General features: G+C 39.2%; 8 protein-coding genes, 2 long non-coding RNA genes and 3 pseudogenes across 49 annotated transcripts; 9 read left to right on the top strand and 4 right to left on the bottom strand.

Annotated features, from left to right (window-relative positions):
• Positions 1-95,952: 95,952 nt before the first annotated feature.
• LOC141408628 (uncharacterized) lies at positions 95,953-175,619 on the bottom strand. The gene is made up of 2 exons (XR_012424508.1): positions 175,434-175,619; positions 95,953-96,135 (listed from the first exon to the last, which is right to left on the bottom strand). It is a non-coding gene; the product is annotated as an uncharacterized lncRNA (long non-coding RNA).
• A 66,741-nt stretch (positions 175,620-242,360) lies between these two features.
• Positions 242,361-286,607, top strand: NR4A3 (nuclear receptor subfamily 4 group A member 3). 12 transcript variants are annotated; one of them, XM_065530991.2, is made up of 10 exons: positions 242,361-242,883; positions 245,712-245,884; positions 246,124-246,297; positions 247,194-247,265; positions 248,488-249,440; positions 253,457-253,586; positions 254,049-254,221; positions 265,764-265,963; positions 268,585-268,763; positions 283,314-286,607. In XM_065530991.2, exons 4-10 carry the CDS (start codon positions 247,235-247,237, stop codon positions 283,559-283,561), a joined length of 1,914 nt encoding a protein of 637 aa, XP_065387063.1. In that variant the 5' UTR covers positions 242,361-242,883; positions 245,712-245,884; positions 246,124-246,297; positions 247,194-247,234; the 3' UTR covers positions 283,562-286,607. The 12 variants fall into 12 exon arrangements, with proteins under 12 accessions (XP_065387063.1, XP_065387062.1, XP_045228489.1 ...); XM_065530990.2 differs by having other exon boundaries at positions 245,712-245,897; XM_045372554.2 differs by lacking the exon at positions 245,712-245,884.
• Positions 286,608-329,427: 42,820 nt separating this feature from the next.
• STX17 (syntaxin 17) lies at positions 329,428-401,183 on the top strand. Of its 2 annotated transcripts, XM_074016978.1 has the most exons (9): positions 329,428-329,463; positions 338,230-338,414; positions 352,042-352,107; positions 378,351-378,576; positions 380,418-380,530; positions 386,645-386,760; positions 386,832-386,882; positions 394,276-394,362; positions 395,067-398,511. In XM_074016978.1, the coding sequence occupies exons 5-9, from the start codon at positions 380,467-380,469 to the stop codon at positions 395,304-395,306; spliced, it is 558 nt and encodes a 185-aa protein (XP_073873079.1). In that variant the 5' UTR covers positions 329,428-329,463; positions 338,230-338,414; positions 352,042-352,107; positions 378,351-378,576; positions 380,418-380,466; the 3' UTR covers positions 395,307-398,511. The 2 variants fall into 2 exon arrangements, with proteins under 2 accessions (XP_073873079.1, XP_005581255.1); XM_005581198.5 differs by lacking the exon at positions 380,418-380,530 and having other exon boundaries at positions 395,067-401,183.
• A 1,029-nt stretch (positions 401,184-402,212) lies between these two features.
• LOC141408627 (uncharacterized) lies at positions 402,213-405,283 on the top strand. Its single transcript, XR_012424507.1, has 2 exons — positions 402,213-402,351; positions 404,745-405,283. It is a non-coding gene; the product is annotated as an uncharacterized lncRNA (long non-coding RNA).
• A 3,729-nt stretch (positions 405,284-409,012) lies between these two features.
• ERP44 (endoplasmic reticulum protein 44) lies at positions 409,013-524,457 on the bottom strand. Of its 2 annotated transcripts, XM_045372557.2 has the most exons (12): positions 524,241-524,457; positions 486,282-486,354; positions 483,467-483,506; positions 478,052-478,167; positions 448,273-448,457; positions 446,815-446,930; positions 444,434-444,491; positions 442,573-442,689; positions 433,925-434,036; positions 432,859-433,000; positions 411,180-411,282; positions 409,013-409,246 (listed from the first exon to the last, which is right to left on the bottom strand). In XM_045372557.2, the coding sequence occupies exons 1-12, from the start codon at positions 524,295-524,297 to the stop codon at positions 409,145-409,147; spliced, it is 1,221 nt and encodes a 406-aa protein (XP_045228492.2). In that variant the 5' UTR covers positions 524,298-524,457; the 3' UTR covers positions 409,013-409,144. The 2 variants fall into 2 exon arrangements, with proteins under 2 accessions (XP_045228492.2, XP_005581253.2); XM_005581196.4 differs by lacking the exons at positions 483,467-483,506; positions 486,282-486,354.
• LOC135967519 (regulator of nonsense transcripts 3A pseudogene) lies at positions 421,608-426,346 on the bottom strand (annotated as a pseudogene).
• A 242-nt stretch (positions 524,458-524,699) lies between the features above and the next one.
• On the top strand, positions 524,700-762,720 carry INVS (inversin). Of its 19 annotated transcripts, none has more exons than XR_012424505.1 (19): positions 524,700-524,872; positions 529,435-529,564; positions 553,919-554,085; positions 647,363-647,536; positions 650,903-651,070; positions 661,731-661,911; positions 664,250-664,359; positions 668,551-668,722; positions 675,052-675,207; positions 675,678-675,907; positions 687,593-687,699; positions 693,107-693,164; positions 695,960-696,172; positions 708,733-709,016; positions 715,845-715,955; positions 716,463-716,559; positions 720,767-720,996; positions 722,085-722,159; positions 724,578-725,011. XR_012424505.1 is itself a non-coding variant. In XM_074016960.1 (19 exons), the coding sequence occupies exons 2-18, from the start codon at positions 529,459-529,461 to the stop codon at positions 724,682-724,684; spliced, it is 2,688 nt and encodes an 895-aa protein (XP_073873061.1). In that variant the 5' UTR covers positions 524,700-524,872; positions 529,435-529,458; the 3' UTR covers positions 724,685-724,711; positions 761,716-762,720. The 19 variants fall into 19 exon arrangements, 18 of the variants coding, with proteins under 18 accessions (XP_073873061.1, XP_073873060.1, XP_073873062.1 ...); XM_074016960.1 differs by lacking the exon at positions 693,107-693,164 and adding an exon at positions 761,716-762,720 and having other exon boundaries at positions 724,578-724,711; XM_074016959.1 differs by lacking the exon at positions 693,107-693,164 and adding an exon at positions 736,940-737,159 and having other exon boundaries at positions 724,578-724,711.
• LOC102135724 (homeobox protein NANOG-like) lies at positions 596,884-598,342 on the top strand (annotated as a pseudogene).
• Positions 726,057-776,787, bottom strand: TEX10 (testis expressed 10). Of its 4 annotated transcripts, none has more exons than XM_065530987.2 (15): positions 776,621-776,787; positions 773,031-773,219; positions 770,550-771,262; positions 769,924-770,167; positions 764,132-764,244; positions 754,072-754,310; positions 753,287-753,422; positions 751,948-752,123; positions 750,485-750,662; positions 745,872-745,960; positions 744,467-744,600; positions 734,564-734,644; positions 732,765-732,946; positions 727,592-727,802; positions 726,057-726,274 (listed from the first exon to the last, which is right to left on the bottom strand). In XM_065530987.2, exons 2-15 carry the CDS (start codon positions 773,208-773,210, stop codon positions 726,161-726,163), a joined length of 2,790 nt encoding a protein of 929 aa, XP_065387059.1. In that variant the 5' UTR covers positions 773,211-773,219; positions 776,621-776,787; the 3' UTR covers positions 726,057-726,160. The 4 variants fall into 4 exon arrangements, with proteins under 4 accessions (XP_065387059.1, XP_005581247.3, XP_065387061.1 ...); XM_005581190.5 differs by having other exon boundaries at positions 773,031-773,216; XM_065530989.2 differs by lacking the exons at positions 753,287-753,422; positions 754,072-754,310.
• A 128-nt stretch (positions 776,788-776,915) lies between these two features.
• MSANTD3 (Myb/SANT DNA binding domain containing 3) lies at positions 776,916-887,216 on the top strand. 5 transcript variants are annotated; one of them, XM_065530994.2, is made up of 4 exons: positions 776,916-777,426; positions 876,141-876,224; positions 877,445-877,895; positions 886,025-887,216. In XM_065530994.2, exons 3-4 carry the CDS (start codon positions 877,478-877,480, stop codon positions 886,432-886,434), a joined length of 828 nt encoding a protein of 275 aa, XP_065387066.1. In that variant the 5' UTR covers positions 776,916-777,426; positions 876,141-876,224; positions 877,445-877,477; the 3' UTR covers positions 886,435-887,216. The 5 variants fall into 5 exon arrangements, with proteins under 5 accessions (XP_065387066.1, XP_005581250.1, XP_065387068.1 ...); XM_065530996.2 differs by lacking the exon at positions 776,916-777,426 and adding an exon at positions 862,196-862,300 and having other exon boundaries at positions 876,160-876,224; XM_045372562.3 differs by lacking the exon at positions 776,916-777,426 and adding an exon at positions 862,196-862,300.
• LOC102124648 (deoxynucleotidyltransferase terminal-interacting protein 2 pseudogene) lies at positions 818,554-821,142 on the top strand (annotated as a pseudogene).
• A 21,242-nt stretch (positions 887,217-908,458) lies between the features above and the next one.
• On the top strand, positions 908,459-1,008,968 carry TMEFF1 (transmembrane protein with EGF like and two follistatin like domains 1). Its single transcript, XM_005581179.5, has 10 exons — positions 908,459-909,085; positions 933,731-933,840; positions 943,596-943,725; positions 947,624-947,650; positions 950,894-950,990; positions 977,448-977,596; positions 979,802-979,867; positions 991,432-991,555; positions 1,003,806-1,003,964; positions 1,007,848-1,008,968. The coding sequence occupies exons 1-10, from the start codon at positions 908,884-908,886 to the stop codon at positions 1,007,930-1,007,932; spliced, it is 1,149 nt and encodes a 382-aa protein (XP_005581236.3). The 5' UTR covers positions 908,459-908,883; the 3' UTR covers positions 1,007,933-1,008,968.
• Positions 1,008,969-1,009,412: 444 nt separating this feature from the next.
• On the top strand, positions 1,009,413-1,019,682 carry CAVIN4 (caveolae associated protein 4). Of its 2 annotated transcripts, none has more exons than XM_005581180.5 (2): positions 1,009,413-1,009,879; positions 1,017,060-1,019,682. In XM_005581180.5, the coding sequence occupies exons 1-2, from the start codon at positions 1,009,478-1,009,480 to the stop codon at positions 1,017,744-1,017,746; spliced, it is 1,089 nt and encodes a 362-aa protein (XP_005581237.1). In that variant the 5' UTR covers positions 1,009,413-1,009,477; the 3' UTR covers positions 1,017,747-1,019,682. The 2 variants fall into 2 exon arrangements, with proteins under 2 accessions (XP_005581237.1, XP_073873078.1); XM_074016977.1 differs by lacking the exon at positions 1,009,413-1,009,879 and adding an exon at positions 1,016,731-1,016,907.
• The last annotated feature ends 83,313 nt before the right edge of the window (positions 1,019,683-1,102,995 follow it).

The following is a 1,102,995-nucleotide window of genomic DNA, read 5'->3' as shown; positions in this document are numbered from 1 at the left end:
AAAGGGCACTGGGGACCACCCACACAGGGGCATATATTTTTATTTTTATTTATCAGCTGAGCAAATATTTCTTAAGCTCCTTTCCTCACATATGAGTAAAACTGAAATGAAAAACAAGAAAATGACAAACACAAAACAGCGTTTGGGTTACTTTTGGGGAGCAAGGAGAAGGATTTCATTGACAAGGGAAACACAGAGACTTACATAAGGATTGAAAACTTCTTAGTTTTTAAATTGGGTGATGGGTACATGAATATTCTTTTTTATTATTATTCTGATGCATTACAGGTACTTACAACCATGCTTGGCACACATTGGCTCACCAAAAAAGTTATCTGTAGAATGAATGAAGCTTTTCAGTGGCTCCTTAAATAAAGCTCAATCCTTTACTATGGCATACAAAACCCTTCAAGAATTGGCTTCTACCGAACCTATCAATTAACACCAATGACTTATCACCTAATCTATGGCAATTTCTGTTCATTATTCACTAAACACACAGGACTCTTAGGTGCCTCTGAGTCTTTGTGTATGCTATTTCTTCTGCCTAGAATGTTTTTCTTCACCAGGAAAACCCTACTCTCAAGGCCAAGTTCACCATAGCTGCTTTGTGAAACCTTGTTGATCTCCCTAATTGCTTTCTCTTCTGCATTCTCATGGTAGTTGTCTTATGTGCTGCATCAGAACCAGTAGTGTGTAAATCTATGATAACACTTACATTGGTGCTATTGCTCACACAGTCCTCTCAGTTCTATTATCCTTGCAGTAACTCTGTGAATTAGACTTCTTTAGTCCTTTCAACAGATGCAGAGGCTGCGTACACAGGTCAGGTCAGATGACTCGCTGCATCCAAGTTGACAAGTAACAGCATAGAACTTCAATATTGGCCTTCAGATTAATATGGCCTTTGAAGGGATGGGGCTGCCAGAGCAAGAATGGACAGAAAGAGGCTGAGAGGCTAAAACTGAGGTCTCCAGTGATACCGTGAGCATATGCAAGAGGAGAAAGGACATTTTCATGAGAATTAGGATAGGCCATGAAGGTAAAAATCAGTATGGTTAAGGCATTTAAGTTATACTTGTAAAGTAGAAAGTAGAATGGGATAAAAGAATGAGCACCAAAAAAAGTAAATGAATTCAAGAGAATAAATCCTACCTCTTACCAGGAAGGTTCAATATAGGAGAATAGTTTCTATGGTCTCTAAAGTAAGAAACATATCCTATTTTTCTTTCATTTTGAGTACCTAGAATACAGCCTGGCAACAGAAAGAGACTCAACATGTTGAATTAATTAATGAATGAAAGGATGTGTTATTAAGAAACACAATTAGTTTTTAGCTTTCTTGCAACTGTATCACTTTAGCCACTTAGCCCTATTAGTCCAGGGGGACTGAACATTCATTTCTTTTGTATTTAATAATTTAGATCCTAAAATACTTTTGGGTTTGCTCAAAGCGAAAACAAAATATTAATTTGTTTGAACCAGTTAACGTGTATTTAGGTAGTAAAATAGATTTAGAATGTGTTAGACAAGAGAAATCTGCTCTATCTTTTATAATATTCTCAACATTTAAGACATACACAATACCTTATTTGAAATACAAAAAAAAAAAAAAGAAAAATCTTCATGCCAAAAAGGTGCAGATCCAAAAACCTATAAAACATGAAGCTTTGACTTGCCATGAAGAGGTGGTTCTAATGAAGCTAAGACTAATGGAGCAAAAAAGACACTATTGGAAAACTCAAAGGCCCTTGAAACCATCCCATAGAACCCCAATGGCTGCCCACTTTTTAAGTCAATCCTATTATAGAAAGCATGTTTTTGGAAAATTGGTCATTAGGCAAATAGGCATTCAGTGAATTTGTTTCTTCAAATTAGTTCTTAGAGAATTAACCTTGGGCCATGGAACTATATTGAGACTAGGCACTGTGTGTGGTTTCACAGCCTGGCCTGTTGAGGCCATCAGTAGTTCTTGACTGACCGTGGTCCCGGGATATATATCAGGCAAAGTACAGGTCTACGTTCAGATACACTGATAAAAAGGCAGTGTTTGCAATAAGAATTGACTTAAAGGATGTGCCAAGAGGTGCCTATCATGGAAAGGACTAAGGGTCTTGCCCCATTTACTTCTCTCTATGCCTCCTCGTATGTTTTCTCTTAGCCAGGGAAGGGTGTGGACAGCAATTCCCATTAAAGAACCAGGGCTGGATCTCCCATATGACAGTTCATATATGCATTCACTCTGATGGACTTCGCCATCCCCTGACCCAAATCTCATTCAAAAAAATATTTATCACGTGTCTATACTCTGTTATAGGAGCTTGGAGATGCATTGGTGAACAAGACAGGCAAGGTATGAGTTCTTACTAAGCTTACATGCTAGAGGGAGAAAACAATAAGAAGGAAATACTTATTGCCTGGAGAGGATGAAGCCCATGAAAGTCTTTGCTTCTGTAGTCCACAAGGTGTTTAGTCTTTATTCCATCATCTGGTGACATTAGACAAACACCTGCCACTAAACTAGACCAAACAGCAGACCTATTCAAACTCTCAGCAGTCCCTGGAAGAATTTGATTACTGGAGGTGGACCAGGGAGAATATCTCTATTTGGTCCAATTTCCAAATAGAAATTCGCAGTGTTTGATGAATAATGAATGTGAATAATTAATGCATCTGAGAAAGAAAAATTTCTTACCTGTCAGTTACTTATCTTGGAGATTACACATCCATCACTACTCCCCCGAGGGGCTAGACTCATCTCCATAGAAACTGGGGGCAACCTGAATGTTAATTATGCCTCAATGCCAGATTTCCTGCTCAGAATGTGACTCACCAGAAGACCTTCTAGGACTTTGTTCTGAAAAGTAGAGAATTTAATTTATCTGACATATTTTTTAAAGCCCCAAATAATGAAGTATCTTAATAAGCATAAGAAACTATCAAAAGTCTGGCTCTGCGTGTGCGCACATGTAGGAAAGTTACTGTGGTCTGAATGTTTGTGTTTCCCTCGAAATTCATATGTTGAAACCTAATTCACAATGCAATAGTATTAAGAGCTGGGGCTTTTGGGAAGTCATTAGGCCATGAGGATGGAGTCCTCATGAATGGGATAGGTGCTCTTAGAAAAGACGTTTGAGAGAGATTGTTCATGCCTTCCACCATGTGAGGATGCAACCAGAAGGCACTATCTGAGCCCTCACCACTACCAAATCTGCTGACACCTTGATTTTGGACTTCCTAACCTCTAGAACTGTGAGCGATAAATTTCTGTTACTTACAAATTACTCAGTCTAAAGTATTTTGTTACAGCGCTCAAGCAGACTAAGACAAAAGGATTACACAGAAGCACATGCGTCTTCTGGGAAAGAGATTGATGAGAAGAAATACAGCCTTGATTTATTGGTAACGTAAGTGCCAGCACCTAGAGAAATGACTAACATGTTGTAGATGCTGACTGCATATTATTGTTATTTTTGAATGTTATGTGGAATGTTATTGAATGAACTACTAATTCTGTGCTGTGAGAATATAACAATTCTCATTTTTATGGTGACATTGTTCAAATGTCCCTTTTATATACATTCTACACAATATCCTTTTTATATACATGATTTTATTTTTATGTACATTATTTTATTTCATTTTATATACATCAAAAATGAGATAATATCATATTATTTGAAATAATAACATAATAATGAAATAGTAACAACCTAAAATACAGCTACAGGCCCGCAATACCTTGTTCATAATCTTTTTCTAAAACTCTGAAAACCAAAAGTTCTGGGAAAACTCATGTAATGACAAAGCCTCTTCATAATCTTTATCCCATTTACTTGAATATGATACATTTTGCTGCAGAAACAGTAATGTGTTTCCTTTTGGAGGGCTTTCCAGGTCTTGCTTGCTTTGTTTCAATTTATGCATCATATGCAACATATTACCTTTCTAAAATCTAAAAAAATTCTGAATTCCAAAACCCATCTATCTGCAAGGGTTTTGGTTAGACTCACATTGTCATCCCAATTTTGTAATTGGGGTCTTTTGGTTCAGAAAAACTAAACAATTTACTCAAGATCATGGAGGTTTTTGGTTCATGGATTGAACCAAAGTTCTCTGATGCAAAATCTTTTATTTTTTTTCTACTACACCAACACTTCCATTAATCTGAAATTGAGCATTGAGATAATTGTCTGTCTTATGAACATAAAAGAGCTAAAGTTGGTCAGAGACTGTGCAGATTTAGTCATTGCAGCGGAAGCTGAGGAAGAACGAATAGCACAGAGCCTGGGGATGGGGGTGGGGTAGGGAGGTCTCATGTGGAGAAACCTCTGCTACCTGAACGAAATGATTTCCAAAACTTCATCTCATTCTCCAGTGCTAAAGTGTGGTACATGAAGTAGGAACTGACCACTGATCTTTCCATAGATGTCTTGTGAATAAATTAGATGTAGATGTGACCTAAGATAGTACTGTAATGCCACATCTATTTTTTTCTAATCATAGGTTTTTTATTTGAGGTTGAGTGTTACCAGATCTCTTTGGTGGAGAGAGAGTAAGAACACTAAATTATAAGGTTGGCACTTGTATCAGTCAAGAAAATCTAGGTTATGCTGCAGTAACAAATAACTCACAAAGCTCTGTGGCTTAAAACAGTAAAGATTTATTTCTTTTTTATGTAACATGCCCATCACGAGAAATTAGGGGAGGCTCCACTCATTGCAGTCACTCTGGGACTTGGGATGACAGTGCAGCCACAATCTCACACATGGTTTGCTACACAACAGAAGGAAAGAGAAGCAATAGCTTGCCCTGGCTCATTAAGGATCTGCCTAAGAGTGATACACTGTCACTTCCACTCAATACAGCTCATTGGTCAAAATGAGTAATTAAGCCACACCTAACAGCAAGTGGGCAGGAAGTCCAAAATTCATGAATACTGAGATTTTCAATAAATTGACCTGTCCAATAAATATTTCCTTGAGTGTCTGCTAGTGCCCAGCCCTGTTCTATGCACTAGAGATCAAAAATTGTGTTAAATGCTATGAAGAGAAAGAAAGTAGGATAAGGGGAATTGAGTGACAGGGCTGAGGAGGGAGAGGAGAAAACAAGGCCAGGGAAGGACTCTCCAAAGCAGAGACCCAAAAGAAAACAGAAGGAAGAGGCTGGGTAAGGGAGATTCTGTCTTTAAGGCAGAAACACGACATCACGAACCCAAATCTCAGGAAAATCCAGAATGATTCTCAAAATAGGGACAGAGAGGTGAAACATCAACCAGTAAGTATTGGTGGGGCTGAAACAGCCCAGCTCCTTCTCTTCCAGCCTTGTAAGACACGTCCCACTTCCTTCTTTTTCTGACTAAAACAACACATGTGACAGAACACTTCCTTTTTCCCCATGGTTAAGCAGCATGCAAAAGAGCTTTACTTCAGGAGAGAATGGCAATCGGCAATTGTTTGGTAAACAAATGATCCCTCATTTATGCAAAATCTGTATTTCAGGTGTCTTAGGTGTTTTACATACTTTATTTCATTGAGTAGGGTTGTTGTAAGAAGGATAAATTATATAGGATTATTATTACCATTTTACAGGTGACAATCTATATAGAGGGGTAACTAACTTTCTGGGGTGGGGATGAAACAGATATTTCATAAAAAAGGTAGACTCTGGCTCCCAACCTTGTGCTCTTGATTACTATGAAACGTAGCAAACTGTAGACTTTCTGAAAGAAAAATTTGAGAAAATCTATATGTTCACCTGAATTGTTTCATAATTTAAAGATAGAATTGCCCCTATCACAGGAAGAAGGAACATTATCTAGACCTCTTTGCTAGATTATTCCTCTTCTGGAATAATAATAATTATTACTATAATTAATAATTATTATTTAGTGTTATTCCTCTTCTGGAATAATAATCAGATTGAATTTATTTGCTTCCTGTCTCTCACCACTAGAAAGTAAGCTCCATGAGTGTCCACTTTTTTCTCACTTTTATTCTCATGCCTTCCACCATAGAAAAGCACTTTACATACAATTAGTAATTATAAATGAATAGTTAGAATGGATGAATGAGTGAGTGAATGAATGAATAGGAGAATTCAGGAAAAGTTCTCTTACTTGAGCAGGAGATCTTAATCTGGGGTACATGAATGGACTTGGGGGTATCTTTTAATGCCTTGAAATTACATGCAGTTTTGTGGGGAGAAGAATGTATTTGTGCGCGTCATCAGATTTTCAAACAAGGCAATAATCCCAAAAGTTAAAACCACTCTGTGTGGCATATTCATACAATGGGATATTATTCAGCTCTAAAAAGAAATAAAGTTCTATACACGCTACAACATGGATGAAGGTTGGAAACATTATGCTAAGGGAAAGAAGCCAGACACAAAAGGCCTACATTCTGTATGATTCCATTTATATGAAATGCTCAGAAAAGGAAAATCCATAGACACACAAAGTCGATTGGTGGTTTGCCAGAGCCTGGAGTGGGAGGAGAGGGTAGAATGAGGAGCAATTGCTTAATAGGTATGGGATTTTGTTAGGGGTGATGAAAATATTCTGGAACTAGATAGTGGTAATGGTTGCATAACACTGTGACTATACTAATGGCCCTGCATTTTACATCTTAAAATGGTAAGTTTAGCGTGAATTTTACCACAATGGTAATAATAATAAGAAAAAAATTACTTTATGAATAAAGGAAAGAAGCAGAGTCAAATTATTTCATACATCTAACAGGATGGATGGTGGAATATGAGTCTGAGAAGTTGTCAGTTACAATCTAATATTCTAATAATATTTGGAATGAGAATATTTATAACACTAGGGGTAACAACTTTCATTTGTTTCAGGTTTTGCAGTTTTGAACAACTTTCCAAATGCATTATTTAATTTAGCTGTTAGAAAAAACTTGTGAGATAGTCAGGGTAGATACAATTTCATGATTATCTCTACTTTATTTTTTATTTTTTATTTTTTTTGAGACGGAGTCTCGCTCTGTCACCCAGGCTGGAGTGCAGTGGCCGGATCTCAGCTCACTGCAAGCTCCGCCTCCCGGGTTCACGCCATTCTCCTGCCTCAGCCTCCCGAGTAGCTGGGACCACAGGCGCCCGCCACCTCGCCCGGCTAAGTTTTTGTATTTTTAGTAGAGACGGGGTTTCACTGTGTTAGCCAGGATGGTCTCGATCTCCTGACCTCGTGATCCGCCCATCTTGGCCTCCCAAAGTGCTGGGATTACAGGCTTGAGCGACCTCGCCCGGCCGATTATCTCTACTTTAAAAATTAGAATGCAGGCGCCTGTAGTCCCAGCTACTCGGGAGGCTGAGGCAGGAGAATGGCGCAAACCCGGGAGGCGGAGCTTGCAGTGAGCTGAGATCTGACCATTGCACTCCAGTCCGGCGATAGCGCGAGACTCCGTCTCAAAAAAAAAAAAAAAAAAAAAAAAAAATTAGAATGATGAGGTTCAGAGAAGTTAAGTCATTTTCCCAAAGTCACATAGCTACCAAATGGTAAAATGAGACTGTAAACCCAGGTCTGCCTGCGCTTTTGACAATTTGGTTCTTCCAGCTCTTCTCAACCTTTCACATCTTTCCAGAAATCACAAGTGTTCCTGTGGTCAGCCTCCCAACCCAGGTGAGAAAAAATGTCACGTGTCTTCTCTTATGTCTAGAATGACATCATCTCAATGTGGTCATACTGGGTACCTTACTGTGATCAGAACTTCCGATTAGAAATTATAGACATCTATGGTCAATGAAAATACTAGGAAAAGCCGCATTTTTCTAATGTCAATTATTACTTAAGCAGTGTTTTTCCTAGTATTAATTATTACTTAATAAATGTAAATTTTTGAGAATGAGAATGTTTCCAAATGTGGGATCAATGGTTAAAAAAAAAAAAAAAAAAAGTCTTTAAAGCTAGTGAACAACACTAAGATCTTGTCTAAGTTCCTCATCTTACCAATGAGAAAAATTGGCACAAAGAGGTTAGTGGCTTATCTGAGATGACACAGAGAGTTAGTTTCAGAAGTAAGAATGAAACTCAAGGCTTTTAAATGCTCAATAAAAGCCCAAGGTAGCCATCCTTCCAACAGAGTACCTCAGAAGAGATCATTTAGTTTGTGTATTTAGCCATCCAAGAATAAGCCCACATTTATTGTGAACACAGAAAGAATTAGGGATTCAGTGGTAATAAGTGACCTAAATGTTTAAAATTGGCCTCAAATGAATCCATTTTCTACCTTTTGTTATTTCCACTGTGCTGAAGCACAATGACGTAGTGACTTTATAATTTTAGCCAGGAGTGGCCAATTATCCAGAACTTGCCAGTCCTATTTTGTAAACACAGTTGGTAGCTGAGTGAATAATGCAGGGCTGTAGTGTCATTTTCATGCACAGAGACACAGCCTTAGAGATCTTCCAGGCTGGGTTTCCCCAACCACAGTCAACTGACAGCCAGGGAGGAATGTTTACTGCCCTGGGCAGGTGGGCAACTCCACCTTCCTCCTCAGAGAGACCCTTTTGCTTGGCTCCCCTCCCCTCTGAAGTAGGGTGGAGGTGTGCAATCAATGTTTCTAAGAAACAGCATTAGCCATCTTGGGGGAGAAATGCGGGAGAATACTCAAAAGAAGACCTGTTAGAACAAAATTAATTTAACAAAGCTCCTCAGTGTCTGCTTTGAGCTGGAAGGAAGATGTTCAAAATCATGTAAATTAAACCTTCACTGCCCCCATGAAGAAACTCAGGCCAAAGAATGGATGTGACTTGCCCAGAGTCACAAAGTCAGGATATAGTAGTCAAGGCCAGCCTGAGATCCTCTAAATTCCAGGCCAGTGCCTTCTCATACCTCTTCACATTCTCAGTCATTCTCTTTTAGATAAAATAACCATGATTCATAACACATCAATGCCACATTAGGCATTGAATATACTACATATTCTGCATGATTCCTTGGTTATATTTTGACTCATATGTGCAAGGTTATGGGTTTTTGTCCTATGCACCCATATCTCTTAAGGACAAGTACAGGGCCTGTCTTGTAGAAAGAGTGTGTGATCTGTTTAATGGCAACATGGATGATATGGATGAGACCGTGTTGGGTTATCCTGTGACACACCATCTTTTCCTTGGAGTGTCAAGACTTCTCTTCATGTCCACTTTACAGTCCTTTTTTCTACCTGTTGAAATTTTTCAAGCCCCAATCAAAAGCTGCCTTCTATTATCTCTAGTGGAGAGGAAACTGCCAAGACTCTGACATCAGACAGCCTTGGAGCTGGGTGCTACCTTGACTACTGGTAATGCATGACGCAGGCAAGTTACTTAAACTCTTTGAGGTTCCAAATAACCCATTGTAAAACAGTTAATAATACTGACCTCATTCAATTTTTCTGTTGAAAAAAAAATGGGTAAAATTCCCAGCATAGCATGTGCCACATAGTAGCTTCTGTTTTTAAAGAAGTTTTTAATTAACAAGTAAAAAATACATATATTTATGGTGTACAACATGTTTTGATATATGTATACACTGTGGAATGGCTAAATTAAACTAATCAACGTACATATTGCCTCACCTACTTTTATGGTGAGAATACTCAAAATCTACTCTGTTAGCAATGTTCCAGTATACAATATAGTCACCATGATGCACAACAGATCTCTTACACTTATTCCTCCTGTCTAACTGAAATTCTGTGCCCTTTGACCAACATCTCCTCAATCTCTCTAACCCCAGTCTCTGGTAACCACCATTTTACTCTTGGTTTCTATTTAGTTCAACGTTCGTAGATTCCACATATAAGTGAGATCATATTGTATTTGTCTTCCTGTGCCTGGCTTATTTCACTCAACATAATGTCCTCCAGGTTCATTTCATTTTACAAATGACAGCATTTCCTTCTTTTTAAAGGCTGAATAGTATTCTACTGTGCATATACAGCGCATTTTCTTTATCCATTCATCTGTTGATGGACACTTAGGTTGACTCCATGGCTTGGCTATTGTAAAGAGTGCTGCAGTGAACATGGAAGTGCAGATATCTCTTCAACATACTGATTTCGTAGATTTTATATATAAATTAACAAAGTTAATTCCCTTCACCCGGGAGACGTCTTCCTCCTCAGGGTCCTATGGCTCTTTGCTTACTCTTCATGTGTTTATTATGCATCATTTCATAGATTATCAATGACCTTAGAACAATTCTATCTTCCCACTAGAATATAAACTTTCTTGAGGGCATTACTAGGTCAGACAAATCTTTGCCTTTGCCCCACCATGATTTCCTACAGCATCTAAAACAATGCCTAGCACAAATCTGACACACAAAATTTATTTTTGTAAAATTGGATTGTAGTGTCTGTGTGTGTTGGTGATGGGGTTGAGGGCATACTATTAAATACCTTTTAGAGTATTTGTCTGCAAATAACAGCCCTCTTCTGTTGTTTTATGTATTTCTGTATGTTATGTCTTCTATTTTTCCTCTAGGATTAGGTAGCTAGGTTCGTCAGCGACACCCTTTCATTGTATGTGAGCATCTGAAGAGCTGACAGTCCCTCCGAGAGGGACCAAACTGTGTTTCTGTGCTGTCTCATCATGCTCCCACCAAGAGGAAGTGGTATTTCAGGGACAGCAGATGACAGGGTGATGTCACCCTTCTCCGTCAGTGCTCATTTCGTTTCTTCAATTTCAACGAAGACATGATAGAAAAGGTTGTTCCCTTATCACAGGGTGGCCTCTCTGTCTTATTTATTAGTGAAAATAAGGAAGGTTCCCCTTCACCCTGCCCTTCATTATAGAGCTTCCCATTTCAGTCCTTACCTTTTGGCCTGACTTTCTGGAAGAAGTAAAGTCCAGTAACTGAAACTCAAATATTAAATTCATAGATCCTTCCTTCCATCATCCATCCATATCACAATCTAAAGGAATAAAAGAACTGTAAAATTTTTTTTAACAGAGTCAGGGTATCGAAGCTTATGCATTCCCAAGAAAACAATTAAGGGTAACAAATATCTGTAAAGTATTATTACCAGGCAACATTTATGGAGATTTTATTATGATCAAGTCACTGTGCTTTACGTTTTGAGTATCTTGTTCACTCCTCATCAAGCCCTATATGGAGGGTAGTAATCTGCCCAAGATCCTGTGACTAGTAAGGGGCAGGGCTGAGGTTTAGACCTGTGTTTGTCTGTCTCAAGAGGCTGCATTCATAATAATTACCTACTGCCTCACCCATCTGCACCTGTTGCAGTAACAGAATGCTCTCAACCATTATGTTACTGCTACTGGGGCAGAGTAACACACTCAAAGTCACTGAGTCATGAGTTAGTGATCTGGAAGTAAATAATTCATATCCCCCTCCCTCAAGAAGAAGCTAACAATTTTTTTAAAGTACATGCATATACAAACATATATATATATATATATATATATGTACACACGTGTACATATGCATTCTATATATAGAGAATGTGTGTGTATATATAATTATAATATAGAGTGACTTGATGCTATATTTATGCTACAAACAAATGGCTACAGAAGCTCCCAAGAGGCAGAAATAAGTTTTAAGTTGAAATCTGGGTAACAGAAAGAACTGAATATATAATCTGCACCAGAAGTTATTCTAGGTGCTTTCACGTGGATGATCTCATATCATTTTACTTAACTACAAAATACCTCTATGTGATAAGTGGGTAATATTACCCCCATTTTACAGATGTGGAAAGCAGGTCTCATAAGCAGTTCTCATATAATAAGAGCAAACACCTATTTAGCATGTACTATATATTAGGCACTGTTGTAAACATTCTACAGGAATTGATTCATTTAATCTGCATAACAGTTCACTATACAGATGCAAAGACCATTTTTAAGATGAGGAACCTGAGGCCCAGAGTGCTTAAGTCATTTCCCCAGGGTTTTATCACCAATCGGAGGTTTTATCATCAGGTGGAGGGACTCTTGGGTCCTTGCTCTCAACCATTATGTTATTGCTGCTGAGGCAGAGTGACATGCTCGAAGTTATCAGCTGAAAGGCGCAGAGCCAGGGTTTGGTCCCTGTCTGTCTGTCTGTCTGTAATAAAGACAATACTCTTTCTAAAAATTTATTATAAAATATTTTATACCGCAAAAAGAGACTGGAAATGTAGGTTGGAGTAAAGTGCTCTAAATGCCATAGTAATGAGTGAGAACTCAGTCTATGTCAAGGGATGCCCTCAAAAGCATTTTCAGCAGGAAATCAAAATGCAATATGTTTAAGTCTGCACTGAGGAGAAAAAAGCTAACTAGAATGTACAGAACAAATCAGATGGAGCGAGGCAGAAAATAACGAAACCTATTAGGAGGATGCTGCAATAGTCCCAGGAGGCATGAGGAAGGTCTGAGTAAGAAAAGGGTCACAGTAAACTGATAATGGAGGGTGAGGGGTATTCAAGACAATTTTTAGAGATGGCATTAGCAGGATTTATCCAACGTGCAGCAGAGGGACAAGCCCAAGAAAACCCCAAAGTTTCTAACTTGAGTGATTAAGGCAAAGACGATGCTCTTAAATGATTTGGGTAACACGGCAGGAGAGGAAATTTTAGTCATGTTGAGTTTCTGGCACGTGTAAACCTCTTAGTGAAGAAAACCAGAAGATAGACATTACAAGAATTAAGAATTATTTAATATCCTAGTAAGAATCTAGTAAGAATTTAGTAGGAATTATTTAGCTTTCCAGTTTCTGGCTTCCTAAGAAACCTTCGGGGTTGAAGAAATGAATCTGATCTTTGGAAGCTGTTTTAGCTAATGAAGCAGCCGTTACAACCTGTGTTCTGCAACAACACATACAAAAGATGTCATTAACAGGCACAGCGTCTCCTTAGCCACACCAAGATGCCTTAGAATCTTCAAGTTAAAGGAAACAGGTGGTAAATTGTGCACACTTCCCCGAGTACCAGCTATAATTCCAAAATAAAATCTTTTCTTAAGAATTTCTGGCCGGGTGCAGTGGCTCATGCCTGTAATCCCAGCACTCTGGGAGGCTGAGGGAGGTGGATCACCTGAGGTCAGGAGTTCAAGACCAGCCTGGCCAACATGGTGAAACCCCATCTCTACTAAAAATACAAAAAAATTTAGCCAGGCATGGTAGCGCATGCCTGTAATCCCAGCTACTCAGGAGGCTAAGGCAGGAGAATCGCTTGAACCTGGGAGGTGGAGGTTGCAGTGAGTAGAGATCGCGCCATTGCACTCCAGCCTGGGCAACAAGAGTGAAACTCCATCTCGAAAAAAAAAAAAAGTTTCTACTGATGGGAAAATGTTTGGGATGTAGTCAGGTTAAGTGAAAAAAGCAGAGGAGAAAAAATTAATGTTTTCTAAAAAAGTTAACATATACGTACATGAATACACAGTCATGCATTGCATAAAAATGTTTTGGTCAACAATGGATCGCATATACAACAGTAGTCCCACAAGATTATAATGGAGCTTAAAAATTTCTATCGCCCAGTCATGTCTCAATTATCCTGACCCTGTGTAGATCTAAGCTAATGTGAGTACTTGTGTCTTCGTTTTTAACAAAAGAGTATAAAAAATAAAAACCAAAAAATATTTTAAATAAAAAAGCTTACAGAATAAGGATACAAAGAAAGGAAATTTTTGTACAACTGTACATGTGTTTGTGTTTTAAGCTGTTATTTCAAAAGAGTCACAAGTTTAAGCAAATTACAAAGCTTATAAAGTAAAAAATTACACTAAGCTAAGGTTAATTTATTATTGAAGAAAGACTATTTAAAAAAATAAATTTAGTGTAAGCGTACTTAGCCTAAATGTACAGTGTTTATAAAGTCTACACTAGTGTATGGTGATGTCCTAGGCCTTCACATTCACTCCCCATTCATGCAAGCTCCATTCATGGTAAGTGCCCTGTAGAAGTGTACCATTTTTTATCTTTTATACAGTATTTTTACCATACCTTTTCTATGTTTAGAATACAAATACTTACTATGGCGCTGCAGTTGCCTACAGTATTCCGTTCAGTAACATGCTATCCAGGTTTGTAGCCTAGGAGCAATGGTAGGTATGTAATAGGCTACACCATCTTGTGTAAGTATACTCTATGATGGTCACACAATGACAGAATTGCCCAAGGACACATTTCTCAGAACATGTCCCTATTGTTAAGACATGCATGACTGCATATACATAAATATACAATATATACTATATGTATACATATATTCATGTATACATATATATTACACATAGAATAAACACTAGAGGAAATGTACCACAATATTAACATAGGTCTTTCACTAATTGATTATTTATTGAGCACCTACAATATACCAAGCATTGTGTAATTCATTAGATATGGTGAGAAAAAATGGACCTAGTTGCTGCCCTCATAGAGTTTACGGTTTAGGGACTAAGCCTAAGATAAGAATTTAAAGACATTATACTTGAGAAACAGCCTAAGTCCAGAATCCTTTTAGTCTTTTATAGTTGGCTGAGTCCTTGCTTTCAGTCATTATGTTACTGTTCTGTAGGGATAAAGTAATGTGCCCAAAGTTACCACCTAGAAAGGAGCAGAGCCAGGATTTGGATCATGTCTGTTCCACACCCAATTGACACCAATTCTTTTGGTGACTCACCATTATCAAGTGTTTCTAAGACATTCAACTTAGTTTTCATAGAAATGATTCTCTTTTGCACTCGTATTTCATTTATTTGGATAGTATATAAATTCTACAGTTAACGATAACAAGTATAATTGGCATTTCCATATTTGTGAATGAACACAAGCGATTCTTGGTGAGCAGGGACTCACCAGGGTGGGCACAGATCCCCAAACCCACTGGCTGCCAGCATTCAGTGTGCCATGGGCATTGGTTGGCATAACTTAAATAAGTAAGAATATATGTCAATCTAGTAAGTCAAGTAAATAGAAACTGATTAAAGGAACATATACTGTGCCATATTTCTGGTCACACAACTTGAGACTGCCATAACATTAGGCAGTGAAATCATATTGAGTTCCCTATCAGCTGAAACATTATTTCATCATTATTATATCTACCTCTAAGTCACAATTTAGTACTTGTTTTGGGCTGAACTATCTGCCTCCCAAAATGTATGTTGAAGTGCTTAACCCCTAGCACCTCAGAATATGACTGTATTTGGAGATATGGCCTTTAAAGAGGTAATTAAGATAAAATAGGGTCACAAGAGTTGGCCCTGATCCAATATGACTGGTGTTTTTGTAAGAAGAAGAGATTACAGCACACACACATGTAGACTGAGGGGTGACCTTGTGAGGACACAGAAAGAAGTTATTATCTGCAAAGCCAAGTGAAGAGGCTTAGAAGAAACCAGACCTACTGACACCTGGATCTTGGACTTCTAGCCTCTAAAACTGTGAGAAAATACACTTTTATTGTTTAAGCTATCTGATCTTTGTTATTTTCTATGGCAGCCCTAGCAAACTAACACATTATCTCAATGACTACTCCATGTTCAGCACTCAAAGATTGATTAAATGAATGAATGATTAAGAAACGTATCTTTCCCTCATCTTCAATTTTTGTAGTTGACTTTTTGGGATCCCTACTACAGAAACTAAAATAATAATAATAATAGCAATAATAATAATAAGAAGAAGTATATGTGCTCTAGTTATCCACCAGTTCTGAAATTTGAAGATAAGAGAGTATATCTTCTTTTTCATCCATTCCTAACTCTTGATTCTAGAACTAGGTAAGGGAGTTCTTGTAAGTTCCAATTTAGGAACATGTTCACATGATCAGAGCTAAAATCCCAGTGCTATTAGAACATCAACTGCTTCTTGAAAGCCTTAAATTTCCTTGTGCTGGGCAACCAAGTCTCTTGGGGCTTTGCTGAGGCCCCTCGTGCAAACAGACAAGGCTGGGATGTGAAACGGCCAAGAAAATTGTCAGGCAGCCAAGAAAACCTCCAAAGCCTTTGATATATGGCATATGAGGTCATGGGAACCAAGGCTGAACTTTCTCCCTCCCTTCTCCCTAAGGACACGAATTAAGGTACCCAAAGTACCTGACACAGCACCTGGATATGCTCTTAGCAACATGACCATAAAACTAGGAATGGTAAATTACCTGGATTGCTAGTGATTGCACAGAGTGGCAGAGCCCACCTGACCTTCCAGAGTTCCTGGCCCAGCCTTCTTGTTTTGAAAGGAAGGAAATTGAGGCCAAGAAAGGGGAAAGGTCTATCCCTGCTCTTGTCATCATCATTCATTAAGCCTTTGCAGTACAAACCAAAGACAAAGTTAAATGCTTCAGTCTTCTATATTGTTACTTTTTAAAGAGAATTTCCTCCCCAGCGTCCCTAATGAGCAGCCACTAGTCTTTGTCCAAACACTTCTAGGAAAAAGGAACTCTCTGTTTCTTGGGGCAGCTAAGTCATCTTTGAACAAATTTAATTGCAGGGTTTTTTTTTTTTTTTTAATTGAATCCAAATCTGCCTCCCCGCATCTTCCACCACTCAGTTCTTAACTATTGTGGAATAAATCCAACTCCTCTTCTCCATAATGGCCTTCATATATTTTAAGATGAAGAGGACTTTTAACAGTATCTCACAGGTCATGGTTTCAGCTCTGTATTCATCCTTGTTATTAACGTCAACTGGTTTTAAACCTCAGAGAGTGGGTCAATGACACGTCAACAAACAGAAATATAACATTCTAACAAATAAACTTTGGCCCTTTGATTTGGAATGAAATCATCTGTGAATCACCCCTAAATGGTGGGACAGGTGGAATGGGGTTGCTTACTGATAAAGAGAATCCTTCATTCCTTCACTGAGTAACTCCTAGGCCTATTGCAGAAAGCCCTGAGCAAGTCTTCCCTGGCTTCCTACCTGCACACTGGCCATTGCTCTGCCTGCCTCTTGCCATCTCAGCCCTGCCACTTTTGTCCTCAATTCTCCAGTAGGTCTTGGACTGAATGGTTGTAATGACAATCCATGAGGCTTTAAGCATCTGCCAAACTCCTTCCAAGGAAAACAACCCCAACCTTTCTCTTGCTATTCTCCTCCCAATACACTTGAAGTGAAACCAATACTTCTACCCTATTCCTGCTTTCTCTTGCTATTCCCCTCCCAATACACTTGAAGTGAAACCAATACTTCTACCCTCACACAGTTGATTGGAATGAAAACCAGTTATTGCTAAGGATCTTCCATGAGCTGGACTCATAAAGACCAACTACCCAACAGACAGCTCTTTACTGAGGGAAATTGGCAAGCTGACCCAACCAAATCTTTGTTGGAAAACAAAATGAGCCAAATAAACAGATAAGTGGGGTCATCAGACCTTAGCAGTTCTCTTGAACTGCTTCTTATGACTGGACAGGAAATGTGTATTGAAGAAATGGAAGCTGGGTTACTGAGTGCTTGATGAAGGGACATTCCAATATTTCTTATAATAAACCTGCATGTCTAATATGGAAACTCAAGAGTGGAAGGTTTTTAAGTTTTTGTCCCTACTCCCCCTCTCCCACCAAAAGTTGAAGGGCAAGATGTTTACATAATTCTTCCTCCATATTTAGGATATTCATAACAGGGATTTGATTCTGGTAAATGAAATCTATGTAGGTTGGAATGTTTCATGTGGGCTCTAGATATAGGGAGGACATAAAAGGATTTAAAATTATTTGAGGTTCAGGCAAGCCTGAATGATTGCAGATATCTTAAAAATCAAATAACTTGTTGAGAATTTCTTCAAGAAAGAAGATACTGCCCCCAGAAAAGTACAGAAGCAGAGCTTTCCCTTTGGATTCTTTTGTTGTGTTCATTTTGAGATGTGACAGGGAGGGGGGATGGGCTTAAGAGTGGAAAGAATAAGCCCTAACTCCAGAATCTTTTCCTTTTCCAGAAATAAATACCTTGCTTTCCATCTCTACAGATATGATTTACGTGACATGTGTTCCAATAAGATTGGGTTTAGGTAAAAGAAGTTATGCAGCAAGTTAATTCGACAACTGTTCAAGGCACTGGAGATGTAGTGATAACTAGGACATGGTTCTTGCCTTCATAGAGTTTATAATCAAATGATCTTTGTAGCTCCTTAAATTGATTTTGCAAAGAGATGTCTCTATAAAATGTAGCGAGGGAGTAAAATACACTGAACATTTACATGCACCAAGCCCTGGGTACCCACTATCAGGAGGGAGTGGTGTAAACAAGACACATAAAATGTGGACTCTGAGCTGCAAATCTCACTGGAAAAATAAGATACAGATGGGAATTTTAGTTACAAATCTCATTGGAAAATAAGATACACATGGGAAACTGTTGGCCAACAGAACAATCTGACTCTTAAAATAAAGAGATTGAATGGTACAGATGTTAATAACTAGAAAATCCACAGTAAAATGTTAAGTATAAAGTCCTGGCAACAAATTTTGAAGTCGTTTAAGGAAAGATGGATATGGAGTAGAGCTATCAGCAAAGGTTTTATCGAGAAAGTGGTACTGGAGTTAGGTCTCTAAAGACAAGTGAGGGATGGGTGACATTCTGGGCAGGAGTAAAGTCATGGAGGCAAAAAAAGAACCTGACAGTCACTTGTAGGGATAACGGAGGAGAACCAATTAAATAACCACAAATTGTGAATGTTATAAAACAAAGCCAAACAATTCAGATCACACCTAACAAACAAAATTATAATAGAAATACCATGTCTGCTCCCCAAACACATGCACATTCTAACACATTCTTGGAAAGAGTGCTGTAACGTTGATTTATATCTGACAGTCCAAGTAAAAAATGAAAGAGCTGCCAAATCTGCCTATATAAATGCTAGTGATTTCACATGTTTTCATCCTATGAACTGAAGGCAGAAAAAGAGATTTAAGCCTTTGAGACAGCAGACAATAAAATGGTACCCTAGTGAAGCTTCTCAGAGGAGCCACTAGAATCATATTTATCATGTCTAAGACTGACATTAATTCTAATGTGCAGACACTCTTCAGCATTCAGATGCACAATATTAAATAACTCTTAAAGAGTGAATTTATTGAGTTATGTGGAGGTACATTGAGCTGTACAGAGGGACCTTGTAACTGCAGTATTACACAGAATCAGACACTGCACTGAAGCCATGTTCAACTTTTTTTGTCAGCAGTCAGATGATTGACAAGACCCTCCTTCAAAATCTTCCTGGACAAAAGTGTTTCTTTTTGCCTTGTGCTGTCAAACCCTTGGGCTGCAAATGCCTTGAGCAACTGATCAGAATCAAAACTATTACTTAAATAAGGGATGTTTGGGCCATGCCTATTGGTAACCCTGGCTGGCCCATGTAAAGGAGGAGTGATCCTCTGTCTTGGTGAGATTACAAATCCACATCTCTAAATGTCAGATGAAAATATCATTACTGCTCCTTGCCTTTATGAAGAACATCTACTGCCTCCTAGCCCTTACCTGAGAGCTCCAATTATTAGCTAACAAGCCACTGCTCTGATCAAACTCCCAGCCAGGCTAAGAATCCCAGGCACTTGGACCTCTGGGGAAGAGCCAGAAATCTGCATTTTTAACAAGCGTCCCTAGGTGTTGTTCTAACACAGTAGTTCCCTCATCTGGTTGATCACTAAAAGCATCCAGGGAGCAGTTTCAAAGTGCAGGTTCTCAGAACACAGTCCAGACCTTCTGAATGAAATATCCAACAGTTTGGAAAATGTGATGGAAGTCATGGATCATTATGCTGTTCAGAATTGTTTATATAATCATGAAAGTGAAAAACAAAATAATCATGAAAGTGATAGATTCCAGTTGGTGTTGGTGTCACTTCTCACTAATTGTTTGCTTCCTTTTATAAGAAAAAGAGAGATAGGTAACCCATTATGTTTCCATTCTTGCCTTGAACACCAGGAAACCAAAAGCTAATAGTAACTCTTCCTGGCTTAGATTTCTAAGTATACTTGTTTCTCTTTCTATTATTGGGTCCTTTCATTAAGCATTTTAAAAAAATGTAACCTCTGATTAAGTCACTAGAAGTAGCCAGAGCACAAATTCCAAATTAGTGCAATGTGAATAATTCAAATTCAAGCTCTACCTTAAACCTCAGAAGATCACCTTCTCTATTCAACTTACAAATGTGGCTGAATCTTGCATTTCACAGCTCCACACCAATGATGGGGCTCCCATCAACCTGCCTCATTGGATGAAGAACCCAGAAGGGATGCTAAACTTGACAGAGTAGAAGAATTGGGGCCTTGTTCAGCTAACCCAGAAATGAAGTGTTTCCCTCTCAATTCAATTATCTGTTAAGGAGAGACATAGTGGTATATCTCTCTGGTATAGTGAAAACAGGCCTGGACCTTCAGCCAGAGAACTAGGGTTTGAACCCTAACTCTCTATGGCATTAGATAAGTCATTACCTCCTGAGGTCTAGTTTTCTCATTTGTGAAATGAGAGTGACAACCTTAACCTTGTCTTTCTTTTGCAGTTACTGTGAAAGTGCTTTGTAGAATGAAACATTTTCTAAAATGCAAATCGTTTAACAACTAATGGAAATAGCTCAGAAAAACTAAATAAAATACATTCAAATGTGATAACCAATCCATCATGTAAGTTGGCTTTACTGTTCCTAGGGAAAAGAGGTAGATTTTTTTTACTGAGTCTAGAGTATTATATTTTGTTTCCTAAATAGGGGAAATCATACAGGAAAACAGTGGGCAGGGTGGGGTCCCCAGCTGGGAAGAAGATAGTGTTTAGGTTTACCTTGATTTTGTACTGATCAGACAGTACTTGAAGCATTGTATTCGATTCTTGACAGCTCACTGCAGGAGGGCTTTCAGACCTGTAGTGTGTCCAAAAGAAGCCAAGTAGAGTCATAGGGGCCTGGAAACCATGTCACATTAAAAGTAGTTAAAGGAACTTTGCACACATAGACTAGAGCAGACTCAAGGGACATAGCCCTGTCTTCCGATGCAGATAATGACATAGGATTGTCATGTAAAAGGGGGAAAGGTTTCCTTCAATGTGCATTTCCCAGTATGTGAACCAACATTGCTGGAGACAAGATGTCAATTCAGGGGTACAGGAATTTCAGAAAGGAGGACATTAACAAGCGAAACGGTGAGCTGCTAGAATATCAGTTGTCAGATTTTTCGAAATGGATCCTTGCCCTTGGTGAGACGTTGCAATAGATAATCTTAGAAATGTTCTGACCAAAAGATGCTCCAAGCCAGTCCCTTCACCACTGACAGGCAAAAAGTTTCTCATCCTTGGAGACAAACTAAAATCTTTCTGCTAAAGAACCTAAACTTCACTACAGGTAGAAGTTGGTAGTTATCACTGAGAAAGCTTTGATTTGGAGACTCTAAGCTCATCATATGCCAACATCGTTGCTCTTCAACATCTTCTAAGTTTAATACTTCACCTTGATTACTAGGCTTCTCAGATCCACACTTGATCCAGCACCATCCCCCAACACCGCTTCCCTTGGCACCAAGCCAGAAATCCACTGCTGCCATTTGTATTTTCATTTAGTAAATAAAGATCAGAAATGACTGCTGCTTTAATAGATTGAAAACTCGGGTCTGCAAATAAATATCTTGGGAGAATTAGAGAAGATTTGGAGAACAACAGTCAATCTCAATATAATTAAAAATAAGCTCTCACCTGCCACTAATTTCCTTCTTGTTTCTTTGCTAACAGAAATCTTTGTTTGAACAAAGAGGTAAAAGGCACAGTTAGAAGCTGTTTACATAGTGCAAATGAGAGTGCTAATTGTAGGAAGCCTGCATGTTAATGAGAAAGAGGTTATTTATCAGTGTGAAATTCTGAGTGCAATAAATTGCAGGTGATATTTCAGGAAACATTCATTTTCTAATGATTTCTTTTCATCTCCAACAGTGGCCCTAAATCAAAGTGCAGCGTGTTGTAATGAAATGAGAATTGGTCTGGGAGATCTGATTGTGGTTCACAGCTAGCTGTGTACCCTTGAATAAACTGCTTTGCCTCTCTGAATTTTGGGCTCAACATCTATGGAAATTAGACATGTCTAAGTTTTCTTGCAGCCCTGGCCATCACAGTATAACAAATACCAGCAGGCTACCTAGTTCTACTGAGAAGTAAATTTCTCTCTCTTGGGATAGACATTTGCTGTTCTGAAACCTTCTTATAAAAACACATTCTTGGAAGGGGGCTGGCTTCCTAGTTCCCAAGTTTTCCCCTGCCCTCACTGTTATGCTTCTGTGTAGTTCTTTTTGAGGAAATTATTGAAGATCCCTGGATGCAAGCCTCCACAGCAGCATCAGAACATCACATGCCTCCAGCTGCCCTCTCAGTCCCTTTCACCAAGCTCTGAAGAACCTCCAGGCCCCCTGACCTCCTGGTGACTCATACATTCCACAGATATTCTCTGAGCACCCATGCTGTGCACAGCACCAAGCTAAGCACTGGAAATACAGAATTCTGCAAGGCAGATGTAGGTCATGCCTTCATAGAACTGACTATCTAATGTGGAAAGTCAGATGTCAAACAAATAATTACCCACATAACAGTGTGCTAAGTGCTGTGTAGCAAAAGTGTGGGATGCTGTGACAGGGGGACCACCCTGTCCTGGAGGGTTAGGAGACACTGTCCTGAGTGATGTTTGCACCAATACCTAGAGGGGAAGTAAGCTGGTACACAAAGACCCAGCAGTAAGAAGGAGCCCAGCACATCCCAGGACTAGAAAGAAGGTGAGTGTGACCAGAGGACCTTGAATAAGCAGAGAATGAACAAATGGAAGCTGAAGAAGTAGGTACAGCCAATTTATGTAGAACTCTAGAGGTCTCCTTAAGACTTTTGGACTCTACCCCCAAGGCAATCAGAAACTATTAATAGACTTTAAATGGGGCAGAGATATAATCAGACAGAGGACTTTGATCAACCTTTCTCAGTTGTGTCTAAATTCAGGTTTCCAAGGGACTTGGCAGCACTCTGAAACCCTCTTTCATTCCCTACCTGGGTTGTATATGTATATAAGCCAAGCCCCAAGAGCAAAGGGTATCCTAGTGTATCCCAGGAAAATAAATCCACAAATAACACTTTGGTCACAATCCTGCAAGAGTCACTCTCAGAAGAAAGTCCAGCTTCTTCCATCAAGAAGCAGTTCTCTGGGATGGAGAGACTTTAGGGGGCCCTCCACCCTCCCTCCTGACTTCTCGCTCAGGTGTACAAGGTAGGATCCTTCCACAGGTAAACAGAAAGGATTTCACTCCAAAGGGAAATACCAGGATGGAAGTGATCAGCTAGAAACCCCAAAGACTACACCACAAAATGGGGCAGAAGCACAGGAAAGGGTGTAGGAAGAAAAGATGTCTGCAAGCTCCAGGCAAGGCCAAATGGAGCTCTCAACTTCCACTCCAGAAGCCTCTGCGTTAACTGTTGTCAGGCACTTGTGGGGACAAATGCAGACCCCTCAGCCGCAGATCACTGGGCCCTCATAAGTAGTGCAGTGCGGAGGGTCAGCACATAGGCCCTAGAGTCAGACCAACTGGCTTCAAATCCTGATACCACCTCTTTCTAGCTGTGTGGACTCAGACAGATTGCCTCATCTAGTTGAGCCTCTGTTTTCTGGCATGTAAAATGAGCCTCATTATCCTACCTACCTTGTAGGGTTGTTGGGAAGAGTGACTGAGTTAAATTGTGAAAACTACTTAGAAACAATGCCCTCCTGGGACGTAGTAAGACCCAGGTAATTATTAACTATTACAACTTAGAGTCCTTAAGAGTGGGCCTGGAAACTCGCATATTTAACAGGTTCCTTAAGTGATTCTCGGGACCTCTCATTAACGCTTTATCTTCTTTCTGGGGATAGCTATATGCTAGCCTCTGGGCTATGCCTTTTATGTGTTTTCGTGCATTTAGGCACATGAGATGCTGGTAATATTTCCTTATAGAGAGGACACAGAGGCGTAGAGTGGTTGAGTACCTTGCCCAGGGTCAGATTCTGAAATTTTAGATACTCTTTAGACAGTGTTTTCCACCAGAATAGAGACTCAAAGGGCAGCCTCAGAGGACCTGGGCAGAGAGTGGCTGTGAGCAGCACGGACACCTACTGCCCAGTGGGAATAGGATGGGTTTGAGGAAGGACTGAAGCTGAGGGGAGATCTGATACCCAGAAGATAGTGTGCTTCTGCCCAGTGATTCACGGAGCCCAGGGGAAGAGCTCAGCCCCGCCATCATATAGCTGGAAGCTGTCCCCTTTGCTCCTTGCCTGCTGCAGTCCTCCAGCAGCCTGCATACCCTTCTCACGGCATGGAGCCCTCTGTACGGGGTGGTTGTTGATGAGTGTGCCAACCCCTTGAGGCCCCAACCACATGAATGAAGTCTAGCTGTGTCTGCAGAGCCAAGCACGGTGCCTAGATTGCAGAAGGCAGGGATAAATGAAAGAACCATCACGGGCAGAGCAAGCCCCCAAATCAAAAGCACTTCATCCTTCAAGTGGTCAAAAAGATAAGACTGGGAGTCAGAAGCCTTGCACTTCAGTCCCATCTCTGCTGTGTTCTGGCTGTGCAGATCTCAGCACATTACCTGACATCTCAGTGTCTGCTTCACCATCTGTAAAATGCCTACTGTAATCATTCAAATGAGAAAAATGGATCCGAAAGGTGCCTGCACGTGATGAACTAATGTACAAAGATACGATCTCTACTCTACGTGAATAGAGACATGATAGTGACATGACATTAGATTGGGGTAAAGTTTAAGTGCCTAAAAGGTGCTACCTTCCTGGTCATTCCAGACAGACCTGCCCTCCTCTCTTTGTGCCTCACTCACTCTCCACAGCCTTCATTGTAGCACCTGCGACCCTTTAGTGCATTTGTTAGTTGTCACCTGTTCCCCACGCCGCCTGAGAGTACAGCCTCTGAAGAAACAGCCCTTTGGGTTCACTCTCCTCCAGGGGCAGCAATGGAATCTACCCAACCAGGCCAAGGCATGATCCTGCTGGGCAGCCTACTCCTTTGGGACTGACCCAGCGATTGTTTCAACCACAGGGTCTTTGGTAAAAGGAATTGAAGATTCTTGCTTCTGATCAACAAGCCTCCCCTGCCATGTAGGCAAGCTGTCAGTATATGAGGACCAAATTGCTACACAGTGGAGTCTCAGCCCCAGATGACAAAAGCCAGGCCTCCTGTCATAGCCAAGCCTGACTCTGGAGGGTCTGTGACAGAGATCTGATGAAGGTTTGTTAAACGAGTGAATGGACGATTCCTCCGAAAAGAGAGTGTTTCATTTCAGAAATTCTAGGAGTAAAATTTCACACAAATTACAATTATCCCATGGACACAAAGATGTCAGGCACAGGGTTACTCATTGCGGAGATGAATGTTCCCTATTCCTCACAAGTCCCAACAACAACCCCGTGGGGGCAAAAACAGCCTTGGTCTGACATACACTCCATTGCTCCCTGCCTGCCGCCCTGTGCTGCTCACCCAACTCCCTATCCCTTTTGTCTTCACAATTCACCCTTCAACTCTGACCTGAACTCAAAGGTCAATTATCCTAGAAAGACTTTTTGAACAATGGCCCCGGGAAGGAGGATGCTCATATTCTTCCTAAGACACTACCGCTGCCTATCAACTCATGGCAAAGGTACTGGTCTATAGTGGAGAGAGAAAGAGAGACACAGGGAGAGAGAGAGGTGCAATGTTTATCCCCAGGGTAATGTTTACCAAAGGAGGGAAGGTGAAATCCCTGTTGGACTCATTATAATTACTAGTAAGCCCTCAGGTTAGGTTAACATGAATAATAGCAAAGAAAGAGTAGTATCTGGCCGGGCGGGGTGGCTCACACCTGTAATCTCAGCACTTTGGGAGGCTGAGGCGGATGGATCACGAGGTCAGGAGATCAGGGCCATCCTGGTTAACACGGTGAAATCTCGTCTCCACTTAAAAAAAAAAAAAAAAAAAAAAAAAAAAAAAAAAATTAGCTGGGTGTGGTGGCGGGCGCCTGTAGTCCCAGCTATTCTGGAGGCTGAGGCAGGAGAATGGCGTGAACCCAGGAGGCGGAGCTTGCAGTGAGCCAAGATCGTGCCACTACACTCAGCCTGGGCGACAGAGCGAGACTCCGTCTCCAAAAGGAAAAAGAAAGAAAGAAAGAAAAAGAAAGAGTAGAATCCAGGCAGGGTTAAAAACCAGCTTTTCTTAAGACAAAGAAATGAACGAACAGGAAATTTTCTGCGGCAACACAAAGGAAAATTTCTGGTGGGGTGGTGGGGGCCGAGGAGGAGAGCAGATGTACAGAAGTCAGCCAGGCCATTGTGCAACCAGAAGGGAAGATTTATGTTGTGGTCCTGTTTTCCTTCCTACTGGAGGTGGGGAGCAACAGTACATGATGTAAAGGGTCTCCCCCAACCCACCCGGAAGTCACAGTGAAGAGTCTCAAGGAAATACTTTTTCCTTGAGACTCAAAAATGCATCTGAGAATGAAACAGATAAGAAAATTATTCCAAAGAGGAATGACTTCAAACCAATGTCAGTAGTCTGAAAAGTGGGGAAGAAAGGAATGAAACTCTCCCACCAATTCTCAGAATAAGGGGAAATTCAGTTTTTAAAAAACGCAACAATCTATTTTTCTTGTAATGAATTCAGTGAGACCCAGGCAATAGAAAATAGGAAGAATTGGCCGGGTGCGGTGGTTCATGCCTATAATCCCAGCACTTTGGGAGGCTGAGGTGGGCGGATCACTTGAGGTCAGTTCAAGACCAGCCTAGCCAAGATGATGAAACCCCGTCTCTACTAAAAATACAAAAATTAGGTGGGCATGGTGGTGCATGCCTGTAGTCCCAGCTACTTGGGAGGCTGACGCAGGAGAATGGCTTGAACCCGGGAGGCAGAGGTTGCAGTGAGCCGAGATCGCGCCACTACACTCCACTGTAGCCTGGGTGACAGAGTGAGAAGAAAGAAAGAAAGAAAGATCGAAAGAAAGAAAGAAAGAAAGAAAGAAAGAAAGAAAGAAAGAAAGAAAGAAAGAAAGAAAGAAAGAAAGAAAGAAAGAAGGAAGGAAGGAAGGAAGGAAGGAAGGAAGGAAGGAAGGAAGGAAGGAAGGAAGGAGAGAGAAAGAGAGAAAGAGAAAGAAAAGAAAAGAGGAAGAATCTTGTTACCATTCCCCTTCACATGCATACACCTCCCAGGAAGACAGACGACCTTCTATACCATAATCGATGCAGCCAAGTAGGGGGTGCTCTCTTCCAAAAATGGGAACCCCCCAAGACTCAAACTCTCAGTCTGAGCATTTTAGGATGGAAAGATCAAGGGCACTCAGGCTGGCCAGGCTTGGATGGGAACCATTGTCAAGTCATGCAACCAGAGGCAAATTACCAAGCCTTTCTGAGTCTCCATTTTTTCATCTGTGAAATGGGCAGATAGGGCTGTTAGGGGATTTGAAAGATAATGACTAATGTAAAACACTGGGCACAATGGCTATAAAATAGTAGGGCCTCATAAAAATGTTCCAAACCTTCCACCGTTTCTATAGATTTACTCATGAAGAAAGAATTCAGAAGAAATCTAGAGGATTTCTTGGTTTCTAAGTAAAGGAAATGAAAAAACATGTGAAGTCATCTTGTCTTCTAATTAAAAGTTATGAGTATTAAAAATGTCTTTTTTGACTCACCAAAAGCAGGGTAGAATCCCTCCTAGGTCCCCCCTACAGCACCTTCATAACATCCCTCAATCACAGCACTCAGGCTACTGGATGAAATACTATCATTGTCTGCTTACTTGTCTCTATCACCTACTGAATTATCAAGTTCAGAATATGATCAGGGACAGTGTGTATCTACTTCGTAGATACTTGCCCAGTCCTTTATACAGTGTCCGAGTAGTTGTTTAATTAATTAATCAACAGTAATTTGATTAATTATTATTCATCATTATTTAGGAGACTCATGTAGTATAAAAATATCTTATAATAAAAATCTGGATTAAAACCAAAAGTGACATCCATAATAAGATTGAAGAATAGAACCCAGAAATAAAAGATGGGTTTAGGGGGTATGAAATTCCTTGACTTCAGGAAGGGAAGGAAAGATAATGTTTTACTGTCTTCTATTTGGTTTTTTTTTGTTTGTTTTATTTTGTTTTGCTTTGTTTACCAAATACATACACCTTAAAACAAATCAACACAAAAATATACATAAGTGACAGAACATAGAATAAGTGTATATAAACGTAAAGCAAAATATCAATATTATTTCCAGATAATACCGATTACCAGGCAAATGCACAAGTTCATCGTTTATATTGGCAAAAGGTGTAATTTACAATGAAAATATCATTTTAATGAACATTTATACGTCAATATTGCATTAACACATGTAAAGCAAAAATTGTCAGAAATACAAAGAGAAAAATAACAGAAATGTGATCATATTCAAAAATGCTAACAAATCTGTCTTTGACAGATAAAAAAGTAAGCAAAGATGTAAAGATGCTGATTAATAATTGATTTAATGAACAAATTTATAAAATGCATTTGATATTAACAAACAGAAAATATAATTTCTTTCTCCATGTTTATTGTAGGATTATCCACAGTAGCCAAGATATAGAAACAACCTAAGTGTCCAACAATGAACAAATGAATAAAGACACTGTAGTATATGGTTAAGCATCCCTAATTCAAAATCCGAAATAAAAAATGCTCCAAAATTCAAAACTTTTTGAGCACTGACCTGACACCATAAGTGGAAAATTCCACACCTGACCTCATGTGATGGATCACATATATTTGTTTAAATATTGTATAAAATTACTTTTAGTCTAATGATGGAGTTTGGATATTTGTCCCTGCCCAAATCTCATGCTGAATTGTAATCCCCAGTGCTGGAGGTGGGACCTAGCAGGAGGTGTTTGGATCATGGGAGCAGATTCCTCACAGCCTGGTGCTGTCTTCATGATAGTGAGTTCTCGCAAGATTTGGTCATTTAAAAGTGCGTGGCACGTTCTCTCTCTCTCTCTCTCACTCACTCTCTCTCTCTATCTCATTCTCTCTCTCACTCTCTCTCTGTCATTCCTGCTTTTGCCATGTGAAGTGCCTGCTCCTGCTTCACCTTTCACTGTAATTGGAAGCTTCTCGAGGCCTCCCCAGAAGCAGATGTCATTACACAGCTTGCAGAACCATGAGCCAATTAAACCTCTTTTCTTACACGTTACTCAGTCTCAGGTATTTCTTTATAGCAATGCAAGAATGGACTAACACACCTAGGTATATACAGTGTATATGAAACATAAATGAATGTGTATTTAGACTTGAGTCCCATACTCAAGATATCTTGTTCATGTATAGGCAAATGTTCCAAAATGTGAAAAAAATCTGAAATCCAAAACATTTCTTGTCCCAAGCATTTCAGATGAGGGATATTCAACCTGTATATATACAATTGAATATTATTCAGGCATAAAAAAATAATGAGATCTTGCCATTTGCCATAAGATAGATGAGTCTGGAAGATATTATGCTAAGTGAAATAAGCCAGACACAGAAAGAAAAATAATTTGCAAGATCTCAGTTATATGTGGAATCTTAAAAAAAAATCAAATATACAGAGATAGAAGACAAAACAGTGGTTACAAGGGGTGGGGTGGTAGGAGGAAATGGAAAGATGTAGGTCAGAGGATACAAAGTAGCAGATACATAGGATGAACAAGTCTAGAGATCTAATATGCAACATGAAGACTATAGGTAACAAAATTGTACTGTATTTCAGATTCATGCCAAAAGAGTATATTTTAGCTGCTCTTGCCACAAAAACGTATAACAATGAGTAGCTATGTGAGATGATTGATAAATATGTTCATTTGCTTCACTGTACTAACCTTTTTACTATCTATACGTATTCCATAACATCTTGTTGTATACATTAAATATATAAAATTTATTTAAAAAATTTTTTTAAAGAAGCTGGATACAGTGGCATGCACCTGTAGTCCCAGCTACTCAGGAAGCTGAGGCAGGAGGATTGCTTGAGGCCAGGAGTTGGAGAGCACAGTAAGCTAGGATCACACCTCTGAGTAGCCACTGTATTCCAGCCTGGGAAACATAGTGAGGCCCCATCAAAAAAGAAAGGAAGGAAGGATGGAAGGAAGGAAGGAAGGAAGGAAGGAAGGAAGGAAGGAAGGAAGGAGAAGAAAGAAAGAAAGAAAGAAAGAAAGAAAGAAAGAAAGAAAGAAAGAAAGAAGAAAGAAAAAGAAAGAAGAAGGAAGAAAGAAGAAAGAAAGAGAAAGAAAGATATAAAGGTGATTAATTTATTAACATTGATTTAATGTACAAACATAAAATTGTACAATTTAATATGAACAATCAGAAAATATACTTCTTTTCCAAGACCTATAAGCTATTTACAATAATTTATTATAGAGTAGGATACAGAGAAAAATTCAAAGTCCTAAAACCAAAGTTTCACAAGCTATATCCCTGAATGTAATGTAACAAAATTATAAATTAATAACCAAAGTTAGAAAGAAAAGTCCAACCACTTAGAAATTTTTAAAAATTACTCTAAAAAACAATTGTTACAGAGCTCTAAATTATAATTGCAAATAATTTAAATAAAAAATTTTAATGTCTACATTAAAATACATAAAAAATACCCAAACTATTTTCAGAAAAGTGTATAGTCATAAATATTTCAATATTAAATAAGAAAGATATCAATGAATGAATCTGTTATCTAAAATCTAGAAAAAGGCTTGGCACAGTGGCTCACGCCTGTAATCCCAGCACTTTGGGAGGCCGAGTTTGGTGGATCACCTCAGGTCAGGAGTCTGAGACCAGCCTGGCCAACATGGTGAAACCCATCTCTACCAAACATACAAAAATTAGCTGGGCATAGTGGTGCATGCCTGTAATCACAGCTACTCAGGAGGCAGAGGTAAGAGAATCACTTGAATCCAGGAATTGGAGGTTGCAGTTAGCCAAGATCGCACCACTGCACTCCAGCCTGGGTGACAAGAATGAAACGCCATTTCAAAAATAAATAAATAAATAAATAAATAAATAAAAATAAAATCTAGAAAAAGAATAGAATAAACTTTAATAAATAAATAAATAAATATAAAATAGTATGGTAAAGATAAAGGAATAAAAAGATTAAATGTCCAAGTTTCTAATGTGTAAGTAAGTGAGGGGGGAATTCTGGGAAGATGGAAACAACAGTGGTAAGATGGTTTTTAGGTACTCCCGAATTGCCACATAAAAACAGAGTAACTAGATGGCAAAACCAAAATCTATAAAACACATTTACAACAAAACTAGGTGACAAGTTATCTCCAGGAGCCCCTAAATACAATTGAGTGGCACAAATCAGCAAAAGTCAAGACTGTGTATCACTGGCCCCCATGCAAGAGGGAGCAGAAGGATGCATACATTTTAAAAAGCCTGTGGAACAAAAGTATTTATGAACATGGATTTAAAAAATTCTAAAGAACATACTTATAAACAAAATACAATATTATAGGAATAATTATATCAAAAAGATACCTGCACTCATATGTTTATCACAGCACTATTCACAATAGCAAAGATATGGAGTCACCCTAAATGTCCCTTAACAGATGATTGGATAAAGAAAATGTGAGATGGATAGATAGAACATGGAATACTATTCAGTCATAAAAAAGAATGAAATAATGTCTTTTGTAGCAACGTGAAGGTAGCTAGAGGCCAATATCATAAGTGAAACAACTTAGACACAGAAAAACAAGTACTGCATATTCTCACCTACAAGCTGGAGCTAAATGACATGAACATATGGACACAGAATAAGGAATAAAAGACTCTGGAGACTCAGAAGGGTAGGGAATGAAAGGGGAGTGGATGATGAGAATTTACTTAAGGTGTACAATGTATATTATTCCAGTGATGGATACACTAAAAGCCCTGACTTCACCACTATGCAATATATCCATGTAACAAAATTACACTGGTATTCTATACATTTATGTAAATTAAAAAAAAGAAAGAACAATAATCTATGCCCAAGTAAGATTTAACCTAGGAAATCTAGTAAGGTAATTTATTCTACCAACAGGCCAAGAGAGAAAAAAATACCCATAAGATCAGCTTAATAGATGATGATAAGTAATTAATAAAATTACATATTTATTCCTGATTTTAAAGATTTCTTGTAAATTAAAAAAATTATTCAACTTTAAAATACTATTTATCTTTCTAATATATACAATTTCAGATATTATGATGAAATACTAGAAATATTCTCAGTAAATAAAAAAGTAAGATAAATCTTCCCAGTATTGCCACTATTATTCAAAATTATTCTGGAACTGCTTCCCCATGTAATAAGTAAAGAAAAGGAAAAAAAGAGTTATAAATATTGGAAGGAAAAAATATTATTTCCTAATGTTGACATTATCTTCCTAAAAAACCTTAAAAATTAAAAATAAAAATAATTAGAGACAATTATCTCCTCCAAAGTGTTTTTCTAATTAAATAGACAAAAGAAAACAAAATGTGCTTATAAGTGGTGTAATTACATTTAAAAACAAAAAATATACTCCATAAATAACCTCTATCCCTTCCTTCTCTAACATACATAGATTAAGTTTTGTCTTAGCTCTAGGTCATATTTTAATTAAAGGGAGATTGATCTTTTGACTCTGACTCTGTTTTAAAAAGTAAAAGTTTTCCTTTTTTTCGCATTATAAATAAACTACCTGTTTATCATATAAATTTTAGAAAAATACAGATGAGATTCACAGGTTCTAAAGACTGGGGGGAAAGAGAAAATACAGGTGAGAAGAATTGAGAAGCAAGTAAAGATCACTATCCAACCACAGAAAACCACTATTAATATTCTAAAATATATAAACCACTTATCTGGTTTATTTATCTTTTGTGTGTGTGCATGAGACAGAGTCTCACTCTTGTCACCCAGGCTGGAGTGCAATGGCACGATCTCGGCTCACTACAAACTCCACCTGCTGGGTTCAAGTGATTCTCCTGCCTCAGCCTCCCAAGTAGCTGGGATTCAGACATGCCACCACACCCAGCTAATTTTTTGTGTTTTTAGTAGAGTTTCACCATGTTGGCCAGGCTGGTCTTGAACTCCTGACCTCAGGTGATCCACTCGCCTCGGCCTCCCAAAGTGCTAGGATTACAGGCATGAGCCACTACGCCCGGCCTTATTTATCGATGTTATATAATTATTCTCTTGCCTAAACTTCCTTACCACATAAAAGTTAAAACTCAGTTTTCTTATTGCAGTAGGTTGAATAATAGTTCCCAAAGATATCAAGGCCCTAATCCCTGGACACTGTGAATGTTAGTTTATATGGCAAAAGGGACTTTGCAGATGTGATTAAGTTAAGGGTGTTATAATGGAAAGACTATCTTGGCTTATCCAGATGGGCTCTAAGTATGATCAAAGATGTCCCCTCTAAGATGATGACACAGAGAAGATGACACAGAAGACGGCAATATAACAATGTGTCAACCGAAGCAAGATGTGACCCAACCAAAGCTGAAATTACGCTTTTGGCTTTGGAAAAGTCAAAAGCCAAGGAATACAATCTGCCACTAGGAGCTGGAGAAGGCAAGGAAATAGATTCTCCCCAAGACACTTCAGAGGGAGCAGAGCCCTGCTGACACCTTGGTGTTGGTCCAGTGCAACTGATTTTCAGATTTCTGACCTCCAGAGCTATAAGAGAATGCGTGTATGTGGTTTTAAGTCACCAAGCTTGCAGTAACTTGTTACAGCAGCAATAGAAAACCAATACACTCATGAACTCATTTTTGATTAATAAACAACTCAGGAGCAATACTGTACAATTAGATATTGGTCTTGTACATTAAAAAAAGCAAACTGCAAAACATCCCCCTACCCTACTGCCACAAAAGGTGTGTTCCCCTACGTAGTGTGATGGATCCCCCACCAGGTTACTTAAGGGTGTATCTCTGCTGCCTAAACCCTGAAGACTGGGCAGTGAGCCAAGACCATGGTGCCCAGCCGAGGAGCACGTGACCCTGAGAACCCAAACATCCTAGAGAGTGTCTGAGAACCTACCAAGGGAAACAGTCTCATCACTCAAACACAGTAGGCAAAGTTACAGCTAGATGGGAGGAATACATTTTAGTGTTCTATAGCACTGTGGGGTGAATATGGCTAAAATAATTTAGTGTACCTTTTCAAAAAGCTTGGAGAGGATTTTGAATGTTCATAACACAAAGAAATGAGAAATGTTCAAGGTGATTAATATGCTAATTATCTTATCCTCCTTTGATCATTACACATTGTATACATGTATCAAAATATAACTGTCTCATAAGTATGTATAGTTATTATGTGTCAACTAAAACAAGGAAAAAAAGATGGACTTTATGTCATGATAAGTAAAGTGACATTAAGAGTTTCTAGTTACATTAAATCAATGCATTCATTCACTCAGTCAACAAATATTAGTGCCTAATATGTGCCAGGCACTGCAAACACCACAGAGAACAAGAACAAAAATGCCAAGGTCCCATCTTCATGCAGGTTGTAGCTCAGTGGGAGACATGGCGTTACAAATAATCACATGATTATATCAGCACAAATTGTGTTAAGAGGAGTGAAAAAAGGAAGAGATGACCTGAGATTGTACTGAGGACTCACTTTAGATTAGAGGTGAAGTTGGGGGTGTCTAGGAAAGTTGCTCTTGAGAAGCAATATTCACTTCTATGCATGTCATCTAACCCAGGCAACTATGTGAGGGACTAAAAGGACACACAGGTGTGACTGCAGAAATACAGTCAGCACGCCTGAAACACACACAAAGAATATGAAAAGGTGGGAGATGGAAAATATACCCTTTCCGAAAAGTGGAGGAAATGTGGATGCTGGAAACTACAGACCAAAAACAAAAAGCTATGAGCATGAGAAAACAAAGTGGCTTTACCAGTCAGTTCACAAAGAACAAATCTTAGGAAGGAAGCTCATGCTGGCACCTACCCCTGCCTTCTGCCGAAGTCCACCAGCTCACTCTGAGTCTCTTAAGTAGAGATAAGGGATTTGTCTCCTAATATTTGCTGATGAGTTTGGTATGTTTAGATACTCAAAAACAATTCCGCATAAAAAAATTATTGCACCTTCCATTTGTTGCCTGTGTCTTCTCTCTGGCTAAAGGATTTTCAAATCTATGCTTATGGAAGGAACAGTGTAATTGCTCTCTAAGGACCCTGTTTCCACCAGAAACATTCTGCCATGTTGCAGCCATGACTTACATCCTCGCTTACCTCCTGGAAAGGTAGAAAGGGAAAAAAAAAAAAAAAAAAAAAACCATATGGTAGTATAATTCCTGTTGGCCTGAGTTAGAACTGCATAATGATCTTTCAACCTATAGGTTCTTTCACTTCCTTACAGCTTTTGCCGTCTCTGTTATATATAGCAGCAGTCCGCAACCTTTTTGGCACCAGGGACCGGTTTTGTGGAAGACAATTTTTCCATGGATGGTGGGGGACAGGAGATGGTGTCAGGATGAGACTGTTCCACCTCAGATCATCAGGCATTAGTTAGATTATCATAAGGAATGTTCAACCTAGATCCCCCACATGCAAAGTTCGCAACAGGGTTAGGGCTGCTATGAAAATCTAATGCTGATCTGGCGGGAGGCGCAGCTCAGGCAAGAATGCTCCAACACTGGCCACTCACATCCTCCTGTGCAGCCCGGCTCCTAACAGGCCACGGACTGGTACTGATCTGCAGCCCGGGGGTCGGGGACCCCTGATATATATGATGGTTAATTTTACATGTCAGTGTGACTGGGCCACGGGATGCCCAGTCAAATAATGGTTAAACATTATTTGCAGGTGTGTCTGTGAGGGTGTTTCTGAATAAGATTAGCACTTGAATCAGGACCCTGAGCAAAGCATATTGCCCTCCCCAATGTGGGTGGGCTTCCCCCACTCCACTGATGACCTGAATAGAACAAAATGGCAGAGGAAGGGAGAATTCACTGTCTGTCTCTGCCTGACTGCTTAAGTGGGGACATGGTCTTCTCCTGCTCTAGACTAGAACTGTCACCCTCAGCTCCTCTTGTTCTTAGGCCTTCGGATTCAGACTAAAACTACACCACCACCTTTCCTGGGTCTCTAGCTTGCCAATTTATCTTGCAGATTTTGAGACTTGCCAGCCTCCATGATTACATGAACAAATTCCTTATAATAAATCTCTCTCTCTCCTTCTCTCCCTCTGCACATATATATATACACACACACACTCTCACAACACATAATTTAAAAATATATATTTAAAATTATGTAATATATATTACATATGTTATATATTACACATATATAATATAAAATATATTTGAAATTAGCATCTATAAAATCTCCTATTGGTTCAGTTTCTCTGGTAAATCCTAACTAATCCCACTTACTATATATTCATATATATATTATATATACCATATTATTATATATTAAAAAATTTTCTTAACCAGTACAGCTCAATAGAAATATAATGCAAGCCATATATAATTTTAAGTCTTCTAGTAATCACATGTTTAAAAAAGTGGAATTAATTTTAATAGTATTTTTATTTAACTCAAAATATCCAAAATATCATTTAAACATTAATTAATATAAAAAACTATTAATGAAATATGTTGCAATCTTTTTTTACTTCTAAGTTGCCAAAATCTAGTGTGTTTATCACACTAACAGCACATCTCAGTTGGGATAAGCTGCATCTCAAATGCTCCGTAGCCACCTGTGGCTAGAGGCTACCATACTGGACAGCCCAGTTCTAAACTGTAACTTACTTTTCTATTCTAGAAAACAACAGATGTCAGGTGTAGCAGAACATTTCAAGAAAAATATAAAATGGAATCTTCATAGGAAGACTCGGTTCATAGAAAAGGTCAGGTTCATAGGAAAAGGTGGACCCTCCCACCAGGGCAAAGAAAGTTCCCTGCTACCTGGTGTGGCTTCAGGCAGTGCCACCACACTGGACAACAACAGGAGACACCACTGATGTGGCGGAGCCATGCAATCGTGGCAGTCCTGACTTCAGGGATTAGGATTAAGACAGGTTGCCCTGAGCAAAAAGTGACCCCTATACACAGTGCCTTGCTGCAGATAAAACTCCACATTACTCACCTTTTTTAGGATAATACCTTGTAAGAAGCAGTCAAAAGTAACTTTCACCCATACTGTTTATATGTTAAACCGTCATAAGCTAATAACGCATTTGTTTAAATTTTCTTCATTAGATAGTACAGAGTGGAACAGCATTGTGTGGCAATATAGAGTTTCACATATTTTTCTGTCATTATCTTACTTAATCCTAATATAACTACATATCATTGCACTGGAGAAAGGGACAAAAAATCAGTAGGTTTTAATGAGTGCACCAAATGATTTGCCATCACTTAGTACTAATTAAATTACTGAGATATGAACTCTCATTAATATAGACCATACACACACACACACACACACACACATACACACACTGAAGTTTCTAAGTTAGAGGGAGGAAAACATTTGTTATCTCATTAGCGCGTGTTAACATAGAAGAGTCATTAATAGTTATTCCTTCCTGCCAGTGCTCAAACAACAGCTTTGGTAACCAAAGAGAAAGTTAAAAATCGGTAAAATCTCTCTTTTTTTTTTTTTTTTGCGACAGAGTCTTGTTCTGTGGCCAGGCTGGAGTGCAGTGACGTGAACTCAGCTCACTGCAACCTCTGCCTCCTGGGTTCAAGCGATTCTCCTGCTTCAGCCTCCCGAGTAGCTGGGATTACAGGTGCATGCCGCCATGTCCAGCTAATTTTTTTTTGTATTTTTAGTAAGATGGGATTTCACCATGTTGGCCAGGCTGGTCTCGATTTCCTGACCTTGTGATACACCCGCCTCGGCCTCCCAAAAGTGCTGGGATTACAAGCGTGAGCCACCGCACCCGGCCAAAATCTTATTTTTAATAATATTAAGTTTAAAATTCTCCTTTAGGAAAAGTGGCCAACATTGTTTACACTCATATTTAGTTTCATCAAAACTGTGGTTCTGAAGTATTTGCTCTCACAGAGCAGGTAAGAGTGGAAATCACTGCCTGGCTGCTATATTAGTGAGCTAAAAAATACCTGTTTTCTTTCTGTCACCAGTTCTTCATCACCTATTATTGGAGTGCTTAGACATTTTGACAAGGGTGTTATTTCAGCAGGCACCCTTACAAAAGGGAAGAAGAATATTTCAAAAAATATGATGAAAACATCCAAGGTCATTCTGCTCCTCATCTTGTTGAACTGAATTTATTTTATTTTGGTATTTTGCTGTGCACACAAAAAAATTTTCAATGAACCAGAGATTTAAAAGATCCCCTCTCCCCAAAAGACAAAAATCTTTAAAATCATACATTTCCCCCCGTGGCTCGATTTGTTTTAATGAAAACAGAATCAAATATTAAAAATTTAGTGTGAGAGCATTAGCTACATAACTGCTCTTGAATAGAAATCATATATGGCAAATGTAGCACCCACATTTAAGAAGCAAGTCTAGTCAGTACAGTATAATCACCATTTTTTAAAAGAGTTTTCACTACATGATTACATTGTCTCAATAATATCTGTACTTTTCCTTTGGGGATCAGTGTATCTGGCTGCATTTGCACTATGCACACACACACACATATACACAATTCTTAAGATATGCCTTTTGAAAGTTTTTGCTGACTCACGCCTGAGCAAGGAGGCAGTGAAGGATTGTCCAATGAGAGCAGCCTATGAGAACAGATAGATATGGAGGGTTCGAGACTAGCAACCTTAGGAAAACTGTGCCCAAAGGAGGAATGATTCTGTTAAAGGGATGCAAAACAGATGAGTCAAGCACCCCAAAAGTTAAATTTCAGTGGGTTGCCATAATAGCGTAAATGGAAAGCCAAAGGGATACGCAGGTCTCAAAACAGAATGAAATGAGACTAGATCTAGAACCAGGTGAGTTAAAAGCCAATATGGGAACTCAACTGGTGAGCACAGCCAGTCTGTCCTTCAGACATAGCTTAACACCTGCTGGGCTGAGGGCATGTCTTTTAGTGCAGCATTTCTCAAACTTTACTGGTCAGAGATTCCCCTGGAGATCTCGTTAAAGGGTAGAATCTGATTCTTCTAACTTGGTAGGTTGGATGTCAGGTGGAGATTCTGCATTTCCGATGACCTCCCAGGTGATGCGGATGCTGCCCGTCTAAGGGCTACATTTTGAGTAGCAAGGAATTACAGGGCAGAATCTTGTCATAAATCAAGGATGACGACAGTGGAAATGCATTTTGTTACTCTTATCTTTGCTCCACATAACCCTAATAGCTTTTAAAACAATTCTTTCAATCAACACTCTTTAAGAATCATACATAGTAAAGAATCTGCTAAGCCTGTACTTGGACAAGTACAAAGATATCTGTTAGGCAAGAAACATTCTGTGTCTTCAAGTAGGTCATGGTCTACCAGAAAAAGTAGAAGGAGCCGTCTGCACTCCCTCATGTTTCAGGAGTAACCTGGAGTACAGTGATATAAAGATGGCCAAAGACAGTGCCCACATGAATCTTGAAAACGGCATTTGAAATTTAACTCTTTCAAGTGGCATGGCTCCAAGTCTCTGCTTAAGAGCAACTCCAAGTACAAAGCAACACAAGAAGAAAAAAATTTCAGGAGCAATAGTAGGCAGGCAGTTGAGTTAAAACCACCAAACTCAACACCAACATCATCAAACTGAAGTTCATAGAACTGAAAACTTGAAAACTTTTACCGCCAATGTTAACAAACCAATTATGCTAAGATTGCTCTTCAACTTAAAAGAGTTTAGGAAAGCATATGGGGGTTATAGTCCCCCCTCCTTTGTCAAGAAATCACCAAATATTAATAGCCATTTTATTTCAGCATTTACTGTTACACAGGAACAATAAGTGCTCCAAAAGTATTATTTAATTCTCACAAGAAACCCATGTAGCACGTATTGCTGTTAACCCCATTTTATAGAAAAGGGACAAAGTTTCAGATAGATTAAGTAACCCACCATAAGTCATACAGCTAGTAAGAAATAAGCCAGGATTCCAAACAAAGGCTGGTTGGGATTTTTCATAATAAAAATATGTTTTTAATTAAAAGACTATTTAATTCTAAAGTCAAATCAAAATTTAAAACGATCATAACCGTATCTACTCAAGCTACTTCATGGTGTGTTATGAAGCTCCACTGAAATAAGAGATTTGAAAGTGCTTGAAAAATATCTGCAGCTAAAACAAGAAATAAACACAGAAAGCCAGAACGAGAGAGAGAAGCTAGCAAACAAAGGTGCTCTGTAACTATAGAGGATGATTTTAGTTGTTCATATGATTTATCATTACAAGGTTCCAAGACTACAGAGCCAAGTCAAGGCCGTAAACATAAATCAGTGCATCTTCCAGCATCGGGAGATAAAAGACCTCTTTGAACTCTAAACTTCAACTTCTCTTGGCCTTGATATCACCTAGTGCTGATTCATATAAATAAAGCCTAAATGTGATGAAGACTGTGTCCCTGTTCCTTAAGAAAATACCAGTGGCGTTCTCTCCTCATCTCTCTCTCTCTCTCTCTCTGTCTCTCTCTCTCTGACACACACACACACACACACACACACACACACACACACACACACACACACACAGAGTTAGATTTAAGCCTAAACTTCCTCTTCTTATACAGGCAAAAAACAGATCCAGAGAATAGTAATAGGCCCAAAACCTAACTAGACAATACAAGAATTAACATTTTAACCATCTGTTTGGTTCCATACTGACTCTTCTTTTAAAAAGGAACTGGAAGTAGAATGGGCTATACCTTCATTCATGGAAAAACATCGTTTTTATTCATTTATCTTTTAATGCATGTTCATCGGAGCTAGACACTGTGTAAGTGCAGAAAAACAAAGGTGAATGAGATATCATCTTTCCCCTCATAAACCTAGAGTTCAAGAATTTATCTGTGCTGGGCACAATCTTAGCTTTTTTGCAAATGCAAAGATAAGTCAGATCAATTCCTATCCTCAAGGAGATATTACCTAACGAGGAAGGTAAACATATAAACAATTAAACTTACATTTACATAGAGATGTGGGATCCTGAAGAATGGATAAAGGTGACTATAATGAACAACAATGCATTGTATATTTTAAAACAGCTAGAAAGAGGACTTGAAATGTTCCCAAGACATAGAAATGATACTCAAAGTGATGGACACCACAAATACCCTGACTTGATCATGACACCAGTCTATGCATGCAACAAAATATCACATGTACCCCATAAATATTGACAAATGTTATGTATAGATAAAAATAGACAAAATTTTGATAGGAAAGGACAAGATCAAAAGGAGAAATTGTAGAGTTCTAACAAGTTGAGAATTTATATTGTAAGCAACGGAAAATCACTGAAAGTTATTGAACACAGGAATGGAATCATGAACATAAGACTTAGGAATGGTGGGTTGGAAAATGGTGAGAAGAGAGAGGGAAACCAGCTAGGGAGGCTGTAAATACAGTGTTTAGATGTGCAGTCCTGGCATATAGGACCTCATTGAAAGTAATGGAGGAGCATGACCAAGACCTGGAAACATTTGGTTGGGAGGCAAGTGTGAGAAGGACTCAAAGAAACCCAGGATTTGGGCTTGTTGTTGGGGGAAAACAGCAATTTCACCAACATAATAGGTTTCAGGAAAAAGACAGTGGGCTTGGTAGAAAATGTGTAAACAATCACATGGCTGTAATGAGATTCCTGAAAACAGAGAGCCAATAATTAATAGAAATGTTATGAACCTAGCCCAGAGTTGAGTGTCCTACCAGCAAAATATATTTCCTTGGATAGGTGATTTTTCAAGTTATATTCTGGGACGTTTCAGGATCTGGAGCCTTAAGCATTTTACTATAACTGGGTTGCTCTTCAGGTGTTGTCGATAATTTTTACTATTCATTTTATTCAATGTTTAAGAGAGCACCCCATGCAACCATGCAACTGTCTCTTCAAAGCAGAATAAAGCTTCACATTCATTTTGGGGAGCCTCCTAGGACTCTTTGGGCCATAATATCTGATTTGTGGGAATCCCTGCTCTAGATTGGACTGCTTTTCTGGAAACAACAGCAAATTCAGAGGCGAATTCCCCTAATCCTCTCACCCCTGCTCCATCTACCTAAAGACTAACAAAATAAATCCCAAGCCTTTCTAGTAAGGGTCTCAGACCTTGATTAATGAGGCTTCCATAACTTGAATTTTATTGATCCAGAATCCCTCCATCATGATTTGAGCTCATTCCCCCTTTACAAGGTTTCAATAAGATATCTGATGCCAATCCATCTCTTAATGAGGAATCAACCCTAAAGTCTCTACCCCTCAAGTCATGCTATGCTCCAGGGAGGGTCTGATCTGCTCTCTTTATCCATGTCTTCATCAGTGGCCAACATTTCAGAGCACTTCCTGTGTGTCAGAGTCTATGCCAGAGATTGGGTAGATTCAAGGGGAATCAGACACAGTTCCTATTCCAGCACTTTACATTCTAATATGGAAACCATGCAGTAAAATAACTATGGGAAAAGAGAGAAAGTGCTCAGAGGTGTAACAGAGAAGTATATATAAAGTGCTAAAGAATTTAAAAAGGAAAAGGTTACTTTCATATGGGGGTAAAGGAAGTTCATGAGAGATTTTTTGGACAAAATGGCACTTCGGCTAGGCATGGACAGATAAGAAGGTGAATGTGTGGATTTGGAGAGGAGCAAAAATGGCCAACTCCTTGGGCCAAAAGACAGAGAAGACCAGACTAGAGTGTCTGAGGGAGTATATGAGGGAAAAATAGAGCCAGCGAAAGGTAGCGTATTCATGAGATCTGCATATTCACAGGAGAGACACAGAAAGCGAGAGAGAGAGAGAAGAAACAGTTTCTAGTCATACTCTGCATAGATTCTGCCCTAGCCCACAAGCATTTTTCTTTCTATCAACAGTCAACCGGACCTGGATTCAGGAGGAAGATACTTATAGGTTTTAATCTTCGACCTAGAAGAGGAAGTTGCTACCAAATAAAGGGTGGAGGGCCAGTTACCATAAGGGAGCAAGAGGGGAAAAGGTTTGCTCATATATTAAGAGCAACACCATGGCAGAGTCCTTATGGTTTTGTTTATGTAGCTACATTAAGAGAGTGTTTAGATGAAACATTATCTTCTAGAATGAAGTCTTTCTTAGATCTTATACTAGGTAGCCACACATAGGGGGAATGTCAGTACAGTCAATCAGACAGGAAAACAAGCAACCCTCCTTAAAAAGCAAATATCAAAAAATAGTCATTTCCCCCCACTCTTGCTAAACTTAGTGTGCCTGTAAGTTTCACCCAATAGCATTCTCAAAAAGAGAAAAAACACAGAACAATGAAATTAGGGAAGAGTCTGGCAACCAGATTAAAGACTCACAGGGGATAAAAAGTCCCCAAAATAAATGTGTTGGGAAACCCATTTTGCTAATCATGCCAAGAGCTGAGCCCCACTTGAAGTATTGGAGATGGGTGAACTCTCCTTATGTCATTTTCAAGAGAATACACCTAACAAATACAAGCTTCCCTGGGAGAATTACAACTGTGCAATGGCATTTTTTGTTTGGTTGGTTAAGATGCCTTTTTTGTATGTTCTTTATTTGCAGAAGGAGCATCTTTTTGGCAAGATACTGGATCCTTTCTTCACCTCTTGCAACTCTGTAAGCACAAAAGGGAAAGAAAACATTTATTTGGAGTCAGAATTAAGAATAAACAGCTAATATCTTGAACTTGGGTAAATTTGGTGAATATCTAAAATGCAGCATAACTTAATAAGAAATACGGATCAAGAGGTCTCACAAAAATAAGTCACCTTCAGTAAAATAGACTTGGCTGCTAAAAAAACAGAGTTATATATCCACTCAGCAACCAGACCATTTCTGACGAAATGGTTCTACCTGGGAAATATTGGTGATCCCTGTTGAAATCAACACAGCTAAATAGGAGTGGTCCAAGTTACCCTTCCCTAGAGGCTGCAAGGCAGGCCTGAGCCCGTAGGACTTTTCTCTGGCCTCTGTCCCACTAATTCAACTTCTCTAATGAAGAAGGGTAGACAAGAAAACAGATAATTTGTTTGGAGGAAAGCATTGAATAAGGCTATGCAAGACCATACAAGTTTACATGCATTGACATCTACCCTTCTGCAAGGAAATGGAGATGGAAAATAGGCCCCTTTTATCATATGAACTGGTTGAAGTGAAAAAAAAAAAAAAAAAAAAGAAACCAAATAAAGCTGACCAGCAAAGGACAACAACATGTATTTTCATTTGAAAGTACTAGAAAAGAAAGGTGTAATCACCAAGAACAAATATAAGTTCCATAGAGATTCAGAAGACATGTTTAAAATGTTAGCACATACATACATACCTTATACGCGCGCGCGCACACACACACACACGCACACACACACACACACCCACACATACACACACATACACTCATGACAACTTGCCATTTTGAATGCCTGGGATGACATGTCCACCCTGACTTTTTCCCTAGTAAATGGGCCTCTGTAACCAGAAAAACCATGTAATTAGGTGGAGAAGAGGGAGTCTCAGAAAAAAAGAAAAAGCCTGCCTTGCTTCCTTAAACCTTTTATTCATTGACAATTGTTATTCCCTCTTACTTTCTGCACCTAGTGTGACTCCAGCAAACCTTGCATTGGCAGTGGCTTGTGGCCACCTTTTCTGCTGTGTGAAGCCAATCTACAGCTGCATGTACTCCTTGCTTTTCATTTCGAACAACAAAAGGAACCATTGTATTTCAAGTCATTTGGAATGACAACCCTACAGTTCTGAAGAAACTATAAAACTCACTGACATAAAGAAATTTGCTGGCTCTTCCTGAACTGGGAAGTATAGATCCACAAATTACTTCATCAACAAAGCACAGCACCATCCTGGCACCCTTTTTCAACTACACTCTGGATACCAGTCCTGTGTTTGTGGTACTACAAGAAGGGAAGATGGAGTCTTCAAGAAGGTCTACGCTTCTGTTGAGACCTTGCTGAGACTTTATCTTTACTTCATATACCGTTTCTCAACCTTCTGATTGAAAGTACTACATCTTCCTTGGTTTATTTATTTTATAAATATTTTTGATCTTGCAAAGCTCAAAGAACAAAAGTCAACCTAACAGGTCCAATGGAGAATAAAATGGTCAAATATTTTAATACAAAAACTGCAACTTAATCCTTTAATAGCCAGGAAGGAGTCAGAAGATGGCAATCATACTTTTGAATGGAGTTCCCTCCATGGAACACAAACATGCATAATTTCACTAACAAGAAGACAGAAGAAATCTCATAGACTTTTCTGATACAGAAGAATGCCACAGATGTAAAGTATCCTCACTCAGTATTATAGCTGGCCAAGTGTCTTGTAATATATTTATGTACCAGAAGGAGAAATATAGATTGGATGATTATGTAGTTGCCCAATAAGTCTTCTTTAAAGTACCAAGGTCAATTAGAAGGAGATCTCCATTGATGTAAAAGATTGTTTAGCTTCAACTCCTAATGGCTCTCTCAGGCCTTACAAACATAGTATTAACATGGAATACTACATGGAAAGACAGGGACAGAATCATTATGTCTTATCTTTCTTTTTTTTTTTTTTTTTTTTTTTGAGATGGAGTCTCGCTCTGTCGCCCAGGCTGGAGTGCAGTGGCCGGGTCTCAGCTCACTGCAAGCTCTGCCTCCTGGGTTCACGCCATTCTCCTGCCTCAGCCTCCTGAGTAGCTGGGACTACAGGCGCCCGCCACCTCGCCCGGCTAGTTTTTTGTATTTTTAGTAGAGACGGGGTTTCACCATGTTAGCCAGGATGGTCTCGATCTCCTGACCTTGTGATCCGCCTGTCTCGGCCTCCCAAAGTGCTGGGATTACAGGCTTGAGCCACCGCGCCCGGCTATGTCTTATCTTTCAAGGTTACTATGGTAGGTATACATTTTCTGTGCTTTGTTCACCTAGCCTGTTCCCCTGGGAATTTCTGAGTACTTTCCCACTGTCTTCTTCAAGGTCCTACCTACTGGAGTCCACGTTGTTTTTACAATTAGCATATCGACTCTCCCTTTCAACCTTCAGTTAAAATCCTTCTTGGCTAGGCCGGGCACGGTGGCTCACACCTATAATCCCAGCACTTTGGGAGGCCGAGGTGGGTGGATCACTTGAGGTCACGAGTTTGAGACCAGCCTGGCCAAGTATGGTGAAACCCCATCTCTACTAAAAGTACAAAAGTTAGCCTGGTGTGGTTGTGTGTGCCTATGGTTCCAGCTACTCAGGAGGCTGAGGCAGGAGAATTGCTTGAACTCGGGAGACGGAGGCTGCAGTGAGCTGAGATTGCACCACTACGTGTGTGTGTGTGTATACATATAAATATACACATTTCCTCCTGGTCTTTATGAGAGATTCTCAGTAACATTAATTTGAATCACTTTTGTAAGTTAAAAAGGTAAAGGCCACACATTAGCAATTTTACAGTTCTACAAAAAACCACATCCAAATGTCTTCTGCTAGGAATTCACTAGAAATCATCACAATCTGAGGGAAATAATTAGTTTCTAGAAGTTTATGAAGGCAATAAAGAAAAGCATTTGAAGTAGATATTACTAATAATGTTAGCTATGAAAAAAAAACATTAATTGGACAAAGTTCAATGAGCTTCAAGCACATTTTTCTCCTTCACTTCACAGTTCTACCCCTTAAGATGAAGATATTCTTTCTGTTTCACACTGTTGAGGTCACTACTTTCATCAAACAACAATGTACTGTGCTGTACACTAATGTGGATGATTTTCTCTGTCCTTCCTTCTTTAAGGCTTCCTATCAACAGGGTAAAACAAAGAAATAGTCTCTTTCTTAGAACTGAAAACATATAAAAGTAAAATTAATGATTGCATTTTAAATTGTTAATAAAAATGTTACATGGAACACATCAAATAATATAAGTGACACTATGCATAAAATATTGCATATTTGCAAGCGAAAGTAACTTCACAATTTGGAAAGACTATTTTATTTATCTAGTTCCATTTTCTTAAAAATGCTCTTTTTCTCAAAGTATTTCTGTAATTTAGAAATATATGTATCTTAGGTCTAGATTCAAGGTATTATAAATATTCTCTCACAAATCTAAATTATAATCCCTAACAATCCACAAAGACTTCCAAAACACTTGATTATAGTTTATAAAATTATAGAATGTGTCTTGCCATTAAAAATATCAAGTACAATTTGCCCTTAATTTCTTCAAAAAAGAAAGAATTGTGACCAGATGGAATAGAATATAAATATCCAAAATGCTAACCTATTTATAATATATGACCAGTAAGAAAGATGGGAAAGGGGAACTGAGAACATGTTGCCAAAAAGAAAAGTGACTAAAGGGAGATTTTGATAATTTTTACTAAGTTTCTGAATTGGATGGTTTTCATTAGGTTTCTAAACATTGAAAAGAAATTATGAAAGCACAATTTAATGAATCTGTAGAAAACCTAAGAGTGAAAAGATGAGAGGGAGGTAAGTGAATATCCACTTTCTTCTTAGAGTACTCTATTTTCATAGTTTCATGCTTTAAAACAGTAAAATATTTTACATAAACATTAGAAGCAAGAGACTTAAAAATCCTGAACACAGAAACCAATGAGAATTCCTCTAAGCTTGAATTCTGTTTCTACTGTTTTTTCTCATCTTCATATCTAAGACTCTATGACATGGCCAGGCGCAGTGGCTCACACCTGTAATCGCAGCACTTTGGGAGGCCAAGGCGGGTGGATCAGGAGGTCAAGAGATTGAGACCATCCTGGCCAACACGGCGAAACCCCGTCTCTACTAAAAATACAAAAATTAGCCGAGTGTGGTGGCAGGCACCTGTAGTCCCAGCTACTCGGGAGGCTCAGGCAGGAGAATCACTTGAACCCAGAAGGCGGAGGTTGCAGTGAGCCGAGATTGCACCACTGCACTCCAGCTTGGCAACAAAGTGAGACTCCATCTCAAAAAAAAAAAAAAAAGAAAAAAAAAAGAACCTATGACCCTATGACGTAAGGAGACCAGTTCATTGAAAAAATGAAGGTGAAAACAGTTGAGATTATTACATCTTTAGCCTCCAATCACATATTTGTTTTAGGCAGGTATTTTTCATCTTGCCTAGTTCTGTGAAATGCTCCATAAAAGTCCCCAGTGCTCACCGTGTCTATCATAAATGTCCCTAATTCCCACCATGCTCTCAGACATAATGGAAGAACTCCTTTTTTGAATTTGTGACTCATACAGTTGTAACTTCACTTGCAGCATCAGTTTCAGTTTAAGTTCCCTTTATTGTCTCCTCTGAGGATATGGAAACTTAGAAGCTATACAGTGATTTCAGGCAAAAGAAATATGTATTGAATGGAATGATCAGTATTAGCTATGGGTAGAAATGGAAATTACCGTATAAATTATTTATCTGCATGGTTGAATTTGTTTGCACTTAACAAGTCAACTATGGGCAAGACACACTGCAGAATGATTTTGAGAATTAAAAACAGGCATTTATCTATTTGTCTGTTTTATTCTTGCCTCATTTCACAATGTAAGCACAAAGAAATGCTTATAGTAAAATTGAAAAATATAAGTTGAAAGTAAAACGATAGGACAAAGTAAAATGTAAATTTGAATGAGAAGTACAGGCCAGGAAGAAAATAAGCACAAATAGGCAACTCCAATGCCCTCTTAAAGTTATGGACTACAGAGTTCAATCTGATCTTCCAGAATGCCACAGCAAAAGGAAAGCACTTTGTTATTATTCATGATGCTGAAATGCTGTTATCTGTCCGGGGAAGGAAAACTTTATTACTTACCTCTAATATAAATATCTCAAAATGGGATTGGGTAATGTGGTATAATTCCCTTAACCATGGTAGTGGTTATTTTCCGTTTGTTTCTCCACCCTGACTTTACTCTCTGTCTTTCTCTCCGTTTTGTGCCATAAGAGGCGTATCCTGCAGACCAGCTTTCCCAGGCTCCCTTGCTGGTTGGCTTCAGGTTGCGTTTGGCTGGAGACTGAAGGTCAGGACAAGAGGCAGGCTGGAGAATTCCTTCCTTGCTTCATCTCTGCTTTGGGCCCCACTTCTGTTAGAGGCTACATTCCTTCAGGACCACAGCTATGTGGGGTGGCACTTCCCACGACTCCAATAGCCCTTCAGCTCTAAATTGTAATCCCTTACCACTTTACTAAACTCTAACTGCCTCTACATTTTTTGTTGATTCTCATAACTCTGTTCACACCTGCCATCATTAAAAACTCTTTTTTTGAATAAATGGTGTGAATTTGTTTTCTTTCCAGGACCCTGATTGATACACATGAGTTCCCACAGCAAAGTATATTTTAAAAGCCTACTTCTCAAAAGAAAGGAAAGAACATAACAATAGCCTTCACACGTATCTCAATGAAAATACCTCCAGAAGAGCCAAGAAAATATTTTCCAAGTATACAAAAACTGGCCATCTAGGACAGCACTATTCAATAGAACTTTCTGAGATAATGGATATCTGTGTTGCCCAATATATTAGCCATAAACAATGTGTGGCTATTAAGCTCCTGAAACATGATAGTGGGATTAAGAAATTAAATTTTTAATTTTATTTAATTATGATTAATTTACATTTACATTTTAAGTAGCCACATGTGGCTAGTGCCTACCCTACTGCACAATGCAGGTCTATATTAATCCAAGGACAAAATCTAGAGACTATCTGAATATATAGTACAAAAATTTTAAGTGTAACAACTCAGATACAGAAATACAGACACCGCATGTTCTCTCTTATAAGTGGGAGCTAAACATTGTGTACACATGAACATAGAGTGTGAAATGAGACTAAGAGACTAGGAAGGGTCGGGAGGTCAGAGAGGGAGTTTGATGATGAGAAATTACTTAATGGGTACAATATACATTATTCAGGTGATGGATACTTTGAAAGTCCTGACTTTATTATGCATTCTATCTGGATAACAAAATCACACTTGTACCCCATAAATTTATAAAAATAAAAACAAGTGAAAGAGTGGATAGTCTACTAGAGGGTTAAGGAAAGGCACTACCCGAAATAGTACAGGGAAAATTAAGGTAAGTACAATACAAAGGATTCAAATCTAAAAGAGGGAAAGTGCATGCCAAATCACAGGAATCAAGAAAATCTTTGCAGAGGATTTTTATTTTGAGGTGAATCTGGAAGATCAAATAGATTTTGTATTAGTTTTCTATTTCTATTAACAAATTACCATCCACTTAGTGGCTTAAAAGCGCATGCATTTATTATTTAAAAGCACATATATTTATTATTTATTTTCTTAAAATTCTATATGTTCGAAGTCCAACATGAGCCTCAATGGGCTAAAATCAAGGTGCCAGTAGGACTGTATTTCTTTCTGAAGGCTCTAGGGGAATATCCATTTCCTCACCTTTTCCAGTTTCTAGAGGCCACCCACATTCCTTGGCTTATGACCCCCTTCCTCCAACTGTATTTATTTATTTTTTAATTGTACTTTAAGTTCTAGGGTACATGTGCACAATGTGCAGGTTACATATGTATACACGTGCCATGTTGGTGTGCCCTCTAATTTTAATGTCAGCAGCCTTCCATCTGTTTGTGCCTTTCTTCTCCAGACACATGTCCCTCTGATCACATCCAGCAAAGGTTCTCTGCTTTTAAAAACCCATGTGATTGGCCCACCAGATAATTTTTAAAAATCTTTCCATCTCAAGATCTCTAACCTAAGCATACAGGCAAAGTTCCTTTTGCCATGTAAGGTAACATGTGAAGGTTTCAGGGATTAGGATGTAGACATCTTTGGGGATCATTATTCTGCCCACCAAAGAGTTTCAACAGCAAGGGGTAGGAAATGAAAAGGAAGGGATTGTAGCAGGAGGTGCAGGCCAAGAGCAAGGCAAACTAGAAACTGTTAACTATTATTAGCTCACCTGATTAGCCAGTGCCTTCTGCTCTCTCCATAAGACATACTATGATGCGTGCTGGATACTCAGGGCTGGTAGGCTACTCTAGGATACCTGTTCACACTCACTTCTGCTAGATGAACTGTATGCTTACCAAGAGCCAGCTGTGTTTCTTGCTAAACCTATTTAGGCTAATTTTATTTGTTACTGTAATGCATAATTTAATTAAATAGTCTAAAAACCGGTAGGACTAAGAAAAAAGGAATTAATGTTTTCATGCAAATTAAATTGAATGGTTTAGAAGGACTCATTAAATGTAAGGTACAAAAAATTTTTGCTGACAATTTAGATGTGGACAAGACAACTAAAGTGATTTTGGAGAAAATAGAAATCTAAAGGGCTCTATAATCAGATTGTCTCTCAAATATGTTTCATGTATACTATGCATTATAGGTTAAGTTTATGCAAGAAGTGTTATAAGAACTTCAATCAGATGATCCATGTTTTAAAAGTCACCCTTATCCTTTCTGCATATGAATGTGCAGTCATATGTTTTCAGTTAATGAATGTTTAAGGTGTATATATGTATCATTTCTATACATTTTAATAATTTCCTTCTTTCAATGACTTTTTCAATAACTTGATCAACAAACATGTCACAAAACAGGGCTTCTGTTATATTTAAAAATCAGAGAAAATGCGATCATAGAAGTGGGAGAGTGGAAGAATACATGTCAATATACATTAAGTCGACATGGAGAAGGACCTCAAGTGTCACAGTGAGGAAGGTGAATATTGCAATAGGCAATAAGGAAACAGTAAAGGTTGCTGTTTTTGTTATTTGATAGGAAAGGTTTTGAGCATATCAACTGGCATGCTTAGCAATTAAAGTATTAAACAGCATGTTTTACAAACTAATATGGCAGATAGCAGGCTTACTGCTTGTATTTTCCATAGCCCAAGTCATTTCTCCCCACAGCAGAGGCTGCTGGGCTCCCCTCCACAAGCTCTGCCTTATCCCTTTGGCTCTAGGCCTGCACTGTGGAATATGGTAGCCACTGGCCACATGTGGCTATTGAGCACTTAATGTGGCTAGTCCAAATTGAGATGTGCTGGAAGTGTAAAACTCAGATTTAAAAGACAGAGAAAAAGAATGTAAAATACCTCATCAATAAGATTTTATTAATTATGTGTTGAAATGATAATGTTTGGTATATACTGGATTAAATAAAATATATTAAAAATAATTTCACTTGTTCCAAACTTCTTTACATTTAGTTACTAGAAAATCTAAAACTATATATGCAGCAGACATCTGTGGCTCACATTATACTTTTCATCTGGATAGCAGTCTAGATCAGTCTAGATGCTCCAGTCTAGATCAATCCTAACATGAGACCGGAGGGTTAAACCACCCCATGTACGAGCCCTATCCTTTGGGACTCACATTTCTCTGACTGGCTGTCTGATCTTAAACAGGACATTTGTCACATTTTTCTTTCATCATCTTGGGACATGGTCTGATTTTCTTGATTTTTGCCCTATAATGTTTAAGGCTCAACTTGCTAGCTCCATTGATTTGCCTTCCCTTGCAGATTCCAGCCTTCCCCAAACTATGCTTTCATGATATTGACTGTCTTCTTCATCTAGAGAAAGAGACTGCCAAGAGGATGAAGACCAAGAATAGAATATCAAATTTGGTGATTATGGAATCATCACTGACCTTCAAGAGAATGATGACATCAACTGATTGAGTGGACAGCTGAACGATATCAACTGAGTGAACAACGATGTCAACGATATCAACTGAGTGGACAGCTGTCAGAATTGAAACAATGATCTCATGGAGAAAGACCAGAGGAACACAACAGCACCTAATCAAATGGTAGAGTAATGACAAGGAGAGCCCATGCACATCCCTGAGCCAGTCTTCATCCACTGTTTTAACTAAAACTTCAAGGATGAAGGGCCTCCTCCCTGTCATTTATTATTCCAAAGTGTAGTGTTACCAAGTATACACTTAAAAAAAGTAGCACACAACTGAACAGTTAAGGATGACAGTGAGTTTAAAAAGAAAAAAAGAAATAATGTTGCAGCATTGGGACTGTATACAGAAGAGAAAAAGATGTCCTTGCAAATTGTCTCGCCCCCATACAAAGCATGCCCTGATTTATTGCCTATCTAAGGAACTGGCCAGATTTTTTTCTAAAACCCTGGAGGGCAATCTTTGTGTTCATGTTGCCTATGGACATGGCCTGGGAGACAAGCATTCTGAATCTGTTTTAGAGGCAGCTCTAATTCTCTTGTGCTGCTGGGTAATCTCAACAGAAAAAGTGTTAGTACATATAGGCATACACATATCTGAGTTTATGTCCATAACTATCTTATGTGTGCACACGTATTTATGTGTGTAGGCATATTAATATATATCATTCAATAAATACTTAAAAATATTGCACAAAAAATCAAAATGGACAATTCACTATCAAAATAATGCCAATAAGGTTAAGTAGACGAATGTATTTTGTTTTTCTTTTTTGTTATTTAAGTTCCTACATTGAACTGTATAATTTCTAGTGGTGGGTATTACCTCATATATTCTCATCCCAAGGTAGATCACTACATCTTGCAAAAAAAAATGTTTTCTTCTGTTCTTCAGCCTTGCAAAGTAGTCAAGGGTTTTGCTGTTATCATGTGGAACAATTTGAACCTTTAGCATTCCTGGTTCTCAAAGCAACCTTCCTAGTGACCACATTCAAGGCAGGATGGCATGGTAAGAAAGGGTCCTAACAATGAGTCAAATAATGTGATTTTAAGCCAGAACTCTACTAATTGTAAATTTAGGCAAGACCTGTCACACCCCTGAGCCTATTTCCTTATCTGTAAAATAGGGTTAATAACCCTTGACCTGTTTTTCTCACAAGAGTTTAGAAAGGGCATCTGAGAATGGGCTTTATAAACTTTGAAGTACTAAGTAGAGGAATGAATAGCTGTTATTATGGCTAAAATTGTTAAGCATTCTTCTTAAGCATGTCTCATGATTAAGAAGCAGCTCCAGTGATGAGTTCTTTGGTACAGTGAGGCAAGGAAGGAAAAATATAAGATTCCAACACCCACCTGTACCATGACGTACTTCATTCATGAAATTCATGATGGAAATTTAAAATATTTTCTTAGATTTCCCATTAGAAATATATTGGCTTCAAAGGAGGTAAAACTCAAGATGTAACAGAAATTTTTATTCTAATTTGTTCTGAAATATGAGTTTTCAATCATCATGATTCCTTAAATTAGAATGTATCTGCAAAAATAGATACATGCAAGCAGTTTTTTCCTAAATTTTTTTCATGTAAGAGTACGCAGCCTGCTATGTAATGTCACACATTAAAATAACATTGGCATAGAGTGGGGGTAAAATCCTTTCTCTGGAAATAAGCATATGCTATTAAAATTATATATCATTTGTAGCCAACTACTAGAAAAGACTCCACACTGAAGTGTTTCAGTTCAGGATTAATTTGGAGTATTGTGACATTGTGCTAAAAGCATAGGGCTAGGAGGCAAAAGACTTGAGTTCTACTTCCAGATATTTTACTAACTAAACTGGGGACATGAATAAGGCATTTACTTCCATGAGCCTTAATTTTCTCATGTGTAAAATAGATTAACACCAAATGCCTACTTGCTTATTTCATTAGGTCCTCATGAGGCTTGAAGTTTTAAAAAAAAAATCTCTAAAAAAGAGCTGTGTCAACTATAATATGAGATACAGAAATAACGAATTAAGAAAATGTTCTTAAATGAGCTTTACATGCAAGTTCATAATACAGCTATTTTCCACAGTTTCTTTACCGTATGTGTAACCCATGGAGACATGTTGGTAATTCTGTTTTTCATACAACTATCTTAATGATAAGATAATAATAACCTTGACCTTAATAATAAGCCAGATAAAGGAGAATCAAATATGCTTTTCATGTTATTCCTCACCATGGTTTTTGAAGAGAGCTCAGCTTCCCCAAATCATACAAACTTTGGGTGCTCTTACAAAGCTATATTTAGAGAAAGTCACCAATATTGCTCATATACTAAGGTAGAAATAAAATCTAAATTAAAAAGTATTAATGTTTCATCCTCTAACTATAAAATTAGTAGATAGTAATATAAAGAATATGAACAAAAATTTTCAACGTTAAAAATTCCTCAAACACAATCAACTTACAGGGCTATAATTAAGAATACAAGAGCAGACAATATAGAAAACGGCCTTGAAAACTCAATGTGTTTGTTAAATGCAGCAAAAGTAACCCTTAGAAGCAAAGTCATAATGTCATGCATTTCATCATAAAAAATTAGAGAAAAAAATTGCTGAATTTTTTTTTTTTTTTTCTGTGAGATGGAGCCTCGCTCTGTCTCCCAGGCTGGAGTGCAGCGGCACGATTTCGGCTCACTGCAAGCTCCACCTCCTAGGTTCATGCCATTCTCCTGCCTCAGTCTCCTGAGTAGCTGGGACTACAGACACCCGCCACCACACCCAGCTAATTTTTTGTATATATATATATTAGCAGAGACAGGGTTTCACCATGTTAGCCAGGATGGTCTCGATCTCCTGACCTTGTGACACACCTGCCTCGGCCTCCCAAAGTGCTGGGACTACAGGCACACCACACCCAGCCAAAAATAGCTGAATATTTTAAGGGATTAAAAAAAAAAAAAAAAGCCTGTCTTAGTTTCTTTTGTGCTGTTATAACAGAGTATTTGAGACTGGGCAATTTATAAAAAACAGAAATGCATACGCTTACAGTTCCGGAGTCTGGGAAGTTCAATATCAAAGTGTTGGCATTTGGCAAGGGCCTTATCTTCATGCTGCATCGTCACATGGCAGAAGGGAAAAGAGAAGGAAGAGAGGAAGACAGAGAGGCATTGGAACCACAAAGGACTCCAAATAGCCAAAACAATCTTGAGGTACAAGAACAAAGCTAGAGGCATCACACTTTTTGATTCAAAATATATTCCAAAGCTACGTAAGCAAAACAATATAGCAGTGACATAAAGTTAAAGACATAGGCCAATGGAACCCAATAAAGAGCCCAGAAATAATTCCATGAATCTATGGCCAATTGACCTTTGACAAAGAAGCCAAGAAAACACAATGAAAAGATAGTCTTTCAACAAATGATCCTGGAAAAACTGGATATCCACATGTGAAAAAAATGAGGTTGGACCTTTGTGTTGCATGATCCACGAAAATCAACTCAAAATGGATTAAAGATTTAAATGTAAGAACTGAAATGGCAAAACTTTTAGAAAAAACAGGGAAAAGCTTCATCACATTGGTCTTGGTATAACACCAAAAGCATTGGGAACATAAGCGCGGTGGCTCATGCCTGTAATCCCAGCATTTTGGGAGGCTGAGGCAGGCGGATCACAAGGTCAGGAGATAGAGACGATCCTGGCTAACACAGTGAAACCCCGTCTCTCCTAAAAATACAAAAATAAATTAGCCGGACACGGTGGTGGGAGCCTGTAGTCCCAGTTGCTCAGGAGGCTGAGGCAGGAGAATGGCGTGAACCTGGAAGGCGGAGCTTGCAGTGAGCCGAGATCACGCCACTGCACTCCAGCCTGGGCGACAGAGCGAGACTTCGTCTCAAAAAAAAAAAAAAGAAAAAAGCAAAAAAAGAAAAGAGAAACTATATCAAACTAAAAATCTTCTCCACAGCAAAGAAAACAATCAACAGAGCAAAAAGACAAGCTACAGGATGGAAGAAAATATTTGCAAATCATGTATCTGATAAGAAACTCATGCAACTCAGTAGCAAAAACAAAACAAAACAAAACAAAAAAAACCAGATAACTCAATTTGAAAATGGCCAAAGGAGTTGAATAGACATTTCTCCAAAGAAAACATAAATGGCCAACAGACATATGAAAACATGCTCAATATCACTTAATCATCTGGAAAATGCAAATCAAAACCACAGTGAGAGATTACTTCATAGACATTAGGATGGCTATTGTCAAAAAACAAAAGATACCAAGTGTTAGCAAGGATAAAATTGTGCAGCTATTATAGAAAACACTTTGGAGTTTCCTCAAAACATTAAAAATATAATAGAACTGCCATTTGATCTAGTAATCCTACTTTCCAATATTTATCCAAAAAAACTGAAATCATGATGTTGAGAAGATATTTGTATTCTCATGTTCATTGCAGTATTGTTCACAATAGTCAAGAAGTGAAAACAAACTAAATGTCTATTGACAGATGAATGAATAAAGAAAATGTAGTATATGCACACAATGGAATATTGTTCAGCCTTATAAAAGAAGAAAATCCTGCCATAAGCAACATCATGGATGAACCTTAAGGATATTATGTTAAGTGAAATAAGCCAGTCACAGAAGGACGAATACTGCATGATGACACTTATTAATATATGCAGTATCTAAATTAGTCAAACTCATAGAAGTAGAAAGTAGAATAGTGATTGCCAGGAGCTGAGGGAGGGGGCAAATGGGAAGTTCCTGTTAAATGGGAATAAGTTTTCAGTTACACAAGATAAATAATTTCTAGAGGCAGGTACAAATATATTAATATCTAGAGATCTGTTGTACAACATTGTGCCCATAGCTAACAATATTGTTCCATACACTTAAAATTTAAGAGGGTAGGACTCATGTTAAGTATTCTTGCCACAATAATATACATATAATTTATTATATACTATTTTTATATGATATTACATATACTTATGGAATGTGTGTGGACACAGATATAGATACAGATATAGTCCCATAAGAACAAGAACTTTGGTCACCATTATTCATATCCCCAGGATGTAGAAGAGTGCCTGGTATATGAGAGACAATCTGGAAACATTTTTACAGAAGTTAATTCGTTTCTATGAGAAAAAAAGACAACCTCAACAAAAATAAGAAAAGGAAAAAATTAAATTAAATCAGGATATCAGAAAATGGAATAGGAATATAATTTAAAAATAAAACCAAGATCTAAGTTGCTAAAAACAGATAAACACCAAAAATTTAATCAAGTAAAATACAAATAAATAAAATAAAGGTGAGAAAAAATACATAATCAAAATAGAAACTAAAGTGAGTGAATACACAGTTGTATGAAAATGAATTTCATGTGATGAATAATTTCTTTTTATAAAATATTATAAAAACTGAAAAACAAATTAGAAAATCAAAGAAAGCCGAGGGATTATATACATTTATAGATAAGTTATCTAAAATGATCAGGGAATGATATCAATATTATATAAACCACTTTGAACATTTTAAAAAATGGTAAAACAATAAGTAAAATATTATCTAGGATCTAAATAACCTGATAACCACACTATTTTAAAAGCTACTGGCCAATTTTATTTATTAATATACATGCCAAAACGTTAAACAAAATGCAAGCAATTCAGATATTTACAAAAAAAACACACACCATGGACAAATGGAATTTGTCACAGGAATTTAAGGAATATTCAACATAAGAAAAATTGTCAAAACAATATATCACATTAATAGTACAAATAATAAAAACAATATTTCAATAGGCACCTAAAGGTTTTCCAAGAAAACACCAGAACTTATTTAACAGTTTTCAACAGAAAATATACAAATGGAAAGACATTTCATTTAACTTCACAAAAATGTTATTAAATCCTTACAATGTGGAAGAATACTCAATACAAATGAGTTTTCTACTTAAAATCCTGAACTAACATTCTAAGTAATTGAGAAAACACTAGAGGTGTCCCATTAAGAACAGAAACAAAATTTAAATGCCCGTTTTCACTGTTTACTAATTAATACTGCATTTCAGACTTACAAATGCAATGACATCTGAATAATTTTAGATATCAGGGAGGAAAAATAAAATGTTAATTTCAGGCAATATTATTGTATACCTAGAAAAATATTTTAAATCACCTATAAAATTATCAAAGCTATTAAAAGAGTTCAACAAAGTAATCAGTGATAAGATACTTATACAAATCCGTAGTATTTCTCTATTCCATTTCTATATCATTAAATGTAGCCAGAAATTAAAATAAAAACAATTTATACCAACAAGAAAAATGTAAAATAGAGATGTTTTAAAGGAATGTAAAATTTATGTTAAACTGTGAATAAAAATTCTGGAAAGGAAAGAATAAATATTATAAAGATAAAAATCCTTCACAGGTTAATCTATAAATTAAAGCAATTCAAAAGTGAATCTTAACTATTCCTTATATAACTTGAAAAAAATTATTTTTAAATTCATTTGCAGTGGAACTTCTTTTTTAAATTGAATCAAATTAGCAATCCCTGATGCAGTTACTTCCAAAAGCCCAACAAAATTATCAAGAAAGAGGAGAAGCCCAAAATTAAAAACAACTCACAAGACTGAGACATGTAGACAAGCTGGTTGCCAGAATCCAAACGGAATTTTCACTATCTACAAGTCCTATGGAGCTGAATTGAGAGATACAACTGGTGGCTTCCTTCTGCTTAACAACAATAATAAATTTTTTAGAAGCCCAAACAACAATTAAAATAAAATATAAGGACACTTGTCTCTCATTCACAATATTATCCCTGGCTCAGAAAACCAACCAGATTGTTGAGTAGCCATCCTTTTGTTATTATGATATTCCTTTTTTATGACTTTTCTTTCAACCTTCTCTTCTATCTACAGTCATTCAGAGAAGGCACTTCTAGGAAAATATTGTTACAAAGGGGAAGGGTGTTTTACTATAATAAAAAAGCAAACTAAACCGAGTGCGGTGGCTCACACCTGTAATCCCAGCACTTTGGGGAGCCAAGGCAGGCAGATCATTTGAGGTCAGGAGTTCAAGACCAGCCTGGCCAACATGGAGAAGCCCCATCTCTACTAAAAATACAAAAATCGGCTGGGCGTGGTGGCATGCGCCTGTTGTCCCAACTACCAGGGAGGCTGAGGCGGGAGAATCGCTTGAACTCGGGACACGGAGGTTGCAGTGAGCCAAGATCGCACCACTGCACTCCAGCCTGGGTGACAAAGCAAGACTCTATCTCAAATTTAAAAAAAAAAAACAAAACCCATAAGTGGCTGGAATGGAAATTCTCCTTCAGAAAAGGATGGTAGGCAAGTGGAAAAAAAAGAAAAAGCCCTGGTACAGCAAATTCATTTGGAGGAATAGAGTCTGTCATTTACTCCATTGGTTCAGAGTACCAGAAAACCAGAAAAAGGGAACAGAAGATAGCACCTCTGGGTGAGCAGAATCATAATGTATGGATGCTGGAAAAACACTAGAATTGGGCTCAGAATTGAATGCTACCAATTGTAGATGTAAGAAGGGATTTGTTATAGAAGACAGAAGAGGGAGAAGCCATGCATTTCAATTTTGTAAGTTCTCTTATAGATAACTCTCTTATTTGAAAATGAGTAAATAAAACACACACACAAACATACACAACGCAAGCCCTATAAAAAAGAATGCAGAAGAAGTGAGGAAGTGTGTTATTCTAAAAATTAAAAGAAGCAACAATTTTCTGTAGATAATCTTCACAAGAGACAGAAGCCATTGTTAGAAAATTTTGTGTGATATTTTTGTTCAGGTGCAAAAATTAGATTTCCACACAAGATGATCAGAGAGCCGTAAAAAAGAGGGGGAAAAAGGAGACATGACAAAATAATGGGGGATAAATTTAGATCTTATCAAAACAATTATGAAGTTGCCATATCCCCTTCCCACAAATGTTGCCTGGCCCAGTTGGTTTTATGGGTGCATTTTGCCAAAATTTCAAGGAGTAGATAATTTCTAACTTATACAGGTTGTTTCAAAAATATAGAAAATGAGATAAAGCTGTCCTAAATCATTTTCTAAAACTAATATAAATCTAATTTTCACAACTGGATAAGATCAGAACAAAAAATTAAACTGTTGGTCCCGCTTCCTCTAAAAATACAGATGCAAAATTCTAAATGAAATATTAACTGAATTCAAAATATATAGTTAAAAATTATATCATGATCATATGGATTTTTCCACAGGAATTCAAATAAAATTTGTCATTGTAATTCACCATACCAAGTAACTCAATTAGAAAAATCATATGGATCTATCAATGAATTTTTTTAAAGCATTTGGAAGAGACTGACCTCAAGAATGACTGAGTAAAGATGTCTGAAAATTTGCTTCTTCAAAAAGGCAATAACAACAACAACAACAACAACAAAAACACAGAAAAAAATGTGAAAAATCAAACTTTTTAGAACTTTGGAGAGTAACCAAAGACTTACAACAATCCAAGGATCATTTATTCAAGAAAAATGGCTGGGCTGGGTGCAGTGGCTCACACCTCTAATCCCATCACTTTGAGAGGCTGAGGTAGGAGGACCATTTGAAGCCAGGAGTGCGAGACAAGCCTGGGCAACATAGAGAGTCACCGTTTCTACCTAAAATTAAAAAGTTCACCAGGCATGGTGGTCCTCACCTGTGGTCCCAGCTACTCAAGAGGCTGAGTATGGAAAATTGTTTGAGCCTGGGAGGTCAAGGCTGCAGTGAGCTATGATTGTGCCACTGCACTCCAGCCTCCTAGACAGAGCAAGATCCTGTCTCAAAAAGAAGAAAGAAAAGAAAAATGGCTGAACATCAATATGAACAGTATGCTTTGTGCTGTTTCCCTTGCCCTGTTTACATCTTCCTCTCCCATGGTAGTCTTGAAAACCAATAGCCTGGCAATCATGGTAACTGAAAATCAGTATCCTAGCAACACTGGAGGGTGCCAACAGGTTTGGAGCTGCCCAAAAGCCCAACTCCAGGGAATTGTTATTTGATGTGTCTAGCACTTTGCTTGGTAAACTTCATTTGCTGAACTCATATTTATCTGACATGATTCAGAATTTGGTAAGTGAGAACAATCTTTTCCTGAAGCATTTAGTATTCATCATTTAACATTGCAGCTGCCTGTAGTATTGAGAAGAGTTGGAGCAAACAAAAAGCGGAGCAAACAAAAAGCTGACCAAACAACGTAAAAGTAAAATCTGAGGAATGAAATGTCCATAAAGGCTTTGAAAAGCTCCAACTGGATGCTTGAAAATCCAGAAAGCTACAGGCATGTACAGAGCAATGCCCAGGAAAGACCTAAAAATGACCTGACCTATCACCTCCAGACCTGAACATGAGGTTCTGTATAAGCAGGAAGTAAAGGCCAAGGTGGAGCTGTAAATTGCCTGGCTGAATGTTATAGGGATGCACAGCACACAGAGTCCCTCAGCAAAGGCTGGAAAAATTACTGACAAGCTATTTAAGTACTGTCCAAATAATAGCTAATTATTAAGCTATCTAAGCAGAGACTTCAGTAGCCACACACAAGACAGAATAAAGACTTTACAGAACTAGTTTAGGAAAGCCAATAAACAACCAAACAGCAACAATAACAACAGAGAGCAACAACAAACTTGGGAGTGGGATTTGATTCCCAGAGTCAAATTATTTTAAATCCATGAACTGTTCTCAAGAAAAAATTATGAGACATTCAAAGAAAGTATGGCCTACACAAAGACAGAATAAAAGAGCAGTTAATAGAAACTATCCTGAGGAAGCTCAGGGACTGAACTTTCTAGATGAAGACTATACATTGTTTGTTGTAAATCTGTTTAAAGAATTTAAAGCCATGTCTAAAGAACTAAAGGAAAGTATGAGAAAATGTCTCCCCAAAGACAGAATATCAATAAAGAAATATGATGAATTATTTTTAAAAACAAATAGATGTGGCATATGGGGTATATGAGTAATCTCCAAGTCTTCAACTCAATTTTTCTGTGAACCTAAAACCACTCTAAAAAGTTAATTTCATTAAAAAAAAAAAGAAATTTTGGCATTGGAAAATAAAATAACTTACAAAAATTTAATTAAAGGGTCTTAACAATACATTTGAGTTAGCAGAACAAATAATCAGTGAATTTGAAGTTTCATCAACTGAGATTATCTAATCTAAGAAAATGAAAGAAAAAAGAACGAAGAAAAATAAGTAAATCTTCAGAGACATGTGGAACACCATCAAGCATAGCAACACACACAAAATTAGTCTTAGAAAAAGAAAGAGAAAAAGAAGTAGAAAGAATATTTGGAGAAATAATGGTCAAAAACAACAATCTAAACATCCAAGAAACTCAGCAAACTCCAAATATGATCCACTCAAAGATATCCACACCAAGACATAGCATAATCAAATTGTCAAAAGTCAAAGACAAAGAGAGCATCTTTAAAACAGCAAGAGGGAAGATATTTATCACATTCAAGATATCCTCAATAAAATTAACAATTGATTTACCTTCAAAAACTAAGGAGAACAGAAGGCAATGAAATGACATATTTAAAGTGCTGAAAGAAAGACTGTAAACTGATTGCTGGTCCAAGATGGCTAACTAGATGCAGCCAGGAGGAACATCTTCCACTGCAGGACTGTGACATCAGGAAGACTGATGTACTCCTAGCAGATCTTCAGACCGAAGGCATTGAGAGAGAATGGAGAAAGGACACAGATACTAGGCTAAAGCGAGAGGAAGCTGGGAACCCTGCATAAGGTTAACATGCCCTGGAACTCATTCCTGTCCCTCCACAACTGCAGAAAGCGTGAGTTGAACAGGCAAGGAGCAACACTCTCTCATCATAGGCCTCTGGAATCCTGGCAGGAGGGGACCTCTTGTCCATTGCAGACACTTGAGTTGGCAAGAAGAACTTCTTAGAGAAGTGGCAAAGGCAGAACTCCAGCCTGTACAGAGCTCAGAGGGTTTGGTGCAGGAGTCTGTAGTGGAACACAGCAAGGGACACTCATCCCCCTAGGAGACTTCAGCCCTAGGCGAGCTGTTGGACCTAAACTCTGCAGGGCACTCTTGCCAATGAGATGGACCAATCCAACTGGTGAATCCCCCAGTCTGCTGGCCCCTCCTGGGGTCCCAGCCCAGCCATGCCTCTTGCAGTACAGCCTCCAGGTACCTCCTGGGGGCCCACATCATAGTTCCTGCACTGGAAGACTGGGTCTGACGGGCAGAGACCTCCAACAGAGCAGCCCTGCATGTACACATTACCAGCCCACCCATGCCCTCCTCCCACTGTAGCCTCCTCCTTGCCTCTTGACCTGCACGCACTCACCTACAGCCACTCCCCACATCGCTTTGCTGGCACCTACGTACACAGGCAGACCTTGCCTTACCTTCCGCACCAGCTCCACCAGACAACATGTACACATGCACCCTGCCCCATGCCATTGCTGCCAGCATGAGTGCACCTCATCTTGTGCCCCACCCCCATACCACCATGGTTGTCGGGGTGTTGGCAGGCATGGAGCCCACCAGCCCCGCCTCCACCAGCACCCCTGGCCATTGGCACTGGCTGCCAGCATGAAACAAGGCAAAGAAAACAATGGATCAGCTCCCACCCTGAGCAGCCACCAGCACCCATGGGAATGTGCACAGAAGGCACATACAGTCTTGAACCCACCAGCACCCTGTCCCGGAGCTATCACCACCACCAGTGCAAACACGCACACAGTCACTGGTGGGGTCCCTCTCCCGCTCAATCCAGACTGCCACTGCCACTGCTACAAATGCCTATGTAGAAGCTGGCACCCTGACACCTACTAGCACCCTGCCACAGCTGACAAGCATGCACCCTGCTGCACCACTGCTAGCACATGTGAAGGAGGATGAATCCTGCTTCTGCTGCCCTACAAAGCACTTGGCTGGCACCACCTATGGGAGTGTTGGGAGCAGCAGGCTAGGAGTACCTCCGCTTCCCCAGTGCAGTAGTTCCTAACCTCAAGTAGCTACAGAACAAAGCCAGGGTCAGATACAAGTCCCCAAGAGTTACAGCATGCAGTCTAGAAGTCTTGAGCTCAACCTTGGCCCCCTAAAATCTTTCAGAAACAAAGCCAGTCAATTGAACCCATCTTATACCACAATCAAACCCCAAGGTTATCAAATAGGATACAAGAAAGAAAAAAAAAAAGGCCGGGCGCGGTGGCTCAAGCCTGTAATCCCAGCACTTTGGGAGGCCGAGACGGGCGGATCACGAGGTCAGGAGATCGAGACCATCCTGGCGAACACGGTGAAACCCCGTCTCTACCAAAAAATACAAAAAAAAAAAAAACTAGCCGGGCACGGTGGCGGGCGCCTGTTGTCCCAGCTACTCGGGAGGCTGAGGCAGGAGAATGGCATGAACCCGGGAGGCGGAGCTTGCAGTGAGCTGAGATCCGGCCACTGCACTCCACCCTGGGCGACAGAGCGAGACTCCGTCTCAAGAAAAAAAAAAAAAAAAAAAAAAAAAACCACTCCATCCAAAGGACAGCAACTTCAAAGATTGAAGGAATATCAACCCATAAAGGTGAGAAAGAACCAGGCAAGAACTCTGACAACTCAAAAAGTCAGAGTATCTTCTTTCCTCAAAATGACTGCACTACATCTCCAGCAAGGACTCTGAACTGGGTTGAGATGACTGAAATGACAAAAATAGAATTCAAAATATGGATAGGGATGAAAATCACTGAGATGCAGGAATATGTTGAAGCTTAATCCAAGGAAGTTAAGAATCACAATAAAACAACACAGGAGCTGACATACAAAACAGCCAGTATAGAAAAGAAGATAACTGACTTTATAGAGCTGAAAACACACTACAAGAATTTCATAATGTAACCACAGTATTAACAGCAGACTAGACCAAGTTGAGGAAAGAATCTCAGAGCTTTAAGACAGGCTTTCTGAAATAAGACAGTCAGGCAAGAATAGAAAAAAAAGAATGAAAAGGAATAAACAAAACCTCTGAGAAATATGGGGTCATATTGGTGTCCCTGAAAGAGCTGGAGAGAGTGTAAACAACCTGGAAAACATACTCCAGGATATTACCCAGGAGAACTTCCCCAACTTAGCTAGAGAGGCCAACATTCAAATTCAAGAAATCCAGAGAACCCCAGTAAGATACTCCACAAAAATATCATTCCCAAGACGCATCAGATTCTCCAAGGTTAAAATGAAGACAAAATGTTAAAGGCAGCTAGAGATAAAGGTCAGGTCACATACAAAGGGAAGCCCATCAGACTAACAGCAGACTTCTCAGCAGAAACCCTACAAGCCAGAAGGGATTGGGAGCCAATATTCAACATTCTTAAAGAAAAGAAATTCCAAGCCAGAATTTCATATCTGGCCAAACTAAGCTTCAGAAATGAAGGAGAAATAAGACCCTTTTCAGACAAGCAAATGCTGAGGAATTTCATTACCATGAGATCTGCCTTACAAGAGCTTTTGAAGGAAGTGCTAAACATGGAAAGGAAAGATTGTTACCAGCCACTACAAAAACACACTTAAGTACATAGACTAGTGACACTATAAAGCAACCACACAAACAAGTCTGCATAATAACTAGCTAACATCATGATGGCAGGATCAAATCCACACATATCAATACTAACCTTGAGTGTAAAGAGGCTAAATGCCCCAGTTAAAAGGCACATAGTAACAAGCTGGATAAGGAACCAAGGCCCATTGGTATGTGTCTTTGAGAAACCCATCTCACATGCAATGACACCCATAGGCTCAAAACAAATAGACAGAGAAAAATCTACCAAGCAAATGGAAAACAGAAAAAGGAGGGTTTGCAATTCTTCTTTTGCAGACAAAACAGAATTCAAACCAACAAAGATCAAAAAAGACAAAGAAGGATATTACATAATGGTAAAGGGTTCAATTCAACGAGAAGCCTTAACTATCTCAATATACATGCACCCAACCCAGGAGCATTCAGATTCATAAAGCAAGTCCTTAGAGACCTTCTAAGAGACCTAGACTCCCACACAATGATAGTGGGAGACCACTGCTCCACTGACAGTATTAGACAGATCATTGAGACAGAAAATTAACAAAGACATTCAGGACCTGAACTCAACATTGGACAAAATGAATCTGATAGATCTTTACAGAACTCCCCACCCCAAAACAGCAGAATATACATTTTTCTCATCTGCATATGGCACATACTCTAAAATTGACCACACGCTGGGACATAAAACACTCCTCAGCAAATGCAAAAGAACTAAAATTATACCACTCTCTCAGACCACAGTGCAATAAAAATAGAAATCAAGACTAAAAAAGTCACTCAAAACCGTACAATTACATGGAAATTAAACAATGGGCTCTGGAATGACTTTGGGGTAAATAAATGAAATTAAGACAGAAATCAAGAAGTTATTTGAAACTAATGAAAACAAAGATACAATATATCATTTCTGGGACACAGCTAAGGTAGTGGTAAGAGGGAAATTTATAGCACTAAATGCTCATGCCGAAAAGTTAGAAAGATGTCAAATCAACAACCTAACATCACAACTAAAAGAGCTAGAGAAGCAACAGCAGACCAACCCCAAAGCTAACAGAGGCAAGAAATAACCAAAATCAGAGCTGAAGTGAAAGAGACTGAGACACAAAAAATCATTCACAAGATCAATGAATCCAGGAGCTGGTTTTTTGAAACAAATGATAAGATAGGTAGACAACTCCCTAGAATATATTAGAGAAGAGAGAAGATACAGATAATAAACACAATTAGAAATGACAAAGGGAATATTACCAGTGACCCCACAGAAATACAAATAACCATCAGAGACTCCTATGAACACCTCTGTGCACACAAACTACAAAACACAGAAGAGATGGATAAATTCCTAGACACAAACACCATCCCAAAATTGAGCCAGAAATAAATTAAATCCCTGAACAGACGAATAATGAGCTCCAAAACTGAACTGCCAAGGCAATCCTAAGCAAAAAGAACAAAGCTGAAGGCATCATGTTATCTGACTTCAAACTATACTGCAGGGCTATAATAACCAACACAGCGTGGTACTGGTACAAAAACAGACACATAGACCAATGGAACAGAATAGAGAGCCCAGAAATAAGGTCATACACCTACAGTCTCTGATCCTCAGCAAAACTGACAAAAACAAGCAATAAGGAAAGAACTACCCATTCAATATATGGTGCTGGGATAACTGGCTAGACATACACAGAAGACTAAAACCAGATCCCTTCCATAAACCATGTACAAAAATCACCTCAAAATAGATTAAAGAATTAAATGTAAAACTGAAAACTATAAAAACCCTGGAGAACGGGCAAAGATTTAATGACAAAGATGCTAAAAGCAATCATAAGGAAAGCAAAAATTGACAAATGGGATATAATTAAACTAAAGAGCTTCTGCACAGCAAAAAGAAACTATCAACCAAGTAAACAGACAACCTACTCAATGGGAGAAAATATTTGCAAACTATGCACCTGGCAGAGATCTAATATCCAGCATCTACAAGAATCAAGCAAATTTAAGAGAAAAAAAAACAATCCCATTAAAAAGTGAGCAAAGGACATGAACAGACACTTTTCAAAAAGGAGACATAAATGTGGCCAACGAGCATATGAAAAAAATGCTAAAAATCAAAACCACAATGAGATACCATCTCACACCAGCAAGAATGACTATTACTAAAAAGTCAAAGAATAACAGATGTTGTTGAGGTTGTGGAGAAAAGGGCACTCTTATACATTGTTGGTAGAAATGAAAGTTCAACCATTGTTGAAAGCAGTACGGTGATTTCTCAAGGAGCTAAAAACAGAACTACCATTCAACCCAGCAATCCCATTATTGATTATACACCCAAAAAATTATAAATCATCCTACCATAAATACATATGCACATGTATGTTCTTTACAGCACTATTCACAACAGCAAAGACATAGAATCCACCTAAATGCCCATCAGTTGTAGACCGGATAAAGAAAATGTGGTACATATACACCATGGAATACTACAGCTGTAAAAAAGAACAAAAACATGTCCCTTGCAGGAACATGGATAGAGCTGGAGGCCATTATCCTTAGCAAACTACTGCAGGACCAGAAAACCAAATACCACATATTCTCATTTATAAGTGGGAGCTAAATTTTGAGAACACACGAATACAAAGATGGGAACAACAGACACTGGGGCCTACTAGAGGGTACAGGGCAGAAGAAGGGAAAGGAGAAGAGGAAAATATCTATTGGGTACTAGGCATTGTACCTGGGTGATGAAACAATCTGTACAACAAAACCCTGTAACATGAGTGCACCTATGTTACAAACCTGTACATGTAACCCTGCACATAGGTTCAAAACTGCACACAGTTCACTAAAATAAATTTTAAAAAATAAACAAGTAAAATGAATTATCCTTTTACCCCATTAATTACAATTATTTTCTAGACTCTAATTGATTTTGACTTTGTTTCTGTTAAGTATTCTGAAAAAAATAACACATTTGAACTAACATTCTTATCCTAAATGACTCATAGGTTTAATTTTATACTTATGAAGGTCCTAATTATTTACAAGAAAAAATACTGTAACTCGATAATTCTATATGCAGCAAAACTATCTTTCAAAAGTGAAGGAGACATTAAGACATTCCCAGACAAACAAAAACAAAGAACTTGTCACTAGCAGAATTACCCTACAACAAATACTAAAGGGATTCCGTCCTTCAGACTAAATAGGACACTAGACTGTACCTGCAAGAAGAAATAAGAGCACAGGTAAGTATAAAAGATAGTATAAATGCATTTCATTTGTAACTCGTTTCTTCTAATTTAAAAGAAAATTACATAAAGTAGTAATTTAAAAACTCTGTTGACTGGCTTATGAGGTATAAAGATGTAATTTGTATGATGATAATAGTACAAAGGAGGGAGGAGAGAAAAAAGCTATATAACAAAAAATTATTGTATGCAATTGAAATTAAAGTGATATTAATCAAAAGTAGATTGTTATAAATTAAAATGGTCTTCTCCATGTTTATTGCAGTGCTATTCACAATAACCAAGCTACAGAACAAAATAAAATGTCCATCAATGAATAAACAGAAAAGGAAAATGTGGTATATATACACAATGGAACATAATTCAGTCATAAAAAGAATAAAATCGTGTCATTTGTGCAACATGGATGGAATTCGAGGCCATTATGTTAGTGGAATAAGCCAGGCACAGAAAGACAAATATTGCATGTTCTCACTAATATGTGGAAGCTAAAAAAGTTGATCTTGTAGAGATAGAGAGTAGAATTATAGTTACCAGAGGCTGAGAAGTGTAGAGGCAAGGGATGAAGAGAGGTTGGTTAATGGGTGCAAACATACACTTAGATAGACAAAATAAGTTATATATGTATAGTAAAGTGACTACAGTTAACAACAATTTATTATATATTTCAAAATAGCTAGAAGGGGAAATTTTAAATGTCCCCAGCACAAAGAAATGGTAAAGGTTGAGGTGATGGATATCCTAAATACCTTGATTTAATCATTACATATTGTATGCATGTATCAGAATACCACTGTGCCCCATAAATACATATGGTTATTATGCATTAATCAAAAATTTTTAAATAAAAAAGTTAATTATAATTCTCAGACGACTAAGAAAATAACTCAAAAATATATAGCAAAAGACACGACAAGGAAACTAAAATAGTATACTAGAAAATACCTATTTAACACAAAAGAAGGAAGTAATAGAATAACAGAGAAACAAAAAGACAAGTTATATGGAAAACAAATAACAAAATACCAGATGTAACTCCTACTTTATGAGCAATTACATTAATAGTAAATGGATTAAATAGTCCAATTAAAAGGCAGAGATTGTTAAAATGGTTTAACAAAAGAAGCCAACTATATGCTCTCCATAAGAGATACAGAATAGATTCAAAGACACAGATAGATTAAAAGGAAAAGGATAGAAAATGATATGCCATACAAACAGTAACCAAAATGGAGCTGAAGTGACTATTCTAATCCCCCAAAAAAAAGGATTTAAGTACAAAATAATAGAGACAAGATAAAACGTTTTTAAATGAGAAAAGGGTCAATTCATCAGGTAAATATAGTAATTATAAACAGAGATGTACCAAACAACGAAATACATGAAGCAATAACTGAGAAAATTGAAGGAAGAAATAGGTAATTCAACATTATTCATTGAAGAATTAAGTATTTCACTTTCAATAATGGATACAACATCTAGACATAAGAACGAAAAGGAAAGAGAGGATAATGGTAAATTTTACCTTATGTGTATTTTGCCAAAATTATAAAAATTGGAGGAAAAAAGCCTTGAACAACACTATTAAACAACTAGACCTAACAGATATCAACAGAATACTCCACCCAACAATAGCAGAATACACATTCTTCTCAAGTCCATATGGAACATTCTCCAGAACAGGCCATATTTAAGGCCACAAAAAAGTCTCAATAAACTTAAAATTATTGAAATAATATGAAGTATGTTCTCTTACCACAACAGAATGAAATAGATAAACTATTAGAACAAAAAACAGTACTCAGCAAGGTTGTCAGAAACAGGACCATCCTATGAAAATAATAACATTCCAGCACCAAATAGAAAATTTACTTTAAAATAATACATAGTTAGCAACAACAACAACAACAAAATCTAAAAGGCCTTCTTACACCCAATTACCTCTGATCAGTGCCCCACAGGCTCCACAGACTACAAGGGCCTCATGGGTCTTGACCACCTCCTCAATGCTGACCTCCTTTTTCATCCCAACCCCAAAGGTTCTACCAGCTGTGGCTGCCTTCTCAGCCACAACTACTTTCTTGACCCCAAACTTGAAACCCCCAAATTTCTGTTTATCTGAAAGGAAAGGAAGAGGAGGGAAAGAAAAGGAAGGGAAGATGGAAATTTCTTTGTTAATGTAGTATGGAGATAAGAGCTCATTTAAAAAAAGAGAGAGAGACTGATTTATGCATTGCTGAATTAAAATTTCTGCTGAATTTATACCTTTATTATGTTTTCTTACAAAAGTTATTTTAAAAAGAGTAGGAGAAATTATAAGGAAAATGTATAAGACTTGAAGGACTCCTGGTACCAACTTCTACAATAGCTGGGACTCTTTTGTCAGAAGCTCAGAAAGCAACTTCCAGCATCTTAGGCATGCAAGAAAACGTAATTAATTGGTTAAGCATCATAGGTTCAATGAACCAAGTAACACACAGGCCACCAGGGAGAATTAGAACCAAACAGTTCCAAACATCGCATTGGCAGGGCATTCATTGCAAATGTGCTGACTGAGTTCCAACAGCATTCCATCCTTGGAAGACCTCTCAAGATTCAGAACTCCATAAGGAGTCTGATTGGCCTATGTTGATTTCTGTGTTCATCCCTTGACCAGAAAAGCAGAGAAACAATGCTTTTGAGCTTCACTATTTAATAGATATGGGGCAACTTCTCAAAGGAAAAGGGATAACTTTACTAGAAGGGGAAAGATGTACTGGGTAGACAGAAGCAACAAATACCTATCACATTTTCTATGACAGTAATTATGCTCACTCAAGGCAGAAGCCAACCCTCCCAGTGGTGAATTGCACATACCATCTATGAAAAGATCACAACCCAGAAGGCATACGCAACTGCCATGGATCTAATGAACAGGTCATCAGAAGACCTCCCAATACTCTTGAAAGTACTGAGAACTGATTCCCTATTCTCTCACCTATGACCAGCCGGAGAGAACCATATTTTCTGGACTTCCAAATGAATCCTATTCAAAATACTATTCACTATGAGGCTAAAATTATTATTCCTTAACCTACTACTTACAGTAGCCCTCTTCTAAGCTGTTATCTCCCTGCCTGTTGTTTAGCTTAGGAAATTCCTGCAGGATCTGCCTTGACTTTGAACCTTTTTTATCTCACCATATTTCTTTTATTCTCACTACATTAGTTAAAACAATATTCCCCTTTCCTGCCCAGACACATCAGACAGATACCACCAATAAGACCCTCCCTGCTTACTGGCAAGAGCATATCAAAAACAGCTAGACAGTTTCCCTAAAAGGAGACCATTAAAAAATAAATTCAGAACCTAAAGCAAACTTCTGGGTGTAATTCATTTGACCTAGACTTCTTCAGTGAACATGCCAAGACCTTGTATGTAATGAAGCAGTACTGGTAGATTAAAAGCCACTCATGCCACTCTACTGTTTAAAGCCCTTTGCCAGAAATAGAACAAAACTCAGACTCTTTAGACTGGCATCAAAGTTGTTCACACTTGGACTCTAAACTCCCTCTCCAGCCTCATCAACCTACATCTCATGCATACTCCAGTACACTACACTACACTATTTATTACTGCCCAATATTGCATGCATTTCACACCTCTATATCTTCCTACCTCTTGTTCCTTTGGTGTAGCCTGTCCTTCATATACTACTTCCACCTGGAAATAATCTTCCCATCATTTAAGATCTACTTTGTGTTATCTTCATCAGTCTTTCCCAGCAGATTGCTTTCTCTTTCTTCCTTGTCAATCATGTTAATTTGTACATTCTTCTTGTTATTGCACTTATACTGTTTACAGACCTGCCTTTGTCATCAAATTAGGAATCCCTTGAGGTCAGATAATGAATTAAATCCACCCTTGAACTTCCAGCATCAGGCACAATTGTTGGTACATAGTAAGCACTCACTATATGTTTGAACAGCAAGGAACTTAATAAATCCAACTTGAGATAAGTTACCACCCATCAAGTTTAGGGGGATTCTAAATACCCTAATAAACCATGAAGGCACTCAACATTCTCAGAAATGAACATGAATGAAAAAAATAGAATTTTTCAGTCTTTTGTTTGACAAAATGTTGCTTACATAGACATTATCTCTAAACAATAAACTCCATACTCTAACCATGCTCAGAGATATCTGCACAACCTGACACCTCTCCCAAAGAAAAAACAGAATGTTTGAAACCATTTCTCTACTCTCAGAGAATATACCCCATGCATGTCTTCTCTAATTCCTATATATTACAACGTCAATTAATCATAGATCCACAGAGCTGAATTATAAGAGACCTTTTGTACTCATCATTTTATAGACAGAATAACCAGGCCTAAACAGGTGAAATCACTTCCCCAAGGCCATAAAGCAAATCAGCAGCAGCCACACTAACCTAAGTCTGTTGCTTCCTAATCATCTTACCAAATATTCCTACAGAGATAAAAATTAATTCTCCCACCCACACATAAGTCTTGCAACCACCGGTTCACTTACAAATTATTCCAGGATAATTGTTAATAATTATTACTAAACATGAACAGATTTGGATACTAAATTGTAAAATAACAGATAAACCTGCGCACACAAGTATTGCCACTAGTAAAAAACTCCATGACACAGTTGACCAGTGTCCAACTTAATCAATAGGATCCTTTAGTTTGTTTGTATCATATATGTGTGCACATGTGTGTATATGATTTTCCCCCCGATTTCTATAAGCATTATACCAAAAAAAGGAAGTTGAAAATGTGAAGGCTTCTATTGTTGCACAGACATGTGACTCTTGTCTAAATGGCATTAAAATTGTTCAGACATTGAAATGAAAGCAAATGTGCCTGTACCTATCACATTACGTAGGAAAACCAATGTAGGCTGAGTTGCATGTCACCAAATGCCCCACATGTGACAAACAGAGAAAGTGACATAATCCAAGTATTCAGCAAAAGCAGCCCACAGTAACAAATGCATCATTTCTGAAGAGGAAGAGAGAGCAGATGGCTCAGCAAGCAATTGTGGAACAGCCAGCTTCCCCCTCCGCACCTCCAAAACCAAATTGCCTCCCAGTATCTGATCCTAGGCACTGGAGAAACTCAGAGGCAAAATGCTCAAGCACCACAGTAGCAGCGGCCAGGGCAGGAGTCTCAGGTCATGGTGCCCTGAGCTTGGACCCAGATGGCCTGAGTTCACAGCAAGATTCTGCTTGTCGCTTTCTATGTTACCTTAAACAAGTTACTTAATTTTTTAAATTTTATTTCCTCATCTGTGCTATATAAGATCAGTAAGCCTCCATAATGTTCTAGGACATATTGACATGAAAGAGCTTCATGAACTACAAAGTACTCAACAAATGTTAAACTTCATTAATTACAATGTACTGATTGGTTAGAACTAATGCAAGCCAATCTGAAACCTAATAGCATATATCATACACAGTGTATGGAGAGCCCTAGCCCTAGTTGATCATGGCTTCACAGATCCTTTTTAAGAGTGGTCAGTGAATTGTGGTTCTCTCTGCTAAAAAGTCATCATGACTATTCTTCTATCTTAATGGTGGGATAAATCTATTCCATTCATTCCTCATTCAACAAACATGTATTAAGCATCTACTGTAAGCCATGCACTAGCTACGTGACAAAAGATATAGTAGCTGAGGCTCTTTGGATGCTAATTTTTCTTAAAGATAATTATCTCTTTTTCTTTTATTGTTATTGCTTAAAGGACAAACACCATGGAAAACAAAATAAATATTTAACTACATCAAGAAAGACTAGAGTCAGATATTTCTGGATTATTTGTTGCATCAGCCGAAGAAATAATAATGACTTATATTGCTAGTACTTTAAAAAAAGCTACCATAGATGTTAACTGACTTAATTATCATACTAGCTGTATGAAATAGGAATGATTTCCCACGCTTATGAAGCCTAAATGCAAATCTGAGTCTAATACACTCTCCACTATACCATATTGTCTCTCACTTTAACACCAAGGGTTATCAAGGTGGGAAAAGAAAAGTATCTTCTGGCAAGATAAATCATAATTATTTTCCATACTCTAGTATACATTGTTGAGACAGAGAGATTCCAGGACCACACTGCCCTCAAACAGCTAAAACAGCTGTTTAGATAAAAATAGCTAAAACAAGCATTAGAAAAGCCATAAAAGTGGGGCTGAGTAATTTCAATAATCCCTTTTGCTACTGTTTTAATCCCATACAATACATTCATTTTATTTGTTTATTCACTGACATTCTGCTAACTGCAGGAGAAACTCCCAAAAGCAAAGACTAGACTGAAATAGTAGAACACTACTAATTGGCGGATCAATAAAGTATTCCATTCTGTTTGCGTAAATAGACATTTTGATGGCAATTCTTTGCTTTGATGGCAACCAAAATAGATTAACTGGATCTTTAATAGATGTACATTATAAGAGGCACAGACAATATGCCCTGAAGATGATCAATCTCATATTCTGGCAGATGGTAGAAATGGAGGAAGGGGAAAAGGAAGGGAAAAAACATTCCTGGAGCAGCTGTTGCATGTGGGTACCACATTGGGCACTTTACATATTTTAACTCTTTGCAGTTTCATCCTAACCCTACGTACAATTTTACAGATGAGGAAACAGAGGCTCAGAAAAGTTAAGACCAGTCTCATCTCTTCACTTGGCCCTACATCAAAATACTCTGATGCAGAAAGGCCAGAGCACACGTGTGTTATAGAGGAGCACCTTGGCTCCTGATGCTCCTCAGAGAGGCCAGGACTTGTGTGTCATGATTCAGGGATTGGACTTACTCCAAGGTCACAGATGGTACACTTGAGATCCCCTAGCCTATGTACAGAGTAGTCCCCAAGAGAGGAAAGTGTAAAGATGAAGCCTTAGAAACACAAAATTAGGACATATAGAGGGAGAAAGAGAAATATGAGATGTGAAAGAACAACAAAAGTGCAAATCCATGGCAGTCAAGGATGTCTTAAGAAGAGCAGGTGGTCAAAAGCTATGATAGTCAGTAGAATAAAGGCTAAAAATTGACCTCAGGTTTTAGGATAAAGTCTCTATTATCCTGCAAGACCAGAATATCGGTAAAATTGGTGGAATTAACTCTTTTTAATGATTATAAAACATGACAATTCATTTTATGATGGAAAATGGGGAAGCACATAAAAATACCCTTGAGCAATGTGGGGGTTAGGGGTGCTGACATCCCCATACAGTCAAAAAGCCACATATAACTTTGGACTCCCCCAAAATTTAACTAGGCTAACTATGTTGACCAGAGCCTTACTGATAACATAAAAAGTTAATTAACATATATTTTTCATTTTGTGTGTATTATATACTGAATTATCATAATAAAGTAAGCTAGAGAGAACACATTATGAAGAAAATCATAAGGGAAAGAATATATGTACTAATATGTACTATTCATTAAGTGGAAGAGGATATTCATAAAGGTCTTCATCCTCATCATCTTCTTGTTAAGTAGTTTGAAAAGGAGGAGGAAGAAGAGAGGTCAGTCTTGCTGTTTCATGGGTGGCAGAAGTGGGAAAAAATGCGCATATAAGTGGACCCACGTGATTCAGAACTGTGTTGTTCAAGAGTTAATTGTTTAAAGGTGGGGGGAGGTAAAATCACCATGATTCCACCCTGACATGATTGACTTTTTAAAACATTTTTAACATTTCAGCATATTTTCTCCTAAAGTTCTTCTGGGAACTTTTTACACAGTTAAAATCATACTGACTGTGTAATTTTGTATGCTATTTTTTAGTTTAACATTGTCTAGAACATTTGCCCAAGTCTTTAAAAACTCCTATCACTAACCTTGAATGCCACTGAACCATAGACATTGAGGGTAAGCTCAATGCTTTATTATTTTTGTATATTTCCATAGAAATCAGCACAGTCATTTTCAGAACAGAGATATTCAAAAAAATTGTTGAATGGAATTGCAGCACCAGTGTACTCTCATCTTCCCTTAATTTACCAGTCATCTGATGCCCCTTGCCTAAGGTTCATTTTATGGTACATTGCGTCGGCTCTCAGGATGTTTTATATAATCTGTTTCAGGCTCTCCCTAACTAGACAGCGTGTGTCATGAGAGAAAGTAATTCATACCTTGAATTCTTCTTCTATCTTTTGCTTTCTATCTTCATCAACAGTGCCTACCATAATGTTCCTTCCACAGAAAATAATTTAATCTCATTACATTAAAGATATATCTATAAAAATTCAAAGCGCAGAATATGTTTTATTTATACTGGTGATGCTTCTAGCACCAATAAAGCCTTTATATGTTTTCCCAAAGCATAGTCCCTAGACTCACCTCCTCTGTTTTCTTTCTTTCCCTTCCCTTTACAGTAGACTGAAACTGTATATACATATGTATAAATCAGAAACTACAACCTTCATGATCTTTTTTTGGAGGACAACTTTGTTGAAGAGAGATTACAGAGGGGCAAGAATGGAAACAGGAAGACCAATTAGGAGGCTATTGCAAAAATCCAGAATCTATTACTTCCAAGAACAGAAATTCATGTGTAGAAGTCATAGGTAGTAGACATATGGAATGGGCCGCCTCAGGAGGCAGTGAGCTTTCTGCGACTGGAGGTGCACAAATAGAGAATCACTTGGCAAGGACATGGACAAGGTTGGCCTTATAACCTAAAAGTCATTTCCAACATTAAGACTCCATGATCGTTGCCTAGAGTACATCATGCCCTCAACAGCTTAATAACCCCACAAACTCTTTATTTTTATTATACAAGCACGGTAAAATCGCCATAGAAGATCAGAAGTTGGAGATATTAGGTAAGCAAAAAGAAAAGAAATAAAAATACAGTCCCAACATCCAGATATAGTTATGATTAGGACCTAAGTACGTGTGTACGTTTGTGTGTGTGTGTGTGTGTGTGTGTGTGTGTTCCCTTCTATTACATTATCTTGTCAGATGTATCATTAGACACATGATAGAAAGCATGGGTCTTTTCCTAACTAAATAAAATTTCCATCTTTATGGTATTTTATAATCTTCTTTTAAAATTCAATATATAATGAATATATTCCCCTGTCAATTCATATTTCTTGCTAGAGTCAGAAACTTCCTATAACAGCCTTGAAGTAATGAGTTATATAAATAAAATAGAAACTGGCAGGATACTCACAGTCTTAGGAGATTTAGATAATGAGATAATATCGTTACTCCACAAATGCCACCCACTAGTTCTAAGTGGGATATTTGAACTGTCTCCCATTATAATATTTCACAGTCCTCTCCCAGTTTCAGCAGTCTTCCCTCCATCATCATAACAAGCTACATCCCATGTCAAGTGACAGGAACATAATCAAAAGAGAGTGAAGAAATATCTGTTATCCTAATTGAGCCTCAGAGGTCTCATCTTACCTTTCCCTTGTAATGCCTGGGCATCTTATGATATAATAACCATCATTCATCCCATAAGAGCTTAGAAGTTTCCAAGTGTCTCAGGTTTATTCATCATCTTAGCACCAAGGAGAACATCTCAGTAGGTCCTTAGATGTAGCATCTGTAGATTCATTTAACAACAAATACTTATTGAGTATCTACTATGTGCCAGGCACCATACTCAACAATTGGGATAAAGTAGTAAGCAAAAGATGAAAAACATCTGTCTTCATGAAGCCTTCATTCTTGTTGTAGGACACAGACAATAAAAACTAAGTTGGTTATATGGTGATAGATGCTGTGGCAGGAATGAAAGTAAGAAAAGAGTATAAGTAAAGACATAAAGGAGGAAAGGGGATTTTAATTTTAAATAGCATGGTCAGGAATGTCCTAAATAAAAAGGATGACTTTAGAGCAAAGACCTGAAGTAGGGAAGGAGGGAGTTTCATGTGTATTAAGGGAAGAGCATCCCAGGCAGTAACCCCAAGGCAGGAAAGTACTTGGGCATGTTCCGGACACAGTATGGAGTGACATGCTGATCCAGTATGGAGGCCAATGTGGGTGGAACAGAGTAAAGAAAAGGGTAATAGAAGATGAGGTCATAAAGGTAGCTGGAAGCAAGATCACATAGGACCTTGCATATCATTGAAAGTCTTGAATTTTTCTCTGAGGGAGGTGGAAACTATTGGTGAGTATTCAGCATGAGAGTGACATCATATGACGGGTTTTTGAAGGACCCCTTTGTTGAGAGTAGATCATAGAGGGCAAAAGTAGAAGCATGAAGACCAACTAGGAGGCTGGAAAAATCCAGGAAATGGTGGCTTGGAACCATGTAGGGGGTAAGAGGCAGCCAGATTCTACATAGATTTAGAAAAAGCAGCCTCAGGATATGGTGACAGTTTTGATATGTGTTGTAAGAAAGAGAAGAGTTAAGGATGTTACCAAAATGTTTGGCCCTGGAAACTGAAAGAATAGAGTTATCACGTACTGAAAGGGGAGCACTGTGAAAAGAGTAGGTTTGCAGTAGAGGAAATTAGGAATTCAGCTTTGGACGTTAGAGTTGATCAGCCATCAAACGGGAGCTGTTGAATAAATAGATAGATCTGTTTAGTCTGAGTCTTGGGGTGTTTAGGTTAGAAAGTTGAGAGTTATCAGCAAATAGATCAGGAGTGTCCAATCTTTTAGCTTCCCTGGGTCACATTAGAAGAAGAAAAATTGTCTTGGGCCACATATAAAATACACTAACACTAATGATAGCTAATTGAGCTAACAAAAAAATCACCAAAAAAAATCCATAATGTTTGTGTTTCATTTTTTTATTTAATATTTTTTTAGACGGAGTCTCACTCTGTTGCCCAGGCTGGAGTTTAATGGTGTGATCTTGGCTCACTGCAACCTCCGCCTCCTGCATTCAAGCGATTCTCCCGCCTCAGCCTCCTTAGTAGCTGGGACTACAGGTGCGCGCCACCACACCCAGCTAACTTTTGTATTTTCAGTTGAGATGGGGTTTTGCCATGTTGGCTAGGATGGTCTCGATCTCTTGACCTCGTGATCAGCCTGCCTTAGTCTCCGAAAGTGCTGAGATTACAGGTGTGAGCCACTGCGCCCGGCCAAAAATCTCATAATGTTTTTAGAGAGTCTATTAATTTGTGTTGGGCCACATTCAAAGATGTCCTGGGCCACATGTAGCCCATGGGCTATGGGTTGGACAAGCTTGATATAGATGGTATTGACAGCTGTAGACTAGAAGAGATAACTCAGATAGTAAGTGTAGATTTAAAAAAAAACAAATAGGTCCAAGAACTGAACTTGGAAGCCTGTCAATATTTAGACGTCAGAGCCCATGTGGAAAAAACAGAAAGCATGAAAAAACATCAAACAAATACTAACACGCATAAAATCTTGATGCAAACTTCAGGAAAGGTGGAAGTCAAAAGTTCTAAGAAAAAGGAAAGTAAACATCAGCAGTTTGGTGATCTTAGGATGTGAAAGATGATACAAGACCATAACAGTGTCTGATTCTGGAGAATGAAAGGTCAGAAGTATTAACCAGAGCAGATTTGATCCTTGCCATGTAACAGTGACTTCAGAACACCACCACTAATTCCAGCTAAAGCCACTTCCAACAATATTCAACTATAATTTAGATTTAATCATCACATTATATCCCATTATATGAGTATTAAATAATTTATTTAAATAACTTCCTAATTCTGGACATTTACGTTTCTAAATCTCTTGGCTATTTTAAATATTTTTAATGAACATTCTTCTAACCACTTCTTTGCAGATATTATTATTTCTTTTAAATACATTTTGTTAAGTATAATTACTAGAATAAAGGTGGTACACTTTTTTAAAAAGCTTCTAATATGTATTTCTGGATTGGCCTTCATAAAGATAGTACCAATTTACATTCCTATTAATGGGGTATAAATGTGCCTTTCCACACTGTCTCCAACACTAGATTATTTTCTTCATTTGTAATTGTTAGAAAATCACATCTTTCTTTCTCTTTGAATTTCTTAATTATCGAATTAGATTTTATTTTTCATATGATTATTGGTCTTTATATTTCTTCTTTAATAACTTGCCCATTTTGATTTATGAGATTTTTTAATAAATTAATGATTTTATCATTTTGACTATCATATACGTTGCAATTTTTTTTTCCCATTTTACCTTTTGCTTTTTTATTTTGTTAACATCACTTTGGGTAGGATAGAGATTGCTAATTTTTATTTAGTTGAGTGTAGCCAATTTTTCCTTTATGATTTCTATTTTTATTTTTGGCATCATGGTTAGGAAGACTTTCTCACATCCAGCATTGTATAAATATTCACCCAAATTTTCTGCCATACCATTATGATGGCACTGTTTTTCATTGTAATCATTACCTCTCAGAAATTTTATTTATTTTTATTTATTTTTTTTATTTATTTTTTTTGAGACAGAGTCTTGCTCTGTCACCCAGGCTAGAGTGCAGTGGTGCAATCTAGGCTCACTGCAAGCTCTGCCTCCCGGGTTCACACCATTCTCCTGCCTTAGCCTTCCGAGTAGCTGGGACTACAGGTGCCCACCATCACACTCGGCTAATTTTTTGTTTTTTTTTTTTTTTTTTTTTTTTTAGTAGAGACAGGGTTTCACTGTGTTAGCCAGGGTGGTCTCAATCTCCTGACCTCGTGATCTGCCTGCCTTAGCCTCCCAAAGTGTTGGGATTACAGGCTTAAGCCACTGCACCCAGCCAGAAATTTATTTTAGGTAGGGTAGAAGTTCATTAGACTTCTAAAAGTATCTGAAACATGTCTCAATCAATTTAAAGGTTTATTTTGCCAAGGTTAAGGGCCATGGCCTGTCACAAAGCTTCAGGAGGTCTTGAGAACATGTGCCCAAGTTGCTTGAGTTATAGCTTGGTTTACACATTTTAGCAAGACAGAAGTTACAGGCAAAGACATAAATCAATATATGTAAGGTATACATTGGTTTGGCTCAGAAAGGCAGGACATCTCCAAGTGGGGGAGAGGGATAGGAGGGGATGGGGCAGGGGTTCCAGCTCATAGGTGGATTCAGAGATTTCCTGATTGGCGATTCATTGAAAGAGTTAAGCCCTGCCTGAAGAGTTGAATTCAGCATAAAGAAATGCTTGAGTTTAGATAACAGGGTTGTGGAAGCCCAGGCTCTTGTTATGTAGATGAAGACTCCAGGTAGCAGGTTTCAGAGAATATAAATGGTGAATGTCTCTTAACAGACCTTAAAAGGTGTCAGACTCTCCAGAAAAAAAAACTTAATAAGGAAAGGAGATTTTCTACAGAATGCAAATTTCTCCCACAAGAGACAGTTTACAGGGCTGTTTCAGAATATGTCAAATAAACATATTTGAGGGTAAAATACTTTGATATCTTTCAGGGCCTGTTATCTTTCATATGATGCTACACCAGAGTAATGTTGGAATTTGGTATTGTGTCCGGAATTGGTGGGTTCTGGGTCTCACTGACTTCAAGAATGAAGCCGCGGACCCTCACGCTAAGTGTTACAGTTCTTAAAGATGGTGTGTCTGGAGTTTGTTCCTTCTGATGTTCGGACATGTTCGGAGTTTCTTCCTTCTGGTGGGTTCGTGATCTCACTGGCTTCAGAAGCGAAGCTGCAGACCTTCACGGTGAGCGTTACAGCCCTTAAGGTGGTGCATCTGGAGGTGTTTGTTCCTCCTGTCCGGAGTTGTTCATTCCTCGTGGTGGGTTCATGGTCTCGCTGGCCTCAGGAGTGAAGCTGCAGACCTTCACAGTGAGTGTTACAGCTGACAAAGGCAGTGTGGACCCAAGGAATGAGCAGCAGCAAGATTTATTGCAAAGAGGGAAAAAACAAAACTTACACAGTGTGGAAGGGGACCCCAGTGAGTTGCAGCTGCTGGCTCAGCCCCACCCACAACCTGCTGATTGGTCCATTTTACAGAGAGCTGATTGGTCTGTTTTGACATGGTGCTGATTGGTGCGTTTACAATCCCTGAGCTAGACACAGAGTGCTGATTGGTGCATTTACAATCCTCTAGCTAGACATAAAAGTTCTCCAAGTCCCCACTAGATTAGCTAGACACAGAGCACTGATTGGTGCTTTTACAATCCTCTAGCTCCACATATAAGTTCTCCCAGTCCCCACCTGACTCAGGAGCCCAGCTGGCTTGCCTAGTGGATCCCATGCCAGGGCCACGGGCAGAGGAGCCTGCCAGCCCCACACCACAGGCACCTGCACTCCTCAGTCCTTGGGTGGTCAATGGGACTGGGTGCCATGGAGCAGGCAGCAGCACCCGTAGGGAGGGCTCAGGTGCCCATTGGGAAGGCTCGGGCCACCCAGGAGCCCACCGTGGGCGGGGTGGGAGACGGGTTGGGGAAAGGTGGGGGGAGGAGGGGAGGGGGGAGGCGGGGGGAGGGGGGAGAAGAGGGGAGAGGGAGGGGAGAGATGCCGGGAGGGGGAGGGGAGAGGCGAGGTGGGGGGAGGGGGGAGGTGAAGGGGGAGGGGAGAGACAGGGGGAGGGGGGAGGGGAGAGGCGAGGTGGGGGGAGGGGGGAGGTGAAGGGGGAGGGGAGAGACAGGGGGAGGGGGGAGGGGAGAGGCGGCGTGTGGGGTCGGGACTCAGGCATGGTGTGCTGCAGGTCCTGAGCCCTGCCCCGTGGGGAGGCAGCTGAGGCCTGGCGAGAATTCAAGCTCTGTGCGGGCAGCCCGGCAGTGCTGGGGAACCAGGCGCACCCTCCGCAGCTGCTGGCCCAGGTGCTAAGCTCCTCACTGCCCAGCGGCTGGCCACTCTGAGTGCGGGGCCTGCTGAGCTGGCGCCCACCCGGAGCTCATGCTGGCCCTTGAGAGCCCCGAGCGCAGCCCCAGTTCCTGCCTGCGCCTCTCCTTCCACACCTTCCCACAAACAGAGGGTGCTGGCTCCGGCCTCAGCCAGCCCAGAGAGGGGCTCCCAGGGTGCAGTGGTGGGCTGAAGGGCTCCTCAAGTGTGGCCAGAGTGGACGCCAAGGCCGAGGAGGCGCTGAGAGCGAGCGAGGGCCGCCAGCGCATTGTCACCTTTCAGTATCTTACTGCAACTAAGAGTCTGTTTTGTCAGTCTTAACATCTCTGTTTTAATGTTAACACTGCCTAGTTATGTCTAAACTCCAAAAGAAGGAAAGTATAATGAGGCACGTCTGACCCTTACATCCTGTCATGGCCTGAATTAGCTTTTCAGGTTTCTTTGGGGGCCCCTTGGCCAAGAGGAGGACCTCTTGGCCAATTGGTTGGGGGGCCTAGAACTTTGCTTTTGGTTTACAGATTGATGCAAGAACCAGAAAATAGCCACAATTTATTAATATACTCAGGGCATTCCACTCCCAATAAGAAGGATGAATTACTTGCTCTCTGGATGGGGAATATTTATATCTAAATTCTGATTGTTTGGTGCTGCCTTTTACCCAATTTGGCATCTTGGATCCTACACTGCTGTCAGTGTTAAACATAAAATTTGGTTCCTCTTCCTTCTGCCGCAGATATTATATGCATCTGGTGGAAGATGTTCTTGTCAAAAGACAACTTGGACTCTTTCACCACCACAGTACCTTTCTGATTCATATAAGCTCAAGATTGTCAATACTATTGACACCACAGACTCAACACAAACTTACTTAGCACTTACGACATAAAAATCTGAGTTGTATAATCAAGCAGAAAAAGTTAAGTAAGAGACAATTCCATGAACACTGATCAAAAAATCTTCAATGAAATATAGCAAGCTAAATTCAGCAGTTAAAAAGATTACACGCCATGACAAGTGGGATTTATTCCTGGAATGTAAGGTTATTTCGATATATGAAAACCAATCAATGTAATATATTACAATAACAGAATGAAGGGGGAAAAACATGTGATCATCTCAATTGATGCAGAAAAAAGTGATCTCACAAAATTCAACACCCTTTCATGATAAAAACACTTGACAAAATAAAAATAGAAAGAAATTGCCTTAACATAATAAAGGCCATATATGAAAAGCCCATAGCTAATATCATACTCAGTGGTGAAGGGCTGAAAGCTCTTCCTTTAAGATCAGGAATAAGACAAAGATGCCCACTTTTACCACTTCTATTCAACATGGTATTAGAAGTTCTAGCCAAAGCAATTAGGTAAGAAAAAGAAATTAAAGGCATAGAAATTAGAAAGAAAGAAGTAAAATTAACTCTGTTTATGGAAGGATACGATTTTATATACAGAAAACCCTGAAGACTACACCAAAAAAAAAAAAAAAAAAAATCTGTTACAACTAGTAAATAAATTAAGCAATGTGGTAAGATACAAAGTGAAAACACAAAAATCAGTTGCATTTTTATACTGACAATGAACAATCTCAAAAGGAAATTACAAAAACAACCCCATTTACAATAGCATCAAAATGTATAAAATCCTTATAAATTAACTTAAGCAAGGAAGGAAAGACTTGTACAGTGAAAACTACAAAACATTGGTGAAAGAAATTCAAGAAGACATAAATAAATAAAAACATACTCATGGTTTGGAAGACTTAATACAGTTAAGATGGTAATTTTAAGTCATGTATTTTGACACAATTTACAAGATTAGGGGAAAAAGAGATACAATTTCTACACAATAACAATCTGAGCAATTTACATACATTCCTTATTGATGAACTCAGTGATGTCCACAAAAAGTCAGCATTTGGTCTGAAATCAAAATACCTGGGTTCAAATTTTGGCTTACCGGTTGGACTTATACAAGGTTCTAACTTTCCCTAAGCCTCAGTGTAAGTTTAATTATCCATTAAGTTAGAGTAATAATTCCTACTTTCAAAGTTGGTTTACAGATTAAATGAAATAAGATGCCAGATGACCTAGACAGACAGCACATAATATAGATGCTCAAGTTTTGTTGAAGAAAAAATTGGAATAATTTCATACCTGAGTAGATCACTTATAAATCAAAGCAATATAATACTTATTATTGGGTATTACTATGTGGGGAGTTATGAGAAGAAAAAATTTCAGTCTAATTGAAAAATAGGCTCAGAAGAGCAACAGTATGTATGTATTTAATTTGCATACAGTTGACCCTTAAGCAACAAAGGGGTTACAGGATCTTTGTACAGTCTAAAATCCCATATAACTTTTGACTCCTCAACAACTTAACTACTAACAGCTTTCTGTTGACCAAAACCTTACTAGTACCATAAGCAGTTCATTAAATCATGTTTTGTTTGTTACATGTATTACATGCTATATTCTGACAATAAAGTAACCTAGAAAAGAGAAAATGCAATTAGGAAAATCATAAGGAAGAGAAAAAACATTTACAATACTGTACTGTATTTATCCATACCGTAAGTTTATGTCATCTGTTTATAAGATGAATCATCTGTCTGAAATGGTGAGCAACTGCAGTTGCAGACCTCAATCTAGAGTACATAACAAACTATTCCACTTTTTTCTTATAATCCATGACTTTTCTCTGCTTCCTGAAAGCACTTCCAGCATCACTAGTGGCTCTTAGTATGGGTCCCACAGTGTTATTTCAGGTTCTCAGTATTGCTCTAAACATGGTGAAAAATACATGAGAACCGCGAGAGATCACTTTTTGCTGCAATTCACAATTTACTGAAGAGAGAATCTGCCCTCACAGAGATGATTATTGTCACAAAGTGCTTTAAGTGGATATTCATAACATCTGAGCTCACCACAGTAGTAACAGGAGGCATCTACAAAATTATTACAGTAGTACAGTACGTGCTGCAGTGAATTTTATGCAGTTATGATTTTATACTGCATCTTCACATTTGTTTACATTTCTCTGGACTGTGAATGGTAACATGTACAGTCTGTATGCCTAAGTTTTGATTAACTTCTTATTATAGACTTGTGTGTATTTTATGGTAGTAAATGATAAAATAGACTAGTACTACATATATTTTATGCATCATGACATACCTAATTTTTCTTAACTTTTTTGATATTTCTAAGCTATGCTGTTTGTAACTTTTTTCAAATTGTCACAAATCTCAAAAAAATTTTCCAATCCACTTATTGAAAAAAATTCATATATAAGTGGATTAGTGTAGTTAAAACTCATGTTGCTCAAGGGTCAACTGTAAATATCTTTATTATTTAATATATATATTATTTAAAATACATTTATTTTATATATGCATATGCATGTGCATATAATAAATAAGATATATACACATGAGGTCATCCTAAGGTCTTGAGTGTTATCCCTTTATAGACAAAGGAATCAAAAAAGAATCTCAAGGAAGTCTCAATCTATTAAAAAAGGTGCACATACATAAAGGAGCCTTTAAAGGAATCCTCAAGAATTCAAATAGTTCATTTATGATGGTATACAAGATTAAGAGCATTCACTGGACTAATAAAAATAGTAAAATGCAACTGTAAATTGTTAGAAATTAATGCATAAGTATAATTTAAGACAGTATCCAATCAGAATTATATTATGATTAAGTTGATGGCATAGCTTTCAAGTATAGGAAAGATATGTAGACTTTTACAGGATATAATAAAGGTACACAGACTTTACTAGTATAGAAAAGATATGCTAAGGGCTCAGTTTATATCTGAGGGCAAAAACCGTGCAAGGACACACCAGAGGCAATAAACCATCCTTAGCTACCTCTGCATGCCTTACCCAGAAGCCACCTGGGTGCATGCTAAACAGAGCTGCCAAGGAAAGGAGGGGGAGGGGACAAACTTACGTGGCCGTTTTGCAATGGAATTCACTTATTGAAACCAGAGAGACGACTGACCAAAGTTTCCATAGGTCTCTCAGCTGAGGAATTTGCACTGAGATTAGCAATATGATTTGCCAAATTCATTTCTTAGCCCTAAAGGAACCAGATCCTTTTAATCAGTTGGCCCATCTGTCCTGGAGATTTCTTGGAGAGAAACAGTGGACTTTTATTTATCAAGGAATTGCATGCTTATTGGTAAGACAAGCTTCTAGGGAACCTCTGGCCTTAGCTAGTGTCACAAGCCTCTGAGCTGTCCGTGAGGGAGATAAAATAAAAGCTATCCTGTGAAGACCACAGTGCTTTTAGCAGAATCTGTGTGGGCAGCCTTCATCTGATTCTTTTCTTTCTTCTAATATTTAGACACTTCATTGGTTCCTACTCTGGCTTTAGACCTTGGACTTGAACTTTCAGAGTCTTCTCCTCAATTCTACCCCTGATTAAATAGCTCGAGGCCCCTCCTGTTCTTTCCAGCCCCTGAACTTCCTTATCTTTGGTGACCCAATCCCCATTCCAGACTAGGTTCAATCACCTTTCTGTTATCAGTCTAGCACACCTCAGAATTTTCCCTCATTCAAGCCCCAAGAGTACCAAGAAAGAAAACCCAGCCAACTAAGTGCCCTCGCACTAGGAATTGGGAGATGTAGTTGGGGACCATCTGTCCTGCTTGCTCACCCTCTAGAGACCCTTTCCAAAATCCTATCCACCCACCACTAAAGACTTCCTTTATTCTGGTGGCGGAGAAGTGAGTAAGTGATTTTCCCCACTCCCATGACCCTGTCTCCACCTCAGTGACCTGGGTCAAGAATAAGAAGAGAGAGTAGTGCCTGAATAATTACCTCACCTGAGACTCACAATCACCCTGTCAAATACATATATATGTACAATCACATCATATACACTTAAGAGCTGATATGGTTTGGCCATGTCCCCAGCCAAATCTCATCTTGAATTGTAGTTTCCATAATCCCCATGTGTCATGGGAGAGACCCAGAGGGAGGTAATTGAATCATAGGGGTGGTTACCTCCATGCTGTTCTTGTGATAGTGAGTGAGTTTTCAAGAGATCTGATGGTTTTATAAGGGGCTTTTCTCCCTTTTGCTCAACACTTCTCCTTGCTGCCACCACAATTGTAAGTTTCTTGAGGCCTCCCCAGCCTTGCAAAACTATGAGTTAATTAAACCTCTTTCTTTTTAAATTACCCAGTCTCGGGTATTTCTTCATAGCAGTGTGAGAACGGACTAATACAAGAGCTAAGAAAAGCTTCCACTTTTAAATCAAATGTCTTACTCTTCCAAAAAGAACACTGCTTATTGAAATAAATGAAAAAAGGATGGTTGTTTTAAATAGTATGACTAATGTTAAAAAAAAAAAAAAAAAAAAAAACAGCTGATAAGGAATACTAGGTAATCACATACACACAAGCTACCAACTAGGAACATTACAGTGTTATACCTACCATAATTTACTTCTCCCTCCCCATGTAGTCACTCAGAGTAGCAGCTGTGAACTTGGGCTTTGCATATTGGAGACCATTAGGAAAAGCAGCATGATTCATCATCTTCTGTTTGTGTTACTTTAACTTAGTCATTTGGAGGCAGATCTTCTGAGACACTAACAATAGTCTGAGACTAAATTGATTTTTTTCTTTAAATAACTTGTGGATTTTTTAACTCTTGAAATTTCTGCCATTTCAGGTAAAGATGCATAAAATCTTTCAGTGAGAAGGGAACTTGGAGGTCACCTAGAACAATCTCTCATCCTCATCAAACTATCTTCTACAGCATTGCTGGAAGCTATGCAGACTCACTTTGAGTTCTTCCAGCAATGAGAAGTTCACCACTCAAAAGAAAGACCATTTTGATTTTTCAGATAGCTCTAATTATTATGTTTTTCTTTTATATATTCCTATGTAATCAATCAGTAGTTTGTTAAATTTTTTTCTTTTAGCTTTATCCAGGAGTATAATAGTCTGTTCTCACATTGCTATAAGGAACAACCCAGGACTGGGTAATTTATAATGAAAAGAGGTTTAATTGGCCCACGGTTCCACAGGCTGTGCAGGAAGCATGGCTGGGGAGGCCTCAGGAAACTCACAATCATGACAGAAAGCAAAGACGAAGGAGGCACATCTTACATGGCCAGAGCAGGAGGAATAGAGAGATAGAGAAGATACTACATACTTTTAAACAACCAGATCTCATGATTACTCACTCGCTATCATGAGAACAGCACCAAAGGGGAAATTTTCCCCCTTGATCCAATCACTTCCAACCTGACCCCATTTCCAACAGTGTGAATTAAAATTTGACATGAGATTTGAGCAAGAATAAAGACCCAAACCATATTATTCCACACCAACCCCTCCCAAATCTCATGTCATTCTCACATTTCCAAATACAATCATGTCTTTCCAACAGTACGCCAAAGTCTTAACTCATGCCAGCATTAGCTAAAAAGTCTAAAGTCCATTGTCTCGTCTGAGACAAGGCTAGTCCCTTTCACCTATAAGCCTGTAAAATAAAAAATAAGTTAGTTACTTCCAAGATAATATGGGGCTATAGGCATTAGGTAAACAATCCATTTCCAAAAGCAAAAAATCCACCAAAAGCAAGGGACTACAGGTGCCAAGCAAATCCAAAACCCAGCAGGGCAGTCATTAAATCTTAAAGCTCTAAAATAATCTCCTTTGACTCCATGTCTCACATCCAGGCCACACTAATGCAAAGGGTGGGCTCCCAAGGCCTTGAGCAGCTTCTCCACTGTAGCTCTGCAGGGCCCATCCCACACAGCTGCTCTCAAAGCCTAGCATTGAGTGTCTGTGAGTTTTCCAGGTGCATGGTATAAGCTGTCAGTGAATCTACCATTTTTGGGTCTGGAGGATGGTGGCTCTCTTCTCACAGCTCCACTGGGTAGTGCTCCAGTGGGCACTCTGTTTGGGGGCTTTAGCCCCACATTTCCCCTCTGCACTTCCCTAGTAGAGGTTCTCAATGAGGACCCCAATTTCAAAGCAGGCTTCTCCTTGGACATCCAGGCTTTACATCTTCTGAAACCTAGGTGGAGGCTCCCAAGTCTCAACTCTTGCACTCTGCACACCTGCAGGCTTAACACAACATGGAAGCCACCAGGGCTTAGAGCTTGCTCACTCTAGAGCAGTGACCTGAGATGTATCGGGGGCCCTTTTAGCTATGGCTGGACCTGGAGTGGCTGGGACACAGGGAGCAGTGTCCCAAGGTTGTGTAGGGCACCGGGGCCCTGGGGACCCAGTTCACAAAACCATTCTTCCCACCTAGGCCTCCAGGCCAATGATGGGAAAGGCCATGAATGTCTTTGAAATGCCTTGGAGGCATTTGCCTCGTTATTTTGGCTATTAATATTTGGCTTCTCTTTACTTATGCAAATTTCTGCAGCAGGATTGAGTTTTTCCACAGAAAATGGGTTTTTGTTTTCTACCACATGGCCAGGCTGCAAATTTTCCAAATTTTTACACTCTGCTTTCCTTTTAAATGTAAATTCCAGTTTCAGATAATCTCTTTGCTTATGCAAATGAGCATACGCTGTTAGAAGCAGCCAGGTCACACTTTCAACACCTTGCTGCTTAGCAATTTCTTCTACCAGATACTCTAAATCATCTCTCTCAAGTCCAAACTTCCACAGATCTCTAGGGCAGGGCACAATGCCTCCAACGTCTTCGCTAATGCATAAGAAAAGTGACCTGTGCTCCAATTCCTAGTAATTTCCTCATCTCCATTTGAGACCTCATCAGCCTGGCCATCTCTGTCCATATCGCTATCAGCATTTTGGTCAAAACCATTCAACAAGTCTCTAGGAAGTTTCAAACTTTCCCTCATCTTCCTGTCTTCTTGAGTCCTCCAAACTGTTCCAACCTGTGTCCATTACTCACTTCCAAAGTCACTTCCACATTTTTAAGTATTTTTATAGCAATGCCCCACTTTCCAGCACCAATTTTCTGTATTAGTCCATTCTTGCATTGCTATAAAGAACTACCTGAGACTGGGTAATTTATTTAAAAAAAAAAAAAGAGGTTTAATTGGCTCACGATTCTGCAGGCTATAAAGGAAGCATGGCTGGGCAGGCCTGAGGAAACTTACAATCATGACAGAAGGCAAAGAGGAAGGAGACATGTCTTACATGGCCAGAGCAAGAGGAAGAGAGAGGGTGGAAGGTGCTGCACACTTTTAAACAGCAGATCTCATGATTACTCACTCACTATCATGAGAACAGCACCAAAGGGGAAATTTGCTGCCTTGATCCAATCACTTCCCACCAGACCACACCTCCAACATTGGGGATTAAAATTTGACATGAGATTTTGTCAGGGACAAAGACCCAACCATATAAGGGAGGAAATTATTTTCCTGATCACATAGTATCTCTTCAACTAAGGCAGATTTTATGTTTGTTTTATCTTCTCATTTCTAGGATAAGGATCTATAGCTTCTCTAAATTTTCCTTTAGACTCCTCAGCATCCCAGACACTCTCCTTTGAATGAATAGCTCTCTTGGGAAATGGCAGGAAATTTTAACAGAAGGCTCATGATGTGACCTGGCCTGGGCCAGGTCTCTGTAGAGCCTCTGTGTGCACAATGCTTCCACACATGCAACTCTGGCTTTCTTAGAAGCCATGCCACATTATTGTCTCATCTGAGTTTGCAGGTGTGGAAGCTCCTGGTGTCCTTCTCAAATAGTGTGCCTTACTTTCAGGGTGTCCCTGGTTCTGTCACTCAAGGATTCACTTTTTAACTCAAATTCACTATTTTATATATTTATAGCTACTAAATTTTATCTTGTAAGCTTTAACCCAATATGCCAGATATCAAGACCACTTAACTATTATTTACTGTCTCTTCCAAATTTTCATCATTCCAAAATGTGAGGAGTGTTTTCAAAGACTTTATATTTGATGATAATTCTTACTACCGAAGGAAAAAGCAAAGCAGTAAAGACATCAACCCTGTAATGAATGATCTTTGGAGAAGTTTTATAAGCAGGCTGCTGAACTAGAGCCTAATGGTAAAAACACTTCCCAACTATCAGAGAGTTACATATCTTGATGACATTCGCAAGACCCCTAAACCACAATTGCCCATAGAAGTTTTTTTACCCAATAAAATATTTTGGCCTACATAAAGGTACTTCATAAGAAGCAGCCCTCAAAACTCACCATTGCATTTCATGTAAGGATTTATTGAGCAGATGGTTTACTACATGACATATGTCCTCTTTGCAAGGACCCAACAGAAGCTTCAGTGCTCTCAGTGCTGTTTCTCTTTCCTATAGACACTTGTATTTATGATGTTTCCTCTTTACTTTGATTGTTAGGAAGCCCACAGCAACATTTGTAAACTACCTCTAGGAAGTGTACAAAGTATGGAATAACAGAATGTCATGGCACACATTTTATGAAGCAACAACACACTCCGTTCCCTCTTATTTCCTTTAATGTTGTTTTTCCTTTACCCTAATTTTCTCACTCTTTTGCATCATCTTATTAAACTTTATGTATTGTTAAAGCCATCAAAAATCTTTTTAGAATAAAGATAAAAATAGAAGATAGATAAACAATCCAGGCCACATCTTTCTAAGGATTTTATCAACAACAATATCATGAGAATTTTGCTAGAAGGTTTGCTACATCAAAATACATACACTATGTTTATAGCTTTAACATGATCCACAGGACTTATGATTATTTATTTATTTAACTTTTTTTTTTCTTTTTGAAACAGGGTCTCACCCGGTCACCCAAGCTGGAGTGCAGTGGTGCAATCACAGCTTGCTGCAGCCTCAACCTCCCAGGGTCAAGCAATCCTCCTGCCTCAGCCTCCTGAGTAGCTGGGACTATAGGACTACAGGCACTCACCACCACATCTGGTTAATTATTTTTATTTTTTGTAGAGATGGGGTCCCACTATGTTCCCCAGTCTCAATTATTTAAAAGAACAAGGAAAATAAGGAAATGTCCTTGTCCTAGTAGAACCATACCAGTTCCTGACAATTACTACTTTTCTAATTGTTTACAAATCATAAGTATAGTTGCCATTTTTAGAATTTTTCCAGGGATTAATATCAAGCTAGAAATTCAGGAATTAATATAAAGCTATCCACTCTGTTTGTGGAGGGCGGCATACATATTTTGTTTTTTTCTTTCGAAATCGGGGATATTTGCTCATTCCAAGTATTCTGGAATTCCTCCTATCCTTCATGTCTTATTTAAAGATCACTGATAATAGCTTTGAATGATTAACTGTCAGTTCTCTCAGTATTCTGGAGCAATTAAGAAATGCAGTGAACTTTATATTTAAGCCCAAGAAAAATTAGGCATCATTCTTTTGAGAATAAGGTTTAAAGTATGTTACAAGCTGTTCAAGTGGTTAAACTAGAATAATTAGTATTCTGTGCAAATAATTTTATCCCAAATATAAGCCTCTAGAGAGAGAAGTAAGAGAGTTCAGGAAATTAAAATTCATTGTGCACTCACTGTGTGTGGGTACCACACTAGGTGGTTTACACACCTAATTTCACATTTGTAATAATCCTATAAGGATAAAAAAAATAGCCATTGGGTACTAGGCTTAGTACCTGGGTGACAAAATAATCTGTACAACAAACCCCCGTGGAACAAGTTTTACCTGTAACAAACCTGCACATGTATTCCTGAACCTAAATAAAAGTTAAAAAAAAAACAAAAAAAACAAAAAAAAAACCTTACAATCTAAGTGATTGTGTTATCTTACAGATGAAAAAAAGTTAAGTTTCCAGGAGGTTAAATAGCTGCCTTAGATCACAAAGATAAACTATACAGCTGGGTCTTGAACCTATAGCTCATGCTTTTCCCCCCATATCAGACACGTGAAGTAACATAAAATGGTTAGCCATTTATACCTTTATCTGATTGGAAAATGACAGTCATGAGGTTTATGCCTGTCTTAGTAATCTTATTCCTTCAACACAAAAGTCAACTTGGAGCTAAGAAAACCTACATGAAAGAAGAGTTTTGAATCCCTAAGAAAAATAAATTGCAAAGAAAATACACTTTACCAGAGTACTAAGAGATAGTAAGGCTGCCATACCAAAGGTCGAAGGGAAAATTCTAATAGTAAGAATGAGATATGGCTGGGTGCAGTGGCTCACATCTGTAGTCCCAGCACTTTGGGAGGCCAAGGCAGGTGGCTTTCTTGAGCTCAGGAGTTCAAGACCAGCCTGGGCAACATGGCAAAACCTCATCTCTACCCCTCACTCCCCCAAAAAGAAAAGAAACAAAAAGTTAGCTAGGCGTAGTGGTGCGCACCTGTGGTACCAGCTACTGAGGAGGCTGAGGTGGGACAATCACTTGTGCCTGGGAGGCAGCGGTTGCAGTGAGCCAAGATGGTGCCATTGCATTCCAACCTCGGTGACAGAGTGAGACCCTGTCTCAGAAAAACTTAAAAAAGGAGAATGAGATATATCATTATGAAAAAATAAGACAATATCCTTAGAGCAAAGTGAAGAAAAGAAAAAACAAAAGTTAGATCAGACAGTGACAGAACATTATCAGGCAACGGAAGATTATAATTACAGTTTAGTTAAGAAAAAGATATCTATATTTAGTTACTTACATTTCTTTAAATTTGCTTTAATTGCAGTTGAAGCCATAGTAGTAGCATGTATAGAAGAGACTGATCCAGGGGGTTGGGGTAGGCTCCTGTTATCTCTCCTTTGATAATAATCTGCTGACTGTAGTGCTTAATTCCAAGTGAGAAGTTGGAGCCACTGAATGTACACATTATACTGCCCCAGCATCTAGGAACAAAGGAAAAAAAAGTCTTCTAAATTTGAGATTATTAAATAATTAGTATATAATAGAACATATAATCTTTTGAAGAAGTAATTCATAAGAAAGAGTTTATAAATATGTTGCTGATTTTAAATAAAACAATGTGTTTCTCAGGAGTGTAAATTTGTTCAACCACTGTGGAAGACAGTGTGGCAATTCCTCAGAGTCCTAAAGACAGAAATACCATTTGACCTGGCAATCCCATTATTGGGTATGTACCCAAAGGAATGTAAATCATTCTATTATAAAGACACATGCACGCATATGTTTATTGCAGCACTATTCACAATAGCAAAGACATGGAATCAACCTAAATGCCCAACAATGATGGACTGAATAAAGAAAATGTGGTACGTATACACCAAGGAATACTATGCAGCCATTAAAAAGGATGAGATCATGTCCTTTGCAGGGACATGGATGGAGCTGGAGGCCATTATCCTTAGCAAACTAACACAGGAACAGAAAACCGAATACCACTTGTTCTCACTTATAAGTGGGAGCTAAATGATGAGAACACATGGACACATAGAGGGAAACAACCCACACTGGGGCCTATTGGAGGGTGGAAAGTGGGAGGAGGCAGAGGGAGAGGATCAGGAAAAATAACTTATGAGTACTAGGCTTAATACCTGGGTGATGAAATAATCTGTCCAACAAACTCCCACGACACACGTTTACCTATGTAACAAACCTGTACATGTACCCCTGAACTCAAAAGTCAAAACAAAAAAAAAGTGTGGTTCTCAAATTTCCATCAGACGCCAGAGTATTTCCCAAATTCATTCAAGGTGACTAGCATACACTTCTAGGGAGACATAACTACAATGCAATACAGGTAAAGATCCAATTGTATTGTTACTTACCTGGCACAAGGTTACTTCTGCTAACTGATAAAAGAATGAATTCACTAGCAAACATTTATCATTTTTTATCCAACAGTATACAAGAAAGAGGGTGTTTCTGTTATATATGATAAACATTGATTCCTTATATAGAAGCATACCTACGCCAAAAAGGGCAACCCATACAGATAATTCTCCATAACAGAAAGAGACCTTAAAAGCATACAACATTTTGTTCTATTTTTGCCTCTTACTTTCTATTCCAGCTACTCATAATCATGTCTGTACTCAATCAGATCTAAACCTGTTGAGATTTCAGGAGCTCCAGCCTATGGAATCCTACCATGTGCCTTTTAGTCCCTAACCCTAGAACCCAGTACCTGTCATCTCCATTTATCTGGTAGCAGCTGCCACTAGAAAAGCAATAGTCCTCCTATTTTTAGTATCTACAACATACTAGCAGACACTGAGCTGATCTCATTTCATAATTAATCTCAAACCTCATCACAATCCTACAAGTTCTAATAATACCCCAATTTAAAGTTTAGGAAGCAAGGTCAGAAAGCCAATAAGTGGCCAAACCAGAATTGAAAACCAGGCACATCCAACCCTAAAACTTTGCCTTTCCAATAAGTCACATTGCCCCTCTAATTACGAACAGAGTGTCCTCTTCCTCCTCAGTACCCACTCCTTCTTTCCCTGATCTTTTCTGAGTTAAGCACCTTACACCATAACATTATGTCTTGAGTCAATTAGGAGACTTTTACTGTCACTCTGCAGTTCCAAGTAGCAGTAAACCTATCTCAAACTGGCTTCAACACTGAAGCAGCTTTATTTGGTTCAAGTAACTAGAAAGTTAAGAGGTAGGAAAGCATTAAGCATGCTTTGCTCAGGGCTCCAGCCCCATTTCTCTGCTGTTCTGCTGCCTATGCTTGACTCCTTAAGTTGCCTTCAGAAGATAGTTAAAGGGAAAAAAAGTCCCACTTCAGAGAACCATCTGACAAAACTACTAGGGTTCCCTCTGATGACCACTCTAAGCAAGTCACAATGGCCAACACCAGTAATATGCTATGGCTGCCTTAGGACAATGTTCTCCATCTCTGGAATAGTTCCTGAACAAAACATTCTAGCAAGAGGAGTAACATTACCTGGTTGGACTAGAACAGTGGTTCTGCGTATTATCATCACCTGGTGATCTGTACGTACACTAACAACTCCCAGGCCACATCCCAGATCATTTCATCTCTAGAGCTGGCATCCTGGTGTTTATAATTTTGTTAAACTCCACAAGTAATTGGAATGTGCATCAGAGTTAGAAACAACTGGCTTACACTTATCAGATCACATTCCTGGAGTTGAGAGCGGGATCAATCCCACTCACTCTGCATGCACTCCTCCGGGGTGAAGTGGAATGGGTGGAATGGATGCAGGAGGGGTCAATGCCTCTGCAGCATTTACCATGCCTTGTTTTAAAATGGCCTCTTCCCCACTACACCATAAACTTCATGAAAATATAAAGTGTGTCAGGTCTACTCACTATTGCGCCTAGCAAGTACCTGGATGTAATAGTAAATATCCATTGAAACTTTTTAATGAATGAATGATTTGCAGACTCTATAAGGCTGGCTTTGCAAGCAAGTCCCATTCCCCTTTAAATGAGACAGACATCTTCTTCAGATTAACCTCTCAGTGTCCACTGTCACTCTTGGCTCAAAACTCTCAGGGATTCTCCCCTGCCTGCTTCATAACCTCCAGCTTCTTCACCCTGTGTTAAAAGTCAGCCACAGTTTATCCTTTATCTGCTTCTCCAGTGCCATCCCTGAGGATCACCTGCACTCAGAATACCTCATCTTTACCGAATTCTTCTCAAACGCATTCTACCTACAAGAAGCTGCTTTTTTCCCCACCATCAAGAATGGCTATAAAATAACCTTATTTTCATTCAAAAATTGAACTAACGCTCTATGCAAAGTGTCTTGGATCATATGAAGGATAATAATAACACCATAATAACAACCGACACTTTTTCAGCTCCTGTAAAAGCAAACAACTTCTCTCTTGTCCTATAATATGGCACTTTATGTGTTACATATTAACAGGTTGCAGCATAACATACTAACTGCAATGACCTTAGGAAATGGTTATGTTTGTTACCCTTAGTTTCCCAGATGGAAAAGCTGAGGCACAAGGAGACTATGTGACTTATCCAAAGCCACACAGCTAGTAAGTTGCAAGCCCAGGATTTAAGCTTGTTATATGACTTCAGAATCCAGGCACTTAACCATTACAACCTTGACAGGCAGAAAAAGAGCAAATAAGCTGTGACAATAGGCTGGGCTATGACAGTGGCAGTGGGAATGAGGAGAAAAGGTCATCCATGTATTTACAGAGAGGTATCATAAAGGAAAGGCAAACAGTGAAACCTCAACAATATCATAGCTTATAGCTGTATAATGAAAATGAACCCAAACTGCCATATTACAGGATGAGAGAGAAACCTTGGCAGAGTATAGTTTCTCATAAAAAATGGGCTCTTAAACGAGATATTTTTATGATCTGAAGATTAATAACATGTAATGGGCTGATCATGGAAGGGTTTGAATGTGAGGGTGGCCAGGGGTCACAACCAGGCAAGAATCTGAGGATTGTGGTCCCCCATCCATTGTCTAATGCCTGAGTAAGGCTGAGGCTCAAAAAATAAAAAAGTCAAAAACAGAATCATGATCTCAGAGACCCAGCCCATGTGGCATGCGTCCTCTTGAGAGAGGCCCCTGGTTTTCAGAAGTCTAGAAATGTGTGTAGAGAAATAAGGCAAAACACAGCAGGTGATGCCAGCTGGAACCTTCTCTGTTTTATTCATGCCTCGTTGGCAGACGGCTGGTTCCCAGGAGGTGGCTGAATCTCACAAGGTTCAGATGTTAGAGGAAACAAATAACTAATTGTGCTGAACCTCAGCTTGGATTCATTCTGGGGTGTGGACAAGCGTTTGTGTCTCCAGAGACTGCAGTGAAGTGGAAAGCATCTATTAGCCAGCTTGGTCATCTGAACTGAACAGAATAATTGAACTGTTGCCAAATCTGTGGGTGACTAGATGTCTTGTGTAAGCCAGGACAATCCTGAGAAATCATGGTCATTGTCAACCGTGGCCTACACTTGAAAGGTATGGCATGTCTCCATTTTCCCTTGGAAACACATTATGCATCTCTCTAAACTTGTTTAAGTTTGGTTACATTTCTTACAGGAACTAAGTGTATTTTCATCTTTTATATTTTTCTACCTAGATAACTAACAAGTCTATTCCCTGCTCTGTCAAAGACTTCCCTTTTATATGTTTTAAAACTATTTGATGCATCAAGCCTTGCCCTTCTATTCTAGTTCAATTCAGAGGTCAGAATTAGAACAACTTCTGAGTGCTCCCCTATCTGCAAGATCTTAATGCTCAGAGTTGGACAGGTGAAGGGAAAATAATTAAAAGGCTGCTCCTTCCCTTCAAGTAGCTCTCAAATCTTTGGGGATACAAACACAGCTTTATATCATAGAAATCTATGACCACAGTGTAATGAAAATGACATAAGATCTCAAGTGATGAATAGATTGCAGGGAAGTTTCCTAGAGGAGGCAACTCTCAGCTTGGCCTTGAGGAGCAAGACTTCAACAAGAAAAGAAAATGGTCACTTGAATCCTCTGTGATTCCCTTAGAAATAAGGTGTGATATGAATAAAAAGTAAAATAAATACTCAAGTTGTAATATTTTCAGGGAATCTGTATGAAGACATCCAGAAGGTAGTTAGCAGTTCCGGACTGTGAGTACAGACATGGAAGCCACATGCCTATGACGACGAGCAAAGTCATGGGGTAGATAGAATACACCTGGAGAAATGGAAGAGAAGCCTGAGTAAGGAATCTTAGGGAACACCTGAGTGTAAGGCAGAGACAAAAGTGGAGACATTAACATGAGCTAAGAGCAGTTGTCAGAGAGAACAGTAAACTGTCAGCATGCCAACAACATATCAGGTAGGATCAAGACTGAGGAGAGGCCACAGGATTTTACATTTAAAAGCCATTCTCAGCCTTCCTAAGAGTAGTTTCAATGAAACAGTAAGTGTGGATGCCTGACTGGATCCAAAGTGTAGATCCCACATTGGATCAAGAAATGAAAGGGATATGGGGGATGATGTTGGGAGCTCCTCTTTATCAGCAAGTGAGATGAACGGAAGATAGCATCTTAAATGGAGATTTGGTGAAGAAAAGGATTTTCCTTTTAACAACAGGCAGGCACTATGGAAATTAGTTAAATCAAGTGATTTCTCACCCTTTGGGGGTTTATAGTCCTAGCAAGATTCACAAGAAGTAAGAAGCCTCAAAATGACTAAGTTTGGAAAACTGTGGACACAGTTGAAAACAGAGGCAAAATTTCTGTGAAGCTGATGAAGCTGAAGTTTCAAGACCCTTCCATTGCATGAAATCCTCCAGAAGTTCAACTTAATTTTCAACTTAATTTTGTATTTATGATTTTTTATTGTTTTTCTTAAGGAGGACTCCAAGTTTATAAACACTTTGAAACCACGAAAACGTGGATTGCCACTGACCAAGAATAAATAAAATTGTCACTCTCTTTAAATGTCATGAGCAGACTCAAAATAATTAATTCCTTACCATTGTAGATGGTCGAGCCAAGGTTGGAATCATGTAAGAGAATGACATAGAAGAAACTGAGTGACCTGAGTGATGAAATAATCTGTGCATCAAACCCCCGTGACACAAGTTTACCTATATAACAAACCTGTACGTGTACCCCTGAACCTAAAAGTTTGTTTGTTTGTTTGTTTTGAGATGGAGTCTCACTCTGTTGCCCAGGCTGGAGTGCAGTGGCACGATCTCGGCTCACTGCAACCTCTACCTCCCAGGTTCAATCAATTCTCCTGTCTCAGCCTCCTGAGTAGCTGGAACTACAGGTGCACACCACCATGCCTGGCTAATTTTTGTATTTTTAGTAGAGACGGGGTTTTGCCATATTGGTCAGACTGGTCTCGATCTTCGTGACCCTTAGTGATCCGCCTGCTGCGGCCTCCCAAAGTGCTAGGATTACAGGCATGAACCACCACGTCCAGCCCCTACAAGTTTTAAAAATAAATAATGCAAAAGACTGATCCCTATGTGCTAGAACAGAAAAAAAAAAAAAAAAAGAAAAGAAAGGAATGAGTCTAATCTGCAACAGAATGAAGTCAATGGCCCATAAGCTCTCTCTCAACACAATGGCTCCAACTTTGTAAAGTTTCACCGCTTTTAAAAGGAACAATTCTCAAGGATTTTTTACTCATATTTTTAAATACAGTAGTTCTTAACCATTAAGATAAATACATACATACATACATACATAGTAGAGATCTAGTTACACATGATCTTGACATGTAACTATGGAAAAAATGTAGATTTTTAAAAAGTTGCAAGTTCTAAGTCTGATTCTACTACCAATCCATTTTGTGTTCAGCTTTATTCTACCTTGTAAGGAATATGATTCTTATTCTGTTTAGAGAAACAAACAAATAACTGTCTGCCTGCCTCCAGCAGCTTTAATTTTCTTTAATTTTTAATATAAAATTACTTTGTATCCATTATAGTATTTCTAAGGTTTTGGTATAATTGCTCTATTAGCTTGGTCAAGTTAGTTGGAAAGTTAACTACCATTTATTGTACAACAGTTTACACACAGGAATTAACCATTCATTAAAAGTTATTAAAATATTACCTATAAATCCATCTAGCCAAGGGCATTTCTGGGAGCTAGTTATCTGACAATTTTTGTAATTTTTTTTAGTGTTACTAGATATTTTAAATTTTCTCATTTTAGGTAATTTTGGTAATAGAGTTTTTCCTTAAGAATCATTCCTTTTTATGCAGATTTTTTTAAAACTTGACATAATATTATTCAATAATTATTTTAATAATCTGTATATCTAATTTTTTCTTTTCCTTGAATACGCTTGCCAAAAGTTCATGCCTTTATTGTTTCTAAACAGATAGCTCTTTAATTTATTAAGCAATTCTACAACTTTTCCATTTTATAATTTATTAGTGCTATTGTCAAATCTTGATTGTTCTGAAATTTGAATGTATCTTTCAATAAATGCTGAAGAAATTTGTCAGTGGACATGTAAAGATGTGAACTGAGTCATAGTTGTAGTTGACACATACATGTGATAGTAGCTATGCATGGAAGATGTGTTCATTCAGTTGACACCTCAGATGATTTATTTGCATTGATAGCCCAACATGGGGTTAAATTTTAGCTTTAAAATAATTTCTTCAATTTAATTTTTTAAAATGACCTAAAATATCATACCATGTGGCTGCATTGAAATGAAATTTTTTGTTTATGCAGATGATTTTCCATCTCGTACAAGGCAATACAATTAAAGATGGTCAAAGTTAACAGATTTCTCATATAGATAATAGAGCTTCCAAAGCTAGGAATGGGGGTATGACCAATTCTGGCTGACTTTCTAGAGATGCTAATTGTAATCCAGCTATATGTACTTCAATTAAGGAAAAAAACTATTAGTTCAACCCAGTAGAAAAAGCAACTAAACCTCTTTAAATATGCTTTCAAATTAAACTGTCAATTCTAAAGATGAATAGTAGTTATGGCCAGAAGAACAGGAATGAAGAACAGTGTGTCACGACGATGTAACACAAAATTGATGATTCCAAAAAGACATGCAGAAAGGTTTTCAGACTTTGAATGCGAAGAGACGGAAACTAAAAATTTGATTGCAATATTCAAAAAGAAGAAAGTAGTATGCAATTGCATTGATAAGTATATAACACAGTATATTTATTTGCAGATGACATGGTGGTATATAGAAAGTTCTAAGGAATTTACCAAAAAAAAAAAAACCTACTAGAGATTGATTGCATTTCCATACATTCACGATTGGGAAATTGTATTTTATAAAAACAAGACACATAGTAAACATGCAAAATCAATTATAGTTTTACATACTAGCAATTGGGAAAAATAAAACAATAAATTTATAGGATCAAAAACATATAATGTTAACAAAATAGGTGTAAGACTTCTCGCTACACAGTATACTGAAAAATATATCAAAGAGAAATGTTGAAATTGTTAAATATATGAAAAAATAAATCATGATCATGCTTTAGAAGACTCAATTTTAAAATGTCAGTTATCTCCAAATTGATACATAGGTTTAATGCACTTCCAATCAAAACCCCATAGGTTTTTTCCCCCAGGAAATTAATAAGGTGATTCTAAAATTTATATGGAATTACAATACACCTAGAATAGCCAAAAAAAACTTGAAAAGGGAGAACCAAGACAGAAAAGTTATAATAACTAATATCAAGACTCACTATAAAGCTACAGTAATCAACACTGTTTGTGGTGTTGGTATAAGAATAGGAAAAAAGATCAATTAAACAGGAAAGACAATTCATAAATAGATGTATATATGTGTGGTCAGTTGATTTTAAACAAAGGTGCCAAAGTAAATAACTGGGTAAAAGAAAACCTTTCCAACACGTGGTAAAAAATAAATAAATAAATAACTAGATGACTGCAATGAACAAATTGAACTTCAATCCCTATCTCACACCAAATATAAAAATTATTATGAAATAGATAATACATCTAGAAGTGAAAAGCAAAATAAAGCTTCTAGAATAAAATATACAATATGTTTGCAACTTTGGCATGGGCAAATATACAGTACGCAAAAAGCACTAACCATATAATATTACTCAGTTGAACTTTATCAAAACAAAAATTTCTGCTTATCAGAAGACACTATTAAATAAAAATGTAAGCTGTAGACTGGGAGAAAATATTTACAGCACACACACACGTATATATGTGTGTTACAAATATTGTGTCTTGTAAATATTTATAACACACATATATAAATATATAAATATATTATACATTAAAATATATAAATATCTAAATATATATTTTATAAACATGTTATAATTATATGTTATATTTTATAAATATTTATATATTATATAATATACATATTTATGTTATATATATTTACAACATGTATTTTTTATATATTATATATTTTAGAATATGTTTTATATATATTTATATGTGTGTGTTGTAAATATTGTTCATGTGTTGTAATATTATAGACATATTCAGAATTATTCTATTTCACATGTATTTTAATAGTATAGATATATCCAAAATGTATTATGTTTCATATATACTGTAGTATTGTAGATACAGACAGAATGTGTAAAGAACATTTATAAATCAGTAATAAAATAAATACAGGCATACCTTATTGTATTGTACTTTGTCTTATTACGTTTTGCAGATATTGCATTTTTTACAAATTGAAGATTTGTGGCAACCCTGCATGGAGCACATCTATCAGCACCATATTTCCAACAACATGTGCTCATCTCTGTGTCACATTTTGAGAATTCTCACAGTATTTCAAATTTTTTCATTCTTATTATATTTATTATGATGATATGTGACCATTGATTTTTGGTTTTACTATTGTAATTGTTTTAGAGCACTATGAGCCATACCCATATAAGACAGTGAACTTAATCAGTAAAGGTTTTGTGTACTTTCACTGCTCCACCAACCAGTGCTCCACCAACCCCATCTTGTTCCCTTCTTGTTCCCCAAAACAGCAGTATTGAAATTAGGCCAAATAAAAACCCTACACTGGTCTCTAAGTGTTGAAGTAAAAGAAAGAGTCGCAGATCTCTCACTTTAAATCAAAAACTAGAAATCATTAAACTTAATGAGTAAAGGATGCCAAAAGTCAAGACAGGCCAAAAGCTAGGCTTCTTGATCCAAACAGTTAGCCAAGTTGTGAAAGCAAAGGAAAAGTTACTGAAGTATATTAAAAGTGCTATTCCAGTGAACACTCAAATGATAGGAAAGCAAAACAGTCTTATTGCCGATATGGAGAAAGTGTTGGTGGTCTGGATAGAAGATTAAACCAGCCACAACATTAAGTCAAAGCCTAATCCAGGGCAAGGCCCTAATTCTCTTCAATTCTATGAAGGCTGAGAAAGGGAAAGTAGTGGCAGAAGAAAAGTTTGAAGCTATTAGAGATTTGTTCATGAGGTTTAAGGAAAGAAGCCATCTCTATAATGCAGAAGTGCAAGGTGAAGCAGCAAGTGCTGATATTGAAGCTGCAGCAAGTTATCTGGAAGATTCAGTCAAGATAATTGATGAAACGGGCTACACTAAACAACAGATTTTCATTGTAGACAAAACATCCTCCTATTGGAAGCAGATGACATCTAGGACTTCCATAGCTAGAGAAGAGAAGTCAATACCTGGCTCCAAAGCCTCAAAGGACAGCTTGACTCTATTGTTAGGGGCCAGTGCAACTGCTGAATTTAAGCTGTAGCCAATGCTCATTTACCATTCTGAAAGTCCTAGGTCTCTTAAGACTTGTACTAAATCTGCTCTGCCTGTGCTCTATATATGGAACAACAGAGCCTGGATGACAACACATCTGTTTACAGTATGATTTACTGAATATTTTAAGCCCACTGTTGTGACCTACTGCTTAGGAAAAAAAAATTATTCTTTCAAAATATTACTGCTCATTGGCAATGCACCTGTTCACTTAAGAGCTCTGATAATTGTTTTCTTCATGACTTCTAACACAACATCCATTCTGCAGCCCATAGATCGAGCAGTAATTTTGGCTTACAAGTCTTATTAATTAAGAAATACGTTCTATAAGGCTATAGTGGCCATAGATAGTTATTCCTCTAGTGGAGCTGGGCAACATAAATTGAAAACTTTCTGGAAAGGATCACCAATTTAGGTGTCATTAAGAATATTTGTCATTCATGAGAGAAGGTCCAAATATTATTAAGAATATTTGTCATTCATGAGAGAAGGTCAAACATGCATAAGAATGTGGAAGAAGTTGATTCCAACCTTTATGGATGACCTGGAGGGCTTCAAAACTTCAGTGGAGGAAGTCACTGCAGATGTGGTGGAAGTAGCAAGACAATTAGAATTAGAAGTGGAGCCCAAAGATGTGACTGAATTGCAGCAATCTTATTATAAAACTAACAAATAAGGAGTTGCATCTTATGGATGAACATACAAAGTGGTTTCTTGAGATTAAAGCTACTCCTAATAAAGATACTGTGAACGCTGTTGAAATGACAATAAAGGATTTAGAATGTTACATAAACTTAGTTGATAAAGCAGCAGCAGATTTTGGGAGGATTAACTTCAGTTTTGAAAGAAGTTTTACTGCGGGTAAAATACTATCAAATAGTACCACATCCTACAGAGAAATCTTGTAAAAGGAAGAGTCAATCAATGCAGCCAACTTTATTGTCTTATTTTAAGAAATTGTCGCAGCCACCTAGGCTTCAGCAGCCACCAGCCTGATCAGTCAGCAACGATTAACATCAAGGCAAGATCCTCCATCAATAAAAAAATTATGACTCAGTGAAGGCTCAGATGATTGTTAGCATTTTTAACAATAAAGTATTTTTAATTAATGTATGTACATTTTTAGATATAATGTTTTGGCACATTTAATAGGCCACAGTATCAATGCAACTTTTACATGCATTGAAAAATCCAAAAAGAGTGTGCATCTCACTTTATTGTGGGATCTAGAACCAAACTCACAATGTCTCTGGCTTGCGCCTGTAAATAAAAATTGGAATTTAAAAGTATATGAATAGTCAATAAGCACATGGAAAGGTGTTCAACATCATTAGTCATCAAGAAAAATGTAAGTTATAACCATGATGGAATACCATATCACATTTACTAGGATTAATTTTTTTTAAGTAAATAGCAATTTAACAACAACTTTTGAAGACTTTGTCCATTCTTTATAAAGTTAAATATATACCACAGGTATATACATTGTCAAAGTATATACCTGTCAAAGTATATACCAAAGTTTATCAAATTATACTTAATATCTGAATATTGTATTGCATGTATAGCCTACCTCAATACAAAAATTTTTTCAAGTAATACTTAGCTAAATCTTTATAACTGAAAAGGCCTGAGTTTAGAAAATTTGGAAAAATTATTCTAACCAGTCTTCCATCTAAAGTTACATTTTTAATTTCTTGTTTGCCACAGGAATTATTTAGGAGAGTATCTTGTTTACATGTAATTGTGAATTATTAGTTTTAGTGTATAGTGGTCAAGAATGTAATTTGCATAATTTCTGCTCTTGATCTCTATAAATATTTTTCTTCCAAAGCTAATAAATTTCCATAAAGATCGGATTATCAGTTTAAAATAAGGAAGCCTGAAATATCCAAATAGAGATAATAGATATAGAAAATGGAAAGATATAAGAGTAGAAATGAAATTAGAAAATATTGGTTTTCATATTTTTAATGTAATCTGTCAACAATTAACTTTTCTTTATATTTCAAATAAATTTTCTACTACATATCTCAAAGGAATATTATTTGGTCTGCTTAAATATATTTTCATTTGGAACTGTACCCTTATTAAAATAAAATATTTTTAAGTTCCTTGTATTGCATTGCCTTAAGTATATTTCCTACAAACAGAACTTAGTTGAATTTCACAGGGTTTTAAAAAATAATCTGAGAATTCAGATCTTTTAATATGTAATTTATGTCCATTTTTTACAGCTAAGACTGGCATAGGAGATCTTTATTCTTTCCTCTTGTTTTCTGTTTTCAAACTTTCTTAGTGTTCCCTTTGTTTTGTAGCTTGTTTTTAGATGGACTAGTTCTTTTTTTAATTGTAGCTATTTATATTTTTATTTTCAAAGACGATTTCATCTAGATAAAAGATTCTGTGACTGAAAAACACTTGACTAGCACATATTTGGACATATCCCTATTTTAATTGGTTTCAGACTAAGGCCAATCTTTTTCTAGCATAAGTTCTCCATTTCTTCAAGCAATTGTTTTCGAGGAGGGCATATATCTCTGAGTACTTGTGTATTTAAAATTTTTTTGTTATTTCACAAGTTACAGATGACTAGGCTGGGTATAAAAGCAGTAAGTTATAACTTTGGTTCTCAAAACTCTATACAATACTCCATTTTCTTCTAAATTTAAGCTTTCACAGTAAAAGCCAGAGAATAGCCAGATTTTTGTTATATTTTTAGGTAGTCTGTTTCTTCTGCTTAGATGCTTATGAAAGTTTTTCTTATCATTATGAATTAAAATTGTTGCCAGGATACATCATTGTATGTGCCTTTGTTCATTGATTTGTCTGGAACACAATGATTTTTTTCAATCTGGGTCTTCTGCTCATGATTTTTTTCCTGTTATATCTTTAATTATTGCTTTTATTCATTTAAATATTTTTTCAGGAATGCCAATTATCCATATATTTACTCTTGGCTCTTTGATATTCATATTTTTTGTATTCTATGGAGAAAGCCAGACAGTTCCCTAAAGTCCTCCAGTTTATGGATCCTCCACTAAATCCTTTCGGAGAAAAAGTGTTCTCCCTCTGTGACTTCTAAATACTCTGTTCCCCTGTGGTAAAGTATTTTTCAAAGACTTCATGTGGCTTTCTCCCCTTCTTATGTAACTTGAACGATGTGAAATTTATTCCGATTCAGTGTTTATCAGGGCAGGAGTGTTGAAGTACCTTTCACTCTACTTTATTATCCGATGTGCACAGCATCTGGTCCAAGCCTCAGTGGTCTACATCAGTGGTCCCCAGACTTTTTGGCACCAGGGACCAGTTTTATGGACGACAGTTTTTGCATGGATGGGGCGGGGTATGGGGGTCAGTGGCAGGATGGCTTCAGGATGAAACTGTTCCACCTCAGATCATCAGGCTTTAGATTCTCATAAGAAGCACGCAACCTAGATCCCTTGCATGCACAGTTCACAATAGGGTTTGTGCTCCTATGAGAATCTAATGCTACCACTTATCTGGCAGGAGGCAGAGCTCAGGTGGTAATGCTCACTTGCCAGCTGCTCACCTCTTGCTGTGCGGCCCAATTCATAACAGGTCACAGATGGACACCGGTCCATGGCCCAGGGGGTTGAGGACCCCTGGTCTACATGACTTCATCTAATGTACCTCTCTACCACTGAGGTTCCATCAGACTCCACAAACAGTCTGATTTGCAGTGTACATAAGAATCTACAATTCCAAGCATGCTGTTACCAGCGTTTATTGTTTTGTTGTTGTGGTGGTGGTGGTGTAGTAGTAGCAGTGTTTTGGTTGCCAACCCAACCTATAAGAGCTTTACCTGCAAGAAATTTTCTTCTGAAATGCAATAGGCTTCCACCTGCCTTCCCACTGGTGACCAAAACTGACGTACCACCCAAGTTGTTTCCTGGGCATTTTAATTTCTCTGGATGTAGAATGATATCACAACATTCTCAGATTCACAAATCAATCCACATGGGTAAAAGCCCACCTGCCCACATTTTTATTGGAGCCAATCCTGAGTCTCTGAGTCTGATAATGGACAGACAACACAGAGGACTCCACATACCCTCCCTCCTCATTTCAAAGGGTTTCTATGTCATGTAAAGTTGTCTGTTATGCCATAGAAAGAGACCTGGGTAGGTTTGTCTCAATTTCTCCTTTTATAATTAGTATAGATTCTTCCCCAGTGTTGAAATTATGCTGGTCATTGCTTTTATTATTGTATTTCAATTATTATCTTTTTTCTTTATCTTCATAAGCATTTTATTAGGAAAACTGAGAAACACTTCACCAGGGGCTGCTAGGCAGGCTCCATTTTTAGCTGGAACTCCTATAGCTTCTTAATGAATAATTGAAACATGTCTGGGGAGGATATGCAACAACTAAATCAATGCTAGAGATTATTTGCTAAAGAAGTATAATCTGGCCACCTAAATGTGAAAAGAGAGAAAATATTTTTCAAGAGAGAAATAAAATGCCTAACAACTGACTAAGGTCCCTAATAGAAATGATGACAAAGGATGGTATTCCTAAAATAAAAGGCTTATGCAGAGAGCTCAAGTTGCTCTCCACCCAAGCAGAATTAAGAGTACCATTCTGCAGATTTGGGATTAATGTCACCAGATCGAGTCCTAGCTATAAAGCAGGCAATAACGTTTTGTAAAAAAGAACACCATGTGGCGGCCTTGCTAATCTTCTGGATGAGAATCAGTTGGAAGTTGGCAACACATATTAACATGCCTTGGACTAAAAGGAGTTCTTAACATGACACTGCAGTTTTTAGGGCTACTCAGAATTAATATGAGAGACATGGTCAAATATAGTGTGGAACATGGGTGACTATCAAATGGTTGAATACTAAGTACTTAAGTCAAATGAAATCTTCAAAATTTGGAATAGTTCAAATAAAAGCCCAGAGGTAACTGAAGATCACAGTTGATGTCTATTTGGATGGAGAATAGGAAAAATACTGCTAGAGGAGGGTCCATTTAAGGCTGAATTTGGCCATTATTTTTGAAAAGGATTTAGGTCTAAGTTCTTTAGTTCGAGAATGTAGAGAAATGGGTAGATAGCTCATTCTGGAAGCTGAAACTGCTTCTACCAAGAATAAAATGTTCTCCCATGAGAAATATGAGCTCTCCATGTTTAGAGCCCTAAATAAAGGAGGTCCAGTCACCTTTCTGAGGTCAATGTTAATATCCTCAGCCTTCCAAGAGAGTTTAACAACTCCAAGTTCTTCTCCAGCCAAATGAGCAAAAACTTAACAAGAAAGAGCTTGCCTTCAACATGGCTAAAACTACAGCCTGATTTAACCTATTTTCCCAAATAAGATGTATCATAAAGCAGGATAGGGATACTAAAAGGGGATGGGAACTAAGTGACTAAGACTGGGATAGGATCAAGAGGGTAAGACTGGGATAGGATCAAGAGGTGGGCAAAATGTTTTTAATAGCAAAACCTCAGTACTCTGGCAGCACATAACAGGGAAGCATCTTGTCTGAACTAGCCGGCTTTGCCCTTTCAATAGGAGGGGCTCTGCTAATCCTTGGATAAAATTATTTTAGAACTAAAAGAGAATTTAGAGATTATCTAGTCTAGCCCCCTTGCTTGAGGACACTTGGGCCCTGAGAGATTAAAAGGCTTGCTGGGCTCACATGGTAAATTAGTTGCAGAAGTGAAATTACAACTCAAAATCTCCTGTTGCTCATTTTGATGTTCTTCTTGCTCCTTTTATGAAAATTCTAAGGGAGGCAGCACGACACAGCCAAAACAGAACTATTTCAACCTTAATTTTTGAGTTCTAGTCTTCTCCGTCCTAGTTTGAGTGATAGAATCTTAGAAGCCAGGACTTCATTTAGTTCCATCTGCTACCCTAAGCAAGAATCCCCAAAATAATAGTAGCAATGAACAACTGTGTGGGCAGCTAGGCTCTTGTAAACCCCTCTCAGGGATGGACCTCTCACTGCCTCAGAGAGAGCTGATATGACTCGGCAGCAGCTTTTCTTGATGACCTGAAATCTGCTTCCCTGAAATTTTTATTTTGACCTCCAAGAAGGCACCTTCTTCTCTTCCACGTGATAGTACTGCACATTTAATTCAACAAATATTCACGCAAAGCCTGTACTTGCTAGGTTGCATTCTGTATTTTGGAACTATAAACCTGACATTGCAGAATACATAATCTAGTCAGGAAGATGATCCTTAATTGCTATTAAATATGATAATACATGCATATAATTGCCAGGCACATGTAAATACTCAATAAATACTAGACATTATTCTCATTAACTATTATATAGCTATTTCATCATTTCGTGTCCAACCTAAATCTCCACTTTGCTTAAGCATGCAACATAGAATGTGACCTCTAGATCAGGGGTTGGCAAACTTTTTCTTTAAAGGGCCAGACGGTACATACTTTAGCTTTTGTAAGTCATATGGTTTCTGCCACAACTACTCAATCCTGTATTTCTAGCATGAAAGAAGCCATAGAGAATATGTAAAAGATGGCTGTGGCTGTGTTCCAATAAAACTTTATTTATCAAAACAGGCAACTGGTTGCATTTGACCCACAGGCCATAGTGTGCCAACCTCTGCTTTAGATGCTTCACTGTCTCCACCACCCTCATTCAGTTTGACAATGGCTTTCTAAAGTGGAAAGATACATACCTTTAGGGTCTGTCCTAAAGATGGCAGGATCAGTATAAAATACAATAGTGTTATGAATACCATGAGTAGGATACTATAAGCCAATTGCTATAGCTCATGATGGTTATCTTTTAAAGTAACAAGAGTATTTACATTAATTTACTTTTAGTTTAAAGGTGCATTCAAGGATATGATCCCATTTTATTTTATTTGCTGCATCCCATTGTTGGCTTATATTAATTTTGAGGTCATCTAGAAATCCTGATTCCTGAGAGTAAAGATGAAGTATCTTATTAAATCAAAGTTAGCATTCTAAAAAACGAGAAACCTCCAACCCCCTTTCTTCAAATCAGCTTTCAAAATTCTGAAAGGCAGACTTAAATCTACTACCTGCACCAACCCCCTGCCATCCCCCTAACCAGGGCAAGAGATTAAAGGATTCCACCCTAGGAAAACAGGCTTTACAAAAAGATACTGGCATTTACAAATCCCCAGCTAAAAAGCTGAGCTCTTTTTGGGGTGGACAGTGAAGTTTATCCTACCAGTTGTCAAGCCCTGCCTGTAAATACACAGCTTTCAATTAGCTTTTTTAGTGCCTCATTTTTAAACATGATCAGATAGCCAGGGATCACCAGGCATTTCAGCAAAACCTCCAATTTTTTAATAGAGACCAATATAAACATGAAAAAAAGAAGCAGCAGCCCAAATAACTAGAAACAATATGAGGATTTTTAAAAAATCTTCCTATTACCAAAAAGCTATAACTAATATTTTCTGAGAAAAGTTTTTATACCTATTAGATTAATTAAACAATTAGTAGGATGCTATGGAGGAAAGTGATATTCAGATATTCAGAGAATATGAAAAACATTAGTATTTAAAAATATGACAATCGAAAAAGTAAATATAAAACCGGGAAGATAAAGTTGGGAAAGTCATCTAGAAAATAGAATAAAAAGAAAAAGTGAGAGTATCAGTACAGAAGATCTAACATTTAGTTAATAATAGGAATTCCAAAATGAAAGAATAGAGAAAACAGAAGAGAGGACATTATCAAAGAAATAAAGCAGGGGAATTTTCTAGAACTGAAGGAAATTAGACTCTGGATTGAAATGGCCCATAATTGCTCAGCACAACACACACAGCACCTTCAGCAGTCATAGCGCAAGTGGTTGGTTGAAGTATGGAGTTACTCATACAACCAATATTTATTGACTGGGGCCAGGCACTGGTGGTTCAACAACACATAGGAAAGACACAATCCCTGACTTTGAGAAAGCTAGAGGCTAATGGTGGGTCAACCTGCTTCATGTATCCCCCAGAGACTCTCTTCACTAAAAGACACATTTTACCCCAGACTAAGAAGTGTTTGGCTCTTAGTAAATCATAAGCCTGATCCAGATGATTGTTCTGCACCATCATAACTGACAGCCTCACTCTTCATCCTGGGAGGCTGGCAGAAACCTAACTTTCCTCCTCAAGGAGGGTCTTCCTTGCCCCAATTCTCTGAAACAGGTTATATGTAAATACTTATGCCTTCTTTCTGCAGTCCACCATGATAACCGACCTTCCCCCAGAGTTGGCATAATAGTAGAAATCACGTTGACCACAACAACAAACACGTGACGTATGGCCTTCTCAAATATCTTTTTTTTACTGAGACGTAAAAAAGCAAACGAGGATAAATAAATACGTAAAATTCAGCTTAGCACTTTGCTGGCCTTTTTCATACATTATCTTTACAATTTTGTAAAGTACACATTCGTGACCATTTATATACAAAGTTCAAAAGGGTTTCAGTAACCTCCCCAGGGACTCACAGCTAGGTCACTAGATGGTGCAGCTGGAGTCACATCCAAGGCCTCCAATCCAAACCCCAAGTTCTTCCTTCCCTTGTACAGACTCAAATATACAATCAGTGTTCCTCTTAAACTTCCCTCACAAAAAACTTGTGTAAATCCACATCTATCTTAAAATTACCACCTAAATTAATCACTAGTAATCATGCATCACAAATTAATCTCTGAATTGATGCAATAGAAAACTTGATATTACCAGGAAGCATATAAGAGGTACCAACATCCTGATCTGAGGGAGACAACAAATTAACAGAAAACTCAAGGGGGTCAGACATGCACCACGGTTCTCATAGAGGACTCGTGGATTGTGAGTTCTCATAGCATCTCAAGTTTGGTCAATTATACAGCCTCCCTGGACTTACTGGTCTTTATCTATAAAATGAAAGCTCTAAACTTATTCAACTGAGAACGTGCTGGCTTCCCTTCCAACTATAACATTTCTTCCAAAACTGCAGGACTTTAACTACGTTTTATTAAGTAATCAGTACATATGAAAATTTGTTTAAACTCACCAGTAACCAAAAAGATAAATCAAGAAGTATGTTTGCCTATCAAATTAGCAAATATTTTTAACTTTTAACATGTATTTCATTTCCAAATAATGTTTACTGGGGAAGAATTAAAAATAAAGATGCAGAGAAGGAAAATCACCCCTATTCCTAACAGTCAAAAATAATTACCACTAATATTTTAATGCACATCTTTCCAAAACAACTTTATGTTTTTCTTTCAATTTCATAACCAATTTAGTCCCAAAAACATACTGTGAATATCTTTCCATTTCAATATAGAGCCATATCATCCTTTTATGTGGTTGTATCATAATTTATTTAACCAATTGCCTGGCATTAGATGTCGTTTGTTGCTATTTTTCTGTTATAAACAGTGGAGAGGTAAACATCTGTGTACATACAGCTTGCCTGATTATTTCTTCAGGCTGAATTCCTAGAAATGAAATTGTTGGCCAGCCTATATTTAAGGCTTGTATTGACTTTTGCCAAACTGTCTCCAGAAGTACATCTCACTCTTTTACCAGCCTCATCTGGACCCGCTATTTCCCATAGCTTCCACTAATACTTGGTGTAATCATCTTAACTTTTGCCAAATTGATAGGTATATCTGTTTAACTTGGAGTTCTTTGTTTATGAATGAGTTAAAAACTTTCGTATATGCTTACCAAACACTTTTACTTTTTGTATGTGTGATTGTTTTATTCTTTACCCATTTTTTCTATTGGGATATTCATGGCACATAAAGAAGAGTAGAAGGAAAGCCTTGTGTAGTCTGAGAAAAAGAGGCCTCTGGTCAGACGTGATTATAAACTATAGACACTTAAAGAGCTGCTCTTGATATAGGAGCCCATGTAGGAAACAAAGTACGAACTGCCATTTATTATGTGTTAAAACACGAAAACTGGAATTTCTACAAACCAAATAGCCTGAGCCAGATATCAAGATAGTCTGGATATCATTTGAAGACAGTCTCTCATCCATCTCTCTTGTAGGTATCTGGATAGACATGGAATTGTATCCACCCTACTCCAACTCACAGCAGGGGACGAGGGTCTGGGTTTATTTATACCCCATATCTTCTCAGCTAAGTCCAGAAAATGAAGGATGAGTGGAAGTGAATTCTAGTCTTAAATGTTTACCACATTCAAGGGATGTTAGCCACAGCAGAATTGTACTCATCATACTTCTTATTACAAACAGTACCACAGAACTCCCAGAGATATTGCAGGACAAATGAACCTTAGCCACAAATTTTTTGTCAGTGTTTTTTCAGAGGCCTTGGGCCCTGGTTTTAAGTAGAAGTATACCCCTTCAGGCTGTAATTCAATTCTACTCCCCAAGTAGTAGCTGTCCTTTGATGAGTTCACTTAGCCCAGTAATATTATAGCCATGTTCAAAGCTACATTTATAAGAACAGAATCTAATCTTTTAAATCTGTCCAATACCCTATAGCCCATCATAGCCATATTCAGCCAACAAGTTTCACAATCTCAGAGTTTCAAAGCCAATGAAAGTCTCAAGAGTAGATTGTTGACCATAAAGGAAGTAGGGGCACAAAACTAGACCAGGTCTGTTCACACTTTAGGAAACATTTCAGAAATTACCTAACATCGGCTGGGCATGGTGGCTCATGCCTATAGTCCCAGCGTCTCAGGAGGCTGAGGCAGGAGGATTGCTTGAGCTCAAGAGTTCAAGGCTGAAGTGGGCCATGATCGCACCCCTGCACTCCAGGCTGGGCGACAAAGAGAGAGCCCCATCTCTACAGAAAAGTTAATGAATAAATTGAAAGAAGAAATCATCCAGCAACTATGGGTGAGTGGTCAAGAAGCTTAGGACCGCTGTTTCATAGACAGAACATCACTCTAGTTGCCCATCATTGGTCATTCAAGTAGGAAAGGACATCTCACCTGCCTAGATTCTTCCTCATATATGGGCACAGACTGTGCCAAGGCCCCAGCAGGTCTGATAGACAGATGTGAGTAGTAGTCATGCTACCTTCATGCTAGTATCTGTACACAGGAATAAAGCTTGGACACACACCCATGCTAGCTTATTTAAGAAGAATCTGACAAAGCTCTCCAGTAGCTAGGCACCTAAGACACTATCATCCAAGTAATAGCAGCTAATAGTGATCCTCTCTCATCTTTCTACTCCAGTCTCCCCAGCCAGAAATAGCAAATCCATCCATGCCAAAATGAGGTACACTCATTGCAGCACTCCTAAAGCATAAAAAATTTTCCCATACAGGAAATTTCTTTGGCCTGCAGGTAAACATGACATTTCTCCACATTCTCATTTTAAAAAACACTAACACCTTTGACTACTTCATATTTTTAGATGCCATAAATAAAATCATAGCCAAAATTAAAATGCAAACAACCAACTAGAAAAAGTATTTACAGCAAATATGAAAGAGAAACAGTTCATATATTTGTTGTTTTAGAAACTAATTGGTTAGAAAAAAAGCACAAAGTCATAAAAGACAATGAATCAAAGAGAAAATACAACTATTATAAAATATACACACACAGAGAGGCCATCAAAAATTTTATTTCAAAGAATGTACATTTCTCTTATTATTTGGTTTCCTAACAAAATTTTTTAATGATTTTTAAATTAGGCCTAGACCACTACCTCTTTTACCACCAGTCCTTCCCCAGCCCTAGGTGTGAGTTCACATGAGCCCCTCAGAGCCCATAGGTCCCAATGTGATAGACCAGGTATATCAGCTTCATTTCTTCTCTGAATGCCCCCTGTCTCTTTCTCTGGTATTTTTTCATAAGGAACACAGGAAAGGGAAAACAAATCTGGAAATCAGGTACCTCATACCTGAAAATATATATTTGCTTTTTCATAAAGAAAAGCAATTCTAACTGTAGAGCATAAAGCAAATGTGTGAAATTGGGATGATGTGAACTGGTTTGCTAAGGATACAATTGAACTTGAATTATGAATTCACAAAATGTAAGCAACAATCATTGAAGAGTGTAGAAAATATACTACTGACCTAGCACCCTGGCTTTCACACTTTCACAGCTTTTCAGAACACAAGAATCATTCACTAAATACTGACAAGAATTCTTAGAATAGAACAGAGAGAAGAGACAGATTTGTCCCTGCCCTTTGATGGGTGTCTTAGCAGGTCAGTGGATTCTCTGACTAGTTGGTTTAATTAAACCCCAAGCAGCTGAGATCTGACCCCTAGAAATAAGGAAAGAACTCCACAGACCAGAATGTATCCTAAGAAGAAACTTCAACTCTAGATAGAATAATCAGGTTAGAAAGAAGTGTTCATTCTAGGCAGGAATCATAGAATTTTTGATAGGAGAAGACCTAACATCTAAAGTGCCTATGTAATGCATGAATGGATGAACATGCAGTTCTCCTGGGAGTACATCACCTTACAGTTGTTGAATAGAACTTTCTTCCATGTCATATACTAACTTGAAATCTTCTTCCCTGTTTAACTTTAGACCTAGGTGGTGTTGCACACATCACTTGGAAATCTGTCCTGGTTGCTTCCATCTAATATTGGACCAGGTAATGTTGCTAATCTGAGTGTGACAGTATAAAGAATGAATGGAATCCTGTGAGTGTCCTTTTAATGTGTCCCCGCCCATCCTTTCTTCCTCCCCTCTGGCTCAGAGGAAGAAGGTCTCCCCTCTATCAAAAGTTCCTCTTTCCATGTGCACTCTATCCCAGTGGTTCTCATACTTTAAGATGTATCAGAATTGCCTGGAGAGCTTAATAAAACACAAATTAGGAGTTACCATTCCAAAATTGCTGATTCACTAGGTCTTGGATGTGGCTCAAAAATTTGTGTTTCTAAGCTCCCAGGTGATGCTGATGCTGCTAGTCCAGGAGCCACACTCTAAGAACCACCACTCTATATTAGAGGTCAAAAACCTTCTATCGAGGGCCAGACAGTAAACAGTTCAGACTTTGAAGGCCATATATTCTCAGTTGCAACTACTCAACTCTGCCATTGTCGTGTGAAAACAGATAGACACAATACATACATGAGTAGATATTCACTGTGTTCCAATAAAACTTTAGTCACAAAAAAATAGGCCATGGACCAGCATGTGGGCTGTCATTTACCAAACTCTGCACCAGACCCTTGCTGTTCAGAGTTCTACTCTCATCCCTTCCCTTTATGCCCAAGTTTCTTGAACAAGTCAATGCTCATTGTCTCCTCTTCTATACTTCTCATTCTTTCTGCAACCCCCATAATCTGGCTTGTGCACCTTCTATTCCACTGAAATTGCTCTCAGCAGTCACCAGTACTACCATATGAGAGTTTTCAGTCCTTTTCTTACCTACACTTTTCTCTTGCAATGGCTATGTTGACCACTCTCATCTTTTTCAGTTTCCTCTGTTGGCTTATTTGACATGACTTTCTCATAGCTCCCAGCATACTTTTCTTTCTGCTGCTGTGGAGTTTTCCATTTCTCTGACCAGGACCAGCTTCACAGAAGTGAAACCAGTGCAGTGGCACAAGATCCAGTGCTCAGAAGGGCACCTGCCTGGCATTTAATGTTTTGTAGTCACTATCTTGAAATTCCTAATTTTATCTTTGAATTTCTGTTTTATAAGTGAAGTCCAATGGGACAATGAAAACATGTGCTGGGCTTGGAGCCTCAGCTCATGTTCCTCCTGTCTCCTACCATTTCCCTGGGTTCTCAGTACCTACTGGTATTCCCCCTTTGCATCCCTGGTCCTGCCTGGTCTTCCCCTCTCCCCTTCCACCTCATGAGTGCTGCCACCCTCTGCCCCTGGAAAGGGCCTGCGTAGTGTTCAAGGAGTTGAGTGCACATTTTATTCCTGCATAACACTGGCAACATTCTGGCACATGTGGCTGGTAATGAGATGGGGCTGCGTGTTGGCACATAAACCTCTTAGCTATCCCCATGCAGGTACTGAGCATGTTGTGACACAGAGGTTTAAAGATCCTTAGGGATCATCCATATGCCATAAGTTAGGGCAGCAGATCATGGATAGAGGAGATGCCCAGCTTGATTTCCTCAAACTTTACTGTTGGCCAGGGTATGGGCATGACAGAAGGGAAGAAGTAGCAGCCTTCAGGCCCAAGCAAACACGCAGGGCTCCCAGGTACTTATGAGGGTCCGCACTTGTCCCACAAGCATTTCTTTGGCCAGCCCCATTGTTGGAGGAATAGGAGGAGATCTTTCCTTTTTCCACCAACCTTCCTGAGTCTGGCTTGAATTTGTCTCTTCTGTATAGCTCGAGGCACCCTCCAGCGATGAGCCATGAAATATAAATATTCTGATATTTGCATTAAAACTTGGCATTGCTAAAGGAAGCCAGTCACAAAGACCACATATTGTATGATTCAATTTACATTACATGTCCAGAATAGACAAAACTACAGAGACAGAAAGTAGATTAATGGTTGCCTAGGACTGGGGAAGAGGATAATTGAGATTGCTAATGGGTGTAGGGGTGTTTTTTCTGAGATGATGAAAATGTTCTAAAATTATATTGTGGTGATGGTTGCACAACACTGTGAACATACTAAAAACCACTGAACCAAGCATTTTAAATGGATGAACTTATTGTATGTAAATTTATGTCAATAAAGCTGTTAAAATTGGCATTGCACAATATAAAGATGAATGATAAAATTCAGCTAATAATTTAAAGTTTCAGTTTTTCCTTATTTGGAATGATATTAAGTAGCAAGCAAAACCACCATGATGGCAAGAGAGAGATCATGGAAGAAATGAAAATACTTTGCAATTCACCTTTAACAGTGCTTTTTTTCCCTGCACTTTGAACAATGGTTTCATATTTTATTTATATTAGCTCTGCCTCTGATCTCTTAAATACTGGTATTTTCCATGGTTTTGCCTGAGCCTTTTTTTTTTTCCACAATTTCTCCAGGCAGACTTATCCAAGCTACAACATGTTCCCTCATGACTCCCAAATTTTATCTCCAGCCCAGACCACCTCACATACAAATATCCAAAGGTATATATCCAGTGAATAGCTCAAAAGATACTTCAAACTCAATGTATGTGAACTTGTACTCATAAGCTGCTCCTTCTCTACATTTTTCATTTTGTTGAAGGACATTACCATCCACTAAATTGCTAAAACCAGAAACACTGGAGTCCTCCTGTTATTTCTTCCTGCCTCCTTTCATCCAACTACTCTGTAAATCCTATAAATTCTAAAATGCAAGCGTCTTCCAATCTAGGCCTTCTTCTTTTTTATGTGAAATTATTATTATTTAAATAATTTCAACTTTTATTTTAGATTCAGGGTGCATATGTGCAGTTTGTTACCCTGGGGAAATTGCATGATGCTAAGGTTTGGGATATGTTTAATCCTGTTACCCAGGTACTGAGCATAGTACCCAATAGTTATTCAATACTCGCCCCTACCTCCCATATTGCCTGCTCTAAGTAGTCCTCAATGTCTATCATGTCTACTTTTGCCAACTTTATGTCCATGGGTACCCATTGTTTATCTCTAACTTACAAGTGAGATTTTAAAAAGGCTTTATACATCTAAGGGACTTGGTTTTCTGTTTCTGTGTTAATTTGTTTAGGATAATGGCCTCTGCCTACATCCATGTTGCTACAAAGAACAGGATTTCATTCTTTTTATGGCTGCATAGTATTCCATGGTGTATATGTACTATATTTTCTTTATCTAATCCATGATTGATGGGCACTTAGATTGATTCCATGTCTTTGCTATTATGAATAGTGCTATGATGAACATATGAATGCATGTGCCTTTTTGGTAGAACAATTTATTTTGTTTTGGATATATACCCAGTAATGGGATTGCTGGGTCAAATGATAGTTCTGTGTTAAGTTCTTTGAGAAATCTCCAAACTGATTTTCATGGTAGTTGAACTAATTTACATTCCCTCCAACAGTATATAAGCATTTCCTTTTCTGTGCAACCTCACCAGCATCTGTTCTTATTTTTCGACTTTTTAATAATAGCCACTCTAACTGGTGTGAGACGGTATTGCGCTGTGGTTTTGATTAGCATTTCTCTGATGATTAGTGATGTTGAGCATTTTTTCATGTTCCTTGGTCACTTGTATGTCTTCTTTTGAAAAGTGTCTATGTCTTTTGCTCATTTTTTAACTTCCTTGATTAGATGTATTCTAGTTGAGAGGGGTGGTGTTGGGGAGCTTTTTTTTGGTTTTGGTTTTGTATAGGCCCTCTTCTTAATCTCCTCTGCCTCTGGCCTTGTTCATACCCCCCATCAAATCTTACCTTGACTATTAAAATGGTTTTGTTATCAGTCTCTTTGTCTTTAACCTTAACCACCTGCAATTCATGGCTCACTTTTTCTAAAATGTAAATCTGACCACGTCACTTCCCAGCTCAAAACAATTAGATGTGTCACCATAGCCTACAAGATAAAACAGAAATGTCTCATCATGTTATACAAGTCCCTTAGATGTATAAAGCCTTTTTAAAATTTCATGATAGTATTTTGATAATAGAGAAACACTGAAAACAACATAAATGCACAATGAAAACATGGTCAAGTAACTTGTTTTATATCAATTTGATGAGTGGACTCTCTTAAAATGTTAAAATATTAATTGTAAAAATAAATGTCAGTTTATTTATGTGGTATTTTATTATATTATATTATGCAGTCATTTAAAATCAGGTTGAAAAATAGTTTACAAAAACTTTTATTTCCATTTTTATGATGGGCTAAGTGCCAAAAGTGACCATCTCTGTTAAGATAAAAAACAACTACCATCTCTGTTAAGATAAAAAACAACTAAAACTAAAATACTAAAACCGAAAGGTAAAAATGTTTATACGTTTTAAATTAATGCTATAGCAAGAATATAAAAGATACTGAAGCCAAACTTTAGAAAAGACAGCACTGCAGCTGGCTGTCTCCATTAGAATACTTGCCAAATCAGCTCAATTTGAGTTTAAGTTTTCAAAATTTTCTGGAGATTGTCCCAGTGTGATAAATCAATGGGCAACTCCTCCCATACAGTTGAGATCTCAAAGGGCTATGCCCCTGCAGTAAGAATTAACCAGAAACAAACTGACTCCACCTTCAAAGAACTGGTAGTGACAGCCAGCCTTTATGTGGGTTTATACCCACAATTTACATTATTTGATAAGTTTGTGTTTGTTTTTGAGACAGAGTCTCACTCTGTAGCCCAGACTGGAGTGCAGTGGCATGATCTCAGCTCACTGCAACCTCCACCTCCTAGGTTCTCCTGCTTCAGCCTCCCAAGTAGCTGAGACTACAGGAGTGTGCCACCACGTCCCGCTAATTTTTGTATATTTAGTAGAGACAGGGTTTCACTATGTTGGCCAATCGGTCTTGAACTCCTGGCCTCAAGTGATTCACCTGTCTCAGCCTCCTGAAGTGCTGGGATTATAGGCGTGAGCCACCATGCCCGGCCGACTCAGCAGTTGTTGTTGTTGTTGTTGTTTGTTTGTTTTTCAAAATGAAGTCTCACTCTGTCACCCAGGCTGGAGTGCAGCGGGACAATCTCGGCTCACCTGCAACCTCTGCCTCCCGGGTTCAAGCGATTCTCCTGCCTCAGCCTCCTGAGTAGCTGGGATTACAGGTGTGTGCCACTGCACCCGGCTAATTTTTTGTACTTTTTAATAGAGACGGGGTTTCACCATGTTGGCCAGGCTGGTCTTGAACCCCTGACCTCAGGTAATCCGCCCACTTCAGCCTCCCAAAGTGCTGGAATTACAGGTGTGAGCCACTGTGCCCGGCCGACTCAGCATTTTTTTTAAAGTTAAGAACCCAGAAATCGACCCACACATATATGGCAACTTGGTTTATGACACAGCTAGCATTGCAAATCAGTGGGAAAAGAATAAATATTTAACAAATTGTTCTTGGATAATTGGTTATCCTTATTGTTAGGGTTTGAATATTTGTCCCCTCCTAGACTCATGTTACAATTTAATTGCCATTGTAACAGTATTAAGAGATAGGACCTTTAATAGGTGATTAGGCCCTGACTGCTCTGCCCTCATGAATGGATTCATGGCATTATCATGGGAGTGGGTTCCTTATAAAAGGGCAAGCTCGGCTCCCTTTTGCCTCTCTCTCTCTCTCTCTCTCTCTCTCTCTCTTTCACCCTCACGCTCTCTTTGCCTTTTGGCCATGGGATGACAGAGCAAGACAGTCTTTGCCAGATCCTTGACTTCCCATCCTCCAGAACTGTGAGCCAATAATTTTCTATTTATTATAAAATAGCCAATCTGTGGTATTTTGTTACAGCAGTGCAAAATGAACGAATATACTTATTGAAAAGAAAAAGAGAGAGAGAGAGGCTAGGCATGGTGGCTCATGCCTATAATCCCAGCACTTTGGGAGGCTGAGGCAGGAGGATTCCCTGAGCTCAGGAGTTCAAGACCAACCTGGGCAACATAGCAAGATCCCATCTCTCAAAAAAAAAAAAAAACAGAAAAATTAGCTGGGCATGGTGCCACATGCCTATAGTCCCTGCTACTTAGAAGGCTGAGGTGGGAGGATGGCTTGAGCCCAGGAGTTCAAGGCTGCAGTGAGCTATAGATCATGAAAGAGTGAGACCCTGTCTTAAAAAAAGAGAGAGATAAAGAAAGAAAATGTACTTTTACATCACAGTGTACACAAAATCAATTCTATAAGGGTTAAAAACATAACAATGGAAGAGAGAACTATAACATTAAAGAAGACAGTGTAGAAGAACATCCTTAACACCTTGAGGAGAGAAATTTTTCTTAACAAGACTCAAAGGGCATAATTATTCAAAGAAAATTTGATAAAGTTGACTATATCAAAATTAAAATTATCTATTTACTACTAGGCACTATAAAGGTAGTGGAAAACAGAATGGGAGAAGATATTTGAACCCACGTAACTCAGAAAATTGATATCCAGAATATATTTAAAAATCTCCCACAAACCAATAAGAAAAGAAAATCCAAGAGAACTATGAGCAAAGGATTTGAACAAGCACATCACAGAAAAGAACCCATATGAAAAGATGTTCTGCCTCATTACTAGTTGGAAAAATTTATATTAAAACCAAATAAGAAAGATTCTCAAACCCACCAGATTAGCAAAAAGTATATCTGGTAATATCAAGTGAGCACTGGCAAGGATATGATGCAACCAGCATTCTTACACATTGCTAGTAGAAGTATAATTTGGTACAACCACTTTGGAAAACAATTTGGCATTACCTATCTATTTGAAGAGATACACACCAATGACCCGACAGAATTACTCATACATTATAAAGAAACTCTTAGACATTTGTAATAGAAATTGTGTTATTAAAATATTCTTCACATTACTATTTACAGTAGGAAAAAAACTAGAATTTGCCCAAATGTTTATCATGGACAATAAGTTGTGGTGCATTCATATAATGAAATACTTGACAACCATGTAAATGAATACAATATAACGCAATGACATAGAAAACACATAGGAGTTTAATATTGGGTGAAAAAACAATTTACAGATAAATGTGTTCATATTTTTTAGTCCATTTAAATATAGATTAAAATATCCACTAAATTGTATGCTGTTTAGGAATACAAACAAATATGGTAAAATTATAAAGAGAACTAACATACAATAAACACAAGATTTAGGAGGGTGATCACATGACCTCTGGAGGGGTAATGAAGAGGATGAGGTGGGAAAAAAGAACACAGAGGCCTCCAAAGATAATAGCAATGTTCTTTAACTTACATTGAATGATAGGCATATGGGTATTGATTTATGGTGATTTCGTGTAACTTTTATAAATTTTTGTATATATATTCAACATTTAATACACAGTTTTTTAAAAAGAACATCTTCTGACACGTAAAAATACATGATATTCTGTTAAAATGATCATTATAAATAATACAACGTAGTGGCATGGAAACATGCTTTTGATATGTTATGTTATTTAAAAATTAGAAAAGAAAATTATGTATCAAAAATATGATTACAACAACACATAAATTATGGTTATAAATGGACATGAAGCAAGGGAAAATAAAGACATGATTTTTAGTTTTTCTTCTTTATTTCTGTCTCCATTAATGTGATCATAATTCTGTGCCAATAATAAAGCGATATATTTAAAACAGAAAATTGATGCTCTAAACAGGTCTCCTACTAAAGCTATTTACACTATGGGCCAAATAACCAAGGTACCACCATTCACCTGGCGGCAATTTATCTCCACTGCAAAGTAGCCAAGGGAAAAAAATCAATGCCCTTATTGCTGCATTTGTGAGCCTTGTTTTATATAACAAACAAAACATGCCTCATAAGCCTCCCTCATCCATGTTACCTTTAACCATCATTCTTGCAGCCATAGAAACACAGCACCTAGACAGCTGAGAAAGGCCACAAAATCTTCTTGAAGGCCAAATCTGCAATCCAATGACCTCATTTTGTAAGAGGCATTGATAGTAGTTCTACAAAAGAGAAAGATTATGATCAATTTATTCTTTGTTACTAGCAGACAAAGAGAGAAAATATAACTTAAGGAAGCTGTATCAGGTTCTATCTGATTTGCAACCAAAACTGTTCTTACTATTCTGCATTTAAGTGTCATGGATAATTCAAAGTCATTAGAGACACAAAATCTCAATCACATTAAGAAATAATCTAAATGTTTTTAAAAGTGATACAAAAATTAGTGAGGAGTATTATTATTACTTCCAGTTGTACCTGCCCAAATATTTAAGTTTGCAAAAGAATAGAAAATGAAGTGCAAATTATTGATGGTGTTGAAATGACTTTAAATCACAACTGAAGTGTTCATACCATCAAACTTGGAAGAAAAAAAAATCAATACTGCTATATTGAAGTTAAGAATAAATTAGAGGCATGTAAAAGTCTGGAATAACAATATGCTATAAAAATTACTGATATAAAAATATGCCATTTAACAAATTTGATACTACAGAGGCATAAAATTCTACATAGAGTCTGGAAGCAACCATGTGAACATAAGGAGGTAGCTGGGGTAATGCCAACATGGTTAATTCAGAAAGAAACTCAAATTTATAACTGGTTAGGTTTAATTTCTGTTTTGAAGATAAATTACATGCCAGAAATCTATATGCTTCCATTTTTTCTACTGATATTTAAAGGTAAAAACTGGACAATATAAAAAAATATATTTTCAGTAAATATTTTCCCTCTTTTCTCCCTCAAATCTCATGAATACCTCAGTTCACACACATATGCACACACACACATTTAGATGCATACCTCCTAAGTTAGATTTTCAGTAATGAACAATTCCAGGTTACCAACTATAATGTAACATATAGGTAGAATATATTGTAATTGTTTAAAAACTAGTTGCAAAATTTTGGTGTTTAAAAGAATGTTCAAAGATTTTTAAAGAAATTTATTTATGAAAAGTTGGAAAAGAAGCCTAAGTTGATTGACAGTTTGGAGTTTGTGTTTCCACCATCTGATCATAGCCAAAATGCAAATGCGATTAAGTTCTGAAAGACAGGAATTGCAAAGTGTCTGCAGCTTATTAGAATCTTCCCTGTAGGTACCATTCAGCAAGGGCATCAATCAAAGGTGACCCCCCGGCTTATTGTGTTAGGAGCCTCTTAGATTAGGGAAGGAGAACTATCTGGTTCATTGGTGGAATTATTATTGAAAGATCAGATTCTGAATTCATGCCCGGGATCAATAGGAAAAAGAACTGAGGTGGTTTATCTCACGGCATGGCATACAAGGAGAAAATGGTGGCAGAGGTGCCATATCTTTGTCCTAAGCAAATTCTGCAATTACCTGCATCATTAGGAGATGAAACACATTCACACACATATACACATACCTTTACAAGTACATTTCTTCATGTACATAAAAGTTACATAAATGCAAAACCCAATGTGTATAATCATTCAACAAAGACATTCAGCAGCTCATTTAGAAAATCAATTTTTATGCATCCATTTGACAAACTGAGTCATAATTATATGTACCACACATTGTTCTAGGCACCTAAAGATACAAAATAAGAAGAATTGGTCATGCTCCAATCTTATTCACAATCTAAACTAAAAGATATAAAAATCATCTAGTGGAGGAATGTACAAAGTATTATGAAGGCATAGAGAAAAAATAACTAACTCTTCCTAAAGGAACTCATAGAGTTTTCTCAGAAGAAGTGACATTTGCTTTTGGTCTTGAAAGATAGATAAGCATTTGTCAGGTGAGAAGATTGGTAAATGCATTCCATTCATCAATTAATCAACAAACAGGGTCTTTTAGATTTTGCCAGGATCTGTACATGTTACTTAGAATAGAAATACATGCCAAATTGCACATTCCAGGAGATGTAGTCTAGCAGTTTAGAGGCAGGTGAGTAAGATCCCATAAAGAAACAGATTGGAGGGAATGGTAATGGATATTGCAATTCAAAGGAATACTACAGGAAGTTATCTTACGAGATGAATAATATCTTTCTAAATCACTCTCTTGGGAGTTCTATTTCCACATGGGATGTAAAAAGCTGGAAAAACATCTGTTCAACATTCACAACAATAAAGCCGGATAGAGTACAAATCAGAGCTTTTCTTGAACTATTAGAGAGTTGCAATCATAGGACAAGTAACCTGAATTCTAAGGAAAGATGGGCCCTCCAAGGAAAGCCAGGACATGACCTCTGGTTTACCTGAGCCAAAGCACCAGAGGAAGAGACACTGGGTGGAATAAAAGTGGGTAAGAATTCAGCAAAAACATTTAACTAATTGCAAAAGGTCAAATGTGACCTAGCTTTTACCTCTCTCAACTCATGGCAACTACACTGCAACCATTTGAAATAATAGGTTTGGATCGAAAGGCAGCAGCTTATTTCAGTTCAGGAGTGGCTGGTTTTTCCAACCCCATCAGCCCCTGCATTTCTAGACTCTCTCTATTCCTCTGTTTTTCCTCCCAAACCAGCTAATTCTTGCTGGATTTCAGCTTATTCTTGGAAGATGTTGCTTAAAACAGTGAGTAAAAGCCAAAACACACTAGCACTCTGGCTCTTTGTAACCACTTCCCCTCAAGTACTCACATAAGGATCAAATAAGTGATCTTGTGTTCATTGAACACAAGAAAAAGTCTTCAAGTGGTTAAAAAAAAAATGCTTATTGTGGACTATACTAATTCATTAACTTCTATATATCTAAGAATCCCAATCTATTCCTATTTCAAAATCATTACTAACAGAAAACAAAACAGGACTAGAAACAAAATAGAGAGTACAGAAATACAACCATATATATATATATACACACACATACAGTCAAGTGACTCTTGACAAAGCCACCAAAGCAATTCAATGGCAAAAGAAAAATATCTTCAATGACTGGGTTGGAATAACTGGATATCCATAACAAAAACAGAAACAAAAAACGAGTGAGAAAGAACCTTGACCCCTACCTCACACCACATCCAAAAAAATCCATATGAGATGGGTTCTAGAGTTAAATGCAAATATAAAATAATACAGTTACAAAGGAAAAAATAGTGGAAGAAAATGTTTGCAACCTTGCAATGGGCAAACATTTTTCAAGAACATACAAAGCATAAACCATAAAAGAAAAACACTGATAAACTGTACTACCTCAAACTGTAAAACATTTGCTCATCAAGACCCATCAAGAAAATAAATCACAAATCACATGTTGAGAAAAAGATTCATTAGATAGATAGCTAGATCTATATATAGTGAATATTTTATATATAAAAATATAAAATATACATAAATTATATATTTATATATATAATATATAATATACATAAATTATATATTTATATATTTATATTTTATATAAAAATTATATTTTATATAATTTATATATTTCATATATTTCATATAAAAACTATATTTATATTATATAATATTATATAAATATAAAATTTGTATATAAAATATAAATATATAATCTTTATATAAAATATTCACTATATATAGATATTTATATATTATATATATTTTATATATTTTTTATATATATTATATATATTTATATATTATATAATATATAAATATATTATAAAATATATATAAATATATTTATATAATATATAAATATCTATATATAGTGAATATTACATATATAAATATATAATATGTATCTCTCTGACGAATATATTGCATACAGAACATACAAAGAAATTCCATAAATCAATAATAAAAAGACAAATCAATTTTTTAAATAAGACTTGAACAGACAGCTCACAAAGGAAGACATACAAATGGCCAACAAGCACATATAAAGACACTCAACATTATGAGTTATCAGGTTCATGCAAAGTAAAACAACACACACATATACACACATACACACATACATGACTGAAATTTTTTTTAAAAGAAAGGATTAACAACATCGAATGTTGGAAAGAATGTGGAGCAATCCAAATTTTCATGTATTGCTGGTGGGAGTATAAAATGATGCGATAACTTTGGAAAACTGTTTAGTAGTTTCTTAAAGAGTTAAACATATGTCTACCCTGTGGCCAGGCAATTCTACTGCTAGATATTTTCCCAAGAGAAATGAAAACCTATGCTTACATAAAGCCCTATATAAAAATGTTCATAGCAGCTTTATTCATAATAGCCAAAAACTAGAAAAAACCCAGATGTACGTCAACAGGCAAAAGTGTTTTTTTAAAACTGTGGCATATTCAAAGAATAGAATATTACTCAGCAATAGAAAGAAATGAACTACTGATATATACAACATGAATGAATCTCAAAAGTATTATGTCTGGTGAAAGAAACAAAACACAAAAGAACATACATTGTATGATTCCAGTCATAAGAAATTCTAGAATAAACTAAACTAACCTATGCAATAGAAAGCAGATCAGCAGTTGATTGGGGGTGAGTTTGGAAATTGAGTGGGAAAAAGCATGAGGGAACATCATTCTGGGCTGATAAAAATATTTTGTGTCTTGATATGCAGTTATCAAAAGTGATTAAACTTGAAGATTTGAGCAATCCACTGTATATAAATTATACTTTGATTTTTTTAAAGGTTAATAAATGTTGTTGCTAAAGGATTAGACTTCAAGTAGTACTTCCCTAGATATAATTCCTAAAAATGTAAACTTTTCCTAAAGTCCTGGATCTGCACTTACTTTTGTCATACATGAAACTTAACTCTCCTTTTATTTCAGCGAACTATCTATGCTTAGGTTGGAAGAGTGGTCATCCTACCCATCTGAAATGTTCACCTCAAATACTTGGGGCAGGGGGAAGTAGCATGTCAGAAGAAACTGTGAAAACAGTGGGATAAATCAGGAATACTACAAAAAGAACAGACCCACCCTACTATGGGACTGTGGTTCAGAGCTAGCTCTCCAAGTGTGAAACCACAAAAGGCAGCTATCAGAGGATGATTCTTCACATGCACGCACTCTGTGCAGAGATGTGGAGGGGTAGTGAAAAAGTCTTGCCTTATGTTTTCAACTAACCATAAACTGAACAAGTTACCCAATTCGTTGACTTGAACTTTTTTGTTTTGTCTTTACAGTAGTCAACTTTGAATTTAATCCTGGCTGGATGAAGCCACCTGAGTTTTGCTTTCACAAAAGACTTTCCAAAGAGAGGAACACAAAGACTTTCACTTAAATGCCTTGTTTTGCAAGTGCATTAAGTCATTGGTGCCCACCTCAAGTTGGTTTTACATCCAAAAAGAACCAATTTGGCCCATAATCCCTGACAGCAGCTGGCACAAACTGAGCATGCCACTACCATCTTAGAACTGAAGTCTCTGGGCATACCTGTAAAGGAAAGAAAAACCTTTCAGCAGAGGAAGTCAATAACTTCCTTTTTAATGTGCTTATTCAATGCTGAGACAAGCGTTACTGGATTTTAGAGACATTTGGAATAAGAATGGAAGTTTGGTGTACTTGGTCACAGGAACACACTGTGACTTCTCAGACCTAGAAACAAATTACTTATTAATTTTTTAGAAAAAAAAAAAGCATCTTGATGATACACTAGGTCCTTGGTCTATTTATTTACAAATGGATGGGTCTTACAGAATCTGATTCTAGACCACAATACTAGATCACTAGTAAAAGCTATAAGCTAAGTATACTTTCTCCAGTTGAGGCTAGTGTATGCAGAGATAAGAATCTTCTAGTCTTCTGGCTAGAATTGGCCATAAGCTTAATTTTTGTCCATCCCTAAACAAATTTATATTCTTAGAGCAACCATGGTATGATGACTTTGGTACACTTATGGTACACTGCAGTCCACATAGTAATCTCCTTTCTGGAAGTATATATCCTGATAGATATACTGTTATTTAATTAAGGGAAGTATATATGAGGTTATAATTTTTTAAACTATGTTTAGTGGCCAATTTTCTGATTTTTCTTGGTGGACTAATACCTTTTTTCTTCTGTGGCCACTTCTCGGCATGTTCATCTACTACATCAGTTCACCTTACCCAGTTGTTCTACACAATTCAGCTCTGAGTCCACTAGTATGTTTCCTCACTATCCCCTCTACTTATAGATTCCTCCCATCACATTATTTTAACCACCACCAACTTTACTGACAGTTCTCAATCTTACAACTTCAATCCTTTTGTTGTTTTTATAAATCCCAATCCAACTGCTTTCTAGATGCATTTTCACTTGGATAACCCAACACATGCCCCCAAATCTGCATATCAAAACCAGCACCACCTCCCATTTTCCATAATATTGCCCTAATAGTAACACTGGGTAGGAAGACTCCCAAATGAAAAACTTCACTTGCTGATTCATTTTTCTCCTTTCTTTATGTGCATCCTATCAGTCATCAAGTCCTGGTAAGTCCTCTTTCATAATGTTCTCTCCTCACCACCATCTCTGTTGTCCAATCCGACATGATCTCTCTCTTGGACTACTGTAACAAGCTTGTACCAGTTTTCCTGAGTGTCAATTCCCCTCTATTCTCCACATAGCATCAAGAAGATCCATTTCAAAATGCAAAATTGAACACATTAGCTCCTGATTTAAATGTCCAACACCTTCTTGTTGCTTCAGAAATGAAAACAAAGAACCCCATATTATCCGGCTCCTGCCTTTCTTTCCAGCCTCATGTCAGGCACTCTCTACCTTTCTTGCCGTATACTAAATCTCTCGATCATATTTCACATTTTAAATCCATGCTTCCTGCCACAGTTCCTTTGCACACACTGCTTCCACTGTCTGGAATGCTGTTGTCCCTTTCCTTACCTCCCTTTGCATAGTTTACTCCTATTCACCCTCCCATTCTCAATTCAAACATCTGTTGTTGTTTTTTTCCCCCAAAGAAGACATCCCTGATCTTTATCTGCACAAACTAGATCAAATTCAATTCTGTTATACATTCTCATATCTTCTTGTTCTTTTCCTTCACAGCATCATCATATGTATTTGTCTGATGAATGTCTGACTCCCTTACTGGTCTAAGAACTCTAAAATGGCAAGAATCATGCCTATTTGGTTCACTATTAAATCATCGGTATATAGCACAATGCCTTGTACTTACTAAACATTCAAAGAACATCTTTGAATTAGTGAAAGAAGATTTTTATATTTGTCTCTTTTTTTGTCTTCTCATTGTCACCACCATTGCTCTGATCCTTTTTAAGCTCATGTTTTGGAGACCAAAGTACTATCTGGTCTTCTGTTGCCAACCTCTCCCCTTTCAAATTTAATTTGCACATCTCTAGATCAATCATCTCAAAACATTGTTTATATTGTGACCCTTTTCTGATTAAGAATCATTCATTGCCTATAGATTGAAGTCGAAAATCTTTACCCTAACCTTCCTATCTTTCCTTGATCAGTTCCTGGACCATCTTTCCAGGTTTCTATCTCTCTTCTCTACAAAACTCTCCAACTCATTTTCATTGATGTACACATTCAGGGCTTTCCCCAGACCACTGTACAGGCTGTTCACGGAATGATGCCATTCCGTGAACGGCCGCTGGGATGCCATTTGTATCAGTGCCTGTGTGAATTACACCCCCACAGTTATGCAAGGCACAAATGATGCAACCAAACTTAGCAGCCCTGTGAACATCTTAAATTTGTTCTTTCTTGTTTCCCATCTTTGATAAAATTTTGCTGTGTCTGGAATGCCTTCCTTGGGTCTCAATCCATCAAACTTTAACCTGTCTCCACAGTCCTTCCTTCAACAACAGTGATCTCCATTACTGAATTCCTATAACACATCAAACCTGTGCCATTCTCTTTATATATACTATAGTCTATATACACTGTTTTTTGACTTTCCTTGTGCATTTTAGTGTACAGTAGTAGAAAGAACACTGGAATTGGAGTCAGCAGTCAGGCCTAGGTCTACTTCAGTTGCAGCAAGCGCACTTCAGACAGCACAAATGGGTGATCTCCAGTAAGCTGCTTAGCTTGTCAGAGCCATCATTTCCTGACTGGAAAGTGGGAGTAACAGTACCTCACAGGTTGTTGTGAGGATACTCCAAGGGTTTAATCCACAGCCTATTGAGAGAAGAATAATTTGCTTGCAGGCATTTTGCAAATAATGAAGCACTGTGATGGCTAATCTTATGTGTCAACTTGACTGAGCCATGGAATGCCCAGATACCTGGTTAAACTTTATTTTGGGGTGTGTCTGTGACGTTGTTTCCAGAAGATATTAGCATTTTAATTGGTGAACTGAGTAAAGCAGATGGCCTCCCCAGTGCTAGTGGACAACATCCAATCCATTAAGGGCCTGAATAAAATGAAAAGGCTGAGGAAAGTTCAATTTGCTCTCTCCCTGACTGCTGGAGCTGGGCCATGTATCTTCTGCCCTTGGGTTCCTGGATCTCAGACCTTCAGGTTTAGACTGGGAGCCACACTAACAGCTCTTTAGCTCTCTTGCTGTAAGGCCTTTGAACTATACCACTAGTTTACCTGGGTCTCCAGTTTGCACACAACAGACTGTGGGATGTCTTGGACTCCATAATTGCATAAGCCAATTCCTTATAATAAATCTCATATGAGTATGATATATGTAACATAATCAATTATGACCTATTGGTTCTGTTTCTCCAGAGAACCCTAATACCAGAACTATACAAAGCGTTTGCTGCTAGTTCATAATTGTCTTCCAATCAGACTAGAAGCTCCTTGCCTGAAAGGGGCAGTGTGTCACACCCCTACGTGTCTCTCAGAGTGCCTAGCACAGTGTCCTACACATGATAAGTGGTCAGCAAATATTTTCTGTGTAAAGAATGACTTCCTGGCAGCTGCAGACAACAGATGACCACAGCTCTGCTGCTCATGGCTGCCATCCAGTCTGCCGTTGCTGTGTTTAATGCCTCCTTTTCCTGCTGTACCCATCCCCCAGTCTGCAGATTCCAGGCCTGCACAGGCACCACATATTCAATATGCAGCCATGAGTCTAGGAGCTATGTAATATGGAGTCAGTAGCTTCTGGGTACTTTTCACTTTTTTCACTTGAAGTACAGAATAGGAGCAATGATAACATGCTAGAACTAGAGTTTCTGTGTGCCACGTTAGGCACTATGGGAATTAGTACCATGAGTTCTCTCAGGAGGTCATCCAATTATCTGTGAGTTTTATGCCCCACAGAAGGTGAATAGGGTGGAAATCACACCTTAGTCTAACCAATGGGGAATGTCAGGAGTTCTTAAGTAATCATTTGGGAGTGTATATCATCATCAACAGAGCAGGGCTGGGGGTAAGGATGGGGGATGGAAAAAGCATCGAAAATATACCAAAAAATTCCCTAAAATCTTAGAATTAAAAGACTTTTGGTGTCATTTAGGCCAAATTCAATACAATCAAATTCAATATCTACTCTTAAGATATCTTGTGTCCTTTACTTAGACATTTCCAATGATAGAAAACTCACTGTCTATGAAGACAGTTCATTGATAGACCAACCATAATTTTCAGTTTAGAATGCATCTAATCCAAACCCTGATTTCAGATTATGAAACTGAGGCCTGAAGAGTTAAGAGTCTTGAATCACACAGTAACATAGAGGCAGAGCTAGAACAGGCCTCTGTCACCCATAACAGAAAGCTACGACACTTTTGCAACCCCATTTCATCTTTTACTCCTTCCCTTTGCTCCGGGATCTGTCTCCAGAGCAACAGAAACTTTGTCTAATTCCTCTTCTCATGACAGCCTTTCAGATTTTTCAAGAAAGCTTTATTTCAGCTTCTGAATGTTTCTCCAAGAGAAGTCATACTCTCCATCCCAGTCCTTTCCATTTTCTTTACTCGGTATGAGTCCGCACCCTTTACCACTTCCAGCACCCTCTCCCACAAAGTATAGACACTTTTTAAATTAGAGACACCCGGAATTGAACACAAAATCTTGGCGATGAAAAATACAGTGGGCCCTGAGCTTCCCTTGATCTTGACCCCTCACTTCTAACATTATACCCAAAGATTGCTTTACCTTTTTAGCAACCACATCATACTGCTAAACCTGCTGTGATAATGACCTACCTAACACTTACTACGTGCCAAGTATTGCTCTAAGTACTTTACATGTCTTAACTCACTTAATTCTTACAAATCCAACAATATCAGTTGCAACTAATATTATCATCTTCATTTTACAGGTAAGGAAAGTGAAACAGATTTTAAGAAGCATACCCAAGATCATACAACTTGTAAATGGCAGAGCCAGGGTTCCAACCAAGGCCGATGGCCCCAAAGCCCACAATCTGAATTTAATGCTACAGCTGACTTAATGAAAAATAAACTTCTTTTTTTAAAAAAATTATTGACTCTGTTCCTGGCTGAAGGAAGATCTTTCACGATCTGTAAATGGAGGTGTTTTACTTTCTTTTGCATGCATCCCTATTAAATTTCAGATTTGCATTTGGGTTTCTCCTCCTTCTCCTTTCAAACTTATATTCTATACTTCAATATATTGGCTATTTCTCTCCAGGCTGCATCATCTTCCAAGCTAATAATATGCTTTCTAGCTGTTCCTCTTTAAGTTGTCGACAAAAAAAAAAAATATATATATATATATATATACATGACTAACAAAGGGCCTGGTGACATAACAACTTGATTGGTAGCAAACAATAGTGTAAGGGTTGACCCCTTTTTGCTCTTCTTGTTTGGCCAACTAAAAACCTACATAACTGTTTTGTCTGGCCCATAACTCTTCATTTTATCAGAAGGATATGATAAAGAAACTTCAACACTGCATGAAAATCAGGACATACTAAGGCTGCAGGATTTACCCAACCTATGTGCCTAGAATACCTTTCAAAAATGGAAATAAATTTAGTATGGTCTGATTCGTTCTTTGGAAATCTATGCTACCTCCAAATTATTACAACTTGTATTAAATTACCCAAAAGTCATTTGTTTAATGATCCATTTTAGAAATGGTGCCTGAAGTTGCCATCAAGCTTACTGACCTTTAGTGTCCAATATTCACCTTTAATCCTTTTTAAAGTTTATTGGAACTAATAGGTCTTTCTTACTTAAACCCACATGCACATTCTTTCAGTGCCATAGGTGGTTGATCATCTGAACCTAGGAACTGAAACATATTTTCATAACTTTAGACACTTAAATCCAATTGCCTGCTTGATATCTTCATTTAGATATCTATGAGGCATTTTCAATTTAAAATGTCTTAACCAGAGCTTCTAATTTTACCCCATTCCAAAACCTGCTCCTCCCACAGTCTTCCTAATCTCAATAGACAACTAAGCCAATGGAGTTGTTCTTGATTCTTCTCTCTTACATTCTGTAGGCAATCCACTAGCAAAATCCTGTGGGCTCTGCCTTCAAGATATATCCAGAATCCAACCACTTCTCAACACCTCCACTGCTACATTCTAGTCCAAGCCAACTTCGTCTCTCTTGAGGACTATTACAGTAGCCTCCTAATTGGTATCTCTACTTCCACTCTTATTCTGTGTAGAGATGCTATTGGCACCCTCAGTCAGGTTTCCTGGACACCCTTTTATTAATTTGGTTGATGCACCCCTTTCCCAGCTGCTGTGAATATCTCAAAGAGAACTGTTGCCCTTGGGCAATGGAAACCACCCCACCTGCAGGTGCTTGGGATTTACATTGTCTATCCCCTTCCCCAGAGTCTTTACCCAATAAGCAGGATGAGGGTAAAAGCCCCTCTTGCTTGTCTCAATGTGGGAAAAACTCCACAGAATAACTTATACTCCAGAAAAAATCAGGCTGAAGCTATTCATTACCTGAAATCACATTCTTGCCCATCCTCTACCCTTTTCCTTCCAGAAATCATGCACATCCCCATCTTAGGTTCGACCTCTAAGGAACTAAGCCTAATTCATTTTCCTTACAGCAGCCAGCGTGATCCTGTCAAAATGTTCACATCATTCCTTTGTTCCTAATTCCCCATTGGCTTCCCATCTCACTAAGGAAAAAAAATCCAAAGTCTTTGCCATGGCCTAAAAGAACCTACAATTTCTTCCCCAGCTAACTTTTTAACTTCATCTCCTTTCACTCTCCCCTTCCTCTATGCCACTCCACTCTAATTGGTCTCCTTGATATTCCTCAAAATGCTATGCAAACTCCTGCCTCAAAGCCTCTGTACCCAAGTGTTCTCCACCTAGAAAGCTCTTCCCCCAGATAGCCACTAGGCTTCCTCACTTTTTTCAAGTCTTTGTTCAAATGTCACTTATTACAGAGCCTTCTCTAACCACTCTAGCAAAAAGCAGCACACACGTCTCACATCCTATCACTCCCTCTTCATGATCTGTCTCTCTGTTCATGACCCTGTTCCCTCCATGCTCATGATCCTACCATGAGAGTATACGTTCCCTGAAAACAGGAGCACTGCCTTGTACACTCTTGTTTTCCCAGAACTTACAACAGTTTCTGGTATATATTAGGCACTAAATATATTTGTTGAATTATTTAAGTAGACTTTCTTTTGACTTCCCACACACGAACCCCAAAAACACACACACCCAACAACTATCTTTGATTTCAAAGTCCTGTTAACAATATTCATTATATTTTTTAATAGCTTGGGAACAATTACCTGTGACAGAGACAACAGAAGCAAAACAGAAGTTGAGTTCTTACAACATTTTTCTGTAATCTATTAATGAAAACCTTTAAAAAAGAAAGAAAGAGAAATATGGATAATATGTGGAAGTCAAGAAACAATAGAGCGTTGCAATCCAGAAAGCTTGAGAATTGCACTGTTAGCTCAAATGGCTCATGGTCAAGTTGCTAGGCAGATAACTCCAAAATACAAGGCATAGTTGCTACCATTAGAGAAAATGAAAGAAATTAAATTTAAAGTTAAGAAAAACTTGTGTAACAAAGACTATCAATATTTAAAATCAAAGAAAGGCCAACACTTATTTAATTAGATAAAAAGTCCTTTTTACTCACAGGAAGGGTTTTGTGGTAGGTTCTTGAAATGGACAAAAAGTAACAGAAGAATTTTGGATTCGTGGCACTATGAGTTATAAGTGGACCATGGAAATGAAACTAATGTCTACCTTATAATTTTTTAATGTACAAAATTGAGCCTTGTGACAGAAGTACTGATGGCGTGAGAGGCAGGGGTTGATCCAGGAAGGAATGTCACACTTCACTCAGCTCAAATCACAACTCAAAAATCTAGTAAAACACTCCTTACCCCATAGCTTAGGACATCACCTGAGCCTATCCCAAATACTCTTAATATTCCCTTATTTTTTACCAAAAAAAAAATAATAATTAAAGCAAAGCATCATTAAAAGTCAGTCTGCACTGTGCATCTGTTAGCAAAGAGGCCTGCAGGCAGTATTCATTCTAGTGTGTGTGCAGTGACTGGTGGGAGAGGTTTGTGTCAGGCTCCATACCCCAGACCCCATAAATATATATGTATCTACTATGTACCCACAATATTAAAATGTTTAAAATTTTTTAGGTCACATATGAACATCTTTTCTTTTCAGAGCAGGATATGTCTGTGGCTATATGTTTAGCCTCACTCAGAAATAACATCAAATATCTAAACTTGAGGCCGTTCTCAAATGTGAGACCTTGCCAGTGCCACTGTCCTGATGACCATTGTGACTGGCCTATCTGCCATCACTTGGAAGGTAACAAGAATAACTTCCCTGAACGTATTATTAGAGTTGTGTAGTGAAGGGGAAGTGCACCCAACATGCAAATAGAATAAGAATAACTGGTGGAGGGCATAGGGAGGGCAATTCAAAAGGCCAGCACTCTTTAATCGTACCTTAACTATTCAAGGCAAAGCCTGCAGATGAGGCTGATCCAGCCTAGGGAGAGAAAACGGTACGTACCAAACCAGATCAGGTTGTACCCATTACTCTCTGCAGTTGATGCCTCTTTTTTTACCCCCATCCTGTATACACGACCCCAGTCCTACAGTCAAGCCCTGGTCTCCTACCTAAATTAAAAATTTCCGTCATGCTCATCATGTTTTAATCAATAATCTGAATCTTTACATTCAGTGACACTCATTAGAGAAAAGTTCTATAAGGAAAGGGGTTTACCCTCTTTCTTTGGGCCTCATTCTCATGACCCTGAAAAAGCGGGATTGAAATTTACAATATTTGGCAGACACTTGGAGTTGGGATTGTTTTGTCCATCCATTTTCTCCGCAGGGAAAAATGAAAATCCTTTTTACACCTGAAGGCTTTCTCTTTCCCTGCCACCATACCCTAGTAAAGCAGCATCTCCCTGGCAACTTGTGCCCAGAGTAAGAAGAGAATACACCCTGGCTGTCTATGAGGAGAGGGGTCTCCAGACTTACTCCTTCCTCCTCCAAAATAGATGTTCTGGTATTACATTCTATCCCTAACGATGTGGATTTATTTAGCTACAATCTTATCATCTCCATTAAGCCGCATGGAAGAGACAATTCTCTGCTTTTATTTATAACCTGAAGGGATTATTTTTGAGTTAAGGCTTTAAGAATTCAGATCTATCAGGAAAGAACAGCTTGTGTAATGAACTTCCTGTTTTCATCATACTTGGACACCGAGCCTCCTTGTTGCCTGTTATTATTACCAGTTAATATGAACTGCCTGGAGTTTATTTTTAGCTGCGTTGACTCTATTGTAAGGACGGCATAACTGCTTTCAAAATGGGAAAATGTAATTACGGGATCTAACACTAAGTCGGGGATATTCTTAGGTCCCTTCACAAGGCAATGGCTTAAAAAATGAAAATAGACCATTTTAAACGGCTAAAGAAAACACAGTTATTTGATCTAAAATAGCCCATTGATCCTTTTACAAACTAAACACTTACTTCAAAGAACTGAGTCCCATTTTTGTTTAAGTGACCTAAACGTACAAATTTATTTCCAAGTTCAGAGTAGCAGGAGGAGAGTGGGGAGAATTGATGGAGCATAGAGGCAGGAAGGGTGTAAGCATTATTTACCAAAAGAGAGAAAGATTAGAATTGCGCTGAAAGTACCAAAACTCCTACAGGCATTTGAGGGCTAGAGAATATAAATCTCAGTGCCTTCCTTGTGTGCCATTCCGCCGTGTGCAAAAAGTGCCTAAGTCAGCTGTTTCATGGGAGTGAAGGGAGTCTAGTGTCCAGTGAGCTGCAAAGGATCACTCTTCACATTTGCTGTGGCCGAGGTAGTCATTCATACAGACCACCACCTCAATGTCCACCTCCTGCATTATTCATTCATTCATTCAACAAAAATTTACTGAGCACCCAAAACATGCGACTCTGGGAATGAAATGGTAAATAAGATATCTTTGTTCTAAGTGTAACGAGTATGGTAGAAAGAATTTCAGGGGGTTCTAGAAGCACAGAAATGGGGATACCTAACCCATCCTGGAAGGGATGGGGGACAGCTTCCTGGAGGAGGTGATGTCTCAAGTCAAGTCGGAGGTACAAGCTGGGCTTATCCTTGTAAGTCAAGGAAGAAGCTGGAGCTGAGACCCAGATATGAAAAAGATTGTGGCTAGATCAAGTAGCCTGAGAGTATAAGAGGAGAATAAATAAAATTAAAATTGTAGTGGTAAGTAGGAGCTTTGGAAAGCATGGTAAAGACTTTTAGGTTTATTCTGATCATGGGGATAAGTTACTATACATTTCTAAGAGTGATAATATTTCAGAAATATCACTGTAGTTCCATCGATGTATGAATGGATAAACAAAATGTGATACATACATACAGTGGAATGTTATTCCGTCTTAAAACAGAAGGAAATTCTGACACATGCTCCAACATGGATGAACCTTGAGGATGTTATGCTAAGCGAAATAAGCCAGACATAAAAGGACAAATACTGTATGATTCCACTTATGTGAGGTACCTATGGCAGTCAAATTCATACAGGCAGAAAGTTGAATGGTGGTTGCCGGGGCTAGGAGAGGGTAAAATAGGGGTTTGTTATTTAATGGGTTCAGAGTTTCAGTTTGGAATGACGAAAAACGTTCTGGAGCTGGATGGTGGTGATGGTTGCAAAACAATGGGAATGTATTTAATGCTACTAAACTGTACACTTTAAAATTATATATATATATATATATATATATATATATATATATATATATATATATAATTTTACATACAAATTTATTTCCAAGTTTAGAGTAGCAGGAGAAGAGTGGGGAGAATTGGTGGAGAATAGAGGCAGGAAGGGTGTAAGCATTACTTACCAAAAGAGAGAAAGATTAAAATCGTACTGGAAATACCAAAACTCCTGCAGGTGTTTGAGGGCTGGGGAATATAAATCTCAATGCCTTCCTTGTGCATCATTGTATATTGAGTGTGTGTGTGTGTATGTGTGTGTGAGTGTGTGTGTATGATTCATTTGGGCAGTAGCACAGGAAGACTTAGCAGCAATTAGAAGCCAGCTCTGTGGGAGAAGAAGGAATTAGGATAAAGTCCAGATTTCTCACCAGAAACTAGGTGAATGGTGATGAAACCAAACACTAGGAAGAGTGAGTGATTGAAAAAAAAAAAGTGCTCAATTGTCCATAGAATAATTTACAAAGGAGATAAAATTATGTTCTTTCAATAAGGAACAAAGGTATCACCACACCCATGGAATAAGAAAGATATAAGTAGAATGTAGTTAAACCTACAACCAAAATTCATATTTGCTTTGTGACCCTTCAAAAGACAGCAAGCATGACCTCAAATGGGATGAGTGAAACTCAAGGTGGAGTAAGATTCAGAGACAGGGTGAGGGGTGGAGTGAGGCCCAGGTCCTGAGGATGGACTCGGGGTCAGGGAACAGGTGCAGCACATATTGTTTGGTAGTTTTTCAAGTGCTTTTACATTCGGACTAAGTCATTTATATGGCTGCATCCAGTGGACCCATCAAAATGTTCTGCTTCCTTCCCAAGTCACTGCCCATCCCTTCCCTGAATGTTCCCCCCTTGCCAGTCTTCCAAGCCTATTCACTATTTTCCTAAGACACTACACCCTTACATGCCTCCATAATTTCTCTTGCTCATATCTCTGTCTTAAATGCCTTTCTCCTTCCTCCAGGACCTGGAAAATTTAAACTTATTCTTCAAGATTCATTCATTTTGAGTCTGTAACCAGCACCTTTTAACTGGTGTTGGATACCATGTAGGGACGGAGATGCATAAAACACAATCTCTGCCCTGGAAAAGTCTATGTCAAAGCAGAGAGGGCAAACAATGCATTGATAATTATAATAAACAGAGTACTACTGTAATTAGAATCAGGTAGCAAGTGATATGGGAAAACAGCAGAGGAAAATAAACTGCCCAGCTGGGTCGGGGTGAGGATCACAAAAAAAGCTTTAACAGTTCAAATGGCACTTGCCTCAGAAAGCCTTCCCAGCTCTCCCAAGAAATTAACTGCTCTTTCCTCTCTAATCTCATGGAACTTTGTTTTGTAATTGTAAAGAATGTAGCACAGTGTACCATGTTAGATATTTAACTGAACTTCTCAAGGTCATAGTCCTTCATTGAAATTCTGTGTTTGGTCCATAGTATGTGTTCAATAAATGTTTGTTGGATGGATGGATGGATGGATGGATGGATGGATGGATGCATGGATGGATGCATGGATGGATGGATGCATGGATGGATGGGCAGGAGGGTGGATGTATGGAGACTGATTGTTAATGTTTTAACACTTTCTGTGACAAGGAACTCATTGAACAATTTTCTGTGAAGTCTATAGACCTGAATTAATGAGATTCTCTCACTATTGGAAGTACCCTCTAAAAGCAGAAAAAGTAACTATCTTGGATGTTGTCTAATTCTTTGAAGCCACTAATGTATCATTCAGACATTTAGCATTCTAAAATATATTCTTAATACTTCAGTACCACAGTATTTGACAAGTAGACTTTATACTTGTCAGGGAGACATTATACACAAGCAGACTCAGCCATCAGCAAAGGTGTGATGTCGGTAAATTTTCTTCTCCTCCTCATTTAACAGCCTCTCCAACTCCAGACCCTCAGAATTCCAAGGATTTAACTGGTTCTGTTATTTCAGCCACACTAAAATGTTAAGCTGGGTACAAGTTTCTCATTCCAGTAGTGTTTATGCTTTAGAGAAGGAGGGATGCCTTAGAAACAAAATTATTCAACCAGCAAATATTTTTCTGAGTACTTGTTACAGAAAAGTTTGTGCCAAGTGCTTCAGGGATTACAAAGAGGATAAAACATGTTCCAGTCCTCAAGGGGTTTATAGTCTAATTTAGGAGGAAGTCATAGACCGCGAAATCTTAAAATACAATACAAGAAAGAATATTCCTGATGATGTATTGGTACGTGGAGTGTCTCGGTCCCTAAGAAAAATACACAGAAACAAAAAGAACAAAACTTAGAGGTCTTCAAGTCTAAATTCCATCCAATTCTCTCTACAATATTCTCAGCAACTCTCTAGTCGAATACTTTCAGCAATAAGAAATCCACTACTTTAGAAGAGAATCTTCCCTGCTATAGGTGAAAATGAAAATTCTGTTTGTAAACATATGTGTGTGTGCACACTATATATATTTTTATATACACATACATGCGCATTTCTAGATGTCTTACATTGACCTGAAACCTGGCTTCCTGTAACCTCTTTTAATTCCAGAGAAGTACAGGTGAAATTCACTAGCCTTTTCAGCATAAAAAGAGATACATCTACCCTAGGATTTCTCTTCTCCATGCTAAACATCTCCAGTTGCTTCAATGATTCTTTGTCCAATATAGTTTCCAGCCCTTGCTATCTCAGTCATCCTCTTTAGAATACATTTAACTTGTCAGTGACCCTTTTACAATGTAGTACCACAAATATTATTCATATCTAACTACATTACTATTAATATACTATCTATACATTAAAAATGTAATATATGTATGATAATGTTAATATTAAATGTAAATTAATTTTGAGCTAATGTCTATGTTTATCAAACTACCTGCTAGATATCACCACTTAGACATCTCTAACTTAATCTGTTCAAAACCAAGCTCTTGAGCTTCCTCTCACAGCCTTCCTCATCTAGTAAATGGTAACTCCTCCTTTTGCTTTCTTTGAAGCTCTTGCTCAGACCAAAAGCTTTCTTTCATATCTCCTGTCCTAACAATCAGGTATCTTACTGGCTGTACCTTCAGATTACATCCGAAATCTTACCACTTCTTCCCACCTTCATCACTACCACCACTACCCAGATGGCCATCACCTTTTGCCTGGATTATTAAAGTAGCCTCCTGCCTAGGTTTGCTGCTTCCACTCTTCCTCCATTCTCTTACCACACTTATTCTCCACAAAGCAGCCAGAATGATGCTTTTAAAATGTAAGTCAGATCATATTACTCCTCTGCTCCAACTCTCTAATTATTCCCCATCTCGTTTAGAAAGCCCTTTACAAAGGCCTATGTGATCTGGCTACCTCCATGGCCTCCCACTACTCTGCTCTCATACTCTCTTCCTGCCACACCTGTCTCCTCGCTTTCCTCAAACACACCAAGCACACACCTGCTTTGGGGTTTCTGCACAAACTGTTCCCTCCGCATGGAAACTCTTCCCGGAGAGACTCACATAGCTCCCTCCTTCCGATCTCTGCTCAGATGCCACCTGATCACACTGTTTAAAATAGCAAATTCCACACCCACACCCAGTGCAACCTCTCTCTCCCTTACCTACCTGACTTTTCTCCATAGCACTGAACACCAACTGTCACACCATGTATTATTTATTTATTTATTATTGACTGTCTCCCCTACTAGACATAAACTCTGTACGGGCAGAGAGTCTGTCTGTTCTGTTTACTGATGTATGCTTGACATCTAAAGTGGTCCTTGGAAGACATTAGGCTCACATATTAAATGACTGAGAGAATAAATGAGTGAATGAACAAATATGTTCCCAACTAGTGAACGAATCTGTTCCCAATATGTCTATAGGGGTGAGATCTACAAAAACAATTCTATCAGTTGCTCACACTTTTCTTTCCACCTAACAAACCACCATAATTTTACCTACCATCTTTCACTAATTTCTTCTCAGGATTTGGGCAAAGGGATTGGCTTAATTCAATTAGGAACCTTATGTCATGATTTCCTTAAATAGTGGAGCTGTCGATGCTATAATAAAATGGATCTCTTCAAGGCTTAAAAAAAGTCTACGAAGAACATTCTTATCTAATTTTGAATTTTAATGAATAGTTATAATGATGAGTAATTAATTTTGATATTTATAGAAAATGAAATGCATTTTTTTCCCTTATGAAAATCTAGCACTTTAGGAACAACAAATTCTTGGAGAAAAAATTTTTGATGAGATCATTAAAGTTGGAAGCATTGTACCTACATAGCCATAACAGGCATAGCAAATGAATGGGCACCAAATGGCATCTTTCTCCCTGTGCCCAACTCTATCTGAGCATGTCAATTTCTCTGATATGTATGAAACTGCCAGAGAGGAGTATCAGGGAGAGTTAAGCACAAGTTTCCCAGTAGCTAAGGCACAAAGAAAACCACACAGTATGTCTATGTTACAAGCAAAGAGAAGCTAATGTACTAAATCCAGAAGAAATTTATCATGTAATTTTTCATAATAGATTTCAGGTGACGTAAGGCACAACATCCTCAGCAACAATATCTGCAAAAAATGCAAAATCATTGTTACAATGGACAATTCCTGTATTGATTCTGATAAAGGCTCAAAGCATAATACTAAATTTTTAACTCAGTGAGAGCATTTTTATCAGGAACAGAGGTAATCCAGTACAGATATGTTGCTTCCTGATACAATCACAAATTTCTTGAATAGAGATTAGAGAAGAAAAATGGAAAGAGAGAGTCCATTAAATTGTCTCTCTCTGATATTATATGTCTTAGGTGAGCCTTTGTCAAGCACATGGTTACGAGTCACTTCAGGAATGAATTCGCTGACAAGTGGTCTGAAGTGCCAATAGTCTATGCTGTTGATTATCCATATGCTTTAAACACCGGATGTTGCGGAAGTGAAGCTGACATTCTGTTGTCAAATTTTTAAGAACCTGACTTGTATTCTTGCCATTCTATTTCTGCACAAAGATAAGCTGCAGGGGCTCCTGCAGGTGATTCAGTATTTCCTCCAAAATGGAGTTTGAATCCACTCACATACTTAGACAAACGCTCTTTTGAGGATCCTGAATTTTTTGCTATATTACAGAAGATGATTTGGTCTGAGACCTTTCTTAGGGCAGGTATACCAGTCAACATTTTCAATTATTTTTTAAAATACAAACAACAAAACAAAACACCCTCAACCAGCCTGGGCAACATGGTGAGACCCATCTCTACAAAAAAAATTAAATGTAGCCAGGCATGGTGGTACATGCCTGTAGCCCCAGCTACTTGGGAGGCTGAATGAAGTAGGAGTACTCAAGCCCAGGAGGTCGAGGCTACAGTGAACCATGATCAATGTACTCCGGCTGAGCAACAAAATGAGAACCGTCTCAAAAAAAAAACCACCCTCATTATGACCCCAGCTGAAGTAATACCTGGTATGCCTGTCAGAATGAGTTAGCTGGGGCGAAAAAAAATGCTTCTATGGACCAGAATGAGTTGACTTCTTGGTTAAGGTTACCTGATATTATCAACTTAAATGTTGGAGAGCATTTGCCAAAAGCAGCAATTTTACTCTGATACAGTTGATGCTAAGCTACTCTAACAATAATTAGTCAGCAGGTTCAGCTGCTCCTTTTATAGTATTGTTTATTACAAAACATTATAAAAACATTAGCAAAATTCAAAATAAAATAAAGAAAATCCACCCAAAATTCTGCCATCCTACAAACCAAACTGTTTACATTTTTTCATGCTCCCTTTCAGTCCCTGTCCATATGCAGACAGAATTTTTATAGTTGCAATCATAGCACAGATACAATTTTGTATTCAGGTTTGTCTCAATTAGAGTTTTTAAAGCATTTTTACACTCTACACGCTTTACCCCATCGTCCTTAGTGACTTTCCATGGAATCCAAAGTGGTGAGGAAGGTTTATAAAGAATAATAATCAACATAACTAGAAAGCAGGGTTATTTTTAAATTCCCTCTTTAAGGGACAGGGTCTCTAGATTTAAATTTGTGTGGGAAGGATTTCTCTCACCCTTTGCTCCCCTAACTGAAACCTTTATGAAAATAGTCAATTTCCCCACCATCAGGCATGTTTCTGTTATCTTAAGAAAGAGTCTTTGCAGGTATTTCCACTTTACCTGGTTTGTTTTGAAGGCCTGCTTAGTATTTAGGACATAAGCATATAGAGACATCTTTTCCTCCATCTGCTATAAAAGATTTGTATAACTTAGAATTTACAAAGTGTGGATACTAGATGCCGAATCCATATGATTGCGAAGTGGCATGCTCAGCTGTCAAAATGTTGGGTACCTGGATGCATCATTTTACATTTTAGTTTGGACTTCTTTAGTCACTGGCTTCCATACCAGACTGCACAGCAGACTCCTCTGGAGGGGAGCTGGTAAAAAAAACACAGATCCCAGGACCCATCTTTGGCCTTGTGAAGCAGAATCTCTGGGGTTCATCTAGAGACTAATGTTTGGTAACCATCGTACATCACAAAATGTCAGAGGTCTCTCTTTCTTCATAAAAGCTCTGATTTGTATGGGTTGTGGATTTTTACAGGGAGGGAAGGGGAAAGGATTGGAGAAGGGACAGTAACGTGGAAGAAGCAAGTGGCCTATATAAACTTTGTTGAAAATTTTTTGAGCTGGGTAGGCCTGAAACGTAAATCACCTGTTCCAATAATCCTGGCAAGCCTCATGAAGTCAATAAGCTCCTATGTCTCAATGAGCCGACCAACCTAGCCTCAGTCCTCTATACACAACCCTGGAAACCCAAGGGGCCATGGCCACAAAGGAAGAGGATGTCTGATGGTGATAATGTTGGAGTAGTATGTATCAAAAAAACTTTTTAATCGTAAAGCTTTGACTCTTGAAAGCTTTCACTTTTAATTCTTATTAAAAGTGATGCTCTTAAAATGTTCTATATTTGGATTTTTACAAGCATGGATTCATGTATAAATTGGGTAATTTTTTTAAAAAATTGAAGAGTGGGTTTTACCCTTATGTGTATAAGGGTATTGCCATTTTGGGTCCGATAATTCTTTGTTGTGTGGACTGTCCTGTGCACTGTAGGATGTTTAGCAGCATCCTTGGCCTCTGCCCACTACATACTAATAGTATTCTCTTCTTCCAGTTATGTCAAACAAAAACAATTGCCATTTTGAAGTGTCAGAAGTTTTTTGTTTGGGGGTTTTGTCCTTTTGGTTGACGTAACTGGAAGAAGAGAATACCATTGGTATCTGGTGGGCAGAGGCCAAGGATGCTGCTAAACATCCTACGATGCACAAGACAGTCCACACAACAAAGAATTATCAGACCCAAAAGGGCAATAGTGTCAAGGCTGAGGCACCCCACTGCAACATGAAACAGTGAGCAGCAGATAGGAGCTAACCTGATGAACCTGGGAGGCTCGTAAAAGCCAAATCATGGGAGGCCTTGGATTTTATACCAAGAAGCTTGGACTTTTTTTTACTGTGGATGATGAAGAGCCACAGAAAGGAAATTACATGATAAAATTTGGGTTTTAAAGATACATTTTCACTCTGACGGTACTCTGAAGGGCACATCAGAGGAGGCCATGACTGGAGGCAGAAAAAGCCCTTGGGATACTGTTATAAAAGCCCAAAAGAAATGTGAGGGCCTAAGCTAAAATAGTACAAGAAGAGATCAAGGGAGAGAACAAAGTCAATACATATTTAGCATGTAAAAGTCAGCAGGTGTTGGCAATTGCCTGGCTATGGGAAGGGCAGGGAGGATTGCAAGATAACTCCCAGGTTTCTCTCTCAGATTATTGGATAGATGATGGTTGGAGTTACTGAATACAGGAAGCGATGTATGGAAAAAACATAACGTATCTAGATAACAGTGCACAAAGGTCTTAGCTATTCTTCGGGGGAGATAAGATAGGTAAGAGAATTCGCTCATTCAACAAACATTTTAATAGCAATTGTCAGCAGGGAATTGTTTACACTTAAAGCTAGTGAGCTCCATATGCAAGCAAACTATTAGACTGAGACTTCACCTTTCAATTTAAGAAGAAATTTGGTATTATTTTGAGGGGAGTATCCAAGAGCCTTAATGGTTCTATAATTTCAGGAGATGGAGGGTTTCCCTTTTTGAATCTGGAGTCAACCACACTTAGAGTTCATCTTGAGAGAAACATACCTGTGGCATTAATTAAGGTAAATAGGTTGGCAAGGACTTCAGCCAACCACTCAAGCAAAATTAAAATATTCTGGCAACAGAGATTTTCTTCTGGAGCTCTTGTCAGCCTTGAATGATTGGATTTTTGGGGGAGAAGTTGATGAAAATATTGGGTTCCAGCTATGGAGACTACTGGAAACAACAAAATGCAGAGGAGTAGAAATTGAGATAATTTGTTTAGTAATCAATCCATACATGTGATTCTGAATTTCCATGTACTGAACAGATACCAAGGAAGATAAGTCCCCAAATCTGCACTGTTAGTGTCCCTGCAGTGGAGCCCAAAACATACCAGGATCTTTTGATACAATTTAATTTTTGGAAAGGATATGCTGTTTTTAAACAATTACAACTTAATGAGACTTTAGATGACTTGAGCTCAATTACACTTGAGGTGATAGCTTGATAATACGGCCTGTAATTTTTTTAACTTTTTATTTTTTGACTTCTGATCTCTTTTATGAACAAGAAATAAAAGAGGTAGTTCTTGAATAGTCCCATGACATAGTAGTGTAACTACAATTTGTTAATATTACAAATAGTTATTAGCCAGCCTTCCAAAGTAAAATATGTGTTATACGTTCCTTTTTTTTTTTTTTTTTGACTCTTATCCTGTTAGTAGGCTAAATACGCTCTTTGTATGTCATAAATTTATTTGTTCATTTCACTTTAACCTTATCTCTAAAATCTCACTGATTGAGTAATGTATAGGGACAGACATAAGGACCATTTTGAAAGTTCAGATTAAGTTTAAGGGGAAAATATTTACTTTCAACCAGTCTAAAATGTCCAACTTAAGGAGGTAGATAAGCTCCGAAGAGCTAATTCTTCAATCATCAATAATGCTGCCTCTGGTTGGAAATGTAAGTGAAAGGCCATAGATTTATCCCACAGCCTGCCATTTACCATTATTGGACTATGATTATAAATGAGTTTGACCAGATATTTTCCTCTTTGATTCAGACAGTTATTCCTGGAAAAGTGCCTTAAAAGGAAGAATCTGACAATTGCAGGTTTCTGATGGATGTAGCTCTGGTGGAACCGCTGCCAATCCAGGCATTCAAGTCCCCTGAAATTATGTCAGCTAATGAATACTTAGAAAACATAAAGTTCAGAAGGCTGTCAAATTATCGTACAATTTGAAGGATCAGTATGCATGTGGTAGGAAAAATGTATATGTTAAAGCCCAGATCAGCTTTGCCAAGAGCTGGATTCATCTATAAATTCTATAAAGTCTATAGATGTGATTTGTATTCACTCAGGAAGTGCCACCTGTGTGCCGGCCAACATGTGAGAGGTTTTCACAATGTATTTCCATTAATCTGTAATATAAACAGTCCTTTTAAATAGTTGTTGTAGTCTCTCCTTTACAGAGGAAGAACAGCAAGAGTCCAGAGTCATCTTTCTAATAATTGTTAGAGACCAGATTTAATCCATTACAATAAATCTATCTTTTTGTCATTATACTGTTCTATCTCCTACAACTTCAGTTTCAGGAAATCAAGCTTAGCAGGTCAATCTGAGTTCACTATTTTCCTTCTCAATTTGGCTCCTTCTATTGAAAACCTACAAACCCTCGGTCTTCTCCCCTCATGACCAAGCAATTGTCAAATCCTATCAATCGTACCCTCAAAACCCTTGCCAGTGTGATGTGTGGTCCAGCATCATTGGTATCGCCTGCATCTTCTTATAAAGCCAGCATCTCAGGCCCTACCCGGACCTACTGAACCTGAATCTGCATTTTCACAAGATCCTTAGGTGATTATGGGTACATGGAAGGTTGAAAAGCACATCTCTAGTCTAAGCCCTCTCCATCGCTGCTGCCACAATTATTCATCAGGCTCCCAATGTCTCTGAACAGAAGTGTTTACTAATCCCCTAACTAGTCTGCCCCACTTTTATTCTCTCCTCAATCCTTCACCATCCAATTCCTATTCGTAAAATTCCCATTTATAAACCACCAACAGATCAATTCCTCGAAAGAAAAGATTAAGCCACTCTCTGCAACCCCCAACCCCATCCCACCACCCACCCCACTCCTCACACCCATCTCAAAACCCTCCACTGGCTCCTCAGTGCCTATGGAAAAAAAAATCATAATAGTTAACAAGTACATACTTTATGCCACATATTTTATAATCACCTCATTTACTCCTCACATCAACCTTATGAAATTAGTACCATTATTATCTTCATTTTATTTTTATTTTATTTTATTGGAGACAGGGTCTTGCCTTCTTGCCCAGGCTGGAGTGCAGTGTCATGATCCCAGCTCACTGCAGCCTTGACTTCTGAGGCTCATGCAATCCTCCCACCTCAGCCTCTCAAGTAGCTGGGACTACAGGCACGTGCCACCATGCCTCGCTAATTTTTATATTTTTTATAGAGATGGGGTTTCATCATGTTGCCAAGCTGGTCTTGAATTCCTGGCTCAAGCAATCTTCCTGCCTCTCTCAGCGTCCCAAAGTACTGGGATTACAGGTGTGAGCCACCCTGCACAGCCTCCATTTTAAAGATGAAAAAACTGAAACTGGAGGAGGTTAAATAAGTTGTCTAAGGTTCTTTAGGCAGTAAATGCTGGAACCAGGATTAAGTCTCCAGCAAACTCTTTGTGGGGGCAGGGGTGGAGGAGGGGGCAGGAGGCTGATCTCCATATTTACATGAAAAAGGAAGAGGAGGTCTTAGTCAAAGCCCCCACCCCACTTTTTGCCAGGAATTTTGCTAAGCAATTCCACTTGAGTATACCATTTTCGTCTTACACCAAGCCTGCAGCAACGTTTTGCTGTTACCGCTCCCATTTTCATAGATAAAACTAAGACTTAGAGAAAACTGAACCAAAGTTCAGTTAACTTCAAGACAATATACTTTCTACTGTATAGCCCTACTGTTCCTCCCACTTAGGAAGTGCCTGCTTCATCTCTGAATGCCCTAATTTTACTATCTTTTAAGACCGGTACAAGTCTAATGCACAAAATTTTACCTTTTCCTCCAATTTAGAAGTAATCTTTCCCATCTCTGAAATATTCATAGCTCTTGCCCCCATTTTTCTTTTGGCACTACTTTATATTTTTGTAGCTACTTTTACATATGTACACATATGTACATCTATGAAAAATTTTGGAATACTGGATCCTATTTCCTCTCAGTAACAGTGGTTATTGTTCTCGAATTTTTAGAAATTTTTAAAAAATTATTCTAAAAAGAAAAGTAAAATTAGAGCCATCGTATTAAGAAAATGTAATATGAACTCATGAACAGAAAAAATAGAAGTGTAATTGAGAGTTGAAGAATTATCCTTGATAAGAAAGAATCTGAGAAACAATAAAAACTAACATTTACTATTTAAATTTTTCCCACAAAATCAAGCAAAACCCTGTTATAAGTTGATTTCCATGCACGATGCTTTCTGAGTTTTCTACTAGTTCATCAGTTATTTTCTGTCACTTTATTTACGTATTTCATTCTATTTTATTTTTCCTGACAACCATTATCTATTATAAACATTCCTTTTAGATGGCTCCATTCTGATAATAGTTCCAAAGTTACCTTGATATAAGTCCAGTCTTTTTTACTACCTGGCATATACCATCCCCACAAATAGTCCACTTTATATTAAATGGAAAATACAGGGAGAGAAGAAGACTTGGCTTAAATATCCTTTTGAGGACTCCTATTGTGATAATTTCTGTAACATTAATAATCCTCTGGCACATGTGTTTAGATGTGTAACAGCAGCATTATTTCTCCAAGGCATATGTTTGCATATTATATTATCAACCAAATAATAAAATATATACTTTTTGCTCTTCATCATCTATGAATTACTAGTAATCCCAGTAAAGAGCTTTATATTCTATAACTGAAAACAATCTTATAACTCAATAAATATTGTCTTATTGGCCTCAACCAAAAAGACTTTCATTTCCTCTTTCATTGATGCTGACTCCCACATCTAAATAAAGGTCAGATTATTCCAGTAATTCTTTTCTTTTTTAAATGTGCTTCAAAAAAGCAGAGTTCTGGAGTATATTTCCAAAAGCATTTTAAGATTCACTTTAAAAGGGGGATATGGGATGCAGCTTTCAACCTGAATCCTTTCTAGATAGGGCATCTCACACTGGTTTCCACGGAATTCCCTTTAGGACAAAATATAATATCTTTATTTTAAGTCAAAGGAGTACCCAAAAAGCCAAAACCAAACTTTAGATATATTACAGGGTTTGCTTGTTTTTTGTTTGTTTGTTTGTTTTCTATTTTGTTCCAAAGAGAATTGGAATTAAGTAGAAATATACATATAGCACTGTAAACTCAAAAGGGCCTTGGAGTTTATATAATTTAACAATACTAGAATGTACATCTCATGGGGGGAAGCACCTTCACTCTTTTGTTCACTGTAGATTTTCCAGCACATGGCACAGTCTCTAGCATACAATATGTGCCTAATAAATTCTTGCTGAATAAATAAATAAACTCCCCTAATTTCACAGATGCAAAAACTGCAAGCCAAAGTAGTTGAACTGTCAGAGGTGTGTAAACCAGAACAACTCCATCTTGAACAGGAACTGGGTAAAATAAGTCTGAGACCTACTGGGCTGCATTCCCAGATGGTTAAGGCATTCTAAGTCACAGGATGAGACAGGTCAGCACAAGATACAGGTCATAAAGACCTTACTGATGAAACAGGTTGCAGTAAAGAAGCCCGGCCAAAACACACCAAAACCAATATGGCCACGAGAGTGACCTACGGTCATCCTCACTGCTACATTCGCACCAGCGCCATGACAGTTTACAAATGCCACAGCAATGTCAGAAAGTTACCCTATATGATCTAAAACGGGGAGGCATGAATAATCCACCCCTTGTTTAGCGTATCATCAAGAAATAACCATAAAAATGGGCCACCAGCAGCCCTTGGGGCTGCTCTCTCTATGGAGTAGCCATTCTTTTATTGTTTTACTTTCCTAATAAACTTGCTTTCACTTTACTCTGTGGACTCGCCCTGAATTCTTTCTTGAGCAAGATCCAAGAACCCTCTCTGGGGGTCTGGATTGGGACCCCTTTCCTGTAACAGAATGACCTAACCAAAGCCATGCAGTGACTTTGTAGCCATCCTGGCACTAGAACTTCAGTCTACTATCTCTTACTTGGTGTCATTTCTGCTGATTTCAACATAAGCAAATGCAGGTGTCGGGGTGGGAAGAGGAGTGAATGAAAAGGGAAAATAGGATAGAAACCTGGAGACTGTTTTCAAACAACCTATCAGAAATCACATAACAACAAAAAAAAAGTTGTATATAAGATTGAGAAGCGAGTACCTCAAAAAAAATTTTTTTAAGTAAAAACTCTTCTAAGAATAAACAAAAACTTCACCTGTTTGATGCCCAAAACAACAATTACAGGAGAAAAAAAATCAGTTTTTAATAATAGAAAATTAGCCCATATAAGGAAAACAATGAGGTCCACAAAACATAGCAGGTTAGTCATAAATTGAAAACTAGACCAAATATCATTTGAGAAATACTTTGAAAAGGACCCCAAAAGCAATAAATCACTTTTTATAACACATTTTTTAAAAACAAAGTGGGCCAAAGAATCTGAATAACAATTAAATGATAAGGATCTACAAGAGGTACGTTCAGGGAGATCAGATAGCAAATTGGGTAAATTAATAATTTCTGTTGGTCTTCATGGGGAAAAAAATTACTACAGGGGCGATTCATGCATCATGAGTTTCTTTTGAAACATACAAGTCAGGCCTTCTATATTAAGTAATGGTAAATGCCCATGAGTAAGCAGGAAAGAGGCAAAGAGGTTTTAATGTGTGTAAAGCACATATTTATGCAATTGAGGGAAAAAATATCCTCAAGTTCATATTAAGACACTGTGCCAATGCAAGGAAAGGACATAGATATTCCGTGAAGGACACTGTCTCAACATACTACAGCCAAAAAAAAAAAAAAAAAAAAAATCAACTAAAATGCTACTAAGTAGCATCAAGTAGAATATTGAAAAACAGGCAGAAATATTGCCTTCTTCTATTTAAAACTGTGGTTGATCCATGCTGGAAGAAAACATACACTTCTGACTACTGATGTTAAGAATAATATAATAGAACTGGACTAGACATGGGAAAAAGAGAAAAAAAAAAGGAAGGCCTAAAATAGCCAAGTAGATTATGGAACTCAAGACACAGTTTATGTGCTTGAAAGTTGTGCTTGAGCTAGAAGTTACACAATCCCTCTAGGCAGCCCATTTCAGTATGTGAAGATGGCTACCATTTTACTAAGTACTTAATCATGGACCAAGCATTGTGCTAATCACTTTATATTCATTATCTCATTTAAACTTTAAAATAATATGAGGATGTAGGTATTATTATCACCCCTTTACAGATAAAGACACTGCGGCTGTAGATAGGTTAAGTAGTTTGTCCTATTTCACAAAGCAACTAAAAGCCTGAATATGACTTAATGCTAACAAAACTTCTAGGTAAAGATTTTATACATGTTACACTGCCTTCCCCACCCTCAATCCTACCCATTAATTGGACTCTTTGCTTTCCCACCATCCCTTGAGCGAGGCTAAATTGGTTTGTCTGCATCTTACCATGATATAACAGATTAAACAACTATAATTCTAAATATGTGCAAGAGGGACTGTTTTATTCAACTTTGTGTCCCCAAAGCCTAGCCATTCCCTAGCACAAGGTGAATGTTCAAACGTTCAATAGACATGAATTGAATAAATACAATGCATACTGTAGAACACAGTAAACTTGTGAAAAGGAACACAGTTGCTTGTGGCTGGATACATGGAGCCTGTACTTTAAAAATTGAATTTCAAGGACTGCCACAGATAAAGGTTAGATTTTCTACAATCAACACATTTCCTGTGACATAAAGGAATGGCCAGTGTAGTACTAGTAGGTATAGAACAGGATCAGTGGATCACAGAAAACCAGTGTATTAAGGAGGGTTCCATGTGACATATAATAGTGACCAAATCTGGCTAATTACTGAGAAAAATGAATTCATTGAAAGCTACTGGATAATTCAGAATCAACACACAGGCTGACGAACCAGGCTCAAAATATAAGCAGGAAAATACAGGTAACCAGAACCCCTGGAAAGTCCACATGCCAAGGCCACATGCCAGGAATGCACGGTTAGGTGCTGAGCTGTCACCACTGAACTTTGGGTGCCACCCCTGACACTGCCACCACCTGCGACTTGGGGAATCCTGCTAAAACTGCTGACACAACCACCTGTGGATGCTGGATGCCACAGCTACCACCATCACCTTAAGAAAGTCTGAACCATCCCTGCTTCTTTAGGTTAACTCCCAGAGGATTTAAATTCTTGGGCAGGAGAATCTATGGCTGAGGTTAGCAAACCTAAACTTAAGCTGTGAGGGAGAACAAACACCTGATTTTTTTTGCTCTGTAATGAGGTGGGCCCTGCTTCTCCCCAAGATGCATTCAAGATTCCCCAGAAACAGAAAGTGAATGCAGATGCTAGGAGACCACAATAGAAAGATATGTATTTATTACAAAATCATGATCTAAGGAAAAGATCTAGAACTAGATTAGGATTGGCCTCCCAGTGAAGGAAGACTCCAAAAATCTAGTATGGGAAGCTACACCTCCAGATTTAGTCTGTTTAGCAGGAGGGATGCATTTCTGGAAAAGGTAGGATGCACCGAATCAGTACTGTAGAAGGAGATTACCACAGGGGTCCCAGGAAGGTATATTTCCTACATTGCAAATTGGCGATTATAGTTTCATTCCCTTCAGAGGCCCTGAAGTTACGACATGCCTATGGACATTATTTTTTACCACACAGTTAAGAGGTTTATCGATTACTTCCTCCCAGGCTGCAATAATTGATGCATCAAATGCCCTTCATAACAGTGATGAGGTGGGCGGAGCAAGATGGCCAAATAGGAACACCTCCAGTCTCCAGCTCCCAGCGCCAGCGACACAGAATACGGGTGATTTCTGCATTTTCAACTGAGGTACCAGGTTCATCTCACTAGGTAGTGCCAGACAATCGGTGCTGGTCAGCTGCTGCAGCCAGACCAGCAAGAGCTGAAGCAGGGCGAGGCATCGCCTCACCTAGGAAGCGCAAGGGGGAAGAGAATCCCTTTTCCTAGCCAGGGGTACTGAGACACACAACACCTGGAAAATCGGGTAACTCCCACTCCAATACTGTGCTTTACCAAGGGTCTTAGCAAAGGCACACCAGGAGATTATATCCCACACCTGCGCAGGAGGGTCCCACACACACGGAGCCTCCCTCATGGCTAGCACAGCAATCTTCAATCTAACAGCAAGGCAGCAGTGAGGCTGGGAGAGGGGTGCCCACCATTGCTGAGGCTTAAGTAGGTAAACAAAGCCACTGGGAAGCTCGAACTGGGTGGAGCAAACAGTAGCTCAAGGAGGCCTGCCTGTCTCTGTAGACTCCACCTCTGGGGACAGGGCACAGCTAAACAAACAAAAAAAAAGCAGCAGAAACCTCTGCAGATGCAAACGACCCTGTCTGACAGCTTTGAAGAGAGCAGTGGATCTCCCAACACGGAGGCTGAGATCTGAGAATGGACAGACTGCCTGCTAAAGTGGGTCCCTGACCCCTGAGTAGCCTAAATGGGAGACATCCCCCACTAGGGGCAGACTGACACCCCACACCTCACACAGCGGGGTACACCCCTGACACAAAGCTTCCAAAGCAAGAATCAGACAGGTACACGCACTGTTCAGCAATATTCTATCTTCTGCAGCCTCTGTCGCTGATTCCCAGGCAAACAGGGTCTGGAGTGGACCTCAAGCAATCTCCAACAGACCTACAGCTGAGGGTCCTGACTGTTGGAAGGAAAACTAACAAACAGGAAGGACACCCACACCAAAACCCCATCAGTACGTCACCATCATAAAAGACCAGAGGCAGATAAAACCACAAAGATGGGGAAAAAGCAGGGCAGAAAAGCTGGAAATTCAAAAAATAAGAGCGCATCTCCCCCTCCAAAGGAACGCAGCTCATCGCCAGCAACGGATCAAAGCTGGACGGAGAATGACTTTGATGAGTTGAGAGAAGAAGGCTTCAGTCCATCAAACTTCTCAGAGCTAAAGGAGGAACTACGTACCCAGCGCAGAGAAACTAAAAATCTTGAAAAAAGAATGGAAGAATGGATAACTAGAATAATCAATACAGAGAAGGCCATAAACGAACTGACAGAGATAAAAACCATGACACAAGAAATACGTGACAAATGCACAAGCTTCAGTAACCAACTCGATCAACTGGAAGAAAGAGTATCAGTGACTGAGGATCAAATGAATGAAATGAAGCAAGAAGAGAAGTGTAAAGAAAAAAGAGGAAAAAGAAATAAACAAAGCCTTCAAGAAGTATGGGATTATGTGAAAAGACCAAATCTACATCTAATTGGGGTGCCTGAAAGTGAGGGGGAAAATGGAACCAAGTTGGAAAACACTCTTCAGGATATCATCCAGGAGAACTTCCCCAACCTAGTAAGGCAGGCCAACATTCAAATTCAGGAAATACAGAGAACACCACAAAGATACTCCTCGAGAAATGCAACTCCAAGACACATAATTGTCAGATTCACCAAAGTTGAAATGAAGGAAAAACTGTTAAGGGCAGCCAGAGAGAAAGGTCGGGTTACCCACAAAGGGAAGCCCATCAGATTAACAGCAGATCTCTCGGCAGAAACTCTACAAGCCAGAAGAGAGTGGGGGCCAATATTCAACATCTGAAAGCAAAGAATTTTCAACCCAGAATTTCATATCCAGCCAAACTAAGTTTCATAATTGAAGGAGAAATAAAATCCTTTACAGATAAGCAAATGCTTAGAGATTTTGTCACCACCAGGCCTGCCTTACAAGAGACCCTGAAGGAAGCACTAAACATGGAAAGGAACAACCAGTACCAGCCATTGCAAAAACATGCCAAAATGTAAAGAATGTCGATGCTAGGAAGAAACTGCATCAACCAATGAGCAAAATAACCAGTTAATATCAAAAAGACAGGATCAAGTTCACACATAGCAATATTAACCTTAAATCTAAATGGACTAAAAGGTCCAATTAAAAGACACAGACTGGCAAATTGGATAAAGAGTCAAGACCCCTCAGTTTGCTGTATTCAGGAGACCCCATCTCACATGCAGAGACACACATAGGCTCAAAATTAAGGGATGGAGGAAGATCTACCAAGCAAATGGAGAGCAAAATAAAGCAGGGGTTGCAATACTAGTCTCTGATAAAACAGACTTTAAACCATCAAAGATCAAAAGAGACAAAGAAAGCCATTACATAATGGTAAAGGGATCAATTCAACAGGAAGAGCTAACTATCCTAAATATATATGCACCCAATACAGGAGCACCCAGATTCATAAAGCAAGTCCTTAGAGACTTACAAAGAGACTTAGACTCCCATACAATAATAATGGGAGACTTCAACACCCCACTGTCAACATTAGACAGATCAACGAGACAGAAAGTTAACAAGGATATCCAGGAATTGAACTCATCTCTGCACCAAGCGGACCTAATAGACATCTACAGAACTCTCCACCCCAAATCAACAGAATATACATTCTTCTCAGCACCACATCGCACTTATTCCCAAATTGACCACATAATTGGAAGTAAAGCACTCTTCAGCAAATGTACAAGAACAGAAATTATAACAAACTGTCTCTCAGACCACAGTGCAATCAAACTAGAACTCAGGACTAAGAAACTCAATCAAAACCACTCAACTACATGGAAACTGAACAACCTGCTCCTGAATGACTACTGGGTACATAACGAAATGAAGGCAGATAAAGATGTTCTTTGAAACCAATGAGAACAAAGATACAACATACCAGAATCTCTGGGACACATTTAAAGCAGTGTGTAGAGGGAAATTTATAGCACTAAATGCCCACAAGAGAAAGCTGGAAAGATCTAAAATTGACACTCTAACATCACAATTAAAAGAACTAGAGAAGCAAGAGCAAACACATTCAAAAGCTAGTAGAAGGCAAGAAATAACTAAGATCAGAGCAGAACTGAAGGAGATAGAGACACAAAAAATCCTCCAAAAAATCAATGAATCCAGGAGTTGGTTTTTTGAAAAGATCAACAAAATTGATAGACCAATAGCAAGACTAATAAAGAAGAAAAGAGAGAAGAATCAAATAGACGCAATAAAAAAGGATAAAGGGGATATCACCACCGATCCCACAGAAATACAAACTACCATCAGAGAATACTATAAACACCTCTATGCAAATAAACTAGAAAATCTAGAAGAAATGGATAATTTCCTGGACACTTACACTCTCCCAACACTAAACCAGGAAGAAGTTGAATCCCTGAATAGACCAATAGCAGGCTCTGAAATTGAGGCAATACTAAATAGCCTACCAACCAAAAAAAGTCCTGGACCAGATGGATTCACAGCTGAATTCTACCAGAAGTACAAGGAGGAGCTGGTACCATTCCTTCTGAAACTATTCCAATCAATAGAAAAGAGGGAATCCTCCCTAACTCCTTTTATGAGGCCAACATCATCCTGATACCAAAGCCTGGCAGAGACACAACAAAAAAAGAGAATTTTAGACCAATATCCCTGATGAACATCGATGCAAAAATCCTCAATAAAATACTGGCAAACCGAATCCAGCAGCACATTAAAAAGCTTATCCACTATGATCAAGTGGGCTTCATCCCTGGGATGCAAGGCTGGTTCAACATACGCAAATCAATAAACGTAATCCAGTATATAAACAGAACCAAAGACAAAAACCACATGATTATCTCCATAGATGCAGAAAAGGCTTTTGACAAAATTCAACAGCCCTTCATGGCAAAAACTCTCAATAAATTCGGTATTGATGGAACGTATCTCAAAATAATAAGGGCTATTTATGACAAACCCACAGCCAATATCATACTGAATGGGCAAAAACTGGAAGCATTCCCTTTGAAAACTGGCACAAGATAGGGATGCCCTCTCTCACCACTCCTATTCAACATAGTGTTGGAAGTTCTGGCTAGGGCAATCAGGCAAGAGAAAGAAATATAGGGTATTCAGTTAGGAAAATAAGTCGTCAAATTGTCCCTGTTTGCAGATGACATGATTGTATATTTAGAAAACCCCATCATCTCAGCCCAAAATCTCCTTAAGCTGATAAACAACTTCAGCAAAGTCTCGGGATACATAATTAATGTGCAAAACTCACAAGCATTCTTATACACCAGTAACAGACAAACAGAGAGCCAAACCACGAATGAACTTCCATTCACAATTGCTTCAAAGAGAATGAAATACCTAGGAATCCAACTTACAAGGGATGTAAAGGATTTCTTCAAGGAGAACTACAAACCACTGCTCAGTGAAATAAAAGAGGACACAAACAAATGGAAGAACATACCATGCTCATGGATAGGAAGATTCAATATCATGAAAATGGCCATGCTGCCCAAGGTAATTTATAGATTCAATGCCATCCCCATCAAGCTACCAATGAGTTTCTTCACAGAATTGGAAAAAACTGCTTTAAAGTTCATATGGAACCAAAAAAGAGCCCGCATCTCCAAGACAATCCTAAGTCAAAAGAACAAAGCTGGAGGCATCACGCTACCTGACTTCAAACTATACTACAAGGCTACAGTAACCAAAACAGCATGGTACTGGTACCAAAACAGAGATATAGACCAATGGAAAAGAACAGAGTCCTCAGAAATAATACCACACATCTACAGCCATCTGATCTTTGACAAACCTGAGAAAAACAAGAAACGGGGAAAGGATTCCCTATTTAATAAATGGTGCTGGGAAAATTGGCTGGCCATAAGTAGAAAGCTGAAACTGGATCCTTTCCTTACTCCTTATACGAAAATTAATTCAAGATGGATTAGAGACTTAAATGTTACACCTAATACCATAAAAACCCTAGAAGAAAACCTAGGTAATACCATTCAGGACATAGGCATGGGCAAGGACCTCATGTCTAAAACACCAAAAGCAATGCCACAAAAGCCAAAAGTGACAAATGGAATCTAATTAAACTAAAGAGCTTCTGCACAGCAAAAGAAACTACCATCAGAGTGAACAGGCAACCTACAGAATGGGAGAACATTTTTGCAATCTACTCATCTGACAAAGGGCTAATATCCAGAACCTACAAAGAACTCAAACAAATTTACAAGAAAAAAACAAACAACTCCATCAAAAAGTGGGCAAGGGATATGAACAGACATTTATTAAAAGAAGATATGCATACAGCCAACAGACACATGAAAAAATGCTCATCATCACTGGCCATCAGAGAAATGCAAATCAAAACCACAATGAGATACCATCTCACACCAGTTAGAATGGCGATCATTAAAAAGTCAGGAAACAACAGGTGCTGGAGAGGATGTGGAGAAATAGGAACACTTTTATACTGTTGGTGGGATTGTAAACTAGTTCAACCATTATGGAAAACAGTATGGTGATTCCTCAAGGATCTAGAACTAGAAGTACCATATGACCCAGCCATCCCATTACTGGGTATATACCCAAAGGATTATAAATCATGCTGCTATAAAGACACATGCACACGTATGTTCATTGCAGCACTATTCACAATAGCAAAGACTTGGAATCAACCCAAATGTCCATCAGTGACAGACTGTACTGTATATGTGGCACATATACACCATGGAATACTATGCAGCCATAAAAAAGGATGAGTTCGTGTCCTTTGTAGGGACATGGATGTAGCTGAAAACCATCATTCTCAGCAAACTATCGCAAGAACAGAAAACCAAACACCGCATGTTCTCACTCATAGGTGGGAACTGAACAATGAGATCACTTGGGCTCAGGAAGGGGAACATCATACACCAGGGCCTATTACGGTGATGGGGGAGGGGGGATTACATTGGGAGTTATACCTGATGTAAAGGACGAGTTGATGGGTGCTGACGAGTTGATGGGTGCAGCACACCAACATGGCACAAGTATACATATGTAACAAACCTGCACATTATGCACATGTACCGTAGAACTTAAAGTATAATTATAATAAAAAATAATAATAATAATTTTAAAAAAAGAAATTGAACCTAAAAAAAAAAAAAAAAAAAACCACAGTGATGAGGATGGAGCTAGGCGCCATGGCCTGTAATCCCAGCACCTTGGGAAGTCAAGGTAGGATGATCGCTTGAGTTCAGAATTTCAAGCTAGTGAGACTTTGTCACTACAAAAAATAATAATAATATAATTTAATTAGCTAAGTAGCCATTCATGGTGGTGCATGCCTATAATCCCAGCTACTTGGAAGGCTGAGGCAGGACTATTGTTTGAGCCCAACAAGCCAAGGCTGAAGTGGGCTATGATTGTGCCACTACATTCCAGCCTGAGCAACAGAGAGAGGCCCTGTCTCAAAAAAAAAAAAAAAAAAAAGAAAAGAAAGAAAAGAAAAAAAAAAGATTATGATGGTACAGATATTGAGTTCTTACTAAGTATCAGGAGCTGTGCTATGGGCTTTACATGTACTAAATTATTTTATTCTCACAATAACCCTATGATCACACTCATTTTATGGATGGGGAAAGTGAGGCAAAGAGGATACTTAACTTGCCAAAGGACACACAACAGTGCCCAGACTGGAACCAGAGAGTCGGCCTGCAGAACTATACTCTCCACTGCCTCTCTTTTGAGAGGATTTCCAGCAAGCCTTAATGGGCTGATGGCTTTTTTTTTCATTTATTTCCTTGATCAGATCACCCATTACAGAAAATTAGCATTTTACACATCCAGCCTAGTACTTCTGTGGCTCCTCCGGCACTCCCACATGCACACCTTTATCAGCCCTTATATGGATCAAACCAGAGAAATGGGTGGCAAGTCCCATTCGCCACCTCTGGCTGTCTAAGCATTTGATGGATCTCAATCTGCTGCACTTACTGAAGGACCCTCAGAAGTCTCTATATTACCATTGTCCTCAGCACTGTAATGTATGTTCATGCAGATGTATTTTTGACATAAAAACATTTCTGAGATAATCATCACTATATCAAATCAGCACTGTCTGAGGCAGCCCTAAATGAAGTGTGCCTACATATTATTTGTAATTTATCATGTGGTGGTAATATAGTTATGTTTAAGCTGGTTGTTTAATGAAATGCATTCAGTAATATATAATCAATTCTCATTATACTTAATGTTCTTTTTTCCATTTTTGCTATTTTTAGAATATTTTATTATGAAAATTTTCAAACATAGAGAAAAAGTTGAAAGAACTCTGTAGCGAACATCCATACACCTACCACGTGGATTTTTGCAATTAACATTTTGCCATATTTGCTTTTATCATGTACCTGTCCATCTATTCATCCTTCTATCCATCCATCAATCCATCTTATTTTCTAATGCATTTCAAAGTAACTTGCAATACCAGAACATTTCTCTCCAAATGCCTTGACATGCATATCATTAACTAGAGTTTAACATTTGTTTATAGTTCCTTTTTAAGGCAAAAATGTACGTTTAGTGAAAAGCAAAAATATGAAATGCAATAGTTGATGAGTCTGACAAATGTGTATCTGTATGACCCAACCCCTATCAATTTATAGAACATTACATTCATCCCAGAAAGGTCCTTTGTGTTCCTTCCCAGCTGATCCCAGCCCACACTACCACGGAGACAACCACTGTTCTGATTATTTTCACCATAGATTAGCTTTGCTTGTTCTAGAACTTCATATAAGTAGAATCATAAAATATTTACTCTTTTGTACACTTTTTTCACTCACTATAGCTTTTGAGTTTGGGGTTTGTTTTTATGTTTTTTTCATGTTGTTACATGTATGAGTGATTTGTCATTTTTATTGCTAGGCAATATTTGTTGTTTGAATATCCCATACTTGTTTTATTCATGCTCTGATAGATGGACATCTGGGTTGTTTCCAGTTTTTATTTATTATGAATAAAGCTGTTATGAACATTTTTGCACAAGTGTTTTTTCTGTGGACATATTTTTCATTTCTCTTGGGTAAATACGTAGGAGTGGAATTTCTGGGTCACAAATAAGTTGTATGCCTAACGATGTAAGAACTTTCCGACCATTTTCCAGAGTGGCTAAACCATTTTACACATGCACCAACAATGACTAAGTGTGCTGGTTGCTCCACATCCTATCCAACATTAGGTAATACCAGACTTTCAAATTTTGCCCATTCTATTGGATATTAAATGTTGGCCCATGTGGTTTTAACTTGCATTCCTCTGATGACTGATGAGGTTGAGCACATTTTCATGTCCTTATTATTGGCCATTCATATATCTTCCTTTGTGAAAAGTCTGTTCAAATATTTTACTCATATTTTTAGGTTGTTTTCCTTTTTATTATCATAATATCTTTTATAAGATCTAAGTGAAAGAATGCTTTCAAGTCCATAATGCAAAATACATGAACTGGGCTGCCCCAGGTCACATTTTGTCTTTATATTAGTACCTATATTAATACAAATTTTAATTTCTCATTAAAGAAATTTAAACCCAATTTTTCACTGAATTCTTTTTAAGACAAATACATTTAAGCCTCCTCCTTATGATGAACCTGCATATACAGCTGGTATATATAGATATTGAACTCCTAGGCAAATGTTAAACTTCCTGGTCTATGTACACATTTCTATAAGAATATGTATCTATGTATTTCTATATATAGATAGATAGATCACTTCCTCCCATCCTACATCAGTGATTATAATCTTCTGATGATCTATTGTGTTTTCTAGGATCTCTGAACTTCAGAGTTAAAATTCCATATCTTTTCATTTTTTTCCAGACAAGACCCTGATCTCATCTTCTAAAGAACAAGTCTTGACTGACCTTATATGTGAATTAGTTCTCCTGACTAATCTTTTAGGTATTTGTAAATCACCTCACTTGTTCCACCTGACTTCCTAACAATATTGGTCATTTTGGACACTCAGTATATAACTCAGCAAAAGTGTTGTCAATGCAAATCCTTAATATTATAAGGACATGAATAAAATAATATTAATAATATGCACAGAACAGGTTATACAGAAGAAGAGATGAGTAAAGTAGAATGGTTGGGATGCTTTAAGTTGCAAGATAACAGAAACCCAGATGGAATTAGATTAGTCAAAAAGGGAAATGTATTAGTTTGAGTGCTACAAGAAGGGCAAGGCTACAACTGGACCTCAAGACAGACACTTGAATATAAGCTACTTCACAACCAGAAACCTGGATTCTGCCAGGACTTCCCTGTCTCATCATTGCTTTTCTCTGCAAGTTTATTTTATTCTTTTAAATTAGCTGCAAGCAGATGATGAAGAAAATGGCTGCCTAGAGCTACCATTACCTCCAAAGAAGAACAGATCATTCTTTCACTGGTTCCTAGTTTAAAAATCCAAATGATGAGCTCTGACCACCTTTTAGCCATCAGCTGGAACCAGGTGTAATGTCTGTGGAAACATGGTAGTCACATTCAAACCAACTGACTGGAGTGCTAGAAGGAGCATTTCCCAGAAGGAATGGAAGAAGAGTCAAACCCGGGAAGCAGACAACATAATGGAGATTCGCTACAGATAGTATAACCAGAGCCCCAAAATGACTCAGGCACATGACGGAGAATGAAGCTACAAAGGTAGAGAAGGATTGAGGGAAAAGCTTAATGTAGGAGGATAAGAGCAAAAGCCTATTTCTGTGGAGACAGAGCTCTCTCTGTTGCTTCCTTTAGATAAGATCTTTTAAGAAATATGTAATAATAGTCCTAAAATGTTCTATCTCCTCACTCCCCACACCTAACAAAAACACTCAGTGTAACACAGGGAAAATCCTAACCCCCCTTTATTCAACCATCTCCAGTCCATTTTTCTGCTGTTTCTCCTCAACTAATATGCCAAAATACCACATAAGATTTTATGTAGCCCAATAAGCCCAACCTTCCACTTTCTGACATAATTATAAGTAAACAAACAAAAACAAAGGAAGCCAGTCACAACTTTAAGACACACTATTTCCTTAAAACAAAGATAACCACCTTTGAGGTGGATTGAATTTATTTTTCAACAACACTGATGTAGCCTAAATGATCTGGAGAAGAAAATGCAGAAATAGTTGAATCAAACAGAAATTAATTAATTAGGCTGACAGTTGGCTAAAACAATAACTTACCCCACTCTAAGTGACTAGGTTAATTTTTTAACCAAAATAAATATATTTATGTGCTGAATCCAATAATGGTTTAATATTTGATTTTTAATGCAGTATTTCTACTGTGTGGTACATCCTTAGTAGATGCTTGTTAAATAAGTGATGCAGGGTCCATGGAAACAGAAAGAAAGAAAAACATACCTCTTCCTTTAGGAAGGAGGTCAAGAAAAGCTTCGTGAGTTCATTAAGGGAACAAGGTGGGTAAAAAAATTGTAGATAACTAAAGACTATGTGCAAAAACACTGGTCTGAACAAGCTTGGAAATGCCAATTAGTTCACTATAATAAGAATGGAGAGGACAAATGGGAGAGTGGTGAGAGATGCATTAAGAAAAATTGGCAGAGGTCAAATCATAAAAGGTTTTATAAGTCATGTTAACAAATTAAATCTTCATTCTAAAAATAATGAGGAGCCTCTAAAGATGTTTAAGCTGAGAGCAGGTGAGAGAGAGGAAAAAATAGTATTTGCCAGTTTTCACATTTTATAAAAATCATGCCGGATGTTGAATTTTGACTTTGAGTCATGAGAAAACAAATTGAACAGTTCTAGGCCAGAAGTTCAGGAGAGTAATTATAGGTGAGTATTATATTAATTTATGAGTTAAATGATGAAAGGCCTAAATTGAGAGATTATGAAGTATTTTGTCAGAATAAATGATAGGATTTGAATCTTGGAAATGAGGGAGATGAAGAGACTAAAAGTTCCCAGCTTCTAGTCTGGGAGCTAGCCTATGTTGGTGCCACTATCCAAGATCAAGAATAGGGAAGGAGAAAGTTTACAAGAGGACAGTAATTAGCTCAATTAGGACATAGTATGTTCCCTGGGATACATCCATGTGAATCATGTGCCCAGGAGGCAGTTGGAATTGTGTGTCTATCATTTGAGAGAAAGAACTGAGTTAGAGAAAAAGATTTGGAACTACAAGCAGAAAGGTGATAATTGAAGCTATGAATTTGCATGAGGCAATCTAGGGGAGCATAAGAAATTAAAAAGAAGATGCCCTAGGACAGGGGCCTGATTATGTCCAATTTGTTTTTTCTTTAGCCTGTTTCTCAATAAGGTACCTATTTATAAAAATTAAAAATATGAAAAAATGCACTTCAACTGAAAAATTAGCATAGGACATAAAGGGATAATCTGTTACACGAAAAATACAATACAGTACACACATAGAAGGTGTGGTTAATTCACTTGGAACGGGGTTCAACAGCGCAACCCCCTCAAAGGATCTTGAGTGAAAACCCTCTACTCTCAGCTCAAGTGGGTAGTGGATATGAGAAGACACAGATGGCATCTTTCACATACATATTCTCCCTGAAGGCCAAGTGCTAACCACAGAACTTTTTGTACTGATGCTTAGATAGCTACAGAGTGTCCTGAAGGCAGTTCTGAATGGCCTATGAGCCATTTGTCCAGGTCATGAAAGGCATCCATGATGTAAGAGATGCACTAAGTTAAAGGTAAGTAGCAGGGCTGCAAACAATAGTTGCCATGGGATGAAATGCCGTGAGAAAGCAGCAAGTTGGGGCATGAGTTTCTTATGAGCCAGTAAGAAAGGTGGACCTCAAAATTTTCTGTAGCATGCTCACAATGACTTGAATGATAGGCAGAATTATATTATTGAAACATGGGCATGGACATGAAGCTAACCACCTTTTACTAGCGTGATACACTTCTCTGACATGGCAAATCTCTGAAGGGAAAAATGAGCCTGCCCCCTTGGGTTCTCAAACAAACATTTTTCAGAGTTGATCCAGACATACTGCAGGAGGCTTATAAAACCTATCCAAAGCTGGGATCTATGTGACAGTAAGTCAGAGAAGTAGACCATGTTACCCAAGAAGACCATAATGCTTCAACATTCATCCAAGATGTAATTCACTGGGTGTCAGAAGATGGCCGTGTAGTTCATATGCCAAATAGTCTTACCACGTATTAGGACTCATCAAAATACACCTGCAAAGATGGCATCTATATGCCACCTTTCTAGGAACAATGATAAAACTGTCCTGGTTGTCAAATTTCATACTTACTCCCCACTTTCGAGAAAATAGTGATAATGATGATAAGAGCTACCATTTATTGAGGACCTATCATGTGCCAAACCCTGTGCTGAGAACTGTGCATGTATTAGTTAATTTAATTCTCACAACAGCCCTGTGGTAGATAAACAAGACTTATAGCAACTTCCACAAGGTCACATAGTTAGAGAGTAGTAGAGTCAGAAATCAGAGCCTGATCCTCCTGGCTCCAATGTCTGTGTTATTCACTTTATATTATATATTGCCTGTTCTACTGAGAGCCAGTAAGTGTTGTATATGATGAGCATGTTGAAGTAACAGTTGTCTTGCCAGAAATGGTGAACACCATTCCACCATTCTTTTTATTATAAAAGAGAACCAAAATAGCCCCGCAGGAGATGATAAATCTTCCACTGTAAGTGTTGTCATACTTGAAAACAACTTCAGTCTTAAGTTGAAAAGAAAGAACAGCGTTGGTTCTGTGGCAGCAGAAATGCCAGGCTTGACCGGGTGCAGTGGCTCACACCTGTAATCCCAGCACTTTGGGAGGCCGAGGAGAGCAAATCAGCTGAGGTCGGGAGTTCGAGACCAGACTGACCAACATGAAGAAACCCTGTCTCTACTAAAAAATACAAAATTAGCCAGGCATGGTGGCGCATGCCTGTAATCCCAGCTACACAGGAGGCTGAGACAGGAGAATCTCTTGAACCCAGGAGGTTGTGGTGAGTCGAGATCATGCCATTGCACTCCAGCCTGGGCAACAAGATTGAAACTCTGTTTGAGATAAAGAAAAGGAAAGGAAAGGAAAGGAGAGGAGAGGAGAGGAGAGGGGAGGGGAGGGGAGGGGAGGGGAGGGGAGGGGAGGGGAGGGGAGGGGGAGGGAAGGCTCGAGCTCTATCACATCCCATCGCAGTGATGGGCACAGAAAGTGAAGGCCAAGTCTTTCGACTTCCCACATGAGAATTCTCAACCGTTTGCAGTAGAGTTGTTTGGAATTCCTGGCAGAGAGGAGGCAAATGGAATGGCACATAGCTGGGAACAAGCAAATGTTGGTGGCAGAAATGTGAAGTGACTTAAAACATGTCTGGAGCATACTCAGGGGGAAGTTAAAGTAGCTTGAACATCCAGTGAAAAGTAGACACAAGCATTCTTGACTAACTCTTTAGATACATGTTAAGGAGGACCTTCTCTTCAGAATGTGGCCTCACAAATAAGGACACCCATGAACCATGTCTGAGCTCTTGAGTCAGATAGAGAGCCTGGCCTGCTAAAACAAGGCTTCATCCACAGAGCTGCCCAATACTTCATCACGGAAGCTAGAGTCCTTGGCTAGGAATACCTCTGAAATGCAGAACACCAATTCTTAAACTGGGACTTAAAAGATAGTAAGAGTGGGAGACCCATTGTTCCCGGTGGAATTATAAGTCTGGACTGCCAGCAGCAGTGGATATACATACATTTATACTTACACACACTATGTGTGCCCACATGCACACACCAACAGAGATGGGTATACCACTAGTATTGTCTCCGCTCTGAGGACAAAGTCTACCAATTCAGGAAAGTGTTAAAGATTTCAGTACCAGTTCAGTGCGAAGAACTCTCCTGAGGCTTCCTTGGAATTCAGCCCCCCAAAAAACCTGAGTTATTCCATTTTACCTCCAGGGCAAGAGGCCAGAACAATCACTGACCCCCAACTCATGCTGAAGCTTATGGATATCACTGATGGCATTCCCATCTGCTGTCACAGGGGATAAAGAATACCAACAATTACAATGTGCTTTGAAAACACAAAATATCTAATAAAATTTTCTTCTTTTTTTCTGGAATCACTTTCTATTTAGTTTCAACAAACAAATATATATATACACACACATTCTATATATATAGCTAAGGGTAATAATAATATTCTTCCTAATACTGTGGCCATTGTCTGTTCTACGACTACTAAAAATTTTTTTCTTCCTACTTTTAGTTTAGGCTCAGGAGGTACATGTGCAGTTTGTTACACGGGTAAATTGTGTGTCACTGGGGTTTGGTGTACAAATGATTTCATCACCTAGGTAGTAAGCATAGTACCTGATAGGTAGTTTTTTTATCCTCATCCTTCTCCCACTCTCCACTTTCTGGTAAGCCCCAGTATCTATTGTTCCCCTCTTTGTGTCCATGTGTACTCAATGTTTAGCTTCCACTTATAAGTGAGATTTGGTTTTCTATTCCTGCATTAAGTTTTTTTTTTTTTTTTCTGTATTTGGTTTTCTGTTCCCGCATTAAGTTCTTTAGGATAATGGCCTCCAGCTGCATCCCTGTTGCTGCAAAGGACATGATTTCATTCATTTTTATGGCTGCATAGTATTCCATAGTGTATATGCACCACATTTTCTTTATCCAGCCCACTGTTGATGGGCATCTATGTTGATTCCATGTCTTTGCTATTGTGGATAGTGTTGTGATGAACATATGAGTGTATGATTTCTTTGGTTATAGATCCAGTAATGGGATTGCTGGATCAAATGGTAATTCTGTTTCAAGTTCTTTGAAAAAACTCCAAACTGCTTTCCACAATGGCTGAACTAATTTACATTCCCACCAGCAGTAAGCATTCCCTTTTCTCTACAACCTCACCAACATCTGTTATTTTTTGATGTTTTAATAATAGCCATTCTGACTGGTGTGAGATGGTATCTCATTGTGGTTTTGATTTGCATTTCTCTAATGATTAGTGATGTTGAGCATTTTTTCATATGCTTGGTGGCCACATATATGTCTTCTTTTGAGAAGTGTCTATTCATTGTAACTTATAAAATTGCACATGGAAATGGCACAGAAAAGTTGTGATTATATCATTTGTTCCCTAACGGTCACTCCTGAGATTCAATATGAAGTTATTATTTGATCCTGTCCACAAGGAAATAAGAATATTATTTCACTCCTACCACCTATGAGGAAATTCAGCCTTTCGTGGACCTCTGCTGAAAAAACTAGTCCTCAGAAAGTCAAAGCCTCATCTGTAAGATGATTTATAGAAATTTAAGGAACAGAGTCTTGAGATCTGGGAATAAACTGAATACTTTTAAAAACAGTTTAAATAGTGTTCTCATTCCATTATCAGAAATGATTGACTACTTCTGAATATGTAATAATTTTCCAGATTATCTTCCACAACTGTAACTTTTACGCTGGAAACTGGACTTTTATTATAGAATGGCACTGTGACAACTGAGTTTTCTTTAGACAGTAAATGAATTGACAGTTATTTTGTATCAACCAGACATTTAAATATTTATATGCAAAATCATAATTATGTAAACATTTGACAAAATATTCTAACCCAGAATACACACTGAAGAGAATATTCCTGAATCATTTCTTCTGACTCACTGACCAACTATTACATCTGTTTAATATCTATAGCTCTGATCTTTTGTTTGGGTCAATTTCATATTTTCCAGGTTTAGCCAGATTTCAAATTTAATCAATTTCCTAAATTTCAAATTTAATCAATTCCCTAAATTAACTTTATAATCAACTGTCACATCTCTTTTCATTCAGAAAGAAGGAGGGCAGAAGTTAGAACTCCAAAAAACTAAGTAAGTTGCTTAGCCACTCTGGAATTAACTTCTTCATTTGTAAAATCGTGTAGGTGGGGGAGGGAGGAATTCTGTAAAATTCTATGAGAACTGCTAGAATTTGAAATCATTTTCATTTTCTTGATTTGTCTCTCAACTTTTCATCCCTATTTGTCTCTTGATTACACTCAAAATCCTCTCATTTACCTTGTTAATTCCCTTTTCCATTCTCTTCAGTGGCCTTTCAAAACTTTCTCTTCCTCTAGGTTCTTAAAATCCCCAATCACAAGACTCCACTTCTAGTTAGCCACTTTTCTGAGAAAACTGGAGCCATTTCAAGTGTTTTTCTTTGTACTTCCTTTCTCTTCCCCTCTGAATTCCTTCGTACTGTATATTGTATTTTACCTTTCAATCTTTGGCTCCAGGATTAAATGAATGTCTCTCCTTCTGGCAAGGTCATGTCCTTCACCTTTACTCTTGATCATGAACCCTTCCAAATCCTTACTTCCTTGCTCCTTCCATTCCTTCTTGAATCTTTGATTTCTCCAGACCAGTGATCTCTTCTTCTGCCTCCTCAGGTAGATGAAGTCTTTAAAAATAAACAAACAAACCAAACCTTCTCTGGACTCTGCCCCCTCCCACAAGTTTCCTCCTCTTATCATCCCTTCAAAACTCAAACTATTAGAAGAGTGGTCTACCTTTGCTTTCTATATTTCTTCACTTGCCCCTTACTCACAAATTCCATCTAGGATCACAAATGACCTCCTACACACCAAACCAACTTCATTCTCTCAAGCTTCCTACAACATTTAAAACTATTGATGGCCTTATGCCTCCTGAAACCCTCCATTCCTATGGTTTTTCTTTTGACCCTGTATTATCCTGCTTCTCCTGAGACTGTCCTGGCCATGCCTTCTCTGATTATTCTTGACTCTCCTGCCATGTGACACAAGCTCTTCACTATGGTTTTAGCCTTAGTCCTCCTCTCTGCACCCCCTCTGTCTATCCATTTATAATCCACTTCTTTGGGACTCTACTGACACCTGAATCTCCTGTCCAAAAGTTCTCTCCCAAGCTCAACACGTACATCTCTACCTGAAAGATAACTTCACCCATAACCCTAGAGTTTCCTCAAAGGCATAAACCTTATTTTATTCATTTTTGTACTTCAACCTCTCACCTCCACCATCCAGAGCCTAAAACAAGGTTTAGGAACTCAATAAACATTATTTAAGCAGAACAAAACAGTACCTCCCACCAGCACATGAAACTCAACCAACACAAAATTAACAGCGGTCTGGTCCTCCTGACTTTTCTATTTCTCTTACTAGGACTTTCCTATTTCTCTTACCAACTTTTAATCTCCAGAATTTAAAATCTGAGCTTCAACTTTGACTTGTTCTTTTCCCAGTCTCTTGTATCTAATAAATTATCATATGTTGTTGATCCTGCCTTTGTTATATGTTTTACGTCTATCCACTCATTTACCTTCCTTACATCATATCCTCAAAGCTTTAATTACCTCCCACATATTTTCTTGTACTAGCTTCCAGAATCAGTTCCTCCGTCTCTCCTACATACTACTACTAGATTAATCTTCATGTAATATACTTCTCATATATTACTCTACATCTCAAAAATTAATATTTATCCCTTGCCTAGCAATTACAAATGTCTTTCCCTAGCATCCAAAGTTCTTCATAATATTGCCCCCAAAATGCCTATATGCTTGGAAGGACTAGAGATCTACTCAAGTTACCTCAAAAAAAAATGTTTTTTTTTTTTTTTTTGAGATGGAGTCTTGCTCTGACACCCAGGCTGGAGCACAGCAGTACAATTTCAGCTCACAGCAAAATCTGCCTCCTGGGTTAAGCAATTCTCTTGCCCCAGCCTCCCGAGTAGCTGGGACTACAGGCGCGCACCACCATGCCTGGCTAAGTTTTGTATTTTTAGTAGAGATGGGGTTTTGCCATGTTGGCCAGGCTGGTCTTGAACTCCTGACCTCAGGTGATCTACACACCTCAGACTCCCAAAGTGCTGGGGATTACAGGTGTGAGCCACCATGCTTGGAATTTTATTTTTTAAGAGACATTGTCTTGCTATGTTGCCCAGATTAGCCTCAAACTCTTGTACTCAAGTGATTCGCCTGCCTTAGCCTCCCCAATAGCTGGAACTACAGGCGTGCACCACCACAGCCAGGTAAGAAAATGTTTTAAAGCATACTCATTGTTCAACTGATAACTGTTAGAAAACAAGAAAGTTCTAAAACTCAACCACTCTCTTTCCATCCGTGTTGCTTCTTCTCCTTTCGGTTTCCCTTCTCTCTATTACTCTGCTTCCTCTGTTTATGCAGTTTCATTCTCTCATAGTTTCGGCTAACACAGCACAATGTGGTCACTCCCAATACCTTTTAAACCTTGATAACTCTCAGCACTTCCTTGTAGTTTCTGCCCCCACTAATTGGTTCAGTCTCTTAATTTACCAATTCCAAATGGCCCATCTTTTCATGCTAGACCATAGAAATGTCACAGAATAGCCTATGGATGATGGGTACTTGGATCAGAAGCCTGCTCTATTCCAATCAGCTGTGATCCAATCACATGGGGAATGGGCAGGACAACAGGTTTAGAGAATAGACTCATTGGAAGCAGGGCTGTGAGCAGAAGAGATTCTTTGAGAAGGAGGTGGGGAAGAACAAGCAATGTTCAACACCTCCAGGGCATTACAATTTCCTGCCTATTCTCCTACATGCACACCACACTCCTTTCGAAGTGGAATTGCTATCTCCCAAACCCATTCCACAATTCATTATCCCATGCCTTTGCTCACACTGTTCTCTCTGCTTTGAATAATTTCTACCCCTGTTTTATCATCTCAAAATGTACTAGCCAAAGGATATGAGTGGATATAAAAGTAATTCAGAAAACAGTCAAAGTACAACAGAAAAGAAAGTTATAAAAAATTATTTGAGCACAAAGAAACAAAACTAAAAATAATGTGGGATATTGTTAATTAAAATAGCAAAAATAAATTTAGAATGATTAATGTACATTATGATGAGAGTTTTATTTCTTCCTATAAAATATAGCTAAAGGTAAATGCATTTAACTCATGTCAAAATTCCACAAAAATGTCCAAATATAAATAAAAAGAAGATGACCACATCTAATATCAAGAACCTTGAAAATAATAGCACCATATCAAGTAGTATTGAAAATACAGTATGGCTGATGATACTGCAAAATAGTAGAACACTTTTAGAAAGCAATTTACCAACATGATTCATTTTGGAAAATACAGAAAAAACTAAACAGGAAAACAAAATTCCTTTCCAATTTGATCATCTAGAGAAAACCACTTTTAACATTCTGGTACACAGCATTCCATAGTCTCACATTATATACATTTTTTCTTCTTTTTCTTTTTTTAACAAAATTTGCATCAAACTAGGTATACTGTTAACTCTGAATATCATGAACCTTTGCCTATGCCATTAACAGTCTTAAAAAAACATTGTTTTTAATGGTTGCATAGTAATCTATTATATGAATAGGTGATGACAGATTTTAACAAAAAATTCCTAATGCTAGACTTCAGATTTTGTCTTCTTTATCATTATTACTGAAATACTGTAATGACCATCCCTGTATATAAATCTTTTATGCATACCTCTGATTATTCTCTTAAAATAAATTCTCAGAGTACAAATATTTAAAAGAATTTTTAAAAAGTACTTCTAAATGTCAATTTAACCAAAACTGTGACCTGACAGTAGAATAAGAAGTGTGGGAAGGAGAAATAGATAGTGTAAGAAAACTAAAGCCCCACTATCCATAGCAGAAAGTCATTGGTGCATAAAATGAAGGAGTTTTAAAGTTAGTATAAGTCTGTTGTTTAGAAATAAGGAGGTGAAAAACTTAATAAAGTAGAATAGTGAACAGAAATCAGGTGTGGGAAAATATGGCACAGGACACTGCTGTATTCATTATAAGTCTTATTCGTTTTGACTTTTTAAACTATGCATTTATGTTGGTTTGATTAAGATACAAATCAAATTAAAAATAAAAACCATCAGTACCATTTAGATGTAAAATATAGCAGATATACAAATTAGTTTAAGTGCCCACAATTCTCATAATTATGGAGGAAAAAAATATATATATGCCTAAAAGATCTTGAATTGATAATTCTGTGAATTTTTACAAAGAATCCTCTGCAAACAAAGCATGTGCCTAGGTGCTGTGAGAGATACAAATAAATATTCTATTTTTTTATGCTTTCCAGAGATAAAACAATTATTATCAACAGTAGAAATAGTCTCTCCACATGGCTCAGCTAAGTAATATTTAAAAATTGCCTATGCAGAAAACCTTGAAGTTTTCTCTTAAAAATATATAAAAACAGAGGCAAGTTAACATACCAGCTATTCAAAGCAAAGTTTAAGAAAGTAGTAAATTTTTCTTCAGAAAAACTCTTTCATTTTTTCACCTACTAGAGAACATGCTACAGGCAGTCCTTACCAAAATAAAAAATTGGAAAAATAACAGGAAAACTAGCATGGTGGGAATAAATGAAGATTTAGAGACCTTAATTCTCAGGCAACTTTGTCACAGATCTTGCCATTTGTACTTGATAAATGTTTATTTCTTCTTAGTTCGCTTTATTCCTGTCCCAGGAAAAGAGAAGAAATTCTATCACACCTCAGAATATCAGTACCTTCAGAAAAAAAAATCCTCATAGTGGCACCAGACCCAAATTATTCCCCACAACTTGGAGGGCACCTGTATAGTAAATAATGAATCAGGTGAGTCTCCACTACCCAAAATTGTTGTTTTTGTTTCCTTCACCTTGTCTCCAAGTAGGACACAAAATGTAGCTTTTAGAGCCAGACTCCTTCCTGTCTCTTGTTCCTTCCTCACAGTCTCTTTCTGTCCTTTTCCTCCTCACCACTCCACATTTTCCCCTTAATATCTTCCTCTCATTTTCCACTTCTTTCTTTCCTCAAACCTCATTTCTGGGTTTTCCCGCTTTCTCTCCTACGACCTCACCCCCACTCCATCCACATCAAAGAACTGAGGTGGGTGAGGTAGGAGAACGTTTCTCGCTCTTCCTCTGTTTCCCTACATGAGGAATAACTGTAAACTTTACCTCTGGGTAATAGAAGTCTGCTAATGAAGGCATCTAACAAAAAACGAGCTGACATTTTAAGTATATCTCAGACTAAACTATGTGTAAGTTTATTGGAACTTCGTGAACACTTTTATCTTTGCCTTTGAGTAACTACCATTTGGGTACATTTATTTTTATTTTCAATGGTAAACTAAATGTATAATTGTGTTTTCTACTTCTACATTTATTATACTCCCTTTAAAATGTTTTGTCTAATGACTATTATGTTACTTTAGCATCCACTCACATAATGCTTCTTTCACCAGCCTTTACCAAAATCTCTCTCTCTCTCTACCAAATAATGGGCATTTGGAAGAGAAAGGTGAATGTTCCTTATTCTCATCCAAGTCTCTGTAGTGATCAACATGGGTCTCCGTGCCAAGAAGTAAACAACATTATGTTCAGTCCTTGGGAACAGCTACATCCAAATATTATATGGAGAAAAGTTCAAGTTCCTGTATAACATGAAACTTTGAACTCTGAAAAATGTGATTTAGAATCCCAACAAATCTGACTTTTGGAATGGACATTCCATCTTCTGGTCATAATGGAGATATTACAAGAAGAACCTGGAAGAGGAGGATGAGATTATTCTATTTGACGAATACATCAACTAAGAAATGGGAGAGGATGCCAGAAGTAGTTGGCTAAAAAGTAATACGGCAAGTATTTAGATTGTACAAGCAAACCTTTGCAGAAAATCTAAATTTCAAAAAATTATATTCGAAATTATGCTTGAAATATAATAAATACCAAAATACCACCTTAAAACAGTCATATAAATTAGGATGGCGCCCACGGGTCTAGGACTAAGGCAGAACCCATAGCCAATATTTGTCGGTGAAGAGACAAACTGCTGAATAGAGTTAGTACATAAATTTAGGATTAGAAAGTTCTACCTTCTACCAGAACAACTAGATCAAACTGTTCCCACTAACAGATTTTCCATTCCTCTTTTGCAGTATCATGGGCTAATCAATTCATAATCGAATTTTTTTTTTTTTTTTTTCCCGAGACGGAGTCTTGCTCTGTCACCCAGGCTGAAGTGCAGTGGCGTGATCTTGGCTCACTGCAAGCTCCGCCTCCCGGGCCCACGCCACTCTCCTGCCTCAGCCTCCCGAGTAGCTGGGACTACAGGCGCCCGCCGCGGCGCCCGGCTAATTTTTTGTATTTTTAGTAGAGACGGGGTTTCACCGTGTTAGCCAGGATGGTCTCGATCTCCTGACCTCGTGATCCGCCTGCCTCGGCCTCCCAAAGTGATGAGATTACAGGCGTGAGCCACTGTGCCCGGCCCATCATCGATTTCTTAAAACTTTAACAGGTCCACTATATGTTAATCATTGGGTTAGTGAACTTAGGGCACTTTTGTGCCTTACATGATGAACAAAATATCAAAATTCTAAGTAAAGACAAAATTAGTATTGCCCCAGGCTCCAATATGGCTTGGCAAGGTACTATTACTGATTCTATCTTTATTTAAAATGTCAAAATTTTGTTCATCATGCATGTTTGCATTGATTTTTTAAATACTGCATTAAAATGTTATTTAACCTTGATTACTGAGTTTTTCAGTTTCCCTTTAAATTTTACACTCTAGGTTTGACAGTTAAGTTTATGTGTCAACTCAACTGGGCCATGGGGTGCCCAGATACCTGTTTAAACATTATTTCTGGGTGTATGTGAGAGGGTGTTTCTGGAAGAGATGAGCATTTAAATTGGTAGACTGAGTAAAGCAAATTGTCCTTCCTAATGTGGATGGGCCTCATCTAATCCACTGAGGGCCTGAATAAAACAAAACGCCAAGTAAGGGAGAATTCTCTCTTTGTCTGCCTTCAAGCTGGCGCACTGGTCTCCTGCCTTCAGACTCGAGCTTGGACTGAAACCTACACCATGGGCACTCCTGCTTCCTAAGCCTTCAGACTTGGACTGGAACTGTCTACCATCGGCTCTCCTGGGTCCCCAGCTTGCTGACTGCAGATCTTGGGACTCCTCAACCTCCATAATTGCATGAGTCAAGTCCTTTAAATAGTAAGTAAATAAATAAATAAATCCTGTTGGTTCTATTTTCTGGAGAACCCTAACTACTATACTAGACAAGTGGCCCACTCTCCTATTCCTAGTCTCAAAGTGATTTCTTTAGGTCACATGTTCCAGATGCAGCTATGAGACGGTGGAGTTTCCATTGGCCTGGGTCCTTGATGTACCAAGCCCCCTGCTAACCCATGACGGACAGGTGGCATGAGAGAGAAAAAAACTTTTGTCTAATCCTACTGGGATTTGGGGGTGAATTTATTATTACCAAAATTGTAATAGTGGTTATTGCTGGATAGTATGATTGTGGGAAAAAATACTCCTGAAAAGGGCAGGTTTTTAATCAAACTCTGCTCAGAGTTTATAATCTACAACAGGGGTTGGAAAAGTTCTTCTGAAAAAGGCCAGATAGTAAATATTTTAGACTTTGTGGGCCTTGTGGTCTCCATTGCAACTCTTTAATAGCTATTGTAGCACTAAAATACCATAGACAATACTGAAATGAAAGAGTATGATGTGTTTCAATAAAACTTTATTATAAAAATAGGCTGTTGCCAGGGCACGGTGGTTCACGCCTGTAATCTCAGCACTTTGGGAGGCGAAGGCAGGTGGATCACCTGAGGTCAGGAGTTCGAGACCAGCCTGGCCAACATGGTGAAATCCTGTCTCTACTAAAAATACGAAAATTAGTTGGGCATGGTGGCGCGTGCCTGTAGTCCCAGCTACTTGAGAGGCTGAGGCAAGAGAATCTCTTGAACCCAGGAGGCGGAGGTTGCAGTGAGTCTAGATCGTACCACTGTGCTCCAGCCCGAGCTGTAGGTTGATGGAAACTCCACCACCTCGTAGCTCCATCTGGAACATTTGACCTAAAAAAGTCACTTTAAGAGACAAGGCAACAGCTTAAGAGTCTCACAATGGCTATTCTATGCTTCAGCCCAGAAATGACACACATCACTTTCACCACAGTCCATTGTCTAGAACTAGTTACATAATTACAGGCAACTGTAAGGGGGAGGAGGTTAGAAAATCTCAAGGAGCTAAAATGCGACATTTGTGAGCACCACTCTCTTTATCACACTAAAAATCACACTAATATACAATTTTATTCCTCTCTTTGCCCTTAAAATTGTGTTATATATGATATATCATAGGCTTTTCCCCATGCCATTCCATCTCTTCATAAACATACATATAAAAGCCTCTGTTTCAAAGTCATCACTTCAGGCTTTTCCTAAGTATTTTATGTGCATTTTCTTATTTAATTCCTGCAACTAGTTTATGAGGAAAATACAATAGTATACCCATTTACAGTCCTGAAAACAGAGGCTTAGTGAGCTTAAGCCATTAAGTGGCGGATGTGGGACTCAGGGTTATCAGACTTCAAAGCCCATCCTCTTAGCCTATATGAGGATGAACTAAAGAACTGTGGTCCAAGTGTGAGACACACCACCACTGCAGTAGGTTACTGATCAGAAAGTGCATCACTGGAGTAAAAAAGGATGCATCAAACCCAAAGGACATTGCCAGTAACATGTGGACAATAGAAACAATGGCATTGAAACCAATAAAAGGCTGATCAAATGTTCTAATTCTTTTTCTCTCTTTTTCTGTGAGGTGTTTAGAAAGATAACTGGCCTCTTTGGCTTCGTGAAGACAGCTGGATTCTTGGATCATCTTGGAGAGAAGGAGAATCCTAGAAATACAATGGACTCCTACTACTCCGGAAATTTGGAGTTAAGCCAGGTTTCAATTGGAAAAAAAAACCCAGAAGAATAGTAAACAGAGGGATCTTCTTTTTAAAACTTAACTATAGCGATTCTATATTTGGTATGTGTTCTCTACTTAAAGTAAGGATTAATGTACAGGTTTCTATTGTATACAAGCTTTAGTACTTTTTACATATTCATATCTTGTCATCATAACTCTATAAATTGTAGGACTCACTGTGTGTTATCATATATCTTAAAATTCATATTGAACTAAAGGATTTATAGTAAAAACACTAGTTGGTTGGGTGTGGTGGCTCACACCTATAATCCCAGCATTTTCAAGGCAGGCAGATCACTTGAGCCCAGGAGTTTGAGACCAGTCTGGCCAACATGACGAAACTCCATCTCTACTAAAAATGCAAAACATAGCTGGGCATGGTGGTGCATGGCTGTAATCCCAGCTACTCGGAAGGCTGAACCGTGAGAATTGCTTGAACCCAATAGGCAGCAGTTGCAGTGAGCCGAGATTGCGCCACCTCACTCCAGTCTGAGTGACAAAGCAAGACTCTGTCTCAAAAAAAAAAAAAAAAAACACTAGTAATAAAGTAGTTTAACTATTACCACCACAACTGAGTTATAAGATGGCAAACTAAACCACATCAAACGTATACTTGTCAAGTTTTGTTTTAGTAGTAAGTCCATTCCTGGAGTAATCATAGAGCAGACAGGCACATGAGAAATAGAAATTTATTATCTCACAGTTCTAGAGGCTAGAGGCTTAAAATCAAGGTATCAGCAGGACGATGCCCTTTGTGAAGGCTCTAGGGGAGGGTCTTTCCTTGCCTCTTCCTAGCGTCTGGTTGTTGCCAGCCATCCTTGGCATTCTTTGGCTTGTAGACTCATCACCCCATCTCTGCCTCTGTTGTCACATAGCATTCTTCTTATCTCTATGTCTAATGTCTCTCTTCTTATAAGGACATCAGTCACTAAACTAGGGCCCACCTTAATCAATCAAATATGACCTCATTTTAAATTGATTGCAGGTCAGAGACCCTATTTCCAAATAAGGTCACATTTAGAGGTATCTAGGGTTAGGATTTCAACATATATTTGGGGGACGGTGCACAATTCCACCCACAACAGTGTGTATAAATGTCCTCATGGCTTCCTTGAGTGTACAGGTGAGGATGGCAGAAAGAGAAAGATCGCTCTCCAGTAACTCTAGTGGAAGTCTCCATGTTTAACCTTGATACATTTTTTACCAATAGACTCTAATTTAAATACTCTTACCACAGAGTCACACACACAGTTTCAGCTCTTGAGCAGACTTTTGATAGAAAATCTAGGTAGATATACACCATATATAATAGTGTTTACCAATCAATTAATAAAAGGGGTTCCAAGTTCAAACAAACTACCTTACAAACTAAATTTTAGCAACCAATTCATTTGAAATTTAGGAACTGCCTATAATTTTGACCATTCTTCAACTTTCTCTCTTTTTTCTAAGGGCAAAGGGTCTGTTATTTAATATATACTATTTATAAATGCTACTAGAATTTACAATCATCTCTGAACTCAATGGTTAACAACTAGTACTAATCAATCCTAAGGAATGGTGATAATGATGATGATGTTGATGATGCTGATAATGGCAGCAATAAATCTAAGCAGATATTTCTAAGAATGCAAGAGCCTTCTATTTTTATAAGTAACTTTGTAAAAGTAGATAAATACATTCAAGTGTTTATTATTTCTTACATAATAAGTACAGATAGAGATCTGGAGCTTATTTTAAAAATAAAAAAATAAGCAAAGCTCAAAATATATTCAGAAGAGAACAATAGTCTTATAACAATGTAGCCTTTAGCAGAGCACCTTGAAGTGATGAATCATTGTACTTGATGATCTTAAACAAGTTTACATATAATTAGAGAGACATGGAAGTTAGGGGGCTGGTATTGCTGTTTTACCCAGAAACCTAGCACCAGATATTTAATAAACATTCAGAGATTGTACTCATATTATGTAAGGATTACAACTATCCTAACAGGAAAAAAAAACTCTAGTCGACTGTAAAATGATTTTTCACTTCCGATTCTGAGTCACTTATTGAAAATAGCAAGCCAAAAATAAAAGCACACAATCAGGAAAGGAATCAAGCTAATTTGGTTATATATATATACACACACACACACACACACACACACTAAACTCCTTATTTCCAGAGTAGCAGAAGTCCTTTCTCTGTCACTCTCTTTCTCCCTCTCTTTATATATATATATAGAATCTTAATATATATACTTATACATATATTAAGTATATAATGCATACATACGTGTAATTTGAGCAAAGTTTATAGGGAATATTCATAAATATGCAGTGATAATGTATTTAGGTTTTTTTGTTTGTGTGTGTTTGTTTGTTTTTGTTTGTTTGTTTCTTTTCTGAGATGGAGTCTCGCTCTGTCACCCAGGCTCCCAGTCTGGAGTGCAGTGGCATGATCTTGGCTCACTGCAACCTCCGCCTCCTGGGTTTAAGCGATTCTCCTGCCTCAGCCTCCAAGTATCTGAGATTACAGGCATGTGCCACCATGCCCGGCTAATTTTTGTATTTTTAGTAGAGAGGGGTTTCACTACGTTGGCCAGGCTGGTTTCAAACTCCTGACCTCAAGCAATCTGCCCGCCTTGGCCTCCCAAAGTGTTGAGATTACAAGCATGAGCCACTGCGCCAGACCAGTTTTTAACTGTATTACTAATACTTAAACTTTCTGGGGACCAAATTTCATTTAAAATTATCTAGTAGAAGAATCTTTGGGGTTATATGTTATTTGATACATACTACTCTTTTATTCTAAAAAATGAAAATCAAACGGAACTACCATTTCCCAAAATCCTGGCTGCTTATTGCTAGTACCCTATACCTATTAGGCACAACCTTGCTTGATTCCAATATCTGGCTGTTCCTCTCTAATCTAAACACTGAAATTTCTTACTACTTCAACCCTCTATTCCTCAGTCTCTAATCCTGGGTTCCCATCCCTACGGCTTTTCTCTTGAGACCTGACGTGATTAAGACCTAATATGCTCAGCTTCATGTGATCACTCCTCCAATGGACTAAAGTGCAGGTAAGCACTTACCTTAGACCAAAGGAACACAATAAAACAAAACAAAACTCTCCCTTACCAGAATCAACTGTAATTGCAAGATTTGAATTTACCAAGTGATGCTTCAGGTGTGTCCCACCCTCTTCTTACTCACCCTCCCTTCTGATCACTTTGTTACCGTGGCCTAGGAGCCCAATCACAGTTACATCTCCAAGGGGTGAGAACCCTTCTTCTTGGGTTGCTTGGATGCTACTGCTCAGCCTACAACCCCCACGTTACTAGGCTTTGAAACGGGTTCTATCCATTTCCTCCATTCTGTTCTAAACCCACTGAAAAAACCTCGGATACATAGATAAGAGTATAAAAACCTCTCTTCCCTATGAATTCTATAAAATGCCAAATCTCCAAATATATGTACCTATTTTTCCTTAAATCCCTGTAGGTTTAAACAGCTCTGTCCCTTCAGTTACCAATTCTGTCTGATTCCTAAATTTCATTTTGCCTGTTTTGCACAGAAGCACTCTGTTGCTGTTACCATAACTCACCAAATCTGCAGGCACTGACTTCAATAAATATCATTTATCCACAGAGCCCATGAATCAAGTCTCAGCCAGATTTCCTAACCCATTTGGTGTTCCTGCTTCTGTGGAATGAAAGAGGAGGCACAATGGTTTGGTGAATTGGTCAAGTCTGGAAAAATTAGTGCATGTCACACCAGGAAGGTAAGGAGCTTGTAGAAAATTCAGTACCACTTTGCTCAGAGAAATTTAAGAAACAATCAACTCTGTAGCTATAAATACAATGACTATGTTTCTTTGGATCCCTTACATGTGAGAGACCAAGAATTCAAATGGAGGCAGAAATGGGATAGGATGGTCAAATCTCAAGAAAGTCATGATAGTCTTAGAGCACACCTCTATAAGCCTGAACCCCTGGCATGATCTAATAGTTGGAAAACTCTGCTTGAGTATCACTAGGCAAGCAGGACCTTTGCCCACAGACTAGCGTGCTCAAATGAACAAGGTTAGTTGATAAATAATATCTAGAGAATGATGCCAACTAAAGTGTTTCTTCTCAAACAGGTCTGAAATTGCTTAAAATTGAAAATTCATGCCATCTAAATATAGTCCTATATGTAGATATACATGTGATTGTTAAAATGAAGAAATAAAATCTATTAGTGAAATTATTACCAGTCTTTGCCATGTCCAATCTCATAGTTCTGGCCACTTGCCTTGGCATGATGGATAGAGCTTATAATGGAAGAATTATATCCACCAACAAGCATTGTATTATGAGCCTGATGCAAGAGCAACTTTTCTCACTTGAAAAATTAAATTATCTAAATTAGCAGCCACCAGCCTGTTGGGAGGGTAGTGTAGAAGGACATTACTCATTAAGAACAGATATGACATAATCACAACTATTGGCTCTACAAATGCTATAGAAACAGATTTTCCTTTTTAAATCACCTCTCCTTGCTAATGAAACTGAACATGATATGCATTATTTCTTTCAACACCCGTGGTGTTGAGCTTTGGCCATATGTGGAAAGACTAATATTTATAAATAATGTTGGATGAGCTGTAGCACCACATGATAATTACATTCTGAAAACTGAGTTTATGCTAATGTGGGATAACCATGATACCCAAAGAGATGCCTTAGGTAAATATACAACCCAGCAGCTGTCTGTTCACATCTCCACACTATGAGGCAAAAAAAAAAAAAAAAAAAAAAAAAAATCCCATTGCTAATCAACAACAGAAGTTACACATAAACAGTGCTTATTATACATGAGTTTAATATATGATAAATAAAGATCACCAATTAGTGCAGAAAAGAAGTAGTACACAATAAACAATGCTGTTATAAATGTGCACTATATCTGTATCTCATAAATAGATTTCAGATGGATAATAGTTATATGTAGAAATCAAACTTGATAATGCCTATAGGAATATATAAAGAATTATATGTAAAAAATGTGCCGTGGGAAAAGGTTACGAAACTAGTCTTAAAAGTCTTGGAAGAGTTTTTGAAATTTTTAAATATTAATACATTTAACTCCGTAAAACTGTTAAATTTCCATATTCCCTAAAAGTGCAAAATCAAAAAATAAAAGGCAAATATAAGTGGGAAAATACACAGCAAATATAACTGAAAAGGAGTTGATATATCCATAGAGTACACACATTAGTAAGAAAACCCCTAAAATTTCAATAAATAAAATTTAAGTGACAGAAGTAGGTAATTCACAAAGGGAAAAAGGCAAACAGCTAACAAACACATTGAAAAATGTTAAATCCCACTTATCAAAAACTAAAAATTTGAATGATTATTTTTTACCTACCCAATTAACAATAATTTTTAAAAAGAATATTCAATTCTATTTCACCCCTATTAGAATTAGTAGAAAAGAAACCAACAGAGAAAATGAGACATGCTGATCATATTTAAGGATCTCCTCTGGCAAAAGGAGAAACACCACAGGGAATTAACTGCCTTCTCTCACACTCTAAGCAGTGCTGATGTCAGAGGTCCTATTTTGTTTCCATCTACAATCCTAGGTCTCCTTCCCTCAGAAGTATGTTCTGGACCTTGCCTTTCAAATCCATAACCATCAAGCTTTATCCATGCGATGCCTAATTAGTTTTCCATGCTCTTTGACCTTAATACCTGACGTAGTATCTCCCAGTCATTTCGATGGAGTCCTAACCTCTGCCGGCTGTTCTGAACTTGATTCCTTTTCCTGCTTACGTGATATATGCTCCTTCTATCTAGTAGAATGCCCAGTCTTGACCTCCTCTGCCCAACCTGATATGTTCCTATTCAAATTGTAGCATGGCATTATCTATACCATAGCGATAATAAAAGTAGCTAACTCTATTGTATACTTTCTGTGACCCAGGCATCATGTTAAATGCTTTACATACATTATTCAATTGAATTTTTATAAGCCTCTGAGATGATTAGGTACAAATATTTTTGTTTTATCTATGAGGGCTACAATAAGAGACTTGCCCAGTCTCATACAGCTGCTGATTGCAACCCAAATCCATTTGACTTCACAGTGCTCCCTACAGCCTTCCTGGGAACCAGAGGCTTTTACTACATAGAACATAGCTGAAGGCCACAATTTAAGTCACAGAATAAATCTCTATTACAGCAAACAATGTACATATAAAGCCCTACTCTATTTACAGCATCTATCTGTAGGGAAATCAAGTATTTCCTGGAAAACACGTCTGTACTGAAATAAACAGAATCTTATATTATTTTTTATAAACCCTATTATTTTCTATGGCTTTTCTAAAAATAATAACAGATTAAAACAAAAACAAACAAAAAATGCTGTATTATCCCATAATACTGAAAGGCTACCGACCGGTGGGAGAGTATAGTCACCTATGAAACCAGATTGTAGTATGCCTGCATGTCGAGTGAAGCTTTTTCTATGCCTCCAGAACTGGCACAGGAGTTATAGATGAGGTCTACAGGCACTGAGTATCCACATCCAAAGGGACAGTCGTATTCCCACAGGGATTACTAGTAGGCAAAACCAACCCTATTACTGACAGCCATTAACCCTACCCTCACAGTCTGTGTAAGAAACCTGAGGAAGCAGAGGAGAGTGGTGAGAGTCCCCAGCCTTGGGTAGAGTATAGTGTTGGCAATAAGGAAATCTTTCTCCTGTCCCATAAAGCCAAGTGTGTTCAGGGGATGGGAATGCCCTGCTCCAGGAGAATGCCCTGCAGATTTGGGGGTGGCTACAAGACAGGAAGCCCACCAGCATCTCACTGCCCCAGTGAGTAGGCAGAGTGAAGCCCAGTGAGAGAGTTCTAGGGAGGCCTTGGCCTGAAGATGGAGGCATACACTTGAACACAGAGACTTGTGCCTACTTTCACTGCAGATTCCTGAAGGCAAGAGGCTTATTGGAGTAGTCCTGCAGCAGCACATCAAGGAAAAGGTACAGCATACTAATCCTGGGAAGAAAAGGGTGTGTGGCATCTCTACCCTGGCTTCACGACAGAAAGTATGGAAGAAAATCTCAGTGGTTTCCATCAGACTACAGCAAGGACTACAGAGCAGAGGAGGGACAAAAAGGAGTACCCAGACAGACAGGACAAACAAGGTGGCATTCTACCAAAGGGGGGACTGAAGGTAGGGACCACAGCAGTGCTGCCCTGCTCTAAGAAAGTCCTCACTGACAGAGGGGATCAGGTTGACCTGAACAAGAAACCATCATAAGAAGACCATTATATCAGCAGAGTCCACCAGAAGCAGAGAGAACCAGAGTGACTGGAGTAGGACCCAGGGTACTTTCCCACAACTGGCAGGTGGCCAAGTGTCTAAGAGTTTGTTGTCTCCTCTAAGCACCCCCTACCCTGCCCCAATCCTGGACAACCTATGTGTAGAGAGACAGGGAGGAGAGATATCTTGGATGCAGTCTGTCTCTCTCCCCCTCTCTTTCTCCATACCCCCTCCAATCCACTCGTTGGGTCCCTCGAGCAATAGGTTAAGAGAAGAGTTTTAAATTGGATATGATTTTATAATTTTAAACTGTATTGGATGGAACTTTGCTCATCAAAAATGACTGGAATGTCAGTGATTGCTGGGAGTTACAGAGGAGGGAGGGATGAACAGGTAGAGTACGCAGGATGTTTGGGGCTGTGAAAATACTCTGTATGATACTATATTGGTAGATAAATGTCATTTTATATTTGTCCAAACCCATAGAATGTACAACAAGAGTAAACCTTAATGTAAACTATGGACTTTGGTTGATGATGTGTCAATGTAGGTTCATTGATTGTAACAAATGTACCACTTTGGTGGGAAATGTTGATAAGGAGGAAGCTATACATGTGTCAGAGCAGGAGGCATGTGGGAAATCACTGTATCTGCCTCTCAGTTTTAATGTGAATCTAAAACTGCTCTAAAAAAATAAAGTCTTGGCCGGGCGCGGTGGCTCACACCTGTAATCCCAGCACTTTGGGAGGCCAAGGCAGGCGGATTACTTGAGGTCAGGAGTTTGAGACCAGCCTAGCCAACACGGTGAAACCCTATCTCTACTAAAGACACAAAAATTAGCCAGGTATGGTGGGGGGCACCTGTAATCCCAGCTACTCGGGAGACTGAGGCACGAGAATCACTTGAACCTGGAGGCGGGGGTTGCAGTGAGCTGAGATTGTGCCACCCAGCCTGGGTGATAGAGCAAGACTTAGTCTCAAAAATAAAAATAAAAAATAAAAAAATAAAGTCTTTTAAAATGTGCCTGGCACGTGGTTGGCACTCAATTAATATTTGTATAATAAATCAATGAATGGATGTTTTTTACACAAAATTTAACCCAAAACAATACTTTTCTTTAGTTAGTGTCAATAAAGTATTATTGACTTTAAAAAAAGGAATTAACAGTTGATATATACAACTATAAGGACTGACCTCAAAATCATTCTAGTAAATCAAAGTCTCTCTCAGATTTTAAAAAATAGTACACAATGTATGATTCCATTTCCATAAAATTCTAGAAAAGGCAAACTGTTCTATTGTAATAGAAAGCATATCAGTGTCTGTGGGAAGGCGTGAAGGGAGAAATGGATTACAAAAGGGCACCAGGAAACTCGCAGGAATGGAAATGTTCATTATTTTGACAGTAGTGTTGGTTTCACAGATGTAGACCTATTCAAACTCTATCAAATTGTATCCTTTAAATATGTGCCATTTACTATAAGTCAATTATACCTCAATTAAAAGTTTAAAAATTTAATGATCAGAATGTTTGGGTACCTACTTAAGATGCTGGGAAAAGGAGAGTCTACAGAGCTTAGCAGAAAGAAGTGATGGGGGAAAAAATTAAGTTCTTACTACATCCCAACTAAATTGTCATTAGATAGGTTACATTCTAACACACTCTACTGGAAGGGCTCATTTCAGGACCTTACCAAAAGTAACCCAATTTAGAGGACAGTGTGCAAGGATGGCTGGGGTGCACTCTAGTTTTCTCGTCTCCTTGTTTGAAAAATAAATTAGTTAATAAAATTTCCCTTCTATGATATTCTGTCTGAAATCAAATCAAAGAAATAAGTCATATTTATGCATGGCAGATAAACCTGAAATGGGACCTACAACCCCCTTCCTTGTGAGTCATCTTAATAACTACAGAAAGCTGTGACCCGGTGTTTCCAGGAGAACCATCACTCTGCTGTGCAGATGAGTCATGAGAAACCTGGCCAAGGATGCCTGACAGCTTCAAACCACCTCCCATGAAGCTGGCCATTTTCTTTCTGTTCATCCTTATTCTTTTTTTTTTCCCTCATATTTCTTTCCAGGATTCATTCTTATTTGAATTACGAATTAGTATAACAAGAATATCCTACCTACTATCCTAAGAAAAGGACAATAAGAACTTTCAAAAATTACTGTAACTACAAAGTGATTCAACTATGTTTCCTACTTATAAAAGTAAAATGGATTTTTTTCCTCCACCAGAAAACGGTCCAGATTCCCAACAGTCTCCAGTCTCAGTTTGATACCATAATTGCCATAAATAAATTTCTTACGCACTAAAACCAGTTTTGCCCTTTTCCCAGGAGGCTTTTGTAAAGCTCAACATAAATTCAGCTATCTCATATGATGCAATTGTGATTTAGGAAAAGCAAAGACCATCATCAATACACAGTTTCATCCTCCCACACCAACAGCCCAATCTAACTGCCGCCAAGTCCCCAAACCCTGAAACTCCCACCCACAAGCTGCCAAACCCTCTGGTTGCCCTATCACTGGCAGATGCTACGATGCTCTGTCAGTAAAAGGTTTGTGAGAAACTGAAAAGTGTACAAAATCAAACAGAATGCAGAGACATTTTTACTGAATTTTGTATTTCGGGATTCTAGAATACTTAATGTTTAAGAATTGAAAGATTTGAGGATCCATAGCCCTATGTTTCTGTGTTTGGTGATTGCAAAATAGTTACTACCTGGTTACCCCAAAAGGAATGAGAGATGGCAATTTGTGAAGACTTTGAACTTGCCCCATGAAAAGCATCATATACATACAATTCTGTAAATATAAAATAATTTTGGTCACTGGGAGGCTTGCATCTGCCATGGTCATTATTCTACATTTAAGCAGTGCAGTGAATACTCATAAGTAGAGTGATGTCATTCTGCCTAGGGGGAAGCCGTATTCCACTGTCATCATGCATAATAGATCGAGCTGTGCTCAAGGTGGCTTAGTGACATAGCGCGCTGAAATGCCATGACCATAGCCATATTATTCCTAAAGAACTCACTAAGGTCCTTCACCAAATCATGTAATTTTTATTTCATGCTAAAAAGCAATCCTGATATTCTGAGCCCCTCATCTTACATATGGGAAAACTAAGGCCCAGGAATTTTAAAGATTTACCTGCATCAAGTAATCAGATAGCAAGATTACCTAAAATCTAGACTTTTAAATTCCTAGCCTTGCACTCTCTTCACCCCCTTTCTCTGTTTCTTAGTGTAATACAAACCCACTGTTTTCACAGACACTTTTCCCATCCAAGTCTCACCTCTGTGCTACTACTCTCTCATATACCTCAAATCATCAAAGCTGCCTCTGATTGCTTGAGCTGAATGAAAATCTCTTTTTCCAATTCCTAGCACAATCCTTGCTGGCACAGCACTGCCTTCTCTTGATTTTTATGTGAACCTAAAACTGCTCTGAAAAAATAGACTCTTAAAAAAAGTACCTGGCATATGGTTGGCACTCAATTAATATTTGTAAAATAAATAAATGAATAGGTGTCTTTTATGCAAAAAATCAACCAAAAACAATAGTTTTGTTTAATTAGTTTCACTAAAGTGCTATCAACATTTAAAAAAAGGAATTACCTATTGATATATACAACTATAAGGACTTATCTCAAAATCATTATGGTTAATCAAAGTCTCAGATTTTAAAAAATAGTACATGCTGAATGATTCAGTTCTTTTATTTTTCCATAAGTTATTGGGGTACAGGTGGTATTTGGTTACATGAGTAAGTTCTTTAGTGGTGATTTGTGAGATTTTGGTGCACCCACCACCCGAGCAGTATGCACTGCACCATATTTGTAGTCTTCTATCCCTCGCCCCCTCCCCCTCTTCTCCCCAAGTCCTCAGAGTCCATTGTATCATTCTTATGCCTTTGTGTCTTCATAGTTTAGCCCCCACATATCAGCGAGAACATACAATGTTTGGTTTTTCATTCCTGAGTTACATCTCTTATAGTCTCCAATCTCATCCAGGTCACTGCAAATGCTGTTAATTCATTCCTTTTATGGCTGCGTAGTATTCCATCACATACATATACATATATGTCACAATTTCTTTATCCATTCATCAATTAATGGGTATTTGGGCTGGTTCCACGATTTTGCAATTGTGAATTGTGCTGCTATAAACATGCGTGTGCAAGTATCTTTTTCAAATGATGACTTTTTTTCCTCTGGGTAGATACCCAGTAGTGGGATTGCTGGATCAAATGGTAGTTCTACTTTTAGTAGTATGATTAAATTTCTATAAAATTCTAGAAAATGCAAACTGCTCTATTGTAATAGAAAGCATATCAGTGTCTGTGGAAAGGAGTGAAGGGAGAAATGGATTACAAAGGGCACCAGGAAACTCAGAGGAATGGAAATATTCGTTATTTTGATAGTAGCGATGGTAGTGTTTAAGTCCCTTCCCCTTAAAGCTTGGGTTTCTTCTCCTTCCTAACTGCTACCCCTGTCTAGAATTTCACTCCACCCAACCCCAGCATCCCATTCTCTTGATTCCTGAGCCCCAGCTCCTTCAATCAATACTTATTCTGAAACCTTATGTACTGCAGTATTATATTCACTTTTTGTTGTATTTCTATTCTATTGTACTGTAATAAATTACTACAAATCCAGTAGCTTAAAACAACACAAATCTATTATTTTAGAGTTCTGTAGCTCAGAAACCCAACATGGGTCTCACTGGACTAAAATCAAGGTGTTGGTAGGGCTGCATTCCGTTCTGGAAGCTTTGGAGAGAGTCACTGACTCGCCTTGTCCATCTTCTAGCGGCCACCCACATTCTTTTTCTCCATCTTCAAAATCAGCAACATAACATCTCTCCAACCCTGCTTTATTATCACATCTCTTTGACTGTCTTCTTCTCCTCCCTCTTCTGCTTTTAAGGCCTCTTGTGATTACACTAGGCCCCCCAGAATAACCCATGACAATCTCCTTAGTTTAAGGTCAGCTGATTAGCAACCTTAATTCCCGTTGCCATGTAAACTAATATATTTGCAGGCTCTGGAGATGAGGGAATGAATATTTTTGGGGAGCCGTTATTCTGTTTACACAAGTGTCACTTCTCAATCTTTCCTCTTCCCTTCAGCACACTCTGCTCATCCCTACATACCCCCCATCCCTAATCTAGGGAAGAATGCATTCTGGATTGACTGAATCCCCAAATGATCGCTGGGGCCCATCTTGTCCCACCTACTCTCCTCAAAGGTCTAGGAGGGCCACCAGCCAGGCCACCCCATGGTCTTCTATCTGCCTGAACTTCCTAGAAACTGGTAGGACAGAAGACACTAGAATAAATAAAAGGAAGTTGGGACACGATGTAAAATTCAAGGACCCAGAAAGACCAGTACACACAGTGCTATTGCTGAGGCTGGTCCTGGTCGTGATCAAATACAACATGAACACACAGGCCACTAAGCATGTGTGTTGAGACTTCAACAGGAAATTCCTTAGGAACAGCCTTCATAGGCAAAATTATAAAAATCAATTGCATTGTCAGATCATCTACATTTTGCTTTAGGAAAAAAAAAAAAAAGCCCAACTCAGACAGCTGTGAAACATGTTATGGAATCAGCCCTAGAGAGTCCTAGTCACCACCGTGAAAGACTTCCTTGTTTTTTATTATTATACTTTAAGTTCTGGGATACATGTGCAGAACATGCAGGTTTGTTACATAGGTATACACAAGCCATGGTGGTTTGCTGCACCCATCAACCTGTCATCTATATTAGGTATTTCTCCTGATGCTATCCCTCCCCTAGCCCCCCACTCCCCAAAAGATCTCGGTGTGTGATGTTTCCCTTCCTGTGTCCATGTGTTCTCATTGTTCAACTCCCAGTTATGAGTGAGAACATGTGGTGTTTAGTTTTCTGTTCCTGTATTAGTTTGCTGAGAATGATGGTTTCCAGTTTTATCCATGTCCCTGCAAAGGACATGAACTCATCCTTTTTTATAGATGCGTAGTATTCCATGGTACGTATGTGCCACATTTTCTTTATCCAGTCTATCACTGATGGGCATTTGGGTCGGTTCCAAGTCTTTGTTATTGTGAATAGTGCTGCAATAAACATACATGTGCATGTGTCTTTATAGTGGAATGATTTATAATCCTTTGGGTATTTACCCAGTTATGGGATTGCTGGGTCAAATGGTTTAAACTTCTAAATAAAGATTTAGAGGGGAGTTACAGAGATAGATCAGAAAGGTCCCCCATGCCCTTTGCCCAGTTCACCAATGATTATATCCTACATAACTAAAGTACAATCTCAAAATTAGGAAACTGACATTTGCACAACATGTGTGTATAACTCTAGGCCATAAGACTTACATTTTTAAAAATATAACTGGACAAATGTATGTTCCGATATCCAGCAGTCAGTCAGAATCCTACAAAGATAGTAGCAGCACTCCATTCAACTTGTGGACTCAGCTCCTACCAAGAGGTCTAGATTGGGTGACTTTTAAGGAGTGACACAACCTTAAGGTCAAGTAGTCAAGTATACAGTAAAGCACAGAGAACTTGACAAGAACCTACACCAGAATTGTGAAACCACCACCACAGACACTTCCCCTACCCTGCTGGGAGCTCAGTCCTCATGGCACACCTGCTCAAATGAGGAAATGCTCTTCAAATATTTTCATATGGTTTTCCTCAGTGTATGGGAACTCTTTAAACTTCAAAGAGGCCAGCCATCTCAGAGAAGAGAGATAGGAGACAGCAGACTGAAATACCATCTCAGGACTTCATTTCTCTCCATCACAGGCATGAATTAAAGAAAAATCCTCTGAATCAGCCCCACAAAATATCAGAAAATGTTAGACCCACAATCGCCCTTAGAGACTTTCTAGTTTGGTTGAATCCTTTTATTTACAGATGAGGAAACTGAAATCCGGGGAGTAGAGAGATCACTAATCACTTAGTCATAAGCTAGCTAGTGGTTGTTCTAGAATTAGAACCTGAGTCTTCTAATCCCCAAGTTAGCACATTTCTTAGTATTGAAACCGCCTTCGCAAAAATTATAACTGAGGAAATTATGACAATGGAAGAGATCAGATCTAACCAACTTCATCTTGCTTCTAACCTTTAAGCTGTCCTTGTTCATTCCTGGGCAGAGGCCGAACTAATCTTGGGAAAATTGATAATAGCCCTTTCCCCTCCCCCAAAAAACCCTTCTTGCCTGGGGATCAGCCTGCCATTATAGAACTAACAAATTACCTACAAGATTAAAAGTTATGGTTTAGGAGTCATGCAGCCTCCAGCTGCAAGCCTGAACGTCTCCAAATTGCTCCTGGAAATAACATCACTATTGTAAAACCTAAGATCAGTGCTTAAGGTATTTTGCAGACCCTGCACTCAGTGCACCAGCTGACACCACCCAGAATGGTAATCTGGCTCATCCAGTTCTGCAATCCCACCTAGAAACAGAAGACAGCAAGGAGTCACTTCGACCCCCTATGATTCCATCTCCAACCTGACCAATCAGCACTACCCACTTCCCAAGCACCTAGCCACGAAGTTCTCCTTAAAACCTCTGATCCCCTGAATGCTCAGGGAGACTGATTTGAGTAATAATAAAACTCCAGTCTCCTGCAGAGCCAGCTCTGCATAAATTACTCTTTCTCCATTGCAGTTTTCCCATCTTGGTAAATCAGCTCTGTCTAGGCAGTGGGCAAGATTAACCTGTTGGGCAGTTACAGTATCTGTATTATCTATCTTCAAATACATACTCCTGAAATTTTAACATGATTTTTGTTGGATTTCAAGAGCATACATTTGAAGACAGCTAAGAAAGGGAATAACACTATAAGATGCACAATGTCATGTGCAATGAATTTGAGTGGAGCAGAAATTGTTAGGAGACTGGTAAAGAGACTATTGAAATATACCCAAGAATATATATCATGGTGGCTTCAACTCAAGTGATGGCAATACAATTGAAAAGAAGCAAAAGAATTCAAGACATATTTTGGAAGTAGAATCAAAATCAGCTCAACTCTGTCATCTGGATCATCAGTTATGAATTTCTGAATCTTCCGGGAAAGTCTATGACTTTCAGTCTATGACCATGCAATAGACCAAAGGTGAGTAAGAAAATTTACCCTCATTGTCATTGTCATTATTAGGACCCACCAACACTGCTTAGTTCAGACTGTTCCACTTGTCTTGGCAAAAAACATCTACTTCTTTCACACATTTATAGACTTAGCTTCTCCCATGCACTTAGACAGCTTCCTACCTAAAAAATTGGCATACATATTGTGCCCCAGGATTAGGCTCAATTGAGCACTTGGCATTGGAGTATTGCCCGTCTCCGTCTATATCCACTCTGCCCTATCTTTCTGTTAGATCTACTCACAAGTTCAAGCCATCCCAGGTTTAGCTGCACATTATAAGCTTATTACCCTGTGTTTATACTTTAAAAGCTTATTAAGTTCTGGGATATATGTGCAGAACGTGCAGGTTTGTTACATATGTATACACATGCCGTGGTGGTTTGCTGCACCCATCAACTTGTCATCTACATTAGGTATTTCTCCTGATGTTATCCCTCCCCTAGCCCCCAACTCCCCAACAGGTCTCAGTGTGTGATGTTTCCCTCCCTGTGTTACACCAGCAGCAGCCCTGCTACTAGTGTAAATATGGAATTATCTAGGCTGGTTCATGGATCTACCCCTGCTACCCAAGATCCTCCAGTTCCCTGAAGGAACTAGAATCCAACCCTGAAAACCTAACCTGTCAGCCAGGGGAATCTGACCTCTTGTCTAATATCTGTAGCCTTGTCCTGAGACTGACTTTCCACACCTCTCACTTTGTCTCCCATACTCCTCCCAGGCTGGCAACCCAGACACACATTGACACCTAGAACCACTGCTGACCCAAGACCCTTTTTTGCTCTCTGTGTGCTTCTCTTGGATTGGATACTGAACCAGATGAGAGTTAGTTTTGCCACATTCCCCTAGGCTTAGTTTTGGTCCTCCCATAAGGGAAAGTCAGCCTGGTTTGTTTACTTAAAATGATAAAGGAAAAAGAATGGGAAACTCTCAAGTACTGCTAATTGAAATGTAAATGCATGCATCCACTCTGAAGAGAAATTTAGCAAAATCTTGAGAAGTTAAAGATGCATGTATCCTGTAATCCTACTCCTAGGTATATGTCCCCAGAGAAATAAATGATATGGTCACAATAAATAAATACAAGATTGTTCATAGCCATTTTATTCTTAATAGCAAAAATTTTAAATAACCCAAATATTCAATAGAAGAATGTATAAACAAACTGTGGTGTAGTTATAAAATAGAATATTACCCAGCATTTAAAAAAAAACTTACGAATATACACAATAATATAAATGGCTCTCAGAAATATTATGTTGAGCAAAAAACATAAGACTCAAAATGTACATACTGTGTGATTCCATTTAAGAACAGGCAAAACTAATCAAAGTAGTGGTTCACTCTGGCAGGATGTGGAGAGTGGGGCTTATGACTGGAATAGGACATAAGGGAACTTTCTGGAGTGATAAAAAATATTCTATATTTGTATCTGGGTGGTGGTCAATTGGTCTTATACATGTGTAAAAAGTCATCAGATTGTACACTTACAATTTGTGTGTTTTACTGTATCTAAATTGTGCCCCAAAGTCATAAAACAAAAGCAAATAACATCAATATGTTATCAATATGTTTTAGATAGACATAAGTAAAAGGAGTGAATAAAATCATTCACTTCCTACTGTTCAGATATAACTACTAATTTTTGTAGTTACATTAGTTTTTTAATTTTATAAATCATATTGCTTTCTAAATCAGCTTTTATATTTAACATCATTATCATTTAATTATTTTATAAGAAGTGATCCTCAAACTTTCTAGCAGCAGAAATCTTTCCTGAAACAAAATTTTATGTGAGCCCCCAGCATACAGATATTGCTCCAGTGAGAACATATTTAGGAAGTCATGCCTTCCTGCTCATCCTCTTCTTTGTCCTCCTCTGGCAGTCTCTGAGCCATCATAATGGTACCAAGTAGTCTGAAAATCACGTCTCAGTTTCATTTTTCATTTTTAATGACTGGATTCCAGTTCATGAGTGACCCACAATTTAACTCTGAGAGTAACAAAAATGTCAACATCTTGAGTATTCACAGCCTCTTCTTTATTTTCCGCTCTGGAAGGAAATCCTGCAGTTGTCTGATCAGAAATGACTCCATTCACCCAGTTCACCCCAAATATCCCTCAAAAGGGATTGTTTTGTCCAATCCAGTAATAAAAAATGTAATAAGAAGTGTTTTAGGTAGTCTTTTTGACATGAAGCCAAAGAGACTTTATGAGGTCTTACACTAGAAAGGGAAAGAATTAGCAGCTAGAAAACAGACACAGGAAATGGAAAGTTGAAGAAGAAGAAGATAATGCTGGGTGCAAGAAAGAATTTGATATAAATTTTTGACAAAAGTAATGGAGAGAATCAGAAGCAGCTGCAAAGAACAGGAAAGATACAGGGAGTTAGAGGAATTTGACATTGTGAAATACAGTTGGATAAGGAAAGCTCCAAAATGTTTCTCCTCTTTTTTATCCACCCAAAATCAATTCTTCTTTATTAATTTATGAAGAAGTATATTTTGTATCATTGCTTGAATCTGATTGCATTTCCATGATTGAAAAATTTTTAATTTTATTCTTAATTAACAAATGATAATTGTATACATGGGGTACAATGTGATGTTTCTATATATGTATACATTGTGGCAGGATTAAATCAAGGTAATTAATAAATCCATCACTCATATATTTACCATTTTTGTGGTGAGAACATTTAAAATCTACTCTTTTAGCAATTTTGAAATACACATGGCATTATTAATTATTATAGTCACTATTCTGTGCTATAGATCACTAAAGCTCATTCCTCCTAACTAAAACTTTGTACCCTTTGATCAACATCTCCCCTTTCCCCATTCACCTCTGTCTCCCAGGCCCTTGGTAACCAGCATTCTACTCCTATGAGTTCAATTTTTTTAGATTCCACATGTGATAATACAGTGTTTACCTTTCTGTACCTGGCTTATTTCACTTAGCATAATGTCCTCCAGCTTCATCCATGTTACCACAAATGACAGAATTTTCTTTTTTAAGGCTGAACAGTACTCCATTGCATATGTACAATAGCTTATTTTCATTATCCACTCATCTGATGATGGACGTGTAGGTTGCTTTCATATCTTGGCTATTGTGAATAATGCTGCAATAACAGGGGAGTGCAGACATCTCTTCAGCATACTGATTTCAGTTCCTTTGGATATATACCCAGAAGAGGACGGCTGGATCACATAGTAATTCTATTTTTAGTTTTTTGAGGAACCTCCATAACATTTTCCATAATGGTGATATTAATTTACATTTCTTCCAACAGCACCCAGGGGTTCCCTTTTCTCCACATCTTTGCCAACACTTATCTTTCATCTTTTTGATAACAGCCACTTTAGCAAGTGTAATGTAATAGCTCATTGTGGTTTTAATTTGCATTTCTCTGATCTGAGCATTTTTTTCATGTATCTGTTGGCTATACAATGCTTTTTGTAAGGTAAGTGTTAACTAGTGCTCACTCAATTCAAGTTTTTATAATGCAGCATTTTTCCTGCTGATTTAAAATGAATTTATAACATAACTTGTTGTATGTTAATGTTATATACACTTGTGACTCTTTTTAGACTTTTAATTCTATTGCTGTGATCTACCTATCTACTTCTAAACCAGTTCTAAGTAGAACAAATTATTACAGCTTTATAACATTTTAATAACTTATAGGACAAGTCTCCTTTCATCACTTTTTAAAATATTTTTGTTAGATATATTTTATTTTTTTGAATGTTTGTAACTCCATCTAAACTTTAGAATCATGTTGCCAAATTTTCAACATCTGTCATTGGTTACAATTAATTTGGTTACAATTTAATTTGTAGAGGAATTTAGAGAAAATTTACACTTTCATAATTTTGAGTCTTTTCATCCTGAAATACGGTCTCTCCACTTATTCAAGTCTTCTCTTATCCCTCAGAAAGTTTTGTTGCTTTTTTCGTATAGTTCAGTACATTTTCTGCTAATTCCCAGGTTTCTGTATTTTTAATTGCGATTGTGAAAGGGATATTTTTTCCATTATATTCTCTAGCTGGTTTTTGTTTGTTTCTAACAATGCTACTATACGCGCGCGCGCGCACACACACGTACATGTGTATATGCATATGTACATATGTATGTATATGTGTGTACATACATACATAACTAGATAGCCTACCAAAAATTCATATTAGCCCTAAAACCTCTTCATTTGATTACCTTATATATTTTAAATATTTTCTAGGTTATAATAATTGCATCCCTTCTTTCCAATATTTATACTTATTCTTAGTTTAAGATAATAGCTAGGAACCACCACCATAATAGCGTTAAATATTTTCAGTGATATTTGGCACCTCTAATGGAATGCTCCTAAGGTTTCATCATTAAGCAAGATGTTTATTCTTAGTTTCCTATAAATAGTATGTTTAAAAAAATCTACTTCTGGTCCTACCTTACTGGCAGTTTGAATTAATTAATAGAAAATGTATTTTATTAAATGCCTTTCAGGCATCATGTTTGTTCCTCTTTTAGCTCATTAAACGTTGATAATTACATTAATGAATTTCATGTTTATCCAAAAATCCTGAACTAAACCCTACATTGTACAGTTATGATATATTTAATATTGTATAGAAATCAACTTTTATATTTCTATGGAATATTTATATCTATTTTCATAGGTGAGATTGATACAGTTGCATATGTGTGTTTGTGTGGGCATGCTAGTTTGATCAGATTTGGATATCAGAATTATGCCTGCTTCAAAAAAAACTGAATTGAGAAAATTTCTGTATATTTCTAATATTCAAAATATCTACTTAATAAAAGAGATATCTGCTCCTTGAACATTTTTAGGAATTATCCACAAAAATTATCAGCCTAACATTTTCTGGGTAGAATAGATCTTCAACAATCTTTACAATTTCTTGTATAATTGCTGGTGTATGCAGATCTTCTTTAATTAATTTTAGAAATTTGATTGTCTGTGTGTGTGTGTGTGTGTGTGTGTGTGTGTGTGTGTGTCTACAACCTGGAGGTAGTCTCCAAGATTTTCAGTGAAAGTGATACCAAAGCTTGAATTTGGGATGCTTCACACACAAATCTTGCTCTGTCTCTAAACTTCCTTAAGAAGTTAGAAAAAGAAGACCAAACTGAACCCAAAATAAGTAAAGCAAATATTTCAAAATATAGCAAAATATAGCAAAAGTTGATGGGTGCAGCACACCAACATGGCACAAGTATACATATGTAACAAACCTGCACGTTATGCACATGTACCCTAGAACTTAAAGTATAATAATAATAAATTTTAAAAAAAGCAAAAATATTTCAAGCAAAGAAAACTAATCAATATTCCTTATGATCATAGACACAAAAACCCTTAATGAAATATTACATTGAATACAGCAATATATAAAAAGGTTAATACATCACGACCAAGTGGGGTTTATCCCAGGAGTACAAGATTGTTTAATCCAAATATCAATTAATATATTTCATGTATTAACATAATAAAGGAGGACAATGATATAGTCCTCTTAATAAGTTCAGAAAAGTTCAGAAATAGTTCAAATATTCCTGATCCAGCAAATGAAGAACACGAAGAGGCCACGTGCATGGTTTATGCCTATCATCCTAGTGTATTAGTCTGCTTTCACGCTGCTATAAACGAATATCTGAGACTGGGTAATTTATAAAGGAAGGAGGTTTAATTGACTCAGTTCTGCATGACTGGAGAGGCCTCAGGAAACTTACAGTCATGGTGGAAGGGGAAGCAGGCACGTCTTACATGGTGGCAGGTGAGAAGAGTGAGCAAGAGAAGAACTATCAACCACCCATAAAACCATCAGATCTCATAAGAACTCACTATCATGAGAATAGCATGAGGGGGAAACACCCTCAAGCTCCAACCACCTCCCACCAGGTCTCTCCCTCAACATCTGGAGATTGCAATTCAAGATGAGATTTGGATGGGGACACAAAACCTAACGATATCACCTAGTACTTTGGGAGGCTAAGGCAGGAAGATCACTTGAGGCCAGGAGTTAAGAGACCAGTCTAGGCAACATAGCAATACCCTGTCTCTACAGACAAACAAAAGTTTGCTAGGCATGGTGGTGTGCATGCCTGTAGTCTTAGCTAGTCGGGAAGCTGAGTCAGGTTGACTGCTTGTAAGCATGGGTGACAGAGTGAGATCCTGTCTCTAGGCAGAAAAAAAAAAGGATGAAATTTTTTAACCTGATGAAAACATCTATAAAACACCTATAGTGGCATCATATTTAACACTGAAATATTAAAAGCCTTCCCTCATGACTGAGAGCAAAACATGGATATCCTTTTTTTTTTTTTTTTTTTGAGATGGAGTCTCACTCTGTCCCCCAGGCTGGAGTGCAGCAGCCGGATCTTGCTCACTGCAAGCTCCGCCTCCCGGGTTTATGTCATTCTCCCGCCTCAGCCTCCCGAGTAGCTGGGACTACAGGCGCCTGCCACCACGCCGGGCTAGTTTTTTGTATTTTTTTAGTAGAGACGGGGTTTCACCGTGTTAACCAGGATGGTCTCGATCTCCTGACCTCGTGATCTGTCCATCTCGGCCTCCCAAAGTGGTAGGATTACAGGCTTGGATATCCTTTCTTACTACTTCTATTCTATATTGTACTGGAGGTCCTACCTGTTCTAATGAGGCAAGAAAAATAAATATTAGCAAAAACTACAATTACTTTGCACTAAACTAATAAAAGCTATAAAGCTTGGAAAGAAAGTACAACCACCTCTTTCTCACAGACATGATTTTTTTACATAGAAAATCTTCAGGAATCTACAAAGCAACTACTAGAACTAATAAATGAATGTAAAAAGACTGAAGGATACAGGGTCAATACAAAAAGTGTATTTTTATAAATCAGCAGCAAGCAATTGGAAAATGGAATGAATAACACAATTCTATAAGACAACACCAAAACCCACAAAGTACTTAGAGATGAATTATAGGCCCAAATGTGAAATTAAAACTATAAAGCTTCTAGAAGAAAATGCAAGAGGGTATCTTCACAAATTTGTGTTAGGCAAAGATTTCTTAGGGCATAAATAGTACTAAACAAATGAAAAAAGTGATGAGTTGGAATTACAAACTTTTGCTCATCAAAAGTTACCATAAATGGAAAAGGAAAAGAGAGTGGGAGAAAATATTTGCAACACATATATTAGAGACAAAGGATTTTTGTCCAGAATAAATAAAGACTCCTACAAATCAGTAATAGTAACAACTTAATAGAAAATGAGCAAAATGCTTGAGCATGTAGCTCATCAAGGAAGATGTACAAATAGCAAATACACTATCTGTGAAATTGCTCAATACCATTAGTCTTTGGGAAAATGCCAATTAAAATTATGAGATACCATTTTACACCCACTAGAAAGGCTAAAATTGGAGAAGTTTGTGATGAGGGTATAAAATTGTACCTCACTTTGGAAAGCATTTTTTGCAGTTTCTCTTAAAATTAATCATATACCTATGCTGTGGCCCAGAAATTCTACTTCTAGGTATTTGTCCAAAAGAAATGAAGATGTATACCCACAAAAAGACATGTATAAGAATGTTCACTGCAACTTTATTCATACTAGCCTCAAACTGGAAGAAGTGTCTGTAAGCAGGAAGATAAATTGTGGTATAATTCATAAAAAAGACTACTACTCAGGAAGAAAAAAGTATGAAATACTGATATGTGAAACAACAAGAGCAAATCATGAAAACATTGAGCGAAAGAAGCCAGACACAAAAGAGTACATACTGAACAATTGTATTTATATAAACTTCCAGAACAGGCAAAATTTATGTTGATAGAAGTAAGAACAGTGGTTGCCTATGGGAGTATGTGGTAACTTTGGTGTGGTGGATATTTTTGATTTCTTGATCAGGATAGTGGTTACATGGGTATATACATTTATCAAAACTTGAATTGTATACTCAAGATTGGGCATTTCATAGTATGTATATTTTACCTCTATAAAAAAAAAAACTAACAGCTTTATATATGCCATTATAACAATGACCTAGGTAGGTTAAAAATAAAATTTGGGCAAAAATTGTAGTAAAGAACAAACAGATGGGTAGCAATATTATCAGACATAGTAGATTTCAAGGCAAAAGCATTACATGAAACATTAAATGAAATGGTAATGCATTTTGTATTGATAAAGATATACTTCATAAGAAATGTTTATATCTGAAATATATAAACAAAACTATTATAAATACAGGAGGGATTTGCAATGACCACAGTAACTGCAAGAAATTTCTGACACAACTCTCGGTAATTGACAGAATGAAGATATAAAGAAAATAAGGATATAAAGAAATGAGGATATATAAAAATCAGTGATAAATATTAAACTACAAAGAGACAATATACATTCTTTCCCAGTGTCCACTTTAAACATTTACAAAATGTGATTATATGGTAGTCCAGATAGAAAACTGTAATTTCCAAAAGCAGAAAATATAGAGGCCACAGTTTCTGACAATGTTATGAAAATTTGAAATTGATGATTAATGGTTAACAAACAAGAGCAAAAAAACATAAATTCTTGAATATTTTAACAGACACTCTCCTAAATCACTTTTTGGGGCCAAGAGAAAATGTATAGATTAATGACATGAAAATTACTACTAAAAATGTAAGAGTATGTTCATTGAGGTAGAGAGTAGAATGGTGATTACCAGAGACTGAGGGGTAGGGAGATAAAGAGAAGTTGGTTAAGGGGTGCAAAAATGTAGTTGGATAGGAGGAATAAGTTCTGGTGTTTGATTGCACAATAGGATTACTACAGTTAACAACAACTTGTATATTTCAAAATAAGAAAAGAATTGTAATGTTCCCAACACAAAGAAAAGATAAATGTTTGCAATGATTGATATCCCAATTACCCTGATTTGATCACCACACATGGTATACTGGTATAAAAATATCACAGGTACTCCCAAAATATGTACAACTATTATATATCAATACAAATACAATTCTAAGAAAGCCTATTAAAATACCTTATAAGTATGGCCAAAATAGTATTCAGAGCATATTTGTAGCCTTAAACATATTTTGATATTAAAGATGAGAAATGACAAGAATGAATAAAGAAATTAGGATCAATGTGGTATATATACACCATGGAATACTATGCAGCCATAAAAAGGAATGAGATCATGTCCTTTGCAGAGACATGAACAGCACTGGAAGCCGTTGTCCTCAGCAAACTAAAGCAGGAACAGAAAACGAAACACCGAATGTTCTCAATTATAAGTGGGAGCTGAACGATGAGAACACATGTACACATGGTGGGGAACAACACACACTGCAGCCTATCAGGGGTGGGGTCGGGGGAGGGAGAGCATCAGGAAGAATAGCTAATGGATGCTGGGCTTAATACCTAGGTGATGGGTTGATCTGTGCAGCAAAATACCACAGTACACCTGTGTAACAAACCTGCATATCCGGCACATGTAGCCTGGAACTTAAGAGTTGAAGAAAAAAAAAAAGAAAAAAATATGACAGTGAATATAACTGAGAATGTAGGATGTGAAAACTAAAAAAATTAAATGCGTAAGTTACAGAATTGGTAAACACACAGAATGGAATATGAGTCTATTTTGTATGTTGAGATAAATCAAATAAGGCAAATCAAAGAAGAAAAACAGACACAAAAATAAGACTGGAAATGGGCATGAAACCACAGATACAAGGGAAATAAGAAATTGCATATGAACATAACACTTATCTTTAATTAATGGATCTGAAAGTCATGACAAATGGATGATTTTCCTTATCAGTTTTGTTGGGGGTTCATCAAGTTCATTATACTTTTCAAAGAACAAACTTTTGGCTTTGTTAATTTTCTCTGTTGTCTCTATTTGGCTGCTTTCTGCCCTTTACTTATTTTGGGTTCAGTTTGGTCTTCTTTTTCTAACTTCTTAAGGAAGTTTAGAGACAGAGCAAGATTTGTATGTGAAGCATCCCAAATTCAAGCTTTGGTATCACTTTCACTGGAAGTCTTGGAGACTACTACCTCCAAGTTGTAGACACACGCGCACGCGCGCGCGCGCGCACACACACACACACACACGCTTTGCCTGAGCTCAGGAGCAAATGTTCATCTTTCCCACGTTGACTGTTTCTGCTGCATATTGCAGTACATTGTACAAGACCCAGGGCCAAAGTTCTGATGGACCAGGTTCACTGTTTTGAACATGTCTAGATAAAGTCCACTAATGCATCATCATGGTCCAGACTAAACATGAGTCTGGACTTTCAGGCAAAGATAAGGTCCTAAAGTTTAAATCTCTTTTTCACATTTCTAAAGGCTTTCCTAGGAAACCAGCAGGGAGAGGGTTGTCTCTGCATCACTGTCTACATAAATTTGAGCTCTTTAGATATAAAGGTTACTTATTCTGGACCATGAACCATGGATACCTATAGCTATAATTTTTTAGGTTTTAGCACCCTGATCAACAAGTGCTGCCAACCAATCTGAGCTAATTAAAAATTCTAAAATTTGAGTTGGTGGGAGAAAAGGTGTGTGGGCAGGTTGGGACAGGAGGAAAATAAGGGAAGAAGACTACTACAGTTTCAAACACAACTGATGATTTCAAACACAACTGATGATGTAAGCAAGGGGTTCAAAAATTGGAAAGTAAGAGCTACTCAAAAGGCTGAGGCAGAAGGACTACCTGAGCCCAGTACTTCAAGGACAACCTGGGAAACATAGTGAGAACCCATCTTTAAAAAAAAAAAAAAAAAAGAAAAACAAATTGGAGAATTAAAGAATTAGGTCTGTTGCCCTCCTGGTTGGAAGTCTGTAGAAGCCAATGATTTCCAAGGAGATTTTAAACCTAGAAAGTAAGTCAAAGCAGTTAACTTGGGTTTTCTGAATATCTTCTATTTCCCTCAGATTTTCTTCACATCTCCTTTCAGCAGTATGTCTTCTACAGTTTATTAATTTCCATTATGGCCTTAAATCTGTGGAAACTCATCCATTGTGAAGTCATGAAAATTGAAAAAGAATCTAGAGGAATAACATACCATGAGACAGACCTGCCTCCAAACCAGACATCTCTTTCAGTATTTGTGAGGCCTCCCTCCAGTTTCTTTACTACTCAGAGCTTCACCAGGACAATCAAACAAACATAGAGGTTGCGGGAGTTCTAATGCAGCAATGAAGGTGAAGGTAAAGCCTGCTTGCTAAGAACAATCTGCTCTCATAAGACATTTAAAGAAAGGTAATATTTTTGGATATTTTTCTGTAACTGAATATTAAGGTATCACATATACAATGCATCTTGTCTTTTATCCTTTCAAAACGATTTACTGAATGTCCACTATGTACCAGGCATTGTGCGAGGAATAAAAAGATTAAATGGTAAGCAAAGAAACAGAGAAAAGAAAGCTTAAAGACAGTTGTGAATGGAAAAGGTGGGAATGGAGGAGAAAACCTGAATTGTTAGTGAGTTCCTTTATTACCAAAGACTGCATGTTCTTGGACCCTTGAATCAGGGAAAAAAAAAAAAAAAGTAGTTATGTTGGATCTCTGCTGACATGAATGGCAGGGAGTGGGGTGTGTGTGTGTGTGCACGCGTGTGTGCGCGCGTTTGTGTTTGTGTGTGTGTGTGGCAGGTTTTGGAGAAGATGAGGGAGCATAAGGAGAATACCTCAATTTCTGCCCAATAGAAGTGGGAGGATGGAATCACTGATGTTCCAGAAGCTAAGAAAGGAAAAATGTAAATTATTTTCTTTACGCATGTGGTTTGCACAACATCCTCCAACATAAGACTCCCACTTGGGTCCTAAAGTTGGAAAAATCTGGGGAGTATAAAGAAGGGGAACAGAGCAACAAGACTTGACACAGTATGCCAGATGTCAGCACTACAGACTGACTTCCAAAGGGGGAGCTTTTTCAGATATTCTCCTGGTGCATCAGTCATGTGCCTTATGAATCTGAAATTAATGACATTTGCGTAAATTACAGAGATATATTTCTCACATAGCTCCCTGTGTGCAGCAGGGTAGCAAGGAAAGAGTTCTTTAAGTGGGGATAATCTGAAGAGCCCTTAAGAACTCCCTACTCCAAATAGTATTTCCCATGTTGACTGAAATTCTTCATTTTGTTTCACTGCTTCAGAACCGATCAATCTGTAATCATCTCACTGTAACTGCAGAAGCATAGCATAGTATAGTAATTAGTGTGAATTCTGAAATCAGATTGCCTTGTTCACCCTGGACTTTACCACAAATTGCTCATGTGACTTTGGGGCATGTGTCTTCATAATTACTAAGAATTACATTGACTGAACATGTAATCATGTAGCAAGGATGGGGTCAAGCACTTTACATGCATTTAACATGTTATCATCAGTCCTCTCAACTCCCTTTGAGGTAGGTATCATTATTATCCTTATCATTTTACAGAGGAGGGAATTGAGGCATATATCTAACTTTCAGATCCAAAACTGGGAATTGGGGAAAGTGAAATTCAAATCTAAGCGGACTTAACTACTACACCACAGTCCCCTCATTTAAACCTTCTAAGCCACAGTACCTACCTCATAGGATTGTTTAATTATGTTTAAGATAATGCTTATGGATTTGATGGAGTGAAAAAAGTCTGCAACACGATTACTGTTACTTCAGATAAATGAATTCTTTTAAATATTGGAGGAGAACCCAGAAAATCCAATTCAACTTTATTAGGTGCTAAGGTGATACAGTAATAAGACTTGATTCCTGCCCTCAAGAAGCTCACAGAGTTCAAGGCTTGATTACATTGCTCCACTACACAAAATCCTAACAGTTCTACATTGCTTTCAGAAAGCTCACATCTCTAGGTTGGCACAAATGGCCCAACATAATTGCAAGTTTTCTTACTCTCTGGCTTCATCTCCTGCCACTTCCTTGTTCACAGTCCAGCTTGAGACTTACCATTCTTCAGACATGCCATATATTTCACATTTCCATGTCCTATGTGCTGTTCCATCAATCTGAAAAACTCCCTTCCCTACCTCCATTTCTCCACCTTCAGTATTCAACTCAACTCTTTCCGGAATTCCTCACTTCCTTCTAGATTATTCCTCACCTCCTTCTAGATTAGCTGTTCCTTCTCTGTATTCCCAAATAATCCTCTGCACATATGTTGCCCTTATTACATTACACTGAAACTGCTTATCTGCCTCCTCCATTACTCTCTTGAGTTGCTCAATGGCAGACTGTCTTAGTGGTCTCATCCTAGCTCCCAGAACAATGTATGTACAGTAGACACTCAATGAATGTATAGAACAGATGAACAAACTGTAATTAGTGCTCTAATAGAGTACACAATTTTGTTTTTTCTTTTTTTGTAGAGGCAGGGTCTTGCTGTTGACTAGGCTGGAGTACAGTGGTGCAATCACAGCTCACTGCAGCCTCAAACTCCTGGGCTCAAGCAATCCTCCCACCTCAGCCTCCTGAGTAGCTGGGACTACAGGCACACCACCACATCTGGCTAATTTACTAACTTTTCTTTTTGTAGAGACAGGGTCTCGCTTTGTTGCCCAGGCTGATTGTAAACTCCTAGCCTCAAGTTATCCTCCTGCCTCGGCCTCTCAAAGTGCTGGGATTACAGGCATGGGCCAACATGCCAGGCAAGTATAATTTAATGGAATAATGAGAAGAGAAAAAAATTGAATGTCTATGATGACTTGACAAAGGTAGTATCTGAATTGGTTTTTTATAGGAAGATCGTTGTTTTCTAGGGAAACAGAACCAATAGAAGAGAGATCGAGATAGACAGAGATACAGATTGATGAGGAGGAACTGTCTTACATGGCTATGAAGGTTAAGGAGTCCCATAATCTGCCGTCTGCAAGCTGAAGACCCAGGAAAGGTGGTGGTGGTGTAATTTGTCTGAGTCCAAAGGCATAAGAACCAGAACTGATAGCATAAGTTCTAGTTCAACTTCAAAAACCTCAGAACTGAAAGGCATAAGACATATGTCCCAATCCAAGGGCAGAAGAAGACCCATGGGCAGGAGAAGACTTAAGCATTCAGGCAGAAAGGCGGAATTCTTCTTTTCTGCATCTTTTTGTTCTATTCAGGCCCTCAACCGATTGGCTAATGCCTATCCACATTGGGGACAGCAATGTGTTTTACTCCATCTACCGGTTCAAACCTCTTCTGGAAACACCCTCACAGACACACACAGGAATAATGTTTAACCAGGTATCTGAGCATCCTGTGGCCCAGGCAAGTTGACACATAAAATTTACCATGACAGTCCAGGCATGGTGGCTCATGCCTGTAATCCCAGCACTTTGGGAGGCCAATGTGGGCCGATCACAAGGTCAGGAGTTCGAGACCAACCTGGCCAATATGGTGAAACCCCATCTCTAATAAAATTACAAAAATTAGCCAGGCGTGGTGGCAGGTGCGTGTAATCCCAGCTACTTGGAAGGCTGAGGCAGGATAATTGCTTGAACTCGGGAGGCAGAGGTTGCAGTGAGCTGAGATCATGCCACTGCACTCCAGCTTCGGCAACAGAGCAAAACTCCATCTCAAAAAAAAAAATTACCATCACAGAATTTGAATCAATGGATACATGCAGAGGACCTCCAACAAAAAAGGACCTCCAAATAAAAAAGCCCCGGGAAAAAACTCCTGAGGTATAAGCAGACCCCTGTGACTAGAGCACAGGGAAGAAACATGAATGATAAGGACATAGTAGCAATAAAATGGAAGTACAGAGAATCTATTCTCAGGCAATTTCCAATTAAAAATCTTACTGCTGCAAATAATTTGTTCAGCTCCCAATTCTTTTATTTGTATTTCTTCTCATTTATTCATAAATGACCCTTGATAACCTACAGCAAAATTACAACTATGTGTGTACAAGGAGGGATCATAGCAAAAGGATAGAAATGAAGAAAGGAAAATAGTAGAGAAAGAAAAATAGGAAGAAACTATTCTAAATTATAATACCAAGCAGATAGGAGTGTATTCACCTGTATAAGAGCAGAGACCATGTCATCAGCAGGTTGATTATTCTTTTTTTTTTTTTTAACTTTTTCATTTCTGACTACATATATAACAGACCCATGCTAACTTAGGATGCAAAGACAGATTCCTGGAGGCAACCAATATCATTTTAGAAAGGAAACCTTTGGCCCATGGGATTTCGAACTGCACCTAATAAGCCAATGGCATTGCTAACAAGTCAGTGATATTTGGGGTATAGTATTGAATACAGGCTACGTAACACAAGGGCAAAAAGTGCACAACAACTTCACTCATTTGGCCAGGCATGGTGGCTCACACCTGTAATCCCAGCACTTAGGTAGGCAGAAGCATGAGGATAGCTTGAGCCCAGGTTTCATGGCAGGGCCAAAAAGGACTCCTAAGAAAAGAAAGTTTTTATTGTGTTTCTTCATTTTATAATTGTTTTAATTGTAAAGGTAATACATGTTTACTACAAAAAATCCAAAAATACAGATAAGCAAAAAAACAAAACAAAAAACCCACAAACCATACATTTCTGTATATCCCATTTATTTATTTATAAAAGTGAGAACCTATTGTACCTAATTTTCAGTAAGCTGGTTTTTAGGCAACAATATATGATAGCCATCTTTCCATGTTATTTATTATACTTCTACAACTGACTTTTATATTTAAATAGACGCACATCAAAAGGTATTAAAGAGTACACAGTAAAAGCTTGACTCTCTCATCCCATGCCCCATGACCTTATAATTTTAACCAGAAGCAGCCACTGTTACATTTTTTGTGATCCTTCCACAGTTTATTGTGATCCCTCCACAAATATTCTATGAATATATGAGCATACATGTATATATTTCTCTTTTTAAGTAAATGGTAGCTGTGAACACAGTTTTATACCTTGCATTTCTCTCCCCAGTCGGTACATATATCACTGCCTCTCAGTGGCAGCAGTGTTTCAATGTATGGATATACAATAATTTACTCAGTCTCCTTTGATGGACATTCAGAATGTTTCCAACTCAGTCCCCTTTGATGGACATTCAGAATGCTTCCAATCTTTTACTATTACAATATTGCTAGGTATACCCTCCAAATGTAAACATGCATATGTTTGTGGATATATCTGTAGGAAAAATTGCTAGAAGTGGAATTTTGAGGTCAAAGAACATGTATGTCTTAAAATTTGACAGATATCACACAGTGCCCTCCATTAAGGCGTTCCTAATTTCTACTCCTTCCAACTACAAATGAGACTATTTCCACACCTGTGGCTCCCCAGCCAGATAATGTTTTCCGTTTCCCTCTCCTGGAACACACACCTTGCAGACAGGTGAGGTAACGTGCCTAGTTCTGGCCAATGGAATGTGGGAATGTGAACAGAACTGATGTATGTCGTATCCAGGCCAAGGTAACTGAGAAGAAAGTATGCATTCTCCACCCTATCTCTGCAATTCTGTCAACTGGAAACAGAAGAATTCAAGATCCTAGGGAATGGTGGATCCCTATGATGGAAGGAGCCTAAGTCCCTGAGTTACCACACAGAAAAAAACAACTGTCTGCCAACCAGAAACATCCGCAGTGGACTATTACATGAGGGAAGAATAAATTTCTATTTTACTAAGACACTGAAATGTTGATGTCTGTTGTAACATCTTGCTTTACCCTAATACACCAAGATACCCTTTTTTATATAAACATCAGATCTACAGTTCTGAAGATACTCTTAGGGAATATTGCTCAAGTATTTCAAAATTAACTTTCAGTGTTAACTATGATATTGGTGTGCCATTAAGAAAATAGCCTTCATTTCCTGGATTAATAAGAGTTGTTTTTTGTTTCTTTGGTTTTTATCAAGAATGAGTAGTGATTTATCAAATACCTTTGCAATATCTGTGAAAATGATTCTAAATTTTTTCCTTAGATCTATTAGAGTGATATCTTACATTAATATTTCCTAATGTTGAAATAGTCTCATATTTCTAAAATAAACCATGTTTACTTATATATTTTATTTTGTATATGCTGTTGAATGCAAGGGAATAACTGGAAGAAAATAATAGATTAGGTAATTCTTTAAACATGATTTATAAATTTTTTTTTTTTCTTTTTTTTTTTTTTTTTCTGTAGTATATGTGGACCACGTTTTCTTTATCCAGTCCACTGTTTTTTTGTTTGTTTGTTTGTTTTTGTTTTTTTTTTTGTTTGTTTTTGTTTTTTTTTTTAATTTATTTATTATTATTATACTTTAAGTTGTAGGGTACATGTGCATAACGTGCAGGTTTGTTACATATGTATACTTGTGCCTTGTTGCTGTGCTGCACCCATCAACTCGTCATTTACATCAGGTATAACTCCCAATGCAATCCCTCCCCCCTCCCCCCTCCCCCTTCCCCCCTCCCCCCTCCCCCCTCCCCATGATAGGCCCCGGTGTGTGATGTTCCCCTTCCTGAGTCCGAGTGATCTCATTGTTCAGTTCCCACCTATGATTGAGAACATGCGGTGTTTGGTTTTCTGTTCTTGTGATAGTTTGCTAAGAATGATGGTTTCCAGCTGCATCCATGTCCCTACAAAGGACACAAACTCATCCTTTTTGATGGCTGCATAGTATTCCATGGTGTATATGTGCCACATTTTCTTAATCCAATCTGTCACTGATGGACATTTGGGTTGATTCCAAGTCTTTGCTATTGTGAATAGTGCCGCAATAAACATACGTGTGCATGTGTCTTTATAGCAGCATAATTTATAATCCTTTGGGTATATACCCAGTAATGGGATGGCTGGGTCATATGGTACATCTAGTTCTAGATCCTTGAGGAATCGCCATACTGTTTTCCATAATGGTTGAACTAGTTTACAATCCCACCAACAGTGTAAAAGTGTTCCTATTTCTCCACATCCGCTCCAGCACCTGTTGTTTCCTGACTTTTTAATGATTGCCATTCTAACTGGTGTGAGATGGTATCTCATTGTGGTTTTGATTTGCATTTCTCTGATGGCCAGTGATGATGAGCATTTTTTCATGTGTCTGTTGGCTGTATGAATGTCTTCTTTTGAGAAATGTCTGTTCATATCCTTTGCCCACTTTTTGATGGGGTTGTTTGTTTTTTTCTTGTAAATTTGTTTGAGTTCTTTGTAGGTTCTGGATATTAGCCCTTTGTCAGATGAGTAGATTGCAAAAATTTTCTCCCATTCTGTAGGTTGCCTGTTCACTCTGATGGTAGTTTCTTTTGCTGTGCAGAAGCTCTTTAGTTTAATGAGATCCCATTTGTCAATTTTGGCTTTTGTTGCCGTTGCTTTTGGTGTTTTAGACATGAAGTCTTTGCCCATGCCTATGTCCTGAATGGTACTACCTAGGTTTTCCTCTAGGATTTTTATGGTATTAGGTCTAACATTTAAGTCTCTAATCCATCTTGAATTAATTTTCGTATAAGGAGTAAGGAAAGGATCCAGTTTCAGCTTTCTACTTATGGCTAGCCAATTTTCCCAGCACCATTTATTAAATAGGGAATCCTTTCCCCATTTCTTGTTTCTCTCAGGTTTGTCAAAGATCAGATGGCTGTAGATGTGTGGTATTATTTCTGAGGACTCTGTTCTTTTCCATTGGTCTATATCTCTGTTTTGGTACCAGTACCATGCTGTTTTGGTTACTGTAGCTTTGTAGTATAGTTTGAAGTCAGGTAGCGTGATGCCTCCAGCTTTGTTCTTTTGACTTAGGATTGTCTTGGAGATGCGGGCTCTTTTTTGGTTCCATATGAACTTTAAAGCAGTTTTTTCCAATTCCGTGAAGAAACTCGTTGGTAGCTTGATGGGGATGGCATTGAATCTATAAATAACCTTGGGCAGTATGGCCATTTTCACGATATTGATTCTTCCTATCCATGAGCATGGTATGTTCTTCCATTTGTTTGTGTCCTCTTTGATTTCACTGAGCAGTGGTTTGTAGTTCTCCTTGAAGAGGTCCTTTACATCCCTTGTAAGTTGGATTCCTAGGTATTTTATTCTCTTTGAAGCAATTGTGAATGGAAGTTCATTCCTGATTTGGCTCTCTGTTTGTCTGTTACTGGTGTATAAGAATGCTTGTGATTTTTGCACATTAATTTTGTATCCTGAGACTTTGCTGAAATTGCTTATCAGCTTAAGGAGATTTTGGGCTGAGACAATGGGGTTTTCTAAATATACAATCATGTCATCTGCAAACAGGGACAATTTGACTTCTTCTTTTCCTAACTGAATACCCTTGATTTCTTTCTCTTGCCTAATTGCCCTAGCCAGAACTTCCAACACTATGTTGAATAGGAGTGGTGAGAGAGGGCATCCCTGTCTTGTGCCAGTTTTCAAAGGGAATTTTTCCAGTTTTTGCCCATTCAGTATGATATTGGCTGTGGGTTTGTCATAGATAGCTCTTATTATTTTGAGGTACGTTCCATCAATACCGAATTTATTGAGCGTTTTTAGCATGAAGGGCTGTTGAATTTTGTCAAAAGCCTTTTCTGCATCTATTGAGATAATCATGTGGTTCTTGTCTTTGGTTCTGTTTATATGCTGGATTATGTTTATTGATTTGCGAATGTTGAACCAGCCTTGCATCCCAGGGATGAAGCCCACTTGATCATGGTGGATAAGCTTTTTGATGTGTTGCTGAACCCGGTTTGCCAGTATTTTATTGAGGATTTTTGCATCGATGTTCATCAGGGATATTGGTCTAAAATTCTCTTTTTTTGTTGTGTCTCTGCCAGGCTTTGGTATCAGAATGATGTTGGCCTCATAAAATGAGTTAGGGAGGATTCCCTCTTTTTCTATTGATTGGAATAGTTTCAGAAGGAATGGTACCAACTCCTCCTTGTACCTCTGGTAGAATTCAGCTGTGAATCCATCTGGTCCTGGACTTTTTTTGGTTGGTAGGCTATTAATTATTGCCTCAATTTCAGAGCCTACTATTGGTCTATTCAGGGATTCAACTTCTTCCTGGTTTAGTCTTGGAAGAGTGTAAGTGTCCAGGAAATTATCCATTTCTTCTAGATTTTCCAGTTTATTTGCGTAGAGGTGTTTATAGTATTCTCTGATGGTAGTTTGTATTTCTGTGGGGTCGGTGGTGATATCCTCTTTATCATTTTTAATTGCGTCGATTTGATTCTTCTCTCTTTTCTTCTTTATTAGTCTGGCTAGTGGTCTGTCAATTTTGTTGATCTTTTCAAAAAACCAACTCCTAGATTCATTGATTTTTTGGAGAGTTTTTTGTGTCTCTATCTCCTTCAGTTCTGCTCTGATCTTAGTTATTTCTTGCCTTCTGCTAGCTTTCGAATGTGTTTGCTCTTGTTTCTCTAGCTCTTTTAATTGTGATGTTAGAGTGTCAATTTTAGATCTTTCCTGCTTTCTCTTGTGGGCATTTAGTGCTATAAATTTCCCTCTACACACTGCTTTAAATGTGTCCCAGAGATTCTGGTATGTTGTATCTTTGTTCTCATTGGTTTCAAAGAACATCTTTATTTCTGCCTTCATTTCGTTATGTACCCAGTAGTCATTCAGGAGCAGGTTGTTCAGTTTCCATGTAGTTGAGCGGTTTTGATTGAGTTTCTTAGTCCTGAGTTCTAGTTTGATTGCACTGTGGTCTGAGAGACAGTTTGTTATAATTTCTGTTCTTGTACATTTGCTGAGGAGTGCTTTACTTCCAATTACGTGGTCAATTTTGGAGTAAGTACGATGTGGTGCTGAGAAGAATGTATATTCTGTTGATTTGGGGTGGAGAGTTCTGTAGATGTCTATTAGGTCTGCTTGCTGCAGAGATGAGTTCAATTCCTGGATATCCTTGTTAACTTTCTGTCTCGTTGATCTGTCTAATGTTGACAGTGGAGTGTTGAAGTCTCCCATTATTATTGTATGGGAGTCTAAGTCTCTTTGTAAGTCTCTAAGGACTTGCTTTATGAATCTGGGTGCTCCTGTATTGGGTGCATATATATTTAGGATAGTTAGCTCTTCCTGTTGAATTGATCCCTTTACCATTATGTAATGGCCTTCTTTGTCTCTTTTGATCTTTGATGGTTTAAAGTCTGTTTTATCAGAGACTAGTATAGCAACCCCCGCTTTTTTTTGTTCTCCATTTGCTTGGTAAATCTTCCTCCATCCCTTTATTTTGAGCCTATGTATGTCTCTGCGTGTGAGATGGGTCTCCTGAATACAGCAGACTGATGGGTCTTGACTCTTTATCCAGTTTGCCAGTCTGTGTCTTTTAATTGGAGCATTTAGTCCATTTACATTTAAGGTTAAGATTGTTATGTGTGAACTTGATCCTGCCATTATGATATTAACTGGTTATTTTGCTCGTTAGTTGATGCAGTTTCTTCCTAGCCTCGATGGTCTTTACATTTTGGCATGTTTTTGCAATGGCTGGTACCGGTTGTTCCTTTCCATGTTGAGTGCTTCCTTCAGGATCTCTTGTAAGGCAGGCCTAGTGGTGACAAAATCTCTAAGCATTTGCTTATCTGTAAAGGATTTTATTTCTCCTTCACTTATGAAACTTAGTTTGGCTGGATATGAAATTCTGGGTTTAAAATTCTTTTCTTTAAGAATGTTGAATATTGGCCCCCACTCTCTTCTGGCTTGGAGAGTTTCTGCCGAGAGATCTGCTGTTAGTCTGATGGGCTTCCCTTTGTGGGTAACCCGACCTTTCTCTCTGGCTGCTCGTAAGATTTTTTCCTTCATTTCAACTTTGGTGAATCTGGCAATTATGTGTCTTGGAGTTGCTCTTCTCGAGGAGTATCTTTGTGGCGTTCTCTGTATTTCCTGGATTTGAATGTTGGCCTGCCCTACTAGGTTGGGGAAGTTCTCCTGGATGATATCCTGAAGAGTGTTTTCCAACTTGGTTCCATTTTCCCCCTCACTTTCAGGCACCCCAATCAGACGTAGATTTGGTCTTTTTACATAATCCCATACTTCTTGCAGGCTTTGTTCATTTCTTTTTCTTCTTTTTTCTTTTGGTTTCTCTTCTCGCTTCATTTCATTCATTTGATCCTCAATCGCTGATACTCTTTCTTCCAGTTGATCGAGTCGGTTACTGAAGCTTGTGCATTTGTCACGTATTTCTCGTGTCATGGTTTTCATCTCTTTCATTTCGTTTAGGACCTTCTCTGCATTAATTACTCTAGCCATCAATTCTTCCACTTTTTTTTCAAGATTTTTAGTTTCTTTGCGCTGGGTACGTAATTCCTCCTTTAGCTCTGAGAAATTTGATGGACTGAAGCCTTCTTCTCTCATCTCGTCAAAGTCATTCTCCGTCCAGCTTTGATCCGTTGCTGGCGATGAGCTGCGCTCCTTTGCCGGGGGAGATGCGCTCTTATTTTTTGAATTTCCAGCTTTTCTGCCCTGCTTTTTCCCCATCTTTGTGGTTTTATCTGCCTCTGGTCTTTGATGATGGTGATGTACTGATGGGGTTTTGGTGTAGGTGTCCTTCCTGTTTGATAGTTTTCCTTCTAACAGTCAGGACCCTCAGCTGTAGGTCTGTTGGAGATTGCTTGAGGTCCACTCCAGACCCTGTTTGCCTGGGTATCAGCAGCAGAGGCTGCAGAAGATAGAATATTTCTGAACAGCGAGTGTACCTGTCTGATTCTTGCTTTGGAAGCTTCCTCTCAGGGGTGTACTCCACCCTGTGAGGTGTGGGGTATCAGACTGCCCCTAGTGGGGGATGTCTCCCAGTTAGGCTGCTCAGGGGTCAGGGACCCACTTGAGCAGGGAGTCTGTCCCTTCTCAGATCTCAACCTCCGTGTTGGGAGATCCACTGCTCTCTTCAAAGCTGTCAGACAGAGTCGTTTGCGTCTGCAGAGTTTTCTGCTGCTTTTGTTGTTGTATAGTTGTGCCCTGTCCCCAGAGGTGGAGTCTACAGAGACAGGCAGGTTTCCTTGAGCTGCTGTGAGCTCCACCCAGTTCGAGCTTCCCAGCGGCTGTTTACCTACTTAAGCCTCGGCAATGGCGGGCGCCCCTCCCCCAGCCTCGCTGCTGCCTTGCCGGTAGATCACAGACTGCTGTGCTAGCAATGAGGGAGGCTCCGTGGGTGTGGGACCCTCCCGGCCAGGTGTGGGATATGATCTCCTGGTGTGCCTGTTTGCTTAAAGCGCAGTATTGGGGTGGGAGTTACCCGATTTTCCAGGTGTTGTGTGTCTCAGTTCTCCTGGCTAGGAAAAGGGATTCCCTTCCCCCTTGCGCTTCCCAGGTGAGGCAATGCCTCGCCCTGCTTCAGCTCTCGCTGGTCGGGCTGCAGCAGCTGACCAGCACCGATCGTCCGGCACTCCCCAGTGAGATGAACCCAGTACCTCAGCTGAAAATGCAGAAATCACCGGTCTTCTGTGTCGCTCGCGCTGGGAGTTGGAGACTGGAGCTGTTCCTATTCGGCCATCTTGCTCCGCCCTCCGATTTATAAATTTTAAATTTCAATTGAGGAAGTAAAAAGTATAGGAGACCCTCCAAAGAACAAATCTGTTATCTGCAAAAGCAGGTGAATGTGTATGACATTACTTGGAGTGAAAAAAAAAAAAAATGAAATGAAATGGAATTCTTGAATAAAAAGATAAGAGAACTAAGCAGCAGGTCCAGGAGGTCTAATTGGAAATAAAAGGCAAGTTCAGAGAGAGAACATGGACCATAACGGAAAAAGTAATAATCAAAAGATAATACAAGAAAACTTCCCTCAGGAGGAGACTAGAATTATGAAATCAAAAGGGCTCATTCAGTGCCAGACAGGATAAATGGAAAAGGGCATATGCCTGTATATATCCTAGTCAAATTTCTAATTTCTGAGCTTCAAACCAAAACAGAAAAGCTTTTAGAAGGAAAGAACAGGTTACTTATGAACAAATGAGCATGAGGCTGTCATTGGACATGGTTAAGAACACAGGCGCTGAAGTAAGGCTACCTGGGTTCAAATTTTGGTGTGAACTTGGGTTGGTTTGCTTAACTTCTTTATGCTTCTGTAAAATAGGGACAATATTACTACTTAGCTTTTCAGGTTGGCTGGAAGCAACATCTGATATAATACATGGAAGAGCCTAGCACATACAGTCAGTATACTTCTATCTGTTAACATCAAAAGCTGTATCAGTGAGTCAAAATTTTACACACTTTTGAGAAGACAAAAGCCTGAACACTCCTCAGAACATAGCGTACAGCACTAATAGTCTGAAGAACTGCACAACGGCCCCACCCTAACATCTCTAATGGTAGCTAAGCCCCATGCTAGTGAGAAGTGAACTGGTGGGCAGAAGGAATCTCATTGACTTATTTCAATTAATGTGAGCAGGGCAAGAACAATAGTTTTTTGGCCTGGAGCTGAAGATTATTGGAGATGAAAAAAGTTGTAGGCTCTGTCAGGGTAAAAGGACACACAGTGAAGTTTCTTAAAGTCAGCAGGGACAATTCTACAATTAATAGACCTTATTACCATCAGGGACGCTCCATAAAGTAAATTGTAATGAGACTTGTGGCTGCGAGATTTGGGTATCATAAGAAGTCCTTTCATTAATACAGCTAATGTTGTCTGAGCACATCTACCACATGTGAGGAACTACATTGGGGATATAGCTGTATATAAGACACGCCAAGTCCCTCCCTCAAAGAGTTTACATACATAGATCACCTTAATTAATATGATTCAAGTTAGAATGCCCATATGACATAAGAAATGAATCATACTAAAACCATTAACAAAATCTCTCTCTCTCTCTCTCTCTCTCTCATACACACCCACCGCCCTTTTATCTCAATTACACAAGAAGTGAAAAAGTCAACTTGTAATATTGTTAATAATGAAAAGTCAGTTGCTACTTAATTTAGTCCCGTTTTCTATAGTTTGCAAATGTAAAAGCTAGCACAACAATTTGGTGGAACTCTTGAGTAATCACTTCAATTTTTCTTTCTGCCAAAGTAGTCAGTGACTGCCTTTTGGAGAAAATATCATATTTTTCACTTTTTTTTTTTTTTTTTTTTTTTTTTGAGACGGAGTCTCGCTCTGTCGCCCAGGCTGGAGTGCAGTGGCCGGATCTCAGCTCAGTGCAAGCTCCGCCTCCCGGGTTCACACCATTCTCCTGCCTCAGCCTCCCGAGTAGCTGGGAGTAGCTGGGACTACAGGCGCCCGCCACCTCGCCCGGCTAATTTTTTGTATTTTTTTTTAGTAGAGACGGGGTTTCACCGTGTTAGCCAGGATGGTCTCGATCTCCTGACCTCGTGATCCGCCCGCCTCGGCCTCCCAGAGTGCTGGGATTACAGGCTTGAGCCACCGCACCCGGCCACATATTTTTCACTTTATACTGATTTACTCCTCCAGTTTGTGTTCGAGATATTTGACCTCTGAAAGTTTAATAAGCACTTACTAAACAGCACCAACCAGAAATATTTTTAAAATTTCTTTCTACCTACTAGCCCAAAATTCCCCAGCCCACTTGCCCATCTTCAAACAGAAGAGTATCTCTTCGATCCAAAAGGAAGATAAAGCATTAAATGGCATATAACGAATTTAGTGGGTTGAATGGTGGCTCCTGAAAAGACACGTCCATGTCCCAATCCCCAGAACCTATGAGTATTACTTTATTTGAAGAAAAGATCTTTGCAGATGTAATTAAGGATTTTCAGGTGAGATCATCTTGGATTATCCAGGTGTACCCTAAATCCAGTGACAAGCAGATTCTCTTAAAGTCAGTCCTTAGAAGAAAAAGGCAGAGAGAGAGATTTGAGACACACAGAAGAGAAGACGCAGAATATAAAAGAAGGCTATAACGACCACAGAGGCAGAGACTGGAGTGAGGCAGCCACAAGTCAAGGAATGCCCATACACAACAGAAGCTGGAAGAGGCAAGGAACAGATTTCTCTCCCAAAGAGCCTCCAGAGGGAATGTGGCTCAGGCAACATCTTGATTTTGGACTTCTGGCCTCCAAAAGAGTTAGAGAATAAATTTCTATTGCTTTAAGCCACCTAGTTTGTAGTAATTTGTTACAGCAACCATAAAAAAGCAATGCAGTAAGCAAAAACATTTTGGTAGGAAGCCCTGGGTTCAAGTACCACTCCTGTCATTTAGTCCCTATTTGCTTCAGTAAGTCTGTTAGCCTCTCAGAACCTCCAAACCTGTACTATTACCCTGAGTTCTTATAAGAATCAAAGGAGATCTTGTATATGAAAACATTCAGAGTATTATAAAGTCCCATACAAATATGAATTATTATTCTTACACTTTACCTGGAATTTCAAATCAGTTTTGAACCTGGGCTCTTTATTCAAGTCCTTTGTTACAGCCCTTCTCACAAATTAATACCTGCCTAATTTCAGCAGTGCCAACATTATATCAGTTATTATTATTTTAGAGATGGGGTCTTGCTCTGTCCCCCAGGCTAGAGTACAGTGGGCAATCATAGCTCACTGCAGCCTCGAACTCCTGGGCTCCAGCGATCCTCCTGGCTCAGCCTTCTAAGTAGCTGAGAATACAGGCACTCACCACCACATTGGGCTTGCTATTTATGTATTTATTTATTTATGAGTGAATGAGATGGGGTCTCACTATGTTGCCCAGACTGGTCTGGAACTCCTGGCCTCAAATAATCCTCCCGCCTCAGACTCCCAAGTCTCTGGGATTACAGGTGTGAGTCACCACAGGCCCCATATCAATTCTTAACATCAACTTTTATTTCTAGAATTAAGCTGTCACTAATGTACACAGTATCTCTTTAGCACTAGGATTTAATGAAGTCTCATTACCACTAACCTTGTCATCTATTTTACTTCCCTCCAGATATCATCTATTATCACATCAATTTAGTAGAGAGATTATCTAATTGGTTTATTGGCCCCATTTACATTAACAAATCAGTTTTAACCAATTTACTTTCAATAATATCTGTGAACTCCTTAACATAATCATAATTATTTCTCTAACTAACCTTAATTATTCCACACTGAATTTTTCTCAGCTAAGAATGAACCATTAATAACTCTCTTTCCTATTTCTGGTTTTCCCCAACAGGTAGATTCTGATCTATGCCAGACCTAGTTCTTCTTCCCTGAAATAAAGTATATTTATGAAATACAATAATAAATTAAGGCTATTAGCTCCACAAGTTATGCACAAAAGTTAATTTTGTAACTCTATAATCTCACTTCATTCACACAGAAGTTTATATTTTCTATAGAATTTTTCCATTACCATTTCATAAGAAAGGTCACCAAACATACTCCAAGTTATGGAATAGCTGGTCAACTGCAAGCTTCAATTTTTTTCCTTCAGGGCAAGGAAGTTTGACATTAAAAATAAAGAAATGACATGTTGATAATGCAGTCTGATATGAGAATTTATTTTCTTATGCCTTTTAACCACTCTTTTCTATATTGAATTTGAATGGCATTCAAATCTTACATCTAACAGAGTATCATAAAAATATTATTTTCTGAAATTCTGCCTCTTCACAAATCTTTAAACAAACGTAAAAGAATCTTTCCCAAACAGAAGTTGAAACAGTAAAAACTTCAGTGGACTCTGAGATTTGCAAATGTAACAATCACTTACAATCATTATCATTAACGATTTAGCCTTAAGATGAAACGTCCTTCAAGAATGCATTAGGTGCACCAGGTGCAGTGGCTAATGCCTGTAATCCCAACACTTTGAGAGTCCAAAGTAGGAGGATCCCTTGAGCCCAGGAGTTCAAGACCAGCCTGGGCAATACAGGGAGACCTCATCTCTACAAAAAGTGAATAAAATTAGCCTGGTGTGGTGGTGCACACCTGTAGTCCCAGCTACTTGGGAGGCTGAAGTGGGAGGATTGCTTGGGCCCAGGAGGTAAAGGCTGCAGTGAACCGAAACTGCACCACGTCACTCCAACCTGGGCAATAGAGTGAGGCCTTGTCTCAAAAAAAAAAAGCATTAGGTGCTCCTCCTGAGTCACTAAAGTATGGGTGATGTTATTTTAATATATTTAACTTCACTGCCTTTCCATAGGTAGCAATTAAATCATTCTCAAGATGCAAGTTAAACATTTCGTTCTCAGGATCACCAGTAAAAATTTCAAATCAAAACTGAGGAAATCCACAGCCATTATTTTGTATAAACATAGATTAATACTACTCTATGGCATAACCCACAACTTTAAAGATTTATCCCCCTGTGAATGGGATTATAAAGGTACCTACTATATCATCTCACACCAATAAGAAGTTTAGCAACAAATGTCTCCTAATTTTCACGATCTCCGCGTGGCCTATATAAAAGTAAGCTGTGAACCTCTTCCAAGTAGCCTCTACATTTTCAATCAATTTCACATAAGACTGACAAGATATGAATTATCCTGAGAAATGTGTTAAGTTTCCTGACAAGTAAAGCCTGAACTAAGATCTTCCTTAAGTAGTCTAACTCTACAACCTCAGAATTCTTAAGAAACTTAAAAAACATCCTAAGAAGTCATCCATTCCCCTCATCCATCTTAGCAACCAAGTGCAGAATCTGGCCCCTCGCCACTAGAGGGGGTGTTTCTTCTATTGGTTTCTCTTTCCCCCTAATTCGGCTGACCAGAATTTCTGGTTGAACTAGAAATAAGCCTCAAGATCAACATCCTCACCTTTATTTTTAATATCATGTGGCCTTTTCCTTTTTTTCGGGCCTTAGTTAACACTAAAATATAAATTTCAATCCCTAATTACTTGTATTATTATGCCCCATATCATACTCCATTGCCTTTCTACAAAGAGATGAACAAGCTACACAATTTAGAGACTTTGACATTAGTTCACTGAAAATGATCAGAAAATCCAACCAAGTTTGAGTTTTTTTTTTTTTAATTTTTTTCATTTGCCAGGTTCATTATTTCATTTGAATCACTATAATACTATTTTAAAAATTAGACAGACATTAGTAACAAACTTAAAGGAAAAAAATACACTTAAGAGACTTGCCCAAAATTTCAGGTAGCAAATGGTTAAGCCATAATGAAGACTCAAATGCTCTGACTCCTAGACCATTTCCAGTTGTATTATTCTATGCCATGAGTGAAAGGTACTAGATGAGAAGACCAAGGGCTGAACTACTCTTCCTTTTTACCCTACCAGTCTAGAGCAAATAGACGTATGATTACTCATGTAACTCACTATTGCTCCTGGCAAACAATAAATACTACATCTGCTTAGAATAGTCTCCACTGGCCACAAAGTAAAGTCACAAGGTGAGGAAGGAGTGGATGACGGAGATAAAGGGAAAGAGTTGCTGCAGAGAGAAGGAAGAGAAGAAAATAAATCTATCAAACAATCTTGAGGTTAGGCATGAGACACAAAATATACAAAAGTGAGGACCAAGATCTAAGCAAGAAATCAGAATCAGAAAAAAGAAGGAATGAAGAACAAATGGTAGCAGTCACACCATCAGATATTCGAACAACCCAAAAGACTCTGGAAGAGATAATGAGTGCTGTTTGATTCCTTGCTGCTTCCTGTGAAGATCCCTGGTCTAAGGCAGAGCCCCTTAGAAAAGATGGAGACAAGACCTGGCCAGTTAGAATCTGCATGGACTTTATGAAGGCGGAAGACATGGGGAGGGAAGAGCCCCAACAAAAAGAAACCTATCCAAATAATATCAAATCCACCTGACGTGAATCTGCTTGGGACAAAGTGGGTATAACATCAGGATGTTTCTGGCTGCAAATGACAAATTCGCAGATCATGCCTACTTACACAATGAGGAACTGTATTATCTCACAGAACTGGAAGTTCAGAGGTAAGGCAGACCAAGTACAATACAATCAGCAATTCAGGAAGGTCATCAAGGGCTCAGGTTTCTTCTATCTCTGTTCTGTCATCATCTAGATCAGCTGCACCCCTCAAAGCTAGTTTCCCTCATGGTCCCAAGGTGGATAGAGCAGTTCTAGCCACCATACTCAAACATAAAATTATAGGGAGACAAGGCATCATCTCTTTCATTTCTCTCTGCTTAGGATCAATAAATCCTTTCCCGAAGCACTCAAGTCCTCTGCAGACTTTTCCTTCGTATTTCATTGGCCAGAATAGGTTACAGGCCATTCCTAACTCTTCATTGGCAAGGGAAGTGGGATTAACCATGACCGCTTAGACTAATCACCTGTGGTGGAATGAATACTGAGGAGTCAATCACCATGACCACACCATGGGCAATTTATAATGATGAGTATTATTATGACATTGTTTTCACTCCATAATAAATCCATAATGTGATTATGCTGCTTCCATGATCTTAACTACGAGGCATGTGCTTTGCCTGAGATCCAGATAATTACTCTTTGCTCACATCCCATATTTTTCAACATGAACTTATTTATCAGATAGAAAACATTTTATTAAAACTTTCTCAGTCAGGCCAAGCATGGTGGCTCACACCTATAAATACCCAGCACTTTGGGAGGCCGAGGTGGGAGGATCCCTTGAGCCCAAGAGTTCAAGACCAGCCTGGACAACATAGGGAAACCCCTATCTCTACAAAAAAAAAAAAAAAAGCCAGGTGTGGTGGCATGGTGTATACCTATAGTCCCAGCTACCTGAAGCAGGGAGGATCGCTTGAGCCGGGAGGTCAAGGATGCAATGGGCCATGGTCTAGACACTGCACTCCAGCCTGAACAATAGATGGAGACCTTGTCTCAAAGAAAAACGAACAAACAAACAAAAACTTTCTTGGTCAATCCACTGTAAGACAAAATAACTTTAATGTAACATTTTAGAAGCAAGAGTAGTAATGTTTGTCTCCCACAGCAGCTACAGTGGATACAGCCACCTAGAACCCAACCTTGAGAAAGACTTAAAGCTGAGTCTCAATCTAGTGAGAAATGGTGCCATGACTGATTAGTGAGTCTACCATGACTCAGGTTCAGGCACAACAACATATAGCACATATTTGCCAACCCTGTTTCAGAGAAAATCTCTTAAGTAATTTCCCTCCACTGATAATGGAGTTCTCTGCTGCAATGCCTCTTTATTCTTATTTTAATGGAGACCCAATATAATCCCTCCCATCTCTTCACTCTCCCTATCTAATTTGCATACATATACATATAACATATATCAAGCATGAACTCCAAAAAAATTTTTATATATAACCAGAGACTTCCACAGGAATTCTGGAACCAGGCCTCTTTAGTAACCATAGAAAGGCTTGGCAGAATGGTTTCATTTACAAAGTGTCTCACTTAAAGCAGGCAGGGGGGCCTTGAGAGCCCAGGCTGGATGCAGGCCTAGGCAGGATTGAGGGACAGAAGGGAAAAGAGAAAGGCAATCTATTCCCAACTAAAGGTAGCCTGGCCCACAGTTGCAAAAAGGAACCAAAATCTGATTCTGAACAAAAGTGACTAACTAGAGAATGCTTAAATACATTATGGCAAATTGCAAACTGTAGGTAGAGTTTATGTGTATAAAATGCACTTAGAAGGATAGGGAAGGACAACAGCGGTTATTCCTGGGTGAATTAATTTACAGCTATTTTCTTTTTTCCTTCTATTCTTTATCTACATTTTTCTGAATGTCCTGTACTGCACATGCACTGCCTTTTTTATGAGAGGAAAAGAAAAATAATACAGGAAACATGGTTTTATCTTATCGCTGAGTGTTTGTTCCAATTAACCTCTTATTGCCTTTTAGTTAAGATTACTCTTGTCCAACTATTCTCCTATTACTAGGTAGCTAGGTGGCTTTAACTTTTTGAAACCACAAGCAATAAAATGCTGCCATAGCTGAAAGCTAACTTGAACTGTAAAAGAAAAATACTGGAAAAGTCCCTAGAAAATGGACCAAAAGTATCTAATCATTTTAGACTGAAATTACCACTTCTCAAAAACTATTAACAGGATATTCATTTTGACCAACTAATTGTTTTGACCAAATCATTGTTTCAATTAATAGCTGATTACAACAAATCAGTTAACCAGCTTGCTTTCAACTAAATTGTACTTGACCAAATTGCTTTTGGCCAAAATAACTTTTAAGTAAAATTGGTACTGGACAAAGAGGGTACTACCAGCATCACGGGGTAAGTCGGAAGGCAGAGATAAGAAACAGGATCAAAAGGTAAGGCTCAATAATAAAGAACAGGCAAGATGGCCTGAACAAGTTTAGAAAGGAAAGATAGCCTAGGGCAATGGTTCAAAGTGGAAGGAAGTCTTTTATCAGGAAGCTGTAAAACTAGCCCACATAGCTTAGAGAATGATAGTAAGGAAAGGTATCAAGTAAATTCAGTTTCATCTGCCTGCTTGGACACTCTCACCTAGTAGAACAAAGCTAGGGTTTTCCCTAGGTTCCACAGATGAAACAACATCTGCTTGGGGCTCAAACTGAGGAAGAATGTTTCCAAAATCATTTATCCACAGCCTCATTTTCCAAGTAAAGGAGGTTCTGCAGTTGGTCATTGCATCATGGAGAATCCAACACCACCTTGTTGGCATTTTATGGTTCCCATTTCAAATTACAGAAGGTACTATTCCATGCTGTCAGACAAAGCAGAGGTAACAGATGAGAGTAATTTGCATGGAGGGAAGCAACCCAAATTGGACTGCCTCTAGAGTAAAGGACCCAGGTAGTACACCTTTAGCTTCCGGAATAACTGATCACCATGACTAGAGAGAGCCCGAAGACATCTCCAGTTTGAACAGTCTTCTAAGGAACCTGATCACAGTTAGAATTTCTTTTTAACCAGTCATTGCTCAATGAAAAATCCTGGAGAGCCTTCTGAGTACCCCGTATTGATTCCAACATTAACTGGCTGCCAGGCTGCATGTGGTGTTTCTGATGAAAGCGGGGAGGCAGCAGGGAGAAAGACATCTCTGCCACTGAAGAAGGTGTTCTACAGGAAGGAAAGCAGAGAATTGTATTCATATTCAGTCACAGCAGAGTAGGTGTGAAAAAAAAAGGAGATGAATCAGTCTTGTTTTGAGTAAGAAGCAAAACAGCGTAGAGGTAGACTATTCACAAATGGTGTTGAGACAACTGCATAGCCATTTGGAAAAAAATAAAGTTGGACCTACCTCTCGTACCATACACCAGGAAAAATGGATCAAAAATTTAAATGTAAAACAGAAACCATGAAAGTAGTAAAAGCCAACATGAGGGAATTCTTTCATAACCTTGGAGTAGTACAGGTTTTTCTAACTATGACTAAATCCAGAAGTCACAAAAGACTGACAAATTCAAGTACATTTAAAAAAAAATCTACATAGCAAAAACATCATAAGCAAAGTTGAAAGACAAATGACAAACTACAGGGAAATATGCTGCAACTCATATAACAAAGGGCAAATCTCCATATTATAAACAGCAACTACACAGTGATTTTTAAACCACCCCCGCCTCCCAAAATAGGCAAAGGATATAAGAGACACTTCACCAAAAGGAAATATAAATGGCTGTTAAGCATATGAAAAGATGTTCAAACTTACTCATGAGAGAAAGAAATTAAAGTTACACTAAGATAACATTTTCACCGACCAGACTGGAAAAAACCTAAGGTTAAATAATACACTGTTGGCAAGAATATGGGTAATCAGGCACTTGCCTATATTTCTAGTGGAGTGTTAACTGTACAATCTCTATGGAGAGCAATTTGGTAGTACCTATCAAACTACTATGATATATACCCTTTGGCACAGTAATTCAATTTCTAGGAATTTACCCTACAAATATATTTGCATAAGTATAAAATAATCTATATAACAAAAGTATTTATTATAGCATTATTTGTAATTTGTATCCCTCAATTTCTAGGAATTTATCCTACAAATATATTTGCACAAGTACAAAGTAATCTATATAACAAAAGTATTTATTGTAGCATTACTTGAAACAGCAAAAGATTGAAAACTTCCCAAATGTCCATCAATATGGGGCTGGCTAAATAATGATATATTCACACAATGACATGAAGAGATCTCCAAGGTACATTATACATGAAATATATCTCAGATATATCCCAGATATTTTTCCACTGTATGGAAAGAACTCCAAGATACACTGTTAAGTGAAAAAGGCAGAACAATACGTGTAAGCTTCCATGTGTATAAAAAAGGAAAGGGAAACAGAATTTATATTTGTACTGTCTTGGAAATGCATTAAAACACTCTGGAAGGATCTTGGCACTCTGGCAGGCTGAGGCAGGCAGATTGCTTGAAGTCAGGAGTTTCAGACCACCCTGGCCAACATGGTAAGACCCCGTCTCCACTAAAAAGACAAAAATTAGCCGAGTCTGGTGGCGTGCGCCTGTAGTCCCAGCTCCCAGCTACTCAGGAGGCTGAGGTAGGAGAATCTCTTGAACTCAGGAGGCAGAGGTTGCAGTGAGCCAAGATTGCACCACTGCACTCCAGCCTGGGCAACAGAGAAGGACTCTGTCTCAAAAACAACAACAACTCTGGAAGGAGGGTCATTTAGTAGGGGACAGGAGTGGAAAGTAAATTTCTCATTTCTAAATGTTTTGTCATTTGAATCATGTAAATGTATTATCTTTTCAAAAATGAAATCTTAAAATGTTTAAATATGTTAAGTAGATATGAGTTCCTAGTTAATACCCTACATGTGAGTCCCTCAGTCTATGGGTGATATAGTAGACAAGTAACTATGCACTTCGAGGCCTTGAATAGTAATGTCTAGAACTGGAAAGCAAAGTGAAGATTATAGTTGGAAATCAATTAGACTTCAGGAACTCACTGATGAATAGGTTATATATGCCACCCAGGCACAGACAGTGAAGAAAAGAGAAAAGAACACAATCTTGTGAAAGTACTGCAGCAGAAGTGGCATATCAAAATAAAGAGAGAAGCCAGAGATTAATTCCTGGGGGTGTCTGGGGTCAAAAGGTGAGGTATAACAATTCCTTAGGACACCTGAACTGGTTCTCAGTTCAAACACAGATGTCCCACAGTGCTATAACTCAGGGGTACCTCCCTCAATCTGGGCAACCAGAAGTGTCTGTAGACTCGGTGCAATGGTGGAAGAGGGTAGTGTAGAAGCAGGAGCAGCAGCACAGTGATGTATGCTCCTCTCTTATGCCTTCTCTGCTTCTCCCTTATGCCTAACCCCTGAGTGAAACTATCCCAGAAAAGTTCTAAGGCCATGAGGATCATTAAGATAAAGAAAATAGAATATTTTGAATAAAGCTTCCTGAAAATTGCTTTCATTCATTCATCAAATGTTTAAGAAGCACCACTCTTCCTCTTAACATCTACTCTTAGCATGCCAAGAACTGTTAAGTACTCGATAAGTTCATCCCAAAGAAGATTCATCCCAAAGAACACACAAGTCCAAGATAATTGAAACAAAAAGACGTTTTTAAAGACATTGAGACAACAGAAGCTGTTCTCAAAAAACTTTTTTAACTATAGAAAAGTCAATTTGACAACTATGAAAGACTACGGTGATTGGGTTTCAAATTTTGTCCAGTTTATGCTGTTGTTTTAAAAAAATGAAACCAGTAATTTAACATGCAAATTTCTAGAAATTAGAAAAAGTTAGGTAGTTTATTTCAATTTTACTAAACATAAGTAGCAGAAATCTTTAAAATATGGCTTTCTATTCTCCTCACCACAATTGATAAAACAGGAAAACATAACTGGAAAAGGGAACTAATTCAGAACAGATGTCAGGGAGGAATTTTTCCAGTAGTGAACTATAAACATGCAGAATAAATACTGGAAAATGTATTATGGTAAAAAAAAAATCAGAATTGGTTACTAATTACATGATCTAAGGAGGAAACCAGATACCTAAATATGTAGAATAGGCATTTAAAGAATAGATAAACCATGTTTTTACTATCTAAACCTAACTAAAATGATACCTCAACCTGCAATCTGCTAAAATTCAGATACTTCCCAATGCCTACAAAGTCAGCTCTTACTTATCTATAAAGGTCTATCCATCCACAAACTTAACAAGTTTGCAAATACAGCCTACTGTATTCATCCTGGTTGTTTTGCCAATGTTTTTTTCAACTTAACACCTACTTGGTACTTTCCTTGTGACCTGCCTTCTCACTAATTCACTATTTATTTACACTCTGAAGGGAGATGTAGACTTGAAACTCCATCATCATCAAGCCTTTTCTAGGAAGAAGCAGAAAAAGGACAGTTCTGCCTCCACTGCTACACTTAAGAAATGGTTTGTGCTTTGCATGCAGTGAGGATCAGAAAGGAACTGAAGAGGAGCAAACAACAGAATCCATTCCAATGAAAGTTTGCTAATTTGTATGAAGTCAATTTGTGACTCATCCATATTCAAATGAAGGCACAAAAACAAATTCCAAAGCTAAATATAAAATGACTTTTGGACTATCCAGGTTTCTGTTCGTTTCTACTTCATGGACAGAAGGCTGTGATGCTGGCAGCATTAACTCTCAGGCCACCAAGATCCCACTCAGTGGCTATAGTTCATTACCATGCAGGCCAAAGCAGTTTAATATAACATTACTACTAAAAGCACACGTGTTGTATACAAGACAGTTCATAAGTCTCCTGGCTATAGCAATCACTTTAGGAGACCAGGGCACAGCTGACTCATGATTCACAATATTTAATGTGTCTAAAAAAGCATTCAACTTTAGAACTTGAAGTTTCCTTAAAGATCATAAAGTGAACCCAACACTGTCATTTTACAAATAATATTTAGGCCCCCCGAAAAGATGAACTTACCCAAGGCTAGGCACCTTCATTGCAGCAAAACCAGACCCAGTCCTCTGAGAAGCAGTCTAGTGCTTTTTGTGGCATACACCATCTCACTGTTGGAGAATATGCTGAAGGAACTGAACTTGTATGTGAGGAAATCTTTTTGTTTTTTTCAGAGTTGAAATGATGGGAAAGGGTTATACAGTTATATTTGGAAAGACGTATTTACTTCATCCATCAACTCTAGTTAAAAGGCAGATCTTATTTCATAGGCAAAAATAATATCCTGAATTGGTTTATCACACGAGTAATAACTTTTCTCCCCCAAATTATTGAGGTCTTCCAGAGTTTACCAATGATTGAGGAAAATATGACTAAGAAATAAACTATCTTTTTAACCAGACTGCAAGCCTGTCCTGACTCTTATTATTTCTAATGGATGAAAATACATTATTTAATGAGATTTTAAAGTATTATTGGCACTTATACTATTAAGTAATCTTTCCATCTCAGGTTTCTACTTTTTCCTAAAATTTTCTACAATTAGAAAGTCTTTCCTGATCTACTATATTACTTTCTCCTTGTTAAATTTTAATATTCAGTCATTTATATTAATATTCAGTCTTATTGAGCTTCTATCTTAAAATTCTAAAAAATCGTAATCCAAAATTGTTTTGCTCATTTTACTTCTGCATATAGTAGCATGCAAACCTATTTCAATATATTTTGGAAAAGATAAGAGATTCAAGAATTTTCATATTTAATTGGTTATACAAAAATGTCATGGTTCTCAATTTTCCAAACCTTAAAAATTTTTTTCCAAAAGAAACTGATATTAACATTTCCTAGCCTATAGCTTCTAGTCCATAAGGGAGAGAAAGCAGCATAAAAGAAAGCACAAATAGAGGGGAAAGAGGTTAGAATAAGAGTCAAACCAAAAGTCTATCAGGGAAACAAAAAAATCATAGCAAATCTTCCTATGCAGATACAATAGATACAAACCAAACTGCCATTTTCTTGTTATTACCACGGAGCTGCCTGGGCTTGTGGCAGGCACCTTGGTAAGGTATGTTCTATCGGGAGCATCAAGTTGAAGTAAAGAAAGCAACTAATGAATAAACATACATGCCCACTCATGCCAAAAATACCCTAATCCAGCCAGGCATGGTGGCACATGCCTGTAATCCCAGCACTTTGGGAGGCAGAGGTGGGCAGATCACTTGAGGTCAGGAGCTGGAGACCAGCCTGGCCAAGATGGCGAAAACCCTGTCTCTAAAAATGCAAAAATTAGCCAGGTGCAGTGGCGGGTGCCTGAAATCCCAGCTACTCCAGAGGCTGAGGTAGGAGAATCACTTAACCCAGGGAGGCGGAGGTCGCAGTGAGCAAAGATCATCCCACTGTACTTCAGCCTGTGTGACAGAGCAAGACTCCATCTCAAAACAAACAAAACAAAAACACCCTAATCCATATAATTTGTTACTTACAATACGGCTATTCTCTCTATTCATATCCAAATTAAATGAGGCAATATTTTATGGACATTTACTACCTATATTGAACATTCTTAGGTGCAACAGGGATTTCAAAGATGTGTGGGGCATGTTTTTGAAGCTTACAGTTTGACAAGGGAATAGACCGTGGACACAAGAGCACAAAAAGAAGACAGAAAAATAAGAACTCTGTGAAAGACTCTGTGAAAGACTTTGTAAAGTACAATCTGAGTTCACTTCTTGAGCTAGTTTTAGAGGAAGGGTAAATTTCAATTAGTGGAGAAGAGGAGGAAGGAGGGGATGCCATAAAAAGGAAAACTATGAACAAATGTGGGAGGTTGAAAGGACATTTGAAGAACAGTGAGAACACCAGTTTGACTAGGACAGGGAAATTCTGTGGAAATAAAAGAGGCTCTAGGTTTGATTTTGGAGAAAATATCCAGCTGCTTAAGACTTTTGAGGCCAAAAGTTATATAACAAAATCTAAATTTTAGGAAGACGAATCTGGCAATGATGGAATTGATAAGGAATGACAAGCATGTAGGTGAGATAGAAACTTACTATAATGATTGCAGGTTACTGAGCCAGGTACATCTTAAGTGTATAAATCAATGTCAGCTGAAGTTATTAAATTTTATATATGTACCTTAAATATAGTATAGAACTTCTACATTGATTCCAGAAAACTTGAACTTACAATTTTTTAGTTTTCTTTCCTGTTTTCACCCTAGGTAATAACTTCTGGCTCAGAATTTTTATTTCACCATTCCTCACCCAATCTTTGCATTAATAAGAAATCATCATCTTTATATATTAGCAAAAGCAACAAGATTATACATCATTACTTCATCAGAACAGCGTTTAAAGCAATTTAAAACAATTGCTTTATACCACACATGTTTCCCCAAAATTTCATATTTTATTTTCTAAGAGACATAGTTCTTTCTTGCAGGCAGATTAGGCCTACAAATCCAAAACAAAATGAAAGGTAACTATCCAGTGAATCTGTAATGGTTAATTTAGAGAGTTCTTTAACAGGCTGGCTGCTATAAGCATCATGAAAGCAGAAACTTAACTTTGTGTATGTAAACTGGTGACATATAAATGTCTCTCTTCTGTTATAGAAAAAGGACTGAGCCAAAAAAGTTTTCAACGTTTAACAGATTAAGGTAGTCTTATTTGATTTCCCCAAAGAAGAGATAAAAAAGTTAATAAAATCTTAAAAAGGAAATTGAGATTACTGAAATAGTCACATTACATATGCCTTACATAATATTATGCCTGGTTTCTAATAAATCCGACTTTTGAAAAGATATAGAGCAGTAGACACTAATTCTAAAAAAAAAAAAAAAAAAAAAAAAAAAAAAAAAAAAGACTCGAGAAAAACTAATTCTGTTTGGGTCATCTAAGGAACAGCATACGTTTAGGGACATAGGATTAAGCAGAGGACGGTGTCTCCGTCTGTGAGAGAGCTGTGTCTCTGCTTCCATGAATTTCTATTTGAGTTTTAAAAGGCTGCCACTCAGTGACCTCTCCAGCAGTCAGTCCCGCATCCTACCCAGAGAAGCACTGAGCCAGGAACAGTGGATTGGCTCAGGGAGGTCAGACAACAGCCCTCAGTCTCACAGAGCAGTCCAAGAACAGATATTGGCCACTTGATAGGAAGAAAAGGCTGTAAAGGAGTAAGGATGTAAAGGAAGGTGGAGGGAAGAAGGGAGGAGGATCCACATAAGTAACCAAGACAGAGGTCCAGAAGACACACCCACTCAAAGAGAGAAAACTTTACTTGGAGGTTCTCAGCCAGAGAGACGAGATTTTTTTTTTTTTTTTTTAATTTAAGTAAACAAGGATACTGGCTTGAAACGGTCACTGGAGCCCAACTCCTATGAACAATTTAGTAGCTTTATAACAACCCTGAGTGGACAAGGACCTTTCATCTATATTAACATTTAGAAAATGTAGTTTATTCAATAAATTCATTGAAAGATGTCATGTTTCCTAAAAACTGTACCTAATTTTAGGGTTCCTGCTTACAGTGATTCCAGTTCTGCATGAGAGTTTTAATTGAAAGGGGATTAGGGGGGTGAGGGAGGTGCAGAACACAAATGAAATTTTTACAGCATGGAAATAAAAGTATTTTTAAATCTTCTTGGGGGTGAAGAGTTAGGCAAGAAGTAATACGTGGAAACTGTCAAGTGCTTCTCTACACATCCACCCACCAGATACCATCGCAGCCGGCTGGGGGAGTCTCCCTCTTCTTGCCTGACAGCTTCACTTTCTTTGAGATCTGGAGCTGGTGATCACACTGGCCCGTCATGGTATTTTCAGTTAACAAAGCAGTTACTCAACAGGGGAAAAAGCCACAAAGGAGCAGAGCAGCTGCTGCACCCGTGATGCAAGTGCAGGATGAGCCCCGGGCCGCCACCGCCGCCTCGGCTCCTCCGTGACGTCCGGGAAGGGTATCCCCGGCACTCAGGAAGTGGTGGCCGCGGGCAGCTCCGCCCCCACTCGACTCGGGGCTGGCCGGGCTGCCGGGTGGCAAGACCGCCGGGCCTTCCGCAGGGCGGGCGGGGATCACCGTCTACCCACCTCCGCGCGCACACACATGCCCGCGCCTGGCCCTGCTCACTCCTCACAGCCTGCGCTGGACGCAGAGAGCCGTCGGCGTCCTCTCTCTCACGGCTCGCACCCACTCACCCCGACCCCTGGCGCCGAGCCCAGCCCCGCGTCGCCGGTCACCACACAGGGTCGAAACAAGTCCAACATGGCGACTCCGCCCCCGCCCCCTCCGCACTCCCGGCGGGGTCAGGGCGCCCCCTCACGCGGCGGGCTCGCGCCCGAGACCCTGCTAAAAATAGCCAGGCCCGACTATATTTGGTTCGGCCGGATCCCGGCGCGGCCGCGCGCACCCCGCCCCGCCCCGCCCCGCGCGCCCTGCCCCGCCCCGCGAGGCGTTGAATGGAGAAGGGGCGGGGGTGACCGAGGGGAACCTACTCCGCTATCTGCGGCGCGCGCCGGCGGCGGGTCCCGGCCAACCGCCGAATTTAGTAACATCGCCTGCGTCAATCACGCGCCTCGCGTGCGTCAGCGCAGCGCGGCTCCAGGTCCTGCTCCCCCCTCCAGCCTTTGAATGGATACAATGTAGCAGCGCCCTCCTTCCTTCCGAGGCTGGATTGGAACCCGCGGCAGTGCAGAAACTCGGTTGCTCTCGGCTGGGTCAACTTTCGGGGCATCCTCCCACGATCCACTCCGCACCACCCGGTATGAATTGGAAGTGGAGGCGGAGAAAGATATACATGCCATATTTACCTATATGTAGTTTGTCTTCAAGTTTCTTGTCCTAGCTCGAACCTTCGATTCTGAAACGTGCGCTGTCTACGAAGGAATCCTTTATCTCCCCTCGGCGCACCCCCCCCCCCCGCCACCGCCCCCGCCACACACACACAAATTGGGACAGGTCAAATATATAAAATGGTATTTGTGATTCAAGAGGACCACATGGGGACCACTCTATCTGCATTGTTTCACTGAAATATTTTCTCCTCTCCAAAAATTCATTTCTGAAAGAGGTTGCGTTCACTCAGCAGCAACCTTTGGGACTAGGGATCTTTAACTCTGATAAATTTTGTTTTCATCAAGAAATTTACACTTAAATATATCATTTCCAGGAAGAAATTGCTTTCCCTCATACAGTCACCCAGGCTATCGGCACACCATTTCATGACAAATGTGTCCCAGGAGACCAAAGCAAATCCCCTAGCGAGGGACTGACTAATAAATCCTGTTGATTGATTTCGAAATGTTTAATTTGGGAGATGTGGGCGGAGGGCAGCTACAACCATCAAAAAGTGAAAGTGCTAGTTGAGAGTTCCATTTCTGACCCGGTGCTGGGGAGGAGGAATGATTTGCAGTAGTCAGACCCGCTCAGCTGTTCAACACGTGTGTGTTTGTTTTATACACATTGAGTAGTTTCTGCTGCAGCGCGCGTGTGGATGATGGATGTGCACTTCGCTGGGTTATAACGTGTCCAGTTAAGAAACCCACGCCGTACGTGTAAAGAAATCAAACCTTATCCCCGGAACTATCTGTATCCCTGTGTGAAACACGCACCCAGTAAATGATGCGGGGAGGGAGGATTAGCCTGGGCGCAGAGGACCGGAGAGACGTAAACAGCTTTAGAGCCTTTGCATGAGGAAAGTGCAGCTGCACCTCAGGGCGTCTTCGGGCTGGTGCCAGACGCCTTCTGCACCGGCTGCCAGGTCACTGAAGCTGGTCAGAAGCTGGCTGGCGGAGCCTTCCCTTTCGGAAGAGCTGTCCTCTCCCTTACCCCCCTCGCCCTGGCTCCGTGCCTCGGGGCAGCCTCGGAGGCGCGCCAGCAGCACTCCTCCAACTCTACTCCACCCGAGCCTGACAGCTGGGCGGTCCCGCCTGACCCATGGGCAGGCCGCTGCACCCTCCCGCAGACGCACGCCCTGGCGAGCGGTTCCGCTGCAAAAGGGCTGGCACCGCGGGTCCGAGAAGCCCCCGGTCGGCCGTGCGGCGGAGTTTCCATTGTGCGGCCGTGCGACTGGCCGAGAAACGCGCGCGCGCGCACACGAACACACACACCCTCCCTCGCACACGCGGAACCGGCTGGGCCAGGGGAGGGAGGAGGAGGGTGACGTAGCGTCCCATGGCGTCACATTGACGTCTCGCATTCCAGGCACTCTATGGAGAGGCCGCTAGGGCTCCTGTGGCATAAATGACGTGCCGAGAGAGCGAGCGAACGCGCAGCCGGGAGAGCGGAGTCTCCTGCCTCCCGCCCCCCACCCCTCCAGCTCCTGCTCCTCCTCCGCTCCCCATACACAGACGCGCTCACACCCGCTCCCTCACTCGCACACACAGACACAAGCGCGCACACACGCTCCGCACACACACTTCGCTCTCCCGCGCGCTCACACCCCTCTTGACCTGAGCCCTTGCTGGTGCAGCGCGGCGCCGCAGCCGGACGCCCCTCCCGGGCTCACTTTGCAACGCTGACGGTGCCGGCAGTGGCCGTGGAGGTGGGAACAGCGGCGGCATCCTCCCCCCTGGTCACAGCCCGAGCCAGGACGCCCGCGGAACCTCTCGGCTGTGCTCTCCCATGAGTCGGGATCGCAGCATCCCCTACCAGCCGCTCACCGCCTCCGGGAGCCGCTGGGCTTGTACACCGCAGCCCTTCCGGGACAGCAGCTGTGACTCCCCACCAGTGCAGATTTCGGGACAGCTCTCTAGAAACTCGCTCTAAAGACGGAACCGCCACAGCACTCAAGTACGTATGAGATTCGCCCAGTTAATAAGGGGACTTGCTAAAAAAGTTGGCTTGCTGGGAAGCGTCGCTCCTGAAATTGACAACTTTGAGTGTGGGGTTTCCTCCCCGACCTTGCCGCCCGGCTCCGGCTTTGCTAGCCCAGCGGCCCATAGGTTCTGATCTGAAACTTTTCCCCTGTAGTGGGCCCGCGGGGATCTCTGGAGCTCGTGGGATTCCTCCCCCACTCGAAGAGGCGAAAAGCCTCTAACAAAGAGGAGGACCGGGATTTGTGCTATAGCGGCTCCAGCGATGTAATTCAGGGTATTTCGGCTCTAGTTGTCATGGTAATGATGCTCTCGGCGGCGGCGGCGGCAGCGGCAGGGAGTTGCAGCTCCGGTGATGAACGGCAGTAATTTTCCTGCCTTTTAAGTAGGATTGAAAATAGGAGCTCTGGTGGGTCCAAGAAAATGTTCCTAATGGTGGCACCGAGCTGGTTCTCTGGAAGGAAGCTTGGGAGGGAAAGGCCTAGGCAGCCGTGGTCAGAGTTTGCAGAGGCACTCGGAGGACCTCAGGAAAGAGGGCGTAATTGTAGGAATGTGGCTTATTGTATTGAAATGAGCCTGGGGTTCCACTAGGCACGTCTGCCTGGCGTCGCTGACATGCCGGTTTACACTTTTCCCTTAGGAGGTAAATCGGGTGTAATTGGCGACTCCCGCGCGCTGACACGTGTGGGGACGGTGTCCCTCTCCTCCGGACCTTGGTTCGGTGTGGGAAAGGCATGCTTTACTTTTTCACTGACAGAACTCGCGCTTTTGGAGAAGTTGCTCCGAGTGTTTTACTATTAGTAGAAAGGAAAGTTCTCGGTGGTGAGACGAAAGCGGTCATGCGAGCGCGGTCTGCGGAGACTCACTTCCAAAGGCACCTATCCAAACTGTTGGAAGCCTCGGGGCAGAGGCGAGGAAGAACGCATTTGTCCCTTGATTTCCAAAAACGTTCTTGGAGATTGTCTTTTATTTATTTATGCGTCCGGATTCTCCAGAGCGAAGAGCTGCGAGGAGTTAGTAATCAGAAATGTCGGGCTGTGATCCCAGGGCCTTGCAGTGCCGGGAGAGAAGTACAGGGAGCCGTCAGTCATTCCATCACGAGTCCAATGCCGGATCTCCTTTTCCCACGACGGGGAAATATTTTATAGAACCGAGCTGGGGAAAGAAAAAGCTGCCCAACGTGGCTAATGGGCACAATGAATGAAGTTACTTTATTCGAGTTATTTTCGCTGAACAAGATGCTCGCAGAGTTAGTATCAAAGGCTCTTTAGGCCACAGCAACCTCCACGCCCGCTCCGCCCCCACGCCCGGCACCCACCCACCCCGTTCCCTGGGACCGTGCGCTCACAGAAATTCTTCCCCGCGGTTTGTCTCGTCTCCCTCGGTCTTTCTGAGAATCTCAGTCTTTCCCTTTCTGTCAGTCTCTCCTTCGCTGCTCTTGCCCCCGCCCAACCTCCGCCCCCGCTCCCCAGGGTTGGAAACTCCGCAGAGGAGCCCCGGTCACAATGGTGCGTTTCACGGTTTCCTCCACACACTTCACCACGGGGAGGGGAACACGGGGGTGTTCCTTTCGTCTGCCCACGAGAAAGAAAGGGGCTTTGACAGAGGTAGTTATTTCTTACTAATTTACAACCCCAAGGCTCTGTGCTCCTGGCCCCGGCGGCCGCAAACCGGAGCGGCAGAACGTGTTTCCAGGCGCTGAGGCTTTGCCTAGGTAACCGGTCGTTTGTGGGGCGGAGAGAGCGGCGGGGCGCTGGGCTGGGCTGGAGGAAAGGTAGTGTGGGTCCCTCCCGCGAACGCTGGGCGCTCGAGGGGAACTCCTTCGTTGGGGAGAGGCGGTCCCCGCCCACCCGAGTTCAGAGGCCTCCCCTCAGAGAACGACTCCGCTTGAAAGGCCCTCGGGGAATGCGGGACGGGATTGCGGGCACCCACTGAAGGGGCGGGTGGGGGATTGCTGGAGACCCCCATTGAAGATGCGGGGAGACGGGAAGCACGCGCTACAGCCATGGGAAGATCCGCTTCTACCTGCTCTACAGCGAGCGAAAGGTTTCCGTCGGAGCAGCTCTGGCTGGGGCTGGGGGTGGCAAGGGAATCCCCCATTTCCTGACCGTTGAGGGTTACCTGGGCCTGGGGGCTCCGAGTCCCTTTCTCTCTTCCTGCAGGCAAGCCCCGGGCTCAGGGGCGCCAGCAGACGACCCTCGTGGCCCCGCGCACCTCAGAGGTTTTTGGCTTGGTTTGATTTGGGGGTTTTTCGATGCATGTTCCCACTCTTCGAGCTGTGCCCACCCCGGGCAAAGGGGGCGCTATAGGCCGGAGTTTGGGGCACCCAGTTCCTTCCCTGAGGCCTGCTGAGCTGCGCTTTCAGCTACAAAGTTTCGCTGAGGCTGTGCGCTGAGACGCTGGTCCCGGAGCCGCGGTGGGCGCCCTCAGGAATGTGCCCCCTCTAGGCCGCTGGGTGGCCGGGAGTCTCTAAGCGGCCCACCCTCGAAGACACCGCCCTCTGGGTACAGGGGACCTGCCTTCGCCCGCCCCATCGGCCGCGAACGCCGTCCGCTTCGTCCCCTTGCTTCCAGCGCCAGGCTTCCTTTGCTGTGCCCTTTTGTTTGCTTGACCCCTGGCCCTTGAAACTCGCGGCTAATAGAAGCGAAGCTCCATTAGCATTTAGAATGAAAAGCGCAGACTTTCTTAATTCCTTGGGGCATTCATGCATTCGTTCCGGACCTTGTGCATTTCCTATGCAACGTGTAAAATTTGTATTTGAGGGATGGGGGCGGGCGGAGTTGGAAAATGGCTTTTTTCCGCTAGTGAACACTCACTGACCCCCGTATTCCGGCGGAGCTCGTTCTTCAAGTGTTCTGCTTTCTTCGGTTTTCCTGACTTCGCAAGCTCGGAATCAATTGTGGGGGCAGAGAGATCAATTTCTGGGCGATAACAGGCTGCGCGTTTTTTAGCCTCGGTTCCAGTGCCACAAAACAGTGGTAGGCGCAGTGGGTTCGTACAACCTTTCCTCGGCTTCCCCAAGGCTGCGTGATGCTTTTTGCCCAGGGGGACTCCTGTACCATTAATCACCCTTAATTTTATGATAATTCTTTGTAATTAATGTAGCATTTCTAGAGGTCGCCAACCAATTCCCCCAGTCCCCAATGCGCCCAGCCCGGGTCGTAGTGACCCATCCTGGTCTCACTGTGACCTATGTCCTCTCTCCCCGTGCCTGTAGAGCCCACTGTGGAAGAGCGCAGCCCGGCAAGCCCGGGCCCTGAGCCTGGACCCTCAGCGGTGCCGGGGAGCACTGCCGGCACTTCGCCTCACCGGACGTCCGCTGCTCCTACACTCTCAGCCTCCGCTGGAGAGACCCCCAGCCCCACCATTCAGCGCGCAAGATACCCTCCAGGTAGGTACGAAGGCACGACCCTTTTCTCCTCCCTGGCCGAGGGAAGTGGGTGGGGGAACCACACACTCGGCGGGCAGCGTGGTCGATCTGCCCAGTGCCAGGACAGTGACGGCTGGCCGCGAATTTCACAACACAGGTGGCTTCCTCATGGGAAGCTCCTCTGTATACCACACCCTGTTGCTACTGAGTGGAGCAGCCAAATTAAATTAAGCTTGCATTGCTCAAAATTAATTTTCCTAAGAGAAATACAAATACACCAATAGATTAGGGTATATTACACATTTTTATTTCATTTTTGCTCTTCTTTTGTAGTCAGTGTACACATGTAAGAGTTATGGAATCACTTAGAGCAATACTGAGCATTTTCATTTATATACAACTCAAATCATTTGGGTGCAGAAGTTTGGATGATTGAAGCTGGGAGGGAAGGAGAAAAGCATTTGAGCTGAAAACCAAAGAGTAAATTTGAGTTTGGCGAAAGAACAGATTGCACGTTTGGTTTGTACCACCTCTTTACAAATTTGTTAAAGGAATACTAGGTGCCAAGCCTGTGTGGGCACAATAGATAATGCAAATAAATAGAATACAATCCCAGCAAGCTCATCTTCTAGAGAGAAACCTCAGAAAGACACAAATAAGAGCAATAGGAAGGGACTGGCCGGAAAGAATGACAGAAAAGACTAAGGGAGAAATCCTAGAGGTGCTGAAGGGAGAAGGAGAATAGATGAAAGATCAGGCAGTGTTCTTTCTTCTAAATGATTAGCCTTTCATTTCATCCCAGCAACTGGACAGCAAGATAAGTTACTGGACTTCAAACTAGTGAGTGTATTTTTAAGGCCCTGCTTGTTAAAGAAAAGCTTGAACTGGCCTCTCCTCATCACTGCTTCTTCCAACAGGCCCTCATCACCTTTTTTCAAGTCAAGATTTCATCCCATACATGCATGACTCAATCAGATTTGGAAATGTGGGTAAGAGAAAGATGTCAAAGGAAATGTGAAGTATTCACTTCTCTATTAGTCACACCTTTTACACTATAGACTCCAAAGAGGCGTTAAGCACCTGGTTTTCCTTTGGCTCAGAAAAACCAACCACCAGAAACCACCGTTTTTTTACCATTTATATTTAGCCATAAAGAAAGGAAAATAATTAGATAAATCATCCACAACATCTAATAATTCTCAGAGCCTTCTCACTCAGTTCAGCCTCTCTGAACAATAGTAAGCACCCTGGATACCAGCCACTTTGGGGGCAACATAGTCAAACTGGCAGAGAAATCAAGTCTATTCAGAAACTGCTTTTTTCTTTATCGGGGTACTAATTCTAGTGTCATAAGGAAATACCAATACTAACTTGCCTATTATAATAGTTATAAACTGTTATCACAAAACAGCCACTGATTTGTTTTATTAGTTAGAATTGGGATATATATGTGTGTGTGTATATATATATATATATATGGGTGGGTGTTTTGTTGCAGCTGCTGATCTTTTTCTTTGCAGATGGTATAAACTCCCCCGAGTCCATTTCCTGGGCCTATGTCCCCACCTAGCTGACTGAAGTTATCAACAGGGGTCCAGTTTGTGCAGGCTGCTAGCCCTATTGGAGGAGTGGGGAGGGGGTGGGAGAAAGCAACCACAACGTGTGTGGGCAGCCTCAATTGGCACTCATAAAATGTTAGAATGTCAACTCTCTCCCTTGGCCACTAAATCTCTCACAGGGTAGCTTTTTTTTGACTAACTCAGGTTTACAAATCAATGTGTGTGCCTTGGGGGACCAATGGCCTCTTTCCCCCCAAATAAACCGCTGGCTTTCTCTTTGTCCTCCTAGGTTATAGCTGAGGAGGCCACTCCAATTAGTTTACAGGACTCAACACCTCTTTTTAAAAACATCTGTGAGCTTATGAGGAAAGACTTCAAGTTTCCCAAATCTGGTGGAGGACAGGGCAAGGGAGGGAAGATAGGCACAGAGGTCCACAGGTCAGGTTTTGGCACCCCTTTGTCAAGAATTCAGCTTCCTTACTAGGGATGAAGTAAATAAGTGTGGGGCTTTGTGTCTGTGCTACCAGGAGGAGGACAGGATGACACTTCCTCTCTATTTCCCAGATTAGAGAACAGTGAACTCAGTGCTGCCTGTTGGCTAGAAAACAAGTGTTAACTTGCTTCTGAGAGACCCTTTTCTCGGTCCCTGCAGATATGCCCTGCGTCCAAGCCCAATATAGCCCTTCGCCTCCAGGTTCCAGTTATGCTGCGCAGACATACAGCTCGGAATACGCCACGGAGATCATGAACCCTGACTACACCAAGCTGACCATGGACCTCGGCAGCACTGAGATCACGGCTACAGCCACCACGTCCCTGCCCAGCATCAGTACCTTCGTCGAGGGCTACTCGAGCAACTACGAACTCAAGCCCTCCTGCGTGTACCAAATGCAGCGGCCCTTGATCAAAGTGGAGGAGGGGCGGGCGCCCAGCTACCACCACCATCACCACCACCACCACCACCACCACCACCATCACCAGCAGCAGCATCAACAGCCATCCATTCCTCCCGCCTCCAGCCCAGAGGACGAGGTGCTCCCCAGCACCTCCATGTACTTCAAACAGTCCCCACCGTCCACCCCCACCACGCCGGCCTTCCCCCCGCAGGCGGGGGCGCTATGGGACGACGCGCTGCCCTCGGCGCCCGGCTGCATTGCGCCGGGCTCGCTGCTGGACCCGCCGATGAAGGCGGTGCCTACGGTGGCCGGCGCGCGCTTCCCGCTCTTCCACTTCAAGCCCTCGCCGCCGCACCCCCCCGCGCCCAGCCCGGCCGGCGGCCACCACCTCGGCTACGACCCGACGGCCGCTGCCGCGCTCAGCCTGCCTCTGGGAGCCGCAGCTGCCGCGGGCAGCCAGGTCGCCGCGCTGGAGGGCCACCCGTACGGGCTGCCGCTGGCCAAGAGGGCGGCCCCGCTGGCCTTCCCGCCTCTCGGCCTCACGCCCTCTCCTACCGCGTCCAGCCTGCTGGGCGAGAGTCCCAGCCTGCCGTCGCCGCCCAACAGGAGCTCGTCGTCCGGCGAGGGCACGTGTGCAGTGTGCGGGGACAATGCCGCCTGCCAGCACTACGGCGTGCGCACCTGCGAGGGCTGCAAGGGCTTCTTCAAGGTGAGCGCTCGGCGTCCCCTCCCCTCCGCACCCAGACCCCTCACTGAAGGGAGCTTCTAAGTGGGTGTAGGAGCATCCTTGTTCTTCCCTGTTTGAGAGCTGTAATCGGTGCATCGTGCTTTATTGCAGCCCTTCCTAGCACCTTCACATCCATTTTCTCAGGGACTTTCTACTGAGGTCCAGGTATAGCAGGCCACCCGAGACGGACTCCGAGGGGTCCGTGAACCTCCTGGCCGGACACTGCCCTATGAACATTTTTCTGGAGAGCTTTCAGCAGAGTCTTAAAAGGACCTGTGACTTCGAAAATGCAAAAACCTCATTGCTTTGTCTGTCCATCCAGGGTGTCTGAGGGGATAGGGTGTGCATACCAAGCCCTGGACATTTGTGTCTCATTTAATCCTTACAGTAAGAGCTGGGGCTCTAGAGTCAGACACATCCAAGATTGAATTCTGGCCACTCACTAGCTATTTTTAGTAACAGTGTTTTAAAGGTAGATATTAATTATCCTTGTTTTGTAGATGAGGATGTTGAGGTTTGAAGAAGTTAATCAGCTGCCTCAGGACACACCTTCAGAGAAGGGAGATGGAGGCAGGGTACCAACCCATGTTTGTGTAACCCCAAAGTCCACTCCCTTTTCACAGTTCTGCAGCTCTGGGAGACGGGACAACTGTCTTCTTCTGTGGAAAGAGGCAGCTCTTTCCATAGAAGATAGAACTTGGGGTCTTGTGTCCTCTAGGAACCTTTCCCTATCTCTGTACCATATACGGTGCCAGGTGTAGACATAGTTCATTCCCTCATAGGCCTAACGGAGAAATTTTCCAGTGGGAGGGCCATCAGCCCGCCCCATATTTTACCCACAAGGAAGCTGAGGCCTGGAGCGGTGAAGCCTTATGCAGGCTGTAAGCAGTGATTTAGCTGCCCATGAGATGTTTCCAGCTGATTTCCCCTGACTCCTGAGTTCAGTGTTGTTTCTGCCACTTAGGGAAAAGACCTTGCTCTTTTGCTGTGCTACCTTTTGCTATTGACTCCCAGACTTTATCAGACACTTACTTCTGTGCCATCCTTCTCACTCCCCACCCCACTGGCCATTATTTCAGTCATTTACAAACCCACACAAATTATTCCCTATCCTCTAGTGCTGGACAGGGTAGAGAGAAAGAGGAAGCGGGATGCTGATTGGGTAACTTGGATTTGGGAGGCCAATAGGATATATCTGTGAGCACACCAGAATTGGAGAGAGAAGATTCAAATAGAAGACCTTAATCTTCCACCTTCCAGTTGTATCATGTTGGGCATGACCCTTCATTCTAGGCCTGTTTCCGTATCAGTGAATAAAACTCAAAGAAGGGCTGTGTATTCAATGAGATGAAATATATATGAAAGCGCTTTATAATCTTTAAAGGGCGCCGGGCGCGGTGGCTCACGCCTGTAATCCCAGCACTTTGGGAGGCCGAGGCGGGCAGATCACAAGGTCAGGAGATCGAGACCACGGTGAAACCCCGTCTCTACTAAAAATACAAAAAATTAGCCGGGCGCGGTTGTGGGCGCCTGTAGTCCCAGCTACTCGGGAGGCTGAGGCAGGAGAATGGCGTGAACCCGGGAGGCGGAGCTTGCAGTGAGCCGAGATCGCGCCACTGCACTCCAGCCTGGGCGACAGAGCGAGACTCCGTCTCAAAAAAAAAAAAAAAAAAAAAAAAAAAAAAAAAAAATAAAGGGCTATACAAATAGTTCATTATTAAACAAAAGCTATAAAGTATTTGTAAAAATACACATTTGTGGAGGGATATACATAGCAACAAGCAACAGTTATTTTTGATCTTCAGATACTAATCATATCACTACTTGAGTTCTGCAGATAAACAAGAAAATGTTTGTGGAAAAACTGCAATATGTTAAGTGCCATACAGATATTCGGGATTATGATGTTTTAAATGCAGAATCTTGGTTATTTTATTTTATTTTTTAGCCATGGAGTTTAGCCATTTTTTGTCTTAATTACTCAAGCTTTATCAGAGCTACTTTCAAGTAACTGCATTCCTTTAGCAGATTTGATTTTTACAGGATTTCAGTGGAAAATGATGAAGGACAGTGAAACTGGCAGCAGAAGGGGGAAAAGAAAAAAACAAGAATTATGAATAATCTACAAATATAATTATCCCTAAATAATTGAGAGTTGACCAAAATACCAGAGTGGTAATACATTCTGAGTCTAGAAATGTCAATTAAGTGTTCCCCAACAGCTTCCCTTTTCTGCAGCAATCCCTTGAAAACAAATCTATACTTGAAAGGGTGGGGGCAAGATGGGGGAGAACCACCCCACAGATCTGTTAATTAAGGGAACCGGAGCAGGTTTTACCCAGTGGCTTTCTACCATTAAATTGAGTTCTTTAAAAATGTGACATGAAGTGCAGTTAATGATAGGAATTCGGTGATTGAACCATAACGATCTCTCCCTGTCCTTAAACTGTGCACACACACAAATGTACGAAAGGCTTCAGGTTATTGGGAAAATGTATACCTGAAGCAAAATGCCATCAGCACTCAAATTGGCATACAGCCTTGAGGATGATGGCAAGAAATAGAGTGTTAGAAATTACTGCATGTTCAATGAAAGCTTTATTCAGGAAATACACGTATCCTACCCTTACAGACTGCTAAGAATTTAAATGCTGGAACCTCAGAAGTATGCCTGTGTTTCAGAATTTTGCATTTTAAACTAAAGTCACCTACTATGGCGGGGGAGACATGTCTTAGACTTGAGATAGGTTGGCTTTGTTATATTTTTATATAAGCAATCTAGAAACTATCCCCTAAAATGAAATTAAAAGGTAACAGGGTAAAACTGAAACATGGGGGTTGAGAATGACTGAAAGTAAAGGTTGAAAACGAATCTAGATATTTGAACACAAAATAGATCACGAAGCCCAAGTTACCTGGATTTATTTTCTTTTTTTTTTTTAATGCAGCCCAGGCTTCCAAAATAAATTTCAACTTTCTGCTCTATTTGGAGTTGTATAGATCCAGGTAATTTCTGAATAGTTTCACCCTAAGTGGTAAAAATACATTCATTTGCACATATGTTTTCAATTTAAAAAGCAAGCATTTGTTTAAATTTGGAGGATGAAATATGTTTATTTCTCCATGTGTCATTTCTAAATTATATGGATTCTGAAAAATCCAACATCATTTTTCTATCCAAGCTTAAGTTTTATTATGTTTTTTACAATATGGTTATTGAGTCTATGTCAATAGACATTTATGAAATGACCTATTAATAGGAATTTTCACTGAAAATATATGGCTCTCATATCTCTTTCTTTGTCTCTTTTTCTTTTGTCCCTTGAGGTTTTTTGTTTTCTTCCTTGGATATAATAATGCTTTGTAATAACTGCTTTTAAGATTTTGCTTTGAAAAATCAGGAATGGACTGTTTATCATATATGGTCTTTAAAGATAAAATAAGCTATACAGGTTGATTAAGTGAATTATTTTGCATTAACACATTATTTCCTATATGTTTTAATTAGAAAAATCCTGATTTTGCTTTTTATGATTTCATCTCTGTTGGGTAACAAAGCCAGTTACTGTGATATTTGACTTACAATAGTGATAGCAAACAAAGTATATCCCAGATAATTTTGATTTTATTTTAATAAGGTCAGCAATAATCAGGGGAGTGGAACAAGTAGAAAATTGTTCCCAAAGGGATATTAAAAGTGGAGATAATCTAATTCTCCAAGGTATGATATGTTGACCTGGTAATTTCAGATATGATTTTATCATTCAGAGTTGGGTGTCTCCTGAGACTTGCTTTAGAACAATCTGAGATGATTTTCATTGTCAGCGGCTAACACTAATAAAATTGTTTTTCCTGCAGGCTAGCGTGTTAGGAAATTAAATTTATCGAATTATACGAATTGCACTGTCGCTTTTCACGTTGTAATTAAAATACATCTTGTCAGGTCCTACCTCTTTCCAGAAACTATCAGTTGACTATCTTGTATTATATTTTCTCAGAGAACAGTACAGAAAAATGCAAAATATGTTTGCCTGGCAAATAAAAACTGCCCAGTAGACAAGAGACGTCGAAACCGATGTCAGTACTGTCGATTTCAGAAGTGTCTCAGTGTTGGAATGGTAAAAGAAGGTATGGATATAATGCTTTTTACGCAGTTTGCTTATACGTATTCTCAGAAATCACTGAAAAAAGTTAATATTTACATTGGGATGGTGAATTTTACTAGTTCCTTTTTCCTTTCAACATTTTATTTTTATCATATATATCTACATTTTAAAATAACTTAGGACTATTTATTCTAATTTCTCAAAATTAATAGAGGACTTGTATACATACATCTTTGCTCTATTTAAGAAGGAGACTTTTAGGGCTAATTCATTACCAAATGTAAATATGGGTGGCTTTTATGCTGCTTGTTTCAACTCTCATGAAATCATTGTGTGAATATTATTCCAAACTTATTACCACTTTTAAACGGTTGGTCTCATTAATGATTGCTCAACTGTAATGTGTTTTTATTCCTTTTTGTGATTTATGGTTATTCAGTCCATAATCTTTGAAGATTGTTTTCTTTGTCTCTTTTGGCATCAGTTGTCCGTACAGATAGTCTGAAAGGGAGGAGAGGTCGTCTGCCTTCCAAACCAAAGAGCCCATTACAACAGGAACCTTCTCAGCCCTCTCCACCTTCTCCTCCAGTCTGCATGATGAATGCCCTTGTCCGAGCTTTAACAGACTCAACACCCAGAGATCTTGATTATTCCAGAGTAAGTTTTATGATTTCCTTCTTTCAAATGAATGATCAGGGTCTCTTATTTATGGCTACTAGTAATAAGAGTTGATTGAATGATTTTGTGTCTGGCATCATGTTAGACACTTTCCATACTTTTTCTATATTTCTCGCTTCATTTAGCAATTCAATGCATCCATTGCACCAAATAATTTTTGCCTTATTGAATCTCTAAATGCCTTAACAAATGACCCTGACAGTGCTGCACCTGTCATACACATTGTTGCAGGATTCCTGGTGGTTGTGCCAATGAAAATCTGCACAGGCGAACTACAATTTGTAGATTTCTCTCATGATCTAGACAAAGTGACTACTGTTTTTTTTCATATTGTGTTCAAACCATCTGGGTGAGCCTCAAGTTATTCTTAAGCAGTTTATCCAATTGCATCAGCATTGATTGACCTGGTGCTTATTCAGAGGGATTAGACCATTGGTGGAGAGGAGCGAGCTCTGGCTGTGACATCAGATGTCAGGAGGACTCGGACGGAAAGCCACCTCTGCTGCTTCCTGCCTGTGTCACCTGGTTCCTGCTTTTGGCTCTCTCCTGCCTACGGTGGAGATGATTACAATATTTAACCTCGGAGGGGTGTTCTGAACACCAGTCGCACAAGAATGATGGTTGTGAAAACGTTTTTAAGACCATAAATGATTGGTGTTGTTATAGTTAAGTCAACCAAAACATATCAACATTTTTATTTCCTATGGGATATAGTAAAATCCCATCAGTCTGAACCCTGCAAATTCCTCAAAATTTGGATACCACAGAGAAGAACCATGAGAAAGGGTTTTCTGAGCAAATGAATAAACAGCTCTGTAAGGCAATTTCTTTAAAGGACTTAGAAAAGCAAACTTCTAGCAAAACAGGGTCTCAATGACTAGGGAAGGGAAGGAAAAAAATATCACAATTATCGAGCAGTTTCTATATGCTAGACATTGTGGTACATTATCTCATTTAATCCTTTAAACCACCATGAACTGTAGGCATCATTATCCCTCCTACTTGAAGAAAAAACAAAACAAAACAAAAAACAACACCTTAGAAATACAGCTTGCACTCAGATAAAGAAATACCAGTCCAGAGGCCCCCAGTCGGTTGATCTGTCTTGGTAGCTACTACCAAACTGCCCTCCCCAGGTCTAATCAGTGTTTCAAGCTTCTGGCTGAATGGCTGGCAAACAGTGTGTGTCCCTGCTATGTGCCCTTCTCTTAGGTTGCCGTGTTGATAGAAATGATTAGTGTACCTGCTGTGATCCTCTTTCCCTCTTCCCCACCCTCATTATAGGCTGCGAAGCCTCCTCTCTGCACCTAATCACAAAACATCATATGAGAAGCATGGTAGATCCTTAGCATCAAAGGCTGAGGACTCTTATTCTGATTATAAGTAGTGGCTCTTGACTACAATCAAGTCTCAAATAATAGTGTAAGAGAATAAAGCAGAATAATAAAACTAAGTTAACAGTTTAGGCTTCTTTGGAATCACACGGGCCTAGATGAAAATCCCAACACTGTCATTTACTAGCTAAGTGACCTTGAGCAACTGATTACACCTTTTGATTGCTCAGTTTTCTCTTCTGTGTTGTGGGGTAATAGCAATATCTACTTCCTGGGGTTGTTTGTGAAGATTAATTACAATTATACTTGTCAAAGCTTTAGCGCAGTGCCCTGTATGTTATTTCCTTGGCTAAACTTTCTTACTCTGCCATTTGTTGAATGTCCTAATGAGCACGAACACTACACATTAGGTGTCAGGCAGAACACTCTTGAGGTAAGTATTATGATCTCTATTTCACAGATAAGGAAATTTAAACTGGGAGAATCTAAAGCGCTGACTTGCCCAAGGTCACTGAACTAATATGCAGCAGAGACAGAATTAGGAGCCAAGTATATTAGGAGCCAAGTGTATTGAACCTAAAATCTGTGCTCCTAAATACCAGCCTTCACTGCCTCTCTACTTCCAGTGAGAGTAGGTGCTAGAAAACTATGCAGAAATGAAGAGTTCTCCTCCCAGAAGCACCCTGGCCTCTCCATATGCAGTTCATCTGAATTAGTGAAGCTTCTTAGCACTGCCTAGGCTAAGGCTATAGCACGCAATCTGACATTGTTCCAGGGCATTTGAAAGCACAATAGATGGTCACTTCAGATAATTTAGGCCTCAAAAGTGATTTTTTGGCCCCCAATTATCCAATTATGAGTCTACATGGCATAATTAGTCATTCAATGGCAAACCTTTCCCAGCACTTTGAGTTGTCCCAGCTGGGAACTGTCTCCACACTGAAAAATCAATCTAGTATGTTTGCTTGCCTCTGCACCATTCAGTCTGTTAGTCTAGAGTCATCATCCTCATCAACAAACATTTATCCAATTTAATTGTTAGCTTTGTCCAAAATAGCAGATTGACCATGCCAGAGTCTAGGTCACATTGGTACTACCTTTGGGGCCTGGCTCAATTTTGCAAAGCATATTTATTTTAATTGCATTATTTTGGAATCAGGTTGAACCTCATAACTTGGATTCCCCTGCTTTTAGATAGCATTACACAATTATCAAAAATTGGACCCAAATCAACTAAATTAAAAGACTTTTTAAAAATACAGTGAGTTTTCATCAAAAACTTGGATGAAAGCATAGGAGCATGCTGATCACATTTGCAAATGACAGAAAGCTGGGAGGGATCGCTAATATGATGGATGTCAGTATCAACATTCAGAGTGATCTCGACAGGTTGGAACAGGAAGGGCTGAAACCATGACAAAGAAAGTTAACAAAAATAAATGTGAAGCTCGGCATTTAGAATTTAAACAAATGGGAGAGCCTTGGCTTGTCAGTGGTTCATGTTAAGAAGATCTGGGGAGTTTATTCCATACACACTCAAAATGAACCAACAAAGAACGTGTGTGGTAGAAGGGAGGGATGCCACATTACCTTCAGCTGCAGTAGTAGAAGTATGGGACCAGACCCAAGTTGATGATGGTTGCATGGACTCTGTCCTGTCAGACTGTACTTCACAGATTGAGTTCAGTTCTAAGCTGGGATTTACTGTTTCTGGGAACTTGTAATGAATGACTGGGGGAAATGGAAATATGTAGGCAGGAAGGGAAAAGATTTGGTGAAATTGGGTCACTCTTTTGCCCTGTGGCAAAAAGAACTATTCTCCCAAACACAGATCTGGAGAGAGAAGGAGGGGGGCCTCTTCTCACTCACTTGTCTAATAACAAGTATTGACCATACTAGCTGCTGTGGAAGTGTGAGTTCATCAACACAAGGAGTAATTAAGGTAGTTTTAGTTTTAGCTTTTTGGGGAACCCCCATACTGTTTTCCATAATGGCTATACTAATTTACATTCTCATCAGCAGTATATGAGTGCTCCCCTTTCTCTACATCCTCACCAGCATTTATTTTTTGTCTTTTTAATAATAATCATTCTAACTGGGATGAGATGATTTGTCCTTGTGGTTTGGATTTGCATCTTCCTGTTGATTTGTGATGTTGAGCATTTTTAAACATGCCTGTTGGCTATTTCTATGTCTTGTTTTGAAAAATGTCTATTTAGGTTTTTTACCTATATTTTAAATAGATTATTTTTTTCTGCTATTGAGTTGAATTCCTTATATCTTCTGGTTATTAATCCCTTGTCGGATGGATAGCTTGCAGATATTTTCTCCCGTTCTGTAGTATTTCACTTTTTAAATTGTTTCCTTTGCTGACCATCACATATATTCTTACATAATTTCACTAAGGCTCTAGGTCTGTGTGGTATTATTTATGGTTTGAGTAATTTTCTTAATACTGTCATTCACTGAAATTCAATTTTCATAATACCTTCCTTCTTAAAGTTTTACATATACAAATTCATAGAACTGGAGTGACCTTGGGATCATCTAATCCAAGTCCCATATTTTCAGAAAAGTAAATTAAGGCTTAAAGGGGTTAACTGGCTTGCCTATTGTTGGTGACAGAGTAGAAGACAAAATCCAGATCTCATCACTCAAAGTAGTGTGTTTCTATTTTATCATACTGTCACTTCTATTTAATGACAATTTATTATATTTTTGAACATATAAACTTTATTAAATATTTTAAAATTACAATAATGGTAATATATTTCCATAGGGTTTTTTTTTTAAAGGCAAACCATTTACAAGTGGATAAAATGAAAAACGAAAGTCTCTGCTTCATTTATAGCTGCCTGATCCCACTCCTTAGCAGTATTTTAGTGTGTATCCATAATTTATTACATTATAAATAAGAATTTTCGCTGCCAACTTTGAGAGTTTATTTGAGCCCTACAATTTATTAAAGATGCTAGATTCCCGCAATGAGTCAGGTCAATAGAGAAAGGAGGAAATGTGTTGCCAGCCCAGTATGTTTTAATCTTCATGTACTAGCATGTGTTCCTTTAAGGTAGTAAGTGAGCAGTTTTCTCCATTTGTGGGAATGGGAGGTGGAGGGGTTTTGTTCCAAGTCACAGAGGAAATGAATGTTTTAGAGGCCAGAAAGAGCTCCTGAGTTCTGTGAAGCGTTCCTGGCTCTGGGACCTTCAGTTCTCCTTTGGGCCAAACTTCTCTCCCTCAAAAGTGAGCTCAGATCATTGTACATCAGTGCAGTCAAAATATGTCACGTTTGATTTGTCTCTCCTCAAAATGTTGCTATTCTCTGCACCACAGTTGCTTTTAATTTAGCCATACAAGTATGTATAGATACTGGGCTTGGCTTCAGAGCCTGCATAATTACTAATGAGAAAACATACTTAGTGTCCTCATTAGTTGATCATTTCAAGTATTTTTCAGCATACTAGGATGGTTTTCTGGTAATCAGTGCCACTTAATGGAGTAACAGACTTGCAAATACAAGAGATACTGCTCAGATAAAACCAGGCACCAGCAAATGGCATTTAAATGTGTTCACAAGATAGCCTATGAAACAATGTGGCTTAAGACACATTAGATCTACAAGGTAAACAGAATGAAGCTGCAAAAAGAGTGGTTTCATGAAGCATCTCAGAAGACCCTCTCAAATTGTTACCAATTCACTAGATGATTTCAGGCCAGTTCCCGCTCCTCTGTGGGCCACAGTTACCTGATCCAAATGGTAAAGAGATTAAGCTAAATCCATTCCCATTATCTCCTCCAGCCTTCTCATTCCCTGATATTCTGACCATAATATTAATACCTGCTGTAGTTCCACTATGAGTACAAGTCTGCATTTCCTAAAACATGGTGCCCAGACTGCTCCTACCAGAAAGAGCTGGGGTGTTTGCTTTAAAATGCAGATTCCCAGGCCACACCCTCTCAGACATACTGAATTAGGACTGGGAAGAAGGAGAGGCAGGCAAAAATCTGTATTTTAAAAAGTGCCATTGGATGATTCTTTGGCACACTAAGGTTTGAGAACCATCGATATAGTTTATAATAACAACTCCATTTTACCTTGAATTTTCCAGCTTTTCATGGGATTGAGAAGGGATGAGCAATAGAGATATAAATTTTCCTAAAAGCAATTAATTCATTTGACAAATATTTATTGAATGGCTGCTAGGTAGTAGGCACTGTTCCAGGGCAATGGACACATTGCTGAGTAAGGCAAAGCCCTTATCCACATGAACCTTACATACCAGTAAAGGAGAAAAAGAGTAAACAAATATACAATTGCAGTGATGTCATTGTGGGAGGAGAGGTGTCTTTCGCTTTTTGCTTTTTGGAGTGGGGGGCATAGAGTTAGATCAGCAAAGAAAAATTTGGGGGGAAATATATTCATTGCCAATTGTTTTCATTGCCAGTTTTTAAAATGTCACTTTTTAAAGTGTAAGAACCTAAGAATATGTATACATAGTTTGACTTATACAATGATCATATCTAAAATTTTCAGAGCTATAGTTGAGAAAAGCAGCATTTTAAGGGGAGAAAAACGTGTCCTTAGCATAGTCTACATACTTAGCCAGGGCTGAAAGTTGAGATCGAGTAAATATTAGATTCCACTCTGCTGTTAAAGCCTCACATCACTAATTTTTGAGGGGTGGTGTTTTCCATGAGTCTCACTTAATTTCCACACAAATATCTCATTTGGGGCCTGGGCTATTGCTGAAGTCTGGCTTGTATAGCTGCATTACTACCATATGAAACATGCAGACCCATTTTAGCTTAAATAATATCCATTGCTGTTGTTTGCAGCTCTAGACTCTCATTCTAGGTGCTTCAGAGAAACCTTCCTTAGGCATTGGCTGTCAGTAAATGTAATACCGTGTCTTTAACTAGTGAGAAAGCCAGAGTTCTGACAGATCAAAATAACACCTATAAGATGAAAAAAAAATTAGTATAAACAGGAAAAAGTTCATTACAAAAAATCTTTTTGCATTTGACCTATGTTCGATTGGCATGATCAGTAAGCAAATATTTCTAGATTTTCTTTGTCAAACCCCAAACCTACTTAGCCCAGAGACAGAGCAATCAATGTAGGGCAGCAGAGATGCAGAGCTGGGGGTCCAGTCCTTCCAACTCTAGGACCAGTATTCATTGGTTGACGTTTTTCTAAACTGGTAGGCCAGGCAGAGAAAAAATCTAAAATGTTTTGTTCCATTCCTTTAAACCTTATGTCCAACAGAGGAGATTTTTCTTTTCCTCCAGCATTGGATGCTGACCCTCCAGTCAGCCCTAAGTTACTGGTGGCTCAGGCTGAATTCACTTTGGCTCTAAAATTCTGAGGCTTGGATCAAAACCACTGCAGGTGAAGCCCAGAGGATCTGGCTGGAGTCTGGCAGGCCAGGCCGGCTGGCTTTCCTGCTTGCTGGGCTCCATCGGAGAAAAGTACACACACAGGGTGGGCAGGGACTTCACTTCCCTGTGTGCAGGAGGCATGAAGTGTGAGCCCAGCAGGGGCAGAAGCCTGCAGAGGACCCTGGGTGAAAGCTACATGCTCTGGTGGATTCTAAACAAATATTGGAAGCAGAGAGATTGTTGAGTTGTGAGCCACGGATTCAGGGGAGTCAGCGCAGGAGGTAGCTGTCAGATCCATTCTCAGGGGAAACTATTCATTCTTTAGTATTTTTCTCTCCATTTAACCCACTGTTTTTAAACAAAATAATGCTGAATCAGTGTCACGTTCTGGGCAATAACATCATACCTGGTGTGATTTAGCAATATTTAGAATCATTTAGTGCAAGAGCCAGACGGAATCTTAGGGATCAGCTAGTCCACTTATTCCTGTTCCAGAGGCTGAAACTGACTCAGAGCAGTTAAGTGACTTGTCTAGAATTGCACAGCAAGTCAGTGCAGAGCCTGGACGAGGACCCCATGACATGCTGCTTGGTCCAACATACTTTCCTTTACTCCCACTCATTTGGGAGTTTCACAAGTAGCTCCCTCAGCTTTTGAAAGGGAGGATCTGCCCTGAATTTCATTCTGCTCTTGGAGAGCCTGTGGAATTATTAAATAGATTTATAAATAAGGAGAAAATAAAAAAGAAAAGTTAATTCCCTTTTCCCCACTCTCTTCCAGTTAAGAGTCTGTGTGCCGGCTGGGCACGGTGGCTCACGCCTGTAATCCCAGCACTTTGGGAGGCCGAGGCAGGTGGATCACAAGGTCAAGAGATCGAGACCATCCTGTCCAACATGGTGAAACCCTGTCTCTACTAAAAATACAAAACTTAGCTGGGCGTGGTGGCGCGCACCTGTAGTCTCAGCTACTTGGGAGGCTGAGGCAGGAGAATCGCTTGAACCCAGGAGGTAGAGGTTGCGTGGAGCCAAAATCATGCCACTGTACTCCAGCCTGGCAACAGAGCAAGATTCTCTCTCAAAAAAAAAAAAAAAAAGAGTCTGTGTGCCAGGAGGTAGTGGGAAGTGTCTATGACATAGGATCGTGCCGCCATGCTTCCCTCTCCTGGACTTTGCTCCCATGGTCTAGCACAACAGAATATTCAGGACTTCATGGAATCCCAGGCACTGTGTAGGATTGTTGGGAACAGAGGAGCCACGATTCTGAACTGGACCAGATGTTATAGGATCTTAGAACATCAGGGCTGAAAATCAAAAACTTTCTACTTCTACCCATTCCATTTCATAAATATGGAAGCTGAGGGATGGTGATTATTTCAGATATCATAACTGCTATCAATATCATCACTGTCATTTGTTAATCATGTACTATATATCAGGCTCTTCACATATGTTATCACATTGAATCATCACAACAAAATTTTGAGGAAGTCCAGGCATGGTACACCTGGTAATCCCAGTAGAGATTGTAGGGAAACCCAGCCAGGTGGATCGCTTAAGCCCAGGAGTTCAAGACCAGCTTAGGCAATATAGTGAGACACTGCCTTTACAAAAAGTTTTTTAAAAGTTAGATGGGCATGGTGGTTCCTGCCTGTGGTCCCAGCTACTCAAGAGGCTGAGGTGGGAGGATTGCTCGAGCTGGGGAAGTCAAGGCTGTAGTGAGCCGCGATCACACCACTGCACTCCAGCCTGGGCAACAGAGCAAGACCCTGTCTCAAAAAAATTTTTTTTTTGAGGAAGGTATCCCCATTTTACAGAGTAGAAAACTGAGGTTCAAAAAAGTTAAATGATGCTACATTATTTCACATATTAGGGGCCAGAACAAAATTGAGATTAAAGTAGGTGGACTCTGATTTTTTTTTAGTTAGTTATTTAATACTGCTTCTTGGGAAAACACAAAGAAAAAAAGACTAATTAAATAAGTGTCTCATTTCCTCTCACCTAGGTAGCTCCACAGTAAGCACCTAGTTGCTTATTAGCTGTTTCTTCTCCAACCAGGTTAGGGTATTACAGCAAACCTAAGCACTCTTCTGACTATTCTTTCATTGGAAAAACATTCAGCAATTATTTATTGAGGTATAATTATGTGCCAGTCACTGTACTGTTGACAGAAACATAGGACCAATGAATATGTACCTGGAGAGCTCCAGTGAGAATAAAGCAAAATGCTTTTTAAAGATTTCATAGGCCAGATGCAGTGGCTCATGCCTGTAATCCCAACATGTCAGGAGGCCAAGGCAGGTGGATCACTTGAGGTCAGGCGTTTGAGACCAGCTTGGCCAACATGGTGAAGCCCTGTCTCTACTAAAAATACAAAAATTAGCCAGGCATGTTAGCACATGCCTATAGTCCCAGCTACTTGGGAGGCTGAGGCACTGAATCGCTTGAACCCAGGAGGTAGAGGTTTCAGTGAGCCAAGATCACACCACTGTACTCCAGCCTGGGCAACAAAGCAAGATACCATCTCGGGGAAAAAAAAAAAAAAAAAGGTTTCATAAACGATCCCACCATCTAGTAACATCAGACATACTTAACAGCTAGGAGGGGTAAAACTTGAAATCACAGGGTCAGCATAAGTCCTGGCTGTACCACTGTTGGTTGTGTAACTTGAGAAAATCTCTTAGCTTCTCTGAGCCTCAGTTTTCTCATCTGTAAAATAAAGATTAAAATCCTTACCCCATGAGGATCAGTTCAGAAAAGGAATGCACAATGATGCACAGCCATGTTACTGTGTAGGAAATGATGTGCCTATTTACGTGTTTCTGTGTATCTCTTAAATCTCTGTGTTGTTGGCTGTCCCTTGATTAGTATCTTGCTGTATCAGTCTTCCTCTCTGCAGCAGAAAAGTCTTTCCTCCCGTGATTCAAGAAAAACTCTGGTTCTACCAGAATTTCTGAAAGCTGGGTGAAGACTTTATTCCTACTTATATCTTTCTGCTCTTTGGACTCTCTAGATCCATGCTGTCCAATAGACCTCCCCTCAGTGATGGAAATGTTCTATCCCAAATTTGGCCACTGAACACTTGAAGTATGGCTAACATGACTGAGGAACTGAATTTTTAATTTCATTTAATTTGTATTAACTTAAATAGCCACAGGCCTGAGTCTAATGGCACACAGCTGCCTGGGTTCTGCCAAAGAGACCTTTCCTTCCACCACTTCCTGGTTGGTTTTATCTCACAGAAATCCATCAACAGCAAGCAAAAATCATTCTTTGTCTTGTTGATTGTTTCTGCAATTCCCAAACTTCATTGGATATGAGAATCACCTGGAGATCTTGATTAGACAGTTTGGTGGGCCAGGTATGGTGCCTCATGCCTGTAATCCCAGTACTTCGGGAGGCTGAGACAGAAGAATTGCTTGAGTCTAGGAAATCAAGACCAACCTGAGCAACACAGTGATACTCATCCCCAACCCACGCCACCATTTCTACAAAAAAAAATTTTTTTAATGTTTGCTGTGTCTACCCCCAGAGTTTCTAATTCAGTAGGTCTGTGGTAGGGCCTGAGATTGTCACTTTTTTGTTTGTTTGTTTGTTTTGAGACAGAGTCTCGCCCTGTCACCCATGCTGGAGTGCAATGGCATGATCTTGGCTCACTGCAACCTCCACCTTCCAGGTTCAAGCAATTCTCGTGCCTCAGCCTCCTGAGTAGCTGGGATTACAGGGACATGCCACTACACCCAGCTAATTTTCATATTTTTAGTGGAGATGGGGTTTCACCATGTTGGCCAGGCTGGTCTCGAACTCCTGACCTCAGGTGATTCACCCCACCCCCACCCCCCAGCCTCCCAAAGTGGTAGAATTACAGGCATGAGCCACCGCACCAGGCCGAAATTGTCATTTCTAACACATTCCTGTGTGTTGCTGATGCTGCCAGTCTGGAGACCACACTTTGAGAACCACTGGGTTAACTTAGTATCTCATGGGGAGACAGCTGTGCCATAGTGAAATGAGCAGACCCTGGAGATCTACTTGGACACAAACTCCTGGGGCAGTAGTTTTTTTTTGTTTGTTTGTTTGTTTTTGTTTGTTTGTTTTTTGAGACGGAGTCTCACTCTGTCGCCCAGGCTGGAGTGCAGTGGCCCGATCTCAGCTCACTGCAAGCTCCGCCTCCCGGGTTCACGCCATTCTCCTGCCTCAGCCTCCCGAGTAGCTGGGACTACAGGCGCCCGCCACCTCGCCCGGCTAGTTTTTTGTATTTTTTTTTAGTAGAGACGGGGTTTCACCGGGTTAGCCAGGATGGTCTCGATCTCCTGACCTCGTGATCCGCCCGTCTCGGCCTCCCAAAGTGCTGGGATTACAGGCTTGAGCCACCGCGCCCGGCTGGGGCAGTAGTTCTCAACTGAGCTACTCCACTTTGGAGTCACCTGGGGAGCTTTAAAAATTCTTGACCCCTAGGCTCCACCCCAGACCAATTAAATGAGAATCTCTAGGCGCAGGACCCAGACAAGAGTTGTTTCCTTCAAGCTCCCCAGGTGATTGCACTGCACAGTCAAGGGTGAAAACCACTTTGCTAATTCGACTTAAGCAAATTTCCTTGTCTATTAAGTGATAACAATAAAATTTGCTGTATTTGTATCAGAGGGCCATTGTGAAAATCACATGAGACTATGAATGTGAAGGGGTTTTATAAACTGTGACACCTAAAAGTAAGAATTTAGGCATTGATGGTCTTGGAAGGGCCTGTTTGCAAATGATACTATTATCCCCACTGAAGCAAGATAATGCTGCTCTCTCTGGTTTGCATTCTAGTACTGTCCCACTGACCAGGCTGCTGCAGGCACAGATGCTGAGCATGTGCAACAATTCTACAACCTCCTGACAGCCTCCATTGATGTATCCAGAAGCTGGGCAGAAAAGATTCCGGGATTTACTGATCTCCCCAAAGAAGATCAGACATTACTTATTGAATCAGCCTTTTTGGAGCTGTTTGTCCTCAGACTTTCCATCAGGTAATTACTACTATTTTATCTTCAGTCTACTTCCTTAGAAGAAGCCTGAAACCTTCTGTGTTTGTAACTGAATCATTGGTGAAACGTTTTCTCAAGAAGCAAATGTGAAATATGATCAGGCACTAAAAAAACTGAGCAACAAGTCATGGAGGGAGCACTAGGCTTGCTGCCAGAACCCCTGGGTTCTAGTCCCAGTTCTAATGTGAACTTGCTGTCACACCCTGAGCAGGTCACTTGCCTGACCGGAAGTTCAAATCCCTCCTTTTTAAAAGGAAGAGGTTGGATTTGATGATCTCTTGAGGTCCCTCGCAGCTCCAACACTCTGTGATTCTGGAAAGATCCTCATGGTGCGTAAGCTATTTCCTGGGAGCAAGTGTTTGCTTTGGAACATTGTATTTACCTCGTGGGTTTCTGTTTAACAAGTTACTATTCTAGCACACCTGATGGGGCCCTAAAGAGTTCCCACACGTTCTCAACCCCCAGTTTTATTCCAAGAGAACACTCTTAGATAGAAAGATTTAGTCCATCCTATCATAGTCAGTGACACCAAACACAAAAAGGAAAAGTGATTTTTCAAAAACATAGAACCTTGGAAGCTCCTCTAGTAAGTTCCACGTGTAAATTTTTTAAACTTTATTTTATTATTGTTTTTATTCACAAATAGCCTGTTTAACTCCATTTTCCTTGCTTCCTTTCAGTTATATATTTTTAGGAGATACCGACTTTATACCAAATATCAGAAAAATCCATCTTTCCCCTCTTTCTCTTTCCTGCCATCCCCTCCCCAATTTCATATCATTACCAGAAACTCCTGTTTAATTTTTACGGTGCAAATTGCCAGGCCTCATTGCCATCTATTTTGGTTTGGTAGACTGTGGGAGAAGTCCAGAAGTCTGCATTTTTAACTCATGCTTTAATGATTCTGATGCCATCAGATTCTGATGTCATCAGGGTCCATGTTTTATATTCTGAGACTGAATCATTCTGTCCTGTGTATGCCTTCTGTGACGGGATCAGTAGGAGAGATGGGGTGGAGTTACAACTAGAGTGCCAGTAATAGCTTAATTTGTAGCCAATCTAGTGTACACCAGAGCTGAGCCAGCAAGGTGGCTGTCATCTATTAGACATGCAACAAAGGATTAAGTAGACTGTAAACTCCATGCAGGCAGGTGCCATGCATGTCCTATTCACCATGTTTTCTCCCAGTGTCTGGCTCCAGGAATAACATGTGCTTCATGCTCAGTAGACACTTGGCTGAGTGAAGGAATGAATGAAGCTGTTCATCCAAGAAGCAACACGAGATTATTTGACTTGTGAATACAACAGGTCAAGATAGATAAATATGTGGCAAGAGATTTGAAAGTTAAAGGAAATCTAAAATTAAAGGAAGAACCACATATAATTCAGCCCATTACTTGTTATACCCAATACTTGTCGAACCGTCCTGTGTACTGGGCACCATGCATGGGCTTTCAAATCCTTTCTTTTATTTAATTCCCTCAACATTCTTAGGAGGTAGCAATTAGAATTTTTGTTTTATAAACAAGGAAAAAGAAGTCCAGAGAGATTTAAGGAGCACCCAAAGCCACACCCCTAAATTGTAATGTCCACGTGGAAGTTCCAAGGCACCTTTCATGAAAGAAAAATGAGATGATGATGGACATAACGTAAACTATCAGGACAGATTTAAAAATAGCCCTCCACAGCCCCAATGTTAAAAGCAGAGAAGGTAATACAAAATAAGGACTTGTTTTATGTTAGGCCACCCTTTAATTTGTGATAGACTTCTGGCACTTACAGGGACTTGGTTTTTGTTTTGTTTTGTTTTGTTTTGTTTTGTGTTGAGACAAAGTCCCACTCTGTCACCCAGGCTGGAGTGCAGTGGCACGATCTTGGCTCACTGCAACCTCCACCTCCCGGGTTCAAGCGATCCTCCTGCCTCAGGCTCCCGAGTAGCTGGGACTACAGGTGCATGCCACCAAGCCTGGCTAATTTTTGTGTTTTTAGTAGAGACACAAAATGTTGCCACTATGTTGCCCAGGCTGGTCTCAAACTCCTGACCTCAGATGGTCCACCCACCTTGGCCTCCCAAAGGGCTGGGATTACAGGTGTGAGGCATCACACCTGGCCAGGGACTTGGTATTTTTAAAGTTTACACAGTGGAATTGTAGTGTCTAGCCTCAGGCCTTGGCAGTTTTTTAACATTTAAGAAAATCAAGGACAAGCCCTGTCTCAGGAGCCCTGGAGGGAACAGTCTCATGTTCATTGCTGAGAGAGGGGTGTACTGGGCTTCACCTCTGTAACCCATGAGTGCCTGCTCCCCCATGTCCTGTTCCAAGGAAAGCCAGTAATTGAGTCTACTAATAAGACAGCAGGTGCCACAGCCCATATCTTCCCCTGGGCTGATGTTCACTAAAGACATTAGCATAGACAAGTGGTGCTAGTTGTTTATCCCGGAGAACATAGTCTTATTCATTTTGAGTATCTGGGCATGCTTCATAGCACCACTCTGGGGTCCCAATGCTGCCCCATGGCTGTCTGGGTGCCTGTGTGTCATAATGTTATCATGTTGGACAGACTGGACAGACCTGTTTAATGTTTCTCTTCCTCTCACCTCCCAGGTCAAACACTGCTGAAGATAAGTTTGTGTTCTGCAACGGACTTGTCCTGCATCGACTTCAGTGCCTTCGTGGATTTGGGGAGTGGCTCGACTCTATTAAAGACTTTTCCTTAAATTTGCAGAGCCTGAACCTTGATATCCAAGCCTTAGCCTGCCTGTCAGCACTGAGCATGATCACAGGTAAGCACCACCTTGCCAAAACCACATCCTCATTTCTCTCCTTCCCTTTGTTATGGTGGGCCTTGACCACCACATACACCAGAAAAGTGGGAAAATAACTACCATTTTTTCTGAAATCTGTTAAGTTTAACCTAGTTTAAGCAAAGAAACATGCATCTATAATTTGTTGTCATAAACTTCTAGGAAAGAGAATCCATAGTCTATTGAATTGTCATTGTCAATAAGCCCAATATATGAAAATCTAACTTCCTACCAGAGATCTGTGGACAGTGGGACTAGCTGCTTCAGGGTTTGTTTGTTTTGAGACAGGGTCTTGCTCTGTCACCCAGGCTGGAGAGCAGTGGTGTGATCATGGCCTAGTGTAGCCTCGACCTCCTGGGCTCAAGTGATCCTCTCACCTCAGCCTCCTGAGTAGCTGGGACCATAGGCACACGCCACTACACATTTGGCTGTTTTGTAGCCCTGTTTCACCCTATTGCCCAGACTGGTTCAGAGTTCTTTTTACAAAGCCTTTCCTAGGAAGATTACCTTACCCAGCCCATTCCTGTGGAGCAGAGGTGATGAGGTTTCCCGTGTCCCCAATTCTTGGCTAGTGACCTAAAGTAAAACCAAAACACTATAGACATATCAAATACAACTTGATTTAATAACTTCGATTGGCAAAGGACTGAGAGAAAGCAAAAATGGCTCAACACAGCAGCTTTTATTTTTATTTTTAAAATTTTATTATCATTATTTTTGAGATGGAGTTTAGCTCTGTCGCCCAGGCTGGAGTGCAATGATGTGATCTTGGTTTACTGCAGCCTCTGCCTCCTGGGTCCACGCAATTCTCCTGTCTCACCCTCCTGAGTAGCTGGGATTACAGGTACCTGCCACCACACCTGGCTAATTTTTGTATCTTTAGTAGAGATGGGGTTTCATCATGCAGGCCAAGCTGGTCTCGAACTTCTGACCTCAAATGATCCACCCGTCTTGGCCCCCCAAAGTGCTGGGATTCCTGGCATGAGCCACCACACCCGGCCAACTGAGCAGTTTTTTAACCACAAGCATAAAACATATTTGATTTATGCCTGTCTCCCTCTATAGATCTCTCTCTTTCTATCTTTTGGGAGATAAAGGATCCCAAGGTGGGGTGGGATGGAGAAAGGCGCATGTTGGGCAAGGGAAAGAATATCATCTCCCCGTGGCCATGGAGGCCCTTGCCCCAGCTCCCTTTGCCCTGGGGGAGAGTTTCCTGTTAGACCTCATTCTTTCCGGTCAGACTGGGGCCTGGAGAGGTGGTGACAGAGGGTGGGGGCTCCAGAAGTGGCCAAATGAGGGGCTCATCCTTGTCCTTTTGGTCAGACACAAGCACAGGCTTGGCTGTTGAACTGAGAGTTCAAGTTCAGAATAATATGCTCTTGGCTATAGAAAACATGTTTCTCAGGCAGGTGGTGAGTTTCCAGAGCATCAAATGCATCCTCTGGTACAGATGGCCCCTTCTTTCTGTTTCACTGGAAATGTACATTGGTTTGCCCAAGCATTGTTCACTTGTATTTCTTGGGATATCTCCTATTAGCTAAAGTTAGATGCATCTGTGCCTTAAGAGGCTAGGCTGGTTCGTCATTTGATGGTTGACATGCAGGCAAAGACAAGCAAATGGTATGGCTGCAGTGAGGACTCAGACACTAGCCGTTCCTTCAGTATTCCAAATGGAAACTGACTTCCTCTTGGTCTTTGGTCCAGGATGAGAAACTCACTTTTTTTTTTTTTTTTAAATGGGGCTGCTAGACTTCCAAGAGAGCCATTAACGAAACAAAAACCAAGGCAGTCTCAAAGAGTATGGATTCCATTTGGAGGGCTTTCAAATGGCATACTGGAGCATCTGAAGAAAATAAACAGATTTAAGGCACAAGTATATTACTTCATCAGGACTGGAAGGAAACTGGTTCAAGGCTGCCTTTGAACTGAAGCTCTTTAGTTCAATTTCAAAACCATTCAGCAATTCCTAAGTCAGTTAAACATTCAAAACTAGAAAGTATGGAGTTTAGTTCATTTTAAAAAGACAAAACAAAAGTCTAGATCCAGCTTTGGATTCCCACAAGTAAAAGCAGTACATTGCTTCATCTCTATGGGAACAAGTGTTGAGTCTAGTTAATCAACAAATATTCACTGACCTAGGCACTGTGCTGCATGTCATTGGGTTTTCAGAGATGATAACACACATCCCTAGAGGAGATAGGCATGCAAAGTACTACAGTTGATGCAGGGTGTTGAGTGCCACTATGGAGACAAGGGAGTGAGTTTCAAGTGCCCAGAGATAGCAGGTGCGGGTGGTCTTCTCAGAAGAGATCACAGGAGCTGGTCCTTTGTAAATGGAGAGGATGTCTCCAAGCTAAAATGGAACAAGTGAGAATCCAGGCATAAATAAACATTTGCCAAAAGCCATTGAAAATATGGCTAAGTTTCAGAAAGGAAACAACTGAAAATTGGAGTGGCAGGAGATGTGACTGTTCTGATAGGTCGGGGTGAGGCGGGACATGAAGAACCTTCCACGCCTAGGTGAGGGGAGCAGAGTTTATCTTGAGCACAACAAGGATCCACAGGTTTTGTCCAAAGGAGCCTGATGGTCAGGTTTGCATTTTAGAAAGATTTACCCTGTCAGTGCATTTTGGGCACAGATTAGAGTGAGAAAGAATCTAAGAGGAAAAAGGTCAGTCCAGGTCTGAAAGCCATGATTCAAGAGGATGGCCCATCCCTGAAAGACCATATCTTTGTTTCACTTTTTAAATGGAAATTGACAAATATCTAAGAGGCCAGGATGTGTGGGTGCCAGGAAGACCCAACCTGGAGAGACTGGGCAGTTCAGTACAGAGAATATAGAGTAGAAATTAGGAGAAGGGTGGTGCTGGTCCTCTTTCTGCATTCCATTTGTTCTGTGCCCTGCAGTTACAGCTGCTCAGCCCGCTGCCCATTTATGTGGAGATTGGCCGGGGGAGGAGGCAGTTTGGCATGGCAGAAATAGCCTGGACTTTGGAATTGAGCACGCCCAGATTTTAATCTTCAGTCCTGTGTTTAATAAATAGGTGCTCTTGGGGAACACATTTCAGTTCTCTGAAATTCAGTTTTGTCATTTGTAAAATGGGGATAACCATGCCTATTTCATAGGGCAGCAGTGAGAATTATAGAAAATTCAGTTGGTGATGTAACCAAACTGGATTCAGGATAGGCAACTCTGAATTCACCTATGGTCCCCCTTGGAGTGATAGTGACAGAGTCCAAGTTAGGCATATGCCTTCCCCTGCCCCTTGGAAGCATCAAACTCAGTGGCATGAGGAAACAGGTGGTGGCTTTAGAAGGCAGTATGTTTGGTGACAGTCTCCTTGGATGCTTGAGAGAGAGGCTTAAAGGAGGACAGTGATATTAAACTAATTAAGCTGCACATAATGAGCACTTACAATAAGCCAAGTGAACTACAGTGGTGTCTTTGGGCCTTCCCGAGTGGGTAGCTCCCTTTCCTGCCTCATTCCTGCTGTGGTTTTAGCCTACAACAAAAATAAGCCCTCTTCTCTCATTTCTGTACCTTACAACACTCTTTGTGACTTACTGGTTGAAAGTGGGTTTGATAAGTGTGAAAATATCAGGAAATGGCAGAAAAGGCGATGCTTGGGAAACAGTGTGCATTGCTGTGGATATTAATTTTCATTTGAATATGAGCTGCCATGGATCTTGACTTCTGAATAAGCTTCGTTGATCATAAAGGGTGATTGTGGAGTAACAGCTGGACTATTTACATTACAGAATTCATCCCAAAATTGTCTTTTCTTAAACCACAGAGGAGAGCTCATGAAAAGGAAATGGCATCTTAGAAGTTTAACTAGGCTTGCTTCCAGGAAAAGTATTAAGAATCTGGACAGTATTGGTGGTTTGCACAAACATGGCTTTTTTTTTTTTTTTTTTGATTCTTTTTTTCTTTGTCCTCCTCCTCTCTCTGTACCCCCTCATGAAAAACTAGGCGGTAAAGTGGGGCAGGAAATGGTTTCATTCAGATCACTCTCCTTTCCTGCAGTAAATAGGGGGTTCCCCACAGTGGTTTGGTTTTCAAACGTTTTTCATGTTCCCTGTTTATCTACCCCAACCATTACCCTTTGCCAGTGCTGCATCTCTGAAGTAATGCGAGTGGTTTGAATCTGATGGGATACCAATGAGTTGATATCTGGTTGCAGTTAATAATGTTTCATAAATAAGAAGCCCCCCCGCCAAACAAAGTTAGTGTGGAATTACCATTTTATAAATATCCACTCATTAAATAAGCATAAGGGCCTACTATGTACCAAGCATTGTGACAGTCTCTAGGGATGCAAAGATGAGCCAGGCATGCATTCTGCTGTCAAGAAGTGGGTAGTCTACTAGGAAGTCATAGATTATGATATATGAACTTGATGTATAGCGATTAGTGCTCAGGTCCTGAAAAGGCAGAGAGGCAGTCCAGGGTAAGTCCAGATTACTGCTAACTTTTTTGAGGTGAAGGAAGGTAGAAGTGTTGGTCATGAATGACTTCCCAAAGAGGTAGTATCTAGACATGAGAAGACATAAAGAACATTCCAGATGAAGGAAAGAGAACTGCAAGGGCATGGCAGTTGAATGCCTTAGTACAGTTTAGGGTTAAAACAATTACAGTGGAGTTGCATTGTGCATATATTAAAATCACATATATGATCCAAGTAGAAAGAGGAGAAAAATTAAGAGTGCAGGCTATTGCATTGGATGACTGTATGTCCTGGAGTGAGCATGACAGAGAAGATATGAATCCACTGGAAGTCATGGTTTCTCTGCCTCTGGTGATGAGTGCTGAGAGCATGTCTTGTGCTTTTGAGAAAGTTAAAGGATTTTCAGGGATAAAAGTCATTGTATGGATTATTTACCTTCTGGCCTGATGTGATGACCTAACCTCAGAGCACAATGCTTTTCCTGTAGAGAAATAGGGGAAATAAGATTGGAAAGGTAGTTTTGAAGCAGATGGCAGAGGGAATCTCAAGTGCTCAAATGCCATTTTGTTGTTCCCCATGACTTTCTTTTCCCTACTCAGGTCATCTGTCAGGTGAGAAAATGACTCCTTTCTCTTCTGACTGTAGTCTTTTTCCTGGTCTTATTGAAACATGACCTCTAAGACTGAGAAGGTGGAAGGAGGGCAGAACCAGGGCAGAAAGTAGTGAAACAGTGACACAGCAGGACTAGACAGGTGGCTGACCATGCCACACCCTCCACCATCTGTCTTTCCAGAGCTCCACTGCTCACTGTATATGGTTACCTGGTTACCCCTGCTTTTGCATCAAATAAAGCCGTCAGCTACATTGCAAGGAAAACTAAATGTAAAACTTAGCAGGGCAAAATAGTTAAAAAAGGTGGGAGAGGGGAGAGGCCACAGGATTTAGAGACCGGAGATCTGAGTTCAGGTCTTCACCCTGAAATGTGCTGTCTTGGCAATCTTGGACAAGTTCGTTACCCTCTCTGAATCTCAGTTTCCTTCTTTCTCACAGGGATAAAGATGTCTACTTGCAGGTTTCTTATAAAGATTGAACGAACTAATGTGTACTTTGCAGAAAAAAAATTAGACAAACCTTCATTGTTATTATTATTATATTATTTGTTTTACACACTTCTATGAAGAGCCAGCTGTCTTGCTCTCTAGGAATCCATAAAAGTGTTCATGCATCCCTGCAATTGAATATACACATTGTATTAAGGAATTTCTTTGTGTCTTTACCAGCTAGACTGTGAGGTTCCTAAGGACAGGGAGAGTCTTATTAGTATCTTTAAAATTACTTTACCATTTACAAGTATCTGGCATATGACAAATATTCATTGAATGAATGGGCCAATTGTGAGTATCAGGAAGTCTCCCAAATTAGAAAAATCTGAATTAATTTTTAGCCTACCACAGTCATGAGAAAACTATGAATTCTTGAAAATTGCCTTCTTTCGATTCAGATTAATTCAGTAAATACTTATTGAGCATCTACTGTGCACCAGACATACATTCCCTTACCCTTAAAGAGTCTGTGGTCTCACTGGAGAGAGAGACAGACACATACTCTACCAAATCAAAGACAGTCAGACTGAAAAGTACCATTTAAATCAGCCTCACCACAGACTGCTGACTGACTTGTGGCTTCCTGACCAGCGTGGGCTCAATGTCTCTGGGACTGCCCATCAGTAAAGGATGTTGTATATGGCATGAGTGGTAGCAATAAGGTGAATTCCCAGAAAAAGGGGTAGAGCTGAGAGTGGGGAGTCCTGTTTGTTGGTGTTTGAACTACACACACCTCTCTCTCCAGGGGCCCACCTTTCCTTCCCCTTTGGCTGGAACTGCATTGTTGTCACCAAGTTAACCTTTGCCCTAACACCTGCTCAGAAAGGGGAGTTACTTTTCCCCTTGGTGGGGCTCCTGATGGTTACTATCATCCCTTTCTTTATCCCCTACTCCCTGCCATGAGGAAGAGAATTTGACATTTCTCATATAAGCCCAAGAGGCAGAACTGGGAACTACATATAACAGCAGTCCCCAACTTTTTTGGCACTAGGGACTGGTTTCATGGAAGACAATTTTTCCTTGGACTGGGGTTGGGGGAATGGTTTCGGGATGATTCAAGTGTATTACATTTATTGGGCACTTTATTTCTATTATCATTACATTGTAGTATATAATTAAATAATTTTATAACTCACCATAATGTAGAATCAGTGGGAACCCTGAGCTCATTTTCCTGCAACTAGATGGTCTCATCTGGGAGTGACGGGAGACAGTGACAGATCACCACACGTTAGATTCTCATAAGGAGCGTGCAACCTAGATCCCTCACATGCACAGTTCACAATAGGGTTCACACTCCTATGAGAATCTAATGCCGCCACTCATCTGACAGGAGGCGGAGCTCAGGTGGTAATGCAAATAATGGGGAGTGGCTGTAAATACAGATGAAGCTTCACTTGCTTGCCCGCCACTTACCTCCTGTTGTGTGGCCCAGTTCCTAACAGGCCATGGACCAATACCATTTGGGGATCCCTGATACATAGGATGGCAAATTTTAGCTCAATATAAGAAAAACTTTCTCATAGAAAGAACCATTTGAAATTGGAATAAGCTGCCTTGAGGAGTGAGTTCCCACTTTGGGGAATGAGGTTTACAGAGACTAGATGAACACTAGGTGTGGACTGAGTCAAGCATCTTATGGGTACTAGGATTGACTAGAGCAGAGCTTCTCCAGGGTTCACATCACTGGGCATCTTGTTGCATTGCAGATTCTGGTTAGGTAGGTCTGGGGCAGGACCTACCTAAACAGATTCTGCATTTCCAGCAAGCTCCCAGGTGATGCTGATGCTGCTGGTCTGGGGCCCACACCTTAAGTAGCAAGGAACAAGGGAACCTATTGGTAGTTAGCAATCTATGAAATTAATAACTACCATTTTAAAATACTCGGTGCCAGGCACTGTGCCAAGGGCTTTACATGTGTTATTTTGTTTAATGTTGCTTAATAAATAAACTTGGAAGTACCTGGAATGGCTAACAGCAGATACAGGAAGCATGGAGATCAGTCAAGAGCTATTAAAATGATCTAGATAGCAAAGATATTGAAGATCCTGGTCCAGAGGCCATGAGTATTGAGAGGGAGATATAAATGCAAGGAACATCACAGAGATAATAACGGAAGTTCTTGCAATGGATTAAACATGATGGCTCGGAGGGAAGGAATTGTTAGAGATGATTATGAGAGTGATGTGAAAGGCTGTAATATCATAATAGACAAGCTTAAAGAAGTGGCTGATTTGAACGGGAAGGTAATGACTTGAGTTTTAGATAGAGAGGATACTTGCAAATATTCACTAAGTGCTCACTATATGCTAGGCATGGTTCCAAATACTTGACATGTACTAACTCGTTTACTTCTCATAACAACCCATAAGGCAGGTACCATTATTAGCACCATTTTACAAATGTGGAAACAGACCCAAAGTCACCCAGTTAATAAGTGGTCAAGGCCAGGCGTGATGGCTTACGCCTGTAATCCCAGCACTTTGGGAGGCTGAGGCGGGCGGATCACAAGGTCAAGAGATGGAGACCATCCTGGCCAACATGGTGAAACCCCATCGCTACTAAAAGTACAAAAATTAGCTGGGCATGCTGGCACGCACCTGTAGTCCCAGCTACTTGGGAGGCTAAACGGGAGAATCGCTTGAACCCGGGAGGCAGAGGTTGCAGTGAGCTGAGATTGCACCACTGAACTCCAGCCTGGCGACACAGTGAGACTCCATCTCAAAAATAAATAAATAAATAAATAAGTGGTAGAGCTCAGGTTTACAGCCAGGAAATATAATTCCAAAGCTTTGATATGGTAGGTTTTAGATTTTGTAAAGTTCTTTACTGTTGTTAGCTTCTTACTAACTCCCAACCTGTATATTTATTCTTAGCAGCTTACCCTTTTAGTACTTATATAATCATTTTTCACAGATCCTTGATCCTCTGTGTATCCATTTAACAGATATTTATTGGGTGTCTCCTATGTACTAGGCTTGGTGCTGGAGATACAATGTTAGGCAAATACAGTTCATGCCCCCATGGTACTTACAATTAATGGGAGGAGAAAAATCATGTAACTATCTGATTTCAGACTGTTGTGTCCTGCAAAGGGAAAGATTAGAATGCCAGAGGAGAACATGATCTAGAATGGGGGTAAAAAGGGAAGCTTCCTTCAAGAAATATTTGATCTGAGATCCAAAGAATGAGTAGATCTTAACCAGGTGAAGATGAGAAAACATGAGCACAGACCTAAATGTAGCTCTATTATTTCATTCCATCATTTCTCTCCCTGACTCCTTCTTCCCTGGTTCCCCCTACCTCCCAACCCCTCCCTCTTGCTCTAAGCAGAGATGTCTATGCCTGGATAGCTAAAATGCACAGGAATCCAACAGTGGCTTTAGATGTTCATACCACACAAGGATTAGGAGTGTGATCTGTCTGTCGCATCTCTAACCCCAGTAGTTATAACATTCCTTGCCACAGAATAGGTGCTCAATAAATAGTTGTTGAAAGAAGTAATTGGTTAATTTGGTGCACAGAAAATAGGAGAGAGTTATAGAAAGGCTAACTCATCTCAGGACGAGGAGAAACTTTCTAACAATTAGAGACGTCCAGAGATGGAAGGCATCCTGTTATAAGAGAAGTATCTCTGGACTTGGAGTGAAAGAAAATAGCCTCTCGCTAATTTTGACTATGGGCAAGCTACTTAATTGAGCCTTACTCTCCATACCTGTTAGTTAAAGATAATCTTTGTCCTGCCTAATTCACAGGATTGTTGTGAGAGTGAGATAAAATAATCTAAATAATCTAAGTAAAAGAGTGTTATATAAAGTGCTATTAAATATATTTGTATTGTTAAGGCATAATATTATAGTTAACTCCCAGTCCAGCCACTACCTGACACTCTCTTTATGGTAACTTGTAGTAGAGATTCTTGTCTTAGATGGGAATTTGAACTAAATAACTCAAACCCTTTCCAATCTATATATACAATGATTATGACATATAAGTCAATTATTTAACCATTTCTGTATGTTATGTTTTAAAGTTTTGAATATATAATGCCAGAGTTAAAATACTGAAGCATTCTATGAAAATTATATAGACCAAAATGCAAGAAATATTAAGAAGCTTGTTTTGTTTAATGGTGGACAAAGACCTTAAACTAAAATCTTCCGTGTATAATTCTCTAGGAAGGGGGATAGTTCAAATGCCTTATTTCTCCCCGAATTTATGAACTCTGTATATCAGCTCCGTAGCCATGTTTACCAAGCTACAAGAAGAAAGGAGATCCCTTTAACTAAAATGTCAGTGATTAGGTTTTAAGGGATTTCAAATTACTAGGGAAGGACCCAGACACTTAGTGACTCCCTAGTGATTTGAAAATCTTCTTGGCTGCTGGCAGTAGTTTGCATGGAGACTGAATATTATCTCAGCCCTTTTGAAAAAGTAAAGAAGCTACAAATCCAGTGGCTGTTCAAAACAACAAAGAAGGGTTGAGGTGCCTTTGGCTTCTAACAGGAGTGTCTCTGAATTCCTCAAGGAATTCCAGGCCTAGAGTTGATCCAGCTGGCAGGAGGTATCGATCTCCACTTGAATTCACTGAATAAATAATGGTTGCCATAGTTATTGAGCAGTGGCAACTGGTTGGAGAGCAGGGAAAACTCTGCAGTACCTTCTGGGAGTCTGGCCATGAGAAAGTCTGGTTACAAGGTTCCACAATTAGCCCCTCCCCAAATCTAGCCAACATATTGCTCAGTTCCTGTATCCTGATGATGAATATGAGATCTTAAATGTTATGTAAGACATGAGACACTGAAAGGAAGGGAAAGCTTAAGTCAATGGACTGGTATTTATTCTGAGAAAGGCGACTCTTCCTAGGTTATGAATCTAATTGGATATTTCTCACTATTAATTGAATTTAGTATCAGCAAGGTGATGTTTGATCATGTTATAACTACTCAAGGACTTCAAAAAGGACGAAATCCATCTTGTTCTGTTTTAACATTATTACACAAAGAGCACAACCTGGACATTTTAAAAGAAACAAAAAAGTTATCCCCAAACCCCATAGGTATTTTCATGTTTATATTTTCTTTCACCCTTCTTTATATGAAGAAATAATATTTGCGTAGATGGAATCACAGCTTTAGTATTTAATATTCTACTCTTTATTTAATGTTGTAAACATTTTTTTATTTTGCTTCACAGCCTTCATATTTGTTCTGTTTGATGTCTCCAGAATCTTCCCTTCCATATACCATTATTTACTTAACAGTTCCCCTATTCTTCAGCCCTTTGCCTTTTTCCAGTTTTTTTGTTTGCTTTTGTTTTGTTTTGTCTTGGTAATAGATAATACTGAATCAAATGTCTGCATGTATACAGTTTTATTCTTCTGTTAAATGTTTCCTTTGGATAAATTCCCAAGGGTGGGATTACATAGTCAGAGGCTATGGACGATTTATAGCTCTTGAAATTTACTGCCAAATTTACAGCGTGTTCTTTTGTTTTGGGGAGAAAAATAAAACTTTAGGCAGAACACCACTGCACTGCATGCAGGATTCTCTTAAAATTCACTCTCAGGTGCTTCTTCTGAGACTGAAACATGGAGCCTATGTATTTAGTAAAGATAAGCCGTAGGAGACAGGTCTGCACCTGGGCTGATTAGCTAATAGTTTCTCAGGGAAAGCAAAATGATGCACTGCAAAGCTTGGAAATTAGGCCACTAATTGCCTTTTGTTAGACCTTGTAGTTGCCAGCCACTTGCCCACTGGCAAGCATTGTCTTTGGTTCTGATTATTCCAGAACCAGTTATTCCAGTGTATAGCTCTCTACAGTTGACAGACCACTTTTCCATAACATTATCTTAATTGAGCCACAACAGTCCATGCAGTTGGGTTTTATTATCATTTTACTTTTTCTTTTAATTTATTACATAACATTGAAGACACACAGGAAGGATACGGCAAAGGCTGTGTATCTGCCACCCAATAATTCTGATTTTCCTGTGAAGACATTGAGCCTTAGAGAAATTAGGTCACCCAGCTAGTAAGTGACAGAACCAGAACTAGAACCCAGGTCTGTCTAACTCCAGGGCCAGTGCCCTTCTCTTTATAGCATATTGCATTGAGACAAGATGCCTGCAACTTACAATCCACGGAGATGCCGCTGGCAATCTTCATGGTAGTATTTTGATATTATAACATATCAGGCCAGGTGCAGGAGTGTGTGCCTGAATTTTGATATTATAACATATCAGGCCAGGTGCAGGAGTGCATGCCTGTAATCCCAGCACTTTGGGAGGCCGAGGTGGGTGGATCACTTGAGGCCAGGAGTTTGAGACCAGTCTGGCTGATATGGTGAAACCCTGTCTCCACTAAAAATACAAAAATTAGCCAGGTGTGGTGCACACACTTGTAATCCCAGCTAATTGGGACGCTGAGGCAGGAGGATCTTTTGAACCCAGAAGGTGGATGTTGTAGTGAGCTGAGATTTCACCACTGCACTACAGTCTGAGTGACAGAGTGAGACTCTGTCGAGAAGTAAAGAAAGAAAGAGAGAGAGGGGAGGAAGGGAAGGAGGGAGGGAGGGAGGAAGGGAGGGAGGGAGGGAGGGAGGAAGGAAGGAAGGAAGGAAGGAAGGAAGGAAGGAAGGAAGGAAGGAAGGAAGGAAGGAAGGACAGAAGGACAGACACACATCAGAACTCAGAGCTTTGGGGCCTTACAGATAATTAAGTTCAACCTTCTCCTTTTACAGGGCCCCAAAGAGGGAGGAACTTCCCCAAATCATACACAACTAGCCAAACTGAGGATAATGCAAATTTTCTGGTTCCCAGGCCTCTTATTTGGGACAAGTCTTGTTCTGTCGCCCAGGCTGGAGTGCAGTGGTGCGATCTCGGCTCACTGCAACTTTTGCTTCAAGGAAATAACTTTTCTTTCTTTTTTTTTTTTTTCTTGAGACGGAGTCTCGCTCTGTCGCCCAGGCTGGAGTGCAGTGGTGCGATCTTGGCTCACTGCAAGCTCCGCCTCCTGGGTTCATGCCATTCTCCTGCCTCAGCCTCCCGAGTAGCTGGGACTACAGGCGCCCGCCACCACAGCCCACCTAATTTTTTGTATTTTTCATAGAGACGGAGTTTCACCGTGTTAGCCAGTATGGTCTCAATCTCCTGACCTCGTGATTCACCCACCTCGGCCTCCCAAAGTGCTGGGATTACAGGCGTGAGCCACTGCGCCCAGCAGGAAATAACTTTTCTAACAAAAATGTCTCCAACTTAAAAAAATTAATTTAGAACTAGCCACAGTAGCTCATGCCTGTAATTTCAGCACTTTGGGAAGCTGAGGCAGGAGGATCACTTGAGTCCAGGAGTTTAAGACCAGCCTAGGCAATATAGTGAGGCCCTACCTCTACAAAAATTAATTTAAAAATCAATCAGGTATGGTGGTGCATGCCTATAGTCCTAGCTACTTGGGAGGCTGAGGCAGGAGGATCACTTAAGCCCAGGAGTTCCAGACTACAATGAACCATGATTGCACCACTGCACTGCAGCCCAGGCAACAGAGCAAGACCGTGACTCAAAAAATAATAATAATTTCGTAAAAATTAGAAACTATTGCTTGATTTCCCATTAGAAGGATGTCTTCGATATCTCAAGGATTATGATTTTACATGTAAATGTACTGAGAGAAGAAAAGTTTGAGATAACAGAGGACAAGCTCTTCCCTTGGAAATGAGGCTCTGAGGCCAAGCACAGTGGCTCATTCCTGTAATCCCAACACTTTGGGAGGCCAAGGTGGGAGGCTCACTTGAGGTCAGGAGTTCGAGGCCAGCCTGGCCAATATGGCAAAACCCCATCTCTACGGAAAATACAAAAAATTAGCTGGGCATGATGGTGCCCACCTGTAGTCCCAGCTACTCAGGAGGGTGAGGCAGGAGAATTGCTTGAACTGTGGGGAGGGGGGTGGGGGGAAGTAGGGGAGCAGTGAGCCAAGATCGCACAAGAGGCCAATATTTGCCTCAGTAAACTGGGTTCTCATCCCAGCTTTTAGCAGCTGAGTGACTTTGGGAAATTCATTTAACCTTATACATAAAATAGATCATAGTATTTAACTGTAGATCATGGAGATCATTTTATATATTGTTATATATATATATAGTATTTAATGGAGATCATTTTATATATTGTTTTGTAAAATATAAGATACTGGTATTTGTGTCTTGATACATTATAAAGTGCCTGCACCACATCCTTCTGGGCTTCCTCCCCTTCTCTATGACTTTTCCATCTCCACAGCAGGAGGACATGTGTATTTTGTACAGAGTGCCAGGTGTATGTCAATAGGGGTTTCAAGTTGGGGGGAACAAAACAAGGAAAAGAAAAGCTGAATTCTTCTCAATGCTGGTTAGCATGAAAACACAGGAATGCACTTTGCTATGTTGGGTCTTTTCGAGCAGCCCTTGCATTAGCAAATGGAAGTTACAGCCTCCCCACCTCCCTTAAGTGAGTCTGTCAAGATAGAAACATTAATTCATTTGCCTGGATGTGTTTCTGTGTCACTCTGAAAAATAGTTGCCTACTGACAGGGCTTTGTGAGTCCTTAGTAGGACAATGTATGCAAAAATAATAAACACCCTGCCATTCATTCCATGTGGCTGTGTGCCAGGAACTGTGCTTCCCTTGTGTTACTTACCTAAGCTGGCTATCCCAGAAACCCCGAATTGGGTATGATCATTTTCTTCATCTCATAAGGAAATGGGTGCTCAGAAGTAAAGAGACTTACTCTAGGGCGCACAGCAAGTAAGTGTTGGGACTGGGATTCAAACCTTGGTGTTGTTTAATACCAAAGGCCATGAGCTACCTCTAACAGGGAGGGCACTTTGATTGTTAAGAAGCCACCCAAACTGGCAGAATGAGACACAGACCTCAATTAGGCATTCAAAGTGTCTTAAGATGTATTTGCCTCCTAAACTTCTTGCTCTTCTCTGTCCCTCTGCAGAAAGACATGGGTTAAAAGAACCAAAGAGAGTCGAGGAGCTATGCAACAAGATCACAAGCAGTTTAAAAGACCATCAGAGTAAGGGACAGGCTCTGGAGCCCACCGAGTCCAAGGTCCTGGGTGCCCTGGTAGAACTGAGGAAGATCTGCACCCTGGGCCTCCAGCGCATCTTCTACCTGAAGCTGGAAGACTTGGTGTCTCCACCTTCCGTCATCGACAAGCTCTTCCTGGACACCCTACCTTTCTAATCAGGAGCAGCCTGAGCAGTGAGCCGCCTCTTCTCCTAGCACCTGCTTGCTACGCAGCAAAGGAATAGGTCTGGAAACCTATCATTTCCTGTCCTTCCTTAAGAGGAAAAACAGCTCCTGTAGAAAGCAGACTTTTTTTTCTGGCTCTTTTCCTTACAACCTAAAGCCAGAAAACTTGCAGAGTATTGTGTTGGGGTTGTGTTTTATATTTAGGCATTGGGGGATAGGGTGGGAGGGGGGTATAGTTCATGAGGGTTTTCTAAGAAATTGCTAACAAAGCACTTTTGGACAATGCTATCCCAGCAGGAAAAAAAAAAAAAAAAGGATAATATAACTGTTTTAAAACTCTTTCTGGGGACTACAATTATAGTTGCTTTGTATTTAAAAACAAGAACAGCCAAGGGTTGTTTGCCAGGGTAGGATGTGTCTTAAAGATTGGTCCCTTGAAAATACACTTCCTGTATCAAAGGTACGTATGTGGTGCAAACAAGGCAGAAACTTCCTTTTAATTTCCTTCTTCCTTTATTTTAACAAATGGTGAAAGATGGAGGATTACCTACAAATCAGACATAGCAAAACAATAATGGCTGTTTGCTTCCATAAACAAGTGCAATTTTTTAAAGTGCTGTCTTACTAAGTCTTGTTTATTAACTCTCCTTTATTCTATATGGAAATAAAAAGGAGGCAGTCACGTTAGCAAATAACGCATGCTAATATTCCTAGCAGAGGCTGGGTTCACCTTTCCTGTAGATCCCTTCTGAGGTATGGCCTATCCAAGATTTTTAGGCCATTCCTGATGGAACCAGATCCCTGCCCTGACTGTCCAGCTATCCTGAAAGCGGATCAGATTATAAACTGGATTACATGTAACTGTTTTGGTTGTGTTCTATCAACCCCACCAGAGTTCCCTAAACTTGTTTCAGTTATAGCAACTGACTAGTATATTCATTCAGAAGCTCCATAAGTCAGTCGAGTATTTGATCCCTAGATAAGAACATTCAAATCAGCAGGAACTGGGTCATACAGGGTAAGCACCAGGGACAATAAGGATTTTTATAGATATAATTTAATTTTTGTTATTTGTTAAGGAGACAATTTTGGAGAGCAAGCAAATCTTCTTTTTAAAAAATAGTATGAATGTGAATACTAGAAAAGATTTTAAAAATAGTATGAGTGTGAGTACTAGGAAGGATTAGTGGGCTGCGTTTCAACATTCCGTGTTCGTACTCCCTTTTGTATGTTTCTACTGTTAATGCCATATTACTATGAGATAATTGTTGCATAGTGTCCTTATTTGTATAAACATTTGTATGCACGTTATATTGTAATAGCTTTGCCTGTATTTATTGCAAGACCACCAGCTCCTGGAAGCTGAGTTACAAAGTAATTAAATGGGGTGTTCACAGTGACTTGGATACACCAATTAGAAATTAAATAAGCAAATATATATATATATATAAATATAGCAGGTTACATATATATATTTATAATGTGTCTTTTTATTAACCATTTGTACAATAAATGTCACTTCCCATGCCGTTATTTTATGGTTCATTTGCAGTGACTTTTAAGGCAGTACTGTTTAGCACTTTGATATTAAAATTTTGCTTATGTTTTGCTAAATTCGAATAATGTTTGAAGATTTTTAGGTCTAAAAGTCTTTATATTATATACTCTGTATCAAGTCAAAATATCTTTGGCCATTTTGCTAAGAAACAAACTTTGAATGTCAAACTGATGTAGTTTTTGTTAGCTTTAAATCATTTTTGCTTTAGTCTTTTTAAAGGAAAGATAACAAAACTATGCTGTTTATATTGTCATTAAATTATACAATCAAACAAATGCCAAATGAATTGCCTAACTGCTGCAAAGTATAACCCAGATAGGAAATCATATGTTTTTTTTCCAGGAGTCATTCTAATATTTGATTATGTGTTATGTTTATGTGTGCTTTTATGAAAGATTGTTATTTTTATATATCAAGATGATAGAACCTGGAATGTTAGAATTTTGAAATGTTAGACTTGGAAGGGGCCTGGCCTGTCAACTAGTGCAACCCCTAAAATTCATAGAGGAGCAAACTGGGGCCCATTGAAGGGTGAAGAGTTAATCAAAGTCAAACAGCTAGTAACAGAATCAAGACTAAGACCTAATTTACCTTTCCATAGTCTTTTTTTTTCTCAACTTACTCCATCTATATAAAATCAGGCTTTTAAACATAACCACTAATATTTACCAGAAGATAACCATGAGTAAAGTATACTTTTGCATTAATTTTTTGAGCTTATATGCAAACATAATAAATATTATTAAGTATCAGGAAAGCTAACATTTCATACAAGATAGCTTCAGACCAAATTCAAATTGAATTTGAATAAATTAGAAATACTGTGCATACATAACCTTCTTGTGCACCATGAATATTTGGAAAGTTAATCCTTGTTTTTGTCATGTCTATAAAGGAAGAACAAAACAAAACAAAAACAGAGCCCTAGAGAAATGCCGTTACTTTTTATTTTTACACCCATCAGATTTAAGGAAAAGACTTTTTAGCCATTATAATCTAGTGGTTGGAAGGAATGAAGAAGCTTTTTTAGTACTAGGTCCAGATATGAGTGCTAAAAATAAAGATGATAGCATGTTCTTCTGTCTTCCATAGTTATTACAACTATGAGAGCCTCCCAAGTCATCTATCAACTCAACTCCCCCCCTTTTTTTTGTCTGAATGTTGCACATAAGTTTATACAGAGTGGATGACCACACTAGCACAGAAGAGGACAACATGTATTAAAGCAGGTGATTCCTCCCCTTGTGGGAGAGCTCTCTCAGTGTGAACATGCCTTCTGTGGGCGGAAATCAGGAAGCCACCAGCTGTTAATGGAGAGTGCCTTGCTTTTATTTCAGACAGCAGAGTTTTCCAAAGTTTCTCTGCTCCTCTAACAGCATTGCTCTTTAGTGTGTGTTAACCTGTGGTTTGAAAGAAATGCTCTTGTACATTAACAATGTAAATTTAAATGATTAAATTAAATTACATTTTATCAATGGCTACTGGTGTATTGAATAAGCATGATTCATTTAACAGTTTTCTCTAAATTATTATGTAATAGTATTTGCTGTGAACTCTTAAGCACATCCCCAAAATTGATTTTTAAAGGCTTAGTAATGCTGAAAAATTAATAGGATTTCTGAATTGGATATATATTAAACCTTACTGATTGAAAAGAAGGACATTCTAAATTCAATAACCATTTATTGACTACTTCCTAGGGGCAAACCACTGCTGAGTGCTTTGAGGAGATACAAACATGCACAGTGTGTGAAACTCCCATTTTTCTTTCAACTGTATATAATGTAAATGGAGCTAAAATTTGTTGGCTAAAAGTGTTCTTTAAAGGTAAGAAAGATTCATTTTTATATCAAGAAAATATGATACAGTTTGTGAACCAACATTCCCAAGAATCAGGGTTATAGTTCTCCAAGATAGATGAGTGCTCTCTGCCTTTTTGTTTGAGCCATCACTACTACATTACTTAGAAATCCCTTCTTTGTGGGTAATACTTCTTCAACTCTACCCAAAACATCATGTGTTCTGAGTTAGTGCAAATGTGCTTTTTGTGTGTTGACGACTCAAAAGTGTGGGAGTTCTCATGACTTACTTCATCAGTTCATGCATAAAGTATTGTCTGTGACATCTAAGTACAGATGAATGGATAAACAAAATGTGGTATATAAATACAGCAGAATATTATTCAGCATTAAATTATAAATATATTATTTGTGTACTGTGCAGACACAGTATTTAGATGTCACAGACAATACCTTATGCAAGTGTTTGGTTTAGGAGCCAAACACTTCCTCCTGCTTCTCAACAGGACCTTCACTACTCAACCATAAACTATGATTAGTAAGAAAAGAAAGACAGCTATAGTGGAGTGCCATCTGACATAAATTCAAATGTAGGTGCTTTTATCAATAAAAAAACAAAACAAATATAAGTGCTTGGTTATAATAAAAAATAAATAAGAGGAGAGGGTTAAGCCCCTCTTCTAGGGACAATAAGGACAAAGGTGTGGTTTGAATGGGGAGGGTCCAGGAAGAACAGGGCTAAATAAAGGGGCACTTGCCTGTGGATGAATTCCTATAGGTTAAATGCAAAGAGAAACACAAGCAACTAATTTCTGACTTTAAATTGTGGTAAAATACACATAACATAAAATCTACCATCCTAACTGTTTCTAAGTGTACAGTTCAGGAGTGTTAAGTACATCTACATTGTTGAGCAAGCAATTTCCAGAACTCTTTTTTCGTCTTGTAAAACTGAAACTCTATACCCATTAAACAACCCCCCATTCCTCCTTCTGCAGCCCCTGGCAACCACCATTCTACCTTCTGTCTCTATACATTTGACTACTTATGTAAGTAAAACCATACAGTATTTGCATTTTTATAACTGGCTTATTTCACTTAGCATAATGTCCTCAGGTCCATCCATGTTGTATCATGTGCCAGAATTCCCTTCCTTTTTAAGGCTAAATAATATTCCATGGTATTTACATACTATATTTTGTTTATCCATTAATCCATCAATGGGCATTTGGGTTGCTTCCGTCTCTAGACTATTATGAATAATATTGCGGTGAACATGGATGTGCAAATATCTCTTCAAATCCTGCTTTCCATTATTTTGATTGTTGACTTTTGAGCTTAAGTGTGATGTAAGTGCTTTTCAAGAATAATCTTGGTTTTATGTGGGGTTTTTTTGCCTTAGGCACTGATTTCAGAGCCTCCCCATTTCTTTATCTCAGGAGGCATCTGAGGTTGCTCCATGAACAAGGCTGTTTATAAACCTTTGTTCCAGGGCTAGGCTGAAAACTGAAAGGACTAAAATCTAAGAAGCTTAAGTAATTTATCACCTTTTCTGAACGCTCTTCTAAGAAGGCCCATCCTTTGCCCGACCAGTTGAAAATCCCATCAGTTTCAAAGAAGGTTTTTGCACCTTCTATTATTTGCCATCCCTCACCATGAACAAAATTCTTCATGAAATGCATCAGCAAAGTCTTCCTCAGAGTTGTCTCTGAGTTGCACTGTGACACTGACATGGGCAATGCTTGTTTTGTTTGGCTTTCGTTGCAAGTGCGCTGTCCTTCCTGTTTTAGTTTTTCTGTCTCTGTCTGACTCATTTCATGGCTCCATCACTGAGCCCAGGGATCATCACCCCCTTCTCTGATTACCTCCTGTGGTGCTGGCCATCCCCCATGCTGGGCCTCTAAGGGTGCTTGATTTGAGGAGAAGAGAAGACAGACCTAATGTTACTAAACCAAACTCGGATCCGCTCACTCAGTGCACAGAAAAAGCCAAACACTGACACTGGGATTTGCAGTGATAGAAAGTGAGGCATTTATTGCAGGGTGCCAAGCAAGGGGATTGGGCAATTAACACTTAAGACCCGAATTCCCTGATAGCTTACAAAAAAAGGTTTTTAAAGGGAGGGATACATTTCAGGACAGCAGAAGTTACAGGTAAAATTTTAAGTCAAACATGGAGATTATACATTGGTTTGGCCTGAAAAGATGAGCTATCTTAAAGTGGGGGCTTACAGGTCATGAGGTGGATTCAGAAAATTTTTGATTTGCAATTGGTTAAGGAAACAAGGTTTTGTCTAAAAACTTGGGTTCAGCAGAAAGGAAGGTTAATGTTTGGCCTGTGGGTGTAACTCTTATCCAGGTCCCACAGGAAGAAACTTAGAACAAAGGATGGTGGTCAGTGTTCAATCTTCAGGTCCCCTTTACCTAAGGTCTCCCTGACAATGGCCAGCATTTTTCATCAGTGGGAGTCTTGGTTTCTAATAAACAACTCAAGAACATATGTTAAGGTGTTATATTTTAGTTTCTAGAGGGAACTAAAACACCTTGTGACTCTAACTTGCTCAAGATTATTGTTTATGCTATTCCTTTTTTTTTTTTTTCTTATGGGATTGCTTTTTTATTTCTCAGGGATAGCTGGGTACCTGGACTTTCCCTTGAAGAGATTCAAAATTTTTCCTTTATTTCCACTCTTGGGGGGCCCATTAGGCCCCTAAGAAGGACCCCTGCTTTGTCTCACTAACATTTATTAATAATCTATGGTGTGTGCCAGATATTCTAGTAAACCCTTTCATCTATACTCTAGTTTAATGGTTACTACTTCTAGGAAGGAGGTGATATCCTCTGAAAATGAGGAAAGAGGCCAGGAGAGGTTAAGTACCTAGCAGCAGGACCTCACAGCTAGTAAGTTAATTTGAACACAGGTCAATATGACTCTACTGCCCCCGGCTGCATTCATGGAGCTGTGATTAGACCCCCGTTCCTTCCCAGGACACAGGGGTCCTCTATTCTCAGTTCCTTGCTCATCAACAATGGTAAGAACTCTACCTGAGCAACGCAGCTACTATCCAATACTCTGACTCAACTTCATCATTCCTGCCTGTCAGAGGTATCAACTGTCTTGTGAATTCTTTAGACTTCTTGCCTCAACAGGTCCCCACCATTGTCCCCACAGTACTCAAAGCTTGTCCCTCACCAGCCTCAGTCCCACTGAGCCTTTAATAACGAGGTCCTGCTCCACTTTTGGAATCCCTTTCTAGTCCTTTCATCTCTAAACACAAACATTCCCTATCCTCAGAGTGGGCTTCAGTCATTCAACCCCTCATGACTCTTGTCTGCTTCCAGCCAACCTCCCAATTTCCAGGTGATTTAAAACTCCCACTCAGGCTCTGTAGTCCACATCTTCCAAGTTGTTCTCCTTTGGACTCTGCAACCACCTCTCTGTCCCCTTCCGGTTACTTTCATAAACCCCACAAAGCCATCACCCGCCAGATCTGCCTTTTTTATCCCTGAGAAAAGATACCGGAACAAACGCAGAGAAGCAGGCAATCCTTGCTCATCTCAGAGCCATTTCCTTCCTGGCAGCCTGGCCTCCACCTTACCCTTTGAATTTACGTGTCCACAAATACACTTTACCTTTTGTTCCTAAAACCATAGTTTCTTCCCCCCAGCCCTTTCTTCCCTTGCTCATTTTCTCCTGCCAGTTTTTAATCAATTGCTCAGAACTACATAAAGGTATTTTAAGTATAAATACACATACACACACATGCACACACACACACTATCCTAACATAGCTGCTTACATGCTTCCTCGTCCATATATACATATTCAGGGGATTTTTCCTTATTTTAAAAAAAGGATACATCTTTATATTTTTATTTTTGCTTTTCACATTGTCAAGATTCTATGGGAAACTAAAAGAATATGAAGTTGAAAATATAAAACTGATTAAAAAGAAAAAAGTGAAATATTTCATACATACAAAAGTGAAATTGATTCTATTTTATATTTTTGAGACAGGGTCACAGTCTGTCACCCAAGCTAGAGAGCAATGGGGCAGTCATGGCTCATTGCAGCCTTGACCTTCTGAGCTCAAGTAATCCTCACACCTCAACCTCTCAAGCAGGTAGGACTACAGGCACAAGCAACCACGCCCATCCCATTTTTGTATATTTATTTATTTATTTATTTATTTATTTATTTATTTATTTTAGAGAAGGGGTTTTACCATGTTGCCCAGGTTGGTCTCAAACTCCTGGGCTCAAGTGATTCACCTGTCTTGGCCTCCAAAAGTGTTGAGATTACAGGCATGAGCTACCACACTTGATGAAACTGATTTTAAAGCACAAAATAATTGTTAAATATTTTATACATGTGAAAGAATAATAGAACAAACATATTTGAGCTTACCACCCAACTCAAGAACTATTGGAATCCCTGTGCCTCCCCAATCCCATTTCCCTCTTCCCTCCACCATTCTGAATTTTGGTTTATCATTATATATGTATATATTCCTAAGTAATTTCTTGTTTAAATGTACATGTCTTTGAGTTTTGTATTTAGTATCATAAAGCATATATTATTTTGCAACTTGTTTTATCTATGATGTTGTATAGCTCTAATTTAATTTTCTCTGCTCTGTAGTACCTCTCTATTAATACACGATAATTAATACACGATAATTTCTCTATTCATTTTCCTGTCAAGGGATATTTAAGTTGTTTCCAGGCTCTTGCTATTACTAGCTATGATGTTATGAAATTTTTGTACACATCTCCTAATAAACACAGGAAATAATTTCTCTAGGCTGGGGGTTTTCAAAGTGTAGTCCTAGGATCAGCAGCATCAGCATCACCTGGGACCTTACTAAATGCAGATTCTCAGGCCCCACTCCAGAGTTACTGAATCAGAAACTCTGAGGAAGGGCCCAGCAATCTGTGTTTTAGAAGCTCTCCAGGTAATTACAATGCATACCAAAGTTTGAGACCCACAGCTGTAGGCCAACCAAGAAGTAGAGTCGGTAGGATATGTGGCATACATGTTGTTTCCTTTACTAGATATATTAGTTTTCTTCAAAAGCAGTGCACCAATTTACATTCTCACCAACAATGAGAATTCCTACTGTTTTACCTCTTCTCCAAGACCTGGATTCATCAGAATTTTTTTTTTTTTTTTTTTTTTTTGAGACGGAGTTTCACAATTGTTGCCTAGGCTAGAGTGCAATGGCACAATCTCGGCTCACCACAACTTCCACCTCCCAGGGTCAAGTGATTCTCCTCCCTCAGCCTCCCAAGTAGCTGGGATTACAGGCATGCAACACCATGTCCGGCTAATTTTGTATTTTTAGTAGAGATGGGGTTTCACTATATTGGTCAGGCTGGTCTTGAACTCTCAACCTCAGGTGATCCACCCACCTCAGCCTCCCAAAGTGCTGGGATTACAGGCATGAGCCACCATGCCTGGCCCAGGATTTTTTATTATTTTGAATCCAGTGGTTATAAAATGGCATCTTACTGTGCTTTGTATCTCACTTTTTACAGAACAAAGTCAATATACTCAAAACAACATCCTTACTTTTCAGAACTAGCTATCCTTTCCTTCCTTTTCCAGCTCCCCCACTTCTGAGATGGTGTAATTTCTACCATCTTGAGGGCTAGAAATCTGGGCACTCTGCTTCTCTGTCTTCCAGAAGGCAATGGATAGTAGCCTTCTAGTGACAACATCAGTACTGTCTGGCTCCAGAGAGTGGCTCTATGTATGAAAATTTCAACATGGAGAAAGTCATGGGTGGTATCATGATAGGTGATATTTTAGGATGGCTTAGGTGTAGGCTTAGTCTTGGAATATGTCTCATTTGTATTGCAACCCATAGGTTGCTGGGGCCTCTTATCCTTAGGATCCAGAAGGGATTGTTTTAAACACTTTGTTCCACAAACAGGGAGCCTGAAAGTCCTCCTCAAGATATCTGTAAATTCTGCCAACTTTTATGTTAGCTCTGGCTTCAGGCTCCCACGTGTGTTTGATATTAGCTCTGTTAACGATTTCTTTTTTTTTTTTTTTTTTTTTTTGCTGTACCGCTGGTATCATCTCTGTTTCTCGTGTTGCTCTAGAAGTAGAATTCACATCTTTTCCAAAATTTCCACCCACACATCATGAATAAGACTTTCCCAGGTTCTAGAAACTTATCTTAAGCAATGGCTGGTGACTTCTGACCCTTATTGTTCAACTGTCTCTCCATCCTTTCATCTGGAACATGGATACCACTTTAGACTATGGAGATAAGGGTATCTCCTAAGAACTGTAGCAAAGGAAGTTGGAAGGAATCAGCCCTGAGGATTTTATGGAGCAGAGCAACCCTATCCAAGCTGGATTGCATATAAGTAGACTTTTCATGAGAAAAAAATTAAACTCCTTGTTAAACCACTGTTATTTTGAGTTTTTCCATTCCTCAAACCTGAATTATATTCCAACTGAGACACACAGGATGCAAGAAACATGGTTTATCTACAGAATAGGTGAAAAAAGAGTCAGGAGTATCAAGGATAGTGACTCAGCGTGAATCACTCATGTTTTGAGGCTACCAAAAAAAAGCCAAAGACATCGTAGGTCACAATTATTTGTTTATTTATTCATCCTTTGATTCATTCATCCTTGAACTAGGCCCTGTGTTTTGGCTTCCTCATAGTCTCATAGACCCGATGATGCCTGCCCTCTCAAGGTCTTAATTCTTTCTATCTTGTGGTTTTTCTCTTACTGCCTTCTAATTTCACCTTTATCCCTAACGACCTCATCTAGTATTTTCCAATTTCTATTCCTGAGAAAGAAAATCTGACTGATCTGGCTCAACTTGTCATGTGAGGCCACATTACAGATGCCTGGACAATCTGAGGAGTAGGTGTCCTTGGGTAGTCCCTGATCCAGTAATCTGTGGTCCTTCAGAAAACATTGTGACTTGAATAGTTTCACTCTGGAGGGACTGAGAATATAAGGGCTGTATGACTATAAAGTCTGGTATAGTAGGAAGCTTGACTTGACTCATGGGGCCAATTGCAGGGGGGCAGGTTTGGTAGAATCATTCCTTCTTGATTTCCTTACTGCCTAGCACAATACCTGGTTCACTGGAAACCCTCAGAAAATGCTTGTTGAGTGAATTCAAGTTAGATATCCATTGATGGGAGTAGGAGCTGGAAAACATGTCAAATTCCTAAGAGATAGATGATGTCATGATTTCCAAAATTGGTATCCAGAGCCAAAGTGTCAAGTTTCATCTTTTTCTCAACTTTAATGTAAAAGAAAGGGGTGGGGGGCGGAGAGAGAGAGAAAATCAACACAACCCCAAGGAAGGTTTGTTTTTTCCTTTCCTTCAGAAAGCAGCTGTCAGTTTAACTTATCCCAAAATACTGTCAGTGATGAGCATGACTGAAAATGCGTTTTATCTGTAATTAGAGAGATTACATTAAACACTATTATTTGCAGACACACATTGAATTAACCCTAATCGAGGCTAGCAAATAGTAGAGCCTGCCTATTTTTTGCCGCAAAATTTTTAGAAAATTGTGACAGTTGACACACAAGGGACAATGCTGACAAGATTTCTTTCCATCAAATGCCAGACAGTAATTGTAATTGCCTTTAAAAATGTTTTAAGCAGTTTCGTTAGTAAATCAGAAGTTGCCACAAATCATGCTGATAGTTTCTAAACATGGGGGTTGTTGACTGTGCATTCCAATATGAGTTTAATGAATTGATTTTCTGAGGAATTTAACTTTGCATCTGTTTTCAGGTGTAATTAATTCACTCTGATTAATGTGATTAGCATAGATATCAGTGGATTACAATGATACCCTTTATTTATTCACTTATTTTTAATCTGCCATACTGTCCACTGGGAAATGATAGAAGTGATTTTTGGGAAAATATCTTGCTGGTGGCTCTGATCACATTGGATTTCTGCAAAGCAGAATCCTGGAAGGAATTCACTGATTATTCACAGCCTGTGCAGCAATGTACTTTTGTTTGAGGGACTTATTAAAGTTTACACAGTCCCTGCCTTTAAGGAGCTTATAATCCAGAGGAGAAGAGGAGACAAACATTCCAATGCAAGTCACTCACAAGGAAGAATGACTGTCCTCAGATTCTTCATTCTCTCAGTACCCCTCCCCAACTCTCTTAAAATAATGCTATTACTTAGGGTAAACTAATGCTTCCCGTTCTCCTAAACAGTCTTATTCATGACTCCAATTACCACTCCCAAATCTGTATCTCCAACTCAGTCCTGTCTTCTGAGCTCCAGACCTCCAGGCTCCAGATGCCTCCAGATACCTTCACCTGGATATTCCAAAGGTACTTCAAAAACACACCAGACCCAAATTCATGACCTCCTTCCAAACTTGCTTCACCATTTGTTTCCCCAATCTCTATAAATGGCACCTCCATCCAATCATCCAGGCCAAACTACTACTATGAGTCTCAGGACAGAAAGGCCATTTATTTATTAAGTCCTCAAACTTCAATGTTTATCTTTAATGTTCACTGGACTCATCTGAAAAGCTTGTTATTATTATCATTATTTTGAGACGGAGTCTCGCTCCGTTGCCAGGTTGGGGTGCAATGCCACAATCAGCTACTGCAACCTACACCTCCTGGGTTCAAGCAATTCTCCTGCCTCAGCCTCCTGAGTAGCTGGGACTACAGGCGTGTGCCACCACGTCCAGCTGATTTTTGTATTTTTAGTAGAGATGGGGTTTCACCATGTTGGCCAGGATGGTCTTGATCTCTTGACCTCGTGATCTGCCCACCTTGGTCTCCCAAAGTGCTGGGATTACAGATGAAAAGCTGATTAAAACAGTTTCTTGATATCCGAGACCAGATATTCTGATTTGGTGATCTGAAGTGGGGTCCATGAATTTGTTGGGAAAGGGATCACATTTGGAGAACCATTACCCTAGAGAATATAAAGAATGAAGGCACATTTCCATAAACCACTGTATTAGTCTGTTTTCACACTGCTAAAAAGAATGAACTGAGACTGGGTAATTTATGAAAAAAGGAGGTTTAATTGACTTACAGTTCTGCAGGCTTCACAGGAACCATGGTTAAGCCTCAGGAAACTTACAATCATGGCGGAAGGCAAAGGGGAAGCAAGCATATCTTTACGATGGCAGAGAAGAAGAGAGCGTGCAAAGGGGTAAGTGCCACACACTTTCAAACAACCAGATCTCGTGAGGACTCACTCACTATCATGAGAACAGCAAGGAGGAAGCTCATCCCATGATTCAATCACCTCCCACCAGGCTCCTCCCCCAACATGTGGGGATTACAATTCAAGATGTGATTTGCATGGGGACACAGAGCCAAACTATATCAGCCACCAAATCATTACTATATGAATTATTGCTGGAGGATGAAGGCCCATATCATTACTATGTGAATTATTGCTGGAGGATGGAAACAGGAAGCAAGACTGCTCTGGGTAGAGCATCTCTGCATCACCCAGAGGCAATATGAATTAAAGAAACAGCTAGTGATTTCATTATTCCTTTATTCATCAATTATTATTGAGTCCCTACCTTCTCCTAGGCACAGTGCAAAGCACTGAACCAGATTCTGAGATACAATGCTGAGTAAAACCATGACACAATCCATGTTTACAGTCTAGTTTTAAGTGAGCTCAGGCAATTCACTGAGCCTCAGCTGTCTTATCTGTAAAACTGAGATACTAATACCACTGTGTATAGACTTTACGACAGATATCAAATAGAAGACTATGTCAAGTGCCTAGTTCAGTGCCTAGCACACTGATTCTCTAGAAGAATACTTAATGAATGGTAGTTAGTTCGTATTGTTTTTATGTTAGAATTATTCACTTTAAAGTGCTATGCAAGTGCTAATTGTTGTTATTATCTTTAGCATTATGTCATAGACTCCCTTAATGAACTTACCCAGGTAACTGACTAGACTTAAACAATTTTGAGAAAGGACCTCAAGCAACTGAAGACAAGTTGGAATTCTGAGAGTTGTAGAACCCTCAGTTTCTTTCATTCTCTAAGATTATTAGGGCTTGGGATTTAATAGTAGTTTCCAAACATTCCTCCAAAAACCAGTTTTCCCAAATTAGTATATTGTTTGATTAATCGTAAATCTTTCAGATGAATTTGAAATGGCACAGAAGCCAAGAGGATTGACAAAATCTGATCCTCCCCACTAGATTCTAGGATTTCAAGCATCTCCTTGGAAGGGAAACAGATATGGGGATAAAAAGAAAACTCCTCTTTGTTATTAGAGGTGCAGTGAGGTACAGCCACACAATGGAATACTATAACATCTTTGAAAATAGGCTTATTTGAATTTGTTGGCATGGAAAAAAAAGTCAAAGATAAAAGATACACAGCATGTATATCATTTTTGATTAAAGAAGAAGCATAGGATTATTTATTTGTGTGTATGTATGTAGACAAATCCCAGAAAGATATACAGCCAATTGTTAACAAAATTTATTTCTCTGTGGAATAATTATGACTACCCTCCAAAAATTAATCAGTATTTTCTAGATTTTATTCAATGACTAAATATAACTGGTATAATAAGCATATAGAAAAGAGAAAGAATGAGTCCACAAGCCCTACAAAGAAACTGTGGGTGCCCTCAGGCAAAGTTAGTGAATCTTGGCTGCATATTATTATAGTATCACCTGGGGAGATTTAAAAATATCTAAATGGAAAGGCTGCCCCCAAGACTTTTGAACTGATTCAGAATCTCTGGGGCTGAAACCAAAGCTTTAGTATTTTTTTAAAGCTCCTGGGATGTTTTCAACATGTGACCAAGTTTGCAAACCACCGTCTCAGGAGAGCTTTCCTTGCCTTTCCTTGCTCTTCATAGATCCCCTTGGGACCCTGGCTTATAGGGGTCTTCAATGGGTCCCCACAACCGAGCTAGTCCCAGGACAGACATCAGTATTCCTTGACTCCCAGTATCAACATAGTTTACTCAGTTTTCATAATAATTTTGAAGTAGATCAGATATAGAAATTACTTTGGCCCCTGGACAGATATATGAGAAAAGATGGAAAGAGGATAGGAGTTAGACTGTCTGGGTTCTTACTGAGGTCTGTCATGCAATAGCTGTGTGATCATGAACAGGTTACTTTTCTTTCTTTCTCTCTCTCTCTCTCTTTCTTTCTTTCTTTCTTTCATTCTTTCTTTATTTTTTCATTCTCAGTAGCATGATGTAATGGACAAGTTACTTTTCTCTGAGGCTCAGATTCCTCATAGCTGCACCTCTCTTGGTTGCTATTAGAATTAAGTGAACTAAAACACCCAAAAAGAGTTTAGTAAAATGTAAAGTACTATATATGTATTATTATTTTTCTTACTGTATTTTGTAACTAAGGATATGAAGAATGTGCTCAGGGGAAGATGGTTTCTGAGGAAGGCCCAAGAAAGGTTGACTTAGTCTCCCACAGGTGACCTAGGCCTTTGGATGGACAGAGAGACCTAAGTTCAGAGATAATTAAATAAGGGGCAAATCCATGGGCTGAAACTAAAAGCAACTTGACAGACCAAACATGAAACGCTTCTTTCTCAGAAATTCAGAGAAGAGACTCTGAGAAAGATCTTCCCTTTGCTTTTCTGAGGGCTTCCAGGAATTTATCCCAAAGTGGTGATGTCCCAGAATAAATAGGTTTTCTTCTCATAATTAAGCCAGAGGTTCTGGGAATGGGCTGAGCCCAAGGCTGAATTCATTACTGAAATTGCTTGCAATTTAATTCAGGTCTCAAGGAGGTGGTTCCTGTGTGTCACCGGAAAAGAATCCGCGCATCTAGACAACAGTCTCCACGTGTCTCTAGATTGACTTTGAAATGGGAACCTTTTTCCCCTTCAGAACTTAATTTACTCTCAAAAATTAAGTCCACAAAGGGAACTTCACTACCACACTGTCTGTAGAAGGACCTCAGCATTAGGTGGGAACATCTGGGACATCATTCAACATGGGTAGTGACTGAAGGAACTTGAGTGTCCCTTAGGAATAGAGACCACGAATTTTTCAGTTTTGTATCCTCTGCATGTCACATAGTGCTGGGTCCAGAAAAAAGTACACAGTGAATCAGTGCCTTGAAAGCCTCTCCTGCAGGCACAGTTACTAGCGCACGGTAGGAAATTATAAATATTTGTGAAATGGACAGCATTGCCACCAGGTCTAACACACTGAAAATATCCACTGTTGTGCAAATGTATTTTCCTTTTGTTCATCTTAGCCCATTATTGGTTGCAACTACTCCCATAAAATTGATTTATTGCCCACATTCTCAGAGTAGGCAATAATCCATATAATATGGGTCTATAATGAAGATAAACCATAATGTTTGTATGGTATCTTCACAATGTATTATACAATTGGATCTTCACTTCAGGAGGAACGACTACTGCATTCTTCCAGGCCAGAGATAAAGGAAACCTAAACTAGGAAAGTGACAGTGGGAGGGAGACACATGGGAGTTTTCGAACTTGATTTCTGGTTTAGAAACCTGAGTGGATGATGGTGCAATTCGCTGAGATATGAAGAAGGTACAGTTTTGATGGGAAATATGATGAGCTTAATTATTAACATTCTGAGTTTAAGCGCTTGTCTGCCACCCGGGTAGAGGTAGAGCTCATTAGATATCAAAGTATGAAACTCAGAGGAGACATCTGGGTAGATGTAGTCTCTCTCTCTCTCTCCCTCTCTCTCTCTCTCTCTCTCTCTCTTTTTAAGACAGGGTCTCACTCTGTTGCCCAGGCTGGAGTGCAGTGGCACAATCAGAGCTCACTGCAGTCTCAACCTCCTGGGCTCAAGCAATCCTCCTGCCTCAGCCTTCTGAGTAGCTGGGACCACAGGCACATGTCACCACCGCCTGGCTAATTTTTGAATTTTTTGTAAAGACGAGGTTTCATTGTGTGGCCCAGGCTGGTCTCGAATTTCTGAGTTCAAGCCATCCGCCCGCCTTGGTCTCCCAAAGTGCTGAGATAACATGTATGAGACACTGCGTCCTGCCAGTAGATATAGTCTTGAGAGTCATCAGCATATGATAGTAATAGATATCTAGAAATAATGAGTATGGGGGAAGAATGGTGAGAACAGTTTTAGGGGGAAGCAGGTAGCAGAGATCTGTAGCAGAGGATGGAGTAGCAAAATGAAAACGGACACAGCTAGCATGAAAGAAAAGAAAGTAGTATGGAAGGAGACATGAGGTTAAAGGAGAGATTTTTAAAGATGGAAAAGACATGTTTAAATGTAAATGGGAGAGGAGCAACAAGATAGACCCACTGGACACCTCTGAATCTGTCCATCACCACATCTGACTACAGCAGCCTTAAGACAGTAATGACAATGGCTTCACTTCTGCCTTTCAAATCTAACGCAAGTTTCTCTCTTGGACAATCATACAAAAAATGGGATTCTAGGAAATTTAGTTCTCAGTTTATCCATGTTGACATAACACAATCCCGCACAATCCACCACTTGTCAATTTTGTATCCACATACACTTCTTTAACCATATTTAATTTCCAAATAAAAACAATTATAAAATCATGCCTCTAGATAAATTGATTCAATAAATGAGTTTTGTCACTCATCTGGGACTCAATTAAGTCTTTTAAAGGCATTGCAAAAATCTATCAGACCTGAGTATACTGGAGTACACATGTAATTCCAGGTGTCGCTGAAGTGGGGGGATTGCTTGAGTCCAGATTTGATTCCAACCTGGGCAACAAAGGGAGACCCCTCCCCCATATCTAAAAAAGAAAAACAAATCTATCAGGTCAGCTTCCTCTAGGTAGGGGGAAGACAATTCTTCCAGGTTACATAAAAACTAGTACTGGGCTTATTCTCTGTAAAATGAGTGCAGAAGCAATTCTGTATAGGATATCATGATGACAAATAAGGCATTCAATAAGAACAACACATTTCCCCTTCCAAGTAGAAATGGTCCAAAATAATCAGCCTGAACTAGCTGGCCTGAAAAATAGTGCCATATCTCCAGTTGGTGTTGGTCTTTGCTGATGGTAGTTGGAGACTCAGCCTGAAGGTAACCAGACCGGCTTTGGTGAGAGAAAGTCTATGTGCTGGATAACCACTGTCCCTGCAGCCACGGCCTTTTTATTTATTAGGCAAGGACAGGAATGACTGGGGAAAGAGGATGACTGACATCCACAAAACAAGTCATCTTGTCTACCTTATTAGTAAGATACTTCTATTGTAAGGCTGCATTTTGGTGAGCCTTCACCTCAGATACAAATATTGTCATATTCTGTAGTCATTTAGAGAGGTCTATCCCCATACCCGTTTTCCAGACCTCATTGCCTCCATTTTTCTAATCATCTTTCATCCAAGTTCATGACCAATCAACCAAACCATTAATCACTGCTCATGAATTAATAGATCCATACCTTTTAGCCATCTCTCCTTCCAGGCAAGTTAACCAATTAGGTGCACTACCCACTGGAAATCTTTCCTTTCAACACTGTCCTTCATGGCCACACCCAAATAGGGCTATGGTGCTAAGGGCATTCAATGGAGCTTCTTCAATTTTGGTAGATATATTTGTAAAACATTCACCGTTTTTCTTCTTTAATCAAACTGTTCATAGGGACCACCCCATGAAGTCATTTGTGCAGAATGACTTCTCCTTGAGAAAGGAGAGGCAAGGTAGCAGAAGAAGGATTCATAGAAATCTGAGCCATTTGTTGATGCAACTGACTTGTGTCTTCAGGACCTGGTTGAGCCTGATCTCGTGCATATCACTCCCACTTAATGATGAAATGCTGCTGTGCACACTCAACATTATAGTTTCTTGAGTCAGAGATCAACCACTTTGCAATGGGCAGCTCAGGTTGTATGCTAACTTCTTGGTTCATGGTGAAGTATTTAGTCTCTCCTAGGGCCCAGTAGCAAGTCAGAAGATGTTTCTCAAAAGAAGAATAGCAACTGGGAGATGATAACATAATTTTGCTTCAAAATTCCAAAAAGTCTAAACTATGATTCACTCACAAAGGTTTGCCATGTGCTCTGTAATGCATCTCTGTCAAGATGCTCCAAGAACTATTGGATCTGCTGGGTCAGACAACTGCTTCTGGTGGTCTTTACTAATGGGCATTGAGAAAAAAGCATTTGCTACATCGATAGCTGCCAGAGGGTATGCTGTTTTGCTTCAGCCAAGAAACCACATTTGGAATTGCAGCAGGGCAAGCAGTCAGGAAGACGACATATTAACAAAGTGGAGGAAAGCAGGACAAGTAGGAACCCATTTAGAAACTCTGTGTCCATCCATTACCACATTTTACTACAGTTACCTTCAGAGAATAATGGCTGCTGCCCACTTCCATCTTCCATATGTGCAAGTTTCTCTTTTGGGCCAACCCTAACCCTGAGTCACAGAGTAAATGGAATACTGGAAAACATTGTTCCCAGCTTAACCAAGTTGACCCAGCACTATACGGTACACTGGTTTTGTGCATTACTATTTTTTATTCATTCATACATATAGATTGCGTTTATGTTTTGCATGTACAATTTAGTTCATAATTTAAAAAGAAGATTTTAAGACCAACATAAAAGTTGATGTTTAGAAGCTCCCGCAATAGAGACATGTGTAACAAAATTATTTGTGAATGAAAAAAAAGTATGTTTTATGCATACCACTCTTCCCTCTTCTAAAGAGGGGACTCCTTTTCTGAGTGCTGAGATGGGTCTGAGAATGCAAACTGTAGAGAGAACTATGAGATGGGGGTGAGGTAATGATGACGACTTGGGATGGGAGGCTGAAGAAAAATGTGAGTCTGGAGAATGACTGTGGCAGAACAGGGAGAATTTTTGAAGAGACAAGAAAGCTGCTATCCATAATGAAAAACTGGGGAAAGAGCATACTTATGTGGAATTTTATTACGTTTTAAAATATGATATTGTAATATAGAACCTCTTCCACTAGCTGCATGGAATCTTCAGTAAAATATCCACTTCTCATCATGCATGGAAGAGGTGGACTTATACTGGAGACAAGTCAAAGTGCTGAATGCAGTCGCAATAGTAGGCCTGGAGCTAGAACTATGGCTGTTCCCAGGAAGTCAGCTACAGCTCAGTTACATTGCTGAATAAAACAGTGCAAAATCCTGTTATTAAAGAGTAGTAAGCCATTTCTGTCCTATAAAAAGACACTTTGAGGCAGATTATCCTTTATTTCAGGGGGACAATACTCTGAACTGGCCCTTTAAGTCATACAAATATAAAACAAGCTTCACCTATTGTTCTTGGGAAGATCTGTGATGCAACCTAAATGCAGATATTTCAGCCTAAAAGTAAAGTGACTGTGCTAGAATATAAATTGTCCTGGCTAGGTTTTAGCAACCAGAATTATGCATCTACAGATGTATATGCCCTTATGTGCAGAAATGGGAAGTTGTGAGGAAGAGAAAGGCAGGAGAGACATTTAAGTAAGATCTTCACCTTACCCAATAGTCTTTTAAATGACTAGGCTTGGCTCAATGCATGCTTTTGTTTAATGTCCTAGAAATGAGACATGTGGTTAAGAGCATGGGCTCTGGTTGGGCATGGTGGCTAAAGTCTGTAATTCCAGTGCTTTGAGAGACTGAGGGAGAAGAATCACTTGAGGCTAGGAGTTCAAGACCAGCCTTGACAATATTGAAAGACCCCACCTCTGGAAAAAAAAAAAGAGAAAAAAAAAAAGAACACAGGCTCTGGAGATACACTGCTGCCATCCAAATTTCCCTCTACCACTTACAGGGTGTGTTGCCTCACTGTTTTTATTTTAAAATGGGAAGGAGGATAGTTCTTACTTTATGAGGTTGTTAAAAGGATTAAGGATTAAAAAGGGTATGGAAAAAGTTTAGCACAGTGCTTGATATATAGTAATATCTTAATAAATTTTAGATATTATTATTATCTTGAAGTTGATATTGGGTCATCAATGATATAACTGTCTTGTTGAAACCAGAAGGTGAGGCTGCACTGCTGTGCATAGGTTGGAGTCTCTTCAGAAGTGAAATTCCCATCACCACTCATCACAAGAAAATGTGAATCCCAGGGGAAGTTGATGGAATGAGAAACTATGGATAATGTAAGAAATGAGCCAGAAATGAATGAGATAGAAATACTAGAATGCCAAGTCCCAGATTAGTAATGGAGCTTCTGGGATGCCAGAAATAAGACTCTCAAAATCAGAAGAAATGAAGGCTGCTTAAGCTCTGATTCAGGGAGATGCCTCAGGATGACAAGAAACTTATATATGAACTAGAAGTTGGGCTCTGCACCCATCTTGGGATACTTGCTCACAATTTGTGAGGAACATACTAAATACGATACCATTTCTATTGTTCTTGCTATGTAACAAACCAATCTGAAAACTTAGTGGCATAAAACAACAATCTTACTGTCCTCATGGTTTCTGTGGATCAGGAATGTGGACAGAGCACAGCAGAGGCGGCTTGTTTACCTTCTCTGATGTCTGGGCCTCAGCTGGGAAGGCTTGAAGGCTGGAAATAACTTGATGGCTGGGGTTGCAGTCATCTGGAGGGGTCTTTGCAGTTGATGCTGGCTGTGGCTGGGACTTCAGTTGGGCTGTCAGCTGGAAAAAATACAGTGGCCTCTCCATATGGTGTCTCTGTATAAGCTACTTTGGTTTTCCTCACAGCTTGGTGGCAGTGAAACTTTATCACTTTTTATCATCTAACCTAAATCACATCTAAGTGAAGTCACACAGCATCACTTCTTCCAAAGTCACAAACCCACCCAGATTCTAGGGAAGAGAGTTTAGATTCCACTTCTCTATGAGAAGAGAACAGAAATCATATTGTTAAAAAAAAAAAAAAAAAAAAAAAGCATGTGAAGTGGGAATTATTCTTTTGATCATCTCTGGAAAATATAATCTGTCTTAGATGAATGGTCCTACTGAATTTCTCTTTTGCCTGAACCTTGGAAAATTCTTCTCATGTCCCTCAATAGTTGGGACTCAAAAGCCAAATGAGTAAAGTATTGCTGTATATGAGAGTCCAACAGGACAGCATTTCTGTAAAAGTTCCACTGGGAAAGGTTGGGTGGATGATATGTAATCACCGGGAATATGAAAATCTCAGAAGACAGAGAATTAAAGAATAGAAATAAAACAATTTTGGAAAAACCAGAAGCAATCGAAGCAGACCCTTCTTGGAGGAGCAATAGAGAAAAATGGTGGCAGAATGAAGAGTGGGGAGATATAGTAGATCAATAAAAGCCACAAAAGGAAGAAAAATAATTTCTGTGAAATATAAATAAGCCTTGGGCAAAATTAACCAATCTTAACTTAGAAGCTGGCAGAAAACTTTTTTCAGTTAGGGAGGCCATTAACTGAAATTATTTGTTGTTAATGTGAATTAACACCAAGCATATTTGGGAGTGACAGCTCAAATATCATATTTGGGAGTGACAGCTCAAATGGGGATTAGAGATGGATCATACTTCTTTCTTCCTTTCTTTCTTTTTCTTTTTCTTTTTTTGAGACTGAGCCTCACTCTGTTGCCCAGGCTGGAGTGCAGTGGCATGATCTCAGCTCACTGCAACCTCCACCTTCTGGGTTCAAGCGATTCTGTTACCTCAGCCTACCAAGTTGCTGGGACTACAGGTGTGTGCCACCACGACCAGCTAATTTGTGTGTGTGTGTGTGTGTGTGTGTGTGTGTGTGTGTATGTGTGTGTGTGTATGTGTGTGTGTATATATATATATATATATATATATATATATATATATATATATATTTTAGTAGAGATGGGGTTTTGCCATGTTGGCCAGGCTGGTCCTGAACTCCTGACCTCAGGTGATCCGCCCACCTCGGCTTCCCAAAGGGCTGGGATCTTACAGGCATGAGTCACTGCACCTGGCCCTGACATGGACCATACTTCTAAGAGATGGTAATAGCTCAGAACTACATAGTAATTTAGTATTATTACATCTTATATATCTGTTCATAGGTGTAACATGTTCATTATGTATTACGCTAAGCTATTGTTATTTTTAAAAATGTTATATCTTTTACTTACTATGTTAAATATCCAGCCTCCTAATTAGTATGTGTTCTCTCTGAATTTAGGTGATACTTCTTGGAGTTTGTCAAACTATTTAGTCATCACTACCTGTAACATTTTAGCACCAGGTGGCAGCAGAATCTGAGGGCTGGGATAAAATACTTAGGAGGGAACTAAATACCTAATTAAGAATTTACTTCAAACCTAAGAATGGTCAATAAGGAGAAGCAATTGTTTTACTTCCTACTCTCCATATTTAGATCTCTCTCTCTCTCTCTCTCTCTCATTTTAGTGAGTGATTATTCAAATTGAGCATATATCCTATTCCCCTCTCCACCAAACACTCACATATACTCTTGCAGACACAGAGAACCAGTCAGCCAAGTGAATTATAGTGGAAGTTAGCCTCAGAAGAGCAAGAAGTAGGGTAGCCTAGCTCATAGACAGCCAGCAGGATAAACCCAATTGGAATCTGTTTGGAAAATCCAGGACCTAAAGAACAGAGACCAAGTTCAAACACCAATTCCAAAGGGCCAGGAGCAGAACCAAAGTCAGGCAGCAGAATGAAACAAAGAAGAGACGTCAAGCAAGAGTCAGTATGACTTACTTTAACAGTGACCTGCCTTTAGAGGTCAGCAAGGGCATGTGCCTGGTTATTTTGAGCTGGCCTAGAGACAAAAGAAACTAGACTCAAGCTGTCTTCTTAAATGTATCCAAGTGTTGAACACATCGCCTCTACAAAATTCTCCATTCTATGTAGGCTGGCCAAAGAACAGAGGCCTGGCAACCCTTTGCTGGTTTTAACATGCCCTTTCTGGGTAATCCAAACTGGCTGTTTGCAAGCTTGAGGTGACTCCCTCATCAGATGTGAGTGTGAGTGCTAATCTAGTCTTGCCAGAAGACATGTTAGTGATTTGAGATGGCAGTTCCAATTTGCTCTTATTTGAGAAGCAATGCCTTAGTCACTTCAGATTTTGTTTGGCTAGAGCCTGGTACTTAAGCTGTCAACCTGGATAGAGATGCATATTTTTTAAACACAAATACGAAATCATTTCAAAGTCCATTAAACAGATTTTTTTAGTTGGAGAGTAACTCAAAATTGCCAAGCTACTTTATTTTCTGATGTTTCCTTAATCATGATACAGTTCCAAATAGTATTTTTCAATAATTATAATTTTAAAGCATTTTTTAAAGTGAGTGTTAGAGCTTTTAGGCATCTTCAATCCTTTTTTCTGGTTGCTGCAAAGGCCCAGGATTCAGCCTTGGAACATATATCAGACTCTTCAATTAGATATCATTATTTGAAGAATCCCTAAAAAGTTTTGAATGAAGTCTATTGTAATCTTTCTTTATTCTTGAAGCTCTCCACATAGCTGCATATTTCACCGCATGGCTGTAAAAATGGATTTTCATGTCATACGTCTAAAGAAGAAACAGCAGTCTTTGTTCCAAGGAGTATTTCAGAAGATTTACAGGTGTTAACAGGTGGAAGGATTCTGGGTTTTGCCTTTAGGAAGAAATGACCAACCAAGCACGGTGGCTCACGCCTGTAATCCCAGCACTTTGGGAGGCTGAGGCGGTTGGATCACTTGAGGTCAGGAGTTCAAGACCGGCTGACCTACATGGTGAAACCCCATCTCAACTAAAAATACAAAAAAAAAAAAAATAGCTGGCCATGGTGGTAGGCACCTGTAATCCCAGCTACTCAGAGGCTGAGGCAGGAGAATTGTTTGAACCCAGAAGGCAGAGATTGCAGTGAGCCAAGATCATATACTGCACTCCATCCTGGGCAGCAGAGCAAGACTCTGTCTCAAAAAATCAAAACAAAACGAAACAAAAACAGAAAAGACCTATTGTGGTCAGTAACAGCCTCTTGAGAAGTAGCTGTGTTTATGTCTGGCCTTACAAACCAAGAGGTGGACTGTCTCACAGAACAGGCATTTGTGGACAACTAGCAACAAGATGGAGTCAAAGTACACCATGGAGAAGGGTGCTAGGTGCCCAAAGAGGCTTCAAAGGGGCAGTACCCTGGTGTGATCTCCATGTTCCAGGGGCTATACCTTAGGAACCTGAGTTAGCAGCATAATGACAGTGGATCAATCTCTCCCTCTCTCTGACCCCTGGATGGACATCCACTAACAAGCTCCAATGTATAAACCAGGAAGTTCATCTATTAACTTATAACTGGGTCTTGGATCTTCCGGTAAGCATATTTTTTTTAATCTATAGGCAGATATACACAGAAAGACAAATTACTCTCAAAAGTCTGCTGCACATAAACATAGACTCAGTACAAGGGGAGTTAGTGTTTCAAGTGTTTCATAGCTTTATCTTGGATACAGCCCCATGTACATGTCTTAGTAAGGAACAAAGCAGATTAAATCCTTATCATTTCTTTATCTAAACTTGATCTAATAGCTTTTCTAGTTCTGACATTTTATACTTAATTTCACTTGATTTCCATTGTCTTCTGGTGCAAATGGAAGCATAACAGGAACTCAAAAGGGTCAGACAAACCACAAGAGTAGAGAACTGTGTCTCAAGATACATGAGGAAGAAGAAAGAGTGCCCTTAACTACTTTGCCTGACTTCGGATCTCCAGACACAGATAAATTATACCATAATGTGCAAGAAACACAGATACTGTTAGGAATCCTCCGAGACATTTGGAGACATTACAGAGATGAGAAGAGGTGCTTGTAGCCTAAAAACAAACAAATGTTCTGATTTTCTAAATAAAGACATAATCTGATCCAGAAAGGACAGGAAAGTAAGTCTCAGGAGAATCTCTGACATAGTTTAGGTAGATCACTGAGCACAGAAAAGAATGCAGTGATCTTCAGGAAGCAGCATGAGTTCAGTACAAACACCTCAGCCATACCAGTTCGCCATTTACTATTTACTTTTCAGACATGTTTATTTATTAGTTTGTCAGATTTAAGATTTGAGCCCATATTTAAATAATAAAATAAACTTGATGATGTTTTCTTTCTTTGTTGCAAATCAGTTAATATAGCAGTAATATTTGTGGATCAGAAGTCTGGGTTAAATCCTTTAGTGAGTCCATCCCAACCAGGTGCCATATGTGCCACTCTGCCTTCTGTAATAGAATTGGAAGGCAACATTTCAGTTCCAGTGAAACTATATTACCTTTATTTGGAATATCTCTAAATTCCTCTTTCAGAATTTTCTTCTGAAGTTTACTTTTATTTTCACAGGTAGAAAGTCACTGCCCTTTGGAGAATATATTTTTACCTTTTCCAGAAACAGTTCTATCAGAAACAAAAAGAGATAAACTTTGATCACCTAGTCAATTGAAGGATGGGATAGAGGGAAAGAGGAATGTAAAGATTAAGGTATACATATAAACCAAAAAAAAAATAAAAAATAAAAAAAAAAAACCAATTTAGTGTGGGTCTTGTAAATTGGCCCTGAAAGCAATCTCTAAAGAGGAATTTTTTAATAGGGAAAAACGTCCTTAATACTTTTCAAATTCTTAAAGATTATCTTGCTTTCAAGTGTTTAAAAATGTAAGTTTAAAATGATAAGGCAGATTGAACACAGAAATACATACAGACTTTTCTATACCTTCCTTTCTTCTGATCTAGCAATGTAATCCAAGCATTATAAGTAACTTTTAGTTGCAGAACATATTTCATTTCATTTCAAATGCATTTTTTATGTATGATTTTTTAAATCAGGATATTGGATTTTATCTTCTAATGTTCTGATAGGCTATAAATCATAGCTCCTTTATTTAAACTTAAACAGAATTTTTAAAACACATGAGAACAAAGATTTAGGTAAGTTTTAAGTTTGTATTTTTTGTTAAATTATTTTGAAAGCAGAATTCAAACTTTGAATGCAAAAATATTGTTGCTGATAGGTTCACATCATATTCAAGTGTTATGTTATACGTGACTTTAACAGAATTTTAAGTTAGGAGATGAGCAGTAATGTTAGAAAGTTAACATCTGTAACATTACTTTTCCAATATACCTCATCCATGCAAATGTCTCCTAGGGACATTTCAAATAATCTTCACCAAAAGTTAATTAAATAAGAAATGAGGCCAGTTGTGGTGGCTCACGCCTGTAACCCCAGCACTTTGGGAGGCCGAGGCGGGTGGATTACGAGGTCAGGATATCGAGACCATCCTGGCTAACACGGTGAAACGCCGTCTCTACTAAAAATACAAAAAAAATTAGCTGGGTGTGGTGGCAGGCACCTGTAGTCCCATCTACTCGGAGGCTAAGGCAGGAGAATGGCGTGAACCTGGGAGGCTGAGCTTGCAGTGAGCCGAGATCGCGCCACTGTACTCCAGCCTGGGCAACAGAGTGAGACTCTGTCTCAAAAAAAATAAATAAATAAAAATAAGAAATGATATTTATCTATTTATAATTAATCTTTTACCTGATTTACAAAACTACATATAATTCAACATTTGATAAAATCAAGGGAGGGATTAAAAATAAAGTGAATGTGGGAAAAATTAGCCAGGGCTGATGCAGGGATTCACATTCATGCTTTGAAGTCCTATGTACTTGGTTAAATTTAGCTTAGGCTTTCTAACAGTCATTGCAAAGAAGGAAACAATCAGTTCCATTATTCACAAGTTTTTTAAAAAGTGCTATTTAGAGGGGTACAGCACTCTAGGTTCTTGAAGCCTGGGGCTTGAGGAGCTCAATCATCTGCTAGCCAAAAATACTTCCTGGTGGTAAACTGGTTGAAAGCTGAATTAAGAACTGTATTTTGTCAGGAGGGCCTAAAATATGTCATTCCTCTGCTCTAAAACCTTCAGCGACTCTCCACTGCCTATACGTTAACTATACATTTCTTGATCTGATATTTGAAGCCATCCTCAAAACTAAGTCAAGGTGAGCTCCCTGAAGGCAGATAGCATTTCTTATTCAATATCGTATTTCTAGCATTGTCACAGGTCCAGTGACAGTGTAGGTGTCAACAGAGGCTCAGAAACAACTCTTACATACAGGGACTCTCAATCAACCAAGAAAATTGGCAGAAACCTCTCCAGTCCTCTTTTCTCTATCTGTAAGGCCTTCCCCTGCCAGCCCTGCCAGTTAAATGCTGGCCAATTTCTTCAAAATCAATACTAATATCTTCATCACCAATAATAGCTGCAGTAACATCACTTTGTATTTCTATTGTGTTCTACAGCTCACAAGTGCAGACACAAAAAATCCAATTCTATTCTCATAATCAGCCTTGCTTTATAGTCAGGGCAGGGATCATGGTCCCAGCTCCACAATGCAGAAACCACAGCTTGTACAAGATCACATCCTTATTAAATGGGAGATGCCATTGCCTCCTGACTTCCACAACAGGTTGTGGTCTCTTTCTCTTCTTCAAACCCTTGTGGCATTCAGTTTGGCATCTCTTATCAAAATAATTCCACTCATTTTATATAGTCCTTTATAGTTTATTTAAAAAATGGTTTCTCATCCAAAATTCCTATTTTTTTCATTTTTACAACTTCATTCGGAAAAAAATTAATCCTCTCCTTACTGTGAGGACCCTGCTGCTTTCTCCGCTCTCTCTAAAAATAAAAAAAGTGAAAGCTACTCAGTAGATTTCACCACCATCACTGCATTCATTTTATCATCTGCCAAGAACAATAAAAACTAACATTTTTAAGGTTCCTACTCTCTGGAAGGTTCTGGGATAATTTTTAAATAGCTAATACTGCTTTATTTTACTTCTTTGCTCTTAGACTGTTAAATTTCACACACACACACACGCACGCATGCACACACACACACCCTGAAACAGCCCTAACCTGAAAATAAAGTATGTACTCTCCTTCTGTATGTACACTTTGACTAATGGGGAAAGAGAAGAGGAGTAGGTGACGAAAAGGAACTTAAATCCTTTCTGAAACTCTGCTAGTGACTGATTTAAGAACCAAGTCTAGCTGGAGTCCATCAGAGGGATCCAGAATGTGTTGACAAGAGTTGCCAGTTAGGGGAATTTCTGGTGAAGACAACCTCAGGTAGGAAAAGACTCCAGCAGAGAGATTTTGATGAGGAGACTCTTCATCCTTCACCTTGGATCTGAGTGACAGCTCCAAGCCAGAAGAAGGCTGGAGAACAGAACCAAAGTGGAAGCCACCACCAGAAATCTTTTGGGTTTGAGGACTGGTAAGTCCCTGTGCTAAGATGCAGCACTACACAACTCCAGGGGGCACTCTTCACATGGCCCATACTGTGCACATGGCCTTGGAGTTATGCAACATGGGGTCCTCCTCATGGTACCCGGCCCTGTCCTCCCATACCACTGACTGCATATCACAGGGGACATCCATGTCAAGACCCTCAAGGGAACTGGGAACTTTCAAGCTTTCATTACTCATTTAATGATTTGGTGCTTGGCGTTTTGATTTCAGTTCACTTTATGGCTTCCTTGAATAAGATTTTAAAGATGTCTATGATGGGGAGCAGCGAGATTCTCTAGACATGCTAAGCAGGAACTCAAAGGTGAGTATCATGCCAATTGTGTGATTCTTCCCATAGCATAACTCAGGATCCTGATGGCAAAGATTTCTCTGGAAAAAAGGTCAACTTCATCCAGACTGTGTGGCCTCCATTTTTTTAGCTATGTTTTTCTGTGAAAAGCATTACCTTTTGAGAAAAGCAAATTAGAAATTATTCTAATTTATATATGGGGCCCAGCAACAATTTCCCATCCACCCTTCAGGTCTGTAGTTCCCAAAACTGACTGTACTTTAGATCTTGACAAGTAAGTCAAGATCTCCGAAGGTGGGGCCCAGGCAACTAAATCTTTTTTTTTTTTTTTTTTGAGACGAAGTCTCACACTGTCGCCGGGTTGGAGTGCAATGGTGCAATCTCAGCTCACTGTAACCTCCGCCTCCCAGGTTCAAGCGATTCTCCTGCCTGAGCCTCTGGAGTAGCTGGGATTACAGGTGCCCGCCAGCATGCCCAGCTAATTTTTTGTATTTTTAGTAGAGATGGGATTTCACTATGTTGGCCAGGCTGGTCTCAAACTTCTGACCTTGTGATCGTCCCGCCTCAGCCTCCCAAAGTGCTGGGAGCAACTACCTCTTTTAAAAAGTGTCTAAGTGATTCACTGTGCTGTCAGGGTGGTGAACCTGTGCCTTGGGTAGTTTTTTAATTCTTCCTCTAATCTCAGTCTCAGTGATAAATTGAGCTTCAGAAGATTTGCTTAGCTGGAGAAACTCAGTTATGAAACTGGAGAGGACACGAATGAGATCACAAAGGCAATGAGACAAACAAGTCATTTGAAACAAATATTTATCAAGTGCCACATTCCCGGTCATGTACCAGGTGCTGGGAACACAAAATAATTATGACAAAGTCCCTGCCCTCAAAAAGTTTCTGCTTGAGCTGGAAAGACAGGTATGTGAATTACAATAACACAGAGCAAAATTAAATCAAGCTATTATGGGAGCACAGGCTGGGGAAATAAGGGAAGGTTTTGGAGGAGAAAATACATTTGAGGTAGGTCTTCAAGGAGGGATAAAGTTCTGATCAATGGAAAAGAGGCAGAAGGCATTCCAAAGAGGTACAGCTTGAGCAAAGGCATAGAGGCAAGAAAGTGGATGGGATATTGAGGAATTATAGGAACCTGGTTCAGAAAATAGTAGCCTATGAGGCTGGAGGTTTTTATTGTTTAATTATTGCTTTTAAAATTTTCTGTAGAGATGGGGTCTCATGTCACCCAGGCTGGTCTCAAACTCCTGCCTCAGCTTCCCAAAGTGCTTGGGTTACAGACGTGAGCCACTGCACCTGGTGAGGCTGGAGATTGAAATTTAAATGTGAAGCCAGGCACATTGGTGCTATGATTGCACCTGTGAACAGCCACTGTACTCCAGCCTGGACAATATAGCGAGACCCTGTCTCTTAAAATGTTTTTGAAATTAAAAAAAAAAATTGGTGGAAGGCCTCAGAAGCCCCCATAAGTAATCTGTAGGTGTTATGAGTTTGTGAGTCTATATCTATATGGTATGTGTCTTAGATGAAGAGAACACAACAAAGATTAAAAACCAAATCATGCCATGATAAGATCTGAAACAAATAGAAACATGATCAATATGAACTTTGATAAATACATCTGAGGTAGTTACTCATCCTGTTTTCGGGCAGCCTTCTCTGTTTTTATGCTTTAGCACTTGTAGGTGCTAACCATGAGGCAGAAAGCTGCGCAGACAAGTCACTTAAATTATTCATCCTAAATCAAGTTGTGTTTAAGAGTCTCCTCTTGTTACTCCCACTACTCTGAGGGAGCTGGACACAGCACTGTTGCATTTTTTTTCTGTGCCTTTTACATATGTTCTCTCTGTTGAGAATGCCATTTCTTCCTTCTGTGATAATGCTCATGTACTGACTAAACTCTTAAGTTGCCAGTTCTGTGTGTCTTTCTATAGCATTTTTGTAGGGACAGCTAATCTAACAGTTATTAATTATACTGTATTTAGTAACATGTCTGTCTTCCCCACCAGACTGTGAACCCCTGGAAGACAGAAACAGGATCTTTTTAAACTTTCAATTACCAGGACTCAGCACAGTGGCTGACGTGCTGGTGTTGCAGACTGAGTGAATGAATGAGAAAGCACTTACCAGATGTTGGAAATATTTAAACTTATCAATTATGTCCTTTAATGTTTAGGTACTGGGATTTAGGAAAATTTTTTCCATATTTAAAACCATTTGCTCAGGTTCAAAACACTTCTCTTCTGAAGTGTGCACTTATATAAGCAAAATGACAGCTGCTGAACCTATCAATTTATTTCCATGAAACAAGCAACATTTCTCTCTTTAGTACTAATCTGCCAAGGAAATATTAAAGTTAATGTATCTTTGGCTAGAAATATAAATATTACTCAAAAAGCTCCTGAAAACAACTGAAGCCTACAAAAGGGGAAAAAAATCCCCTAAGGGATATGACAATAGAATTTCGGGCTTCCTGGGATAAGAGGAGAGAGGGTGGTGCTCTTTGTGAATTTTGATGATTTCCAGTTCCTTAAATGTATTCCACTACTTGGGGGATTAAAAGGTTTACTGGTGAGAGTGTCAGTTGTCAAAGGACTAAGGATAGATTCTACAATCCTGTAAAAGAGAGCTCCAACAGCTTCTCCAACAGGAATCTTGAAATATTTGTTATCTCAGTAATAATTTTGCCCTATTGTTATACTTCCTTGGTTCTTTAACAGTCCTGTTACCTCTGGAAGAAATAACATGTTTAAGGAAATTAATTTTTGCACAGTTGTTCCCGAACTCTATCTGTAAGGCACCTTGTCTATTACTCCGTGCATTTGTATTGGTTTTTGCCTCATGTATTTTGATGCTCTGTTGTTAGATGTGTACACATTAAGGATTGTTTTGTCCTCTTGGAGAATTGAACCATTTATCATTAGGTAATGTGCTCTTGTTCATCCCTGATAATTTTCCTTGTTCTGAAGTCTGCATTGACTGCAATTAATAGAGCGACTCCAGCTTTCTTTTGAATAGTGTTAGCATATATTAGGGGTTGAATTGTATCCCCTCCCCCAAATTTTTATTGTTGAAGTTCTAACTCCCAATACCTCAGAAAGTGACTTTTATATTTGGACACAGGGTCTTTAAACAAGTTAAAATTAAAATAAGCTCGTAAGAATGGGCCCTAATCCGCTATGATTAGTGTCCTTATATGAAGAGGAAATTTGGACACAGACACGAATAGAGGGAAGTCTATATTCCTCTCAAGAGGGAGAAGATAAATCTACAAGCCAAGGAGAGAGGCTAAGAACAGATCCTCCTCTCATGATCTTCAGAAAAAAATAATTCTGCCAACACCTTGATCTCAGACTTCTAACTTCCAGATTGTGAGAACATAAATTTCCCTTGTTTAAGCCACCAATTTCTAGAACTTTGTTATGGAAGACCTAGCTAATGAATACAGCATGGTATCTCTTCCTCCATTCCATTACTTTTAACCTACTTGTGTCCTTATAGAGTGAGTTTCTTGTAGACAACATATGGATCTTGTTTTTTATTGACTGACAATCACACTCACAAAAAATTGACATATTTGGACAATTCACACTTAAAGTGGCTATTGACATATTTGGTTTAATATCTACATGTTCCTAATGTTTTCTACTCATTGCATTTGTTTTTTGTTTATTTTTGCTCCCCCTTCTTTTCTATCTTCTTTGGCATATCAATTACACTTCTTTTTGAATTTTTTTAAGTAGTTGTCCTAGAGTTTCCAATATACATTCACAACTGATCTAAGTCCACTTTCAAGTAACACAATGCCACTCTAGAGATAGTGCAGTTACCTTATCCCCAATTCCTCATTCCCATCCCTTAAAGCATTTATGCCATTCATTTGACTTACCCATAAGGTATCATCACCCAATATATTGTTATTGTTATTACTTTAAACAGAGAGCTGAAAGGTTTAAAGCACTAGAGGGACAACAGGACACATACCAAATTACTGTACTAAAATGTAGACTGATGGGTCAAAAAAACACAGAAAGTCTGCATTATAAGGTAATCATTTGGAGGAAGGAGGCATTAAATCTAGAAATTTTAGAAATATTAGGAGAGGCCGTATTTGTTAAGAACATGAAAAGATGAGTAGGATTTGGACTTGCATAGAGGGGAGAGCAATTGGTAGAGAATATCCCAGGTGGAAGGCATGGGATAGGATTGGGGAAAGGATTGGGATTAAAAAACACTGAGAATTTCAAGTTGGTTAGAACTTAAGATGTGTGATGGAGAGTAATTGGAAATAAAGTTAGAAAATAAGGTTGGGCTCACGTGGAATTTCTATTAACTTTCATGTTTGTACATCTATCATGTGATATTAATTGACATTAATAATAATAATAATAACTAAGGTACTACAAAATCCAAAGTGCCTTGTAAACTGCTAAGGTAAAAAATAACATTTAATATAATTTTAATGCTGTTTGTTTACAGTGTTCTCATTGTAAGTAGAGTGTACAGTTTCATTTTTGAGGAGGAGTTAGGATGGTAAGGGATGTGAATAAGAGGAATTAAAGTCAGTGAACAAAGCAAAAATTACATAGTCAAAATTACCCTTGAAAATTCTTTAAATTGCCCAAAAGGTTCATTAAGCATGACTTTATAAATACTATTTTATGCAATAATTCTTAGGCATACTAAGTTGTGAGAATAACTAAACTAGCTAATCTAAAGAACAAAAAGGGAAGAGGGAAAAGGGGAATGAAATTTATAAGCAGATGTCTGGGCATTTAAGCCACTCCATACATAAAATGATTATCAAATTCCTCTGTAGTGAATGGGAAAGTGTTTACTCATTTGGGTTTGCTATAAAGCCTCTTTAACCTTACCATATATATGAACAGACTGTTTGGTGATGGTGTGTGTGGTGGCAGAGGACAATAAAGCAGACAGTGGTGAGGTTTAAGTACTAAAGTCAGTGGATTCATTATATATATATATGTTTAAATTGATATCATAAGATAGTAGAAACATGGGTTTTTGTGTCTACAATAGTTAGGATTATCTAGATTGAAAGTAGAAGTTCATTTGAGCTAGTTAAAACAATTAAAGAAAAATGAGGGATAGATTGGGGGGAGGTGGAGTCAGATGGCTGAATAAGACACCTTCAATGAACATCTCCCCTCCAGGAATAGCAAATTGAAAAACTATCCGCACAAGAAAGTTCCTCTGTAAGAACCAAAAATCAGGTGAGTGATCACAGTACCTGGTTTAAACAGCTTATCAAGGAAAGGCACTGAAGAGGGTAGGAAAGACAGTCTTGAATTGCTAACACCACCCCTCCTTCATCCTCCAGCAGCAGCCGCGATGAGGAGGGAGAATCTGTATGCATGAGGGAGGAAGAGCACAGTGATTGTGAGACTTTGCGCTGGAATTCGGTGCTGCCGGTCATAGCGGAAAACAGCACAAGAAAGAATTTAGCTGGCGCTCACAGATGAAGCATTTAGACCAGCCCTAGCCAGAGGGGGATCACCCATCCCAATAGTCAGAACCTGAGTTCCAGCAAGCAACATGACCATGGGCTAAAGTGCTCTAGGACCCTAAATAAACTTGAAAGGCAGTCTAAACAAGGACTGCATTTCCTGGGCAAGTCCTGGTACTGTGCTGGACTCAGAGCCAGTGGACCTGGGGGGCATGTGACCTAGTGAGACCCCAGCTGGAGTGGCCAAGGGAGTGCTTGTGTCAAACCTTCCTTAACCGTGGGCAGCACAGCTTGCAGCTACAAAAGAGACTCCTTCCTTCCACTCGAGGAGAGGAGAGGGAACAGCAAAGAAGACTCTGTCTTGCAACTTGGATACCGTCTCAGCCACAGTAGAACAGGGTACCAGGAAGAGTCCTGAAGTCCCCAAACCAGTCCTAGTTCCTGAACAACATTTCTAGACACTGTGGGCCAGAAGGGGACCTTCTGCCACAGTTCTGGCAGGATTCATCTCTTGCTGACTAAAGAACACTTGGGCCTTGAATAAACACCAGCAGCAGCAGGGCAGTACTTGTCACAGGACTTGGATGAGACTGAGCGCTGTGCTAGCTTCAGGTGTGACCCAGCACATTTCCAGTTGTAGAGGCTATGGAGAGAGACTCCGTCGGTTTAACGAAAGGAGAGGGAAGAGTAAGCCTTGTAGCTTGGGTACCAGCTCGGCCACAGTAGGGTAAAGCACCATGTGGGCTCCTGGGGTCTCTGATTCCAGGACTTTGCTCCTGGATGGCATTTCTGAACTAACCCAGGGCCAGAGGGGAGGACACTGCCCTAAAGAGAGACCCAGGCCTGGCAGCATTCCCTGCAAGCTGACTGAAGAGCCCTTGGGACTTGAGTAAACCAAGTAGTATTTGCCAAAGGCCTGGGGCGGTGGTGGCCATGGGGAGAAACTCTTTCTGCTTGAGGAAAGGAGAGGTAAGAGGAAAGGACTTTGTCTTGTGGCTTAGGTGCTAGCTCAGCCACAGTAAAACAGAGCACTAAGAAGCTGCCTGAGGTTCCCAGCTCCAGGCCCTGGCTCTCAGATAGCGTTTTTGAACCTGCCCTGGGCTGAGTGGAGCCTATAGTCCTGAAGGGAAGGACAGAAGCCTCGCTGAATTCGCCACCTGCTGACTGAAGAGCCCTTGAGCCCTGAGTGAACATCGGTAGTAGCCAGGCAGTGGCTGCTGCAGGCCTTCGGTGAGACCTAGTGCTATGCTGGCTACAGGTATAACCCAGCACAGTCCCAGTGGTGGTGGTTACGGGGGTGCTTGTGTCACTCCTCCCTCAGATCCAGGCAGCTCATCATGGAGAGACTCCATTTACTTGGGATAAGTAAGAGAAGGGAACAAGAGTCTCTGCCTGGTAATCCAGGGAATTCTCTCAGATCTTACCCAAGACCACCAAGGCAGTACATCTACGAGTCTGCAAGAGTCACAGCATTACTGGGCTTAGGGTGGCCCCTAATGCAGATATACTTGCAGTGAACAGAGACTTAGATCACAACACTCAATTCCCTCTGAATACCTGGAAATCCTTCCCAAGAAGGATAGGTACAAACAAGCCCAGACAGCAAAGACTACACCTAACTCTTCAATGCCCAGACATTGCTGAATATCCACAAGCATCAAGACTATCAAGGAAAACATGACCTCACTAAAAAACATAAATAAGGCACCAGTGACCAATTCTGGAGTGACAGAATTACATGAACATTCAGACAGATAATTCAAAATAGCTTTTTTGAGGAAGCACAACAAAATTCAAGATAACACAGAGAAGGAATTCAGAATCATATCCAATAAATTTAACAAAGAGATTCAGATAATTTTAAAAAACCAAGCAGAAACTCTGAAGCCAAAAAATTCAACTGACATACTGAAGAAGGAATCAGAGTCTCTCAACAACAGAACTGATCAAACAGAAGAAAGAATGAGTGAGCCTGAAGATACGCTACCTGAAAATACAGTCACAGGAGACAAAATAAAAAAGAATAAAGCATGCCTACAAGATCTAGAAAACAACTTCAAAAGGCCAAATCTAAGAGTTACTGACTTTAAAGAGAAGGTAGAGAGAGATAGGGGTAGAAAATTTATTAAAAGGGATAATAACAGAGAACATTCCAAACCTAGAGAAGGATATCAGTATTTAAGCACAAGAAGATTATAGAACACTAAGCAGATTTAACACAAAGAACACTACTTCAAAGCATTTAATAATCAAACTCTCAAAGGTGAAGGAAAGAAAGAACCTTAAAAGCAGCCAAAGAAAAGAACTAAATAACATACAAAGGAGCTCCAATATGTCTGGCAGCAGACTTCTCAGTGGAAACCTTACAGGTTTGACATGGCAGTACACATGGCGTGACAGAGTGGCATGACATATTTAAAGTGCTGAAGAAAAAACTTTTATCCTAGAATAGTATATCCGGTAAAAATATCCTTCAACCATGAAGAATAAATAGAGACTTTCCCAGAGAAACAAAAGCTGAGGGATTTCATCAATACCAAACTTGTCCTACAAGAATTGCTAAAGGTAGTGTTTCAATCTGAAAGAAAAGGATGTTAAGCAATAAGAAGTGATCTGAAGGTACAAAACTCACTGGTAATAATAAGTAAACAGACAAAAACAGAAGTTTTTTTCTTAAGATAGGGTCTAGATTTGTTGCCCACCCAGCCTGGAGTGCAGTGGTGCTATTAATAACACAGCTCACTGCATCCTCAACTCCTGGGCTCAGGTGATCCTCCCACCTCAGCCTTCCAAGTAGCTGGGACCACAGGCTCATGCCACTGTGCCCAGCTTATTTTTAAAAATTTTTTTATAAAGACAAGGTTTTGCCATGTTGCTGAGGCTAGTCTCAAACACCTGGGCTCAAGGTGTTGAGACTGCCTGGGCAACATGGCCAAGACTGTCTTGGCCTCCCAAAGTGCTGGGGTTATAGGCACGAGCTACTGTGCCCAGTCAAACACAGAATAGCCTAACACTGTAATTGTGGTATGGAAATTACCCACATCTTGAGCAGAAATACTAAAATATGAACCTATCCAAAGTAATAATTACAACAACTTTTCAAGACACAGATGGTATAAGATATAAATAAGAACATCAAAAAGTTAAAAAGCAAGCAGTTAAAGTGTAAAGTGAAGTTGAAGTGTAGAGTCCTTATTACTCTTCTCTTTGCTTATTTGTTTGTTACAACCCATGTTAAGTTGTCATCAGTTTAAAATAATGGGTTATAAATTGTTATTTCCATGCCTCATGAGAACCTCAAATTTAAAAACCTACAGCAGATACACAAAAAGTAAAAAGCAAGAAATTAAAACATACCACCAGAGAAAATACTCTTCCCAAAAGGAAGGAAGGGAGAGAGGGAGGAAAGAAAGCAGGCAAGAAGCCAGGCAGGGAAGACCACAAAACAACAAGAAAACAAATTATAAAATGGCAGAAGTAAGTCCTTACTTATTGATAGTAACATTTAATATAAATGGACTAAATTCACCAATCAAAAAGACACAGAGTAGTTGAACTAATTAAAAAAGATACAATGATCTGTTGTCTACAAGAAACACTTTACCTATAAAGACACACTGACCGAAAATAAAGACATGGAAAAAAAGTTCCATGCCAGTTGAAACAAACAAACAAACAAACAAACAAACAAGGAGCAGAAGCAGCCATATATGCTTTTTTTTTCTTTTTTTCTTTTTTTTGAGATGGAGTTTTGCTCTGTTGCCCAGGCTGTAGTGCAGTGGCACAATCTCAGCTGACTGCAACCTCTGCCCTACCGGGTTCAAGCAATTCTCCCACCTCAGCCTCCTGAATAGCTGGGATTACAGGCACCGTGCCACCACGCCTGGTGAATTTTTGTATTTTCAGTAGAGATGGGGTTTCACCATGTTGGCCAGGCTGGTCTTGAACTGCTGACCACAAGTTATCCACCCATTTCGGCCTCCCAGAGTGCTGGGATTACAAGCAGGAGAAGCTGTATTTTTATTAGACAAAAGATTTCAGACAAAATCTATAAAAAGAGACAAAGAAGGTCATTATATAATAATAAAGGGGTCAATTCAACAAGATAATTTAGTAATTCTAAATATATATGCACCTAACACTGCAGAGCACCCAGGTATACAAGGCAAATATTATTAAAACTAAAGTCAGAGATAGACCCCAATACCATGACAGCTGGAGACTTCAACACCCCATTTTCAGCATTGGACACATCACCCAGATAGAAAATCAACAAGGAAACACTGGATTTAATCTGTACTATGGACCAAATGGACTAAATAGACATTTACAGAACATTTCATCTAATGCCTGTAGAATACACATTCTTCTCTTTAGTATATGAATCATTCTCAAGGATAGGTCATATGTTAGGTCAGAAAAGAAGTCTTAAAACACTCAAAAAAATCAGAATAATATCAAGTGCCTTCTCTGACCATAATGGAATAAAACTAGAAATCAAAAACAAGAGGAACTTTGGGAACTATACAAACACATAGAAGTTAAAAAATAGGCTCTTGAATGACCAGCAGGTCAATGAAAAAATTAAGAAGGAAATTTAAAATTTCCCAAAACAAATGAAAATGGAAACATGACACAGCAAAAGCCATGAGATACAGCAGAAGCAGTACTAAGAGGAAAGTTTATAGCAATAACCACCTAATAAAAAAGGAGAAAAACTTCAAATAACCCAACAATGCATCTTAAAGAACTAGAAAACAAAAGCAAACCAAACCTCAAATTAATAGAAGAAAATAAATAATAAAAATCAGAGCAGAAATAAATGATATAAAAATAAACAAAACAATACAAAAGATCAATAAAAAGATAAGATGATTTTGTGAAAAGATAATGTCAATCAACTGTTAGCTAGACTATAAAAAAGAGAGAAGACCCAAAGAAATAAAATCAGAGATGAAAAAGGAGACATTATAATTTAAACTGCAGAAATTCAAAAGATCATTAGAGACTACTATGACAAGTATATGTCAATAAATTGGAAAATCTAGAAGAAATGGACAAATTTCTAGACACATATGACCTGCCAAGATTGAACCATGAAGAAGTCCAAAATCTGAACAGACCTATTATAGGCAATGAGATTGAAGCTGTAATAAAAAGGCTTCCAGCAAAGAAAAGCCCACTCAGGTGTCTGCTCCTGGATCAGTTCCCTCTGGTCAAGGGTAGGAAGGGGTTCATGCTGGTACAACAGAGACTTATAACTGTTAGTATTCAGATCTGGAGGAGAGGAGCAGTTCCTGGGCTTTTCTTTGCAGTTCTCAGAAAAGTAATGGGCCAGGAAGATAACCTGTATCATTATGCCAAATTTGGATTTAATTTCAGATTCTTCATATACTTGCTTTATGATACTAGAAAATTTATTTCTTAATTCGTGTAAAATACACTGTTTTCCTAGTATGTTCCAGGAAACATACTAAGTTCTAAGTAAATAATAATGTATACCTTTCCTCAAGAAACTTAGAATCTAGTAGAGTGACAGAAAAGAAGATGAAGAATTTGACTAATTATGATAAGGACCTTTATAGGGATAAGCATAGATTGCTGTAGTAGCTTATAAGGGGACATTAAACCTGGACTTGAGAGGGTGGGAGTATTAGTCTGTTTTCACGCTGCTGATAAAGACATGCCTGAGACTGGGAAGAACAAAAGATTTAATTGAACTTACAGTTCCACATGGCTAGGGAGGCCTCAGAATCATGGCAGGAGGTGAGAGGCCTTCTTACATGGCAGTGACAAGAGAAAGTGAGGAAGATGCAAAAATGGAAACCCCTGCTAAAACCACCAGATCTCATGAGACTTATTCACTACTACGAGTAGTATGGAGGAAACTGCCCCCATGATTCAAATTATCTCCCACCAGGTCCCTCCCACAACATGTGGGAATTATGGGAGTACAATTCAAGATAAGATTTGGGTGGGGACACAGAGCCAAACCATATCATTCAGCCCCTGGACCCTCCAAATCTCATGTCCTCATATTTCAAAAGCAATTATGCCTTCCCCAAAATCCCCCAAAGTCTTAACTCATTTTAGCATTAACCCAAAAGTCCACAGTCCAAAGCCTCATCTGAGACAAGGCAAGTCTCTTCTGCCTATGAACCTGTAAAATCAAAAGCAAGCTAGTTACTTCCTAGATACAATGGGGTACAAGTATTAGGTAAATACAGCTGTTACAAATGGGAGAAATTGGCCAAAACAAAGGGGTTACAGAGCACATGCCCTGTAACAGAAAACCAGTGGGGCAGTCAAATTCTAAAGCTCCAAAATGATATCCTTTGACTCCATGTCTTACATCCAGGTCATGCTGATGCAAGAGGTAGGTTCCATTGTCTTGGGCAGCTGCGTCCCTGTGGCTTTGCAGGGTATACCATCCCTCCTGGCTGCTCTCACGGGCTGGTGTTGAGTGTCTGTGGCTTTTCCAGGTGCACAGTGCAAGGTGTCAGTGAATCTACCATTCTGGGGTCTAGAGGATGGTGGCCCTCTTCTCACAGCTCCACTAGGCAGTGCCCCAGTAGCATCTCTGGGTGGGGGCTCCGACCCCACATTTCCTTTCTGCACTGCCCTAGCAGAGGTTCTTCATGAGGACCCCGCCCCTGCAGCAAACTTTTGCCTGGGCATCCAGGCATTTCCATACGTCCTCTGAAATCTAGGCGGAGGTTCCCAAACCCCAATTCTTGACTTCTGTGCACTTGCAGGCTCAAAACCACGTGGAAGCTGCCAAGGCTTGGGGCTTGCACCCTCTGAAGCCACAGCCCAAGCTCTACATTGGCCCCTTTCAGCCACAGCTGGAGCAGCTGAGACACAGGGCACCAAGTTCCTAGGCTGTACACAGCACGAGGACCCTTGGCCCAGCCCATGAAACCACATTTTCCTTCAAGGCCTCTGAGCCTGTGATGGGAAGAGCTGCTGTGAAGACCTTGACATGCCCTGGAGACATTTTCCCCATTGTCTTGGCAATTAAGATTTGGCTCCTCGTTACTTATGCAAAGTTCTGCAGCCAGCTTGACTTTCTCCTCCGAAAATGGGATTTTCTTTTCTATCACATTGTCAGGCTACAAATTTTCCAAACTATTATGCTCCACTTCCCTTATAAAACTGAATGCATTTAACAGCACCCAAGTCACCTCTTGAATACTTTGCTGTTTAGAAATTTCTTCTACCAGATACCTTAAATCATCTCTCTCAAGTTCCAAGCTCCACAAATCTCTAGGGCAGGGGCAAAATGCTGTCAGTCTCTTTGCTAAAACATAACAAGAGTCACCTTTGCTCCAGTTCCCAACAAGTTCTTCATCTCCATCTGAGACCACCTCAGCCTGGACCTTATTGTTCATATCATGATCAGCATTTTTGTCAAAAGTCATTCAACGAGTCTCTAGGAGGCTCCAAACTTTCCCACATTTTCCTGTCTTCTTCTGAGCCCTCCAAACTGTTCCAACCTCTGCCTGAGACCCAGTTCCAAAGTTGCTTCCACATTTTTGGGTATCTTTTCAGCAATGCCCCACTCTACTGGTACCAATTTACTGTATTAGTCCATTTTCATGCTGCTAATAAAGACATACCCAAGACTGAGAATAAAAGGTTTATTTGAACTTACAGTTCCACATGGCTGGGGAGGCCTCAGAATCATGGGGGGAGGTGAAAGGCACTTCTTGCATGGCAGCAGCAAGAGAAAATGAGGAAGATGCAAAAGTGGAAACCCCTGATAAAACCATCAGATCTCATGAGACTTATTCACTATCATGAGAACAGTATGGCGGAAACCGCCCCCATGATTCAAATTATCTCCCATCATTCAAATTTTATCCCACTGGGTCCTTCCCACAACACATGGGAATTATGGGAGTACAATTCAAGATGAGATTTGGGTGGGGACACAGAGCCAAACCATATCAGTGGGGGAAGCTTCCTAGGTGAGATGACTTTTGAGTCCAACAGAATAAAGAGTAATTTCTTTACTCTGGGGTGGAGGGAATGAGATGGGGAAAAATAGGCAAAAAATGGCATTCTAATAAGAAAGAATAATAGTTGCAAAATCAATTTGGATTTTTAAAAATGTTTTATTATAGAAATCATAAAGGGGGCCTGGTGTGGTGGCGCACACCTGTAATTCTAGCACTTTGGGAGGCTAAGGTAGGAGGATCGCTTGAGCTCAGGAATTGGAGACTAGACTGGGCAACACAGGGAGTCCCAATTTCTAGAAAAAAAAAATTAGCCCAGTATAGTGGCATATACCTGTGGTTCCAGCTACTTGGGAGGCTGAGGTGGGAGAAGGTCAAGGTTGCAGTGAACCATGATCACCCCCATTACACTCTAGTCTGGGTGACAAAGCAAGACTCTGTCTCAAAACAAAACAAAACAAAAAAGGAAGGAAGGAAGGAAATACAAAAAGAAAGGAAAGGAAAAGAAAGGAAAGGAAAGGAAAGTAAGGAAGGAAGGAAGGAAAAAAGAAAGAAAAGAAAAAAGAAGGAAAGAAAGAAAAGAAAGAAAGGAAAGAAAGAAAGAAAAAGAAAGAAAGAAAGAATCACAATGGGATTTTGCTAAATTTTTAAATTAGTTTGGTGGAAATGGACAACTTTACAATATTGACTGTATTATTTTTCCATATATTCGAGTCTTTATTTGTATCCTTTATGGAAATATGTAAGTCAGGTTAAAGTATAAATACTGTTGTTAGGTAAGATCTGAGTCTTACTCCTGTTATATAGTATATGAGACTTGGACCTTGGTCAAGTTACTCTCTAAGCCTCAATTTCTTAGTTTGTACAATGGGGGTGATTGTAATACCAACTTCATGGGTTGTCATCAGTATTAAATAACATACTGCATGTAAAGTGCCTAACCAAGTGCTTTACACATCATATACAATCAAATAAAAAGCTACTTCTTCCCCCCTCCCTTTTTAAACGGCTTTATTTAGGTATAATTGACACAGAATAAGCACTTATACATAAACGTATTTACAGTGTACAATTTGGTAAGTTTTGACATATAAACATCCATGCAACCATTACAACAATCAAGAAAATGAACATTTTTATCACCCCCAAAGTTTCCTCATGCCCCTTTGTGATCTTTCCTTCCACCCCTATCCCTCATCTAGCTTTCTCAATTCTTCAAATAGGTCTTGTAATTCCTTATAAACACAAACTTGAATTTTGTTATTTTTGAATGCAATATTTCTCCTATTTCAATTTTTTTTTTAAGAGACAGGGTGTCAGTCTTTTGTCCAGGCTGGAGTACAGTGGTGGAATCATAGCTCATTGCAGCCTCAAACTCCTGGGCTCAACTGGTCCTCCTGTCTCAGCCTCCTGAGTAGCTGAGACTATAGGTACATGCCACCATACCCAGCTACCTTTTCTTTTCTTTTTTAGAAATGGGGTCTTACTATTTTGCCCAGGTTGGTCTTGAATTTCTAGCCTCAAGCAATCCTCCCTCATCAGCCTCCCAAAGTGCTGAGATTATAGGCATGAGCCATCACACCCAGTCTTCTTCCCACTGCATTTTAAAATTGATGATTGTTGTTTAGGAGAGGTATTTTATAGCCACCTTATTGAATTAGTTTCAATTTATTCCATGGATTTTCCAAGAAAGCAATCAATCATAATACTCTAAAAGAATTTATTTTTTATTTTCTTTCCAACATATATACTTAATGTTTTGTTTTGTTTGGACTTGCTGGGTTCAGTTAGGACTTCAGGAAAATGTTGGCTAGTAGTAGCAGGCCTGCCCCTAACAACTTGATGACCCAGATTACAGAAAGAGGTCTATACACCGTAAGTTTGAATATTTAAAGATTATACATCAAGCTAACCAACAGTTAGATTGAAAAGTTTTGGCCAGGCACGGTGGCTCACATCTGTCATCCCAGGACTTTGGGAGGCCGAGGTGGGTGGATCACGAGGTCAGGAGATTGAGACCATCCTGGCTAACATGGTGAAACTCTGTCTCTATTAAAAATACAAAAAATTAGCCGGGCATGGTGGCAGGCGCCCGTAGTCCCAGCTACTCAGGAGGCTGACGCAGCAGAATCGCTTGAATCTGGGAGGTGGAGGTTGCAGTGAGCTGAGATCACGCCACTGCACTCCAGTCTGGGCGACAGAGCAAGCCTCTGTTCCAAAAAAAAAAAAAAAAAAGTTTTATCCTACTACTTTGACACATCTAACTTATAGCAAACATACACATAGCAACTTAGAAGTCCAGGTCCAAATTTAGAATCTTTGAGTACCACACCTCCCGATTTTGTACCTGAGGAAGTTCTTCAGAACTTAACACAAATTATCTTTCATTTCAGAAGGTCTTATTTCACTGATCCTTGCATAAACATCATTTTCTCATGGTATTGACTAATACTTTAATTTTTCTCCTTAGAATCAAAATTTGATAAACACATTTTGGGGCTCATTGTAAAACAAACATCAGCATACATTATGTTCCCAAAGAAAATCCAAATTGCTTGGTAGATTTGGTGCTTTGTTTTAGAAATTGTCTTTCAAGGCTTTTTAAAGGATCTACGGGCCCCTAATCTTCCCTGGTCCACAATTTCTACCTCCAATTCTACTGGAAGACCCTAAGAACTGAGTTTCCTTAACTGTGGTTTGAACATCCTGATCACTTCTGAGACAATACCATTAGTGAATACATTCTAAGCACGTCATCTGAATATTTACAGACATCTTTTAAAAACGGCTGGATCTGGAAGTTAGGCCATGAAGAGAGGAAGACCTGTGACTTGGACAAGGCTTCAAAGCCGGTCACCTGCTTGTTCATGTGGTAGCAGCTGGTCTAACTGGAATAACTTGGGAAGGAAATTAGGACACACAGTTGGAGTTCCAGCTCTGTCATAAGCTGGCTAAACTGGAATCAGTCACTTAAAACTCTTTGTTAAACCCCAGAGTCATAATCTATAAAATCGGGATAAAGACGTTTGCCTTAAGCCCTCCACCAGTTTTTGGAGGAAACCACAACTGACTGAGCTTTAATTTTTGCACCTGTTGCAATTAAGATGGCACTTCTGCCCTGTCCACTTCACAGGGTTTTTGGGGATGGGATGGGGAGGCAAAACCTTTCTGAGCTTCAGTTTCAAAACAGAGCTAAGAATACATGCCCAACCCGCAAATAAAATTCTAGGAAGAACAGAGGAAAATAGACAGGAAAACTGCAAAATGCAGTCGGCCATACAAGCATGAATTGTCTTGAACACAACAAGCAGACCTGAAGAGGGTTTGTGCGTCTCTCTCCTCTTGGCTCGAGTCACAACCCCATAATGTAAATCAAAATCACTTTTGAAAAAGGCTTTCGCTGTTCAGAGCGGCGTCCGCATTTGTACTCACCTGCGCGTCCCCCGCACCCCACCCTGCTGCCTCGCGGGACGGGGAGGGGGCGGGGCCTAGCCCAGCCCACCCCTCGCGATGCCCCGCCCCGTCGCTCCTGCGCCTGCGCCGTGCGCACCGACCGGCCTCGAGCGCCACGGCGGGAGGTAAGGGGCTCTCTGGAGGCCGCCTCTGGGGGCGTCGGGCCCTGATAGGCTTGGTGGGCCGGGCGCCCTGTGGCGCGCGCAAGAGGCGCTGGGAGGCAAGTGGGGCATTGGATCAGAAGTGCGAGCCCCATGGTGGCTGCTCCTGTCTTTCAGAAGTGGCGGAGCCTCTCTCGGTTTCGTTTTTGGAAGCTTTATTAGAAACTGGTATAGGGAGGCCGCAGACGATGCGAGCGGGACGGCCTTCCGGGGTCGCAGGGTGGAAAAGTTTCCGACGCGCGTCCTGTCTCTGGCGCGCTGTAGGCCTCGGGTCGCCAGGGTCGCCGGCGTCTGGGTTCCGGGACAGACCCGCGCATCCGTTCGCTGGTGGGGGCGTTTGTTGTGTGTGGCCCAGGTGTGCTGTGGGTGACACTGCGAGGAATGACGCGACGCTCGAGGGTAGTGGGGAGTGGACAGGGAGCGAGAGGCCGAAAGCCCCTGCTCACCAGACCCAGAGGTGGTTCGCAGAAGGTCCCACCCCTTGGCTCCCTCCTTTTAGCTATCTGAGGTTCAGAGAGGAGACCTCACATTGACTTTTCTCTCCAAATTCACTGTCTCTTCCATAACTCAGAAACCCAAAGCGGCGGGCCCGAAGAAATCGGGCGCCACCAGTATCCCGAAAAGTGGGACCTCTGAGCCGATGGAAGGTGTTCGTCACTTTTGGGGGCTGGGTTTTCTGAGAAATGGGGTCTTTCACTTATTAATAACCTCCCAAGTAACTTACTGGGAAACATAAGTATTATGGTACCCATCTCATATTAGTTGTAAGCACTACATGATAAAGTTTGTAAAGCACCTGGCACAGTCCTGGCACCCCTCTCTCCAAGTATTAATGCAGTGAATACCATTGCAGTTCTTTGACTTCTAAATGTTTCTACCTGTCTTACGTGAAACATCTTCTTATACATAAAAAACCTTTTTATTTTGAAATAATTTTACAATTACAGAAAAGTTTCAAAAGTAGTACAGAGTTCCCTATTGCTTCCATTAATAATTTTTTAGATACCATAGCGCAATTATCAAAAGCAGGAAGTTAGTATAATACTATTAACCGAATTACTGACTTGTGATTTTTTTTTTTTCCTGTATTAATGTCCTCTTTCTATTCCAGGATCTACTCTAAGACCCGACATTGCAGTTAGTTGTCTTGGGTCCTTGGTCTTCTCCAGTCTGTGACAGTTCCTCAGTCTTTTCCTGTCTTTACATTGATAGTCTTTTTCAGTCTTTATACTCTTTCTGATCTTTACGCTTTTGAAGAATGCTGGTCAGTTATTTTGTAGAGTGCCCCTCAAATGGGGTTTGTCCAGTGTTCTCTCATGAGTAGATTAAGGCTATGCTTTTTTGTTAAGAACACAAAAGTGTGTGTGCCCTTCTCAGTTCATCATATGAGCGTAGCTGATAGATATGACTTATTGCTTGTGAGGTTACTCTTGATCACTTGGTAAGAGAGTGTCTACTGGGATTCTCCAATATAAAGGTCTTATTTTTTCTCCTTATAATTAATTGACATCTTGGGGGAGCTTTTAAACTGTACGCATATCCTGTTTCTCCTCAGACTTTCCCTTGCTAAATTTCACATCCATTGGTGGATCTTGCCTTCAGCAATTATGACTATGGTGTTCTAATGATGATTTTCTACTTTCCTCATTTCTTTATTTATTAATTGAAATTATTCTGTAAGGATGAGCTGCGCTTTTCCCATTTGTTTATTTGTATTCCGTTATTTATTTGTATCCATGTGGACTCAGATGTTTTTCTATTGGTTTTTATCTTACACTTGTGTTATTTTATGTGTGAAATTGTTCAGCTTTGATCATTGGAGTTTTTTTTTTTTTTTTTTTTTTTTTTTTTTTTTTTTTAGGTTGCTTTCTGTAGCTTTTCAGCATGCTTCCATCCTTTTTTTTTTTCTTTTTTGGAACTTCCTAATTTTCTGGTACCATATGATGCCCCAGGCTCATCATATGTTTTCTGTGCCTCAGCCCTGATAATCAGCCACTTCTCCAAAGACCCATAGTTTCTTTTTTTGGAGAATAGTATTTAAACACAAAGATCTGTGCTCTAGGGATGTTCATTGCTCTGGGGTAACATTACTTCCAGGGCCCCACAGAAGACACCAGTCTATACATATGCATACCCATGTATACACAAAGATCTGTATTTATTTCTGTATTTATTTATCCATATATTTTTTAAAAACAAAAGTTCATCCCAGTAGCTTTGCTTCTAGTCTAACACCACAGGGTTCATTCTAGTTTTGTCCCTTATTTTTAACTTCTTTATCTGACAGTGAGAAATCTGACTCTTGTAGTCTACAAAATGTTTTCTTATTTTTTCAGTCCTAGTATACACATAAAGTAATTTCAGGATTTCTGACCTATATTCCTGTGAGAAACACATTTACTAAATAGAGGACAGTGTAGTTCCTTTTGTCTCTAGTCTTACAGTATTCAGTTAAAATATTGTTTTCTAAAGTGGCTTAGATTATTTTTCTTCCTCACTTCTTTCAGTGTGGTTATGCTATTCATTTATAATACAGTTTATGTTTTTATAGTTTCTATTCCATTTTGGAGGGAAAGAGTCTAAAGGTAGACTAATTGAAGCTCCTCCATTATCATGTGCTATGCATATTGTGCTATTTGACTAGAGTGATAGGATTAGCAATGGTGAAGAAATATTTTAGTTCAGGCAGCATCTATTGAACAACAGGTGTGTTCAAAAAACATTTTGATAGGAATGATGGTAGATATAAAGATATCTCTTTGCAGTATAGAAAACAAAAGAGGCAGTGTGATAGATTGGGAAATGTTAATGTTAGACAAGTAACTGATATATTTAACATTTAATAACCTTTTATGAGAGAATAAGAGAAAGACATCCTCTGTAGTAAAACAGATATGTATGACATGAACAGGCAATTCATGGAAGTAAGAAATGCAATGGTTACAAAAAAATAGTGAGAAAGAATGAATAAAATCTAGTACTTGATAGCAGAACAGGGTGACTATAATAATTCAATTGTACATTTTAAAATAACTAGGAGTATAACTGGATTGTTTGTATCACAAAGAATAAATGCTTGAGGTGATGGATACCTCATTTACCCTAATGTGATTATTACACATTGTATGCCTGTATCAAAATAACTCATATATCCCATAAATATATACCTACAACTAATATATACCCACAAAAATTAAAAATTAAAAAAAGAAGAAATGCAGCAGGGCACGGTGCCTCATGCTTATAATCCTAGTACTTTGGGAGGCCAAGGCAGGTCAATCACCTGAGGTCAGGAGTTCGAGACCAGCCTGGCCAACATGGTGAAACCCCATCTCTACTAAAAATACAAAAATTAGCAGGGCGTGGTGGTGCGTTCCTGTAATCCCAGTTACTTGGGAGGCTGAGGTAGGAGAATCACTTAAACCCGGGGAGTGGAGGTTGCAGTGAGCTGAGATCACACCACTTCACTCCAGCCTGGGCCAAAAAAAAAAAAAAAGAAAAAAGAAATGCAAATGGCTGATAAATCCATCCCGTTAGTAATTTAAGGAGTGCAAAGTAAAGCAATAATGAGACATCATTTTTTTCACCAATGGCATATCTTTTTTTTTTTTTGAGACGGAGTCTCGCTCTGTCGCCCAGGCTGGAGTGCAGTGGCCGGATCTAGGCTCACTGCAGGCTCCACCTCCCGAGCTCATGCCATTCTCCTGCCTCAGCCTCCCGAGTAGCTGGGACTACAGGCACCGCCACCACGCCCGGCCAGTTTTTTTGTATTTTTAGTAGAGATGGGGTTTCACCATGTCAGCCAGAATGGTCTCGATCTCCTGACCTCGTGATCCGCCTGTCTTGGCCTCCCAAAGTGCTGGGATTACAGGCTTGAGCCACCGCGCCCGGCCTCACCAATGGCATATCTAAGAATGATAATACTAAGTACATTGGTTGGAATATGGATAAATGGACATCGTGTTATGTTTCTGGTAGGAACATAGTAGGCATAACCTTTTGTGGGATATGGCAATATATATTAAAAAAAACTTTGAAAAATCTGTCTGCCTAATAATTCTATTTCTAGATATTTTTTATTTTTATGTAAATTTTTTCAATTAATACACAATAATTTTACATACTTATAGGATACATGTGATATTTTGATACATGCATACCATGTGTAATGATCAAATCAGGGTATTTGGGATATATATCACCTCAAACATTTATTATTTTTTTGTGTTAGAAGCACTTCAGATCTTCTCTTCTAGCTATTTTGAAATACGCAATAAATTATTAACTATAGGTACCCACTGTGTTATTAAACATGAAAAATTTATTCCTTCTATCTAACTGTATGTTTGTACCCATTTACCGACTTCTCTTCATCCCTCCTGCCCCTTCCCATCGCTCTACTTTCTACCTCCAGGAGATCAACTTTTTTTCCCTGTTTTTATTTAAGAAATGGGGATCTCATTATGTTGCCCAGGCTGGCTTCTAATTCCTGGGCTCAAGTGATCTTCCTACCTTGGCTTCCTGAGTAGCTGGGAGTACAGGCTACATGTTCCATCCATGTTGCTATAAATGACAGGATTTCATTCTTTTTTTTTCTTTTTTTTTTTTTCTCCGAGACAGAGTCTCACTCTGTTGCCCAGGCTGGAGTACGGTGGTGATATCTGGGCTCACTGCAACCTCCGCCTCCTGGGTTCAAGCGATTTTCCTGCCTCAGCCTCCCAAGTAGCTGGGAATACAGGTGCATGCCACCATGCCTAGCTAATTTTTTGTATTTTTAGTAGAGACGGGGTTTCACCATGTTAGCCAGGATGGTCTCGATCTCCTGACCTGGTGATCGGCCCGCCTCGGCCTCCCAAAGTGCTGGGATTATAGGCGTGAGCCTCCACGCCCAACCCATTTTTTTTTTTAAATGGCTGAATGATATTTCATTGTGTATATATACCAAAATTTCTTTATCCATTCATCCATTGACAGGCACTTAGGTTGATTCCGTATCTTGGCTATTGTGAATGCTGCTGCAATAAACATGGGACTGTAGGTATCTCTCTGATACACTGATTTTCTTTCCTTTTGATAAATACCCAGTAGTGGGATTGCTGGATCATATGGTAGTTTTATTTTTAATTTTTTTGAAAAGCCTCTGTACAGTTTTTTGTTTTTTGTTTTTTTTTTTTGAGACAGGATCTCGCTGTGTTGCCTATGCGGTAGTGTAATAGTAAGAACACCATTTCCTGCAGGCTCACACTTTAGGGCTCAAGGGATCTTCCCACCTCAGTGTCACTGGGACTACAGGGACACACCACCACACCCAGCTAATTTTTAAATTTTTCAGAGAAGAAGGGTCTTGCTATGGTGCCCAGGCTACCCTCAAACTCCTGGCCTCAAGTGATCCTCCTGCTTCAGCCTTCCAAAGTGCTGAAATTATAGCTATGAGCCACCATACCCAGCCCATACTGTTTTTCATAATGGCTGTACTAATTTACATTCTCACCAACAGTGTATAAGAGTCCTCTTTCTCGCCGGACATCATGGCTCACGCCTGTAATCCCAGCACTTTGGGAGGCTGAGGCGGGTGGATCACCTGAGGTCAGGAGTTCGAGACCAGCTTGACCAACATGGCAAAACCCCGTCTCCACTAAAAATACAAAAATTAGCTGGGCGTGGTGGCATGTGCTTGTAATCCCAGCTACTCGGGAGGCTGAGGCAGAAGAACTGCTTGAACCCAGGAGGCGGAGGTTGCAGTAAGCCAAGATTGTGCCACTGCACTCCAGCCTGGGCGACAAGAGCGAAACTCTCTAAAAAAAGAAAGAAGAAAAGAAAAAAGAGGCTTCTTTTGCTACATCCTCGCCAGCATTTGTTATTTTTTATCCTTTTGGTGATAGCCCTTGTAACTGGGGTGAGATGGTATCTCATTGTGGTTCTGATTTGCATTTCCCTGATGATTAATGATATTGAGCATTTAAAAAAATACCTTTTGGTCATTTGTGTGTCTTCTTTTGAGAAATGTCTATTCAGGTTCTTTGCCCACTTTTTTATGGAACTGTTTGTTTTTTTGCTGTTGAGTTGTTTGAGTTCCTTATACATTTTAGATATTAGTCCCTTATTGGATGACTGGTTTGCAAATACTTTCTCCCTTTATATAGGTTGTGTCTTTGTTGATTGTTTCAAAGAAATAATTATAGATGGCAGTATGGATTTATGTGTAAGCAGGGTAATTACACTGTAGTTTGTAATAGTGGAAAATTGGAAACAACCTAAATAGCCAACAATAGCCAATTTGTAAAATTGTGAAGCATCTATGTAATTATAGAAAATTATTTACATGGAAACATTTTTATTATACTTCATCATGCTATTCAAAATAAATGTTTTATTTTCTTTCATCCACCCATTTATTCTATCCGGTAACAGTGTATTCTATTCATTGCTATTCCATATTCTATTCTTGCTATTCCACTCCTTTGGGTTTATTTTCTTTATTGTTAAAATATTCCTTTTAGTACTTTTAATGAGGAGCTTGGCAATAAACTCTCTTAGTCCTTGTATGTCTGAAAATGATTATTTTGCTTTCATTCTAAATGATAATTTACCTGGGAATATACCAACTCTCTCAGCACTTTGAAGGTATTTCTGTCTTTTAATATCTTGCTCTTAAAAGCAAGATATTATTGCTTTATCTGTCTTTTATCTCTCATTTGTTTTTTTATGATTCTTGTTCTTTAATGTTTTGCAATTTCCCTTCCATGTATTTAGGCAAATTTGGTTTAATTTATGCTCCGTGAGGCTGATGTTCTTTTTCAGTTTGAGGTCTTACATTTTAATTATCAGTATATTCTCTTTGAATAATTCCTTCTTACCATTTTCTTTGTTCTTTCTTTCTGGGACTCCTACTTGTTATTGAGCTTCTCATTTTATCCTTTATGTCTTTTTTATACTTTTCATCTTTTTATTCCTCTGTGTTCTGAGTGATTTCTTCCAATCAATAATTGTCTCTTATCTATATAATTTACTGTTTAACACATCTTTTGAGATTTTCATTTCTAGAAGTTTTACTTGGTTTATATTCAGGCTGGCCTCTTACTGTTTCATAATATCTATTTTTTAAAAGATTTTATTCCTTCCTTTATGTTTTTGGATATTTAAAAATATACTTTCTTTAATTTCTTTTTAAAATTATTTTATTATCTTTAGTCCATTAGCTATGAATTTTCCTGTTTTGTTGGGTCTGTGGATGATCTCTTTTGGTAATGAATTTCTCCATATGTCCCCAGTTTCCATTCACTGTTGCACCTGTTTTACTCTCTTTGTTTTTGTACCTGGAGATTTTCCTTTTTTACTTTTGAACTTGTGTCAGACATAAAAACCAAGTTACTAATGGGTAGGTATTAGAGGCAGTCTGTATAACTAACACATCAAGATTTTCAACTGTGAAAGAAAGGGAATAAATATTTAATGTTTTGGGGATGATAGATCTCTGAGAATCTCTTGAAACAGTGGGCTCTATTCTCCAAAATAAACTACATTCACTTTTTTTTTTTTTGGTAGAGATGGTACTTCGGCATATTACCCAGGGTGGCCTTGAACTCCTGGGCTCAAGTGGTCCTCCTGCCTTGGCCTCCCAAAGTACTGGTATTCCAGACATGAGCCACTGTACCTGGCCCCTTCATTCATAAATTTTCATAAAGATTCAGGGGCTCCACAAAGTTTGTATGTGAATTCCTGTCTCTATAGACCCTGGACTAAGACAGCACTACTCAGTAGTATTAACATTCTCAACTTAAAATTTTTTAAACATGGGTGAGGTTGTGGTTAATGAAATGGCATGAAAGCATGGTTTACAACGGTGGCTTTCAAGCTTGGTTAAGCTGTGAAGCCCGTTATTTATATAAGCTCTGATAAGCTCCAATTCATAAAATAGTTGTAAGTAAAGTTTCTACAACTGAAGTGGGGGGTGGGGTCCTGGAACATGCTCACCTGTATACCCTACCCTTGTACTCTGGCCCCAAATGCATACCCTTGGACTTTCTGGAACACTAGTAGGAAACTACTGGTGGAGTGGAAAAAGTATTTCAATGTAATTTTAGAAAATCTGGGTTCTTATTCCAGCTCTGTCACTGGTTATTTGAGTCAGTTATAGGCAATACTAATCACTTTATTGAAAATGGAAGAGGCAATTTAAAGGATATCAATGAGAAGAGTTGCATATTATGTTATAATATATTTGAAGTTGTGTAATTACAAAGTTACATTATGATGACATTAGATGTGAAGTTTGATACAAGCATCAGTGTTAAGCCATTTGATACCTTTTTTAAAAGGGTTATTCAATGTCCAAGATAGATCAGAAAATGAAAACTTGGATAGTATACTCCTATTTTTTTTTTAAAGTATTTATAAACATACATACATACTTACATAGAAAAAGGCCTGGAGAGACCTATGCCAAAATGTAAAGAGTGCATTTTGTACTCTTTGTAAAAGGTGAGGAGATGACTGCTGACTTTGTTTTTTTCTTCATTTATTTATATTGTCTGAACATTCTAAAATATAATTTTTGTAAAGAGAAAAAGATTTAAAAATCAGTGGTTTCATAAAGAAAAAATAAGTCACTCAAGCTCAACATTAAGTTGATATGTATTTAGAATAAATTGTAAAACTAATTAATTGTTGGCTTTTAAAAATAGTGGAAACTAATTTGAAAACATTTTTAAAGAAATATTTTTCTTTTAGGTTTTTCTATATGAGTGGAGAAGACAGCTGTTACCAGGGAGGTCATATATCATTTTTTTAGGATGTCTGAAGATGAAGAAAAAGTGAAATTACGCCGTCTTGAACCAGCTATCCAGAAATTCATTAAGATAGTAATCCCAACAGACCTGGAAAGGTTAAGAAAGCACCAGATAAATATTGAGAAGGTGAGCTGTTTCATTTACTACCACAAGAAATAATTACATAGTCTGATTTATATTGCTTGTTCATTTCAGCTAAATTTAGAGTATTAGATAAGAGGCTTTGCTGAAACACCTAGCTCCTATTGATTTAGCAACATTATGCATTTTTTTAGCTGGTTTTTCTGTTCTGCATATATACCTCTCATATATTCCTTTTTCTAGGAAGGGATATAGGAATAGAGTCTATACTTTTGTGTTTGTTTGTTTAAGAGACAAGGTCTCGCTCTGTTGCCCAGGCTGGAGTGCAGTGGCATGGATCATAGCCCACTGCAACCTCAAACTTCTGGACTCAAGCTATCTACACACCACCATGCGTGGCTAACTTACTTTTATTTTTCGAAGAAACAGGTTCTTGCTTTTTTGCCGAGGCTGGTCTTGAACTCCTGGCCTCAAGCTGTCCTCCTGTTTTGACCTCCCAAAGTGTTGGGATTACAGGTGTAAGCCATGGCGCCTGGCCAAGTCTATATGTTTTTAATTGTACATATTGAGGTTTTAGGCAGTTAGTAATTAAGATACAAATTGATTGACAATACACTCTAATGTAAAGGCAGAGAACTTTGGCTAATCTACCTGCCTTAATTTCATTCACCCCATGGCAAGTTTTTGAACTTTGAGTGTGTGTCTTTCGGTAACTCATATCCTCTTTAGGTGTACATACATTAAAGAAGTAAATCATTGTGAGGTATGAGGGAATTTCCTTACTTCACTGCTTCCCTTTGAGGAAAGCTCACAACTGAGAAATACTGCCTAAGTCAGTTGAGGAAATAGGTAGAGGGAAGATGAATTAGTCTCAGAGACTATGGTAGAGGTTGCATAGAACCTGCCCTGGTCGGTGAAGTGGTTGTGGCGTTTTTGGAAACATCAAGTTTACTCAGTACTGAGCATTAATTTGGCAGATTATGTTGTCTTATTTGCTATGGGACAGGTTAGTGATATTTTTTGCTTCAAGAAGACTTTTCCCAGAATAAGTCTTAAGCTGCAGAACCTTCATTCATTCATTCATTCATTTGAAGGTTGGGAGTAGAGGATATGGTCATGAAGCCTTTCAATATAAACATTATTCATTACTTAACTCAGTAGCATATAGAAGTCAGAAAAGTGTCCCTCTTTCTTCCATAGATACCATCTCTCTTTCTAGAATTCAAGTCCTTTTAAAAGCGGAGAAAATCAGTTCTGAGAATATTAAAATGAAAAGTTTAATGCAAATATGTAAGTCTTTCTAGAATTCAGGATTAGTATTTTGTCATCCCTGCATTTCTTTCTTCTTTACTTATAAGCAATAAGTAATACTGTGACTTTTAAGGATGGAGAGGAATTGTTTAGTAAATGGGTTCTTTTTAACATGAATGGAAGCAAATTAAGGCCATTTCTTTCCTTTATTATCCTACTTTTCCTTTGAGGTTTGGCATGTCTGTCTTAGATTTTCTTTTTCTTATGTTTATTCTATACAAAAGTGCCTGCTGTCAGTACCCTCAGATCCTTGCTATATGTACCACCCAATCAGTCATCAATGGAAAAGCCAGGTGGGTGGGGATAGAATGGTTATATTACTGATTTCATTAATTGTGCCAGATGTCACAAGAAGATTATTCTAGAGTTACATCCATCCATCTCTGCCGGACATTTTTTTCTTTAGCATTTTATGAAATTTTTACTTACTGTGGAATTTTTAGACAGTATCAGAATAATTATAATTATAATGTAGGTGATATCATCTTAAGCCAAACAGTTAATTTTATACTGATCTATGTTTTATTCCATATCCTGGATCATTCCACTATATCTAGGATGTCTAGCTTAATTATGAAAGCAACTTTTTTTTATCTATATAGGATTGAATAACTTATTTTAATAGATATGTTATAGAAATGTAAAAACATTTAAAAGCTGCAGGGCTCAGTCTGGACAAAAGAGTTAAGAATTAAGTTTGGACTCCAGGTGTCTGACAGTGCCTCACTTTCAAAAAGGCATATTATTCTTGGAGGAAAGGTGTAGAAAGATAAAATATTCATTATGCTGGACATCAGTCATCCAATATGAATTTAAAAGAAGAAAGTCAGACTGAAGGGAAATTGAAGGTAAGCCTTAGTGGGGTGATTCTGCAACATCTGAAAACAATGAGCGTAGTGTGCTGTGGACACCTGGAGCTGTATTCCATAGGTCCTTCATTTTATTATACAAGATAAACTTGATTAGAATGTAATCCTGAAATTTGAAGTGTTATCATTCAGCTTTCTTGGCTAACGTAAGATAGACTTAAGCATTGTTAATAGGAATGACAAGATAGTAAGCCTGTAACATAATTTTCTTTGTTTTGTATTGTAAGGATTTGGGGAAAAACTTACTGTATAGCACATACTGTATTAATTATATGGATAAGGTACAAGAGGCAGAAAACTAAAAAATCATATGTTAAATAAGATAGAAATTTTTTTGTTTTGTTTTGCTTTTGTTTTTCGTCTCATAGTAACAGAGGTAGTCCAGGGGTACAGTGGCTGCTCAGCAATCTTCAAAGATCCAGGCTCTTTTTATCTTACTCTCCCATCCTCAACTTGGTTCTACCTTGTGTGTAAAATGGCTACTCCAGCACCAGCCATCACATCCACATTCCAGCTTGGATGGAATAACCACAATCATACCTTTTCTATGTTCTTTTTTCTCTCAGTGCATTTGTTGTCTCTCTCTCTCTCTCTCTCTTTTTTAAATAGAGACAGAGTCTCACTCTGTTGCCCAGGCTGGAGTGCAGTGGTGCAATTATAGCTCACTATAATGTTAAACTCCTGAGTTAAAGCAATCCTCCTGTCTCAGCTTCCTGAATAGCTAAGACTTCCGGTGTGCTCTACCATGTTCAGCTAATTTTTAAATATTTTTGTAGAGACGAGGTCTCACTACATGGGCCCAGGCCCATCTCATCTCAAAGCCCTGGCCTCAAGTGATCCTCCTGCATTGGCCTCTCAAAGTGCTAGGATTACAGATGTGAACAACCATGCCTGACCTCTCCTTTTCTTTTAAAGATAATTCTCTTTTCATTTTGTGGATGCAGTATAATAACATCTTTCTACAGTTTTTTTTTTAAGTTTTCTTCTGCTTCTTTGTCCTGTTTTTCCCAAGTCCCTTTTTTCTTTCTTTCTTCTCTCTCTCTCTCTTTCTTCTGTTTCAGCATATAGTATTATAGGCTTTTCTTGGCTGACTGTTGATATTTTAAAGTGCTGATTGGAAGGTATGTGTGTAAATGTGTTTGTGTGTATGCATGTGGATAGCAGGTTAGAGTGGGGGCTTTGCTGTCTGGAGGGGTGAATAGCTGAGAATCTATTTTAATTGGAGAACCACTAGATATCAGTAACTCTAGGTCTTGTTAGCTGTTCAGTTTTAAGAAAGAGCAATCCTCCATCTCCTACCTGTTGGGGTATGTTTATTTTTTCAAAGGTGATAGTTGTGGCAGGGGTTGGGGTGGGGAGGTTGGAGGGGTGGATATAGTATGAATTTTGTGACCAGCCTTTTAAGCCAGGGGAAGGAAAGTAGGGGAGGAGGTGAGCAGGCTCACCACCATTCAGATATTTATTGTCCAGGCTTAATCTTCCTGGTTGTGGTGTGGTAACTGATCCCTGCCCTTAGCTGTGCTTGGTGTCCAGGATCCTTAGCGTCTCTAGCCTCTCCAGAGGCTGTCTCCTATAGTATTGTCTTGTGCAGTGGTGGAACAGGGCAGTTGCTTGGGCAAGTATAGAGGGGATCTGGTGGACTACCTGTTCATTACATAAACTTTCAACCAAACCTTTTGCATTTTGCCCCACCATACACTTCCATCAGGTTACCTGGTAGCTGGTACCTTCAGTTGCTTAGTCATTGTTTAGAGACGGGGTCTCACCATGCTGCCCAGGCCCATCTCATCTCAAAGCGCTGGCCTCAAGTGATCCTCCTGCATTGGCCTCTCAAAGTGCTAGGATTACAGACATGAACAACCATGCCTGGCTGTGGCTTGCTTCTCATTGCCACTCTCCCCCACCATGCACCCCTTCTACAGGCTTACATTTTAGCTTTCTTTGGCTTGCTGAGTCAGTTACAACATATCCATACTCTTTCCAGCTTCCAAAATGTTACAAAATGTTAAATTTTTTTGTTAGTTGATGTCTTCTATTCTATTCTCATTATTCTTGTGAATTTATACTTTCTAAAGTTCTTTGTTGTCATTTAGTGGGATTTTGGAAAAGAGTAGAGTTGAATATTTGTGTTCAATCTGCCAGGTTTAATGAGAAGGGAGATTATTTATTATAGGAAATAAATGTTAGCTTTTCATAGATATTTATTGATGTTTGCTGTTTCTTAGATTGTTAGCATTGAAGAATATGTAAAAGATGGATTTTTTTTTTTTTTTTTAATTGAAGCGGAGTCTTCACTTTGTCGCCCAGGCTGGAGTGCAGTGGCACCATCTCGGCTCACTGCAAGCTCCGCCTCCCGGGTTCGCGCCATTCTCCTGCCTCAGCCTCCCGAGTAGCTGGGACTACAGGTGCCCGCCACCGCGCCCGGCTAATTTTTTGTATTTTAGTAGAGACGGGGTTTCACCGTGTTAGCCAGGATGGTCTCGATCTCCTGACCTCGTGATCCGCCCGCCTCGGCCTCCCAAAGTGCAGGGATTACAAGCGTGAGCCACCGCGCCCGGCCTAAAAGATGGATTTTTCAATCCTCAAGAAGTTTGCAGTCCAGTTAAGGAAATAAGATAGGAAATAGTCAAAGAATGATAAGAGGCAGCATATAATTACTATGAAAATGGATGGCATGAGCTATTCAAGCAACATGAAATCTGAACTGTGTAGTATAAAATTAGACATAATCAGTCTTATTTATTGTTAATCTGTGATTACAATGAAAGTATTTTTCACTTCTCTTTTTAGTGTGTGACTATCTGCTTTGATCTTTTAATCAGCTTTCTCAACCTTGTTCCTTTTTTCTGACAGAACCCCATTCAGTTACCTTCCTTTGTGTTTCAAGATAGGCAAGCCTCAGCACAGGTGGTGAATGATGATGGTTTGATGAATGCGGTAATTCCAATCTTGTCAATGTTTGGTTACCAGTGAACAATAGACATATCCTGTAGTTCTGGCCAGTTATACCTGAGGAAAAACCTGTTTGGGATATGGAAACTGGAAAGATTTTCCTGCTGTTATGAAGATATACAGATATGCATGGAAGGAAAGAGTCCCCATCTTCTTGGTCTTGTGTGTCTTCCTGTTGTATCTAGAACTGTAGCCAATCCTCTTGCAGCCATTAGGGGACAAATCTGAGGACAAAAGCTCCTTATTGATAGTAGTAAAGCAGCAACATAGGACTTGGACACTTGATGACCTTGTGAGCTTCTGAATTAAACTAACGTAGAGTCATCCTACTTCTAGATTGCTTTGTATGTGAGATAATAAATACTTATTATTAAAGCCATTTTTAATTTTGGGTTTTCTGTTCTTTGCAACCCAAAACATAGTACTTGGCTAAATTATGGCACTGCTTTAATCTACCCTCCAGTGCCGCCATGCAAAGAGACAATACCAAAATGATATTTTGTGAAAGTAGTGCTGTTTAGCAATGCTTGTCAGGGATCTCAACTTAACTAAATTTGTAAGGAGTTACTTGTAATTTTTTTCACACATATCATTAAATCATTTTAAGTTTTTTTCTCCTTCTCAAACATTTGGATTGATAACTTTTAATAGTGTTTCCTAATTTAGTTATAAAATCGTGTAGTAAACAATAGGAATCTGAATTATTCCTTATTTTTCTTATAATTTGTTACAATAAGAAATAAAGTCATCTAGTTCATCCTCCACTTGATATAGTAATCTTTTCTAGTTTTCTAGACAAGTGAGAAAATAGTAACAGTGGAGGGAGTAGTTGTTGTTTTCATTTGCTGAGTGCTGTGTTAGGTGTTTCTATATATATATCATAGCATTTAATCCTTATAGCATCATTGTAGATTAGTTATTATTATTGCCTTCGCTTTTTAGGTGGAGAAAGATTTAGAGTAAATTACTTGCTTGAGATGTCAGTAAATGTGTTAAACTTCTAATGTGCTTGAAATGTAGTGTGCTTCTGAAAAAAAGTGTGTTGAATGAATGAATATACATATACATGTATAGAGCCTAAGATTACATCATTTTAGAAGCCACTCTATACTGCCAGCTTTTTAAATTGACTTTGTAATCAACTAAATGAATTCCATAAGACTTTTTTTTATGTGAATTATATCTATTGAATCAGATCACACCTATTTCTTATACTGGTGCAATTGCTCTTTTTAATTTAAATGCTGGACTTTACAGTTATCATTGTTATATTTGTTATTATGTGGAATTGTGATCTTTCATCTATGTTAATCCTTCTAATTTATGTTATGTGCAAATTTGATAATTATGCATTCTTTGTTTTGAAGTCATTGATGAAAATGTTGGACAGGAAAGGGCCAGAGCATACTGGTATACTGTCACCATTTCTACACGCTCTCCCAAACCATCTCACTAATTATCTAGTATAGAATTTTCCCCAAGATTCACATTAAGATTTACAGCCTGCAGTGTTTTAAATATATTTTCTTTTGTGAAAATTGGGTCAATATTTGCAAGTCTCTAGGAACCTTACCAATTCTTTGCAGTTCTTCATAGATAAGCAGAAATATTTCTGTGATCACATTTGCAAGGTCTTTTGGTTCTCTCAAGTGTAATTTCCCTGGGCCTGTTGACTTGAAATCATTTAAAGTATCTAGATTTGTTCTTAATCTTCCTTTGATTTTTTTTCATCTTAATCATTTTATTTTAGATTTTTGTATTTTGAAGATCATTTTCCTCAATAAAGAAGGAAGGTGTAAAAACTATAGAGTTGAATAGTTTTGCTTTCTCTTTTACATCCATTGACAATATCCACCCTATCATTTGTCACCTTTCAGACTCTATTGCATAGCTCAGTTACTTCCTACTCAACACTCCTGATGATACCATCCCCAGTCAGATATAAACACACCACCCTTACACAGTACTGGGCCACAGACCTTAAGGTTCATAGATTTAACATTCACATGTTTTTTGTTTTTGTTTTGGCTTTCAGATTATTTATCTCCTGGTCATCAAAGATTTCCTTTTTCTGTTTACCCAAAGGGAACAGGAGTCATTCTGTGTATTGGAAAATGTGACCATATTTGGTGAGGGTGGAGGGGTACAAAATATTGTGCAAATGAGGGATATTTACTGCCTTCTTGACTGTAGACTGAAGGAGGCAAGGACTTTGACATTTTCCCCAACGCCTATCTGTATTTCCAGTGCCTGTCACATAGTACATGCTCAATAGATATTGATTGAACTAATTAAAATTGTCCTTATCTACTGTCAAACTATAACAACCTAGAAGCGGATAGTCTTGCTGAACGAGAACATCAAGAAGACAGGAAGGGAGCTGAAGATATCTCTGTCAAGTCATCCTCTGTGTCTGTCATGTGTCCCACATGTGTGGTCCTAAATGCCACTGTCTCACAGTTGGCCTCTTACCAGGACCTAAGCCCTGTGGAGACAGCAACTTGCAGAGCCCCATTTAAGGGGTGGGCAAGATGGAATCACTCTGCTTAAGGAAGGTCTTCCCTATTCATGCTTTTGAAGCAGGAAAAAATGGGACTATCATTCACTAGTCTAATCTTACTGCTAAAATTAGACTGAGTGCTCCATCTCCAAACCTATAGGGCCGTGGTGTGGTGTCTGTCACACAGGCCAAAAGTTGTTTTTCCCAAGGTCCGCGCAGTGGAAGCAGTATAAACACTGATCAATGAACTCATCTGAATTTTAAAAGGATGAAGAAAATTGTTCCTCTCCACTGGAGGAACTTTACAAATGACCTTGACAAAGAAACCTCTCAAAACCTATAGAACCAAATTTTTTTTACAACCCTTTTTTATTCCCTTTTCTATGTCCTCCTTTTCCTCCTCCTCCTTCTTCTATTTATTTTCTCACTTTCCTTTACTCTCTCTCTTTTTTTCTTCCAACTTTTATTTTAGGTTTAGGGAGTATATGTGCAGGATTATCACATGGGTAAATTGTGTGTTGCTGGGGTTTGATGTACAAATGATTTCACCAGGTAGTGAGCATGGTACTTGAACATTCACATTTTAATAATTCATGGGAAAGCTGCAAATGTCTATGATATTAGACAGTTGTAATAGTAAAACGATAATCTTCCTCATAAGATTATTGTAAGGATTAAGATATTATGTGAAAAAAGCTTGCATGCAAGGTTGATACTTGGAAGTGGAGAATATAACAAGTAAGTTAGGCTACCCAGGCATTCAGCATAGGCACTGTGAATGGAAAAATCAACACGCAACATGTTTTCTCTTATACTCTCATTCAACAACAATAGTCACCAACACAGAAGACTTCTGTTACCAAATGTGTGTGAGTTGCTCCCCATATTTCAAGCAAGCAATCAGTTCAGCAGACCCTAGCTTAGGTATCTTCCAGTTGAATTCAATTCTGATGCTATAGACCTAGAGATAGCCTCCGAAACCACAGTTTGAGAGCCAAGTGCCACAAGACCACGCCCTTCCCTCCCACCAGTCACATGTCCAGGCCCTTGGAACTTCTGACCAACCAGCTTCAAGTTGGAGTTCCCACAGCTCCCTTTTTGAGCTCGATTAATTTGCTGGAATGGCTCACAGAACTCAGGGAGACAATTTACCAGTTCTTTATAAAGGATATTACAAGGGATACAGCTGAAGAGATGCATAAGGTGAGCTATGAGGAAATGGGTGCAGAGCTTCCATGCCCTCCTTGGAGACACCACCCTTCAGGAACCTCCATGTGATCAGCTCTCTGGAAGCTCTCCAAATTCTGTCCTCTTGGGCCTCTTATGGAGACTTCATTGGATAGGCATGATGGAAGCATGGACAACCATGTCAAAATGTGATTGGACAAAACAGGTATGGTCTAATAGTAACAGACTGAGTGGAGAAACCCCAACAAGGCCTGTCTGTTCAGATTCTTATTGGCCTCTCCATGTATCATGTCTTCCTCCAGGGTATGGGGCAGGACCCCTTCTGACCCACAATGGGTTTGGAGTCCTGCCATTGGCAGGTTCGGAGGGCAGGAGGGCAGAGAGAGGTTCTGTTTCCTGAGGTCTGCTTTGGACACTGAAAGTGCCCCAGCATTGTAACAAAAGACTAACAAGGGCCATGGGAGTTATGGTCAAGGAACTGTGGACAAAGACCAATGTATATATATTATATATATGTAATATTTATATAATCATAATATCACAGACACCATCAGTTAATAGTTTCTAATGCATTAGATTCAGAACGTTTCTGAGATATATCCTTTGTGTTATTGGTTTTGTATTTTTGATATTTGGTAAGCAGAGTGAGGTGAGTTACTCTTAACTACCCTATGGGGTAGATATTATTTATCTTCAAGATACAAGTAATTCTCAGTTTATGGCCTGCAATCATTGGGCCACCTGTTAATGTTAGGTAGCTTTCTGTAGATTCTTTGATATTTTCTATGTAGACAATCAAGTAATCTGTGAAGACAATTTTATTTTTTTCTAGTCTTTGCCCCGCCCACCCTCTCTCCCTTCTTTCCTTCCTTTTTTAATCTTATTGCCCTGGCTAGGGCCTCCAGTATGAAGTTGAGTAAGAGTGGTGAGATCAGACATCCTTACCTTCTTCCTAATATTAGAGAATGGTCTTTCACCACTTAAGTATGATGTTAAATGTAGGGGTTTTGTAGATTCCTGCTATCAGGTTGAGAAAGTTAATTTCTATTTTTTAGTTTGCTGAGAGTTTTTATAATGAATAAATGTTCAATTTTGTCAAATTATTGTCTTTAAATCTACCATCTTGCTATTTTTGTCTATTTGTCCATCTGTTTTCCCTCTTTCTTTTGGTTTAATTAAATATTTTTTATGATTCCATCTTTTTTCTTTTGCTGGCTTATTATACCTCTTGTTTTTTTATTTTTTATTTTTTTAGTAGTTGCTTTATGGTTCAGAGTATATATCTTTAACATCACAGTCTCGCTTCAAGTAATGTTATATAATTCACTTCACATATAAGAACCTTTTAACAGTATACTTCCAGGTCCTCTCTTAGGGTCTTTTTACTATGGTTGCTATACATTTTACTTCTGCATATGTTATCAACCCCATTTGTTTTCATTATTTTTGCTTTAAATTGTGTTATTTTTTAAAGAGATTGTAAAAATAAGAAAAAATATTTATATTTACATATATATTTGTATGTGCCATTTTCAATGCTCTTCATTCGTTTGTGTAGAACCCGGTTTCTGTCAGGTATCCCTTTTCTATCAACTTGAAGTACTTTTTTAAACATTTCTTCTAGCACACCTTTCTGCTGGTGATGGATTCTATCAGCTTTTTTATGTTTAAAAATATCTTTGTTTTGCCTTATTTAAAAAAAAACTTTCTCTGGGGATAGAATTTTAGGTTGCATTTTCTGTCGTTTTCAAATACTTCCAACATGTTGTCCACTGTCTTCTGGCTTGGATTGTTTCTCACAAGAAGTCTTCTGTCATTCTTATCTTTGTTTCTTGGTACTTCATGTGTCTTTTTTCTTCCTGTTTTTAAGATTTTTTTCTTTATTTATTTTAAGTAATTTTACTGTAATATACATTAGTATAGCTTTCTTCATTTTTCTTGTCCTTTGAACTTCTTGGATCTGTGGTTTTATCATTTTTCTCAAATTTAGAAAATCTTTGGCCATTAAGTTTTTCAAATTATTTTTCTCTCATGGAGTCCAGTTTCATGTATTTTATATTGTTTTCATTTGGCCCATGACTTGTTGATCTTGGTTAATTTATTTTCAACTTATTTTTCTCTGTGTGTTTCATTTTGGATAGTTTCTACTGCAATTTCCATAGGTTTACTAATCTTTCCTTCTGCATTGTCTTATCTGCTATTAATCCCATCTAGTGCATATTTTAATTTCAGATACTCTTTTTTAATTCTATTAATTTAATATTTAAAAATATCTTTTATGTCTTTTCTTCTAATGTGCTTATATTTTCTTCTACCTTCTTGAATACATGGAACACATAATAATAACTGTTCTTAATATCCTCATTTATTAATTCCATTATTCCTATCATATCTGGGTCTATTTCTGTTGATTGGTTTATCTCATTGCATATCATATTATTCTGCTTTTTTGCATGCATGGCAATTATCTTTTGGATACCAGACATTGTGAAATTTACTTTATTGGGTACTGAATATTTTTAAATTTCTTTAAATATTTTTTAGCTTTATTCTGAAACACAGTTTAGTTGGGAACAGTTTGATCCTTTTGAGTCTTTCTTTTTTCTGATGGAGTCTCACTCTGTTGCCCAGGCTAGAGTGCAGTTAAACAATCTCGGCTCACTGCAAGCTTCGCCTCCTGGGTTCACGCCATTCTCCTGCCTCAGCCTCCCGAGTAGCTGGGACTACAGGCGCCCACCACCACGCCCAGCTAATTTTTTGTATTTTTAGTAGAGACGGGGTTTCACCGTGTTAGCCAGGATGGTCTCGATCTCCTGACCTCGTGATCCGCCCGCCTCGGCCTCCCAAAGTGCTGGGATTACAGGCGTGAGCCACCGTGTCTGGCCTTGAGTCTTTCTTTTAACCTTTCTTGCTTAGGACCAGAACAGCCTTTGGTTCAGGGCTAATTTTTTCCTACAAAGAGCAATACTTTGGAATATTCTACCTGATACCCAGTGTATTCCAAGGTTTTTCCACTCTGACTTATGGTCACATGAACCATTTCTAGCCTTGTGTGATCTCCGGGCATTATTCTACCTGTTCTTTTTCTGACCACGGGTACTTCTCTGACATGCATGTGTGGAGGAGTCCTTTGCTGAAGACTCAAAAGGAAAACCCTGCAGATCTCTAGCATTCTCTCTCAGCGTATTCCTCTCCTCTCAGTGCAACTAGCCCTTCACCATGCAGCCCTCTCCTCTCTGGTATTCTCTGATCCATGAATTCTGATAGCCTTGACATCTACAAATTCTCAACTCTGTTTCCTTAGTGTTAATTTTTCTTGAAACATCACAACAGATTAGTAGTGGGCAATAAATTTAAAAGTGGTTTATTTTCAAACATGAACCTCTGGCTTCCTTTCTCAAACTTTTATTACTGTTATAACACTGCCTAAAAGAGCTTTCACACTGGATCTGATGGCATCAATTAAATTTTTCCTATAAATGAAAGTGGTTTGGTAGTGATTTTAAATTTATGTTTGGTAAATACATGTTCAGTATGGTCTGATTGTTTTTTTTTTTTTTTTTTTTTGAGAAGGAGTCTCACTCTGTTGCGCAGGCTGGAGTGCAGTAGCACAATCTCAGTTCACTGCAACCTCCACCTCCCGGGTTCAAGTGATCTCCTGCCTCTGCCTCACAAGTAGTTGGGATTACAGGCACCTGCCACCACGCCCAGCTAATTTTTTTGTACTTTTAGTAGAGACGGAGTTTCACTATGTTGGCCAGGCTGGTCTCAAACTTCTGACCTCAGATGATGCGCCCACCTCAGCCTCCCAAAGTGCTGGGATTACAGGCGTGAGCCACTGCGCCTGGCCAGTCTAATTGTTTTAAGCTTAATAGTTATTGTTTAGTTCTTAGATGATGTAAAAATTTTAGGAGTATCAAAAGAAGTTTTTGCTGCATCATTCTTTACCAAATTTTAAGAATTGTGCAGAACAAGGAATATAAAAACGCCCTAGAAATTTTTTTAGTGCTCTACTCTTATAATCTATGTTTTCTATGCATATATGAGGGCATTTTTATATTTCTGTCCTTTCAAATTATTTCTAGGTTGATTTTTTGGGGATGTATAAAGTACCAAAAATGTGTTTAATGTAGCTGGTCACATCTGCTAACATTTTAATTATTTGATTTTTAAATTTTGAATAAAAATAATATATGATATTTGGTGTTGATATTTATATTCTATATAAATATTCGGCTATAATGTTATCACATATTCCTATGGTTCCTATCAAATGAAAAAATTCCCATGATTCTGTTCCCAATTCTTTTTGGATGATACTCTGAAAGGTAACAATTGCCTTGGTAAAAATGAAAACATATATATTAAAAGTTCAGTCTCATTTTTTATTTACTCTCTAGTCTGTGGTTTCAGTGTTACTTTTTTAAAATTCAGATTTTTAGTTTTCAATACTTTACACTATCATTGACAAACATGTACAATTTTTCATATACAATAAGAATATCTTATGAACACTGTTCTTTTTATTTTTAGTATTATTTTACATTCTCATTCTTTATATTTTCCATTTCAGGAGTGTTTGCAACATAGACAAAATACATACTCTTTTTCAGTAAAATAAAATAACCTGATTAGTGGGGGTTTTTTGTTTATTTTATGATTTCCATAATTTTGTATGCAGTATTCTTAATAATTTCCTACTTGTATGTGTTTGGAAAATTAATTACCACTACTAAATCACTATCTTCTCTAGCTCGTATGAAGTTTGGGTAGGTGAGTGGGAATTTTTGTGGTAATGGGATAATCCTTTAGTGATGAAAAATGTAATACCTCCCCCCTCTCTTTTGTATAGTATCAAAGGTGTAGAATCTGGGACAAGTTGCATGAAGAGCATATCAATGCAGGACGTACAGTTCAGGTAAGGCTATTATATTTTTTCTGCTAAATCAGTATGAAAAAGACAGTCTTAAGACAATTTTGCTAAAATATTACCTTTGCAGCTGAACCCTTTTATATACATTTGTTACTATTTCCTTAAGGATACATTTTTAGCAGAAATTGCTGAATCACATGCCATACATATTTTTAAAGTTTTGTTTTATTACCAAATTTTCCTCCAGAAATGATACACAGACTTACACTCTCACAAGCAATGCATTTTGTAAAATCCTTTAACATTGGTATTACTCATTTCTTAAATTTTTGCTAATTGGTAGATTAAAATTGTGCCACTTTGTTATTTTAATCTGGATTTGTAAATGCTTTGAAGGGTGAACTTTTTTTCACGCTGCCTGGACAGTAATTTTTTTCTTGTTAATTGCCTGTTAATATATTTGTATATATTATATTATGTTGATGTCTTTTGTGAGAGCTCCTTATAATTTGAAAGATATTGATCTTCTGTCTATAATTAGTATTGCAAATATTCTTTGCGAGTTATTTACTTTTTAAAAAATAATATGTGTACATGGTTTTAAAAGCCAAATACAGATAGATGGCTTATAATATCCTATATTCTCCACCTACAAGTCCTCCTACTTGGAAGAAACCATTGTTAATCCTTTTGGCCTTTCTTCCTGAAATTTATCTCTTTATTACTAAATAACATGTGTAGACTGATATTTCTTGATTAATCAGGTTTAGATTTTTTTTTCTTATGGTAGGTGAAGCTCTAGCTTCCCACCTTGCTCTCCTACTTCCCTTCCCCTATATAATTACATATATTACAATTTTTGGTTAAATTAATATAATATAAACTCATCATATGGATTATGGAGATACTGTTTTCTGATAAGTCAAATAGTGAAATACAGTACCACCTTTTACTTTTTAAAAAGTTAATAATTGCCTCATTTTTTAGTTGCCTGGCTTTCTGTGTATCTGCGGTTAATTTTCTCTAAATGCTCCACATCTATGTCACATACTATCAGTATTATTTCTTTTTCTTTCTGTTTTTTTTTTTTTTTTTTTTTTTTTGCGACAGAGTCTCACTCTGTTGCCCCGGCTGGAGTGCAATAGCGCAATCTCGGCTCACTGCAACCTGTGCCTCCTGGGTTCAAGCAGTTCTCCTGCCTCAGCCTCCCGAGTATCTGGGACTACAGGCGCCTACCATGCCTGGCTAATTTTTGTATTTTTAGTTGAGATAGGGTCTCACCATATTGGCCAGTCTGGCCTCAAACTTTTGACCTTGTGATCTGCCTGCCTTGGCCTCCCATAGTGCTGGGATTACAGCCATGAGCTACCACACTTGGCCAATAATATTTCTTATATGCTCAAATATATCAGTTCCATTCTTTATTTTAAAGATTTTCTTCTGAACTCTTCTTCCCCCCACTTCCTATGTGGACTTTCAAGACTTGTTTTGCAACTCCTGTTCTGGGACTTTCCTTGGCTGCTTTTCTGTGTTTACATCTCTATTTTCCTAGGTATTATGCCCTCCTCATTTTTGGTTTATTCTGTTGTTTTATTGGAGTAGTCTTGCAGTAGCCCTCTAATTAAGGGTACTTTGGAGATAAATATAAGTAATTGTATTTCTTTAAAAATGCGTTTATTTTCTCCTGATATGTGATTGCTAATTTCACTAGATATAGAATTCTAGTTGGAATTCTCTTTCAATATTCAAGCCTTTCTATCTTTTTTTTGTTTATACTTAAAAAAGCTAGTATGATATCATTTCCCAGTTTTTTGTTTTGTTTTGTTTTGTTTTTTGTTTTTTGAGATGGAGTCTCGCTCTGTTGCCCAGGCTGGAGTGCAATGACACAATCTCCGCTCACTGCAATCTCCACCTCCTGGGTTCAAGCGATTCTCCTGCCTCAGCCTCCTGAGTAGCTAGGACTACAGGTGCATGCCACCACACCCAGCTAATTTTTGTATTTTTAGTAGAGACGGGGTTTCACCATGTTGGCCAGAATGGTCTCAATCTCTTGACCTTGTGATCCGCCCACCTCAGCCTCCCAAAGTGCTGGGATTACAAGCATGACCTACCGCTCCCAGCTGATTTCCCAGTCTTTGTATAGGTCCTGGTTTTGTTTGTTTTGTTTTTTCCCTCTTTGGGAGCTTTTGTGATTAGTTCATCCCTGGTATTCTGAAATTTGATGATGATGTCATTGTGTTGGACTGTTTCTTTCTAAAAATTCATGTTCTTTAGTTCTGGGTAATTTTCTTAGATTTTTCTTTGGTCATTTATTCTTTTGTGTCTTCTCATTTTGCTTTTTTTTTTTTTTTCTCTTTATTTCTAAAGGTCAGCAAACTGATTCAGAGGCTATGTCTGGCCTCTGTCCATCCCATTTGCTTACACATTTCTTTGGCTGCTTTCACACTGTAACAGCAGAGTTAAGTAGTTGCAACAGAGACTGTATGGACTACGAAGCCTAAGCCATCTACTCTCTGGTTCTTTGCAGAAAAAATTTGGCAGTCCCTGTTCTCTTGGGTGTTGGAACTCTTGGGTTGCTTGTCTGATTTTCACTCTATTTTCTGAAAGATTTCCTCAGCTTTCTCTGTAACTTTTTCCTTTGAATTCTTTTTTTCTGCTATTATGATATTTAGTTTACAAGAGCTTTTTCTTGTTCTCTTTTCCTTTCTTGATAGCATTGTGTCTATGGGTGTAATAGGTTTTTTTGTTTGCTTGTTTTTCTGAGATATTAAAAACTAGATTGCTTGTCTTCTGGTGGGCTTCACTTAAGGGTGCTTGGGCAAACTGGCATTTTCCTTAGGGATACCTCCAAATATCAGTATCTGGAGGTTGTTCTTATTTAGTTTTCTGAAGAAGAATTCTCATTTTCCCCCTACGGCAGGTAGGTGCTCATCTTACAAAGTTTTAGAGGAAGATTAGATAAAAACTTTTGGGCTTTCTTCAGTACAGGCTTTTTAGCCCTGTGCCTGATGTTTCTGAATCTAGAGTCAGTTGCTCCAAAGAATACATCTGTGGTCCTCTTGAATTCAGAAAGGTTATTATAGCTGCAGTATAGTGATTAACTTATGATAAAATGAAATGAATTCAAGAGATCATTAGGAAGGGTTACAGAGGTCCAAGAAATAGATGTTAGTAGCTTAGAGATAGTGGAGATGAAGGAAAACAGATTGATTCGAGATTTAGATTGAAATTTGACTTATCTCTCTATAGCTGTATTTAATGCTTGCTAACTAGATTATAGGCCTAACAAGTACAGACTATGTCTCCACTATTTGTATATTCTGCAGCACCTGGTGCCCAGCAAGATTTGGTGTCTATTGAATGCTACTGAGCATGTTAATGATTTAATGAGATTATTATGACTTAGATTTCTTACCATCTTCGCTGTTTAATCTATCATTTAAAAATCACATGATTTGGTTGAGACATTGGCTATGGTCAAAGTATTTGTTTACTGATTTTTAAAATTTGCATGTATATTTACCGTATTGACCTCCATCTGGCATAAAAGATTTATGGGTGCCATTAGAGTAGTAAGATCGAAGCTATTGTTAGATATAGGTATTTGGTGAGTTTTATTTATATCTGCTCTGAATTTTGTAGAAATCAAAGATTTCTACTTTGCTAGTTAGTGTAAAAGTTACTTTGGGACAAATAATCTCATCAACAATTATCACAGATTTTTCTAGATTTATCATCATTAGATTTACATAGTAAGAGCTATATTGTCACATTCATTATGGTGTCTTGATAAAAAGAAGTTCTCAATTTAAAAATAGTTTAAATTATCAGTCTTTTATGGTTCCTACTTTGGTGGCTTGTTCAAGAAATCCTCTCTTGGAGGATTCAAGAAGATATTTCTTTATATATTTAATTGAGTGTTTTAAATATTTTGCTTTTAACATTCAAGTCTTTAATCCATCTGGAATTGGTGGTATGAGATAGACATCAATAAAATTTTGTTTTATTCCATCTTGAAAAATCACTTGTGTGTCACTATTACCTGATTTCTGTGGTGCTACTTCTGAGGCATATTATAATTCCAGAGTTGCATGTAATTCCATATGTCTCTGATCTTTATTTTCTATTCCATTTGTCAGTCTATTCTGCACCAAATTCCACATACTATCTTAATTATGACAGTTTTAAGAGAAAGCTTGATATCTGATTGTACAATACTTCCACAGTATGCTTCCTTTTCAGGAGTGTTTTGGCTATACTTGGCTCTTTATTCCTCCACATGAAATTCAGAATCAGCTTTTTAAAGTCCATACACAGTCTTGTTGGGAAGTTGGGAGTTGCCTTGGTAGAGGAAATTGACATCTTTACAATATCTAGTTTTCCTACCTGTGAATATGGGATATTCTTGCATTTGTATTTATCTTCTTTAATATTTTGGAATATTTATAGTTTTTTGCATACAGGTTGTGGTAGACTGTATTTTCTGAAGATATCCACAAAAATATCTCCCATTCCACATGGCCTTTTATATTATGACCTTGCTACTCCCCCACCAATAGGTGGAGTCTAATTCCCCTTCTCTTGAATCTGGACAGAAGTAAAGCTGCTTATTTGTTGACTTGCTAGTTTAATTTAGAACACACTGTATTTACATTATTTTCCCCATTTTTGTCACTTGTCATACAAAAGTACAAAAGGAATATTTTACAAAGCTGCGTCTTCCTAGCTCTCCTTCCCAAATACTTAATATTTAGTAACAACACTAATTGATAATAGAGGATTCTGAAAAGTACATCACAGTTTCTTCCTTGAAGGAACTTACCTAGACAGGAATTCACAAAACTTAAGTATTTAAACAATAGTTTAAAACCTTAGTAAAAGTTAATATAAGTCAGATATGATTAATTGACAATTGCGTTATAGAGACCAATAAATGATATAGTACCTGCTATCTGGATGCTAGATAAGGGGTATTATCCTCATTTTTCAGATACTAGAAAGCTGAAGAGATTTATTGTTTGTCTAAGAAGTAGTAGGAAACCAGTTTATCTGGCATACTGTCAATGCTCTTAGTTGGCACTTAATAAGAATCTTTAATGAGAACCCATTCTAGTGTTGTATTCTAATGTTTTTATTTTAATCTGGAAACATTTTGAATAATAATTCAGGTGGGTAGGGACTCGAGTGCTACACTTAATACCTATATAAGATGCTCATTAGATATTTATTAAATAAATGGACGGAGACCTTTTTCTCTATTGATTTTTACTCTTTTTGGTGGTTTAGTTGATGCTTGTTAAGCTATATATATTCTTTTTGGTGACTTTTGATGTTGAAGTAAGTGTGAAGTCATTATGTTAGTATCAGTGCCTTAAGTATGATAGTTAGGTAATGAAAGTATAGTCCAGATTTATTTTAATTAAATAGCTATGACTCTGGAGCCCTTGGCAATAAATTATATGCTGTCTAGAATGTGTTTACTCTAAGTTATTTAAATGTTTACCAGTGGACTTCTGCTCTGTGTTTGTAAAGATATCAGATTAATTATTATGATACCAAATGTTTTCTGCTGTACACAATTTGTTCTCAAAATTACATGTTGTAAAAACACATTAAGAATCCTTAAATCAATATTTTAAAAAGGCAAATATATGCATAGCCACTCTTAATCATTAAGTACATATTTAGCCATTTTTCAGAATTTTCAATTAACTTAAAATAATTACTTTTTACAATTATCCATATAGATAAGTATATATTTGAGTATATTTTTTAATCTTTAGACAGAAGTTTTGGGACATTTCTGAAAGAAGGAAAAAAGCCATAAGTAGTTATAACATTTAGTTATAAAACCAAAGAGAACAAAAGAGAGAAGTAGTTTTAATTTGTTGAAAGGTAGCCATAGTTAACAGTTTACTATTTGTGCACTGCAAAGCTTGTTAAGTTGATGTATGTTCTTTTTAAAAAACTTATGTCAGTGATTATAGATCCCTTGATTAACTGCTGGATATTTCTGAAAATTTTCAGAATTTGGTACAATGTCTGCTTTTCTGACCTGATTATTAGAAAAGCAGAAGCATTTGAACATTTACTGTGTTCTAGATACTCTTCTAGACACTGGGCATACAACTGTGGCGGTGGCAAGTGGAGAGAGCAGAGAGAGATTTTTTAAAAAATAAACAAATATGTAATATGTTAGATGATTATAAATGCCATGAAGAAAAGTAAAGCAAGTTAAAGGGAACAAAGAATCACAGAAGGTGTTGAGTGTTCTTTTAAATAAATGGTGTTTGTGGAAGGCTTCTGATGACATTTGAGCAGAGATCTAAAGGAAGTGAAGGCATAAACAATGGGGAATAGAATTGCCAGGCAGAGGGACAACTCTGAGGTGAGAGGATGTGGCATAGTCAAGGAATAGTAAGGAGGTCAGTGTGGCTACTGTGAGCAAGGAGAGTACAGGAGATGAAGTCAAAGAGATCAAGAGGGTCAGATCGTGGAGAGCCTTGCAGGATATGGTATCTCAGAGTTAGTAGACAGCTTTTGGAAGTGTCTGAGGTTCTTCCACTCTGCATAAATATTTTGAAATTCATTTATGTTGTAATGTGTGTCAGTGTTTAATTCCTTTTTATTGTTGAATAGTATTCTATTGTATGACTATACCACTATACCACTGTTTGGCTATTACTAATAAAGCTGCTATGAACATTTGGGTACAAGTATTTCTGTGGACAAAGGATTTCATTTACTGTGGGTAAATACTTAGGAGTGGAATGGCTAGAACATATAATAGTTGTTTTTTAGGAAACTGCCAAGTTGTTTTCCAAAATGATTATATCGTTTTATATTCCCACCAGTTCCTCCATTGTCCTTGCAAACAGGTAATATAGTCAGCCTTTTACATTTTAACCATTCTAATTAAGTCTGTAATGGTATCTCATGATTTTAACCTTCATTTGCTTAATGATTAATGATGTTTCTGTTTTCTTTTGAATTTTGATAAGTTAAAAACAACTTCTCTCTTTTGTTCTCTTTGGTTTTATAACTAAATGTTATAACTAGTTATGGCTTTTTTCCTTCTTTCGTGAATTTTTTATTCCATTTTATCTCCTTGCCTTGCTAGCTAATACCTCTGTTATTTTAGTGGTTCCTTTAGGGTCTTTAGTGTACATCTTATCACAGTTTATTTGCAAGTGGTATTATTCTATTTCACATATGTTTACAAAACTTAACAATACACCTCTATTTCTCCTCTACCAGCCTATATGCTGTTATTCTCATATATTTAGCTTTTATACGTAATATACTTCATAACATTTAAATAGGCATTTTTTAAAAGTGATTTAGATATTAAAGAAAAAAATCTTATATATGTACTGGTGTCATTTCCATTTTTAGTGTGCTTAATGCCTTTATGTAGATCCATATTTCCATCTGGTATGGTTTTCCTTTTGCTGGAAAGATTTCCTTTAACATTTTTGTTAAAGGGAGTGTGATTCTGCTGTGACGAATACTTTGAGTTTTTGTACATCTGAAAAGTTTTTATTTCACCATTGTTTTTAAAAGAAATTTTGCTCTACATACATTGACTTTTTTCTTTCAGTACTTTAAACATGTTCAGCTGTCTTCTCACTTGCATTGTTTCTGATGAGAAATCTCCTTAATTCTTATCATTGTTCCTTTGTTTGTAATGTGTCTCATTTCTCTCACTACTTTTATGATTTTCCTTTAATCACTGGTTTTGGGCACTTTGATTATGATAGGCTTTGGTGGCATTTTCTTCGTGTCTTGTGCTTTGAATTTATCGAGCTTCTTGGACCTCTGGATTTATCGTTTGCATCAAATGTGGAAATTTTTTGGCCATTATTCATATATTTTTCTGTCCCCTCCCTTCTCTTCTCCTTCAAGGGCTCCAGTTACACATATATTAGGTTGCTTGAAGTTATCTGACAGCTCATTGATGCTCTTTTAATTCTTTTTGATTTTTTATCTGTGTGTTTTATTTTGGATAGTGTCTGTTGCCATGCCTTTATGTTTATTAGTCTTAGCAGTGGCAGTGTCTAGTCTGACATTAATCCATTCAATGTTTTCTTCATCTCACTCACATATTGTAGTTTTCTTCTCCAGAATTTTGATTTGAGTCTTTTTTATATCTTCTATGTCTCTAATTAACTTTTTGAACACATGAAATACAATTGCAATAACTATTTTAATATCTTTTTCTACTAATGCTAATATCTATGGCAATTCTATGTCAATTTCAATTCAGTGATTATTTTCCTCATTATGGGTGATGTTTCCTTGTTTCTTTGTGTCTAGTGATCTTCAATTGGGTCTCTTTTACTTTGGTAGGTGCTGGATATTTTAATGTTTTTATAAATCTTATATTTATATAAAACAGTGAGCTTTGTTCTGGAGTGTAGTTAAGTTGCTTTGAAACTGTTTGATCCTTTAGGGTCTTACTCTTATGATCCATTAGGCTTAACTACAGCACTGCTCAGTCTGCGGCTAATTATTTCTCATCATGGGGGCAAAACCTTTTTGAGTGCTCTACTCAATGCCCTGTGAATTAAGAGTTTTCCCATTTTGGCTAGTGGCAACAGGCAATGTCTCCAGTGTTGAGTGAGTGCTGGGTACTATTCCCTCTAACTTGTTCAGGTGGTTCCCTCCCCAGCTTTGGGTAATTTCCTCACATACATGTTCTGATCAGTTCTTTGCTGAATTCTGGTATTTAGTGGCCTCTAAATACTGATGTATCACTGATCCCTCTGCATATTTCCAGGGCTCTCTCTCCCTGTGCTGTACTCTCCTCTCCAATTAAGTGAACTGTGCTCACCTTGGAAAGAACCAGAAGTCATCTATTATTGTTTTGAAATTGCAAATATAGTATACTTAACAATTTTCTTCTCTGGGATAAGAAAACATTAGGATTAAGAAACATTTTGTGATCAAAATTTGAAACTAAATGAAAGAGTTGGAAATTGTTACTACTGTAATAATTCACTGAAGAACATTAACTTGGCTTTTATAGAAATCTCATAAAGGCCAGGCGCAGTGGCTCACACCTGTAATGCTGACAGTTTGGGAGGCCAAGGTGGATGGATCTCCTGAGCTCATGGGTTCAAGACCAGCTTGGGCAACATGGTGAAACTGTCTCTACAAAAAATAGCAAAAAATTAGCTAGGCATGGTGGTGTGTGCTCTGTAGTCCAGCTGCTTGGGAGGCTCAGGTGGGAGGATCTCTTGAGCCTGGGAGATTGAGATTGCAGTGAGCCATGATCATGCCACTGTACTCCAGCCTGGGTGACAGCATGAGACCCTGTCTGGAAGGAAGGAAGGAAGGGAGGGACTTAGGGAGGGACCTGATGAGAGGAAGGGAGGGAAGAAGGAAGGAAGCTACCAGCCTAGCTTTTTCTTCATAATAGTGATAATGTAGAACTTGTTGAGGTCACGGATTTCTGGGATCCACATTAGAGATTCTGATTCAGTAGATTTCAGACCACATTTGGAAAGATACTGCTTTGGAGAAGCTATCCCAGTTCCGTAAGTACACGGATGCACAAAAATAAAATCAGCCATGGAATTTGTAGATGTGAGATGTGACTTTCATGATTTTACTAGGAAACATGTAGAACATTTGAGCTGTTTACTTTTTAATTTTTTAAAAGGGGGATGATTTAAAAGGGAGAAACAATAGAAAAGAGAGGGAATAAGGAGGAGAGTGGAGAAGCAAATGTAGTAGACTGGTTAGCAGAAAAGAAGAAACAAGAAGAAGCAAAACCGACAGAGAATGGTAAAGAAGATACAAGAGTAGATTCCAAAATTAATGCTATTAGGGTATGAGTTGTTTTAGTTTATTGTGAGATTTAGAGGAATTTATAACTTAAATTTTGCCTTAAAATTCTTATGAGCTGATTAATCAGGATTTAGGATCCTTGACCTCTACTCTGATTGGCATAGGTTCTACAGAATCTCAGGGAAGACATTAAATCTAAAACATCATCAGTTGTAAGACACACTGTTATTCTGTATACCTCTAAGAAAGAAAAAAGTACTGCCAGTTAACTATGCACAATGCTTTTTACCATTTATTTTAGGATACTTTCCAATTTTAGAGATGTTAAAATGTGGACAAGATACTGTCTTCTAAAATTGATGAAATACAGTATTTAGAAGGCTCCACCCCCTACCTTGGTCTTTTCCCAATCTATTCTTCCTATTTAGTATGTTCTATTTTCCCAGTATTATTTTTCAGAGACAGCACAAGTCTCCCCTCCTTGAGGAAGCCTACCTAGATCCTTACTGTATGATATGTTTCAGATTTCCTTTGAGCATGTTTCTTCCGCCCCTTTCATTTTGAATATTTCCCCTTAATAGAGAATCAAAGCAAAATAGGAGTTACATAATTCTGCTTTCTCTGCATCATCTGCTAACACTGCACCATCTGCCCCAAGCAGTGGGCCTGAACTTTCTTTCTTGTTGTTACTCTACATGTATTTTTTAAGTCCTTTTTATTGTTCTTAACATTTTCTCATCAACCTCCACTCATTCTGGGCTCTTACTTTACTTACAAGATTCTCCTTGTTTTACAAGTCTCTTAAAATTCTGAACTTATCATAGCACACCTTATGCAACAACCATATTGGATTCTTTAGATGCCACTTTCTTTTCTTTCTTATCAGATTAACTTATTTTTTATTTTTTGAGAGGCAGTCTCACTCTTGTCACCCAGGCTGGAGTGCAGTGGCATGATCTTGGCTTACTGCAACCACCACCTCCCGGGTTCAAGTGAGTCTTCTGCCTCAGCCTCCCAAGTAGCTGGGATTATGGGTGCCGACCAACATATCCGGATAATTTTTGTATTTTTAATAGAGATGGGGTTTCACCATGTTGACTAGGCTGGTCTCAAACTCCTGACCTCAAGTGATCTGCCCGCCTCGGCCTCCCAAGGTGCTGGGAGTACAGGTGTGAGCTTAACTGTTTTTATAGTGTCAGATTAACTTGTTTGTATAGTGTAAGAATTTTACTTTTTTTTTTTTTGAGATGGAGTCCCGCTCTGTCACCCAGGCTGGAGTGCAGTGGTGTGATCTCAGCTCACTGCAACCTCCACCCGCCGGCTTCAAGCAATTCCCCTGCCTCAGCCTCCCAAGTAGCTGGAATTACAGGCGCATGCCACCACGCCTGGCTAATTTTTTTGTATTTTTAGTAGGGATGGGGTTTCTTCATGTTGTCCAGACTGGTGTCAAACTCCTGACCTCAGGCAATCTGCCTACCTCGGCCTCCCAAAGTGCTGGGATTACAGGCGTGAGCCACCGCGCCTGGCCTAGAATTTTACTTTTTAGAAACTTTATCTCTTTTTCAAAAAACTTTATTACAGTATGATTTCTGCTATGGCATCATACAGCTTTTTTCTTTAAACTTGATCAAATTCTCTTTCCTAAAGAATCGCTAATCCTAGTGTTCCTTCAAATTCTTGTGAACTGAAAGATGGCATCATGGTTTCTCTCTCATGCGTCTCACTTCCACTTCATTATTTTATGCTTGTATGTCAGAATTAATTCCAAAGGAGTAGTTATTTTCATTATTTCTTCCACCTAATGAAACATGGAATGTTTCGTATGCTAGTGACTTACACTTTTCTAGGGAAGAATTTTAGTTGGTTTCTTGATAGTTGGGAGATCCATGTTGTTGGACTACTACTTTGCCACTTTGTGGAAAGTATTAAGAAAGCATTCATTCTTTTACCATATTGATTAAATCATATCATATGCCAGGGACCAAACGTGGCCATTAGGATATTTGACAAAGAAATTAGACACAATCCTCGTTCTTAGAAACTTTACAGTTTAGTTGAATGTTAATATCCTTATCCAATATACTTCCATAATAAAATTCCTACTCAGTTTTACCCCTACTCAAATGCTTCAACCTTGTTTCTGTCCTGAGGTTAATTGACTATACAAGGCAATATAGTATTATTTTCTGAAAGTATTTTTTAAACTTTTTATTGTGAAATATAATTTACATATTCTAAAAAATGCCTAAAATATAAATATACACCTAAATTATTATACTGTGAACACTCATGTATCACTGCTCAGATCAAGAAATAGACAGTTGCTAGTATCCTGGAAGCCCATAGCCTCTTCCCAATTACAACCACCTTTTCCCCTGCAAAAGTAATCACTATCTTGATTTATATGGTAAATACTTTGTACCTTTTGTATATAATTTTACTGCCAAAGTGTGTCCTTAAGACTGTAGTTTAATTTAGCCTGTTTTTGAACATTATATAAATTGAATTAAACAAGATATCCTTTGTGTCTGGCTTGTCATTTACCTATGTTTTTGCCTATAACAATAGTTTATCCATTTTCATTGCTGTATGCTATTTAATGAATATACCATATGTATCCATTCTGTTGATGGACATTTGAGTTGTTCAGTTTATATTATAAATGCTGTTAACATTCTTGTATATTTTTACGCATGTGCACATATTTCTGTTGAGTGTATTCCTAGGACAGGAATTGTTGGTTCCTTGAGCATACTTATTTTCAACTTTAGTAAGTAATGCCAAGCTATTTTCCAAAACAGTAATGTTAATTTTACATTCCTTCCAGCAGTGAATACAATACTGTGGGCACCACATCCTTACCAATACCAATATTTAGTATTGTCAGACTTTAATTTTAGCTGTTCTGGTGGGTAAGTTAATTGTGGTTTTAATTTACATTTACCTGATTATTCATGAGATTAACTTTTCATGTGTTTATGAGACATGCCCATTTAGAGTTCTTGCCTACATTTCTGTGGGTTGTTTGTATTTTTTTGTATTGATTTGTAAGACTTCTTTATATGTTCTGCCTATGACCCCTTTATCGGTCATATGTGTTGCAGTTATCTTCTGCCACTCAGTGGTTTACTTTTTCACTGTCTTAGTGGTGTTTCTTGATGACTAGAAGCTCATTTAATTTAAAGGTTATCAATCTTTTATAGTTGGTGATTTTGTGCCATGTTTACTTTTATTTTTATTTTTTAGAGATGGGATCTCCCTTTGTCACCCAGGCTGGAGTGCAGTGGTGCAATCATAGCTCACTGCTGTCTCGAACTCCTGGGCTCAAGGGTTCTTCCGTGTTTAAGAAGTCTTTCCTACCCAGGGTTACAAAGATATTCTTCTATTTAAAAGTGTTATTGTTTTGCCTTTCACATTTAAGTCTACAGTCCATCTGATTGATTACTGTATATGGTGTGAAGTGGTATATCCAACTTCGTTTCTTTTTTTTATAAGGATACCCAGATTACTAAGCCTAATGTTTTGAAAACTTCATTTTTTTCCCCAGCATTGCTCTGTAGTGCTACTTTTGTCATAAGTCAAGTGCATATATGTTTGGTTTGTTTCTGGGCTGTTTCACTGTGTGTTTGTCTATTCTTGCACTAATGCCATACTCTCTTAATTACTATGGCTCTATAATGAGTTTTGATATCTAACAGAGGAAATTCTCCTACTTCCTACTTCAGAAGTGATTTAGATAGTCTCAGCCCTGTGCATTTTCGTATACATTTTAGAATCAGCTTATCAAGTTTCACCAAAACAAAACAAATTATCAATTAACCTTTTGTAAATTTATTTGAATTTATTGAATCCCTATATTTGTTTTTGTTTGTTCATTTGTTTGTTTCTTTGTTTTGAGATGCAATCTTACTCTGTCACCCAGGCTGGAGTGCAGTGGCTCCATCTCCGCTCACTGCAAGCTCTGCCTCCCGGATTCAAGTGATTCTTCTGCCTCGGCCTCCCAAGTAGCTGGGACTACAGGCACATGCCACCTCGTCTGGCTGATTTTTGTTTTTGTTTTATTGAGTCGGAGTCTCACTCTGTCACCCAGGCTGGAGTGCAGTGGTGCAATCTTGGCTCACTGCAACCTCCGCCTCCTGGGTTCAAAAGATTCTCCTGCCTCAGCCTTCCGAGTAGCTGGGATTACAGGTGCCCACCACCACACCCAGCTAACTTTTTGTATGTTTAGTAGAGACGGGGTTTCACCATGTTTGTCAGGCTGGTCTCGAACTCCTAACCTCAGATGATCCGCCCTCCTCAGCCTCCCAAAGTGTTAGGATTACAGGCATGAGCCACTGCGCCCAGCCAGCATTTTTAATTTCCATTGTGATTTCTTCTCTGACTTGTGGGTTATTTAGAAATATGTCTTTCTTCATTATTGGACATGAAATATTTAGATATATTTTATGAATGATTTCAAGTTTAATTTTATTATGATCAGAGTACATGGTCTGTATGATGTCAGTGTAATATTTTTGAAATTTGTCAAAACTTCCTTTAAGACTCAATATATAATCCATTTTTATAAATGTTCTCCATGTGTATTTGTATGTTTTTTACATGTGTATCCTCACCTTGTTGGTTGTAGTGTTCTGTATAATTTATATATAGTTTGTGTTAAACTTATTGTTCAAATCCTCTATATTAACTTACATCCTTTTGTCCATTTGTTCTGTTAATTACTTAAAGGCGTTAAAGCCTTCCCTTAAGATTGTGGATTTGTTTAAATTTTTCTTTATAGTTCTTGTCCGGTTTTGCATTATTATGTATTGTGGGTATGTTATTAGGTATACTTAACTTAGGTATTATTATATATTCATGGTACAGGTATTGAAACTGATTCTCTTTGTTTTTAGTAATGTTTTGGCTTTAAAGTCTGTTTTTTCTCATATTGCTACAGCAGGTTTTCTTTGGAGAGGAGATGTTAGGGTTAAAGTGATTTATCTTTTTCATCTTTTTACATTGAACCTTTATGTTTTAGATACAATCTATGTTTTATGTTTATGCTTTAGATACAATTGCTTAAGTTTTTTAAAATTCAGTCTATAAATCTTCGTTTTGTAACTGGAATATTTATCTCATTTTTAATTAATGTAATTATTGATATATTTAGGTTTAAATCTTTCACCTTATTGTGTGCTTTCTATTTCTTACACATATTTTTTATCTCCATATTTACTTTCTTTTGTATTGATCTTTTTTTTTTATTATTGTACTTTAAGTTCTAGGGTACATGTGCATAACGTGCAGGTTTGTTACATATGTATACTTGTACCATGTTGGCGTGCTGCACCCATCAACTCGTCAGCACCCATCAACTCGTCCTTTACATCAGGTATAACTCCCAATGCCATCCGTCCCCGCTTTCCCATCCCCATAATAGGCCCCGGTGTGTGATGTTCCCCTTCCCGAGTCCAAGTGATCTCATTGTTCAGTTCCCACCTATGAGTGAGAACATGGGGTTTTTGGTTTTCTGTTCTTGCGATAGTTTGCTGAGAATGATGGTTTCCAGCTGCATCCATGTCCCTACAAAGAACACAAACTCATCCTTTTTTATGGCTACATAGTATTCCATGGTGTATATGTGCCACATTTTTTTAATCCAGTCTGTCACTGATGGACATTTGGGTTGATTCCAAGTCTTTCCTATTGTGAATAGTGCCACAGTGAACATACGAGTGCATGTGTCTTTATAGCAGCATGATTTATAATCCTTTGGGTATATACTCAGTAATGGGATGGCTGGGGTCATATGGTATTTCTAGTTTTAGATCCTTGAGGAATCGCCACACTGTTTTCCATAGTGGTTGAACTAGTTTACAATCCCACCAACAGTGTAAAAGTGCTCCTATTTCTCCACATCCTCTACAGCACCTGTTGTTTCCTGACTTTTTAATGATTGCCATTCTAACTGGTGTGAGATGGTATCTCATTGTGGTTTTGATTTGCATTTCTCTGATGGCCAGTGATGATGAGCATTTTTTCGTGTGCCTGTTGGCTGTATGCATGTCTTCTTTTGAGAAATGTCTGTTCATATCCCTTGCCCACTTTTTGATGGGGTTGTTTGTTTTTTTCTTGTAAATTTGTTTGAGTTCTTTGTAGGTTCTGGATATTAGCCCTTTATCAGATGAGTATGTGGCAAAAATCTTCTCCCATTCTGTAGGTTGCCTGTTCACTCTGATGGTAGTTTCTTTTGCTGTGCAGAAGCTCTTTAGTTTAATGAGATCCCATTTGTCACTTTTGGCTTTTGTTGCCATTGCTTTTGATGTTTTAGACATGAAGTCCTTGCCCATGCCTATGTCCTGAATGGTATTACCTAGGTTTTCTTCTAGGGTTTTTATGGTATTAGGTGTAACATTTAAGTCTCTAATCCATCTTGAATTAATTTTCGTATAAGGAGTAAGGAAAGGATCTAGTTTCAGCTTTCTACTTATGGCTAGCCAATTTTCCCAGCACCATTTATTAAATAGGGAATCCTTTCCCCATTTCTTGTTTTTCTCAGGTTTGTCAAAGATCAGATGGCTGTATATGTGTGGTATTATTTCTGAGGACTCTGTTCTTTTCCATTGGTCTAGATCTCTGTTTTGGTACCAGTACCATGCTGTTTTGGTTACTGTAGCCTTGTAGTATAGTTTGAAGTCAGGTAGCGTGATGCCTCCAGCTTTGTTCTTTTGACTTAGGATTGTCTTGGAGATGCGGGCTCTTTTTTGGTTCCATATGAACTTTAAAGCAGTTTTTTCCAATTCTGTGAAGAAACTCATTGGTAGCTTGATGCGGATGGCATTGAATCTATAAATTATCTTGGGCAGTATGGCCATTTTCACGATATTGATTCTTCCTATCCATGAGCATGGTATGTTCTTCCATTTGTTTGTGTCCTCTTTTATTTCACTGAGCAGTGGTTTGTAGTTCTCCTTGAAGAGGTCCTTTACATCCCTTGTAAGTTAGATTCCTAGGTATTTTATTCACTTTGAAGCAATTGTGAATGGAAGTTCATTCTTGATTTGGCTCTCTGTTTGTCTATTACTGGTATATAAGAATGCTTGTGATTTTTGCACATTAATTTTGTATCCTGAGACTTTGCTGAAGTTGCTTATCAGCTTAAGGAGATTTTGGGCTGAGATGATGGGGTTTTCTAAATATACAATCATGTCATCTGCAAAGAGGGACAATTTGACTTCTTCTTTTCCTAACTGAATACCCTTTACTTCTTTCTCTTCCCTGATTGCCCTAGCCAGAACTTCCAACACTATGTTGAATAGGAGTGGTGAGAGAGGGCATCCCTATCTTGTGCCAGTTTTCAAAGGGAATGCTTCCAGTTTTTGCCCATTCAGTATGATATTGGCTGTGGGTTTGTCATAAATAGCTCTTATTATTTTAAGATATGTTCCATCAGTATCAAATTTATGGAGAGTTTTTAGCATGAAGGGCTGTTGAATTTTGTCAAAGGCCTTTTCTGCATCTATTGAGATAATCATGTGGTTTTTGTCTTTGGTTCCGTTTATGTGCTGGATTACGTTTATTGATTTGCGTATGTTGAACCAGCCTTGCATCCCAGGGATGAAGCCCACTTGATCATGGTGGATAAGCTTTTTAATGTGCTGCTGGATTCGGTTTGCCAGTATTTTATTGAGGATTTTTGCATCGATGTTCATCAGGGATATTGGTCTAAAATTCTCTTTTTTTGTTATGTCTCTGCCAGGCTTTGGTATCAGGATGATGTTGGCCTCATAAAATGAGTTAGGGAGGATTCCCTCTTTTTCTATTGATTGGAATAGTTTCAGAAGGAATGATACCAGCTCCTCCTTGTACCTCTGGTAGAATTCAGCTGTGAATCCATCTGGCCCTGGACTTTTTTTCATTGGTAGGCTATTTAGTATTGCCTCAATTTCAGAGCCTGCTATTGGTCTATTCAGGGATTCAACTTCTTCCTGGTTTAGTGTTGGGAGAGTGTAAGTGTCCAGGAAATTATCCATTTCTTCTAGATTTTCTAGTTTATTTGCATAGAGGTGTTTGTAGTATTCTCTGATGGTAGTTTGTATTTCTGTGGGATCGGTGGTGATATCCCCTTTATCCTTTTTTATTGCGTCTATTTGATTCTTCTCTCTTTTCTTCTTTATTAGTCTTGCTATTGGTCTATCAATTTTGTTGATCTTTTCAAAAAACCAACTCCTGGATTCATTGATTTTTTGGAGGATTTTTTGTGTCTCCATCTCCTTCAGTTCTGCTCTGATCTTAGTTATTTTTTGCCTTCTGCTAGCTTTTGAATGTGTTTGCTCTTGCTTCTCTAGTTCTCTTAATTGTGATGTTAGAGTGTCAATTTTAGATCTTTCCAGCTTTCTCTTGTGGGCATTTAGTGTTATAAATTTCCCTCTACACACTGCTTTAAATGTGTCCCAGAGATTCTGGTATGTTGTATCTTTGTTCTCATTTGTTTCAAAGAACATCTTTATTTCTGCCTTCATTTTGTTATGTACCCAGTAGTCATTCAGGAGCAGGTTGTTCAGTTTCCATGTAGTTGAGCAGTTTTGATTGTTTCTTAGTCCTGAGTTCTAGTTTGATTGCAGTGTGGTCTGAGAGACAGTTTGTTATAATTTCTGTTCTTTTACATTTGCCGAGGAGTGCTTTACTTCCAATTATGTGGTCAATTTTGGAATAAGTGCGATGTGGTGCTGAGAAGAATGTATATTCTGTTGATTTGGGGTGGAGAGTTCTGTAGCTGTCTATTAGTTCCGCTTGGTGCAGAGATTAGTTCAATTTCTGGATATCCTTGTTAACTTTCTGTCTCGTTGATCTGTCTAATGTTGACAGTGGGGTGTTGAAGTCTCCCATTATTATTGTATGGGAGTCTAAGTCTCTTTGTAAGTCTCTAAGGACTTGCTTTATGAATCTGGGTGCTGCTGTATTGGGTGCATATATATTTAGGATAGCTAGCTCTTCCTGTTGAATTGATCCCTTTACCATTATGTAATGGCCTTCTTTGTCTCTTTTGATCTTTGATGGTTTAAAGTCTGTTTTATCAGAGACTAGGATTGCAACCCCTGCTTTTTTTTTTTCTCCATTTGCTTGGTAGATCTTCCTCCATCCCTTAATATGAGCCTATGTGTGTCTCTGCATGTGAGATGGGTCTCCTGAATACAGCAAACTGATGGGTCTTGACTCTATCCAATTTGCCAGTCTTTTAATTGGACCATTTAGTCCATTTAGATTTAAGGTTAATATTGTTACATGTGAACTTGATCCTGTCATTATGATATTAACTGGTTATTTTGTTCGTTAGTTGATGCAGTTTCTTCCTAGCATCGATGGTCTTTACATTTTGGCATGTTTTTGCAATGGCTGGTACCAGTTGTTCCTTTCCATATTTAGTGCTTCCTTCAGGGTCTCTTGTAAGGCAGGCCTGGTGGTGACAAAATCTCTAAGCATTTGCTTATCTGTAAGGGATTTTATTTCTCCTTCACTTATGAAACTTAGTTTGGCTGGATATGAAATTCTGGGTTGAAAATTGTTTTCTTTAAGAATGTTGAATATCGGCCCCCATCTCTTCTGGCTTGTAAAGTTTCTGCCGAGAGATCCGCTGCTAATCTGATGGGCTTCCCTTTGTAGGTAACCCCACCTTTCTCTCTGGCTGCCCTTAACAGTTTTTCCTTCATTTCAACTTTGGTGAATCTGACAATTATGTGTCTTGGAGTTGCACTTCTCGAGGAGTATCTTTGTGGCGTTCTCTGTATTTCCTGAATTTGAATGTTGGCCTGCCTTACTAGGTTGGGGAAGTTCTCCTGGATGATATCCTGAAGAGTGTTTTCCAACTTGGTTCCATTTTCCCCCCTCACTTTCAGGCACCCCAATCAGACATAGATTTGGTCTTTTCACATAATCCCATACTTCTTGAAGGCTTTGTTCATTTCTTTTTCCTCTTTTTTCTTTAGACTTCTCTTCTCACTTCATTTCATTCATTTGATCCTCTATCGCTGATACTCTTTCTTCCAGTCGATCGAGTTGGTTACTGAAGCTTGTGCATTTGTCACGTATTTGTCGTGTCATGGTTTTTATCTCTGTCAGTTCGTTTATGGCCTTCTCTGCATTGATTATTCTAGTTATCCATTCTTCCATTCTTTTTCCAAGACTTTTAGTTTCTTTGCGCTGGGTACGTAGTTCCTCCTTTAGCTCTGAGAAGTTTGATGGACTGAGACCTTCTTCTCTCAACTCGTCAAAGTCTTTCTCCGTCCAGCTTTGATCCGTTGCTGGCGATGAGCTGCGTTCCTTTGGAGGGGGAGATGTGCTCTTATTTTTTGAATTTCCAGCTTTTCTGCCCTGCTTTTTCCCCATCTTTGTGGTTTTATCTGCCTTTGGTCTTTGATGATGGTGACGTACTAATGGGGTTTTGGTGTGGGTGTCTTTCCTGTTTGATAGTTTTCCTTCCAACAGTCAGGACCCTCAGCTGTAGGTCTGTTGGAGATTGCTTGAGGTCCATTCCAGACCCTGTTTGCCTGGGTATCAGCAGCAGAGGCTGCAGAAGATAGAATATTGCTGAACAGTGCGTGTACCTGTCTGATTCTTGCTTTGGAAGCTTCGTGTCAGGGGTGTGCCCCGCTGTGTGAGGTGTGGGGTGTCGGTCTGCCCCTAGTGGGGGATGTCTCCCATTTAGGCTACTCAGGGGTCAGGGACCCACTTTAGCAGGCAGTCTGTCCGTTCTCAGATCTCAGCCTCCGTGTTGGGAGATCCACTGCTCTCTTCAAAGCTGTCAGACAGGGTCGTTTGCGTCTGCAGAGGTTTCTGCTGCTGTTTTTTTTGTTTAGCTGTGCCCTGTCCCCAGAGGTGGAGTCTACAGAGACAGGCAGGCCTCCTTGAGCTGCTGTGGGCTCCACCCAGTTCGGGCTTTCCAGTGGCTTTGTTTACCTAGTTAAGCCTCAGCAATGGCGGGCGCCCAGCCTCACTGCTGCCTTGCTGTTAGTTCACAGACTGCTGTGCTAGCAATGAGGGAGGCTCTGCGGGCATGACCCTCTCGGCCAGGTGTGGGATATAATCTCCTGCTGTGCCGTTTGCTAAGACCCTTGGTAAAGCGCAGTATTGGGGTGGGAGTTACCCGATTTTCCAGATGTTGTGTGTCTCAGTTCCCCTGGCTAGGATAAGGGATTCCTCTCCCCTTTGTGCTTCCCAGGTGAGGCGATGCCTCGCCCTGCTTCAGCTCTCGCTGGTCGGGCTGCAGCAGCTGACCAGCACTGATTGTCCGGCACTCCCTAGTGAGATGAACCGGTACCTCAGTTGAAAATGCAGAAATCACCCGTCTTCTGTGTCGCTGGTGCTGGGAGCTGGAGACTGGAGCTGTTCCTATTCGGCCATCTTGCCCCGCCCCTGATCTTTTTTTTTAGTTTATCTAATTTTTTCCTTTGTAGTTTAGGAACTACATTTGAGCCTTCTGCATGGATTTCACCAACCATGGAACAAAAATATATTTAAAAAAGAATGGATAGTTGCATCTGTACTGACTCTTTTCCTTGTCACTGTTCCCTATGAAAGTACTGTATAACAACTATTTATATAGTATTTACATTGTATTAGGTATTATAAGTAACCTAGAGATAAAGTATACAGGAGGATATTCATAGATTATATGCAAATATGACACCATTTTATGTAAGAGTTTGAACATCTATGGATTTTTGGTATTCGCAGGGAGTCCTTGAACCAATCCTCCATGGATACCTAAGAATAAATGTATATACTTTTACTGGAAATTACAACATACATATTTGACTTAGAAGTATAGATAATATCAGTTCCTTAGACTATTTTAGTTCCATGTATGCCCTGCAACTCAAGTGCTATTTTTATGTAAATATTTCTAAACCCCACAGACATTATTATTGTTGTTTTAGTAGAGTTACTGGTCATCTAGATTTACCCACTTTTTAGCTTATTTTCATTCCTGTTCATTTCTTTTTGCATTTCCAACTTTATATCTGGGATTAATGGTTATTTTTGAAGGTCACCATTTAATATTTCTCTTACTGAAGGCAAATTCTCTCAGCTTTTGTTTGTCTAAAAATATTTTTATTTTACCTGTGGTCTTGAAAGATATTTTTGCAGCATATAGAACTTTAGGTTAGTAGTAATTTACTTTCTATACTTTGAATATATTGTTCCATTTTCTTTAGGCTTTTGTTATTGCTGTTGATAAGTCATTATAATGTTACTGTTTCTTTGCAAGATACTTTTGTCTGTAGCGCTTTTAAACATCTTTTCTCCTTCTTTTTCTCTCTTCTGGCTAGGTGTATTTTTCCTTTTATTTATTCTTCTCAGGATTTGTTGACCTTGAATTGTGGATGGATGTTTTTCTTCAATGTTTTGAAAATTCTCAGTCATTATGTATTCAAATTCATTTTCTGTCTTCTTCTGGAATTCTAAGTAAATGTATATTGTACCCTTTTCTAACTATATCTTCTGTATTTCTTAACTTTTCTTCTCTATTTTTCACTTTCCTTGTTTCTATTTTACATAGTTTTACATAGATACTTTTTACATAGTTTCTTCAGATCTGTTTTCCAGTTTATATCTTTCTTGAACTGGGCCTAATATGAAGCTAAACTCATTTATTAAATTCTTTTGAACACTATTTTAAAATTATAGAATATTCATTAAAAAACCTGCATGTTGCTTTTTATAGTTTCCAGTGGTCTGCTAAATTTTCAAGCTTTATTTTTATGCCTTTGAACAAAATAACTGTAGTTTTATAGACTACATTTGCTCATTCCCATATTACATGTCCTTTTGGATGTTTCTGTTCCTTGTTGTTTTGCTGTTTCTTCCTCACGCTGCATATGTCCTCATGTGCTTGATAATCTTTGATTGATTGGTGGACATTTTATTTCAAACATTATTTATAGAAATTATTTGAAGCTAGGGATGATGTTATCTTCCTCCAGATATTTTCATTTGCTCTCCTAAGCCCCTGGGGGCGCTAACTTTCCTAGATTATTTTTATCCAGTTTTAGAGCTTAAGGTTTTTTATGAGCTACTGGAGACTGGAAGCCAGTCTGCAGTTCTTGCAAGGGCTGTTTTATTTTAGGATTACCTGTGTTCTTAGGGTGGAGCTCTGACGATCCCAGCCAAAAGTACCAGAGTCGTTATACTTAGCAGGTCCTGGCATGGAAATTTAAATCCAAGCTTTGTGAGCTTGTACTCTGGTATGCAAATACTCCCAAAGCAAATGTGGCCCTGAGTTCAGGACTCATCTCTCTAGATTTCTGTCTTTGCCCAACTGTTGTCCTATAGTTACTTACTATCTTGTTTACTTTCAGATACTTTTCAAGTTTTTTTTTTTCCTTTTCGTTTGTTTTGTGATTTGATTTTTGTTCAACTTTTTAAGTAGCCATTAGTGGGAAGGTTAGTCTGAATCACCTAGCCTGTTGTTTTTAGAAGCAGAAACACCTAACTTTATGTTCTTCACATATGGTTTTACCATCCTGTTCCCTCTATTTGATTTTAGAGAGATTCCCTTGTTGCCCTATCCAATGTAGTAGCTCCTAACTACATATAACTGTTGAGCACTTAAAGTGTAGCCAGTTTGAACTGAGATGTGCTGTGAATGTAAAATATTACCAGATTTCTAAGACTTACTACAAATAAAACAATTTAAAATATTTTGTTAATAATTTTTATAATTGCATATTAAAATAGTATTTTAGCTATGTTAGGTTAAATAAAAATATTATTAAAATTAATTTCCCTTGTTTCTTTTTACTTTTTAAATGTAATTTTTGAAATTTTTAAATTACATATGTGGCTTGTGTGTGTAGTTTGCATTATATTTGTGTTGGATGGTGTTTGCTATGTAATAAAGTAGTTAAGAACATAAGATCTGTGGCCTGGATTTGATTCCTGCCTGTACTATTTACTAGCAGTGTAATCTTGGGCTACTTGTTGAGCTTCTTGCTTTAATTTTCTCTTCTGTAAAATGAGAATAATAGTAATACCCATTTCAAAGATATATTGCAAGAGGAAGATAAAAGATATAAAGCAGTCAGCACAATGGATAACTTTAAGTGTTGATAAAAATTTAGCCATTATTTATGTTTTTGTTATTGTTTATGTTATTATAGTATCAGATTTTATACTTCAGTGGGTTTTTTCTTCCTCTCCCTCAAAATTTTCCACATTACTCATAGTAATAGAGTTCTCAGCTGGCTACTGTAATTTGACTGGGGACAGGCATATGTACAAATTATATAAGAGAGGAAGATGTCACAAACAAATACTCATTAAGTTTGACTGTAGAAAATTTTTAACGCTCCTCCAAGATAATATTACCTAAAATATTTCTGTAGACTGGCAACTATACAACCAAGCTTTATAATTATGGTCCAGAAAGGAGTCACACAGCCAGGAAATGGTGGTGTGTGGCAAACAGTATTGTTCTGGGACTTGAGGCCTGGGCTGTAGTCCTAATTCAGTGAGATGACATGCAGGACTGGCAGCATGTGGAGAAATAGGCACTGTGTTTATCTAGACTCCAGTTTCCTTATTGTAAAATTGTGAGATTGGATTAGATGCTCACCTATGCCGTTGTATAATTTTAACATATTAATACCTACATTTCACATATTTTGAATCTACAGTTTAATTATCCTTAGGTTTTTGAGCTCATATTAGAATGGTAAGAGACTGAAGATAAGGTTACAGGAAGTATGGTAAGATAGAGGTGCAGTTTTTTCACCCAGAAAAGTCTTACAAGATGCTTTAGGTTGTAACTAAACTATTTTTTTTTTCTAGAATTGACTTTAATTTTACTACAGTAAAATGGAAACTTTAGATTGTATGATATTAAGATACTATATAGATAGGCATTATGGTTTTAGTTTAGTGGAAAGATTGCTGGCCCTATAGGAATACCTGGGTTTTCAACCCCAGTGTCGCCACTAGATAACCAAGTAAATCCTAAACAGATTTTTTTTGTTTTGCTTTTTCTATATGTAATAATTTAGACTATAGCAATATAACACCTCACTCAGAGTATGCACTTGAAAAATTAATTAACATGTACTGGTCTGTCTACTGTATAGGATTTGCATTAATATTGTGAAAACACTTTAGGGGAAAATAATTTAAAATATATGAATAGACATATAACTTTTTTGAAACATCTTACTTTGATTATTTTTGCAAATTTGTCCTATTTAATCTTAAAGGGATAGTTTCTTTGTTTTCAAAGTATAGACCATTGAGAAAGAGGGAAAGCTCCCTGGTATATTTTATGAAGCTAGCACAACCTTAAACCTGTTAAAGCAAGTTTAAACCTAATAAAGATAGTAGAAATACACAAACTGTGTACATGCACACATGTGTATACACACACACACACCCCCCATGTGCTAAAGTTTCAGATAAAATACTAGCAAGTGAATTCAGCATTGTGTTTAAAAATTATGTATATAGACTAGAAAGGATTTATCCCAGGAATATAAAGATGAGTCTACACTACAAAATCTATACATAATTCATTACAGCAACATATTAGAGGAAAATTTATGACTAAGCCAGTAGGTATTTCTCAAAAAGAAGGAAAATCATTTGATAAAAAAAATCTAACAACTTCATTCATAGGGCAGTGCAGAGTAAAGCAACAGTGAGATGACATGCAGGACTGGCAGCATGTGGAGAAATAGGCAATCATACTTTGATGCTAGTGTGAAGTGTTACTGCTTTTTGGGAAAAAAACAATAGCTTCTGAAATAAAAATGCACATTATCATTTGAATATTCCTGTTTCTGAGAGTCTTTCCTACACAAAATAACATATTAATATTAGTATATACTAGAATAATATATACTAATATAGTAAATTAGGACTTATATGCAAGGATATTTGTTTCATAGTTTGTAATAACTAAAAATTGGAAACAACACGAATGACTGTTGATCACCGAAGGAGTGATTGAGTAAATTCTTCTGTGCTTACACTGTGGAATATAGTGTAACCATTGAGCAGGAGGAATGGTATTGTTGAGTATGGAATGACAAATTATAGATTACTGTGTATAATGTAATCCATTTTTTTAATAAAAAGGGAGAAGCCTTATATATGTTAAATGTGTGCATGAACCGTGAGAAATGTGTGGGAGGATTGGGTTAAGAGGGGGTGGGATAGGTGAAGTGAGAAAATCGTTTTTATTTCATATGCTTCTGTAGTGTTTGATTTATTGTGAAGAGCATTTATCTTTGTATAACCACATTTAATGAAGGAAAAATGCTAAATAAATTCAAAGTATGAGCATGTGGTTTCTAAAGATGCTGGATTTGGCCAGCCAGAGACATGGAAAATGTAAAAGTATTATGCTACACCTTCTATTTTGGAGATATTTGTAATAATTTCCATCCACAACTATTATAACATTACTTCTGAAAAGAAAGATACTTTATACTAAGAAATGGTGGCATTAATGATTTTTTCTTTTATAGCAACTCCGATCCAATATCCGAGAAATTGAGAAGCTTTGTTTGAAAGTCCGAAAGGATGACCTAGTACTTCTGAAGAGAATGATAGATCCTGTTAAAGAAGAAGCATCAGCAGCAACAGCAGAATTTCTCCAACTCCATTTGGAATCTGTAGAAGAACTTAAGAAGCAATTTAATGATGAAGAAATTTTGCTACAGCCTCCTTTGACCAGATCCATGACTGTTGGTGGTAACGTATTGTACTAAATCTTATTCTCAGTCACAGTAATGCAGTTAATTAAAGCTCACCTCCTTGAGTAGATACTGAATTACCTATAGGTCTTCAAGGATCATTCGCTATCCCAATATGCTAAATGCTTGGACCCTGATCAGTGTTCCCGGAAATGTGTACCCTGGATATTTTGCAGAATAAAAAACTTGAGGTTATGTTTATGGAGTGGATTTCAGGGCAAGTACCCATTTGTCTATTTATTGAAGAGAAATTTAAATATATTTCCTAAGGGATAATGTCATTCTTGTGTGCAGAGTACTCTTCACTCCTTTCCAGGTGCAGGGGTGACCTCTTCAGGCATGCCTTTTTTTTCTTAAGCATTCTGATTTTCAGAAGGGATGTTAGATCTATCTTTCAGCCAAGTTCTCTGAATAACTGACAACATTAAGTAATCTACAACGGGAGTCAAGCCATCATCTTCTGTGAAGTGATACTCTAAGAAACAGCCCTGTGAAATTTGTCATTACATGTCTTCTAAGGATGTGATTGATAACTGCCGATCACATTATAATGTCTTTAACTCTGAAAATATTCTTGGCTTAATACATAGTAGTACTTCAAAGTAGTTGGTCTCTTTTTTATCTTTTGGGTATTCAGTGGAATAACTGATAAGGTTTTCTTACTTAAATTGTTTACTAGAAAGCTTAGAGCCAAAATTTTTAGCCACCAAAACTCAAATTTTTAAACCTATCCTAGCTTTGTTTTATAATTACTGCCCTTGTTTTCCTTTTTGTTTTAGTGTTTCTCTTTTATTTGTAACTTGTCTCATCTTGTTATATTTTATAAATTATTCTAAGCTACCTTTAATCTTTGTGGAAAAGGTAGAGTATAAGTCATTTACAAATTAGAATAGAATCTTAGAGATGTTACACCTGCCCATTTTTTCTTTTTTTATTTACTTAGGGCACTCCTGCATCACTATCTCCAAAGCCAGATTATTTTTTAATTTTATATTTTCAGTGCTAATGATTCAGTAATTTTTAGAGAGATTAAAAAAAAAAAACTTTGGAAGGAACATTTAGGCCACTAGTCAGAGTTTCTGGGTAATCTTGCTTTTGTCGTAGCCTTAGTACCTAGCACAATGCTTGGCATATAGTGGACCATTCAGAAATATTTTATAAACATAAATACATAAATATCTTTTTAGAGATAATTTTGTAATTTCACATGTGCTGTAATCACCTCACTCAGAGGATAACCAGTACCGTCAATGTTTTTGAGAGAAGGAGATGCTAGCACTCAGTCCTTGGTTGAAAAGTATTTGGAAAGAATGCTTTTTGATAGTTTATAATTACCACTTCGTTATTCTGTTCATCTATAGTTATTGCTGCCATACTGGTGAGGTTGAAGGCTGTTTTTATCACTTAGTGCAAACTGATGCTTTATGTGCACATGTGGGGTAACTGGGTTTTATAGTTCCATGTGATTAAGGACCCATCTTATGTACTCAGACATTGTGATAGTTGTTATGGTAATAATAACTGTGAAGATAAGCTGGATTTTCTGGAAAGAGTAACTAGCATCAGTCTCTTTGCTACTTAGCTTTGAATTGCCTATCTCTAGCAATTCCCCTATCAAACGAAAATTTGGAGTTCTATCTGAGAGTTTTCTCAAAATATGTTAATACCCTAGTACTTGCTTTAATTTGCATTTTATTATTGCATTATTTGTGTTACTACCAGTAGAACTGTTTGGGATCAACAACTTTGGGCTTATATATCATCAGAGGAATTGGGTGATTATTATTAATAGAAAAAGGCAGTTTACCCAGTTTGCTGGCCAATAAACTTTCTCCATAGGAAGCTGATTGATATAAAAAAAAAAAAGTTCGGCAGATTTTGAAGAAGTATGTGCATAAAGGAAATGGAAAAAATTGGAGCAGAGCCAGAGGATGAGGGAGAAGAAATAGCAGGTGAAATTCACTTCCCAATCTTTTGATTCTCAAACTTTTCAATTCACCAAATAGGCTACTAAAGACCTAATTACTAGGAGAAAACTAAAAAATTAAATCTCTGTAACTAGTATTGATTTGATTGAAACAGTCATTCTATTAATAAAATCAATACCTAGGTTATACCTAAAACAGTGTATAGAATTTCGAATTCTGAACAGTCTGCTTGTCATAGTGTGCTTTCACTATGAATCCACTGCCAACATAAAGCAATTAAAAAACTGCTGTCTCACCAAGTGCCTGAGTATTTCACCGAGTGTGAGAGTTTCTACTATATTGCCTCAAATCCAGAAATATTATTAATAAATAATCAAGAGGATGGAAAGGAATAGTGAAAAGAAAGGAAGTAACTAATTTACATAAGACTTTAATAGTGGGGTAGGAATTGAGTTTGCTCCATATTTGATCTTCTTCTAGCTATAGACTGTTTTTTGTCATTCTACATGTTTTTATTCTATGCTCTCCAGTTTTTCCTTATTTTTGCTTTAGATACTCATTATAGTAGCAGCAGCCTATATGGAAAATCTGTTTTATTGCATAGAAGTTAAGTGCCTTAAAATACTTTTTACTTTACAAATTCAATCTGATTCTAAATAAATAGATTGGAAACATCAGCAGAGATTCAGAAGCAATGTTGCCACATTTCCATGAGTAAGATCAAAAATACAAAAATAGTTTTTCATTCACAGATAGAAATAACAAGTAGAATAGGATGTTTTATGTTCTCTGGAGAATGAAAGAAGCTTATTAAGTTTAGGGAGAAGCTGTGATGATTTTGCTGTTTCTTTTGTCCAGATTCTGAGAGTTCCTAAAGCAAATCTTCTCTGCCAATCTTCTTGATCTGAGAAACTCCCTTCTGTCTCACTTGTGTGTCTGGTTTCACTTTTAGCATATTGCTTTCCACCCAAGTGAAGTGAGGAGCCTCCAAATCTGATTTGTATTTAGAAAGGTGATTCAAGTCATACAGAGTGAATCAGTGCTTCTCTCCATTTTTGTCTTTCTTTACTCTCAGGACACACACTTCAGTAGTGCAAAAGGAACAGAATCTTATTACATTTTAAACAAATATTCACAAAAGAAAAGAATATAATCTTAAAACTGCTGGGAACTTCAGACCAGCATATTGAATTTGATGAAATTTAGATTTTTATCACAGGTATGTACATGTACTGAAGAGTTTTGTGAAACATGTAGATGGTTTGTATTATATGGTTCAGAAGATGTATTTTCTATTGGTTTTAATTTTTTTTTAAAGTCTTCATTCGCAGCTAAGCCATGCTTAGAAGTAATTTTATTTTGATAGATAGGCTTATGTAGATGATCAGCAAATTAATTTCACTATTTTTAAACTATCAGAACTGGAAAATATTTCAGCAATGCTTTTGAATTAATTTAGATTTATAATAAAACTTTTTCTTATGTGGTGAAGTTTAGTGGAAGTTTTTTATATATAATAATTCTTGGTAAAATCATTGCTGTTCATAAGTGGAGAAAGAGGGAGAGAATATTTGGATGTGTATAAAAGGGAAAAGTCTTATGTTATTTCGTTTATTTCTCACTTCAACTAAACCAACAATAAGGTTTTAAAACCAATTCTGGGGTTTAAAAAACAGTGGTGAGTGATAGGTCCTATGTTCTACTTGCCCTTTATGCTTCCGGTTTGTGTGTGGGTGGGAGTACCTGAGATGATTATGTTATATGAAACAGTTGCAATTTTTTACTTCTGTAGACAAATCTAAAGTTCTTCAGCCTTCTTTTTTTTTTTTTTTTTTTGAGACGGAGTCTCGCTCTGTCGCCGGGGCTGGAGTGCAGTGGCGCGGTCTCGGCTCACTGCAAGCTCCGCCTCCCGGGTTCACGCCATTCTCCTGCCTCAGCCTCCCGAGTAGCTGGGACTACAGGCGCCCGCCACCTCGCCCGGCTAATTTTTTTGTATTTTTTTAGTAGAGACGGGGTTTCACCGTGTTAGCCAGGATGGTCTCGATCTCCTGACCTCGTGATCCACCCGTCTCGGCCTCCCAAAGTGCTGGGATTACAGGCTTGAGCCACCGCGCCCGGCCAGTTCTTCAGCCTTCTTTCCTGAAACTATAATCTATCTCAGTGTTTTGCCTTATCATGTCCATAGCAGTTTGTAAAAGTTCAAAGTCAAAGGATCATCACTGAGGTAGTGATTTTAAATGCAAGCTGGAATAAATGAATTATGGAAGTTGTAGAAATGAAAAGATTTACTTTAATTGATAGTCATGCCTTGAATTGATTAGCGAGGTTTAGAGTTTTAAGTTTACATCAGGGTTTTTTCTGAAAGAGAACAGACCTCTTTGTTCTAAGACTCTATTTGAACTAAGATGCATACGTAGTTTGGTTTCAAGTGAGACGTAAATGACTTAAACATTTTTATTCTTTACTGAGGGAAATCTTTTATGTTTGTTTAAAATGTCAAACATTTCCCACCCGTTATTTTTTAGATTAAGTATTAATATATAATAATCTGTCCTCATTTTTTTGCGTACCCTCGCAAACTTCATTTGAATCCTGTTTAATAGTACATAAATTATGGCTTTAAAAAATATTTGGAGTGGTCATAGTTATAAAGTTCTCCTTTATATTTGATCTGTTAATAACAATGAAGTTATCATTATTCATCATAATGTTAAAGAAGTGTAAATACCTGGAAATGTTAAGTAGAAGAAAGGCTATAGAGTAATTCATTTATCTTGGTTGAAGTGAAAATGAGAGTGTCTTTATGGTGATAATGTAAAGCGTAGAGTAACTATTTTAAGCATTTGTAAAAAATCATTTAGAGCTTTTAAAATATTGGCTATTTGCCGTAATGTTTTAATGTAAAACTTACTCTGTATCACCTGCCTTTGCTCTTCCTTTAAGTTAAATAAATATATTCAGATAAGATTAAAAACACTGTCAGTCCTGATAAATCTACAAATTACTTTTTAGTCCATTGACTATGGTCTTCCTAAACAATTGAAACACTTTTCCTAGAGAGGTAAAGCATTCATAGGCTTTAAAAGTAAAATAGTAATACAGTTTTATAAAATACTATTTTAGTTATAGGTTTGGCTGAAAGGGTCATTGAGAGAATATGAACTTAGAGTTATAATTGCTTACTTTTAGGAGTAGATCAGGTGCCACATGTCATCATGGCATTTCTCTGCTTATAACACTTCAACAGCTCTCCTTAGTTTGCCAGATAAAGTCCAAAGTCTTAAACTGGTCTGCAAGGCCCCTCCTGACCATCTGTAGGCTTATACTTGTAACTTGTCTTTTACTTCTTGCTTTGGTACCATCAAACTGCTGATTTACCTGCCTACATTGTTTCTTCCTTGAGGGCCTTTGTTCGTACTGGTTTTTCTACCTAGAATGTATATTCTTCTCTTCTTTGCCTAGTAACATCAAGTTTTCTAGAAAGGCTTCTCATGAGCTGCATACCGTATCAAACTGGATCGGACGCCACCCACATGGAACTCTCATAAAATACTTATGTATATATGTCTGATTCTAGGTAGATACCAATGCAGTCTCCTATTGTTTTATGATTTCTTTTTGTATGTCTGGCTCTTCTAAAATATAAGTTACTTGAGAGAATGTACTCTGTGTTAATTACTTTTTATCCCTGGCACCCTAACACAATACTCAGTGGGTGCTCAGAAAATGTAAGTGGTAGGTGTTTTGAGCTTGAAGTGAACGGGAGACAGTGGACCTTCAGATCTCTCCATTTCTACTGTAACTATCCTAGAGCAGATCACCATCATGTTACACTGGATATATTGGAAAGCCTTCAGAGTGTTTTTTTGTTTTTGTTTTTGTGTTTTTGTTTTTGTTTTTTTGAGACGGAGTCTCATTCTGTTGCCCAGGCTGGAGTGCATGATCTTGGCTCACTGCAACCTCCACCTCCCAGGTTCTAGCAATTCTCCTGCCCCAGCCTCCCGAGTAGCTGAGATTATAGGTGCATGCCACCACACCAGCTAACTTTTTGTATTTTAGTAGAGATGGGGTTTTGCCATGTTGCCCAGGCTGGTCTCGAACTCCTGATCTCAGGTGGTTTTTTTAGTTTCTAATTTTGTCACCTTTCAACTTCATCCTTAATGTGTTTTTCACACGGCAGCTATGGTTTTCTCTGTAAATCTAAAATCTGATTATGGCACCTTCCCAGTAGTCTCCAACTATTATTAATAGTAACATATTGATCTTTTGTGAAAAACAAAACTGTTTAACATAGTTTACAAATGCCATGAATAATCTCAAAGTAGATTTCCAGCCTTAAACTTTACTTTTCTCCTTATCACAGTCAGCTATACTGAACGTTTTTCAGTCCCTAAGCATATGCACATACTGTTCTCTCTGACCTGAATACTCTTTGCTTCTCCTTCCACCCCTGCACCAGTTCACCTATATAGTAATTTCTGTTCATCCTCAGGCTTCAGCTGCAGAGCCTTCTCTGACCACTCTCCCCATCCACAAGTCTAGGTTAAATACCTCTCATCTGTGCCCATGTAGCACTCTATACTTGCCAGTGTTACAGTTCTTATTAGACTATACTGACTGAAATTGATGATTAATATGTCTGTATCGTGCATTTTATAATAAGATCTGTTAATAATAGCAGCAGCAGTAACTAATTTATTGAGCACTTATACTTTATATATAACCCAGGTACTGTGCAAAGTGAATATCACTTTATTTTACAAATGAGAAAAACCAGCCAAAGAGATGAAATACCCAAAGCAAACAGTTAATAAATAGCCAAATCAGAATTCTCCCAAGTCTTTCTGACTAGGCCCAGGCTTCTAACCACTATACTATGTTGCCTCCTCCGAACTGTTTTTATGGTTTAACATTGTGTCTACAGCACCTCAGCACACTGATCAGCAGGTAGTAGGCATTTAATAAATGTCAACTCAATGAATGAATGATTGGTAAAACCAATATGAGGAAATAAAGACTTGAAGGTAGATTTTAAAGTATGAATTAATTCATCATCATGGTGGTGTTTAATGGGGAAAGTCCTAGTGGGTTGATGACTTTTTAAAACTCAAAAGAAGTAGAAGCAATGGAGGCATGGGCCAGAAGATTGACTCTGAGGAGAAGAGTAGTGACAAAAAAGACACATATGGTAAGAATGTTTGGTGACAATCTTATTGTTACCAATAGTGACTGATTATCATTAATAAAAACATATTACTTCCCTGCTTTCAACACCTTCTGTATCTGGTATTTACACTGAAATAGCCAAATGGGAGTTTAAGGATAGAAAGTATTAAACCTATTTATATAGGTACGTCTCCTTGGAACATTGGCCAAGTAGAATAGTTTTCCTTTGGTGCTTCTTCCACATCTAGCCTTAGTTATTCAGACTGGATAGATGATATTTGTAGCCATTTTTTAGATGACTGTGTAGGTTAAAAAATATGTGTGTAAGCTTGGTGTTGTGGCTTATGCCTGTAATTCTAGCATTTTGGGAAGCTGAAACAGGAGGATCAGTTGAGGCCAGGAGTTCAAGACCAGCCCGGGCAACATAGCAAGACTGTGTGTCAATTAAAAACAAAAAAGAAAAAATTTAAGAAAAAAAAATGTGTTAACTAATCTGGGGAACAAGCTGTCCCATGGATAATTTTTTTTTTTTTTTTTTTTAGACAGGATCTTGCTCTGTCACCTAGGCTGGAGTGCAGTGGCATGATCACTGCTCACTGCAACCTTGACCTCCCAGGCTCAAGTGATCCCCCCCACCTCAGCCTCCCAAGTAGCTGGGACTACAGGTGTGTGCCACTACACCTGGCTAACTTTTTAATTTTTTTGTAGAGACAAGGTCTCACTCTGTTGCCCAGATGGGTCTTGAACTCCTGGGCTCAAGCGGTCCTCCTGCCTCAGCCTCCCAAACTGCTGAGATTATAGGTGTGAGCCACTGCACCCAGCCAAATTCTATTTTTGCAGAATAATCAATTTCCTTTTAGCCTAAATTTAGAGAGCATTTAACATGGCATTTGTTTTATGAAATCAATTTATGTTATCTTCTTTCTAACAAAGCAAATAAACTCTAAACATGGGGTTATTATGTTCATCCAGGAGCATTTCATACTACTGAAGCTGAAGCTAGTTCTCAGAGTTTGACTCAGATATATGCCTTACCTGAAATTCCTCAAGATCAAAATGCTGCAGAATCGTGGGAAACCTTAGAAGCGGTATGTTAAAAATATTTTCTTTTTGGTAGTTGTGAGGCATAAAAGTAACTTCCTCTCCCTTTCTTTTAAAGGACTTAATTGAACTTAGCCAACTGGTCACTGACTTCTCTCTCCTAGTGAACGTAAGTATATAACTGTTTTGGATGCAGAATTGTTGGATTATTAGAATGAGAAGCTTTTATAATCACTAGGCTTTTAATTAGAATTTTAATAGAACTTAGACTTTTTAAAACTGGTATTAAGCCATAGATAGAAGTTTAACTGCTCTCAAATTCCAGATTAATTCAATAAACTTATATTAAGCATTTGTTATATACAAGCACTGTGTTAGATGCTTAACATTGAGGGTGTGATCAGGTTGGATATAGAAATAAATGAAGCCCATTTTCTGCCTTTGAAGATTTTTTTTTTTCTTTGAGACGGAGTCTCACTCTGTCGCCCAGGCTGGAATGCAGTGGCATGGTCTTGGCTCACTGCAACCTCGGCCTCCTGGATTCAAGTGATTTGCCTGCCTCAGCCTCCTGAGTAGCTGGGATTACAGGCACATGCCACCATGCCCAGCTAGTTTTTGTATTTTTGGTAAAGACAGGGTTTCACCATGTTGGTCTGGCTGGTCTCGAACTGACATCATGATCCACCTGCCTCAGCCTCGCAAAGTGCTGGGATTACAGGTGTGAGTCACCACGCCCCGCCTCCTTTGAGCATTCTACAGTGAGTGGAGATAGGCCTGGACCCCAGAAACTGAGCTTTCAAGCATGATGGCTAAATGCAAAAGCAAGAATGAAGAGAGGTATTATCAGCTCCAAGGAAAAGCCTTTAATTCCAAAGGAAGGAGGCAGGAGTCATGAGGTGGAAGCATTAAGGATAGCTTCACACAGGTAGACAGTATTTGTTTGAGCCTTGAAAAATGAGTAAATGTCCACAGGGGGAAGTTATGGAGTATATTTGAGAGGCTGAACAAAGACATGGAGTAGAGAAGTGTATGGCATGTTCCAGAACGATAAGTACTGCAGTATAACCAAAGCCTAAGGCACCATGGGCAAGCAAGGTGGGTGAGGGCCGGATTGTGGTGGCTTTGAATGCCATGCTAAAGAATTTGAACTTTACTTTGTAGGCATTAAAAAGCCTAATACTGATTCTTGAGCAGGTTAGAGTCATGAAATTCAGTCTGTGCTTCAGAAAGATCACTGTTGGCTTTGTGAATAATGGCCTAAGAGAAGAGGAGGTCATGGAAAGGAAGACTGGTTAGGAATCAATTGCAAGAGTTCACCTGGAGCAATGACAATACCAGTGTAAAGGTAAAGGACAGCTGAGAGATATTTCTGGGAGAAGTATTAGCAGAAATTGGAGGAAGATGGAGTCAAAGATAAGGAACATTGTCTTTATTCTGCATAATTGGGTGTCAGTGATACTGTTAACATAGATTAGGAAGCACAAAGTCAATTTGGTGGGAAAGATAGATTTTCCATCATTTTTCTGAATTGTTCTTATTTGTCTTTCCCAGGAGTTTCTGCTTGCAGTTCTCTCTAGGTTTAGTTCTTTGTTCCTGATCAAACCATGATTTTGGGGTTGTTTATCTTTGAATTATGGTTTCCCTGAAATCTAGTTTTAAATGAGAAGTTCCTAGATCACACAATCAGAATTGGAATGGTAAAGGACTGAAGAGGCCAACCAGTCTAATCCCTCTACTCTTGCCCCAGTGTCTCAAATAAATGGTCTTTTAGCCTCTTTTGGAACAATTATAGCACAAGGATATTGATACTTAAACCATTACATTTGGAGGGTCTAACTCTTAGAACAGTTAGAGTTAAAAGTATCTGCCCTATAATAACTTCTTTTTGTCATTTTTAGCCTCTAAAGCTACACTGAACAAATGTTGTCTTCTTTCCATATGAAAGTTTTTCAAGGTTTTGAAACCATCATCCTTCCTCACTCTATCCCACCCCACCATATTTTCTTCTCTTCAGAACCCTTGCTTCTTTTGCATTCCTTCTACAATATAATTTCTAGGCTTCTCAATACTGGCTTCTTACTCTGCTTATGTTCCATATTCTGCATATTTTCTTGAAATGTGTTACCTAAAATAGAATGCAGTAAATTGAATTGCTTCTGGATGCCTCTAAGTTAGAAGAAGCAAAATATTTGAAGTTTCTGGATTAGGTATCTGTACAATATTAATATACTCGCAAACAGAAGGAAATAATAGAACAAGAATCCCAAAATATTTGTTGTTTCAGAATCAATATTTATTCAACTATTGTAAACTAATAATCGCTGAATCCAGTGCAGTTTGTAAAACCTATACATGTATGGTTACACAAATATATACACTTGCCAAAAGTCATTGATCTGTACACATAAAATGTGTTTTAATGTATGTAAATTATACCTCAATAAAGCTGATTTTAAAAAACAAACTACACATGTACAAAGTTCTTACTCAATACAAACACATTTCTTTTCTACTGGGATAGGCACATAAAAGAAATATTAAAGGTTTGTGACCATATGATAGTTACATGTTGGATTACATTATGTAAGCAGCTCATAACCTCTAATCTAGGGGAGATTTGTGCAGGAAAACTCTGGCTGTACCCACAGCTCTATACAAATGTCCTATTTATAATAATCTGTATAAGTACATGAGACAGAATGCTAATAAGCAAAAGCTCAAAGGAGAACCCCTGATTATTATTCCCAGGGTGACTAAGTTCTCATGACCACATGGCCAAGGATTCACAGAAGCTCTATTTAGGCACAGAATGACCTGGGAACATAACCAGAGTGACCACATCCTTTCATTTTCATCACATGGACATGATGGCATCTAGACAAATTAACCCTGTATTTAAGGAACACTTTCTATGTGCGTAGCACTGTGCTAAGCTCAATGAGGAACAGGAAAAAGCATTTAAAAAAACTTACAAGATAGTAGTAGTGGTTGCACAATATTGTGAAGGTACTTATTGCCACTGAATTGTACACTTCAAAATAGTTAAAATGCTAAATTTATGTTATATTTATTTTACCACTATAAAAAGAACTTACAAAGCCATTGACAGATCAAGGTATAGTTCAATAAATGTTAATAAATTAATATCTACTAGGTACCCTGCTCTATTTTTCTTCAACCTTTGTTGTTCAGGTGCCCTATTCTCTTCCTATAACTTTGTAACTAGCCCTATTTCTAGTCAAGGAGAATTTAAAGAACCCTGGGCCAGTAGTTCAGTAACAACTCACCCTTGCTGCTGGTCTGTTTTGACTTCTGCCTTTTGCCTTATTCCCTGTGGTTTTTGTAATCCAGTTTTACTCTGGAAATGTAAAAACTGGTTGCAATGGATTAGATCAGATTCCTTCATTTATTACCTACGTGACCTTCAGGATGTTATTTGACAGCAATGAGCTTTATAACATTGATGAGAGGACTAAATGAGATAATGTGTATTATTAAGTACTTCCCATTCTCTTCCCTTCCACTGACTCCAACTGCATTCCCACTTTTATCCTTCCTTTATTTTGATTCCTTGTTTGGTTCCTTGCAAAAATTCTACTTTTTCCATCACTATTATCCTTAGGCTAAATTTTAGTACTGGAATTCCTTCAGTACCTTTCCAACTGCTGAATCCTTTGATAGCAACACCCTACATATCTACTCTGCTTGTTGCTTACTCAAGGCCAATATAACCACTTATTTTGCCTATATATCATAGTATTTGTAAGTTTGTTTCTGGGCCTTTTTGTATATATGATTGCATATGATTAAGGAGTATATAGAATATATCATAGGAGTTTAGAACCAGAATAGCTCAATGTGAACAGGATTGGTCAAGATCTAAGATTAGAACTTGGCCTTGAAGGCTGGCTGGAATTTAGAGAGGAATAAATGGAAGTACCTGGAGTTTTGGTATTACCTTCTTAAATAAACTCATAGCTTTCCAAGAACCTTAAACTTTACAACTACTATCGGAACTCTCCAAGGAAGACCATTGTTAATGATATAAATGGATTTGGGGATTAATTTTTGAATGTATTATTATTGCTTGACATAGAGCATACTAGGCCTACAAGTGTCCCCAACAGGCGTTCAAGAACAAAACAATTCATTGGTTTTGAATTTATATTCCCAAATTGTATTCTGCTTGACAAGTATAATAAATCACAGTTTATACAGAAACTTAGGTACTCCTATGGCTGTTCATCAAAATTTGTTATGTTCAGGCCAATAGGGGGACTTAATTCAATGTTCTTTAAAATGAAATCCATAGACATATTCTTAGAGTCATTTGAGAATTTTTTTTTCTGTAAAAAGGGGTCTATATATTACTCTAGCTTGAGAAACACTGCAGTGTAATGATCTAAACACTTAAATATGGTTTAGCTCATTGTTAAAGGAATGCTGAGAACATATATGGGGTGCCAAACTATAAAATGGCAGGCATGGAATTTGAAGATTGTAAGATGTGGGAGGCCTAAGCAGATGAAAATAAACATGAACAAATCAGAAGCAAAACCTCAGGGGAGATTGATAGATAGAGGTGAGGAGGCTCCTGCACCACCGTTAATGTTTGGAGCTTGATTTCACAGGCTGGGACAGGGTTGTATATGTATCCTTTGGTCCCACAAAAAGAGCCAAGGACATAGTGGACAGGTAGTGACCCAGTTCAGCTCTGTATGGAGTCTAGTTTGGCATTCTACTGATGGCGATTGACAACTCTGTGACAATAGTTTGCTGGCTAAATGTAACATTTATGGGGGTCGGTGAGTCCTCCTTAATCAAGAAGCAGAATTTGAAGATATGGGCAAAGTTTGAAGTTGCAAACCAAGCAAAATATGGACCAGAGAAAGGCAGATGTGCACAATCGAGGGGTGGCTATTGATCCCAGGATAAAGGCTGTCTGCCCTCTGCCTTCTCCCCACACCCCAGCCCCATATTTTAGCATGCTTTCTGATGGCATGAATAATTACTTACAGATGTGGGCTACTCCCCAGCGTGGGATGGGCCTCATCAAATGCTGGTGATTGCAATGACGGGGAACTTTGTAGTTCAAATAATTAGTGATCTCAGGATTGGTTTTTTTCTTGTGGTTGCTTCAGTTATTCCAAATGATTTTTATGAAAAAATATTTAAATTGTATTAAAGTTTTGCTTTAATTTTAAAAAGTCATAGAAATACAATATCCAACCGTTTTTAAAGGAAGGAACATTAAAAAGTATTTCCCTGAGGCTTTACGATTACACTTGGGGTATAGAAATGGCAATAATCCTGGCAGGCTCCTCCCTCTTGCTGGAATTATTTTGGGGCTGAAGGAAGGGAGACACATTGACTATTTTTCTTCTACCTATCAACTCATCAACATATGACGGCTGATGATAGAGTTTTAAGCCTGTGATTTATCTGCTAGCATAGACTGTTTCAGGCAAGAGTGGAAAGTGTTGGGGGTGTCCTAAATAGAAACAATGATAGGGTGTCAGAAATCTAGACAAGTTGTATATTATTAGTGCTGGAACTTTTTCTTCTATGGGTCAGAAAAAGAAAGCTGACTTAAATAAGTTTTGCTATTGAGGAAAACAAAAATTGAATGAATGAATGCTAAAAGATACCTAATGTTTTAGTGTCCTAGAATTGTCAAGATTCAAAAGAAAAAGTTAAATATATTTTTTTGATAGAAAGATGAGAGTTAACACTTCCTTGGGGAAGGATGAATTTTTCTATTTTTCCCCCTCACACTTTGCAAACACATTTTATCCCCACTTCAACTCTATGAAGGTGTAAGTATCATCATTCTCACATGATAAATGAGAATACTGACACCTAGAGAGCTTGAGTAATTTGTCTAAGAGCACATAGTGGCATTTGCTGAGATATGAACACAGATTACCTGACTAAAGGTGATGCCCTTGATCTGAGCACATATAATAGTGGTTCTTAAAGTGTGAGAATTGTGGACTGGCAGCATCAGCATCACCTGGGAGCTTACTATCTCAGGCTTCATCTCAGGCCTACTGGATCAGAAACACCAGGGATGGGGCCCAGCAATTTGTGTTTTAAGAAGCCTCCAGGTGGAAGACTGAGAACCATTGTTAAACTTGTCTCTAACAGAGACATTCAAAGGAAAACTGATAAGGGACTTTCTTAGGGATTGTGTTAGAGATGTCAGGATAGTGGTGGAGAATATTGGAATGAAGGGATACCACAATGGCGAAGACAGACATATTTTGTGTATGAGAAGGGAAGGAATATCAATAATGCTAAGAGGAAACAAACATGGGAAAAAATAGCTGTGTGGTTTGGGCTTCATGTTTTCAAATGAAATAATGGTTGGAATTAGAAAAGTGTTATTTGTATCTGCCTCAATATAAATGAATAGGCCAATTATATAAGGGCAATCAAACTCTTCAGGATTAAAGTTAATTATTTCACCCTCATTGTAGGTGGCATCTATCTAGGATCAAAGAGAGATTCTCTTTTTTCTGCACATTAAAAAAAAACAAAACCAAAATAGTCTGTAAACTGCGATAGTTGATTATATGTTGGCTTATACATTTGTTGTTTATACATTTGTGATTGTTGGTTTATACATTTACTAAATCTCATACTATACCATTAAAAGCAGTACTTGTTATATGTAAATTCTATCTAAGTAAAGTTGAATTAAAAATGGGAATGTGTTCCTACAGCAAGTAATGAGTTCGTGGCACTGGAGGTTTCTGAGCAGTGGTTCAGTAACCACTTGTCAGGAATGTTTTAGTAGGGCTTCGCACATCAGAGAGGAGACTGACCTGATGACCTCAACATTCCTTCTACCCAGAGATTCCATGAGTCATAGTTGCTGTTGTGCCAGCACAGGTGTTGCCATTTTATGTAGAATGCTTTATTAATATATTTGATCTGAAACATTTTAAACTGTCATGATTTTACAATGTGTTAAGATATACAGGTATAAAGCGCAGAACAGTGAATTCATTCACTGTTCCCTACTGCATATTACAAATGGAAAGATCTCATAGTAGATCAAACCATATTGTAGTCTTGTTCCGGAAACATCACAATTTGTATTTATTGGACCAAGGGCATTTTACTACTAAGGTAAATGTGCCTGATTTAAACTGAATCCTCAAAGAAGATAAGTTAGGGAGGTGTTTTGGGGTTTGATTTTTTTTTTTCCATCAAACCCAACATGACATGTAAATGATTATTTGGATTTTTTTTTTTTTTTCTGGAAAGTAGATTCATTTGGAGAATAATATGTTTGTATGTTTGAGTGAATTTTAGTGTGAGATGGTTTTTGCTGTAAGGTTGCCACCCTTTTATTACCTAATAATTAAGACCCCCCCCTTTTTTTATGAAAGTTAATTGGTCCTTTTGACATTGCTTATCAGATGCTATTAATGAACCACTATTAAGACGGCAAGGCTGCAGTACCCGGGGCCCTGATTACAGGAATTAAAATAGTGTGTGTTGACTCCCTGCTGCTCCCCAGCAGGACCGCTCACTCATAATTCCTTTGCATCTAGTCTCAGCAGGAGAAGATTGACAGCATTGCAGACCATGTCAACAGTGCCGCTGTGAATGTTGAAGAGGGAACCAAAAACTTGGGGAAGGTAAGATTCTGCTCCTGCTGACAAATCAATGGTACTCTGGCTCCCAGGAATCTCTAGTATTAACCCAATTGATCTGCTCTCTTCAATGTTGAGGGAACCAGCAATTAAGGAAATAAGGAAGAAATGACACATAGGTAGTGCAAGAAATCAATGTTGTAATATTCTACTCTAAGATTCATTCTATCAGGAGAGGAATTTCTTCAAAGAGAGAATAAACTGTAGCCCTGCTATAAGGTATTTGGTGTTACCAGGAAATATTTGCAGAGGGTGAAAGTGTAAGTATGTGACAGCACACGTGGAGTGGGACCATCTATTTTCCATAGGATGTTGCTTTTAACCCCAGGCACACAGCACAGAATAATCTCTGTGCAACATAAAAGCTTTGGGGGAAATCTGTGGCTGCCGAAACAGTTTAAATAAGCCAGCTAGATAGTTAGTGAATTGATTGTTTTGCAAGTAAAATCAATTTGTAGCAGTCCACTCTTTGTAGCTCAGCTCTCTAAGTTCTGAGATCTGGAGCAATTGCTGTACCTGTGGAATACTTTCTTTTCCCCCCTACAAGTACAGTCTCGAAGGTTAATTATGTACCAAGAGTTAAAGAGGCATTGCCAGGAGTAATGATAGGAAAACGCACATCACCACAGGCAGATATTCTCAACTCAATTTCTAAATTGAATTTTTTTTTTTTTTTTTTTTTTATACAGGCTGCAAAATACAAGCTGGCAGCTCTGCCTGTGGCAGGTGCACTGATCGGAGGAATGGTAGGGGGTCCTATTGGCCTCCTTGCAGGCTTCAAAGTGGCAGGAATTGCAGCTGCACTTGGTGGTGGGGTGTTGGGCTTCACAGGTGGAAAACTGATACAAAGAAAGAAACAGAAAATGATGGAGAAGCTCACTTCCAGCTGTCCAGATCTTCCCAGCCAAACTGACAAGAAATGCAGTTAAAAACCAAACTTCAGGATTATTGGTGCCAACATGTGTATCCTAATGAGGATCTTTGCTGCTGTTGGACCCTCCATCACCTTTTGGAACACAAGTATATCAAGATAGTGGCTACTGATGTTCAAGTGGGATTGAAGTGTGATAAGTGGATATATTTTGTTGTTTGCTGGGGTGTTCATGGAGATGTTAGAGATTGAGGCCCTGGGCTGAGGGTGTATAATGTATGTCAGCTAAGTTTGAAGACTGCCAAGGAGCAGATTTTCTCCCTGGAAATGTGAACACTGAACCTCTAACTCTGATAAGGACTTGAGATGTGTAGAAACGTTGGGTTATGGAAGACTAGTTTCTTCCATAACCCTGAATTGGAGACCTTAAGGCTAAGTGTAGATTATTGAGGTTTGTTAGCAAGGAAAAGAATAAGAGTTCAGAAGCCTTTGTTACCGGATAGGGAAATCAGGGCCTAGTGAGGAGCACGGGTGGACTGCATAATGGAGTCCATTGGCGAACCCTATTGCAGTTTGGTCCAACTATATTTTCTGGTGAAGGAAATTAATGATGTAAGAAAATGAAAGAGGCTCAACTTCTCTTCCCAAAATCTTCTGGCTTCTGAACTCTTCCTCTGCCTCTCTTTAAATAAATAACACAATTTCAAATGGTAGGAGACTTATTAAGCCAGTCACCAAGCTTGGTCTGTCAGCCTGTCTCCTAACACCTCAAAGATCTTGTGCCCTGTGCCGCCCCTCCCTTGTAATTATGAAAAAGTTCTTTGGTTTTTGGGGTGAATTCTACCCATGTATAATGAGGAATTCTCTCATAACCTTTTTTGTCTTGTCTGTCATCTCTGTTCATCCCTTCCTATAACCTCTAGGTAAAAAGAAAAGAAAAAAAGAAATTTCCAGATATTTTCAACATTGTTAGAGTTTGGGCTAAAATGAGCAAGGAGAAAAAACCACCAAGAACATTTCCTGGGGCATGCTCCACTTTTGAGGGGTGATATATCTGCCAGAGAGGGGGTATCTGACCCAGTCTTCTTTTCAGCTGATCTCTGGGGGGAGCTGAGAACTCGCTTGCTACCTCATTTCTGTTCCTACCGTCCTTTTCCCCAGACTTTTTATCTCCTATGCATCCCTTTGCTTTCTGTTGCTGCTGTTTCTTCCCCAAAATGGTGTACCCGTGCTTACCTTTCTCACATTCTGGACAATGATGAACAAAGACCCATGCAAGACTCAGACCCAGGGAAGGGTGTGGTGCTAATCTCAACACCTGACATTCACAGCAAGCATGGTCCAGCCCAACCACGTGTCTATCTCAAACTGTAGAAAGGCTTTAAATTTGGAAAAAAAGAATTTAAGATTATGGGCAGCTTCCCTCTGTTCCCCAATTCATTTAAAGTAGGAGGGAATAACCTTTTGCCTTACTTACTCTTTTTTCTGAGCACAGGAACGGGCACCTACACTCCAGGTGGTGTGAGCTGTGTCTCTGCCAGGAGTTAAGGTTCATCAGGGGATTGGACGGTTTATCACTGCTTTCTTTCTGAGTTTACTTTTAGTAACTTTTATTGATGGCTACCTTTCATGTCCTTGTCTAAAGAGACTTTCTCTTTCATACTTCTTGAATCTCATCAATGAATTCCAGTGAAACAGTGCCATTTCTTAGTATCATTAAATAACTAGAAAGTAGCAAGTATTGCTCTCTGCTGCTTTATATCATTAACATATTAATAATACCAAGAAGGAAATATTTGAATAAGTATCAGATTCTGATCCAGTATCTGATACTGGACACCTGTGAGGCTGGGATAATTACTTTTGAACTACATCTCTTCTCTAGTTTCTGGACCTTGCTCTGTCCCTTTAACACAGGGTGATCAAACCTGAATGAGGATCAGAACTCACCCAGGCACTTACTAAAGCAAGATTCCTAAACCTCTGTTCCAGGGGTAATTCTGACATCACCAGTCCAGCATAGTCAGCTGAAATTATAAATCTAAGATACAGCTACATCAAGATTCAGCTGTGTCATTTAATTCTGAAACTCCCAGTATTCTACCCTTCTTCATCACTGCATATTACCCCACTCTTCCCCACCAAGTGGGCTATCCTTTCAGCCCACCAACTTAGTGGCAGCACTAGGGATTCATTATAAGGTAAGCCTGGTTTACATAAGGACCTGAAGGAGAAAGGAAGCCTGTATTTGAAGCTTACACTTTGTGTTGGTATCTCTCAATTTTACTGAGCCAGTGTGGAACACCACTGTATGTATTCATATAAGCCCTTGACTTTTACTGCTCATCAGGATTGGAATATTACTCTAGCGGTCTTCACATATAGGCAAGTTATAGTACTTTTAAAAAGTATCTCATTTCCCTATAATGGAACCTAATAGCCAACTTTTTCATAGAAATTGCTAGAAGAGTTTGATCAACTATGAACGATAGTGTTTATAAGCATAAAATAGTATGGCGCAGAAACCAATCTTAAAATTGAATTTAATGTTTTATCGTATCAGATTAAATATCTTCTCCAATTCATGTCTTATTTTTACTACAACAAGTTAGAAAGTGGGAACACTTTGATTAAGGTCTTAAAATTTGTGGGCCCTCATTTGGATAAAGGCAGCAATCCTAAGGACTTTTTTTTTTTTTTTTAACCTGAGAATTTCTCTGTAGAGCAGAGATTTTCAAACCTTTTGGCTGTAGCCCACAGTAAAAAACGCATTTATATCAAACGTTAGAATATGCCTAATGAACATTATGTACCATTCTGATGCTTTTTATATTTTCAGTTTTTAAAATATGCCAGTTGCAACCCACTAAATTGATATCTACCAATGGGTTGCAACCCTTAGCTTGAAAAAAACACTCTCACAGAGGAACTGGAATTTCTTGAATATCTTCTGTTTGCCAGGCACTTCACCAGGCATTTTACAAGTAAGGAAACTGGGCCTCAGAGAAAATAATTTGCAGAGGTTTACTCAACTACAAAGGGGTGAAGCCAGGAATGTTAACTAGGTCTGTTGAGCTATAAAAACTGTTTTATGTCTCTCATACTATACTGCCTCTATACAAAATTGAGATGGGGGTCGGGGCAGGGGCTCATGCCTGCAGTCCCAGCACTTTGGGAGGCAGAGGCCAGAGGATCACTTGAGCCCAGGAGTTTGAGACCAGCCTGAACAATATAGTGAGACTCTGCATGAAAAAAATTAAAAATTAGCTGGGTGTGGCATAGCACACACCTGTGGTCCCAGCTACATGGGAAGCTGAAGTAGGAGGATCACTTGAACTCAGGAGCAGCCTTGGTGACAGAACAAGACCCTGTCTCAAAAAAAAAAAAAAAAAAAAAAAAAAAAATTGGGTCGTCCATTCTGCTTTACCAAACAGGCTTTGCAATGACACTTTCCATTCATTTGCATCTTTTTAAAAAACTTCTGATTCCTCACCGAGTGTCCAGCAGCCTCAAAGTTTTTAATGGTAGCTGATGCAGACATACACAGTGTTCAATTTGGCCCTTAAACTATAAAATCAAGAGTATTTCAATCCATCCACCTGCCTACAAGTTTTCTTAATGTTTACTGGTTATAACCATTGTTTAAACAGTGATTTTTATGTAATTTAAAAATAAACTTTAATGCTTTATAAAACAAATTTATCATAATTCATAGATCAAATGATTATCCTTTAAAATGATACCCTTGGGAAATCATGTACTTACTGTAGTGATGCTAGTATTAATATTACTTAGACTAATTTTGAAACTGTTCTTTCAGAATTGCCTCCAAAGACATTTTGCAGACCATCCCAGAAAGGAGGGTATGATGGTGCTGTGTAGAACTGGCCAGAGTTCCTGGAGGATTCTGAGGTTATACTGAAACTCAGTGCTGTACAGGGAGAATTCCATGAGTCCAAAAACCTCCTTTTGTGGGCTGCCTGCCTCCTGCCCTCCCTTAAGTGCTCTAAGATTTTTGTACAGGAGTAAGAATCAAATACTGGTAACATCAATCACAAGAAGTTGAGGAAACCTGTAATATAACTATATAATATAGAACCTTTTTCTTCCATTAAAGTGCAGAAACCAAACCATGCTTTGTGTTAACCTTAAATATGAAAGGTGTTTCTCAGGGTCCCCTTTGGCCTTCCTTGCTGCCACATGAAATCTTACAAGGAAAGATGAAGAAAAGCCTGGGGGGAAAGTTCTCCTCGGAAATGAGGTGTTTTCTTGTTATAAAGTAGAATGTGGCTGTGGTTCACAAGTACTTAACGAATGTTAGATAATGTTCTTAAGTAATCAGAGGCCTAATAAAAGGTAGGGGAGTTTCTCTTCTAGCCTAAATTAATATTAAAAGTTTGGGGGTATTTTTTGTTTTTAAATTAATACTTTGTTGTTTTTAACAGGTGCTTCTCACAATTTACATTCATTAATTTGATGCCCTTTTACAAAGAAACTTCTTAGGTATTATAAACAATCAATGTAAAGGATCCACATGGTATGTATCCACATTGCTACTCTCATATAGAAATGGGAGATAAGAAATATATCTGTGCAATATTAAATTGAAAAAAAAAACCATAAAAGGTGTCAAAGGCAAATGATTTGTTCCAGATCACAAAACTAGTTGGCACAAGAGATAGGATTATAACCAGGGTCTAAGAAAAAAAATCCTGAAGGTAATTTCACTGAGTGTTATGCCATATCAAGTTACCCGCTAAGGCTCGAGGTCTTTCAGACTAGCTTTAACATTCCAAATCAGGCAGTAGCTACAATGGAAAGATAATTGGATGGGGAATCCTGAGATCAGAGTCCTAGTTTGGCTTTGTCTCTTGTAGCAACATTTTTTAAAATCAGGGGCAGCTGTCTTCTCCTATCCCAGCCATGAATCTTCCAACTTTAGTGGTCACCAACTTGACTCCATTCCTTACATCAAGCCTTGTCCTGTCAATTCTCCCTTAAATGTTTGTTGCATCTATTTCTACATATATCCATGGCCATCACTCTAGTAAAAGACTATTACCTCACACCCTACACTTGATCTTCCCCCAACTTTAAGTGGGTCCGTTCCTCATATCACTGCCACAAGAATTAACAACCATGCCCATCTTTCATTTTTCTGCTGAAAGATTTTCAGTGGCTCCCATTGAATACCAAATAAAGTTTGAATCCCTTAGATTGGCATTCACAGCCTTCTATGTTCTGGCCCCAGCTTTATCTCTTGAAACTCATTACTCACCATCTGACAATGCCACTAAATATCCACAAGAGTGATTTCAAGGTTTTTCTATGGTGAAGGTTCAAACTGGTAATAAACCATGTTTACATTTTTCTGGTCTAAAATAATTTCTATATTACTTTATAATAGTCAGCTGAGGTTTGTTTAAGCTCTTGGACAAGCCTAAAACTTGTATCTTGAAGAAAATATTTTTTTCCACCCAAAGAAATTGCATTCAATTTCTTAACCTTCAAAACAATGTCACTGTTGTCACCTGTGCATTTGATAGCTAAAGCACAAGTATTCTTCAGGAGCATAAATACTCCAGCCTTGAATGAATACTCCAGCCATTGTCCAGCTCCTGTGAAAAACTTAATATTTGAGAAAGACATTCAACGGTATGTGTTTTCTATACACTTCACAAGTAGTTGAGATTTTCTTGTATTAAGGTTAATCACTAAAAAGATGTTTACTTGGGTTTCATTATCTAAACCCCCTAAAGATGTTTTCCATTTTATTGTTAAACACTTGGTGTTAGCAAGGGTCAGCACAAGAAAAGGCCCAATGGCAAGTTGTTCTGCAAATTCTGTAAAGCTTACTGAATTCATTTGTCATTTATAATGTTGCTGAGTGGTGCTCGAATAAGGAAACATGCAATAAATTTACTTACTTAACCAACATTTAACTGAAGGCCTGTTGTGTGTTGAGTGCTGGGGCCATACATAGAAAAATACTAGACCTATAGACTCTACCCTTGTAAACCATTCAGGCTAATGAATTCAGATACCTAAAGCAAGTAAATCCCAGTAAAACATGGTAAGTGCCCTAAGAGAGGAATGAGCAAAGTAATACGAGGGCACACAGAGTGGAGGGACCAAACTCTGTTTGGAAAAGAAGGGGCAGGCTTTGTGGAACATGTGGTATTCGAGAGTACCTAAAGAAGAATATGCCTGATTGAAGACGGAGTTATGGACGAAGGGCTCAAAACATAACATGGTGGGCTCACAGAAAACTAAGAAATTAAACACACCTGAGTGATGAAGCTGGTTGGATGGAAATAGACTAAGATGTTATCTATTTAAAATGTAATACTTCTTCATAGGAATTGATATATTGCTTTGTGTCAGATAAGACTATTACTCCTCTGAGTTCCTCATTTTGCCTTCTTGCCAGGGAAGTTAGTATTAAACTTCACATTTGGTGGAGTTTTTGGTATATTTGGCATATTTGCCTTTCCCACAGGTTGTGCTTTCTTCCCTCTCTGCTTAAGAGATCATCTGCTTAACACTGAATGCCCTCTTTGTTCGTAATAGTCATTCCATATTTACTGAAAACCCACTGAGAAAACAGTCATGAAACTTACTTCTTAGTGTCCAAGTCCTTCACAATCGTTTTCCATCTCTACATGAATATTTCTTGACCACTGTAATTCAATGGCTCCAGTTTTCACTTATGGTTAATTCTGCAATGTTCTCGAACTTCAGAGGGGTAAAATTCTTTCACTGGTGGTGGTGTGATCTCCCCAACTAGACTAATCTGCTTTCAGGGCAGGGATCATATCATCTTCTTTGAGTACTTCTTGCCATGAAATAGAGTGATGAGAAGGAAAAAAGAAACTACATTCCTGTTAGTGATTGTTAGATGATGAGTGATGAGGTAATAGCATGTGAGTTCTGCTCTCTTTTGGGGACGTGTATTGAAATATGAAATAGCTTTCTAAGACATATCAAATCCTTGCTTAGTACCCACTTTTGTATATTAACAGGAATGAATGAAGCAACAGAAGAAATCCAGACAACAACTCCAGGACTTGGAAATCATGAATTTAAATTTTCAGAATTTGTAGGTAAAGATATTTCTATCTCTTTTTCCAATTAAAAGTCATGACTTGGAAGAGAGAAGATATAGGACCTGAATCACTGAAGAAATACTGTGAGAAAATTTGCACTGACTTATCTTCCATCCTACCTTAGGATTGCTAGGTCAGAATAGCAGGAATCCAAGAAGTATTGATAGTCTGACAGAGTAGTATTGAAACAGGGTGCAGCAGCAGGAATGTAATGGCTGTGTCAAGCAAGCAGGTATTGGCATTGGGCAAGGGTGGGGCTGAAGAGGTAAGCATTTGACAGGATTTGAACCTGGGTCTCGAATGCTAAGGTTCATGTACTTATTCCAACAAACAGCTGCTCAATTAGCTGATAGGAATGAAAAGAAATCCAGCGGCATTTACTAGTTCTCCATAGTTCCCTTTCTTTCATCTATAGGTTTTACTGTTCATAACAGGTTGCTGCCACTTATCAGGGTACACTGGGGGTCAACAATTCAGGATGTCCTTAAGTCTTCCTCCTTCCTACCTTGACACCTTGCTATCTCACAGGGTGGTTATGAGGATTAAAAGACTAAATGCATGTTCAGTGCCTATAATAGTGCCTGGCTCCTAGTAACTGTGCAAATGTTAGTTGCTGTTACTAATTGTTACCATTTTTTCCCCAAAGTTTAAAGGAAATGCACATTAATTTTAAAAAGGTATCGTGTACCTACAAGAAGTGTTAGGGAGACACCTAAAATGAGTGGAGACTTGAGAAATATACTAAGAATCCTTAAAATGGTTTTTTTAAAGGCTTTATTAAGAAGACTGTTCAAAGATGACAGATGCCTGGTAGAAAGTGCATCTTTCTCATCTTTATTAAGAATGATATCCAAACATGAAAATATGTAAGATACGGTTAGGAGCAGGGTGATCATACATCCCAGTTTGTCTGGGACAGTCCTGATTTACATCTGTTGTCCTGGTGAAATTATTACTGATGCTCCCTTTTCATCTCAATGTCCTGGTTTGGATGAAAAAAATTACATGGTCACCTTAGTAGTAAGGGCGATGAAAATAAGTGTGTTATCAAAAAACAAAGAGCATCTATATTTAAAAAGAATTGATCATTTCTAGGCTCAGATAAAAAACAAAATCCCAACGTTAGTGGGAACGTATACATGCAGGTTAAATTACTACCCGTAATTGTGAAAAACAAGAAAATAGAAAATGTTCCAGAACACTGAGCTTGGGCAAAAGGCTAAATTTAAGGGGTAAAAGCTGAATTCCAGAAGCCACACACCAGGAAATTTACCTTTGAATCCTGGAAAATTTCTGAATGGACACTTGTGTTTTAAATCAGAAAGCCATGCTCATTTTGAAGTCAGAATTGATCACTCAGAATTGATGACCTGTTCTATTTTCCTTGCTGTGTGCATAGCCAGGAATGCCATGTTCGATTCCGCTTCCTGGGCAGTAGTCGGGGCAGGAAAACAAGGCGTCAGAATTCTAAGATTGATATAATCCTATGTAGGCAAGTTTATACAGGGCACCAAGACAGTAGGCATGTGGATTCCTCCCTGGTAGCCGTGGCAATAAGTAAAACACATGGGACATGTTGTTATTACCTGAGAAGACTAGAGCTGTGAGGAAAAAACAGGTCAGCAATACCTAATAATACTTTTTATTACAGTAAGATAATACAATAATGACAGTCTTTATTAATAACAATTCTCCTGGAGAAGGGCCTGATGTGCTTAGGAAAGTACAGCTCTTTCTGAGCAAGAAAGCACTTCTAGGAAGGCTCCCAATTCCCAAGGCTGTACACACCTCCATGTTCTCTGCGACTAACTCACATCCTAGCACCTACAACATTCCATTATTTACACATCTATTTGGCTCCTTCACTCAACTTTCAGCTCCTTGATGGTAGGTACAGTCTCCTTACTGTTAGATCTCTAGCCTGGAAACAGTAGATAATGCTTGCCGAATGGCAGATCGTGTTTTGAAAACCACAACAGGGCTATTTTGTCAGGTCTTTTGCTCCATGAGGCCAAGATAGGGTCAGGTTTACCTCACAGCAAATGTGGAGTTCAGAAATTTTCTGGCACCTCTGCAGGACTCTGCATTACCCAAGAGGGTATTCAAGTGTCATTCTGATAGTTATGTATCTCTGGCTTGGTGTGCACTGTAAGATTTTAATCTATTCTAGACAAAAACTCTTAGGACCCCAAAGCCGGATTCGGATACAGGATTAAAGGTGACTAGATTCACCTAAACACGTATTTATGATGGACAGAATCATCAGATAATTGAGATTTGCAGATTAACCAGTAGAGCTCATTCCATTTGTGGTGATGCTTTCTTGTTCTTTATTCATTTGCTCACATACTTATTATTTAATTTGGCTTTTTGTTTTTTTTTTCCATCAGAGATTTCCTGAGTACCTTCAGTGTCGCAAGTGCTGGGATTACAAAGATAGAGGAGTTCGTGCTTTCAGGGCATTCACACAGTAATAAGAGAGATACATGTACTTCTAACTCTGAATTAGACTGAGTACTCTAAAATCCATAAAGGACTGTGGGACCACAGGGATTGACAAGTGTTATTAGGCATGAATGGGAGGAATTTACTAAGCAGGGTTGGGGGAAGGGAGCATTTTAGAGAAGCAATTTGTAAGCTGCACTGTTCCTCTTCTGGTGACTCTAAAACCTATTGTTTAAGGGCAGGCCAGCCTTTCCCCAATGTGTTCTTCAAGAGGGAAGCTGGATGCTTGCTGCAACGAAAGGCTGGGTTTGAGTGATCACATGGATTCATATAGCTTCCCATTCTGATTTGGTACAATTACCTGGGAAATAACTTTAAATCTGAGAAAGCTAGCAACTGTGGTCATCTAGATTCTGAGTAAAGTGTTTACAATATGATGTTATTTATAACAAAGTGAATTAGTAAAAAGTCTCAAATATAGAAATATTTTATAAATATAATTTTATTACTTGGAAATATATACAAAAATTCAAACACAGCTAAAAAACAGTTGCTAAGCAGAGTTCCTATCCAACCTGGTTTAATGAACATAAAGTTATCAGCATAAAACTTGAGTCCTGAAACAACTTATTGTCTTCAGGGTCTTTAAATAATGGGTTTAAAAAGAGGTGACTGTTTTGTTCTTTACACCTATTTAAATCTTTCCCCCAAATACAGAGTACTAACATTTGTTTGGTTCATGAGGTTTTATTTTAGAAAAATAGCTAAAGCTATTAGCTAATTATTTGAAAACTGCAATATGTTTCCCCATTTCCAGTCTTCTGTCACCTTACATTCTCCATAGTTTCTCAAAAATTCCCAATAGTTGTTAACAGAAAGCATTTGCAACCTCCAGTAGCTCTCTAGGATACAGAAGTGCGGATCTAACAATCTTGAAATCATTTAAGGGGGCAATAATTTTTTTTTATTTTTCATTTTTGCAATTTCATGTCATTTTATTTTGGTCCAGCCATATCTCCTTGTAGGAGAAAAAAAAAATGAGTTATTCTGTTCTTCCTGATTGTCAATTCATTACACTACTTTATCCATTCTTTTTGCTCTCAGGTTTAAAAAAGAAAAAAAAAAAGCCTTCTGGACAACCTTAGCATTTTCTATAAATTTAAGCTTATTGTGAGCTTGAACATTTCAAACATTTTTATATTTCACTCTCCTCTAACTTTTATCATGCCAGTTTTCCGTTCTTTTGCAAATGATCTTTGACAACCTGGCTTCATCAGAGAGCTCTGAGATGCTTTAGATGCCCATTCTCTATCTTATTGGCTAGGTTCTTTTAACTTAAAAAATAATAATAATAATTTGTAGAATGTCATCTAAAAGTTTTCACAACGTGAAGAACTGGAAAAGGTAGCTGGCTAAGAAGCAGAAAGGCCTCCTTTTGGTTTTGGGAGTCAACTGTGATCTTCAGTCTGGCCTTGCATCCTCTCTTCCCAACTGAGAAGCCTGAGGCCCTGAGTAGATTAAATAAACTGGGGAAGACGTCTACCTGAAATGGTCTGATTCACGGTTCAGAGGGGAACAAGTCTAAATTTGAGACTTGCTTCCACAATATTCTTTCTCAAAGTTGAAAGTGAACATATTTCCCTGCTTGCAATCTGTTGATGGATCTCTGCTGTCTACAATATATACTACAAACCCCTTAGTCTGGTACACAAGGCCCTGTGTGACCAGCTCCCATTTCTTTTTCTAGCTTCTCCAACCCCAAATGCCTTACTAAAAGAACTTTTTTCTCTAATGCATTAGGCTGTTTCACACCTTTGCTCAGATTATTCCCTCTCAGCCAGATCTCTACCTCCTGAGAACACCTGTTCATCTTTTAAAAGCTCAAAATAAAAATAATGTCTTCAAATCTCTGCAATTGAGTGCTCCTTTATGCCCTCATTAATCTTTATTTTCTTCTGTCTTTACATCTATAACACGTTACAGTCATTGTTTACATATCCATCTGCTGACTAGACTGTAAACACCTCTAGGGCAGAAATAATGCTTTATTCAGCTTTGTCAGGTACTCTAGCACCAAAAAACTTGCACTGAATAAATGTCAGACTGAAATCTGCTTCCCTGTGACTTCCTCAAATCCTAGTTCAAGCCCTGGGATTCAGATAGACAATGCCAGCCCTTCAAATATCTAAAGACTGTCCAGTCCCAAGTCTTCTCCAAACAGAACAGCCTTAACATCCATATTTTAAAAACCTTTTTATCCAAGCTGTCCTTTCATGGAGTGCACTTGAGCTTAGTGACTTTTTATAAAATTAGGTAGGCACCACGTCCTAATGAGTGCTGAGCCCCTCGGTAAAAAAGTAACCAAGGTCACTTCGCTTCTCATTCATTAACTAAATGCCTGATGGTGACTACTAAGTGTCCAGAAATTCTAGGCACTAGTGATACAGACATTAAATTTAGTTTCCTTGTCCTCAATGGCTTCACAGTCCAGAGAAGACAATGATAGTGGCAGGGCTAGAGCCTAAGCCCAGTATGCATGAATGCTAAATAATACTTCCTCAAATCAACTCCTTTTTTTAACAGCCACTTTATCATCTTACAGAATAGTGAACACGTACTCCTTGAGGCCTTTTTCATAATAACTACTCTTAAGTCAGCTCTCTGCAACCTCACCCCTGAATTCTATCTTTTGTTGATTATTTTTTCAAACCCAGTTACAGGATTACCATATTATTCCAGTTGATTGCATGTGCTGCTTTTGGTCCTGTGTGCTATCTTGTTGAATGTTTGTGAATGCTGACCTTCACAGATCTGGTCCATCATCTAACCTGAAGACCATAACTCTAACTTGATTCAACTTACTGGCTAAAAGCAATGAGGATAACAGAACTAAGGCCCAATCTCTAGAAAGGTCCATCCTACTTTCTTATTCCCAATCTGGTACAATACACTAAAATATACCCCTTATCACCTTATTAACATTTGTTATTTTCAATAAAACTATGGATAAATCATGCATCACTAGGAATTATAAGCTGGTTTTTAAAAATAATCATTAAATATCCATTATAAATATTTTATTTTAAAACAATTGGAAGATGTTACATATATTACATACTACATATAATGGCACATGTCAGCCTTTTAAGCTTAAAAATAATCTTTTCCCAAACTGGGATTGATTTATACCCAAGTATAAAATGACCCTTGGCCTATAGCACCAACCCGGGCCCAGAGGAAAAGCCAATTTTGAGCCTGTCTGTCCTCTGGCATTGGGCTTCCTGATATGACACTGAGGGTCCTCTCCCTCTGGTTTTATTCCCTGGCAGTATTGAGGCCTGGCACAGGGACCCATCTTACTGTATGCTGCAGGCCTGGGAAATCAGGGAATCTAGAGGGGGTAAGGTCCTCTAACCATTTTACAATGGAAAGAAAAGTTAAATATGTTCCTTATTCTGTGTTTTTAATTTACACAACTATAACAAGACTCTACAAGACAGAAGGAGGTTAAAATTACCGAAATACAATTTCTCTGCTGGTTCTTCTCTTTGGAAATTGAAGTCTCATAATAGGAGTAGCGTTAAAACTCATCTAGTTCTGACTGGTAACCTGTTCCACTTCACTTCCCTTTCCCAGATTTAGGTATAATTCATTCAAAGTTTTAAATGCCATCCATATGCCACATTTTTAGACAAACACAGAAGCTTAATAATACTTTTCATTTTCTTTTTCTTGGTTCATAAGGACAATTCCTGCCAAATGTTCTGTCTTATGACTCTCCTCCGCTTCAAAGTATGTTTAAGTTACACATTAAGAATCCCAAAAAATACCACTATGGAATTTTCATAAGCAATATCCAACCAATCAGTAAAACACAGTACACAGTGTGAAAATTTTAATTTATTCCCCTCCCAAGTATCCAGAATGTATATCTCTTTAGCTTTGAGAAATGAGATACTGAAAATACCAACAGAATTGATCATATGAAAGAAAGAAAAGCACATACGACACAGGAAACATCCCTAAGTCCTCCCTACCGTAGTAGTGCAAGTTAATGGTAAGTTTCTGGCAATGTCACCTTTCTTTACATGACAGATTTAAAGTGGAGATAGGCCTCTGATTTTTATTTTTAAATCCTAGCAGGTTTTTTTTTTTTTTTTTTTTTTTGAGGCTATATTAAATGACAATGCATTTTGAGTCGGGGAGAAAAAAATTAAAAACCCAAAACTTCTTTCAGTTTATTCAAAATAAAAATACACATAGAATTATGAAAATATAGGTTTACTATTTCCACCACGTAGGTTGATGCTGCTGTTGAAAGGCTTACAAACTGTTTTTCAAGTTTTTAAAGCTCATCTCGATCCCTCAATAGAGTATACCTATATTCACTGGGTGCTAGTTTCTGGAAGGAGCTCTCAGGTGGACTGCTTGCTACATCTTGGGCTTGCTACAAAAGAAAGAATAAAACATTTTTATACCAATATAGTTTATAGTGCCATAATATTTTAATAAGAGTATTTGATGAATGGTAGTTCCCCTATAATTATTTGCTTATTAATCAATAAAAGCAACTGTGTGCCAAAGCAAGAGATTTAAATGTGAAATCTTGCTTTCCTCATTTCAAATGCTCTTACTCAGATTCTCCAGGGCAAGGTTGCCACAGGGCCATTAACTGTGGGCTTGTTTTACATTTGCTGAGGTGTGGTGGAAGGGACCAAAATACCTGACACCTGGGTGCTTTCCTAGACTAGTCTACAGAGGCAACGCAACCCTAGGTTGGCTCAAACCCTTCCTTTGTGCATGACCGCTAAGAGAATTAACAGCATCCACTATGTAGATATTATCTTAGTTATCAATTACCAGGATACCAGAAATTATTACAACTTAGTTGAAATAAAGAGGAAAGCAAACATTTCAATACTGAAAGAAATTAATTTCTGTAGTTTACTTGTGTACCAAGAGTAGACAAAAATACACAGTGAAACAAGAGCTACTTCCAAGAATTTTAAAGAAAAGACAGTGCAGTCCATCCTCTATTTCCAAATTGTGAGCTCAAGAGCAGGCCTGATTGTTCTCATTTTAATACCCCTGTAGTTGACATAGGCACACAGTGCATATATTACATACTATATGTAATGGCACATTGACTCTAACAGGAAGCAATGTGTCTATAAACTTATCATTTGACTTTATCATGTGCCTCTTTCCCAATACATTTTAAATTGTTTCAGTGAGATATATGTTCGGATTAAGCTGAAATTATATTACTATAAAACAAACATTTATTTGGTGCCCTCTGTTAGTACACAAAGATGAACAAATATAAGTTCACTGTCTAATGAGGAAATTGAAACAAGTCAGGATAATACAATAATGGTAAATGACATCTTTTCCTAATCTGATAAAATACTATGCAGGCCTTCTTTTCTGAGGAAAATAATCACCTTTGGGTTATAGCCGACAAGTTTGCCTCCTATAGTTGCTTAATTATCAAAAATCTGACCTCATTTTTAAAGGAAAAAGCATGTTTTTGGATTCCTATAGGGAACTCTTGCCTCTGAACCTAATCTGACTCTTAAATAAAGAAAAACTCAGTTTTTATTTTCCTTTTATAAATAGAGGTTTTATAGGCAAAATAATGGATTTAAGTTCTGAGCATATGAAATAGAGGATTTTGGTACATATCATCTTCCCTCTCGGGATCATGGTACTAGGCATGATAGAAATCATTATCTATCAAAATGCAAATTTAGGGCTGTTTAGTACAATAGGAACATAGAAATTACTTGTAACAGAAGTTACAAGGTGGAAACAGTAAAATTCTCAGGTAGAAAAAAAAATAAGAGAACATAAAATTTTGATAAAACAGTTGTCAAGTATTCTAAATCACAAATGGGAAAGCTGCATTAAACTGTAAAGTTTTGAGCATTATGAATAGTGTATTTGTGAAGGCTCTTAGAATGATTTAGCAGAATAACCAATCATTACTTTCTTTATAGTGTGGTCAATCTTCCAGCCACAGAGGAAGGCTTGGAATTATTGGAATCCACTGATTTCTTCACTGATTTATCTGTTTTAGATTCCTATTTCCTATTTCCATTTGAAGCCAACTGTATTTAAATCTGTTATAGCCATATTCCACAGAGGTCACATTCAGAACACTTTTATACAATCAAGAAACTACGTTATAATATCCTTTCAACTTTTCTGAAGACCTAAAACTAAAAATTAATTTAAAAGGATAATTTCTACTCAGAATTTCTCTACACAAATATTCAGAAGCTGAAGCTCAAGCCGATGCAAGAACTTCAGACTCTCTTTGAGGCTAACTGAAAAACAAAAAAAAAGAGTTCCCATTGAAAAATAAACAGGAGTCCTACCTCTCCTGGGGCTATATCGGTTGGGTCAGGTCCATGATGGAATTCTCTGTGCAGTTTTCCAGAATGTAAGTCAAATACAAATTGCTTGAGTTTTCCAGGAATTCTAAAACCATAGTCAAATAAAATTTAAACTGTTAAAATGGACTTACCTCTATTTTACCAACTTCACAGTATTAAAAAAATTTTGCTAACCTACAATCCCACCCTCCTACCACAACTATTGCAGGCCAGGTATGTGTCAAACATTTTTACACAATTGTAAGCATAGTATCCAGATACTCAGTTTTGTATTCTAATTCCTGTACTTGTTTCATAGAAAATTTTCCATGCTTATCATTAAGGCACATTATAATCTACCAAGACGCTGTACCGCAAATTCTTAACCATTTTAAATTAATGGGCACTTTATATATTTTCCTAAATTACATATATGTAACTAAAAAAACCTTTGTTCTGCAACATCACACTAAAAATAACAGGGCTCAAAGGAAAAAGAGGGGCTAACCACTTAAAACTATACAGCTTTGTAACCAAAGCACTATTATCAAGCTGTAATAAAAATATTAGCACCATCCAATGTCCACCACCATTTAAAACTAGTGTCAACCAGGTGATCCTCTGCAGCCTTAACATAAAGGTTGTGAGCCCACTTTTGAGGTCCAGGTCCTTGAGGGTATTCACTAGATAGTAAAAACCAATTTCATCAAATTAACCTGAACCAGGGCATAGTATTTTCATGTTTTTTTTTTCCCTACACATAGGGGGAAATGTCTTCATAACTTCTTTAAACCATACATGCAACTTCATTGGATAACTTAACATTATGAAAAGCAAAGCACTTCTCAAGATCATTAAACTAGCTTTTATTTACACTAAGAAAGGCACTTCCTCAGGATTTTCAGCTGTTTTGTTTTGGAGGTCTTCATATACCCCTATGGCATTCTCTTTATGAAAAAGCTTATTCTCTGGCTCACGCCTGTAATCCCAGCACTTTGGGAGGCCAAGGCGGGCGGATCACGAGGTCAGGAGATCGAGACCATCCTGGCTAACACAGTGAAACCCCGTCTCTACTAAAAATACAAAAAAATTAGCCTGGTGTGGTGGCGGGCGCCTGTAGTCCCAGCTACTCGGGAGGCTGAGGCAGAAGAATGATGGGAACCCGGCAGGTGGAGCTTGCAGTGAGCCAAGATCGGGCCACTGCACTCCAGCCTGGGCGACAGAACGAGACTCTGTCCGCCCCCCCACCAAAAAAAAGAAAAAGAAAAATCTTATTCTGATGGCTTCAGGACATTCTGAGAATAATGATATATGAACCGACACAACTTCATTTTCTATGGACATTATTCTCTTAATTACCAATCATGTATGAGCAAATCTGCAGCACAGAAACAATGCACTGTAGCAGATAACACCATATTGAGCTAAGCAAATTTATATATCAAGCTTTCTTCTTTGTAATATTTCCTTGAGTTATATACAATAAAGTAGGATTACTGGGTTAACAAATAAGAGCTTTTGACCAAGTGTGAGCAAATTATACCTATAAAACATCAGTTGGTTTTTACTGTTTGTTCTTTAAAGTGTTGCCAGCATGTCTGTCTTTTTAAAATTAAAATTGGTTTTGCTAATTTGATAAGTAAAAGATACCTGCATTTTAATTTACATTTCTTCACAAATTAAGCATTTTTTCATTGCTTCTCTGAATTTACATTTCTGCTCATATGAATTGTCTGCCTTCTAACTGAGATCTTGGTGCTTTAAAAAATTAATTATATATTTTAAATAGAAACACTTTTTCATTCTGTTACAAGAATTAAAATGCAGGTCCACATACACTTTAATTCCTTGGGTAGAACTGATTGACTTTTAAAATCATTATTTTTTTGGTAGCAAACAATAGCTGGCTTGTAGTTAATATTACCAGTTTCTTTTTCTTTTTATCCTCTCCTGAGGTCCTGGAAGTGCTGTTTCTTCCCTTCAATAACTCCCACTGAGCTGTACCAACCAATAACTTCATTGTATACCCATTTTGGCTCCCCACTAGCTCCAATGCAACAGAGACCAGCAGGTGCCAAATGCACAGTTTACAAATACAAATGACTGTCAGGTAGCTATATTGACAGAATGCCTCTGAAAGGTTCTCTGGTGCTGAAGTAATTGCACATGTACCAGAGATAAACATTGAGAGGAGATCAATTTAAATTTAATCTGACATCATCTACTGTCACCCACAGCAAGTGCTAAAATATATCCATTCAATCCATAGCATTGCAAATGGTCTATAATGTTAAGATAAAGCCTCTGCTAGTTTGTTTTATGAGGTCCAAAGATTATCAAAACTAATACAGTGTGAACTGCTTCTGCTAGTCAAGAAATAATTTATGATTAAATCTTAAATGTGACAAATTCATTGAAAACACTCAAAACACATTTTTCCAAGTTGATTTTTTTCCCTTGTCAACAGATGAAAGAAAAAATTGTGTGCAAAACGAAAAGACGAGAGAGAGGATGAATCTGAATTGATGCAGTAGAAAAACAGATTATAAAAGAGCTATCTAGCTTGTGGCCAGAAACTATCCATCATTATTAAGAAGTAACATTCAGTGAATCAACAATAAATTGTCAAGAAAACAGACAACATGCTAATCTCCTAAAAAGGAAAATAAATGGGCCCTTGCCATAATAAATAAAATTATATACATCATGCTTTAGGGCAAAATGAGAACACCTAAGTGTTTCCCATCCTCCAGTTACTTTTTTGTTTATTTACAATTCTTTATTTTTAGGTGAGACAAAATTTTGACATAGTGAAATGCACAAATGTTAAGTGTATGAACAAACTTTAACAAAAGAATACAAGGTAATATGTATTTTTATTATTTCTTAAAATTTAGATACAGCAGAATTCACTTTTTTAGGCTTAACTTTTGAGTTTTAACATGTGCATAGCATTTTGCTACCCGCTCCACAAACCAGGTACGGAACAATTCCAACACCCTTTTTAAGTCAGACTCTCCCCTTTCCCACAACCCCTGGCAACTGTTGACCTTCTATGATTGTCATTTGTACAAAATCATACAACATGTAATTATAAGAATGGCTTTTTTTTCACTTAGCATATTGTATTTGAGATTCATTCATCCATTTTTGTATATATAAAAAGATATGTTCCTGTATCCACTGCGGAATAGTATGTCCCATTGAGTAGATATACAATTAGTTTATCCATTCTTCTATTCAAGGACATTCAAGTTCTTTCCAGATTTTGGTGATTATGCACAATACTGCTACAAACATTTGTGCACAAGTGTTTGTGAACTTTGTCTAGAACAAATACCAGGTATATGGTAGGTATATATCTAACTTTTAAAGAAACTGTAAACTGTTTTCTAGAGTGGCTGTATCATGTTGTAATCCACCAGCAATGTATGAAACTTCTGGTTGTTCCATATCCTCATGAACACCTTGTATTATCAGTATTTTAATTTAGGCATTCTAAAATATATATACTGACTAATGATGCTGAGCACCTTCCACATGCGTTTATCTGCTATCCCTATATCTTCTTTACATTCTATCAGTATCTTTCACAGAATAAAAGTTTTTAATTTGATGAAGACCAATTTATACATGATTTCCTTTCATGGATAGTGCTTTTGATACTCTAAGAACTCTCTGTGAAACCCCAGGTCATAAAGTTTCTCCTATGTTTGCTTCTAAGAGTTTTCTAGTTTTATCTTACATATAGGTGCATGATAAATTCTAAGTTAATTTTTCATAGAAGGAAATTCCTTTTTGGATGAGGACATTCAGTTGGTCTAGCACCATCTGTTGAAAAGACTATCCTTTCTCCACTGAATTGCCTTAGCACCTTTAAAAAAATCTATTACTGAGATTACCCTTCCAAGATGGCTGAATAGGAACAGCTCCGCTCTGCAGCTCCCAGCATGATCAATGCAGAAGATGGGTGATTTCTGCATTTCCAATCGAGGTACCTGGTTCATCTCATTGGGACTGGTTGGACAGTGGGTGGTGCAGCCCACAGAGGGTGAGCTGAAGCAGGGTGGGGTATCGCCTCACTCAGGAAGCACAAGGGGTTGGGGGATTTCCCTTTCCTAGCCAAGGGAAGCTGTGACAGACGGTACCAGAAAAACGGGACATTTCTGCCCAAATACTGCACTTTTCCAACAATCTTAGCAAACAGCATACCAAGAGATTATATCCCACACCTGGCTCAGCGGCTTCCATGCCCATGCAACCTTACTCACGCTAGCTAGCGCAGCAGTCCAAGATCGAACTGCGAGGTGGCAGCCAGAAGGTGGAGGGGCACCTGCTATTGCTGAGGCTTGACTAGGTAAACAAAGTGGCCAGGAAGCTCGAACTGGGTGAAGCCCTCCGCAGCTCAACAAGGCCTCCTTGCCTCTATATACTCCACCTCTGGGGGCAGGGCATAGCTGAACAAAAGCCAGCAGAAACTTCTGCAGACTTAAATGTCCCTATCTGACAGCTCTGAAGAGAGCAGTGGTTCTCGCAGTACAGTGTTTGAGCTCTGCGAATGGACAGAATGCCTCCTCAAGTGGGTCCCTGACCCCCGTGCAGCCTAACTGGGAGACACCTCCCAGTAGGGGCCAACTGACGCCTCATACAGCTGGGTGCCCCTCTGAGACGAAGCTTCCAGAGGAAGGATCAGATAGCAATATTTGCTGTTCTACAATATTTGCTGTTGTGATACCCAGGCAAACAGGGTCTGAAGTGGACCTCCAGCAAACTCCAACAGACCTGCAGCTGAGGGACCTGACTGTTGGAAGGAAAACTAACAAACAGAAAGGAATAGCATCAAAATCAACAAGAAGGACGTTCACACAAAAACCCCATCTGTAGGTCACCATCATCAAAGACCAAAGGTAGATAAAACCACAAAGATGGGGAGAAACAGAGCAAAAAAGCTGAAAATTCTAAAAACCAGAGCACCTCTTCTCCTCCGAAGGATTGCAGCTCCTCGCCAGCAATGGAACAAAGCTGGACGGAGAATAACTTTGACGAGTTGACAGAAGTAGACTTCAGAAGGTAGGTAATAACAAACTTCTCCAAGTTAAAGGAGGATGTTTGAATCCATCGCAAGGAAGCCAAAAACTTTGAAAAAAGATGAATGGCTAACTAGAATAAACAGTGTAGAGAAGATCTTAAATGACCTGATGGAGCTGAAAACCATGGCACAAGAACTACGTGATGCATGCACAAGCTTCAGTAGCTGATTTGATCAACTGGAAAAAAGAGTATCAGTGATTGAAGATAAAATTAATGAAATGAAGCGAGAAGAGAAGTTTAGAGAAAAAAGTAAAAAGAAATGAACAGAACCTCCAAGAAATATGGGACTATGTGAAAAGACCAAATGTACGTTTGATTGGTGTACCTGAAACTGACGGGGAGAATGGAACCAGGCTGGAAAACACTCTTCAGGATATTATCCAGGAGAACTTCCCCAACCTAGCAAGGCAGGCCAACATTCAAATTCAGAAAATACAGAGAACACCACAAAGATCTCCTCAAGAAGAGCAACCCCAAGACACATAATTGTCAGTTTCACCAAGGTTGAAATGAAGGAAAAAATGTTAAGTGCAGCCGGAGAGAAAGGTCTCGTTACCCACAAAGAGAAGCCCATCAGACTAACAGTGGATCTCTCAGCAGAAACGCTACAAGCCAGAAGAGAGTGGGGGTCAATATTCAACATTCTCAAAGAAAAGAATTTTCAACCCAGAATTTCATATCCAGCCAAACTAAGCTTCGTAAGTGAAGGAGAAATAAAATCCTTTACAGACAAGCAAATGCTGAGAGATTTTGTCACCACCAGGCCTGAAGGAAGCACTAAACATGGAAAGGAACAACCAGTACCAACCACTGCAAAAACATGTCAAATTGTAAAGACCACTGATGCTAGGAAGAAACTGCATCAACTAACAGGCAAAATAACCAGCTAACTTCATAATGACAGGATCAAATTCACACATAACCATATTAACCTTAAATGTAAATGGGCTAAATGCCCCAATTAAAAGACACAGACTGGCAAATTGGATAATGAGTCAAGATGTGCTGTATTCAGAGACCCATCTCACGTGTAGAACACACAAAGGCTCAAAATAAAGGGATGGAGGAAGATCTACCAAGCAAATGGAAAGCAAAAAAAAGCAAGGGATGCAATCCTAGTCTCTAATAAAATAGACTTTAAACCAACAAAGAGCAAAAGAGACAAGGCCATTACATAATGGTAAAGGGATCAATTCAACAAGAAGAGCTAACCTAAATATATATGCACCCAATACAGGAGCACCCAGATTCATAAAGCAACTCCTTAGAGACCCACAAGGAGCCTTAGACTCCCAAACAATAATAATGGGAGACTTCAACATCCCACTGTCAACATTAGACAGATCAACGAGACAGAAAGTTAATACGGATATCCAGGACTTGAACTCAGCTCCACACCAAGCAGACCTAATAGACATCTACACAACTCGCCACCCCAAATCAACAGAATATACATTCCTCTCAGCACCACATCACATTTATTCCAAAATTGACCACATAGTTGGAAGTAAAGCACTCCTCAGCAAATGTAAAAGAACAGAAACCACAACGAGCTGTCTCTCAGACCACAGTGCAATTAAATTAAAACTCAGGATTAAGAAACTCACTCAAACCACACAACTACATGGAAACTGAACAACCTGCTCCTGAATGACTACTGGGTACATAACAAAATGAAGGCAGAAATAAAGATGTTCTTTGAAACCAATGAGAACAAAGATACAACATACCAGAATCTCTGGGACACATTTAAAGCAATGTGTAGAGGGAAATTTATAGCACTAAATGCCCACAAGAGAAAGCAGAGAAGATCGAAAACTGACACTCTAACATCACAATTAAAAGAATTAGAGAGGCAAGAGCAAACTAATTCAAAAGCTAGCGGAAGGCAAGAAATAACTAAGATCAGAGCAGAACTGAAGGAGATAGAGACACAAAAAACCCTTCAAAAAATCATCCAGGAGCTGTTTATTTGAAAAGATCAACAAAACTGAGAGACCGATAGCAAGACTAATAAAGAAGAAAAGAGAGAAGAATCAAATAGACACAATAAAAAATGATAAAGGGGGTATCACCACCGATCCCACAGAAATACAAACTAACATCACAGAATACTATAAACACTTCTATGCAAATTAACTAGAAAATCTAGAAGAAATGGATAAATTCCTGGACAAATATACCCTCCCAAGACAAAACCAGGAAGATGTTGAATCCCTGAATAGACCAATAACAGGCTCTGAAAGTGAGGCAATAATTAACAGCCTACCAACCAAAAAAAGTCCAGGACCAGATGGATTCACAGCTGAATTCTACCAGAGGTACAAAGAGGAGCTGGTACCATTCCTTCTGAAACTACTCCAATCAATAGAAAAAGAGGGAATCTTCCCTAACTCATTTTATGAGGCCAGCATCATCCTGATACCAAAGCTTGGGCAGAGACACAACAAAAACAGAGAATTTTAGACCAATATCCCTGATGAACATGGATGCAAAAATCCTCATAAAATACTGGCAAACCAAATCTAGCAGCATATCAAAAAGCTTATCCACCAAGATCAAGCTGGCTTCATACCTGGGATGCAAGGCTGGTTCAACATATGCAAATCAATAAGTGTAATCCATTACATAAACAGAACCAATGACAAAAACCACATGATTATCTCAATAGATGCAGGAAAGGCCTTCGACAAAATTCAGCCCTTCATGCTAAAAACTCTCAATAAACTAGGTATTGCTGGAACGTATCTCAAAATAATAAGAGCTATTTATGACAAACCCACAGCCAGTATCATACTGAATGGGCAAAAACTGGAAGCAGTCCCTTTGAAAACTGGCACAAGGCAGGGAGGTCCTCTCTCACCACTCCTATTCAACATAATGTGGAAGTTCTGGCCAGGGCAATCAGGCAAGAGAAGGAAATAAAGGGTATTCAATTAGGAAAAGAGGGAGTCAAATTGTCCCTGTTTGCAGATGACATGATTGTATATTTAGAAAATCCATCGTCTCAGCCCCAAATCTCCTTAAGCTGATAAGGAACTTCAGCAAAGTCTCAGCATACAAAATCAATGTACAAAAATCACAAGCACTCCTATACACCAATAACAGACAGAGAGCCAAATCATAAGTGAACTCCCATTCACAATTGCTACAAAGAGAATAAAATACATAGGAATCCAACTTACAAGGGATGTGAAGGACCTCTTCAAGGAGAACTACAAACCACTGCTCGACGAAATAAAAGAGAACACAAACAAATGGAAGAACATTCCATGCTCATGGATAGAAAGAATCAATATCATGAAAATGGCCACACTGTCCAAGGTAATTTATAGATTCAATGCCATCCGCATCAAGCTACCAATGACCATCTTCACAGAATTGGAAAAAACTACTTTAAACTTCATATGGAACCAAAAAAGAGCCCACATTGCCAAGACAATCCTAAGCAGAAAAAAAAAGCTGGAGGCATCACGCTACCTGACTTCAAACTATACAAGGCTACAATAACCAAAACAGCATGGTACTGGTACCAAAACAGAGATACAGACCAATGGAACAGAACAGAGGCCTCAGAAATAACACCACACATCTACAACCATCTGATATTTGACAAACCTGACAAAAACAAGAAATGGGGACAGGATTCCCTATTTAATAAACGGTGCTGGGAAAACTGGCTAGCCATATGTAGAAAGCTGAAACTGGATCCCTTCCTTACATTACATACAAAAATTAATTCAAGATGGATTAAAGACTTAAATGCTAGACCTAAAACCATAAATACCCTAGAAGAAAACCTAGGCAATACCATTCAGGACATAGGCATGGGCAAGGACTTCATGGCTAAAACACCAAAAGCAATGGCAACAAAAGCCAAAATAGACAAATGGGATCTAGTTAAACTAAAGAGCTTCTGCACAGCAAAAGAAACTACCATCAGAGTGATCAGGCAACCTACAGAATGGGAGAACATTTTTGCAATGTACCCATCTGACAAAGGGCTAATATCCAGAATCTACAAAGAACTTAAATTTACAAGAAAAAATCAAACCCATTAAAAAGTGGGCAAAGGATATGAACAGACACTTCTCAAAAGAAGACATTTATGCAGCCAACAGACACATGAAAAAATGCTCATCATCACTGATCATCAGAGAAATGCAAATCAAAACAACAATGAGATGCTATCTCACACCAGTTAGAATGGCGATCATTAAAAAATCAGGAAACAACAGGTGCTGGAGAGGATGTGGAGAAATAGGAACACTTTTACACTGTTGGTGAGAGTGCAAACTAGTTCAACCATTGTGGAAGACAGTGTGGCGATTCCTCAAGGATCTAGAACTAGAAATACCATTTGACCCAGCCATCCCATTACTGGGTATATACCCAAAGGATCATAAATCATGCTGCTATGAAGACACATGCACACATATGTTTACTGCGGCACTATACACAATAGCAAAGACTTGGAACCAACCCAAATGTCCATCAATGATAGACTGAATTAAGAAAATGTGGCATATATACACCATGGAATACTACGCAGCCACAAAAAAAAGATGAGTTCATGTCCTTTATAGGGACATGGATGAAGCTGGAAACCATCATCCTGAGCAAAGTATCCCAAGGACAGAAAACCAAACACCGTGTATTCTCACTCATAGGTGGGAATTGAACAATGAGAACATTTGGACACAGAACAGGGAACATCACACACCGGCACCTGGCGTGGGGTGGGGGCAGGGGGGGAGGGATAGCATTAGGAGAAATACCTAATGTAAATGATGAGTTAATGGGCGCAGCAAACCAACATGGCACATATATACATATGTAACAAACCTGCACGTTGTGCACATGTACCCTAGAACTTAAAGTATAATTTTAAAAAAATCTATTACTATATTTGTATGTCTATTTCTGGACTCACTCTCTTCTCTTCCATGGCTCTATGTACGTACTCTTTCACCAAAACTGCACTGTATTAATTACCTTAGATGTATATTTTGTCTTAAAACTAGGTAATGTGAATCATCCAACTTTGTTTCTTTTTCAAAACAGTTTTAGCTATTCTGGTTTAAGCTTTCCATATAAATTTTAGAATCTGGTTGTCTATATCAATGAATCTAGCTGAGATTTTGACTGGGATCACATTAAATTTATAGGTCAAGTTGACTGTATTGAGTGTTGTAATCCATGAACACAGTATGCTTCCTTGTTTATTTTGGTTGTCTTGGATTTCCTTCAGCAGCATTTTGTAACTTTCAACATACAGCTCCTGCACATGTTTTGTTTGATTTATATCTAGGTAGTTTTTTTTTCCTCCTTTTGGAGTTATTATAAATGGAACTTAAAACAAAATCCTGGTTTCCAATTGTTCATTGTCTTTGTATAGAAATATAAGTGATGTTTTAAAAAGTTAACCTGTATACTGCTCAAATCACTTATTAGTTCTAGGAGCTCTTTAACAGATTTGTTGGTAATTTCTACACAGACAATCATGTTATATACAAAGAAAGTTACTTTTATTTCTTTCTTTCAGGTCTGAATGCCTTTCATTTATTTTCTAGTTCTATTGTACTTGCTAGGATTTCCAGTACAATACTAAAAGAAGTGGTGAGATTGAACATCTTTGCCTAGTTCTCTATCATACAGGAAAAGCATTTGGTTCTTTATCATTAGATATGACATTAGCTGTAGGTCCTTTATAGATGCTCTTTAAAAGACTGAAGTTTCCTTTTTTAAAAATCTCCCCAATCCCCATAACCCCCAGCCTCTGGTAACAACCATTCTACTCTCTACCTCTATGAGTTCAACTTTTAATATTCTGCGTATGAGTGAGATCATGCAGTATTTGTCTTTCTGTGCTTGACTTCTTATTCCACTCAACACACTGTTCACTCCTGGTTCATTCATGTTGTTACAAATGACAGAATCTCATTCTTTTTTAAGGCTAAATAGTATCCCATTGTGTATATATAGCACCTTTTCTTTATCCATGCATCTGTAGACAGACGCTTACATTGATTGCATATCTTGCCTATTGTGAACAATGCTGCAATGAACATAGGAGTGCAGATATTTCTTCAACAGACTGATTTCCTATTTTTTGGATAGGTACCCAGTAGTGGGGTTGCTGGATCATAGGGTAGTTCTATTTTTATTTTTTTGAGGAAACTCCATACTGTTTTCCATAATGACTAATCTACATTTCCACCAACAATGTGAAGGATTCCCTTTTTTCACACATCCTCATCACCACTTTTGTCTCTTTTATAATAGTCATCTTCTATGCTTTGCATATGGTTGGTTTGTCTCCACCAAATCTTATTTTGAAATTTTATCCCCAACATGGAGGTGCTGGTAGGTGTGGCCTAATGAGAGGTGTTTGGGTCATGGAGGCAGATCCCTCATGAATGGCTTGGTGCCATTCTCATGGTAGCTGAGTTCTTGCTCTAGTGAGATAGGATTAGTTTTGCTGGGATCGAATCAGATCCTGTGAGAGTGGGTTGTTACAAAGCCAGGTAGCCCCTCAGGTTTGGTCCCTCTTTGCATGTGCCCACTTCCACTTTGACTTTCTCTGCCACGTTTTAAGGCAGCATAAAAGCCCTCAAGAGAAGCTACATAGATGCAGGTGTCACGCTTCTTGTACAGCCTGTAGAACTATAAGCTAAATAAACCACTTTTCTTTATAAATTACCCAGCCTCAGGTATTCCTTTATAGCAAGACAAAACAAAGACGCCATTATTTTTTTCCCCATTGGTTATTGGGGTACAGGTGGTATTTGGTTACATTAGTAAGTTCTTTAGTGGTGACTTGTGAGATTTTGGTGCACCCATCACCCGAGCAGTATACACTACACCCTATTTGTAGTCTTTTATCCCTCACCCAGCTCCCACCCTTCCCCACAAGTCCCCAAAGTCCACTGTATCGTTCTTAAGCCTTTGTGTCCTCATAGCATAGCTTAGCTCTCACATATCAGTAAGAACATACAATGTTTGGTTTGCATTCCTGAGTTACTTCGCTTAGAATAATAGTCTCCAATCTCATCCAGGTCACTATAAATGCTGTTAATTCATTCCTTTTTATGGCTCAGCAGTATTCCATCATACATACATACACACACACACACACACACACACACACACACACACACAGTTTCTTTATCCGCTTGTTGACTGATGGGCATTTGGGTTAGTTCCATGATCTTGCAATTGTGAATTGTGCTGCTATAAACATGCGTGAGAAGTATCTTTTTCATATAATGACTTCCTTTCCTCTGAGTAGATACCCAGCAGAGGGATTGCTGGATCAAATGGTAGTTCTACTTTCAGTTCTTAAAGGAATCTCCACACTGTTTTCCATAGTGGCTGTACTAGTTTACATTCCTACCAGCAATGTGGAAGTGTTCCCTGATCACCACATCCACACCAACATCTACTATTTTTTAATTTTTTTATTATGGCCATTCTTGCAGAAGTAAGGTGGTTATTGCATTGTAGTTTTGATTTGCATTTCCCTGACTGTTAGTGATGTTGAGCATTTTTTAACAAAATTTTTATTTAATAAATGGTTAAAATCGCAGCGCCAAAAATACATTAACATTGAATAATTTCACTGAAAGGAAGAAATTGTAGAATGCACGGTTTCAGAAAGCTATTTTCAGTTATTTACAAATAAAGTGTCTAAAACTCAAAGACAGGCTCTATATGCTATACCTAGTTTATCCCTTCCCGAACAAAATTTCTGTTATTTGGGAAAATTCTTAAATGATGATTTAAACCGTAACAGTTACAAATCACAAATGCATCCAGTGGACTGTGAAACCATTTTCATCCAGTCAGTGGCAAAACTGTTGAACGGGCAATAGTTGAAGCTGCTGAGTTTTATATAGTGTGAACTGTGGTATATATATTCCTACCAGGACTAAAACACTTTGCAGGCATGGCTGACTCACAAAGGTTGTAACAAACAACTGCTCTTTACTCGACACCACGGCTTGGAGGCCACAGAGAAGCACGAGAGACTGACAGCTCTTCTGCTTACAAACAAATGAAACCCAAAGTGGATGTCGTTCTCAGAGCACTGAAAGTGCTTCAGGACTCGCACTGATCCCATACTAACTTTCTTCCCTATTTTACACACATTTTTCTACTGTCCACTGGAAATCATTTTCTGGTTTGGCTAAACAACAAATACTAGTTTATAACAGGAATAGTAAAATCCGTGAGAATTCTGTTCGATTTAAAACTTGACACTACTTTCTTTAGAATGGTTTCTGCGTGTTTCTATGTCACCCTCTGTATTTTTAGCTTCCAGCTTCCTGGTAAGGAGTAAGTTCTCCTTTCCCGTCACACTCGGGGTCATTTACATGTTTCTGAGATGCCCTCGCTAGTTCATGGAGGCCAGGTGCGCGCAGTGACTCTCTCTGCCTCTTCCTCCACTCTTCTCAGGACCAGTCCCCGAACCTTCTGCCTTGCAGTTCCTCCCGCTTGCGCCACACTCTCGTGCTCGGAAGCAAGCTCCCAGATCATACAGCCGCAAGGCCGGCCGGTCCTTGTTTGCCAGTCGCTCCTTTCTGGGTGCCGGACCGTCCTCACACCTCTGAGCTCTTCCCGGTCTCTCCACAGCCTACCCAGGAGCCCCGCTGTCCTGGCTCCCCTTCTTCCCTCTGTCTTGGCCAGGTTCTTTACCCCATGTCTGCTCATCTTCGCTCCTGCTGGAAAGCCGGTCAGGCTCGTGGTGAGATCTGTGCCTCCTGCTGTCATCCACATGGTGTCTTTGTGCTTCAGATTCTTTTTCTTGAGATCTCTCCACATCCCTGTGCTCTTTGTCACTGCCGCCGTGTGACCTTAACCCTTACTTCTTTCTCTGCAATTTTTTTTTTGTTTTGCATCTTTCTTTTTCTTTTTCCTCTTCCTGCAAACGTTTCTTTTCTAACTCTCTCTTCCTCCGTTCTTAATCGCTTCTCTTCTCGCATTCTGTGCTTCTCTAATTTTCTATTTTTAATATATTCCAAAACAGGTGTAGTTCTTCTAGCAGTGAGCTCTCTTGTCTTCGCCTCCATCTCCCCCAGCAGTCTCAGGGTTGACACTGGTCTTCTCTTTCTCCACACAGTAGGTTTCTAAAAACTTCTTATATTCTGCATCCCAAGTTGGCGGCGAAAAACTCGAAGTAGTTGTGCCCGGGCAGCGGGTGCAGCTGCTCCTCCAGCAGCTCCTTGGGGGAGGCCCGTGGACAGGTGGCAAATGACCACCTGCGGGGAGCGCGAGGAAGTTCCCACCGCAGCGGGGGCGTGGACATCCAGTTCGGGAGGCACCGCCTACAGTGCTAGAAGGCCCGGCCCCCGCCCCTCCCCCTCCGCTCAGGGCCGTCCTCTCGATGTTGAGCATTTTTTCATGTTTGTTGGCCATTTGTGTATCTTTTGAGAATTATATGTTCATGTCCATAGCCCACTTTTTGATGGGATTGTTTTTTTCTTACTGATTTGAGTTCATTGTCAATTCTGGATATTAGTCCTTTGTCAGATGTATAGATTGTGAAGATTTTCTCCCACTCTGTGGGTTGTCAAAGACACCATTCTAACATCTCTGATGATTAGTGATGTTCAGCACTTTTTCATATACCTATTGGCTACCTGTATGTCTTATTTTGAGAAATGTTTATTCAGATGCCTTACCCATTTTCAATCAGGTTGTTTTCTTACTATTGACTTGTTTGAATTCTTTATATATTTTTAGTATTAACCCCTCATCAGATGTATGGTTTCCAAATCCTTTTTCCCATTCTGTAGGTTGTTTTTTTCACTTTGTAGATTTCCTTCACTGTGCAGAAGCTTTTTAGTTTGATGTAATCCAATTTTTCTATTTTTGCTTTTATTGCCTGTGCTTTTGGGGTCATATCCAAAATTTTTGGCCCAGACTAATGTCATGAAGCTTTCCCCTGTTTTCTTCAGTACTCTTAAATAATTTCAGATCTTATGTTAATGTCTTTAATCTATTTTGAGATGATATTTGCATATGGGGTGAGATGAGGGTCTAATTTCATTCTTCTGCATGTGGATATCCAGTTTCCCCCCACTCTTCCTAGCACAATTTATTGAAGAGACTCTCTTTTCTCTTTTTGATGCTGGGAAAAGTGCACCTTTTGCACTTTTGTCAAAAATCAATTGACCATAACCAGGGTCTCTAGTTTGCTAGGATTTTGTTGAGGACTTTTGCATCTATGTTCATCAAGGATATTACCCTGTAATTTTCTTTTCTTATAGTGTCCTAGTCTGACTTTGAATGTGTTTAAAAGTGCTCTCCCAGGCTGGTGCAGTGGCTCATGTCTCTAATCCCAGTGTTTTGGAAGGCCATAAGTAGGAGGATCACTTGAGGCCAGGCCAGGAACTTGAAACCAGCCTGGAAAACAGCAAGAATCTGTCTCTACAAAAGCAAAAACAAATTAGCTGGGCATGGTGGCACATGTCTGTAATCCCACCTACTCGGGAGGCTTGAGGTGGGATTACTTGAGCCCAGGAATTTGAGGCTGCAGTGAGTTATGATTGCACCACTGCACGCCAGCCTGAGCGATAAAGCAAGATCCCGTATCAAAAAAAAAAAAAAAAAAAAAAAGGTTTCTCCCTTCTTCAATTTTTTGGTAGTTTTAGAAAGAATGGTCATCAGGTCCTGGGCTTTTCTTTGATGGGAGACTTTTCATTACTGATTCAATTTCTTATTTGTTATTGGTTGCTGTTGGTCTGTTCAGATTTTCTGTTTCATGATTCAGCCTTGGTAGATTGTATGTGTCTAGTATTTTCTTCTAGGTTATTAATTTGTTGACACATAATTATTCATAGTAGCCTCTTATTCTTTTGTATTTCTGTGGTATCACTTGTAATGTCTCCTCTTTCATTTCTTATTTTATTTTTTGAGCCTTCTCTCTTTTCTTCTAGCTGCAAGTTTTTAAATTTTATCTTTTTAAAAAACCAACTCATAGTTTTGTTGCTCTTTTCTATTGTTTTTCTAATCTCAATTTCATTTATTTCTTCTGATCTTTATTATTTTCTTCCTTCTACTAAATTTGAGCTTGGTTTGTTCTTTTTCTAGTTCCTTGAGATACAATGTTAGGTTTGAGATCTTTCTTGTTTTCTGATGTAGGTGTTTATTGCTGTAAAACTAACTTCCTAAAACTATTTTTGCTGCTTCCCATAAGTTTTGTTTGGTATGTTGTATTTCCATTTCCATTTTTCACAAGATATTTTTAAATTTCCCTTTTAATTTCTTCTTTGCTCCACTGGTTATTCAGGAACATGTTTGATTTCCATGTATTTGTGAATTTTCCAATTTACTCCCAGTTATTGATTTTTAGCTTATACCATTGTGGTCAGAAAAGATATCTGATACAATTTTAATCTTCTTAAATTTGATAAGACTTGTTTGTGGCCTAACATATGATCTATCTTGAAGAATGTTCCATGGGCACTTGGAAGAATGTGTATCTTGCTTCAGTTGAATAGAATGTTCTATATAAGTCTGTTACGTCCATTTGAGCTAAAACTGTGGAAATCCAAACTTTCCCTATTTTTCCGTCTGGATGATGTGGCCCTTGCTGAAAGTAGGGTATTGAAGTCCCCTATTATTACTGTATTATAGTCTCCTTTCGGATCTATTAATCTTTTCTTTATATATTTTGGTGTTCCAATGTTGCATGCATATATATTTTAATTATTATATCCTCTTGCTGAATTGACCCCTTTATCATTATATAATGACCTTGTTTTACAGTTTTTGACCTAAATGCTATATAATTATAGCTACCCTGCTCTCTTTTGGTTTCCATGTCCAGAATATCTTTTTACCTCCCTTCACTTTTAGTCTACCTGTGTCCCTTACAGGTGAAGTGAATCTCTTGTAGGCAGTTTATACTTGGGTATTGGTTTTTTATCCATTCAGTCACTCTATGTCTTTTGATTGGAGAATTTAAGCCATTAACATTCAAAATAATTATTGATGGGTAAAGACTTACTACTGCCATTTTGTTAATTGTTCACTGGTTGTTTTGTAGATCCTTTGTTGCTTTCTTCCTCTCTTCTTGTCTGCCTTTGCGCTTAGGTGATTTTCTCTAGTGGTATGCTTTATTCCTTAATTTTTATCTTTTGTGTATTTACTAAAGTTTTTTTGCTTTGTGGTCACCATGAGATTTACATAAAATATAATCATAATAGGGTATTAATTTTTATTTTATTTTGTATACTTCTTCACTATGTCCTGTGCTCAAAACAGGCTATTTTAAGCTGATAAAAACTTTATTCACACACACACACACAAACTACACTTTTACTCTACCCTCCTCACATTTTAAATTTCTGGTGTCATAATTTACATCTTTTTATACTGTGTATCCCTAAAATTATTGTAGCTATTATTATTTTAATAGTTCTGTCTTTTATCCTTCATACCAAAGCTATAAGTGATTTATATACCACAATTACAGGCTTAGAGTATTCTGAATTTGACTGTATACTTACTTTCACCATTGAGTTTTATACTTTCATGTTTTCATGTTAGTACTTACTGTCCTTTTCTTTCAGCCTGAAGAACTCCCTTTTAGCATTCCTTTTAAGACAGGTCTGATGAAACTCCCTCAGCTTTTGTTCATCTGGGAAAGTCTTTAGCTCTCTTTCATTTCTGAAGGCCAGCTTTGCTAGGTATTAATATAATATTGCTGGTTGGCCGTTTTCTTCCTTAAGTACTTTTGAACATATCATCTCACTCTCTTCTGGTCTATAAGGATTCTGCTGAGAAAACTGCTGCTAGCCGTACTGGAACTCCTTTACATGTCATTTGCTCTTCTCTTACTGCTTTCAGAATCTCTCTTTGTCCTTGATTTTCAACAGTTTATGTGTTGGTGTAGTCTTTGAACTAAAGCTGATTGGAGTTCTTTGACCTTCCTGTACCTAGATACTTATACCTTTCCTCAGATTTGCAAAGCTTTTCTCATTTTAAATAAGTTTTCTACCCCTTTGTTTCTCCTTTCTCCTTCATTTACTCCTATAACTTGAATATTTACTCTTTTGGTGCTGTCCCATTAATTCCATAAACTTTCTTCATTCTTTTTTTCTTCTTTCACTGTATGTTTTCAAATAACCTGTATATTCAGGTTTAAATTCTTCTAATTGTTCAATTCTGTTGGCGATGCTGTTACATTTTCTTTTCATTCATTGTGTTCTTCAGCTCTATAATTTAATTTTTAAGAAATATATAATTTCAATCTCTCTGGTAAACTTCTCATTTTGGTAACTTGTTTTCCTGATTTCATTGAATTCTCAGTATTTTGTTGAAGTTCATGGATGTTACTTTTTAAAACAATGATTTTGAATTCTTTGTCAGGCAGTTCATCAGATTGGGTCAGCTTCTGGGAGATTATTGTGCTCTTTGGGTGATGTTATGTTTATGTCTCCTTGGTTTTTCATTTCTTATTGCCTTACATTGATGTCTGGGCATTTGAAGATGTAGAGACTTATTTTAGTCTTTGACTTGTTTTGTCTGGGAAAGCCCTTCACTAGTCAGTCCATTCAGGGATTCTAGTCCAGCTGCCTGGTATGGTTCATAGGTTGGCTTGCTCTTAAGTGTCTTCACACTGGCTGGCCCGGTGCCTGGGTCACCAAGGGGGTGAGCTCGGTGCCTGGTTCCATGGAGTTAAGCCTGAAACTTGGGTCCACTGGAGTGGAGCTGTTGACTGGTTCTGTGGAATGGGTCTGCATCTAACAGGGTGGGCCTGAAGCCTGGGTCCACTAGAGCTAACCCGGCACTGGGGTGGGCCTTTGAGTCTACAGGGGCCAGCCAAGCACTGGGATGAGCCTGGTGCTTGGGTCCACTGGGATAGGCTGAGTCTATGGGAGTGGGTCTGGGTCAAGAGTCCACAGGGGACTGGCCTGGAGCCTGGGTCTGCAGAAGTAGTCCTGGAGCCTCTGTCTGTGGAGACTGGCCTAGAACCAGGGCCTACTAGGGTGAACTTGGACTCTGTGTTTACTGGAGCAAACCTAGATCTTAGGTCTTTGGAACCTGCAGTTGACCTAGTGCTAGGGCAGGTGTGGAATCAGGATCTATGGCAGCTTGTCTGGAGTATAGGATCATGGTTGCTGGCCTGGTATCTGAAGCCATTGAGGCTTGCTGAAAGCCTAGGGCTTTGGAGTCTGGCTAGAGCCTGGGACTACTTGTGTTGGCCTGGAGGCTGAGTGTGCAGGTGCTGGCCTGGAGTCAGGTCTGCAAAATCTAGCCTGGGTCCTGGGGCTTCAGGGGCCAGTCTGAAACCTGGATCCACAAGTATGTTCCTAGAACTTGGGTCCATGGAGGCTGGTCCATCACTGGAGTCTACTAGGATAAGCCTAAACCCTTGGTCTGTGGGTGCTAGCCTGATGATTAGGGCTGTGGGCAGCTGGTCTGGAGCCTGGAGTCACTAGGATTGGCCTGGTGCTGAAGTAGATCCAGAGACTGAGTCTGCTGGGCAGGCCTGGGGCCTGCAGCTTTGGAATCCAACCTGGGGCTTTGAGATCTAGCCTGGCACCATGGTGGGACTAAATGCTCGGTCCATGGGTACCAGCCTGGAGTCTGGGGCTACAGAAGCCTTTCTGGCACTGAGTTTTACCAGGACAAGCCAAGTGTTAGGGTCTGAGGAAAAGTTTAGTGCTAACTTCCTTCTCCTTTCCCCACATGAAGGGTATCTCTCTCCATACTGTGCTGCCTGGGGTTGGGTGAGGGGTGGTGCAAGTAGTATAAAACTGTCCTTTTTAGACTCTTCAATGCATCATTTCTTTACTACACTCAGGTACTGTAATCTCTGACCTGGTTTCCTTAGCTCTTGTAAAGGTATTTTTGTGCATGGATGTATGTTCAACTTGATATTTCTGTGTGAGAGGAACATGGAAAGTCCTTTTCTGTCATCTTGCTGATGTCCACTGAGACTAACTTTCATAATCAACTCTTGACTAGATTACTGAACAGTCACCTAGATTTTATTTTGACCCCCTCTAATCTATTCTCCAGATTGCAGCCAGAGTAATCTTTAAAAAACAATCTGATTATGTTACTCCCTGATTAAAACCTTTCATTAGCTCTTAATGGTTTTCAGGATAAAGTCAAAATTCCTTAACACAGCATGTAAGGACTTCCATGAATTAGTTCTCTTGACCTCATTCCTCAGCATTCGCCTTTCCACTTATATTCACCAACAGCGCTTGAACTTGTTCCTGCCAATGTCACCTTTCTCTAAGCCCTGTCTCCTTCTCACCTCCGGGATAAACTTCTACAAAACTTTATACCTACCTTGGGCATCAATATTGCCAGAAATCCTAGATCAGGTACTACTCTGTTGATCTCTGTCAGAGCACTTATCCCTTAATAAAACATAATTGCCTGTTAAGCTGGTTGTCCCTTTCCTCCACTTGGTTATGAGTTCTCTGAGGGCAGGGACCCAGTCTCAGTAAAAAACCTTGGTTCTTAGCACAATATCTGTCATACAGAAGAGATAGCTAAATATTTAATGAATTGATAGGCTGAATGGTATCTTTCTGAGCATAGATAAAGTAAGAACAACTAAGATTTGTTACTACTTTATGGTTTGTAACATAATCATTATCTCTCATCAATTTTTACAACAATCCCGTTAGGTAGGTGGTATCATTAACCATTTTTTATATATGAAGAAACAAGAACAGAGAAGTTAAGTGACTTTCCCAAGGTAGGACTCAAATCTAGGCTTCCTAGATAATTTTAGGATTGGGAATCTTCTACCAAACAACCACATCTCCACTGAAATATTTAGAACTGAGTGGGGTAATTCATTCTGCCATAGGACTACAAATCATCCTCTAACTGTGTAATTTAATCTTTTGAGATAAAAATGGCATTTAAATGAATTTTCAAAATAAAATGTCTAATTTGAATACCTGTATTGCTTAAACTTTTCATATAAAAAAATCTACATTTTTAACCACTGTATTTAACACCTCACAAAGCTGATAAAAATTCAGTATCTGTAGTACCTACAAGGCTTATACATATATTAATACTCTAAATATCTGAGAATTGAGTCAGAAAGCTTACCTATTCTTGGAACAGTTCATAGCTATATGCCATTAGAAATGCCTAGTAATAGCAAGATTCATAAATACTACTAATGTTCTTGCTAGGTGCAGTCACGAATGAACAGCACTATTACACAATTTCCTTTACCCTGCCCAAAGGTTATAAGCTGTTTTTCTTGATGTGCTTGGCAAAGACCAAACTCAGTGAAAAGCTAATTTCTCACAAGACAAAAATGTTCTTTGAGACTGATTCCCAAGCATTAATCATTAATCATCCAAGCATTCATTATCAATCCTAATCACTTAATGTTGGTATTTCTACAAGGGTATATCATAATGTTCATAATTATACCACACTCTATAGTGAAAAAAAAGCAGCAGTCACCCAAACCTCTCCCATCCAGTTAACAGAGTCCTACTGTTCCAACATAGGATTATTTAAAATATTCAAACAACTATTTTAAGTTCATTTTTGAGACACATCTCAGTAATTTTTAAACAACAAAATGAATACTTACAATACATCTTTGAAGTCTCCAAACACATACATATGCCTAAAGCTGTCAATAGCGATTACAGGACAATCTGCTGGAGTTTTCTGTATGTGCAGAAGAGGATGTCTAAATTTGTCACAATCGGCATGTAAAAAGTTTATTGTACCTTTTAAAAAAAAAAGAATTTTGAGAGGTAAATTCAAATTTTCTTGATTATATTTTCATAAGATTGCAAGCTCACAAAAAGTGACATACTAAAAAAGCACCCCAACATTCTTAAGAGTAATATAGATCAGAAAAACTAAAACCTAAATATCTAACACTTAAAATAGGTAGGCTTTTAGTTCTTAGGGCACGAAGTATAACTTCTTTAGAAATCATATTGACTTAGCCCAAATTTGAAGGCTATAATGAATGTTTTACTCTCCTTAAATGGGCAATCATTTACTTTGCAGATTACCAGGTTCTAGGCAGGAAGCTCAAATTGATATATGAGCCATTCTCATGGGACCATTTTCATACCAGCCTATTCCAGCCATACTGGTTGATTTTTAGTGGAATTCAACCTGCAAGATAGTATGTGACTAAAATGGGCAGCTCTATACAGTAACTTTAGTTTATTTTGTTTGACTTTCTTCCCCAACTACAGAGGAAAAGCTGGTGATACCTCAAATTCCATTAAATGCTTTGGAGAAATCCACAGACAACTACTCAACTTTCTTTCATTTAGAAATAAATGTTAATCAGACTGTGTAAGCTCTCTCAGTAGTATCTCTAGGAATGTCCATCGGAAAAGGAGTCAGACAAGCAATGAAAGAAAGTGCCCAGAACTAATGCTCATTCATGACCCTGCTTTTCATGAACTTTTGATTTTTCTCTCCAAAATAGTAATGGTTAGAAGACAAACAAAAAACACTACTTCATATTATCGCTCTACTAATGCCTCCTTACTGTCACATTTGAATGCACTAAAATAAGGTTTTAACCCAAATATGTTTATGTGATTTGAAAGTAATGGGAGGGGAGACGATGAAAGGGGGAAAAAAAAGAGAGAAAGAAATGATGAAAATAAACACCTTAATCTGTCTACCTTTTTCACTTATTAATTGCCGAGCTACTTCATTCTGGAATATTTCTAAACTTTCTGTATCTTCTTTCATGTGAAAGAGTATGAGAAAAGGCAGTCCTTCTTCTGTCAATTCCTGTAGAGAGAAGCATTCAATGAGAATTATCAGGCTTCTCCATTCAGTTGTAGCTATTTTCTAGGTAGGAACAATTTTGAACCCGACCCATGTAATGTAATAGTTGTAATATCCCAGGGGGGAAAAAAAGGCTCAGTGGTGTGAATAAACATTAGCCTGAACAGAAGACTGAATTCACTCCCCTCCCCACCTCAAGCACCCAGGCGGTCAGAGGATCCACATGCCCTGCTTTGCTGCAGAAACTGATCTGCCTTAAAGGAACCACTGTCTGTCAGCCAGTATAGGATACGAGGCCTCGGGGTTAGGCTGTTGAACTCATGACATACAGAGGTGAACTATGCTGGTTCTTTACCAAGGCGTTAATTTTAGGGTAGGGCAAACATGACCAGTATTTTCAGTCTTCACAAGTAACACTGAAAATTGAGTATATCAGCAATAAATAAATATGATTTGCAAATTTTTTTGTATTCTAAGGTTGCGAAAACCATTACACTTATATATAAAACTTAACCAAAGCTGAAGTGTTTTATCCAGGGTAAAAGACAAAAACTCCATTATTTACTAATTTTCAACCAATACAATTATTAATAAATACCTGCCCCTATATATTTTCACATATCTCTTTATACACATACAAAAGCACCTTGAAAATTATAAAATGCTATTAAAATTTTTATTGTTGTAATTGGAGAATAATACAATGGGTAGTCATGATTAAATGAAATGTGATACGTAGATAGATTTAATTAATCATTTATTCTCCCCAACAAATGCTAAGTTCTGAGTCATCAGAAAAAGTCCAGAAAGGGTCTCAAAACAAAATTATTTTCATCAACTATCCTTTTGAGCATCTCTCCATAAATTTAGGAACTACCTCACCAGAAAGTACAAATGTCCTTTATTTAAAAAAAAAAAAAAAACTGAAACTGGGACCTATTTTACAAGATTATAAGTTTTCTTCTGGTTCTCATCTCCATATTTAAGCCTGTTTCACTTGTATATAAGATTATTAAGCCTCTTGTTACACTTATTTTTTAAAAAAATGAGATACAATTAGCATACCATAAATTTCACCACTGTTTTTTGGAGACAGGGTCTCACTCTGTCACCCAGGCTGGAGTACAGCCTCAACCTCCCCAGGCTCAGGTGATCCTCCCACCTCAGCCTCCCAAATAGTGAGGACTACAAACATGCATGACCATGCCCAGTTCATTTTTGTTATTTTTTGTAGAGATGGGATTTCGCCATGTTGCCCAGGTTGGTCTCAAACTCTGATTGCTCAAGCAATCTGCCTGCCTCAGCCTCCCAAAGTGCTGGAATTACAGGTATGAGGCCACACACCTAGTCCATCATTTTTAAGTGTACAATTTTGTGGTTTTAACTATATTCACAAGTTGTGCAAACATCACCACTAATTCCAGAGTTTTTTTTTTTTTTTTTTTTCTTGAGACGGAGTCTCACTCTGTAGCCCAAGCTGGAGTGCAGTGGCGCGATCTCAGCTCACTGTAACCTCTGCTTCCCATGTTCAAGTGATTCTCCTGCCTCAGCCTCCTGAGTAGCTGGGACAACAGGCGTACACCACCATGCCCAGCTAATTTTTTTGTATTTTTAGTAGCGACGGGGTTTCACCATTTTGGCCAGGATGGTCTTGATCTCCTCACCTCATGATCTGTTCCCCTCGGCCTCCCAAAGTGCTGGGATTATAGGCATGAGCCACTGCTCCCACCCTAGAACATTTTTTATCACTTCAAAAAGAAACTACATACCCATTAGTACTGATTCCCATTTCCCCTCTCCCCACCCCCGGCATCACATTAATCTTTTAGTAAGCTGATTTTTTTTTTCTTCATCTTTTATCTCTGGGACTCCCATTTTTTCTTCCACCATCCATTAACTGATGCTGGTCTCAATGGTTGTCTTTGGACTTCTCTGGTCTAGCCTGACAACTTCATGTAGTTCAACAGTTTCGATCACTACTTCTGATCACTTATCTGTGTCTACAAGCCCAGCTCCAGTACAGAATCCAAGCCTAGGTTTCCATCTGTCTGCTTAACATCTCCATTTCAAATTCTAAACAAGTACTTTAAATACTCAAACTACTGCCTAGTCCCCTCCTGTCTAACCTCCTTCTCCTATCTCCCCATTTTCTTTAGTACTTCTACTTCTCTCTTAGTACTTTTCTTTTCAGGATGTAGTGCCTCTTCTCTAAAGCCATCTCTTATTCCACCCCATCCCTGTCAAAGGAAAATTCTTTTTTCTAAACTCCAAGAGCATTTTATCAGTGCCCCTCATGTGGAATGGGGCATGACTTTGTGTTATATTATCTGTACATATGAAATATTAAACTGAAAACCCCTTGAAGACAATCTTACTTCATTTCTGTTTTGCTCACAATCAACATATGTCAATAAATAAACAAATGCTTCTAAATAGGTGGTAATGTATGCTGCTTAGGCTTCCAAGTTTACCTATGTCCATACAAGCATATTTTTTACCAAACAAATGTTAAAAGATTAAAGAGAAGAATAGTAAGATAACCAGATTTACAGGAAACAGCTATTTCCCCACAGATTAAATGACTGAATGGTTGGTTACAACATAACAAATCTCAAGAAGTATTAAATGTGCTGACAACCACGGGGAAGGGTGCTACCCTGTTTCATTGTTTAAGATTTTCCAGGTCTATACCTTTAAATCTGGTTTTAAAAATTATCCCTGAAAGAACTGCCAGAGCAGGCGAATAGTCATGACAAATTCTTAAATTTTCCTGGGCCTCTGAGGACTAAATGAGTGAATGCAAATTGTCTAAAAAATGTAAGTAATCCAACTAAACATACCTGAGGCCTACAGAGAAGTAAGAAAACCAGGGACAGGCTGGGCGCGATGGCTCACACCTGTAATCCCAGCACTTTAGGAGGCTGAGGCGAGTGGGTCACCTGAGGTCAGGAGTTCAAGACCAGCCTGACCAACATGGTGAAACCCTGTCTCTACTAAAAATATATAAATTAGTTGGGCGTGGTGGCAGGCACCTGTACTCCCAGCTACTCCTTCAAGGCTGAGGCAGGAGAATCCCTTGACCCTGGGAGGTGGAGGTTACAGTGAGCTGAGATCGCACCATTGCACGCCAGCCTGAGTGACAAGAGCGAAACTCCATCTCAAAAAAAAAGGCGGGGGGGGGCCTAGGACATTCATTTGATAAACTGTAAGCAGAAAGAGTCTAATCCATCCTCTCTTTCAAAACTAAGTTTAAAATCAAAATGGAAAAGACTAACAATTCAAATATAAATAAATAAGTATTTTTTAAATGTTTACTTTCTTAAAGTTTGATTTAAAGTACCTCAAACATTCTGCTTTACAATTGCTTGTCTTAACTATTCTATTAATAAATTCTAAGTTTTTTTTTTTTTTTTTTTTTTTTAAAATAAGTATGAATGTGCATTAAAAAGCAGAGGGAGCTTAAATCCCAATCTCTTCTAGGCTGCTGGTACTATAAAACTATGACACACCACTGACACCTTGTGGCCAAACACTCAAATTGTAGGAGCAGTATTTTGAATTCCATGAAATGTCTTACAGTCCACTTTAAAATGCTATTAATGATAGGAAAGAGATGGAAGCAAGACAAGATTATGTGTGCTACATCCAATCTATATATCCAGTATTAAAAAGAAAAGAATACAAAATTGAGTGCATTGCACACAGAAGGGTATTATTCAATGAAAAATAAGAATTATGTATATTCTAGTGAAAATTTTTTACTTTGCCCTGCAATGAGAAATGGTTTGAAAGACGCTATTTGATCCAAACATTTGAATTCCTGTACCTAAGCATTTAGTGTGTCATGGGGAGTAATGACACATGATTAAAGATTGAAAGACACCCAATCTGAGCATATTTATTCAAACCATCTCAAAAAACTACAATGACTTAAGATGCGTCTTAACAATATGAATTACTCAAAATCCAGGAAAATACTACTTTGAGAAGAAGGTTCAAAAATAACACTGAAAGAAGCAACAGAACATTACTGAACAAAAAAATACTCTGGTCACTAAGAATGGCCTCCAAGTGCCAAGCTGTGACACAGAAATAAAAGTTGAGTATCTCTTACTCAAAATGCCTGGGATCGGAAGTGTTTTGGATTTTGAAATATTTGCATTATTGTTAACGCTTCAGCATCCCTAATCTAAAAATATAAAGTGCTCCAAGAGTGTCATGGAGGTACTCAAAATTTAATTTTGGAATTTGGAGCATTTCAGATTTCAGATTTTCAAATTAGGAATACTCTCTGAAATTCTAAAAAACTAGGGAAAAGGAAGTAGAATCAAAGAATTGCAGGAACAAAAGAAACCAGAAAACTTGGTAAAGCAACTTCTTTAAACCAAAAAAAGAGACTTTGCAAGAAAAGGCTTGTGTTAGAATTTTCACTCAAAAGTCTTCTATAATTCAAAATTCCAAAATATTTTATAATATGGCATTGCATTAAGATAATAACCAGTGCAATAGAGCCTGATAAGTTTATGATATTTAAGCTTGCAGGATTAAAAATATATTAATCACATTTCATGAGAAACCATTTTTAGAACTTTGATTTGAGAAATAGCTATTATAAACAAGTAGGATGTCCCAGTGGAGTATTCTTACATGTTAAACTGGATCCTGGCAGCACTAATCCTCTTCCTATGAAACACTCAGCAAAGAGCCAATGTAAGATGATTTAGGCTTGCAATGATCTGTCCAAGCAGACACACCGAGAATCTCATACAAACATTCATACATTTGATTTGAAATTGCTACAAACTTAATAAGAATTAAATATTATTTTATGGTGGAAAAGGTACACCAAAAATGTACCATGCTGACATAAAAATACTAACTTATTTTTATGTACTAAAATGCAAAGGCAACATTTAAATCAGGTAAAAAAAAATCTTATAACGAGTTTTTAAATTGCTGTTGGCATAGACTTCTGCTTCCAGAAAGATGAAGTAGACACTTTTCTCTATTTCTCCCAGGAAGTTCAGCTAAAAATCCTGGACATTATATAAACAAACATAAGGCCCTGAAAAGCGAATAAAACAAAGCAGATTGGCTAAGGACTTAAGGACCTAAGAAATGGCCCTCAGTTCCTTGAGTTTTCTTTTTGCCTTATACATCTCAGTCTAAGTGTTGGAAATGCCAATGGACATAGATCAGAAATACCCCAAGAATGCATTCTCAAGACGAAGAGGGGGCAAAGAGCATTCTGGTTTGCTCACAATGGCCAGTCCCAAAAGTTAAGTGTTGCTCTCTCTTCCCCAAGAAAGGGGGAAAGAGATACTAAGATCTAAGAGCTGGAAGCCTCTGGAAAGACTCAGGGAGAGTTTCAGGGAATCTTGGAGAGTTCACATATATTATCTCCAAATCTTAAAGCACTTACCAATATACATACACCTTAGTAACAGAAAGCATCAAATCTGAGATTATATTCTTCCTTAAGAACTCCAGGTTTTGTTGTATTACAATTAGGTTAAGCTACAGTGCTAAAAATTACATTCTGAAGTAATAATGGATGTACTTTGGACTAATCTTACTACTGGGAAAATTAGAAAAACCAGGGTAATAATAATAAGAATAAACCACCTTTTTGAAAGCATCCAAAAGTTAAAAAAAAAAAAAAAAAAAAAAAGGAAAGAATTATGGGCCAAGACTGGAATAGAAGGAAACCCAGAACATTAAGCATTGCATTTGAAGCTGCTTTTCTTCTAGGACCATCTGTCTTTCCAGAAAAGGCAACTGATAGTGCTCAATCCCACTGATCATCAGGGAAATACAAATTAAAACCACAATGAAACTCTACTACACATACACCAAAATAGATTAAAAATGTAAATAGCTGATACAAATGTGGGTAAGGATGTGGAGCAATGTGAACTTTGATACACTACTGGTAGGAATGTAAACTGCTAAAACCACTTTGGAAAAACTGGTTATCATACACTGAAATTGAATATATATATGCCCTATGACTTGGCAATTCTATTCATAGGTATATATATCCAGTAGAAATCTGTGCATATATTCACCAAAAGACATAATAAGAATGTTCATAGCAGCATTATTCACAGTAGTCAAAATCTGGAAGCAGTCTAAATGTCCACCAATAGTAGAATGGATACATTGTGTTATATTTATATAGGGAATTATATTCAGCATGAAAATGAATGAACTACAGCTTCATGCAATATGAATGAATTCCATAAATATAAAGTTGAGTGAAAGAAGCCAGACACAAAAGACATGATTCTATTTTAGGTTCAAAAACAGGAAAAACTTCCTATAGTCCTATTCAAAATAAGTGGTGATTATGAAGATGGTAAATGGGGGTAATGATTGAGAAGGAAGACAAGGGGTTTGGAAATATTTTATTTCTTGACTTAGCTCAGGGATTGACAAATTATAGCCATGGGTCAAATCTGACTCGTTGCCTGATTCTGTTAGGTCCATAAGCTATAACTGGTCTTTAACTGTTTGGTTTGGTTTTTTTTTTTTTTTTGAGACGGAGTCTCGCTCTGTCGCCCAGGCTGGAGTGCAGTGGCCGGATCCCAGCTCACTGCAACCTCTGCCTCCCAGATTCAAGTGATTCTCCTGCCTCAGCCTCCCAAGTAGCTGGGATTACAGGCGCCTGCCACTATGGCCGGCTAACTTTGCATTTTTAGTAGAGATGGGGTTTCACCATGTTAGTTAGCCAGGCTGGTCTCGAACTCCTGACCTCAGGTGACCCACCCACCTTGGCTTCCCAAAGTGCTGGGATTACAGGCATGAGCCATGGCACAGGGCCCTCCCTGGTCTTTATATTTTTAAATAATTGGGGAAAATTTTAAAAATATTTCATGGCATGTGAAAAGTATGTGTCCAGAAATAAAGGTTTATTGAAACACAGCCACACACATTTGTTTACGTATTGTCTAAGGTTACTTTTGTGCTACAACCGAAAAGTTGAGTAGCTGCCACAGAGATTATATGAACTGCAAAGCCTAACATACTTATTACCTGACTCTTTGTTGAAAAAAATTGTCTACCCTCTCTCTTAGTTTGAGCTGCTATATTAAAGTACCATAAACTGGGTGGCTTGCAAATTAACAGAAATTCATTTCTTATCATTCTGGAGGCCGGAAATCGAAAATCAGGGTGCCAGCATGGTCAGTTCTAGTGAGAGCTGTCTTCTAGGTTGCAGACTGCCTACTTCTCATTGTATCCTCACATGGCAGAAAGACAGCTACATAACTCTCTGAGGTCTCTTTTATGAGGTCACAATCCCGTTCATGAGGACTCCATCTCATGAATGGAGGATTCATTCCCTAATACTATCACATTGGGGATTAGGATTTCAACATATGAATATTAGGACACACAAATATTTGTTCCATACCACTGTAAGTAGTGATTATATGGGTATGTTTACTCTGTGATAATTTTGGGGGACCAGATATTTAAACTGTGATTTATACACTTACAATTCTTTGAAGTGTATATGCATACACAAAGTTTTTAAAAACTGTACCTAATACAAAGTTTTTAAAAACTTGCATTCTTAGGCCATTGATTTTAAAAACAAAAGACCTGCAATGAAAGATATGTCTTACATAAAGTAAAGAAAGGACAGAGGTCCTTACAGACATAACTCTTTGTACTTGTTCCTCCAGCCTCTTAGGTTTTTAAGTTTTGTTTTGGTGGGAGTTGAAAGAATTTTGATGGACTTGATTTCAGACGCATGGGATGACTGAGGTCAGTTACATGATCACTGCTAACTGCTTTCATTATTTATAATGAAAAAGACAACATTAACTGCTTTATAAAAAACAGAAGAATCTTTTAATGGCAAAGGATTATTCATTATATAGAAATAATTGTAACTAAAATCTGCAAAGCACTGCTCCTAAAGCAGCAGTCCCCAACCTTTTTGGCACCAGGGCCCAGTTTCATGGAAGACAATTTTTCCACTGATCGGGGTGGGGGATGATGATTTCGGGATGAAACTGTTCCACCTCAGATCATTAGGCATTAGTTAGATTCTCATAAGGAGAATGCAACCTAGATCCCTCACATGCACAGTTCACAACAGGGTTCACATTCGTATGAGAATCTAATGCTGCCGCTGATCTGACAGGAGGCAGAGCTCAGGCTGTAATGCTCTCTCGCTGGGCAGCCCTCTTCCTAGCAGGCCATGGCTGCGGACCCTTGTTCTAAAGGTCATCCACCCAAACAGGGATCCTCAACCAACAGATGGGCATCAGAATCACCTGAAAGGCATTTTCAAACTCATTTTCAAGGTTATGGTGAACTACTACTCTTACTGGAAATGTAATAGAGGGGTTCTGGGACAGCAAAGGTGAAGAATCACTGGCTTATATTACAGAAACAGCTATGATATAGTTATGTTCACTATATGATTCTTACAACTGATAACTCTGTTAACATAGTAAGACAGGTGGAGGAAGCTTGTGGTTTCAGACATTTGAATTTAAAGTAACAATACACAGTAGAAAGCCCATACCTCTCCATTTTCAAATGTTATTTCTCGGACAAGGGGAACACATTTATCTTGAATCCAATTGTAAGTCACATCAAAATTTGTCATAGCTCCCAAGTACACCATATCCGGAGCAGAATGCTATTACAAGACAGAAAAAAAAAAAAAAATTAAATCTAAACTGTGCTGGCAAAAGTATATTCTTTTTTTTTAAAGCAAAGTCTCACTCTGTCACCCACGCTGGAGTACAGTGACATGATCATGGCTCACTGCAGCCTTGACTTCCTGGGCTCAAGCAATTCTCCTACCTCAGCCTCCAGAGTAGCTGGGACTACAGGTGCATGCCACCATGCCAAGCTAATTATTTTATTTTATTCAGAGATGTGGTCTTGTTCTGTTGCCCAGGCTAAAGAGTACATTCTTAAATCCATCCATGAACCCAGAAAATCTACCGGTGTTACAAAAGAAACATAAATCATGGAACTTCCAAGAAAGAGGGCCATGGGTGGTAAAAAGCAGGTAATTCTGTGATTACCAGTGAGCTAATAATCTAACCTGTGACACCCAAGCCTACTGCTTTTTCTTGGATTTAGGTCAATTAACTCTTTTTCAGTATCCTCACCAAAGGCAGAAAGGCACTGTGAAAAGAAGAATTCTCCAAATGAATTAATTTAGCTATTCCTTAGAGCTGAAAATTTTAGAAATTACTTCTTTTAGAAGAAAATATGGATAGTGAAAAAGCCTTGAAAAATACAAGATGCTATATGAATGTAAGGCAAGACTATTTCATTTTATTACCTCCATATCTGTTTCCACATTAACTCAAAGTCAATTATCTATGAAGTGTCTAAAATGATAAAAATAATAGCTAATATTAATCGATAAACTTACTGTGTCTAGGCATGATTGTGAACATTTTATATGTGTTGATTCATTTAATCCTCCCAACATCCCTATAAAGCAAGTACTGTTATTATCATCCCATTTTTACTAATTAAGAAATTGAAGCATGGGGAAGTGAAGAAACTTTCCCAGAGTAACATACCTAAGAAGGTGGCACATTTGACATTCACACCCAGTCTGATACCACCAGAGCCCATGCTCTGAACAACCACACTACCACTGGGAGATATGTACTGCATTCTGATAATCTAGAGATGATGATACTAAGTAAGCTACTCAAAGAAATGTACTTGCAAAAAACATAAGCAAACACCTATGTGAATTTAAAATAGAAACTTTCTAAGCAAGAAATTCATTTATCTGCACAAAAATTTAAAATCTCAGTGTAAAAACACTGTAAACAACATTAAAATGAAAACTACAAATTGAAAAAATATCCATAAATTTCCTTTTTTTTTTTTGGTGAATTTGGGATAACACATGCTATGATTTTTGCCTCTTAGTTATGGCTACCATCACCTGGTAGGGCCTAAGCAGCTACTTAAAACTTCTTACCCTACAGGTTAAAAACAACCTAGCTGCTCCTTATTACCTGGCAGGTACTGAATAAATTTATACCCCAGGAGATTTGGGAGTTTGGCTAGTACAATACTAGCCAAATACAACAGGTAGAAATGACAATCACAGGCAACTGCAGCATTTTAAAAATTTGGCTCCCAGACTGAATGCCAGAGAGATAGAAAAGGCCTGAGAGTCAGGGGATCCCTAAGGCCAGCTCTGCTACTCTAATGCCTGTGTGACTTTAGGCTTCTGTGCTCCCATCTTCGTTTTGAAGGGTTTAGATCAGCACAAGATGATGCTTCAAAGTTCCTTTCAATTCTAAAGTTCTATGATTCTATGAACATTAACACATATAAAACTACATTTTATACATGTATTTAAATTATATCTTATCATACAACATTAAGAAATAGCAACTTACCCCTGGTGGTTTGTAGATTATGTTGTCTCCACTATATCTTTCCGGTTTTGAAACATCCCTATAGGAAGGGAGAAGCAGTAATAAACCTGAATGACAGGATTCTGCAATGTAGGAATTACAGACTTGAAATACATACTTATCCATCATAGTCCCTATTATAAGACTATGCAATACCAAGAAAAGCATACATTTAAAGAAAACATTTAATATGAGGCAGACTTTTTAAAGGAAAATTTTAGTTGTTTTTGTGTTTTGTATAAGTTTAGATTGGGAGTTTTAGCACTAAAAGGTTGTTTTTGACCCCAGACTGTTTTCTAGCAACTAGGGATCAATGTCATTGGTTTGGTCACAAGGACTGAAAAAAAAAAAAAAAAAACCCCGAAATAACCCACATCACTAAAATATAGTTCCATAAATAAGTAATTTTTTGTTTATTTGTCCATTGTTGTTTCCTGAACCTAGTACAGTATCTGGCACATAAAAGTTGTTCAATAAAAATATGTAGAGTGAATACTATAACAAATTACTTTTGTAATCAATTATTTTTAGATTAATTGAATATTGATTTATCTCTAGTTTCTAATTACAGTAGTCCAGGAGATAGGGGGAAGGGGTGCTAACCTAGATTGATAACAGTGAGAACAGAAAAAGTGTGTTCCATTAATTAATTAATTCAATAACTATTTACTATGTGCTTCCTTTATACCAGCTATGCCTTGACATTGGGTAAACAGGAGTGAACAAAACTAACAAAACTCTCTCTCTCTCATGGAGTTTACATTTTGGTGAGTAGAGATAGACTAACAAGTAGATATATTTATCTTTGGTGGTTACAAAAAAATGCTATGAAGAAAATAAGTGGAATAAGTAGATAAAGAATGACAAATTAAATGATGGTAGTGCTCCTTTATATAAAGTTATCAGGCAAAGACTTTCTGATGAGATGACATCTGGGAGGAGCACTTTCAGATACCGGCTCTGCTGCAGAAATGTGCTTGCAGCATTTAATGAATACGGGTTGGGCACAGTGGCTCATGCCTATAATCCCAGTGCTTTTGGAGGCGGAGGCAGGAGGATCACTTGAGGCCAGGAGTTCAAGACCATCCTGGGCAACATGTGAGACCTCATCGCTTAAAAAACAAAAAACAAAAAACTAATAATGCACACAATAAAACATACAAACAAAATCTTACAAAAGCATTAAAGCAAGGACAAACAATAAAGGTCAAAAAATGAAGAGGATATATTGTGCCAGACATCCAGGCTCCACTCAAGATAGCTACTACAATTGAGCCTAACAGTCATGAGCCAATGAAAAGAAATAATACTGCATGGAAGTCAAAGGATGGTTGAGATAACCTCCAATGAGGAGAGAGGGTCAAGAACAGAACCACAAAAATGATTCCATCTTGAGAAAAAGAAAAAAAAAAGGAGATAAAGTCAGAGAATTCAGACAGGTAGGGGCCAAACCAGGGGGATTCAATGTAAGTGTTGACACAGCAGAAAAAGAAAAAGGTAGTTGAACGTCACACCCTTCAGAGGAATTGAAAAGGATTAAGATGTTTAAAAGACCACTCAATCTGGTAATTAAGAAGTCATTTTGTGAATGTGTAGAGACAAGTTTCATTAGAGCAATGGAGGTGAAAGTTAGCTTCCAAAAGGTTAAGTTTTTTACTGGTTAGAATTTGAGAAAATCAAGGTAGCCAGGCATAAACTATTCTTTGAAAAAAAAAAAAAAAAAAGAATAAAAAGAAAGATGACATTATAGCTTAAGAGAAGAGGCAGGTCAGGAAAGAAAGAAGCATGTTTTCAGAAAAGGAAAGCAGTTCTTGAAAAGGGTCAGGTTGAAAACACAAGAAAGCAGGAACAACTGGTGGATCAAAGCCCCAGAGGAGTTTGAAAGGACAGTTACAAGGATACCAGAGAACAGGTTAGCCTTAGAAAGAATTGTTCCTCTGAGACAGGGAAGATATAAAAAAAGGTGGTGGAGAGATGGAGACGAATGACGACGATAAAACTCATGCTTCTTAACAAGAAAGACAGTGTGTTGTTTCACTGTGGTAACCCTACAGATTAGCATTTTGTCTAACATAGGATAAGAGTTAGTAAATGAGTTCAATAAAAGCATGAATGAGTTAATTGTTAACTTGTCCATTTTTTCCTGCTTGCCCACATTCTGAAACAGATAATACTATAGAAAGAAAAACAGAGTTTTAAAACCTTAAAAAGAATTCAGAGACAGGCATAAAGACTGTTTGGTGATTTTAAAAGGACTGAGATCATTTTTGGAGAGATCACCTTCAGAAAATGACCAAATACAATAGGAATTTAACATGGCAGCCAAACCAACCCACTAACACACTTTTAAATAAGATACTTACCCAAATGCAGAAATAAAGGCACAGTCATCATGCAAAATATTCGCTACTCGTTCAAAAACTCTATAGTTGTCCGAGTCCTTTTGCTCAAAATATCCAATGATATTTCTTTTGCTGCGCTGTAAAATAAAGTATGTAATTATTTTGCAAACACACAGTTTTATAAACATGTTATTTCATTTACCCCTTATCTTAGTCTAGTTATTGTTCAAATGAAGTATGACTATAAATGCATATTTAGTTTTTAACACCTAGTCCAAAACTATTAAAGATTACATTGGGTTGAAAACAATCTTAACTATAATAAATATAATCATAAACATTTCCTTCTAGCATTTAAAATTTTTAAGAAATAGATAACTATTTGATCAGTGACAATCTTTTCCTAAGTAAGGGGACTAATTCTAAAATGTGTTAAAACAATGTATCAATCATAACTTGTGACTGTTGGAGAGACTCCTCCATGGCTCTCTCACACTCCTACCCATCTTACTGGGTCTACCAAAAAATGCAAGACTCTGACTACTCTTTATCCAGGCCATTTCTCAGAGTTGTGCTTGCAGCGAGCAACACTGATACGAGGGAATGCCTCCAGCCAGGACAAATGCAGGGTTACTGCTTGCTCTGAAATAGTGAGTTCCCCAAGCCCACTGTCCCTCTCCTGTGACATAACCCACTGCTGAAATAGTGAGTTCCCCAAGCCCACTGTCCCTCTCCTGTGACATAACCCACTGCATGTGCAGGTATCCATCTGGGGAGTCCTCTGTATTGCCTCCATAGGATTTGGAGGGCAAGGAAACAAATGCAAACATGCTCACACTACTTGCTGTGATGTGAGCAATAAATTCCTTTGTCTCTGACCCAGCAGTCTTGTGTCTTCTAACAGAATCCATGAAATGGTAATTGGTTAGCTTAGCTTGCAAGTAGGGTAAAATCAAATCTCAAACCTGACAGTGATGATTGGTGATTGTGATAGAGCCCAAACTCAATTGTTTTTGCTTTTGTTGTTGTTGTCTTTAAAACACTACCCAGTGTACAAAGAAAGGGGTGTGCTAAACTTATCGTTAAGCAGAGGCTATTTTAGAGGACATTAAAACTCATAAAAAGAGCTCACACAAGGGCGATTAGAGCAGACACCCTGAAGGTCTCCACAAGAAAAATACAGAAGCTCTGGTTGTATATACTTGACTTTAACTTCCATTTCTTTATAATTGAGGCTTTCATATATGCTCAATTCACATTAGTACAGCTTTACTGTATGCTATATCTTTCATCCAGAAGTTCAGTATAATGTAAGTATTTCCCTTGAGATTAATTCAAAAAAATTCAACTCATTAAGTATATGTATGTCAAATCCACTGCAATAAACTATAGGAGAATGTCCAGATTTTTTGTTTGCATTAGAATTTGTTTACATTAATCAGGGAATGTTCATTTAATCTAGCAAAAGTTACAACTTACATCAAGAGTGGTGATTTCTGCTAAGTCCCGAATTTCTTGAATGGGGTTACTTTTTTGTTGCCTGATGTAATCTGCCAGTGCTTTCACTGATCGCTGACCCCTGTATTCTCTCTTCATCATCATCCCATTACGAAACAATTTGAGGGTTGGGTATTTGCTTATCCTGTATCTCTGGGCTATGTCAGCTAAAAGAATGAAAAAAAATTATTTACCCTCATATGTAGTCAGGGTGAGCCCATTAGCCTAATGGTCAAAAATCTTACAATTGCTTAGTGAGAACTTTTTGGTTCAAGTCATTATTTTTCAGTGAGAGAGAAAAAAATAGTAATAATCAGGACTTGAGTTTACACTAGTTAAGAGACCAGGTTCTGGACTGGGTTTAAATCCTAATTTGTGACTTACTGGCCATGTGAACTTGTAAAATGCATAAACTCTCCATGCCTTAGTTCTCATCTATTATATAAGGATAATCATTTCTGCCACGTAAGATTGTCTTAAGCATCAAATTAAATAATACAACAGATGCCACAGTAAGCATGGCACATGAATAATGACTATAAAAATAGCAATAATAATAATGCCTTATGGGGTTCGACAGACGTTAAAATACCTGAGAGCAGCATATAAGCTGGGGAGGGAAGGTAAGCAGGAGGTAAATTATGCTAAATATTCTAAAGTCTTTGCATGGTCCAGGAAGAGGCAAAAGTACTTATAATATTTTGTTTAGTCGAGGTTGTACTTTATTCTCTCTACTATAGACAATCAAAAATACTAAAAGTATATTAGAGGTTAAAATGGAATATGAGCTCTCAGAAGGGGGGCTGGAGAAAAGATATAACACTTTGGCAAACTAAGTAACTAAGATTATATAATACTTTGGCAAACTCCACATGGATTTATAAAGTAGAAATCATGAGTGATTACTAAAATTCTTTAAACAGAAGACACATATGAATAAACAACAGGAACAACTGGTCATACTGAGATTGAAAAGAATGCTTTATTCATCAAATCACAGAAATCTAAAGTAAGACATTTTAATTTATACATAATTAACACAGACAATAATCTGTCTGCTTTGGGAGTTGGTACTTCCTTGAAGCAGATGAGTAATAGATACATATCAACTACATGCCCCTTTTCAACCTGATAAATTACAAGGAGAGACTATGTCTTTGGGGTGTTATAAAGATGATGGGTTCTATTACCTAAGCAAGGACTTAATGAGATTAAATTGGTACTACAAATTGAGAAATGAGAGAGCGGTACCATAAACAAGTAGAAGTCTTTTAAATAAAATAAAGACAACTGTAATAAAGCAAAAGCCACAAAGACTTGAGCTTATCCTACTTACAATGATAAATAACCTGAGAAATCATAAAAATAAAAAAAAAAGAAACTTGGATTTTTTTTTTTCTTTTGGAAGACAGGGTCTTGCTCTGTCACCCAGGCTGGAGTGCAGTGGCACGATCTCAGCTCACTGTGACCTTAACTTCCTGGACTTAAGCAATCATCCCACTTCAGCCTCCAGAGTAGCTGGGACAACAGGTGTGTGCCACCATGCCTGGCAAATCTTCTTAAATTTTTTTAATTAAAAATTTTTTTTTTTAGAGATGAGGTCTCACTATGTTGCCCAGGTCAGTCTTGAACTCCTGAACTGAAGCAATCCTCCCGCCTCAGCCTCCCAAAGCTGGGATTACAGTTGTGAGCCACTGTGTCTGGCTATAAAATGAATTTTTGCATGATGTATAAACAAAAAGTGTTTAAAAATTAGATCAAATAGTTCTAATGGCCAACACTACAGTGTTGTAGTCTTGAGAATGGAAAATGCCTTTTTAAAAGTTAGTATTTTGGCCAGGCCCAGGGGCTCATGCCTGTAATCCCAGAACTTTGGGAGGCTGAGGTGGGTGGATCATTTGAGGTCAAGATTTTGAGACCAGCCTGGCCAACATGGCAAGACCCTGTCTCTACTAAAAATACAAAAATTAACCAGGCATGGTGGCGCACGACTGTAATCCCAGCTACCCGGTGGCCGAGGCACAAGAATCTCTTGAAACTGGGAGGTGGAGGTTGCAGTGAACCAAGTTCGTGCCAGTGCACTTCAGACTGGGCGACAGAGTGAAACCCTGTCTCAACAACAACAACAACAAAAAGTTACTATTTCTCCAAATGCTTATCAATAGGAGACTGGCTGAATAAAGTATGGTACCCATATAATGAAGTACTAGGCTGTAATATAAAGAAATAAAAAAGATCTCTGTTTGCTGCTAAGGAGCAATCTTCAAGATAAGTTAAAAAAAAAAAAACAAAAAAAAACCCAGGTGCAGAAGAGCATGTACAGGTCAAATATTTTGTATAAGAAATAGGGAGAAGAAACTTGGGGAAGAAATATAAATACATATGTATATACATGCACACATATTTCCATGTCTATATATGCTTGCTTATATAGTTGTCTTTCCTCTACCCACAAAAAAAACACCATGGGAGAAAATGGATGGAGAGGTCTAGGATAAATTCCCTGACTATACTTTGGTTTTACAGTTTTGACTTTGGAACCATGGAAATGTTTAACATTAAAACAAAATAAAATTTTAAAAAAATTTAGTACTGGCATTGTTATTTTGAAATTAAATACATACACATATATTACCGATAAAGCACATGAGTAATCATGTTAATGCCATTAAGAATTAAGATTTTCAGCATAAGGAAAAAATATATAAAACTGAGTGATTAAGTAAAAACCCTATAATAATTTGAATTGGAAGTACTGGTATGACCTCATGTTTTTCTCTTTCAAAAAATATACTTCTAAGATCCTTCCACTGATAGCTATTATCAGTAAGTTAATTCCAATAAGTTTGATGATTCATATAACTCCCATGAAAATATAACTTATTGAAACTGACACTAGAAGAAACAGAAGATATAAATTATCCTAAAATTATTGCCAGGTATAGTGACACATGCCCACAGCCCCAAGGCAGGTGGTTTGCTTGAGCCCAGGAGTTCAAGACTAGACTGGGCAACACAGCAAGACTCCATCTCAAAAAAGAATCCTACAATTATTAAAGAACCCAAATCTAATTCAAAGCCTTTCCACAAATGAAACTCCACTCCCAGCCATCTTCACCAGTAAATTCTGCCAAACATTTAAGGAGCCAATAATGGCAATTTTACACAAACTATTCCAGAGAATACAAAAACAGGGAACACTTCCCAACTAGTTTTCGAGGTCAACGTAATCTTTATGGGAATCCTGATAAGAAAATTATGAGGAAACAAAAGTATTTGTTAATCTTACTCAAGAACACAGATGCAAAACTTGAATAGAAATATTAAAGGCCGGGTGCGGTGGCTCAAGCCTGTAATCCCAGCACTTTGGGAGGCCGAGACGGGCGGATCACGAGGTCAGGAGATCGAGACCATCCTGGCTAACACGGTGAAACCCCGTCTCTACTAAAAAGAATACAAAAAACTAGCCGGGCGAGGTGGCGGGCGCCTGTAGTCCCAGCTACTCGGGAGGCTGAGGCAGGAGAACAGCGGGAACCCGGGAGGTGGAGCTTGCAGTGAGCCCAGATCACGCCACTGCACTCCAGCCTGGGGGACACAGCGAGACTCCGTCTCAAAAAAAAAAAAAGAAATATTAAGAAACTTAGCACTACATACAAAGGATAATACATCACAAGAAAGCTGGATTTAGTTTAGCACTTCAGTTTAGATAAATATTTGAAAACCAATTAATGTACAGCACAACACTGACAGAATAAAAGAGAAAAATTTTGTTATCTCTCAAAAGCAGAAAAGCATTTGATAAAAATCTATATCCATTCATGCTTAAACACTTTCAGTAAACTAGGAAGAGAACCTCCTTAACTGAAAAAAGGATAAATAAACAAGTAACAAACAACTGAATGGTGATATACTAAAAGCTTTCAAGTTGAGATCAAAAAAGAAAAAAGATGCCTGCTATCACTTCTCTATAACACTGATTTGGAGTTCTTGATCAAAGTAATAATAATAAAAAAAAGTCTGGAAAGGAAGAGATGTCATTATTTGCAGATGTTTTTATTGAGTTCACAGAAAATCCAAAAGGGAATCTACAAATGGATTTCCACTTGCAAGCAGGGTGTAGTGGGTAGCAGAAATGTATTGGTCCTACTGCAACAACTAGAAAAAACTTTGTATCATTTTTGTTGTTGTTGTTGTTTTGTTTTGTTTTTTTTGAGATGGAGTCTTGCTCTGTACCCCAGGCTGGAGTGCAGTGGCGTGATCTCGGCTCACTGCAAGCTCCGCCCCCCGGGTTCACCCCATTCTCCTGCCTCAGCCTCCCAAGTAGCTGGGACTACAGGCGCCCGCCACCACGCCCGGCTAGTTTTTTGTATTTTTTTAGTAGAGACGGGGTTTCATGGTGTTAGCCAGGATGGTCTCGATCTCCTGACCTTGTGATCCGCCCGCCTCGGCCTCCCAAAGTGCTGGGATTACAGTGTATCATATTTTTAAGATATCAGAAATCATGAAAGCAATGAAGACTAAAGGAACTGACATTCCAGGAAGGGAAGAACCATTCCTAGGGTAAGCAAAGATCACTAGCCATTTTCTTTCCTATAGGTTTCCTGTGTAATTCGTTTTGGAAATTAAGTCTGCAGTTGCAGATTTAGGGCTGAGAATTATACCTGCATAAGCAAAAGAAATGTCTCCAGAGGACATCTGCTAAGTGCTGGGGTGATACAGGAACCTGCGGAGTTGGGTCACAAATATGAAAAATCTCCTACGGCCTCCTGGTACTTAGGAGACAGCATCTACTTTGAAAAGGACCTGCAACCCTGTATCAAGACCACATGTAGCCAAGACAATTGCCAGATTTTGAAGCCAACAAGGCCAGGAAGCATCTAGACATTTTAAAAAAACCATGAATTTTTAAGACAGACAGGAAGAAAGGTACTTGTGACATGTACTAGAGACAACTGATTAGTATTCAGAATATAAAAAGAATGAACTAAAAAAAGATTACCAAAAAGATAAGTGAGCTAAAGCGATCAGTGTATGAAAGAAACACAGATTGCCAATAAACATATTACATATGTTCAGTTGTAATCAGAAAGTTACAAATTAAAACTCCCATATAACATTTTGTCTTTCATACTGGCAAAAAATCAATAATAATAAAAATTTTTAAGACTAAAATTCAATAATATGAAACCCTACGAAAGTAAAATATTCCTAGTAGGTTTCATTTAGGTTCAATATTCAATGTTAATAAAGGTAAACTAGCCTAGCTGGTGCCTACTTTGTCAACAAGAAGTCAAGGAATCTTTTTTAATACCCAAAGACTTTTTAATATCCAAAGGATCTGGAGGATATGAGATGGACTCAGAAGCAAAGAAACTAGTCTAATAGAAAACATCTATTTTCCATCTGTGTCCTAAGTATCAGTATGAAAATGGACAGCAAGATGCACTACAGGAGACAATATAATGCTTTTAACTTTCTAAACTTGATGAATTAGTGGGCACAATGAGAAAGCAGTGTGCTAATAGCAAGTTTGCATAAACTAGGAGTAGAATAAATAAGGTTAGAGACAGACTCTAGAGGGTCTTAAGCACTAAGCTGATGGAGTTTGAATTTTATCCTGTTTGTGATAAGCAGCCACTGAGCTGTAGAGCTGGGCTTTCAAAAAATTCACCTGGCAGTAGTAGAGAACCAGGGAGACTAGTAAGGAAGCTGCCGTAATAGTTGTGGCAAAAATCACAAGAGTCTATTAACAAACATTACAACCTTTAGGTTGCTTTAGAATTCTGGTTATGGAGATAAAAAGATTTAAAATATTTGAAAACTATTAGGGGATTAGATACTCATTTGATTCATTCTCAAACAACATCCCGGCAGCAGGCATGCTGCATGATGCTGTGGCGTTTAATTATTAAAAAGCAAAAACCTTAAAATTACATTGATCAATAATCTCAGACATAATGCTGACTTTTTTTTTTTTAACAAGCTTCGGCCAAAAGTGATTTTAAGATAATTAGAATGTGACACTTTGACAATATAACAAAGAATGACTTAAGGGGTATAATAAATGGGTTTTTTAAATTAACTGGATAGAGCAAATGTTAAAATGGATGTCAGAGAAATTATAAATCCCAGAAGGTTAACAGCTCACTGATTGAAAAATTAGCATGTATTTTTGCTCCAATGGTCACTTACTTTTCCTTGATGGGTCCTGCCTGCCTGCCTGCCTCACTAATGCCCAGCAGGGTTCCAAATGGGGAAACTGCCTCATACTCTTGTTTCAGCAACGTCTCTCCCTGCGATGGTTATCCATGGCAGAAAATACAAAGAGGCAGATCATTTCAACAGGAAAGTTTTATTGTTCTTCTGGTCCTAGGAGAAGGACCACTGCTGCCTATATACCTCTTCTCATTCCCAAACTGTACCCCTCAAAACAAACAACAACAAAAAAAACCCAGAAAGACAAATATCCTCAAAAAACAAAACAAAAGACCTCAACAGAAAACTGATAAGCAAAGCCTAGAAGCTGACTCAGAACTCAGGCTTAACCGCTCATCCAAATTCTGTTCTATGCACATAAATTCTTCACTTCATATTTTCTTGTTCTTATTATGGTACTTATACATAGTTCCTATAAAAAGCATCTCAATTTCCAATAAGTAAGGTCCTAGTTGCACTGGAAGACAGACAGGTAAGAGTAACTCAGGTATATGGGCGCGTGTGCTACCTAATCAAGGTACAATTACAAATTACTTTCCTAAAAACGTGAGTGTGGGTCTGTTCTGCACTGACCAGCAAACATATGAACGCCTCTTGCTTAGTGCCATACAGCCCAAGGCCACTGGAGGTCAGCAGAGAACCTGGTCCCACCAGGGGCTGACTGATGGGACTTTCTACATCCCAGGCAGCAAGCATGACCACCAAGGAGAATAATGAATTCTACTCCTGAATTCCCCAAATGATAAGACTGCAGAAGATGAGACGTGATGATGATCCACAGTTGAAGCAAGGCCATGTTTTAACTGTGCATGTGTACATGCATGTGTACACATGTGTCTATGTGTGTTTAGAAATTTTGGAAAGCAGAAAATTATAAAGAAGAAAATAAGAACCACTTCCAAACACCACTGGAGAAAACCACTATTAACATTTTGGTTTATATTTTGGTAACTTTGAAGAAAAGTTGCTTAACTAGCAGAGATATATTTCAATTCAGAAAAAATAAACTCTGAGGTTAGTCAAATAGTAAAGTGATAGCATCAATACTTGCAGAATGGGTTTTGGCAGCTTGGAAGAAATTCCCAGAGAGAGTAGAGCATTACCAACACTCTTAATGTCATGAAGGCCAATATTATGTTTAAAAAAAAAAAAAATCGACTCAGTTGAGAAATGATGCACAAGAGTCAGACTCTGAATGTAAAGTTGTTTCAGAATAACTTGAACAAATTTATTCTCCTTTTAAGGCACACACATTAATGACACAATTTTAAAAATCTATTTCTAACTGAGTCTAAGATAGTTTTTACAATAGGTATAAAAAAATTCTAAGTGCCCTCATCTCTCACCATAAACAAAAATCAACTCAAAATGGATTAAAGACATAAATCTAAGACCCGAAACTATAAAACCAGTAGAAGAAAACATAGGCGAAATGCTTCTGGATATCGGTCTGGGCAAAAATTTTATGGATACAGCTTTAAATGCACAGGCAAAAAAAAGCAAAAACAGACAAATGGGATTTTATCAAACTAAAAAGCTTCTGGAGGGCAAGGGAAACACAACAGAGTGAAGAGGCAACCTGAGAATTAGTGGAAATATCTGTAAACTAAACATCTGATAAGGCATTAACATTCAGAATATACAAGAAACACAAGCAACAACAACAACAAAATCCAATTTTAAAAAGGGCATAGCATCTCAACAGACATTTCTCAAAAGACATACAAATGGCCAAAGGGCATATGAAAAAAAATCGTCAGTTTCACTAATCATGTGGTTACATACAAATCGAAACCACAATGAGGTATCATCTCACCCCAGTTAGAATGGTTATTAACAAAAACTTGAAAAAAATTAATACTGAAGAGGATTTGGAGAAAGGGAAACATTCATATGTTGTTGATGAGACAGTAAAGTAGCACAGCCACTATGGAAAACAGAATGGAGGTTCCTCAAAAACTAAAAATAGAACTACCACATGATCCAGTAATTCCATTACTGGGTATTTATCCAAAGAAATGGAAATCAGTATAGCAAGGACATATCGCACCCCCGTGTTTACTAAAGCACTATTTACAATAGTCAAAATATGAAATCAACCTAAGGGGCCACCAACAGATGAATGGATAAAGAAAATGTGGGGCCGGGCGCAGTGGCTCACACCTATAATCCCAGCACTTTGGGAGACCAAGGCGGGCAGATCACGAGGTCAAGAGATCGAGACCATCCTGGCCAACATGGTGAAACCCCGTCTCTACTAAAAACACAAAAATTAGCTGGGTGTGGTGGTGCGCGCCTGTAGTTCCAGCTACCCGGGAGGCTGAGGCCTCCTTGAACCCAGGAGGCAGAGGTTGCAGTGAGCCAAGATGGTGCCACTGCACTCACTCCAGCCCGTGGCGACAGAACGAGACTCCGTCTCCAAAAAAAAAAAAAAAAAAAAAAAAGCACATATTCAAGCTCTAACAGCCTGGGATTCCCTGGGAAAAACAGAGGAGGCACTACAGACCTGTTTTGGGAAAAACCTCTGTTTTCCTCATGAAACCCGAGAAACAATCTAAGGCTCTGTTCTGTTTTGCATTGAGTTATCTGACATTTTTTACTTTGAAAGGTATCAGAAATTACTTTGAATTATGAGAGAACTAGGTAGGAAATGTACCTTTGGGCATGCTTAATGGCAGTTATGGTTAATACTTGACTCCGCACTTTTGGATTAGAGAAACATGCTCTTGGCCCCCTAGAAGGTATGGAAATGTCCCCACACCCCACTGAGAGATAAGACTCCATGGGAGATGGGCTGGCTCCCTCTTTTTTTGGGATGCAGGATCTGGTATAAAAATAGGACCCTTAATTTGGGGGATCTGTTTTGCATTCCAGCTATGCCTGCTTATTAGGCTGTAGAAACTGCATGCTTTCCTGGTCCTGTTCCTCCAATGGCTCCACCCTGAAGCCAGTAATCTAATTAAAAAAACTGGGAAGTAAAAAATCTTACAACTACTGGATCTTCTGTCTGTGTATTTACATATGTTGTGTGTGATGTAAAAAAAGCTTCAATTGGCTTAAAACTAATAAGTGCTTAAATCAAGTTATAAATTATATCTTTTCTGACCTAATTAATCTCTTAGATATTAGGTCCCCTGAGTCAAAAAATGACATATTTGGCTTATTTGGTATAAACATCACACAGGAAGCACTGCCAAATATGAGATGGTATTTGGCTTTCTTTGGGCTGTATTTGTATAAATATGTTACTGGTATGTGTGTTAAAATTATGAGAAACTCCCATTATTCTGAAATGACAGTCTATGTTATTAATAATTATAATTGATATGTAAATTGCTATATGGCACAGAAGCAAAATTAACTTGTCAATTGTGGTGTTAATAGTGGCTGTCCTAAGACTTTTGTCATCCACAGACAATTGTTGTCTTGTATTGATCCTCTTCAGACAGTCGTTTTAAAATCAACTATAGAACTCTAACAGGTATTCTTGAATGCAGGCTTCTGATAACTCTGGAGATTCTGACTTCAGAGGAAAAAGCATTCAGGACTCATGGAGAGCTGAAATGTTCACAACTATTAAGCAAGACAGGCATTAACTGCATGGACCTAACTAATAGAGGACTAAAATAATCTTTTTTTGACTTTTTGCTTAAAATGTTGCTGATCGTTTGTTTTGTTTTTAAGAATCAAGGAAACTTTTGAGCGATTAACAGCTTTTAATAATTGAGTAAAGTATACTCCTGTGAACAAAATTTGGAGCATATTTGTTTCTATCTGATTTTTCCAGAATTAGGAAACTATTTGTAAGTATTCTTAACTTATAGCAATACAATTATGTGCATAAGTGGAATAAGAATGTTTTCTTTTGCAACATGACACAATTGGAATAATTTGTTATTTTACCAAGGCTTTGACTAGAATGGTGTGCTTTCCTTTAAGGAATCAATCTTGACTTATAGAGCCAATAAAAGCCCCTTGGGAAAACTGGTCTCACACCTTGTCTACACAGTCCCTGTACATGGTTTCTGACCTCTGGTAAGTAAAGAATGTCACTTTCTGATAGGCTCAAGAGCCCAAGTTATCTTGGGACCTCCAGAGGAAAGGAATTTACTAAACTCATAGGTATTTGAGGATACAAACCCATTGCTGGGCTCGACTTTTTGAAAAAAGTCTAACCTGAGATTCCTTTTATAAAAAAAAGTTCCATCAAAGCCAATTAAGAAAGCCTATGGGAAAAATACTTATTCCTGTTGCACTTTATGCAAATAACCAGGCCAAGTATAATAAAGCAAACAGCCTGGGACTCCTATGTCTTACCAATCAGTCTTACCATGATTTGTCATTAGTAAAAATGAGGACTGGAGAGAGAACTATGGTACACCTGTCTCATTAGTTGTTTTTGAGTTTTTTTCTGCAATTGAGACTGACTCTGCTTATTCCTGTGAATCAACCACTCATCTCTGGCTGGTACTCAGAAGAAGCAAGAGGGATGGATATCAACTTTTGTTAGAACTCAGAGTTATGAATGGCCCTCGACATACCAATGCTTTCTGACTCAGCTCCTCTCTACCCTGAATAAAAGAGACCTTAATAGTTAGGCAGGAATATCATTGCCCCTATTCAGGCTCAAGTTACAGAATATGGATCGTTGTCCCTCTACCATCCTTAGGATTAAGGGTTCCCTTGTAAAAGAGAGAGGGGAAATATGCCAGAGGCCACTGAACCAGGGCAACTCTGTCAGAGGCATTCAAACCAGAGTGACTCCATGCTGAATAGGGGCTGGGTAAAATAAGGGCTGAGGCTTACTGAGCTGCATTCCCAGGAGGTTAGGCATTCTAAATCACAGGATGAGACAGGAGGTCGGCACAAGATACAGGTCACAAAAACCTTGCAGGTTGCAGTAAAGAAACTGGCCAAAACCCAACAAAGCCAAGATGACAAATCATGAAAGTGACCTCTAGTCATCCTCAGTGCTTATTATGTGCTAATTATCATGCTTTAAAAAAAAAAAAAACACTCCTAGCAGCACCATGACAGTTTACAAATGACATGGCAATGTCAGGAAGTTACCTTACATGATCTGAAAAGGGAAGTTCCAGGAATTGCCCACCACTTCCCTGGAAAACTCATAAATAATCCACCGCTTGTTTAGCATATAATCAAGAAGTAACCATAAAAATAGCCAGCCAGCAGCCCTTGCAGCTGCTCTGCCTATGGAGCAGCCATTTTTTTAATTCCCTTGCTTTCCTAATAAACTTGTTTTAACAAAAAAAAAAAAAAAGAAAAAGAAAAGAAATATGACCCAGCCAGTGAAAAAGAGAATGACAGGAATAGTACTGATCTATAAATTGTTTTGGGCAGTATGGCCACTTTAACAATATAAATTCATTTCCACAGAATTAGAAAAAACTTGTAAATTCATACAGAACCAAAAAAGAGCCTGAATAGCCAAAGCAAACCTAAGCAAAAAGAACAAAGCCAGAGGCATCATATTACTGAACTTCAAACTATACTACAAGGCTATGATAACCAGAACAGTATGATACTAGTATAAAAACAGACGCATAGAATAATGAAACAGAACAGAGAACTCAGAAATAAAGCCACACACTTAAAACCACCTGATCTGCCACAAAATCAACAAAAATAAGCAATGGAAGAAGACTCCCTGTTCAATAAATGGTATTGGAATAACTGGCTATCCACATGCAAAAGAATGAAACTGGACCTCTACATATCATCATATACAAAACTTAAGTCAAAACGGATTAAAGACTTAAATGTACAACATCAGATGATAAAAATCCTGTAAGAAAACCTAGGAAATACCCTGCTCGACACTGGCCTTGGCAAAAAATGTATGGCTAAGACACCAAAAACAATTACAACAAAAACAAAAACTGGTAAGTGGGACCTAATTAAACTAAAGAGCCTCTGAACTGCAAGAGAAACTATCAAGGAAGCAAACAGACAACCTACAGTATGGAAGAAAATATTTGCAAATGATGCATTCAACAAAGGTCTACTATCTAGAATCCATAAGGAACCTATTAAATCAATAAACAAAACACAAATAACCCCATTAAAAAGTAGGCAAAGGCCTGTAATCCCAGCACTTTGGGAGGCTAAGGTGGATGGATCACCTGAGGTGAGGTGTTCGAGACCAGCCTAGGCAACACGGTGAAACCCCATCTCTACTAAAAATACAAAATTAGCCAGGCATGGTGGCGTGTGCCTATAGTCCCAGCTATTTGGGAGGCTAAGGCAGGAGAATCACTTGAACCTGGTGGCAGAGGTTGCAGTGAGCTGAGAGTGTGCCATTGCACTCGAGCCTGGGCAACAAGAGTGAAACTCTGTCTAAAAAAAATAAAAATAAAAATAAATAAAACAAAAAGTGGACAAATGATGTGAACAGACACTTTTCAAAAGAAGACATACAAGCAGCCAACAAACGTATGAAAAATGCTCATCATCACTAATCATCAAAGAAATGCAAATCAAAACCACAATGAGATACCACCCCACGCCAGTCAGAATAGCTTTTGTTAAAAACTCTAAAAAGAACAGATGGTGGCAAGGCTGCAGAGAAAATGAAACACTTAAACAACTGTTGATGGGAAAGTAAACTACTCCAACTGTGGAGAGCAGTGTGGAGATTTCACAAAGAACGAAGAGTTGAACTACCATTCAACCCAGCAATCTCATTACTGGGGATATACCCAAGGGAAAATAAATTGTCCTACCAAAAGGACACAAGCATGCATATGTTCCTCGCAGCACTATTCACAACAGCAAAACCACAGAATCAACGTAGGTATCCATCAACAGTGGACTGGATAAAGAAAATGTGGTACATATACACAACTGATTACTATGCAGCCATAAAAATCAACAAAATCATGTCCTCTGCAGGTGTCTATCAATGGCAGACTGAAAAAGAAAATGTGGTACATATATGCCATGGTACACTATGCAGCCATATATAAGAATGAAATCATGTCCTTTGCAGCAACATAGATGCAGCTGGAGGCCATTATCCTAAGTGAACTAACACAGAAACAGAAAACAAAATACTGCATGTTCTTACTTTTAAATGGGAGCAAAATATCAGGTACACATGGACATAAAGATGCGAACAACAGACACTGTGGACTACTAGAGAGAGGCAAGAGCAAGTGGGACAAGGACTAAAAAGCTACCTATTGGGTACTATGCTCACAGCAGGTTGACAGGTGCAGTTATACCCCAAATCTCAAAACCATGCAATATGCCTCTGTAATAATCCTGCACATGTACCCCCATGTATCCCCTGATTCTAAAATAAAAGCTGATAAATGAACAAAAAAGGATGAAATCCTGACATTCATGGCAACATAAATGGACTGGAGGACATTACGTTAAGTGAAATAAGCCAGGCACAGAAAAATAAATACTGCATGTTCTCATTCATATGTGGGAGCTAAGAGAGTTGAGCTCATATAAGTAGAGAGTAGAATTGTGGTTATTAGAGGGTGGGAAGGGTAGGGGGAGGGGAGGATAGGGAGAGATTGCTTAACAGATAAAAAAAAAATTACCTCTAGAGAGAGGGGCGGAGCAAGATGGTGGAACAGAAAGCTCCACCAATTGTCCCTCCTGGAAAGACACCAATTTAACAACTATCTACACAAAATAAGCACCTTCATAACAACCAAAAATCAGATGAACACTCACACTACTTGTTTTTAACTTCATTTCACTGAAAGAGGAAGTGAGAAGGTAGAAAAAACTCTCTTGAATCACCAACACCACCTCTCACTCAACCCCTGGCAGCAGCTGCACAGTACAATAAACCGTGTTTGGGAGAAGGAGAGCACAGCAATTGTGAGACATTGCCTTGAACTCAGGGCTTCCCTGTTATAGCAGAAAGCAAAATTGAACAGAACTCAGCTGATGCCCACACGTGGAGGGAGTATTTAAACTAGCCCAAGCCAGAGGAAAATCACCCATTTCAGCAGTCAGAACTTGAGTTCTGGCAAACATCACCATCTTGGGCTACAGTGCTCTGGGCCTCTAAATAAACTTGAAAGGCAGTGTAGGCCACAAGAACTGCAACTTCGGGGCAAGTCTTAGGGCTGAACTGGGCTCAGAGCCAGTGGACATAGGGGAGGAGGATACATGACCTACTGAGACGCCAGGCAGGATGGTTTAAGGGGCTGCTGGCATCACCCCTCCATTAACCCCAGACTGCAAAGCTCACAGCTCCAAAGAGAACACTTCCTTCTGCTCAAGGCGAGGAGAGGGAAGAGTGGGGAGGACTTTGTCTTGCATCTGGGATACCAGCTCAGTCACAGCAAGACAGGGCACCAGACAGAGTCGTGAAGCACCCTTTCCAGGCCCTAGCTCCTGGATGACATTTCTAGATACACCCTGGGCTAGAAGAGAACCTGCTGCTTTGAAAAGAAGGACCCACTCTTGACAGGATTCATCACCTGCTTACTGAAGAGTCCTTGGGCCTGAATAACCAGCAGCACGAGAAAAGAAACAAATAACATATAATGGAGCTCCAATAGGTCTGGCAGCAGACTTTTCAGTGGAAACCTTACGGGCCAGAAGAAGGTGGCATGATATATTCAAACAGCTGAAGGAAAAAGACTTTTATCCCAGAATAGTGTACCCAGCAAAAACATCCTTCAAATATGAAAGAGAAATAAAGACTCCCACACAAACAAAACCTGAGGGACTTCATCAACATCAGATGTGTCCTACAAGAAATGTTAACGGGAGTACATTAATGAGAAAGAAAAGGACATTAATAAACAATAAGAAATCATCTGAAAGTACTGAAGTCACAGAAAATAGAAAGTACACAGACAAATAGAAAATATTGTAACACTAATTGTGGTGTGTCGACTACTCTTAAGTAGAAAGACTAAATGAGGGACCAATCAAAAAATAATAACCACAACAACTTTTCAAGACATAAAAAGTATAAAAAGATATAAACAGAAACAACAAAAAGTTAAAAAGTAGGGAGATGAAGTTAAAGTGTACAGTTTTTATTAGTTCTCTTTTTGCTTGTTCGTTTGTTTGTTTATGCAGTGTTGTTATCAGCTTAAAATAATGAGTTATAAGTATTTGGAAGTCACATGGCAACCTCAAGTCAAACACACAACAGATATATAAAAAATAAAAAGAAATGAAATCATATCACCAGCGAAAATCACCTTCACTAAAAAGGAAGACAGCAAGGAAGGAAAGAAGGAAGAGAAGACCACAAAACAACGAGAAAACAAATAACAAAATGGAAGGAATATGCCTTTACTTATCAATAACAACACCGAACATAAATGAACTAAACTCTTCAATCAAAAGACACAGACTGGTGGAATGGATTTAAAAAAAACCAAGACCCAAAGATCTGTTGCTTACAAAAAACACACTCTACCTGTAAAGACACACATAGACTGAAAATAAAGAAATGGAAAAAGATATTCCATGCCAATGGAAACCAAAAAAGAGCAAGATCACTATACTTACATCAGACAAAATAGATTTCAAGACAACTATAAGAAGAGACAAAGAAGGTCACTATATAATGACAAAGGGGTCAATTCAACAAGAGGATATAACAACTGTAAACACAATGCATATACATATGTAACACATATAATACAACGTAAATACATATGCACCCAACACTGGAACACCCAGATATATAAAGCAAGTATTATTATAGCTAAAGAGAGACCCCAACATAGTAATAGCTGGAGACTTAAATACCTGACTTTCAGCCTTGGACAGATCTTCCAGACAGAAAATCAACAAGGAAACATCACAGTTAACCTGCACTATAAACCAAATGGACCTAACAGATATTTACAGAACATTTCATCCAATGGCTGCCGAATACACATTATTTTCCTTATCACATGGCTCATTCTCAAGGACAGACCACATGTTAGGTTACAAAGTCTTAAAACATTCAAAAAAATTGAAATTATCTCAAGCATCTTCTCTGACAACAATGGAATAAAACTAGAAATGGATAACAGAGAAATCTTGGAAATTATACAAGTACATGGAAATTAAACAATATGCTCCTGAATGACCAGTGGTCAATGAACAAATTCAGAAGGAAATTGAAAATCTTCTTGAAATAAATAATGATGGAAATACAACATACCAAAACATATGGGATTCAGCAAAAGTAGAACTAAGAGAGAAGTTTATGGCTATAAATGCCTACGTCAAAAAATAAGAAAAAACTTCCAATAAACAACCTAATGATACCTCTTAAAGAATTAGAAAAGCAAGATCAAACCAAACCCAACATTAGTAGAAGAAAAGAAATAAAGATCACAGCAGAAATAAATGAAATTGAAATGAAAAAGGCAATACAAAAGCACAAGTAACAAAAAGTTGTTTTTCTGAGAAGTTTTACAAAATTGACAAACCTTTAGCCAGACTATGAAAAAAAGAGAGAAGACCGAAACAAATAAAAACAGAAATGAAAAAGGAGACATTACAACTGATAGCACAGAAATTCTAAGGATCATTAGCAGCTACTGTGTGCAACTATCTGCCAATAAATTGGAAAATCTAGAAGAAACTGACACATTCCTAGACATATACAACCTACCACGATTGAGCCATGAAGAAATCCAAAACCTGAACAGACCAATAACAAATAATGAGATTGATGCCATAATAAGAAAGCTTCCAGCAAAGAAAAGTCCAGGACCTGATGGCTTCACTGCTGAATCCTCCCAAACATTTAAGGAAGAACTGATACCAATCCTACTCAAACTATTCCAAAAAACAAAGGAAGAGGAATACTTCCAGACTGATTCTATGAGAACAGCATTATCCTAACACTGAAACTGGAAAAAGACACATCCACAAAAGGAAAACTACAGGCCAATAACCCAATATTGATGCAAAAATCCTCCACAAAATACTAGCAAACCAAATTCAACAGTACATTAGAAAGATCATTAATCATGACCAAGTGGGATTTATCTCTGGGATGCAAGGATGATGGTTCAACATATGCAAATAAATCAATGTGATACATTGTATCAAGAAAATGAAGGATAAAAAACATATGATCATTTCAATTGATGCTGAAAAAGCATTTGATAAAATTCAACATTCCTTCACGACAAACACCCCCAAGAAACCATGCAGAGAAGGAACATATTTCAACTTAATAAAGACCATGCACAATAAATCCACAGCTAGTATCATACTGAATGGGGAAAAACTGAAAGCCTTTCCTCTAAGATTTGGACTACAAGGATGCCCACTGTCACTATTATTCAACATAGTACTGAAAGTCCTTGCTACAGCAGTCAGATGAGAGAAACATATAATGGGCATCCAAATTAGAAAGGAAAAAGTCAAAATATCCTTGTTTGTAAATAATATGATCTTATATTTTGAAAAACCTAAAGACCACCAAAAAACTATAAGAACTGACAAACAAATTCAATAAAGTTGCAGGATACAAAATCAACTTACAAAAATCAGTAGCATATTTATATGCCAACAGTGAACAATCTAAAAAAGAAATAAAAATGTAATCCCATTTACAATAGCTACAAATAAAATACCTAGGAATCAACCAAAGAAATGAAAGATCTCTACAATGATAATTATAAAAAATCGATGGAAGAAACTCAAAAGGACAAAAAAAGGAAAGAAATTCTATGTTTATGGATTGGAAGAATCGATACTGTGAAAATGTTATTACTAACGAAAGCAATCTACATATTCAATGCAATCCCTATCAAAATACCAATGACATTCTTCACAGAAATAGAAAAACAATCCTAAGGTTTATATGGAACCACAAAAGATGGCAGAATAGCCAAAGTTATCTTAAGCTAAAAGAACAAAACTGGAGGAATCCCATGACCTGACTTCAAATTACACTACAGAGGTATAGTGTTAGGTCGGCACAAAAGTAATTGCGGTTTTTTGCCATTTAAAAAACAAAACAAAACAAAAAAAAAAAACGGCAAAAATCGCAATTACTTTTGCACCAACCTATAACCAAAACAGCATAATACTGGCATAAAAAACAGACACAGGCTGGGTGCAGTGGCTCACACCTGTAATCTCAACACTTTGGGAGGCCAAGGCTGGTGGATCATGAAGTCAAAAGATGGAGACCATCCTGGCCAACATGGTGAAACCCCATCTCTACCAAAAATACAAGAATTAGTTGGGTACGGTGGCAAGTGCCTGTAGTCCCAGTTACTCGGGAGGTTGAGGCAGGAGAATCACTTGAACCCGGAAAGAGGAGGTTGCAGTGAGCCAAGATCGTGCCACTGCCCTCCAGCCTGGCAACAGAGCAAGACTCCATCTCAAAAAAAAAAAAAAAACAAACCAGACATGTGTATCAGTGCAACAGAAAACCCAGAAATAAATCCATATATCTACAGTGAACACATTTTTGACAAAGGTTCCAAGAACATACACTGGGGAAAGGACAGTCTCTTCAATAAATGGTACTGGAAGAACTGGATATCCATATGCAGAAGAATGAAACTAGACCCCTATCTCTTGCCATACGCAAAAAATCAAATCAAAATGGATTAACCACTTAAATCTCAGACTTCAAACTATGAAACTACTACAAGAGAACATTGGGGAAACTCTCCAGGACACTGGAGTGGGCAAAGACTTCTTTAGCAATCCCCCACAGGCACAGGCAACCAAAGTAAATAAATGGACAAATGGGATCACTTCAAGTTAAACAGCTTTTGCACAGCAAAGGAAACAATCAACAAAGTGAAGAGACAACCTACAGAACAGGAGAAAATATTTGCCAACTATCTATTTGACAAGGGATTAATAACGAAAATATATAAGGAACTCAAACAACTCTATACTCAAAAATGTAATAATCTGATTAAATAATGGGAAAAATATTTGAATAGACATTTCTCAAATGGAAACATACAAATGGGAAACAGGTATATAAAAACGTGCACAACATCACTGATCGTCAAATAAATGCAAAATCAAAACTGCAAGGAGATACCATCTCACTCCAGTTAAAATAGCTTTTATTCAAAAGACAGGCAATAACAAATGCTGATGAGTATAAGGTGAAAAGGGAAACCCTCTTGCACTGTTGGTAGGAAGGTATATTAGTACAAATGCTATGGAGAACAGTTTGGAGGTGACTCAAAAAAACTAAAAATAGAATGACCATATGATCCAACAAACCCAATGCTAGGTGTACTGAGGAAAGGAAATCAGTATGTGCAAGAGACATCTGCACTCCCATGTTCACTGCAGCACTATTCAGAATAAGCTAGATTTGGAAGCAACCTAAGTGTCCACTAACAAACAAATGGATAGAGAAAATGTGGTACATACATATAATGGAGTACTACTAATCCATAAAAAAAGAATGAGATCCCGTCACTTGCAACAACATGGATGGAACTGGAGGTTACTAGGTTAGGTGAAGTAAGCCAGGCACAGGAAAACATTGCATGTTCTCACTTAAATGTGGGAGCTAAAACAAAACAACTGAAATCATGGAGATAGAGCAAAGAAGGATGGTTACCAGAGAGTGGAAAGGGTAGTCGAGGGTCAAGGAGGGATGGTGAATGGGTACAAAAATGTAGTTAGAATAAATAGGCCGGGTGCGGTGGCTCACACCTGTAATCCCAGCACTTTGGGAGGCTGAGGCAGGAGGTCAGGAGATGGAGACCATCCTGGCTAACATGGTGAAACCCCATCTCTACTAAAAATACAAAAAATTAGCCAGGCGTGGTGGCGGCCGCCTGTAGTCTCAGCTACTCGGGAAGCTGAGGCAGGAGAATGGCGTGAACCCGGGAGGCGAGCTTGCAGTGAGCCAAGATGGCGCCACTGCACTCCAGCCTGGGCGACAGAGCGAGACTCCATCTCAAAAAAAAAAAAGAATAAATAAGACATAGTGTTTGCTAGCACAACAGGGTGTTGTGTAAAAAGAATTTAATTGTACTTTAAAAAATAAACAGTATGATTCGATCAAAGACAAACGATAAATGCTTGAGGTCATGGATACCCTGATGTGACTATTATGGACTTCAAAATCTCTCTTGGCCGGGCACAGTGGCTCACGCCTATAGTCCCAGAACTTTGGGAGGTTGAGATGGGTGGACCACTTGAGGTCAGGAGTTCAAGACCGGCCTGGTCAACATGGTGAGACCCTGTCTCTACTAAATCTACAAAAATTAGCGGCCGCGGTGGCACACACCTGTAATCCCAGCCACTCAGGTGGCTGAGGCACAAGAATCACTTGAACACTGGAGGCAAAGGTTGCAGTGAGCCGAGAACGTGCCAATGTACTCCAGCCTGGGAGACAGACAGCAAGACTCTGTCTCCAAAAAAAAAAAATTAAACTCTTGTAGTCCATAAAAATGTACACCCTACTATGTATCTACAAAAATTTAATAAAAATAAATTCTCTCTAGACAGGAGAAATAAGTTCTAGTGTTGTTCTACAGCACTGTAGGGTGACTGTAATTAATAATAATTTATTGTATACTTTTGAGTACTAGAAGAGAGGATTATCCTAATGTAACCATTAAACACGATATACATGTATTGAAATATTACTCTGTATCTCATAAATATGTTTATCACATGTGAATTTAGAAAAATCTAAGTGATAAGAAAGCTTTGTGTTATAGCTCATTTTTTCTTTTTCAGTTGCACATAAAATTTTGCCTTACAATCAGTGATGAGTTAGACTGGGTGAACTATGGCAGTAAATATTTATTCTATTGTTGGGAAAATAATGAGATAACTGTAGTGCCTACAAAACACTTCATAAATGCTGGTACTGTTTATTATTCATTTATCTATCCACCTGTTCAACAATTACAACTGAACACCTACTATGTGCTAGACACCATTCCAGTGCTAGGAACAGAAGGGTAAAAACATAAGGTCTCTACTCTCATGCAGCCATTTTATCATTATTATTGTCATTATTAAGATCACTGCTGCTGCTACTACTACTTCTACTTGTTTCCACAGGCTAGAATATTAAATGAAATTCTTTTTCTTAATGGACAGAACAGTATGAACATATTAAATGAAATTCTTAAATGAATGAAAATGAAAAACTCAGGACAACCACACAGAGAACTGTGGGTCAGTTTCTAGAAGCCATCAAATAGCTCAGCTCTAAGCATTCCTCAAAATGCTGGCAAAAGACTATTCAAAGAAAGTTTTTAAAAATTCAATAATTGTGTTGAAGGTCATTTATTACAGTGAAAATAAGCAAATTACAATTAACAATATCACAATACCCCGTACAACGCAGATTTCTAGCTTCTTACCCACATTTTTTCGAAAACTCCAAGGCATAAGGTGCTCCTACCTTTTTCCTTAATCAATGACAAACTATAGGTTCAGGACTTTTAAAATACCAAGTTCCTAAAAATTTGTAAAATTTCAACCTTACCAAAAAATTGCAATTGCATTTTTATTTATATAATGACCCATTGCAGACTATTTAAATAGACTATTTTATAATCTATAATAGGACATTTTAAGTTGTTTGTATTCAGAAATGGGTGAATTCTCCATTTCTATGGTGAATTCAATTTAAACTACCTTATTCTGACTTTCAAATAGCATAGTTAACTGATAAAAGCTGTATCGTCCTGGGTTCCAGTCTGGCTCCCTCCATTTACTATGCAACCTTGGGAAATCACTTAGCCTCTCTATATCTTTCAGTCTCTTCATCAGTAAAATGGTAACACAATCCAACTCTCTGAAAGGTCAGTGTTCCTTTCTACCTCAGAAACTTCGTATTTACTGCTACTTCCATCTAAAACACTCTTCTTCCCCTACTTCACTTGAAACTTCCTACTCTTCCTTCACTTTTTATCATTTCCTCAAAAATGTCTTCCCTATCCCTGCAGACTAAGTCAGACTCATCATTTCGTAGCATTCAATACCTTCCCGTTAGAATAGATATCACAATATGTGATCGTGTATTGATCTCTCTTGCCTTTCTAGGTGTGTTTAGTTCATTGCTGTAGTTATAGAACCTTCCACATAGCATTACATAAGGTAGGCATACATTTTTTTTTGTTGTTAAATGAATGAATAATACTACTTTAGAGGAGTAATGAGTCGCGGTAAAGATAACTAAAATATCTGAAAGAACATGTCTAAATTCAAGTAAGCACTCACTAAGTAGCAGGGTTTTTTCCCAGGCAATGTGACTACAAACTTTTTACAGGAACTTTTCAAGAAATCATACTATGACTTTGGATAAAAGGTCTCAGCGAAAAAGTGAGTCGGAAGCAAGGCAGACAGACTGAAGTACTCAAGGGCAGGACAGAGTAGGTTAACATAACACCAGACAAGTGAACGATATGAACAAGACATATGTGGGCATGATGATATCTTGATTCTGAGGCCATCTTCTGTCCTTGCTAGGAAGCTTCTTACAGATCTTCTGCCTAACAAAAACTAATCCTAAAGCAACAAATAGATACACTTGGTTGGAAAGAATACTGTAACAAAATACAGACCACAAGAAGTAAAGCTTTTTATTTGCAAACAAACCTAATTGTGTAAGTAGAAAATCCTATGGACTCTATTTATAAAACTTATTAGAACTAGTAAGTTTTAGTATACAGGGTCAATATAAGAAATCAATCTTATTTCTATAAACTAGCAACAAAAACACTAAAAATTAAAATTTAACAATCAATGCCATTTATAACAGCACCCCCAAATAAGAAATACTTACTGAGAGATCTCACAACAGATGTCCAAAACATGAGAAAAAAATACCAGGCAAGCCCAAAATGAAGGACATTCTACAAAATTCTTAATGAATACTACTCAAAACTGTCAAGATTGTGAAAAATGAAGCCTGAGAAACAAACAGATCAAAGGTAACCAGGAAGACATTATGCCTAAAAGTGATATCCTAGAACAACAACAACAAAAAGACCTAAGTGGAAGAGGGATAAAATCCAAATAGAATCCATAGTTTAATTAATAGTAGTGTACCAATTTTAGTTTCTTAGGCTTTGACAAATGTGCCATAGTAATATAAGATATTGATGTTAGGGTAAAATACATAAGGCATATAAGGGAACTCTCTGTATTATTTTTGCAACTATAATCTATGTATAATCTACAATTATTCCAGAAATGAAGTCTATTCTTAAAATATCATTTACAATAGCATCAAAAAAATAAATAAATACTTAGGAATAAATCTGACAAAGCTATCCAAGACATGTAGGCTGAAAAACCGCAAAACATTGCTGGAAGAAACTGAAAATGCCTAAATAAATGGAGAGATAACAATCTTCGTGGATTCGAAGACTCAGTATCATTAAAATAACAATTTTCCATAAATTGCCCTGAGGATTCAAAGTAACCCCAGTTAAAATCCCAGTAGCCTGGCCAGGCGCGGTGGCTCACGCCTGTAATCCCAGCACTTTGGGAGGCCGAGGAGGGCAGATCACGAGGTCAGGAGATCGAGACCATCCTGGCTAACACGGTGAAACCCCATCTCAACTAAAAATACAAAAAATTAGCTGGGCTAATTTTGGGCACCTGTAGTCCCAGCTACTCAGGAGACTGAGGCAGGAGAATGGCTTGAACTCAGGAGGCGGAGCTTGCAGTGAGCGGAGATCACGCCACCGCACTCCAGCTTGGGCGACAGAGGAGACTCTGTCTCAAAAAAACAAAAAAAACTCAGTAGCCTTTTGTCATTAAAAATTAACAAACTGATTCTAAAAGTTAAATGGAAATCTAAATCAACCAGAACTGCCAAACAACTCTGAAAAGAAAGTACAAAGTTGAAAGTTTTACCTGACTAGACTTCAAGACTCGTTATAAGCTATAGTAATCTACAAAGTACTGGTATAAGCACAGACAAACGGATCAACAGTATAGAACAGAGAGAACAGAAATAGACCCACACATACAGTGTCAGTTTATTTCAGCAAAGATGCAACAACAGTGAAGAAAGGATAGTCTTTTCAACAAATAATGCCAGAACCATATGCAAAAAAATGAACTCCAATTCATACACTGTGCCACATGTAAAAATTAATTCCAAATGGATTACAGACATAAGTATAAACCTGCATACTACCACATTTGTAAAAGAAAACATAGAAGAAAATCTTTGTGATCCTGTGTAAGGCAAATACTTCTTAGATACAACATCAAAAGTGTAATTCATTTTAAAAACTGATAGTAAGACTGCACCAACATTAAGAATATCTGCTTTTCAAAATACACTCTTCAAGCTGGAGGTCTCATACTTCTTGATTTCAAAACATATTACAAGACTACAGTAATCAAAAAGTGTGGAACTGGCATAAAAACAGACACACAGACCATGGTACAGACTACAGGGTCCAGAAATAACCCCTCAAATATATAGTAAAATGATTTTCGATGAGGATGCTAAGACCATTCAATGGGGAAAGAACAATCTCTTCAATAAATGATGCTGGAAAACCTAGAAGTACACATGCAAAATAATAAACCAGTGTTTATTATTATAACCAGATTATAAACCAAAATTATAAACCAAAATTATATATATTTTATATAAAATTTTATATATTTTATAATTATATATATTTTATAAATTTATATTTATAAATTATATATATTTTATAATTTTAATTATATAAATATTATATATATTTATATTTATAATATATTTTATTTATATATAAAAATTATATATATTTTATATATATATTATAACCAAAATTATAAACCAGTTCCAAGGTGTATGGAACTTACCTTGTTCCATACACAAAAATTAACTCAAAATAAATGAAAGACCTGAACATAAGACCTAACACTCTTCAACTCTCTAAACACTCTAAAACTCTTAGAAGAAAACATAGGAGAGTAAACCTTCATGACATTAGATTGCAATTATTTCCTGGATATAACACCTAAAGCACAGTCAACCAATGTAAAAATTCATAAGATAGACTACATTACAATTAAAAATTTCTATGAATAAAAAGACACAATCAACAGAGTGAAAAGGCAACTGACAGAACAGGAGAATTTATTTGCAAATCATATATATGAGGGGTGAATATCCAGAATATACAAAGAACTCCTACAACTTAACATCAACAACAAAATCCCAAATAACCTGATTTTAAAATGGGCGAAGGAGTTGAAAAAATATTTCTCCAAGGAAGATATACAAATGACCAATAAACATGTGAAAAAATACTGAACATCACTAATTATTAGGGAAATGCAAACCAACACCACAATGAGATACCATCTCACACCCATTAGTATGGCTGCTATAAATAAACAAACAAACAAACAAAACAGAAAATAGAGCCCACATGATCTCACACACCATAGTCCCAGCTACTCAGGAGGCTGGATGGGAGGATCCCTTGAGCCCAGGAGTTCCAGACCAGCCTAAGCAACATAGTGAGACCTTGTCTCTATTAAAACAACAACAATAACAAAGAGAAAATAAGAAGTGCAGGTAAGCGTGTGGAGAAACTGCAACCCTTAGGTACTCCTAATGAAAATGTAAAATGATACAGCTGCTATGAAAGACTGTATGACGTTTCCTCAAAAATTACAAACTACCATATGTTCTAGCAATTCCACTGCTGGATATATATCAAAAAAAAAAAAAAAATGGGTACTTTCTTTAAAGGTCTCAAAGTGATATTTGTACACTCATGTTCACGGCACCATTATTTACAACAGCCAATGGCAGAATCAACCCGTGTTCTCGATGGATGATAAACAAATCATGGTATATACATACCAAGAAATATTATTCAGCCTTAAAAAGCAGGGAAATTCTGATGCATGCTACAACATGAATAAGCCTTGCAAACATTATGCTAAGTGAAATATGCCAGTCACAAAAAGACAGACACTGTATGATTCCACTTATGTGGAGTACCTAGAGTAATCGCATTCACAGAAAAAGAAGGTAGAAAGGAAGTTGCTAGGGGCTGGGGAGAAGGGGCAATGGGAAGCTATTGTTTAATAGGTGTAGAGTTTCAGTTTTGCAAGATGAAGAACGGGAGACTGGTTGCACAACAATGTGAATACATTTAACAGTATTAAATTGTACAATTTAAAATGGTAAGATAGTAATTGTATGTGTATGTTACAATTTTTTTAAAAAAATACAAAGGTAGAATGGGAGAAAATATTTGCAAATTACACGTGAAAAAAGACTTGTACTCAAAATATATAAAAAACTCTCAAAACTCAGTAAGAGGGTAGGGCACAGTGGCTCATGCTTGTAATCCCAGCACTTTCAGAAGCCAAGGCATAACAATCACTTTAGCCCAGGAGTTTCAGACCAGCCTGGGCAACATAGGGAGACCTGTCTCTAAAAAAATTTTTTTTAAATTAGCCGCGTGTGGTGGCACATGCTACTTGGGAGGCTGTGGTGGAAAGGTCACTGGGGTCTGGAAGGTCGAGGCTCCAGTGAGCCGAGATTGTGCCACTGCACAACAGCCTGGGCGACACAGTAAGACCCTGTTGCAAATAAATAAATAAACAAATTTCAATAAGAAAATAAACAATCTAATAAAAAATATGTAATATTTGAACAGACACATCATCACAGATACATGAATGTCATATAAACATGTGAGAATATTCTCAACATCATTAATTATTAGAAAAATACAAATTAAACCACAAGGAGATACCACTTTACACATATTGGAATATGTAAAATTAAATAGACTATCCACTCCAAGTTTTGACAAGAATATGGAACAATTGGAACTCTCATGTACTATTAATGGATATATAAAATAGAACAAATACTTTGGAAAATAGTTTGGCAGTTTCTTAAAAAGTTTAACATGGAACTACCACATGACCTAGCATTTCACATCTAGGTATTTGCTCAGGAAAAATGAAAACATATGCATAAAGATTTATATCTGAATGTTCATAACAGCTTTATTTGTCATCTTTATTTGTATAAAGATTTATATCTGAATGATCATAACAGCTTTATTTGTAATAGCCAGCAAGTCAAAACAACCCAAATGTCTGTCAGGAATTGAACAGATAAAGAAATTGTGGTATACAGCCACACAATAGAATGCCACTAAATAATAAGAAATAATATATGCAACATGAAACAATTTCAAAATAAACATACTGAGTCAAAAAAAAAAAAAAACAAACCCAGACCAAAAAAAAAACCTCATACTGTATATAAAATTCTAGAACCAACACCACTTATATAAAATTCTAGAAAATGCAAACTAATCTCCAGTGATGGAAAGCAGATGGTCCTTAAGGAAAATGGAGGTAGGGGATAGAAGGGACAGACAGGGACCGCAAAGGGGCACAAGGAAAATTTTGGGGAATGACAGCTATGCTCAACATCTTGACTGTAGTGATGGTTTCATGGATATACACATGTATCAAAACCTATAAAATTATAAAATTTAAATGTGTGTAATGCATTATATGTCACTTATACCTCAATCAATCTCTTTTAAAAACTGCTTTAGGATTGAACAATTTATTTTTCGCAGCACTGATACATATATGAGTATATAAATTAAAATTGTTCAAATGGTTAGGAAAAAAAAAATTCGACCACAGAATAATCTGCCTAAAAGGCATTTCTCTTTAGAACACAGAATTCTTAAGGTTCTTCCAGTTCAAAACCTCTACAATCTAATTGGCATGTAAGAGGTTAACAAAACTACAATTTGTCTTACAATCTCTAAAGAGACTGTGGAAAATGTAAATACATTAATCAATAAGGGTTTCATAACATCATTTCTTTAAAAGAATTACATAGAAGAGAAAAAATATTCAGAGAGATGCATAATACCTCATAATATGCATAATACCTCAGATAACTTGCTGGTGGACTGAAAAGCATCTGAACTGTGCTATTTGCTCCCATAAAAAGAAAGCTTACTAGCAATGATGTCAGATTTTCTTCAAAAGTTATTGGTTTAAAAGATGGAATAAATGATATTTATGGTTCAAGGATATAAGTATTAAATTTTCTTCCCAATGAATGTAAGCTTTAGAGCATAATTTCCAATTTTATGGTTCAAATTCAGTAAAAGTAGGAACTCTTATCTGCACTGTAACATCTAATTAAATACATAAAGAATAGAAAGATTTGAAATGAGAACCCACACCAAAAACATCATGTTCTCTGTCAGCGAAAGGTCGGAGAAAAGATCTGGAAAGCAGTGTGAAAATGTAGCCCATGCTTGTACTGAAATCTTTTATTGCTCCCTTCATCCTATCTAGTTACGAATTTCAGCAGACAGAAATACTGGGTGAGGCTTAGAAGACTGTGAAATGATTTCCTGTTGGAAAATGCCTTGCTGCCTAGCACAAAGCTATATCAATAACTCCCCAAAATGTTTGAACAGAAAAGAGCAAATGAAGGCATTTGGTCAGAAGATCAGGATTCAAATTCCAGCTTGACCAGACACTGAGCTATGTAACATTGATTAAGCCACTTCATATTCATTTCCTCATCAGTAAAATGAAAAGTTAGGTGTGTGTACACACATACTAATTTTAATCAGTAGGTTAAGTATAAAAAGTAGAAAACTTGAAGAATGGGAGACAGTTCTGTATTCACACCAACTTAACCAATAATGCAATAGCTTTTTGTGAGCAGTCTCTGTCTCCCAGAAACTGTCAGATGCTTGAGACAGAGATTAATAAGTGGTTTGGTCTCCTCTTAAAAGTGAGCATTAAAAGAAAGAAAGAAAAAAAAAAATTCCTGCCTTGATGAACAGACAATGCAGCTGATAAGACAACTAAGACAAACAGAACTATCAAATACAATGAGTTTAGTACGATGAGAGAGGAAAGTTCAAGTATAATGGGAGCACACAGGAGTGGGAGCACACAGGAGGAAACACCACTAGCAAGATTACTAGTTCAAGTTAGAGAAATCCATCATGTATATGAAAAACCATGGGGATTTCATAGAGAATGCTCCACCAGGACAAGCAAAATGCAAGAGGTTGGATTTTAAGAGCTTAAACTAAGTTTCTTAATACTCTTAATAATTATAATCAGTTGCTACAGCTAATTAGACCTCAAAAATAGTCTAAACCAATACAAAAACAGAAACACACAAAAATCTCAGACTATCTTATTTGAAATGACTATAAATGGTATTTTCACATGATTCTAAAATAACAGAAATCCATTTTTTCTTCTAATACCATATTTCAATTTTATTTACTGATTTTGGTATTTGCTTTGGTAGAAAACACTGCTAATTTTGATCCCAATGCTTGACCTACTGTAATTTTTAAAATAACAACAAAAAAACCTTCACACAAGCCAAATGGAAAGTAGTGTTATAAGTACATAAAAATTAAATAGTAACAATTTAACCAAGGTCACTAGAACATTTTCGGTTTGTTCTCCACTTAAAAGCAGAGCATTTAAAAAAAAGAAAAGGAAAAAAAAGAAAAGAAAAACTATGCATGTGTGCCTGTGTTTGGGATGGGACAGTTTCTTTTAGACTTCCTATTGAGGTACTTACAGTGCTGATCACAATCAACTCTGGCAAACACTACTTGATTTTCATTTGGAAATTCTTCCTTAATGACATCGGAAGCTTCCTCAAAAATTGGATGCAACATCTGACTGAAACGACACCTATACACAGAGAAGGATGCCAATTAGAAATGAAAAGCAGAAGTAATAAAATCTTATTTCAGTTATTGCCCGTTGACATTTGATATAGGCACAATGAACAACTCTTCGAGATAATCACACACTTAATTTAATCATGGACCCTGACGTTGTTCAATGGAGATGAAGACAATTTTGAATTCAAAGACTGTATAACAATTCTAAGAATGTATAATAGATTTTGGTTTTATTCATCTTAAGATAATTGCCAGTATTATGGAGCACACAGCTAAGGATCTCTTGCAGAGGTCATAAAACAAGTCTGAAATAAGCCCTCTAAGAAGTACTACTAGGATTTGCAACTACTGAGGCTTGAACATTTATGAAAGAAATTAGCTTTCTCTATTTTATTTAATTTTTTTTTGAGACAGGATCTCATTCTGTTGCACAGGTTGGAGGGCAGGGGCACAATCTCAGCTCACTGCACCCTCCAACTCCAGGGCTCAAGCGATCCTCCCACCTCAAAATAATAAAATTTTAGACTACTGTGTAAAATATTTTAACTATATTGTAGATATTAGACTGCTCCACCTGGCTAGTTCTATCAAATCTCACAGGCAAGTTAGCATACCAAATAAATAAGTTATATTAAAAGAATATATGGTATATAATGACTATTTCCCCTCAAAATTTACCCCTTGTTAAAATGGGCTTTTACATCTGTAAACATACTAAATACAGTAAGTCTAGAAGCAAGTATCTTAAATTCCTAACCAAGACTTCCTGTCTATATTTTCTTTTACTTTAAACACAAGGCACAAACCCCACAACAGTCTGTAAACTTGTTACTTCTAACTGTCCCTTAATCAAGTCAAACATTTCACAAATACAGTCATGTGGTGTTTAACAACAGGCATATACTCTAAGAAATACACCATTAGGTGATTTCTTCATTGTGCAAACATCATAAAGTATACTTACACAAACCTAGACGGTATAGCCTAGCATGCATCTACACTATATGGTATACAGCCTCCTATTGCTCCTAGGCTACAAACCTGTACCACACGTTAATATACTAACTACTGTAAGCAACTAACACAACAGCACTTGTGTATCTAAACGTATCTAAACATAGAAAAGGTACAGTAAAAATACGGTATTATACATGGGACTTCTGTCATTGACCTAAACATCATTATGTCATGGATGACTATGTTCTAGGTCATTAAAGGGACCCAATAAGAAGGGGAAGAATCAGAATTAGTAACCAGCTGAGTTAGAATGGTCTTTCTCTTACAGAAGAAGTATTAAGGATATGTAAACAAACTACAGTTGCTACTCTTGCTTCCGGAGCCCTTTTCCACCAAATAATTTACTTAAATGATGTCAGTGAACAGTTTAATCCACATGTAATTAGGTAATACATATTAGCTTTCATACAATAAAAATATTGGAAAGCCTGTGAAAGGATGCAAACAATATACTTCCTCCCTATTTCTTCTTGTGTATATATATATCTCTTCTAGCCCACTCACCTGACTTCCTAAGGAGATGTCCTAGAATATACCAAGGAGACACATCTGTATCTTCAATCTCTTGCTTTCAAGTGGCTCTTTCCTCTTTTAGCATTCTTAAATCTCTCCCATCAGGGATAAGTGGGTGGGGTCTGTGGACATCATGGACCGTGTCTTATTTGACTACGTAGTCTAATAAGCATTCAATATATGTGTATCAAATGAATAAATTGACAGAATGGAGCGGCTAGGACCCCAGGTTTGCAGGTTCTTACTGTCCGTAGAAAATAAGGTAGCTGGAGGACAGGGGGAGGCAGGGGGTCCCATTAATCAGGGGCTGATTAATGGTTTCTTGAAAAATTTAGATCTGACCTAGTGAAGAAAGAGCGGGCAAGCCTCTTTATGGCTTAAGGGCAACGTAAAAAAACACATCAAGGGCTTCTTTTCTCTAGATTGTCCAGTTTGCCACCCAGTAAGTATTTAAGCATGGTTCATGTTTAAAATAGGACCTGTCTTAATACAGGTTGAATGTCCCTAATCCGAAAATTCAAAATGCTTCAAAATCTAAAACTGTTTGAGCACTGACAAGATGCTCAAAGGAAATGCTCATTAAAGCATTTTGTATTTCATATTTTTGGGGTTAGTGATGTTGAACCAGTAAGTATAATGCAAATATTCCCAAACCTGAAAAAACCCAAAATCTGAAACACTTCTGGTCCCAAGTATTTCAGATAAGGGATACTCAACCTGTACCAAAAGATGAGAAGGGAAAATGAAATAAAATGTTACGTTTATAAAAGGAACATCACAAAAGAAATGGATCTATTAAAAGGGCCTAACGGTCATCTAAACCTAATCTCCAATCTAGTACTTAAATCAATCCTTAACAAATCTACCAAATAGATAAGTCTTTGCAGAGACATTCTGAGGGCACTTACTAATATGATCTAGTTAGAGAAAGAAATAAGTTTTGCAGTCAGGCATACCTGAATTTAAATCCCAGTTCCACCACTTACTAGCCATATGACCTTTCTGAGCCTCAATTCCTCAACCTAAAAGGAAATTATAATACCTACCTGCAGAGTAGTTCTGAGCATTTAAAACAACCTATGTAAAGAGTCTGGATGGGAATGGTTAATGGGTACAAAAATATAGTTAGAATGAATAAGATCTAGTAGGATGACTACAGTAAACAGAAATGTATTGTACATTTTTAAATAAAAGAGTAAAACTGGAATGTTTGTAACATAAATGATGAATCCTTGAAGTGATGAATACTCCATTTACCCTGATGTGTGTTTTTTTTGTTTTTGTTTTGAGACAGAGTCTCACTCTGTCACTCAGGCTGGAGTGCAACAGCGTGATCTCGGCTCACTGCAACCTCCGCCTCCTGGGTTCAAGCAATTCTCCTGTCTCGGCCTCCCAAGTAGCTGGGATTACAGGTGCCCGCCACATCCGGCTTTTTGTATTTTTAGTAAAGACGGGGTTTCACCATGTTCGTCAGGCTAGTCTTGAACTCCTGACCTCAGGTGATCCGCCCGCCTTGGCCTTCCAAAGTGCTGTGATTACAGGTGTGAGCCACCGCGCCCGGCCATGTGATTATCATACTTTGTTCACCTCTATCAAAATATCTCATGTACCCCATAAATATATATACCTACTATGTACCCATAAATATTAGGTAATCTGTTTTAAATAGTCTGGCACAAAACAGCATTATTAACCACCTACTACAGTATTACTCGAGGAGCTGCAGTATTTTTAAGCACCTCTATTACAGAATTATTAAACTGTGCCACATCCATAACTTCCAGAAGGAACTCAGAGTCTAGACTTTGAGGCCACATAGTATTAAGTCTATGTCCTACAGCCAATTACCCAAGCTTTTTCAGCTGTATAAAAGAGTATTAATTCATTAACAACTTAAGGTATTCTTGAGGTAATGTTTTACCAAATAACTTAGTCCACGTTTCCAATTCAGTTTTTTTTTTTTTTTTTTTCCAAAAGATCCCAGCAGCATGTTCTATTACTCTTTCTTGCAACATACAAAATCTCTCAGTCAGGAGAAAGTCGCTCTAGTTTTTCTTCAGACATCATCTAGTTGGGTAACCTTGGGAAAGTACTTCACTCCCCTGGATTTCAGTTTTCTTATTTTAAAATGGATTGGACTACATAATCTTCTGCCAAATTTTGTGGCTATTAATACATCTTGACAACCCTAATTTACCTTGAAAAATGCTACCTTTGTTACATATTTTATAAATAGCATTTTCTCTGTGTATTTGCAACTTTTTTAAACTGAAGTTTTTTAAATAATCATACCATATATACATTCATTTAGCAGACATTATGTACTTATCAGCCACATATTAAGCAAAGTGCTTGGGGATTAAAGTTGAAAATAAAACTATGGTATGTATTTTCACAGAGCAAACAATGTAGCAGGGAGTCACCAACTGGATTACAGCCTACAAGTGTTATGACTGGGTAAGTATGGGTGTTACGGGAAATAACAGAAGGGCTCCTAATCAGAGTCAAGAGTAGGGGAAGGTGTATTGATCCAGGAGGATAACCTGGAGAAAGTGGCAACTAATCTAAGACTTGAAAGATTAGAAGTTAACTAAGTAAAGAAATGGGTGACAGAAGAATGATCCATCCAGGCAGGGGAAATATCATACCTAACAGTCCAGTGATGAAATACAGAATTTTACAGGAATTGAAAGCAGCTTAGTTTAACTGGAGCAGAATGTGGAAGTGGAGAGAGGCCAGACATAACAACTACAGAGGGAATAAGAGACCAGTTCATAAGGGGCCTTCTGTAAAGGATTTAAATTTTAACCCAAAGGTAATGGAAACATTTTAAGGGTTTTAAGAAGGGGTATAAACTAATCTTATTTACACTGTAAGAAAGAGAACTCTGGCTTACATTGTAGAGAACATAATGGAGATACGTAAGCCTAGAGCACAGAAAAGAAATGAGGAGACTGTAGCATGAATTCTAAGTAAACGACAGGACTGTGACCTGGAGTATGGTAGTCATAGCTAGTAGGTAGTAAGCCTTAAAGGGTCAGATAAGATACAGAGTGTCTAGTGATAAAGATTATGCCAGTGTTTCAGACTCTTTCCAGCTAAATCTCCCTTGTGTTTCACAATCTTTCTAGCTAAATCTCCCTTCTTCCTGTCTCCATGCCATATTCTGTAACATCTACTATACAACATGTTGTTCTAGATGCTGGGAATACTGAGTATGCCATTATCTCTGCCCTCCAAGTTTGTTTGCTAGGGCACAAACAAATAAGAAAAGACAAAACATTTAGTAAGAAAAAGAAAGTGGTACATAGAGTACTATATAAACACAAAAGACAGGCGCTGATTCAGCCAGGGGAAGGAGTAAAGGTATCCTAGAAGAGGCAGCAGATTGTATAAATTTTAAAATGTCAACATTATTTTTCCTTCTAAACTTGCCATACCCAAATCATGACTTACAAACACTACCCTCCTTCCACAGTCAGGACAAATACAGAATTGCAATATGTGTTCCCTTTGAGTGGGGGGTGGAGAGAGTCATATTTAAGTTATGTGTTACCTGTTTTAAGATATGTGATAACAGAATCAACTCTATTTCTTTCTTAAAACAGAAATCCTTACCAAATTAAACTACTTCCTTTGTGGATGAAACTTAATTGACTTTATGTATGGAATACTGTATTGAAATAGTAAAAGCCTTCCCTTCCCCTTTCTAGCAAAGAAAAATTAACCTTTAGCAAGTAAAAACAAACCCAAACCCAAACAATAAGATTACTTACCAGTCAGCATAAAAATTTACTAAAGCAACATCAGCATTGTCTGAAATTGAAAGACAAAACCAAATAAACTAAGTTATTTGTAATAATTTTTACATAATTAAAGATACAGTTTCATTATGATCTTTGTCCAATATAAGGGTCCACTTAAAAAAACACAGTAACTATTATCTCTCACTCAGAAACCTAGAGTCATGGACAGCTTATAGAATTTATGGGAAACTTTGTCTCTTTTCTCTGTATGCTTTATAAGTTCACTGCATCTTTTATTTTAAGGAGACTGGGTCTCACTCTATTGCCCAGGCTGGAGTGCAGTGGCATGATCAAAATCCAGTGCAGCCTCAAACTCCTGGGTTGACGTGATCCTCCCACCTCACCCTCCCAAGTAGCTAGGACTACAGGCAAACACCACCACACCTGGCTAACTTTTTTTTTTTTTTTTTTTTTTTGAGACGGAGTCTCGCTCTGTCCCCCTGGCTGGAGTGCAGTGGCGCGATCTTGGCTCACTGCAAGCTCCGCCTCCCGGGTTCACGCCATTCTCCTGTCTCAGCCTCCCCAGTAGCTGGGACTACAGGCGCCCGCCACTGCGCCCAGCTAATTTTTTGTATTTTTAGTAGAGATGGGGTTTCACCGTGGTCTCGATCTCCTGACCTTGTGATCCGCCCGCCACAGCCTCCCAAAGTGCTGGGATTACAGGCGTGAGCCACCGCGCCCGGCCTTTTTTTTTTTTTTTTTTTTGAGACAGAGTCTCACTCTGTTGCCCAGGTTGGAGTGCAGTGGCGTGATCTCGGCTCACTGCAAGCTCTGCCTCCCGGGTTCACACCATTCTCCTGCCTCAGCCTCCCGAGTAGCTGGGACTACAAGCGCCTGCCACCACGCCAGGCTAATTTTTTTTGTATTTTTAGTAGAGACGGGGTTTCACCATGTTAGCCAGGATGGTCTCGATCTCCTGACCTTGTGATCCGCCCGCCTCGGCCTCACCTGGCTAATTTTCGAATTTTTTTGTAGAGACAGGATCTGGTTATATTGCCCAGGCTGGTCTTGAACTCCTGGCCTAAAGCAACCTCCCACCTTAACCTTCCAAAGTGCTGGGATTACAGGCATAAGCCATCACACCGGGCTCCGTTCATTGCATCTTAAATGAATTTAAAGCAAATGGAAAATTAAGCCCAGATAAGGCAAGTAAGCTACTATCATAAAAAGTAAAGTGGAATGATCTGTATTTTATTTTTTGATCTTCCATATTCACAACTGAGAATTAGTTCTGCAAACAAAATCCCACATCACAGAAAAGACCTGTATAACTAAGTTATTTCTAAACCTCACATATCCCACCTAGTTGCAACAAGTAATCTACAACTAACAGTGTTGCACAAGACGCCACGTTTTTGGTTCCTATCCATTTAACAGTTATTCCCTCCTACAAAAATAACAGCATCATTTGCATATCAGGATGTAAAGACATGAGAAAGATGTAGCGCTTTTTGCCTAACCCTAATTCAGAGAAACTTAAACTCCTCAAGCACTCATGAAAAAAACAAAGATATTCTAGAATTTGAAAGATGACAGAAGTGAGAATGATATGTGAGTTTCAATTCCTTTCTTTCCTTTTTACCATCAAGTTACTTTTTATATACTTGCTTATTTGCTCTAAAGCAATGATTCACAAACTGTGGTTCCTGGACCAGAAACACCAACATCACCTGGGAACTCACAGACATGCAAATCCTTAGGTAGGGGTCTAGCAGTTTCCTAGCAGTATAGATATTAAAAAGTGTTCCAGGTGATTCTGATACGTGCTAAAGTTTATGGAACCACTCCTCTAAAGAGACTCCATAAGACAGGAATAGACTTTTAGCATTTAAAGTTCCAGGAACATAATATATTACACTCAATGAATGTTGTAACTCCTTTTGCCTCTATTACATGCGTAAGATGGATGGTTAAAAAAAGAAATTATTTATGCACACTGTACATTTTCTTAAAGCTCCTAAGTTATTATTTTCTATCAACCACATCTTCAGCTTTCCTTTACTATTTTTAAAAAACAAGAAATGGTTTCTCAAGTTAATTATATCCATAACCACATTGTCAGCAAACAAACCATTCAGCAAAAAACTTATCAGGCCAAGTGTGGTGGCTCATGCCTGTAATCCCAGCACTTTGGGAGGTCAAGATGAGAGGACTGCTTGAGGCCAGGAGTTCGAGACCAGCCTGGGCAACACAGCGAGACCATGTCTCTACAAGAAAAATTTAAAATTAGCTAGGTGCAGTGGAGCACACCTGTAGTCCTAGCTAACTTGGAAGGTTGAGGAAAGAGGATTGCTTGAGCCCAGGAGGTCAAGGCTGAAGAGAGCTATAATATTATCATGTTACTGCACTCCACTCTGGGTGACAAAGCAAGACCCTTTCTCTAAAACAAAAAATAAAAATAGTACTGAACTTAACTGGACCAATAACAATAAAAGAGATCAGAGTAGGCGATCTAATTAAAGGGAAAAAAGAAAAAAAAGTCTAGACTGTGTCCCAAGGTCATTAACATTTAGTACTGTACAGCGAGAACTATTGGTCTCTAAGTAGGATTATCAAAACATTTCATGAATTGTTAAGAATGGTATCTACATCAAGTCAAAGAAATAAAAAAGACGAAAAGTAACCAAAAGTGCTTTGATAATTCAGAAAGTCATAGAATTAATCAGAATGCCAGCTCTTGATCTGTGCTAGCTGCGATTTTATTGTGTGTGTTTTTTTTAGAGAGAGAGTTGTAAACTAACTCTCTATAGAGAAGAGTACACTTAAAAAATATTGAGGTACTTACTTAAAATTTCATCTATATTCTCTGTATCAAGACTTGTTATTTCAGTTGTTACAGGAGTAAAAACCCAAGTTACCTGAAAATTTAAAAAATGAGAAATTAATAAATGTGTCCACAAAAGGCAAATACGTAAAAGCGGAAAGTCTAAAAATAAATAAAGTTGATTCCACTTGTTCCTTAGAAAATTATATATCAACTGAATTGAATCTTTATTATCTAGTCTAATCTTTCACTAGATAAATGAAATAGGAGAAATACTAGCTTCTCAAACCTAGAAATTGATCAAATAAAACTTTCTATACTTGCAAATATACAAAATAGTTTCTAAGGAATTAGAAAAACTGAGAATATACATATCTTTTCAAATTAATACTTTCAAGAACTTTAGCGCCACAAGAAAAACTGTGTGAGATTATCAGTGTTTCAAGTATAAATATAAAAACCAACGCTAAGTCTGCTGATTCTATCCTGCCGTGTTTCTAAGACAGAAGAAAATAATGAAGAATGCAAGAAAGACTTTTGCAAGTTGTAAACCAAAAGCCCTTCCTGTATAATTTTCACTTATTGGTGATAACAATGTGTTACATGAGAGGCTATTAAAAAGAAAATAAGAATGTTTTTGCACTTTAATGAACCTGAAATCCAAAATTCAAGTTTATCAAAGAAAATCTTAGCCATCTGCAAAACAAAGAAAATATAAAATTTTAAACTAAACTAGCGTTTTTAAAATTTAAAATTTTAAATTTTAAACTAAACTAAACGTTTACGTATTTTAAAAAGTAAAATTTAGTGTATTTTATTTTTAGTTTCCAACTTTAATCACTTGGTGTTTGCTGCCTGGAGAGTTTTTTGTTTGAAATAGAGTTTGTGTATGGAAATTGACTTACGAAATCACTGCTTTTTACTGAATGACAACTAACGTCAGGCTCTCATCAAAGTGCTGAAGACTATTCCTTTGCCCACCCATTTCCTGAATACTTCAGCACTTACAACAGACTTAAAACTTTTCTAATTCACCAACAATTCAATCTAAATGCTATAAAGAGATACAATGATGCTAGTATATAAATAAGCCCAGCTAAATTTTAAAAATATTTCTGGGCTGGGTGCGGTGGCTCATGCCTGTAATCCTAGAACTTTGTGAGGCCAAGGCGGGCAGATCATGAGGTCAAGAGATTGAGACTCTCCATCCTGGCCAATATGGTGAAACCATATATATAGGTATATTATATATAAATTATTATATAATTATATATTATATATAATTTATAATATATATTATATAATATATATAAATTATTATATATTATATAATATAATACATTATATTATATTATATAATTATATAATGTATTATATATAATTATATATTATATATATATTTCTATAGACTTATTCTTTTCTTATGAAAGGCCTAAGGATAACACTAAGTCTTATTTTTAAATTACTGTAACGGTGTAGCCAATAACTATCATGTCTGTTAGCAACCAATAAATTATACTCTCCTAAAAGTAGGCTAAATAATTGCAAATCTCTAAATATTTGACTTATAAAACTAATTTCATTATTTTCAGTGCCTCAAACATTAACTGTAAAGATCAGACTTCCCTCACTAGTCATTAGTTACTACTGATGGGGTTTAGGACACATTACTCCAAAATACGGCACATTGGCATTTGAGGAAACAGAAGCAAAAAGGTCTCCCTGACCTTCTCCTGCCCTTCTCCCCTAAACAGGTCATAAAATAATTCTCTGACATTTCTCTAAAGTAGGTCTTAAGACTCCCCCTAAGAGACATATCCTCTAGACCCTGAGAAAAGGAATATCCCAATCTCTGAGGACACAGAGATGCCTAGAAGAATCTGAACTAACAGTTCCCTCAGTTTATTACTATTAGATCATAACCGCTTTGTCCAGTCGTATGTCTGTACAACTGTTCACTCTTCATCAACCTATGAATTTTTAAAGTTTTTCCCACTTCTTTGGGTTGTAATTTCTGAAGGCTCCCATGTCATGTAAAACTTATATTAAATAAATTTGTATGCTTTTCTCTTGTTAGTCTACCTTTTATTATAGGAGTCTCAGATATGACCTAGAGATGGGTAAGAAATCTTTTCTACTCTACATTATCAATGTCTTCATAACAGATCCTGCCTTCATAAGTATCTGACCAGTTCTACATAACTGTGGATCCCAATAATATTGGTAACAGCAAGATTTTACACTTGTGTGCTAAAGAAAAACTCAAGAAGGCAGAAAAATATTATCACAGAACAATGAAGTTGGCATTATCAAAGTCAAGTCATTAAATAATTCAATAATATTTACAGTATCTACTAGGTACTGAGGGCACAAATGCATAGAGCATGGTGTGTGCTGCCTCAAATCTGGGTAAGTGGGATATCCATTGCTCAAACATCTATCATTTCTTTGTGTTGGGCTCCAAATCTACTCTTTTGGTTATTCTGAAATATTTTTGAAGAGTTAATTATCATCTATCAAAATATGTAGAGAGAATGAATATATGTTTAAAATCTAAAGTTAATAGTTTTTTGCTAGCTGGGCACAGTGGCTCATGACTATAATCCCAGCACTTCGGGAGGCCAAGGCAAGAGGACCCCTTGAGGCCAGAAGTTCAAGACCAGCCTAGGCAACATAGCAAGACCTTGTCTCTACAAAAACACTTAAAAAATTAGCCAGGCATGGTGGCACATGCCTGCATTCCTAGCTACTGGGGAGGCTAAGGCCACTGGATCACTTGAACCCAGAAGTTCGAGTTTGCAGTGAGCTATGATTGTGCCACTGTACTCCAGCCTAGATGACAGAACAGACCCTGTCTCACAAAAAAAAAAAAAAAAAAAGAGAGAGAGAGAAAGACAGGAAAATAGCATTTTATCTTGAAACACTTACATGGGAAAAACATTTACATGCTAAGTAATGGCAAAAATGAGGCAATGATCAATTTGGCTGTATTAAATAGATAACTGTTACTTTAAACACACTGTGCTAATAAATATGCAAGTGGTAAGATTGGTATTTTGCTAACAGTTGTGTTTGTTAAGAGGGCCCAAAGCAAGAAAACTCTCTGACCCAGTAATCTCTGCTCCCTGTAGGGTGTAAAGGAGGCATTTTCCTGTTAGCTTATCATTAACATTTCTATTAATATGCAGTATGAAGGGAAAAACGTGTTGTTTATTTGAACTGTTAGTAAGCTCCACTAGTCTGACAAATTGTTTCTTTTCATGTCAGCCCTGGGCAGCAACAAGATTCTCCCAGGAAAACATCTTCATGTGTCAAATGCTATAGTGCTTAAGTAAAATAAAGTATAACTCCAGACCATAAAGCTTTTGATAGGGATCATTAATATTTTTTTCAATTTAGACTTGAATAAAACTTCTAACTTTATGTTAAAAACAAAAACATATGGAAATTTTCATAGATCTCAATAGTTATGAAGAATATAGTCTCTAATGATGAAATATTTAGACAACATATACAAATATACAGATATGAACTTAGGAAGTATTTTACAACTTGGTCATTCTTTCCAGTTTATTAGCTCATTTTCTTGCCAAGAAAGCAGAGCAGAGTGGCATCTTTAATCATCTCCCATAATTCATTAGATAAGTCCTCCATGCATTTACTATATCAACTATTACATTTCAGCCTAGTGACGGGATCTTATATAAAAAGGCATACGAGTAAAATGGCAAATACCATATCCATATGCACTTAAAAGACTAATAAAACTGAAAGGCTAGCTTTCAATAACAGGAGCTTCTTCAGCAAGGAAAGAATATTTTCTTCCGTTAGATGGTTATTAAAAATTTGGATCTCTCCTCGCTCTGAAAACTGAGAGCACTTTCTATAGGGTGTAATTATTCTGTCTTAAAGAAACACATTAATTCCATCCTTAAATCAGTTATTTGTGCTGGTGTCTTACTTCCTCCAACAGACTGGGAGTACCTTGAAAGTAGAGACCACTTTATTCAATTTTGTATCCCACAGATCACTGTACCCTGTTTGTACACAAGAAACATTCAAATATGAACTAAATGAATGACTAGATGGATGAATAGGTAGATGATGTTAACACACTAAGAATTTAGAGAGACGATATTGGATAAGAGAAGTAGGAGGAAAAGGTCCCGAAATGGAAATTGAGAACAAACATTTTAATATGTTTGAGGAAAATGAGGTTATCAAATAAAAATAAAGTCTATACTATAATTTGGTTTTAATTATATAATAACAAAAAGCACATCACTTGGTGATGAGTCACAGACTTAGAAGGAATCTCACAAAGGATCTTCCCACCTATTGCAGAAACCCCTCTTCATCACTACTTAACAGTTGCCATAAACCCCTAGTAATTTCTTCTGATTCCCCCAGCTGTTCTTTGGTATGATTTCCAGACACTTCAGCACATACCGTCACACTGCATAACAATGTTTTGGTTAATGAGAGGCTACATATATGACAGTGGTCCCATAAGATTATAATGAAGCTGAAAAATTCCTGGAGCCTCTTGACGTCTTGATAATCCTGACCCTGTGTAGGTCTAGGCTAATGTGTGTGTTTTTGTCTTGGTTTTCAACAAAAAAGCTAAAAAGAAAAAAATATTTTAATAAAAAAAGCAAACAGAATGAGGTTATAAAGAAAGATGCTTTTGTACAGCTATGTAATGTGCTGGTATTTTAACCTCCATATTATTATAAAAGAGTCAGAAGTTAAAAATTAAAACATATAGTTAAAAAGTTACAGTAAGCTAAAGTTAATTTAGTATTAAAGAAAAAAGATATTTTAAAATAAGTTTAGTATTACCTAAGTTTATAAAGGCTACAGTAATGTACAGTAATAACCTAGGCCTTCTCATTCACTCATCACTCACTGACTCACCCACAGCAACTTCCAGTCCTGCAAGTTTCATTCATGTTAAGTGCCCTATACATGTATATAACTTTTTTATCTTTTATACTATATTTTTACTGTCTTTTCTACATTTAGATACACAAATACCATTGTATTACAATTGTCTACAATATTTAGTAACATACTATACAAGTAGCCTAAGAGTAATAGGCTATTCCATATAGCCCAGATGTGTAGTAGGCCATACCATCTAGGTTTGTGTAAGTATATTCTATAACATTTGCACAATGACGAAATTACCTCATGACACATTTCTCAGAACATATCCACATCATCAAGCCATGCGTTATTGTACTATATACTTGAAAACTGCTAAGAGATTCTACAATAAATATTCTCACAACAAAAAAAAATATGTGAGGTGATAGATATGGTAATTAGCTTGACGTAATCATTTAACAATATATACACATATCAAAATACCTCATTGTACATCATAAACATACACAATTTTTGTCAATTATACCCTAATAAAGCTGGGCAGTAGAAGAAAGCAAATCATCCATAAACTACCACAAAACAGAAGAAGAGTTATATTACATTAGTGGATAAAAATTTGACACTTCTTGTATGGTATTATAATTTGAGGTTGTTAATTCAGTCATGAAAATAAATGATTTGAGACTTTCAGGACTAGAAGCTAATAAAACGTCAGGTAAAACAGGTTATCAAATACTACTTCTGTTAATAAGATTTCTAATTCATAGAAGCATTAGCTAGGCGTCAAGTGTAATTTCTTAGAATATCCTAGTAAATGAGTTTAGAAAACAAGAAGTATTTCTAGTGAGTTTGTTTATTTAGAGCTCAATATCTTAAAACCTTGATATTTCAAGTGTGGTCTCTGAAACTGCCACAATGGTATCACCTACGAGCTTGTGAGAAATAGAGAATACTAGGCCCCACTCCAGACCTACTGAATGAGAAGCTCTATTCCAGTAAGATGCTCAGTTGATTCCTATGCATACTAAAGTTCAGGAACACTGTTTTGGAAAGAAATTTTTTTTACTCTAGGAGCAAGCGTGTAAATTCATTTTAAACTCTGTACGATGTTTTTGATCCTCAAATATGAACACCAGTACAAGTAAGACTCATCTGTGACAATGCATTGACATGCAAATTGCTGTGCTTTTAGAAAAATGTAGAATGAATCTATAACCTATCAGAGATGTACATAGATGTTAATTTTTTAAAGTATACTGTCTTCTGCTCAAAAAAAATAGCTTAAACAGATATTTCTGCATGAAATCACTGTCATAAAATAGAAGCTTCGATAGGGGATATTTCTTTCCCTGTGGCATTACTGTTCTCAGTTAGCAGTACATCTGCTAGGCATTCTGCTGCAATAGCTTAGTGTATTTTTGCTAAATCTTTCACTGACTTGCCTTTCTGTTGGGAGATTCTCAGAGCCCTTTCTTTACAAACTATGTCTCTCCTATAGCAAAAAACAAGCAATGGACCAGACAACAGTTATCTTCCATTTCTAATCTAGATTGACAAGTCAGCCTACCATCTGCCAAGTCCCAATGCCCTGAGACCTAGGCTGCTTCTCCTCCCTGGGGGCCACTTCTCTGACTCCAATCAGTCCACTCTTACTTTCAGTTTTGCATTAAGCTGGCAGACAAGAGAAGTATAAAGGTTTCCAGTTGGCTTCAAGGAGCAGGAGATGTTGAAATGTCCCTGGAGAAAAGAAGTTGAGGCTGACAGGAACTATAAGGGCCTTGAAGTTGGGTATCAATCAAGGCACATCTCACACTATTCACATTCCCAGAAGCATTATAATGAACTAGAAGTTCAAAGAGAGGGGAAAAATAGGACTAAATATAGAATAACACTGGGAAGCTACTTTAACCCTTAAATTGTTCAGCAGTACAACCTTACTATAGCATCGGTGCAACCCATCTTGGTCATGTGAGAACCAATCTGCATTTATAAAGAAACACTAGAAGAATTATAAGATTTCTTCGTTAAATAAGTCAAAATATGATGCAGAAATTTGAGAAAACAAATACCATACTCCCAAAAAGTTCAAATATAGATAATGCAAACCCTTAATCTCAAATCCTGCCAATAAAAACAATCATGGACAAATAAAAAGAAACAAAATCTGTTGCAATTCATACTTTTTCTTGAATTTTAGTTATTTGATCATGCATGAATTTCCATTAAAAACTGATGTTATCTGTGTTTCGTTCTTCAGTGTATTTAAAATTGAGATTAACTAATTTACCTGGAATAGACAATGTATTTTTCTCTGACCTTCGAAGAGGATATTTTTGTTACAAAAAGCTTTTCAGAGCTGGGGGTGAACTTCTCAATGTGTGGAAAAAATTATTCTCTTAAAATCACCACATTTTGCTCTTCTAAAACTCAAACTTCTAGCAATGGCAGTACTAACAAAGCATGGGAATTGAAGAGAAGTCAAGATAAGAATTGTGACCATTCTACTTTGTGCTGCACTGTAATTCTTACCCAGGATACTTGATGAGAGAATGTTACCTTAAGAGAATCTACATACACGTCGGTACATACATCTTTTGTTCACTTACCCATTCCACAAATATTTCACTGAGTCATCACAGTGTCAACATTCTAGACACTGTGAAAAACATAATTTGTACATGGTTACATTAATCTTATGAACTTCATTTTCCACATTAAAATTAAGAGAGAGAAAGAAGGTTCTCTCATTCAAATATTTTAAGAGTCATCCACAATTCCTGCAAAGTCATTATATACTCTCTAAACAAGATAACTGCTGGGCATTAAACCATGAGATTACTTGTATGTCAGTACTCTCTTTTTGCCTGGGCTTTCATGAAGCTTTGAATTAATTTTAGTGCAGAATGAATGTGTATCCACACTGTTACTGAACAATCTTTTAACATCACTAAAAGTGGGACAACCAAGTATTCTGCTTCTTGATGGGATGCAAATATAAAACAGATAGCACCACTTGTAAATATTCTTAACAACAACCAATTTGAACATTATCTCAATCTAATCAAGTCCAAGAAGCTAGTGCATAAGGAACACTGGCTACGGAGAAACATTTTGTAACATGACACCATGAGGATGCAAGCTGCCATATCAGATGACAGGAAATTTTACAGAAAACAATGATAGCCTATCTTCATTTGGCCTCCCCACAGAAGTAGACTCTGAGACAAGGAGTTAAGTACAACGAGTCAAGTATTTGGGAGATAAAGGAGGAATAGAGAAGCAAGACAGGGACAGAAACTCAGGCAATATACTATAGCAGGTGAGCTATAGTATTGGTATACTAAACTTTGGAAATACCAATGTTTTCATTAACTTTTAAACAATTTTTCAAAGTTTATACTCAACAGATTGTGGTACCTCCTAAATTATATAATTTTTTTTTTTTTTTTTGAGACAAGATCTTGCTTTGTCACCTAGGCTGGAGTGCAGTGGCATGATCTCAGCTCACTGCGACCTCCACCTCCTGGGCTCTAGCAATCCTCCCACCTCAGCCTCCCAAGTAGCTGGGACTACAGGCATGTGCCACCACATCCAGCTAACATATAACAATCTTTAGCCCTTTTACTAGCTGTTGCTGTTGGCACACACATTTCTATACTTCAAAGTATGAGGAAAATATCTCCTATATGTCAAAGAATGCCTTTATTTCATCACTAAACATGTGGCCCTGACTGTTTTTGGGTAAGTAAATGGCCTTTAAGGAAAAACTGTCTTCAGTGAAACCTTGGGTTACTTATTTTCTACATTCACTTAGTTCCAGAATTACTCTAAGACTTCCTAGTTTCTTATTCTTGAGTACTGTACATATCTTGGGTAAAAATATTTTCATTACCAAATCCCCTAATGATTCTATTACTATATACATCCCAAGTATTAATCCACTGCTGACTTTAAAGATCTGTATTTTTTGGCTGGGCACAGTAGCTCACACCTGTAATCCCAGCACTGTGGGAGGCCGAGGCAGGCAGATCACCTGAGGTCAGGAGTTCGAGAGGAGCCTGGCCAACATGGTGAAAACCTGTCTCTACTAAAAATACAAAACATTAGCCAGGCATGGATGTGGATGCCTGTCATCCTAGCTACTTGGGATGATGAAGCAGGAGAATCACTGGAACCTGGGAGGCGGAGGTTGCTGTGAGCCAAGATCGTGCCATTGCACTCCAGCCTGGGCAACAAGAGTGAAACTCCTGTCTCCAAAAAAATAATAAACCTCTGTGTTTTAAAAATTACATCGTTACTTCTAACCAAACTAATTCTAAATATCAATCAGAAGTAGTCCTTGAGAGGCCATATACTTGTTGAGGTGCCTATCCTAATAAATGATCATTAGAAGAATCTTTAATGCTGCCCCATCTGCCACATACTGTTTTAACTAGCTTTGTAAAGCAAACAGATTTATCTCTCATTTAGTCTAAAATACCCCCAGTGACAGTTTCAAAGCTTTCTTACATATTAAGGGTCACTAAGGTTGATTTTCATCACTACCACGTAGTAGTTCAGCTTTCTAAGCACTTTTACCAAAAAGCTAATCAGAGAATGACCTTGGTGTGTTAAAAGGAAATCTGAATTTAGGAATCTATCTCCTTTGCTCACATCTGTCCTCACTTTTGTACTTGCTGTGAGATTGAGGTACAGAAAGAAGAAATACGCATTGGCACAATTAGAAATATACTGTTTACTTTAATCCTCAAGACCATTTAGGAGGTAGAGAGATAAGACCAACAAGCAGGGACAAAGGAAGAGAACTCATTTTTCTAAAAAACAGAACTGAAAAACAAAAAAAGTTCTCTTGCTCTCTCTTCTTTTGAGATAGAGTTTTGCTCTTGCTGTCCAAGCTGGAGTGCAATGGCGCGATCTTGGCTCACTGCAACCTTCGCCTCCCCAGTTCAAGCGATTCTCCTGCTTTAGCCTCCCAAGTGGCTGGGATTACAAGTGTGCACCACCACGTCTGGCTAATTTTTGTATTTTTAGTACAGACGAGGTTTCACCATGTTGGCCAGGCTAGTCTCAAACTCCTGACCTCAGGTGATCTGCCCACCTCTGCCTCCCAAAGTGCTAGGATTACAAAAAGTTCTCTAACTCTCTATCTTCTGGAGCTTTGAGGCAGTCAATCAACCTTGGAGGTAAGAAGGGCAATCTTCCAAGTCCCTGAGTCATCCACAGCCTTAAAACCTTGAATCCTTCTGATTTTTAGATTTTTACAACATGTATTAATTAAAGTAATGGGGTATAGGATGTCCTTAATTTCCTAATGTTTGAACTTCATGCTGATTCTTTGAAATTGCCCACTGAATATATGCTCTGTTTGGGCTTTAATGAAGAGGTTGACAAACATTTCAAGCAATTTTAAGTGGTGATTTGGATCTGGTAACAGTTCATTTCAGCCAAGAGGCAAATGATTTAAAAATAAGTCCCCTGTAACAAACTCAAAACTTCCCAAGTATGGTTTCAAAGAGAGTATATGCTTACGTAATTCAAATTAAAAACTTCACATTCTACAGCCAAAGAGAATTTTAAAAGTAATGCATGATCAAGTTTTTTTTTTAAAAAAAAAACTAAACAATTTGTCATTGTTTAGTTCTGAATGTGAACCCTCATAAAAGCTTGTTTTTATAACTGTTACATACAATTAGTTGAGATTATTGTTAGGCAAGAACCTAGACCCAACATGCAGTATCACCCGATATGGCAGGTCCTTTGTTAGGACTTCCCACCCTTCACTTTCTACTAAGACTTTCAGCTTATGAAAAAAGCCCGCGCCCGCCAAAAACCCCCCGCTCTGCGCAAACTCCTGGGCATGTCATTCCTCAGAAATCGAAACCTAACTCAGGAAACCGAAACCTACAGACTCCGCCTACCTCACCCTATAAAAGGCCCCTGATAGCTGCCCCGCACGCGACTTCCTCGGCCCTCCTCCTAGAGGACCGGTGAACCTCGCCCGCGAGCCCAATAAAGGCTACTTCAGCTACCTCAGTTCTCATCTGCCTCGGGTCTTCTTGCTCAGCTCCCCATTACATTACATTGGTGCCGAAAACCCGGGAGGAGACCCCTTCCCAGACCCCTGCCGGTTCGGGCAGGCTCTCCTCTCCCCGAGCCAGGACCTCCTCTCCGAGCCGGGAGCCCTTTCACCAAATCCAAGACTCAATTCGATCACTGCTGGGTACGTTTTCCCCCGTCCTGCAGGCTCCGGGAGTCCCTGCCTGAAAACACAGCCGCGTCACGGCTTCCCCCGTCCACCCCCGTCCGTCACTTGTGACCTCAGCACCAGGGACTAGGAGATGTCCAACCTCCCCAGAAGCCACTATACCCCACACTTCGTGTGGCAGTAGGAGGACGCTCCCGTTGCCTCCGGACTGCCCGCCTCAGGATCATGGGGGCTGCCCAGTCCAAACCAGACCGAAAATCCCCTCTGGGGTGCCTCTTGGCTAATCTCCAGACTTTAGGTCCTCGGCCCTCCTAGAGGACCAGTGAACCTCGCCCGCGAGCCCAATAAAGGCTACCTCAGTTCTCATCTGCCTCGTGTCTTCTTGCTCGGCTCCCCATTACATTACAATTATGATTAAACTACAATTGACCTTCTGCAGTCTATGAGTTGGGAGTCAAGAGACCTAAGTTTTGGTACCAGCTCTACCACTCACAGTGTCAACTTAGGCATGCATTTCTCTACCTTCTGACCTCAGATTTCTATTTGTCCATAAATAAGCTGAACTAATAATCTAAGGCTGCTTTTGATTCTGATGTTCTAAGATTCAGGAGAGATGCAGATATTTCTGTGGAATTTGTCTTCCATTGAAGAGAAGCATTAAAATCATTACTGGACTTTTTTGACAAATGCATAGCAACAGAAATTTTCAATTACATTTTACATAGGTGAGACTACCTATACTAACCTCTAAGAAGTTAATATCCAAATGTGTGTTATCATCTAACAGCAGAGGCTTTTCAAACTTTTTTTGACCATGATTCACAGCAAGAAATACACTTTACACCATAGTCTAGTAAACAGAAACACAAATAAAAGTTTCTCAAAACTACCTATCCTTACTACATTCAATACGCAGTAATATTTTCTATTCTTATCCTTTTAATTACTGTTGAATGTAAGCCCAAAATGTATCCCAGTTTGCAGTTCCAAAAATACTGCTCTAAAGACTATTATACACTTATTCAAATGATACTGCTCAAAATATTTTGGAGAGAAAGTCTCCCTTGGAAATCCCTTAAAAAGCCATGATCCATGCTTTTCAACACACTCCATCATTACAAAGCTAAGACTTTTGGGGATTAATCTTTCTGAAAAGGTAAATTTCACTAGAGCTAAATGTACAAAGTGGGTTATCACAGGGGTCCCCAAACCCAAGGCTGCAGACCAGTACTAGTCTGCAGTTTTGTCCTGAAACTATCCTCCCCACCCCCATCAGTCTTCCACAAAACCAGTGCCTGGTGCCAAAAACGTTCAAGACTGCTGGATTATCACACTGAATAACACTATTCAGAATAGTCTGACTCATGTAGAGCTCTGGCATTGGCTAATTAATCACGGTGTTACTAGGAGTGAAATTGATAGGAAGCCTACTGTATTCCTACTTAATTTATATAAGGAAAAAACTTGTAGGTCGAATGGACAAAAGACTAATTTGAATTATAAACCGAGAATCATGGCCCCTCAATCAATTTCCAGACTTGAGCCAATTTATAGACCCAGAATCCCTTGAATGAAGGGGAGGCTGGGTCCCTCTGAGGAAGGACCCCACTACACTACCAACAATTTATGCAGTGAATCTTTCTCCCATCCTTCCCCAAGGAGACCTCCGGCCTTTTACCAGGGGAACTGTGCACTGGGGAAAGGGAAATGATCAGACATTTTGGGGACTACTGGACACTGGATCTGAGCTGACGTTGATTCCAGGGGACCCAAAATGTCATCATGGTCCTCCAGTTAAAGCAAGGGCTTATGGAGGTCAGGTTAATGGACTTTTAGCTCAGGTCTGACTTATAGTGGGTCCAGTGGGTCCCTGGACTCATCCTGTAGTCATTTTCCAGGTGCCAGAATGCCTAATTGGCAGAGACATACTTAGTAGCTGGCAGAACCCTCACATTGGCTCCCTGACTGGTAGAGTGAGGGCAATGATGGTGGGAAAGGCCAAATGGAAGCCATTAGGGCTGCCTCTACCTAGAAAAATGGTAAGTCAAAAACAATATCGCATCCTTGGAGGGACTACAGAGATTAGTGTCACCATCAAGGACTTGAAAGATGCAGGGGTGGTGATTCCCAGCACATCCCTATCTGGCCCGTGCAGAAGACAGATGGATCTTGGAAAATGACAGTGGATTATCATAAGCTTAACCAAGTGGTAACTCCAACTGCAGCGGCTGTACCAGATGTGGTTTCATTGCTTGCAAACTAACACATCTCCCGGTACCCAGTATGCAGCCATTGATTTCACAAATGCTTTTTTTCTCTATTCCTGTCCATAAGGCCCACCAGAAGCAATTTGCCTTCAGCTGGCAAGGCCAGCAATATACCTTTACTGTCCCACCTCAGGGGTATAGCAACTCTCCAACTTTGTGTCATAATCTTATTCGGAGAGACCTTGATCACTTTTCACTTCCACAGATATCACACTGGTCCATCACATTGATGACATTATGTTAACTGGATCCAGAAAGCAAGAAGTAGCAAACACACTGGACTTATTGGTGAGACATTTGCATGCCAAAGGATGAGAAATAAATTCAACTAAAATTCAGGGAACTTCTACCTTAGTAAAATTTCTAGGATTCCAGTGGTGTGGGGCCTGTCAAGATATTCCTTCTAAGGTGAAGGATAAGTTGCTGCATTTGGCCCCTCCTACAATCAAGAAACAGGCACAATGCCTAGTGGGCCTATTTGGATTTTGGAGGCAACACATTCCTCATTTGAGTGTGTTACTCTGGCCCATTTATTGAGTGACTCAAAAGGCTGCCAGTTTTGAGTGGAGTCAAGAACAGAAGATGGCTCTGCAACAGGTCCAGGCTGCTGTGCAAGCTGTTCTGCCACTTGGGCCATGTAACCCAGCAGATCCAATGGTGCTTGAGGTCTCAGTGGCAGATAGGGATGCTGTCTGTAGTCTTTGTCAGGCCCCTATAGGTGAATCACAGTGGAGGCCTCTAGGAATTTGGAGCAAGGCCCTGCCATCTTTTGCAGATAACTACTCTCCTTTTGAGAGACAGCTCTTGGTCTGTTACTGAGCTTTGGTGGAAACTTACGTTTGACTATAGGTCCTCAAGTCACCATGTGACATGAGCTGCCTATCATGAACTGGGTGCTTTCTGACCCATTTAGCCATAAAGTGGGTGGTGCACAGCAGCATTCCATCATTAAATGGAAGTGGTACATACATCATCAGGCTCAAGCAGGTTCTGAAGGCACAAATAAGTTACATGAGGAAGTGGTTCAAATGTCCATGGTCTCCACTCCTGCCACCCTACCTTCTCGTCCCCAACCTGCACCGATGGCCTCATGGGGAGTTCCCTATGCTCAGCTGACAGAGGAAGAGAAGATTAGGGCCTGGTTCACAGATGGTTCTGCACGACATGCAGGCACCACCCAAAAGTGGACAGCTGCAGCACCACAGCCCCTTTCTAGGACATCCCTAAAGGACAGCATGAAGGGAAATCTTCCCAGCGGGCAGAACTTCAAGCAGTGTAACGGGCTGTGCACTTTGCATGGAAGGTGAAATGGCCAGATATGGGATTATATACTGATTCATGGGCTGTAGCCAATGATTTGGCTGGATGGTCAGTGACTTAGAAGAAGCATGATTGGAAAACCAGTGACAAGGAAATTGGGGGAAGAGGTATGTGGATGGACCTCTCTGAGTGGTCAAAAATTGTGAAGATATTTGTATCCCATGTGAGTGCTCACCAATGGGTGACCTCAGCAGAGGAGGATTTTAATAACCAAGTGGATAGGATGATCCATTCTGTTGATACCACTAAGCCTCTTTCCCCAACCACCCCTGTCATTGCCCAGTGGGCCCCATGAACAAAGTAGCCATGGTGGCAGGGATGGAGGTGACACATGGGCTCAGCAACATGGACTTCCACTCACCAAGGCTGACCCACTGCTGAGTGCCCAATTTGCCAGCAGCAGAGACCAACACTGAGCCCTCAATAAGGCACCATTCCTTGGGGTGATCAGCCAGCTACCTGGTGGCAGGTTGATTATACTGGACCTCTTCTATCATGGAAAGGGCAGAGGTTTGTCCTCACTGGAATAGACACTTACTCCAGATATGGGTTTGCCTATCCTGCAAACAATGCTTCTGGCTTCTGCCAAGACTACCATCTGTGGACTCATGGAATGCCTTATCCACTGTTACGGTATTCCACACTGCATTGCCTCTGACCAAGGTGCTCACTTTACGACTAAAGAAGTGTGGCAGTGGGCTCTTGCTTACGAAATTCACTGGTGTTAGCATGTTCTCATCATCACGAAGCAGCTGGATTGACACAACGGTGGAATGGCCTTTGAAGTCACAATTACAACGTCAACTAGGTGATAATACTTTGCAGGGCTCGGGCAAAGTTCTCCAGAAGGTCACGTATGCTCTGAATCAGCATCCAATATATGGTACTATTTCTCCCATAGCCAGGATTCACAGGTCCAGGAATCAAGGGGTGGAAGTGGCACCACTCACCATCACCCCTAGTGATCCACTGGCAAAATTTTTGCTTCGTGTTCCTACAACATTACATTCTGCTGGCCTAGAGGTCTTAGTTCCAGAGGGAGGAATGACACAACAACAATTCCATTAAAGTGGAAGTTCAGGTTGCCAGCTGGACACTTTGGGCTCCTCCTACCTTTAAGCCAACAGGCTAAGAAGGGAGGTACAATGTTGGCTGGGGTGACTGACTCAGACTATGAAGATGCAATCAGTCTACTACTCCATAACAGAGGTAAAGAAGAGTATACATGGAATACAGGAGATCTGTTAGGGCATCTCTTAGTATTACTATGCCTTGTGATAAATCACAACAGCCCAATTCAGGCAGGACTACAAATGGCCCAGACACTTCAGGAATGAAGGTTTGGGTCACTCCACCAGGAAAAAAATAAAAAACACAACCACCAGGAAAAAAAACCCATAACCTGCTAAGGTGCTTGTTGAAGGCAAAGGAAATACAGAATGGGTAGAAGAAGGCAGTCATCAATACCAATTACGACCACATGGCCAGTTGCAGAAATGAGGACTGTAATTGTCATGAGTATTTCCTCCTTTTTTTGTTAAAAACATCTTTGTGCATGTATACACTTGTACTAAGAAAATATCTTCAGACCAGGCATGGTGGCTCATGCCTATAATCCCAGTACTTTGGGAGGCCAAGGTGGGCGGATCATCTGAGATCACGAGTTCAAGACCAGCCTGGCCAACATGGTGAAACCCTGTCTCTACCAAACGTACAAAAATTAGCTGGGCTTGGTGGCGGGCGCCTGTAATCCCAGCTACTAAGGAGGCTGAGGCAGGAGAATGGCTCAAACCTGAGAGGTGGAGGTTGCAGTGAGCTGAGATTGCGCCACTGCACTCCAGCCTGGGTGACAGAGCAAGACTCTATCTAAAAAAAGAAAAAGAAAAAAAAAAGGCCAGGTGCAGTGGCTCACGCCTATAATGCCAGCACTTTGGGAGGCAGTGGCAGGTGGATCGCCTGAGGTCAGGAGTTTGAGACCAGCCTGGCCAACATGGCGAAACCCCGTCTCTACTAAAAATATAAAAATTAGCTGGGTGTGGTGGTGTGCCTGTAATCCCAGCTACTTGGGAGGCTGAGGCAGGAGAATCCCTTGAACCCAGGAAGCAGAGGCTGCAGTGAGCCAAGATCATGCTATTACAATCCAGCCTGGGTGACAAGAGCAAGACTTCATCTCAAAAAGAAAAAAAAAAAAAGAAAAAAAAAATCTTCATTTTATTTCCTTTATCATATGACATAAGATTTATTGACTTCACATCAGCATTTAAGTATTGTTAACTTGATATAGTAGTATTTGGGTTGGGGACTGGTGCGTTTCTGGTTGTATGAAGGATAGTTTTATCATGTTAGGCATAATTATGACCTTATCATTGTCTTTATTTAAAGATTATGTATGATCTCAGGAGATGTATATGGTTCAAGTTGACAAGGGGTGAATTTCTGATGGTTAACACTGACTGTCAACTTGATTGGCTTGAAGGATGCAACGTATTAATCTTGGATATGTCTGTGAGGGTGCTGCCAAAGGAGATTAACATCTGAGTCAGTGGGCTGGGAAAGGCAGACCCACCCTTAATCTGGGTGGGCACCATTTAATCAGCTGCCAGCATGGCCAGAATATAAAGCAGGCAGAAAAATGTGAAAAAGCTAGACTGGTTTAGCTTCCCTGCCTACATCCTTCTCCAGTGTCGGATGCTTCCTGTCCTCAAACAACTGACTCCAAGTTCTTCAGCTTTGGCATTCAGACTGGTTCTCCTTGCTCCTCAGCTTGCAGACAGCCTATTGTGGGACCTTGTGATTGTATGAGTTAATACTCCTTAATAAACTCCCCTTTACACACACACACCACACACACACACATACATACACCCTATTAGTTCTGCTTTTCTAGAGAACCCTAATACAAACATATTGTTTACTGCCACCATGCCTGGCTGACAGTCTTCTTAACAGGACTCTTTCAGTAGTCTAAGAAATGATCAAATGTGAAAGCCATAAAAATATATATTATAAGTTTTAATTTTGTTTATATCATGAGATGTAAAGAGAGAATGGAAAATAGAATCAGGTCAGGCACAGTGACTCATGCCTGTAATTCCAGCACTTTGGGAGGCAGAGGCAGGAGGATCTTGAGGCCAGGAGTTAGAGACCAGCCTTGTTAGCATGGCAAGACCCCTCTCTCACTGCAAAAATAAAAAATTAACAGGGCATAGTGGTACACGCCTATAGTCCTAGCTTCTTGGGAGGCTGAGGCAGGAAAATCACTTGAGCCCAGGAGTTCTAGGTTACAGTGTACTATAATCGCACCACTGCACTCTAGCCTGGGTGACAGAGTGAGTGCTGTCTTTAAAACAAACAAACAAACAAACAGAATCATCAACTTCAAAGATTATTCAGTTATATATAAAGTAAGCGTATTATTGTTTAATTTCCTATCATATTATCGTTGTCAATTCCTCAATTCCCATATTAAATAAATAAATCCTCTATGGTTTCTCCTTTATTTAGGTCAAAATCGTAGGTATTCAGAAATACAAAGATAAAGCGAGCCCTGGTTTACCTAATTTTAGAATACTCTTCCCCTTTCACTTCTCCTTCTCCTTAACAGCAACCCCAGCAGAATGGCCATTTACCCTACAATTGAATGTTTGCTATGACAGAAAGCTTACAGGAAAATCCAATCCATTGTAAAGTAATGCTGCTAGAAGGTTTTCCTTACAGGACTGAACATCTGCTCACCTTTCTCTTCTACACATTGATGAAAATTCTATCATATACAGCTCATCAAGAACATATCCACCTACTCTTCCACAAGCTCATGGCAGTCCTCAGATAAAAACCTATAAGATGAAAGCACTGCACCCAGTAAGGTCTGCAGGAAATTCAAGATACATTCTGTCTTACAAGAGCCTACAATTCACTTAGGGAGATTTCATGATCAAGTACAAAAAGTACATAATATGTATGATGCATGTACTGTAAGGCTAATAGAAAGCATACTAGAAAAATTTACAGAGAGGTTCAAAAAAAGGCAGGGAGCACTGCATGGGTTGGATGAACAGAGTAGTTTCTATGGATGAAGAGAGTAGTGAATCCTGGCTACGGAAGTTCATGTAGGGCCTCATTAGAAGATAAAGATGGAAGGTTAGTTTGGGGCAAGACTGTAAAGAGCTATGGACTTGATCCTCCAATGAGCTGCCTTGCAAATGTGGGTATAGGAAACTAACATAATACAGCATATCTTAATAAAGATAATTATCCTACCAGTATGTAGAATGACACACATTGAGGAACATAAGATTTAATTATTGTGATTACCAATATAAGAAAAAAAAGCTTCCTATATGTGAAAAGAACTACTTTTCAAAATAAACAAAAAACCTAGATTGCATAGTAAAATATATTTAGAAAAACTGAAAAAATAATATGAAAATCAAGACTAAATACATCTATATCAGTAATTATAAAAGAATTTATATCAGTAATTATAAAAGGTTTAACTGATCTATTAAAAGTTTTCACAGTAGGTCATAAAGTAAAACCCAACTCTATTCTGAAAAATAAGAGATATACCTATAAAAGTAATTCCAAAAGGTTGGAAACTAAAAAATAAATAAAGTAATACTAGCAAATATAAATAATGGAAAAGCTGGGGGATACCCATCTCTAGTTACTAAACAAAGTGGAATGGGGCCAAAAAGCATTTACTAAGACAAAAAGGAAAGGGCACTTTCAAAGGCTAACAGCACAATTTGCAATGACAATGTAACAGTTGTAAATGTCTATATATGAAATAGCACAGCAACAACATCTGTAAAGCAGAAATTATGGGAGATACATGTAGAAAGAGAAATGAATCTGTAATATAAATTTTAATTACTTATCTCAGTCCAATGACAGATCAAGTAAAAAAAAAAAAAATTAACAAAAATGACCTAAGTGGCATTTACTAATGTTAAATCTGATATAATCATCTCAATAGATGCTAAAAAGGTATTTGACAAAGTCCAACAGCATTCTTGATTTAAAATGCTACTCACTTAACAGAAAAAATATACATCTGTCTTAGCCCAAAGCCATAATCACGTCTATTGGGGAAATACTAAAGGCATTATTACTAAATTTAGAACAAGACAAGGAATGTCATTAAGAACACTATTATTTAACATTCATTTAACATTTTTGGAGGTACAAGACAAAGTAAGTAGGAAAAAAGTTGTAGGTATAAAAATGAGAAAGGAGGAGATAAAATTGCCACTCACTGCAAATGACATAACTGAATACATGACAACCAAAAACAAATTAACTAAAATAATACCACAAATAATCAGAGACTGTGTAAGATAATTAGATATAAGATTAATATACAAAATTAATAACATACACACACATAAAACAATTAAAGTATATAATGGAAGAGGAAAAAAGCCTATTTATAATGCAACAAAAAAGGAACCAAATGTCTAGGAATAAACAAACAAAATGTAAAAACAAAAAAACTTTTAAATTGTCCCAAAGGACCTAAAAGGACACTTGAGCTTGTAGAAATACATACAATCTTCATGAACAGGAAACATCATAGAGCAGTCAAGCCTCCCTCAGTTAAAATATACATGCAATGTAATGAATAAAACACCAAAAGGTTTTTTTAAACCAAAAAAGCCCATTCTAAAATATAAGCAGAAAACCACCATGGCACATGTATACCTATGTAACAAACCTGCACATTCAGCACATGTATCCCAGAACTTAAAGTGAAATATAAAAAAATATATATACACACATATATATATGCAGAAAAAAGGAACTGAAGATAAAGTCCACTAATAAACCCAAATAAAGAGATGCTATATACCTCAAGTCAGAGAGAAAAGATAGGCACTTCAATAAACTGGTTTGGAACAGCAGGCAGTCACCTGAAAAAATATATACAGTTGTCCCTGGGTACCTACAGGAGATTGGTACCAGGACACCCCACCAAAATCCATGCATGCTCAAGACCCACAATTAGCCCTGTGGAACCCACAGATACAAAAAGTTGGTCCTCCATATCCTTGGGTTTCACATTCTATGAATACAGTATTTAAGATCTGCATTTGGTTGTGGACATGAAAACTTGCCGGATATGGAGGGCCTATGTGAAACTTGCTGGAAACAGAGGGCCTACTGTAGGAAAAAAAAAAATCCACGTATAAGTAGATCCACGTAGTTCAAACCTATGTTGTTCAAGGGGTTAACTATATATTTAAAAGCATGCTCTAAATCCTCATGAGAATGTATTTCAAATAAATGTAAAGATTTACATATTTCCAGTGAAACCACAAAAGTAGCCAAAGAAAATACATGAGAATTACTTTCAAATCTTGGAATGGAGAAGGCATTTCTAATTATGAGTCATAATCCAAAGCCATAAAACATTGATTAAACTACAAACACGAGCCCACTTATTACACAAAAGAACCACATAACAAATAATAGAAAGAATGAACCAACAAAAAAAAAGAGAAAAGAAACTGAGAAAACATAAAAAGAATTTCCCTAAATTATAAAAAGCTCCTGGAAATGGGTAAGGAAAAGACAACATCCCAATAAAAAAAAAGAAAATGAACAAAGATGATGAACATATAATGTTATTCACTGTAATATTATTTGTAATAGCAAAAGATTAGAAACAACCTGAATATTCATCAGAGAGTGGATAAATTACAATGCATCAATACAATGGAATTCTATGCCACTATGAAAATAAAAATGAGGACATTCTCGACGTACTAATGGAAAGATCTCCAAAATACATTATTAAAGGAAAAAAGCAAGGTGTATATAAAATAGGCCACTGAAAACCAGATAGGGGGGTTGATATCAGCTATAGTAAAAAATAAAAAGCCATGAGAAGGGTTGAAAGTACAATGAGTCAAAAAGTGTAAGGCTTCAAATCTAGGTGACTGAGAACTGAAAAGGAAGACTATCTGAGAGAAAAGAATTTCTGTGCAGTCACAGATCTACTTCAATTTCACTAGTACATGCCTTCCTCTAGTCAATGGGAAAACAGCTGTCAGAAGATGAGTTACCTTGTACCAACTAGCATGGGAAATTTGTACATCGTGTTTGACTACCTTTTACACCCAGGACTAACGCACCAAGAAAGTAACACTGCCCAAGGCACTAATAGAAGCACTAACAGGCTCCCAGCTACTCCAATCTATAGAGATACAATAATAAAATTGAATAGTGGATAGGAATTAACATGACTGGATATCAAGATGCAATAGGATGGGAGAAAAGCTCTAAGATAGTACATTAGAGAGTATCCAAGACAGCACATTAGAGAGTATCCACATCTATCTCCTTATGGTCTTCTGTCCCTTACATGGAGATATTTTTCCCTTTCCACCCAGTGAAAAAGCAAGAGAAAACAGTCAGATACAGAGAGAGAGAGAGAGAGAGAGAGACAGACAGACAGACAGATGGAACTACTGGAGCATAAAAGAACCAGAGAAAACAGCATAACAGGGAAGAATGGGGTAGTTAACGGTAGGAAATGCTCTAAGAGTCTTCCAGTAGAAGACTTACCAAAGAATATTACAATTTGTAATTAGGAAGTTACTCCAACCTAGGGAATATACCACAGTCACTTAAAAAAAGTTAAATAATGTATGATAGTCTCCAGTACGTCAGACAACAGGCTCTTCTATTTATAATCTTTCTATCTACAAACTTAAAAGTTTTCACAGATGCAAATCAAGCAAAACCACATTGACTCTGCCTGTCACCAACAGATAAAATTAGCCATCCCTTATATGATGTGCTACTCTGGACTTACGCACAAGGGCATTAACAAACACCATTTCAGAAACTAAACATGAAGAGGATGACTGTGTGTACTTTTAAATGATTTCCATCCAAATTTGTTTTGCTTTAATGATACTGGTTTTAATTACCTAAAATATCCGATATGAATTACCTCAGTAACTGACAATGGGTTAATAAACTGATAATAATTCAAGAGTCCATAACTCTCTTTAAAGAAATTGTGCCCTGCACATATGTTTATTGCGGCAATATTCACAATAGCAAAGACTTGGAATCAACCCAAATGTCCATCAGTGACAGACTGGATTAAGAAAATGTGGCACGGGCCGGGCGCGGTGGCTCAAGCCTGTAATCCCAGCACTTTGGGAGGCCGAGACGGGCGGATCACGAGGTCAGGAGATCGAGACCATCCTGGCGAACACCGTGAAACCCCGTCTCTACTAAAAAATACAAAAAACTAGCCGGGCGAGGTGGCGGGCGCCTGTAGTCCCAGCTACTCGGGAGGCTGAGGCAGGAGAATGGCGTAAACCTGGGAGGCGGAGCTTGCAGTGAGCTGAGATCCGGCCACTGCACTCCAGCCCGGGCTACAGAGCGAGACTCCGTCTCAAAAAAAAAAAAAAAAAAGAAAATGTGGCACATATACACCATGGAATACTATGTAGCCATAAAAAAGGATGAGTTTGTGTCCTTTGTAGGGACATGGATGCAGCTGGAAACCATCATTCTTAGCAAACTATCACAAGAACAGAAAACCAAACACTGCATGTTCTCACTCATAGGTGGGAACTGAACAATGAGATCACTTGGACTCGGGAAGGGGAACATCACACACCGGGGCCTATCATGGGGAGGGGGGAGGGGGGAGGGATTGCATTGGTAGTTATACCTGATGTAAATGACAAGTTGATGGGTGCTGACGAGTTGATGGGTGCAGCACACCAACATGGCACAAGTATATGTATGTAACAAACCTGCACGTTATGCACATGTACCCTAGAACTTAAAGTATAATAATAAAAAAAAAGAAATTGTGCCCTGAAGACACCTTGTTGCTTCTTTAAACTAAAAACTATTTAAACAACCTGAATAAAAGTGCATTTAAAGCCACTAAGAAAACATCTTTTATCCTATTTTTACAATATTACAGAATATTTATTAACTAATACTTCAAAGTAATATTCAAAAATAAGTCACAGACTCTTAGAAAATTGTATCATACGGAACTATGGAAAAGCTTCCTGCTTATTTCCTTAAATACCACAATCCATTTTGCACTAGAAGAGCTAAAGATAATCCAGAGACACTAGATACAACTATAGAAAGGGTATTCCCCAAATAAAGTAAGCTAAGAAAGGCATCAACCACAAAAAGCTAAGGCAACAAACACAACAGCCTGACCACAATTAGCTACTTCAGTCATACTAGCCAGGTGGTTTCTCTTGCCTCATGGTACAAATGAAGACGACATCAGAACCCTCTGATTATTTTGCTACAGGATAATGGATACTTCTCAGAATTAAAAGTTACAAAATTTATTGAGGGCTCGGTTATTATATATTTTAAAGCACTTTTTTATTCAAGACAATAACTAGTGTGTATCAAGGAAGTCTTTATAATTTTACTTATCGTTTTAGAATGGAAAACACAATTTACCCTCCTCTTTTAAGCAACTCTCCACCTTTCCAATGGTAGGTATAGATCAGAAAAGCAAGACCATATAATGAGCTTTTCTTGATCCCAAATTAAAATATCCATCATAATCTACTTTATCTGCCAATAGGTTCTCACCAAATACCTTCATTATAGTATCTAAATTTAAATAGATTTGTTAAATCCCCAGTTTCATCAAGTCTATAAACAGATTTAGCTTACGGGCCAAAACTTACTAAAAGTAGTAAATATTACATATGCTTTTGTGTAAAATACTATATCCCAATGGAAGCAATATTCCAGACCACAGAACTATGGTAACTATGGTGTATGTAAGTTAAGCCTACAGGAGCAAATGAAACTGCATAACTAGCAATTTGAAATCTTCCACACTGGCTGGGTGCAGTGGCTCATGCCTGTAATCCCAGCACTTTGGGAGGCCGAGGCAGGTGGATCACCTGAGATCAGCAGTTTGAGACCAGCCTGGCCAACGTGGTGAAACCTTACCTCTACTAAAAATACAAAATTAGCTGGGCATGGTGGCACATGCCTGTAATCTCAGCTACTTGGGAGGCTGAGGCAGGAGAACTGCTTGAACCTGGGAGGCAGAAGTTGCAGTGAGTTGAGATCACACCATTGCACTCCAGCCTGGGCAACAAGAGCGAAACTCTGTCTCAAAAACAAAACAAAAAAAACTTCCACTTAAACAGAATTTTTATTTTTTCATATTTTCAGTAATGAGAAATCTGCAGTATAATCTACTCTTTTCTTACTAAATTCAACTAGAGAAAGATTATATATTTCTAAAGAATCATCATCATTTTCCACATACCTAGTTAACTACAAGAGTCAGAGATATATTTTTTGAATGATTTTGAATGTTCAAGGTAATAGAAATGATGTTTTTCTATGTGGAGCAAATGATACCTTTCAAACAGCAGGGCATAAAGCATGCTTCCTCACTTTCATTTATACCACTTACAGGAATTTATTTGCTTTTTTATTAAAAGCTGAAATGCATATCAAGTTAGATTTTTTATTTCTATCAATCATATTTGTCACTATTTTGATAAGGCTATGTTATAACTTACCAAAGGAAAGAGACAAGTTAACAAATACTCTAAGAAACCACTAATATCTAGACTTGACTTTTAAAATTAAAAGCCTCCCCCATTTACTCCTTTCAGAGGGTCAAAAGATAACATAATCACAAAAGGATGTCAGCACAAGCACTATCCTCTTCTAAGGTGCTTTCTCCATTTCACAACAACACCATTCACTTAACAACATTTCCTTTTCTACTATTACCTTAGAAACAAGCATCTCCTACATGCCGGACATCATACAATGTCTTTCACATACATTGTATCTTAATCTCACAATCTTGCAGAATAATTATTCCCACTTTTAGAAAAAATTGATACTCACAAAGATAAAGAAATCTGCCTACTATCACAACAGCTAAAAATAGAGGGAGCTAGGAATGAAGCAGGTCTTTTTAGCTTCGAAGTCACTCTACCTTCTAGTACTCTCAGTTACCCTAGAAATCCAGACCATAGAACTACTTCCATAATTGATCAACTCTCCCTGAAAGGGAAATAAATTGCACACCTAACCTTCTGGGGAAAGAATCCACATAACAAACAAATGTTTGGAGCATTCACGAATATTTTAATCTAACAGTATCTTCTGTTTACAGTTTACAAACATGTATATTATCTCTTTAAATCATCACAGCAACTCTGAACATGAAATAGGAATTACATTATCCCTATTTTATAAATGAAAAAAAAAACTTTGCAGTCTCTGGTATACAGTAAAAGGGAAAATATTTATTAAATGAATAAGATTCAAATAAGCTAAGTGACGTGTCCAAATTAATGGCAGAACAGGATTCAAACCCTGATCTCCTTTAATTCTAAAACCAATAGACTATACAACAAAACACAGCTCCGTCCATAAGCTTTTTTCAAAATAATATAAAAAATTTATGTATAATACTAATTAAAATACAGTTATAAAACAGAGCTAAGCTGATAACTTATTCACTTAATAGTCACATTTTTAAGTGTTTTTGTTGGCATAATGACAATGTAATTATTAGGATAAGAAGACCACAAACCACAGGGGCCAGAAGCTGGTCATATGAACTCACTGCATCAGTGCACACAATTTTAATACCATTGGACAGACAACTTGAAAGTTTCAAAACAAGGATGTCTATTTAGTCATTCATTCATTCACTCAGTCCCTCATCTTAACATTTATTGAGCACCTATTATGTGGCAAAACCCAGAAGAGTTTAGGTTCTTAAAATGCACTACAAACACATTCAGTCTCATTAGTTATCCCAGAACTAAGGAGGAGAGGTCTTTATCTCTATCTGATATGTAAGAAAATGGAAACTCGGAAAGGTTAAACAACTTTTTGAAGTTACGTGGTCAAGCTAGGAGTTATTTCCAAGTGGTAGAATACATCTATGCATGTGGGTATCTTTTCTTTCTAATTTCTATGAACCAGTAGTCTACCACTCTACACCAGGATTAAACAAAAAGAGTCCAATCTTACATTGTTAAAAATATACACATTACTATTAAAAATCCATACACATATGCACAGAACAAAACTGAAAGGAAATATGCTAAAATGTTATCAGTGGTTAGTGTATGCATTTTTTTCTTCATTATGCTTTTCTGTACCATGAAAGTGTTATCACTTTCGGGAATCAAAAAATATGTCAGGAAATCTTTTGGTTTAACATTTTAAGTTACTACAACGTATTTTTCACAATGCAAGTTGGGACCCCTTCTGTAACACAAAGAGAATCAAAACAATCAAGGTTACTCCCAACAGAGGCAAATGGGGCAAGGCGGGGTCAGCCACCCAGTTAGGAAGTTCTTCCCTACTGAGTGAGATCAGCAATTTTTAAAAAATAAAATAAAGCACAAAATAGAAAAACAATTATCAGTAAACAACATACATAGTAAGGGTAAGTACAGTTTTGCAAAATATGTTTTTGCTAAATGACTTCATTTTCTTTTTGAGATGGAGTCTCACTCTGTCACCCAGGCTGGAGTGCACTGGCACGGTCTTGGTTCACTGCAAGCTCCCCCTCCAGGGTTCACACCATTCTCCTGCCTCGGCCTCCCAAGTAGCTGGGACTACAGGTGCCTGCCACCACGCCCAGCTAACTTTTTGTATTTTTAGTAGAGACGGGGTTTCACCGTGTTAGCCAGGATGGTCTCGATCTCCTGACCTCGTGATCCACCAGCTTGGGCCTCCCAAAGTGCTGGGATTACAGGCGTGAGCCACCGCACCCGGCCGACTTCATTTTCTAATATGCTGTATCTTATTCACTATATGACAACCACACTGCTCTCCTTGCTATTTCTTGAATATGCCTGGGACACTCCCACATTAGGTGCTTTGCACTGACTAATGGCCCTGCCTGGAAGGTTCTTCCCCCAGAAAATTCAAATGACTAACTCCCTCACTTGCCTCAAGGCTCACCTGTCCAGTGATGCTTACAAACTACAACTCCCCTAATACACTCCTCATCCTCCTCAGGTAAACCCTATCTTTTCTTTTCCCACAGTACTTAAATTGTTATTAAACACTTACTCTGTAATAAGGCATTGGACAAGAAACTGAGATCTAAGAATGAGAAAAGGTGATACCTTGCACCACTTTTGTTTCATAAAATCATAATAGTAGCATGGAATACCATCACCACTCAGGAGTCTAACATAATACCAGTATTATTCCTCGGAGGTTAATAGGAAAATAGAGATGTTAAGAAGAAACAAGGGTGGTGAGTAGCAGATCCAAGATTTGGGCCCAAATCCCTGATCCCTAAACTAAACATTCTTCTAAAAGTTTTCTCTTTTGTCTATATACATTCAAGTGATCATTAAGGGAAACAAATGCTTCGACTCTTCCAGAAGATATCCTAAAACCAGAGTATAGGTACAAATAAACAAACTGGATGATTTCTGAACAAATAAGAACACATGCTTTAAAACTGTAGCACAGTCTTTATATTAGTCCCCTTTATCCAATCATGATCTGAAAACATTAAATGGAAAATTCCAGAAATAAACACTTTATAAGTTTTAAACTGCATGCAGTTCTAAGTAGTGTGATGAAATCTCACACCATTTGCTTCAAATTAGGTGGGATGTGAATCATCCTTTTGTCCAGCATATCCCCACTGCAGACACAACCTGCCCCTTATCAACTGTAGTAGTATTGGAATCACGATACTTGTGTTCAAGAAACCCTTACTTTACTTAATAATGGCTCCAAAGCGCAAGAGTAGTGATGTTGGCAATTAAGATAGGCCAAAGAGAGGCCAGGCACAGTGGCTCATGCCTGTAATCCCAGCACTTTGGGGGGCAGACGCAGGTGGATCACCTTAGGTCAGGAGTTCGAGACCCACTGAACCAGCATGGCAAAACCCCAACTCTACTAACAATACAAAACTTAGCTGGGTGTAGTGGTGGGCGCCTGTAATCTCAGCTACTCGGGAGGCTGAGGCCGAAGAATCGCTTGAACCCAGGAGGCAGAGGTTGCAATGAACCAATATCATACCACTGCACTCCAGCCTGGGCGACAGAGTGAGACTCCGTCTCAAAAAAAAAAAAAAAAAGATATGCCAAAGAGAAGCCATAAAGTGCTTCCTTAAGTGAAAAGATGAAAGCTCTTGACTTTATATGGAAAGAAAATAAATCATATGCTGAGGTGGCTAAGATCTAGATTAAGAATAAATCTTCCATAAAGAAACTGTGAACAGTATATTTTATTATGAGTTACTATTGTTGATCTCTTACTGTGCCTAATTTATAAAGGAAACTTTATCATAAGCATGTATGAATAAGAAAAAACATATTATATATAGGGTTCAGTATAATCCACAATTTCAAGCAGACCCTGAGCATCCTGGAACATTATCTCCTGTGGATAAGATGGGAATATTGCAACTCTAAAGCAAAATTAGGGTCTCTGAAACTGTTCATTTCATTCAAAGGTTAAACTAACAAAGAACTAAGTATTTTATGACATTGTAATACTTTTGTTGTTAGCACACTACAAGACTTCCTGTAAGGAAATAATATCCATTCCTATAGTAAAAATTCCTGCTATTTAAAAAGTTTGAGGAATGAGTCCATTTGAGTAGCTGTTTTCTAAGAAATCATTTTGACTAGTAAAAAAAAAAAAAAAAAAAAAAAAAAAAAAGTAGCTCTTCTTTATTCTCAGCCTTTCAGAGGTGAAATCATTACAGAAGTGTAAGCTTATCACTGGCTGACATTTTACTGTACTTGGGCCAGAACTCCAGTAATAAGTCAAAGGAACTGAAAATGTGAAGGTTTCTTCTCTCAAGGTAACACCAATGACAATACGTATCTTATACTTGCAGCTGTTCTGTAAGCAAAGAGATAGACTTCAGTGATGTGTTGGTAATTTTTAAAAGCTGGTATTTCCCCCTACATTATTTAAAACTTCAAATACAACAAAACAGGCCTGGCGAAGTGGCTCATACCTGTAATCCTAACACTTTGGGAGGCTGAGGTAGGTGGATCAACTGAGGTCAGGAGTTCGAGACCAGCTGGGCCAACATGGTGAAACCCTGTCTCTGCTAAAAATACAAAAATTAGCCGGGCATGGAGGCAGGCGCCTATAATCCCAGCTAGCTGGGAGGCTGAGGCAGGAGAATCATTAGAACCCGGGAGGCGGAGGCTGCAGTGAGCCGAGACCACGCCACTGCACTCCAGCCCGGGCGTCAGAGTGAGACGCTGTTTCAAAAAAAAATACAAGAAAACAGCTAAAGAGCAGGCTTGTAAATATGAGTGCATCTTGTTTATAGGACAAGAAATTTTAACTCTAACATTTTATTTTGTAGATGCATTCATAATCTATATTCCTAATGACCTCTTTTCTTTCTTAATTTTTTAAAATTTATTTTTCCCTGAAGAATGTCAAGCAAGACCTAACAACCTTTTTCTAAAATCTCTTAAATCCATTCACCAAAGGTCCCACTACCAGACTATAATAAGGAAGAAATGTAGAAAGTATTGGCATTCTACTATTCAGCCTATGGTTTTCTTTAGCTCATATACTACTACAATGTTTTTCTGAGATGGTTTTCTTCTGCTTTTTCGTTGCTTTTCTCTACTATATTAGTAATGTTCATGTCTACAAATTCAGGTGACTTAAAATTAGAATCCAATATAATGCTCAAAGTTCTACATAATGATGAAATCTCAGGTTTGTAGGAATTGCAGAGATGAATGCGGTGACCACAACATCACCAAGGACTCCCAAAGCAGTTAGAATTTGATTTCAATATTTACAAGGACAGAACCAAGACCCACAGCATTATAGAAGGGACTTCTCCAAAGTGGCATTTGTATTCCTCTCCGCTCTTGAATGGACTAATCTGAATGCTAGTTAGAATCCACTAAAGATCATGATTTTTATTTTTGCTAAGTTGATAACAAACTGTTTTAATGAAGTTGGCCAAAGGGTTTGCCAGCTTCTTTAGGGCCAATTCTGACATTTGGCCACGTCAGCCAACCAGACAACAAGACTTGTTAAAAACAAAACAAAACAATAAAAAAAAAAAAAGGTATTCAATGGATAGAAAAGGTTTACTACATTATTGAGAGGCACAGCCCTTTTTCTTCATTCCATTCAGGACTGAAAATAAGCTGATCCATTTAACTATTCAAGTCAATATTCAAATTCATCTTTTTCCAAGACTACTCTGATTCCTCCATTGAGAAATAATTTGTTTCTGCCAAACATCCATGGCAGTACTTCTCAAACTTTTATGTGCATATGAATCATCTGGGTATAAGTTCTTAAAGAGAAGGTTCTGATTCAGTAGTTCTGAGGTAAGGTGATGTAAAAGGTCTCATATGATGCTGATGCCTGGGCTCACAACCACACTTCTGAGTAGCAGGATCTATAACCCACTTCTACAAACACTTTTGGCATCCATTACTTTCCTTTTGGTATTCTAATTATTTACATATATATCTTCTCTCCTCATCTGAATTACTAATTTCTTGAAGGCATGATATGCATCTCAATGATCTTTCTCTTCTCCATAGCAGATTGCAAATAGACTTTCAAATGATAGGCAGAAAAGAAAAATAATAAAGATACAGATTAAGTTCCTGCAGCCTGGGCTATAGATGAGTTCCTCTCTATGGAATCAGTTAGGCTAAAAATCAATAAATCTTGCAAAAAGTCAAACTGTTTTTAACCACTCCCTTGGTTAGAAGAAATAGAGTACAGCCAACAGTCAATATTAGAAAAGCTGTGACAAAAGCATGCTAAGCATGCCTCGCACACACTTGCAACATGCTGACAAGCTAGCAGATTTTTAAAGGAACTATCCAATCAAATAATAAGTCTATAATCAGTAGGAGCTAAAGGAATACGCTTTTGTAGTGTATCTTGAAAATAAGATAGACTACACAAAGAATCACTAAATCATCAAATCCATGTGCTTACCCTATAGACAAGAAAAATAAGTAATTTAACCAAGGTTATGATGGGTAAGTAAATGGAAGAGTTGGAATTCATATAGATGCCATGACATCTACTTTTGAATTACCCTGCCTTTTGAGTGGAGACTCAAAAGAGTAATGCCTTCCACTGTTCATAAACTCTATCTTGTGAGTACATTTATTCTGAATTACTGGAAGAAGAGTAAGTAATTTTTTGAAAAGAAGACACATAACAAGAACACATAATACAAACATGCACACACAAAAATTATCAATAAATATGAAAAAAATTCAACTTTGGTTGTAATCAAAGATATGTACATTTAAATTGCGATGCCATTTTTGGTCTACTAAATTAGCACAGATTACAAAAACACCCACTATTGATAAGAGTGTGAGGAAGTGGGCATAGTCACACCCTGTTAGTAGGAATACATGTTGGTACAAATTTTCAGTGGGGCAATTTAGTACAACATATCAGAAATTCTAAATATAAGATATACCATATAACCCAAAAAATATAATTCTAGAAAAGTATCCTGAGGATGTATCTGGACATTTGCAGTGAACATCATTGTATGCATGCCTTTTGTACATTTTTTAATAACTGAAAAACTGGAAATAACCAGTAACCAAAATGTCTTAACAAATAATGAAGTAAGCGATAGTGTATTTAAAGGTTAAGCCAGTATAATGCTATTAAAAATCACAGTACACAGTTTAGAAAAACTTTTCAATAACTAAGCAATTAAACATCTGTAACATTTGTAAAAGAGTTTTACAAATTTTAACCTATCAGACATATGGCTGTATATTCCAGTGCTTCTCAACCCTATGAGCATCATCACAGAATCAACTAAGGATATAAAGCGTTAAGAACTCTGTGTGGGCTGGGCACAGTGGGTCAGGCCTATAATACCAGAACTTTGGGAGGCCAAAGCGGGTGGATCACTTGAGCCCAGGAGTTCAAGACCAGCCTGGGCAACAAGGCAAAACCCCATCTCTACTAAAAATACAAAGATTAACTGGGTGTGGTAGCTTGTGCCTGTAGTCCCAGCTACTTGGGAGGCTAAGGTGGGAGCATCACGTGACCTGGGAGGTTGAGGCTACAGTGAGCCAAGATCAGGCCACTGCACTCCAGCCTGGGCTACACTGCAAGACCCTGTCTAGGGGGGAAAAAAAAGAACTCTGTGTTTGTCTGTGTCTGTATAGTCTAGAAATAGAAGACCAACAATTCTACAGAAAACCAGGCTAGACAGGAAGACAGTTCACACAAAAAGAAATGCAAATGACTTTTACACATAAGAAGCTTTATCACACTCGTATTAAAGAGAGGCAAATTAAAATACATTGAGATACCATTTCTCACCCATCAGACTGACAAATATCCAATAATTTGACATTATACTTTTTTAACCAAGGCTACAGGGAAACTATTACATTGTTGGTGAGGTCATAAAATGGCCCAACCCCTATAGGGAGAGTAATTTCAAATATATAGCAATACCTACAAAGCTACATATACATTTACCTTTTGCCCTAGCAACTTCAAGTACAGAAATCTATCTCAAAGATACATTATCAGAATTATGTAAGCATAAGCTATTGTTTGCAGAGCTATTTGTAATAGCAAAAGAATGGTAACAACAGTGAATTGGTATCTATCCAGTGAAGCACAAGCAGTTAAAAAGAAACAGGCAAAATTTCTATCCCCACCTCCAGAATAAAATTTTAAGTTAAAAAAAAGGTGGGGGAAAAGTGTGACTAATATGCTACAATTTAATCCAGGTGGAGGGAGAAACAAATATATACCAAAATAAATACAAATAGCTTGCACATTTGAAAAAAAAAAAAAAAAAAAAAAGAAGAAAGGAACATAAACTTGAAAACGTTTTTTAAAAAGTTTTCCAGGCTGGGCGTGGTGGCTCATGCCCATAATCCCAGCACTTTGGGAGGCCAACGCGGATTATCTCAGATCAGGAGTTTGAGACCAGCCTGGCCAACATGGTGAAACCCCATCTCTACTAAAAATATAAAAATTAGCCAGGCACAGTGGCGGGTGCCTGTAATCCCAGCTACTGGGGAGGCTGAGGCAGGAGAATCACTTGAACCCAGGAGGCGGAGGTTGCAATGAGTCAAGATGGCGCCATTGTACTGCAGCCTGGGCAACAGAGTGAGACTCTAACTCAAAAAAAATTTTTTTTTTTAAATTTTCCTAGGTCTGGCACAGTGGCTCATTCCTATAATCCCAGCACTTTGGAAGGGAGGCGGATCAGTTGAGCCAGGAGTTCAAGACCAACCTGGGCAATATAGTGAGACACTCGTCTCTACAAAAACTAAAAAAAAATAGCCAGGTGTGGTAGCACACATCTGTAGTCCCAGAGTTCCAGCTACTCAGGAGGCTGAGGTGAGAGGATTGCTTCAGCCTCAGAGGTTGGGGCTGCAGTGAGCTGTGATCAGTCCACTGCACTCCAGCCTGGGTGACAGAGCTAGACTCTGCCTCGAGGAAAAAAAAAAAAAAAGGGTTCTTTAATTAGGAGGGGGAGATAAGACAGTAAAAGAGACAAATTAGACTTATCCAAATATAGTTAGCTTTATAGATTTAGCTTTGGAAGAGATTTTATATAATTATAAAATAAAAGGTAAATTTTTTAAAACTAAAAATTGAAAGATAAATGAAACAAATGAACCTAGCAATATATATGCAGCTGGTGGTTAAGACCACATAAATTGAATTACAAATGTACAGGAAACACAAGGAACAGAGAAACATAAAACCCCACCACAAGGATGTAATCAGCAATATCCAGAATGTGGCAAATGCTACAGGACAGAGGATCAGTTTCCTAAACAAATTACAAGGAAAACAATGAGATGAAGAGAGAACCTATGGGTTTAAAAAGTTTTATAAACGACATATGAGCCAATTGGAATAGATAGACTTTATATAGCCCTTGCTTTGAACAATGTTGTTTTTTGTTTTTTTTTTTTAAAAAAAAGGGAAACAATCAGGAAAACCCAAACACTGACCAGATATTTGATGATATGAAGGAATTTCTATTTTTCCAGATGTGACAATGGTATTGTGGTTTTTATTTAATTCTTACTTTTTTGAGGGACATACTTTAGTATGTCACCTGGGAAATTTTTTTTTAACTAATTTCTGGGGCTCGCAGATATAACTGACCTAGTATAGGGCCCCGATATCATTTCATTAAAACAGCCACAGATGATTCTAATGAGCAGCCAGGCTTTGTAAACTATTGATCTAGGGCAAGTTAAATCAACAAAATAAATAAAACTCACCTAGTTACCAATCAAACTGCATGCCTACAAAAGTACTCTTCCTGAAGACTGGAATCTGCATATATTATTAACACTAAAGGATAAAATTGACATCTCTGAATTCTACTGTGCTTATTTTTAAGGTACTTGTAACGATTAAATAAATGTTTACTTAGCTCTCTAATTTACATAGCTTCCTAAACTAAGTAAACTTTTCTTGGCTTCCTATACATATTGAACAAACCAAGAACAACAATGGCAAAACCCTTAGGTGTTCACGTGCGGGACAATTACGACTAGTAACAATTATGAACTATAAACATACTTATCAAGAGATTAACGAGAACACATCTTCAATAAAACAAATGGACTGGAGTGCTACAAATCTGAACTACAGAAGAGGTTACTTAGGGTGCATGAGACAACTTCTTTCCAATTTAGTCTTATTTCTCTTATCTCGCCTTTTCAAAACTTGTACACAACCAATACAGGAAGAACAGGCAACATTTCTATCCCCCTTGCTGATCATTTTCCCAGGGGAAAACCCTGAATAAACCCACCTTAGATAGGAAGATAAGCAGAAAAGAGCTAATTAAATCTATCGATCGAAATATATGTAAATAAAAATCTATATATATGCAAATAAAATATATATATATAATATATATATATAAGCTCAGGAAAAAAAGTTATCACATTGAGCTTTTGTGTTTAGTTACCCATCCAGAAAGGTTTTGTGGCACAGTGATATATTCCAAAATGCTTTGAGACTAGGGAAAAGATAGCTGCTTGCCTCCAAAAGTTTGGGATTATGTTTAGGCAGTTATCTTATATGAACACCACTAAATTTGAACAGGTCTGGTTCTCTAGGGTTGAGGTACAAAGTGCCTGAAGAAAATTATCACAGTAAGAGAAGGCATAGCTTTTTAGAGGAGGCTATTTAAGGGAAAAATGATGACCTCAGCTAAACAGGAACTTGTCTTTTCTACATCTGTATGTGAGAAGGAATAAACTTGAGGTCTGAGAGAGAAAGTTGGAGGAGTAGGAAAAAAGTACACAGGGGAACAAAGAGGACAAATTATTAGACAGCGAGAATACTGAGTAAGCAGTTTCCATCAGTAGGAGAGAATTACCAATTAAGTAAGCAACTCAAAGTTGTGATTAGACAGGATGGATGTTTTACAAATATTTGCTAACTAGCATATGAGTATTAAAACTAGGTAAACACTGTATTCCAATTAAATCTAGTTTGACCTGTAATTCTAGTTTATTAAACCTTTTCTGGGGCTTTATTTTTCAGCCTTTTCATATCTGCAGGTATTCTCTAACATATTTTCCAGATTTTCATGTCTTTACATTTGCTTAGAAAGATAATTATACAAAATGCTTAGATTTTAGTTAAATCTGGATTCTATTTGGGAAAAAAACTCACATTTAACAAGATTAGGTTTTTCTATAAAAAGCATGAGTTATTCCAAAATAAATTATTTCTTCTTCATAACTTAGCTTTACAACCAAACATACCACTTGAGGAAAGTGCATCTGATATAGTTTGCCTGCTCAGTGTCTCAACTTTCCTTTCCAATGTCTTAAGATTTTGCCCTTTTTTTCTGATACCCTAAAAGTGCACACAATTCATAACTTAAGTTAGTGGATAAGAAAAAGATAAGTGTCCAGTCTTAAGGAGAGAGTGGTCTCTCATAATGGTATTATTCTAACACTTCTAGAAGGAAAAATGTATTACAGTGTATAATGAAATCACCAAGAAATAGCACTATACAGAATATTTTCCTCGATACAGAAGTCATTTACTATTGTATACTTGTAAGAAGTGGCAATAAGACACTCTATCATTTAATATTACAATGTTTATATACAACTTTTTGTTCTCAAAAGTACTTTGACATTCCATTTAGTTTTTTACAGTGCTTTTTCTGAAAAGGTGCAAGTGACAAAAGAAAAGAAAGAACTATTTCAAACACAAATATTAAACATTTAATGGGATATGGCGGAATAAGCACTGCAAGTCAAGAGACCTTTTTCTAATCCCAGCTTTGCCTGTAACTAGCTATGTGACTTAATATGAGTCACTAAATTGCTTCTTAAATTGTAAAGAAAGTAGTTTCGTGTTTAAATCTGAATTTCTAAAAATCCACTACAATTAAGGTATTTTCAAATATTACATTATAATAACAGCCCAATTAAACGTAAGTCATTTTGCCATATGTGTCTAGTTCTTCCCTTTTGTCTCAATTTGACCTGAAGCCTGGATCACTTAGCCTGCACACTCAAGACGCACTCTGGAGCAAGAGGGACTAGGGAAAGATTCTTTTAAGATGGGATGATGCTGAGCAGGTTAGGCAGTTAGGAATTAATGCATATTCAAATAAGGCACAATGAAGAAGAAATCTGCTTCGATGGGGAAATACATTGCAACAAGATTTGAGGGAGACCTTGCGCTCAGACTGTCAGGTAACCACACCTTCCACCCTTCAAACTCTATTCTCCCAGTGGAATCCAAAGCAGTCTCCAGTTCCGGGTTCCCAACCAATCGCATCAAGCCACAACAGAGGGTTCTGCCAACCTGGGCACCGCTTCAGGGATCTAGATAGAGTGAGATTCACACAACCCTAGCACCTGTCGATCTCACACTCTTCCCAAATGGAGAGGGTGGGAAGGAATGCTAGGTCTATGCTTGGTCTTTTCCGATTCAAGCTACCACCAGGTCCGCTAGCCGTCGAAACTGAAAACCCCAGACTTTGGGGAGAAGGGGAAGCTCCTACGCCGCGACCCTCCCACGTATCACTCCCTCAGGGCTAATTCTCCCGTTCTCCCCCGACCCTGGTTTCTCAGGCCTCGGGGACCCCGTGCCTGGAAGCCGACAGACGGATGGCGAGAGTGAAGGCAGCGGGGGAGGGTGCACTCCAAAACACTGGAGGAAAAAACGGGAAAGCAGGGGCAGGGGTAGCAGTGTTCTCCCCGGGCGAGGGCGGGAGGCCGTTCGTGAGTCTGTCGATGGGTCTGTCATTCCCTCACTCACCAGGAGCAGAAGGGAGCATCTGAGGTCGGGTAAGGATAGGAAGACGGCTGGATGCATGGTAACGCTGGGCTCCGCGGCAGGGACAGGCGCTGGCGGCTGGGACTGGGCTGGGTTGGGTTGGGTTAGTAAAGGGCTGGGCTCCCGGAGCCGGCGGCAGCGGTGGATTCTCCAAGCAGCCGCACCTCGTCCTCTCGACCCGGGTTCCAGCGGCGAACACCCGGGACAACTTCCAGAGAGGCCTCTCACACCCTCACTTCCGGGTCCTGCCCACCTCGGTGCACTCCGGGAAATGTAGTCCTGCACTAGCCTCACCCCGCACGCCGTTGGTCATCTAGAACTTCCTTTCCCATTGGGCTCTCGGCCCAGGTCCACCGAGTCCTCTACGCGCTGGGGCCTGTGGGATAGAAGGGCTGAGGGCGGGTGTACGCAGTGCTTCAGAGGATGGGAACTACAATTCCCAGAAGGGTGTGCGGCCGAAAGCCTCGGGCGGCCTTCTGAGGGGCTCTGCTAGCTTCAGCGCCGTGGGGTCTGACCTGGCTGGGTGTAGTGTCCCGGCCTGGCAGGAGGGGCGGCCCGGTCCGGGTCGCACTCCTGGAGCCGTCCCCGGGACGTCAGTCCTGGAGGAGGCGAGGGTGAGTAGGAGGGGGCCTGGCTGGGGAGGCTCGGATCGATCGGTCTGCACCGCCTTGGCCTTTGCTGCAGACTCACGGCCTTCCTGGCCTAGGCTGTGGCCTGAGCCTCCATCATTGGCCTCCTCGCCCGCTACCTCTTCTTTCTGCTCTAATTCCTGCATTATTAAAGTCAGAGCCACCACTCGGGGCCTCAGTTGAATGAGTCAATGACTTATCCCTAATTGTCTCTGAGGGCTCCTGTAAGGAATAGGTGTGGTAAGGGATGGGATAGCACGTCGTAAACTGGAAAACTGCGTGAGTGATTGCTGCTGAGGCGTGGATCGCTCCTCCAGTATAATTACGAAATTCCTTAGCAAAGCAGTCGAGGATCTTAACCTGGCCCCAGGTAGCTCTGCGGTTCTTCTGCAAACACCTGAGGTCCAGGAGCCCACGCGATCTCTTCTTAGTACCCAGGAGGCACACTGTGCTTTTGTGGTTCTCCCCACTCCCGCCTTTGCTCCACCTTTCTTGCTGCCTGGAATGGCCTTTCCGCGTTCTCTCTCTGGAATGCTATCTTAAATGTCACCATCTCTGAGAACTTCCCGACCAACCAACCCTTTAGTCCTAATCAAAATTACTGTTCCTATGAGTGTGACTGCAGTACCTCTAGTTTTGTACGGTTACAATTAGAGCCTTTATTACACGGGCTTGTATAATTAGGCAAGGTTGATGACACTTTTGCATTTTATAGCACTTTAACAGAGTGGTTTTGATTTTTATCTATAAAAAATGATTTATTTTTTTTAAAGGAGCAAAAAATACATTTTTTCTTAAGAAAAAAAACTAGATAATGGCTTTCTCAGGGTGACAAAATATAGACAGTGGCAGAACTAATACTCTTACCAAGGTTGCCTGACTCCTAGACTAGTACTCCTATCTCTTGTCCACGCCCCTGACAGAGTCCAAAGAGTGTTGAAATGGGAAATTTTAAAAGAGCAGAGACTCATAATTCAAGAAATTAAACTTTGATCCTGCCCACTTTTTGGACTTAGCACTCAGCCTGTGACCTTTCATCCAACAAACATCTACTGAGTACCTGTTATATACCTGTTACCATGCTAAGAATTATGAAGTAAAAAGTGTATATGTATATATATACACACACACACACACACACACATAAAAAAAACAGAGATCACATTTTTAGTGTGTTTTTCAAAGGATGTAAAGAAATTTTTTTGTGGTTCTGATGTGCCTAAAACTCTGATCACTTAGAATGGAAAATGACAGGTCTTAGAGTTTAGAACAGTGCCTAGCACATAGTTGTCACTCAGCTTGTTGAATGAACAAATGTGAACGTGGTCCACCCTTATTATTTTTTGCATTTTACAGAAACCCAGAAAGCTGATGTAGCCTGGGGACACACTGCTGATTATAAATATAACTGGGCCTAGAACCCAAGTACGGTTACTCCCCTCCCATGTTTTCACCTCCACCTCTATTTTGTGGCTTCTCTCAAGTACCCTTAATGTAATCCTGGATATGACAGTAGTTCTTCTGACATGACTGTTACACTTATACATGACTGAGGTGTCTCACAACACTCTCTTCCTTCGTATTTTCTGCCAGTACCTTAACTCAAATCGTCAGCAAAATAAAGACAGAGAGAGCTGTCCTTTACCATAATTAAGAAAGTATTAATATGTTCTCTCAAGGGCAGAATTTGAACCAATAATCCTTGTCAAAGACAGGACAAATACCAGCTCATCCATTATAAATTTATCTTAGAAAACTCCCAGATCCTCAGGAGTAACAGCGATTGGCGTGACCTGCTTTTTGGTGAAATCAGAAAAGCACTTGCATACCCTCGTGGCAGCAATTAACTGGAGCTGGTTAACAGCTGCTCCCTTTAGATAAGTACATGTGCTCGAGTTTACCGTGATTCTGACTGCCTACGTTTCTAACAGTTGTTACCTCTCTGGTCCTTGTAGGCATTCAACTTTGGAACTTTGATAAAGCAGCTTTAGTGGTTTAGGAAGGATATTTAAGATCACTGATGCAACTATTCCTGTTTCCTATCAGATATTTGAATTCTTGCTGCATTTCTGTCATAGTCCAGTCTCTGCTTTCTTAAACACTCCTGTGATAGGGATCTCACTATCTTCCTGTGCAGCAGATACTTTTTTTTTTTTTTTTTTTTTGAGACAGTGTGTCTGTCTGTCACCCAGGCTGGAGTGCACTGGCACGATCTTGGCTCACTGCAACCTCCATCCACCTCCCAGGTTCAAGCAATTCTCCCATTTCAGCCTCCTGAGTAGCTAGGATTACAGGTGTGTGCCACCACAGCCCAGCTAATTTTTGTATTTTCAGTAGGCACGGGGTTTCACCATATTGGTCAGGCTGGTTTCTCAAACTCCTGTCACATGTTTTTAAAAGGTTCTTATAAGCTCCATGAGACTACCAGTCAGAACAAAATTGTCCTTATTGAAATGTGGTTCATCTTAGTGATATGATGTTCCAAGCAACATCTTATGGTTAAGACCTCAATCTAGGTATATTTTCCTGGTGGACCAAGGAGAGAACAAATAAAAATTTCACTTTTTGTGGGAATGAGGGAAAGAACTAGGTACCTTTTAATTTAGTACTCAGCCAGGTGTGATGGCACATGCCTGAAGTCCCAGCTATTCAGGTGGCTGAGGAGGGAGGATTGCTTAACTCAGGAGTTTCAGGCTGTAGTGCGCTATGCCATTCGAGTGTCCACTTTAAGTTTGGCATCAATATGGTGATCTCCCAGGAGTGGAAGACCACCAGGATGCCTAAGAAGGAGTGAACTGGTCCAGGTCAAAACTCCTATGCTGATCGTAGTGGGATTGCCCCTGTGAATAGCCACTGCCCTCCAGCCTAGGTAACATAGCGAGATCCCATCTCTTTAAAAAATTTTTTTTAACTAATTTTTTTTTTTTTCAGATGGAGCCTTGCTCTGTTGCCCAGGCTGGAGTGCAATGGCACGATCTCGGCTCACTGCAGCCTCCACCTCTGAGGTCCAAGCAATTCTCTTGCCTCAGCCTCCTGAATAGCTGGGATTACGGGCGCGCACCACCACGCCCAGCTAATTTTTGTATTTTTAGTAGAGGCAGGGTTTTGCCATGTTGGCCACGCTGGTCTCAAACTCCTGACCTCGGGTGATCTGCCCGCCTTGGCCTCCCAAAGTGCTGGGATTACAGGCATGAGCCAGCACACCCGGCCTTAGCTAATTTTTTAATTTTTTTCTGAGACCGGGTCTCAACCTGTCGCCCAGTCTGGAGGGCAATGGTGTGATCTCAGCTCACTGCAAACTGTTTCTCAGGTTCAAGCAAAACTCCCACCTCAGCCTCCCGAGTAGCTAGGATTACAGTGTGTGCACCATGCTCTGCTGATTTTTAAAAACTTTTGGTAGGCAGGGCATGGTGATCTCATGCCTGTAATCCCAGCACTTTGGGATGCCAAGGTGGGCGGATCACTTGAGGTCAAGAGTTCGAGACCAGCCTGGCCAACATGGTGAAACCCCATCTCTACTAAAAAATACAAAAATTAGCCGGATGTGGTGACAGGTGCCTATAATCCCAGCTACTGAGGAGGCTGGGGCAGGAGAATTGCTTAAGCCCTGGAGGCAGAGGGTGCAATGAGCTGACATTGCACCACTGCATTCTAGCCTGGGTGACAGAACAAGACCCTGTCTCGAAAAGACTAGAGGGGAGGAAAGGGGAGGGGAAGAAAGGGGAGGCGAGGGGAGGGAACGGGAGGGGAGGGGTGATGAGGGAAGGGGACAGGATGGGATTTGTAGAAATGAGGTCTCACTATATTGCCCAGGCTGGTCTCAAACTCCTGGGCTCAAGAAATTCTCCTGTCTTGGCCTCACAAACTGCTGGGATTACAGGCATGAGTCACCATGCCCAGCCCTAATTAATTTTTTTTAAGTTTATTTAGTGCTTAAATCCAGCTAATTCTGACTTCAAAATTAAGTTTATGTTATACTTTTTTTGTGGATCAGGCTCACTTTTATTCCCAATATCAATTCTAATGTTTAATATTATGTGGCATCATATTACTTGTATTAACTTAGATTGTGTGGCATCATATTGCTTGTGTCACTGTAACCCTGAGCCCTGTGCCTAATGTTAATTATTGTCTTTGTTTTTTTCCTCAGATAGTCCCTAAGAAGAGTCCTAGAAGCACCTACCCTCTCATTTTACAGATGAGCAGATGAGCAACTTGTACAGAGATCACCTAATTTGCCACCTAATGCCAATTCTAGGACTAGGACTGTAGCTTTTTTTCTTTTGAGACAGGTCTCACTAAGATAGACAGCCTCACTATCTTGCCCAGGCTGGTCTCAAACTTCTGGCCTCAAGCAATTCTCCTGTGTTGGCCTCCCAAACCGCTAGTATTAAAGACATGTGCCACTACACCCAGCCAGGACTATAGATTTTTCTAATCCTAGTCAAATATTTCTAGTAAACCATATTTATAAAATATCCACTTGAAACTGATGAGACAGGTTTCAGAAATGTTTGCTCCCTGCGCTCATTGAATCATTGTTTCAGGTTGCTCCAATTGCTAAGAAAACTATGAATAAGTCAGAGAACCTGCTGTTTGCTGGTTCCTCATTAGCATCACAAGTCCATGCTGCTGCCGTTAACGGAGATAAGGGTGCTCTACAGAGGCTCATCGCAGGTAAGCAGTCCCCTTAAGTACAGAAACTTTAAAAGCAACTGTCCTGAGGAAGTTTGTTAATGTTAGTTTTAATTTGCAGTGTTCTCATACATTTTAATGGAAATATGTTATTATATATATTTTCTTCCAACACATGAACAAGAAAGAAATTAAGTCCTAAAACTTAAAAATATGGGTTAGGATTAGGTGAAAAGTACTTTAGAAATTTCTATGTATTTAGCACTAAATCTAGATAGGTATTCTAAAGTACTAAGGGAACGAATTCATCTTTATGTTAACAGATATCTAGAATGAGACAGTGGATAATCTTTTAACATTTAATATATACCCAAAGTATTAAAGTTTAAAAATAATTTAATTTTTAATGATTTAAAATTGATTCAATGTTTCCCTGTCATTTGCGTGTATAAATGATATATAGACAAGTCCAATGTAAGAGTTCTAGAAGAGAGAACAAAGAATGGTTAAGAATTTTCTAGAACTTTAGCTTCCTGCTAAAACAGAGCAAAGATCTGTCTTTCTATCATAAATCCAGATATTCACAAGTTGCAAATCCCAAAGAGAATACAATAAAAATGTATTATTTCTAATCTTTATTCACACTAGTGTCTGGTGACATCATGATTGACAACTCAGGCTACCAAATAAAGTCCAAATTACTTGAACTTTCATACCTGTTCCTTCAGACTTTTTTACCCTACATTTGCAGTTTCTCCAGGAACTTCTGGTGTACCGTAACCTCTGGCTAAGCTAAAGATTACTTCTATTTCCCAATAAGCCATGAATTTTGTCTCATTTTCTCTATATGTTCTGTTCCCCTACCTCTTGTCTATCTGCCACTCTGTTACCTTCTTCTGTGCTAAACAAACTCCACTCATCTTTAAAGACAAAACTATTTTATCACACGCTCTGTGAAGATTTCTCTTCCTCTGCTTATTCTTACTTTACCTCAGCTATCTACATTCACTCGAACTCGACATTTTCTACCACCTCCAAATCACTCAAACATTCTACCATTCAACTAAAACTCCTTTATTTTCAGCTCACTTGCTGATGACAAACAACAATTTTCCATGCTCACTGAGACCTCCAATCCGCTAGCTTCTAGTTTTGACCATCAGTTTTCCTTCTGCCTTTTCCTTCCTCACTACTCAGTCTTGATTCTATGTGTGTTATTAAAATCCTTCTCTTGGAAAAATTACCTTTTTTTTTTTTTTTTTTGCCTTCTGTTGTACTTGACTGTTGCAATCCCAACTCTGGATGTACCAAACCTATCTTGCTAAGAGCAGTTAAATCCAGCTGAAAGACTGATAGCACCCCAAATTCATGATTACCGACTTCAAATAGGTACTCAGCACTTACTGCTTATCATACCACATTTTTTCCATAATGAATGTTTAATACCTCTCACTCTACCGAATCCTCTGACTGCCAGTTCCCCCTCCTTTCATTCTCTTTAATGCACTAGGCTTACTAGAGGAAATGAAGACATTAAATAGGAACTCCCTTGTCTTTCAGCATGATATCTACAAATCTACCTCCATCTGTACCCATCTTCTCTCTTCATCTTACTGCTAAAACAGAGCAAAGATCCGTCTTTCTGTTAAAGGCCAGTTCTTCCACACCTGCTGTGTATTCCATCCCTTCCTGTCTTCTCAGGGACATTGCTTCTTTTTTTCTCCCTCTGACTACTATATCTTCAACCTTTCTTCTATGCTAAATTCTTTCCATCAACACTTAAATATGCTTAATTGTTTCCATTATTTAAAAATCCCATCTCTGTTTCTTCAACTCCCTCTAGGTATTGCCATTCTCAACTTTCCCTCATGACTGCATTAGTGCACAGGCTAAACTGATACAACCATGACTTAAATAAGATAGAAGTATATTTCATTTTCATAATATTGCAATCCCAACTCTGGATGGACCAAACCTGTCTTCCTGGCAACTACTAAGCAGTTGAACCCAGCTGTGTAATAGTACACAGCTATGTGGGCAGAGTAGGTTAGATAGATAACTCCATTTTACAAAACCATCAGGTATGCTGCTGGTCCTTGGCTCTTCCATTCTCAACATGATGCTCCTATTTCTGGGTCAAAGGCAGATATGTTCATTATAGTGATAGCCCAGTCAGCAGGAAGGGGAAAGAGAGAGCATAGGGAAAGCAATTTGTCATTAAGGAGGTAGACTAGACTTAGACCACAAAGCCACACCTAGAACAAAAGAAGCTGAAAAAAAAAAAAAAGTCTTGCCCTGGATGGTATCATGCCCAGCTAAAACTCACAGTGCTCAATTTCTTTTTTTTTTTTTTAATTATACTTTAAGTTCTAGGGTACATGTGCACACCTGCAAGTTTGTTACATATGTATACATGTGCCATGTTGGTGTGCTGCACCCATCAACTCATCAGCACCCATCAACTCGTCATTTACATCAGGTATAACTCCCAATGCCATCCCTACCCCCTCCCCACTCCTCACAATAGGCCCTGGTGTGTGATGTTCCCCTTCCCTGTCCAAGTGATCTCATTGTTCAATTCCCACCTGTGAGTGAGAACATGCGGTGTTTGGTTTTCTGTTCTTGTGATAGTTTGTTCAGAATGGTGGTTTCCAGCTGCATCCATGTCCCTACAAAGGACATGAACTCATCCTTTTTTATGGCTGCATAGTATTCCATGGTGTATATGTGCCACATTTTCTTAATCCAGTCTGTCACTGATGGACATTTGGGTTGGTTCCAAGTCTTTGCTATTGTGAATAGTGCTGCAATAAACATATGTGTGCATGTGTCTTTATAGCAGCATGATTTATAATCCTTTGGGTATATACCCAGTAATGGGATGGCTGGGTCATATGGTATTTCTAGTTCTAGATCCTTGAGGAATCGCCACACTGTTTTCCACAATGGTTGAACTAGTTTACAGTCCCACCAACAGTGTAAAAGTATTCCTATTTCTCTACATCCTCTCCAGCACCTGTTGTTTCCTGACTTTTTAATGATTGCCATTCTAACTGGTGTGAGGTGGTATCTCATTGTGGTTTTGATTTGCATTTCTCTGATGGCCAGTGATGATGAGCATTTTTTCATGTGTCTGTTGGCTGTATGAATGTCTTCTTTTGAGAACTGTCTGTTCATATCCTTTGCCCACTTTTTGATGGGGTTGTTTGTTTTTTTCTTGTAAATTTGTTTGAGTTCTTTGTAGGTTCTGGATATTAGTCCTTTGTCAGAAGAGTAGATTGCAAAAATTTTTTCCCACAGTGCTCAATTTCTAAAAAGAAAAATGCAAGAATGAATGGGGGGCAAATATTGCTGTCTGTCACCAAAACCAAGATTCTTGGGCCACCTGTACCCATTATCCCCACTTATTTACCTTAATTCACTCTTTTATTAAAACAAAATATACTTTCTTATTTTGAAGTATAGATATAGAGAAGTGCATACAACTTATATGTACAATTTAACAAATAACCATAAAGCAAACACCCACTTAAACCACCTAGGTTAAGGAACAGCACATTGTCAGTAACCCCAGAAGCCCCTAATGCATCCTTCTCTACCCACTAGGGTAATAGGCTATCTTGACTTTTATAGTAATCATTACATTGTGGTTTTACCACCTACATATACATCCCTTAAACACTTTAATGTTGCCATTTTTGACTTTTTGCTAAATGTTCCATGTTCACTTGAACTAAAAAAATGTATGTATATTACACTTTTGTCATTTTCCTGCTCAAAACTCTTTCATTGTTCCCATTATACTTGGAATAAAATGTAACAGATTACTTGTATCTCTTTACCTGTCCATCCTCACGTTTTACCACTCCCTTACAAGAAAAACTTGCCTTCTTTCAGTGTCTCACACCTGCCAAGCCCTTTTTCATCTCAGGGCTTTTGCCTGAAATGCTGTTCTCCCCATTGTCTGTCTGAATAACTCTTAGTCATCCTTGAGGTTTCAGTTTTAAGGTCACTTCTTTAAAAAGGCCCTCAAACCATCCAGTCTCAATGAAATCTGTTCATTGTATTCCCTCTTGGCCCTCTGTAGTTTTTCTTCATAGAACTTGTTTCAGATTATCACTGTATATTTATGTGTATGACTATTTTAACATCTCTCTCCTCCATAGGCTAGTGGCCTTCATGAAAGTAGACTGGGTCTGTTTAATTCATCACTAAATCCACAAAATCCAGCACAGTACTTGGCACATAGTAAGCACATAAGAAATATATTTGTTGAAGGAATGAATAAATACTATAATCATTCTTTAAGTATCTTTTCTCCCAAGTAGTCTATAATCATCTTGAGGGCCAGGACTAAAAATGAATTAAGTTGAATGAAATTGAATTGAGGAGCAGGTTGAGACTAAATTCCATGAGAAAAAAAAATTTTAAGTCAGGATGTATCAAGAAAAAGTACCATGTAAAATGAATTCTTTATTGCTTTAATTAAAAATATAACCTTCAAAGAAAAAAAGTGCAGTATGTTATAAATTAAAAACACTTATATTTTTATGACTCAGTCATACAGATTAATTAATGTGTTATTATTAAAACTTGAAGCCTTGAAAATCCCCAAAGAGAAAATCCTTAAAAACCAAAAAGTAATCATGATGTGAAGCCAGTATATAGCTAATAAACTTATTTATAAATTGTTTTTCTGTTTTCTATCATCTTGTTTGAGGAACTTCTTATTAATTACTGACTGAGGGTGCCACTCCTCATCTTTTAAGAATTGTGCCATTATGTTTTCTGTGCACCTTTGCTCTGGAGTATTTTCCAGCATTTATATATTTGTACAAAAATAACGTTTCATCTTAAATTTCAATGTAATTTTTTTCTATGCCTATGAATGCCAGGTCATAATTTCAATGTATTTTAAACATCTTTTTATGTATCACATATTTGATGATCTCTAAATATATGCTATTTCTCTTTTCTAAACTAGTGACATAGTACTACAGATGAATTTTTTTTCTTGCATCTTTGTTCACCAACTGCTCAGTGAATTCATTCACTTTAGCATTTTCTGTTTTCCCCTCTCTGTTTCCATGGAGAAGTATGTCAGTGATGTGTTTGACTCCATGGAAACAGATGAGTGTCTCTTTCTACATACACAACTAATTAAATCGAACACTTTCTGTGCTGCCCATTGTCCTGGAGGAGGACTGAAGAGGCCTTCTCTGAATGAAACATCATTTCAGTAGCAATTCTTAGTGTTTAACCTAATACAGTGGATTAATGTTTTACCATAACTCACCGCTTCCTAGATTCAGATGTATTAGGGCTTACTTCTGAGCCTGAAAAGCATAAACACACATAGTAAAATCTTTATATGCTATGGTTATCATTTATAGATATTTAACTTTTTCTCTTAACACCGAACGCAAATAATTTGAATGAATACTAGAAATGTAATTGAGAATAGAATTTAGTAGATTCATTTTAATACTATCCAGTGTCGTATTGGTAGAAAAAGGTATAGATTTTAGAGTCAGATAAACCTGAGTTTTAAATTCTAACTGTTATTTATTAGTAGTAGTATCTTGGCTAAGCCATTTAATTTTTTTTTTTTTTTTTTGAGATGGAGTCTCGGTCTGTCACCCAGGCTGGAGTGCAGTGGCGCCATCTGGGCTCATTGCAACCTCCGCCTCCCGGGTTCACGCCATTCTCCTGCCTCAGCCTCCCGAGTAGCTGGGACTACAGGCACCCGCCACCATGCCTGGCTAATTTTTTGTATTTTTAGTAGAAATGAGGTTTCACTGTGTTAGCCAGGATGGTCTCAATCCCCTGATCTCGTGATCTGCCCACCTCAGCCTCCCAAAGTGCTGGGATTACAGGCGTGAACTACTGCACCCGGCCAGCCATTTAATTTTTAAGCGTCAATTTCCTCATCCATAAACTATAGATTACGATATTTCACTTGTGTGAGAATTAAATGAAATAATGACAGTAAAATATCTAGCATGATACTTGACACATAGTAGACAGTAAGTTAATATCCTATTACTGTTATTATTACATCAGCTTAGACTAAAATAATCAAGTTTTTCATAGCTTCAGAAATGTCTCAAGTTGAAAGAGCACTAAATGCAACAAAGATTAATATTGTGGGTTTTTGTGAAAACTAAACAAAATAATTAGTAAATATGCACGGTGTGTAATGATCAATGTTGTCATTGCTGCTGATAATATTTGAGGTTGTATGCAGTGGTATCGTGACCAGGAAGCACCATTCTGATTCTACTACAACTTCTGTTTCACTGTCCGTGTTCTGAGCAAGCATAATCTCTCTAAATCATTTCTTCTACTTGTTTATTTATTTATTTGTTTATTTTGAGTAGGAGTTTCACTCTTGTTGCCCAGGCTGGAGTGCAATGGCACAATTTCGGCTCACCACAACCTCCGCCTCCCTGGTTCAAGCGATTCTCCTGCCTAAGCCTTCCAAGTAGCTGGGATTACAGGCATGTGCCACCACGCCCGGCTAATTTGTTGTAATTTTAGTAGAGATGGAGTTTCTCTATGTTGGTCAGGCTGGTCTCAAACTCCCGACCTCAGGTGATCCGCCCACCTCGGCCTCCCAAAGTGCTGGGATTACAGGGGTGAGCCACCTTGCCTGGCCTCCTCTACTTGTTTTTAACATCTTCTGACACAGTATTTAGATATGGAAGTGAGCCTCATAAATGACAGAGTAGAGGTGCTATTTCAGGTAACTTCTTCCCTTACCTCAATCGCTACCTTAAATGTTAGGGTCATTAAATGTTTTTAAAATGCTTGCCTACATGCAAATGTGTTTATAAATATATTTACATGTTCATGCATCTATACTAATAATAGTAATAAAATTAGCTAACATTTATAAAGTTATGTTTTATGTGCCAGCCGCTGTATTGTTTGGCAACTCATTAACTTAACAGTGAAGTAATATGAAGAGTTTGGGGTATTCGTATTACCCTCATTTTTAAATAAGGAAATTGAGATGCAGAGAGGTTAAGTAACTTGTCGAAGAAGTAGCAGAACTGAGATTGAAGCCAGGAAGTCTGATTCCAGAGTCCATTCTTTTAACTGCTAAATTATGGGACCTCAATGTATGGGTAGATATTTTTGTACACAGGTGCACTTTCCTATGTATAAATAGGAATGAGAAAGATAAGAAAGAACCGATTAGGTCTGAACCTTAAATGATTAAATGAATGATTATCTAGATGGGATTTTTCTTAACATTTTTGTGCTGTAGGCCCTTCTGGCAATCTGGTAAGCTTCTGGACTCCTCAGAAAAAAATATTTTTAAGAGCTGAAATGCAATATAGAGAATTACAATGGAAACCAGTTATATTGAAATATCAATTGTTTTTAAATTGAGACATAGCAATATTCTGCCATAATTTTTTATGAACATGTTAAATAGCGATGTGTAGGGGCAAGTCTTACAGCTATGATAATTTTGAAATAGCAGTGAGTGAAAATCATATTTTAAGATACCTGCACAGATTATAAGTTACAGAAATATTTTATAAAATCTCAAGTCCTCTCAAAATCCAATATGTCTCATGTTATTATTCTCATTTTGCATGGTAGGACACTGAGACTCAGAAGTTGAGAAATTTAGTTGCACAGTTAATAACTGGCAAAGTTGAGCCTCAAACCAAGTTATTTGATGATGAATCCTATGTTCTTTCCATTGTTCCCATGTTGTCACTCTATAACAATAAGCAAATATTTTTTAATGACAGAAAAATGCTTTCCCAAGATTATAACAGTATCAAATATATAAAGTAAGAAGTGGGTGAAATCAGATGAAATAAATATGTCTTGGATGCCATGCAAATATAACATTTTAGAACAAGTAAATAAGATATAAATAGAGACTGCTCTTGTTACTTGTGTTGGGCATTGTGTTGCTGTAGCTATTGTGCAGACTAGCACAACTATAACTGCAAGTGACAGTCATTTCCTCTAACTGCTAGAGTTGGCACTCTGGTTTCTGCACATACCAGCCCATTAACCATACGTACTCTTATGCTTCAACAAGCCTTGAAATAACTGAATGCGGTAGAGCAGTGGCTTTCTAGTCGTGCTTCCAGCTCAGCTTTCTGGACTGTGTTGAGACAGAGCACATGCAGAATGCCAGCCCCAGTTGAGCAGGCACCAACTGGTCATGGATTAGAGGCCATCTCCACAGTTGCCAGAATAATTAGCACAACACAGCACAGTAGCCAGCTGCTTTCTATATTAACTGTTCCTGGCAGGAACGCAAATTTAAATGCACTGCCATCCAGTCAATATTAGTTTACATTATAAGCTCTATGTTTCTATAACATATTACAATTATTTCCAAACAATACATTCTTTATTGGATCATCAAACAAGTTACGGTGTAGATTGGACAAGTATTAGCTGAATGTTATAAGTGAGGAAACTAAGGAAGAGAGTAGGGTGGATAGATAAAGGCACAGACCTCACTCAGTTACTGGTCAGGAAGCCCAGAACATAATGGTACCCTCATTATTCAGAAACTAGCCATGAAGCCACTGTCCCCCTAGAGCTACTCAAGACAGGACCTAAGTGAGGTTGAATGCTGCTTTTTCTAATCATTTAGGGGATATATACTTTCTTTTTTTTTTTTTTTTTTTTTTTTGAGACAGAGTCTCACTCTGTCACCCAGGCTGGAGTGCAGCAGTGCGATCTCAGCTCACTGAAACCTCTGCCTTCTGGGTTCAAGTGATTCTCCTGCCTCAGCCTCCCGAGTACCTGGGACTACAAGTACATGCCACCATGCTCAGCTAATTTTTGTATTTTAGTAGAGACAGGGTTTTGCCTTGTTGGCCAGACTGGTCTTGAACTCCTGACCTCAGGTGATCCACCCACATCAGCTTCCCAAAGTGCTGGGATTACAGGCATGAGCCACCATGCCCAGCCAGGGGATATATACTTTCAATTTCCTCAAATCAACAAATTTTGCCTTATAGGCACAAAATATTGGATCGTGGTGACATAACCCAATAACATCTCTTCTGGGAAATATAAATACCAGTTACACAGAAACAATGTATGTCAGGGAACAAAGAGAAGGCTTGAAGTTTCCCTGTGTCTTACATAAGACTTAGGAAGAGGATAGGATTGGCCTAAAGTTCTGTGTCCTAGAAGGTGCGTTACCTATTAACCCCATGATGCTGACTCTACTTTGGCCCTGAGGAGCCTAATCAGTTGGGACGGGGTATTCAGGCTTTTGGCTCCCCTGGGTATTGCAAGAAGAATTGTCTTGGGCTACACATAAATACACTAACACTAACAATAGCTGATGAGCTAAAAAAAAAAAATCTCATAATGTTTTAAGAAAAATTATGAATTTGTGTTGTGCAGTATTAAAAGCCTTCTTGGGCCACATGTGGGTCACAGGCCATGGGTTGGACAAGCTCGAGTTAGGATTATCCTAGAATGTGAGATGGCCTCCGTTTCTCAGCACTTATTCTTGTGACCATAGTTCCTAATCTTCTCCCTTACTAAAACTTCCAAGGAGGAATGTCTCTCTAGGCAGAAAGTGTAAATAAATTACTGTTATCTTACTAATACTAGCTACTACTATCTCTGCTTAACCTAACAAGATGCCAGTAGAGACTGTCCTTTAATCATGAAAGACAACTAGAGACTAGTCTTATTATGGCATATTCTCTATAAGGATCACTTTGACTCCAGAAGGACTCAAACTGATAAAAGGAATGTGTTCTTGTACTACATTTTAGTTCTGTTAATGAGTTTTAGTTTAAATAAATCTTTTTCTATAAATACAGTGATAGAATCTTTGGAATCTTCTAGATTAGATATTGGAGGCGCTAGTACAAAGAATGTACTGTTGTACCACACAGAGCCTTGTGCATAAGGGTTTCTGTTATCGGATGTGTTGAATCCAATGCAAAATTTGCCTCCATCTTCAAAAAAGGTTCTGAAAAAGAATACCTGCCTCCTCTAGGAGTTACACATTACCTGAAAACATCTGTAAGATTCTTTTAAATTTCCAAAGCAATGACCTTTCTTGCTTTTTACCAGTATACATGGAAGCATGGATTAGTGAAGTAAATTGCTGAGAAGCTAGGAAGTCTTTCTGGGTCCCAGCGTGTCCAAGATTAAAATATATGTTGAAGTATTTCAAACTAAAAACAGTAACTTAGTTTCATGCCCAAAACAACCCAGGCATTTATCTGGGTTTTGTTGTTGTTGTTGTTGTTGTTTTTAGTTTTAATTGATACATACTGATTGTATGTGTTTATGGGTGTGGAGTGTGATGTTATAATATATGTATACATTGTGTAATGACCAAATGATGGTATTTAGCATATGCATTAACTCAGACATTTACCATTTCTCTGTGGTGAGAGCATTCAAAATTCTAGCTATTTTAAAATATGCAATACAGTATTGTTAACTATAGTCACCCTACTGTGCAATAGAACACCAAAATTTATTCCTTATATCTAACTGTACCCATTGACATTTCTAGCATTTATATTTTCCAAAGAAAACATTTTATTTTGTCAACTCACTTCCTCCATTAGCACAGTTCAGGCCAAAATACCTTAGAAGTAACTGGCTTCCCTCTTGTTCAACCCAGATGTAATTACCCTCAGCTAGTAAGAGATGAATACTTGACGATTATCTGTAACAAAAGTACCAACATTTTTTTCACTTACCGTACATGGCTGGAGCCATGGCATTTTTTGTAGTTATTGTTTTTAACTAAAATTTATTAAGGTATATAATACAGTAAATTTCACCCTTGTTCATATACAGTTATTTAATTTTGACAAATAAATAATCATGTCATCACCATGACCATCAAGATATAGAACAGTTCTATCATGCCCCAAAATTTTAGAACTGTGTCCTTTTATAGCCAGTTTCTCCCCACATTCCACATATTCCAGTCCCTGGTAACCACTGGTCTGTTTTCTGTCTCTATAGTTTTAACTTTTCCATAATCCCATGCCAATGTGTCACATGATATATATACCCTTTGAGGCAGATTTCATTCTTTCTTTTTTTTTTTTTTTTTTTTGAGACAGAGTCTCACTTTGTCTCCCAGGCTGGAGTGCAGTGGTACAATCATGGCTCACTGCAGCCTTAACCTCCCAGGCTCAAGTGATCCTCCCACCTCAGCCTCCTGAGTAGCTGGGACTACAGGCATGTTCCACCACTCCCAGCTAAGAGAGAGAGAGAGAGAGTGTGTGTGTGTGTGTGTGTGTGTGTGCACACGCGCATGTGTGTGTTTTGTAGAGATGGAGTTTCGCCATGTTGCCCAGGCTGGTCTCAAACTCTAGACTTCAAGGGATCCTCCCCGCTCAGCCTCCCAAAGTGCTGGGATTATGGGTGTGAGCCCCTGTGCCTGGTGAAGTGGATTACTTTCACTTCACATAAGGCATTTGAGAGTTTTCCATGTTGTTGAGTGGATCAGTGGTTCATTCCTTTTTATTAGTGAGCTATATTCCATTGTATGGATGTACTGCAGATTATTTTCTCATTTTCCAGTTGAAGGACAATTGGGATGTTTCCAGTGTTTAGCAGTTGTGAATAAAGCTGCTGTAAATATTCACATACAAGTTTTTATATGAACTTAACTTTCATGCTTTTATTTCTCCTGAGTAAACACTTAGGTGAAAAGTTATTAGGCCATATTTATTATGCTACAGTTTTAATAGTAGCTATACCATTTTGCATTTCTACCAACAATGGCTGAGAGTTCTATTAACATAGTTCTACAACTAGGTTCTACATCCTTAACAGCATTTGGTATTGTGAAGTTTGCTTTTGATTGTTTTCATTTTAGCCATTCTAATAAATGTGCAGTGGTATCACATTATAGGTTAAGTTTACATTTCCCTGTATATTAATGATGTTGAGAGTCTTTTCATATGCTTATTTAGTGAAATGTCTGTTAAAACCTTTTGCCCACCTTTTAATTTCTTTTTTTTCTTTTTTTTTTTTTTTTTTTTGAGACAGGGTCATACTCTGTCACCCAGGCTAGAATGCAGTGGTGCAATCTCGGCTCCCTGCAACCTCCGCCTCCCAGGGTTCTCATGCCTCAGCCTCCCAAGTAGCTGGGATTACAGGCATGAGTCCAGCCACTGCACCTGGCTAATTTTTGTATTTTTACTAGAGATGCGGTTTTGCCATGTTGCCTAGGCTGGTCTCAAACTCCTAGACTCAAGCAATCCACCCGCCTCTGCCTCCCAAAGTGCTGGAATTACAGGTGTGAGCCACTGCACACAGCCTGAGTTTCATTATCCATCTAATTATTCTATTGTAAGACTTTTTATTTATTCTAGAATAAAAGGCCTTATCAAATATGTGTTTTGCAAATATTTCCTCCCAATTTGTGGCTTTTTAAAAATTTTTCTTAATTGTGTTTTCAAATACAATTTCTTTATTTGGATGAAATCTAATTTATTAATTTTTATGGATTATTCTTTTGTACCATATGTAAGAAATCTCTGCCTAACATAAAATCATTAAGATTTTCACCTTCAATTGCTTCTAAAAGTTTTATATAGTTATAGGTTTTATTTATTTTTTATTTTTTTTGACAGGCTTAATTCACTTTATTTTTCTTGTTTAAAACCCTATGTTGTAGCCACAGCTGGAGCCTGGGTCCGCTGCACGGAGACTCTGGTGTGGGTCTTGACGAGGTGGTCAGTGAATTCCTGTTAGGGAGACTTGGTAAATACAGTCCTTCCAGAGATCAGGGGTCAGGTAGCTGTAGGTCTTAGAGATGGCATCAAAGGTGGCTTTGGCGAAGTTGCCCAGGGTGACAGTGCAGCCCCGGGCTGAGATGTAGCAGTCATCGATACCAGCCATCGTGAACAACTTCTTGGGCATAGGCGCCAAGACGATGCCAGTGCCCTTGGGTGCAGGGATGAGGCGCACCAGCACAGAGTCACAGCGGCCTGTCACCTTGCAAGGGACGGTGTGGGGCTTGCCAATCTTGTTCCCCCAGTAGCCTCTGTGCACGGGGACAATGGAGAGCTTGGCCAGGATGATGGCCTCATGGATGGCGGTGGCCACCTCCTTAGAGCACTTAACACCCAGACCGACGTGGCCATTGTAGCCCCCATAGCAACAAACGCCTTGAATCTGGTGCACTGGCCAGCATGGGTCTGCTTCTGCACCGGCATAATCTTCAAAACCTCCTCCTTGAGAGAGACCCCCAGGAAAAAGTCAGTCATCTCAGATTCATTAATGGCCAGGGAGAAGAGGTAGATTTCCTCCAGCGACTTGATCTTCATGTTCTTGACCAAGCAGCCCAGCTTGGTGACAGGCGTCCACTCCGTATCCTCAGCTTTGCCTCATGAGCTCTGCGGCCTCAGCCCTGGCCCCATCCATGGCCGCGACCCCAGCCCCGGATGCCACTGCCAAAACCTCGGCGGAAGCCACTGCAGTTCCCCTTCCCAGGGCCACCAGGGCCTCTGGGCACCCCGCCGGCGCTACACTGGCATCATCCATCATTTGGTGTTTTCTCGAAGAAGCAGTTATAGGTTTTAGATTTAAGTTTATGATTCATTTTGAGGTAATTTTTATATATGGTGCTATTATGGACTGAATATTTGTATTCCTCCAAAATTCATGTTTGAAACCCTAACCGCCAATGTGATGATATTAGGAGGTGGGGCCTTTGGGAGATAATTTAAGTCATGAGGGTTCAGCCTTCCTCAATGGAGTTAGCACACTTATAAAAGGAACCCCAGAAAGCTCTCAAGCCTTCTTTTTCATGTGACGGTATCAGAAGTCAGCAGTCTGCAACTCAGAAGAGAGGCCTCACCAGAACTTTATCATGCTGGCATCCTGATCGCAGACTTCTAGCTTCCAGAACTGCTAGGCACAGGTGCATACCTGTGAGATTTTTTCTTTCTTTCTTTTTTTAGATACGGAGTCTTGCTATGTTGGCCATGCTGGTCTTGAACCCCTGGCCTCACGTGATCCTCATGCCTCAACCTCCCAAAGTGCTGGGCTTACAGGCAGGAGTCACCATGCCCAGCCAATTTTTGTTTTGTTTTGTTTTGTAGAGACAGTATCACTTCATTGCCCAGGCTGGAGTGCAGTGACGGTATCTCAGCTCACTGCAACCTCCACCTCCTGGGGTCAAGCGATTCTCTTGCCTCAACCTCCTGAGTAGCTGGGATTACAGGCTCCCGCCACCACACTTTGCTAATTTTTGTATTTTTAGTGGAGATGGGGTTTCACCATATTGGCCAGACTGGTCTCGAACTCCTGGCCTCAAGTGATGTGCCCACCTCAGCCTCTCAAAGTGCTGGGATTACAGGCATAAGCCACCACACCCAGCCCCAATTTTTGTTTTTTATAAGCCTCCCAGGCTATGGTACTTTGTTATAGCAGCTTGAACTGACTAACGTACAAAATATAGGTTGAAGGCTTTGGGTTTGTTTTTGTTTTTGTATATGAATGCCAAATTTTTCCAGGACCATTTATTATTATTATTATTATTATTCACTCTTGTCACCCAGGCTGGAGTGCAATGGCTTGATCTCGGCTCACTGCAACCTCTGCCTCCCAGGTTCAAGCGATTCTCCTGCCTCAGCCTCCTGAGTAGCTGGAATTACAGGTGTCCACCACACCTGGCTAATTTTTGTACTTTTAGTAAAGATGGGGTTTCATCATGTTGGCAAGGCTGGTCTCGAACTCCTGACCTCAGGTGATCCACCCACCTTGGCTTCCCAAAGTGCTCGGATTACTGGCATGAGCCACCATGCCTGGCCTTTCCAGCACCATTTATTTAAAAGATTATCTATTGGTTTGCCTTGCATCTTTGTCAGAGTCAGTTGATCATGTCTGTGTGTGTCTATTTACACACTCTCAAATCTGTTCTATTGGTCTATGAGTCTATTTATTTGCCATTACCACATTCTCTTCATTACTGTGGGTTTACAATATGCCTTGATATCATACAATGTGAGTTCTCAACCTTGTTCTTTTTTTCAAAAACTTTTTATTCTTCTACTTCTTTTGCCTTTCCATGACAATTTTGAAACTGCACATTCATTTCTACAAAGATTGCTCTGGGAAGTTTTTAACAAATTATTCTTAGTAGTACTTTATAGTGGGGATTAACTATGAATTTAATTTTTTAATAAATAAAGTACTATATTAGGTTTTTATTGCTGTATAACAAATTAACACAAACTTAGCTTACATGCAACAAACATTTATTACTTCACAATTTCCGTATGTCAGGAATCTAGACACTGCTCAAGCTGAGGCTTTTGCTCATGGTGTCACAAGACTGCAGTCAAGGCATCGGCCAGGGCTAAGGTCTCATCTGAGATTTAGGATTCTCTCCCCACCGCACATTGGCAGAAATCTTTTTTTTTTTTCTTTTTTTTTTCTTTTTATTATTATTATACTTTAAGTTCTAGGGTACATGTGCATAACGTGCAGGTTTGTTACATATGTATAGTTGTGCCATGTTGGTGTGCTGCACCCATCAACTCGTCAGCACCCATCAACTCATCATTTACATCAGGTATAACTCCCAATGCAATCCCTCCCCCCTCCCCCCTCCCCATGATAGGCCCCAGTGTGTGATGTTCCCCTTCCCGAGTCCAAGTGATCTCATTGTTCAGTTCCCACCTATGAGTGAGAACATGCAGTGTTTGGTTTTCTGTTCTTGTGATAGTTTGCTAAGAATGATGGTTTCCAGGTGCATCCATGTCCCTACAAAGGACACAAACTCATCCTTTTTTATGGCTGCATAGTATTCCATGGTGTATATGGGCCACATTTTCTTAATCCAGTCTGTCACTGATGGACATTTGGGTTGATTCCAAGTCTTTGCTATTGTGAATAGTGCTGCAATAAACATACGTGTGCATATGTCTTTATAGCAGCATGATTTATAATCCTTTGGGTATATACCCAGTAATGGGATGGCTGGGTCATATGGTACATCTAGTTCTAGATCCTTGAGGAATCGCCATACTGTTTTCCATAATGGTTGAACTAGTTTACAATCCCACCAACAGTGTAAAAGTGTTCCTATTTCTCCACATCCTCTCCAGCACCTGTTGTTTCCTGACTTTTTAATGATTGCCATTCTAACTGGTGTGAGATGGTATCTCATTGTGGTTTTGATTTGCATTTCTCTGATAGCCAGTGATGACGAGCATTTTTTCATGTGTCTGTTGGCTGTATGAATGTCTTCTTTAGAGAACTGTCTGTTCATATCCTTTGCCCACTTTTTGATGGGGTTGTTTGTTTTTTTCTTGTAAATTTGTTTGAGTTCTTTGTAGGTTCTGGATATTAGCCCTTTGTCAGATGAGTAGATTGCAAAAATGTTCTCCCATTCTGTAGGTTGCCTGTTCACTCTGATGGTAGTTTCTTTTGCTGTGCAGAAGCTCTTTAGTTTAATTAGATCCCATTTGTCAATTTTGGCTTTTGTTGCCGTTGCTTTTGGTGTTTTAGACATGAAGTCTTTGCCCATGCCTATGTCCTGAATGGTACTACCTAGGTTTTCCTCTAGGGTTTTTATGGTATTAGGTCTAACATTTAAGTCTCTAATCCATCTTGAATTAATTTTCGTATAAGGAGTAAGGAAAGGATCCAGTTTCAGCTTTCTACTTATGGCTAGCCAATTTTCCCAGCACCATTTATTAAATAGGGAATCCTTTCCCCATTTCTTGTTTCTCTCAGGTTTGTCAAAGATCAGATGGCTGTAGATGTGTGGTATTATTTCTGAGGACTCTGTTCTGTTCCATTGGTCTATATCTCTGTTTTGGTACCAGTACCATGCTGTTTTGGTTACTGTAGCCTTGTAGTATAGTTTGAAGTCAGGTAGCGTGATGCCTCCAGCTTTGTTCTTTTGACTTAGGATTGTCTTGGAGATGCGGGCTCTTTTTTGGTTCCATATGAACTTTAAAGCAGTTTTTTCCAATTCTGTGAAGAAACTCATTGGTAGCTTGATGGGGATGGCATTGAATCTATAAATAACCTTGGGCAGTATGGCCATTTTCACGATATTGATTCTTCCTATCCATGAGCATGGTATGTTCTTCCATTTGGATGCCCTCTCTCACCACTCCTAGTCAACATAGTGTTGGAAGTTCTGGCTAGGGCAATCAGGCAAGAGAAAGAAATCAAGGGTATTCAGTTAGGAAAAGAAGAAGTCAAATTGTCCCTCTTTGCAGATGACATGATTGTATATTTAGAAAACCCCATTGTCTCAGCCCAAAATCTCCTTAAGCTGATAAGCAACTTCAGCAAAGTCTCAGGATACAAAATTAATGTGCAAAAATCACAAGCATTCTTATACACCAGTAACAGACAAACAGAGAGCCAAATCATGAATGAACTTCCATTCACAATTGCTTCAAAGAGAATAAAATACCTAGGAATCCAACTTACAAGGGATGTAAAGGACCTCTTCAAGGAGAACTACAAACCACTGCTCAGTGAAATAAAAGAGGATACATTGGCAGAATTCTTTTTTTTTTTTTTTTTTTTTTTTTTGAGAGGGAGTCTCGCTCTGTCACCCAGGCTGGAGTGCAGTAGTGCGATCTCGGCTTCACTGCAAGCTCCACCTCCTGGGTTCACGCCATTCTCCTGCCTCAGGCTCTCGAGTAGCTGGGACTACAGGCGCCTGCCACCACGCCTGGCTAATTTTTTTGTATTTTTAGTAGAGACAGGGTTTCACCGTGTTAGCCAGAATGGTCTCAATCTCCTGATCTGGTGATTTGCCTGCCTCGGCCTCCCAAAGTAAGTGCTGGAATCACAGGCATGAGCCACCGCACCTGGCCCAGAATTCACTTTTTAAAAGGTATTTAAATATGTCAACTTTATTGTTTATATGCATATTTATTTGTTACTGAATATTGAAAAAATAACGTGTTGGAATTTCCTTTTAATATAATTCAAATTTTTAAAAACCAGAAAATCTAATTAGTTATGCTCTAGTCAAACTGCTCAATGTTTTCTTTTCATTCTTTCCATACAAGTTACCTTGCTTCAAATTCTAGATGTTGGGATTCATCTCACTGACTTAGGTTCTGAAACATATGGGAGCCCTGTGTGATGGCTTATGCCTGTAATCCCAGCACTTTGGGAGGCCGAGGCAGATAGATCACTTGAGCTTAAGAGTTCAAGACCAGCCCGGGCAACATGACAAAACCCTGTCTTTGCAAAAAAAGCGCAAAAATTAGCCAACGCAGTGCATACGCCTGTAGTCCTAGCTACTCAGGAGGCTGAGACAGGAGAACTGCTTGAGCCCAGGAGGCAGAGGCTGCAATGAGCCGAGATCACAATATTGCACTCCAGCCTGGGCAACGGGAGTGAAACTCTATCTCAAAAAATTAATTAATTAATTGATAAAAATAAAACACGTGAGAATACTTCAGACTTATTGGTGCTGCTTTGGGTTCAAATCAAAAAGTAGAGCTAAAGTATATTCAAATACATTCAAACTTACACAGATTCCTTATAAATTACTGCTATCAAGAAGGAAAAGATACAAGAAGAAGAAGACATCACTCATCATAGGTTATCAAAATTACTGGTATACAGTCTACCCTAGCATAGACTGCTGCATAAAAATGCCACCAAGAAAGAAAAGTGCAAGAATAAAGTTTATGACTAAATCAGCTCATTGTCATAATTTCCTATTCTAGCATTCTCAGAAGGCTCCCATCTATGATACATGTGGAAACTGCAGCCACATTTGAATGGTTCAATTCTTGATTCATTCTGAACCCTCTTAGGCCCAATATTTGTTACCTCTCATTTAAGCTGAGAAAAATCTGTTGAGTAACAGGTATCCCAGTTTTGCCATCCTTTCTTTCCACACAGATAACAATGTCCTTATTCCTGTCCTCCTGTAAGGCAAACCATCTCTGATGTCCTGGAAGGTCTTGACTTTTCTTTCCTGTTGTTGGGGTGAACCTTCCAGTGGAGGGGAAGGGAATGTTTTTCTTTCCTGTTGTTGGGGTGAACCTTCCAGTGGAGGGGAAGGGAATTTGGTACCTGGGTGGAGAATCAAGTTATCAAGGTTCTTTATTAACGTTTTGGAGCAGAAGTTATGAGAGGCCTCTGAATTATCCTGGGAATCTTTCGTTGGTGAGCATGTGTGAAGACTCTGGGATCAAGGTGCACATTTGTGATGAGTCAATCAATGGTCTAGTCATAGCTCTAAGCTCCTCCTGGATCTTGAGTCCCAGCAGAATGTGTTGCTGAACTCTCAAATTGCTACAAGGTACCCTGGAAAGAACTATGTAGCCCAGAAAGAGCCTGAAAACCTAAACTCCATCAAATAGAGGTGCACAAGTTGACTACAGTTTTTGTATGTGTGTACAATTTTAAAATTCATGGCACTTTGCTTCTCCAAGGCCAGCAGGAAAGTGTCTCTGCTGCTTCAAATCTTTCCAATTTCTACCTCTGACCTCTAGACACTCTTTTGAAAGGCTCACCTGATTAGATCAAAGCAACCCAAACTAATCTCTCTTGATTAACTTGAAGTTAAATGATTAAGAGACAATTACATCCACAAAATCCCTTCACATTTGCCACATAACAAAACCTAATCATGGGAGTGACATCGTCATTCTGCCCACACTCAAGAAGAGGGGGCCATACAGGGCATGTATACCAGGGGCTGGAAGTCTTGAATGCCATCTTAGAATTATCCTACCACAAGTACTGTTGAGAGTATCTACATCTTAAACGGATTTTGAAGGAGTATATCTTCCAAGGAATTTGTCCATTTCACTTAAATTGTGAGTTTGTAGCTTATGACATTTTCTTATTTGCCTTTTAATATCCGCGGGCTTTGTAATGATATCATTCTTGATATTGGGAATTTATGTCAGCTCTGTTTTTAATGATCAATCTGATTAGAGATTTATTAATTTAATTTTCCAAGAACCAATTTTAGCTTCATTGATTTTCTCTGTTTTTTTTCTGATTTTAATGTAATTGCTCTCTGTTCTTATTTTTCTTATGTACTTCCTTCTGCTTGTTTTGGGTTAAATTTGCTCTTCTGTTTTAGTGTTCTAAGGTAGAAGCATAGATAATTGATTTGAAACTATTCTTCCATTCTAATTAAAAGCATTCATTACTATATATTTCCTTCTAAGCTTCCTTCATGTGTGGTTCAAGAACCTTACAACAATATGTTTTTATTAATTTAATCATGCTTTTTAATTTCCCTTGAGATTTTCTCTTTAACCCATGGATTATCTTAAATATTTTCTATTTCCTGTTATCATTCTGTTATTGATTTCTAGTTTAATTACATTGTCATCAGATAATACACTTTGTATGACTTTAGTTCTTTAAATCTGTTGGTGTTCATTTATGACCCAGTATATTGTATATTTTGGTGAAGGTCCCATGGGTGTTTTGAAAGACTGTATTCCTGGCTGTCATTAGATGAAGTGTTAAATAAATAACAGTTAGATTCTGTTGCTTTATTTCAGTGTTCAGTTCTTCTGTGTCCTTACTGATTTTCATTTTAGTGATTCTAGCAATTACTGAGAGAAGAGTGTTGAAGTTACCAATTATAATTGTGTTTTCAAGGGTTTCTATTCTATCAGTTTTTGCTGCCTGTGTTTTGAAGCTCCGTGATTTAGTACATATACATTTAGGAATTTTATGTATTCTTGGTAAATTGACCCTTTTATTGTTATATAATATCTCTATTTTTTTCTGGTAATTGTCTTTTCTCTAAAGTTTGCCTTATTAGCTATTAATATACTTAACTCCAGCTTTCATTTCGTTAGTATTTGTTTATTACAGTTTTGCTCATTCTTTTACTTTTAACCTCCTATGTTATTGTATTTTAAGTGAGTTTTTTATAAATAGCATATAATTGAGTCTTCTTTTTTATCTCAGCCTTTTTATTGGTGTGTTTACACCATTTACATTTAATGTAATTATGAATGTTAAGATTTAAGATTTCTAATTTATTGTGTTGAACACTGCATGTTCCTTCTATTTTTCATTCCTGTCCTTTCCATTTCTTGAATATTTTTAGTATTCCATTTTAATTTATATATGGTAGAGTTTTTTGTAATGCTTTATTAAGATATAATTCACATACCCTGCAATTCAAAATTTAAAGTGTACAACTGAGTGATTTTGTATATTCAGTGTTGGGCAAACATCACCACAAATGATATTAGAACACTTTCATTACCCCACAAAGAAACCCTTCACCCTTTGGCTGTTACTCTTCAAATTTGTGCCCAACCCCCAGTCCTAGGCAACTACTCATCTACTTTCTGTCTCTGTAGAGATGCCAGTGCCAGATATTTCACAGAAATATATAATATGTGGTATTTTTTGACTGGCTTCTTTCACTTAGCATGTTTTCAAGGTTCATCTATGTTGAGCATATATTAGACCTTCATTCCTTTTGCTGAATAATATTCCACTGTAGAGATATACAACATTTTGTTTAGCCATTCGTCAGTTGATGAACAACTTATGGATACTTGCATTATTTCCACCATTTGGCTGTCATGAATAATACTGCAATGGATATTTGTGTACCAGTTTTTGTGTGGACATATGTCTTCATTTCTCTTGGGTATATACTTGGGAGTGGAATTGCTGGGTCAAATGGTTACTTAATGTTTTGAGGAACTTCCAGAATATTTTCCAAAGTGACTGCACCATTTTAGATTCCCACCAGTAGTATATGAGGGTTTTGATTTCTCCATATTCTCATTAATACTTGTTATTATGTATCTTTTTTATTATAACCATCCTAGTGTATGTGAAGTGGTATCTTATATTGTGGTTTTTGTTCTGTTATCCAAGCTGGGATGTAGTGGTGCAATCTCAGCTCACTGCAACCTCCACCTCCTGGGTTCAGGTGATTCTCATGCCTCAGCCTCCCAAGTAGCTGGTATTATAGGCATGTGCCACCACCACACCCAGCTAATTTTTGTGTTTTTAGTAGAGACTGGTTTTTGGCATGTTGGCCAGGCTGGTCTCCAACTCCAGGCCTCAAGTGAACCACCAACCTCGGCCTCTCAAAATGTTGGAATTATAGGCGTGAGCCACCCTGCTGGGTCTGTATTGTGTTTTTAAATAAATCTCTTTGTATAGTTTGTCTTTGTTGGAGGTTTTTTGTTTACTTGTTTCTGAGTGTGTGTGTGTGTGTGTGTGTGTGTGTGTGTATGATCTGGTATTAGAATATGTATAGTTATTTTATCACAGTCTGTGTTTTCCACTTTGAGTGCAATATAGAAGCCTTATCACTAATTAGGTCCCTTTACCCTTCTTTTTGATATCGTTATTTTAAAAATCACCTCTACATAAACTGAGAACCACATCATACAGCAAGGTTATTTTTGCTTTCAATCATGGAAACATAATTCTAAAAATTAAAGAGGGTAAGCCAGGCATGCATTGTAGCCCCAGCTACTCAGGAGGCTGAGGCAGGGAGGATTGCTTGAGCCGAGTCCAGGAGTTCAAGACCAGCCTGGGCAACACAGTGGGACCCTCATTAAAAAAAAAAAAAAAAAGCTAAAGAGGATAAAAACAGTCTATTATTTTTCTCAGATATTTACATTCTGCTGCTCTTTTTTCATTCCTAATGTTCTATTTGTTTCATGAGTGTTCATAGTTGATTGTTGGAGCATTTTTATGAGAGTTGTTTTAAAATTCTTGTCACATAATTCTAATATATCTGTGTCATCACAGTGTCAGTGCCTGTTGATTGTCTTTTCTTGTTTACATTAATATTTTCCAAACTTTTGAGTTGTTTCATAATTTGGTATTATATCTTTGACATTTTCTGTATTATGAGACTCTGGATCTTATTTTAGTAAATGGACAATCTGTCAAGGTTTAGAATGAACATTCTCTTTCGAATTTGTGGTTTCATTTTCAAGTTCGTTTTCAGAGATCTTGCAGGGCTCTTCTGATTTGCCCCACCTCTGGGCTGCTCAGGCCCATTTAGAACCAAGGCAGTAATCTAACTATAGTTCAATTCTCAGAGCTTTTGCTATCTTGATTCATACCAGTTTCACACATGGGCTGCTCAAAAGTGTCCTGACTTTTTATACCAAAGTGTCCTAACTTTTTATACCAATTTAAAGAGTTACTTCCTCCAACTTTGTCCTCTCTATACTCCTACTCTCCTACTCTCTAGTTGGAAAGGGGTAAAATACTACCTCATTGATATCCTTTGCTTAATTCGGGGCATGGTAGTTTGACAGGGCTCCTCCCAACAGTCTCTATAGTGTCCAGTGGGGAAAAGAGGTACAGTTTCTTTTATTGTATGTGTTTTGAGTACAGCGTAGTCAAATGGCTCACTCGGCAGAGTTACCTGCCTGCCAGTCTTTTTACTAGAGAGAGTAGACTTCTCTTGAGACGTTTGGCATCTGTGTGCTTTGGTGCTTCTGGATTATAGGCTACTGTAGCCTATAATTTACTATAGATTGGAGGCAAAAGCAAACAAGCAAACAAAAAATGCTTCAGGGAACTTACCACAGGTTGTCTCTCAAATTTCAAAGTTCCTAGTCAAGGCTGCCTTCCCTTCTCCGCCTGTCATTTATTTTGCCTTTTGCCCTGGGGATTTTAGTTGTAATTAGCAGGAGGATGAGGATACTGTGTACTTGCTCTAGCTTGTCATCTTGTCTAGAAAGGGAAATCAACCGTGACTTTTTTTTTTTTTCTGAGATGGAGTTTTGCTCTCATTGTCCAGGCTGGAGTTCAACGGCACAATCTTGGTTCACTGCAACCTCCACCTCCTGGGTTTAAGCAATTCTCCTGCCTCAGCCTCCTGAGTAGCTGGGATTACAGGCATCTGCCACCACGCCTGGCTAATTTTTGTATTTTTAGTAGAGACAGGGTTTCACCATGTTGGTCAGACTGGTCTTGAACTCCTGACCTCAGGTGATCTGCCCACCTCGGCCTCCCAGAGTGCTGGGATTACAGGTGTGAGCCACCATGCCTGGCTTATGATTCATTTTTGTATCACTCATAAAGCATACCGCAATGCCTAGTGTACAGTTGGCATTAATTAAATATTTGTTTCAAAAGACAAGAGTGAGTGAGGGAGGAACATAAGTAGCTCTGTATCTCAAAATGTTCGTTCAGCATAATATGATTGAGTCATCAGTTTAAATTCTAGCCCCACCTGCTTTCAGTGTGAACATAGACTGGTTACTTAACTACTTTGAGCCTCAGTTTCATATAATATGACAATGGTAATATCTACTTCATAGGATAAGTAAAAATAAGATGATATATTTAATGCATTTAGCACAATGCTTGATAATAAACAGCAAATATAGTTCCTACTTATATTAGTAATAACAATTATCAAATATCACTATCTGTTTCTTGTCCTCATAGGAAACTCTGCTCTTAAAGACAAAGAAGATCAATTTGGGAGAACACCACTTATGTATTGCGTGTTGGCTGACAGATTGGATTGTGCAGATGCTCTCCTGAAGGCAGGAGCAGATGTGAATAAAACTGACCATAGCCAGAGAACAGCCCTCCATCTTGCAGCCCAGAAGGTAAGAAGTAAAATTTCTTTGAAGAGTAAATGTTTTGTGTGATATCTGCTAGTTGATTAGTGAAACTATGCAATGGACAGATAATAAAGTCTCAAGTGCATGACTCATAGATTTTATATATTTTCTCTAAAAGCTGTCGTTAAGCTACAGAGAGTAAAAGCACAGATAACTATCAGCAGCTGCATTCCAGGTTCCTTGAACAGTAGAATTTATTCTATGATCTAAAGTTTATTGGAAAAAAAGTGATCAAATTTATATAGACAATGTGATCAAACTATGTTACCAATCTGTGTATAGGGAAAAAATAGAGACCAAAAAGAAGTACTCAAAGATATTAATAGTGGTTAGGTTTAAATTTGGGGAACATATGTGGAATTTTTTTCCTTTTCACGGTTTAAAATTTTTTCCTTAATGAGTGTTACTTTTACTGTAAAAAGTCGAAATCCCAGCCTGGGCAACATAGCGAGACCACATCTCTACAAAAAATTTAAAAATTAGCTGGGCATGGTGGCACACACCTGCAATCCCAGCTACTTGTGGAGCTCAGGTGGGAGGATCACTTGAACCTGGAAGGTTGAGGCTGCAGTGAACTGAGTTCACATCAATGTACTCCATCCTCAATGACAGGGCAAGACCCTGTCTCTAATTAATTAATTTAATTTAATTTAATTTAAAAGGTTGAAATGTCTCTTGAAATATGTGGCATTAAGAGGCATAAAATAAATTTATTTTCTGAATGTATTTTCAACTTTTAAAAATCTAAAACTATGTTGCCAATATCAGTGATTTCACATTTTTAAATTTAAGAGCTCAGATTTTTAAGATTAAAGCCATCAAACAGATAAAATAGGAAGCTTCTACATTTATTTAAAGACTTATTCACCTAAAAACTGTTTTTCCTCCATAAAATTTTGTTCTATAAAATAGATTTCCAGTCCTGGTATTTTCTTTTTGTTATTTTAGATTTCTGAATTGTTTGAATAAAAAGCAATTAAAATGAGTTAGATCCAGCGGGAACTGTTAGAGTTATTTTCTATTTAAAAATGTGAATCAGATATAGCTAATTAAGGGGTTAGAAAAATACCTTTCATTAGTTGAATGCATAAAAAGAGGCTGACATTGAGTTATACTACTGAATATGCTAGTTATATGCGCTTCTCAGTTAGGTCTGTAGGTTATTTCCAAAGTTACTTCTCTTGAATTTGGTTTTTATTATAGTAATTTTAAAAAAAACTCCCTCATTTTCAATCTCAGTTTTAACTACTGCTCAGATATTTATAACCTTTCATTTAGGCTTGTCAGCTGATGAAATTATTCACTCGAGAAAGGTTAACTCCATTTAACTTGTTATCATAAAAGAGCAAACAGTTCACATTGGGAATAGCCACAAAATTAAGACTTTGATACCCTTCAGATTTTTCATTATGATTGATTTAGGTGTAAAACTCAGCTTCAAAAATGTGAAGTGAAGGAACCTAGCTTAACGGCAAGCAGATTACATGGAACAAGTGAGGATTTCAGTTGATGATCCAACAGTATAACATCCTGTAGAAGTATTATATGACCAAGATGGTTGAAAGAAGAGCAATGTAAAACCAGACTTGTTAGCTGTAATCTTTTCATCAGATGCCATGCATTGTTTTCTTTTGTTTTTTTGTTTCTACTTTGATTTTTTTAATTAGAAGTTTTTCATAGTATCAAAGAATTAATAGAACTATGATTTATATGGCAGTATTTACATAGTTGATTTCATAACAGATTTCACGTTCTTTCAAGTATCTGATAATTATGCATTTTCTTCCTTTCTCTGTGTTGCTGTTTGTTTTTACATGCTTGCCAAAAGGAGTAATGGATCTGAATTTCCAGCAAAGGATAGTAATAATTCTTTAGTATTCTCCTGTGTCCAATCAAATCTGGGCATTGTGTTCGTTCATTTGTGCTTTATACAAAGCACCAGCATTCAGAAATCAAAGATAGTGTATACTATCTTTGATTAAGGAATAAGATAGTAAATGATCTACAAATAATTTTCAAAGAATAACTGGAGATAATATGTCCCAAGGCTGTAATACTCCTTGCCTCCAAACAGACACAAGCACAAATTCTCTTTAGAGAAAACATCTTCACCTTAAACTTCCAGGATTTTCCCATATTAAATAAACCAAACATGAACTGACAATGAAAGATCACCAAACACATAAGGGAGCAATCTACTATGAATAAGAGTCAGCAGAAACAACAAACAGATTTAGTCTATGAAAAACATCAGTGATTGGCATCATTAGAGACACAATATAAAATAACCACTGATGGAATGCTTAAAGATATGAAAGAAGAAATCAGCCAATCACAGTGGCTCACACCTGTAATTTCAGCACTTTAGAAAGGCCAGGCAAAAGGCTCTCTTGAGGCTAGGAGTTTGAGACCAGCCAGGGCAACATAGAGGGACTCTATTTATTTAAAACAAAAAAATATTAGCTGGGTGTAGTGGCACACACCTGTAATCCTAGCTCCTTGGGAGGCTGAGGTGGAAGGATTGCTTGAGCCCTGGAGTTTCAGACCAGCCAGGACAACAAAGTGAGACCCTGTCTCAAAAAATATCTATTTTATTTAACATTATAATTAAAAGAAGGAATATGGCAGGGCGTGGTGGCTCACGCCTGTAATCCTAGGACCTTAGGGGGTCAAGATGGGTGGATCACTTGAGGGCAGGAGTTTGAGACCAGCCTGGGCAACATGACAAAGCCCTGTCTCTACTAAATACACACACACACACACACACACACACACACACGCAAATTAGTTGGGCATGGTAGTGAGCACGTGTACTCCTAGCTACTTAGAAGGCTGAGGTGGGAGGATCGCTTGAGCCCAGGAAGTCTGCAGTGAGGAGAGATCACACCACTGCACTTCAGCCTGGGGGACTGGAGTGAGACCCTGCCTCAAAAAAAAATGTAAATACATTAAAAAAAAATTAAAAAACAAGGAATCAGAAAAATGAGAAACCAACAAGACAGTTTCATAACTAGACATCGATTCTGGCCATAATGGCTTATTTTAAACTAACTTGCCTATCAAAAAAAATCTGTAAAAACTGAATAAAATACTGTATACACTGTTTGAAGGCATTGAGAACAATCAGCACAGGCAGGATCTAAGAGACTATAATCATTCAAAGACGAGAAACACATGAAGTGAGCACCACATTCATCCTGGCCTTTTCTTTATGGCATTTTCCAAATTGGAATGCAAAAGAATACAACCCTAACAGGACGCAGTAGTCTTACCGGGCTGAAGAAACTGAGGCAGAGTTTGGAGATAATAGTGGCTATAACTTAAAGGTCAAAATCCTGGAGAGGAGGGAATTGCAGAGAAGGAATGCAAGAATCTGGATACAAATTCCTCGCAAGTTTTTAGCGGATTGCTAAACTGTGCTTGTATACGGTGGTGCTCTAAGAAACCTAGTATTAAACAACAGCTGGGAGACTAGAGAGCTGAGTAGAGATTGTTTTAAATTATCCTATATTTTCTTTTATGTTTAAATCTCTTAATACATAACATTGATTTTTGTATAGGGATCCATTCTCACTTTAAAGTGTATGGATAACTAATTTTCCCAACACAACCTAGTTCATTAATTTTTGGCCATTTAGTATCTGCTCTGTGTCAGTTCCAGGCTTTTGTACTATGAACTCCCTATGCATTTCTTTTTTTTTTTTTTTTTAAATGAGGGATCCTGAATACTAGGGAGCCTTTTGGGAAATTTGAAAATAAAAGTTACATGATCAGTGTGTTTTAGGGGGACTAATATGGCAACTAAAGCTACTTTGGAAGCGAAAGAGTGGAGATCCATAGATTGCTATTATAGTTCAGGCCAATAGAGAGGAGTTGGGTTTAAGAGATATATTATGGAGATAGAAGTGTTCATTCAACAAGCATTTGTTGAATATCTACTATGTAGTCATAATTATACAACTAGAGAGAATATGAAAAATATGAATCACATATGTTAACTTATAGATAGGTGCTCTCAGTACCCATCCCTATTAAACTTCATTTCCCTTTGCTTAGTGAACCTTCTGATATATTGGATATCAAATATCCTTTCCAAGTATTGTCTGTCCCACTCAATTCTGGTATCCATGAATGCAGAAGTATGCTATTTTTGTCATTATGAACACTCATGTATATGTGTATACATTCATTCATTCAACATGTGTTAAAACTATTATGTAACAGGCATCGTGTTGGGCCTTGGAACACAAAGGTGGACAACATGATTCCTGCTCTTAAGTTGCTTACAAAGATCATGGATGAAGATATTAAATGATAATTAAAGCTGATTGATCTACCTTGTAATACATAAGTGTTTTATAAAATATCTATACCCATAATATATAGTCATTGTTATTACTGACGTGAGAAGACCAAACATTCTCATATATTATTTATTATGTTTTTAGTATTTGTGTGTGTGTGATAGTGAACTATATTATGTTATCTTTTCTTGGGTTCATTAGTGGGAAAAGCTCATATTCCCAAATTGTTTTGCTCCCATCTCTATTTGAGCCCCATTACCTTATATTGTAATTATTGCTTATTTGTCCCTTTTCTACTAGGCTGGAGCCCCAGGCAAGTAGCTCTTTTTGTTTGTTTTTGAATCTGTCTGAATCTAGTAGGTTCTGACATGTCTTGGTTGAATGGATTTTATTTTACTTTTATAGAAAGTCATTACTAATACAAATGTGAGACCTTTTGTTTATTGGAAACATTTATCTACTTTATATATATGTGTGTGGAAAAACTTACTGAGCTGTGCTGCTTGGCTTAGTTATTTCGGCACATGTTCACTTCTCTGGAAACAAATTACTGTTAGTCCAAGAAACTGAAGAAATGGTTTACCCATGAGAATAAAATTAATCTCAATATACTGAACATCTGCACCTAATTTGTTTTTCATTTAGAACCATCAGTTTAATCCAAGAAAGCAATTGATCATAGCTTTTCTGGGCTTCTCACAAAAGATATCTAATTGTTAGAAATGTTTTGCTCCAGGGAGGCTGCTATTTCTCTGACTTCTACAGATACATTTGTTAATAATGATAAAAAAAACTTTAGAAATATTATTATATGTTAATAGTTATGCATGTTTAATCTTCCAATAGGTTTTTTGGCTTCAAGAAGATTAACCCTACCCACTTTGAAAAATTATATCACAGTAAACACAAAAATTAAAGAACCTTCTGGTTGTGGCTGCATTGTCCTTTTTTAAAATTCATAAACAATTCTCAGTTCATCTATGAAAATTGAATGTTAATTTTCAGTTTTCAAGATATGCTATTTCCATATTAATGATTTACAAAAAGGAAAAAGAATACCTCTGAAACTTTTCAGGAACACTTATACCAGGTAACACTATTAGGTTTTCTTATTTTGCACATGCATACACAAACACAACAAACAATCCACACCCCAGTCCCCTTCAACTCTATATTCCCCCTCAGTACATATATAGCTCTACCGTAACTCATCACCACAGTTTATTGGAGATTTTGCTTATCTAGATCTCACCCCCAGTAAAACTATTTGAAGGCAGTGACCATGTCTTATTTGATTTCATAGTTACAGTCCTAGCATAACTTCTGCTACTTAATAAAGACAGTAATTTGTTTAGGGAATACATGAATGAATGAATGAATGAGTAAATGTGAATATCAAATAGATTTAATATGAAGGGCATGGCCTTCAAAACTGTTGAAATTTAAATGAATAATTATATTTATTCCTTTTCAGTATCCACTCCCCGCCTTTACAATTTTGCAATCAGGATTTTTAAAGATTTTCTGTGAGCTTAATTTCTCAATAAATAACACTCTTGTATGCCTCAATTTCTTCATCTATAAAATGGAATAATACATCCTATCATTCTATGTAGGGATGATGAGTCCTTAGCTATAAAGCATTCTGTTTGTTGGAGAAATTTATTCTCAAGGACTACATTATCAATATTATTGCTGTTAGTCACACTACAATGTAGGCGCAAACATCAAATTACTATTTAGAGATCATTAGATGTCAGAGATAGAAAGGCTCTTTGGGATCTTCTTGTCCAGTTTGTCCTTGGATGAGGAAACTGAACTCTACTCCTTTTACATCTCTTCTCTTTATAAATTACTGTACTCACATTCTCTTTGCCTTTGCATATGCCTGGATTTTTTTTTTTTTTTAATTATCTTAAGCATAGAGATAAGAAAGGAGAACGGGGCCTGGTGCAGTGGCTCACGCCTGTAATCTCAGCACTTTGGGAGGACGAGGCAGGGGGATCACCTGAGGTCAGGAATTTGAGACCAGCCTGGCCAACATGGTGAAACCCCGTCTCTACTAAAAATACAAAAATTAGCTGGACGTGATGGCGCACCTGTAATCCCAGCTACTCGGGAGGCTGAGGCAGAAGAATCGGTTGAACCTAGGAGGTGGAAGTTGCAGTGAGCTGATGATATTGCACCACTGCTCTCCAGCCTGGGCAACAGAGTGAGACTCCATCTCAAAAAAACAAAAACAAACAAACAAAAAACAATGGAGAACAGAAAAAACATTAGGTACCTAATACCTAGAAGAGATCAAACTGAGAATTTCTTATTTTTGCTTCAGAATTTTTAAACGAAACTATAGATTCACTTGAAAGCTTTCATTTATCTTCCAATACCCTTCTTTCTCTGTCTCCTCAGTCTGCCTTGATTTTGGTGGTTTCAATTCCCATGCATATGTTTCTACCTTTATGTGTGTGTGTGTGTGTGTGTGTGTGTATGTATACATGTGCACATACACTGTTATGCATAAACCATATTATTTTACATCTTTAAATTAATGGTATTATACTGTGTGCCATTTACCAGCTTGCTTTTTCAACTTAATATTATGTATTTGAAACTTATTCATGTTGAAACATGTAGCCCTAGTTCCTAAAAGATTATATCCAGGTGCCTAAAAGACACATGAGAAGGTATACAACATCATTACTAATCAGAAGCAAATTAAAACTCCAATGAGTTACCACTACATGACCAGTGGAATGTGTAAAGTAAAAAAGTCTGGCAATCAGTATTGATTGATGGTGAAGATATGGAACAACTGGAGCTCTCCAACATTTTTGTTGAGAATGTAAATTGGTACATTCACTCTCACAAATTATCTGACTATATCTGCCAAAGCTGAACACACACACACATACACACACCCCTCATCTCAATTCATGCTCCCAACCCGGTTATAATACCTAAGAAAAATAAGTGCCTCCTTCTACCAGAAGACATGTATGAGAATTACATGATAGTTTTATTTAGAAAAGCAGATATTCCTTTTTTTAAATTCTATTTTTCCATAAGTTATTGGGGGTAAAAGTGGTATTTGGTTACATGAGTAAGTTCTCTAGTGAAGATTTGTGAGAACCTGGTGCACCCATTTGTGAGAACCTGGTGCACCCATTTGTGAGAACCATGGTAGAGCCTATGGTATACTGCACCATATTTGTTGTCTTTTATCCCTTGCCCTCCTCCCACTTTTCCCCCCAAGTCCCCAAAGTCCATTGTGTCATTCTTATGCCTTTGCATCCTCATAGCTTAGCTCCCACATATCAGTGAGAACATATGATGTTTGATTTTCCATTCCTGAGTTACTTTACGTAGAATAATAGTTTCTAATCTCATCCAGGTCATTGCAAATGCTGTTAATTCATTCCTTTTTAAGGCTGAGTAGTATTCCATTGTGTATATCTATACACCAGAGTTTCTTTATCCACTGGTTGATTGATGGGCATTTGGGTTGGTTCCACAATTTTGCTATTGTGAATTGTGCTGGTATAAACATGTATGAGCAAGTATCTTTTTCGTATAATGACTTCTTTTCCTCTGGGTAGATACCCAGTAATGGGATTGCTGGATCAAATTGTAGTTCTACTTTTAGTTCCTTAAGGAATCTCCACACTGTTTTCCATAGAGGCTGTACTAGTTTACATTCCCACCAGCAGTGTAGAAGTGTTCCCTGATCACCTCATCCACACCAACATCTACTGTTTTTTTATTCTTTGATTACGGCCATTCTTAAAGGAGTAAGATGGTATTGCATTGTGGTTCTGATTTGCATTTCCCTGATCATTAGTGATGTTGAGCATTTTTTCATGTTTGTTGGCCATTTGTGTCTCTTCTTTATAGAAGCAAATATTCTTAATAATGCAAACAACCCAAATACGTACCAACAGGTGAATGGGTAGCTAAATTGTGATGTATTCCTACAATGGAACACTACATGAATGAACTGCTGACATGTTCAGCCACATAAGTGAATTTCATAGACATTATGTTGAGTGGAACAAGTCAGACACTTATAAAAAATTTATTTGCTGTTCATATGAATCTCAGGAGCAAGAAAAACTAATCTATGGTGATTCAAATCAGATTTGTGGTTACCTAAAAGATGGGTAATGACTGAGAAGAATATGACTAAGCTTTCAGGGGTGCTGAAAATGTTCTATATGTGTGTGTTTGTTGGTTACATTAAAAGGTATCAGTCTGTGTGCTTAAGATTTATGCACTTTACTGTATATGTTATATTCTCAATTTTTAAAGTGTTATTTAAAAAATGATAAAATGTTCAGAACTTGGTAGACATTATTTGTAGGGTAGGTAAGGGAGGATGGAGTCAAGAATGGTTCCTGACCTAGACTGTTAAGCACTCAGGTCGAATTTCCCCCATCCTTAGCCTCAGGAGCTACATGAAAGCCCTGTGTCTATGCTCTTTTCCAGGGGTTCTCAGATAAACATGCAGCAGAATCACTTAGAGGACTTGTTAAAACATAGATGTCTGGGCCCCACCACCAGTGTTTTTAATTCAGCAGGGCTGGTGTGGGGCCAGAGAATTTGCTTATCTTAACAAGTTCCCAGGTGATGATGATGATGTAGGCAACACATTTTGAGAATCACTATTCTATTCTGCTTATACCATTTGTCTTTGCTGCATTTTCAATACTATTGGCTCCATAACCTTTAGATATCTATCCTGTTTTACTACTGAACCTTTTGATTGGTATTCCTAGCTCTTAATGACATGACTCATAGAGGTAGGATATACTAGTCAAGGTACAATTTTGAGAGGAAATTATCAAGTTCAGTTGTGAAAAATGGAATTTTAGGCTTCGGTGGTAATGACTAGCATGAATTGTGATATACTCATTTGCATCTCCAAAGTGAGGTCTTGGCTGGAGTTATTAGTATACATATAGAAACCATAGAAGTAGGTGAAGTGCTCAGGTGTGGTTTATAGATGGGAAGAGGATCAGAAATAGAAAGCACCAATATTTAAGGTTTATTTACAGAAAATAAACTTACAAAGGAGACAGTAAAAGATAGGAGAACTAGATCAGAGTGGTGTTATGGGGCCAGAGGAACAGGTTTCAAGCAGAAGAGGATCCATTTGTTTCATCTTTTTTACTATGATGCTAAGATTTGAATAGTTCCTTTTCCAGTAAATGACTCAATAAATGGATGGATATAAATATGATAAAAATTAAAAGGCTTTCATTGGATTTTTCAGTTAGAAAGTGACCTTAGGAAGAGCAATGGTATTTAGTGGACATACAAGCTGGCTATATGTCACTGTTGATTAAACAGGAAATGAGGATATGGAGACAGTATGAGTGATTGATTTTTTTTTTTTTTTTTTTTTGAGACGGAGTCTCGCTCTGTCGCCCAGACTGGAGTGCAGTGGCCGGATCTCAGCTCACTGCAAGCTCCGCCTCCCGGGTTTACGCTATTCTCCTGCCTCAGCCTCCCGAGTAGCTGGGACTACAGGCGCCCGCCACCTCGCCAGGCTAGTTTTTTTGTATTTTTTAGTAGAGACGGGGTTTCACTGTGTTAGCCAGGATGGTCTCGATCTCCTGACCTCGTGATCCGCCCGTCTCGGCCTCCCAAAGTGCTGGGATTACAGGCTTGAGCCACCGCGCCCGGCCTGAGTGATTGATTAATGGGGTTTTTGATCAGGAAAAGTGTTAACAGAAGAAATTGTGGTGGGAAAATTTTTAATAAATAATAATGAATCTCTCCCAGTATAATCATCACCCACTTTCTATAAATATTAATTCATAAACTTCTTTCTGTAGACTCCAACCAAACTGTTTTATTATATATTCTATTATTTCATCCATAAATATTTCAGTTTATATTCAGTATATATCTAATTCATATATCCCCACAATATCATTGTACCAAAAAAAATTAGTGATAATTCTGTAATATTATTACTAATCAGTGTTCAAATTTTCCTGATTATATCTTAAACTTTTTTTTACAGTTGATTTATTCAAATCAGGACCTAAACAAGGTCTGTACATTGCATTTGGTTGATAAGTCTTTTAAGTCTCTTGTAATCTAATAGATGAGAGATATTTGAACATGTTTAAATGTTAAGGAAAAGGAGACACCAAAAATTTAGGAGAAAGAATGGATTATTGATGGATCAAAGTCACTGGGGAGATGGGAACAGAAAGGACAGTTGGGTCTGGGCGCAGTAGCTCAAGCGTGTAATCCCAGTGCTTTGGGAGGCTGAGGTGGGCAGATCACCTGAGGTCAGAAGTTCAAGACCAGCCTGGCCAACATGGTGAAACCCCATCTCTACTAAAAATACAAAACTTGGCCAGGCATGGTGACACGCGCCTGTAATCCCAGCTGCACGGGAGGCTGAGGCAAGAGAATCGCTTGAAGTTGGGAGGCAGTAGTTGCAGTGAGTTGTGATCGCGCCACTGCACTACAGCCTGGTCAGCAGAGGGAGATTCCATCTCAAAAAAAAAAAAAAAAAAGCGAAAGGACAGTTGGAAAATTTAGATATACACAGTAGGAATGTTTGTTCAATGAATGAATATGCCATGAACTTAGAATGTATGTGAATATTCTTGACAATCAATTATAAAATATGAAAATTGGAAGGGCCCTTGGAAATTATTCTTATTTTACAGATGGGAAAACAAGGATCTGTAGGTTTTCTTTTGATTAGAGGGAGATGTTTTGGCCCTAAAGTAGGGGAGACTGAATAGGAAAGGACACCTTAGGGATATAGGGGACTACTGCTGCTCCTCTCACACCTCCCCAGACCAATACTTTGGGAGACTGAGGCAGGTGGATCACCTGAGGTCAGAAGTTCGAGACCAGCCTGGCCAACATGGTGAAACCCCATTTCTACTAAAATATAAAAATTAGCTTGGTGTGGTGGCATGTGCCTATAATCCCAGCTACTCAGGAGGCTGAGGCAGGAGAATCGCTTGAACCCAAAGGGTGGAGGTTACAGTGAGCCGAGATCATGCCATTGCACTGCAGCCTGGGTGACAAGAGTAACATTACGTCTAAAAGAAAAACATATATATATATATCTCCTTATACATTTAACCCTCAGAGAAACATCTTTTTATTCTTTAATTGGAAATACTATATTTGAGTTGAAGAAACATTATCATATTAATGTTTCTGTACCCAGTTCCTACCCTTTCCAGCTCTGTCATTTGCTCAAACAAATCTGTTTTATTTAAATCAAAAGGGATGCATATAGGCCTAGATCCTAGTTAGATACTTTTGATAAAGAGTCTTTAATCTTGTAATTTTATTGATTTCAACTTTTGTTTTTAAATTACTTTTATTAATGGTTTGCTTTTTTTTTTTTTTTCTTTCGAGACAGAGTCTTGCTCTGTCACCCAGGCTGGAGTGCAGCAGCGTGATCTCGGCTCCCTGCAACCTCCACCTCCTGGGTTCAAGCGATTCTCCTGCCTCAGCCTCCAGAGTAGCAGGGATTACAGGGGCCTGCTACCACGCCTGGCTAATTTTTGTATTTTTAGTAGAGACGGTGTTTCACCATGTTGGTCAGGCTGGTCTTAAACACCTGACCTCAAGCAATCCACCCACCTCAGCCTCCCAAAGTGCTGGGATTACAGGCGTGAGCACCATGCCCAGGCTTATTGATGGTTTTTCTTGTGGAAACATTATTTAATCAAAACAGATGAAAATATGTAGGGAGAGCTTTCTTTTACAAACATATTTTGTGCTGCTTTGTTTTATATTATAGGGTACAGAAATTTGTTGTTGTTTTCATGATGCACAATGTGACCTAATTTACCTAGGCTTACTCCTTTCTTAGTTCTTGTACTTGTACTTCTGTATTTCTCTGATTCATTGATATATTGACCACTTGTTCATTTCAGAATTTTCTCTGGACTTTGATACTGCAGTAACTTATTTTTCTCCTACTCATTTGATAGTTCATTGTTTTCTTTATTAACTCTTTTCCTTTAGCTCCCATTTCTGCCCCAAGATAAAAGTCTTTCTATATATTCTACCTGTCAGAGGTCTCATCTACTTCTGTAACTTTCAGCCATTTTCCCTCAGATATTTGTCTCTAGCCCTAGCCTCTCCCGTAATTCCAGACTTATATTTCCAGCTATCTTCTAGAAATCTCTGCCTGGATATCTTCCCAAAATCTCAATTTCAACATATCTGAAACAAGACCTTACGTTTTTACCTGTAATCAGTCCCGTCATCTGATTTTTAAAAACAATTTATTGAGGTGAAATACACATAGTATAAAATTAACCCCTTTTTTGTGGGGAGGGGGGAGATAGAGTCTCACTTTGTCACCCAGGCTGGAGTGCAGTGGCATGATCAGGGCTCACTACAGCCTCAACCTCCCGGGTTCAAGTGATCCTCCTGCCTCAGCCCCCCAAGTAGCTGGGACTACAGGCACGTGCCACTACGCCCAGCTGATTTTTGTATTTTTTGTAGAGACGGGTTTCGCCTTATTGCCCAGGCTGGTCTCAAACTCCTGAGCTCAAGCTATCAGCCCGCCTTGGCCCACTAAAATGCTAGGATTACAGGCGTGAGCCACCACACCCAGCCAAAATAACCATTTTAAAGTGAGCAATTCAGGGAGATTTTGTACATTCATAATGTTGTGCAACCACTACCTCTATCTAGTTCCAAAGCATTTCCATCACTCTAAAGTAAAACCTCTTATCCATTAAACAGTTTGTCTCCATTGCCCTGTCTTCCTAGCCCCTGGCAACCACCAACATGCATTCTGTTTCTATGGATTTATAGATATTTCATGTAAAAAGGAATCATATATGACCTTTGTGTCTGGCTTTTTTTCACTTAGGATAATGTTTTTGAGGTTCATCCAAGATGTCACATGTATCAGTACTTCATTTTTATGGATGAATAATATTTTCTGTCTTTCATAAAACCAATGACACTGTATTTATTAACTTTTTTTAATGAGTCTAGAGTTTAAAAGACAGTTTCTTAGGTGAAATTAAGTGATTTAGAAGGGAAAGAGAAAATAACAGAGATAGTATCTTAGAATAAGCTTCTAGTTGACAGTATATAGCTAACTTATTGATGAATAATATTTTCTGTTGTGTGTATATACCACAGTTTATTTATTCATTCATCTAAGTGCTGTTTCCACTATTGTGAATAGTGCTTCCGTGAACGTAGGTGTACATGTACTTGTTTGAGTACCTGTTTTTCAATTCCTTGCTTTGATTGTCCTTCATCAGTTTATGATACTGTGTTCTTTTAGTCACTTGGGTTTAAAAACTGCATGGCACATAGTAGGTGCTAAATATATGTTAGTTGAATGGATTTGTTAAATTATTGTGTTGAATTAGTTATCATTCTCTTCTTTCCCCTTTACCTCTTCTGTCTAATCACATATTAACTCAATTATAGACTTAACTCTGCCACGAATTGTATGACATTGGGCAAAACACAACTATATGCTTAGTTATATATGCCTAGTCTTCTGTAGACCTGTACAGGACCTCTACTTACTCAGTCTTCTATAAAATGACTTTCTTGAACCACAAACATAAAGCCAAAGACAACCTGGGAAATACATCTTCACTTACAACAGTGGGCAAATATGAATTGCTCCTTGGAATTGATAAGCAACCTAGAGAAAAATCAGCGGTCAGTTTACATTGAAAGAAATTAAAATGACCCTCAAGCATATGAAAATATGTTCAAATATACATATAAAAGTCATGCAAATTAAAACTATGCTAAGATTTTTTTTCCCACCTATCGCCTCATTTTGTTGGTGAGGCCGTGGATAAATAAGTTTTTTCATACTCTGCTCCTGGGATAGTTATCTAAATTGTAAATGCATATACCCTTTGACCAGGCAATTCCATTTCTGGTAATTTATCCTAAAGATAAGCCTGCACAAGTAAGAAGTGATATATGTAGAAGTTTTTTATGGCAGCAATATTTACAAAAACAAGGTTGGAAGCAACCCAAATGCCCATCAATAGGAATCTGGTTTAAAAAATGTGGTACATTTATACAATGGAAAACTAGGAAACTGTGAAAAGAATGGCGTTGGTGTCTGTCTATTAAAATGGAAATACCTTCAAGATGTATTGTTAAGTGAATAAGAGATGGGTTAAAAATAAGACTATGTAAAATTAAGAGTATAAATTGCAAAGAAAATTAAAAAATAAAATAAACAATACCAGGTGTCGTGGCTTATGCCTATAATCCCAGCACTTTGGGAGACCAAAACAGGAGGATTGTTTGCATTAGCCAGGAGTTTGAGACCAGTCTGGGCAACAAAGCAAGAGCCTGTCTCTACAAAAAAAAAAAAAAAAAAAAATTTAAAAATTAGCTGGGCAAGGCCACGTGCACCTGTAATCCCAGCTTCTCAGGAGGTCAAGTCTGGAGAATCAGCTTGAGCCCAGGCATTCGAGGCTGTAGTAAGCTATGATTGTGCCACTACACTCTAGCCTGGACAACAGAGTGAGTCCTTGTCTTTAAAAAAAAAAAAAAGAGAGAAATAAACAAACCAACAAAAAAACACCAAAAAGATTAAGAATGTAAAACCTTTCTAAAGACATATAAGAAACTAATAAAATGATTTATCCAGAGTGAGGGTAGAGGAAGGAATGGGGCAGATTAGAGCAGAGGTGGGAGAAAGCTTTTATTATGTACCTTTTTGTATTATTTTTTGAACCATCTGAATGCATTTTATGCAAAAATTTTAAGGTAAAAGTAAGTTATTTCTAAAATGATGGCAGCAAAAAGGTTAATAGAAATAGATATGTTTGAGCAAGACTGGGAAATGGCAGAAAATTCCAAGGGAAAGAGATAGACATAAGGTAACTGCAAGTTTACAAAGGATATAATGCCATAGGCAACAAGCACCAGACAAATTACTCTAGTGCAAAGAAAAGTAATTAAACTGTGCAGCAACATTTAAACAGCTGAAGCATAAGTAAAATATTAGCACAGGAAAAGAGGCAGTGGAAGAATTAGATTTTATGTTTAACACATTAAAATGAAAAGATTTTAATTAAAGCTGTTATTTAAAGCTACAAAATATTTTAAATGACGAATCTATATTATAAATCACCTCCATTCTTTATACATTCTCAACCTCTATTTCAGTCCTTCTATAAAGCCAACACATATACATTCCATCCATGTCAAGAAAAGTCATTTTTTTATCTTGGTGACTTACATGGTACAGCGTATGTATGAAAACAACTTTAGATCTGGGATTTGACTGTGTTATGTAAATGAACTAATATTGTTAAAGTGACAGTAGAACTCCCATAATCTTGTCTGAAGGTAACAGACTGCCATGTTTCAAATATTGTTATTGTTTTTCTTCAACTCTTTTTGTTATATAGATAAGACATGTTCATTGCAGCCAAAAAAAAAAAAAAATTGGGTTTTGTGCCATTACTCATACCTTTTGCTTTAGTTAGTTAAACATTTTCAGTGGATACTACTAGGCATCTCTGTGGCTGTATCCACTCATTAGTCCATTTTAAAACAATTTAATAAGTGCCCATTCTACCACAAGCTGTGTAGCAAATGGGTATCTGAAGAGTAAGCAATTAGTGATAGTTTGTGAGTTTTTGGCTGTTGGTATGCTTCCGAAAGAAGGCACCAAAAGACATTTGTGATGCCCACATTACTTAGAAATGTAGGAAAATCTTAGTATTTGAAACTCTTATGTCCTAGAATCTTTTTTTTTTTTTTTTTTTTTTTTTGAGACGGAGTCTCGCTCTGTCCCCCAGGCTGGAGTGCAGTGGCTCCATCTCCACTCACTGCAAGCTCCGCCTCCCGGGTTCACGCCATTCTCCTGCCTCAGACTCCTGTGTAGCTGGGACTACAGGCGCCCGCCACCGCGCCCGGCTAATTTTTGTATTTTTAGTAGAGACGGCGTTTCACCGTGTTAGTCAGGATGGTCTCGATCTCCTGACCTCGTGATCCGCCCGTCTCGGCCTCCCAAAGTGCTGGAATTACAGGCGTGAGCCACCACGCCCGGCCTGTCCTAGAATGTTAAGAAACCTCTGGATTGAGATGGTGATGTTAGGCAGCTCTTGCAGTTGACTTCAGTGCTGGCTAGGCTACTTTCTCCAAGCAGTGAGAAAGTCCTAAAGAGTCTTGCTTCATTTTATTCCAACTTCTGGAGTTTTTAAACCAGTATTGTTTGTCTTCTTACATGTATGTAGAAGCTATCTCTAAACCTATCCTCTCATTTTCCAGTTTAGAAGCTGCTTTCGAATATTTAGGATCTTACTTTCAAATTAGTATTCCAGTCAAAACCAGTGTTGAAGGCCGGGCGCGGTGGCTCAAGCCTGTAATCCCAGCACTTTGGGAGGCCGAGACGGGCGGATCACGAGGTCAGGAGATCGAGACCATCCTGGCTAACACAGTGAAACCCCGTCTCTACTAAAAAATACAAAAAACTAGCCGGGCGAGGTGGCGGGCGCCTGTAGTCCCAGCTACTCGGGAGGCTGAGGCAGGAGAATGGCGTGAACCCGGGAGGCGGAGCTTGCAGTGAGCCGAGATCGCGCCACTGCACTCCAGCCTGGGCGACAGAGCGGGACTCCGACTCAAAAACAAAACAAAACAAAACAAACAAACAAAAAACCAGAGTTGAAATGAAAACCCGTCTGTCCTTTAACACTTTGATTATAGTTTATGTACTTCTGTTTACATGGGTAAAATTTATAGTCACAAGGAATAACATGTCAGCACATTCTGATTGAAATCGCAACTTTGAATTTTTCTAACATGGTTCTAGTATGAAAAAAAAAACTTCATTTAGCTTCATAGTAGCTTCATAGCAGTTGGAATAGTTGTATATTATGTGTTTTCTATATAAATAAACTGAGGTATAGTTTGAAAAAGTTCTTCAAGGTCACCTTGTCACTTGCAGAGTGACGAATTATCCTGATTTTCTGATTCTCATCTTAATGTTCCTGATACTGCTGCACTGGGAGAAAATTTACATACTTTGCTAAAGGTTCCTTTCTCAGACTTCTTGTTCTTCTGGTCACGAGTAATTCCCAGATCCAGTTTTCCTGTCAAACCTCCAAAGATGTACTGAAGGGTTTCTGTCTCATAGGTCAGAACTCAGGATTTGAACCCAAAGCTTCTTTCTTTAAATCCAGTGTTTTTTCTTTTTGATAGCTCTCAAACACAGTAGAGCAGCCTTGAAGATTTCGTTTTAAAATCTACATGGCTGTGGAATTTTGTTTTAAATATGATTATGTTTCCTACAATCATATTCATTTTCTAATCATCTTCATCTCTTCTCTGACTCCCATTTTTACCAAGTCATGAAAATACAAGCATCTGCTTTCCATGAATAGATTCAGAGATCTAACAAGCCTAGATTCCCATGGAAACCAATCAAAAACTAAAAGGAAAAGAAAGAGTATATATTGAATTTCCATGAAACCTACAGCTTGTTTTTCATTAGACTCATGCTGGTTTCTTTTAAACTCTGGGCACAGGGCCAGCGAATATTTTTATGACTGGTAAAAAGGGACTTCAAATCCATTTACTTTCATTTAACCTTTTAAAAATTAATTTTGTATATACCATACATTGTAAAGAAAATTTGAGCATTAATTTTCTAATTACCTTATGTCATGGGGCCATATTTGTTTACATAATTTCCTCTTGTTTTGTTTTTTTCCTACTCATAGTTTATAACTCAAAAAAAGGATGAGAGGGAATCCGGACGATTATTATTCCTATAGTATGAATATTGTCAACTCTTGGGCACAACATTTTTCCTATGACAAATCATAGGACCAATAAAGGAGGTCTCTTTGTACCTCCTTTAGCTGTTAAGCTTTTACAAGGTGCAGATGATCATTTACAAATATGACAACAGATTATAACTAAAATGCCAAAGTGAGGGGGATTAAGAGAACCAGGGAGGGGGTAGCTGGGGAGGAAAGGTTGTAATTTTAGGTTAAACAATCAAAATAGTATTCATTGAGATGGTGACATTTGAAGCAAGACTTAAAGGAGGTGAGAAAGTTAGCCATGTGAACAGCTGAGGGAAGAGCATTCATTCCAGGCAGAAGGAGCAGTCAGAACAAAGGCCTTCAGATGGGAGCATGCATAGAATTTTTGCAAAATAACAAGAAAATTAGTATAAATTAGTCTTCATGCCTGTAATCCCGGCACTTTGGGAGACCAAGGCGGGAGATGACTTGAGCCCAGGAGTTTGAGACCAGCCTGGGCAACATAGGGAGACTCCATCTCTACAAAAAAAATTTTTTTTAATTGGCCAGTCATGGTGGTGCATGCCTGTGGTCCTAGCCACTTGGGGGACTGAGATGGGAGTATCACTTGAGCCCAGGAGGTTGAGGCTGCAGTAAGCCATGATCATACCACTGCATTCCAGCCTGGACAACAGAGTGAGACACTGTCTGAAATAATAATAATAAATATATATATGCCTTATAATGAATGACCAAAAGGAAAGTGGTAGGAGATGAGGAAAGAGAAAGAACGGTAGCCTGATCCTGTAGGGCCTTATAGGCCATTGTCAAGAATGTATTTTCACTCTGAATGAGATGAGAAGGATTTGAGGAAAGGAGTGACATCGTCTGACTTATGTATTTATAAAAGAATCATTCTGGCCAAGTGAAGAAATTTTCTTCCAGTTTTAGTACTATCTGTTCCTTCACCCATTCTTCATATAATATGCTTTCAAGTCTCCTCATCCTGATCGCTTTCACCAGATATGCACATATTTGTCTAAATTCCCTTGAAAATGTGATACTAACAACAGAATACAATGCCAGTCTGATGAGCTCAGAGTGTTACATGACTATCACTGTTGACATTTTAGCAATGAAATACAGTTGATTCATATTTAAGATTTTTCAAATAAAGGCTCTAAATCTGCTTTATACTTACAACTGCCTAAACTACATCCTATATTAATATGGCTGTGGTTTTTGGACCCAAATGCAGCATCTTATTGTATCCACATTTTGAACTTTCCCAGACATACTTAGGTAAAATTGACCATTCTATCCTTTGTTCCTCCAGTACCTTGTGTACTCAACCACTGTTATACCACCTATGATACTGAAATATATTTATTTGTTTACACATTTTATTTCTCCGCAGATGATGAGCATCTTAATATGGAAGAGTGTCTTAGTCATCTTTTTTATTTCCAATGTCTAGTAGTACTTAACGACACTCAATCAATGCTTGCTGAATTGAATTGGGTTCATCATGTAACCTACCCAGGTCCTCTTGATTCTTAGTTGGCCATTCAGTATAGTTGTCATCTCTCCCACTTATGAGTCACCAGGATTCTCATCCTAATCTTTGGTGTTAAAATAGATCCTGCTTATAGAAAACTTTAATCATTGAAACACTAGTACTAAATAAACTTCACTAATTTAAAAAGTTGTTTTATTCTTTTACTATATTTGTCTAAATTATGTCATCAGTATTAACTCAGCCTCTTGAAAAATGTTATATAATCTATCAGAATCCACTTGTTCACCTTTCCAATTCTGATGGGTATGTCATTCATTTATTTTTTCATTTATTTGTTCAACAGATAAATTTTTAGTATTTAATGTGTATCAGGCATTACACTATATCTCAAAGTATTTTAAATTCAACCTGTGTCTAAATATGTGGTGTTTTAGATTTTATAATAGTAAAATTAACATTTCACCAACATAACTACTCATTTTCAGGCAGTTTATTAGACATATACTCATAGTTTATCTTAATTATAGATTTCAGAAGACATGGTTTGGGTCCTTTTATTCAAGTCTTTCCTGTCACTTTGTCATTCATCTCTTTTCAAGTCATTTTCTTTTAAGGAATTTGGGCTAAAATATTAGACTGTAGTTTGAAGTAATGACTGTAAACTTCATGTATGTAACTTTGGTTATTTCAGTATTGTACAGATTGTAAACTAAGTGTGTGTGTATGTGTGTGTGTGTGTGTATTCAGGTGCACACCGGTGCATGCTTTACATTGTTATTTAATTGAATTGTAAGGCTTATACATATTATAAAATGTTAAAGATACCAAGACGGTTTGCAGTGAAGAATCTGGGTGTAAGGAAAACTTTCTATCTGTGAGTCAAAATATAGAAGTGATAGGAAAAAGATTAATAAATATGACTACATAGTGATAAGAAAGACTTTTTCCTTCCAGAAAATGTGGCAAGGAAAGTTAAAAAAAAAAGACAAATTGGAAACAATATTTGCAAATTATATCATTATCAAAGGTTTAATACTCCTCATATATAAAGTAGAGAAGAAAAAGACCAATGACCCTATAAAAATGAGCAAGAGTATATCTAGATAGTTCACAGAAAATATGCTCAATGTTGTTCATCGTAAAAGAAATAAAAATTAAAATCACAAAGACATAACATGCTTCATGTCTCAGATTGGCAAAACTCCGAAAGTTTTACAACATGTTCTGATGGCAAAACTGTAGGGAAATGAGCATTCACATATTCCTGAATCAAATGGAAATGGTTTCCTTAGCCTGTTTTGTGTTGCAACAACAGAATACCACAGACTGGGTAATTTATAAGGAAGGAAATTTATTTCCCCCAATTCTGGAGACTGGGAAGTCCAATATCAAGGTATCAGCATCTGCTGAGGGACTTCAAGCTGTGTCATTCCACAGTGGAAAGTAGAAGGGCAAAAGAGGGCAAGAACAAGTGAAGGAAAAGGGGGACCAAACTCACTTTTATCAGGAACCCACTCCCATGAAAACAGCAGTAATCCATTCATAAGGGCAGAGCCCCTATGGCCTAATCACCTGTTAGGGATCCCACCTCGATACTGACATAACGACGATTAAATTTCAACATGAATTTTGGAGGGACATTCAAACCATAGCATTGGTACAACCCTTACGGAGGGAAACATAACAATATCCAGCAAAATTAACCAGAGTGTGCATTTACCTTTGATCTAACATTGTCACTTCTGGGAATCTATTCTATACATGTGGTAAAAATAAGAAATGTATGCACAAGGTTATTTAATTGCAGCATTATTTGTAGTAAAGCTTGAAAGCAAATGCACTTTTTTTGTTGTTGTTTTTTTGAGACAGGATCTCACTGTTTGACCCAGACTGACGTGCAGTGGCACAATCATGGCTCACTGCAGCCTCGACCTTTTTAGGCTAAGGGAATCCTCCTACCTCAGGCTCCTGAATAGCTGGGATTATAGATTTGTGCCACCGCAACCGGCTAATTTTTTTTTTTTTTTGGTAGAGATGGGGTTTCACCAAGTTGCCCAGGCTAGTCTCAAACTTGGGCTCAAGCCATCTGCTCTCTTCAGCCTCCCAAAGTGCTGGGATTACAGGTGTGACCACCGTGCCCTGCCTGCAAATGTACTTTTAGAGGGCTGGCTACATAAACAAGAGTATATTCACACAATGGAATGCTATGCATCTGTAGGAAGTAATGATAAATATTTTTATATAATGTTATAAAGTGATCTGGAATAAAAAAAGCAAGCGCAGAATATTGTGTATGATATTCTCTATTTTATATATAGCTATGAAGTGGCCTCCAGGTTTATTGTTAAGAGAAAAAAGTAAAGTGCTAAAGAGTATGTGCAACCTTTTTTCTGGGAAAGAGGAGAAAAATATTTTCTTATATTTTTAAAATATAGAAGAGTAAATGAAAAATGAATGAAGACTCTTACATAAAGGGAGAAGGAGATAATGTAGAGGAGACAGGGATGGAAGCTAGTCTTATCTGAGTATATCTTGTTCTATAGTTTTGATTTTGAAACTTCATAAATTATTTCCATAATTATAAAAAATTTAAGTGTCTATAGGCTGGGCACAGTGGCTCATGCCTGTAATCCCAGCACTTTGGGAGGTCAAGGTGGGTGGATCACTTGAGGTAAGAGTTCAAGACCAGCCTGGCCAACATGGTAAAACCCCATCTCTACTAAAAATACAAAAATTAGCAACCAGGCCTGGTGGCACACGCCTGGAATCCTAGCTACTCAGGAGGCTGAGGCATGAAAATTGCTTGAACCTGGGAGGCGGAGGTTACAGAGAGCCGAGATAGTGCCATTGCACTCCAGCCTGGGCGACAGAGTGAGACTCTATCTCAAAAAAAAAAAAAAAAAAAAAAAAAATTTAAGTGTCTACAATGAGCAGTCCTTAAAGATTGATAGCCAAATTAAACAAAGACACCTGTGTATTAAGTTGGTAGCTTAACTGCAGAGTGAATTTTTCAAATGACTTTATTATTTTTTATTTTTATTTTTTATATTTTGAGATGGAGTCTCGCTCTGTCACCCAGGCTGGAGTGCAGTGGTGCAATCTTGGCTCACCACAACCTCCACCTCCCAGGATCAAGTGATTTTCCTGCCTGTACCTTCCGAGTAGCTGGAATTACAGGCACGCACCACCGCACCCGGCTAATTTTTTGTATTTTTAGTAGAGATGGGGTTTTACCATGTTGGCCAGGCTGGTCTCAAACTCCTGACCTCAAGTGATCCTCCTACCTTGACCTCCCAAAGTGCTGGGATTATAGGCGTCAGCCACTGTGCCCAGCCCAACTGACTTTAAAGCATAGTAATTTTGACTCTGCAGTCATAGTAGGATACATCCTAAGGACAAAGAGAGCTACAAAGAAATCCTAAACTGTATTCAGTAAACATACTGTTAGTATTAATACTGTTACTGTTATTTTGACACAACACAAATAAATGGATCACTATGTAAAGGTAAGATGAAGCAAGTGAATATGTCAATTTCATTAGTAACTAAGATTTTCAGTATAAGAAGTATACAAATATAAACTGGTGGTATACTTGTCTGCTAAAAATTTATATTTCTGAATTTCATAGCACTGTCTACTGAAAAAGCCTAAAAGTAATGACTAACCCCATGAAGGATCACCTTCATCACCCAGATTGTGTCTCTCAATACCACTAAAAGGAACCAGAACTCCTTAGAGAAGTGGCAGCTTAGAAATTGGGACAAGTAATATACGAAATGAGTCTGGCTCCTCTGGTCGTGCTGGATGGCAAGGTGTCTAACAAAGCATACTGGAGTCAAAGGGCCACAGAAGCCGTGTTAAAGGAGCTTCCAAAGATGGACAATTTGAGTAGCAAAAAGACAGTTACTTCAATGGAAACAAACATGTTAAAACTCCATGAGTTACGAATACTTTTTTTTTTTTTGAGACAGGATCTCACTCTGTCTCCCAGTCTGGAGTGAAGTGGTGCGATTTCAGCTCACTGCTACCTCCATCTCCTGGGTTCAAGCAGTTCTCGAGCCTAAGCCTCCCAAAGTAGCTGGGGTTAAAGGCCTGAGCCATTGCACCTGGCTGTTTTTGTTTTTGTTTTGTGTTTTTTGTGTTTTTTTTGTATTTTTAATGGAGATGGGGTTTTGCCATGTTGCCCACCTGGTCTCTAACTCCTGGCCTCAAGTGATCTGCCTGCCTCAGCCTCCCAAGGTGCTGGTGTATTTAAAATACAGTTGTTTTTATATGTTTCAGTTTAATTTCCCCTCCTTCCCATCCTTATTGATTTAACTTTTTCAAAAGTTGAAACTACATGGAAAAGTAGGTTTAGACAAATTTCAGTCACTCCCACGTCCTTTCTGTCTTATTTTCCCTGCTTTTGATGACAATCAACTATATTGATTTCTGGTTTACCCTTCATATGTTTCATATATGTATGTTTCCTTATTTCCTCTTTTTCTTCTAACATGTGTTCTTTTGTGCTTCAGATAGTATTAAGATTTTTAAACCGAACAAAAAGGTAGAAAAAAAGCAGTAAAAATTTACATGTTCTTTAACTCTAGATTCTGCAACTAGAAATGTACCTTATAAAACACTCAAACTAATACATATATATTTATATATATACACACACACAGGGGATATTCATTCATCATTGTTTATAATGGCAAAATACAGGTAAATTAATCATTAGTTGTTAAATATAATCTATTTTTCATACAGTAGGATACTTTTTAGCCACTTTAAAACATTTAATTAATCTGTATGTACTGTCATGGAAAGATGTCCAGGGCATACTGTTAACTGAAAAAAAGCTAGCTGCAGAAGGATATGTATAGTAGAAACCGTTTTTATAAATAAATAATTTAAAAAATAACCACAGTTATACATATGTATCATATACGTTGCAAAGATTTAAAGAAATAGTAGAAGTTTCTTTTTTTTTTTTTTTGAGATGGAGTCTCGCACTGTTTCCCAGGCTGGAGTGCAGTGGCGCAATCTTGGCTCACTGCAAGCTCCGCCTCCTGGGTTCATGCCATTCTTCTGCCTCAGCCTCCCAAGTAGCTGGGTCTATAGGCGCCCGCCACCACGTCCGGCTAATTTTTTGTATTTTTAGTGGAGACGGGGTTTCACCGTGTTAACCAGGATGGTCTTGATCTCCTGACCTCGTGATCTACCCGCGTTGGCCTCCCAAAGTGCTGGGATTAAGGCATGAGCCACCGTGCCCGGCCAAGAAATAGTAGAAATTTCTTATAGTGGTATTATGAGAACACGCATGGTTTAAATTATAGGAAAACATTTTCACAAGAGGCATGCATTATTATTGTCTGAAAAAAGTTCAAAAACAGACTTTCAAAAAATTCTAAATTTTATTTTGAGCCAGACTTTTTGCCAACCTTTAATGGTGACAATTCCTTGCAATTCCTGCAGTTCCTTAAATGTTTTATTTTCTTTGTAATTTAACTGAGTTTCAGATCTTTGACTTCAAAAAGGGTACTAAATCCTGTTTTCCTTCATTTCCCAAATCATTTTTCATTATCTCCTACAATAAAATGCTATCTTTTCTGGCACTTTTATGGTCTCCTTTTAAATGTTTCTAATGTAGAAGAAGCTTACTTGTTCTCACCTCCCATTTTTTAAATTTATTTTCATATTTCTTAGTATTTCTTAACATAGTATATATCACAGAACATTTGTCACTCAATAAGGGCATAGCATATCCAATTTTTCATTCCAGTTTTTATTATTCTGCCATCTGTATTGCTTTTATTTGGGAAGTTTCCTATCTATTTGTAAAGAATGATAGCTTTTCTTTCCTCTTAGTAGATCTATCTTGTTATATTCTTATATTTAGTGAAGACCTCATAGGATATATTTTAGCTGATCCAGGGGAATCCTTTCATGTCTTTTCTGTACCATAACTATTGCATTCCATTCTTAAAATATTGATTTGATTGGTAATGCAAAAAGCTTTAGCACTCCAGAAAAAAAATCTTTATATTTCCACTTATAACTTTCAATGACAACAGAGTTCTTATTACACTTCAATTCTCTAAGTATATTGAATAAAGAGTAGAGAATAGTTCTTGGAGTTGGACCTATATTGATTCTAGTCCCTGTTCATTTATTTATTAGCTCTGTGACATCTCTTTAATTCTGAGTTTCCTCATCTGAAAAATGGGAATAATAATGATACCTAAACTACCACATTCCTATGAGAATGAAATGAACTGATGCCCACAAACTTCTTACTTAGTTCAGTGCCTGGCACCAAAATAGTGCCCAATGAATATTAACTATTATAATTATCATCTGGTCCATGCTCTGGACTAAATACTGTGGGGAATACAAAGGTAAGCAAAATTAACTCTAATGGAGTAGATAAGCTGTATTTATGCTATAGTTTGAATATTTGTCCCCTCCAAATCTCGTGTTGAAATTTGATCCCCAGTGGTTGGAAGATGGGCCTAATGGGAGGTGTTTGGGTCGTAGGAGCAGATCCCTCATGAATGGCTTGGTGCCAGAGGTAATGACTGAATTCTCACTCTATTAGTTCATGTGATAGCTGTTTAGAAGAGCCCGGCACCCTTCCCCACTCTCTCTCTCTCGCCCTTTCTCTCGCCCTCTCTCTCGCCTTGTGACATAGCTGCTGCTCCTTCACCATCCCCCATGATTAGAAGCTTCCTGAGGTCCTTATTAGAAGCAGATACTGGCACCATGCATTTAGTAGAGCCTGCAGAACCATGAGCCAAATAAACCTGTTTTTAAAATAAATTGCCCAGCCTCAGGTATTCCTTTGTAAAAACACAAATGGGCTAAGACAATCTACAAAAAAATCAAGTATAAGGTAGAATGCATATGTACTAGAAAAGAATACAAACAAAATGGTATGGAAAGATAGAGGAAGGGAATATTCAATGAGGAGAAGTTTTAGGGAAGGTTTCATGAAGGAGAGATAATTTGAACTAGATATTGAAAAATCAGAATTAATTTTCCAAAACTTGGAGATAAATAGTATATTCTGCAGAGATAACCAAGTAAATGACAGACTGACATACAGATAGTCAATGGCCCGGAGTGGCTCTACTAGCTACATCCTTTTATGTTAATAGGTTTTTTACTTTTTTCAGAGAAAATTATATCCAGCGTTTTTAATCTTTGGACTAGTAACACCAGATAGACACAAAGCTATTCCTGGAACATTATTATAGATAGGAATTCCATAAGAATTACCTCCTATTTGCTAGAACACACTAACACAAATACATAAAAAATACAGACTAAACTATAACAGAAGGCAGTTTTCTCTGGTATTCATAGCACCCCTCTTCTGGTAATATCTTCATCAGTAATATCTTCATCTAGAAAATATCTTCATCACTGAGGATGCCTCCTATTAAAATGTTATATCTGAGTTATACTAATAACTATGAAATTGCCCAGTGTCTCTGCTTGAGTAGTTGGAATTAATTTTTTTGCCTCATAACTCTGGAGCCTTCTCAGAAGTGTAGCTAAAGGTTTATTCATCAAAATCCCCTTCTAATGAATCGAAGCTAATGATTCTGCTGTTGTCAGAATGGATGTGCTAGGAGGATGTCATCACACTTGACCACAATGAAAATGCTACGGTGGATCATCTCCCCAAACTATGTGTCCTCAGTATTGTGGGAGGAACCCACTTCATGATTTCTAACCAGGGTAGCCTCTGGAAATACAAATGATTGCTGTAAAATTATGAACAGAGCAGCATCAGGCTTTGCTCTGATGTATCTTATGAAGCCTTTGCTACTTCCAAATGAAGACAGTCAAGAGAACCTTGAAACAATGCCCTTCTGGGAGCTCATTCAGCAAGCATATTCTGAGGGCATATTCTGTTCCACTCTCTATAAGCTGAGGGCATATTCTGTTCCACTCTCTATGCATGGAGGATTCTTGAGGTGAGAAAGACATTCTTCATTGATTTTAAAGATCTTGCCATTTAGCACAGTCAACCACTGAGGCAGGACTGCTAGATAACTATACAGGTTATGCATTGCACCATTTGTACAACTTTACAACCCTATGAGGTAGTCCTCAGGGTTCAAAAGGGATGCATCTGTATCTTGAATACAGAGTGATATATATAATAACAAGAAATCCTGGATGTCTAATTGACTGTCTTCCCAAACAGCATAGCAGATTACCTTTTTAGTCTCATCATTTATGTGCAGATTATGAAACACACACATTTGTCAGTCAGTAGAGTCCTTTCCTGCATTTATACTTTCTCCCCAGAACTCAGTTGTTCTACTTCACTTCGATAAGACTGACTTGCAAGTCTGAATTTACAGTTGTGCTCTCTTTCCTAAATTTAGTTCAGTTAGTTACCTCCCTCCATAATTTACATTTAAATATCCCACTGTAACCTAAAACATAGCTTCCTTTGTCAATTTCCCCATTGTTATGAAGAAAAGTATTATTCCTCAGTAATTTGGGCTCAAAATATTACCCTAATCTTTAACTCCTTCTGACTTCCTCAGTCCCAAGACACATCAAATTCTATTGATCAAAATTAGCTGGGCATGGTGGCGGGCACCTGTAATCCCAGCTACTCAGGAGGCTGAGGCAGGAAAATCGCTTGAACCCTTGAGGCAGAGGTTGCAGTGAGCTGAGATCATGCCACTACACTCCAGCCTGGGTGACAGAGTGAGGCTCTGTCTCAAAAAAAAAAAAAAAAAAAAGTTCTGTTGATCTTGTTTGTCAATCATCCCACATTTATTCTTTTCTTCCCATTCCCTCTACTACCATTTAGTCTAGGCAGTTGTCTTCTTATGACAAAAATTTCATAAATTGGCTGGGCATGGTGGCTCATGCCTGTGAACCCAGCACTTTGGGAGGCCAAGTTGGGCGGATCACTTGCAATAAGGAGTTTGAGACCAGTCTGGCCAACATGGTGAAACTATCTGTACCCAAAATACAAAAATTAGCTGTGTGATGTGGCGGGCTCGTGTAGTCCCAGCTACTCGGGAGACTGAGGCAAGATAATTGCTTAAACTCAGGAGATGAAGGTTGCAGTTAGCCAAGATTGCACCACTGCACTCCATCCCAGCCTGGGTGACAAGGTGAGACTCCCATTCCAAAAAAAAAAAAAAAACCTCGTAAATTGAGTGTTGTACTCCAAAAGAATTTGAATATGATCTACTTTAATTTTGTCAGTCTGCCAGAAGTGAGCCTTATAATTCATTCCTTAGGAGAACTCACAAAAGGAAGGAAATTGAGGTGCTAGGAAATTGAAGAAATTTGGGTGTTAGGAAGGTTTTGAAGTTAGTTTACAAAGAACATAATTGGAGCCCCAGTGACTAAGACCATAATGCTGTTGAATGGCTGGGTGGATGGATGGATGGATGGATGGATGGATGGATGGATGGATGGGTGGATGGACATCAATTTTCCAGACCTTAGGGCACAAGGTTAGGATTGGTTTGCAGGAGCAAGACAGAAAACTGAATTACATTATCTGGTCAGGCTTCGCTTAGGTTGATTTGACTCTTGCTAATCTCACTAATGAGTTAGACTTAAATCTTGCCTTGATTAGAGTCAAGGTAAGCCCCAAAACTGAGGGAAGGAGAGCATAACCTACAGATAGAGAACTTCAGCTGGCAAAATTGGAAGGTCACAAGGACCCCAGAAGATAATTAGCAATCCCATTCATTGTTTGTCAACTAAAAAAACTTCAAACTAAAACTTCCAGAGTAATAAACAGTTAGACTTCCTGCAAAGAGCATCTCACACAGCAAATAGAGCCTGGAAGAAAAGGCTGGGAACTGACATGAAGCACCATGTAGGCCTCAAAAAGGAGCCGGAAATAATAGACTAAATGGTATAATAATAAGTAATGGGCCGGTAGCACAATCAACTAGAGTTCAGAAATGCAGTCTGTGCTTTAACTGATTTCCTTTCCTGAAATATTTCATATTTGCTTGGATGGCTCTATAGTCATTTGGGTCCATCATGGAAATTTATATCATTAATGCACATTTTCTGTTAATACAAATAACATAAAAGTGGCTTAGATGACAAGCACATCTGTTATTTTATACATCAAGCAGTCTTACGTAACAAGAGGTAATATCCAGGGTTGGTTAACTCAGTGGCTCAATGATGTTAGCAAGGACCTGGGTTTTTATATCTTTATCCTCTGCTATAATCAGGATGTTGGCTTGTACTTTAGGCTAGCTTTCCTTGGAGTTAATTTCAAGGTGGCTGCCTAAATTTCAGGCATTGCATGTAGACCACAATATCTAGAAGCAGAAAAATTGAATGCCCATATCTTATTTACCTTTTGAACGTGGAAAATCTCAGGAGCCCTGTGGCAGATGCTCTTTCCATTCCTTTGATTCCCAGGCCTAATCCCATCCCTTGGCAAGGAAAATGAAAACTTCCCGATTGCTATGTCATTCAAAGTCACCTTGGTGGGCACCAGTAATCCCAGCTATTCAGGAGGCTGAGGCAGAGAATTGCTTGAACCTGGGAGGTGGAGGTTGCAGTGAGCCAAGATCATGCCACTGCACTCCAGCCTGGATGACAGAGCGAGACGCCGTCTCAAAACAAAAACAAAAACAGAAAAACAAAGTCACCTTCTGAGTTTGGCAAGGACCCGGTCTTCTCTGAAATACGTATTTACTTAAAAGGAGAACAACCAAAATCAGGGTTCTGTTGGCCTAGAAGCCTAGAAGAGGATGGGCATATATATTAGCCAGGCAATCCATGGTGTCAGCCACAATTTCTATTGGACACTTACAGAACTTTGTGAACGTAACTACTTTCAAAAGCAATGGCCATAGGCTGTAGGTCACCTTCATGGAATTCCATCTACTGGCATTGCCCTTTAGCTCTAGGCTACAAGAAAACCAGCTCTACATACTCTTCTTGCCACTGGGGTGACCCTAACCTTTACCCTACCTTGACGTCCTTTCTTTTTTTTTTTTTGTTTTGTTTTGTTTTGTTTTTTTGTTTGTTTGTTTGTTTTAGCAAATGTGGATATTTCCTCCCAAATGCTCCCAAATGAGGAAATGGTCAAATCACTTAGCTGTTTCAGTAACAAACACAGGCACCACCTCACATGTTGTTACCCCACAAACTTAATTGAGAAGTGTAGTGATAAAAAGCAATGATCTAGTCTCTGAATTCAGAATTTAAAAAGCAATGATCTGAAAATTGAAAGAATTCATTTAATAACAGATATGTAGCACCTACTAATCATGAGGTACTGCTCTATATATGTGGGACACAGCAGTGAACAACAAAACAAAAATCCCTGACTTCAAGGATCTTACATTTTGTTGGTGGGAAACAAACCAATAAACAAGTGAATACATTTTTGAAGTATATATAGTATTATGTCAGATAGGGATACATGCTATGGAAAAAAAATAAGACAGGTGAGGGTGATAGGGAGTGCAGAGGTTTACAAATGTAAATAGGGTGATCAGGGTAGACCTCACTTAAGAAAGTAATATTTAAGCAAATACTTAAAGATTATGAAGGAACAAACCTTTCTGGGAGAGAATATGCCAAGTGCAAGGTCCAGAAATGGGCACATGCTTTGTATTTACAAGAAACATTTAGCAAGGAGGCCACTGTGGCTCTAGTCGAGTAAGGACGAGTTCAGAGATCACAGAAGGCCTGTATGCTATTTAATGATTCTACTTTTACATTGCACAAGAGGGTAAAGTTATTGAAGTGTTTGGGCACAGAAAATATGATCTAGCTTATATTTTGAAAGATTCATTCTAACTGCCGTGTTGAGGATAGACTGTCAAAGGATGAAAGCAGAAGAGAGATTAATTAGGAAGCTGAGAGTTGATGTTGGCTTGGACCAGAGTGGTAGTGGCAGAGGTGGTAAGAAGTCCAATTTTATTTTTATCTAATGTATTTATTTTAGTTGACAAAAATTGTGTATATTTATGGTGTACAACATGATGTTTGAAATATGTATACATTGTGAATTGGCTTAATTAATTATGAGGTAGTACATAATTAACATCTTTACTGCCTCATATTTATACATGGTGTCAACACTTAAAATCTACTCTGTTAGCAATTTTCAAGCATATAATACGTTATTATTAACTATAGTCACTGTGTTGTAGCCAATATTAAATATATCTTGAATTTTCTGCAAATTACAGATGGGAAAGGAAGAGTCAGTGACTTTGACACTAAGTTTTTTTTTTAAGCCTTATTTTTAAAAATGTTTTCTTAAGGAGAACTTCAAACATATTCAAAAATAGAATAGTAAAATGACCCTCTATGTGTCACCACTCAGCTTCAGTAATTACCAGGTCATGCTAATCTTATTTCCTGTATTCCTTCATTAACTTCTCCCCTTCCCATGTTGAAGCAAATCTCAGATATTGCAGTGATATCATTATATCAATATGTATTTCTTTTTTTATTATGCTTTAAGTTCTAGGTATATCAATATGTATTTCTAAGAGGAAATGACCTTTTAAAATAGAATCATGATAATATTTTTCAAAAAATGTAGCAAGAATCACTTAATATCATAGTATCATAAAGTGGCCCATTGATGTTCAAATTTCCATTGTCTCATAAATGTCATAAATGTTTTTGTTTATTTACACATGTTTGAAATGGATTCCAAATAAGGGCTATATGTTGTGATTGGCTGGTATGTCAAGTCTTTTTTAATCTATAGATTCACTCTCCATCTCTCTTTGTTTCTTTTGGCTTTTTTTGTTTGTTTGTTTATAATTTTTTGGCTATTGTGGCTTAACCCCTGACCTAACTTGATGTCTTAGTCTAGACTGATTATCTCAGTAAGATGATTCTCCCTTCAGGTGTGATAAACCTATTCCTCAGACCTGTGTATTACCTGTAAGTTAGCTGTTGGATCTGAAGACTTGATCTGATTATTGTTCAATTTTTTTTTCTTTTTTCTTTTTTTAATTTCTCATTTTTATGGGTATTTAGTAGGTATATGTATTTATGGGGTACATGTAATGTTTCAATACAGACATACAATGTGTCATAGTCATATCAGGGTAAGTGGAGTATTCATCACCTCAAGCGTTTATCATTTTTGTTAGAATTACAGTTCAATTTTTGGCGAACTGTTTTATTATTATGGTACATTCATTCTTAGGAGGGACATAATGTTTCATTGTGTCTATTTTTATGATGTTAACACTTAGTGATGCTCAGTGCCTAGAGCCCATTGTTCATTAGGAGTTGCAAAATGATGATATTCTAATTCTAACATCTATCCTACCGTTATTATCTGGAATAATTCATTAAAGAGAAACTTCCCCTTGTCTACTATTAGATTACTGAATGGTACAGTTCATATAGGAAAGGAAGGATGAATGCTTGATTCTCCCTCTTTATTTACCAATTTTTAAAATAATAAATTGGTTTCCTGGCATCCTCCTAGAATAATCAATTAATTTTTTCATTTTTAGCATCATTATGAACAAGGCCTAGAATTTTTTAGTATGATTTTAACATATTTGCTGTATCAATCCATTGGAGTTATTATCCTTAATTAGTATTCAAATTACTCTATTTTTGGCCTGTGGGAGGCCCTTCAAGTAGACTTCTGGATCCATTTGACATGAGCCTAGTATTTGATAGCTCACTTGCTATCTGCTATGTCCAAATATTCCAGATTCATTTCTATATTTTTTGCTTCAGACCTGGAATCAGCTATTTCGCCAATAGCTTTACTTTTAGTAGGAAAAAGTATTTGGAGAACACAATCTAGGATCTAGGGTGCTTACTACTACCAGGTTGGTGATTGTTTCTAGGCTTTTATAGTGGACAGAGCTTGAGGATTTTTTAAGCAATAAAAATATTATTTGATCACCTCCTATTCTAATTCTGGGCTAAAAGGAAACTTAACCTCTTCTTACATCTCTACTCCTTTTGCTCACCCAGTCAAGAATGATAAAATATCACATTGTCTAGATGAAAAACCTGAGACTCAAGAGCTTTAGTAATTTGTCATTAAGTGGCAGAACCAGGCTTCAAACACATATCTGTTTGACTCCAAAGTCTGTGCTTAAAGTCAAAGTCATCTTTAGAAAATTTGTGTTTAACCAGAGCTCCTTTGGGAAACCTAGGCAGGATGATGGGTTGAGCCCAGGAGTTCCAGACCAGCCCTGGCAACATAGCAAGACCCCATCTCCACAAATAACAACAAAAACTAAATTAAGACGAAAACTAGCCAGGCATGGTGGCACATGCTTGTAGTCCCAGCTACTCAGGAAGCTGAGGTGGAAGGATCACTTGAGCCTGGGAAGTCACGGCTGCTAGGAGCCATGCTCGCACCACTGTACTCCAGCCTGGGCAACAGAGTAAGACCCTGTCTAAGAAAAAAGAAGCCACAGATCCCTTGCTGCAAGGCATAGCATTTTAAACAGAACTGCCAGGTAGAGAATTCAATTCAACTAACACGCGTTGAGCACCTATTAATATTTTTATACAAAGTCCTTTTCACCTGTATGATACTGGTGTCTATAAACAAATTTGATTTGTTGATTTATCTACAAATCTATATTTATCCAGAATGCAACCACTTTTCTCAACATTCCCTCTACCACCACTTTGGTCCTAGCCACCATCACATTGGCCTAGATTATTATAGTAATCTTGCTTGGATAATTATAATAGTGTCCTAACTGGTCTCCTGGTTTCTGCTCTTGCCCCCTGCAGTCTGTGTCCAACATATCAACCAGAATTATCCTTTAAAACTTAAATCAAAGCGTGTCACTCCTCTGCTCCAGATCCTTTAAAGGAATTTTACAGTCAAGCACAGTGGCTTACACCAGAACTTTGGGAAACCAAGGCAGTCAGATCACTTGAGGTTAGGAGTTCAAAACCAGCCTGGCCAACATGGCAAAACCCCATCTCTGCTAAAAATACAAAACTTAGCCAGGCATGGTGTTGCGTGCCTGTAGTCCCAGCTACACCGGAGGCCGGGGTACAAGAATCATTTGAACCCAGGAGTCGGAGTTTGCAGTGAGCCAAGATCACGCCACTGCACTCCAGCCTGGGTGGCAGAGGGAGACTCTGTCTCAAAAAAAAAAAAAAAAAAAAAAAAAAAAAAAAAAAAGATTTTCCATCTCAGAGTAAAAGACTAAGTATTTCCTGTGACCTATCAAGCCTTTTATTTCATGTTCTGAATTCTGTTGTTTGTATGACCTTATTTCTAATCTTTCCCGTATTTCCTCCACGTACACCACTCTGACCTCAGTGCTGTTCCTCTAGTAGGTGAGTCAAGCTCTCACCACAGGTTTTTGCATTTGTTCTTCCCTCTCCTAGGAATGCCGTTCCAGTAGGAATCTCTGTGTTGAACTCCCTTGCTTTCATCAGTTTCTTATTCAAAAGTCACTGTCTCAGTGAACCCTTTTCTGGCAATCCTGTCTAATACCTGCCTCACCTCACACATTGTATTCTCCCTACTCTGCTTTATGTCTTTTCTTAGCACTTAACACTATCTAAAATACTATATATTTTACTTATTTATCTTGCTTATTGTCTTTTGCCCCACTAGAATATAAACTCCATGAAGTTAGGGATTTATTTTTGGTCTGTCTATTCACTAATTTATCCCCATTGCCTAGGACAAGTAGTTGGTGCTCAAAAAATAGTTGTTGAATGAATGAGTGTACTTCTAAAGTTATAGCTTTATTAATTCTCCCAAGTGATCCAGGATTTCTTACATGAGGCATATATTGTGGGCAAAAACATATTATGAGATTCCAGTTGTCTAATATTAGAATATTTTTAAAGGAAGAATAGTCCTGTTTTGCTATCTTTCTTTTTCTCATACAATCCTTCTTCCCCACCCCAGCGACTCCTGCTTGTACTTCATAGAATACTTCCTCTCTTGGGACTAGATATTTCTTTCTCTTTTCTTTATTTTTTTTTCTTCTGGCTAAATAGCCACAGATTGTCCATTTGGGCTGACTCTCGCTGGAAAGTGAGTCAGTGCAGCCTAGTGGAGAGCAGAGGCCGGAGCATTTGCATCTCCAGAATGTTTGTATTGACAAATGGCAGTCAGTTATTGACATTTTTGTCCCTTGGTGATACTTCAATTGGCTTATCTTTGCTGGTCAAATGCCTTAATTGTTCTGGCCTTTAATTCAGTCAAAGTTGGAGCTAGAGCAGAGGGGAAAGAGAAGGAGCCAGACTAACAGAACATCAAGCTTGAGCTTGGAGGCTGCTGGCAACGATCAGCCTGTCATAATGTTATGATTTGTTCATTTTTATACCATTTATTAGCCTTTACTTGTTGTGCCATTTGGCCTCCAGGGCAGATAAAGTGCTGTCTAATTTGGTAGGTTTGCTTCTGTCAGAGCAGCCTCGACAGGGAAGGTGTTAGCTGCAGTGACAAATAATCAATAGCTGTCGTTGTCATGAGGAACGTGAGCAGTTGGGCCTTTCATCTGGAGGATTAGAGGTCTAATTGGATTGAGAATAGGGAGGGTGGGCTGTTGGGTAACCCTGTCAGCCTTGTGAAGCTGTCAAATGTCGGCCTTATTCATGGTGAAGGGAATAAGGAACCTTGTGCTTTCAGAATTGAGGAGAAAGGCATGTGAAAGCCCTTTATACAAAGGAATAGATCCTGAAGTTGATTCAGCTAACATATGCTCCCTTTTAAACTTAATTAAATATCCCTTTAGATAATAAATCTATGGAACTTTAAATGATATTTTTAAGGTTGAATGTGTAATATACACACACATTCACACATACGCTATACAAATCCAGGTTGATTCTTTAGTCTTTGGTCATGCCAGAAGATAAACCACTTGAATGAAGGTGAAAAATGAAACTTTATGAGAGAAACTGCATAAGTTGTCATCTCATTGTCAGAATTAACAAGTGATAAGTATTTTTAATACTATTAATAGAAAAAATAAGTGAGACATTAAATTAAAAGGATAGATGAGTTAATAATAAAGTATGGATATGTGACAGTTATTTTTCTCCCCTGCTCATTTAGAAGTGTGGTTTCTTATAAAACAAAATCTTTCATTTATTCCAACCTGAACTAATCCAAAAAATGAAGAATTATGCATTGGCTAAATTGCTTCTTCAACGGAATGCCTAATTTTTTCTTCCTTAGCAAGTGACAGGATTGCATTTAAGTGATACCAATGGTATCATATCTAGTTCAGTCCCAAAATGTTTTTTGTATATCCCTACGTACTTATGCTGTACTCCTTTATATTTATGCTATAATGCCATCATTTGGAGTATGAATGGAGAAGATATTTGAGAAAAATGAGTTAGCTTGTTCTCTAATCTATAGAGCTCTTAATACTACCTCTGCAAGGCCAAGTAAGTGACTTTAAATTCCACTAAATTTCATAGAAATTGAACAAATTTAATAATGATAAATGTTAAACACAATTTTATTTAAAAAGTTTGTAAACTTGTTTGTGAATCCATTCTCTATGTACAAATTAAATTCAGTGCATTGCTGTTGTCCAAAAGCATGCATAATTTTTTTTAAATGTTTTTATAATATGGTAGGTACTAAGAGCATTTGTAAGCATCATCCCTACAGTATATCTTTATGAAAGCCTTGAATAAAGGTGGGTTGACAGTAATGCCAAGAGTGTGTGAATAGGCATTTCTCACTTACAGATTATATACTTAGTCCATCTCTATAACCCCATGGTCCCTTTTCTATAGTCATTCAAAGCCCAGCTAACCAATTTGAAATAACTCCAAAAAATACTCCAAAAGAACTAGATGCATATACAAAAGACACTAGATGGATGAACCTGGTTATCTCATTGGGCCCTTCAAATCCTGAGGTCCATACTATTTATTACCATTACAAATATTTCACTAAGTTCTTCCTATATCAGTGCTGGCTTGAAAATTCTATGATTTTACTCACTTGTGTAATCCACAGTGAAGATCAGCAAAATTCTCAATACTAGGAATTTAGAATTATGGTTATCTAAAGTACTTGCTTTGCTTGATCTAAGCTAGAAGTATTTAAAATTTCAAACAATTATTCGTGATTACAGAAATCTCTCAGATTTCATGCAGTTCTTCTAGAGCTGTAGCTATGGAAGTATAATTGTGAGTACATTTATACTTAAGCAGAATTACTCATAGGAAATGGTAAGGTCAGCCAAACACAGTGGCTCACATCTGTAATCCCAGCACTCTGGGAGACCAAGGCCAGAGGATCACTTGAGCCCAGGAGTTTGAGACTAGCCTGAGCAACATAGTGAGACCCTGTCTGTACAAATAAATAAATAAATATATAAAATTTAATTAACAGTCATGGTAGCTCACAGCTGTGGTCCCAGCTACTCAGGAAGCTGAGAGGAAGGATTGCTTGAGCCCAGGAGGTCGAGGCTGCAGTAAGCTGTCATCACACCACTGCCCTCCAGCTTGGGTGACAGAGCAAGACTCTGTCTCAAAAAATAAAAATAAAAAAGGAAATGGTAAGATCAGATTTGATATCCTTGCAAAAGAAGTTCAAAGTTTAAATAGGTTTAAATAGTTTTGTGTTTGGGGTTTTGATCAGAATACACTTTCTATGACCTATAAACAAAATTGTTGCTCTTGAGGTTAGATTAGAATATTCTGTTGCTTTGAAACTCCTTATAATCCTTATTATTCACTCAACAAATATTTGTGCAAAAGCCACTGTGCTAAGTTATGGAAACACAACCATGACAGGGACTATCCTGCCCTCAAAGAAGCTAAATTGGTAATTAACATATAATATTTCTGTATTAAATGCTAGAAAAGGAGTAAGCTTAGGTATATCGTGGGAAAAATGTAAGAGGGGCATTTAAGCCATCCTGGGGTGTTGTAGTCAAGAATGGCTTCCTTCAATAGATAGCAACTATGCTAAGTAGAGAGGAGAAAAGAGATGGGAAGCCCATTCTCTCCATTCTCTTGGAGTATTCTCAAGGAGGGAAAGAATATGTACAGTCACGTGCCACATAATGACATTTTGTTTAACTTCAGACCACATATACAATGGTGGTCCCATGAGCCATCACACCCAGCCTATTTTTTATCTTTCATAGCATGTTTTTACTGTACTTTTTCTATGTTTAGATATGTTTAGATTCATGAATACTTACCATTATGTTATATTTACCTAGAGTATTCAATATAGTAATATACTGTACAGGTTTGTAGTCTAGGAGCAACAGGTTATACCATATAGCCTAGGTGTGTAATAAGTTGTAACATCTGGGTTTGTGTATACTATGATGTTCACAAAATGACAAAATCACCTAATGACACATTTTGCAGAACATGTTCCCACTGTTAAGCAACATGTAACTATAGCTCATTATGTATGGATTATTGACTATGAGGTAGAAAATATGGAGAGATGATATTGGACAAGTAAAGTGGGATCAGACCATGAAGTGTCTGTCCTACATGGAGGACAATAAATAAATTTGAATATTTACTGAAGAGTTAGATTTAAAACTTGAATATTGATTAATTGGACTAAATGAAAGAGATTTGCAGCTAACTCACCACTGCCCTTATGATGACCAAATTCATATACCTTTCCTACTTCCTCATACCTCTTGACAAAATTGGTACATTTTACCTTCTTTATAACTTTCTCCATGCATCTCTTTCTTTTCTCTGATGTATATCAGGTATAACATTAGCAAAAGCATTGGGCTGATAAAAATCAGAAGACCTAGAGTCATGATTTAGGCTCTGCTTCTTTCTAACAGAGTGATTTTAGGCAAGTATTAAGTTTAAACACTCCAGACTTCTGTTTCCTATTTTTTAAATTTGTGGCAATACTTAGGTTCTTACAGGAGTTATCTAATTTAATAGATTTGAAAGGACTCTAAAACTTTTGATTATGTTAAAGAACACATAGTCTAAAGAGTCCTGACTTAGATCACAAAATGATAAGGCCCTTGAGCATGTAAAAAAAAAAAATGTATTAAAACAGATTGAAGTTAAAATTAAGAAATGTCAACCAAACACTTAGGTAACAATTCTAGGAATAACATTGGACCCTTACTTATGAATCTTAACCCCTTTTGTCGCATAATTATTCATGAACAAATTTACCCCTGTTATTCTATGAGTTTCTAGAATACAGAATCCTATCAAATTTATCTTTGTATCTTCCTACAATGCCTTGCACGAAATAGGTACTAAATAAATATCTTCAAGGAATGAAACAATGAATTCTTGTAGTGTCAGAATTTGTTCTGGACACAGTTTAATATCTAACAGCCTTGGATCATTTTGTTTTCTATTTTTCAGTTTTGCGGAGATGTTTAAAAAGACCACTACTTCTCTAAAATCTTTTATTGTTCCAACTTTGGAATCTATTAATGAGATATAACATTTAACTCAGTGAGAAAAGACAGAAGCTTGGTACTGGTCTCATCTATTTGGACAAGGAAAGCTCTAAGAGAAGCTGGTTACAGAGGTTCAGCAGGAGGGGACATTGAGCTGCATAAATATTACAGTTTATCTGTAATCAAGGGCAGCTATTGTTAGCACAAGATTTAAAAACAAGTAGATAGAGAGTCAGATAATACTTGTGAATCCACTACAGGTAGGCAGTGGGCAACTTGAAATTCTGTCCAAGAGTAGGAGGGTTCCAATCACCAGCCAGAATAGAGCTTAAGATTGAGTGGCTATTCCACCCAGTGAGTCAAATTATTAGTTCAATAGAGTGAATTGGCTGCTTGGGGGAAAATATGAAAGCCCAGTGATGATCACTAGATTTGAAATCACTAGATACCAAGTCCCAGGTTATAATAGTTGAATGAGTGGCTTAAGATATATGCTTTCTTAGTGGTCAGTGCAGGGCTACCATTGTCTTAGATTAACTTAGAAGGATAAGGATGATTGAGATGGCCTAAGTACTTCTCACATCATTGAGATTGATAGAGCAGTACTCAACCATCTAGAAAGCCTTTCGAAGTAGCAATGGCTTTTGAAAATGGCATAGTAGGCCGGGCGCGGTGGCTCACGCCTATAATCCCAGCACTTTGGGAGGCCGAGGCGGGCGGATCACAAGGTCAGGAGATCGAGACCACGGTGAAACCCCGTCTCTACTAAAAATACAAAAAATTAGCCGGGCGCGGTGGCAGGCGCCTGTAGTCCCAGCTACTCAGGAGGCTGAGGCAGGAGAATGGCGTAAACCCAGGAGGCGGAGCTTGCAGTGAGCCGAGATCGCGCCACTGCACTCCAGCCTGGGCGACAGAGCGAGACTCCGTCTCAAAAAAAAAAAAAAAAGAAAAAGAAAATGGCATAGTAGCTCCTATTGGATCAGCCCTCCAGTAGATAACATTTATAAATTATGAACAAAATATAAAAGCAACTATCTGGAGGAATTGAAGAGTGACCAAGGAGGCAGAAATTGTAGTGTAATCAGCCCTTAGAAGACTGTGAGAGTAACACTGGATGAGTTTCCACTTTTATAACAGGGCCTACTCAGTTCTTCAAAGAGGATGAAGACTGAAAAGAAATCTGCATTCTTACTTTTTGAAGAATCAAAGGACAGCATTTAGGGCAATGGCTGTAAGTCAGAAGAGATGTTTCAGGCTGGGCACAGTAGCTCACGCCTGTAATCCCAGCACTTTGGGAGGCCAAGGCAGGTGGACCAGTTGAGGTACGGAGTTCAAGACTGGCTTGGCCAACATGGTGAAACCCCATCTCTACTAAAAATACAAAAAATTACCCGGGTGTGGTGGTGCATGCCTGTAGTCCCAGCTACTCAGGAGGCTGAGACAGGAGAATCACTTGAACCCAGGAGGCAGAGCTTGCAGTGAGCCAAGATTGTGCCATTGCACTCCAGCCCGGGTGACAGAGTGAGACTTCGTCTCAAAAAAAAAAAAAAAAAAAAAGAAAAAAAGAAAAAAGGAAGAGATGTTCCAAAACAGAGAAAATCATATAAGGGAAGGCCTAACCTCTACATATAAACTGCCAAAATCTCTGACTAACCCCTAACCTAAACATAGATGGGGAAAACTTCAGGCAACCAAGCTAAGGCTAAAATAGTTCATCAGCGATTTAGCTGCTGCCTGCCTATGCAGGCAAAACATAATTTGGAGTTTGGGTTCAGCCAAGATATCTGCCTGCTAAAACAAAAATTGAATAGTCTTCAGCATAACATAACAGAATCCAGAATCTCTACAACACATCATTTTCAATGTTTAAGATATTCCCAACTATTGCTAGACATGAGGACAAACAGTGAACTGTGTTCCATACTCAAGAGAAAAAGTAACAATGGAGAACAACCATCATTGTTGTTCCAGATTTTAATGAGCAGACAAGGAATTTAAAGCAAGTCTTTTAACTCTGCTTAATGATGCAAAGAAAAATATGTTCATAATGAATAAACAGATAGGATGTTTTGCAGAAAAATAGAAACTCTATAAAAAGAACTAAATGGAAGTTCTAGAACTGAAAAATACAGTATCTAAAGATTCACTAGAAGGGCTTATCAGCAGATTGGAGATAAAGAAGAGTCAGTGAACTTGAAGATAGATCAATAAAAATTAAGCAATCTTAAAAAAAAAAAAGAAGCGAATATACTAAGAAAAAAATGAGTCTTACTGATTTGTAGGACAATATTGAAAGACCAAACTGTTTGTAATTACAAAGATAGGAGAGAGAGAATGGGGCAGAAAAATAATTAAGAAAATGATGGCCAAAAATTGCCCAAACTTGGTGAAAGACATACGTTTAAATATTCAAGAAACGTAATGAACTCCAATAAGATAAATACAAAGAAAATCTTGGCCTAGCGTGGTGGCTCATGCCTGTAATCCTGCACTTTGGGAGGCCACGGCGGGCAGACCACCTGATGTCTGGAGTTGGAGATCAGCCTGGCTAACATGGTGAAACCCCGTCTCTACTAAAAATACAAAAGTAACTGGGCGTGGTGGTGTGCACCTGTAATCCCAGCTACGCAGGAGGCTCAGGCAGGAGAATCGCTTGAACCCAGGAGGCAGAGGTTGCAGTGAGCCAGAATCGCACCACTGCACTCTGGCCTGGGTGACAGAGTGAGACGCTATCTTCAAAAAAAAGAAAATCTCACCTGAAAATACTATAATCAAATTGCTGAAAACCAAAGATGAAGAGAAACTTAAAAGCAGCCAAAGGGCTGAACTGAGCTGGTTGCCTTCTGTTACTGTGGGGGAACTCACTTCATCCCAACTTCTTCATACTTTCACTTCTGGAGGTCATATTCCTCTGACATCTTCCAGAAAAAAAAGTCTTAAAGCGTTAGCCTTTTTTACAGTCCAGCTCTTAAGTTTTTTCCTCCCCTTTTTCAATAATAACATGAGTGTGCATCCAGCTTGTCCCCAAAGCCTGCCTTACTCTGAAGCATCCAACTGTAAAGACTCTTCACCAATGTCTGTGGTTTGTGGGCCTGAAACAAACTATCCATCCTTGCATATATCTTCTGCTGAGATGCCTCACACAGAGTCTGGACAGCCCTAATTCTTTCACTAGTCCCAAAGGGAGACAACTCACTTCTGCAGAGAAGAGCACTGCAAAAAAGGAAGACAAAGTCCTGGTGAAGAAACAGATGACCAGAGCTGTGTTCTCTTCCACCCAGCTATGTGTACTCAGTGATAGATTTCAGAGACAGAAATACCTCAGTCTCTAGCAGATGCAAGAACTTTACAGCATCCTGAATCTTAGCTACAAATAGGTTAAGACTTGGTTCCAGAACCAGAGAATAAAATATAAGAGGTAGGCCGGGCGCGGTGGCTCAAGCCTGTAATCCCAGCACTTTGGGAGGCCGAGACGGGCGGATCACGAGGTCAGGAGATCGAGACCATCCTGGCTAACACAATGAAACCCCGTCTCCACTAAAAATACAAAAAAATTAGCCGGGCGTGGTGGCGGCGCCTGTAGTCCCAGCTACTCGGGAGGCTGAGGCAGGAGAATGGCGGGAACCCGGGAGGCGGAGCTTGCAGTGAGCCGAGATCGCGCCACTGCACTCCAGCCTGGGCGACAGAGCGAGACTCTGCCTCAAAAAAAAAAAAAAAAAAAAAATATATAAGAGGTGGCAGAAAAACAACTGCCCAAAGAGTGGTGTGACTCCAAAGGCCTGAGCACCTACCTACCCGCCTCTATTCTTCCTGCCCCCAAGGATGCTTGGCGAGCACGTCTGGGAACTTTCAATGCGGAGCAACTAAACCTGGAGCAATTCATCCTGGAGCACCAGACCTGGAATAGCCAGTCCTAGAGCAGCCATTCCTGGAACACTCAGACCTGGTGCACCCAATCCTGGAACATTCAGGCCTGAAACAATCCCTTCTATAGCTATGGAGAGGAATCTCTGCAAGTCCTGCATGCAGTTCCAGCAAAATTCTTCTCTCAGTTACTTGGAGGCTGCCTTGGAAACTGCTGAGGAAAGCTACAGTGAAATACAGGAGACCACTAGGTATTTTAGTACTCCACAAACCATGAATTTATTCCTAACCTATTCCAAGAACATGCAGCCTGAAGATATGTAAAGATGAGTGAAACTGATATTACTCAATTTCAGTCTGGGCACTGGCTGAATCATTCCTCTCCCCTCCTGCCTCCCTCATAGGATTTTTCTTATTTGGGAACCATGTGTTGTGCCTTCATATCTTTGTTTCCTTTATGCCTATCAAGTCGACGTTGTGGAGGGTGGGGTATGATTGGAGCCAAATCAGAGAGGTTTCTTTTTTTCCTATGGGATCTTTCTGGAGAAAAAAGGTTTTAATAACCTTGGCTGCTAAGGACAACATGATAGAAGCTGTCTCTGGCTATAGATAAGTAGATATAATACTAGTTTGAATATCTTTAGGATTTAGAACCTAGCCTCAAGAATAGGAAGTAAAAGTACAAATTGGTGTGGTGAAGGTATATTCCTATTTTCTGTGATTGGGGGGCTTTACTTATTTTTATATTTATTTATTTAATTAATTTATTTATTTAGAGACGGAGTCTCACACTGCCGCCCGGGCTAGAGTGCAGTGGCATAATCTCGGCTCACTGCAACCTCCGCCTCCCAGGTTGACGTGATTCTCCTGCCTCAGCCTCCCAAGTAGCTGGGATTACAGGCGCACACCACCACACCCAGCTATTTTGTTGTATTTTCAGTAGAGACTGGGTTTCACTATCTTGGCCAGACTGGTCTTAAACTCCTGACCTTGAGATCCACCCGCCTCCGCCTCCCAAAGTACTTGGATTACAGGCCTGAGCCACCATGCCTGGACTTACTTATTGTTAAAAACCCAATTATTAAGGTAAAGGATTAAGCTGTAACATGCTTCATTAATTTCGTCAGCCCCTCTGGCTCTGTGTTTTACTATAGCCCCTAATTGGTTGATTATGCTAATATTTATAGACAGTAGTCTTCTATTTGCTGCATCATAATGACATCAGTACTAGTTTGCTTGGTTTAAGTACAAATGAATAAAACAACCATACCACCTTTAAAAAAAAAAAGTAGCCAAAGAAAAAGACATGATGATCCCCTAACCAAGGGAAGCTGCGAGGGACTGTGCCGTGAGGGACTGTGCCATGAGGGACTGTGCCATGAGGAATAGTGCATTCTGGTCCAGATACTGTGCTTTTCCCACAATCTTTGCAACTTACAGACCAGGAGATTCTCTTGGGTGCCTACACCACCAGGGCCCTGGGTTTCAAGCAAAAAAATGAGTGGCCATTTAGGCAGACACCAACCAAGCTAGCTGTGGGAGTTTTTTTTTTTTTCATACTCCAGTGGTGCCTGGAATGTCAACGAGAGAGAACTGTTCACTCCCCTGGAAAGGAGGCTGAAGCCAGGGAGCCAAGTGGTCTAGCTCAGCGGATCCCACTCCCATGGAGCCCAGCAAGCTAAGATCCACTGACTCGAAATTCTTGCAGCCAGCACAGCAGTCTGAAGTCGAACTGGGAAACTCTAGCTTGCTGGAGGGAGGGACATCCCCCATTACTGAGGCTTCAGTAGGCAGTTTTCCCCTCACAGTGTAAACAGCTACCAGGAAGTTTGAACTGGGCAGAGCTCACCACAATGCAGCAAAGCTGCTTTAGACAGACTGCCTCTCTAGATTCCTCCTCTCTGGGCAGGGCATCTCTGAAAGAAAGTCAGAAGCCCCAGTCAGGGGCTTATAGATAAAATTCCCATCTGCCTCAGACAGAGCACCTGGGGGAAGGGGCGGCAGTGGACACAGCTTCAGCATACTTAAATGTTGCTGCCTGCTGGCTCTGAAGAGAGCAGCAGATCTCCCAGCAGAGCACTCGAGCTCTGCTAAGGGAAAGACTGCCTCTTCAAGTGGGTCCCTGATTCCCATGCCTCCTGACTGGGATACACCTCCCAGCAGGGGCCGACAGATACCTCATACAGGACAGCTCAGGCTGGCATCTGGCAAGTGCCCCTCTGGAATGAAGCTTCCAGAGGAAGGAACAGGCAGCAACCTTTGCTGTTCTGCAGCCTCTGCTGGTGATACCCAGGCAAATAGGGTCTGGAGTAGACCTCCATCAAACTCCAGCAGACCTATAGAATAGGGGCCTGACTGTTAGAAGGAAAACTAACAAAAATAAAAGAATAACATCAACATCAACAAAAAGCCTGTCCACACAGAAACCCCATCCAAAGGTCACCAACATAGAAGACCAAAGGTAGATAAATCCACGAAGATGAGGAAAAACCAGAGCAAAAAGGCTGAAAATTCCAAAAACCAGAACACCTCTTCTTCTGCAAAGGATCACAACTCCTCACCAGCAAGGGAACAAAACTGGACAGAGAATAAGTTTGATGAATTGACAGAAGTAGGCTTCAGAAGGTGGGCAATAACAAACTCCTCTGAGCTTGTTCTGTAAAGGAGCATGTTCTAACCCAATGCAAGAAAGCTAAGAACCTTGGGAAAAGGTTAGAGGAATTGCTAACTAGAATAACCAGTTTAGAGAAGAACATAAATAACCCGATGAGCTGAAAAACACAGCAGGAGAATTTCGTGAAGCATACACAAGTATCAATAGCTGAATCGATCAAGTGGAAAAAAGAATATCAGAGATTGAAGATCAACTTAATGAAATAAAGTGTGAAGACAAGATTAGAGAAAAAAAAAGAATGAAAAGGAATGAACGAAGACTCCAAGAAATATCGGACTATGTGAAAAGACCAAATCTATGTTTGATTGGTGTACCTGAAAGTGACGGAGAGAATAGAACCAAGTTGGAAAACACACTTGAAGATATTATCCAGGAGAACTTCCCCAACCTGGCAAGAGACCAACATTCAAATTCAGGAAATACTGAGAACACCACTACGATACTCTTCAAGAAGAGCAACTCCAAGACACGTAATCAGATTCACCAAAGTGAAATGAAGGGAAAAATGTTAAGTGCACTAATAAAGAAGAAAAGAGAGAATTAAATAGACACAATAAAAAATGGTATAGGGGATATTACCACTGACCCCACAGAAATACAAACTACCATCAGAGAATACTATAAACACTTCCACGCAAATAAACTAGAAAATCTAGAAGACATGGATAAATTCCTGGACACATACACCCTCCCAAGACTAAACCAGGAAGAAGTTGAATCCCTGAATAGACCAATAACAAGTTCTGAAATTGAGGCAGTAATTAATAGCCTAGCAACCTCCAAAAGCCCAGGACCAGACAGATTCATAGCCGAATCCTACCATAGGTACAAAAAGGAGCTGGTACCATTCCTTCTGAAACTATTCCAAACAACAGAAAAAGAGGGACTCCTCCCTAACTCATTTTATGAGGCCAGCATCATCCTAACACCAAAACCTGGCAGAGACACAACAAAAAAAGAAAATTTCAGGCCAATATCCCTGATGAACATCGATGCAAAAATCCTCAATAAAATACTGGCAAACCGAATCCAGCAGCACATCAAAAAGCTTATGCACCATGATCAAGTGAGCTTCACCCCTAGATGTAAGGCTGGTTCAACATACACAAATCAATAAATGTAACCCATCACATAAACCGAACCAATGAGAAAAACCACATGATTATCTCAGTAGATGCAGAAAAGGCCTTCAATAAAATTCAGCACCCTTCATACTAAAAACTCTCAAACTAGGTATTGATGGAATGTATCTCAAAATAATAAGAGCTATTTATGACAAACCCACAGCCAATATCATATTGAATGGGTGAAAGCTGGAAGCATTCCCTTTGAAAACTGGCACATGACAAGGATGCCCTTTCTCACCACTCCTGTTCAACATAGTATTGGAAGTTCTGGCCAGGGCAATCAGGCAAAAGAAAGAAATAAAGGGTATTCAAATAGGAAGAGAGGAAGCCAAATTGTTTCTGTTTGCAGATGACATGATTGTATATTTAGAAAATCCCGTCATCTCAACCCACAATCTCCTTAAGCTGATAAGAAGCTTCAGCAAAGTCTCAGGATGCAAAATCAATGTGCAAAACTCCCAAGCATTCCTAAACACCAGTAATAGACAAAACAGAGAGCCAAATCATGAGTGAACTGCCATTCACAATTGCTACAAAGAAAAGAAAATACCTAGGAATACAACTAACAAGGGATGTGAAAGACCTCTTCAAGGAGAACTCAAACCACTGCTCAAGGAAATAAGAGATGACACAAACAAATAGAAAAACATTCCATGCTCATGGATAGGAAGAATCAATATGATGAAAATGGCCATACTGCCCAAAGCAATTTATAGATTCAATGCTATCCCCATCCAGCTACCATTGACTTTCTTCACAGAATTAGAAAAAAACACTTTAAATTTCATATGGAACCAAAAAAGAGCCCATATAACCAAGACAATCCTAAGCCAAAAGAACAAAGCTGGAGACATCATGCTACCTGACTTCAAACTATACTGCAAGGCTACAGTAACCAAAACAGCATGATACTAGTACCAAAACAGAGAGATAGACCAATGGAACAGAACAGAGGCCTCAGAAATAACCCAACACATCTACAACCATCTAATCTTTGACAAACCTGACAAAAATAAGCAATGGGGAAAGGATTCCCTATTTAGTAAATAGTGTTGGGAAAACTGGCTAGCCATATGCAGAAAACTGAAATTGGACCCCTTCCTTATACCTTACACAAAAATTAACTCAAGATGGATTAAATACTTTAAACGTAATACCTAAAACCATAAAAACGCTAGAAGAAAACCTAGACAATACCATTCAGGACAGAGGCATGGGCAAAGACTTCATGACTAAAACACCAAAAGCAATGGCAACAAAAGCCAAAATTGACAAGTGGGATCTAATTAAACCAAAGAGCTTCTGCACAGCAAAAGAAAGTACCAGCAGAGTGAACAGGCAACCTACAGAATGGGAGAAAATGTTTGCAATCTATCCATCTGACAAGGCGCTAATATCCAGAATGTACAAGGAACTTAAACTTACAAGAAAAAAACAACCCCATCAAAAAGTGGGCAAAGTATATAAACAGACACTTCTCAAAAAACAGACACTGTCTTCAAAAGAAGACATTTATGCGGCCAACAAACACATGAAACAAAGCTTATCATCACTGGTCATTAAAGAAATGCAAATCAAAACCACAATGAGATACCATCTCACTCCAGTTAGAATGGCGATCATTAAAAAGTCAGGAAACAACAGGTGCTGGAGAGGATGTGGAGAAATAGGAACACTTTTACACTGTTGGTGGAGTGCAAATTAGTTCAACCATTGTGAAGACAGTGTGGCGATTCCTCAAGGATCTAGAACCAGAAATACCATTTGACTCAGTAATCCCATTACTGGGCATATGCCCAAAGGATTATAAATCATTCTACGATAAAGACACATGCACACATATGTTTATTGCAGCACTATTCACAATAGCAAAGACTTGGAACCAACCCAAATGCCCATCAATGATAGACTGGATAAAGAAAATGTTGCACATATACACCATGGAATACTATGCAGCCATAAAAAATGATGAGTTCATATCCTTTCCAGGGACATGGATGAAACTGGAAACCATCATTCTCAGCAAACTAACACAGGAACAGAAAACCAAACACCGCATGTTCTCACTCATAAGTGGGAGTTGAACAGGGAGAACACATGGATAAAGGGAGGGGAACATCACACACCAGGGCCTGTCAGGGGTTGGGGGCTAGGGGAGGCATAGCATTAGGAGAAATACCTAATGTAGATGACAGGTTGATGGGTGCACCAAACCACCATGGCACATGTATACCTGTGTAACCAACCTGCACATTCTACACGTGTATCTCAAAACTTAAAGTATAATAAAAAAAGAAAAAGAAAAAAAGTGATCCAATATAGTAAAGCATGAATACGGGTGACAGCATACTTTTCAGTAACAATAGGCACAAGCAGACAGTAAAATAATCGCTTTAAAATGCTGAAAGGAAAAACTGTCAATCTAGAATTCTATATCTGGTCGAACTATCTTTCCATAATAAAACTGAAATAAGGACAAACAAAACTAAGAGAATTTATCCCAAACAAACCGATATTACAAGAAATAATGGTCAGGCGCAGTGGCTTACACCTGTAATCCCAGCACTTTGGGAGGCTGAGGAGGGCAGATAACCTGAGCTCAGCAGTTCGAGACTGCTCTGGGAAACATGGTGAAACCTCATCTCTACTAAAATACAAAACATTAGCTGGGTATGGTGATGCGCCTGTAGTCCCAGCTACTCGGGAGGCTGAGGCATGAGAATTGCTTGAGTCCAGGAGGCAGAGGTTGCAGTGAGCCGAGATCGCACCACTGCACTCCAGCCTGGGCAACAGAGCGAAACTCTGTCTCAGAAAAAAAAAAAAAAAAAAGTGCACCAGAAAAGATAAATAGGTAGCTAAAGATAAACAATTAGTTTTTCTTACTTTAAAATTAATTATAAAACTGTATTGTGGTATGGTAAATGTAGGTATAATACATATATGATATCTACAGCATAAAGTATGGGGTGGGGATTATATGACTATACAATTGCAGGGTCTTGCATTTTGTATAAAGTGATACAACATTAACTCTAAATCGACTTTGTAAAGTTATGCATATGAACTGTAATACTTGGAGGAAATACTAAAATAATAATGCAATGAAGTGTTGCTTTTTTTTAATTCAAGAGAAAAAAGTTTAAAGGAATTCTTAAAAATTGCTTGGATTTCACTTCCCAAGATTCTAACTCAATTGGTCTGAGGTAGAAACCAGACAGTAATACGTTTTAAAAGCTCCTCACCTGATTCTAATATGTTTAAAACGCCAGTGTGGGGAATGTTTCTAACAGTGCTAAATCAAAGTTATTGGATGTAGTTGTATAAGAGAGAAGAGTTCTTGCATTAACAGAGAGTATGTGTTGCTGGAAGAACCATGCAGATCACCAGAGCAGTTTTACCCCATTGAAAAGCATTAGTTCCTGTGAATCCGCAGACCACTTGCCTCCTGTTGATGACAAAGTCTTCACCATTTTGTAAAAAAATGAAGACAACATCATTGTAGTATTTAACATATATAGGCTTGTGTATGTCTGTGCATCTATAGTCTGTATGTAATAAGTCTGTCTTCCTGTTACTGCAGTTCTTGAAAATAGTTGGGTGGCCTTTTGCTACATAGGAAAGACATATTTAGAATAATATGACTTCATATATAGGCTACATGGTGTACAAAAAAATGCATGTGGGGGAAAGTAAGGGGAGCACTCAAAGATCTTCCAGAGCATCTCAAACAGAGATTCAATAAGAGGCCTATTTAAGAGGTCATTGGAAGGGAGATGCCATAATTCTTAAAGACATGCAGAAAAAAACAGTGATTTTAAATATTTGCCACAAATGGAAAATGATCGGAGTAGATACTCAAGTTACAATTAATTTGTGATCATTTGCTATAAAGCTGCTTTTTACCTGGGTGATTCTGTGTAAGGCATGCCATAGATTTATCGATTGTCAATTATTAATGATTTTCCTCAGGCACAAAAGATGTAAATAGATATTGGTGAAAAGCTACCAGCTGTCCTTTCAGGAAGGACAGTCCTTTATTTCTTTTTTGAGGGCTTACACTTTTTTATGCAATAATATTCATAATAGATTTACTTTCTAAAATAAACTTAGATTGCAAAAATGTAAACTTTATACTGTCATCTTTATATTCATTCCAATAATATTTTTAATGATTATTATTATTGAGTTAAAATGTGCATACAAGAATGTACAGAAAAATATACAATTAGATACGTATAATAAATGTACCCACTCACATCACCACCACCACAATCTGGACGTAAAACATTTCGGCAACACCAGAAAGTTCCTATTTTCCCCACTTTCAGCCAGTCTCCACCTCCATGGTTAACCACCGTTATGATTTTTAACACAAAAGATTAGTTTTGCCTGTTCTTGAACTTTTTATAAATAGAATTTTTTTTGCTGTCCACAAGAGACACACTTTATTTTGTATATGCATAGAAATATATATATATATATATATATATATATATATATATATTCATTTTAGTAGTTTTTATAGTGCAAATAGTTTTTGGTTACGTGGATGAATTGTGTAGTGGTGAAGTCTAAGATTTTAGCGCACCCGTCACCTGAATAGTGTATGTTGTACCCAATATGTAGCTTTTTATTCCTCTGCCCACTGTCACCCTCTCCTTTCTGAGTCCCCAAAGTACATTATACCCCTCTGTATACCTTTGCATAACCATAGCTTACCTTCCATTTATAAGTGAGAACATGTGGTATTTGATGTTCCATTCCTGAGTTGCTTCACTTAGAATAATGGCCTCCGGCTCCATCCAAGTTGCTACAAGGACATTATTTCCTTCTTTTTATGGCTGAGTAGTATTCCATTGTATATATGTACCACATTTTCTTTATCACTCATCAGTTGATGGGCACTTAGGTTGATTGCATATCTATGCAATTGTGAATTGTGCTGCAATATACGTACGCACGTGGATGTCTTTTTAATGACTTACGTTCATTTGGGCAAATACCCAGTAGTGGAATTGCTGGATCAAATGGATCAAATGGTAGATCTACTTTTCATGCCTTGAGAAATTTTCACATTATTTTCCATACGGGTTGTACTAATTTTTTTTTTTTTTTTTTTTGAGATGCAGTTTCGCTCTGTCGTCCAGGCTGGAGTGCAGTAGTGCAATCTTGGCTCACTGCATCCTCCGCCTCCTGGGTTTTAAGCAATTCTCTGCCTCAGCCTCCTGAGTAGCTGGGATTATAGGCACTCATCACCATGCCCGGCTAATTTTTTTTTTTTTTTTTGTAAAGACAGGGTTTCACCAACTTGACCAGGCTGATCTTGAACTCGTGACCTCATGATCCACCCACCTTGGCCTCCCAAAGTGCTGGGATTACAGGCGTGAACCACCGCACCTGGCCAGGTTGTACTAACTTACATTCCCACCAGCAGCGTATAAAGTGTTCCCCTTTCACCCCATTCATGCCAACATCTATTGTTTTTTGACTGTTTAATAATGGCTGTTCTGGCTGGGCTATGGTGATACTATCTCATTGTGGTTTTAATTTACATTTCCTGATGATTAGTGATGTTTAGCATTTTTTTCAGATGTTGGCCATTTGTATATCTTTTTTCAAAAATATCTATTCATGCCATTTGCCTACTTTTTAATGGGATTATTTGGGTTTTTTTCTTGCTGATTTGAGTTTCTCGTAGATTCTGGTTATTAGTTCTTTGTCAGATGCATAGTTTGGAAATATTTTCTTCCATTTTGTGGGTTGTCTGTTTACTCTGATAATTATTTCTTCCACTGCACAGAATCTTTTTAGTTTTATTAGGTCTCATTTATTTTTGTTTTTGTTAAATTTGCTTTGGGGTCTAAATCATAAATTTTTGCCTAGACCATTGTCCGAAAGAGTTTTTCCTAGGTTTTCTTCTAGAATTTTTATGGTTTCAGGTCTTAGATTTCAGGCATTCATCCATCTTGAGTTGATTTTTGTATATGGTGAGAAATAGGGATCCAGTTTCTTTTCTCTACACGTGCACATCCATTTTTCCCAGCATTTTATTGAATAGGGTGTTTTTTCCCCAATTTATATTTTGGTATGCTTTGTCAAAGATCAGTTGTAAGTATTTGACTTTATTTCTGGGTTCTCTGTTCTGTTCCATTGGTCTATACATCTACTTTTATACCAGTACCATGCTGTTTTAATTACTATAGCCTTGTAGTATAATTTGAAGTCAGGTAATTGTGATGCCTCCAGATTTGTTCTTTTTGCTGAGGGTTGCTTTGGCTGTCCAGGCTCTTTTTTGGTTCCATATGAATTTCAGGATTGTTTCTTATTCTGTGAAAAATGATGTTGGTATTTTTATTGGAATTACATTGAATCTGTAGATTGCTTTGGGCAGTATGGTCATTTTTACAATACTGATTCTTCCAGTCAATGAGCGTGGGATGTGTTTCCATTTGTTTGTATCATCTATGATTTCTTTTTTTTTTTGAGACGGAGTCTCACTCTGTCGCCCAGGCTGGAGGGCAGTGGTGTGATCTCAGCTCACTGCAACCTCCACCTCCCAGGTTCAAGTGATTCTCCTGCCTCAGCCTCCCGAGTAGCTGGGATTACAGGTGTGTGCCACCATGCCCAGCTAATTTTTGTATTTTTAGTAGAGATGAGGTTTCACCATGTTGTCCAGGCTGGTCTCAAACTCCTGAACTCAGGTGATCCACCCGCCTCAGCCTCCCAAAGTGCTGGGATTACAGGCATGAGTCACTGCAACCAGCCTCATCTATGATTTCTTTAGGCAGTGTTTTATAGTTCATCTTGTAGAGATCTTTCATCTTTCTGGTTAAGTATATTCCTAGGTTTTTGTTTGGTTTTGTTGTTTTTGTTGTTTTGCAGCTATTTTAAAAGGGATTGAGTTCATGATTTGATTCTCTGCATGGTCACTGTTGGTGTATAGCAGTGCTACTAATTTGTGTACATTGATTTTGTAACCTGAGACTTAATTGGATTCATTTATCAAATCTAGGATTCTTTTGGAGGAGTCTTCAGGGTTTTCTAGGTGTATAATCATGTCATTGGCAAAGAGAGATAGTTTAACCTTCTCATTTCCAATTTGGATGTCCTTTCTTTCTTTCTCTTGCTGATTGCTCTGGTTAGGACTTCCAGTACTATGCTGAATAGAAATGACGAAAGTAGGCATCCTTGTCTTGTTCCAGTTCTTACAGGGAATGCTTTCTACTTTTTCTGATTCGTTAAAATATACGTTGTGGGTTTGTTATATGTGGCTTCCTTCTATACTTAGATGGAACGTACCTCAAAATAATAATGTGTTGAGGGTTTTTATTATAAAGGAATGCTGGATTTTATTAAATGCTTGTTCTGTGTCTACTGAGATGATCGTATGGTTTTTATTTTTAATTCCATTTATGTGATGAATTGTACTTATTGACTTGCATATGTTAAAGCATCCCTGCAGCCCTGGATGAAACCCAGGGTGAATTATCTTTTTGATATGCTGTTGGATTCAGTTTGCTTTTATTTTGCTGAGGATTTTTGCATCTGTGTTCTTCAGGGTGATTGGTCTGTAGTTTCTTTCTTTTGTTTGTTGTTTTTTTCTGTTAGATCCTTTCCTGGTCTTGGTATCAGGGTGACATTGGCTTCATAGAATGAGTTAGGGAGGATTACCTCTTTCTCAATCTTTTTGAATAGTTTCAGTAATATTGATACCAATTTTTCTTCGAATATCTGGTAGAATTTGGCTGTGACTCCATCTGACCTTGGGCGTTTTTTGTTGTTATTGGCAATTTTTTAAATTACTGAGTCAATCTCACTGCTTGTTATTGGTTTGTTCAGGATTTCTGTTTCTTTCTAATCGAAGATGGGGGGCTGTATATTTCCAGGAATTTATCCATTTCCTCTAGATTTTCTACTTTGTGTGCAGAGAGGTGTTCAAAGTAGTCTCAAATGATCTTTTGTATATCTGTGATGTCGTTTTGTATTTCTGTGTTACAGACATTGCTGTTGTAATGTCTCCATGTTTATTTTTAATTGAACTTATTTGAATCTTCTTTATTTTTTTCTTGGTTAATAGGTTAATATAGCTAATGGTCTATCAATCTTGTCTACCTTGTCAAAAACTCAGCTTTTTGTTTCATTGGTCTTTTATATTGTTTATGTTTGTTTGTTTCAGTTTCATTTGATTCTGCTCTGATCTTTGTTATTTCTTTTCTTTTACTAGTTTGGAGTTTTGTTTGTTCTTGTTTCTTTACTTCCTTGAAGTGTGACAATAGGTTGTCAATTTGTGATCTTTCAGACTTTTTGATGTAGGCATTTAGCACTATAAAGTTTCCTCTTACTACTGCTTTTGCTGTATCTTGGAGGTTTTAATAACTGTGTCACTGTTATCATTCATTTCAAATAATTTTTTAATTTCCATCTTGATTTCATTGCTAACTCAAAAATAATTCAGGAGAAGATTGTTTAATTTTCATTACTTGTATAATTCTGAAAGGTCCTTTTGGAGTTGATTTCTAGTTTTTCTCCACTATGGTCTGAAAAGATAACTGTTTACCTTATTGATAGTTGATTACCTTTGATATGATTTTGATTTTTAAAAATTTATTGAGACTTATTTTGTTACCTATCATATGTTCTATCTTGGAGAATGTTCCATTTGCTGATAAGAAGTGTGTGTATTCTTTTTACTTTTATTTATTTGTTTTTTTTTTTTAATAGACAGGGTCTTGCCATGTCAGCCAGGTTGGTCTTGAACTCCTGGTTTCAAGCAATCTGCCTGCCTCACCCTCCCAAAGTGCTAGGATTACAGGCGTGAGCCACTGTGCCTAGCAAAGTATGTATATTCTATAGTTTTGGGGTAGAATTTTCTGTATTGGTTAGGTCCATTTGTGGTAGAGTGCAGTTTAAGTCCAGTGTTTCTTTGTTGACTTTCTGCCTTGATGATCTGTCTAACACTGTCAGTGGAGTGTTGTATATCCCCACTATTATTGTGTTTCTGCCCATCTCTGGGCTCTCCAGAGTTAGGTGCATATATATTTAGGATTGTAATATCTTCTTGTTGGATTGATCCTTTTATCATTATATAATGACTTTCTTTGTCTTTTTTTTTTTTTTGACCATTGTTGCTTTAAAGTCTGTTTTGTTAACATCAGAATAGCTACTCTTGCCTGCTTTTGGTTTCCATTTGCTTGGAATATCTTTTTCCATCCTTTACCTTGAGTCTATAAGAATCTTTATATGTTAAATGAGTCTCTTGAATACAGCAGATACTTAGTTTGTAATTTTTCAACCATTCTGTCAGTGGAGGATATAGACCATTTACATTTAACATTAAATGTAACATTAAATGAGATGTGAAGTACTATTTCAGTCATCATTGTTGACTGTTACCTACTTTGTTTTCTTCATGTGTTATTGTTTTATAGGCTTTGTGAGTTATATGCTTTCAAGATGTTCTATTCTGGTGCATATCGACCATTTGTTTCAAGATTTAGAGCTCCTTTTAGCATTTCTTGTAGAGTTGGTCTGGTAGTGACAAATTCTCTCAGTATTTGCTCATCTGAAAAAAAAAACAACTTTTTTTCTCCTTCATTTATGAAACGTAGTTTTGCTGGATACAAAATTCTTGGCCGACAATTATTCTGTTGAAGGAGGCTAAAGATAGGACTCTAATTCTTTCTGGCTTGTAAGATTTCTGCCAAGAAAGCTGTTGTTAGTCTAATAAGTTTTCCTTTATAGGTTACCTGATGCTTTTGTCTTACTGCTTTTATAATTCTTTCCTTCATGTTGATTTTAGATAGCCTGATGATTATATGCCTTGGTGATGTCCTTTTGTTTTCTTTTTTTTTCTTCTGAGACAGAGTCTCACTCTTGTCACCCAAGCTGGAATGCAGTGGCATGATCTTGGCCTACTGCAGCCTTGACCTCCTGGGCTCAAGCAATCCTCCCACCTTACCCTCCCAAGTAACTGGGACTATAGGCATATGCCACCACATCTGGCTAATTTTTAAATTTTTTTGTAGAGATGGGCTCTCTCTATGTTGCCCAGGCTGGTCTCAAACTCCTAGTCTCAAGTAGTCCTCCCACCTCGGCCTCCCAAAGTGGTATTACAGGCATTAGCTACTGTGTCCAGCTGGTGATATCCTTTTTCTAATGAATCTCCAAGGAGTTATTTCAGTTTCTCGTGTTTGGTTATCTAAATCTCTAGCAAGGTCAGGAAGTTTTCCTCAATTATTCCCTCAGATAAGTTTTCCAAATTTTTTGTTTCTCTTCTCCCTCAGGAACACTAGTGATTCTTTGGTTTGGCGATTTTACATAATCCCATACTTCTTGGAGAATTTATTCATTTCTTTTAATTATATTTTCTTTATTCTTGTCTGGGTTAATTCAAAAGCTTTGCCTCCAAGCTCTGAAATTTTTTCTTCTGCTTGGTCTAGTCTATTGTTAAAACTTTCCAGTGCATTTTTAAATTCTCTAAATGTGTCTTTCATTTTCAGAAGTTCTGATTGGTTTTTCTTTAAAATAACTCTCTCTAGAAAATTTATCATTCATATCCTGAATTATTTTTTTTAACTTCACTATGTTGGTTTTCACCTTTCTCTTGCATCTCCTTGAGTAGCTTAACAATCGACCTTTTGGATTCTTCATCTGCTATTTCAAAGATTTCACCTTGGTTTGGATCCATTGCTGGAGAGTTAGTGTGATCTTTTGTGGGTACTACTGTAGAACCCTGTTTTGTCATATTTTCAGAATTATTTTTCTGGTTCCTTCTCACTTGGGTAGACTATTTCTTCTAGTATTTTTGAGTTTATTTTTCATTCAACTGTGTTTTTTAATTTTTTAATTCCCCCTTAAGGATGTAACTTTAACGTTTACAGTTTATTATAGCCTAATTTGACTCTTGATGATTTCCGGTGTGAAGACTCTGAGTTCCTTGGTTATAGAGAATCTTTGTATGATGGCTTTCTCAGATACTGTTTGTAATAGCAGTGTGCTTGGTGTGTGAGCAAGTTCACTGTCTTAAGTTTTCCATCTGGCTCACAGTGTAGACTGCAGCCCACCATTTCTTTCAGAGGGTCTGTGGTTTCTTTCAGTTTTCCTGTTAAGTTCCTGTGTTGCTTCTTGAACAAAAAGTTCACAGTAATCTCTACACACTCTTTTGTCTTTTCAAGTGGGGGACGCATGCTAACAATTATTTCAGTCCACCATCTTGGAGAAAAAAGTGAGAGAGAGAGAGAGAGAGAGAGAGAAATGGAATAATGCAGTAATATTCTTCTGTGTCTAGGATCTTTCACTCAACATAATATTTTTGAGATTTATCCATATTGTTGCACATATCATAGCTTATTCTTTCTCTGCTGCTGAATTGTATTCTATTGCACAAGTATATCATAATTTGTTTGTACATTCATGTGATGAAGAACATTTGGGTTGGTTACAGCCTTTAGCTATTATGAGAGAATCTTATGAATAAATTGAAAAAATTAACATTCTTCTATGGGTCTTTTTGTGGACATTTGTAGTCATCAAATAAATACCTAAAAGTGCAATGCTCTTTAATAGTTCCTGCATATTTTTTGCTTTAGTAGATACTGCCTAATGGTTTTCCAAAATGTTGCTACCACTTTACACTCTGACCAACAACACAGTATGTGAGAGTTTCAGATGCCATACATCTTGGGCAGTATTTGGTTTTGTCAGTCCTTTTACTTTTAGCATTTCTAGTTTGTATCTCATTTTTGTTTTAATTTGCATTTACCTAATGACTAATGAAGTTGAGTACTTTTCATAAGCTTAATAATCATTTGTATATTTTCTTTTGTGAAGTTGTGTGCTCAAGTCCTTTACTCATTTTTTTCTGTATTATTTTTAGAGGCTATTACAATAAGACACTATCCAAAGTTTTTAAATAAGATTTCAGATTAGATTACCTATGATAGCAATGTCTTTTTTATTTTTATTTTTTTGATACAGAGTTTTACTCTGTCACCCACACTGAAGTGCAGTGGTACAAGCCTAGCTCACTGCAGCCTTGAATTCCTGAGTTCAAGCATTCCTCCCACCTCAGCCTCCTGCGTAGCTGGGACTACAGGCATATGCCACCATATCCAGCTAATTTTTAAAATTTTTTTGTAGAGATGAGGTGTCGCTGTGTTGCCCAGGCTGGTCTCATATTGCTGGCCATGAACAATCCTCCCACCTTGGCTGCCCAAAGTGGATTACATGCATCAGCCATTGCGCCCAGCCAGCAATATATTTTGATTGATTTTTTAAATCTCTTTTGCACAGATTCTTTATACAAATTTTGCCAGAATATACATAACATAAAATTTGCCACTTTAACCATTTTTGAGTGTACTATTCAGTGGCATTAAGCACATTCACAATGTTGTGCCACCATCCCCACTATTCCTTCTGTATATTTAGTAATTTCTTGAATGTAATTGACATGTAACAAATTATGTATATCTCAGATGTGTAATTTGATAAGTTGTGCCATATTTACAAATCTTCAAAAGTTTCCTAATGACCATTTGTTATCCCTTCTCCCAACCACCCTCTGCCTCCACCCTCCCTCCCCAAGCAACCAGTGATCTATTTTCTCTCACGACAGATTGATTTGCATTTTCAAGAATTTTATATAAGTGAAATCATATGAAACTATTCTTTTTGCCTAGCTTCTTTCACTTAGTGTAATTATTTTGAAATTCATTCATGTTATTATTGCATATACCAATGATTTATATATTGTCATTATTCAGTATTATTCTATTGTGTGGATATATTACAAATTGTTTTCAAGCTCCTGGTCTCAAGTGATCCTCCTGACTCAGCCTCCTAAAGTGCTGGGATTGCAAGCATGTACAAGGTAAAAGTTTAAAGTTTACAGGCGTAAGCCATAGCACCTAGCCTTGGATATACTACAGATTATTTAGCCATTTCCCTGTTGGTGGACATTCGGGTTGTTTTCTGTTTTGGACTATTACTAATGAAGGTGGTAAGAACATTCATCTGTAAGCATATGCTTTCATTTCTCTTGGGCAAATCATTAGAAATGGAATGGCTGGGTCATATAGCAGGTGTACGTTTAACTTTTAAGAAAATGCTGAACAGTTTTCCAAAGTGCTTGTACTATTTTACTTTCCCAGTGATAGTGAATGAACGTTCCATTTCCTTCATGCCCTCACTTTCTTATGAGGATACTTCGTATAGTCAGTCTTTTTCATTTGAGCCATTCTAAATATAGCCATTTATTCCATTTAAGTGTGTAGTGGTATTAATTTGCATTTCTCTAATGACAAATGATGCTGAGATCTTTTCATGTGCTTTTCATTTGTAGGTCTTTGATCTTTTTGCATTGATCTTGTTTCTGCAAACTTGCTAAAGTTCCTTATTCATTTTATTAGTCGTTTCGTAGATTTTTTAGACTCCTACATAAACAGTCATGTCATATGTGAATTAAAATGAGGTTTTGTTTTTTTTTTCCAAATCTTTATGCCCTCCCTTCCTCCCTTCTTTCCTTTCTTCCTTCTTTCCTTTTTTTCAGCCTTATTTTACTGGCTAACACCTCCATTACAAATTTAAATAGAAGTGATTAGAGTAGACATCCTTGCCTTATTTCTGATCTTAGGAAGAAAGCGTGTAGTATTTCACCACTAAACATGAAATTAATTTCAATTTTTAAAAGACGTCCTTGAGCTAAAGAATACAGGAATAACAAATGTAGGGGGAAGCTACTACTTCCGAGGCTTAGAGAGAGTATCCAAGACAGGAACAAACTTGGAAGCTGAGATTCAGGCCTTATAGGAATGAGTGTGGCTGTGCCCCTGGATGGTGAAGTTCACTGATATGCCAAGGGCCAGAGCTAGAGAGCTGGGGCTGATGAGCAGAAAGTTGCCCACTGGGGTAGTGGTGAAACTTACTGGAGTGTGAGACCCACTGAGTCTCCTGTAGACCTCCGACATCTGCATCATAGGAGCAAGAAGAGCACATTGGAACCAGTGTGAAGAGCCCCTTCCTTTGCTATTACTTGCAGTGTCCCTGCTGCACCCACTACAGATAAAGTCAAATATTGTGGCAACTGGCAAAGGAGAAATGTTCACAGGGTCTAGTCTCACAAAACAGGGTAAAGAAGCTGATTTGGAGCTGAGAGGCAAAAAACTGATAAATAATAGACTGATCGAGGAAACTTTCTTTTGATTCTAGTTTGCTGGCAATTTAAACCAAGAGTTGGTGTTGAATATTGTCAAATGCCTTTTCTACATCTATTGGAATTATCATATAGTTGTTGTTCTTTATTTATTTTGCTCGTTATATCAATTGTTTAAAAAAAATTTTAGAGATGGAGTCTCACTGTGTTGCCCAGGCTAGACTTGAACTCCTAGGCTCAAGCAATCCTCCCACCTCAACCTCCCGAGTACCTGGGACTACAGGCACACCCTACTACATGCAACACATCAATTGATTTTTTTTTTTTTTTTTTTTTGAGACGGAGTCTCGCTTTGTTGCTTGGGCTGGAGTGCAGTGGTGTGATCTCGGCCCACTGCAGCCTCCACCTTCCAGGTTCAAGCAATTCTCCTGCCTCAGCCTCCTGAGTGGTTGGGACTACAGCTGTGCACCACCACACCTGGCTAATTTTTATATTTTTAGTAGATACAGCATTCCACCATGTTGGCCAGGCTAGTCTCGAGCTCCTAACCTCAAGTGATCTGCCCTCCTTGGCCTCCCAAAGTGCTGGGATTACAGGCATGAGCCACCATACCCGGCCACATCAATTGATTTTAAAATATGAAACTAACCTTGCACTTCTGGGATTAAGTCCTACTTTTTATGTAATGCTCAATTTAATTTGCTAATACATTAAGGATGTTTGCAACAGTGTTAAAAGGAGTATTAGTGTATAGTTTAGGGTTTTTTTTTTCCTTGTAATGTCTTTGTCAGGTTTTCCTATCAGGATTTGCAGACTTCATAAAATAAGCTGGGAAACTGTCTCATCTTCTTCTATTATTTATAAAGTTGAGTAAGATTGGTAAGATTGGAATTATTTCTTTCTTAAGTTTTTTATAGAATTTACCAGTGAAACTACCTAGTCCTGCTGGAGTTTTTTCTTTTCAATTCAGTAGGAAGGTTTTTTGGCAACAAACCTACTTTCTTTTATATATTTAGACTTTTCAGATTTTATTTCTTCTTATCTCCATTTTAGTATGTTGTTTTTTTCAGTGATTTCTCCAAGGCCCCTCAGGAAGGAATTTAGAACAAAAAATGATGGTCAGAATTCAATCCTCAGTTCTCCTTTATCTGAGGCCTGTGTGATAGCTTTTGGCATTTTTCATCTCGTGGGAGTTTCTAACAAACAACTCAAGAACATATGTTGAGATGTTATCTTTTACTTTCCATGGGACACCAAAATACCTCGTGTCTCTGGCTTGCTTGGGAAACTGTTTTTACTATCTTCTTGCTTATCAGGTAACTCATTTACTTTTCAAGGCTAGCTGGGTGCCTGGACCTTCCCTCAAAGGGACTCAAAATGGTTCCTTTATTTCCATGCTGAGGGGAGCCCAGCAGGTCCTTGAAAGGGGTCGCTGTTCTATCTCAATCTTTTTCTAGCTTCTTATGCTAGAATCTTAGGTCAATGATTTTATATAATCATTATTATGATAAAATTGTTATAAAATATTATATATTTGTATGTAATATATAAATACATTATTTACAATTACCTAATTGTATATGTAGTTTTCTTAAATACATATAATTATTTAAGTCTGTGAAATTTTCCTAACCACTGCTTTAGCTGCAACTCACAAGTTTTGTTATGTTGCATTTTCTTCAAGTTTGAAATTCTGAGGGGAGAAAACACACTCCACATGTTTGGGTTTTTTTCTGTTCTCTCATTCAACACAGCAATCAACACAGAAGACTTCAGTGACCAAATATATGGAGACCTCTCCACCAGCAAGCAAGCAGTCAGTTCTGTAGCAGATACCCAGCTGGATATCCCCTAATTCAATTCTAACACTATCTACCCAGAGATGGTATCAGATCCCACAGATTGAAGGCTCAGTCTCCAGACTGCCTCATGCTTCAGACACCAGTTACAAGTCAAGGTCCCCTGAACTTCTGACCAAACTGGCTTCAAGTTGGGGTTCCTATGACCCCCTGTTTAGTTTCAATTACTTTGCTAGAGTGGCTCACAGAACTCAGGGAAACATGTTTACTAGTTTATTACAAAGGATATATTAAAAGATACCAACAAACAGCCAGTTGAAGAGATACATGGGCTGGGTACCATAACTCATGCCTGTAATCCCAGCACTTTGCGAAGTTGAGGCAAGAGGATCCCTTGATCCCAGGAGTTAGAGACCAGCCTGGGCAATATTGAGAAACCTGACTCTATCAAAATAAATAAATAAAATAGAAAAAAGAAAAGATAAGCTACATAATGCAAGGTATAGAAGGGTCCCAAGCACAGAGCTTCTGTCTATGTGGAGTGGGGTGCACCACTCTCCCAGCATGTGGATGAATTTCTTGTTCACCTTCCTATAAGCCTCCACATGTTCAGCTATCCTGTACCCCATCCTTTTGGGCCTTTTATGGAGAATTCATTGGATAGGCATGATTAACAACCATGTAGAAATGTGATTGAGCCAAAAAGGTGTGATCTAATTGTAATAGACTGAGGGGGGAAACCCATTAAGGCCTGTCTGTCCAGATTCATCTTGGCCTCTCTGTGCAGCATTCCTTCCTCCAGGGTATGGGGCAAAAACTCTTTTGAAACAGAGGTCTTGTAACATACAGTCAGACAAGGTAGGTCAGAGAATTTCTTTATGACCAGAGGCGGAGGAAGAGTAGAGTATATTTTTAGTTTCTGAGGTCTGCCTTGGAGAGAAAAGGGAGCAGATGAAAGGAAAGCAGGAGAAGGTCAGAGAGAGATTGTTTTCTGAGGCCTGTTTCTGAGGCCTAAGGCACCCAACATTTTAACAAAAGACCGTAACAAGGTCTGTGGGAGTTAAGAGCCAGAAACCATGGACAAAAATCTGTATCTATATCTATATCACCATCAAAATCAGATAATTAACTTTTTTACAATACTATCCTCAGACCCTATTATTATCCCAAAAATATCCTTAGGTGTTAAGTTCAGAATCACACATTGCCTTTGTCAAACCTATTTAGTCTCCTTCAATCTAGAAAAGTTTCTTAATCTTTCCTCAACTTTAATGGTGTTGACACATTTGAAGATTAAGGGCTAGATTTTTTTTTTTTTTTTTTTTTTGAGACAGAGTTTTGCTCTTCTTATCCAGGCTGGAGTGCAATGGTGCGATCTCGGCTCACCGCAACCTTTGCCTCCCAGGTTCAAGCGATTTTCCTGCCTCCAGAGTAGCTGGGATTACAGGCGTGCACTACCACGTCCCACTAATTTGGTATTTTTTTTTTTTTTTTTTTTTTTGAGGCGGAGTCTCGCTCTGTCGCCCAGGCTGGAGTGCAGTGGCGCGATCTCGGCTCACTGCAAGCTCCGCCTCCCGGGTTCCCGCCATTCTCCTGCCTCAGCCTCCCGAGTAGCTGAGACTACAGGCGCCGCCACCACGCCCGGCTAATTTTTTTGTATTTTTAGTGGAGACGGGGTTTCATTGTGTTAGCCAGGATGGTCTCGATCTCCTGACCTCGTGATCCGCCCGTCTCGGCCTCCCAAAATGCTGGGATTACAGGCTTGAGCCACCGCGCCCGGCCTAATTTGGTATTTTTAGTAGAGACAGGGTTTCTCCATGTTGGTCAGGCTGGTCTTGAACTCCCGACTTCAGGTGATCCACCCTCCTTGGCCTCCCCAAGTACTGGGATTACAGACGTGAAGATGTGAGCCACCGCCGCCCGGCCATTTTTTTTTTTTTTTTTTTTTTTTTTTGGAGACAGAGTCTTGCTTTGTCACTAGGCTGGAGTACAGTGGCACAATCTCGGCTCACTGCAACCTCCACCTCTGGGGTTCAAGCAATTCTTCTCCCTTAGCCTCCTGAGTAGCTGGGACTACAGGCGTGTACCATCATGCCCAGATAATTTTTGTGTTTTTAGTAGAGACAGGGTTTCACCATGTTAGCCAGGATGGTCTTGATCTCCTGACCTCGTGAGCCTCCTGCCTCGGCCTCCCAAAGTGCTGGGATTACAGGTGGAAGCCACCACGCCTGGCCCTGGCTACATATTTTATATAATGTCCCTCAATCTGGGTTTGTTAGGTATCTTCTCATGATTAGATTTATGTTATTCATATTGGCAGAGACATCATAGAAGTAATGCTGTGTTCTTATTGAATCCTATTTTGTGTCACAAAATTTTGATGTTTTTCATCACTAATTACGTTCACTTGCTCAATTAAGGTACTTGTCGGCTTTTTATCTTTATAATCAGTAAATATTTTGAGGGACAGTACTTTGAAACTATATAAATATCTTATTGTTTACTTTATCTGCTGCTAATGTAGCCACTCCAACTTTCTTATCACTCATTTCAGGCAAATGTTTTTCTATTATTACTTTCAACCTGTCTGTGTCTTTATATTTAAAGTGTATCTCTTGTAGCCAACATAAGCATCTCTAATAGACTTTCTTTTTTATCTAGTCTGACAATATCTGCATTTTAATTGAAATATTAGTCCATTTACATTTATTGAATTCTTGATATGGTTGATTTTAAGTTTTTCATCTTACTATTTTTATTTTGAGCCAACTGTTACTGTTCCTTTCAATCTGTTTTCTTTTTCTCGTTTGGATTAGTCAAATTTTTAGTTTTTAATTTTAGTTCTTCACTTGGCTCTTTCCCTATACCTATGTATTATTTTTAAGAGGTTGCTTTAGGGTTTACAATATGCATCTTTCACTTACTGCATTGGAATATTATACTATGCCTCATAAAACTTAACTATATCATGTTATTGTTTTCCGGTAGCCATCGGTTCCGATGAGAAGTACACCATCATCCCTGTTGTTCCTATGTGTATAATGGTGGTGGTTGTTTTTCTGACTTCTTTCAATGTTTTCTTTTTTAGCTTTGATTTTCAACAGTTTCCCTGTCATGTGCATAGAGGTAGTTTTCTTTATATTAACCATGCTTTGGATTCACTGAGATTCTTGGACATAAAAGTTGATATTTTTACCAAATTTAAATCATTTCTCAAATACTCTTATCTGTTCCATTCTCTCTTCTTCTGGGACAAAATTACACATAATGTTAGATTTTTCTATATTGTCCTACAAGTCATTGAGGTTTTATTGATTTTTGAAAAATCTCTTCCTTGTCTTCAAATTTAATTATTTCTGTTGATCTAAACTGAAATTTATTGGCCTGGTCTTCTGTTTTTCAGTCTACTATTAAGTCTATGCTATGATTTTTACATTTCTGATATAGTAGTTTCCAATTCTAGAATTTCCAGTTGATTCTTTTTATGTAATTTTTCTCTGCTGAGATTCCCTCATTTGCTTGGTAATTATGACCATCTTTTTCTGTTAAGTCTTTGACCATATTTATAAAGCTATTGTAAATTCTTTGTGTGCTAATTCCAACATCTGGGTTATCTTAAGATCTATTTATTTTGTTTTTTCTCTTAAAATTGAGTCCTGTTTTTCTGTTTGTTTGCACATGGAGTAATTTTTTATAGTTTACTCAGAATTGTGGATGATACCTTGTAGGGACTCTTGATTCTGTTATCTTCCTCTAAAGAATGTTGACTTTTTGTTTTGTAAAAGTTAAAGCTGACTAATTACACTGAACTTGTTGAATGTCTCGGTTTTTCCCTTAGTCTAGTTGAATCTATTAGACCAGGTCCACAGTCCTGGTACATAGTCCATACTTCTAAGGCATGGCCCTTCTGAGATTTCAATGGGAAATCTGAACTCCAAATTCTACCCCTGTGCCTTGGGTAGTAGCTGAAATCTCTGATCAGCTCTTCAACTTTCTTTTTGTGGGTTTCTGCAGACATCTTGGAGTCTCCCATACATTGTCAATTCAGGGATCAGCCAAGGATTTTAAGAGAGTCTATATGCATATATGGGGCTTCACCTCTTTGGTTCTTTTTTTTTTTTTTTTTTTGAGACGGAGTCTCACTCTGTTGCCCAGGCTGGAGTGCAGTGGCCAGATCTCAGCTCACTGCAAGCTCCACCTCCCGGATTTACGCCATTCTCCTGCCTCAGCCTCCCGATTAGCTGGGACTATAGGCGCCCGCCACCTCACCCGGCTAATTTTTTGTATTTTTTAGTAGAGACGAGGTTTCACCAGGATGTTAGCCAGGATGGTCTCGATCTCCTGACCTCGTGATCCGCCCGTCTTGGCCTCCCAAAGTGCTGGGATTACAGGCTTGAGCCACCGCGCCCGGCCCCCTCTTTGGCTCTTTTACCCATCTCTTTTATTCCATCATTCTAATCTGTTTTACCACATTCTAATGTCTAATCAACTGAAGTAACCTACCAATCTTTCTGATTCAAGCCTTTGCCCTCTTCAAACCATTCTTCACACTGCCGCCAGATTTCATTCACTCATTTATTCATTTAACAAATAGTCAATGAGTGCTTTCCTAAAAGATAATACTGTCAAGCAGTCAAGCTACTACAGCTGCTAGGCTGGCTTGCCACATAGATTCAGCTGGTAAAAAGACTATAAGTCCAAATTGATTTAGACAGTTTATTGCTTATGGCACAGCAGGCAGCATGAGCTTCATGTTTGCATTGGTTCTCCTTGCCCCCAAGTCCCATAAGGGTGGTATGGACCCTTTGCAGGTCCAGATAGATGCTGCAAAGGCAGAGGGTCAGTGTCATACCTGAGGAAACTTGAACTTAAAAAACCTCCAATCTTACATCAAGGCTGTGAGCAAACCTGCCTATCCTTTGCCACCAAATGAAACATTATCTTTATTATCCTGGTTAGCAAACAAATCTGTCCTCTAACCTGAAGGGAGGTACCATTTCTAGCTTCCAAAGCAACTAGTTATGCAGACATCTTTGAAAAGATAGTCCAAATTACCAGATATGCAGACACGTGATGGAGAGTTGCTTCCAAACAAGTACAAGGAGAAAGCAAACCACTTAGGTCAAGTTTTGAGATTGATTTCAGAGATATCAGAAACGCGTGCATCTGCTCCCCAACCCCAGTTATCATTCTCCTTTCCATCTGCAAAGATAAAAGAATCTCAACCACTTGCTAATTATAGACATAAATTTCCACGAAAGATTTTAAATATTTCATCCCACAACAAGATATAAGACTGGAAACCAGAATTACCTTGGAAGTGTTGGGCTAGCACTGCTTTACACTAAACTGGAAAGGTATAGACTGCAAAAGCAGGCATTACCTGTTTATAATTAGCAATTTATATATACTTTAAACAACTATCCAAAGGAATTGAGTTAGGTATAATCAGAAGAGGAAGAGACTCGAGATATGCACTACTATGGTTCTAGCTACAAGGGCCTTACACCCAAGATAAGGAGAAGGGGCACATATACTTAAAGAGGGCATAATCTTACATGCCAGTGTTAGTATGCTGAGTGTCCCATACAAGTGAGTCTGGCCATAGTGCTCATATTCAGAGGTGGGAACAATCATTAGGGGATGCTTTTCTAGAACATTTCAGTTTCCATTATTCTTCTGACTGGGTGTTGAAAAGCAGTTATTACAATAGTTTTTTTTTTTTTTATTTTGACTTCCTGATGCATCTGCAGATGTGCACTGAACTTAATACTGTAGTCACAATGATGGCTTTACATCATTCAGGGAGTCATTCCTTAAGCCTAGCTAGAGTCCTTCCACTTACTTTATAAGTATATAATTCCCTGTATTAAAGTCTTTCCTGCCTAAAATACCTAAATGGCTTCTGTTTCCTGTACTGAACCTGCCTAATACATGGAGGAATTGAAATTTCAGGTGGGTCTTAAAGAAATGGTCAACTTTTGACATAGAATGAGAACCCAGAGAGAACTTCAGGCAGAGGGAATAGAGTGAGCAAAGATTAAAAGGCAGAAATGGCCATGGCATTTTTGAGAACCATTGAGGAAGCTGATTACAGAAGAGAATGATAGAGTTTCCTATTATACAAATTTCTTTATTTCCTATCGAATCCTAAATTTTTTCATCTCTTTTCCTTTTCCACTTCCTTTTTTTCTTTCTGTCTTCCCTCTCCTTTCTTTCTGTGTATCACTTGTCTACCCCTTTAACCTTCCATGTCACACAGTAGCATTCATAGACATTGCTTACTTATTTTGGTGGTTAAGTTGCTGCACCTCCAAAGTTTTTGTTCTTTCCACTGAATATTCCACTATTAGGTCAGAAGGCTCATTCTTGAACTTGGCTCTATTACTAAGCAGACTCATTCATAAATTTAGTCTCCTTAGACTAACTAGATTTATTGTGGGCTACCAGAAATCCTAGATGTGCATGACTGCACTTGGAAGCTTTGAGCTTTACAGCCCTGTTTACTGCCACCTGATTCTAACCAGAGCAATATCTCTTATCCATTGGCAGAAAAGAGTTAAGGATGTGATAGGGAATTTGAGTTAGTGGTGGGCATGAAAGTAATGTGATGGGCTTGTAGAAGATGAGTGCAAGGCATGTTGGAGGCAATAACATAGATATTTCACCGTAGCTCTCAGAAAATTGTATCTCCTGAGGTACAAAACATAAAATCCAACATACATTTGATGTTTAGCATCTACAGCATTTGGTGAGCCATTGTGAAGCACATACCAGTTACTTTTGATAAAGTGGCTTGAAAGAAGTCTTGATTTTTTAAAAAATTCTTGCTTCAAACATACCACGTAATTTTGTTTTCCTGCCCCATTTTCTGTTATTCATTCTCAATGTTTTATATTGCCTGTTACTCAGTAGCTTGACTTCTTGTTGTTAATAACTGTAGTCTCAGGTAACTTTTTCTTTGGCTTTGTGAACATTTTTTTCTCAAGTTTATTTTATCCAGGCTAGGTATTTAGCAGCTCTGTGTTTCTTATAAAAAGAAATACAAATTATAAAAGCTAAAATGAACCTTGAAAAGCATTTAGTACAGCATTTCCCAAAGCTTACTTTTTTTTTTTTTTTTTTTTTTTTTTTTGAGATAAAGTCTCACTCTGTCATCTAGGCTGGAGTGCATTGGCACGATCTGGGCTCACTGTAACCTCGGCTTCCCAGTTCAAGCGATTCTCCTGCCTCAGCCTCCCAAGTAGCTGGGATTATAGGCATGCACCACCATGCCCAGCTAATTTTTGCATTTTTAGTACAGACAGTGTTTTACCATGTTGGCCAGGTTGGTCTTAACTCCTGACCTCAGGTGATCTGCCCACCTCAGCCTCCCAAAGTGCTGGGATTACAGGTGTGAGCCACTGCACCCAGCCCCAAAGCTTTTTTCTTAAAGTAATATTCCCATGTATGTTGTGTAAAAAAAAAGGGTTCCATGGTCAGATAAGTGTAGGAAATACTGCATGGTTCCTCCTTGAAAATTTAGCATGTATAAGCATTCTAGAAGCTCTGAGAAGTTGCACAGTAACGAAACCCATTAATTTTTTAAGTCTAAAATTTCTCATAATCATTTGATCCCAATACCTTTTTTTTTCAGCATAAACTAACAGTACTTAAGGAAACAGTGATCTGTAAAACACTTTGATAAATAAAATACTAGTTTATAGCTTAATTGAATTTCCTTATTTCACAATTGAGGAAACTGAGGCCCAGAAAGTTGTTACTCATCACATCTAAAAACAATGCCTTACACAAAGTATGTACTCAGTAATTGTTTGATAAATTGAATGATATATTTATGTTTAGATAACTAGTTAGAGCCAGGACGAAAACCCAGCTCTCCTGACAAGTTAGACCTATAGCATTTAATAATGATAATGCAGTTCATTTCTATTCACTGCTATTTAAGCTGATGACAAAAACATTTTATAATTGCTATTTTAAAAAAGCATCATATGCTGGTTTAAAAGGCAAACTAAAGAAGTTGAATAGTTGGCTGATGTTTTAAATCAACGTAGACAACAGTTATCTATCTCTTTAGTTTTTAACAGTGTCAAATACTGGTCTCTTGATATTGTTCAGAGCACTCTGGGTTTTGAAAAACCAGTTCAAGTATGTGCTAAGGCATCTGAAAGGGGAATTTTCTGAAGCTTTTTCTATTCCCATGATTCTCACAAAATTCTTCAATTCATTCTAGTCTAGAAAGTAATGGATCTTCCATAAAGATGTGCTAATCCCAAGGTGATCACAAAAAAACAGATTTTCCCACCTCTGAACAGGTTTCCTTTTTTGTTGTTGTTTCGCTACTTTTTTTTAAGTATGTATGCTTTGTGCGTTATACCCAAAATAATGTTTCTTTTTTATATAAAATATTGTGCTATATATAAGAAATACTTCAGGATTTCTGTGTTTTAGGACTCCATTTTGGCATGATATTTTTTGGTCGTTACCTACTTAGCTATGTCATATTTTAATATCACCAAAGAAAATATCTTAAAATGAAATTCTTGAATTGCGCTTGACCTTTCTGGTTGACAGTCAGCTTAAATTATATAGTGTCTCCCATTATCTCACAACAGATGTCATCTCTTAGGAATGCTTCCTTTCGTAGAAGAAGACACTGTGACAATAGGAAAGGGATGTGGGGTGAAAAAAAAAGTCGTGTATCTTTTGTTTATCTGCAAGTCTGTGCATAGTTTTTATTGCTGAAAATAAACATGTATCATGATTGGTGTATGGGGGTTCACATTAGTATCAGAAGTTTTTATGGCCACTCTGCTGGTGACCCAGTATATTGTGCTGTGTTTTCTCAACTGCCTTTGTAAACACAGTAGCCTTAATAGATCATTTTGAAAGAAGCTGCCATCCTGCTGCATCTGTTGGTAGCCTTTCTCAGGTTTCTGACATATCCTTAATCTGATGCTCAGCCTTGTCATTTGGATCAATAGTAAACTAGATAAGATGTCTTCTACTTGCAAGGCTATGGCTATAAAAGGTATTTGAAAAATAAATTCACTTTTTATGTCCATGCCACAAACCTGGGGAGTACTAATTTGTCATTTGTCTCTCCATCTGTCTGTAAACAGTCAGTTAAATTGGTTATTGATGAGAATAAGGTGAATTATACTTGAAACAAGAGTAATATAGAAATAAACTTCATAGTAAATGTCTTAGATTCATACAAAAATATGACATATTTTGGCTGTTGTCTTAACTTTAATCTCTAATTTAGAATAATGAGCAATTTGTTTTATATTTTCTATTCCAAATCATCAATAATAATAATAATGAATTATAATTATAAATTATACTTTACAAACCACTCACATATAGTATTTAATCCTGATAACCTCTATAACTATCCATTTTACAATTTGTAAAGCATTTGTTATTTATTCAAAAATGTTTATCTAGTGCCTACTATAAATGAGGCACTGTGCTAGGCACTACAAATTCTCTGTACAAAAAAAAATTGTGATGATAGAACATGTTAGACTTGTAGCATTTTAATGTTAGAAGGAATCCTAGAAATCATCTACTATTAACTTCTCGTTTTACAGGAAACTAGATCATAGACAGTTTGTGAATCATGCTCAACCAGCTATTTAGTGACTTTTTTTCTATTATAGGATATAAACAGATAATCTTTTAAAAGTAAACCCATAGTTTAATCTTTTTGAATTTATATTTCCTCATCTAAGTAGTGAGAATAATTCTGGCTTTCACAACAAGAATACTGTGAATATTAAGTAAGGCATAATTAGGGAGCATTTTGAAATGTAAATATAATCTAAGGATAAAAAACAACTCCTAGACAAGAGACAGGAAAAGAGTATGTAGAAATGTAAACTGCAGTTACCTCAGGTTTAAGAGGTGTAGGCTGATCATTGTTTTCTTCTTTATACTTTATTTTTGAAATTGCTTTAATGGACATGTTATTATTTTTATAATAAAAATTTGAAGTTATTTTTCTTTTTTTCTAACTTTATGTTGTCACATAATCTCAAATTTACAGAGAAGTTTCAAGAACGGTGCAAAGAATTTTCGTATACTCTCAAATTCCCCAAATGTGCACATTTTGACACGTGTGCTTTATCCTTCTCTCTACTTTCCCTTGATATATGGGAATGTGTAGATATTGCCTTCTGAATCATTTGGGGTAAGTTGCAGGTACAATACTTCTTTGCCTCTAAATCTTCAGTGCATAGTTCCTAAAAACAAGGACGTTCTCTTATATAACCACAGCTCAATTATCACAATCAGGCAGTTAACATAAATAACATTATGTCATCTAAAAATCTTACTTAGATTTTGCCCATTGTCCCAACAATGTCATCTATTACAAAAAAAAAATCCAGGATCAGGCATTGCATTCAATCATGATGTCTTTTTAGTCTTCATTAATCTGCAACAGTTTCTCAGTTTTTTGTGTATGTACCTGTATATATGATATTCACATGTTCTAAGTATACAGGCCAATTAAATTGCACAGTAACCTTCCTTTTTAATTTGTCTGATATTTCCTTATAATTAGGTTCAGTTTATGCACTTTTGGTAAGAATACCACAGGAGTGATGTTGTGTTCCTCTCAATGCCTCTTATCAGGAAGCATGTGTCATCAATTTGTCCCAGTAATGGTGTTAACTTTGGATTATTCACTTGAATAAAGCAGCTCCTGCCAGGTTCCTCTGCTGTGACATCACTATTTTTTCCGTTGTAACTATAAATAATAGGTATCTTGTGGGAGCTAATTTGAAACTATGTAAATATCCTGGGACCCCTCAAACCCACTCTATTGTTAGCATCGTTTGACCACTCACACCTGAGTTGGTTATTATGATGATGGCTGCCACATGAGTTATTTATTTATTTATTCATTCATTCATTCTTTTTTTATTTTTTGTTTATTTATTTATTTTTGAGGCAGAGTCTCACTCTGTCACCCAGGCTGGAATGCAGTGACACAATGTCGGCTCACTGCAACTGCTGCCTCCTGGATTCAAGCGACTCTCATGCCTCAGCCTCCTGAGTAGCTGGGAATATAGGCATGCACCACCATGCCTGCTAATATTTTTCTTTTTAGTGGAAACGGGGTTTCATCATGTTGGCCAGGCTAATTTCAAACTCCTGACCTCAGGTGATTCACCCGCCTCAGCCTCCCAAAGTGCTGGGATTATTGGCGTGACCCACTGTGCACAGCACACAACTTATTTTTAAAACCACTGCTTATTTAAGATATACAGTTAGATGTATACTTTGATGAAAACTATAAAAATCCCCTCTCTTGTTAAACAAAAACTAAAAAGGGTTAGAAGAGTTTTCACAGAAGTGCTAGCAGAGCTTGTGTTAGGCTTAGGGTAATAAAATTGTCGGTAAACTTTTTTCTTACCTTGTTTTCCCAAATTTTAATAGTTTTTCGAAATTTTCAACATATGCAAAATGTATAATTTCTAATTTTTGATTGGGTTTCTAAAATGTATGTTTGTTTATTTCCGTTTGGTCCACAAAGAGCTTGAGGGAGATACTAAAACTTTGATTTCAGAATTATAGTGTGCTTGCACTTGGAAGAACAGTTAGATTAGAGTTAAAACATAGCTATACCAAACAGGACATCTACCCTGGCATAAATTACAAATTGACACACCTAAAATAGTCTTTCATCTGCAAATCTTTATTTTTCACTTCAGCCACTAAGCTGTAGCATTATGCTTTCTCAACTCAGTTGCTTCTCTTAGTTTCAAATAAAAAGGTCTAGAATGGTGGCAGACAGATGAGCAGTATAGAGTTCAGGGATTGATTTGCAGATGGAGGTATGTTTTGATATAATTTTTTAAAGATGGCTAATTTTGAGACTAGAAGATAACAGTTTTGAATTCAAGCATCATCACTGTGAGGATTTAGGCTACCATTTTGAAAATGGATACTAGTTACTAAGTTAGATTACTAGTTATGCTCAGCATTTGATTAAACCCTTTAATGAATGGCCTGAATGAAGTTCAGTAAAGGTTTTTTAGTATAATTGAATTTACTTATACATTTGTCTGTATATTTGTCTCTTTCCACCATCTAAGAAATCCCATCCATAGTATGGAACTGAAGTAGAGAACGCAACAGATGGATTCAATCAGTTGTTTGAAACAGTTCCCCCAAAGGCACACATCTTCACAGAGTAGGTGAATTGATTTTTCTAAACTGCATGCTAGGATCAATAAAATTAAGGTACATTGTTGGAAAACTAAAGATGGAGCCTACAAGACTTGGGGTGCTTCAAAGGAACCAGGAATTAGAAAAGATTTGTTGCATTTAGCTTCTGAGTTTAATATTAAAACATGATATTTTAATAACTTGCTTGCAGTGTTACTGAGAAGGCAGGTCAGGGTCAGTAAAGAGAACAGGCTACACAGATTATCATGCACATCAAACAATGAGAACATTAGGAGCAAATGAAAGCTATTTTGTTTACAGAGACTATTTTTATGATAAGAGGAGAGCAATTACGGTATCTGAGAAAGAAACCAATATTTGTTGAGTACTCGTTGTACACTAGTCACTTTTTTTCTTTTTTGCCAATGGGAAATCTGAGCCTTTGAGAAGTAGATTGCTCACAGTTATTAATAATATAGCCAATGAAGTACCCAGATCTGACTGGTTCCAAAATCTATTTTCTTTTTATCACACCATACTGCCTCCCCATGGGGTAGCATTTCTGGATCCCCTAAAGCGAACATCAATATGCTAGGAAAATGAATTACTTGTACAGTATTGGGGAAAAGGAAATGGATGTAAAAACTATTACCCTGTGGTTAAGGAAAATAAAAATTATTAGAAATTAAGTCATTGTTGAGTCAGTTAGAATAAAAAACATTTAGTTTTGAAGTAACTATAGAGAGTGGGTCTTCTGCCTTTTAGAATCATAGAGTCAAAGAACATTAAGCTGGGTGGGCTTTAGATCATAATCTACCCTCCTTATTTTTCATGTGGGAGGAAACGGAGGCTAGGAAAAATTCAGTGATTTGCCTTTGGGTGTGGAGGTGTTCTGGCTGAGACCTCTCTCATGTCACTCCCTTGCTTAAATCCTTCAGTACTACTTCAGAAGACTGAAAGGAAAACCCAAACTCCTTGACCTTGCACTTCTCATCATCGAGTTCTTGCTTATCTTTTTGGCTTCAGCGTCCTGTGTCCCCAGTTCTACTCTATCCTCAGACATACTGTGTATTTAAAACTTTCATTCTAGTCACCTCTTTTTCATCCTCCACACACAATATCCTTGCACATTCAGCTTCCTTCCTACTTTAAGCTGACTTAATTGCATATACTTTCAACATGCAGCTCAGGCACTGTTTTCTCCAAGAAGCTTCTACTAACCCCTCAAACCTGGGTTAGGTGCCCCTCTAAAGAGTTCTTACGACCGTGTGTCTTTACCTCTATCATAGAACTGATCTCATTGTACAACAGCAGTGAATAGCATTGCATATGGTTTCACTTTCTATTATGGTCAAAGTGAGGGATAGTGTGGGAGTTATTGGAGCGTGTAATAAGTGGATCTAAGAGACGTGATATACACAACTTACTAATGTTGGCTTCAGAATATCCATATAGGAGGAGCTTATGGGGACAAATTGATTGGAAGCGGTGGGAGTAACATTTGAAGCTGTCTTTATATAGCACTTTATATAAAATTCAGAAAATACTTATTGCCCTCCATATCAAAGAAATTGGGAGCAGGAACAAGATGGAGACATCGAGGAGTGCCGAAGTGTTAGTGATCCTAAGTTAAGATCCTGTTCAACTGCCATCTCTTTCATGAAGTCATCCTGTTCTAACCCCTTCCCTTCTTCACAAGGACATCTTGGGGAGTTCACAAGGAATGACTTTTAAGTGCATCCTCTATCCTGTCTCTGTGGTCTGTTTTTGTACCCTTTTTATGCATTCACCCTTCCTTGCTTATAATATTGCATTGCATACGAGCATACATCTGTATAAAGCTTCCCCAACCCTTAGCATAGAGTCTGATACTGACTAATTACATCAAAAATAACCATTGAATGTTGAATTAATGGTTTAATTAGGTCAGTGCTTCTCAATGCCAGTTGCATTTTTTAATCACCTACTGAAAATTTAAGAAATATTAATTCCAAAGTCCCAGAAATTCTGATTTTATTGATCTAGGATGGGAACAGACTTTTTTATTTTAAGCTCCTAAGGACTGAGAACTCCTAGATTAGGTTCTTTGTTTCAATAGTGGTTCTCAAAGTTTAGGATTCTAGACCAGCGACACCAGCACTTCCCAGAAACTTGCTACAAATGCAGATTCTTGGTCCCCACACCAGGCCTAGTGAATGAGAAACTCTGGGGGAGGGCCTCTGTATTTTCAAGGCCTCCAGATGATCTTGATGCATGCTAGAGTTTGAGAACTACTTTTGCTAGAGTTTAAGACCAAAAAAAAGTTGTCCTTAAATAAAATACCAACTGTGAGAAACCAAATATACTTTATAATCATCCCAAAAGGTTGTACCAATTTAAAGCACCACTCTAAATAAATGAGAGTACCTCACAAGCACAACAGAATTATCCTTGTGGAAATAAGCATCCCAGCATTATTATAACTTTTTTCAGTATGTATTTTTGGTTAGTTTCCTATATGTAAAAGGCTCTCCAATGAAGGGATTAATTTTCATAATAATCTAAATAGGCTATATTAGTCAGGAAGAGCACATGAAAAATCTGGCATTGGATAAGGAAGCCTCAGAGTCAAGAATACCTTTCCATAATTTCCTCTCATAGAGAAAAGCCTTTTTTTGACAGTAACATTTTCTCCTTCTTTCATTTGTGCTGTTTGACTACGTGCCACTTGATAGCTCTGTCTATTCCTATGGAAACCAAGTTAGTGGATGGAGCCAAGGCTTGGAGAAGGCATTGGGGGAAAATATTAGAAGAGTTCAGCCACAGAGCAACTAAAGATGTTGCCTTTCCCTCAGTCAAATCTTCTTTGAGAGCCAGAACCTATTTCAAGCCAGAGAGATGTTCTTGGCTGATGTATTGTCTAGCTGCTCTGCCAGATGGATGAACATCTTAAACTTGGAAAATAGCAAATAAAGCTCCTATTCTGTCTTTGGAGCACATTCTTAGCCTTTGCTTAGAGAATTGTCAAATAACTAAAAAATATATTTTTAAAGGTTCGCTTAAGATGGCAGGTTAGTGATGTGGTTCTCATCATATTTGTTAAGTACTTAGAAATTTTAGCAATAAAACACAGAATTAAGCCTTGACAATCAGAAGTTTAAGTAAAGAGGAAGAATGCCAGTCACTGGAAAAAGCAATGCAGATTTCGTTTCATTTCTGTAGCTCAGTGAATTTATGTCTTTCATGAGTTGATTGCTGTAATTTTTTGCTTCCCTATAAAATCACTTTAAAGACTAAGAAACCAGAGTACAAACAGACATCTAAATCAACTGAGATAAGAAAATAATCTAAGCATACAAGAAGGCACTCTCCTTTCTAATCCATTTCTACTCCACATTTTATATGGCAGTGGTAACTAACTCATGATCGCATTGTACTGAGCCATTTATGTGGATATTTATATTATGTTTGTATTTCAAGAAGGGCGTAGAGATTCATATTTCCAGTTTATATTCTTTGATTTATATCACAAAATTAATGTCTTCTGAGAAAACAATTGAGGCAACTATTAATACAGATGCCTCATAAATCTATATCTTGAATCTAGCCATCTCTTCTAATCTTCAGATCTATATATATCTGCCCCCCACTCCCAACCTTTTCTTTTTGCTAGACCTCTCTGCATAGATTCCCTTCAGGTGCCTCAAACTTCACTTTAGGAAAAAAAAAAAAAAAAAAAAACTCAAAAATTTTCATCCCTAACCCTATTTTTTCTTCCATCTCTTCAGTTGTTGGCAGCACTCTCCATCTGGAAGCCATTCAGGAATCTTCTTATGTATTTCACTGATCTGTTCCCTTATTTCTATTTAACTCTCAACATTTCTATTGTGGATTGCTGTAATAACCCCCTTACTGCTCTGCTTGGCCTAAAGATTTGTTCCCCTCAAATCAGTGCTTCACATAACCTCCAGTGTCTTTTCTAAAAACCCAAATCAAGTCATGTCATTTCCTTCATAAATCTTCCCTTTTTCCTGTCTTAATTTGCTTGGGCTTCTATAACAAAAATACTTTAGACTGGATAGCTGGAACAACAGACATTTATTTCTCACAGTTCTGGAGGCTGGAGAGTCCAAGATCAAGGCACTAGCAGATTCTGTGTCTTGTGAATGCCTGCTTCCTGCTTCATAGATGGCTGTCTTGCTGTATCCTCATATGACAGAAGGGAGTGAAAGAGCTCTCTAAGGTCTCTTTTTAGGGGCTCCACCCTCGTGATGTAATCATCTTCCAAATGTCCTGTATCCTAATACCATCACATTGACAGTTAGAATTTCAACACATGAATTGGTGGGGTGGGGGTTGAGGGGACATATATTCAGTCTATAGCACTCCTTTTCACCAATATGATCAACTTTAGGCTCCTTATCATAACATATTAGACTATCCATTTTATAACCCCTGCTCACCTCTCCAATCTTACTTTTTACTTCTTCTTACAGTGCATTTCTTTTCTTTTTTCTTTTTTTGAATTAGAGAAAGGATCTCACTCTGTGGCTCAGGCTGGTTTCTAACTCCTGGGCTCAAGCAATCTGCCCACCTTGGCCTCCCAGAGTGCTGGTTTACAGGCATGAGCCACCATACCTGGCCCTTACAATGCATTTCATATTACAATGATATTGAATTATTTGCAGAGTTTGAGGTGTGATTTTACCCTAAATATAAGCTAAGAAGTTAGTCTGTTACTGTTTCATGGATGCTGACAATAGATATGAGACTCTGGGGTCAGAGACAAAGTTGTTTATTACTCACAACACAGCAAAAAGAATGAGCACCACCTCTATGCTTCCCCTACCCCCAGAGAACATGTGGAAGTTGCAGAGGCTGCACACAGTGGGTTTTATTCACAAATGAGGAACACCAAGCTTCAGGAATCTGCCACTTTTATAGTAAGCACTTAGTAAACCCAGAGGAAGACATTATCTCCTCTCTCCAGTTGCTTGTTGCAAACACAACCCTGAAAAATTACCTAAGTAAAGAGTGGCCAAGACTTTGCATTCTTGGCATACCCAGTAAGAACATTTAGGAATGCTTCAGGCCCATGGTAGATTGACTCTTCCAACAACTCACCCCTCAGCCCAGCATTGTCTTGACATGAGTATGCCACTACATCAGCTACTCTTATTAATCTTACCAAGAGAGACAAGGACCATCACTTTAATTTGTCTCATACAGCACTTAACAAGACTCCAAGTAGCAGGATAAAAACATACTGTAATACTGGCTTCAACTATGTCTCTCAGTATCTTGGACTAAATCAACTGTGAATAAGCCCCAGAGGAGAAAGTAGATCTTACTTTATACAACTAGGATGTAATCTAAGGCTGGTCTATTATTTATTGTGACCCATACAAGGGAATTTAGACTGACATGCTAATCTTTGGCCTCACTGCAGATAGTTACAGGAGGTGCTATATTACAGAGGCCAAAAAGCAACCCCCAAACTCAAAGGTGAAATATACCATGGCCTAGTCTTTCCTACATACAAACATACAGCCTGAAGAGGCACAATTCACTTTATTTCAGGATTTGACATTAAACTCGGATCACCATTACATTCATTTGTCTAAGCCACATGGGCAATATCACCAATAGTTGTTGCTTCAGTTGCCATGCATGGCATAATCCAAAGCTTCTTGCATGTCAGAAGAAGCGTATGGATTTGTATACATCAGGTTAAAATAAGGTTGTGCCAGTCCCTCTACTTCCATGTATACAAGAGGGTCCACATTCAGGAGCTGTCATTGATGGTATCAAGCACAACAAAAGAATTAAGAACCACCAATGCCCATGTGAATTTTTCTGTTTCATAGCAAGCACATGGTCAGAGATGACGTAGAAGCAGGTCAGATGGCTGGCCTCAGCTGCTGTTTGATTCAGGTAGCTAACTATATCTTTGTTTTGCCAGGATGCACTTGTGGATCCAGAGGACAAAGAAAGTATTAATTGTCCTCCCCATCCCTGTACCTCTGAGGTCTCACATGTTCCCTTCCTAGGGAATGAAGTTGTTGCTTTCCTTCTTTGGCCACAGAGTTAATGTGTCCCGGTCCCTTAGATATAACTTCGCCTTTTCTCCAACTGCCCTTACTTGCGCCCATACCTTGTAGAAGGGTAAGAGTGCATATGGGACAAATGTAGAAACCTATTATGTCTTCCATTTTGGCCTATGTGGACCACTATAGAAGGACTCAGTGAGCAGGGCACTCAATCAGATGATCATTATGGATATTTATGATCTGGGACCATATCAGTTGAACAAAATGAATCCAGGTGGGTAAACCAGAATTAGGCTTGAATCTCTAAGCCCCCTTTTGGCTGGCTGCCACCCAAGGGATATATGAAACAAACCAGCCTAAGATTGCTTTTGGGAAAATGAAAGAAGCATGATAACCAGGGTTGGGCCAGGTAGAATCCCAGATTTTCAAAATAGATGTATATAATCCCCCACTCCTTTTGTCCTGATTATTTCCCAGGAGGCTACAAGGATGAAATGAACCCTTTCTGAAGGTGGCCACAGTTAGTAAGCAAACTGCTTCATACAAGAGTGTTGGACCAGGAGGAGGTAAGAGAGGTGGAACCAGAAATCTTTTTGAGTTGATTTTCAAGAAGACCATTCCAAGCGCTCAACAATTCCAAATACCTGAGGATAGTAGGGAGCATGGAATGTCCGTTAAATACGTAACTATTGGCTCATTGTTAGGCATATCATGGTCAGACTATAGAAGATCTAGGAACCCCGAAACATGGTCCTCAGTGCTATGGCTTGAATAGGCTAATCAGACTGGAGCAGTGACTCCATGTGGTGCAGCAGCAACACCATAACCTGAAAAATGTCTATGGTGGAAAGGCACGAGGTGAGCCCAAGAGGAGGTGACAGAGGTCCCTGCTGGGAAGGGGCAAGGGCAATCCTCCATGTAATGTGGACTCCTTCACCACAAGAAAACTAGGCCAGCTTAGCAAGATACATAAGTCTGGTATGCAGTGGTATCTTCTGCATGAAAAACATACCTTTTACTTGTATCCAGTCTATTGTGGTGGATTCATTGCCTTTTCTAGTGCGATGATGGATCCTAGTGGCAAATTCCAGTGACCAGGCAATGCAGACTTGTTCAGCGACTTGATTCCAGTTGGTCTTATCAGAAAGCAGGCCCTTACTGTTACTGTGGGTATCTACGTGAGTGACCTAAAGTATCTGATTGGCCACAATTTGTATCTAGTTTGTGGCCCCAAACAGGAATATCTTTAATTTACCAACTGTAGTCTTCCAAGTGGCAGACTAGGTGACTACAGTACTGTTAGCAGACCAAGAATCAGTAAAAATATGGCTAGTCTTTGGGAGTATTGCCTAAGGTAAGGGTGATGGCTTTTCATTTCAGCCCACTGGGCTAACTGGTCATTACCACTCAGTCTCCTGGAGCTGTCATTGAGGTTGGACAGCTACTGCCCCCTACTGGACACCGTCAGGTTTTAACTTAGCCAAAGCATCAGTAAACCAGGCCGAGGCATTTAAGGGACCATTAAGCAGCCAGCAGCTTTGCTTCAGACAGTGGCCACCTCTATACCCAGTGCTTTGTCCTCACTGCCAAATAAGTTAGGCTGCAGCGGGAATCAGATACATAGGACAGTTGACTCTGTCCTATTAGGCAAGGTTTTGCATTCACATTCACTTTTGAGCAGCTGCTCACTCATGTCTCAACCAAATGAACTTCTAATATTTTCAGCCCACCTAAAGTTCCATGTCAAATAGCAAGATCTTCATTGTTCCCTCCATTTGTTTCTGTTTTGGAGATTTCTTGACCCAGCAGCCACAACCACATGGTCTTTCAGCTTGCTGCCCCCATGGTCATGTACTATTCCTTCTTTTGCCTGCCCAGAGTAAGGTGAGCAAAGACAAAGGCAGTATTTGGGTGGCTTGCTTTAATCCCACCTCTCACCATTCAGACTCATTAACAGAGAGAATATTGGGGTCACTTGCCCCTTAACCTTGCCCACCACCTGGGCATGGTCTCAGGGGGTCTTCTCATCATTGAACCTGAGTATACCTGAGAATGGGCCTCTAGGGTTCTTGTCCTTACTCCTCAAGAAAACTGTGTCTCTCCAGCCAGGCGCAGTGGCTCACGCCTGTAATCCCAGCACTTTGAGATGCCGAGGTGAGTAGATCACTTGAGGTCAGGAGTTCGTGACCAGCCTGGCCAACATGGTGAAACCCCATCTCTACTAAAAATACAAAAATTAGCCAGGCGTGAGGGCACACACCTATAATCACAGCTACTTAGGAGGCTGAGGCACAAGAATTGCTTGAACCCAGGAGGCAGAGGTTGCAGTGAGCCGAGATCGTGCCACTGCATTCCAGCCTGGGCAATAGAATGAGACTCTGTCTCAAAAAAAAAAAAAAAAGAAAAAGAAAAAAGAAAAGAAAAAAGAAAGGAAAACTATGTCCCTGTCAGCATCCTATCATCTTTTACTGTCTTGTCAGTTCTGGCATTTAATTAACCCTATTTACAAGGTAATAAGTTAGCTGCAGATGCTGGCAGAAGACACAAGACTCCCATCAGAGACAAAAAGTATTATTACTAATGGCATAGCTAGGAGTACTTATCTGTTTGCATCAGTTTCCCTCCCCTCCAAGGATTATGGGGGCAATATAGAGGACTCGGATGGGCCCAGCACACAGTGGGTTTGCATGACATCTAAAGACTGCTAAATTTTGGGAATCTCCAGCTGTTAGTAAATAGAGTAGTAAGCAAGCCTGCTGCTTCTTTGCCCCAGTGGGTGACATTACCTCATCACTCAAGATTGCTCACTGCAAACCCCACTCTGAAAAATGGTCCCAGTAAAGAGGAGTCAAGCTTTTGCATTATTGGCATACCCAATTAGTACGTTCAGGGACACTCATGGCTCAGGGCAGATTGCCTCTCCCAGCACTATTGTGGTATTTCCAAAACTCATTTGTGTCTGCAACCACTACAGAAAAGTTTGATATAATGAAATTACTGATATTTGTGACCTATATATTTCCTAGGGATAGTAATTCTTTTTAAAAATTAATACAGTAAATGCCTTAAGAGTTTATAAATACATAATTATATAGCTATCATTAGAATTAATAACAAATCATGTTTCTATTTTTCCATTTCAATTTTAAGTAATGTATTTTGGGTATATAATATAGTTAGGATTTAAAATGAACTATGACAGAGTACCTACTTTAAATTTGTGTGTGCTATTATAAATATAGTTATTTTTCTAGGCCAAAATTATATACCAATTTGTAAATGAACAAAAAAATATGGTGAACATTTGTATACATAGTGAGCATTTGTTTTTCTCTCCAAGTACAGTGCCAGAAAATATAAGCACTGGGGACACAGAGAGAACAAGAATGCAAAGAAATTAATTGGAAAACATGTAGGTCTCAAAGTATTGGTTTTGGGAAAACATCTGGCCTCTTCAGTACTCCAGTGGGGAGAGAGGTCACTGTAGACAGTTTTAGTCAAGTCTTGGGCATTGAAATCTGCTAAAGTAATTATCTCAGCTGAAGAGGAAGCAAATAGCAAAGGCCCTAGGGAGATAGATATAGAAAATATGGTAGCCATTTTGGGAAAAAATGTAGAGGTGGGATCCAGAATATTTTGAGGATCAGCTGCCAATTGTCTAGAAGTTAATAATAAAAGCACTTACTGGGAATAAACAGCAGTCCTGTAGAATATGATTTCGGAATAGGGTTCAGGAAGATGCCTCCTTCCTTTTCACTGATTAAAAGGTGGTGATTTTTGTGCAAAGGGCAAGAAAATTCTTAGAATTTTGGAATATTCTTTGCCTCACTATGAGGCTACAACCTTAGAGGAGGCTGTTTGTCTAGAGAAATGGCAGAAACAAGACACCATCCAAGCCTCAGGTCAGGAAGCTACTCACTAGCTCACTGATAGTAATTGTGACATCCCTAATATCACTGGAGATAGGGCTCCAGGAGATCTGTGTAAGACCAGAATGTTATAATGGACTAGGAGCTGGGTGGAAGATGCTGTATGTGTCAACAAGGAGAAAAAAGGAAAACAAAGCAAACAAATGAAAAGCAAAAATGAACCTGCAGACAAAATTTCAAAATATTTGAAGAAATCTAACGCTCACAAAGCAAACAATATTATTCAGATTATGAATTCATTGCTAGTAGGAGAGCATAAAGAAAGCAAAAAGATAAGCCACCCAGAGAAAATATTTGCAAAACCAACCAAGAATTAGTATCCAGAATACATAAAGAACTCCTGTAGATCAGTAAGAAAAAAACAAATAGCCGGCTGGGCGCGGTGGCTCAAGCCTGTAATCCCAGCACTTTGGGAGGCCGAGACGGGCGGATCACGAGGTCAGGAGATCGAGACCGTCCTGGCTAACACGGTGAAACCCCGTCTCTACTAAAAAAATACAAAAAACTAGGCGGGCAAGGTGGCAGGCGCCTGTAGTCCCAGCTACTCGGGAGGCTGAGGCAGGAGAATGGTGTAAACCCGGGAGGCGGAGCTTGCAGTGAGCTGAGATCCGGCCACCGCACTCCAGTCCGGGCGACAGAGCGAGACTCCGTCTCAAAAAAAAAACAAAACAAAAACAAACAAAAAAACAAATAGCCAAGTTCAGAAATGAGTTACAACACAAGAAGGCTATTTACAAAAGAAACAAATATCCAACAAACATGTAAAAACGTTCCACCTCAATTCGGGAAATGCACATCAAAACCCAACTGTAAGCCAGGCACAGAGTGGTGCACACCTGTAGCCCCAGCTACTTGAGAGGCTGAGGTGGTAGGATCGCTTGAGCCCAAGAGTTGAGTCCAGCCTGGGCAAGCTATAGCAAGACCCCTTCTATTAAAAAACAAAACAAAAAACTATAACCATCAGATTGGCAAAAATTTGCAAGTTTGACAAAACAAAGTATGCTAAGGATGTGGAGAAACAGGAACTCATACATTATTGTTACGAATGTTAACTTGAAGTAGCTATTTTAGAGAGCAATCTCAACCCAGAAGTTTCAGAAATTCTTATGTACTTACCAGGAGATATGTATGAAGATATTCATTACAATATTGTTTATAATTGTGAAAAATGAGAAACATGCTAAATATTCCTCTATAAAAGAATATATTATTTTCATATGATAACATACTTATTCCAGTGAAAATGTATGAACCCAGGCAACATGAATAAATCTGAAAAATACTGCCTTGAGTAAAAAATGACACAATTCTTGCAATACCATTTATACAAAGATTGAAAATATGTAAAACAATACTATGTCATTTATGGATATATATATGTTTGTATTAAATAGAAGTGGAAAAACATTCATTGGAATGATAAACACCCAATTCAGGATAGTAGTCTCCAAAGAGGGAGAGAAGATAATGGAATTGGGGACACAAAAGAAGTATTAACTTTATCTGTTAGGTTTTATTACATAAAAATGAAAAATCTAAAGCAAAATACCAAAATATTTTGCTCAAAATCTCCATATCGTTGTTATTACCATTAAATAACTATATGCTTTTTTTAAAAAAAAAAAAAAAAAAAAAAAGGAGTTCATCTTAAGAGAACTGGACAGACACAAATATAAAGTTAAAATTCACATTTTGGGCTAATTTGTTTCCCAGATTCATTTCAAGTGCTATTCTCTGGGTCAGAGAACTTTTCATTCTCTTTCACCCTTTTCATACATTTGGAGAATGTCATTTGGAAAGTGTCATAATCTTTATGTGACCGACAAAAGAAGCTCTTGGTGTTAATTACAGGAAGATTTAGATGAAAATTATGACCACCTAATGAAAAAAAAAATTATTCACTGTTTCAGAGATATTAGGAAATGTTTTCACATTTCAGAAGCATGATGGACCTGATCATAGCAGCGTAACATCCTTTTAAATGACTAAATCAAGACCGTCCTGTAACTTCAGCTCCCTTACTTCTGCTTACCTACCATCAGAATTTTCTTAAGCATATGTACTCTTTTGATCTATGATCCCCTTCACCCTATACTATTTCCACTCCAAAATTATAAAAGCAGACCCTAAAGCAAACAGTCCTCCCAACAGGATCAGTTTCTGTATAGCTCTAACAGGTTATATTAAATGATTAACTTCCAGGCCAGGCTCAGTGGCTCACACCTGTAATCCCAGCACTTTGGGAGGCCAAGGCAGGCAGATCACCTGAGGTCAGGAGTTTGAGACCAGCCTGGCCAACATGACGAAACCCTGATTTACCAGGCATGGTGGCAGGCACCTATAATCTCAGCTATTCAGGAAGCTGAGGCAGGAGAATTGCTTCAACCCTGGAGGCATAGGTTGCAGTGAGCTGAGATTGAGCTACTGCACTCCAGCTAGGCGACAGAGCGAGACTCTGTCCCCTCCACCCAAAAAAATAGATTAACTTCCAAATCCTCCAGAAAGTATTCGCATTATAAGAATATTCTCAAAAACATGAGAACTCCTCAGTTCAAGAAATATTGAGGAAGTATTTAGACTTTCTATAATGAGAAGGTTTTACAGGAAGCAATGTAGCCTATAACATGGGTCTGAAGGGTCACACAACCTTCAGAGGGTTGTCAAATTAGCGTGCTGCCTTAAACTAGTATCTTCCTCTGTTCCATTGATACTAGAAATATTCTCCTGATTTTAGCACTTAAAGTTCTCTGTCCCTTCTGCTCATTCCCAAAGACTGAATTTGCATACAATTGGCTTTTTTTTTTTTTTCTTTTTTTGAGACAAGGTCTTCTCTGATACCCAGGCCGGGGCGCAGTGGCATAATTATGGCTCACTGCAGCTTTGACCTCCTGGGCAGAAGTGATCTTCCCACCCCGGCCTCCCAAAGTGCTAGGATTACAGGTGTGAGCCACTGTGTCCAACCAGTTGCTTGTTTAGGAGAACAAACAGGTTGGCCTTGGTCCAGGAAAATTATATTGTTTCTAGTCCAGTCTTCATAGATAATATCTGATGGGTCTCTGTCATTTGAAATAGGAGATGCTGGCCTTATCATATAGCTGACTCCTCCCCAGGGTACCTGCTAAATTCCTATTGGCTATGCCTTTGTTGGTCCTGTATCATCATTATCTGTAAGCGGAATATAGACATCTTTCTCAGTGTAAAAAAAATCAGAAAAACCACTACTGTGATTCCCCATTATCCATGGTTTTGCTTTCTGTGATTTCATTTACTGTGGTCAACCATGGTCTAAAAATACTACGGTATTTTGAGAAAAAGAGACCACATTCACGTAACTTTTCTTACAGTATATTATTATAATTGTTCTATTTTATTATTAGTTATTGTTAATCTTTTACTGTGCCTAATTTATAAATTAAACTTTACCATAGATATGTGTGTATAGGAAAAAAATAGTGTATATAGAGGGTTTGGTGCTATCTGCAGTTTCATATATTCACTGGGGATCTTGGAATGTATCCCCAGCAGATAAAGGGGAACTACTCTATTTATAACCTTCTAACTATTTTTACTTTTACCTTTTCATAATCTTGGTTCTTAATCACCAGCTGAACTGTGTATATTACAATCAGATCTTTCTATCTGCATGCCCTTTATCATGGGCCATTCTTGGTTCTATCTGACCATCTATGTTTTGTTGAATACTCCACACTGGAAAACTATTTATAATAATAGCAAACATCTGAGCATTTGCTTTGTGCACTGTTCTAAGAACTTTTACAAATATCATTGATCTCATTTCATATGCATAATAATTTCAGGTACCATTATTGCCCCTGTTTTATATATAAGAAAATAGAGGCATAGGAGGATAGTTTATTTAATCTGTGAAAATTTTCGATGATACTTCTGTGAGAAACAAAGATGAAATTATGTTAAAGAGCTTTGTAGTAAGTAAAATGAAGTACAAACATTGTACTGTTATCTGCTTCATAACAAGGCTCAATGAATGTTTGTTGAATGAATGAATGAATGAATGAGTAAATATCATTACTGGGTTGCACTGTGTCTTGTGAGGGTAGAGTCCTCAGAATAATGTAAAGTGTAAATACGCCAAGTACTGTGTCTGTAACTCAGTCGTTACCCCCACCAACATATACTAGTTTCCTTCTTCTCCTTCCCTTTTCCTGTAATTTCACAATCAAAATGACTGTCTGATTGAGTATCTTTAAAAGGTCGTGATGAATTATTCTGTAATATTTGAAATGTTATGTTCAGAAAGGTCAAACTTTATTTTTTGGTATGAAGTGTCACACGGATTTGTTTTTCCTGGACACTTTTTTTTCAAAGAAAAGATGGCAAGAAATTTAGAGCAGGGTGCCCTCTTGAGGAAATTTTAGCGTCTTCCTTCTGAAGAACTGACATCAAATCAAATGAGAAGTCCAGATAAATGATGTACACTATTAATGAAGCTCAGAAAAATGAAACATTAAAAAGTAAGAATAACCAAATACCAGGTATTTGAGAATTAAGATTCTTAACTGTTATGATCTAATATAGCAACTGTAAATAAGAATTTTTATTATTATTTATTTATTTATTTTTAATTCTTTTTTTGAGACAGAGTGTCACTCTGTCACCCAGGCTGGAGTGCAGTGGTGCAATCTCAGCTCACTGGAACCTCCATTTCCTGGGTTCAAGATTCTCATGCCTCACCCTCTCGAGTAGCTGGGACCACAGGCTTGCACCACCACACACAGCTAATTTTTTTTGTATTTTTAGTAGAGACAGGATTTCACCATATTGGCCAGGCTGGTCTGAAACTCCCGTGATCTGCTCGTCTCGGCCACCCAAAGTGCTGGAATTACAGGAATGAGCCACCATGACCAGGCTTGTAAATAAGAATTTTTAAATGAAAACAAAAACCTCTAGAGGATATTTCATTTCTTCTTATTTACTCATTTCTTCAAGTAATATTTATTAGGGACCTATTCTGTGCCAGGAACTATGCTGGGCACAGGGATCGATAAAACATGGTCTCTGCCTTCATGGAGCTTACAGTTTGTGAGGGAGCTCACACAGAAGAGAAACAAACAAATATATATGTAGTTACAAACTGAGAAAAGTACTGTGAAGGAAATGAATAGGTACTAGAATAAAGAATAACAAAGTAAGTTCTATTTAGGGTCGTCAAGGGAAGCCTCTCTGAGAGGAAATATCCATTAGAGTCTGTTGGCTTTTCCACCTATTCTAAGTCTTCCCATCTAATATAGACAGTCTACAGATCCTCTTTCCTAGCCATAGTCTTTCTTATCTTCTTTTATCTCTGCCCCTGTGGTGGACTGAGTCAGTCCCATCTCTGTCCCTGTGGGCAAGCAGTTAGTTCTCAGTAGTCCTTGTGCACCTCACTGTCACTCTAGTAATCTTGCCTTACGGCAGGGATGTCCAATCTTTTGGCTTCCCTGGGCCACATTGGAAGAAGAATTGTCTTTGACTACACATAAAATACACTAGCACTAACAATAACTGATGAGGGAAAAAAAAAAAAAAAAAAAAAAAAAACTCAAAAAATCTCATAATGTTTTAAGAAACTTTACGAATTTTTTTGGGCCACATTCAAAGCCATTCTGGGCCGCATGCAACGCGGGTGCCACGGTTTGGACAAGCTTGCTGTAGAGCTGCACATTCTTCACAGTGGGTGGTCTGCTTGATTAAAAAATGTCTTCCAGGCCGGGCGCGGTGGCTCACGCCTGTAATCCCAGCACTTTGGGAGGCTGAGGCGGGCGGATCATGAGGTCAGGAGATCGAGACCATCCTGGCTAACACAGTGAAACCCCGCCTCTACTAAAAAATACAAAAAATTAGCCGGGCATGGTAGCGGGCACCTGTAGTCCCAGCTACTCGGGAGGCTGAGGCAGGAGAATGGCGTGAACCTGGGAGGCGGAGCTTGCAGTGAACAGAGATCACGCCCCTGCACTCCAGCCTGGGCGAAAGAGCGAGACTCCGTCTCAAAAAAAAAAAAAAAAGTCTTCCTTACTGATATTGATAGTCCCTCATAGGAGAACATCAATGCATTATCATGCTAAAAGGGCCCACTTCTAACAAGGTTAAGGATGACAAATGGACAAATAATCCTGCCTGCCATTATCCTCTGAATAGGGAGAGAGATAAATAGGCACGAAGTAGGCCGAGAACTTGATCAAGCAATACTATTTGGTCCCACTGCCCTTGAAATATCTGAGGTACCAAGCACATAGAAACCTCCAACTGGAAGTAAAAATGAGGAACTAGACCTGAGAAAAGAGCCCAGAAGAACAATTTTTAGAGTCTTATTTTGTTCAAAGTTCCCATGTTACACAAACTTACTATGTAATGGTTGGCCTGGCTCATTAACACTCTTGCTGTGGCCCTTGTAGCTAAGCTTCTTTCTTTCTTTCTTTCTTTTTTTTTTTTGAGATGGAGTCCCGCTCTGTCACCCAGGCTGGAGTACAGTGGTGCGATCTCGGCTCACTGCAACCTCCGCCTCCTGGGTTCAAGCAATTCTCTGCCTCAGCCTCCCGAGTAGCTAGGATTACAGGGGCCTGCCACCACGCCTGGCTAATTTTTATATTTTTAGTAGAGACAGGGTTTCACCATATTGGCCAGGCTAGTCTTGAACTCCTGACCTCGTGATCCACTCACCTCAGCCTCCCAAAGTGCTGGGATTACAGGCATGAGCCACCGCGCCTGGCCTGCTTCTTTCCTGAGGTGGGTTGATTCTACCAGATTGGAGGATTTAACTGACGTAGAGAGTACTGCCTGCAAGTGGATGGGCCTGCCATGACTTCTGAGTTGGCATTTAGGTGACCATATGAGTCTGGTATCCAAACTTTGAATAAGCTGCTTCTACCTTAGTTGTACCCATAAATAGCTCTCTTTAAGAAAACTAATCATCCTTCCCTTATTAACCAGAGGGCCCTGAACAAAACATTTAACTTCTTTGAATCTCAGTTTCCTCACCTGTAAATTAGGATTTAACATCTCTGCTTATTTCACATTATTATACTTTGAGTATAAATAATAGGTAGTATGTTGGTCAAAATGTGCTGAAACTAATACACCTACACATTGCTGCTGTTAGATAGCAATTTGGAAAATACACCAAACACTGTAAAATGTGCAAATGTCTTTGACCCAACAATTTGGTTCCTGATAATTTATTCTTGTGAAAAAATTAAGAAAAAAAATATGAAAAAAGATGTACATTGAAGCATTTTCTACAAAATAAAATATTAAAATATTCTAGATGTTAACAATAATAGACTGGTTAAATAAAACATGTTGCTTTTATTTGCAATAAAATATTGACCAGCCACTATGTGAATTATATTCATGAAGAAAGTTCTTGGAAGGAAACATGAAAAAAATAAAACAATTGATATCTGAGTATAGTGGAATTACAAGCATTTTTCTTTATCAATTTCTCTGAATGTTATTACTCTAGGAGATTAATTAACATACTTAAAACATTTTAAAATCAAAAAAACAAATTTGACCCCATAGTACATTTGTTTCTTATCATATCTTGTTTTTTATTTAGGGAAATTATCGTTTCATGAAACTCTTACTTACACGCAGAGCAAACTGGATGCAAAAGGATCTGGAAGAGATGACTCCTTTGCACTTGACTACCCGGCACAGGAGCCCTAAGTGTTTGGCACTTCTGCTGAAGTTTATGGCACCAGGAGAAGTGGATACACAGGATAAAAACAAGGTAATGGATACTCAAAATCGAACACTAATAAGACCAGAAAGCAAATGCTTCCTTTTATGATGTGAAATTTCAAGAAAGAAGGCCTAAATTACCACATATATACATGGTAGAACAATTCCAAATCTCCATACATCTCAGGGAAGTGTTTCACTTCAATTCTGTCGTTTAATCCTCTCAGCAACCATGTATGTTAGGTAGTATCATCTCCTTTTTACAGATGGAAAAACTGAAGCTCAGGAAGATTAAAATTTTGCCCAAGATGCAAGTGGCAGAACTAGACTTCAGATCTAGTCCTGTCAGCCGAGCACATTGGCTCATGCCTGAAATCACAGCACTCTGGGAGGCCAAGGCAAGTGGATCACCTGAGGTCAGGAGTTCAAGACTGGCCTGGCCAACATAGTGAAACCTTGTCTCTACTAAAACTACAAAAATTAGCCGGGCATGGTGGTGTGCACTTGTAATCCCAGCTACTCAGGAAGCTGAGGAATGAGAATCACTTGAACCTGGGAGGCAGAGGTTGCAGTGAGCCCAGATAGTGCCACTGAATTCCAGCCTGGGTGACAGAGTGAGACTCTGTCTCAAAAAAAAAAAAAAAAAGTCCAGTCCTGCCTTAACTCCAAAACCCAACATTTGACAGGGAGTCATAACAGTTACTATAAGTGGTTAGACTCATGATGGCCAAATGCCCATGGCAATATCCTAAGTGCATAATGGTTTAGTGGCCTACACTTTGGTATCAAACTTCCTGGGTTTCAACCCAGAATCCACCACTTAACTTGTTCTGTATCCTTGGGCAAATTGCTTAACTCCTCTGTGCCCCAGTTTTTATATGTATGGAAAAAGGATAATAGGATTACTGTTAGGTTCAGCATAGTATTAAATTTCAGTAAATAGAATCAGAACAAGTATAACATAGGAAAAGAAAGGAATTACATGTTGTTTATTGAAGATGTGGTTATAGGCAGTTAGTAAATGTTATTATACTTGCGGCTTTTAAAAAATCTGCAGTTGTTAGTAAGCAAAAGTAATAGGTTAAATAGTGACTGTTCATATTAAATGCCTATAGGTACATCTTGAAGGAATACCAGATATGTCAGTTTCTAAAGTTTTTAATGTGACAGGTGGGCTTGGTTCCTGCTCATTAAATTATCTAATTGTAGATTGGACTGCTGACAGTGCTACTCATGAGGGCTGATAAAAATTTAAACAGTTCTTACATTTTTTCTTAATAATTCTTCTAATAGGGAAGCCAGTCTTATAGAAGTATGTTGATGAGAACAGCAGAAGAGATTTTAAAGCAACTTCAACAAATTCAAGATGATCATTTTTAACTTTTATCTGAAATAAAGTATGAACATTGTCAAAATCAAAATGGAGTTCTTTCTGTTTAAAACAACAACAACAAAACCTGACAGAGCCAGGGAAGGCCATAAAGAGAGGATTCTCGTGCTTGTAAGTCTGATTAAAAAAAAAAAAAAAAAAATCACACACTGTGCAAAAACCACAGCCTTGCACAAAGGCCATCATAACCTTACACAAAAATTACTTCTTCAAAGACATTTGCCCAGCAACTGCCCTTCCAACCTTGCACTGGCATTATCTTTGTGATTGATCTTTGTAGCCAAGGATCATCATTTGAAAACAATTATGTAATCCTCCTCATTTTTCTTTTAAAAACTTTTGTCTTCCTTTACTTGAGTACACAGTTTAACAACGTCCTACTACCAGATACCAGATAAATGTGATTTTCTTTCTTTTTTTTCTTTTTCTATCGCCCAGGCTGGTATGTAGTGTTATGACCTCGGCTTACTGAAACCTCCACCTCCCGGGTTCAAGCGATTCTCATGCTTCAGCCTCCTGAGTAGCTGGGATTACAGGCATGCACCACCACACCCGACTGATTTTTGTATTTTTAGTAGAGAAGGGGTTTCACCATGTTGACCCGGCTGGTCTCGAACTCCTGACCTCAAGTGATCCACCCGCCTCGATCTCCCAAAGTGCTGAGATTACAGGCATGAGCCACTGCACCTGGCCAAACATTATTTTCTTTTAGAGAGACGTTGTTATTTAGGTTGACAAAAGCAAGTACTGCTGTATTTTCACAATGTATCTTTTCAGCAATAACTGCGTCTAATAATTTATCCTCTAAAATTGTAGTTAAATTAAAATGTATCTTCTGATATATGGAATGGGTTCCAGATGCATATGCATGGATTTTTTATAGATATTAAAATTCAAAACATCCTATCAAGTTCTTAAGGTCCTTGGTGATAACCAGATGTGCATTATCAAGATCATCACTTACTTTGTTGATGATTATTTCTAAATGACTGGGCCACTTTCTCTTTCTCTGTGTTATCAGTACCAGCTGAACTAAATAACTGTCATGACTAAGAGGTCAGATTCTGGAGTCAGACTGCGAGGGTTAAAATCTCAGTTCAGCCACTTACTTCCTTTATGTCCCTGAGCAGATTACTTAGGTTCCATGTACTGTTTCCTCATCAATCACATGCAAATTTAAAAACATACTTGTCTCCCAGGAATAGTAAGATGACTGCATGCAATTAAATAGACAATAGTCTCCCTTGTTCAAAGGAAATATATTCCAACACCCCCAATGGATACTTGAAACTGCAGATAGTGTCAAACCCAATTCCCGTCAATAGGAACACATTTCTGTTCATGTCTTCCACCCACAAATTTAGTACTTTTTCCATCTTAACTAAGCACTTATCAGGCACTATGGCCATAATTTTTGCAGTTTGGTATGCAACAGCAAAATCATGAATTTCTTCTTCCTTCTTTACAGTTTCACAGATAGATTTGTTCTTACCACAGAGCTTAGCAAACTCAACAAATTTTTCTTATTGAGAGCTTTAACCTTTTCACTTAAAGGAAACACTTTATAGCTGCTCTTTGGCATATCTGAATCACCAGTATCAATAATTGTGAGTAAAAGAAGGATGACTTGAACACAAGCACTGTGAATCTAATATCGTGACAATGAATGGGATATCTGAGTTGGCTGCTAGGTGACTAACTGGCAGGGAATGTCTACAGTGGGGATGTGCTGAACAAGGAAAGATTTGTGTCCCAGGTAGGATGGGATGGGATGAAGCACTCTTTCATCATGTTATTTAGAATGGCACACAATTTAAAACTTATAAATTGTTTATTTCTGGAATGTTCTATTTAATATTTTTGACTTTGGTTGAACACAGAGACCTGAAATCATGAAAAGTGAAACCAAAGATACAGGGGAACTACTGTATAAAACTCTTGTAACAGTGCCTGTCCCATAGTAAAAGCTTGGGGAAAGTTAGTTGTTGTTACTGTTGTTATTCTGAGAACCTCTCGATTTTGCAGCAAACAGCTCTGCATTGGAGTGCCTACTACAATAACCCTGAGCACGTGAAACTGCTCATCAAGCATGATTCTAACATTGGGATTCCTGATGTTGAAGGCAAGATCCCACTTCACTGGGCAGCCAACCATAAAGATCCAAGTGCTGTTCACACAGTGAGATGCATTCTGGTGAGTTAAATGGTACTGCTAGACCTGAATGGCCTTTTTAAGAAAAATTTTTATTATGAATTATTCAATATATACAAAAGCATGTATTTGACATACAAGTAAATTATTAAGCAAAAGAATATAACAGACATATGGACCCATCCCCCAAGAAGTAGAACATTTCAGTACCACTATTTAAGACCACATAGAGGTTTCCTATGTCCCAGTTTTTAAATGCATTCATTCCCCCTATGCCATGCTCATTCCTGTACCCCAGCAACTACTTCCCTGAATTTATAGTTATTTCCTTACTTTGTTTCATACTGTTTTTATTAAACGGTGAATAGACATAAGTATCAGCAAAATACATGTAAAATATAAATAATAATGAAACAACAAATACTTATGTACTCACTATCAAGTTTAAGAAAAAGTATATTACCAGGCTGGGCGTGGTGGCTCACGCCTGTAATCCCAGCACTTTGGGAGGCCGAGGCGGGTGGATCACAAGGTCAGGAGATCGAGACCATCCTGTCTAACACGGTGAAACTCCGTCTCTACTAAAAATACAAAAAATTAGCCGGGCGTGGTGGCGGGCGCCTATAGTCCCAGCTACTCGGGAGGCTGAGGCAGGAGAATGGCGTGAACCCAGGAGGTGGAGCTTGCAGTGAGCCGAGATCGTACCACTGCACTCCAGCCTGGGCGACAGAGCAAGACTCCGTCTCAAAAAAAAAAAAAAAGAAAAAGAAAAAGTATATTACCATTACCTTTTAGGTCCTCTGAGTGGAATACCTCTCAGTCTCATTCTACTCTCTCCATTCACAGAGGCAACAACTGTCTTCAGTCTTGTGTTTATCATTCCCCTGATTTCCATTACCACATTTATTTGTATCCTTAAACAATATATTGCTCAGTTTTTAACGTTTTTGATTTGATATACAAGGAATTATATTGCATGTTTTTGTTTTTGTTTTGTTTTGTTTTTTGCAATACCCTTTTCTCGCTCAACCTTATGCTGGTGAATTTTTTTTTTTTTTTTTTTTGAGACGGAGTCTTGCTCTGTCACCCAGGCTGGAGTGCAGTGGCATGATCTTGGCTCACTGCAGCCTCCGTCTCCCAGGTTTAAGCAATTCTCCTGCCTCAACATCCTAGGTAGCTGAGACTGCAGGCGTGTGCCACCATGCCTGGCTCATTTCTGTATTTTTAGTAGAGATGGGGTTTCACCATGTTGGCAAGGATGGTCTCGACCTCCTGACCTCGTGATCCACCTGCCTTGGCCTCCCAAAGTGTTGGGATTACAGACGTGAGCCACCGTGCCTGACCACTGATGATTTTATCTATGTTGCTACATGTAAAAGTGATATTTTAATTTTTACTGCTATATAGGATTCCATCTTATGAATAAGCCACACAATATTCATTCTGTTATTGACAGATACTTTGTTTCCAGTTTTTTGTTATTTACAAACAGTGCTGCATTGACATTCTTGAACATATCTAGGGTATATATTTAACTGGTTGTTATAGGTGTATAGGAATGCAGTTGATATTTTGGATCATTGATTATGTATCTAACTAATTCGCTAAACTCCTTATTTATTTTGAATATTTATCAGTTGATTCTTTGAGATTTTCTACTCCCTCTGTCTCAGCTTCTAAGTTACATGTTTTTGTAGTCCAATAGCTAGTCATATTTGTTTTTAACACACAAACTATACTTTAAAGTATTTTTTAATCGTTTTTTACAACCTCTGATGCTAAAAGTATTATTATTTTGTATATGCAATGCTTAGCTCTGCATTTTTTTGTATCTGAAATTTTCCTTCTAAAGCTATTATTTTACATCCTGAAATATAGTTCTTAGATTCTTTTTTAAAATTATTCTATAAGTTCTGGGATACAGGTACAAAACGTTCAGGTTGGTTACATAGGTATACATATACCATGGTGGTTCGCTGCACCCATCAACCTGTCATCTACATTAGATATTTCTCCTAATGCTATCCCTCCCCTTGTCCCCCACCCCCTAACAGGCCCCAGTGTGTGATGTTCCCCTCCCTGTGTCCATGTGTTCTCATTGTTCAACTCCCACTTATGAGTGAGAACATGCAGTGTTTGGTTATCTGTTCTTGTGTTAGTTTGCTGAGAATGATGGTTTCCAGCTTCATCCATGAGTTCTGCAAAGAACATGAACTCCTTCTTTTTTATGGCTGCATAGTATTCCATGGTATATATGTGCCACATTTTCTTTATCCAGTCTATCATTGATGGGCATTTGGGTTGGTTCCATGACTTCGTTATTGTAAATAATACTGCAATAGACATATGTGTGTATGTGTCTTTATAGTAGAATGATTTATAATCCTTTGGGTATATACCCAGTAATAGGATTCCTGGGTCAAATGGTATTTCTCGTTCTAGATCCTTGAGGAATCACCACACTGTCTTCCACAATGGTTGAACTAATTTACACTCCACCAACAGTATGAAAGCATTCCTATTTCTCCACATCCTCTCCAGCATCTGTTGTTTCCTGACTTTTTAATGATTGCCATTCTAACTGGCATGATATGGTATCTCACTGTGGTTTTGATTTGCATTTCTCTAATGACCGGTGATGATGAGCTTTTGTTCATATGTTTATTGGCTGCATAAATGTCTTCTTTTGAGAAGTACCTGTTCATATCCTTTGCCCACTTTTTGATGGAGTTGTTTTTTCTCTTGTAAATTTGTTTTAGTACCTTGTACATTCTGGATGTTAGTCCTTTATCAGATGGATAGATTGCAAAAAATATTCTCCCATTCTGTAGGTTGCCTGTTCTGTCTATAGGTCCTGTAGGTCCCATTCTGTCTGTCTGTAGGTCCCTGTAGGTCCCATGTCTATAGGGACCTGTAAGTCCCATTCTGTAGGTTGCCTCTTCTATCACTCTGATGATAGTTCTTTTGCTGTGCAGAAACTCTTTAGTTGAATTAGATCCCATTTGCCAATTTTCGCTTTTGTTACCATTGCTTTTGGTATTTTAGTCATGAAGTCTTTGCCCATGCCTATGTCCTGAATGGTATTGCCTAGGTTTTCTTCTAGGGTTTTTATGGTTTTAGGTCTTATGTTTAAGTTTTTAATCCATCTTGAGTTAATTTTTGTATAAGATATAAGGAAGGGGTCCAGTTTCAGTTTTCCAAACACCATTTATGAAATAGAGAATCCTTTCCCCATTGCTTGTTTTTGTCAAGTTTGTCAATGATCAAATGGTTGTAGATGTGTGGCATTATTTCTGAGGCCTCTGTTCTGTTCCATTGGTCTATATATCTGTTTTGGTACAAGTACCATGCTGTTTTGGTTACTGTAGCCTTGTATTATAGTTTGAAGTCAGGTAGCATGATGCCTCCACCTTTGTTCTTTTTGCTTAGGATTATCTTGGCTATACGGTCTCTTTTTTGGTTACATACAAAATTTAAAATAGTTTTTTTCTAATTCTGTGAAGAAAGTCAATGGTAGCTTGATGGAAATAGCATTGAATCTATATATTACTTTGGGCCGTATGGCCATTTTCACAATATTGATTCTTCCTGTCCATGAGCGTGGAATGTTTTTCCATTTGTTTGTGTCCTCTCTTATTTCTTTGAGCGGTGGTTTGTAGTTCTCCTTCAGGGAACTACAACGTGAAGAAGTTCTTTACATCCCTTGTAAGTTGTATTCCTAGATATTTTATTTCTCTTTGTGGCAATTGTGAATGGGAGTTCACTCATGATTTGCTCTCTGTCTGTTATTGGTGTATAGGAATGCTTGTGATTTTTGCACATTGATTTTGTATCCTGAGACTTTACTCAAGCTGCTTATCAGCTTAAGGAGTTTCTGGGCTGAGATGATGGGGTTATTTAAATACACAATCATGTCATCTACAAACAGAGACAATTTGACTTTCTCTCTTCCTATTCGAATAACCTTTATTTCTCTTACCTGATTGCCCTGGCCAGAACTTCCAATACTATATTGAATAGGAGTGGTGAGAGAGGGTATCCTTGTCATGTGCCAGTTTTAAAAGGGAATGCTTCCAGCTTTTGCCCATTCATTATGATATTGGCTGTGGATTTGTCATAAATAGCTCTTATTATTTTTAGATATGTTCCTTCAATACCTATTTTATTGATTGGTTTTAGCGTGAAGGGGTGTTGAATGTTATCGAAGGCCTTTTCTGCATCTATTGAGATAATCATGTGGTTTTTGTCATAGGTTCTGTTTATGTGATGGATTACATTTATTGATTTGCATATGTTGAACCAGCCTTGCATCCCAGGGATGAAGCCAACTTGATCATGGTAGATAAGCTTTTTGATATGCTGCTGGTTTCGGTTTACCAGTATTTTATTGAGGATTTTTGCATTGATGTTGACCAGGGATACTGGCCTGAAATTTCCTTTTTTTCTTGTGTCTCTGCCGGTTTTGGTTTCAGGATGATGCTGTCCTCATAAAATGAGTTAGGGAGGAGTCCCTCTTTTTCTATTGATTGGAATAGTTTCAGAAGGAATGGTACCAGCTCCTCTTTGTACCTCTGGTAAAATTCAGCTGTGAATCTGTCTGGTCCTGGACTTTTATTGGTTGGTAGGCTATTAATTACTGCCTCAATTTCAGAACCTGTTATTGGTCTATTCAGGGATTCAACTTCTTCCTGGTTTAGTCTTGGGAGAGTGTATGTGTCCAGGAATTTATCCATTTCTTCAAGATTTTCCAGTTTATTTGCATGGAAGTGTTTATAGTATTCTCTGATGGTAGTTTGTATTTCTGTGGGGTCAGTGGTGATATCCCCTATACCATTTTTTATTGTGTCTATTTAATTCTCTCTTTTATTCTTTATTAGTGGTCTATTTTGTTAGTCTTTTCAAAAAACCAGCTCCTGAATTCATTGATTTTTTGAAGGGTTTTTCGTGTTTCTATCTCCTTCAGTACTGCTCTGATCTTAGTTATCTCTTGTCTTTTGTTAGATTTTGAATGTGTTTGCTCTTGTTTCTCTAGTTCTTTTAATTGTGATGTTAGGGTGTCAATTTTAGATCTTTCCCATTTTGTCCTGTGGGCATTTCGTGCTGTAAATTTCCCTCTAACCACTTCTTTAGCTGTGTCCCACAGATTCTGGTACCTTGTGTCTTTTTTCTCATTGGTTTCAAAGAACTTATTTATTTCTGCTTTAATTTCATTATTTGCTCAGTAGTCATTCAGGAGCAGGTTGTTCAGTTTCCATGTAGTCGTGTGGTTTTGAGTGAGTTTCTTAATCCTGAGTTCTAATTTGATTGCACTGTGGTCTAAGAGACTATTTGTTATGATTTCCATTATTTTACGTTTGCTCAGGAGGTTTTACTTCCAATTATGTGGTCAATTTTAGAAAAAGTGTGATGTGGTGTTGAGAAGAATATATATTCTGTTGATTTGGGGTGGAGAGTTCTGTAGATGTTTATTAGGTCCACTTGATCCATAGCGGAGTTCAAGTGCTGAATATCCTTATTAATTTTCTGTTGCGTTGATCTGTCTAATATTGTCAGTGGAGTGTTAACGTGTCCCACTATTATTGTGTGGGAGTGTAAGTCTTTTTGTAGGTCTCGAAGAACTTACTTTATGAATCTGGGTGCTCCTATATTGGATGCATATAAATTTAAGATAGTTAGCTCTTCTTGTTATATTGGTCCCTTTACCTTTATGGAATTCCCTTCTTTGTCTTTTTGATCTTTGTTGGTTGAAAGTCTGTTTTATCAGAGATTAGGATTGCAACCCCTGCTTTTTTTTTTCTTTCCATTTGCTTGGTAAATCTTCCTTCATCCCTTTATTTTAAGCCTATGTGTGTCTTTGCACACACGTGTGTCTTTGCACATGAGATGGGTCTCCTGAATACAGCACACCAGTGGGTCTTGACTTTTTATCCAGTTTGCCAGCCTTTGTCTTTTAATTGGAGCATTTAGCCCATTTACATTTATGGTTAATATTGTTATGTATGAATTTGATCCTGTCATCATGATGCTAGCTGCTTATTTTGTATATTAGTTGATAGTTTCTTCATAATATTGTTGGTCTTTATATTTTGGTATCTCTTTGCAGTGGCTGATACCAGGTTTTCCTTCCCATATTTAGTGCTTCCTTCAGGAGCTCTTGTGAGGCAGGCCTGGTGGTGACAAAAATCCCTCAGCATATGCTTATCTGTATAGGATTTTATTTCTCCTGCACTTATGAAACTTAGTTTGGCTGGATATGAAATTCTGAGTTGAAAATTCTTTTCTTTAAGAATGTTGAATATTGACCCCCACTCTCTTCTGGCTTGTAGGGTTTCTGCAGAGAGATCCGCTGTTAGTCTGATGGGTTTCCCTTTCAAGGTAACCTGATCTTTCTCTCTGGCTGCGCTTAACATTTTTTTTCTTCATTTGAACCTTGGTGAATCTGATGATTATGTATCTTGGGGTTGCTCTTCTTGAGGAGTATCTTAGTGGTGTTCTCTGTGTTTCCTGAATTTGGATGTTGGCCTGTCTTGCTAGATTGGGGAAGTTCTCCTGTATAATATCCTCAATTGTGTTTTCCAACTTGGTTCCATTCTCCTCGTCACTTTTAGGTACACCAACATAGGTTTGGTCTTTTCACATAGTCCCATATTTCTTGGAGGCTTTGTTCATTCCTTTTCATTCTTTTTTCTCTAACCTTGTCTTCATGCTTTATTTCATTAAGTTGATCTTCAGTTTCTGATATCCTTTCCTCCACTTGATCGATTCGGCTATTGATACTTGTGTATGCTTCACGAAGTACTCGTGCTGTGTTTTTCAGTTCCATCAGGTCATTTATGTTCTTACACAAAACGGATATTCTAGTTAGCAGTTCCTATAATCTTTTATCAAGGTTCTTAGCTTGCTTGCATTGGGTTAGAACATGCTCCTTTAGCTTGGAGGAGTTTGTTATTACCCACCTTCTGAAGCCTGCTTCTGTCAATTCCTCAAACTCATTCTCTGTCCATTTTTGTTCCCTTGCTGGCAAGGACTTGTGACCTTTTGGAGGAGAAGAGGCATTCTGGTTTTTGGAATTTTCAGCATTTTTGCACAGGTTTTCCCTCATCTTCATGGATTTATCTACCTTTGATCTTTGATGCTGATGACCTTTGGATGGGATTTTTGTGTGGGTATGCTTTTTGTTGATGTTAATGTTATTGCTTTCTGTTTGTTAGTTTTCCTCTCTTCTAGACGTCTGCTGGAGTTCACTGGAAGTCCACTCCAGACCTTGTTTGCATGGGTATCACCAGCAGAGGCTGCAGAACAGGAAAGATTGCTGCCTGTTCTTTCCTCTGGAAGCTTCGTCCCAGAGGGGCACCTGCTCGATTCCAGCCAGGGCTTTCCTCTCTGAGGTGTCTGCTGACCCCTGCTGGGAGGTGTCTCCCAGAGAGGAGGCACAGGGGTCAGGGACCCACTTGAGGAGGCAGTCTTTCCCTTAGCAGAGCTCGAGCACTCTGTTGGGAGATCTGCTGCTTTCTTCAGAGCAGGCAGGCAGGAACATTTAAGTCTGCTGAAGCTGTGCCCATAGCCACCCCTTCCCTGGTGCTCTGTCCCAGGGAGATGGGAGTTTTATCTCTAAGCCCCTAACTGGAACTGCTGCCTTTCTTTCAGAGATGCCCTGCCCAGAGAGGAAGAATCTAGAGAGCCAGTCTGGCTATAGTGGTTTGCCGTGCTGTGGTGGGCTTTGCCCAGTTCAAACTTCCTGGAGGCTTTGTTTACCCTGTGAGGGGAAAACAGCCTACTCAAGCCTCAGTAATGGTGACGCCCCTCCCCCCACCAAGCTCAGGCATCCCAGGTTGACTTCACACTGCTGTGCTGACAGTGAGAATTTCAAGCTAGTGGATCTTAGCTTTCTGGGCTCCAGGGAGGTGGGACCTGCTGAGCAAAACCACTTGGCTCCCTGGCTTCAGCCCCCTTTCCAGAGGAGTGAACAGTTTTATCTCCCTGGGGTTCCAGGCGCCACTGGGGTATGAAAAAGAACTCCTGAAGCTAGCTCAGTGTCTGCCCAAACGGCCACCCAGTTTGGTGCTTGAAACCCAGGGCCCTGGTGCTGTAGGCACCCTAGGGAATCTCCTAGTCTGCTGGTTCCAAACACCATGAAAAAAGTGTAGTATCTGGGCTGGATAGCACAGTCCTTTATGGCACTGTCCTTCACGGCTTCCCTTGACTAGGGGAGGGAGTTCCCTGATCCTTTGCGCTTCCCAGGTGAGGCAACGCCCTACCCTGCTTCTGCTCACCATCTGTGGGCTGCACCCACTGTCTAACCAGTCCCAATGAGATGAACTGGGCACCACAGTTAGAAATGCACAAATCACCCGCCTTCTGCGTTGGCCTCACTGGGAGCTGCAGACCAGAGCTGTTCCTATTCAGCCATCTTGCTGAGTTATCCTCTTGACTCTCTTTAGTATAGATCTTTCGGTGGTCAACTGTCTCTGGTTTTGTTTGTTTGTTTGTTTTTAGTTTTTTGTTTTTTTGGGACAGAGCCTTGTGCTGTCACAGGCTGGAGTGCAGTGGTGTGATCTCAGCTCACTGCAACCTCCGCATCCTGGATTCAAGTGATTCTCCTGCCTCATCCTCCTGAGTAGCTGGGACTACAGGCGCACGCCACACTGCACAGATAATTTTTATATTTTTAGTAGAGACAGAGTTTCACCATGTTGGCCAGAATGGTTTCAAACTCTTGGCCTCAAGTGATCCACCTGCCTCAGCCTCCCAAAGTGCTGGGATTACAGGCATGAGCCACAACCCCCAGCCAACTCTCTCTTTTTAATTGTTAAGAATGTATGCCTCTTGAAAAAAAAAGAGATTATCCTGTATACATAGTCCTGGGAATCTATTTTTCTCAGCTCTTTCAGCATAGTATTTTGCTACTTTCTGCCTTTTATTATTGCTCTTAAGGAGTCTGTTATTGGTATGTCATTTCTTTATGCATGATGTATCTTTTCTCTCAGGCTGCTTTTACATTTTACTCTTTGTTTGGCATTCTACAGTTTTACTACAGTGTGTCTAGGTGTGACCTTTTTAAAAAATCCTGTTTGGTATACATTCTAATTATTGTATCTCAGTTCTGTCAAACATGTATAGCTGTTATCCTTAAATATCACCTCTCCTTCATTCTCTTTACTCTTGCCTTTAGGGTCTCCAATTATATATATTTTACGGCATTTTATCTAATCCTCCATGTCTTTTAACTTCTCTTTTATATTCTCATCTCCTTGTCTCTTTCTGCTGCATTCTGGGTAATAACATCAGATCTGTCTTCCAGTTTTCTAAGTCTTCAAATAAGTCCAACCTGTTGTTTACCCTATCCATTGAACCTTTAATCTTAGTGATTAAATTTTTCACTTCTAAAAGTTCTATTTGGTTCCTTTTCAAATCTGCCTGGTAATTTTCATAATGCCTGCTACAGAGATCCAGTCGAAAAATTAATAAACGTTTTGAACTGTCCGTTTACAGACATATCAAACTGAATCACTAATAAACACATGATTGAAAAATCTCAACCCCATTCATAAATGAACTGCAAGTTAAAATAGCAGTGAAATGTCTTTCATAACCATAAGGGAAAAATGCAGTAGGCTTGATAATACCAAATGATTAATTTGTGCCAGCATGTAGGGAAATAAAAACTTTTACATATTGTCATGGCAGTGTTAATTGGTAAGACCATTTGGAGAGTGATGTGACAATTGGAAAGTATTTGAAGTTATCCTTCACCCCAGCAGTTCCCCTTCTAGGTATCTAGCCTGTGGAAAAATCTCACACATGTGCTACAAGTGACATGTAAAGGAAACATTAATTGCAGCATTATCTGTAGTAGTGAAAAAAAATGGGAATAGCCTAAATGTCCCTCAATAGGAAAATAGATAACTAAATCGTGGTTTATTCAAGCACCTCAATAACTAAACTAGTACCAACATAGATATCCAAAGTATAGTGTTGAAAGAAAGAATTTCCAAAGGATACAGGTCCATTGCCATAATGTGAATATTGAAAACACGCATACAAAATTTATGTATTGTTTATGGATACATACATATATACAAAAGTATAAAACATACATCTCTAGTTGAACCATAACAGAAACAAAAGCATATCAGGCAAAATGTTGACACCTTTTTAATCTAGATAATCAGTATGTAATGGTTATATTCTTTTCTGTACTTTTTATAATTAAATATGAAAATAATTTTTTAAAGATTTAGACTTTGTACTTTTTCCATGATTTATCACTTGTGCTGAGAGAGAATGTAGAGATCTTATTTCGAAAATTCCTCAGTTAATTCTTGTGCCAGGCTGGGCACAGTGATCACACCATAATCCCAGCATTTTGGGAGGCTGAGGGTAGGAGAATTGCTTGAGCCCAGGAATTAAAGACCAGCCTGAGCAACATGGCAAAACCCCATCTCTACAAAAATCACAAAAATTAGCCAGGTGTGGTGGGGTGTGCCTGTAGTCCCAGCTACTTGGGAAGCTGAGACAGGAGGATTGCTTGAGCCCAGGAGTTTGAGGGTGCAGTGAGCTGTGATCATGCCACTGTACTCCAACCTGGGTGACAGAATGAGACCCTGTCCCTAAAAAAGAAAGAAAGAAAAAAATACTTACACCAAATGTAATTTATTGAGGATTCCATGTATGTCTGAAGTCTCTGGTTCCTTCAAATCAGGATGCTGCTCCAACGGAGTCTTTACTGAACTGGCAAGACTATGAGGGTCGAACTCCTCTTCACTTTGCAGTTGCTGATGGGAATGTGACCGTGGTTGATGTCTTGACCTCATATGAAAGCTGCAATATAACGTCTTATGATAACTTATTTCGAACCCCACTGCACTGGGCAGCTTTATTAGGTATGTGACTCAAAGGATCAACAGTAGATGAAACTGCATGAGTATAGGAATATTTCTATGCCTTCCCTTCCACTGTTCGCTCCCAACTCCTAGTTAATTATTTTGATTTCTAACTGATATGTTGCATTGTTTTATAAACTAAATTATAGTAATATAAATTTATTTTCTGTTAAATATTAGTTTTAATTTCAACATGTCTTAACTTTAAATTTTTGTTATAAAAGTAATTCATGTTTATTGACAACATGTAAATGTAACATAAACCTCTTTTCATATTCAGCGCCTATATTTTTGGGGAGGAGGGCTTTAATTTTATGTTTGTGCTAATACTATGATATTTAAGGTTTTTTCTTTATATTTTCCTGAAATGCCTTTTACTTAACCTTTTTGAAGATCACTTTTATAGATGAGAGAGTGTATATATGTGTATGTTTTATGTGTATGTTGGATTTTTTTGTGTGTGGAGTCAATCTGAGAGTCTTTCTCTTTCAGTGAAGGAGTTTTACCCATTAGTAGTCATTGTTATAAGATAAATAATCAGGACTTTTTTTTCCTGCTATCCTGGTATTATTAGTGTTTTCAGTTTAACATTTTTTGTTTGTTTGTTTTGTTTTGTTTCCTGTTTACTTTCTACTCTTTGGTATATGGATTGGATTTGTTGTTGTTATTTGGTTTTGAATTGCCTAATGTTTTAGAAGGATTTAGGTTCTATTAGTGGTTACTTTTAAATTTATCAAAAACTTTTTAAAGCCTGAATCAGAGTCAAGAGCAAAAATGCGTCTATTGACTCCCACCTATTTAAGACAAAAAATTTAGCACAGATACTCATCACTCTTTTAGTACTTGTTAATATAATCTGAGATTTTCCCCCTAATTATTATAATCTTGATCTTAATTTTTAAATTACACATTATCTTTTTTTAAAAAATGGTGTTTATGTGTGCACTCACTTTTATTGCCAGATTTATAATTATTAGTCAGATTTCATCTTACATCCCTTTTTCTTTTTCCTCTGGATTCTGGGCTTACTTGGCAAATTTGTCTCCACATAACTAAATTGACTTTTTGTTCTGTAAGTTTTGCTTTCTTTCTGCCTCCTATATAGATTGTATTTTGGGTTATATTTTTATTTCCTTTTCTTACCTATATTTCTTTTTATCTCATTTCATTTCCTTTTAACTTCCTTCCATTACTTTTTCATTTCACTCTGTTTTCTTCTTAGAATACCCTGTTTCTGTTTCGTAGAAGCCATCTCTTTTTGCACTAAGTCGAGGATACCAGTTTCCTGAAATTTTCCTCTGGATCCTTCTCTAGATCATTTTCAGAGGTATGCTGTTTATCTTTCTGACAGTGCTTCTTTTTCACTTTCCTGTAGTATGTTTTTATGTAGTCTTTACTGAATTTTTCCCTTTATTTCTCAAACAAAATGAAATGTGTTTAGAGTAACTATGTGGCACAGATTGTCTTTGATCCCACATTTATATTATGGAGAACTCCATCTTAGACCACTTCTGGAGAGCAGATAGATGAGCACAACTTCCACTCAAATTACTTTTTTCTGCCTGGCTTTGAAGCAGTATATCCTTGCTCTGCTAATGGGGCATCTTCTTCATTCTCCAATATCTGAAAGCAATAGAGTATATAAAATTTCAGGTTTCCTGTATATACTACTACCAGGTTTGTTCATTTTTTAGTATTTTCTACAGCTCTTCACTTGTGGAGATCACATCCACTAGAATGCACTATATTGTCTTCATTGCTGCCTCATCATGCCTGCCCACTTGTCTTCTGAGATTTGAAATCACTGCCTAGATGTTATAAAATATAAATATAATAAAAGATTGTGGGAAGGAGAATATAGGGATGGGAGGCCTCAGAGATAGAAGAGGTTGTATTATAGTTTGTCCACCTGAATAGAAGACAACAGCTATGCAGTTCTGTTTGGTTGGGCAATGGAACCTTGAGAGTAGGAGCAGTGAAGGCTAAGAGGGCTTGGTTCTAAAGCAACTTCCCCTCCTTTGCTTTAGGCAGCTTTATAAAGTGAGGGGAATGCGATGAGGTGATGCCTAATATAGTTTTTTCTCAGTCTGACAAGTATACTTAATTAATTCCTACCTGATTGAAGCATTAAGTTTTTAGTAAGTTTTCATTCTGTTCTACCTCATATTAATATGTTAGTGAGAAATTAGAAGAGGCTGCATTGGGGGCTGCTGTTCAGAAACCACTGTGAATGCTGTATTGTGTGTCAGTGAATTTTCTTACCTTTTTCATTTAAGTAGATTATAAATTAATTAACATCCTTTATAAGTGATAATTACCTTTTTGTGTCTTTTCTCAGGCCATGCACAGATTGTCCATCTCCTTTTAGAAAGAAATAAGTCTGGAACTATCCCATCTGACAGCCAAGGAGCCACACCTTTGCACTATGCTGCTCAGAGTAACTTTGCTGTGAGTAAAACAAGACAATGCTCTTTTTTTCTTAGTGAAAATTTTTATTTTTATATAATCATAGATTCATATGTAGTTGTAGGAAATAATACAACAAGATTTCATGTACCCTTCACCTAGTTCACTCTTTTTTTTTTCTTTATTTTTCCAATAAGCTTTTTGCACTCCTACACCTAATTCACTCTAACGGTAACATCCAATACGATATCATAAACAGGAAATTGACACTGATACAATCCACTGATCTTATTCAGCTTTTCCCAGATTTACTTAGACTCATTTGTCTGTTTTTATGTATCAATTACCTTTTAACAATGGTTCATGCTGTTCACTCTGATGCAAGTGATAGTCTAAGGTTTTTTTTGTTTTTTTTTTTTGTTAGTCACATCTGAAGTTTTATACAGTTTTTATTTTAATGTTAAGCGTAACATTTTACTTTACAGTAAGAGTACTTCATCTTTGTATTACTTTTATAGCACTAAGAACATCTTAGTGTTCAGCCATGTGTAATTGTCCTTAAAGCAGTGTGGCAAGGCTTTGGAACTAGAACAATCTCAGCTAGAATCCTGTCTGTGCAGTTTGCTAAACTGCATTATTACCTTACACAAGTTTCTTAATCTTAGTTTCTTCATATGTAAGATGAGGATAATTATACCTTTTCTTTCAGGACTGTTGTAAAGATTAGAGAAAATTTATGACAAGTGCCTGCTGTATACCTTGGCATAGAGCACATACTCAAGAAATAGAATGTACTCTCATTACTACTAGTGTTGATAATTATATATATTATACATCTGAGAATGCAAAAATGAATTATTTCCAAAAATACTGAATATTATTCATAGTTCTTCCCCTCCCCTTTCTCATCCATTATGTCCCCAGTCCACCCTGCAACATGATAGTGTCTAGGCTACTTCAGCTTCCTGAGTATGAATGGCCATCAAGAACCAGATTCATCCAAGAAAGCACACGTTAAAACAGATTTTGCTGCCTTCTACATGGATATGCATAGTGAAACCCTAGTTTCATTAAATTATAATAATACTATCAGGTCAGGCATGGTAGCTCACGCCTGTAATCCCAGCACTTTGGGAGGCCGAGATGGGCAGATCACCTAAGGTCTGGAGTTGAAGAACAACCTGGCCAACATGGTGGAAACACTGTTTCTACTAAACATACAAAAATTAGCCGGGCAAGGTGGCTGGTGCCTGTAGTCCCAGCCACTTGGGAGGCTAAGGGAGGAGAATCGCTTGAACCTGGGAGGCGGAGGTTGCAGTGAGCCAAGATAGTGCCACTGCACTCCAGCCTGGGTGACAGAGCAAGACTTCATCTCAAAAATAAATAAATAAATAAATAATACTATCATCAAGCATAGTATAATTTCGTCTTCGTGACCTCTCCAAATGCTCTGTTAAACACTCAGATCTCTAAAATATCTTATCTTCACACCCTTCCCGACTCTGGTATCCAGAACAACTATTCCTCTAATCCTTGCTTCTTGGTATTCCTAACAACTTATTCAATTTACCACCTAGAGGTTTGACAAATCATTATCTGTTGTCACCTAACAAAGCAGTATTTTTGGAGAAGGTTTTTTTTTATTACAAATAGATAGGAAATTAACTTGACCCAGCCTAGTCAATCTATGGAAATCACAGCTCAACCCATAAATCAACACAAGGCTATTAGATGTGTTATCCCCTGTTTATAGAAAACAAAACAAAACAAAGCAAGGTTCCATGAGATTAAATGACTTGCTCATGGGCTTTAACCCAAAACTTAGACTCCAAATTTAATATATATACAGACACCAATAATTAAATAGGTGTGCTAATGGAAACAAGAAAGAATGGTAGAACATTATTCTTTATGATGATTCAATAATATGATATAATAATTTTATTCAAAGAAATATTTTGTTGGATAATCTGCCAATTCCAGAGTTGATTTTTAATAATTATACAAATTATGTAAGCTCAGTTTCAAGTCCCTTGATCTCATTGTCGTCTAATAACTGACGAGAAATTACAACTCGCTCCTTGAAAAATATGGACACATTCCCCTACACATACAGAGCCCTGTAAACATTCATCATTAAGTAAAAACATACTCAGCAAAGAAATGTTTGCAAATTAGTAAAAGGAAACAAAGCAAAAAATCACAAACTTTTAAAATTCATTTCTTGACTCAAACATATTTAATGTGCTTAATATACATTAGACTTTAGGAACAGTAAGTTATTATACCTCAGTAACTCAACAAATAGTCTTAAAAGTAGAAAGCAGTGTGTGATGCTGTGGAAGGAGTGCTGTTATTTAACCCTGGATTCTTCCTTTATCTGCCACCAATATTTATGTGACCTTGGAACCTAAATTTCTTCATCTGTAAAATAAGGAACTGGATTAGATGAGCTCTTGAATTCTTCTTTCTGTAAAATACTGAGAGTCAACATTTTATACATTTTTCATCAGCTCATAGCCTCCAGCATTTTTTGTCTGAAACTCTTTTACCTCAATTCAATCAAAAGTTTCTATGGTCTTTCTAAAAGTTTATATGAGTCTGAGTTCTGAGGAAAGAAGCAATTTAAAATGCTGGAATATTAACCCCCATTAAAATTGTGAGGCACTAATAGAATTGTCAAAGGTCCTAATTTTTTTTGTTGTTGTTGTTTTTGGTTTTTTTTTGTTTTGTTTTTGTTTTTATTTGAGATGGAGTCTCACTCTGTTGCCCAGGCTGGAGTGCAAGGATGTGATCTCTGCTCACTGCAACCTCCGTCTCCCAAGTTCAATCAATTCCCCTGCCTCAACCTCCCAAGTAGCTGGGACTACAGCCATGTGCCACCGTGCCTGGCTAATTTTGTTATATTTTAGTAGAGACAGGGTTTCACCATGTTGGCCAGGATGCTGTCAATCTCCTGACCTTGTGATCCGCCCGCCTCGGCCTCCCAAAGTGCAGGGATTACAGGCGTGAGCCACCGCATACGGGCCAGTCCTAATTTTTGTGTGATTCCATAGAAGAAGGACAATTCAGTAATAAAGGAATTGCTGAATAAATATTTGTTTTAATGATTTGAGCACTGCATTTCTCAGTAACCATCAATCAGTATTCAATAAATGCATTAACCATTTAAAAAATGTTTAGTAACTAATCACATAATTCCAGTTTGTTCCTGGATTTAAGGCAAAAGCAAACAAACAAAAAACACAGTGAGAGAATGCAGAACCTTCTCTGGAGGCATGCCTGAATAGATGGGTCTCATGTAAAATATCCAAGAAAACATGTGTTTTATGGCCGGGTACACTGGTTCATGCCTGTAATTCCAGCACTTTGGGAGGCCAAGATGGACGGATCACTTGAGGTCAGAAGTTCAAGACCAGCTGGGCCAACATGGTAAAACCCCATCTCTACTAATAATACAAAAATTAACCAGGTGTGGTGACACTCAGCTACTCAGGAGTCTAAGGCAGGAGAATTGCTTGAATGCAAGAGGCAGAGGTTGCAGTGAGCCGAGATTGCACCACTGCACTCCAACCTGGGCAACAGAGTGAGACTCCCTCAGGAAAGAAAGAAAGAGAGAAAGAGAGAAAGAGAGAAAGAGAGAAAGAGAGAAAGAGAGAGAGAGAGAGAGAGAGAGAGAGAAGAGAGAGAGAGAGAGAAAGAGAGAGAGAGAGAGAGAGAAAGAGAGAGAGAGAGAGAGAGAAAGAGAGAGAGAGAGAGAAAGAGAGAAAGAGAGAGAGAGCGCAAGCAGGGAGGGAGGGAGGGAGGGAGGGAAGAGAAGAGAAGGGAAGAGAGAAGAGAGAAATAGAAAGAAAGAAAATATTTAAATTTTGTTCATTAATAAATAAAACACTGAATAATTCTGAGTTTTGCAACTGTCACTCAAACAATGACCTATAAAGTTTCCAAGCTTGATTGAAGATGATTACTTTCCATTTTGAGGATGTTGAATGGGAGAGTTAGGTTATGTTTGTGAAGTGTTACGGACACTACAACTAATTTGTAAGGACAGAGGATTGTTATCTTCGAGGAAAATTGTAGTTCTGTCATTAATAAAAAGATAATTTAATTTAATTCAAAAGCAAGGGGAAAATGCTTTGCTTCTTAATGGAAGTCACATATTATTATATGACTTTATTACCATAGAAAATACTACTGTTTTGTCTCCATTTTTTAAATCAAGTTTTCTTACAGGAAACAGTTAAAGTGTTTTTAAAACATCCTTCAGTGAAAGATGATTCAGACCTAGAAGGAAGAACATCCTTTATGTGGGCAGCTGGCAAAGGCAGTGATGATGTCCTTAGGACTATGCTGAGTTTAAAATCGGACATTGATATTAACATGGCTGACAAATATGGAGGTACAGGTGAGAACTGGTAGACACATTCAATTTGCTTTCACTCAGGTTCCAAAGTGTAGATGTTGCTATAAAACTTGTAAAATAGCAACTTGAAATCTTTGTTCCTAATCTAATATTGTTTGACTTTGGTCTTCAGTTTTAAGTTTGGGTTTGCCAGAATATCACTCCAAAGGCTTTATTTCTTCAGTATTATGGCTCAGATTAAAATATGTTTCTACCAAATGAATGGTTGCATTTGGTTGCTCCTTAGACATGATTATGGGGACTCTTCTGATCATTTATCTTTTTGTAAAAAAAACAAAACCTATACTTTAAAACTATCCATATTTAATTGTCAATAATTATATTTTCAAAAATTTAGAATTATATTTAAGGAATGCACACATCTAAGTGTATTCTCAGCAGTCTCCTTTACTGTGCTCTTTTCTCAGGTTTGAATAGCATTACCACATCCTGAATCTCCCATTTTTAGAGATAACCCCCCATGGCTCTAGAAGCTTCCAAGCTTCAAATCAACCTTGCTTGAAAAACTCTTACTAGATGCTTATTTTAATTTCTTTCTCTAATAGGAGAGGCCTTTACCTATGTGTTGGTTAATGAAAGGTAAAGTTTTTCAGCCTCAGTGTCAACTTGGAGGTCTCTTCCTTGTGTACTGTATCCTACTTACAACTCAGAAAGAGAAGGAGAAATTACATACTACTACAATAGCACTGAATAGAATAAAAAATCAGTGATGGGCTTCTCCACGTTATGTTTTTTTATTTGTAGAAACATGCTAGAGCCATTTGCATCTACTGTTATCCTGAATAAGATTTTTCTTGGCCACCAAAACTATTGATGCAACAGTAGGGAGAGAGAAGGGAGGGGAGTTGCTTTAGTTAAAATCTCCCCCACTATACGAAGACAACCGCAGCCTCAAAAAAAATATTTTAAGAAGACAATTCAATTTTATGATAAAGACTTTAACTTTCAAAAGTATTTATCTATCAAAGCCTTACAGCAGATCTTAAATTTCTTTTTTTTTGAAATGGAGTCTCACTCTGTCACCCAGGCTGGGAGTGCAGTGGCATGATCTTGGCTCACTGCAACCTCTGCCTCCCAAGTTTAAGCAAGTCTCCTGCCTCAGCCTCCCAACTAGCTGGGACTATAGGCGCATGCCACCAAACCCGGCTAATTTTTTTTTCTTTTTGTATTTTAGTAGAAACGGGGTTTCACTGTGTTGCCCAGGGTGGTCTCGAACTTCTGAGCTCAAGCAATCTACCTGCCTCAGCCTCCCAAAGTGCTGGGATTACGGGTGTGAGCCACCATGCCCGGCCAGCAGATCTTAAATTTCTTAAGGGGCATAGTGCAGACACATAGGATGTTGACTTTATAAATGATCTGAACATTTAATTTTTTGTCAGATTTCCATTATATATTCTTCCACTTTATCACTAGCTTTGACTTTAGTTTAACTTTTTCAGGTATTTGAATAAGGTATGGGCAAGGATACTTGCACTCTTTGACCAAAAGTATCTTTCTCATATGCACCATGGTTGAAGTTCAGACATAAATTCTTCTCAGATTCATTAATTTGCTGGTTTCTTTCTTCTGTGGGGATTTTATTATGTCAGAGATGCCTTCCTGACATTTCTTTTCTGTGAAAGTGAGTTCTTCTCTATCATCCCTCTACAAGGATTTTTTTTCCCTTCCCATTAAAAAGAGGTGTTACCAATAGCAATATATGGACATTATTTGGTTCCTGACTCAAATAAATAAACTATAAAAAATGTTACAGCCATCAGGAAAATGTCAATATTATTGAACATTACAGAATTTCTGTTAGTATTTTTTAGGTGTGATAACAGCATTATGGTTTTACCAGTGATCAAACTATTGTCTCTCAGCTTCGTGTTTATCCTTTTGTCCTTTCTTTGCAGCGCTGGGCCTGGGGCTCTGCAAATCACATTTCCCCTTTGCCACAGGTGCTCTTTTAGAGTCCACCAATAGGGAGCATTGGAGGGAGACTGGAAGACTGGAAGAGGGACAAGGGATTACATCTTTCTGTTTGCGTCCTGCTCTTGCTTTTTTCTTGTTTTCTTTTTTTAGGAAAAAAAGTAAAATAATAATAATAATAATAGATGGGATCTCACTATGTTGCCCAGGCTGGTCTCAAACTCCTGGGCTCAAGCAATCCTCCCACCTCAGCTTCCCAAAGTGCTTGGATTACAGGTGTGAGCCACCTCATGCGGCCTGTTGTTGTTTTTATTTCCTGCTATGGTCAGCATCACCCTAGTAATGCTTCTTCAACACAGCAATACTTTATTTCAGCAAAAACAGTTAATTTCACTCTGCAGGTTTCCAACATTCACAGTGTCAGCCTCAGCACACCCTTGTCAGACACAACAGCACCAGCCAAGCAGAGCCATTCCTCAGAGGCTGAGTTTTCATTCTTCAGGGCTCTTCTAAGCTTTTAGGTTTCATCCTCTTCTTTATGTACTCCCAGTGCCAGGATTGGTAGCTATTTCTTGCATTTGCTACCCCCGTGGTACCTTAGTGTTTTCTTTCTGCCTTTTCATTTCTTCAATACAAAGCCAGCAATTATTTATACTGAATTCCATCTATTATATCTGGTATGGTTTCCGTCTTCTGACTGGATCCTAACTGATACAGTGAGGTGTTTAAAAAAAAAATCCTTGTTTTTCAAAGACACTAAAATATTTACAGATGAAAGGATATGACTCTAGAATTTTTTTCAAAACAGTCAGAGGTAGAGGAAATGAATCGTGGTTAAAAAAAACAATATTAGCCATGTACTGATAATTGTTGAAGCTGGGTGATAGCTATATTGAGTTCACTGGACAATTGTCTGCTTTTGAATATGTTTGAAGGTTTCCGTAATATAAAGTTACATTTTAAAAAAATTAAGTTTCTATATAAACTTGCAGTACTTTTCAAAGAAGGAGTAATGCTTGACCTAAGGTTATTTTTAAATAAAGAAAATTCAGGCCAGGCGCAGTGGCTCACGCCTGTAATCCCAGCACTTTGGGAGGCCGAGGTGGGTAGATCATTTGAGGTCAGGAGTTTGAGACCAGCCTGGCCAACATGGTGAAACCCTGCCTGTACTAAAAATACAAAAATTAGCCAGGCATAGTGGTGGGCATCTGTAGTCCCAGCTACTCGGGAGGCTGAGACAGGAGAATCACTTGAACCCGGGAGGTGGAGGTTGCAGTGAGCCGAGATCATGCCACTACACTCCAGCTTGGGCAACAGAGTGAGACTCTGTCTCAAATAAATAAATAAATATATATATATATATATATAAAGTAAATTCAAATAGTTATAAATGGGGAATTTCTTTTAATATGATCATTAATTTTAACTGTTACTTAACTGAAATTTTATCTTTTTAAAAAATTTGATATTGATGTTATCTATAGAGTATATTTCATACTGGATGCCACATCACAGAATTGTAGCATTTCAGAATTAGAAGTCACCTTAAAACTAAATCTAGCCCAGGGTTTTCCAAACCATGTTCTTCATAACAACAGTTTTCTATAGAGGTACCTGAAATACTTAGCTGAGGGAATAGACAGTCGAGTGGGTAATGCTCCACTTCTGATTTAGTCAGAACCACTCAACTCTTACTTGTTTTATATATTAGGTGTTTTATAAATTTTCATTTGGGGGAAAAGGGTTCTTACGCTCTTAAAATGTGAAATCACTGAAATATCACAGATATTATATGATGCTTTCATCTGCTTTATGATATTCTCAGCAGTGGTCTTTCAGCCTCTTGTTGAACAGCTCCAATATAGAAAACCCACTACTGCCATCTTAACTCTATTAGAATGTTCTTCCTTATACTGAGCCAAAATTTGTCAAACTGAATGTTCTACCCTGTGCTGTCTTCCATGTGATAGCACTTCAGATATTTGAAGTTACTCATGCCTGTCTGAATCTTGTCTAGGTCAAACTAACATTTAGCCATTTAGGTCAATGGTTCCCAAATTCAAGAATGGCATAAGAATTACTAAAGATGTTTGTTTAAATTCAGATTCCCAGGCTACATGGACAGAGATTCTATGTCAAATCCTGTAGCAAGTCCTGTTGACTCCACCTCCAAAACATGTTCTAAATCATTCTGTTTCTCTCCATCTCCATTCCAACCACCCTAGTCAGACCACCATCATTTTTCACTCAGTCTACTGCCGAAATGTTTACTGGTCTCCCTGCTTATATTTTAATCTACTATAAATACATTCTCCTCAGAACAGCTAGAGTCATCTGTTTAAAGCATAAATCAGATAATATCACTCCACTACATGAAGCCCTTCAAATGTCTTCCATCACTGGCCGATAGGACCATTTGTGATCTGGCCTTTTCTACCTTTCTGACTTAGTCCACTGTCACTTACTGTGCTGCAACTACCCTTCCTTCCTTAAACACACACAGTCGTTCCTGTCCTGTACTAACTCTTCCTTTGCTCAATAAATAAATAAAACAAGATTAGCCATGTATTGATAATTGTTGAAGCTGGGTGATAGCTATATTGAGTTCACTGGACCATTGTCTACTTTTGAATATGTTTGAAGGTTTCCGTAATATAAAATTACATTAAAAAATTAAGTTTCTATAGAAACTTGCACCACTTTTCAAAGTGGGAGTAACAATAGTTAAGTTCAAGGTTATTTTTATTTTATTTTATTTTATTTTATTATTATTATTATTATTTTTTTTTTTTTTTTTTTTTTTTTTTTTTTTTGAGACGGAGTCTCACGCTGTTGCCCAGGCTGGAGTGCAGTGGTGCCATCTCGGCTCACTGCAAGCTCCGCCTCCTGGGTTCACGCCATTCTCCTGCCTCAGCCTCCTGAGTAGCTAGGACTACAGGCGCCCGCCACCGCACCCGGCTAATTTTTTGTATTTTTAGTAGAGACGGGGTTTCACTGTGGTCTCGATCTCCTGACCTTGTGATCCGCCCGCCTCGGCCTCCCAAAGTGCTGGGATTACAGGCTTGAGCCACCGCGCCCGGCCTATTTTATTTTATTTTTTTTTTTATTTTTTGAGACGGAGTCTCACTCTGTCTTTTTCATGGTTCAGGTCTCAGCTTAAACATCCACTCTTATGCAAAGCTATCTGTAACCACCAATCAAAAGTAGTCCCTCAGTGATTCTACATATCAAAACAGTTTTTATTACTTTAATTATACCAATTATCATTATATAATACTTTATTGATGGAGAATTGTTTTGTTTTGCTTTCCTTCCTAGAATGTAACCTTATCTATTGTATTCCATGCTAAACATCCAGCATTATAATACTACTCAGCCCAAAAATCTGCATCCCAGGTTTGCTCCATGGATCACCCTTTATGAAAAAGACACTGTTCTAGGCCTTATAGAGCCATAATACTTCGAACTGGCCCAGGCATCTGAAGTGTTATTTTGGCTAATTCAAACCTATAGAGGGATGACATAAGCCAAGCATTACAGTGGAGTAACATAGGCAGGAGTCAGTGTAACATGAAACACATTTAATCAAAATTACTCTTTAAAACCTCTGGAAGGCACAAGAGAGGAGGCCATATTCCATCTCAGTTTTTCTCCAGTGAAGCAAATTCCTGTTTCTTTTCTTTTCTTTTTTTGAGATGAGGTCTTCCTATTTTCTCCAGACTGGTCTGGACCTCCTGGGTTCAAGCAGTCCTCCTGCCTCAGCCTCCCAAGTAGCTGGGACTATAGACATGTGCCACCTCGCTGTTTCTTAAATTGAGCCCTGGGGAAGTAGCTGGCTTGTATTTGGAGTGATATTATATTAAAAATGCACTCAATGCAGCAAGATGTACATGCTTTTCAGTACCACTGGGGTACGCAAGCCAATTGAAGGAACAGCACATTTAACCAATGGAAGGAACAGTCTATTGATGTCTCCAGTCACATGATCCCTTAGGGACATGTGCTTATTGAGTGGGTTGTTGGGCAGAATTGTGTACATCATTTAAATCATTTCTCTTTGTATTGTTTTCTTGCTGTCTTGAAAGAGAAAAAGAGAAAACTAATAGCTGAAAAGAGAAAACTAGTAGCTTAGAAGAGGATACCATTTCAGACCAACAGGATGGAAAGGAAGAAAATAGCAAGAAGAGAAAGGTAGAAGGAAAGGGGAAAGTGTGAGTGATACATATGCATAGGGAGGAAGGCACAATCTAAAAAAGCAAAATATAAATTAGGGAATCCTTAAAATTGAGATTGCATTTATTCAAAATGATGGGGAAATCAAGAGAAGAAAGGACATATAATAATTTAAAAGGTGAAGTTGTTATTGACTAATTCTTCACTTTCTTTTGGTTCCCTTTTAGCTTTGCATGCTGCTGCCCTTTCTGGCCATGTCAGCACCGTGAAGTTATTACTGGAAAATAACGCTCAAGTGGATGCTACTGACGTTATGAAACATACTCCACTTTTCCGAGCCTGTGAGATGGGACACAAAGATGTGATTCAGACACTCATTAAAGGTGGGTTAATAACAGTACTCCTAATAAGTCTCTCTTAACAGGTAGGAATTCTTGCATACTCTGTTTGAGATAAAGCTTTCCTTACCAGAAAGCTGCACAAGTACAAGGATGAAGGGATGATCACCCAACATGGCGTGAGGAACCTCAAGTTCTACTCCTAGCTCCACTTGTTGGGAGTTGCTTGATATAGGAAAAGTCACTTCACCTGCCTGATCCTCAATTTTATTTTATATAAAGGGGGAGTGATTCCTAGCCAGTCCAATTTACAAGCTTATTGTGAAAATCTGAAGTAGACAATGTATGTGGAAGCATTTCCACAAGAATAAAGCATTTAAGGAACAATTCTTATTATTTTACTTCTATTCATTTTAATAAATGCATTTAAGGAAGAATTGTGGTTTTTTTACTTCTATTCATTTTAATAAATGCTATTTCTATTAGACATTTTCATTATATTTGTGCTTTTCTAGGTGGAGCAAGAGTAGATCTAGTTGACCAAGACGGACATTCTCTTCTACATTGGGCAGCACTGGGAGGAAATGCTGATGTTTGCCAAATATTAATAGAAAATAAGATTAATCCAAATGTTCAGGATTATGCAGGAAGAACCCCTTTGCAGTGTGCTGCATATGGAGGCTATATCAACTGCATGGCAGTTCTCATGGAAAATAATGCAGACCCTAACATTCAAGACAAAGAGGTAGAAATTCTATGTCTTTTCTATATTGTTTGCTCCAAAGAATTTAGAGTATTTCTTCTTTGTTGTAAACATAAGTAAAACAACAGTTTACAAGATGAAGAGATCACCCACAAATCCATCTGTTAATCAAGACTATTATTTGTCCATATTCTCTTCCAGTCTTTTTATATATATATAATTTAACATAGTTATAATATAGACTTGAAATAATTTTATGACTTTTATAAAAGATTGCATGGTATACACATGTATGCATGTATAAAAATAAATATATTACATGATTTTCTTTTCCTTTTTTTAATTATACTTTAAGTTCCAGGTTACATGTGCACAATTTGCAGGTTTGTTACATATGTATACATGTGCCATGGGGGTGTGCTGCACCCATCAACTCATCATTTACATTAGGTGTTTATCTCCTAATGCTATCCCTCCCTGCTCCCCACATCGTGTGTCCAAGTGTTCTCATTGTTCAATTCCCACCTATGAGTGAGAACACACGGTATTTGGTTTTCTGTCCTTGCAATAGTTTGCTGAGAATGATGGTTTCCAGCTGCATCCATGTCCCTACAAAGAACATGAACTCATCCTTTTTTATGGCTGCATAGTATTCCATGGTGTATACGTGCCACATTTTCTTGATCCAGTCTATCATTGATGGACATTTGGGTTGGTTCCAGGTCTTTGTTATTGTGCATGCCACAATAAACATACATGTGCATGTGTCTTTATAGCAGCATGACTTATAATCCTTTGGGTATATACCCAGTAATGGGATGGCTGGGTCAAATGGTATTTCTAGTTCTAGATCCTTGAGGAACCGCCACACTGTCTTCCACAATGGTTGAACTACTTTACAGTCCCACCAACAGTGTAAAAATGTTCCTATTTCTCCACATCCTCTCCAGCACCTGTTGTTTCCCGACTTTTTAATGATTGCCATTCTAACTGCTGTGAGATGGTATCTCATTGTGGTTTTGATTTGCATTTCTCTGATGGCCAGTGATGATGAGCATTTTTTCATGTGTCTGTTGGCTGCATACATGTCTTCTTTTAAGAAGTGTCTTTTCATATCCTTCACCCACTTTTTGATGGGGTTGTTTGATTTTTTTCTTGTAAATTTATGTAAGTTCTTTGTAGATTCTGGATATTATCCCTTTTGTCAGATGGGTAGATTGTAAAAATTTTCTCTCCCATTCTATAGGTTGCCTGTTCACTCTAATGGTAGTTTCTTTTGCTGTGCAGAAGCTCTTTAGTTTAATTAGATCCCATTTGTCTATTTTGGCTTTTGTTGCCATTGCTTTTGGGTTTTAGTCATGAAGTCCTTGCCCATGCCTATGTCTTGAATGGAATTGCCTAGGTTTTCTTCTAGGGTTTTTATGGTTTTAGGTCTAACATTTAAGTCCCTAATCCATCTTGAATTAATTTTTGTATAAGGTGTAAGGAAGGGATCCAGTTTCAGCTATCTACATATGGCTAGCCAGTTTTCCCAGCACCATTTGTTAAACAGGGAATCCTTTCCCCATTTCTTGTTTTTGTCAGGTTTGTCAAATATCGGATGGTTTTAGATGTGTGGTATTATTTCTGAGGGCTGTGTTCTGTTCCATTGGTCTATATCTCTGTTTTGGTACCAGTACCATGCTGTTTTGGTTACTGTAGCCTTGTAGTATAGTTTGAAGTCAGGTAGCATGATGCCTCCAGATTTGTTCTTTTGGCTTAGAATTGTCTTGGCAGTGTGGGCTCTTTTCTGGTTCCATATGAACTTTAAAGTAGTTTTTTCCAATTCTGTGAAGAAAATCATTGGTAACTTGCTGGGGATGGCATTGAATCTATAAATTACCTTGGACAGTATGGCCATTTTCACGATATTAATTCTTCCTATCCATGAGCATGGACGGTTCTTCCAGTTGTTTGTGTCCTCTTTTAGTTCATTGAGCAGTGGTTTGTAGTTCTTGAAGAGGTCCTTCACGTCCCTTGTAAGTTGGATTCCTAGGTATTTTATTCTATTTGGAGCAATTGTGAATGGGAGTTCATTCATGATTTGACTCTCTGTTTGTCTGTTATTGGTGTATAGGAATGCTTGTGATTTTTGCCCATGGATTTTGTATCCTGAGACTTTACTGAAGTTGTTTATCAGCTTAAGGAGATTTGGGGCTGAGATGATGGGGTTTTCTAAATATACAATCATGTCATCTGCAAACACAGACAATTTGACTTCCTCTTTTCCTAATTGAATACCCTTTCTTTCTTTCTCCTGCCTGATTGCCCTGGCCAGAAGTATATTGAATAGGAGTGGTGAGAGAGGGCATCCCTGTCTTGTGCCAGTTTTCAAAAGGAATGCTTCCAGTTTTTGCCCATTCAGTATGATATTGGCTGTGGGATTGTTATAAATAGCTCTTATTATTTTGAGATACATTCCATCAATACCTAGTTTATTAAGAGGTTTTAGCATGAAGGGGTGTTGAATTTTATTGAAGGCCTTTTGTACATCTACTGAGATAATCACGTGATTTTTCTCATTGGTTCTGTTTATATGATGGATTACGTTTATGGATTTGCATATGTTGAACCAGCCTTGCATCCCAGGGATGAAGCCAACTTGATCGTGGTGGACAAGCTTTTTGATATGCTACTGGATTCGGTTTGCCAGTATTTTATTGAGGATTTTTGCATCCATGTTCATCAGGGATATTGGTCTAAAATTCTGTTTTTGTTGTGTCTCTGCCAGGCTTTGGTATCAGGATGATGCTGGCCTCATAAAATGAGTTAGGGAGGATTCCCTCTTTTTCTGTTGATTGTAATAGTTTCAGAAGGAATGGTACCAGCTCCTCTTTGTACCTCTGGTAGAATTCAGCTGTGAATCCATCAGGTCCTGGACTTTTTTTGGTTGGTAGGCTATTAATTATTGCCTCAATTTCAGAACCTGTTACTGATCTATTCAGGGATTCAATTTCTTCCTGGTTTAGTCTTGGGAGAGTGTATGTGTCCAGGAATTTATCCATTTCTTCTAGATTTTCTAGTTTATTTGTGTAGAGGTGTTTATAGTATTCTCTGATGGTAGTTTGTATTTCTGTGGGATCGGTGGTAATATCCCCTTTATCATTTTTTATTGCATCTATTTGATTCTTCTCTCTTTTCTTCTGTATTAGTCTTGCTAGCGGTCTGTCAATTTTGTTGATCTCTTCAAAAAACCAGCTCCTGGATTCATTTATTTTTTGAAGGGTTTTTTGTGTCTCTATCTCCTTCAGTACTGCTCTGATCTTAGTTATTTCTTGTCTTCTGCTAGCTTTTGAACATGTTTGCTCTTGCTTCTCCAGTTCTTTTAATTGTGATGTTAGGGTGTCAATTTTACATCTTTCCTGCTTTCTCTTGTGGGCATTTAGTGCTATAAATTCCCTCTACACACTGCTTTAAACGTGTGCCAGAGACTCTAGTAAATGTTGTGTCTTTGTTCTCATTGGTTTCAAAGAACATCTTTGTTTCTGCCTTCTTTTCATTATGTACCCAGTAGTCATTCAGGAGCAGGTTGTTCAGTTTCCGTGTAGTTGAGCGGTTTGGAGTGAGTTTCTTAATCCTGAGTTCTAATTTGATTGCACTGTGGTCTGAGAGACAGTTTGATATAATTTCTGTTCTTTTAGATTTGCTGAGGAGTGTTTTACTTCCAACTATGTGGTCAGTTTTGGAATAAGTGTGATGTAGTGCTGAGGGGGTGGAGAGTTCTATAGATGTCTTTTAGGTCTGCTTGGTGCAGAGCTGAGTTCAATTCCTGGATTTCTTTGTTAACTTTCAGTCTCGTTGATCTAATATTGACAGTGGGGTGTTGAAGTCTCCCATTATTATTGTGTGGGAGTCTAAGTCTCTTTGTAGGTCCCTAAGGACTTGCTTCATGAACCTGGGTGCTCCTGTATTGGGTGCATATATATTTAGGATAGTTAGCTCTTCTTGTTGAATTGATCCCTTTACCATTATGTAATGGCCTTGTCTCTTTTGATCTATATTTGTTTAAAATCTGTTTTATCAGAAGCTAGGTTTGCAACCCCTGCTTTTTTGTCGTTGTTGTTTTCCATTTGCTTGGCAGATCTTCCTCCATCCCTTTATTTTGAGCTTGTGTGTGTCTCTGCATGTGAGATGGGTCTCCTGAATACAGCACACTGATGAGTTTTGATTCTTCATCCAGTTTGCCAGTCTGTGTCTTTTAATTGGAGCATTTAGCCCATTTACATTTAAGGTTAATATTGTTATGTGTGAACTTGATCCTGTCATTATGATGTTAGCTGGTTATTTTGCTCATTAGTTGATGCAGTTTCTTCCTAGCATTGATGATCTTTACATTTTGGCATGTTTTTGCAATGGCTGGTACCGATTGTTCCTTTCCATGTTTAGTGCTTCCTTTGGGATCTCTTGTAGGGCAGGCCTGATGGTGACAAAATCTCTAAACATTTGCTTGTCTGTAAAGGATTTTATTTCTCCTTCACTTGTGAAACTTAGTTGGGCTGAATATGAAATTCTGGGTTGAAAATTCTTTTCTCTCAGAATGTTGAATATTGGCCCCCACTCTCCTCTGGCTTGTAGAGTTTCTGCTGACAGATCTGCTGTTAGTCTGATGGGCTTCCCTTTGTGGGTAACTCGACCTTTCTCTCTGGCTGCCCTTAACAGTTTTTTCTTCATTTCAACTTTGGTGAATCTGACTTATGTGTCTTGGAGTTGTACTTCTCGAGGAGTATCTTTGTGGCGTTCTCTGTATTTCCTGAATTTGAATGTTGGCCTGCCTTGCTAGATTGGGGAAGTTCTCCTGGATAACATCCTGAAGAGTGTTTTCCAACTTGGTTCCATTCTCCCCATCACTTTTAGGTACACCAATCAGATGTAGATTTGGTCTTTTCACATAGTCCCATATTTCTTGAAGGCTTTGTTCGTTTCTTTCTACTCTTTTTTCTCTAAACTTCTCTTCTCACGTCATTTCATTCATTTGATCTTCGATCACTGATACCCTTTCTTCCACTTGATTGAATCAGCTACTGAAGCTTGTGAATGTGTCACGTAGTTCTCATGCCATGGTTTTCAGCTCCGTCAGGTCATTTAAGGTCTTCTCTATGCTGTTTATTCTAGCTAGCCATTCATCTAATCTTTTTTCAAAGTTTTTAGCTTCTTTGCAATGGGTTCAAACATCCTCCTTTAGTTCAGAGAAGTTTGTTATTTCCGATCGTCTGAAGCCTACTTCTGTCAGCTCGTCAAAGTCAATCTCCATCCAGCTTTGTTCCATTGCTAGTGAGGAGCTGCATTCCTTTGGAGGAGAAGAGGTGCTCTGATTTTTAGAATTTTCAGCTTTTCTGCTCTGGTTTCTCCCTATCTTTGTGGTTTTATGTACCCTTGGTCTTTGATGATGGTGACATACAGATGGGGTTTTGGTGTGGATGTCCTTTCTGTTTGTTAATTTTCCTTCTAACAGTCAGGACCCTCAGCTGCAGAGCTGTTGGAGTTTGCTGGAGGTCCACTCCAGACCCTGTTTGCCTGGGTATCACCAGTGGAGGCTGCAGAACAGCAAATATTGCAGAACAGCAAATGTTGCTCCGTGATCCTTCCTCTGGAAGCTTCGTCTCAGAGGGGCACCCAGCTGTATGAGGTGTCAGTCAGTTCCCACTGGGAGGTGTTTCCCAGGTAGGCTATCGGGGATCAGGGACCCACTTGAGGAGGCACTCTGTCCGTTCTCAGATCTCAAACTCCGTGCTGGGAGAACCACTACTCTCTTCAAAGCTGTCAGACAGGGATGTTTAAGTCTGCAGAAGTTTCTGCTGCCTTTTGTTCAGCTATGCCCTGCCCCCAGAGGTGGAGTATACAGAGGCAGGCAGGCCTCCTTGAGCTGCGGTGGGCTCCACCTAGTTCAAGCTTCCTGGCTGCTGTGTTTACCTACTCAAGCCTCAGCAATGGTGGACGCCCCTCCCCCAGCCTCGCTGTTGCCTGCAGTTCAATCTCAGACTGCTGTGCTAGCAATGAGCGAGGCTCCCTGGGTGTGGGACCCTCCAAGCCAGGTGCAGGATATAATCTCCTGGTCAGCCATTTGCTAAGACCATGGGAAAAGCACAGTATTAGGGTGGAAGTGTCCCAATTTTCCAGGTACCGTCTGTTACGGCTTCCCTTGGCTAGGAAAGGGAATTCCCCGACCCCTTGTGCTTCCCGGGTGAGATGATGCCCCACCCTGCTTAGGCTCACACTCTGTGGCCTGTACCCACTGTCCAACAAGCCCCAGTGAGATGAACCCGGTACCTCAGTTGGAAATGCAGAAATCACCCGTCTTCTGTGTTGCTGAGGCTGGGAGCTGTAGGCTGGAGCTGTTCCTATTCAGCCATTTTGGAACCAGGGCCTTTTTTTTTTTTTTTTTTTTTTTTTTGGAGACAGACTCTCCCTCTGTCTCTCAGGCTGGAGTGCAGTGGCGCGATCTCAGCTCACTGCAACCTCCACCTCCTGGGTGTAAGCGATTCTCTTGCCTCAGCCTCCCAGGTAGCTGAGATTACAGGCATCCACCACCATGCCTGGCTAATTGTTGTATTTTTAGTAGAGATTGGGTTTTGCCGTGTTGGCTGGGCTGGTCTCGAACTCCTAACTTCAGGTAATCTGCCCGCCTCGGCCTCCCAAAGTGCTGGGATTACAGGCATGAGCCACCACACCTGACCCTATTACATGATTTTCTTTTCTTCTTTTTTTTTTGTTGAGATGGAGTCTCGCTTCATTGCCCAGGCTGGAGTGCAGTGGCACAATCTCAGCTCACTACAACTTCTGCCTCCTGGGTTCAAGTGATTCTCCTGCCTCAGCCTCCTAAGTAGCTGGGATTACAGGCGCACGCCACCACGCCTGGCTAATTTTTGTATTTTTAGTAGAGATGGAGTTTCACCATGTTGGCCAGGATGGTCTCAAACTCCTGACCTTGTGAGCTGCCTACCTGAGCCTCCCAAAGTGCTAGGATTATAGGTATGAGCTACCACATCTGGCCTATTACATGATTTTCTTTCCTTTTTTTTCTTTTTTTTTTTTTTTGAGACAAGAGTCTCACTCTGTCACCCAGGCTGGAGTGCAGTGGCACAATCTCAGCTTACTGCAACCTCCACCTCCCGGGTTCAAGCAATTCTTCTGCCTCAGCCTACTGAGTCGCTGAGATTACAGACATGTGCCACCACACCTGGCTAATTTTTGTATTGTTTTTAGTAGACATGGGATTTCACCATGTTGGTCAGTCTGGTCTCAAACTCCTGACCTCATGATCCACCCACCTCAGCCTCCCAAAGTGCTGGGATTACAGGCGTGAGCCACCACACCCGGCCTATTACATGATTTTCAAACCACATTTTGTTTACTTAAAATTGTCACCATTTTCTCATGTGATATATAATCTTTTTAATAATCATGAATGCTTAAAATTCCAGAGTTCTAAGAACTTTATGTTTAATAGTTTATTCAATCCTTACAATAATCTTATAAAGTAGTTACTATTATTCTCATTTTACAGATAAGGAAATTGAAGCTCATGTAGTTTAAGTAGATAGCCTAAGATAACAACAGTTGAGGGAGCTTGCGGGGAGATTTAGTATCCAAAGTATGCTCTTAACCTAAATATTAGGTTAAATAAGTAACTTCCTATTGCTGGTCACTTTTTCATTATTATAGGTAAAGTTTCAGTAATTATCTTTGTGCATTTATCTTTTTTCCTTTAGGATAATTTCCTTAGAATAATTCCCCCTAAGTGAGATTATCAAATCAAACCAACCAATCATGTATTAATATGATTAGGCTGCCAAATCATATATATACTGCCAAACTGATTTCTAAAAGATTCCAGTTAATCTGTACGTTCCCCAGCTGTGTAGTCTTAACTTCTCTCAGTTTAGCCAGTATTAACTTTTTTTGCTAATTAAATTATTTTAACTCTTTAAAAACATTTGCATGTTAATTATGTTTTCCAAGTCAGAAAATTAGCCATACCTATTAACTCAAGTCCCTATCAACTCATTGAACAAGTATTTATCAAGATTGTTACTGTATGTAAAAGTAACATAAAGAAAAGTATGTAAAATATGGTCCATGTCCTTATGATACTAGGAATGCATCTTTTACAATTTGTAGTACTTTTAATGCTTTACCAAGTTGCCAGTTTTTTACATAAGTAGCATATTAAGTATCTTTCCAGTTCTATTAGCTGCTATGTGTATTGCTTTGGATTGCCTACATAAGCAATCATGCATGCTATCTATGAATAATAACATTTTTATTTTTTCATTTCCAATCTTTATGCCTTTCATTTCTTTGATGTGCCATATTGAATTAGAACCTTCAATACAATATTGAATAGAATTGGTGATAATTGGCATCCTTGATTCATTCTGGTTTGTCAGATGGCAAGCTTTCAACATTTTACCATTGAGTAAGACGTTGCTATGGGTTTCCTTATTTTCCCACTTGCCAAGAGTTTTTTAAAATCATAGTTGGGTTTTTGTCAAATACTATTTATGCATTTATCAACAGGATTTTTTTTCCTTTTTTCTGTTAATAGGGCAAATTACATTGATTGATTTTTTTTTTTTTTTTTTTTAGATGTTAAACAACCCTTGCATTTCTGGAGTAAGCCCCGCATATATTATGCACTTTTATATACTGATGGATTTTACCTGCTAATATTTTAAGATTTTTGCATCTATGTTTATGAGAGAGATTGGCCTATAATTTTCCTTTCTTGTATTATAGTTGCAAGGTTTTGGTAGCAAGGTAAGGCTAACCTTGTCAAAAAAAAAAGTTAGAAAATAGTCCCTTATTTTTATTCTCTTGGAGAATAAAATTGGTATTACTTCTTCCTTAAATGTTTGGAAGAACTTCCTCTTGAAGTTATCTGGTGTTGGCGTTTTCTTTGTGTAAAAGTTTTAAATAACCAATTCAATTCCATTAATTATTCAAATTTTCTAATTATTTTTCTTTCAGCTTTGGTAAGTTGCACTTTTTGAGGAATTTATTCATTTTATTCAAAATGTCAAATATATTTGCATAAATTTTGTCACACACATATTCCCTTATCTTTTTTATGTCTGTAGGATCTGTAGTGAGTTCCTCTTGTTTATTTCATATATTGGTAATGTGTGCTTTCTCTTTTTTTTTTAATTTTCTTCATTCCTTACGTGGAGCACTAAAACAAACAAACAAACAAACAAACAAACAAACTTGATATTCATCTCTTCAAAGGACTTACTTCTTTGTGGATTTTATATATTTTGAGATTTGGGGTTTTTTGTTTTGTTGTTGTCGTTGTTGTTGTTTGTTTGTTTGTTTCTCAAGACAGTATCTCACTCTGCCACACAGGCTGGAGTGCAGTGGCATGATCATGGCTCATTGTAGCCTCAACCTTCCCAGGCTCGGGTGATCCTCCCACCTCAGCCCTCTGAGTAGCTGGGACTATACAGGTGCACACCACCACGACTGGCTAAATTTTTTTTTTTTTTCTTTTTTTTTTGAGACGCAGTCTCATTTTGTCTCGCAGGCTGGAGTGCAGTGGCGTGATCTCGGCTCACTGCAAGCTCCGCCTCCCAGGTTCACACCATTCTCCTGCCTCAGCCCCCCGACTAGCTGGGACTACAGGCGCCCGCCACCACACCTGGCTAATTATTTTGTATTTTTAGTAGAGATGGGGTTTCACTGTGTTAGGTTGGTCTTGATTTCCTGACCTCGTGATCCGCCCGCCTCAGCCTCCCAAAGTGCTGGGATTACAGGTGTGAGCCACCACGCCCACCCTGCCTGGCTAAATTTTTTGTATTTTTAGTAAGAAAGGGTTTCACCATGTTGCCCACGACTGGTCTTGAACTCCTGAGCTCGAGCAATCTACCTGCCTCAGCCTCCCAAAGTGCTAGGATTACAGGCATGAGCCACCACACCTGGCCTGTATTTTGAGTTTGTTTACTATTTCATTAGTCTTGCTCCTGTCTTTTCTATTTTCTAACTTCTAATTTCTATTTTGGTTTATTCTCTGACACATGGATTATTTAGAAGTGTACTGTTTAATTTTTAGTCAGTTAAGTGTTTTCTCATTTTTTTAATTGATTTTATTCGTTTTTTTTTATTGCTGCTGTAACAAATTACCACAGGTTTAGTGGCTTAGAACAACACAGATTTATTATCTTACCATTCTAGATGTCAGAAATTCAAAATGGGTCTTACTGGGTTAAAAATCAAGATGTCACCAGGGCTGCTTTTCTTTTGGTGGATCTAGGAAAGAATCCATTTTTTTACTTTTTCAGTTTCTCAAGGCTGCCCACATTCGTTGGCTGATGACCCCATTCCTCCATCTTCAAAGCCCCATTGGCTGGTTGAGCCTTTCTCTGTATCACTTATCTGTATAACTCTTACACTCACCCTCCTGACTCCCTCTTTCCCTTATAAGGACCCTTGTGATTACATCAGGCCCACCCAGATAATCCAGGATAATCTTCCTATCTCAAGATCAGCTGATTAGCAATCTTAATTCCATCTGCAACCTTAATTCTTCCTTCTCATGTAACATAACATATTCACAGGTACCAGGCACTAGGATATGGACATCTTTGTGATGGAGTGCATTATTTTTTGGAACTTTATGGCTCAGCATATGATCGATTTTGGTAAATGTTCTGTGTACATGTGAAAAGAGCACCAACTCTGTCCTTGTTAGATGCAGTGTTTTATATATATATATATTTACATATAAATATATATATATATCAGGGCTCTTTTTTTAGGCCTGTTGTTTAGGTCTTATATATCTTTACTGCTCTTTTTTCTGTTCTATCAGCTGTTTTAAAAGATGGGTTAAAATCCCACTATGACTGTGGATTTGACTATCTTCCTTTTTAATTTTGTCAATTTTTCCCTTGTATATTTGGAAGCTTTGTTATTAGATGCATACAAATTTAGCATTGTGATATCTTCCTTTTTGATTCCTTTAACACTATGAAGTATCCCCTCTTTATGTCTACCAATGCTTCATCTCTTATCTTTCATGACATTGAAATTTTTAAAGAATATAAGCCAAGTATTTTACAGAATTTGACTCAATTTGTGTTAGTCTTACGTTCCCTCATAATTAGATTCAGGTTTCACATTTTTGGTTGGAATATTACATAAGTAATATGAATCCTTCTCAGGGTATTACCTCTGGAGATACATGATGCCCCTTAACATAGTGCTAATTGGCCAGGCGCGTTGGCTCATGCCTGTAATCCCAGCACTTTGGGAGGCTGAGGTGGGCAGATCACCTGAGGTCAGGAGTTTGAGACCAGCCTGGTCAACATGACAAAACCCCGTCTCTACTAAAAATATAAAAATTAGCTGGGCGTGGTGGCAGGCACCTGTAATCCCAGCTACTCGAGAGGCTGAAGCAGGAGAATCACTTGGACCTGGGAGGTGGAGGTTGCAGTGAGCTGAGATCTCACCATTGCACTCCAGCCTGAGAGACAAGAGCAAAACTACATCTCAAAAAAAAAAAAAAAAAAAAAGCATTAATTACAAGCGCTTGGATCAAATGTCATTTGCTTTCTCCACTGTATATTTAATATTTTCCCTTTTTGTAAATAAGCAATTTGGAAAAATGATTGCTTATATTAATTTTGAGTTAGCATAAATAACCACATGTCCAAAAATACTCCAGGTGTACTTGATTTTTGTTTATGCTTATAGGGAAGAACAGCTTTGCATTGGTCCTGCAACAATGGATACCTTGATGCCATTAAATTACTGCTAGACTTTGCCGCGTTCCCTAATCAGATGGAAAACAATGAAGAGAGGTAAGTTGTTGTTGACTTCTTTTTTTTTTTTTTTTTTGAGATGGAGTCTCGCCCCGTCACTCAGGCTGGGGTACAGTGGTGCAATCTTGGCTCACTGCAACTTCCGCCTCCTGGGTTCAAGCAATTCTCCTGCTTCAGCCTCCTGAGTAGCTGGGATTACAGGCATGCACCATCACACCCAGCCAATTTTTTTGTATTTTTAGTAGAGATGGGGTTTCACCATGTTAGCCAGGCTGGTCTCGAACTCCTCACCTCGTGATCCACCCACCTCGGCCTCCTAAAGTGCTGGGATTATAGGCGTGAGCCACCTCACCCAGCCAAGTTGCTGACTTTTTTTAAAAAAGTGCTCTTTGTTTATCTTACATCCTTTCTACCAGATTTTTTAAATCTCAAGGTTAGATGTTGTTCAGAAATAATAGCTGTACTCATAAGAAAACATTACACTAAGAAGTACTGAGCCAGAATAGAAGAGCAAAACTTCCATGTGACATTGATTTAGAATCATGGGATTTTATAGCTTTTCAGAATTTTATCTATTGCCTAGGGCAAGCACCCATTTTGCAGATGAGAAAATTTTAGTCCTGCTTCTGACTTCTGGCTAACATAAGGTCAGTGAAATCCTGATTGACTGGGCCCAGGAGTTCATTTAGGCCAGCAGAATGTGTTACGTATTCCAGAGGTTTCTCTTGATGAAGAGGATATTATCAGTCAGTGGACAAAGAGATGCCACCATGTAGCATGAAAACATAAGGAGAAGTTAAGATGAAAGTTCAGGGTTTAATCTAAATGCAGATTGCATGAATAATATAAGGTGTGGAGACTTATGTTAGGGTTATTGCCCAAGAATCCAGGCCCAATAAAAAGGACCAAACAGGCCAGGCGCGGTGGCTCACGCCTATAATCCCAACACTTTGGGAGGCCGAGGTGAGCAGATCACCTGAGGTCAGGAGTTCGAGACCAGCCTGGTCAACATGGTGAAACCCCGTCTCTACTAAAAATACAAAAAAATTAGCCGGGCATGGTGGTACATGCCTGTAATCCCAGCTACTCGGGAGGCTGAAGCAGGAGAATTGCTTGAACCCAGGAGGTGGAGGTTGCAGTGAGCAGAGATTATGCCACTGCACTCCAGCCTTGGCAACAGAGTGAGACTCAGTCTCAAAAAAAAAAAAAAAAAAAAAAAGGAGCAAACAGAATGTGAAGTCTAAGGAAGAGCGATTCTTGGTGGTCTTAGATCTAGGAAGATTCTCATAATTTGTAGGTAACAACTGAGTTTGTGATCACCCTTCCATACCTGAGGTCCTGTTACAGGAAAGGGGTCCCGATCCAGACCCCACTAGAGAGTTCTTGGTCTCGCACAAGAAAGAATTCAGGGCAAGTCTGCAGTGCAAAGTGAAAGCAAGTTTATTAAGAAAGTAAAGGAATAAAAGAATGGCTACTCCAGAGACAGAGCAGCCCCGGGAACTGCTGGTTGCCTGTTTTTTTATGGTTATTTTTTGATGATATGCTAAACAAGGAATGGATTATTCATGCCTCCCCTTTTCAGACCTTATAGGGTAACTTCTCGACTTTGCCATGGCATTTGTAAAATGTCAGGGTGCTGGTGGGAGTGTAGCAGTGAGGACGACCAGAGGTCACTCTGGTCACCATCTTGGTTTTGGTGAGTTTTGGCCGGCTCCTTTACTGCAACCTGTTTCATCAGCAATGTCTTTATGACCTGTATTTTGTGCTGACCTCCTATCTCATCCTGTGACTTAGAATGCCTTAACCTTCTGGGAATGCAGCCCAACAGGTTTCAGCCTCATTTTACCAGATCCTCTTTAAGATGGAGTTCACACGCCTCTGACAATCCCTCTGACCTAGGTCTTTGTGTTAGTTTCCATGTTTCATGGATGCTCTAACTAAAATGGCTCCTGCTATAATACCATTCTCATCTTCTTAGCCACCACCCATTCTTTCTTTCTATTAGTTGGTGGGAAACTTTGTTGAGAAGGGACTTCTCTAGGTCCGTCTCAGAGGAAACATGTTCCTGTTTGCTAGAACCAACCCCTTTACCACTTCTTTCAGAAACTTCTCTCATTAGAGGGACAGCTGAAGATGTCTCCCTTTGAAACTCTAAAAAAAAAAAGAAAGTTTAAGAATCCTCAGACTTATTGATGACTTGTTTTGTTTCAACAAAAATTTATTCTGTGTAATAGCATTTACCACCTGACTGCTATATTTTTAAGGAAACAATGAAATTTTTTTAATTCAATTTCCGTTTATATGCTAAACCTTGAATATGAGACCTAAGTAACTGCATGAATTAAGGTGTTTACTGTCTCCCAGAATAAGCATATGTTAATTACAGACCAAAAGACCAAAGGAAAAATCCTCATTAACTGTACTTGCCAAACCATAGATAAAAAGAGACAGTGGCAATAACCCAATCTCTGTTAATGTTTCATCAGCAATGTACCTTGATGTACAAATGTCAGAACTTGGCACTGCCTTTTACATTTATTGACATTCCAGTTTAGGCATTCTACTCATCCCATCAGACCATTCCCTGCCACATGGCAGGTCCAATTGTATCTTGTCTGTTGTCTATATCCACATTGTTTCTTGGTTGGTTACCATCAGTGTAGGGCTAATTTTTACTTCTCATACATTGACACTAGTCAGTTGATGAACACCGTATAGACATAATTTTTGCCAGCTTCTGCTGACTTTCAGTCAATAACTATCTGACACACTCACCCCAACACTGATGGGAATATTCACAGCACTTGAATTTTTCTAAATTGAATTTGGGATAAAGAAAGACTCAGTAGTAATAATCACAATGTGTTTTATGATCACACTTGTTTTAAATGCTAGGTATAGACTTCAATCTTAAAATGATGCTAGATATTTGGATTGTGTCTCTGAATAAAATATTGAGAATACTGATTTGAATAAACCAATTACAAAAATGCATTTTTTGAGAAAATTGGGTAAATTTGATTATGAAGTGGTCCTTAGATTTTACTAAGGAATTCCTGTTAATTTTGTTAGCATAATAATGACATTGTGGCTATGCCCGCATTATTTACTGATGAATACTTAAACACATAGAGATGAAGATGTTACAGGAAAGTGGTCCCAATCCCAACCCAAAGAGAGGGTTCTTGGATCTCTCGCAAGAAACAATTCAGGGCAAGTCCGCAGTACAAAGCAAAAGCAAGTTTATTAAGAAAGTAAAGTGGTGAAAGTACAGCTACTCCATAGACAGAGTAGGGCATTCCCGAAAGTAAGAGGAGGAACGAGTCCACTCTAGGTATAATGTTTGTTTATATACAGGATAAAAAAAAAGATTATGGGGAGATGTGCTATGCTACAAGGGTTTGTGATAAAGAATTCATTTTCTTAATTACTACATTTTGCAAGAATCAATATTATTATCTTTAAAGCAAAATTAGGAATGCCTTTGTTCTCCAGATATCAGGATATTAGGACTCTCTCAAGTCTGGGTCTGTTTAGTAAACATTATCAGTCTGTTCCCTTAACTGTAAACATCTAGGAATACCTTTCTGGGAATGCAACCCAGCAAGCCCCAGCCTCATTTTCCTAGCCCTCACTCAAGGTAGAGTCCTCTGGTTCCAACACCTCTGACAAAATGATGGAAGTTCCGAGATTAGCTCTAAAATACTCGAGCAAAGGCCAGGCATGGTGGCTCATGCCTATAATCCCAGCACTTTGGGAGGCCGAGACGGGCAGATCACAAGGTCAGGAGATCGAGACCATCCTGGCTGACACGGACACCCCGTCTCTACTAAAAATACAAAAAATTAGCCAGGCATGGTGGTGGGTGCCTGTAGTCCCAGCTACTTGGGAGGCTGAGGCAGGAGAATGGCGTGAACCTGGGAGGCAGAGCTTGCAGTGAACCAAGACTGAGCCACTACACTCCAGCCTGGGTGACAGAATGAGACTCTGTCTCAAGAAAAAAAAAAATACTCTAGCAAAAATAAAAAGGAAGGGGCTAGATGAAGCAAATGTAGCAAAAAATTGTTAAATTTAGGTATTGAGTGTGTAAAGGTTTATTGTGTTATTCTCTCTACATTTTTTATGCTTAAAATTTTTCATAATAAAAATACAATTTTTTACAGTAAAAATATTTAAGATATAATTTTCAATCCAGAAGCAGCCTAAGAAGTCTAGTTCTTTTCTTCCTTTCCCCTTTTACAGATAAGGAAACAAAAGACCAGAGAAGTGAAGAGAATGCCCAGGGTCACACAGGTCCCCTGACTCCCAGATTAGCATTCTTTAGGATATATTAAGCTACATGTTATTTTCTTTCATAATATTTGTAGGTGAAGAAATAATTTGGGCTCTACATTTTATAAACTAAATTTTGTTAATCCTGCTTATATATTATGTGGAGGATGCTACCTATTAATAATTATAGAAAAAATGATCAAACTTACCAAATACATATGTTGTTTGCACACTGATTTAAGAAACAGTTTTATTCGATAGGAAACATACTAAATAATTGATATACGTGTTGTGGAAAGATTACTGAACTGGGAGACTTGTTATCTTAGTTCTAGTCTGCATTCTATAGAAACAATTTACATAACCTTTGGTAAGTTGCTTAACCTCTCTGAATCTGTTCATCCATTTATAAAATGAAGGTATTGAACTAAATGACCTTTAAAATTCAGTTTAGCTCTATTACTGCATGGTTTAATGACTCTATGGTAATTTTTTCCATTAGAGAAAGCACAATCAAGAAAGGCATTTTATAACTTGTAGCAAGAATTTTTTTAATTCTCCTGAATTTAAAAAATGCTGTCCACTTATAAATAATGTTTTAAAGTTTATATAGATGCCTCTTTACTTACAGCCTTCTGGTCCCTGAACAGTAAGTGGCAAATGAAGCTGTCCTAAAATGGAAGTTCCTTAATTTCAGTGTTTGGGGTTTCCTCCCAAACTCAATTTCCTTACTAAAGTGATCAAAATACTCCTAAAATGAAAAACCTCTTCCTTTTATGTCTTAACTGTGACTGTTATGTAAGTTTTGAAGAGAAATCATTTTTTTTCTATAATCGGATGATTTTCTATGTCTAGTCATGCATCCATATAATCATCCTTTTTTCTGCCTCATAAATCATCTGATGTTTTCTCCCAAGACCTTTGATGGCATTGGGCTGGTCAAAGTCATCCTGAGAGGAATCAGCATCAGTGATGGTCATGGGATGGTCATAGATACTGGTTTGGGTCCTATGGAGATAATATTTTTGATAAGCTGCTATGGTATTGCAAACCATACAGCAGTGAATGTCCTGTAATAACAACAATCAGAGCTGACATTTATTAACTGCTTCCTTTGGGCCAGGAACATTGCTATCCTCTTTATACTTATTTTTCCATTTTCTCCTCATGCCAGGTCTGCAGCGTATTACATTGTTTATCAGATGAGGAAAACTGAGGCTTAGAAATGTAAAGTAAGTTGTTTAAAAAGTGATAGTCATCATTACCATTGTTGGATGGTAGAATTAGGGGAATTTTTTTACTTCAATTTTCTTTTTTTGCAGTGTTTGAGTTCATAAAATCTGTATCATTTTGACAAAGTAATTTTTCTCTAAAAAAGGAAATCATATCTCCCAGATATGAACAGTGGTTAATTCTCAAGGTGGGAATATGGATGATAGCTATTTTCCTCTGTGTATTTACCCAATTTTTTATGTTTCCAAAATTTAAAAAGAATTTTTTTTTTTTAAAGAATGGGCTCGATGCAGTGGCTCACGCCTGTAATTCCAACACTTTGGTAGGCCAAGGCAGAAGAATTGCTTGAGCTCAGGAGTTCAAGACCAGCCTGGAGAACATGGCGAAATCCCATCTCTACAAAAAATACAAAAATTGGCCGGGTGCAGTGGCTCACGTCTGTAATCCCAGCACTTTGGGAGGCCGAGGTGGGTGGATCACCTGAGGTCAGGAGTTAAGAGACCAGCCTGACCAATATGATGAAACCCTGTCTCTACTAAAAATACAAAAAAATTAGCCGGGTGTGGTGGCATGCACCTGTAATCCCAGCTACTCGGGAGGCTGAGACAGGAGAATTGCTTGAACCTGGGAAGCAGAGGTTGCAGTGAGCTGAGATTGCACCATGGCACTCCAGCCTGGGCAACAAGAGCAAAACTCCATCTCAAAAAAACAAAAATTAGCCAGATTTGGTGGTACATGCCCGTAGTCCCAGTTACTTGGGGGGGTGAGGCAGGAGGACTACTTGAGCCCAGAAGGGGTTGAGGCTGCAGTAAGCTGTGTTCACACCACTGCACTCCAGCTTGGGCAACAGAGTGAGACCCTGTCTCAAAAAAAGAAAAAAGAAAAAAAATGTGCCAAAAATAACACATCTAGAAAGCTGCCATTTGAGATTTAAATATACAACAATATGACAATAATATTCATCCCTTATAGTCAAAACAGTGATGTATATACACTGTAGGAAATTTAAAAGGACGTTCACTGAAGACTCAATGTTCCTCCTACCCCTGCCTCTGAGACAGCTAGTTTTCCTACCCCAGAGGCATCACTGTTAGCAGTTTCTTGGAAAACTTCTGGAAATACATTTTTATAGATAAACATACAGGGATTTTTTTTTTTAATATACAAATGGAACATGCCATAATAACTCCTGTTTCTTGCTTTTTTCTTTGTCTTCATTTAACAATACATCCTGGAGATTGTTCTTTATTTATTCATATACAGCAGTAATGACTGCATATACAGATGTCTTCATTCTGTGGACGGCCTGTGCATTGTTTAAGCAGTCCTCTGTTGATAGACATTGAGGTTGTTTCTATTCTTTTGCTATGACTAACTGTACTTCCATGAGCAGCTTTGTACATAAAGCATTTCACATGAGAGCAGATCTGTAAGATAAATTCCTAAGAGTGAAATGGCTATGTCAAATGGCATATATATGTGAATAATTTTGATAAATATTGCCAAATTATCCTCCCTAAAAGTTAAAGTAGTATATGAGAGAGCCTGACTCTCTCTATCCTTGCCAGTGCAGTGTGTTACTAAGTTTTCTGATTTTTGCAAATCTGATCATCATTGAAAGGTACTTTCTCATGTTAGTCTAATTCATATTTCTCTTAAGTGAGTGAGGTTGAACGTATTTTTTATATGTTAAGAGCTATTAGTATTTACTCTTCTGGGAACTGTTATCTTTGTCTTTGGTGGTTTTTTTTACCCTGTAAAATTTTGTTATTTTTATGTGGTTAGATTTGTCAGTCTTCTCTATGGTTTCTGAAATTTTTTATTTTTTTTTTGGTGGCAGCATCTCACTCTGTTGCCCAAGTTAGAGTGCAGTGGCGTGATCTCTGCTCACTACTGCCTCTACCTCCTGGGTTCAAGCAACTCTCCTGCCTTAGCCTTCTGAGTAGCTGGGACTACAGGTATGTGCCACCATGCCTGGCTAATTTTAGTAGAAACGGGGTTTCACCATGTTGGCTAGGCTGTCTCGAACTCCTAACCTCAAGTGATCACCCGTGTCAGCCTCCCAAAGTGCTGAGATTACAGGCATGAGCCACTGCACCCAGGCCTTTTGTATCTTTTTTTTAGAAACGACTTCCAACATCATTTTGTTTTTAATCTTCCTGGTTTCTTCTGGTACTTTCATGGTTCCTTTTTAAAATATTTAGGTATTTGCTCTGTCCAGAATTTATTTTGGTATAAAATGTGGTATAAGAATCTCTTTTTTTTCCCCAGATGGCTACCTGGTTGTCCCATCACTATTTATTTAGTAATCCATCTTTTCTGCAGAAATGTAAAGGGCCATTCTTATCATATACCGAATTTCTCCATTTGGAGCTCTGTTTTTTTACTTCATAAGCATTAACTGTCAGTAATCATGGGCTCAAATTCACAAATCTCACAATTAATATTTTCACTACCTTTTTAGATAGGGGCAGGGAATTATTTGGCACATGGGAAAGAAGGGAAGTGATCATGTGTTTCCAATAGGCCCCTATTTGTTTGCCAGGGAATAAAACTCAGGAACTGCCATGGTTAGCAGCACAAAGCACCTGACCCACAGTAGTCAACCTTGTTTTGTGCCCCTTGGAGAAAAAAAGAACAGCCCTGTTATAGAGAAGGTGGCTTTGCCTGGGGAATATTCCACATCTTAGAATGAAGTTTCCTTCTGCTGCATGATAATATTTTCAGTTTAATTGTGCCTTGAATTACATTCTAAAATTAAAAAAAAAAAAAAGAAATCTTCCTCCCACTTCAGATACACACCCCTTGATTATGCTTTGCTTGGTGAGCGCCATGAAGTGATCCAGTTCATGTTGGAGCACGGTGCCCTGTCCATCGCAGCCATTCAAGACATCGCCGCCTTCAAAATCCAAGCTGTCTACAAAGGGTACAAGGTCAGAAAAGCCTTCCGAGACAGGAAAAATCTCCTCATGAAGCATGAACAGTTGAGAAAAGATGCTGCTGCCAAGTAAGTGTGAGCTATGCAGATTGCACTCTCGCCACCCAGAATCAGGGTGGAAGTGGGGGTGTGGGGGGTGCTGTGGTGTCCAGGAGAGGGAAGCAGATGAGAATGTGAATTACTGTTGGTCCCTGCAACCAGTCACCTTCCCTCTTCTCAGCACTCCGTCTTCTGGGACCGAGGCTGCAGTGAAGGACAAAGGCTTAACCTTTGCTGGGTGGTGATTCCTCTAGATTAGTCCCAATGTTTCAGCCCAGGGACAAAGCACTCCCACTCATGGCAGGGAGTTGGGGATGGGATTGCTTCCTAGAATAAGCTGTAAAGAAATAACTGCCCTTCTTGCCCTTCTTCTCTTTCTTTCCAAAAGAAACATGCCAGTATCTAGCCTACTTTCACTAGATCAATCTAAGTCTGGTTTTAATTTGATTAAAGCAACCAACTTGTATAAATAGCTTACTGTCCTTCACCCATTTCCTAAAACATCTGTACTAAATAATTTACTCAAGAAATATTGATTGAATGCTTACTGTGCAGACAAAACGCTTGGCTAGTGCCTAGGGAGAAAATGGCAACTAAAAAAGCAAAATCCCCCCTGCCTCAAGGACTTCGCATTTTTTTTTTTTTTTGGGCAATGATACAAAATGACTGTGCCTATTACACATTCTGATTATTTCACATAAATGATTGATTTTAAAGCTGGGTGCAGTGGCTCACACCCGTAATCGCAGCACTTTGGGAGGCCAAGGCAGGCAGATCACTTGAGGTCAGGAGTTCAAGACCAGACTGGCCAAAATGGTGAAATTCTGTCTCTACTAAAAATACAAAAATTAGCTGGACGTGGTGGTTAGCACCTGTAATCCCAGATACTCGGGAGGCTGAGGCAGGAGAATTGTCTGAACCTGGGAGGCGAAGGTTGCAGTGAGCCCAGATGGCACCACTGCACTCCAGCCTGGGCAATACAGTAAGATTACATCTCAAAAAAAAAAAAAAAAAAAAAAAAAAAAGATTTATTTTATATTATACTTTGGTTTGCCTTTTCTTTGATAGATATGTTGGGTAGAAGTATTTTAAATAGCAGCAGTGTACCACATTAGCAAATACAGACACCATAAACTCTGATGATAAAGATGTGGGCAAGCAGATTGTTTTTTTTGAGACAGTCTCTCACTGTCACTCAGGCTGGAGTACAGTGGCATGATCTCCACTCACAGCAGCCTCCACCTCCCAGGTTCAAGTGATTCTTATAACTCAGCCTCCCAAGTAGCTGAGATTACAGGCGTACACTGCCACACCCAGCTAATTTTTGTACTTTTAGTAGAGATGAGGTTTTGCCATGTTGGCCAAGCTGGTGTTGAACTCCTGACCTCAAGTGATCTGCCCATCTTGACCTCCCAAAGTGCTGGGACTATAGGCATGAGCCACTGTGCCCAGTCTGGGCAGATTCTTGAAAGATAACTTCCTGGCTCTATCTTGAATGTTTCTAAATCTAAATCTTCAGTCCTTCTAACTCTTAAATCCTTCTACATCCTACCCTCAAGGGGGAAGCATAAGTGTACTAAATAATCATTAAAAGTAATAATAAGAGGCAAGATAAGTCATTTTAATGAGAATTTAAATACCACTATGTACTGGAATGTTAATCATCATGTCAGCCTTCAGTAAATAAGATTTATAGAAACACACCATTTTCTGTGACTCTGAAGCTACTGAAGTAGATGGTATCCCAGGAAATACTATGTTGCTCTCTTCTCTTAATGATGCCCTCTTCCTTTCACTTTTGCCAAAGAATCCAGTATCAACCTAAAAGCCTCTATATACCTCTCTTTCCAGCCTTCTTATAAAAGTTCTCTGCTTGTGAGTGGCAACCATAAGTAGATAATACACATGACCAATTATCCTGAGTTGCAAGTAAATGATCTCTGTAAAGGGATGGAATGTTGTGTTTCGTTCTACTCATGTTTCCATAAGCTCCAGTTTAATGTGTGAGAATCTATTTTCAAAAAATGCAGTCATATCTGCTTGAATATAAGATGGGACTCAACAAAGGCTACACAACTGACTTTGTATGTCCCCTAAAGGGAGGCTATAGATCTCCAAGAGATATACTTAAATGGTGGAGAAACTGATTTCATTTGTTCTGTTTCTCAAAAGTTATTTCTTAAAATCTGAGTCAGTGTTTAATTTTGCTTTTAATTCTTGCTTGAAGAAACAAACATCGGGATGCTAAACTCAGTCCTTGCTGCTGCTGCCTCATTGACTAAGCTGGCCCAGGGACAGCATGTCACCTTGGTGTACCTTTCCTAGTTTATTATGTTAGGATGGCAGAAATCATCTTCCTTAAAATGAGGATGTGAAAGGCACTTATTAAACTTAAGTAAAGTAATTTCTAATTTGCTGAAAGAGAAACTGGGACAGAAAAAAGTTGTAGTGATATTTACTAAGGCAGGTAATGTTAGAAAATGCTATTTAACGTATATCTATAATCAATTTAAAAGCACTTTATAATTCACACTGCACTGCCTATGTTGTTGCCAAAATGAACATTACTATAATTTACCTGCCAAAGCACACAGTTGAGTGTTCACTAAAATAAAACCATATTTCTGTTGATCACCCTTCTTCCCTGAAGCTTGCTTTTTGCCAGGTTCTTATTTCACTCGAATCTCAGATCTCCTGTAACTCTCTGACTCTCCTTTCTCACATCTTTTAAATTATTCCATCTCCACACTGCAGTCAGCCTTGAAGGCGAACTTCTTAGACTTCTACTCATGCTATACTTTTTTCCATTGAAAATGTATCTACTCTTAAATTTTAAATTAATTCATGTCTATAGATAGCCCCCTAATCTGTCTCACACCCTGACCTCCTGGAACTCTAATCTCATATCTTCAGTTGCCTAGTGGGCATTTCTGCTATGCTTTTGTCACTTGCCAACACTTTAGATCATTGTACGTTCCATTTGCATGTCCTGTTTTCACTATAACTTCAGACTCTGCAACACACAGACATGCAGATGGAAACAGCTCATCACCACAGTCTGTCTCTGTTCTGGCCTTTTTAGGTGCTTGCTAGTGCTGCTACCATTGATTGTGTGCATTCCCCCTTTGACAGCCTTTGCTTTCATTCTTCTGTGCCACCACCACTCTATACAAGCCCTCATTCTTTTTTTCTTTTTTTTTTGAGACGGAGTCTCACTCTGTCGCCCAGGCTGGAGTGTAGTGGCTTGATCTCGGCTCACTGCAACCTCCACCTTCTGGGTTCAAGCCATTCTCCTGCCTCAGCCTCTCAAGTAGCTGTGATTACAGGTGTGCACCACCACAACCAGCTAATTTTTGTATTTTTAGTAGAGATGGGGTTTCACCATGTTGGCTAGGCTGGTCTCAAACTCCTGACCTCAATCCATCCACCTCGGCCTCCCAAAGCGCTGGGATTACAGGCATGAGCCACCGCGCCCAGTCCCCTCATTCTTAAATACCAGCCATGGTGCTCTGTAAGATCCTTCAACATTTCTTTCACTTCCACTTACATTTCTAAGTCTCATTTCTCTCCACCACCACCACCCTCCCAACCTGAACTTTCTTCACTTCACTTACCATTCTGTCTGGGAGACCTGAGCTTCTTCCTAGCTAGTATATGTGATTATGTTTCTAAGAGTTACATCATCATGTCCAGTTTTGGTCACCCAGTTCAAACTCTTGTGATGCTTAAGTCCCTTCTACGAGAGGTGGTTCTGTGTCCCCCAAAAAGTCAAGTGCAAGAAGTCCTGTATCTCTCAAGATAACATATTCCATTAGTGGAGGGCTCTGTCTAGCAAAAGTTCTTTTCTACCCTTTGGACTTGAATCTACCCCTGGAAGCCAAAGAGAAAAATCTAAATCCCCTTTTCATAAACCAACTTTCAGATTTTTAAAAAACTGCTCATAACACTTCCATTGCTACTGCTCGTCTCCTTTTCACTTCGTAATTAGTCAGTGCTTACTGAACATCACCAGATTGTTAATGGTTGGCCCATGTGTTTGACTCATCTGCTCACAAAGTCATCTGGCCCATGGGGAATTACTTCCATTGTTCTCTTTCATGCCATTGCACTTCTCTGAGCCTCAGATTTTCATCAGTAAAATGAAAAGAAGGTTTCTTAATTCAAGATGGGCTTCAGGGATCCATGAATACCTGAAACTGTACACAGCATTTTGTGTCAGAAGCACACATGCGTTTTGCGGGAGAGCATCTATAGACTTTCTTTATCACATTCTCCAAATGGGGTCCATGAGTCACACACAAAAAGACAAAAACCACTGGACTAAATGATCTCTCACGTCCCTCCCAGCTCTAACATTCTGTAAGTCACAGGTCCTAAGACACACGACATTTTCTTATTCCCTCAAGAGGGAGTTAAAGATCAGCTATTTCTATGCCTGTTATTCAGTGACAATGAAGAGATAAAAATCTGACAAACTCCTAGACACCATGCAACACCAACTGAAAAGGTGAGAGCTAAATCTTTTTTGTCTCATGAGGTAATATTTTCCTCTCACTGGAAATGATCCAACAGAAGTGGAATTATCATCTCTCCATGATAGTGTATAAGGCATTTTTAAAATTATGTAAAGATGCCTATAATCACAGCACTTTGGGAGGCCAAGGCAAGAGGATCGCTTCAGCCCAGGAGTTTGAGACCAGCCCAGGAGTTCAAGACATAGTGAGACCCCGTCTCTACAAAAAAATTCAAAAACTAGCCAGTGTGGTGGCTTATACCTGTAGTCCCAGCTACTAGGGAGGTGGGAAGATCACTTGAGCTAGGGAGGTTAAGGCTGCAATGAGCTACATCACACTATTGCACTCCAGCCTGGAAGACAGACAGAGACCCTGTCTCAAAAAAAAAAAAAATTATGTGAGGAGCTGGTCTCTGAGATCTCTTCTGAGTCTCTGCTCATGCGTGCTTCTCCCTCTGCCTGAAGTAACCTCTCAGTTTACTCCTCTCTCATTCTTCATATGTAGCATTTTTCTCCCCCTGTTTAATTAGTGAGTGCCTCCCACATCCTCCCATAGCTCTGTGTAGTTACCTCTCCTTTAGCACTCATCACATCTAGAACTCACTATTGGCAGGAGCGTATGGGTCTGATTCCCCAACTCAATTGTCAGTTTCTTGAGAACGGGGACTGTGTGTTATGTACCTCAACATCTCTAGTACCTTAGAATGTTTGGTATGTAGTAAGCATTCAATAAATAAATGTTCAGTAAATTCCCCTACAAAGGGTCTAAAACCTTACATAAGCCATTGATCACTGTAGACCTTAGTTTCCCCATCTGTCAAATGGAAGGGTTGGACCAAATCCTCTTAGGTCTCTTTCAGTTCTTATACTGTGACTCTCTGTAAGTGTACAACTTTAACTTGTTTGTCTTGCTCAAGGCAGCAAACACATTGTATACCACTTCTCCTCACAACACTCTTTGGCACTTATATATTCATTTGGTTTTCCAACTCCCTGAATATTGGTCATGAGAAAATTATCATTTGACAGATTATAACAGTCTGTGTTCTGATTTTAAAAAGAAAGACCAGAGCAAAGGGGCTGACCGCTGTCTGCACTTGAACATGAAACCATGATTCTGTAAACTTTTTAGACTCACACTGTTTACAAGTCTTATCCCTGCCAGATTTAGCAAATATTGGGAAGGGCTGGGTACAGTGGCTCACGCCTGTAATCCCAGCACTTTTGGAGGCCGAGGTGGGCGGATCAAGAGGTCAGAAGATCGAGAGCATCCTGGCTAACACAGTGAAACCCTGTCTCTACTAAAAATACAAAAAATTAGCCAGGTATGGTGGCAGGCACCTGTAGTCCCAGCTACTCGGGAGGCTGAGGTAGGAGAATGGCAGTGAACCTGGGAGGCGTAGCTTGCAATGAGCCAAGATCACGCCACTGCACTCCAGCCTGGGCAACAGAGCGAGACTCCATCTCAAAAAAAAAAAAGAGAATATTGGGAAGAACAATTACAGGTAAATACCCTGTTTCTTGTTTAGAAGATATAAGGAAGCTTAGCCAAATAGTTGATGTTAATTTGTCTCTAGGAACCAAAAACATACCCATAAGAAATGGAAGCCTGATTGAATAATGTGGATTTTAGATATTACAAATATAGATAAATATTAAAAAGTAGACATGACAGCTGTCCTTAATCTCATTTTATAAATGCAGAGATGGGCACAAAAAGGTTAGCCTGCCTGAAGTCACACAGCTAGTAAGGAAGAGAGATGGCACATGGATCTAAGTCTCAAGGCCAAGCTACCTACCATTACTTGGTTCAAGGGAATCCTCCTACCAGCCAAGCCCATGCTAGAGGCTGTCCCCAGATGCTAGCAACCATCTGATTGAATAACCATCTGGCTCATTCAGTTATGCCACTGTTGATCCCATTCGTTGTTAAGAGAGTGGTGCCAAGCCACCATTATCAATTCTATAATGTAATTCAATAACACTCTTCCTGTTAGCCTCAAAACTAACAGAACAGAGCACACCAATATTCTCCTAAATCCTTGAGAAAGTTACAAATATCGATTGGTCCCTAGCCTACACCAGGACAAGTAATTAGAATGGCAGCATTTAGGCAAAGCTGGGTTAAATCAGTACAACTGGACACACTAAGTAGACTTCTCTTTTCTGTAGAAGCATTTTAATCACATCTCTCAGACCTCACTAGGTCTTGTATTCATGGCAATGGAAACCTGAATATTCATGGGATGGGAAAGAGCCTGCCTGTTTCTGCAGTGTCTGATAGAATTAATTTCTTCATGTCAAAAGTGGGCAAATAGAACTCTCTTATGGGTCGCAGTATTTAGAAGGCACATAGTGGGGTAGAAAAAATATCAACTTCCATAACTCCAACTATGCAGGGCCAGAGTCAAGAGTTTGCCATATTGCACAAATAGATATATCCACTCCTGAGATGCTGAAGCCATCGTACATTCAAGTCATTTAAGTTACTGCCCTTGATCAGCTTTTGTTAAAATTTGTTAAAATTTCTGATCACTCAGCTTCTTTTTAGCCCTTTTCTTGCCAGATTTTCATCCAGGCTAGTAATTTGTAAAAATTTCTATCTGTGGGTCTTAGATTTGGTTTTAGGGGGCTTTGGGGGAATATCTCTGCCCCATAATAGCCCTCGAGCAATGTGAAGCAGCGATGTGTCCTGTAAATCTTTTATTCCTGGGTAGACAGCCCCAGTCCCATCAGCTGAGAGTCTGGAAACCCCTCTTCGCCCTGTGGAGCGCAGGACCTGAAACAGATGTTGTCAAAGATTTGATCCCCAGTTGACTTTCTCACTTTCTTATCCTGTGAGCCTCTGAAGAGCTACAAAAATTGCTCTAAAAGAGACAGTACAAACCAGACTAAATTAGCAGCCCATTAGAAGCTATCGTCTACCCAATTTCTCTTCACATAGTAGGAAAAAGAGAGAGAGAAAGGTGGGACTATTTTATCCACTAATATTCTGCATGTTAATAATTTTCCTGCAGAAATGTTGTTTGCTGTGTCATAGAACTTTTAAAATTTTTTCATATCAACTAGAATAATATTGGTTCTTTTTCTGATATTTGTTCTAAGCTTTACAAGTAAAATAGATCTTTATAACATAGTGTACCTTCATGATTAAATTTTGTTTTTGTTTTGTTTTGTTTTTGTTTTTAGGCTGGAGTGCAGTGGCACAATCTTGGGTCACTGCAAGCTCCACCTCCCAGGTTCACGCCATTCTCCTGCCTCAGCCTCCTGAGTAGCTGGGACTACAGGCACCCGCCACCATGCCCAGCTAATTTTTTGTATTTTTAGTAGACATGGGGTTTCACCATGTTAGCCAAGATGGTCTTACTCTCCTGACCTCATGATCCACTCGCCTCAGCCTCCCAAAGTGCTGGGATTACAGGCGTGAGCCACCGTGCCCGGCCCTGATTAAAGATCTTTGACATTTCTTTATAACTTAAGAAAAAAACATTTAAATTTCAGGACAATTATTGAATCTAAGAGCTAAGGACTAAACACTACATTGAAAGCTAGGTATGGCTGAGTGCAGTGGCTCACACCTGTAATCCCAGCCCTTTGAGAGGCTGAGGTGGGAGGATCACTTGAGGCCAGGAGTTGAAGACAAGCCTGGGCAACATAGGGAGACCTTGTCTCTACAAAATATTTTTTTAAAAATTAGCCTAAAAGTTCAAGGTTACAGTGAGCTATGATTGCACCACTGCATTCCAGCCTAGGTGACAGAGTGAGACCCTGTCTCTAAAAATAAAAATAAAAAAGAAAGCTCATTTTTAAATACTGCAAATGATTAGTTTGAAGTGGCATCCCCAGCTTCTTCATATGACCCAATTAATTTTTTAAATAATGGAAGAAGTTAGGTGAAATTTTTAAAAACAACTCTGTCATGGGGATGAATTTTACCAGGAGATAAAGCAGCTGAGTTCTATCTTGGCTCTGTCTGTAGTTTACCATGTAGCCTTGGGTAAGTCACTTACCTCTCTGCCTGTTTTCTTATCTACCAAATGAGGGTGTCACCCTCAATACACTGTGGTTTCTTCAAACTCTTACGCTATGAGCAATGGTTCTGGACTTTTTCCCCAGGGAGACACATACATGTGGGGTCATGTTCAACTCTCAGAAGCTGAATTGTTTGTGTTGTTGTTGTTACTGCTGCTGCTTTAGTTTTAAGGCAGCAATATAGATAAAATAGGATATAGGTTACGCATAATTTCCAGTTTTAATCCCACTCCATTTTTTCCCAATTGTTGCGGGAAGTCAGGGAACCCAAACAGAGGGACCTGCTGAAGCCGTGACAGAAGAACATAAATTGTGGAGATATCATGGACATTTATCACTTCCCCAATCGATACTCATATAATTTCCTATGCCTGTCTTTACTTTAATCTTTTAATCCCGTCATTTTTGTAAGCTGAGGATATATTTCACCTCTGGATGCTGTGATGATTGCGTTAACTGCACAAATTGTTCATAAAGCATGTGTGGTTGAACAATATGAAATCTGGGCACCTTAAGAACAGGATAGCAGCGATTTTCAGGGAACAAGGGAGATAACCTTAAAGTCTGGCTGCCTGGGAGCCAGGCAGAACAGAGCCATATTCCTCTTATTACTGAAAATGGGTAAGAGAAATATCGCTGAATTCTTTCCCCAATAAGGAATATTAATAATTAACAGCCCTGGGAAAAGAATGCATTCCTGGGGAGGCCTCTAAAATGGCTGCTCTGGGGGTGTCTGCCTTATGCAGTTGCAGATCAGGGATGAAACACGCCCTGGCCTCCTGCAACACCCCCAGACTTGCTAGGATTAGGAAATTCCAGCCTGGCAAATTCTGTCAGACCAGTTCAAGGCTCTTGAATCCTGTTAAGATGTTTATCAATGACAATGCATGCACAGCGGGACATGGAAGTTCATTAGTGATTCTAGTTTCGCCCTGACCTTCTGCCTTGTGATCTTTTGTTGCCCCTGAAGCATGTGATCTCTGTGACCCACACCCTATGCGTACACTCCCTCCCCTTTGAAAATTGCTAATAAAAACTTGCTGGTTTTGTGGCTCAGGGGGCATCACAGAACCTGCCGACATATGATGTCTCTCCCGGACACCCAGCTTTAAAATTCCTCTGTTTTGTACTCTTTCCCTTTATTTCTCAGACCGACTGACACTTAGGGAAAATAGAAAAGAACCTACATTGAATTATCGGGGGTGGGTTCCCCCAATATCCAGTGATCACTGCTATTACATCAAGAACCACTGCTCTGAAGAACTTCACAATTGTGGGCCATGTGCCACCTGGAAGATTTTTTTAATGTAAAATGCATCAATTAAAAAAAATTAATTATAAGACCAGGGGCTAATTATTCATTCAGATGATTGCATTCTGTCTCCTAATTCTGCTTACTTAGTTCTACCAAAATGAAAAATCACTCCCCTGTATCCCCCCTCCAAAGCAATCTCCAGAAGTCAAAGCCCTCTTGCTTTCTGGGTGTCCTGACCACTTTAAAAGGCTGGATCCCCTGTTCCTCATGTGACTGCCTTTGTTTAAAGGCCCAGAAAGGTCTGCAGTGATAAGGTTTGCCCCGGGACTGGCTACAGAGAAGCTTCTTGGAATTGAATAAGGAGCTGTTTGGTTTCCTAAAAAGAAAGAGGAGACTGCTCAAATAACAAAGTCTAATTTGTCACCTCAGAGTCCCCCTTAATGGCAGTGAGATCCATGTAGGTGCCAACCCAGACAGACACCCACATGTGTCTGTCTAATGAGCCAATATCATTCCCTTAAAACAGCTCTGCTCATCAGTGCTGATAAAAAGCACAGCCCTTCTTCCTCTGCCTTCCTGGAGCAAGGCTATTAAATCTATTAGCAGCACTTCCGCCACCCAGATGCTTCCACCTTCTTCTGAAAAGCAGCCTTGTCCCAGACAGATCACACTGAAATGGCGCCTGCTCGCATCCATATGAATCTCAAGTTCTGAGATGACAGGCTGTCCAGCTGGCCTGTAGACCGCAGTCATTAGCAGGTGGCAAAGATGTCACAAAACCAGAGTCGAATAAAAACACTAGAGCTGTACAGGAGTTAGCACGACCCATCTGGCCATGTTCTTGGTAATGGGACTCAATAGAAAACTGTTAGATAAGCAAGCTTGGACCCCAGATCAGGGGCTACTCCATACAGGAAGAAAGAGCTTCAGAAGGGGAATTTAACAAGTTGACAAGGTTTTAAATCAAAGTGTAACCCAGGTATCTGTCAGCTGGGGCTTTCCTGTCCCTTGAGATCTAAATAAGCTTTGCTTCAAATGCCGTAGTCCGTGGCAGTCTGGATTCTATGACTGCTTGTCAGCTTAGGGTCTCCACCTTGTCTCATGCTTCTGTGTCTGATCCTTAGCCCTGCACCTTGTCAGGTTGCCTATAAAGATGGCATGCTCATGTGTGAGCAAGGTGGACCTTACAAAAAGTTGGTGTCAATGTGGAGAATCACATTTCATATTGTACATTTCATTCCACCTAGTGGTATAGTGAGCAGTCCATGTTAGACTTTCCTGTGCCCTTAAGCCTAGCTACTCAAGGTGTGGCCAGAGAGCCAGCAACACCTGGATCACCTGGGCGCTTGTTAGAAATGCAGAATCTTGAGTTCTCCCCAGCCTTTCTAAGTCAGAATCCATAATTACCAACACACCAGGTGATTCAGCCCAATAAAGTGTGAGGGGCACACAACTAAAGTCCTTTTCAGCTGGGCGTGGTGGTGCACGCCTATAATCCCAACCCTTTGGGAGGCCAAAGCTGGGGGATGGCTTGAGCCCAGGAGTTCAAAACCAGCCTGGACAACAAAGTGAGACCACCGCCGCCCCCCCCCCCGCAACCCCGCCCACCGATCTCTACAAAAAATTTAAAAATTATCCAGGTGTGGTGGCGCATGCTACTCAGGAGGCTGAGGTGGGAGGATCGCTTAAGCCCAGGAGTTCAAGGCTGCGGGGAGCTAAGAAGGCACCACTGCACATTGCACTCTAGCCTAGGTAAAAGACCCTGTCTTTAAAAAGATAAATAAATGCAAAATATAACATTTCTTCCATGATAAATTAGGTCTTTGTTTTCCTGGCTGTCCCCTTCTGGGTAGAAGATTCCTTAGGGAGGACCTGAAATCTGTGGTCGTCATTTCTGTATCTTCAGTGCCCAGCAGAGAGACTCAGAAATTTTGTTTTTCCTCCTGTCTTTGCCTTGGAAATCCCTACAAATTAACAGCAGTGGTCAAACGAATCCTACCCCTAACTCAGCCCCTTCCTTTGTCCTTAGTTAGGGGCCTGGGCTACCTTTCTGAGCCACGTCAGACCCACCTGCCTCACCCTGCTACTCATCTTTAGATGGGCCCCTCCTCCCCAGCCCTTGTCTGTTCTCTTGCTACCCAAGGGTTCCAGCTTTGCCACCAGCTACTCATGTGTGACTTTTTTAAAATCACCCTACCTTCTGGGTCTCATCTGTAAAATGAGTGGATTTGACTCATTAGCTAGAGCTCTTAACGGCAGCATTTGCAACTCACAGGTGTGTTTTAATCACTGGCAAGGTACTTTGCAAGTGACTTTTTATATGATCATTAAGGTTTGCCAATGGGCTTTTTTAAATGAATAGAGCAGATTCAAAGTTATCCCTTTGACTGTCATTCTCAGTTGCATTCTGGTGTGCCTTCTGAAACAGGAGAAAAACGGGTGGTGGTACAGGTAGCTCCAGGGATCACACACAAGCTTGGGGCATACACACCGTTGGGAATGTGTTATGTTTCACATTCAGAAAAGTTGCCTGGTTATCTCTCGTGTCTCAACAGCACAAAGACTGATCTATAAACTTTTCAGCTCCGTCATCTTTTGGGCTATAAGGCCTGGTGTGAAAGAGGTGGTTTTTATTTTATCTGGAGAAAAGACTGCTCTTGGAAAATGCAAATTTCCAAATATCTCCTGTGATGTAGTAGCGCCTCTTAAAATTTAAATCTCACACAGAGACACTTGAGCAGGTGATACTCTTTACATTTTTTTCCTTTTCCTCTTTGACTTTGCTTCCAGAAAGCGAGAGGAAGAAAACAAACGAAAAGAGGCAGAACAGCAAAAAGGAAGGCAAAGCCCAGATTCCTGCAGACCCCAGGCCCTTCCGTGTCTGCCCAGCACCCGGGATGCACCCAGCAGGCAGAGCCGGGCCCCCAGCAAGCAGCCTCCTGCTGGCAACGTGGCCCAAGGTCCTGAGCCAAGAGACAGCAGAGGATCTCCAGGAGGGTCTCTAGGCAGAGCCCTCCAGAAGGAGCAGTATGCTTCCTCGGATTTGCAGGGAACAAACTCCAGAAGGCCAAATGGTAGGTGTATTGCCTTTGTCATCTCCTGCTGGCCCACGGACTGTGGGCTTTTTTCTTTGGTGTATTTAGACCAATTACACTTAAGATAATTGTTATATTAGCACTTAGGACCACCACTTTATGATTTGTATTCTACTTGTTTCCTCTGGTTCTCAGTTCTCTTTTTTTCACTTCCTGTAGGTTACTTCAGCATTTTTAAGCATTCCATCTTGATTGATTTATGGTTTTTTGTTTTCTTTTCTTTTTTAGAGTGAAGCATGAAAACCTCACTTCCATTTATCTTGTCCACTTTTAAGTATCATTGCTTAGATATCAGATGGTGTCATAAATTTTGTTTCAATCATGAGATACAATTTATAAAACTCACAAAGGAAATAACATTTTATGCACTCGTATTTCTGCTCTTCTGTTGTTTCTTCTTCCTTCCTGATGCTCTAAGATTCTTGTATCCTTTCCTTTCTGTATGAAGAGCTTTCTTTGGCCAATCTTTAAGGGTATGTCTGCTAGCAACGAATTCTTTCAGTTTTCCTTTGTCTGACAATGTTTTTATTTGATTCCTGAAGAATCATTAAGACAGATGTAGAATTCGTGGTTGGCAGTTCTTTTCTTTTAGCACTTGAAAAATATTGTGCCATTTCCTTTTGACTTCCATGGTTTCAGATGAGAAATCCACTGTCCTTCAAATTGGTGTTTCTCAGTAACAGTCCTAGGTAATATGTCATTTCTCTCTGGCTGCTTTCAAGATTTTAAAATTTATCATTAGCTTTTGGAAGTTTAATATGATGTGTCTTGGCATGGGTTTTTGCAGTTTATCCTATTTAGAGTTTACCTGTATGTCAAGGGTCCCCATGATCCCCATCCCCAAGACTACCACCAGGTTTGGTGATGTTGGAGGATTTACTAGGGGGACTCAGCATATAGTTGTACTCCCAGTTAGGATTTATTATAACAAAGGGACACAAAGCAAAATGAGCAAAGAGAAAAGGTGTATGGAGCAATGTCCAGAGGAAATTAGGCACGAGCTTCCAGTGGCTCTCTCCCAGTGGAGTCACACGCAACACATTTAATTCCTTCTGCAATAAATTTAACAACCAGTCAGACAAACTTTTGTTGACAAAGAAAGCTCACATGAACCTAGGACTCCAGGATTTTTATCTGGAGTCAGTCACATAGATACCCTCTGCCTAGCATATGCCAAAATTCCAGACTCCCAGAAGGAACAGTGTGCAGCACGAACCCTATTATTTGCATGAAGCAATTTAAACACATTGAGCTACTCTTAGAAGTTAGAAAATGGTAGGAGCTTTCTCAAAATCTAAGTGCAAATGCCAACACAGTGAAAAGGGCAAATTATGTCTTCGTATTATTATGAAAATAGCCCTGACCTTATGGACTTTCTCAGAAGGGGGCTCTGGAACTTCATGATTACTGAATTCAGGGCTTGGACAGTTCAACCTGTTTCTTTGAACCTTAACTTCCTTAGCTATGAAGTGAGGGTATACTTTCTACACCACAAGGTAGCTATGGATAGAAATAATTCATGTAGAGTACTTGTTACAGCCCATAACTCATCATAGGTTTTCAGTAACTATTATTATTGAGCCACACGTTAATCCAGCCAAGAACAACTACAGAAAAGTATACATAAAATGATTACAGGCTGGGTGCAGTGACTCACACCTGTAATCCCAACACTTTGGGAGGCCGGGGCACGCAGATTACTTGAGGCCAGAAGTTCAAGACCAGCCTGACCAACTTGGCGAAACTCCATCTCTACTAAAAATATAAAAATTAGCCAGGCATGGTGGTACATGCAACTCAGGAGGCTGAAGCACAAGAGCTGCTTGAACCTGAGAGGCGTTAGTTGCATTGGGCTGAGATTGTGTCTCTGCACTCCAGCCTGGGCAACAGTGAGACTCTGTCTCAAAATATATATATATGTAAAATGACTATAAACATTTCTGGAATATAATTCCATAATCAACTTTACAGGGTAATCCTTAAGGATTGTATACTCATGATGCTTTGCTACATATTCATTCATTTATTCATCCAACCAGCTTTAATTAAGCTCCCATAATGTGACAGCCATGTAGAACTTCCTTGAGTTCTTTCTTAGCTTGGGGCCTTTGCAGATGCCACTCCCTCTACCTTATTTTTGAGATATCAGGGATAATGTTGCTTCTTCGGTTCAACCCTTATCTCCCCACTAAAGGAGGCTATAGTTTCCTGCTATATGCTCCCATAATTCTCCTATACTTCCCTCTTATAAAGATCATCACTTTTTACTGTTATTACTGGTTTACTTGTCATTTTTTCCACTAAACTGCAAGATCTGTGAGAGCAGGGTTGCTTCCATTGTCTACTGCTGTAAACAAACCACACAAAGACGAAGTGACTTTGAACAATAACGATTTAATTTTTATGATTCTATTTTGGTTGGAAAGATTCTATACAGGCTTCATCTGGTCTCACTCATGTGTCTACATTCAGGTGGAGAGTCAGTGGAATTCCCTGTCTAAGATATACTGACTTGAATGTCTAGCAATTGATGCAAGCTATCAGATGGGATTCTTTGACTCTGTTTTACATGGTTTTCATCCTCCAGTAGACTAGACTGGCTTCCTTACATCGTGGTCTTAGGACAGCATTCTCAGAAAGCAAAGATAAAAGCCACAAGACCTCTTGAGAAATAGACTCTAGAATTTGCACACATTGTATTGATCAAAGCAAATTACGAGACCATCCCAGATCAAATGATGTGGAGAAATAGATTCCACCTTTGTGCATACGAAGATGGGAGGAATTTTTGGCTATTAAACAACCTGTCATAGTTCCTATTTGGTCACAGATTATTCACATTCCTCCCGCATGCAAGATATTCTTACCCCTTGATATGGATTGGCTCTGTGTCCCCATCCAAATCTTGTGTTGAATTGCAATTCCCAATGTTCGGGGAGGGACTTGGTGGGAGGTGATTGGATCATGGGGGCGGATTTCCCCCATGCTGTTCTCATGATAGTGAGTTCTCACAAGATCTGATGGTTTAAATGTGTGTGGCTCTTACCCCCTCGCTCACGCTCTCTCCTGCTACCATGTGAGGAAGGTGCTTGCTTCCCCTTTGCCTTCCACCATGATTGTAGGTTTTCTGAGGCCTGCTAGTCATGCTTCCTGTTAAGCCTGTGGAACTGTGAATCGATTAAACCTCTTTTCTTTATAAATTACCCAGTCTCAGGTAGTTCTTTATAGCAGTGTAGGAATAGACTAATACATCCCTATCTCAGTACCCCAAAATCTCAACCTGATTATCTCATCACACTTGAAGTCTAGGATTTTAAGACATGAATCAGATGTGGTTCAGGTTCACCAGCTGGGACTCTTTCTGATTCAGAGATCAGTCAGCCAAAAAGATACATTATCAACACCACTCCCCCACACCCAACAAACAGTGGTGAGATAGGAACAGAATAACCACAGTAGACAAAAGGGTAGAATAGGAGGCGCATAGCAGCCATTAGTCCATAGCAATTCTGAAAGCCAGCTGGTCACATTTTACCAGGGCCCCTACTCTGAGGTAAAATTCCTTGATTAGGGTCTCATTTTACTCCTGGTGCCTTCCTATTCCATTGTTCTCCATGGCTCTTGGCTCTGCTACCTGAATTCTTGACTCTGCTCTCTGAGAAGTCCTTCCTTTTCCGAAGAAATGCCCCTGTTTGCAGCTGAGTAGCTTTCTCAGCCTGTCTCCTGACTATAGGATACTGGGGCCCCAGAGGCTTCTTTTTGATTTGAACTATGTCACCAGTTCAAGCTTGTGGTACTCTCAATACGATTATCTCAAAAACTTCATGGGTTTCCTGTGAATCTGATTGGATTCATTTCATATTTCAAAAGCCACATCCATAATTTTTCAAACAAGCTTTTCTCTCATTTGAGTGGCTCAGATTTCTGTGAGAAAATGCCCTTGAGATTCTTAGAAATTCTTTTGTCGAGCTGAGAAGGCCTATTATATACCATCTTAAATATTTTTGAATCTTAATAAAGGGTGTACAGCCATACTTTTTTTGTTCTGTTTTGTTTTTTGAGACAGGGTCTCACCCTGTCACCCAGGCTGGAGTGCAGTGGTGCAATCACAGCTCACTGCAACTTCTGCCTCCCAGGCTCAAGTGATCCCCCCACCTCAGCCTCCCAGGTAGCTGGGACCATAGGTGTGTGCTATCATGCCTGGCTAATTTTTTGCATTTCTTTTTCGTAGAGACGAGATTTCATTATATTGCCGAGGCTGGTCTCAAACTCCTGGGCTCAAGCAATCTACCTGTCTTGGCCTCCCAAAGTGCGGGGATTTTATAAGTGTTAGTCACTGTGTCCGGCCTGATTTGATCTTTATGCTGAGGCCTATGAGACTTTTGCTGGCTGGAAAGAATAAAAATGTTAAAATAGTTTTATTTTCTAACCCAGCACATCCTGCGATCTTTACATTATCTCTAAATTTTGCTTGCAAACGGAGCAGTTTTTTCTTCATTTTATTTGCTTTCTCCCCATACCTTGTCATATGTAGGTTAAAAAGCAGTTGACATTTTGTTCTACATTCCATCTGGAAACCTCCTGAACTGTATCTACAGCTTCATTAGGTATATTTTCTATCTTCTACGTTACTGCAGGTGACAATTTTGCCAGTTAATTCTGCCACTGAATAACAAGGTTCACTTCTCTCTAGATTCCCACAGCAGTTTCTTCTCTGCTCTTCCAGCCTTCACCAGCAGTCTCTTCATTGCCTTCCCAGCTTCTGCTCACCAACCAGTCCAAAGTCAATACCATGGATTTTATATTTTAAGACAGCACCTCTCTTTTCTAGATATAAATATCTGTGTTGGTTATCTCCTGTAGCATAATAAACCACTCCCAAAACTAAGTGGCTTAAAACAACAGAAGTTTATTATTTCTCATAGTCCCGTCAGCTACCTGGGCAGTTCCTCTTCTCGATCACCTGGGCTCACTCATGAGGTATATCTTCTTATATCCCTTTCTTTGTTTTTTTCTTTTTTGAGACAGAGTTTTGCTCTTATTGCCCAGGCTGGAGTGCAGTGGCGCGATCTTGGCTCACCGCAACCTCCGCCTCCTGGGTTCAAGCGATTCTCCTGCCTCAGCCTCCTGAGTCACTGGGATGAAGGCATGCACCACCACGCCCAACTAGTTTTTTTGTATTTTTAGTAGAGATGGGGTTTCTCCATGTTGGTCAGGCTGGTCTCGAACTCCCGACCTCAGGGGATCTGCCCGCCACGGCCTCCCAAAATGCTGGGATTACAGGCGTGAGCCACCGTGCCCGGCCCATCCCTTTCTTTCTTACATGAAGAGTAGCATAGTTTAGATAGCTCTTTGGCACTTAAGAATATTTTATTTTACATTACTGAGACATAGTCTCACTCTGTTGCTCAGGCTGGAGTGCAGTGGCACAAACAGCTCACTGCACCCTCAACCTCCCAGGCTCAAGCGACCTTTCACCTCAGCCTTCTGAGTAGCTGGGACTACAGGCATGCACTACCATGTCTGGATAATTGTTTTTTTTATTTTTAGAAGTGGGGTCTCACTGTTACCAGGCTTGTCTCAGACTTGGCTCAAGCAATCCTCTTGCCTCAGCCTCCCAAGGTGCTGGGCCACTGCACCCAGCCAGAACAGTTATTTTAAAGTCTGTTTCTGAAAACACATTATCTGGATAATCTATGTGCCTGTTTTAGTAAGACTTTTTTTTTTTTCTTTGAGACAGAGTCTTGCTGTCACCCAGGCTGGAGTGCAGTGGCGCGATCTCAGCTCACTGCAACCTATGCCTCCTGGGTTCAAGCGATTCTCCTGCCTCAGCCTCCCAAGTAGCTGGGACTATAGGCACACACCACCATGCCCAGATAATGTTTGTATTTTTAGTAGAGACAAGGTTTCACCATGTTGGCCATGCTGGTCTCAAACTCCTGACCTCATGATTCCCATCTCGGCCTCCCAAAGTGCTAGGATTACAGGCGTGAGCCACTGTGCCTGGCATATTTTTCATTTTAGATGTTAGTCATTTTCAGAGGACCCCTTTGTGCAGCCTGAGTTGAGAGCATGTCACACTAAAGCAATATTGTGTTTGCTTCTGTGAGGCATCGTGGGATATCTCCATCCTGAGAACAGTTTTTATGTTACTGTCTCCTATGGATTAAGAATAAATGAATACCAAGCCCATGTGAGGAAGAAGACTTTGGTTTTAAATTCTTATGGGAGACTCCTTACCCTATCCAGAACCTGAGCTGAAACAAACTTCCTTGTCATCTCCAAGTGCTGGAGAGCAGATTTTAAAATCTGGATTATTTCCAAAAGGTATATCCCTTCAAGAGTGCTGGCTTCAAGTGGAGTCTTGTTCCAGTTAACTTTCTTCCTGCAAGGCCTCATTTTCTGTTCTTATGTAGATGTTAAAATACAGCCAGATATTTAATAAGACCATCTGTTGCCCACTCCACCACCATTACCTGCCTAGACAGTCACTGGATCAGCTCACACACTTAATTGCTTTGATTTTCAATTTTCTCTTTGTTTTTGGCCTCCAGAGTTCCTTTATTTTCTTAAAGGCATGACAGTGCTTTCCAAAGGATATCCATTATTTTTGTTAAGGTGAGAAGGGCTTCAGGTTATCTAACCTACCATATTGCTGGAAACAGAAGTTAAACAGTTTTTTCCTAGTCGTATTTGCCACTATTATGGTAATGATATAGTCTAAGTCTGAATATCTTATGTGAACATATTAGCAAAATTATCCTACTATGCAAGTTTTGGACAATATTTTTTCTTTGTTTCCCCAAGAAACAGCCCGAGAACATTCTAAAGGCCAATCTGCCTGTGTCCACTTCAGACCCAATGAAGGCAGTGATGGAAACAGGCATCCAGGAGCTCCCTCTGTTGAGAAGTCCAGAGGTGAGACAGCTGGTGATCAGCGGTGTGCAAAGGGGAAAGGCTTCGTGAAGCAGCCCTCCTGTATCAGGGTGGCTGGGCCTGATGAGAAAGGAGAGGACTCCAGGCGGGCAGCTGCAAGCCTTCCACCACACGATAGCCACTGGAAGCCCAGCAGGCGGCATGACACAGAACCCAAGGCCAAATGTGCCCCCCAGAAAAGGCGCACTCAAGAGCTCAAAGGAGGAAGGTGCTCCCCGGCTGGTTCTAGCCGGCCTGGCAGTGCCCGGGGGGAGGCAGTCCATGCTGGGCAGAATCCTCCCCACCATCGTACACCAAGAAACAAAGTGACACAAACCAAGCTCGCAGGAGGGCTCTATTCAGATTTGCCACAGAGCACAGAGGAGTTGAGGTCAGGAGCTAGGAGGCTGGAGACATCCACCCTGTCCGAGGACTTTCAGGTATCTAAGGAGACTGATCCAGTACCTGGTCTCTCTGGGCAGAGTGTGAATATTGACCTTCTCCCTGTAGAGCTCCGACTGCAGATAATTCAGAGAGAACGAAGGAGGAAAGAGCTGTTTCACAAAAAGAACAAGGCAGCGGCAGTCATCCAGCGTGCCTGGCGAAGGTAGGAAAATGGGGTGCTGCCATATCTGTGGTTCTTTGGTTGTTACTGGTATTCTCAACATGACATCTGTGCTCTTTGATGTTTTCCCAATGAGTTCCATTTGGTGGCATGATAAGGCCAATTTTACGGAGCCTACCCATGAAATTCACACAAGATCCTAGTAATTTACATTGTGTAAACCATTTGGAAGATATTTTTGCCTAGAAAGATGGGAAAGTGCTCCCAGCACAGCATGGGGTAAAGGAAAAAGTCCTGGGTTTGTAACCATGAAATGTCAGATTCAGGTAAGCTCAAACAGGTTATGTGACTTTGGGCAAATCTCGTGGCCCCCCGACCCTCTGCTTCTTCATCTGTAAAACAGGATTTAATAATTGTTGCACATGTCCTATTAATACGACAGGTTACTAGAATGAGATAATGCACACTTCATTAATTCTAAATTACCACACATAGGAGATACTTTATTTTTATTCTTATGTCTTTACTACCCAGAAACTAGTCATACTCAAAAAACCTAAACCAGGGTCTGGATATAATAGATTGAGTGACTAAACTGTATTATGTAAACCTCTCTGAGCATCTACCAAGCTCAGAATACATAGTAGGCACTGGGAGTGGGGGTGAAGGCTGTCCTAAAAGCCTGAAACAGTGTCCCAATATACTAGAGACAAATGCTGCTGGGGGGTGATTATGGGTGGACTTGAGTGGTCTTCTTGCTACAAATGTTCACGTCTCATAATCTCTTTCATGCTGAAAGCCTCACTAGAGCCTAAATCTAAATTAGGCCTTACAGTGATGAGTGTCCAGAGAGGAGCTGGACCCATCACCAATAGGTGGGAGCTGGCCAGGCACAGTGGCTTAGACCTGTAACTCCAGCACTTTGGGAGGCCGAGGTGGGAGGATCACTTGAACCCAGGGTTATGAGACGAGATCACCCCGGGAAACATGGCCAAACCCCGTCTCTACAAAAAAATACAAAAATTACCCAGGCATGGTGGCATACACCTGTAGTCCTAGCTATTTGTGAGGCTGAGGCAGGAGGATCCCTTGACCCCAGGAAGTCAAGGCCAGTGAGCCATCACCATGCCACAGAACTCCAGCCTGGGCGACAGAGTGAGACCCTGTCTCAAGAAAAGAGATAGGTGGAAGTTATTTTGCCACCATCACTGGAGAGAGGAAGACGGATGGGGAGACAAGGCAAGGAAATAATGTGGGCACAGGTGTGCCAGATATCAAGGTTCCTGTCAGGAGAAAAAGGAAGACGTTCTCTCCTTAACATTGGCAGGGAGAAAACAAGATGGATTCCTGGGAGGTCCAGGGAGAGGCTTCCGTTCGCATCATACCAGAGACTGCCTAACCCAGAGCCAGGTGATCTGGTTTGTGCTTGCACAGGCTTTGCAATGTGTTCTCCCTCATGTCTGTTTCAGCTCTTGGCCATTAACAAAGTCCTCCCATGCCTGACCCCATGTGATCTCCCAACCACACCAGGAAGCCACCACGACAGGGAGCAGTATCCCCATTTTTCAGACGAGAGGCAAAACTGACTTGTCCTTTTTGTCCAGATCCAGCACTTGAACCTCTGGCTGACTCAAATCCAAGGGCCTTTCCCTTACATTATTAGTGAAGTTAGTTTTTGCTGTGGTCAAGCTAATGGAGGTGGAGATGGGCCCCATGCACTCTGCCTGAAAATAGGATGGAGAAGACTGCCTGGTTAGTGTCATACACATCAGGGTAACCAGGAGAAGGGTGATATTACTATTACCAATTGTTAACATACTAGTAGTTTTTATTGGACACTTGTGCCAGACACTGTTCAAACTAGTTTTACCTGGATTAATTCATGTAATCATCACCAATAACCCTGCAAGGTAGATATTGTTCTTACCCCCGTTCCACAGATGAGGAAACTGAAGCACAGAGAGGTTCATCAACTCACCAACATTACAGAGCAAGTGCCAGGGCTGGCTTTGAGCCAAGACAGTCGGCCTCTAAAGCCACAGGTGGAAATGGCCATTGCACCCCCTCGTTGGGGCAGTTATGCTGGTACATGCACTGGCTACCATCCAGATGAACTTTTTAAGTATTTTGGTTGAAATCTAGGATCTAAACAAGCCAGCAAGGTTTACCACGCCAGACCTCACAGCTGCTCCCTACCTGAAATGTCTCCTTCTTCGACTGTCTGTTTGACTCCTTTGAAGAGTCAGAAGCTGACAGGTCCTGTCAGTAAGTGACCAGAGTAGCAAATGAGCCTTCAGTCATTCCCCCAAGAACAGTGGGCTTATGGTCTAACATGCCCACCTGGGTAGACAACTACACAGGCTCCCTCTGGATGTGCCATTGTGCAATTCTGATGCCCAAAGGACTTCTGGGATTGTTGCACATTGCAGAAAGCCAAGTCTGGTGACAGTAAAAACACTTTTATTAGTTCTATTATAACTACTTTTTCTATTGTAAATACAAGAGCCTGAAGTGCTGTCCTGAAAATGTGTCTGATAGCAAACCTAAGCAGTGAGGGCTGGGGCAGGGGTCAGGGCTGGACACGGAAGTGCTCAGTGCAGGCTCTGGTTAGAGGGGACAGGTGCAGGATAGAGAAAAGGAGCTGGAAAACAGGCAGGGAAGGAGGGGGCAAAATGAACCTTGGGTCCTGAGAAAATGAAACTTGATCTTAAAATTGTCAGTTTAATAACCAAGTAAGATGACATTTTAAAGAACTGAAGGCCGGGCGTGGTGGCTCAAGCCTGTAATCCCAGCACTTTGGGAGGCCGAGGCAGGTGGATCACGAGGTCAGGAGATCGAGACTATCCTGGCTAACACGGTGAAACCCCGTCTCTACTAAAAATACAAAAAAATTAGCCGGGCGTGGTAGCGGGCGCCTGTAGTCCCAGCTACTTGGGAGGCTGAGTCGGGAGAATGGCGTGAACCCAGGGGGCGGAGCTTGCAGTGAGCCGAGATCACGCCACTGCACTCCAGCCTGGGAGACACAGCGAGACTCCGTCTCAAAAAAAATAAATAAATAAAATAACTGAAACAGGATCCTGGACAAGCTGAACAGGAAAGGTGCTGCTGGGCCCACTGAGGGCTAACACCATTAACAGCTTCAGCCACTACCCAGGCTTCCCCACAAGTTCTGTGCCCACAAGAGCAGAAGGTATAGAAGACAGCATTTCAAACAGGAGAAACTGAATTATAGAGTGGTAGTGCCATACTTTTGTCTAGACTTGGCTTTTTGGAAATGTGGTAGGTATTCTAGTAGAGGGATGCCATGGTGTTACTCTCCAGGAAAGAAGGAAGAGTCATGTAGGCTGACTGAAATCAGCCTTTGGGGAAGGAGGGAGGGGCTGCACCACGCACTGCAAGGAGCTTTTAGCAGACTTAGGAAAAAGATTACTTCCCATTTGGTGCAGCCCAAATGGAATCACTGTAAAATCAGACATGAAGCCTGTTGCTCTCTGCAGCTACCTATAGGCTCACTGGGAATAAAGACATGTTACAGATAATAAACATTGCTGCAGCTTTCCTTTGGAGGCCTCAAAATAGTTGTGCTGAGTAAGTTTGGGAGTGCATGTAGGATAGAAAGCATCAAATAAACCCTAGATGTCAATACAGCCATCATCCCCCATCCCTCACCCACTCCAAACCCACCTCCAACAGACTTATCTTAGTAAAATGCAGCTCATACCTTTATCACTCTAAAGCCCCCTTTCCTCACCAAATACACAGTGCTTCCAACACATGTGTTACTTTCTGGCACAAATGCCCGTATCTCTGCTGATGCCAGTTCTGCTGCATAGAATGCCCTTCTCTGTCTGGTAAGCTCCTATTCATCTTTTAAAATCCAACACAAACATTAGCCTTGTGAAACCTTACCAATCCATCAGTCAGTCCTGCATCTGTTTGCACAACCAGCTCCTTGCTCTTGCATGGTACTCTCATGCCACACGTCCCTCTTTACACAGCAGCCTGTCCCACTAGTCTGTGAGCTCCTTGAAGGCAAGGAATCATGATTGAATCCTAGTTCAGGAGGTGTTTGATGATGGAAAAAGAATTCCACATTCAACATGCTGCCGCCGAAATTAGGAATGGGAGCTTGAAAGAACCTACCAGGAATTCAGCAAATACTAGTACTATAGTTTCTAGGAACCTTAAGGAAATTTAGTTTTCTCAGTACTGTAATCTTAAAGCCTCTCCTCTCCTCTGACCCCACCAGCTACCAGCTCAGGAAGCACCTGTCCCACCTTCGACACACGAAGCAGCTTGGAGCTGGAGATGTGGACAGATGGAGGCAAGAGTGTACAGCATTACTCCTCCAGATTTGGAGGAAGGAACTAGAACTAAAACTCCCCCAAACTACTGCAGTAAGCAAGACCCCCAAGAGTCCATCCAAGGGCACCTCAGGCACAAAGTCCACTAAGCACTCAGTGCTTAAGCAAATCTATGGTAACTGTCCTTCTGCCTACTTTGTAGTTCACAAGTACCCCCAGAGTGTCACATCAGAATCTGAATTGGGATTTAATTACATTGGGTAAACTTCCATTCAGATAAATTAGGTTGGTGGAAAATTAACTGTATAATTCAAAATGGTCAAAACTGCAATTAATTTTGCACCAACCTAACATTTTTCAAGCACCAAGAGAACAGCACCATTTTGTGCCTGCCTCCCAGTGATACTGGGTCAGAATTGTTTGGTTTCATGAGGCGTTCTAGCATCTCAGCCCAGAGCACCCTCAAGCTTTACTGTTTAAACCTCTCCAGACCCCTGCTTGAGTCTCCCCCTTGCATTACCCATTTGGAGCATTCAAGACTTAGCTAGACCCTGACTTTTCCTATGCTAAGATGTTATAGGGTTGCCCACTATGAGAATGCTCAACACCCATGCACTACAGTAAGTATTTGTTCAGCAGATTAACTTCTACAAATCGAAATATTTTCAGCTCTGCAAAGAGCCCATCCAAGTAGACCCAGTGGAGTTCAAGAAGCCTTGCTGGCTCAAGAGAAAAAAGATGGCCGGGCGCGGTGGCTCACGCCTGTAATCCCAGCACTTTGGGAGGCGGAGGCGGGCGGATCACGAGGTCAGGAGATCAAGACCACGGTGAAACCCCGTCTCTACTAAAAATACAAACAAATTAGCCGGGCGCAGTGGCGGGCGCCTGTAGTCCCAGCTACTCAGGAGGCTGAGGCAGGAGAATTGCATGAAGCCGGTAGGCGGAGCTTGCAGTGAGCCGAGATCGTACCACTGCACTCCAGCCTGGGCAGCAGAGAGACTCTGTCTCAAAAAAAGAAAAAAAAAGAGAGAAAAAAAGATAAGCAAGGGCACCTTTAGAACGATCTCCTACAGCATGAACTTTAACATTCATTCAGCAAAATCTCAGAACTTTGCCCTGGGCCTACATGGTTCCACACCATACCTAACTTATCTTGACACACACCTGCAAGCTCAAGCCTTTACCACAATAAGGAATTCAGAAGTTGGTCAGGCCAAAGCTATCCCTGGCCAAAGAAAAGTAACAGTTATTGGTTCATTTCAGGTTGTTCTCAAGAAGGGAAAATACATCATCCTACAAGATCTGTAAAAGCCTCTTCCGTGTTGCGTCTCAACTCAGGTAAGGCAGTCACTGCAAAGCAGACGGTGGGGGAGAACATGGGGAAGCGTTTTCCTTCATTTCATCCCCAAAGACAGAAGACATTAGCACAGAGATGGCCAGGGTTTTCCAATGGTCATTTGATTTCATGGGATTATTACTGTAGCCAACATCTGTCTCCCTAAGAGGCAAATTATTTTCACAACTAAAAGCTATTATTAACATTAACTCCAATAGAAACAATAAATGGTAGCTATTATTGATCACTTTTATACAGTTTTTCACATAAAGGAGAAAATAAATGAAAATACTGTCATTTTTCAAAGGAATACCTTGGGAATCCTTTATAATCCTTATGATCCCCCGTTTCCTTCTCCAAGATGGGAAGAACACCATGAAGAGGACACTGAGAGCATGTACAGCCCAGGCTCAGCTGTGCGTGATTTCCCTCATACTAGAGAAGCTCAGGGAACTTTCTTTTCAGCCGCAAGACAAGAGTTTTACTTAGTGCCCCCTCTTTCACGCCAGCATCAAATATGGGTGATAAGTTCATTGCTGTCAGCAGCTAATGCCAGGTCCAGTGTTTCTCATAGGTGGCTATGGCAACACGCTCCCCGCTGCCTCCCCGATCCACACAGTCATCCTGGAGGAACAGAGTGCAGCTGGGAAGGTGAACAATGACTGTCAGCATGAACTTTAACATTCATTTAGTTTTTGATGGGGGGCAAAAACCTGGAGGTGGGGGGACAGAGTAATTACTGCCAAATCTTTAATAAGAGTTGGACAACTCAGGTAATACAGACAGACTGATCAGGGAGTGGTGGGTGGGGTAGTTAGAAACTTTGAAAGCCATCAAGGCCTACAGTCTGTTTAAAAACAACCAAAAAACACCCTTTCGTTATACCTGAGCAAATTGAAGAATCATTTCAAAAACAGAATTCTCAGATATCACTACCAGAGAAGTGGCATTTAAACAATCAAATACTAGCATAAATTAGATAACTGGATCATTTTTCACTGTCTTAAGAGAAAAACAAATCCAAGACTACCAGAAATCTTTTAAAATGGTGTTTAGCAGCATATAAGTTTTTTAGTTAAGGGACTCAGAAGGGACAGAGTAAATCAATTCAAATCAAAACTTAATGGTTTCATAGGACTTCATATGAACAAGCAACTTATTTGTCCTACACATATTTTTGACTGGTTTAAAATCAGACAAGGATAAAATGATCTTTTTCTAACCCCAAATTTGGGAGAACACACGGTTTTGTTAGGTTCAAGCCCACCAACATTAAGCATTAACCAGTTAATATTATTGCTGTCACCCTCCAACTTGGAGAGAGACCCCCAAGAGGTTTTAGTAGTGCCTTTACCACTTAGGAAGAAACAAAAAGGTGGATATAGCAAAATGCCAGCCTCCTTTGGCTGTTTCTCCACATGTATTTGGGAGGCAGCAAAACAATCCCTGCTCACTTCAGTCTTCTACACCCAGCCTTGCAAACCACCCACCAAGAATCTCAGCAGAGCCTTTTACTGATACACACACACACCTGGGCCTATCTCTTTAACAATAAAAGAAAACAACTCCCTTTAAAATTCCATTCCAGTGAATGGAATAACTGTGATTATTAGTATTGGTACCCCCTGTATAAATCCAGTTTATTCTTGCTCACCTACAGAGGGGTACACAGATGACAACTCCATTCAAGATATAGTGAAGACAGCCAAAAACAATAGTTCACATTAAAATAATTTTGTGGAAATTATAAAACCAAGAGAGAAAAATTGAGACATCCGTTTGCTACTTTTTAAAACTACTAAACTTTTAATGTATTTGCTTATATGCTCCAGAAAAAGTTAGAAGCAAAATATAGCAATATCTTCAGCAAGGTCTCTCAACCATATGGGGCCTCAGTATCATTTGTCAAAGTATATCACTAACGTTTTCTGACTGTGGCATCCTATACATTTGTTAATTCAAAGTCATAAAAAGGCCTCAAAAATCCATTTTAAGTTTGATATTCCCATCAGCTTATCATTCATGAGGATCTGAATATTTCCTAACCTACTTCCTAGAACAGACTATTCAAAGTATAATAGGAGAGTTAAAAGAGGTTACGTGTTTATGTAATGTGTTATGTGAGAGACACAGAGAGAATATATTTGTTATTTCAGGCAGACTGAAGACTGAGCTTCCGGTATCAGCTCCCCAAGTGCCTGCTCTCTCTTAGTCAAGTCTCCCTTGAAGAGATGTCCCATATCTTGAGACTGCAGAAAATATAAAGCTATTATATTAATTCATCCTGCCTCTACAGTAAACTGGCCCATCATCCCAGGGATGGCCTAAACCTAAGTCCTTCTTCCTCAACACCAATGAACTGTTCCCTTCAGCCTTAAAATTAATAACCTTAATATCTATCTGGTATTTGTTTTTAACAGTGAGCAACCTACAGTGCATACATCTCCTTGATAACAGTGGAAGATCAAAGAACTTTTCTTATAACCTGCAATCAGCTACTCAGCCAAAAAACAAAACAAAACCTTGACTGCCTAAGGAGGAAGACTGTGTTCGGGTGAGCTGGCATAGCTAGTGCAGAGTTCAAATTTTCTGCTGATAATCTTTTACACTTTGGGAAAACTTTAATATCTGTACCTGAAGGCTTATTCACCTAAAAATGTGTTAACTCAAAGAAAATGTCAGAATGTTTCCTTTCTGCTCTTACACAGCATTGTTTTGTCAATCAATGTAGCCTGCACTGAAAGGACCTGCATAGACTATGTCTGTGCAAAGTGCCCGGGTGTCTGCTTTCACCACAGTCTGTATGGTTGGAAATGAAAATTCATAATTAATAGTAAAATCTAAGGCAAACTAAGGCTGCTGGGTTGGGATTTCTGCCAGCTAGCTGGTACTGGCTTCCTGACTCAAGAGATGAACCTAAATGAGATAGGAAGCCTGTCCCACAGCAGCCTTCCTCTCACTACTTTCCTGGAATCTAATGCAACAAACTTATCACACACACCACATTCACATCCCACTGTTACTTCAAAATTAATCAGGTTTAAATTTTAGATCAGAATCATGACCCACTGTTTGCATTTAGAAATTGTACAAAAGACCATAGATACATTCTGGTGATTCCTTACATTTTACAGTTCCTACGTTAGCCTCTCAAGGCCACAAGTTGCCGCCACGTCTTCTCTGAATGGCTTTCTCAGTGCTGAATACCAACAGCCATATTACAGTATCAAGGATTCTGTCAGGTAGGGTTTACAGACCAGACTGTTCATGCAGCAAGGTGCCAACTCAGGCTTCAATGTTCTACTTGTATTTTCTGACCAACTTGCAGAAGTGAGCAATCTTCTTAAAATGCCATTCCTGTTGGCAGGGAAGAATGAAACGGCACACATCCTAGCATTCTAAGAACACCTGCTTTAAATAAAATCCAGTGATCATGGACTCTTTCACATTGTTTAAGGGGAAAGCTGCTGTGGGAATATAGACAGTAGGCATAAACAGTGATATATTTTACTCACAAGTATTTTGGGGGTTGCTTTCATTTTCTACACATCAGTGCCACTTCTGTGCTAAAGAGACAGGCAATGAAGTGTTCGCTTAAGTTAACTACCTTGGTTTTTAGTGTGCTAATTACTATAAGTCATCGTTTTTGTGATCACGAAAACACAAAGAATGAGGTCTGCCTAGATGGGATTACAAAGATTTAGCCAATTTCTTGGTACATAACAGAAGGTACCACAGGATCACTCTCTGTTTTGTAAATATTTCGCTCCCATGAAATGCACAATGCACAACGCGTGTGACCATGTATTGTGTGCTAGTCCGGGAAGCCAGCATACACATTAATAGGAACTCCCAAGCATTGTTTTCCTACATCAGTGCAAAGAAGGTTCATAAACTTCTTTAAAAGTTCAGCTTTAATGACAAAAGATCTATTACATCAGTCTTTCTTCAAAATAAGATAGACGTGAATAAACAACTTCAAACAGGAGGTACCACGGCCTCTTCAATACACTGTAGCCAGTGCGCTGGGCCCTTGGGGATGCCCAGTGATATACACGTTGAAGCAGTAATGTAAGTCTGTGAGCCACTGTTCCTGAACACTTCCACTCTTCAATGTCTGGAGAGAAAAACAAGAGTAATTTGAGAATTGTACCCAAATCTCTATGCTACCTGACAGTATTTTTCACACCCAAACACAATTTCCCAGAGCTGTGGCAACTGCATCCCCGTCTACAAATTACCATAGGAAGTCTTCCAGGAAACAGGGAACTATTAATCGGGCATTACCACAGGCGGTGGAAATTCCTAGTTATATCCTCAAATGCCAACGGTTTCTTGTTGAGTGTGTTCCCTCCTGCACATGCTAGAGACTAATGAAATTTCACCACCAACCGTCCCTTCACCCTTGCCTCCCCCTCTTGCCATTCTAGTGTCTCATGATCTTTACCCCAATGCCAACTGAGAATAACTCTACAGGGCCAACCAACAATTTCTGTCAATCTCTTCTTTACAGAAATGGGCTGATTCTCCAGTCTGGGAATAATCCAAGCTCTTGATTTTCTTCCCTTCACTATTTCTGAATTATTCCACTGCCACTTCCATTACCCCTACAAAGGCTACTGAGAAAATTCTAATGAGCACCTGTGTTATATGCATGTAAAAGCACTATTACTTCAAAGTATTACTACAAATCTCAAGGGACAACCTGCAAATCAAACTATACAAAACACCTTTTTAACCCCCCCAAACTAAAATCACCAAAGAAATCCTAAATAACAGAGCTGTCCCCGCCAAACAGACACAGCTGAAGGCAGAGAGCCAACCATTAGACAAAGCTGAAGTCTGCAACTACTTCTGATTTTCTTACTTTCCAGTGAACTAAGTGACTAGAAATTGGCCTGAAGTTTATTCCTGCTAATTTCCTTAATGACAACATTTACTGAACACTTTACAAATGTCAGGTATACTAAAAAATTTACTTTGGTTATCTCCTTTAATGATCACCAAAACACAATAAAGTTGGCATTATTTCCATTTTTATAGATAGGAAAACAAGCTTGGATAGGTAAGAAAGAAAGAAAACAACTTGCCCAGCTGTCACAGTTCATTAATAGAGTCTGTATTACAGTCTAGGTAGGAATGACTCTGATGCCCTTACCTTTTCAAACTAAACTAAGCTTTGTCACCTTCATTTAGTTTGATTATTTTAAGACTTTTATTACCAGTTCTGGAATAAAAGACACACACCCCCGTTAAGTCACAGTCAGGTGCTGGACAGCACAGGAGACCCTGAGAAATTACAACACTGGGATTAATTCCTGGACTCAATATATGGGATCTCTTTCCTCCCTCAAAACACACTTCCCTCCCATGCCCCTGTCATAAATTCATTCTTATGCTAATATTGCAAAGCCTCCGGTACCACGCTTCTTACCGTGATATTCTTGATGATCTGCTGCACCAAGATCGCATTGGTCAGCATATGAGTCCTGAGGGGTGCGTGCTGAAGCAGCAGTCGAAGCAGCTGGCCCACAACAGGCAGCTCCTCAGGCCCAACTCTGTTCACCCGCAGGCTCTGCAGCATCAACCTGAGGACTCGAGGCAAGAGAGCCAGGATGGAGACACAGACCCCCCACAGCTTGTCCCTAAAATAACAGAGACAGAAATGAGTCAGTGAGCAAATGCACACAGGAAAAGCCCCCACTTTCCATATCCCCCCAAACTGAAATGTCCCTTTAAGAAACATGTTTTCCAATAACATTTAAGCCGAGAGGCAAATCAAGAATGCAATCTTATTTACAATAGCCCCCCCCAACACACACACGAAATACCTAGGAATACATCTAACCAAGGAGGTGAAAGATCTCTACAAGAAAGACTACAGAACACTGCTGAGAGAAATCATAGATGACACAGATAAATGAAAAAACATTGCATGCTCATGAATTGGAATAATCAGTATTGTTAAAATGGCCACACTGCTCAAAGCAATCTCCAGTTTCAACTGTATTCCTATCAAACTACCAACATCATTCTTCACACAATTAGAAAAAAATATTCTAAAATTCATATGGGACCAAAACAAGAGTCAGAATGGCCAAAGCAATCCTAAGCAAAAACCACCTGACTTCACACTATACTACAAGGCTACAGTAACTAAAACAGCATGGTAATGGTAGAAAACAACAAACACATAGACCAGTGGAACAGAAAAGAGAACCCAGAAATAAAGCCACATACCTACAACTATCTCATCTTCAACTCAGGTGACAAAAACAAGCAAAAGGGCAAGGATTCCCTATTCAATAAATGGTGCTGGGACAACTGGCTATCCTTTTGTAGAAGAATAAAAATGGATCCCTATCTTTCATCATATACAAAAAATTAACTTGGCCAGGCATGGTGGCTCACACCTGTAATCCCAGCACTTTGGGAGGCTGAGGCAGGTGGATCACGAGGTCAAGAGATAGAGACCATCCTGGCCAACATGGAGAAACCCTGTCTCTACTAAAGATACAAAATTAGCTGGGCATAGTGGCATGCGCCTATAGTCCCAGCTACTTGGGAGGCTGAGGCAGGAGAATTCTTGAACCCGGGAGGCGGAGGTTGCAGTGAGCCAAGATCCTAGCAAAAGAGCAAGACTCTGTCTCAAAAAAAAAAAATTAACTCAAGAAAGATTAAGAATTCATTACTAAGTCCTCAAAAGCAATTGCAAAAAAAAAAAAAAAAAAGGTGGGACCTAATTAAACTGAAGAACAAGAGAAACTCTCCACATTTCAGTAAACCTGGTGTTTTTCACTAACATTTAGGCTAAGAGCCAAATCAAGAACAATGAACATCATTCTCTTGGTATCTTTATAGAGCAAAATGTTTATGGTAGAGACAGGTGACCCTGCAGCTAGCCTAACCACATTCTACAAGTGTTAATTAGATAGTGCAATATTCATATGGACCTAGAGTCCACTGACTATGAAAGGCTCTGACTTTGTTGCAGCTTCTTTACCAGGAGCGTATAATCCTCCTAGTTCCCAAATCTTTCTGAGAGAACCTCACTACCTCCAGGTCTAGAGGGAGCAGCCCTTTCACCATATAACCAATTTCCCTGACTCCACATATGGTAATTCCATCTATGGTGAATAGTGAATCCATTCTAGGCCAAATAGATACTCTTATGCAGAGCCCAGCTGGGACAGTCATGTGCAAGGAGAAAAGAGAAAGCCGGGCCAGGCGCAGTGGCTCAAGCCTGTAATCCCAGCACTTTGGGAGGCCGAGACGGGCGGATCACGAGGTCAGGAGATCGAGACCATCCTGGCTAACACGGTGAAACCCCGTCTCTAATAAAAAAAAAAAAATACAAAAAACTAGCCGGGCGAGGTGGCGGGCGCCTGTAGTCCCAGCTACTCGGGAGGCTGAGGCAGGAGAATGGCGTAAACCCGGGAGGCGGAGCTTGCAGTGAGCTGAGATCCGGCCACTGCACTCCAGCCTGGGCAAAAAAAAAAAAAAAGAGAAAGCCGGACTGCAGACGTAGATAACGCAAAGGCACAGAGATACAGACTACACAAACTAGAAGAAAAATAGAGTAAGCTGCTTTGTCTGTTGCTAAATTTCTAATTCCTAGCCCTTGAGTTTTACAAGTTACTCCTATAATAATCAATATTTTCATTTTCTACTTTTCTTAATTTGAGTGGATTTCAAATAACCACAGACCTTTAAAAAAAAGATAGCCAACCTCAAGGCCAGATGGGTGAAACCTCTAGGTGACAGAAACTATAACAAAATTCATATAAAGATACCCAGTCATACAAAACTGTATGTGGGATTCTAGGGCTAGGATTTTCAACAGTCAAGAGTACTGGAAGCTGAGGCTTCAAAACCCAGGTATGGAAGGCAAGGAGTTTGAACTATGATCCTTGCATAAAATGGGAAGCCAGGAAAACGCAAATGTCAAACTATCCTACAGGGAAGTCTACAAACCTCCACAGAACTCCCACAAAAGACACCTTAGGGAAAAGAGTCTTGCAGCCCAAAATATACAAGTCTGTTCAACTTGCTCCCTAAAATATGGGAGAATGCCCACACCGGAGAAAAAAGGAGCTAATGGAACTAACAAGAACTTTAAAGAAACACCAGTAAACCAAGAAGCAAGAATGACAAAATACCAAATGAAAATCCAAAACAGAAACAAATCCAAAAGAAAACAAAACAATAATTGATGAAATAAAATCTCAGTAGGAGGATTAAGTAAAAGAATTAGCAAATTAAAAGATTTTTAAGAGATAAAGAAGACAGAATAAAAGCTTCCTATGTTTAAAAGGAGTTTTTACAAGAAAATAGAAACAATGGGGGAAGATGGTTAGAAATTAATAACAACTTTCCAGACTTGAAGAAAAAAAATTGAATCTTTGTATTATGGAAGCACACTATGTCTCGGGCAGGATAAATAACAAACCTACACTAGGACACATCCTGATCTGCAACACACCGAAGATGAAGAGAAAACAGTAAAAATATAGATTACTACCTATAAGATTACTGCCTACAAACTAAGAGGGCTCAGACTAATAGCAGATTTTTCATTAGTAACACTGAGGCAAGGAGACAATAGAACAGTATCTTCAAGGCACAGCAGACACAGTACTAAACAACTCAACTTGGTCAAACCTAACTTTCTGGCCGGCATTTGTGAAATCAAAGGCTCCCCAGTAATTTGACCAGCACTCTCATCATTTTGTAATCTTATAAACACCTTCTCCAGTGGGGAAGAAATAACCCAAATGGGAATTTTAGTACCTAAGACTTTGGCTGCCAACTGTGCCTAATATCCTAGTAATGTCAACCTTTCCAGTACCCAGTATAGAACACCTGTAAAACTGGGCATTTTAAACAGGCAAACAAGTATTACACACACTTAATTTTGTTCATTCCAGCCACATGAAGTCAAAGGATGTTTCTCTATAAGAGACTGTAATAGATCTTTGAAACTTTGCATGAAGTTGTTTTAGGAGCCATATCAAGTGACAGGAAATAACAAATAGCAATACACACATTTCATTAAGTGGGGATCTTATAAAATCTCTAGAACCCTGAGAAGTTCCTTGCTACTTATAAAGCCTTTTCTTGACCTGTCAGACCTAAAGTTTGATGATGTATAAGAAAACTATCATCAAATTTATGTCATGCATAAATTTTATAGTATATTTAAAGTGAAATACAAAATTTTTTCCATACACATACTCTTACTGGAAAAAATTTGAATGCTGACAATAAAATGGCTAAGTTATGGTACATGCATGTAACAGAATACTACAGAGCAGACTGAGCAAACTATGGCCACAGGCCAAATCCAGCCCATGACAAGTATTTGTAAATAGTTTTACTGGAACACAATCATACTTATTTATTTACATATTATCGATTGATGCTTTCACACTACCATGGTAGTGTTGAGTAGCCATGACAGAGACCTTAATGGTCTGCAAAACCATTAGTAAAATTAGTAAAAAAAAAAAATTTACTAACTGACCCTTTATAGAAAGAAGTTTGCTGAACCCTGGTATGCAGAAATAAAAATGAATGAAATACAGCTAAATGAATCAACTTCAACCAATCTCAAAAGCAATGCTGAGAGAATCAAATCACAAAAAATACATGCAGTGTAATTCCCATTACAAAAAATCCACAAATAATGCAAAACAAATATGATACTGTTAAAAAATGCACATAAAACCTTTTTTTATAAAGGTAATGAAGTTGATCAACACCAAAGTGATCTGGGGCAGAGGGGTACGTAAAAGACATTTAACTGTACAGGGTACATTAACAGTATATGTGCTGATGATATTCTATATCGGAACCTTGGGGTTGGTTAAATGGAGGCTCAGTTTATAATTACCTTTTAAACTACATACATGTTTTTAATACATTCAGTATATGTATTTTCATGTCATTTAAAAGTTCAAAAAAGGCCAAAAGGCACACATCAAAACATTAACAGCAGGTGACAGAATATTTGCCAACCTGTTAGCAGGTTTTAAAACCTTCTACAATGAACTTTTAATGGGCACACCAATAAGAATACAAGCAAAAAATACTTTTTAAAATGAAAGTAAAATCTTCCCAACTATGCTAAAAGCTCTAGCCTGAATATTATACATGAGCAAAAGTACTAATTAAAAACACTAGCATCTTAGAAACATTTCCTTAAATCCAAGATTTTAAAATTCCCACTCTGGCTAGCTCTAATGAAGCTCAAAACAAAATACAAAGGTTTGTACTAATAGCCCATCCTCCTAAGGGTAGAATTATTTTTCTTGCTAGACTTACAGCAATGTTAATAAAAGAAACCTCACAAAAAATTTTATAATGCCATCTAACTTTTCAAATTTGTAACTTAAAGGGGAAAAAAACAAAAAACTAAAAATTTTCACGACAACACAAAGGGGATTCATGAAGGAACAAAGAAAAAGCTAGCCAGGCTGACACAAACTCTCTTAAAGAGACTTTAAGGTATTTGTATAACCTAATTATCTTTAACTGTCTCTATTATTATTTGGTTGGGGGAGGGAGAACAGTAGGAAAATTAAGGTTGAAGAATAAAAAATAATTACCTTTTTCTTAGATGTTCTGCTTCCCCCTTCTCTATAGTGAGCAGAAAATAAAGAAGACTGTAGCAACAAGAAGCCAGAAATGGCAGTAGAGTCTCACTAACTACACAAGTATGATCCAGGAGCTTACAGATAACACCAAAAACACAGCCAGCCGTGCTGTCAGGAATTACAGTCAACCCAACCTAAGCAGAGAAAAACAAGATTAATTACCTCTTCAAAACAGCCCCCCTCCTGCAAATAAAACCAAAACCTGTTAATTCATGATTAACTGTACATCATTTCTACTGAAAACTAATATATACCTAACACATACCACCTGCCACACCTTAAGGTCCCGTTTTTCTTTGAGAATTTAATCTCTAAATTAAATGACTCTGAAAACATGCAAACACAAGAAGTGCTATTAACCCAATCCACTGTCTGCCCTTCACGACAAAGTCTTCTGAATTTTCTATAAAATGTCTACTGCTGGTTAGAAATTACTATTTAAAGGGATTATTTCATGTACTCAAAATCTGAGTACCAACAATCACACTTAAAAATTTTTTAATTATTCAGGCTGGAAAACTTGCATGTGGCACCACTCCTATGCCAGGTAATTAAATGTATAAATAGCTCATTTTAAAATTAGCCTTCCTCTGCACTTTGATTTAGTCATTCAGACATGAATAAACATACCTCTACTGGAGTCAGTAAAAGATATTACTATAGTTAACGTTTGACTGCTTCACTGCCAAGAAACCCAGTAAAGGTCATTAGGGTTTGTTAATTCATCTAGAATGTACTGTATGCATTGTCATTAAAGTACAATCTAACTTGTTACTGTATATATACATGGTTTCAATCTCCTGGAGACTACTGTTGGGTAATGATTTTAGAAAGTCTGCAAACTCTGATGTCTTAACCTCCTCCACAGGCTGTGTGAAAATAGTGGCCAAGACTGTCTGGCATATCGATCTTTTACTAGAATAATGAATGTAGTCAAAGGAGAGTCTAATTCTCCGGAGTGGAGGTAGAGAAAAAAAAAGTGGGCATTGTTGATGACACAGGGATAAGGATTGCAAGTTTGACAGCAGGGAGAAGGTACCAGGAATTCAAAGCAGCACTCTCTTCCAACTCAAGGGAAATAACATTTTAAAAGAGAAAAAGGAGTCTGGATATGCCTGTATTTTATCCAAACAAGTATGTTTCTCAAAGATATAATTTGGGAGCCCTGCTTTGTACTATTATACATTACAATAAAAAGCCAAAGATAAAGAGTGTAAACACTGGAGGAAGTTAAAAGCAACTACAGAGGTATATCTAATGTGGATTTAATACCAATGGAAATGAGACATCCAGTATCAAGTAACAGGCCAGTCTCAGGGTTGAGTCTACAGCTTCCAGGGACCACACCTTGTGCCAGGTTAGATAATGTGCCTACTTTGGACCCCAAACCTTCTAGGTGGAACCCAGACTCCAGTCTAGATGTTGAATTCTCAATACACTGAGGCAAAGTACATGCGAATTACAGAAGTTGGAAAGGATTTGAAGTTTAATTTTCAGGTCCCTTATTTCACTGATTTAGAAAAGTGAGGTCCTAAGAAGAGACTGTTCCCAAGGTCACTCAGAATTAAATTAATAACAGCCAGGAAAAATACCAAGATTCCTCAGTTCTTGCCAATGCATCATGCTGCAAGAGGCTATGGTATCATTAAGCTTAGAATTCCAGATACACTATTTCTGGGGCTATGGTAAACTCTATTCTAACCAATGCATCTTGTGTTCATTCTTAAGAGAAAAAGTTGAAGGATACTTACCAAATGCTTACTGATGGCACTTTGCAGGATGTCAAAGTTCTGACTTCGGGCAGGAATAACCAATAAACTGTGAAAAACTGCCTGTCAGAAAAGGAGAAAACCAGTAACCAAATCAGAACATTTTAGGTCAGAAACAAGTTCAACAGATTTTTTTTTTTTTTTTCTCTGAGACAGAGTTTCACTCTGTCACCCAGGCTGGAGTGTAGTGATGCAATCTCAGCTCACTGCAACCCCCATGACCTGGCTCAAGCAATCCTCTGGCCTCAGCCTCCCAAGTAGCTGGGACTACAGGTGCACACCACCACGCCCAGCTAATTTTTGTATTCTTAGCAGAGATGGGGTTTCACCATTTTGCCCAGGCTCACCTTAAACTCCTGGATTCAAGCAACCCACCTACCTCAAGACTCCCAAAGTGCTAGGATTACAGGTGTGAGCCACTGTGCCCAGCAACAGATTCTTTTAATACTTACTTGCTCTACATATTTATAGGAAACATGTAACAAATTACTCTGAAGATGTAAATGTCAAAGATCAAACAAATAGACCTTAATATTTGGCCTAATTTTCCAAATAATTCATCTACTAATCATTTATTGACTACTGAGCTAGCCCCTATTAGGTGCCATGCACAGGAATAAAAGAATGAGAAACCTTCTCTTCTTTCTCATACCCCTCAAGTGGCTTACAATCTACCAACATGGAGACTGTACAGTAAGTCCTCACTTAACAACTTTAGCAGGTTCTTGTAAGCTATGACTTTAAGCAAAACAATGTATAATGCAATCATTTTTCCCCCCAATCAACATTATTAAAAAAAGTTTTTCAGCCAGCCTGGTGGCTCATGACTGTAATTCTAGCACTTTGGGAGGCCAAGGTAGGAGGACTGCTTGAGCCCAGGAGTTTGAAACCAGCCTGGTCAACATAGTGGTACCTCATCTAGAAGAAAAAAAAAAAAGTTGGGCCAGATGTGGTAGCACGTGCTTGTGGTACCAGTTACTCGGAAGGTTGAGACAGGAGGATCGCCTGAGCCCAAGTGGTTGAGGCTGCAGTAAGCCATGATGGTGCCACTGCACTGTAGCCTGGATGACAGAGTGAGACACTGTCTCCAAAAAATATGTTATTCAAGGACCTAGTGTATATGTCATTTCCGTTTCCTAAAGAACCTACTGAGGATAGTAAGTAAGGGCATACTGTATTTCTATTGAGTGCTACAACAGAAAGATCTGAGTGATATGAACAAAGGGCTAACAAAAGCTTTTTTTGCCCACCTGATAGAGAAATGTATCACAGAAAAATATTTATGACCCAGAAAATACAAATATCCTGTTCAATTTATTCATGACACTGCCTCCTATTCTCTAAAGGTAAAAAAGAAATCTGCACAAAAAGTAGAGTTAGAAGTAAAACCCCTAGTATTTTTAATTTCCTAAGTTCTCAGATAAACAAGAGGAGTCAAGAACAGTACTGTCCTTCACAGATACCAGTCACAGCACAAACTCCCAGAATCTGATACAGTATACTATCAAAAATGAAATATGTAAAAACATCACATGAAAAAAACAAGAATGGGGAAAGGAAGAATATCACTCTAGGAAGAGATCAGTCAATTAAGTTCAAGAGAGCTGTCATCTAGCCCTGAAAAATCAAGACTTTTTGTACTTTGTTATTTACAGATTTGAGAGTGGGGGCAGGGATCAACAGATCTATACATTATTTCTCTGTAAAGTTTCTTATAGATACTACCCAGATAATTTATTTGGTAACTTTTTCTTTTATACCTATAAGTAACAATCAGAAAAAAATCATTTCCAAGGCCATCTTCCTACTTCAAAACAAACATGGTGAATATTTTTATTAATCAAAGGTAAACCACATTTGAAAAGTGCACCTTCAATAATAACCACTTCATCACTTCCCTTCTGCCTCCCCTTGCTGCCCTAAACGATTCAGTTCTAAAGCCAACGGGTGGGGCCAAACTAGGTAAACTTTGGCACTGGATTTGGCGGGAGTGCTGAGATGGCCCAGAGTAGACAGCCTGCAAGAACCAGAGTCCAAATGGAGTGAGATGAGAGGGGTGGGAGCAAAGAAAGACTAATTACAGAGAAGCTGATCAAGTAAATATATTAAGTATAACTGGAGCCAGGTTTCTATCAGAGAAAGCAGGTACAAAAAAGAAACAGGATATAACTAGAATAAACTCTGTGGTGTTGAATGATGACTTTATGTCCAGTAAGAGGATACGGGAGAAGCAACACCCAACAGCAATAAGCACACCTAAATTCCACATGTTGGTTTCTAAATTCCATTCTCCACTGTTCTTTGCAGAAAACTGGTCTGCCATAACTACTCTAATATAATCTTCTCTTTCACAAATAGGAGACCACCTGAACTCTCCCCAAGTATCATACCAAGAAATTTACATGTGCTACCATACCCATAAGAAGCTGAGCTTTCCCTGAGAACTTACAAGTCACCATACAGACCCTGAGAGATAAAAGCAAGCTGAAAACCTAAAATAAATGTAAGATTTCAAGACCTGTAAGTAAACACAGTACCAGGCACTATGGGTAATAAAATGAGGATGTCATTGGCATGACCCTAGCATTGTGACCAGAGTCAAACAAAGCCATGAGAGAAATAAGTTAAATAACTATAAAAGATATAGTCCCTAGAGATAGGAAGAACATGAAGAGAATTCAAAATAAAATGAAAATATCAAGTTAATAAATTAATTGACACACCACCAACAACAAAAAAAGAATTAGGTTGTAACTTGAACTGAGAGACTACCCTGTTGAGAACACTGTCAAAACTGGCTAACAAAAAACAAAATCAGCCAGGAGAGAATATTACTTCAGATTTTGCATGAAAAAAATGAAACCAATATTACTTAGGATGGCATAATTTTGCATTCTCACTGGACAAGCACCTTTGAATATTAAGAAATAGCAGCCAGGCACAGTGGCTCATGCCTGTAATCCCAGCACTTTGGGAGGCCAAAGCAGGTGGATCACCTGAGGTCAGAAGTTCAAGACCAGCCTGGCCAACATGGTGAAACCCCGTCTCTACTAAATATAAAAAATTAGCCGGGCATGGTGGCAGGCGCCCATAATCCCAGCTAGTTGGGAGGCTAAGGCAGGAGAATCGCTTGAACCCGGGAGGCAGAAGTTGCAGTGAGCCGAGATTGTGCCATTGCACATCAGCCTGGGCAACAAGAGTGAAACTTGGTCTCAAAAGAAAAGGAAAGAAATTTAAGAAATAAAGAATAGGCTCAAGCACGGTGGGTCACGCTTGTAATCCCAGCACTTTGGGAGGCCAAGGCAGGCAGATCACTTGAAGTCAGGAGTTCAAGACCAGCCTGGCCAACACGGTGAAACCCCGTCTCTACTAAAAATACAAAAATTAGCCAGGTGTGGGGGCTCATACCTGTAATCCCAGCTACTCAAGAGGCTGAGGCAAGAGAATCGCTTGAACCCAGGAGGCGGAGACTGGCAGTGAGCTGAGACTGCACCACTGCACTCCGGCTTGGGAGACAGACAGAGTGAAACGATGTTTCCGAAAAAAAAAAAGAAAAAAAGGAGAGACAAATAGGTATGTAATGTAGTCTTCTTTTCTCTGCTGTGTCCCTGTATAGTTTTGGTATCATGTGATACTGGTATCACAGAATGAATTAAGGAGAATTCTCTCTTCCCTCCTTGATTTTTGGAAACAATTTCACGAGAATGGGTATTAGTTCTTCTTTGTACATTTGGCAGAATTCAGCTGTGAATCCATCTGGTCCTGGGCTTTTCATTCTTTGGAGATCTTTTTTTTGAGATGGAGTCTCGCTCTGTCACCCAGGCTGGAGTGCAGTGGCACGATCTCGGCTCACTGCAACCTCTACCTCCTGGGTTCAAGCGATTCTCCTGCCTCAGCCTCCCAGGTAGCGGGGACTACAGACTCATGCCACCACACCTAACTTTTGTATGTTTAGTAGAGACAGGGTTTCACCATAGGTGAGGCTGGTCTTGAACTCCTGACCTCGTGATCCTCCCGCCTCAGCCTCCCAAAGTGCTGGGATTACAGGCATGAGCCACTGCACCCGGCCTGGAGATTTTTTTATTACCAATTTAACCATACTACTCATTATTGGTCTGTTCAGATTTTCTGTTTCATCCTGGTTCAACCTTGGGGAGTTGTATGTTTCCAGGAATTTATCCATTTCCTCTAGATTTTTCAGTTTGTAGGTGTATAGTTGTTTGTAATAGTCCCTGTGGTATCATTTGTTATGTCTCCTTTTCATTTCTGTTTTTGTCTATTTGGATCTTCACTATTCTTGCTTAGTCTAGCTACTGGCTATCAATCTTATCTTTCTGAAGAACCAACTTTGCATTTTGTTGACCCTTTGTATTGTTTTTTGATCTCTATTTCATTTAGTTCTGCTCTAATCTTTGTTATTTCAAGTCTTCTGCTAATTTTGGGCTTGGTTTGTTCTTACTTTTCGTTCCTTAAGGTACAATGTTAGGTTGTTGATTAGTAATCTTTCTACTTTTTTTCATGTAGACATTTAATGCTACAAATTTCCCTCTCAGCACTGCTTTTCCTGTATCTCATGGGTTTTAGTATGATTTGTTTCCATTTTCAATTGTTTCTAAAATGTTCTGTATTTCTATTTTAATTTCTTCAGTGACTCAATAATTGCTCAGGAGCATGTCATCGTTCAGGTGTATGTTTTTTAATTTTGCAATATTTCAATGCAAAGTGATGTATTTGCATCATTTGTAAAGTTCCTCTTGGTACTGATTTCTTATTTTATTCCACTGTGGTCTGAGAAGATACTTGGTATAATTTTGATTTTTTAAAATTTGTTGGGACTTGTTGTGACCTACCATATGGTCTATTTGGGAGATCGATAGTTCTATGTGATGATGAGAAGAATGCATATTCTGCAGTTTGTTGAGTAGAATGTTCTATAAATGTCTGTAAGGTCCACTTGGTCTAAAGTTCAACTTAAATCCAATGTTTCTTTGTATTTTCTTTCTCAATGATCTAATGCTGAGAGTGGGGTGTTACAGCACCCCACTATTATTGTATTGCCATGTATTTCTTCCGTTAGGTCTAGTAATACTCATGGAATCTGGATGCTCTGGTGTTGGGTGCATATATATTTAGAATTGTTGTATCCTCTTGCTGAATTGATCCCTTCATCATTACATAATGATTTTCTTTGTATTTGTTAAACCTGTTTCTGATTTGAAGTCTGTTTTACCTGTAAAAGTATAGCTACTCCTGCTCACTCTTGGTTTCTGTTTGTATGAGTATCTTTTACCACCTCTCTAATCCCAACTTTCAGCCAATAAATTACTATTTGGCTTTCAGAGTTTTTTTGCTTTTTCCTTTCAGCACTTTGATTATGCCATCCCATTCTCTTTTGGCCTGTAAGGTTTCTGCTAAAAAGTCTGCTGTTAGTCTGATGGGATTTTCTTTATAAATGACTAGATACGATTCTCTTGCTGATTTTAGAATTCTCTCTTTCATTTTGACTTTAGACAGTCTGATTATAATATGTCATGATGAAGTCCTTTCTGCAATGTATTCTGAGGACTGCTGGGCCTTCTGAACCTGGATGTCTAAATCTCCTGCTAGGCTTGGAAAGTTTTCACCAATTACTTGGTTGGCTAGGTTTTCTAAACTTTAAATCTTTCTTCCCCTTGGGAATACCAATAATTCATAAGCTTAGTCACTTTACATAAGTCCCAAATGTCCTGGAGGCATTATTCATTCTTTTACTCCCTTATGAACACAGACACAAAATTCCTCCACAAGATACTTGCAAATCAAATCTAAAAGTACATCAAAGATAATATACCATGATGCAGGGTTTCTATCTCAGGGGTGCAAGAATGGTTCAATATACACAAACCAATAAATGTGATACTTCACATGAACCAAATTAAGGACAAAAACCATACGATCATTTCAAAATACACAAAAAATGCATTTGATAAAATTCAGCATCCCTTCATGAAAAAAACTCTCAACAAACTTGGCACAGAAGAAACATACCTCAAAAGTAATAAAGGCCATCCATATATGACAAACCCACAGCCAACATCACACTGAATGAGGAAAAGTTGGAAAGATTTCTTGTAAGAAATGGAACAAGACAAGGATGCCCACTTTTATCATCCTATTCAACACAGTACATGACATCCTAGCCAGAGCAATCAGGCAAGAGAAAAAAAAGACATCCAAATTGGAAAAGAGGAAGTTGAATTATCCCTGTTTGCTGATACGATTATTTTTTAAGACATGGGGTCTCGCTCTGTTGCCCCAACTGGAGTGCAGTGGCACAGTCATAGTTCACTGCATCCTCAAACTCTTGCGCTCCAGCTATCCTACTGCCCCAGCCTTCCAAGTAGAGGTATTACAGGTGCATGCCACCATATCCAACTAGATGGTATGATCTTATATCTAGAAATGAATTCAAGATATAAGATCAACATACAAAAATCAGTAATTTCTATATACCAATAACTAGTTCAGAACAAAATCAAGAAGGCAATCCCACTTATAATAGCTACAAAAACAAACAAACCTAGGAATATATTTAACCAAGGAGATAAAAGAGCTCTACAAAGAGAACTAGAAAACACTGATGAAAGAAAATGTAGATGACACAAACAAATGAAAAAACATTCAATGTTCAGATAGGAAAACTGACATTATTAAAATGACAACACTATCCAAATTAATCTTTAGAGTAAATGAAACTGCTATCAAAATACCAATGTCATTTTTCACAAAATTAGAAAAAAAATCCTAAAATTAATATGGAACCAAAACAAGAGCCTGAATAGCCAAAGCAATACTAAGCAAAAAGAGCAAAGCTGGAAGTATCACATTCCCTGTGATACTTTACATTACCTACAAGGCTGTAGTAAACACAACAACATGGTACTGGTATAAAAACAGATGCATAGATCAAGGGAACAGAATAGAGAACCCAAAAATAATGGCACATATTTATAACCAACTCAGCTTTGACAAAGTCAACAAGAACTACTGTGGAGACAGGACAACTTTTACCATAGGTGCTGGGAAAACTGGAATGTCATGCAGAAAAATGAAACTGGATCTCTCTTACAATATACAAAAATCAACTCGAGATGGATTAAACACTTAAATGTAAGATATGAAACTACAGAAATACTAAGAACCTAGAGAAAACTCTTCTGGACATTGATCTAGACAAATAATTCATGACTAACAGCCCAAAAGCACAAGCAACAAAAACAAAAATAGACAAATAGGACTTCATTACACTAAAAAATTTCTACACAGAAAAATAATTACCTAAGCAAACAGAAAACCTGCAGAATGGGAGAAAATATAGGCAAACCATGCATCCAACAGGAGACTAATACAAAAATTTACAATGCAAGGAACTTAAGCAACAGCAAAAAATCAACCACATTAAAAAGTAGACAGGATATGAATGGGTATTTTTCAAGATGACAAATTGGCCAAAAAGGCACACATGAAAAAATGCTCAACATCATTAATCATCAGAGAAATACAAATTAAAATCAGAAAGAGATATCATCTTACACTAGTCAGAATGGATATTAAGAAGACAAAGGGAACACTTATACACTGTTGGTTGAGAATGTCAATTAGTACAACCTCTGTGGAAATCAGTAGAAAGATTTCTCGAATAACTGAAAATAGAACTACCACTCGATCCAGCACGCCTATTACCGTATATGTACCCAAAGGAAAAGAAATAATTACATCAAAAAGATACCTATGGTTATTGCAGGACTATTCACAATTCACAATAGCAAACATATGGAATTGACCTAAATGTTCCAACATATGCGTGGATAAAGAAAATGTGATATTTACACACAATGAAATACTATGTAGCCATAGAAAAGAATAAAATCATGCCTTCTGCAGCAACATGGATGTAACTGAAGGCCATTATCTTAAGTGAAACAAGTCAGACACAGACAAATAGCGCATATTCTTCCTTGTAAGTGGGAGCTAAAAATAATGTCTCCTCATGGACATAGAGTGTGAAATGACAGACAACAGAGACTCAAAAGGGTGAATGGGTGGGAGTGGGGTGAATGACAGGAGATTACTTAATGGGTACAGTGTACGTTGTTGGGTGATACTCTCAGAAACCTGATTCACCACTGTACAGTCTTACGCATGTAACAAAACTGCATTTGTACCCCTAAATCTACACGCAGACACAAAAGAATGAAAATAAACTTAAAAACTTAGAAATTAAATAAACCCTTAGTATTAATGTTTGTGATATTGTTTGTGTATTTAGTGTAAGTATTTGTAACATTTAAGACAATTTTGCCTATTAGGGCAAAAGATCAGCCTTGTACTTCCGATTTAAAATATGTCAGCCGCTGGGCATGATGCCATATGCCCACCGCCCCAGCTACTCAGATGGCTGAGGCAGGAGGATCACTTGAGCCCAGGAATTCAAGGCCAGCCTGGGCAAAACAGCGAAATCTCTTAAAAAGAAAACACCAGGCCGGGAGCAGTGGCTCACGCCTGTAATCTCAGCACTTTGGGAGGCCAAGGTGGGAGGATCTCCTGAGGTCAGGAGTTCAGCAGCCCAAAATGGCAAAACTGTCTCTACTAAAAACACAAAAAATTAGCCGGGAGTAGTGGCGGGTGCCTGTAATCCCAGCTACTCTGTAGGCTAAGGCAGGAGAAGCGCTTGAACCCGGGAGACGGAGGGTGCAGTGAGCCAAGATAGCGCCACTGTACTCTAGCCTGGGTGACAAAAGCGAGACTCCGTCTCAAAAAAACAAAAACAAAAAACACCAAACCAAACCCCAAAACAGTAACAAAAAATACTTTTTAAAGTCAGTAGTTAATTAATTTAGACTTGTGGTTTTAATCTGAAGTTTCATTAAGTAGTACTAAAACATAAGATTTCCGATATTTATATGTTCAATTTATTAGCTATCTCTAAGATTTACTTCAATCATTTGTGAAGGTTTGTCAGAAAACTGAAGTATTTGACAAATACTATTACAGTTATTTAAGAAAGTAAAAAAAAATTGGTTTGTAAAAGGAATAAAATTAAATCAAAGTCCTCCTTTAAATGTTTAAATTTACTTAAAAAGTAAGATTTGTAGGCTGGGTGTGGTGGCTCATGCCTGTAATCCCAGCATTTTGGGAGGCCGAGGTGAGTGGATCACCTGAGGTCAGGAGTTCAAGACCAGCCCTGGCCAAGATGGTGAAACCCACCTCTACTAAAAATACAAAAAATTAGCAAGGTGTGGTGGCGCATGCCTATAATCCCAACTACTTGGGAGGCTGAGGCAGGAGAATCACTTAAACCTGGGAGGCGGAGGTTGTAGTGAGCCGAGATTGTACCACTGCACTCCAACCTGGGTGACAAGAGCAAAACTCTTGTCTCAAAAAAATCAAATCAAATCAAATCAAATCAAATAAAAATTAAGACTTGTAAACCAAACTTCAAAACTTGAAGAATTTGGGTTTTAAATTTAATTTTAATAAGCTACATAGTAATTCTTAAAACCAAAGGAACTGGTGAATAATCTTCCATTTAAAAAGTCACTTTCAAGGATACCAACTCTTACTTAAGTCTTATCCTTCAAAACCTCAATTCTTCCTCTTACATAATGCTTTCCTCTTTTAAAAAGACAGATCTATCATTCAAATTGCTGATTTGTTCTGTTCTACTGGCATAATTTATAAAGAATGTTTCCCTTTTCAAACTTACTTCTCCTATCCAAGATTATAAGCACTTTAAACAAGTATCTTTGAAAAGCTCTCACACAAGGCAGTTCACATATAGTAACTATTGCTGGCTGATGAACTGAATTTTAATAATTATCGGTTTCTTTTTAAATGAACTATTACCTCTGTTACATCCCAATGGTGTAAAAATTGATCCAAATCTGTAAGGTAGAGAAGCACAGGGGAAAGCTGTGTCTGGATGACATGAGGAACTCCTCGAAGGCTCTGAAGCCAAGTCAACTCCTCTTTCGAAAACCCTAATACAGGTAAACAAAGAAAGCCAATTTAAAAAAAAAAGCAGTGACATTTTTCATAATTTTTTAAAAAACAGAGATGACATATGTCTTCAAGTGAACATTCTTTAAGCTACCTTGTTTTCTGAGCTTCTGCATTTCATGCAATATTTTAAAAAATAAAATGCTAGCAATGAAGACAGTTAAATTCATATAATTACATAAAAGATGTGATCAGACCCAATCTATAATATAGCAAGAAACCAGTTTTACCACTTCTACTAGGGTTTTGACACTTTTACTTAGAGTGAAAAGCATAATCTTTCCAATTAATGGTAGGTTTAAAAAAGCAAATGAGCAAGTAAAAGCAATAATATACTCCTACATATATATCAAATGTTTTAGTTTCTTAGATAATAGCCCTTCAAATGTTTTAAAACTACTCCATCGCCCTAAGTGTTTTTACTTTGACAATACGTGTATAGTTCATTCAACAATTTCTAGTTCCCCTTACCACCTCTATTACACTTGGCCTAACCTACACAAACAACCTGCCAAAGTCACTCCTGAAAGGTAGTTCTCAGAACGATCAGAATACCACTGATGTGGCCCAACCCTATCTACCTTGATGTTCAAATCACTATACTTCTGTAAGCACAACCTAAAGAGGCAGCATCTAGTTTGATAGCCATGTACTGACTCCCAATGAGCTTTCTAAAACCACTAAAATCTTTTTGACAACTACTATTATTAAAACACAAAGCCTCCGCCACCTCAAATGTACACATTCAAAAGTATACAATAAACATATAGGAGCTTACGTTTATCTTCTGAAATATTTATCTTGCTAGATTCAGCATAGTATTGGAACTGTCAAGTTCTTTTTGGACTCTGACACTATATTAACTCTCCTAATTTCAAGTCTTCAGAAAATTTCAAAGAATCCCATCATTATCCAAGTATAAAATGAAAATATTTAAATATTGCATTTAAAATAATAGTAACAGTACATCAAACTTAAAAATACAATAACATGACATTCAAATAATGCTCAGGGTTTTGATACTCATAAGAGATTTAAAGATAAATCATCCATACTCCTGCCTCAGGAGCCTAACAATGTAGGTTAGAAATATTCTTTCGATTTCCACTTACTAATCACAAAAATCACTCCAAGACTGAATATTTATCATCTTCAAAACTGAACCAAACTGATAAAATGGCAAATCTTAGAAGGATAATTGTGATTCACATTAGGTTTTTTCTTTTTTAATCTGGCAAGTGAATGTGGTTACCTGTAAGTGTGGAAAATAAGAAGCTGAAATAGTCCACATCACTCATCAACCAGTCTTTAGCTGAATACTTCCACCCAGAAAATGATGATCTATAAAAAACAAAGGGAGAAGTATTACCAGAAGTGACCAACTTGACAGACTTTTCAAAGGTAGCACAGTATATAACCATTTTTCTTTGCTGAAAACAAGTTTGATTTCATAGCTTAAAACCCATATATGCCTTGTATTAATTTCATATCCAAGGGCTCAGGTACCATAGTAGAAAAGTTTGAAATTCAAACATATTAATACAAACTTTCATTAAAAAGCATACTTGATCAACATATATAGTATAACAGAAGATTTCCATCCCACTTGAAAATCAGACTCTAAGGAGCCAAGATGAAGTTTTGCTTTTCAGTGGTAGGTTCAGCTGCTATGTATTTACTATTTGATTTTTATAGTCTTACCCTCAGCAAATGAGTTATGTTTAAACAAGCTTCAGCTTCCTACATAACTAAGCAAAAGTATCTTAATTAGGTAAAGAAAACTTATCTTTAAAGCCACTGTAAGGCAACTCTGTGTTCTTATTCTTAGTAAAGTTGTAACTAGGTCTATTTCACAATAGTGCAGCTAAGGTATTGGCAGAGGACTCAAAAGGAATAGCTAAATGTAAAGCAGCTTCTCATTAAATGAGAATTATTTGGTTCCTCCTATGAGATCAGTTTCTAGTGTCTCCTTTAAAAATTCCCTTCAAGGTAAAGCTAGGAAGAAAACAAATGTCAACCATGGGTGTTGCAGAAAGGCTCAGAATAATCAGACAAGCTGATACTAAAAATTTTTTATCACAGACATCTGAATAAATATCAAACAAAATTAGGAACTTCTAATTCACCTATAAGCACTTAGTAATTTTTTTACTGTTATAATAATTGGACTTATATTTATTAATATATATATTTTTTGAGATGGAGTTTCACTCTTGTTGCCCAGGCTGGAGTGCAATGAATGGCATGATCTCAGCTCACTGCAACCTCCACCTCCTGGGTTCAAACGATTCTCCTGCCTCAGCCTCCTGAGTAGCTGGGATTATAGGCGTCCTTAATTTTTGTATTTTTAGTAGAGATGGGGTTTCGCCATGTTGACCAGCCTGGTCTCAAACTCTTGACTTCAGGTGATCCGCCTGCCTTGGTCTCCCAAAGTTCTGGGATTACAGGCGTGAGCCACTGCACCCTGCCTTATTAATATTCTTACGAGGGGACGGGCATAAAATAATGAAAACACTCTTCTTGGGTGTCATTCCCAGGTGATAAGCAAAGGTCTATGGGGCAAGAGCACAAGCTAAGGGGGTTATAAAAAGTACAGATGCTCAACAGAAAGAAGTACAAAATAGTGGTTGGAAAACAAACTATTATCTTCTTGAACTCAATGAAAACAGGAAGCCACTGTGCCATCCAGTGGCCAAAAGGGGCAGCAAATTTATTTAACAGCCTATTTAAAATTCTGACCCTGTGAAAAGTGATAAATGACAAGCAATATAGCACACTGTCTTTAAAACTAAACTATGAAAACCATATATACTTTCCAAGCCTGAACACTTCTGTGAGCAAAAGAGGGTGCTGGTGCTGATTATGCTGGGCCAAAAGGAGTAAAATGGAACTGTTCCTGGCAGACCAGGTCATATGTTCACCCTATTTGAAACCCGAGCCAAACTTCCTGGTACAAGCTAATTTCTCCTTCCTCAGAGATTTTATCTAACACCATGGAGCATCTTTCCGTATTTATGCTTTCTGTTCCCCCAATCTGGCTATAAATAAATTGGGGTAGTGGGGTAAGAACTGAGAAAAGGCCACTGGATATTACGATGAAACACCACAAGTAGAATGGTATGAGGAAAACATCAGATTATTAAAAAACTATAACTTGCTGGTAAAAAGGTAGAGACAGCAATTCCAAACACATTTTTTAAAAGCTGAGAGAAACATGAATGATTTCTAGCTGATGGGTTTTTAACACGTGGAATCCCTGCTTAGGTGGTACATGTCCTGCCATTAGACAAATGCTTTAATACAGATGGCAAGGTATCAGAACTACAAAAATTGAGCTAAACTTAATCTCACAGACCAATTAATGTGACAAGATAAAAATCAGAATTGAGTAAAGGAGTATTGCAGAAAAATCAATCTGGCAACAGTGCACAGGATGCATGGGACTGAGAAGCAGTATTTTAAGAGTGTAAGTGGCAAATAATTTAAAAGTTCACTTTTATAGTCATGGTCAAGAAGAGGAGTTATTTTGAATAAAAAACTAAAGATATGAAGTAACCCAACATATATATGTCTGAATGAACTAACCTTCAGTCCTTTTTTTAAGATGGAGTCTCCCTCTGTCACCCAGGGTGAAGTGCAGTGGCACTATCTCAGCTCACTACAACCTCTGCCTCCTGGATTCAAGCAATTCTCCTGCCTCAGCCTCCTTAGTAGCTGGGGTTACATGCACGAGCTGCCATGCCCAGCTAATTTTTGTATTTTTAATAGAGATGGGGTTTCACCACGTTGGCCAGGCTGGTCTCAAACTCCTGACCTCAAGTGATCGCCTGCCTCAGCCTCCCAAAGTGCTGGGATTTACAGGCGTGAGCCACTGCGCCCAGCTAGTCTTATTATGACCCTATGAAAAGTGATAAAATGATAGTGCCATGGGCTCAACAAGACTAAAAAGTCCTAATTTTGTATTCTTTTTAAAAAGGGACTACTTTAGATGGGAATAGTACACCTATATAGAGAGAAGTCTACTAATGGACTCTGTACAAATACTAAAAAGCAAAATTTAATTTGGCAGACTTTAACTACAATGACAATCGTTTAAATATGAGTCCGTATTATCAGTATTTGTAAAATTAATATATTTTCCCAATTCTCGCCACTCATCGCCACAAAAAGATAAAAGCAAAAAAAAAAAAAAAAAACCCAAGATTTTAAAAAACATCCTAGACAAAAGTTACTAAACATAAGTGAACAGATGTTGAGGAAGACATTAAATGCATCTTCCAAGGAGAATCAATTTCAAGAAACATTCAAGGGGTGATTTAACTGAACTGAATCTAAGTTATAGCTAAGGAACAGAGTGCCCTCTACTGGAAGTCAAATAAAAAACAAGCACTTAAGTTACAAAAAATTTTAAAAATTTAACTTTTAAAAGGCCTAGCACTTTGCTTACACAAAACAAAGTGCAGTTTTTTTAATATCTAAAAATAAAAAAACATGGAAAACTAATCAACATTTAAAATTCTTAAAAAATATGTCCAGGCCCCTTTAATGGGCATATACAAGGAAGAAATAAACCTAGAATTTTTAAATACAAACAATATTTTATTTATGTTTTGTTCTCTGTTTTGGTAAAAGGCAAATTTACTGTCAGTTTTGAAGCACACTTCCGGTGACCAGAGTTAAATATCTGTCCTACACTGGTATGAAGAAAGTCTATTAAGAGTAAGCTACTCTTATCTACCTGAGATAGGGGATCTATACAAGAAAACTTTTCAACTACAGCCTAGATTTCTATTTCTGCCTAAAACCACATCAGACCCTTCCCATCAGACCCTTCCCACAACCAGTAATACTGCTGAATACTAACATACTATGACTGAAGATATACACATGAGGATACTTCCAACACAAGCAGTATCAAACCTTTCAGAGTTTCAGAGTAAAATGGCTATGGAAAATGGCATGTGGTGTTAGCTACTTTGGAGGCCAAGGCGGGAGGATCTCTTGAGCCCAAGAGTTCAAAGCCACAGTGAGCTATGATCATGCCATTTGCACTCCAATCTGGGTAAGAGTGAGAACTTGTCTCTTGAAATATTAAAACTTTTTTTTTTTTGAGACGGAGTCTCGCTCTGTCACCCAGGCTGGAGTGCAGTGGCACCATCTCGGCTCACTGCAACCTCCGCCTCCTGGGTTCAAGCAATTCTTCTGCCTCAGCCTCCTGAGTAGCTGAGACTACAGGCATGTATCACCATGCCTAGCTAAGTTTTGTATTTTTGGTAGAGATGGCGTTTCACCATGCTGGCCAGGCTGGTCTCAAACTCCTGACCTCGTGATCTGCCCACCTTGGCCTCCCAAAGTGCTGGGACTACAGGCGTGAGCCACCGCGCCTGGCAAAACTTTTTAAGAAAGGTTAAAATGGTAAATTTTATGTTATGTTTATTATACCACCAGGAAAACAAAAGAGAGAGATTACAAGTAATTCCTGGTCTCAGTCCACAAGCTTATTTAATTCACCAGCTACATTAAATTCTGAGCTCTCTGAAGAAAAGGTCTATATTGCAATTCCGTAACAACAAAGGTTTGAAGTATGACACCCTCACCTACCAATAAATCCCTTACTACACACTTTTGTTAATTCTATTTCAACTCTTATTCCAACCTATCTATAAAAATTATTAACCAAGTAATTTGAAACAGTCTTACTCTTGTAAACTTACTCTACCTAGTGATATCAACAGTTTTAACTGTTGCATTAAGAGTAAATGAAGGTAGTATATGCGACTTCAAAAGCCTTCCATAATTCACAAATTACCAGTAAAAGGGGGAAAAGATTATACACTTAAAATACAGCTCACTTCAGCATGCTACCTCATGTGCAGTATCCCGATAAGCATGGCAGCCAAACTTGAACTGAGTCTTCCCATAATACAGCAACGACTTAACCGAGAAAGCAGATCAGCAGGCAGACTGGGTAGGAAATACACAAGCTGAACCAAACGCTGCTGAGAGTCTGCAGGGAGAACCACCACAGCACCTTCTTGTGGATCTAGTGAGGTGGATAGACATATTAACATCAACTATGAAAGACAAGCAAACCAGAGATTAATAAAGCAGATCAATTACTTCCAGTGAATTATAGGCTAACATTTTATGCTGAATTTTATGCTGAATATCAATTACATAAAAGCATAATTATATTAATATCATCAAACACTTATGTACGGCTTGTTAAGCTACTGCATAAAATAAAATACCAAACATAATTTATTTAAAGATTTAATATCCAAGTGTCTTGTTAGAAATAAAAACTTTCATGGGGGTAAAGAGGAAAAGAGATTGGGCACAAAGTAAACAAGCAATTTTGCTAAACAGTGACAATTACAACATCAACCTGACTTAAAGCAAAAGACTTGGTTTGCTGTGTGTATATATACACCTACATATATATGACCAATATTGAAAAATACATATTTAAAACTATAACCCACAAAAGGTGGAAAACACTCAAATGTTCATCACTAGACAAATGGATAAATACCAGTGACATATCCATACAACAAAATACTACTTAACAATAAAAAGGAATAAAGTATTGAAAATACTATGCTAAGTGAAACAAGCCAGACACAAAAGGCCCCATGTTATGTAATTCCATTTATAAGAAATATCCATGATAGGCAAATCCATATAGACAGAAAGTAGATGAGTGATTTCGAGGGGCTGGGGGAAGGAAGGAGTAAGGATGAACTTTCAATCAGTACAAGTTTCTTTCTGGGGTGATAAAAATGTTTTAGAATTAGACAGTGGTGATAGTTAGTTGCACAACCTTAGGAATATAGTTTTTAAAATTCATTGAACTGTATACTGTAAAATGGTGAATTTCACAGTATGTGAATATTTCGATAATGATATGTATACATACATCTCAGTTATGTTTTAATAATTCTGCTTAAAATATTAGTTAAGTCAGTTCCAGATGAATAAAGAATATATGAAAGTCATACAAGATATTCATTATAATTAAATAATAAAGATACGTCTTGCCATCAGAGCAAAAGAATTTTTAAGTATCAGATTAGTTTTGAATTTATGAATAGCAAGTGGTTTGAAAGACAATTTAAGAATGCAATAAGCATCAACAATCATTAATCTTCTATATCCTAATACTGAAAATGAATTTGCTGTCTGATATTTTGTTTTGGCAATTTAACCATGGTATTACTAATTTAAACTAAGGGAAAGGCAAAACTACAGAGCTCCCCTTAAAAACTTCTTTTGTGTATCAGGGTGGACCAATGACTACCTACGCCATTTAACAAATGAACTCTTACCATAAATTCGGAGGGCAGTAGCTTGTAAACTTTTTAGTAATTCTTTATTTGCTCGTGCTGCAGCGGTATGAATGATATCAATAAGCTGTGTAGAAAGCTCAGGATTTCGGGAGCCAAGATGAGCAAGTTGCAATGGTAAACCAGCCAGCCAACGGGACAGCACTTTACTACGATATCTTAGAAAGACCAAAGACATCTTTGTAATTCTCAAAGACAAGGGAAATAAATTTAAACAAAAAAAAAAAATTTTTTTAAATATATCACAAAGTGACTAATTATGTACCAATAATACCAAATTTATTCATTAAAACATTTGAGAACCCACAAGATGCCAGCATCATTTTCCAAGGCTTTACGCACTAAATTAACGTTAACTGGGGCAGTATCTAAATTGTATTCTTATTTTCAAGGATAAAGACACTTAACTATTTATCCTAATTGGTGGTGTTATACTTTATTAACAAATGTACACATTCACCGTAAGTTGCTCCCATACAAAATGGCTTCAAACTTGTGCTATTTTTATTTCTTTAGAATACTTGCTGGAGTGCAAATGTCTTGAATAACAGTGAACATTTTTACTAGGTCCCCTGAAAGGTTGGTGATTCTATCATGGACTTTGCTGTCAAGACAGACCTGAACTTAAGTCTCAGCTCTGCTACACATTAGCTTCATAATACTCACCAATTTATTTATTTTCTGCTTCCTTCTGTAAAATGGAAGCTAACAGTATTCACCTCACAGTAGCAGTATGAAGATTACTGAGATTATGTAAAGTACTTGGCTTAAAGTAAATACCCAAATACGTTACAACTACCTACATATGTTGAGGTCTCCCAAATCTATATCTTCCTCTCAAACATTTCTGACTATGCCAAATAAACCTCAAACTCACCTTACTGAAAAATTCCTTAGTCCACTCTTTTGTTGTCTCTCTCTGATAGCACCAAACTAAGCCAGAAACTTTCTCATCTTCTATTGCCCTCACTCTTATCCCATATGCCTCAATATGTCACTAATGGCTAGAGATTCAACCTCCATAATTTTTACGGGAAGGGAAGAGAAAGGGCTAAGATGGTTCCAACTGTCCCTTAGCTATAAGTGGACAGGTGGAAATGCATGCCTAAGCAGTCTTTTATCTGTTCAGATATGGGTATAAAGTTTACTGGCACTTTATGTATGCTGCTTTTAAAATTTTATATCATTTCCTAAATGCAAACAAGTAGGATTAAAAAGAATGAACTTCTCCAAAGATTTAATCTCTCTAAAATTATTTAAATATTTAAACAGACTACAGAAAAACTCAGCAAGAGAAAAAGGAAAAATAACAAGATTTTACCTGAATCTACAAGATCTCAGTTCTTCTGTCTGATAGATTTTACTGAAAAACTTCAATAACAAAGTCCGAACTGGAAGGATAAGGCCCCTCTGCTGATATAATGTATAAACTGCCTTAATAAGAGTCTCTGTGTCCTCTACAAACAGAAAGAAAACAACTTGCATATGAATCAAAAAATGTTTAACAGCCCCCAAATTCCTCTGAATGCACCGAAATACTTTGTTCCTATGGCAAAGCCAATTTTAGCCACAAACTGACAACTACCATTGAAGTCCTATAGCAATGGCCTAATAAAAAAGTCAAACCAATCAGTAGTTACAGTATAAATTTTCTTAACAACAAACCTAGGAATGACAAAAACCGGAATATCAGAAAGGCGATTTAGATGGGAACTACATAGGAAAACTTTGTTTTTAAATCAAAGAATAAGTAAGCCACTCTAAAACTGACTTAATATAACTTAACATCAAGCTAGAAGAAAGGTAAAGAGACAGGGAAGATTCATGCCATATGAGTCAAGGGAAAAAGTTCTCAAATTCTAGTCAAACTAGATAAGAAGAGGGTAGAGTCTTTGTCAATTTGCTTCAGAGTGGACCTACCCACTTACAGATACTCTGAGCCATAAACAATTTCAGTGTTCAAGTAGACAGTAGCTACCTTTTAGGGCTTGAATATAATTAGCCTGACTACATGGAATGTTTACAAGCCATCATTTCAAAGCTAGACCTTAAGATAGCACATGTAAGAGCTACACTCTTAAATAAGGGCAAAGTAGCATCACCTACCTCTGTTTGGTTGTATTTGCATTAACCTCCAGGATACTCCCAGCAATCTGTTCAGTTGCTTACTATTTAGCCTAGAGCCATCTTCAAGGGTCTCTGTTACAAATTTCCTTATCATTTCTATCCAACTGCAATCCTTCTGCAAAGTTGACGCATTTGCCAGGGAGACCATGATATCAGACAGTGTTAAATTCAGTAAGAGATGATCTATGTTATTGGAGAGAACTGTGCAATGCTTGATGCTAGAAACAAAGACACACACATCTATAAAGCGTTACGTCTACCATGACTGCTTCATTAGAATACTTAAAATAATCTATCGGTGGAGTTTTAAAAAATTCCGTTCTAGGATTAATAGACGGCCAAGAAGATAGGTGCATAGGCAAGACTTAGGCCACAGTTCTACAAATAAACCATTTCATTATGGAATCAGAGTTGTTAAGAAGGTACAGAGTGTATACAGCTCAATTCATTACTCAAGGTGCTATTCATACAAAATGTAAATGTCCTTTTAATATTGCCTGGGAACTTGAAAGATAAAACTTAAAAACCCTGACACACCTGATTTAAGGCAGATAATTACATTTGGATGTAAATCACAGCAGATCTTGGCTCTGCTTTTAACTAATCATCTGACTTAAAAGAATCACTAGTCTTTCCTGGCCATAGCTTTCTCATACGTGAAATAAGGAGACATATCCAGGTAAGCACTGATTTGAAACAATTCTATAATTCACATATTAATATCGGTTTATTCACTCTAGCCAAACAAAACACAATTTCAAAAAACCTCAAATAAAATATTTTAACAAAAACAAAATTTGCAACTTGGAACATACTCATTTCAGACTGTGGTATATTCAACAGCAGAGCTTACTTCTTTCATGTTTAGAAAAACACAAAGCTGGCTGGACGTGGTGGCCCATGCCTGTAATCCCAGTGTTTTGGGAGGATGAACTGGGAAGACTGCTTGAGGCCAGGAGTTGGAGACTAGCCTGGAAAACACAGCAAGATCCCATCTCTACACAAAATAAAAGTAAAATTAAGGCTGGGCACGAGAGCTCATGCCTGTAATCCCAGCACTTTGGGAAGCCGAAGGGGGTGGATCACCTGAGGTGAGGAGTTCAAGACCACCCTGACCAACATGGTGAAACCCTTGTCTCCACTAAACACAAAAAAAATTAGCCGGGTGTGGTGGCACATGCCTGTAATCCCAGCTACTTGGGAGGCTGAGGCAGGAGAATCACTTGAACCCAGGAGGCGGAGGTTGCAGTGAGCCAAGATTGCGCCGTTGCGCTCCAGCCTGGGCAACAAGAGCGAAAACTCCATCTCAAAAAATAAATAAATAAAAATAAAATAAGCCAGGCATGCTGGCAAGTGCCTGTAGTCCTAGCTACTCAGAAGGCCGAGGCAGGAGCATCATTTAAGCCCAGGAGTTTGACGTTACAGTGAGCTATGATCACACAACTGCACTCCAACCTGGGCAACAAAGAGACCCTATCATTAAAAAACAGAAAAGAAAAATATAAATTTGACTGAAGCCATAAATATCTCAAGTCAATCAATTTTAAAGGAAAAGATTAATCCTAGTTAGTCTTGAGCAAGGGCACAGTAGTGAGGAACCACAAATACATGAGAAGGGAAATAAAAGAAATCTGGCATTATCAAGCATCAAATGTAAGACCAGGAATGACAAATGAGCCTGGAAAGGTAAAATGGAACCAGGTTACAAAGAGCCAGAGGCTAAAGACATCAAAACTAATTCTGTAAGCAAAGGAATAACATGGTTGCAAGCTTCTTTCAGAGACATGATTGTGTGGCTACAAAAGGGAAAATCAGAGTTACAAACTACAAACAAAGAAGCAGTTGTGGGGCTACTACAGCACTCCAAGCAAGAGATGGCAAGTCCAAGAACCAGGGTCAATGCTGATATGAACTGGGAGAAGGAGGGCATTTAGAAAGAACAAAAATTAGCCAGATTTGAAATATGCTTAAATATATACAAATATATGAGTCTGAAGATGGTGGAGACAGGAGGAGTGGTCATCAAGGGTTCTAACAGTAGTGACTAAATTGATAGAGATGATGAAGAAAAAGGAGCAGAGAGATCTAGAAATTAATTCTCCGTTGGATATGTTGAGCCTAAAGGATCATAATCAAATCCAGATGGAGATGGCCAACAGACAACTCAGTGTACAAGTCTGACACTGGAAGAAGTCTGAGCTATTTAATAGAAATTACCCATGTGACTGCTCCTAGCTTCAAAGAAAGCTGGGAAATCTGTTTTTTATTTTGTGTAGTGACACGTTCAGATGAAAATTAGGAATCCTATCATTAAGAAAAGAGACAGTAAACACTGGGATAGACTTGAAACATTTCTTCCCCACAGGCAGAGCTTTGGAAAATTTACCCTAACTTTATCTCAGGCAGCATAATCTATTACGATCCAGAAAGTCTCAATGGACATCTGCAAACTTGGGAGAGTTCCTTCTGCTCCTCCAATAACATATACAGAAATTTCAAAGACTAAATATACCAACAATTCTAGGAGGAAGGCAGATCCCTGAAGAAACTTCAATTTCCAGTAAAAGTAGTATAGGTAATTACAATATTGCTGAAAATAACTAGAAGTGCAAGATTCCAGCACTCAAGGTTTAGTCCTGAGGGCAACTGCCAGTGCAAAAGAAAAAAGCTGCAAAACTAAGGCAACCTTTTAGTGGCCCCACAAGAAAAGGAAGTCAAAAGTCAAAGCCTAGGGCCGACCAAGACATCCCTACCTTTTTTTTTTTTGGAGACAGAGTGTTGCTCTGTCGCCCAGGCTGGAGTGCAGTGGCACGATCCTCCCACCTCAGCCTCCTGGGTAGCTGGGGTTACAGGAACATGCCACCACACCCCACTAATTTTGTATTTTTAGTAGAGATGGGGCCTTCACCATGTTGGCCAGGCTGGTCTCGAACTCCTGACCTCAAGTGATCCACCCGCCTTGGCCTCCAAAAAGGCTGAGATTACAGGTGGGAGACACTGTGCCGGGACAACATCCCTTCCTTGAGCTTGGCCCTTTAAGGTTTCTCTCCCAGGAAAGTAAAAGTAACTCTTAAGATAAACTTGAATCCTAGTTCTGCATCATTCTAGCAGTTTAAAGAATAATTCTTCCCAAACTAATCTATAGATAGATTCAACACAATCCAAATCAAAGTTCTAGCAAGCTATTTTGTAACTGTTGACAAACTGATTCTGAAGTCTACATGGTAACGTCAAAGACCCAGAATACCAAACATAAGACTAAAGCAAAACAAGCTGGGAATGGTGGCTCATGCCTGTAATCCCAACACTTTGGGAGGCCAAGGTGGGAGGAGCCCTTGAGCCCAGTTGAAAATCAGCCTAGGCAACATAAGGAGACCTCATTAAAAAAAAAAAACTCTAAAGCAAAACAAAGCTGGAAGACTCACATGCCCTATTTTCAAGACTCACAATAAAGCTACAATAAGCAAGACAAGATGGTATTGATGAAACAACAAACATACATAAATTAATGGAACACAGTCCCAAAACAAACCCATGAAAATACAGTCAACTGAATTTTGACAAATGAGCAAAGGAAATTTAATGGATAAAGTATAGTCTTTCCAATGAGTGGTGATGGAACAATTGGAAAGAATTCTAGAACTGAAAAATAAAAAATGAAAATTCCGTGGACTTATGTTTGACTACAACTGAATAAAACTAAATAATTAAAAACTGGAAGGGATAAAGAAAAGATTAAAAAAAGGTGGCGGATTCAATAAGTAGATGTAACATGCATTAAATTAGTCTTGAAAGGAAAGAAGAGAAATTGGCAAATGTTTAAAAGATAATACGTTTTTCAGAACTGATGAAGACATTTCATTCAAGATTCAAGATTGATCAGTTAAGTCCACTGAATCCCAAGCAGAATAAACAGAAAAGAAAACCACACCTGGATACATCACTGTGAAACTGCAGAAAATGAAAGACAAGAAGAAAAACTTTAGGGGAAAAAAAAAACACAGCTAACTCCTAAAGTATCAACAGTTAAGACTCATAGCTGACTTCTTAACGTAACAATGGAAACCAGGAGACAGTAAAATATCGTCAGTGTGCTCAAAGAAAATAACTGCCAAACCTTTATTAACCCTGCTAAAACATTCTTCAAAAATGCGAGAGAAATACATTTTTATGGGGGGAGAAAAAATGAACTAAAGAAGACTCTAAATGATCCCAGGCAGGACTGAGATACATGAAAAACATGAAGAACAAAAAGGTAGTAAATATAATGACAGAATTCATAGTGGTAGACAGAAGTTTACTAAAGTATCAATTTTTGCTTGAAAGCTCAAATTTTATCAGTGGCAACAAATGCCATTTGTTTTCCTGGAACTAATAGCCTCACTTTGTTCTTTTTTTTTTTTTTTTTTTCTGAGATGGAGTCTCACTTTGTCACCCAGGCTGGAGCACAGTGGCACTATCTTGGCTCACTGCAACCTCTGCCTCTGGGCTTCAAGTGATTCTGCCACCTCAGCCTCCCAAGTATCAGGGGTTACAGGCGTGCGCCATGACACTTGGCTTATTTTTGTATTTTTAATAAAGACAGGGTTTCACCATGTTGGCCAGGCTGGTCTCGAACCCTTGACCTCAGGTGATCTGCCCGCCTTTGCCTCCCAAAGTGCTGGGATTACAGGTGTGAGCCACTGCGCCTGGCCAGTCACTTTGTTTTTTGTGAAAGCATGTGCCAGATACCCAAATCTGAATAACCACTGTTTGTCAGTCATTTTCTTCAAGTTAAAATCTAGTCCATTCCAGGAAAATACAAGTAGGAAAATCCCACAGGGCTATTTCCTTGAGACAATCATAGTTCTTTGATATGCAGCAGAAATGCTTTATGTACACTTGCCATTCATCACACAGAATATTAAAAATATGCATTCTCAAGGGTCATGACTTTTTTATTCTTTTTGGAGGAGTCTCACTCTGCCACCCAGGCTGGAGCGCAGTGGTGTGACCTCGGCTCACGGCAATGTCCATCTCCAGGGATCAAGTGATTCTCCTGCCTCCCGAGTAGCTGGGACTACAGGCGCCTGCCACCACACCTGGCTAATTTTTTGTATTTTTGGTAGAGACAGGGTTTCACCGTGTTAGCCAGGATGGTCTCAGTCTCCTAACTTCGTGGTCTGCCCGCCTCAGCCTCCCAAAGTGCTGGGATTACAGACGTGAGCCACCGCACCAGGACAAGGGTCATGACTTAATACAATCACTTATGTTTACTGCTTATTAAGGACCTTCTTAATGAAACTGGCTTGTTGTTTTTTTAAACCGTGAGTGTATGGTGGTGAAGAATACAATGTCTACTAGTATAGTTTGGTGCCACTGTCTTAATTCATCCTAAGATACTAACAGTTTTACCCACCATTGCTTTTGTATCATTAATGCAAATGTCAAAACAATGAAAAATGCAAAGAATGTCTTTTTTTGAGATAGATGGTGATGATCACACAATGTGAAAGTACTTAATGCCACTGAACTGTACACTTAAAAAGTGGTTTAAATGGTTAATGTTATATATATTTTACCCCAATAAAAATAAATTATATCATTTTTAACTTTGTATTTCAACCTGAGATTTTAAAATGTAGATATCAGGTTAAAAATACAGGCTGGGCACGGTGGCTCGCCTGAGGTCAGGAGTTGGAAACCAGCCTGACCAAGATGGTGAAACCCTGTCTCTACTAGATACAAAAAATTAGCCGGGTGTGGTGGCGCATGCCTATAATCCCTGCTACTTGGGAGGCTGAGGCAGAAGAATTGCTTGAACCCAGGAGGTAGAGGTTGCAGTGAGCCGGGATCGTGCCACTGCACTCCAGCCTGGACGACAAGAATGAAACTGTCTCAAAAAATAAATAAATAAATAAATAATAAAAATACATTAGGGGTACATGAATAAGAAGTGCGAGCAACACTGGCCTAGATCAGGGGTCCCCAACCCCAGACCACAGACTGGCACCGGTCCATGGCCTGTTTGGAACCAGGCCACACAACAGGAGGGGAGCGGCAGGCGAATTAAGATTGTTCTGTATTTACAGCCGCTCCCCATTGCTCACATTACTGCCTGAGCTCTGCCTCCTGTCATATCAGTAGTGGCATTAGATTCTCATAGGAGCATGAACCCTATTGTGAACTGTGCATGCAAGGGATCTACACTGCATGCTCCTTATAAGAATCTAACGCCTGAAGATCTGTCACTGTCTCCCATTACCCCCAGATAGGACTGTCTAGTTGCAGGAAAACAAGCTCAGAGCTCCCACTGATTCTACATTATGGTGAATTATATAACTGTTTCATTACATATTACAATGTAATAATAATAGAAATAAAGCGCACAATAAATGTAATGCACTTGAATCATCCCAAAAACCAATCCTCCCACCTCAAGTCCGTGGAAACATTGTTTTCCATGAAGCCAGTCCCTCATTAGCAAAATGGTTGGGGACCATTGGTCTAGACCACTGTTGACTTCCCTAACTTTGATTTGTGCTGCTGTTCATAGGCTATTTGCTAAGCATTTAATGCACTTACTTAAAAGCAGCCCGTAGGCTCCCCAAAAATCAATCATGGGGGGGAATCTTTTGAAAAGCAGGTTATACTGGCAATCCATCTTTGCTAAAAATCCCTCCATTTCATCATCTCAATCTCCTCATAAAGTTAATTCCTTTTCTTTTTTTCTCATTTATATCTCAGCACACTGTCGCTTCCATCAGGGCAGCCTTGCTAAGATGGTCCTCCCCTCATGAAAGGTCAGGACCAACTCCTTACTACATACTCCTGTATTAACCTAAGCTCTTTCTTCACTTATTTATCACAGTCAGTCACTGATTAAAGAATCAAGTAAAATAAATGTCTTTTTCATTAGACCGTGCTCCACAAGAACTGGTACTCTACCTATTTCCTTTACCATGAAATGCTCAGCAACTAGTACAATAAGTGCCTTGCACATAAGAGTCCAATAAGTTTCTTTTTTTTTCTTTTTTTTTTTTTTTTTTTGAGACAGAGTCTCGCTCTGTGGCCCAGGCTGGAGTGCAGTGGCCGGATCTCAGCTCACTGCAAGCTCCGCCTCCCGGGTTTACGCCATTCTCCTGCCTCAGCCTCCCGAGTAGCTGGGACTACAGGCGCCCGCCATCTCGCCCGGCTAGTTTTTTGTTTTAGTAGAGATGGGGTTTCACCATGTTAGCCAGGATGGTCTCGATCTCCTGACCTCGTGATCCGCCCGTCTTGGCCTCCCAAAGTGCTGGGATTACAGGCTTGAGCCACCGCGCCCGGCCAAGAGTCCAATAAGTTTCTTGAATGATGATACACCGATACATTCTTCAGTAATTTATTTACACTGAAGTCTACTAAATCCTAAACATCTAAACCACAATTTAATCACATTTTGATGAAAATTATATACAGAATGCCTTATCTGAAAAAATACACGTACATGTAATTCTCCATCAATACTTCAAGAGTTCATGGATTTTTCTGAAGCTTACCTATGAATCCCAGAATAAAAACTCTGGTAAGAAAATTGTATGGGGGAAAAAAATCTAACATCTTGCTTAATAAAGTGTGTCTTTGATTCTGTCCCCTCAACTCCAGAAGCTCCCTAGAACAGTTCTGACTGAACCAAAAGTCTTCAATGCCAAAAGGATCTGAAGATGAACTCCTGAGTCAAGAAACGGCTTCCCCATCAAGGCCAGGGAAGAGCAGAAATCAGACTGGACCCAGATCCATGCTCTCCATCCATTTCCTAATCCTGTAGCTTTCTTGTATGCTATCTCCTCTAGTTACAATAGTCTCATCCCTTGCATTTCTGCCTCCTGAAACCATATCCACGTTCATACCCAGTTGAAATACTATGCTTCAATTTAGCTTTGTCTGTTTATCCTAACAAGCAGTGATCTGTCTCTTCCTATGAATTCCTATAGCACTTAGTTGTATAGTTCTAATGATACTTTTATACTGCTTTGTGTTACATATGTAAATTTACATATGTAAATATTACTGAGCTACTGTTTCTCAGCTTCAAAGTCACCCTCTATACTCTCCTTTGTGACCCTAGGATTGGGACTCTGGGACCCACATTTTTTCCTTTGTAGATGGTTTATTAGGCTCTGCCAATAAAGGGTGATACAAAAGGCCTAGAAAGCTGTAAGAGGAAGACGGGACACTCTTCTGTTTACTTGCTAGCTTTGTTTTTGTTTCCTATTGCTGCCAGTGCCAATCAGCAGCTCTTCTTCAGGTCATTTGCAGTTCGTTATAGTAGCCATAGCAGACTCCAGTTTGTAGTTTTACTGACACAGAACCAGAATCATCATGCCTCTCAGAAACGTCAGCACCAGCCAGCTACACCCCCTTTTCAAAGTACTGGACCCCCACCCTATGGGATTCTTGCTCTCAGCTCAAGATATCAGTACCTGCTGAGGAGCAACCCCTTCTGAGAGGTTAGAGTTTTGGCTCCCTTCCTCCAAGCTTCTTCCCTTCTTTGTTCTCCCTGTCTACAGGTACTATCTGCTTCCCGCAGTTGGTACCTCCATAATACCTAACTTCCTTTGTATACATAGTTAACAATTATTTATATTAAATTCTCTTGTTAAAAAATCATTGCACTCCAGCATGGGTGACAGAGCGAGACTCTGTCTCAAAAAAAAAAAAAAATCATTGTCACAGTTTCTGTCTCATGACTGGACCCTGACACACACTCTTTTATGATTTAGAATATAACTACTTAAAGCTGGGTGCAATGGCTCATGCCTATAATCATAGCACTTTGGGAGGCTGAGGTGGGCAGATCACCTGAGGTCAGGAGTTCAAGACCAGCCTGGCCAATATGATGAAACCCTGTCTCTACTAAAAATACAAAAATTAACCAGGCATGGTGGTGCATACTTGTAATCCCAGCTACTTGGGAGGCTGAGGCAGCAGGATCACTTGAACCCGGGAGGCGGAGGTTGCAGTAAGCTGAGATGGTGCCACAGCCTGAGAAACAGAGTGAGACTCCATCTCACCAAAAAAAAAAAAAAAAAAAAAAAACCATATATATATACACACACACACATATACACATACACATATATATACACCTATGTACATATATACATATATAAGTATATATGTATACATATATACACACACACATATAGAACTGCTCAAGAGAGAAAGGTACAAGGCTTAAAAAATCTCTTCCTATCACAATACTTTGTTCTACCTTGTTCACAATAAGCAACCAAAACAAATATTTAGTGAATGAAAGAAAAACTCTTATGCCTGAAATAGCTATATTGCTTCCAAGCATATCCTCTGAACCCTGCTCAAAAAACCTCAATGATTCTCTAGCTAGTGTATTCCTTTTGATATATTTAAGAGCCTTTGAGAGACTTTAAGATCCCTTGCAAGTGTTTGCTCATTTACAGGAACCACAGTATTAGTGTTTTAGCTTGTACCTGCTTGTCAAATTTCATTACATAACTTGTTCTCACATTTATCTGCTCTTACTTGAGGCAGACATTTTAAATAATTTCTAGGCTTACTTTTTTTTTTTTTTAACCTTCATCTTCTAATCAATTACCTTTTATTTCTGATTTTTCTCCAATTGCCCTCCTTCCTTAGAGATACTAACATTAGTTTCACTACCAGGTTCCTCATGTATAAATGAGAGCAGAACTAGATGATCATCAAGATGTTCTCCTGCTTAAGAGGTTCAATAATCACACAGTGCCTCACCCAAATAAACCATACACCTTCGTCACTTCTATTAAATTCGTATTTACGTAAATTGATACATTCATCTAGCACAAAAAAAAATCATTTTACACACTTAAAAAAAAAAAAACTGTTAATCCCAAGGCTCAAACTGACTTGTCCAAAAATCAGCCTTACTACTACTTTTATTTTCACAAAATCTAGACATAAACACACAATAGTGTAGAAAGTTCCATATTAAGGCTAATTATCTCCCGATAATTTCAGGTTAAACAGCTTTTCAAGGTTATATAGTGAAAAAGAATCATAATACCTTTTATTTGGCTCTTTCCTTTTGTGCTTGGTTATTTCTTTTAAGGCATATGGAAAACGACTCATAAAATGGTGTTTGAAATCAATAAGGTAGTTCTTTCGAAGCCATGATTCCTATTGAAATAGCAAAGATTAGAAAAATCTACAAGAAAAAACGTAAAATAACCAATAAAACTTGAAGAAAATTGACAACTTGTCAAATGTCCCATCATAATTCACTATCTACCAGTAATATAATATGTAAATAAATTTTAAAATCAGAATTAACTGTTAAAGCACCCAGTTTTCATCTGTAGATCCTTTTGGTGCTTAATAATTACTTCTACTTGCATTCTGTCTGCTGCTTAAGAGAGAAAAAGTGAAAGTATCTGAGATTAAAATTATGAATTTGGACCACTAATGCAATGTTTATAAAATAAACAAGAAAGTCTTTCTCCATGATGTCCTATCTACACCATAACTCTATTCTCCAGCAATTCCATTAACAGTTTCACAAAGCAATGCATTTCCTTAAAATGCTTCAGTAGTATTGGTGAATTTATCATTTCCCTCCTATGGAAGCACTGTCTTTCTAATTCCAAATTAGAATATTCTTTATTTCCTCTTATCCAGGGTAACCAACCATTCCATTTTGTCAGAGACTGAGAAGTTTCCTAGATGTGGGACTTGAGGTGCTAAAAGAGTTGGTCACCCTACAGCTCAATTTGGTTTTTTTTGTTTTTTGTTTTTTGTTTTTTGAGACAAAGTCTCGCTCTATCGCCCAGGCTGGAGTACAGTGGCACCATTTCAGGTTACGGCAACCTCTGCCTCCCAGATTCAAGCGATTCTCATGCCTTAATCTCCTGAGTAGCTGGGATTACAGGTGCCCACCACCACGCTCGGCTAATTTTTGTATTTTTAGTAGAGCTGGGGTTTCACCATGTTGACCCGGCTGGTCTTGAATTGCTGATCTCAAGTGATCCGCCTACCTTGGCCTCCCAAAGTGCTGAGATTACAGGCGTGAGCCACTGCGCCTGGCCTTACAGCTCAATTATTGTTCCTCCTTAGTATCTTTACTGGGTTCTCTTCTTCCTGACTTCTAAATGTTTGGATTTGCTCAGTAATAATACTTGAATCATTTCTGTCTGAGCTCCAGATTTTATATACAAATATATACTTGACATTTCCTCTTCAACTTCTGACAAGTATCTTAAAACTGAACATGAATAAAACCAAATTCTCCCTGCCAAATGACCTTCTTTCTCATTTAGGCGATGTAACACTGGCCTCATCCTTGACTCCTCTTTCCTTCATTATACATACCAGCAGTCTCGCTGGCTTTACCTGGATCCAGCTACTTACCATTTCAAACACTAGACACCAGGTCACCATCATCTTTTATTTGGATTACTGCAATAGCCTCCTAACCAGTCTCCCTGTTTCTCCTCTTATCCTCCAAAAGTCAATTTCCCCACACAACAGGCAGGGTGATCTTTTAAAACATAAATCTTGTTTCAAAATAATACAGGAAGGGGGAAAGGAAATGAATATATACACATGTAGGACAGGACTGGTCATCCAAGAGATGATGGTTGCTAGAGTTAGACTGTGAGCAATATTAAATTTAAATTAAATTTAAATTAAAATATTAAAGTTAAATAAATATAACGCAGATCATGCCACTCCTCTGCTCAGAACCCTCCAGTGGTCTTTTCGCCACACTCAGGTTAAAATCCAGACTCCTTACCAGCGACTACAGAGTCCCACGTGATCTGGCCACTATCACTCTTCTTCGCCCCCATCTTCTACCATTCTCCCAGTACCTCATTTGCACAGGCCTTCCTGCCATTCTTCAAATATGCGAAGTCTATTCTCACCTCAGAGCCTTTGTACTTGCTGTTTCCTATGCCTGAATGTTCTTCCCACAGATGTTGACAAGACTTGCTCCTTCACTTCAATGACATTCAAGTATCTTATTCTCAAGCATTTGACAACCTACCTAAAATAGCTCCCCCTCACTGTTCCTGCCCATGCTCTCTTTATACCCCATTTTACTTTCATCTTTCTTCCTAGTACTGACATTATATATTTGTTTACTGTCTACAGACCCCACCAGAAGGTACACACCATGAGGGCAAGCACCTTATCAACCACGTTTATCTCTGTAGCCCCAGAGTCTAGAATAGTACTATTCAAAAGACCTTTCTGTAATGATCAAACTGTTCTATATCTGCACTGTCCAATATAGTAACCACTACCCACATGTAGCTGTTGAGCACTTGAAATGTGGCTAGCATTACTGAGGAATTGAATTTTAAATTTTAATTAAGTAGCCATTATTTATTGATAACCAATAAAGCTTTGAATAAATGCCTTAAAAAGCATGACTGCATTAGTGTTTGGTTACAAACTCTAACCCTCATAGGAAAAGGATAAAAGGAATGAGACACACACATTGAGAAAAAATAGCAAGCAAGCCAAGCATTAAATGCAAAGCTAAGACAATTTTTATAACATAATACTGAACCTGACACTACTAATACAGTACACTAAAAACCACAGTAAATCAAAAAGTTAATGTTAAACTGTACTCTCATTTTAAAAACTAGCTATATCGGCCGGGCACGGTGGCTTGTGCCTGTAATCCCAGCACTTTGTGAGGCCAAGACGGGCGGATCACAAGGTCAGGAGATCGAGACCATCCTGGCTAACACGGTGAAACCCCGTCTCTACTAAAAATACAAAAAAAATTAGCCGGGCGTGGTGGCGGGCACCCAGCTACTTGGGAGGCTGAGGCAGGAGAAAGGCGTGAACTCGGGAAGCGGAGCTTGCAGTGAGCTAAGATCGCGCCACTACACTCCAGCCTGGGTGATTGAGCGAGACTCCCTCTGCAAAAAACATAAAGTAAATAAATAAAATCTAGCTATATCAAGGATATAACCAGCTAACTATTAAGGATACACACAGTATTTCAACATGTGCATAAAATGTCAGAAATTGCTGTGTCTAGATGGGGGTAGGCAAATGGTTATTGTATTCCTTCTGAAGGTTTGACTTTTTTAAAAATAAAAAAGATAGGTAAGGGAATGCAAAAAAAAAAAAAAGAAGAAGAAGAAGAAGAAGAAAAAGAAAGAAAAAAAGAAAAATAGTGCCAAGGTAATCAAATGTAAAAGAACAATCTCTTCAACAAATAGTGCTGGAATAAATGGCTGTTTATATGAACAGGAAAAAAAAAAACAAAGGATACCACAGTATTTCAGAAATAAACAACTTCGGTTGATTATTACAGAATCTGACTATTCAACCATTGCATGTAAGACTTAATGTACCTTGAGACTTCTTTTCAAAGCAAGGATCAAAGCTTCAAATTACTAAAAAGTTTTTTTAAAAAAACTACTTGAATACAAGTGAAATTTCTCAACTGTGTTGCAAATACTAGCAAACTAAATGCATCAAGCTGCAGCGCCAACATGCAAAAGCAAACAGTCAATAGTCCTAAGACTATATCTAACCCAGACACCAATTTACCAACAGAAAAATCTATACAGTTTCTGAGAGAAGAGGGTTACAATTCAGCTTATGGTGTGTGATTTGAGTTTAATGCCAAGGAATGCTATTTGGTTCCTCCTAAAGATTAGGCTCTGGCCAGACAAAGAGGCTCATGCCTGTAATCTCAACACTTTGGGAAGCCAAGGTGCAAGGATCATTTAAGGCCAGAAGTTTAAGACCAGAATGTGCATTTTAATGTCATTTTGTACAGAATGCTACTCACAACCTATCATTTTGTATAGATTGTACCAACAATCTACATTTTTATACTCTGTCTCTAAGATAATGGTTCTTTTAAAAAAAAAAAAAAAGATAATGGTTCTTACCAAGTTATTACAAATCTACCAAGGTGAATTAGAGAATTCTACCAGTGGATGTTTTTAAATATTATTTCTATCTGAATTTATTTATTTCAGCTTTATACAGTATCTCAATTTAGTATTCTGATCTTCAACAGTCTATGTAGTCTTTTAAACTTACCATCCTATATTAATAAGCTAATAAGCCTAGCCATGTTATAATAGCACAAAATAGTTTTAAAGCATACTATTTTAAATATCCATAAAATTAAAGCAGTATTTAGAACCTTTGTTAGTGTTATCCAGATGATAAGATGACCCAAAACTAGCATAATTAATAAATTTTCAGATTTTGTATTTTGGTCCTACTAGTCTGTCTAAATACACAAAGCAGTAACAAAAGTTTACTAGTGCTTATATGTAACCAAACACCAGAGCAGCTTGGAATTTTTACTTCTTGGCTCTCTAAAAATGAAAAAACTAGGCCGGGCACGGTGGCTCACACCTGTAATCCCAACACTTTGGAAGGCCGAGGCGGGCAGATCACCTAAGGTCAGGAGTTTGAAACCAGCCTGCCCAACATGGTGAAACCCCATCTCTACTAAAAATACAAAAAATTAGCCAGGCATGGTGGTGGGCGCCGGTAATCCTAGCAACTCAGGAGGCTGAGGCAGGAGAATTGCTTGAACCCAGGGGGTGGAGGTCTCAGTGAGCCAAGATCGCGCCACTGTACTCCGGCCTGGGCAACAAGAGTAAAACTCGGTCTCAAAAATAAAAAAAAAAAAGAAAAAACTAGCACTCAAAGTCCATGTTGAATATTACTTTTTCTTTTTTATAGGACATCTTAAGGACTTTAGCATTACTTTCATTTTCTATCTGAACCTTTCAGATGATCATAGATCAAGACTGTAATATATACTTTAAGGAGCTATATACATTCTTACTGTCTCTAGCCTACATCACAAATTAACCGCCATATGAGAAACAAGCTTTGCTTTCTCAAAATCATACATTATAGACCTATGATTAATTTTTTGTCAATGTATGCAATGAATCATAAAATACAAAGTCTCAAAACTGTAATCAGTAAAATGCCATCTTATTTGAAAACGCAATTCACGAAACATCCCTACACATGATGGGCTAACAGCAGTAGAATACGCTCTTAAAATACACACCATACTACAACTCTATAATGCTTTTCAAGACTGTCAAATACTACTTAATTTATCACATCTTACGCAGCATAGTGACTCATTCTAAACTTCAACTTGAAATAAAAAGAACAAAAACAAGAAAACTACCTTCTCAGTTTTATATAAACTTCAAGGATTCACACCTGCCTTATCAAAAGTCCCTACAGCAATTCTTCTGAAAACCAGATGCTTCTAGCTTTGAAGTCTTGTTTCTGCAGCTACCCTTTTTAAGTGTATTATCGTATTAATTTAGCCACTTAATCTCGTGGCTTGTTCCTCCTTGGTTGCACAGAAAAACTGTAGCATACACTATGCACTACATTCACTATAGCACAACACTTAAAACAATTCAAGTGTTTTTGAGCTCTTCAGTTTTGTCCATTTCTACTAAACCTGGCAATGTGGAATAAATTGAGACCACTTAATAAGCAACTTTTTAAATCATGTAAGAGATCTTCAGAAACTAGAATGTTCCTACACAATCAATCTGCCATAAACAAAACACTGTAACACTACTGTGAATTATAGCCAATAAAAACTAACGGAATCAAGCATGAGTTATGCATTTCACTTAAAAATATACATATATTCACAGACAATAATTTCAGAAAACTAATTTGTAGTTTTGTGCAAAACAAACAAGTTTACAGTTAAACCCAAGATACTTTTTAGAAAAATACATAACCAATTAGTAGTAATGAGCTGATTTCGAATCTTCCCATTTATGATAAAAGGCAACACTAAGAAAATACAGAATCATTAGTTCTCACCAATTTATGAGTTTCATCCTGTTGTTTAGAGAGTTTCCACAGAAGGGAAATAATATTAAGAACTTGCTGCATAACCTGTAGAGGTTCTCGTTCTATACCATTTCCAACAGGAGTAGCTAGTTGTGGAGGTACAGCTTCAACCCAGCACTCAATTAGCAAAGGAATTATTATTTCAATAAATCCTTTCAGGTTTTCAGTAGATGATAGGCCTTCATCCACACCACTCAGTCCTCCAACCAGATACCTAATAAGGGTAAGAAAGAAAAAAATTAAGTGATTAAAAAATGTTTATTATCCATTGCTAATTTAAATCTTAAATATAAAGTACTAGTAAAATGAAGCACCATGAATTGAAAATTACATCAATCAAAACGAGTAAGAAAAATGAAATTCTAAGATGACAAAGCCAATAGATATTATCAAGTTTTATTTCTCAAAGGCTTTGCTATAAATTAATAAATTAACATACAAATGACTCTTCCCATGAGTAAATAAAATCAAATCATGAGTAACTATATGAAAACTATGAAAGACAACTGCATGTCTTCCCACCAATAGGCATCAATGGTCAGCAGTTATAATTCAATACAGGAAAACTGTGTGGACATAACTGAAATCCTTCTTACCGTAGCCTGAACTGTGAACTGACATTTGGCTGTGAACCCCCATTTTCATAAACCTGGATGTGTTGCTGGTCGTTGGCATGTTCCTTCCAGTTGATAAAAATGGAGTTGCTAGTGGCATGGGGATTTTCTTTCTGTTCCTGAAGTCCTTCACTTTCTCTCAACCTACTGGATCCATCTGCCAAGGCCTGAAGGAATTTACTGAGTCTCACTAAGACTTTCAGCCTCCACTGCTGAGAAGTGAGTCTCCGATTAGGATTTACAGAAAGTATCCAGGACTGGGATCTGTCTCTATTTATCAGTCCTTTGGACAGCTGCTGATGAGAAATAAGTTCTACAAAATTCTTAAGCAATATGCTGCTACGGCCAGTAATTAGAGCTGGGTACTGTTCCAGCAGAATGTCCAAAACTTTTAAAGAGTCCTCCTGAATTCCTTCAGTAATGTGAGTCATGGCACTAGAGAGATGGGCACTTACCAAAGGAAAAAATGGAGAAATTTGTTCAGCTCGTATTTTGGGGGCCAGGAATTGAAGAAGTTGAACTGCTGCTAATCGTACATTAGCATCTTTATCTGTAAACACAGCAGTCACTTCACTTAATATGTTTGAAAGGTGTGCATCAATTATAAATGGGTATTGAGACAAAAGGTCTTTAAGTCCAAGAAGAGCACTTTGTTTAACCCCAGCATTGTAGTGATGCATCTGTGACAGCAAATCCTATAAATAAAAATACAAATTTTAGATGTATACTTATATACATATATCAATTTCAAATAAACATGCTAACTAACACTACACTAGTAAACTGACACTCCGTGGGGAAACTACTTCAATAAGTACTCTTTAAATGTTATTTAGCTTTTGTTAAGATCAGAAACAGAAAAATACTTTCAGCTTAATAAAAACACTGCATAATTTTCAGGTGGAATTTTCTCACTTTACATTAACCTACACGCAGGCTTAGACACTCTTATGATATAAAGTGACAGCAATCACACCATCATTTACTGAAAATATACTATGTACCAAACATCATGAAAGGCATATTTATATACTCTCAATTTGACAGGCCTATTTATTCTGCCTATTTCAAATGGGCTTTTGCAGGGTGTTTGTGTTTTATTCAGAGTATACTACTGGACAATTTTATTTGTGGAATAATTTATGTAAACTTTGAAAAAATAACTTTAAATAACTCTTTAGTATTATTTAACCTTCAGAGCTTAAAAAACAAAAATAGAAAAATGTATATCCTCCCAAAGACCTATACACAAATACTCATAACAGCATTATTCATAAGAGCCAAAAACCAGAAACAAACTAAATGTTCATCAACTGCTGAGTGATCAACAAAACGTGACCTAATCACGCAATGAAATACAATTCAACAATACAAAGGAATGCACCACTGTTCTGATATATGCTACAAGCTACATACAACCTGGAGGAACCTCCAAAACACTGTGCTAAGTAAAAGGCCAGTAACAAAAGACCATATATTGTATGATTTCATACACTTTCCAGAATAAGCAAATCTATAGATATCAGAAGTAGATTAGTGATTGCCAAGGGCTGGAAGAAATGAGAAGTGATTCCCAATGGGTACAGATTTTCTTCTTGGAGCGATAAAAATGTTCTAAAATTAGATTAAGGTGACCGTAGCATAACTCTGTAAATACACTAAAAGCAATGAATTGTATACTTTAAATGGGTGATTTTAATTATGTGTAAATTATGTCTCCATAAAGCTGTTAAATTCTTAAGCAACACTTGCTCAAACTTAATTGACTTCAAGTATTTACTATGAACCTATAATAAGTTATGTGCTGTATGGGTTCAAAAATGAATGACAGGATTGTATCTTAGCTAAAAAACAGCTAGAAAACTGTTCAAAAATCTGACACATCAAAAACATGTAAGAATTATTTCCAGATATAGCCAGGCACCATGGCTCACACCTACAATCCCAGCACCTCAGGAGGCCTTGGTTGGAGGATTGCTTACATCCAAGAGTTTGAGACCAGCCTGGGAAACATATTGCAACCTTGTATCTACAAAAAACTAAATCAGCCAGGCATGGTGAGCTCGCTTGTAGCCCCAGCTACTTGGCAGGTTGAAGTAGGAGGATCACTCAAGCTCAGGAGGTCATGGCTGCAGCGAGCCATGATAGCACACCATTGTGCTCAACCTGGTGTAAGAGTGAGAACTGTCTCAAAAAAAAAAAAAATTTAAATTAAATCATCAAATAAGTATACCAGGGAGAAACAACTGTGCATTTAGTTTAGCAAATCTTTCTGGAGGACTGGGAAAGACACAAGTATATGAAGAGAGATCAGATTTGGGTAAAAGAGAAACTCCAAACATCAATAAACCCTATGATCCTAGGCAAACTATTTAAGACTTTAGACAAATTTTCACAAAAATATAACATTCTACATGATTCCAAAGAAAATCTTATTTCATCAAAACAAGATTTACGATTTACCTTTATGTTAAGTTTTCTATTGTTTGTTGGAAGTGTTCCATCTTCTTTGAGTTGCTCAGGCAGATGTATAGTCTTTGTTTTAAAGTTTGTAGGAGTAGCATTTTGTAACTTGGGCTTCTTTTTACCAACTTTCAATTTTACTTTTTGAAAATCATCTTGGCGTTTTCTTTTTTTGGTCATTCTCGACTACTATAATAAAAAGAATTAATTAAAAGCATTGGATAGAGACAAGAATAAATGATAAAAGAAGAAAAAAGGCGCTTTCCAACACATATTACTGTAACATTTATTTCAATCATAAGAATCAGTGATTATGCTGAAAGATCAAAATATTAAAAAATGCTGTTAAGAACTATTAAAAACTCAGTTTAGTGATAAAATACTGTAACAAGGCAACAGTCTTGCCACGGTTTTGCAAAGTTTTTTGGGTCACGGAACCTTCTGTCAAGCTATGTGCTAAACGGAAACCTTCTGAAATTTGTTTTTTTCTTTTCCTTTGTTTGAATGTAGAAGAGCAGCACAAACTTGTTAGAGACATAACTTGTATCTGCTGGTGAGCTCCTGGTCTTCGTAAACGCCTCGGGGGAACTTCTCTAGCAATAGCAAGCAAAGTTGGAAAATCTATGTTATTATTTAATGCAGCCTGTAACAGTTAGAAAAAGATTTACGAACCTAAGCTGAGCATCTGAAAAATGGGTAATATTCAAATACACAGCAAGGAGAATAATGGGCCTTTCAAGAGCAAGGAGAACAAGGTAAAGATCAGGCGTAGGGGATAAACCTAGTATAGCAAAAGTGAATAAAGTTCAGACTAAATAGAAAACAGTATTCCCCCTTGGTCCCCAAAAAGGACAAAAAGCAGCATAGAAAAAATATATAATGTAATAGGGGGACAAGGAACAAAGACCAACTAAGCCACTATTATAATAAATAACTCAGGCATAACACCATGACATCTTGTACTTCCTCCCCCTCTATACCACATTCCAAACCTTGTACTTACACATGAAATCTCTGATCTGTGTCTCTTACCTATTTCCAGGCCACTATTTTCAAGAAGTCCTTTATTTTTACCATTCAATACCTTCCTCACTGGTACTCTTGGCTACTATCTAGTGTCTACTCTCTAGTCCACCGGACCTTTACCAGAGAGCTCTCTCTAAACACAGATCTCATGACCAAGACTCAAGAGCTCTCAGTTGTTCTACTCCTCATACACAGTAAAACCTCCTTAGCAGAACATAGGAGGTCCTTCCTAACGTGGCCCCATCCATCCTCTCCAGCTTTATCTTCCCACAAGCTAACCTCTATCTAAAACAATAGCCTCTTCTACCTGGAACCAGCTAAATTCTTCTTGAAGCCTTTTCCACAACCGAGAACAATGAACTCTGCGTTCCACTGTACACGACTTGAATAGGGTAAGTACCTCTGGAATATATAAAACTTCCCCTAATCGCCTGGTTTATCATAATTATCCTGTGCCTGGCCATAAAAAGCGGGACAGTGCTACACACGAGGGTATGAAAAAAATGGGTAAAATGGAAATTTCATTACAATATTAATAAAATGGCCAGTGCAATACTGAGCAGCTCAAGTTCAAGGAATTCAGAAGCTAATCAGCTATGACAATATATCCAAATTCACTTAATTACAGGGTTATATTAGATCGCCATGAGGTAGGATTTCCCACAGGTGAAGAACCAATTCTACAACCAAATTGATTAGGTTCTTATCCAGACTCCGACGCTTTCTAGCTGTACACTGTCCCAATTTCTATCTACAAAATAGGGATAATCATACACAACTGTAAAACACTCAGAACTGTGCCTGGTACACGGTTAAATATGTATGCTCTAAGCATAAACATGTGCGTGTCCCTCAAGTCTCAGGATCAGTACGTACCAAGCCCGGTACTAGATGCAGTGTGTACCTCAGTATACAATCTGCATAGAACCATGCAAGGTAGGTGGTACTAAACACGTTTTAGCAAGGCACCTCAGAAAAGTTTGGAAGTCACGCCTTTATCAAGAAGTTGAAAACGGATTCATTCACAGAACTGAGCTCTGCAAAACCACCTTGAACATACCAGAATTAACCTGAAGACTGGAAGTCTTCGTGGCAAAACCGTTTGGCTTATTTCATTCGTCCCTATTCCCAAATTTTCATCTCACCCACACCCCTAGTTACCTTAGTCTGAAAGAAAAAGCTGGGGGTGGGTGGGTGGGTATAAGGCCTAAAAAGAAGGCCATGATACTCACCTTGCTTCTTTTAATATAAAAATGGTTTTCATTAATTAAGCAAGGACACTTTGTGAGCTTTTCCTACAATTTTATTACTAGCTGGTACCAGAGACTAAAGTAAATAATACAGGACATTCAGAAAAATTAACTCCCTTCCTCCCCCAGTCCTGTGGGTTCTATTTAGCCATTAACAACCTGATGGATCTTCGACAGTCTACTGTCAACTTTATGCCATATTATCTATCGCTTTGTATTAGTCACGTTAATGCTTTCTCTACTAGGAAAATTAAGAGGGCTGATTGACCTTCCTTGACTTTTCAAACCTAGTAGTATTATTATGGGACACAAAGCATTTTTATGCGAAGAATTCTCAAAGTTCTACTAGTAATTGACTTTAACTTATAACAAAGATTTTCATAACACAGCAAATCAAAAAGTCCCACTAAGCCACTTTTAGAGTAGCCGATTTTTAGCAAAAGGTAGGAATGCCAGGAACTCACATCACTAGTCCTTAAGTTTGCGATCCCCGATAGTTTCAAAGCTGAATGTCACACATTACTACTTTAGGTCTTTTCTCCTAATTCCAACAAAAGGCAGATCCTAGAGTTTTTAGGATTTCAATCGAACTAAATTCCAACCATTAATAGTTTGCCTGCCACCTTCTTACCTTTCCTCATTTCCAACTTCTTTTCTAAAAAAACAACAACAAAAAAAAAAACAAAAAAACCAGAGAGAAGGATCGTACTGCACTCGGCCTTTGATAATTTCCTCCCCAATCCCTTAAACTCAGGAGTTCCTCCAAACTCCACTGAGGGGCCAACCAGAGGCGATAGATTTCCCAAAAAGCAAATGGTCCGGGTAGGGGCGACCCCAGAAAACTGGTGGTCCCCTTCCACTCGCTTAACTCTCCCGCCTGGGCGACCAGAGGGTGGAACAGGGGACGCCAGCTCATCCCCACTCCGTACTCGGTCCTGCATCCATCCCAGAGGTGAACACACCGTGGGTTTTAGGAAACCATCGTTCCTTCTACTCCAAGGGACGCTGGCCAGGACCAGAGTCGGGGAAGTGGGGCCCCATTCACACACCCCGGCCTAAAACTCTCTCGGACCCGAAACCGGGCGAACCCGCCCAGTCATCTGAAGCTCCACAAACGCCGATGGGGTCCCGCCCCCGCAGTGCCGGCCGCACACCCAGGCCCAGCTCCAAGGGACGCTGCGGCCCAGACCCGGTGGGCGCACATCGTCCACGGCCGACCCTGCCCGCTTGGGCCGCGGATCGGGGGGCGACGGCCCCACCACGCTCAGTCCCGCGCCCCGGGAGGACCCGGCCCGACGGACGACTGCCGCTCACCTGAGGACCCGGCCGCGGCCGGGGCGGGGAGCCCGAGGGGAAAGCGAGCGAGCAGAAGCCCACGGGGCGACAGCGTGTACCGCCGGCCTCAGACTCTGGCTCCCGGAGCGTGTTTTCAAATAGCCTCGTCCTCACGCGGCCGCGTCTCCTTCCGCCGCCCGGAAATCAGGGCCCCTCCCCCTCCCCCTTGTGCTCACGTGATCACAGCCCGCAGCCGCGCGCAGCCAGGGAGGCGGGAGCGGGAGCAGTGGGCCCCGCCCACAGAGGAGGGGACCGCGCCGGAAGCCCCCTGCTTAGTGGGAACTGGAGGGAGGACAGCGCAAGGTCCCGGGACAAAGGGTGGCGCATAAGTCCAGCTCATAACTTCATGGGCAAGCAACTGAGGGGACGTGGGCCTGGTTATAGCTGAGCATGCCTTTTATCTTCCCCCCAGACCACAGTTCTTCAGACCTGGAGCCACTTTCAGAGAAGAGTATAAATTGAACTGAATTGAAAAAGGGAAAAGTTTTGGACTGCTGAAGATGGAATTCTTGGGGACATTAAACTGGGGTGAGATGGAACAGATAAGATTTCCTTAATTAGAGCAAGACACACCTAGTATCTAGAGCCTGAAAGTCTTGGTCAAGGATTCTCCCTAACATTTCAGTTTCTGAGCACTAACATTCCTGCTACTAAAATGAAGTGCGAGATTAATTTCTGAAGTAAAGAAATAAACTAAAATTTCTAGAAAAGAGATAAGAAGAATGAGCCTTTGAAAAACAGCCTTCACAAAGACTGGCATGATGGCATGGAAGAAAGAGCCCCAGGTAAGGACTTCAGACCTTGATTCAAATTTGTCTCTGCACCTCACCAGATATAAGAATTAGTAAAGCTGGCGAAGATAGTGACCCTCATTATATTGGGTAGGAATTCAAAGGAATGATGGGAGACCCAAGCACTGGAACTAAAACCATGCTTGTTCCATAATTGGAGATAAAGAGGCAGTGCGAGAGACCTTGCCCTCCCTTTGCTGGCAATATGGCCACATCACCACGATCTGCCTAGAATCCACCATAACCATAAATATTTGGGAGTCATTGGCATTATGTGGCATTATATTCTATTTAAAGCTATGAGAATAGATCAGAAGAAGAAAGATTTATTGCCAACCAGACATGTCCCCGGAACTCCAAACTTGTATCTAACAGTTTATTCAATGTTTCCTTCAGATATCCAATATACATCTCAAGGTCAACTTGTCCAAAACAGAACTATTGATGATATTCCCCTTGAAATCTACTCTTCATACAGCTTATTCATCTCAAATAGTAAGACCATCCTTGAAGTTACTCAAGCTGAAACCTTTGGGTTTTTGGTTTGGCCTCTTTCTTTCACACCTCACATCTAACCCATCTGGAGATTGACTCTACCTTTAAAGACATCCTAACTTTTACCAGTTAACACACCTCCCCTGCTACCATTCTGGTCCAAGCCACTTCTTGATCACTCCAAAAAGCTTCCAAACACATCTCCCTGTTTCCCTCATTGTCCCTCTTCCCCCTACAGTCTGGTATCAGCAGAGCAGCTGTGTGATTATTTTAAGATCTAGGTTAGATCAGATCACTCTTCTGCTCAAAACCCTTTAATGGCTCCCTCTTTCATTTAGAGTAAAAGCCAGAGTCCTTTCTAGGGCCTTCTCTTAGGCTGCTCTTGCATGGCTGTAAAGAAAAACCTGAGACTGAGTAATTTATAAAGAAAAGAGGTTTAATTGGCTCGTGGTTCTGCTGGCTTTACAGGAAGCATTATGTTGGCATCTGCCAGCTTTTGGTGAAGTCTCAGGTAGCTTTCAATGATAGCAGAAGGTGAAGGGGGAACAGGCATGTCACATGTTGAAAGCAGGAGCAAGATAGAGAGCAAGAGAGAAAGAGAGAGGTGCCACACACTTTTAAACAGCCAGGTCTCATGAGAACTATCACTAAAAAAAGCACCAAGCCATGAGGGATCCACTCTCATGACCCAAGCATGTCCCACCAGGCCCCACCTCCAGCATTGGGGATTACAACTCAACATGAGATTTGAGCAGGGACAAATATCCAAACCATATCAGTTCTCAAGCTCTTCCATGTTCTGACAGAGCCCCTTACTCTCTAAGCACTACACCTTCCACTCCCCTTTTTTACTCTGCTCCAGTCACACTTGCATCTTTACCTTCCTCAAACACCAGTGACACACTCCTGGCTTTGGACCTTTCCTTTAGTTTTTCTGTCTGCCTGAAACACTCTTCCCCAGTAAGTCCATGTGGCTAACTCTCTCTCCTGCCCTGAGTCCACTCAAATATCTTCTCAGGGAAGCCTACCCTGACCACCTCATTTAAAATCACAAATGACCTTCCCAGGACTTGGAATTCCTTTAGAACATATCACCTTCTAATATACCATGTGATTTACTTACTTATCATAACCATTATTTGATTCTGTCTTTCATCTACCACTAATATGTAAGTTTTACATGGGTCATTTGTTTTATTCCCTGGTATATTCCAAGTAGCTAGAGCAGTGTCTGGCACCTAGTAGGCCCTCAATAAATATTTGTTGAATAAATGTCTAGGAAGCACCTGCTACATAGTGGTGCTGAGCAAACACTAGCTCTTAATGTTTCCCTACTTTGCTGCAGGACAGAGTTTATAGACTCAGCCCATTAAGTGGGCCTGGTGGCTATGTAACTGACAGAAGTACTCTTGGCTTGACTGAAGGAAGCAGCAGATCTTCAGCAACAGTCAACTGTTGTCATGAGGAAATGTAAATCTTCTCATTTTTCAAGCAAAACCAGAAATCCAGTGTTTAAGTCCATTCTCTGGCAAATCTTCTCGTTTTTCAAGCAAAACCAGAAATCCAGTGTTTAAGTCCATTCTCTGCTGCTATAACAGAATACCACAGACTGGGTAATTTACAATGAACAGAAGTTTATTTGGCTAATGCTTCTGCAGCTGGGAAGTCCAAAAGTGTGGCATCAGCATCTGGTAAGGGTCATCCATACCATGAGAGAAGGGCAGAAGGCAGAAGTGAGCTCTAGAGACAGAAAGGACAAATCAGGCTGAATTCATCCTGTTTGTCAGGAGCGCACACCCAGGATAACTAACCCACTCCCACAATAACAATTGATCTATTCATGAGGGCAGAGCCCTCATAATCTAATCACCTCTTAAAGGTCCTGCTTCTCAATACTGTTAAAATGGCAATTAAATTTCAAAATGAGTTTTGGAGGGGACATTCAAACCATAGCATCCAGAAATGTTTATAAGAAATCTGCTCTTTCAATATTGGCGAGTACATTTTTCTCCCTATTTTTGAAACACTGTGTAGGCCAAACAAAATACTTATGAACAAGTTGGTAGTTTACTGTCTCTGGTTTAGGACATAAAATGTTTGTACATAAAGATAGGCTTTTTCCACCTCTAAGTGATGAACTCAACAATTATAAGAATTGATCACTTCCTGAGTTTGAAGAGATCTTTGATAAATAACAAGCATATAATTAATCAAGGTCCTTCACCCATGCCAGAAAAACATTATTTACAATGAATATACATTCTGGAATGTGTAGGACACTCCACTTCCAAAACTCTTTCCAATTGGCCACATAGGTGCTCTGTTTAGTTTCTGCAACCATAACCAAGTACCACAAACTGGGTAACTTAAATAACAGAAATTTGTTGGGTCTCAGTTCTGGAGACCATGGAATCTGAAATCAAGGTATCAGCAAGATTGGTTCCCTCTGAGGATTCTGAGGAAGATTCTGTTCCATACATCTCTCCTAGCTTCTGTAGCTTTAGACATTCCTTGTAGACATTCCTTCTGTGTCTTCACATTGTCTTCCCTTGTGCATATCTGTCTGTGTTCAAATTTCTCCTTTTATAAGAACTCCAGTCATAGGGGCTGCACTGATTTCTGATTTGTTTTATGCGACCACCAGAGCAGGCACCAGAGAAAAGGCAAGTAGGCAAGGTAAAAAGAAACTTTATTAGCTAGCCAATGTGGAGGAAGAAAGGGCGAGGTTCACCGGTCTCCGGTGGTGGAGGCCGAGGAAGTCGCTCCGGCGTTCTCGGGCGAGGTTCCTAGGTCCGCATATGAGGAGGGACCGAGGAAGTTCGCGCCGCACGCCTGCTGGGAGCGGCTTTTCTGTCTAAGGCTTGGGAGTGGGAGGGCAATAGGTGGGACACAGGCGTGTCGGGGGCGTTCCATAGGTGTGGCCAGGTAAGTTTCAGTTTCCTTGATCAGACGCCATGTTGCGCCTGCGCAGTCGGTCTGTATTTTTCCCGGGCGTGGGCTGCATTTTCCTGCGCATGGGTAAGTTGGTGATGAAGAACCCAGAAATGCGCCATCTTAGTCATCTTTGTCCTCTCCCCCCATCCAGACAGTCCAACCTTTTATTGATTATAGTGATTGGGGGCGTCATTGTCTGTCTGGCTGCTTCCTGCTGTTAAGGGGCATAGTTAGGGTCTGTGGTTGATATCTGGACATAGGGATATAGGAGCATCTGATTGAAAGCGACGTGGGTGATCTCTTGAACTTTGGCTCGGAGAAATTTTATTAAAATGGGAGCAAAGCACAGTATAAGACATAGGATTAAGATAGGAATGAGGAATGGGAGCATTTGTTGTATTACTGGTAATAACCATATAGGTGGACCAGGGGTTAAGGGAGTGTTGTAGTTTTTGAGTTCTGTTTTAATCCTGTTTAGGGTTTGGATGTTGGTGTCAACTAGACCTGACTCGTTTATGTAATAGCAACATTCTTCTAAGAAAAGGCATGTTTCTCCTTTTTCAGCTGTAAGAAGATCTAATGCCTGTCTATTTTGTGCTGCTACCTGGGCCACTGAGGTGATTTGACGTTGTAAAGAGGCTAAGCTTTCAGCTGAAGCCTCTATGGCTGCCTGGACCTGAGTGGAGAGGGTCTGTGTGGATTGAATCGAGTGGGTGAGGGCCCCTGTTCCAAGTCCTGAGGCTACTAGGGACGATGCTAGGGAAACTTCAGTAATTAAGGGAAGAAAAACGGCCTGCTTTTGGATGTTATTGCTGGGGTTGAGCTGGGAAGCTAGTTTGGACAATACTCCTTCACTATATAGGGTTAAGCTAGGCACTAAAGATACTGGAACGCAAAGGGATTGGGTGATGGGGGTATGGTTAAGAGTTTTAGATAGAGTTTGGTTACACTAAAAGTAGCCTCCAACGGGGGCCGTCTGGGTCTTGCTGGGAACTTGAGTGCAATTACACTATGAAGAGTTTGGAGTAGAGTAGCAAAAAGGAATCTCTGTCTCTCTTCATCTGTCTCTCCCCATCTCTGTCTCTGTCTCTCTCCATCTCTGTCCATCTCTGTATCTCTTCATCTATCTCTCTCCATCTCTGTCTCAGTCTGTCTCTCTTCATCTCTGTCTCTTCTCATCTCTGTCTCTGTCTCTCTCCACCTCTGTCTGTCTCTATCTCTGTCTCTCTCCATCTCTGTCTTTCTCCATCTCTTCATCTCTGTCTCTGTCCGTCTCTGCCTCTCTCTGTCTCTGTCTATATCTCTCTGTCTCCATCTCCATCTCCGTCTCCGTCTCCCCACCTCCCGCTCACCAAGGCTGCTCCCCTCACCAACTCCCCTACCTCCTGGCTTCTCCCTATCTCTGACTCAACAGGGACTGAGTACAGCAGGGGCCCTTGGGGAGGTCTGGGCTTTCTACTGCCTTCTGGTTACAGCCTCTCCTTCCCCGTATCTGTCCTTCATCCCGGCCTAATGAGTCCACATTTTATTTAGGGAGAGGGCAGAGTGACAACCCTGGGTGGGGGGGGACAATCTGCAGTGCCCTGCATGACTGAGTGTATCTGGTTGTCTGTAGACCAGGTTTCAGTTATAGAGAATCTCCATACAAAGTTAGGATTAGTAGGAGAAACTAGGGGAATTAGAGTGAACCATAATAATGATAACAAAGGTGTAGAGGGTAAGTTCAACATTGCTGAAATCACAAAGGGCACCCTGCCAAGCTAGGTCTTCTATGAGAGTAAAAAGTTGGGAAACCTACTGGTTGGGGGATGGGTCGGGAAGGAGGGTGTCTATGGGGTTTATGAGGGAAAAGTCAGTTAAGTTAAGATGAAGAATAGTGAGGAAGTGGGAAAATTTGAGGAGGGTGTTGATCTTTGGGCAGAACCTGGTCACCTGGAGAAAGGGAAGGGGAATAGATGTTTTGAGTTAGGTTAAGATATCTCATCCCAAGAGGGGGGTGGGACAAGAGGGCATGATGAGGAAAGAGTGGGCAAAGCATACATAGTCCAGGCAGTAATTTAACATTGGGGTCTGGCGAGGGTTAGACGGTTTACCATCTAGCCCAACTACTGAGATAGTGGATGGCTGACTAGGACCTCCATAAGTTGACAAAACAGAATAGGTAGCCTCAGTATTGATGAGAAAAGAAATTGGCTTACCCGCTATCTGTAGAGTTACCCTAGGCTCAGCGAGGGTGAGCGGGGTCTCCGAGTGTGGGCACCGTCAGTCGTCGTCCAGGTGTAGGAGCTGGAAGGAGCCTTTCGGCCTTTGAGGAGAGGCACCACGTTGCGGCGCGATGCCTGCCCTGCTGGCGGGGCAATTAGACTTCCAATGTTTCTCCTGTTGGCAGGTTGGGCACAGCGTGGTAGGCGGGCAAGGATTTGGACACCTTTTTGCCCAATGCCCAGTTGTGCCACACTTAAAGCATGGACCAGACGGAGTGGCCGGCTTGGTTTGGGGACACTGGTTTGCCCAGTGTCCTGGGTCTCTGCATTTATAGCAGGAGCCCTTAAGAGACTTATCTTTGGTTTTCCCTTCCAGCAAAGTGGGCAACACGGGTTGGAGGGCAGCCACTAAAGCTTGCGCCTGAAGCGCAGCCCTTTTTTTCTCCTTGTCTAGCTCTGTGGCCTCAGCTGCTTCCTCTCTGGAGTTAAAACTTTGAAGGCCAATTTTACTAAGTCCTGTATGGGAGTCTGAGGCCCATCTTCAACCTTTTTTTAGCTTTTTTTGAATCTCTGAGGCTGACTGGGAAATAAAATAGGAGGCTAGGACAGCTGCCCTGGCTGGGGAAGTGGGGTCTAGCCGGGTAAATTGGGCCAGTGCCTCTGTAAGGCGATTTAGGAAGGAAGCCGGGTTCTCATCTGGGTGTTGGATAATTTCCTTTAATTTATCAAAATTGACCACTTTGTTAGAGGCTGCCTGCATACTGGCTAAGAGACATTGAATCATAATGTCCCTCCTACAGCAGCCAGGCTGCTGCAGTTGGTAATCCCAATCTGGTTCTATGGACGGGACAGCCATGTCTCCTAATGGGACGGTGGCGTCGGTTAAATGCCATTGATCTGCATGTTGCCTGGCGGCTGCGAGAATGCACTCTCTTTCCTCTGGGTTAAGAGTGGAAGTAAGAATGACATGTAAGTCATGCCAGGTAAGGTCATATGCCTGGCCTAGGTATCGAAACTCTTTGGAATATTGGGTGGGGTTGGCTGAGAAGTCGCCGAGTCGTTCTTCAATTTTGGAAAGGTCAGCCAGGGAAAAGGGGATGTGGACTCTAACCACGCCTTTGGCTCCTGCAACTTCTCGGAGGGAGGGGGGCCAAAAACTAGCAGGGGAGGTTGGAACAGACTGACCAGTAGGGTAGGTTAAGACAGGCTGACTGGTAGAGGGCTGACTAATGGGGGCCGCTACTGCGGTCTTGGAGCGAGTGTGGACGGAAATGGGAGAGGTAAGAGGAGTGGCTGAGGGAGGAGCATCGGGAGGGGCGGTGGGAGCTCCATAGGGAGGGGTGAGAGGAGTGGCTGAAGGAGGAGCGTTGGGAGGGGCGGTGGGAGGTCCATAGGGAGGGGGGTTGGAAGGTCAGAAGGGAGGTGCCCCACCATCAGCCCCATCTAAAATGGAGGTGGAGTCCTCCTCTGATGTTGAGGTGGGGGCTGAGGGCCGGGTTTTGGCTAACAAGACCTGGGCCATCGCACACTGGGCACACAGGTCTGGGCGAGAACGCAAGTCTTAAAAGGAAAAAAAATCTTCTTTTGTATATAGTTTATTTTGTACTACTTGCCTAGGTGCTGGCAGAAACTGCCAAGATCGAGTAGAATATTGCGGTATAGAGTGCCTTCAGGTGGCCACTGAGATTGATTGTTTAATTTATTTTGGGGCCATGCCACAGTGGAGAGGAAAATCAGTCGCTTTCGTTTAAGATCTTGCTCTGATTGTAGAGTTTTGAGATTAGTTAGAAGACACCCTAAAGGGGTGTCTCTAGGTATTTTGGATTGGGGATTTCCCATTGCCTTTCTCTCGCCTATAGGCGGAAACCAAACTCTACCTGGCTACAAAGCGTCCTTTGGAGCCACTAGAGACCGGGAGGCTCCTGGAGCTGGAATGGAGATTACCTCCAGGCAGACGTCTCCATCCTGGACGGGTCTCACACGGACTGGAATGGAGTTCCTTTGGGCAGACGTCTCTACCTTTGGGAACTCTCCTGTGGGTCACCTGGTGACCAAAAAAACCTTGGGCCTGCGCAGGACTTCTGGCCAAGGAGTATGAGAGGGAGGCAAGAGGTACTCACCCCTAGGAGACATGGAGGTGTGGAAAGCGATGTCTAGGTCCTGGTCCGTCCCCGGGGTGGAAGGAGGAGGCTCCTCAGACCTTGGGGGGGCCCTGAGGAGGGGTCTCCTCCCGGGTTTCAGCACCACCTGATTTGTTTTATGTGACCGCTAGAGCAGGCGCCAGAGAAAAGGCAAGTAGGCAAGGTAAAAAGAAACTTTATTAGCTAGCCAATGTGGAGGAAGAAAGGGCGAGGTTCACCGGTCTCTGGTGGTGGAGGCCGAGGAAGTCGCTCTGGCGTTCTCCGTCGACGTTCCTAGGTCCGCATATGAGGAGGGACCGAGGAAGTTCGCGCCGCACGCCTGCCGGGAGCGGCTTTTCTGTCTAAGGCTTGGGAGTGGGAGGGCAATAGGCGGGACACAGGCGTGTTGGGGGCGTTCCATAGGTGCAGCCAGGTAAGTTTCAGTTTCCTTGATCGGACTCCATGTTGCGCCTGCGCAATCGGTCTGTATTTTTTCTGGGCGTGGGCTGCATTTTCCCATGCGCAGGTAAGTTGGTGATGAAGAACCCGGAAATGCGCCGTCTTAGTCGTCTTTGTCCTCTCCCCCCGGTCCAGACAATTTCCTCACTGGATCACCACTCTAAAGACCTTATTTCCAAATAAGGTCACCTTCTGAGGTAATAGGGGGTGGAACTTCAACATATATTTTTGGAGGACACAATTCAACCAATAAGAGCCACCAGGATCTGTGTCCAGAAATGTCTATATTTCATCATCCAAACAATTTGTCCTTTTTGTCTATGCTCAGACATATCACGATATTCTAGGTTAAGTAGCTTCCTTCTATGTTATCTACCTAACCTTTGCAACTTCCCTTTAAAATGTGTTTCATACTGGGCTTCAAGCATTTGCTTTGGGAATAAGGTATCACTGCATTAAAGAAAACCTGAATAGCTGTTAGCCTAATAAAAATTGACTTTATAATGTCAAAGCAAACAAAAGTATACAAATATTAAACTGGCTATTACCTTACATTTTAGAGCTACTACTAACACAAAAAGCAGTCTCTTTGAAGAAGCTAAAATGAGTTCAAACTTGATACTATAACCAAGGGCACATTCTCTAGGAATTGATTGATATTATACATACGAATGACTTGGCACACTGCCTCAATAGCCCCTCAATAAATGGCAACAGATATCACTATTGATAATGCATCATTGGGCATTATTTGCACTATTTGCACTATTTGTGCAAAATCAACTTTTAGTTGGGCTTCTTAGATAAGGTAACAGAAAACCGGTTCTGACATTAAGTGAAAAAGAATTTGATGAAAGTATATTGAATAACACAGAGAATGGCCAAGGAAGCTGCCAATTCAGACTTAGAAAAAAGACAAGAAGGAAAAGACCAGCAAGGCCAGGAGTACAAAGACCATTACACCACAAAATCAGTCTAAGACAAAAGGATTAGAAATGAGGAAGTTAAATTATCTCCATTTGCAGATATAATTGTATATCCAAAAAAAAATCAACTGAAAACTTACTGTAAACAATAAAAGAATTCAGAAAGGGGCCAGGCATGGTAGTTCACACCTGTAATCCTAACACTTTGGGAGGCCAAGGTGGGTGGATCATGAGGTCAGGAGTTCGAGACCAGCCTGGCCAATATGGTGAAACCCTGTCTGTACTAAAAATACAAAATTTAGACGGGTGTGGTGGCATGTGTCTGTAATCTCAGCTACTCAGGAGGCTGAGGCAGGAGAATCGCTTGAACCTGGGAGGCAGAGGTGGCAGTAAGTGGAGATCACGCCACTGCACTCCAACCTGAGTGACAGAGTGAGACTCCATCTCAAAAAAAAAAAAAAAAAAATTCAGAAAGGGCAAGGAGGTAAAAATTAACATTCAGAAATCAATACAGTGTTCTTTACATATACAAACAATAACCATGTAGGAGATAGGATGGAAAAGGAGGCCCCATTTAAAATAGCAATCGAAGCAGATCCTGGGAGTGAATTCAAATATTCAACCTATTCCTATAGGTATCAATTCTCTCTAAATTAACTGGTAAATTGAATGAGATTCCAATAAACATATTAACAGGGTTTTTTTCTACACCTATGCAGAGTTAAAATTGTATATAAAAAGTTAAACAAGCAAGACTATCCAAGAAAACATTGACAAAGAAAAGCAGTGAGAGAGAACCAGTGCTGTTAGATACAGAAAGATATTATAAAACATCAATAGGCCCGGCGCAGTGGCTCACACCTGTAATCCCAGCACTTTGGGAGGCCGAGGCAGGCAGATCATGAGGTCAGGTGATCGAGACCATCCTAGCTAACAAGAGGAAACCCCATCTCTACTGAAAAATACAAAAAATTAGCTGGGCGTGGTGGCACACGCCTGTAGTCCCAGCTACTCGGGAGGCTGAAGCAGGAGAATTGCTTGAGCCTGGGAGGCGGAGGTTGCAGTGAGCCGAGATCATGCCACTGCACTCCAGCCTGGGCGACAGAGCACGACTCCATCTTAAAAAATAATAATAATAATAATAATAATTTGGCATTTGAATAGATAAACCAATGAAACAAAATACAAAGTATAGAAATAGACCCAAATAAATACAAACACCTCATTAGAAATGCAACATCTCATATCAGTGAATAAAGATAAATGGTTTGCACAAATAGGGAGCCATTTGGAAAAAGATAAAGTTGGATCCATACTTCACATATCACATTCAAAGACATCCATTTAAAATACAAATCCATAAAAGTATCAGAAAACAAAATGAATGAATTATTGTATGATTTTGGACTCTACTAAGACTTAAATCTAAATGCTAGAGAAAAAATGTTTTGAAAACTTGATTATAAGATTTTCCCAGGCCAGACATGGTGGTTCACACCTGTAATCCCAGAATTTTGGGAGGCTGAGGCAGGAGGATCACATGAGCTCAGGAGTTTGAGACCAGCCTAGGCAACATAGCAAGACTTCATCTTTACTGAAAAACAAAAAAATTAGCTGGGCACAGTGGCACACACCTATAGTCCCAGCTACTCAGAGGCTAAGATGGGAGAATCACTTGAGCCCACAAGGCTGCAGTAAGCTATGATCACACCACTGCAATCCAGCCTGGGCAATAGAGCAAGACCCTATCTCAAAAAAACGAGATATTTGCAAAATTTCAAAAAATTTTTTTGCATAACCAAAGCTAAACAAAACGAATAAAGGTAAAGTCAAAAGACAAATGACAAACTTCAAAAAATTGTTTGAAACTCATATTAAAGGAATAATTTTCTATATTTTTTCACCAGTGTTTAGTCCTAATGTAAGTTTGGCATGAAGATTTTTTGGACATAGTTATCTGTAACCTAACTGAATGTGTAAATGAACTGTAATCTACTCTTATAACAAGTAGTCAAGTCTTGATAATCATAGAAGCCATATTTTAATCATTCACAGGTGGCCAACTGATCAAAAAGTGTTTTTAAAAGGCGAACTTTGAACTGTAACTGATTTGGCTGTTTTTATATTTTATTTTTGTTTTTTATATGTCACTTTTTTTTCTATAAAATTTTTTGGACCATGCAGTAGTGCCAGTCTCTCTCAACCTATTTTGGTTTGGGGAGCTGTGAATTGTTTTTTGTTTAATTTAACTGTGTTAAATTTCATCTGTCTACATTTTGTTTTATTTTTGAAAGCTGGCAAATGAGAATTCCTGATGAAAGCTATAAGACCTGGTGTGTCTATGTGTCTGTATTTCTCTAACTCAATATATGTTACATGTATGTGATAATATTTTGGAAATGAAGCTAGTTTTAAAATATTTGGTAAAATAAGAATGACTTCAGAATTGTCAGTTACATATAATTCAGACATTTTTGCCTGGATATACTCATCAGACTCGTTTATAATGTGTCTACTACATGTTTTAAGGTCATAAAATGTGGCTTCTTTAATTTTTTATACTTATTTGTTTGTCTGTAAGCTTTTAGTTTTGGTTTTGAACCTCTGGATTCTGGTGTCTGGACAGGTAGCTGTGGTGAGGGCTGGGGACATGTTCTCAGGACCTTGACCACCAGCTGTAAGGCAGTCAAGGCCGCTATACCCACTTCCTACCTGTCCCAGTTTTGGCCCCTGGCTATGTTAGAAGGGGTTGGATCCTCCAGGCATTGTCTTCACAGTTGTCTTCTATCCTGAGCCTGGTATGTAAGTTCAGGAACCAGATGGGCCCTGCCCTTCAGAGCCCTTCTGAGTACCACATGGCTACTTAAGACCCAGGAAAGACATTAGGGGGGATACCTGTGTCATAGTTTCAGTAATTAAAAATCTTAAAGTCCATGTTAAGTAAAGTAATAGATAATCATAAAATGGCTGAGTCATTTCTAAATTAGTTAAGATATTAAACAGTAATTATTAAACATAAATTTAAATTTATATACTTTGACATCTTATGGTATTTAAAAGCTAAATATATTTAGAGCTGATAAACAAAAATGTGAGAAAACAAATCTTTCTAAAAATTATAAAATGTTTTCATCTATAAATACTGATATAAAACAGCTCAAACTTCGTAAGTTTTCACTAGAAGTTAGGGTTACTAAGATAAGCACAGAAGACATACACATGTCCAACATCAATAATCAGTACAGAAATGCAAATCAAAACCACAATGAGATTACATCTCACATCAGGTAGAATGGCTACTACAAAGTAAAAAACTAACGGATGCTGGTGAGGTTGTGGAAAAAAGAGAGTGCTTATAAATTACTGGTGGGAATGTAAATTAGTTCAGCCACCATAGAAAGCAGTGTTTAGATAGCTCAAAGAACTTAAAATAGAGCTACCATTCAACCTAGCAATCCCATCACTGGGTATATACCCAAAGGAAAATGAATCATTCTACCAAAGTGATATATACTTACGTATGTTCATCACAGTACTATTCATAATAGCAAAGACATGGAATCAACCTAGATGCCCATCAACAGTGGATTGAATAAAGAAAATGTGGTACATAAACACTATGAAATACTATGCAGCCATTAAAGAGAATGAAATCACATCCGTTTCAGCAACATGGATGCAGCTGGAGACCATTATCTTAAGCAAATTAACACAGGAGCAGAAAATTGAATCCTGCATATACTCACAAGTGGGAGATAAACATTGAGTACACGTGGATACAAAAAGGAGAACAATAGATACTGGGGCTTACTAGAGGGTGGAGGGTGGAAGATTGGAAAACTACCTACTGGGCACCATGCTCACTACCTGGGTGACAAAATCATTTCTACACCAAACCCTAGTGACATGCAATTTACCCATGTAATAAACCTGAACATGTACCCTCTGAAATGAGGAAAGTTGAAAGGAGAAATAAAAGAAATTAAGGTTACTAAGAGTATACTAATTTTGTATACAGTGTATAAGGAAAAGTAAGGCTAGGTGTGGTGGCTCATGCCTATAATCCCAGTGCTTTGGGAGGCTGAGGTGGGAGGAGTGCTTGAACCCTGGAATTCAAGACCAGCCTGAGCAACATGGCAAAACCCTGTCTCTACAAAAAATACAAAAATTAGCCTGGTATGGTGGCATGTGCCTTTAGTTTCAGCTACTCCAGAGGCTGAGGTGGAAGGACTGCTTGAGCCTAGGAGGTTGAGGTCACACTGCACCATGATCATGCCGCTACCCTTCAGCCTGGGTGGCACAGCAAGACTGTCTCAAAAATAAAAATAATGATAATAATAAAGGAAAAGATGGATGGGCTTTTAGTGAAAAACTTTGTAAAAACATGAAAATGGCTTTGGATGATGGGTACTACGAAAGTCCAGACTTCACCACTGTATAATTCATCCATGTACCCCAAAAACACTTGTACCCCTAAAGCTATTGAAATAATAGAGACATAAAAATATATGTTTATTGAGAAAAAGATAATTTCATCTCATTTAAAAGTTACTGAAAGATTATTTCCAATTAAAAAAAGTTAAAGATATTGATAAAGCTAAATAAATATAAAAAGTGAAAAAAATTAATTGCAATATGTTATAAAAGGTTTATAAAAATCTTGTGTAGTCAAAGATGACTGAGATGAGATAATTTGGTTTATAAGGTTTTAGTAAAATTAGCTTTAGTATTTATAATACACAAATGCAAAAGTAAAATATGGCTTCCTCTTTTAAACAAAAATTTTCATGTGGTATTAATAGATAGTAAATATTTTTGTTCATTTTTTGAGTAAATGACAAGAAAAGACAAGAAGAGAAAAAGAGAGAAAGATTCTGTCTTATGCTGTTTCTTAGATCTGTTACTTGTTTGGAAAACTGAGTCTCTTCTCAAAGAATAATGATTTTTGCTTTTTAAAACCTTTTATTGGCCGGACACGGTGGCTCACGCCTGTAATCCCAGCACTTTGGGAGGTTGAGGCGGGTGGATCATGAGGTCAGGAGATTGAGACCATCCTGGCTAACATGGTGAAACCCCGTCTCTACTAAAAATACAAAAAAATTAGCTGGGCATGGTGGCAGGTGCCTATAGTCCCAGCTACTTAGGAGGCTGAAGCAGGAGAATGGTGTGAACCCAGGAGGCAGAGCTTGCAGTGAGCTGAGATCGTGCCACTGCACTCCAGCCTGGGCAACAAAGCAAGACTCCATCTAAAAAAAAAAAAAAAAAAGAACCTTTTATCATTTTGGCTAAATGAATGACTATTATGTTACAGTAAGTTGTGATTCTATTTGGATTGTTTTAAACCTTTGACCTATTTGATGTTTTTCAAAATTAAGTCTTTTTGACCTGCAACTAACTTTGAGATACTACATAGGGCTCTTAAAACATCCAATAGAGACATAAATGGTTTATTTGATATGTTAAATTATATGAAAAGTATTGTGAATTAAAAAATAAGGTTTAACCTTCTTCAAGTTATATTTTAATAGATATGTTATTAATATATGTTCCAAAATTACATGAGATTCCTAACGTTCTGATATGTCTTGTTATGTTGTCAGTCACAATTATGGTTATTATGTTAAATTATTATAGGCCACAGAAATAACCAAATTTCCTTGTCAGTTGTGTCTTTACAACCATTTGAAGTCATTTCCACAGTTGATTACTTAGTTCTGAAACAGTTTCTAAGAACTCTTCAAAAGCAAGTAAAATTCTAGTGTATTGTGTCTTCAAAGAAGTTCATGGAAAAGATAAAAAGGACCCTGACAAACTTGCTTAAATACAGGTTTCTGATGACTTTGGAATCATATCATTGGGACTGGGTAAGAACTGCCAAAAACCCTAATAAAGAGACAGACTGGTTTATAAAACTGGTAACCCGAGCAGGACAAAAATTAGTTGAATACCAAAAAAATACTTTGCCAGATTTTTGTGCTAAAGCAGCTGGTCCTGAAATTGTTTCGATATGCAAGTTGAATGAACTCCATGATCCACATCAAATTACATATGATAACCCATCTAATACACAATGGTAAGCACCTGAACTAGAAAAACAATATTAGAATTTAGGAAGATGTAAATCCAATGTTAAGCATAGACTCAGAACCTAGATGGTTGCCTAATTATTCCTGAGTCTTTAAAGCTTTCATTATTAAAAGCTATGCATTCTATGACTCTTCAAGGAAGAAATAAGATGATCCAAATAGAATATGTATTGGCAGCCAGGCACAGTGGCTCACGCCTGTAATCCCAACACTTTGGGAGGCTGAGGTGGGCGGATCCCGAGGTCAGGAGTTCAAAACCAACCTGACCAATATGGTGAAGCCCTGTCTCTACTAAAAATACAAAAATTAGCTGGGCATGGTGGTGCACAACTATAATCCCAGCTATTCAGGAGGCTGAGGCAGGAGAATCACTTGAACCCGGGAGGTGGAGGTTGCAGTGAGCTGAGATCGTGCCACTGAACTCCAGCCTGGGCGACAGACTGGGACTCTGTCTCAAAAAAAAAAAGAAAGAAAAGAATACGTATTGGCATAGTGACTATTCTAAATTGCTAAAATTGTTTGTGACTAATGTTTCTTAAATTCATAATCCTGGAAATAGAATTTCCGGTACATTTTTTCTACCTGATGGACCATTTAAACAGTTATAGAGGAATTTTACTCACTTGTCATTTTCATTGCATCTTTTCTGGTGATATAAAAGCTTTCCTGTGCAAGGGGGCTCATGTTATAACAATAGATAAAAGTTATTTTTAAAATGTGTTTCCCTCCTGGGTCATTCCTGAAGAAATCCCCAGCAAAAAAAGATACTTGTTTCACTGGACAAGTTGTAAAATAATTAAATAAGGTGTTACAGATACCATAACATTTGACAAAGCTAACTGAGTTGACTAGATTGCATTGGTCAAAGATATTACAGTTTAATGACAATCAAATCTACTTCTAGTGAAGACATAAGTTGACCTTTTACACAATAGTCACTAAAAGGCCTATGCTTCTAATAGTAAAACTTCAAATATTTTCTGTTTCGAAATCCTTACATAACTAAATGCTACAAGGTTTTAATGCTCATGTGGTTTGGATATTTGTATCCTCCAAATCTCATGTTGAAATATGATTCCCAATGTTGGAGGTGGGGCCTGGTGACAGGTGATTGGCTCATGGGGGTGGATCCCTCATGAATGTTTTAGCACAATCTCCTTGGTGATAAGTGAGTTCTTGCTTAGTTGGTTCACATGCAATCTGATTGTTTAAAAGTCTGGGACCTCCCTCTCACCTTGTTCTTCTTTACTCCCTCTGTTGCCATGTATTACCCTGGCTTCCCACTTTGCCTTCCACAACTGTAAGTTTCCTGAGGTCCTCACCAGAAGCCAGGCAGATGTTGGCATCATGCTTGTACAGCTAGCCTGTAGAACTATGAGCCAATTAAACTACCTTTCTTTAAAAATTACCTAGTCTCAGGTATTCTGTTATAGTAATGCAAATGGATTAATGCAAATGCATTATCCCTAATATGTTTTGGATATTTTTCTCCTCCAAATCTCATGTTAAAATGTAATTCCCAGTTGGAGGTGGGCCTGGTGGAAGGCGTTTGAATCATAGGGGTGGATCCCTCATGAATGGTTTTGCACCAGCCCTTTGGTGATAAGTGAGTTCATACAGTATCTGGTTGTTTAAAAGTGTGTGACAACACCCCTGCTTGCCCCTACCCTTGCCATGTGATGTGTCTGCTCTGCCTTTGCCTATCACCATGATAGTAAGATTCCTGAGGCCCTCACCAGAAGCTGATGCTGGCACCACACTACCTGCACACCCTGCAGGAACCATGAGTCAATTAAATCTCTTTTCTTTATAAATTACCCAGTTTCAGGTATTCCTTTCCTTTATAGCAACACAAGAACAACCTAACACAATGCTGAAGTGTATTTTCACCAGCTAAAGAAAACTTTTCGTGGTCCATGGACTGAGGGCAATCTAACCCTTCATGAATCTAAAACCCAGAGATTAGGTCTTCTGAAAATGATCAGAGAAAGACTGCCCTTGCCACTCACACTACAGCAAAACTTTGGAACCCTGAAACTTGGGTTTGTAATCTCACAACTCAGAAAGGCCCCTTCCCACTCTGGGAACTATACACCCACTAGACACCTTAATGCAAAGCTAACCTTCTGGGTCCAGCCCACAGACCCTGATCCAGCAACGGATGAAAGACGTACACTGACACAGATATTTCACCCATCAGCATGGCTAAGGGGCTCTGCTGCCTGAGTCCGTAGCTTCAGCCTTGATAAGCCAGCAAAGTTCACATTTATTTAGTGCAGATTTAATGACAAAGGCTTTGAGTTAACACACTTGTGGATAATTAACATGGTTGCCTTCCCAGGAGAGAGCAGTCCTACAGATGATCAAAGGTGGGTCTTAGGACCACATGAGTAAACAAGCTCTTTAGGTAAACTCCTTTACATTCCTTTGTACCTACTCTAAGCTGTTAACTCAAGGTAAGAGGATTAGGCTGCCTTCAGCCATAACCCTATCCTGAGGCTTTTGCAAAACCTTCCGGCCTTCAAAGGTTTGTATCTATTTTACAATTTCTCCCACCACCCTAACTGAACTCCTACATCTCCCCCTTTTCTGTTTTTAGCATCAGGTTTTGTTGATTGGAGAGTACAGATGTGTACAGCAACAGGTCTGTCAGGCGTGGTGGTTACTGCTCATATTCTGGCTTTGCATTCTAGAATTAGTAAATAACATAAGACAAACATGAGTAAAATTAGCAACATTCTTTTCTAATCAAGGAGTGACCTGTAATATTACTTGGCACTTCAGTTCAATGTGTGCTATTACTAAGGAACCCCACTGGGGGTATGTTAATCCCTCTTAGTTAAGCAGTCACATTGTTAGAAGCTGGGAAGAGGGTGTTTCTCAAAGTAACAGGGCAGAAGAAAGGCAGATTTAAGAGATGAGCCCAATAGAGTGCAGCACGTACTGGTTGCAGGTAAAGTGAGAAAATTAAAAAAGGAATAAATTATTTGATTGTGAATGGTGTTTGTGTTTGGAGCAAGATTCGCTTAGCCTTCTGAGTTGTTCTGTTCAGCATCCTGTTCAGGGCCTGTGTTGTCTAAGGAAGCCACATTGTCCAGGGCTGTGGATCCTGTAGGGTCATTTTCTTTATTTATGGTACTGGGTTGAGTCCTAGCCATGCCATGGTATGGTTTGATGCATCGTGCTGGAATCCAAAGAGGACCTGAGCGGGTGTGAACACAAGCATATCCTCTTCCCCAGGTTAGCAAATCATTTGGACCACACTATTCATTACTATTTACATCCTTCCATAAAACTGCGGGTTTTATGTCTTGAGAGTTTTTAGCAAAATGCTTTTCTATAGCTGATTGAAATTTGTCATCTAAATTTTAAAAATTAAGGGTAAATAAGGCTTGCGCTAGTTGTGTTGCAGGATCCTTACCCATACTCTCCCTTTTTGGTTTTCTGAGGATATTTTTAAGGGTGGAGTAGGCCTGTTCTACTATGACCTGTCCTTGGGGGGTTATACGAGATGCCTGTGGAATACTGGATGTGCTGTGTGTGACAAAATTGTTGAAATTGTGAGCTGGCATAAGCTGTACCATTATCAGTTTTAATTTTTGTGGGCCACCCCATAAATGCAAACGTTAAAAGAAGATGTTTAATGACATATCCAGTGGACTCTCCAGGAAGAGCATGTACCCTAATTAGATGAGTGTTGGTATCAACGGATATATGTACATATCTTAGTTTTCCAAATTCAGGGACGTGTGTAACATCTGTTTACCATAAATGATCAGGTTCTAGTTCTCTAAGAGTTAACACCTGTAGAAGGAGGGGATGTGCCTGTGAGCTGGCAATCTTGGCATTGCAGGATCATTTGTTTAGCTAGTCTTTGGGTAGGTTGAAATTGTTTAGTTAAGTTTCTCCAATTTTGGTGGAAAAATTTATGTGATTGGGTGGCTTGGTCAAGCAGTGATGTCATAACTTGTAGATCTGCTTGATCATTGCTATAAGCCAGTGGGCCAGGCAGTGAGCTGTGGGCCTGAATGTGTGTAATAAAAATAGGATGCATACGTTGATCTCGCAATTGCTGAAGCTGGAGAAAAGTGCACACAGGATGGGCTCCACTAATTTTAAGCAGCTGTTCCAATACTTTTATATACTGTTGCTGTTGAGCTGATAACTGTTGTCCCATGATGAAACCCTAGCCTGAACAATTCCCTTGAACTTGGAAATCCCAAGCAGGCACCAGTGACTCACTGATTTACCAATTGCGCAGTCTTCTTCACCTTCGTTTTCGAGGGTTCCATCACAATTTGTGGCAGCCTTCCTCACTCGGGGCACCACCTGCTGGGTCTGACCCGCAGACCCTTACCCAGAAACGGATGAAAGATGTACACTGACACAGGTATTTTACCCATCAGCACAGCTAAGGGGATCTGCTGCCTGAGTCCACAGCGTCGGCCTTGATAAGCCGGCGAAGTTCACATTTATTTAGTACAGATTTAATGACAAAGGCTTTGAATTAACACACTTGTGGATAATTAAGATGGTCACCCTCCCAGGAGAGAGCAGTCCCATGAATGATCCAGGTCAGTCTTAGCACCACATGAGTAAACAAGCTCTTTAGATAAACTCCTTTACATTCCTTTGTACCTACTCTCAGCTATTAACTTAAGGTAAGAGGATTAGGCTGCCTTCAGCCATAACCCTATCCTGAGGCTTTTGCAAAACCTTCCAGCCTCCCAAGAAGGTTTATATCTATTTTATAATTTCTCCCACCACCCTGACTGAACTCCTACACTAACCAGCAAAGTTTCTCCTCAGAAACAGACAACATCCTAGATGTGGACAGCTTTTGCAAGATGTCAGATTAATGATCAAGGCTTCTCTATTATCATGAAGCTCTTACCTGTCAATTTTTTCCTTACACCTCCAAGAATAATAAAACTAGGCGGGGGCAGTGGCTCATGTCAGTAATCCCAGTGTCTTGGGATGCCAAGTCAGGAAGACTGCTTGAGGCCAGGAGTTCAAGACCTGACTGGACAACACAGTGAGACACTGTTTGTGGTCAAATTATGGGTTGACTCCCTGCTCCAAATATATAAAAAATAATTTGCTAGACTTGGTGGCATTCACCAATAGACCCAGCTACTTAGCAGGCTGAAGTAATATGATCACTTGAGCTCAGGAGTTCGAGGCTGCAGTGTGCTATAATCATACCACTGCACTCCAGCCTGGGCAACAGAGCAAAACCCTGTCTCAAAAGAAACATCCACAGTAAAACCAGAAAATGGGTCTCTTATGTGCACTTCTGGAGTATACTTTTATTTGTAGAGGATTTTTTAAGCAGCCTTATAAACTTATACATGGACAACATTATGCATTGATAAAAGATAAAGGACCAACATGTGTGAAAAATTTTAATATACATTTGTTGCTTCATAATGAATCAAAAACAAAATATTGGTCCATTCCTCTTAGCTTGTGTCATAGGTTAAAGAGAACATTGCCAGGAGGCCTTCATCTTGGATGGACATCATTTGCTAGGTCTCTTTTTACATGATTTGGAGTAAATGAGACAATGACTAAACATTTATTCCTCATAATAGACCTTATAGCAGATTCTACCACACAGTCCATGGTTGCACAACAAACTTCTTTAAATTCTCTTGCAGCCATGCATAGAATGTCAAATGGGCCCTGTATTAGTTCGTTCTCACACTGCTGTGAAGAAATACATGAGGTTGGGTAATTTATAAAGGAAGGAGGTTTAATTGATTCACAGTTTCACATGGCTGGGAAGGCCTCAAAAGCATGGCAGAAGGCTAATGAGGAGCAAAGTCTCATCTTACATGGCAGCAGGCAAGAGAGCTTGTAGAGGGCATCTCCCATTTATAAAACCATCAGCTCTCATGAGACTTATGCACTACCACAAGAACAATATGGGAGAAACTGCCCCCATGATTCAATTATCTCCACCTGGCCCCGCCCTTGACACATGGGGATTATTACAATTCAAGGTGAGAGTTGGGTGGAGACACAGCCAAACCATATCAGCCCCTCTCTGACTAGGATGACAAAAACTCAAAAAAAAAGTATGACCGTGAAGGTGCCATAACCTATGAATGATATGCTGAAGCCAGAAACCCAACGTGATGGTAACTGAGAGTGATACTAAAGCCCTACATTTTGGTCTTACCTAAGTGAGAACCTGACCAAAAGGGGGAAATTTTTTAACAAAATTATGGGAGGCCATTGTTTAGGACTGAGCTCATACACTAGGCGCCAACAGATCAGGCCAAACCAAAATGGAGTCACTCATACTAAATAAAACAGAATTAAACTAAAACTTTAAGGAAACAAATAGATCCTAAAATAGATTAGGTTTTGTTTTCTGCTGAAAACAACAGATTCCAGCACAAGGAGGTCCTCTCTGCTATAACCCTTATAAAAAAAAAAAAAAAAAGTGGCCATGTGCAGTGGCTCACTCCTGTAATCCCAGCACTTTGGGAGACTAAGGCAGGTGGATCACCTGAGGTCAGGAGTTCAAGACCAGTCTGGCCAATATGGCAAAACCCTGTCTCTACTAAGACTACAAAAATTAGCTGGGCATAATGGTGGGCACCTGTAATCCCAGCTACTCAGGAGGCTGAGGCAGGAGAATTGCTTGAATCCAGGAGGTAGAGGTTACATTGAGCCAAGATCATGCTACTGCACTCCAGCCTGGGTGACAGAGTGAGACTCTGTTTCAAAAAAAAAAATAACCTGAAGCTGCAGTCCATGTTCACATCTTACAAAGCCCGCTGTTCTACTGTCTCTCAGAGGGATTTGAGACCATATAAGAACATCACATGGTGACAGAGTGACATCAATGCCTAAAATTTTGGTCAACATCTCAAAATTGAGAAGTTGACTAAGAGGTGAAGAGGTTGACCAAAAGGTGGCAATTATTAAATTAAATTTAGACTAAAGCTGCTTCCTTCTAATTTCAGCCTAAAGGTTTTTCTGTACATATTGAACCATAACCTAAGTGGACACGTAAACAGACTGAAACCCACTTTTGTAACAAGTAGCCAAGTCTCAACCAATCACAGAAGCCATATTTTAACCACTCACAGATAGCCAACTGTTCAGTATTCAAATAAGTCAAGTGCCAAGCTGTAACCAATCTGGTTGTTTTTGTACCTCACTTCTATTTTCTGTACATTGCTTTCCTTTTTCTGTCCATAAATCCTTTCTGGCCATGTGGCAGCATTGGAGTGTCTCTAAATCTATTCTGGTTCAAGAGGCTCCCCAATTCACAAATTATTATTTGCCCAATTAAACTCTGTTAAATTTAACCCATCTAAAGTTACTTCAAACAACAGAAAAAGAAATATAATGAATGACCCTTCCACATACTAAAAGCTGTTTAACCTGACTCATATGAGAAATGCAAATTAAAAGATATTTTTTCTCACTTTCAAGATTATCAAAATCCAAAAGTTTGACAACATACCTGTAGTGAAGCTATGAAGAAATAGTGCTCATACATTATTGATGGAAGTGTTAATTGGCATAAACGCTACAGAAAATGTATTTGTAAGCATTAACTTTGGCTGGGAGTAACAGTAAAACACAAAACAACAAATTGATTTTCCATGTTAAACTTCAAATGTAGGCAGACTAAGCATCAAGTGGCTCCAGTCCACGAAGTCCTCACTCAGACTGCTTCTTTCTTGTTGTTCCATTCTCAAGGTCATCTCATGCTTCAAAATGGCAATTCTAGCTCAAGCCATCATGCCCACATTTCAGTCAGTAAGTAAAAGAAAGGAAAGGAAAAGGAAAATTGAAACATCTATTTAAGGAGGCTTCTTGGAATTTGTAAGTAGTAAAAATCTCTGCCACAAATACTACTTTATGAAATTTTTGTTTCAATTTTATAGAAATGTGTATGTATACTCATTGACAGAGCAAAATATATTCCTTTTTTTGTGTGTGACGGAGTCTTGCTCTATTGCCCAGACGGGAGTGCAATGGCATGATCTTGGTTCACCGCAACCTCTGCCTCTCGGGTTCAAGCAATTCTCCTGCCTCAGCCTCCCGAGTAGCTGGGATTACAGGCATGTGCCACCATGCCCAGCTAATTTTGGTATTTTTAGTAGAGATGGGGTTTCACCATGTTGACCAGGCTGGTCTTGAACTCCTGACCTCAGGTGATGATCTGCCAGCCTTGGCCTCCCAAAGTGCCAGGATTACAGGTGTGAGCCACCGCACCCAGCCGCAAAATATATTCTTACAGTGGATCTCAATTTTTAAAATGTTGAAAACTACTATTTTAAGTGAGGCAGTATAATATAGTAGAAGAACACAGAAAGAAAACAGGCATGATTATTGTCTGAACTCCAGAGTGTCTTAGTTCACTGTCTGCTGCTATAACAGACTATCATACACTGGGTAATTTGTAATGAACAGAAGTTTACTTGGCTCATAGTTCTTGAGGTTGGGAAGTCCAAGAGCATGGTGCCAAGATGTAGCAAGGGTCATTTCATGGTGGAAGGTAAGAGAGGGCATGACACAGATAAATGGTACTGAACTTATCCTTTTTATCGGTAACACCAAAACAAACAAAAAAAAAAACAAAGGATGAATTGATAAGTTCGACTATACAAAAATTTTAAAGTTCTATGTATCAAAACGTATTTTAAAATCAGTAGGGAAAGATGAAATAGACAATAAATGCTGTTGGGACACTTAATTAGCCATTTAAAGAGAAAAAAAAAACTGGTATCTGTGAAATTCCCAACATCAAAAGCAAGTCACAACATGCAAAAATCCTAAAGGAAAAGACTGACAAATTCAACAGTAACACTCAAGGCCCAGGCAGGAAACAGAAACCATACCAGCTATTTTAACAGAGAGGATTTAATATAAAGAATTGTTAACTAGGTACTCAGGGAATAAAAAGGCAGAAAAAGGGTACTGAGATATCATAGGGAAAATGTAGAAAGCAGCTACTACCCATAGGACTGGGGAACAAAGGGAAGGAGTGGGGATTATTAAAATTTAGAAGGCTGGACATGCGGCTCATTGAACCGGAGGTCAGATCGCTGAAAGCATGGACAGGTGGGGTGCCCATTGGCTGGCATTTCTGAGGGAGTGCAATGAGGATGTTTCTGCAAGAGTTGGAAAAACCACAAACTGAAACCCACTGCCACTCTAGAACCTAGTTACTACTGTGTGAAGATTCTTTGCTTAAGTGATGCTGACAGGAACAAAGAAAAGACAAAAAAGATCAAGCCCTGTATTCCTCCTTTATCCATCCAGTCTCCCTCTCCTGCCTCCCATTGGCAGGGCTTAGCAGGGAACCAGCTGGCAAAGCAGAAATGTGGTTTGCAGAGTCCCAGACCCACAGCACAAGGCAGAATACAGATGGGTGGATTTGAAGCTGAATGATGATAGCTTAATAATCAGTACATCAGCTCTATATGAATGTAAAACAACTAAATAAAGTAACAAAAGCATCAGAAAAAAATTACATAATACATGTGTAATTTGGGAGTTGGAAAGCCTAAAAAAAAGAGGAAACTAAGAAGACAATAAAGAAAAATATAGACATATTTCACAACTTAAAAAAATTAAAGATGGTATAGCAAAAGATATCGTAAACATAAACAAAAGGCAAAAAGTAGCTTAGAGGAAATACTAGCAATACATATGAAAGATACATAATATATGTAATATATTAGGAGCTCTTACAAATTATCAAGAAAATGACAAAAACAATCTAGTAGAAAAAGGGCAAAAGTTAAGAATAACAATTTACAAAATTCCAAAGGATCAATAAACATTGCAAGGCTGCTGCATCTCACTGTTTGTCAGGGAAACGTAAATTAATGTATTAGCAAAATATAACTTCTAACTATGAACACACAAAGTGTGGATTGTATATAACACCTACTTGTGGTAGGGATGCAGGAAAAAGTATGCTCTATTTCACTGCTGAAAATGTGAAATAGTGAAGCCATTTAGGAAAGAAGTCTGAAAATACCTTTAAAAATATTTAAATCATATTATTTCAATCTGGTAATCCCACAGATAAATCCCTGAGAATTTATCCAACAGATATAAAAGCATCAGTCCAAAATATACACTTGTAAAATATTTAGTATAAAAATATTTGAGTAGCAAAACATTGTGAAGGAAAAAAACATCAATTAGTAGGGGAATGGTTGAATAAGCTGTGTGATTCATTGACTACAATGAAGCCACTGAAAGGACAGAGTTCCATCTATACCAAGTAAATTGAAGAGATTTTTCACAATGTATTTTCAAGTAAGAAAAACAATCTGCAGGGAAGTATATACAATTTAATCACATGATTATGAAATAAATGAAAATGTAAACATCAATATATGAATTAATTATTTGTATACTATTATATAAGCATAGAGAAAAGTGTGAAAAATAACAGGTCAGAAAGTTATTAGTGACCTGGAAGGATCAGAAGGAAAGAGGAACATGAAAATAGCATAAAGAGATGATTAAAAGTCTGGTTAACAGTCTGAGCATGGTGGCTCATGCCTGTAAACCCAGAACTTTGGGAGGCCAAGGTGGGTGGATCACTTGAGGTCAGGAGTTTAAGACCAGCCTGGTCAACATGGTGAAACCTTGTCTCTATGAAAAATACAAAAATTAGCCAGGTGTGATGGTGCTCGCCTGTAATCCCAGCTACTCGGGAGGCTGAGGCGTGAGGATTGCTTGAACCCAGGAGATGGAGGTTGCAATGAGCTGAGATTATGCCACTGCACTCCAGCCTGGGCAACAGAGTGAGACTCTGTCTCAACAAATAAATAAATAAATAAATAAATAAATAAATAAATAAATGGTTAACAAAATGTAAAAGAAAATAATATTTAACACCTTCATGTCAAGCATTGGTTGTTGTTTTTTAAATATTATATTATTAAACAGTTTGAGTCACAAGAATTTGAAAAAATAGTACAGCAAGTTCCCTTATACTCTTCATCCAGCTTTTCCTAATATGTTACAAAACCATAGTTATGCAGGATTTTTTGCTCCTTAGTTCAGCTAAATCCGGTTTCTTGTCTCATGACTAGGAAAAATTAGGCATGCAAACATATTGAAGGGTGAGGAGGGTGGAATATTTCAAGTGAAAAGAAAACTCTCAGCAAAAAGAGAAGGTCCCGCCAGCAGGCTCCCACCTCACAGACTGAATACCAGGCTGCCACACATGAGCTGAAGAGGACAGGCTGCTCCCCTGCATAAGGTGTGAACTCCTGGTGGCTCCACCCCATTTCCCCAGTGCATGTGGGCCTCCAGTCCATTGTGGGCATGCCCTGGCAAGATGTTGTGCAGGTTCCCTTATCTGCACAAAAATATGTGGTGTAAACACTTGTGAGGCAGGTGAGATATTCTCCAGAGACCCTTTTTTATCTGCCTAGGCATTTGTCAATATCAATAGTATATTGATATTGCCTCTATCAATAATATATTGTCAAACAAGAAAATTGCAGTTGGTATAATACTATTAACTCAGGTACCGATCTTATTTGGATTTCACCAGTTTTTTACAATGAGAATTTATTTTCATTTTTATTTATTTATTTATTTTTGAGATGGAGTCTCACTCTGTCTCGCACAGGCTAGAGTGTGTTGGAACCGAACTGTCGATTCCTTCCTGGGCAGGGGTCGCCGCGAAGGATCACCGACACGAGATTCACAGCAGAGAGTTATTTATTACTAGCGCGCTAGGGTCCCAAGTTCTAAGTTGGCCCTGGGACCCCGACTGCTTGTTACAGGCTGTTTATATAGGCAAATACAAGTTCAAACACAGCTTAGGGCGCGAAATTCAAACAAAGCTTTAGGCGCGTGGTAATTGGGTCTGTCTATGGCCTGAGCAAGGTGTCTTATGCTAATTGGTTAGAGCAGGACCTTATGAGGTTTTTTCTTGGAGTTGCTGATTCCGGGAACTTCGAGGCAGGGTGGGACCCCCGGAATTGGCAGGGTGGGACCCCATGAGGTTGTTTCCCGGAATTGGCAGGGTGGGACTCTATCAGGGTGGGACCTTATTGAGGCAGGGTGGGACCCTATCCAGAGCCACCTGGTGTTAATTTTTTTCTATATGAGGCCTATTTTCTAAATTTTATGAGGCCTAGTTTCAAGTGCAGTGGTGCAGTCTCGGCTCACTGCAGCCTCTGCCTCCTGGATTCAAGCAATTCTCCTCTCTCAGCCTCCTGAATAGCTGGGACTACAGGCATGTGCCAACACACCCAAGTAATTTTGTATTTTTAGTAGAGACGGGGTTTCATCATGTTGATCAGGCTGGTCTTGAACTCCTGACCTTAGGTGATTCACCCGCCTTGGCTTCCCAAAGTGCTTGGATTACAGGCATGAGCCACTGCACCCAGCCCAATAATTCATATTTAAATCCATATTTTATCATTTCCCAGAACTTGAGACAATAGTAAACCCATAAGTGCCATTAAAAGTTCTGTAGAAGACTCATCTTAAGTAGTAAACTCCCCAGTTTTCGCTTCTGAAAAGCTAAAAAGCAAATAGACCACTTAAGTAAGGAAGCACATCCTTTTACAGCTCTTGTTGTAAAAGTCATGTAATCATCAGCGGTTAAATTGCTACCTTCCAGATCTTACACAGACTTTATTAGGATTTAGATAGGCATCCTTGAACCCACAACAAAAGTAAGAAGCTGCAAACTACCAGACTGATATTCGTATCAGAAGGATGATACTCAAAAGGTTTAACAGCTAGTGTGGCCCAGCAACAATGAGCATTGAGGCCAGCTTTAAGCTAGCGAAATAGCTGTCCTCATGCCTCCCAGTTGAATTTCAGTCCTGAGGAAAGTAAGTCACAGGGACATACATATTTATTAATTTGTAAAGTTAGATTCTGATCCAGATCTCAAAACTCCTAAATTTTCCGGCAAAGAAATAGGATAACTGATATGGTTTAGCTCTGTGTCCCCACTCAAATGTCAGCTTGAATTGTAATCCCCATGTGTTGAGGGAGGGAAGTGATTGGATCGTGGGGGGATGTTTTCCCCCTTGCTGTTTTCATGATAGTGAGTGAGTTCTCATGAGATCTGGTGATTTTATAAGTGTTTGACAGTTCCTCCTTCACACACTAACACTCTCTCCTGCCACCTTGTGAAGAAGGTGTCTGCTTCCCCTTCCACCACGATTGTAAGTTTCCTGAGTCCTCCCCAGCCACATGAAACTGTGAGTCAGTTGAACCTCCTTTGTTTACAAATTACCGAGTGTCAAGTGGTATCTTTATAGCAGTGTGAAAATGAACTAATACAATAACCTTCCTTATTATAGTCAACTAAAGAAAACTTTTCAATTACAAAGTGACAATTGCGAGCCTGAAGCATTATTTCTAAAATGCTGTTCCTCAGAGCAGTATTTTGCTATTAGCATATTATAGTTCTAGTCTGAAATTTACATTTTAAAAACATTACTTCAAAATTTTTAGAAAAATAAGTCACACACACACACACTCTATAATTACCATTAGTTCCTGAAAACAATAGATGAATAAACATGAGACCTACCAAGTAGCTCAATAGTTCTTTATGGTTTTGAAATTCTACAGATTAATTTTTTATTTTCTCATATGTGAGCCATTGCTTTGTGTTATTTCTCTGTACTCTATAACATAAAATACCAAGCCTTAAATTTTCTCACTGTGTAGTAGATACATTCCTAATTCACTTGTTACCATTTACAGTTAACATAAAACATGGAACATAAACACATTAAATATGTGAGAATGGTAAGAATTTAGGGAAACAGGAACTCTCACTGGTAGAGGGAGTCAACTGGCACTTTTCAGGAAGAAACATTTTAATATTTAATAAGAAGCTACAAAACTGTTTATCCTTTGGACTTCCACTGCTAGGATTCTGTTCTAATTGAATAACCAGATATCTAAAAAAGATTTATGTATAAGAAATATATAAGAATGTTTATCCCATCAATGTTTACAGAGTGAAAAATCAGAAACATTATACATTTTCAGCAGTTAGGGAATGGGTGCATAAAATATGGTACATGCTTTTTTTTTTTTTTTTTTTTTTTGAGACAGAGTCTCGCTTTGTCGCCCAGGCTGGAGTGCAGTGGCCGGATCTCAGCTCACTGAAAGCTCCACCTCCCGGGTTTACACCATTCTCCTGCCTCAGCCTCCCAAGTAGCTGGGACTACAGGCATCCGCCACCTCGCCCGGCTAGTTTTTTGTATTTTTTAGTAGAGACGGGGTTTCACCGTGTTAGCCAGGATGATCTCGATCTCCTGACCTCGTGATCCCCCCGTCTCGGCCTCCCAAAGTGCTGGGATTACAGGCTTGAGCCACCGCGCCCGGCCAAAATATGGTACATGCTTAAGAAAGAAAACACTACAACTTTTTCTTTTTTTGAGACCGGCTCACTCTGTTCTCCAGGGTGGAGTACAAGTAGTATGATCATGGCTCACTGCAACCTTGACCTCTCAGGCTCAAGTGATCCTCCTACTTCAGCCTCCCAAGTACTTGGTACTTTACAGGTATGTGCTACCATACTCCACTAATTTTATATTTTATTTTTCGTAGAGACAGGTCTCACTCTATTGCCCAGCCTGGTCTTGAACTTTTGGACTCAAGCAATCCTCCCACCTGGGCCTTCCAGAGGCATGCAATTACAGGTATGAGTCACTGTGCCTGGCCTACAACTGTTAAAAACAGTGTTTTTAAAGAATATTTGAGGATATGGGGAAATCTTCAGTGGAAAAAGTTAATAAGGGCAATTTTCTTTTTGTAGAAATATTCCAGCTAATACATGAAGAGGGAATGATAGAATTAAAATATCACCACTTTGCAACCCTTAGTAAACCAAACGGGTCTGGGCAATGACCATCAATAGCTTCTTAAATCACAAAGAGGCAAAGAGACATTATGAACCTTCTTATTAAAGTACACAATATACTTTTTAAAAAGCCTTGCCCCCCCCACCAAAAAATAAAAATCAAAACTGAACCTAATCAAACTGAGATCTAACTACAATTTATGGAAATTAAGGGCAGGAGAGCATATTAAACTACACTGTGGCAAAGCAGTCAGTAAAATCTGGATGTAGGAAACTCAACAAGACAACCTGATTTCTGTTAAAAAGTCATTTTGAAGGAATAAAAAGAGATTGAGTAGGAAGCAACAGATGAAGAGAATCTTAAGTGATTGATATATCAATGAATTATTAATATAATGTATGAACTTTCTAAGAATTCTGATTCAAACAAAGAAATTGTAAATATATGTATTTATACAGAAAAAATTATTCATGACACTTTTTTTTTTAAGACAGTCTTGCTCTGTCGCCCAGGCTGGAGTGCAGTGGTGCAATCTCGGCTCACTGCAACCTCCACCCCCTGGGTTCAAGCGATTCTCCTGCCTCAGCCTCCGGAGTAACTGGGACTACAGGCACGTGCCATCACCCCCAACTAAGTTTTTGTATTTTTAGTAGAGACAGGATTTCACCATGTTAGCCAGGATGGTCTCGATCTCCTGACCTCGTGATCCGCTGGCCTTGGCCTCCCAAAGTGCTGGGATTACAAGCGTAAGCCACCATGTCCAGCCCATGACACTTATTAAAGATGATAAGGCAAACTTTATTCAAGGATGACCATGGCGATAGGTATAGGGTCCACTGCGGCAAGGTCTTGCATTGGAGGAGAGAGATTACACTTGACTCTGACTGCAGCAAGGACAAGTGGGGATTTATAACCAAAGATCAGGGTGGGGTCAGTGATGGAAAATTACTAAGAAAAAACAGCAAGGATAAGAAGTTTCTGGCTAAACAGACTTTACAGGATTTTTGCTGAAGGCTGTCCACGGTGATATCAAGAGTGGTCACATACCAAGGGTGAGGAATTTTTGATGAACTGACTTTGTAGGATTCTTGCTCCAACTGGCTTCTACATGGAGGGAGAGGGAAGCCCAAGTTTAGGCTTGGGAAGGCCAGAAAGGACTCAGGAGGCTGACTGAAGTTTTAGTCAAAGAGAGAGTCTTTGTCTATATGTAAACCTGGGAAATATGAACACTGGATATTTGATAATATTAAGAGATCATGGATAATGATAAAGGTAATTATTTTTTTAAAAGAGCTCCTATCTGTTAGAGATACATACTGAAATATTTCTGGATGAAATAATAATATGAAGTGATGGTTTGAAATGTGCTTCAAATATCCCTGAGGGGAAGGGAACTAGGAGGGGTTTTTAACCATTTCAGGCTGCTATGACAAAGTTCCATAGACTGGGTGACTCAAACAACAAACATTTAGTTTCTCATAGCTCTGGAGGATGGGAAGTGAAAGCTCAAGGTGCCACAAGATTTCATGTCTTGTGAGGGTCGTCTTCCAGTTTACGGACAGCCTCCTTCTTACTGTATCCTCACATGGCACACACACACACACACACACACACACACACACACACACACACAGAGAGAGAGAGAGAGAGAGAGAGAGAGAGAGAGAGAGAGAGAAACGCTAGTCTCCTCCTCTTCTTATAAGGACATTGATCCTATCATGAAGGCCTCACCATCAAGACCTCAGCTAAACCCAATCATCTCCCAAAGGCCCCACCTCCTAATACTGTCACATTGGGAGTTAGAGCTTCCACATATGAATCTGGGGGAGACACAAACATTCAGTCCTTAACAGTGGAATGGAGATAAAACACGTTTGTCCACAAGCTAGTAATTGCCAAAGCTGGAGGATAGGAATATGAGGGTTCATCCTCTATTTTGTGTGTGGAATTTTCCATAATACAATTTTTTTTAATTCAAGTAGACTCACAAGAGACGAAGGACATTTCCGGGGCCATATAGATATAGATATAGATATACTTTTTTTTTTTTTTTTTTTGAGACAGAGTGTGGTGACGTGATCTCGGCTCACAGCAACCTCTGCCTCCCAGGTTCAAGCGATTCCCCTACCTCAGCCTCCTGAGCAGCTAGGATTACAGGCACTCGCCATCATGCCCGGCTTATTTTTTGTATTTTTAGTAGAGATGGGGTTTCACCATGTTGGCCAAGCTGGTCTTGAACTCCTGACCTCACGTGATCCGCCTGGGCCATATTTTTTATGCCTTGTAATGAATAAACAAATAACCATATGTAATTCTTGTGCTATTGTAAATACCAATATCAACAAATTCCCTTGATATGGGAATTTGTTGATATTGGTATTTACAATAGCACAAGAATTACAATTATTTAGAATCATTTACAATATGACTTATAAACTGAAGTTCCTTTTCAGGTTATAAGTCCTAAATTTGGATTTGGAAAATATAGCAATCATGCCCTTGGTCCAGAGAAAATACTCATCTATGCATCTAAGTCTTTGCTGCCAAGGCCTATGAGACTTAGGATATAGGGCAAATCTTTCCTAAATCATTGGCACTGACCCCAGAGGTGTCACATCTAGAGCCTTAAGCAAGGTCTTCATCCAGAGATTAGATATGGTCATGTCAAGGAGGAAATATAAGTTCTCCTGAACATCGTAAGTTTGTAATTGGACAGATTATCAAGAGAAAACAAGCAAGTTTTTTAACACCTGCAGTGCACATAACGCAGGGGAAATATCATCAGAAGGTGACTCAAAGCAGTGGCTTAGAATTCTGGCATATATGTAAGTTTTAACAACAACAACAACAACAACAAAAATAAATAAATAAATAAATTCAAGAGAAGAGGCAAGACAAAGGAAATCGGTTTAGGCTTCCAAAGGCAGGAAACTATGGGAAGGTAAATATATGGGGAAATTAATGGTAGGTAATGGGTCGTTACTAAGTTTGTTTGAAGATTCCTCTGGTGCTTTCTCTAAGCTGGTAAAAGTTATTTCCAGTGAAGGAGAATGTATATCCTGTTTTTTAGGTGGACAAGCCAGGAAGATAGAAAGAGCTCTTCCTCTGTTTGCTTAATTGCCTTTAGCTCAAAAATATTGGTGTCAAAGAGGCATGTTTTGGGGCCAATATTCTGGTTTCTTTCCATTTTTATTTAGTTCTAGTCCATCTTTGAGACAGAGTCTCGCTCTGTCGCCCAGGCTGGAGTGCAGTGACACAATCTCAGCTCACTGCAATCTCTGCCTCCCAGGTTCAAGCGATTCTCCTACCTCAGCCTCTCGAGTAGCTTAGAATTCTGGCATATATACATAAGTTTTAACAACAACAACAACAAACCAAAAAAATAAAAACGAATAAATTCAAGAGAAGTGACAAGAATTTTTCTTCTAAGTAACTGAAGTCCAAGAAGAGAAATGCAGGGACATTCTGCATTTGTTTAGAGTCACCTGGATAAACTTATTTATTCTTTCCTCAATGTACATTTATTAAACCCCTACTTTTCAATAACATTTAATAATTTAATGCCAAATTTCTGTGTTAGGTCTTAATGACACAGCCCTCGACCACTAATTGTCTACTGAGAGAGATAAAAAGTAAAAAGGCAAATCCTGACTACATTGGTTTTTTTTTTTTTTTCTTTTTGAAGACAGGGTCTCACTCTGTCACCCAGAGTGAAATGCAGTGGCATGATCATGGCTCACTGCAGCCTCAACCTCCTGGCCTCAAGCGTTCCTCCCACCTCCACCTCTCAAAGTGCAGGACAAGGTCAATTTTATGTGAAGCAGGAAACTGGTTTATGGTAATCCCTTTTCTACTCATTGCCAGGTTACCTAATTGCTTTAAAAGACAACTAACTCCTCTCCTTCAGGTGTTTATCAAGAAATAGTGAACAGATTTCTGAGAAAATATATATATACACACACACACACACACACATATACAGTCAATTAGGGAATTGGTTACAAATTCCTACTCTGAGGATCACCAGATATTTTTTAGTAGAATAATTCCTAGAGTAATGGAATGGGAGTCAACAGTGAAGAGTAGTTAGCCTACAAGTAGAAGTCAATCCTGAAACCAACTATCTGGAAAGTAGATTTGGGGGTCATAAAATTAGCTCAAATGATGGAGATTAGATTTGCTTAGATTTTTTTACAATTGGTGTGGGTGTCAATAGATTCAGAAAACGCATTGCTATTGTCTGAATATTTGTGTCCCCCCAAAATTCCTGTAATTGAAACCTAATCTCCAATGCAATTGTATTAAGAGATGGGGCCTTTGGGAGGTGATTAGGTCATAAGGTTGGAGTCTCATCAACAAGACTAGTGCTCTTATGAAAGAAGTTAGAGGGAGCCATTTTCTCCTCCTACCATGTGAGGACACATAGAAGTTACCATCTATAAAGCAGATAGAGCTCTCATCAGACACTGAATCTGCTGGCATCTTGATCCTGGACTGCCCAACCTCCAGAACTGTGAGTAATAAATTTCTGTTGTTTATAAGTTATCTAAAGTATTTTGTTATAGCAGTGGGAATGGACTAAGATATGCCTAGAAGGCAAGAGCATTATGGGACTCTTTCCCTTATTATGAGGATCTTACTACCTTCCATAAGGAAATTTAATCATTTGTCTTGGGGTGGTGGGGATGGAAAGTAATGTTTTACATTTTTGCTTCTATGTGCATAAAATATCTCTGAATGGATACACATGAGCCTTGAAACATTGCTTTCAGGAAGGGGGATTAGGTGGCTGGGAGAAAGGGGTAGAAAGGAGATTTTCCCTTATGAATACTTTGTACCTTTAAAAGTTTGAACCATATGAATGTATTACCTTGTAAAATTAATTGGTTAGGTGCCGTGGCTCATGCCTGTAATCTAGCACCTTGGGAGGCTGAGGCAGGTTGATTACCTGAGGTCAGGAGTTCGAGACCAGCCTGGCCAACATGGTGAAACCCCATCTCTACTAAAAATACAAAAATTAGCCAGGCGTGGTGGTGGGCGCCAGTAATCCCAGCTACTCGGGAGGCTGAGGCAGGAGAATCGCTTGAACCCGGGAGGCAGAGGTTGCAGTGAGCCAAGATCGCACCATTGCACTCCAGCCTGGGCAACAAGAGCAAAACTCTGTCTCAAAAAATAGTAATAACAATTAATTAATTAAGACTAAAATGGGGATAATATGCCTAAAAAGAGGTGGTAAGGAGATTAGCACCACAAAAATAATTTGCCCAAATAAAAAATGAAAACTAAGGCAAATCACTTTGTTAAGAATCCAAAGAGCCATTATAAGTGAATATAATACGTTCCAGATTTTATTTTTTATTTTTTATTTTTTTATTATTATTATACTTTAAGTTCTAGGGTACATGTGCATAACGTGCAGGTTTGTTACATATGTATACTTGTGCCATGTTGGTGTACTGCACCCATCAACTCGTCAGCACCCATCAACTCGTCATTTACATCAGGTATAACTCCCAATGCAATCCCCCCCCTCTGCCCCCTCCCCACAGATTTTATTTTGCTACAAAGAACTTTACGGGTAAAATTGGTGAGTTCTGAATACAGTCTATAGGTTAGATGATAGTATTTTAATGTTAATTTTCTGATTTTAATAATTGTACTGTGGTTATATAAAAGTCTGTTTTTAATAAATATACACCAAAATATTTAGAGGTAAAGGAGTTTCATGCATGTAACTTACTCAAAAAGTAAGTTTGTGGGGGAATATCTAGAGAGACAGAGAAAAATAATAACAAAAGCAAGCGTGGTAAAATGTTAACATTTGCTAACAAGGAGGAGAAGAACCTACATCAGTGGTAGCAGTAAAAATATATATCATTATGATTATTTTTAAAAGCAGGCAATTTCCTATAATTAAATGCATTGCTACCAAGTGACCTAGCAATTATACTTCTAGGTATTTACCCAAGATAAATGAAAGCATATATACAGTGTTCTCAGTGCTAATGACTCTCACCTTTTGGTGTACATAATAATCACCTGGAGTTATGTTAAAAATGTAAACTTGGATGGACATGGTGGCTCACACTTATAATCTTAGCACTTTGAGAGGCTGAGGCATGCGGCCGGGCGCGGTGGCTCAAGCCTGTAATCCCAGCACTTTGGGAGGCCGAGACGGGTGGATCACGAGGTCAGGAGATCGAGACCATCCTGGCTAACACAGTGAAACCCCGTCTCTACTAAAAAATACAAAAAACTAGCCGGGTGAGTTGGCGGGCGCCTGTAGTCCCAGCTATTCGGGAGGCTGAGGCAGGAGAATGGCGTAAACCTGGGAGGCGGAGCTTGTAGTGAGCTGAGATCCGGCCACTGCACTCCAGCCCGGGTGACAGAGCGAGACTCCGTCTCAAAAAAAAAAAAAAAAAAAAAAAAGAGAGGCTGAGGCAGGAGGATTGCTTGAGTCCGGAATGTCAAGGCAGCAGTGAGCCATGATAGCACCATTGAACTCCAGCCTGGGCAATGGAGCAAGACCTTATCTTCAGAAAAAAAAAAAAAAGCAAACTCTGGTTCAGCAGGTTTGAATGAAGTCCCCCAAATATTCATTTTTAACAACAACTTCAGGTGGTTCTGATGCAATTAGCTCATAGACCAGATTTTGGAAAGATTGTTTTATGATGTAGATATTTCTCCTCCACCCTCCTATAATTTCACACCATCTACCACATTGCTTTAGGACCCAAATTAGGGTAACTGATGTTATCTGTTCCTCCGACATTTCCCAATGTGTGTATAATAATGTCTAAAGATCTTTAAGATAATTCAGCATAACAAAAATAAAAATTGACAAGTGGACCTAATTAAAGAGCACAACAAAAGAAACTATCAACAGAGTAAACAGACAATCTATAGAATAGGAGAAAATATTACCAAGCTATGCATTTGACAAAGATCTAATATCCAGAATCTAGAGGGAATTTAAATAATTCAGCCAGGCACCGTATCTCATGCCTGTTATCTCAGCACTTTGTGAGGCTGAGTGGGTGGATCATTGAGCCCAGGAATCTGAGACCTTCCTGGGCAACATGGTGAAATCTCACCTCTACCAAAAAAAAAAAAAAAAAATTTCAAAAATTAGCTGAGGGCCAGGCACGGTGGCTCAAGCTTGTAATCCCAGCACTTGGGGAGGTCGAGGCAGGCGGATCACCTGAGGGCAGGAGTTCAAAACCAGCCTGACCAACATGGTGAAACCCTGTCTCTACTAAAAACACAAAAAAATTAGCTGGGCATGATGGTGCACACCTATAGTCCCAGCTACTTGGGAGGTTAAGGCGGGACAATCACTAGAACCCGGGAGGTGGAGGTTGCCAGGAATTCAAGACCAGCTTGGGCAGCATAGCAAGACCCCATCTTTGCAAAAAAAAAAAAAAATTAGCTGAGCATAGTGGTATACGCCTGTAGTCCTAGCTCCTTGGGAGGTGGAGGCAGGAGTATCACTTGAGCCCAGGAGTTTGAGGCTACAGTGAGCTATGACTGTACCACTGCACTCCAGCCTAAGTGAAAGACTCAGACTCTGTCTCTAAAAAATAATGAACAAACAAATACATCAATGAATAAATTCAATTTACCTTCAGTCTTAAAATCCTAAAGTCTTAAAATCCTGTCTTCAGCTTTACAGTCCTTTCTTTTTAACTGTCATATCCCTACTTGAAACCAGTATATGTTGTTTTTGTACTTTAAAAAAAAAAGGAACCTTATTTCCCTTATTTACAATTTGTAATTGGTCCCTCCATCACCACCACCGCTTACACACATGTAAATTCAACCTCACAATGTGATCATCTCCATTAATTATCCAATTGTAGAAAACCAGAATTAGGAATAAAAACATTTCCTTTTGAATACTCAGACAAAATATCGATTATGTTGTGAGATAGAAGATTTTCTCAGAACTGCCAAGGTTTTATATAAAAAGATCATATTTCTAATTTATGAACCTTAATAGCTTTTTTATTTTACTATCACCAAAGCTAAATTTTATATTTTGATTCTATTTTTAGTGTGGACCTCAGAGAACAGAAAGCCCAAATGCTCTCATTTGTCATCACTGTATGTAGGAAAGGACAAATAAAAATTTCTAGCAAAATATATTTTTAAGTTTAGTAAATATATAATATATATACTATATGTATTATATTTACTATATATACACTATATTGTATATATTTACTAAACTTAAAAAATATATAACTATGTATTATATATTTATATACTATATATAGTATACATATATTTACTATGTATTTAGTATATATATGCACTAAATATATATAGCAAATATATAGTATATATACACTATGTACTACATATAAATATATATATTTACTGAAGTTTTTTTTTTTTTTTTGAGATGGAGTTTTTTGCTCTTGTTGCCTAGGCTGGAGTGCAGTGGCATGATCTTCGCTCACCACAACCTCTGCCTCTTGCGTTCAATCTATTCTCCTGCCTCAGCCTCCCGAGTAGCTGGGATTACAGGCATATGCCACCACACCTGGCTAATTTTGTATTTTTAGTAGAGGCGGGATTTCTCCATGTCGGTCAAGCTGGTCTGAAACTCCCGAACTCATGTGATCTGCCCACCCCAGCTTCCCAAAGTGCTGGGATTACAGGTGTGAGCCACCGTGCCCAGCCTATATTTACTAAACTTAAAAATATATAACATATGCTATATATAATATATAATATGTAATATGTATATTATATACATATATAGCATAACATATTTATATACCATATATTAGTACATTATATATAATATATAATATTAACAGATGTTACATATTAATATTATGTATTGTTATTATTAATATAATATATATAAATTAATATGTATAATTTATATATAATATAATAATATATTAATATTATATAATATCATATATTATATATTATATATAATGCGCTAAATATATGGTATATAAATATATTATGCTATATATAGTATAAATAGTACATATATATTTCATATATAAATATATTTATACTATATAGTGTAATATATATTTTACTATAAGTATATAGTAAATATACAATTTAGTATATATTTACCATATATATACACATAAACAGAAATACTTATACACACATTCACACACTCACAAGTACATGCACATTTATATCAGTTGTGATCTAAAGCCAGAAAAAAAATTTCAAACAGGGAATTTCAAAAATTCCCTGGCCCACCAAACTATCCTTGAAAAACCCTAGCTTCTGAATTTTTGGGGAGACTGATTGGAGTGATAATAAACTCTGGTCCCCATTCAACCAGCTCTGTGTCAATTAAACTTTTTCTCTGTTGCAATTCCCCTGGCTTGATAAATCAGCTCTTTCCGGGCAGTGGGCAAAATGAACCTATGAGGTGGTTACAGATTAATGGGTTAATAGATTAACAGGCTTTATAGGAAGAAGAAGAGAGACCTGGGCTAGCATGTTAACACACTCAGCCCCCTCCCCATATAATACCTTGCCTTACCTCAGGACTCTTCAGAGAGTCTCCACCAGTAAGAAGGCTTTCACCAGATGTTTCCCTTCCTGCTTGGACTTCCCAGCCTCCAGACCTGTAAGAAATACACTTCATTTCTTATAGATTACCCACTTTCAGGTATTTTGTTATAAGCAACAGAAAATGGACTAAGGCAAGCAGTAAACCAGATGTTTAAAGTTTAGAGAAGACATAAGAGTACTGTTATCCTACTCTATGCAACAGCTGTTCTTCAGTTATCCTTTCTCCTTTGGAATCATCCATGACTCAGGATGGAAATACACACCTAAGCATCCAAAGCTCTGAAAAATAACCAGGAAATTTAGGAAGAGCAAAGGGCACAAGTGCCAAATTAATAAAATTATCTATTTAGGGCAATTATTTTCATTTATACAGTAGCGTGAAGTAACTAGATTATATAAAATAGATAAATAATATAGTTAAAATATATACTCTCTATAAGTAAAAGCTTTACCTGAAGAGGTAGTATGTAATGAATGAAAGTGTCTCAGAGGCTTTTGAACCAGAGCAACTCCACCTTAATTAGGAGCTGGGTAAAATGAGATTGAAACCTACTGGGCTCCATTCCCAGATGGTTAAGGCATTCTAAGTCACAGGATGAGATAGGAGGTCAGCACAAAATACAGGTCATAAAGACCTTGCTGATAAAACCGTTGCAGTAAAGAAGTCAGCCCAAACCCACCAAAACCAAGATGGCGACAAGACTGGCCTCTGGTCATCCTCACTGCTACACTCCCACCAGCACTGTGACAGTTTACAAATGCCATGGCAATGTCAGGAAGTTACCCTATATGGTCTAAAAAGGGGAGGCATGAATAATCGACCCCTAGTTTAGCATAGCATCAAGAAAAAAACTGTTAAAATGGGCGATCAGCAGCTCTCGGGGCTGCTCTATTTATGGAGTAGCCATTCTTTTATTTCTTTACTTTCTTAATAAACTTGCTTTCACTTTACTGTATGGACTCACCCTGAATTCTTTCTTGCGTGAAATCCAAGTACCCTCTGGTGAGGTCTGGATTGGTACCGCTTTCCTGTAACAAAAGCAGTACTAATGGAAGGCTACCAGATAAAATTCCCTGAATCACAGTTTGAAAGTTGTGTGATCTTGGGCAAATTATTTCATATTTCTGTACTTTCGTTTTCTCATTTATAAAATTTGGGTGATACTAATGCCTATTTTATTGGGTCCTGGTGAGGATGACAGGGGAGAGAAAAAGAGAGAGAATTATTAGGCACAGCCTCTGTCATGTAATGTAACACCAAATGGTAGCAAGGAGGAAGAGTAACAGGAACTCTGATAATCTTATATTTTGCTTACATTTTATAGTTAGGACTATAAAATGGTATGTACACTTTTGACAGCTGTTCTTCAGTTTCTAATCAACTGGATCCAGCAATCCACTTCTAGGCATTTACCCAAGATAAATAAAAAATTAAATTTACAAGTTCTGTTCAGAAGTATTCATAGCATCTTTGTTTATAACCAGAAACAACCCAAATGTTCATCAACAGGAAAACTAATCAACAAATTGTGGTATGTTCACACAATGGAATACTACTCAGCAATATAAAAGAATGAACAACTGAAACACACAATGTGGAAAAATATCACAGACATGATTTTGATCAAAAGAAGTGAGATACTAAAGAATACATACTGTATGTTTCCATTTATATGAATTTAAAGAATGTGCAAAACTAATTTTTTTTTCTTCTTTTTTTTTGAGATGGAATCTCACACTGTCACCCGGGCTGGAGTGCAGTGGCACAATCTCGGCTCACTGCTACCCATGCCTCCTGGGGTCAAGCGATTCTCCTGCCTCAGCCTCCCAAGTAGCTGGGACTACAGGCATGCATCACCACACCTGGCTAATTTTTTGTATTTATAATAGAGACAGGGTTTCGCTGTGCTGGCCAGGCTGGTCTCAAACTCCTGACCTCAGGTGATCCACCCACCTCGGCCTCCCAAAGTGCTGAGATTACAGGCATGAGCCACCATGCCCGGCCCATCTCATTTACGGTTAAATTTACTTATTTGGTGTTTATTGATCATTTAGTTTATGCCAACAATTTTTACATATACTTTGCTACATGCACTTTCATATATTCTTATAATGATTCTATGATTTAGGCATTATTATTACACAGCAATATATGATACATGGCTAAGAGAGTTTCAGTATCTTAACCAAGACCACACAACTAGTAAGTGATGTTGCTTCGTTTGGGGTCTTTTCACTTACAGTGCTATCTTGTCCTTACTGCAGACTGAGTTTGCAAATCAATCTCATAACTAGAACAAATAATGTTAATTGGAGTTTATTATTATTATGTACTTAAGCAAACTTTTTAACATAATTTCAGATTTGTGACCTACACAACTGTGAGAGAATAAATGAGTATTGCTTTAAGCCACTATGTTTGTGGTATCTTGTTACACCAGCAATAGGAAAATAATACAGGTATCTTGCTCTTTTCCAAACTAGGCACCAGCCACTGCCAAAGCATTTTCCATGAAGGATGCTATGGGCACCCCCAAATATGTAATACTATACGATGCCCACATTAGATGTTAAATATGCTTTTCAAAAATAAAAGTAATGTTTTACTGAAGGATAGATAGGTGACTAGGAGTAGAAAGCCATTCAAGCAACTGAAGCTACAGGAAGTTTGTTTTGAGGATAAAGAGGGAAATCTCATGGACCACCAAGCACAGATAATGAACTTAGCCACTTCATTTACAGAAAAGGTTTCACACACAGCTTCAAGCAGGAACCAAATGAGAATAAATATAAAAATAGATAATACCAACAAACTAGTTAAAATTAAATGCTCCATTTCCCCACACACACACTGCACATTCATGGGTTATTTGATAACATCTTCTTTTTTTTTTTTTTTTTTTTTTGAGACGGAGTCTCGCTCTGTCGCCCAGGCTGGAGTGCAGTGGCGCTATCTCGGCTCACTGCAAGCTCCGCCTCCCGGGTTTACGCCATTCTCCTGCCTCAGCCTCCCGAGTAGCTGGAACTACAGGCGCCCGCCACCTCGCCCGGCTAATTTTTTTTTGTATTTTTAGTAGAGACGGGGTTTCATTGTGTTAGCCAGGATGGTCTCGATCTCCTGACCTCGTGATCCGCCCGTCTCGGCCTCCCAAAGTGCTGGGATTACAGGCTTGAGCCACCGCGCCCGGCCTGATAACATCTTCTAAACATCTGGTTATGTAAAAGCTATGCCATTTAGGATTTTAAATGTAAAACTTTTTACTTGGAAGAGGAAGACAAGGTGAGTGAGGTTGCCATTGAGGAAGAAAAAAAGGAAGAGGATGAAAAAAGTGAAGAAGATTCATCAGACCACGACGAAAATGAAGATGAGTTTAGTGATGAAGAAGACTTACTAAATAGCACAAAGGCTAAACTTCTGAAGTTGACAAGCGGCAGCATAGACCCTGGTCTGAGTATCAAGCAGTTGGGTGGTTTGTATATTCATTTCAATGCAGATAAACTACAGTCTAACAAGAAAACCCTAACACAGATCAAGGAGAAAAAGAAAAATGAGCTTCTGCAGAAAGCCGTCATTACACCTGATTTTGAAAAACACTACTGTGTTCCATCATATAGTGAATCAAAGTATCAACTTCAGAAAAAACGTAGAAAAGAAGGACAAAAAAACAGCAGGGGATGGCTGGTTTGGTATGAAAGCTCCAGAAATGACAAATGAACTGAAAAATGATCTCAAAGCACTGAAGATGAGAGCCAGCATGGACCCGAAAAGGTTTTACAAGAAAAATGATAGAGATGGCTTCCCCAAGTACTTCCAAATTGGAACCATTGTTGACAATCCAGCTGATTTCTACCATTCACAAATTTCCAAGAAGCAGAGGAAAAGAACTATTACGGAAGAACTGCTGGATGATTCTGAGTTCAGAAGATACAACCGCAGGAAGTACTCAGAGATCATGGCTGAAAAAGCAGCAAATGCAGCAGGAAAAAAGTTCCGAAAGAAGAAGAAATTTCGCAATTAAGATTTACCAAGCAAACTGCAACATTTTACATCACCCCTTTATTTACTTATTAAAGACGTTTTGAAAAGAAAAAAAATGAAAAAAGAAAACAGAAATATCTAGAGCGGCCACACTTGGGGGAAACAGGGAGAAGGGGTACAGAGAAGTACTTTTTGTTTTTGTTTTTGTTTTTGTTTTTTGAGGTAAAGTGTCACTGTTTCCTGGCTGGAGAGCAGTGGCGTGATCTCGGTTCACAGCAGCCTCTGCCTCCTGGGTTCAAGTGATTCTGCTACCTCAGCCTCCCAAGTAGCTGGGATTACAGGTGGGTGCCACCACACACAGCTAATTTTTAATTTTTAGTAGAGATGGGGTTTCACCATGTTGGCCAGGCTGGTCTCAAACTCCTGACCTCAGGTGATCCACCTGCCTCTGCCTCCCAAATTGCTGGGATTACAGGTGTGAGCCACCATGCCCAGTGCAGAGTAGTACTTTGAATGAAAGGAAAATTCACAGGTCTTTATGATGACATGGGTATAGGGGTGAGAGACAATGAGGAATTACATATGATTCCCAGAATTCTAGCTCCTCTATAAGCTTCAAGAGGATAAATGCAAAATCTTTCTTTCTGTTTCCATTGTATCTACAGTGTTCAGCACACAGTAGATGCTCAAGAAAACTGTTAGTTATTCAGTTATAGAAACCACTGAATTTTGTTCTTTTTTAACAGGGAAATGACATGGTCAGATTGGGGAATCAGGTAGCTAGCCTGTCAGCAGCGTGGAGGATGAACAAGGCCCAGAGAGTATGGCAGATACTGAGAGCTGTCTATCAAAATCCAGCCTCCTTTCCTTCCTGAGCATATAGCTAACTGACATTTCCCAGCATCCTCTTAAGTTAGGTGTGGCCATGTGAGCATGTTCTAGCCAACGGAATGTGAGATGGAAGTGATGGAAGTGATGTACACCACTTCCACACCAGCACCTTAAGACCAGGCTGACCCTTTTCCTGCTTTCCTTTTCCACCAACTGAATTCTGGCCATGGTGACCCTCCCTCAATCATGCAAATGAGACGAATGTCCTTGCAAATGGCAAAGGCCCAGGATGGAAGGAGTTTGCATCTGTGAATCACTACATGGAAAAAAGCCACCTGCTGACCTAGAAACTTACTCTGGAATGAGATGAGAAATTAATTTATTGTTCTTTAAGATGCTGAATTTTGGAGGTTTATTTTTTCTATCAACATAGCCACCCTTATTAATATGGGGTGGGAGTCAGAGAGTGACACTAGAAATGGGACTATTAATAAACCAGGTAAGAGATGATGAATACTGGCCAGGCACAGTGGCTCACGCCTGTAATCTCAGCACTTTGGGAGGTCGAGGTGGCTGGATCACTTGAGGTCAGGAGTTGGAGACCACCCTGACCAATATGGTGAAACCCTGTTTCTACTGAAAATATAAAAGATCAGTCGGGCATGGTTGCCTGTGCCTGTAGTCCCAGCTCCTTGGGAGGCTGAGGCAGGAGAATCGCTTGAACCCAGGAGGCGGAGGTTGCAGTGAGCCAAGATTGCGCCATTGCATTCCAGCCTGGGTGACAGAGTGAGACTCCGTCTCAAAAAAAAAAAAGAAAGACGATGAATACCTGTGATGGGATTGCTGGGGGTAGGTGAAGAAAAGATACGAACAAATTTATAAAATACACTTAACGTGACTGCTTTACCTTCAAATTTCTTAAAATCTTGACACTGCTGTAGCCTACTACATGATTTTCTGCAAGGAGACTTTATTCCCACCAGTCAACTAAAACTTTTCTTTCCAAATTTATTAGAGGCCTAAAAGCAGCAAATCCAATCTGGCCTTTTCTCAGTCTTTATAGTTTTCTCCTCTCTACAGCATATGACACTGTTGATCACCCCACCCACCCTACAGCTTTTTACATGCTGACTCTAATACCTTCCACTCTTTCTCTATTTTTTTTTCATCAGCTTATTCTTGTTCCATGGCCTTCTAAACATAGGTGCTCCTCAAGGTCTTGCCTTTAAATGCATTCTCTTTTTTTTTTTTATCTAGACACATTCACTGTCACGTCTTCAACTAGGCAGAGTGTGGCTGACCAATGGTGTGGCTCATCCTTGTGGAGGAGAACAGATGCCAATTAATTTGACATGACCATATCCAACCCAGAAAGTGGGTGGGAGGTAGGAAGGCAAATGAGCATATCTCTCTTCCTATTTCAGATATGAATAGGTTATTTCTTCTGATGGAAGAAAAAAAAACATGCAGAACTTTCTGTAAGTGAAGGAGTGGACTGTGGAGAATAAGCAGGATTGTCCAATAAATGACCTGAGAACACTTTCTGTGTTGCCTGCCTATGAACAGTTGGTTCCCTGTCCCCCAGGTGGAAAGGTCTATGTCTGAACTCAACTTCCCAAGAGACCTGGTGGTTGAGCTGCTAATGTTTTGCTGAATCTGCATGAACAGGTGGTGTCTAACCTCACACTTGCAAATGCTAAAGCCTAGATGGTTTACTTCTCACCTTCTAGGTCACTGTCACATCCATTTGTGAAAATGGAGAGGACTGGTGGAGCAGGGTCTGACTGCTGGAGCACCGCCCAGCTGCTGAAACGGCCTGCTGCAACCTGAAATCAGTTTTATGTAACAGATACGGAAACAACCTACTTGACTCTAGACTCCTTTTACCCACTGCTATCACTCACCAATCAGAACCTGTCAGCTCCTCAAAACTTTATTAGTGCCTATGAATTTTCTTTCAAAGTAATACATAACGTTTCTCCTTTTTTAAAACCTCCAACCTTCCCTTCGTTCTTCAGACATACCCAAAACCACAATGCCTGTGTTTATGGCCTGAATTGCAATTCTTGTGTCCCAAATAAAACATTTTAAAATTAGTCTATTTTATTTGACTTTGACAGTTTCATGCAGTTTATTGAATACTGTGCTGACAGTTTTCTGAGCACATTTAAAGTAGGCTAGGTTAAGCTATAATGTTTGGTATGTTAGGTATATTAAACATATTTTCAACTTATGATGTTTTCAATTTACAATTAGTTTATTGGGATGTAACCAAATCGTAAGTCAAGGAGCATCTGTAGTTTGAAATAGTAAGATTACATTATGAAGAAAGGTTTAAATCCCTGATCTGCCTGCAACTTGTCTGAGGCTTGGTTGAGACAATTGCCTGTACCTATTACACCGTAGTTCACTTTCCGACCCTTCGTAGGCGTTAAATTGTGTCCCCTTTAGGCTCAAGTGATCCCCAACCTTGGCATCCCAAAGTGCTGGTATTACAGGTGTGAGTCACCACACCTTGCCCCCAAAATATTTTAAAAATACATTATACAACTAGATTTTTCTGTGACTGTTTTCTGAACCCACACCCACCCCCAGTACAAGACACTTATCTATTACCTTTTTTTAGTTGTATATATTTAAGGTGTATCATGTAATTTTGAGACACATATACATAGTGAAATGAATACTACAATCAAGCAAATTAACATATTCATCATCTCACATGGTTACCTTTTATGTGTATGGTTCTATAAACTCTCACTTGAAATTTATTTAATTATTTCACCACAGGATTCTTGTAGAAAGTTAATGAGTAGAAGGCCAGGCGTGGTGGCTCATGTCTGTAATCCCAGCACATTGGGCGGCCAAGGTGGGCAGATCACCTGAGGTCAGGAGTTTCAGACCAGTCTGGCCAACGTGGTGAAACCCCATCTCTACCCCCAAAAAAGAAAAAAACTACAAAAATTAGCCAGGCGTGTTGGTGCACACCTGTAGTCCCAGCTAGTGGGGAGGCTGAGGTGGGAGGATTGCTTGAGCCTGGGAGGCAGAGGTTGCAGTGAGCTTAGATTGCCCCACTGCACTCCAGTCTGGGTGACAGAGTGAGACTCTTTCTCAAAGAAAAAAAGAAAGAAAGTTAATGAGTAGGAATATTGCCTTCCTATGGAATTTGTGTGCCAATGAGGTATCATCTAGGGTAGGCTAATGCAAATGTAGCCTATTTTTTGTTACAGTTAAATATTCACCACAATGGACTTTTTTTTTTTTTTTTTTTTGAGACATGGTCTCACTCTGTTGCCCAGGCTGGAGTGCAGTGGTGCCATCTTGGCTCACTGCAAGCTTCACCTCCCAGGTTCACGACATTCTCTTGCCTCAGCCTCCCGAGTAGGTGGGACTACAGGCGCCCGCTACCATGCCTGGCTAATTTTTTTTGTATTTTTAGTAGAGATGGGGTTTCACCGTGTTAGCCAGGATGGTCTCGATCTCCTGACCTTGTGATCTGCCCCCTCAGCCTCCCAAAGTGCTGGGATTACAGGCGTGAGCCACCACGCCCGGCCCATAATGGAATTTTAAACGTAGCTTGAAAAAAAGCACTGCTAAATGTAAACCATTCATGCAATACCTCATTCTTCCACCTCAGACTGATAACAGCTGCATTAGCACGTCTAAGACAGCGGCAGTTCAAATTCTTTCTGGTTTCTCTTAAGAACCATACAATTTAATTTTTCACTTAGAAACTCCATTAACCCAACTTTGTTACCGTTATTTCAAGTGGCTTGCACACTGTACAAACATGTCCACAAAATAAACAGAGTATATCTATCCTTAAATTACATGCTTTTGCTATTCACAAAGCAATCATACCGATACCAGGTATGAAGCCATTTAAAAAATACTTTTTGATGAGTAGATGTTGTTCAACTTGTGTCAGACATAGTGAAATAAGTAAATCAACATTGGAAATGACTTTCAAAGGTGAAAAGAACTTCCATTAAAAAGTTATTTCTTCTAATCAATATTTCCAAGAGTTTCAACCTCTAATTTTAAATCTCTTTTAGTTTGATTTCCTCTTTTACTGTCTTCCCTAAGGTTATTAGCATTCGTAATTGCCAGAAGGAATTAAGCACCCCAAATCTTAACCTGATGAATCACAGATAATAAGGTCAATCACCAGCCTTATTAACTATTCACTTAAAAGTTTAAGTAGTTGTATTTCATCACCTAAAAGTTGTAATTCTACAGTACAAAGGACTTTTTCTTAAATTAACATGAATAACCAGTTATATGATGATAAATAAACTTTTAAAATAAGGAATAATCACTCACTGGCCAAGACTACTATTTTGAAATCATTAAATGAAAATAATAAAAGCCTACAGTCATCAAATAATTAATATGTACCAGGCACTTTTCTACCTTTACAAGAATCAACTTACTTCATTCTCATAAAAATTCTATAGTGAACCTTTATACTGCTATTGTAGTTTTATAGACCTGGAATTTGAGATTAAGTAACTTGTTCAAGGTCATATAATTTGTAAATGGAGGAGCCAGAATTCCATCCCAGGCCATTTAACTTTGAGCCTGTGGCCTGGGATGGAATTTTGTTCTTAACCACTACAGTATAGTGCCTTTGAAATGTCATATCCACACTCGTTTTGAAATTGAGTTACTGAGGAATTTATCACCTTGTGTTTGGCACCAAAAATATGCCTGAAATGTTAAGAAAATAGAAGGGTTTTTTTCAACAGCAAAATTACAATGAAATTATCCTCCACCCCACCTCCTCCTGCACACCTCTATCTCCTGCCTGAAGCAAGTATCTCATGTCAACCAGCACTCTTGCACACTGAGCCCAGGCTGGGTCTCAGAATCCTTCTCAGCACAACATATAATAGTCAACAGTTGGCATGCAAGAGGAAATCTGCACACTATGTCTAGCAGTACACTAAAATGTGCAGTTTCATATAGCATATATGTATGTGTAAGTCTTTTCCCTTTCTTTTTGTATTGTCTCTTAGGGAGACATTGCAAGTTGGGAAGAGTTACTTCCTTTACTGACAATCCCATTTCACAATGTAACGGTTTAGGTCAAATTCTGTAGAAGTACTGCCTGAGACAGGAAATAGCATGCATGTGGTTTATTGAAGAAATGCTTTCAGGAGACAAGGAGTAAGGAAAACTGGATAAAGTAGAAGTTGCTAAGCAAGGCTATTGTCTCAGAGTGTTACTTCAACCTGATCATACTGTAAAAGCAGGAGCACAAATTGCCGCAAAGAGTTGATTTCTACTTGAGAAAAGGGAGTTGGCCTTTGTACCCCTACATTGGATCAATCACTGGCTGTGAGCGCCCTCTTGGGGTGAGGGGTAACTTTGGCCAGAGCAAATCTCTAAAGGAGGGTGTAGCTTTATGTCTTAGTGAAGCAGTGTCATTCTCTGGAGTAAATACCAGAGGTTTGTTGTCTCACACCAAGAAGATTAAGGACACAGACACATACAAGGAGTGAGTTTAGGAGTGGAGGTTTAATTGGCAAAAGAAAGAGAAAGGAGAACAGCTCTCTCTCTTAAGAGAGAGAGGAGGCCCCCAATGGGAATCCTGGCCTGCAGCAGAGTGCACCGGATTTTATAGACAGGCTTGAGGAGGTGGTGTCTGATTTACATAGGGCCCACAGATTGGTTAGACCAGGTGTGACATTTACACAGTGCTTGGGGAAGGCTGGCCACTCCACCCTAATCTTATTATGCAAATGGGCCTTCCATTTGGCTGGGCACCATGTTGTCTGCTCCTTACTGCTCCTTACTCCTGGCTGGCAAAGAGAAGGGAACATGGAGCCACTATTTTGAACATGCCTAGTCCCAGGTAGCCTTTTCCTATTGGCACAACTGCCAGCATTCACCCATGCAAGCTTCCAGCTTGCTTGTCTATGTCTGCTGCTCAATTTTATAGACTGCTCTTTGTTGAAAAAGAGAATGACTTTGGGGCTGCTTTTCATTAAAAAAAACCTTACCAAGGACTTCCTTACCCTCACTACGTGCCTAAATAATTTCTTTTTAACTCCTGTACCATCAGGGGACAGCATTTAGCACCTGGGAATGGGTGTACTGGCCTGGTAAAGAGGATCTGGATGGGCATGAATAGTGCTGACTACAGTGTCCTTTAATATTGTTTGAAATTTTGTCCATGTACACATATAACCTATTTGAAATAGTAAGTATTCTATACACTACCAACAATCAACCAGAAAAGCCATGTAAAATATGGCCTCTGAGCTCCTCTGTATCAAGATGTTGGAAGGACAAATAATATGAAGAATCACTAGAGGGACATTTTTATGGCAAGGTCTGCTGGAGGAAGTGCACGTCACTTTTGCTCACATAAGGGTAAATACAAATTATATTATATTATTGTTCCTTAACATCCTTGGGAATTGGTTTCAGGCCCTTGCAGATACCAAAATCCTTAGATGCTTAAATCCCTCATACAAAATGGTGTAGTATTTGCATATAATCTACTAGCACCATCCTGTGTACTTTAATTATCTCTGAGTTATTTATAATACCTCATAGAAGATAAATGCTATGTAAATAGTTGTATACTCTATTATTTTAAAATTTATATTATTTTTATTGTTGTATTGTTTTTATTTATTTTTTAAATATTTTTAATCTGAGGTTGATTGAATCTGAGGATGCAGAACCCACAGATATCAAAGGCTGAATATATATATATATATATATATATATATGTTTGTGTGTGTGTTTGTGTATTTTTTAATTAAAATAAAGTTAATTAGCTTTTAATATAAACATGAGAAATAAAAATCGCATAAATTATAGCATTCTTTTCAAAATAAAACTGCAATCAATACTTGAATCTCCAAGCTCTGAACTCCATAAACAATGGGGGTTTTTTGAGGTGGTAGATTGTAATATTTTTATACCACTATTTATCATTTATGTCTCTGTCCTTTAAAAATGATGGAAACTGCAGCACAATATGATGTGAAGCATTGCTATAGTAGAGGAAGTATTCTTGCCCAAATGCTTTGTTTATGAGCAAGATTCCTAGGATTATATTTGAGAAAGTAGGAGAAATAGATTTCACATAGTTGAGAACACTAATCTCTTTTTAGTATTTCAAATTTAGGTGACATTATCAGTCTCCTAAAATTATTTGCTCCTTGCCTTTTAAAGCCTGAAGTAAGAGTTCCTAAGGGTTATGTAAGTTATTTCTTAAATAGCAGGACTTAATGGGACAACTACAGCTTGGTAGCACATAGGATGATCAAACAGCTGTTCATATCACCTTCTATCATTAGGGTCCAATTCCTTTTATTACATGTTAATTAACACTGCTCTTCAAAAATCTTCCTTTACATTAAAGAAACTTCGGTGATCAAAGCATATAGAGCACAGCTCTGCAAGTAACTACTTTTAAAAAGAGGAGGGCATTTTACGATGTATTCCAAAAATTTAGTGTAATTTTAAGCTTTGATACTTGTGGAAGTATAAATGCTACAAACCTTCACAAAACCTTGTTTGAACGTTTTTCTTTTCTTTTTTTCTTTTTTTTTTGAGACAGAGTCTGGATGTCACCCAGGCTGGAGTGCGGTGGCATGATCATGGCCCACTGCAGCCTTGACCCTTGACCTCCTGGGCTCAAGTGATCCTCCCACCTCAGCTTCCAGAGTAGCTGGGACTACAGACACATGCCACCATATCCAGCTAATTATTTTTATGTATTATTTTTCTTTATAGACAGGGTCTCACTATGTTGCCTAGCCTGGTCTTTAACTCCTGCACTCAAGCAGTCCTCCCACCTCAGCCTCCCAAAGTACTGAGATTATAGGCGTGAATCACTATGCCCAGCCCATTTCTTTTGCATTTAATTTTGCATTTTTCTAAAAGATGCTGTCCAGGTTGGAGTGCAGTAGTTATTCCTATAGGTACCATCATAGTACACTGCAACTTCCAATAGTTGACCTCAAGCAATCCTCCAGCCTCAGCCCCACAAGTAGCCAGGATTACAAGTGTGCATCACCATACCTAGCTTCATTTTGCAAATTTTGAATATGAAGTTTTTAATTTTTTGTTTCAATCTGAGGTTGATTGAATCTGAGGATGCAGAACCCATAGATATCAAAGGCTGAATATGTGTGTGTGTGTGTGTGTGTGTGTGTGTGTGTGTGTGTGTGTGTGTGTTATTTCTTTAAAATTTTCCCTGGTGCTGGAAGGAAAAAGAATTTTTCCCATCTCCATTCTATTTAACATTTCCTTTAGAAAACTTGAAAATGTAAATGCTTTATCTTCCCCTTCTTAAAAGGCTACTGTCCTATAGGACTTAGGGTCCCATGCTTATGATCTCATTTAATCTTAATTTCTTCCTAAACAGCCTATCTCTGGATACAGTCACATTGGACATTAGGGCTTCAATATATGAATTTGAGGGTGACATAATTTGGTGTATAGCTGGTGTATAGTTTTGTGTATAGTTCTTTTAGAACTTCAGCTAAAAGAACTAAAAAGACTCTGCCCTTGAAATTCTTGAGCTGCCTCACTAGTTCAGATAAAAATTTCTTCTGGACTTTCTTATTTAAGCCACCATTACTTGGTTTTTCTAGGCCATGACACAAAACCTGACTCCTAACTGATAGTTTGGTCATTCATAGTACCTGTATTAGTCTGTTCTCACACTGCTATAAAGAACTACCGAGACTGGGTAATTAATGAAGAAAAGAGGTTTAATTAATTCACAGTTCCACAAGCTTAACCGGACGCATGACTGGGAGACCAGGAGACCTCAGGAAACTTACAATCATGGCAGAAGTGAAGGAGAAGCAAGCACGTCTTACCATGGCAGAGCAGAAGAGAGAGCAAAGGGGAAAATGCCACACACTTTCAAACAACCAGATCGTTTGAGAGCTCGCTCATTATTACGAGAACAGCAAGGGGGATGTCCGCACCCATGATTCAATCACCTCCCACCAGGCCCCTCCCCTGACACATGGGGACTGCAATTTGAGATGAGATTTGGGTGAGGACACAGAGCCAAACCATATCTGTTCCTTAATGAATTGCACATTCAGACTCTCTGTCGCTGATCTCCAGCCTCTCCACATCAGTATTGGATTAACTTAATATAACACTGTTTTGGCCAGGCATGGTGGCTCACACCTGTAATCCTAACACTTTGGGAGGCTGACGTAGGCAGATCATCTGAGGTCAGGAGTTCAAGACTAGCCTGGCCAACCTGGTCAAACCCCATCTCTACTAAAAATACAAAAACTAGCCAGGCATGGTGGTGGACACCTGTAATCCCAGCTATTCGGGAGTCTGAGGCAGGAGAATCACTTGAACCCAGGACGTGGAGGTTGCAGTGAGCCAAGATTGTGACATTGCACCCCGGCCTGGGCGACAAGAGCAAGACTCTGTCTCAAAAAAAAAAAAATAGGCCAGGCATAGTGGCTCATGCTTGTAATCTCAGCACTTTGGGAGGCCAGAGCAGGTGGATCACGAGGTCAGGAGGTCGAGACTATCTTGGCTAACACGGTGAAACCACGTCTCTACTAAAAATACAAAAAAAGTAGCTGGATGTGGTGGTGGACACCTGCAGTCCCAGCTACTTGGGAGGCTGAGGCAGGAGAATGGAGTGAACCTGGGAGGCAGAGTTTGCAGTAAGCTGAGATCACACCACTGCACTCCAGCCTGAGCGACAGAGCGAGACTCCGTCTCAAAAAATAAAAATAAAAAAATAAAATTAAATAAATAAACAAACAAAAAATAAACACTGTTTTGTAGAAGTCAGTGTTTATTACAAAAAAAAAAAAGAAAAACTTTATGAGTCCTAGCTGTCTAAAAAATAATATTACTTGGTTTTAATTCACCTATTCACCAAACTCATCTCTTACTAATTCTTTCTTGAATGTCATAATATGATTTTCCTCCTTGCTAACCTCTTTGCCTAGAATACCTCTCACCTTCTGTTCCACATCTAAGAACTACCTATCCTTCAGGTTCATGTTCAAACTTTGTTCTTCAGGAAAGCCTTTCTCTGCTCCTCCAGCAAATAGTGTTTTCTTTCTCTTTGAACTTGGTGACATTTATTATTTTCTTTCTCTCTCTCTCTCTCTCTCTTTCTTTCTTTCTTTCTTTCTTTTTTTTTTTTGCAGATTGAGTCTCGCTCTGTCACCCAGGCTGGAATACAGTGGTACGATTTCAGCTCACTGAAACCTCCACCCCCTGGGTTCAAGCAATTCTCCTGCCTCCGCTTCCCTAGTAGCTGGGATTACAGCTGTGTGCTACCACACCCGACTAGTTTTTGTATTTTTAGTAGAGACAGGGTTTCACCATGTTGGCCATGCTGGTCTCGAATTCCTGACCTCAGGTGATCCACCCACCTCAGCCTCCCAAAGTGCTGAGATTACAGGTGTAAGCCACCACACCCCGCCAGTGACATTTATTTCCTATGCTTCTAATCTTCCATTTACATCACATTTACCTCCAACATTTCCTATCATCCTGGAAAAGAATGTAAATATTCTGAAACTTGGATCTGAGTCTTATATGCATAGCAGGTTCCTAACAAGTGTTTGCTGATGGTTACGATCGTGAAAATTGTACTACAGACATATATTACGCACGCTGATAGTGGAAGTGGGGCTCAATTTGCTGTCAGTCTGCTCTTTAATGGGTCACCACTGACTGGAGAATAAGGTCCAGCCTACATCGCATAGCATCCAAGTTTTGAGCAAAAGTCACTTGTCAGAGGAATTATTTGTCTTCCAAGAAAGTCTTGCTTTCATGTCTCTTCTATGCTGAATCACTGAGTGGGGGCAGCCCATGAGAAGTAAGGCCTTACAGGGAAAACAGTGATGGATTTCAGAGTGCAAGAAGTGGAGTCGTTGGTAATTACTCTCCTTGCAGGAGGAAATCTGAGATCTCCACATATGGCATGCATAGATACACAAATATATGTATATTTAGTACATGATGAATGTGACATTTCAAGTCAGTGAAGGAAAATATGATTCAATAGATGGTGTTGAGATGATTAGCTATGGTTTGGATATAAAAATTTTATTCATATTCCAACCTAACATCTAAATGTTAAAAAAACTGTAGAAAGAAAATATAAAATGATATTTTGGGGGGCATGTAGAAGGCCTTTACAAGCAAATTACTAAACCCCAAATCCATAGACCATTAGATTTTATAAAAATGTCAAGCTTTGGCATGTTAAAAAATATATATAATGATAGATAAAAGACAAGTATTAGACTACACACACACACACACACACACACACACACATATCATGCATTCAAAAACTAACCCCCAGAAAAGTGGGCTTGAAGAAAAATTCAGATTCAAATTAATGAAATATCCTGGCGGGGCGCAGTGGCTCAAGCCTGTAATCCCAGCACTTTGGGAGGCCCGAGGCGGGCGGATCACGAGGTCAGGAGATCGAGACCATCCTGGCTAACTCAGTGAAACTCTGTCTCTACTAAAAATACAAAAAATTAGCTGGGTGTGGTGGCGGGCACCTGTAGTCCCAGCTACTTGGGAAGGTGAGGCAGGAGAATGGCGTGAACCTGGGAGGCGGAGCTTGCAGTGAGCCGAGATCGTGCCATTGCACTCCAGCCTGGGCGACAGAGACTCCGTCTCAAAAAAAAATAAAAGAAATATCCTTCTTGCCACTAAGTAGAAAAATGTAATTTAAAATAATAAAATATCACTTTTAGTTATCCATGACGCAGGAAAACTTTTTTTTTTTTTTTTTTGGAGACAGAGTCTGACTCCATCCTCTAGGCTGGAGTGCAGTGGTGTAATCTCAACTCACTGCAGCCTCCACCTCCCAGGCTCAAGCGAACCTCCCACCTCAGTCTCCCAAGTAGTTGGGACTACAGGCATGTGCAATCACACCCAGATGATTTTTGTTTTTTTTGTAGAGATAGGCTTTTGCCATGTTGTCCAGGCTGGTCTCAAAGTCCTGAGCTCAAGAGATCCACCCATCTTGGCCTCCTGTAGTGCTAGAATTACAGGCATGACCTACAACCACCGCACCTAGCTGCAAACATTTTAAAAATTGCTAACAGCCAGTATTGATGAAAGATAGAGAAAAAAGCACTCAGATACACAGTTAGAAGGGTAAACTGGTGCAGGTTTTTGAGAGGGAAACTGAACTGGAAATTGAGGGGGGAAGTGGTAATCAAAATTTGAAGTGCCCATGTGCCTTTACTCAGAAATTCCAAATCTAGAAATCTGTCCAACAAAAAGCTTCAGAGATGTACAGAGGTGTATGAACAAGGATGTTTACTGTGAGTACTGCTTCAGAGCAAAACACTGGAAACAACTTAAAATTTGTTTTTGGAGAAATATAAAAGGCACTTCAGAGGACATCATTGGTTGTGGTTATATACAATGTATCTCCTATATAGTAAATGGTTGTCATTACATATAGCATATTGCATGTTATGAAATATTATGGATCCATAAAAAAGCAAAGAACGCTATCATTTTAAATGGGCTAATATGGAAAGATCTCTAAGCTATATTACTAAGGTAAAAGTCAACTTGTGGAACAATGTTATAATGATTCCTTTTGTTTTAAAACTTTAAAAAACATTTTAAAACAAAAGAAAAATTCATATAAATAACATATGTCAATAAATGTATAAACAGAGGCCTGGAATAATAAATAAGCAGAGGTCTGAACAAAAAATCATGTATCTTTAAAATTTTTGTTTTTCTAAACTGTAAAAAAGTTTCCTAGCTGTGAATGTTTATCTCTTTTATTATTTAAAAAAAATCAACAAGTAGTATCTAGACAATGAGATTATGAGTTTCTCTTTATTTTTCTCTGACATTGAAAAAATTAAATATTATTTTTAAATAGCATTTTAAAAAAAGGAAAATGTTACAATAACAAAACAGATTCTTACAGAGTCCTAAAGATCCCCATGGTTTATTGCTACATGAAAAGAGAACATTGCACAGAAGTTATATTGTATGATCCTTTTATCAATTCAAACAAAGCCAAAACGCATGCATCACAATTGCATAATATATTTGCATAAATATAAAGTTATATATGTGCACCCATACACCAAACTTTTACTAGTGATTTGTGGAGCAGGACATGAGATTAAGGGAATAGATAAAGAAGGACTTCCAATTCATGAATTCTCTCCTTCTGTGTTATAGTTTCTAATCGTTTCTCATTTATTTTGCAGATTCACTAGAGTGTATCTAGAGCTTTCTCTCAGAGAACCTGGACTTTATTCAGTTCTAGAAATGATCAGCTGCTGTTTCTTCAGTATCACTTTTCCATCATTCCCTTTATTCTCTTCTGGAACTCACAGACAGATGACAGATAGGTAGGTAGGTAGGTAGGTAGATAAGATAGATAGATAGATAGATAGATAGATAGATAGATAGATAGATAGATAGATAGATAGATAGATAGATATTTTTTAAACAGCTTTATTGAGGTGTAATTCACATAATGTACACTTTATTCACTATTAAATATATTTTGAAATGTCTCCAATTACTCTCTGTGTTTCTTAACTGCTTTTTTATATGTTTAGAAGAATCTCTTTGTGTGTGTATGTGGATGCTCTCAACAAATTCATCAGTACTGTTTCCCAAGTCCTTGTTTTTAAGAATTCAGTCTAGAGTTTATCATTTTTTGAGATTTTATTTCACTATAGTTTTCATTTCCAATAGTTTCGTTTTATTATTTCATTTTTTCTCTCTCTCTCTCTTTTCTCTCTTTTTTTTTTTTTTGTTTTGTTTTGTTTTGTTTTTGGAGACAGGGTCTCGCTCTGTTCCAGGCTGGAGTGCAGTGGCATTAACATGGCTTACTATAGCCTTGACCTCCTAGGCACAAGCAATTCTCCCACCTCAGCCTCCCAAGTAGCTGGGACTATAGGCAAGCACTCAACGCCCAGCTAATTTTTGTATTTTTCATAGAGACAAGATCTCACCCTGTTGTCCAGGCTGGTCTCAAACTTCTGGGCTCAAGTGACCCTCCTGGCTCAGCCTCCCAAAATGCTGGGATTACAAGTGTGAGCTGCCACACATGGGATATTTTGTTTTCTTTTATGGATTTTTTCTTCAATCCTTTGAGAATATTAAATATTTTTATTTGCTCTATCATCCATTTTCTCAGGAGTGGATTTGTACTTTGGTTTTTGGTTTGCAGGCTCTTTTTGTGGGAAGTTTCTTGTTGCTGTTGTTGTTTTCCATTGTTTGGTCCTACCTCTCTGTGTTTGGTGATTTTGCAGTGTTATCTCTGTGACTGGCCAGGATATATCATCAACAGAAGCACCCAATTCCTAGGATTTTTTTTTGTAAACAGTGTTTTGCTTTGTTACCCAGACTGGTGTGCAGTTGGCATAATGCCAGCTCACTGCAGCCTTGAATTCCAGACTCAAGCTATCCTCCTGCCTCAGCCTACCAGAGTGTTTGGATTATAGGCATGAGCTATCACACCTGGCCCCAATCCCTAGTTTATCCCCTTTCTAATATTGCCTCAGAAACAGCAGCCAATCCCAAACTGACCCGCCTTCCATTAGACGTCCTCAGGATTTTCCATGTAACTACAACCTTACAAAAGATGCTGCCTTCTCCCTCTTGTTGAGTGAAGTTTCAAGTTCCTCTGGGGTCCTCTCCCTCACTGAAGTGAATGAATACTCTGACCATAGCCTTTAGCTGATTAGGCTTTAGCAACCATACCTTCCATACCACAGTTTTGTTTTTCTTAGATTATGGGCATCCTAAGGCAGAGGCTACCACTTTCTTACATTTCCTGTATATCCTGAGGATTATTTATTTGGGACAGCAGTGATACTCCTAGGGCCTAGTAGGGGGATTAGCAGTTTTATCTTTTGCAGGCCCATCCCTGGTTATCTGCCCCGCTGTTTAGCGCTCCTTTTCTCAACTTATTTTATTGTGGGGAATCTGCCTTCTACTCCCACTAGGGAGTAAGATCCGAGAAACTGGGACTGAGGTCTCATTCATCTTCATACACTAGACATTATGCAACCCTTAGCACAAAGGGTAGAGTGATTCATCTTATTTTTATGGAGATGGGCCCTACTCTGTGCCAGGAATTGTGTTCGAGCTAGGGGTTTAATTACGGGCAAGATTCAGTCTGTGCCCTCAGTGAGCTTGCAGTGTAATGGAGATTACCAGCAACAAAACTGGCAGTTACAATACATTTTAAAAGCTGATGGGTTTAATACAGAATGGGGTGGAACACAGTGGAGGAGATCACATAAAAATGTGTGGGCTCAAAGGACATGCATGGCTTAGAGTCTGCCCTGAGTGCCATTTCCCTGGTAAGTGCATTTTTGGACCATGACCTACACCACCTCATTCTGTAATCCCCTTCCCCACCTCCCATCCCCACCCTGACTCCTACCAGCATTTTCCTCTGTTGAATTCACTGCAGTACATTGTAATGCTGTCCCTATTATACTTTCAAATATAGGGGCAAAGGGAAGGTAGCCCTCTTGCTTGGTGGGAGCCTGCACATTTTAGACAGTAATGCAGATTTCTTGAATGATAAAATGAAAGGAAATCTGTATGGAATTGAAGCTTTATGCCATTCCTTCAACATAGAAACTGCTCCAGCCATTCCACAAGCCCAAGGCTACTCTGCAGTCTTAGCCAGAACCCTGATCACTTCCTGGTGCTTTCTCTAACCACCTATGGAGATGGAAGTGCTTTTAAACTGGATTATGGTGATGGTTGCACAATAGAATACATTTACCAAAAATCATTGAATTATACACTTAAAATGGATGAACTGCATGGTACCCAAATTACATCTCAATAAAGCTGTTAGAAGTTAAAAAGAAAAGAGGATCATAAATGGCTCTGGGGGGTCAACCTAGAGTGTCTGCCACAGAAACTCTTTAGTTTTTTCTTTCATAACTGGAATCATAACTGTATGTATTTTATGCAAATTTATATTTTCATTTAATATGTACTAGAAGAGATATTTCTGTATAACACATTTATTTCATCAATTTTTAACATGCAATTTTTCCCATCTTAATGTGAAAACCTCTGATATGGTTTGGATCTGTGTCCCCACACAAATCTCAAATCTCATGTTCAGTTGTAATCCCCAGTGTTGGATGTGGGGCCTGGTAGGAGGTGATTGGATCATGGATGCAGTTTCTCATGAATGGTTTAGCACTGACCCCTCGATGCTATTCGGGTGATAGTGAGTGTGTGAGTTATCGTGAGTTTTGATTGTTCAACAGTGTGTAGCACCTTCACCCTCTTCCTCTTCCTCCTGCTCCAGCCGTGTAAAATGCTGGCTCCCTCTTCACCCTGTACCATGATTGTAAGTTTCCTGAGGCAGATGCCACCATGCTTCCAGTACAGCCTGTGGAATCATGAATCAATTAAATCTCTTTTCTTCATAAATTACCCATTTTCAGGTATTTTACTATTTCTTTATAGTAATGTGAGAATGAATTAATATAGTCTCTTATCACAGACTTCATATGTGCATCAAAACCTGAGAATGGGTGTCAGTTTGCTAGAAAATCCAATAGAAACTAAAACAAAGGAACATTTTTAAAGAAATGCTGTATCACCAATACTTGGATGGCACATGGGACGAATTTGGGGGAAAAAGCACATCATTGATGACTCTGACTCAAAAGGGATTCAGAAGAGTGGGACTTGCTGACCTAATGTGAAGTTTTTTTGTTTGTTTGTTTTTTGTTTGTTTTTTGAGATAGGGTCTTGCTCTGTTGCCTGGGCTGGGGTGCAGTGGCGAGATCTTGGCTCACTGCAACCTCTACCTCCTGGGCTCTGGTGATCCTCCCACCTCAGCCTCCTGAGTAGCTGGGACCACATGCACGTGCCCATGCCCAGCTAATTTTTTGTATTTTTTGTAGAGATGGGGTTTCACCATGTTGCACAGGTTGGTCTCAAACTCCTAAGTTCAGGCAATCCACTGGCCTCAGCCTCCCGAAGTGCTGGGATTACAGGTGTAAGCCACTGCACCTGGCCTGTGAAGTTGTTTTAAAAATACCTTAACTCATTTATTTCCTTTATATTTTCCATTTTATTAGTGCAAAAAAAAGTGATATGTGACTTATAAATCTAGGTTAAATAAGTCTAAAATATCTCTTTCATTAAATATAAATGTATATTCTACATAATAAAGTATTGTGCCACAGTTCAATTGGCAGCATTATTTGTTTTTCTTATTGGTATACAAAATAATGGTGGGTCTTACAGTTGATATCACATTAGAGTCAATGAAATACAGTATTATATAGTGTGTTTACTACTTTTTTTTACTATTTTTAAAAATAGAGATGGAGCCTTACCATATTGCCCAGGCTGGTCTGGAACTCCTGGGCTCAAGCAATCCTCCCACCTTGGTCTCTCAAAGTGCTGGGATTAAAGGAGTGAGCCACCGTGCCTGGCCTACTTTATGACTTTTAAACACCATTTATCAAAATTAATGTTCTAGTGAACTCCCTCATACATGCCTCTTTGTGTACGTGTGTATCTCTAGAATATATATATATATAGGTGTGGAATTTCTAAATTGAAAGGATTGCACATTTAAAATTCTAACTACTATCCTCCAAAAAGATTATACCCATATAAATGTGCACAAATAATGTACCAGGGTATCCATGAAGTCACACAAAGCGTGTTTTTTATTAATAAATTTTTCCTAATCTGATCCTGAAAAATGATATCTCATTTGTTTTAATTTGCTTCTCATTTATTTTTGCCTATTATCTCAAGCAGAAGACAATTCCTACAGTTAATTTGTCATTATTTTGCATTTGCATAAGGTATCCATTAAGATTATAAACAATTTTCATTTTTGCTTTTAATACTTGTATTATGTCTTAATGTTAAGCTCCATCTGGAATTTATTTTTGCCTTAATGTAAGGTAAGGATTTGATTTCTTTTCCCTATCAATAAATAGTTGTTTCAATATCATTTATGGGCTTGTACATCCTTGTTCATGGGCTTAGAAATATCTGTTTATATTTGAACTCTATTCTGTTTCTTTGCTAAAAATTTCTATTTCTCTGGAGTAACATACATTTAAAATTACTTATCTTTATATAATTTTTTTTTTCAAGATGGAGTCTCACTTTGTCACCCAGGCTGGAGTGCAGTGGTGCAATCTCGGCTCACTGCAACCTCTGCCTCCCAGGTTCAAGCAATTCTCCTTCCTCAGCCTCTGGAGTAGCTGGAATTACAGGCACCTGCCACCATGCCTGGCTAATTTTTGTATTTTTTTAGTAGAGACAGGGTTTCACCATGTTGGACAGGTTGGTCTTGAACTCCTGAGCTTAAGTGATCCACCCGCCTCAGCCTCCCAAAGTGTTGGGATTACAGGCACGAGCCACTGCACCGGGCCTCTTTATACAATATTTTAATATCTGATAGAGCGAACTCCATCGTTCTTTGCAAGTCTCTGGACTATTCTTTTTGGGGGGATTGTTGGAGTCATGCTCTGTTACCCAGGCTGGAGTGCAGTGCTGTGAACACAGCTCACTGCAACCTCCACCTCCTGGGCTCAAACAATCCTCCCACCTCAGCCTCCCAAGTAGCTGGGACTGGAAGCATCTGCCACCATGCCCAGCTAATTTTTGTATTTTTGATAGAGACAGGGTTTCACCATGTTGCCCAGGCTGGTCTCGAACACCTGGCTTCAAGTGATCTGCTTGCCTCAGCCTCCAAAGTGCTGGAATTACAGGCCCGAGCCACTCTGGTGGGCCAGATAACTGTTTCCTATAACACAATTCACTAACTGGACAAAAAACAGTCAATAAATTGGACTTCATACAAATTGAAAAATTTTGTTTATTAAATGATATTTTAAAGAAGTGAAACAGCAAGCTACAGATTGGAAAAGATGAAGGACAGGTAAACAATATGTAAAGAACTCTTACAAATCAATAATAAAAAGACAAGCAACCCAAGTTTTTAAATGGGCAAAATGAACAGATATTTCACACACAAAAAGATACCTGGTAAATGTATGAAAAGTTGTTCAACAAGTTAAAATCATAATGAGAGACTAACACATATTCACCAAAATTGCTAAAATTTAAAAGACTGGTAATTCTAAGTATTGGTGAGGATGTGGGGTAATGGGAAAGAGCATAAAATAAAACAACCATTTTGGAAAACTGTTTGGTAGTTTCTCTTTTTTTTTTTTTTTTGAGATGGAGTCTTGCTCTGTCGCCCAGGCTGGAGTGCAGTCGCATGATCTCAGCTCGCTGCAAGCTCCGCCTCCCGGGTTCATGCCATTCTCTTGCCTCAGCCTCCCGAGTAACTGGGACTACAGGCACCCACCACCACGCCCATCTAACTTTTTGTATTTTTAGTAGAGACGGGGTTTCACTGTATTAGCCAGGATGGTCTCTATCTCTTGACCTCGTGATCTGCCCACCTCGGCCTCCCAAAGTGCTGGGATTACAGGTGTGAGCCACCTTGCCCAGCCACTGTTTGGCAGTTTCTTAAAAAGTGAAACATGCACTTACCTCATAATGGAGCAATTCTGCTCCTAGGCATATCCAGGGGTGTCCCATTTTTGGTTTCCCTGGGCCACATTGGAAGAAGAAGAATTGTCTTGGGCCACATATAAAATACAATAACAATAGCTGATGAGCTAACAACAACAACAAAAAAGCAAGAAACCCCTCATGTTTTACTGTTTTTTTAAGAAAGTTTACTGTATGTCCAAAAAAGACTTGTGCAGGAATGTTTATGGTAGCTTTATTCATAATAGCCCACACTGGAAATAACCCAATTGTCTATTGACAGAACAGATAAATAAATTGAGGTGTATTCACACAGTGGAATACTATATGGCAATATAAAGAAATGAACAGCTCCTACACACAGTGAAAGAGCACACACTGCATGATTCCTTGTAAGAAGGTCAAGAACAGACAAAACCAAGACATGGTGATAGAAATCAGAATAGTGGTATATCTCATGGGGCCTGGGGGCAAGATGACAGGAAGGAGACATAAGGGAGTTTCCCGAAGTTAAGGAAATTTCTTTACCTTAATCTGGATGATGGTTGCACAGTGTATATATTTGTCAAAATTTATCAAGCTTTACACTTAAATGTATTCATTTTAATACATAAATTATACCTCACCAAAGTACTGTTAGTATAAGGTGGAGAAAGGTGATGGTAGGCATTTGTGTGATTTCTGAAGGGGAGTACAAGGCATGTTAATTGGCTCTAAAAGTTGATGGCATTCATGTGGAGTCCTAATTAAGGAAAATGATTCAGGCTGGTGGGAGCAGGGCAAAGCAAAAAGAAAAAGCAGATAAACTGTGAGTCTGCCTTTCTTCATGGTCCAGGACACATAGCCCTCTTGTGCAAATAACTCACAATCTTCCTGCACCCAGCTATCACCAGTCCCTCAGCTGACAGAAAAATGCAAGTTAGTTCACTGCAACCAAGGCATTATCAATACTGCACATAGCCCTCTCCAGCACAAGCATCATCCTATAAAACCCCAGCAAGCCTTTGTCTCTTTGCAGTCAGCTCCTCTGTTGCTGATCTGCCCATTGCCTTCTTGCAATGCATTTTTACTACTTTCTCTCATAAACTGCCTTGGTAAATTCTTTTTTTTTTTTTTTTTTTGAGATTGAGTCTCACTTATTCTGTCACCCAGGCTAGAGTGCACTGGCATGAACTCGGCTCACTACAACCACTACCTGCCTGGTTCAAGGGATCCTCCCTCCTCAGCCTCCCAAGTAGCTGGAATTACAAGCATGTTCCACCACACCCAGCTAATTTTTGTATTTTTAGTAGAGATGGGTTTTCACCATGTTGGCCAGGCTGGTTTCAAACTCCTGAGCTCAACTGATCTGCCCACCTTGGCCTCCCAAAGTGCAGGGATTACAGGAGTGAACCACAGTGCCCAACCTGCCTTGGTAAATTCTTGTTATCAACCGCATCACCAGCCTCAGATAGTTGCTACCTGCAACAACTCATTCTTAAATCTAAGTTTATTCTGAATCTATTTTATTTTCTTTCACTGTTATCTATTATTAGTATTCATTTCACTTGATAACATCTATTTCCAGAATCAAAATAGAACTGAGACAAGGAGAGAGAAGGAAAAATATATATAATGTAGTATTACAGAATTAGAAATAGGGTTAATTACTAAAAAAAAAAGTTTGCAATAGAATTAAATAAGTTGCGGGTAGTGACAAATATAGAAAAAGAAGTATTTCTCTGGAGGAAAGGAAGTAGATCTTGGAGGAAGTCTTTAGAGAGAAAAAAATGAGCTGAGAGCACTAATTAGCTGTATATGACCTCAGGGAAGTCACTTAACCTCTCTGGGGATGATTCTACTTTACAGATTTTTTTGGTATGTTAAATGAAAGAATTGAATTAAATGAGCGCAGAGCATTCTATTAAAGTACAATATAATAATTAATATTCCCAGGTCATCCAGAAAAGTCTAATTTGTGTTCTCTGTATTTTAACAAAGCTGAGAAGTTTGGAAAACATTTGTCACGATAAATCGTTATTGATATATTGAGTGTCCACCTTGTGCAAGTAGTGTCCTAGGCAATATACTTTCATTGTCTTGTTTAATTCATACTTTAATTAATTAATGGATTTTATAACTTGAATAATTGGATCAATTAAAAATGTCTTAACATGTGTGTTATTTTATATTATATATATATCTCTATATATGGATATATAGATAATATATAGATATATATATCTTTATTTTTATCATAATAATGTAATATTATTGCAGAAAACCAGGAAAATAGAGAAAATTACACACAAAAAAGTAATCTTACCACTCTGAAAGCAACTATTAACATTTTGAAGCATATCTGTTGAATATAGACACATATTAGTTATGATTTTTTAAATAAAATAAAATTGAGGCCAAATTCAACATATTTCTCTCCTGTTTCTATTTTCAAAAATGTGCTTTTTCAGTAACCATATAGTATTCCATTTTATAAATATAAAGGACTAGATAATCCTTTTTTGTTGGCCATAAATAAAAGTTTGATACCAATGATGTAAACTTTAGTTACACCAAAAATTCCTCAGGGCAATGTCCCCAGAGGAAACAGATGGCACATAGTCAGGGTCCCCAGAGGAAACAGATGGCACATAGGAAGAGGGTAATTTGAGAAGTGTTGAATACAAGAACTATTTACAAAGGAGTGGGCAGTGATTAGGGGAACCAGAAGTAATAATGTGGTATGTGACAGCACTGTTGATGGCACTCCGTAGCCTGGAGGAGCAAGAGGAGGGAGCAGTTCCTAGAACTTGGAGACAAAGGAACCTCCATGGAGACAGCTGCCTGACAAAAGCTGTAGCTGGTACTTGGTTGAGGGAGTAGTCAGCCTGCAGTGACCCAGCTTGGAGGTGCAGGGGATAAACACCTTGACACCCTCATTTGCTCTGAGGGCCAGGGAGGCCAGGGAGATATTGGTGTAGTCCACACAGATCAGCCTCCTTGGCCATAAGGCATGGCAGAGAAAAGTGAAGAGTGCATCAGAAGGAGCAAATGGAGCCCTGAACACACACTTTTGCTTTGATCACGCTTACTTGGCAGAATTCATCTTTGTAATGACTTGATCTGAGAGTCAGAGATAATTTCTCTTTAAGAAGTGATGTTAAATCTGAGACCTAGAGGATGTGTAGGTGCTAAGAATATGAAGAACAAGGAAAATAATACATGAAGTGGGGGAATAGCATGTGCAAAGTCCCTGAGGTAGAAGGGTGTTTTTAAGGAACTGAAAGAAGCCCAGTGGGTAAGACAGAAAGACAAAGGGAAGAGAACAAAGTAAAATAGAGTGAAGATTTTGGCAGGGCAATCTTGTAGGTCCCACTAAGGATTTTGGCCTTTATCCTTGAAACAAAAGTAAATCATTGACAGGTGTTAGGATCAGATGACAGATTAGATTTGCATATTAAGAATATTATTATTCTGCTCTGGGGAGAATGGCTTGGCAGACAAACAAAAATGAAATTGAGGTGGGTATAGCATTAATCCAGGTAAAAGTTTGGATTAAGGTGCTGGTGGAGATGGTGTGACACAGACAGGTTTGAGAAATGTGGGGAACATAAAATTGACAAAAATTGATAATATATTGGATATGGGAATGTAAGGGTGGGGATAGTGTCAAAGAATCTACCAGAATACTCTGCTTGCTTATAAAACTGGGTGGATGGAGCCAGGCATAGTGGTTCACGCCTGTAATCCCAGCACTTCGGGAGGCCGAGGCAGGTGGATCATCTGAGGTCAGGAGTTTGAGACCAGCCTGGCCAACATGGTGAAACCCCATTTCTACTAAAAATACAAAAATCAGCTGGGTGTGGTGGCACATGCCTGTAATCCCAGCTGCTCAGGAGTCTGAGGCAAGAGAATCGCTTGAACTCGGGAGGAGGAGGTTGCAGTGAGCTGAGATCATGCCACTGCACTCCAGCCTGAGTGACAGAGTGAGACTCCATTTCAAAAAAAAAAAAACCAAAACTGGATGGATGAAAAGCTTTTTGGAACTGGGAAAGTATACAACAGTGTATATAGATAGATAGTTTAGCTATTTTTTTTTTCTTTTCTTTTTTTTTTCTTTTTTTTGAGACGGAGTCTCGCTCTGTCGCCCAGGCTGGAGTGCAGTGGCGCAGTCTCGGCTCACTGCAAGCTGCGCCTCCCCGGTTCACGCCATTCTCCTGCCTCAGCCTCCCGAGTAGCTGGGACTACAGGCGCCCGCCACCAAGCCCGGCTAATTTTTTGTATTTTTAGTAGAGACGGAGTTTCACCGTGTTAGCCAGGATGGTCTGCATCTCCTGACCTCGTGATTCGCCCGACTCGGCCTCCCAAAATGCTGGGATTACAGGCATGATCCACTGCGCCGGACCAGTTTGGCTATTTCTTAATGAGTTAAAGACTGTATATTCTAGAAATAAAGTGGTGTGAAGCTGAACAATGGGAACGGAAACCATTTCTACAATTTAACACTTGTTAAACAATCAGAGAAGTGGTAGGTGTCGGTAGGAAGAACTGGGAGAGAGGGTAGAGGACTGACATGAAGCAGATATTGAGGAAAGAGGAAATCATGCGATAATGGCCCAGGTTGCTACAGATGTGAGAAACTATTCAACTTTTGATAAAACATAATCGAAAAAAAATAGTTTGGCACAAAAATACAAATAAGAAAGCAAAACAAAATTACTACTTTTCTTCCTTTCTTTCCCTCCCTCCCCCTCCCTGTTCTCTCTCTCTCTATCCCTGGGGACCAGCGTCAGGATCAAAGATCTGCCTTGGACAGTCCCCAATCCCTAGCTATTTGCTCCTTTGTTGAGTGCCCCCTTTCCTCACCTTATCTTATGAAAAGCGTCCCAAACCTCCTAGAGTGTGAGCTCCTAGAAAGCGGACTTAGCATATTTTTGTATGCTATATATCGCATAGCCCACTGTACAGAGGAACTGCTCATTTATGTATCTTATTTTGAGGTAAATCTGAATCTTACCTGGGCCAGACTCCGTGTTAGGATCTGGGTATTCAACTGTGAGGGGACTCAGTTGTGAGCAAGACCTTGTCTCTACCTTCCTAGATCATACAGTCTTAGGAGTACATTGACACTTTTAAAAAAAGGCCATTACATGACCCTGAGATGAATGCGGATAGGGTAAGTACTGGTCCTCAGGAGAACAGAGGAGCATGGAATGGTAACCCTAGAGACAACCTGGTGCCATTCCTGCTGGGTGCAGACATCTCCTCTATGAATTTTGGCGGTGGGGGTGAGAGGATAGGGAAGTGAGGGTTGTGAGCAAGGAGGGAGGTTCAAGGAACCTCTTTCACATCCCCTAGTCCCCTTTTCCGGCATGAACGGCTGTATCTATCCAATGCGGGTACGCAGGGAGCACAGTCTTTGTGCTAGGTGGGTGCCAGCACACAGCAGTCACTGACACTGTACAGACTTCAGGAGTAAATGGATGGATGGATGAAACACTTGGGCAATCGAAACTTTTTGCGATTCCTTCCATTTGACAAGTAAGGGTCACGCCATTCATTCTGCAACCCAAAGCCCGCGAAGCCCTGCGGCTTACACAGAGGCCCCGCCCCTCCCGCCCGGCTCGGCGCTCCCTCAGCGGCGGCCGCACAGCCGCTCTGGGAGACACGCGGAAAGGTGGTCAAATTCCGGGTCACAGTGCGCTTGCGTAGGAGGAGCCAGTGGCTAAGAAGGGGAGGAGCCCGCGAAGCTTAGACTGCAGTGACAAGGAAAACACGGAAGGGATCTGAGCAGGAGTCCGCTAGGGCTCTGTGGGGTTAGTGCTCTTGGGGCCGTTTAGTGGGTGTCCGAGGAGTACTCAAAGAGAACCCGTCAGAGACTGACCTGAGTTTACACACGATGCGTCTTTTACTGCTCATATCAAGTCTATTGATTTGCTTTTTTTTTTTTTTTTAAATTAACGTTAGTGGTCAAGTACTGGTGCTTTGCAGTAAGACAGATCAAGATTCCAGTGTCTAGTGTGACTACGGGTGTCCTTGGGCAAGTTATCTGTCCAAGTTTCAATCGTTACCTGTATAAAATGGAGTTGATTATAGTTGTGTGCATCACAGGGATTTTGTGACGTCGTATGTATCAAGGTCTTAGCTCAGTGCCTGGTACACAGAAAAAGCCCAGTAAATGGCAAGTGCTATTCTAACCGTTGTCGTGAGGTTGGAGGATCGCTTGAGCCTGGGAGGCTGAGGCTTCAGTGAACCGTGATCGTGCCACTGCCCTTCAGCCTGGGCAAAAGAGGAAAACCCTGTCACAAAAACAAAAAAACAAAAAACAAAACAAAACAAAAAAAAAGCCCAGGAGAAACAAACCAAATGTCCCTGCATAAATGATAAACAAAATGTGGTATATACGGAATCTTATTCAACCTTTAAAAGGAGTGAACTTCTGATGCAAGTTGCAACATGAATAAACCTTGAAGACACTATGCTAAGTGAAATAAACCATACACAAAAGAACACATGTTGTATGATTCCAGTTCCATGAAGTATCTGGAATAGTCAAATATTATACACAAAGACAGAACATAGAATAATGGTTACCTGAGGCTGAAGGTAGGGCAGAAATGAGGAGTTAGTGTTTAACGAGTGCAGAGTTTAGGATGATGAAAACGTCTGGATGGATGGCGAAAATGGTTGCACAGCCATGTGAATGCACTTAATGCCACTGAACTGTACACTTAAAAATGGTTGAAATGGGCCGCGCGCAGTGGCTCAGGCCTGTAATCCTAGCACTTTGGGAGACCCAGGCGGGAGAATCACGAGGTCAGGAGTTCGAAATCAGTCTGACCAACGTGGTGAAACCCTGTCTCTACTAAAAATACAAAAATTAGCTGGGCGTGGTGGTGCGCACCTGTAATCCCTGCTACTCAGGAGGCTGAGGCAAGAGAATCGCTTGAACGCGGGAGGCGGAGGTTGCAGTGAGCCGAGATAGCGCCACTGCACTCCAGCCTGGGCGACAGAGCAAGACTCCGCCTCCAAACCAAAACAAAACAAAAAAATTGTTAAAATGGTAAATTTTATGTATATTTTACCACATAAAGAAAAGGAAAGGAAAGAAGCCCAGGAGAAAGCAGCGCACAGCGGGAGTGCATGGCAGCTCAGCTCAACAATGCCGTCCGGCGCTTAGGGTCCTTCTATCTTTCAGTTCACCACTCCCTGCATGTGACTTTTGTCCTTGTGGTCGTAAGATGATTGCTGCTTCTCGAGGAATTGTGTACATGTATTAGATAAGAAAAGCCAAAAGTCATCTTCTTGTGAAGTTTTATATTTTCATTCAAAAGAAGGAGTCTAAGGGAATGTCTGCCTACTACTCGTTGACAAGAAGTTTATCACGTGACCTCTTAACAGGAAAGTTACTTTTCAAGTGTCCAAAATATAGAATAGCACAATAAGGGGGAGCTGTGAGGTCCCCCTTATTGTGCCATTGTATAAATACTTGAAAGGTAATTTCAAGTATCTAAAGTATAGAATTTTCAAGTATAGAAAATTTGAGGCCGGATGTGGTGGCTCACGCCTGTAATCCCAGCACTTTGGGAGGCCAAAGTGAATGGATCACCTGAGGTCAGGAGTTTGAGACCTACTTAGCCAATATGGTGAAACCCCATCTCCATTAAAAATACAAAAAAATTAGCCGGGCATGGTGGTGCGTGCCTGTCATCCAGCTGACATCGCTCCACTGCACTCCAGCCTGGGAGACAGAGAGAGACTTTGTCTTAAAAAAAAAAAAAAAAAAAAAAAAAAAAAAGGAAGAAAATTTTAGTAGCCAGATTTTCAGTGAATGTCCCACAAACATAGAGGTTTGTTTTACTTTTTTTCCATAAATGTGCTTATACTGCATATTATTTTTTGCAACTTGCTATTTTTTCTTAGCAATATGATTTACAATTCCTCAGTTCCTTTAGCAGCTGCAAAATACTCGTTTCTAAGGCACGCTTTTTAATTCACATTTTATGGTCTCTCAAATTGGTATGCATCTTACAGTTGCTGACAGCTAGCTAGGCAGCAATAGTGATGTAATTGTCATTGCCTGCTGGGTAGGCATCAGAACTTGCAGAATGGAGGTTAGCAGCCTGGCATATTGATGATTCTGAGTCTAAACATTATACAGAAGGGTCAGACTCTGAAAAGAGGATTTAGCTATATGGTAATCAATTTATTTCATGAATCCTTTTAATTTATGCATAAGGATTATATGGAATTAAATATGTCTTAAGCCTTAATTAGCTTATTCAATAAGTATAAAATAAAAATTATAAATGGCAAGAAAGCTTTGTGTCATAGCTTAATTAGGATCATTTTTATTTCTGGATGTGTAAAATAATGAAGGCTATAGTGGGTCACATCCTCGAGTCAATGAAATATGGTGTTTTTTTAAATTATTATTATTATTATTTTTATTTTTTGGAGACCGAATCTCGCTCTGTCACCCAGACTGGAGTGCAGTGACGCGATCTCGGCTCACTGCAAACTCTGCCTCCGGGGTTCACGCCATTCTCCTGCCTCAACCTCCCGAGTAGCTGGGACTACAAGCCCCCGCCACCTCGCCCGGCTAATTTTTTGTATTTTTAGTAGAGACGGGGTTTCACTGTGTTAGTCAGGATGGTCTTGATCTCGTGACCTCACAATCCGCCCGCCTCGGCCTCCCAATGTGCTGGGATTACAGGCGTGAGCCACCGCGCCTGGCCAAAATACAGTGTTCTAAATATGACTATTCCATAGCTTATTTAATCATTTCCTTTTGGATAGATGTTAGGTTTTACTTTTTTTTTTTTTTTTTTTTTTTTTAGTGATGCTTTAGGAAACCCTTGTGCATGCCCTTTTTTCCATATGTGAAAGTAGTAGTTCTCTAGATACCTAGGAATACACATTTTAACATTTTGAGAGAAACTGCCCTTTAAAAAGGTCCTATCAATGTACACTTCCACGAAAGAACCCATTTTTTCCAACCAGTTTTAAATTTTGGTGAATCTAGTATCTGAAAATAGTACCTCATTGTTTTGATTTTGTCTTTTTGTGTTGTTAAGGGTGTCTATAACATATAAGCCAATTTTTAAAAATCAACTTTTTATTTTTGTGTAGTTTTAGATTTACAGAAAAACTGTGTAGAACAGAGTACTCCTATATATCCCACACCTAGTTTCTCTATTGTTAATATCTTACATTAGAATGGTATCTTTGTCACAATCAATGAACCAATACTGATACATTATTATTAACTAAAGCCCATATTTTGTTCAGATTTTCTTCATTTTTGCCTAATGTCCTTTTTCTGTTGGACAGTCCCATTTGAAATAGCACATTAAACGTAATCATCATGTCTTCTGTGCCCCTCTTGGTTGTGAAAATTTCTTAGACTTTTATTGTTTTTGATAGCCTTGATGTTTTCAGGAGTACTAATTAGGTATTTTGTAGAATGTTTCTCAGTTGGGATTTGTTTGGTGTTTTTCTAATCACTGGACTGGAGTTTGGGTTTGGGGGCGGAAGCCCGAAGAGGTAAGTGGTATCACTCTGATCATACCATTTCAAGGGTACAGACAGTTCACATGACTTGTCACTAGTGGTACTAACCTTGATCATCTGACTGAAATAGCATTTGTCAGATTTCTCCATGGTAAAGTTACTCTTTTTTTCCCCCTTTTCTATAATGTATCCTTTCAAAGGAAGTCACTGCACAATCCATACTTAAGGAGTGGGGAGTTATGCTCCATCACCTTAAGGATGGAATAGCTTTTTTTTGGAATTCTTCTGCATGGAAGATTTGCTTACTCTTCCCTATTATTTAATTAATTAATATATTTATTCGATCATTTATTTGTACAGTATGGACTCATGGTTATTTATTGTATACTTTGAGTTACATTAAGAATTCAATGCTACTTCAGCCAGGTGCGGTGGCTCATGCTTGTAATCCCAGCACTTTGGGAGGCTGAGGCAGGTGGATCACAAGGTCAGGAGTTCCAGACCAGCCTGGCCAACACAGTGAAACCCTGTCTCTACTGAAAATTCAAAAATTAGCTGGGTGTGGTGGTGCACACCTGTAATCCCAGCTACTTGGGAGGCTGAGGCAGGAGAATCTCTTGAATCCAGCAGGCGGAGGTGGCAGTGAGCCGAAAGCACACCACTGCACTCCAGCCTGGGCAACGAGAGTGAAACTGTCTCCAAAAACAAAACAAAACAAAACAACGAATTCAGTGCTACTTTCTTTTGTTGCTCAAATGGTTCTAGTTTTGGCCATTGGGACTACCTTCAGTTAACTCCTGTGTCCCTTCAACACATCTCTTTTATCTATTAGAAGAGCTAATATAAAATAAATATTTTAGCTCTTCTTTACTTTTGTTTTTGTTTTTTTGTTTGTTTGTTTGAGATGAAGCCTCACTCTTGTACCCCAGGCTGGAGTGCAGTGGTGTGATCTCGGCTCACTGCAACCTCTGCCTCCTGGGTTCAATCAATTCTCCTGCCTCAGTCTCCCAAGTAGCTGGGATTACAAGCCCTGCCACCATGCCTGGATAATTTTTGTACTTTTAATAGAGACGGGGCTTCACCATGTTGACCATGCTAGTCTCGAACTCCTGACCTCAGGTGATCCAACCGCCTCGGCCTCCCAAAGTGCTGGGATTACAGGCGTGAGCCAATGCACCCAGCCAGCTCTTCCTTACTTTCTAACATTACAAAATGCACAATGTTTATCTTATGTATTTCCTACCCTAGCCCTTGAATCAGCCATTTTTTCAAATAATCCTGGTCCCTTTTATTGGAGAATGGTATTAGAAATCAGTATCTGGGCACTATGTGTATAGAAATGAATTTTTACATAGTTATATTTATGAACCTTGTCCTGTATGGCTTTGCTTTTAGTATTTTACATAAGAAAGTACAGTAAGTCCTCACTTAATGTTGTCAATAGGCCCTTGGAAACTGTAACTTTCAGCAAAACAGCACATAAGAAAACACATTTTTTTCTCATCAAAATTAGAAGAAAACGATGTTGAAAGACACGTTATTCAAGGATCTGCTGTCTGTATTTCCTTTTCTGATAACACAAAGAAGTGCTGTATTTTATTTTAATACCTAGCTAATGTTTTTTACATGCAGCTTTAAAATGCATCTGGAATCTTTCTTTTTATGTGATGCAGAGTAGGAATGTTATTTCTCTGTAAACAGGTAATTCATTATCTCAACTCCATTTGCGGACTGATCAGTCTTTTCCTCTGTGGTCTAAATGTATGATATTTCTACATGTCCAAGTCTTTTCCGGGCTTTATTTTATTCTTTGAGTTTAATTGTCTAATCTTGTATAGAGACATGCAGATTTAATTTCTATAAGTTTGTAGGATACTATCTAATAGAATGAGTGCCATCTTGAATCTTTTGCAAAATTTCTTCACTATTCTTGAATATTTTCTCTTGGAGATAAATTTTAGAATCAACTTGTCAAATTGCACATTTACCATGTGCAGTTTTAGCCATTGTCAATTTTATTTTGGATTAATTCTTTCTACCAGAAATATTTATTATAAATTGGACACAATACTGATAGTTTATATTTATATATTTAATTCTTAACTTATGAAAACACTGTAAGCAAACACTTTCAGATGCTCCAGAAGAATAACATCATCTTGTCATCCTCCATTGGTCTCTTGCTTTTTTAGCTTTGTCTATATATACTAATTGCTCATTTTGTGGTAGAGTTAAGAACAATAGGTTAAATTAAAACGTCCTTCGCTGGTCAGGCACCGTGACTTATGACTGTAATCCCAACACTTTGAGAGGCAAAGGCAGGAAGATTGGGAGGCCAAGGTAGGAGGATTGCTTGAGACCAGGAGTTTGATACCAGCCTGGGCAACATAGCAAGACCCCATCTCTAAATTTTTTTTTTAAATTAGCTAAGCTCAGTGGTACTCTCCTGCAGTCCCAGCTACTTGAGAGGCTTGAGCCTAAGAGTTTGAGGCTTCAGTGAGCTATGATCATGCCATATGCCACTGTACTCCATCCTGGGTAACAGAGCGATACCCTGTCTCTAATAAATAAATAAATAAAAGTCCAACATGTCCTTGTGTGGGAATGTGCCCAGGACTAAAATGTTTACCAGGTTTAAAACTGTGGAGTCAAAATGGCTTGCCCAAACCAAACCAAACCAAAAATCATCAAACCAACAAAAATGTACATCAATGCAATGCTTTATCAGTCTTATGAAATGCTTCAGCTTATTGATGCATTTTTCTGTTGATGAACTTTAAGTTGTTTTCAATGTTTATCTCTCTCTCTCCTTGCTTTCTTTCTCTCTCTTTCTTGCTTTCCTTCTCCATCTCTCTCCCTCCCTCCCTCTTTTCTCTCTCCCTTCCTCCTGCCTTCCTCTATTGTCCATAATCAAAGCTGCAATGAACATGGCTCTTGGTAATCACAGGCAAGTCTTTTTCTAGAAAAGACACCGAGAATTTCAATGGCTGAATTAGAAATTTGAGTGAAAAGATGAGGGTAGTAGCAACTGATGTTGAAACAGCTGTTAGGGATCAAAACCAAACTCTTTGTTTTTCAGACATCAATCCTCTTCCCCAAGGATTCACAGCCTCTTCGTGGCAGAACGGCTCTAGAAATAAAGAACAGTTTCAAGCAAATTTATAGAAAGTAACACGGGTTTGCATCAGCAGTGGTGGCAATCTGTGCAGGCTGCTGTTGCCTCTGAGTCTAATGCTGAACCTGAAGTCGCTGTAGGTCGGCCAGATTGACAGACGGGAAGGAAACTGAATATGGACAAGGTGAAGGACAAACTAAAACCTGCGAGGACAAACTGTGGCCCACAAGGAACACTAGAACCTGCCTCTGTCTCTCACCAACTCTAACCTTGACACTCGTGCTTTCATCATGAGTCAGGACTCAGGGAAGCTAAAGGAGCTGTAAGACCCAGTGCTGCCCCATGGCATAAGGTTAGCCAGTTATCATGACACGATGTCCCACTGCCTACTGCCCAGGAAGACCTTCAGAGTGTAAAAGACACGTCTCCAGCTTCCAAATCTCCACCTTCCAAATCTCACCCAGAATGTCTCTTAGGTTCATGGCTAAGCCAGAACTATACAAGGAACAGAATTCTGGGAAACAGTACCAGGTTAGCTTAGCCAACCTGACATGGTACAAAGTTGCTGCATCTGGTGTGGAGGAGGTTTTAGAATATGTCTATGAATACTTTGCTATGGGGAAAGACAGTCACCCCTTTGTGAGGTTATTCAAACAGTCTATGGGGAAGCTCACGCGGATGATTGACGTCTGAAAAACAAAGTTTGCTTTTGATCCCTCACAGCTGTTTCAACATTAGTCGCTACTACCCTCATCTTTTCACTCAAGTTTCTAATTCAGCAACAGACAGATGGAGAGCAACTGAGCCCTCTTACCAAAAACCAGCAGTAACTTGACAGCTCTGTGTGTGTGGAGCCACCATGGAAGTCTATTCTCCAACCCCAGGCAAGACTTCAAATGACTCTTACCCCAGGTGACATCTTGTTGGCTACCTTAGGAGAGACCTCGAGGCATAACTGTTTAGTTAAGCTACTTCCTGATCTTCAGAGCCTGTGAGATAATAAATGTTGGTTGAGTTAAGCCTCTAAATATTAGAGTAATTTGCTGTATGGCAATAAGTAATTATACACCGAGGTACCAATTATTTAGAGTAATCAAGTACTCCAAAAACAAGTAGTAAAAGCTTCAGAGGCTGAGCGCAGTGGCTCACGTCTGTAATTCCAGCACTTTGGGAGGCTGAGGCGGGTGGATCACAAGATCAGGAGTTTGAGACCAGCCTGGCCAAGATGGTGAAACCCCGTCTCTACTACAAATACAAAAATTCACTGGGCGTGGTAGCATGCGCCTGTAATCCCAGCTACTTGGGAGACTGAGGCAGGAGAATCTCTTGAACCTGGGAGGTGGAGGTTGCCTCCTCCACCTTGAAGGATCTTGGAGTGAGCCAAGATCACGCCACTGCACTCTAGCCTGGGTGACAGGGCAAGACTCTGTCTCAAAAAAGAAAAAAAAAGAAAAGAAAAGGAAAGGAAAGAAAAACAAACAAACAAAAACTTCAGAGTCCATGTATTACAGACTTGGAATATGTGCACCAAAACCACCTCAACATCATATTGTTTTGGCACCAGCAAGTCCAGTGGCACTACCTTGTAAGTCTAGCCATTTTAAAATCGACAAAGTGGCCCTCAGGAAAAGATGGGGTGTAGATATTTGAAATGTAGGAGTCCTGGAATTTTCATGCAGCCTGGATTTCATTCTGACTCTGTCCCCCACAACTTCCTGGCCCGCCACTCCTCTAGGTTGCTTTTCGGCTCTGGCTTTTGGGCTTCTCAACAGTTCTAACTGTAGCCTCTTATTCAGTGCTCCAAGCTCCTCCTCTCATTTGCTCCCTGAACAGCTGGATTCTGCAGGCTGAGGTATTTCCATTTCTCTCAATAACCATTTATTATAAAAGATATTTGGGTATATCTGGCAATCTGAAGAATAGTTTCCATCTTATGGAAGGGGATGTTGAGATAGAAAATCAACTCTATGTGTGTATTGGTAAGATCATAGAGCGCATCACTGCTACTTCCTGAAGCTTCCTAAAAGCTATCCTTCTGCTTGGCTGTTGTTTGATGTATTTAAGAGAAATCTGCAAAAAGACAGATTGGCAGTCAGAAATTGCCTAACAGGATAACTGCACCTTGGTGGGGTCAGCACAGATCAAAAGATCAAATAGTATCCAGTTCTCCAATATGTGATGATAATAGTTAATATTTATATAGAAAACATCAAATTGATTTACATCTATAAATTCATTTCGTCCTCTCAACAATTCTGTGATGTAGGTACTCTGCTTTATAAGATCACTTACTTTTCTTTTTGAGACAAAGTCTCGGTCTGTAGCCTAGCTGAAGTGCAGTGGCATGATCTGGGCTCACTGCAACCTCTGCCTTCCGGGTTTAAGCAATTCCCCTGCCTCAGCCTCTTGAGTATCTGGGACTACAGGCACGCACCAACACGCCTGGCTAATTTTTGTATTTTTAGTAGAGACAGGGTTTCACCATGTTGGCCACTCTGGTCTTGAACTCCTGACCTCAAGTGATCCGCCCACTTCGGCCTCCCAAAGTGCTGGGATTACAGGCGTGAGCCACTGCACCTGGCAGGCCACCTACCATTTTATAGTAACAGATTTTCCAGGAAAGTCTCAATTTCAAAGATCTTGTTTCATTATTCTCATTAGCTATCAAAATACTTGAGAAATTGCAATATTTTAGCACCTGAACTGCATCATTCATACTGCCTCTACCATCAGAGAGTGGATCCCAAATACATTTTATATTACTTATCCTAATTTTTGGCTCAGAAAATATGGTCATATTAATAGAATGGTTTCAATGTAGTTACCTACCCATGCCAACTTCTGGCGAATACCCTCACTTACAACCCTTGTTTGTACCAGGTGGCTATTTTCGTACCAGGTGATAGTACCAGGTGATAGATAGTGCCCCTCCATCCCATAACAGCTGATTGGATTGGAAGTGGACTTCTAATCTGAAACTAGTCAATTCATAGATTGCCATCTTGTGTCCCAGCTTGAAACGATGGATTGAGCCCATAGGTTTTGTCTGGGTAAATATGAACCAAGAGACAAGGAGGAGGTTTCCTTGTTGACCTTGGGCTGCAGTGTCTATGATGACCAAGTACAGCATCAGTAAGCAGAGGGAGAGCGGTATAACAATACAAAAAGACTGAGAAATAGCTGGGCGCAGTGGCTCACACCTGTAATCCCAGCACTTTGAGAGGCCAAGGCAGGTGGATCTAAGGTCAGGAGTTTGAGACCAGCCTGATCAACATGGTGAAAGCCCGTCTCTACTAAAAATACAAAAATTTTCTGGGCATGGTGGCACATGCCCATAGTCCCAGCTACTTGGGAGGCTGAGGAAGGAGAATGGCTTGAACCTGGGAGCGGAGGTTGCAGTGAGTCGAGACCATGCCACTGCACTCCAGCCTGGGCAAAATAGTGAGACTCCGTCTAAAAAAAAAAAAAAAAAACTGAGATAAAAAGAAAGTTGGAGAGGCAGAGACGTAGAAAGACACACTAACTTCAAATGAGAGAGAGAGGAAAATCTGTTTCCAGTGGCTTTTTTTTTTTCTTTTTCTTTTTGAAAAAGGGCCTGTTTCTGTGGCCCAGGCTGAAGTACTGTGGCACAATCACAGCTAACTGCAGTCTCCACCTCCCTGGGCTCAGATGATCCTCCCACCTCAGCCTCCCACCTCAGCCTCCCACCACGCCTAGCTCATGTTTGTATTTTTTGTCAAGACGGGATTTTGCTATGTTGCCCAGTCTGGTCTCAAACTCCTGGGGTCAAGAGATCCACCTGCCTCTGCCTCCCAAAGTGTGGGGATTATAGGCGTAAGCCACTGCACGAAGCCCTCAGTGGCTTTTAAGTTCCTTAAAGTCCTTCTCAATTTGGGTTCCTATCTTTCAACACCTAAGATTCAATAAACAGCCTTCTCCTGTAGCAAGTTTGGATGAGTCTCTGTTCCTTGCCACCAAAAGAGCCTGATGAAAAAAGCCTCTAATATCCATACATAATTAGACTTTGGGGAGACTGGATTTGCCAGTTAAAATCATAACAGACAGATAGATAAGCTAAACACCAATGGATTAATTTTCAAAGAGATCTGTACTTTCATCACAGAACTATAGAGTATTCGGAGTTGGATGTTCAGGGCATCTTCCCTCATTTAAGAAAATTTTGTCCTGCAGGGTGCGTTGGCTCACGCCCGTAATCCCAACACATTGGGAGGCCAAGGCGGGCAGATCATGAGGTCAGGAGTTCGAGACCAGCCTGGGCAACATGGTGAAACCCCGTCTCTACTAAAAGTACAAAAAATTAGCTGGGTGTGGTGGCCTGTAATCCCAGCTACTCAGGAGGCTGAGGCAGGAGAATTGCTTAAACCCAGGAGGCAGAGGTTGCGGTGAGCTGAGATCACACCATTGCACTCTAGCCTGGGTGACAGAGCAAGACTCTGTCTTGAGAAAAGAAAAGAAAAAAAAAGGCAAGGCAAGGCATGGCAGGGCACGGCAGGGCAGGGCAGGGCAAGGCAAGGCAAGGCAAGGCAAAGCAAAGCAAAGCAAATTTTGTTGAAACCAGGCTGGGTGCAGTGGCTCATGCCTGTAATTTCAGCACTTTGGAAGCCCAAGGTAGGAGGATTACTTGAAGCTTAGAAGTTCAAGACCAGCCTGGACAACAAAAAACCCCCCTCTCTACAAAAACAAAAATTTAAAAAATGAGTTGGGCATGGTGGTATGCTCCTGTAGTGTCAGCTACTAGGGAGGCTGAGGTGGGAGGATCATTTGAGCCCAGGAATTTGAGGCTGCAGTGAGCTATGATCACAACCTGCATTCTGACCTTGGTGACAGAGCAAGACCCTGTCTCTAAAAGGAATAAAAAAGGAAAAAAAAAAAAGTCATTGAAATCAACTGCTATATCAAGACTGCTTGGTGAGCCTGGATCCTAGCAAAAAAGATACCATATGTAGAGCTAGTCTCAGCAACCTGTGGAGTGCAATGCATCACTCATCTCCATCGCGGGATCTCCTGAAGGGACCCTCCAGTATTTAAAAAAGGGACAAGTCACATGGATGAGTTCTTTGTGGTTTTCTTTTCCTAGACTCTGTGTAGACGCTGACCTTCTGTTAACACTTTCTACAAAGAAACTATAATTGCTTTATTATTGATAAAATAGCTCACATTTATTGAGTGTTTTCTATGTGTTTTCAAGAAACCTATTTAATTTGATGTAAGTGATCCAAAGTGAAGAAGAAGAAGAGGAGGAGGAGGAGGAGAAGAAGAGGAGGAGGAGGAGGAGGAGGAGGAGGAGGAGGAGGAGGAGGAAGAGGAGAGAAGTTGTCCAAGGTAGCACGCAGAACTAAGTCAGGGATCAAGGAGAGAGCTGGGAAGGCAGCCACCACATTGAAGGCCTGAGTAGTTACCCTGCCACATTAGTTTTTAAGATAGTCTGCTCTCTTAATTTGAGGAGAGACGCATGACTAAATATGAGTTTCCCACTTCTCCTTAGCAGCACTTCTACATGTGGCTCATGTCAATCACCATTATTTATTTATTTATTACAGCATTAAATTTTTTATTTTTAAATTTTTATCTGTTTATTTATTTATTTTGAGACCAGGTTATGAGACTGGCTAATTTTTGTATTTTTGGTAGAGATGGGGTTTTGCCACATTGCCCAGGCTGGTCTTCAACTCCTAGGCTCAAGCTATCCACATGCTTCAGCCCCCCAAAGTGCTGGGATTACAGGCATGAGCCACAATCATCATTATTTAAATCAATAAAATAACACTGACCATTTGTTGAAGTTAAGACTAGAAGCTTTTATCTACCCAGGCAGGTAGGCATCATATTCCCATCTTAGAAATGAGAAAACTGAGATTCAGGAGCTTAGTTCACGTTTATCTAGTGCTTTTTCCACACTGTATCACTTTATCAATCAAATTTCCAATCTGAATTGACCTTCTAATTTCACACCCCAATAGTTTTCCCTTGACTGTATCTGCATTTAAGATGGGAATCTTCATAGACTTATAACATGGCACTAAGTGGAAAACAAGTGGAAATGATGTACAGCCTTGGCTTTCAGTGTGGTATCATAGTTTGTTTGCTAGTACGTTGTAGCAACTCCCCTGGCATAATTTTAGTTTCCAGGCTCTCTGGACAATTTCAAGGCCTCCTGGCCATCAGACAAATTATTATTAAAATAATGAATGAGACACCTGTAATCCCAGCACTTTGGGAGGCTGAGGTGGGTGGACTACTTGAGGTCAGGAGTTTGAGACCAGCCTGGCCAACATGGCAAAACCTTGTCTCTACTAAAATTACAAAAGTTATCTGGGCGTGGTGGCACATGCCTATAGTCCCATCTACTCAGGAGGCTGAGGCAGGAGAATTGCTTGAACCCAGGAGGCAGAGGTTGCAGTGAGCCGAGATTGCACCATTGCACTCCAGCCTGGGCGAGAGTGTGACTCTGTCTCAAAAAAAAAAAAAAAAAAAAAAAAAAAAGAAAGAAAGAAAAGAAAAGAAATAAAGAATGAGGACCAGTATAGCTCTTAGCTTAAGGTCTTTATTTTTATTGGCGTTTCTGTCCCGGTTTGTTTTTTGAGGAAAGAAAGGGTTGCGTGATTCTTTGAACATAGTGAAGACCTAGATCAGCTTTTATTTTAGGGCTATGGATAGTGGGAGTTGGGAGGGCAAGCAACAGTCTCAAAAATGTTCAAGGAGTAAAACACAAAACGGAAAATTGCAAGTGTTGGCAAGGTTGTGGAAACTTGGAACCCTCAAACATTGCTGGTGGAAATGTAAAATGATTCATTCAGCTGCTGTGGAAAACTTTTTGGCAGTTCCTGGAAAAGTTAAACATAGAATTACCCTATGACCTAGAAAGTCCACTCCTAGGTATGTATCCAAAAGAACTGGGAACAGGTACTGAAATATGTGTACAGGCATGTTCAGAGCAGCACTATTCACAATGGCCAAAAGGTGGAAATAACCCAAATATCTATCAAGGGATGAATGAATAAACAAATTGTAATATACACATACAATGGGATATTAATCAGTCATAAAAACGAATGAAGTACTGATGCACGCCTCAACATGGGTGAATCTTAAATACAGGCTAAGTCAAAGAAACGACACAAAAGGCCGCATATTGTATGGTTCCATTTATATGAAATATCCAGAAAAAGTAAACTCACAGGGACAGAAAATAGCTGAGTGGTTGCCAGGGTCTGGAGGAAGGAGGGACTGGGGAATTACTGCTTAATGGAGTGATCCATGTTTCAGAACTAGATAGAAGTAGTGGTTGCTCAACATTATGAATGTAATAAATGCCACTGAATCGTTCGCTTTTAAATGGTTTATGTCTTGTGAATTTCACCTCAAAAAAAAAAAAAAAAAAAAAAAAAAGTTAAAAAGCCCTCTCTGCCTTTCTCTGGGCTTGGAATCTTCCCAATGGATCCAGGGCAAAAGAAACATTCAGCCAACTCTGTTTGCGGAAGGGGCAAAGGGTGGCTTGTCACGACAGTTTGAGCCGTTGTGCATGCATTTACACACGCATTAATTCCAACTGAGTCAGCACAGTGTCCAAGAGAGGTCCTGGGCTCCAGTGAGCACAGTCGCTGTCCTGGGGGAGGCACATTCCGCAAATTAACAGAAGTCTGTGATAAACTCAGCATATGGAGATTGGCTGTCCCAAGTATCAAGGAGCCCTAAAAGAAAAGGGCCTATTTCAGTCGAGGGACCTGGACTGAACTAACTCGTGCCCATGGCCGCCGACTCCCGTGTGACAAATGTATTCTTCTGTTGTTAATAGAAATAAAACAGTTTTTCGGGCCCCTTCAGGAGCGCCTCTGCAAAGGTGGGGGGAAAAGGCAACTAAATCAGTACGGGGACTTCAGCCCGAGGATGTCAGGAGCGGGGTCGGTGCGGACGGGCAGGTGGGCGGGGGGCACCCCGCGCCCCGCCCCAGTCCCCGGGAGGCCGGCGGCCGCAGCTCGGGGAAGTGGGGACTGGCGCGGGGCCGCGCTCCCGCTGTCCTCGGCGGCGCCTACGGACCGGCAAGCGGCGGGCGGTCCGCGAGGGGGCGGCGGCGTCCGGGCTTTGTGGCCGCGGCGCGCGCGGCGGGGCCTGGCCGGCCGGGGGCGCGCCGCCGCCGCCCGGCGCTCGGGAGCCCGCGGCCCTCCTGGCCGCCCTGCTTGCCAGAGGAGCCCAGGCCGCCCGCGCTCGCGCCTCGCCGGCCCCTCCCCCGGTCGCCGCGGCCGCCGCGCCGCCGCTGCAGGTAGGGGGCTCCCCTTCCGGGCGGGCAGCAGCGGGGCGGGGGCGGGGGCGGGGGCGCGGGTCGGGGGCGCGGGCCGGGCGTGCAGGGGCCGGGGGCCGGCATGGCGGGTTTTCGGGCCGAGCCGCTGCGACCCCTGCCTTGCAGGCTGGGCGCCAGGCGGCCGCCTCCGCGCGCCGCGATGGGACTCGGTGAGTAGGGCCGGCCTGCTGCCTACAAAGCCCCGGGGCGCGGGCCTCCGGGGGACTCAGTGGCGCGCCCATGGCAGGGAGTGGGGTGGGCTCTGGACTCCCGGGCTGGGGGAGCTCCTTGGGGGGAATCCTGATGACCCGCAATACCGCAGTCTTCCCATCCCGGCGTCCCCACTGTGTGCTGATCACTGTGCTCGGCGCTTTTCCATACTTGGCTCCTTTAAGACCCCCAGTGCCCCGCCCGTCCAGAGTGTAACGGGAGGGGTCCCTCACTTGCAGGATGAAGGCCAAGCATCACATCCTTGCTCGACTGACCTTGGGAAAGCTCCTTTACTCGGAGCCGGGGCTACTGTTTCTGTAAATTAGAGGCAGGGGTCGGGGGGGAGTGGTATTATATCTACCCTCAGGTGCTATTGTGAAAGATAATGTATATAAATGATAACAGCTAAATTTTGAGCACTTTCTATGTACCAGGCCCAAGGTACTGAACAGTTGGCATGAATTATCATTGAATCATCACACTGGCGCTGTGAGGTAGTTACTGTAAATTGCATGAATAATCTTTATTTAGGAGTACTAAACAGTGAAAAATTTAGTCTCCCTATTCCGATTCAGGAGATTGGGTATTAGGTGTGATAACATTTAAGATTACAGACGTTCCTGCAGTATCGAGGAGAGTAGTTGTAGGATGCAGGGATATATTTGTCACACATTTAAAACTGGAGGTAGGATAATATCAAGGCCAGAGAGTGTGCCTTTCAGCATGTCAGAGAACATGGTTGTATTCCAAGGAAATTGCTGAATACTAATTCAAAAACATAGTTTATGAGTTAGGATTGAGGACGGCTGTGGAAGTCTGGGGCCAGAGAGAGACATGGGATGGACTAGAGGGGAGAAGAAGGATTCTAAAGTCCTGGAAGAAGATGTAGAGGAAGGTACCAGGGTTCACCATCCCTCCCCTGCAGAATTCTGGACCAGGATTGCTGGGCCAGATTTCAGCCCTCCCTTGGAGACCCGGGATGGGGGACGAAGGCTGCTGGGTCAGGAGGTGGGGAGGGATGTTATAGGATGTCTCTTTTTACTCCCAGGCAAGGACAAAAATATTCAGATTGATGGAGGGTGGGGTGGTTGGGCCTCCTAACATGCCATTATCCCTTCTCACAGAATTCTTGTTTCAGGGCACGGGGATGCTTGCCAGCCCTAATGGTTGATGAGATGCTTAAAATACAAAAGTCTCACTGATATAGTGGAGGAGAGCATTTTCAACACCATTCATTGGGTTAGAGAAGTAATGGGCCTGAGGAGATTATTTTGGGTTTCAGTTTAGAATGGGGAGGACTAAAAAGGCTTTGGATCCTGAAGAAGGAAGTGAGGCAGGAAGGGCCCAGGCACTGCACCTATGGGGAAAGGCAGGAGAAGGAGGAGCTGAGGACTTCACCCCACCATCTGCAGAATACCCAACAGGCTGTTCAGTTCTCAGCTACCAAGGGGGGCACCCTCTCCTCTCCCGGTTTGTGATGATTTGTTACTTAACGTATTGTGGAAGATCAAGGGCTGGACTCAGGCACTCCTGTCCTGAGTGAGTAGGAAAGAATTCTGGGAGAAGGGTGTTTTGTTTTGTTTTTAACCAGGCATTGAAGCAGAGAGTAGGTGGGTATGTAGCGATGGTGAAGGTAGGGAACACCATGCATAGTTGGAAGAGCAATTGCTTTGGAGAGATAGAGTGTTTGGGGTTTGAATCCTAGCTCTGCCATTTCTTAGCTTTGTACATTTTTTGTGAGGATAAAATAATGTTTTTTCACATACCTGGCGTGCAGTTCAACAAGCACTAGTGCCGTTTTCCCTGTCCGTGATAACATCCATTCAACAAATGTCTGCTGAGCACCAGTCGCGTGCTGAGTCATATGTTACATTCTGGGGATACAGCGATGAGTCAGAAATTATGTATTGCCTAGGAATTTCCCAGTCCAGTGTGGGAGATGGACGCAAAGAGCAAATTGAAAAAAAAAATATGGGAAGTGTTACAGTACAGTCATGTACAACTGGCAGCGAGCTCATAGAAGAGTAACTCATTCTGAGCCAGTGGGAACTCAGGGCCAATCTATATCTAACAAGATAAGTATGAGACATTATGACACAGGTTTTTGTTTTGTGGGGTTTTTTTGTTTGTTTGTTTGTTTGTTTTTTGAGACAGAGTCTCGCTCTGTCGTCCAGGCTGGAGTGCAGTGGCATGATCTCAGCTCACTGCAGTCTCCACCTCTTGGGTTCAAGCAAGTCTCTTGTCTCAGCCTCCCGAGTAGCTGAGATTACAGGCACCCATCACCACGCCCAGCTAATTTTTGTAGTTTTAGTAGAGATGGGGTTTCACCATGTTGGCCAGGCTGGTCTTGAACTCCTGACCTCAGGTGATCCACCCACCTCGGCCTCCCAAGGGGTTAGGATTATAAGTGTGAGCCACTGCGCCCGGCCATGACACAGGTTTTGAATGCTCCTTTACCACCTAGCTTTGATCTCTTTTGACTTTGTCTTATCTTTGCCCTGATAGTCTCTCCTCAATCTCTCTCAAAAAAAAAAAAAAAAAAAAAAAAAATCTAGTTGAATTGTGTGTGTAATTCGTAAGCTGCTTCAACCCCATTTTAGAAGGTAGCCATTATAAAGAAAATAAACATAACAGACTGGGTATTAATTGAGGAAGGCTTAACAAAAATTGCATGAGAGTTGGGCTTTGAAGATTGAAAATGGGCCGGGTGCGGTGGCTCATGCCTGTAATGCCAGCACTTTGGGAGCGAGACTCGGTTTCAAAAAAAACAAAAACAAAAAAAGATTGAAAATGGGCCCTTGGTGGCCTTGGGGTGAAGGATTCCAGCCAAAGGAAGCCGCATGTTGAGTTTGGTCTGGTTAGGGTGAAAAATACATGGAGAGGATGAGGGGCTGGTGAGGGTGCTATAATCAGGGCCAGATCCAGAAAGGCCATGAATGCCATGTGAGGAGTTGAGACTTTTATCATTTAGGCAGTGGGAGAGACGTCTGAGGTTTACAAGGAAGCCTGTGGCTTGATCACTGTGTTTTAGGAAGATCCCTGTAGTTGTGTGGAAGAGAGACCGGAAGTTTGGGAGACCATTTTAGAGATTAGGTCTGACCACAGACATGGGCAGTGAGAATGGGAGAGGAGGGAACAGATGTTGGGGTAAAATGTACCATAGGTCTTGTTAATTAGTCGCATGTGATTGAAGATTACATTGATGTTTCTGCTTTGGGAAGCCAAATTGAAGTGGCTGACATCATCAGAAATCAGAAGATTTTGGTGTAGGGGAATAATTAGTTTTTGGCTATGGAGAATTGGAGTTTTCTGAGGTGCCCATGATGGGGTGCAGAGGTGGCTGATAGATAATTGGAAATGTGTTTGATGCTAAGGAGAGAGCTTGAGGCTTGGAAGAGAGGTTCTTCCATCACTGCCACTTTCTTCTTTTTCTTTTTTTTTTTTGAGACAGAGTTTTGCTCTTGTTGCCCAGGCTGGAGTGTAGTGGCACGATCTCAGCTCACCGCAACCTCTGCCTCCTGGGTTCAAGCAATTCTCCTGCCTCAGCCTCCTGAATAGCTGGGATTACAGGCATACGCCACCATACCTGGCTAATTTTGTATTTTTAGTAGAGACGGGGTTTTTCCATGTTGGTCAGGCTGGTCTCGAACTCCCGACCTCAGGTGATTCTTCCACCTCGGCCTCCCAAAGTGCTGGGATTACAGGCGTGAGCCACCATGCCTGGCCTTTTTATTTTATTTTATTATTTTATTTTTTTAAAAGAGACAGGGTTGTGCTCTTTTACCTAGGTTGGAGTGCAGTGGTGCAATCATTGTTCGCTGCAGCCTCAAACTCCTGGGCTCAGGTGATCCTCCCACCTCAGCCTTCCAAGTAGCTGGGATTACAGATGATCATGCCTGGCTAGTTTTTAAATTTTTATTTTTAGAGATGGAGTATCACTGTGTTGCCCAGGCTGGTCTCAAACTTCTGGCATCAAGCAGTACTCCCCCCTCTGCCTTCCAAAGTGCTGGGATTACAGGTGTGAGCCACTGTGCCTGCGTCCCCCCTCCCAACTTTTTTTTTTTTTTTAAACAAACACTGCGAATCTACTATGTGCTAAAGATACAAATAAAATGTACTTCAATGCCTCAGAGCTCACCATCAGATAGGGAGAGCCTTCAGGATATGGATAGATCTCAGTGCAGAGTAATTCTGAGTGCTGCAAGAGGAAAATACTCGGTACCCTTCTCCTATTGAGAGCTGATGGTTGTAGCTGAAGTGGTGGGAGTGGAGGAGAGTGTACTCAGTAGACGAGAAGTAGGTTGGAGTGGGAACACCTACAGAAGGGGACTTTCTGTTTTTCAACACTGCTTTCTGTGGAAGATACCTTAATCATGATTCCAAAGGCATTTCAGGGAAGCCGTGGGTGGGGATGGTTTAAGATGGAGTGTGGAGAAGGGGAAGGAAGGGGTTAGGACTTTTAAGAACTCTCATCTGGTTTATAGAGGGGACTGTGAGGGTGGGAAAGTGGGGGAGTCCTGGCTTTCAACACAGGGCTGGTTCTGCATGCATACAGTCACACTCAGGCACAGATGATGAAAATAAACACTTCCAAGTTACATGGCTGCCTGGAGTGGGTGGAAAAGTGGTAGAGAGGGAACGCATTAGAGAAAGCAAGTTCGGTGCTAGGTTTGACTGGAAAGCTCTCGAAAGGAAAGAAAGAAGGTGGAGAGGCAGAGAGAGCTTGGGTGAGTGGCCATCTTGGGCACACAGGTATGTACATGTGCAGGCAGGTAAGAGTACTGTCTGATTACTCTCACCTCTGGATAAAATGAAATCCTGAAGGCATCATAGTGGTATTGAGGCTCTTAAAACGTTGCCATTTCTACCTCCTTTGAACTGTAATGATATTTGCAAGAAGGAAATGATTATTTTATGATAAATCCTTTGTAAGAGGAGAAATTTAAAATAATAAAACATCTAGCGGCCGGGTGCGGTGGCTCACACCTGTAATCCCAGCATTTTGGGAGGCCAAGGCGGGCAGATCAGGAGATCGAGACCATCCTGGCTAACACGGTGAAACCCCGTCTCTACTAAAAATACAAAAAAAATTAGCTATACCTGATGTAAATGACGAGTTGATGGGTGCAGCACGCCAACATGGCACAGGTATAGATATGTAACAAACCTGCATGTTATCCACACGTACCCTAGAACTTAAAGTATAATAAAAAAAAAATTAGCTCGGTGTGGTGGTGGGCTCCTGTAGTCCCAGCTACTTGGAAGGCTGAGGCAGGAGAATGGCGTGAACCCGGGAGGCTGAGCTTGCAGTGAGCTGAGATGGCACCACTGCACTCCAGCCTGGTTGACAGAGCGAGACTCCGTCTCAAAAAACAACAAACAAAACAAAACAAAACAAAAATCTAGCAATAATTAGTTTTAAAAAATGCAAATGGTAAGCAGGTTGGTTATGGCATTTAATTCCACAAATATTTATTGAGTGCTTGATGTACACCAGGCTCTCTGTAAGGAGCTGTAGTGAACAGATCAGATCACCTGCTTTTGCCATTTCACCTGGAACTGCTTAACTTGCATAGTTAAACCTGTGTATGGGCCTGAAGCAAAATAACAAGGTCATCTAAAGTGCTGAGATCACTTCATTCTGCTGTAATGCTCTTTCATTGGCTGGTAGCTCCACCAGCCTCATAAATAATCAGAAAATACCAACTATGTGTCTTTGGCAGTGAACTGTGGAAGTTAGGTTGCAGAAAAATCATTTTAATGGCAGTAATAGATGACCAGTACTGGATAGGACTTTAGAGAATACCCCCTTGAGCTTTATAATTTAGAGATGAGGAATTAACAGCAAGTAAAGAAGGCGTGCCAAGACAGATGTCACAAAATGAATGACAGAGTTGAGAGCAGTGCCCTGGAGTTTTCAAACGGTACAGTTGGGGAGACTTGAGAGTACCTAGCCAAAAGGGCATCTTGATGGTGAGGGGGTTCTGAAGTGGGAAAGGGGTTGGAAAGCAAACGAAGAAGCCTTGATTTCAGACCCTCCCCTGTAACTAGGGCCTCGGGAAGCCCTGTTTTGCTCTGAGCCTCAGTTTCCTCAACTGTAAAGTGAGAGGATTAGATTGAGGTCCTTCTTTAAAATTTATTTATATTTTTTCTTTTTCTAAAGCTTCACTCTCAGGAGCAGCGGTAGGGTTGGGATTTGAGGCCATAGGTCCAAGCCCGTGTCCTTAACCTCTATATTATACTACCTTTTTTTTTGGAGATAGGGTCTTGCTCTGTCACCCTGGCTGGCGTGCAGTGGCATGATTATATCTCACTGCAACCTCAAACTCCTGGGCTCAAGGGATCCTCCTCTCCTAGCCTCCCTAGTAGCTGGGGCTGTAGGCACAGGCCACCTTGCCCGGCTAATACTTTTAATTTTCATTTTCATAGCAATAGAGGTCTCTCCTTGTTGCCTAGGCTGGTCTTGAACCCCTGGGCTCAAGCAATCCTCCTGCCTTAGCCTCCCAAAGTTCTGGGATTACAGATGGGAATCACCACACCTGGCCAATGTGCTTTGTAGTTTAAAAGAAAGGTTATTTTTGAGGTGTTGAGTCAGGAGACAGGCGAGATACCAGGGTAGGAAATAGCCTTTCTACCTTTAGAGCAAGTGGATTGCCCATTACTTGCCAGGCCTTGCTTGTGGGGAGGGCTGCCACGTGTCCTTCAGTTCACTCACCACTTCTGAATATGTTCTTTAAGTCTTTCCCTCCCGAGCTGTGGCCCTGCTTTGTTCTCAAGTTCATCTAATTTCAGTCTATTCAAGTAGGAATTAAGTTTCCTGTTCTAGATCCCCCCAATTTTGGAATATGTGCCTGGGCTCATCTCTGTCACTGTGCTTATCACACTGCCTTGTCACCAGCCTATCCCACAATACATGTGCATTATGTCTTCATGGGACTGTGATGTCCTCATTGGTCTGTGATCTTGATCTTAAGGAATACCATTCTCTCTGATGCCTGCACAGAGTAGGTGTTTGGTTAATCCTCGTATATCCTCCCTGCCTCTGCTTTCTGTTGATCCCCTACCCTACTGTGGACACATATACATCCTGCTCATTTCTTCCTTTGAAACAGTCTTTGACTGAGTGTGGTAGCTCACGCCTGTAATCCTAATCCCAACACTTTGAGAGGCCAAGGCAGGCGGATCATCTGAGGTCAGGAGTTCAAGACCAGCCTGGCCAATATATAGTGAAACCCCATCTTTTTTAAAAATACAAAAATCAGCTGAGTGTGGTGATGGGTGCCTGTAATCCTAGCTACTTGGGAAACTGAAGCCGGAGAATTGTTTGAACCTGGGAGGCGGAGGTTGCAGTGAGCTGAGATCGTGCCACTCTACTCCAGCCTGGGCGATAGAGCTAGACTCTGTCTCTCAAAAAAGAAAGAGACAGTCTTTGGTGTGTACTTCCTCCTTTCCAATAACATTGTCTCCAATCAGAGTCCAGGCCTTTTCTTGTCAATTATTTATCTGATGATCTCCTTCAACTCTCTCCATTCATATCCTATACATTCTTAAAGATCTAGCTCAAATGTCCTCTTATTCATGAGAATGCAAGTGAACCTCTTCCCTCCTCTGCACACTCAAGGTGCTTTGTCCTCTCTTCTGGTGTCTGTTTCAGCATGCCTCTCATTTTAGTTGTCAGTTTGTGCATGTCAGCGCTCTTTCTAGGCTGGAGGGTTCAGCCTGCCCCTGTATCTCCCACATACTCTAGAACAGTGCTGAGCCTTTGGCAGGAGTTCATTACATATTTGTTGAATTGTGTGTGTATGAAATAAAGAGCCAATAACTATATATACATACACACCCTATATATATACACACACACACACACACCCCCTATATATATATGCGCGCACACACACACACAGCACTATTCTATTTTTGGAAGCAGTTTAATATGGGTGGGAAGAGTAGAAAGAACTAAAATTGATTGAAGCTGTAGTCTGTGTTTCTTTATTCACGTTGCAGGACTGTTGTGCAGAGGGAATGAGGCAGGGCTGGGGTAGCGGGGGAGTAACTCCATTTTACAGATGAAGCATTAGAGGTTGATTGACTTGCCCAAAGTCACACGGTTGGGTGACAGGTAAAGTCAGGATTTGAGCCCAGGTTTTCTGCATCCACTGTCTTGGTTGATTTCACCTCACTTTAAGATCAGCAGTCTATTAATGTCCTGAAGTCTGATTTTCCAGTGCCACAGCTCTTCAGTCATGGTACCCATTCTGAGAATTAACTTCAAAGAACTCCACTTTCCACAAAGAGCAAGAGATGGGAAATCTTGACAAGTTTCTCTAGTCTTTGCTCAAACTTTAGGACTTAGTTTCACCCTTGGTGGACTTAAAAATCACTAGATGGTACATTAGTCTTCTCAGGCTGCCATAATAAAATACCACAGATTGTGTGGTTGAAACAACAGAAATTGGATTCTCACAGTTCTAGAGGCTGAGAATGCCAAGATCAAGGTGTTGGCAAGTTAGGTTTCATCCTGAGGTCTCTTCTCATGGCTTGTAGGTGGTGGCCATCTTGCTGTGTGCCATCTTGCTGTGTTCTTACATGACCTCCTCTTTATAAGCCATTGAGGATAACGGGGCACACCAGCTTCCTAGTGTCTTTACTTATCAAGGCACTAACCCCACTGGACCAGGGCCCCATACTTATGTCCTTATTTAACCTTAATTGCTTCCTCAGATGTCCAGTCACCAAATACAACCACTAGGGAATTAGGGCTTCAACATATGGATCTTGGGAGGACACAGACATTTAGTCCATAAACAGATGAATTTTTGTTTTAAGTTGGATATTAAATGTATGCATTACAGTATTTTGCTGGTTTAGTCAATGTTAGTGTTTTGGAAATTGTGCTAATTGTTTCCTTCTTGTTCTTCTATGGGTATGGGAATGGTGCCTTTTGATTTAGGCCTATCTGGGTCTTTGCCTAGTCCAAGGGGAACTTCCATTGCATTTGAATTTTGCTATTTTATTTTACCATTTCTACTTTAACGCAGCTTTTTTTTTTTCCATTAAGAGATGGGGTCTCACTATGTTGTCCAGGCTGAAGTGGGGTGACTGTTGACAGGCACAATCATAGCTCACTATTGCCTCTGACTCCTGGGCCCAAGTGATCACCCTGCCTCAGCCTCCCAAGAAGCTGGGACTACAGGCACCACCCTACCCAGCCAGTGTAACCTTTAGTGTACTGTTTTGTCATGTATGATACTGTGTGCATGGTGGGCTGTTTTATGCCTATATCAAAATATCTGCATTTACAAAATGTTTACTGAGAGCCCACTTTGTGAGGGTCACTGGGCTGCTTGTTGCCCTGCAACCATGCATAAGAATGGATGGTATACTGTCTACCTGAACAGCAGACACAAGAGATAATGGCTCCTGAGCAGAATTGGGGGACAGGGAAGGCCAGTCCATCCCTAATAAAAGCTGATGCAGCAGGGAAGGCTTGTTATGTTGTCATTTATAACCAATTATGGACATTGCTGAATAGTTTTAAACAAGAGTATCCTTTCTAGCCTCAAAGTTTCTATTAATAAGCATTAATAAGCTTTGCTGGAGAGACCTCTCTGGGAAGTGTTTATGTGCTCAAGTGTAATGCCAGCATTCCCCTGAGGCATGGACCACGTTAAAGCTCCAAAAGATCTCCACAGTTACCTTTCAAACGTACAGTCTTTTTTTTTTTTTTTTGAGACAGAGTGTTACTCTGTTACCCAGGCTGGAGTGCAGTGGTTTGACCTTGGCTCACTGCAACCTCCGCCTCCCAGGTTTAAGTGATTCTCCTGCCTCAGCCTCCTGAGTAGCTGGGATTACAGGTGCATGCTACCACACCTGGCTAATTTTTTTATTTTTAGCAGGCACGGAGTTTCACCTTATTGGCCAGGCTGGTCTTGAACCCCTGACCTCAGGTGATCCACCTGCCTCGGCCTCCCAAAGTGCTGGGATTACAGGCATGAACCCACATGCCTGGCCCAAACATACAGTCTTACTGGTTCAACTGCAGAAATCAGAGCTCTGGTTAGAGTGAGGAAGGTACACGTGGGAGGATTATGGGCCCTAAGTTTGAAATCGGGAGGAGGTAATGGAGGGAGGGAGATGAGTGGGGGAACAGCCAACAGATGGAGACACACTCCACCTAAATTGCCCTATCCTGGGCCCTTTCCTGGCTGATGATTAGAGTGTTAATAGCCATGCGTTGAGCAGCGGAATAGAGGCTATCACTAGGTCTGAAACAAGAGAGCTAAGCAGAGCAGAGAGGAGCATGGGCACTGGAGTAAGTCAGACCACTTACTATTTGTGTGACCAGAGTAAGTTACTGAGCCACAGTTTTCTTATCTGGGAAATGGGAATAGTAATTGGTTAAGGGAGATAAATAGCCTATTTCACAAGGCTGTTGAAAATCCATAAGGAACCTTTGGGGTACATTGCCTTGTATCAGAATCCCTTTATAGCTAGGCAGAATGAACCACAAGGCCCAAGGAGGCCTGCTGTTCTACGAAATTAAGCAAAGTAAATTGGTAACTTTGGATTTACTTAACTAGTGATTAAATAACAGTTTAGTTAATAGGCTATTAATGGTCCCCAGGTGTTGGTAATTCTGAGTATTTGCTTTTGAGAGCAGTCGTATAATTTCTGCTGACACTTTATATATATATGCATGTATATATATTAAGTATCAGGAGAAATATATACATGTACATTATATATATTTAATGTACATGTATATAATGCACATGTATATACATATATAGTATACATACATATTACACATGTATATACATATATAGTATATATACATATTACACATGTATATACAATATATAGCTCTCAGAGGCTATTTTTGGGAGAGTTAAATGATATTGTGCATATTAAACATTTGTTACACCTACAATACAGGCTCAATAAAAGTTATCTGCTATTATTGCTATCATTATTACTCTGAGACACAACTGGCCACATATAAGGCAAGAAACTTTGTGAAATTTAGACTCCCCACAAGTCCACCACCACCTGGTTGCAGCTAGAGGTGCTGCACACATCTTGAGGAAAAGTGAAATTGCTTGGAATTAATTCCATGTAATTTCAGTCCCACTAAGGATCACAAGACCTTTGTTGAGAATGTGGCTTACTTACCTCAGAACTGAAATTCATATATCATTAATCAATGAAGTGACTTTTTTACCTCCACAGTTGGCACAGAATAAAAAAATGAAATAGGGAAATGGACATGCTTATGTGCCATTAATACAAATGTAATTGGTGCAACATTTTACAAGGACAATTTGGGGATGTAACAGAAGTCTTAAGTGTTTTTATCTTTTGGTGCAACAGTCCTAGGAATTTATCTTGAAGAAATAAAATAGAAAAAAGAGATTTATTCAGAAAGTATGTGTGTGTATACACATGTATAATGTATATGTAAAATAGCATTACATACAACAACAAAATAGGTAGTAATCCTTTTTTCATTTGTGAATCAGAGTTCTTAATCCTTACAGCAGCAATTCTTAGGAGTGGGGAAAGTTGGCATATTGACATCTCCTGGAGCAGAGGGATTGAGGATGGGGAATTGGATCAGAATCCGCTGTGTAAGCTGTGTAATTTAAGAACAGGCTGTGTACCTGTTGATTTCATAACAAAAACTACAGAAAGTAAAGCTGGACATAGACATGTTGGCAGATAGAGATACTACAGAAGAGAGATATTGTACAGGGTGTATGTTAATAAATTTCAGTTTGGGGAACATTGATTTATAGGGAATAAAAGTATGGGTGAAGGTAAAAAATTAATTTGGGACCTTTGAGGAAGAAAGAGCCTGGGTTGGGTATCATTGTATGGATATTAGAGCAACATGATCAAAACACGAGCATGGGAAATTAGCATTATAGGGACACATCCCCAAAGATAAATGTCCACTTATTTAGCTTTGCTCAGGATCTGAGGGCCAAACCATCTTTGACATGTGTCTGAACCGCCCAGTGTCTGATACCTGATGCGTCCAGTATGAATGTCGAGCAGGGTACCTGGCATTTGGAGACACAGATTACCCTCATACTTCATTCTATTAATAACAACTTCTAGGATGAGGCAGTGCATAGTGAGAGACCCTGATCAGGTTCTGTCACCCTCATGTAAAGCCCACACTCCTTGGCCTCAATTTGAAGGGTCTCTGATCCGGCCCAGTCCTCTCCAGCCTCAGTCAAACAGATTTCAGGCATTCACAACTACAGAAACTCCTTCCCAGGCATAGTGTGTGAGTAGCTGGCTTGAAATAATGTGATTTAAAATTAATGCACCGTAAACTTCAAAGTCACAGCCTCCCCCGCCTAATTTTTTATTATGGAATTTAAAAACATAACAAAGGTTGAGAAAATAACTTAATGAATCCTTGTGTACCTATGACCTTTGATTTCAAATTATTCCATTTTCGGCTAGTGGGACTCTTTTCAAGATGGTTCCTAATTTTCTTTCTTTTTTTTTTTTTTTGAGATGGAGTCTTGCTCTGTCGCCCAGGCTGGAGTGCAGCGGCATGATCTCGGCTCACTGCAAGCTCTGCCTCCCAGGGTCAAGCAATTCTCCTGCCTCCCGAATAGCTGGGACTACAGGCGCCCGCCACCACGCCTGGCTAGTTTTTTTTTTGTTTTTTTTTGTAGTTTTAGTAGAGACAGGGTTTCACTGTGTTAGCCAGGATGGTTGCGATCTCCTGACTTTGTGATCCGCCCGCCTCGGCCTCCCAAAGTGTTGGGATTACAGGCGTGAGCCACCACGCCTGTGCAGTTCTAATTTTTTGATGTGATTGGTCAGTTTTAAATGGACTGCCTCATTAGTATCTTGATGCATGCCTATTACTCTGAGAAATCAGAGGCTTGGAGAATGTAAGAAGGACTGGGAATACGTTGGCCCTTTCCAACAAGGGGAATGATAATGCTTTCTTTATTGCCGCAGTCAGTGTTGCTTAGCTACATTTTTGCCGTAACATATTTGAGAGGTTAATTTTATAAGAAGCTTTCTGTGATTAAAAGATGTGGGGAAAGTGTGTGGTCCTAAAACACACATAGGTTTCATACACTTCACTGGAATAAGACATTCACTAAGCACCTGTTGTGTGAAACATGCTGACTCAGCACTGTGGAGGATGACAAGGTGACTTATGGGAATCATGGTTTAATCATTTGGAGTGACCCAAGGCAAGAGGCTGAGAGACAGTTGTGGAATGATTCTAAGAATACTAGACTCCTAGGGCAGTCCAAGTTCTGGACTTTCCATGTCACCATCTTTGTGATCTTGTGCAATCCACTTCACCTTTCTGACCCTTACTTCTCTCAGCCGGAAAGAGACTTGAGGAATGTAAAGAGGAACATTGAACTCAGTCTCTTAAGTGCCTAGGCCCTTTCACATCTGAAATTACATACATTGTTTACTTAGGATTTTAAAAAGCAGCCCTCATACCTGAAGGATCACAGACTCCAACACCTCATTTTAAAGATGAAAAAACTGAGGTTGCCATTTCTTCAGGTATATGCCACAGAGTGACGAAAACATCAATTTTTTTTTTTTTTTTTTTTTGAGACAGTGTCTCCTTTGTCATCCAGGCTGGAGTGCAGTGGTATGAACATGGCTCACTGTAGCCTCGACCTCCTGGGCTCTGGGATTACAGGTGCGTACCACCACACCTGGCTAATTTTTTTTTCTTCTTTTACTTTTTCTTTCTTTCTTTCTTTTTTTTTTTTTTGTAGAGACAGGGTTTTGCCATGTTGCCCATGCTAGTCTCGAACTCCTGGGCTCAAGCAGTCTACCTGCCTCAGCCTCCCAAAGGGCTGGGATTACAGGTGTGAGCCACCGTGCCTGGCTATACATCATATGTGTGTATATATATATATATATATATATGGTTTTTTTTTTTTTGAGATGGAGTCTCACTCTGTTGCCCAGGCTGGATTGCAATGGCATGATCTCGGCTCACTGCAACCTCCACCTCCCAGGTTCAAGCAATTCTCCTGCCTCAGCCTCCTGAGTAGCTGGAATTACAGGCACACGCTACCACGTCCAGCTAATTTTTGTATTTTTAGTAGAGATGGGGTTTCACCAGGTTGGTCAGGCTGGTCTCGAACTCCTGAGCTCGTGATTCGCCGGCCTCGGCCTCCCACATCATATTATATATTTGATTACATGGTGGCTTCTCTTGTCCTCAGCTGTAACAAAACTTTTAGAAAGCTGTTTAGTTCTAAAACTGGCTAACATGATTTGGGGGAAAAATCAGTTGCCTAACATGAAAGAAAACTCAATTAAGAAATCAGAGTCTAGACCGGGCACGGTGGCTCACGCCTGTAATCCCAGCACTTTGGGAGGCCGAGGCAGGCAGATCACTTAGGGTCAGGAGTTCGAGACCAGCCTGGCCAACATGGTGAAACCCTGTCTCTACCAAAACTACAAAAAAAAAAAAAAAAAAAAAAAAAAAATTAGCTGGGCGTGGTGACAGGTGCCTGTAATCCCAGCTATTCGGGAGGCTGAGGCAGGAGAATTGCCTGAACCCAGGAGGTGGAGGTTGCTGTGAGCTCAGATCGTGCCACTGCACTCCAGCCTGGGCGACAAGAGTGAGACTCCATTTCAAAAAAAAAAAAAAAGTTCAACTTTTCTTTTTTTGCTGTTATATACCAGATAGTCACAGTATAGCTAGCAATCCAGTTTGGAGTAAAACCCCATTCCTAGTACATTTCTAAATATTCTCCAGAGTCCTGAATATCATAATTCAACATGAATGAAAAAGAAAGTACTGTATTTCAGACAAGGGAATCAAGTCAGGAATTAAGCTTCAGTGATTCGTAGGCATTGTTTTTGCTGGAGTTGGTAATCATTGCTTCAAACTTCCTTTTACAGGATAGCTAGCGGCCAGGAGAAATATAGTGGAAAATGCAAAACAACGAAATTATAAAGCCTGCCAAATACTTCTCAGAATTGGAAAAGAGCATCCTGCTGGCTTTAGTAGAAAAGTATAAATATGTGCTGGAATGTAAGAAAAGCGATGCGCGAACTATTGCCCTTAAGCAGCGTACCTGGCAGGCGCTGGCCCACGAATACAACTCTCAGCCCAGCGTGTCCCTGCGGGATTTCAAACAGCTGAAGAAGTGCTGGGAGAACATCAAGGCTCGGACCAAAAAAATTATGGCCCATGAAAGGAGAGAGAAAGTGAAACGGAGCGTCAGCCCTCTCCTGAGTACCCACGTCCTAGGGAAGGAGAAGATCGCCAGCATGCTGCCGGAGCAGCTCTACTTCCTGCAGAGCCCCCCGGAGGAGGAGCCCGAATACCACCCCGACGCCTCGGCCCAAGGTATCGGTTCCTGATGCCAGTGTGCACGCTCTCACTGGGTACCTGTTTGACATTTTAATTTTAAAATCCTCCATTTTGAGGGAACTTCTGAAAATGAAACTTTTGTATCAAACTCGTTTTTCCTAATTCAAGATCTCAGGATTATATAGGACATTCAAAGTCATATAGAGGTGGGCGCAGTGGTACGCCTGTAATCCCAGCACTTTGGGAGGCTGAGGCAGGAGGATGGCTTGAGCCCAGGAATTTGAGACCACCCTGGGCAACAAAGTGAGACCCCCATTTCTACAAAAAATAGAAAAAATTAGCCGGGTGTGGTAGCGTGCACCTGTAATCCCAGATACTTGGGAGGCTGAGACTGCAGGATCACTTGAGCCTGGGAGGTGGAGGCTGCAGTGAACTGCACCACTGCACTCCAGCCTGGGTGACAGAGAGAGACCCTGTCTCAAAAAAAAAAAAAGTATCTAAAAACAAAAGTACTTGTTTACATCATTGTGCTAACTCTCTTCGAGACTTTATTATTACTTAAACATAAAGAAAAATAAGGAACTGCATTAATGGAGTTCTCATTCGTGAGGTGCTGCAGTTGCCTATCAACCTATCTCAAATATGTTAAAGAGAATTTTATGAAGATTTATATTCATCCACTCCATTTCACTTTTTTCAAAAAATATTTTTGGAGGTCCTTATTATTTGCAAAGCATTGCAGTAGGCCACTCAAAAGGCCATATTAAAAGAGCCAACTGGCTGGGTGCTGAGGCTCACGCCTGTAATCCCAGCACTTTGGGAGTCTGAGGCAGGCGGATCACCTGAGGTTGGGAGTTTGAGACCAGCTTGACCAACATGGAGAAACCCCGTCTCTACTAAAAATACAAAATTAGCTGAGCATGGTGGCGCATGCCTGTAATCCCAGCTACTTGGGAGGCTGAGGCAGGAGAATCGCTTGAACCTGGGAGGCAGAGGTTGTGGTGAGCCAAGATAGTGCTATTGCACTCTAGCCTAGGCAACAAGAGCAAAACTCTGTGTCAAAAAAAAAAAAAAATTTCAAACTTTAAAAAAAGTGCGGAGACTAATATGATGAACGCCTGCTTTAGCATTCACCCAGATTAAAAACCAGCATTTTTAGCCATTATACTATTGTGATCCACAGTTTTGGTTTGTGGCACCCCAGGGATCTTGAAAAACTCCCCCAAAAATTAACTTTTAAGTTTAATATACTTCCATTAAAAAGAAAAAAATACGTCATACATAATTCTTAAGGAAAAAATCACTGTCATACAATGAAGGATGCAGTGATAGTGTGTCATGGCTTCAGAAGGTTGGAATTAAGGGACTATTGAAATGTCTCTAGGCAAGGGGAGGGTGGAAATGCACACAGATAAATTTCCAGCAATTCCTGCTTCTTTTCAGACAGGAAGTGGCCAGTTTATATAAAAATTTACTGCAGTTTTCTGAAAACAGACATTGAAGCAGAGGATGTTTCCTGGTGGGGGACGGTGCGTCAGGGACCCAGCAAGCACTTCCCCAGGATAGTCTGGTTCTCAGCTTGCAGGATGGGAAATTCACTTGTCAGTGTCTCCAGAGTAGACTGAGCTCTGAGGGACTGGCTCCTGTTAATTAAGAGTAACAAGAAGCAGTCCAAAGCCAGGCATGTTATCTGTGTAGAGTGGAAAAGATAATTGCCAAGTGAATCAAATACATGTTTTTGATTAGCACCTTTTTTTCTGTCCTGTAGGCAGACGATCCTGGAGAAGCAAATTGTGATCAAAAGTTTGCTTACTGATCATTTGACCAAGGTTAAGTCCAGGAAGCCAGTTGGGTAACCGTAGTGGTTTATGTTATGAACTTCATGCATCGATTTCCAGTGTAGGAACCTTGTGTCTGGGTTTTGATCCCTGAGTTCCCAAGCCAGGGTACCTCCTAGCAGACAGTTTATGGGGGCACTGTCAGCTCTCTTTCTTATGCCTCCTCATTGCTGCTTCTGTCATGCATGGACTCTCACTGCTAATTAATGGTGTCCTTGTTTTGGAGATGTTTATAGCTTTAGCCAGTTACTCTCTGTTCCTCTCCATCTTGCTGGCTTCAGAGCCATTTAGCTTCTGTGAGGCTGTGGAGGAGTGTGCTGGGGGAGGAGGGAATGGATCAGCAGGGCTGCTCTTTATATTGCATATGTTCCCTGGGAGATACTGCTGAGGACCATGCTGGTGTGAGCTGCTTTCTGTTCATTTTGCAAACCTGTGATCCAGATTATTGTATATTGATTTCATAGGGTTATTCTTAGGGGGCCTGGACAGTCTTATTTCCCCATTTTCAAATTCTGGGGTGGGATCTAGGAAAGTTCATCCCACAAATTTTTTTCTCTTTCTTTTTGGAAGAAATGATGTAATTCATTTACTCATAAACATAATGTATAAATTTTCAGCAGAAGGGAATAAAGGTACATTCTCAGTGTTTTCCTTGTAGTGACGTTTAATAGTGACTCAAGTATAAAGGGATTTATTTTAAATTGGATGTTTGTATATAGATGACGCTGGGGACTCCCCTTTTTGCTGGTGATTATTAAAGCATAGCCAAATGCTCCTTGCTCCTGTGTCCAGGTCCTATCTGGACGGTGGTGGAGAACCTAGTGTGTCCAAAGGTAATCTGTTAATACTAGTAGGTATGGTACTGGAACTCTTTCTATACAGTAAAACAACTTTGAGTTCATTTCACTCATTTTGCATTTCAATTTTTTTTCAAAAAAGAAAAAGAAGCCTGGAATTGTCAGTCATCCTTTCTGGGTGTTGGTGGGAAAAAGGTGGAAAATCTGCTCTAGAGTTATGGCCCTCATTACATCTTGTGTATTTGACATAAGGAATGTGTGTATGTGTGATCTTTCTAACACTGTGCTGTCTAATACAGTTGTCACAAGCCACATGAGGCTCATAAGCACTTGAAATGTGGGTAGACCACATTAGGATGTGCTATAATTGCGCACACCACATTTTGAAGACTTAGTACCAAAAAATGTAAAAAAACCTCATTAAATAATTTTTATATTGTTACATGTTGAAACGATAATATTTTAGATATATTGGATTAAAAAATATGTTACCAAAATAAATTTCATCTTTTTTTTTCACTTTTCTAATGTTACTCTGAGGATATTTTAAATTATATATAAATAGCTTATATTGTATTTCTGTTGGACAGAACTGTTCCAATACCTTACAGGGTACCTGTTACAGAATTAGGTACTCAGAAATTTGTTGGAATTTATGATAAAACTGTTAAACAGGATGGACTCTAATAGTATTCCACTAGAGGCCTCTCTGTAACTACTTTTTGGTATGAGATAGTTTCAACTGTGTCATCTTGATCACTGTCCCTTGGATATACTTAGCTTTGTCAATGACTTTCTGAAAATGTCCATCGTATTCCAACACACTAGTCTTAAAATTTAAGTATAACACTTAGGTATATATTAATATTTGCAAAAAAACCCAATATCTCGTCTTTAAATATATTAAAACAATTTACACCCTGCAGATTTTATGATGTGTGATAATTTGGCTTTGACACTTATCTTCCATTATTTTGAGGGAAACTGTGTACAGAACCAATTAAGGGAGCCAACAAAATTTGCTAGGAGTGGCTGGGAGGCTAGGATAACCAAAAGTCAAATACATTTAAGAAAACTAAGCTTTGGAGTAGCACCCAAATGTCTTAGGATAATTTATATTTAATTTCACATTCTATGCTATAAAGTGATACTTGATAACTGTGAACATTTCTTAATAAATGCCATTATTATTATTGTTCAATCCTAATCTTTGGGGGTGAGATCTCTGGTACCAGAGGGCTGAATTACATTTCCAGTCATGGCACACCAGCCTCACTGGTCTGTGAAAAGCCTTTCTTTTGTTAGTTAGGTGTTTGCTCCATTTTTATTCCATGTTTTCATTTTCTTCTCCTGCACCTGAATCATTCTAACATGCTTACATATTCTTTTACATGTGTTTTGTGTGCATCTATTCTAAATTTATATAGATTTAAATTTGTGCTAGAGATACCATTTTCTCTGCTTTTTTCACTTAGAAGAGTCTTTTTAAGATCAGTTCCTAGGCTGGGCACAGTGGTTCATGCCTGTAATCCCAGCACTTTGGGAGGCCAAGGCAAACGGATCACTAGAGGTCAGGAGTTCAAGACCGTCGTGGCCAACATGGCAAAACTCCCATCTTTATTAAAACTACAAAAATTAGCCGGGCATGGTGGCGCACACCTGTAATCCCAGCTACTTGGGAGGCTGAGACAGGAGAATTGCTTGAACTCTGGAGGCGGAGATTGCAGTGAGCCAGTATTACACTACTGCACTCCAGCCTGGGTGCCAGAGCCAGACTTCGTCTAAAAAAAAAAAAAAAAAAAGAAGATCAATTTATTGCAGTGTGTAAGTCTAGTTTCTTTCTTTTAGTTAATATGTTATACTCCATAACATGCATCCACCCATCTTATTTATCCACTTTCCCAGGTAGCCTTATTTCCTGTATCTGGGGTTTGGCCTGTTTATAGTTTCCTTCCCATCCTTTTGCTGTCATGGTAGGTTTTTCCTGCTGATATTAAACTTACTCTAGTTGTCCAAGTGAAAGAACATCCCCTTGGCTTTCCTGGTCCCAGGAAAGCCGTTGGGATTTCCTACCCTTTTTGCATAAGATTGAGTTGTTTTCTCCTTCAGGTGGCTTTGTTTTGCCTCTGAGAGAGATTACATGGTGGGTATTTGCAGCACAGTGCCATTCCTAGGCTAGTCTTTTTCCAATTAAGAGAGGATTCTTCCCATCTGAACAGTAGTTTCTATTCATTGGAGCAAATATGTGTGTGAAAGTTAATTAACTATACCATCGGGCCTCTTTAGTTGAAAGCCCCATCTTCTGCCAGAGTCGTCTTAAGAGGCCTGGCTTTTTTTCCTTTAAAATTTGGATGTTAGCACACATTTAAACTAAAAAGAATGGTGTTAAAGAAGAGTCATTTTTCTCCTCCCAGACGCAAACATACTGCCTTTTTATGTTCACAGCTCTAGAAATTTAGAGATCGAAATGCATGATACATACCCATATTCTTAATAAGAGATGGTTTTATAGTGGATACAATTTGGAGGCTGCATTTTAAGATATGTAAGTGATCAGCTAAGCAAGTGGAAGAGTGGGAGGCTGATTATTGTAGTGGTTGAGTTTGGATTTTAGAGTCATACAGACTTAGATTAAAATCCTGGTTCTTTCAACTAGCCATGTGACCTTGGATATTATATTTGGTTTTCTATAATAATACCTCCCTCATAGGGTAAGGATTAGATGAGGTAATGCTGTAAAGCACTAGCCTAGAACCTGGTTAGCTGCTCAAAAAACAGTAGGTGCTATCATCATCATCATCATCATCACTGTCATCATCAGGTCTCTAAAGCCTGGAATTGTTGAGATGAAAGTGAACATTTAGAAATTGGAAGAGGCTGGCGCAGTGGCTCATGCCTATAATCCCAGCATTCTGGGAGCCAAGGCGGGTAGATCGCTTGAACTCAGGAGTTTGAGACCAGCCTGGGCAACCTGGCAAAACCCCGTCTCTACCAAAAAATGCAAAAAATTAACCAGGCTTGGTGGTGCATGCCTGTAGTCCCAGCTAGTTGGAGGCTGAAATAGGAGGGTCACTTGAGCCTGGAAGCCAGAGATTGCAGTGAGTTGAGATTGCGCCGCTGCACTCCAGCCTGGGTGACACAGTGAGACCCCATCTCACCAAAAAAAAAAGAGGAAGAAGAAGAAGAAGAAATTAAAGAAATTGGGTGAGACAGCAGCATTGTTAGGGGATGAACTTTAAGGACTCAGAGGAGTATCCAGAACTATCCCCTGGAATGAAATCAAAGAGAAAAGAGACTAGAGGTACCACAAAATGTCTAATGTGTCCAGTCTTTAAAGAAGACATTTTCCAGAATGCCTTCCTTTCTAGATCCAGAACTAGAAAGGAAACAGGTGAGGTAATGCTCTTTGCAGTTGAAGCTCACACCTGAGGGCCCTATTCTCAGTGTTAAGCCTCTCCCATTCCTTTGTCCTGTGCCTTGGATACCCACACAGAGCACTGTTCCCTCTCTGTGGTTGGGCGTGTTAGGAGGTATGTGACCCACTGCAGGTAATTCATCCCATACACATTTCTTACATGCCCAGCACTATACCAGGCCCTGTGCCGGGTTCTACATGAGGATGAGCAGAAGCAATCTCTGTCTTAAAGTTCTCAGAGACTTAAAAGGGAGGTAAACTGCCAGTTTTAACAAGTGTTCTGCCAGAGATAGGCCCAGGAGGCAGCGGGAGCATGAAGGAAGAGCTGTCTTTGAGGCCAGAGCTGTCTCCAGGAAAGATTTCCAAGAGACATTTTCATTATTTCTGAATGGCACAGAAGTGTTTTTTTTTTTTTTTTCCAACCTTCTCTTCCAGAAGTAAGATTTTTACCTTTTCTTTAATCATAATTACGGACTAGTTATGGTTGTTACTTTACCTCTTGGAGTGGAATAATTAAACAGTAGCCATTTTCCTGTTATTAACAGGGTATTATGAATTAGGTTTCCCCCAGTAGGCTGTTAGCATTCCCAGCATCTCATCTTCCAGAATAATGGAGTGGACGTAATAATGTAATCAACTCTGTTAATAAATTGGCATTGTTTTTCTCCAAGGAGAAGATTCTCATTATTGGAAATGTAAAGCTTCTCAAGAAAGCCTTAGAGTCACAGCTAGAAGACTCCATGGGTTAGTGGAGTTAGTGGTTTCTTTATTGCAACTCCCTTAATTGACACTGATGTTACTGCTCTATTAAGAAATCAGGGCAAACATAGCACCTACCAAACATGGTATCCTTTTGCATCCGTATACTCTTCGTTTTATATTCAAGGGTTCAGCCAATAAACATTTACTAGGCATCCACTGTGTACCAAACAAAGTAATTAGTACCCAAGGATTAAAAAAAGAGAATGTCATGGTGCCAATACTAGTGTGTGTGAAGTGCTGTAACAGAAGAGTACATATAAAGGAGAGACCTGAGGTTTCACAGAGCAAGCGGCATTGGTTTTGAATGAGTAGGAGTTGAGGGGAGGTTAAAAAAGCAAGACTACAGTAAGTGGAGGGACAGATAGCCTAACTTTAAGCAGAAGGAACAGTGAAACAGAATTATGAAAAAAAGCATGACCTTATAAAGGATGTGAGTAGCTTGTGGTAGGAGTGAAGGGTACACAGGGCATTTGGAAGAATCAGACAAGAAAGGAAGGTCAGCATCAGGTTATGAGTTTACTTAGGGTAGATTAAGAACAGAGCCACGGATGGGAACCCCCAGGAGAATATGAAAAGGTAACAGGTGAGTACAGCAAGAGTCTCTGTACATCAAGAAGACTTGAGAAGGAGCAATCAGAGAGGAAGGCATCTTAGAAATTAGGCGAGTCATGGTTCAGAAGCTAATGGAGGAAAGAAATTTCAAGGATAGTCAAGTACCAGAGATAGGTTGAATAAGAGGGACATTGAAAACTCCCCAGATGGCAGTGCTGGAGAGTAAAGGGAAAATGTTTGTGAGGGAGTTAAGCCAGGGAATGTAGGCTCATCTTTCAAGGAACAGCATTTACAAGATGGCTCTCCAGGGTAAGGGCTAACACCTGTGACCAGGAAACAGCAATAGCACTCTTGCAAAGATTACACATATGTGTTCATAGCTGAATGAGAAGTTGGCAAAGGATGATCAGACTGATAGAGAACTTACTTTGAAGATCCACACTGGCCTTGCATTGTGGTCCTACGCTCATCAGAGTTGGGCACATTTCAGTTTAGAATATCAACATAACAAGGTCTCCGATTCTTGATAAGCATGGTTTCTGACAACGGATCCCATACTTTGAAGTTCTAGGAAATAACCTAACAAAACCCCTTGTCATTATTTCTTAAGAAAAAGTTGCTTTTGATTTGTGGGTTTTTAAAAAGTCAGGTGTTGCTAGGGTGCCTGTAGACATGAAGGCCAAAGCAGACATGGTTTTAGATACATCCTGTAATGAAGGACCCTGTCATTTGAAATAGGATTGGTTTTTTTTCTCTGCCTGTAAAATCTTTGAACATATGTTTTCTGCTACTGTTTTTCAGAATCATTTGCTGTTTCAAATAGAGAACTGTGCGATGATGAGAAAGAGTTCATACATTTTCCAGTATGTGAGGGGACCTCTCAACCTGAACCCTCGTGTTCAGCTGTCAGAATAACAGCCAATAAAAACTACAGGAGCAAAACCTCTCAGGAAGGTGCTTTAAAAAAGATGCATGAGGAAGAACACCATCAACAAATGTCCATCTTACAACTGCAACTGATACAAATGAATGAGGTGCATGTGGCCAAAATCCAGCAGATAGAGCGAGAGTGTGAGATGGCAGAGGAGGAACACAGGATAAAAATGGAAGTTCTCAATAAAAAGAAGATGTATTGGGAAAGAAAACTACAAACTTTTACCAAGGAATGGCCTGTTTCCTCATTTAACCGGCCCTTTCCCAATTCGCCCTAAGACTTTGGGGGTGGCTCTCTTGTAATTAATCTGTGTTGGCAAAGAATGTTTGGAACATGGACTTGCGGTCAGTAACCTGTAACAGAGCTACAACTAGGAAAATTAGAGTGGTAGTAGTCACTTATTTAAGAATTCATTCAGGTAAACAGCTGCACCCTCTGTACCCCTTAAGTGGCAAAGAAGCTGTTATAGTCTTCTGAAAATTATCACTATGAGTGCTATAATTCTGAATGTAATGTCTCTTAATTAGAATTCATACAAGAACCACGTGTGAGTGTTGTTGTTTTTTTTGTTTGTTTTTTGTTTTTTGTTTTTTAAATCAAATGCAAGTGTGACTATAAAGGAGTGTGGCTGGTTTTTTTTTGTTGTTGTTTTTGTTTTTGTTTCTTTTTAAACAGACAGCAGAACTTTTCTATCCAAATGAATGCCCTCCCGTCGAAAGTGACTGTCCTGGGAGGCTACACGTTTCTCCAGTGGTGATGCTGTTGCTCAAACTTGCTAGAGGTCTTCAGGGAACCTCCATGAGAGCTGCCACACTTTTTAAATTTTCTCAGTATCATCCTCTGAGTATGGATTTTCTGTTTTTAAACAGCCCAGTGTTTAGAAGGGTATTTTCTAATGTGGCTCATAAACCACCTTTTAAGGCCTTTTCTTTTCTAAATAATTCTCCAACAATGGTAGTTCTGTTGGAACTAAGGATGTAACTACTTTGAGGGAGAAATGTTTGTTTAGATTTCTACATTCTGGTATGTGGGTTTTATTAAAAAAAGAAAGACTTGCAATTTTATAGTCACACTGTGTATGTTTTTTAAAGGTGCTGCCTTCCCAGCTGTGCTCCACTTTTTGTCTTCTCTCTGTAGTTTCCTCCCAGCTTTGTACTACTGAGTTGATGGTTGCCCTTGCTTTTAGTCTTTAGCTACCAAAGGAAAGGCCCTTCCCTCGCCATGCTCATGGTGCTAGCCAGTAGTAATGCTTTGTAGCTGGCATTACATAGTTAGCATTGGGCCTTTTGAGACTCCATTACCAACATATTTGGAAATATGGATTGATAAATGGATATTTTGACTGAGCTGCAGTATAGCTTCTCCTGTAGCCTCTTGTTAAAAACAGCCCTGGGAGTTGGGGACAGCAGTAGTTGGAAGCAGCAAAGTGACACTTAAGTACCAAGGCAGATCAGCAGTTTCTGACAATGAAAGTTCAAGGCCATGTGGTGGGGAAGGAGGAGTATACGTGGCAGAGTCCACATAAGTGATACAGGCCTTGGAATCGGGGCCTGAATTCTAAGCTCAACTCTCCCTCAAGTTGCTGTATGAATGTGGGTAACTCCTTTTAACCCTTGGTGTGGTGTTTCCTGTCCACAGAACAAGGGAGTTGGGCTAGATAATGTTCCGAGTCTCTTACAACTTCTTGGCTATGGAGTGGTCTGTATAGTCTTAGATGGGTACTGCCCACATCATAATCAGCTGGAGAGCATGAGTCAATAGGGAGAAATTGTTTACTGCAATGGCTAAGCTTCCCTCCTGCATAATTTTGGAATTTGGGGGCTGGGGACCGTAAGTTTGGTAAGGTACACATATACTTGCTATTTATGCATAGCACACAACTTAAAACAGGTATGAATTTATTTTTAACACTGAATTATATTTTCAATGTCTCAAAGGAACTGGTTATTTGAAGAAAGCCTGTGAAGACTAGTCTTCTTTGAAAGAAAAGATCCTTTTGTGAGGATTTATGTTCTTAATTTAGTTTTTACCAAATGAACCCTTTTAGAGAAAGAAGCATCGGGATAAAGTCCCAATCTTCAGTGGTTTGTGGAAGACAGAACCAGATGCTTCATGCCCTCCTACCCTTTTAGGATTAGGACAGGGAACAGCAGACCCTAAACATACATGTGAACTGAGCAAAGATTGCCTTTGCTTCACCTATTGACACATCTAAGAACCTCATTAATATAGAGAGTACAGAGTGGAGTCTGAGATTCTACATTTCTTACAAGTTCCTGGTTTATGCCAGTTATACTTGTCTGGTTACCACACTTCTGAATAGCAAGGTTTCAGAGGACTCTATGAAGTTTTTATTTCTCAGAAATTTGGCTTAGGTACATCTTTACATACAGTGGTGCTAGATACTATTCTCTCAGAACTTACAACTTAACCACACAACAATGCAGAAGAACACAAAAAATGCTTGCACACAGTAGTGTATTTTAATGGAACTATAAAAGCATTGAACTGATTCCTAACTTTATGTATAAAGGATAAACCAGCAGCCTAAAGCACCTTGCTCTACTGTTAATGGTACTTATGAGTTTCTAACAGTAGCTTCCAACCTTGGCTATGCATTAGAAATAGCATTTTATAAATAATTAGTCCCACTGCGTCCCACTTCCAGAGGATTCTGATTCAATTTACCTGGGCTGGGTCCTTGTCCTCTGTATTTTTCCAAAGCTTTACAGGAGATTATGATGCATAATTGGGATTGAGAATCACTGATATAGCATTCACAAATGGGTCTCATTTTTTTCTTCATCCCGTGAGGCTGTGCAGAAGGAAGGAAATGACACTCAAAGAAGAACCACCTGGTGTCAAGCCCATAGCTAGCGAATGGCAAAGCAGAACCTCAATCCCAGATTTCTTGACTCCAAAATATATAGCCCAAACTGCCTGCCCTTGTCCCATTCCTTGAGCTCTATCATGGATTGGTTTTATCCTGAGAGTCAGATCACATTACAGGGTACTTGTTGCAGTGTCTCCATTTGTGAACAAGTATATCACAATTCATTTCACTTTTGAGCAGTTTCTTACCTGAGGTAGAAATGCAATAACCGTTTCTTAGTAGGTGCTGTAAGGGATAGACAGGTAAATATTAAGACACAGTTCATCATCCCCCACCTTGGCAAATCATGGACACAGCCCAGTAGGGAATATAAGGGTTGTACACAGCTATCATGTGCGTGATCACTGCATGTCTTCAAAGTGCGTTTGTACCTCAGCAGAGAGCTCAGAAGCATGAAGAAAGTCCTCATGGAGGAGATGGCAGTGGAGCTAAGTCTTCAGAGTTGGCATTTTGGCAGGTGGAGGTTTGGAAACAGAAGAACTTCACTAGATGCAAGGTCCTGTTGAAGATTCAAGATAATGAGACACATAATTGAGAGGGAGTGAGAGCATGGGGAATTTCTGAGTTGGGGCAGTAACATGATCAGAACTGTACTACAGGAAGAAAAGTAGAAGAAGAATTGAGTGGAGAGAAGACTGGAGTAGGGGATACCAGGTAGGAGGGTTTGTCCCTGGTTAGGATGAGATGACAGCAGGACCCAGAAGAGGTTGCACTAAAAACCAGAGAGACAGCCGGGTACAGTGGCTCACACCTGTAATCCCAGCACATTGGGAGGCCGAGGCGGCTGGATCACTTGAGGTCAGGAGTTCATGACCAGCCTGGCCAACATGGTGAAACCCCGTCTCTACTAAACGTACAAAAAAATAGCCGGACGTGGTGGCGGGCGCCTGTAATCCTAGCTACTTGGTAGGCTAAGGCAAGAGAATCGCTTGAACCCAGAAGGTGGAGGTTGCAGTGAGCCAAGATTGCACCATTGCACTCCAGCCTGGGTAACGAGCGAAACTCCATCTCAAAAACAAAACAAAACAAAACAAAAACCAAAAAACCACAAGGGAGACCAGTGCGAAGGGCATTGCCAAAGTGGCATCAGTAAGGCTTGGCAGTTGACCTTGTTTGTTGGAGAGAAGGGATAAGATTTTAAAGCTACATGTCTGAAAGAATGATGCTGCTGATCAAAATAAAGGAAGAAAGGATGTATTTCTGGCTCCAACCTGTCCTAGGAAGGCCTAGACACAGATCAGTGCTATGCCTCCCTCTCAACCTCAAACACCAACACCTCCATGCATTTCCTCTTTGGCTACTATGTCTTTTCCCTAACTTCTGCTTTTTCAGCTCTCTGGGCTGCCACTTCCACCTGTTCATCTGACTTAGACCCTCCCTGCTGGGTCCTTGGTCATCTACTCATTTGGTGCTTCCTCTGCCATCAGTACCTCCATTGCAGCTAGTGGTATGTAAATCACCATCTCTTATATTTGCTTCCCACTAGAAAGATCAGGAGAAGTTATTTCTTTCCCTTGTGCTCCAATTTTTCTCTAGACAGTTGATATCCATAATTTTAAAAAAAGTTCCTTGTTGTATAAACAAGCATTGGCTGAGAGGGGCTGTTAATCCACATCATGTCCCTTTTATAAAAATTCATGCATGGAATCCTACATTGTTATGCATCAAAATCTCCCGAAATGTCTTAGGATTTTTGCAGTGAGAATATTAAATGCATTGTTTTGTTTTGTTTTGAAGAGACTAGACGTGCAGAGGAAGAGAGGTGGCATGGTGGGAGGGTACATTTGAGTTGTCAACAGCCTCTGCGGTGTCAGATCAATTACATCAGCACTTGGACTGGACCACAGGAAAGGAATGATTCTGCCTCCTGGGAATGTCAGAAGGACCTGATGATTATAGTTGGCAAAGCAATGAGGAGTGGCTTTGAATGTCATTGCTAAGAATTACCCTTTGAGTAGCATTTCTGGATGTCTGAGCTTTTCAAATGACACTTCTTTTCTGCTGTGGCTTTCCTTTCTGTTGGACTGGTTCCCAGAGGGTCGTCTTGTTTGTCCTTGCCCTTGCTTTTGTATCAGTTCATGTTTTCTCTTCTGTCATCTTCCTTCCCAGCCCTGTTTCTCTGCCTCCTCCTTCTGCACTCACAACAGCCTCCCCTCTCCCCTGTTTAGAGGTGGAAGCATGTAAGAATGCGTGTGAGTGGGATGCTTGCCAAAGGACAGCATATTCAACATCTGGTATCAACAAGGTAACATTTAGCCTTAGACTAGCCAAACTACTGATGACTTGCTTCAATGCTGCATCTGCTGCTTTTTGTGTTGATGGTACTCAGAAATCATGAGAAAGGTCTTCAGTGATCCATGACTGCAACAAATCATTTTCCTAATTGTGCCGTATATCATGCCCCTCAACACAACTTACTAATCTCTGCCTCAGTTCCTCCATCTGTGAAAGTGGTGTAATACTTATCTACCTCCCTTGAATGTTGTGAAGATTAGTATATGTTGGTAAAGCACTTTTAAAATAAAGAATGATATAAAGCATTTTAATATCATTGTTGTCTTTGGGATGTGGGTGCCCTCCTGTAGAGAGGCTGCCCTGTCGGGGAAGTATCCCAGGTGTACCATGGTTTAGGAACACCCAGTGTATAAAACTTCCAGTGTAACAAAAACAATAGTGTGATTGTTTCCTTTCTTTTTTAACCTCATCTCAGGCTCTACTTTCAGATTACTTTCTTTATGACAAATTTCAACATGGCATTTCTTTAAATAGGCTTTTGGTGCATTTAGCATGAGATTCAATTTATAGAAGTGATTTATGCAAGATTTAAAAGAACACATCTATTGAACCTCTATTACCCAATGTAACTGTTGGGTTTGCAAGCTGATCATTAATCTAACAGTGAAGTTTATCGTCATTAGGTGGAAAACTTTGGTTTCTGCATTATCCAGATGTCCAGATTGTATATGAAAGTTCTCTCACTGTAGGTGCTGATTGGAACGGACAGAATGGTGATCTTGTTACTTCCGAATGAGAGGATCTGCAGTTCCTCTTCTAAAATGCCCTTACAGCACAGCCAGTTTTGGGGGAAAGGACTAACCACATATGCTCACTAAAGGGCTGACAGTCAGTCCATGAGATAGGAAAATGGAATATAGGTTCTCTTTCTTGACTCCTGGTGACTGCTAAGAGATTTAAGTCAGCTCTGGTCTGTTTTCTTTTCTATGGGTTTGTTGGGAGGAAAATTCAAAATCCTGTTATTTAAGAGATTGGTTTTTTTATGGCTGGGCGTGGTGGCTCCCAGCACTTTGGGAGGCTGAGGCTGGTGGATCATGAGGTCAGGAATTCGAGACCAGCCTGGCCAACATGGTGAAACCCCATCTCTACTAAAAACACAAACAGCACTTTGAGAGGCCGAGGCGGGTGGATCACGAGGTCAGGAGTTTGAGACCAGCCTGGCCAACATGGTGAAACTCTATCTCGACTAAAAATACAAAAACTAGCCAGGTATGATGGCGTGTGCCTGTAATCCCAGGTACTCGGGAGCCTGAGGCAGGAGAATCGCTTGAACCTGGGAGGCAGAGGTTGCAGTGAGCAGAGATTGTGCCATTGTACTCCAGCCTGGGTAACAAGAGCGAGACACTGTCTCCAAAAAAAAAAAAAAAATTGATTTTTTAAAATCAAAAGACTACCTGCTATGGGGGAAATACTCTAAGTAGCAGTGGAAGGCAAGGCTCTAGTTCTTTTCCTGTCCCATCATCTGGTTCAGCTTCCAGCATAACCAAAAAGGAAATTCAGAGGCTGGTGCTGTGCATATAGATTTAGATTCTTATCTATGAGTCTCCAAAGAGTTTCTTGAAATGGGCTGGTTGTTCTTCAACATTCTGTGGGACTGGAGGCAGTTGCTCCAGTCACTCAGGCATTGAGAAATCTGGGGTATGACTGGGGCAAATGTCTCATGTGGTCACCTTTATTTCCAGGCTGAAGGGGCAGGAGCTATCCAGGGGAAGCTCTTCTCAGGGCAGAAGTAGAAAAGGGCAAGCCCAACTGTAGAAGAACATTTTATGATTCAGTGTTATATCTGCTAACATCTCCTTGGCCAAAGCATGAAGCTCTAAGGAGGAGGGAAGTAGACTCTTCCTAAGAAGGTGAGGAGAGGAGGAACAGTAATCTAACCTACCACAGAATCACAAGTGGGAAGGGAACTAGGGGGATACCAAGGAGTTGAGATTATATTATAAATCAAGGAATGGGGAACCCAGGGAACAAATGCATCCTCATTCCTCTGATTTTCTACTGAGACACTTCTTCATTACTTCTTTCCTTCCTCTAAATTTGTTTTTCATTTAGTGGGGGAGACTTTAAAATGGTGATAATAATAGAATACCCTTCATAGGGTTGTTGGGTTAAATGAGTGACATATGTATTTAGAATACTGCCTGGTATATGATAAACATTATACGTTTTAGCCATTTTTTTTTTTAAGGTCATATGGCTTCTACATGGGGATGGAGAGATTTGAACCCAAGTGGTCTGGCTCCAGAGTTCATGCTTTTAAGAATGACAATACAGACCAGGCACGGTGGCTCACGCCTGTAATCCCAGCACTTTGGGAGGCCAAGGCAGGTTGATCACCAGAGGTCAGGAGCTTGAGACCAGCCTGGCCAACATGGCGAAAACCCATCTCTACTAAAAATACAAAAACTAGCCAGGCATGGTGGCGCACGCCTGTAATCCCAGCTACTCAGGAGGCTGAGGTAGGAGAATGTCTTGAACCTGAGAGGCAGAGGTTTCAGTAAGCCTAGATCGTGTCACCTGACTCCAGCCTGTGTTACAGAGTGAGACTCCATCTCAAAAAAAGAAAAAAAGAAAAAGAAAAAACAAGAATAACAATACATCTGGGTGTGGTGGCTCATGCCTGTCTGGAATCCCAGCACTTTGGGAGGCGAAGGTGGGAGGATCACTTGAGCCCAGTAGTTCGAAGACAGTCTGGGTAACATAGTGAGACTCTGCTTAAAAAAAAATTAAAAATATTAATAAAAAAGAATTATAATATACAGCCTTTGTATTCAGCATCTGACTTCAAATCTTAGCTTTGCAAAGATGTGACCTCCTGAGTATTAGACCATCATCAGCAAAATACCTACTTCTCAGGATTGCTGTGATCTCATGAGAGTACAAATATGGAAGAGCCTTGAAAATTGTAAAATCGAATCCCCCAAAGTTCCACAAAAACAACCCCCCCAAAACCTCTAACCCTCTATTCTGATCTTTTGTGTTTGCAGGAGTCTAAGACTATCTCTTCTCCCATCACAAAACCTCATCTTCAATTGCCTTCCAGCCTCCTCACTCTGATACTCCTTTAACACAATCATCAGTCTCTCAGTTTCAGAGCCAGGCTCTGTGCAATTTCTTCTGTTGATCCCTCTACCTGGAATACTCCCAGCTTCTCTGCAATCCCTTCCCATCACCTATGCTGCTGAAATGTTACCCAGTCTTCAAGGTCAAGTGAACAACAGGACACACTCCTAGAATCTGGGCTCTGGTTCTAGTTTTGTGGGCAAGTTACTAGGTCTCTCTGGATACTAATTTCTTTGTGAGAGAAGGGTGTTGGAGATGAGGATCTCTAAATTCATGTTCTAATTAGTCTAATTCTGAAATTAAACTAACTTTTTCAATTTACAGCATGTAACCCAAGTTATCAATTTTACCTTCTCCTTAAAAGATAATGTGTACATAAATGGAATTCAAATGCTACATGCAAGTGGATCAGCCCCTAAGGTTGAAAGCACCATTCATGAATGTTATTGATTATTGTATTACACTTAAACTGTTTATAAATGCAATCTAAATATAGGCAATACAAGAATTTCTATATAATGGGAACAAAAAGGTTGTTGCTGCTCCAAATGTAATTTTCCCGACAAAATGTAATTGACTGCTGTTTATTTCAAACTGCCCAATTCTACAGATTATAGGCCACTTCTATTTTATAAATTTCCCCATTCTAAGGCAATCATGTGCCCAGAATATGTAGATTTTTGTATATCCTTTAAAAATTCTAGTCAATTGATTATGGTAGATGATTTCCATTGTAAAACCAGGGCTATGTGAAAATCTACTTCAAAGGGAAGGAAGTCAGCATTTATTGAACACCTTCTGTGGGCTTTAGGCATATTTATGTATTATTTCATTTAATTCTTAAAATAGTCCGCAGATGTAAGTAATAATATTCATATTTTATAGAGGAAGTGAAGCCTGGAGAGATTAAAGTGACTTGTTCAAAATTATATACCAACAGATCTAGAGATGGATAGTGGTGATTTGTACAATAATGTGAATGTACTTAATGCCACTGAACTGACACTTAAAAGTGGTTAAAATGGTAAATTTTGTGTTATGTTTCACCACAAGAAAGAAAAGGAACTCACATAGCTAGTAAATAGCTTAACTAGATTTAGATTCCAAGTCAGTAGGCTTTGATTGGTCTGTTTATGACGTTGGAGAAATTCAGCACGCTGATTGGGTGGTTATGTTCATCAAAGATCTGCCAGGAGACTGAGGAGCCTGAAGCAAAAAAAGCAGAGAGAAGTGCTAAGTGAGGTTGTGTCAGCAACAGCTAAGATGGCAACCCCAATTCTGTCTGATAGTAAGCTGAGAACCAGTGACCAAGGCAAAAAAAAAGATCATCAATCAGGTTTGCCGTTTAGATTAGCGTTTCTGCAATGTTAGTATGCATAGGAATCACCTGGCTGTCTCATTACAATGCAGATTTTGATTTAGAAATCTGTGATGGGGTGAATTTTGCATTCCTAACAAGCTCCCAGGTGATGGTGATATTGCTTGTCCATGGACTAACTGATGTATAGCAAGGATTTAGATCACTCTAAACTCCTCCAAGGCAGTTGTCTAAGTGTGGCTTTCAGATCATTTGCACCAGAGAATCTGGGGTGCTTTCACAAAGCAAATTCTGGACCCCGTCCTGGACCTAATGAATCAGGATCTCTGAGGTGGGATTGGAATGTATACTTGTAACAAGCTGCCCATTTGCTTGTTATGTGTATGATGTTTGAGAACCACTGCTAATAGGACATCAACATGTCATGATAATTATAAACCCTTTCACTTGCATATCCATTTCCAGTTTATAAATCCTTCTCACATCCTGTTTTTCCTGTACCTGTACAGCAGGCTGATGAAACTTATACCATTAGCCCTGCTCTGCAAATAAGGAGAATGACATCTCTAGTCTTAAGTGCTAGACTCAAAGGGTTTCTGACTCCCAGGAAAGCATTCTTATTATTTTGTGGCTTGCTCTCCCACTTTACCATATCTTTACTTATACCCCTACACAAATTAGAAGTTCTTTTATGTCTAAAAAGCTTTGCAGAGCAATTTTCTTGCTATGATGCTTTTAAAGATTTCAATCTAATTTAGCACATTAAGCAGCACAGTTTATGCTTATAAGCATAAAGTTATCCAAGGTCATGGCAAAAAATGTTTGGTGAAGTAATTAAGAAATAGTTTGCACTGAGGGTTTTTTTTTTAATCTTTTTTTAATCCTTTACCTACATTTATCAATTGTTAACGGTTCATTTTCCTCTCTTTTAACCATTTGAAAGGAAGTTACAGACATCATGACACTTCACCCCTTAATACTTCAGCATGTATCTACCAAAAATAAGAAAATTCTCTTAGATTACTATAATCCCATCATCACACCTAAGAAAATTAACATTAATTCAGTATCATCTAATAGATAGTCTACACTCAAATTTCTGCAGTTATCTTAATATCTTTTATTGCTGTTTATTTTTTCAGATCCAGTTAAGGTTTATTGCATTTGGTTGTTTTGTCTCTTTAGTCTTAATAATCTAGAATGAAACTCTCTCCTTATTTATTTATTTTTTTTTTGTGACATTAAATTTATTTTCAAGTCCAGGCCTTGTAAAGTACCCTCACATTCTGAATTTATTTGGTTACTTCCTCATGATTAGATGCAGGTTCAACTTTGTCAGCAAGGGTATCATGTAGATAAATGTCACGAACCTCTCATTGCATCATTTTAGGAGGCACATAGTGGCAAACTGTCCCTAAATTTGATCACCTGGTGGAGGCGGTAGCAGTCATTATAAAGTTACTTTCACTCCATTATAAAGTTACTTTCACTCATAGCTAATAACTTATCTGTGGGGTGATGCTTTAAGACCATGAATATTGTCTCCTTGTAACCTTTCACCCAACGGTTTTGGCATACATTGATGATCCTTATCTGATTCCATTATCTTGTTGAAGATTGCAAAACAATGATTAAATCAGTCTTGACCATTTGTCAGCATTCATATGGAAAGAAGGCATGCTGGGTTTAAGAAAATCTGAATTTAGGTTACCTCAAGTCATGCTGGCTACTCAGAAAGCAAAGGCTCCACTTCGCCACATCTCCCTTAGAACTCCTTGGCTGGGGTGGGGAGGACAGGGGATAGTTTTTTCCCTGTGCCAAGGAACATCTACCTGAGAGAAAAGACTCCTAACTTCCTCCTCCTAAGCATCACGGCTTTAGGTTGCCTCTCTGGTGTCTGCCTCTGGTGCTATCCATCTCTCCTAAGCTCTGCTGGGAGAACACAGAAGCTGTGATCCAGGAATTTCCTTAATATCTCAAAATCCTAACTATAAACCACCTGCAACAGCCCCCATTCTTTCTACCTTCCTTCTTGTTACAAAGAAGAAAGTGTCTTCTTTTAATAGCCATTTCTTCTATCGGTACTCTGAATGCCACTCCTTCCTGTTTTCTCAAGAATCTCATGCAGGGCAGGCGTGGCGGCTCACGCCTGTAATCCCAGCACTTTGGGAGGCTAAGGCTGGTGGATCATGAGGTCAGGAATTCGAGACCAGCCTGGCCAACATGGTGAAACCCCATCTCTACTAAAAACACAAACATAAGCTGGGCGTGGTGGCGGGCGCCCGTAATCCCAGCTACTCTGGAGGCTGAGGCAGAAGAATCATTTGAACCTGGGAAGCAGAGGTTGCAGTGAGCCGAGATTGCGCCATTGCACTCCAGCCTGGGTGACAGGGTGAGACTCCGTCTCAAAAAAAAAAAAAAAAAAAAAAAAAAAAAAAACAACTTATGCAACTGATTATCATTTTTCCCGTGTTATTATGCTCAAGTCTCCCCTTGCCCCCTTATTGGATTTTTATCATCATCATTTAAATGTGTTATAGTCTTGTCTTAAAAAGTACTTTCTTTACCCACAGTCACCTTTAGCTTTGTTTCTCTTCTTCCCTTAACAGCTGAGCTGTCTAAACGTTCTATCTCTACTTCCCACTTCTTTCTTTCTTTCTTTTTTTTTTTTTGAGATGGAGTTTCCCTCTTGTTGCCCAGCCTGGAGTGCAGTGCTGTGATGCCAGTTCACAGAAACCTCCAGCTCCTGGGTTCAAGCGATTCTCCTGCCTCAGCCTCCTGAATAGCTGGGATTACAGGTGCCCGCCACCATGCGCAGCTAATTTTTGTATTTTTAGTAGAGATGAGGTTTCACCATGTTGGCCAGGCTGGTCTCGAACTCCTGACCTCAAGTGATTCACCTGCCTTGACTTCCAAAAGTGCTGGGATTATAGGTGTGAGCCACTGTGCCCGGCCTCTATTTCCTACTTATTAGTCAATTTCAATAAACTCTTTTCTGGATTCTGCTCCTACCACTTTACCAAATGGCTTTACTACGATCACTGATGACTTATAAATGACTGTATCCATTGGACTCATTTTGCTTTACCTATCAGCAGCATTCGACCAGTTGACCATGTCCTGCTTTTTGAAACATTTTGTTCCTTGGTCACTATGACACTGCTCTTTCCTAGTTTCCTTCTGAATTTTCTGAGAATTCTGTCACAGTTAGTTACCTCTTATCAGTGTTCCTCAGCTTCAGCCTAGTCCTCTTCTTTCATTTTACAAAATCTCATTAAATCATCACACTCACTTTCATGACTTCAATTAATTTACCCTCTGATGCCTTCCACCTTTATATGCCAAGTATAAATCTCTCCTCTAAGCACCAGGCTTATAAATTCAACTGCTACTGGACACCTCCATCCAGAAGCCTCACTGGCCCTTCAAATTCAGTGTGCCTAGAACTAACTAAACTCATCATTTTCTCTCCAAACCTGCTTTTTGTCCAGAGTTTCTATTTTAGTAAATGCCACTGAATCTGGAGTTAACCCTTGCTTGACATTTTTTCTTCCTCACCTCCCATATCTAGTCAGTTACCAAGTTCTGCTGATTTTACCTCCTAAATTCCATTAATTTACTTGTCCCCATCTTCCCTAGTCCGAGCCACCATCCTCACTCATCTGGACCACAGTGATAGCCCCCTCATGATTTCCCTGCATATATTTTGCCTTTCCAATCCATTCTGCACACTGCAGCCCAAATGATTTGTAACAGCTTTGATAAGATGTAATTAACGTAACTTACAGTTCACCCATTTAACCAAGTGACCTTTTAAAAACACAAATCTGAGCAGGTTATTCCCTGCTTATAATTTTGAAATCAAGTCTGAATCCTTATTCTAGCTTATTTTATTAAATTAATTAATTTATTTTTTTGAGACAGTCTTGCTCTGTTGCCCAGGCTGAAGTGCAGTGGCACAATCTTGGCTCACTGCAACCTCCACCTCCCGGGTTCAAGTGATTCTCTTGCCTCAGCCTCCCGAGTAGCTGGGATTACTGGCCCATGCCACCACGCCCGGCTAATTTTTTTTGTATTTTTAGTAGAGACGGGGTTTCACCGTGTTAGCCAGGATGGTCTCGATCTCCTGTGATCTGCCCACCTCGGCCTCCCAAAGTGCTGGGATCACAGGCATGAGCCACTGCACCTGGCCCCTTATTCTAGCTTAAAAGGTCGACATGATCTGTCCCTTGCTTTCTAAAGTTCCCCAACTTCATTCTCTGTCATTCACTCTCAAGACTTCATCCACGGTTGCGTTTTCTCTATTTCTTGAACTTGCCATATTCTTTATTCCATTTTTACATGTTGATCTTTCTTCATAGAATACTGTTCCCTCTCTACCACTTTCTAACTCATCAGTCTTCCCGCCTCAGCTTAAATATCACTTCTTCTGGGAAGCTTTCCTTGATACCCCCAGTGCCTGCTATGGTAGGAGTCTGATACATTCTGATCATCTGCTAAAGCCTTTACATTTACAATTTGACTTTTTTGTTAGACTATAGGACAGGGATGGTGTTTATCTTGTTCACCTTTGTGTCCTCACTGCCTAACATGGTTGCTTAGCAGATAATGGGCAATCTCTAAATACTGCTGGATGAATGCTGGGTGAATGGGGCTATTGTTACCAAGATCCATGCCCTGCCCTGACCCCTGCTCTCATCGTTGTTGAAGTCACCACTACCAAAGCTGCCTTATGTACTATTACTATTGTTCTATGCTGAGAGAAATAGCTTCAGAATGCAGTCTTGCTGTTTTACTTTTATATCTCCCTCAATTAGGAAACTAGACTAAGTGCTGAATCCAACAGTATTGACCCTTATGCTGAACCCCCAGGCCATTAGACTTTAGGGAATAATTTTTAACTGGGAGGAAGGGAGAATAATTAAAAGTCTGTTGATTCAAGTTCACATGTATATATACAGATGAGTTGATAAATACAGTAATGGATGTGTGGATACACACATGTAAATGTGCATGTGCAAACACAGGGTCCAGCTGTCATACTCCAATATGCATGCATATACACTCTCACAGAGGCAACCTGATATATACTCACTCCTTACATATGTACACAGAGTAAAATGACATATGCTTGGCACTTATGCATATGTACAGAGGCAAGCTGATACACTCATTACATATGTACACACAGGCAAATGGCATATGGTCAATACATATGTATACATACAGAGGCAAGCTGACATACTTAAACGCACACAGTGGTAAAATGTAATTATTTAGTTCCATTTGACTTACTGTAATTCCTCCAGGTACCTAGCTCCTTGCTTTATCTCTCTTTCATGATTCTTGGCTCAGTGGATGCCATTCTCAAGTTCCCAGGCTCTTGGCTGAAACATCTTGTCCTTCCCTTTGACCCACCTGGCTTTTTGTCAGAACTTTTCCTCCCAGCAGCTTGGCTGCCTCTGCCAGTTACCAGGCTGCGTCCTGCAGGCCTCTCTAGTACCCAGCCAGCTCAGATGAGCTCTTTTCACTGTTGACTTTAACCTTTTGGGTTTTGATTCAAAGTACAGGCTTTTGAGCTAGACAGACCTGGCCCCAGCCTTGTTGCCCATTAACTATGTACCTTGGGCAAATTACCTAACCTCTCCAAACCTCAGCTTTCTCATCTATATGATTAAGATAATACTAGTACCTTCTCAGGCCAGGCATAGTGGCTTACACCTGTAATCCTAGCACTCTGCGAGGATGAGATGGGAGGCTCACTTGAGGCCAAGCGTTCAAAACCAGCCTGGGCAACATAGTGAGACCCTCATCTCTTAAAAAAAAATTTAAAAATTATCCAGGCATGGTGGTGCACACCTATAGTCATAGCTATTCAAGAGGCTGAGGCTGGAGGATTGCTTGAGCCCAGGGTTCAAGGTTACAGTGAGCTATGATCACATCACTGCACTCCAGTCCAAGTTACAGAGTGTGACCCTCTCTCTAAAAAAAAAAAAAAAAAAAAAAAAGACCAAAACCAAAACCAAAAAAAGACTAGGTTTTTGGTTGTGTTACATTAGATAATACATGTGGAGCTCTTAGTCTGGTATATAAGTACAGTTAATGACAACTGCCACTAACAATAACTAACATTTCTCATGTGGTTACTATGCGACTCCTACTTCTAGCTAATGATTTATTGAGTACTTATGATGTAATAAGCATGGTTCTAAGCACTTCACATCTATGAACCCATTTTATTCTTATAACAACCTTTATGAATCAGATAAAAATTTTATTTCCATGTTACGGATTATCAAACTGAGGCACCAAGAAGTTAAGTAATTTGACCAAGGTCATATTGCTAGCAAACAGCAGAGCTAAGATGCAAACCCAGATGGTTTGGTTCCGGAGCCTACACTCTTAATTACTATGCTATACCTCCTACTTCCATTTACATGTGATTGTCTTTCTCAGAGAAGCTATTTCATTGATACACTCCTTTATGAACTAAAACCCTTGGAGAAATTTTTGGATTGCGGCTGAAAATTTCCATTTGCTGAAAGATCAAGAAAAATCTTACTTCTGTATTCAGAGCAATGCTGAACAATTGAATGACAAGAAGACCTGCAGGAAAAACCCAGAGATGCCTCCTCAGTTTCTCTACCCACTCACAGGGACTGTTTGGGTGAGAAGTGACAATTATAGTAATGAAGCCTGTTCTCCTTCAGGCAGAGTTAGGATATCTTTCTGCATTCCCATAGCACTTTTTGTTCTGTAACCCTTGCCTTCTTGGCTTCTACCTTGTCTATGTAATTGAGGACCATTCAGGGGAAGTGGATAAGAATAACAGAAATTCCAACGGAAGTCCCCACCAATGGCATCACAAGAATCTCTGAATATAATCACAAGAAACCCAACGAAATCTCTTGACACTCTTGCAAGATGGTCAGGATGGCTTGTGAAGACTCTTAGGTGCCTGCAGTCTTGATAATGCCAATTTTTTTGCTTCATCATGTGTCAGATGATGATGCTTCTTCATCTTCTCCTGCTAGTGATGTGGTGGGGTTTTATAGTCAGAATGAACCAGGTAACTCCAACTTCTTCACCTTGTGGCCTTGGGTTCTTGACCTCATGAGCCCTTTGTTTTTTCATCTATAAAATGGAAATAATACTTACCAAAAAGGTGGGTGGGAAGATTAATGACAACAAATGCGAAGTGCCTGGGACATGGGCATACCTGTGCCATAGCCGGTTCTCGGTGTATGATTATCATGGCTCAACCCAACAATTATTCTTTCCCACTGACATTATTATTATTATCAGGTCTCCCCTATTAGACCATAAGCTCTGTGAGAATCAGAGACTGTTTTGTTCACTGTTTTGTTTCTCTGTACCTAGGACAGTGCCTAGATCATAGTTGGTGTTCAGTAAATATTTGTTGAATCAATAAATGAAGTCCTGATAAATGAAGTCCTAAACTAGTTGACCTTGCTTTTTTTTTTTTTTTTTTTTGAGACGAAGTCTTGCTCTGTTGCCCAGACTGGAGTGCGGTGGCGCGGTCTTGGCTCACTGCAACCTTCACCTCCCGGGTTCAACTGATTCTTCTGCCTCAGCCTCCCAAGTGGCTGGGATTACAGGCGCCTGCCACCATGACCAGCTAATTTTTTGTAGTTTTAGTAGAGATGGGGTTTCACCATGTTGGCCAAGCTGGTCTTGAACTCCTGACCTCAGGTGATCTGCCCACCTCGGCCTCCCAAAGTGCTGGGATTATAGGTGTGAGCCACTGTGCCCGGCCAACCTTGCTTTTTTAGATTCTTACTAAACTGGCTGGCATTCAGATGCTCTTACTCGCAGGGAAGTGTTCCCTCTGCCTGGAGCACTCCCTCTTCACCTGGTTAACTTCTACTCCTCCTTCTGATCTTAGCACAGCATCACTCCTTTAGGGAAACCTCTCTAACCTCCTCTTTCATAGCATTTGTTAACAATGTGGCAATTTTACTTTTATTTGTATAACTGTTTGATTAATATTTGACTGTAAACTTCCTAAGGACAGGGACCAGGTCTGTTGTACTTACCATTGTATATTCCCAGGCACTAGGAGTAGACCTTCAGTACAAATTTGCTGAATGAATAAATAACATATCCATTTTACGAAGACCCCCCTATCTAGAAATTGGGGTCCAGTTTCACAAATTGGATCAGAAGTCAATCCCAGGCTTTGCCAGTGCTGCACCATAAATCATTGCTTTCCCCTGTTTCTATGTCAAGCACTGTGACTCTCTCCTACTGGGGCCAATTTGTCAGTCCCAAAGTGTCTCATTACTATTTATCAGGACTTTGTTATGCAGCTGGACCCTCCAGCAGGAGGTCTAGGAAAGCCAGGATATTGGCAGGGCTGGGAGTATGGGATGGGATTTGCCATTTACATCTACCCCACCCTCACTCCATTTATATTTGGTATTTATCACAGTGAGTTGTAGTTGTTAATTTTCAAGTGTCTCCTTCTCTCCCACACAGTGAGGGCAGGATCTCTTGCCCCCAGAGGCTACTCTGGTGTGCAGCGAATGCTCATAAGGGTTTCTTGAAGGAATGCAATGTTTTCCATGAGTGAAGCTTAATTGAGAACAGAAATCAACTCATAAGAGAGGGCACTACCTCTGACATTTTTTTTTTTAACCCTGAGCCAATAAATCCCTTTTTGTTTACCTTAACTTGGATTGGGGTTTTCTGTTACTTGGAAGTGAAAACATTCTGGTAGAGCATAACTAATTATATTCCATATAAGATCTCTGATAGATTTTTGTTTAAAAATATTCACGTCCTATTATTCCCTCTCACTTACCTCCATAAGGAGAATAAACTTCCCTATCCTTTGTCTTTGAGCTCAGCTATGGGACTGATCTTAGCCAGTGAGATTTTAGCAGACATATACAAGCAGCGTGTATATGCCCCCTTGTACCGCTGCCATCTCCGTGACAAGAGTTCCTCCTGGATCCCATCCTCAGAATGAATACTAGAATAGTGAACCAGAACTCAACCAGCACACAGGAGCCAAACCCAGCTGAATCTGTATCTTAAAGCAAAGCCATCCACCCAAGCCTAGCCTAGATCAACCAGCCAACCTCTAGATCTATGAGAAATGAATGCTCCTTGTGGCATGCTGCTGAGATTTTATGGAGGTTTGTTAGGGAGCAATAGCTGACTGATCAAGTTTAGGTCAGGGTTTTCCAAACTTGACAGTGCATCTGAATTACTTAGACAACTTTAAAATAAATAAGAGATACCTGGGCATCACCTAGACTGTCTGGAGTACTGTTCAGAAATCTACATTCTTTTAAAATTCACTGGGTGGTTTTTATGTAGTGAGTCCCACAGCCTTTTGCTATCTGGTATTTTGGGGTCACCGGTATTAAAGCGTGTCATGGGTGTTATATTAATTCACCTCTAACAACCTCTTCCCTCTCTAAGATTATATGATCAAAGTCAGACAAATTCTGTTTCTGAAGCAGAGTTGTTTTCAAGAAATCTGTGTTGAATTTGTGTTAGCTGATTTGGGGAAAGATGCAGATGTAAATTAATTTGTGACTTATGGCCCCAGGATTTTTTTTGCTTGCTCTGTTGCCCAGTGCCCAGGCGGAAGTACAATGGCATGATCATAGCTCACTTGTAACCTTGAACTCCTGGGCTCCTCTCACCTCAGCCTCTTGAATAGCTAAGACTACAGGTACACGCCACCACGCTGGCTAATTAAATTTTTTTTTTTTTTGTAGAGACAAGGTCTCACTATGTTGTTCAGGCTGGTCTCAAACTCCTGGCTTCAAGCAATCCTCCTGCCTCAGCCTCAGAAAGTGCTGAGATTACAATTGTGAGCCACCCACCCCCACCAATTTTTTGCTTTTTATTTAATGGTTGACCTATCTTAGTATTTCTGCCTGGGCTATGGTAAGGAGTGAAATGAAAATTCAAGGCAGAATACTGGGGCTTGGAGAGCCAAGACACAGGTCAGGAAGGAAGCATGGAAGAGGTCAAGCTTAGCAGAGAAGTTGCTGAAGGTCTGAGAAGAAGACTTAGCTGTGGCTTAGCAGTTAGGAACCTGAGATCCCACAGGATTCAGGAAAGCCAGAAGTTCAATTTTAGTTGTAACATTTGGCATGCCACTAACAGTTTAGAGGTGTGAGGTTAGTCTTAATAAAATGTTAAAAAATGTGAATTTATTTGTATAAAAAGTATGATGAAAGTACAATTTAAAATAACGTAGTTTTTTTTTTTTTTTTTTTTGAGACAGAGTCTTGCTCTGTTTCCCAGGATGGAGTGAAGTGGCGCAATCTCATCTCAATGCAAACTCTGCCTCCCGGTTCAAACAATTCCCATGCCTCAACCTTAGTAGCTGGGATTACAGGCATGCACCACCACGCTTGGCTCATTTTTTTTGTATTTTTTAGTAGAGACAGGGTTTCGCCATGTTGGCGAGGCTGGTCTCAAACTGCTGGCCTCAAGTGATCCACCTGCCTCAGTCTTCTAAAGTGCTGGGATTACAGGTGTGAGCCACTGCACTGGCCAAAAGGAAGCAGCTTTTTAAAATAACAAGCCTAGGCAACATACTGAGACCCTGTTTCTAAGAAAAAAAATTAGCTGCGTATGCTGGTACATACCCATAGTCCCAGCTACCCAGGAGGCTGAGGTGGGAGGATTGCTTGAGCCTGGGAGGTTGAGGCTTCAGTGAGCCGTGATCATGCCATTGCATCACAGCCTAGGTGACAAAGTGAGACCCTGTTAAAAACAAAAAAAAAAGATACAAAATTTTCATTGAAAAAAATTCAGATCACACAGAAAAATATAAAGAACAGGTAATTATAGGTAATTATTACTCATAAGCTGGTCTTTCAGACATAACCACTGTTAATATATTGCTGTATAGTGTTCTTCACTTTTTTCTCCTATGGATGTGTACACATACATATTCTAGAAAAACAGGGTTTTCTTATTACTTATTAGTATCCTGCTTTTACCACGTCAGTAAACACTAACCTAATTATCGTCATTGTTAAAGCTGCATAATACTTCATTGTACTAAGAGGTACCATACTTTAGTCCCCACTGATGGACATTTAAGTTATAAAGGCTGTGATGAACATCCTATGTCTACATTTTTGAGTGCTTGTCCAGTTATCCTTTAGATAAATTCCAATACACGGAATTGCTAGATTAAAGAGTAAACACATTTTAAAGGTTTTTTGATACATAGTCAAATTGCCCTCCTAAAATGTATAAATTAGTAGTGCTCAGTCTGCCAATTCTTTTAACTCTTGTTAATCATCCAAAGTGTGTGTGTGTGTGTGTGTGTGTGTGTGTGTGTGTGTGTGTGTGTGTTTGAGATGGAGTTTCACTCTTGTTGCCCAAGCTGGAGTGCAATAGTGCGATCTCTGCTCACTGCAACCTCCACCTCCCGGGTTCAAATGATTCTCCTGCCTCAGCCTCCTGAGTAGCTGGGATTACAGGCATTACAGGCGCGTGCCACCACGCCCCGCTAATTTTTTCTATTTTTAGTAGAAACGGAGTTTCACCATGTTAGCCAGGCTGGTTTCGAACTCCTGACCTCAGGTGATCTGCCCACCTCAGCCTCTAAAAGTGCTGGGATTACAAGTATGAGCCACTGTGCCTGGCCAGAGTTTTGCGGTTTTAATCTTTTATTACTAGTGGATAATAAAAATAATCTTTTATTACTAGTGTAATTTTTGTGAATGAGTCAAGCTTCCTATTTTTCTATTATGTCAACTTTTTCTTCTTGACTTATACCTTTATATTAAGTGTATGGTCTCATATTTGCACTAAAGACATTTTTCCTAATGTGGCTTTGTTTTTGGTGGCTTTTCACACATTTCTTAATTTTATAAATCAAATTGATCAGTTTCTCAATGAGACTGAAAATTCCTTCTGGGGTGGGAGGCAATATAATAGAATGAAAAAGGCAGAGGACTTTCACAGAATTCAGTCCATGATGTTAGTACCTATGTCTGGGTATCACCTAGCAGGATGTGGTAGGAAGAGCACTGGACTGGGAGTCAGATCACTAGGCCTCTCTGGGTCCCTACTTCCTCATCTGTAGAATGGAGCTAAGAATGAAAACTCCCTCCGAGGCCTGTAAAAAAATAATTGAAGAGAATGCACATAAAGAGCTTTCACCAGGCCTTGTATATTAGAAAATCCTCTCTAAATCTCAGCTATTGTTAGGGGGAGAGGGCAATACAAACTTTGGAAAACTATTTTCAACTCAGTTGTATGTGAGTCTATGGGAATGAGGTGGGAATGAGGAACCTAGAAATGTAACCATTCATCCAACATCTTTTGAGAACTACATGGCTAGAGTCAAAACTTGGGTTCCCATCCTGGTCCTGCCCATTTCTTGGTATGCGACCTTGGACATGTCACCTTTACCTCTTCCGTGACTCAGTTTCTTCACCTAAAAACTATTATAGATATATGACAGACCACCTGCCCTCATTCCCAGCCTTGCTGCTGGGCGAACGAAACGCTTCAAAAACGCTCACAAAGGGCAGCAAACAAGTCTATTACGGTGCTGCCTACCGCCGAGGGGTGGCCGCAACCCCGTCCCCCGCGCCCCTGCCCTGCCGCAGGAACAATAGCTCCCCTGGAGGCGGCGCCGGCCGCGGCCGGGGGCGGAGCCCTCGGCGCGGGAGCTGGGGGTGTGCGCGGGGCGGGGTCGCAGCCACCCCTCCCGCCGGCGGCTCCGTCACGCGCCCCTCACCGGGCGGGCCGGGGTCTTTGTGACGCGGTGGCAACGGCCACGGACACAAAGGGAAGGCGAGGAGGCAAGCGAGGGGCTGGGCCTGCCTCCGGCCCGCGACCCCCGCCCGCCGCGCTAGCGCTTGCTCGCTCCCCTCGCCGCGGTCTCCCTCACGCCGGCTCGCACCCTCGCGCGCACCCTCGCGCGCCCGCGACCCTCGCACGCGCCCGGACCCACCGACTCCGTCCCGAGCGCCGCGGGCCCGGGCCTGGCGGGTGCTGCGGATGGGGCGGGGATGCTGAGGGGCTGCTCCACGGCTCAGCGGCGCGGCTGCTAGGAGGCGCCGAGGCAGCGGCGGGGCTCTGGGCGCGCGGCTGGATGCCCCCGGCCTGTGGCTCCCTGCGCTTCCCGCCGTCCAGGGGCGCCAGCCATGGGCGCCGCGGCCGCTGAGGCGCCGCTCCGGCTGCCTGCCGCGCCTCCCCTCGCCTTCTGCTGCTACACGTCGGTGCTTCTGCTCTTCGCCTTCTCTCTGCCCGGGAGCCGCGCGTCCAACCAGCCCCCGGGTGGTGGCGGCGGCGGCGGCGGCGGCGGGGACTGTCCCGGCGGCAAAGGCAAGAGCATCAACTGCTCAGGTAGGACCGGTCGGAGCCGGCCCTAGGTCTCCCCACCCCTCCGTTGCCGCCTCCCTCCTGATCCCCGCGGTCGGCCGGGCTGGGAAAGACCCCGTCGTGGGGGTCCCAGGGACCTGGGCCCGAGGGTGAGCGAGGGCGGAGGGCAGGGCGCGAGCGTGCGGTGTGGCTTGGGGACCGGCGCTGGGGATGGGAGTGGCCGTGGGTGCGTCCGAGTGTGTCGAGTGGCTGGGCGAGGGCGGCCCGGCGTGTGAGGAGGCGGTGGGGCAGGGGCCGGCGAGGCTGAGCGGCCAGCAGGGGCTCCTGGTGTGGTCGTGGGTGTGCTCGCGGGAGCGCGTGTTTGTGTTGTGAAGGCTCAGGGGAGGGAGGGCGGCCCCAGGCAGGGATCTGTGTGTGTGCGGAGTGCGGTGGGTGGGAGACGGCGAGGGGCTGGGCGGGGTGAGGGCAGGGAAGTGACCATGTGCTGATGTGCTGGGGAGGTTCTTCCTTAAGGTACTGGGGTCTCGGGGGTGGGGGTCGTGTAGATAAAGGGAACCGGTTGCCTTGAGGACGCGGGTTGGCGATGCAGAGTGACCGTCTGTGTGTGTGTGTGTGTGTGTGTGTGTGCGTGCGCGCGCGCGGGTGTGTGTTCTTTGGGTTCTGAGATGGGATCTGGGGGCTTCGAGTGACCTCGGCTCTGTGGATAAGAGCAGGGAAAGTCCCAGGGCCCGGGAAGTGACCCTGTGTTTTTGTGTGTTGTGTGTGTGTGAAACCTGGGGCTCAGTCACCCTGGGGTATGCATTGAAGAGGAGGGATGGGTGTGCTGTAGCGAACCCCATTTGTGTTTTTTCAAAGGGGAGGGGGCTTGGGAGTCATCACCCTACAAATCCTGTGTAGGGTTTGGGTGTAGAAAGAGGAAATTAGGTCTCAGGGAATGCCCTTGTGTAGCAAGGTGTAAACCTGGGTTATTAAAGTGGTGTGGAAAGAGAGAATTGGGTCCCAGGGAAGATGCCGTGCCTGTATGTGTGTGTTTTGCGGGAGAGCCTGGATATTGGCAGCCGCGGGAGCAAGGGAGTGACCTCTCCCCTCTCTCCAAGGCCGATTGCCCCCACACAGCTGTTGGAAACAAAGAGCTTGCTGGGGCTTTAATGGATAACACTGGGGAGAGGGTCCCAGCAGTAAAGTTCCCTCTTCATTTCTAAAGGGGTCCCAGAGGCGCTCAAGGGTTATGGCCCTGGGGCAAAGACAGGCATTCAGGTCTCATTTTTTGATTGGGGGGGATCTTCTTGGAGCTGGCCTAGCTGGTGATCATAAGCCACATCCTTGCTAACTTGCCCTTTTATCAATTCTGGTGCCTTCTCTTGTCTTCTTTAAACCAAGGCGGAGTAGGGGGAGGAAGGAGGAACATAAGGCCACTGGGAATCTGCCGGGCAACCTTTGTACCTTTGGGCTCTTGAAGGGGCATTATTTCTGGAAGAGTGAGGAAGGAGCAAGAGGAGCTCAGCGCAGATGCTTATGCTACCCTAAATGAAGCGAGCCTTTGGCCTGCTGTTTAGGTTTGAAGGCCTTACATCTTTTAATAATTTTCATATGGTAATGTTTTATGAGGGGAAGGGCAGTTTTGAGCACAGTAAACAATAGCATGTCCATTAAAAACATTTCCATCCGTGAAAAAACTTTTCCTTTATTTTTCTGATGTTGAACGGGATATGGGGTAATGCTTCATTACATAATCACACTTTAAGAATAAAAACCAGTTGTATATTAGAGTGCCTTTTTATGTAACAAATATTAATTATCAATCTTGTAAGTGATCACACCATGTTAATATTTTTCCAGTAATGTGTCCCGGGTATTTGTTTTTGATAAGCTAATTTGTTCTTAGGAAAATATAATGTATGTTGATGGGATGTTTTTGTGTATGCTTTCTAACTTGCATAGTTCAAGTTTTAAGAAAGGAAATAAAAGAAATAGAGGGTTGGATACCCTTGAGGATGTGGGTTGGCGATGCAGAGCGACTGTGTGTGTGTGTGTGTGTGTATGTGTGTTTTCTTTGGGTTCTGAGATGGAATGTAGGGGCTTGGAGTGACCTGGAGTATGGGCAGGGAAAGTCCCGGGGCCCGAGAAGTGAACCTGTGTTTTTGTGTGGTGTGTGTGAAGCCTGGGGCTCAGTCAGTCACCCTGGGGTACTCTGCATTGAAGAGGAGGGGTGGGTGCCACGTGGTGTGGGAAAAAGGGGACTGATCTAGGGGTCATGGCCCTTGTTAAGCAGCTGTGTAATTTGGGGCAAGTTACTTAATTTCTCTTAGTTTCCTTTCTTTTTAAAAAAGAGACTTGGATTTAGTAATATCTGAGTGTTCTTTTAAGCATATTTATCACTGATATAAATGTCAATAAATTAAGCTGATCAAATAAAATGTTTCCTAGCAGTAAGATTTACTTGAATAAATGGGTCTAAAGCTAGAGTTTTAACTAAATGATACTTGTAGATTCTTGTAACTTTTTAGGATGAAGATTTGGGAACAATTCATATGGAAAAAATTTTTTTTTAGTTGCTAAATTTGAGAACCATAGTAATACAGTCTGGACACACACATCCATTAATGCAGCTCGAAATTGTGCATAGTTTTTTTAGTAGCTTTTATTATCTAGGTATCCCCACACAAACTGAAGTTTGCTTAGTCAGGTTTTTTTTATTTTTTTGAGACAGAGTCTCACTCTGTCACCCAGGTTAGAGTGCAGTGGCGTGATCCTGGCCGACTGCAACCTCTGGCTCCTGGGTTCAAGTGATTCTCCTGCCTCAGCCTCCTGAGTAGCTGGGACTACAGGCGCACGCTCCACCACCACGCCCGGCTAATTTTTTTTGTATTTTTGGTAGGGATGGGGTTTCACCATGTTGACCAGGCTGATCTTGAACTCCTGACCTCAAGTGATCCACCCACCTCAGCCTCCCAAAGTGTTGGGATTACAGGTGTGAGCCAATGCGCCTGGCCTATTTCAGTTTTAAAACTAAATGCAGCCCTCGATTCCCTGTAGATATTCATTTTTGGTTTTGGACCATCATTTCAGCCTACTGTAACCTTTCTGGAGCTGATTCGGTCAGGTTGTGTGTGTTGGGTCACTGACAGGTTTTTTTCACTTGCAAACGTGAAGAGCAGTTCTATGGCTTCATTAAACTAATAGAAGTTGTCTAGATTGTGAAAAAGGGTGGAACCCTGCGACATACTACTGGAGACTTTCTACCAACTTGGTTGATGTTGTTACATTAGTCAACCACATGTTCAACTAGCTATGCATCCTGTTAGTTGAATTTAACAGATTTTCGAGCTTCTGCTGTTCAACATTTTCCCATTTTGTTCACTAGCCTATTATTTAAAAGATTCTTTCAGATTGTCTTGTTAGATTGTTATGTATATGTATCATCCTGTCATCCTCCCTTTTTCCATTTTAGTAATCCTGTTAAATAAAAAGCACATGTTGTATAGCCTGCCTTAATAAAGAGCTGATGGTGTCTTTCTTATTTTACTGTATTCGAAAACTTATTTATCCATTTTGGAATTTTTCAGCAGTTACATGGCAGGTTTACCCATAGATGTTTTTCTGGATCTGCATTCTGCCTTTTTTTTTTTTTTTTTTTGAGACAGAGTCTTGCTCTGTTGCCCAGGCTGGAGTGCAGTGTTATGATCTTGGCTCACTGTAACCTCTGCCTCCCAGGTTCAAGCAATTCTCCTGCCTCAGCCTCCTGAGTAGCTGGGACTACAGGCGCACGCCACCACGCCCAGCTAATTGTTTGTATTTTAGTAGAGACAGGGTTTCACTATGTTGCCCATTCTGGTCTTGAACTCCTGAGCTCAGGCAATCCGCCTACCTCGGCCTTCCAAACTGCTAGGATTACATGGATGAACCACTGCGCCCGGCCTGCATTTCCCCTTTTTTTCAAATTTGAGGATGTGTTTATTTTTATTTATTTTATTTCTGTTCTTCTGGCACCTTGTCAAGGTAGCTTAGATAATTAGTGGTAGTTTTTAAGGCAGATGTAAAAGTTTTTTCAGTATCATGGAGTGTGAGTGGTTTGGATCAGAGAGCATATTCTTTTGAAGTAGCTCTGTATTCTGTTACTGTCCCCTATCCGTGCCACTTACCTTAGAAGTTGATTTCCTTTTATCAGATTTCTGACCTCCCTAGCTTGAAGATCATGTTCCTTGATGAAGATGAAGCATAGGGAATTGGCCCTGTCGTCTCTTGATATTGCATATTCCCTAAGCAGTGGGCCTTTGGTTTATCTCTTCTTGTTCTCAAGACTTTTTTGTTTGTTTGTTTGAGACAGGGTCTTATTCCTGTTGCCCAGGCTGGCGTGTAGTGGCGCAATTTTAGCTTACTGCAGGCTGCAACTTTTTGGGCTCAGGTGATTCTCAGCCTCCTGAGTAGTTGGGACTACAGGTGCATGCCAGCACACTTGGCTAATTTTTTGTGTTTTTAGTAGAGACAGGGCTTCGCCATGATGCTCAGGCTGGAACAAGAGTTTTTTTGTTGTCATCTTGCCCCAGTTCTCCACTCATTCTGGACTTTAGACTTACTGTGATTAAAAGAAAAACTTTGATATTATATCTTTTTTATTTATGCTTTTTTAAAAAGCTAACTTACCAGAAAGTTCCTAGTTATCCAAAGAGAAAAAAAGCTTGGAAATACATGATATATGTGAAGAAAGATAAACTTGAATTCAGGAGACCAGGTAACCTTAGACTGACCTTTTTTTTGTTTTCCATTTGTAACATGAATATGATGATAGTCCTTTTTGGCTCTAGGGTATTTGAGAAGAACAAATGAGGCTAACCATGTGGGGCATTTCTAGTTTAGGGAATATGGTTAAAGAGGTAGAAGAACATATTGAGAGATCAGTTAGTGGCATTTGGTGATAGATATAAGGTGGAGAATTTGAAATGGGTTTTAACTAGAAGTGGGTCCTCTGGATTGTTATATGGTGGTAGGAATGGTATTAATGGGTGATATAAATGGCAGATTATGAGACATGCCTTATTTATGTCAATTCAGGATTCTTGGGAATAAAAAGTGAGTTTTTCTGATTAATGGGGAATCTCAGGCAGGGCTTTTTTCTTCTAGATCCCTGGTGTGTAAAATGTGGATGGATAATAATTAATTTAGCAAACCTTGATTGAGTACTGCATAGTGTAATCTAATATACTGGCTGTTAAGGGTAATATATGAGAAGGATTCCCTGCTTTCAAGGGCCTTATAATCTTACAGAGGTGGTTAGCCTTTTACAGATATATACAGTGGAAGTTTCTTTTTACCACATCTGGGCTTGCTTCCCCCCCACATTCCCCATCAATAAGCATTTATTGAGCACGAACAAGATAGGATTTTCAAAAGGTGTACAGTTAAGTGGATTTGTATGGATTCACAAAATTTTACAACTGTCACCACTCTGTAATTCCAGAAAGTTTTCGTCATCCCAAAAAGCAACCCCATACCTATTAACAGTCATTCCACATTCCTCATGTCCCCTGTCCCTGGTTACTATTAATCTACTTTCTGTCTCTATGGATTTGCCTATTCTAGATATGCATGCAAATGGAGTCATATGAGGTGTGTTCTTTTGTGTCTGGCTTCTTTCCCTTAGCATAATGTTTTCAGTGTTCATCTATGTTGTAGTGTGTATCAGAACTTCATTCCTTTTTATGGCCAAATGATAGTCATTGTATGGATAAACCACATTTTGCATATCCATTTCTCTACTGATGGGTATTTGAGTTGTTTTTACTTTTTGGTTGCTATGGATAATGCTGCTGTTGCATTCATGGACAAGTTTTTGTGTGGACACATGTTTTCAGTTCTGTTGTGTATGTATCTAGGAGTGGAATTGCTTGGTCATATGGTAACTCTGTGTTTCACGTTTTGAGGAATTAGCAAATGGTTTTCCAAAGTGGCTGCACCATTTTATATTTCTACCAGCAATGTTTGAAGATTCTAATTTCTCCAACATCTTCTCCAACACTTGCTATTGTCTGTCTGATTTTGGCTATCCTAGTGGGTGTGAAGTTCTGTATCAATGTCCTTTTTATTTATATTTTCCTAATGACTATTGATATTAAGCATATTTTAATGAATATATTGGCTATCTGTATATCTTCTTTGGAGAAATATCTATTCAGATCCTTTGCTGGGCTTGATTTTGGCATCTTGGAGTAATCATTCCCTTAGTAAATCATACTAATCAATTCCCACAGCAGGCACACAGATGCTCAAATGCTAAGTTAGCTTTCGTCGTTTGTGTATCATTTGATTTTTCTGCTTACTAAGCAAGAGTCAGTTGTATTTGTTTTAAAACTTACTGATACGAGTGGTAATTATGAGTATAATTTAATAAATATTACTCAAATCAATGAAATAAAGATTACAAAAAGCTGTTTTTACGGAATGCTTTGAAAAGACTTGATAAAGACAAGAAGCTGAAAGAATTGCCCTGAATGAATTAAATTATGGTCAAGACAACTGAAACAGAATGGAGAAACCCTGTAACTTTTGGAAGGATTTCGCAGAAAACATTGCAAGTATTTTTAAGCCCCTGTTCTACTTAAAGGAAAGGAAAACGGACATTGTAGTTCTAATGGATTATGGGTGTGATTTATCCAAGGAAGTGGGGAACTGCCATTGACAGACTTATACTCAAAAAAAAGGTCTTGGTGGTACATTGGGAAATGAATGTATAATTATGTATTTAAGACTAAAATGGCTAAAATAGGTATTATTTTAAATGGTTTCTGCCTTAACTGACTTTTTTGATTAATAGATCAATGATCACTCTTGTATATGTTTGAAAAGAGGATTTCCACTGTACAAGGTGCCCTAAGGAAGATACAGATACGGTGTCATGGGAATGAATAATTTCTGATTTGTAGTAATCAAAACTGGTTTCCTGGAGTAAGTGGCACTTGAGCTGGGCTGTATGGGGAGAGAACATCACCTGGAAACATCAGACACACTTTTGCCTGAGGCCTTTGCTGTTGATGTTCCTTGGGCTTGGAATCTTCTTGTCCCAGTTCCTACAGGTGTTTGCTCTAATGTCACCTTCAGTGGTGCCTTAAGTTACAGCCTTCTCCACCCTCCATCCACAATGTCTTTCTCACACCGTAACCTTCCTTCATGCTTTTCCTTGCTCCAGAACACCTTTTCCTGTGTGACATACTGTATATTTTACTTGTTTTCTGTCTGTATGTAGCTCTGTGAAGGCAGAGATTTTTGTCTGTTTTATTTACCACTGTAGTGACAGTGCCCAGATTGGTGTCTGGTACAAAGTTAGATGCCCATTACATATTTATTAGTGGAATAGATTAATGGCTGAATGAACATAGAAGCTGAACATAGATGAATGAACATAGAATACCTCTTAAAAAGGGTATTCTAGGCTGAAGGAATAGCTTTAGGAAAGGCACAAAGGTGGAAAAGTGAAGGGAGTCTTTTCGAAATACTAAGTTGCGGGGATTAAGGCAGGAGATTATGCCACCACATTAAGGTCTTCAAGGCCCATCTGCAGGTTTGGCATTTGGTTCAAAGACATCAAGAAGCTTTTAAAGGGTTTGAGTGACATTGTGGTTTTAGAAAGCAAAGTCTGAAATTGGTGAAGATGGAATGGAGAGGGGAGGAGACTGGGGGTACGATGAAAGATAACAGTAGAAATTGGAAGAATTGAGAGGACTTGTTTAACCTGCACAGGTTTTTTGTTTGTTTTAATTGTTGTTGTTTTTTGAGAGGGAGTCTAGCTCTGTTGCCAGGCTGGAGTGCGTTGGTGTGATCTCCACTCACTGCAACCTCCACCTCCCAGGTTCAAGCGATTCTCCTGCCTCAGCCTCCTGAGTTGTTGGGACCACAGGTGCGTGCCACCACACCCAGCTGATTTTTGTATTTTTAGTAGAGACAGGGTTTCACCATGTTGGCCAGGATGGTTTAGATCTCTTGACCTCGTGATCTGCCTGCCTCGGCCTCCCAAAGTGCTGGAATTATAGGCATGAGCCACTGCATCCAGCCTAGTCTGCACAGTTTCTTTAAAAAGTTACATTGGTTCTTAGCCATTAAAAATCTGGAGGTTTCACTTGACAGTCTATTTTTCTGCCTACTCTTCTTCTTCCTTCTTCCTTCTTCCTCTTCCTCTTCTTCTTCTTCTTCGACAGAATCTTGCTCTGTTGCCCAGGCTGGAGTGTAATGGCTCGATCTTGGCTCACTGCAACCTCCACCTCCCATGTTCAAGCGATTCACCTGCCTCAGCCTGCAGAGTAGCTGGGATTACAGGTGCACACCACCACACCTGGCTAATTTTTGAATTTTTAGTAGAGACGGGTTTTCGCCATGTTGGCCAGGCTGGTCTTGAACTCCTGACCTCAAGTGATTTGCCCGCCTTGGCCTCCCAAAGTGCTGAGATTACAGGCATGAGCCATCACTTCTGGCCTGCATTCTCTTCTAAACTTGGAGGCACTGTCAACATTGGACTTTTATTTCCACATTGCGAAGTCAGTCAGTGCTGTCTAGTGAGGCATGAGCTCTTTACTTTGCCCAGTTCTCAACCAGCCAGCCTCTTTTATTGATCTTTTTCTGCCTAACCTTCTGGATCTCCTCCTATAGATGGTGGAGTGAATTGTGATGCTCTTTGAGATGGAGAGCCTGTCTGGAGGAGAGTCAAAATTGGTATATATTCCCTCATTCCTATTATTCATAATTACACGGTTGGATGGGAGACTGTATTTCTCCAGTGCCTAGTTCTTCTGGTCTGAACTCCTCTCCTGCCTGTACTCCTTGTAACTTCCACTGTATTGTTCTTCTTTTTAACTCTTTCCTTGAATCCATTTCCTCCTTCTTTGTATTTGAAACCTACCCTGCTATCTCTGATTATACCATTGTCCTTGAAACACTATCTGATGTTTTTATGTCTATTTTTTCTTTTATTAATTTTATCCCTTAAACTTTCCCTTTTCTCTCTTTCTAAATTCTTTAGGTGGATATAGATCATGATGTTTCTTTAACTCCATTGACATTTATGATAAAATTTCTCTCATCATTGTGAAACACATGAGTTTATATATGTTACAGATGTATTGTTTCATGATTTTGCATTATGGGCCAAGAATGTGTTATATGGAATCTCTGGGTTTTCATATTAAAACTAGGTGTGGCCAGGCGCGGCAGCTCATGCCTGTAATCCCAGCACTTTGGGAGGCCGAGGTGGGTGGATCACCTGAGGTCAGGAGTTGGAGACCGGCCTGGCCAACATGACAAAAACCAGTCTCGACTAAAAATACAAAAATTAGCCGGACATGGTGGCGCATGTCTGTAATCCCAGCTACTCAGGATGCTGAGGCAGGAGAATCACAGGAACCTGGGAAGTGGAGGTTGTAGTCAGCCAAGATCACACCATTCCATTCCAGCCTGGGCAACAAGAGAGAAACAACATCTCAGAAAACAAACAAACAAACAAGGTGTATCTTTGTATCCTAGTATGAAAACAAATTTTGTGAAAGACTCATATCCAGAAGAGTTATTTCCTTGACTTCTCAGTCTCCATGTTATATTAACTATTAGTTTTACTTAAGTTTATTTTTATATAATTTCAAACTTAGAAAAATGTAATAGTATACCCAGATTCCCCAATTCAGATTTTACCACATTTGCCTTAAATCTCTCTTTCTGTATCTATTTTTTCTCTATCATCTGTCTGTCTTTTTTTTTTTTTCCCCTGAACTTGGCTCTGTCAAGTTGGCCCCTACCAAGGGGAGAGGGTTAATTTATGTTTTATATTAGTTCCATACTTTACATTTTTTGTTTTGTCATCTCCTCTTAATTAAATAGTAAAACTTCGGCTTATAATGATAGGTTTATTTTTCACAGTTTTTCAGTTTTTCTTATATTTTTGTTATTCTATGTAAGGCATATACATTGAACATTGTCTTGTATCATAATTTGTTGTACTTTTTACCTTTGTATAGAGTAGATTTCAAGTATCTCCTAAAGTTATCATAGGACCCGACCTTTTCTGGATTTGTGTTTATATTTTAGTTTTTAAGTGTTGGGATTTGTCTCCCAATAGAGTTATAGATCATTCTGCTTTCAGTTTCTTTCAACTCATTTACATTAAATTAAGTAATTGATATCTGTGCCCCTCCATCATCATCTTTTTTCTAAAGTGCACAATCCAGTGTTTTTGACTATAGTCACAAGGTTGTGGAACATTTTCATCTCCCTCAAAAGGAACTTTACTTTTTTTTTTTTTTTTTTTTTTTTGAGACAGAGTCTCTCTCTGTTGCCCAGGCTGGAATGCAATGGCGTGATCTTGGCTCACTGCAACCTCTGCCTCCCGGGTTCAAGCGATTCTCCCTGCCTCAGCCTCTCGAGTAGCTGGGATTACAAGTGCCTGCCACCATGCCCAGCTAATTTTTTTATTTTTAGTAGAGACGGGGTTTTGCTATGTTGCCCGGCTGGTCTTGAACTTCTGACCTCAGGTGATCTGCCTGCTTCAGCCTCCCAAAGTGTTGGGATTACAGGCGTGAACCACCGAGCCTGGCCAAGGAACTTGACATTCTTTAGCAGTCACTCCCCAATCCCCACCTCTCCTCATCCGGCCCTAGGCAACCACTGACCTACTATGTTTTTTTTTTTTTTTTGAAACAGAGTCTCTATTGTCCAGGCTGGAGTACAGTGATGCAATCTTGGCTCACTGCAACCTCCGCCTCCCCAGTTCAAGAGATTCTTGTGCCTCAGCATGAGATTCAGATGCCTGTCACCGTGCCTGGCTAATTTTGTATTTTTAATAGAGACAAGATTTCACCATGTTGGCCAGGCCAAGTTCGTCTCAAACTCCTGACCTCAGGTGATCTGCCTGTCTCGGCCTCCCCAAATGTTGGGATTACAGGCGTAAGCCACCAACCCTGGCCAGGATTTACTATCTTTTGCTGTAGATTTGTCTATTCTGGATATTTCATATAAATGGAATCATACAATATGACCTTTTATAATTGGCTTCTTTCACTTAGCATGATGTTTTTAAGGTTGATCCATGTTGTAGGATGTATCAGAATTTCATTCCTTTTTGTGACTGAATAATATTTCAATATATATTTGAATATATAATTCATAATAATACCACATTTTGTTTATCCATTTAACATCCATTCATCTCTTGATAGACATTTTTGTTGTTTTTACTTTTTCACTATTATGAATAATGCCACCATGGATATTCATGTACAAGCTTTTGTGTAAACACGTGGTTTCATATCTCTTGGGTGTATATATTCCACCTAGGAGTGGAATTGCTAGGTCAAGTGGTAACTCTATGTTTAACATTTTGAAGATTTGCCAAACTGCTGTAAATGGTTGCAGCATTTTACATTTTCATCAGCTGTGTGTGAACATTCCATTTTCCACATCCTCACCAACCTTTGTTGTCTTTTTTGTTATAACTAACCATCTTCATTTAAGTTCCTATTTGTTATCCTTCATTTTCCCTATATATGTGGTTTCTTTAATGGAATTTAAATTCTCAGTTTCTTTTAAGCTGGATTGGGAGATAACTTCAACCCATTTATCCCCCTTCATTTTTTACATTGTTAGAAAGCTTGTTTTAACTTAACTATTTTCTTTATTCATATTATTATGTTATTGGCTTCTTAGGAGCTTGGCATACTTCTCATGTACTTGGAAATTCTATGCTTAAATCTTAAAATTCTCTCCTTATATGCTTTTAGTTTATTAGGTGACTTAATTTATTATAAATCTTTTGCTACTATTCAATTTCATTTATTTTTAAAAAGTATCATTTATTTTCCATGGCTCAGTAGCTTTGTCATTTTTTTCAGAAGTCATTTAAGGTTCTAAAAGTTCTTAACATATTCTTGTACCTTTAAAGACTTTGGCAGGTTATTATATTTTCAACCACAGCTCAATTTCTCTCATTTTTGTGCAGATATTGAGTCTGTCTTTTCCAGGGATTAAAAAAGGGAAAAGCCCACACCTTTTTTTCTTTGTTATAAAAGCAGTATATAGTCTGTGTAGAAAATTTGAGAAATATGGAAAAATATGAGGAGGAAATCTGTGATAATTGCCATTCTCTTCTTTAATCTCAGTGTTTATGCTAAATCATTTCATTTTTCATCAGAAAGATTTTGAACTTTTTTTTTTGTTTTGTTTTTGAGACAGAGTTTCACTCTTTTTTCCCAGGCTGGAGTACAATGACGTGATCTCGGCTGACTGCAGCCTCTGCATCCTCGGTTCAAATGATTCTCCTGCCTCAGCCTCCTGAGTAGCTGGGATTACAGGCGCATGCCACCATGCCCAGCTAATTTTGTATTTTCAGTAGAGATGGGGTTTCACTATGTTGGCCAGGCTGGTCTTGAACCCCTGACCTCAGGTGATCAGCCTGCCTCAGCCTCCCAAAGTGCTGGGATTACAGGCGTGAGCCACAGCGCCTGGCCTGAACTTTAAAAAAAATATTCATGTTGTTTTGCTTTGCATTTTCTGTTGATACTGGAGCCACTGTTGTTCAGAGGTCAGATCTCCTTTTGGGATATTTTATTTTTATTTTTTGAGACAGGGTGTCTCTCTGTTGTCAAGGCTGACGTGCAGTGGCATGATGGCTCACTGCAGTCTTGACCTCCCAGGCTCAATTGATCCTCCTACCTCAGCCTCCTGAGTAGCTGAGACCACAGTCATGTACCACCACGTCCAGCTAATTTTTTAAAGTTATCTTTTGTAGTTACGGAGTCTCCCTGTGTTGCCTAGGCTGTTCTTGAACTCCTGGGCTCACGTGATACTCCTGCCTCAGCCTCTCAAAGTATAGGCATGAGCCACTGTGCCTGGCTAGGGATTTTTAAGTTCAGTTTATTTTTGCCTTGTCAGCTTTCATTTAATATTGTTTTGCACGTGAAACTAAACTGCTGATACTGCTGTGTCAATTCTGTTGTTTATAGCCCAGTTGATGATTCTTTATTGTTCACAAGTCAGCTCAATCTTTTAGTGTCCTATATTTGTTTTCTATAGCTTTTTTCCTTCTCTTTATTTTATTATTTTTTTAAATTTAATTTTTATTTATTAGTATTTTTTGAGACAGGGTCTCACTCTGTCGCCCAGGTTGGAGTACAGTGGCACCTCTGCCTCCCGGGTTCAGGCAATTCTTGTGCTTCAGCCACCTGAGTAGCTGGAATTACAGGTGCCTGTCACCACATCTGGCTAATTTTCTTTTGTATTTTTAGTAGAGACAGGGTTTCACTATGTTTGCTAGGCTGGTCTCGAATCCCTGGCCTCAGGTGATCCGCCTGCCTTGGTTTCCCACAGTGCTGGGATTACAGGCTTGAGCCACTGTGCCCAGCCTCCTTCTCTCTCTAAAGTGGTTTGAGGTGTTTTCTAGGTGGTACACTTGTGTTTACCATTGTTTACTTCAAGCTTATACCATAAGAACATCCAAATTCCCATTTATTTAGACCTAGTTTTTTTTTAAAAAATTATTCAGTGTTTTACAACAAAATTTGTCAGGGTTTCTGGTTATGGTAGTGTCTTTTTAAGTTTGTTTTTGGTGGTTTCAGCCAAAGAGTAACAGTCAGTCTTCTTCATAGTTTGCAGTGTTCTTTTGTAAGGATCTCTTATAACCATTGGAATCCTATAAGGGACTATTATACTCTTTTTTTTTTTTTTTTTTAAATTCTGAGAAACTGGGATTCTCAGATTTAGCACTTGGCCAAGATCATATAGTTACTTTTACTTAATCAAATAAGTGGAACCCGAAGTGTGGAACCTTTCTAATGCACCAGAATTTTGTGAAGTCTTTAAAAAATTCTCTTTTTAAAATCATTAATACCAGGTTTTTCAGTGCCAGTATGCAAGTTGTTGTATAGATTTTTGTCTTTGTGGGTGATTTTGCTGGGTTCTGGCTACCTCCTATTGTACTTAGTGTTGGAGACACTAAGGGATAGTGGTTAGAAATAGAACCAGAGGACAGGGTTCTTGTGTTTGGATTATTGATTTAAAAAATAGTTTAATGAAGGAAATGTATTGAATATACCTGCAAAATCTTATATATGTAAGCAGGTATATGTTTCAAAATAATGGGAGTAAAACTGTGTGTATGGTTTTACAATGTGTGTGTGTGTTTTTCCACAATAGGTCTTGTTGTCTTTTCATATCACTACGTGTGTTTCTACCAATGTCTGTATAGTATTATGACAATAATTTAATTCCCAAAAGATGGGCACTGAGGTTGTTTTCCACTTTGGTTTTACAGAAAATGCTGACTTTAACAATCTTGGACATGGGTTTTTATATGTTTTTCTTTTATATCTGTTATAATTTCCTGGAAATGTTGGATAAAAGGATAAAGACAATTAAAATGGCAATACATATGGACACATGAGAGATCGTGCCACTGTGTACTTCCACAGTTTGTTTGAGTGCTCATTTTTCTATGCCTTCTCCAGAACTGGTGCTAATAAAAAACAATAGTGGCTTACACTTAATAGAGTACTTATGATGTGTATTATTATTTTGCTCTGAGTGCTTTCTATACCTTTAATCCTCCATCAGAATTTTGAGATAGGTACTGTTATTGTCCCCATTTTGTAGATGAAGAAATGGAGGCACAAGTGGTAAATTACTAAGCTCACACAACTGTGATAAGTGGTAGAGCTGGGATGCTGAACAAGGTGGTCTGATGCCAGGGTGTGCCTCTTAAAAAGCATATTATAATGCCTGTTTATAATTTTTTTATTTTGATTTTTCCAAAATTTAGCATGATTTATATGATTTAAAAATTTTTATTTTTTATTGAGATAATTTTCATAATGTAAAATTCAGCATGTTAAAGTATATAATTCAGTGGTTTTCGTACATTTACTGTATTGTACAATGATCATCACTATCTACCATCTGATTATAGAATATTTCTATCACCCCAGAAAGTTTCTACCTTTTAACAGTCAGTCCCACTACTCCCCGCCCCCATCCCCTGGTAACCACATAGAGACTTTCTCTGTGGATTTATTTATTTTGGATGTTTCATATAAATAGAATAATACAACGTGTAGCCTTTTGCGCCTGACCTCTTTCTTTTAACATAATATTTTCTTTTCCTTTTTCTTTTTTTTGGAGACAAGATCTCTGTTCCCAGGCTGGAGTGTGGTGGTGCAATCACAGCTCACTGCAGCCTTGACCTCCGGCTCAAGTGATTCTCCTATCTCAGTCCGCCAGTAGCTGAGACTACAGGCATGCGCCACCATGCCCGGGGAATTTTTGCATGGGGCTTTCACCATGTTGCCCAGACTGATCTCGAACTCCTGGGCTGAAGCAATCTTCCTGCCTTGGCCTCCCAAAGTGTTGGGATTACAGGCACGAGGCACTGCACCCTGCCTGCATAATTTTCAAGGTTCTTATATACTGTAGCATGTAATTGCTTTATCTGATTTTAAAAATCATACAAATTTGTTGTAAAACTCAATTCAGAAAAATACAGAATAATGAAGAAGGTTTAAATTCTACCAAGAGATAACTGTGGTTCCTATTTTGGTGAGTGTACCTTCCAGATTTTTAAAATAGGCATTAAAAAAGTTTGTGTTACATACATTTTAAAAAGTCTGCCTTTAAATGTGTCATGTCAGGAAATATAGAGATTTTTCATCATTAATTTTAATAACTGCACCATAACAGATTCAGGTTATGGTTTGCCAAGCTAGTGTCAGAACCCCAGAGATCAGAAACATCCGTGAGGGAGAGAATGTCACAACCATGACATCTTTGGCTAGGACTGGCGAGGCCTGGAAAGACCCTGGGGGCCTTAAACACTCAACTTTGGACCCAGGCCTTTTCTTCCATCTGATCTTGCAGTAGTTGTTCTCCCTGTCACCTTGCCTGGAGAGTCCTGATACAGGCATTTAGAATTGAAGTAGGCAGCGGGGGAAGATTGCAGGAGTGGGGGTGGAGGATTGACAGGAGCAAAGTGTGGTTTAACAGGGTAGTTGGCAGTAGTATGCAAAATGGAATGAAAAATATCAGAGTCAGATGATTGTGTGGCATATGTGAAATTTCTTTCATTAAGTATAGCTTAGAGAAGTTTTAGCTATCTCTGCAGTTGATGCTTTTTAATATTAATGTAAACTGCTTTTGGTTTTGTATCATATAATATTAGGTAAAGTTTATTTTTCCTCCTCATATCTTTATACTAGAAGATAACTAATGTGATTAGTAAACAAGTTGAAGAGGATTTAATTTCTAATTCTTCTGATTTTCTTGGACTTGAAGTCAACAATTGCTAAATCTATTGCTTGATTTTATACCCTGAAATGTATTCTCAGTGATTTGTGTCATTAGAGGTGCCCCTTACATTGGTTGGGAGTTGAAGTCGTATCTGGGAAAAGAAAAAAAGTGAATCTTTGTTGTATAACTACTTGTTCTAGGCATGATTGCCTTTGCATACATTATCTAATCATTACAATATCAAGGGAAAGTATTATTCTAAAAGGAGGACTACCACGTGAACTTGGCCCTTCCTGATCTTGAAACTTATGCTTTGCGTGTGGTGTAGCAAACTGTCTCTGGGGTTGTCTTTGAAATCACATTGAGGTTTTCTTTTTTTTTTTCCCCGTTAAATAATAACCAATATAGAAAATTGAAAAGGGGAGCAATCACTCATTGTTCAACTGCTGTAACAGGTTACTGTTACCGGTTTTGTTTATTCCTGGCTGGATTATCTTATATGTATGGGTGTGTGTGTGTGTGTGTGTGTGTGTGTGTGTGTGTGTGTGTGTGTGTGTGTGTTTGAAATGAGTTTCACTATATTGTCCTGGCTGATCTTCAACTCCTGGTCTTTCTGCTTCAGCCTCCAAAGTAGCTGGGACTAAAAGCCTGCATCACAGTTCCTGGCAGGTTTTTCATATAAAATCATAGTCTATGTGTATAGTTTTGTGGTCTGCATTTTCACTTTAACATTCATAAGCTTATTTCCGTATTATATAATATACATCTTTAAATAGCTTTATAATATTCCATAGTTGTACCATACTATTTCCTGGTGTGCAGTATTTTAAATATTTTAATATTTTAAATGTTTCTGCTATTTTCAGTAGAGAGATCATGGAATTGTTTTGTAGGCAGGTGGGTACAGGTTCAAGAACAAACTGGGCTTGTTCTGGGAGTGAAACCATCCAGCAGGGTCCTGTCAGATTGGATTGGTTTGCTTTTCTGAAAAAGGGCAGATTTCTCCAAATACTACTGACATCTAGACAGTCAGTATAAACTCATGAAAATTTTTTTTAAAGGACAGGACAAAGTGAAAAGTTTGAACATGTTCTGTGGGGAGTCAATACAGAATCCACTAGAGATAACTAAAGTTTTCTACATGTTAATAAGGCCTTAGGGAACATTAATTTATAGGACTTTCCCCAGCAATGCTCTGAAGACTGGAAATAGCACTAGCAAAAACAGATGACATGGCTTTGATATGGTTGGGAAAACTAGGTTTGAAGACTCGAAGTGGTGGGTGTGAATGTGAATACTGCCAGAGAATGAACAAAATGAGATGACACATGGGATGGTTGAAGGCAGAACATTTACTATACAGTAGGGATCCTTTTGTCTTGGTCCCACAATAATTTGGTAGTTATTTGGTTAATTGGGGAAGTTATTTAAAGTAGGGAGTCACAAAAATGATTCATAAATGCATGTAACGTTTTATTTTAACATATACATATTTATTAAATATTTTGAAAGAGGGCCCATACTTTTTCTTTGAGAATGGTTTCCTCTTTGCTCTGTATCCCAGGCTGGAGTGCAGTGGCACAGTCTCACTCACTGCTACCTCTGCCTCCCAGGCCCCAGTTCAAGCAATTCTCCTGCCTCAGCCTCCCGAGTAGCTGGGATTACAGGCACGTGCCACCGTGCCCAGCTAATTTTTGTATTTTTAGTAGAGACGGGGTTTCATCATGTTGGCCAGGCTGGTCTTGAACTCCTGACCTCGCGATCTACCCACCTCGGCCTCCCAAAGTGTTGGGATTACAGGCGTGAGCCACCGCGCCCGGCCTCCTCTTTCTTGAACAAACCACTTGTATAATGCATTGATTACAAATTGCAGTTTTAATCCCTTTAAAAAGGAAGCTAAAGACCTGTGGATGCAGAATTCTAAGTGCAACTGTAGGTTTTTTAAAAAAGTAGCTCACCTTATTCAAGTCTTTCAATTTAGTTTTCATAGAAGTAATTTATTTTCACTCATATGAAATGTTGAAATCACATAATTGTAGTAACAACTACATAGGCTGGGTAACTGACTCTTGAAGCACAAGAACAGCTACCCTGGTTGGAGCTAAAGTGCTCATGGATGTTCTAGAGAGGGTCTAGTAGCCTTGAGAATTCATTGTGCCATAGGCATTGTTCTGTAGGTTTTATAGAGAATGCTACACTTCGGTTAATCTGGAGAGTTGATTAAGTTGGAGATACGTTCTAAGAGTGTTATTGACACAGATTGGGCAATAGGAGAAGGAAAAAGGAGTGGGTAAATTAAAAGAGGTCAGAAAATTGAGGGGATAATGAAGACTGTTTGGCTACAAGGGGAGGCCAGAAGTATCAACTGTTCTAGAAAGGTCTTGAAAAGGATTGGAGGACTTAAGAAAAAAGCCATTGGAACTGAGGTTGCTTTGGTCTTGAAGAAGAAGAGTTGCTATAGGAAGAAGGAGGAAGTGAGGCCTGCTGGAGGTTAAGGTGCTATTAAAGGAGGGGGATTTAACATAAACTTGGAATCAATATATTTAAGTCCCTCTATTGAAATGGAGAATAGCTGTGGCAGTGTGTTGAGATCTTTTGAGACTGCCGATTATTTGACTAGTTTTCCTTATAGTGATTGTGTCAGAGAATTAGATGAAAAGTCTTTGCTTTCCCTTTACTGTAGTTTTCAACTGGGGATAATTTTGCCCCTCCCCCTCGACCCCCCACCCCCACGTCCCAGGACGTGGTGAGACAATTTTGGTTGTCAGAGCTGGTGTGGTCCTACTGGCATCTAGTGGGCAGAGGTCAGGGCTGTTGCTAAACAACCTCCAGTGTACAGGATATTCCCTACAACAAAGAATTATCTGGTTCCAAATGTCACTGGTGCCTAGATTGAGAAACCCTGATTTCTATTGTAACATCTAATGAAGTTTATTTCCTTTTGGCTCTCCATGAGTGTTAGCTAACTCATAAGATCCCCAGAACTACCTTCTTTTTAGTGGAAGGGTGGTAGAAAAGTCATATCATTCTGGAAGGCTGCTGGATCTCATTTTGAGTCAGAGCCTGAACCTAGTTGTTAATGCCAGAAGTTGGGAATTTGGGCAGCTCAGGTTCATAGAAAGCAGAGTTTCTGCCACTAGTGTGTATTGTTTCTGAGCTTTGAAATGTTAATGAAATTCTCGAGACAAGTTGTACATTTTGAGAATTGTGGGACAGATTTAAAACAAGAGCAAAATATTTTGTTTTGAGCAACTCTTATGAGTGTTTCTTTGTGTAAAACATTTCTCTTTGGAGAATTGATTTTTGAGGGCCTTAGTAATGGCTCATCCATTTTACTGAATTTTCATTTTGGTTTCAGGAAGGCAGGTGCATAATCATCATAATCATTGACAGGTAGTAGAGTGTCCTCTTGATGCCTGGTACTGTACAGAATACTTGAAAAGAAGGAGCATTCAGAAGATGATCCCAAAATAGATTCCTTCTGTATTGGGTTTAAGCTAAGGCAGTGATTCTGTTCTCAAATTTGTTAGGAATCAGCTGGGTGTGGTGGCTCAGGCCTGTAATCCTAGCACTTTGGGAGGCTGAGGTGGGCAGATGGCTTGAGCCCAAGAATTCAAGATCAGTCTGGGCAACATGGTGGACCCCGTCTCTACAAAAAATACAAAAATTAGCTGGGCATGGCAGTGTACGCCTGTGGCCCCCAGCTACTCAGAAGGCTGAGGCCCAGCTACTTGGGAGACTGCGGTGGGAGAATCACTTGAGGCCAGGAGGCAGAGGTTGCAGTGAGCCATGTTCATACCACTGCACTCCAGCCTGGGAAGCAGAGTGAGACCTTGTCTTAAAAAAAAAAAAAATTGTGAGGAGTCAGAACACCAGCAAGTCGTGGGTCTCTTGATAAATTAATCTTATCATATGGTCTCTGATGTAGCACAAAAGTTTTTAAGACCATTCTTAGAAATATTTATCTTATTAAATTTACACACAGTCGTTCTATTGGGAATTATGTTTAACTGCATGTATCAGTGGTGTGACCAGTGGTGGCTTGTATGATAAGGGCTTTTTAAAAAATGTATTCATTTATATACATTATTTTCTGTAATGGTAAGTCTGGAAAGAGGAGATCCACAGGAGGTATGGTGATTTCATGATTCTTCCATCTTACTGTCTTGCTCCTGGTCTTTGTGCTGTGTCATCTTTTGGCTGCTGCAACTTTAGGCAACAGGTTTGCTCTCCAGTCAAGGGAAAAAAAAGAGGAAGAATGAAGGAGAAAGGGACAGTACCTACATATGAGCACAGATTGAGGGAGGCCGAGAAATATATGTTATTTAGTTGGGTACCTTGTTTCCCTGAACAAAATTGGAGTTCTCTTACTAAGTAAGAAGGAGAGAATAGATCAAAGGTAGGCGTTAGCAGTGACTGCCACAACTACAAAACAATTTAAAATGTCCATTCATGAGCTTGTGACGTTCATGACCTGACCTATGTTCTCATGAAACGTTGTTGGAATATTTGTATTAGTATTCCTTACCTATTTGTTGAACATACTTTTACTGCTAGCCAGCAAAATATCTGAAATCATCTGATGTTAGTTGATAGCCAGCAACAAATCTGAAATAATCTGATATTGAAGGTTTAAGAAACATAAAGGAAAAAACCCCTTAAAAATGAGAACAGTTTTTTTTGTTGATTTTTTTCCTTTGCAAATGAGAAAATTTCATATTTGATTTTAATGAAGGTACACTAGTCCAGGACACCAGTGTTCCTTTGAGGAACATGGTTTTGGAACCACTGATACTAATATTGTTTGTGTGTACTATGAAATTACTTTCTCTCTACTTTCACTTACATTGTTTTCCTACATAAAAACATTCTCTTTTCTTTTCTGTCTTTTAGTATTACTCATATGTTTTGGGCAATTAGAACATTCTTTATTTAAAATATCTTCTCCAAATTCTTTATTATGATCCTATATTAGCTTTATTATGATAAAAAAGCCTTATTATTTTTTCAAGGTCAATACAAGTCTTGTTTTTTCTGACACTACACCCTATGCTTCAAATCCAGTTTTGTCCCCTACCTCTTGAACTCCTACAGCAGTCATAAACTGTATGACACATTTATCCCCTTAATTATAGACTGTATTGAATTCATCACTAATTCTTGCATATATTAGCAAGATCATTCCCTGTTACATTTTTTTCCTGTGTGTCCAAAATTCTTAGCATAGTATTAAGTACCTAGTAGATGCTTAGTAATTGCTTTCTGATGATAAACTAATCACATTTACGCATTAACACACATGAAACTAGCATGGATTTGATAGCAAGATAGGCATAAAATAAAATATGACTAATAACCAGAGTAATCAGAATTTCATGACTTTTACCCTTACCTATTAATAATATAGGACCTCTAGCTCCCTCATAAATGCCTCCCTCCAAGATTTATTCCAGGAGTCACCAAATTGTGTTTGATGTGTGCTCACTAATGCATTCTGGCCACTGCTACGTGACACCTGTCTTTTTCTTCCTGTGCTGTTTGCTACCTCTGCAGTTGCACATTGGTACCTCCTGTCAGATATCAGAGGTCTACCTCTTTGCCTGACACTACCATCTGCTTGGTCTTGTGCGGTCCTGCTAGATGCATTGCTGATATTCGGGGGCTGTTGATGTGTCCCAGCTCCTTTCTCGCCATGTATTATGTCTTGTCACGTGAGCATCAAAGCAGAGCTTGTCACTTCATTTTTAGTGAAAATCATTCTTTAGTTTCTTTGTTGTAGCTCCTCTGTCTCTGTTATGAGTTCTTGGGGCTAGCTGGAGGAGCAAACCAAGTCTTGAGAAGAGACTATGCTTGGGGTCACTTCTCTTGTTCAAGGCTGTGTTTATGGGACCAAGCTCTTTTTTTTAAGACAGAGTCTTACTCTTTCTATCAGGCTGGAGTGCAGTGGCACACTCTCTCCTCAGTGCAGCCTCTGCCTGCTGGGTTCAAGCGATCCTCCCACCCCACCCTCCCAAGTAGCTGGGACTACAGGCATGTACCACCATGCCCAGCTAAGTTTTTTATTTTTAGTAGAGATGGGGTTTCACCATGTTAACCAAGCTGGTCTCGAACTCCTGACTTCAGGTGATCTACCTGGCTCAGCCTCCCAAAGGCGTGAGCCACCGCACCCAGCCCATGGGACCAAGCTTTTCTGCCTCACATTAGCAGGGATGATTATTCCCCTAAAGTATTCTGTAGTCCCTCATACAAACATTCCTTGGGGTTACCACACATGACTCTTGGTGGCAGGGATGGTTTAGGTTCTAGCTTGCAATCCACTGTACCTGTAAAGTACAACAGATAAAACATTACAATTCAGGAGTCTCAAAGTGGCAAATCATAACTCAGAGCATTATCTTGCCTCACAGACAAAATAAAAACTTGACTTATTCTTGTTTTTTTTTTTATGTCTGATTGTAATAGAACCCAGTGTGAACTTTAAGCCTACAAAGAAAGGAGAAAAGACAAATGCACTGTATTTCATTAGTCAAATTGTGCAGTTCTTGTTTCTCTAGCCCCTAAAGTTGGTTAAGTTCTTAGTTGAGCAGATATTGTACATTTTTACCCTCTTTTCCAGGGCAGTTCTTTATTAATATTTTGTTATCTTCCTTTGGTCTGAAGATGTGTATTTGATAGTAAATGGAACCAGACCTTGTTCAAGTTCCTAGCAGAAGTGTGGGTAGATAGGGTGAAAAATCCTTTACGTAGGATTGAGCCTCAAGAGCTAAAGCAAATGGTCAAGGGGGAAAGGGAAGAGACAGCAAAAATGGGGAGGTAAGGAGAACCAAGGACATAAAGCTTCCTACAGCCAGGGTGATGAGGAATGAAAGATGGCCTTCTCTACCTGGAATAGTTTGTGGAACAGTAAGAATAACAAAATGCTTGTGTTAGCTTTCTCTTTAAGTTTCCACTCATGTCTTTTTTTTTGTAAATGCTTGAACTTTAATCCAATTCTGTACACCGGAGATCATTTAAGGAAAATAAGCTTTTGTAACCCACCTGAGATCATTTAAGGAAGATAATTATGATTTTTTTTTGTAACCCACCTACACGTGATCCTACCCTTGTAAAGTGCTTAGTTGACAGTGACTACTCAAGTAAGTACTGTTGACTATCAACTCCTTAGGGATTCAGGTACTTGATTGCCAGCTCCTCGGAGGGTCAGCTGGGAGTGGGAGACCCAAGACACCACTGCAGAGCAGTGAGAACAAATGGGGTAGGGAGAGGTAATGAAATGTCACTAGGACAGTTGTCACCGGACGTAGAATTCCCTTGACTTAGTTTACTGAGTCTGCTTTGAAATCTAGAAATAGAAAACAACCAGGAATGGGGATAACTGGAGAAGTGCTCCCTTAGATCTCTTTGCCAGGACCTCATCACGATCTAGAGATACAGGAGTCCTTGCTCTTTTCCCAGAGTCTCAGCTTTTGAGCAGGAGAATCAGGAGTTAACCTGGGACTCTCTCTGCTCCCAGACTCATGTATTCACCACTATACTGGGAGTTTTTCTTTTTTTTTTTTTTAAAAACAGTCATTTGTTTATTGTTTACCTAAGTGCATTTGTTTTTGTAAGCTCTCATTTCCCATAGAAAGGATATGAAAATTGCATTGTAGTGATTTTCATCCACTTTCACTGATTGGCAGCTCCAAGCACAACCTTGAAGCTTAATTTGATGCTTAATGTCGGAGCAGGAGCAAAATGACCACAGAATGCTGATATTGTTGATTGGCTCTGCTTGCTTTGATAGAGTCAACTTAAATCAGTCCATTAAAAGTTTTAAGTCTAGTAAGATTTTGAATCTCTTTAATTCTGTATACATAAATGCTCCATATTTATTGTCTGAAATTCAAATTCACTGTTCTTTTGTAGTTAAAATAGTTTGTCTAGAATTAATAATGATCACCCAAAATTTATTCTGAATACCAAAAGAATTAAGATAATTTTTTATCTCATTTAATTAATATTACTGTTAATTTTCGTTAGCCTTAAAAGTAACTTACTAGAAAAATAACCTAAAATGTTAAATAAGAAATAGTAAGATTGTTATCTTAAGGTCTTAGAAGGCCAAAGAGAAGAATTCTACAGATTTACCTTTGGAAATTATGTTAAGTCCTGAAATTTCGAGTTCTATTTTGAGTTGCTTTTAGGCTCATTATTATGCAGGATTCTGTTTGGGGAATACTGAGCATTTTGTGTCTTACAGAATTTCTTTTTGTTTATTTATGTCTTATTACACTTCTGAATGGGGGGGCTCAATACATTTTAAGGACTTTCTCATACACACACACATATGTGTAATAGAAATCCAAATAAATATGTCAACACACACACATATGTGTAATAGAAATCCAAATATATATGTCAAACAGTTTTTTTCTTTTGCAGAATTAAATGTGAGGGAGTCTGATGTAAGAGTTTGTGATGAGTCATCATGTAAATATGGAGGAGTCTGTAAAGAAGATGGAGATGGTTTGAAATGTGCATGCCAATTTCAGGTGAGGAAACCCAACTTATTTTGAAAAGTTTTATATTCATATTTTATAATTCTAAATTCTTCAAATTAAAAAATCTAAAACATCTTGAACCCCATAAAGAAATTGGGTTCACAGTCCCTCAGTTCTTTTTTGTCAGATGATGCCCTGTTATTTGTGTCTTCCATGCTGCTTGCATGGAATTGAGAGAACGGATTGACAATAATAGATGTGACAATTCTTTGAAAAAATATCAAATTTCTATTTAAATGTAAGGTATAATTGTCACTGAAAGGAAAGAAGGTACAGGTTGAACTAGAGTCTCTTATTTTAAATGTTGGCATCTTTTTCCTTTTCTTCTCCTTCTAGTCTGTCTCTTTCCCTTCCATTCTTATTTGTTGCTGTATCATCTCTTCAGGCCACAGAACTTGACTCACTTGGAGACTCAGGGTAAGTCAAGGTTAGAGCTGGAATAGCAAGTGGAACCTCAAACTAAGAGTGTAAATATTTTTGCTTTTCAGATGCTCTTTTAGTTGTGATTCTGTTGTCTAAAAAAGTAAAACAAAGGAAACATGTTATGTTTAATTCTTTCTTTTTATTTTCTTTGGTTAAATGGTAATCAGACTTCAGAATGTTTCTTACAAGATGGTCTCTGATGGTTGATTTAATATGAGACGAAAAAGGAACTAGAATTTTTTTTCTACTCACAATTTTCTTCTAAACATGCCCACCATTTGGATTTTGAGGGGAAGAAAGGGTACAGAAATCCAGAATGAAAGCATAGGAGAGTTAGTATTTCTGGTAACCCTGTGACCTCAGGCAAATTTCTGTATGATCTCAGGTAATTTTCTTGGCATCAGTATTCTATCGGAAAAGTGAAGGCACATTTCCTGCCCTTACTTATGATTCTGTAATGAGAATCAAAATTGGAAAGAAAGCTTGCATATGAAACATCTTTGAAAACTGTAAACCATCAGGTGGTTTATTTTAATTAAAAGAAGTGGAGAGTTTAGGTAAAGGAGGAAGGGTAGGTAGGTATACTGTTGTCCAGCCAGTTTCTTCATAGTCCAAAGGGGCTTTACATTCAATTACATAGAATGATAGGAGGGTTTCTCTTGGGCATTTTCACATCAGCCACCTTCTGCCAAGCTTTCTTAGGTAGCTTTTGGCTGGCTTCAGATCCCTGCTGCCTGTTGGCTGGGGACATCATTTCTTTGCCAAGAGCACCTTTCTATAGAACTCTGCATAACATGGAAGGTGACTTTAGCCAGAACGAAATGAGAAGTCGGTGATAATTCGAACTGTTTTCCCCCTGAACCTAATGCGTCATTTTTCTCTGACTGCTTTTAAGATTTTCTCTTTACTGTGTTTGACTATTAAGTACTATGGTGTGGTTTTCCTTGAACTTATCATGCTTGGGGTTGGCAGAGCTTCTGAAATCTATTTGTTACCCAGTTTGAGAATTATTTCTTGAAATATTTTTTTCTGCTTATTATTTCTTGTAATCTGGGACTTCCATGATGTATGTTAGACCTTTTGATAATGTCTCAAGGTCCTTGATACTCCGTTCATTTTTTTCCCAATTGTTTTTCCTGTTCTCTACATTAGATAATTTTTATTGATCTGTCTTCAGGTTAACTAATCCTTTCTTCTGTCATCTCCATTCTTCCTATCCAGTGAGTTTTTAATTGTAGATTTTTTATGTTTAGAATTTAGAGTTTCTATTTACCTGCTGGGATTTCCTCTTTTCATTCACTGTAAGCATATTTTCCTTGAGCGTACATGTTATTGCCGCTTTAAAATATGTTTGCTCATGTCCACATCTAGGACATCCTCAGGTATTGCCTCTGTTGATTGTTTTCTCATGTGAGAATGGACCATATTTTCCTGTTTCTTCACGTTAGAGTAACTTTGGATTTATCCTATACATTGTGAATCATATGTTTTAGAGTGTGTGGGTTTTGTTATGTTCTTTGAAGATTATCGTTATTTTTGAAACAGTTGGCTGAACTCAAACTGCAAATTCTGCCTTACTTGTGGTGGGCAGCAACACAAGTATCAATTCAGTTCTTTTAGCCTCGCAGGGGCTACTTGGAGTCTATCCCATGTGTGGTTTAGGGGTCAGCCAGAAGTGTGCTCTGTGTTTATATGTGGAACCTGGGACTCCCCTCAAACTCTCTCCTTTCCGAGATTTCCCTCTCACTTTTTAGTGGCTGTGGTTGTCCTCAACTCTGTTCTCTGGTTTGTTAAAAGAAAGATGGTGGGTTTTGTTGGAGATTTAGCCACCCTGTGTGGGGAAGACTGGGGCTGTTCGCCTCTTCAGCTGCTGTATTTCCTTAGGTTAAATTCCTTGAGGTGGAATTGTTGGGCCAATAGATGCTCATGTGCAGATTAACATTTTCACCAGTAGCCTCATATCAGATGTCCTATTTCCCCTCAACCTTTTGGTTGTGGATTTTGTTGGTCCTTTTAAATTTAATAAATCTGAAAGGCAAAAACAATTTTTATTTGCATTTGATTACTAGAGAAATTAAAAATGTGCCATACATTTGTTGACCTTTTTTTGTGAATTAATATTTCATATTCTTTGTCTAGTTTTTGGAGTATTTTCTTTTTCCCTCATCTTGATTTGTAAAGACATATCTGTGTATGCATATATATATACACACACAAACACACACTATATAATACAATATTGGAATATATATATTGCTTATTACCTGAGCATTTGATATTCGTTAACGCATAAACTCTCAAGAGAACCTGCTGCTTTGATTTATTTATTTATTTTTATTTATTTATTTTTTGAGATGGAGTCTCACTCTTGCCAGGCTGGAGTACAGTGGCATGATCTTGGCTCACTGCAACCTCCGCCTCCCGGGTTCAAGTGATTCTCCTGCCTCAGCCTCCCTAGTAGCTGGGACTACAGGTGCGTGCCACCACACCCAGCCAATTTTTGTGTTTTTAGTAGAGACAGGGTTTCACCATGTTGGCCAGGATGGTCTCGATTTCTTGACCTCGTGATCTGCCTGCCTCGGCCTCCCAAAGTGCTGGGATTATAGGTGTGAGCCACCATGCCTGACTGCTTTGATTTATTTTTAAAAAAGAGTAATGTATGCTCATAGTAAACAACTTGAGCAATATAAGAAGATATATAACAAAAAAAGCTTCCACTCCAGAGTATCAACTTCTCAGAGGCAACATCTGTTACTTCTTGCATTTCCTTCTAGAAACATTTTATGTGTATATAAACTTGTTTAATTCCCCTTATAAGTATTAAATCATTTAATGGTATTTATCTTAGAGATTGTTCCTTTCCAGTAAGAATAGATTCCAAAAAACTCTGTATTTTAAAGAAGTTATCCTAATTTCATTTTTTTGTTTTTCTTTTTAACAGTATGTATTCTTAATTGACAAAAATAATTGTGTATCTTAGTTTCATTTTCATTTTGTTTATATTTTAGACACAAAGAAATTTTAGATTTTCACATCATATTTATCTATCTTTTTTTTGTTTGTTTGTTTGAGATGGGGTCTCACTTTGTTGCCTAGGCTGGAGTGCAGTGGCACAATCAGAGCTCACTGTAGCCTTGACCTCCTGTGCTCAAGTGATCTTCCCACCCCAGCCTCCTGAGTAGCTGGGACAACAGGTGTCCATCACCACACCTGGCTGAGTTTTAAATTTTTTTTTGCCCAGACTGGTCTTGAACTCCTGGGCTCAAGCAATCTTCCCACCTCGGCCTCCCAAAATGCTGGGATTATGGGTGTGAGCTACTATGCCCAGCCCTGCTTTTCTTCAATTTTTGAGAAAAGTATTTCCCTGAAACTCTAAGATTATAAAGAAACAGCCTTTTTGACCTTTTAAAAAATATACTTGAACAGCTAGAAAATCCTTCCATGATCTGTCTGAATTCCTTACATTTTTACCTTGTGGCAAAGCAGGAAGGAAAATATATTAGGAGTTGACACCATTAGACATTTATCCAGTGCTTACTTTGTGCTGGGTATGAGACTAGATGCTGAGGATGTAAAGATGTTTAAAGATTGGTTCTTTGCCTTGTAGGAGCAAACTGCCTCAGGGCTTACAGTATAGTTTGATCTTGCTACCGAGTGAACCTTCCTTTGACCATTCTGCCTTCCTTTATAAGATTATAAATCTATTCAAGGTAGACTTAGGTTATTGCCAGCTTAAAAATAATGACCCGACATGCCCATTAAACCCTTCTCTGCTGGATGCTTTAGCAATATCTTTCAATTCATTTTAAAAACTTGCTTATGATTCAGCATGCTTTTAGTGCTAAATAGAAGCTTTCTGGGACATTATTTAAATACATTTTAACAGATGACAGGATTTTAAATAAAAATTCAAATTGTTTTTTTTTTCAGTCTGCTAATAAGAGCTATTATCTTGCCACATATATAAACAAAGCCACTTTTGTTAATTTGGTATACAGAAAAATGATTAATACTGCATCTTTCCCTGAAAACTTTGTATAGAGTAGAGTCTATGACTTTTTTTCCTGTTTTCTTTCTTTGTCTTTGTTCTGGCGTTCTCTGAACTATGTATCTTTCTTCCTGTATTTATCAATGTCTGCTCTTGCTAGGTGCCATGCCCTCTTATTAGACCTTTTATTAGTCACAGTTCTCCGGAGAAACAAACACACACACTCACACGAACACACACACATGAATGTGAGAGAGAGCGAGCAATAAGGAATTAGGTTATTTGATTATGGAGGCTGAGAAGTCCTACAGTCTGTCATCTGTATACTAGCCCAGGAAAGCCAGTGGTATAAGTCCATTTCTGAGACTGAAGGCCTGGGCACCAGGAGAAGATCAATGTCCCAGCTTAAACAGTCAAGCAGAAGGAGAGAAGAATTCTATTCAGTTCCTTAATGGATTGAATAGTGCCCACTCACACTGGGGAGGGCAGTCTGCTTTACTTGATCCACTGATGCAAATATTAATCTCATCTAGAAATTATTTCACAGATACACCCAGAAATGATGTTTAATCTGGGCACCCTGGGGCCCAGTCAAGTTAACACATAAAATTAACCATCACAACCTTGTTATTATTTTCTACTTGCTGTATTCAGCATAGTTCCTGACACACAGTAGGTACACAATAAATGCTTGAATGGATGCAGTTCTGGAGTTGTACACTGTTCCATCTTTCTAAACTACTTAAAATAGCTGGCAACATCATCACATTCTTCTAGCTAAAGAAAAGGTATAAGGGAGAGTTCTTCCTCCCAGCAAGGGTGGCAATATAGAGGAAGCAGACTTTAGGTTAGAGTTAGAATCCAACATCAGTGCATAAGTCGGAATTTGCATGTTGTTAAAATTGTCTAAATCCCATAATTTGTCCATTGGCATAATTAGAGGCTTCCAGGAGAGACTCATGGAAACTGAGAATGACCAACAGCAGGTCTGCTTCTCCCATCTTACACTCACTCCTAGGTATGTGCTCGTGAGGGTGAATTTCAGAGACATTAAGTCCTCTGCTCAGTATCACCAAGTGACAGATGGCAATTCCCCACTGACTAACTTGAGTGTGTAGTGGTTAAAATACATCATTTGGGAGGAATTGGTGGCTCTTCCACTTATTAGTGACTGTTGGCAAATACTTATGACTGAGAAATGATACAAGCAACAGCAAAAATAGCTAATGTTTATTGAGAATGTACCATGGTCAGATAGAAATGCCAAAGACAGATTATCTTATTTTATCTTCATAACAACTTTGTTAGGTAGGTACACCATTGTACACTGTTGAACATGGTGATGGTGCTAGCCCATAGTCACATGGTTGGTGGGCCCAGGATTTGAATTCAGACGTTTTTGGCTTCATAGCCTTGGCTCTAAACATTAAACTGTGTGATTCATGGTTATGATAGTTAAGTTAAAGGACACTTAAAGTTGTGGACTAATGCTTACTGGATAAAAACTGTTGAATAAATGTTGAGATTGTCAGCCCTATCAGAGTTAATGCTTCATTTTAATATTCAATTTCTTTACCATCCTTAGAAGAAATTCATGGATAAATTAACCTACATAAACACATGATTAAAGAAATGAATTGAATGCACGATTGCAATGTAAAGAAGAAACAAAAGTAATTTATAATAAAATAAATATTTCAGAATGTAAATGCTTAGGTGTGATTACCATAGAAGAAAATACAGCCATCAGATGTTTATGTTTACTTATAATAAATGTTTGGATTAAAAAAATTAAAAGCAGGTCAGGCATGGTGGCTCATGCCTATAATCCCAGCACTTTGGGAGGCCGAGGTGGGTGGATCACAAGGTCAGGAGTTCAAGACCATCCTGGCCAACACGGTGAAACCCCATCTCTACTAAAAATACTAAAATTAGCTGGGCGTGATGGTGTGTGCCTGTAATCCCAGCTACTCAGGAGGCTGAGGCAGGAGAATTGCTTGAACCTGGGAGGCAGAGATTGCAGTGAGCCTAGATTGCGCCACTGTACTCCAACCTGGCGACAGAGCTAGACTCTGTCTCAAAAAAAAAAAAAAAAGAAAAATTAAAAGTAATTTCATACCAGGAGTACATGAAACAAAAATGTAGATGTATAGTAGATGCTAGAATAAAAACCAATATTAGGGTAAGGTATAACAGATCAGACTGATTTGTAGTATTATGGAAAGTCTTGTCAAAATTCCTACATGAATAGCCAGAAGTTATGTGGTACTTGTCTTTGTTGTCTGGAACTATCCTTTCCTTTGCAGTACTTCAGGCATCCTTGGAATCTGGTAAATGACAGTAAGGTCCCTCTGTCAATGTGACAATCAAGAATGCCTCCACAGGGACAGCCACCCCTAGGGGGCGATATTGGCACCTTTGTGAACACAACACTACCTTAGAAAGTAAGCGTTTGTTGAGGAATGAAAGTGGGATTGGAAAGTTCATAGATTTAGCATTTGATATCTTGGAGCTCATAGTAGTTTCCTTGGCTAATTGAGTATTGTATGATTACAAAGTAACATATTGACTCATGTAGACATCATACTAGTTATTGTGTAAATTTTAGGGAAAGAGAAGAAAGGAATGTGATCCATGAAAAACTGGAGGAATGTTTATAATAGGGAGGCTTCCTAAAATAAAAAGATAATTTTAATACAAGTTGATGTAAGATTCTGCTGATACTGGATGTATAGCAAAGTCGACTAGATTATAAAATATTTTACTAGAAGTTGTTTTTACCAGTGCGTATACATATACATACAGTAGCATGCCATATGTATGCTTCATAAAGTAAATCTGATCACTTTTTAAAAGTAGATAAATGATAAAATTAAGTCTTGCTCATTGAAGAAAAATAGACAAATATGGAAAATCTTAAATAGGGAACTAGGAAACCATGAAGATAGATAATATGAAAAATTTATTGACATTTTATTTCAGGATTTATTTTATGCATATTCTTTTTTTTCTAAATTGGCTATAAATATACTTTATTTTCTTGCTATATTTTATTTTATATTATCATATTATTTAAAACATTTACAGTTAGCTTTGTGGAATACATAATGCATTTAAAAATAGTACAGAATTCCCAGAAATAATATATGTGCTTTTTGCCTAACTTTGTTAGCTTTTTTTGTCACACAATATTTTTTTTAAAGGTAATTCTTTTTTACAATTATTATTTTTAAACTTCAACTTTTATTTTAATTTCAGGGGGTACATGTGTAGGTTTGTTAGATGGGTTTATTGCATGATCCTGTCACCCAGGTAGTGAGCACAGTACGTAATAGGTAGTTTTCAGCGCTTGCCCTTCTGCCTCTCTCCCCATTCTAGTAGTGTCTATTGTTCCCATATTTATGTCCATATGTATCCAATGTTTACCTAACACTAATGAGAACATGAGGTATTTGGTTTTCTGTTCCTCAGTTAGGATAGTGGGCTGCAGCTGTATCCATGTTGCTGCAGAGGACACGATTTCATTTTTTTTTATGGTTGTGTAATATTCCTTGGTGTATATATACCACATGTTCTTTATCTAATTCACCATTGATGGGCACCTGGATGGATTCCATGTCTTTGCTATTGTGAATAGTGCTGCGAATAACATATGGGTGCATGTGTCTTTTTGGTAGAATGATTGATTTTCCTTTGGGTATATACCCGCTAATGAGATTGCTGGGTTGAATGGTAGTTCTGTTTTAAGTTCTTTGAGAAATCTTCAAACTGCTTTCCACAGTGGCTGAGCTAATTTACATTCCCATCTGTGTAGCATTCCCTTTTCTTTGCAGTCCCACCAGCATTTGTTATTTTGACTTTTTAATAATAGTCATTTTTACTTGTGAGATGATGTTTTCTTGTGGTTTTGATTTGCATTTCTCTGGTGATTAGTGATGTTGAGCATTTTTTCATGTCTATTGGTCACTTGTATGTCTTCTTTTGAGAAGTGTCTGTTCATGTCCTTTGCCCTATTTTTAATAGAATTATTTGCCTTTTGCTTGTTGGATTGTTTAAGTTCAAAAGGTAATTCTTAATGACTGTAATATTAATTTATTGAACAGTTATACTTCAATTAAACATTGTCTTGTTAGACATTAAGATTTTTAGGTTATTGATATTATAAATTTCTGTTGGAAATGGCTGTAATAAATGTGTATAGGTTTCTGTCACATGGATTTCTAAATGTGTAATTCTGGATCAAAAACTGCATTCTTTTTTTAGGATTCTTGAAACATATTCTTTAATTATGTTACCCCAAAGTAGAACCAATTTAGATGACCAAAACTGGTATGGTGGTATGTCTACCTAATTGAATTTTTTAATAGCCAATTTTATAAGTTGGAAATAGCATCTCATCTTAGTGGACAACTCTGATTGCTAGTGAAGATCAATAATTTTTTATGCATTAACTGGCCATTTGTAATTTTTCTGTAAACATTTCATGTCTGTTTTTGGTCCCATTTTTATTAATTTGTATGTTCTATTTTTTAAGTAATAATAACTTGTATCATATTGTTATAGCATTTTCCCCAGATCTTAAAACTTTAGTCATTTATGATATTTCTACCATATAGATGTTTTAAAGTTTTCCTACATGCAGGTCCAGTGTCATTTCTCAGATGTGTATTGTGTTTTTTCTTCTTCATCTTTCTTATTTCTACTCATCCTTCAAGGCTCAGTTCACATTCCACTTTCTCTGAGCATGCTTTTCTTGAATATTCCAGCTCACAATAATCGGTATTAGGCATTACATGCTTACTGATTTGGTTCATGATCTAGCTTTGCAGTATTGGTTTTTTTCCTACTTGTATGACTCTCTTACAAGATTGTAAGGTTTCTGTGAACAGAGATCATCCTATATTTCTTTGTGTCTTCTATACCATTTACCTTGGGACTTTGCCTACTAGATGTTTTGAATAATGAATTTTTTCTATTTTTATGATTAGGTTTGAATGAATAAATGAATTATGATAATAATAAAATGCTATTACATAACTAGCACTCTTTACATTGTCAATAATTTCCTCTTACCTCAGTGGTTTTTCGTAGCAAGCAAATGAAATAGAGATTTTCATTCTCATTTTTATGGATAGTTGGTAGTTATTTTCCTTATGAATGTGAAAAAAGGTATAAGAAGTAGCATAATTCTTTTCAAACCAAAAAAAAAAAAAAAACAACCAGACTATTCAGTAGCGAAGTATGTCATAATGCTATGGTATTGCATTCATGAATGTGAAATAAGCTATTAATATTCATGCCTAGTTCTGAGAATTTATTTTTGTTTCTTTTGCAGTGCCATACAAATTACATTCCTGTCTGTGGATCAAATGGGGACACTTATCAAAATGAATGCTTTCTCAGAAGGGCTGCTTGTAAGCACCAGAAAGAGATAACAGTAGTAGCAAGAGGACCATGCTACTCTGGTATGTATGATATTCTTCTGAATAAATTTTGGAAAATATGGTGGAATCATTTCTAAAAGGGAGTTTTGAGTCAGAGGTATATTTCCACAACTGCTGCATGGATTGGTGGTGGTTGTTGTGGGGAGTGGGGGAATCTGTTTTGCCCTCATTTAACGTTGTTGCTTTTGCTTTTTTTAACCTCAGGTGGTCTTGTATGGACTTATGTTACTCCTTACTACATTGTTAAGGCTTAACACCCTTTTTGTAGGGACTTTCTTTTCATGTCCTTTGCCTTATGATTTGAACGTTAGAGTGAGCTTTGAAGTGGGGAATGATAGGGGATCTGTCTTGATGATTTTTTAAAAAGAGGTGAGGAATTTCTGTAGAAAGTCATTAGCAGTATCACAGATTGTTGCTTTCCAAGTTTTTTTCTCTGCCACCTCTTCATCCCATGCTGTTTGTATTTACTTCATCTTTTTTTTTCCTTCCTGAATTAGTAGTGGTCAATTTGGTGAACTATTAATATTATTTTCTTACTTGTGTTTGTATTAATGTTTGGGGATAGAGATGCAGGTGAGGTAACTTGAATTATTATATTGAGGTTAGTGGTAAAGGTGAAGGCCATTCTTATGGGATTTCCACTTCCTTTCTTTCCCTATATATTACAGTGTTCAGAAATTGTCCCTTTTACTAAATGTGACAATTTTAGGGTCAATCAACTACAAAGTCAAAGGGGATAGTCTCCAAGGTTGTTCTCACTTCTGACACCAGCTGAGATCAAGAGGTTCCCCAGCTAACCACTAGGCTCAATAATTTGCTAGAAGGGCTGACAGACTCACTAACAGGTATTATATGCATGGTTATGAAGGGAGAGGATACGTGTTAAAATCAGCCAAAGAAAGAGATGCCTAGGACAGATTCTGGGAATGTTCCAAACATGAAGTTGCTGATTTTTCTCTCCCAGTGGAGGCATGGACAGTGTTAACTCCTCCTAGTTACAGTGTGTGGCAGTGCACATGGAGTATTGCCAGCTGGGAAAGCTTGCCTGAGCGTCAGTGTTCATAGTTTTTTCTTTATGAGACTGAGTCTCACTCTGTCCCTCAGACTGGTGTGCAGTGGCACGATCATGACTCACTGCAGCCTTGACCTCCCAGGCTCAAGGAATCCTCCTACCTCCATCTCCTGAGTAGCTGGGACTACAGTCACATGCCAACATGCCAGGCTCTTTTCTTTTCTTTTTTTTTGTAGGGACAGGGTTTTGCCATGTTGCCCAGGCTAGTCTTGAACTTGTGAGCTCAAGCAGTCTGCCTGCCTTGGCCTCCCAAAGTGCTGGGATTACAGGTGTGAGCCATTGTACCCTGCTATTCATAGTTTTTATTGGGGCTCATTGTGTAAGTATAATTGATGAGTTGGTTGTGTGGTTAGTTGAAGACTCTGGGTCCACTAATACTGTGTGACTCGTAGACTCCATGATTGGTCTACTCTTCATGATTGGTCTTTCTAGTGTAACCGACCCCCACCCTAAGACTTAAATGTGGCCCAACCCCCAACACTAAGTTTCAGTGTGGGCAGCACCCTCCCTTAACCAATATCCTCCTATCAGGTATGACGTAGGTTACCTTCCGGAAGCAGAGGGAAAAGCCCAGACCTCTCTTGTAGTAAGACCAAATTCTTTCTATACACGCTAAAATAATCATGTGCTTGGAGAAATTATTATGTTTTGAGGCTAGTAGATTATGATTTGGTGTGGTTCTTATATACTTCTTTAAGTACATTGTGTTTCACAGAATGATCTAGAAATTAAAGAGGAATATGGAGGTTCTTTCCAATCCCAAATATGCTTCATTTATGAGGAACATATGTTTAAGACACCAAGTGCTTTGATAAACAGTCAATGTTAAACATTAGGCGGCGGAGTGGTAGATTGGAAAGAGCACTGCACCAGGGTTACAAGACCTCACCTTAACCTAACTCCAACCCTTATTTATTGTGTAACCTTGGACAAATCACTTAACCTCTCTGAGCCCCAATTCCTTAACTTGTTAAGTGGATATTATCTCCTGTGGTTGTTAAATAAGAATTGAATGAGCAAAGTTATAAGCTGCTATATTGATTTTATTTTCTGAGTGGGCAGTGTTTTGTTATTTGGTCTTTTGTGGATCCTATTCCTTGAAGTAGAAATACTATTCTCTTTTCCTTACTTGAAAACTCATTTTCTTATGGTTAAGGTTGGTCTTAAGCCTTTTCTCCTCTGTGAAATCTTTCTTCTGTGACATCTCCTGGCAGAGTTTGTTTGTGTAAACAAACTTGGGTGTATCTCTATACGTATACCACATTGTATTTCATTCATCTGACATAAGTACCTCCAGCCAAATCAGTGCTTTCTCAGTGGGAAGGTACTGTCTTGCCTAGGGATGTATATCATAATCTCAGGGTGGGATGGAATCATGTAGGTTGGGGAAACGCATACCATTTACAAAATATAACCTACGGGGAGACTTCTACCTTGTTATCATAATAGCCACAGTATTTGATTTATTTAAGGATTCTAAAAGACAAAGGAAGGTATGAGTTTTTATATTTATTAAAATTAGACATGGTTTGAATAAAAGATTGGGAGTAGTATTTCATATACTGGGAATATGTCTTATTTATCATTTTATTCCTCGCATTTACCATGGTGCCTGGCACATAATATGTACCCAATCATTGTATGTGGAATTGAAGTAATAAAGGGGTGTTTTCCTAAGAAGAGTTTGGTCATAAAAACAATTTTGAGTTTCCTTTCTCCTTCTCTTTTTTTCTGTTCCATCACTCTTTTACTTCCTCCTTATTTACTCAGAGAAAATGTCATTTTGTGGTTGATTAATCAAAATTGAACATAATTTAAGACTTTCCATAAAATCCCATGAAGATTTTACAACTGATACTGTATACAATATATATTTTTCTAATTCCTCCTGTTTCTGCAGTATCTGGGAATTTGATTATTGTCTGAAGGAGCTTGAAGGGAAGGGAACAGTATTGTTGAGTGTTGTTTTCTGCTCTAGAGGACAATTTGGAGAGCTAGCATGGGTTCTTTAGGATCCAGGGTATCCTCTCCCCTGGAAAGTGCTAGATAAAGTGTCAAATTCCTCACTTGCTCTCTCTCTTTTTTTACATGACTCTGTGCTCATGATTTTATATCATTACCCTGTTTTCAACATGTTCTGTGCTAATATGTTGGTTCCTTTAGGATTATAGAATAAATATTTTATATTAATTATACTTGAGACTGGCTTCTTTCTGGTAATTTTGATGAAGGCTCTTTTTAATTTTACTAGTGACAAGTCAGGTAAGTTTCCTTCTGATTGGATTTCCTAGAGGAAGTTAATTTTATTAGTAATGTGAAAACCTCAAGCCTTTGGTTCTTTGCTTCCTAAACCTTGGGGCTTTTCTTACCTTTTGGCTTTTGGTCTTTATCCGCAGATTTCATTAAGAAGATTTTTTTTTTTTTGGAGTAAGACCCAAAGCTCTTTTCCTGCCTTTCTAATAAAAGCAGCTTATTCATTATTTCTCTCAAGCTTTAACAAAACTAAAATTTTCTCCTATGTTTTAAATGAGTGGATTAAAATTAATTATTTGTATTTAGCCATTTATTTTTCAGTATTTAGTGTCTTTACTCTGTGCAGAGCATCTGGATATGTCCTTAATGGGATACAAAGATATATGAAATATAGATGATTATGTATCTAAGCAATTTATATTTTGAGAGCAGCATAAAATAGGTATGTAAGAACAAATTTGTAAGATATCAAAAATTTGAGAAAGGGACTGAGAATGGATATCACAGTTTTATTTTTGATAGAAAATTTTATTATTTGATAAGATGAGATTTCCAGGAAAAATGTTCATATTCATTCTTTGTTTTTCTTCTCAGATAATGGATCTGGATCTGGAGAAGGAGGTAAGTTTCAAGTACCTCTTAAAGGATATTTGCTTTTCTTTTCTTTCTTTCTTTCTTTCTTTCTTTCTTTCTTTCTTTCTTTCTTTCTTTCTTTCTTTCTTTCTTTCTTTCTCTTTTAAAAAAACAACTTTGAGATATAATTGACATACCATATAATTTGCCACTTGAAGTGTACAATTCAGTGACTTTTAGTAAATTCACGGTTATATATTCATTAGTATATTCAGAGTTATATATTCATCACCACAGTCACTCTTAGAACATTTTAATTACCTCAAAAAGAAACCATGCACTCCTAACCCAACTCTCCCTGTCAGCTCTAGGCATTCTTGTTTCTCGCATTTTTCCCTGGAACTTTGTTGTCAGACTAAGGGGAAGATGTTGTAGTTTCTGTTAAATTGAGGTTGCATCAAAGTGACTTCTTCTTGGATCATCCCCACAAGTGATTTTAGCTTGGACTAGAGTATTTGTAACTCTTTCCCATCCCTTGCTTTCAAGTTTTTGCTCATAAGGAATTTTAATGGTACAGGGTTAAAAACTCCAGAGGAAGTTGTACATAGAAAAAGGAAGACTTGCCCAACAACTCTCATGGAGTTTAGAGTTTAATAGTTTAATTTAAACCTTTAACAATTTCCTATCTATGTTTTTGATTTTATTTTACAAATATATGAAGTATTTCTGTTGTTTAAAAGATTAATATTTGGTAATAGCATATAATGGAGTTTAAATGATCAGAATTGAGATTGACTAATCTGTATCATAGTCTAATGAGGCTATAGTTCTTAATGAGTATGTACTGTATAGAAAATAATGTTTGAGGTATTATGGGGTACACCGAAGAACACCCACTTCAGTACAATTCACACTTAATGCAAATGGAAACTGCAGTTATGATCCTTTCAAAACTGCCTGAAAGCTCACTCCATACTTCTACATTTCATAGAATCTTAAAATTTCAGTGTTGGAAGGGACTTTGAAGGTCTCCTGGAGAATAGGAGAACTGTCCTGAGGTGAAATTCAAGGATGACAGTCTCAGCTAAAAAAAAAAAAAAAAAAAAAAAAAGTTAAAGCTGTCAAACAATAGAATTTGAAGTAGATGGACATGTTTAAGCCAAAGCTTTATAATCACATGTGAAGGATCAGGTAATAAATTCCAGATCTTAGAGCTGGAACAGATTTTAGGCGATCATATAGTCTAGCCCCTGTGGTCAGGTATTCAGTTAGGAAACTGTCATTGTCATTGTTCCTATATTAAAGAAGTGAGAGTTCATCTTAAGATATGCTTATATAATACAATATTGGGCTGGGCGCTGTGGCTCATGCCTATAATCCCAGCACTTTGGGAGGCCGAGGCAGGTGGATCACCTGAGGTCAGGGGTTTGAGACCAGCCTGGCCAATGTAGTGAAACCCCATCTCTACTAAAAATGCAAAAATTAGCCAGGCGTGGTGGTGGGCACCTGTAATCCCATCTACTCAGGAGGCTGAGGTAGGAGAATTGCTTGAACCCGGGAGACGGAGGTTGCAGTCAGCCAAGATTGCGCTACTGCACTTCAGCCTGGGCGACAGAGCGAGACTCCATCCTAAAAAAAAAAAAAAAAAAAAAAAAAATTTAAAAAAATTTTAAAAAGCCAGATGTGATGGCGTTGTAGTCTCAGCTACTTGGGAAGCTAAAGTGGGAGGATTGCTTGAGCCCAGGAGGTTGAGGCTGCAGTGAGTGGTGATCATGCCACTGCACCCTGTCTCAAACAAAACAAAACAAAACAAAAAATGCTGGATATCTTGCCCTGAGGATGTAGGTTGACCTTTTTTTTTTTTTTTTTTTTTTTTAGGGCGTATGAGTTAGAAGGGCTAAGTGGTTTGCTCCAGTTAATATACAGACCTTAGTGAGCTCATGGTAACTGTAGTATTTCTGAATATTATTATGTTTTGGGGCCTCAGGATTACTTAGGATGATAATCCCTGGTATCTGTTTGGGAGTATTCGTGAGAGTTTAGGGGAATATTTCTACTTAAGGATAGGCAGCCACCAAAAATTAGAAGTTTGGCAGCATTACCAAACAGGTATGGCAAATTTGTGTACCTTTTTAACACCCTCTTTATTATAAGACACCTCCTGAGGCCGGATGTGGTGGCTCATGCCTGTAATCCCAGCACTTTGGGAGGCTGAGGTGGGCAGATCACAAGGTTAGGAGTTCGAGACCAGCCTGGCCAACCCCATCTCTACTAAAAATACAAAAATTAGCCTGGCGTGGTGGTGTGCACCTGTAATCCCGGCTACTTGAGAGGCTGAGGCAGGAGAATCACTTGAACCCAGGAGGCGGAGGTTGTGGTGAGCTGAGATTGCGCCACTGCATCCCAGCCTAGGTGACAAAGCAAGACTCCGTCTGAAAAAAAAAAAAAAAAAAGACACTCCCTGAATAGTAATCTTTTTCAAACCAAATTCAAGGGAAATCCCTTGAATGAACTGAAATCCTTAAGTTGAATTCAGAACTGATCTCCCTGGCCAGTTTGAGATTAAGGATGTGATCCACTCTAGTTGAGACCCACAAAATGTAAGGCCCTTTCAGTGTGGGATGTGAGCTGAGTCTGGGGCTGGTGATATTTACTGTTGTTTTTTTTTTTTTGCGTTGGGTCGTAGGAGACCTGCATACTTTTGTATCTGTGTATTTTTGGCTGTGCTAAGTGGCCAAGTAGAAAAAGAAAAGTCCTTTATAAAGAGACCCTTTTCCATTTTAAAATTTGGAAATAAGTATTTCTTTTAACTCTGAAGTTAGTTTTTATGTAGTTAGAAAGACAGGTATGAAACTGATGCGAGGAAAAGGTGAGAGTTACATTCTTTTGTGGTCAGGTGCTTATCTGCTGACCAACTTTGCACAGGCTGATTGCAACAGGAGGGTAATCACAGGACTAAATGTATTTCTCCTGTCTCTTTTCTTTCTCCCTTATTCAGTGTTATATGGTAATTAAAAAAAAAATTCATTATCAAACCTACTGTGTTGTCCTGCCTAGATAGTTTAAGGGATTATTTTGCCAGCACCAAAACTTCTTTTCCTCACAAAATATGTTGTACTCAGTACTGGCAACATTTTTGAACTTCAAGCATTGGTAGATTTTGGAGGTGACTATTTTCAAGAGCTCAGGTACATTTTCCTCAGAAACAGGATAATGACTACTGAAAACATGAAGCGTATCTGGAAAGGATCCCAACTTTTGGTTGAAAATTTGATTTTTCTTTTTAAACAGAAGAGGAAGGGTCAGGGACAGAAGTTCACAGAAAACACTCCAAGTGTGGACCCTGCAAATATAAAGCTGAATGTGATGAAGATGCAGAAAATGTTGGGTGAGTTGGTTGAGGGGAAGGGATAAAGTTATTTAGAGATTAATCATCAGTATGATTATATTGTGGAAAGGTATCATTTACCTGGTTCTGTATCTTTTGTGTGTTTTCAAATTTTTTTGTTGTTGTTGTTGTTTAATGCTAGTCTATTGACTTTTAAGTTGATACAATACTATGGCTATTTAAGTCAGTTTAAGCGTTGTATTTTAGAATGAGAATCCATTTATAGTTTTTTTGGTTTTATCTATGCCTTTTTTCCTCCAGATAGTTTTGTATATTTTATACCAAGTGCTTTTGTCACTCATGTTCAGCCTTCATTAAGGTGGGTTTTGTAGCTGACAGCACTGTCTGTCCAATTTCCCATTCACTCCCTGTAAGAAATGGTGTTCTTTTGTAGAACAGTAAGGCTGCAGACATTTATCAATAGTCATGTTTGATTTTTCCTTTCATCAGTATTCTGTTTATTTCCAATCTAATGCTTCTTTCATTTTCCTGCAGTGCTGGCTTTTTGTATATTTGATTCTAAAAGCTTTAATGTTGACTTTAGGACCTGGGAGCATAAATGGATCTTCTTCACTTCCTCAGTTTCCACTTAGTATCTATTTTAAAACACTTATTTATTTCTATAAGATATTTGTGCTTTCTTCCTTACTTGTACATATTTTTGGTGTGTATTCTCCAGTTCCGTGTTTATTCAGCCCTTAACTACATATTTGAGCCTTTCACTGAACAGTAATAATATGATCTAATTAGCATTAAATGTCCAAAGTTAGTTTTGCAAATTAAGAACACTCAATTTTCACTATTATGTACAAAATCAGCTATTTGGATGGCATTTGGTAAAACTGTGTTAATTTATTTGGTGCGTATTTCAAAGTGGGTGAGAACTGGCAAAAGACAAGTAAGTTCAGTAAAAAATGAACTCAACAAAACCTGAATTTACTGCTTCTGCACGTTGGTCACATAGATTGACCCGTGTCCATTCATTTCATTAGGAGTGGTTTGATTTGGAAGAACATGTTTTCCGAAGCAGATACTGGCCTATAGAACAGTAGAGAAATAAATGATGGGCAATATGGACTTACAGAGAGAACTGATAATAGATATTATGCTGTTTCTTCTTTTTATTTTGTACTAATGATATGGCATGATGAAACACCTTAATATATGTGTGTGTGTCTGCATTCTTCCTTAGTACTCTTCTGTAATAGTGTTCAGAGACAAAATAGCTGTCAGTGATTGACTGGCTTGGTCTTTTTGTCTGTTTTTATTCCTTTCATGGTGCCTCTATTCATCCCTATTTTATACATTTTTCTATTATCATTTTTCATGCCTAATTTAAAAAGATGGAAGTTTTTTGCTTAGAATTGAAACATATTCCATCTACTCTCAGAAGTGGCTCCAGATGTGACATCTACATGATAGGCTGGATGCAATGGCTCATGTCTGTAATCCCAGTGCTTTGGGAGGCTTAGGTGGGAGGATTGCTTGAGGTCAGGAGTTCTAGACATCTACATGATAAAATACATATCGTTATGTAAACACCTCCTTATAATGTAATATGTAGCCTATTCCCAATCAAAGTAATTCTGTCGTGTGTACTAAATTAATTTTTTGTGTGTCTATTTATCTGACAGCTTGCTACCACTATTGTTGTAGATATCAGCTCTAAGCATAAGGAAGTGGACATAGACCATGGAAGGGCTTACCAATAGTAAGGAGCATTCAGGCTCTTACCAGCAGGCTAAGGAGCACATAGACAGTGACAAGCAGCCAACATCAGGCAAGGAAATTGATGCGACAAGAGGGAAATACGAAGGAAGCAGTTGGTATCTTTATTTAGAAAAAAGTGATTAAGCTAAAGCGTTTGATCCTTTTATGGAAGGAGACAAAAGGACATGTTGTTAATATCTAATCTTTTAGTCTGTAAAGCACTTGTTACTGATTGCAGTTGTTTTAACAGTGTAAATGTGTATCAGTGGTTATTTAATTTTTTTTTTTTAACTTTTAAATGGGCCATGGTACCAAGAAAGTTATATAGCGGTTATGTAACTCCCTCAAGGTACCTTCCATGTGTTTTTCATGGTTGCTAGCCAGGTGAATAGTAATGTATCTAAGGGTAATTTTTACCCATCCAGCTGGGCCGTTTAGGTCTGGAAAATGGAAAGCTGCAGAAATATAACATTAGCCATTAAGTCTTGATTTTTATATAAAAACCTGTTATTTATTAAGATGTTACATAATTTTCTTATTAAAAGATAAACTTTTAGTTATTAAGAACAAAAGCTCAGTTATAATTCAAGTAGTTCTGTTATGACTTAATTATTATTATCCATTGGAATCAGAGTATTAAGGTAGGATCTTAATATTTATTTTCAGGCCAGGCATGGTGGCTCATGCCTGTAATCTCAGCACTTTGGGAGGCTGAGGAGGGCAGATCATGAGGTCAAGAGATCAAGACCATTCTGGCCAACATGATGAAAACTCGTCTCTACTAAAAATACAAAAATTAGCTGGGCGTGGTGGCATGCACCTGTAGTCCCAGCTGCTCGGGAGGCTGAGGCAGGAGAATTGCTTGAACCTGGTAGGAAGAGTTTTCAGTGAGCCAAGATCACGCCACTGCACTCCAGCCTGGCAACAGAGCGAGTGTTTTATCAAAAAAATAAAAAGAAAAATAAAAAATAAAAAATTTATCTTCTAGTCTGATCCTCTCATTTTAAAGATGAAACCATTGAGGACTAAAGTCAGAGGGTTTGATGGGGGTATATTCTTCTAATTAACAGCACAGTGCTTTTCTTACCATCTACCTTTTTCTAATTTTCTTTTAAAGAAAAAATTCCTGGAAGGAATGTTATCTTTTTCCTACTTTGAGGACTGCTGCCCAGTGACTTTTTTTTTTTTTTTAAACAAAAACACTGCCCTTTTCATCAGCCTGGTCCCAGCTGTGATTTCTTTACTTCTGTATTGAGTCTTGGTCACTCTGAGTAGTAGCTGCTTTTAAATTCTGTTAGTTCTTAGCCGGCATCTAGAAATCAAATACCTATTTATTGAATTTCTTACGAGTGACTTTCAGTCTTTTTTGACTACACTTCATGTAAAAAATACATTTGCATTGTTATCCAGCACTCCTGTTTACGTACACATTGCACTAATAAATATTAAGTCAAACAAAATTCTGTGGAATAGTACTTACCTTTATTAAATGCAATGTACTCTAATATTTTCTATCTTACTTTTTTTATAAAATACTGGCAGTGAACCACTAAATTGACTTCATAATCCACTAGTGATTATGACCTGCAGTTTGAAAAGTATTGCTCTATAGTATAACTATAATAGATGTGTATTGCATGTATTTTTTTAGGTGTAAGTATTCATTTAAAATTTTATTGTAGGCCAGCTGTGGTGGCTCACACCTGTAATCTCAGAATCTTTAGAAGGCCAAGGCAGGAGGATTGCTTGAGCCTGGGATATCTAGGCTGCAGTGAGCCATGATTGTGCCACTGTGCTGTAGCCTGGGTGACAGAGCAAGCCCCTGTCTCCAAAAACAAATGAACAAACAACCCAGAAAGTCAAACATACTTTGTCTTTTCTCAATTTGAAATGTCTTTCCTGTCAGAAAAAATGTTATCAACCTATCTGATTTGCAAAGAGCAGCTAAAATCTTTCTCTTGCTTTTAAAAAGTCTTTCTCTTGCTAATAGTTGTTAAAAAAAAAATCTGGTATTTTGGTGAGGGGATAAGTGATGCCGTGTAAGTTAATTTTCTGCTATTAAGAGAAGTGCTTTTTTTTTTTTAATTTAGCCATTTAAATATAAATTGATTTAAATACATTACATACTTCTTTGCCTTCTTAAACAGAATATACAGAACATGTTTAACATATTCTTACAGTTACATATCATGTAGTATGTTACAGTTTTCAGAGCATTTTTTACATATATATATATATATTTTGAGATGGAGTCTCGCTCTGTCGCCCAGGCTGGAGTGCAGTGGCCGGATCTCAGCTCACTGCAAGCTCCACCTCCCGGGTTTATGCCATTCTCCTGCCTCAGCCTCCTGAGTAGCTGGGACTACAGGCGCCCGCCACCTCGCCCGGCTAGTTTTTTTGTATTTTTTTTAGTAGAGATGGGGTTTCACCGTGTTAGCCAGGATGGTCTCGATCTCCTGACCTCGTGATCCGCCTGTCTCGGCCTCCCAAAGTGCTGGGATTACAGGCTTGAGTCACTGCACCCGGCCCTTTTTACATATACTTTTAAGCTATTCTCAGCAGTTCTGTTTGGTAGTAGGGCAAGGAAGTATTATCCTGATTGTTCTAGGTGAAGGTGAGTTCAGAAAGGCTGAATGGAGAATCAGAACATAGGTCTCATGACAAGGAGTCAATCTATTGTGTTGTGCACACACATGTAGAGGCCAATGATGTGTGGTTGTTTCACTGCTGCACTTAAGGCTTCATTTAGCTTTGTGTTTTGGGTTCTATATCTGTTTTTTAAAAACATGTTTTTTTCTGTCTTGTAAGGCTGTTAGCTGCTGCTTCTAGGTGCTGTCAGTGTGCCTTGGCAATGATTGTTTGACTGTAGATGCCCTCAACTTTTAATTTGCTTCTCTGCTTCCTCTGTTAGGAAACAAACACTTGCAGAAACTGTATCTAAAGTAGGAATAACTTCTAAATGTAAAATAAGAGTATATAGGTTCTTCTGAGTGAAGTGCATGAACTTTATTTATTGCATCTGTTTTATTGTCTTGTCTGCTCAATGGCTATTTTAATTCATTTATAATTTAAATTATTTTTGCTTTTTTTTTTTTTTTTTTTTTTTTGAGACAGAGTCTCGCTCTGTCGCCCAGGCTGGAGTCCAGTGGCCGGATCTCAGCTCACTGCAAGCTCCGCCTCCCGGGTTTACGCCATTCTCCTGCCTCAGCCTCCCGAGTAGCTGGGACTACAGGCACCCGCCACCTCGCCCGGCTAGTTTTTTTGTAGTTTTTAGTAGAGACGGGGTTTCACCGGGTTAGCCAGGATGGTCTCGATCTCCTGACCCTGTGATCCGCCCGTCTCGGCCTCCCAAAGTGCTGGGATTACAGGCTTGAGCCACCGCGCCCGGTCTATTTTTGCTTCTAAGAGGCTTCCCCCTCACCCTTCCTTCCTGAAACTCACTGCATTTCTTTGATGGCATTGTGGGCTTTGCTTGGGTTTGTGACAGTTATGTTTGTTAATGTTTACCTTTCAAATTTATACCTAGAGATGTAGGTGGTTGAGGCTCCAAGAAATATGACTCCCCACATAAGTGGGTTTCAGTATTTCACGGTGACCACTGTGAAACAGTGCATAGATGTCCTACTTGGTCTTAAAACTTGAAAACAGCACTTCCTTTACAGCAACTTGTATTTCTTAAACCACATATTCTTAGTACCTACCACACCCCCTCTCTTTCTAAACAGTATTTCTGATCTGTCCAAGGCTGAAGTTACTGCTGTAAGATAGCCATCAGCTGTTTCTCTGGATACTTTAGTACCTTTTATATACCCCACCTAAATCCCAACCAGGAATGGTGTGAGGAGTCTGTAGAATCATCAGCCCTAATGTCAATACAGGTGAGTTATAAAAATCCTCCAGTTATTTCTTTTGAACTTTGTCTGCAATACACTTTATGGAAATAGCCCCTGCTCTTCTGCCTCTTTTATGTAAGTCTCCTTTTTGGAGATGCTGTTTCCATTTATCCCCCTGAGTGATATAAATATCTCAGAGTTGCTCAGAGAATCATACAGGTGTAGAGTGTGGCAGACAACATGGATAACCAGTTTAATCCACCTGCTGGAGATCTTAGTCATTTGTGGTACCATTTTCTGTTTTGACGCAGATTCCTGTTCAGTACTACAATCTGACGAGTCTCCCTCAGAAGGTGCAATGACATCTTTTCTCTTGTGTAAACAGAACAATGCTACACATTTGTGTCCTGCAATATATCCTACTTTCTGGAAGCTTCATGTACTTTTTAAAACAAGAACTGAAGAAGTACCTTTTCTGTTCTTCTGCTCTTATTTCCTCCTAGTCCTCTGACTAGGAGGTAGTAATTTTTGTCATTTAGCACTGCCTTATTTTGGATATTCTAAAACTATTTTTAGGTTTAATAAGTCGCTACTGTAGCCCCTTAGATTATAATGGAAAAATAATTTTATGTTGTTTTTAAAAACATAAACCTCATTAAGCATTATTTTATCCAAAGTATAATCTGGATGTTAGTAATGACAGGCTCCTTTATCCAGAAATACCTTTTATTTTTTTTTGAGACGGAGTCTCCCTTTGTCGCCCAGGCTAGAGTGCACTGGTGCGATCTCGGCTCACTGCAACTTCTGCTTCCCGGGTTCAAGCAGTTCTCTGCCTCAGCCTCCCAAATAGCTGGGATTACAAGTGCCCACCACCATGCCTGACTAATTCTTGTCTTTTTAGTAGAGATGGGGTTTCACCATCTTGGTCAGGCTGGTCTTGAACTCCTAATCTCGTGATCCACCCACTTCAGCCTCCCAAAGTGCTGGGATTACAGGCCTGAACCACTGCACCTGGCCTTCCAGAAATATCTTTTTGAGATGTAGTCTTGCTCTGTGGCCCAGGCTGGAGTGCAGTGGCATGATCTCGACTCACTGCAAGCTCCGCCTCCGGGGTTCACACCATTCTCATGCCTCAGCCTCACTAGTAGCTGGGACCACAGGTGCCCGCCACCACGCCCGGCTAACTTTTTGTATTTTTTTTTTTTTTTTTCGTAGAGACGGAGTTTCACCATGTTAGCCAGGATGGTCTCGATCTCCTGACCTCGTGATCCGCTCGCCTCAGCCTCCCAAAGTGCTGGGATTACAGGCGTGGGCCACCACACCCAGCCCAGAAATATCTTCTTAAAGTCCTTTGACAGTTGCCAGTAAGAGAGTTTTGCCTTTAAAATGCAAAACTCCGTGTCCCCACAATCTCTTGCAGTTTTCTGAATGCACTGTTATTATTGAACACTTTCTTACCCACTTTGCCCCTGTTATTCCCCCTGCCTGGAGTGCCATTCCTGTTTATCAGCTTGTTTTAACTCCTATTCCTCCTTCTAGCCTTAGATGCCGTGTGATGTGTGACATAGGTCAGATTCACCACCTCTTCTTACCTTGCGTTCTCCCACAGTTCCTATGAGTTGTGTGACCATATTCTGTGTTCCTCCTTGGTCTTGAAAAAGCAACCTCTGCATAGACTAAGTAGATTGTGAGTTTCCTGAGGGCAGGGACTTTGTCTTGCTGATTTCTGTCTTGGGTAAACTGCCCATAAGGTTGGATATCTTAGGATGGGTCCTTTTATAGGCCTTGGTTGAATTAGTGGCAATCAACACTAGGCCTTTATTATTCACTTAGAGCTGCTTACAGGGTGGTTGTAAGGATTTAAGATGTGTGAAAAAGACTAGCATTGAATTTGTTGCAGGCTTTATTAGGTGTTTGTTAAATCTCAGTAACTTGACATGAATTAGTTTAAGCCAATGTTTTCCTAACTGGTAAATAAACTTGCTATATTGAGAAGAATGGTACTTTCTATATAGGGTTAAGAAGAAAGGAAGTGAAAGGGTGGATGTTTTTCAGTAATAATAATGCCATTCAGATGTGCACAGTATTTGATAGATTTCAAAGGGCTTCTTACAAAATCTTATTTGATCCTGTCAGCAGTGTTTTGAGGTATTTTCCCTGTTGTAAAGACTTGGAGTTGTGATTTGCCAAAATTATAGTGCTAAATCATAGAAGCCATTGAATTTATGCATTCATTTATGTATGTATATGTGCATTCATGCCTTTGAAATGTAGTGCTGCCAATTCAAAAGCTTAAAAAGGCTCTAGAGTGAAAGGTCTCATTTCCACCCCTGTTCCCAGTCACTCAGTTGTCTTCACTAGAGACAGTCACTGTGATCTGTTTCTTGTTTAATCTCCTGGGGTATTTTATGTATGTGCAAGCAAGCAAATATGTACATATATATATATATTTTTAAAAAAACTAATGGCATCACACTATACCTTATTCTGTACCTTATTTAAAATCTTTATTGCAAAATGTACACTGCTTACAGAAGTGTTTAAACATACATGTGCAATTTAAGGAATACTGATTAAAAACCACCTATGTACCTAACACCTAGGGTACAAAATAGAATACTGCTATTATTTCCAGTACCTTGTGTGAACCTAGCCATGGAAGGAAAGGGTAATAGTGCCCCCTTAGAGAGGAAGGCTTACAGAAGACACTTTGAACAGCCTCTGTGGCAGGGTCTGGTTTTCAGCTCCTTGGAGAGTTTACAAAGTTCCCTTTTGGGGAAGTCAGTGGACAAAGCCATGAGTATTGGAGTCACAGGGTCATGGAGAATGTGGGCTCACTATAGTTGAGGCATCTGATAGGATTCTGATGTATGGATCACTGGTAGAAATGTGATCAGAATGGACTGCTGTGCTCTGTGTTGTTTACTTTTATAATCTTCCCATAGCTCACCTTCAGGTGTCAAGAGTATGTCAATTAACTGAGTGGGCTGAGTTGTTCTTGCAGCAGGACATGGAGTGGAGAGTAGGAATTTCATTATCTTTATTAACTTTTTTATTATACTTTAAGTTCTGGGGCACATGTGCATAATGTGCAGATATGTTACATAGTGCATGTGCCATGATAGTTTGCTGCACCCATGACTCGTCATTTACATTGGGTATTTCTCCTAATGCTATCTCTCCCCCAGCCCTCCACTCCTGACAGGCCCCAGTGTGTGATGAGGAACTTCATTATCTTATGGTCAAGACAAGCCAACTACACATAAGAATCTGGGCCAGGCTTACCTGAGCAGTCTGTCTTCTGACTGAAAGTTGGGTACGGTAGCACTAGGCATCTTGGTAATGATGGCCATCCACACAGCTGTTTAAAGTATTTCATTGTGGACTGATTGCCCTCTACATCTTGTATTATAGCTGTCATCCCAGGATCTTCCTTCAGTATGGTATTTTTTCCGACAACAATCGATTTTCCAACTCTCTGACACTACCTAGATGTCCAACAATTCAATTAAATTCTGACAGTAACTACTTGGAGTTAGCGCAGACCCATGGTTAAGGACTCAGTCCCATAAGACTGCCCCCTCTTTATAACCAGCTACAAATGAGGTCCCCAGGCTACCCCCACTTCTGCCCAGATGACCATAAATTTTGGAGTTCCCATGCCCTACCTAATTTGCTAAAACAACTCACAGAACTCAGGAAAGCACTCTACTTATTATTTATTTGTAAAGGATACAAATGATCAGCCAAATGAAGAAGTACATAAAGCAAGGTCCAGAAGGGTTCTGAGTGCAGGAGCGTCTGTCCCCATGGAGTCACACCACTGAGATGTGCTCACCAACTGGAAGCTCCCGAACCCCCCTTATTCTGAGTTTTTATACTGAAGTTTTACTATGTAATCGTGACTGGTTAACTCATTGGTCGTTGGTGACTGAACTTAACATCCAACCCCTCTCCCCTTCCCAGAGGTAGGAGAATTGGGGTGGGGCTGGGAGGCAGAAGTTCTAACCCTCTAATCACTGTGGTTGGTTTCTCTGGTGACATTAACTCCCTACCCCCTCACCCCATGAGTCATCTCAGTAGAATATAAGAACTTTCCTATCACTCAAGAAATATCAAGGGAACTCTATACCAGGAACTGGGAACAAAGACCAAGAATATTTTTTATTATACCACTAGGATCTTCCTAGAAATTCCTTTGTCTCTCCCTCCTATATAGGGTACTGTGTTTCTTTTTTTGCTTCTCACTTCTTGGTTTTACTTTCCCATTTTATTACTACTTATAGCAGCTTCTTATGAAAAGGTGTAAGATTTTAAAAACTTTTGAGACCTTGTTTGAAGTGTTTAAGTATTTTTATTCTACACCTAATATTTTATTTAGAACTTTGCAAGTGCATAATTCGAGGTGTGAGACAAATTTCCCTGAGAATTAAGAAAGTGTTGCTTTGTTGTCTTCTAGCTTCAAGTGTTGCTGTTGAAGTCTAAAGCCATTCTAATTCTTGATCCTTTGTATATGATTTTTTTCTCTCTTGAAGCATGTAGAGTCTTCTTTTGGTCTCCAGTGTAGTGATATCTCACAATGTTATGCCCTTTCCTAGATACTTATTGACTTCCATTTTGAAAACTTTTCTTTAATTAATTATTTGATGATTTCCTTTCCTCTTTTTTTAATTTTTTTATTTTTGGTACTCCTGTTACTTGGATATTGACATCCTGGACTAGTTCTCATTTTATCTTTTTTCCCGTTTTCTGTTTTAAATTTTTTTGCTGTACTTTTTGAGAAATTTCTTCAACTTTATGAGTTTTTCATTTTTGCTGCAATTTTTAATTTCCAGGAGCTCATTTTTGTTTTCAGAGTACTCATTTTTAGAGCATTTTACTTTTATTTTATGATTGCAGTCTGTTTTTGTACCTATACGTTATTAGTTGGTATTCTATCTATTGAAAGAGTGGGATTTTTTTTTCTATCAATCAGTCAGGACTCATGGATTTTTCTTTTATTCATTTGTAGTCAGTGAGTTATAATTATTCTTTTGTTTAGTTTTCATGTTATGTGGCCTTTTAAAATGAGTTAGGGAGTGTTTTCTTTTTTTTTTTTCTTTTTGAGACGGAGTCTCACGCTGTTGCCCAGGCTGGAGTGCAGTGGCGCGATCTCGGCTCACTGCATGCTCCGCCTCCCGGGTTCCCGCCATTCTCCTGCCTCAGCCTCCTGAGTAGCTGGGACTACAGGCGCCCGCCACCGCGCCTGGCTAATTTTTTGTATTTTTAGTAGAGACGGGGTTTCACTGTGGTCTCGATCTCCTGACCTTGTGATCCGCCCGCCTCGGCCTCCCAAAGTGCTGGGATTACAGGCTTGAGCCACCGCGCCCGGCCGGGAGTGTTTTCTTCTAGTCTCTGGATGACTTTGTGTAAGAGTGAAATTATCTGCTTTTGGCCAGGCGTGGTGCACATGCCTGTCAATGCTTTGGGAGACCAAGGTGGGCAGATCACCTGAGATCAGGAGTTCAAGAACAGCCTGGGCAACATGGTGAAACCCTGTCTCTACTAAAAACACACACACACACACAAAGAAAAAAAATTAGCCAGACGTGGTGGCACATACCTGTAATTCCAGCTACTCTGAAGGCTGAGACACAAGAATCGCTCAAACCTGAGAAGCGGAGGTTGCAATGAGCCAAAATTGTGCCACTGCACTCCAGCCTGGGTGACAGAGTGAGACTCCGTCTTAAAAAAAAAAAAAGAGGCCGGGCGCGGTGGCTCAAGCCTGTAATCCCAGCACTTTGGGAGGCCGAGACGGGCGGATCACGAGGTCAGGAGATCGAAACCATCCTGGCTAACACGGTGAAACCCCGTCTCTATTAAGAAATACAAAAAACTAGCCGGGCGAGGTGGCAGGCGCCTGTAGTCCCAGCTACTCGGGAGGCTGAGGCCGGAGAATGGCGTGAACCCGGGAGGCGGAGCTTGCAGTGAGCTGAGATCCGGCCACTGCACTCCAGCCTGGGCGACAGAGCGAGACTCCGTCTCAAAAAAAAAAAAAAAAAAAAAAAAAGAAAAGAAAAAGAAAAAAAATTACCTACTTTGAAAGATTGGAATGGATGTGTTCATAAATTGTCTTTTAAAAAATGCCTGGATCCGATGCTATCTTTAAGGGACTTTTTAAGAACAACTGATTTAGTTTCTTTAATGATTAGTGTACCCTTAAGGTTCTATTTCCTTTTTTGTTAGAACTTGATAGCATTTTTAAAAAGTTATTGATTTCACCTAGATTTTCAAACTTGCTGGCATAATGTTGTTTACAATAACCTTTTATTATCTTTTAAATCATAATCCCTTTTGAAGTTTTACTCTGTTTCATTCCTGATATTGCTTTTTCTCTTTTTCTCTCTCAGGAAAAAGCCTGCAGAAAAGCTTGTGTTACCAATTTGAAAATCTTTTCAAAGAACCAACTTTTGGTTTTACTAACCTCTGTTGTAACTTTTAAATTTCTGTTGTTATATATTTTCCTTCCTTTTGTTTTTATTGGCTTTTTTTTCTGTTGTTCATTTTCTAACTTTTTAAATGGATGCTTAGGTTTTTTTATCTTTTTATTTTATTTATTTATTTTTTGAGATGGGGTCTCTCTCAGTCACCAGGCTGGAGTGCAGTGACGTGATCTCAGCTCACTGCAACCTCCGCCTCCTGGGTTCAGGTGATTCTTCTGCCTCAGCCTCCTGAGTAGCTGGGATTACAGGCATGCACCACCATGCCCAGCTAATGTTTGTATTTTTAGTAGAGATGGGGTTTCACCATGTTGGCCAGGATGGTCTTGATCTCCTAACCTCATGATCCACCCACCTCGACTTCCCAAAGTGCTGGGATTACAGGCGTGAGTCACCATTCCCGGCCTTTATCTAGTCTTTTAAGATTTGAGAAAAACCTTTGAGGTGAGGGATGGAACCAGGAGGCTGTCTGGGGAAGAGTGTTTCAGGAAGAGGGAAAGTCTGAGGCAGGAGTGTCCCGGGTGTGTTAGAAAGAAAAGTGGAAGTGTTAGAAGTGGATGTGGTAGAGTTTCATGAAAAATTTTATGATAAACATGAAAAATACCTTTTCATGTGGTACTTTCCATGCTCAGATATTTATTTAGTATAACAGCTGTAATGAATAGAGAAAACACTGGTCTCAGCCCCTCACTAGTTTTTTGATCTGGGGCTTTTAGATTTCCTTCATATTCAGTTTCTCTATTGATAATTTATAATTGTCAGGGTTAGATGAGGCAAATGGGACTCTACCCACACAGTAGGTGCAGAGTAAATGTAGTTAAATGTTTTGAATTTAGCATATTTACTGAAGAGTGATTTCTATTCATTTGAGTGCACACTTCTGTGCTTTGGGCATCCTGACCTTTGCTACGCTTGCCAGTCTGCAAACAGCTGTAATCACTATAATCAGTCGTACCCGTGGCCTCTGGAGTCTAATATTTTCCTCCTTCGCTCATTGTTTCACTGAGCTGGACTTTACTTGAGATGGTAATTTAATCTTCTTTCTTTGTATTCCATTGAAAACAGTAGCGATTGTTTTCACAGTTGTTAGTCTTAGATGCAGTGATACCATCCCACTAAGGAGCACTGTCTTTTTCATACATTTGATCAAGGCATTTCCTGGTCGGGCTGCAAAACCCACTGTAAACAATGCCACTTGTTAAACAAGTGATTACTTGTTTCTTATTGGACTGGTATGGTATTTTTCTATGTTGCTGACATTCTCTTCCATTAACCACCATTTCTATTTTATTGCCATCCCAGTTTTGCCCACTTTTATCCTTTAGGTCGCGGTGGGCAAAATTTTTTTGTAAAGGGCTAGGTGGTAAATATATCAGGCTTAGCAGGCCACATGTGGTCTTCACCATACCTAACCTTTTAAAAATGTGAAAACCATTTTTAGCTTCTGGGTGTGCAAAAACAGGCATTGGTCTGGATTGACCCACTGCTGTAATTGCCAGGATTGATCCCTACTTTACACCATCCATATGTATATATAAAATATATGGTAAAATGACAGGAAATAGTGCCTTTATTCCAGGTTGAGCTGTACTTTTTCCCCACTTGTTGTTTCTTAATTCCTTTTATTTTTCATTACTTCTTCATTTTCTTCACCTTTGTGTTTTCCACCTGTGTTCTCCATGAATCAGGAAATCTGTTTTGCTTAGTGAAGACTTTGTCTTTATCCCTTTCCTTAACTACTTAATTCATATCATTTAAAAGTATTTCCCATTCCTTGGGGCATATTGAAAGGAAAGAAGCACTTCCCTTTTTTGGATCATCCCTTTTGTTACCTTTCTCTCATTTTCCTTTACTAATAGGAATTTACCAGAAAAATCTAACGGGCCTGAGTGTGGTGGCTCATGCCTGTACTCCCAGCACTTTGGGAGGCCGAGGTGGGGGAATCACTTGAGGACAGGAGTTCGAGACTAGCCTGGCCAACATGGCAAAACCCTGCCTCTACCAAAAATACAAAAATTAGCCAGGCATGATGGCATGCGCCTGTAATCTTAGCTACTTGGGAGGCTGAGGCAGGCTTGGACCTGGGAGGTGGAGGTTGCAGTGAGCTGAGATTGTGCCACTGCACTCCAGCCTGAACAACCGAGTGAGACCGTGTCTCAAAAAACAAAACTAAACTAAACTAACAAGAAAAAAGAAAATCTGTTAACTTTACCAGATTGCTCTTTGAAATTAATTTTCTCTGTTCCTTTGCCTGATTTGACCCCCTCTATTCTGCTACTCTTTTTCACGTTATTTCACTGCAGCTTACCTGTAGCCATGAGAATAATCATTCTCAAATATTGTTTTTATTATATTACTCCTTTAAAGACAAGTATATACTTAGATTCGATATTTAATATAGTAATTTGGAATTTGGAGAGTATTTGAAAAACCTTGTTTTACTTTGATATATTAAAAAACAGTATATTCTGTGGAAATGAGCATGGGCTCTCTCAAATGTAACAATGTGTATATAGATCAGGCTATATTTATTAGTGCTAGAAGTGTGTCATTTATTTCAAAAGTAAAACTAATGTTGTGTGTATATCAAGACCCTATTGAGAGAATCTGAAATACTGTTCTTTAGTAGAAAAAAATTGATTGAATCTTTGAAAGCCCATTTCTAGGGATAATATCTTGGAAGTTTTGATGCAGACCTTGCATCATATTGTAAGGCTCAAAAACATTGTTAAATGAAAATGGTTATTGTATGATTTTTTTCCCCTTTATGCTGAGCCTTGAGGACGAGGAACTGCGAACAAAAAAAAAAAAAAAATGAGGGGAAATGTGGCCTTTCCTTGGAAAGTTGAGCAGGGAGGTTCACAATTAATTCAACACCTCAAGTTTTGTTTAAGTAATGGGAAAAGCCGGGCGCGGTGGCTCAAGCCTGTAATCCCAGCACTTTGGGAGGCTGAGACGGGTGGATCACGAGGTCAGGAGATCGAGACCATCCTGGCTAACATGGTGAAACCCCGTCTCTAATAAAAAATACAAAAAAATAGCTGGGCGAGGTGGCGGGCACCTGTAGTCCCAGCTACTCGGGAGGCTGAGGCAGGAGAATGGCGTGAACCTGGGAGGCGGAGCTTGCAGTGAGCTGAGATCCGGCCACTGCACTCCAGCCTGGGCGACAGAGCGAGACTCCGTCTCAAAAAAAAAAAAAAAGGAATGGGAAAAGTCTTTGTACATTTGTTTAATATGAAAAGCATTGTCACTAACTTTGGTAATGGGCAAGCCATGATCTTTGAGCCTCTGACCTTTTAGGATTACATTTCTTTTGAGTCTTCTGTTTTATTAACTTTATTTCTGAGTGCATGCTGAGATTGTTAGTAAGAGCATGCTAAAGCTAACCTCTTTTTCTTTTTTGGTAGTGTGATAAGATTGCGGTACCAGGGCTGAGACTTAATTGTAATGTATATGAATCTAAGCAGGATAATCATCAATCTGGCTTGGTATACATGACATAGGAAGTCAGGTCAGACGATAGCTGCAATTCTAGGTGGTTAACAACTTTCTTAAAAGGTGTTCAGTAATGGATTATTTTTTTCTAGAAATATTAAGGTAGGTTTCTTAGAATATGACACATGACTGTGTTTATCCTGTTCTAGTCAGTGCGTTTATTGATGACTTGTCAACATTATGAGTATGTCAGTCTAGAAGAGATGTTAGATGATAGAATTAGAGTCCAGAAGATTTCAGCATGCTGAGATAATCTAAAATTTGATAGAGATAAATGTGAAGTCCTAACCCTGGGTTCTAGACAATAGTGGTGACATGTTTTGCAGGCCATACCTACAGAGTTGAGTATATTTAAGAAGTTGAGTATGTGTCTAAAATTTGATGTGGTTATCAGAAAAGTTAATCCTATCCTGCCTGTGTTATGTAAGCATAGTGTCCAGAACAGTTAAGGTAATAGCTTCTCTGTACTGTAGTCCTTGTTTTGTTTTTGGCCTCATATTATGAGATACTGAATTTGGAGGGTGATCAGGATGATATAACAAATGAGGAATCATTGAATAAAATTCAGGTGAAAACTTGTATTCAATATAATGATAATCTTTGAATATTTAAATGATATTCTGGGCTTACTACATGTAGATTCAGAGGCCAGAGTTAGAGTCAATGGGTGGAAATTAATTAGGATGCATGTTTGGGGCTCAGCCCAGGTAATAACTACCCATGAGATGTACTGCCTTGGTGAGATAGTAAGCCGTCTGTCGCTACAAATACTCTGGCAGGGGCAATGTAACAATAAGGTCACAAATACTGCTGAGAGGAGCCCTGCACTGAGTGGAAGATCGGAATAGATAGCTTTCTAAAGTCCTTTTCGGCATGGCATTCTTTCAGTATTTGTTTAGATACAGAGATATTATGACTAAATGTTTGTGCACATGTTTTCACCCATGCATAGTAGCTTGTTATTCTCTGCAGTTGTCTGTGCCCCTTCCTTATCCAAAACTTTCACCTGAACTCACTTTCTGGGATTGGCTAACTTTATTTTCTTTGGTTCTTTCACCTCTTGTTTTCCAGAAATTAAAATTTTGGTACAATATATATTTTTTGACTTTAGTGAATATTCTTATGAATTTAAAAGTTTTTTCTGTTGCCTTAATTTTTAAATTATAAAATATATATTCAAAAGTATATGAAAACTAAAATGTACACATTTGATTTAATGTGCAAAATTGGAATGAGCTTTTGTGAATCTACCAAGGCAAGAAACATACTTTTTTTTAAATTTATTTATTTTTTGAGATGGAGTCTCACTCTGTTGCCAGGCTGGAGTGCAGTGGCGCAGTCTCCGCTCACTGCAACCTCTGCCTCCTGGGTTCAAGTGATTCTCCTGCCTCGGCCTCCCGAGTAGCTGGGACTACAGGTGCCTGCCACCACGCCCAGCTAATTTTGTTTTTGTATTTTTAGTAGAGATGGGGTTTCACCATGTTGGCCAGGATGGTCTCCATCTCTTGACCTCGTGATCCACCCACCTCGGCCTCCCAAAATGTTGGGATTACAGGCGTGAGCCACCGCTCCCGGCCAGAAACAGAATTTTAGCAGTACAGTCATCTGCCAATGTTTGGGAGGAACTGGTTCTGATACTCCCCTCAGATACCAAAATCTCAGAATGCTCAAAGTCCTGCAGTCGGCCCTGAGGTTCTGGAAGGCAGACTGTACTTCAGGGACCCCCATGTCCCTCTCTAATTGCATCTTTCTGTCACCCACATGGTATACTGCATTTTGCAGAAATTATTCCCTTCCTTTCTTTATAGCTTATCACATATGATAGGTCCCTTAATAATCTGTAATCTGGCTTTTGATTGCTTTTGTATTTTGTATAAATGGAATCATGCTATATGCATTCTTCTTGATTTTCTTGTGCACAGCATTATATTTTTGAGATTCATTTATGTTGATGCACATAGCTGTAGTTAATTTTTACTGCTTATTGAATTTGATTGTTTGCCTGTACCACATTCTTTTACAGTCCATTTTACTGTTGGACTTTTGGATTATTCCCGTCTTTTGTTCTCATGAATAATACTGCTGTGAACATTCTTACACATTTTCTGGTATACACGTGCAGGAGATTTTCTTATTTTTTCTTTTCTTTTTTTTTTTTTTTTGACAGAGTCTTGCTCTGTTGCCCAGGCTGGAGTGCAATGGCTCAATCTTGGCTCTTCGCAATCTCCGCCTCCCAGGTTTAGGTGATTTTCATGCCTCACAGCCTCCTGAGTAACTGGGATTACAGGTGGCCACCACCATGCCCCGCTAATTTTTGTATTTTTAGTAGAGATGAGGTTTTGCTGTGTTGGCCAGGCTGGTCTTGAACTTCTGACCTCAAGTGATCTGCCTGCCTCATCCTCCCAAAGTGCTGGGATTACAGACGTGAACCATTGTGCCTGGCTTGTGTGTAGATTTTCAAGGGCCTTGCCTTGTAATGAAGTTATTGGGCATGTGCAAGTCTAGTTTTTCGTCAGAATGCCTGTTTTCCAAAGTTGCTTTCCCAGTAAGCTTTCCTACTGTGTCCAGAATTGGTGGGTTCTTGGTCTTGCTGACTTCAAGAATGAAGCCACGGACCCTCACGGTGTTACAGTTCTTAAAGATGGTGTGTCTGGAGTTTGTTCCTTTAGATGTTCAGATGTGTCTGGAGTTTCTTCCTTCTGGTGGGTTCATAGTCTCGCTGACTTGAGGAGTGAAGCTGCAGACCTTTGCGGTGAGTGTTACAGCTCTTAAAGGCGATGCGTCTGGAGTTGTTCGTTCCTTCTGGTGGGTTCGTGGTCTTGCTGGCTTCAGGAGTGAAGCTGCAGACCTTCGTGGTGAGTGTTACAGCTCATAAAGGCGGGGCAGACCCAAAGAGTGAGTAGCAGCAAGATTTATTGAGAAGAGCGAAAGAACAAAGCTTCCACAGTGTGGAAGGGGACCCAAGCGGATTGCCGCTGCTGACTTGGGCAGCCTGCTTTTATTCCCTTACTGACCCCACCCACGTCCTGCTGATTGGTCCATTTTACAGAGAGCTGTTTGGTCCATTTTACAGAGCGCTGATTGGTCCATTTTGACAGAGTGCTGATTGGTGCATTTACAAACCTTTAGTTAGACACGGAGTGCTGATTGGTGCGTTTGCAAACTTCTAGCTAGACACAGAGTGCTGATTGGTGTATTTAGAATCCTTTAGCTGGACAGAAACGTTCTCCAAGTCCCCTACCCAATTAACTAGACACAGAGCACTGATTGGTGCATTTACAGTCCTTTAGCTAGACACAAAAGTTCTCCAAGTCCCCACCAGATTAGCGAGACACAGAAGGCTGATTGGTGTGTTTACAAACCTCTAGCTAGACACAGAGTGCTGATTGGTACTTTTACAATCCTTTAGCTAGACAGAAAAGTTCTCCAAGTCTCCACCTGACCCAGAAGCCCAGCCAGCTTCACCTCTCAATGGCACTTGCCCCTTTGCGGCACCTAGCCCGGGCACTCCGGCAGCCCAGAGAGAACTTTTCCCCCGATTGAACCCCGCAGGTGCTGGTCGGCTCGCCAAGCGCAGGGCCTGCTGAGTGCAGGCTGGGGAGCCTGCGCCCACCTGGGTCTTGTGAGCGCCTGGCGCAGCCCTGGCTCCTCCCTGCGCCTCCTCCTTCACACCTCTCAGTGAGCAGAGGGAGCCGGCTCCCACCTCGGACAGCTCCAGAGAGGGGTGCCCACAGCGCAGCGGCGGGCTAAAGGGCTCCTCAAGCGCAGCCAGAGTGGACGCTGAGGCCCAGGAGGCCGAGGAGGCGCCGAGAGCAAGCGAGGGCTGCTAGCACATTGTCACCTCTTACTACCAGCAAAAGATGAGAATTCCCTTAGCTCCTCATTCTTGCCAGTACTTGGGTTTTGTCCTTGTTTTCGATTTTTGCCAATTTCATGAGTGTGGATGGTATCACATTGTGATTTTAATTTTAATTTTTCTGATTCTTAATGAGGTTGAATATCTTTCACATATGTTGTTCTTATATGTTTCCTCTTTTATTTCTATTTATTTCTTTGCTCCCCTTTCCCATTGATCACATATAATATTTAAAAAATTGATTTGTATTTATGTATTCTGGATAATACTTATTTGTTGATTATGTGGGCTATAATTATCTTTTTGTTTGTAGCTTGTCTTATTCTCCTTATGGGGCACTGTTTATTTCAAATTCCTCAGTCTTATGTTTGATCTCCTAAATCTTTATAGTTTTTGACTTTTACAGTTAGGTCTTCAATTCATCATGAATTAAGGAAATCATCAAACAGAAAAGGAGAAAAATGATGGACCCCTCCCCATTTATTCATCTTCAAAAGTCTAATTCTGTTACATCTTTTCTTCCATCCTAACCTTTTTTGGGAATAATTTAAAGCAAATCCCAGCATCAAGTCACCTTACCTGTGAAGATTTCAGTTTTGCTTATGTTTTATCTGCTTGGTATATGAGTTGCTGAGAGAGGTGTGTTAAAACCTATCATGGTGGATTCGGCAATTTCTTTTCCCTCCCTCCCTCCCTCCCTCCCTCCCTCCCTCCCTCCCTCCCTCCCTTCCTTCCTTCCTTCCTTCCTTCCTCTTTTCTCTCTCTTTCTTTCTTTCTCTCTCTCTCTCTTTCTCTCTTTCTTTCTCTTTCTTGAGATGGAATCTTGCACTGTTGCCCAGGCTGGAGTGCGGTGGTGCTATCTTGGATCACTGCAACCTCCTCCTCCCAAGTTCGAGCAATTCTCCTGCCTCAGCCTCCCAAGTAACTGGGATTACAGGTGCCCGCCACCACACCCAGCTAATTTTTTGTATTTTTAGTAGAGACGGGGTTTCACTGTGTTGGCTAGGCAGGTCTCAAACTCCTCACCTCATGATCTGCCCACCTCAGCCTCCCGAGGTGCTGGGATTACAGGTGTAAGCTACCATGCCTGGCTGGATTTGGCAATTTCTTATTGTGGTTATATCAGTTTTCACTTTTTAGATTTTGAGACTTAAAATGTTTAGAATTGTATTATCCTGCTGAATAAAATATTTTTATTATTATGAAGGGATTTTCTTTAATTCCTATAATCCTTTTTGACCTAAAGTCTTTTATATCTGATATTAAATATAACCATACGAGGTTTCTTCTATGCCAAGGGTGATGTATCTCTTTCACTCTCCTAGTATTTTCAACTTTTGTTATCATCATTTTAACATGTATCTTACAAGCAACATATAGCTGGCTTTTGTATTTTTACCAGCCAACTACCTTTGTTATTTAATTGGAAAATGTGGTCAACTTAAATATATTGTAAATACTGATGCATTTTAATTTTTTCTTATTTTATACTTTTGTCTTGCTTCTCCTTTTTCTTTTCCCTTTCTTGCCTTCTTTTGGATTTTTTTTCTCTAGTCGTTTTGAAGTTATGGATTTTCCTTCTTGTAATGGTACCTCAGCAATTTTAACATGCGTATTCAGCTTATCACAATCTAAATTTGCTTAATGTTACTGTTCTCCTTAAACACTTGAATTTCAATTTCTCCAAACTTGTGTGCTATTGTTATCATCATGTATTTTAATTTCCAGCTTAAAAAAATTTAACCACACAGAGCACCGTTGTTCTTATATTACCCATGTGTTTAGACCTTTGTTCTTCATTTATATTTGCATCTCAGACTTTCCTTAAAGGATCATTTTTCTATTGTCTTTAGAATTTCCTTTACTGACAGTCAGCAGGTGACAAATTTTGTAAGTTTGTATTCCTTCCAAGTTCCTTTTATTTTATTATTTTTTATTCTCAAAAGATTTGTCTTAAATAGAATTCTATTCTACCTTAGCACATAGGAGGTACTATTTCACTTTTAGCTATAAACAATTTGGCTTCAGTATTGCTTTTGAAAAGTCAGTTTTTCCTCTTATTCTTACTCCACTGAAGGTAATCTTTCTCTTCTTTCTGGCTGCTTTTAAAATTTTCTTTTTCTCATTATAAAATTCCACTATGATATTTCAGTATGTGGATCCATTTTTAGTAATCCTGTTTGGGATTCATTGGGCTTCTTGGATATTTAGATGAGTATCTTTTTTAGTTTTAAAAAGTTTGAAGAGAAGTTGCTGAGAATATTTTCCTGCCTCATTTTCTTAACTCCTGGAATGCTAATCAGATTTTTGTTACATCTTCTGACTCTTCCATGTCTCTCTCTCTCTTTTTTTTTTTTTGAGACGGAGTTTCACTATTGTTGCCCAGGCTGGAGTGCAGTGGCACGATCATGGCTCAGTGCAACCTCCGCCTCCTGGGTTCAAGGGATTCTCCTGCCTCAGCCTCCCAAGTAGCTGGGATTACAGGCATGCACCACCATGCCTGACTAATTTTGTATTTTTAGTAGAGACGAGGTGTCTCCATGTTGGTCAGGCTGGTCACAAACTCCTGACATCAGGTAATTCGCCCATCTTGGCCTCCCAATGTGCTGGGATTACAGGGGTGAGCCACTGCACCCAGCCCATGGCTCTTTTTTAAATATGCACCATGTCTTTGACTCTCTGCTGTGGTCTGGTTAATTTCCTCTGACCTGTGTTCTAATTCACTTATTCTTTAGTTTCTCTAATCTACTGTTAAATCTGCCCATTGCATTTCTTGTATCTAGTAATATGTTGTTTATTTCTGGAAGTTCTGTTTGGTTCTTTCAAAAATGGACTTCTTTTCATGTTGTTTTATCTCTTTGTTGTGGGTATGTGACTGAATGTGTCTCTGTGGGCTGAGCTGCATATTTTTCTCAGAATTGTATCTGTGGAAAATCATTTAGGTCTAGGGTGAAATTGAGTTTCTCCAGAGAAGACTGCATTTGCTTCTGTCATTTGCCTACAGCAGGGGTGTCCAATCATTTGACTTCCCTGGGACACATTGGAAGAAGAATAATTGTCTTGGGCTGCACATTAAAATAAACTAACAATAGCTAATGAGTTTTACACACACACACACACACACACACACACACCTCATAATGTTTTAAGAAAGTTTATGAATTTGTGTTGGGCTGCATTCAAAGCCTTCCTGGGCTGTGGGTTGGACAAGCTTGGCCTAGAGCCTCTTTTAGTCCTTGACTCCTTAAAATTAATTCTGGGTTTGAGATTTTTCAAAACAACCAAGTAGTATTTTAAGTTGTAGTTATCTGTGTGAGGGCTGGCTTGTGGCTTTGAATTCTCAGGTGAGCTGGTTTTCTTTTCGTTTTTCAAATTTATGGGTCAGTGCAACCTTTTTAATTTTTTAAATAGTCACTTTGGAATATGACAGCTCATTTCCAGTTTACCTTCATGCTGAGGGAGATATATATATATATATATATACACACACACACACACACACATACACACACACACACACATATTTAAAGATATAACTTTTTTAGGGTCTCCAGACTCCCTACTTTAGGTGGGTCAGTGTTCTTTGTCTCCTGTTCCCAGAGGCCATCTTAGGTGGATCAGTGTTCTTTATCTTCTGTTCCCAGAGGCCTTTATTAGTCTGTTTTCACGCTGCTGATAAAGACACTGGGCAATTTGCAAAAGAAAGGGTTTAATTGCACTTCACAGTTCCACGTGGCTGGGGAGGCCTCACAATCATGGCGGGAGACAAAGAGGACCAAGTCACATCTTACATGGATGGTGGCAGGCAAAGAGAGAGCTTGTGCAGAGGAACTCCTATTTTTTAAAGCATCAGATCTTGTGAGACTCATTCACTATCATGAGAATAGTGCAGGAAAGACCCATCCCCATAATTCAGTCACCTCCTACCTGGTTCCTCCCATGACGTGTGGGAATTGTGGGAGTTACAGTTTAAGATGAGATTTGGGTGGAGACACAGCAAACCATATCATTCCCCTGCTTGCCCCTCCCAAATCTCATGTCCTCACATTTCAAAACCAATCATGCCTTCCCACCAGTCACCCAAAGTCTTATCTCATTTCAGCATTAACTCAAAAGTCCACAGTTTAGCATCTCATCTGAGACAAGGCAAGTCCTTTCTGCCTATAAGCCTGTAAAAGCAAAAGCAAATTAGTTACTTCCTAGATACCAAGGGGGTACAGGCATTGGGTAAATACAGTCATTCCAAATGGGAGAATTTGGCCAAAACAAAGAGGCTATAGGCCCCATGCAGGGCGGTCAAATCTTAATGCTCTAAAATGATCTCCTTTGACTCCGTATCTTGTAACTGGGTTATGCTGATGCAAAAGGTGGGTTCCCATGGTCTTGGGCAGCTCCACCTCTGTGGCTCTGCAGGGTACAGGTGACTCTGCAGGGTACAGCCTCCGTCTTGGCTGCTTTCATGGGCTGGCCTTGAGTGTCTGTGGCTTTTCCAGATGCACAGTGCAAGCTGTCAGTGGATCTGTCATTCTGGGATCTGGATGACGGTGGCCCTCTCCTCATAGCTTCACTAGGTGATGCCCCAATAGAGACTCTTTGTGGGGGCTCTGACCCCACATTTCCCTTCCACGCTGCCCTAGCAGAGGTTCTCCATAAGGCCCCACCCCTGCAGCAAATTTCTACCTGGGCATTCAGGCATTTCCATACATCCTCTGAAATCTAGGTGGAGGTTCCCAAACCCCAGTTCTTGACTTCTCTGTACCTGCAGGCTCAACACCATGTGGAAGCTGCCAAGGCTTGGGGCTTGCACCTTCTGAAGCCACAGCCCAAGCTCTACATTGGCCCCTTTCAGCCATAGCTAGAGCAGCTGAGATGCAGGGCACCAAGTCCCTAGGCTGCACAGAGCACGGGGACCCTGGGCCCTAACCAGGAAACCATTATTTCCTCCTATAATGGTAGGGGCTGCCATGAAGACCTCTGACATGCCATGGAGACATTTTCCCCATTGTTTTGGGGATTAACATTTGACTGCTTGTAACTTATGCAAATTTCTGCAGCTAGCTTGAATTTCTTCTCAAAAAAATGGGATTTTCTTTTCTAGCACATAGGCTGCAAATTTTCTGAACTTTTAAGCTTTGCTTCCCTTATAAAACTGAATGCCTTTAATAGCACCCAAGTCACCTCTTGAATGCTTTGCTGCTTAGTTATTTCTTCCGCCAGATACCCTAAATCATCTCTCTCAATTTCAGAATTTTACAGATCTCTAGGGCAGGGGCAAAATACCACCAATCTCTTTGCTGAAACATAACAAGAGTCACTTTGCTCCAGTTCCCAACAAGTTCCTCATTTCCATCTGTGATCACCTCAGCCTGGACTTTATTGTTTGTGCCACTGTCAGCATTTTCGTCAAAGCCATTCAACCAGTCTGTAGGAAGTTCCAAACTCTCCCACATTTTCCTGTCTTCTTCTGAGCCCTCCAAACTGTTCCAACTCCTGCCCATTATCCAGTTCCAAAGTCACTTCCACATTTTCAGGTATCTTTTTGGCAGCACCCCACTCTACTGTTACCAGTTTATTATATTAATCTGTTTTCACGCTGCTGATAAAGATACACCTGAGACTGGGCAAAAGAAAGAGGTTTAACTGGACTTACAGTTCCACATGGCTGGGGAGGCCTCACAATCATGGCAGAAGGCAAGGAGGAGCAAGTCACATCTTACGTGGATGGCAGCAGGAAAAAAGAGTGCTTGTGCAGAGAAACTCCCATTTTTAAAACCATCAGATCTCATGACACTCATTCACTATCACGAGAACAGCACAGGAAAGACCTGCCCCCATAATTCAGTCACCCCCCACCAGGAGTTACTATTCAAGATGAAATTTGGGTAAGGACACAGCCAAACCACATCAGGCCTGCAAAGCCAAAAAATTGGTAAGTGAATTTACCCAGTTTGGCAAATGCCTTCAAAGTGAAAATCAGCTTTAGAGAGCTCAGTTGGCCCTTCTCTGTTCCTGTGTTCCTATAACTTCTGTCCTAAATATTTCTGACTTTCATACCAACTTGTGAGTGTATTTAAGAGAATGTTTTTAAATGTTTGCCCAGTATTTTCTGTTGTTTTTATCAGGAAGGTTAGTAAAGGTTCCTAGTCCTCTGTGTTACTATAAACAGGAGAGTCTCTATATTTTTATTTTTGTTTCTCTATTCCCAACTAGATTGTATCATTCTTGAGGGGAGTGATCTTGCTTTGGACTTCTTTCGCCTTCTCCGTAGTACAACACTCAGTGTTCAGTGGACATTCAGTTACATAGGTAGACATGTAGCTAGAAAACACTTTTGAGGGTTTCTGTTTTACGTATTTCATATCTATTATATTTTTTAACCTTCCCAGTTATTTGGTAAGGTAGGTTATTTATTTATTTAAGACAGGGTCTCACTCTGTCCCCCAGGCTGGAGTACAGTGGTGCAATTATGGATCACTGCAGCGTCAACCTCCTGGGCTTAAGTGATGCTCCTGCCTCAGCCTCCCAAGTAGCGGAGACCACAGGTGCACACCACTGTGCCTGGCTAAGTTTTTTATATTTTGGTCTCAAACTCCTGGGCTCAAGTGATTCTCCTGCCTTGGCCTCCGGAAGTGTTGGGATTACAGGCATGAGCCATCATGCCTGGCCATTATTATTGCCTCCATTTTACTGATCAGTAAACTAAGACTTAGCGGAAGAATTTGGACACAAATCTGGTGATAAGTAGGGGTAGAATTTAGATTCGTGACTATTGACTCATAATTCTGTGTCCTTTCCACTATGCCATTTTGCTTTTTAGTTAATGTCATTGATGTCTCCTGATTACTTTAGCTAGATACGAAAATTCTAGACAAACCACTGGATTCATAATATCTTGATGAAATTATCTCTAAATCCTCACCTAAATTTTTTTTTAGATATTTGTTTAAGCTTTTATCAGTGACTTAAAACAATATGTTGACCTTCTGTTACAGAAAGCAGAAGAAAGAATTGGTCTTTTTTGCTGTTGCTGCATTGTGAAATATTTTTGTTGTAAAATATAGGTAATTTTTGTCTTTTCCAACAGGTGTGTATGTAATATAGATTGCAGTGGATACAGTTTTAATCCTGTGTGTGCTTCTGATGGGAGTTCCTATAACAATCCCTGTTTTGTTCGAGAAGCATCTTGTATAAAGCAAGAACAAATTGATATAAGGCATCTTGGCCATTGCACAGGTAAAATCCATTTTATTTATTCAGAGACCCATCTTTACTATTGTATACATATAATTGTACATTTGGTAGTGTTTCAAATTTGCAAAATGAGAAATCCTCGAAGCTTTATTTTATTACTTTGTGTTTCAGATTTTTTAATTACTAATTTAGTTTTTTTTCATTTATTTTCATCTTTTCAAGACATAAACCATGCTTCTTGGTTTTTATTTAGTTAGTTCTTGGTTGCTAACTGATCCTAACATGGAATTATAATTATTATTTATAGTTCTAATGTCATCTCAAATTTGGAATGATTATAGCTGTTTAAGAGTTAGATAACATATTTTAATTTCAGTAAAACTATGGTATTACCATATATTTGTTAAACCTCTTTTTATAGAGCATAATAATTTACTTTGTTTTCCCATTATCTGTATCATGTTTCCCTGTACATATTATGTGTGATTACAGATTTTGGTGTGAAGTTAGAGAATGTAAAGAAAATTTATTGCCTTTTGCTTAAGATTCTTTTTGCCCTTCTTGCTTTTTGTCGTAGCTTGGAAACCATGATACCATATAATAAGGAGTTTTTGTTTTCTACCCCTACTAGAAATATTCAGTCTCTAAAGCCAGAGGTTCCTAATTTTCTTTCCTCAGTAATATTCAGATGAGCTGGGAAGATGGATTATTTCCTTGGTCACATATGTGGGCCAGGCACACACTCAGGGACTAGGATTGTACATCTTTCTTGCTTACTGGTTCCCTTCTTCCTCTCTTTTTAGACTTATTAAAGGGATATTATGTTTTTATCTGAGCTGAAGGGAAAAGATTGTAAGCCAAAATTAGGTACATTATATTGGTTACAAATTATTTGTGACACACTACACAATTGATTGCAGTACCTCTGGTCTAAACTACCAAAGAATACCCAAGAAGCTCATCAGACAATTTTTAGGTAGGAGTTGAGTGTGGGCATGATAGAGGACACCATTTGCTGACAGGGATCCCTTGTGGTTAGATGTCCCACTTAGCCTTGATCTTGAAGAAGTATGGTCCCCCCACCCCAATGGGGTGGCATTTAGAGCTTGGGTGGGAAGACTAGCTTAAGGAAGGACTATGTTCTCTGAGGAAAATATGCATGTTTGAATGATACTCTTTGGAATTTCAAGTTCAGAGCACTTGGTCAGTGTATTAGTTCATTCTCACATTGCTATAAAGAATTACCTGAGACTGGGTAATTTATAAAGAAAAGAGGTATAATTGGCTTGCAGTTCCACAGGCTGTACAGGAAGCATGGCTGAGGACCTCAGGAAACACAATCATGGTGGATGGCAAAGAGGAAGCAGGCACATCTTACATGGCAGGAAAAGGAGGAAGAGAGAGCAAAGGGAGAGGTGCCATGCACTTTTATAAACAGCCAGATCTTGTGAGAACTCACTCACTATTATGAGAACAGCAGGGGGGAAATCTGCCACCATGATCCAGTCACCTTCCACAAGGCCCCTCTTCCAACATTGGGGATTACAATTAGACATGAGATTTGGGCGGGGACACGGAACCAAACTATGTCAGTCAAGCTTGAGAGTTTAATTGAAATGCATCCTTTGGAGTGATTGGGCCTTAAGTTTTGTCTTAGTCCCCTCTGTAATCTTTCATCCACAAACTTAACTGTGTCTTTCCTTTGCCTCCCCCACTAGTATTGGGAAGCTTGTGCTTCTAAACACGTGGTTATGGCTCATTTATAGTCTTCCCAGTCCAGGTGCAGTTCTCAAATCAGGGGTCATTTTTTATAGTAAGCGTTTCATAACACAGCTGAGAGTCCCCATTTATCTTAATCTGATGTTTCCAGGGTAACAGTGGGTAGGAGAAGGTAAATCTTGAGGCAGTTGTCTTTTAGAGAAAGAAAGGGTTAACCTTTTCTTTTCAGAGTAGGTGTTGTTTTAGTTTGCATAGGAAAGAGTTTTTAAAGGAGGTGACATTGGAGCTGAAGTATAGATGAAACTGACTATTCATCATGCAAAGAGCACGCAAAGAGCACTTATACCTGGGATGCCTTGAGGCCTCAGACAGAAATGACATAATTGATTTAGAGAATAGTAGACAACGTGAGCAGGATAAGAGGACAGAGGTTAAAAAGAACTTGGAATGATTTGGAATTATTGGGAGTATCATGATATGACTTAACCATTGTATATATCTTAATTTGAGAACCGTTTTCTCTTACAGATACAGATGACAATAGTTTGTTGGGAAAGAAAGATGATGGACTACAATATCGACCAGATGTGAAAGGTACTGAATCATGCGTCTCCAAATTTTGGCCAGCTATGGAAATATGGTCACTAGCTGTCCTTATTAGTTCTGTTTCCATTATTAACAACACCTCTAACTTTGCTCTCTATAGTAATATACATAACACAGTTAATTAGTATTAATAGTAACAGAAATAGCCAAAGTGCATCTCATTTTATAAGGTTCTCTCATATGTGCTTTCTTTGATTAAAGCTTGTATTGAGATAATTTTAGATGTACATGCACTTGTAAGAAGTTATACAGAAAGATCTCTCAATATGTTTTATAAAAATCCTCTTTACTCCTCTAGAGTTTCCTGTTAACATGTGCCTGATGCCCAGGTCTTTGAACCTTGTTCCTTTTGCCTGAAACTCTTTATTTCCTTTCCTGATTAATTCCTTTTTATCCTTTTAATCTTACCTTGGAAGTCATTTTATTTTGGGAAATACTCCTTGACTCTTAAGTCTATATTAGATACCTTTCCTGTATACTCCCTTATATAGCCCACTCTATTATAACTGCCTTTTTATTCATCTGTAACCCCCTCTAGGCTATGAGTTCTGTGAGGAGAGGAGAACCTGTCTGTCATGTTCACTCTGTATCCCTAACCCTAGCCGAATATCTGGCACATAAGTAGGTACTCTGTGCTTGTCTAAAGAGTGGATGTGGCTCAAAGAAGCAGTAGGTTTTATTTACACAAGGTCTCATGTAGTAAAGGTCAGAACAGAGGCTGAATTCCAGGCCCCTTGACTTCAAAGCCATTGCTCTTCTTGCCTGTTTTCACACCCATTATTTTGTTTGATTCTTATAACTGCTCTGATAGGTAAGAACCAATGGGAAGATTGAGGATCAATGAGGTTGTATCTGGTTAACTGAAACAGGTCTATATCTTTGGCCTTCTAGGCCAGGACCTCTATATAATCACAGGGTCATCATCTATCCATTTGTTTGGTTATACCGTTAAAAGATATGTGATCTACCTTTTATACCTAATTTCTAAACAATATGTAAAATGGGAGTGATAATAGTACCTGTTTCATAGAGTTTCATAAAAACTAAATGAGATAATACATGTTAAGTGCTTCAAACAGTGTCGGATATACTTGTAAGTGTTCAACAAATGGTAGCTGTTATCATTGAGTAATTTGTTACTTCTCTTACTTGAATCATATCAAACCTGAGTTAGATGAGCTCTGAAATATGTCTAATGAGGCTCAAGGATAAGACCAAAGATGGGGTGGGGGTTGGGACAAGGTGGAGCTTAGGAACAAAGTGAGAATGTCTTCATAATAATAAAAAGGGTGGTATGAGCTCCTGAAATATGTCTCCTATGTTGATACACAATACTGTATTTAAAATAGAAAATTTCCTGTGTTCTCGTAGGAGACAAAATAGGTCAGATTCAGTTTTATTCACTATATTGATAGTACTTGACTAGAATAGGAAGGCGATTTTTCAGTATTTGGAAGCTCATACTTAGGGCAGTTTGGGGAATTGTGTGTTCCAAAGCACTTGTGTGCCATTGATAATGGATAATTTAGAGCCTGGGCCACTTTTAAGACACTGAAAATCTTTTACACATAAGAATTGGTCTCTAATTTAAATGAAATTATCATAGTTAGTAGATATAATTTATTACATACCTAATTTATACTGGTCATTTTACTGTTTGTAGTTAGAAAGATATCTAAAATATATGCATCTTTAAAGATCTTGTGATATAGTAAGTGCAGATAACCAACTTCTAACAAAGTAGAAACTGATTATTGCTATACGTGCAGTACAGTTTAAAAGTGCAATGGGAATTTAGAAAAGTTGAGGTTAATTTTTGGTGGGGAACAGTGGGAATCTGTGAAATGTTGTGGAAGAAGTGGAACTTGAGTGAACCATGAAGGATGAACAGGAGTCAGAAGGATATCTAAGGATAGGAGAGCGTGAGCATAGATATGCACACAACGCTATGACAGGATGTGTTGGAGAAAGGTAAGGATTCCTTTGGGCTGGAGAATAGGAGGCTTAAGAGGTAGAAGTGGAAGGCAAGGCTAGAAAGATAGCTTGGGGCCAGATTGTGTAGTGTTGAATTCTGTGCTACTCTAGGGAATTTAGACTTTATTTGTGGGCAGTGGGGAATCATTAATATATTTGAAAAAAGCAAGGCTACAAAGTTAACCATTTGAAAGAATGATACCTGGCAGAAATATTGTGCATATTGTATACATTGGGATGGAGGCAGGGATATCAGTTAGGTAAAGTCAAAAGGAATAAACATCTTCTTAGATATGAGAGACAGAGAGTTAAAAATGACTTAAGACTTCAAGCTCAGATGGCTTAGATAATGAATTCTGTTCACAGAACTAAGGATATTAGGTAGGTGAAGGTGTTTGGAATAAAGTAAGGGAGGAGTTGATGATGGAGATGGTTGACTGTATTTTAGACTTTGAGGTGCTTGTGGAACTCATCCAGGTCACTTTGTTCAGTATAAATTTGTGAATCGTCTTTGGATATAGAGGTGATAACTGAAGCCACAAGAATGAATGAGAGAGAGTTGTGTTGTCTGTTATAGTAGCTACTGGCCACATGTAGCTATTTAAATTTAAATTTAAATGAAATTAGCTTGGACAGCATGGTGAGACCTTGTCTCTAAACAAAATTAACTGGTTGTGGTGGTATGCGATGTGGTCCCAGCTGCTCGGGAGGCTGACGTGGGAGGATGGCTAGAGCCCAGGAGGTCGAGGGTGCAGTGAACTGAGATCGCACCACTACTCTTAAGCATGGGCGACAAAGCAAGACCCTGTTTTGAAAAAAAAAAAAAAATTAAAAGCATGCTAGCCCTATTTCAGATGTTCAGTAGCCAGATATGACCAGTGACTACCATATGGGACAGCACAGATGTAGAACATTTTCAGAGTTGAAGAAAGTTCTGTTGGACGCACTATTATTTAGAAAGGAGAGAAGGTCCAACTTGGGATGAAGCAGAAAGAGGACTGAGAGGAAGAAAATCAAGAAGAGTACACAGAAGCTATGAGGGAAAAGATGACCAGTAGCTTAAAAAGCTACAGAAAGGTATGAGAAGACAAGGACTAAACTATGCTAGAATTTGAAGACAAGGGGATCATTGACAATCTTGGACCAAGTTTCTTCCATGAAGGATGAATGATGAAACCCAAATCGTAAAAGTGTTCTCACAGGAAATAGAGGTTAAAAGGTAACTCTATTTTTATTGTGTTTGTTTATTTGTTTTTACCTTATTTGCTTTTATTTTATTTTTTGTTCTCACAGCATTTATAGGAGGCCCTTAGTAAATATCCACGTCTGCAACACACAGCCAAGATTGGGTAGGTAAGGCAGTGATCTGGGGATAGAGGCTACAAAATGAAAAGCGGGAACACTGCACCAGCAAGAAGCTGGAAAGATTGGAAGATAGTGCTCAGTAAGAAATGTCTTTTAAAACTTAACTCTTAGAGAAGAGTGCTCGTGAAATGGAGCATTTGAATGTCTAGAATAGCTGCTGAATTAGAGCTTTTCTTGGGCTGTTGGAAAACTTGTGGTAAATATTGAAATTGGAGTGTTAAAAGTTCTGTTGTAGATGTTGAAGTCATAAAGGATATAATTGAGCATGAGTTGTATGGGAGATGGGTATGTGACATTTAGAAAACATGTATCTATGATATATAAACAGAATAGTATAATAAACCTCATATACCCAGTACCCACCTTCAACAGTTACCATAAAGGATATGATTGAGCATGAGTTGTATGGGAGATGGGTTTGTGACGTTTAGAAAACATGTATTTATGATACATAAACAGAATAGTATAATAAACCTCATAAACCCAGTACCCACCTTCAACAGTTGTCAGCATTGTCATTCTTTGTATACCTCCACCCATGTGATTATCATTATTCTCGTTTTATAGTTTTTAAAGATGTAATTTATAGCACTGAAATGCGCAAATCTTGATCAATGGATATACTTCACATATACCATACCTTATAATCAATACCATTTCCACCTGCAGGAAGTTTCTTTGTGGTATATGACATTTTAATGTGACCATTTTGATTCAAAAATATGCTCATACAGCCTATAATCTCACCATACCACCCTTTTTATTATTATGAAGACATTCTCACTTTGTTCCTAAGCTCCACCTTATCCCAAACCCCACCCCATCTTTGGTCTCATCCTTGAGCCTCATTAGTCTCTCCTCCTGCTGCTGGCCAGGGATACCTGAGATAGCGAGATACTGATATCATTTCCATTACTGGTGACTGTTTAGATATTTCGGTCCAGCCCTTTTGATGTGCCCTTTTAAAAATGATTTTGACAGATATGCCTCATCAAAAGGAAAGACTGTGAGCCAAACGCTAAGATCAATGAAGGAAATCAGAGAATGTCATGGAGGTTGGTGGAGAGTCATGCAGAGGATGATTAGCAGGCTCCTAAGAGAGGAAGGTGCTGGGGAGCTGAGAGTGGAATGCTGGGCTGGAAGTGACAGTGGTGAGCACATCAGGGGAAGAGGGAAGGAAGGGAATCTAGGAAGTAATGTGGTCTTGGTACATCAGGAAGATGAAAGGACTATTTTCTAAGGGAGTAGTTGAGGTAGATGAACTTATTCATGTTAGAAGGGGTGTTTCTCTGAGCACAGTGGGCAGGCTAGGAAAGGAGGAATCAGGGCTGGTATGGAGGACGGTGGGGTTTAGAATTGGGAGAGTGGGAGGCATTGGAGTGTGGGCAGTAGTTTACATAGCGGAAGATAATTCCTTAATGGAGTCCGAGCAGACTGTGATTAGGGAAGGATGTGTGGAGGGATATGTTAGTGATGAAGGCTGGGGGGTGCAGGGTAGTATAGCGGAAGCAAGACAGAATATTTTGAATTTTTTAACTGTAGAGATTTATAGAAATAATGAGCCCTAGGGTTACTGATGCAGTGTTGATATAGTTGTGACCTCGGCAGTTTACCTTCCAGGTATGTGTCTCCATTGCTAATAGCAACTCCTCATGCTTTATTTTGGTTGTACACTGTTGGACCAGGACAGATAGCCAGTGGAACAAGCCTTTGCAGATAAGCCATCTGGTACTGGGTTTTTTCATAACATCATCCCTTAGAACCACAACTATCCTTTGTATTTGAAAGCACTGCAGCTGGTGGTGGATTTGTTTCTGAATGCCTCTGTGGGTGAAAGGAGCCATTTGGTGACCAAGTATACTTTTTGTATTGTACATACACACACACACACACACACACACACACACACACACACACACACTGTTCAGAGACTAGCAGTTGCAGTTGTTGTTCATCGTGCCTGTCACCACTTGACTAAGGGCTTGTTTAGGCAGGATCATTCTGTGCTCAGTTCTTACTGTGTGCAGGTGACATCTCTGCTGTTGTTTCTGAAACCATGTTATGTTACATCTTTTGAGCCTTTTTATTTTTCCTTTTTGAAGTTGGCTAATTTACTTGGCCTGGAGAGCAGGTGCTTGGCCATTCTGCTTTTTATCTGTTTCCTACACATCTCCTAGGATAGCTTGGAGAAATAATACTGTAATGGCTAAGAGCTTGCCCTCTGGAGTCAGACTTGGTCTGTGCCTACTAGCTGTGTGTCTTGATTTCTCTGAGCCTCATTGATCACATCTGTAATTAGGGACAGTAATATCTACTACCTAAGATCACTATGAATATTAAACACTGTGTTACTGAGTTCAATGTCAGTGTTATTATGGTTATTTTTAAAGCTTTTGTTTCCTAGTTTCATGTTCAGTAACCTGGCTGTGCTCAACAGTCTCACCATTAGTGGGTTAGTTATCTGTCTTGCCATTTAATATTATTGTTCATAAGTGACATCAGTAGGATATTCTTTCATTTAATAGTTATTAATCAAGTGCCCTACTATGTGCCAGGTGCTTTCACATATTTGTGTTATTTAGTCCTCATAACAATCAAGTTTATCCTCATTTTGCAGATGAAGAAGCTGAAACTGCAGGAGTTTTGCCCATATAGAATGGCAGAACAGCGACTGGAATTCAGACTTGCTGGCCCTAAATGCTGCTACTTCCCTTTGTACCATGATTCCAGAATTCTTTTCTGCCTCCTTGCTTTCTTAATTACCTTTATATATTTAATCCCCTCTGAGCTATTACCTTGGTGAACCTTAATACTTCTTCTCGAGTCTGGATCTTTTTCCAAGCACTGGTTTCACATATTCAGTTGCCTTGTACTTACTTGTTTGTTTTGCCATTGCTTCAAACTTGTGGAACTACCATAGTGCCTGGAACATAATAGATGCTTAAAAAATACTTTTTGAATGACTGGAGATCTAAACTTGAACTCAGCTTACTACATTCTCTCTACAGAACCCCCATCGTTAGGCTCACATTTGGAGTCATTTTTACATAATTCTGTATTACAAGCATCTTCAATAAAGAGAACAATTTTGTTCTACTGAACACTTAAATGTACAGGAGTTAGTACTGGGTACCACTCTTCAAGATAGTTGTAAATTGTTGGAATAGGAATGGGACTGGGAAAATCTGAGCTTAAAAATAGAAGATTGGTTAATAGAGGGGAGAGGGTAAACAGATGTGAGGAAGTCTGCATCAAGTTGAAGCAAGTTTCATTCAACATAAAGAAAATCTGATGGTATTAGAATGAACCATATTACGAGTTTTGGAAGTGTTCAAGTAGACATAGGCTCTGAGGGTTATAAAACTAAAGATACTCCTTTATCAAACCAGATGGCCTCCAAGGACCCTTCCAGATCTGAGTTTCTGAGCTCATTCACTTTCCAAAACATCCTCAAACCATTTTTATTTTTTCTGTGTGTCTAGTGTCTACTCCTACTGCTGAGATTTAGCTTAGCTTTTTATTGCCACAAGTTTGGATTATGTACTAACTTTCTTTATTTTTTTGAGACACAGTCTGGCTCTCTCACCTAGGCTGGAGTGCAGTGGTGTGATCTCAGCTCACTGCAACCTCCACCTTCTGGGTTCAAGTGATTCTTGTGCCTTAGCCTCCCGAGTAACTCGAGTTACAGGTGTGTACCACCATTCCCAGTTAATGGATTATGTATTAACCTTTTAATTGGTCACCTGATAGATATATCAGGTGATATATATAAAATATATATGTATAATATATATAATATTATACATATATATGTATAGATGATATATATATGTATAATATATTATATATATTATACATATATATATATCATCTTCCTAGTTCCCTTGCCCCATTATCTTGTATGCTGGTATCCAATTAATTATTTTAATATCTTTATTGAGATACCATTTACATGCCATTAAGTTCACCTGTTTATAAAGTGTGCAATTCAGTGGTTTTTAGTATATTTACAGAGTTGTAAAAGTGTTATCATAATCTAATTTTAGAACATTTCCTTCACCCCTAAAAGAACTTCCACACCCATTATTAGTCACTCCCCATTCACTTAACCACCAGCTCTAGGCAACTATCTCAACTAATTTTCATGTAAAACCCGGCTTTCCTTGTGCTGTCTTCAAAAGGCCTTTAGTGTCTTCCTTGTCCATATGATGAAGAAAACATGTCTTACCTAGAATTCAAATTTTTCCATAATCTAGTTTCAGCCTACTTTTCCAACTTTGACATATACCCTTCCCCAGTCTGAATGTATCATACTCTACCTAGGTTGCTACTCTTTGTTCTTAAGAATGCCATGTGCATTATAGCTTCCCTTTGGCTTCCACCGTTCCTCTGTCTAATCTATTTATGCTTTGAGTCTTAACTTGAGTCCTACCCTATCAATAAATCCTTTAGCCTCCAGTGAGTTCTCCTTTCAATTTGAACTTCCATAGCACCTAGTGTTATAAAACCATCTTTTGCCGTTTAATTGTAAACTGCCACATGGGACCCCTTCCCTTGTGTTATTCAGTTTTTCATGTGTATATGCTGATTTTCTGAATTGACTTTAAGCTTCTTGAGGGCAAGGACCATGCATGCCTTTTTTTTTTTTTTAAATATCCTCTGTAGCTTAGCTGAGCATGTAGCTATGCCCAGAAATAGTATGTATGTTTAATGGGATGAATAAAGTTGGCATTGAGCGGAATATTAGACTCTGTGAATTTGGATGTTGGCAGAAGTTTCAAAGCCTTATTAGACATGTTCATGTTTTATATAGCTTCACTTTGCCTACAGCTTGATACCACATTCTTTCATTACTTCATTCAGTGTATGTTTATTGGTGCCATACTTTTCCTATTAATTTCTCAAAACTTTGTTTTTAATTTAGTTAACTTTCTCTGACTGCTTTCACCTAGCTGAGTTCTCTGATAGCTCTCAGCTCTGCGTTATTCTTGAAATTCCTTGCTGTTTAAAGAACTTCCTTATGGTACGTTAGTACATTACCACAGCCTCTACAGACCTGCACAGTCCTATTACTAGGACTTTATCCTTATAGGACTTTATTATCATAGGTTGGTGCATAACCTTATTCTCTATAGTCCCATTGTTATACCCTTTCATGGCCATGTTCTGAGAAATGCTATGGGAGATGACTGTTTTCCTCAGTTCACTTATGGTCTGATGGGGAATGTAGAGTGGCATTTTTAGTTTAAAACTGTAGCAAGAAAAGTATATTTGATTTCAGTTATTTGGTTTCTGATAAACTATTTCTCATCAAAGCTAAATTACTTTAGGAAAGTCTTCTGCTTGGATCACAAGTATTAATAAATAAAAGATATGATAATTAAGTTTTGACCTCTGTTAGGAAACACAGGATAGGACTACTACAGACAGTCTAGTTCATGAAGGGATTCAAGATAGAAACCTTTATTGGATAATAATTTTGTCAATGGAAAACAACAAAGATACAATTTATAACTGTTTTTTTTCTCCCTTTACCAGGAGAAAATTAGAATTTATTCATTTAACAAACATTTGTTGAGCACGAAATAATACTTGGTAATACTTATTTGTTAAGTACTTATTGTTTGCCAGGCATTGTTCTAAGTTCTGTAAACACTTACATATTTAATACACTAAATATATTATCTCATTTAGGCCTCAAAACAACCCTACAAGAAGTAGACATCATTGTCATCTTCATTTCTCAGATTAAGAAACTGAGGGCCAGAAATAGTTAAGTAACTGCCTTTAGGTCACACAGCTAGAGAGTGTTGTAACCAGGATTCAAACCTAGGCAGTCTGACTCTAGAGCTGTGTTCTTAGCCATTATATGTACTACATTCTAAGTGTTAGGAGTTATACAGAAATGAATAACACAAGCAGCCAGATTATTAAGGAGCTCACAGTCTTATAGTAGAGGCTGACTTAAAAAACCCAAATAGCAATAAAACAGGCAGTACTGTGAGTGTTATAATAGAGGAGTAAGTGCTCAGGATCATAGCAACCCAGAAGAGGGCTTGATTTCTTTTGCCATGGCAGAATCATAGTCTGGGAGCTGGAGGAGACCTTATAAGCCCTTTGACGACAGGATATGTTTTCATTTTTGTATTCCCAGCACCTAGCAGAGTGCCCAGCATATACAAGGTGATCAGTAGATGATAAATTAGTGATCTGTTTTGCACTTTCCATTATGATAGCTACTAGGCTCATGTTGCTATTGAGCACTTGAAATGTGGCTAGTCAGAATTTAGATCTTTTGTGGGTATAAAATATCAGAATTTGGAGACTTATTTTAAAAAGTAAGAATATTTCAATTTTTAATACTGGTAATATGTGAAAATGTTATTTATTGGCTATACTGGATTACATTATATGATTAAAATTAATTTACTTGTTTCTATTTACTTTTTAAAATCTGGGCTACTAGAAAATATAAAATTACATATGTGTCTTGTACTATACCTGTGTTGGGTAGTGCTGGTCTCATTCAGCTCCCTCAGAGAGAATAAGTGATTTGAACAAGGTCACAAAGCAGTAAAGACATTTTTTAAATTGAGAATTTGTATGTTAGATTCCCTGACTTTTAGATCTGTTCTCTTTCTAGGCATAAATTAAATTAGCACAATGTAAATATATATACTTTGAGGAAAAATAATATCATTTTGGTCTTGTTTCTCTCTGCTTTAGTTCCACTATCACTGACCTCAATAATCATTAAGGTTTTTTTCTGTCTATATGTAAATTTTTATCCTCAGAAAATCTGTATTTTTGGTTCTCAGGGTTTTTTTACACTTGACACCTCTATTCTCACTTCTCCCTTGATCTTCCTCTTAATCTTCCCCATACACATACATACAACTCACTATTTCATTCCTTTTTAATTTGTTTCCATTAACATTAAAAAAATTTTATTAGCACCTTTTATTTGTATTTTGGGGAGATAGGCCCTGTGATGTTACATGATATACTGTTTAAATAGCTGGTTGTTTTGGTGGTATTTTACTTGCATTTGTTATCTCCTTTAATCCTCTCAAAACTGCATGAAGTATAGGTCCTATTATTCTGAGTTTACAGTTATGAAGTCTCAGGTTTAAGAGGGTAGTATGCTGAAGGTACGGCTATAGTGCACAGAATCTGTTAGCTAGAACTGTGTAAGATAGAAATGGCAGGAAGCCTGGGGATTTTCCTGCACATGGACAGGCCTGTAAATATTGGGGAATTCTGGGTCCTTCGAGCTTAGGATTAATGTATTGGTGCATATACCAAAAAAAGTATAAAAATTCATTCCCAAATTTATTTGTGTATGTGTGTGTGCATATGTGAGTATGTGATGTATATATGGAGAATGACTGAATGAGTGAATGAATCTGATTGATTTTGAAGACCAAGTTCCTATGTTTTCATCTTTCCTGACCCATTCCATCTCTCCTTCCTGACTCTCTTCCTTTTCTTCACTTCAGTTCAGTTCAAATCATTATACTTAAGTCTGAGCAGATGTTCATCAACATGTTGATAGTGTTTTATTTTTGGAGAGTGAGATCTCAGGTTATTTTGAATTTCTTTTTTAACCTCTATATTATTTGAATTTTTAAAATAATGACCATATACTAAGAAAAACTATATGAAAAGAGCAGCAAAGCTATTTTCACTTGGAAAAAAATGAATATGCTTGATAATTTTCATTCCGAAAATAAACCTTTCACCCTAAAATTCCAGAATCCCATAACTTGCTCTCTGTCATTCAGTGTTCTTTGGCCTCAATTTCATAGCCCTCAAATAGATGATTAAGTTCATTCCCCAAAAGCCATTTCTGTGTACACCATCTCTCTGTCACAGAGGTGAACTTTCTTCTAGAGCTAGCATTTTTTTCTTTAGCAAAGGTGTTTAGTTTTCTTTGCCAGATTGTTTTTAAACAACAGTAACTCTTAGCGGTCACATTCTGCAAGTATTTTTAAATGCTTTGAATCTGAAGTTTACCGCTGTGTTTATGGCATAATAGGAATTAGAAAAGACCCTGGATCTGATCTAACCCCTTATCTGATAAATTTTCTTTTCAAATTGCCAGTAGGTGGTTGACAGCAAGTGGATTCATTTGCTGTTTCAGAACATTTGAAAAGTCCTTATTTTTCAGCTTGCGTTTCATTGTTGAATGATCTGGTTTATGTTCTTTTAAGATGCTAATGATCAAAGAGAAGATGTTTATATTGGAAACCACATGCCTTGCCCTGAAAACCTCAATGGTTACTGCATCCATGGAAAATGTGAATTCATCTATTCTACTCAGAAGGCTTCTTGTAGGTAAGTCAGTGCTTCCAGATCAGTGGTGAGCATTTTTTTTCATCAGTGGTTGTTGCTCTATAGAAGGGAATGAAATGTAGGCTAAATATTACCAAAAAGTAGTGTTTATTTGCAGTAGACAAGTAAAAAAATAAATCAGCAGCATCATTTGGAAAACTGGCAAGTAATATGCAGAAAACAAAAAACAATTTTTTAAAGGGCTTTGAGATTATGGGCAAATTTAAAATATAATACTATGCATTTTTAATATAAAAAATAAATGTGCCATATTCCAACACTATTTTGGTTTTTAGGCAATCTGTCACAAGGTGGTTGAGGGACTAAAGACTGTATTAAGAACAGAGAACATGTAACTCAAATAAAATAGGTGCTAAAATAGATTTCTAAAAATAAGGGGATGGGGACGAAGAACCAGGTGTGAATTGAGAGATGAAAATGGAAAGGGCGTAAATCCTCAACTCCCTGATTCCAGAGAGGTTATGTAACTTGTTCAAGGTCAACAGCAAGTTAGAAATAGAGCTGGGAAAAAATTAAGTCTCAGACTTTCCAATACCCTACCTAATGATCTTAGTGTTTTTTGCTGCTCTTGCCTGTCTATGGATACACCTTTTTGCTGTTGCTGCTAGGAGCTCATCATCTGCTTGATGTTGGTCTAGTTAGCCAGGTGATGTTTCTATAGACAAGGGGACATTGCTGTCATTTTGCTTACCCTTGCCTCCTAGAGTTTGACCAGATCCTTTTTTTCCTTTCTTAGTCAAAACATCAAAACATGGAGAAATAGTATACTTTTCCTTTGTTTGGTCCACCTAGAAGCCGGTGAATCTTTCCAAAAAATAAGAGGAAGCAATTGGAAATCCAGTATCTTGGGTCCTTCTACTTCTTTAGCTCCCTGCTCCTGATTTTTTTCCCCGGCCTTTCTCCTGCTTAAAAAACAAGAAACAAAACAAAACACTGTAAACTGTTAATGGTTGAATAGTTCTTTGTTAAGACATTTGCTTTTTCCTGATTGAAAGTTCTCCTTGTCTTTGAAGAACCCTAACCTCCTCTTTTTTTTTTTGTGAACATTAAAAAAATCCAGCTGTATGAATGATAACAGGCCAGTTTTTTTTTTTTTTTTTTTTTTTTTTTTGAGACAGAGTCTTGCTCTGTTGCCCAGACTGGAGTGCAGTGGTGCGATCTTGACTCACTGCAACCTCAGCCTCCCAGGTTCAAGCAATTCTCCTGCCTCAGCCTCCTGAGTAGCTGGAACTATAGGCATGTGCCACCATGCTTGGCTAATTTTTTGTTTTTTGTTTTTTTGAGATGGGGTCTTGCTCTGTCGCCAGGCTGGAGTGCAGTGGTGCAATCTCGGCTCACTGCAACCTCCGCCTCTTGGGTTCAAGTGATTCTCCTGCCTCAGCCTCCTGAGTAGCTGGGACTACAGGCATGTGCCACCATGCCCAGCTAATTTTGTATTTTTAGTAGAGATAGGGTTTCACTATGTTGGTCAGGATGGTCTCGATCTCTTGACCTCATGATCCGCCCGCCTTGGCCTCCCAAAGTGGGATTACAGGCGTGAGCCACCGTGCCCAGCCTAATTTTTAGTAGAGACAGGGTTTTGCTGTGTTGCCCAGGCTCGTCTTGAACTCTTGAGCTCATTCAGTCTGCCTGCCTCAGATTCCCAAAGTGCTGGGATTACAGACGTAAGCCACTGCTCCTGGCCCAAGCCAGTTTAAAAACGAAATCTTACAGTGGGCTCTTCATGTTTGTCCTACAGTGGCATGGATAGCTTGATAGAGGTTTGGATCTTGTCCTCTTAGGATGGTGCATCTTTCAAGATACTTAAATGAAGGATGAGAGAGAGGATCATGTTCTGGTAATGATGTGATACCAGGTCATTTTCTAGTATTTTACTAACTGAAAGTAAGAGGATTGAATGGTGTACAGGTTAAAGGCTTTGGAATTGGATACACTGACTTGGCCAATTATTGTCTGTGTGTTCTTTGGAAGTTTATACATAAAATATCTAAGCCTCATTTTCATCTTTCTTAAAGTAGAATAGTAATAGTACCTATCTCATGTTGTTAAAATTAAGCGAGATAATATATGTAAAGTGCTTAGCCTAATACCTGGTATGTAGTATGTACTTAGTGAATAGCAGTTGATATTATTAGACTGTAAGCCCATTAGGGGCTCTTTGTTTTGTTAACCAGTATTTTCCCTGTGCCTAGTGTAGGACCTAGCCCAGTAGGAACTCAGTAAATATTTTTGAATGACATGTGATGATGATAAATTTTTTTTTTTTTGAGACGGAGTCTTGCTCTGTCGCCCAGGCTGGAGTGCAGTGGCCAGATCTCAGCTCACTGTAGCTCCGCCTCCCGGGTTCACGCCATTCTCCTGCCTCAGCCTCCCGAGTAGCTGGGACTACAGGCGCCTGCCGCCTCGCCTGGCTAGTTTTTTGTATTTTTTAGTAGAGACGGGGTTTCACCGGGTTAGCCAGGATGGTCTCGATCTCCTGACCTCGTGATCTGCCCGTCTCGGCCTCCCAAAGTGCTGGGATTACAGGCTTGAGCCACCGCGCCCGGCGATGATAAATTTTTAAGAGGAGTATCGGCCGGGCGCGGTGGCTCACGCCTGTAACTTTGGGAGGCCGAGGCGGGCGGATCACAAGGTCAGGAGATCGAGACCACGGTGAAACCCCATCGCTACTAAAAATACAAAAAAATTAGCCGGGCGCAGTGGTGGGCACCTGTAGTCCCAGCTACTCAGGAGGCTGAGGCAGGAGAATGGCGTGAAGCTTGCAGTGAGCTGAGATCGCACCACTGCACTCCAGCCTGGGGGACAGAGAGAGACACCGTCTCAAAAAAAAAAAAAAAAAAAAAAAAAAAAAGGAGTATCTTAAATGCCAAAGAATCTCTTTTCTGCACAATTGTAACTCCTTAAAAGCAGTTGATCTTTTCCTTTTGTCTGAGTCTGTGCAGTGTCTATAGGAATCAGGCCATGATATTTGTACTTCTGCTAGTAGGTAAGTGTGTGTGTATAGCAGTAAACAAGTAAGGATAAACAGCTTTTAGCTATAGTCCTATTATTAGGTTAAAAATCTTCTAGCATTATGGTACCATTGATTTTTTGTTTTGTTTTGTTTTTGTTTTGAGATGGAGTCTTGCTCTGTTGCCCAGGCTGGAGTGCAGTGGTGTAATCTCGGCTCACTGCAACCTCTACCTCCCTCCCAGGTTCAAGCAGTTCTCCTGCCTCAGCCTCCCAAGTAGCTGGGATTATAGGCGTGTGCCACCATGCCTGTCTAATTTTTCTATTTTTAGTAGAGACAGGGTTTTGCCATGTTGGCCAGGCTAGTCTCGAACTCCTGACCTTGGGTGATCCACCTGCCTTAGCCTCCCAAAGTGCTGAGATTACAGGCGTGAGCCACCGCGCCTGGCCTGATTTTTTTTTTTATTGATTGATTGATTGATGTATTAATGCCAAATTCTCCCTGATATTGGGGTGTCAAATTCAACTATGACAGAGATCCAGGGATCTTGCCTTTAAAAACCATACAACCTGGTGGAAGAGACTGACAAGTAATTATAATATGAAAAATGCTGTCATACACAGGTATACATGAGGCGATTTGGGACTTCAGAAAAGACATGGAAGCCTGAAGATGGGTGGGGGACATTGTTGGAGAAAGAGTCAGATCTTATAGGAACATTTGGCCTATCCCAGGAGCTTGGCTTTTATTTTAAAGGCAGTGAGACACCATTAGAGGATTTTAAGTAGCAATGCTGAGATCAAATCTGAAAGTCACTCTGGTGACATTGTGGAAAGTAGATTAGAAAATTTAGGAGACTTAGTAAGAAGTAAGGGCCTGAATTAAGTATGAAGGAGTTGTTGTGAGGCTGATAAAATAAATGGATTGCAGAGAAATCATTAGGTGGTTGAACTCATAGATGTTGGTGACCGACCTGTTAGGTTGGATATGAGCACGAGAACCTGGGGGTTGGTGGAGGTTAGTGGGATGAAGAGTCAGGAGAGTCTCCTGGGTTTCTGGCTAACACAAGATTGAGTGGGAAATGCATTGGGAAGAGGGAGAAGGTTTGAGGGGAAATGATATATTCAGTTTGACGTGCTTGGTCTAAGATAACTGTGGGATATCCGCTTACAGATGTCTGGTGGGCTGCTGGATATATTTTAGTTTTGGAACTGATGAGAGAGATGTGATTGAAGACATACATTTGAGAATCATTCCCTCTCTACCATTTCCATTTTACTTTCTACCTAGCAATTCTTCTATCCCACTAGCCCTCCCGTTTATTGATCCTATCAACTTTTCAGTGTCCCTCACACCCTGGATATTCTCTTCCCCTCCCTCGTTAGTGTAAATTCCATGGCCAGTCATTGTAGTTCCCTTTGCATTTGAATCCCTCTTTCCTCTGTTGCTTCATCATACTCACTTGCCAAAACTGTAGTCCTGGTTCCTCCCAGCTCTCCACCTACTGCATACCTATACATGCAGCTGATCATGGCTATCGGTGAAAAGCACACCACCAGGTTAACTAGTCTCACTGACATATCTATAGGTCTCAAGGTGGGCCCTTTATGCTGTGCTGGCAGTCATTCTACACCTGCAGTTTATGCATTCTCCTCCTCTCCTATAGGATTTCTTTGTATCTTCTCCTCTCTCCTCAGATTAGCTGTACCTCCTCTCTCATCCTCATTCTTGGCTGTTGATCTTCTTTCCAAGTTTACTGAGAAAATGGAAGCAATATGAGAACTTGCACACACTTTCACTATCACATACCAGCAATCCTCTCCCTTTTTCTCTGTGTCATAGAACTTAATATCAGTATATCTCATATATATTGATAAACTTTTATTTTTTCCATCTTGGAAAAAAACTGCTCATTCTCATTCCCACCAGTTACTGTCCTGTTCGTTTCCTTTCCTTCATAGAACTCGAAAGAGTTGCCTAAAGTCTGTCTCCAGTTTCTCACTTCCCATTTCTCTTGAACTCACCCCAACAAGCTTTTGTCCCTAACACTCCACTGGGACTGTTCTCATTTCTAAATTCAGTGGTCAGTACTTAGTCTCAAATTACTTTTGAATGATCAGTAGCATTTGACACAGTTGATCACCCCCTCATGTGTGATACGCATTCTTCACTTGGTGTCAAGAATTATACTGTCTGTTGTTTTTTTCCTGATTTGCTGGACATTCCAGTTTTCTTGGCTGCTTCCCTCTTTGCTCCCTGACCTCTCAATGTAGTAGTGTACTTGGGTTTAATCCTAGTCCTCTTCCCTTAGAGATTCTGTCCAGTCTCAGGGCTTTCCATGACATATGCTAATAACTCCTAATTTACATAAATCCCAGACTTCTCTGCCGAATTTGAAACTCGTAGATCCATCTGCCTCCTTTACATTTCCACATGGATGTCTGACACCTCAATCTCAACAGGACTAAAGCCGATCTCCTGATCTGTTCTCCCTCCCTAAACCTGCTTTACCTGCCACCTTCTTCATCTCAGTTGATTCCAACTCCATCTTTTCAGTTGCTCAGACGAAACACCCTCTGATGTATCTCTGTCTTCTCTTTCTTATCCAATCAGCTGGGAATTCTGTTTCAGAATATCTCCAAAATTTGATTACTTCTCACCATTGCCAGTGCTATTCCTAGTGCAGGCCAATATTTCCCTGGAGTTTTTGCAATAGCCTCCGTGATTGTATTCTATAGTCCATAATCAAAACAGCAGACAGAGTGAGTGTCCCTGCCTTTTTTCTTTTTCCCTTTTTTGAGACAGGATCTCACTCTGTTGCCCAGGCTGGAGTGCAGTGGTGTGATCTCAGGTCACTGTAGCCTCTGCCTCCTGGGTTCAAGCGATTCTCATGCCTCAGCCTCCTGAGTAGCTGGGATTACAGGCGTGTGCCACCACACCCGGCTATTTTTTGTATTTTTAGTAGAGACAGGGTTTCACCACATTGGCCAGGCTGATTTTTGCATTTTTTAATAGAGACCGTTTCGTCATTTTGCCCGGGCTGGTCTCGAACTCCTGACCTCAGGTGATCCACCTGCCTTGGCCTCCCAAAGTGCAGAGTGAGCCTTTTAAAATAAAAGCCAGTTCATATCATTCCTCTGCTAAAACCCTTCCAGCGGTTCCTTCATCTCACTCAGTGCAGAAGGCCCTACTTAGTTTTGTTTCTTCACCTCTCTGTCTGGCTCTCCTCCCCCTCACCCCCTTTTCTCCAGCCACACTTGCTGTTCTTGTGCATGCCATGCATGCGTGGGTGCTCCCACCTTAGGGCACTTGCACTGGCTCTTCCTTTGCTTGGTATGCTGTCTTCCAGTTGTTTGCATGGCAGACTCCTCACCTCCTTCAAGTCTTTACTCATATGTCACTTTTCTTTTTTTTTTTTTTTTTTTTCTTTGAGATGGAGTCTTGCTCTATCGCCCAGGCTGGAGTGCAGTGGCAGGAATTTGGCTCACTGCAAGCTCTGCCTCCTGGGTTCACGCCGTTCTCCTGCCTCAGCCTCCCGAGTAGCTGGGACTACAGGTGCCCGCCAGCACGCCCGGCTAATTTTTTGTATTTTTAGTCGAGACAGGGTTTCACTGTGTTAGTCAGGATGGTCTCGATCTCCTGACCTCATGATCAGCCCGCCTCAGCCTCCCAAAGTGCTGGGATTACAGGCGTGAGCCACCATGCCTGGCATATGTCAATTTGTTAACCTACCCGGACTGCCTTATTTAAAACTGCAACCCTCCCTTCCTACAGTTTTCCTGGCTCATACCTGGTGTTTGCAGTTTCCCTTAACACCCCACACCCCACATTCCTATAGTATCTATCACCTTCTAACATAACCATTTAATTCACTTCCTTTGTTTATTGACACTCTTCTTCTGGTAGCTGGTAAGCAGGCCAGGGATCTTTATCGATTCTGTTCACTGATGCATCCCAAATGCTCACCACGGTAGGTGGCACATAGCAGGTGCTCAATAATTGTTGTAAATGAATGTGTGAATGAATTCACACATGAGACAGTGGGAGTGAATAGGATTGCCTGTGGAAGGTGTTTGGGATGAAAGTAGAAAGTGGAGGACTGAATCCTTGGATCTGCCTTTAATCAGTAACAGAAGAAGTAATAACCTAGAAGTTAGTGCTCTAGGTATTAGGAGAGTGTATTAGTTTGTTTTTACACTGCTGATAAAGACATACCCAAGACTGGACAATTTACAAAACAAGGGATTTAATTGGACTTACAGTTCCACGTGGCTGTGGAGGCCTCACAGTGATGGGGGAAGACAAGGAGGAGCAAGTCACATCTTACGTGGATGGCAGCAGGCAAACAGAGAGCCTGTGCAGGGCAACTCCTGTTTTTAAAACTGTCAGATCTCATGAGACTCATTTACTATCACAAGAACAGTGTAGGAAAGACCTGCCGCCATAATTCAGTCACCTCCCACTGGGTTCCTCCCACGATAATGGAAGTTGTGGGAGTTACTATTCAAGATGGGATTTGGGTTGGGCACAGCCAAACCATATCAGATAGTATAACCAAAAGTCAGTTGGAGAAAATAATACCCAGGGAGAACTGCAGCGATGATATATGGCATATTCATTCTTTTTGATACTCAGATTTTAATCTTTGGCTTAACCCAAACCATTAGAGAGCTGCATATCTAGGACATTGTTACAGTTCCCTATGGAACTGCTTTTATTTTACTGAGCTTTGACTATTGTCCATTAGCTTATCATGAAGGACATTATTTTAAAAATCCCATGAGACTTCATTATATCATAGAATTTACTGCAGCTGTGTTGTTGAGGATACTGTTCTTTATGTTAGAAGGTGCCCTGTTTAAATGAGGACCAATGAGATTAAGTTCCCTTAAGTTTCATAACAGTAACAACCGTACTTCTTTTGAACAACTTGTTTGATTACTGTGCTTCTTTTGAACAACTTATTTGTTTTTATTTTATGGAGATTGTATTTTGTGTCAACTGTCCTACTACTTTTCCCTCCCTCCCTCCCTCCCTGCCTTCCTTCCTTCCTTCTCCATTGGTGTTTAGTATATGCACAGAGTCGTGCAACCATCACCACAATCAATTTTAGTACATTTTCTTCTCCTCAAGAGGACACCTCATACCCTTTAGCTTTTACTCCCAAATCTTCTCATGCTCCCTAGCCCTAGGCATCCACTAATTTATTTTCTATCTCTATAGCCTTACCTATTCTGGATAGTTCATGTAAATTGAACCATATAGTATGGGGTCTCATGTGTCTAGCTGTTTTCACTTAGTGTAACATTTTCCAGGTTCATCCATGTCATAACATATATCAGTACTTCATTCCTTTTTGTGGCCGAATACTGTTCTATTGTATGGATAAAACCACATGTTTTTAATCTATTCATCATCAATCTGAAAATTTAGGTTATTTCCACTTTATGGTTATTATGAAAAATGCTGCTCTGAATGATCATTTGCAAGTTTTTGTGTGAACATGTTTTAATTTCACTTGGGTAAAGTTTAGTGGTAGAATTGCTGGGCCAAATGGTAACCCAGTGTTTAACATTTTGAGGAACTGCCAGACCGTTTTCCAAAGTGGCTGCACCATTTTACATGCCCTACAGTACCTTTGTCAACACTTGTAATTATCTGACTTTTTGATTTAGGCCATCTTAGTAACTATAAAAACTGGTATATATGGTGGCTTTGATTTTTATTTCCATGATGGCTAATGATGTTGAGCATCTTTTCATGTGCTTATTGGCTATTTGTATATCTTCTCTGGAGAAATGTCAGTATACATCCTTTGCTCTTTTATTTTTTGGCTATGATAGAGTTGTATTAGTTCTTTATATGTTCTAGATATAAGTTCCTTATCAGATATATGGAACTTACATTTTTTTTCCATTTTGTGGGTTGTCTTTTTACTTTCTTGATAATGTCCTTAAGTACAAAAGATTTTAATTTTGATTTAGTGCTATTTATCTTTTGTTGTTGTTGTTGTTGTTGCTTTTGCTTTTTGGTGTCATATCTAAGAAATTGTTGCCTAATCTAAGGTGATAAAGATTTACTCCTATGTTTTATTCTCTTTTTAAAATTAAATGTATTTAAAAATTGACAAAATTATGTATATATATAATGTACATCATGTTTGGAAATATATATACATTGTGAAATGTCTAATCAAGCTGATTAACATACACATTACCTCACATCGTTACCACTTTTGTGGTGAGAGCACTTAGAATCCTCAGCATTTTCCAAGAATACACTACATTGTTAACTATAGTCACCATGTTGTACACTACATCTCTTGAACTTATTCCTCCCATCTAACTGAAATTTAGTATCCCCTGACCAACATGTCCTCAACCACCTCCTACCACCCCAGTTCCTGGTAACCACTATTCTACTCTACTTCTATGAGATCAACTATTTTAGGTTCCACATATGAGTGAGATCACTCAGTATTTGTCTTCTGTGCTTGGCTTATTTCACTTAATATAATGCTCTGCAGGTCCATCCATGCAAATGATAGGATTTCCTTCTTTTTTATGGCTGAATAGTATTCCATTTTGTATATATACCTCATTATTTTATCCATTTATTTGTTAATGGATACCTAGATTGAATCCATATCTTAGCTATTGTGATAATGCTGCAATAAACATAGGAGTGCAGATATTTCTTCAACATACTGATTTTATTTCCTTTAGTTATATACCCAGTAATGAGATTGCTGGATCATATGGTAGTTTTATTTTTAATTTTTTGAGGAACTCCCATACGGTTTTCCATAATAACTGTATCTTATGTTTTTTCTTCAGAGTTTTGTAGTTTTAGCTCTTACATTTAGATCTGTGATCCATTTTGAGGCAATTTTTGTGTGTGACACGAGGAAGAGGTCTAGCTTCATCTTTTCGCATGTGGCTATCCAGTTAGCACCATTTGTTGAAGAGACGATTCTTTCCCCATTGAGTTATCTTAGCACCCTTGTCAAAATCAGTTGACCATAGATGTGTGGGTTTATTTTTAGGCTCTCAATTCTCTTCCATGATCTATATACCTGCCCACTGCTTGTGTTTTGTTTGTTTGTTTGTTTGTTTGCTGGGAAGCATAGAGCCCAATGTGAAATGTACTGGGAAGTGTCTAGGAACCTCAGGGACTGGATTGGTAGACTTGTACTACCACTGGATTTCCCTGTTTCCCTCCTCTCACATTTCTTTTTTGTTGTTTTAATGTGTGCTTTGTGATAAGCTGCCTCAAATTCTTTTGTTAATGAGTTGTGGGACATTAATAAATACTATTTTTGTACTTCAAATGTTTTATTAATCAGTTCTAACTGAAGACTGGCTAATTTATACATTTCACTGCTGTCAGCTTAAAAATGTAAATTGTCTGTTAAGTGTCTTAAATATTTCTCCCTGTCAAATTATCATCAGCTGATGCAGTTCCCTTTTTATCTACTTTTAATTGGAATTCAGATAATTTCTTTTTTTTTTTTTTTTTTTTTTTTGAGACGGAGTCTCGCTCTGTCGCCCAGGCTGGAGTGCAGTGGCCCGATCTCAGCTCACTGCAAGCTCCGCCTCCCGGGTTTACGCCATTCTCCTGCCTCAGCCTCCCGAGTAGCTGGGACCACAGGCGCCGCCACCTCGCCCGGCTAATTTTTTGTGTTTTTAGTAGAGACGGGGTTTCGCTGTGTTAGCCAGGATGGTCTCGATCTCCTGACCTTGTGATCCGCCCGTCTCGGCCTCCCAAAGTGCTGGGATTACAGGCTTGAGCCACCGCGCCCGGCCGGAATTCAGATAATTTCTAAGATTAGCACCTACAGCTTACCTCCTTGACTGCTTGACATTGTTTCTGTCATTAATAACTTATTTTCATCTTACCCCTGCATCTTACATGTTTATATTTTATACACTGAAAAGTGTCTTGCATATAATTTGATGCTATATTCAGAGAACTGTAAATGTTTATACCTATTTTTTCAATAGTCTAATTTTCAGGTACCTAGCCCTAAGGGATAACACTAACTATAGAAAGGTGCATATTCACCAAGATGTTTACCACATCTAATTTATAATTGTGAAAAATTGAAAATAACTGACATGTCTTAGAATTGGGAATAGATAACCTAGCTATGTTATAGTCACTGGATGGAGTATTTCTATTTTGAAATTTTATGTATCTATTTTGAAAAAAATGCTAAGAAAGTAGATTTTAGGTGTTCTCACCACAAACATGATAACTATACAAGGTAACGCATATATTAATTAGCTTGATTTAGCCATCCCACAATGTCTGTATGTTTCCAAATATCATGTTGTACATCAGCGGTCCCCACCCTTTTGTCACCAGGGACTAGTTTCATGGAAGACAGTTTTTCCATGGACTGGGGGTTAGGGGTGGGGGTGATGGTTTGGGGATAATTCAAGTGCATTACATTTATTGTGTACTTTGTTTCTATTATTATTACATGGTAATACATAATGAAATAATTATACAACTCACCATAATGTAGAATTGGTGGGAGCTCTGAGCTTGTTTTTCCTGCAATTAGACAGTCCCATCTGGGGGTGATGGGAGACAGTGACAGATCATCAGGCATTAGATTCTCATAAGGAGCAGTCAACCTTGTGTGCGCAGTTCACAATAGGGTTTGTGCTCCTATGAGAATCTTAATGCCAGTGATGATCTGAGAGGAGGCAGAACTTGGGTGGTAATGTGAGTGAAGGGGAGTGGCTGTAAATACAGAGAAGCTTTGCTTACTTGCCCACCACTTACCTCCTGTTGTGTGGCCCGGTTCCTAACAGGCCATTAACTGCTATTGGTCCAATAGCAGTCCATGGCCTGGGGGCTGAGGACCCCTGTTGTACATGATAAATATATGTAATTTTATTTGTCAATTTTTAAGCAAATTTAATCTAAAAAATGAAAAAATGGAGTACATCTTTGTGGCCTTAGATTAGGCAATACTTTTTTAGATTTGACACCAAAAGCAAAAGCAAGAATAACAAAATGGATGTATATTAACAATATTCAGCAACTTTAAAGTTAATGTGATATAACTTAGATGAAAGTAGCACCATGTAGGCATATCAAAAAGACAGTAGGGAAATATACAAATGACATTTTTCCCCCAGATTGTAGGAAAGTGCTTGATTTCCTATTCCTGTTTACATTTTATTACTATTTTGTATTTTTTAATGTAAAAGCTTGGGAGTATCAAAATTTGTAATTTTCATAGGAATATATATATTTTTCCTTTTTCAGATGTGAATCTGGCTACACTGGACAGCACTGTGAAAAGACAGACTTTAGTATTCTCTATGTAGTGCCAAGTAGGCAAAAGCTCACTCATGTTCTTATTGCAGCAATTATTGGAGCTGTACAGATCGCCATCATAGTAGCAATTGTAATGTGCATAACAAGGTAGGTAATGATGTAAGAAATACCAACTTTAAATTAGAGGCAGGCAACTGTTTATTTATAGATGCTTTGAGGCCACCAATCTATTAGGAAAAATCCTATGATCAGTTCCCGGAGGTTTTCAGTGGTCTCTCTCTATCCTTCTTCTTTAGAATATGGGCAAGGACTAATTCCCAGTCTTACAAGTATATCTGGGTGACAAGCAGAGAGGGAGTGAGAATAGTCAATGAGATAAAGGAATTTAGGAATCTGAGATTGTATACAGTCTTTGAGCACTGCATTTTGGGAAAATAATATTAGTAGCAATTTTGTTTTCTTTTCTTTCTTTCTTTCTTTTTTTTTTTTTTTAAGAGACAGGGCATCACTCTATCATCCAGGCTGGAGTGCAGTAGCAATTAGAGCTCACTGCAGCCTCGAATTCCTGGGCTCAAGTGATCCTCCAGAGTAGCTGAGACTGTAGGCGTCAACCACCATGACTGGCTTAGAATTTCTAGAATGGTCTGCACGTGCATAGAAGAGCCATGCAGAAAATTTTTAAGCCCTGCACAACTGCAGGGTGTTTTATGCCCTAAGAATGTACTTTACTCACAGTTAATATAGTAAGAAAGGAAGAAATCAGAGGCTGAAGATAATTTTATTGTGATATCACTGTGTTAACATTACTTCATTTTCTGGATTGCAGCAATAAGTAATAAGCTTTAAAATTCTCTATTATAAATAAAACCATTTGTCATAAATTAAATGACTTATTTGGATTGCAATGGCATAAAATGAGTCTTTTCTAAACTGAGTGGAAATACATAAGTCAGACTGAACTGGACCTGAGAAAAGTCAGAGTAAATCCAGCAAGTTCATGTTGTCTTTGTGCTTCCCAGTCTAATGTCTTTTCTTCTTGCTTACCTCTTTCTTTAAGATTCAGTTCAGAAGTCTCATAAGCATCATCTCTCCACATCCCTGCATTATTCTGGGCAGAAGGTTGAAGTATATCAAATACAGATATTGGCAGGCCATAATGGATTTATGGCCCTTCTATCCAAGGTCTGGATAGAAGCCAGACCTTCAGTAGTCTCAGCCATCTGGAGCTGAAATGATGAATCTAGAAATGATAAAAAAAAAAAAAGTTCTCCAAGTAACAGATATTTTTCATAGCACCTAGGCACTAAAGTCAGTGCGCTTTATTTCACAGAACAGATGATCTGCCCTTAGGAAAGACTACTGAATATAAAATTGGACGGTAGATCAAAGTAGGGGCATAATCATGTAACAAATAATGATAACAGAAAGAGAAGATAGGGAAAAAACATTTAACAGCAGGACTGGCTATAGCCATTTAATATAGACTCAGAGGTTAAGTAATTTGCCTGTAGTCATCCAACTAGTAAGTGGAATTGTCTGGATTTGGATTCAGTTTGATTCCCATTCATTTTTCTTTCCACTGAAAGGTTCCATGTTGAGTCATCTTGGGAAACATCTTTGCCCAGTATGACCGTGTCATGGGAGCAGGGTTCAAACTTGATTTTGTAGCAGTTTAGGGTTTTTGAGCAGGGAAAGGACTTGGTATAAACCATTTTTTCAGAGTATTAATGAGTCATCAGAAAAATTCATTGGAGTAGTGAACATGTGAGGTAGGGGGAAGACCATTTAAGACATTATTAGAGTTAAATAGGAGTGAGGTAACAAATGATTTGGAAGGCAGAAGAAAAATTAAGGTAAAGTAAGGGAAGATGTTTGAGGCCTGGAGATAGTGCCTTTATTTGAGACAGGGTCTCACTCTGTCATTCAGGCTGGAATGCAGTGGCATGGTCTTGGATCATTGCAACCTCAACCTTCTGGGCTTACCTCAACCTCCTGAGTGGCTGAGACTACAGGCATGCGTCACCATGCCTGGCTAATTTTTGTATTTTTTTAATAGAGACTGGGTTTGGCCGTGTTGCTGAGGTTGGTCTTCCATTCCTAGGCTCAAGTGATCTGCCTGCCTTGGTCTCCCAAAGTGCTGGGATTGTGCCCAGCCAGATAGTGCTATTTTTAAGAGGATCAAAGGATGTTAGAGTCAATGGGAAGCAACTTTGAGTTCAACCCCTTCATTTAGAGAAGTCGGGAAACTGAAGCCCTGAGATAAGAAGTACCTCGGTCTAAGGTCCTAGAGCTAGGAAAGCCCCCTTACAACAGTCCTTTACCCAACTCTGTCCTTCAATGCTATAATGCTCAACTACTCAATTAAAATTACCTGGCAGGCCGTTTTGAAGTAGGTACCCTTAGTTTATACTCCAGATCCCTCCTTGTTGCCCTCACAGCCACTTAGACATCACAGTGTATTTCTAACTGTGTCACAGTGTCTTCACTCCCCACTGTCTCTAACGATTGAGGAGTCATCTCATTGAATTTATCACAGATTTCTCCTGGAGGCCTGTCTTTTTATTATGGTATTTCCTCCCCTAGAATGTCTTAATGTCTTGCTATCTTGGATTTAGAATATTTAGAATATATATGTACTTATGGATTTATTTCCATTGAATTTTTAAGTATCTCTCCCACACAGTCCATTATGGGACAGCTGTTGACATATACCATGGCGGCTGTCACATGGGAGGAATCTTCTTTAAAAGGATGTTCCCACTGACTTGTTTACCAAGACTGCATGAGTCAGTTTTTCTTCTTTTCTTCTTAGAATCTCCTTTCATGTTTTCAGACTCATAGAATGACAGATTGGCAGGAACCTTGAACATCACCTTAGCTAAACGCCCTGATTTTATAGATTTAAAAACCATGGCACTAGGAAATTGGAACTTTTCCAAGGTCATGGTGAGTTAGTGACAGTAAAAGAGGGTTGCTTGATCTGTCAGCTAGTTTTCTCATTTATGAAATGGAGATGATTCTAACTCTATCTACCTCATACTTTTAAAATGAGGATTAGTGAGGTAAAACCATATACAAAATGGAAGTATTGTCAACACTTTTAAGTCAAGGCAAAGCTGTACTCTTTGCAGTTGAACAAAATGAGGAGTATTCATTGTTATAAGACTTTCTTCCCATTAGTTTGTAAATTTCTTGCTGGCAGAAATTGTAGAACCTAGTCCAACTCCTAATTTATTTTTTACATTTAGGAGAATTGAGGTTGCACAGTTAGTTATTAGCAGAGCCCAGAATTCATCTCAGCCCCCTTATTCCACATTGCAAAGCACAGCACCTTGTGTTTGCAATCTAGTGTGCAGGCACAAGAGCAGTTCCAACACAGTGAGATTTGTACTGCTGTTGAGAAACATGGTAAAATGAGAGCAGAGTTAAAGAATGTCCCTCATCTTCAGTGTGGCAGTTGCTTATGGGCTTCTGTGGTTTGGCCCAGGAGGGTGTGGACAGCTTCTTTTGAGTCATTGTCTAAAATCAGTCGACATTCCTGTGTATTCACAGCTGAGGTTAATAAGCACACTTCTTCCTGATTTCTCCCTTCATCTAACCTGTTCTTATCATTTTTGAGCTGTCTTGTCATAATGCTCAGGGAAGGTACATAGGCCAGAGTCCTTTCTACTGTAGGGGTTTCATATTATCAGTCACTGTGACTAGGGAGTTTCTAGGCTGGAGGAAGGGTAGGATATCTGTCAGGGATGCATACATAGTAGCATAGACACTGGGAATGAATTTTGCTTGTGCCAGTACCTATATTACATATCTAATCCTCTCAACTCCCAGCTTTGTAGGGGAGGTAGCGGTCCGAATTGTGTTCATCTTCATCTTGTCTTGCAACAGATACCGTCTCATTTCCCTTTCATGTAATTGCTTGCAATGTGGCTTTATGTGCAAAATGTGTATTACTTTGGAAACATTTGAAATATCCTAAAAAAAATCATCAAAACAATATTTTTCTCTCTTTCTTTTTTTAATGCAACAGAAAATGCCCCAAAAACAATAGAGGACGTCGACAGAAGCAAAACCTAGGTCATTTTACTTCAGATACATCATCCAGAATGGTTTAAACTGATGACTTTTATATGTACACTGACCATGTGATGTACATTTATTATGTCTTTTTTTAAAGAATGGAAATATTTATTTCAGAGGCCTTATTTTTGGACATTTTTAGTGTAGTACTGTTGGCTCGTATTTAGAATATTCAGCTACGACAGTTTTGGACTGTTTAGTAGTCTTTGTTTTATGTTTTTAAATACAGAAATTGCTTTCACAAATTTGTACCACATGGTAATTATGAGACTTGTTCTTTACCCATGGAATGTAATATTTTTGCAAAGATGGACTACCTAACAAATGGTTATAAAGTCATATCCACTTCTTCCACAATGACCACAGCAAATGACCAAGCATGAACTAAAGGTAAAGATGTTTACAGATTACTTTTCTTACAAAAAAAAAAAAATCTAGAAGACACTGTGTTTAAATAGATATTTAAATGTTTTTGAGATTTAGTAACTGATTTTTTAGACACTGCCTATCGCATGAACTGTAAAGCTGTGTGTGTTAGGTGTAAAATATTTATAAGATATATGGACTGGGGAATTTGATTATTCCTCCCTTTGAAAAAATAATTCTAATAATTTGAACAAGTATGTTAGTAATGATGGAAGAGATCATTGAAAAGTAGATTTAGATATTGTGAGAATAGGCTGTTTTAACAGATTGGAATAAAGCCTACTCTACCAGTTAAACTACTTTAATACACATTCATTTTTCAAGAAAATATTTGTTTTAACATAAATAAACAAATCGTATCAGTGTTTGTGAATAAAATACAAAAATGATTGTTAATGATTGGTGCTCTTAAAGTGAGCTTAAAATTTATCCAAGACCTCTATCCAAATTTGTCCTGTAGTAATAGATTAATATTCATAGATTGTTGGTGTTTAAAGATCTGAAGTGTGAGTAGAATGTATTCAGCTGTTTAACATGTAGTTTAGATACTCAAAAGTATGCATGTAGAATTTAAAGAATATGTTTAAAATTATTAATTTTAATATTTTGTTTGGAAAAGCATGTTATAATATAATGTTTTCACTATATGGCCTCTGTTTTGGTGTGTTTATTTACTAAATTTTTTGATATTGGTGTTTCAGTATATTTAATATGTGAAATTAGTAGAAAAAGCAGATTTTGGTTCAGAATTCCCCTTTCCTGTTACAAATACTGATTGAAATTATCTAAAGGCAAAAGCTTTACCCAACATTTGGAGTTTGCTTTTTTGACCATTTGGCTTCTAGGTTTAATATTAGTTACATGGTGGCTTTAGTGAACTTTTTAAAAAAGCTTTCCTCTTCTACCCACACAGTCTTATTTGAGTCCCTTAGTCAGTCAGCAAGCATGTTTGGAACAGTCCCCGGTACTTTGCAAGGGTTCAGATTGCAGAACAGTCACATATGGGTATTTGTAGTTATAAATACTTGACCATTCTCCAGGGGTGGGGTTTCCAACTCTTTAAACAACCCTGTTGCCTGTTATCAAGCTGACTTTTTGCTCCAAGTGCCAGAATTGATTGTGGTTAGGACATCTTACGCTGAGAAATAAATAAAATGGAACATAATGGGTCTGCTTCAAATGCTGATAAAATCCACCAGAATCGCCTGTCGAGTGTTACAGAAGATGAAGACGCTGCTCTTACCATTGTGACTGTGCTGGACAAAGTAGCCTCCATCGTGGACAGTGTGCAGGCAAGCCAGAAGAGAATAGAGGAGAGACACAGGGAAATGGAAAATGCCATAAAATCCGTCCAGATTGACCTGTTGAAGCTTTCACAGTCACATAGCAATACAGGGCATATCATTAACAAGTTGTTTGAGAAAACCCGAAAAGTTAGTGCTCACATTAAAGATGTGAAAGCCCGGGTAGAGAAGCAACAAATTCATGTTAAAAAAGTTGAAGTCAAGCAAGAGGAAATAATGAAGAAAAACAAATTTCGCGTGGTAATATTCCAGGTAAGCTTGCACTTGTGTTCAGCTTGCTTGTTCTAATCTCTTGCATCTTTTAATTGCCAATAAGTCATATCAGAGGTTTCTAGTGTCACATCTTAACTATTGTATGTGTTAATACAATGGAGTTCTGTATTAGCAGCAATCTCAGGATAAAACCATTTCTGTGTTAACCAAAGTGCTATCTATCATTTTGGAATTTTGAGCTTCTCAACCATTTCATGTAATATGAACTGTGGCTCATAGCTTAGGCTATTTCTTGCCTTTGAAACTTAATATTGGTAAGTCCCTTTCAGCATATTAGCTTTATTAGCATGGTGCCCTCTCATATACTTTGAAAATGTTAGACCTAGAAGAAGACTCAGAAGCCTCTAGTTTAAAACACCTCTTTATTCTCTAAAAGAAGAAACTGACAACCAGTAGCTCCACAATGTGGTTTTTTTCCCTTATGTGGAGAGCCTGGAAAGGCCTAAACAGTAGATATAAACTTTTCAGAATGTAATTTGTGTATTGGAATTTTTCCGTATAGATCACAATGATAGCTATTTTCCAATGAACAATGAGGCAATTATTCTTATTTTTCTTATTGTTATAGTAATACAAATATATGAGTCACATAAATAATTTCCTATGTTTGATTACAAAGTCTTTTTACTTAAGTGATTTAATACAGTATTTTGTGTGTGGCATTGTGTATTGAGCCAAGTTCCCATATTCTGTGCTTGGCACTCATATTTTTGGAAATAGGAACATATTCATGGCAAATGCGTAATATCTGTGGTATATTTTTAAAACTCTTACAGTTAAAAGGAAAAAAATTGAACATTCCTTCACAGTAGAAAAGTAGGAAACTGTCATTATCAGGCAGTTTACAAAACACAAGTAAGAATAAAATTCCACTTTCACTTATTTAACTGTTGGCAGTTATTAAAACCTATAACCAGAGGTTAATTTAAGAATTGGGAAAAAACACTTTCATATTCTGTTGGTAGAAATATTAATTGATAAAACATTTTCGAAAGGCAAATTTGGTAGTATGTATTCAGAAATTTAAAAATTCACAAACTTTTTGGCCCCAAAATTTCATGTCAAAGAATTTGTTCTATGCATAAAATCAGGAATGTGTGCAGGAATGTTCACTGTGCATATAAAGTGTTATTTTTTAAAATGACACCTGTATTTTAAAAATGAGTACTTATGTACATAGGAAAAAAACTAGAAGAATATAAACTAAATGAAATGGGAACGCAGTTGGATTATGTAGAAGATAATTTGTAAAACACTAGGGATGTGGCCTATAACTCCCCATGGCATTCTTTACATATTAGGCAATTCTCCATAGCCCTCTCTTGACTGATAAGGTTACACTGGGATGGTAGAGTGGTATTTTAGGTCTGTTTTTAAAAGCCTGTAGGTTATTTAGGAAAAATAATAGGGAGGAGAGTGAAGAGTTGCTTATTTCAAAGGTAGATAGGGCAGACTATGCCATTTTAAGTTCTTTATCATTTCCCTTTCCTTTCATGTCCCTGGAAGTCCTTCTATAGGCTTAAAAATTTGGGGGAAAATAAAAGCCTGGGCAATGTGGCAAAATCCCATCTCTACAAAAATAGAAAAGTTAACCAGGTGTGTTGTCACGTGCCTGTGTTCCCTGCTATTCAGGAGGCTGAGGTGGGAGGGTCACCTGTGGGGAGGTTGAGGCTACAGTGAGTCATGATTGTGCCACTGCACTCCAGCCTGGGTGATAGTGAGAACCTGTCTTAAGAAAAAAAATTGAAAAATTAAAAAAAAAATCAGTCACCTGATTTTCAGAGGCCAGTTCCAGTGTAGTGGGAAATGCAGTATCCATTCTTCGATTTGCCTTCTGAAGACACTCGGAATTGTGGGTATATCTTACCCTCGACTGGCATGGGCGCATGGCCAGGAAACATATTTGGCATTCATGTCTGCTGAGAACCTTTGTGCAAAGCAGTGGACTAAGTGCCAATTAAGATTTACAAAAGCAAGAGCAAAGAAGTTGCTGAAAGTTTCCATTGACTCTGTTCATTGACATAACTCTTCTTTAAACTTTAAGATGTTTCTATATTCACCTGTGTAGTCCCTGTAACTAACTGCTGATTGTTCTTTTCTTTGATCCTTTGCAGTTATTTAAAGCAACTGAGGGGTCCTAGTTTAGGGCACATCTCTTTTCTTGTAAGAAATAATGCCATGAAGATTCTGTATAATTAAGTTGTTCAGAGTAAGCAACAGTTCGTCAAAAAGTAATTGCTATCATTTATAATGGGAGAGCTTGTAGAGAAAAGAATAATGCACGTAGAACTCTGATTCAAAGATGCATTGGATGTTAGAACACTGTATACATGGTCACATGGTTATTCTTGGCAGTTAAAATTAGTTATAATTAATCATCATAGTTAAGGTATATAAATGGTTATATTGAGATTGCCCCTTCTACTAAAATTAACTTGAAACTAAGCAATTCAGCCATAGTAAACATTACCTATTTCTTATACATTTATTATTTCTCTTCGAGCATACTATATCTTCACTAATAAGCCTCAGACTTTTGTATATTCAAAATTTCCCTAGCTATATTACTTTGAGAGCTTGTTTGGAGGTTGTAGCAGGGGAGCACAGCTACTCGTATACTCTTGACCAAAGACCAGTCCGCCTCTATCGTGGATGGTCATCCTCTTTGACCGAGCATGCGGTTTCGAGAGGGATGCATATGGAGCAGTGAGGGCGGAAGGGGACACCCACTTAGCCAGCCAGATCAGCTGAATCAACCCTGGCAATCAGTGGGGTGACAGATGTTGCAGCCACTCGCCCTCACATCCTGTAGCTATATTACTTTGATGTTCAATCCAGCCCACAGTACTCTGATGCACAGTATTCATTCTGTTACAAAAATGGTCTTTTTACCTGGAGTTTTATATGAAAAGATACAGTTATATTTGGAAGTCAACTATAATTCAACATCTACAATCTTCAATTATAACAGTCTATTCACCATTAGCTCGTGATAGCTCTGTCTCATTGGAGTTGCAACTAATAGATCTACATAACAAGTACTTTTTTGTGACTCTACCCCTGTTTTGTTTTACTTTAAAGACTGATTTTATATTATTTGTTGTGTACTTAAAGGAGGGTATGTGATTCCTGGGCTAAGCTATATCTGATTTCTTCACAGCAAGATTGTGTTTTTTCCCCTACCTAACAGTAATTAACTTTTGGCTCTTTCCCTTTCTAATTATACCTTCTTAGGCTGTGCCAACCCACATTGTGTTGCTGAAGCTACTCCCTGCAGCAGGTGTCAGGAAAGGAGAGGAATAATTTCACTGCTTCTAACTGATTCATCAGAGAGTTATGAGACGCCCACCCCTGCCTTTTTTTTAGCTCCTAGACACTCTAATCCTATAGCCAAAGAATTTAATTTTAAATAAGTATCAAAAGAAATAAGGTTCCAGGGATATCTTCTTGACTATCAGGCTGATAGGTTTTAGAATATGCATAAATGTGTTTTGTATATATTTATATATTTTTCGATTGAATAGATTTAATCTGGATCTCATGTGGGGCACAGTTTCTTTTAGAAATTTTAACTTGCGGTTCAGTTAAAAATCTCATAATTTTTCAACTTTTGTCTGTTTCGTTTGAGAAATGCTCCCTATTCAGTTGGGTTCCTCTAGCTGCTGTGGTTGGGCTGGCTCTCAAGGTTTCCAGTGTGTGTCATGTCCCAAATCCAATTCTTATTCTTTTGACACATTTGGCACGATTGGACCTCCTCTCTCTCTCTCTCTCTTTAAAGAGACAGGGTCTTCGTCTGTTGCCCAGGGTGGAGTTCTATGGTGCAATCATAGCTTACTGCAGCCTCCAACACCTGGGGGCAAACGATCTTCCCTCTTCAGCCTTCCAAGTAGCAGGGACTACAGGTGCACATCACCTTGCCTGGTTACACTTTAAAATTTTCGTAGAGATGAGGTCTCACTTTTTTGCCTGGACTGGTCTTGGCCTCAAGTGATCCTCCCACCTCAGCCTCCCAAAATGTTGGGATTATAGGTATGAGACACCTTAACCAGCCCCTCCCTTTCTCCTTGAAACTTCTTTCCTCTGGACTTCTGGGGTTACTACACTCTTTGGGAGTTCCCCCTGCCTCACTAGCTGTTTGTCCTTTTTTTTTTTTCTTTTCTCATTTCTTCCCTCTACCAGTCCAAAATCCATGCTCTGTAACACCCATGTTCAAAAATTCTCAAAAATATTTTAAATAACATATTTGACAGGAAGACCTAACTTGACCTGAAGTTATTCAGTAGAAAAACCTGACCTAAAGTAGCAGGAGGCTATTTCTAGCTTTTATCCCAACTTAGTGTGAATATTCATATTTTTTTGCCACAGAAATGTTTCTTCCAAGATCTTGCTGGGAATGTTATGTAATAAATCATATTATTTCCAAAGTCTGAAATTTTCTGAATTCTGAAACACACCTTGGTGCCAAAGAGTTTTGAGTAAAACAGAGCATAGATCCATTCACTTAGTTTCTTGGTGATCTCTTTCATCTGGTCTCATGACTTTAATTTCATCTTTACATCAGTGACTCCTAAATTTGGATGTCTAGCCCAGCCCGCTCTTCTGAATTCCAGACTCATCTACTCAGCTGCCTGCTCAGTGCCTCTGCTTGCATGGCTAGTGGGTGTCTCCAAGACAGCGTGTTCAGATCCCATCCTTCCCCTCCAGTCTCTTCCTCCTCTGTCTCCCCCATCTCAATTAATGGCAGATCTATCTTTCATCTGCTCAGGCCATGTACTTGAGGATCGTTCTTGACACTCTGGCACTCCACATCCAGATCTAGCAGCAAATCTTGTTGGCTCCTGCCTTCAAAGCAGCTCCAAATCAGACTGCTTCTCACCCCCCACCCTGTCAGCAACCTTACCCAGTGCTGCTTACCTCAGTGCCCTCCACCTGTTCACCCTGCTTCTTTTCTTGCCCCTACACTCTGTTTTCAACAGAGTGATCCTTTTATAATGTGGGGCAAATCCTGGCACTACTCTCCTGCAAATCATTCATTCATTCATTCATTCATTCATTCATTCATTCATTCATTTTTTTAGACGGAGTCTTGCTTTGTCACCCAGGCTGGAGGGCAGTGGCACAATCTCAGCTCACTGCAACCTCCGTCTCCCGGGTTCAAGTGATTCTCCTGAGTAGATGGGATTACAGGCATGTGCCACCACTCCCGGCTAATTTTTATATTTTTAGTAGAGACTATTTCGCCATGTTGGACAGACTTCTCTTGATCTCCTAACCTCAGGTGATCCCCCTGCCTCGGCCTTCCAGAGTGCTGGGATTACAGGCATGAGCCACTGCACCCGGCTTCCTGCCAGGCTTTTAGAAGACTTCCTGTTATGCTTAGACTTCACCATTGGATACAGAGCATTGCGTGACCTGGACCACCTGCTATCTCTCTTACCCTCTTGCCTCCCCTTCTTGCCCTTTCATCACTCTGCTGTCACCACACAGTCCTCCCCACTGTTTCTCTGTTCTTCCTAGATCTATATGCAGCCTTCAGGACTAGGCTCAGGTGTCACCGTATGAATGAGGCCTTTCTGACCACTGTAGTTCAAACAGCACCTCCTTGTCACTGCATATTCCCCTTCCCTGCTTTAGTTCTCACCTTAGTGTGTATCTTGCCATCTAATGTGCTATATAGATTTTACTTGTTTGTCCCTCTCCGAGAATATAAGCTTTTTCACTCTTTTGTCTTCAAAGAAGCTTCACAGTTTCTAGAACCAGAAAATTTACTGGTTTGTGGTGGTGCTTAATAACTTTGTTGAAGGAAGGTGTACACCTGTTTGATCCAATAATCATTCATTGAGTATGCCTACTATGTTCAAGACAGTCTGATAGATGCTGGGCATAAAACATAAATAAGACACATGATGTCTGCTTTCAAGGAATCTGGAGAAGACCTCTGGGAGACACATATTTTTGAGTAAAGCTTCAATTCAAACTGTGATAAATGTTATAAACAGAGGATGTATGTGTAAATTTGAGATAGAGTTAGCCACTTGGGGAAGTTGGGGACACTTGGATTATTGAAGAAAGATTTCATTTACAAAGCCAAAAAGAGGTGAAAGGGGACCTAAGATGTCAGAAACTTCTGGGTATGGTAGTATGTGCCTGTAGTTCCAGCTACTTGGGAGACTGAAGCAGGAGGATTCCTTGAGTCTAGGAGTTCGAGTCCAGCCTGAGTAATGTAGTAAGACCCCGTCTTTATGAAAAAAAGAAGATACCAGAAATCACATATACATAGGCGTAGAGGGATGAAAATATCTTGTGCTTGAGGAATTGAGAGTGATTGTATGTTTCTGGGCTGGAAGAGTGGGAAAGTAGGTTTAGCTAAAGCTGAGGAGCCTTCTCATCATACTGGACAATTTGAACTCTTCGTTGAGTATTGATGAGCTCTCCAAAGTTTAAAGCAGAGAAAAGATGTGATCAAAGCTATGCTTTAGTAATATTTCTCAGAAAATACTTAGGTGATGTTCTGGAGGTAGAAGGATCAGTGAGGAGGCATTGCACAAGTTCAGGACTGAGATGACAAGGGCCAGAATCAAGACATTGGTAGAGGGAATGAGGAAGGAGGTGGGAACGGACAAGTTGTTAGGCAGTATTACCAACAAAGCTTGGTGACTGGTTGGAAATGGAATGAGAAGGAGAGGAAATATTTGGGATGGTGATTCAGGAGTTTCTATCTTATGTGGGACCTGGATGGGTGTTAGTGCTGAGAGGTAAGGGAAAGAAGTAGAAATGGAGAGGATGGTGGATGGGCCTTGAATTTTGGACTTGGTAAGTTCAAGGTGACTGTGTTACGTCAAACTGTGGAGCAGTCTGCCCATCATTCACACATGTGTCTTCATCTTAGGAGAGAAGGAAAGTGAAGATAAAATAAATGTGAGTTTACTTACAATTGGATCTGAAAAATGGAGTGGTTAAGGTTGCCCAGGGTGAGCCTGGGAGATGAAGAAGAGGAAAGGGCCAAGGTAAGAGAAACCCTAAGAAATGCTAACATTTAAGGAGCAGGCAGAGGATAAACAGCCCATGGAAAAGATTTACAAGGCATGGCCAGAAGGTAAAAGAGCTGATCTGTAGTGCAAAGGAAGCACTAATATGCTTTGTTTTTTCTCTCCTTCAGGAGAAGTTTCGGTGTCCAACATCCCTGTCTGTTGTTAAAGACAGAAACCTAACTGAGAATCAAGAAGAGGAGGAGGATGATGTCTTTGATCCCCCAATAGATCTCTCTTCGGATGAAGAATATTATGTTGAAGAAAGCAGATCTGCCAGGCTTAGGAAGTCAGGCAAGGAACGCATTGATAATATCAAGAAGGCATTTTCCAAAGAAAACATGCAGAAGACACGGCAAAATTTAGACAAGAAAGTGAACAGAATTAGAACTAGAATAGTGACCCCAGAGAGGAGAGAGAGGCTAAGACAGTCAGGAGAGAGGCTGAGACAGTCAGGGGAGAGGCTGAGACAGTCAGGGGAGAGGTTTAAGAAATCTATTTCTAATGCAGCTCCCTCAAAGGAGGCTTTTAAGATGCGTAGCCTCAGGAAAGGCAAGGACCGAACAGTGGCCGAAGGTGAGGAATGTGCCAGGGAGATGGGCGTGGACATCATTGCCAGGAGCGAGTCTCTGGGCCCCATCAGTGAGCTCTACTCTGATGAGCTCAGTGAACCAGAACATGAGGCAGCCAGGCGGGTGTATCCTGCCCACGAAGAAAGGGAAATCCCCACCCCTGAGCCTGTAAAAGTTACTTTTAAATCTCAGGTGAAAGTAGAGGATGATGAATCTCTTTTGTTAGATTTAAAGCACTCATCGTAAAGAGGAATTAAGTATATCCTAAATATGAAACTCCTAATCATGTAGTTTTAGTTTGAATAGTGTAGTCATCTACATTTCTGTGCCATGTAGGAAAACATAAATTTATGTTTTTTTCTTATATTTAAAATCTTGAAGATAATATAAATATTGTTTTCACTCTTTTTCATGGCAGCTGTGGATTTTTTAGTTCCTTTCTCTTGTCCACCAGAAAAATAGTTTCCTAGGTTGGGCCAGTTACATGTTTGGTAAGGGCAACTTTGCAGCCATCATTTGCAAGAGAACTCTAAATATTGGATACTGTGGCCAGCCTCAAAGGGGAATAACTCAAATGTGGGTTATATCATCCAAATGTTCAGATCAACAGATTTGTTAGTAAATTAGCAGTCACACCCCTTTTTTGATGCTTTCACATTAAAAAATTGAAGTTTTGGACTGGAGCATTTGGTTCTAGTATCATAGCTTTACTTATAAGAAAGCCCTGGGCAAGTCATCTGCTTGTTCTCATCAGTGAAAAAGGAGAAGGTTGGCCTCTGCTGCCCACCTCAGAGGACTGTTGTGATGATCAAAGGAAATGGCACACATTCTGGGGGAACAAGAAGCACACCCAGAGAAAACAAGCCTCACCAGTTCTTCAAAAACAGAATTGAAAGAGTTACACCTTCTGAAAAAGCCCTAACCACCAATCAATAAGGTCCTAGGTTGGACAGAAACTAAAACTGGTCTTCAGAAGCCTTTTCACAGAATCAGGAGTGAAAAATAAATAAATGTTTGGGTGACCAGTTTTTCATCAGACTAACTAAACCTTGGGTTTTAGTTGGGTCTCAAAATGTTCCCTGGCCAAAACCCTTTCTAATTTTGTTTTGATTAAGATCTTTAGTGGACTATAGCACTAATTTGTTTGAGCAGTATGAGGCATAAAATTGTGACTATGCTTCTAAAGTTGGCCCTGATGCATTGGGTTTGGAATGACCGCAAATATTCCTGTTAGTTCCTGAACGTACCCTTCAGGGTCCAGCTGTCCAAAACAGTGTTGATGGGAGTTCATCATAGCTGCTTTGGGAGGAAGCCAGATTCCCCTTATCTGTTAGCTTTAGATGGTGGAATCTAGGAAGCAGAACAATGTCTATTGTTGCTAAAGAAAGAAAGAAATGGGCTGGGCGTGGTGGCTCATGGGAATAATCCCAGCACTTTGGGAGGCTGAGGTGGGTGAATCACCTGAGGTCAGGAGTTCAAGACCAGCCTAACCAACATGGCAAAACCCAACTCTACTAAAAATACAAAAATTAGCCAGACGTGGTGGCATGTGCCTGTCCCAGCTACTCAAGGAGGCTGAGACAGGAACATTGCATGAACCCAGGAGGCGGAGGTTGCAGTGAGCCAAGATTGTGCCACTGCACTCAAGCCTGGGCGACAGAGCAATACTCTTGTCTCAAAAAAAAAAAAAAAAAAAGAAATGATAATACTGGTTCTGTACTTGTAGGATGTTTAATGTGGCATGGTGTTGTAATAGAGAAGAAATGATGAAATTGTTGAATTTGAAGAGTTGGGACAACGATCAGCTCTCCCACTTTTTTTTGTCACTTTCAGATCATTTTTTGGATAATCATGTGGTAGTTGAAATAATAAGTTATACATATGTACACACAGGCATACATAAATCGCCTTGAAAATATTTGACTCAGTTACTCAGATGTTTGGGTTTGGGAATCTGATTCAGCATCATTTCCTCTTCACCCTGCATGAATACATAAAATCATAAATCGTTCATCTTGTTACCTTTTTATATTGAAAACTAAAGTGTATACAACATTGGATAACACTTTCAAGTGAATAATTTTAAAATGTTTTTATGACATTTTGGAAAAATCTTGGATGCCTAATCACATATTTTCTTAAGAGCCATAATAAATTTGAATTTAAGAAAATGTTATTACAACATTTGATGTTAGTGTCCTATAAATATTTTTACTAATAATGCAAACAGTGAATGTAAAGAAGTTACAAGCTTTTTCTTTTTTCTAGTCCTATGTAGAATAAATATCAGTTGGCCTGAAATATTTTTCTGCAAACATTACTGTCAGGGAATTTTTATAAAGTCAGTTTGCTTACTGATTCATTATATAACCAGACTTGACATTTTATGGAACATTTCACATCTAGCTGTATTTGAATTTTGATGAGAAGGGAGTTATAACCTGGTCAGCTCCTCATCGTGGTAGACTTTGTGCAACCCCAAAACACTGAACAGTTTCATGTCCTGGAATTTTATTGTAACTTGTACTGCTTTCTTGGTACTTGCTTCTGTCTCTCTACATTTCTTCCCATATTTGGGACATTCCCAAATTCTACATTTATAATTTATTATCCCTTTAACTTAATTTTCTTGATATAAAAATAATGGGCTGCAAACTCACACGTCCCATTTGATATAAGGAATATTATTGTCAGTGTTCCTATTTTAAAAGTTTCAGATAACGGGGACAGATTATTTTACTTATTCATCTGTATTTTAGAAATTGTATATACCAGATTTTAAATGGTGTATTCAAATAAAGCCATTAGCAAGATTCCTTGCTCTGAGACAGAACAGTGCAGCATCTATAGACACCAGGGGGCATAGAGCTACACAGGCTTTTCTGCAGAATAGACAGGATAGAGTAGGGGGGTGCAAGTCTGTCTCCGGCACGTGATGATCCAGGTCTTTCCTGTGAGTGGGTGATAGCCTGATTCTAGCTTACAGGTTAGAGAAGCAGGGCAAACAACAAAGTACGTGAGAATTCAAGGCCGGGTGTGGTAGTTTATGCCTGTAATCCCAGCACTTTGGGAGGCCAAGTTGGGCGGATCACTTGAGTTCAAGATCATCCTGGCCAACAGGGTGAAACCACGTCTCTACTAAAAATACAAAAATTAGCTAGGCATGGCGGCGTATGTCTGTAATCCCAGCTACTCGGGAGGCTGAGGCAGGAGACTTACTTGAACCCGAGAGGTGGAGGTTGCAGTGAGCTGAGATCACACCACTGCACTCCAGCCTGGGCAACAGAGCGAGACTCCTCAAGAAAAGAAAAAAAGAAAAAGAAAAGTATATTCAGCTTGCTGAAAGTGTACTGGTGGGGTGTGTGTGTGTGTGTGTGTGTGTGTGTGTGAATTCCCTGAAGCCTCCATAAGTTAAAAATACAAATCAAGATAAAAATACAAAACATTTTGATTTCATTCTTTACCTTCCGTGCACATTAAAGGGTTTGTTTTAGACCAAGACCTGCAGTTCATTGTGATTCTAGCAGCTAAAAAGCATGGGTCATGTTATGTAAAATATTCCACAGAACTGTTGTTAACTGCAGTTCCATTACATGAAATCATTGGGCTCATTTTTATTCTGAGACATGTTTACTATAGCTTCTCTTATTGAACCCTGCTAAGAAAATTACAGATCATGATTCCTAAATCGGCAGAGTGACCATTATGGTTTCACCCTCAATTCTGTTTGAATTTGGGGCATGCTAGTCCCTGGTCTGTAGTGAATAAAAAATGAAAAAACTTCATGCTAAATTTTGTGTGGTGTTCTTATGGCCACCTCTGAGTTACGTTGTCTCAGGATTTATAGTTGCCCTTCCCAGGTCAGAATCTGTCATTATATTTCATAAGCAGTGGCTAGGAGATCTAGGATAACCACAACTTCACTGTGCATCTCTTAGGACATCCAAGGATCCCTGAGAGGGTAGACTGGAGTGGCAGAATATCCTCAAATTCAAATTTACTTTGGGCATCTTCCTAAAATCAACCACTTTTGTCAAAAGGCCCTCCCCCAATGCTCTGCCACTTGATGCCTTTGCCCATGCTGTATGTCTTGGAGCACCACTTTCCCTTTCATTCTGAGAGATGCCCTTCAAGTTCACTGAGAATGTCTATTTCCTAATTTTAGCTTTCCCTGGTCCCTTCATCCCCTAGGAAGGGCATGACTACTACATATTTTACACACACACACACAGATTCTGTGTGAGGCACTGAGGATTCAAAGATGAATAGAAGTTCCTTCTTCCCCACCCTTTCCTATCTCATATCTCAGGCTCACAGTTCTGGGAGACAAGCAAAAATTCAGCAGTGTGACTAGTGCTATGTGTCAGATGATGGAACTGTGGAGATGGAAGCTGTTTTATAGAGTATTTTGATTATGCATCTGCCCTAGCACTTGCACTGTATCGCAGTTTATTTGTGTAACTGTCTTCTAGACTAGACTGTGCTTCTTAAGGTCAGGGACTGCATTTTACTCATCTTTGGGTCACCAGCGCTTGCAGAGCCTCCCATGTGCTAGCCGTCTGTCTCATGAATCCAGAGATGAAAGACGTGGTCCCTATGCTTAAGGAACTTTTCCCTTGGTGGAGGAGATAGACACATCATGCTCAGATTGCAGAAAGGATGATAGGGGAACATAGAGGAAAAATATCTCATAATCTGGGGAAGTGCTGTCAGGGAAAACTAGAGAAAGTGTTGCTTGGCATTTGAAGGCCATTTGAGTCAAGAATAGAATTCAAGGCAAGATGCAGCTAGAGAGATTGTATGAGGGTGTTGTGAGATTTATGTCAAAGGCCATAGAGAGCCATTGAGAGATTTTAAAGGATGTCCTGTTAACAGACCAGAGGCAGACGGACCAGTTGGTAGGGGCCTTGAATTTTTCCAGGTAAGAGGAGCACCTAACGTAAAGCAGTAACTGAGCTATGGAGGGGTCAGCTTGGCTGTGGGTTGTGATGGGAACAAATGACTGCCATGTTTCTGAGTTGGGCAAGTCACAAGTGGTGCCACTCACTGGGACAGGAAATATAAAACTGTTCTAATACAGCCCTCTCCTGATGCTTCTGTCTCTCCTCTGACAGCCTTCATTACTCGTCCCTCAGTGTGGCTGAGGAACAAAAGGGAACTATGCCCATACTCCAGAGGTTCCCCTTCTAGAGTTCTGCCCAATCCAGCTGTTGTGGCTCCCACCTATGCGTGAAGAAGCCTCCTTTGAAGGGACCCTTTTCTGGCTCTAGCAGGTGCCTTGCCATCTCCACCAAGATGTGAAAGTCCTTGGGAAGCAGAACTGCCTTGCAAATCTAAGCCATTGTGAAAACTGCTTTCTCATCTGTGTCTTTGCTCAAGGCCGAATTTCTGTTTCTGTTTGTGTGGTCCAAAGAGAGGCTACTTCTGATTCTTAGAATGGATTATAATTTTTTAATCTCATTTTTTTGTTGGGCACCTGAGGATTCCAGACAAAGCTGTGCTTTATTCCATCTGACATCACAATAACAGTTGCTGTGACCAGCTGCATAGGCCAGGGCCAATTGCCCAGGTTCACGTAGCTTCTCCAGTCAGCTGCCATGGTGGCAGCAAGAGCCTCGATCTCATTGTGGGTACTTGTTTTCAAATTTAATCCCGCCATGTCTGTCATATTAGATATGAGTCATGGCACCAAAAATGTATCAGAGGTTCAAGGTGGGTTTGATGCAACCCATTCTTCTTCCCCTCCAAGTTTCTGGTTTATGGAGAGTTCATATAAGGATTGTCAGCAAAATGGAGAACACCTTTATTACAGGCTGGGCATGTGTTCAATAAATCCCCCCAAAGTAGGGCCTTTAGTAAATTCAGCTGGTGAATGTGGCTTAGGCCCTCCCTGGGACCTGCATGCTCTGATGTGGTGGTAGGTGAGCAAGGTTTGCAGAGCAGGAGCGGAGTCCATTTTCTCAGCTAGCAGTGAAGTCTGCAGGCCTGCTCACATCTTCAGCCAGGGAGAGCAGTGGGGATGGAGTGCCTTCCCTTTGTGGTCACCTCCAACTCAAGTGAGCAGGTAGCAAGGAGAGGGGAGGCTGAGAGACCAGGGCCTCTGGGACAGAACATAGGGTCCAGTTTGAAGCCACAGCCTCATTTGCACTTTTCAGGCCTACTATGCAGAGTTAAACAGAGCCCTCTGAACCTAGCTGCTCCATGTTGAGCATCCCTAATCCAAAAATCCAAAACCTGAAATGCTCCTAAATCCAAAACTTCTTGAGTGAGGACAAGATATTTTAAGGAAATGCTCAACCTGTGTAATGCAAATATTCTAAAATTAAAAAAAAAAAAAAAAAAAAACCTGAAACACTTCTCCCAAATACTTGTTCCCAAGCATTCAGTTACAGGATACTCAGCCTGTAGTGCTTTCTGAGTACTGTTGTGGACACACCGAATTGAGGTACGTATGTCTTCGCGGGGACCAAGTGAGGACCAAGTGGAAGGTAGGCAAGTTGAATATTACAGATCCCAGCCCAGAGACGAAGGCTGGATAACACATTTGTTGAAGTATAGGTAAGTGCAATTGTGAGTTTTCATGCAATTTGAAAGGAGTGGATAAAGATCTTTTATTTGTCAAATTTCTAAAATAAAGTATTCTTCTGAACAATTGTTCTTGGACTCTTATTTCAAAAATTCTGCTGATCAGTCTGTGACTGGCATTACCTTTGAAAGGGCAAACAGTCTCTATCCTCATTCTGGTTTCCAGCCCCCGATAGAATCACTCTAAGAGGAACATTACATATTGTTCTAAGCTGAAATTGAGAACTACAATGAGCACCCCCGTCTGAAGAGTTTGGCTCAGTTTGTTACTGTGAATCCATTAAGGTGTTACTCCTGGCTGAAGTTTGCTCACAGCTTCATGTTATAAGGCAGCCAAGGACTCCTAATAATGTCATGGGTCAATATTCATAACTTACTAGGGTCTAACTAGGCTTTTTATCTGAACAGGCTTTAAATTCTCAACAAACTCTGGTTATGTAAAGACGTTCTTTAAGGGTAAAATAAAATATATTGAAATGAGTGTATCACTTTAATTGTATTAGCACCTTTCAAGTGGCCATATTTGTTTGGACAGTTTCCATAAGGAGAAAAAATAAATTAACAGAATTATGCATGGGATGTGTTCCTTTCTAGTTGAAAGCAATAGAAAAGATTTCAGAGTGAAACATTCATATGCTGTCAGCTGCCAAGAAATAGAACTGTGTTTTCTTTAACAGGAGAGAAAATATCTCAATAAATCATAGGTTGTAGATTTATTAGGAAAATGTGCCAACATATTCTCTACTTGAAACTCGTACATCTCACATAAAAGGAAATCATCATTTCAGACAAACCTTTATCGGAGGGTAAAATCACTTAAGATTTTCTAGTTAGTTACCTATTTTTTTTAAAAATCATCTTATCCAGCGATAATCTGCTAAAGCATCCTTCCACCCTCTTTATCCTCCAGAATGCCAGCCCCTCTCAAGGTAGAGAAGCTGGAGAAGCCTGCATTGGCCCAGGTCCAAGGAAGCCTGTGATTTACTTCCGTGGCTTGATGAGACCAAGCCATGTGCATATGGTGGATTATTTTTCCTGACTTTGTCTCAAAATTTTGTGTAGAAAGGATGACGATTATTACATTTTTCCAGGGGCATGAGGTATAGGAATGGGGAAATTATATATGGAAATCATGAAAGTTAATTAGGAGTTTGGCAAACAACAACAACAACAACAAAAAACCCAAAAAAGAACAAAAACAAAACCCAATTCTCAACTGAATTAAAGATCAAAGGCAAGAACACTGTAAATGTGCACGAGGAGGAATCTAGAGAAGGGTAACCTGTGGTCTTTGTTATCATTGAGGACAGAGCAAAATAAAATGAAAAAGAAAATGGGTTTAAATGCAGGAGACGGGAATCAGGTTAATCACAAAGAAAGGCTTCTACTGCAGAAACATTTCCATCTGGAGGTTCTAACAATTGAATGAACAATCTTGTATTTGGAGGCAGAGTAGTAAATGAAGTGCCTAGAGAGATGCTGCATGCATCATGTTTCTGTTGTTTCACAGTTTTTCATAGTGGGCAGCCATATTGTTATATTCACCTCTCTCCCCATCTTTTTTTTTTCTTCTTGAGACAGAGTCTCACTCTGTCGCCCAGGCTGGAGTGCAGTGGCGCGATCCTGGCTCACTGCAAGCTCCACCTCCCGGGCTCACGCCATTCTCCTGCCTTAGCCTCCCGAGTAGCTGGGACTACAGGCACCTGCTACCTTGCCGGCTAATTTTTTGTATTTTTAGTAGAGACGGGGTTTCATCGAGTTAGCCAGGATGGCCTTGATCTCCTGACCTCGTGATCAGCCCACCTCAGCCTCCCAAAGTGCTGGGATTACAGGTGTGAGCCACCGTGCCTGGCCTTTTTTTTTTTTTTTTTTTTTTTTTTAGGTGGGGCTCGCTCTGTTGCCCAGGCTGGAGTGCAATGGTGCAATCACAGCTCACTACAGCTTCCATCTCCTAGGTTCAAGTGATCCTCCCACCTCCGCTTCCCAAGTAGCTGGGACCACAGGCACGTGCCCGCTCTGCCTGGCTATTTTTTTTCTTTATTTTTAATAGAGATGAGGTCCATTATGTTGCCCAGGCTGGTCTCACACTCCTGAGGTCAAGCAATCCTCCCTCCTTGGCCTCCCAAAGTGCTGGGATTACAGTCATGAACCACCACACCTGGCCTATATATCTCTCGCTTTGTAAAGCCCTTTAAAATTGTGTGTGCATTCTCTCTGAGATTCTGTAAGTGCAAAGGACTTACTGTGTTTCTCATTAATAAGATAATAGGTATTTAATAAGTATCTACGGAATGAAAACAAATTAATGCCTCTTTGAACTATGACCTCTTCTCTGAATATCTTTGAATTGAGATCATTTATTTGATTAGTATTTTTTTGAGCACCTCATGTAAGCCTGGCACTCTTCTAGGCTTTGGAAGTAAAGTAGTGAACAGAATTCTTGCTTTCAGATATTTCAGAGAAAGACTAATAACTAGTAAATATAGTATGTTAGGTGGTGAGAGGTGCTGTGAAGAAGAAGTCAGGTAAAGGGGCAGCGCATTATGAGTGGCAGTGGTGCAGGCTGGTGCTATTTTAGAAAGGGTGTCTGGGAAGGACTCTCGTAAGGTGAACAGAATATTTTGAATCTGATGAAGAGTCAACCATGCAGGTGTTTCTAGGAAAAGTTTCAGTTGTGCTCAGGAGACAGTGTGGTTGAAATGGATGAGGTGGCAAGAGTGGGAGCAGTGGGGTGTCACAGGCTGTTCTAAGGACTTTGGGTTTTACTCTGAATGAGAAGGGGACCCATGGGAACGTGTTAATATGAAGAACGACATGATCTAATTTATTGTATTTATACTCATTGAAAAATCAAGCCATTGTGTTCATACAAAAAGCTAACTACAGTTCTTGCCGTAGTTTACACTGCAAAGGAACTCACCCAGACTCCCGCGTTTTCCATTCCATGCTCGCTCTCTAAGCCCCATTGCAGCTCAAGGCTGACATCTAGTGGATATTTTCATAATTGTTTATGCACATGGACTTTGGAACCTATCCACTGTAGATTAATAGAGGGGGAGGTTTAACACAGAAAATCACAAACTGGATGATTAGTAGAATACTATAGTGAATTTGCCTTTGGTTTTCTTTGGCTCTTATTCAGGTAAATTTACGTTTATCTAGCATATATTAGCATATATTAGTTAGCGCTGGTGGGTTCAGCTGCCAGAGATTAGAGCATCAAAATCATGGGTTGGTAAGGAGGAGAAAAAGTATCAGGTGGGATGAGCCAGGAGAAAGTATCCTGGTTCTAGTGGTGGCCCTCCAAAGGTAGCTGTGGTTTGTTGTATGGTGTTTAAGGGTGTGTGTATTCCAAACCTGTGCTTGCATCAGGTTGGCATTGATTTACAAAGGGAGTCTACTGTGTAGGGCATGGTGGAATGAAGTTCAAGGCAGCATGGAGATACTGAAAGTCGTGAAGTTGAGTGTTTCCACAAGCTTAGGTGGGGTATTTCAGTGTAGCAATCAAGAGCTTTAGCTTTATAACTGGACAACTGGCTTTGTGTCTGCCATTTACTGACTGTGAGAACTTGGGCAAATTATATTATCTGAACCCAGTTTCTAAATAGTACCCACCTAAAGGTGTTATATTAAGCCAGATATTTTATGGAATGCACTTAGCACACTTAGCATTTAGTAAGCAGTCAAAAATAGCTAGGCGTTATTGTTTAGAGGGACTACAAGTAGCCTCTAGAGATAGAGAAGCAGGCTATTGTAATAAAGATATCTGCATTACAATTTTTTTTTTTTTGCTCCTAGCATTTAACATTAACAGAATTTAGTTTGAAACCATTTTGTAGATGTATATGATCCATTTTATCTACTTTGATTGTGGGCAGTTGAATATTCTGCTTAACTAAGACATAGCATTTTTACTACATAGAGATTAAAATCACCCAGTGGCTTTCATAACTTTTAGGAGAAAAAGGCTCAAATATGAGCTCTGCAGGATCTGGCTCCCACATGCCTAACTTCATCCTCATCTCTTATTCTTCTTCCTCAGTTTCTGCATTCCGGAGACACTGGCCTCTCAGATCCTCCAATGCCTTATCCAACCCGTCTCAGGACCTTTGCATAGGCAGTTCCACTTGCCTGCCCCCACCTTTCCTACTCCCCTCCCAACCAACTAAGCACACACCTAATTAACTTCTGTTCATCTTTCGGATTCCATTGAAAATGATACTTCTTCAGGGACGCTTTCCATGCCTCTACATCACTCCCTGATGGGGAAAGCCTCCCCTGTTATACAACAAGAACACTTACTGTAGTTTAAAAGTATATATTTAGGTAGTTATTCACTCAGCTAGACTGTAAGCCTCTTGAGCACTGGCACTGTGTCTGCTCAGCCCATTACTCTGTCCCTGCCACAGTGCCTCAGATAGAGTGGTCTGAAAAGAGAAGGATTTTATTTGAAAATTAAAATGTAGCAATAGGTAAAACACTTGGTGACTATGAGGGGTGTAGTGGGTTCTAGATTCCCTCTAAGACTTGTCACTCATCCCTCCAGATGCTGGGAATTTTGATGGCTGATGGCTCTCACCCAAGTCTGTCTCCAGAAATTGCCCTCAGCAGAGAGAGCCACCTCACCTAAGGTCATGCCCCTTCCTGAGAGCAGCCCACGCTGAGTGACAGGTTGACTGGGGGGTATGTGTGTGGCTCCTGGCTTCAGCGTGGAACAGCTGTGAAGGATCTTCCTGGGTCCAGAGCTTGCCATAACATTGGCTGAAGCCTCGGTTTAAACCTCATTAACTGTTCAACTCCTGTCTCCATCCTGCATCCTTCAGCACTCACAGGTGCTGTTCATGAGAGCATCACGCAAACCACCTACAATATCTCCGAGTCTGTTTCCTAGGGAACCCGGCCCACAGCTGGGCATGATGGAGAGGGAGGAGTCTAAGGTGGCTCCTGGATTTCTGGCTTGAGACAGCACATGATTCTATCCATTGAGAAGAGGGACAAAGAAGAAAGTGTACAGAAGTTGAAGCAGGTTTGCTGGAAAAGATACGGTTTAGGGGTGCTAAGTCTGAGGTGCCTGTGGGATAGCAGGAGTTTGAAGCTCAGAGGAAAGGTCTAGGCTAGAGGTACAGATTTGGGAATCATCAGCACAGCAAAAACAATGACATTAAAGGTATCTTCACCCCATACAAGTGTGGAGTGTGAAAAAAACAAAACAGGAAGCATGTGTCCTGGGAGCCAACAGAAATGGGCAGGGAAAGGAAGACACACTCGTGGCAAATAGGGTGATCAGAGAGTTTTGAAAACTGGGAGTGTGAGCATTGTGGATGACAGAGGGATTTGAAGCAGTTTCAGATATATGTGTCAGGAACTGCAGAGACAGCAGCCTGGAAAAGTGCTCATTGGGGTGCATGACAAGGTCGCTGAGGACCTTGCTGGTAGCAGTTTGAGTGGAGTAGGCTTGAGTAAGCAGCCAGATTCCAGTGAGTTGGGTAGATGGGATGGGAGGAGAAGAGAGAAATGTGATAATCTTTGATAACTCTCAAGAGATGGGACAGGAGAGGTAGGTAGGGACAGGGAGGAGCACAGAAAACAGGAGGGTATTTGTAAATAATGGGGGAGACAGGCTGAAGGAGAAGGCCCAGCCAAGAAGGGATAAAGTGAAGGCCGCAGGTGTGGCAACTGGTTAAAATTCTCCAGCAGGTGTAAGATGACTGAGCAAACAAAATTACTCCTGGAGAGGAAGAACCAAATCTCAGGCGCCAGAAGTGACGGAAGCAGGTAACAACAGCCACAATTTATTATGCTCTTTCAGGCAAGGAACTTTAAGTACTTTAACCCTTACAACAAATCTACACTCGAATACCACGCACCTGGCCGGAGCAGGTGCGGCTGCGGAGGCATAACCTCGGCTCTCTCCCCGGAACCCCTCCCAGTCCCCAGGTAGGCGGGGGAGCGTACGCTGCGGCAGGACCAGGTGGTTCCAGAAGCCACTTCTCTCTCTAGAAACCGGCTCCGCAGGCTAGGAGGAGGGAATTTTGCATTTCCCCGCGCCGGGGCCGGGGAAGAGCCACGTGAAAAGCGCTAATGGCGTAACGCATGCGCGTCGCGGAGCGCGGGTGCCGTGCCGGCTCCTTGGCGCAGGCGCCGAGGTCTGCGAGGTGGGTGTTCTCTTCCCGTGTCCGTCAGCTTCCAGGTTCAGCGCCTGGCGTCAGTCCGGTTTCTTTTGTAGGAATGCCTGTTAATTCCTGTCGCAATCTAGCCGTCTACCTATAGGAAATTTGTTAAAATATAGTGATATACATATGACGGGCTATTTTTGCAGCTCCACTCACGCAAACCAGAAATGTAAATTACTCCCTTGTCTTGGTCTCCTTATAGTTGAAAAATTGTTCTCTCCTGGCACTGTTCTATTTATGGCTGGCGACCGAGCCGTTTAAGCTTTGCAGTTTCTGTCTCGTTGGTTGAATTAGACTTAGGAACAAATTGTACATATGATGACAAGAGGGCAATGATGAGTGAGTTTTTCCTGGGCCAAGCGGGTCAGTGGTAGGGAGCTGGGGCCACTTGGAAAAAAAAATTCTCCTTAAGACACTTCCTGTCGAAGGTGAGAGCTCAGCAGAAGGGGCTTGGAGCCTTACTGTCAGATGCGTGAGTTGAGGGGGTTGTTGTCAGGAATCCGCTGGAGGGGAGGCATTGCTTAAGGAAACTTTGAAAGAGCTCCACAAGGGGAAAAAGAAAAAAAAAAATCAGCTTTGAGAATTTGCCACACCTGAAAGGCACCATTCTCCAGATTTCTTGGATGGGAATGAAACAGCAGTGCACTGCATCCCTTGGACTGCAAGCTCCCTGAGTGGTCCCTCAGAGGCCTCTTTGGTAAGCTTGAGGTTAGAGAGGCAGGCCCCTCACACCACTTCCTTTGGTTGGGGGTTCAGCAGATCTCCCCAAAGGATCCTCACCTGACCTTTCTTCCCATCTCTATTCTTTGACCTCATATCTTCTTTATGGACAGATAATGAATTCAAGGTTTTAGCCAAGTCCTGCTTTGCAAATCCACTAGGATGGTCTGTTTCACTACTGATTTTGAGATATGGATTCACACTTCCAAAATGAGAAGAATCTTAGCTTGGTACTGCAGCATTATGCAAGCCAACCTTCAAGCAAGCAACACTTTCATGGAACAAAAGAGCTTACTCAAATCTCAGAAACCACGACTACCCCTACATTCAGGTTTGTCAAAATCCTGGTTCCACCAACCAGCAGAACTCGATTCTTTCTCAGCACACTTCCTGTGTGTGCCATTATATTGAGAGAGCTGAATTCAGAGGGGTACTGGGAGAGAGAAACTGTTCTTTTCCCACTGACCATCTCAGGCATATTCTTTTTTTTTTTTTTTTTAATTATACTTTAAGTTCTAGGGGACATGTGCACAATGTGCAGGTTTGTTACATATGTATACATGTGCTCAGGCATATTCTTATAACTTCTTTGGTCACTGTCAGATAATAAAAAAAGTCTTCTAGTTACTTTTAGACCCAAGAGTAATCTTATTTGAGTTATTAAAATTCCAGTCCAATATCAAAATCATATAACAACTTTATCCAATTGAAAACTCTCCACCTTCAGTGAAGTCATAAACACACACACACACACACACACACACACACACACACACACACACACACACACTGAAGGGTTTATTTAAAAAACAATAGTCGGTCGGGCACGGTGGCTCACACCTGTAATCCCAGCACTTTGGGAGGCCGAGGCAGGTGGATTACGGTCAGGAGATGGAGACCATCCTGGCTAACACGGTGAAACCCCGTCTCAACTAAAAATACAAAAAATTAGCCGGGCGAGGTGGCGGGCGCCTGTAGTCCCAGCTACTCAGGAGGCTGAGGCAGGAGAATGGTGTGAACCCAGGAGGCAGAGCTTGCAGTGAGCCAAGATCGTGCCACTACACGCCAGCCTGGGCGACAGAGCGAGACTCCATCTAAAAAAAAAGAAAAGCAATAGTCACTTGCCCTACTTCTCTCTCCAGCCACAGTTCTACTGCCTAGAGGAAACCATTCTAAATGCTTATTTTTGTGTTTAGTAAATTGTAGTTGTTGATAAATTTACATCAACCCTGGCTTCTCGGTGGGTACTCAGATTCTGCTACTTGGCGATTTAATGTTTGGGAGACATGAGGGATGACTCAGAGATAGGCTGTGACTCTTCACCTCTTCACCTGGACTCCCCTCCCCCCATTTTCTTGAGATAGCAGGTAGATCAAAGGCGTATATGAAGCCCCAAAAGGCCAAGATTGCTGGCTGTCAGCCAAAAGGCCTTGTCACAAGTCATGCTCGCTGTTGTCTAGTAATTTTTTAGATCCAAAGGCCTGCCCTCGTGGGCCTGGCTGTGACAGTGTTTGCTTGCATGGATTGGGCGTGGCGTTTGTTGGAACTGATGTTCTTGTTAAGCCTGGCAAGTCTGTCTCTTGGGAGCAACACTACTCGTTTGCCTTTTGTATACAAAGAATGGACTCCACACAGCTGGTGCTGCCAATCTCTTGTCTTAGGACCTGTGTATGACAGCTGACTCTCCTTGGTCTCTTAGCCATGCCTTTCGAGGCAGCTCTTCTGCAAGGTCAGTGAGCACAGGGACATAAGCCATGCTACTTGGTGTCCTTCCCATAGTCCATTGGGAACTTGCTCATGTATTTGTTCCAGAACCTATAGGTTATCATCTCCTTTTCTTCCCTCTCCTAGGCTACTTAAGCACCTCCTAAATGGTTTATTTGTATGCATTCTTACTCTTCTTCTAGAAAGCTCTCCATTTAAGAGGCCAATGTTTGCTGGTTATCAATTTATGGTCTCTCAGTTTCAAATCCACTCTGCATAGGCTTCTCTGGCCGGGTCCCTTAAATATGTTTCCTTTGCCAACTGGCTTGTTGCTAAGCTTTGTCAGCAGAGGGCACTGGAGAGACACTGGAGGAGGGAGGAGTTTTCTCTCCTAGTTGGACTGTATGGCTCTCTGGCTCTCTGCAGCCTCCTGCAGTGCTCATAGATTCCCCAGGGCTCACCTCCTGTGGGCAGCTTCTCAGGCACCAGCTTCTGTAGTGCACCATGGCCAGCAGCACCCAGTGGCCGGAAACTTCCTGTGGCATGCTCTTGGGCAGTTTCATAGTGGAGTGTTTCTGGAGAGTTACCTCCTTTTGAATGGCTTTCCCTGGTACCCTAGAGGGTGCGTTTTTCAGTAAGTTCCACCGCTGAGACTTCTGTGTTGTCCAGTAAGCCACGGCCATGGCATCTCCAACAAGCTGCAGATCTCAGTAGGAGGCTCCTCCTTGGTTAGTGGCAGTTTCTTATATCGGCTATGCTTGTAATTCTTTCTTTCTCCTCGTCTCCAGTTTTCTTTATTTCTCACAGACCATCCCTTGTGACTTCAATTTCCTGTTAAAAATCTAATAATCCTTGATGTTAAATTTTCCCCGTTCAAATTGCTGCATAGTTTCTGTTTCCTGATTGAACCCTAACTGATACAGGATGTGATCTTTTTTGAAATGCAAACCTGATTCTGTCACTCTGCCTTACTTAAACTATTTTATAGGTTCACTCTGATTATGGGATAAAGAAAAACACCTCCTTTCATGCCTTCTGAGGTCCTGCACCATCTGACCCCTCTTTACCTCCTGGCCTTATCTCATACCAGAGCCCCCCCCCCAAGCTTTTCTCCACCACATGGTTTTTACAGTTACTGCTTCTCTCTCTGGAATCATCTTCTCTCACTTGTTCACCTGGCAAATCCCTACTCATCTCAGACCTCAGTTGAATCATCTTATCCTCAGGGACATCTTCCCACCTTTCCTGCTTAGGCTGAATCCACTTTATCCACTTTCAAAGCATGATGGACAGCTCCTTCAGACCATTTTTCACACCTGTGATTTTACGTATGTCCATGTAATTTTTCTGATTAATATCTATTCTTCTACAGTTGTAAGCTCCCTGAGGGCAAGGGACTATGGCTTTCTTGCCTCCCTGTAGAGCCCCTGTGTCTAGCACGTGTTACAAAGAGCTTGTTGCAAAGCAGGCATTCCAGCTTGTTCCAGTCTTGGTCCAGTGATTTTCCTGTCCGTATTCCAATTTGCCACAAGATGGCAGGCTAAGATACTCTGGTACTTGATGTCCTTTGAGAAAGAAGTGGCACTTCAGGTTAAAATGCCTTTGAGCTGGGAGATTTCTTTGAAGTGAGCATGATTGAGTCACTTAACACAGAAGGCTTCTCTGAAAATGTTCGCTGCATCTTCACTTCTTCACTGACCCAGAGGAACTGTATGGAATACTATCAAGCAAGACGGCTTCTCTTCTGCTTGCTTGAGAGGCTACTGCATGATTTAGGAAACAGTTTTAGGGAGAGCAAAGAACCCTGAGCTCTGAAAATAGGGACACGTATATAATATTTACTGCTCTTCATCTCACACTTTGTTTTGCATGAACTGCGAGTTCTAAAAGGCCTAGAGAAAGAGGTCAGCAAACTGTGGCTGTCGGGCTAAATTTCTCTCTCTACCTGCTTTTGTGAATGAAGTTTAATTGGCACACAGCCATGCCCATTTGTTGGCATATCTTAAGTCTTTTGCACAACTATGAATAGTTATTGTTACCAGAAAGGGGTCCCGATCCAGACCCCAAGAGAGGGTTCTTGGATCTCGTGCAGGAAAGAATTCCAGGTGAGTCCATAGAGTAAAGTGAAAGTGAAAGCAAGTTCATTAAAAAAGGTAAAGGAATAAAGAATGGCTACTCCATAGGCAAAGCAGGGCATTCCCGAAAGTAAGAGGAGGGATGCACCCAACTAGGTACACTGCTTGCTTATATTATGGGAAGATGCATTCTACTACAAGGGTTTGTGATATGGTTTGGCTGTGTCCCACCCAAATCTCATCTTGAATTTCCACGTGTTGTGGGAGGGACCTGGTGAAGTAATTGAATCATGGGGCAGATCTTTCTCATGCTGTTCTTGTGATAGTGAATAGGTCTCATGAAATCTAATGGTTTTAAAAACGAGAGTTTCTCTGCACAAGCTCTCTTTTTGCCTGCTACCATCCATGTAAGATGTGACTTCTCCTCCTTGTCTTCCGCCATGATTGTGAGGCTTCCCCAGCCATGTGGAACTGTAAGTCCGTTAAACCTCTTTCTTTTGTAAATTGCCCAGTCTGAGGCATGTCTTTATCAGCAGTGTGAAAATGGACTAATACAGCTTGTGATAAAGGATTAATTTTCTTAATTACTATATTTTGCGGCAATTGATATTATTATCTTTAAAGCAAAATTACAAATGCTTCTGTTCTCAAGATATTGGGATATCAGGACATTCCTGAGTCTAGGTCTGTTTAGTAGACATCATCAATTTGTTCTCTTAACCTTAAGCATCTAGAGGCTGGGAATACCTAACTTCCTGGGAATGCAGCCCAGCGAGTCCCAGCCTCATTTTACCCAGCCCCTATTCAAGATGGAGTTGTTCTGGTTCAAATGCCTCTAACATTATGACAGCGACCATATGGTCTGCAAAGTCAAGAACACTTACTATCTGACCCTTTAAAGACAAAGTTTGGGAACGTCTGGTCTAGATGGCTATAAACTTTTTAGAAGCCTTAATATCTGGTTAGCATTTAACTGACTTTTCATGATAAATAGTGATTTGACCCTTTTGGGGAAACACTAGATTTCTTTCTGGGAAGCAAACGTTCTGGGTAGAATGATATAGATTCTTAAGGTTTCTTAGAAATGGAACTATAAATCAGAATTGTATTTATAAATTCATTTCAGGAATTAAATATTCAAGTGTGCTATATCTTTTTCTCTTTTAAGTGGGAAAAAAATGGGCCTATATGATGTAAATTCCTCGTAGCTTCTTAGCATACTTTCCCACAGCGGGACTAGTAAGTCACTGTTATATTAATTACAGTATTCCCACCTTATCTGTAGCTTTGCCTTCTGCAGTTTCAGTTACCTGTGGTCAGCTACAGAACAAAAATATTAAATGGAAAATTCCAGAAACAAACAATTCATAAGTTTTAAGTTGAGCACTGTGCTAGTAGCATGATAAAATCTCACGCTGTCCTGCTTCCTTACTTCATTTCATCATGTAGGCATTTTATCATTTCACATCAACAAAAGAAGTGTGAGTATAGTACAATAAGATATTTAGAGAGAGGCCATATTCACATAACTTTTATTACAGTATGTATACACACACAAACACACACACACATATACATATGTGTGTGTGTATATATATACATATACATATATATATATATATATATTTTTTTTTTTTTTTTTTTTTGAGACAGAGTCTGGCTCTGTCGTCCAGGCTGGAGTGCAGTGGCCAGATCTCAGCTCACTGCAAGCTCCGCCTCGCGGGTTTACGCCATTCTCCTGCCTCAGCCTCCCGAGTAGCTGGGACTACAGGAGCCCGCCACCTCACCTGGCTAGTTTTTTGTATTTTTTAGTAGAGACGGGGTTTCACCGTGTTAGCCAGGATGGTCTCGATCTCCTGACCTCGTGATTCGCCTGTCTTGGCCTCCCAAAGTGCTGGGATTAAGGCTTGAGCCACCGCGCCCGGCCATTTTTTTTTTTTTTGAGACAGAATCTTGCTTTGTCCCCCAAGCTGGAGTGTAGTGGTACAATCTCGGCTTACTGCAACTTCCACCTTCTGGGTTCAAGCGATTTCTTGTGCCTCAGCCTCCCTAGTTGCTGGGATTACAGGTGTGCACCATCACACCAGGCTAATTTTTGTATTTTTAGTACAGATGGGGTTTTGCCATGTTGGCCAGGCTGGTCTCGAACTCCTGGCCTCAAGTAATCCATCCACCTTGGCCTCCCAAAATGCTGGATTACAGGCGTGAGCCACCGTGCCTGGCCTATTACAGTATATTGTTATAATTTTTCTGTTATATTATTGTTTTTAATCTCTTATAGTTCATAATTTGTGAATTAAACTTTATTGTATGTATGTATAGGAAAAAAGATAGTATATATAGGGTTCAGTACTATTCACGATTTCAGGCATCCACAGGGGGTCTTGGAATGTATCTCCTGCAGGTAAGGGGGGACTACAGTACTTCATTTGTCAAGATACTGATCAAAGGCCCTGTACTTCTATAGCTATTTACCTTTCATTCAAAAAATATTCTTGGCATGGATGGTGTCCTCATTTATGAATTTGTAAGTGCTCAGACATTGCTGAGTCAGAATCAGGTTAATTCATTTTGCAAATTTTACGTAATCCACTTTAAATCCACTTTGTTCAGAACCTCTTCCTGCCAAACATTTTGAGGAGATAGTGGATATTCCTTGCCATTTCTTAGTGTTCTTATAAAAACCGGCAAATCAGAATCAAGCCAATTATCTTTGAGCATACACAGATAAGAGATTTGCTGGACCCTGTTAGATCCCCTTAGTTTAGGCAGATGATAGCTATGGCTCAACAAGAGGGTCTGTTCCCCGGGCAAGGTCTGCAGAAAGGAGCTTCCAGAAGGAAAATTCTCTGCTTGTGAATATTTGTGAGAACAAAGCAGGCAGGCTGTCTATCCTCCCCTTAATGGTACCTTTTTTGTAGAAAGTTTTTGAGGCATGTAGGGAATCTCTTTCTTATAGTCCAAAGTAATTATGCAATCAGATTTCTTATCTACCAAAGGATGGGGCACGGAAGGGTTTGAGAGACATATTATTGTAGTTAAATTTATTTTAAAAATATTATATGTTATTTCAGAACCTTTTTTCTTTGAATTTGTAAGCTACAGCTGTAATTATTTACATGATACATATTTATGGGATTTTAGTGTTTCACTCCAATTCTTGGTTGTTGCAGAATTCTTAATGCTGATTTATGCTTCAGTATGCTGATTTCTTCAAGCACTTTTAACAATGAAGATATTTGTGTTATATATTTCACATATTTTCTGCACACTTGCCTTTATGAGAATATCTTTGCTTTTGTACATATAAAAAAGTGGGTGTAACATTTTGATTCACAAGAATTCCTTGAAAAAGAAACCACTATAATAATAGTGTTGAAGGGCAATTTAAAAAATGTATATAAAATCATGACTCTCATACAGATATAAAATGAACATGTATAAAGAGTTTGTTTAACTCATTAATTAATGAAGGATGCAGTTAAAATGTTACAGTTGGTTCAAAGGGAAATTAAAATCACCGCAAATTATGTAGGAAAATAAAGAATACTGGAATGAATTTACAAATAGATGTAAAACAGATCTATCTATGAGGGAAAAATCAGTTATATTCTACTAGACACAATTAATTTGCATTTTTATGGATGGAAATAATTTACATTGTTTTCTATTTTCTACAACTTACAGAGTTGTAAAATAGCTCAAAGACGATGAAAGGTTAATATAACCTGGAAGGGTGTGCTAGACAGACACTTAGTAATTTCTTTGGCTCTTTTAATGTCTTTAATAACCTTTTTCCTACAATAATAACATTAGTGTTTAGTATATCTTGTATAGTTATAAACACATTATATATCTTAACTCAATAAACCTTCACCAAATTATCTTTATTGTAGAGATGAGAAAATGAAGGCATTGAGATTTTAATTTGCTCACGGTAAAATGAAGGAGCCAGAATTTGAGAATAATATGTATGCTCTCATATATATATATATATATATATATATATAAAAAATCATACATGTATATATAATTATACAGATGTATAAAAGCATACATATATGTAAAATATATATGCACAAATTATTAAGACGAAAGAATGTGGTCTTTATCAGTGGTTTGTGGGATATCCATGATTTATGTTAAGAAAAAAAGGGAAGATGTAGAGTAATGTGTGTATAATTATTTTATTTCTATAAAAACAAACTTACATGGGGCAACAGGAACTCTCGTTCATAGCTGGTGGAAATGCAAAATGGTACAGCCACTTTGGAAGGCAGCTGGGATACTGTTATCATACATGACAGCAGTTGCATTCCTTGGTATTTCCAAATGAGTTGAAAACCTAGCTTCACACAAAACCAGCAGAAGGTTGCATATAGCATCCTTATCCAGATTTGTCAAAACTTGGAAGCAATAAAGATGACCTTCCTAGGCGAATTGACAAACTGTGATATGTCCAGACAATGGAATATTATTCCATTGTTTTTAGACAAGAGAGTCCTCCTAATCATACAAAGAAGTAAGTTACCAAGCTATGAAAAGACATGGAAGAATCTTAAAGGCTTATTAAAGTTAAGCCAATCTGAAAAGGCTACATACTGTGTAGTTCTAACTGTATGACATTTTGGAAAGGAAAACTATAGAGACAGTAACAAGATCAGTGATTGCCAGCATTTAGGAGGCAGGGGGGATGAAGAAGCAGAGCACAGAGGATTTTTAGGATGGTGAAATGATTCTGTACCATACTGTAACTGTATGACATAGCATAACATATTATTTATGTCAAAACCCATAGAATGTATAATACCAAGAGTGAGCCCTAATATAAACTATGGACATTGGGTGATAATGATGTGTCAGTGTAGGTTCATTGATGATAACAAATGGACCGATGTGGTGCTGGATGCTGATAGTAGGGGAAGCGATGTTGGGGTGGGAGGAAGAGAGCATATGAGCACTCTGTGTAGTTTCTGCTCAATTTCTCTGTGTACCTAAAACTACTCTAAAAAATAAAGTATATTGAAGAAAACCAACCAACCAACCAATAACACTGACCAAATAGCTAACCAGCAAACAAGCCAAACCCCTCTGTATGTATTGACATGCTTGTGTATGCTTTTGTGACTGGGAGGAAGATGTGGAAAAGTATTCCACTGGTTTTGATTAAGGATCAGAGGATGGGGGTGGACTACTTGATTTGGATGATTGTTTTCTTTGTGTACCTTTTGTTTTAGTTATTGAACAAGCAGGCGTTATTTTTACCATGTGAAAGTTATTAAAGAAAAAGATTAAAACAAGTACAAATCTGTGGCTTTCTTTAGCAAGCTGTATGTATTACGAAATTTTCTTAACATCTACTTTTAGTACTTAGCTTTGCTGAATTTTTGTTGTTACTCCATAAATGTGACTGTAAGCTATTTTTGATTAGAGTTTTTGTGATAAGGTGACAGTTTCTATAATTTCTATATTTACAGTTTTTTCTAAGGGAAGATGGGCAATCATGACAAGGTGATCAATTTAAGCTCCTTGAGGAAATTTTTCTAGTTTTCCATTCTAACTGGATTTTGACACGGTGATCATTGTTGATCTTAGTGACAGCAGTTATAGAGGACTGGTAAGAGTAGAATCCAGATTGGAAAGAGTGGATGGTGATGAATAGAGATTGTTAAGGTATATAACTCTCTGGAGATGTTTAACTGTGAAGGAGGGAAAAGAGAAGAAGGTAGATGGGGCATGAGTGGAGATATAGATATATATATATATATTCCATTGGTTTTTATTAAGGACCAGAGGATGGGGGCGGGCTACTTGATTTGGATGCTTGTTTGATTGGATGTTACATATATTATAAGTTCTACTTGATTGAATGTTACATATATGTGTGTGTGTGTGTATGTATATATATATATATATGATGGAAGATATATTAGGATTCTCCTAGATATATAGCTATAGATAGATATAGAGAAAAAGATTTATTATGAGGCTTTGGCTCTTGTGATTATGAAGGCTGAGAAATCCCAATATCTGCCATTGGCAAGCTGGAGGCCCAGGAAAGCTGCTGGTGTAAGTTCCAGTCCAAGCCCAAAACCCTGATAACCAGATGAGCCAATGATATAAAGCCCAGTATGAGTGTGAAGGTCTGATAACCAGGGGGCCGACGGTGTAAGTCTTGGTCTGAGTTCTAAAGCCTGAGAATCAGGTGCTGATGTCTGAGGACATTAGAATCAGGAGCACCGATGTCTGAGGACTGGAGAAAATGGATGTCTCAGCTCAAGCAATGAGAGAGCACATTCACCTGCCTTTTTCTTCTCTTCAGGCTCTCTGTGGACTGGATAATGCCTACCAAAACTGGGGAGGGTGATCTTCTTTACCAGTTCAAATGCCAATTTCTTCCAAAACACCCTCAAAGACACATCCAGAAATAATATTTAACCAGCTATCTGGGCATCCTTTAGCTCAGTCAGTTGACACATACAATTAACTATCACTTTGAAGAAAGTCTTGGATCTGCTCAAATGCTGACCTGAAGGAGTCAGTAGAGCAGAGAGAGATGGGAAGTGAGGCTGGAGGGAGGGTGGGCTATTATTTACTAGCTAGAAGACCCTAAGATGATGGGGGAATGGGATCCAGAACATGGGTGAGAGGGATAGTTTTTAGACAGGAGAGTACTCCTAATCATAACAGGAGGGAAGGAGGAAAGGAAAGTTGATGGAGTTTTCATTTGATAGTGTTTTATCTCTGTGGTAAGTAAGAGGTGAGATTATCTGCTGGGAGTGAGGAGGTTAAAGGGGAGATTAGATGTTTGAAGAAAGTAGAAAAATGTTTTAGGTTTAAGTAGTTGTATGGTCAGGGTTCTTCAGAGAGTCAGAACCAATAGGATATATAACTATATATTCATATCTGTATCAATATAAATATACAGTTGTCCTTTGGTATCTGCAGGGAATTAGTTTCAGGACCTCCTTGTGGATACCAAAATCCATGGATGTTCAAGTCCTGCACTTGGCCTGGCTGAACCTGTAGATACAAAAAGTCAACCCTCTCTATCCATGAGTTCTGCATCCTGCAAATACTGTATTTTCAATCTGAATACTATATTCTTGACCTGCAGTTGGTTGAATCCACAGATTCATAACTGTTGGATATAGAGGCTGGCTGTATAGATATATAGATATCTGATAGGAGATTTATTAGGGGAATTGGCTCACGTTACTATGGAGGCTAGAAAGTCCCACAATCGGCTGCCTGCAAGCTAGAAACCCAGGAATAGGCCGGGCGCGGTGGCTCAAGCCTGTAATCCCAGCACTTTGGGAGGCCGAGATGGGCGGATCACGAGGTCAGGAGATCGAGACTATCCTGGCTAACACGGTGAAACCCCGTCTCTACTAAGAAATACAAAAAAAATAGCCGGGCAAGGTGGCAGCGCCTGTAGTCCCAGCTACTCGGGAGGCTGAGGCCGGAGAATGGCGTGAACCCGGGAGGCGGAGCTTGCAGTGAGCTGAGATCTGGCCACTGCACTCCAGCCTGGGCTACAGAGCGAGACTCCATCTCAAAAAAAAAAAAAAAAAAAAAAAAAGAAACCCAGGAATATTGGTAGCATGGCTCAGTCCAAGTCTGAAAGCCTCAGAACCAAGGAAGCTGATGGTAGTATGACTTGATATGAAGCTGAAGGCCTGGAATGTCATGGCGGTAGCATTGGTGGTAGGAGGAATGCTGGTGTAGGTCCTGGAGTCCCAAGGCCAGAGGACCTGGAGTTCTGATGTCCAAAGGCAGGAGAAAAAGGATGTCCCAGAGAAAAAGTGAATCTGCTTTTCCTCTGACTTTTTGTTCTATCTGGGCCCTCAGTCGATTGGATGGTGCCTACTCACATTGAGGGTGGATCTAACCCCACTCAGTTAACAGATGCACATGCCAATCTCCTCTGGAAACACCTTCACAGACATACCCAGAAATAATGCTTTACCAGCTTTCGAGGTGTAGTTGACACCTAAAATTAGCCATCACAGTAATGATAGTGCAGAGCAAGCTGACTAGAGAAGCCTTTGGGGATTTTTCTCAAATATGAACAGAAGCTCAGGTATGTGCATGGGGCAGGTGGGTGATTGGACATATCCAGTAATAGAGTTTAGCCAGGGAAATGTGAGAAATTGAAAGAAATATGGAAAGGATAGTTCTTGGCATGTGAATTGCATAGGGTGAGCAGGAAGCCAGGATGGGCTGATGGCTGGGAAAAGGTGGATGGGCCAATGTGCTGTAAGTTCTGATGAGGTCAGAAGATTAGGAAGCTATGGTCTAACTCAGTGACTGTTGCTTCAGGAGATGACTATGGTGTGACCATAGGAGTGATGGAGGATAGAGAGGCTCTCAATAATGTAATTCATAAGGGCTATTCTGTTTCAACCGTACTGCATACACTTTCCATAGTTTATTTATAACTTAAAAAAACCCCTGTGTGCTTCCCCACATATTGTTAAACATGTAACATTTAAAATTTGCATAGTTCAGAAATATCCTCACAGGGAATGACACTAAAGAAGAAATAAAAATGTCTTTATCCAGTGGCCATGCTCAGTTCTCCATGGCAATATGAACAGTGGGAAAATACTATGAAGATGAAATTGACTTCCCTGACATTTGAATCCTAAGAATGTCTTACTGGAAAGAGAGGAAATGAACGGACAATGATCCTTAGTGGTCACACTAGGAGCTTTGCAGCTCTCTGCATGATGTGTCTTAATCTTTTATTTCCCACAGCAAATCTGCCCTTCTAACTTGTGGTTACCTGGATCAGTGCTGGTTCAAAGTAAAACAGAGATGTAGCAAGTCTTTTGGATGGCTTTTATTTCCCCTTCTGGGGTCCCTCCCTTCCTGCAAAGTCCCATCTCAAGGGAGCATAGATACTAGGGTGGAAACATTTTTGGCCATTTTTGCAATTCACCACACTGTGTTAATCCCATCTCTCTGTTGTAGTGTCACGAGGTCTCTGACCACACAGGAGCATTTTCCTGGGGCTCTTTCATGTTCATAGTCACATTTTCTATCTCATAGTCCTTTCCTATTCTTAGGGAACATCCTTTCAAGAGCATTAATCAAAAATGCTTCCAGAAAGGACTTTTTCTTTTATTTACTTGAGGCAAAATCTCACATTAATATTTTGAGAATTTATAACAAGGAAAGACCTCATTTAAAACATATATTTATGGATTTAAAAATAAAGATGTGAATAATATGTTTAACTCACAAAACCTAAAAAATGGGCAAACATAAAGAAAAAATATTCACCCACAAACATATTACTGAGTGTCTATCTGGTTGTTATTCCTAAGGGCGTGTGTGTGTTTGGGGTAAAGAATAGTATAGAATAGAGGTCAAAAACAGGGATTTGAAGTCAGATTGCTTGGGTTAGAATTTACCAGATTAGGCAAGCTATAGAATCTCTTTGTTCCTCAGTTTCTGTACTTTTCAAATAGAATAATATCTACTCACAGAGGAATAAATGAATATATGTAAATGAATATATGTAAAGAGTTTAGAACAGCGTGTGTCTCAAGTTAGGTTTTATCTGTATGTGTATCTAATTTCTTGGCTTCTGGTTTGTCCATCCCCAGGGCATGCCTTCCCCTTTCAAGCCTGCTTCTTGAGTCTGTGCAATCAGTTTGTTGAACACTGTAAGTGCATCATTGACCACGTTCACCTCCCCTAGTTATATATGGGACTTTAAAGGAATTGTAATGAGTTCCATAAATCCATCTTATCACCTTTGTCTCCACTTCCAGCATGGCGGGACTCCTGGCTGGTGCTCAATGTTCTACCAGCAACTGCTATGTCCTGTGCTATTAGCCACTTCCTGGGGTTCCTAGACCACTGTCTCCCTAAAAATGAGGCTGCACCAGTATCTTCTCTGTGTTAGTCTATTTTCACACTGCTAATAAAGACATACCTGAGATTAGGTAATTTATAAAGAAAAGGAAGTTTAGTGGACCCACAGTTCCACATGGCTGAGGAGGCCTCACAATCATTACAGAAGGTGAAAGGCATGTCTTACATGGTGGCAGGCAAGAGAGAGAAAGAGCCAAGTGTAAGGGGAAACTCCTTATAAGAACATCAGATCTTGTGAGACTTATTCACTCCTGCGAGAACAGTATAGGGGAAACCACCCCCATAATTCAATTATCTCCCACCAAGTTCCTCCTACAACACCTGGGAATTATGAGAGCTATATTCAAGATGAGATTTGGGTGGGGACGCAGCCAAACCAGATCACACTCCCAACCATGAACTGTCTTAAATTCCCAAATCCCAGTCAGAACAAAGCTTAGCATTTCATAAAGATGCATTGAAGAAGTTGAGATAGCAAAACGTAAAAGTATTTTCCTGTCACTCTTCAGACCACTGCAATTTGGCTTCTGCCTCCTTTTGCCTCAGTTTTTAAGCACATATAAAACTAAGAAACAAGTACAGCCATGTATTGCATAACTGCATAATGATGTGTTGGTCAATGATGAACTATATATTTAACAGTGGTCCTATAAGAGTATAATTCTGTATATATTTTTTTTTTTTGATGGAGACGGAGTCTTGCTCTGTCACCCAGGCTGGAGTGCAATGGCGCAATCTTGACTCACTGCAACATCTGCCTCCCAGGTTCAAGCAGTTCTCCTACCTCAGCTTCCTGAGTAGCTGGGACTACAGGCACATGCCGCCATGCCCAGCTAATTTTTTTTTGTATTTTAGTAGAGATGGGGTTTCACCATGTTGCCCAGGCTGGTCTCGAACCTGAGCTCAGGCCATCTGACCACCTTGGCCTCCCAAAGTGCTAGGATTAAAGGCACGACCCACCACACCAGCCTAATTCTGTATTCTTCTGTATTCTTACTGTACTTTTCTGTTTAGATATTTTTAGGTAAACAAATACCATCATGTTATAATTGCCTACAGTATTCTGTACAGTAACATGCTGTACAGGTTTGTAGCCTAGGAGCAATAGACTATACCATATAGCCTAGGTGTACAGTAGGCTATACATCTAGATTTGTGTTAAGTTCACTTTATGATATTCACATGACCACAAAATCACCCAACAATGAATTTCTTAGAATGCATCCCAGTTGTTGAGTGACACGTGACTGTATAATGAATCACTGTGTCCCACTACTCATCCTCAATAATTACTAGAGTTTTGCCAATCACCTTTTATTTATCTTATCCCTTTTCTGGAGTATTAGAAAGCAAATCCTAGATTTCATGTTAGTTTACACATAATGCTTGAATCTGCATCTCTATTTAAAACTTTTGCATAATTTTTTTTCGGCCGGGCACGGTGGCTCACGCCTGTAATCCCAGCACTTTGGGAGGCCGAGACAGGCGGATCACGAAGTCAGGAGATCGAGACCGTCCTGGCTAACATGGTGAAACCCCGTCTCTACTAAAAAATACAAAAAACTAGCCGGGCGATGTGTCGGGAGCCTGTAGTCCCAGCTACTCGGGAGGCTGAGGCAGGAGAATGGTGTAAACTCGGGAGGCAGAGCTTGCAGTGAGCTGAGTCCGGCCACTGCACTCCAGCCTGGGCGACAGAGCGAGACTCCGTCACAAAAAAAAAAAAAAAAAAAAAAAAAAAATTTTCTCTTTTTTTCATAGAGACAGGGTCTCCCTCTATCATGCAGGCTGGAGTACAATGGCATGATCATGGTTCACTGCAGTCTTGACCTCCTGGGCTCAAGCGATCCTCCTGCCTCAGCCTCCTGAGTAGCTAGAACTACAGGCATACAACCACACCAGCTAATTATTTTATTTTATTGTTTTGCTGTGTTTCCCAGGCTGGTCTTGAACTCCTGGCTTCAAGTGATCATCTTTCCTTGACCTCCCAAAGTGCTGGGATTACAGGTGTGAGGCACCATACTTGGCCTTAAATATATTTTTACATACTACCATGGCATTATAACACCTAACAAAATGTCTCAAGATCATATAATACCACCAGTCCATATTCAAATTTCCCTGTTTGCCTTAAGAAGGTCTGTTTACAATTCAGAATCCAAACAAGGCCAAATCAGGAGCAAAACAAGGTCACGTGGGAAGGAGTGTTCTTCTCTTTTTCCTTCTTCTTCTGTTCAATGCTCCTTTCCCTGTCTTTCCTCACTTCCTCCTCTGAAATACAACTTTTACCATTTATTAATATGTCTGATACAGGAAAAAGGGTAGCATCCACAGCAAAAGCTAGATGTCTTAAACCATAAGTTATATGGATTACCTTTAATTCATGGTTATAACTAAAAATTCTCTGCCACCTCCATCCTTTCCAGAAATTGCTTTGGGATTCACAATGAGGGAAGTCATTGTATTCATAAGAATACTTGTACATTCAAAAAGTGGTTTGCTTTCATAAAGCAGATTTTGCGAAAATGGGGGAATAATGACATTTGAAGGGAGACTCAAACATAACTTTTGAGAACAAGGGAAACCGCAGTAAAGAAGGTTAAGTATGCATTTGAAAGTAAATTCAGATATATATTTATAAAAAGAAGTCATCACAGTATTCCCACGGTTTATAACTTTTAGAAAAAGGGCTATAAAACTCTTGATTATGGCCAGGCTGATTTTTCTCATCATTCTTCCCTCTGTATAAGGTCACCTCTGCTCTGTACGTTTATGTTTATGTATTTGTTAGGCTATAATTATACTTAAGAGACACTTGAGGCAGGTTGTGATAGTTTAGCTGTTCTCCCCACATTGATTCTGGCCACCTCCTCTGCCTTCCAGTAATGCCGTAGCTAGAGTAATTGTATAAGGTAAATAATCTAATCACCCTTATTAGTGGTTTCTCATTGTGCTTGGAATAAAACTAAAATTTCTTAGCTTGGGTTATAAAGCTTGGATTATAAGGTTTACCCCCTGCCTGTCTCTCCAGCTTTAGTCTGGATTGTTTTGCTTTCCTTTTGCTTTGGGCCTGATGGTCTTCTCTCTGTCTACGGAATGTCATGCTCCTTTTACTCAAATCTTCTGATTGGATTATCCAGCCCACCTCCCACCTTCCATCTAAGCAGGGTGACTTCTTAGAGAACCATATTCTTCTCTTTCCAAGCATTTATCAAGCTTGCAATCATTAATTCACCAATGGGATTATTTGGTTAAGTCTGTGCTCACCACTCAGGTGTTGCATTATATAATATATGGAAATGGTGGCCCTGCTGGCTAGAACACAATCTTTCAGAGAGTTAGGGCAGTGTATATATTTGCTAAAATGATTAAGCAGAGGTATCCAATCTTTTGGCTTCCCAGGCCACATTGGAGGAAGAAGAATTGGCTTGGGCCACAATAAAATACATGAACACTAACAACAGCTGATGAGCTAAAAAAAAAATTGCAAAAAAAAAAATCATTGTTTTTTTTTTTAACTTTTTTAAAATTACACTTTAAGTTCTGGGGTACATGTGCGGAACATACAGGTTTGCTACATAGGTATACACGTGCCATGGTGGTTTGCTGCAACCATCAACCCGTCATGTACACTAGGTATTTCTCCTAATGCTATTCCTCCTCTAGACCCCCAGCCCCCTGACAGGCCCTGGTGTGTGAGGTTCTCCTCTCTGTGTCCATGTGTTCTCATTGTTCAACTCCCACTTATGAGTGAGAACATGTGGTGTTTGTTTTTCTGTTCTTATGCTAGTTTGTTGAGAATGATGATTTCCAGCTTCATCCATGTCCCTGCAAAGGACATGAACTCATCCTTTTTTATGGCTGCATAGTATTCTATGATGTATATGTGCCACATTTTCTTTATCCAGTCTACATTGATGGGCATTTGGGTTGGTTCCAAGTCTTCGCTATTGGGAACAGTGCCGCAATAAACATACATGTGCATGTGTCTTTATAGTAGAATGATATATAATCCTTCGGGTATACACCCAGTAATGGGATGGCTGGGTCAAATGGTATTTCTAGTTCTAGATCCTTCAGGAATCACCACACTGTCTTCCACAATGGTTGAACTAATTTACATGCCCACGAACAGTGTAAAAGTGTTCCTATTTATCCACATCCTCTCCAGCATCTGTTGTTTCCTGACTTTTTAATGATCACCATTCTAACTGGCATGAGATGGTACCTCATTGTGGTTTTGATTTGCATTTCTCTAATGACCAGTAATGATGAGCTTTTTTTCATATGTTTGTTGGCTGCATAGATGTCTTCTTTTGAGAAGTATCTATTCATATCCTTTGCCCACTTTTTGATGGGGTTGTTTTTTTCTTGAAAATTTGTTTAAATTCTTCATAGATTCTGAATTCTAGCCCTTTGTTGGATAGATTGCAAAAATTTTCTCCCATTGTGTAGGTTGCCTGTTCAATCTGATGGTAGTTTCTTTTGGCGTGCAGAAGCTCTTTAGTTTAATCAGATCCCATTTGTCAATTTTGGCTTTGTTGCCATTGTTTTTGGTGTTTTAGTCATGAAGTCTTTGCCCATGCCTATGTTCTGAATGGTATTGCCTAGCTTTTCTTCTAGGGTTTTTATGGTTTTAGGTCTTATGTTTAAGTCTTTAATCCATCTTGAGTTAATTTTTGTATAAGGTGTAAGGAAGGGATCCAGTTTCAGCTTTCTGCATATGGCTAGCCAGTTTTCTATTAAGTAGGGAATCCTTTCCCTATTGCTTGTTTTTGTCAGATTTGTCAAAGATCAGATGGTTGTAGACGTGTGGCATTATTTCTGAGGCCTCTGTTCTGTTCCATTGGTCTATATATCTGTTTTGGTAGCAGTACCATGCTGTTTGGTTACTGTAGCCTTGTAGTATAGTTTGAAGTCAGGTAGCATGATGCCCCCAGCTTTGTTCTTTTTGCTTAGGATTGTCTTGGAGATGCGGGCTCTTTTTTGGTTCCATACGAAATTTAAAGCAGTTTCTTCCAGTTTTGTGAAGAAAGTCAATGGTAGCTTAATGGGGATAGCATTGAATCTATAAATTACTTTGGGTAATATGGCCATTTTCACAATATTGATTCTTCCTATCCATGAGCATGGAATTTGGGTGGATAGTTCTGTAGACATCTATTAGGTCTGCTTTGTCCAGAGCTGAGTTCAAGTCCTGGATATCCTTGTTAATTTTCTTTCTCATTGATCTAATATTGACAGTGGGGTGTTAGTCTCCCACTATTATTGTGTGGGAATCTAAGTCTCTTTGTAAGTCTCTAAGAACTTGCTTTATGAATCTGGGTTCTCCTGTATTGGGTGCATATATATTTAGGATAGTTAGCTCTTCTTGTTGCATTGATCCTTTTACCATTATGTAATGCCCTTCTCTGACTCTTTTGATCTTTGTTGGTTTAAAGTCCATTTTATCAGAGACTAGGATTGCAACCCCTGCTTTTTTTTTGCTTTCCATTTGCTTGGTAAATATTCCCCCATCCCTTTATTTTGAGCCTATGTGTGTCTTTGCATGTGAGATGGGTCTCCTGAATACAGCACACCAATGGGTCTTGACCCTTTATCCAATTTTCCAGTCTGGGGGCATTTTAATTGGGGCATTAGCCCATTTACATTTAAGGCTAATGTTGTTATGTATGAATTTGATCCTGCCATTATGATGCTAGCTGGTTGTTTTGCTCATTAGTTGAGGCAGTTTCTTCATAGCGTCAATGATCTTTACAATTTAGTATGTTTTTGCAGCGGCTGGTACTAGTTATTCCTTTCCATGTTTAGTACTTCCTTTAGGAGCTCTTGTAAGGCAGGTCTGGTGGCTGGTGGTGACAAAATCTCTCAGCATTTCCATGTCTGTAAAGGATTTTATTTCTCCTTTGCTTATAAGCTTAGTTTGGCTGGATATGAAATTCTGGGTTGAAAATTATTTTCTTTAAGCATGTTGACTATTGACCCCCACTCTCTTCTGGCTTGTAGGGTTTCTTCCAAGAGATCTGCTGTTAGTCTGATGGGCTTCCCTTTGTGGGTAACCCAACCTTTCTCTCTGGCTGCTCTTAACATTTTTTCCTTCATTTCAACCTTGGCGAATCTGACAATTATGTGTCTTGGGGTTGCTGTTCTTGAGGAGTATCTTTGTGGTGTTCTCTCTATTTCCTGAATTTGAATGTTGGCCTGTCTTGCTAGGTTGGTGAAGTTCTCCTGGATAATATCCTGAAGAGTGTTTTCCAACTTGGTTCTGTTCTCCTTGTCACTTTTAGGTACACAAATCAAATGTAGATTTGGTCTTTTCACATAGTCCCACATTTCTTGGAGGCTATGTTAATTTCTTTTCACTCTTTTTTCTCTAATCTTGTCTTCTCACTTTATTTCATTGAGTTGATCTTCAGTCTCTGATATCCTTTATTCTGCTTGATCGATTCAGCTATTGATACCTGTGTATGCTTCATGAAGTTCTTGTGCTGTGTTTTTCAGCTCCATCAGGTCATTTATGTTCTTCTCTAAACTGGCAGTTAGCAATTTGTCTAACCTTTTTGCAAGGTTCTTAGCTTCCTTGCATTGGGTTAGAACATGCTCCTTTTGCTAGGAGGAGTTTGTTATTACCCACCTTCTGAAGTCTACTGCCAATTTTCAAACTCATTCTCTGTCCAGTTTAGTTCCCTTGCTGGTGAGGAGTTGTGATCCTTTGGAGGAGAAGAGGCGTTCTGATTTTTGGATTTCTCAATCTTTTTGCACTGGTTTTCTCCCCATCTTTGTGGATTTATCTACCTTTGGTCTTTGAAGTCGGTGACCTTCAGATGTGGTCTCTGAGTGGATGTCCGTTTTGTTGATGTTGCTACTATTCATTTCTGTTTGTTAGTTTTCCTTCTAACAGTCAGGCCCCTCTGCTGCAGGTCTGCTGTAGTTTACTGGAGGTCTACTCCAGACCCTGTTTGCCTGGGTATCACTGGCAGAGGCTTCAGAACAGCAAAGATTTCTGCCTGTTCCTTCCTCTGGAAGCTTCATCCCAGAGGGTTACCCACAGATGCCAGCCAGAGCTCTCCTGTATGAGGTGTCTGTTGGCCCCTACTGGGAGGTGTCTTCCAGTCAGGATACATGGGGATCAGGGACCCACTTGAGAAGGCAGACTGTCCCTTATTAGAGCTCAAATGCTGTGGTGGGAGATCTGTTGCTCTCTTCAGAGCCGTCAGGCAGGGACGTTTAAGTCTGCTGAAGCTGTGCCCACAGTCGCCCCTTCCCCCAGGTGCTCTGTCCCAGGGAGATGGGGGTTTTAACTATAAGTCCCTGACTGGGGCTGCTGCCTTTTTTTTCATGGATGTCTTTCCCAGAGAGGAGGGAGTCTAGAGAGGCAGTCTGGCTGCAGCAGACTTGCTGAGCTGCGGTGGGCTCTGCCCAGTTGGAACTTCCTGGTGGCTTTGTTTACACTGTGAGGGTAGAACCCTACTCAAGCCTTGGCAATGGCGGATGCCCCTCCCCCCACCAAGCTCGAGCATTCCAGGTTGAGCTCAGACCGCTGTGCTGGCAGTGAGAATTTCAAGCCAGTGGAACTTGGCTTGCTGGGCTCCGTGGGGGTGGGACCCACCAAGCCAGACCACTTGGCTCCCTGGCTTCAGCCCCCTTTCCAGGGAAGTGAATGGTTCTGTCTCACTGGCGTTCCAGGTGCCACTGTGCTGAGAAAAAAACTCCTGCAGCTAGCTCAGTGTCTGCCCAAACAGCTGCCGAGTTTTGTGCTTGAAACCCAGGCCCCTGATGGTGTAGACACTGGAGGGAATCTCCTGGTCTGCAGGTTGCAGAGACCATGGGAAAAGCACAGTATCTGGGCCAAAGTGCAGGGTACAGTCCCTAATGGCTTCCCTTGGCTAGGAGAGGGAGTTCCCTGACCCCTTGCACTTCCCGGGTGAGGCAATGCCCAACCCTGGTTTGGGTTGCCCTCCTTGGGCTGTACCCACTGTCCAACCGTTCCCAGTGAGATGAACTGGGTACCTCAGTTGGAAATGCAGAAATCACCCACCTTCTGTGTCGATCTCTCAGGGAACTGCAGATGGAGTTGTTGCTATTCGTCCATCTTGCCAGCAATCCAGCAAAAATCTCATAATCTTTTAAGGCAATTTATGAATTTGTGTTGGACCACATTCAAAGCCGTGCAGCCCATGGGCTGTGGGTAGGACAAGCTTGGGTTAGAGTGTTATACCCAGCACAGAATAAGAACTCAATACGTATTTATTGATTGAAAAAATGAATGTCTGCCAGAGATGGCTCTTATTCAGGATAATTTCTCCAGCTTAAGAAACTAAAGTTCCTAAAGTTTTTTTGACTCATTTGTGTATATCATCCATTCTTACTATTCACAGTAGTAATAGTTTATAAAGTTGCTACAAACACAGAATTAGTGAATACTGAGCCATTACTGCTAGAAGAAATACAAGGTTAGGCTCCTGTGAACTTCTGGTCACAACATTTTTGTCAATCAGTCAATATATAACCTTGTTTTATGTGTGTCCTGTATAAACACATTGTTTAATATCATTTTGATTTATTGACCTTGAACTCATGGCCAATGGCACTATAGCTCCGGCCTGATGGGAGCTTATCTAACACACATTTTCTCTGTAAGGCAAATCGTAGTCTTCTCCTTCAGAGCACTAGATAGCACCTCAGTGTTATGCTTGGGGGCCATTTTAAACAGTGACATCACCAAAAAATGCAGAAAAATGTGGCACTAAATAAAATGTGAAAAGGACAGGACATGGGTTTACAATATGAGAGCTAAAACAAGAAGGTGGAATGTTGCCTTGTTTGACCTTTGACCTCAGCTCTGAACATGAGTATGGGGGGGACTCAGATTATTTGCTGCTCTGCGTATGTCCAAGAATGATTGGCAAAGTGTCTTGAGTGTTATTTTGGGGTTACAAGTAAACTGTAGCAAATAGGTAATTTCGCCAATATGGAATCCACGAATAATGAGGATTGACTGTATATGTATAAATAATGATAAAATATATACTATATAAATATATTTTACATATATTTATATTTTATATGTAAGGTCTATATAAAATACATAATGACCTAATTGTTAATATCTTATACATAGTGTTCTGCTCCTTGGCAATATACTGTATACAGATCAATACTCTTTTACAAAATATATTCCAAAAAGTGTTTCCCAGGCCATTGTTAAGTCAGTTTGGGAAATGCTGAGATCAAGGAATCCTCTATGCCTGTGGCATCTAAAAAAACCAGTGCCTCAGGTTCTTATAGTTATGCTTTAAAGGGGACAGGGTCACTTGTGCCATAAAAGAAGCTAAAATCAATATCCCTCTTGCACTTGCATATTTTGCCTGTGTTTTGTTACTTTGCTTTTTCTAATTCTCATAGGCCATTTTACTGTATCTCATTGGATGAGGCACAATTGGATCCCTTTGACATGATTATATACCTACTCATGAGACAGGGTGTTAACTATTAATTTTGTAATTATAATTTTTCTTTTACATGGCACAGATTTTACATGTAGCTTTCATCTGAAAAGGTGCAATGTGAAAGTTTTAGTGAAGACCTTGGTTCTGTTAGAGCCTCAGCATCAGTTCATTCAATTTTGCATTCCTACAGCCCTGTTCTGCGTTTCCACTTCATCCTTGCTCTCTAGGCATTCAACAAGAGCTTAATTTGACAAGAAGCCACGGGTTATCCTCAGTTCAAATAATTTCAAAATCTCTTATCAGATGGCTCTTTTGGAAATGTCAACAATTTCTAAAATGTCAACGCTACAATATAAACAATGCTACATACATTGTTAATAGGAGAAGTAATTTCTAATCCCAATAAAATAGACCCTAGGGAAGTTTGTTGTGATGACATGTTTTTCACTTGAGATCAGTAAAGACCCAGCTGCAGCTGGTGCCTGTCCATGGCCTGGCATTGGAATTGTCTCATTTTCTAAGCCTAAGCATTATGGATTACATCTGGTATGTTGAAATTTTGATAAAATAAAAATGAACATTGTTTGATAATAATTTCAACTGCATATAACTTTTAAAAGTAAATATGTGTAATTTTTGCCCTTTGGAACTTTTATGCTCTTCCTGTTCCCATACTTTTTCTTTAACTTTTGAATTGAAAATGCAAACAAACAAACAAAAACCCTACTCTAGTGCAAAATATCCTTTTAGTATGGTTTTGATGTGCTTTAATATTCTATAATAATCAAAACCCAATAGGTGAGTTAGTAATTATGTTGTCCTGATTTTTTTCTTATATACACATATTTATGTGCTAAATTCAGATATGATGAAAAAATATTGCAGATGCAAAAATTTAGAAAATAATGATAAAGAGAAAACTCCCTACAAAAACCCTTAGACAGCTGGGCACAGTGACTCATATCTGTAACCCCAGCACTTTGGGAAGCCAGGCAGGAGGGTTTCTTGAGGCCAAGGGTTCAAGACTAGCCTGCACAACATAGTAAGACCCCATCTCTACAAAAACAGGCAAACAGACAAATAAAGAACCTATGGGATGTGATCAAAACTGCAACCACAGATAAATCCATGGCCTTCATATATATTTTTTTATTTTAATAGGTTTTTGGGGAACAGGTGGTGTTTGGTCACATGAATAAGTTATTTATTAGTGGTGATTTATGAGATTTTGGTGTACCCATCACCCAAGCAGTGTACACTGTACCCAATGTGTAGTCTTTTATTCCTCACCCCCCAATCCTTTACCCTGAGTCCCCAAAGCCCATTATATTATTCTTATGCCCTTGCATCCTCATAGCTTAACTTCCACTTATGTGGAAGTGAAAACATGTTTGGTTTTCCATTCCTGAGTTACTTCACTTAAAATAGTGGTCTCCAATTCCATCCAGGCTGCTGCAAATGCCATCATTTCATTGCTTTTTATGGCTGAGTAGTATTCCATTATGTGTGTATGTGTGTATGTATATGTGTGTGTGTGTGTATATATATACACATATATATACACATACCCCATATTTAAAAAAAATTCACTCTGATTGATGGACATTTGGGCTGGTTCCATATTTTTGCAATTGCAAAATTGTGCTGTTATAAACATGTATGTGCAAGTATTTTTTTTGTGTGTGTGTAATGACTTCCTTTCCTCTGGGTAGATACCCAGGAGTGAGATTGCTTGATCAAATGGAAGATCTACTTTTAGTTCTTTAAGGAATCTCTGCATTGTTTTCCATGGTGACTGCACTAGTTTACTTTCTCACCGACAGTATAAGTGTTCCCTTTTCACCACATCCAGACCAACATCTGTTATTTTTGATGTTTTGATTATGGCCATTCTTGCAGGAGTAAGGTGTTATCACATTGTAGTCTTCATTTGCATTTCCCTGATCATTAGTCATGTTAAGCATTTATTCATATGTTTGTTGGCCATTTATATATCTTCTTTTGAGAATTGTCATTCATGTCCTTAGCCTACTTTTTGATGGGATTGTTTGTTTTATTCTTGCTGATTTATTTGAGTTTGTTATAGATTCTGGATATTAGTCCTTTGTCAGATGTATAGATTGCAAGCATGCCCGATCTCATCTGGACTTCATATTTTTATTATTAAATAAGAATGACAGTAAATGAACACCAGCATAAGTGGATTTAAAATAACCAACAGCCCTATAAAGAGCCCAGCACTTTGGGAGACTAGGCAGGAGGGTTGCTTGAGGCCCTATACAGAACTCTTATAAATCAATATTCAAAGTTAAAAGCATCTTAGGAGAAAAATGGATGGGAGAAGAAGGCTCATGTGCAAACAGTTTTTGAGTTCCCAGAAAGGGAAGACTGGCTAAAAAGTCTTCAGATGGGATTTGCTTTGGGACTTGTTGACCACTGGGCCTTGTGATTTGCACCAGATTTACTTTCATCTCTTCTGGTAAAAGATATAAAAAGGCAATTTATGAAAGGACCATTACAGATACCAATAGATCTAATAAATGTCATATTTACTAAATAATAAATGAGTGAAAAAATAAATAAAATATGAATCTGCCACATTGTCCCAATAAATTGGCAAAAAAAGATAGTATCTAGTTGGGTATGGGTGTAGGAAAATGAGCATTTTCATTCTGTTTGTGGAAGTATAAGCTGATTCAGCTTTTCTGAAGCAAAATTGGGCCCTATCTATCATGAATCTCTTTTGAGCCATCAATTTTATTACTGGGATTTTATCCTGAAGAAATAAGGATATGTGTAAAGGTGGATAAATAAGGATTTTCTTGTAGCATTTATAAGAGGAAAAAATAGGCTACCATGAAGTCATTAAATGTACTCATAGCTATTCTTATCAAACATTTACTACATACAAGGCAATATACTAAGTATATGATGTGCTATCTCATCTATGAGGTCAATATTTTAAAAATTGTGGCATAAAGAGGTTATGTAATTTATCAGAGGTCACATAGTTAAGAACGAGCAAAACTTAAATGAAACCACAATCTTACTACTATAATAAATGTCCTTTATCACTGAAGAACTACATTTAATGACATAAGGAAATGTTTATAACATATTGCTATAAAAATTAGGCTATCTTTAATATCTATTAGATACAGGACTATTCAGATTTTCTGTCTTGCCCATACTTTTCCAAAGTTATGTTTTTCTAGGAATTAGTCCATTTCATTTACAATTTCAAATTTATTAGCATAAAGTTGTTAATAATATCCTTATTATATTTGAGTGTTTCTAGGAGCCATAGTTGATGTTCTTTTTTTATTCCTGTTTTTTCTTTTTTCTTGGTCTTGATAGGGATTTGTTAATTTAATTTAATCAATTATTTATTTATTTATTTATTTATTGAGACGGAGTCTTGCTGTTGCCAGGCTGGTGTGCAGTGGTGCGATCTCGGGTCACTGCAACCTTTGTCTCCTGGGTTCAAGCAGTTCTCTTCCTCAGCCTCCCAAATAGCTGGGATTACAGGTGCCTGCCACCACAGCCAGCTAATTTTTTTTTTTTTTTTGTATTTTTAGTAGAGATGGAGTTTCATCATCTTGGCCAGGCTGGTCTTGAACTCCTGACCTCGTGTAGTAATTGGTTTCAGTTCCTGTGTTAGTTCACTTAGGATAATGGCCTCCAGCTCCATCCATGTTGCTGGAAAGGACATGACCTCATTCTTTTTATGGCTGCATAGTATTCCGTGTGTGTATATGTACCACATTTTTTATATCCAGGCAACAGTTGATGGGCATGTAGGTTGATTCCATATAATGACATATTTTAAACTCCAAGTGACATTATTACTATTTTTTTGTAGTTAACATTCACTTGATATACTAATATACTTTACCCTTCCCCACATTCTGTTTTCTGTCCTATACCTCAAAGCTGCTTTCCGGAATTATTTTCCTATCCCTTTTTTATGTCCACTAGTGTATTTGTGCTGATTACAAATTTTTGTAGTTTTTGCATTAAGTGTATTTTACCTTAAATTTCAAATGAATTTTTGATGGTTATAGAATTCTGTATTCAGAATTCTTTTAGCAAATTGAAGACACTATTTTATCATCTTCTCCTCCCTGCCTTCCCCTACCACTGTTAGGAAATCAGTTGATAGTTTTATTGTGTTACATGTAATGTATTGCTTTTCTTCTGGCTGATTTTACGGTTTTCCCTTTGTCTTTGTTTTTCAGCAGTTTCACCATGATGTGCTAAGCCACCATTTTCTTTATATTTATTCGTCTTGGAGTTTGTAGCACTTGGTGTTTTAATCATTTTTTTGGGAAAACTTTTGCCATTATGTCTTCAAAGTTAGCTTCTGCTTTACTCTCCCCTCTTCTTCTTGGACCATTTCATCATATCTCATGTCTTTTGTGTTTTTTGCTGTATTTTTTCATCACTTTGATTTTCCATACTTCAGCCTGTGCATTTTCTTCTGATGTTCTACTTCACTAATTATACCTTCAGTTGTATGCAATCTGTTAAATCTATTGTACTGTCAACTTCCAATGTTTATTTTTCACTTCTCGACTTTCTAGAATTTTCATTTGATTTATTTTCTGCTTTCCAGTTCTCTGCTGAAATTCTCTATCTTCTCATTTAATTGATTGAACATAATAGTTTGTCTTTGATACTTCAATATTTGTATCTCTTGTGAGTTTGTTTCTATTGTGTTTTTTCTTGATTTTTACATAAATCTTATCTATTTACCTGTTCCTCCCCCCAACCATTTTCTGATTGAGTGCCAGATATTTTTTATAAAGAATTTTAGAGAAAAATTGAGGTTCTGGGCATTCTTTCTCCAGGGAAGATTTCCTTTAGCTCTTGCTAGAGCTTGTCTGGACAGGTCAGCTTAATTCTTTCAGAAATTGAGAGGAATCAAATCTGGGCTTCAGTCCTTGGGTGGGTTAGTTTGCTTCTAGTTCACCCTTATTCTTTGGTGCAATCTTTCAGAACCTCACTGAAAGTGTAGGGTATATGCCGGAGACCCTTCTCTTTGGGAAGCCTTGAACTCAAATGTTCTCTGAGTCCTGTGAAAATGAGGAAAATTGTGCTCACTTTCTTGCTTCCCATTTGTTATTTTCATTTTCAGAATTGGCAATTTGCCTTGAGGGGAAAACGTGCTGTAAATTCTGGAATTACCTCTCTTGGTTTCCCTAATCTCCTAGATATTGGCCCCACAGCTTCTCACTATCTTGGTAGTTCTTTGAGGCCAACATATATTTCAAGTATATATTTTAAAACAGCTTATAGTTGTTCTCCACAGGAGGGTTATTCTAAAAGTATGCATCATCCATTGCTAAAGCAGAACTCCATTGTTTTTTCCTAGTTGTAGAAATATGCATAAACAAATGGCTCAAGGAATTCAGAATTTTTGTAGTATCATGGATGCTTTTGCTTTCATTTTTACTCCCTTATATGTTTTCTGAAAAGTACATGAATTATGCTTAAATGTTTATTAAAATGAAAATATATAGGACATTAAAATCTATATGTAAATTAGGATACTAGCAGCAGCATTGATTTATAATTGTTTTAAAATATAATAATAATAAAAAAGATATTAATATATAAACCAAAGCATCACCTATAATCTCCTTATATAAACTTACCTTTTTTATTTTGTGGCCTGTGCCTTTATTTTACATAGAGATATAACAGTGTGCATGTTAAGTGAGTGTTCATAGCATTGAATTTTAATGATGTACTCTGAGAAAAAATAGCCTCCATGTATTTTTTTTCTAATACCATGTTTATAATACTGGTTAAATATCTTATCATTCTTTACCTAGAATTAAAAAGATTGGGGTTTATAGATTTTTGTTCTATCCTAAAGGTATATAGTTAAAGTGTCAGATAAATGGTTAAGATATTAACATCACTAGAAGATGTATATGGCATCTTTCTACAGATGTTTCTTTTTCAAAGTAGAAAAGACATAAGGTGAATTTTGCTTCAGAATATTACATTTGGTTTTGCCTGCCTTTAAAGGCTTTATTTCAGCTTGTAAGGATTATTTTTTGCTCTTCTTTGTTTGAAATCCATTTATCAATCTTCAGATGTAGTTTTCTTCCCAGAACAATGCCTTTGTGTCAATGGTGATGGTATTTATCCTGAAGATACTAGAATGATGACTTGGAATCCTTTGATGATATCTCTGATAAACTTTTAGAAAAGACAAATTATTAGATTCACATTAACATCACTATACTTACAGATATCTTAATCAAACTCTTGACAATAAATGGGGAAGCCAAATTTTAATTGAACATTGCCCTTAGAAATGGGAGAATCCCAAGATTTTTCATAGCTAGGCAATATTAAGTAGGTGAAAATAGGAAATAAAAATGTGTCTGTTCTTGGAAATAAAGAGTTTCAGGCCTTAGTAAACTGCAAGAGAGTCTTCTCTGAAAATGATGCTAATAATTCTTGTTACATTTAAAATATCAGTATTATGAAAAAACACAGGGATTAATCTAGGTCACATATCCACTCCTTTGAAAATGTGGCAACTCTAAGTTATGCAGTGAACTTTATTTTTATGAAAGGCTCTGGTAAAGAACTTACATGGAGTTCCAGCTCTGGAAACTTCACTAGAGGTCCCAGAACCCTAGCCACTTGTTTTCTCTTTAGATTCCTTACGTTAAAATCTGTCATTTTAATCTATTGAGTAGTGAATACATTCACAGGTAAAGGGGCCGAGAGAGAAAAGAATAAAACTTCAAAAGATATAAAAGGGACTATAGGGAGAAATCTTTTTGCCATGGGTCCCCCAGCCACCCAGTTCTCTTCCATGGAGACAATCTGTATTGTCTACTTCTAGCATATCTTTCTAGGAGTATTTTAAATATTTACAAGTAAATACATTTAAGTATATATTTCTCCCTTCTGTACACAAACTCTATCTGTTCTACATTTAGTTTTCTCATAACGTATCTTGCAGACCATTTCATATAAATATGCAAAGAGCCTCCTCCCCACATTTTCCCTCTCTGTTTTTAAGGTAGTTTGAGTTTTACTTTTTAGAGATACTTTTTAGAGATACTTGCATACAATAATCTACTAAATGGTAGTGCATTTTCTTTCTTTCTGCAAACATATACTGAGCCTTCTCTATACCAAGAACTGTGCTCTACCAAAAGTCCAAAAGTACAATTACTAGGGGACCTCACGGGAGTCTTTTTTTTTTTTTTTTTTGAGACAGAGTCTTGCTCTGTCGTCTAGGCTGGAGTGCAGTAACACGATCTTGGCTCACTGCAACCTCCACCTCCTGGGTTCAAGCGATTCTCCTTCCTCAGCCTCCTGAGTAGCTGGTACTACAGGCATGCACCACCATGCCCAATTTTTGTATTTTTAGTACAGACGGGGTTTCACTATGTTGGTTAGGTTGGTCTCGAACACCTGACCTTGTGATCCACCTGCCTTGGCCTCCCAGAGTGCTAGGATTATAGGCTTGAGCGACCGCGCCTGGCCAAGGGAGTCTTATCAGTTTATAGTTTATATGTATTTGTTACTTTTGTGAACTCCTGTTTTCTCATAGTGATGAACAGCAACATTCTAAAAAATGCACCTTGTACATACTTTGAGATATCACACTGAAGGGGAGGGGTGAGGACCAGGGAGACAGGGAAAGGTTCCATGAGAAACAGTCCAGGTGATAGTAACTCTAAAATACAAAGGAAAGCAGTACAAGCTCTGATGTCGGGCAAAATGGGCTCACAGAGGCAAAGAGGGCGGATGGAAGCAGAGTGTGGTTAAGGCCGGGGGTCTGGGTGGTTTCCCAATGCCTTCACCTTCTCATTCCTCATCCTTCAGAAGAGCCATACTGGTGGAAAGACAACTTGCTGTGTTTTTGAGTGTAGACAGGAAACATATATCTGTTCGGGGTGCTATTTAAAAAAGAATTACATCAAATTACAGAGAATGAAATGGTAATGTCATTTGAGTAAATTACCTATTCAATGTCAGCCATGACCTAATAATATGTTTTCTTTATATATAAAGGCAATGTCATTCCTCTGCTATCAGTAGGGCTATTTCCTCCCTCTCTTTTTCTTCTGTTATATATCTGTTCGGGGTGCTATTTAAAAAAGAATTACATCAAATTACAGAGAATGAAATGGTAATGTCATTTGAGTAAATTACCTATTCAATGTCAGCCATGACCTAATAATATGTTTTCTTTATATATAAAGGCAATGTCATTCCTCTGCTATCAGTAGGGCTATTTCCTCCCTCTCTTTTTCTTCATCCCCCTGTCTTGCTGAGGGGAGGGGTCAGGTGGAAGCCATGAAACACAGTGACCCTGAATAACTTTCACAACAATTGACACTTGGTCATGGCTTCCTTAATGTCTTGTTCTAAGATTAATCAGCCTCAGGCAATAATCTGATGGTTAGACAATTACATCACATTTATTTCCATAATACTCAAGAGCATTATTAAAGAATGTGTACAGTTTTTTCTCTGAATTGTTCTGGGTAGAACTTTTATAGATGGCAAACCATTGCAAAAACAGTTAAAATGAGATTTTCAAGGTTGTATAACATATTCTATTTAGATATAAGAATTTTACAACATCCCATTTAGTCTGTATTTTTGCAAAGACCTTTTATTTACAAGAAGTTACATTTGCTAGTAAGTGTTCAGAAATATCCTTGATTTTTTTTTTTTTTTGGCACTGATCATCTACTTACTTAAACAACTTAAAAATACCATTCAGAAGCTCATACCCTCAACCCTTTCTCCTTACCTTCTCATGCTTTCAACACAGCATATCTTCCTCTGAACTTGTCTTTTGTTTTCATTTTTTTGTTGTTGTTGTTGTTCAGAGACAGAGTTTCACTCTGTCTCCCTCAACTCCCTGTATCTGAACTCCTAAAGCTCAGGACTGTTCCAGCTCCTGAGCCTGTTCAGATGGGGCTATGGGAAGAAACAGCCTGAGACTTCCTATTTTGTGAACCTTGGAATAAAAACCTGCTTCAGTCCAGATGTTGGATGTGTCTTCCTTGAGGCCAGTTTCTGCAGCAGGTTCCTTACCCACAGCCGTTATTTTATGTCCAAGTGAATAAGGAACCCTGGTTCCTCTCCTTATTGGATTTATGTTGTTACCTTTGCTTCATGCCTGAGCCTGTGTACTTTGAAATTTATGTGTGACTATGATAAGGATAAGAGTTTGAGTTCTGGAATCAGATGAGATAATTTTTAATTCTGGCTCTACAGTTTACCAGCAGAGTGGCCTCAGAAAGGTTATCAACCTCTCTTCAAACCTCAGCTTTTCTTGTCTGTAAAATGTGGATAATAACAGCATCTCCCTTATAGGACTGTTGAAGGATTAAGTGAAGTAATGTATGTCAAATTCTTGGCACCCAATGGTTGCTTAATAAATGTTAGCTATTATAATTACGACTTAGATGTTGACTGTTTGATGTAACCAATACAGGTAGATAGAACTCTAAGGCTCCTTATAGGTGGAGACTATGATAAGTCCATTGGCATATTAATTAATATTTGTTAAATGAGTAAATGATGGAGATGCTCTTTTTTTTTTTTTTTTTTTTTTTGAGTCGGAGTCTTGCTCTGTCGCCCAGGCTGGAGTGCAGTGGCTGGATCTCGACTCACTGCAAGCTCCACCTCCCGGGTTTACGCCATTCTCCTGCCTCAGCCTCCCGAGTAGCTGGGACTACAGGCACCCGCCACCTCACCTGGCTAGTTTTTTGTATTTTTTAGTAGAGACGGGGTTTCACCGTGTTGGCCAGGATGGTCTCGATCTCCTGACGTCATGATCCGTCCGTCTCGGCCTCCCAAAGTTCTGGGATTACAGGCTTGAGCTACGGCGCCCGGCGAGATGCCCTTTTTATACAACTTTCAAATAAGAGGTTTTAAAAAGGGCCAGAGTGGTTTGTTCTTTCAAAAAACTATATATCATTTTTTTTTTTTTAAAGAGATGGAGTCTCACTGTGTCACCCAGGCTGGAATGCAGTGGCATGATCATAGCTTGCGGCAGCCTACAACTCCTGGTCTCAAGCAATCCTCCTGCCTCATCCTTCTGAGTAGCTGGGACTATAGTCACATATCACTATGCTTGGCTAATTTTTTTATTGTTTATTTTGTAGAGATGGAGTCTTGCTTTGTTGCCCAGGCTGGTCTCAAACTCTTAGCCTCAAGTGATCCTTCTACTTTGGCCTCCCAAAGTACTGGGACTAAGGGTGTGAGCTGCTGTGTTTAGCTTCTGGAAATATTTTTCAATGCTTTCTGCATATAAGATCTTGTCAGTGATACAATAAAGTACAATTTTCTTTTCTTTTTTTAAGGGTTTGTGGTCCAAAGGACAGTTTATTTAAAACAAAGGTGACGAGGTATAGGAAGAAGAAAGGAAGGAGAACAACAATTCTAACATAAAAACACAGGAAGCATCTCAAACTTAAAAAAAAAAAAAAGGAGTGGGGACAATGGAGGAAGCTATATCTAATACAAACTGCTGATCTCAATTTATTACTTACATCCAAACCTTACAAAATAGCATTCCAAGTCAGCACTTAAGCCAGCGTTGTTAGATTTTCTTACAAAAAGTTAAAGCTACAAACTTCACATTTTAAAACTGTACATAGCAACAGCATTTAAGCTTTTTTTTTTTTTTTTCCAAGTTGGTCCGAGTGCAAGCTGGTAAAAGATTTTTTTCCCAAACACAAACAAGAACATGTATTCCAAAGACAATGAATATAATACTGATAAAAACACAAACATAGCAGTTAAGAAAAGATGGGGTGATGTGGAGATGTAGATTGGGCAGGAACAATTTTCTGGTAAATAAGGAGCTGCAATCTTTAGAGGCAACATGGTATGCTAGAAAGGACACTGGAAGAAGAATCGGAAGACCTGGATTTGAATCCTGACTCTGCCATATTTTAACCACATGACCTTGAGCAATAGACTTTACCTCTCTGAACCTCAATTTTCACATCTGTAAAATGAGGATAATAATACCTATCTCTCCCAGCACTACAAAAATTGTACAATAAAGTACAATTTTCTACACCACTTTTTAAAAAGCATCTTAACATACTTTTAAATTTTGTACTCAAATACAAGGGGTTGTAGAATATTACTATAGTATGATAATACCTTGTTTTTATTCTAGATTTTTCAGGCATAAGTTAGTCTATATGTTTTCATCTCTAAAGGCCAAATAGCAAGCTTTCCAAGTGGTCTTCTTAAAGCCCCTCTATTTTGATTTGCGGGGATGGGGAAAACATCCTCTAGTTTACCATCTTGGGTGAGGAGTTAGGCCTCTTGTTATATTCCCACAGCTTTCTCCCAAATCTCCTAATCTGTGACTTCTAACGCTTTCATATCCTGATGTAGCTGAGGGAGTAGGAAACATGCACAGTTTCCCTCCCCTCCCCTCCCCTCCCCTCCTCTCCCCTCCCCTCCCCTCCCCTCCCCTCCCCTCACCTCTCCTCTCCTTTCCTTTTTTTACTTTCCATGGAGTCTTGCTCTGTTGCCTAGGCTGGAGTGCAGTAACGCGATCTTGTCTCAAGTGGCACTGTAACCTCTGCCTCCTGGATTCAAGCAATTCTGTCTCAGCCTCCCTAGTACCTGTGGTTACAGGTGCACACCACCGTGCCTGACTAATTTTGTATTTTTAGTACAGGTGGGGTTTCACCATGTTGGCCAGGCTGGTCTTGAACTATTGGCCTAAAATTCACATTTTTTGTTGTGTCTCTGCCAGGCTTTGGTATCAGGCTGATTCTGGCCTCATAAAATGAGTTAGGGAGGATTCCCTCTTTTTCTATTGATTGGGATAGTTTCAGAAGGAACGGTACCAGCTCCTCTTTGTACCTCTGGTAGAATTCGGCTGTGAATCTGTCTGGTCCTGGACTTTTTTTTGTTTGGTATGCTATTAATTATTGTTTCAATTTCAGAATCTGTTATTGGTCTATTCAGAGATTCAACTTCTTCCTGGTTTAGTCTTTGGAGGGTGTATGTGTCTAGGAATTTATCCATTTCTTCTAGATTTTCTAGTTTATTTGCATAGTGGTGTTTATAGTATTCTCTGATGGTAGTTTGTATTTCTGTGGGGTCGGTGGTGATATCCCCTTTATCATTTTTTATTGCATCTATTTGATTCTTCTCTCTTTTCTTCTTTATTAGTCTTGCTAGCAGTCTGTTAATTTTGTTGATCTTTTCAAAAAACCAGCTCCTGGATTCATTGACTTTTTGGAAGGGTTTTTTGTGTTTCTATCTCCTTCAGTTCTGCTCTGATCTTAGTTATTTCTTGCCTTCTGCTGGCTTTTGAATTTGTTTGCTCTTGCTTTGCTAGTTCTTTTAATTGTGATATTAGGGTGTCAATTTTAGATCTTTCCTGCTTTCTCTTGTGGGCATTTAGTGCTATAAATTGCCCTCTACACACTGCTTTAAATGTGTCCCAGAGATTCTGGTAGGCTGTCTTTGTTCTCACTGGTTTCAAAGAACATCTTTATTTCTGCCTTTATTTTGTTATTTACTCAGTAGTCATTCAGGAGCAGGTTGTTCAGTTTCCATGTAGCTGTGCGGTTTTGAGCGAGTTTCTTAATCCTGAGTTCTAATTTGATCACACTGTGGTATGAGAGACAGTTTGTTGTGATTTTTGTTCTTTTACATTTGTTGAGGAGTGCTTTACTTCCAATTATGTGGTCAGTTTTGGAATAAGTGTGATGTGGTGCTGAGAAGAATGTGTATTCTGTTGACTTGGGGTGGAGAATTCTGTAGATGTCTATTAGGTGTGCTTGGTCCACAACTGAGTTCGAGTCCTGGATATCCTTGTTAATTTTCTGTCTTGTTGATCTAATATTGACAGTGGGGTGTTAAAGTCTCCCATTATTATTGTGTGGGAGTCTAAGTCTCTTTGTAGATCTCTAAGGACTTGCTTTATGAATCTGGGTGCTCCTGTATTGGGTGCATATATATTTAGAAGAGTTAGCTCTTCTTGTTGCATTGATCTTTTACCATTATGTAATGCCCTTCTTTGTCTCTTTTGATCTTTGTTGGTTTGAAGTCTGTTTTATCAGGGACTAGGATTGCAACCCCTGCTTTTTTTTGCTTTTCATTTTTGATAGATCTTCCTCCATCCCTTTATTTTGAGCCTATGTGTGTCTTTGCATGCAAGATAGGTCTCCTGAATACAGCACACTGATGGGTCTTGACTCTTTATCTGATTTGCCAGTCTGTGTCTTTTAATTGGGGCATTTAGCCCATTTACATTTAAGATTAATATTGTTATGTGTGAATTTGATCCTGTCACTATGATGCTAGCTGGTTATTTCGCCCGTTAATTGATGCAGTTTCTTCGTAGTGTTGATGGTCTTTACAATTTGCATGTTTTTGCAGTGGCTGGTACTGGTTATTCCTTTCCATGTTTAGTGCTTCCTTCAGGAGCTCTTGTAAGGCAGGCGGTGACAAAATCTCTCAGCATTTGCTTATCTGTAAAGGATTTTATTTCTCCTTCACTTATGAAGCTTAGTATGGCTGGATATAAAATTCTGGGTTGAAAATTCTTTTCTTTAAGAATGTTGAATATCGGCCCCCACTGTCTTCTGGCTTGCAGGGTTTCTTCCAAGAGATCCGCTATTAGTCTGATGGGCTTCCCTTTGTGGGTAGCCCAACCTTTCTCTCTGGCTGCCCTTAACATTTTTTCCTTCATTTCAACCTTGGTGAATGTGACAATTATGTGTCTTGGGGTTGCTGTTCTTGAGGAGTATCTTTGTGGTGTTCTCTGTATTTCCTGAATTTGAATGTTAGCCTGTCTTGCTAGGTTGGGGAAGTTCTCCTGGATAATATCCTGAAAAGTATTTTTAACTTGGTTCCATTCTCCTTGTCACTTTCAGGTACACCAATCAAACATAGATGATTTGGTCTTTTCACATAGTCCCATATTTCTTGGAGGCTTTGTTCATTTCTTTTCACTCTTTTTTCTCTAATCTTGTCTTTTCACTTTATTTCATTAATTTGATCTTTAATCACTGACATCCTTTCTTCCACTTGATCAAATCAGCCATCGAAGCTTGTATATGCTGCACGAAGTTCTTGTACTGTGGTTTTTAGCTCTATCTGGTCATTAAGCTTTTCTCTACATTGGTTATTCTAGTTAGCCATTCATCTAACCTTTATTTAAGTTTTTAACTTCCTTGCGATGGGTGAGAACATGATCCTTTAGTTTGGAGAAGTTTGTTATTACCGACCTTCTGAAGCCTATGTCTGTCAACTTGTCATACTTATGCCCTGTCCAGTTTTGTTCCCTTGCTGGCAAGGAGTTGTATTCCTTTGGAAGAGAGATGTTCTGGTTTTTGGAATTTTCAGCCTTTCTGCTCTGGTTTCTCCCCATCTTTGTGGTTTTATCTACCTTTGGTCTTTGATGTTAGTGACCTACGGATGGGGTTTTGGTGTGGATGTCCTTTTTTGTTGATGTTGATGCTATTCTTTCTGTTTGTTAGTCTTCCTTCTAACAGACAGGCCCCTCAGCTTCAGGTCTGTTGGAGTTTGCTGGTGGTCCACTCCAGACCCTATTTGCCTGGGTATCACCAGAGGAGTCTGCAGAACAGCAAATATTGCTGCCTGATCCTTCCTCTGGAAGCTTTGTTCCAGAGAGGTACCCACATGTATGAGATGTCTGTTGGCCCCTACTGGGAGGTGTCTCCCAGTCAGGCTACACGGGGGTCAGGGACTCACTTGAGGAGGCAGTCTGTCCATTATCGGAGCTCAAACACCATGCTAGGAGAACCACTGCTCTCTTCAGAGCTGTCAGGCAGGGACATTTAAGTCTGCAGAAGCTGTCTGCTACCTTTTGTTCAGATATGCCCTGCCCCCAGAGGTGGAATCTAGAGAGGCAGTAGGCCTTGCTGAGCTGTCGTGGGTTCCACCCAGTTCGAGCTTCCCTGCCACTTTGTTTACACTGTGAGCATACAGTCGCCTACTCAAGCCTCAGCAATGGTGGATGGCCCTCCCCCTGCCAAGCTCCAGCATCCCAGGTCGATCTCAGACTGCTGTGCTTTCAGTGAGCAAGGCTCCATGGGCATGGGACCCACTGAACCAGGCGCAGGAGGGAATCTCGTGGTCTGCTGGTTGTGAAGACTGTGGGAAAACCACTGTGTTTGGGCAGGAGTGTACTGTTTCTCCAGGTACAGTCACTCATGGCTTCCCTTGGCTAGGAAAGGGAAATCCCCTGACCCCTTGTGCTTCTCAGGTGAGGCAATGCCCTACCCTGCTTAGGCTCACCCTCCATGGGCTGCACCCACTGTCCAACCAGTCCCAGTGAGATGAACCATTTACTTCAGTTGGAAATACAGAAATCACCTGTCTTCTGCGTCGATCTCGCTGGGAGCTGTAGACTGGATCTGTTCCTACTCAGCCATCTTGGAAGCAACCTTTGCCCACAGTTGTTTTTAAATTAAACTTTTTATTTGGAGTTGGCTGTAGATTCACATGCAGTTGTAAGAAATAGTAGAGACATATCCCTTCTACCCTTTACCCAGTTTCCCTCCAGTGGTAACCTCTCGCAAAACTATAGTGCAATCTCACAGCTAGGAAATGGACATCAATCCAGTCAAGATACAGAACAGTTGCATCATCATAAGGTCCTTGGATAGAAGTGCAGGCTGTTGGGGGCCTTTTTAGTCTGCACTCATTGATGTTTCTGGGTTGCCAGCTCCTCCAGCTGCTAGTCTGGGATGTATGCAGCAAAAAGGAAAGCAAGCGGACTTGCCCATGTTATTCCCTAGCTGGTCTGTCTTCTTCTCTTGCAGAATCTTTTGGTTGTTTTAGATATAATTTCCAGGGTTTTTAGTTGTGCTTAGTGGGAGAGATAGGAAAAAATATGTCAACTCCATCTTCCCAGATTAAAACTGTTTTTTAAAATCACCCATTTTGCCAGTTTGTGGTGTAGCCTTGTGCCTCACTTGAAATTTATTATCTCAGTGCTTCAGACGAAATTTCCTATTGGCATCTAGTTGCATGCACATGAAAAAGAAAGGGTTGCAAAATACAGTACATTTGCAACACAACCAATTATGTAAAAGAGCCTGTGTTTTCATTGTTCTAGTAACAATGCATAAAGATATTCCTAAATTACTCTCTTTCTAGCTTCAGGGAGATCATTCTGCAAATATAGGTTTTGGGAAAATTATTAAAGAAGTGACCGAGTTCCACTGCTGATAAAAATGAATATTGTTGTTATGTGTTTTTTCACCTCTTATAACTAGAGGGCTATTTATTCTAGTAACAGGGAAGCCAGGGTATAGAGAGTGGTGGGCTGCAGCCAGTTTGCATGGGCTTGTGAGATATGATTGTTTTCAGGAATTCTGCAAGGTGGTAATTGAACATAACCATTGTTAAAAATTGAATTACATAACATTTCAATAAATTATATTACAAACAAAAGTAATGAATATTCAAAAATCACTACTTCCTAGTTGTTTCTACCACATTCCACTACTATGTCCTTGAGATTATTTCCATCTCTTGTTTCCATGTAGTGGAAATACTCTATAATGGCGTCTTACTGTGCCTCTCTTCTCACCTAATCTACTGTTAAGATTCTCTGTGTTCAATGATGCCACATGGGTAGCTTGAAATCAGCCACAGTGGGAGTATTTATGCCACAGAAATTGGAAAAATGTTACAATTCAGGGCTTTACCTCTGGAGAGCCTGTTGTTAAACATTTTCTAGAACACCACTGAGCATAAGCCATTTTTCCCTAGATTCTCTCTGTTCCTAAAGATTATTTTTTTGTATGCTTCAAAACCTGCCTTATTCTCAGGAGCTTTTGAACTTCTAGACCTAAATTATTTGCATTTTATATAACGTAATAGCAAGATAAGACCAAGTATTTCTTTAACCTTCGTAATCCACAGTGGGAGACAGATAGATGTTTTCTATTATTCCGCCTTTTGAAGAAGCCTTGCCGATGGAGCTGATGGTATGTTCAGATTAACTATGGGAACAGAAGGGGTGGGGGAGGGGGAAGACAAATGACTTGTTTCTCCAATACAGCTGCTCTGGCTATTGTCTTTAATTACACTCCTCCTGGACTGATAAGGAATGGGCTTCTGACAGCTGTGAGAAGCTGCCACACCACCAAGCCCTAATATTTCTTGTTGGGTATTAGCAATGTCTTGTGCACTAAACAACACAGACATGAATTATTTTTGATAATTGTGAGTGGTGGCTGTGTTTCTAGTATGCCTAGGGCCTCAATTTTCTTAAAGTGACATGGCCTCTCTTTAGAAGTTTACCGTTCTGTATTTAGTGAGGCAGGAGGTTGTAGTGGTTTGAATGTAGATGTGTTTTTCTAGCTTTTCAGCATATTCCTTATTCATATGCCTTTTTATTTGTCATTTCAAGGTATGCTTATATCTGTTTAAAAATATGACTGATAGCTATGACTTATCTAGGTGAATATACCTTTCCAGTTCAGCAATCATTCTCTGAGGCTCTTTTCAATATCCCAGTAGTAGCGTGAACCCAAAGCAAAGGCATATGACATAGAGGACATGTACTTTTTAATTTTTTTTTGTAGGAAAAAAAGCTAGCAGAGCTGCACATTTCAGTCTTTTATCACCATCATCCTCACCTCCATTGTGGTAAATGGCCAAATGCCAAGCAAAAAATGTAATAGACAAATGTGTTACTATCTGTTCCAGGGGAGTATTATCTGAGGGAAAAAGTATGACTATGCTCTTGTTCTGAGCTACAGGGTTGAAACGATTAAGAAATGAAAGTACCTGATGATTTAGTTTACTGTAGAGTTTCAATTAAGAATCTACCAAATGTGATTAAAAAGACCTGTATCCTATTATAGTATTCTAGAATAACCTACACAAAATTGGGCATGAAGTAATTAAACATTTGATGTTGGATTAATAGAGGGTGTTTCAAAGGAAATGCTCTTCCCTTTATATTTCTCTCCAATGAGGGAGTCATTTTAACCTTCCATTGAAAGTGGATATGCACTCTTCATATCGCAGAGTCTTTGAAATAAGCTTATCCTGCTGCCAGAGCTCAGCTACAGAGCAGGGGATAAACTGGGGCCAAGAGAGCCCAGCGTGGAGAGCCAGGGCGCTCTACGTCAAGCAGCATTACCCAGGACCCATTAGAGGGAAGCAAAGCCAGATGTGTAGGGATTTAGGATAGGACAAAATCAGCTCTTTGAATAAGTGGAGACTCAAGTCCTCATAATAAGAGCCCTGGAATAAACATAAGACATCTAGACATCCCAGCAGGGAACAGGCCAGCTGGGATGTGCACCGCCTATACTAAGCCATTCAGGAGAGGGTCCAGAGAAAACCACTTGAAAAAGTCTGGCCAGTCCCTGGCCCTGCTGGTTAATTCAGGCAAGTGCACTTGTTAAGACTGTGGGCTCAAGAGTCAGATCAACAGGTTTATGTCCTGGATCTGCCAAGTGACACCTGTGTGAACTTGTCTTTTTTAAACTCAGTTATGTTATCGATAAAATAAGAATCATGATATAACACACCTCATGTAAAGCTCTTAGCAAAGTTTTGGAACCTAGTAAATTCTCCATAATGTTAGCTATACATATGCTAATGCAATTATTTTATTATTAGTTCCATAGTGAAAGGAGACTATTATCAGAATCCATTCTAAAATTTTATGACTTTTAGTATATTAGTGTATTTAGTGAACTGTATCTCATTCTCATTACAAAATGAAGGTTTCAGAATTTCCCACAAATGCTTTTATACTCTTTATAGTGTTCCTAAGCAGAAAATCCTTAGGGTGTTATTCTACACTGATATCTACTACAGGTGGCCCTGCCCTGACTATTGGACTGGCCTGAGTGGAAAAGTAGAGTGATATAAGCAGCCCCCTTACAGAATGCAGACTTAACAAAGCTTGTTTTTGTCTGAATTTGCTACCAGTTAACTTAGTTTGTATCTTTATGTGTCCCTCACGTGTAGTGAGGTAGCATCTGAGGATACAGTGAGGATACAGTGACAAAGCAAGAGACTATTCCCTTTTACTCATTCATAATTTATTCATTGACTCATGGAGTCATTAATTGATTGACTGATTCATTCATTCATTTATTCATTCAACTATGGTGGCTGACCACCTGAAATGTACCAGTCACTCCCTGCACTAGTATTATAATCTCTGTTTTCAAGAATTGCACATCCAGTAAAGGTGACAGAAAAAGCAAGCCAGGAAATAAAATATAGTGATACTTGTTACATATAATGACAGTGAAGACATCTGGTAATAATGACTAGATGAAGGTGGCTCCTAACTGTAATGACAGGTCCCAGGCAAAAATTTCACTCACACAGCAAACACTTGTTGACTAGTATATGCCAGGAAATTTAAAAAAAACCTGGGCATATAGCAGTAAAGAAGACAAGATGCCTGCTGTCATGACTTTTACATTCTTCTAGGGGGAAGGAGAATAAACTACTAGAAAAAATATCAAATAAGAATATATATTATGCAATGAATTAAGGGAGATAGTTTAGGGAATAATTGGATAGCTATTTTATATAGAGTGGTCAAGAAAGCCTCCCTGAGATGATGACATTTGAAATGAGACCTAAAGGTTGAGAAAGAAAATCAGGGGAAGAGCAATTTAGGTGGAGAGAAAAGTTAGTGGAAATGTCCTGATGCAAAATAGAGATTGACATGTTTAAAAGGCCAGTGTGGCTGGTGCAAGGCAAGCCAGGTACAAGACAAGGATAGAGAGTTGAGAGGATGCAGAAAAGTCTCTGAAAGCTGGTATAAGGAGGTTGACTTTCATTCTAAGTGCAATGGGAAGCCGTTGATGGGTTTTATGTAGGGGCATGACATGGCCTAATTTGCATTTTTAAAAATACACTTCTAGCTGCTGTGTGGGGAATAGATTCTTAAAGTTGGGCAATATTCCATGTGAGAAATGGTGGTAGCTTGGGCTGCGAGGAAGCAATGGAGATGGAGAGATGCAAATACACTTGGGGTGTGTTCTGAAGGTAGAATTGAAAGGATTTGCTCACAGGCTGGGTGTGTGGACTGAGGAAAAAATGAATGAATGCAAGTAAGTTCCTAGGTTTTTGATAGGAGCACCTGGTTGGGTGATGGTGCAGTTTCCAGAGATGGAGAAGGGTGGGGAAGAAGCAAAATGTGTGTTTCTTTTTTCTTCTTTTTTTTTTTTGAGGAGGTGCTGGTGTGTGGGATGAGGTGGTGAGATCAGGGGTTCCCATTTGACTGTGTGGAGTTTAGAATATTTATTCAACACACAAGATGGAACATGTCTTATCCACTTTTGGCACTGGGATGGGAACTGGCACATTCTAGGTTGGGTCAATAACCACGTTTGGATGAAAGAATGAATGAAAGAAGTGGATGGTGGCCTGCTCTGGGCCCTCATTCTCATCAGATGCTGCCTTATCACACACGAGGACAGGAAGATGCAGACAAACTCAAAAGGCAACACATTCAAACAAAAATAGATTCAGGTACATCTGCATTTTGTAAAGGGGTTGCTACTTTTTTTTTTTTTTTGGTTCATAAGTAGTAATTTGGATATATGAATCTGGAATCCTGGGGGAGAGGTCAGAATTACTGAGATAGATTTGGTAGTCTTAGAATACAGGGTTTTTTTTTTTTACAGTTATAGAACGTCGTGAGGTCTCTTAGGATGAATGTATAGATAAAGAAGGAATTGGAGGCTGGGCATGGTGGCTCACACCTGTAATCCCAGCACTTTGGGAGGCTGAGGTGGGTGGACCACATGAGGTTAGGAGTTTGAGACCAGCCTGGCCAACGTGGCGAAACTCTGTCTGTACTAAAAATACAAAAGTTAGCCGGGCATGATGGCGCATGTCTTTATTCCCAGCTACTCGGGAGGCTGAGGCAGGAGAATTGCTTGAGCCTGGCAGGTAGAGGTTGCAGTGAGCTGAGATCACGCCACTGCACTCTATCCTGGGCAATAGAATGAGACTTTGTCTCAAAAAAAAAAAAAAAAAAAAAAAAAGGGACCTGTAGTACTGTCCTATTGCTGCTGTAACAAATTTAGTAGCTTAAGACAACATAAATGTATTATTTTATAGCTCTGGATGTCAGAAGTCCCAAATGTGTCTTACTGGGCTCAAATCAAGATGCTGGCAGGGCTGGGCTTCATCTGGACACACTAAAACTGTATCCTTCTTCTCACTTTTTGAGGTTACCTGCATTCATTGGCTTGTGGCCCCTTCCTCCATATTTAAAGTACATCATTCTCACCTGTTTCCATTGTCACATCTTTTTTTTGTGACTCTGACTCTCCTGTTTCCCTCTTTCCCTTATAAATATGATTGTGATTTCACTGGGTCCACCTGGATAATCCAGGGTTATTTCCTCATCTCCTTAATTACACCCACAAAGTACCCTTTGCCATGTAGAGTAAAATATTTACATGTTCTGGAGATCAGGATGTGAACAACTCTGGGGGCCTTTATTTTGTCTATGACAAGACCCAAGACTGGTTCCTCTTTCCCTCTTTCCCTTAAAAAGATGATTGTGCTTTCACTGGGTCCACCTGGATAATCCAGGGTTATTTCCTCATCTCCTTAATTACACCCACAAAGTACCCTTTGCCATGTAGAGTAAAATATTTACATGTTCTGGAGATCAGGATGTGAACAACTCTGGGGGCCTTTATTTTGTCTATGACAAGACCCAAGACTGGTTCCTCTTTCCCTCTTTCCCTTAAAAAGATGATTGTGCTTTCACTGGGTCCACCTGGATAATCCAGGGTTATTTCCTCATCTCCTTAATTATACCCACAAAGTACCTTTTGCCATGTAAAGTAAAATATTTACATGTTCTGGAGATCAGTATGTGAACAACTCTGGGGGCCATTATTTTGTCTATGACAAGACCCAAGACTGGTTCCTAGAGAGTTCCTAGGAGGCTGAACAGAGAAGCATCCAGCAAAGGAGAAGGAGGGGCCGGTGAGAGAGGAGGAAAACCAGGAGTACATGGTACCACAGAAGCCAAAGGTAGCCAGTTTTAAGAACCAGGGAGTGATCTGCTGCTGATGGTCAGTGCTGCTGAAAGGTCAAGCAAAAGCTGACAAGGGAGCTTGGATTTGGCCGTAAGGAGATCTTGAGTGACTTGGCACAAATGGTCTCATTTGAGTGGTCTAAATGAAGGCTGAGAAGTGGCTCAAGGTGAGAATGGGAATTGAGGAGGTGGAATAGCAGCTTCAGAAAAACTTCAAGAAATGAAGCAGTAGCTAGAAGGAGATACAGGATCAAGAGATCCTTCCTTCCCTCCCTCCCTCCCTCCCTCCCTCCCTCCCTCCCTCCCTCCCTCCCTCCCTCCCTCCCTCCCTCCCTCCCTCCCTTCCTTCCTTCCTTCCTTCCTTCCTTCCTTCCTTCCTTCCTTCCTTCCTTCCTTCCTTCCTTCCTTCCTTCTTCCTTCCTCACTCCCTCTGTCCCTCCCTTTCTCTGTTCCTTTCTCCTTCCCTCACTTCCCCTCTTCCTTTCTCTGTCTTGGTTTCTTTCTTTCAAGACAGTAGTCACTAGAGCATGCTCGTGCTAATGGTAACAGTGAAGTAGAGAGGGAGAAACTGAAGATGTAGGAGAGAGAGGGGGAATTTCTTGGGAAAGTAAGGAGGAGGAAATCCAGATTCCAAGTGGAATAACTGGCATTCGATAGGAGTTGGGACACCACATCTGTTGTAATGGGAGGGAGGGCAGAATGTAACTGTCAAGTAGCTTTGAGTTTGGCTGTAAATAATGAAAACCCCTATTAAAGCAGTTTAAACGAAGAAAGGGTTTAATTTTCTCCTGTAACAGTAAGTCTAGAATAGGCCATTCATGGCTGGAGCACTGACTCAAGGTGCCTTCTGTCTTCCTCCTCTGCTGTTTAGTGTGTGGCTTCCTTATGGTCACAAGACCGTGGCTGTATTTCCAGGCTTTGAGTCTGCCTTTCAGTCAGAATAATGGGCAAAGACAAAGAGCAAAGGGCAGAGGGTAAAAGGAGCATGCCAGTTGAGTCTGGTTCTTTTTTGAAAAGCATCCTCAGAAGCTCCTCCCAGTCGCCTCGCTTACATCTTATTGGCCAGGTTTCATGGTCATCTCTAGTAGCACGGGAAGAACTTGTTAGCCAGGAAGAAGGAAGAATGGATATTGGGTAAGCAGTTAGCCAGTTCTGCTGCTTTAATACTGTCAACCATAACATTTTTGTGAAGGAAAATGATCAAGAGGTCTTTCATTCAAGATCACTTCTTCCAATGAAGTTGGGTCTTTAAAAATAGAGTTAACTCTTTTGTAAAGAACTATGATGACTGGTGTTCTATAACCTTTATAAAGACCATAGTAATATTTGATTTATACACTCAAGAAGCTTTTTCTCTGTCTCAGAATTTCCTCTCGGATGTGATTAACCCCATTTCTTTTTGTTCAATCTTCCAGAGAGATGGAGTAAAACCAATGAGCATCAATCAATTACCCGGACCCTTGAAATAGCATGAACTTGCAATCCTCCAATGAATCAGTGAGAAAAGGCATTAGGAGATGAACTATAGGTATAATTATCTTACAGCTTATTGAGGGGATTAGGGAAATACAAAATGAGGAAATGTGCACACTGCTTTTCTTGGAAAAGAACTGGTTGGAGTGAATTTTTGTACAAATGGAGGGGGGTGTTATGGCTTTTATTGATGGGCATGAAAATTTGAACACATATAATAATGAAAATATTCTAGATATTCTAAAACACTGCAGAAAGACAATTGCAAGGCAAGAGAAAATGGTTTGGCAACATTGAGGAAGCAGAGGCAAGAGCATGGTGCTTCAGCGAAGGCGTTTCTGTGTCTGAATTAACTGGGGTTGTCATGTGTCAGTCTCTTCTGACAGTTGGTGTTTTTCTGGGTTAGTGGTTTTATCTCCCATGTGTTCTCATTGGCAGGGTAAAGGCTAATATCAGGCAGGCATTATAAAAGGGAAACATTTAAAAATGTCATCTTTTTGTGGATTTTCCAAGTATGCTTTAAAAGATGGAAACTAATGTCCTTTGAAAAATTTTTTTAACTTTACATGCTATTCTTGGCCCATCTATCAGACTAGAAAATTACTACTCTCTTCTCTCTTACTACAATGTTCAATTTTGGAGCTCTTAAAAAAATGTTAGGAAATGGTTCCACAATCCCAGAAAATTCTAGTTAGTATGAACTGCTCTTCCTCATTCCCTACACATGCACACATGCTGCAGCAGATTGATGGTTACATTCACTCTGAACCTAAACCCCCATGTTACACATGCATGCACGCGAGCATGTGCACGTGCACACACCTCTGTCACAATGGAGTTGAGTGAACCTCTGCCAGGTAAAAAGGCTGTCTATCATTAATGAGACTTGCTCACAGTAGATTCTAATTAGAAGGCTAATGAAGAGGAGACACTTTCATTTTTGATTGTTATGATAGCAGACATTAAATTCTTAAGTATTTGGAAATAGAAACAGGCTTTAATTTTAAGCATTCTACAGACTGATTTTCATCACTGACCATATCTTCACGGCCTTGAGAAGGTGATATTTGAGCTGATGTTGAAGGATTTTGTCAAGAGGGAAGGGAAAAACAGCCTTTCAAGCGAAGGGTACAGTGTGAGCATGGGTAGGAAGACAAGGCATTGCATGGTATACAGGGCAAATGGAAAGTAATCTGATGAGGCTTTGAGTAATACAGTCATGGGTCAGGAAATTGGAGATAATCTTTGGAACAAGGTTTTGGAAGGGCTTGGATGAGACTAAGGAGTTGAATTTTATTCATTAGGCAGGAAGATTTTTGAAGGTGGAAGTGATCTGATTTGTATATTGGGAAGACAATTTATAAAATAAACTTAATTATAGTGTACAGAATTCTTATATGTGTACAGAATTCTAGGGTTTATGTAGCATTTCCACCTACTTTAAAAGCATTTGGTTCTGCAGAATGAAGTAGATAAAGCCTTATATGGAATTGGGATTGAGAATGCATGCCATTTGAAGTCTGTTTGATCACTGGAACTGACCCCGATTATTTGAAATGTTCTGTAGAGGGTGTAGATATGTATTGTCTCCACAGGAGAGGCAGAAGCTTAGGATTAATTTAATTCTTCCGAAAAGTCTTTAAAAGTTAGTAAGATGGGAAACATAAGTAAAGAACAATTTAGAAAACATCAAAATTATCATCTCTGAAAAAAACTATTAAAAATTTTGATGTATTATCTTACATTCTTTTTGCTACACATATTTATCTGTCCATCCATTCATTTCATTTGATACAACAAAAATGTATAGATATTTTGGTTGATTTTGTAGATACAATGTTGTAAGAGATCAGAATATGCCATCCTAAAATGTGCCACACTGGCATGAGGATTATTTTGAGCTGAAGGCAATAGAGGATAAGCAGGTATGAGAAAAACTCTCTGCTTTCTCCCTATTTTCCTAGAAGCAGTACATAGACTTATAGAGACAATGCTGTCTTCCCCTCTCTACCAGGAAGGACAAAGGTTAGCCACTGAAGACATCTTTTGATTTTTAACAGCCTGGAGATGGTCAGAGAAATCTATAGAACAAACTTTACTAACTAACCTTTATCTGCCATTTATTTGCCTTCCTCAAATTTGCCACCCCTAGAGAATCAAAGTTCTTTTCCTTTGTCTTGGCACTTCTCTAAAAATTTACTGTTTTCTGTTATACTCTATGAGCTGGAATTCAAAGCCACTTCTTTGAGAATTACTCATTTCCTGGGTATTTCTCATGTATATATGAAATATACATGTTAATAAACTGCTTTTAACCCCTCTTGTTAACCTGTTTTTGTTACATGGGTCCATTCTAACTAATAACCCAGAAAGGGTAGAGGAGAAAATTATTATTTTTTTCTCTTACAAGGTATATAAGACAAACATAGTTCCTGTTCTCCCAGGGCTTATGGTTTAATTTATTCTTTTTCACAGTTATTATCACGTAATAACTACATCTGTTTCTTTAAATTAACATTTTACAATTATTATATCATTTGTACTTGCTATGCCATTATAGATGTGTTATTTGCATATTATTTTACCTCGTGGTATATCATGTATTTTTTTCTGTTGTTAGATGTTTAGATGGCTCTCATTTTTAAAAATTATAAATGACTTGACAGTCAACAATATACATAATTTTTTGTACATTTTAGACTTTTTCCTTAGAAAAGATTCCTGCCAGAATTGCAGAGCCAAAGGGATTAAACATTGATAAAGCTTTTATAGGGAGCATTTCTTAACTAAAGGTTTATAGACACTGATTCTCTATTCAGCAGTATAAGAATAAGCCCATCTCACAGCAACCTCACTCTACTGGGCACTAATTAGTATTAAAAAATTAATTTGACAAGTGAAAAAAGGTAGCCATTAGTGGCAATATCTTCATTAGAAAGGACTATTAGATGACTCTATTTGTCAGAAAATGCAAGGGGATAGCTTCTGCTTTTGTGAACTTCTTGTGAATAGAGGTATCCCAATTCAGACTATATAATAATGTGATTATTAGTCTAGAACCACTCTAAAGTTTTGCTTTTTTCCTAAAGTATTTTGCTTCTCTTCTGTGGTAGTGATCTAAAGTTAGCTTTATGAAAATGTGCTATTTTATCGATAATGGAGAGAAGGTCATTTGACAGGGAAACATAAAGTATGTGTAAAAAACTTTAAATAATGCAAATAGTATGTATTATGTTGGTGCAAAAGTGATTGCGGTTTTTGCGATTACTTTTTTTTTCTTTTGGAGACCGAGTCTTGCTCTGTCGCCCAGGCTGGAGTGCAGTGACGTGATCTCAGCTCACTGCAACCTCTGCCTCCCGGGTTCAAGTGATTCTCATGCTCAGCCTGTTGAGTAGCTAGGACTACAGGCGTGTGCCATCAGGCTCAGCTAATTTTTTATATTTTTAGTAGAGGTGGGGTTTCACCATGTTGGCCAATCTGGTTTTGAACTCCTGACCTCAGGTGATCCGCCCGCCTCCGCCTCCCAAAGTGCTGGGATTACAGGTGGCAGCTACTGCACCTGGTTTGCCATTACTGTCAATGGCAAAAACCGCAATTACTTTTTCACCAACCTGATAATTAGAAACTATAAAGAGGCTTGTAATATTTAATGAAAAGAACTGCCAAAAAGAAACAGAAGTACCTGCAAAGCAGAAAGGAAGCAAACCAAACACTCAGCAGTTCCAAGGGAAACAATGGGTCACTGCCACCAGGGCTTCAGATACAGATATGCTGTAAGTATTAATTGCTGTGTTAGAAGAGAAACAGCCTAAAAATATGTGAACAAGGCTGGGCCCTAGAGGTACTAATGGCAGTGGGAACGGTTTCCATGACAACGGCAAGGAAAAGTCAACCAAAGGGATTACTAATACATATGAGTGTAAATGTGCCTGACATTGAATAATGTGAGCCAATTCCTTGGCAGATTCCAGCACTATTTTTGAACCTGAAAAAAAAATATTTTGGCATTTGTCACTTGCAGGTTTTATCGTGTAGATTTTATGGTAAGGGATAACTAACTTTTTCATAAGAGGTGGGCTTAATCTTAAAAACAACTTTTATTATAAGAATAACCTAGGAACATTAAAGGATATTTTCAAAAGACAGAAGAGAGTGCTTGTCATTCTCCCCATCAATACAGCAGCTTGCCTTTCTCTTCTCTTCTCTATATCCAACTGCATTTTTATATAACTGTAATCTTAGTATTCTGACACTTCTGCATTCTGCTTTTATTATTTAACCTCATATCTGTAGCATTTCCATATTTTAAATTCATCTTCATAATTATCAGCTAAAATTTCTGCATAGTAATCAACTGCATTATGTCATTTACCCAACCATCCACCAATTAGAAGGTATTTATGTATTATTGACAAATTGTGTTATAGACAATGCAGAGAGAACAGGTAGAGTTTAGATTAGCGTTACTGAAATGCTGGCTCTCAACATTACGGAGAGTTGAGCTTGTGTTTGGGCCATCATGCATTACAGTACACAAATATCTGTAAGCTGGAGGGTGGGAGGGGTCAGCAGTTCTTGATTATTAGGTGGTGCCAACAATTAATAGGATAGGGAAGAATGCTTTTCTCATTATGCTGCATATTGCTTTATAATGCACATCTGCTCCCATACCTTAAGCTCTGCTGCAATCCCCCAGAGTTTTTCTGAAAGACCATTTATTACCCCAAATGAATCTGTCCATAATAATTATTGTGGTAAAAGTAAAAAAAAAAAAAAAAAAAAAGCTCAGCTAACATGATTGAAGTGTTCTCTTGTAGTCTGCAGTGAAGAAAAGTAACTATATATCATACAATGACAATTGTCCCTTGCATTTGCAGTAAATCAGGTATCTTTTTCATCATGTATTAGAAGGGCTTCTGCTTGGCTTCATATGCTGTACCATTCATCTTGTTTTGTGTACATAATGGTGCTATTGGCTCTGAATGACCGCGTCAGTGTTTCAGGTTGTTAATAGATCCATTTGCTTCCGTGAGGAGGCTTTCTGAATGTATGGCAGTTCTACATCAGTCTGCATGATTAGCAAATCAAAGGACAGCCCTGTAAGTCACAATGTGTAGATGCACTACTTGAATTTGGGAAATTCAATGCTAGCTTAATGCCACTGATGATGGATTAATGACAGACGGAAAGTGGAAGCAATTGTTATCAAAACTGTTTTGATGACCACTCAATTACTGAAGAGTTGGGCTAATTCAAATTGACTAAAGGATGTTGGTTTTGTGTAATTGTCATTAAATACATGATAAATAATTATAAATTAGCATTTTGCATCTCAAATAGTTATTTGGCTAGAAGGAAGAATAGAAGGATTTGAGGAAGTACAGGAATAAGTGAAAAGGGCTTAGGAGAGTGGGATGTACACCAAGGAAAGCAAACAAAGAAACAAGACCAGGAAATTGGTCTCAATCATCAGCCACACTCATTTAGGAAACTTGTTTGGATACTCAGAGTTGTTAGCAAACCATGTGCTGGGATTTCTTCTATGTTCAGAGATGCCTGTGGGCAGCATTTGAGAATCTGACTTCAAATTTCTGCCACTTCGTTTAGGACACTTTGAAGTTAAAAAATTCCTGCTTCTTTTTCTCAAACTAGAAAGGGCCCATAACAGACTTTATAGTGATGAATATATTCTTGTCTTAGTTCATACTGCTATAACAAACTACCTTAGGCTGGGTGGCTTACAAACAATAGAAATTTATTTCTTGTGTTCCTGGAGGCTGGGAAGTCCTAGATTCGGTGTTGGGTGAGGGCTTACTTTCTGGTTCTTAGACACTTATATTCTTTCTGTGTCCTGACATGACAGAATGGGCAAGAGAGCTTTCTGGGGTTCCTTTTATATGGGCACTAATCCTAATTCTGCCCTCATGACCTCATTACTTTACAAAGGCCCCACCTCCTAATACCATCACATTGAGGGTTAGGAGTTCAACCTATGAGTTTTTGGAGGGACACCAACATTCACTCTATACCCTATCCTAATGGCTATGCTAGGAAGTTCAAATCCTGAGGAAAAGGTGATTCTATTTCTCATTGTGAAAGGAACAGCAAATTGTGGAAAGGGACCCCAAAGATCTCAGATGTAAGGGTTGGGAGGGAGGAAGGATTAGAGCAGTGATATTCAAACTTTGGCCGCAACTCACAGTTGCACATTTTATATGGCTATCCAGTAGGTGTGCAGGCACAACACCAGAACAAACATTTTTTATGAAAATTCTTATCCTTACTATTTAAGGCTGGTGTCTTTTCATCAAACACAGCACCATCAGTCTACTGACAAGACAACATACAGTAATTAATCCAATTTTTTCCTGACAATGACCCTAAGCAGATATTGTTGTACTGTTTTCTAGATAAGGAAACTAGGGCTCTGAGAGGTAAGATTTCCGACCCGTGTTCACACGGCAGTTAAGGAAAGGAGCAGAGGAATGGGTCTGTCTCTGACTAACCTGTGCTGAACCATCCACCACTGTGCTAACTGGCCTTTTCCCTCAGTTTGGTTCTGACATTTTATTAGCAACTAAAGAAAGGGGAGAAAGATGATCAGCTAACTGTGAAATTCAAGGAACTTCTCAGAAACTCAGGTTTTCAGAGATAACATGGCAGTGGCAAAGCCCTGTGATTCAAAGCATGGGCTCCATGAGGCAGACTGCCTGGTCTGACTATTGTTGTCCCACATTGACCAGCTGTTGGACCTTGGGTAGGTTAAAACTCTCTAAACGTCACTCTCCTTATCTATAAGCTGCTAATGTTAATATAGCCTCCTTGTAGGTTTGCTGATAGATAATGTTAATTGATCTCACTATAGTAACTGATATGGTTTGGCTGTGTCCCCACCCAAATCTCAATTTGAATTGTATCTTCCAGAATTCCCACATGCTGTGGGAGGTACCTGGGGGGAGGTAATTGAATCATGGGAACTGGCCTTTCCCATGTTATTGCGGTGATAGCGAATAAGTCTCATGAGATCTGATGGGTTTTTCAGGGGTTTCTGCATTTGCTTCTTCCTTTTTTCTCTTGCTGCCACCATGTAAGCAGTGCCTTTTACCTCCCACCATGATTCTGAGCCTCCCCAGCCATGTGGAACTGTAAGTCCAGTGAAATCTATTTTTGTTCCCAGTTTCAGGTATGTCTTGGGACTAATACAGTAAATTCGTACCAGTAGAGTGGGGCATTGCTGAAAAGACACCTGAAAATATGGATGCAACTTTGGAACTGGGTAACAGGCAGGGGTTGGAACAGTTTGGAGGGCTCAGAAGAAGAAAGGAAAATGTGGAAAAGTTTGGAACTTCCTAGAGACTTGTTGAATGGCTTTGACAAAAATGCTGACAGTGATATGAAAAATAAGGTCTAGGCTGAGGTGGTCTCAGATGCAGAGAGGGAACTGGAGCAAAGGTGACCCTTGTTATGTTTTAGTAGAGAAACTGGTGGTGTTTTGCCCCTCCCCTAGAGATTTGTGGAACTTTGAACTTGAGGGAGATGATTTAGGGTATCTGGTAGAAGAAATTTCTAAGCAGCAAAGCATTCAAAAGGTGACTTGGGTGCTGTTAAAAGTATTCAATTTTAAAAGAGAAACAGAACATAAAAGTTCAGAACATTTGCAGCCTGACGATACAGTAGAAAAGAAAAACCCATTTTTTGAGGAGAAATTCAAGCTGGCTGCAAAAATTTACATAAGTAGCAAGGAGCCTAATGTTAATCCCCAAGACCATGAGGGAAAATGTCTCCAGGCCATGTCAGAGAACTTCACGGCAGCCCCTCCCCTCACAGACCCAGAGGCCCAGGAGGAAAATGTGGTTCGGTGGGCTGTGCCCAGGGTCCCCATGCTGTCTGCAGCCTAGGGATTTGGTGCTGTGCATCCCAGCTGCTCCAGCCATGGCTGAAAGGGGCCAACATAGAGCTCAGCCTGTGACTTCAGAGGGCGGAAGCCCCAAACATTGGCAGCATCCATGTGGTATTGAGCCTGTGGGTACACAGAAGTCAAGAATTGAGGTTGGGGAACCTCCACCTAGATTTCAGAAGATGTATGAAAACGCCTGGATGCCCAGGCAGAAGCTTGCTACAGGGGTGGGGCCCTTATGGAGAACCTCTGCTAGGGCAGTGTGGAAGGGAAATGTGGGGTTGGAGTCCTTACACAGAGTCCCTACTGGGGCACTGCCTAGTGGAGCTGTGAGAAGAGGACCACCATACTCCAGATCCTGGAATGGTAGATCCACCAACAGCTTGCACCAGCTGCCTGGAAAAGACACAGACACTCAATGCCAGCCTGTGAAAGCAGCCAAGAGGGAGGCTGTACCCTGCAAGGCCACAGGGGCAGAGCTGCATAAGACTATGGGAATCTGCCTCTTGCATCAGTGTTATCTAGATGTGAGAACTGGAGTCAAAGGAGATCATTTTGGAGTTTTAAAATTTGACTGCCCCACTGGATTTTGGACTTGCGTGGACCCTGTAACCCCTTTATTTTGGCCAATTTCTCCCATTTGGAAAGGCTGTATTTACCAGTTTTCATTGTATCTAGGAAGCAACTAGCTTGCTTTTGATTGTGTAAGCTCATAGGTGGAAGAGACTTGCCTTGTCTCAGATGAGACTTTTCACTGTGGACTTTTGAGTTAATGCTGAAAATGAGTTAAGACTTTGGGGGACTGTTGGGAAGGCATGATTGGTTTTGAAATGTGAAGACATGAGATTTGGAGGGACTCGGGCGGAATGATATGGTTTGGCTGTGTCCCCACCCAAATCTCAACTTCAATTGTATCTCCCAGAATTCCCACATGAAGGGACCCGTGGAGGAGGTAATTGAATCATGAGGGCCAATCTTTCCCATGCTATTGTGGTGATAATGAATAAGTCTTACGAGATCTGATGGGTTTATCCGGGGTTTCTGCTTTTGCTTCTCATTTTTCTCTTGCTGCCCCGATGTAAGAAGTCCTCCTGCCATGATTCTGAGGCCTCCCCAGCCATGTGGAACTATAAGTCCAATAAAATCTCATTTTCTTCTCAGTTTTGGGTATGTCTTTATCAGTAATGTGAAAACAGACTAATACAGTAACCATTTTACTATCTATTTGTATCCTATAACATTATGTTGTAAACCTCAAAGATACACAATAAAATTTATTTAAAAAGATTAAAAGAGAACATCAATAAAAGTATTTAACATGGCATCCAGAACAGATTTGGCATTCGTTAATGTTATTACCATGGAGGTAAAGAAGGTGTGCAAGTGTGTTAGAAACCCCTTCATTCGAAACCAGGCCCCTTCAGCTATAACCAAGTAAAGTTTTGTTTATGGCAATATAAATTCTACTGAGGTGCCAAATGTGTTATTTGACCCAATGGGGGCTAGATGGAAATTCATGATAAATATTTGCAAATTACAAAAGACCCCTAAGCAGTTACTGAGATGACAAGGGTAGAGTTACGTCCAGGTTACTCCTTTCATTATACTAATAGCTCCTGTAATTCTCACTAAAAACAATCATGAGTTCTCTTGTTAATAGCACCATTTATATGTATTAGTGGCCTCTATTCAGCTTCCACTATGTAGGTCTCTCAGTCACAAAAATCATAGATTCCAAAATGAAACATACATTCTAAAGTGAATGGAGTAAACTTAGAAAGCATGGGAGAAAACTTAAATTCCCATTGTGACTAACTGCCATTAGGATTTGTTCTGAAGATAAACTGTCAGAAAAGCATAGGAATAATTTTCTTTGATTTTGATTGTGCTGTAACCAGCTTATCAACACCTAGGCACCTGTGTCAAGCATTAGAAGAACTTAAAGACAGACTGTAGAAATGGGAATGGTATCTTTTTCTCTTGTTGTAGTTCCTCCAGTTTTGTCAGGCAGTTGCAACTCAACCCACAAGGTGTGGAAATTATCAAAACTCAGTGATATTGTTGTTGGTCAAGAGGAAACCAAGCAATCAAGATAACTTTATACATAAAGTTTTATTTTTTGAGCTGAATGTTACCAGATAATATTCTCATCTCTATCTCCATTTCTATAGTTGAGATTCTTGGGTAAGTTGTACAAAGCTTGGAGAAAGTTCTTTCCGATCATCTTCTCAAATTCCTGAAACAAATTCTTTGGGACTTGGGTAATGTCATCAATGAGGACCTCCAGTGGACCTATTTAGAATGAATAGAAGGGGGACAAATGCAGAGACTTAATATGAGCAGCTTGAATCTTGTTATGCTCTTATGATTTGCAGAACGTGTTCTGTCCCATTTGATGCCTTCTCCCCAAATGCATACTGTGTGGCATTGACAGGCTCTCAGAATATGAAGGATTACAATGTTGGTCATAATAGTGATTGCATTTGTTGAGTGATTACTATGTGTCAAACTTTGTTAAGTACCCTTCATTCAAAATCTCATTTCCTAGTCACTGCACTTCCACAAGGTAAGTACTATTACAAACCCCATTTTACAAATCAGAAAACTGAGGCACAGAGAGGTTATTCATTTACCCAAGGTTATGTAACCAGTACTATCTCATGTTGACAAACTATTAATGTTACTTCCTGTTTATCAGCCTTGATTACTACTTAATAAATCACCTGAAAAATAACTGCATATTTTGGTTCATAGTAGTTCCTAGTCACCCAACAGGTCTACCAAAATATATATTTTATCTTTGCTTTCTTACTGTCACATGGGGATCACTGACAAATGTTGTGGATGAAAGCCATAGACTGAATTGAGCCATTGATGACAGGCCTTCTGCCCCACACAGTGGAGTATCTGCTGACATAGGCCTCTACTAGATGCTAAGTTCTAGAACTTAGAAGTCACTGAGTCCTACAACATGTGCCTATGGGTACAGTAGAGCCTCAATGACCTCTGTACCCATCAGGACCTATCTGGCATGGCTTCCATATCCTTTATTTTTGGACCCAGACAAAGAACTCTGCCTCTGTGAAACCTTCCTTGTCCTCTCCATCTCTCCCACAGCTGAGGTGACAGCATGCACTTTGACAAACACATTCAGGAGGGCTGTCTGGTATAGCTGAATCACAGGGTATTTGGAGGGGGTGAGACAACACCAGAAGGGAGGAAAGTTATTGATTAGGGAAGGCCTTACATACTGTTAGAGGAAGTCAGTATCTTATTTAGAGGACTTGAGGGAAGCACTAAAGGATTTTAGGCTGAGGAATTGACATTAGCAATATTTGAATTTAGGAAGCTCATTCAGCAAAGATGCAAGGGCAAGGAGGCAAGACATGAAGCTGGGAGATTCATCAGAGGGCTATTGTAATAAAGTAAAAGTCCTCCAGCTACTATATACAGAACCTCCCAGAGAGCTTGTTAAAATACAGATTGCTGGAGCCACTCCAGAATTTCTGATCTAGTAGGTCTGGGGAGGGGCCTGAGAATTTGCTTTTCTAAAATGTTCCCAGGGGATGCCCACGTTACTGATCTGGGAACACTGCTTTGAGAATGATGAGAGAACTGTTGTAAAGAAAAAACAATGATTTGAATCAAGGCATTGACAGTGGGGTTAGGGGTGAGGGGCCACATTTAATACATATTTAGGAGGTAAAAAATGTGACAGTTTTGGTGATGGGGTGGAGGGAAGTTAGGAAGATAAAGATTTTGAGCTGGGTGGCTGAGTGGGTAAAGGAACCATGCCTGAGCTGAGCTAGGGTCTCAAGGAAGATGTATTAGTCCATTTTCATGCTGTGGATAAAGGCATACCCAAGACTGGGCAATTTACAAAGGAAAGAGGTTTAATAGACTTACAGTTCTATGTGGCTGGAGATGCCTCACCATCATGGTGCAAGGTGAAAGGCACATCTCACATGGTGGCGGACAAGAGAAGAGAACTTGTGTAGGGAAACTCCCCTTTATAAAACCATCAGATCTCATGAGACTTATTCACTATCATGAGAATAGCAAGGGAAAGACCCACCCCTATGATTAAATTATCTCCCACCAGGTCCCTCCCACAACATGTGGGAATTATGGGAGCTACAATTCAAGATGAGAATTTGGTGGAGACACAGCCCAACCATATCAGAGGAGAAGCGGAATCCTCCAAAGTGCAGTACTCTCAGGGTTAATGCATTTTGCTTCACCTCATAATGAGGGTTTCCTTTAAAAGATGGATCAATTTTTCCACTTCAGTAATTTCTACTTTTCTAAGTACTATGGAAATATTTTGTGAAGACTTTTCAATAATTTAAGTGTCTTCTGTGGATGGTTTTATGGTACAAAGTAGGAATGTGTAAGGGAGAGGGATGCCGGGTGAGATGAATGAGGCTGTCAGAGGGTGTGCGTTTGGGGCTACATCATATTCTTTTTCCTCGCTTGTCCCCTCCAGTGCTGCGGTTACAGCTGCAATAGGAAATACCCATAAATGGATTCTCCTGATTGGCAACAATTATGAATATTATCACTCAGCAGCCAGGGAAGTTGTATGCCATTTTCAAAAAGGATGAACAATAATTTTTCTTTGAATGTGGCAGAAGGGAAATAGAGCTTGAAAAGGGAACTGTAAGTGGGAGAAGTCAGTTGCAGCAGGATTTCCTTATGTTTTCTACCAGGCAGGAAGGAAAGAAAACTGTGTTCATCTTGACTTTGAGAAAAGATTATAAATAAATTGTCTGGTAAGCTCTCAGGCAATGGATTGATCAGCAGATGCAGAAGCTGCTGGTATTTTCTGACACTGAGCTCTTTCCACCCAGTCTGTGCCACTGGAGGCACTACCGTGACCACAAATTAGAAAGGATACGCTCCTAAAAAGACACTCGTTGGCCGAGCTGGTCATAATTCATGCTCTGGCAACACTATGCCTGGAGGAGGGAGAATGAAACATTTATGAAATGGCTCCTAGCAACACATCACATTTGTCAAAAGGAAGAAGGCAGGAAAGCAGGAATCATCTCCCCAAAAGAAGCCATGCTGGTTTTGTTTTTTTTTTGACTAGACTGCATGTGTGAGTTTTTGAAGGTGAACCCATAGGGGATTCATATCTACAACTAGCTTAGTTGTTAGTGCCTTATCAGATTTTACGAGAGGTCAGTTAGCTTTCTTGCAAGGTAATGGGGAAGAATTGGGGCTTGATTATTCAATAGGCAGACTAAGCATGTGTTTAGGGCACTTGCAAAATTGGAGCAAAAAAATTTCTTAAGGGAAGGATAGTATCTAAAAATTGGAGGAAAGCATCTCTGTGGTCATTATGTGTAGACCCAGTTTTTAAAATTATTATTATACTTTAAGTTCTGGGATATGTGTGCAAAACATGCAGGTTTGTTACATAGGTGTACATGTGCCATGGTGGTTTGCTGCACCCATCAACCCATCATCTAGGTTTTAAGCCCCGCATGCATTAGTTATTTGTCCTAATGCTCTTCCTCCCCTTGCCCCCCATCCTCCGACAGGCCCTGGTATATGATCTTCCCCTCCCTGGGTCCATGTATTCTTATTTAGACCCGGAATTTTGTGGGATTTCTTTATGCCCAAACACTGTTCGGCAAATATAATTAAAAACAAAATCTTCTGGCTCAAGAAATCTTTTCCACAAAAGTAGAAGAGAAAGACAACAGTTTTATTACTGAATAAGCATTAAATCCAAATGTGATGGGCATCACAGGCAATCCCTCAAGAGACTGCAAAGATGGAAAGAAATCACACCCCTTTCTATAGCCAAGCAGATACAACCCATTCCAGATGTGTTCTCAAGATAAATAATAACCAGTCCTCAGGTAAGAAGACTTGACAGCACTATTTGTCACACATCATTTGTTCTAACTTTACCTGGTAATTGAGGTGACCATCTGTGTTAGCTAATTGGCTTTATCCAGAGGAAAAACAAACCTCTCATATCTTTATGACAGAAGGCAGTTTTGCAACTTGGAAGATTGTGCCTGCCTAAGTTAGGCTCCTACCCTTCCACGGGAACTGGGAGATAGGGGCACTATCTCCCTTGATGTTTGCATTTCAAAGAAATGGTTCCCAAGGCTTTGAGGAAGACTTTCTGGGTCATAAAGCTGACAAAAGATCTATTAATTTTGGCAAAGATTTATATACATTTCAAAGAGAGGAGAATATGCTTACAATTTTTAAGGTTTCTAAAGAAAATGCTGTAAGAAAAAGGAGAGGAGGGAAATCTCTTTCCTTATATATTTATTTTTTTATTATTATTCTTTTGAGATGGAGTTTTGCTCTTGTTGCCCAGGCTGGAGTGTAGTGGTGCGATCTTGGCTCACTGCAACCTCCACCTCCCAGGTTCAAGCTATTCTCCTGCCTCAGCCTCCCAAGTGGCTGGGATTACAGGCACGCGGCATCACGCCTGGCTAATTTTTTGTATTTTTTAGTAGAAACGGGGTTTCACCATGTTGGCCAGGCTGGTCTTGAACGTCTGACCTTGTGACCCACCCACCTTGGCCTCCCAAAATGCTTGGGTTGCAGGCATGAGTCACTGCACCTGGCTCTCCTTATTTATTTTAAATAAAAAAAATTGACAGACAAAATCGTATGCATTCACCATGTACAGCATATTGTATTGAAGTATATATACGTTGTGGAATGACTAAATCTTGCTAGTTAACATATGTATTATTACCTCCCATAGTTATTTTTTTTTTGGTGAGAACACTTTAATTCATTCTCTTAGCATTTTTCAAGCATACAGTATATTATTAACTATAGTTACCATGTTGCACAATAAATTTCTTAAATTGATTTCTCCTATTTAACTGATCTTTTCTTATTTTTAATAGGGAGAATTAAACCTCTTATTTTGAAATTTTAAGTGTTCTTATAATATTTATTTTATAGTTAACATTGTTTTAATTTTAATTCACATTTTTTTGAGGGGGTGGGGTTGTGGAGGGGAGGGGGGATAAAATGTGCTATTTTCAGGAATTAGTTTGGCACTAGAATGAGACAGGGCCTGGTATCTGTTCCTGGCTTTGAGGGACAAATTCAGATGGGGGCGTAGCAGTGGGATCCAGAGACTTTAGTAATCTGTAACACTTAGTTAGCACTAGGAAGCTGGGCTGAGGGAGCTGGAGGGCTCAGCATGGGGTGGAGTTGAGGAAATGAGTCCAGAAAGGTTTTGGGGACAAGCCCCAAGTCCACAGGAGCAAGCAGACTTGTCATTCTGTCTGTGGGTCTGAAGCCCCCAGTCACTGGAAGGAGGCTCAGAGACAGGACTCCAGACCTTCCAGTGAAACTCTAATGAGAGCAAGGCAGGGTATGGTCAGTGGAGGGAGACTGGGAACTCAAAGCTCAAGACAGGTATGGATGTAACTGATAAAAATTGCTTCCACTCTGTCTGCCACCATCAGTCCATCATCAGGAGCATCAAGCTTTCAATGAATTGAGTTGAAATGGCAATTTTTACGTAGTGACTTATGGGTTGCCCTTTGAATTGCTACTCATGTTTTCTGATTGTAGAGCTACCGTAGTTTTAGAAAATATCACTGTGGAAACCAATGGCTCTATTAACAACAGGAAACAACTCAAACTGGCCTAAGCCAGAAGGAGAATTGGTTTTGTAAAAGGCAGAGAGGAGCTATCTTCAAGAATAAACCCAGGGATTCAGACGATGCCATCAAATTACTATCTCCCTTTTCCATTTCTTTTTATTTTTAATTGACATACTAATTTTATAGATTTATGGGTATGATGTTTCAATATGTGTATATATTGTGTAATGATTAAGAGCAATTAGTATATTCATTACCTCAAATATTTATCGTTTCTTTGTGGTTGTAACATAATTCTTCTAGCTATTTTGAGATATACAATACTTTATTGTTGACTCTAGTCACCTTACTGTGCAATAGCATACCAGGATGTATTCTTCCTTTCTAATTGTAACTTTGTACCTATTAACTATCTTCTCCCTATTCCCACCTTCCCCCACCATCCCCAGTCTCTGGTAATCACTCTTCTATTTACTACTTCTATGAGATCAACTATTTTAGATTCTGCATATGAGTGAGAATATGTAATATTTGTCTTTCTGTGCCTGGCTTATTTCACTTAATGTCATGACCTCCAAGTTCATCCATGTTGTCACAAATGACAGGATTGCATTCTTTTTTGAGTGGATAGTATTCCATCATGTATATACATCATACTTTCTTCATTCATTAATCTGTCGTTGGACTCTTAGGTTGATTCTGTGTCTTGGCTATCGTGTATAGTGCTGCAATAAACATGAGAGTGCAGATACCTCTTCAACATACTGATTTTATATCCTTTGGGTATTTACTCAGTAGTGGGATTCCTGAATCATATGATAGTTCCATTTTTGATTTGTGGAGGAACCTCCCTACTGTTTTCTATAATGGTCATACCAATTCACATTCAAATAAATAAATGTGATACATCACAGTAACAGAAACAAGGACAAAGACCATATGATCAGTTCAATAGATGCAGAAAAAGCATTTAACAAAGTTCAACATCCCTTCCTGGTAAAAACATATAGTACTGAAAATCCCATCCAGAGCAATTAAACAAGACAAAGAAATAACAGACATTCAAATTGGAAAGAAGAAAGTCAAATTGTCCCTGTCTGCAGAAGACACAATCTTATACATAGAAAACCCTAAAGTCTCCACCAAAAAACTGTTAGAACTAATAAATTCAGTAAACTTGGAGAATACAAAATCAACGTACAAAAATCAGTAGCATGTCTATATACTAATAGTGTACTATCTGAAAAGAAAATCCAGAAAACAATTTCATTTGCAATAGCTACAAAAAAGATACTTAGGAATAAATATTTAACCAAGGGAGTGAAAAATCTCTACACTGGAACTGTAAATCATTGATGAAGGAAATGAAAGAGGACACAAATAAATGAAAAGATATTTCATATTCATGGATTGGGAGAATTAATATTGTTAAAATGTCCATACTACCCAAAGCAGTCTACAGATTCAATGGAATCCCTATCAAAATACCAATGACATTCTCTAAAGAAATTGAAAAAAAATACTAAAATTCATAAAGAACCACAAAAGGCCATAAATAGTAAAATAAAAGCAATTTTGGACAAACAACAACAAAAAAACAAAAACAAAGCTGGAGGCATCACACTACTTCCCAGCACTTTGGGAGGCTGAGGCGGGCAGATCACAAGGTCAGGAGATCGAGACCATGGTGAAACCCCGTCTCTACTAAAAATACAAAAAATTAACCGGGTGCGGTGGCGGGCACCTGTAGTCCCAGCTACTCAGGAGGCTGAGGCAGGAGAATGGCGAGAACCCGGGAGGCGGAGCTTGCAGTGAGCTGAGATCGCGCCATTGCACTTCAGCCTGGGTGGCAGAGTGAGACTCCATCTCAAAAAACAAAACAAAACAAAACAAAACAAAAACTAATACAAAGCTATAGTAACAGAAACAACATGGTACTGGCATAAAAACACACATAGACCAATTGAATGGAATACAGAGCCCAGAAATAAATCCACACATTTGCAGATAACCAATTTTTGACAAAGGTATTGATGGCAGCAGTGGCCAGTCTGGAGCAGCTGCTGCAAAGATGCCAGCTGCAGCAGGGGAGGTGTGACCGGGGCTGTGTGCTGTGTGGATCTAACACGAGCTGGGAATAGGCAGAAGCCCCACCCCTGTCTGAGTAGGCATTCCTGCACTTTTGGGGGCCCAGGAATCCCCCTTGCTCCTGCAGGTTGGAAATACCTGCTCCTGCTGCCAGGCCTCTCCCTGCTCTTGGTGCCCACTCTGATTTTGGAGCAATGTTGAGGCCAAGCCTGGGTGCTGTTGCCACCTAGCCAAGCGTATGTGTGCTCGGGGAAGTGCTGACACACCAACCCCCTGTTGCCTTGGCTCCCTCCAGACTTTGGGTGCCAATGAGCACAGGAGGGAGGCCAAGGTGGGGCTGAGGGCTTGGCATGGGCCTGTAGGCACCCCTCAGCATGAACAGCCTGAGTTTCATGGATAGCAGATCGATGGTGGCAGGAGGCAGACAGGCTCCTGAGTGGAAAGAGGTGGGTCCCTGGTGCAGCCCCATCTTCAGGCCTGGGAAGGCTTGAAGCCTGGGGGTCAGGCTGCCAGTTCCATGGACCAGAGTGAGAACTTGTGGTGCTTTTTCTGGGCCCACCCATGACTTCCTGTGGACCAGTCAGCATGTACTTTCTTCCCTCTGAAGCCCCCAAAAACCCCAGATTCAGCCAGATTTGGGCAGATATTGGAATGACCTGCCTGCAGGGAGGAGCTACCCACTGTGGGTCTCCTCTCTGCTGAGAGTTGAGCAGATGTGTGGATGACCTGTGTGAGGAGAGGAGCTACCCACTGTGGGTCTCCTCTCTCTGAGAGCTGAGCAGATGATGGGATGACCTGCCTGCGGACAGAAGCAACACACTGAGGGTCTCCTCTGAACTGTTCTGTTGCTCAATAAAGCACCTTTTCACCTTGCTCACTCTCCACTTGTCCACATACCTCATTCTTCCTTGACACAGGATAAGAGCTTGGGGACCACTGAAGGGTGGGGCTGAAAGAACTATAATACAAACAAGGCTGAAACATGCCCCTTGCTCACTACATTGTGGGCGATGAGAAGGAGAGGAGAGAAGGAGAGAAGAGCTGTGGCACTTTGGGGACCTCAGACCTAGGAGCTCCCCAAGCCAGAGCCGTGACACTCCCTTTGGGACTCTACAATTCCTGGCATCTCTAAGCTTCCAGGAGCCACTGCATTCCCTGGTGCCAGCTGTGGAAGCTGTTTGCCATATGCCTGGTCCAGCCGCAGCCTCACAGGGAGCTGTCGTCCATGCTGACACCTGGAGCTGCCTGCCCTTTCACAGCTGGCATGCCTGGCTGTGCACAGTGGCTGGACCCTGTGGTCACTCACTTATGCACCCCTCACCACTCTGCCTGGTTCACCCTGAGCAGATGTGGGATCCGGGCCCGTAGTGTGACCCAGGTGCAGCCTGCCAGGCCAAGTGGGTGGAACAAGACTAGTGGGCCTGAGCAAAACTCGGGCAAAGGTGTCACTAGCCACAAAGGTTTCCGGCTGGTGAAGCAACTCCCCAAGGATCCTGTCACAGTGTCGAGAACACCCAGTCTCTTCATAAATGGCACTGGGAAAATTGGATATCCGCCTGTAGAAGAATGTTACTGGACCCCTCCCTTTCACTGTATACAAAAGTCAACTCAAAATGAATCAAAGACTTAAATGTAAGACCCCAAACTATGAAACTACTATAAGAAAACAGGAAAATGCCTCCTGACATTGGACTAGGCAATAAGTTTTTGGATAAGACCTCAGTAGCACAGGCAACCAAAGCAAAAATAGACAAATGGGATTACATCACACTAAAAAGCTGCTGCACAGCAAAGGAAACAATCAACAAGTAAAGGGACAATTTACAAAGTTGGAGAAAATACAAACTATACATCTGATAAGGGGTTAATAAACAGTCTAAGGAGCTCAAACAGCTGCAGTAGCAAATAAACAAAAAAAACCCCACCACTACCACTAAAAAAAACAACAACAAAGAATTCAAATAATTCAACTAAAAAATGGGCACATACAAATGGCAAATGGGCATGTGAAAAGGTGTTCAACATCATTGATCAACAGAGAGATGCAAACCAAAATTACCATGAGATATCATCTCACCCCAGGTAAAATAGCCTTTATCCTAAAGATAGGCAATAACAAGTGCTGGCGAGGATGTGGAAAAAAGGGAATCCTCTTACACTGTTGGTGGTAATGTAAATTAGTACAACTACTATGGAGAACAGTTTTGATGTTCCTCAAAAAACTAAAAATTGAGCTATCAGATAATCCATCAATCCCATTGCTTGGTATATACCTCAAAAGAAAGGAAATTAGTATATTGGAGAGATATCTGCACTCTCATGTTTATTGCAACACTATTCACAATAGCCAAGATTTGAAAACAACCAGGTGCCCATCAACAGATGACTGGATAAAGACAATGTGGTACACATACACAATGAATTACTATTCATTCATAAAAAAAGAATGAGATCCTGTGATTGGCAACAACATGGATGCAACTGGAGGACATTATGTTAAGTGAAATAAACCAGGTTCAGAAAGACAAACTTCACATTTTCTCACTTATTTGTGGGAGCTAAAAATGAAAACACTGGAACTCATGGAGTAGAATTGTGGTTACCAGAGGTTAGGAAGGGTAGAGTGTGTGTGGTGGGGAGATAGGGGGGATGTGGGATGGTTAATGGGTATAAAAAATGGGAAGAATTAATAAGATCTAGTATTTGATAGCCTAACAGAGTGACTATAGTTAATAATAATTTAATTGTACATTTAAAAATAACTAAAAGGGTATAATTGGATGGTTTACAATACAAAGGATAAATGGTTGAGGTGATTTATACCTAATTTACCCTGATGTGATTATTATACACTGTATGCCTGTATCAAAATATCCCATGCACCCCATAAACATATTTACCCGAAGTGGCATCATTGTCTGGGGTAAATACCTAAGGTTCATCATCTCATGCCAGGGAAATTGAGGACGAGGACACACAAGAAGTGAGTTTAAGAGCAGAGGTTTAATAGGGGAAATAAAGAGAAAAGAGACTAGCTCTCTTGCAGAGAGAGAGGGGCTCCCGAGTCAGTCCTCCGTTTCTGTGGTGAAGTGCCCGGGGTTTTATAGACAAGCTTGAGGAGGCGATGTCTGATTTACATAGGCCCCAAGAGATTGGTCAGACCAGGTGTGCTGTTTGCATAGCTCAGGAAGAAGCTGGCCATCCCACCCTAATGTTTTATTATGCAGAAGGGTTTCTATCTGGCCAGCTCCATGTTGCCTGCCTTTTTACTGCACGTGTGGCCACAAAAGGGAAGAGGAAACCTCCATGTTGAACATGCATGTCCCCCAGGTAACCTTTTCTTGTTGGCACAGCTGCGGGCATTTACCTATGCAAGCTTCCAGCTTGCTTATTTATGTCTGCAGCTCGATTTTACAGGCTGCTCTTTGTCAGAAAAGAAATGATTTGGGGCTGCTTTTTGTTAGAAGGGAAGCCTTACCGAGGACTCCCTTACCTTCACTAACTACCTAAATAATTTCCTCTTTGCTCCTGTATCATACTTCAATGTACCCACAAAATTAAAAATAAAAAATGAAAAAAATGAGCAAAAGACCTTAATATACATTTCTTAAGAGAAGACATACAAATGGCCAATAGGTATATTAAAAAAATGCTCAACATTACTAATGATTAGGGAAATACAAATCAAATCCAAGCTATATCCCCTGATTCTAGTTAGAATGGATATTATAAAAAACAAGACAAAAGACAATAAGCATTGGTGAGAATGTGGGGAAAAGGGAACACTTACACACTGTTGGTGAGAATGTGGGGAAAAGGGAACACTTACACACTGTTGGTGAGAATGTGGGGAAAAGGGAACACTTACACACTGTTGGTGAGAATGTGGGGAAAAGGGAACACTTACACACTGTTGGTGAGAATGTGGGGAAAAGGGAACACTTACACACTGTTGGTGAGAATGTAAATTAGTACAGCCTTTTTCATTTCCTGTTTTCCTTCCTTGGTAGGCAGGTTCTCGCCTCACATAGTGGTTACCAGTTGCTCCAAGTTTACATGCATGGATGGTCTTCAGTGCCTGGGATTGTGAAAGGGGCATAAAGCTTCTTGCCCTGTGTGTATTTCAGTTCCCCAAATCAGATCTCTGATTCACCTTACCTGGGTCACATGCTCATCTCTGAAGCCAATCACTGTGTATAGACAGAAGAGCACTTTGGGGGTAGAGTTGAGACCACATGACTTATAGCCCCAAAGAGGTTCTGTTAACAGAAGAAGAGGAGGGAAAACAGGGTTGATGAAGCAACTGTCATTCACTACGACTGTGCCCTCGTGGAGGGGAAGATCAGTGTTTTATTTGCCTTTGTAACTCCAATGTGTAGCAAAGGCTCTAGGACACAGTGGATTTTCAGCACATATTTGTTGAGCTTGCATTCTTCCTTTTGACACATCTTTATTGCCTAAGTATATTGATCTGATGGCAGTAGAATTTGGTAATGGTATGGAGGAGTAGATTTTGGATATGACAAGATCAAAATATGTGCATCAGAAATAATATCCTTGCTTGAAAGCAGTTATTTACAATGCCAGCAGCCTATTTAAAGTAAAGAATACATGTGAGTGGTGCTTAAAGAGGTGCTTGTTTAGAACACTGCCTGTTGAATAGCAGGTGCTCTAAAATGTTAAAGAAACAAACACATTCTGAGTAAAATGTGGCTTTAACTAGATTAAGTAAAAACTGTTAGTAATTCTGTATGTTTAAAGTGTAGTGGCCTAATTACAGTTATTTAGGGAGGCACCAACACCTGGGAAGCCTCCCACAGGTCTTCAGACAGACTTAAGTACTTATATATTTTCAGGCATTTTGTGCATATTCCCAGTAAATAACTAATTGTACTGTTTCATTGAATCTTAAAATGTCCTATTGAAGTACCCTAGGGGCAGAAGGTATGAACTTGATCTCCAGAGGATAGAGGTATTGCCTGAAGCATCCACCTCAAAAGTGAGAAATTTCTTTGCAGTGTCACTTTTAATGCAAAACAAAAGGCATGCACATTTTGCATTCTGTTCCATGGTATCCCCATGTTTGTTGTAATATGAACAATCATCTGCCCTTTCCCATTGGAAGCACAGCATTGAAGAAATTCTCCCCAGATGACACAAAGGCAATTTTACATTCTGTAATTCTTCCTGCCACTCATTAAGCAATTTGAGGCGTTTTCTAAAACTCATGGTAATTTTTATCCAAGGAGAAGGGCACAATAGTTCACAAGAAGGAGTGGAATCCAACTTTGGTTAAAAAATAATGATATCTGTTTTGCATAAGAACAGCTGCTTAATCAGTCTAGGCCCTGTGCTCGCACAAGTTTTGCTGAGATTTCTTCCAAATAATTTTAACAATGCTTACGCTTTCTGGTATTGCCTGAGAATGTGTAGAAAGAACACTGGGTTGGCAAGAGAAACACTGTCGTGAATGAGCCCTGTGCCCTCAGAAAACCACTTCATCTTGGTTTTCTTACCCATTAAATGAGAAGCTTAAACTCAGTCATCTTTAAAATCAATTCCATTTATCAAATTTGTTTTAAGCACAGGGAACTATATTAGATCTCTATATGTACTAACTGGACAAATACCTGGTAAAAACTGTTGGAAGAAAAAAGCAGACTCAAGAGTTTCAATGTGAGCTGCCTGTTCTTCTCTTTTGAATGGTGTGATATAGAGGTAGGTTTGAATCATAGTTACTTTTCAAATATTTTTAAACATTTATTTAGTGTCAGGTACTCTCCCAAGATCTTTAAACATCCTACCTTATTAAATCGTCATACTATCACACAATGAGATGGGTACTATTATTACCTCCATTTTACACATGAGAAAACTGAAGCATAGAGAGGTTAATTAATTTGTCCAAAGTCACAACTGGTAAAGGCAGAGCCAGGTTAGAACCCAGGAAATCTGCCTCCAGAGTTATACTACCATATTATGCTACCTCTCCATATAATAACAGAGATGATATATCTTCTCCTGCTGTGAGGTTAGGCTGCAAACTGTGCCCTGGCATTTATGCTCATGCTGTAAAGATAAATAAGATTTGGCCCCTGCCCTCCTAGAACTTACAATTCAGTGGAGGAGAGAGACTCATAAACAGCAAATTATAAGAGGAGTACTTTCAGAGGCCTGAGTGAAGATCTATGGGAGGTGGAGGAGGGAGTGGTTCTGTCTGGTTAGGGAAAGATGGAGGGTGAGGGGAAGACATACAAGGATAGCTTTGAAGGAACTTGGACTAATTGTAGGATGTGTATGAATTTACCAGGTAGAGAAGGGAGTTTGGATAAATCTGGAAGGGGATTCCAGCCAGAAGGATCAGTACACACAGAGGTGTAAGAAGGCCCATGGTGCTGCTAAAGCTTGGAGATTCCCACCCAAGTTGTGCATTGCCAGGAAGCAGGAGTGAATGTTTCCTGTATTATTTAAACTTTTTACATTGAGCATCCATTCTGTTTTTTTAAAAAAAACAGATAATACTTTAAGGCACAATTGTCCAAGCCATTCTCACGTGGACTACTCTATGGTCTCCTTCTGAAATCCTCATCTTCTCCTTCTGTCTGTTCTCCCCCCTGCAGCCCGGGTGATCTTTCAGAAAGCCCCACTCTACTTACGATACTCTCATGGCTTCTTGTGACATTAGAACAAAAATCTGAGCACTTTACCTTACAAAGCTCTTACCAAGTTCTTTTAATATTGTCATCTGAGAACTTGTAGCAGGACAGTGGTTAGTTTTCTACCCTGTACAATAATAAAGTTCAAAGGAGGTCTGTTTTGCTCCTACAGTAAAGATGATTTTATGAAGCTACGTCTTTTCCTTGAAAAGTCTATTTTTGGACAAGTGGAAAGAAGCTCTAAACATAGAAGACACACACACACACACACACACACACACACACACACACAAACACTTTGACATAAAATTACTTGCTTACTTGCTAGGTCCTGTTAGGACAGCCTTGTAGAAGATCAACATTTGGCATATACAGCCAAAGTGAAAAATGTGTAATAATGAAGTGCCAGATATAAAAGATAGAGACTCAGAGGCTTGTATAAATTGCCCAAAGATGGCTAAGAAGAAAAAACTGCTTTGAGCTTTGGCTGAAAAATTGCGAAGCGTGATCTCTGAATGGTGATGCCTTCACTGAGTTTTTACTATATACAACATAAGAAAATTGACTCTATGAGGAAGTGGGACTGTGTCCAAAACATAGAACAGGTGCTTTCCTGAAGGCACTCGTAATTAAGGAGATATAAAATATATGTGCACCATAAGCAGTTTGAAAACAACTGTAAAGAAAGGAGATTAGAAATACCAGGGTGTCTAGCACAGACCTAGTGTATATGTGCTGAGGGGTGAAAACAGATGGAAAGGGACAGCAGGTCCTGGGGAAAGATTCTCACAAGAGACAAATTTCGAGCTGGGACTTAAATGACGTGGATTGTTGTAAAATGATAAGGAGGTCATGGGAGGCGGAGGCCAAAGTTTGAGCAAAGTTAGTGAGAAGGATCCTAGGGAGATATGTATAGGAGAAGGTCTTTGTGAGCAGGACAGAGCTATGTTGACAAAGTTGTGCTTCCATAAACTACCATCAAATATCTAGATAAGGTTGAGCATTATGAAAATAAATAGGAATCATACAAAAAACGAACTGGTACTTGAAAATAAGCCAATTGCTTCAGGCGTTGAGAATCTGCAATATAATTCCTGGGAAAGACAGCCTGAGTTGCTTTGCTAAATCATTAATTCCTTCAACA

Source organism: Macaca fascicularis, chromosome 15, assembly GCF_037993035.2.
Source record: "Macaca fascicularis isolate 582-1 chromosome 15, T2T-MFA8v1.1".
In the NCBI taxonomy this organism is placed as follows: domain Eukaryota; kingdom Metazoa; phylum Chordata; class Mammalia; order Primates; family Cercopithecidae; genus Macaca; species Macaca fascicularis.
The sequence above is the reverse complement of the archived record's forward strand: the minus strand, read 5'-3'. Positions and strand labels throughout refer to the sequence as shown.

Excerpts from the sequence above, each read along its gene's own strand:
- TMEFF1 (XM_005581179.5), top strand. The coding sequence starts at position 908,884 with ATGGGCGCCGCGGCCGCTGAGGCGCCGCTCCGGCTGCCTGCCGCGCCT. Across the intron at positions 933,841-943,595 it reads AATGTGCATGCCAATTTCAG|TGCCATACAAATTACATTCC; the intron begins GTGAGGAAACCC and ends TTTCTTTTGCAG. Across the intron at positions 991,556-1,003,805 it reads ACTCAGAAGGCTTCTTGTAG|ATGTGAATCTGGCTACACTG; the intron begins GTAAGTCAGTGC and ends TTCCTTTTTCAG.
- ERP44 (XM_045372557.2), bottom strand. The coding sequence starts at position 524,297 with ATGCATCCAGCCGTCTTCCTATCCTTACCCGACCTCAGATGCTCCCTT. Across the intron at positions 486,355-524,240 it reads GATGCTCCCTTCTGCTCCTG|GTAACTTGGGTTTTTACTCC; the intron begins GTGAGTGAGGGA and ends TTAAATTTTCAG. Across the intron at positions 433,001-433,924 it reads GCAATTAATAAGTGAAAAAG|GTACAATAAACTTTTTACAT; the intron begins GTAGACAGATTA and ends TTTTTTTAAAAG.
- TEX10 (XM_065530987.2), bottom strand. The coding sequence starts at position 773,210 with ATGACCAAAAAAAGAAAACGCCAAGATGATTTTCAAAAAGTAAAATTG. Across the intron at positions 745,961-750,484 it reads ATCGGGATACTGCACATGAG|ATCATCATTTTCTGGGTGGA; the intron begins GTAGCATGCTGA and ends TGTTTTTTATAG. Across the intron at positions 726,275-727,591 it reads AGATCATCAAGAATATCACG|ACATTGAAGAGTGGAAGTGT; the intron begins GTAAGAAGCGTG and ends TTTTCTCTCCAG.
- STX17 (XM_005581198.5), top strand. The coding sequence starts at position 338,292 with ATGTCTGAAGATGAAGAAAAAGTGAAATTACGCCGTCTTGAACCAGCT. Across the intron at positions 352,108-378,350 it reads ATGCAGGACGTACAGTTCAG|CAACTCCGATCCAATATCCG; the intron begins GTAAGGCTATTA and ends TTTCTTTTATAG. Across the intron at positions 386,883-394,275 it reads ACTTCTCTCTCCTAGTGAAC|TCTCAGCAGGAGAAGATTGA; the intron begins GTAAGTATATAA and ends CTTTGCATCTAG.
- MSANTD3 (XM_005581193.5), top strand. The coding sequence starts at position 877,478 with ATGCAAAACAACGAAATTATAAAGCCTGCCAAATACTTCTCAGAATTG. Across the intron at positions 877,896-886,024 it reads CCCCGACGCCTCGGCCCAAG|AATCATTTGCTGTTTCAAAT; the intron begins GTATCGGTTCCT and ends ACTGTTTTTCAG.
- CAVIN4 (XM_005581180.5), top strand. The coding sequence starts at position 1,009,478 with ATGGAACATAATGGGTCTGCTTCAAATGCTGATAAAATCCACCAGAAT. Across the intron at positions 1,009,880-1,017,059 it reads TTCGCGTGGTAATATTCCAG|GAGAAGTTTCGGTGTCCAAC; the intron begins GTAAGCTTGCAC and ends TCTCTCCTTCAG.
- INVS (XM_005581181.4), top strand. The coding sequence starts at position 529,459 with ATGAATAAGTCAGAGAACCTGCTGTTTGCTGGTTCCTCATTAGCATCA. Across the intron at positions 675,208-675,677 it reads GATTCAGACACTCATTAAAG|GTGGAGCAAGAGTAGATCTA; the intron begins GTGGGTTAATAA and ends GTGCTTTTCTAG. Across the intron at positions 675,908-687,592 it reads CTAACATTCAAGACAAAGAG|GGAAGAACAGCTTTGCATTG; the intron begins GTAGAAATTCTA and ends TTATGCTTATAG.
- NR4A3 (XM_045372554.2), top strand. The coding sequence starts at position 247,235 with ATGCATGACTCAATCAGATTTGGAAATGTGG. Across the intron at positions 247,266-248,487 it reads AATCAGATTTGGAAATGTGG|ATATGCCCTGCGTCCAAGCC; the intron begins GTAAGAGAAAGA and ends CGGTCCCTGCAG. Across the intron at positions 265,964-268,584 it reads GTCCTCAGACTTTCCATCAG|GTCAAACACTGCTGAAGATA; the intron begins GTAATTACTACT and ends CTCACCTCCCAG.